Genomic DNA, 1153433 nt, shown 5'->3' on the forward strand with positions numbered 1-1153433 from the left:
TCTCTTTTAATCATTGGAGCTTGTATTGAGTGCGATAGTATGGCACGTGCCTGATTTCGCAAATTCGAGTTAAATGAGTAGCTCTAGGGTGCACCAACGCCGTGGAACGAAGGAATCTTTGACTGTCATGGTGAGTAAAATAGAAAACATGCAACAAGCCTGTTTGCAGCCTGATAGCCAAAGCTACTTGTATTGTATTCGGCAAAGAGATATCTTGTGGTAGACTGACGAACCAAATTATATATCTAAAGAAGGTAGCTATTTTTAGGAACAATTATTTCATCAATATTTGCTCTCGTGGTGCTAAGCAACACGTAACTGCAGTAGCTTATGTGCGGGGCAAGTAATGCGTCGTGTAAAGGAAGTTTACGGCAGGCGCTGTTCGTTACGCAGCAAGGGTGACGACTGCGCCAGCTGATACTGGTTCATCTTAAAATCATCCGAATGACGCAATACAGAAAAAAGAAGGAAGCAGCACAGACGAGGGAGTGAACCTCAGCAAGACTGACGAATAGCCGACTTCGTTCTGACACATCTTCAGCCTCTGTCTCGTTTTCATCTATTATCATTTATTCCCTCCTTCGTGTATTGCTGGCGTCAGTAATATCTGTACGAGGAGAGCGGCAGCGCATGCTCTAATTTCTAGAATAGCTCAGTTCACGAAGCTAATTACCAGCGTCCGGATTCTGGTGTACTGGATAGAAATCGGGCCTCTCTTTTTCCTGTTTTGATTCTGTAGAACTGAGGGTGCAAATTCAGACGTTATTTATAAAGATTAAGATGGATGGCATATCCAAGTTCTCTCATAGATGGTCCCATTATTAAGGGTGTAGACAAAACTAAATAACCATGCGACTCTTTAAATAATTGATAAAATGTGCGGTGTTCCTCACAATCCATTTGTACACACCAAGAAACGGTCTGAGATCTAATTTGTTATTCTTAACAAGTTTTCGTCTCGTGGATTTCCATCCTTCGGCGACGAAATACTGTGCGTAAAGGAGAATACACAAGAGCACAAAACAGCCGTGCAGCAGAGCTTTGGGTTTCTTTTTGTTGAGGATTGGCGATGGGCAGACACCCGGAGTCTGAACTCTTGGACGGTTAGAAGGGGCTTAAATGAGCGCACCCTAAACCAAGATGGAGTCAAGCACGCCCCAGCGCGTGTCCCCCGGCGCACATTTCCAGCGGTCTTCCTCTTCCTCGCTGGCTGGGCAGCGAAGACGATTCAAAATGATTCAACACTGCTGGCGGCGAAGTCCTCGACGGTTAGGATTGCTTTATGAAGAGCCTCTTCCTTCACCACGGGACAGTTCCGAGTAGACCGAAAGGTAATGAAGTCTTAATATGGTATAGCTGATGTCCTGTTGAGTATGGTGGGCTAATCGGGGCATAGCATAATAAAAAGTACAGGGAAGAAGACAGCTCTTTGCCCATGTCGATTGCTTCGCTATGGCCACCACCCAAACACGATTCTACAATAATGGTGCTAACGGTACGGGGGCAGTTCGGCTCTAAGCCTATGCTTTTCTTAGTAAAACCGACTCTGCAACGCCACCTTCCCGACATCACAAAAAAAAGACAAAAGCCAGCTATGCTCCGTGTGGAATCACTCTACGTCGGAAGCTTGTCTACTGGGGCAGTCGTCTAAAACGAGTAGCAGATGTTGCTCAAGCAAACGGCACACTTAGATTCATGATGTAAGTAGCGCAAACTTTCTTGGTATGGCGTTGCGCCCAAGACGAGACAAACACAGGAAAAAGTAGGACTACAGAAAGAGCGCAAACTATCAACTGACTTTATTGCTATCACAGCAACATATTTATGCAGAAAAAACACGTGCAAAAAAAAGAGGAGAGGGGACAAAGATGAAGGTTGTGACAAATCAAGTCTGCATGTGTCAACAAAAGCAGCAGAGAAAATTTTTCTCTTTATTGTATAAGGCGACCAAAGTATCACTTACACAACTGTCACCTTTTTCTCTGATGTAAAATGGCTCCAAAAGTTCGTGGGATATTTTGCTTTCGCTTTTGCCCAGAATCTTGATATCTTTTAGAATCGGCTCACAACCAAGGCACGAAATGCAATGAGCGGGCAAGTTCGCCCCTTCTATTTTCGGTATAGAAAGCGCATGCTCCCCTTCTCGTTCGTTGACGCAGCGTCCAGTTTGGCCGATGTACACACCTCCACATTTGAGCGGGATTTGGTAGACCACGCCAGTGGCACATTTGGCAAACTGTACAGCATGTTTGATTGTGCATGCGTTCCGTGGGGTTCCATCCTTGGTGATCCTGGAGCATAACCCAGCGAGCTTTTTTGGGGCCGAAAATACCGCCGGAACGCCATGCCTGTTGGCTACTTTTTTATATTGTGGGAGACATTGTTCATATATGGCACCGCCGTCGGCTTTGTACTACGCATGTGCTCAGGGACACAGCTGCGCTTGCCTTTCTTTGCCTTCTGCAAGAGGTTCTCGGCTACCGCAGAGAGGAGCGAGCAGGGGAACCCGGCTGAAAGCAGCCTGGTGATTTGATTGTAAAAGCTGGAACGCATTTCATGTTGGCATGATTTGTTTGAGGCCGATTCTAAGCTTGAGATTGCAATTGCTCTTTTCACAATCTTTGAGTGAGCAGAATCAAATGGAAGAAGTGCTTTCTGTGCTCTAGGAGCATATTTCCAACAGACATGATTCAAGCGAAACTGAAGGTAATGTCTAAAGACTGCAAAGAACCGTTAGGTGGGAGTTCGTGAGTGAACGCCAAAGCTTGGCCATATTGTCTAAAAAGAGTTAAAACACTGCTATCTGAGTCAGTGCCGGTCACCGTTTTTTGTTTAGAAAAAAACAATTCAAAATCGTCAACATAAATAAAACATTTAAGAACACCAAGGTTAGTAAGCTCTAGAGTCAGGGTACGGTCAATAGCAGCTAAAGATATTTCGCAGAGGACCAGGGCGACACAGGAGCCAATGCAGATGCCTTGTCTTTGAATCTGAAACTGTCTTTAAAAGAGATAAAGGTGGCTTGCAAATAAAATTACAGCAAGAACATAAAACTGTCTGTTGTAACGCCAGACTAGCTTTGAAAGGCTATTTCACCGGAGCTCTATATGCATTCTTTTACGGCCGCGAACAATTCATTATGAGGCACAGAATAAAACAGATCTTCCACATCAATAGAGAAGGCATAGCCAATATGAGGAGTAGAAGCCAAGAACCTAACTAAATCACCGGAGTTTTTTGTCGCAAAAGGGTCTACAACCTGTAAAGCACCAAGATGTTTTTGCATAAACTGGCTAATTAACATATGCCAAGAACCCTTCTCGCTTACAATAGTTCTAAAGGGTACAACGTCCTTGTGTGTTTTTGCCGTGAAGAAAACTTACAGCGCTTTCTTTTTACAGGTGATAATCGAGCTTGCAAGTTTACACAATTCAAGTTACCTGCAAAACGCTGAAGCCTTGCTTTTAATCCTTGTGGCACTTGGTTTGACGCGGACGAAGTTATTAGCGATAGCTTGTGCCGCTTTTTCGCTGAAGGAATCTTCTTTTAGGACAACGAATCCTCCATTCTTGTCGGCCTCAAGTAACCACGGGTTTCCAAAAATTATATAAAGCGCACTTGGGACAACCGACAAGGGAGACCAAACAACTCAAGCGCTTATTTTTTTGCATTCCAGGAGGCCAAGCGCACCTTGTACGCACAAACAGCTATTAAAGCTGCCAGGTTGGCAGGATTATTCAGAAGAGGATTAACACTTACAGAGGAGCTCAAGGTACTAGAAATGAACTGAAGCAGAATTGACATCTTAGCTAGTTGGTTTTTCATTTTCAAAAATAAGTGCTTTCAGTGCTCTAGGAGCATATTTCCAGCAGACATGATTCATGCCAAACTGCAAGTTAATGTAATATAATGTAATATAAAGCGCACTTAGGACAACAGACAAGGGAGACCAAACAACACAAGCGTCTCCCTTGTCTGTTGTCCTAAGTGCGCTTTAGATAATTTTTGAAAATGAAAAACCAACTAGCTCAGATGTCAATTCTTCCTAACCGCGGGTTGTTGTGCCTGAAGAAAGTAACGACGCTTCTTGCTGGGTCTTTGGTGTTCCTGGTGAAAGCCGTAGAAACTGTTTTTGTTAGAGCCTCACTCCCTCCAAGAGGCACCTCTCACGATCCTCTCCGTCAGCCTTGCTAGAAATGCACCGATTAAACGCTAACAGGTCGTGAGCTGGAACCGATGGCTCATAACTGTACTTCGGGCCCTTGCCAAGAATGCCAGCCACCTCTTCAGGCAGCACCACTTCGTCCAGAACTAGAAGGCTACTTGTAACTTTCGCTTTGCCTGCTGGTCTGGTGCGAGCGATAGCTTGCTGAAGGCACTTAGCTCCCCAAAACTCAGTCCTCTGAGCTGCAAATCTTCTGGCGGTACGCAACTTGATTTCCGCTAGCCAACCCGGGTCTAAAGCGCAACAAAGCGATCGCAAAACGTCTTGAACCTGCGTACATGACGCCAAAGGTCTGATCATATATACCTGCATATGCGCTTCAAAAGCTCCACTCTTGGTTTCAGGGGACCGAACAAAGCACTTACATCTCCAGGAATGAGACCCTTCCGCAAACAGAACACGATGTACCTGGCACGGCGCGTTGAGCTGACGATGAGGTCCACGCAGGCGTTGACTTGGACAGGTGAAGGAGAAACATTAAGAAAAGGGCCCTCAGTGCTAGTCAAATATTGTAGATGAAATTCTTGCTGGGCGAGTTGGTGCATAGCTTTCTTGGTGACCTGCGCTGGCCCAGTTAGCAGTGTTCTGACTCTTTTTAGACAAAATGGAAAAGGTTTGGTGTTAACTGACGAACTCCCACCTAACGGTTCTTTGCAGTTTTTAGACATTATCTTGCAGTTTGGCTTGAATCATGTCTGCTGGAAATATGCTCCTAGAGCACAGAAAGCACTTCATCCATTTCATTCTGCTCACTCAAAGATTGTGAAAAGAGCAATTGCAATGTCAAGCTTAGAATCAGCCTTAAACATTTACAATCAGATCACCAGGCTGCTTTCAGCCGAGTTCCCCTGCTCGCTCCACTCTGCGGTAGCCGAGAACCTTTTGCAGAAGGTAAAGAAAGGCAAGCGCAGCTGTGTCCCTGAGCGCATGCGTAGTACAAAGCCGACGGTGGTGCCATATATGCACAAAGTCTCCCACAATATAGAAAAGTGGCCAACAGGCATGGCGTTCCGGTGGTATTTTCGGCCCCAAAAAAGCTCGCTGGGTTATGCTCCAGGATCACCAAGGATGGAACCCCACGGAACGCATGCACAGTCAAACATGCTGTACAGTTTGCCAAATATGCCACTGGCGTGGTCTACCAAATCCCGCTCAAATGTGGACGTGTGTATATCGGCCAAACTGGACGCTGCGTCAATGAATGAGCAGGGGAGCATGCGCTTTCTATACAGAAAAAAGAAGGGGCGAAGTTGCCCGCTCATTGCATTTCATGCCTTGGTTGTGAGCCGATTCTAAAGGATATCAAGATTCTGGGCAAAATATCCCGCGAACTTTTGGAGCCATTTTACATCAGAGAAAAAGGTGATAGTTGTGTAAGTGATACCTCGGTCGCCTTATATAATAAAGAGAAAAATTTGCTCTGCTGCTTTTGTTGACACGTTTTGACTTGACTTGTCACAAACTTCATCTTTGTCCCCTCTCCTCTTTTTTTTGCACGTGTTGTTTCTGCATATATATGTTGCTGTGATAGCAATAAAGTCAGTTGATAGTTTGCGCTCTTTCTGTAGTCCTACTCTTGCCTGTGTTTGTCTCGTCGTGTGCGCAACGCCATACTAAGAAAGTTTGCGCTACTTACATCATGAATCTAAGCGTGCCGTTTGCTTGAGCAACATCTGCTACTCGTTTTAGACGACTGCCCCAGTACAGAAGCTTCCGACGTAGAATGATTCCACACGGAGCATAGTTGACTTTTGTCTTTTTTTTTTGTTATGTCGGGAAGGTGGTGTTGCAGAGTCGCATTTACTAAGAAAAGGATAGGCTTAGAGCCGAACGGCCCCCGTACCGTTAGCACCATTCTTTTAGAATCGTGTTTGTGTGGTGGCCATAACGAAACAATCGACATGGCAAAGAGCTGTGTTCTCCCCTGTACTTTTTAATATGCTATGCCCCCGTTAGCCCACCATACTCAACAGGACATCAGCTATACCATATTAAGACATCAGTACCTTACGGTCTACTCAGAACTGTCCCGTGGTGAAGAAAGATGCTCTTCATAAAGCCATGCTAACCGTCGAGGACTTCGTCGCCAGCTGTGTTGAATCATTTTGAATCGTCTTCGCTACCCAGCCAGCGAGGAAGAGGAAGACCGCTGGAAATGTGCGCCGGGGGACACGCGCTGGGGCGTGCTCGACTCCATCTTGGTTTAGGGTGCGCTCATTTAAGCCCCTTCTAACAGTCCAAGAGTTCAGACTCCGGGTGTCTGCCCATCGCCAATCCTCAACAAAAAGAAACCCAAAGTTCTGCTGCACGGCTGTTTTGTGCTCTTGTGTATTCTCCTGTACGCACAGTATTTCGTCGCCGAAAGAGGGAAATTTATGAGACGAAAACAGTTAAGAATAACAAATTAGATCTTAAACCCTTTCTTGGTGTGTACAAATGGATTGTGAAGAACACTGCACATTTTACCAATTATTTAAAGAGTCGCATGGGTATCTAATTTTGTTTGCGAAAGTTTTGTGTACACCCTCAATAATGGGACCATCTATGAAAAAACTTGGATATGCACCACAGCGTCACGTGAATGCGCGAATGCGAATTGGCGAATGCGCCACAACCTCACGTGACTCATGTGGCCTACCTGCCTCCTAGGTTGCCTCTCTGGCGATGTTTGTCGATGCTTCGCTTATGGTCAACGACGCCGATGACGACACCAGTTTTTCTGTGGCACGATCTCCTTAACTCACTCGCCTTAAAATTCTCCCCGCGGCTCGATTCAAAGTCGCGATGTTTATACTGAAGGGCACTCTGTGATCCGAGGTTCTAAGTGAATGGTGGTGTCGGTGGTTTAGCTTATACCTGTTGCAACTTCGTGTGTTTTCAAAGTGCGCGTGCGTGCACTTTTTATCGCCTTATCTGGCGATCCTTCAGAGCTTCGGACTATCACGACTAACACGTGCTCATTCCTATCTTCCTGCCACTAGGCTACTTATAAATACGCCCTACACCTATTTATAAACGTTCATTTTTGGTTCTACTGACTACGCTGCTGCTTCCCTGGTCTGGCGTTACTGCGAGCACGCCATGGCTATGCTACAGTGGCGACGAGGATGGACATCGCCCATGCAGTGAAAGTCGACACTGAACAGGAAAGCACGCAGAACCAAGAAATCAAGGCCGTCATGGCTCACCACCTTTCGGACTTCGAAGAAGACAAAGATAAGTGGCAGCCGTACCTTATCAAGGTAGAAGCATACTTCGAAGCTAATGCAATTGAAGACTCGACTAAGAAAAGAGCATTGCTGGTTGCCGCGCTAAATACGCATACGATTGAAGTGCTGGCAGGAAAGGTGGCTCCACGCAAACCAAATGCGTTGACGTATGAAGAAGTCGTCAAAGATTTGAGTGAGCTTTACAGTTCGAAGAGACACGAAATCACCGAAATCTTCAAGTTCTTTAGGCGGAGGGTGAGCCGATTAATGAATTCCTGGTAGATATTCGGCGTAAAGCTGACAATTGCAATTTTGCCAGTGCTTTAGATCGCATGATAAGAGACCGCATTGTGTGTGGTATACGGTCAGAGGCCCTGCAGAAGCAGTTACTGGCACAGCAGGAATTTACGCTACAAGACGCTGAGACAATGGCCCTTGCAGCTGAGGCTGCGGATAGTGGCGTAAAACGCATGATTAGACCGGCAACGACACCCGTAGTAAAAGTGCAAGCGCATCAGAAGGAAACTCTGCTGGACGAGAGGAGGGCTGCAGCACATCAAGAATGCTCAAGGTGCGGTAGTACGAAACATAATGACGCATGTTGCTCCTGGTCTAACGCTAGTTGTTATCGCTGTGGACGACGGGGTTCCTTCGCAAGGAAATGTAGGAGCCGCGGAGCTCGAGAACAAGGCACGGCGAGGACGGCGCAAACTAACGCCCTCTTGGGGACGGAAACCTCAGCAGACCAGGAACACGAAGCCGCCCACATATGGACTTTGGTTTCACTCCCTCCTTTATCCCTTCCCTTACGGCGCGGTTCAGGTGTCCAAAGATATATGAGACAGATACTGCGCCATTTCCTTCCCCCCCCCCCAAAAAAAACAAATATTATTATCAGAACGAAAAAGATGTCTGGAACCGCCGATCCGCCGAACATTTGCATGGGACGGCGTGCAGCTGAGCATGGAAGTCGATACCGAGTCGCCCGTTTGTGTCATTCCGCGTCAATTGTACGATAAGTTGAACAGCGCAGGTGTTCAGGTGGTTCGTTTTGTCAAGGACTCAGCGTCAAGAAAAGAAGCAAGCGAATCCAGCGAGAGCAGCATATTCCATTCCATGACTACCACGTCGTGTTCTGCGAGGAACTGGGACTAATCAAAGGACCTCCAACTAGCCCGCACATGAAGGAAGGCGCCGTACCCAAGTTCTTTAAAGCCAGATCCATTCCATACGCGCTACGCGAGCGGGTGCCACTTGAGCTGGACCGCTTTGTATCTCTGGGCGTACTGTCGCCGGTGGCACACTCTGAATGGGCAACGCCCATAGTCACAGTGCTTAAGAAAGACGGCGCAGTAAGGATCTGCGGCGATTTCAAGGCTACAGTGAATCCTGCGTGTGCAACTGAGCAATACCCATTGCCAATCATTGAGGATATGTTCGCCGAACTACACGATGGGGACAAGTTCAGCACTCTAGATATACGGGATGCATACAGTCAAGTGGCGCTAGATGATGACGCTAAGAAAGTTTGTGTCAATACGCCAAAAGGGCTATTTTGCTACAACAGGCTTCCTTTCGGGATAGCCTCTGCGCCCGCGATATTCCAAAGAAAAATGGATGAGGTTTTGGCTGGCCTTCCAGGAGCACAGGCTTTACTGGACGATGTGCTCATTTCCGAAAAAGCAAGTGACAGCGGTGAGAGGCTGAAAAACGTCTTGGAGCGCTTCCGAGAGCGTGGAGTAAAGCTAAGGTTCGATAAGTGCAAGTTGCGCAGCCCAGCAGTAACTTACCTAGGAAATCGCATCGGTCGCGATGGGCTTCATCCGACAGAGAAAAACCTTGACGCTATCATGCAGGCACCCAGCCCAAGTAATGTCGGCGAGCTACGTTCTGTTTTGGGCATGGTTACTTTTTACGCGAGGTTTCTGCCGAACATGTCAACCACACTTGCTCCATTGCATCAACTGCTTGAAAAGAATGCACGCTGGCAATTGAAACAGCGTCAAGAGCTCGCATTTATTCGTGCCAAGCAAAACCTTAAAACAGCCATGGTTCTCTTTCATTTAGACCCTTCGAAGGAACTTAAACTTGAATGTGAGGCGTCTCCGAACTGTGTGGGAGCTGTTTTGTTTCACACGACTGGTAACGATCACAGGCCCATCGGGTTCCGCTCGCGAACATTAACGCAGGCGGAGCGCAAATATTCACAGCTCGAGCGAGAGGCACCGGCACTGGTATTCTGCGTCACGAAATTCCTTGACTACCTTCTAGGTCGGGAATTTACCCTGGTGACTGACCATCAGCCATTGCTGGGCCTGCTGAGATCAGACAAGCAGACGCCCACAATGGCCGCCGCACGGATACAACGTGGGCGCTCCGCCTGCCGATACCGGCTACAGTACGCACCAGGACGACAGATGCTGACGGTCTGGGCCGACTGCCGCAGCGATCTCTGGAAGCTGACGACGACGGTGAGCCGCCCGAATACGTGCTGTCACTGAATGAGCTGAATTATGGCGCTGTGACAACGCGTGAGCTGAAGGCATTAACGTCTTCTGACTCTGTCCTGGTCGAGGTCAAACGGTACATACTGCATGGGTGGCCCAGAAACGCAAACGGGATGACCCGGGCCGTACTGTCGTTTTTTGACCGTAAGCTCGAATTATCCATTGCACATGAACTGGTGTCCTGTGGTAATAGGGTCATAATACCGACCGAAGTTAGGGAGGGAGTGCTGAATCTTCTACAGGAATCGTACTAGGGTTCACCGGCAATGAAATCTGTCGCACGTAATTTCTTGTGGTGGCCAGGCCTTGGCAGAAGTGCCAGAACTGTGTGATAAATCTGCCGATGCCAGCCGCGGCCGCCTCCGTTAACTGGCCTGTAACAAGCGAAAGGTGGTCCTGTATTCATTGACTACGCGGGTCCGATCTGCGGAAAAATGATACTCGTAGTAGTCGACGCACATACCAAATGGCTCGAAGCAATACCTTTGTCGCACGCTTCAACGCAGACTACCGTTAACTGTCTGGGGGACATTTTCATCAGGTTCGGAATACCACGTACGATCGTTTCTGACAAAAGAAGCCAGTTTACCAGTCAAGACTTCACGTCGCTCTTGGCAAACAACATTGTGCACCTTCGATGTGCTCCATACCATCCCCATCCTAATGATGCGGCGGAAAGAGCAGTGCGAACTATAAAAGATGGCCTTCCAAAAATGAGGGAAGCAAACCTGGAAGAGAACCGGGTACGGTTGCTTTTTAACTACCGGAGGACTCCGCGAAAATCGGGTAAATCCCCAGCAGAGCTGCTTTTGGGCTATCAAACACGCTCACGCTTGGACACATGCTTTCCTCCAGCACTTCCAGGACCAAAAGAGAACAACGATGACTGGCTGCCACTAATTGGAACTGAGGTCTATGCCCGCAATTACGGTGCGGGGAGCAAGTGGACGCCCGACCATGTGAAGACGACGTCTGGAGCGAGAATGGTGACCGTGGAAACATCAGAGGGAGTCGTCCAGCGGCATGTAGACCAGGTCCGCCCGCGACCAGGAGCACCAGGGGATATTCCTGCAGTAACTACAACCAACACACATTGCTCTGAGCCAGACCAAGCAACACAACTACAACGTCCAGAAACGGAGAAACCGGATGAAGGCATGACGCTCGGCGCACCCCAAATGGCACCGGTTCCCCAGATCTTCCATAACCAGATATTCCGGTGGCCCCGTTGAATACAGGTGTCGCACAACAAACTCTGAGACGCTCAATGAGAGAACGCAAGCCAGTGCAACGCTTTCATTTCTGAGGGGGAAGGAATGTTGCAACTTCATGTGTTTTCGAAGTGCGCGTGCGCGCACCTTATATCGCCCTATCTGGCGATTCTTCAGAGCTTCGGACTAACACGTGCTCCTTCCTATCTTCCTGCCACTAGGCTACTATAAATACGCCCTACACCTATGAATAAACGCTCATTTGTGGTTCTACTGACTAAGCTGCTGCTTCCCTGGTCTGGCGTTACTGCGTGAACGCCATGGCTATGCTACAATACCCTTGAATCCGGGCATAAAAACTTTATCTGCTGACGCCAGATCAGTTGGAAAATTCGCAGGTAGTGGACACACCTATATTGTTTTCTTGTAGGTTACAGCGGGTCTCTGAGTGGGGGAACGCTTTTCTTCACTATAAGAACACCGTTTTTATTGAAAAAACAATATTTGTCTTTTGAAATTTGTTACCTAGCAATACAGGCCACCTTCAGCTTCTTCGAAGTGTCCCTTCAAGGGTGTGGTAGATTGGACTGGCACTGTTGATACAATCAATGATAAAATGCTATTACGTGTGAGCGTTATAACAGAGCAAGACGACATAAACGTCACTTGGTTTGCGGCGAGAATGACAGCATATAAAGCAAAAGATACCGCACCGCTAGACTTCTCCTTTTAACCGTTTCAGGCTCACTGATTCCAGAGGTAAAAATAAAACTCGATGTTATTCTCTAGAATCACAAGGCTTATTCATGTGAATTACAGCCTCTAGGAGCAAAACTTGACTTGCATATATCGGAGGCGAGTCAGGGACTTGCTTCGCTTGAAAGCAAACTGGAAGTACTATCGCAAACAGCTGAATGGGTGGAAGCCTGTGAAAACTTGTTGGCAGGACTGAACAGAGAATAAGTTTCAGTAAGAGCAAAAGCCGACTATCTTGAAAACTATCCTCGTCGAAACAACCTACTAATTTATGGCATTGATGAGTCAGAAACTGAAACAGCAGATGACCTTAACCCGCCGCGGTGGCTCAGCGGTTAGGGCGCTCGGCTACTGATCCGGATTTCCCGGGTTCGAACCCGACAGCGGCGGCTGCATCTTTATGGAGGAAAAACGCTAAGGCGCCGGTGTGCTGTGCGATGTCAGTGCACGTTAAAGATCCCCAGGTGGTCGAAATTATTCCGGAGCCCTCCAATATGGCACCTCTTTCTTCCTTCTTTCACCCCTTCCTTTATCTTTTCCCTTACGGCGCGGTTCAGTTGTCCAACGATATATGAGACAGATACTGCGCCATTTCTTTTCCCCAAAAACCAATTATTAATTATTAGATGACCTTAAGGAACATGTTCTTGCGGAAATTTTTCAACGTAAACTTTGAAAAAAAGTAGAGAGTGTGGAGGAGGCAGACCCCTCGGGGAAAAAAAGTGAAGAAAGCGTCCCGTCATTGTGTGTTTTTTTATTTCACCGAAAAGGAACAGGTTCCTCGGAATGCTTCAAAGCTGAAGGGTCCAAAACGTCCATTTGAGAGGACTTCTCGCCTAGGCTACAAAAAATCGAGAAAGCTACTCAGGGTTACTGTTAAGAATGTTAAGAATACTGAGAACAAAGTTTGCCTCAAGTCTGACAAATTAGTTGTAATTCAAGGGGTGTACGCGTGGGACGAAAAGAACCAAAGGTAAAAAGTAAGTGGTGCCTTTTCACGTGATGTCGGTCATAAATCTCCAAGTAATGTAGTAACAACCTCTGAATCACTGAAAAATGTATGGCGTCTTCGAAGGAAATGTGATCACGCTTCGTCTACTGGACAAGCCGTCGGTTGGGTTATGTCTTTTTTCAACGTCCTAAGAACTTATCACCAAATTAAACAGGTACCGTCGTCGGCAGTGAATATCGTTACAGATTCTTTTGACAGTCAAGACGAAACCACTACCTGTAATTCGGCAACTACGTGTCGTATCTCTGAACGCCAGAAGCATTGTGAATAAAATAGATAGACTTCAGGTACTGCTCTTATGATCCCCATCTACTGGTGCTAACCGAGACATGGTTACACAGTGGTATTTTTGACGAAGAAATTGTGCCGCCGGGTTACGTCATATACAGACGTGATCGCGGTTCACGTGGTGGAAGAGCACACGAACCCCAAAGCTTGGCGTCAAAGTTGCGTGTACACACTGCCGCGCAACTGAAAAACGATAGCACAAACTGCTGAAGTGCGCCTGCCTGTCCAATGCACCTACGCACTGGGAAGCACATCAACGATGCTGTGCACAACGCTGCATCATGTAATGTCACAGAAGCGGCTGGCGCCGTCATAGAGCTCTGTGCCCAAACCGCTATCATCTGATGCTGGCATGCTGGACAGGTTAAGTTTCAGTACACAACCGAAAATTCCTTTAAGCAGTGACGTGTTACATGTCACAGCCTAAAGTTTTTGCGCCTTAATAAAGCAAGGACATCTTAATAAAGCAAGAGACGCTCAGGCGCCCACGGGCGACTGTCTGTTCTTGTCTCATACTGGAGCGAGGCTAAAACTGCCAAGAACAAACAAAATAAGCGTCCCTAAAATATTTCGCAAGCTCATTTACCGCTCAGGTACACAAAGGCAACTAATGTTCAAGTACAGACTCACCTTGCCGCAAGGTCGCGCCATATTCTCAAAATAACTTGTGAAAGCAGCAGTTGTTGAATCGAGCTCGCTTCTCTGGTGAAAGTGCGCATGGTTTCCTTTCTGCACAAAACTTGTCCGTAACCAGCAAAACTCTGCAATCGTCGATTCAAGCCAAAAGAGCTTGATAATACCGCCTGCAAAAAGACTACTATTTTTGAAATTGTGATATTAGACCACTAAAAGAACTTAAAGTATCGCCAACTGTCATGAATAAAACCAAAGCGCCATGTTTACGTGCCGTGGTAAATCTAGCCTGGCGGTGCATGTAGGCTCCGCCGTCTGCCTATGCGAAGATTTTCAGTGACGGCTGGCTTTACGTCTGGGCTGAAGGCTGGCCACACCTTTGGTGCCAGCCTGGAGCCAGCAGCCTGGCATGTGCTCACGGCCCGATCAGTTGCCGAGCTTGTTTTGCCGATATAGTCGGCTGCCGACTAGGAGCTACTGAACAGCCGACGGTCGGCGGTCGGCCTGCGCCACTTGGAATCAATAAGATTGTCTCTGCAAACAGCAATGTGGGTTTCTCGTTTTGGCTTTAGCTGAAGATGGACTGGAGCTAGGAAAGGATAGTTTCATAATTGCTCCGAGTCTCACGTCGAAACTATGTTCCATATTCTGTGCATTTCCACTCAGTGTGACATGAGGGCACATGAGGGTGCTCATAGCAATGCATTGTAATGCATTTGACTTTCATCAGTTACCCGAGAAGACTCTCTTTGGTTTTCAGAAATAAATGACACAACCTTAGGACATAGCAAGGGCACAGCTGCGCTATTTTCGTGATATCGGTCAGATCAACCTCTACGAGAGAATTATTGCCTTGAGAGCTGATAATATGTATGATAGGCTGTGTGCGTTTGGCGTTGAGCATCCTGAGTAATGAATTTTCATGCAACAGAGACCTGCAAACCTGTCTCTGAAGGTATACCTACCTTATAAGCCGGCTATGTGCATGAATGTGTTTGCGAGGGAAGATGACCTTAAAGTTACTGATGATGAACAGTAACCTTATGATCATGATCGTGCAGTGTGCGATACAAGTGGTTGTCCCTTAGCATAATGCACCAACTAGTCCCAATAATGCACTTCACAGAAACCTAGGACATCGACGCGTTGGTAGAATAGAACTTTAAAATATAGCACTTGGTTACACTGGGTATGGTCTACGGCATCCTGTATTGCTCTTATCACCAGTTTCAACAGGAGAACAAAATCAGCGGTTCAGTGTTTGGCTGTATCAAACAAGTCAGAGACATCAAAACTGTCGATCGTGTAATTTCATCTAGTGATTATCTTCTTTAACAAAGAAAGCTTTAACAATGGTCAACTTTTATTCACGGAGGAATACTGCTCGGTGGTGCTGAGTGTAGGCAGAGCTGCGCTGTGAGACTTGAGTTCTTTCCAACTAAACAAAACTTCCGTTATTCGTTTTAAAAACATGACACTAATCACAAATATAACAAAACTTTCTATAGTCCTTCCAGCCATATAGATTTGGCATGGGGTTTCAAACAAAGGCAGTCATTGACATGGCTGCACACAATGTGGCTTTCACTGTGAGTATGCTGCACTTTTTTAACAGGTAACTGGAAAACCCTCCGCACATGCGGTAAGCGTCCTATTCTACACATTTTTCCGAATGCTATCTACAAATATGGCACACAAGCGACTTTGCCCAGTGCTCAAGAAGGCTTTAATGGTTTATGGAAACTTGCCAAAGTAATGTTAACTGGGCTCCGGAGCTTGAACCTGTTTTTTCTGCAATGCAATGATAATTGTAATTCGTAAAGAAAAAGCATCACAAACACCGTTTAAAGGTGCAGTAAAGACTGCCCCTAATGTGTTTTGTTTCGCATAAGCAAAATATCAAATATGCTGTAATTTTCTTCGTCTTTCCGTAAAATGAAAATATTGCTGCACGCTGCCAGGTGCTAAGTTGCTGCTGTACTTATTCTTTGCAAATATTCGTAAGCACAACTTCCTGCACGTCACATCATTAGGTAAAGATGTGGCATAACCTTATGAAACATGTGACTGTTCTTTGCCTACCTCAATCCATGAAGAAGCCACACAGGCAAGACCACCTCCCGCATGTGAAGCGTGCCAGCCATGGATCATCCTTTCTCACCTCTGTGATCTCAGGACATGTTGCAGCACGGATAATGCAAACGTGCCCGATTGTATCCGTCTGTATGAATGTCTGAATGCACATAATCGATGGAACCCGACTGTCATGCTGACTAGCACCATCTTCTATTACAAAGAAGTTTCGCAGGTTCTGTAAGGCACTCAGAAGCCTCAACTGATCACCTGGAACAGATGCGATGGGAAACTCTGTGACCTCTCTGGAGACACCATTGGTTAGCAGCTTGCTGCCAAGAGTGTTCTTGGCACCTTGAACCTCCACCAACAATGGTATGTGAAGAATGGTATTTTTAGAAATATTTACAAGCAAGAACACATGCACACTGCCAAGAGCTCCAGGACAGCATTCATTGTCTTTGTCTACCATGTTACTGAGGCGCTATATTTTCATAGCTGACAAGGTAAGGACTATACTTTGTGTTACTTTTCTTTTTTGTCAGCAGCCACATTAACAACATGACACACTGTGTCATGAGCAGCGATACTCATAGCATGTCATGCTGGATTATTGCTGTTCAGATTCTTCACTGAAGACCACTTTTTGTACCACTTTTTACTTGCAAGTGATATACTTTCTCTGACACACTTCCTTCAGACAATAGTATTCTGTCGACAAAGCTATATTTCTTATGACAAAAAGTCATTTAGGGTTAGCACATGCATTGTTCACTTCGTTCCGACCTGATGCACGATACGTCATGTCTAATAGAGATAATTGCTGTGTATTATAGTCTTTCGTCCCTTGAAATGCCATGCCAGGTTTTATAAATCGCTTGTGCCCAGTAGTAGGCAGTACATCAAGAAGGGAGGTATGAAAATGACGCCATCACTCTCGTTAACTCTATCACTGAATTAAGCGGGTGTTGCTATACCTGGTCATCACATTTCAGGTACTTCTTTTATGCCCCCTGTTTTAGCCTCACTCCTGCACTGACTAACACTTTCTTCAGAACTTTCTGTTCATTGTCTTACCCTCGAAGACACTGCCTTATGTTGCTGCTTATAATGTACTTTTACTTTCACGTGCTGCGTCAATTCGTAAAACATGCAAAGAGTAACTGACATCAGTAATATTAACTACATTGCAACAAGTGCTGCACTGTGCCAACCTATCCCTATGTTCTGACATTTAGCCCACGTAGCTGACGACATGAATGTTTACTTTCCGTCACGTCCCGACAAGAATTTGCTGGCAAATGTCTTCAGCACGGCTCATCTGAGCAGCAGTGCTATACACGTGTTATATATACGGCAAAATTATTTCGGACTGCAAAACATGCTCTGTTTTCTACAGCGCTTGATGGCAACACTTGCTCCTGTAGAATTTCTGTTCCCTTTTCTGCCCTTTTTTATTCGTTGTAAGAAACGGATCTGCCGGTATTTACTCTCACTTTTAATATCGCAGCCGCACAGTGCTCCGTGCGGTCTTCAATCTGGTTTGCATGCTCACAAATAAATTTCATAAATAGAGTACTTGTTCTTATTTCCATTTATGTGGTCTTTTGTGGCGTATAACTAAAGAGGCATGGAAACAGTTGCCAGGGCGTTACTGATAGTGGCATTTTATTGCTCTCGTAGTTGGACATACATGTGGAATGCTGCCAACTTCTACGGGCGACGAAACTTGTCAAGCGGTAGAAGAAAGCAGCCATGCTAAGTTTTTACAACGTGACTTGCCTTGTCATCGTACGCCCGTCTAACTGATAATATATATAATTGCTTGTATGGCAACTACAGAAAAAGGAAATGACATCGACAACATTTCTGCCGCGAGTTGGCAGCGCGTCCCCGACTTTCCGAAGGGGAACGCTATCGCGTGCAGGTTCGAACAAGAGAAGAGAACTAATAGATCAAATTATGCGAAGCCGCACGTATTTATAATTTAAAGTAAAATAGCCAATAAGAAAGGAAAAGACCAAGAAAAACACACTCAACACGAGTACAACACTAAAGAATAAAGGAAATTGTTCGCCAGGTAGTGAGCGTCCCAGGTGAAGCGGGGATGTCTTGCAGACAGGGTGAACGCGGGTGGCTGTAGTGCGACGCGTCGCTAGCGTTACGTCGAAGAAAGCGGCGGAAGGGAGCCAGGTGTTGCTAGGAGCGGAGAGGAACGCAGGGAGACGCCGACGGACTCCCGTCAGCAGCCCGATGAACTTGGCAGCAGCACAAAGCACCAGCGTAGACAAGACCCGTCGGCGGCGGCCCGAAACGCCAGAGGCTTAAAGCGGGCTATCTAAGGGTGCCCTTAGGCAGCACAGACCCTACATACATCGGCTGCCACCTCCACGCTTGCAAGGAACGCAGGAAACTTGCGTCGATGATCCAAGGGAGGTCCACGGCAGCACGGACCCAACGTCCGACGGCCCCCACCTCCAGGCTTGAATGGCACGATCTCGGCGGTGCTGTCTCCCTTCACACCTCGGTTTTCTGACATGTCAGCTCTCCGCTCCTCATGCTCGCCACGCTCCTCGTCGCCGTCGCCTCGCACACAGCATTCGCACGAGCACACGCGCAACGCTGGGCTGGCACACGCAGCGCTCAACTGTTGGCGCACCACTGTCTGCGCACGTGCCGTGCTCAAAAATCCACAGAATTTGTTGTGCACCTCACCTATGCCCCCTTCGGAAAGTTTTTCCCCGAAAAAACTGCCGTCGGTTAACACAACACCAGTGTTCACGTGGGAAGCAGACAAACGCCGTTGATGCACAAACACTAATGTTCACATGATAAACGGACAAGTCAGACGCCGCCGAAGTATCCGACGGAATTTTACACAGCGACACATGGGGGGACATGGAGAGGAGCACAGAGGAAACATGGGGTCAAACATTATACATCTAGAAAAAGGGAACTAGTAACCTTACAAAACATCAGACACAAACTTTAACACGTCTGTACTAAAAAGGTGAACATGGACACACTGAACAACACATAACCGGTGCACGAAAGACGAAGAAAAACAAGCACTACCTGATGCGTTTGCACAGGTCACCATTGAAAACACACCGGAGAGTATCACTGTACCTTGGGCATAACCCTCCGGTAATTTACAAACGACTGATGCAATCGGCGCCAACGTTTTCGGAGCCCTTGACGTACTCTACACGAAAGGTATACTCTTGTAATGTTAAGCTCCAACGCAGTACCCTGCTGTTCAAGTGCTTAGCCTTTGTTGAAAATTGCAAGTGTTGGTGGTCAGTTTGAATGATGAAGAACGTCCCGTATAAGAATATGTGGAATTTCTCAACAGCCTAGACTATCGCCAAGCACTCGCGTTCAATCGCTGAGTAGCGAGGTTCGCCAGGTAACAACTGTCGACTCGCATATGATACTGGGTGGAGGATTCCGTCATGCTGCTGCAGGAGAACGGCGCCTATGCTGACCTCGGAAGCATCTGTGCGAAGCACGAACTACTTATTGAGAAATGCAGCTCTTAATACAGGCCTGGAAGTTAACGCGTTCGTGAGCTCGTCAAAAGCGGCTTGCCGCTGTGGTGTCCAAGAGACAAGGTTGGGCCCATTTTTGCGTGTGAACTCCACGAGCGGTTGGACTTAGTCGCTACAGCACGGGATGAAATCAGGGTAGTATCCGGCAAGCCCTAATAAGGAACGCACTTGCGTCTTCGTCTTTGGAGGCGGTACGTTGAGAAGCTTTTCCACTACTGTTTCCAACGGTCGGATTGTCCCTTCTTCAATCTGGTGTCCAAGAAAAGAGATGTTAGTGGCTCCTATTTCATTGTGAGGTCGGCCTCGTGCACCCTGCTAAATAGCCTGTTTAAAGTCGAAAGATCTTCCCAGGTAGATAGAGGTCGATACGAGAACATCGTCGATGTAATGAACGACATTGTCCATGTCTTGTAACAGAATGCGCATCAGGCGTGTAAATATAACCGATGCTGTCTTAATGCCGAAGGGCATATAGACAAACTTATATTGACCGGATTGGGTAGAGAACGTTGTTTTTGGCCTCGATGGTTCCTCTAAATTTCGAAAACTACACCTTGGTTCCAATCTCGGTAAATATTACGTCTGTTCTTGAAGTCGGCTCTGCATCAGACGCAAGAACATCACCGATGCGTCAAAAGTCGATGCAATTTCTATAGGTGTTACCTTTCTTTTTAATCAGAACGAGCGGGGAGTTGTATGGAGATTTCAAGCGCTCAATGACCCCTAATTATATCGTCTCGTCTATCTCCTTTTGGACCACGTCCTTCATTGCAAAAGGCAGCGGAAATTGCGGGGTATTCAGGACTTCAGAAGTCGACAGCTTCACTTGACACTCCACTTGATTAGTCTTCCTTGAATCTCGGAAAAGATGTCTGCATACGTGTCAAGTAATCTCCGAATCTCCTGCTGTTTTTCGTCATAGAGCTTGGTGGAGATCTGCACGGCTTCAGTTCCTTTACCGTGGTCCGCGCTAAGGGTAGGCAGCTGTTCTTCTGAGTCACCTTCTTCGATTATGACGAAAGATGACGCCAGCATGATCTTTTGGACGCATGCTATTCGTACTGTTTTAGCATATTGATGTGGAAAAGCTTCTTAGTGTGGTCCAGGTCGACCCAATAACCCACGTCGTGCTTTTTCCCAGAAAGTACGAATGAACCTTTTCACTTCATCAGGAGTTTATTGTGGCTACTCGGCAAAAGAATGAGGGCACGATCTCCAACCTTTAACTACCGCTCTTTGCTGCTCCGGTCATGGTATCTCTTCTGAGACTGTTGGGCACGCAACAAATTTTGATGTGCCGCTCTCGCAGTTTGCTCGAGACGTTCCCTTAGATTGAGAACGTAACCATACTTCGTCTTCGTGTCTTCTCCCAGCTATTCCCTGGTCCAGAGCTCTTTGAGGACTGCGAGCGGTCCTCGCACATGTCGTCCAAATATCAACTCAAACAGAGAAAAATCCAGACTCGCCTACGGCATATCTCTGTATGCGAACAGAAGCGGAGCGATATAATTCTCCCATGTTTTGGGCTGCTCCTGACTGATCTTCCGCAGCATAGATCTGCTTGAGTGCGCCGTTGAATTTCTCGACCATCCCGGTTGCACTTTGGATGGTTAAGGGTCGTTCTGAGATGTTTCACCGCCAAGAGATCAGTGTGCTCTCTCATCATTTCGGAAGCGAAACAGGAGCCCTGGCCACAAAGGATCTCTCTCGGAAAAGCTATTCGTGAAAACATCTCCAACAAACCTTCTGCCACTGTTGCTGAATTTTTCTTTGGCAGAGCCACTGCGTCGGGATACCGCGTGGCAAAATCGACGAGAGTGAGAATATTGATCATTTATTTATGCAAAATACTCTTACAGGCCTTTAATTTGAGGGTATTACATAGGTGCGGGGGTACGTGCAAGTAATAAAAGAAATTAGCCAAAAATTCAAAGAATTACTAACAAAAAACAGATAAAAGCATATGGATCCTTGGAATAAAAATACAAAACAAACATAATTAAACATTGAGCATAAATGGCAAGAAACAGAAACATTAACAGAGCTGCAGCCAGTAAAGTTAATTCAAGTTATAGAATGTCTATCCACAACAGCATGAAAATAAAACAAAGAGAATCGTCAATAACAGAAATAGCCAAAAACCTAATGCACTGGTAAGTTCACAATGTACAAAGAGATGTTACGCAGAAGTAGTGGCAGATATTAGTTTATAAAATTTCTCCGGATCAGCGTTGGTAGCTACCTCTGAAGGGAGAGTGTTCCAGTTGGTTATGGTGCGTGGAATGAATGAATGTGGATATTTAAATGCACGGCATGACAAGCGCTTAACTTTAAAGGGGATGGTTGAGGCGGTCAGAAATGGAAGAAGGCAAAGAAAAAAGCCATTTTGAAGCGTTGAGTGATAATAAGCATGCAACTTTGCGACGGAGATATATATCTTGCCGATCAGCGGTTTTCCTCAAGGCTGTGATGGTGGTATGACGTGAATAATCAGAGTAGATAAAACGAGCTGCGCGATTCTGCAATGATTCGATGTTATTTATTAAATATGCTTGATGAGGGCCCCAAATGGCCAAAGAAAATTCAATTTTAGGTCGAATAACAGTGGTGTAAGCACGTAATCGGAGGTGACATGGAGCATGCTTTAAGTTATGTCTTAAGAGGCCTAATGACCGATTAGCAGATGCAAGAATAAGGTTAATATGGTGGTTCCATGTTAGGTTTGAATGAACGTGAAGATCGAGGTATTTATACATTGTTACCAACACGACTAGAGTGTTATTTAAAGAATACGTTGTTTGAAATCGAGACATTCGGTTAATAAAAGACAAATTTTGTTTTGGAAAGTTTAAGTTGCATAAGCCAAGTAGAACACCCAGCTGTGACTGTCTCGAGGTCGGGATTGTAAGGCTAGGCGATCTTCGTTAGTATACATTTTGCGATAAATTACACTATCATCAGCAAAAAGTGTGATTTGGGAAGAAATGGAGTAGGTTTATCGTTAATAAATAACAAAAAAGGAAGGGGCCAAGCTCGGTTCCTTGTGGGGTGCCAAAATGTACTTGGCTGAGAGACGAATTATGGTTATTGACACTGGTAAATTGAAACCTGGAACAGAGAAAATCTTTTACCCACGCAATAACAAGAGGGAATTTATTAAGAGGTGTTAATTTGGTTAATAACCGGTTATGAGGTACCCTGTCGAACATTTTGGAAAATTAAGAAATATGGAGACGACTTAAATTCCAGCATCAACAAATCAATGAAGTTCGTGGATGAAACCAGCACGTTAAGTTTCGCGCGAGTACCTTTTAAGGAAGCCATGTTGGTATTTAAAGATGATGACTCTCTTTCACCGATGTGGGCGACTGCGGACCGACATTATCGACAGCGACCCTATCAATTGGAGGGTCGATAAGATGCATGCGTCCCAACGGAGCTTTCCCTACCTAGCCTTTCGGGCACGTTCTTTTGCAGGTGTCGCACGACCTGACATACCTCTTAATCTCCTCCTGCATTCCCGGCCAGTATAATTCTTCGAGAACTCGATCTGTATTCTTCTTAATGTCCTGATGCCCCGCCAACATGCTATCGTGGGCAAGCCTTAACACCTGTGATCGACAAGACAGGGGAAGCACAGCGCGTCGAACCCTTCTGCCAGAGGCTAGATGATAGAGGTGATACAGCGACCCCTTTTCGACAGAATACGAGTGCCAAGTGCCGTGCTTGCCATGGAGCACCTTTCCTGCTTTCAACCAACACGCCTCAATGACTCATCGTCTCTTTGCTTTGTTTCTATTATTTTCTTGGTGAACCTCATGGGACCAACGCTTACAGCAGTACTTTCCCTCCTTCGTCCGGGAACCTCTTTGCCAGCCAAGACCGCTTTTGGGCCCTCGCCCTCACCATTTTCACTGGCAACCTCGTCATTGACTATGTCAGGACGTAATTTAGCAACGCCCTTCGATTCCTTCCAATTAATATCTGGACTTGACGGCTCACGGGCCTCTGGTATATTTCCAACCATGACATTCTACAAATGGTTGTCCATGCACTTTACCAGAGCCGTGCCAGTGAAATCAGGGGAAGCGATATAGACTTCTGCCTCGGGAACTTCCAGACTGCTGCCATCAACAAGGAACACTGTAGATCCCGAACCGGTGAGCGCTGAGTCAGGAACTAGGGCCCTCCGTACAACCACCGTATTGCTCTGCTCCCCATGTCCCGCAAAACACGTACTGGTCGACCTCGGAGCTCTCCCTCTAGGACAGGCATGTGTTGTGCGTCTGCAGGATTTTTTCGGACAAGTCCGACCACCACCTTATCATCAGCTGATTCAAGCCTACCTGGTGCGGTGGACACCGTTTCAGGCGTAATACACTCAAGCTGAACACAACAGGACGATTGCTTCTGGTTCGCATGCTTTCTTGAGCAGGAACTTACATCATGCCCTGTTTTTCGATAATAAACACAATAAAGCTGTTTTCTCTTAGAGCGGCAGTCAGCGGCCTTATGTCCAAGTCGGTTACAAATGGAGCACCTTCCTGACTGTCTATTTTATGGAACAACCTTTTCTCTCGGGATGCCCACCTCGAACGATTCTTTGAACGAAGACAAGTTTCTTTACCGCGGGGCCTCTAGAAAGTTGTCTGCCGCCACTGCCATTTTTTCCAGCGTCTTGCACTCTCTTTCTCAAAACAAATTGCCAGACGGCTATGGAACTGTTCGGCCACCACTAAGTTACGTAGATGATTCCACGTTGTGGCCGTTCACGACATATCTACCCATCGATCGAAAAGACTGAGCAATCGAGCTGCGTATTGCTTGCCTGTTTCTTTAGCAAGCGGCTTACTTTCACGAAACCTTTCGAGATAACCTTCTGCTGTAAACAGAAAACGTGGCAGCAGGGCTATTTTTGCCTTATCATAATCCATTGAATCTGCAGAGGACAGTCGACCGAATGCACGAAGAGCTTCCCCAGTCATAGAAATACTTAGTGCTGTAGCCCATTTTTCTTTGGGCCAGCTGTGCCCTTCTACGATACGCTCCAAACGTTTGAGGCATGCATCCAAGTCATCCCTGCGATCGTCGAAAGGCGGGATTAACTTCTGTGGGCTAACCGCTACTGAGGGCCCCGGTGCGGGTTCACGATTACGCCCAACAGCTTCTGCGAGCCTTAATCGGAGCTGCAATCTATGCTCTTCAGCTTCTGCTAGCGATTTTGCATGCTCGCGTTCGGCTTGTGCTTTGCGATCCTCAGCCTCTGCCTGCGCCTTGGAATGCTCGCGTTCGGCTTCTGCTTGCGCCTTGGCATGCTCGCGTTTGGCTTCAGCTAGCGTCTTTTCATGCTCGCGTTTAGCATGGCGTTCTGCTGCACGTGCTGTGCGTTCCTTCGCTGGCTCGGCAGCCACCCACGTGCGCAGCTCGGCATCTTTCAACCCCATGGTTTGCCTAACTCAATTAAATCCTTTATTGTGCTCATCGTTTCCTTATTCTTAAAAAAATCCCTCAATATAAACTGGAAGCTATGGATCAACCGAGGAAGTGATGCAGAGATTAATCAAACCGTACAGGCAGCTGCCAATATAATTTCAACGTATGCAGAAGAACGGGGCTTAGAATGCTCGCCCGAAAAATCTGAAATATTCATATATAACGATAAGGCTCTGAGGAACAAACCACCCTCAGAAATTCAGATTTCTGTAGGAGGAAAGGGGGTATCCAAAGTGGACACAATCAGAATCCTAGGCCTTCATATGCAGTTGAATGGGAGAAACACGATAACTATCAAAAAGCTTGAGAGCCACGTGATGCAGACCCTCAATCTCATGAAACGTGTCTCGAGCAAAAGAGGCGGTCTTAAAGAAAAAACCTACTTAGGCTCATACACGCTTTCATAATAAGTAGAATCAGCTACGCCACGCCGTACCTAAATCTCAAAGCAGCAGAGAGGAACAAAATCGACGCTCTCATAAGGAAGTGCGTCAAGAAAGCTCTAGGCCTGCCCATGTGCACATCCCCAGAAAAACTCCTAGCACTGGGCATACACAACACGCTTAAAGAGCTCGCAGAAGCAGTCCAGACATCACAGCTAGAGAGACTCAGCACAACACATGCGGAAAGAGCCACACTAGCCAAAGTCGGACTCCAAACAGACAGGGGAGCTAGACAGAGAGAGGATATCGACATGGAGATTAGGAGCAATCTCAGGATTCCCCCCTTACCCAAAAACATGCACCCAGAAATAAACAAGGAAAGAAGACAAAAGCGGGCAGATGTGATAGAACGCATCTACGGTGAGAAGCCTCAGGGGGAGGTCGCCTACGTAGACGCAGCGGGCGATAGACGTAGTCAGTACACGACCGTCGCTGTAGTGAACGGAGCGGGTAGCCCCATCACGGTCGCAACTATCCTAGGGACAAACACCGAGGCGGTCTAGGAGGTCGCAATAGCACTAGCTTGCGTCGGTTCCGAAGCTAAATACGTCATAAGCAACAGCAAAGCTGCAGTACAAAATTTTAGCAGAGGGAGAGTCTCTCCCCTCGCCGCCAAAATTTTAAGACAAACGACATTGAATAGAACAATCAATATAATCTGGACCCCCGCGCACGAATCTGTCCGTGGCAACGAGGCGGCCCACGAGGTAGCTCGAGATCTCTACCACCGAGCTGCACAAGACGGGCCACCGTTCGCAGTTCACGGGAGAGAAGGGAGACTAATCTCCTGTCAGGAAGTTACAGAATATTATAGACAACATCGCAGGTACTTTCCCCCAGCTAGCAAAGCACTCAACAATCAACAGGCGGTGGCGTGGAGCGTCTACAAACAGATGTCTACCCACACCCAATTCTAAGCAAACATATCATTCGAGAAATAGAGGACGATAAATGCAAGAAGTGCAGGGCAAGAGGGATCCTCGACCACATATTATGGGAGTGTAGCCAATCCCCAGGCAGGGCAAAGAACATTAATAGTTGAGACGCCTGGGAGACCTTGCTCCGGAGCACGGACCCTGAGCTCCAGTTCACCGCTGTCCGACTGGCTGAAGAGGCCGCCGGGATACAAGAGATCCTATCCAGCATCTGACGCGACTACCCCATGCGGCCGGATCTCTCCTGATCATCCTCCCTCAACTGAGGGTATGGGACAGGGGAGGTCTGGATGAGGTGGTCTCATTCTGTTGGACAATAAAGGTTTTTTCACTCACTAACTCAATATAAATTGAACAGCTTCGTCCTGTCGCGGACGCCAATGGTCACGAATTGGTAACGCGTTCCCGACTTTCCGGAGGGGAACGCTATCGCGTGCATATTCGAACAAGAAAAGAGAACAAAGAGATCAAATAAAACAAAACGAAGCCGTATTTATAATTTAAAGGAAAAGAGCCAATAAGAAAGGAAAACACTAACAAAACACACACTCAACTCGCGTACAACAATAAAGAAAAAGAAAAGTGTTCCCCCGGTAGTCAGCGTACCAGGTGAAAAGAGCCAATAAGAAAGGAAAACACCAACAAAACACACACTCAACACGCGTACAACACTACAGAATAAAGGAAAGTGTTCACCAGGTAGTCAGCGTACCAAGTGAAGCGCGGATGTCTTGCAGACAGGGCGGACGCGGGTGGTTGCATTGCGACGCGTCGCTGGCGTTACGTCGAAGAAAGCGGCGGAAGGAGGCCAGGTGGTGCTAGGAGCGGAGAGGAACACGGAGACGCCGGTGGACTGCCGTCAGCAGCCCGAAGAACTTGGAAGCAGCACAAAGCACAAGCGTAGCCGAGACTCGTCGAAGGCTGAACGAAACTCCAGAGGCTTAAAGCGGGCTATCCAAGGGTGCCTTTAGACAGCACGGACCCTCAATCCATGGATCGGCTGCCACCTCCACGCTTGAGAGGAACGCAGGAGGCTTGCGTCGGTGGTCCGAGGGAGGTCCACTGTAGCACGGACCCAACGTTTGACGGCTGCCACCTCCACGCTTGAATGACACGATCTCGGCGGTGCTGTCTCCCTTCACACCTCGGTTTTCTGACACGTCAGCTCAGCGCTCCTCGTGCTCGCCACGCTCTTCGTCGCCGTAGCCTCGCAAACACCATTCGCGCGCGCACACGCGCAACGCTAGGCTGGCACACGCAGCACTCGACAATCGGCGCACGTACAGCACTAAAAATCTACTGAGAATTGGTTGTGCACCTCACAATTTCACCTTTCCCATGACCATGTCTGCATTTGCTCTTTGTGGATATTAGGCATTACCTACAAAGAGTGCATTCGCTTTTAGGATTTCAGAGGAATTTTTTATATCTATATTCGTATTTAGAGTAAGTTAGATATTTTTATGACACTAAAGAATGTAAATGCCAATCGAGATGAATTAAGGGGCTCAGTCTTTGATAAAGTTCAGTAACTATCATCCGTTACCTGAACGCCAATTATCAAAACGACAGCAGCACGCTAGGGAGATGCTGGCTCTTTGTTGATATACAGGGAAAACGTACACAGCCCGGAGAACAAATATACGGGCATTGGATTAGCGAAAATGCAGATATTAAATTACCTCTCATGCATCAAATCTTAGGAAAGCAGTACACTTGCTGTCATACAGGAAGTCTTGCGGAAACGTAAGGCCCACCTTTTCGTGTCCTGTAGTCAGTAACACGGGGAACTAGCACGTCTTTGTAAAGAGAGAGGGCGTAAACGGGGCACGAGGTAGCCGCCCACATGGCACTCTGTGGATGTCGCCATTTTTATTTCGTGTGCTGGGCCATCGTCATAGGCAACATGACCCATGGTGACCATTTCTTTGAAAACTTTGGTATTTTAGCTGATATGTTAAATTACTAAACATACTTCCCGCTTGGCTGTTATACTAGTACGGCGCTTGATTAAAAAAATTTGAACATGGCAAGCGACCAGAATATTTAAGCCTGGGTTGAGGCTATGCTTGCGTCGACTAGGACGGGCAAATACGCAGAGAACTTTGCAGTGTTATGGGTGCGAACTGTGTGCAGTATTTTATGCTGTTTGCGTTGCTTTGTGATCATTACGAGACAACAATTGCCATTTGTTCTTCATATTTAAGGTTTTGCCAGCGTGCATGTATCATTGTCTGCGAAAACCTTCTGTTTTAATGACAGTTCCCAGAGACTAATTTTCTGCTCAGGTGCCGGAAAATAATTTTGATAAAAATGTCGACATTCAAGACCACCCAACTCTTGACTTGGCTGTGCTGTGTGTTTTCAGGTCGCTGCATCCGCCGATTATTCCAAGTGATGAGGTTTGGTCCGGCACTCCGTGATTTTAGTTGCAGTTTCCGTCAAAAGCTACTAATTTTTTTCGCAGTTATCAAAGTCGCTTACTTTAAGTGAGAGTCAGCACTGAGAACTGTATGCAGCAGGTTGCCGTAGAATTAATTATACCTGAATGCAAGCACTATAACACAAATGCATCAGTAATTGAGAATTCTGTGATCTTACAGAAGAAATGCAATTTAACAGAGTATACTGAGGGGCCAGTTGGTCAGACATATTATAAAAAAAACGTAGCATATGGACGGGACGAAGAAGGGCGAAGACACTCTCGAAGTCAACGACCCGTACAGAGCTCAGGAAAACGAAACAATCATTGAAATTCCAAGAAAATGCCGCCCGGTGACCTGTCTTTCGTTGGACGTTCAGGAAATGTGCTACCACATCCCAAAACCTGTTGCCTTGACCGCAGTAGAGGAGGACATCGAGAGTGTCGCAGCGACCACAGTTCATAATCACCAGTGTAGAGATTTTCTGAATTTGCTCCAATTATATTTATAATCTCTGTCTGTTGAATTCGAAGGCAGCCTCTCGCGCAGCACTCTGGGAATTCCATTGGGTCTTGTTTGACTACAGTACAGTCAGGTCCGTACATGGCCAAAGAAAATATGGCTCAGAAAAACCAGTAAGAAAACTTTCGGAGCTATGGCTTGTTTTCACTTTATTGATATTTTTTCTGGTTTGTTTTCCTGGTCATGTTCCCAATACTGTCTGCCGCAGGTTGGTTGTCAATGCATTTATGACCACGATCAGGTGACTAAACTTCATTTCTGAAACGCCAGAGGAAATGGGCATCACATATTTTGGCATCGAAATTATTGAGAGCAAGAACGACACATGCTGGCTTTACATGACTAAAGTTGAGAAATTTTGAGATACGATTCTAGACACTCCAAGATAACAAAACGATCCATCGCACATGCCTGCATGACCGAAAGCGTCAATAAATGATGGGTGCACAAAGTGCAGCGGGGCTTAATCAGTAAACTGCGAGCTTAAAGGAGAGCGGCAATTCTGATAATCTATATGCCTCGATATTGTCATCATCATCATCACCATCATCAACCTGACTACGCCCACTTCAGGGCAAATGCCTCTTTCATGTCCCTCCAATTAACCCTGTCCTTTGCCAGCTGCGCCCGCCATATACCCGCAAACTTCTTGATGTCATTCGCCCACCTAACTTTCTGCCTCCCCCTGTTACACTTGCCTTCTCTTGGAATCCACTCCGTTACCTTTAAGGACCAGCGGTTGTCTTGCCTTGGCATCACATCCCCTGCCCAAGCTCATTTCTTCCTCTTGATTTCGGCTAGGATGTCATTACCCCCTTTGTTTCCTCATCCACTCTGCCCGCTTCCGTCTCTTAACGTTACACCTATAATTTTTCTTTCCATGGCTTGCTGCGTTGTCCTTACCCTAAGCTTAACCCTTTTCATTGGCCTCCACGTTTCTGCTTCATAGGTGAGCACCGGTGAGATACAAGTGTTGTATACTTTTCTCTTGAGGGTATCGGTAAATTGCCATTCATGAGTTGAGAGAATCTGCCATATGCGCTCCACCCCATTTTTATCCTTCTAGTTATTTCCCTCTCATGATCTGGATCAGCCATCACTACCTGCCCTAAGCAGACGTATTCCTTTACCACTTCAAGCACCTCGATGACAATTGTGAACTGCTGTTTCCTTGCTACACTGTTTAACATTACTTTGGTTTTCTGTACGTTAATTTTTAGACCCAACGTTCTACTCTCTATGTCTAACTCATTGATCATGGTTTGCATTTCATCTCCTGAGTGAGTCAGCAAGGCAATGTTATTAGTGAATTGCAGGTTATTTGGCTAATCTCCATTAACTCTTATCCCCAACTGTTCCCAATTCAGGCCTCGAAATTCTGCCTGTAAACAGGCGGTGACTAGCATTGGCGAGATCGTGTCCCTTTGCCTGACACCCTTCGTTATTGAAATTTTATTGCTGACTTTATGGACGGCTGTGGTAGCAGTGCAGTTGCTATATATAAATATTTTCCAGTATTTTGTCATACGGCTCTTCGACACCCTGATTGGGCAATGCCTGCATGACTGCTGGGATTGCCAGTGAGTCAAATGGTTTCTCGTATAAATACAGGCTATATATATACGGTTTGGTTATATTCTGCACATTTCTCTGTCACCTGATTGATAGTGTTAATATGATCTATTGTGAAATATCCTTTACAAAAAAAAACAGCCGTGGCTTAGCTTGCTTAAGCCTGGTGATTGCGAAGCACCCATCTTGCGTCTTACAATGTCGTTCTTGTAGCGCGGTACGCGCTCGTACGCGTCGCCTATAGAGACCTCGTCCAGGTAGCAAAACTCGTTTTTATTGTTTTTGTTGAACATGGTTCGAGTAGACCGCTTTATGGGGTTGGGCGGCGTCTTTGACGGACCGCCGAGACGACTGTACACGCATAGCCGAACGGGTTGTTAGTAAAGCGTCTGCTGAATTCACGCGTTGCCGTCTCAAACTCATTTACTCTTCTCGCATGTTCTTCACGTCGTTCTACTGCAATGTGTCCTTCGGGTTGAGTCGGGCCAGCCTTGGTGAGAGATTTCTCCTGTCTTTTCTTCGAACGCTCTTGTCTCTGCTGGGGTGTTTCTTCTGCACGCTGTTTTCTTCGCTTTTCGTTTTCCTTCTCTCGAAACGCACGTTCCTTCTCGAGCCGCTGCTGCGCTGCCGCTGTTCCGGGGTTTCCTGGACACACCTCTGCCGTTTAGTCGCGTTCTGAACTAGTAGAAGGAGACTCACTGTCGGGCAAACTCATAATTTCTTCCTTTGCTTCTGCTGTTTCCACAGAGCAGGTTGCACGTTGTCGCCGAGCTGCATACTGGGCACACCGGTTAGAAAGTCGTTCTTCTCGTTCTTCTTCTTCCGTCTCCGTAGCTCGCTGATGCTTCCTCTTTGCATTCTGCTGAGCTGCCTTGTTCGTAGGCACCATCGTAACATATGGCTGTATGACTGCCTTGGCGAGAGGAGCGGAGCTGTTTTATACAGCTGGTGTGACGTCACTCTGACCGTAGCGCCCCTGGTGAGAGGAGCGGGAGTTAGGCCGCCGTTGGTGGCTACCGCCTCGCCTCGCGACGGCGTGAGATGGAGCCCCGATTTTACACAGCTGGTGTGACGTCACACCGACCGTAGCGCCCCTGATGAGAGGAGCGGGAGTTAGGCCGCCGTTGGTGGCTACCGCCTCGCCTCGCGACGGCGTGAGATGGGGCCCCGTTTTTACACAGCTGGTGTGACGTCACTCTAGGTCACGTGGTGTGACGTCACGCAGCGAGTTCACGCTAAAGGTCAATGGTGCCTACCACTGCCTCGCCACGGAACGGGCTGAAGTGCGACCTAAAGTAGTATTGCTTCGCAATAAAACCTGCCCGATAAAAAGGCGTTAAGAACATTAAGTGGCATAAAATGAAGAGATTCTGGCAAAACCAAGAAAAGGACGTCAGCCCGTCGCTATACCGTGCACACATACATTGTCGCATGGCGTTAAGAAGATTGCAGGCACGGACAACGTTTGATTGGCTTCCACGGTCTCAAAAAATATATACGCTTTATGCGCAGCAGTGAATGATTACAGTGGACTCTCCAGAGCATATTCGTGTACGGTCAAGCACAACACGAAACATGTTGAATGCGTCACAGGTGTTGTGTACTGCATACCACTGTCCTTTGAAATGAAGGAAGTTGTATAAACCGGCGGCTGCATAAACACAAGGTTTGGAGAGCATTCTAACAACTAACAACGGTCGTTCTGTCGGTCACCCAGGAAGTTGGCCTCGCATTGCCATGGTTTGACAGAACGAACAAAAACAGAAAGGAAAATGTGGAATCCTTTAAAATAACATCTGCTAGGGCAGACAAGTGCATCAGCAACCTATTGTTGTCCCTGTCATCAAAAAAAGTGTAATTGCTTAGGTTATCAATATGAGCTTGTTCAGTCGTGTAGACCTGCTTGTGACAATTGTCGGTTCGGGTTTTTTCTCTCTTTTTTTTTGTCTCACAGGTGGCACTTGTGTACTCTCCCTATAAAAGGATACCTGCTCCGCTGATCAACAATCAGTTCACAATTACCACTCCGTCTCGTGCTTTTGCTCTGTTTGTGTCCGAAAAACGTTTAGCTCGCTTCACCACCATGCCCTTAAGCTTTTGCGATCACAGTGAATGAAGGGGAAGAAAAAATATCCTCAGCAGCAGCTTGACTCGCTCGCCACTCTTTTTGCAAGGGAGCTGGTTGAATGAGTGCAACCACGAAAAAAAAAACGTAAAGGGAGTTGCGCCGTCACATGTGCGGTCAGAATAACGGCAGACAAGAGCGCGGTACGACTAATGTACATAGTCAAAACGTTATGACAAGCGGCATCATCTGCGCTTCAGCTTTTTTAATGCGTTAACATTAGAAGGGTCTGCTCAAGCGGATACGGTGACCGCCGTTATCAGTACTCAGTGGCAAGTGGCAACCTGCCCACCGGGCTACAAACAATGTTAGTATAAAACGTTGCATATAATAAATCTTAGAATGACATCCCTTCTTGCGTTTACCTCGTGTGTAAAGCTCCTTAGTATTCCATTTCGAAAATAACGAACGTTAAACTCAGATATAGCGAACTTTTATGTGTTAGCCTTGGATGTAAGGAGCTTATTATGCTGACCTCGGATACAACCAAACTTTCGATGCTAACGCATTCAAACGATCCACCAACGACCGCCTAAGTTTTTTTTTATTTCGTGTTTGTGTGCATCTGCTGACTGGCTCTCATTTTAAGCATCAGCCAACATCTCGTGCGCGTCTTCAGACCCTCACTTTGAATTCCCACTCAAGGCATAATGTGCCTCTTTTTTTCTCAACCAGTAACCACTCTTCATCGTTTCCTACCTTCGCATTCATCTGCGACGGGCATGTGGGTACGCGATACAAAACTCGGAATGAGAAGGACGAGCTCAGCACGTGCGCGCACACAAATCCGCGAGAATCACTTGCCACCGAGACAAGGAACTGAACTCTCTTCACTCTTTGTCTACTGTATGGAGAAGAAGAAATAAAAGCAAGCAGACAGGTGAAGGTAAAAATAACACCGACGCACTTGATGCGCGTATCCTAACTGAAGTGAGATATGATCCCATGCATCACGAACAGCAGCAACATAAACGGCATAGATATCCACCTCCAGGTCAACACGAAGTTGAACCCCGTCCGAAGGTTGAAAAAAGACAGCTTTTTAGCGAAATGCCATGCATGGCAACGTACACGCGGCGAATGTACAGCCTTTTTGATAAGTTTAGAAGCCGAACAGATATCCTTGTAAGCCGTGTAGTGGGGTTATTGTCGCACCGTTAGAAGTACAAATATTCGTAGTGCAGGGAGGCGCAGAGTGTATTTTAGCTTCAGCAGATCTGGAACACGGAGTTTGCATAACGAACCACACTGCTTCGCCCAATAGCACACCCTCCTGAGCCTAAACTTTTGGCGAAGGCTTTACACTAGACCTCCTACAGTGGCGCCAATGTGTCGATGACCTTTGTTTATGCATTCCTTATGAGGCGCAACGGCGCTTTCAGGCACTTTTTTTTCTGCCGTCAAGGTTTATTGCGCATATGCATTCTTCGGCGACACCTCACACTTGCAGTATACGAGTCCCGATCCTGAGCGCCACCCATTCGTCCGTGCCTGTGCCTCGATACCACTATCACCTTTAAATACGGGCCAGAAGTGGTGCCTGGAGACTGAACAATGCGAAAGCGGCCCTTTACGCACAGATATTTTGGTGGTGCTCAGCTCCTGAGTCAGATTGGTGTGCCCACCGCGGTGACTAAGCAGTCAGGGCGCGCTAGTTTGGCGAAATGGCTGGGGGATGGTCGAGCACAGAAAGGAATTTGGCAGCATGCATCGTCGTCTGAGGCCTGGATTGGGAACAATTGGGGATAAGAGCTAATGAAGAATACCTAAGCAATATGCGATCCTCTGATGACACCGCCTTGCTAAGTTCATCAGGACGAACTGCAAAACTTGATCAAAGAGCTAGACAAGAAGAGCAAAACGGTTGCTTTAAATATTAGAACGCAGAAAACCAAAGTAGTGTTCAACAGTCTCGCAAGGGAGCAGTAGTGTACAAGTGGTGCCGAGGTGCTGGAAGTTATAACGGAATACGTCCTAACAGAATACGTGCAGGTAGTGACCGCAGGCCCGGATCACGAGAGTGAAATGAATAGAAGAATAAGAATTAGGTAGAACAGATTTGGCGGGGTCTCTCAATTCATGAAAGGCAGTTTACCGAAATCCTTCAAGAGAAAACTGCACAACTGTATCTTACCGGTACTCACCTATGATGCAGAAACGCGGAGGCTAACGATTAATGTTCAGCTTATGTTAAGAACAACGCAGCGAGCTATCGAGAGAAAAATAATAGGTGTAACGTTAACAGGCCGAAAGCGGGTAGCATTGCTTAGGCAACAAACTCGGAATAATGACATCCTAGTCATAATCAAGAGGAATAAATGGGATTGGGCAGGGCATGTAATGCGAAGGCAAGGCAACCACTTGTCCTTAAGGGTAACGGAGTAGATGCCAAGAGAAGGGAAGCGTAGCAGTGTGCTGCAGAAAATTAGGTGGGCGGATGAGGTTAAGTAGTTTGCGGGGATACTGTGGCCGCTGCTTGCACAGGACAGGGTAATTGACGAGACATGGGAGAGGCCTTTGCCCAGCTGTGGGCGTAGCCGTGCTGTTGATGATCGTCGTCGTTTTAGCGCGTGAGGGTACGACACGTGTATCTCATCTGTTGATTCGTTCAACTTCCTATCACCACGAGGCAGTCATGGTGGATCTATCAGTGTCACACTACAAGATCAAGCACTTTCCTTTCATTTCTAGTATTTCTTTCGTCGCACTCACACACGTGCTCTCTCTCTCTCTCTCGCTCACTCGGTTTCTGAGGCGGACGACAAAGGTGCTACCTCGACCGCGGTAGAAGACAAAACGCAGCAAAACTACTGCTTTATTTCGAAGCCCACCCCAGTACTCAACATCTATCTTTCTTGTTACATCCGAAAGCGTCTGAGGCTATGAAGGATACAGTAGTGAAGCGGTCCGGATTAATTTAGAACTACTGTCCTCAGATCCCATTGAGGTTCCGTCCGGGAACCAGCTCCTTTCGCTCCTCTCATTGGCCGTCCGTCGTCACGTCCGGCGTGACGAACAACTTCCGGAGGCGGCTCCGCGTTTTTCGTCTACGTCACGGGGCGTGGCCACGGCGCCGAAAGGAACCGTTTCGCCGGCCAGCACAAGAACCGAGGCGAGTAGATCCGTTTCGCCGGTACCGCTGTTGCACGCTTGTAAACAAACATGGCGGCGCCCTTGACCCCGTAACTTTTCGCGGCTTTTTGCGGCCGCACTGGGCAGAAAAGACGTAGACACAGGGAAGATGCCTTCGATCTGCCGGAGCGGAGTAAGATTTTCGCCGCCATTTCAGGACGAGTAAGGCGCTGGTGCGTAGGCTGTGTGCTGATCTTCAGGGCGAAATCGGGGCAAAGGGGCCGACCGGAGTGCCGACAGAAGCGAAAGTTCTTTGTGCGCCTCGGTTTTCCAACCGGGAGCTTTCAGACTACTGTCGCCAGTGAGGTGACCATCCAACTCTCGCAATCCCCAATGAGCCGCTGCACCAGCGCAGTAGCGGCAAGCGAAAAGGGTGGGTAACCTTTCCGTCCACGCCAGCGGAAAAGCAGCAGGCAGTGGCAGAATATTTGCACCGCGGCCGAATTCCTGGTGTTGTTGGCTCCGTCGATGGAACCCTCGTTGCCCTCAGTCAGCCCAAAGGCCTCAGCCCTGGTGAAACGGAGGCATTCATGACCAGAAAGGGCTACTACGCCCTAAATTAACACGATGTTAGTAAGTACTACAAGTCTGTCCACTCGTTAAAACAAAATCATAATTCACGAATTTCAACCGCCTGCGTGAATTTCGGGCATTTGTATACTTGAATTTCAATGCACTCAAACTCGGAGTGAGGAAACGTCATTTACATTGTCTGGTAACATATTAACGATACTTATGAGAAACAAATTCTGCCGAGGTTTCCGCATTATTTTCTTAATACGTTATGCACTCAAGAAGGTCACCAAGGAACTGCTTAAGCTGTTTGCCAAAAAGGCCTCCATGGACATTGCTGAAGGGGGAAAGGTGAGGGATTATCATTTTGAAGCATTATACATCCTCCTTTCTTGTGCATAGACTGTCGTTAGGATGAACTCGGTGAAACGAATTCTCGGATTACATAAACAATGAGAAGCCATTTCATTGGTTTCCCGTAAGGCTTAGTGTAAGAAAAAATCTGCTTAGGACGAACTATTAGGAACAATGCAAGGGGGAAAAGCGGCTGGTGAGGATCAGGTAACAGCAGATCTCTTGAAGGATGGAGTTTAGATGATGGAGTGTTTGTAGCGCGAAGACACAAGGACACAGCAGAGAAGTTGACTTCTGTGCTGTGTCCTTGTGTCTTCGCGCTACCAACACTTCATCATGACCTACCAACAGGCCCAAATTGTTACTCTTATGGACGGAGGGGAGATTGTGCTAGAAAAACTAGCCACCCTGTATACACAATGCCTTATGACCTCGACCGTACCTGAAGCTTGGAAGAGCACAGACATTATCTTAATTCATAAGCTATGAGACTCCAAGGACTTGAAAAATTACTGATTGATCACCTTACTGTCTGTGTTGCCTGCAAGGTATTTACTAAGGTAATCACTAATAGAGTCAGGGCAACTTTAGACTTTAATCAACCAAATGATCAGGCAGGCTTTTGTAAAGAATATTCCACAATAAATCATATTAACGCTATCAATCAGGTGATAGATAAATGCGCAGAATATAACCAACAACTATATATAGTCTTCATTGATTACGAGAAAGCATTCGACTCAGTAGAAACCTCAGAAGTCATACAGGCATTGCGTAAATAAGGGTGTAGAAGAACCTTATGTCAAAATACTGGAAGATATGTACTATAGCAACTGCATAGCTACCATAGTCCTCCATAAAGTCAGCAATAAAATTCCGATAAGGAAGGGCGTCGGGCAAGGAGACACGATCTCGCCAATGCTATTCACTGCCTGTTTACAGGAGGTATTCTGAGGCCTGAATTGGGAGCAGTTGGGGATAAGAGTTAATGGAGAATACCTAAATAATCTGCGATTCGCTGATGACATTGCTTTGCTGAGCCGCGCGGTAGATGAACCGCAAATCATGATCAGTGAGTTAGACAGACAGAGCAGAACGGTGGGTCAAAAAAATAACATGCAGAAAACCAAAGTAATGTTCAACTGCGTAGCAAGGGAACAGCAGTTCACAATTGGAAACGAGGTGCTGGAAGTGATAAAGGAATACGTCTACTCTGACACTATGAGGTTGACTACTGTTTGTTTTTTCCCGTTCCTTGAAGAGTGCACAGTTATGGGAATGCTTACTATTTTTGTGATGGCCTCACAGGGATTTTACCTTTGAATGAAAACCTGTTAATAACTGGTGCGTGCTCTTTGTGTTGTGGTAAGTCCAGGGCATTGCATGTCATTTGCCTGTGTGCTTTCTCTGCCATTCAGGTCAAGTGGCACGCTCGAGAGGGCTTCAACTTTGAGGCAGTCACAGCCAGGTTCCAGTCCCTGTCCTACTTTGACCAGCATGTGGTTGCTCAGACGTGTGTTGCGTCGGTGCTCGAAATGCTGGGGGGCTTTGCTGCAGGCTCCTCCAACCACCTGCCCATGGTTGACTACATTGCCGTCCTCTTTGATCTTATGGAGCTGTCCTTCAACATTCATGGCTTGATAGAGTTCGGCCTCCAGGTTAGTGCACTCGCTGGCATCTGGAATGTTTTGCTGTTTCATTCAGACTGGTTTGATTACCTTGCATTTCTTGTTGAATTTCATTCATTACATTACTTGTTTGTTCTCACTGATTTTGCACTTTATGATTTATACCAATTGCTCCAGCATTTTGAAATGCTTTGGCGGATAAGGGCATGTGATTACCTAGGGGAAATTTCTGGTAACATTGCATATTGCAAATCAAAAGAAGGCTTACGTTTAATTTCATTTGCTTCACTTTTTCTTGTATCATTAAGCACATATCATGTAAGGTAACCTGACGGTACTCTTGAAGGTAAATGTGGAGGAAAACATGACACCTGGGACAGATTTTCATGGCCAAAGGCTAAGGGCTTAATGCATGCTGTGAAAACATGCTGAAGCGGCTTCAGTAGCTTCTTGCATGATGCGATAGTTCTGGTTTACTGTGCAAGGAGTGAGTGATTGTCGCAATCTGTTTCTGGTTTCAGTTGCTAAAAGAACTCGTTGAAGTTGAGAACCAGCTTGCTCAGAAGGGATCTGCCCTGAGTGGAACATATGCAACATCTCTAGGGTTGTACATCGTAGGCCTGTTTTATAGATACCATTGCTGCCTTTTGGTGTGCCAAGATTACACAGTAGAAGCCTGTGAGAGGTGAGTTCTGTGTTTCGAAGGCCAGTGAGCATGGGTCTCACTTAATTTACGTTTGTTCACTGCTGATTGCTGAATACCTCCAGCTGATTGCACTGTTTGCTGCAATGCTGGAAATGCTAAATGATGTTTGTAAAGCACCGTAATGTATGGTGGCCTGCATGCTCGAGAATCTTTTCACAACCTCGATATTCTGTGTGGGATAAGCAAGGCTCTCTCTCGCATGGTCAGAATTATGCAGTTTCTTTTTGGCTGCCACACATTGTGTGGTCATTGAGTCAAAGTTTCATCCGAAGTATGACGTGGTGGTTTTTCAAAAGTATGCCGACTTTTTTACATTGCATGCGGAGAAGGAGAGAAAATTTGTGATAGCTAGATTACATAAGTGGTCGTGAAGTAGTGAATTTTGTCTGGAATGGTGGCATCCGCTGACTAGAAAAAGATTGTGACCTTCTGAATCTAGTTTTAAAATTTGAAACTCTAGAAGCTCAGAAACCTACAAAAGAACAAAGAACAGCTTGCATTCTAAAACATGTTTGTTCATTAGTTTGTAATGTGTTAAATAAGTCACTGCAGTTGATGATTCACTGATTGACCGCATAAAAGATGGCTTGAATTGATAATTGATAATTGATAATGACAATCTGCAGCGATGGCGTAGAGGTAGAACATCCGCCTCGCGTGCAAGAGGACCGGGGTTCAAATCCTCGTGCCGAGCAATTCTCCACCAGGTTTAAAAAAAAATCCGCGTGTCGATGGAATTGCATAACCAGGCCTGGAGTGCGGCCTGATCTTGGTGACCAGAACCGACAACGCACTATATCACCAGAGCAGGATTTGGCCAATCTGGTGTAGTACTTGGCCACAACCTTCTATGATCAAACAAATTAACCATCGGCCCTCAGTCCCCAGCGGCTGCAGAGCAACTGACCACGGCGGCCGTCAGACCTGTGAGGCAGCGGAGGGTGGTAAGGACCTCTGGCTCCGGACAGGCTGCCATTGGAATCTGAATCTGGCTACGTTTAACGCTAGAACTTTAGCTAGTGAGGCTAGCCTAGCAGTGCTGTTTGAGGAAATAGCGGGAATTAAATGGGATGTGATAGGGCTTAGCGAAGTTAGGAGGACAGGTGTGGCGTATACAGCACTAAAGGACGGACACATACTGTGCAATCGCAGTTTACAGGATGGACGAGAACTAGGTGTGGGATTCTTTATTAATAGCTGGAAACGTAGAGGAGTTCTACAGTATTAACGGGAGAATAGCAGCTATAGTAATTAGGCTGAATAGGAGGTACAAGCTCAAAGTGGTGCAGGCCTACGCACCCACATCCAGCCATGATGACCAGACTGTTGAAAGTTTCTATGAGGATGCAGAATCAGCAATGAATAAAGTAAAATCGCAGTACACTGTACTGATGGGCGACTTCAATGCGAAGGTGGGCAAGAAGCAGTCTGATGACCACGCGGTAGGTGACTATGGGATAGTCTCTATAGTCTATAGCCTATGGGATAGGCTCTAGAAATAGCAGGGGAGAGTTATTAGTTTAATTCGCGGATAGAAATAATTTACGGATCATGAATACCTTCTTCCGCAAACGAGAAAACAGGAAGTGGACCTGGAAGAGCCCCAATGGTGATATTAAAAATAAAATTGACTTCAGACTATGCGCTAAATCTGGCATCATTCAGGATGTGGCCGTCCTCGGAAAGGTGCGTTGTAGCGACCACAGAATGGTAAGGTCTAGAATTAGCTTAGATTTGAAGAGGGAAGGGAAGAAGCTAGTGAAGAAGAAGACCTTTAATGAGTTAGCCGTAGGAGGGAAAGCACAGGAGTTTAGGATAGCGCTGCAAAACAGATATTCGGCTTTAACTGAGGAAGATGATCTTGATGTTCATTCAATGCACGATAATCTAACATCAATAATTACGGAGTGCGCAGTAGAAGTAGGCGGTAGGACATTTCGAAAGTATACCGGCAAGCTATCTCAGGTGACGAAAGATCTGATTAAGAAGCGCCAAAACATGAGGGCATCTAACCTTACCGATAGAATAGAACTAACGGAGCTATCAAAGTTAATAAATAAGCGCAAGGTAGCCGACATAAGGAAGTTTAATATGGAGAGAATCGAGCATGCTATAAAGAACGGAGGTAGCCTAAAAACAGTGAAGAGGAAACTAGGCATAGGTAAAAACCAGATGTATGCATTAAGAGACAAGCAGGGCAATGTCGTTAGCAATATGGATAAAATAGTTAACGTAGCCGAAGAGTTCTACACAGACCTGTACAGTAGCCAATGTAATCAGAGCGTTAATGAGAAAGACAGCAGTGCACAGCAATGCGTCATCCCGCCAGTAACGAAAGATGAAGTAAAGAAAGCCTTAGAAGCAATGAAAAGGGGAAAAGCAGCTGGGGAGGATCAGGTAACAGCAGATCTGTTGAAGGATGGAGGGGACATCGTGCTAGAAAAACTAGCCACCCTGTATACGCAATGCGTTATGACCTCGACTGTACCAGAAGCTTGGAAGAATGCAAACATTACCTTAATTCATAAGAAGGGAGACGCCAAGGACTTGAAAAATTACAGGCCGATCAGCTTATTATCAGTTGCCCACAAAATATTTACTAAGGTAATCGCTAATAGAGTCAGGGCAACGTTAGACTTTAATCAACCAAATGATCAGGCAGGCTTTCGTAAAGGATATTCCACAATAGATCATATTCACACTATCAATCAGGTGATAGAGAAATGCGCAGAATATAACCAACCTCTATATAAAGCTTTCATTGATTACGAGAAAGCCTTCGACTCAGTGGAAACCTCAGCAGTCATACAGGCATTGCGTAATCAGGGGGTAGAAGAGCCTTATGTCAAAATACTGAAAGATATATATAGCAACTGCACAGCTATTATAGTCCTCCATAAAGTCAGCAATAAAATTCCAATAAGGAAGGGCGTCAGGCAAGGAGACACGATCTCGCCAATGCTGTTCACGGCATGTATACAGGAGGAATTTCAAGGCCTGAATTGGGAGCAGTTGGGAATAAGAATAAATGGAGAATAGCTAAATAATCTGCGATTTGCTGATGACATTGCCTTGCTGAGTCACTCAGGAGGTGATCTGCAAATCATGATCAATGAGTTAGACAGGCAGAGAAGATCGATGGGTCTAAAAATTAACATGCAGAAAACCAAGGTAATGTTCAACAGCCTAGCAAGGAAACAACAGTTCACAATTGGCAGCGAGAGCCTGGAAATTGTGACGGAATACGTCTAATTGGGGCAGGTAGTGACAGCTGATCCGGATCATGAGAGGGAGATAACTAGAAGGATAAGAATGGGGCGGAGCGCATGTGGCAAATTCTCGCAGATCATGAGTGGCAGTTTACCAATTTCCCTCAAGAGGAAAGTGTACAACAGCATAATGTTACCGGTACTCACCTACGGGGCAGAAGCGTGGAGGCTAACGAAAAGAGTTCAGCTTAAGTTAAGGACAACACAGCGAGCCATGGAAAGAAAAATGATAGGTGTAACGTTAAGAGATCGGAAGCGGGCAGAGTGGGTGAGGGAACAAACACGAGTTGATGACATCCTAGTCGAAATCAAGAGAAAGAAATGGGCTTGGGCAGGGCATGTAATGCGAAGGCAAGATAACCGCTGGTCCTTAAGGGTAACGGAGTGGATTCCAAGAAAAAGTAAGCGTAGCAGGGGCGGCAGAAGGTTAGGTGCGCGGATGAGATTAAAATGTTTGCAGGCAAAGGGTGGATGCAGCTGGCAAAGGATAGGGTTAATTGGAGAAACATGGGAAAGGCCTTTGCCCTACAGTGGGTGTAGTAAGGTTGATGATGATGATGATGTTGATGATTCTGCGTCGTAATACGGTTATTGTGGCCCTAGATAAAACAGTTAGAATTGATATATATATATATATATATATATATATATATATATATATATATATATATATATATATATATATATATATATATATATATATATATATAATATATAACAGCAATACTGGGCATGCCAACATATAAATGAGATCATTTATTGTTAGAATAATTTCTGGCGTCAAGGCATATGACCGTTTCACGAGGCACAGGTGTTCCTCCATGAACTCTACAAGCAGAGTACGCTGTCGCGGCGAAACATGGGGCCCAAGAGGCCGGCGAGTCGCTGCTTCTGCCATTGCGAGTCTTCTTGTCAGAAACGAAACCAAAGGCAGACGAAACTTCAGCGCGCGCCAAAAAGCACATGTTTTCCCAGACGGAACCGCTGGATGGATGGATGGTTGGATGGATACGGCTGAACCCTTTAAATCGGGCGGTTGCTCAAGCCACCTAGCCATGACATGAAATTTTACTCTTCTCTTGATTTTAGCCACCAATCAGATAACCTTCGCTTGGTTATTACTACCTGCTTAAAATCTACTTTCCCTTCACTGTCCTTAAACCCCAATGCCTTGGATATATCAGCCCCGCTGCTTTCCACTGTAGGGTGAAGCCCTTTACAGAAAAGTATGAAGTGTTCAGCCGTTTCCTCCTCCTCTCCGCACGCAACGCACAACGTGTCTATCTCGTGGTACCTGACTCTACATGTCTTAGTACGCAAAACTCCCGTCCTGGCCTCAAACAACAAAGAGCTTCCCCTACAATTATCATAGATATTTTCTTTGGCAATTTCCTGCTTAAAAATCCTGTATGCTCCCAGTGCTGATTTCTTCAGCATCCCTGTTTTCCACAGCGCTCTCTCTATTTCTTTAACCTTTTTTTAAACCGATAATTGCTGATTTGACCCCCTACTGCTGTCCAGATATTTGCTTGTCAATTTTGTAGTTCGCTTTCTCCATTTCGTATCAACATCCCTTATATACAAGTATCTGAAAACTTTCCTAGCCCAGTGATTTTCCCCCATTTTTCTCAATCGCTCCTCAAATGCTATCTTACTGCTAGCTTCTCTGCTCTCGAACGACGCCCATCCCATATCACCCTGTACCCCTTGATTTGGTGTATTGCCATGTGCTCCCATAGCTAGCCTCCCTACGCCACGTTGTTTAATTTCTAAGCTTGCTTGAACATCTGGTCTCATGCACAGGAGCGGATTACCGAAAGTCAGGCTAGGAACCAGCAGCCCTTTCCAGATCCATCTTACCACTTCATACCTACTGTAATTCCACAGTGCCCTATTTTTCATGACAGCTGCATTCCTACTAGCTTTATTCATTACATATTTTTCATGCTCTGTCAGATACTCAGCACCGTTATTTATCCACACTCCAAGATACTTGTACTCATCCACTACTTCTAGCGTAAACTCCTGTATTCTATGCTCGCTGACCTCATCTTTAAATATCATGATTGCAGATTTTTCCTTACTAAACTTGAAACCTAATCTCCCTCTGTACCACATATGTCTATCAACTTCTGTATATCTTCCTTGTTGTCAGCCATTAGCACTATATCATCGGCGTATAGTAGTCCCTGTAATGAGTGTTTAATCCACTCGCCTTGCTTGAAAAAAGAAAAGTTGAAGCCTAGTCCGCTCCTCTGTAGCTTGTCCTCCAACCCTAGCAGATACAACATGAACAACAAAGGAGACAGAGGATATCCTTGCCTAAGCCCCCGCTGTATCTCTACAGGCTCTGATACATTTTTCTCTCATTTTATAAGCACTCTGGTACCTTTATATATACCTCTTAAAATATTAATTACTCCCCCTTCCACATCCAATGTGCCCAGTATGTCCCACAGATTCTCTTGATTAACGTTGTCGTAGGCTCCCTTAATATCCAGAAATGCTAGCCATAGGGGCCTGTGTTCCTTTTCAGCAATCTCTATACACTGCGTCAATGAAAACAGATTGTCCTCCAACTTCCTTTGTTTCCGGAACCCATTTTGTAGCTCCCCTAGCACCCCCTCGTTCTCCACCCAAGCCTGCAATCTGTCCTTTATAATCTGCTCGCGCGCGTATGCGACACCATCTACCGACAGAAAAGAGAAACATGTACGAAAAAAACGTCAAAATAGTTTTTTTTTTACTGCACTCTGTCGCACGTACTTGGACTTCTTATTAAACAATATGTACTAACATTTATTTGTTATATTTGAATTCTTTTTAAAACAACAACTTTTAGTGTACGGCCCCTGAAAAAGCCAGGCAGTCATGGGCCGGGCTCCCGCGAGGTCGGGCGCTCGCCGATTGGCCGTTGGCTTCCCCTTCTTTCTCCTCCCGTACTTTGCTGTCGTCATTTCGACGTCACTCCGAAAAGGAACGGTTCCGAGACGGAACCGAAGTGGAATCTGGCTCCTGGAGATCCTTTACCTGAGCTGATATTGCACAGCACAGGGAATGCTTTTGCGTTTCGCCTTCATTGAAGTAGCTTGTCGGTGTTAAAGTGTGGCACGCAGACTTTCAGACCTTTTAGCACAGCGTATAACGCGAGGCAGTCAGACTACGGTCACTTTGTCTCAGCATGGTTCACGGTAAGCTTTCTTTCTCGAAAATTAGGGTTAGTTAGTTATATTGATTTTAATGGCGCAAAAGCAACTTAGGCTATGATGCGCCAAACACACGCCGAAAATTAGGATACAGGCTTTAGTGAAGGAAAACACAATGATAATTTATGATGGCTTGTCTTTATATTTTTTCTACGCAAATGAAAACAAAAAGCTCAGCACAGAAAGAGAAGATAAGACGCCTGATGATGTCCACAGTTACACCGCTACAATCTCTTCCAGAGTTCCCTTCGTCCCGTCGAGCCGAACCATGGATCCTGCAGGTGAGACAGATTGTGAACTTGCAACTTTGTTATAAATATGGGTATCTCTTTCTGCAAAAGAAATGCCACATTTTTAAATATTGCAAAAAAGAGAGAGCTGAAACAATTTTCTAGTGCCCACTGATTCCGCCACTGTATTTTAAACTTAATTTCTCAAATACTATTTCTGCTAAATATATGAAGTACAGGGAAGGCAATACTTGAGCACTTAATGTACTGGCAGAAAGCAAATATGGAAGATCCAGATACGCAGCGGAAATATCATAGCTGAAAAGAGGTCCGTAAAAAAAAAAACCAAACCAGGAGTATCTAGGGCATAAAAATGGGAATGATAATTTATGCTAATTTCCAAAATGCGAGTTTTGAATGGTGAATTTCGCCAATTAAGAAACGCCATAGGGTGGCCATCTGGATAATTCAATTCGTGGCTGAATAAGTTAAGAATATAATGGCTTGACAGATCTGTACGCGTAAATCACCGGTTGGATGTTGCACTCCCGGCGCTGTACAGCAGAGTACACCCCTTCGAGCGAAGGGTTATTCCGACGCCGCTACTATGTAATCTCCTGCTGAGGGAGGCCGCGGAGAGCAGGCAGTTTTGGTCAGCGGTTCGCAAATGCCGACGGACGACCGGCGGTGCAGCCTCACCTGGCCTGATGACGTACGTAGCTCCAGAAGCCCCAACGACACAAGGGATGCCGTACTCGCGAGCCACCACGGCTCCTGCAAGTCCAAAACATGAAAGCAGCTTCGTTGGTGCACGTTACGTTTCTTTCAGTGCGCTAGCGCCTATAGTGGCCATTCCCCGCATTTTAGCATTGTGCGCTTGTTTGTCTCAAGCCGGTTTTGTGGCAGGCTGGTCACCTGCCCACCGGGCGGTGAAAAACCTGCCAAACGTGTCCAGTGGCAGCGCATTTAATCGTCAGAGGCTGCTCGCGAGGAGCAACCTGGGTCGCAACCCAACCCAAGTCCACCTGATGGCAAAAGCTGTCATGGCACTTGCCTTCGGCTAGAGCGCCACTTCCGAATGTGCAGCCGGTGGTAACCAGGCGAGAACCTGTGTCGTTCCGCCACTGCTCACCTGGGCGCTGGTTCGCTTACTTGAAAAGGTGTAGCCGGTGGTAACCAGGGGAGAACCTGGGATGCTAATTAGGCGGAACTGCCCCTATGCGCACCGAGCAAAGCGGAATGAGCAGCGGTGGTTATGAGGAGAACGTGACACCAATGTTGCTTGCACTGTCGCTAAACAGAAGAAATGGGGATGGTAATTAGGGGTTAGCCTGGTGCCACCTAGTAGGTGTCAGCTCCAACCGACAACTGACATGATTTGGTGATTTGGATGATTCGGTCCTACCACACCAACAACCACCTTAATCTAGCAGTGCACCGCAGCACCGAAGCACGTCATGCTAGCGCACGTACCCGTATTTAGCCTAATTACCCAAATAGAGTGACATTTTTTGTTACACCAAGCACGTGCTCCTTGAAAAAATCACTCACGGTTGCCATGCTACCGCATTGGCGGCCTTTTTAAAGCCGTAAGCCTTACTTGCCCCATTGAGCAGAAACCCGTTCCTCTGTGTGTGTGTGGGAGGGAGGGGGGGCGGTGACACTCCATGGTACCCATAAAGATGGCATTCTCACGGAGCCTGGCAGGCTGCTGTTAATGTAATGTGGTCGCGTCAGGTGGTTTGGCACAACCTGGATCGCATAGTTCCCACTGGAGGATGCAGCTGCCATCTCAGGACAGTGGCACACCGCTTAGCCGCTGGGAATTACAGTTCGGCTGCAGCCACTTCAGCATGGCCTTGGACAGACACCAGTGCCGCGAAGCGCTGTTGTCAGTCCAAAACATGCACTCGACAATTCGTATTATGTTTGCTGGTGGTGGCACGCGCCTTGCATTTTGTCGGCCTTGTTGCTCCTTAAGTAAAAAAAAAATTCTGACAAATTGCCTGCAGAACCGTGGACGTGTCTCTCGTGCCCCGACTCTGACTATGACCTATTGCAGCGTTCTTTCTCCGCAAGGTGTATTTCTAACGATTCATTAATTTTTCATTTCAGTAATCATGTGCCATTTCTCGCTACTCCCGCTGACGGAGGTCATGGAAGAACACGTCAGTCTGGCCATAGCAGGAACACGCTGATGATGAAACTGGCGGACCAGCGGCGACGCCAACGAATGACAGATCAGGACAGCGTCTGTGACACGCCTGACGAGCTTTATTGAGGATAATTGCACTTCTGCGAAGAAACTCAGTATAGAACGAACGGGCTGAGCATGGCGCTGCGGCTCGCCTGACCCGGTGCACCAATGGTAGAAGGGCTGACGGTGGTTCCGCAAGCATACCTCCCGTTCTGTTACTGGCCGTTTCCTACTGACCTCCTATTCCTTTCCTCGCGACTTACGGTACGGCAACACGCGAGGAAATACAAGTATTCCTCTAAAAACACACGGCCTGCGGTTAACCATAGAGCGTCTCTGCTGACTGCAGGATTACAAACACCGTTATTCTTGGAGGCCCGTCAACGTGTCGACTGACATACTAAAGTGACAATCAACGTATGAATTGCCCTTTGGTAACGTTTAAAAGACTTTTTCTGCGTGAAAAGGCCACCACTTCGCTCTGACAATTGCAATATATCCCTGATTTCTCCCCTCTGTGAACGCGGACATCGTTACCTTACTCTTGCGACGTGTGTGGCACCAGCACCGGAGGAAAAACGACCCGTCGTTCTGTGAATTAGAGGCCACCATCCAATAGAAAAGCATTTTTATCACTGATAGATTTTATAAAAAAATCGCTACATCACAATTTTTTTGCGATGAAGCCCGAATGATCAACCTTTAACGTTATTACAGGGATCGTCGTTTACGAACGTTGAGACAGTATGCCTTGCCTGCGCTTATAAAAATTACTTCGCACGGCGGCTTCAGGCGGGCTCACCTTGTGGAATGCGAAGACGGTGAATCTACGCGTTCTCGTATCTCGACAGCATTCCAGGCTGAAATTCCGAGGATTGTTCTTGTCACCGTCAAAACAGTCTCTCTAGTGAAAGCGATGGGCCGGTAATGGCTTGCCACTAATGTGTTTGCCCAGCTCGCAAATTAGGTGCACTAAAAGAATGGAAGCTTGGGCGAATTGGTGACGGTTTACTTGCCACATAGCACTAAGCAGACCGCGACACAGGGAGACAAGCAGGACGGGCGCTAACATCAACAAACAAAGCAAGATCTCTCTTAAATAGGAGACAGTGCGGCTAATAGGAATGTTACTTATGTACAGCTCATACTGCTCCAAAGCGTCCATGCCCTCGGAAATGCATCTGTCATTTTTCCGAATCACCAGCAAAACGGGAGGCATAGTGAACCATTGAGACCAGTTCTGGGGCTGTTTTCTTGGGCGGAACGGCGAACTTTGGCCCTAGTCTAAGCACACGGGACACTTCACGAGGAAGGGAAATTCCGTCTTTGCAGTAGACGTTGCCCACAGGGAGGAGACACCTCACAGCTGACAGGCCTTGTACCCAGATGAATTCCGTGGACCTGATGATGACGAGGTGTTCTCGGAAAGCCTGCTCACTTCGAGAAGGGCCACACACTGCTTGTAGTCGGAGGTGCAGAGCGTTCTTGGGAAGGCGGGTTATATCCTGCCATTTTGACCTCATGATGTTGCATATCCTGACACCGCGTCCATTGGATGGCAGATAACCGCCAAACCACCAAAGCAGTTCAGGTGGTAGAATCTTTTGTCGAATGCAGAATTCGAGCACCATCGATTAACATGTAGCCATGACAATGACGGAGACTAGAGTGCACGGATGCAAAGACACAAATGGAAAAAGGCCCTTTCTAAAAGAAATAAAATTAAACAAAAGAAATAAAAATGAAAACTGTTTGAATAATCGCCAATATATGATAATATTACTACCACCAAGTACGCCTTCCAAGCAGATAACTTTGTCCGCGTTGATCTTTTGTATAATTTTAAATTATTGCAAAAAATTTATTTTTCCACGGCGTCAGTTTTGAATTTTTACTCTGCCCTAGAATATTTTTGGACACGCGTCGTGCTAACATACATACAAGAAGTACTAACTCATGGAATATACGCTGTTTTCGCGCCGATTAAAAATTACAAATGTTGTCTTATCTGCCCCATGTTTTAAACACATATCAACATACAACGGGATATACAAAAGCTGAGGTGAGGAAATATTTTGTTCAAATGCCATTCTATGTCTCCACTTGTTGATTGTTGAACGTTTGCTTGAGTGCTAATGTATATTTCTTTCAACATATGTATGACCTTTTCAGCGTTCTCATTTTTAAACATTATTCGAGTCAGTGTATATATATGTCGGGTGTTTTCTTTATTTAATCTACTACTGTATAAGTGACTGGCATTGCAGAATGTCCTGTACCGCTCATGTGCTACTGCTTGTCGGGGTTTCCTGAAACCAGTCAAGCTGCCCAGGCAACGTTTAGCCAGGAAACGCTCCAGTTGAACCTGAAAATAAACTTGTTTACTTAGTGACTTATAGTTTGCAATTTATGAGAGCTAAAAAACGCAGTACAACTATCAGAGAGGGACTAAGAAAAGACGGACACCACAGCGCATAACTTTTACCAGCTGGCGCAGCTTTTCCTTCTGCGGATGTGAGAGAGTAGGACTGTCTTCTGTTCACCTCTGTCAGTTGAATTGGTTGGTATATCATTGCTGGTGGTGGTACAGAAGAAAGATGACGAGTACGCCACACGGCCGTTTTCGTCCCCGCCTTGGCTATGCGTCATTAAGCCTGATGACATCATCATTATCATCGTCATCGTCATCATTTTTTTTTTGTACGCGCTCGCCTGCTTACCCTTCATTTCGTCGTTCGTTTGTTTTGTGCTGTGCCACACGTAGTCAAGTATACAGTCCCAATATACGCGCATAGGCACTACACACCCAAGCGGCACGCATTCTGTGTTTTCTTAAACAGCATCCAGAACTCAGAGGACTGCAGTGCTGACATTTTGAAAATTACATATGGAGGGAGTGCACCTTGACAGCGTGATTAGATTTGTAAATGGTTGCTTTGTTAATACTTTGAAACCTCTTCGTTTCCAAATGCGACCAATTTCTTGGCGCTCAACATTGCGCCAATACCCAAGCAATCCGGCGGTCAAATACACTGTCACGTCCGCAGTATGAAAAACTGCGCAAAATGCTAAATGTTATGCGTTTTAAAGAGCGCTAAAACAGGAATTCGCAGCAAGGGTCACACAAAAGCGCTTGTGCGCATAAGGCTCTGGCAACCGCCGAGGAAATTTTGTACTGGAGAACGTCCAAATAAAAAGAATCTTGTGGATATACGGGCAATTCAACCAAGATCTTTCAGACTGCGACCTGAGTGCGCGCAGAACACGCTACGAAGGCTCTTTATTTATTGCGCGAATATAGTGCTGAAAAGAAAAATCTAGGCACGCTTACGCCACCATAGATTGTCATTCGAACTGAATAGAAGTGGACCTAGTGAATGCCTTGTGGTCTATGACTTCGAAAAGTGTCCGTGTACAAATGTGTACATGAGTAATACCCTAAGAAGTGCGGCACGACGTTGTCGCGTTCCGCTCTTAAACGCGAAACTTAAGCGTCCGCCAGCTTTTCCCTTCATTTCGGGGCAAAATTCGTGAGCAAATGAGTTGCATCGCAAACTGCGTGCCTCATTTGGGACAACATACGCAAATTATTCAGGTAGAGTTGGAAGAACTCGGTAATATGTATGTTTATATTTGTGAAGGGGCAAGCAAAATGAGCACTCGAATTGGATTAACAGGCGTCTCCACAATTATCACACTAACATGCTTTGCCGACACAAACAATTCTATCCTACACATTACACGTAACAACAAGGAAGATTCTTCATTAGAGTGACCCATAAAGGTGCTCATAATATAGTATTCTCCTCTGGATATAGGAGGACAAAGAAATGAAGCCTCTAGGAATACATGTTCTTTTCGGGTCAAAGCCAAACAGAAGCAAAGAGCTTTATTTTACTTGTTTTAGACCCAGTATTGGCGATACTTTTGCGCATAGAAGCGTTTTGCATGGCAAAATTATTGATTTTTACAACACTTTTTTGTAACATCTAGGCCATTGCATGCAAAATCAACTGAAGTATCAGAAGTTAAAATATTTAAAATGTTTAAATGTTAAAATGAGACATTTGAGCAAATTCTCGCCTATCACCACCTCCCAATCTTTGGGGGATAATAGGTGGGGTCCCTCGAGCATCTTGCTCCCAGGGCTTAAAAATTACGAATAGATTTTGTTAGCATACACCACGCTGGATGGCGTCTGCACCAGTTCATCTGACAGCGATTAAAGCTAGTAATAGCATAAGGACAAAGGCAGTGCACGGATTTACTATTTAGCGAGAATTCAAGCACAATATAACGTATTAGGCAAACCGACCTTGTTATGCTGTCTGTGGCGTCCTCATCCCGTTGCTACGGCGGAGGCACTAGTAGTGGTGTTCAGATTAATTTTGAGCCCCAAAGAATCCTTGGTGTGCGCTAACCTCTCGCAGCACACAGACGTGTTTGCATTTTGCCTCCATCGAAATACGGCTGCCGGAGGAGGGATTCGATCCAGATACCTCCAGATCCCTCCACAGGCTAACGCTGCAGGCCACTTTACAGGCGATATAGCCTATCATCATGAGGAGCAAAAACGCAAAACAGGACGGGACCGAGGTGGGCGACAGCACAGGGCGGTACTGACAACTGAACGTTTATTGAAGAACATTAGAATTTATTTGTATCAGTCACGCGTATAACTTGGCAAACAATGATAAAAAGAAGAGGCATGCGAAAACAATTCAAAGACCCTCTAAGTTCAAGAGCAAGGCAATTGCTCTTTCAGAGGAACTGAACCTGCAGACGCTAATAAAGCAGGTGTCGGGAAGCAAGACTGATGTACTGAACACCTTCTTTACGGCAAAGACCCGTAGAGACCAGAATGGAAGCTTGGCCGAGTTGGTGACAGTTCACTTGCCACTAAGCGCTAAACTGACACGGACGCAGGGAGACACAAAGGACGAGCGCTGACTTACAAGTGAACTTTTATTGCATGAAAACAGGCCTTATAAGCACTTTTTAATAGTGAAAAAGATATATAGGAAGCACTCAAGCAACGTTATCGTCGAAGAAGATTTACAAATTAGCAGCCCTGAAATGCATTCCTTTGTCAGATAAAAGCAATGAGGCAGCACTGACGCACGTATACATATGGAAATACATAGCGCAGACAGGCAGATGCCTCAAGGACAGGTTGCTAAGGTTGCAGTCTGGGAATGTTGGTGATTCATGATGGAATTGTACAGGTTCCGAGAACATAACAACGATGTCAGGAATGGTGTCAACTGGCATCTTGCTGGCCACATCGACGCAAAAGAAAAAAATTGAAAAGCAAAGAAGAGTCCTGATTTTTATCCGGATTTTAAAAGGTCTCTTGTCATTGGTTGCCGCAGAGATCAGCTTGCAAGGGAAATCATAGAGGCATTCAATATACTACCGCAAAAAGAAGATACCTGCGTCAGTGCTGCCTCAGTGTTTTTATCTCACAAAGAAATGCATTTCATGTCTGCTAATCCGTAAATGTTGTTCGACGATAACTTTGTTTGAGTGCGTCCTATAGCTCTCCATCACTGTTAAGAAAGTGCTTATATTACCTGGTTTCATGCAATAAATGTTCCCTTGTAAGTTAACGATCATCCTGTTTGTCTCCCTGCGTCTGTGTCTTTTTAGCGTTATGCGGCAAGTGAACCGTCACCAACTCGCCCAAGCTTCCATTCTGGCAAATTTTTTTCTTTTACAAAGGGCCTTTTTCTATGTGTGTCTTTGCATCCGTGGACTATAATATTCATCATTGTCATGGCTGCGTGCAAATTGATGGTGCTCAGATTCTACTTTCGACACAAGATCCTACCGTCTGAACTGCGCTGGTGGTTCGGTGGCTATCTGCCATCCCATGGACACGGTGTCAGGACATGCAGGATCAAGAGATCAAAATGGCAGGATATAGCCCGCCTTCACAAGAACGCTCTACACCTCTGACTGCAAGCAGTGTGTGGCCCTTCTCGAAGTGAGCAGGCCTTCCGGGAACACCTCGTCATCGCTGAAAGGTCTACGGAATTCTTCTGGCAAAAAGTACTGCCAGCTCTAAGGCCTCTGCTTCCTAAGAAGGGATGCACAGCGGTGAGCAGCGTCTACTGCACAGAATAAATTTCTCTTCCTCGTGAAGTGTCCCGTGTGCTTGGACTAGGGTAAAAGTTCACCGTTCCGCCCAAGAAAACAGCCCCAGAACTGGTCGCAAAGGTTCACCATGCCTCCCGTTTTGCTGCTGACTCGGAAAAAGAAAAATGCATTTCTGAGGGCGTGGACGCTGTGTAGCAGTACGAACAGGCCAAATGTAACATTCGTATTCGCCGCACTGTCTCCTTTTTAAGAGAGAACTCGCTTTGTTTGTTGATGCTAGCGCCCGTGCTGTTTGTCTCCCTGGGTCCCTGTCTGTTCAGCGATAAGGAAACTTCGCATGGGTACCTTGTTGACATTTTACGCTACGCTGTCCTAAACATGAAAGCCGAGTGCACTGTCAGTAAGGAAAAAATTGCAAAAAAATGAGCGGAATGTCTCGGAAAGTAGAAGAGTTGTGAAAATTGATTGGGTGACGTGGCAGACCATTTAAAAACCTTAAATAACCTTTTATTGTTTACGACGAAAAGGTTTATATTATTAAGGTAGCGTAATTCAAGGCATGCCAACAGGAGGTTTTAGCCTGTCTAGAATTCTGAAAACAAATAACACGGCAGCCTGCAGGGGGACAGAAAGCAGCTTGGCGGAAACAACGAGACTGCGGTGATCGGAAGCGTCCCCGATGTCGCAAAGACGTTTCACAGCCCGACTCGCGCGGTCAGCACGAGGTCGCTCGACCAGCTAGCTCGAAAACAGAAACATGAACAAATTAAAATGGTGTCACCGCAGGGAATCAGATCTTGCGACGTACGCTGCGTCCATGATTATTATTTTCCGTTTTATTGCTGTTTTTTTCGTCTTTGTATGAGAGACAAATTCTTTAGGAGTATTCAGCAACTTCAATTATTTTTTATGTCCTTTTGTTCATGACAACTTTGTGCTTTTGCAATCAGTGCCGGCAAGGCTATGTACTCGGCCAGGATAGTGTTCCGTGAATGTACTCCAAACGGAGTGAACGTTAAGAGGGATTCAAATTGGGCTAGTTGTATTCGTTCCATGTTATGATTATGCTTTTGAGAACACTTAAACACTTGAGAGAAACAACGCATCCCTAATATTTTTTCTTTCCATTGTGCGTTCAAGTGTTCTCAAAAGCGCAATATAAAAGGGGGTGCCCAAACGGAGCGCACTCTTATGCGAGTGTACTCCGATTGCGCCTTTTGGTTTGCCAGAGAACACTTACTGAGGAGGACACTCCCGTAAGTGAACTTCACTTGCAGGTTTCACAGGGGTATCATTAACGTCACCTAGCGGGGTTGGCGGAATTCTCTATGGACGTCAATAGTAGTTTGCACTTACATCATTTGCGGACTAATCAAGAGTTCGTTCGCGTGAAGAATGTCTGATTTGAAATTTTTGCGCATTTATCTCTGAATCAAGGTACAGTTAGATGCGCCATTTACTTAGAGTAGAGGGCGCTTTCACTGAAGAAAGACGGACGTAGCGCCATCGAAAGCACCAGGGTCCCCTGAGTGACCAGCATAGAAACGATGCCAGTAGCCGAAGTTGAAGAGAGCAACAGCCGCGCACAAGCTCCCTTTATATTTCCGCCTGTCGACCACGCAGTAAGTTCCGTGCATTGCTATAAGTGCAATGACCCAGCTAAACGGGCAAATTGAGCCGCATAAATTAAGGAGTGGCCACCAACAGCGGGGGAACCAAGCTCACCGTGCGAGATGAGTCCTCCGAGCTCGGTGATAACACCAGACAGCAGGGGAAAAAAGGGGCTCCAGGCGATGTCCGTGCAGTAGGCCACGAGCACGTCGCCCCTCTGCGCAGCAAGCGGTTTTTTTGCGGCTCCAACAAGAAATGAGGCACTCTTCACACTCCCTCACTATTCCCGCTGTTCTTAATACATAGCCCCCTAATTAATCGTAGAGAAAACTTTGTGTTCTCTGCTCATGCCCAGAATTCGTATTTATGATTGGGCATATATACCTCCCGTTGGTAACTAAGCCGGGTTCAAAACAGACGTAGGTGGAAGCAGATTGTTACGAATATGAGAGAGGTCTGCCTGCCTATTAACCTGGTATGCTACACACCATGAGGGTGATAGAAGAGGGTGAAAAAGAGGAGAAAAAAGATAGAAAGAAAAAGTGAAAGGTGAAATCAAGCATGCACAATACTCACGCGCTCATAAAAACACAGGGCCTTCAAAGGGTTTCTACCAGACCCGTGTCCCTAAGAAAAACTAGTAATGCATTTGTCCCGCTCTCCAGTCACAGGAGGACATCCTGAAGAAGTCCTAACCACTTAACAATGCTCTGCGTTGACTATTAAAAAATTAGGCTGCGAATCAGCTCATATTATCGTGGATATACAAAGCGAAAGGTGTCTTCGCTCATTGTGTTCATTGCCGTTGGCAACATTCTAGACTCCGATGATTTTGAGGAAGGGAAGGGCGCATAACTGGCTCTCTGGGTTAGTAGACGCCTCAATAGCCCTTTGAGGTACGTGGAGGTGGTGAGAGAGAGTGATGTGGGCTGCATGGAATTGAAAATTGGTTATTAAGAAAAGGAAATGGCGCAGTAACTGTCTCACGTATATCGGTGGACACCTGAACTGCGCTGTAAACAGCGGATGCGGCCGCTACGACTCCCGGCGTAACGGTGGCATTGCACATGGTTGTGACGTCACGTATCTCGGATCTAAGTTTGCTCAATCCTGCTAGGCCTGTAAAGCTTTAGCTTGAAAATTTGGGAATGGCAGGCCAAGTGTTTAAGATTTTTGACGCAGATGCATTTGACGTGCTTGCAGCCAGTTTATTTCAACATTATGGGTGACAAGAAGGCATAGATTTTACTTTTAATGGCAGTGTTATGCGTGTGGCAGCCACTGGGCCTCACCTGTATTTGAGCCGCTTCTTCGATGGTGTGCACAACTCTAGCAGGGCCCTCTGCGATGCCACCACTCACCGGCGTCCCTGCGAGGAAGCCAAAGTGACCTGCAAAACTCGGTTTCTCAGCCCTTCGGAGCGGAGAGATGTTACTGACGAAAGCGAGTGTTCAACGGCGAGTGGCGATATGCTCGCTGCTTCATACCAGCCGCGTGTTACAGCCGCCTCTCGGAAGAGCTTATCCCCAGCTTCTTAAAGGCTGCAAAAGTTGCAACGATATTCGCCGCCTACCATTGATGCCTTTGGAGCGCAGTTTTTTGTTTCAGCTTCCCGTATCCTGCTGTGTGTTGACTAACCCCAATGTCGCCCTGTAGTTTCAGCGGCGTCTTAAGAGCGAGCGCTTAGGTACGTCAGAAGAGTACTTACCTTTGATCAGTGTCTTGGTTTCCAAGCCATTCCTACGTTCGACATCCTCGACCTGAGCAAAAACCATTGCATGAGCCCATGCACGATGGAAACAGCCTTCCATCAAGCTAGCGTTTCTGCTGTAGTATATGCCACCTCTTTGCAGTATTGTGTATAACTGGACGCGGCAGTTTGTGACAGCTCCTTCGTTGAGTCATCAAAGAACTGCATGCGCCTTAATGGGACCATTCAAACCTCGCATGTGCCAGCATTAGAGCAATAAACAAATATTTCGCCTTCCTTACACAACTCCAGCGCCGCCTGTCACGCAATATTGCTGGAACACCACTTTCAGCGTGCGGGCCGAGTTACACTGAGCGTAAGAACTGAGGCGTTACTTGCTGATCGACTTTGAAACTGCTCAGGATGTTGCGCGAAAGCGACAAGCATAGCAGTGTTGTGGACTCTTCTATCTTGAGCACCGTGGCCTCCCATAGGTGCCGCAGTCACTGGCTTTCTGGCTATGACAATTAAAACGGTCCACCTCGAAGCTAGTGCACTTTGCATTCTTTGCTTAGTGGGTTTACGTTTGTAAACTAAGCGTTTAGGTTTTGCTCTCGCAATCAACCGCCTTTGTAGTTTAGGCCTCGTACAAGGAATATTTCAGTCCGGCTTCAGTTCTCTCTGTGATCCTGTAAGAATAAACTGAGCAAATCATGCGATTTAACTACACTATTCCTGTGCGGGCCGCTCGGAAATCAATGTTAGGCCGACTGAAGCAGTCATACACAAAACATGTCCCTAGCATTGTTTAAGCACACGACTAGCGCGACGAGAATACAAAGAACAAATGCGATGAAACTGGGATTATATAATAAATGCCATCAACGCAAATGTCGCATCCCATCGTCGCAGTGCTACTTTCACAAGTGTCTACGGGACCACTGTGTCTCGTTACCGTTCTGAAGTGAGGATGGGCCTCTGAGCGAGCTTTCGTGGAAACTCTCAGAAAACGACGTAGAGCATTAGGACTGCACACGGAAGACGAACAAAAACCATGGGCCAAGCGCATGTCCGTCGTTTTAAGGGCGTTAGCTCTCACTCATCACGTTTCCATATTTAGTGGGGTCTGCTACCCCCTCAGATCCCAGCGCCATCAGTGGCAGCAACTACACATCAAGTTTCGAGATTTCGTGGGGTCTGCTACCACCCTGTGATCACAGCGCGTTCTGTGGCAGGAACTTGAAAACAGCACATCTCGCATTGAGCCTTGTAGCCCCATCTACAATAGCATTGTAGAAACAACCACCTACCGCATGCCAATCATGACGTCACGGTTAAATATTGTGGGTAAAAGTAGAACTATGTGGTTATGACGTCAGGGGACGAAATAGCTTCGGTTTCTTGAATCCAAGATGGCGGCCATCAAAATTGGTTGTGGCGGCTTTTTTTTTTCTCATCGGCGCGAACTAACAAACCATGTTTGTTAGTTAAAGAACCATTACAGCATGTAAATAAGGTGGAAGCTTCGGATTGTTGGAGTGTCATTATCGTTACAGCTCGTCCTCATCTTCTGCTCTGTAACTATAATATGACATGTAAAGTATATAGGTGAAGATTCCAAAGCAAAACTACTGTGCCAGCACCCTCTATAGATCATTGCAACATTAATGAAGAACAGAAAATCTGCCAGTGGCTAACTACCAGAAGCAAGACATAACCAATACCTTGCAGAAACACAGTCACACTTGATAATGACAATGGTACTGAAACCATAGCAAGACTTTGCGCATGTCCTTCGAAACGTGTAAAGATGATGAAGTTTTGAATGAAAATGACGCTGCGCGCCAAAATTAAATGGCTGCAAAATATGACGTTAGTTTTCTGCATTAGTACTGCGCTGCATCTTCAAGCAATGCGCCAACTTGTCTTTAAGCTTGTCAGTCGAGAAAATTTGCCTGTTGTGTGGTGCATGCGGAGTCTGCACCTTCGCTGAGGGGACGCCATGTGTACTAGCCTCCTTCCGCGGACCTCACCCATCTCCATATCCAAGGTTTGTGTTACAAACCCGTCCCGTTGGCACACCCGTGTGGGGAGCTTTTCCTCGAACGAACTCAGCTAGCCCTCAAGCTTGAAGAACCTATGCTCACACGAAGAGCCGTCGAGGGTCTCGGAACGTTCAATGACTGCCTGAAGCCGCCTTCGCTGCTGCAAGGAGTCTCTTAGTGGATCTGGCAGAGTTTGTGAGGGTTTGGAACGGAATTCGGCCATTCTGGTGTAGCCTTCACCATCACCTTTTATATGAATACATCGTTTATACCCTGGCCCTCAGTCCCTAGTGGCTGCGAACCTCGTACTTACCAAGGCGGTGGTCAGACATCTTATGCAGGGGAGAGTGCTAAGAAACTATTAATGATGACAGGCCGCCACTAGAAACAAAATTTTGCCGTGAAACGCTAGAACCTTATTCATCGAGGCTAGCGTAACATTTTTTTAAGGAACTGGCGGGTATTAATTGGGATATCATGGTGCTTAGTGAGGTGGGGACGGATGATGCTTGTACACCGTTTAAGGGCCGGCACGTACTACGCTATCGTGGTTTAGCAAACAGGCGAGAGCTAGTTGTGGATTCCTGATAAATAAAGATATAGCTACCAAAGTAGTCGAATTGTAAAGAATTAATCACAGGGCGGAGGTTGCAGAGGCCCACGCACCTAGAGACAGTCATGGCAGTGAGATAGTCGAAATGTTCTATGAAGACGTAGAATCAGCAATGAGTAAATAAAAACGCACTTCACTGAACTGAGGGGCGACACCAATGCCAAGGTATAGGAAAAAACCAGGCAGAAGACCATGCTGTCGGGTACTATAGCATAGCTTCCCGGAATAACTGTGAGGAACTAGTTGCTGAGTTCTCAGAACGAACTAATGTACAAACCATGAGTATCTTATTTTGCGAAAGGGAGGACATGAAGTGGTCTTGGAAGAGCCCGCACGGTGAGATTAAAAACTAACTGCACTTCATAATATCCGCGCATCCTGCCGTAGTGTTGGATGCGCAGGTGCTCGGGAAGAGGAAATGTCATTAGCATACATAGGCTAAGTCTCGAATTAGCCCAGATCTGTAGAGGGAATGCAAGAAACTAGTCAGGAAGGACCACAACAACGACTTAACGCTAAGAGGAAAATAAGAAATTCAGAGCGATGACGTTTCATGAAATGTAGTGGCTGCAAGGTTATCGGCGCTGCAGCCTCATATGCAGTGTAGGAGGCGGGGCCTCGATAAATTAATAAATCAATCAAGTAAGCAAATTGAATCAAGTGCGCTTCAGTCGCCACGGGCCTCTTACTATCTGGACGGAAATGGAAACCACCCGCATTTGAAATGACTGCCAAGTGCAGTTGCACTACTTGTGCCAACTGGCTTCAGGGGATATAATTTAGAATATGGGAGTTTCTCCCTTCGAATGAAACGAAGGAAGCCACGCACACTTCACACCGCATACCGTGGCGGAAGAAATGCCAGTGTTGCCCTGTTGCCTAGCGCTTCGTTTTCTTTGCTCACACGCTACAAAACACTAAACTCTCTTCCGGCACCGGCGTAAGTCATTTTCAGAAGCGTTGCGATCAACACGGTCACCTAAAGGGGCAAAGACGAGCGGCTCTTCAAGCTGAATGACTGCTTCCCTGCGTCCGTGTTGATTGCAGCGCTTCCAAAAATGGCGCATATGCACCAGCTATCCCAGCCCGTCGTCCCCGCATGGTACATGAGTCGCAAGAACTGGCGCTGCAAGCCCTTACCACGCTTGGAATTCCTTTCACAAGTTCCGGAAAGACTCTTTTCTTCATTAGCGGGTGCAGTCTTTCTCTTCGAAGCGCCCTGCAAGCCAGAGATACAGAAGGAGCACAAGGTACGAGAAGCGGCAAGAACAACTTTCTGTTCACTCAGACATTTTTCTTCTGGTTGTGGACGCAATGGTTTATCACTGTTCAATTTATTGCATCCAGTAGTGGTAATAATATTGAATCTTATTATTGCTATTTTTTGTAAAACACTCGAACTCCTTGTACAGGAGGCCCCGACAAATCCGTGGCCATCCGTTATTTAAAAACAGCTCAGGTATATTTCTTCACTAACAAAATACCCGCGTCTCCTCGAGGGCATTATGGCAGTAGAGACAACTTTGAATGAGTTTGTGATTAATCAATACACAGCATATCTTTCAAGAAAAACAGCATCAATACAATCGGTACACATATGGAGACAGTGTTGACGTAGAGTTGAAACAAAATCAAAACAGTAAGCGCAAACTGTCGCAGGAATAGTCGAGAATATTCATCGTCACAATTTTATATTGAAACAGGGTCTTTAGGCAATAATTTCTATGCTAGACAGTTCTGGAAAAGGGAGCACACAAAACTATTCAATTGTAAGTGTATTCCCGCATCTTCCTGAAGTGATCGCGCCTGTCGTAGACGTCAACTGGCTCCAAAAAGCACTTATGCTTATCAGTGCCTGCTTGATTATGAAAGGTGCGATGAAAAGACTAAGCCTTGTACGTTTTCTTTTTGTGTAGTTAGCATTTCTCAACCCGTGGAGAACGGCCTTTAACTTGGTGGCACTTTTGAATGTGTTAAATTTATGTGGTAGAAAAGCCCTCAGCCAGATTTTTCTGCTTTACTAATGTCTGAAATGTATATCTCGGTTTGGTTTGCATATAATATATGCGTAATCGAAGCTCAGCGTCACGTGTAAGAAAAAATTGTTTTTTTTAACATCCTGTTTGAGAGTTCAGCGCTCGTGGTGCCTTCCTTCTTGTCCTTTGCGTTGAGCCCAAGTGTGTGCTGTTTTTTCCGCATGAATTCATTTTAGCCCTTCGTAGCACAGAGTTACACTACGCATCACTTCCTGGCCATGTTTTTCTTGCACGTAAATAAACAACGGTGCACCTAACAACCACTTTCTAGGGTTCTGCCCTCTATCGGGTTAATAAATGAACATACCGGCTCGATTTTCGCCAAGAGGTGTGGGCGCTATACTACGTAAGCTAATATGTAGGTTTCGAATCCGCGCATTCTATTCAAAATGAAGTCGTCTAACAAGATCAGTTCCTTACGCCTGTGAAGCGTCTAAATTCACAGTTTTTTAAAGATCATATCAAATCAACTGAAACCAAATTTTATTTTCCTTTGCACAAAGTACAAGGATGGAGCAGGCGCAAAAAGCTTCTCCTACCAGCAGGTTGACGAGGCGACGGGCCCAATTTATGACAGCAGCAGAAGCATAATATGAAAAAATATCATTCTCAAATTACAAAATGAATGTTACAAATATTCTGTCATACGAAGCATGAAATACAGTGTGGCAAAAAGGAAACATGGGATTGACTGGATGAAGAAGAAAATCACGCTGAGCTCACATTTCGCATTGTTGCATTATATACACCCCAAGGACACCTTGTTTAAAACATCTTTTAGACAGCGTAGTAATATCGACGGACTGATGAGCATAACTGTTGAGGAGAACTGGCCCACTAAAGGTTACGTAGGCATTGCTGTAATGGAGGCTTGTTTTTTTTTTTAAGCGAGATTTTTTGCCTCAGGGCATCTATGATGGGCGAAGGTGCGATGAAAGATGTAGTAGTGAATAAATTAATGAAAAAAGGCTAGCTGATTTGATGAAGTCCAGTAGGGAACGATGGTACGGTCTCTGCGTCCAGGAAATACATGAAGCAGGGTTGCTTGGCGGCTAGTTGATTTGATAAGTATAGCGCGCCAACCTGAAGATAAAGGTTAATGACTGAAGGGCAAAGTTGTTTGGCGGTGTTGGTATATCGAACACATCTGGGTGACGTTTTTATATTTCTGAACAGATTGCTTCAGTGTGGCGATCTTGTAGAAACGGTTATTCTTTTTTAAAGATGTAGTGTACAATGGGGTAAGACGGTAGCTATAATATTCACAAACCTTAATAAGTACAAATCGTTTAAAAAGTTGTTCTGTGTGGTAATAATATTTAACGTTAGGTGAAATTTTGATTACTTTCTTTTCTAACAACAATAATTTGTTTTAGTTCGTTTTAGTTGTAGTTCCCATACCAAATGAGCATACGCCAGTTAGGGAAGAATTAGCAAATTTTACAGTAGTAGCTAATTATTCTGAGGTAATCAATGCCTACATTTGTTTATTATGCCAATAGCTCTGCAAACTTCCTTGTAGGTACCATCAACATGTTGATCCGAAGTTAGGTTACTGCAAAAATGAACAAACAGGACCTTCATACTATTTACAATTTCAAGCCGACTGCTGCCAAGCGCTATTTTAGGGGTGAAAACACATTTCTTGCCATACTTAGTGATGAGAAAACGGTTTAGAAGTGGGCGCAAGTAAATTAAAGCGCGACAAACAGTACGCCTTGTCGTAGCGCTGGTACTACGACGCGTATGGGTTCATAAATTGGAAAAAAGCATCAGAACAGATATACACGTAAGCTGCCCTTTAGAGGTGCTGTCCATGAAAATGGCGGAGCATCATCGCAAAACTTTGAAATAAATTACAGGCTTAGAAAACTCTGCCCAATTGTAAAGGCTTAGAAGCAACGCAGAGGGATCAAGCAGCTGGTGAGGATCAGGTAAAATCAGATCTGTTGAAGGACGGTGCCGAGAATGTGCAAAAAAAGTAGCCATACTGCAACTGCAATGCCTTATGACCTCGTACCGTCAGCTTGGAAAAACGCTTACATCAGCTTGGAAGAACGCTAACATCAGCTTAATCAATAAGAAATGGAACGTGAAATACTTCCAAAATTACAGGTCGATCAGCTTATTCTCTGTTGCTTTCAAAGTATTTACTAAGGTCATCACTATCAGAGTAAGGACAACCTTGCACTTCAATCAACTAAATGATCAGGCAGCCTTTCGTAAAGGATATTGCAGAGTACCCAGTCAAAACGCACTACAGGATTCTAAGACAGAAAATTTCTGTAGTCTTGTCGTATTTTGGGCATGTCTTGTGCAGTCTGTTTTGTCTTCTGTAGTCTGTCTTGTCTTTTGTAGTCCTGTCTTCTGTAGTCTGTCTTGTCTTTTATAGTCTGTCTTCTGTAGTTTGTCCTCTCTTTTGTAGTCTGTCTTGACTTCTGTAGTCTGTCTTGTCTTCTGTATTCTGTCTTGTCTTCTGTAGTTTGCCTTGTCTTCTGTAGTGTGTCTTGTGTAGTGCTCGTACACTGTGTAACAGTCGTTACTGTCACCTGTCACCTGTCAATCAGCTTGGAAGAACGCTAACATCAACTTAATCAATAAGAAATGGAACGTGAAATACTTCCAAAATTACAGGTCGATCAGCTTATTCTCTGTTGCTTTCAAAGTATTTACTAAGGTCATCGCTATCAGAGTAAGGACAACCTTGCACTTCAATCAACTAATGATCAGGCAGCCTTTCGTAAAGGATATTGCAGAGTATATAGATCCTATTCGCACTATTATTCAGGTGATAGAGAAACGCACAGAATATAAAGAACCCCTTAACCTAGCCTTCATAGATCACGAAAACGCATTTGACTCAGTAGGAAGCTTACTGAATTACTTACTCACGGTTAAGGTGAGCCTTATGTAAAAATACTCGAAGATATCTATAACAATTTGACAACAATAGTCCGTCATAAAGACGGTAGTAAAATACTAATAAGAAAGGGTATCGGTCATGGAGAAACGGTTTACACGATGCTATTCACCACCTGTTCAGTTTTATACAGAGGCTTGAGTAGGGAACAGTCGGGGAAAGAAGTTTATGGAGAAAACCTGACTAAACAGCAATTCTTGGGTGGCATCGCGTTGCTAACTCACTCAGGGGATGGATTATTAGCAGTTTTTATTTAAAATGATGATAAAAAAGGAAGGAAAAGACCTGCTAGCGGCGGCATCTGCCAACGCTACTGGAAGCAGATAAACTGTGGCAGCGGAAATAAAGGAATAGCAGGCAGACTTGAGAATTGAAATGAAAGACGTGAGAGGACAGGCAGAAAGCGTAGCGATGAGATGAATTGCAGCATGATCAATGACTGAGACAGGCAGAACTGAACGGTGGATCTAAGAATTAAAATCCAGAAAACCAAAGTAATGTTCAACAGTCTCGCAAGGTAATGGCAGATTACAATTGGTAGCGAGGCGCTCGAAGTGTTACGTGAATACGTCTACTTAGGGCAGGTAGCGACCGCAGATCCGGGTCACAAGAGCGAAATAACTAAAAGAGTAAGAAGCGGGCAAAACGAATTTCTCCAGTTGTCGCAGATTATGGATTGCAGTGTAACAATATCCATCAAAAGGAAAGTATATAACAGCTAAATCTTACCAGTGTTCACCTATGGGGCAAAATGTGGAGGCAAACGAAAACTTTTGAACTTAAATTAAGGAAACGCAGCGAGCGATGGAAAGAAAAATGATAAGTGCTAGGTTAGGAGACACCAAGAGAGCAGACTGGGTCGGAGAACAAACGTGCGTTGATGACATCATAGTCGAGATCAAGAAGAAATGGGCCTGGCCAGGGCATGTAATGCGAAGGCAAGATAACCGCTGGCCCTTAAGGGTAACCGAGTGGATTCCGACAGAAGCCAAGCGTGCCAGGGGGCCACAGAGAAGTTAGGCGCGCGGATGAGATTAGGAAGTTTGAAGGCATAGGGTTGGGCGCAGCTGGCACAGGACAGGGTTAATTAGAGGGGTATGGGAGAGGCCTTTGTCCTCCAAAGGACGCAGTCAGGCTGGCGGCGATTATGATGATGACATGAATTGAAGTATCGTTTCTAAAGACACTGTACTCTCTCCAATTACTCCCTGAATGACGGTATCAAGAATCTGCATACTCAGCGATCCGCGGAAAAGCAGTTCTGCATAAAGTTATTGAGCGGAATAAATGTCATTTTTATTGCGCGCGTAAAGCTATGAGTCATTTCTCCAGCGAACTGGTCATAAAAGCTTTTGAAGTGTTTTTCAGCTCTCCTAAACTTTTTGTATACGTGGAAACGACCGTGTTGCAAATGCGTACCACTTTTTAATTTCTCGTCACGAAGACAGTGGAAATCTTATGCTCAACTTTTTAATTGTAAACCAGTGGTTAAATTATTTGAAATGATTGTCATTCAGCTGCTAGAGTGCAATGGTGTCATTTCCGTGCATGTAAAACTTCATTAAATGTCATTGTGCACAAAGGGTTGGGAAGAAACAATTTTATAGTAGTGGCGGTGGAGAGTACGAGTAGTTGAGCTATAGCGACAAGCAAACTAGCGCAATAATAATGGTTCGAAAGCACTCATGCGCTCACTAACACGGACCAAAAAACTTGTCATCTTCTAATCTTGTGCCGTTCGATTTTTTGATCTTGCGCCGTTGCCTAGTACGACTGGCAAGACTCCACGTCGGGGCACGATATTCACGACTGGCAGTCGAACCCGCGGCGGCGCGAACAGATCACATTCGCAGGCCGCTGCGCGAGAGTACTAGACTATCGCGGCATTTTGTTTTCTAGATTGAATAGGATACGCTGCAGCCAAAGACGCCTAATGTTGTTGTTGTTGTTCCCCTGATGTTATATTGCAGCCCACACTTGCGCTTCTTCTTTCTCCTAAAACATGGCGCATACCCACACGAGGGGATTGGCCAAGGTGTAGTGACATAAACAAGCAAATCTCCATAGGCGATTACGACAGAGCATTGCACTCCCTATAGCCGTCTTCATCAACTTTCATTTGCAGCGCGAACAGATCAGAATAGCGTAACCTCAATCAGAACTTAACTTGAGTCTAATATCGACGTCTGACATGCCAACGAGAAAGCAAAGCCATGAGCCAGTCAGCCGTCGCGGTGGCTGAGTGGTTATAGCGCTCGGCTGCCGGCCCGAAAGACGGGGGCTCTATCCCGGCCGCGGCGGTCGAATTTCGATGGAGACGACATTCTAGAGGCCCGCGTATACTGTGCGATGTCAGTGCACGTTAAAGAACCCCAGGTGGTAGAAATTTCCGGAGCCCTTCACTACGGCATCTCTCATATCCTGAGTTGCTTTGGGACGTTAAACCCCTATAAACCAAACCAACCATGAGCCAGTCATGCTAAACACAAGCTTTCGCACGTCTACACGGTTGAACTCCGTTAGAACCTGCAAGTTTTTATAACTAAAGCTTTACCGGCCTAGCAGGAGTGAGCAAACTCGGCTTCGGAAAACGTGACTTCAATACGACGTGACACCACGTGACATGGCGCCGATGTCATAGCAACGTATCACGTAATTTCGCCGCGCCGCCAGTGCGCCAGGGCTCCCCAGCCGCAGCGGTAGTGGTGGTGGAAAACATTTATTCAAAGCTATTTACAAGATATTTACAGGAGAGAGGGGAGACTGGCCAGCCCCTCACAAATTATAAGAAAGGTCCCTAGTCCGGAACCCCTGTGGCTTCCGCGTTAGCTCGGGTCCTAGCAAAGAGGGCAATGTCGCTCTAACGTGGACAGACGTGCAGGGCAGCCTCCAAGCTCTGTCGGGTAGGTGAGGGGAAAGGGAGGTAGCTGCTGCTGCCTTACCACGTGATCTAGCCGAGGCTCAGCTGGATAAAAACATTAGCTGCGGTTTAACGTCCGTTTAACCTGGTTAGATGGTGAAGGCTCTGGTCGGGCAAGTAGACGCGGCTTGGCATCTGCAACGCTCAATTGCGTTCTTCAAACTGCATAGGCAGCGCACGTCACCCTGCTACCGTGGCAGGTGGCAGTTGAATTAATGGTTGATCGCGAGAGATTCGTCACCCAAATGAAAGCTGATGCCTATTGCTGGAGTGCCGAGTGTCTGCCACAATGCTGTCAGCGCTAATGCATGCAGCCCACATCTCTCTCTCACTACCGCCACGTATCTCCAAGCGCGATCGAGGCGTCCACTGACCCAGGGAGCCAGTTATGCGCCCTTTCATTCCTCAAAATCATCGGAGTCTAAAAGTTGTCAACGCCAACGCCAATAAGACAATGCACGCCGACAGCTTTCACTTTGTATATCCTAGATTAGCTGAGCAGATCCAAAGCTAAATTGTATACAAGCCAAGTGTTTTTAAGTAGGCGATAACTATAAAGGTGCACTGGTAACGATTGATATGCGGGGAGTGTATTTCCTCTCGAGTGCTCACTTGGCCACCAGCCGTGGCGAACGGGTGCGCAGCAGCTGGTCGATCTCGGCCAGGTCGAGGAAGAACAGTGTCGAAGGTTCCGGCAGCCGGCCCTCACGGTGCATCTGATCGGCCAGGAGCCAGCAGGCGCAACGAATCGCATCCACCACCTTCACCACCAGGTTCTGCGCAGCAGAGACAATTTATTTGCACTTATCGTCACCGATATTTCAGGGGAGTGAGATCCCGGAAGAAAGGAGGCGCGCAGCCGACTTCCCGTTCATACGGCATGCTTCACAGCCATCGTCTGTGAGGCAGGGAATACATGGCTCCGAATCTGTTCCACAAATTAATAACGATTGAGAATCTCGAATATGCGAACAGAAAAAACAGTGAAAGAGGGCAGGCATATTTTTGGTACGCAGATGCCGTATGTTGTCTTTGGTCCCGATTGCAAGGCACGGCGTACGCAGATCTGGGTCAAGGCAGAACTTGTAAACGCCAATTGAAGGGCGCCATCTGTCGAATCCAAATCACTTCCTTCACGCCTTATCGTTCCTCCGCTCGCCCTCTCACCTCCTCCTTCTCACGCAAGCTTCAACCACACTCTCCACTCAACCCACAGGAAGGAACATACAGATGTACTGCGAAAGCACTGGCGGCTAAGAAATTCAAGCACTTCACGTTCAGTAGGGTTAATGCAGTTCACGCGCCTCGGTCTCGCTGTAGTCGTGCCGCCTTGCTTCAGCAGTTCTCGCAATTTTGCTTTCGGCACTGTTCAATTGATAGGTCGGAAGACATGTCAACGAATAAGGACACTGAGTTAGGCGTCCTTTTATGGATTCATATTAACACGTGTCATCGATGTAAAGCTCTAGCCTGGCACATATTCGACGCGTTGATGATGCGGTATGTCTCTAGTGTGTAAAACATGCGCTGATCACGGTGTTGCAAGGTCAGATGAGATGGTGTCCTACATCGACGGCATGTGTTGTTTTTGTTAGTATGTTTTTGCAGGCTAGTTGGTGCCTAAGCATTCTGGGTTTTTTGCGCAAAAGACACGACACAAAAAAAACGAAGTAGACAGGACAAGCGCCTCGTTTCTTTTGTGTCGTGTCTTTTGCGCAAAAAACCCAGAGGTTGTTTTTGTTTTTCTAACCTTCTGTGCGCATACATGCCTCTTCTGTTTCATTAAAGCGTTCTGCTATTAGTCAGTGCTTGCCCTTTGCTGTTTCCTCCGTGCTTCAGTCTAGCTCGCGAAGTTTTTTGTTTGTTATGGACCTACCATCCATAAGCAATAGCTGCCCTATATCAACGTGCAAAACCAACGTTGAGCAGAGCCCTTTTCTGTCTTTAGCCGATGCAGTCACGCCGTAGGCGCAATATGGAACAGTGCATAAACGCTACCACATTAAGGTGCGGTATTTAGTAGTTCCGCATTCAACGAGCTATTGCTCTAACCGAAGGTGCTGTCCCTCGCACAAACCGTGGCCTACCTTTCCTGAGTTTCATTGTACAATTTCCCCTTTCCCCTTACCCTCTTACGGTTGCAGCATCACCCGCCACTCAACACAGTCAAGCAAGGAACGGGCATGGCTTTAAACAAAAAGCTTTACTGGTCGTGTACTTGGGATTTCGCCGTGGCGGTACTTCAAGGAGGCACATGACGTCACAACGTGCGCCTCGCCGTTCTTTTCCTCAAAATACAACCTTCAATTTTGAGTTTTCTCTATTTTCTTTCCCTCTCTCCTTTATCCCTTCCTTTACAGCGTGGTTCGGGTGTTCAACGAGATATGTGAGACGATCACTGTGCCATTTGCTTTCCTCAAAACCAAACAAAACAGTTGAGCCGACGGCGTTCATAAAGTTCATTGGCGTAGACAACTTTGGAAAGGCCGTTGATTTTCACGGAAGGAAATGCGCACAACCGGCTCCGTGGGTCAGTGGAAACCTCAATCCCGCTTCATTTACGTGGCGTCGGCGTCCAACTGCACAAGCGTGCTTTGATTGCGTTCTGCACACTGGATAGGCAGCGCGCCCTACCTTCCACCCTGAGATGTGGCATGTAGCTAATGATTTATGGCGAGAGATTGATCACCAAATGAACGCGGCGGACTACCTATTCCCGCAGTGCCGCATGTCAGGCACAACGCTGTCAGCGCTAATGCATTCAGGCCACATCTCTTTCTCTCACCACCGCCACTTGTATCAAAGCATGAATGATGCGTCCGCATATCCAGGGAGCCAATATGCGCCGTTCGTTTTGCAAAGCCACCGCCATCTAGAACATTGTCAACGCCAACGCCAATGAACACAGTGAGCGCCGACATCTTTCGCTTTGTATATCCCGGATTAGCTGAGCTAACCAACATTTTTTTTGCATTTCAAGACGTTCGTCGGCGTCTCGTTGCAACCTCGCACCACACTTGGTGACAACAAGTTAGCGCAATGCACAGCTGTTCTGCACAGTTCTCTTTAGTCGCGTTTGAAGGCATGTAGAGAACGCGCGCGCCTTATCTGATGGCAATGAAGTTACCTCGAGGCGAGAGGTATGGCCTATGTTCACGATTCCTTTCTGTTGCTGTTCAAGGCATTTGGTAGCGTCTTATTGCGACTCCGCGCGCCACGAGATATAAAAAATGTGCTGTCCCCCCCCCCCCCTCCTCAGCACTCAGAGGCGCAGTTGAGCCTAACAGCCGCCATGTTTTGGATGTATGGACGTTTATGGAAGCTTCTCTACCAGTTTATGACTGCCTAGATTTTTTAAAAGCGAAAGCTTCACTGGCCGTGAACTTGCGATTTCGCCGTGGCGGTACTTCGAAGAGGCACATGACATCGCAACGCGCGCCTCGGTGCGGATATTAACGCGACAACGTTAAGGAGCTCGTGTCGCAGAAAAGCCGGTGTCATTGGCGTCTTTGCCGTGAGCGAAAAATGGTGCATCTCAGTGGACACCTGAACCGCGCCGCAAGGGAAGGGATTTTAACGCGACAGCCTTAAGAATTGATTCATTGATTGACTGATCGATCGATCGATCGATCGAGTTTTCCTTCCCTTACAGCGCGATCAGGGCGCCCAGCGAGAAATGTGAGGCGGACGTCATTTCCTTTCCTTAAAAGCAATTGTTCATTTCATTTTACTTCCCTTACGGCCCGGTTCGGGTGCCCACCGAAAAATGTGAGACAGGCGTCCTTTCTTTAAATTCTCCAACAGGCCACGCGTCGCGCCGAACGGGCAATGGCGTTTCGTGTACTCCTCGGCAACGCTGCGACACGCTGTCGCGTCTCACTCTTAAAGACGAAGCTAAAGAGTCCTGCAATTTTTTTTCTCTCTCTCTCGCTTTCTAGTCACTACTGCAAATGCGCCACTAGTAGCACCGAGACAGAGGTGTTCCGCCGCTGCCATAGAGTTTCTCACTATTAACTAGAGGGAAAGCTGGCGCCCCGCCTAAGGGAGTTTGCACGGAGATTCCAAGAGACCACCTGTACCACCATGGGCGCTCTAAGCGTCATGGGGCGGAGAGCTACTGACTGCAGAACTGCAACTTTTAGGCAAAAAATAATGAAAAAACGTTATTCGAGAATTTAGAGTGTCCTATCATTCAATATCCTGTCTATAAATGGCGCCAAACAAGCAAAAATCGTGTAAATGCGAACTTTGCTTAAAATAAGCGCTGGCTGGCTCTCCTATCGGCCAAGTATTAAAGACAACAAAAGCCAATATTTCGTGCCTAACAGGTGCACTTTTAAAACGAAATATGTTGTCCAAAAAAATGTTGTCGCTTCAAGATTGCAAAAGATTTTTCCACAGCATTTAAAAAAAAACAAATACCTTTTATTGGCGTCTTGTGCTCTTGCGTTTCCGCTGCTATGGATTGTGCACACTACTTTTACGCCAAAGTCGTCGGCGCGCGGTGCGCGCCGTGGTTACAGAATGGGACATCTCAGTAACGCCAATCTTTGTTCCTGAACAAAACCTACTGTCCCGCACCAAGTAGATCACCGCCCCATGATTCTTTGCGGGCCCATAGATGTTCTGGTGCAGCGCCGCCAGCTTTCCCTCTAGTTAATAGTAAGAAACTCTATGGCCGCTCCGCAGCTCCGCGCCTTTCCTCAAAATCCAACTTTAAATTTTCAGTTTTATTTTTTTCCTCCCTCCTTTATCCCTTCCTTTACGGCGCGGTTCGGGTGTCCATCTAAATATGTGAGACGGTTACTGTGCCATTTCCTTTCCTCAAAAACAAAACAAGTGAGCCGACGGCATTCATACTGTTGCGGGAAAGAATATATTTACAGCTATGTACACCAGCGAATCTGCAGCTAAGAGCGGCACTCGGAACGCAGTCAGAACTTCGTTGTCGTCTTCGTCTTCGCCCACCCGTTCACTCGCTCAGTCTCGTCGTCGTCTTCCCGCTTCAGGACCCCCGGCTGATGAGACGCCGTCTCGGCGTTAGAGTGGCGACGTATGTACGTCGTGATAAGGTTTTAGGCGGCATATATGGACGACGTCGGTGGAGGGGCCGGAGGACGATGGCGAACACGCAAGGGTTGCAATTTCATAGTTCACGTCGATGACACGGCGCACCACACGGTAAGGGCCCCGGCATTGAGAAAGGAGCTTCTCGGAGAGACCGACGCTGCGTGACGGCGTCCAGAGAAGGACTAGTGATCCGGGTTCATTCATATTCGACCGCCCTGTGATGGCGGTCGTAGGCATACTTCTGGGAAGCCTGTGAGGCGCGGAGCCGGCTACGGGCTATTTGGCGCGCCAGCGAGGCCTGGGCGATGGTGTCCTGAGCATAAACAGTGGTGGCGACTGAAGAAGACGGCATGAGTGTGTCCAAAGGCAAGATGGGGTGCCGACCAAACAAAAGGTAGAAAGGGAATAGCCGGTTGTGTCATCCCGTGAAGAGTTATAATAATAATAATAATTGGTTTTCTGGGGGAAAGGGAATGGCGCAGTATCTTTCTCATATATCGTTGGACACCTGAACCGCGCCGTAAGGGAAGGGATAAAGGAGGGAGTGAAAGAAGGGAAGAAGAGGTGCCGTAGTGGAGGGCTCCGGAATAATTTCGACCACCTGGGGATCTTTAACGTGCACTGACATCGCACAGCACACGGGTGCCTTAGCGTTTTTCCTCCATAAAAACGCAGCCGCCGCGGTCGGGTTCGAACCCGGGAACTCCGGATCAGTAGTCGATCGCCCTAACCACTGAGCCACCGCGGCGGGCGAAGAGTTATTCGCAAAAGTCACATTCTGGCGAGACGTACATTGCTAACATGCCGGTGAGCGTGCGGGTCAACCGTTCCGTAAGCCCAATGGTTTGTGGATGGTAAGCTGTCGCGAGCTGGTGCTGCGTGGCACACGAACGAAGAATGTCATTAATCACTCGGGACAGGAAGTAACGACCATGGTCGGTGAGCAGTTGACGAGGGGCGCCATGGTGAAGAATGACGTTTTGGAGAAGAAAATCGGCGACATCGGTAGCGCAGCTGGTAGGCAAAGCACGGGTGATGGCGTACCGAGTCGTATAATCAGTCGCGACAGCGATCCACTTGTTGCCGGAGAGGGACGTGGGAAAAGGGCCACGAAGGTCGAGGCCGACATGGTGAAAAGGTTCCGGAGGTACGTCGATGGGTTGTAGGAGACCGGCAGGCAAAATGGAGGGCCTTTTCCGACGTTGACACAGTTCGCAAGCGGCAACGTAACGCTTGACGGAAAGATACAGGCCAGGCCAAAAGAAGCGGTGCAGCACTCGAGCGTACGTGCGGGACATGCCAAGATGGCCGGCTGTCGGCAAATCGTGGAATTCTTCAAGGACAGAAGAGAGTAGATGTTGGGGTATGACGAGCAGCAATGAAAGACCATCGGAGCGTAGATTGCGGCAATATAAAATGCAATTTTCTACCTGAAAGACACCGCCCGAGTCTGGTACGAGACTCACGAAGATGACTTGACCAGCTGGGACGTCTGCAAACAGAAACTGCGCGACCTGTTTGGACGGCCGCTCGACCGAACACTCACCGCTAAAAGAGACCTCGCATCCCGAGCTCAAACTTCTACGGAATCCTATGTTTCGTACATTCAGGACGTGTTGGCTCTCTGCAACAAATTGGACAATAACATGCCCGAATCTGACAAAGTGGGTCACATGATGAAAGGGATTGCCGATGATGCCTTCGACCTGCTCGTCTACAAAAATTGCACTAAAGTCGACGACATTATTAAGGAATGTCGCCGCTTCGAGGAAGCTAAAAGCAGGCGTATTAGAAAGCCGTACACACGCCTCCCGAATACGGCTGCCACTTGCTCATGTGAAGACCTGCTGCAGCGGCAAACTCCTGCGCCTCCAGAAAATGTGACCTGCATCATTCGACGCGAACTCGAAGCCATGTCCCCTGCCTCCCTGCACCTACATGGTGGCGACAACCACTTGCCCACCATCTCTATGGTACAAGCCGTCGTCCGTCGAGAGCTTGCAAATCTTGGGCTCCAACCCGTCAGCCCCGTACGTCCTTCATCCTTACCCGACATCACTGCGATTGCTCCTGACCGACCTTCCTACTTCGCTCCACGTCGACGTAACCGTAACCACTGGCGGACACCCGACGACAGGCCCATTTGTTTCCTCTCCCACCGTATTGGCCACATCTCCCGTCACTAGCGCAATTATTGGTCCCGTCGTAGCGCATACAATCCTCTCAGCTCTCACCGCAACGACGAACAGCCCAGCCACTTCACGCCCCCTTAAGCCCGGCAGAGTGCTACAGTCAACGGCCAATTTTCCCGCTCCAGCCGCTCCCCGTCCACCCTGCGTCGGCAGTCTCGTTCGCCCCTACACCGTCGCTCCTCTCCTGGCCCTTACGTACGCTCTCAAGCGAAAAATTAGACACTGCAGTACCGCCCCAGTCCCAAAATCCTCGCTTAGCCCTCCGCGCATACCAAAATTTGCTCGCTATTCATATCAATGGAGTCCCTGTGAGAGCCCTGATCGATACGGGCGCGCACGTGTCCGTCATGAGTTCAACCCTCCGACACCGCCTCAGAAAAGTACTGAGCCCTGCACCCACAGCCGTTCTCCGCGTTGCCGACGGCGGAACGCTTCCTGTGGTTGGACTATGCACAGCCCGTGTGACTATTTCCGGCCGCCATACATCCGTTATGTTCTCTGTTCTGGACCAGTGCCCTCATGACGTCATTCTTGGCCTCGACTTCCTGTCTGAGCATTCAGCCCTCATCAACTGCGCCACCAGTGTTGTTCAGCTTGACCTTCCCCTTTCTGCTGAGTGAGCGTCCCCAGTTCTACCTCAACCACAGCTTAGGACAAACACCGCAACGAGATCCGACGAATCTCATGGCCGAAAACCACGAAATCATGGACGAAGACTACCAAGACGCGGGCGGGGAGACCCGTGACCACGGACCAGCGGCAGCCACTCAAGGCCTGAAAAGCAGCACCCCAGCGACCACAACGTCACAAGTAAGTCAAAATCTCGACGCGAACGCGGAATGGAAGATAGCCATTTCCAAGCGGCAGAAGAAACGCCAACGCGGCAGCCAAGCAGAATTTTTGGCGGGGACAGGGCTAGGGAATGGAAATTCACTAGGCTCGGCGAAGAGCACAGGTGGCACGCCAGCTCCACCGAACCAAGGAGAGGGGGAAGGAGCGCCGAGGAGGAGACTGCCACCGCTACCCAAGGACGACTTAAAAATAGTCCTGAGGCCAAAGGGACTAGCATTGAAGAACCTGCAGACTCACCAAGTGGCGCGGGCGGTGGTTGCAGCCGCCGGACATGGATGGAAGGCAGAAGACCTTATTATCCGACTGCGCACAGGTTCCAACATCATTATTATAAGCACCGACAACGAAAGCGCTGCTCAACAAATTAGACGGATTACGCAGCTGAAGTTCGGAGAGCACAGCTACGGCATCAACGCACACGCGGCGACACCGGAGGGAACGCTGTGCGGGGTAATCCACGGGGTGGACCCAGGCACCCCTGCCAAAACACTCGAGGCAAACATACGAACCCGAACGCAGGGTGTGAAGATTTCGGCGGCAAGAATGCTAGGCCGGTCGAGCTCTGCCGTCATCACCTTCGATGGCCCCATCCTCCCTAAGCAAGTTCTGAACTATGGGGGAGAAATGTGCTATCCCTAGAGACCAACGAGACAGATCTGCTACATCTGCTGTCAGCAGGGACACCGGTCCGACGTCTGCCCGATTCCCGGGATCAAGACCTGCAGGCAGTGTGGCCAAAAGGATCCAGAGGAACACCATCAATGCCCAGCCAAGTGCTTGTTGTGTGGCAGCCGGCACAAAGGACTGCAAGCAACGTTTAAAGACAACGAGCGAACTACGATGGGGACCCCAGGGTCAGCAACGACGCGGCCGCAGCCGAAGCAGAGGCGGAGCGCGGAGCCCACGCTGGTTCCGGAACGAAGACTAGGAGAAGCGAGGCGACTGCCGGAGCGAGACGAGGAGCCGCAGCCGGGGCCGCAGTGGCAGCCGCGGCCAGGGCCGGAGCCGGGAGCGGGACGAGTCCAACCCACCCCTGGGCGGTCAGCAGGCCTGGGCGAAGCCGAAGCAACTACAGCAGAAGAGCGGCGGAGTTAAGGTGAGCTGGGGAGCCGGCCCACCCAAGACGCTTTTTGCTCCGCACAACAGCGACAACACAAACACACAAACAGAAAACGAGAAAAGGCTTACTGCCGAAATTAATAATCTTAAGAGGGAACAGGAGCAGACCCGTGCAGAAAACAGGCAGCTCGAAAAACAAATAAGTGAACTAATAGCAGAAATACAAGAGACGCGAAAGGCAGATTTTTTGCCTGTCAGGGCACCCTCACCCCCGCAGCAGAGCGTAGGAAGCTTAAAGACTATCGAAGGAGGAACCTCCCCAATAGACGATTTGAAAACAATGATACAGTAAATTGAACAGCAAATGCAGCAGCTAAATCAAAAGATAGCGATGCAGGATCAGAGGTTTCGAAATTATGTAACGAATCAAAACACACAGGGAACTGTAAATGACGCCAGAGACCGGCTCTACAATGAACGCAGGTTTGGATCAGAATCCCAGGGAACAAACGCAAACTCTAATACATCGACATGGCAGGACAAAACCAACTAGAGATATGGCAATGGAACGGCAGGAGCTACAAGCGCAAACAAGGGCTCCTACAGCAGTTCATTTGCACTAGAGGAACCCCACCAGATCTAATACTTTTACAAGAGACAAACTACATTCCAGCCCTGAGAGGATATACTTGCCAGGAGAACGGACGAACAGCTACTCTATTAGTAACAAAATCACCACCATTGCACACAAAGAATTCGAGGATACACAGCTCGAACACATAGTAACCGAGATAATCCCCAAGAGGAAGCGGAAAGCTAAAAGTACCTTCATAGTTAATCTATACAGCCCACCTAAAAATAGGGGAGACTTCATTAAACTCTTTACAGAAGCAAAAAAGATAGCGGGACAAAACACCCTGATAATAGCCGGGGATTTTAACGCAAAAAGCTTGCAATGGGGCAGCAGAATTGAAGACAAAAAGGGACGCAGCATCTGTACAGCAGCGGAAAACATAGGCTGCGAACTACTAACAGATGAGGGCCAACCTACTAGACAGGGGAATAGCGTCAGTGTGGACACATGTCCCGACCTAACTTTTGTCAGGGGCGCCAAGCAAGTGGAATGAGAAAACTTGCAAGAAAATCTGGGAAGCGATCACTACACCATTAGGATCAGCACGGAAGCATAAAGCATCAAGAGGAAAATTGGTAAGGCAACCCTAACAGAGTGGGACGCCTTCCGAATCCACTGCAAACAGCTAAAAGGGGATATAGCTTCAGTAGAAGAATGGAGCCAACAACTCAAGCAAATCAGGGACCTCTACACCAAAGAGGTAGATCGAACAGAACAAGCGCCGGAAGTGGACAAGCGACTCCTCAAACTATGGGAGGTACGACGGGGCCTAACCAAGCGCTGGAAGCGCCAAAAACTAAATCGGACACTAAAGAAGAAAATTGCTGAAATAACGCAGAAAGCTGAGGAATATGCAACGCAGCTAGCGAGACAGGGGTGGCAACAGTTTAGTACCTCACTGAATGGCACCCTCATCACAGCTAGAACGTGGCAGATCCTCAGAACACTAATGGACCCAAGCAAAAGCAAAACAGAAAGCAGCAAATTTATTCAGAGACCAATTCACCAATATGAAGGGACCGAAGACCAGCTACTCCAAACAGTACGAGAAACATGCTGTGGGAAAGACTCGGTGGAAGGCTATCAAGGCGACTTCCAAGGAGAGGAGAACCCCACAAGAGACCGGCCGATCACAAGGGAAGAAGTTGTCGAAGCCATACGAGCAACCACGAAGAACACGGCGGCAGGGGAGAACAAGATTCGCAACTCGCTAATACAAAACCTAAGTGAAGAAGCAGTAGACCAACTCACCCTCTACCTCAACAAATTATGGGAAGAAGGAACAGTCCCAGCGGAGTGTAAACACGCCGAGGTGGTCATGATTCCCAAGCCCGGCAAGAAACTCCAAATTGAAAACCTCAGACCAATTTCGCTCACATCGTGCCTCGGCAAGCTGTTTGAGAGAATTGTGACCCGACGAATCCAAACGCACCTAGAAGGCGGAGGATGGTAGCCCAACACTAAGTTCGGCTTCCGGGCAAACCTCTCCACCCAAGACATCCTGCTACAACTAAAAGAAGAGGTAATCGAAACAATGCCGAAAAACGGGGAGAACGTCGTCATGGCCATTGATATCAAAGGGGCCTTTGATAACGTATCCCACGCCGCCATTATGGAAGGACTCAACACTACCAACTGTGGGAAGAAAGCACACGACTACATCAGAAGCTTCCTCACAGATAGAACAGCGACAGTAGGCCTCGGAGACCTGCGGAGTGACACCTTTCAAACGCCATGCAAGGGCACTCCGCAGGGCTCGGTAATTTCGCCGATACTTTTTAACATCGCCATGGTCAACCTTGCGAAGAAGCTCAACGAAGTCCACGGAATCAGTCATGCCATGTATGCAGATGACATAACCATCTGGACCACCTAAGGATCACTAGGGGACAAGCAAGAAGCGCTACAGAAAGCCGCCACTTGCATCGAGGAATATACGCAGCAAAGAGGCCTCAGATGCTCCACGGAGAAGTCTGAGCTCCTCAGAGTGGGAAGGCACCCAACAGATGTCCCACTCGAAGTAAAACTCGAAGGCCAAAAACATTCCGGGACAGAAAATGATCAGGATCCTCGGCATGTGGCTGCAGGGCAGACGGAGGTGCAGCCACACCCTCTGCCTGCTGAGTAGAGCAGCGGGACAAGTGGGCCGCATGATCAGCAGAGTTGCGCACAAGCGATACGGTATGAAAGGGGAAGATACCCTCAGGCTGTCAACAGCCTGGTGGTCAGCCGGGTCACATACTCCCTGCCGTACCATGTAACCATCAAAGCCGAAAGAGAACAAGCCGAAGCAATCCTTCGGAAGGCATGCAAAACAGCCCTTCATCTCCCAAGAAACACATCCAATGACAAGCTGATGCAACTGGGAATCAGCAACACGTTTGAAGAAATAAAAGAATGCCAGCTCAAGGCACAAGCGCGAAGGCTCATTAACACAACAAAAGGAAGGACGCTCCTGACAAAGCTGGGTTGGGAAATAGAAAAACCGCAAAGTAGTAGGGCAATAACACCCGACCTAATAAGGAAGAAACTACGCATACAACCTGTCCCCCGCAATATGGAGCCCAATCTCCATACCAGCAGGAGACAGGCTAGGGCAGAATTCTACGAAAAAACGATGGGGCAGAGAGTCAACACAGTCTACACAGATACTTCCTTCTATCCAAAAGACCACAGGAAACACGCAGTAGCGGTAGTTGCTAATAATCAAAGCAGACTAATCACGAGTCTCACGGCGGCGGTATCAGACATAACCGCAGCAGAGGAAATAGCTGTCGCACTGGCAGCAGAGGAAGGATACAGGATAGGAAACCGCTCTACATCCTAACAGACTCACAAGAGGCGTGCCGAAACTATATCAGGGGTAGAATAAGCAGCACGGCACTCAAGATCCTCAGTAGAGCACCGCTCCATGAAGGACAACCTACACACAACATAATCAGGATACCAAGCCGCGCAGGGATTCAGGGCAATGAAGGGGCGGACAGCTTAGCTCGAGGCTTAACCATCCGAGCGGGCACCTCAGTCCCCCCGGGAGAGCCTCAGATTACTTGCGGGGACAGTTATTCAGAGCTGCTAAACCTATATAGAGGGCTAAGATTATAATACCCCCCACCACACAAAGCGTTGACGAAGGAGGAAGCCGCAGGATGGCGTAGACTGCAGACGGGTTCCTTTCCAAATCTTTACATACTGAGCAGGATGTTCCCCACACAATATTGCGCCGTATGCCCGTGGTGCGGAGCAAGGCCAACACTATATCACGTCACATGGGAATGCGAGAGAAACATGACATTCCACAAACATACAACACCAAGTGCGGAGCAATGGGAGAGCCGGCTCACCAGCTGCGAGATAGGGGTCCAAAGGGCCCTCATAGCACACGCAAGCGAGGTGGCCCGACTCAGTAGTGCCCTGGACTAGGAGCCCACCCAAGGCTGAAGAGGACCCAAATTTATCAAGAATGAAGACTTCGTCCTCAACTCGCTAATATCTTAAGAACCAATAAAGTTTTCCATTCCATTCCATACCTCGCCTTTGTGCTGTCGACTTTGTCCGTCTAACGCCTAAAGCCGCCACTTACATTTCTTTCTCATCTGTTCCTCCTGTCCCTGATGGTCCCTACGTAGTCACTCCGGACCTTGACGTCGCCCTCTCGCGAAGTATTGCGCTTGCGCACACTGTCTGTACAATGTCGGCCAACCGAGCGTACCTTCCGGTTCTGAACTTTGGCTCGTCTATCCAACCGCTCCCGCAAGGCATCTCACTCGCCACGCTCTGCCGGGCTGCCGAATGTGTCCTATCAGCCGTGGACACCTGCTTCCCTCCTACTTATCAAAGCCTGTTGCCTGCGGCCACATCAACCGAGAAACCAACGGACGACTGCGCCGACATGATCACTTCTGACCTACCGCCAATGCAAGCTCACGATCTTAGGCGCCTTTTATCATCTTATCGCGACATATTCGACTTTGATGTCCGTGTTTTGGCTCGTACCTCTGTAGTGACGCATCGCATAAACACTGGTGATGCCGCTCCTATCCACAGACGCCCGTAGCGCGAGTCCAGCGCTGAACGCCCCGTCATCAATCAAGAGGTGGACAAGGTGCTCCCAAAAGACATCATCGAGCCCTCGTCAAGCCCTTGGGATTCACCAGTTGTCCTGGTAAAAAAGAACGGCAGCTGGCGCTTGTGCGTTGATTACCGGCACCTAAACCGCATCATAAAAAAGGACGTATATCCTCTCCCGAGGATCGATGATGCATTAGATTGCCTCCATGGCGCCAAATATTTCTCTTCAATTGATCTTCGATCGGGGTACTGGTAAATTGCCGTTGATGAAAAGGACCGCGAAAAGAGCGCCTTCGTGACGCCTGATGGCTTATACCAATTTAAATTCATGCCATTCTGACTCTGTAACGCGCCGGCTACCTTTGAACGAATGATGGACTCCCTTCTTCGCGGCCTTAAGTGGTCGACCTGCCTCTTCTACCTTGACGATGCTGTGGTTTTCTCGCCCACTTTAGCCCCGCACCTCCACCAAATATGTTGCGGGAATAATTACAGCTCTGTACACCAGCGAAGGAGCAGCTAAAGCGGCACTCAGAACACAGTCAGAACTTCGTTGTCGTTTTCGTCTTCGTCCACCCGTTCACTCGCTCAGCCCCTATCCCAAACCCCACCCGAGAGGACTGGGAGGCGACCCTGTCCTGCTGCTGCACCCTCCAGGCCCAAAGGGCCTTAACGCAGCGTGCCCGGGCTGCGGCAACCGCCAATGGGGTGCCTGACTAGGCATCCCCACCTAGTGGTTGTAAGGGCGTGACCCTTCAGGTCACGGACCCCAACACCTCTCTCTATAATTAATAAATGTTTTTACCACCACCACCACCACCACTCGCTCAGTCTCGTCGTCGTCTTTCCGCTTCAATACAGTTCATTGGCGTTGGCAACTTTGAAAGGCTGTTCATTTTCACGAAAGAAAAGGCGCTCAGCCTGCTCCGTTGGTCATTGGAATATATATATATATATATATATATATATATATTGTAACGTGCTTCCACAGAACCTCGACGGAAGAAGCAGAAGATGAAGGACTGACCCGCGGAGAAAGGGGAAGAAAAAGAGAGAGCTGAAGGACGCTGCTAGGCTTCCTGCTTCCATCCTGCTTCGACCGGTCCCCTCTTTGAATAAACCCCCGTGCGTGCAAAGCACGTAACAGGTTGGTGGAGGTGCGGGGTATCGACCACGGAGCATTCCATCTACCGAAGGAGCCGTAGACTCGCAGGCTTCCCACCACTGCCATCGGACATGCCTGGAGACGACAATGCTGAGCAACCCGGGCTATCCACAGCGAACAACTGCCCACATTATCGAGAGCCCCGCACATTTTTTGGAAAACCTGAAGAGGACGTTGACGAGTGGCTGAAACACTACGAGCGGGTGAGCAAATACAATCGATGGAACGCTGCTACTAAACTGGCTAACGTTGTGTTTTTCCTTGCCGCCACTGCCCTTGACTGGTTCGACAATCATGAGGATACACTGAGTTCATGGGCTACCTTTACGACCGAGATAAAGAAAAATTTTGGGGATGAATCGGCAATGAAGAAGCGTGCGGAACAGACATTGCTTCACCGCGCGCAAGTACCCGGAGAAACTTGCACGGCATACATCGAAGCCATCTTAAAGTTATGCAAGCTAGTTAACTCCAGAATGCTTGAAGAAGACAAAGTCGGCCACCTTCTAAAAGGAATTGCGGAAGATGTTTACAATTTCCTGATTAGCAAAGAGAGCCTGAGCACCACCGCTGACGTTATAGAACATTGCAGAACATTTGAAGCTCTTAAGCTGCGTCGAATCACCCCTAAATTCGGAAGATTGGCCAATGTCACCTCTATAGCCAGTGTTGAAGCCAGTCCTCCAAATTCTATGGCTGATATGATTCGAGAGATTGTGCGCGAGGAATTGTCCATATCCCGGGATACCTTCTGCCACACACAATATCTGCGGCACAGTTCTGCACCGGAGGAAGATGTTGCCGCCCTGTCGACTCCGTGGGCTCCACCCAACGGCACTTTGCCCATGGACGATCGGAACATTGCCCAACGTTATCGCCACCAGCCGACAGAAAGGAGGCCCACCTACCCAGAAGACGTGGTTCGTCAGCAGCGAGATCCTGGCTTCAGCCAACGTCGCGACTTTGTTCGCCAGGACTCTTATGGCGGTCGCTGGCGCTCTCAACCTTTGTGCTACCGGTGTGGCATTGCAGGGCATATCGCTAGATATTGCCGCCGTCGTTTCCCAACTTCTCAAGACTGCCAACCCCCGGCGAATACTTACGGGCAACTGCACACCGCGCAGCAGAGACCCCCAACGTCCGCTTGGGACCCGTACCGTCCGAGCAATTTGCGGAGTTCATCACCCGCATCTGACCGCAGTGTGACGCCGCCACCTCAGCGCCAACGGCGGTCACCTTCTCCTCGACGTCGTGCATCCCCTCCGCCTCCGGGAAACTAGGAGGCGCGGCCGATGGAGGTGAGGCCGCCGGCGAGTCGATGACGTCCAATCTACCTCTGCCCGTGTTTATGTTGAAGAACAAACTGGAAGTGTTTATTGATGGTGTGAGAACAATGGCTCTTGTGGACACTGGTGCTACCGTATCCGTTATGAGTTTGAGGTTTAAGAATCGTTTAGGTAGGAAAGTGATGTTTAGTGGTGACCGTGCAGCGTTATTCCGTGGTGTCGGTGGTGAACCTTTGGTTCCACTTGGTGTGTGTGCTTCGGATGTTGTTATTGGTGGTCTAACGTTTAGAACAGAATTCGCAGTGCTACCACGGTCAACGCATGATGTGATTCTTGGGATTGATTTTCTGCAAGAGTGTGGTGCAACTTTAGACTGTCGTACGGGAGAAGTTGCTTTGAATTCTTCGTTACTTTCAGCTCTTGTGGATAACTCGACACCGGATTTTGGAGCATTTGCGGTGGAAGAAGATACTATTGTACCAGCTTTCTCTGCAGCATTCGTGCGGGTTTCCTCTATTCACAATCAGTGCGAATCTTTTGAAGCTGTGGTAGAGCCTACGACACTCGCCTGCTCTAAGAAGAGTATCGTCGTGCCTCGTTGCGTCGTTCCCGTGGTGAGAGGCCGTACCGAGCTGTGGACAGTGAACCACTCTGAAGAGCCAGCTGTGTTGCCCCGGGGCCTCAAACTCGCCCGTTTCGAGGAAGGTGTGTCAGGTTTCGTCGCGGCGTTAACCAACTCTGTCAGTGAGCAGCACGTGAAAAGAGATATGGAGACCCAAGTTAAGGCTATGATTAATCAGGCTCTTTCCCCAACCGAGCGTCGCACTCTAGTGGAACTCTTTCTGAAACACGTGTTCGTGTTCGACTTTGCCAAAGACGATTCAACACCACCGCCTACCAGTCGTATTCATCACACGATCAACACCGGCTCCGCACCTCCTATACGCCAGAAGCCCTATCGAGTCTCAGCCACTGAACGTAAGTTAATAGATGACCAAGTTCAAGAGATGCTAAAGCGAGGCATAATTCGAGAATCCTCCAGTCCTTGGGCGGCTCCAGTTATCCTTGTTAAGAAAAAAGATGGCACATGGAGGTTCTGTGTTGACTACCGTCGCTTAAATACGGCCACGAAGAAGGACGTCTACCCGCTTCCACGTATAGATGACGCAATTGATTGTCTGCACTCCGCTTCATACTTTTCTTCTATTGATTTGAGATCCGGCTACTGGCAAATCCCCGTGCACGCTGCAGATAGGGAAAAAACGGCATTCATTACACCAGACGGACTTTACGAGTTCAACGTTATGCCTTTCGGATTATGTAATGCACCTGCAACATTCGAGCGGTTCATGGATACAATCCTGCGTGGCCTCAAGTGGCAAATTTGTTTATGTTATCTGGACGACGTTGTAATTTTTGGCAAAACGTTTAGTGAGCACAACCGCCGTCTGGATATTGTGCTTGATTGCATGGAACGAGCTGGCCTCATCCTCAATTCCAAGAAATGTCATTTTGGGAACCGTGAAACAATTGTTCTTGGTCATTTAGTTGATAAAGAAGGTGTTCGACCAGATCCAAAGAAAATTGAAGCTGTCAAAAGTTTTACGTTGCCTCAATCAGTGAAAGAGCTGCAGAGTTTTTTAGGGCTCTGCTCGTACTTTCGACGCTTTATAGCTAGGTTTGCGGACATCGCTTACCCACTCACGTGTTTGCTGCATAAAGATGCACCGTTCAATTGGACCAGCGAATGTGACGCAGCTTTCCGGCATCTGAAATTTCTTTTGACCTCGGGCCCCATCCTACGCCACTTCTGCCCATCTGCACCAATTGAAGTGCACACTGATGCAAGTGGTATCGGTATCGGCGCTGTACTTATACAACGCCATGGTCACGATCAGCACGTGGTAGCATATGCCAGCCGTTCGTTGAGTAAGAGCGAAAGAAATTACACGGTTACTGAGCAAGAATGTCTCGCCGTTGTTTTCGCTGTACAGCGCTTCCGCTCCTATCTGTACGGGAATGCTTTCACCGTCGTGACCGACCACCACTCGCTTTGCTGGTTAGTGAGTCTTCGTGACCCCTGTGGCCGGCTTGCTCGATGGGCTTTGCGCCTACAAGAATTTAATTTCACTGTTGTGCATAAAAGCGGCCGTAAACACTCAGATGCCGATTGTCTTTCCCGTTTGCCGCTTCTAACGACTGAGGACGACGCAGACAACTTTGATGAATACTTGTCGTCACTTTCACAAGCCTTCCCCGATCTTCAAGTTTTTCGAACTGAGCAACGCAAGGACCAAACATTAACCTCTTTGTTTGATGCCGCTCAAGATTCTGTAAAGAATACTTTTTGCATTCGCGACGGTTTGCTTTATAAGAAGAATTTCGCTTCTGGAGGAGCACGCATGCTTCTTGTCGTACCCGAAAGCCTACGCATCACAGTTCTTGAAATGATGCACGACGATGCCACGTCTGGGCACTTGGGAGTGACACGCACACTCCACCGCACACAACAACGATTTTACTGGCCTAACATGCGTTCAACCATCCAGCACTATGTAGCCAGCTGTGTGCAATGCCAGCGCTTTAAGCTGCCGACTTCAAGTCCACCGGGCAAATTGCGGCCAATCACACCTCCAACAGCCCCGTTTGAGCAAGTTGGCATTGACCTCCTTGGACCTTTCCCACGATCCTCTAAAGGAAATCGATGGATTCTTGTGTGCGTAGACCACTTAACCCGTTATTGTGAGACAGCCGCGATACCAGTTGCTACTGCGTCTGAAGTATCTAACTTCTTACTTCGATTCGTCATTCTTCGGCACGGCCCTCCTGCAGTTCTCATTAGCGACCGTGGACGTCAATTTACAGCGGACGTTGTTGAAGAACTTCTCCGCCTCAGCAGCTGCAGTTTTCGCCACTCCACGCCATATCATCCCCAAACGAACGGTGTGGTAGAACGCACTAATCGTACGCTCACCACCATGCTTGCCATGTACGTCGCTGCAGATCATAAGGACTGGGATGGCGTACTCCCGTTCATCACTCATGCGTACAACACCGCGCAACATGAGACAACTGGCTACAGCCCCTTTTACCTGCTCTATGCTCGCTCGCCTCGCTGCGGCCTTGACACCATGCTACCATTTTTCATCCACGATGAACCTTCTCTTGCGACCACACTCTGCAGAGCTGAAGAAGCTCGCCAGCTTGCCCGCGTTCGAATTTTATCTTCGCAAGAGCGTTCCACGAACCGCTACGACGTCCAACACCAAGAAGTTTCTTATGTTCCTGGTGACATTGTGTGGTTGTGGACCCCTCTACGCAAGCGTGGTCTGTGTCAGAAACTGCTATGCCACTACACTGGACCATTTGTTGTGTTGGAGTGCATAAGTGACGTTAATTACGTTATAGCACGACTAACTGCTAGTGGTCGACGGTCACGCCAATCTCAGGTGGTGCATGTAGCCCGCCTCAAGCGATTCCATCCCAGACGGTCTGTTTAACTCGCCCGACGGGCATCGTCTGCGAGGAGGGAAATGTAACGTGCTTCCACAGAACCTCGACGGAAGAAGCAGAAGATGAAGGACTGACCCGCGGAGAAAGGGGAAGAAAAAGAGAGAGCTGAAGGACGCTGCTAGGCTTCCTGCTTCCATCCTGCTTCGACCGGTCCCCTCTTTGAATAAACCCCCGTGCGTGCAAAGCACGTAACAATATATATATATATATATATATATATATATATATATATATATATATATATGGTTTTGGGGGGAAAGGAAATGGCGCAGTATCTGTCTCATATATCGTTGGACACCTGAACCGCGCCGTAAGGGAAGGTTAAAGGAGGGAGTGAAAAAAGAAAGGAAGAGAGACGTGCCGTGGTGGAGGGCTCCAGAATAATTTCGACCACCTGGGGATCTTTAACGTGCACTGACATCGCACAGCACATGGGCGCCTTAGCGTTTTTCCTCCATAAAAACGCAGCATACATCAGGTGTGACGCAGCAAAAGCTAGCTGTATTTTTTGCGCAACGTGCATCCTGGACACAAAATAGTGCGTTGATTGTGTTTAGCGAAAAATAACAAATGCTTTGCCGGCAGGCTTCGTGGATAATACATTTTCATCGGCGTGACAGAAAACGCTCTTACTGCGAATGAATCGATCGACATCTGTGATTCTGTATTTTGCGTTTGTCATCTTTTTTCTGTTCACCTTTTCGCTATCCCCGGAACCCTGGCCGCCGTGTTTGCTCCTTCCGGTTCCCTTTCACTTTTGAGAAAATGGCCTCCAGCTTAGCGGCTCTGGCCACCTCTCCTGTGCGCATTTTCTCGAAGGTTTTTAGATCCAAGGGAGATCGGGAAATTCCGAGGACAGTGCAGGTAGGCTTCGTTCCTTCCTTACTTTCTTACGGAGCCCGTTTAGACTGGCTTCATATAGAGCTTGATGTTAACGTTGCAACCTCGTAGTCTTAAAAGTGTGTGTTGCTTCAGGATAACACATTTAAAAGAAATCATCTTAACCACGTTGCTGTTTCCGACCTTTTGCGTAGATGCGACGTTTCACGGACAGTTTTGTGCTGCGTTTCGGTGGGGCACGGGTCTGCATTGGTCAGATTTAACCAGTAAATCCCCGTTGGTGCGGCAAGCAAAAACAACAAAACTGCCAAAACTGTCGCAGCACTGCAATGGGTAATGTCATCTCGTCGTCACCGTAGGGACGAATAAACACCCACTGTACACTGCCCGTTGCTCCGGTGGTTCGAGTCACTGGCGCTGCTGCTGCGAACGTTGGCAATTTTTGTTCGCGGTCGCCGCAAGTGAAGAGGTTTCAAATGTTGCGTATTATTCAAGTACCCTATGCAAACATACATGAAGGACTTGAACCCACGCATCCCAGTTGCCTGTCTACTCTACGGAGCGACGCGTTAGAGCACACGGCCAAAGAGCAGCGTGGAGTGATACACCTCTGATTTTTTAGCTGGGCTAGTCAACATTAATTTTTTAGCATGACGGAAAAAAACAGTCACTGAAACCAACGAGCATAGGGGATGTCTTTTTTTATTGTTTGCCAGAACTTATTTGGTCATTCCCGGCATTTAGCCTTTGTTTTTCTATCTGTCTAGCCTTTACAAGAATAATATTATCTGGGTTTTGGGGAAAGTAAATGGCGCAGTATCTGTCTCATATATCGTTGGACACCTGAACTGCGCCGTAAGGCAAGGGTTAAAGGAGAGAAAGAAGAAAGGAAGAAACGTGTCATAGTGGAGGGCTCCGGATTAATTTCGGCCACCTGGGGATCTTTATTGTGCGACCCGCCGCGGTGGCTCAGTGGTTAGGGCGCTCGACAACTGATCCAGAGTTCCCGGGCTCGAACCCGACCGCGGCTGCTGCGTTTTTATGGAGGAAAACGCAAAGGCGTCCGTGTGCTGTGCGATGTCAGTGCACGTTAAAGATCCCCAGGTGGTCGAAATTATTCCGGAGCCCTCCACTACGGCACCTCTTTCTCCCTTTCTTCTTTCACTCCCTCCTTTATCTCTTCCCTTATGGTGCGGTTCAGGTGTCCAATGATATATGAAACAGATACTGCGCCATTTCCTTTCCCCCAAAACCAATTATTATTATTATTATTATTATTATTATTATTATTATTATTATTATTATTATTATTATTATTATTATTTATCTTTATTGTGCACTGACATCGCACAGCACACGGGCGTCAGCGTTTTTGCCTCCATAAAAACGCAACCGCCGCGGTCGGGTTCGAACCCGGGAAATCCGGACCAGTAGCCGAGCGCCCTAGCCACTGAGCCACCGTGGCGGGTCTCTGTGGCGGGTCTCTGTCCTTTTGTCTGAAGCCGGTTTTGTAGCAGGCTGCTCACCTGCCCATCGTGTCCTGGGTAACATGCTGCTAATTTTATCGTAAGAGGCTCGTAAGGAAAAAAAACCTGGGCTGCACCCAAACCCAAGCAACCCAAGTCCGACCGACGGCAGCACATGGAGTAGAACAGCAGTGGCGCATCTGAACTTGACCGCAGAACCACTGCGCCAGGAATGGTAGGAAGACTCCCATGGATCTATGAGTGGAGTGAATGATCAATTCTGCTTATATGTACACTAACCCATTATCGGTATCAGGACACCTGCCATCTGGGATCAATGGATCTGAACACCAGAGCCGGAGGGAAACGAAACTGCTGGCGCACCTAATTCGCATTTGGTCCAACTGCGCAAATCTACCATCATTTTTCTGATTTGTGGTTTTCATCTGTGGGAAAATAATAAAAGCAGAACAAAAAAAGAATGATTCGTGAATGTGAAATAAAATGAGCATTAGCTAAATTGTTTCCACCTATGCATTCGACAGATTCGAATACCAAGGTGTACATCGCGAAAGTACGATTTCCTTTGATACCACCCGCATCCCTCTGCGACCAATGGTCGCCCGCCGAGGCCCTCCGAACGTCGCCCGATTAGGACTTCGAGGACCAAACACTGTCGGTACGAATCCTCACACATAGCAGGCTTCAAGTCGATTAAAAACTTTGTGCGGCGAATTATACCGATTCGTTTGCCATCACTCCGAACGCTCGGCGCCAAACTGCTGGGCTACAAGTTTGTCACCAATGGCGACACTAATTGGCAGCACTCTCGGCACCTGCTCAGACGGTACATATATATAGTGGAAGGTCCAACATGTGGGTTAAACCGGTTGCCGTTCCAGTCCGATGAATGCGCGCTATACTCCGCCTCAAACATCATGTGCAACGCTGGCAAAGCTAGCGCTCTTTTCTGCGCTGCCTGCATCTGCGACACAAAATAGTGCGTTGCTTGTGGTGAGCGAAAAAATACAAAAGCTTTTCCAGCCAGCATCTTAGATAATACATTTGTAATCAGCGTGATAAAAAACCCTCTTATTGTGAGCGAATGGATCGAGATGTGTGATTTTGTATTTTGCGTTTGTCGTCTTTTTCGATTTCATGTTTTCGCTGTCCACGCAGCCCTGGCCGTCGTTATGGTGGCTAGAAGGATAGGTGTCAGCATCCTTGCGGTCGCGCCGTGTTTGGAGGCGCGCTGGTATTTCATGCCGCCGCGGGGCGGCGCGCACGTCGCTACCGAGATCCGTCGAGAGCACCCTCCAGCCGCCGTCGCCGCACGTTTCGTCGCCTACAGGCAGGTACAGGCACGTGCTCCCGTAGCGTCTGCGGTGTGCTGGTTTTAAATTGTTCGGGATTGCTACGCACCGACGTGGCCATGCCACAGTGATGTCCAAACAACAAAGATACTGTTTCGCACCTGGATGCAAAGTGGGGTATGTTTCGGCCCGCAAACAAGGGAAGAAGGCGTCTCTCTTCGCTGTTACCATCGACGATGAACTACGCAGGGCCTGGGAGCGCGCAATACCTCGTGCTGACAAGCCATTGGAGAAGAACTGCGTTGTGTGCGAGGCTCATTTCGACGAGAGATTCATCGTCCGTAGCTTCAAGCATGTCGTCAACGGCGAGTCTGTGGAAATCCCTCGTGATCGCCCTACACTGACAGACGATGCGATTCCCACGATATTTCCAAATGTGCCTGCTTACCTCACAAAAAAGCTGCCTCCAAAAAGAAAGACGGTGTCGTCCAATGGAGGTGCAACTTCAAAGCGAAGAAAGGTTTACTCCATTCACGACGAACCGCTGAGTGCTGAAACCGACGTTCCGTCAAGTTCGATCTGTAGCGGCGGCTACAATATCTTGGAGGGTATGACGCAAGACGACCTTCCAAGTAAGTACTGGGCGAAACACGTAACCCCAAACGATACGGACGTTGTGGCGTTCTCAGTGTGTGCTTCAAGTGGTGGAACTCTGTGCTTTGAAATGTTACTTTTGTGTTCAACTAAGGCCTCAACCTTTCATTGCACGGTATATGTACAGGGTGTTCTTGTAAAAACAGTGGATGTTGACAGCATTAGTGATGTTAAGGACCTCCTGTTCGAAATGGATGCCATGATTCCTTGCGAGGGGTTTGAAATGGAAACAGGAATGCAAAGTGGGCAAATAAAAACAAAGCACAGACTCCATGGAGGGAAACTGCACAGCCTCACGTGTTGTGGGACAGTGCAAAATAGAAGCCGATGCTTGCAGTGCAAATACCTTCGTAAGCTGTTGATAAATCAGGCATACTATAAGCGTACAAGAGCGAGAAAGGCAAGAGGTAACCTCACACAGAAGCTAACGCGAAAAAATGCGCAGCTGCGACGGCAAAAGTGCAGCATTGCAAAGTTGAGTGAGACCATGGAAAAGATGAAGCAGGACAACGAAGCTATAAGCAGCTCTAGTTTTGTAGAGAAGTTGCAAAGCCTGCCAAAAAAGTAGCAAGTGCCGGTACGTGAATGCTTTGAAGCATCTAAAAGGAGAAAAACCAATGGAATAGTATTTCAGCAAGAGTGGATCCTTGAATGCATTGTGATGAATATGAAAAGCCCGCGTCTTTACGAGCACATTCGTAAGCTCAAGATCATGGTTGTGCCAAGCCCTTCGTGCCTGCGTACTTATGTCCGTAAATATAGAAGTGGTTTTAGCTTTAATGAAGAAGTGCTCACGGTTGTTGCAGAGAAAGCACGCACTATTGATCCGTATCACCGACACGGCGGCATACTCGTGGATGAAATGAAACTGTCTGAAAACTTGACTGTGGACAGCAAAGGGCAAGTCCAAGGGTTCGTTGACCTCGGCAAGTACACCTCACCAGGGCAAGAAGGTGCTCAATGTGACCATGGCCTTGTAATTTTCTTTCGGCCATTCACAGGCACATGGAAACAAATTCTTGGTGCGTTTGGTGCACGAAGCAATGTAAAGGCAGATGTTCTGGCCAAAATCATTGTTGACGCTGTGCTTTGTGCCGAGAAATCGGGGCTCTTCGTGGATTTTTTGACATGCGACGGGGCTGTGTGGAACCGCAGCATGTGGAAAATTTTCGGCGTAAGTGGGAAGCTCAAAAAGGCAGTGTGCAAAGTAGAGCACCCAGTGGATCCAAGCCGGTATTTGCATTTTTTGTCAGATTTCCCCCACCTGGTGAAATGTGTGCGTAACGATGTAACCTCCAAAGGGCTGTTAACACCAGATGGTCGAGTTGGCAACGAATATGTAAAGGAGGCCTGCAAATGCGACACTTCAAGTTCAGTGACACTCAGGGCAATGCCACACATCACCACGGCTGTTTGTCAGCCTAATGGCTTCGAAAAAATGCGGGTCAACTTGGCGTTCACCTTCTTCAGTGATGAAGTTTAAGGGGCCTGTATGTCTACAACAGCCAAGTGGAACACTGCTGTGGCACTGGCTGTACCAAGGCTACTTCTGCATTTGTGTCTATGATGAGAGACCTCATCGATGCCATGACATCGAGATACTCAAAGCGAGGTTTAAGACCAGACAGTAAAGAAGTAGCAAGCATCAAACGCTTTCTGGAGTTTTTAGCGACCTGGGAAAAAAACTTTGCCTAAGCAGGGTGGGTTCTTGAGCGAATCTACAGCCGAAGGACTCCGTGTTACTCTTACCAGCACACTTTCTATCCTGCTCTATGTCACAAAAACCCTGGGGTTTAAGTACTTGTTGACTTCTCGTTTGAGCCAAGACGCGCTTGAAAACCTCTTCGGGATACTGAGGCAAATGTCTGGCTCTAACGATCACCCTACACCGACACAATTTTTGATATCTCTGAATTGCCTCAGTTTTTACAGCTTAGCGCAGTCACCCTCCAGTGGCAGCATTCCTTCAGCAGTCCTGAGCAGCCTTCTAAGTCCGGGCGCTCACACTAATCCCATGAAACTACAGAATAAGCTGGATGAGCTCCTAGATGTGGGACGTCTCAACGAAGTTCATGAAATGATTATGGCATGTGAAGCACTCCCTGAGCACGCTGAAATCGTTGGACGCAAAAGTGACTCCCGGATCACTTATTACGTCAGTGGCTATGTGGCCCGGAAGATGTTGAAAAAAGACGAAGTGCAGCGAATGTAGCAGGCTGTTGCTTCACACGGAAGACTCGAGCTTGCTTCCGGCAGTGTCGTGCCTCGCACGTTACATTAATAGGGGTGGCCTCCTGTACCCGTCTGAGTCCCTAGCAGACCTGGTCAAAGCTATGGAGGATGCTTTTACTTACTGCTTCAGTTTCAACAAGTTGAAAACTGATAGCATCATCGACCTCATCTCTTGCCTGTCTGTGAAGAGGTTAAATATGGTCGGCTGTGAGCAGCACAAAGTGTAAGTGACGAATCAAATCATTCGCTTCTTCACATTGACAAAGATACATTTTCTTGTTGCTGGAGAAAATGCGTGCAACCAAAAAAAGAGAGAAAAGATGAAGTTCTTGAAGTTGAGACGTACTACATAACTTTCATAATGTTAACACAGCCAACAAGGTTTTCTTATTTCATGGTATTGTATATTACCCACATTGTGTCGTTTGTTGTGACTTTTAGTAATGTCTTATTCGCATTGTTACAAAGGTCCCATTAGTAAATTTGATGTCACAATTTGCCTGTGTTTGACACAGGTAGAAATCAATTTTTGTAAGCTGGTTTACGACTGCATCTGTGTTTGCCAATCAAATCTCAATGCCATGTGTGTATGCCTATTTTAGCATTGCATATTGACTTCTTTTTACTTGCCTTGTTTACTTTTTAGCTCAGTTTTTGTATAACTTGCAGTTCTCACCTACATTGATGCGTATTTTCTGTTCATTTTCTTTTGATGGTGTTTTTGACGTTTAATTGTGTGTGTCAAAATAAATGTCTTGCTAGACCTTGCTTTTCGATGAAGTCATCAAAATAAAGCGTTCAAGTATGGTTTCTAATGCTTCTACTTGAATTGAGACGCCATGGATAACACTGCAGCATCAAATCGAAACTGCACGGACGTTGTTTTGGTGACAAACTCATGGCAAGTCATTCGATTCGCCATTTTCCAGCGCTTCGGGGTGCCAGCGGCGCACGCAGCGAATATACAGGGAAGCAAGTTCAAACATGGTTTTCAGTGCCTATACACGCTTTGCTTCGAGCCTTCAGAAAAGTGTGCCAACTAGCCTTTGTTTTAATCCGCGCGGTATCCTGAAAAAGCTGCGACAGAAAGCGGCTGCTACGGGCGCGCGCGCGCGCGCGGGGAGCGTCTCGGAGCCGACAGCAGCGCCGCCGCGTCTGGATGAAGTCTCGCTCCTTCTCCGGCGCGCCGGTGCTGACACCTCTCCCTTCTAGCCACCATACCGTCGTGTTTACTTTTCCGGCTCCCTTTCACTTTTTAGAAAATGGCGACGAGCACAGCGGCCCCGACTACCTCTCCTGTACGCATTTTCTCTAAGGTTCGTACATCCAAGATGTGGAGGCACGCCAAGCAAGTAATTGCAAATGTGTACTCTCGCACCAGGACCCGTTTTCAGGAGAACGTTGTTCGGGAAGCACTGAGTGCTGCGAGCGAGGATACCGGTGTATCTCCCCGTATCGTTGCCAAAATCAAGGCGGAGCGACTGTGGGGGCCTTTGACGTCTCCGAAGAAAAGACCTCGCGACGTGAAGATTTCAAGCTCGCGAACAGTCAAGAATGACAGCTTCACAGCCCATGCCATCCGTCTGAAAGTGAACAGTATGTACGCTACAAGGGAAGTCCCAACACTGGATAGTGTGCTAAAGGCTGTTCATGAGGACGACAACCTGCTGAACTTCAAGACAACGACGTTGTGGAGGTTGATGAAGGACGTCAGATTCACACTTGAAAAAAGAAAACTGAACCTTGCACTGATCGAGCGAAGTGATATCATTGCCTGGCGTCGCAGGTACTTGCGGGTGCTTAAAGAACTCCGAGGACAGGTCATGTACGAGTCACTATTTGCTTATTTTCTTGCGCAGCTCGTTTACACCGGCTTCATGCGGAGCTTGATATTAGCACTGCAACCTCATAGCCGTAACCGTCAGTGTTGCCTCAGAATCGTACCTTTTGCAATGAGGTGACGAGTTTTTGCGTAGAGATGACGTTTCACGGCCAGTTTAGCGCTACGTTTGGGTGAGGCACGTGTCTGTATGGGTCAGATTTAATCGCTAAATCCAAATTAGTGCGGCAAGCAAAAACAACAAAACTGCCAAAAATGTCGTAGCACTGCAATGGGTGGTGCCATCGCGTCGTTACCGTAGGAATGAATGAACACCCACCGTGCGCTGCCCGTTGCTCCGGTGGTTCGAGTTGTCACTACTGCTGCCAATGCTTGCAATTTTTGTTCGCAGTCGCCGCAACTGAAGAGATTTCAAATGTTGCCAAATTATTCAAGTAGCCCTTGCAAGCATTTAGTGAATATAAACTGGCTAACAAATGCCGCCTGGGCGCGAAATATAAGCCCGAAACAAGGGAGTAATAAAGCCGAGATAATTTTTTCTCGATTGTCTTAGAGAGCCTGTTTGTGTCAGCAGTGTGTTTCAGTGCGTTGCCTATTTACATGCTGCAGTGTGTTTCTTTAATTAGGAGCATTAACTCGCGCGCTCGGTTGCTTCGCATTTACAGGTGCATTATCCACCTAGATGAAACCTGAGTCAATGCAGGGAACACAAAAGAATACGTCTGGCAGGGCAAGAGTGTGAATTCATCCCAGGATTCCTTCTTGAAAGGTTTTACAACGGGATTGGCTACGCCTTCGAGAAAAGGGGCCAGTTTGACCCTTGTACATGCTGGGAGCAGTGCAACATGATTCGCGCAAGATGCTGCTCACTTCTTCCGAGCAAAAAATGGAAACCACGCTGATTACCACTCTGAGATAGATGGCAACTACTTTGAGAAGTGATTAACCGACATGCTTTTGCCAAACATTCCGCATTGTCGTCATGTACAATCCTCCATATCATAGCGTGGCTCTTGAAAAAGCACCTACCAAGTCTACGCGCAAAGCTGATATTCAGCTTTGGCTCACAAAGAAAGGTGTTCCGTGCGTGGTCACAGGACATGTAAGGGGCAGAACTGCTGGAAGTTTCTCAAAAGGTAAACACGTTGTAAATGCGTTGTGTACCGCATCGACACCTGGCAGCTACCCATGGGCTTGAAGTGCTTCGTTTACCACCGTAGCACTGCGAGTTTAATCCTATTGAACTTGTTTGGTGTCAGGTGAAGGGACACATCGCAAGTCGCAACAAATGTTTCACTTTGGCTGAAGTGTAAAAGCTCCTACCGGAAGCACTGGCGCCCGTGAGCCAGGAAAACTGGCAAAACTGTTCAGTTCATGTGAAGTAAGTTGAGGCTGAAGCATGGCAATGCGATATGATTGTTGACGCTTAAATTGAACCGGTTGTCATCAGCATTTGTGACTCATGAAACTCCTCTTCTAATGAGTCGAGCACTCCTTTAATTGATGAAAATTTAAGTGGAATTGAGGAACTTGTTTGACTTCGAATGGATGTGTAATACACATGCTACTGAGAAGAGAGAGATGACGCATCGGCAGGCTGTAATCACCTTTGTGCGTGTGTGGATGGAAACGTGAAAATGTGTGTGTGTGTGTGTGTGTGTGTGTGTGTGTGTGTGTGTGTGTGTGTGTGTGTGTGTGTGTGTGTGTGTGTGTGTGTGTGTGTGTGTGTGTGTGTGTGTGTGTGTGTGTGTGTGTGTGTGTGTGTGTGTGTGTGTGTGTGTGTGTGTGTGTGTGTGTGTGTGTGTGTGTGTGTGTGTGTGTGTGTGTGTGTGTGTGTGTGTGTGTGTGTGTGTGTGTGTGTGTGTGTGTGTGTGTGTGTGTGTGTGTGTGTGTGTGTGTGTGTGTGTGTGTGTGTGTGTGTGTGTGTGTGTGTGTGTGTGTGTGTGTGTGTGTGTGTGTGTGTGTGTGTGTGTGTGTGTGTGTGTGTGTGTGTGTGTGTGTGTGTGTGTGTGTGTGTGTGTGTGTGTGTGTGTGTGTGTGTGTGTGTGTGTGTGTGTGTGTGTGTGTGTGTGTGTGTGTGTGTGTGTGTGTGTGTGTGTGTGTGTGTGTGTGTGTGTGTGTGTGTGTGTGTGTGTGTGTGTGTGTGTGTGTGTGTGTGTGTGTGTGTGTGTGTGTGTGTGTGTGTGTGTGTGTGTGTGTGTGTGTGTGTGTGTGTGTGTGTGTGTGTGTGTGTGTGTGTGTGTGTGTGTGTGTGTGTGTGTGTGTGTGTGTGTGTGTGTGTGTGTGTGTGTGTGTGTGTGTGTGTGTGTGTGTGTGTGTGTGTGTGTGTGTGTGTGTGTGTGTGTGTGTGTGTGTGTGTGTGTGTGTGTGTGTGTGTGTGTGTGTGTGTGTGTGTGTGTGTGTGTCGAGGAAAGACAGGACTCATCGGCATACTGTGAACACTATTTTGTGTCCATGTGTGTAGAAGCACATGCTCATTAACATCAAATTCTATCAAATTCTATCAGGCAGTAACTTAGTGTATATTTTGAGGTAGATGTGCAGGACGTGGTGGTGGCGGAGGAGGAGGTGGTGGTGGTGGTGGTGGTGCGTGATAGTGTTAAGTGTCTGTATAAAAGTAGAATTTTAAGGGAGGGCAAATAGTACTTTTTCCAATTAAAATATGAATAGTGTTACACATCGTCAATGTGTGCAGTTTTTGGAAGATTCAGTGCAGAAAAATACAGTGGAGCTTATTCCACTGCGACAGTGTAACTGATATCCAACAGGACATGAAAGAATCAAATATCGATATGAAAAAACTACTACAAAAAACCAGGTTGAACGTTTGGAGCAAGTCGGATTCCCGAGACCGGTAATAGGTTCTGTCGCGGAGTCGATGCTCAAACAATTTAGTAGGCTTGAGAGGGCCGTTGATGTTCCTCACTCCACGCTGGCAAGAGAAAAAAGACCTCTTAAAGTCATTCCTTATGTGCACAAGCTATCGCGCAATGTCAAGGGGGTGGCTAATAAGTTCGGAGTTGATGTTGTTTGTACAGCCCCCTTGAAATTGTCCCGCCTGTGCGTTATGACCAGCAGGTGCCAAAGCAAAAGGGCAAAGAACAAATGTGTAATCAAGCACCAAACTAACTTTGTGCCTTGTACTGTTGGTGGGGTGTATAAGATTCCGCTCAGCTTTGGGTCTGTGTACATAGGTTAAACAGGGCGCTGTCTCTATTACAGGCTCAGAGAGCATGCCAGTTCTCTGGGCGCAAGTGGCGGTTCGAACCTGTCTTTGCATTGCCTCAAATGCGAACACTATACTGACAGGAATAAGGAGAAGAAACAGCAGTGCCATCCTTTTCTCCGTTCCACTGTTGTTATTGGCAAACTTCCGATAGGATGGCCCGGGAAATTGTAGAGGCCCTTAAAATTAGCACCACGGAAGGCTGCGTGAGTAAGGCTTCGGTGGCCCTTCTCGAAAAAGAACGCCTTTCTCCGCAATGGATAGCCTGCTTTTGTAGTTCAAATACGATTATTTATGATAAGATTCTGCATGTGCCTATTCTTGATGCAATTTTTACTGTATCTATGAGCGTGCACTTTTCCCACACGTGATGTTCTGAATTTTATACGCTTGCGCCCTCTCTGCTTCTTAAGGCGGTGTATCTTTTCTGAAAATACAGTTGCAAGTTTGCGCTCGTGTGTGTGTGTGCGTGTCTCTCCCTCCCGTCCTGTGTTATTCTGCGCAAAGTTTTTAATTATGACTCGTCGTAGTAGGCGTGTGACGTGAAGGGCGTCGGTGCGAATGCCAATGCGGGCCGTGGGTAGCATGGCAAAGGCGGCCACAGAGCAAAGTGCCTCTTGAACCGCCGGCATCTCCGCACACAAGAAGGAAGTAGGTTGTGAGAGGCGAAACCTTGATGTTTTGTTCAGGGCAGGCTTGCAAGGACATTAAACTACCGTTGTTGTTTCGCAGGCCTGGATGCTTGCGTTAACGTACATAACGATGGAGCCATGCGGCAGATATGCGTCTTGTTCTCTAATTCGGTCGCGAAACGACGATGCCGCGCGGGTAGATGATGGCCGACGTAGATCAGTCGGCTTGTTGTCGCATAGCTGCACAAAACGCCAGGGACGAAGAACTGGCGGGGGCGGCTATAGAATGGAGTGCGATGAAGCATATGCCCTGAGTGCACACCTTGTGTGTGTAAGGTTTGACTTTAGGCGGCGAGCATCGCGTCGTTGCAGCACCAGCTCATCTAGTGTATTCAGCTGCGCATGTTCTTGGAGCGCCACGATCTGGGTAATGCTGGTAAGGCAAGCGATGACCCTCATTGCCTCTCGATTAACAGCTTCTAGACGATCGCACTGAGCCCTCGTCAAATGCTGGAATTGGGCTTGGTAAACGAGGCGCGGTTGCACAACCGCCCGCACCAACAGTCGTACAACATGAGAGCGGGCTCCGCCTGTTTTAGGAGCAATGCGTCTAATCAGTCCCAACGCCTGAATTGCTTGCTTTTTAGCCAGAGAAAGCCACGCAGTACGTGTTCCTGATTCGTGCATTGTCAATCCCAATATTTTTACGGTCGAACTTTCTTGAATTGGAGTTCCTGAGAGATGGAGACGAATTCTTGTTGCAGCCAGATTACGGCGCCCCCAGCGGTTGGTGACTGACACGAACGTGGTTTTGCTCACTGAAAGGTGCAGACCAATTGAAGAAGCAAAAGTCGACGTAATATCTATGGCTGATTGCAGGCCTGCTGCTTGAGTCATCAGGTCGTTGTGAGTGCTCCACACCGTTATGCCATCAGCGCACAATAAGAACTTAATCTCGGAGACATCATGCAAGCGCCAAGCAAGAGGAATAAAAGAAATATTAAATAATGTTGGCGATAACATCGATCCCTGAGGAACGCCGCGAAGAGGCACAAATGATCCGACGGCCTCACTACTGAGGAGTATGGTAAAGTTTCGGCCTTCAAGGAAGGATTTAACAAAAATGCGCACTCTAACAGGGAAATGCTGCATGTCAAGCGATTTCAGCTTGGCAGCATGACTGATATTATCGTACGCCTTTTCAACGTCCATGGCCAGTACAGTACGTACACTGTGGCTGCAAGTTGAGGCCAGAACTGCTGACGCCAAGACAGCCAGTCCATCTTCAGTACCTATGGGCGTACGAAAACCAATTTGGGCGGGATGGTAGAAAACGTGGTGCTCAAGCCACCACGACAGTCGTATGGCAAACATTTTTCGGTAAGTTTTCATAACGTTGGCGTAAGCGATATAGGCCGGAAATTTCCGAGGTCTGTCGGCGGCTCCCCGGCTTTGGTATGGGAATCTCAATAGCCGATTTCCAAGTTTCTGGTACGAGGCCTTCTATCCATACCTTGTTAATGGTGGCGAGGAATTGAGGCAGTATAGCGGAACTTAAGTTCTTGTAAACCTCGTACGGAACGGAGTCAGGACCGGTTGCAGTCTACCGACGGGCCTCGTCTATTGCTGCAAGCAACACGGGCATTAAAAATGGACTTGCAATTCCCTCGGCGTCGCCTGTAGATGGGAGCTTATCGACACATGCTGGAATGGCAGCCAAGGGGGCTCTTACGACCCTTGGAGGTAACACATCATACTTGGGAGAAAACTTCCGCGCTGCCTCTCTGGCGAAATCAACCGGAGCTAAGTTAGCTGCGAAGAATGCTGTGGCCGCTGCGACAGGACGACGGGAATCATGTTACATTGCACGAAACGTTCGCCAGAGAGCAGCATTCGACGACATTGTCGAGAACTGCTCACACCACGCATGCCACTGCCGTCGCGAGAGATCGCGTTCATATCTGCGAGCCTTGGCAGTAAGGTAATTCAGTCTTGTCCGTGCTTGCGCAGAAGTCGGGTCTCGGGAAGCTGCCATCTCCGCTTGTCGGCGAGCAGCCCACAGGTTAAGCAGACGAACATCCGGCGCCGGGCGATTCACGTCCGTGCAGTTGACAGCAGTAGCCTTATTCAGCGCAATTTGTAAGCAGTTCACAAGTAGTGTAGATGATTGCAGATAAAGATCTTCGACGGTGTTGCGAAACTTGTCCCAATTGAGCACAGAACACCTACGCCGTAATGGGTGGGCCCTTGATGGATGGAGACCGATGATGATAGGATGGTGGTCACTATTCCAGCAGTCTCGCTACAGGTGCCACGATGGAGTCCAGGGTCCTGACCACCACGTATGGTCCGGAGCATATGTTGGACTGCGAGCATGGCGCACAGTCCACATTGCTGAATCTGGATGGTTGAGTAAAACAAACAGTGCATCCGCGAATGCGTCCCGCACACGCCTACCAAGGGGGCTTGAAGTGGGGTACCCCCAGTCCGGATGAGGGGCGTTAAAGTCACCACCGACTAAAACAGGCCACACTGGGTGCTGTCGTCGTAGAGTTAATAACCACCCCAGTTTAATGCGGGAAGGAGCTCCCCCGGCGGAACTTACATATTATGGCACGATCTACCACAACAGTGGCCTTGGGAAGCTTCACAGCCACTGCGACTACCTCTTGATATGAGGTGCACCAGTTTTCTAGAGAGAGGCGAACTTGAGTAACACGCGCATCAACGTACACCGCCGCCTTTCCCGGAGGGGCAACAGTGTGCACTCGACGGTCGTTCATCGGAGGAGACATGTATCCATCAAAGTCCGGAATGGATGGATGGATGGATGGATGGATGGATGGATGGATGGATGGATGGATGGATGGATGGATGGATGGATGGATGGATGGATGGATGGATGGATGGATGGATGGATGGATGGATGGATGGATGGATGGATGGATGGATGGATGGATGGATGGATGGATGGATGGATGGATGGATGGATGGATGGATGGATGGATGGATGGATGGATGGAAAACTTTATTAAGCAAGCGAGTTTGGAGCGTGCAAGGTCTCAGGGCCACCGCACAGCCCTCACATTACGCGCATGTGTCCAGGCCACGTAGGGCCATGGCACTGGCACCCCGGTTCACACAGCGAAGTTGCGTGTCCGGGTCCTGCGACGCCAGGAGGGCCTCCCATTCCTCCCATGTACCGATGGCGGGCTGTCCCTGCGGGGGAGGATCGGCAGGGCAGCCGAAGAGGATGTGGTCCAGGGTGGCGTGCGGAGCTCCGCAGAGAGTGCACTATGGGGAAACATGGCGGAAGTAGGAGAGACGCTGAGGGGTAGGAAGAGTTCGGGTCTGGAGTCGCCTCCAGAGGATTTGTTGGGAGTGGGATAGGCGGGGGTGGGGAGGGGGATAGAGTCGACGGGCAAGGCGTGCTTGTTGAGTTAATTCTGAAAACGTGTGTGCCCGCTCCCTCGAGAAATCCCGGCTGGGGTCGCCATTTGCCCGCCAAATAAGTCCTCGGGCTATGTTATCGGCGGCCTCATTTCCGGGACTGCCAGAGTGAGCCGGCACCCACACGAGCTCAATACGCCTATCGGGATTTAGGGTGCACATTCTCAATATCTGCCACGCGGGGGGATGGACGCGTCCGCGGGCGAAGTTAAGAACGACTGTTTTGGAATCGCTAAGTATATAAGCCGCATTGGTTTGGGCAATGGCTATTGCTATAGCTGCTTCCTCTGCTTCTTCCGGGGTACAAGGGGGGTCTATGAAATGGGTAAATGGGGGGGGCTGCTGGATGGTAAACCACAGCTACTGAACGGTCTGGACCACATGCGGCGTCCACCCAGCGCACATCTTCTGAAGTGCCATATTCTTTATGAAGAGCTTTGGCTCGCGCGACGCGGCGGGATTGATTTTATTCAGGGTGGACATTCTTAGGAAGGGGTTTCAGGATAAGCGCGGTGTGTATGGCGCGAGGGAGAGAGATGAAGTCTGTCGTGTGGGCCGGTATGCGAATTCCCAGAGAATCCAGTATATATCGTCCGGTTTCCGTGCCAGCCAGACGAAGGTACTGTGTGTAGCGATGTGCATCTATAAGTTCTTGTATAGTGTTGTGCATTCCTAATTTGAAGAGCCTGTTAGTGCTAGTGCTCTTTGGTAGGTTTAGCGCTGATTTGGTAGCCATGCGGATTAGAGCATTGATCTTGTTTTTATCCGCACAGGAGAGGTTCAGGTAAGGAGTGGCGTAAAGAATGCGGCTAAGCACAAAGGCATGCAGCACCTTGAGATTGTCTGCTTAGTCTAGACCGGCTCGTGAATGTGAAACCCTTCTAAGAAGATGGATGACGGAGTAAGTGGACTGTTTTAGTGCTTTCAGGGTAAGGTTGTTTTCCCCCGTGTCCTGTAAATGCACGCCAAGAATGCGGAGGGTAGGTGTTTGCGGTATGGGAGTGTCATGCAGGTAGATCGTGATGGGAGAGGTAGGGACGCGCCGCGGGCGGATTATGAGGAGTGCCGACTTTGTGGGGGAGCGTTCAAGCCCAATGTTTGCCGCGTGAGTAGCTATAGTTGTGGCGGCTTCCTGAAGGGTCGATTCTATGTCGCCATCCGAGCCGTATGTGGTCCTAACCGTTATATCATCCGCGTAAAGTGTGTGTCCTAAGTGCGGAATGCTGCTGAGAGCCTTGGCCAGGGGGATGAGGGTGAGGTTGAAGTGGAAGGGAGATAACACCGCTCCTTGCGGGGTACCAACATTACCAAGTGTGAAGGGGGGGTCTTGATATCATCTATATGCAGTGAGGCTGTGCGACCGTTTAAGAAGGCCCGAATATAGTTGTAGGTCTTAGGCCCCAACTGCAGCTCTTGGATGCCCTGCAGGATGGCGCTGTGCGTAACTTTGTCGAATGCTTTGGTGAGATCGACTGCCAGGATTGCTCTGGTGTGATGTAACATGTCATTGAGGATAGCGTGTGAAATCTGCAGTAGGGCATCCTGTGCCGAGAGGTGGGCTCGAAATCCTACCATAGTATGGGGATATAGTCCATGGGATTCCATGTGTTGTGTGAGACGGGTGAGGATGACATGCTCAAACAGTGTTCCCAAGCACGAAGTCAGCGAAATGGGACGGAGGTTTTGGGCGTTTATGGGCTTATTTGGTTTAGGAATGAAAATTATTTTCCCGTGCTTCCATTCACCGGGTAGCGCCCCCATTTCCCAGCACTCATTGAAGTAGTCGGTGAGAAGGGAAATTGAACGGTCATCTAGATTTCTGAGCATGACATTTGTGATTTGGTCCTCCCCAGGGGTTGAGTTTCGGAGCTTGATAAGGGCTGCTCTGACTTCAACCTCCATAATGGGGGCGTCGAGGGAGGGTTGATCGGGGCCTACATAGTCGGGATATGATACAGCTTGGCCCATAGTGGTATAAGTTGATTGTAGTTGGCGTAACAGTGCTTGATAATTTTGACGATTTTTATGGGTAAGTCTTTTGAGTGTAAGCCGTGTTTGCTTTTTAGATTCGGTGGGGTCTATCATATGCCGTAGAAGATGCCAGGCCCTGGTGGAGAAGCGATTACCGCGTAATCCGTCACATAATTGGTGCCAGTTAGATTTACAGAGTGCGGCACTGTGCTCTTCTATTTTTTTCTGTAGTTGCGCTAATTTTTTCTTAAGTTTGCGATTTTGCTTCTGGGTTTTCCAGCCTGTGAGGATACTGTTCTGAGCTTGGAGTAGGTGCGCTAAGCGACTGTCTGCAACGAGAGTCTCGGGGGTGGCGTCTAATGTTTGCGTGAATGCCTGGACATCGTGTTTCAGCTCTGTCATCCATGTGTGGAGGTTAAATGGGGATTCTACTGTTTTGGCCTCTCTGTGCTTCCGAAGATTATCCCAGCTTGTAATTCGGACACGGTAGTTTTTAGCTTTTTTGACTAAATCAAGCTGTATAGTTATGATATAATGATCACTGCCCAGGGCCTCATTTGTGTTTGTCCACACCGGTGTGGGAAGGTTGCGAGCAAAAGTAAGATCTGGGCTTGTGTCGACAGTGACACTATTGCCAATTCTTGTAGGTGTGCTCAGATCATTATATATGGACAGGCCGTGCATCTGAAGGGTGTTGCGCAATTCCGCTCCTCTCTTGTTAGTGCGGGTGTACACCCAGTCTACATGTGCGCAGTTGAAATCCCCTCATATAATGAGGGGGTTCCTTTTTGCAGCGTTGGAGGCGGCTTTAATTTGAGAGATTAAATCTGAGACCGGTTGCCTCGGAAGGAGGTAACAGTTGAGGATGAAGAGGGGATGAGATCTGTGAGTGGAGGGGATTAATTCTAGGAATGTGTGAGCTACCGGCGAGGTTAGTACATGACAAGTGTATGGTACAAAATGTTGGAGATACGTGGTAACCCTGGGGTTTGGAGTGGTGTCAGAGGGTACCAGAGCGTATCCTGGCAGCGATAAATTTGTGCCAGCATCCTGAAGTGCTACTATATCAGGGGGCGTGGAGGAAGCAGAGAGGAGCTGCTGCACGGGGTCTCGTTTGCGACGAAACCCCCTGCAGTTCCATTGTAGGATGCTTAATTGGAGATTATTGCCCGTCAACTGGGCCATGCTGGAGGGTGGGGGAGGGGGGGCGGAGGATGGTAGCAGCTATGGGTTTGCTAGCTGGGAGATGTGAAGACATTCCAGCAATTATTTGTGGAATTTGTTGGAGAATGGCAGTGGTTGACTGATAATAGTTCCTGTAAGCTTAGTGATGGCGGCTTCAATGTAATTTTGAGTCTGAGCCAGAATACTGGCTTCGAGCTGTTGGGCAAAGGTTTGTAATTTAGAATCCATGTCTGGAATGTCTTCTGGTCTGCGTTTCTTTTGTGGAGGGGGTGTGGAGGGTTGGGGTGTAGGTGAATAGGTTTGGGCTGTTGGTGAAGGAGTGGGGGGAGAAACGGTAGGATGGATAGAATTAATGGCTGCCCTAAGATGCCTTACCTCTTCCCGCAGGAGAGCTATCTCTTCCTCCCGCTGTGAGGTTTGGGGTGTACTGGTGGGTTTGGTTCAGGCTCGCTGGCGATCTTGGTGAGGCACTAGCGGTGGAAAGTCTTTTCGCGTGGGCACTGGTTGCTTGGGTTTCAGCGCGGTCTGTCTACGAGGTGGAGGGGTCCTGGCTTTGCACGAGCCGGTACCGGTAAGGTGGGAACCACCACAAAGAATGCAGCGCATTGGTCTCCTGCAGTAGCAGGGCCCACACCTGGAGCTTGTTCATGCGAAGTCGAGATTTGACCTCTCCCAGCTTTGTGGAGAGGCCTCTGCAGTTCCATTGGAGCACACCACAACAACGTTTACTCGCGATTTTCAATTAGGCTTCCAAGCGTTGTAATAGAACTGATTTCAGGTTGGATAACTGGTTTACCATAAATCGGAGGAGGTATGCTGTTGAGTTCTCCTGCAGTGCTGCAGAAGACCTAGTAGAGTGCGAAAAACGCATGAGGGCTGGACGTAGTCAAAGGCGCTGCAGCATTGATTGGCGTGGAGTGGGATTCCGCCGGTTGTCGAGCGCGAGCAAGCAGTTCACGGCGTTGCCGTAGCTTAGAGACCTCGACTAAAAGGCGTGAAATTTTGTCGTAAACTGCTGCCATGTCCTCACGCAGATGTTCATGTATGCTGTGCTTTTGTGTAGCTTGAAGGCGACGGCGATCCTTGCGCACTTTACCGCTTTACGATGGTTGGGCAGGGGCTGCAGGTGGATTGCGTTCAGAAAGCACCGTCCAGTCGTCTTCATCCCACTGAAGAGCCGCAAACCTGTTGGATGTCTGTATCGGGGCTCTGTTTTCATTATGAGGCACTTGCTTACGGATCCCACGCTGAACCTTCTCAGTTGCTTTTTGTTTTGTTGGGCAAGTTGGAGAGGTGATCTCGTGGTCGTCAGTCTTGCGAAGTCTGCACCTCTAAGACGGGGTGCCTTGTGGCCGAGCCTCATCTTGCGTTGCAAATACGCATGATCGGCGCATGTGGCCAGGTCTGAAACAGCTGTAGCAATAGACAGCACTTGGTTTGTAAAGGCGAGGCCGCAGAATACTGCCATAGTAGTAAGCTCGTTCTGGGAGAGTTGGAGAGCACTGTAGTGTGACCATGCACGAGCGCCCCTTTCCCATATACCGTGCTTTGATGGCACGGTGGGTTGGACAGTACAGCTCACGCTGGAGGGTCGTCTGGTCTTCTGCAACGTCGACGTTGTAAACAACACAGCGTTGTAGGTCCGAACCTTATTATAGGTATACCTGGACCGGCACCGAGACCTCGCTTGTAATCGATATGCACTTGAGCGTTTGCAGACGCTCGACCGCAGCCAAAGTCGGGAGCCACACAGCGACGGTATTAGATTTAGTTCTAGACGTGAAGCCACGAAAACCTTTGGTCCCAAGGCACTCGTCCAGGTTCGCCTGATGAATCCTGTTCGGAATGTCTGTCAGGCTTTTGGCTGCCAGAGCTTTAATGGCCACTTTATACGATACCGATACCGATGTCGGCACAGCCACCTGGTTGGCATACTCTGGGCAGGAACGCTTGCCTTGTGAGCTGAAGTTGGAAGAAGACGAATCCTGCGCAGTATCCCCTGATGGGCGCTTTTGAGAACTGCGGGAAGCCGGTGGCACGGATGGAGGTACTGAAGACAGGTTCATTGGAGAGCTCTCCTCCTCACGCTGCACGGTTGAAGCCCATCCAGCAGTGGAGGCTGGGCAGCCATTGCCGAGTTCCGCCCAGAGGACAGATCGCTCACGGGCTGAGGTGCATTTGAAGAAGGCGGATGGACCGCTGATGGACCGGGAGCAGGGACCGACGCCGGCGAAGCCACCTCTGCCAGCGCGTCACCAGTGGCTTTAGGCCTAGCCTCGGAGCCCAGTCCAGCTGCCGGGATGACTGAAGGACATTTGCTTACTGCCACCCAGTCAGACGGCGCATGAGCCTCGGGAGCTTCTTCAGATGGTGCGAAGTCAGTTCTTTTGATATAAGGAACGTATTTATGCGGATGGCGAGATTTTTCACTGGAGCGATGTGAAGCCACCTTAGCAGGGACACTTCGTCTTCTTCCCCTCATTTTGTTTCTGAGGCTTGGGAATGGTATGTATCGGTGTCTGTTTTTCATGTCCTGAAAAGGGAGTCTTGTTTTTTTGTTGTCTTGAGTTATTGTATCTGTGGTCGTTTGACATGTTATGCCATGCTGCAGCGCCAGTGTTGAGGTAGCCAGTGCTGCGTCACCCTTGTGTAGAGCGCTCGGGCGGTGCACTACCGTGCAAACAAATCCAGATCTTGTCGCAGCTGCTAGGTTCCAGAGGAAGCACTTTAGCTGAAGTAGTGCCAGATATAACCGCAAAGTAAACATGACAACTTTGCCGAGAAATCAGAGGCAGCTCTGTAATTTCATTTTTTGTTACGAGGTGCGCACAGTGCGAGTGCTCTACACAAGGGTGACGCGGACTGTACATGCCCCAGGATTTGATATTGTTGACTGAAACTGCACCGCTTTTTGAACCCTGTTCAGACATTGGTCAGGTTCTCGTTGTATGAAGCAATATTCTTCGATTGCCTGCACATTTTTTTTCTCCAATTTTGGAGCGCTTGACTGATTGTGTGTTGGTGTACCTCCAATGCACCTGTCATTTAATTTGTATGCAATGTGATCCATGCCACTGGCTGTTTCCAGAATAAACCATTTCTCGCAAACACTGCGTGGTCGGCATTATTTATTGTCCTGTCTCATTTATTTTTTGCTCTTTAGAAATAATCCCGCATAGAGTTGTACAACTTTTAATGCATTCCTAATTGGCGCTCCCACAGCTCAGAACTCTTTTTGTCTGGCTGCATAAAAATACTACCTGAGCAGCCTCTGCTCTTCTAGGAGAGCAGAGAAATCGAGACAAGCTGACTTGCCTCTGTATTGCCTTCATATGCATTTGTACACAACAACAAATCTAAGTCTTCATGCAATACTATTTTTTGTCACTGTATGAATCAAGACTATGTTCTAAATTTAACACTTAATACGGGAAAACAGGCCATATTGGGGTTGCGTGTGCATAAATTTGACCTATCTGTTTGTCCTGCTTTTTTGCCACATATCATAGCCCAGTTATAGATCTCTCTTTTCAGTGAAAAAAAAAACGCGCTTTGCTTTGGAACGAAAAATATTTTATAAAAACAAAAGAATTGCAGATATGCACAAGAATGTTGCATATATACAGTCAGAAAATAGGCGATTCAGAAGTTTAGAATATGTTTTCCGCGTTCTTGTATGATACATCAGCTTTCTAAATTAGCAGACGTCTTCCGTCCGAACTTTACGATCAGTAAAAAATATTTGCTGTCGCCAAATCGCTTGGGCTAGTCTACAGCACAGTGCCAAAAGTCGGTCCCAGACTCTTTTGGCGAAGACTGGATCCGCCGCTAGCCGGTTGCACAGAACAATTCGTAGCATGCCACGTATCTTAAGAGAGGCCACAAAAGAATGGGGTTTCCTTGGCGACGGCGAAATCGAAAGTTGCAGACGTCCACTTGTTAATGGGGCCACGGTGGAGCACTCACCACTGTGCTAATTAATTAAGCCCGACGAATGAACGCCATCTTTTCACACAAATCTCTCGCTTAGATCTAAAAAGCATGGTCACAATGCTACAGAACCTGGAAAAAGACCGCCACTGCTGACCCAAAACCGGTGCGAGCTCACTGAAAACGGATTTCGGACAGCTCACATTGACTCGGTATGCATCAAATGAACAGATGCGTGCAGTTAATTTCAGAACGTGGCATAAAATTCAAGCGATTCTGAACAAAACGAGATTTCTCATTCCAAGTCACGAGAAATGCAACTTGCAATTAAAAAAAATGTGCGAAAAAAAGTTTCACCATGCGGGATTTGAACCCACGCACCCCACTTGCAAACCGATTGTCCGGAGCGACAGGTTAGAACACTCGGCCACAGAACAGGACAGAGTGATCCGCCTCGCTTTATTATCTTTTTTCCTGACTACATCCGTAGCCTTCACATCGTTGCACTTGATGTTTTGAAACGGGGTAGAGGTGACGTGAGGGAAGGTCATCTTGCTGACCTGAAATTTCCGGCTGCCATCTTGAAAAATCGGTTTATTAATAATAATAATATAATAATAATAATAATAATAATTATTATTATTATTATTATTATTATTATTATTATTATTATTATTATTATTATTATTATTATTATTATTATTATTATTATTATTATTATTATTATTATTATTATTATTATTATTATTATTATTATTATTATTATTATTATTGCTGCAGTCGGCGGCGATGCGCTGGGCACACCACTGATACCTTGAACTTTCACAGGTAGTACGGCAGTACAGGAAAAGCGGGCCCGACATGGATTCAACCTGTGACATGACCCTCAAATGACACCGCAAGACGCCCAAAGGAACGAGCAACCAGCTGCTGCTGTTTCAAGAATTTCGACCAGACCATCATCTGGCTACACTGAGAGCCAGCCAGCGTTTCAAGATAAAAGGAACCGCCTTCCCGGACCCTTCTGCAGTCGGCGGCGATGCGCTGGGCACACCACTGATACCTTGAACTTTCACAGGTAGTACGTCTCTTCATATTACTGTAATTTTTCAATCACATTTGGCCGCCGACTGCTCACCTTGCTGTTCTGTTATATGCTCTTATGATGGATAGCTGCATTGCTTGTCAAGTTGTATTACCAAGTGATGGGCGGATTATGAAGTGCTCAGATTGCCATCACTCATATCACTTAGGGCAGGGCTGCTCGGGAATAGCACCCAACACATTTAACACAATGGGCCCAGCCAAACGCGAAGCATGGGTCTGTAAAACATGCAGAACTTCCAGAAAGCGCTGTGGTTCTTCATCGCAGCTAGACGATGTCAACGTGAAAGATAGCACTCAAGCAATTTCAGCCTTGATAGAAGAAATAAGAGAAATAAAAAGAAATGTTGAATCGCTGCCAGCGCTAGCGGTGAAGGTAGATTCTTTGCTACTTCTGAAAACAGAAATCCTGAACCTGACTAAAACAGTGGGAGAGCTTGAAGAATCAGCTAATTTTTTGTCAAAAGAATGCGACTCATTTCGAGTACAGTTAAAGGCAAGCCAGGAATCCGCATGTGCTCGGGACAAAGAAATGCAGGCATTGCGTGAGACTGTGAACAAGCAGAACGCGCAGCTACAGAGTTTGCTCAAAGAACAAAACGATGCAGAGCAATACAGCCGTAATGCTAACCTTGAGATATATGGTTTGCCAGTCACTCCAAATGAAAACCTGCTTGATAGGCTACAGAACGTGGCGGAAAAACTGCAGCTGGAAGACTTTTCCCGTGACGACATTGTCGTTGTACATCGCCTTCCGGCCAAGAAAGACAGCGTTCCGATCATCCTGGTGCGCTTCACTAACGTAGCAACCAGAGAAAGATGGTTTAACGCTCGAAGCAAACTCAAGGTCTTGAATGAATCAAAGGTGCTGGAAAAGATCTTTTTTAATGACAACCTAACAAAAATGAACCGTGAACTGTTCTGGAAGGCCAGGAAGGTAGGAAAAGAAAAGGAGTACAAATATGTGTGGGCAAGAGGAGGCAAAATCTTTGCTAGGAAAGAGGAGAAGGCGCCTCTTATCCGAGTAGTCTGTGAAGCAGACCTAGATCTAATACAATGAACGGCGCTCCATCAGCTACGCCAAGTTTTCCTGACTTTGAATCATTTAAGCAGGACTTCGGTCCAAACTCTGGTACAGAATTTACTCTGATAAATGTTAATATACGTAGCTTGCGCAAATACTGGGACGAGTTTAGAACTATTGCAGAAGGTGCCATTTATTTTATAGATATTTTTGTGCTAACAGAAATTAATGTTCCAGATTCCTGCCTAGATTTGTTTACCCTGAAGGGCTACCAACCAATGTTTGCGACTCGTTTTTCACGTAGAGGGGGTGGAATCGCTGTTTTCGCCCGGGACACGTTTAATATATCTAGAATGGATATATCATTTTCACATTCCGAATGCCTAGCTTTGGAACTATGCTCCAAGTTAACGTCTCTTATGTTGCTGGCAATTTACCGGCCGCCATCAAACAGCATCAGCCGTTTTCTTCTAGAACTGGAAATAATCTTGCAGGCTAATAACACAATAGATCAACTCTGCATAGCAGGTGATTTAAACATAGATACGCTATGTCACACTAAAACGGTTGTGGCAGATTATCTAGCTGTTCTTTCAACGTTTGGCATAGAAAATGTTATTAACGCACCGTCTCGCGAAGAACCGCTGGGTGGAAGATTGGTCCAGTCGTGTCTTGATCACATAGACGTACGTGCTCCTAACTGCGATATGTCGTCACCTGTCATCAATCAACGTTTAGCCGATCATTACTTTACTGTTTGTCGTTTCTTTGACCATACTACTAATAAGAATCCAGAGCGCTCAACTTATGACACTGCAAAAAATGACGTGCACGTTGCTATAGTGGATCAGCGCAAATTAGATAATCTAATTGGAAACTTTGACTGGCAGGCATTATATAGGTCTAATCCCCCGGACTTAGTTTATTCTCGGTTCTGCCAGCAATTAAACAAGTTAGAACAGGCATGTAAGCGCTGTGTCCCCTCTGTGTCGTCGTTTTTTCATAATGAACGTGTACCAACTAGCTCAACTTTCTGCCCTGTTGCAATGTAAGCGGATCATCCGCAAAAAACAAAGACGTAATCATGTCTGGTTTAATGATACTATTACGCAGGCAATTTCACATAGGGATTGGTTATAGAAACGTCGTAAACGCTCCCCTAAAAATATTGAACTACAAATCGAATATAGGACCGCAAGAAATAAGGTTGTTGCGCTTATTCGTTCTGCTAAACGTCAGTATTACCGTGAACAGTTTAAGCGAGCAGCCAGAAACCCCGCCAAAACATGGTCACTGATTAATCATATCAGAGGCGTTAACAGAAATGAGTCTTCTTTTCAAGAAATATTTGCATGCAATCTTCAGAAAACCGCAGAATTGTTCAACGAACACTTCGCACGTGTGTCTCGCTCAAAATCATCCTTGCCACAAAACAGCTGTTTCTTGACGCGTACCATATCGGCGTCCGCCTATTTACCGAAGATGTCGTCAGTAGACCTTGCGCGCATAATCTTCAATTTCAAACGGAATAAACCACCGGGCCTTGATGGTATTACTGTGGCCCTGCTTCAGAGAAATTTTGAAGTTCTGGAGAATATTCTTCTAAGTTATCCTTAACGGATTCTTAGAGACTGGTATGATACCAAGTACGCTAAAAACAGCGATTGTGAGGCCGGTATACAAGGGTGGCAAGAGAGAGAACCTTGAAAATTACCGACCAATTTCGATTTTGCCAATACTTTCACAAATTTTAGAAAAATTTATGCTAGAGTGCATGTCATCATTTTCGAAAAAATTTTCTGTTCTATCTGACCGGCAGTTCGGATTCATAGAAGGCCGTGGAACGATTTCACTGCTCGAAGAATTCTCGGACGAGTTATACGAGGCTTTTGAACACAATCTGTTTGCTTGCTGCCTGTTTCTAGATATTGCCAAGGCTTTCGACACAGTAAATCACGAAATATTGTTGCGAAAATTGTACCTGTACGGATTTAGAGGACCAGTTCATGAATTGTTGAAAAGTTACTTACAAGATCGCTCACAAGTCGTAGCCCTCGATAACAACACAGTCATTAGCAGCCGTCAGATACTGAAAGCGGGCGTTCCCCAGGGATCTATTTTATCGCCATTACTTTTCAATCTATTTATAAATGACTTCGCATCAACAGTGTCTAATGCCTTGGTCTTTCAATACGCTGATGACACTGTTTTACTTTCAATGCACATTTCCTACAAATATGCTGTTGCTTTACTACAAGAAAACATCTGTAATGCAATGAACGGGTTTTCTCTGAATGGCCTTTTGATAAACCAGCAAAAAACGAAATTAGTCTGCTTTAGAAACCCCTTGAAGACAACTGTACTGAATGAATACATCTTTTTACACTGCCACAATGGTAAAGACTGTCATTGTTCTCCAGTTGAAAGTGTCCATTGCATAAAATATCTGGGTGTTTACTTTGATGCTGACCTCACGTGGAACAGTCACTTGGCACACATTTGTAGCAAATGGCGTAGCACTGCCTGGTTACTGTTTACTGTTAAATCTTTCATACCATTATCGGTAAAAAAGACAATCATGCACGCTCTAGCATACAGTGTTCTGAGATACGGCATCACACTGTTCGCGCACTGCTCTCAAAAGTGGCATGACCGTGTAGACACGCTCTTAAAAAGTATGTTGAAAAGTACCGCATATGCACATTCCTTTCCACCTTCAGATAACTTATTTAATATCCTTGGTCTTCCTTCCTTTGAGCGCTTATATAAACAAACCGTTGTTCTCCGACACTTCTGGAATCCTACGTTCAAGACAAAATCAGTTGTGGCCAGAACGCTACCTAAAGGACAACGCTTTAAGGTCCATAGATACGCGACCAGATACGGCAAAGCAAGACGGTGTGTATACGTCCCTACATTATTCAATAGCCTTCCTGATGATGTGTTATCCGCTACTTCTAAGGCAACTATTAAACGCTTGATTAAAACTCTGTGAAAAGCGTTGGTGCCAGAAAACAAATGACACTTGAGATTTGTAGCTTTTTTTTTTTCTTTTTTCTTCATAATATGTATTCAGTGTGTGTAGTTTATTATGTGACTTGTACGCCATCACTTTTCGCTCGCCGATGTTGCCGGGCCTAGTCCTGCAAGCCTCCTTTTGGCTTTGACAGGCCCGATTCTGTATGTATTTCAATATGCTGTGGCAATAAATTAATATTATTATTATTATTATTGTTGTTGTTGTTGTTGTTGTTGTTGTTGTTGTTGTTGTTGTTGTTGTTGTTGTTGTTGTTGTTGTTGTTGTTGTTGTTGTTGGTTTTTCTGGAAAGAAAATGGCGCAGTATCTGTCTTATAAATCGTTGGACACCTGAACCACGCCGTAAGGGAAGGGATAAAGGAGTGAGTGACAGAAGATAGGAAGGAAGAGGCGCCGTAGTGGAGGGCTCAGGAATAATTTCGACCACCTGGGGATCTTTAGCGTGCACTGACATAGCACAGCACACGGGCGCCTTAGAGTTCTGCCTCCATAAAAACGCAGGCGCCGCGGTCGGGTTCGAACCCGGGAGCTCCGGATCAGTAGCAAAGCGCCCTAACCACTGTGTTCGAATGCGAGTAGCAAGAGCTCACGCTCTGCAAACAACTACAAGCCGCCGGTGGGATCCGAAGCCTCGACCTCCTAATATCACTTGCGGTGCTCTAACAACTGAGCTACCCCGACGGCTGTCCGATCATCCGCCTTCGGGGGTATTTACGTGTAGTGTAGCCGAATCTTTAGAGTGTTAACCAGCGCCGCCCTCTTCCGTAGCAGCGGATAGTACTTCCTGTGTTTCCGCGAGTGCAACGTAGGAAAGTGATCGATCGGTGAGGGTGGAAGCTGCGCCAGGACTCTCTTATGCTACCTGTGGCATCAAGACAGCCATAATCAAGGCCCTCATTAGCTGTTTAGCAGGGAAGGGAAGGGAAAATAGGCGCTCGTTATGACATACATGACGGAAGCGAACAGTCACCGCAACCAAGGAGCACAGGGGATCTTTTTTTAATGTGTGGTTTTCATGAATGGTAGATCAATAAAAGCACTACAAAAATTGTCAGCCGATTTGAGTAATTAGGTCAAATGCAGACATACGCGCTAGCTTTATCTGTTTCGTTGTAGCGCTGCTTCGATAGGTTAAGGTGGTTGTGCGTATGTCTTTTTCATGCAGATACAAAAGGAGGACATGGCAACACTTGCCATAGCACCGAGTTACTTGCGATGGTCTAGCCGGTGGTAATCAGGCGAGAAGCTGGGTCGCTGCGCCACTGCTCAGCTGCCCACGTGGCTTATTTGCCCAGGTGTTGCCGGTGGGCGGTTCAGCAGTAGCGCAGTAGCACAAGGCAGGTGCTTTGGCAGGTGTTTTCAACGGTGGGACTTCGCTGCGTTTTTTGGGTCGGGTTGAGACGAAGGTTGCTCTTCCCGAGCAGCCTCTCCCGAATAAATGGGCTGCCGCCAGATACGGTGGGCGGGTGACCAGCCTACCGCAAAACCGCCTTCAGAAAAACAAACACACAACGTCCAAATGCGGGGAATGGCCGCTATGAGCGCTAGCGCACTATAAATAACCAGATGCCATCGGTGGGATCCAAAACCACGACGTCCGAGTTTCGTTAGGGCTCGATTCTCGCAGTTTTGATGCCATAGGTAGCCCAAAAGGGTTCTCGCACAGGTTCCGCCCTCGCCGTTAGATGATGTTCCTAAGTGGCACTCGCGGTAATATAAGAGGAACTACGTCCACCGCTATAGAAGAGGGTGGCGCCGGTAAACACCCTCAAGGTTCGGTTACACTACACATAAACACCCTCGAAAGCAGAAGATTGGAAGCAGTCGCCAAAGCTCAGTTGGTAGAGCACCGGATGCGAAATTCGGAGTGCGTGTGTTCGGATCTCACCAGTGGCATGTGGTTGTTTTTGTTCCGTTTTATTAATCTCCCATTGATGAAAATCACAAATGACAAAAAACACATCAACTGTGCTCGTTGGTTTCGGTCACTTTTGCCTTCCCTCATGTATGTCATAACGAGCACCTGTTTTCCCTTCTCTTGACTGGTCAATATATCTTTGTGCCAACTTTTCATCGCCGCTAGCACGTGGCCGAATGACTTCATCGCGGAAAACGACCATATCATTGTCGATCTTTCGTGCGCACGCGCGACAGCTTCCGCAATGATCTTAATAATAATAATTGGTTTTGGGGGAAAGGACATGGCGCAGTATCTGTCTAATATATCTTTTGACACCTGAACCGCGAAGTAAGGGAAGGAATAAAGGAGGGAGTGAAAGAAGAAAGGAAGAAAGAGGTGCTGTAGTGGAGGGCTCCGGAATAATTTCGACCACCTGGTCATCTTTAACCTGCACTGACATCGCACAGCACACGGACGCCTTAGCGTGTTGCCTCCATCAAAATGCAGCCGCCGCGGTAGGGTTCGAATCCGGGAACTAAGGATCAGTAGCCGAGTGCCCTAACCACAATGGTAATGATTAGGAGGTGTCGAAACAAGGGACCGAAATATCCACAATGATTTTGATTCGATGTTTCGGTCCTTTGTTTCGACACCTCCGAGGTTTTAAACAGAGAGCAGCCGTTGCGCGATGTCCACTCCGATGCCGACGAATGCCGACTGAACTAATTCTATTTACTCGGTTTGTTTTTACCGCGTAAGCAGTATGAGGTCCATTAGGCGAAGATGCCGACGGTTATCGCACACTGACAGCGTAGTGCAACATACAACACCGGCAGCGAGCCGAGCTCGAGGAGCGCCCACGACGAGAGGCGAGAGAAGGCGAAAAGCAGATGGAACAGGCCGTGCCGAACAGAGGCGGCTCTGGGTTTCGGTATGGGAAGGACGCAGATCGATCAGCCGCCGTTGAGCCGCATTTAGGGTGACCGAAGTACAGCGCGTGCTTCTTTGGCGCCATATTTCATCAGGTCACCGCCGCGGAACCCTTCTTCACGCTACCACCCTACCCCTCTCCATTCCTCCCCGTGCACACTTCGCTATCACCGGGTTTCAGTCTCCGCAGCTCTCCGCGCTCGCTTGCGCCAACGACGGTGAGGGGCGACACTCAACGTTGGAACGGACGCCTAAAAAGTGTCGTCTAAAACATGCACTAACGTAAGCAGCGTTGTGGAAGCAGCGACGCCCCCAAGTTAGTGGACAGAGCGGTGAGAGGAGGGATACAGACAGACAAAACGATTACTGTACATTGATCATAGCGTTCAGTCTTATAGTCCGGGATTCCAGAGAAGCCTGCGGAAGCTTGGCCCCGTTCGACCAGTGAAAGCTGATCACCAGATTCTCAGCTGCACAGCGCCACCTCCCACTGCTCCGGCGTGGCATTTTGTATAACTGGTACTCCATGGTTGTCTTGGCATCTCCACGTGGTGTAGCATAGTGTTAAGTGTGGGGCTGCAACCCCTAAGCAGGCCACCAGTGTTGGGGGATTACGCTTCGATCCCACCGCTGCCACCAGTTGATAGATGTGGGGCTCCAACCCCATAGCAGGCCACCAGTGTTGGGGGATTACGCTTCGATCCCACCGCTGCCACCAGTTGTTAGATGCGGGCCCCTGGTTCGCCTGTGCCGTCTCTCGCCAAGGTCGGTATCCCCGGGTTCCGGATCGGGAGACTGCTGTTGTGGGGGTGACGAAGAGATGAGAGTGTCTTCGAGGTGAAGAAGAGACTGAAAGGGTTTATTTACATTTTTACATAGTTCGAAAGAGTGAATCGGGAGCTGGCTATCACACGCCAGATCGCTGCTTAAATAGGGTCCCATGTCCCCAGGTCCTTAGTTCGGGAATTTAGTTCATTAAAAATGCGTCCAATCACTGTGACGTTGATCACGTGTCCAGTCTTTAGGGTCCGCCTTCCAGGACGGCCCAACAACACACTCTTGCCACATCTGGCAAGTTATGGTCCGCGCTCTCCAGGCAGCCGTGATGAATAGCCCGAAGGGGGTCCCATGGCAGCGTCGAAGGTCAATCACCTGCACGTCACAGCGGTAGCGTGGGAACTAAAGGTTGCCACCGCAATTTGCAGAAGGTTCCACGAGGAGCGTGGGAACTAAAGGTTGCAACTGCAGTTTGCAGAAGGTTCCATGTATAAGGAAAACACAGTCTAAGACGAAGTTGTTTTCGAAGCACGAGGATTCCGGCGTCGTTGGCTTAGTCAAACCCGGCCGCATTTGCCACGGCTCATTTGCAGTCCCGCTGCTCGCCGGCTCCCCCGCCGTCCCCTCCGGGAGAAAGATGTCCCGGGTGGGTCCGGCGTTAATAACAAAAGACAGGTTCACCAAAGCCGTTCTCAAACAGCGGAGGGCCGTTTCACCCCGTAAAGAGCAGGGGGGGGGGGGGGGGGGTGAGGTCCCTTGTAGACGCCACAACCTGTACTCGTGGCGCTGCAACCACGCCGACGGCCCTTTGAAGCCTCTGTCGAATGATGCTTCTCAGTGGCTTGAATATTCTTGGCATGTTGGCGTCTTCAAACGTAACAGCTGCTCCGCGGCCAGGAGAATCTCGATCGGCCAGTGGTCACAATCACTGGTCGAGGAGAGATGGGAGTTGTAGCGTGGGAGGCCCGTCTTGATCTTCGCTGTGAGCACAGAGCAGAGTCGTAAACCTCGTAAAACAGAGGCATTAGTGAGACCAACCACTCAACATAGCGCCACTCCCCAGGCAGTGCCCAAAATTCACCCGAGAGCCGCCAGGCTGTTATGCAAAACGACTGCATTGTCGACATTAACGTAAGCACAAAATTTTATAGCTGACAGCAATAGTCTCGGCTACTAAGATCAGCTTCCATGTCTGCCAAATTTGCTGCCAAGGCCCGATTCGCCGTACACGACTTGAAGAGGGGTGGAAAATTTGGAAGCAAAACTAGAATAAAACAAACAAGCACCTCAATTTTGCTCGAAATTAGGGTCAAGAGAGCGTCCGCGCCTCATCTGATGTCGCCTAAGATAGACTTCGAAGTTGTACAATACTCGGTGGCTCGGTGGTGCGTCAAAGCGTACAAATTTGATTAGAAACTCTATTCCTTATCAATCAAAGCTTTGATTCCCTTATACAACCAGTATACCGATAGATTGCTTAAAATTTGGCCCACGCTCAAATAATCCACTGGCTTTTTCAAATAAGCTTAACGCGCGAGTCTAATAATCAACCTTTCTAGTTGAACTGGCAAAGGTGCGACTGCGCATCGCAATCCTTACTCCTGCCCGTATTGGCGAGAGTCTTCTCTTACACTCAATGAGGACTGACATGCGCCTCGTCACCATCACCTGTACAGAAAGCTGCTACAGCTGTTCTCCGCAGAAGTCAGTAGCCTCACTTCGTTCGCTTAATCTTTGAATACCAAAATTGGCTAGCTAACCTAGCGCCGCTAAACACAGGTACTCAAATTGGCACAAATATCCGTGCTTTCTTTGCCTTCGCCTGACATTAGCAACACTGCTGTTAATGTAGCGAATGTAGCGACAAGCTCTTGGTATCTCGACCAAGTTCTACATTTCTGAATCTACTGAAGATAAAAAGCAAAGCTGTGCCAAATTTTCAAACACAAAATTTTCTTGCTCTAAACGGTTCTACATAAGCAAACAGCTCATCATCAACTCGGGAAATGTCTTCGCTCAACTCCTGTGAGTGCCTTTATCACTTGGTAGCATCTCAAATTGGCACACGTCCTTTTTAACTCAATGGCACAATCACCTTTTAAGTATTAGGAAAGCAGTAACACTTGATCAAATCCAAATTTTTAACCTAAAACAAAGTAGCATTTCCTTCCCCTATTTTACACGCATACAACCGAAAGAGGAATAAAAAAAAACAGCTACTTCGAATTGCTACCCGGGGTGAAACATGGCTCACCACCCCCGCGTCGAAAGGATTAGTTCTTCAGCCGAGCCCGCCGGGGTCGCGCTCTGACTGATTGTACTGCTGTCAACTCGTGACAAAGGGCAACTGAAAAAAGACATTCCTGAAGGGTAGCGGATCGGGCTAGTTGGTGCAGATTTGACATTTTCAGAAGCGCTAAAACACCGAGGACGCAGAGGGAACAGACAGGGACGAGCGCTACTTCCAACTGTTTATTTCGTAAACCGCAAGTGCTTTAAACAGTTCTCGAACGCTTTTATGACACGGCAGTAAACTACACGTGCGAGAATACACAGTATAGCTACCGAGACTAAAAGAACCAAGGAGATAAGTGCACGATTACGTTGATACCCTGAGGAAGGCAAGTTCTTTTTTTGACAATGAAATGGACGGTGAGCTTACAAAAGTGCTACCCAGTGATGCTATGTTCTGTGCTTCTATAATCTCTCGGGTTAGTTGATCACGACTACGTCCGATGATGTGGCACTGATTTAACAATGGAGCACAATTGCGGCACTTACTGCAGTGAATGGCTAGGTTGCTTCCGAAGGAATTTTTAACATTGTTGTTGTGCTGGCGTAGCCGGTCATTGAGACAACAGCCCGTTTGCCCATCATACTTTTTGCCACAAGATAGAGGGATGCAGTACACAACACAGTCTACACAGTCCACGTACGCTGTTTGGTGTTTGATACCACATAATTGTTTGACAGAAGAGTAGGGTTTCGTCAGCTTGCAAAGCTTGTTTAGCTTGTTAGGGGCCGTGAAACAACTCTAACATCTGCTTTCTGCGCTACTTTTTTAGGTTGTGTGAAACAGTGTGCACGTAAGGGAGCACAGCAACCTTTTTTCTCTCTGTTTAAACCACTTGCGGTTTACGAAATAAACAGTTGGAAGTAGCGCTCGTCCCTGTCTGTTCCCTCTGCGTCCTCGGTGTTTTAGCGCTTCTGAAAATGTCAAGACATTCCTGATCGCTACTGTCATCTCCATGGCCTCTCGACGCGCTCAAAAGGCCCTGGTAGCCCATGCAGTGCCGATAACTGATTCCGGGCAACGGACAGCGACCGGAGCGAGAAGCTGCTCTCTGTTCTCGCCCCAAGCAAGCCCGCCTACCCTTTCGCCCTGCGCGCTTCCTCGAATACAGTGCGGAAAGTGCAGGACCCATCCTTCTCAATTGTCGGCGCCGAACACACCGGCATGCGTGGTCTCTGTTGCTCGAGCCCTGAGCTCGCATGCATCGGGCGTCCCGCAAACTAGCGCCTTCTGATCTTTCGGGCAGATTTCCTTTCTTCCTGACCGCCTTTCTGTCAGGTCGCGGTGGTCTGTGTCGTCCCGTAAGTCAATGCCCCCTAGAAAAACTCGCTCCTGTCCTGCTTGCAAGTTGCGCTTTTCTCTTTCTGTTACTGCGCTCACCTTTAGAAGCACCTGCGCGTGCCGCCTGACCAGTAACTTTAGCTGCAAGATTACAAGGTTCAATGCGGGAAGGTTTTTCTTTCCCTTCTGCCGCATTTCCATGTGTGCTAACATTGGCACCTGTCTGCGCAGCTAATTTTAAAGCTCGACATTTCAACCGCTTTTTCTTGGTATTTGCCCTATTCCTGTTTTTACGCCTAAACACTTCTGTTTGTGTCTCCTGATCGCCACTAGCTTGATCTAGTTTTTCAAAGGCACCTCGGAGACATTCATCCAATTGCAAACTGGCCGCTTTGACTTCGCAGGCCAGTGTCAGCTCCACACTGCTGACACACGGACCTTCCGCTGCCCCCGAGTTGGGCAGTTCGTTTTCCTGAAGGCAGTCCTCCACCGCCCGCTTATCGGCCTGAGCGCTAACCCCTGAAACGCCCTGCTCGTCTGCAATTGAGCTTTCGTCCTCTGTCTCAGCGTGTCTTTCGATACAGCGTTTCGACACACTTACAGCTCCGCAATCTTCATGCAGGTTGTGCGCTGTTTCACAGTACTGTTTTACGTCGTCACGTCTGTCCAACTGGAACGATCCGGCCTGACTCGCTCTCTCTGGAGGCTTGCCTCTCAAGATCTCATCATCCAGTTTCTTTAGCTCATACGTATGCGCTGTTTCACAATACTGTTTTACGTCGTCACATCTGTCCAACTGGAACGATCCGGCCTGACTCTCTGGAGCCTTGGCTCTCGAGATCTCATCTTCCAGTTTCTTTATCTCATGCACAAGCTGTAACCTTCTGAGCTCCCGTTCCTTTTTCTCTGCCGCTAGCCTTTGTTCCTCTGTGTTTCTCCGCTCATCTTCCTTTTTCTTTTTTTTTTGCTCTGCATTGAGGGGTTCCCACGTATCGATTATTATTCCTTCCTCAGCGGTTTCCAAGAGCAATTTGCAAATGTCCATCTTTTTGATCTTAACCCCTACATCTACACCCAACACTTTGCACAATGACAGCAAATCTGACCTTAGCAACTTAATTAGGTCCATGTTTGCTGCTCTGAGCCTTGACTTTGCTGAACAACTGTTGACGTGAGCTACAAGCACTCAGACTCACTGATCAACTTCCCTCGATTCCCAGCAGTTCAATGTATTAACCCAAACAATTGAAGCCTGGCGAATCTCAAGCAAAGTTCAAGCACTCACCCACGGAAGCAACACCACGCCGCATAGTCGATCCAAGCGCTGCCAACCAGTTGTTAGGTGTGGGGCTCCAACCCCTCAGCAGGCCACCAGTGTTGCGGGATTACGCTTCCATCTCACCGCTGCCACCAGATGTTAGATGAGGGGCTCCAACCCCATAGCAGGCCACCGGTGTTGGGGGATTACGCTTCGATCCCACCGCTGCCACCAGTTGTTAGATGTGGGGCTCCAACCCCATAGCAGGCCACCGGTGTTGGGGGATTACGCTTCGATCCCCCCGCTGCCACCAGTTGTTAGATGTGGGGCTCCAACCCCATAGCAGTCCACCGGTGTTGGGGGATTACGCTTCGATCCAACCGCTGCCACCAGTTGTTAGATGTGGGGCTCCAACCCCATAGCAGGCCACCGGTGTTGGGGGATTACGCTTCGATCCCACCGCTGCCACCATTTGTTAGATGTGGGGCTCCAACCCCTCAGCAGGCCACCAGTGTTGGGGGATTACGCTTCGATCCCACCGCTGCCACCAGTTGTTAGATGTGGGGCTCCAACCCCATAGCAGGCCACCGGTGTTGGGGGATTACGCTTCGATCCCACCGCTGCCACCAGTTGTTAGATGTGGGGCTCCAACCCCATAGCAGGCCACCGGTGTTGGGGGATTACGCTTCGATCCCACCGCTGCCACCAGTTGTTAGATGCGCGCCCCTGGTTCGCCTGTGCCGTCTCTCGCCAAGGTCGGTGTCCCCGGGTTCCGGATCGGGAGACTGCTGTTGTGGGGGTGACGAAGAGATGAGAGGGTCTTCGAGGTGAAGAAGAGACTGAAAGGGTTTATTTACATTTTTACATAGTTCGAAAGAGTGAATCGGGAGCTGGCTATCACATGCCAGATCGCCGCTTAAATAGGGTCCCCTGTCCCCAGGTCCTTAGTTGGGGAATTTGGTTCATTAAAAATGCGTCCCACCATTGTGACGTCGATCACGTGTCCAGTCTTTAGGGTCCGCCTTCCAGGACGGCCCCAACAACACTCTCTTGCCACTTCTGGCAAGTTATGGTCCGCGCTCTCCAGGCAGCCATGATGAATAGCCCGAAGGGGGTCACATGGCAGCGTCGAATGTCAGTCACCTGCACTTCACAGTGGTAGCGTGGGAACTAAAGGTTGCAACTGCAATTTGCACAAGGTTCCACGTATAAGGAAAAGCACAGTCTAAGATGAAGTTGTTTTCGAAGCACGAGGATTCCGGCGTCGTTGGCTTAGTCAAACCCGGCCGCATTTGCCACGGCTCATTTGCAGTCCCGCGGCTCGCCGGCTCCCCCGCCGTCCCCTCCGGGAGAAAAATGTCTCGGGTGGGTCCGGCGTTGAGAACAAAAGACAGGTTCACCAAAGCCGTTCTCAGACAGCGGAGGGCCGTTTCACCCCGTAAACAGCAGGGGGGAGGTCCCTTGTAGACGCCACCACCTGTACTCGTGGCTCTGCAACCACGCCGACGGCCCTTTGAAGCCTCTGTCGAATGATGCTTCTCAGTGGCTTGAATATTCTTGGCATGTTGGCGTCTCCAAACGTAACAATAGTGTGGCTGTCTCTGCACCATGGGCATGCGGGCCTGTATGTAGTGTAGTTAACCTTGTTTAGAATCAATAAGCATGTATGTATTCGATTGCAGCTGTCTGCAACTTACAGTCTGCTCTACTCATTTGGATTTGGGGTGGGCAATAGATCCACCTTAGTCCTCTAAGGTTCTCTAGTATGCCGCCGTAGGTCTGGGAAACTGGCTGGAGTCCCAGTGCGTCAGCCGTCGCTCGGTTAGTATGTCCTCGAGTGATGGCGTTCGCTGCATCTTTCCCGGCCAGGCCGGCGTGTCCCAGTACCCACATGATAGAATGTTTTTAATCGAAAGCTTTACTGGCCGCGAACATGCGATTTCGCCTCGGCGGTGCTCCGAGGAGGCCCATGAGTTCACAACGCGCGCTTCGCCGCGGAGCCGAACCAGTCTGGCTGGGCTGGCGGCGGCTGGCGCACTCAGCGCGAAATAGAGACGTGTTCCAAGTCTCCGCCTGTGCAATCAGAGTGCGCCGAAGCCGCCGAGCGTGTCGGCGGTCAAGCGCAATTGGAGTAGAGAGGGTCTCGCTTTGGCCGACGTGACGTCGCCGTGCAGGGCGCGCGCGTTACGACGCGCCTTAACAGAGTCTGCGCTTAGCGCTAACCAACGTATTCGGTGGCGGCATCTATGGGAGCCGCTGAGTGGTTATGGCGCTCGACTGCTGGCCCGAAAGACGCGGGTTGGATTCCGGCTTCGGCAGTCGAATTTCCGTGGAGGCGAGTTTCTAGAAGCCCGTGTACTGTGCGATGTCAGCACACGTGAAACGTCCCCAAGTGGTCAAAATTTCCGAAGCCCTTCCCTACGGCGTCCCTCATAGCATTAGTCGCTTTCGGAAGTTAAACACCCATAAACTACAAAAAAAATATCAACCTGACCGTGTCCTGCTCCTTTAAACAAAGTCTTCTTTTGGCTACTCGGGTGATCATCTGAGTAACTTGGGCTGTAGCGTAGAAGTCTGAGCGTGTGGGGTACTCTGTGGTTGCATCGTACCCACATGCCTAGGATCCAGTGTTGCTACTTAGGAATCCCCTGCCCGTCAGGAAGAATGTTGAGTTGGAGGTTCTCTTTGTCTTATCTATGTGAGTGGATGCGTACAGCTTCGGACTTTTCAGGTGAGCAGGAGAGACCGCATTCGCTAGAGTACTGGCTAATTCAAGTCACGGCTTGCGATTGCGTTTCAGCGGATCACATCAGTGAGCGCGTCCTCGGCTCATCCGATGTGCCCAGCCAAGTTACGCGAAATGTGAGTAATGCGACAAATGTAAAGGCGTGAAAAGCTGTTTTGCGAGCCATAAAGCCAGCCAAATAAAGGGAAGTGTAACTACAGCAACAGTAAAACATGTCATAACCGGGCCATAAAAGCCGTCTAAATCATCTACCTCACCGTTCATGTCTCCCAAAAATTCTAATTCTCCGACAGGCATCCTTTCCTAGTGGTTGCAGCAGGAAGGTGGTGCGAAGCTCTGGCATGGCTGGCGAGGAGGAACCGAGTAAGTGGCGTTCTAGGCACTATAGTGGGATTCAAATTCTGCCGAGAAAAGCAACGACCATAAGGGGAGCAATATTCTGCGGGCCACGTGCTCTTGTTCACAACTACTGTTCTGAATTTTAATTGCATTCTGCTTTCGCTCTTTTGTCTGAGTGCAGTGTGTGCTCGATCCTGCGAAATGCTGACAGCCGCCAACTCGCGGCCTTACCTTGGAAAGCTCCCGCAGGGCGACGCCTCGTCGACACTTCCGCATCAGCCACGTGAGGAGTTTCCTGCAAAGAGCCGTGAGAAATGTACCCGACCTTCACGGTGCGGATGCTAGTCGCTCGTTTCGCTGAGCGCTCAACAAGAAACTTTTTCTTAGACCCGTATTCAATATCGCAACACAGCGCTACGTCACGTGAGCACGAGCGTGACCGTGCAAAACGTTTCATCAAAGGTTCAGTTCCTTTCGGGAACGAAACGTTGACGCAACACGGCACAAGAGCTGGTGGAAGCCCAAAGGACCGGCCAGCTCATGCATCTTCGAGGCATGAGAATAGGCTGGACCTTTATTCTACGCCGACTAGGCTACCCGGACACGGTCACTCTGTTGCAGCAGAGCTGCCACGCTATCCGGCCCAAATTCACAGCTAAGATCACAGTCGCGCCGGTCCCCAAGAACATGTACTCTGAGCTCTACGTCGGCCTCAGAACAACCAGAGTCAACGCACTTCTGCGCCAATTCCGCTGTGATCAAAATTGGAGGATGGTTAACCTTCGCCTCTAGGAGTGGATCGCGACAGCATATTGCGGCACTGCCAGGGAGTCAGCGGAACGCCATCGCCCGTTCAGCGCGACGCCTTGCCCGTTAGACAAATCGCTCTGCTACGTACGGCGAAACGGAAATTCAAAAATTATTTTTTTAAGGAAACGAAGTGGCGCGGTATCTGTGTCACATATCGGCGGACACATGCACCGCACCGTAAGGGAAGGGATAAAGGAAGGAGTGAAAGAAGAAAGGAAGAGAGAGGTGCTATAGTGGAGGGCTCCGGAAAAATTTCGACCACCTGGGGATCTTTAAACCCGCCGCGGTGGCTCAGTGGTTAGGGCGCTCGACTACTGATCCGGAGGTCCCGGGTTCGAACCCGACCGCGGCGGCTGCGTTTTTATGGAGGAAAAACGCTAAGGCGCCCGTGTGCTGTGCGATGTCACTGCATGTTAAAGATCCCAGGTGGTCGAAATTATTCCCGAGCCCTCCACTACGGCACCTCTTCTTTCTTTCTTCTTTCACTCCCTCCTTTATCCCTTCCCTTACGGCGCGGTTCAGGTGTCTGATATATGAGACAGATACTGCGCCATTTCCTTTCCCCAAAAAAACAATTATTATTATTATCTTTAACGTGCACTGACATCGCACAGCACACGGGCGCCTTAGCGTTTCGTCTCCATCGAAACGCAGCCGCCGCGGTAGGGTTCGAACCTGGGAACTCCAGATCAGTAGCCGAGCGTCCTAACCACTGAGCCATCGCTGCTGCTGAAACGGACGCGCGGAGCGGCCAACCACGTAGAAGTGCAGCCAGACGCCTTGCCGAAAATGCGCGGGACGCAAGTTGCAGTCGTAGTTCGTCGGCACATCGTTGTTTACAAACCCGATGCCACGAATGCCGACATCACTTCTGCGCCGAACGAGCGGGCAGCAAGCCGCAAGCTTCGTGGTGAACGCGCTTTGGATGTGCGCTGCGTTGTTCGCCGCTCACTGCCTGATTGCTGCGTGCGCGCACGGCCCCACTGCTCCCTAACGAGACAAGCGGAAGGCGCTGCCGTCGCGCGCTATCTGTTGGGGCAGTTGGGTACATTGCGAGGAGGAGGAAGTGGCTTTAGTGGGCGCCGCCTGATGGCGCAACGTGCGCGCTTCTAGGATTTTTCGCTCACGGCCGATGCCGCCAATGCCGACGCCGACGACACCGGCTTTTCTGCGACACGGGGCCCTTAACGCTGCCGCGTTAAAAACAAAGCAGCCCTTCGGGCAGCGACAGCGCGCATATCCTCGCCAGAGCAGGAACCTTCCGGGCGCTGGAGGCGGCAGCGGAGGAGGAATCGGACACAGGGGGCACCTTCGCGGCTCTGCACACTTACACTCACCTCGCAGAGTATCATCATCATCATCAGCCTGACCTCGGTTTGGGCCAATTGATTCACTAGAAGAATCATATCCATGCGCTGGATTTTAGCACAAAGCTGCGTAAAGTTTTGAAAAGTGCACTTCAACAAGCTGTTCCCCTCTCTTCTCACCTGCGGGAACTTTTCCGCTACCTTGCATCGCACGGAAACGCTTTTGATGCAACAGCGTAAAGAGGACGTTTGGAGGAAAAGCCGTGGGCATTGTCAGAATAAGGATTGGTCCGAAAGGTTGTGACGGCACTCGCTGAGCTTTGAATTTAAAATTATGAAAACTCCAGTTAAACCTTGATCATGAGGTCGGAGCTTGACTTAAATGTCATTATGGCATATAAGAATGTAAATTATTACCCTGAAAAAGTTATTGTGGTAATTAAATGGGAATCAAGCCAATTACCCTTCCGTTCCGAGACGCCACACTACACCTAGGTAACTGAGGCATGTTCGTTCGACTTGGTTGAAGGGACACCTTGAGTGTCTTGCATTTTGCCACATCCGTGAATGTATTGTGATCAAAGACGCAAGCCGCAAACAGAAACCTTGCCAAAGAGAGAGTTGCCATGAAGGCGGCAAAACTCTTGAAGCCATATTTCAAAAGGATGCCAACGGTCAACGTAATATGGGCGCCTGCTCACGAGACTGCTAGAGGTAACAATGGCGCCCACGCCGCCGCCCGAGCACTTGCTTACCGGGCGTTATCCGAGGTCGGTGAGGAAAAGAAGGAAAAACTAACCACATACGGGGAGCTATTACAGCATTACAGACTGGAAAAGAAAACATACCCACAGTCTCGCACAGAATTCACTAAGGAGTAAGAAGTAATGTTACGCAAACTACAAATTAATCCATACCCAATACTCGGCCTTCTGCATAGTACACATCCCACGTAATATTCAGTTAAATGTTCATTTTGTAAGGGATACTCGAATATGTTTCATATGGTGTGGGCATGCCAAACAGACCAGCAGCCAGCGATCATCAAAAACGCCGCAATTGAGCACTGGGAGGGGATGCTGACCAGTTCACGCCTGGAGCACCAGAAAGCACTGGCGCAGCGGTCGAAACACGCGGTCATCTCCATGGGAGGGACCCTGGACTAAAAACTCCACTCACTATTTTTTCGCTCACAAAGTCTTTTTCATTCAACAATTGTGCATCTTGTGGTGCATCACGTGGTCTAGTACGCCTACTGATGTACGCTAATGGGTGTGTGAAATAAGAAACGGGTGGTAATTAAGAAAGAAGGTATCATCTAATCATTATCACTGCCGCGTCGTGCTCTCTAGGCAGAGCTAATTGTGCCACTATATTTTTAAAGCAGCGTACAAACCAAGAGCGGGCATTCATTTATACTTTCATTTATTTAAGCATCTTACTCATCTTTCACTTCATAGTTTGTATGCCCTGAGGCAATAAACATAGCTTCAAAAAAAAAAAAAAGAGCGGGCACCCGCGCTCTGCCGGCGTTGTCAAAGGAAGACTTTTTCAGAAGACTTATTTATTTAATAATGGTGTTAACCTACTTCAGGCACATACAGGAGAGGGTCAAATAACATGTACGAATAAAGCAGCCTGAACAAAAGGAACATAAGTAAAAAATGCAACTAGCAGTAAGTAAAACCACATGTGTGGGGGAAAAAAAGCTCAGCCATTTCGACAGAGGCATCAGTTCTTGAAGGGAATGGTATAGCACACGAGTGGATGGATCCTCAGAAATAAAGGTAGCAAATGCACAAAAGCGTACAGCGTTGCCTTAAGACAGATTGGCATTGCGGGAGCTATGTCTTTTCCTGTCGATCATGCGTTTTTTGGAACGCCCTGGCTGTTAATTGGCACTTTGACCGTCTGCTATTATCTTTTGTAAGTTCTTTATAATCGCTTTAAGGTATGTTCACATGCTGCGACTATAATGAAAACTTTCGGCGCAGTCGGTTATGTTGCAGCGCGATTTTCAGTCATTGCTTTCACATGCGCAGCATACCAGGGAATTACGTCGGAACGGCGCGCATGGTTGCTTGGTGTTAGCACAGCCAACCCACGATTAAACAGGTCAGTACTTCAACACGGACTATGTTGGTGTTCTTATAAGCAGTGTGAGTTTACATGCAAGGCAATATTTCGTATGTTTTAATTAGAATAAACCATTCTGCTTCAGCCGCGTCTACACCTTCCGCGTGACCCTATGTCGCACGTTGTTTCGGCGCTCCCTAGTGGTCAGTTGCAAAGCGAGGGCACCGACGCTGCGATTGAATTCCCACGGGACGGACGCCCGTGTCAAACCGCCTGCGGCTGGACCGACAGCTCTTCGTCGTAGATCCTGACGGAAACTATTGCGTCGACCGGCGAGAACTGCTGCATGTGAAACGGCCTTTACCCGTTTGAGGTTTGCGGAAACTTGGCGAGCAGTGCATACTGTTAATATAAATAAGTTGTCCAGACAGCTAATGTGTTTCGCAATCGAGGAAGCTGAGAAGGACCAACGCACTATTGCGCCACATCTCAACGCTAGTAGTATGTCAAAATTTGCATGGGCGCAAGGGAAGTAAAAAGGAGTGGCTGGCAGTCATTTAGCCCTATACCTGCTACATGCAGGCTAGAAAAGCTACAGCCGTGGCTGGCTGCTTCGCTCTACAGAGCAACACGCTCAACACTGCTGCACCTTAGTGAAAAACAGCGCACAAGCAGACACAGACAGAAAGAAGGGGACAAGCGCTGAACTAGCAACTGAGGTTTTATTGAGAAGCATGGCGAAATATATACAGCACAGCATACAGCATTCAAAAAACATATAAACAGCACATAAAAGGCGGATAAGAAGCCAGCATCCAAATTCATCGCTTAACGTCGCATATCCAAGAATTCCATCTCTTTTGTTGAAAGAAGGATAGACGGGGTGCTGACACATGAGTCCTCCGCTTTTGCTATCGCCCTAGCCTCGATAATTTCCCTTGTTATTGTGCACTTGTTTCGTGCCAGGATTTTGCAGCCGTGAAGGTCGGGTATGCAGGCAGGTTTATGATTGCAACGATGACAGTGCTTAGCCAGAAAACCTGATGAAGCAATGGATCTTACATTGTTTTTATGCTCCAGTAATCTTTCGTTAAGACACCGACCGGTCTGGCCGATGTATCTGCTTCCACACGGTAACTTAATTTCATAAACAACACCCTGATCACATGCAACAAAAGGAATCTGGTGGTTGATTTAGCATCCAGGACGAGGCTTTTTCATTGGATTTGTCGCTTTACACAGTTTTATTAGTTTTATTAGAAAACACAACCTTAACATCGGCCTTCTTGGCTATTTTCTTAAGGTTGTGCGAGATCTTATGCATATAAGGGATGACCACAACTTTTTGTTTATCATCTCTTTGTCCCTTTTGTTGATTGCATCCCGTCTGCCCTTCCGCTTTTTTCTCTTTTAGAACACCTTCCGCCACTGACACTAGCAATTCACTGGGGTAGCCAGCCGCACCTAGACGGGCAGTTTGTTTCATTAGGCTTTCCTCAACTGTGTGAAAACACGACTTGTTTAATGCATTACGAAAGCAAAGCTCAGCTATACCCCTTTTCACCAATTTCGAGTGTGCCGAATCGTACGGAAGTATCGGCTTTTTCCCCTAGGATCATAAATTCAACAGGCATGGTTGTTCGTAAACCGGAGGCTTAAGTCCAAGAAACGGATGCTTTCATCCAGAGGCAGTTCATTGGTCAAAGTTAGGGGGTTTAAACACTCCTCGAATATTCTTAGAATGCTCCCGAATGTTTCGTCAAGAGGTCGGTCTCTCCTTTCTATTATAATCAGAAAGTCGTCAACATATCGTGCCACGTTTAAAACTTGGCAGCCGTCCAGACGTGTTAACAACACATTGTCACACTCAGCCAGAAATAAATCGCTCAACAAGGGCGCTATGCATGAGCCTATACACACACCTTGCTTTTGTAGATACGTGTTTTTTCCCCAGTCTACATATGTAGATGTCAGATAAAGATGCAATAGTTCCAAAAAGCCCCCTACATCTATACCCGACTCACTCTGGAATGCAACAGCTCCTGCCTTATCAATGCACGTTTCTACACACGACATTAATCTATCATGCGGGAGTGAATAAAACAAATCCTTGATGTCAATAGAAAAGGCCGTCACTGATTTTCCTTCTACAGAATTGAGATAGTTAGCAACTTCATTGGAATTTCTGATTAGGAACGGGTCATCAAAGGTAAGCTTTTTCAGCTGGTCCTGCAAGAAAATTCCAATGCTCTTTTGCCACGTCCCACGCTCCGACACTATGACCCTGAAAGGGCACTCTGGCTTGTGCGTTTTGGCGGCAAACAACATTTGTAATGACAAATTCTCACTCTTGTCTATGTGGGTTACAAGTCCTGTTAGATTGAGCTTGTTGCACAGTTTCTTTGCCTTTGATTTCGCTCTTTTTAGTGAAACATTTTTGCGTGAAACATAAAACTGTGTAAAGCGACAAATCCAATGAAAAAGCCTCGTCCTGGATGCAAAATCAACCACCAGAACCCTCTTGTTGCATGTGATCAGGGTGTTGTTTATGAAATTAAGTTACCGTGTGGAAGCAGATACATCGGCCAGACCGGTCGGTGTTTTAACGAAAGATTACTGGAGCATAACAACAATGTAAGATCCATTGCTTCATCAGGTTTTCTGGCTAAGCACTGTCACCGTTGCAATCATAAACCTGCCTGCATACCCGACCTTCACGGCTGCAAAATCCTGGCACGAAACAAGTGCACAATAACAAGGGAAATTATCGAGGCTAGGGCAATAGCAAAAGCGGAGGACTCATGTGTCAGCACCCCGTCTATCCTTCTTTCAACAAATGAGATGGAATTCTTGGATATGCGACGTTAAGCGATGAATTTGGATGCTGGCTTCTTATCCGCCTTTTATGTGCTGCTTATATGTTTTTTGAATGCTGTATGCTGTGCTGTATATATTTCGCCATGCTTCTCAATAAAACCTCAGTTGCTAGTTCAGCGCTTGTCCCCTTCTTTCTGTCTGTGTCTGCTTGTGCGCTGTTTTTCACTAAGATGCAAAACCAACTAGCCCATTCAGCTGCTTTACTGCTGCACCATCAGATAGCGAACGGAACGGACAGGGCCCCTTGTATGCGCACAGCCAAACAACTCTGATCCTTGTCTCCGCTTTAGTTCGTCGTGCTCTCATGCGCCTATACCTACACAAGCCAGAAAATCCTTCATTCGGCCAACGCCCCTGCGTTAACTCTTTCTTCTCTACGCGTGTCGTAGTAGAGATGTGTCGAGCAGTACCGTAATTTTAGGGCCTCTGCAGAGCTTGATCCGACGCTTGTAAACGGGTCTATGGCTCTAGTAATCATGAAATGAGCTCGAAACACCAGTGGGCAGCGGGAATATTTAATCAAAACAAATTCTGTACCAGCAATTCTGGTGCTTTTCATGTCACGCTCAACCCGGAACCTGGACTACCACAATATCGGTAACGTCAGCGTCGCCGGCAAGCACTGGTTGTTCCTGTGAACTACCAGCCCGTTGGGTGAAGCCACAGTAATTAGGATAAGTGCACCTTCACATCACTCGATGCGGGTAGCAATGCCGAGCGGTTCCTCGGACAATACTAAAAATCATAATAAATTACGTTTCACACAACGACTGCGAAGGAAACTTGGTGCAAGGCCTCTTCTTACGCCCAATAAACAAATCGTATTGTTTTTTTTTCTTTCAAAATTTAATGCCTCTACACCTTTACAGCTATTTCAAGCCCCTAAGCGCTAGAGAGGAGTTAGTCTGAATAGATTACACACGACTCAACTTTGGTCCTCCCACGCATAGTGGGGCGCTCACCTGCTGACGACGCCCAGCTTAATGTCGAGGCTCTCCACAGCTCTCTCGATAGGCAGAGGTTCTCTGGTGTAGGTGTCCACGGTGCCTGCCATGGCCTGCACTTACAAAAAAAAACAGTTGGACGTGGACGGCGTCGTGCTGTTCTTTGCAAGGGCCTTTAAAGTACTCACCACCCCACCCAGCGTCATCTAATGGAAAATTTCTGCTCAAACAAGTATGGTGCGTTCTCTCGTCGTGCGCACAGGTGCATTATACCCTGGAAATCCTCCTCTGCGCACCACTGCAACAACAAAGCTGACCTGTTCCAACTTCTTCCGCTGCTACGTTTGACCACAGCCGCGCTTAACGGCGTTAAATTAACAGCAATTGCGCTACATCACCCTTCCTTACTATAGCGGCAACAGTTTGAGTGATCCTTTGTGTGCCTCTTCATTCTGACCTGCTCAGTCAAAGGCAGTTACACATGACAAAGATGCTGATCTAAATTTTGCCGAGAAGAGCCGCAGGATTTCTGGCTGTTTGTTAGCGCAACAGCCAGGCATCCGACTCCACACATAACATCGCTCGTGTTTGTCTCTCTTCCTTATTGTCCCATATGTCGCGCTGTTATTTATGTGTCATAAGCCAACTGGCCCGGCTAGTTCCACTTTTGGACATAACATCGATTTTGAACGCTGGCTATGCTATTGACCCCTCAGATATTTGTGAGCTGTTTCCGTCGTACATCCCATCTGTGTTCACAAGGAATGGCACTAGCGCCCCTACTCTTGAAAGCGACGGCAACTACTCGGTAGTTCAGCCCAGAGTTTTTCTAGAAGGGGCTACTGATGCTTTCCTTCATCTATCGCCTTACACATCCTGTGGTGCTGATGGAATCCCTCTTTTCATTGTTAAGCTGTGTTAAGACCTCTTGGCACCACTTCTACCGGAAATACTTAGGTCTTTTCTTAAATTAACTCCTCGTAGTACTAGCTTTTAAGGCCAGAGCGCCCACAGCTGCTTACAGCTACCGGTCTATCTCCCCATGGGACGTGCGGTTTGCTTATCTAGTCCCTGAGACGATTACAGAGCTGCCTTGCACGTTCAAGGGCTAACCGACTTCGCGACCAGATGAGAGCCACGAGAACTGATCTTTTTCTTGAATTATTTATATGGAAACATTGACTGCATACACCTAATGTCTTTGATCGAGCTTCGGGTGTCTGGAGGGTCCTACTGACCCAGCCGCGTGTTTCACCTGCCACCGATGAAACTAAGAGCCATTGTGCCAATTATGCATATACATATAACGCCATGGTACCCCGTTGACATCCTGATGAGGAACTGACATCCTGATGAGGTACATCAGGATGTCAGTTCTTTCTGGCGAAACCTCTTGTGTTCACTGTGATTATAACATTCATTTACTGTTAACTGTTTCTATCATTCATTGTCAGTGTCATCGACTCCATCGTTTTCCTTTTTTGAGATTCTGTTCATTTTCCTTCTCTCTTTTATTGCTTAGAGTGTGCCACCGTGAAAGTCCTGTGGTTGTTAGAAGTCTCAAAATAACTGAAAACAAATTATTATAAAAATAAAAATTTCCTCCGTAAGTCGCCAGAGGCATTATCACTGATGAATGGGAGATGGGGAAGGTATTTCCTGCGTTCACATCCCACCAGAAAGATTCTCCACTCAACTACCACCACACTCCGTTGATCAGCATCACATCTAAACAGATGAAACACGTGATCTACTCTGAGGTCTTGCATTCTAGTTTGGATAAATTTTTAATGCGGCAGCATTAAAGGTCCCGTTCACCACAAAATCCGGAGTCGGCGTTGTCGGCGTCAGCGCTGTGAGCGAATATTCACGGGCATATGTGGCTCTGGTGGGTGGTCCCCAGAGAGTAACCTAGGAGGCAGGTGGGCCACCTAAATCACGTGACCTTGCGGTGTCATCACAGCCTGTCCCCCGTATAGTGAGGAAGCTGGCCACCGTTGCTGCTAAATTAGTGATTGGTATCTCGGGAAGAGCAACCTGGTCCATAGAAGGGCGACCGTTGGGAGCCTTCGCAGGGCAGTGGCGCATTGCTTCACTGCTACATCACTGCGCCAGGAGGGGTACGAGGAATGTAGAGAAGATAACTTTCTGCATATATAGGAATGGAACCATTACACTATCGCGCCATACCATTAAGGCGGTGTTTAAGTATCCCCTTCATACTAACATCGATCTCGAAATAGCCTGTTCGGGACGTTACTTAATTGCTATTTTTCTTTACCGTTTTCATTCTAATCTTCAAACTCAGTTACATATTCATGCCTTATTTTCAGTCTTTGGCAGATCACTTGATAACGTACTTTTAAAGTTATGCTCATAAACCTGTGCTGAATAAATTTGCATCCGGACATCGTTTCAAGGATAAATGGATTAATAAAACATCTCTTAGAGTCCGTTATTGTTAACCACTTCTCCAACTTTCTGTCACAAACATCAGGTAGTACACAAGGAATTGTAGTGCCTGCCCTCCTATTTCTGATGTATATGAATTATTTTCCGCTAAATATATCATGCAATACTCGTATGTTGCCCGACATTTGCTCATTTATACACGTTTTATTGACAATGCTTGTCAACAAGCCCTCCAGGAGAAGGTGGCCGAAAGTGGCAGTGGTTAAACTCTAATAAACATAGTAGGGCATTACCTCTATGGTTATTGTTGGAACTTCTTCATCGACAGATGAAGATGTCATCATTTGCATGTACGCGTGAAGCTGCACCTCTCGTGCAGCTGCGCTTCATCTTCATAATATAAAAAACCGCTTGCGTTCGTTTCGGTCACGGTCGTCTCGGCGACGCTCCTTTGAAGCGTTCACGCAACAGCAGGTGGACCCTGAGGCCCATCACCTGGTGCCGGAGCGCGGCACTCTCAAACGACGCCACCCACAGCGACGCAAGGCTGGTACTAGTAGAAAAGACGGACCACAGCGGTGTCCTAGTCGTGTGAGCATCCACCTTGCATGCGGGAGGTGCGGTGTTCGCCCCTGAGTGCCGCCGTGAACCCATCGGTGATACAATGGGTACAAGCTTTCCCTTGCCTGGCGCTCGTATTCGTTAGAGTGAAATGCTTGGAAAATGGGTCCTGGTCTCCACCTTGAGTAGAAGAAAAAACCTTGTGTCAGGGCGCTATTTGGACGAAGATGCCTTTGGGCCATAAATTCTCTTTGACAGCACTGAAGTGTTGTACCAGGAGATTAAGAACCTGGACAAGAAGACCTTCGAGGAGACTCCGAATTAATTGATCGCAGGCGAGTCTTCAAATGCTGCTGTTTACGGCGACAAGGTAATGAAAACATTAGCGAGACTGCGACTCCGGCTCTGGACCCGAAGATCTACCCAAGATCAAATCGACGAGCCGCGGACATCACAATTGAATTGCCTGGTGCCCCAAATGGACCTTTTAAGTTTGATGGGAAGCGGAAGAGCAGGTCAATATTTTGAACTCAGTTCAGATCTACTGCACATGATAGCGCGGAACTAGCTCTGGAGACAATTTTAACTACCTGACTACTTTCTCTAGAGTAGCATGCCAGGCGGACAACAAGGCCGACCTCTCCTGTTCCTTTAAAGCCCTTCTCATCCTGAATACTCTCTTGACTGGGACAGCAGCGTCAGAAGTCGCAGACCTTCAGCCGACTGCCGACTGTTAAAAATATGCAATCGAGTTGCTTCAGAGGCGTTTCGACGATGAGCGGGCTGTGGTCCAAGATCAACTGCAATGTGTGCTGGACCTGACACCGATATTTTCATCAGCCGACGTCATACGCTGCGCAATTTACATCACGATGTGCAGGGGCATAAGCGCAGTTTAAAGGCCCTAGTAATAAGTTCAGCAACGTAATGCTCTATGCTGCGCGAAGTTTTATTGAGAACGTTTCCTTCTGACATAGTACTGCAGTTTCATGATCTGCAAAGCCCAAGTCATCAACACCCCGGCAGTCATCTTCGCCTCAAGACGCTTCTGCACAGGGTTTGACAAAGGCATAGAAGGATCTTCGAGTGCTGGTGGATATTTTTGGACTTCAACTAGAATGCATGGAGGCAGTGGCTGAACACAGAGCGCAGCGCCTTCGGAACGGGGTGAAATCACCAGAGGCTCGGAAACCAGCATTCCAGTGCAAGATACGGACAGCATCAACCCTCCAAACAACCACTGAGATTGAGCTGAACGGCTATTTTTTCTTTTAGTCGCCCAAATATTTATCAGGCAACTGCGACTCCGTGTAGATGATTGTAGCACAAAAAATAGAGTTTCTGAAGCATAGCAGCCGGTGCTTCCGCTGTTTAAAACAAGGTCACTTTGCTGTAAGTGCAAAGGTCGAATAAGATATCCTAACTGTGCGCTAAGGCACGTATCAACCATGTCCACCGCTGAGAAACCTATAGATTCTAAGAACGTTACTTCACCGCCGGTCAACCTTTTAACAAAGAGTCCAGATGTGCAGTGCTTTTAGAGACTTTGAAGGCTACAACTTATGGAGTTACTGCATTTGGTCGCTACCTACTTCTTGTAGATGGCGGGAGCTAAAGGAGTTTTATTACTGCAGCCATGATGGCGGGAGATAAAGGAGTTTTATTACTGCAGCCGTATCGCGCCAATTGGGTTTTAAGTTTATTGAAGAGGAATCCTTTACAGTGGGTGTGTTTGGCGGAAAAAGAGAGGAAGAAGGACGAAAAGAGTTCATGTGCTCATTAGGAACAAGCGTGTCCAAGAGCCAGTAGTAGGGGAGGCGCTCGAAGTGGGCACAATATGCTACGAGCATATTCCATCTCCACTCGAAGACACACATAGAGAGATGGAAAGGCTGAGCATAGATCCCCGTTTATTTCACCGTCAGGCTTTCAAGAACAGGCTGTCTCTATCTGTCATGTATCTGATTATTAACGCGACACCGTTAAGGAGCTCGTTTCGCAGAAAAGCCGATGTCGTCGGCGTCTTTGGCCGTGAGCGAAAAAGGCGCTTCTCGGTGGACACCTGAACCGTGCCGTAAGAGAACGGATTTTAACGCGATAACGTGAAGGATTGATTGATGGATTGATTGATGGATTGATTGATGGATTCATGGATAGATAGATTGATTTATGAGTTATTAGATCGATTGATAGATTGATTGATCGACGAATTGATTGATCGATCGAATGATTTGTTTATTTATTTCTTTATTGATGATTGCTTGATCGATTTTTCCTTTCCTTACAGTGCAATCCGGGTGTCCAGGGAGATATGTCGATAGGCGTCATTTCCTTTTCCTAAAAGCAATTGTTAATTTCATTTTCCTTTCCTTACGGCCCGGTTCGTGTGTCCGCCGAGATATGTGAGACAGTCATCCTTTCCTTAAATTCTCCAACGGGCCACGCGTCGCGCCAAAAGGGCGATGGCGTACCGTGTACTCCTCGGCAACGCTGCGACACGCGGTCGCGTCTCACACTTAAAAACGAAGCTTAAGCGTGCTACAATTTTTTATTGGAAGATTGTGACCGGCAGACAGAGGCCTATCATAGGAAATACGATGGTCACAAAAACAAAACTAGGAGAGACCGCTCAAAGCCCGTTGCCTTGCTCAACCCATGTGACCCATTGTGGCAATGTGATAGTGATTCGCACTTCCGCCGAATCTGAAGAATTATCTAGTACACTCACTCATTTTTAGAGCTGGAGAGCATTGGCGTCAATGCAAACGGCCCACAAACCAAAGACCAGGTTCAGGATTTAGTCCTTGCTTATTTTGAGTGGAATATTATTAAGAAGAAATGGCGTCACAAGGAAGCACTGCTATGAAATCTCATGTAAATTTAGCCAACAACCGTGCTGTAGCAACCAAGCCTTTTAATGTTTTGTTGCGGAAGCTAAACGGTGACTACAGATTGTCGGAGAGATAAGATAATGCCCTTCGAGCTTTTAATAAAGATGGCCATGCCGAGAAAGTACCACTGGCTGAAGAGGATTCTCCTAACAGACAGAATTATCTTCCTCATCATGCGGTCATTCGTGAGGATCGATCTGCAACCAAGGTGCGCATTGTGTTCGGCGCATCTTCGCATGAGAAGAGTGCGAAATCGTTGAACGAGAATCTGGAGGCAGGTCCTAACTTAAATCCTGACGTCGTAACGCTGCTGCTTCGATTTCGACGATACAAAGTACCCTTAATAGGGTAGAACGTTGGGCCAGTTGGTGAAGCGACATAATTAAAAACTCTGCGCAGAATAACACAGGACGGGAGGGAGAAACACGCACACACACAAACGAGAGCAAATTTGCAACCGTATTTTCAGAAAAGATACACCGCCTTAAGAAGCAGAGAGGGCGCAAGCGTACAAAATTCAGAACATCACGTGTGGGAAGGAAAGAGCACGCTCATAGATACAGTAAAAATTGCATCAAGAAAAGGCACATGCACAGTCTTATCAGAACAAGTCGGCTTTGAACAACAAAAGCAGGCTATCCATTGCGGAGAAAGGCGAGTTATTTTTGAGAAGGGCCACTGAAGCCTTACTCACGCAGCCTTCCGTGGTGCTAATTTTAAGGGCCTCTACAATTTCCCGGGCCATCCTATCGGAAGCTCTCCCGATAACAACAGTGGAACGGAGGAAAGGACGGCACTGCTGTTTCATCTTCTTATTCCTGTCAGTATAGTGTTCGCATTTGAGGCAATGCAAAGACAGGTTCGAGCTGCCACTTGCGCCCAGAGAATTGGCATGCTCTCTGAGCCTGTCATTGAGACAGCGCCCTGTCTGACCTATGTACACATACCCACAGCTGAGCGGAATCTTATACACCACACCAACTGTACAAGGCACAAACTGAGTTTGGTGTTTGATTACACATTTGTTCTTTGCCCTTTTGCTTTGGCACCTGCTGGTCATGGCGCACAGGCGGGACAATTTCAAGGGGGCTGTAAAAACGACATCAACTCCGAACTTAATAGCCACCCTCTTGACATTGTGCGATAGCTTGTACACATAAGAAATGACTTGAAAAGGTCTTTTTTTCTTTTGCCAGCGTAGGGTGATTAAAATCGACGGCCCTCTCAAGACTACTAAAATGTTTGAGCATCGACTCCGCCACAGAGCCTATTACCGGTCTCGGGAATCCGGCTTGCTCCAAACGTTCAACCTGGTGGTCAAAACTGGATTCGACCCTATGCGTGCATCACATTGAAAGGGCTGATCTATGACAAGGAGACACAATGCCACGTTTTACGAGCTTAGAATGAGATGAGTCATATGGAAAGAATGCTTTCTTCGAACGCGGCATTTAAGCCCAAAAAAGATGCTTGTCAGTATTGAAAAATAATTTTAGATCTAAAAATTGCAGACAGTTAGCCTGTGGTAGTTCAAGGGTAAAATTCAGAGTCTTGGAGAAAGCAAAAACTTCCCCAAGACTGAGTCAGCAACCGTAGAAACGTCATTGTTCAAATCTAGTTGTAGAAGTACTAGAAATTCGTCAAAATACCTAAAAATACCAACAATGCTTTGGTTGTCAAGATCATCCTTCAAGTCTCGGTCAAATTTAGCTAAAAATATCTCGCATAAAACTGGCGCGACACAAGAGCCAATACATATCCCGCGTTTTGGAACATAGTACCCATTCTCAAACCTGACTACCATCGAATTCAAGTACACGCTCAATAACTCTAAAAAGCCAGCCATTGAAACAACACATAAGTTTTGAAAAGCCACTGGGCCAGTTTCTTATGTGCACTCTCGGACGGCCAAGAAACGTTCCTCGTGCGGCACCGAATAAAACAATTCCTCAATGTCCACCGAAAACCCAGAGTTATGTCCTCCAGCGTCCTCTCGAAGTTGATTTACCAGGGTATCGGAACTGTCAAGCTTAAAAGGATCATCAATCACAAGCGTGCTCAGGTGACTCTGCAGATATTTGCTAACCAGTGCCTGCCAGCAGTCTCTCTCCGTGATAATGGCCCTGAAAGGGTTCTGGGGTTTGTGCGTTTTCCCTGTGAAAAACACATTAAACGTATCTGACTTGCATTCCTTCACGGCTTTCATCAGCTTCGCCATGTTCAGATCACGCAGCAACGCCACAGCCCCGGCCTTAAACTTCTGCGGTTTCTGCTTACACACTCTGAAGTTCTTCAGCACCGCCGTCATGGCCTTTTCACCGAACAGCTGACAAGGCATAACGGCGAAGCCTCCCTCTTTATCAGCCTGCAACAAGGCCAAGTCTGACCCACTGAAGAAATCAGCAACGTTACGCAGAATTGCCTTCCCGGTTTGCTTTGCGGAATAGCTGCTGCACACAGCATGAACACCTTCAGCTAGGTAACACGCCCGTTCTTCATCTGGAGCCTTTTCGGCTATTCTGCGCACCGAAGCAAGGACGTCGTGTTTTTCAGGTCGAGTCTCAACCGCAAACTTCTGCCCGCGTTCCAAGACCTTGGCTATTTTGGGTGGAACAGAGGCACCTCCGAGAAGCACGAGAGGAACGACAATCTCGATCGGCCAGTGGTCACAATCACTGGTCGAGGAGAGATGATTTGAGTTGTAGCGTGGGAGGCCCTTCTTCATCTTGTCTGCAAGCACAGAGTAGAGTCCTAAACCTCGGAAAACGGAGGCAGTAGTCGAAATCAGCCACTCAACATGGCGCCACTCCCAAGGCAGTGCACGAAATTCACCCGAGAGCCGCCAGGCTGTTATGCAATACTACTGCATTGTCAATGTAAACGTAAGCACAAAATTTTGTAGCTGACAGCAATAATCTCGGCTACTAAGAACAGCTTCCATGTCTGCCAAATTCGCTGCCCAAGCCCGATTCGCCGAACACGGCTTGAAGAGAGGTGGCAAATTTGGAAGCAAAAGAAAAAGGATAATAGGACACCACGCCAAAACAAAGCTAACTAGTATCTAAAAAAATACGAAAAGGCACCAAATTGCCACCGAAAGGACACCTCAATTATGGGAATAACCTGCTCAATCCGTCGGCATTTCCATGACATTTGCCCCTTTTGTATCGCACAGAAAAGTTATATTGCTGGAGGGCTAGACTCCATCGTAGCAAGCGGCCATTCTTGGGCGACATTTGACGCAGCCATGTAAGCGGACAGTGATCTTTCTCGAAAGTAAATTTCGCCCCGTAAACATAACAGGCTAGCTTCTGTGCGGCCCAAACCAGACAAGCGCATTCCTTTTCCGAAGCGCTGTAGGCTTCTTTCCTTACGGTTAACTTCCTGCTGGCATAAAGGATAGGGTGCTCCTCATTGTCGTCTCCGACTTGGCTTAATACGACCCCCATACCCCGGTCGCTGGCGTCACATTGGACCACGAATTCCTTGCTGTAGTCCGGCGCGCGTAACACTGGCCGCGAAACCAGCACGCTCTTCAAGCTCTGAAACGAAATTTCTTTTGCTGCGTCCCAGATAACGCTATTCGGCTTTTCTTTGCGAAGCGCATCGGTGAAAGGACTTGCTAGCTGTGAATAGTTGGGTATGTACCTTTGGTAGTATCCCACAAGACCGAGAAATGAACGTACATCCGTCTTAGTTCGGGGCTGCGGAAATTCAGCGATAGGGGCCATCTTGAGGTCTGACGGCCTCCTCGTCCCCATCACTTGTACAGAAAGCTGCTACAGCTGTTCTCCGCAGAAGTCTGTAGCCTCACTTCGTTCGCTTAATCTTTGAATAGCAAAATCGGATGGCTAACCCAGCGCCGCTAAACACAGGTACTCAAATGGGCACAAATTCACGTACTTTCATTGCCTCTGCAATGCGTTAGCTACACTATCGCGAATGAGACAAACGTTTGGTATCTAACTATGGCCCCCCAACAAAACTTGTCTTCCGGTATCTGCTAAAGATACAAAGCGAAACGTGTGCGCAAAATTCAAACACAAAGAAATTTGTTTGCTCGGAAGGGTTCTACATAAGCAAACATCTCATCATCAACTCGGGAAATGTCTTCGCTGAACTCCTGTGAGTGCCTTTATCACTTGCTAGCATCTCAAATTGACACACGTCCTTTCTAACTCAATGACACAATCTTCTTTATTTAAGTTTTGCGAAAACAGTAACACTTGATCAAATCCAAATTTTTAGCCTAAAACAAAGTAGCATTTCCTTCCCCGTTTTTACACGCACACACAAAAAGAGGAATAAAAAAAACAGCTACTTCGAGTGGCTACGCGGGGTGAAACATGGCTCACCACCCCCGCGTCGAAAGGATTAGTCCTTCAGCCGCGCCCGCCGGGGTCGCGCTCCGACTGATTGTACGACTGTCAACTCGTGACAAAGGGCAACTGAAAGAAGACATTCCTGATCGCTACTGTCATCTCCACAGCCCCTCGACGCGCTAAGAAGGCCCCGGTAGGCCATGCAGTGCCGATAACCGATTCCGGGCGACGGACAGCGACCGGAGCGAGAAGCTGCTCTCTGTTCTCGTCCCAAGCAAGCCCACCTACCCTTTCGCCCTGCGCGCTTCCTCGAATATAGTGCGGAAAGTGCAGGACCCATCCTTGTCAATTGTGGGCGCCGAACACGCCTGCATGCGTGGTCTCTATTGCTCGACCCCCGAGCTCGCATGCGCCGGGTGTACCGCAACCTAGCGCCCTCTGATCTTTCCTGCCACTTTGCCTTTTTCTTTACCGCCTTTCTGTCAGGTCGGGGTTGTCTGGGTCTTAATGCTGGCCGATGCCCTTTCAAGAACCTCGCTCCTGTTCTGCTTGGTAGACGCGTTTTTCTCTTTCTGTTACTGCGGTCATCTTCAGATGCATCTGCGCGTGCCGCCTGACCAGTAACTTTAGCTGCAAAATTACAAGGTCCCATGCGGGAAGTCTTTTCTTCCGCTTCTGACGCACTTTTATCTGTGCTAACATTAGCACCTGTCTGCGCCCCTGCATTTAGGGCTTGATATTTCAACCGTTTTTTCTTGGTCGGTGTTCTCTTCCTGTTTTTACGCTTAGACACTTCCCTTTGTGTCTCCTGATCACAACTAGCTTGATCTAGTTTTACAGAGGCACCTCGGAGACATTCATCCAATTGCAAACTGGCCGCTTTGCCTTCGCAGGTCAGTGTCAGCTCCACACCGCTGACAGACGGACCTTCTGCTGCCCCCGAGTTGGGCAGATCGCTTTCCTGAAGGCAGTCTTCCACCGCCCGCTTATCGGCCTGAGCGCTTACCCCTGAAACGCCCTTCTCGTCTGCAATTGAGCTTTCGTCCTCTGTCTCCGCGTGGCTTTCGATACTGCGTTTCAACATTACAGCTCCGCAGTCTTCCTGACGGTTGTGCGCTGTTTCACAGTACTGTTTTACGTCGTCACGTCTGTCCAACTGGAACGATCCGGCCTGACTCGCTCTCTCTGGAGTCTTGCCTCTCAAGATCTCATCTTCCAGTTTCTTTATCTCATGCACAAGCTGTAACCTTCTGAGCTCCCGTTCCTCTCGCTCGGCCGCTAGCCGTTGGCGCTCATTTTCCTCTTTCGCTCAGTTTCCTCTTTCTTTCGCTCATCTTCCCTTCTCTTTCGCTCATGTTTTTTTTCTTTCGCTCTGCATTGAGGAGTTCCCACATATCGATAATTATTCTTTCCTCGGCGATTTCCAAGAGCAATTTGCAAATGTCCGCATTTTTGATCTTAACCCCTACGTCTACACCCAACTCTTCGCACATTGACAGCAAATCTGTCCTTGACAACTTCATTAGATCCATGTTTGCTGCTCTGAGCCTTGACTTTGCTGAACAACTGTTGACGTGAGCTACACGCACTCAGACTCACTGATCAACTTCCCTCGATTCCCTGCAGTTCAATGTATTAACTCAAACAATTGAAGCCTGGCGAATCTCAAGCAAAGTTCAAGCACTCACCCGCTGAAGGAACACCACGCCGCATGGTCGATCCAACCGCTGCCAACCAGTTGTTAGATGCGGGCCCCTGGTTCGCCTGTGCCGTCTCTCGCCAAGGTCGGTGTCCCCGAGTTCCGGATCGGGAGAATGCTGTTGTGGGGGTGACGAAGAGATGAGAGGGGCTCCGAGGTGAAGAAGAGACTGAAAGGGTTTATTTACATTTTTACAAAGTTCGAAAGAGTGAATCGGGAGCTGGCTGATCACACGCCAGATCGGTGCTTATATAGGGTCCGCTGTCCCCAGGTCCCTAGTTGGGGAATCTAGTTCATTAAAAATGCGTCGAATCACTGTGATGTAGATCACGTGTCCAGTCTTCCGGGTCCACCTTCCAGGACGCCCCCAGCCACACACTCTTGCCACTTCTGGCAGATTATGGTCCGCGCTGTCCAGGCTTCAGTGATGAATAGCCCGAAGGGGGTCCCGTGGCAGCGTCGAAGGTCAGTCACCTGCACTTCACAGCGGTAGCGTGGGAACGAAAGGTTGCCACCGCAGTTTGCAGAAGCTTTCACGTGGAGCGTGGGACCTAAAGGTTGCCACTGTAGTTTGCAGAAGGTTCCACGTATAAGGAAAAGCACAGTCTAAGACGAAGTTGTTTTCGAAGCACGAGGATTCCGGCGACGTTGGCTTAGGCAAACCCGGCCGCATAGCCCACGGCTCATTTGCAGTCCCGCCGCTCGCCGGCTCCCCCGTCGTCCCCTCCGGGAGAAACATGTCCCGTGTGGGTCCGGCGTTGAGAACAAAAGACAGGTTCACCAAAGCCGTTCTCAGACAGCGGAGGGCCGTTTCACCCCGTAAACAGCAAGGGGGGGGGGGGGGGGAGGACCCTTGTAGACGCCACCACCTGCACTCGTGGCGCTGCAACCACATCGACGGCCCTTTGTAGCCTCTGTAGATTGATGATTCCCAGTGGCTTGAATATTCTTGGCATGTTGGCGTCTCCAAATGTAACAAGGCGCTGTATCTTTTCTCAAAATACAGTTGCAAGTTTGCGCTCGTGTGTGCTTGTGTGTGTTTCTCCCTCCCGCCCTGTGTTATTCTGCGCCAAGTTTTTAATAACAAAGTACCCTTGCCAGATGAAGTCGGGAAGGCCTTTCTTCAGATAGCGTTACGGGACGAAGACGAGGCTGCACTATGTTCTCTCTGGTTTACAACGCCACCAAAAATTGGTGATCCTCTACCAGAACAAGATATTTGGGTTTGACTCGAGTAACATTCGGAACCACTTGAAGTTCTTTTTTACTCACAGCTACTTTGAAGCACCGTTTCAGGTCGGTTGAGACTCGCTACCCCTAAACAGCTCGCCTCCTTCAAGTGTCCATGTATACTAGGACGATCTTCTTGTCGGAGCTGCAAATGCTGAAGACGTGCTTCGAATGCAGGCAGAAATCATCAGACATTTTTCACGACACATCTGTGAACATCCGGAACTGGAAATCTACCGGCCCAGACGTGACATCTGCCTTAAATGAGAAAATGAGGTCAGGGAAAAAAGGGCTGTGTTCCCCACCGGGAAATTCTAAGGTATTGGAACTTGTTTGGTACATGGTGACAGACACAATTTCTCTGAATCCCGTGACTATCCTCGATTTCATTCACCACCAATTAATCACCAAGCGGTTCGCACTTAATTCTGCCGCCAAATATACGACCCCTAGGAGATTCTTTCGCAGTTTTTAATACGAGCGAAGATTTTCTTTTTGAGACCTCTGGAAGGCCAATGTTATTTGGGATGATATGCTGCCGCCACCTTTCGAAAATATCTTGTGTGAATGGAGTGGAAAAGTGCCCACTCTTCACAACTTCAGCGTTCATAGGTTTCTGTGTGCAGGAATAGAAGGTAGCATTGAGGTACAAATTTTTGCCGACGCAAGTCCGAGAGCATACGGTGCTATAGCGTACGTGTGCATACACGAAGCTGCCATACCTGCTGCTTGCGAAGTCGAGAGTCGCGCCGCTAAAACCAATCACTCTGGCAAGACTTCAGTTAATGTCGGCGTTAATAGCGCCAAGAATGTATAGCTACATCATGAAGAACTGTAATTACGGCTTTTGTGACGAAATATTTTGGGCAGGCTCTAAGATGACTCTTTGCTGGATCAGGAAAGACCCGAACAACTGGAAGACCTTTGTACAGGACCGAGTGCAGGAGATTCGGATCCCTCAGAGTACTCTCGTTGGCGTTTTCCTCCGGGTAAAGAGAATCCGGCTGACTTGCTTACCAGAGCGATCACTGCTAACCAGCTACTTCAGTCAGACATATGGTGGTAAGGACCGAGATGAGTCACAGATCACACTTGCCGCCCCTCGATTCGTTAGAGAACATTGCGCTTCACATCCCTCAGCAGAAGCTGCCGATCAGTTCACATGTCGTGAATACGACCTTTCGGCCGAAGTCACCTTTCGATATTCAGAGATTCAGCTCTGGTAATAGGCTTTTAAGGACAATTTCGTAGATTTTCTGTTGCGTTAACTAGAACAGCAAGAAGAAAACGATAGGACCATTTTCTGCAGCAGAAATTCTGTAAGCGGAACGTTACATCGTTCACAATGAGCAGCAGAGCCATTTTGAAGCCAAGCCGGAGTGCGTGAAAAAGAAAGATCCATTTGCCCCAGGAATTTCAGTGGGTCGTGTTACGTCTCGCCTACGACGCGCGGTATAGCCGGCGCGGATGCAACGGACGCCGCGGCTTCGTTCAAAGTGGCGGTCATTTTGGGCCCGTTCAGTGCTGCCGTAACGCCTCTCGCCAAGCGCGTCCAGGCAGGTTTCAATGCCACGTGTCGTCGTGTGTGCGTGTGTGTGTGTGCATGTTGGTGCCCACGCTTGTCAAAGCGCGGCAGCCGGGGAGAGGAGCTCCCCAACTGGGAGGCGAGGAGGTCTGACCGGCGCCGGCCCGGCGGACGCGCACGTCACGTCTGAACATGTCTGAGCGTCGCCGTATCGGGCGCCTCATCCCAAGCCGTTCCTTCTTGCCCTCGACTCCGAGGGTATAAAAAAGCCGCTGCCCCGGACGCCAGAGAGACTTCGATTTCGTCCTTCGAGTAACGTGGTCGCCCTGACCGGCTGCTCTTTTGAGATGCCAGAATAAACAAGTTGTTCTGTTGCCAGTCGACTCATCCTTTGCCGGGACCTTCGGATGTTTCCAGCATTGCCCCAGGCCGCCAGGCCAACGCTACCCTTGGGGCTTGCAACCCATTTGCAACAGTCGGCTTTGGTTGCGTGTTAACAACGATGGGCTGCTGCGAGTCCTGGGTCGAGTGCAAATAAACACAGGTCACACGTATGGAGCACAGCATCTCATACTTTTGGCGAAGAACTCCTATTTTATCCGGTTTATCGTCCAGCAGGCACACGAGCAGGTTTATCACGCTAGGGTTCGAGATACTTTAACACAAGTGCATGAAAAGTACTGGATTCCCCGTCCGCGGCAGCTTGTTAGGAAGGGGCTCCGAGGGTGTTTCATCTGTCAACGACTGCAAGACAAGTCGTTTCTAGAGGTGACGCCTCCACAACCCCGTCAAACGCATCAACCAGTCTTCCCCTTTCCTTGTGACAGGAGTCGACTGTGTTGATCCTGTGTTCATCAAGCATGATGGTCATGAGAGCGTTTTACATGTTTTACGCTATTTACATGTGCCTTATCAAGAGCTGTACATTTGGAACTTATTTTGACATATAAAAGATAACTTCCTGTACGCGTGCGAAGATTCGTTTCTCAACGTGGGGTCTGTCAGACAATGTACAGCGATAACGCACGAACGTTCGTGAGATCGGCTTAAGCGTTTAAAAAATGTGGGGGATAATTCAACATCCTGATGTTCAGGCGTACTTCGCCGCTCATAACGCTCAATAGAAGTTTAACTACCCCAATGCTGTCTGGTGGGGCGGATTCTATGGGAGACATGCGTTCATTGAAAACATCTCCAGAAAAATGTCGGCCCGCGTCTACTCAGTCATACTGAACTGAGCACGCTTCTCACTGAAATTGAGGCGATAATCAATTCTCGGATTTTGACATGCGTCTTTAATGATGTTGGTGAACCATATCCGCTGTCGCCGACCTGTTTTATGGTAGGTCGGCGGCTGACGGCGCTTCCACCCTTTCCCACGTCATATCGACCTAATATTGACAAGCTGATAAGGCTTTGGCAAGAGCGGGAAGACCAATTGCAAGTTTTTTGCTCACGCTGGGGAAAGGAGTTCCTGAGTTAACTCAGAAACTGCAACAAACCAGGTAAAGCAACCCGACCTGCTGAAGCCTGGAACAACAGTGTTTCTTGGTGAGCGACAAAGTCCGACACATCTCCGAGACCTTCATCGTTGGTGCGAAGGAAAAGTTCGCTCTTGCTCCCTACGGTTGCCATCTCCTGTGCCTCTTGGACGTTACCTATTATCATTTTGGGCCCGGCAGGATAGTGGAACTTTTTTATCGACCGATGAAGATGTCATCATTATTTGCAAGTTCGCTTGAAGCTGCGCTTCATCTTCATAATAAAAAAAAAACGCTTCCGTTCCTTTCGGCCACGGTAGTCTCGGCAACGCTCCTTTGAAGCGTCCACGCATATAGCAGGTGGACCCTGAGGTCCATCAGAGTTATGATTCGTTTCTGTTGCATCTACAATTAGCTAATTAACGGTAATTTATTCTGGTCGCTAGCTAGCACAGCGCATTCGCACTCAACCTAAGGTTTCCAACGGTATATGGCTCGATGCTATAGCGAAAAGTTTGATTTTAGCTGTAATTAACTAACGTTCTTAATTCGCTATTAATTATTAAGTAGATCGCCGATATGGGTTGGAAAGAGAACGGAATGGTTAGAAATAGAACAGCAGTTAAAGGGCTATGAAATAGGTGCTTACGTGCAGTGCGAGACACATCTCAAGGATCTAGAATACTATTGATGGCTACATCTGGGAAGGGTGCTTTTGAGGGTTGCGACAGAACAACGGAGAAGAAGGGAGGAGGTGCAGGTACGCTGATACATTTAGGAACAAATTGGTAAAGAACAAACAACTTGCAAAGAACATATCTGAATATCAGGAACACTTCCTGATAAAAGGATATGGCTAAGGGTAGTTTAATAATGGATAGGGAAAATATACAAGAAAGAAAAAAAATGATCTCTTTAAATGTCTCAAGGACGATATAACATAGTTGGGAGACGTTGCAGATATTATTCTTCCAGGTGACATGAATGACCACTTCGAGATGCCGGATGGATGAACATATTGTGACAGGAAGTTAATCCTAGACTTCTCTGAGCGACACAACCTACTTACTGTAAATAGAGAAACAAAGTGGGAGGTACAAATCACGTGGAAACCCCGTAACAGGCAAACGACCATTGCAACTACTGCGTAATATCGCAAGGAATTTATAGCAAGCTCGCAATAATTTAAAGAGACGAAGAGGGGTATTACAGTCTAGGAAGTGACCATAAGGGTATAAGTCTTTAGTTTAGCCCTATCAAAAGAAGTATGTAGAGAAGACAAGAAGGGAACGCGGAATTAAACCCCAAACAAAAGCTCAAATGGCCACAGGCATAAGGACGCTCAAATGGCCACAGGCATAAGGACGCAATAGAGAAGCACCTTATGAAAAAGTGGATTTATAATCAGAACTACTCATCAGAACAAAACTTAGAGAAGTAAACGTAGCAAATCGCTGGAAAGGAAACAGGAAGCAAAAAAGATGGTGAAATAAGGAAATTCAGGAACCCACCGAACAACGACTGTCGCATCAAGAGAACTCAGACAGAGAAGCAAAGAAATCACAGTTACTTCTCGAGGAAATTGGCCAAAAGTTTGAATATTGTCAAACAAAGCAAATGGAAGTGCAGGTCCTCGCCCAGTGTAAAGCAGTCCACTGATCGCTGGAATGTTCGCGATCGAACTAAAGAGGGGTGAAGGAAATTAGGGAACCATATATCGTGGCTGAATAGAACGAATAAATTAGAGCAGCAACAGATATGAGATGCCTAGGTAAAATGTTTAAGAGGGAGACGACTCTATGAACTACATTACATCACTTATATCTAAGTCATTTACGAGCGAAGATAGGGTAGTTGCAGACACTATGAACCACATTACATCGGTTGTAACTCAGTCATTTAGGAGCGCAGATAATCTGGCGAAATGAGGGAGCAACACAGGCTACCATAATATAAACGAGCTTAGAACGGACCAGTCTTAACTGGAAAAAGGCAGAAGCAAATATTCCTAAATGCACACTCGCAGGAACCGAAGAAATTATAATCAAGCTGATTATTGAACTTGGCCCAAGAAGAAAGGAGACGTTGTTAGGATCATTGGACAGCCATAACAAATCAGCAATTTTGGCACAGATGGAGACAGAGAAAAATGAATTTATTTATAAATGAAAAAGAGATAGGATGCACATAAATTCCTTCAGACCGATTACAATAACAGATGTTATATACAGGCTTGCAAAGCAGGCGGTGAAGTTAAAATTGCAGTCATAGGCAGTAGGTAATAAGGCATTCGGAGTACTTCAAAATTTGTTCAGAAGGGGTAGGTGCTTAGATGATAATCTGTTCGTGGTTACCCAATGCGTGTAAATAGCGGAGGCGGAAAACAGACCTCTGTATTTATCCTTCCTGGACATAAGCGCTGCATACGACAGCTTGATCAGGCAACTCCTGTGGAACATATTAAAAGATGAAGGTATCGGTCACGAGGTAATTGATTTTCTACAGGAAGTATATCGAGAAAATAAAGTTGAAAATGCATTGGAACGAATATAGAGCACAACTGTCGAGGTATGCAAAGAATTAAGGCAAGGTTGTCCTATCTCACCGCTGCGGTTCATGTTTTATATGAGAAATGTGGAAAGAAGGCTACAAGAAAGTAATCTTGGTTATAATCTTTCGTACAGATTATGTGAAAATGTCGCTGAGCAACGGCAGCCAGGTTTAATGCATGCGGACGATATTGTACTGTCGGCAGATAGCCAGCAAGATCTGCAAACCCTGGTTAATTGCTATGGATTGTTTGATTAGGTTTGGTTTGGTTTGGTTTGGGGGCGTTTAACGTCTCAAAGCGCCTTAGGCTGTGAGGGACGCCGTAGTGGAGGGCTCAGGAAATTTCGACCACCTAGGAGAATTTATCGCGCAATAATATCGCACAGTACACGGGCCTCTAGAATTTTGCCTCCGTCTAAATTCTGCTGCAGCGGCCGGGATCAAACCCGCGTCTTCCAGTCAGCATCCGAGCGTCATAGCCACTGAGCCACCGCGGTGGCTTAATTCTGTGGAGACGAAGGAGACGCTCTTGTGTTTCGGTTTTAGCGCAGCTAAGTCAGGTTTCATAATCTTCAGAGATACAACTGATCAGATGTATACAGTACAAGTCCATACAATACAAGGTAGTGACAGCCGATCCGGATCTTGAGAGGGAAATACCTAGAGGGTTAAGAATGGAGTTTAGCGCATATGGCATTTTCTGTCAGGTCATGAAAGGCAGCTTACCAGTATCCCTCAAGAGAAAAGTATATAACAGCTGTATCTTACCGGTACTAAAGAAAAGGGTTCAGCTTCAGGCTAAAGAAAAGGACAACGCAGCGAGCCATGGAAAGAGAAATGATAGGTGCAACATTAAGAGACAGGAAAGCGGCAGAGTAGGTGAGAAAACAAACTCTTGTTAATGACATCCTAGTCGAAATCAAGAGGAAGAAATAGGCTTGGGCAGGGCATGTAATGCGAAGGCAAAATAACCGCTTGTTCATACGGGTAACGGAGGGGATTCCAAGAGAAGGCAAGCGTATCAAGGGGCGGCAGAAGGCTAGGTGGGCGGATGAGATTAAGAAGTTTGCAGGCATCGGGTGGGCACAGCTGTCAAAGGACATGGTTAATTGTAGAGACATGGGAGAGGCCTTCGTTCTGCAGTGGATGTAATCAGGTGATGGTGATAATGGAGGGTAAACGAAGGACAGATATACGCGGGATTGATATACACGAAAAGCCTGTTAGGGCAAAAGGGCGAAGCATAGGGCATTATGGGGATAAAACAAATATTAATTACTGAGAGGTATCTGGGAAGTCATTATGGTGCCGGGGCTTACTTTCGGGAAGTGAGTTCTGTACTTTAGGACCAAAGTTCAGTCGGGATTAGAAGTAAATCTGAGAGCTGTTGGATGATTAGCACAAAATGTCAGTAAAGTGGGAAGGAAGGAAGGAAAAGAACTTTAATGGAATAGGAGATGTCTGTCTGGTTCTCGGCCTGGCATGCTACTCCAGATGAGTGTGAAAGAAGAGAAGGGTAGAGAAGAGGATGGTGAAAAGAAATGGAAAAGAGGAAGAAAAAGGGTGAATGGTCAAATCAAGCTCTCGCACACTCACAAACACACGCACACACAAAATTGTCAAAGAATGTCCACTAAACCCGTGTCTCTTAAAAACACTAAAAATGCTTTTGTCCCGCGCACACCCGAAACCGCGTTCCTCCAGGGTCCAAGGATATGCTCGATGAGCATGGGGCCATCCTGTGGGAGTCCTAAAAAACTTAAAAGTGTCTTGCGATGATTGTTGAAGCGTTTGCAGCGGGAGATCAAATGTGGCAGATTCTCGGGCACACCACATATGGGGCACAGAGGGCTTCTTATTGCCCCAATTTTATGTAAATAGAAATTAGTGAAGGCAACCTCCAGGCGAATTCGGTGGAGGCAATTTTGATTACGTCTAGTTATATTGCGTGCCATGCGGAAGTCATAAGTGGGGTCAATACGAAGAAGGGGTCTGTATTTATGTTCCGGATCGCACCACAAAGGGCGTTGCGTGTGCCAGGATTTTGTAGATAGAAGTCTCGCGCTATCACTGCCAGAAAACGGTATAGGTAGGAGCAAGGTGGTGTCGCCATGCGCCGACCTCGCTGCACCGTCAGCGTGACCGTTGCCTGCAAGGCCACAGTGAGCGAGTAGCCACTGCAACACAACACGATTTCCAAGCTCACAGGCCTCGGAGTGGAATCTGTTTAAGTCATCGATGATCAGCTCTTGAGGGCTTCCTGATGACTTTATGGATTGTAATGCAGCCCGAGAGTCACTGAAAATAACTCACTCTGTTGGGGATTGTTGAAGAATGTTAGTGAATGCTGCTCGCATAGCAGCCAGCTCGGCAGCAATAGTCGAGGTGCGATGACTGAGTAACGCCAAAATTTTGGTGCGCGTTGACGGAACCCAGACAAATATCGCAGATCTGGCAGTACAAGGCAGTACACTGGGATATGGGCTGCGCATAATTCGAATCCCGACAAGCTCTGATTAAAATATTGCAATGGCTAATCTCTGGGAAGACAACGTAGAGGAAGTGGCTGGGTGAACCGCGAGCCTTGTCTGGTGCTCCCTGTTATCTGTGCTCTATGCCCTGGTCACCCTTGCGTCTCACTATCATTAGGCCAACGTATCATCTTTGGTGGAGAGTGCCCCGTGACGCTATCCACTCCACAGAGCTCCAAAGCGGTCGTCAGGCCAGGGCTACTACCACTATCACCATGGCTCAACCTGGGAAATCGCTGACTGCTCCTGGCGCTCCTTTCGTGGTCATGGCTCCACCCCCCCCCCCCCCCCCTTGTGACCCCGTACCTTTTTATGGCACCGACGAGTGGTTGCGTATTTATGAGCGAGTAAGCACCTATAACAGCTGGGATTCTAAATTAATGCTCGAGAATCTCTTTTTCTTTCTGAATAGCATGGCGAGGTTGTGTTATGATACCAACGAAGGACTGATAAATTGGGGCGTGTCAAAAAGATATTGCGAACGCTATTTGGAAGCCCTGACAATCGGCAGCTCACTGCCAAAAACAGCGTGCGTCTCGTTCTCAGTTGTCTACTGGAAGTTTTGTGACCTATATACAGGCCATATTGGCTCTTTTCCACAAAATCGACGCCACTATGAGCACGTCCGACAAGGTGGGCCGCGTCCTGAAAGGCATCGCTGTTGATGTTTGTCATTTTCTTGTCTGTAAACATTGCATTACTGTTGACACCATCATCAAGGAGTGCCGTTGATTTGAGCACCTCACATACCGTCACATTCCTCAACAGTATTCCGGACTTTTGAACAGAGCCGCCACATCTTCTTGGGACGAGCAGCGACTTCCATCCCATATGCACTCTGACTCTCCTCCTGTCACCGACACCATCACACATATTGTTCGACGTGAACTCGAGGCCTTAGCACCTGTGGTACCGTCATCGATCACCCCAGATAACACCTTGCCAGGCGTGTCGCTTATTCAAGCCGTCTTGCGGAAAGAGCTCGCCCATCTGAACCTCCCTCCGGCGATGTGCACCATCGGAAGCTGGGTTACACAGCAGCCGCTCCCGTCCCTTTCCGTTCCACATGTTACTCATCCTGCCGTTACAGCAATCCAAATGACTGGCGCACGGCAGACGACCGCCCGATCTGCTTCCAATGCTCTCGCATCGGCCACATTGCTCGCCACTGCCGCAACCAATGGTCTTCACACTCCCGCGACGCCTTCCCCTCCTACTACCGTCCAAACTCTTCTCGCTCCTTCTCGCTTCAAGAGCCGTCCGAGATGTCTGCGGCCGCTGCTCAGCCTCCACGATGATCCTCCTGCTCGCCTTCGCCGCAAAACAGCCGCTCTCGCTCCCTACAGTCGCCTCGTGGTTCGACCGCTGCCTCCTTCCGCCCCTCGAATTGGGAAAACTAAATAATGCAGCTCCCGGAAGTTACGTTGCATCAATGACTCGGACCACAATCCCTCTACGAACCACCCGAACAAACCTGCTGGACGACACAGCCGAACGTGTTCCTGTCCGCCCCTCATTGACACCGGTGCCATATATCCGCCAATAGTGTTGACCTCCGCCGACGCCTTCCCAAAGTCCTCACGCCAGCAATGTCCCGTCTTCTCATCTTCGTGACCTTCTACAATCCTTTTCCGACATTTTTGACCTGAACAACACCGCACTGGGCCAAACTCTCGCCGTGACGCACCGCACTGACACCGGTGATTCCTCTTCCATCCGTCGTAGCCCCTACCGTGTCACCCACGCCGAGCGCAAGGTCATCAACGCCGAAGTTACAAAAGTGCTCTTTAAGAACATAATCTAACCCTCCCATTGTCCCTTGTCCTCTCCAGTGGTCCTTGCGAAGAAAAAGGACGGATCATGGCACTTTTGCATTTACTATCGTCACCCTAATAAGATCACTATAAGGACGTGTACCCCATGCCACGTATTGACGATGCCCTTGACTGTCTGCACGGTGCCAAATTCTTCTCATCAACAGATCTGAGATCCAGCTACTGTTAAATTGCCGTAGATGGGCAGGACCATGAGAAGACCGCCTTTGAGGCCCCTGATGGGCTTTGCCAGTTCAAAGTGGTACCTTTTGGTTTACGAAACGCGCCAGCTATGTTCGAACGCATGATGGACGTCCATTTGCAAGGTTTTAAGTGGATCACGTGCCTGCATTATCTAGATGACGTCTTTTTATCTTCACCCACATTTTCGACCTACCTCGCTGACAATTCCCTGATGCTTTCACTCTATTGTCAAGCCGGCCTGCAACTTAACTGTCCGAAGTGCCGTTTTGCGCGTCGTCAGATCACCATTCTGGGCCATTTCGTTGACTTCACGGGGGTTTACCCTGATCGTGATAGGATCTCGGCAGTGGAAGACTTTCCCCTTTTCCAATCTTGCAACGACATCCGGAGAGTCTTGAGGCTCTGCTCCTTCTTCCGTCTATTCATTCAAGACTTCGCCGAACTCGCCCGCCCCCTCACTGACCTTTTGAAGACGCCCCCTTCTCACGGGGGCCTCACTAATTACGCGCCTTTTTCCCTCTGTTCTTCAAGCTGACCACCACGGCGGCGTTGGCGCACTTAGATGTGGCAGCCTCCATCCAATTCCCTACTGACGCCACTGGCTACGGCATCAGCGCTTTGCTCTCTCAGCGGCAATCCGGTCATGACCATGTCATCGGCTACGCCAGCCGCCTCCTCTCTGCACAAGAGCACAATTACTTCATTACGGAAAGTGAGTGCTAACCCTTGTCGGAGTGGTTGGGAAATTCCGTCCCTATTTATACGGCCACCCTTTTACGATTAGGACCAACCATCATGCGCTGTGCTGGCTCTATTCTCTGAAAGACACTACAGGCCAGCTTGGTCGTTGGGCATTGCGCATGCAAGAGTACGGCTACACTGTGATCTACAAGTCTGGAAGGCTGCACAAAGATGCTGACTGCCTCTCCCGTTACATTCTTAGCCAGTGTGATATTCTTGGCACTGCCAGTGGAGCCAAGCTGTTCTCTATCTTTGTCTTCGCCAATATGGGCTAAGAACAGCGCCGCAATTATGAGTTGCGCTCAATTATCGGCCGCTTCAACACCACTCCATCTGATCCTCCAATGCGACCCGTTGTGCTCTGTGATGGAACTTTATATCGCCGCAGCCTTAATCCAGCTAGCCCCGCCCTCCTACTCGTTCCGCCCAAGCACCTTCCATCCCTCCATCCGTCCGTCAGTCAGTTAGCCACTCCGTCACTCCGTCAGTCAGTCAGTCAGTCAGTCAGTCAGTCTGTCAGTCAGTTAGTCACTCCGTCACTCCATCCGTCCGTCCGGCCGGCCGTCCGTCCGTCCGTCCGTCCGTCCGTCCGTCCGTCCATCCATCCATCCATCCATCCATCCATCCATCCATCCATCCATCCATCCATCAATCCATCCATCCATCCATCCATCCATCAATCCATCCATCCATCCATCCATCCATCCATCCATCCATCCATCCATCCATCCATCCATCCATCCATCCATCCATCCATCCATCCATCCATCCATCCATCCATCCATCCATCCATCCATCCATCCATCCATCCATCCATCCATCCATTCAGGAAAAGCCGGCTGCGGAACTCCGGCTGTCGGTTGTCTCATTTCGGAGAAGTTGCGACAAGGAATCTCAATGGGAAATTTCCATCGAACTGTTCCATCCAAGGTTTTCACCGTGTTGTAGTGGCCAGTCCGCGGGAGTCAGCAATCGGTTTGCTATTTATTCTATACAGCATATAGAAAGAACACGGTTGCAGCGGCGCCTGCTTGTACATCATGAAGTTAAACGAGCACATTTGTCTAAGCCTCGGGTTTGTGAAGGATTGCGGGAACGCGATCTAACCGACGACCACAACCCGAAAAAGGCCAAGTATGTAAGTGAGCGTAGAGACAAAATGAACCTGTGAAGCGCACAAGCAGGCAGTCGCCTGTGAAACGTCAAGCGGGCCTGCCACTCCAAAACCCTCGGCAGATAATTCCAGTCAGCTTTCGCTGAATAATGCACGAAGCCGGTAAACTTAGCTCTAATAATCTTTTGTTGCATCGTGTGTACCCAGCTGGGCGCTGTGTTTGTGTTGACCACGGCGGAGGCTTTATTATTTGACTGGTTCTCATTGAGGCTATATTCTATTTGAGGCTGCTCTTTAAGATGAGCGATTTGCGCAGCGGTAAATTCCAGGTCCGTTCGCGGTCCCGGTATCGGCTTCGAGCTTTGATGTCTGGTTTCTTGAAATATTTGCTACACTTTGCAAGCAGGTACTGAAAGCAGGAAAAAGGGGGCTGCAAGCGCTGTCTCGTTGGCATCGGCACCAATTCACACCACAAGCCGAATGTTCTGCACATTCTTCCGCTGGAAATCTTTTGGGGAGCCCCTGTCGCCATAATATGACGGACTTGTTTACGAACAGCAGAAAAAACGATCGGTAACTCGAACGAAGCTAGACCGCCTCGCAGAACCTGACTGCTCGTGTGGCTTTGCTGCGTGCCAGCACTCTTGCTGTCTACAGTAAAGTCGCAATGAACTTCAGACCAGATTCTCCGCGCTTGATGCCACCCTCCTGCAGCGATTGTACCACTCCAAGCTTCGAGGTTGTCAGAATTTCTCGGAACGTATCCCTGATCTTGCTGAGAATATTGAGAGGCTCGCCAGGAAAGATTTCCAGGTGCCCCAGAGCTGACCGTGCCTCGGGGATTTCTGTAGACTCTTTTAGCGGTGCAATCGAACACCAGGACGTGAAGTACGCACTTCAGCTGTCTTGTCCCGGCACTCTTCAAGCTGCCTGAAACGTCCCTCTCGAGATGGAAGCCGTCAATTGCCTTACCAACTACGTAGTTTTTCCATGCGCCACCACTGAAACAAGGTATGACCGTCAAGAATTCTTCGTGCGGCGCTCTTACACCTTTGAACTGCAAGACGATATACTCACGCAGCTGCCAGAAACACCACCCGTCGTTGGGCAACGGCGGGACCAGCAAACAGGAGGTAGGGTCGCTGATGAGATGAGAAGTCCCTTCATAACTGCTGTCCACCGCATCCGCAGCTGGCCTAAATAATTTGGTTTAAATCGTGGTACACGGTCACGCGACTCTAGCCGACACAGGCTCACCCAAAACCCTCATAGCCTATTCATATCTTCCAGCGGACGTACCGGTCCAGTCGGTGCCACTCAATCAAACCTTGGTGGCTCTCGACGGGCACCCCTGCTTTGTGCCGGCGTCTGCCCTCTGGAGCTGAAGGCTCCGGGCGGGCGGGTATCTGTCTGCTTTAACGCTGTACACGCACCCGCACGAAACGTCATTCTATGACGCGACTAGTGCACGGTCGCGCAGCTACAGCTGTGATTTCGGACACGTGGGTTGAAGCAGTGATCACGCCAAAGTGCAGCAGCCGGTATCCAACTGCCGACGCTTCGACTTACACGGATGACCCGGGAAACCACAGATCGTATCTGTACAGTCAGCCCGGCGCTTCACGTGCCTTAGGCGGCGTCGTGCGTTTTCGAAAGGAGACCATCGAAAGTGACCTCACCTGATTCGGGAATCTCTTTTGTAGAATAATTTAATGGGTCGCTGCGAACAGCTTCGTTCAGTTATTGTTCTCAGTTAAAAACTATTCTATGGTTCTTCCTTGTGTGTTGGCGTTTGACCGAGAGAAAAAGTTGTATTTATTGCCGAAGAATTTAAAGTTAAACACCTTCCCGCCTGTCGACTCAAATTCGTGACATGCATACCAAACAGGACGGTGTGCCATCGTTTCGAAGCGAATGGCGGTGCAGCGTGGCTTCTGGGATTCGCACGCAAAAAAGCCTGTGCCGAAGCTGCATTTTTCTTGAAAAATCTGCTGGTAACGGCGATTCGAATATTCAGTGTTTTTCGCCTTATTCTGGCGCATAAAAGCTTCGCCTTGGACTCTGCTCAGAATGCGGTACCTTATCCATACAGGCCAAAATCTATTTGTGCTCAGCGCCCTCAAATTGAAACCTGTTCTCGCCTTTCGTTGGCATGCAGGACTCTCATTCGGGTTTGGTTGGACACGTTCCTAACGTTTTCCTGTGCCTATTCAGCGAGCAACTATCCCTCTTTTCGTGCCTCTAACAATGCCGCAAACGATGTCCGATTGTTTGTTTGAACCGTTCTCAACATCTGCCCACTGACGAGACTTCGTTGTGGCCGCGCAGCCTCCGTTCGTGTGATGAACAATAAGCACATGTACTAGCTCTTAGCCACGCCAGTACAGCACGGTATCAGAACACTGGGCCGCGTGTCGGTACTGCGTCCCGGCTCTCATAGGACACCGCTGTGGCTTCCACTGGCCTGACTAGGAAAGACGGTCGCGAACATCCCCTGAAGAGCCCCAGAGCCTAGACTGGTCCCACTTCACAATTGTCCCAGCATTCAGTCAGGACCAAATATCTTTTCAAAATTCCTTACTGCATCGGTGTTGTTGTTAGGTTGCATTCACACTCGCGGAGATTGGAGCAACGCTTTTGGTGTATCACCAAATTACACCGGTGACCATAAACGCATCTACGACCTCCCTCAACGTGTGTCTCCTGGTCGAAAGGCCAGAAATATAGGCTCTCAGTGAATTACACGCTTGAGGAAGCCATTATTTTACCTTTGGCAAGTCCCTAGTCTTCTACTGTTGTTAGAACCATGAAAGACGGCGCGAACTGTTTTTGTGTCGAGTGCAGGAGGCTGAACAGCGTCTTGAAGCGCGATATTTACCTTCTACCATGAATAGACAATGCCCTGGACAGGCTACAGTGATCGAAATTTTTCATTAAATTGGAATGAAGATCAGGATACCAGCAACTTTTTCTAGGTGATGGTGTTGCAGAAAAAACCTGTGTTCGCCACATCAGGCGGCCACTTCCAGTTCACCCAATTCACTTTCAGTTCACAACGCACCAGCCACACTCCAGCGTCTCATGGACCGAGCACTGTGGCATTTAAAGTAGTCTATGGCTTTCGTTTACCGAAACAACATTTTCATTTACAACCATGACTTTCGCGATCACATTCGCCGCCTTGCAAGTATTCTGCGTGCTTTAACGAACGCTGACCTAAAGCTGAAACCTAATCGAATGTTATTTCCCCTTCAACAAGGTTGTGTTTCTAAGACACGTTGCCGACAACGAGAACCAGTAACTCGATCTATAAAAAAGAGACACGCCCTCGATGCCTACACAATCCTCACTTCTGCCAAAGAACTTCAAAACTTTTTTGCTCCGCGTGATACATTCGTGAGACTGGCTCCTAACTTCGCTCCACGGGCTACTCCCGTGTATGCTCTCTGAAGTAAGATCATCCGGAGGACTGGAGCGAAGCCGCCGTTCAGAAATTTCAGGATCTCGTGTGTCCTCCGCCTCAGCCCGTCCTTAAGCTCATGTTACCAAGAGAGCCGAGATATTGCTCCACACAGACGCTAGCAGCTTTGGGTAGGGGGCTGTGTTGGTTCAAAACTTTCAAACGGCACGATGCGCGCTGGGGCTTATGCGAAAAGCAGACATAACGAGACGGAAACTTGGTGCCATTCCTCTGAGGTCTAGTGTTTAGCCATCGTTTGTGCAGTGCAGAAATTGCGCTGTTACCTTCACGGTGTCCACTTTGCTGTAGTCTCTGATAGCACCAGTGTAGTGGCTCCTCGCGAATTAGAACGTCACTTCAAAGCGCGCACTCTGGCTGATCCAACTTGAGCAGTGACGTAAATGTCCTCCGTCGGCGCGGCTCTGCACCTAGTGCACCACCGTAGGTTCCGTGGTCAATACCGCTTGTGCTCAAGCGGCTGAAGCTGCCCTGCCCGACATTCGCTCACATCTACAGGGCGCAATCCAGGCCGTGTGAAGCTTGCGACTTTTCCGGCCTTATGCTATCTGCGATGGGCGCCTGCGCCATAATTAATAGGCGGATAATTACTGGGTTACTGTTTTCCCGTGTTACGTGCTGTTGCTCTTCTTGAAGCTGGGTCTCGATGCTTATACATCTGGCCACCAGTGGGAGTGAAAAACTATCACGAGTCTTCGAGCGGTTCTGGCAGAAATACGACGCAACAGCGTCAAGAAGCATGTTTCTTCATGTTCTGCCTGCCAGTATAGCAATGAGGATGGCTCGTTCGGCCTCCCCTCTGTTTGCCCATCATGCTACCAGTGAGCGCACTCCAACTTGCGGACATAATTCAACTCATTCCCTTCCCGAATTCGGCCAGCGAGAAGCACCACAGACCTCAAGAAAAGCTCGGTGTGCAAACTTTCCAGAACGACAGAAGAGCAAGCCATCGCTTATTTTGGGCGAACTTTACATTTACTTTCTTATGCTCGTTTGTTAAACTCACCACCTTCTAGAATATTTGTGAGAGAACACCTCTCTCAGTTATGAAGTTCCGCAGACGATGCCCACCGATAGATGTAGGCCTTATCTCTCTTCAGTGTTTGGAGCCACCTAAAATGATCGCGGTGCGGCCATGCGACTACATCGCCTACCACCCCCCGCCCCCCCCCCCCCCCCAAAAAAAAAAAAAAACGGGCTAGTGTAACACACTAACGACACGTTCTTGTACAACGTGGCCACATATGGTGAAGTTCATAGTTTAAAGTTTATTAATGCATTCAAACAAAGTTACAAACGTATACAGCGAGAGGTCCCATGGTACAAGACCGCGGGCGGGACCTTCCATGACAAAAAATTTCAATAAGCAACAAAATAAGAAATGCACAACACATTAATGAGCGGCGCAGAGAATGAATACATAGTGAAATATGAGTTAGCGAAATATCTGAATACAAACAATAAAATGCAGGAGAATGTACAGCGTTTGTTAGAAGTTTAGAGCGCAGGTGGTTTCATTCTAAGCCATGTAGTGGGGCTTCTGTAGCACTCTTGAGATTCCTACCGATCGGAGGGGGCAGGACAAGAAATCTTCGCATATTAAGGCGATTTCGAGCGCTGGGGATCGATTACCAGCCACAGGGTGTGGCTCGGAAGCAAACTTCCTGGGCTATCCCACAAATGTTGGGAAAGCTGAGTTTTGTAGATGGCTTTGGCATTGTACAGGACCTCCCTAAACAAAGCACAAGAGACACTAAGTGATGTACTGACTGATGTGCTGGTGTACTGATGATAACGATGTAATGACGCGCAGCGGCCCTTTCTCGGCAGTCCGCACAGACCAATCCCTGGCGCACACGAAGAAGTAGCTACCAGAACGACTTTGCAGTGAGATTGCGACGCGCAACATGTCCAGGAAGGACTATAGCTATAAGGAGGGAGCAGGAGCGGTAGGCCCGGAACTCCTCTGAGTGGCTGTCCTGAAAAGCGTTTCGCAGTCGGCGACCTTGCTCTCTTAAGCCGAACGCGGTGTCAAGTTGGTAAAACTGAAAAGTTGTTGTCGAAGTACCAGAGCCCATTTCGAATTACCACGCGGCCACGCCCCGTAACACACTGCCTGGCGAGAATTCCTGAGCTGTAACACAGCAGTCGAGGACCAGCCACATGATTCCGGGCCCACGTCTGCCAGCCAAAGTCGAACACGGGAGTGAGCTGTGTTAGGACAAGTTAGGACACTGAACCAGTTTTAACGTGAGAGCGCTAATACCCCCATGTTGGGAACAATTGCACGCGGTCAGCGACCGTTGGAAGTCTGGCAGCCGAAGCGGCCGGATCAACCGGCCACTCCGGCAACTTAGGCGTGACACCTAGGCCATGTGACCTTATGACATCATCAGAATCAGCCCACCATATGTGAGCAAGCTGACTGCCGTGGCAGGTGGCTGTTAAATTATATATTCGTCACGAGACGTTTATCGGGTAGAGCAACAGGGTCTCATATGCCCCACCGGTGGCACTGGTTGCCATTGCAGGGCAGTAGTCCATCGCCGAACCACTGCACCACTAGACCAGGAGTGGTATGAGGACTCGCAGCGCTCTTAGCGTAAAAGTTCCCTGCATTTATTGTCGTTTCAATATCAATTTTCCTGCTCTTCTGGCGTTTTCCAAATACTTAATTTGACTTCTTTAGTACAGAATACACAAATCGTGGCGTTTTGGTGTGGCAGTTTACAACCGTGATGACACTTTTTACGAAAGGTTGTACATTCCTGTAACATAACTACCGCTCCTAGTTTTCGTTGCAAACCAGACTCATTTTTATTCCCGAGGCCTGCACAAACTACTCATAGAGAACAATGATGTTTGCGGATAGGAATAGTGAGCGGAACTCTAAAGGGTTGATACTCTGTCACAGCGGACGCCTCTGGCGGCGTCACAGCAGCACCACCTCTTGACCCTACTACCACTAAATTACTAGTTAAAGCATACATGCCTGCAGGTTCTTCACCAGCGGTGTTGGGTCCATAGCCCAGGTTTTGGAATACACATCAAACTGAAAAGAAAAGGAGGGGGCGGAAAACAGTCAATACAAGAACAGCGGATAAATTATGAAAAAAAATACATTGGCATTCGTTTATGGCCTCATGCTGCTGAAAGAATGCAAGCTTTTGACACTCAGCACTACAGCACAGCATGTCTAGGTAGATCTAGAGGTGGGGTACGCCACACATTTCTGGCGAAAAACCGATAGCAGAGCTCCAATGCGGCTTTGGTTTCCCCGAATGTGTGCTTGTCAATGTGAGTGGGCACGGCGACATACGACATTACCCTATCTTTCAGAGACCTATCTCGAATGCCTCAAAGCCTTAAAAAAATCAAAATACTCAGCAACAAGCCTTATATTTTGAAATATCTATAAAACATAGGTAGTTCACACGCTAGTATGAGGGGTGACTCTCAGAAGCTGGTCAATAATATTCTAGCGTGCATCCAACAAGATTCTAACAGCATTTCAAGTAGATTAAATTTAGCGCAGATAATAGAGGGTACGGAAATAATAAAATCACCTCTGACATCTGCGTGTTGTCAGCAGCAATGACATGGCCGGAAACTAAATTGGGTGCAATAATACTCTACAAGAAGAACACACTTTGGCAAAGAGCCATGAAATTAGCACCAGCACAAAACAGGCTGCACAAGAGGAGGTCATATGCAATTAATACGGTGGTGAATATGCCGAAAGTAATTAAAAACAGATTTTATTCAGTGGTTCCTATAAGGTATCGTCAATATTTTTCCCCTAAGTACAGCACTTAAAGTTAAGCACTTAAAGTATGAACTTAAAGTCGAGTAATCTAATAAAATAGTGGTCAAATACCGTTACCACGGTGTATACAAGCACCAAAAGAAGAAATGCAGAAAAACTACAGAGAACGTCTACTATGTTCGAATCAACTCCAAAGCACAGATTTGTTTTACGCAGACGACGACGACCAGCGGATCAGCGGGTAGTGCCGCTGGATAGGGCGCTCGCGCTATGCTAGCTGCGAATAGAATACGCACAAGTTTGCTCGGGGTTGGTATCTAACGCATTAGTTCTTACCCATAAAAAATGAAAATGATTGCACAAAATACTTATCCATGAAAGTCTACTGCAACTGTGAGGCCATAAATCTCCAGGCAATTTCGATATCGTCACCATTGTCATCATCTCACTAACTACGTCCACTGCAGGATTAAGACCTCTCCCATATCTCTACAATTAAACATCTAATCTGAAGACTCCTGCGTCCTACGGTATCTTGAAATAAACGCCTATCCCAACCTACACCACTTACATCGCATACACCGAGCATTTCACGAAGACAAATTTCCATGCTGCGGCGACACCCCAACCCTAAGACATATCACAGAGACATATCGCCCAGAGCACCATCATCGAAAGCCACGTAATGCGGCCCTTGAGCTGTGCGAGGTGAACCTAGTCAGCGCAGGTATAGCGCTCGTTCTCATCTCCAGAAGGTAGGCAGAAGGCTCCGGAGCCCTAGACTGAGGGCTCACCAATATGCCCTCCAGCCACCATCCTCGTCAATAAACGCTTACTCACTCACTTAATCACCTTGTCCTGCGCCAACTGCGGCCAACTTATCTCCGCAATCTTGCTAATCTCATGCACCAACCTGACTTCCTGAGGCCCATTGCTGCGCTCGCCTTCTCTTGAAATCCGTTCCATTACCAAAGGGCCCATCGGTTCATCGCCATACATGGCCTGTGCAGGGCCATTTTTTCTTGATATCGACTAAGAAATCGCCCATTTACGTTAGTCCTTTGACCTGTTTTGTTCTCTTCCTGTCCCTTAACGTTACATCTATAATTCTGCTTTCAATACATCCCTGCGTTCTTCTTGAATATATATCAAGCCTTTCCTTTATCATCCAAGTTTCCCTCCCTTAGATGATTACTGGAAAATTAGAAATGTTGTGTACTTTCTTTGACCAGAATGTACCTTCCAGTCCACTAAACCCTAGTCTTATTGTATTAGCTAGTTCATTCCCGTGGTCTGCGTCTGACTATTAATACCTGCTAAAACAATATTGGCAACTTCTGATGCTTCGGCGACTATCGTAGGCACTTTAACGACACATAATTTTATACCGACGTTGTAATAGGTCGACTAGAAATGCTACTTAAACTCCGCATCTAGTTACGGGTAATTTTTTCCTGACAATCTTCGAAACGGAAGTCGGAAGACTGTCGGTTGACAAAAGTAATTTATTTACCCGTCGCGATGGCTCAGTGGTTAGGCGCTCGGCTACTGATCCAGAATTTCCGGGTTCTAACCCGACAGTAGCAGCTGGGTTTCGATGAAGGCGATACGCTAAGGCGCCCGTGTGCTGTGCGATGTCAGTGCACGTTAAAGATCCCGAAGTGGTCGAAATTATTCCGGAGCCCTCCACTACGTCACATCTTTCTTCCTTTCTCCTTTTACTTCCTCCTTTATCACTTCCCTTACGGCGCGTTTCAGGTGTCCGCCGATATGTGAGACAGATACTGCGCCATTTCCTTTCCCCAAAAATCAATTATTAGAATAAGGCCACGGAGCTATAAGTTGGGTGTAGAGATTGCCTACTGACATATTAGAAAGAAATCTTTGAGAGCTCCATAAATTTTCAAAAGTCGGCGATTTGACTAGAGCTTTCGTTTCTACTCTCGTCCACCGTGCAGCGCCGTTCCGTGCGATACCGCTAGCTTAGGCGCTGTTTTGCTGAAATGAGCACTCAACTTAACATCACGTATACGCAACGCCTGAACGTGCATAGAAGCCGCCGATGTTCGTTAATTCCTTTCGTTTAGTCTGCAGCAGTTGGTGTCACCGGCGAGGACGAGAAAAAATAAAAACTCTAAACTTCACTGAATCAACAAACTTCTCCGCGAACACCGCCTCAGTGTTCCACTTAAAAGCGTTAGCTACGGGAGCTTCAAGTGTTTTAAAGTGTTTTCAGCAAAAGTGCAGAAGACCATATCTAAATATCCAAGGATGCTTCCTTTACTAAAAAACATGCAGCGCCATCTATTCGTGTATTTGACGCTACATTGTGATTTACAGCCACCATCGCTATATGCAGCATATTTCCTCTTTATACGAGTCAATAAATTTTATAAACGTGCGCATCACAACACGACGAATCGTTCGAACCCATCCGGCACCCCCTGCGACAAACTGTTCGGCCGTAATGGACGTCTGAAGGTCCTCTGAATGCACGTACTGAGCAGAAGAGTCATCGGTGCGAATCCCACACAGATGACTTATGATTAATCTCAATTAGTAATTTTATCCTCAAAATATGCTAAGTAATTTGACACCACTTCGCATATTCTGTGTCAAACAGGTGGCCTCCAAATATTATGCAACTGGTAGCCCCGGGGTGTTCCCATTTCAATGGCCCCTGTAATTGCACATAAGCAGGGCGTCCCAGATAAATTTAACCAAGGTTTTAAAAGTATGCCGCCGCACTCTAGGACGACGCGACCAAAATCACGAGTTCACTATTCTATGGAGCAACAAACACTAACTTTGCCTTTCGCTTAATTGCATAATTAGTGAAGATTAATTAACCAACTTCGCAGGCAACGAAGATAGGCGAAAAAGTGCAATGAGAAATTTGTAGAATGGTCCACGAGACGTCCCACTGAACAGTTTCTACCTTTTCACCTATTACATATAGGCTTTTTTTTTGCTCTGCAAATGCCCGCGAAATACAAAAATACCACCTGACATGTACGCTCGCGCGCCACGATTGGAGTGCTCTCAAACATTCCGCCCAACACACCAGCAGCTCATTTAGCCTGGTGTGCTGCTGCTTAAAAGGAGGCAGGGCTGCGACGCATGCTCTGGCTGTGCGATTATGCGAGCGCAAGCGATAAGGAGTGTGTCTGCTGGTCGCTATCATCAAGTGCCACAAGGGAATCATACCGCTGGCGTAAATCGCACAACAAGGGGCTGCGTCGCTTCGCTGCCCGTCACCTTTTAAGCAGCAGCACACCGGGCTAAAGAACTGTTCGTTCATACATGGTACGTTTGAGAGCACTGCAACCCCGGCCTACAAGCGGGCATGTCACGTGGTATTTTTAGTATTTCACGGGCATCTCCAATGCGCAAAAAAAACAAAAGCTGATACGTAGTAGATGGAAATTTAAATCCTGTTCAGTCAGACGTTTTGCGGACCGTTCTACAATTTTCTCATTGGCCTTTTTCGCCAATCTTCGTTGCTTGTGAAGTTGGTTAATTAATCTCGAATAAATATGCAATTAGTCACAGTAAAAAAATAGGGACTATCTCCATATAATAGCCACCAAAATGCGTTTGGTCGCGTCGTCTTGGAGTGCATCGGCGTATCTTGAAACCCTGGCTGAAGTCAGCTGGGACACCCTATATAACGAATCGAAAGCGCATAGGCATTGAGGCAGGAGGCCCCCACTGTTGCTATGTGATATAGTGTGGTCACGTGCTAACTGATTTGGTTAATTCGACCTGCATTGCAGAGAGACGCGTCTTTGACAAACTTAACTAGTGAGAGCTAACGGTCTTAAAATTTAGCGCGCGATTGCAAGGTGTCGAATTAGCGTTGACTTGAAGTGGGAACGGAAGAAAGCGATGAGGTGGAAGCTTATCAAGGAGTTAGCGGTAAGAGGGAAAGAAGAAGAATTCAAGATATCGCTTCAGAGCAGATATTAGGCTTTAGCTGAGAAAACTATTTTAAAGTTCGAGCTATTAATAATTATCTCACAGCTGTCATTAAGAAGTGCCCTGAAGATGTAGGCAGCAGGATGGTGAGGCAGGATACCGGGAAGCTCTCTAAGGAGACGAAAGCTCTGATTAAAAAAAAGCCAAGATATGAAAGCCTCTAACCTCACAGACAGAATGGAACTGGTAGAGCTATGAAAGCTAATCAATAAGCTCAAGGTAACCGATAATAAGAGAGTTTGATATGCAGAGGATCGAACATGCTTTAAACAATAGATGTAGCCTAAATGTCGTGAAGAGGAAAGTAAGCATAGGCAAATTTCAGATGTATGCGTTAAGAGACAAAGAGGGCAATGTCAATAGCAATATGGATAAGATAGGTGACGCAGCCAAAGAGTTCTATTCAATTCTATAAAGTAGCCAATGCACTGAGGAGGTTAATGAGAAAGCCAGTAGGGCACAAAAGTGGGACGTCCCGCCAGTAACAAAAGAGGAAGTAAAGAAAGCCTTAGCAGCAATGCAAAGGGGAAAAGCAGCTGGTGAGCAAGAGGAAACAGTAGATCTGTTTATGGACGGTGGGGAGATTGTGCTAGAAAAACTAGTCACGCTATATACGAAATGCCATATGACCTCGAACGTTCGGGAAGCTTGGAAGAACGATAAAATGATCGTAATAAGAAAGGAGGCGTCAAAGACTTCAAAAATTGCAGACCGATCAGCTAGCTGTTCATTGCGTATAAGTTGAGAACCAAGGTAATAACAAGGTAAGGAAGAGCCAAGGTAAGAACTAATGAACTCAGAACAACCTTAGACCGCAATCAAATAAATTATTAGGCGGGCTGTCGTAAAGGATACTCGACAATTGAGCACAGTCACACTATCAATCAGGTGATAGACTAATGCGCAGAATATAGCCAGCCCCTATATATAGCCTTCAAGGAACAAAAGAAAGGATTTGACTCAAACCTCAGCGGTCATGCAGGCATTACAGAATCATGGTCTAGATGAGCCTTATGCAAAATGCTGAAGATATCTAAAACGGCTCAGCAGCCATCGTAGTCGTTCATAAAGTCAGCAATAAAATTCCACTAAAGAAGTTTGTCAGGCAAGAGACACGATCTCGCCAATACTGTTCATCGCCTGTTTATAAGAGGTATTCAGAGGCTTGGATTGGGTGCAGTTGAGGATAAGAGTTAAAGAGAATACGTTAGTAAACTGCGATTCACTGATGAAATTGCCTTGCTCAAGAGATTATGGATTATGTGCGAAGCATAGATAGGCAGAGATAGGCAGAGCAGGACTTTATGTCTAAAAATTATTATGCAGAAAACCGAAGTAAGGCTCAACAGTCTTGCAAGAGGAGAGAAGTTAACGATTTGTAGAGAGGCACTGGAAGTGGTGAGGGAATACGTCTACTTTGGGCAAGTAGCGACCGCAGATCCAGATGACGAGAGGGAAAGAAATAGAAGAATAAGAATGAGGTGGAGCGTATTTGGCTCGCTCTCTCAGATCATGACTGGCAACTTACCTATATCCCTCAAAGCAAACTATATAACAGCTGTATCTTATCGGTACTCACCTATACGGCAGAAACGTCGAATCTAACTAAAATAGTTCAACTTATTCCTTCATTATATTCCTGCAGCAACACATAAAAACTGTTCTGGCACTCTGTCAGTGTGTATTCTCTGGTTATTTCAAAAATTAGTGCTGGCTTATTCCGCTATGCCTAGTATACGCAGCGAAAGTGGCTAGGAGCCTCTTCCTTTCCGCATCCTGTCAGCGCCGCTTGGCGAGTCGCGCTTGCGCTCCTCTGGAGTCTCCGCCGCTCTCCTGGCTCGCTGGACCTCCTTCTCATGCTCCCGGCTATAGCCTTATACCAAGCAAAGACTTCGGGGTCCGTCGAGTTCATCTCCCGAAGACTACGTTGCTGCAGCAATGAGCAAGGCTTCCCTTCTTCTATGGCTTGCAACTGACGGCCGAGCGCGTCGCATCCTGTATTACTTCGACCCCACGCGCTTGCGCAGGAAGGCGCATAGCTAATCGTGGCTTCAACGCACATCGGGAGAGGGGACGAGGCGGCGGAGTCGGCGGTGGCACAGCTGTGACGTTACGCGTCGCGCACCTGTGGCAAAACTCGCGCTTGCGCAGTAGGAGCAGATGGGGAAGACTGGCGAAATCGCTTCGGCTAGCTTATTGTAGCTTTCGCTACAAAATCGCTGAATGAGACACTGCTGTCGGCAGACTGGATGTTAGCGCATGTCGTACCAATACCCAAAAGTGGTTCGAGAAATTTTCGTGCCAACTATAGACCCGTTTCATTAGCTAGCATTACATGTGAAGTTGTCGAGCGCGTTCTTTACAGTTCTATAATGGCACATTTAAACAAGCACACCGTTCCTAATAACTCTCAGCAAGGTTTACGTGGCGGCTTTTCTTTCGCAATACAGTTGGTTGAGCTCATCAAAGATGCGGCGGTGACTGTGTATTCTTGGATTTTAATAAGGCTTTGATACAGTTTGTCCCACCTTTGTTCCTAAATTGCCGAGTTCGTCAAATGTTTAGGGGAAGCCCCCAGGTGGTGTAAATATGTAATTCGAGAGTGATTACTCATTTTCATCCGCCCAAGCGCAGCCATACGGCTACAAAGGAGAGCTATACAGCTTTTTAGAAACTTCGCAGTTAAAGAAAATTTGGTATTAAAAATGTAAACGTATTAAAAATGTGCTTTCGTAAAGATGAAATCACTTCGTTTGAAGTCTGCTTAAATTATACAATCCAGCAGTCCTTTTAAACATAATTGAAGCACACTTTCAGCTGCCGTAGAACAATGTAGGGCTCGAAATTGAGTTTCGGGAAATGGCATTTGCATGTTGGCAATGTATTTGAAGTGTACTTTCGTAAATACGAAATTTATTCGTCCAAAGTATACTTCAATTGTAACGAATGAGCTGTCCGCGTTAACTTAATTTCAGCGCACTTAGAGCTGCCGTTGAACAGTCTAGTGCTGGAAACTGCGTTTAGAAAAGTGGCATTTGCATGTTGGCATTGTATTTAAAGTGCCCTTTCGTAAACACGAAATATGATTCGTTTCCGGGAACAGTGAAATCACGTTTCTCGGAACAGTGAAAAATCTCCTTTTTATGTCATCCTTATGTGTATGGTGACTTCTAGCAGGAAGCACATCACCATTTATTTAAAATACGTGTGGACAGTATCATAGCATTATACTTGCAAGGGCGCCATGCGCACCTCCGGGCCCGAACATGCCAGCGAAAAGGACCCCGACTAGCAAGGCCGACCGGTCCCATAGACGCCCATGTACTTGTTGGTTGACAGTTCGACTACTGACCGATGCCTGACGCAAGTTACGACTAGCAGTACGATTCCATATAGCCCTCAGATTCAAACGCGTCTACCTCGAAACTTGAGCGACGATTTGGGGCCCATAATGTTCGCACAAAAATTACCGCACCGAGCAAGATAATGTGTCGTCTATCGGGTGGCTAATAGAGCGTGTTCAAAGTTATTACTGCAGACAAGATTCGCAGCATAAATAAAACCCACAGAGAAGACAAGGAACACACAAGACAGGACTGTGCTGCACTTCTGATTTTATTTGAAAAAGGTCGACGTTTAAACACATTCAGCTACCGCGAGGTGAAACCTAAACACAATCATCCAAAAAAGCCATTTCATTCTGCAGCAATGACAGTGAAACCGTGCTGATGCAATTATCACCAGCTTTCCTATAATAATAAAGGCTTCGAGAATCTCGCGCTGAAGCTTATTCTTGACGTGACCCAGAAACTGTGCCTTCTTAAACCTAGGTTTGCATTTGCAAGTCCGGCGGCGTACAGCAAGATGGCCGCTGATACCATCTTTTACAAGATTGAAGTGTTCTAGCGCTCTTTCATTAAAACAACGCCTTGTTGGCCAATGTACAGTATTCAGCGTTTTTATCGTTGACACTTTCAAAAATTTCCCCGCCTCAACCGCTGGCTCGTTTGCGGTGAAACTGCACACAGAGCTTGCGTATTATGGTAACTTTTGTATCGTAGCAAGTTTGACAATGGTACTTACTTAGTTCAGGCGCACATGATGCGAAAACGTAAGCGTCTACGACAGATCGGCGAGCCAAAATAATAATAATAATAATAATAATAATAATAATAATAATAATAATAATAATTGGTTTTTGGGGAAAGGAAATGGCGCAGTATCTGTCTCATATATCTTTGGACACCTGAACCGCGCCGTAAGGGAAGGGATAAAGGAGGGAGTGAAAGAAAGGAAGAATAGGTGCCGTAGTGGTGGGCTCCGGAATAATTTCGACCACCTGGGGATCTTTAACGTGCACTGACATCGCACAGCACACGGGCGCCTTACGTTTTTCCTCCATAATAACGCAGCCGCCGCGGTCGGGTTCGAACCCGGGAACTCCGGATCAGTAATCGAGCGCCCTAACCACTGAACCACTACAACCCGCAGACGACGCTTTTTCGCTAAAAACCGGCAGTGGCGCCATCTGTTTTGGGCAATGGAAACCGTTACGACAAGGCCGCCGAGGCGAGCATTGCAAACAATATTCTTTAAAAGGTAAAGCCTCGTTAAATCATATGTTCTGATATTTTTCCGCTTAATTAGTCGAAAATGTTGTAAGCGCTTCAGTAGAAGCAGACGAAACGACAGGAACGGCATATTCAAACGGCCCGCGCTCCTTGCAACGCTCTCCTCGACGGCCTTGATGTGACGCTTTGCGCTACCGCTAACAGATGGCGCCACTGCCGCCCTTCAGCGAAAAAGCGTCGTCTGCGGGTTTTGGCTCGCCGATCTCTCGTAACATCCGCATCATGTGCGCCTGAACTAAGTAAGTACCATTGTCAAACTTTCTACGATACAAAAGTTACCATAACACGCAAGCTCTGTGTGCAGTTTCACCGCAAACGAGGCAGCGGTTGAGGCGGGGAAATTTTTGAAAGTGGCAGCGATAAAAACGCACAAAACTGTACACTTTTTTACACATAAGGGGAATGCTATAAACTACCTTTGTTGCACAATTTGTGAACTTTATGACGTGCTTAATATTACACGGCACCTTTCTTGTGATCACCGGGCAAATTTGAGACAACTTGCACGGTAATGAAAATACAACGTTAACGTTGATACTGTAGAAGCTTGGGCAAGTTGGTGTGACATGGTTTTTCAGTAGCGCAGGGGACAAAGGACGTGACAAGTGCACAGACACGGCGCTGAACTTACAACTGGTTTATTGAGGTGATTTTCACTACTTAAATACAGTGGCAACCAATCTCAAATGAAAAGACAGATACACAAAACAGATTGACGAAAATGACAATTCCTGAGCACAGGTCTATAGTGGCACAAGGCCAGCTGCTCACGTTTTTCTATTCTCATCAAGGAAACGTAGTTCTTTATCGGACAGAGCTATTGAGGCAACGCTTATTCATTCATCTTTATTTAAGTAGTAGTATTTAAGTAGTGAAAATCACCTCAATAAACCACTTGTAAGTTCAGCGCCGTGTCTGTGCACTTGTCACGTCCTTTGTCCCCTGCGCTGCTGAAAAACCAACGTTAACGTTGTATCGGCCGGCGACTTTCTTCACATTGTGGAATATGTTATGCAGGTCCGGTATTACCTGAGTGTTTTCCTGTTTCTCTTCTTTATCATCCGCTCCTTTACTTCTCTTTCTTTTCTGCATTAGGCTCTCACAAACAGCTGAAACACCGTCATCAGGGAAGCCGGACATGCGTAGCCGCTCGACTTGCTGATTGACACTATCGGTCATTTGATGGGGGCAAGTTTCTTTCCAGGGCAGCGTTGATGCAGTTCATTGCAATCCCGCGTTTTATGATCTTAGAATGAGCACTGTTAAAAGGGATAAGGGTCTTTTGTGACCTGGGGTTATACTTCCAATAGATGTAGATCGTTCCGAAAGAAATTCCGAGATCTAAAAACTGTGTGTTGCATGCGCATGGAAGTTCGCAAGTGAATTTTAAACCTCTTGCTGCAGGTTTAAAAGCCGTGATAATCTCTGCAACTGCGTAGTCAAGGGACGAAATACGCGAATTGTCAAGGATCACCATGTAATCATCGCCATATCTAAAAATAATTTTAACATGAAGGCCCTTTAGTGAAATGTTAACGCTCTTATCGACAAAACAAAGATAGTTGCCAGAAAGTATGCGAGCTACTGAAGAACCTATGAAAACACCGGGCTTTTGGATATAAAAACGATCATTAAAATGGATGTTCGTGGTTCGAAGATAAAATTCTAAAAGCGTTAAAATTTTATCACTGTTGACACCTCATACATTGCGAAAAAACAGTCCTCCCGTCTCTTCAATCAACTGCCTTACGGATTTAAACAAATCGTCAAGCGGTACGGAGTAATTAAGTTATTCAACATTTACGGAGAACGCAATGGTATCGGAAGCAATCAGGTTTTGCTCTCGGCCGCGTTCTTGGACGATATCGTGTGACCCTCTAACCAGGAAAGGATCTTATAACTTCAATCTTCTTAACTGCCTTTGCAGGTATTGTGCTCCAGCAGATTGCCAGCAGTTCTTTTCTGAAACAACGACTCGAAACGGGAATTGCGGCTTGTGTGTTTTACAAGAGAAGAAAGGTTCGATTCTAGGCTTTCGTTTTCAGATGCCTTGACTACACTTGCGACGGAATCGAGACGCATTTCATGTAGTAGTTCGTCTTGGCATGAAATTGGCGAAATTGGCATGAGCGTACGGCGCTTCGCGTTTTAAAAAAATCAGTAATGCCTAATTTTGAACCCGCTATATAAGGCAAGCTAAGTAATATGCTTGTCTTAGCAGTTCCTGTTTGCTGGGGTCGCTTGCTGTCGGCATTTGGTGTGGGGCGATAGCTTTCCCGTCCAAGTCCCGTCACGATCCTTGACAACGTGTTTCCTCTGGAACTGGCTCCTTGTGCTTAAAGCCGGTTCAGTCATTAATTCTGCTGTTGACAACACTGATCAGTCGCATCCAGTAAATCCGACTGGTACATCTGGTTTCAGCTGAATTAAATGTAGTTTTAATGTAACAATTATATACTTTAACGTAATGTATTGTATTTAATGTATATTTTAGTATATTTCAAATGTATGCTAAATATAGTAAGTGGAAACAAGTTGAATTATTTATGTATTTGTCAGAGTGTTAAACACATTATTCCTACCATACGTAGAAAGCATTAAAAATTGGTTTGTGGGGAAAGCAAACGGCGCAGTATCTGCCTCGGGTCTCGGCGGACACCGGAACCGGGCCATAAGGGAAGGGATAAAGGAGGGACTGGGAGATGAAAGGAAGAAAGAGGTGCCGTAATGGAGTGCTACGGAATAATTACGACCACCTGGGGATGTTTAACGTGAACTGTCATCGCATAGCACACGCGCGGGTTTGCTTGTCGCCTCCATCATCGCATAGCAATTTAGGCATAGGGACAGAAAATAGAAAATTAATATGAAATGCAATGTGCGCGAAATGCATTTTAGCACATCCTTTCTTCGCTAAGGGCCTTCTGCGCTTTTTATTTATTCATGCTTCCCTCAAGGCCCACCAGAGGAGGGTATCACATAAATGGGGGGGGGGGGGGGCAATGCAATTATTTTAATAAGCGCGGTACTTTTTGGCAACAAGTGTAACAAAAAAGGTTAATTAAAACATAACCATAACACAAAAAGAAAAAATGAACACAAACACAAACAGCAAATTTTTACAAACTTCCGTCACAGCAAAGAAGTTCTTGGAAGTTTTTAATGTCAGTTTCTGTGGCTGATGGCAGACTACCGTATTTACTCGCGTAATGAACCCACTCGCGTAATGAACCCACCCCCCACTTTCTTAGACGAGAAATGAATTTTTTTTTTCCGTCGCCGAAATGTCGCTTCCATGAAATCGAAAACGAAACCTCTGCTTATAGCGCCATGCCTGCGCTGCGGCGGCAGTGCGAAGTAAAGACAAACGCACTTCAACGGCGCTGGTCGCCATTTCGCTAGCACTTCGCTTTGTTGCTGTTGGAGTTGAGTGCGCGCTACGGCCTTGGCGTTATTTCGTGCGTCCTCTGCATTTGCTGTGCGTTGTGTACGGCCTTGGCGTTATTTCGTGCGTGCTGTGCGTTGTGTGATGGGGCGTTACGCTAGTTACACGGCAGCTTTCAAACTCAAGGTTGTGGAGCATGCCTTAGAGCATGGAAACCGTGCGGCTGGACGGCATTTCAGTGTGGACCCCGTGCGTGCGCGCTACTGGAGGAACCAGCAGGACGAACTGAGAGCGACGAAGAAAGATCGCCGCGCCTTTCGAGGGCCGAAGCAGGGCAAGTTTCCTCGCGTGGAAGAAGAAGTCTTGAATTATGTCAAGAGGCTCCGCAATGAAGGATGTGCCGTGTCCCATGAGCTCATACAGAATCACGCGCGGGCCACTGCAAGAGGCCATGGCATTCCCGCAAATGAATTTAAGGCCAGTTTTGGCTGGACGACGCGTTTCATGCGACGGAACGGGCTGTGCCTCAGAAGGCGCACAACGTTATGCCAACGGCTGCCGGCGGATTGCGACGACAAAGTGCGTGATTTCCACCGCTTTGTTATTCGTGTCCGTGAGGAGAAAAAGTTTCTGCTATCGCAGATCGGGAACGCGGATCAGACGCCTATCTGCTTCGACATGCCAAGAAACAGCACGGTCGATACCAAAGGTTCTAAAAGTGTGCTGGTGAAGACGACGGGCGCTGAGAAGCAGCGGTGTACCGTGATGTTGGCGATAACAGCGGACGGCAGGAAGCTGCCTCCGTTCGTTATCTTCAAGAGAAAAACTCTGCAAAAGGGAGCTCTTCCGGCTGGTATCCACGTTCGCGCACATGAGAAGGGGTGGATGTCGGCTGATCTGATGTCCGACTGGCTGAAAACAGTCTGGGGACGGGGGCCCGGAGAACTGCTTCTGCCATCGCTGCTTGTTCTCGACAGCTTCCGCGGTCATCTCGAAAAAAATGTCCGCCGCCGAATGACCGAGTTGCGCACGGACCTCGCTGTCATCCCAGGTGGCCTTACATCACTGCTGCAGCCCCTTGATGTGTCAGTGAATAAGCCCTTCAAGGACAACGTGCGGCGGCTCTATGCTGAGTGGATGGCCGCGGGGAACCACGACCTGACTCCCGCAGGCAAGATCAGGAGGCCCACCATCGACATGCTGTGCCGATGGGTCCTAGAAGCGTGGAGCATGATATCCACTGAGGTCATCATCCACAGCTTCAAAAAGACCGGCATCTCAAACAGCCTTGACGGCACCGAAGACGACGCACTGTGGGCCGACGCCGATGCTGACGATGTGGCAAGCGACATTAGTCGAAGTGACTCAGATAGCGAGACCGAGTGAGGTCTTAAGTAGCCAGAGGCTTGTGAATAAAAATGTATTTTTATTCACATTCATCGCGTACGTGTTTGTACTATAAAGGTAAGGTTGTGACCGCGATTTTCCTCAATGTGACATGAAATTTCGACCTTCTCAAAAATTTCGAAAAATTTTTTCCCGCGTAATGAACCCACCCCCTAAATTTATGTCAATCTATGTGGAAAAAAGGTGGGTTCATTACGCGAGTAAATACGGTATTCCTTCAGTGATAATGCGGGGAATGAATGAATGGGCTAAAGACGACGAATGACACTTGCGCGTATAGCTTTGAAAGAATGATCACGGCGTGGAAAGATGGCCTGAGGTGGCAAACAAATCACTGCGAAAGGATGGGTTGTGATAAAGCTTACGGAAAAGTGTCAAACGAGCAAGTTTTCGGCGATGTGACAAATCTTCCAGTTCAGAACGTTTTTTTAATGCTGTGACACTTGTGAAGGGAGAGCAGTCTGAAAATATGAAGTGAATAGCACGATTCTGTTAGGATTCGATGTTAGTGTTAACGTATAGGCTTGAGCAGGGTCCCAAAAGGCCGCAACATATTCGGTTTAAGACGTATTAGAGTCATATAAGCAAGTTTTTTTCACTTCTATAGGAGTGTGTTCTGACGTTGCATTTAAGAAGACCAAGTGAGCGGTTAGCGGACGCTAGGTTGAGGTTGATATGGTGATGCCATGTTACCCCAAGGTACTGGTATGTTGTTGTTAGTTCTACAGCATTGTGATAACGAGTATAAATGTAATATATCTGTTTTGTTTTATAAACGTTTAATGTCATTAACCAGGATGAGATCCATAAGCTTACTGCGTTCAGGTCAGATTGTAGGGATTGGCTGTCACTAGTAATGTTACGGTTAATTACGCAGTGATAAGCGAAAAGTCGAATTTTAGATTGTACACAGGCAGGTAAATCATTAATATAGATTAGAAAAAGCAAAGGCCCGAGCACGCTTCCTTGTGGTTCTTCAGATGTCATATCATCATAGGAAGAGTTAGAATTATTTACTGAGGTGAACTGTGCTCTAGACGATAGAAAGGCCTTAATCAAAGCGAGCACATTAGAATGGATGTTGAGCTATGCTAGTTTCAGTAGAAGTCTGCTGAGGAACCCGATCGACAGCCTATGAAAAATCCAGAAACACTGCGTCTACCTGAAAGCCTGCGTGAAGCGATAATTGAAAGCTATTAACAAAGCCAAATAGTTGATGTCACATGAAAATCTCTCTGGGAGATTGTGCTGATATTTGAAAATAATTTTATGATCTTTGAGGTACTTAATGACTTGGCTGTGGATGATATGCTCAAAAAGTTTGAAAACGATGCGGGTTAACGAGATGGGTCGATAGTTCTATGGAGAGGAGCACTCACCACCTTGAAATAAAGGTATCACTTTTGACTGCAGTTTCAGTCAACTGCATAGTAACGTCAAGCAACAGTTATATGTTACACACGTCCGCTCAGTCCTCGAATATGGTTCCGTATGCTAAGACCGTTATTATTCAAAACACATAAGCAATCTTCAGAAACTGCAAAACAGGGCAGTGCATTTCGTAATCCGGAACTACGTCAAAACGTAGAGCATGACCAGCAGCAAACGCACTATTCGATTGAGTGAATTGAAAGACCGCAGGGAAAACCTTCGTGGTAAACTTTTTCATACTAGTTATTACTCACACACAGGTACGGATCGTGAAAAATACACGAGGCCTCCTTCTTATGTTTCACAATGCAACCACAATAAAAAAAAAACGCGAATATCGTTTCCACAATAGCCCGTTTCGTTATCTTTATTTTGTTCAGACGGCCCGTAGCTGGAAAATTTTATCGACCGAAGTTGTTTCCATGTAGCAGTGATACCTTTTTACACATTTTTAATGCCTTACAAGTTTTGTGTGACTTAGTGCTTTTTTTTGTGTGCTCTGTTTTGATTTCCTCTTTCCCATATGTGCCCCCCTCCCCTCCCTGCTCTAATGCTCCAAGACGATGAAGGTATCCAATAAATTAAACACACTGAGGGCAACGAAGCCAGCCATGGGAAGAAAATGATAGGTGTGACGTTAAGAGACCAAAAGCGGTTAGAGTGGGTGAGGGAACAAACGCGGGTTAATGACATCCTGGTCGCAATCGAGAGGAAGAAATGGGCTTGGGCCGGGCGTGTAACGCGAAGGCAAGATAACCGCTGGTCCTTAAGGGTAACTGAATGGATTCCAGTAGAAGCCAAGCGTTGCAGGGGGCGGCAGAAAGTTACGTGGCCGGCTGAAATTTAGAAGTTTGCAGACATAGGGTGGGTGCAGGTGGCACAGGATAGGATAAAATAGAGAGACATGGGAGATGGCTTTGTTGTGCAGTGGACGGTGTCAGGCTGATGATGAAAAGAAAAATAGTCAGCCACTACCGGGAGGGCTTCTCAGTCCAGGAGCCCTCGTTCGCTCCCTCTAGCATGGCTGGCGTCTGCATGCGAGAGGGGAAGAAAGCCTCTCGGACTCACCTCGTTGATGCAGCGGTGACCGTGGCGGTCCAGGAACTGTCTGAACGCCGGCCCGGCGTCACTGTTCAGTAGCCAGAGCAGGGCGTCCTGCGTGCGAAACGAGCTGATTCAAGGTCTAGCCAACTTTAAGCGAAAGCGCTTCTAAAAAAATGGATGCAACTGCTGCGACTACAGTGGGTTAATTCTAGCGCGGTTATTTATTTATTTTACATGCTCTTCTGGCCCGAATAAATTATACAAAATAGCGGGGAAATAAAAGCGGGAAATTGAGTAGAACAGTAGTACAAGGCTAGAAAATAGCGAAAAATGCACGTTTTTAAGTCCCTACTTCAAGTGTGTGATCAGAACGAGATGATACGTTCGAGGGGAGAGCAAAAAAATTATGGTTTGAGACAGTTGTATGATAATATATTCGGTGAAATTAAGTCCAAAGGTATCACGGCGCAAGTATTTTTAAATTAATTATTGCCTAGCGACAAGAGATGAAGTGGGCTGCGCAGTTTCAAATAGTTCTGAGTGCAGCACTGAAAGAAGCTGGTAAATATGGTAGTGCCGCTAGCACCACATTGAGCTGTCACATCTCTACCGAAATACGTTTTATCCATACACCATCATTCGGACGGCGATACAGACATAGTTGTTTATTCATGTGCTGCCTGGATTATTCAAGTTCTCGAGCTTAATTTTGTTTTATCGCTGTAAATAAGAAAAGAACAGAGGTGCGACACAACATGTGAGGCGTGCGGATGATTGTAAGCAAAAGATTTCACGGCATTGTACTGTCGCTATCAGGGCAGCGTAGCTCGTAGCACTGAGATGCTGTGCGCACTAAATTAAACAGTGTTGCTGTTAATATGATCAGCAAATCCTCTTCGGCATATCATTAATGTGCGTGTTTTGCCTAAAAATATATTTAAAAGCAGTACACTTGTTTCAAGGTTTAACTAGATAGTCTGTACTGAAAACCCATGACAAATGAAAACTGCAAAAGTATGACATCTTATAATGCCTGAGGCGCCTGCTGCTTGCTGCTCCCCTAGTTAGAGCTCTCGCGATCCTTAGGCAGCGGGATATAGTCGGATACAATTCAAGAACGAAGCGGCAGATTCCATCAAAAGAGACCCTCCAACCAACGGCGTCGACCACTGCGGTTAACCATGCTTCACCAACTAGCCCCACAACGTGTTTCGTTAATCTGATCAAGCTGTGGCTAAACCAGTTTCATCTGCCACCTACTGCAATGTCAGGCTGGGAGGTCCAACTAGATTAACCACGAAGTCATGAAAATCGGTTGACGCCGTTGGCCGGAAAGACACCTTTGAGGGTCATTTGCCGCTTAATTTCTGAGTTGTATCCAACTACAGTGCGTTACATCGGCTCTGGTCTGCTTGCTTCTAACCAACTGTACATGTAGCAACCCTCGCTTGCTGCGCGGCTTGACTGACAGCGGGAAACGGTAATCGAGGACATCTCGTTCGCCGTCCACCAGGGCCATTCCCACGAGCATTGGCACCCGGAGGCCGTGGGTCGCAGTCTGCCATCTCTGAAAACGGCGTGCTAGCGGAAGAACGTGTCACTGCATAAGCACCCTTACCAGAGCAGGACACAGTGAAATTATCCAAGCTACGTTTACTGCAAGACATAATTATTTTCTACTAATGTCCATTTCAACCTCACCTGCGACAACTGCGGCTGCAAACTTCCTGCTCTCGTCAGACTACACATCTTGCGTCATGTGCTGCTACGGGTCCCATTATGTTTACACGATGTAATTACCAAAACGTTCAATAGACCAGCGCTCTTGTACGCCATGCTATGCAGTGCACACAGGCCAATGTAGTGAAAGACGGACAAAGCATACCTCTGGGTCCATGGCCTTGAAGCTCTTGCTCTCCGGGTGGGTGCTAATTTGCGATGCCATCTCCTGGTAGCAGAAAAAAGAAGCTTTTTTGGAGCGTTGACAAATACTGAACTCTTCTTCGTTCGTAACATCAACTGTTGGGTATTCGAGAAAGGACTTCAAGTGCTCTTATTCCTGCCGGAGCTCACATAAGCGTCAAAAGAAGTAACTGTGCTCTTCATCGTCCGAGAGGCCCGGGGAGAGGTTCCCGGTGTGCGCTCTGCATGTCCTTTTGGCACCTAGCTAATTCTCAAAGAAAACGTTCTCGAGCCATCGCTGAAGGATGATGCAGGTTCCATACTACACTCGCTAATCTGTGATACCACGAATATTACTTTTCTTTCGCATCAACTGCCAGGAAGAACAAACACCAATATCAATATAGCTGCAATTTCTCATTGAAACCTGTGCTTGTATAAAATAATTGTGAGTGTGTGTATTATGGCGATCAATACGCGGTCGTAAACAGCATTTCGAAAGGAAGTCGCAGTCGGACTCGGCATCTTACGCCATCGCACATTTCCTCTTCACGCACACGCTTTCTCCCTGCCCATGTTTTCAGCGCCTTCCGTCGAGTCATATTTAATATGACCAGAAATGTTCCAATGCCGGTTAGATGAATTATCTGATCACATAGTAACAACACATTCTTTTAATAAGAGCACCTGCAAGCAGCCGACAAAACACGACACGAAACAACTTTCCGTCACCAATGTCCAGCCAACTCTTAATGTGCTTGTGTCATACAGAACACCCCCATAAACGAACCAGCATTAACAGCTCGGAAGACATTCAGAACCGCGCCACATTCTTTGTATTTGTATGCTATAAATGCCGACCTTAAGGTGCACAATAGGGGAATCTGAACTCATATTTTTCCCGCGGGAACTCTATCCATACGTTCCAGGCATTCTTAGAAGCTTCGAAATATTTTCCTGTGCGGCCGATTGCCCTAATTAAATCAGAACAAACGTCCCGGCTCTCGCATTTTTTTTTTTAATTCAACTCGGTAGGTAGGAGCAGTCAACCAACGCGTCAGCCAGTCCCGTGGCGGCTTGCCGCTCTGCCAGCGGCGGAGTGATACGTAAATCAAAGAGTCCCTGTGTATTTTTATTTGTGTGGGCCTGATTTTCGGCTATATTGTCTGTGACTGAAACTGTTCATTCAGAGAAACCTAAGATACAAAATAATAGCGAAAGCGAAGCCGCCGCTAGACTGGCTGAAAGGAACTCCACGCGTTGGTTGACTCCGCCTACCTACCGCGTTGAGTTAAAAAAAATGTGAGAGCCAGGACGTTCAATCCAATTTAATTAGGGTAATCGGCCACATAGGACAATAATTCGAAGTCTCTAACAACGCCGGGAACGAGTAGATATAGTTCCCGCGGTAAAATGACGAGGTCAGATTCCTGTTTAGTGCACCTTTAACTGATACGACTTATATCCATACCGCGCACAAGTTCGCGTCACGTGTTTGAATAAGATACTTCTTGTTCGAACGAGCAGCCTTACATAGCTATAGGTATTTACAGGCAGCGACTTACCTTATCCGAGTGGCCGCGGCATCTTCAGAATATTAAAGGTTTTTTCCTCGAGCTTCTGTTTACGTTTTAACTTTTTCCACGCATTATCAGCCGATGTAATCTGGTGTGCCTGAAGTCTTACGAGCAGCGGCTTATAACTGTTTTTTTGGGGGAAAGGAAATGGCGCAGTATCTGCCTCATATATCGTTGGACACCTGAACCGCGCCGTAAGGGAAGGGTAAAGGAGGGAGTGAAAGAAGAAAGGAAGAGAGAAGTGCCGTAGTGGAGTGCTCCGGAATAATTTCGACCACCTGGGGATCTTTAACGTGCACTGACATCGCACAGCACACGGGTGCCTTAGCGTTTTTCCTCCATAAAAACGCAGCCGCCGCGGTCGGGATCGAACCCGGGAACTCCGGATCAGTAGTCGAGCGCCCTAACCACTGAGCCACCGCAGCGGGGTAAGCAAGGTTTATATTTTTGACCAGCGTTTATAACTGAGTGTACTTTGCTTATTTTCCGGTAGTGAACTTTGTTTTGTTTCTTAGCTACTGCTTTTGCATTCTTAGAGTTTAGTAGCTGCATGGCGCTTTCTGCTTTGTGCCAGTATTTTGTATTCTGGCATCGTTGGTGTATTTTTCTGCTAGTGTGCTCCTCTACTGTAATGACTGTAATGATAATATAGAGATAGTACCAAATAAATAAAATACGTTTCGCATCTTACCATCATTATCAGGCTAACTACTTAACCTCCTTGCCATTAACCGTCTTCTCTGCAAACGGTGGCCACCTTCGCGAACTTCGGGCTACGCATGCCTTCTCGTGGAGTACTTTCCGAGGCAGTTAAATGGACCAGGAAATGGGATCGAAGGTTGCTGGTAACGGGTGCATTGTGTCGAACTAATTCTTTTGAGCATTCGCTCTAAGTATGAGCCGTTGTAGCGTAACCGGCCATTCATTATTCATTTTTAAAATCTCTATTTTTAAAAATTCGGGGATAATTAGTGCGCGCGTAGTGACGGTTTTTGGAACTATTGTTCTAAGATGCGCCACTGTCATGGTGAGCGACAGGCCGCCGGACACTGCCATTCGCTTCAGCCACGACGTCACGGGTATACTTCCGGTAGCCGCGAGAGTCGTCTGCTCGTCTTGCTGGGCGAACCTCTCGGGCGTGCGCGAGCAAGGTCAGTGCCTATGCGCACGTGGTTCCGATTTGCTACTGCGCATCTTTCAGCTGGACGCTACCGAGTATTCGGCCGTGTATTTTGCGTGCCGCTCCGGGCGCATTATTGCCGAAAGTCATAGACGAGAAAGAGGACATCAGTAATGACTTGAGTATGTGCAAGAAGACCAGCAACAAGGGGAAGGGGGGAGAGGCGCGATAACCTTAAATCGGCAAATGAGCAGTCAACCGGTGACGTTTTCAGCGGCGCGGCGGGGGGTCAAATGTCTCGGCGTGAACGACTTGAGGGGTCAGTGCAGGAGCGTCAGTTTTAATCCCAGGTATCTTCCGTTTGAATGAAGCTAGCTCAGGCATTCTTGCGGCGTGGTGACGTGTGCTGGAACACCTTTCGCTCACATTCTTTACTCAACCTCGGCAATTATCCTTTCTGGTTCCTTTGAGCAACATCGGTAATTAGGTCTTCGCAATACATGCCGTTCCTATGCTCAATTCTTCTAGTTTATCTTAAATAGGGTATCATTTACTTGCTTTTGTCCGTTGACTCGCTCTGCTCTCTTCCTAACTGTTAATTATACATCAATAATTGTTTAGTGCTCCCTGAGTTGTTCTCTACTTAATGTCGGGCCGTTATTGTAAATTTCGTTAGCCTCCAAATTTATGTCCCCCACTCGTAGCACACAACAGTTGTATACGCTCTTTTTGACGGAAGCAGTTATAGGGTACATGCAGAAAGTGTTCCACTCTATTCTTATTCTTTTGATTATTTCCCTCTTACTGCCTGAGGAGATACATTCTGTGACAACTTCCAATGATTTTGTGCCTATCGTAAACTGCGGTGCCTTTCCGAGGCTAGCCAACATTACATTACGTTTTTGATCGTAATTTTTAACATCAGTATTATTTTTTGCTTGTCTCGGCTCTCGATCACTCTTTTGAATTCGTGCACTATGTTACATAGCAAAACAATTTTATCAGCAAATAAGTGAATTCTCTATTCACTTTTATCACCAAGTCTTCTCAGTGCAATTCTTGAACATCTCCGGTAGGCATTTTTACTTGGTGTTCTTTTTATCCTTACAGCTTTTAATTTTACAAACTGATAGATACGTCTGCGCGATTTGATGAGCTGGAAGTACACCAAGGCACACATCATATACCTATTATACTAATAAACCTTTTAAAACTAATGAATATATTTATTTTTGATGTGTGTGGGGGGGGGGGGGGGGGGCACGGCTAGATTTCTAAATTTATCGCCGCCAACAACAAAGGTGAGCACTGTTTTTAAATTTTCTTAATGGCCAATGTGGTTCGAAATATCGAACGTCAAAATACGCATTTGAAAGGTAGTTGAGTTGGCTTTCCTGCATTAAGGAATTTTAAAATGCCGTCGGTATGCCTAGTATCATCGCTGAAATGAAGTTAACGTCTAGATCATCAAACACATTATTTTCTCCTCATTTGCAACTTAATCTGAACTTAACACTGTGTATTATGGCATCAGAGGTTCAGATTTCACCCCTCTTAGGAGTTATTTAACGTCCCGCGCGCAATATACTCTGATCACTGGTGTACGCTCCGAGACAAAGTGTCATACGGAGTACCACAAGGGTCCATCCTAAGGCCAGTCTTATTCCTGATGTACATCAACGACATTGTTAATATACCAGGCGCTTCAAATCTGATGCTATATGCTGACGACACCGAATGTGTCCTTCACTGGAACTGGTTTAGAGGCATTATGTATGAAGGCGAATTATTGGATATTGAGCTTAACCTCATGGCTGGGATGTAGCCGCCTTGCACTGAACATGAACAAGACAAGGTATGCACTATTCCGCTCTGAAGTCTATACAATACACTGCACTGACGTCTTTAAAGTTTAAAGGTATGCGGACCTAAATCAGTCTTCGACTGCCTAATTCCTAGGTGCTGCATTCCAGGAAAACCTCTTGTGGAATGCGCATATTGACGCACTTAGAATTGATCTCCCTCGCGCTTTAGGCATCTTAAATAGAATAAGGTGTTATGTTCCAGTTAGTACCAAACGATAGATATATTATTCTTTCATCTACTCACGCCTTTGCTATTGCTCGCTCGTGTGGAAAACAACAATTTAATGCAAATTTAGATTCTCTTACTATCAATTCAAAAACGAGCAATACGAGCTATCGGTAACTTAGAGCTACCCGATAGTTGCGCGGTTCACTTCAAATCGTATGGGTTTTTTGAAATACACAGGCTCTACAAATACGAATTAACTCGAAGTTTGTCATCAATACCGGCGTGATGAAAAGATTTTCGAATCAAAATATCAGGAAAAAAGGAGTTAATACGACTTAAGGAGGAGCATTAATTATAATCAAGCCCTGACCGCGAACCAACTACGGGTACCAATAGATTAAGCTATAAGATACCAGTTATAATGACCCACTATTCAATGATTCAAGATTTATTAACAAATGCTCGCTCTCTAAACCAAATTAAGAAAATACTGAAGAACGTGTTCTTGAAGCAAGGGTTGCGCTCAATATTTCTTAAGAATTTTTTTCAAGTGAGCAGTTTCAGTCATGTTTATGTATTTTGGATGTCCATGTTTATGTGTTGTGTATTTTTTATTTTTTGGCAACCGTGCGTTGCTAGTATAACTGTATCATTAACCTTGTCTGTATTTTACGCCTGCAGAGACCTTTTAAATGTGAAAAAAGCGGGTTCCTATTTTCTTTTAATATTTACTTTGTTTTCTTTTTTATTTTCAGTCAGGAGGGCTCTTTAAAAGATGTGACTGTGTTTCTCATCCGTTTGTAAACAGTGTCACTATTTCTTTTTATCTGCACAAGACTGCCAACCGCTGTTGCCGCACGGTGGCGTGACCTCGTCAGGCAGTTTCCTGCCATCAGTCACGTCTCCCAAGATAGTGATGTAATATTGTCTTGAATAAATAAATAAATAACATTTCCTTCTGGTGTGCCAATTGGGGTAGAGAATAAATGTCAGTAAAACATCATCTGTTACCATACCGAGGAAATAGCCTCCTATATATTTGCTTAATTGCTTTCAGGGTCTGCTGTGATGCGTAATTATCAAGTAAAATTATTGGGCGTGACACTGAATAAAAATTTCAATTGAGAATCACGCACAGTGTGACATTCCTTGTGTGTGCTACGAGGTTCCGCGTTCGACGGCGCGGCGTAGACGGAGACCCAGATGACAGCGGCATCATCAATTACCCAGCCATGCTCTATGAGTGACGACCAGAACGAAGGGGTTTAAGCCCAACCGGACCCAACCGGACCCGCCGCCGCCGCCGCGGGGAAACGGGCTTTATCCTCCCCAATTGGCGTGGCGGTTCCAGGGGCGGCCCTCCCGAGCACATTCCAGGACAAGGGAACTGTCAGCGGGCCAGAGCGCACCTTACCTTGAGGAGCGAGTGTCAGTTGATGGATGGAGAATGCAGGCCGGTGACCCGCGGGAACTGTCAGCGGGCCAGAGCGCGCCTTACCACAGCCGACGCTATGCGCTACCTCGAAGACAACCTTCTTTCCCTCGGACTCAACACGTGAAGGGGGCGAGACCATAAGTGCGGTGGTATGTTTGTGCGCCCAAGTGAAAGCCCTAGCCCCCCCCCCCCCCTCCTTCCCCTCCGGCGTGGGCGTCCTCACCCTAGGGAGTGTGGAGAAGAGGATATAAAAATCGACAAGCAGTACGGAAGAAGCACGCTCAGGACGACATCGTTCGCCAAGAGGGCATTCAGCGCCGAAGCCCGACGGCGTGCAGCTTCTGCCAGCAACCGCTCGAGCCCATCTCCGGAGCCACTCCATCGCCCCCATGAAGTCGTCGGCACGTAAGCTCGGACGCCCCAGCCTCTGAATCTTAATCATGTATAATTATTGAATATATCTGTTTGTTTAAACTGAGCCATACGGTGTCTCTTTGCCTCTCCGTCCCGTGTGGACCTGCGCATTATGGGGGTCATCACACTGGTGTCAGAAGTGGGGTCTCAAAAGCAAATGTCCTCTGAATGCTGCGACATTCATGACTTCAAAATTGTAATCAAAAGGGAATCACGGGACTGATTGTGGGAATTTTGCCCCCATTTGAGAGGCTTGAGGCACCGGAGTGCTTGAAAAAAAAATGTCTTTATCTGAGGGAGCTCCCACTCCACAGCCGTCGCTCGGAGCAAGCATGCTGCCATTAGGAAGCGTCATTCCGACGTTTACAGGAGATAAGACAGGGGTTCCAATCTGCGATTTCTTTTCCATGCTAGAAGAGATTGGGAAAATGGGGGGATGGTCCGATGCTCAAATGCTGGGAATGGCGAGGTGTAAGATGGCAGGAGCTGCTCATGATTTTGCATGGCGAGACGAAAAAGTAAAATCCACAAAATCATTTGCGGAATTTAAGAAGCTCGCGTTTGAGCATTTCGACACTGAACCACGTCACGTGCGGGTACAGAGGTTCCGTGACGCCGGACAGATGGTAGGGGAGGACGTGCGAACGTTTGCGTCGCGGCTTCAGCGCTTAGCGCGCGATACGTTAAGCAGGGAGGAGGAAGGAGACCAGCTAAAGAAGAAATACGCGGAGGATATACTTAAAGAGGAAATGACCGCTTTGTTCGTGGCTGGTCTGCAAGACCCCGTGCGCCGGTTCGTGCTCTCGCGCAAGCCGAGCAATTTCGACCAAGCCGTGGAGGCCGCATTGGATGAGGAACGAAATGAGGCGTTAACGACAGCCGCAGCGAGAGTACGCGTCATAGAGAGAGCGGTGCTCAACCCTGAGGTTGCTCTCTTGACAGAGCGATTAGATCGCTTAGAACAGCTGCTATCTCAGCAGGTAGAACGCCAGGTTGAAGCGCGCGCTCAACAGCGCTCATTCGCTGGAAACCGGAGACCGCCACAAAGCTACAGGCGCGGTATGCGAGATATTGAAGAAATCGTATGCTTCGCTTGCCAGGGTCGCGGACACATCGCCAGGTTCTGCCAAAACGTGCGCCGTGGGGAGCCACAAAGAGAAGCAGGCGAGACACGCCCTAAGCAAGCCTACAGCGGGGCTCCAGATACCGAGACAAAAAACTAGTTAGTCCTCCCCAGCCTGAGGAGCGTGGGGAGGGAGCAGTGGATGATGTGGTGGTGGTAGTTTGTGTGGCCGACGAGGCATGCCCTGTTGTGCGTTGCAAGTTAAATGGTTGTTGCATGGAATTGTTGATAGATACGGGGTCAAAGGTGACATTGCTTAAGGAGAGCAGTTTTAACACGCTTCGAAGGAAGGGGGACCGCGAGGTGTTGGAAGCGTCTGGTGGTATGGCAACCAAATTTGTAGGCATAACGGGGGATCCTCTTGGCATAAGTGGACTCTACCGGTTACACTTCTCTCTCGGCGGAATTGCATTGGAGCACCCCTGCTACGTATGCCCGGACACGGTGTCTCTGCCAAACGGAGTGTCAGGTATATTAGGGCAGGATTTTTTGAGAAAAGGGAAGGTAGTAGTCTCATTCTCTGAGGAAGAGGTTAATGCGGGCGGCTCAAAAGTTCCGTTTTTGAACAGGAGAGGGGCTGAGATTCGCATTACCGATATTGACACCCGTCAAACAGTGGGATCATTGGAGAAGGTATATTCGCGGGTTGCCGTCAGGCTGGTCGAGGAGGTGGTCGTCCTTCCTTGGTCGGAGCACATTTTGTACGCGTTTGTGCCTTCAGATGTAGAGAGCGGCGCCGTGGGAGTGCTTGAGCCGGTCGACTCTCTCAGCAATGGCCTGAAGGCAGCCGCGTGCCTCGTGACAGTTAATGACGCCCACAGAGTGCCCCTACTGGTGGTTAACTGTAGCCAGCAGCCACTGAGCCTTCCCAAGAACAAAACATTGGCTTTCTTCACCTCTGCGATAGAGAAACGTGAGCCCACCGATACGGTACTCGCAACTGTAGAGCATGCTAGTCCTTCGGCTGCTCCAAAGGTGTCGTTCGATCTTTCTCACGTAAAATCCAGGGAGAGGGAGGCTCTGGCTGGTTTGCTGAACGACCACTCGGAGGTATTCGCTGCGTCCAACCTGGATTTGGGCTGCTGTGGCGTTATAAAGCACAGGATAGAAACCGGCACTTCATCGCCCGTTAACCAGCGTGCGTACAGGATTCCTTACTCCCAACGTGAGGAGATGGAGCGGCAGGTGCAGGACCTGATTGATCGTGGCATTGTCGAACACTCAAAGTCACCCTGGGAAGCACCAGCACTATTGGTGGAATAGCCAGATGGCTCGTATCGATTGGTAGTGGACTACCGCAAACTAAATGCCGTAACTCGCATCGATCCATATCCCATCCCCAATATACAGGAGAGGCTTTCTCAGCTGGGCTCTGCCAGGTACTTCACGGTAGTGGACATGGCGGCGGGATTCTGGCAGATAGCAATGGATCCGGCAGATGCCGAGAAAACGGCATTCAACACGCCCTCAGGGCACTATGAATGGAAAAGAATGCCGATGGGTCTGGCCAACAGCCCTGCTGTCTGGCAGAGAACCGCTGATATTATCCTGGCAGGTCTTCTGGGGAGGCTGTGCTTCGTGTATATGGATGACATTATCATATCCAGTGACAGTTTTGAGAACCATTTGCGCGATATTGAGCAGGTTTTGGTGCGACTAAGAGGAGCGGGTCTCAAGCTGAAGCCCTCTAAGTGCCAACTTCTTAAAAAACGAGGTGAAATACCTCGGGCACGTTGTTTCAGCTGACGGCGTGCGACCGGACCCTGAGAAACTAAGGTGTGTCTCGGATTTTCCATCCCCGACTAGCGTCCGCCAGGTCCGGCAGTTTCTCGGCCTGATCGGTTACTACCGAAGGCACATAGAGGAGTTCGCCAAGCTCGCTAAGCCGCTCACCGCCTTAACAGCCAAAAATGTCGCCTTTCGCTGGGACGAAAACGCGGAGGATGCTTTTGGGGCCCTGAAAAGGAAGCTAATGAGTGCACCGCTGTTGCGCCACCCGAATTTTAATTTGCCCTTCGTTATGGCCACAGATGCGTCAAAGTTCGCAGTTGGTGCCGTGCTATCTCAGGTTATCGAGGGCAAAGAACATCCCATTGCTTTTGCTAGCCGACAGCTGAGCCCCACAGAGCAAAAGTACGGAGCTACGGAAAGGGAGTGCCTCGCCGTTGTCTGGGCAGTAAAGCACTTCAGATGCTACCTTTACGGCCGCAAATTCAAGCTAGTCACAGACTGCCATCCTCTGAAATGGGTGATGAGTGTCAGGGACCCTAGCTCGCGACTCGCTAGATGGAATCTACACCTGCAGGAATACTGCTTTGAAGTTGAGCGCAAGTCGGGAAAGACACATCTGAATGCTGATGCACTCAGCCGCACAGCTGCCGTGGCAGATATAGATGAGTTTGTCCCCGTAGTCGACCCCGCCGAATTACGCACAGAGCAGTGCAAAGATCCTGACCTGAAGCGAATAATCGAAAGCTTAGAGGGCGCACCGTCTCACCCCGAACAGCTAGGTTATTTCATTGGCAAAGACGGCACCCTGTGTCGGCGCACGAGGCCAACCAGGAAAGGGAGACCAGAGAAAACCGCTTGGGAGAGAGTCGTCATACCTCGGTCGTGGACAGAAAGGGTTCTTCGCGCGTTTCACGATGCGCCATGCGCCGGTCATTTTGGCGTAGCGAAGACACGCAGGCGTGTGGAGCGTTTGTACATTTGGAGTGGCATGCGACAGGATGTTAGAGACTACTGTGCGAAGTGTCATTCCTGTCTCGAAAGAAAAACACCCAAGGGACGAAGACCAGCTCCAATTCAGCCGTTCCCTGAGGTTTCGGCTCCCTTCGAGCGGACAGGTATGGACATAATGGGCCCATTGCCCACGACCACTTCCGGAAACAAGTACATTTTAGTATTTGTCGATCACCTTTCAAAATACGCGGAAGCGGTAGCACTCCCAGATCAGAAGGCAGACACGGTTGCAAGAGCATTTCTCGAACAGATCGTGCTCCGACATGGACCCCCGAGGCAACTCTTGACAGATCGGGGAACGAACTTCGTGCCGCAGCTAATGAGGAGAGTTTGCGAGCTGCTTAAGATCGCTAAGAAGCAGACAACACCGTACCATCCGGCTTGCAACGGCGCGGTGGAGCGACTGAACCAAACCGTGGCCGGGTTCCTGTCGCATTTTGTTTCGCGCGACCAGCGGGACTGGGACTTGTGGCTCCCGTATGCAATGTTTGCCTACAATTCCGCAGCACACGAGAGCACGGGCGAATCGCCATTCTTTCTTCTCTACGGCCGAGACCCGGACCAGCCTAGTGAAGTGCCAGAGGGCCCCCGTCGTGTCCCATACGCTTCACTGGACGACTATAAGGTTGAGCTAGAATCGCGCTTGCAAGTGGCGAGGGACATCGCAAAGGAGGCCTTAAAGAAAGCGGCGAAGCGCAGGAAGGAGGTGCACGATCGCAGTGCTAGAGACGTGCCGTTTGATGTGGGGGACAGCGTGTACCTTGAAAACTGCCAAAGGCAGATTGGGCTAGCTCGTAAGTTCCAGACGAAGTGGAGAGGACCATGCGAGGTTGTCGAGAAGCTTTCTCCGGTAAACTTCAGAGTCCGAGACGTGAACCGGCGCTTGATAAGGATACACGCAAATCGCCTCAAGTCGGCACCGGTTCAGTATTCACGAAATGAGGAAAGGGAAAGCGCGGATTTTGATGGGGACAGAAGTGAAGCGGAGCGCGCAGATAGTTCGCAAGAAACGCCCTCTCCTGCATTTGTTCGGCAGGCGCCCGAGGTGACGGCCGGAATGCCACCGGATTTACTTCATGCATTGCTAGAAGAAGAAGCGCGCGAGGTTGCCGCGCAGATAACGCCAGGAGAGGCTCCTGCCACGAGCCCTCGCGAGTCCCAAAGCAGACAAAGGGGCACAGACTTACTTAGTATGACTCATGAAGGCCGATATCCGCTGCGAAATCGGAAAGCTAAGTCGGACTAATGGCGTAAACAGAGCGGAGTTGTGAACTGGTTAGAATTGTGTAATGCTGCAGCTCATAACAATGCTATGTGCTTATGTGTTAAGTTATCGGAGTTGGTAGGTAAACCTTTCTGTCATTAAGTAACACCTTCACAGGAGAGCATGCGGAGCGCATGCAGAACCTGCCCTACTTCCTTTCGTTATCTATATTTTTGTCTGTGCCGTGATCGTGCTAGAAGTGGGAGCTCCTTTGTATCTGTGGTAAATTTATTTCGTCCAGTTTGGACTAGAAAGGAGAGGCTTGGGTGCTGAGTTTCATGTTTATCTGTAAAAGAAGATCAGTGCTGCCCCTGGAGACGCCAGTATTGACAGCGGAGGCATATGGTGTTGTGCAGTGGTGTTGAGTGCAGCGAAAAGTGTTTTGTCGGACGCACTGTGCGAGGCGATTCAGAAAGACAAGGGGAGCTGCGTGGACTCAAATGTTCGGAGAACATTGTTCTGGAGGGTGAGCGAGTGTGACATTCCTTGTGTGTGCTACGAGGTTCCGCGTTCGACGGCGCGGCGTAGACGGAGACCCAGATGACAGCGGCATCATCAATTACCCAGCCATGCTCTTTGAGTGACGACCAGAACGAAGGGGTTTAAGCCCAACCGGACCCAACCGGACCCGCCGCCGCCGCCGCGGGGAAACGGGCTTTATCCTCCCCAATTGGCGTGGCGCTTCCAGGGGCGGCCCTCCCGAGCACATTCCAGGACAAGGGAACTGTCAGCGGACCAGAGCGCGCCTTACCTTGAGGAGCGAGTGTCAGTTGATGGATGGAGAATGGAGGCCGGTGACCCGCGGGAACTGTCAGCGGGCCAGAGCGCGCCTTACCACAGCCGACGCTATGCGCTACCTCAAAGACAACCTTCTTTCCCTCGGACTCAACACGTGAAGGGGGCGAGGCCATAAGTGCGGTGGTATGTTTGTGCGCCCAAGTGAAAGCCCTAGCCCCCCCTCCTTCCCCTCCGGCGTGGGCGTCCTCACCCTAGGGAGTGTGGAGAAGAGGATATAAAAATCGACAAGCAGTACGGAAGAAGCACGCTCAGGACGACATCGTTCGCCAAGAGGGCCTTCAGCGCCGAAGCCCGACGGCGTGCAGCTTCTGCCAGCAACCGCTCGAGCCCATCTCCGGAGCCACTCCATCGCCGCCATGAAGTCGTCGGCACGTAAGCTCGGACGCCCCAGCCTCTTAATCTTAATCATGTATAATTATTGAATATATCTGTTTGTTTAAACTGAGCCATACGGTGTCTCTTTGTCTCTCCGTCCCGTGTGGACCTGCGCATTATGGGGGTCATCACAACAGATAACATCTGTGCAAAAGCACACCGACAACTTGGATTCACCGGACGAAAATTGTCAGCTGCACCCTCGCATGTAAAGCTTAACCCCTACAAGTGGGCTTCAGTACAGCACCATGGTTTAGAACCCTCATAAGTCTTACCTGAAAAATAAATTCGAAAGAATTCAAAACTTAGCAGTCCGTTTTGTTTACGCACGTTATTCACATTACGATAGCCTGACTCTTCAGCGCAAAAGGGCGATAGTCTCGACGTTAGAGCGCCGACGACAGGCTGCGAGCATGAAATTCCTTTTTCTGCTTTATTCCGATTGTGTTAGCATAGATAAAGACACCTACCTAAAGCCACCTCACCACCGCTCTAAAGGAATCAATCTCGACATGTTTCTAAGACGGCTAGCTGCAAGGTTGACGTATTTAAGTTTTTATTTATTTTAGTGTATAGAATTATAGCATAGCCTGCCCCACCAGTTTATTGAATCACCGGTCACTTCATGCTTTTGTTAGAAATGTTGATCCTTTCTTTGAAGAAAAGTCACTTTTGTGAGAAACTATTCCTAGCCACTACTTCGTTTTTGAATTTGTTGTTCGTGATTACCGTTGAAAGCGTTCACAGCCGTGCACTCTACTGACGCGATGATTCACGTGTGCTTTGCTTTGACTAATGTTTGAGAACGCCTTAACTTTTTTTGTATGTATTGTTATATTATTGCACTCCACTCAGAGCATCTGAAGGGTTCACAATATTGTGAAATAAATTTGACGCATAACAAGTGGGAGAGACGCAATTTTATAATTTCGGAATGGAATAAAGCCTACTAAAGGAGCTCTCAAATGGGTACGTATTTTGGACGTTCGATATTTTGAAACGTATTGCAATAAATTTTTTTTAACACAAGCACCTCACTAGCGATGTTGACGGCCATCAATCTGGCAATATAATCTCGCTCCCTGACATCAAAAGAACAAGTTTATTAGTTGATGTTTGCTAATTGTCTCATTATTTATCCATATCAGGTACATAAAGTCCGCCTTGAAAATCCAGCTCAACACACCGCAGTGACGGACGTCTCAAAGTTTTTAAAATAAACCCATGTAAAGGTTAAAAACAAAGTCACCCTGTGTAACCGAACCTTGCCTTTTCAATTTTAATTAATATTTACACCCAGAACTAAAAATGATGAATTTAAAACTAATTTCGCGGCAACTTCCTTGTGGGCATGGAAGATAACAGCGCAGTGGGAAAAATGCACTTGAAGGGAAGAAAAGAGGGCACAAGTGCCGCCCCGTGTTATCTTCCCTTCAAATGCGTTTTGCCCACAACATTTTTGTCTGCCATCAACCTGTGCCAATTTCTCCGGCTTTCTTGGAAATTATTTGTGTAAGTAATTAGGAAGCAGCATTAAGGAACTATGCAATACTTCGACATTTCATTGATTAAATGTGTTTTGGTCCTTTCCGTGTCAATGTTTATTGGGCGTTATATTCTTACTAAGAACAGTATGGCTAATTTTCAGTCTGACTCTGGGACCTCCCCTTTAATGTATTGTCTTCGTTTTTGCGCATTTGTCTGTGTGCTAAGAATAAAACCTTATCGCCTCTAATATTGTTCGCCAGACAAGCTCTAGTAATCGGGACCAAAGTGTACACTGATTTACTTAACGATACACGGAATAACCGAAGCCCATCCCGACCAGGGAATCAAACTCCATTTGCCACAAGCGCAAAGCGCCGATGCAGGTGGCTTAGGATGCGCACTGAGACGGGCATCCATGCTGTCGCAAACATGAACAGTGACGGCGTGTTTGTTACAGGAGCTCAGCGCTTTACCGGAAGCCATTATTCCCCTGTCTAGTATTCTGGCAATAGGTGCCGCGAAACTGAAGCATAAAGCACTCTACATGGGGGCCAAACCTTGCGATGCTTTTCTTTTTCGGACTCAAGAAAGAACGCCGGCCTTAATTTAAAACCGCTGACGCACACTAGAAGCCATTTGCTTCTGCATTCAAATTCATTCATTTTGGACCCTTTCCTGGAGCGACCGTGTAAACAAAGTTTGGTAAAAGTTACAAGCCGAAAGCTTCCTGTATTGCTGAAACCAAGTAAACTGATACATCGAATGTCACATAAAAAATTGTGGAGGATAAGTCAATCGCTGATTTGTTAAAATTAGGAAGTACTGCAAGAAGCTCTAATTAATCTCGTGAGCGACAAACGTAGATATCCACTGATCACTGTTCGTCTCCAGTGCTCTAATGGAAAGGCCGGATTTCTAAAGAAACCCGGCAGACGGTCCAATTAGACTTAGGGGCTACATACGGCTTGATTTCAGATGTTATCCGCACTGTACACACCTGCAAGGCGCTGGGCACCTCGGCGCTCCACACGTCCCCGGCAGAGGTCATGAGCGACCCGAAGTCGGAGATCACCTCGTCGGACCACTCTGCGGGAAAGAGAGGCGCAGCTGGCTACGTTTTATGTTCACACGATATATAGACATGCCAACCCCGCTTCGAGGCCCGTTTGCGACCTACAGTAGGATTCAAGTCAAAAACGCAGCGGCGAGCGTCCCTCGAAAGGGACGTTCCAGCCAATGGTGTCTACCGTTCGATCCCTCTGCTGGATCTCGCAGCCAGCTGCCAGGCGCGTCAGTTAAATGGCATTAACCTCAACGTCATGACAATCGGTCGACTTTATTGGCCAGAGCAGAGTGTTTACCACTGCGTTCTTGAGTTGTACCCGATTTTAGCACATTTTCCTGCCGTTTGCGCACGAACAGCGCGAGCTACGTACGCGCTGCCGCAGTCAGTGACGTCTAGTTGTAAATGCAGCGCTCGGGTCTATCACAGTCGTCCACATAATTGTTTAGAGGGCTCGAATGGCGCGCTGTCTTGTGCATTTATAACAATCGCCGCTTCTTGGCAGATCCGCTACACCCTTCCCATACATCGTGAGTTAAAACACGTTCCACGGCAAGGCCCCTAGGAAATGACTCAAGTGTGCTCCCCGGTGCGCCGTTCGAACGCTGTAGACAGGCTTGTGGGAGACTGTACGTGAGACATTGTGCTGGAAAAACATCACGGGAGCAGCAATGCACACGAAACAGAAAGAGGACAGAAGTCCTTGTCTCTCTCTTGTGCATCGTTCCTGTCGGGTTGTTTTTCCTTGGCTGCGCGTACTTTCCATTGCGCTTCTGTGATCCTGTGCCACGCTGCCGCACCACTCCTACCTCCACGCTGCTTGGCGAGTAGGGTGAAGGCCAGGCTGTTGAACACGATGGAGCACACGTTGGCCACAGCGTGGACTTGAACCGTCTGCGAGTAGGAAAGTGCGGCTGACCGGCGTTGACTTCGACCCTGGAACACTCACCCTGGCCATCGCTATCAGGGACCTGCAGATCTCTTCGAATATCTTTCGTGAGTCGTCACCCTTCTCAACCGGAAGTTTGATGTGGTAGTACTTCTGGTAGCCGTCTCGCACCACCTGCTCGCAGTTCCACAGGTCCTGGGCAGATGAAAGCCTCACTGTAGGGGCAGCCTCCGCGCCATCAGAGCCACGGGAAAACCCGCTTTTGCATGCTTTTATTTTCATCAAATTTATCACCCTTTAACATAGATCTCCCGGATTTCATTAAAAATCTACGCGCACAAAAATTTGAGATAGAACCGCTATGAACCAAAGAAATAAAATCAGAAAATCTCTACCAGCCTTGCACACGAGCCTGCGAAGCGCACGAAGAGTCGGCCATTCATTGCTCCTCTTTGGTTTCAGAGAGGCATTTCTAGAGTCGAGAGCGGGCAGAGTTCAGCGCCTCTCTTCCGTACCACCCTCGAGTACATATGCCGCTGAGTTTGTAGCCTTCCTTTCTGCTTTTGCGTACGCTATTAGTAATCCTTCCTTTACGCCCATTCATTTCTGCACTGAGTTTATATCTTCACTTTCTGCCCTATCATGCATTACTTCGTTAAACTCAACAATTACTGCCACCAAAAAAGATCTCTTTCGTTTCTCCTCATTGCCCCATTTCTTTTATATAATATACGAGGTCTCTCTGGAATTCATCGTAACGAGTGAGCCGACCAGGCAGCTTGTAGCACCGGCAGGTATGGCTGTGTACACACTTTACCCTTTCGCGACGTTGCACACGTTCACGCTCGCATTGTTCTTCGCTTATATTAGGGAGCACTTGTTGGTGTGAAATTAATGGCGACACCAATTTAATCAATTGGATTTTTGACTAACAAGTATCCCTAACATTTGTCCGCATAGAAAACCCCTTGCAAATCGGATCGCAAGGCAAGGTAGCTTTCTTTGATATTACAAAAAAAAATTGCCTACCCTCGTCTTCTGTTCTTTAGTCAGGAATGCTGCCCGAAGAAGCCTGTCTCCACTTCCAGGGTGGTTCTCTGACACCTACTTTCGTTTCGCAGGTAAAGTCCTTTTGCTCGTCAGGTATTACACCACTAGCGTGTCAACTATAGCCATTTGCGCTACGGCATGAGCCGACGCTTTGCTACCGAACACAAGGAAGCTAGTCTCTTGGTGCTGGCTACGCCAGACGCTACGCTGCAAGATCCGTCCTTTGGGATCAATCTCTCCCCGCACCCCGGATAAACGAATCCCTGTTACTGGTGGAGGTGTAGAGCGGTCCCCAGCTACTCTGGAACTCTGGAGCCGTTGCTGTCTCCTGCAACCAACATGCCAAAAGTGTGGAAGACTGGGCGAGTTGGTAGGTAGTCATTCTAGAAAAAACAGCGCACACAGGACAGGGACCAAGGGAAGAACCGACGACACGAGCGCTGACTTACAACTGATTTTATTAAGCGGAAAGTGAACAATATATATAGGAAGGAAGTGGCATATACAATCAGAGGCAGTCAACGTCACAGAGGTGTAAATGGCCCATAAAATCGATAAAACCGTAAGGGGTGCAGATTAAACAAGATAAAACTCAACAGATGACAAGCCATGGTGTAAAGAACCATAAAAACGCTAAGACACGTGAATAACACATACAATGCCATGAAAAACAAAAAACCGAATACAATCAACAGGTGGAAGGCATGTGAAGGTGACAAGGATTTACGCTGTGTGAACAAATTTAACAACTGACATGCGCTTGAAACGGATAACCAGGCACATAACTCACACATTCATCCGTTTTCTTATTTCTTTTCTTGAGAGGTACGCCACTTCTTTTCCTGATAAAACTACAGATGGCGCACTGACGCATGTGTATTTATTAGATTTTATGTTGAAGGCTTCCATCACTTCCCTAGTTACTTGATCCGAGTGGCTTCTTATGATTTTGCAGTTTTCAAATTCAGGTTGACAAGCACTGCAAATTCCTATATGGGCTGCTATATGTCCTTTTACCCCCTTTTCCACATCTTTATTATGTTCCCGCAATCGGTCATTAATACAACGGCCCGTCTGACCCATATATTTGTCTCTGCAAGTTAAAGGTATTGAATAAATTACTTCCTTCTGACAAGGTACGAATTGTTTACGATTTTTTTTCTGCATGTTCTTGCTGTCTAGGAAGGAGGGTTAACGCGGTTCCAGATATTTGCAAGCTTTTCCGGAGCTGAAAACACCACCTTCACCTTTGCTTTATTCATGACTTTTTCAGATTATGGGACAGAGCGTGGAGATAAGGGATCACTGCGACTTTTTGTTTCTTTTTTTCTTTGTCACTACCTCCTTCATTTATCCTTTCTTTTCCTTTCATCCTCTTTTGAAGCTTCTGGGCGACGGAGATTAACAGGTGATTGGGATAGCCTGCCCCTAATAACCTATTGCATTGTGCGTCAGTGCGCCATCTGTAGTTTTATCAGGAAAAGAAGTGGCGTAACTCTCAAGAAAAGAAATAAGAAAACGGATGAATGTGTGAGTTATGTGCCTGGTTATCCGTTTCGAGCGCATGTCAGTTGTTAAATTTGTTCACACAGCATAAATCCTTGTCACCTTCACATGCCTTCCACCTGTTGATTGTATTCGGTTTTTTGTTTTTAGTAGCATTGTATGCGTTATTCACGTGTCTTAGCGTTTTTATGGTTCTTTACACCATGGCTTGTCATCTGTTGAGTTTTATCTTGTTTTATTTTCACCCCTTACGGTTTTATCGATTTTATCGGCCATTAACACCTCTGTGACGTTGACTGCCTCTGATTGTATCTGCCACTTCCTTCCTATATATATTGTTCACTTTCCGCTTAATAAAATCAGTTGTAAGTCAGCGCTCGTGTCGTCGGTTCTTCTCTTGGTCCCTGTCCTGTGTGCGCTGTTTTTTCTAGAATGCCAAAAGAGAATACCTCTACGTAGGCAGCACGACTTTGCCTCTTCAGTGGCACAGCCGACCAAGATGCCGTCAGGCTGTCGTCATGCATAACACGTTTTGGCGGGCTAGTTGGTTAAGCATCTTGAATAAACAGCGCGAACAAAGACGAGCGCCGTGTCGTTCGCTTTCTTGTCTTTTGTGCTCGTCTTTGTTCGCGCTGTTTATTCAAGATGTCGTCATGCAAACGACTGAGCAGCTACAACAATTGGGAGGGCACTTTCAAATTGAGTAACGTCATCTTTTATCTCGCGGACGTGGCGAACCTCTGGATTCGCGAACATGAGGCTGACCGGCCCACTGGGCCCGTATTTAAGTGTTTAGCCCCCCCCCCCCCCCCCCCCCCCCCGCCGCAGTGCACACGCTCCGTTCCGAACAACGCTCACTTGATCACACTCAGCACGCCGCGGAGGTTTTAACCAGTTACATTGAGGACATCGTTGACCTCAGTAAACGAGTTAACCTGGCTATGCCCGGCGAGCACAACATTCATCACATGGTCAAAAGGCTTTGCTGACGATGCATTTCAAATTCTCCTCGCGAAGAAATCTACCACCGTCAGTGGGGTTATCAAGATTTGCAAGAGCTACGACGAGCTCCGAAAGCAGTGCGCATCTACGCAGCGCTCGGTGTGTGCGACGAGGCCCTCTCAGCATTGCCTTTGTGCGGGCCTACTTTCAAGGGCTCCAATTTGCTTCAACAAATCAAAGCCTCCTTTGGAGAAGATGTCGCCTGCGAGCTGTCCCTCATCCTCATTTCCAAGACCCCACCCGCCTTGCTCCTGACTTGGCTCTGTCTTTGGCTCCCACCATACGCCGTGTCATTCAGGACAGCATCGCTGATGTGATGCGCTTCCACCTGTGACTGCACATCTGGCGTACGAACAAACGGTGTCCAGGCCGCGTCACCCGCCCGCTCCTTCCTCCGTCTACCGCCGCCTTCTGAATTTCCAACATGCTTTTTTCTCAAGGGTCCGCCCAAATCGCACGAATACTTGGCATACTGCGTACAACCGAACGCTTCGATACTACTGTGGTCTGCTGCGCCACGTCGCAGGGCTTTCGCGCCTGCGCTTTCAGCTTTCTTTGCCCATCTGCAATCTTAATAGTACCATGCCGAGCCATCCTAGGCGCGAATACCGCCTGGTTCCCACTTGGTGTCCCAAGATCGCCAAAGCCATGCATTCAGCGATCGCCTAACCTTCGTCATTGTTCGCTTCTCCGCTGCAGCGGCGTTCCAACCTCGCCCATCAGCGAATCTATAACAGTCGTAGTTCAGGGGGCAAGAACCACGCTTGTTTCCAACTCCTTCCTCCGTGTAGTCCCGCTAATTAAGTCATCAAAACGTTCGTCGAAGTTTTCGGTCTCGTCGAAACGGATGCGGCAGTACTCGTCATCAGTACAGCTCTCCGGCGTTGATTCCCCAAGGTGACCACCCCGCTTTCTGGCTTTTCCTCCCACATCGCCTTGTAACAGCGCATTCATTCCTCGACCTCGTGCACGGCCCGTGTCCGCATTCAAAACGTTTTGTACACCATCGAGTTTATTGTGCTGTCTGACTGCTCGCACGAAGTCAACCTAGGATGCGAGTTCCTTTCGACTCATCGTGCCGTTACTGACTGTGCCCGCGTGGAAATAGCTTTTTCCCCCTTGCTGCCATGCCACCTTGTGCGACGACCCTCCCCACTCTGCCAAACTTCTTGTCGCGTTTGATGCCGATATTCGTTCTCTGCTGCCATCGTACCACTCTCCTGTGCCAGCGTCACTAATTCAGCTATTTTCTTCGCACCTTCCGACGCCGCTTCCCGCAATCCCTGCTTCTTGTTTCCCTCTGCTGTTCTGAAAATTCAGGATGGCCAGATTACGATTTACATCTCGAACTCAACTTGCCTGCCAGCTGCGCTTCGCGGCGAATGCATCAGGTGTATTGAAAACTTGGTTGCTTTCTTACATATCCTGTTCTTGATCCCGCCGCTTCCTTTGTGGTTGATGTGCTAAGCTTTTGCGGTGCTGCTTCTGATCCGATATCCTAAGACATTTTACGGCAACAGTTTCAAGTTTATTGAGTGACGCAAACAGTAACAGTGATTACAATAAACCAGTACAGAGCGTTAAGCTTCTCGTGGAGCAGAAAAACCGGCGTTGTCGTCGTCATAGTTCGCCGTGAGCCAAGAATACACGAAAAATCTATAAAGAAGCAACATAAGTGGCAGGTGGGCCACCTAGGTCACGTGGCCATGTGACACCATCACAACTTGCCCATTGAACTGTGAGCAAACTGCCCACCGCGTCAGGTGGTGCTAAGTTAATGATGGGAGCACATGCCATCCCAGGGCAGCGATGCACCGCCTAACCGCTGCACCACAGCGCCAATAGTAGTACAACGACTCGCAGATAGCTCTAAATGTAAAGTAGAGAATTATCATTTCCGCGTATGTCCATTCAACGCTACCGTGACATACATTTAGAGCGGAGCTTAAGCGTCTCCTCCATGCCACTGACGCCAATCATCCGCCCGCACTACGTGATCAGCTCGTCGCCCTCCTCCCGAGCTTCAGTTATTCTTTCGACTGTGTTGGGCCGTACGTCTCTCGACGTGGGCACGCCTGACAGCGGCACACATAACCACTTTGTACCAAAGCCCTTATCGGACTGTGAGCGCCAAGTCATTCGTGCTCACGTGTACGACATGCTACGTCAGGGTGTCATACAGCCCTTACACAGTTTGTGGGCGCCTCCAGTTGTGTTTGTGAAAAAGAAATATTGTTGCCTCCGGTTCCGTGTTGAATGCCACTGGCTCAAGATAACACGCAAGAACCTCTATTTGCTCTGATCACACGCAAGAACAAGATCACATGCAAGAACCTCTAAGACGCTCTGGATTGTTTGCAGGGAGCCGTGTTTTTCTCGATCCTCGTGGGATTTGTGGCCGGGCTACTCGCAGGTGCCCATGGCTGATGACGCTGATCGCTCAAAAACTGCTTTCATAACACCTGACGACTTGTATGAGGTCAAAGTTATGTGGTTTTGCTTTTGCAATGCTCCTTCGACTTTCGAACTAATTATGAACTCTATCCACAGTGGCCTCAAGTGGTAGACCTGCCTTTGCTACCTTAATGTCTTCGTCTTTTTAACAGACTCTCCTTTCATCTCCTCCGAATGAAGCACGTCGTCACTTGTGGAGCTGACGCTGGGCTTCAGCTGATTTTAGAAAAGTTTGCTTTGCCACCCTGAAACACCATTTTAGCCACGTCGTCTCTAAGGATGGCTTTCTTCCCGACCCACCACACTTCGTGCAAATGTCGAACTCCCTAGGCCGACCGAACTGAAGCAGTTGGGCACCTTTGTCTGCCTCTGCTCCTACTTTCGCCGCTTCATCTTGAATCTCGCCTCTGTCATCAGCCCCCTGTGAAACAGATACTTGCCGGCAGCTCCGACGTCTTCGCTTGGACGCCTGCTTGAGATGACGCCTTCCAAGCATTGTACCCCATTTTGGTTTGGCGACACGACAGCACAAACTGACATTAACATTGAAGCCAGTGCTGTTGAACTCGGTGCCGTTCTCACCCAACGAAAACCTGGCTTCCGAGAGTATGCCGTTGCGTACTCCAGTCAGGTCCTAGAACGAGAAATTCTAGCCAACAATTGGCCATCGGAAAATTTCGCCCCTACGTCTACGGCCGACCTTTCTATGTAATCACCGATAACCGCGCTCTGAGCTGGCTGTCGTCTCTGAAAGACCCGTCGGGCCACCTCGCTCGCTGGGCTCTGCATCTACAGGAGTGCGATATTCCTCTATGACTCCGGACTGAAGCAGACGCTCTCTCATGCTCGCCATTGCATCGTGCTCCACAGTCTGAATTGGTCCGTGCTTACGTTTTTACTCGGTTGCCACTGCCAATATGTTTACCGAGAAGCCGAAATGCTTTTCCAATGGGCTACATAAATATATGCGCATGTTTCTTTTTCCTATTACCATTTCTTCCCATGTAAACGGTAGATGTTTACCGAGAAGCAGAAAGGCTTTTCCAACGGGTTACATAAATATATGCGCATGTTTCTTTTTCCTGTTACCATTTCTTCCCCTATAAACGGTAGATTCTTTTTCTGTATTTCATGCGTTGCTTTTCACTTATGCTTAAAGGTAGCTTTCTTAAACTTTCCACCCCCTGACTGCTTCATCTCATGTACTCTTTTAGCCCACATTGATGTACGTCTTATCGGTCTGTCCACGTTTTCACTAGATTTTTTTCCTCTGCCACTATTGTTGCTTTTATTTTGATACTATTTGTTTCTCTTCACCCTACGTATCCATCGTTTTCTTAATAGTTTTGCTTTTTTAACCTCTAATCGTTTTCGCATCCCGCTTCAACTCTTCTGTCATCGCTTTTTAGTCCACTTCCCACAGTGCTGTAGTCTGCTTGGCATGCTCGCTTTTTCACTAACCATTATTTCTTTGTTCTGCACCATTCTTTCTGTATAAGAACACTGTCTTTAACTACGATAGTCTTTTTCTCCCTTTCTTTCTTTACTTCTTCCTTTGAATAAATATTTGGTTTATTTGTATTTCTGCCTTCGTATTGACCATTCTCTCTTTCTTTTTCTTTTCATGTCACATACTTTAGCATCTCCTATCTTGTCGAGTTCTAATGTGTCTTTCGTTCACTGTTTATCTATTCTCGTTTTCTCATGTTTCCTTTTTTCACCTCTGTGTCCCTCTCCATTCTAGTCGTCATTGTTTCGCTGCACAAACGTCCTTTATCACTATTCCTTTCTTCTACTGCTTTGTTACGTTACAGCTGTTCATTGCTTATTGTGTTTCTCCTCTTTTCTCCTCTCTTACAGCTTCCGCTGCTCCCTCCCAAACGCCTTTTTTCCTTTATGTTCTTCTTTATCTATTGATCTTTTGTTTATTTCCATGGCCCAACCGTCTCTCTTCCGTCCGTGCCTACGTTTTCCTTCATGTTTAATACAATCCGTTGATAGAAGGGGCCACCGCTTATCTGTTCCTCGCTTAATGTGCCAATGTGACGTCTTTTAACTTCCATTCACGTCTCCTAAAATATAAACCGGGCTTATCAAGGCGCGTCTTTTCCAGGCTGCTCCTTCTCTATCTCTTTAAGCTAGAGGTGTTCTCTGGGGGCTAGCTGGTGGGTTAGGTTCATCTTCAAGACTGCGCGAAAAAACGCGTTGTTAGTGTTTCGCTTTTATTTCTCACACTATCGCCCTTACGCAGAGGTATAAACGACAACTAGCCCCTGTTTTTCAGGCAATTTGGCTATCTTCAAGTTCTTCGGCCTAACTATAGATGTGGTGTTTGTTTTCCTCATAGCAACAACACCTCGCAAGCTCTTCTCGAGCATTTCAGTCAGCTATTACATTTTCTTTTATGTGCTTCATTCTGTCTTCTTGTAACAAAAAGGCTCGCTATGCACCCATCCTCGTCAAAAAAAAGTATGGAGAAAAGTGTCTTCAACCGATGATTTATGCGCTTTTACTTCTTGTCAGTATATGGACCCATTGTGTACACATGCACGTACATCATGGCAAATTAAAAGTTTGGTATGGAACAGCACAAAACGACGGGACGGGACAGGAGCCATGCGTGGACGGTCCTGTCCTGTCGTTCTGCACTATTTCACCACAAATGAATAACAAACATGCCCAAGATGCTGCCCATCATGAGAAACTAAAAATCTCGTGTTTCCGCCATTTATAGCGTAAGCCACGCAGTCATTGATCCATACGCCGAACAAAAAGTGGCTATTAACGATTCTGGGGGCAATATGGAATAGCACAACTGAAACGGGCATTTCGATGGAGGAAGAGCGCGAATGCGCCCGTGTGCCGTGCGGTGTCAGTGCATTTTAAATAAACGCAGCCCGCGTAAATTAATCCGGTGCCCTCCACTACTGCGCGCCTCACACCGCACAAGGGCGCTTTGGAACGTTGAATCCCACATGCCATATCCTGAACGAAAGGGAGGTAGCGCTGTTATTTGAAGTGGCCAATACAGGAATACGACGAAGGCACCATTTCAGAGGTTCGTTCATCTACCGGCGTTCGTCATATACGCAAAGAAGGCTATGGGAGAAACGAAGAACCCGGACGAGATAGCGTCATGAGACGCGAGTTCAAGCGGCTACGAGAACACGCGTGCCTAAAACTGCCACATTGCTAATCTGCGGGTGCTTAGTAGGGAACGATAATGTGCTTATACTAAGAAGATAAAAAAGGTGTCCAGAATATGTGTTTCCTTTCTGTTGTTGTGTGTCTTCGGTGGCCACGTAGATGAACTGTCGTGAACATTAGTCTTGAACTATGGTGACGCAACTTGTTTGGGGCTTTGAGGAGGGTGACTGGAAGCCTATACTTGTTCAAACATTCTCTCCGAGAACGAATTCAGGTACGTTGGATAGCTTTGTCAATTTTCATGTTCACGTTGAACACCATAAAATCAATCTTTCTGATTAAGCGACAGGAGCAAGCGCCACTGTCTCTTTGCGTGACAATGTTTCTTGTCCTTACACTCTTTGGCGCAACGATCATTTTGCTGATTTGCACAAAAATTACTGATATGGTCAGTTTCTGAAGACGAGTAGTTTGAATGGATTCAAGCTACGCACCGTAGAAAGCACAAGTGGCAGTACGCCTCATGACATCACGAGAGGTAGCTAGCACAAGAAAAGAACAGCCTGTCTGGATAGTTCGAATGTGTTAGCATTGTCTATTGCCACTGATTCTACCCATACATGCGGACGTAAGGACCATTCTCTACTCTGCATAAATAGATTGTAGGGAGTCCTTATACCACACATGGCGCTATGGTGCAGCTGTTAAGGAATGCGCCATTACCTCGGTAGGGGCTCTTTCATACACAGCCACCGGAGAGGGAGTGGAGGCGACGGAGGGGGGGGGGGGGGGGGGGGGGCTTGCGAGGCCCATGTTACTCTTTCCGAGGAACCTTCTCGCGTCCAAACCTCTATATTTATCTGCCAGCTGCCACGGTGGGCAGTTTGCTGACTGTCCAGTGGGCAGGTCATGACGCCGCAAGCTCACTTGACCTAGGTTGCTCGTCTATCTCATAGGCTGTCTTTGGGGGCCACCCGCCAGAGGCATGCCCGCGATTTTTTGCTCACAACGCCAACGCCGACACCTGCAACACCGTCTTTTCTGGATAACTGGCCATTAACGCTATTGCGTTAAAATATGGAGTGCTAATAATTAACAGTCTCTATTAGTGCTTACAACTGCACCATCTTCAAAGGAATAAATAAAGATTAGAATAACATCGGAGTTGAATGCACTGGGATGTCCTTAGAGGACTCCAAACACGACCGGGTCGTTGCCGTTCAGACACTAAGCATCACTTCCTATATACAGTGTGTTCAAACTAAGGCTTTATGCAATTTAAAATAGGCTTTTTGAGTTACAAGAGTGCTTTTTTTTTTGGCATAGCATTGTGAGTGGTGTAGTAGATCATAATGCAGCTAAGAGGGGCTAACTACAAGCCTGGGAAATAATATTGAGAATTTAACTTTTAAATATTACTTTTAGGCTCCTAAATTATTCAGAGGCGTGTAGCCCACCGTAATTAATATCCATATCAGTTTTAAGAATTTCGAAAACGCGGTTACCCTCGGCGCTGTGAACAAACACTTTTTGGCTATTTCGACGAGTTACGTGCACTGGAGAGGTTGCTTTGCCTGCAAGTTCCTCGAGAGCGCATGTATTTTGGTGCGATGTAAGCAAAATTTGTAGGACTGGAGCTCCGAAGGTTACTGCGTTTTTGGAAATTCTAGAAACTGATATGGATATCAATTACGGTTGGCTACACGCCTCTCAGTAATTAAGGAACCTAACAGTGATATTTAAAAAGTTAAATTTTCGATAATATTTATCTAGCCTTGTAGTTAGCACGTCAAAGCTCTATTTTGATTTGCTACACCGCTGACAATGCTATGCCGAAAACTTCTTTTGGGCTAGTTGGTGCATTTTGAACCTAAGTAAAGGAGTAGCGGCAAAGCATGCAACCACAGACGAAGAAAAGACAAGACACAAGCGCTGAAAGGAAGGGCCCACTGAAAAAGAATATACTCAGAGCTTTTGTGTTGTCCTTTCTTCGTCTGTGATTGCATTGCTTTGGCGCTACTCTTTTTCTTAGGTTCACTGCTCTGCCGAAAGAAGCGCTCTTCTAACGCAAAATGGTTATCTTTAAAAATTGTGTAAATTCTAAGGTGAAACACCCTGTATATGTATCGCTAGAGTGATGCACCAGCCTTTCCAGCGTTGGGGTTTCAGGTGATAGGCTAGCTCTCCAAATTTTCGCACAAGTACGGGGTCGGTTGCTTTCGAATGTGCGTGGTGTGTAGCACAGATTTGCTTGTCGTTTGGTAAATCAGCTGTAAGACAGGAGTCCAACCCTCTATCAACAAATGCAAGGGTGTCTGTCAGCGGTCGGCCCCGTATCGCAATCCCGATGGTGAATCTAAAGCGGTGCTGTCACATTGTCGAAAGTTTTGAGCGATTAAGTGTCCCCTAAAGTTTTTTTTTTAACTAATCTTACTTCAAGGGTAGAAACTAAGGCGAGTCGGTAAAAAATATCCATGGTATGTTAGGGTAGCGCAAACCGGACAAGGAACAACGAAAGACACACACTACTTCAAGTTACATAACTTCAAGTTATCGAACTTTTGCCCTTGAAGAGTCAAAGAAGTAAGTCATTCCCCATTGGCTTGTACTGTACTACCTTTTGGGCCTTTCTATCAAGCAGACAACAAGCAAATGCGCAATGAACAACCCGAAATGTCGCTATGAAAAAAGTGCCGCATACTAAGATAGTTTGCGGCAGTTTTCGAAAGGAACTTATAGAGTCATGCGACCAACGAAAACTGGCTCTTATTTCGCGATAACTTGTACGAAATCAAAATTGCCTGCATTTAAAAAATTAACATAGAATTATAAACTTATGCCCCCCGGCTGACAGAAGATGCAAAGAGATGTCTTTTATAAAAATAAGAACCGCAAGCAACGAATTTCAGAACGCCTGGCAAAAACTCAAAATCACAATATCGCTAGCAATTTGTTAGAATTTGTCTGACACCACTGTCCACCACCTATTGTGGACATGCCCAGGAGCTTCGCTGGTGCGCGCTCGGGTTCTTCAAGAGGCAGGCCTGTGTTCAAACAATGACTACAATTTCTAATTCTAACGAAAAACATTTACGTCTGAAGATTAGGTGACGTTTTATACATAACCGAACTTCATGCCTTTTTGTAACGTATTATAACGCTCGTTAATGACATCATATTTTATGCAGTGCGGCACACTTAACGTCACAAATAAATGAATAAATAATAATAAATTTTTAATACCACAATTCTGGCAGTGATTTGATCATATGAACAGCCATGCGATTTCAATATTTAAAGAGATGAGTGGGCGTGTGGTATTTCCTGGATGAACGCTTCAACTTTTAACCAGCATTTTACAAAAACTTCAAAAATATCAGTTCCTAATAATTTTTCTGAGCTTTCAAAGCAGTTCGTTCTTCATCAATTAGAACGCTAACAATATACCTGCAGCACCCTGGTTCAGTTGGTTTCAACACAAAACATAAAAATTACTGCAGACGTGTCGGCTGCCATTGCAGCAGTCTCTATATGCGAGTTACATAAACCATAACTGAAAAATGGCAAAGGTGAGTCCAGTTGTCAAAACCGGTGGTAGCAAGTCACTAAAAACTGTCACTCAATATTACTTCCATCGATTTGTTGCAACCTGCTGGAGCATTTCTTGCTTCGATATAGTGACTCACCAAAATGGCAGTAACCAGCTTATTGACAACTAGCATTAGTGTACAAAAGTGATGTCCTGCCAAACACAGTTATATGAGCTCGCAACACGTTTTTACAAATCGGCGCATGCATTAATTTGTACTGACGCTATATTTAAAGTTTTTTCGAAAGCTTTTGACTGTGTTCGGCATAAAAGAGTAATGAAGAAAGTTAAGAGTTTTCAATTGCACTGCGACATCATCGGTTGGATCAACTCATTTTATGTATCGCTGCTAACGCGTCAAAATTGTATAGAGTATTCATGTAACAGTTCACGCGTCATATTGGGTCTCCTTGAGGACTTTAGTATTTTATTTTATAATAATGATAAAGTATTTAACGTAGCATTTAAAGTACGACTTTACGCTGATGATTTCGCAGTTTATCCAAAGATAGTTGTTCCCATAGATGTAGTTATCCTACAGGCTTAGTTAATGCGTGCCAACGAGTGGTGCTAGCTATGCCAAATGGAATTAAAAAAAAACACAGCTTATCCCCTTTTTAACACATACTAACGCGCTTCCTAATGCGTAAACACGGAATAGTTTTAATGACAGAGTAGTTCAAAAAAGGAATTGCTTCAATTACGTCTGTGTTTATTTAATTGCTGGTTTAAGCTGAATGCCCACAGATAAAACGTCACAAGTAAATCATTTCGGAGTCTGGGACTCCTCGAACACCGCTTATATTGTGGTAACTCCCAGACAAAGTTTACCGCGTACACTTCTCTCATCAGGTTAGCTTTAGAATGTGGACCGATAGCGTGGAATGCAGCAGCATACATTGATAGGTGTCGTGAGTCTGACCAAAATAAACATGTCATGTTAATCTCTTCGTTATACTCATCGTATCAAATTTGGTCATTACTAGAGCAAGCTCTCTATATTCAAGACCTTATCACCCGATGCAAGTTCCCTCGTTTATATTTCTTTCATGGCTTCCTGTTTGCTGCTGCTCCCATCGCTCCTGACCATCATATCACATCCCGGACTGATGAACTCATCTTCGCAGCGACGCAATGATACCAAATCTCACCCTTGATATTATCTGTTAGTGACGGTGACTGGCCGAATGACGCCAAAATTGATAATTTTGTAATGAAGTTTTCAACACACGTTGGCTGCCGAACTCACCGTAAAATTGTGTCCACAATGCTGTCCTTTTTGAGAAGGAAGGGCTATGTGCTCAGCCTTTGTGTCATTTTGCGAAAGCAGTTTACCGTGCTCACAACCTTTATGTATAATTCTGCATTGCATTTGTAAAACAAAAGTGTGAAAATATTATGCAATTTGCTGCTTTCATGGCCGCCTCCCCATTACCTATATGTAATGCCGCTTGGACTATCAGGGCATAAAAATTATTGTTTATTCAAATAAAAATGTAAGCATGAACACGCTATATAATTGTATGGCGTTTTTTATCAACGGGGTTACAAACATTTTTTATATCTTAACACTAAGGTAGGTGCACTGGTGCATTTGGTTTGAAAAGCCAGGTATTTGATATCAGGTATGTTATCGTTCATAATACGTCCTCTTTTCGGCAATCCTATTGCCGCTTTACGAATTTTGCGCGGGAGTTTGCATAATTTCTGGGAATTATGAGACCTCTATTAAAAGAAAAATTTTGGAATTATAGCTCTTTAGCTTTTTTAGAGGCTGTTTTGGGATTATTAGTATTATGCAACATATTTCTTGTGGCCGTGATGCTCAAATAGTCTTAAAGATACTGTCCACTGGCTTTTATCGATTTTTTTCATCAATTCGATGCTCTTAGCCAAAAATACTCGGCTCTGCTGATGATAACCACGGCACAACAGCTTAAAAGTTTTTTATTACGTATGATAGTCATGAGTTCTCGTGGAGTACGGCGTCTGCAAATTTTGACATTGGGAACACGATAGACATTATAGAAACTACATGAAACACTATGGACACTACTACCGCGCCGCCTAGGCAGTGTGCAGTGGCAGCAATGAGGGCGACATTAGCCAATATGAATAGGTTTTGTTGCAGTTGTATTTCAGAGCATTAAGGTGGTTTTAATAAATATTACAAATAAAATAAAATTGGTGATATTTTTACAGGTTAAATTAACTGCTTTTGGCGGCAGCGCCATTGGCAGCTTAGTGGAAGTGTTGCTTGCTAACGAGTTATAAAGGATGATGGGAAGCATGGGAAAGCAAGAAGTGGTGATTAGCTGCAAGAGAAAGTAAGGCATCTTAAGGTATTACGCTGTTACTTGGCCGAAACTGATGAAAACAAACTCTCGCGTGAACTGTGAATCCATACTACGCAGTAACAGAATTTCCATTAGCTTTATTATTAATGACATCACTGTTTTATATTCACTGACAATCGCGGCTGTTTCATCACCTATTTTCAGTCTATGTTAACAGTGCATAACTGCACAGTTCCTCTTTTAAGTTGCCGGTCATATCCTCCCGTTGAAGATGTCGTCGTCTCTTGTGCAGGTGTTCTGAATACGATCCCCCAATCAGATACTGAAAAGAGCCGCGGTCTAGATGACATACCCCACTCCTTCCTTGTTCGCTACTCACTTTGGACAGGCAGGTACCTCCTCACAATCTTTCGTAAATCATTATCCACCAGCACTGTTCCCCAACCCTTGAGGCTTGCAAAGGTAATTCCGTTCCACACATCCGGTAGCACTCAACTACTGCAGAAGTACAGACCCATTTCCCTAACTGCCGATTCATGTAAGTTACTAGAACATACAATTTTTAAACACATCATGCAATTCCTTCGACAAATCAATATCCTGAACAATTATCAGCATGGTTTCGTTCGAGGATTGAGCAGTACTACGCAACTAATCGAAATTACGCGTGACATTTGTCAGTCATCCGACCTAGGTGCACAGGTTGACGACATTTTTGTCGACTTGTCCATAGCTTTCGACACCGTTTGCGCTCAAACCTACTCCACAAACTTGACTCTATTCTAAATAACCCTGGTTGGTTGGATATCTAGCTTCCTAACCCAGCGTTATCTGTCGGTACACTTCAATTCATCTATTTCTCCCCTGTTAGTGTTTCATCCGGCGTTCCACAAGGCTCTGTCTCAGGCCCGTTTACTTTCTTGTTATGTATTGTTGCGAATACGAAGAAGAGGGCAGTGGCGCGGGACGGAGAGCTTGTTCATCTTAGTGGCAGGCCTTTTCTCTTCTTCTACCCTTTCTGACCATGCTCATTGTCACCTCACCATTAGGAATTCAAGCACTTGATCGGGACGATGGCTCGGAGGACACAGGTAATGTTACGGAGACGAAGAAGAGGGCAGTGGCGCGGGACGGAGAGCTTGTTCATCTTAGTGGAAAGCCTTTTCTCTTCTTCTAACCTTTCTGACCATGCTCATTGTCACTTCACCTTTAGGAATTAAAGCACTTGATCGGGACGATGGCTCGGAGGACACGGGTAATGTTACCGAGACGAAGAAGAGGGCAGTGGCGCGGGACGGAGAGCTTGTTCATATTAGTGGCAAGCCTTTTCTCTTCTTCTACCCTTTCTGACCATGCTAATTGTCACCTTACCATTAGGAATTCAAGCACTTGATCGGGACGATGGCTCGGAGGACACAGGTAATGTTACGGAGACGAAGAAGAGGGCAGTGGCGCAGGACGGAGAGCTTGTTCATCTTAGTGGCAAGCCTTTTCTCTTCTTCTACCCTTTCTGACCATGCTCATTGTCACCTCACTATTAGGAATTCAAGCATTTGATCGGGACGATGGCTCGGAGGACACGGGTAATGTTACGGAGACGAAGAAGAGGGCAGTGGCGCGGGACGGAGAGCTTGTTCATCTTAGTGGCAAGCTTTTTCTCTTCTTCTACCCTTCCTGACCATGCTCATTGTCACCTCACCATTAGGAAATCAAGCACTTGATCGGGACGATGGCTCGGAGGACACGGGTAAAGTTACGGAGACGAAGAAGAGGGCAGTGGCGCGGGACGGAGAGCTTGTTCATCTTAGTGGCAAGCCTTTTCTCTTCTTCTACCCTTTCTGGCCATGCTCATTGTCACCTCACCATTAGGAATTCAAGCACTTGATCGGGACGATGGCTCGGAGGACACGGGTAATGTTACGGAGACGACGAAGAGGGCAGTGGCGCGGGACGGAGAGCTTGTTCATTTTAGTGGCAGGCCTTTTCTCTTCTTCTACCCTTTCTGACCATGCTCATTGTCACCTCACCATTAGGAATTCAAGCACTTGATCGGGACGATGGCTCGGAGGATACAGGTATGTTACGGAGACGAAGAAGAGGGCAGTGGGGCAGGACGGAGAGCTTGTTCATCTTAGTGGCAAGCCTTTTCTCTTCTTCTACCCTTTCTGACCATGCTCATTGTCACCTCACCATTAGGAATTCAAACACTTGATCGGGACTATAGCTCGGAGGACACAGGTTATGTTACGGAGACGAAGAAGAGGGCAGTGGCGCGGGACGGAGAGCTTGTTCATCTTAGTGGCAGGCCTTTTCTCTTTTTCTACCCTTTCTGACCATGCTCATTGTCACCTCACCATTAGGAATTCAAGCACTTGATCGGGACGATGGCTCGGAGGACAGGGGTAAAGTTACGGAGACGAAGAAGAGGGCAGTGGCGCGGGACGGAGAGCTTGTTCATCTTAGTGGCAAGCCTTTTCTCTTCTACCCTTTCTGACCATGCTCATTGTCACCTCACCATTAGGAATTCAAGCACTTGATCGGGACGATGGCTCGGAGGGCACAGGTAATGTTACGGAGACGAAGAAGAGGGCAGTGGCGCAGGACGGAGAGCTTGTTCATCTTAGTGGCAGGCCTTTTCTCTTCTTCTACCCTTTCTGACCATGCTCATTGTCACCTCACCATTAGAAATTCAAGCACTTGATCGGGACAATGGCTCGGAGGACACGGGTAATGTTACGGAGACGAAGAAGAGGGCAGTGGTGCGGGACGGAGAGCTTGTTCATCTTTGTGGCAAGCCTTTTCTCTTCTTCTACCCTTTCTGGCCATGCTCATTGTCACCTCACCATTAGGAATTCAAGCACTTTATCGGGACGATGGCTCGGAGGACACGGGTAATGTTACGGAGACGAAGAAGAGGGCAGTGGCGCGGGACGGAGAGCTTATTCATCTTAGTGGAAAGCCTTTTCTCTTCTTCTACCCTTTCTGACCATGCTGATTGTCACCTCACCATTAGGAATTCAAGCACTTTATCGGGACGATGGCTCGGAGGACACGGGTAATGTTACGGAGACGAAGAAGAGGGCAGTGGCGCGGGACGGAGAGCTTGTTCATCTTAGTGAAAGCCTTTTCTCTTCTACCCTTTCTGACCATGCTCATTGTCACCTCACCATTAGGAATTCAAGCACTTTATCGGGACGATGGCTCGGAGGACACGGGTAATGTTACGGAGACGAAGAAGAGGGCAGTGGCGCGGGACGGAGAGCTTGTTCATCTTTGTGGAAAGCCTTTTCTCTTCTTCTACCCTTTCTGACCATGCTCATTGTCACCTCACCATTAGGAATTCAAGCACTTGATCGGGACGATGGCTTGGAGGACACGGGTAATGTTACGGAGACGAAGAAGAGGGCAGTGGCGCGGGACGGAGAGCTTGTTCATCTTAGTGGCAAGCCTTTTCTCTTCTTCTACCCTTTCTGACCATGCTCATTGTCACCTCACCATTAGGAATTCAAGCACTTGATCGGGACGATGGCTCGGAGGACACGGGTAATGTTACGGAGACGAAGAAGAGGGCAGTGGCGCGGGACGGAGAGCTTGTTCATCTTAGTGGCAAGCCTTTTCTCTTCTTCTACCCTTCCTGACCATGCTCATTGTCACCTCACCATTAGGAATTCAAGCACTTGATCGGGACGATGGCTCGGAGGACACGGGTAAAGTTACGGAGACGAAGAAGAGGGCAGTGGCGCGGAACGGAGAGCTTGTTCATCTTAGTGGCAAGCCTTTTCTCTTCTTCTACCCTTTCTGACCATGCTCATTGTCACCTCACCATTAGGAATTCAAGCACTTGATCGGGACGATGGCTCGGAGGACACGGGTAATGTTACGGAGACGAAGAAGAGGGCAGTGGCGCGGGACGGAGAGCTTGTTCATCTTAGTGGCAGGCCTTTTCTCTTCTTCTACCCTTTCTGACCATGCTCATTGTCACCTCACCATTAGGAATTCAAGCACTTGATCGGGATGATGGCTCGGAGGACACGGGTAATGTTACGGAGACGAAGAAGAGGGCAGTGGCGCGGGACGGAGAGCTTGTTCATCTTAGTGGCAAGCCTTTTCTCTTCTTCTACCCTTTCTAACCATGCTCATTGTCACCTCACCATTAGGAATTCAAGCACTTGATCGGGACGATGGCTCGGAGGACACGGGTAATGTTACGGAGACGAAGAAGAGGGCAGTGGCGCGGGACGGAGAGCTTATTCATCTTAGTGGCAAGCCTTTTCTCTTCTTCTACCCTTTCTGACCATGCTCATTGTCACCTCACCATTAGGAATTCAAGCACTTTATCGGGACGATGGCTCGGAGGACACGGGTAATGTTACGGAGACGAAGAAGTGGGCAGTGGCGCGGGACGGAGAGCTTGTTCATCTTAGTGGCAAGCCTTTTCTCTTCTTCTACCCTTTCTGACCATGCTCATTGTCACCTCACCATTAGAAATTCAAGCACTTGATCGGGACGATGGCTCGGAGGACACGGGTAATGTTACGGAGACGAGAAGAGGGCAGTGGCGACGGACGGAGAGCTTGTTCATCTTAGTGGCAGGCCTTTTTTCTTCTTCTACCCTTTCTGACCATGCTCATTGTCACCTCACCATTAGGAATTCAAGCACTTGATCGGGACGATGGCTCGGAGGACACAGGTAATGTTACGGAGACGAAGAAGAGGGCAGTGGCGCAGGACGGAGAGCTTGTTCATCTTAGTGAAAGCCTTTTCTCTTCTACCTTTTCTGACCATGCTCATTGTCACCTCACCATTAGGAATTCAAGCACTTTATCGGGACGATGGCTCGGAGGACACGGGTAATGTTACGGAGACGAAGAAGAGGGCAGTGGCGCGGGACGGAGAGCTTGTTCATCTTTGTGGAAAGCCTTTTCTCTTCTTCTACCCTTTCTGACCATGCTCATTGTCACCTCACCATTAGGAATTCAAGCACTTGATCGGGACGATGGCTTGGAGGACACGGGTAATGTTACGGAGACGAAGAAGAGGGCAGTGGCGCGGGACGGAGAGCTTGTTCATCTTAGTGGCAAGCCTTTTCTCTTCTTCTACCCTTTCTGACCATGCTCATTGTCACCTCACCATTAGGAATTCAAGCACTTGATCGGGACGATGGCTCGGAGGACACGGGTAATGTTACGGAGACGAAGAAGAGGGCAGTGGCGCGGGACGGAGAGCTTGTTCATCTTAGTGGCAAGCCTTTTCTCTTCTTCTACCCTTCCTGACCATGCTCATTGTCACCTCACCATTAGGAATTCAAGCACTTGATCGGGACGATGGCTCGGAGGACACGGGTAAAGTTACGGAGACGAAGAAGAGGGCAGTGGCGCGGAACGGAGAGCTTGTTCATCTTAGTGGCAAGCCTTTTCTCTTCTTCTACCCTTTCTGACCATGCTCATTGTCACCTCACCATTAGGAATTCAAGCACTTGATCGGGACGATGGCTCGGAGGACACGGGTAATGTTACGGAGACGAAGAAGAGGGCAGTGGCGCGGGACGGAGAGCTTGTTCATCTTAGTGGCAGGCCTTTTCTCTTCTTCTACCCTTTCTGACCATGCTCATTGTCACCTCACCATTAGGAATTCAAGCACTTGATCGGGATGATGGCTCGGAGGACACGGGTAATGTTACGGAGACGAAGAAGAGGGCAGTGGCGCGGGACGGAGAGCTTGTTCATCTTAGTGGCAAGCCTTTTCTCTTCTTCTACCCTTTCTAACCATGCTCATTGTCACCTCACCATTAGGAATTCAAGCACTTGATCGGGACGATGGCTCGGAGGACACGGGTAATGTTACGGAGACGAAGAAGAGGGCAGTGGCGCGGGACGGAGAGCTTATTCATCTTAGTGGCAAGCCTTTTCTCTTCTTCTACCCTTTCTGACCATGCTCATTGTCACCTCACCATTAGGAATTCAAGCACTTTATCGGGACGATGGCTCGGAGGACACGGGTAATGTTACGGAGACGAAGAAGTGGGCAGTGGCGCGGGACGGAGAGCTTGTTCATCTTAGTGGCAAGCCTTTTCTCTTCTTCTACCCTTTCTGACCATGCTCATTGTCACCTCACCATAAGGAATTCAAGCACTTGATCGGGACGATGGCTCGGAGGACACGGGTAATGTTACGGAGACGAGAAGAGGGCAGTGGCGACGGTCGGAGAGCTTGTTCATCTTAGTGGCAGGCCTTTTCTCTTCTTCTACCCTTTCTGACCATGCTCATTGTCACCTCACCATTAGGAATTCAAGCACTTGATCGGGACGATGGCTCGGAGGACACAGGTAATGTTACGGAGACGAAGAAGAGGGCAGTGGCGCAGGACGGAGAGCTTGTTCATCTTAGTGGCAAGCCTTTTCTCTTCTTCTACCCTTTCTGACCATGCTCATTGTCACCTCACCATTAGGAATTCAAGCACTTGATCGGGACGATGGCTCGGAGGACACGGGTACAGTTACGGAGACGAAGAAGAGGGCAGTGGCGCGGGACGGAGAGCTTGTTCACCTTAGTGGCAAGCCTTTTCTCTTCTTCTACCCTTTCTGACCATGCTCATTATCACCTCACCATTAGGAATTCAAGCACTTGATCGGGACGATGGCTCGGAGGACACGGGTAATGTTACGGAGACGAAGAAGAGGGCAGTGGCGCGGGACGGAGAGCTTGTTCATCTTAGTGGCAAGCCTTTTCTCTTCTTCTACCCTTTCTGACCATGCTCATTGTCACCTCTCCATTAGGGATTCAAGCACTTGATCGGGACGATGGCTCGGAGGACACGAGTAATGTTACGGAGACGAAGAAGAGGGCAGTGGCGCGGGACGGAGATCTTGTTCATCTTAGTGGCAGGCCTTTTCTCTTCTTCTACCCTTTCTGACCATGCTCATTGTCACCTCACCATTGGGAATTCAAGCACTTGATCGGGACGATGGCTCCGAGGACATGGGTAATGTTACGGAGACGAAGAATAGGGCAGTGGCGCGGGACGGAGAGCTTGTTCATCTTAGTGGCAAGCCTTTTCTCTTCTTCTACCCTTTCTGACCATGCTCATTGTCACCTAATCATTAGGAATTCAAGCACTTGATCGGGACGATGGCTTGGAGGACACGGGTAATGTTACGGAGACGAAGAAGAGGGCAGTGGCGCGGGACGGAGAGCTTGTTCATCTTAGTGGCAAGCCTTTTCTCTTCTTCTACCCTTTCTGACCATGCTCATTGTCACCTCACCATTAGGAATTCAAGCACTTGATCGGGACGATGGCTCGGAGGACACGGGGAATGTTACGGAGACAAAGAAGAGGGCAGTGGCGCGGGACGGAGAGCTTGTTCATCTTAGTGGCAAGTTTTTTCTCTTCTTCTACCCTTTCTGACCATGCTCATTGTCACCTCACCATTAGGAATTCAAGCACTTGATCGGGACGATGGCTCGGAGGACACGGGTAATGTTACGGAGACGAAGAAGAGGGCAGTGGCGCGGGACGGAGCGCTCGCGCTAGGGCCGCAGCCATTAAATTATATTTTCATCTGTCAACATGTCGCCCCGATTTTTGGCTTGCCACCTAGGAAGAATAGTAATGATCTGACCACGTTGCGTGTCCGTTAAAATTCCTCTTTACAGTGATGACTGTGTCCTGTAGCATAGCATTAACACACGACTTGACCATGAATTGCATTGCGACTCATTTCCTAATTTTTGTAGGTGGTGTAATGAATAGAAAATGAGCATTGGTGTCTCTAAAAGAGTTTCCATGTCTTTTTGTAGACGCTCATCTCCTTCACATTTAACGTACAATTTTCACGGTTCGGATTTAGCAAGAGTAACGGCATTTAAGTACCTCTTTTTTCATTTTTCTCAAGACATGGCACTGTAGAAACATATTGATATCATATGTAACAAAGCTTTTGAACGACTCGCGTATCTCCATCATACATTGCGCAAGGCGCCCAAAAAAACCAAACTGCTGACATATAAAGCACTTATCCGCCCCATTCTTGATTGCTGCTTTATCATATGGGATCCTCATAAGAAACTCGATATTAAAAATTAGAATCAGTTCAAACGAAATCAGTATGCCTCATTTTTCACAACTACGGCTGACATTTTTCCCCTCCTTCCCATGGATTATGGAGCCTCAGGTTTCACAACCCTATCAGCTTGCCGTCGCCTATAAGTTTTCACACACACTGGTTCACTCTCAAGGTCTTCCTTCACTAAACATTGATTTCAATGTGAGCAAACCTTCCATCACTAGAAGTTCCCATATCCTGAAGCTTGCCTCTTTCTTTTGTCTTACTGAGGCGTTCAAACACAGCATCTCTCCCTGGCCATCGAGCTCCGGAATTCGCTGACTGGCAACGTCCGCTCGCTACCCATTGAAGAGTTTTTGGTGGCGATAAATTGTTAATGGCGTTTTTATTTTATTTTATTTTTTTACTCATTTGCATTTTCTACACGAGTTTTTCCTCTCCCTGCCCACTCTTGCAATATCCTTATTAAGGCTGCAGTATAAATAAATAAATAAATAAAATAAATAATAAATAAAAAGTAACAAAAATAACGCCCCATTTCCACTGAGGCCTGTTAGACAAACTTGAGCGACGTCCGCCGATTGGATTCCCAGCCAAGTTTAAATGCGCCATGGCGCAACCGTCGGCTCTGGGCCGACATTGTTTGTCTAGTAAAAGCATAAATTCGCCTTAATTAAAGCCATGAGTTGTGCCCTCATTGCTTTTATTATGGAGAACTAGCTACCAAGATTGCCGTATTTACGCTCGAATCCGGCAGAAAACTCCCCCTTTAACACTATTCTGTACGAAGACTGCTTAGTTTGCAACATTGGCTTGTCGTTGCACCCGAAACGAAAGTACAGTATGAGAGGTTAGAATTAAAATGAGAGTAATAAAAGGTGCTTTGCAACCACTGGTGAAACAAATGAAGAAACTCTAAAAAGGCCGCCAACTCTTTTGCGGAGGACAGCAACGAGGCTGTTAGCATAAGTAATGTCGGATAAAGTTTCGTCGAACCACACACCTAAGAACATTTGCGTTTTGACAAGGGCTGTTTTTTTTGCCTTTGAAGGCGCGATTTGATGTATGATTAGGAGGATATTTGCATGGTTTCATTGTGTTTATAGGCTGGGGAGGCTTGGCTTAGTGTTGTTCTTGATGTTAGCTCATATCGAAATTCGATGTCACGGCTACCGATTGTGATTACTTGCATTAAAAATTATTATCGAGCAGTTTTTCATTGCTGCAAGTTGAGAAGGAGAGAGCGTTAGTGCCTTGTCTGTTTTTCTTCATGACGCCACCACGGATTCCCTATTTGAGAAGTTCAGGCAGACGTGGGCCGTCATAGCTTCAACCGACGGCACATTTCATATTTTTGCGCTCGCCTTGTTTATCTCGCATTAAAAGTGCGAATGATTCAGTAAGGAGCTGTGCGTGTGCTTTTCCACAATGTTATGATTGCGTAGCTATCGTTTCAGATATGACGACCGGCATGGTAGAAGTGGCGGACATTTCTTTCGAAGTCTATGGGTAAGGTCCTGTTCATCAGTTGAGAACATCTGCAAATGCGCTCAATCCCAATCTGAATATGTTGCCAATTTCAATTTCATGGCCACAATTTGTACTCATTACTTGTTCTTAAATCGTCATCGCCATCGTTATCTGCCAAACTATGCCAACGGTAGGACTAAACCTGCACTCTGCCAGCTGCGGCCGCACCATCCCAGCCAAAATTTCAATTTACATCCCCACGGCTGACCCCCTGACCCCTGCTACGATAGCTTGCCCTTGGAATTCACGCTGCTACCATAAGTGACCACTATTTACCAACTGTCCGCATCGTACACCCCAACTTAGTCTCCTTCCTTCTCTTGAAATTATCGCTAAAGAAAGTTCGCTCTTTCTTCCGGGCTTCTTTTGTTTTCTCTCCAAACGTTGCTTGAATCATTTTCCTTTCCATACCTCTTCTCAATATAATTTTCTACCTTCCACTGGTACACTGGTACACAACACTGGTACACAACCATTATTATTCACCTTTCCTCCGGCAGGGACGGCGATATGGTGATTTTTATATCCTCCAGAGTACCTGCCAAATGGACTCCGCAAAAGGTTCCCCTTTTCACTTGCCCTCAGATTCTGGAGAGTCCTAGTTACGGTTTTCTTCGAACATTCACTTCATAGCTCAAAACAATTCAGAATGCGGACACTTCTCGGAGCCTTTCCAACGGTGCCAGAGAGAAACCCCGAGAGCAGTCCTTGCATGCGCTCGGCGTTAAAAACAGAGATCCTAGGGGGCTCGATTCGAGGAAATTTGCAAGGAGAGGTTGGCTCAAATGAGTCAGTAGGCGGCGACCTGGCCCGTGCAGAGAAACGACTAGGCACCAAATGCTTGGTGACGCCTCTCACCGAGACCATCTTTCGCAGGCTGAAGAACCTGGGCACGGCGAAGCGCAACGTCGCTCGTTCGTGCGTCAGCCGCTCGACATCGTCGTCCTCCATGCACCCGCCTCGCATGGCGAACGCCACAGCCTTGCGGAGAGCGCCCTTGCCGCTCATCTGGAAGATGTCCTGCGTCCGAGGAGAGGGAGGCCACGCCTTACAAAGGTCTCTTTAGACGCTCTCTCTATACAGTTTTGTCAATTATGTGTAGAGGCTTTATACAAATATTTTAGCGCCAAGATTACAAAGAGGATAGAATACAACATGGGCGTTTAAAAAAGCGGCTAACTTGTTTAATGTACCGGTTGTGTCCTCTGTCTACAGAAAGCTTGCTCAGACAAGCCATCGCATTGCGAAGACCAAAAGGTTGCCTGTCATAGGAGGCATGTGAAAGCGCCCATGTTGTCTTCTTTTTTCCGCATAGTCTTGGTGCTGAAACCCTGCTATAATATCTGACTACCAACTATCCCAGTAACCTCACTTAAAACCACAACCACGCTGTTGCGGCTACGCTCATTCAGCAAGGCCGAAAAATCTGTTAAAAGCTCAAGATCCTGGCTCGGATCACATGCAAGTACGCCGTGGATATGCAGTTGTGACTACTTCAACAATTTTCTGAATTCCGTGGAGCGCCACTCGTTGTACCAGGCTAAACCGGATGGCGACCGCTGCCGATCACGTGCCGCCATGCATTATCTACCTGGAGTAAGTGAAGGACTGCGACGTGTCCTGCGTTCGTATAGGACGTGCACGTTGCCCACGTTCCCGTCCGCAATTTACGGCACGAGCTGGTGGACGTGAAAGAAAAACTAAGAGAAAATTTCCAGGAGTCATGTACATGTTTACGTAGGTACATGTTTACGTAGGCGACAGCGGGAATTCTGAAAGGTGTGTAAAAGAGCACAAGAAGGACACGGAAAACAAGAAAGTTGTTTCCAGCGCACTCGCGGAGAACGCCGTATTGGCTGAACATAACATCTACTGGGAAGAGCATTCCGTCATCACCAAGGAAAGAAACGGCCTTGCACGAAAATACTGTCACTGGTGATTTAGTGCACAAAGAAAACCCGTAATCACAATGAAGGTAATCTCCAGCCAACGTATGCAAGATTCCTTAAACGATTATTAAAACATACTTAAATTACGCTCCTTCAGCTTATTTCGCAGTGAAAAAGGCTTCCGTATAGAAGTCGGAACGTCGTCATTTCTTAATCCAAGTCTTTGGTTGGAGTTATCCTTTGAGGGCGGAAAATGAGCGCATTTCTCGACAAGAAGAGAGTTTGGTTTTCGTTTTATTGAGTTTACAGTCTCAAAGCGACGCAGTCTATGCGGGACGCCGTAGTGAAGGGTTCCGGATATTTCGACCACCTGGGGTTCTTTAACGTGCACTGACACCGCACAGTGCACGGGCCTCTAGAATTTTGCCTCCATCAAAATTCAACCACCACGGCCAGGATCGAACCCGCGTCTTTCGGGTCAGCAGCTGAGCGCCATAGCCACTGTGCCACCGCGGCGAGGCCAGACGAGATTTCGTCATACCTTAATTTTCAAAGTTAATAGTCTTTCTGTGAACAAAAATTATAGACTTGTCTACAGACAATACCAATCCAAAAGACAGTGTGTAGAAGTATGTAATCGACATTTCTCTACAGGCAGCCTATACATTATGAACAGATAAAACGAGAAGTCTATAGGAAGGCAAAATAGTCTAAAAGAAGTGAATAAAAGCTTACAGACCATTTCTTTAAAAGGGGTTCCTTCAATTCGCGGCTTCGAAAAGGGACGCTAGCGAAGCAGCTGGTCAACAAGGAGGCTAGCAAGGGCGAATCGGCCATTGCTTGCCCATAGTAAACGCGGCGAGCAAAATGGTTTGGTTTATAGGGGTTTAACGTCCTAAAGCGACTCAGGCTACGAGGGACGCCGTAGTGAAGGGCTCCGGAAACTTCGACCACCTGGGGTTCTTAACGTGCACTGACATCGCACAGTACACGGGCCTCTAGAATTTCGCCTCCATCGAAATTCGACCGCCGCGGCGGGGATCGAACTGGCGTCTTTCGGGCCGGCAGCCGAGTGCATAACCACTCAGCCACCGCGGCAGCTACGCAGCGAGCAAAATGACAGAGAATTAGTGGGGACAGACATGCGGGGCCATGCTGGAGGGAAGCCTTTGCGTCAAATGGTAGTACGGATGGCAACCAATATCCCGGAAGGATTTAAAAGAAAAAAAAAGATGCTCCTAAATGCGTACACGGAGTTCTTTGGGTAAACGGCGAAAACTTACGTTCGACGCTGGAAAGAAGACATTTCCGAGGACTGTGACGAAAAAGCGGTCGTGGTACGGATTGTGAAACCTCTTCGCCCTCTCGTTGTTGTCTTCCTGCAAGGAGGGCAGCAACGAAGGAATCATGCGACACATCGGCTGTGAGAACAATTTGGTCTTTGAAATTAGCCACGAGCTAAGTGCGCACACTTGTTTTGAATGGTTGCATGCATACGCTAAAGCTAAAGTTGTGTGTAATCCTTAGATGACACCAGGGCTTTCCCCAGGAAGTCAAATTAGAAGGGTTGGCTAAATTTCAATGAGGGGTGGAGTGGGGATGTTGAAGGAAAAGAAGAAGCGGTAGTAATTTGTTATTTTTTCAACATTCCCACCCAACAAGCTAGCTATGGACGATGTTGACGTTCCCTTCGCGCACATGTCGTTCTAGGAATGCTATAAAATAAAATTCTCCGCCGTTGGTAAATAATCGTAGGAATTAAGTGGGTCCCTTCAGAAACACCAGGGGATGCGTAATCACCCCCCACCCCCCTCTAGGCAGTTCGTAGGGAAAGCACTAGACAGCATCATTTCACTTTTGCTTGTAGCCCTATCTGAACCTTGGCTGTATAGTAACTAACAATGAGCGTCAAGAAGCTAGATTTAAGCAATAAAATGGGAACCATTTTTAATTCCTGGCCAAGAAAAACAGGACAAACGCATCAAGCGCTTGAAAATGGCTTCCTTTGTCATAAATGAACAAAACCAATTCTTTTCTTTTCAATTACTACTAACAAAGATTTCGTGGACGCATTGCTAAAGCAAATTAGAATCTCTTAGAATTAGAATCCACTTGTACCGACAAGAACCATGAGGTTCGTTAAGTTTGTGTTTCTTTCCGGACTGGCAACCAACAATTTTTTTCTGTGGCTGAAAGGCTGAGCTCATGTGGGCTGTAATGATAATTACACCCTAATTTATACTTATCGTAATATTAATTTTCAGAATAACCGTTTAGCTTTGCCTGTTTGTGTCCTCTTTCATGGAGTATAAGCTAGGAGTATAAACAACCCTTTCCCGTCGGTAGTACTACAGCCAACAGGTTGCTCAACTACGCTGGACATAAACAGATAAGACACGACACAATGAAATAGACACACTATTCAACTTTGCACAAATACTTGGCTTCCTTAAAATCTAGGTTATTGTATGTGTGAAATATTGCAGAGTGCGCCTTCAATAGAAAACAAACTCCAAAACGTAAAATTAACAAGCGATGTGTCACTGCGCGAGTGCACACAAGGATAAAAGAACCGCCTCATAGCTGGCCAGGTGGTGCAATACGTTAGGAATTTTTCAGACGTAACGACGAAGTGAACAGGGTTTGAGAAATGATAGGAAAGGAAAGCCACAAAACCGTATTGCAACCAAGGTGTTTTTACAAGCATTCAAAGTATCAGCCAATTCAATCCCTGAAAGAATGAGATGCTTACTAGTTCACAATACACCATAGCAACATTTTCGCTGTCAACCAAGCTAACGCACGGCGGGTCGAAACGTCGCCTTTCCGTTATTGTAGCCGGCGCCAGTTTTTTATTTTTAGGCATAAAACGGATGTTCTTTCATTTCACTCAACTCATTGTGGGCAAAACTAAAGCTATTTTCATTGGACAGTCACCTACCTTGTTGAACAACATCAATCCGTTGGTGAAGATCGCGCTTCCCAGAGGGCTCTGAGCGCCGTTCACCACCTCCCTGTGGGGGATATATGTAAAGAATGCTTATGCTCTGTACGCAACATCAATTCGAAGCGTTTTCATTTTTGCTAAAAGTTAAACAAAAATCTTCTGGGCATGCCTAATTCCTTCCTACATCATTATGCCAAGCCTTTTGTACACATTTTAACAGCTATCTGTTTTTTATATATTAGCACGGAAACTTTTCCTGATGATAGGCGTATGGCCTGTGTCAGAGCAATCCACAAAAAGGTGACCGCCAGCTTGTGCAAAACTACCGCCCAATATCGCTGACATCTACGAGCTGCTAAACACTAGAACAGATCATCGCTCACTACATGACGAATTTTTGGAAGCTAAAAACTTGCTTTCTTCATTTCAACTTGGATTTTAGAGAGGTTTGTTGAAACGTACCCAACTTTTAACAACTGTTCACGAAATCGCTCGAACACTTGTTTCTTCTGGGTAGGATGATCTTATCTTAATTGAATTCAACAAAGCGCTTGATCGCTTTCCTCACGGCAAACCTCTTGAAAACTTACTAATCTTGGTCTTCCTGCATTCATCATTAACTGGATAAGAGCGTACCTTTCGAACCCCACACAATTCGTGGACGTTAATGGCCAAGCCTCCAATGTATTAAGCGTTTCATCCGGAGTGCCTCAAGGAAGTGTACCGGGACCAATTCTTTTCTTAATCTATATTAATGATATAACTAATGCCATTCATCTTCATGCTAACACCAGACTGTTCGCGGATGAACTGACGATTTTTTAAACAGGTCACAGGCCGTGGTGATCAACTTTAATTAAACGATTCTTTAGCCAAACTTAATGAATGGTGCACGGCTTGGTGTATGATCGTAAATACTTAAAAAACGGTCTTCGCGTCACGAACAAAAAACAGCCAATTTCATTTTCATATTGCCTCAGTAATACTCAATCCTCATATTGCCTCAGTAATACTCAATGCTAACACCAGACTCTCCGCGGACGATTGACGATTTTTTACACAGGTTACAGGCCGTGGTGATCAACTTTAATTAAACGATTCTTTAGCCAAACTTAATGAATGGCGCACGGCTTGGTGTATGATCGTAAATACTTAAAAAACGGTCTTACTTCGCGTCACGAACAAAAAACAGCCAATTTCATTTTCTTATTGCCTCAGTAATACTCAATACTCATATTGCCTCAGTAATACTCAATGCTAACACCGGAGTGTTCGCGGGCGATTGACGATTTTTTAAACAGGTTACAGGCCGTGGTGATCAACTTTAAATAAACGATTCTTTAGCCAAACTAAATGAATGGTGCACGGCTTGGTGTATGATCGTAAATACTTAGAAAACGGTCTTACTTCGCGTCACGGACAAAAAACAGCCAATTTCATTTTCATATTGCCTCAGTAATACTCAATCCTCATATTGCCTCAGTAATACTCAATGCTAACACCAGACTGTTCGCGGACGATTGACGATTTTTTAAACAGGTTACAGGCCGTGGTGATCAACTTTAATTAAACGATTCTTTAGCCAAACCTAATGAATGGTGCACGGCTTGGTGTACGATCGTAAATACTTAAAAAACGTTCTTACTTCGCGTCACGAACAAAAAACAGCCAATTTCATTTTTATATTGCCTCAGTAATACTCAATCCTCATATTGCCTCAGTAATACTCAATGCTAACACCAGACTGTTCGCGGACGATTGACGATTTTTTAAACAGGTTACAGGCCGTGGTGATCAACTTTAATTGAACGATTCTTTAGCCAAACTTAATGAATGGTGCACGGCTTGGTGTATGATCGTAAATACTTAAAAAACGGTCTTACTTCGCGTCACGAACAAAAAAACAGCCAATTTCATTTTCATATTGCGTCAGTAATACTCAATCCTCATATTGCCTCAGTAATACTCAATGATAACACCAGACTGTTCGCGGACGATTGACGATTTTTTAAACAAGTTACAGGCCGTGGTGATCAACTTTAATTAAATGATTCTTTAGCCAAACCTAATGAATGGTGCACGGCTTGGTGTATGATTGTAAATACTTAAAATATGGTCTTCGCGTCACGAAGAAAAAACAGCCAATTTCATTTCCATATTGCCTCAGTAATACTCAAATAAACGAAGTCACAGGATACAAATACCTAGGTGCAACGTTTACAAACACTCTTTCATGCTCAAAGTACTTTGACAACGTTTGCGCATCCGCCTCTCGAAAACATGGCTTACTGCATCATAAGCTGAAAACAGCACCTCCTGATTTAATGCTCCTAGTCCACAGAACTTACATATTGCCGAAATTAGAGTACGCCGCAATAGTATGGGATCATTGTAATCTAAAGGATAAACATAAACTTGAAATGGTTCAGAGGCGAGCAGTGAGGTTCATTTCCAACAACTTCAGGTCCACTGATTCTCCGTCACAACACATGGCAGATAACCATATTCCTACCTTATAATCGCGAAGAACTATACGACGACTTAAATTTCTTTTCACCATGTGTGACAAGTCGCCAGATTTTAACGGACAGCCAATTCGACAATTCGACCCACCAAGATGCGGCGGCGCGTATTCGTCGCCGCAAACATCGTTCCCGGCGGCGTCGTCCGGTTCCACACAATTCTAGTCCACCTGGTGCAGGTGCAGTGACGTGGAAACACATGGGAATGACCACATTCCTACGTATGTTTGCGTCAAGTGGTACGCACCTACTACTCCGTCTCGCGTGCGATATACAGACTGGCCTGCCTTTAGGCCGTCCGCGGAGATTTCCTGTGTGGACCTCTCAACACCATCTAAAATAGAAGGCCTGATTACGTCCTCTCTCAGTGAGACCACGCGGTATATATGTGCGCCTACGCCAGGGTCTACTATTGACGTGGAATTCGAAAGACTACGCGCAGTCCGTCGGCGCGCCGAAAGGAAATACAGAAGAACCAAATCCACGTATGATCTTGCCCTTTGTCGCCGAGCTCAACGACAAATAAAGCGCCACCTAGCGAGACTAGGGAGACAACGTTGGAGGCAGTTCTGTTCATTGCTGGACCCTCGCAAACCACTGTCGCGTATTTGGCATGTAGCAAGGAGCTTGCGTTCACCCCCGCAGGAACGCTATCCTTTCCATACCCTGTCTACTTACCAACGCCGTAATAATGTAGAGGTAGCAGAAGAATTCTGCAAAATGATTGTGGGCACAACTATGGTACCATCAACCAGTTTGGAGGCTTTTGTACCACCTTCACCAGATGACTACGACATGCTATTCACGATGCCTGAACTAGAAGCTGCTCTTTCCTCGTGTAGGCGTCCATCTGCACCTGGTCCTGACGGGATTTCGTACGCGTCCCTCTCTCACCTTGGCCTGGAAGGCCAAACTGTGCTGCTCAGTTACTACAATGATACATGGGCTTCCGGAATCGTTCCAGAACACTGGAAGATCAGCCGCCTGGTTGCACTTTTGAAGCCTGGCAAACCTCCTTATGAGCTTACCTCATACCGGCCAGTTGCACTAGCAAGCTGCGTCGGCAAAGTTATGGAGCGAATGGTGCTGGCACGGCTCGAATGGTTTTTAGAGCAGAATGCTCTCTATCCGGATATGATGACCGGGTTCCGGAGGGGACGTTCTTCGATTCACAGCGTAATCGACCTCATATCGACAGTGGAACATGAAAAACGTAGTCGCCGACTCGTCGCTGCTGTCTTCTTGGACAGCAAAGGGGCCTACGATAATGTACTTCACGACGCCATCCTTGATGCCCTTGACGACATTGGCGTTGGCGGCCGGCTGGCTGTATTCGTGAATTGGGAGCTACCTCAACGGCCGGTCTGTTTACATGTCTACGCCTGATGGGGAGACTACCCGTCATCAGGTTTGCCGTGGAGTTCCTCAGGGAGGAGTTCTTAGCCCAGCCCTATTTAACGTGGCATTGATTGGCCTGGTGAATGAACTTCCCACTAACATTCACATCAGTGCCTATGCTGATGATATCTGCATCTGGGCGTCGGGTTCGACACGTCCGCAAATGCGTGCGAGATTACAACGTGCCGCGTCATCTACTTCAAGGTACCTACGGCGTCAGGGTTTGCGCTTGACAGCTGAAAAATGTGCTGTTGTCGCATTCACGCGCAAGTCTGTCTGCCACTACCCGGTAACTCTTCAAGGGGTTGCAATACCATACGTCTCCCACCACAGATTTTTGGGCATTATCATTGACCGCGATCTGTCACGGTCGAGGCATATAAACATGCTAAAGAAAAGACTCACTCTTTTTTGCCATGTGCTTCGCTTTGTGGCAGGCATTAAATGGGGCCCAACGGAGCGCTCCTTGCTTCGACTTTACTATACCCTCTTTATTGGCTATATTCGTTACAGCCTTCCTGTACTCTCTAACATGAGTATTTCCTGCTTGCGGACATAAGAGAGTGTTCAAGCACAGGCGCTCAAGATATGCCTCGGATTACCACGTTGTGCCTCGAACAAAGGCACGATTGAGGAATCTCGTGCGTGCCCAATGTCGGTCTACCTGTCACACGATCCACTTCGTGTATATTTACGTGCGCTTACACGGCACCGCTGTCACCCGCTGACGAAGATTTTTGATGAGCGACCGGACAGCAGTTTTGCACGCGCACTGCGCTTCCATCGCTCCGAATCGCCATCAGACTATGCCCTGCCGCATCATTCCTTGCAGCCCCCATGCGTAATGGCTCAGCCTTCAGTCTGCCTGCATGTCCCTGGCATAAGAAGAAGTCTGCGATGCCGGTTAGCGGACTGAAGCAACTCGCACTTGCCTACATCTGGTCAGAATAATACAAATGTGTGCACGTCTACACGGATGGATCTGCGTCTTCAAATGCATCAACAGCAGCTTTCGCAATCCCTGCACAACAGACGACCCGCTGATCATTTTGGGGCACAAGTCTACTTCAACCGCTGCAGAGCTTGTGGGCCTTCGGGAATCGATTCGCCACATCTGCGTAGAACCGCGTCAGGAGTGGTGCATTTTCACCGACTGTAAACCTGCGCTACACATTTTAGGATGCTTCCTACGCCACACAGCCTACCAAGCTCTGGCTCTTGATATCATTAGTCTCGTATCATTTGCTCAGGGAAACGGCCACCGTATAGTGTTTCAGTGGATCCCCGGACACTGCGGACTCGCTGGAAATGAGACCGCCTGCGCTGAAGCAAGGAGCGCCTTCAGCAGTGGCCTGCGTACAGCTGTACCGTTCTCTATAGTGGACACAACTTGTCTCCTTTCGGAACTGATGAGGAGGGCGACGGCTAGGTACTGGGCCCTGCCAGACACCCGCCACATCCGCCTTAAACGGCTAGATCTGACGATGACCTTTTCAGTTCCTCGCGGAATACCTCGCCCTATTGCATGCGTTATCCGTAGACTACGTTTAAACGTGGCATTGACGCGCAAATACTTGCACTTAATAGGACAAGCGGACTCCCCGGAATGTAGCACATGTGGCGTGCTAGAGACTATAGAACATGTTTTAGTGGCGTGTCCAGCGTATGCACGTGAAAGACTCATACTCGCATCTGCTCTGAAGCCTATGGACACATCGCTCCTCTCTGAGGATTTGATCCTCGGCGCTTGGCCAGATAGTTTTAGAACTGTAAAGGCAACGCGAGCGCTCTCACGCTTTTTGAGCGACACGGGCCTTGTCTCGCGTTTGTGATGTCAGAAAGTGTGCCTTTTTTTAAGTAGTTTTTCATCTGCCTCCTCCCATCATCATCGTCCCCCATCGTGACCTTTAATCTCCTCTTCCCGTCCCCCAGAGCAGAGCAGCAGGCCAGGTATTTATTTTTCAGGCCAACCTCTCTGCCTTTCCTATCAATAAACCGTCTCTCTCTCTGCCTAGTTTAAGTGACCATGTAGTATTAGCATTTGAAATTGGAGTCGCGAAAGTAAAATCAAGTAATACCACTAAAACCATTTGCGATTACAGCAAAGCTAATTTTGAACAAATTAACAATGACTTGGCCATTTTCCTAGATTTATTCAAGACGCATTTTTCTGATCGAAGCGTGAATACTAACTGGACTATTTTTAAATCCACAGTCAACGAACTGATTTCGAAACACATACCGAAACGTGTAATCACTTAGTATGCTAACACACCCTGGTATAACTCCTACTTGCGCCGATTATCTAACCGAAAGAAGCGCTTTTATCGAGCGGCTAAACTGGCTTCTTGCGATGATCGTTGGGCAGTGTATAAAGAAGCTAACGAAACTTACGTTTTGGCATTGAAACAAGCAAAAACTTACTTCATGCAGACGACACTACCACGCATGCTCAGCGATAACCCTAACAGATTCTGGCGCGTTGTTAATCCTTCTTCAAAGACCTCAATAACACTGACTGATTCTAGCGGAGCTTCTTTCGCTGAGTCTGAATGTCCAACAATTTTGTATAATATATTTTGCAAGAATTTTGTCTCTTGTGATGGGTCATTTTTACCGAATCCGCCCTCCTACAATTATTTGCCTACGAATTCAGTTGTTATTAATAGCTGTGGTATTGAGGCCATAATTGGGTCTTTGAAGGTGTCTGCAAGTCCAGGTGTCGACCTTATTAATGCCAAGCTTCTGAAGTGTACAAAGGTTTACTATTCACTGTGTTTGTCACTAATTTTTCAACAGTGCATTGATACAGGTGAATGTCCTGACGACTGGCGAGTTGGGAAGGTGGTTCCACTTCATAAATCCGGTAGTACCGCTTCGCCATTTAACTACTGCCTAATATCACTTACCAGTATCCCATGCAAAATATTCGAGCACATTGTTTACTCCGAAATTTTCCACTTTCTGGATTCAAATTCGTTTTTTTTCACACGCACATTACGGCTTCCGAAAAACATTGTCTTGTGAAACGCAACTAATTACCTTTACGCATAAGCTCCACCTAATCCTTGACCGACGCTTCCTTGCCGATTGCATTTTCTTAGATTTTGCCAAGGCATTCGACAAAGTTTGCCACAAACTTCTACTCTTAATGTTAGCGCAACTTAACCTTGACCCCAAAATTATTACATGGCTAGAACACTTCCTTTGTCATCGTTCTCAGTTTGTATCTTGTAACGTTCATACTTCACCTTCTAGCGCGGTCAACTCTGGAGTGTCTCAAGGTTCGGTTTTAGGTCCCCTTCTTTTCTTAATCTACATTAATGACTTACCCCAGCACGTTACTTCTAACATGTATCTATTTGCCGACGACTGTGTTGTGCTCAGAAAAATTACTAGTGACCAGGATGTCAACACGTTACAAAATGATCTCAACGCTATTTTGGATCGGTGCAATTACTGGCTCATGTCACTTAATATCAATAAATGTAAAGTCTTGCGCGTATCCCGTAGAGATTCAAGTCCAGCTGCTTATCTTCTTAACACTATCCTTGAGTCAGTAACATCTTACTGCTACCTTGGCGTACATATTACGTCAGATATAACATGGTCCCTTCACGTTAACCTTATAATATCTAAAGCCAATCGAATGCTCGGATATCTGCGACGTAATTTTTCTTCTGCCCCAGTATCACTAAAATTGCTTCTTTACAAAACATTAGTCCGCCCTAAACTTGAGTATGCCTCCTCTGTATGGGACACGAGCTGTGCTAAGCTAACTCACTCGAACTTGTTCAGAATAATTCTACTTGATTCATTCTTCATAACTACAATCGGACTGCCAGTATCTCTACTATGAAACAAACCTTAAGTCTACCGTCACATCAGAAAATATACTTCCATAACACCCACCTGCGCAATGAACTAATATCTAATCCGTTCTAGCATTCTGCCCGCGTTGGCCACTCTCACAAAGTTGGTATTATTTCTTGCCGTACTAATGCTTGTTCCGGCAGTTTTATTCCCCGCACATCACAGGATTCGAACCGCCTTCCCGGACTTATTGCCGGCATTGAAGGCCATCATGACTTTAAAAATGCAGTAGCTAACACTGTATAATTAAGAGCCTAATAAACTTGTATTTTTTATTTTTTGTTGCACTGCTTGCTTTTGCTTAATGTGTTATCATTTTAATCACTCACCTCTGTAATGCCAAACGACCCGGAGGGTATTACTAAATGAAATAAATGAAATGAACGGACGAAGTGTTCCCAGCACGCGCTAGGGAGAACGCTGGTGACCTTGGCCAGGGCCGGACGCTGCCGCCGCCGCTCTGTTGCTATCCATTCTCTGGCGGGCCTCAATAAATGTGGCCGCAGTCGCCTTCTTGGGCGACCTCCACAACTTCATCACAGAAGCCTTGGTTCATGAGGATGTCACGCAGCTACGCAGCTTAGACACATTGTCAACCAAATAACTTCACACAGGCTACATGGTCAACGGGATCACAATTTCTGACTGTCTTTCGAGACAGCCAGATCGCACTCAAGCCAAGCCAAGAGAAAACAGCTCACCATATGGGGCCAGCTCCTTGTTAACAGCGAGAAACCGAATTCCTCTGCGTGTGAGCAGGACGCCTTTTTTAAGCGTACGTTGCAGGACGTCCCAAAAAATACGTCCCGCTGTTGACCAGTACCTGTCAGCACTCTCTGGTTTTCTGCATAAGCAATTAGTCCCCCATGTCAGAAAAACGGCTCCCTCTTGTAGCCAAGCTTTGACAGGCAACGTATTGGTATGCAGTTTGAAGAGGAAGTCTCTAACTCCCGCTGGGACCATCATTTGATTAAGGCTAGACGATGGTCTTGGAATCGACATTTTTATTAAGTTATCGGAAATTATGTGTGTACGTGAGTTTCTTCTGTCTGTTTGAAAATATATTTAGCTTCAGTACATCTAAATTAGTTCGTATGTTATAGGAAAATTGCTGCAGCCTAATTAGTTAAATTCTTACGGGTAGCTGACGTTTCCTTACGATTATTTGGTTTTGATTGAAATTGGGCTGTAGCCAAACACCTGCCATCTGAAAGAATGCAATTTATTTGTTGAAGTAACCCATCATATAAAAATGTTAAATTTTTTCCAAGTGCCGTAAATATGGAGTATATTTAGGTAACATTATGGTTCACAAAATATGAAATATATGACTAAGCCAAGCAGAAACAGCACAGCTTACCATAATAGCTCTTCCTGAATAATATTAATTGAAATTGCATCCTAGAAACATAACCTTCCGTAAGGCTACTCACGCCGTCAAAAAATTGGAGGACGCTTATGCTTCGCCTTGAAGAGTGGGACGCGACAGCGTGTTGCAGCACTGCCAGGGAGTCCACGGAACGCCATCGCCCGTTCGACGCGATGTCTTGCCCGTTAGACAAATCGCCGTGCTACGTACGGTGAAACGGATGCGCTCAGCGGCAAACCACGTAGGAGCGCTGCCAGGCGCCTTGCTGAAACGAGCGGGACTCAAGTTGTAGTCGTAGTTCGTCGGCACATCGTTCTCGACAAACTCGATTCCACTAACGCCAGCATAGCTTCCGCGCCGAACGAACGAGAAGCAAGCCGCAAGCTTCGTGGTGAACGCGCCTTGGATGTGCGCTGCGTTGTTCGCCGCTCGCCGGGCGATTCCTGCGTGCCCGCACGGGCCCACTGCGCCCGAACGAGAGGAGCGCAAAGCGCTGCCATCGCGCGCTATCTGTTGGGCAGTGGGGTACATTGCGAGGAGGAGAAGAAGGAGGGAGTGGTTTTAGTGGACACCGCTTGATGGCGCAATGTGCGCGCTTCTGGGATTTTTCGCTCACTGTGAACGCCGCCGATGCGGACGACACCGGTTTTTCTGCGACAAGGCGCCGTTATTGATATCGCGTTAAAATCACGAAACTGAGAAAATAGCATTTAAAGTGCATGCGCCAGCCATTCGGAAATCGTTGTAGAGGCATCAAAAAACAGCGGAATGCGGACGCTCAAAAATATTACACAATTGTGAATAATGCCAGGTAGTGGGTAAGGGGCCCAGTTTTCGAACAAAACCAACTCGGCGGTCATCGGGGACGTAGTCGTGGAAAACGACGGGCCGCGAAGTTCTGCCGTATTTCACACCGAAATCTCTATTTCCGGGCTTCGTAAACGCAAAATATATAGATATTTGAGTAGTCGCAGTTTGAATATACAACTTGAAGTTTTTATGCAGGAACTTTAGCGTGCATTGGTCCTGAATATGCCATATCTGGAAAATCAAAATTTTAGCATTTCTTTTTGTCTTCTCAAGAGCCGCGTCTTTCCACAAGACGTTTTAGAACTTCGTAATATATACCTTGCAATCTCCTCCCTTCCTTTCCTCCACCTCCTCCTCTTCCTCGTCCTGCTGCACAGGGACATATATACATTGGTTCTGAACACATCATGACGACTGAATCAGAATAAAACTCCTTGCGTTTCACTGTGGTGAGGTAAAAAAAATCGCTGTCGGAAATCTATCGCCGCAGCCGAATACGCTTCATGTAAACTGCACCACACTCTCGCGCTATGCATGACAGAGCGTCGTCTTCATCAACATCCATCTGCTGCGTCCCGCGGCACTGCCCGCTCGTCATCGTCTTCTACAAGCACAAAACCGTGCTTTCGCGCTCATTGGAATGACGTAAACATTCTCCGTGGATTTTTTTGTAGCGTGAGCTACACTGGCCGAGGTTGAGCAGTTTCGCGTGGCTCCTGGAGAGCCGTGCTGTGCATGCGCGAGTAGCAGTGGCGTCACACGGTGCACAGCTGACGCGCCGAAGCCGCCGCCGCCGCGCGCGCCTCGCTGGTCTGCGCATTCCAAAGGTGCGACAGTCATAGCCGCGACAGACGCGCCGGCGCGGGCCCAGCAGTGCGCCTCCGTTGCGCAGTAGCCACGTCTGACTCTGCGCCGGAGCCGATTAATAGCGCCTCTCATTTTGTGCGCATGCGCAGAGTGTCAGTGGGGATATACATATAGCGGAGCGTTTGCCAGTGTGGTATAGCCATGGGGAAGGAGAGCGAAATTGCTGCTCACGCTACGTATATCCTGGCATAGCCGAGCTAAGCCACTGCTAATTTTTTCAGCTAAGCCGTAGCCTATTTAAGCGTGGTATTTTATTTTAGAGCTCTTAAGTGCTGGATGCAACAAAGCTCTTGTTAACGTCATTGCAAAGAACACTCATTCGACAAAACAGGCGCTAACAATTATTTACCTCTGACCACACGATGGAACCGAAACCGAAATCCAGAACCGTATTCGACGCCGCCCAGGTCAAACTATCTGACAGAGCGGCGCAGTCACTGACGCTCCACCCTCGTAGCTGTGCCTTCATCGCCAAGAGACGTTTTCGCAGAGTATAGTTGACAGGAATACAAAGTGGGCGGCATCTTACATATATTCAGAAAGCGAGCCGCCTTTCTTCTTTTTGCTGTTCGGAAAGCAGCACGTGGATGTGTCGCGGTGCTTCAAATCGGTTTGCAAAAAGCCTTTAACCATGTGCCTCTGAATGTTTTACGTTCTCTGCAAGAAAATGTTAATGCTGCAGCTGCTCCTGGATACATTCCCGACCGTATTGAGAGCATGAAACAGTTCTTCTTGTTGGAATGCATGTTTATGACAGAATAGATATTAGGACTTCTGTTTGGGCTAGTTGGGGCATTCCTGACTGCCGGCAAAAACTGAGCGAAAGAGCGCGGAAAACACAGGAACACAAGAAATCTTGTGTTCCGTCTTGTCGTTCCCAGTTTTGGCCTCTCGAGATTAAAAGGAGCGACGGTGGCGAGGTTTCTGCAACGATGGCACTGCATGCACTGTAACTCCGGGGCGTTGATACTTGCACAGGTGGCATACAGAAAAACACACTGCTCACTATAATGCCTGCAATGAAATGAGAACAGTGCCACTAATAGTTGTCACCATTATCCTCTTCAGGACAAAGGCGTGTCCCATATCACTTCAATCAACCCTGTAATGTACTATCGGCGGTCGCATTATCTCCGCAAACTTCCAGTACTGTACATTAGAAGCAACGGTTGCTTTATGAAAAAAGGAATAGAAATGGCCGCGCGTGCAGTTCTGCGGCCATTTCTTCCCGTCTTTCTAGCTTTGTGACGTTAATCCAGAGCCTCAAGCAATCATCCAGCTGCAGTGTTGACAACATTGTTTCAAAGTTTTTTAAGAACACTTATGTTTATTCCAGCATATATTGTCACGGTGTTGGTGACAAGACAGGGACCCGGCAAGAGAGGGCTCGGCAGCTGAGGCAGAAAGACGTTGACGCTGGTGGCGCGCGGATTGATGGACGTTGAAGTCTCTCCCACCGAAGGACGTGCTGCCGAGCTCTCTCTTGCCGGGACCCTGCCTTGTCACCAACGCAGTGACAATATTTAGCGCACATTTTCACCCAGTCTGTCGAGCATAACACAATGCCAGCTGACCGCAAGGTAACGGAGTTGTTCCATTTTTCAAGCATGGTAATCCGTATTCTCCCCTTATCTGCAGGCCTATTTCATTGACAAGCCTTCCTTGCAAACTTCTAGAGCACATTAAATATTCTATCCTCGCTTCTTTTTTGGAAAGTAACTCTTTTTTAAGCTCTTGTCAGCACGGGTTCCGAAAAAATTTTTCTCGCGGGATTCAAATCTTATCTTTCACTAATATTTTAGCGTCGTGTTTAAACAGTGGTTTACTAACTGTCTGCATCTTTCTTGACTTCGCTAAAGCTTTCGATAAGGTATCGCATCACTTACTCCTTCTTAAAATTAGTTCTCTTAATACTGCCCATACCTTCTTAAATCTATTGGACGTTTCTTGACTAACCGCACCCAGTTTGTGTCAGCTAACTACACTTTATCATCCCCTAGTGGAGTTCCCAAGGCTCAGTTGCGGGTCTTTTACTCTTTTTGATATACATTAGGGACCTTCCGATTTGCAATAACTCTTCCCTTAAGCTTTTTGCTGGTTATGTGTTCTTTTTCGTGCAATACATAACATTAACGATAGTTCCCTCCTTTATTCCTATCTTGATAACTTCTTAAGTTGGTGTAAGCGATGGTGTATGGTTCTCAATCCATCAAGATGCAAAAATATGTCCATCTCACGGCAATCTAACCCGTCTAAAATTTTCCGTTACATCATGCACATATTATATATATATATATATATATATATATATATATATATATATATATATATATATATATATATATATATATATATATATATATATATATATATATATATATATATATATATTTATATATATATATATATATATATATATATATATATATATATATATATATATATATATATATATATATATATATATGTGTGTGTGTGTGTGTGTGTGTGTGTGTATTGTATGGCATATAATATGTCATTAACATTGCAAACCGTTTACTTGAGTACCTACGCAGAAACGTCTCTCAGGCTCCATCCCATTTGAAGTTACTTTTATATAAAACACTAATACGGCCAGAGTTCGAATACGCATCATCAATATGAGGCCCCGCACAACTCACTTTAATCGATGCTATAGAATCTGTTCAGAATCAGTCAGCACGCTTCATCCTTTCTAATTATTCTCGTACGGCTAGCGTATCATTAATGAAATTTAAACTTAGTCTGACTAATCTCGCAGTTTTTAGAATTATTTCACGCTTGTCTTTTCCACAGCATTTTCTTTCATAATGAGACACTAAACAGGCATTTTGTTTCTATACCGTCATGCGAATCATCACGTGTTGATCATCCGCATAAAGTTGCCATCATTACTTGTAAAACGAATGTTCTTTTTAATTCTTTCTTACTGAAGACTAGCACTCAGTGGAGCTACCTTCCACCCATTATCGCCTGTATATAAGACGCGTCATCCTTCAAGCCACTAACCACCAAGTATGTCATCGAGCAAGCGTCTGAATCGCGATTTTTGTTATTTGCCTGTATTTTTTACTGTTTATTATATTTTTCCATTTTCACTCACCTCCCTCTATAAAGCCCTAGGACCCTGACGATTTTGTAATAAATAAATAAATAAGTAGCATCCACATCAGAAACACATTCTTTTGTCTGCTAGTGGACACGGTGGTTGCCACAGCCACCACGAGGTACACCACGGTCCATATGATAGGCCCAAATCCACTGAAGAAGAAAAGCCAATCACTTCTTAGCGGAAGCTTTACAGACGAGTCATTGATAAAGCTCTGTGCCCAACTGTCGGCGCCTCTAATGGCAATCGAGAGCGCGGGTGCAACATATGGCTTCACTGCGCTCTGAACAAGTCTGCATCCAGTGCATCCCAGAGGTTTTTGTAATACCGAAAAGGTCTGAAATATCTGCCACGTTCTCGCACATATCCCTAGCAGTGCCATGTCGACAAAAAAGTGAAACTGTAAATTGTGAACATTGCGAATTTGATTTATTTGCGCTGTCTTGCGCAAGCACAAATAAACAGTTGAAAATCGAGTATGACAACGATGAATTCCATGAAACTGAATAGCTGGCAGCCCCCTTTCTTTTCATTGCTCAACGTCAACCGTTTTGAACGTCCCGCGATTTCTGACGTATATTTAGGCTTATATTCTCACAGTGACTAAAATTCGTAATCAGCCCATAGGGTTCAGGCATGCGCACTGAACACCCGCCACTTCCCTATCCATAGAAACCTTATGTTCACCTTCTAAAACTCTGTATTGGATATGCTCTTCGTCGATTCTCTTGGAATTCCTACAATAGAGCAGCGGCGCCCGCGTGGAATGTTTTCGACGTCAGACCGCAGTCTGCGGCTTTTAGCTTGCCACACGCCTGTTTCCGTTATTACATCTATAATTCTGAGAAGCCTTCATCACGCTTTGCGCCCATGTATCTTTGTACAACACTGGCGCAGAGGTAGCGCAATCACCTGGCGTGCAAATGGTCCATGGTTCGAATCCCGGTGCCCCGCAGCAAAAACTTACATTTATAACCAATTATAGTATATGTTGCGAACGCCATAGCATCAGAACCTGTTGATGTCTTTGAATCCAGTGTTGTGTAATTCTTTCATAATTGTGTTTGCGGACCTCTACACGTCTGCCTGCACAAAACCGTTATTTCTTCGGGACATCCAGCTGGTTGTTTCCTATTTCGCCGAAGACATCCGGAGGTGGTGACACGGAAGCAATGAAGATGCATCGCAACGTGTAGCTGTCATGCGGGTCTGGTGACGTCACTTCTTTCCAGCCAACGGGAATCCTTGGGTGTTGTAGGGTCCCAGCCCCCCCCCAGCCAATGGCTGAATTTTATGAACGACGTGTTGTTTTTCCATGACGCTTATCATGCTGTCGCATTAAATAAAAAGTACGCGTGTCTATGGAAACAGGGAAAAAATTGTTGGTGGTTTAGCTCTGGTTAACCGTGGGCAAAAAGAAAAAATCTGCATCTCCTTGGCTACGTTTGTGGTCGAGCGACTGGCGGTTTCCATAGATAGCCATGCTGACACACACTCACACACATTAGTAGGCACTCTTTTTTTACTTGTTAAACATCTTACTTTTCTCGAAGCAACGTTAAAGACGCTAACACAACACAGTACATATTTAACATAGCTTCAATGACATTTACAACTGTATTATGGCTCGTTGTATGCGACAATATAGAGCCAAATTCGGTTCCAAACGACGCGCAAACTCTGCAGACAATTTCAGAAAGGCAAACTGAAAATAAAAACAGTTTTATGGGAAAGGAAATGGCGCAATGTGAGACAGACATCAGTTCCTTTCCTTAAAACCAACTTTCATTTTCCTTCATTTTATGCGCGGTACGGGTGTCCATCGAGATATGTGAGACAGGCGAAATTTCTTTTTCTTCAAACCAACTTTCACTTCACTTTCCTTCCTTTACGGCGCGGTTCTTGAGTCCACCGAGATATGTGACACAGGCGTCATTTCTTTTCCTTAAACCCAACTCTGGTTCTCTTTCCTTCCCTTGTGGCGCGATTCGGGCATCCACCGGGATATGGGAGACAGGAGTAATTTCCTTTCTCCCATATCCCGGTGGATGCCCGAATCGCGCCACAAGGGAAGGAAAGAGAACCAGAGCTGGGTTTAAGGAAAAGAAATGACGCCTGTGTCACATATCTCGGTGGACTCAAGAACATCCACCGGGATATGGGAGACAAGAGTAATTTCCTTTCTCTTCTTTCACTCCCTCCTTTATCCCTTCCCTTACGGCGCGGTTCAGGTGTCCAACGATATATGAGACAGATACTGCGCCATTTCCTTTCCACCAAAAACCAATTATTATTATCATTATAATCATTATTATTTCCTTTCCGGGTTCGAACCCGACCGCGGCGGCTGCGTTTTTATGGAGGAAAAACGCTAAGGCGCCCGTGTGCTGTGCGATGTCAGTGCACGTTAAAGATCCCCAGGTGGTCGAAATTATTCCGGAGCCCTCCACTACGGCACCTCTTCTTCCTTTCTTCTTTCACTCCCTCCTTTATCCTTTCCCTTCCGGCGCGGTTCAGGTGTCCAACGATATATGAGACAGATACTGCGCCGTTTCCTTTCCCCCAAAACCAATTATTATTATATTAATTTCCCTTCCTTTCCTTAAAGCCAATTTTCATTTCATTTTCCTTCCCTTACGGGCGAGGTTCGGTTGTCAACCGAGGTATGTGAAGCAGGCATCATTTCCTTGTTTGACTTCTAGCTACTTTCAAGGTCACACTTGCGGCCCCGCTGAGAGCTGGAAAAGCTGGCGTAGTGAAGCTTTTCGCTTCAATAACCAGACCTGGTGTGCTGCCTGCACGATACCGATGACCAGAGTTGAGACTAACTACAGCAGGATTAGGCAACAGTAGAATTTCAAAGGTCGTCCGTTTCTTCGAGGAAGGTTCACGAACCCTTCCGCTAGTGTCGTTTGGCTTAAAAGATGGCCAGGAGGCGAGCTTGTAGATGATGACAGCAGATCATATATTTACAGCATACATATACAGAAAGTTAAACTGAAAAAAGCAGAACTGAATTTACAAAAGAACAAACTTTGCGCTACTTTACTCATTGACCGGGCAGGTTAGAGCCTAAGTAGCATCACGTTACATTCTAAGCATGGAGCCCCAGCTCAGACTGGACTGGACTGCATCCGTTTACATGCGCTTTTAAGCACTTCATTAACAAAGGACTAAGGGCGGTCATTTTGAGTGGCCCGCCCTAAGCATCAATTCTCCAATCAAAAATAACATGAGAGATGGGGACAACCCCTTGGGTTGGGCTTAGCCTCGAACCCAGGGTCTTGTTAACAACACAAACTAAAGAAAAAACAAATACGCCTCCACTCTCTCACAAGTGAGAGTATCCACACGCTCTCCCTTCGGAGCTAATCCTTGCCTCAGGCATACCGCCACCCATCATCGGTCAGCGTCGCCCGTCAGAAACAGAGGAGGGGGCGAAAGGGTCCACGATGCTGCCGCGCTACCGACGGCGGGACACAGCTAATAAGCATAAAGGGGTTTGTCTGTCGCTCCGGGAAACCAGATTAAGGATCGCCCCTGCCTTCCCACATTCTTGGAGAACACTGCCTGTCCGCCATGGCAGGTGTCCGTCACGGCCCTCCTGGGAACACGCTTTTGTTCACGAGGCACGGCGGGACGCTGCGGGTGCCTTCCCGGCGATAGCCCACGTCGTTAGGGGGGGGGGGGGGGGGGCGGTGGGTCCGTGCGTCAAGCGACCATCTTCGTTCCCCATATGTACTCGGGGGCTCTCGCTTATACTGGGGAGTGGTTTCCGCGTGTGCCGGCGTACTGCTTCCTGCAAAGGTATGCAGCTGGAAAAGAGGGGCGGCCTTACAGCAACCCTTGTGCACCCCGTAGCCACCAGATCCCTAATGAATAACCTAATTAACATTCAGCCCTCAGACCACAGCAGCTGCGGAGCAACTTACCAGGTGGTGGTCATACCTGTGAGGCAGTGGGGGGGCACTACTCGTAAAAATCTCTGGCTCCGGAAAGGCTGCCATCGGAAACTGAAGCTGGCAACGTTTAACGCTAGGACCTTATCCAGTGCAGCTAGTCTAGGAGTGCTGCTTGAGTACATAGCGGGTATTAAGTGGGATGTCATAGGACTCAATAAGGTTAGGCGGACAGAGGAAACACATACAGTGCAAAAGGGCAGGCACGTGCTGTGCCATCTTGGTTTAGTGAACAGACGACCATTAAGAGTTGCACACTTCATCAATAAGGATATTAGCTGGAAACAGAGGAAATACACAGCATTAATAAGAGGGTGGCAGTTATCGTAATTATGCTTCATAAGAGGTACTAAGTGAGGGTAATACAGACCTACGTGCCTATGCCTAGCCATGATGACCTGATAGTCGAAAACTTCTATGAGCAATCGGCAATGAGTAAAGTGTCCTGCGCTGATGGCGGCTTCCATGCGGAGCTCTAAATGCAGTTGGCATAGGTTGTAAGAATAGCAGGGGAAGTTATTACTATGGTTCGCAGAGGAAAATAATTTACTGACCATGAATACCATCTTCCATAAACGTGAGAACAGGAAGTGGACATGGAAGAGCGCCAGTGGTGCGGAGGAAAGCAATACATATACTTAAGGCAGATATTGACCGCATATACGAACTGCGAAAGTGAAATAACTAAAAGAATAGAAATTGGGTAGAGCGCGTGTGGCAACTACTCTCAGATCATGGGTGGCAGTTTACCAATATCCCTGAAGATATATACCAGGTGTTTCAGAGAAGGCAATCACTAATTTTAAAAATAGGGTTTTTGAGGTGAAGAGAAGTTTTTTGCATTAATGGTAATAGTATTGGCGGACGTCAAAAAATAGGCGAATAAAACTCGAAGCACAGCAGAAGGAAGAAGTCTGCAGAGCTGCGTACAAAGCGAGTGCGTGTTCTGGCCGTAGTCGGGTGGGAAAACGAAACGGAAAGAAAACTGGAGTTCTGGAGGTCGCGGCCGGGTGAAAATAAAGGGGCCGGCAGGCGGGACAACAAGCTGCTGACCAGTGAAGTGGACACTGCACTGAACTTGGATGGAAGTAACAAACGCTGTATTTGATAAGGCGCTGGAGGGGCAGTTTGACTGCGACGTTTATCAGAGAAGAAACGCGCACCAACCGATGAGGAAACAGGCACCCTAAAGGAAGAGCGGCGCGTTTGCGTGACAAAGAACCCGATATGGTGCTGCAATCGCGGCTGGGCGTAGCCGCAACCCGTCCAAGGGGCGCAATGTGTAGTCGACACAAGGTATAGACATGATGGGCGCGGGGATGAGGCTGTCTGGAAGCTTTGATTCTGCATTGTTCGCACTATAGTGAGGCAGCACAGCCGTGGAAACGTGCAACGGAGCGCTTGGAACATCGCTGGTGCAGCAGGCGGCGAGTATGCCCGAAAGGTAGACTGTCCAGAAGTCATCGTCTGCAGGGCACAGGTGGTTTGCGGCGCTGTCATCAAAGTGGTGAAGTGGGGAGAACATCTTGGCGGGCTAGTTGGTTGATTTCAACAGAAAAAACTGGCGCCAGATCGCACAACACACAGCAAGAAAGACTGGACAGGCGCATGTCCAGTATCTCTTTATGACGGTTGCCTGACTTGGCGCCAGTTATTTCTGTTGGAATGGTGAAGTGGCACGTTAAAAGCATGAAAAAGGCGTTTTTAAGGCTGTCGTAGAGGTTCTAAACCGGCGATGGAAGGGCAAGTTGCGAACATTGATCTGCGGTGCCACCTGATCTGTGACGTGACTCCGTTCACATACAGCGGTGCTTGTAGTACCAGCAAAAACCAAGCGATGGGGCTGTGCGGTCGAAATGGTCCCAGTTTGAAATGCGAAGGGTCGTGAAGCTGGGATGGCTGGCAGTGGTCTTGAGGCGCGTCCATGGCGAAGACGCAGGGACTCTCTCTCGTGGGCTGTGGTGCGCCGGCTGCGGGTACTGTGGGTCTTGTCAGACCAGTCAGACACCTTGATGATGACCAAGAAAATGACCGCTGTTAAGGTTCTGTCGCGCAATATATACAGCCAGAACGGTCACGTGAATTGTAAGAGAACTGGGTGAGGGAAAAGAAGGCATAGCGAATATTTCAGTGCGTATCAGTGGGACGGCCGTGTGTACTGCATAGTGCTTATTACGATGACTGCCACATCTTGCCGTTTTACAAGCTCTGTGTGTTCCCAAAAAGAAACAAAAAATACAATTCAGCACTCAGTCAATGATACCGAGTCTTTTCGGCATTCGTACGCTGCGCTCATATCACGTTGTTGTTTGCACTGGTGTTGAAGTTGCATGTTCAGGTACGTTCACTTGGGTGTTGGTGACTGGTCCGGCACGATGGTCTTGCCAAACGAATCAGAAGCAGTTCGTGTCATCACGTTGTTGGGGCTTGTTTCTGTTAGCTGGCTGCTTTGTTGACGCTGATCGACCTGTGCGGGGCGCGTTTCCTCGTCAGGAAGCAGTACCAGATGACATTCGTTTTGGCAAATGGCTCCCCTTCAGTCTGGACCCAGTAGGACTATGGTGTCTAAGATGGGCGAATGACTCTGCCTCAGGCGCGCCTGTCTCGCAACCACGCCTGGTTACCAGCAGACAAATTGGGAAAAGTTCTAGCAGCATGACGTCTGTCAAAATTCAGCTTTTGTTTCTGTCGGCACTTTTCGTCTTGCTTGCTTTTTCCAAGAAGCGCCGACTACTCGAGGCTTTAGATAGAGCGGAAGGCATGCATGGCACTCTTGAGCACAAACGACGGCTCAATAGCAGTCGCGCTGCACTATAGCCGGTTGGCCCCGGGGAATTTCTATAGTTTTGCAAGACAAAGTTTTGATCTTGCGCTTTCTTCAGCAGCCTTTTGAGTCCCTACCATGCGCTCAGATTCCCCGTTAGTCTGCGGGTAACGAGGGCTCGTCATAGCATGCTTGCAGCTGTAGTATCTTGCAAACTCAATAAAAGCAAATGAGGTGAACTGTGGAACATTCTCCTATATCTCCATTTTCGGGATCCCGTGCCTGGCAAAGATACTTTTCAGATGCTGGATGACCACCTCTGACGATGTTCCTCAATTTAGCAGGGCCAGCCCACGATACCTGGAGGGGTAATGCACAACCGCAAGATAGACAGCTCCTTTCATCTAATATAAATCCACTCCGATTTTTACCCATGGAAGCTCCGTAGTTTCAGGGGGGATCATCGGTTCAAAAAATTGGGCGCGCTCTTCCACACAGGTTCGGCAGCTGCCTATGGTTTTTGCGATTTCCTGGCCTATGCCTGGACACAAGACCGATCCTGTAGCTTTTGTGTGACAGTGAACGACACCCTGATGTCCCTCGTGAACTCGTTGCAACATTTATTTCCACAGCGCTCGTGGAATTACTAGTCTGGTGTCCTTCGGAAGTAGCTTCTTGTACACCGTGGTGTGGCCGCGATATGCCCAAAACTGCTTGTGGCACCCGGCCCTTTTCAGACCAACAGCGCGCGCACGCTTCGAGCAAAGAGGCACACTCTGGATCCTTTCCCTGCTCTGAGCGTATGCGGTCTAGTATGTTATCTGAGAGTGCATATCGAACAACTCCGTCCACATATGCAGAGCCGTCAGCTTCAGACTGTTTTCCGATGGCTAGTCCCGTGTTCATCCCTCCAGCTCGAGAAAGAGTGGCCGCCAAAGCGATGCTTTTTTCCGAGACGTGCGTAGGTGTGAACGAGTATTTCAACAGACGCATCTTGGACATTTGAATTCTAGGTGGAAGAGAGTCAAGGGGATCACGACCTAGCAACGGAAGGAGGGGCTTGTGATCTGTCTCAAACATAAACGTGAGGCCTCTCAGGAATTCGTCGAAGCGCTCCGGTGCACAAGTCAAAGCCAATGCTTTCTTCTCGATATGAGAATGCCTCTGCTCAGTTTTCGTAAGCGATCTATTGGCATATGCTACAGGATGTATTTCGCCTGAGGGCTGATCTTGGAGTAAAACTGCACCGAGTCCCTTGCGAAGACGCGGTCGCAGACATGATTGTCGGGTACCCGGGGTTGTACCTTGCAAGGCACCTGTTCGAGGTGACAGTACTCTTGATCTTCTCAAAGGCGTCTTCTCATTGGGTTTCTCATGACCAATCGCTGTCTTTGCTGAGGAGGCTGCGTAGAGGTGCCGATAGGGATAGGGTTAATTGGAGAGACATGGGAGAGGCCTTTGCCCTGCAGTGGGTGTAGTAAGGCTGATGATGATGATGATGATGATGAAACACGAATGACACGAGAGGGGACGTTAATCGGTGTTCGTCCGCTTTAAAACTACACACCGCCAGACGAGAACACCGGTAAAACGGAGCACATGATATCATAAATACCAAAGCAACACCAGCTAGAACTGACGGCGTGCTAACGAGCTCCGCAATCGTTCATCAGCCCTCTCTAACGGAGTGGTTGTCGCCATTCCGAACCTTCCGAACGGTGTAGAAAAAAAGAACACCGTATGACAACTGAGATGGAGCGAGGCCGAATTGCTGCTGCTGTTCAAGAGAACGCGCCAGCGGAACTGCGTATGTACCTTTATCTGTTTCGCTTAATTCTCGAACGAAGCAGCAAGTTTTGGTTTCGGTCGAGATGCAATCGACAGCAGGCGGCGCAAAGGATCAGAAGACGGCGAGAGAGTCGTGAGTGCGGACGCTGCGACCGTATAAGCGGCGTAGGCGCTAGGCATAGCAGCGCCAGCGTGGCCGTCACGGATTGCGTCGCAGAATTGAGCACCGCGAGTTGTCTGCAGCCTCTCTTGGAACGGATATCGTGAGCGGCCACTTCGCGCTTGACACTGCTGCTTTTCGATGCGTGACGGAGAAAGGAAAGATGGATGCTTAACCGAGTTCAGTGAAGTGGATATCGTAAACGACGGCTGAGCTTGCTCCTCGCTCTGGTTTGCGAATGGCGCTATGGCGCCGTTGTGAGCGAATTGAGACAAGCGATGGCTTTGCCGCCCCCTTGGCCAGCGGGAGAAAAATTTCTACCTCGACACTGCTGCCCGGAAGGATATTCTTGAATCCCTGCCGTCTCACATCTGCCTCGCCTTCATGGTAAGTGATTTTGCGTCATAAATATCGTTGTACGATAAAGACGTCAGCAGGCTTGTGTGGAGCGCTGGAGCACTGTGCTGCGGAATGGAGCAAAAAATGAGCGCAGTTTTCTTAACGACGCGCTGCTAGTGTATGGAAGCACAAGCTGATGGGCGAGTTGGTTATTCATAGTTTGATTTGAAGCAGCGCAAGGCCGAAAGCCAAAGAAGAGAGCCGAGAAAGAAACGGACGACACAGCGCTGAACTAACAACTGACATTTATTTGGCACGCTGCACGTATAAATACATTCAGGCACCAAAAAGGAAAACAAAGCAAAGAGCTCATTCATGCACTGGGATTCTGCAAGCCAACACAAGCTAAAATGTGCGATTCAGGAAGCGAAGTTCTTTTTGAGATAAAGACACTGATGGAGCGCTTACAAAAAGAACTTCGCTTCCTGAATCGCACATTTTAGCTTGTGTTGGCTTGCAGAATCCCAGTGCATGAATGAGCTCTTTGCTTTGTTTTCCTTTTTGGTGCCTGAATGTATTTATACGTGCAGCGTGCCAAATAAATGTCAGTTGTTAGTTCAGCGCTGTGTCGTCCGTTTCTTTCTCGGCTCTCTTCTTTGGCTTTCGGCCTTGCGCTGCTTCAAATCAAACTAGTGTATGGGTTGTTTTATATGACTATGCGCCAGCGCTTGAGCGCCTGCATTGTCAGTCAATCCCGCTGCCTGCGTTATAAGTTCGCCTTCATTCCGCAAATCACCGCACGAGAGCTCTGTACAAGTCTGCTTGCGTCTGCACTGAAGTACACCATGCAAGCGGCTGTAGGTTTGTCGGAATTTTTATTTTAGTGCTCTCCGAAGCATTTTTTGTCATTTTAGTTTGGAAATGTGCAGCATTTTTGGCCACTCTTATTTCCATGCATGGTCGCAGAACGATGTATGCGGCATCACTATTAACATAAAAAATATCAGGTTGATTTTTCCTAAATTCCAAGGTTCCCCACAGAAACATATTTTTGCTTATCGTGCGCGTCGCAGCAAATGAATGTGCTCAAAGCTTCTGAAGTGTATACTTGTATTCTGCCGTCATAGATTCGGCCGCCACATTTAGAATTCCAATCTGATTATTTGTTACTTTCAGCACAATGGCGCGATCTCTTTGTCACTGGAACACGAGTGAAAGTGAGAAAGCAACGGCTGTCAGTTCTTGCTTTAAGTTCTGCGGTTCGTTGCGGCATAACTTCGATGGGCGCAGTATAAACGTGCTGCCAATATTTGCGAAAATATAACAGCTGCTTTAATTTCAAAGCATCACATACTTCATTGCCTTGTTCGCCTATCAGTATTGGAGTCACTAATACATACATTTTATTCATAATGATTTGTTTGGTATCAAACCTGACTGGACATTGTGCAGCTGTACCTTCCGAATACGCACTTTGTATTTCGCTCCCTTATGAGCAGTGGCTCACCATTTTTTCTTTAGCCTGCAGGTCGATTACAGTTAGGTTGTTGCTCAACTGGTTGCAATTAAATGAGATTGAGCAGCTCAGTTGTCTTATAGCTAGAATATGGTTTTCAAATGTTTGGTAGGGAGGCCATTGCAGCATTTTGTTTAACTTTTGCATAGTTGTGGTGACCCACTAAATGTGATCATGTCTCTAATGGACAAATCATATGTACAGTCGCGCCTCTGTAATATGGACACTTTGGTTTTCGAGAAAAATTCTGGCAAAGTGGTTTCTCCATACTAGCGAATTATGAATGAAAAAGTTTTGATACAAAACTTGTCACCAAGGTCTCCTGAACATTGTGGTGGGCAACGAAGTAGAAGCTAGACAGTGTTGATAGCTCTAAGTACATTAGCCTGGTTACCGTTATCTTTAAAAATCGGTCAGTGACATTTTTGAACCTTGCATTTCTTTGACTTTATTCTTGAAAAAAATTGAGTTAACCACGGTTTTTCTATGTAAAACTTCTCACTTTGAGGAGAGGAGACCACCCCCTCATGAATTCATCCCTAGGATAGTGTAGTCATAATGTGCAATACACTGAAATGCGACAGTATTTCTTTACACTTCTACAAGTGTTAGAAATGTAATGATATTTCCTTTTTAATTTTGCAGGACCAAGCACACAGCTAGCATGCCTCCTCACCTATCAAGGCGCAGTTTTCCAGTTCATTGGCCATCACCTTGTAGTGAAAACCTCATCGCTTCTGTGGGGATTCTGCTGTTTGCAGCCTTCTGGGTGTTCCGTTTGGAATATCTAAAGAAAGCAATCTGTCTGCTGATTTTTCTTGAGAGTGCTTTTAGAGACTTGGCTTAAAATAAACCACGGTTCTATGATATTGAGCTCATCAGTTTTTAAAAACCACTTCGTCTTTCCTTCACAGTTGCATCTTTTATCCGCCTGTACACGTTTTACATGTCTAGTTTTTTAGTGTTGTTTGGAAAACTGGTAGTGGAACACAAACTGTGCAGCTATAGCTTATCAATGTTAACATGATACAGTTGGCCATAGTGAAGAAAAATGGAAATAATATCAGCATGAATATGGGAGAAAACTTATGTATAGCCTTTGTCAAAAAGTACAGAGCCAAAGAGTTTGGCTTCTAAGCCATGTAACAAGGCCACTGAGCATCCATCGATGTCCAGCATTCACGGTTGTCAGGGCAACATTTTCTGTACCTTCAAGAGATCTGGAATACTAGCGATGCACAAAAGGCTCAGATGTGAATTCCTTGGGCTCTAAACTTTCACAAATGCTGTACTTGCGTTATGTGGCAGCATGAGAAACATAAACAGCAATATTTCATTGACCCTAAGAATCATCACCCCACTGGTTTCTTTTCCATGCATGGGCTAATCATGGTTTTTATCTTTTTGCATCCAGCTCAGACAGCTTCCTGGGAGCACTGTCAGCATTTTGTATTTTTTATAGACTTACCGTTCTGCAACATGACACATTTGCTAACATATATACATATCCTTTAATTAGAAAAAAATAATAGTGATAATGGATTTGGTGAACAATTAATTTTTCAAGCAAATATGTGCTTAGACACAGGTCTTCAGAAATTCAATTACTTATTTAATCTCAAAGTTACTAGTCCTTAATCTGATCAGTTGCCATGGAAACTTTTCTGGAATTTTTCTTCACTTCGTGCTAAAGTGAAGGTGATGAATGCCTTTCTCCTGATCAAAAAGAATGCCTGTGTCCTTATCGCTTTGATCTTAGCCCATGTGTTTTTGCTTTGCTTGTAGTGCGCACAGTCTGGTAATACATGTTAGACTAATTCCTTGTGTTTCAGCATTAGTCATTACTTGTTAGCTAGATTGATAGCATGTGTGCATGTGTTTTTGTACTCTAATTTTTCCATATAAGTTATGAGTGCTGGATTTTATTGGCGACAGGCTCCTTCAAATGGGTGGCTAACATATTTTTCGGGCACATAAACTTTCTCTAGAGCCTATATAGGCCTTCATATATTGAGTGTAAAGTTTTGTTTTGTGTTGTTTTTATGTGATTGTGTGTTAAATTGAATGTATTTTATACATTTTCTAAGGTTATGTTCGTCCTATGTGTATCTCAAGTACAAACACAAATGTTAGAGGTTGGATACCTGTGATATTTTACGGTAGATTTAGTGGGATGCTTTAGGCTGTATGTTTAGTATTTCTTTTACTGTAGTTTTTAATGTGCATCTTGAATTTAGCCACTTGGAATTAGCCACTGGGAATTGTCTGGTGCATAAAATTTTTTAGCTGATCTCATCTGACAGCACCAGTTAGCCTGAAGTGTAGCGAAGAAGTTTTCAAGTCAACTCTGCATTGTTTTCAAGATTTTCTATTGTATCATTTTGATTAATTTAGGTGCTGATTTCAAGTTAGTCCCGATCTCTAATACCTCTCCAAGAATTGTGGTTTCAAATGTTGTTTATTTTCCTCCATTTAAAAAAATGAATTTGTAATCACAGGTCTTCGTGACCTTTTGTTTACTTTACGCAGGCTCTTCAATTTCTTTTCAATTGAATAAGCTTGACATGTTAAGCAGCCTTTTAATGCTGCTGGTGTTAATATTTCAGAAATGTGTGTAGGTTAACTGACATTTGTGATAATCCAGTGCTCTTTGTAACGGTGGTCTGTGTAATTCAGTGTTTTCTAACATTCAATGGTATGAATGTAAGTCGCATGCACAAGGTAAATTGCGAACAGTGTTTTGAGGACGTGCTAGTAACAATGTTTTGTAAAGTACCTGAAACTGCAGTCTCCGAAACAAGATGTCGAACAAACTTACACAGCTACCTTGCACTTTGAAGGTAAAATCCAAGAACTATATTTTTGTTCGAAAATAAAACCACGGAGCACAAGCTATATGCCATGTTTTTGTGTAATCCTTACTGTGAATCCTTTTACTTTTATCGATTTTGAGGACTTATAGACTGGATGAATATAGTGCTCGAAAAATATTTTCAATGCGCGAGTGGAGCACGGAATTCAAAATTTTCTTTAAAAAGGTCCATTATGGACTGCAAAAACAAGGGACAGTAAAAAACGAATTTTAAGGATACAATATAAAAATGCATTCTTTTAAAACCTTCTAAAGGCAGAGAGATAGCAAACATTATTTGCCCAATGTGGAGCTGCCCGCAAGTGGCTTGTGCATCATTCAGGTTCTTTAACTTTAGCGATTCGGTTTTTGGACCACAGCGAAGAAGAGATGGTATACTTTTACGAGAAGAAAAAATGCGTTGCAGGAATTTGGCACGTAGATCCGTTAACACGGTCTTGTTTTCAGTTTCATTGCCTGCCTACTCCCCAACTCTGCTTTTCGTGCCCATTGCGAACCACTCCGTCAAGATACTTTTGGCTAGCGCCAGAGCCATGGTTTGTGTATTTTTCACAGACGTGTATTTTACACAGCGAAGTCAGATTAAAGACGATTCCTTGCCGCCGCCGCCGCTGGTCTCGTTTTGTTTCCGCGATGTACGGCAATACGCTGCGACGTGACTGCGACGTTGTGTGTATGCATGGCGCCACAATCGTGCAAAGCAGGCATCCAGGAGGAGGTGAAGACAGCGGTCCGATGCACTTTGTATCCAGCGTTTTTGCCCTGTTCCTTACAGTACTACTTTGTAACGGCATGGACAGAACGGGGCTAGTTGTTATATCTCAACATTGAAGTTCGATTGGGCTTTGTTCATGATTAAAAAGTACTTTCTAACCTGATTATTATGATTAACGAACTAGCACCGTTCCGCCTATATAGTTAGCAGTTCTAGCAGCCCTGTGAGAAAGAGCAAAAATGCAATATAGAAAAACGGACCGCTGTCATCATATCCTCCTCCTGGATGCCGGCGTTGCGAAATCATGGCGCCTGCATACACACGACACCGCAGCCACCGCTCAGCGTATCGCCGCGGCTGAAACCTCCCATTGCTAACCAGAAGTGCTTCGTATTTTTTGGTGTAAAAATCTGCACCAAATCTGCTCCCTTCGCCAACCGTAAGTCCTCCGTATTTTGGGGGGTTGAAATCTACCCCAAGTCTAACAGTGTACGTCGAACCCTGATTTAGGAGGATGCTAGAGGAAAAGCCAAAAACACCCATCTGGGTTGATTTGTGTTTAGTGTGTAGTCAACTCTTGACACCCTTTGGAAAGCCGTATTTGGTAGAATCCGGAATTCGCGTCCAGTTTAGAGAATACCTTAGCTTCCGGAAACCTCCCCATGACTTGCTCCACCGTTGGTAGCTGATAGTGCTCCCGTCGTACACAAACTGGTTCAGCTGCGTTCAGTCAACACAGATTCTTACTGCTCCAGACAGCTTCATTTCGGGGACAATAGGCGCGCACCATTCTGTCACCTCTTAAACCTTTTTTATCATTCCTTCTCGTTCTAGCTTTTCCAAGTCTTCCTTGACCCTTTCTTTCATGGGTATAGGTATCCGCCGGGGTGTAGACGCAACGTACGGGACTGCATTCGGCACGAGGCGTATTGTATGTTCTCCTGATATGGACCCTGTCTCTTGTAATACCTTAGGATACATGCTTACGATGTCGTCAGCAGTCAGCCATTCATCTAGAAAGTGTACGATTCCTAGGGTTTTTGTAGCTGGCAATCCCATCAAGGGCGTGCGCAAGTTTTGCACGACGGAAATAGTTTGCTGCGAACGGTTTTCTTTCCAAACTACTTCAGCATCAAATTTTCTGATTGTATGGATGCTTGCATTGATCGGCCCGATCAGATCGCGTGCTTGGTCCAGGGAACGTGGTAGGAAACTTTTCATCTACGACAGTCACTTCTGCTCCAGTATATACTTTCATGACATCCTCGTGGTCGTTTATCAGTACTTTGGCCAAGTGCGCAGACGCTCTGTCCTGTGATTGCTCGGCCATGCCAAGGAATTTCTTATCAGGTTCGGCAATGCGTTGAGATTCCTGTCTGCCTGCTTTTTTCGGCACGCTTTTTCGAAGAGGCCCAACTTTCGGCAGAACCTGCACCTTTCGTGTAGAGCTGGGCGACTGCTTCTCGGATGAGACGGACCGGCGCAGAAGCTGCACCTCTTTTGACGATAAGCATTCTTCTGTAGCGTGAAAATGCTCTCTTTCCCCCGGCTTTCCTCGTTAACAGCGCCGACACAAGCTTCCGGGACCGTACAGTCGCCTTTTAGATCGGCTTGCAGTTTCTTCACCCTTTCGCTCGTAAGCGCTTTTGCAAAAGCCGTGTTTAGTGTGAGCTTCGGACCCATTTGTAGTTCTTCCGATATAGCCTCATCCCGTAGACCGACTACAAACCTGTCTCTTATTAAGTGGTCATTCAAGTCTTTGAACTCGCATCTGTCTGCTAGCCTGTTTAGCTCGGTTGTGAGCTGGTCTACTATTTCGCCCAGCTGCTCATGGCGTTGATTAAAGCGAGCACTGTCGTAGACTGTATTCTTGGTGTGGACAAAGTGGCTCTGAAACTTTGACTTTAAGAAGCTGAGGTCTCCAATTACTTCATCTTTGATATTTAGTGATCGAAGAACCTCCCGCGTCTTTCTGCCCATTCTATAGAGAAGAGTTTTTACTTGAACTTCGGCTGGCATCTCGTGTTGTCCGGAGGCGAATCTGTAGTCGTCAAATTCTTCCATCCATGCGGGCTAGTCCGCGACGTTCTTGAAGTCAAAGGGCCTCGGAGGCTTATTCTCGCCATTTCGAAGTGTTGCTTGTCGCCTGCCACCGGGACGACTTGCTCTTGTTGCAGCAGCTTATGGTCATCCCCTTGTTGACAGTGCTGTTGTGGTGCCTCATCGAAGCCGGCATTGATCCCCCTTCTGACACCGTGTCAGACCACTCAGACAGGCGCTCGTGGTGGTGACGAAGAAAAGAACCCCTTCTAATTTTCCGTCACGCAGCATATGCAGCCAGAAGGGTCGCATGACTTGTGTGAGGACTGGGTGAGGGAAAGGAAGGCACAGCGCATATCTCAGTGCGTGTCAGTGGGACGGCCGCGCGCACAGTGCTTGTCAGGTTGACTGACACAGTTCTGTCCGAGGTCACCAGTTATGAAGTGCTGGATAGTTCGGGGAGTGGAGCCACCACACGCTATGCACGGTGATAATGTACGCCAGACCGGCGCAGTGATCTCGAAACCAGGTGTGAATCGTAAGTTGGGCGCGCATGCAGTGTGGCACGGTTCGAAATTCGGAGGGGACATCAGTTATATTTGTCCCCATCGGAGACACAAAAGAACAGCTCACGTCAAAACAGCATGCGTCAAAACAGCGCACAAAAGGAACACAGCGACAAAACAGCAAAGAAGAAAAACGCCACAGCGACAAAACAGCACAAGTAAAAAACACCATGGCGACATAACAGCACGCGTGAAAACTGCGTGCCGGACAAAATGGCACAGCGACAAAACAGCGCAGCGAAATAGCAGCATGACGACAGAAGAGCGCAGGAAAATAACAGCACGACGACAAAATAGCACATAGGAGTGCGGTGCACTGCTGCTAGAGGGGTGAACTATCATGGCCATAACCACAAACGGTAAATACCAACACGTGCGGCAACGATCTTTGGAGTTAGCGATAGCTCGTTTTGTTGACTTTAAAAAACAGGGCAGGCTCATTTATTGAGGAACAGCGTTGCTTGGACGGTACATATGGCAGGACTAGTGGTTATGTAATTCTTGTTATCTTGCCTTCAACGACCTAGTCTCTTTCTGTGTTATGTAAGAAAATCTTAGCAACTGAGAGAGAAAATGGCCCGGACATCTGCTCTGTGGTAATCCTAAACTATGCTTCAGTAGACTCCCACCTGTGTGCTTTAGGATAGGATAGGTTCGGCTCGTGCAATCCTGCGATCGTTAAAAATAAGCATCGCATACTGGATATTTTCAGTGTATGAAGGCCCCGTAGCTCGATCCAAACAAAATTGCTGAAGATTGAATTGCCGACAGCGAGAGTTCTGAAGAAACATATCTTTTATTACACCCAGAACCCTACGTCGGACGTATTTGCCAAAATTCAGCACCATGGTGGTCAATACGCAGAACTGCATGGTCCTTTCAGAACAGCTTCCTCAGCATTAACCATTCCATTACCCACCATAAAAAAGTCTATTATTCGATTTCGAATATTACCCTGCGCAATTCCTTACTGAGTCTGTAAAACGAGCACTCGTTAACTCCACACGCTGCTGCCGCATGTGTTGTGATTTATCGCTATGATAGTTCGCCCCTCCAGCAGCGCTGCACCGTACTCCGTTGTGCGTTTTTATCGTCGTGCTGTTTTTTCCCTGTGCTCTTATGCCATCTTGCTGTTTTGTCGCTGTGCCGTTTTGTCGGGCGTCCTGTTCTGATGCGTGCTATATTTTCCCTGTGCTGTTTTGTCGCGTTGCTGTTTTTTCCCTGTGCCGTTTTGTCGCTGTGCCCTTTTTCCTTGTGGTGATTTGTCGCTGTGCTGTTTTTTGTGCGCTGTTCTGGCGCATGCTGTTTTATCGCGTGCTGTTCTTTCATGGCACCTTGTGCCCCGTAGAACACTATTTCTGCAACTGTAATGTCACAGTGGTGAAAACCGATCGTGTTACAAACAGCTGACCGTCGAGCTGTTGGATGAAAGCCGTTTTCCTGTTATTCCTATGAGGTTTTAAATTCCGGGCCGCAAACGGCAAAGCAAAACCCGCGGAGCACCGTTGGTTAGAACCGACGGCGTATCGTCTCTGATAGCTGAAATGGGCCAAGCTTGCCGCAGGGTACACATGCGTTGGCCAAAGGGACCGAACACAGTTGGAGCTGGTCGTGTACTGCGGGTTTGCTATGAGCTTCTGTAGAAGGTTCTTTAAGCATGCAATGCTCCCGTTGTCGGCGCGCTATTTGTGACCTTGGCGCCAGAACGGAAGAGAACATGGAGGCGAACCTAATTGAACTTTGGCAACGCTTTCAGTCCGGCCTATGTGCAGTGATGCCGCCGGAGCAGCACATGCGTGAGCGAAAGCGTCTAGTTCCCATGGTGGGCGAAGCTATCGCGCTGTTCGAAGGAACCTGTTTTGTCCTGCATCCCAAGAGGTACATGCGCAGTCCTGGGGACACTTGATAACAAAAGTCACTGGAACGGGAAAGGTACCGCAACCATCGCCCGAGACGCCGACCCGCCGCCATATTTAGTCCAGCGCTGCTGAAGCGACGGCCGCGCGCTGTGCATTTTATACAGACTAAATTAAGTTTTCCGAATTGTGCGTGAGTTTACAGCAATCAATGAAGCATGCCGTTGTTCACTTCCTAATTAGGCGAAAAAAGACTGTAATAATTAAAGCCGAAGCCTCATGGAACGAAAATCTGTCCGCGGCTGTGTGACCGGATGTGTCACTCGTACATTAGAAGGTAAGTAAGGAGAGGAATTTGACCTTGTCCGATGTGGGCCAAATCCGATGTCCAATCAAATTTCACTACCGCGGACACAACGGTGACCTCAAAATTTGGTTCGAGCCACTCCCAAATTTGGCTAACCCGGCACAGAAATTCGACTTCCACTGATTTGCACCATAATCGATGTCCAACCTAGGTCGACTACGGCGAACACGAAGACCTGCAAGTTTGGCCCGGACCGCTCCCAAATTTGGCCCACCCTCCTCTGAAAGTTGCCCTCGACTAATTTGGACCAAAATCGATGTCCAACACAATTTCACTACGGCGAACATGATGACGACCTCGAAATTTGGCCCGGACCGCTTGCAAATTTGGGCCACCTATCCCTAAAATTTGACCTAGGCAAATTTGGACCAAAATCGATGTCAACCTAATTTTACTACCGCAAACATGATAACGACCTCCAAATTTGGCTCGATCCACTCACAGATTTGGCCCATCCTCACAAAAATTTGACTTCCACCGATTTTCACCAAAATCGATGTTCAACCTAATTTGTCGCGAAAAACATGACGGGGACCTCAAAATTTGGCCTGGGCGCTTAAAATAATCACAAACAGTCCGTAAGAAGGCGCAAAAGCTTTCGCATTATTGCACGTAAGCAGACTGACGTGCTCCTCTGAATTTTTACTTGCGTATGCATCACGCGTACTGTCGCGAAAAAAATGTGAGAAGCGCAGTGCGTGTGCGCTCCGACCTTTGCATTTATTAAGCCGAAAGCCTTCTTTGCCACCTAAGGGGAGTGGGCAGAAGTTGGAGAAAGACCATGTGTCCAAGAGTGCACATGAAATGTCAATCATGTATGTATGTATGGTGGTGTGGGTATATATGGTGAGTATACCCTTAACGAAAAAAGCTGTGCTAAAATGCATTTCGAACGCATTTATTAAGTTTGTATTTATTTCGCATTTTTTGTCCCTATGCTTAAGCTGCAGTATGAATGCTTTCTAATTATGCTAATAGTACTATTCTAAACATTCTTACAAATGCATCAAAAATGCATTTTCTGTCCGCTTAGTATATTTATTACACATTAAATATATACTAAAATACAAAATAAATACATTAAAGGTATACTAAAAATACACAATTATTACATTACCAATACATTCATTCGGCTCGGCTTACAGAAGGTTGGCTAGTCGGATTCACCGGATAATATTGATCAATGTTGTCAGCAGCAGAAGTAATGACTGAACTGGTTAAAAGCATCACGAGGCAGACAATCCGAGAGAAAACGCGTTGTCATCAAGAAGTCTATGCCAATGCATGGTCACGTGACGGGACCTGAATGTGAAAGATGTCGCCACGCAGGAAATGACGACGGAAATTGACGTCAGCAAACACGAACTCCTCCGACAAGCCTAATACTTGGCTTGGCTTATATATGTCCCTCGTGAGTGGACACATTATCTTGCCCGGTGAGGCGCTTTCCGCGCATAGACTGCGGGCTCCCAAATTGTCGCACAAGCGTCGGAGTGGCCGCGTTCGAATCTGCGGTCTATCTAGAACCGAATTGTGAGTCCTCACTTACGTCAGGCATCGGTCAGGAGTCGAACTGTCAACCAACAAATACATGAGCGTCTATGGGAGCCGGTCGGCCCTGCCAGTCGGTGTCCTTTCCGCTGGCATGCTCGGGCCCGGAGGTTCGCATGGCGCCCTTGCCGGTACAGTGCTAGCCCGCTGTCTACACTTAATTTAAATAAGTGGTGATTGCGTTTCTGCTAGAAGTTAACATAAACGAATGGACGAAAAGGGAGAGTTTTCAGTGTTCCCGGAAACGTGATTTCGAGCACTACGTTGTTCCACGGCAGCTTGAAGTGTGCTGACGCGGACCACTCATTTCTTAAAGTTGCAGTATACTACGCACGAAGTAATTTCGTATTTACGAAAGTACACTTTAAATGCGTTGCCAACATGTCATTTCCCGAAACGTGATTTCGAGCGCTAACTATTCAACGGCAGCTTGAAGTGTGCTGCAAATACGTTTACGCCGACAGCTCATTCGTTAGAATTGAAGTGTACTTTGGAGGCATTAATGGCGTATTTGCGAAAGTACCCTTTCAATATATTGCCAACATGCAAAGGCCATTTCTCGCAACACAATTAGGAGCACTAGATTGTTCTACGGAAGCTAAAATTGTGCTTCAAATATGTTTAAAAAGACTGCCAGTTTGTTAAAATTGAAGCATACATGAGGCGAATTAATTTCATATTTACGGAAGAAATCTAAGGTTCGACGAAATCTCGTCTGGTCGGGTGAATACATTGGCGAAAATAATGAAGCGCCGACCAAAAGGTGTTGTCAAGATGGAAGGACGTTTCGACTTCCACACGGAAGTCTTGTTCACACGTCCTCCCATCTTGACAACACCTTTTGGTCGGCGCTTCATTATTTTCGCCAATATTTACGGAAGTACACTTTTAATACATTCTGCAGATGCTTAAACCACATACATATTTTTTCACGTGTTTGAAACATGCTGGAAACACCCTTTAAGTGGCGTATACTTCGAATGCATTAATTTCATATTTACGAAAGTACGCTTTTAAAATATTGACAAGATGATAAAACCGCCTTCATATTTTTTCACATATATGAAATGAGCTCGAAGCATGCATTAAGTTACGTCTTTTTGCAAAATTTTAAGAATATATTTCGAATACTAAGCATAAAATTTCAGGAACCAATTTGCGGCACATTTTTAGCGCATTCTTGAATACGAAATATGTTTAAATACATTATAAATATCGCGAAGTATATTCCAAACGTATTAGTTTTTGCTAAGGGTATTCGAAGAAACAAATTTCTCCCGCCGGATTCTGTGGAGCCATATAGGTCGTTGCTTGGAGCATTTTTTCTGCTGGGAATGCCAAACAGCGTTTTGCCCGATTCCCGATTTCCGCACCCAAAAGCAGAGCACCCAAGCTTTCTTCGATGTCTTTATGCAGGCATCAAATGCACAAGCGCTAACACGAGACTCGAAATGCTGTGCGCGCTTATCTCAGCCCCTAAGAGCAAGTGGTAGGTAATGCTCCGAGCAATCTGTGTGTCGAAGGCCGCGAGAAAGAAGCGAGTGGACCATTTATGGCGCAGAATGACCTAGTGACCGCGGATAACGAATCGGGAGCGCGCGCGGCGGCTAGAGAAAACGAATGCGGTACTTTTCCCGTTCCGCTGCCTTTATTAATAACTAGGCGACAGCGCCGCAAGACTTGCCGTCCTTGCATTCGTCCTTGGAGTGAAAGCCCTATTGAAACCCCGCCAACGATAAACGCTTTGCCTAGACGAATACAAGTCCTCTTCCCGAAACGTTGGCAAGCAACCTGAGGCTTTCCCCTGCTTTGTTCACTTTGTGAGTGCAAGAACAATCTGCCCACCCCTGGTTACCATTGCGGTTATTAGGTAATTTACGCGAACCCTAGAACTCAGCTCGCTTGGCGCCATCTATCAGCGCGGCCGGTAACCAGCTCGATTTTTTTTTTGTTCTTCGACGTGGTGGCCTGCGGAGGCGGTGATGGCGGCGTCCAGCCGCGGTGAATGTCCTAGCACGGCCGGTTGATAAGCAACGCACTCGCTTTGGATCAAGCGGCCGCGGTCCAAGCGTTCCGTGCAGCACGTGTTGGCATCATCTCCTCTTCGACTCGTGGCGAGCGCTGGTCGCGCGGGTTACCATGCATAAAAAGCGGCAAAGAAAGCCAGGCGCGCTGTCGCCCGTGAAGAAAAGCTGAAGTAAAGAGTGGCATATGAGGGACTCTCCACAAGACTCGTATGCGGCTATCAGTACCTGCGAGCCCATCCAAGGTTACGCTACGCCTTTCCTTCCTGCAGTGCATTTCATGCTTACGTCTAATATCGACGACGATACAGTCTGTGAATGTTTTCCTTTTTTTTGCAAAGCACTTATCGTATTGATGACAGTTACCATCAGGGACCCTGCACCACCGCCGTCAACGAAATTACCAATCATGAAACTAAATCAAAGGCTTAAATAAAACAAAAACAATGACTGCAGTGCTTCCACTAGTTATCAAATGCGGCATACAAGATGCCGCAGCTGCGATTGTCCGTGTCTTCAGTGTTTTCCTTTCATTTGTGTTAGCCTTTTTTCGCACTACAGTTATGTCGAAGCTAAACAACCAACTGGCTGAAAAGCTCGTCATACTAGAGTGTTTTCCTTTCATTGTGCTCATCTTTTTTGACGATGCATTTATGTCGAAACAATTAAGAAGTTGATTACTGATCGCTTCAATTTGTGCTGTAACAACAGTCGACACACCTCAAGTGAAGCACTGCTTCCATGAGTTTGCAGCTGTGCATGCGCATCTCGCGTGCCCGATGGAGTACATTAAATTACAAAGCGCTCGCTAGCGTGTATCATATTAACCTTCCTCGCAATAAACTTTGTATATGTCTAAGTGCTAGCACCCTAAATTAGGTGATTACGTGAATGTCCCACATCAGATATATAATGATACGGCCCTCAAACTAATAGCAAATAAAAGCAGGCGAATGCGGTGTCTGTATTGAAATCAGCGCCAGTGTGAGGAGTGCACATTGACGCTCCTGCAAAATGGCGCAACTGCCGTACCCCGGTACCGGTGCTCCATATTGCGAGCGCGCCGTGCATATATTAAGACTAATGGACTGCGACGCAAACCGTGGTCGTTTCTTGCACTGTGATGCAGAACCTGCCTCTGGATCACAGCATTATTCATGCCTAGTCGCATGAGTCTATTGAACTGCTGCCAAAAATCATTTATGAACTTGGTTTGGTTGGTTTGTTTCATGTAACGTCCCAAAGCGACTCATGCTACGAGGGAAGCCCCAGTGTAGGGCTCCGGAAATTTCGACCACCTGGGGTTCTTTAACGTGCAACGAGATCGCACAGTACACGGGCCTCTAGAATTTTTCCTCTATTGACATTCAACCGCCACGGCCGGGGTTAAACCCGCGTCTCTGGGGTCAGCAGCCGAGCTCCATAACCACTGAGCCACCGCGGCGGCCATTTGCTAACTGATTGACATGTATTTTTCCCTACAGATCGTACCATGGTAGGCACTCAGTTGCCGCAAGGAAATAATTATAACACCAGCAGTACATTAGCCGAGAGCACAGTGTAGTGTACTCTACATCTGTAAGGATAGCAGGAATGCCGTTGAGCTGCCGCGAATGGAAATCAGCAGTCAGTCTCACCCGATGTTGGCCTTGGTCAGGCACTCGTGCGTGGTGCGGAAGCCATCATCCAGCTCGTGCATCAGCTCCACGTCCGTCGGCTGCAAAAGCGAAGTCACTGGCCGCGCCTGCGGGCCCATTCCCTAAGCTTATAAGGAGGCATTTGAAAAAGGCGAGAAGAAAACGTCGCATGCCTTTGATGGGCCGGCTGAAGAAAGCGACAGGTTGTGACTGCACCTCATCTCATTCTTTCGCGGCATAAATAACCGGTACATAGCGCCGAAGCAGTTTACACGACTGCAAGTTCAGTTTCATTTAATAATACCATAACAAAATATAAAGCGGCAAAAAGCTTTTAAACCGTTTGAGAGCATACCAATGGACCGAAATTGTTTTCAATACATATATTGTGTTGTATACGCGCGAGAAGGTAACAGTGTTATCAAATAAACAGTACCTATTTTGAAAGAAAGTAGAATTTTGGTAAACGAAAGGAAACGACACGGACGCAGAAAGATTTAAATACACCAGCTCGAAGAGCAGCTGCTTAAGCGCTTAGTGACTCGGTCAGCACACGTGCTGTCTGTCTCTCTAGTGTTTGCCCCTCTCATATACTGCAACAGATTCAAGTGCAATGACTGAGAAGAGAGATTTCACCTGTGTAAGTGCAGTGCAAATACGGGACTGCATTCAATACGGATAGGCACTGCAGTTTTTAAGGGACACCCTACACCGGTTGTCGCTTGCTTGAAGTGTTCCGCCATGAATACAAACCCACTCGTCCAACAGCGCACCTTAGTTTCCTTTCCATGGATTTACTAAACTCAATCATCAATCAAGGTACACATAATTGAAGAGAAAAAGACAAGACACCCCCAGCAGGGACTGAAGACATGATCCCATGTGGTGTGCACTGCTCTACCATGGATGAGTCAGTCATTGATAATTTGTCATCCCTACCTAATCGCCCGTCTCGTCACTGAAGCGAACACTCAACATGCCATCACCGGCAGTGCGACGAAAATTCGCTTGATTGTTCTTTTTTTCACGCACTGTATCTCAGTAACTCATAATTTGCGTGCTCGCATATTCATCAAACCCCCCCCCCCCCTCCCTAATATACTTCGCATCGCATCGATCATGCCGGCAAACTTAACCTTACTTTTTAAGAATTCGCCATTAACGTTTAGAGTAACATGTTTCAATCAGTTGCCCGCCGGGATCGCTATAATAAGACAGCCTTCGTTATTCACTTCAGCATTACTAACTTCTTTGGAATCCTCGCGCTTTCAGTAATAAAATTTGCTTTTTCAGATGACTCATTCGCTAACTCTTTTCTGCTTTTTCGTGCGCCTTTAAAATAATGCTTCCCTTCTGTTACAATGTGCCTGGACTTATAGCTGAGTGAAACCTAATCATTACAATTGCTTTCTGTTTGTGAAATAAGGATGTTCGCGTTTATGTCTAACCTATGTAATGCCTTCAATGGGCCTTTTGGGCATTTGAAATTTGAATATATATGTAATATATAGAACGAAAGGCAGCGCCTGGCTGTTCGTCTATTTTCCTATTTGCCGAGGCGTTGGCTCCAGCAAGGTCTTCGGACTACAGGTACCCCGGGAAAGCATAGTGAACACGCAGCCAAGGCGGCGACGTGAAATTGAAGCTGGTGCTTTGTTCAGGCTCCATTGCTGCTAGTGAGGCTGGATGTCGACTGAGTGGATAAATTTGCACTTTCCCTTCTACACACGTCGCAACCTCAACCCCATTTCCAACGAGCCGGTTGGAAACTCATTACGTTCATGAGGCCGGCCGCGAAATTCATTGGGTCGTCTTTGAAGTCGTAGCAGTAGGATAGCATTTCGCTAAGAACGATACCAAACGCTGCGCATTCATCGTGTCCTACAAGCCAGGCGTCCGCAAAGTGGCCGGCCCCGCTGCACTGTGCCTGGAACACGGGCAGCTTCGTGTCGTCTTCGAGGCGTGGCCGACCAAAGAGAATGCTGGTGGCCAGTAAAATTGTGCCAACTAACTATCTGTTCCTCTTTCGCCACAAAGGAGTCCCTCCTTCTGCAAAAGTAACTTCAGGAGAGCGCACGCAGTAGTGTTTTATGTGTTGAGAGATTCGTGTTCAGCTGCCGCCCCAAAAAAATGGGCCGCGCCGTCGAGGACATAGAGGTCATAAGCACTTCTTGGTGCCCAGCGGGGGCGCACAGTGCGGCAGCTTTTTCCTGAGCCACCCCGACGTGAGTGTACGTACCTGGAGCACGAAGAGTGTGCCGTTACCGAACGCCCATTCGATGTCCCGTGCACTGCCAAATGCGCTCTCCATCTGCAAATCACGCGACAATCACACAAGGCCCACATCGCGTACTGCGCTCGCGAACATTCCGTGCCGCTTCCTTCACAGTGACCTCCAAAATATACAGCACTGAGGTTCGGCTCCTGCCTCACTCCCTTTAAGTCATGTATCGCGTGACGATGGTCTGTAGTTATGCGTCCAGAGTCCTGTGGGCACTCGAACAAAGAAGCGGCACTCTCCGCGAGCGCCGCCCTCTGACGCAGTTGAGCTCCGCGGCTTTACTAAGGGCGCAGCGGGCTGCCTGGCATACGGTGGAGCGCGTCTATATCTGGTCCTTCTGAGAGGAGCGCCCGGGCTCACGCTAGAACTTGTTTTTGAAGCGCAAAGCTTCACTACGCTAAGTAAAGCAGTCGTCGCGTAGGCCGGATAATCGCCCTAAACGACCTTCAGCCCAACCACGTGAGCCGTAGCTTTGGTATCGAACCTTTGACCCCTGACCTTGATTCATAATATTTAGTTGAGCTTTGACATTGGGTGACCTTTGAGTTGACCTTTGACCTTAAGAACAACCGATGGGGATGTTTGAAAGCCACTTGATGAGATGGAAAGTGTACAACAAGAGGAAAGTGTACAACAGCATAATCTTACCGGTACTCACCTACGGGGCAGAAACGTGGAGGCTAACGAAAAGAGTTCAGCTTAAGTTAAGGACAACGCAGCAAGCCATGGAAAGAAAAATGATAGGAGCGACGTTAAGAGATCGGAAGCGGGCAGAATGGGTGAGGGAACAAACACGGGTTAATGACATCTTAGTCGAAATCAAGAGAAAGAAATGGGCTTGGGCAGGGCATGTAATGCGAAGGCAAGTTAACCCCTGGTCCTTAAGGGTAACGGAGTGGATTCTAAGAGAAAGTAAGCGGAGCAGGGGGCGGCAGAAGGTTAGGTGGGCGGATGAGATTAAGAAGTTTGCAGGCAAAGGGTGGATGCAGCTGGCAAAGGATAGGGTTAATTGGCGAGACATGGGAGAGGCCTTTGCCGTGCAGTGGGTGTAGTAAGGCTGATGATGATGATGATGATGAGATGCATGGTGGTGACATAAGACCATGCGATACTACGTCATACCCACGTGGCAGTGTGGGTATATATAGAACGCATGTCGCGAACGTGTAGCGGAGCTGCCCTGGACGAGCCTCAGACGCTTAGCAAGTGTGCTTGCTTTTCACCGAATTCCAGGGTTAGCCAAGTTAAGCCATTGTCAATTTTTTTTTCTAGCGGCTAGCAAGAGAGACAGTAGAAACAGCAGACATCACAACGAAACATTAGGTGTCACCCCTCTAAAATAGCCGACGCGTAGGCCTCACTCTTGAGTGCAAATTTACTCTAAATCATTTCGATGGGACAGAAAAATAATTATCGCGTAGTGTTCTCTGTATATTTTTAATCAGCTTCAACTTCACATATTGCCGCCGAAATGAGCCCTTATTCTCTTTTCAAAAGCATTCCTGCGTTCTAGGATGGCGTCTAAGTCTAAAACAAACCATGCCGTGCTAACGAAACACTTCGTGCATATTTTCTCGGTGCGTGTTCCCGAATTACCCTGTCTTCTTGCGCCCTTCGCGTTTCTATAGAAGAATTTGGCCTCAGTCAAACTAGAAAGCCGTGAGATGCGCCCCAGCGGAGTGAGCGGCCCTTTTCAGCAGGCTAGGATAGAATAAAGCGCTTATGCCGCTCCGGCGGTGGTTTTAGCATCTTCCCCTATATGCGGCGTCCATGTTTCGGTGCTCCTGTCGTGTCTCGCGTTTTTCTTTACGAGGCTCTTTCCACAGCACATCTCTTGGAACAAAACTCGAAGCAAGCTATGCATTCCAGACGGCTTTGCTGCACTCGTTCCGCTCTCTGTGGCTGCGCTGCGTGCTATGAGCGCTCAAGGGGAAGCGTTTGCGAGGGCTTCTTTCTAATCGTCTGCTGCTGCTCTTTGGCGTTTAATGCCAGAGTCTCCACTGCAAGTGGCAGTGGAGCACTGCTCACCTGCACGGCGAGCCTTCCCAGACGCCGGATCTGGTCCTGCGACAGACAGCAGCCGACAGTGGGCTCGTCCCGCCGTAGCTCCGTGCCTCCGCCGACTGCGCAGGGAAAAGGTACCCCTCATTCGCGCTGCCAGAAAGAACTCCCTTCACTCGACCGGTCATGCACAATCAAGGTCCGCGTTACAAAAATGAGCATTGAGTTTTCGTTTATATTCTGCTGAGGTTTTTTTGACTCAACGATTTTTCAATGCTAATTCAACAGTCATCGAGTTTATTCAACAAGCCTCAACCAAATTTTATTTGAGTATTTCGCTATGAGGTATTTGCTCAATACATGTTGCTGAGATTCTGTTGTGAACACAATGGTGTAGCCAAGCCTAGCTTACATAAAGTAGGCCTAATCTTGATGCGCCTGATGCACCCCAGTCTTAGCATGTTCTTAATGCTCAGTAAGACCGCAGCGCTTGTAGAGACTTCAGTAAACCGCTCAAACTCTCCCCTCCACAGGAAAAAAAAGTGCCGATGCTACAATGCACCCTCAGACCTGTGTTTTGTGGAGGGCCGTATGTTCGTTCATGCAAAAGCGGCTCTTACTATTGGCTTAGTTTTGGTGTCCTTGAAGGAATCAAGGTATTCAGGTACAAGAACATTGCATGTGAGCCTGATTAATAGTAATGGAAATGAAACAAACAAATAGTCCCGCAATAATTTAGATAACTTTAATGATTGGTAGTTCATCACCTGCGTCGATCGAGACACCCTTGTAGAGGAGCATGTAGGGATGAGGCTGAGGTAAAGCAGCAAGAGTGAATTTTGAGTCATTCAGAATTTTAAAGTCCCGTTGCAAACAGTCCCTTCCCGTGTAATGCGATGGCTGTGTGCGTGCGTGGGTGTGTGTGCGCGCGAATATTATCACCGTCTGTGTATCTGCAGCAGCACATCAACACGAGCCTGCAGTATAAAAGTGGGAGCACTGGTTGCCTCCATTTCTTGTTTAAGGATATACGCGCCGCGGATCGCAAGTGCATGGGTTTCCTGCGTAATAGGAAGGAATGCATAAAATTTTTCTTCTCAGCTCTTCGCAGGGACAGTTCTCAAAACTCTCCAGCAAAATATCAACGAAACAAAATTTTAACACAACTTCAAAACTAAAAACCACATTTCAACACAATAGTACTCAATATAATTTGGATTGTATTTCAGTGGCCAATATTCAAGAAATGTCAACAAGCCTGAATGTTTTCCCAATAAAAAACAATGCTATTTCAACGCAAATTCTCAGTACTGATTAATCATATTGCAATTACTTTTCAACAAATATTTTCTACGGAGAATTACTTTCAAACATGGACGTATCGGAAGCAAACGCAAAAGATACGCGACACCGGTTCGACATGAGCCTCAACGACGTGTGATGAATGGCGAGTTGGGCTAGGCGTTTGTATTGTGGTGGCTGCAGCGCGAAAAGACGACGGGAGAGGTAAGGGACCGATGAGCGCTGCGCTGTCCCCTACTTCTGTCGTCGTCTTTTATCGCTGTTGCTGCCGTCGACATATGCCAAGCTCGCGCGGACTGTCACACATATCACGGCGGTCAGGCCTGCAGTAACGACGCGTAGTGTGTATTTGTGTCGATTTGCTGTCATCTCCAGTGGTTGTCCCCAAATCCCTCTGTTAAATTTGGAAAATAGATAAGTATTATTTGATTAGCAGCTGAGCAATGAAAACTACAATGTCGACAATACCATAATTCAAAATCCTCAGCAAAAAATGGTTTCATGGCTCTTCATGGCTGTGTTGACTGTTGTCTGGTAGCAAGAGACGCATTTATAGCTGAAAAAGTTCGATTTCAAAATCTTCCCGCCATGCAACTGAAAGTCGTGACGCGCTGACTGAAAAACTGCACAGAATGCTCACTACATACGAATCAGTGTGAAAGCAGTGTTTTTTGCTACATTGAAGACAACGATGAGCTGGCAGTGCCGCGGGGTGGAGCGCTCGCGCTAGGCCAGCTGCGGACAGACAAGGGAACGGACAACGGACGATTTTTCTCGGGGTTGTTACCCATCGGAGTAGCGCGCACGCATTAATAGAACGAGTTGCTAGACTTTTGAACTGAGTGGTGGTGTAGAGTAGACTGAGATGCGCGAAAATTAATGGGTGTCGACGCACGCATTTTACTTCAGAAATTGACCGGTGATAATACACCTCTTAAATATTAGCAACAGTTTGTATGAATCAAATCATGCTGTTCTCATTTAATGTTTTGTTGTATTGTGTTGGGTTTAACGGCACATTGGAAGCTAAGGCCGTCATGCGCCAAGCACAAGGCATATAAAAATTTTCTGCAGAATTTTATAAAAATTCTGGAAGTTATCGGTGGTGTAGATGGCCTAAAACGTAAGTTTTACTACCTAGTGATGCCAATGAAATTATATTATGAAAATGGACATTATTAAGAGCTTTAGAGAATATCGAGTAACCTCTGCAACCATCCTTGCCTGTGCAAGGATGCTGAAGCTCCCAACATATCTAATAAAGAACTCAGCCTTCTTCTCAGGAATGATAAATTGGCTGAAGTGTGGTTAAAAAAGTCTCTTGTTTTAAATTGCGCAATATTATCATATCTTCAATTTGTTTAAGACATATGCTCTCTTTAAAAACTTTAAAACCTGTGAAATGTGGACAAGTGCATCTCCTCCTCAAAGTAATGTGGAGTGAATAGTGAGCGTTTATTGTAAAAAAAGCTGCAGAATGCTTTTGCCTCAGTGTTTCTAGTTTTTTACATGAAAAGTAAACATGGCCTACTATTAGCCCATCTTTACATAATTCACATTGGGGCTTCTCTTGTTTTGTTTGTAAGGAATTATGTGTGAGGTGTGCCTCTCCTATACGAAGACGGCAGATTATCACCTCCTTCAAACGTTCTTGTTGGGTGCAGGAATTCCATTCTCCTAAAACCGGCTCTAACAAGTGTAGTTTGTTACTTGCTTCATTGTCCCTGTCATTTTTTTTCCTATTTTACAATGTACCGAGTTCATGCAATTCTTACACGGAATATGTACTCTGCTTTATTTGCTTGCCACAAGCCTGCGCCGCGCGGAGGTCTGCTCTCTCGCTACCTTTAGTTCCGACATGACTCAGCACCCAGCAAAGTTTTATATTTTTTCCTTGATGTATGACTTTTATTATGTTGTGTATGATGTCGCAGAACATCAGAATGATTGCATTTAAAGAGTGGGGAGATGTAAGTAACCTGAGAGAATCTGTGTAAAAAATACGGTTCTTGAGGTTCTTTTAATATTTTTCCCACGGCTGCACCGTAACACTCTGCTGGGAAAATTGGTGCACACTCTGGAAGTCTGATTATTTCCTTCTCATGCCCTCGCACTACTGCGCTTCCTCCGTGGGCACCCGTCTTTGAACCATCAGCATAAAAGTCTGTGAAACCAAGACGGTTTTCCTCGAGTGCTATAAATTCTTGTAGTATATAGTGCTTTCGAGTTTCCTTCTTGCGAAACTGTAAGAGTGAACTCGCACATTGCAGGAAAATCGTACCATGGAGGCAGTGGATCTCGTCTGAGCGCAATGCTAGGTAATGTACTCAGTACGCCGAGATTGTGGCAAATATCTTCAAAACGCTGGAGGAGTGGCCTGGTAGATTGTAGTTTTTTATTAAAGAGTCTTTTATATGGGCACTTTGTAACTACTTCGTAAAAGATATGTTTCGGTAGGGCTCGAATTTTATGAATGTATGAGCACGTGAGCATGCTTCTTCTTCTCTATGTGAGTGATGGTTTGTTAGTTTAAACATAAAAGACCGTTTACGGGTGACGCCCTAAGCAGTAGTTGAAAGACGTAAATCTAAATTGTGCACTGGTTCGAGTCAGTTCAAGTACGATGGCCTTCCTGAAACGTACACTATACGACCATAGCCAAAAAGGGAACGTTCTCCAGAGCGATAAATTTGCAGAAGCCATACCCGATCAGAACCCCAGTGTTTGCGTGAAAGGACTTTCAGTTTTTTCAAACACTGTGACACTTTCTTTTTCAGCGCGTTTACGTGAGGCACGAAAGCAAGGAGGAGGAGGAGAAAGAAGAAGAGGACTGGCAGGGAGGTTAACCGGAAGAATAATCGGTTTGCTATCCTACATGGGGTAAGGGGTGAGGCGATAAAAAAATGAGAGAAAGAAGAGTATCAGAAAAATTGGTCCCTTTGAAAAGTCAGCGTACGTTAAAGTCACAACCTATCGTGCTGGCAAGAAGTTCCCAAGAAGCGGAGCAGTGCCTTGGAGGCCCTCACCGCCGACGCCGCAGCCAGTGGCCGAGAATCATTTCCGTCAGTGGACGTGGATATAGGCGCTCCAGCGCACGGCAGAGAGTCTGCGCTTCGGGGCTGTCGGCAGGGCAGTCACAAAGAATGTGGTACATGGTATCGTCATATCTGCAGATGGCACATGCAGGTCTATGAGCCATACCGATTAAGAACGAGTAATGGTTGGTGAAAGCTACACCAAGCAATAGGCGACACAGCAAAGTTTCTTCATGTCGTATTACGCCGGATGGAAGCCGGAGCTTCAGATCTGGGTACAATAATTTTAAAAGTGAATTGGGAAATTAGCTGGAGTTTCACGCGGCAAGCGTGATGTCCCGCACAAGTGCGCAAAGCCTTTCCGCTGCGTCTGATCTCGAAATGGGGATCGACACAAAATCGCCGTCGTGGTGAGCAGTTCGCGCGACCTCATCCGTGCGGTGACTGCCTACTATGCCGCTGTGTCCCGGTAGCCATTGGTAGATAATGTCGAGGCCTATATTTATGGTATAGTGATGCAGTTGCCGGCGAAGAGCAGCTTGGAAGCCTTGGGGGGCAGGTTTGAAATCGGGTAAAATGAACCACTGCTGAGGGCGCTGCTGATTGATGTGTTCAATGACGACACGAAGAGCGGTGGGTTCTGCACCCGTCGAAGAAGTCTGGTGAGCTATCTTATCTCTAATTTATGTAGTCCTTGCGGGTATGACCACAGAGCCCGAAGAACTGATAGGGTTCACAGAGCCGTCGGTATAGACGTGCACCCGGTGCTCATTGAAATATTCAAGAGTGACTTGTTTTAGTTCTATTCGCGATAAATCGATCGTCTTGCTGGTGCCAGTTTTTGAAAGAAGCATACGGAGATTGGGCAGGCGCCAAAGTGGGGAGGACAGTTTATAGGCAGGTGTAAACTGAGACGGAAGAATGGCGCGATGTGCATCAATGGTGTTTGTAAACGATGTGCGTGGCCTGGTAATAGGAATACTAGCAAGATGATGAGAGGGAACCCAGGATATGTGTTGAAAATGTGCCCTCAGTGCGGCAACTGTTAGGTAGGTAGAGATTGGATGCTCCTGGGCAAAGAGTATAGATGCGGCCGTAGAGTCCCATTTCGGAAATCCTATGCAATTCCGAAGAGCTTGAGCCTGAACGCTTTGCAGACTTCGCATGTTTGTTTTTTGAATGTTTCTAAGTGCAGGGAAGGTGTAGCGAAGAAATCCATGAATATAAGGCGTTGTAGAGCTGCATTATGTACAGCACTGACGCTCCCCACGACTTTCCCCCAAGAATGGCGACACCATGAGAAACGGCTGTCAGTCTCTTTTTCATGTATGAAATATGGGGGGTCCATGACAGATTTCAGTCGATGAATACTTCCAGAAACCGATCGCTCTTTGCTTAGGGTACTGCAGTGCCGCTTATGCATATGGTATAATGAGCCATGTTCTTGCGTGTAAGGGCAACAAGCGAGCACTTTTCGGTTGAAATCTGTAAGCCTTGTAAGTGCCTGTAGGCCGCAAGAATACTTGACGCCTTTTGAAGCCTCGCTCGAAATTGTGGGTGCGTAACCCCGGCTGCCCAGATACAGATGCCGTCCGCGTACATTGAGAGTTGCGCCCACTGTGCTAGTATTTCGACAAGCCCGACAAATGTAGGGTTGAACAGCGTTGGAGTAAGCATTCCACCCTGCGGGACTCCACGGGAAGTTAAATGAGAGAATGTTGGGCCATCCTTAGTTTGCACAGAGAGACCTGCTGGTTAAATCACTGCATATCCAGCAGAATACGCGACCACCAAGCTCGGCAGCTTCCAGAGCGTCCAAAATATTCTGGTGAGTTACATTGTCGTATACGCCTTTTATATCCAGAAACAAAGCCGCGGTCAAACGCTTCAAATGTTTTTGGCACCGGACGGATGACACCAGGTCGACCACGTTGTCAATACAAGAGCATCCATGCCGAAACACGGATAATATAGCCGGATATATACGGTAGCGCTCCAGGTATCACTCCATGCGTATAAGTACCATCCTTTCCAGTACTTTGCCAACGCAGCTAGCCAGTGCAGTTGGACGGTATGATGTCAGCTCAATTGGCGATTTCCCCGGTTTCAGGAGCGGAGCTAGACGTCTGGACTTCCACTCGTCTGTAACTGTACCCTCATTCCATGATTTGTTGTGACACACTAAAAGGGCATGCCTAGCTTCTTGTTCAAGGTTTGCAAGTACAAATAATGGCACACCGTCCAGTCCCGGCGATGATGACCGTCTTAAACAAGCCTGCGCTGCATCAAGTACCTCCACGGAGAAGGGAAGGTCTATCTGAAAATCCCGAGAAGCGGGAACATCGCTGCAGTGCAGCGTATGAGGTATGGGGTGGATGGCCCTGCTAGTGCGAGGGACTTGAAAGGGTGCAGAGTGGTTATGTTCGAATGGCATGAAAGACATTGCAGATGCGCGACAAAGGTTTCCGTGGATCAAGAGTTTCACAGAATGACCTCCAACGCTGTGACTGGAGGGCTTTAATTCCGCGCTGAATTTTCTTCTGCATGCGCCTCGCATCACTGAGGTCAAGGCTCGACTCTGCGCGTCGGTATTTTCGCTCTACCTTCGGTCGCAGTGACCGCAGGTGCTGCTACTCTATATCGAATTCCGTGTACTTCTTAATTGGGTGAATAACCGTGTCGCGTTTTCAAGGGCCTCCCTAATTTCCTCTTCCAAATCAGCGGAGGAACCTTCTCTGCAAGCCTCTTCCATAAGTGCTTGAAACACTGACCAATCGATGCGTCGCATGCGTGTGGCAGAGGTGCATGTGGAAAGGCCAGTAATGATCAGATATGTAGCGATATGGTCACTTCCGCGGGTTTCAATATCCGAAAACCAGCGGACGTTGCTGATAAGGCATCGAGAAACGAAAGCCAAGTCGAGACAGCTGTTGCAAGTTTTCCCTGAATATAGGTTGGGGAAGCGTCATTTAGACACTGAAGGTCATGGTCAAAGGCGAAGGACACAAGCTTTCGTACCGTAGTGTTCATTCTAATGCCTCCTCACATAGTCTGATGAGAGTTAAAATCACCCATGATGATCCAAGGGACGGGTGTAACCGCCATAAAGTAACTCAATCGTGCGGGGTCAAATCGTCTTATGGCCACAGACACGCACCCACAAGCGTAAACGTGAGATTACACCTCTTCACTGTTAGGCAAACGTACTGATTGTAGTTATTGGGGGAAACAGGATGAAGCACATACGCAAGTTCACGCCGAATGTAGACGATGACATTACTGTTCTTTCTTTGCGAGGGAGATGCAGACACCTCGTAGGCGGACAATCGCAATATCTTTGGTACATTCCGCTCACAAATGACACGGATGGTGAAATTATTTACGTAAACACATTGCCAAATATCTGAAATTTGGGACTGCATTCCGCGGACATTCCATTGAAATATAGAGGCTTGCTTCAGCTAGTTATCAAATGATAATGCTGGGGGAGCCATTGTTCCTGCTACTGTTGAGCCGCTAGAACTGGAGATAACGCGTCCAGTACTTGAAGCGCATTCTGCGCTGCTGGCGTGCGCAGGCCTGCCAGCACAGCGTGGATGGCACTAAGGACGCACTTGAGCATCGCTATAACCTGCAGGTCTTGGCCATGGCCGAGGTCTTAGTCTTTCTCCGAATCAGCAGTGGGCGCAGAAATTGCAGATGGCATTGACGTTCTTGGCCCATTAGACGTGCAAGGTTGCGGTAGTGATGGCTAGTTAACGTCGGAAGCAGCAAGTCCGCCTTCACAAACCGTCGGGCTCCCTCAATGCCAGGGAAGTTTTTGTAGGGTTTGAATCTCACGTCTTTAATCCCCCCAAGGATGAGGACTTCAAGGAACAAAGACGTGGCTTGCCTGTTCAGGTGGTTTATGTTTCCGGTTGGCTTATCAGGCACAAGCAAGAGAGTATGTGTCGGCGGACTTTGCGTCTTGATGATCGTAGACGTGCTTGATGAAGACGAGTGTTCACGTCGGCGCAGTCTTCGCTTGGCCTTCTTGGTGAGGACCAGTACGAACCCATCGTCCGTCGAAGAGTTATCACTGGCCACCGAGTACACATCGGTGGCCTGGCTGCTCGCGTCACTAAGATGGTACAGGCGTTTCCTCTGGGCGGCCGCTGCCGACTCACCGTGTTCCAAGGGAGGCCCATGAGCCTCCACTTGCATCACCGTGTGTGAAAGGGAGCGGTGCCTCCCTGGTTATAGCACAGATTACAAAAGAACTGCAGAGACGTGAAGGCAACGTTCTAGTAAGAACAAATTCTTCGTCTTCCCCCTCAGGAAAGCGTTTTTGTCGAAAGTTATGCCTAGGAACTTGTGTTCATTTTTGAAAGGTAGTTCAGTTTAGTTTATGTCTAATGTGCGGTCTCTTTGTAAGCCCCGTTTCAGTAAAAAAATATAAGGACACTGATTTTTTTTGGAGAGAAACGGAAACCACCTCTCTCTGCCCAGGTTGCCAATTTATTTATTGTTAACTGTATTTGTCTTTCGCATGTAGATATGTTGCGAGATGCGCGTGAAACCTGAAGATTGTCAACATAAATAGATTACATACACAGATTACAGATTACATTGGAATTTCGTTCCTAATAGAATTCATTTTCACGACGAAGAGTGTTGTACTTAAGATACACCTTTGAGGTACTCCATTCTCAAGAATAAAATTCTTTGGAAGGGGAAAGCCTAGGCGTACATCAAACAAGCGTTAGACAAGACGTTTTTTACGCCGTTCAACATCCTGCCGCAGATGTCAAGATCGGCAAGGTCTTGAAGAATCCCGAACCGCAAGGTTGTGTCATATGCCTTTTCTAAATGGCGTTGAGTTAAGTTGTATGTTAAAGGTGGGATTAGCCTTGCTAATTCTGCCGGCAATTGCTCCACCGTAGCGTCACTTATATGTTAATAATGAACTAAAACCTGTCGGATCTGCCCCGCTATGCGCACAGTCACTAATAATAGTTCTGAAGGAAGGCAGGCCGAGATGGCAGGACGTTTGTGGACGAAGGCTAGACCGTGCCTTGCGTTTATTCTAATGGTGGACCCGAGGCGCGTGCCCCAGGCGGAGTCGTGGGATGATGATGGAATGTAGAAGTGAAAGAAGATCCGTGGAAGGCACACACAATCTGCCCCGGTGGTCGGAAGCGGCCGTCCTGACCGCTCCTATGCAACCGAAGCTCCGCGGCACACAAACGGTTTCAAACGGGAAACGTGGACAATTTCAGTACCACGGTGGCGTCGATCGACAGGGGGAACAACATGTGTGACACTGTAGTTCACTGGGGAAGTGCGACTGATGACCCTGCAGGGACCAAGGTAACGGTGGAGAAAATTGTCACTAAGGCCAGGTGTGTGCAGTGGCGTGAAAAAAACTACTTCGTTATTGGTCGGGAAGAGATCACACGATGAGGGAACCGTAGCGACTCTTGCGGTCTTCCTGGCAGGCTTCAGTGTTGAGGCGAGCAAGGTGACGGCATCTGGCCGCACGGGATACGAACTGGGCAGGTACTGATGTGGAGGTGTACTCAGGCGTTGAGAATAAAGAACTGTTCAGAATTGTGGTGGGAGGACGGCCGTAAACGAGGAAGAACGGAGAGTAACGGGTAGTCCGCTGTATTGCTGTATTATAGGCGAAAGTGACTAACGGTAGAATAGTGTCCCAATTTCAATGATCCGGTGTCACGTACATGGAGGTCATATCCGATAGGGTGCGATGAAAACGCTCAATTAGACCGCTGGTCTGGGGATGGTAGCTTGAGGTTGTCTTATGAAGGGTGGATGATGCGTGAAGAACTTCGGCAACGACTGTCGATAAGAAGGTCTTCCCGCGGTCACTTAGGAGCACCCGGAGAGCACCATGCCGCAGTACAATAGATCGCAAAAAGAAATTAGCAACCTCTTGAGCCGAGCCAGTGGGCACGGGTGCTCTCTCGGCGTGCCGCGTAAAATGGTCGACACCTGTGATTACTCAATGATTACCTGGATCGGAGAGAGGCAGAGGACCATATAAGTCGATGCCAATAACTTCTAACGGCGTGGCGGGACAGTGAAGGGGTTGTAAGAGGCCAGCGGGTAGAGAAGTCGGCCGTTTGCGACGTTGACACAAGAGGCAGGAAGCGACGTATTTAGCAACGGTAGAGGATAGCTCAGGCCAAAAGAAACGTCACTTCGCGCAGTCGTAGGTTTTGTGGAAACCTAGGTGGCCGGCAGTAGCGTCAGCGTGCAAAGCCACTAAGATATGGGAGCGAAGCACCCGCGGCACGACTGGGATCCAGCGTGTTCCATCGGGGCAATAAATTTAGCGGCGTAGGATGCCATCCTCGAGGTTGAACTTGCGTAGCTGTCGGCGAAGGCGGGCATTGGGTGGGTTCGAAGCGCCGGTAAGGCAGTCGATGATGGGACGGCAGTAGGCGTCGGCAAGTTGCTGCGAGCGAAAACCGTGTTTGTTGTCGGAGTCGTCAAAAGAATATGTTGTGATGTGCGTCGGAGAGGGTCGACTCTGGTCAGAGGAGGAAAGGCTTTGCGTACAAAAACAGCAGGCTGATTCCAAAAGTAGGCAGCGAGAAAGCGTGTCAGCGTCCTGGTGTTGGCGACCCGATTTATAAAGGATGTCGAAATGGTACTGTTGTAAGCGGAGAATCCAGCTGCAAAGTCGTCGTGTCAAACTTTTTAGCGAAGACACCCAGCAAAGAGCATGGTGATCGTTCACAACTTTGAAGGGCGACCGTTTAGGTAAGGGCGGAATTTTTGGACTGCCAAACATTCCTGCTAGGTAATGGTGAAATTTTTCTCTGCTGGAGTTAGGGTCTGGCTGACGAACACAATCACTTTCTCACGCGAAGTAGCGTTGCGATGCAGAAGTACAGCGCCGAGACCGTGACCACTGGCATCAGTATGCAGGGTGGTTGGAGCGGTGTCATTGAAGTGGCTAAGGACAGGGTTCGATTTGAGGGCGTGCTTGAGGTTGGTAAAAGCAGTATCGCACTGGTGAGTCCAAACTAATGTGCTGTGCACTTTAAGTAGTTCATGAACTGGAGCAGCAATATTTGCGAAATTTCTAATAAAACGTCGGAAATAGGATGCAAGGCCGAGAAAGCTGCGCAAATTTGCTGTCCGTTGAGGATGAGGAAAGTTCAGGACCGCGATGATTTTTTCAGGGTCTGAACGAACGCCGTCGTGGCTAACGAGATTTCCCAAAATTTTAATTTCCTTCTGCGCAAAGTGGCACTTCTTGGTGTTCAGCTGAAGGACCGCTGAAGCGAGGCACGTGAAAACCTCAATCAGGCGCGTGAGATGGTCGTGAAAAGTTGAAGAAAAGATAACAATGTCATCCAAGTAATACAAGCAGATTCTCCACTTCAGGCCACGAAGTACAGTATCGATCATTCTTTTAAATATGCAAAATCAGTGAAGTTTCGGCCAGTTGGTATTGATCTATCTTGAAAAAACGTAGCAGCAGGAACAAATGGGGACGAAATATACACACATACGACAGGATGAATGGTGCACTTCCAACTAGTTTTTATTGAGAAGACCAAAGCTTAAGTAGAGCGCTACAATCGCCTCGTGGCAATCAACCGCAATGATTCAATAACACCATTTCATTATCAAGAAGAGACAAGGAAGCGGTGCTGACACACTGACCACCTGCATTTCTTATGTGATATGCCTCAATAATCTCTCTTTCTATCGAATTTTTTCCACGCCCAAGAAATTTAGTTTTCCGAAATATAGGTTTACACTTACAATCCCAGCAGTGGATAGCAAGATCACCACTCTTCCCTTCTTTCACCAGATTGTAATGCTCCCTAGCTCTTTCATTAAAACAGCGTCGCGTTTTGACAATGTACACTCTATTGCAAGTGAGCTGAATGCTGTACACTACCATCGTAGTGCAACGGTTGAAACCGAGTCGGTGGTTTATAGTGTAAATCGGCTTTTTCTTACTAACCATGATTGTAAAAACTTTTGACAGCTTGCTTGGGGCGGAGGAGAGCACTTTACCATCGTATCTTCTTGCAACTTTCTTAAGATTATAAGAAACTCTGTGAAGGTATGGAATTACTGGAGTTGACAGCCTCTGATCTTGCTTATCAGTCTTTTTGATGCGCTTTTTCTTTTGTAGTAGCGTCTCTGCAACAGCTGAAAATAAATCTGGAGGAAAGCCTGACATTCGCAATCGCTCAGTTTGCATTTGAACACTTTCAAACAATTTATGCGGACATGATTTTCCGAAAGCCAATTGCCTCAATTCCGCTTTGGAAAAATTTTCGGTTTCGGTTTTAGTTGCATCGACCGACCGATGGCTTTGACGTGCAGTTAGGTTTTAGGTCACGTGAAGGATCAGAAAAAATTGCAGGCTTTCAAAGTAGTCAAAGCGAGTAGACGTCCGAAAGCTTGTGTTTGATCAGGTTGGCTCGTGGTCTTGCTTTGCTGGGTCGTCGGTACTTCTGGCAGCGATAGTAGACTCAGATTAAGCTCTGGTCGAGGTTAAGCTGATCTGATTTGTTCGCGCCATCGACGGAAGTTGATATGCAATGTTCAGCGCGAGAGTGTGTTGCAGGTTAACACCATGCGTGATCGGCAGTGGCTATAGCGTCGTGCCCTCGTGCAGTTGACAGCGAAGCTGATCTTTTCGCGCCACCGTGGGTATTACCCGCAGTCACAGGAATCATTATTTTATTTATTCAAGGTAAATAACAATGCCAAAGCTTCAGCGATGCATCAGCTTTTACTGCTTTGGTCATTAAGTAGAGCTCTCACTCTTACACGGCAATATAACTGCTGATACGTTCACTTCTTGCCCCTCCAGTTGTTGAGGCAGTTGGTTTATGTGTTGTGATGCATTAAAACTACCTATTAATGTTTATATTGCAGATGTTTTTGTGCTTAAAGTGGCCTAAAGGCCTACATGTCACAGCCATCGCTCTGTTGATGATACCGAAATAGTACGAGAAAAGAAATTCAAATTAAAAATTATTCAGTGGCAGTAACCGAATACCACGCGGTGATCCATGTATGCTAACATCAAACACATCATGCTAAAGAAGAAAACACGCAACTAAAATGTGTGAATAGTCTCACAGTCCTGTCACTAAAACTTTGCGTCCGTCTTGTTCCTTCCGTTTTCATATCATTTTGTTCCTTATCCTTCTTAATATACCTCTTCACCCTTCGTAATCCGCATTGCACTCAAGAGCTCTACTTCACGACCAAAGCTGCAAAATCTGGACCATCGCTGAAGACTTGACCTTTAATAGCGTAAATATTGCCGAGACCGTGGCTAGAATACGCAGCGACGTGAACAGATCACTTTCGCTGGCCACTGCACGAGAGCACCATCACCGTAGCCGATCACGCCTGGTGTGTTAAACTGCTACACACACTCGCGCTGTGCATTGCACATCGTCGTCTTCATGAACGTCCATCTGCGGCGCGAACAGATCATATAAGCTGAACCTCGATCAGAGCTTGACCCGAGTCTCATATCGTTGCCAGACGTGCTGACGACCCAGTAAAGCAAAACCATGAGCCAATCAGGCCAAACACATGCTTCCCCATGCTTGCTCGCTTTGAATACGTTAAAACCCCAACATTGTTTTTTTTTAATTTGCTGGCAGGTCCTTTTCGGTTGATATTTCGTGGCCACGTGGCACGTGTGACATCATCGCCGTTTCGACCGACCAAGGAATTTCGTCACACCGGATGTCAGCGGGGCTTTGGTGCGACGATAACGTTTATGCTATGGCGTTAATAGAGCATCCAAAAATTCAAGGATGGTAAAGTTGCAGACCAGTTGGTAAGACAAAGTTACTAAACCCGCAGCCTGTTGTTGCCTGCCTCTGTCCTGTGTCTGCTATATTTTTAGTAGTTACATTGTTATCCAGAAATTACTCTTTGATAACGTAGTCAGCAGAGCACGTAAACGCCACAAGTAGCACACACAATACTTTTTCTGTTCTGATATGCGTACAAAATGCGCGGGAAAAATAGGGGATGATCTAGAATTATAATGCAGTCAGCATTATCCGGTTGCGTGTTTCGCCTCTTCTATGGAAACCTGTGGTCCTCCAAACACTTTGATAATCCTAACAGTGCTTTAATCTCTTCAGAAAATCTCTCCGGAAATTAGGTTATATTGTCGCCGACAAACGTAGGGCGGCACGAAAAAGGGGCTTTTTTAATCCGAAGGCCAGAAACCCAGCCGCGCGCGTTCGAACGGGAACGTCCTCTTCTTCGCTCCCACGCGAGCCCAGTAATGCCGCTCGGCCGCATGGCGGCGCTCGCAGAATGTGAGCAGTGTGGCATTGCCCCCCTCCTTTCAAGAGGCATCGCCTCGATGCCTCCGGCAAGGGGGATAAAGAGTGTGGAGACAACGAAAGTGCGATGGCGTGTGGTGGCAGCACTGAATGTGAATTCCGGGAGGGGCTAACGGGCGTAATACGGTTTCATGCGGGACACGTGGACGACTTCAGACTTGGGCGGGCGAGAAGACCGGACAACTCCTTGCGGGTACACTTCATAGTTCACATCGCTGAGTGGACGTAGCACCTCGTAGGGGCTGAAGTAGCGCCGCAGAAGCTTTTCAGAGCGACCGCGCACACGTATAGGGCTCCATACCCAGACGTGCTCGCCGGGTTGGTAAATCACCTCCCTGTGTTGGAGGTTGTAACGCCGGGCGTCAGTTGTCTTCTGGTGGCGAATGCGTTGTCGAGCAAGGTGGCGAGCGGCTTCTGCATCGCAAACGAATTGGTCAGCGCCTGGGACAGACGAGCGGGTACAATCCGGGAGCAGCATGGCGTCAAGCATGGTCAGGGCATCTCGGCCATACACCAAACGGAAGGGGGTGAAGCGCGTCGTTTCTTGGAGGGCGGTGTTGTACGCAAACGTGATGTAGGGAAGTATTTCGTCCCAGTTGCGATGGTCAGCGTCGACATACATAGACATCATATCTGTGATGGTCTTGTTCAGCCTCTCAGTAAGTCCATTGGTTTGAGGATGGTAAGCAGTCGTTTTTCTATGACTGGTGCCACTAAGACGGAGGACCTCGTGTGTAAGAGCCGACGTAAACGCAGTTCCCCGGTCAGTTAATACAACCACGGGGGCGCCGTGGCGAAGCACGATGTGGTGAACAAAGAACTGTGCAATTTCAGCCGCGGTGCCACGGGGAAGAGCCTTGGTTTCACAAGAGCGACTTAGGTAGTCCGTGGCAACAACAATATACCGGTTTCCCATGGAGGACACCGGGAATGGGCCCAGCAAGTCCATGCCGACTTGTTGGAATGGGATTTGCGGTGGATCAGTTGGCTTCAGAAGGCCGGCCGGTTTTGTCGGTGGTACTTTCCGTCGTTGACACTCACGGCAGGTTCGAACGTAGCGTTGGACGACCGCAGCAAGCCGTGGCCAGTAGTGGCAGTGATTATTCTTGGCAAGTTTGTTTTTCTTTGAAATTGTCTTCCACAATGAAAAACCTGCCCACACTTTCAGTTTTTCATCTTAATGCCAGGAGTTTACGCAACAAGTATGATGAAGTAATTTCTTTTTTGTCGGAACCTAATCATTCCTATGACATCATTTGTTTTACAGAGACTTGGTTCTCATGTGATGACGAGTGTTTTTCACTTTCCGGATATGATGTTGTATCTGCATGTCGCTGTAGGAGGCGTGGTGGTGGTATCGCTGTATACATCCGATCAAAGCTTAATTATAAGGTACTTCCGGAGTTCAAGATAATTGGCGATAATTATGAATGCATAGTTATACAGTGTCGTGGTATGATTTTCTCTGTCATGTACCGTCCTCCATCAGGCGTTCTCCGTGACTTTATGCAGTTTACTGAAAAGATACTTGAACTCAGTGTCCAGCTGAAGTCTGAAAGCGTTCTTGTGGGTGATTTCAACCTGAATGCTTCCCTTGACAATCAAGCCTACTTACAATTCAAAGAGTTATACGAGTCTTATGGTTGCTCCAACGTAATCACCACACCGACAAGAATTACACCAAGTTCCCAAAGTATTCTTGATCTGTGCGTTACAAGTTTCCCTCGTGAGAATGTAAAATCAGGCACCCTGGTCTGCAGTTTAAGCGATCATTTGCCAATATATTGTGTGTTACCCTGCAAACACACAGTCGCCCCCGAACACAAAGTATTAATTAGAGATTACTCCGAGTACAATGTTAACAAGTTTAGGGACATGCTGACAAATGTTGACTGGAACATAATTTTGGAGCTCTCGAACCCCGATGCCGCTTACGACGCTTTCCTTTCATGCTTTGTATCTGCTTATAACACATGTTTTCCCCTCAAGCCCCGAAAAAAGAACAAAAAGTACGAAAGCCCTGGATTTCTCGTGAATTGTTTCAAAGAATCAAACAGAAAAACCGACTTTTCCAAACATTCTTGCAAACAAAAGATGAAAGTGACTTTCATGCATTCAAGAAAGTACGAAATCTGCTAAATTCAGACTTAAAAAAAGCAAAGCTCAAATACTACACACATAAATTTACACAGGTGAACGGTAATACACGACTGGTATGGCAAACCATGAGAGAGTTAATCTATAAGAATGCAGAAACAAAAAAAGTGAAATTTCGGAATGCCGATCTGTCTGAAGCAGAGGTTTCAAACCTGTTTAATGAGCATTTTCTCGCTGCTGGTGCTCCTTTAGCCGACGCAACAAATGTCCCTTCTTCTACACCTTGGGAAAATTATGTCACTGCAAGTAATCCGAATACAATATTTTTGTCCCCCACTGATTTCAGCGAGGTGCAAGATATAATTATGTCTCTAAAAGACGGTTGTGCATCTGGCACTGATGAGATCAGACCAAAACCACTGAAGGCTGTGAGTCAAATAGTTAGTACTCCTATTGCACACATCTGCAATCTTATAATGGAAAAGGGAGTTTTCCCAGCCAAAATGAAACTTGCTCGTGTGACGGCTATACACAAGGGAGGCTCTTTCGATGACGTGAACAATTACAGGCCGATCTCTGTGCTTTCTGTATTTTCGAAAATAGCTGAGCATATTATAAACAAAAGGCTTGTTGGATTTCTAACCTCGCAAAATATTATCGTAAGGCAACAGTTCGGCTTCCAGAAAAACAAATCTTCAGAAACAGCACTACTTGAAATAAAAGATGAAATTCTGCACAATATCGAAAACAAGGCATTAACTCTGGGTATATTCCTCGATTTTAGAAAAGCGTTCGACAGTGTCCAACATGATATACTTATAAAAAAGCTTCAGCATTACGGTGTCAGGGGTATAGCTGGTACTCTCCTCATGAGTTATTTAACTTCACGTGAGCAGTATACTGTCATCAATGGTGAATGTTCAGAGACAAACACTCTGTTGTATGGTGTACCACAAGGGTCCATCCTAGGGCCAGTCTTATTTCTCATCTATATTAATGATATTGTAAATATACCGGGTGCCTCGAATTTGGTTTTATATGCGGACGACACCAATGTGTTCTTTTCGGGTAGGGATTTAGATGCGCTGTTCAGAAAGGCGAACAATTGGATGTTGGGCTTAACCTCATGGCTGGGAAGTAACCGGCTCGCATTAAACATAAACAAAACAAAGTATGTACTCTTTCGCTCCAAAGGTACAGAAATGTATACAATTCCGTGTTTAAAATTTAATGGCCTGGACATACAACAGTCTTCTACTACCAGATTTCTAGGTGTGACATTCCACGAAAATCTCTTATGGAATGCTCACATCCACACACTTAGAACTGATCTCTCTCGTGCCTTAGGCATCTTAAACAGACTGAGGTGTTACCTGCCAGCTTCTATCAAACGACTAGTGTACTACTCCCTTATACATTCACGTTTTAGCTATTGTTCTCTTGTGTGGCAAACCACAACGAAAACGAATTTAGATTCCTTACTATCAATACAAAAAAGAGCAATACGCGCTATCAGTAACTTAGAGCTGTCCTCTAGTTGTGCGCCCTACTATAGATCGCATAGAATACTCCAAATGCCTCAGTTCTACAAATACAGACTAAGCCTGGAAGTTTACCGCCAATACCGGTTGGATAAATCTACCTTTGAAACAAAATACCAAGAAAAAAGAAGTGTGTACGATTTAAGAAAAAGCATCATAGTCAAGCCCCGAGCTCGAACAAACTATGGACATCAAAGATTAAGCTGTCAGATAGCAGATTTACTAAACAACTATCCCGTCATTCACGACCTATTAACTGAAAATCTTTCATTAAGCAGGTTTAAGAAAACACTCAAGGGATTATTCTTAACGGAAGACTAGTGTGTTATGTTTTCATGTTTTTCTTCTTGTTTTCAATTTTATGTTCCATGTGCTTCAAGTTCGATAGTTTACATGTATTTTATGTTTGGAAGTGTTTTGTTAACATGTATTGCTAGCAGAAGTTGCTGCACTTATTCTTGTACTCTGTTTCCTGTACATATTCTTGCACTGTAAAAAAAAATATATATATATAATAAGGGGGTTGGGGGATACAGTTTCATCTAAGACATTTCTCTGCATGTAAACTCTGTTGAAACTCTGCATGAGTGTCAAACCGCTGCTTGCCACAGGGTGGCGTGACCTCGTCAGGCACTTTTCCGCCTTTTGTCACGTCCCCCAAGACAATAGTCTTGTATTATTGTCTTGAATAAAAAATGATTGATTGATTGATTGATTGATTTAACCCTCTGGTTGGCCGTGCGGCATGCTGTCGGCCTTGGCTGTGCCGTCACGCGCGTATGTAGTCTTTGCATTGCGCGCGCGGCTCCGCGGGCCCGCTTTCGGGTGCTGCGGCTGGGCCATGGGTTTTTACTGAGGTCTGGGGATTAGTGAAGTGTTGTGTAATGCAGCTTCCTGTGTAATAAACACTTGTGCTCTACTTGTGGCGGAGGCGTCCCAATGTTCTGGAAAAACCGAGGTGGCCAGAAAAAAGGTCGTCGTGGCATGCAGCGAGAACTTCCTTACGAAGCACGGTTGGGACAACGAGGAGATACGCAGTGTCGGTCGGACCGTAGTTTTTCTTGTAGAGGACTCCATCTATTAAGCAAAACGACGAAAGTCCGCGCGAGAAGAGTCTGGGCGGAGACGGAGCGGTTCCTTCCAGGTACTCGATTAGAGGCAGCAGTTCGCAGTCGGCCCTCTGGTGATGGGCAAGGTCGGATGTGGTGACAGCGCCGACGAAAGCAGAATCGTCGTCGGGCTCATCTGGTGGGCACGGAAGAGGAGCTCGGGAGAGACAGTCTGCATCGCTATGTTGCCGACCCGACTTATACACGATGGTGACGTCGAACTCTTGAAACCGAAGGCTCCACCGTGCAAGTCGCCCCGATGGATCTTTGAGGTTCGCAAGCCAGCACAAGGAGTGATGATCGCTGACGACTCGAAACGGGCGGCCGTACAGGTATGGACGAAATTTTGTGATTTCCCACACAACAGCGAGACACTCCTTTTCCGTTGTGGAATAATTCACTTCGGAACGGGACAAAGTGCGACTTGCGTATGCGATCACGTGTTCCACACCGTCTTGCCGCTGCACAATCACCGCACCGAGGCCCACATTGCTGGCATCTGTGTGCAGTTCCGTGTCGGCCGGCTCGTCGAAGTGGGCAAGGATAGGCGTAGATTGGAGGCGGGCCTTAAGCTCTATGAAAGCTTTTTCCTGATCTTGGCCCCAGAAAAAGGGTTCGGAGTCTTTTGTCAGGCGAGTCAGCGGCTCTGCGAGCTTGGAGAAGTTTTGAACGAACCTCCGATAATAGGCGCAAAGCCCCAGGAAACGCCGCAAGCTTCGTTTATCTGTTGGCTGGGGAAATGCAGCAACGGCGGCGGTCTTTTCTGGGTCGGGGCTAACGCCCTGAGCGCTCGCAATGTGGCCAAGAAACTTGAGCTCCCGAAATGCGAAGTGACACTTTTCAGGCTTGAGAGACAGACACGCAGAACGAATTCCTTCGAAGACGGCACGCAAGCGTTTCAGGTGCTCCTCGAACGTGTCGGAGAAAATCACGACGTCTTCGAGATAGACAAGGCAGGACTGCCACTTCAGGCCAGTTAGTACGGTGTCCATCATACGTTGGAACGTCGCAGGGGCTGAACACAAGCCGAAAGGAAGCACCTTAAATTCGTACAGTCCGTCAGGAGTAACGAAGGCGGTCTTTTCTCGGTCACGTTCGTCGACCTCGATTTGCCAATAACCGCTACGAAGGTCGAGTGACGAAAAGTAGGTAGCATGGCGGAGGCGGTCTAATGAGTCATCAATGCGCGGCAGTGGATAGACATCTTTTTTGGTAACGTTATTGAGACGTCTATAATCTACACAGAACCGTAGGCTGCCGTCCTTCTTTGCGACGAGAACAACAGGTGACGCCCAGGGGCTCGTCGATGGTTGTATGACGTCGTCGTGGAGCATTTCGGCAACTTGGCGGCGGATAGCATCGCGCTCCTTCGACGAAACACGCTAAGGACGCTGACATAGCGGTCTCTGGTCACTGTCGACGATAGTACGGTGCTTAGTTATTGGCGTCTGGCGAACCTTGGATGTTGATGCAAAACAGTCGCGGAAAGAGTCAATAAGGCTTTCCACGCGGCGTTTCTGATTGGTCAGAAGGTCAGGGTTCACGTTGGTCCTAATGGCTGTCGCAGTGTCCTGTTCAGCTATTTCGGGGGCCGTTGTTGATAAGGCACATTGGCCGGCATGTTCGTCAAGTTCTTCAAAATGGGCAATCACCGTGTTTTTCGTCAAATGTTGGGGTTCACAACTAAAGTTGGTCACTAAGAGCGTGGTACGCGCGTGAACAAGGTCGACAAGGGCGCGAGCAACGCAAACTTGCCGAGACAGTAGCAGCGACATATTCGCTTCGGCAATGCACCGAGTACCGGAGCTGGTATCACACTGGACTGTGACAAACTTGCTTGCTCTCGGCGGTATCGTTGTGTGGTCATCAGAGATGCGTAATGGTGCTCTGTGCGGCTCGGGGTCGGTATCAACGGCTCGCTGTGTCGAAAACGATACCAATTGCTCGTGCAGGTAGATGACCGCCCCATACTCTTCAATGAAGTCCATGCCGAGAATCAGTTCTTTAGAGCACTCTCGTAGCACGGCGAAGGAGCCAGTGAAAGTTGCACCGCGGATCTTCATACGGCTGGTGCAGACGCCAACCGGCGTTACCACATGGCAACCAGCTGTGCGTATCTGCGGCCCATGCCAAGGTGTTAGAACCTTTCTGAGGGTTGCGGCTAGGTTACTACTCATGACAGAAAAGTCGGCTCCGGTATCGACGAGTGCAGATACGTCATAGCCATTGGCGGCAGCAAGAATGTGGGCGGCGGAAACAATTGTTTGACAATTTGTCGGCGAGGTTTTTGGTGCCGTCGTCGATGGGGTCGTCGCTGAGGTCGTCGGTGAGGTCGGCGGTGGGATCGTCTTTAAGGTCGGCGGGAGGGGTCGTCGCATAAAATCGTCGGATGGAGGCTGTTCACTGTCTGCGGCAGCGGAGGTCCTACCCCCAGAGGACGCCGTCTTCAGTTTTCCCGGCGGGGAGACGTGCGTCTGAATTGACCAGATGATGGTGCATGACTGGGTGGAGGAACTCGTCTTGGAGACGGCGACCTAGACTGGCGTCGTGGAGGCGTTGAGGGCAGCACATTATCGGCCAGGTACTGCTCAATGTCTCGCGGTCTCTCACCATAGCGCGGTCGAGGTGCGCTCGGTGGAAATCCTCTTAATCCCATCCGCCGGTAGGGGCAGTTGCGGAGGATATGAGCGGGCTCCCCGCAGTGGTAGCATAGTGGCCGGTTGTTGGGTGTGCGCCACACGTCAGCTTTTCGAACAGGGCGCGGGTCACGCAGCTCGGCGGAGGGAAAGTACCCCTGCGTTTGTTCGGCAGCAGGGCGGAACGCATGTGGAACTGGCGCATGTCTCCGCAGAGCTTCACTGTAGCTCATGATGTACGGCTCCGGCTGCGGTGTCCGTAGGGCTTCGTTGTAGCTGCTGGCGTACGGCTCCGGCTGTGGTGCCGGTGGTGGCTGGACTGCTCGCCGAATTTCCTCGCGGACGGCATCGGCTACAGCTGCAACACTTGCAGGTGGAACATCTAAGCGGAGGTTGCGCAGTTCTTCGCGAACTACACTCCGCACAAGCTCCCGAAGAGCCTCGTCCCCGGCGACTGGCAGGGACGCACAATAGTTGCTGGCCGCAACACTTCCCGGACGACCGTACTGCGCACTGCGTTCCTGTAAGGAACGTTCCATGCCTGTGGCTTTTTTAGCGAAGTCAGCGACGGTTCTTGGTGGGTCGCGTATGAGGCCAGCGAAGAGCTGCTCCTTCACACCACGCATGAGGTGGCGCACCTTGGTAGCCTCTGGCATGGCAGGGTCGGCCCGATTGAAAAGACGTGCCATGTCTTCAATAAACATAGCGACGCTTTCGTTCGCCTGCTGTGACCTGGTGCGAAGGGCGAGTTCGGTATTTTCCTTGCGGACGTTTGTGCTGAAGGTAGCCAGCAACTGACGGCGGAACGCTTCCCAGTTCCTAAAAGGTGCCTCATGGTTCTCGAACCATGTCTTCGCAGAGTCTTGGAACGAGAAATAGACGTTTCGTAGTTTTCGGTCGTCGTCCCACTGGTTAAAAGTGGCCACACGGTCAAAGCTGGACAACCAGTCCTCGACGTCCTCAAACCGATCGCCGTGGAAGGATGGTGGTGGGCGAGGGGTGAGAACTACAACGGGTGGGACAGTGCCGGAAGGCTGGCCTGTCTGACTGCCTGTAGTAGACGTCATGGTACGCACCGGCCTCGTCAGTGGCTGACACTCAGGTTGCAGGCCTCGCAAGCGGCGGCTCGCTTTGTGGATGGGTGTTGTGTCCAAGCGTCGCTGATCAGCGTCAGAGTTGCCCTCGGGGTGAGCGTTCATGGAACGATACCCAGCGGCTCCACCAAAGTCGCCGACAAACGTAGGGTGGCACGAAAAAGTGGCTTTTTTAATCCGAAGGCCAGAAACCCAGCCGCGCGCGTTCTAACGGGAACGTCCTCTTCTTCGCTCCCACACGAGCCCAGTAATGCCGCTCGGCCGCATGGCGGCGCTCGCAGAATGTGAGCAGTGTGGCAATATTATCAAAACACGAGAGGGCTCCGAACTAGAAGAGAGCGCTCTTCGCGAATGCATGCCATTGGGGGTAAGATATTATATGCGTTACAGAAACATGGCTAAACTCATCATGTGGTAGTAACTCTTATTTATCAGATGGGTATGCTGTCATCAGAGCCGACAGAAATTGCTCTGACCGGGTTAAATACGGTGGCGGACTTCTGATAGCGTGCAGGACAGTATTAGGTTCATTTAAAAGACAAGACCTGGAGACCTACGAAGAATGTGTGTGGTTGGAAATTCGACCACGTGATATATCTCGCTGTTTCATTGGCTGTCATTACTTTCCACCGAATTAGATCTTAACGTTTTCATGAATCATTTTTTGGATATCGGGGAAAAATTGATTTTTTAAAGTGCAAGGCTCATATTTACGGTGATTTATTCTTCCTAAAGTCGAATGGGCAATCGATTTGGTCAGCAGTGACTACGTAGCCGCATTGAAAAAACTCGATGTCTATTTGATTTTATTAACTTACATGGGTTACGTCAATATAATGTGATGAAGAACTGCAGTGGTAATATTTTAGATCTAGTTATATCGAAGGTGCCTGTTTTTGGTGTATAAGCGGAGCGCGATACTCTTGTTTTAGTTGATAAGTTTACTGTCCATTTACAGTCATTTGTTTTTGTTTTTTCGTCCAGCGCGTCAAATGAAACCACAAAAATTCAGGTACGCTTACGGCGATTATCTAAGGCTGTACAAGGAGCTTTAGAGCTACGACTGGTCTCGTTTCTTTGATATCGGGAACTTTGACTCATGCGCTGAGCTATTGACCTCAGTTCTACAGGAAAAAATGAAAAAAATTTTTCCCTGGTGTCCTCAGAGAGGGTCTAGATTCCCATGCTGGTTCTCTTGTGAGTTGAAACCCTATTTAAAGAAAAACAGCGTTATCACAAACGATACGTTAAATCAGAAAGTGCTTATTGGTACCAAACATGTTCACTATGCAGACAAATTACAAAAAAGCTTATTGCACGCGATGAAGCACAATACCACAAGCATCTTGAAGAGACCCCTAAGAACCCAACTGTTTTTGGGCTTTTTTGTGGAAGCAGATTAATGAGAAAGTTAGTGGTGCTGTGCTTAAGATACGTGAGAACAACTGTTTCAAGCCACAAGATCTATGCCAAGCTACCACTGAGCACTTTAGCTCTTGCTTTGTGCGCCCTGACAACACAACCAGTGTTATCACTTTTGATGACAGCCCTGACTGCTTTGCGCTTGAAGGTGTCGCTCAGTATGAAGCTTTATCGGCGATTCAGAAGCTGAAGCCAAAACGTTCCCCAGGAGTCGATCAAATTCCCAGCTTCATAATCAAAGGATGCAGTGACATTGTTGGTCCTGCTCTAACGTGTTTCTTCAACTTATCTATGCACACTAGTGTTTTTTTCTTGTTTTTTGGAAACTGTCTGTAGTTGTTCCTGTATATCAGTCGGGCGATGCTTGTGTTGTGGATAATTTTCGGCCAATGTCCCTTATTTGTTGTTCTCCAAAAGTTTTAGAAATGGTAATGTACGAACCCATGAGTTCATATTTTAAACAAAAGATAACACCTCTGCAGCACGCTTTCTTAAGAGGACGATCCGTTGAATCGAATATATGCATTTTTCTCGGGTATAGTAGACCTCACGCATTTAATCGCAGTAAAGTGGACACAATCTACTTTGACATGACTAAAGCTTTTGTCACTGTTTCCTATTAGATACTTCTGACGGAGATGGAAAATTACGGACTGTATACCATGTACTGCAAATGGCTCAAAAGCTACCTTGGGAGCCGCCGTAATGTGGTCAGAGTTTCTAGCTGTGTGCCTGACGAGTTCGTTTCAACGTTTGGAGGGCCTCAGGGTTCTAACTTGGGACCGCTGTTGCTTTTAGTATTTATTAATGATTTGCCGCTGCACGTCAACTCAAAGGTTTTAATATTTGCTGATGATTTAAATTATTCTGTAAGAATGAGACCCTGGAAGACTGTCGCCGTTCGCAAACTGACATTAGGAACATCGAGAAATGGTGCTTGGTGAATAGGCTTATGCTGATCATTAAGAAAACTGTCGCTTGGTCTCTTACTCGAAAATACAACACGTATACCTTTAATTATACTCTTCTTGGCGGACAAATATCTCGTGCTGCCCATGTACGAGACATCGGTGTTATTGTTGACTCAAGGCTCGATTTTCGCTACATGTCTCGTCGACGGTCTCTCGCGCATTGAGACATATGGGTGTTATTTCGCGTTTAACAAGAAAATTTCGTACATACGAATGTCTGCGCACTCTTAACTGTGCTCTTATGAGGCCAAGTCCTAAGTTCGCATCAGTAGCTTGCAATAGTGACTCCGTTACTTCTGGCATAGAAATCTAAAATGTTCAGAGGAAGTTTGTACGCATCCTTTATGATAGACACATTGGGCGCCATCGTTTCTATGACTACTATTCTCTTCTAGCAGACCTTGGTATGTCTGCACTTCATGACGGGCGACTCGCGCGCTACAAGCATTTTCTACACAAAGTTGTGCTTTGCTATGTTGACTGTTATCAGTTATTGATGTCACTGCAATTTCATGTGCCTCATAGAAAGCCAACCAAGTGCTCTTATACATTTTATCCTGACATGCATGCCATTCCGCTAATGACTCGTTTGCAAATAAGATATAATTCAACTGTTTATGACACAGATATATTTGCTTAATTTGCTGTTTTCATTGTTCATTTTATTATGATTGTTTTTTATTATTTTTATTTGTAATATTATTGTCGTATTTGTGATCATGTTTTTCTTTTCGTGTCATGTTTGTTCACGTCTTGGAGTTTGCATTGATTTAGTGTGCGCTTGTTTAGGTCAATTGGCTGTTGAGGCACACTAAAAACTAAATCTCTATCTATAATTTCATTTAGATAATGTAAGGCTTAGAGAAACTTGGCATACAGACCTGCATAAAGTACGCACATCACTTTCAGAATTTAAGAAAGTTGTCTGTGACAGGAAAAGATTACAGGCGTGGTGCACTCGTGTGTGCATTATGTGGCATGACTGAGAATTTAAAAATCCTGACTCTGCCTTACGACCATTGCATTGTTGCGGTATATCGGTCGCCATCGGCTTATGTAAGCAATTTTGCAGCCGCCTGGAACAGCTCTTAGGATATCTCTACGTTACAAACTTGAAACCTGCCATGAAGGGCCGCATGTATATTACCCACTCATTAAAGAACACTTAGGCGAAAGGCTCGCGTAATATTATAATCAAGCAGGGCTTTAACTTCTAAATATATATAAAAAGCCGCATAACATGTATTTGTCCTTCTCTAACGCATGACTGTCATCTGAACTTGTAGTGTAAGCTCCGCGATAAGTGACCATTGCCTTCACGTTTTACGTTCTTCCATGGTATAGCAAACGGCTAGCAATAATAAGAGAAACAAAACTAGCACTTGTATCGAACGGGTCAGTTGGCGACATATCATGCTTGACTTGCCGGCGAAAGTTAATCGCCCAAGTTTATTGATCACTGTTTTATAGTTTGTGCGCCGGGGAGGGCAACATCCTTTCCCGTGGGGTGCATCCTGCCACGAGCATAACGCGCCCCACGTGATGCACAGTTTGTGATTGTGGATACTTTTTACCGCGCTCGTTTTCATTGCCTGGAAACCAATACAAGCTGGATCGTTCTATTAGCAGGGAACGATTCAAACAGGCTGCTTCTGATAGTTGTGACTGTTGTGCAAAACATCCACAATTAGACATTTCCTGAACGTAAATTCGAAAGAAATAAAACGCACTAGCGAGCCATGAAAAAGATATATCTAGCCATCATCACAATCATCAGCCCAAACCCACTGCAGGACAAAGCCCTCCCTCATATCTATTTAACCCCGGCGGCCGCATCACTGCCGCAAACTTTCTAATCTCACCCGCCAGTGCTTTGAATCTGCTACGTCATCGTTTTATCTTGTCTTCGCAGTGCACGGACTTCCCGTGCTGATTTCTGCTCCTTAATTTCGACTACGGTGTCATTAACCAGCGTTTTTTTCACCCTCCCTGCTGTCATCGCGCATCTTAACGTTACACCTATCATTTTGGCTTTCTATAGCTTGCTGCGTTCTCCTCTACTGAAGTAAAACGCTTTGGTTACCCTCCACTTTTAAGACACAGCTATCAAAAAGTATCTTCGTGAAGGATTCTCTTTAAATGCTGTTTCTAACATGAGAGTACTAGCCAAATGCACTCCACCCCCTTTTTATTCCCTTCGTTATTTCACTCTCGTGAACCAGTGAATAAAGAAGCAAATGCCCTTTTTTCAGCATTCCACAAAACTAAAAGTGATTGATGCATTTCTTTTAAATCATGATTAGGGCGCGCACACAATACACACATACAGGCCTACCAAAAATATTTCACAAAAGATAGGAGCTCTCTGTAGACATGAAAAACATTCAACAGTGTCGAAACCAACATAGAATATCATTGCTCAGCTCTCACACGGAATCGCTGACGTGGTGTAAGAACAAGCTGCTTAAGCAAACAATAAGATTTAGTAACACCGGTCGTATCAGAATGCACACCTGTGGAGTGGCACACGGCTGGCATGCCTGTTCGCTCTAAATCCTTGCCCAGATAGTAGTTAACCATCAGTGAACATCCCATTTGGAGGGTTCTTTGTCCACGGTTTTCAGTATCAAACACGTCGTTTTACACCTGAGTATAAAACCACGCATATACAAAGTGCTGGAGGATGTCATAAGTGTCTTCTCTTCTGTCCCTCGTCAAGTCGTCGAAACCATCACCGAAGCTTCGAAAAGTACGAGTGACATATTGTGGGATGACGTGCGTTTCCGGCTATAACACCTGCCGAGCTTCAACAACTTTGCACGGCAGTCGCGAAACGAGTGTGGCCCTGCTTCTGCTCCGCTTCTCCAACCCGCGCCTCGGGCACTTTGCGCGCCTTGCGCTCGAACGCAGCATTCTGTTTCTATCGCGCACTCATAGGGTGGCGTTGTACCGACGGTCCTTCCCCCCGCCGTTTCACTTGTAGACGTTTCTGTGTCCTTACATGTGAGATTTTTATGACTAACCAGCCTATGTTTTTTACTATCCCCACCGTGTATTTTCGGGACAACTGCCAACACGTTCATGTAGCGTGGTCTCATGACGTCATACACCCTTCGAGCAATAAGCGCTCGCCCATGTTACGTGACCTCATCACTGTCCCAACCAGGCATGGAGTTTTGTGGCAGAGGGCGCCGGGTTGGCCATTATTTTCTGTGTCTATGGCTGTTTTTGCTAGTCTGCGGCACTGGGAACACTTTACGATGCTTTCAGAAATGTCAGCTAAGGACAGACCTTGATGCAACCCGAGTCGCTTTCTGCTGGGCGGTGTGCCTTTAGAGCGCTATCTGTTTGAGACAAGATTCCCGGCCACCGCGTGTATTATACTAGCCTTGGCGTCATTTATCCAGCGTTCGAATCACGTGACCGGCACGTCTAGTGCTAGCTTGGTCGTCATCATGTGCGGAGCGCGGTCGCAACAAGGTGGCGCCAAATGTCTTGCAGGACAACTTAAGAAAACATCCCAAATTTACTACCTGCGCAGCAACTTTCAGTGCCTACGCTGGAGAAGCCGCAGCAGTTGTGTTGAAATCGCCTGCGGCAGCATGGCACATCAGTGGTGTCGCGGGCGGGCAATGAGTGCTGCCGAGGCAGAGCATCATGGTCTGAAAGCTGCACGTACGCGGGAGACCACGACATGAATGTGCGGTAGGCCGAACAGAGGACCGACGACGTCCGGACACTGCCCGCACACGCAGTGCGCGACAAGTTGCTCAAGTTCACTCCAAGACATCGTTCGTAGCACGAGGCACTCGCAATCATCCGTAAACACCAGCACAATCATGACACTCTCTTGCATGGCAGCGGCATTCAAGGCAAATGCAACAATCAGAAGAGCATGAAGCGGACCAGCCAGCGCTGATTATTGTCTTTACGACGGCTGTATTCGCCATTCTTTTCTTTGTCCACGGCTGTTCCTGATAGTCTGCGGCACTGGGAACACTTTGCGAAGCTTTCAGGAATGTCCGCTAAGGACAGACCTTGATGCAAGCTGGGGCCTCAGCGTCCACCCTGAGTACATCACTAGATCTCGCTACGTGTCAGCTTAATTGGCGGCGTTTCCGGCAACACTTGAGGGATCATTTCTGCTGACGACTCACCTAGTATGACGGTTCGGTGTTGCTTGCTGCCGACGTGCACCTCGGCGACCTTTGGTTCGGCTGCCAAGGTGGAGCGCTCGAGCACCACCGTGTCCGGGTCGGCTTTGCCGGAGACGACGGACTGCACAGAGGGGACTGAAGCTCAGGCAAAGCAAACACGCCGTGGAGACGTGAGGGGCGCGAAAGGCTCTCTGTGGTAGTGAAACGGTACATTGACTTAGCGCAGAGTGGCCTTCTAGCTACACCGCCATGGTCAAATTTGGACGGAGTTGGAATGCTTCATTGTAGAGATAGGGAAGCTTCAGTGTACGCAAGTCAACCACGGATGGCGGAAATTTATTCCAAGCTCACCACTACGGTGGCTTCATACACCACTACATTCTTTACACCGCTGCATACACCGCAAATTCCAAATTCGATATAATGAATAAACCGAGCTAAAGACGTGGACGAAGAGCAAACAGGACGAGCGCTGTGCGAGCATGCTTTCGTAGCAAGCGGTTTATCTTCCAAGAATGAGCAACAAGGCTAGCGAACGCAGGGTTTCCCAGTCACGTCATAATAAGAACGTGTGACAAGTTGCTGAATGAAGTAAAACAGTCGTGCACAATTTCGTGGGAGCAGGAGGGGGTCGGACAGAGAGAAGCTAAAAGACCTGTGGTTCTGCCAAATGTACATAGACTGTCACATAATTTTTAAAATGTGGCCAGAAGGTATGATGTTGGTGTGGTCTTCTAAGCACCAAATAAGTTGTAGAAAATATGCAGCATGGTTAAGATTAAAGCAGAGAAAAAGGTTAGGGAAAGAACCAGTTGTCGGGTGAAGAATTAGTATGATTATGTTCCTTGCAAAGCGGGCGTAATGTACGGAATTCCGTTATCTTGTGACCAAGTGTATGTGGGTCAAGTTTGCAGATGTAATAATGTTCGCTTCATGGGACACTACAGATCCTTGGAGATAGGTAGGGGGTCAAATCTGGTTACGCATTACAAGGGGTCTAAAGGCTGCAATCCTTTTCTTTCACTTACAGTTGTTTTGTACGCCCATTTGGCGAAGATCAACCGGGTAATCATTGAGGAGAGACATTGCATGCGATAAGGGGAAGAATGTGCCAGTGACCTTTTTAATGCTTGAAGAGATAATGAGATTAGATTTCTTGAACAGCGCACGTCTAGCGGGTTGTCATGACATGATATTTTGGTTTTTGTTTGAGCGTTTGGTGTTGGTGCTGCTTGGCTTGTATATATTCTGTCTTTTCCTCAATAGGTGTTAATATCGAGCCAGCGTACGTCTTGTTCGCTCTTTGTCCCCGTCTTTAGCGCTGTTTATTCATTATGTCACCGTAACAACTAGCCCAGATGTCTCATCTCTTGGCATATTTGATCGCAATCGGCTGCCTAGTCAAAACAAAACACACAACTTCACTGCAACAATATAAATAACAGCCACAATAGATCAAGCGGAAAATCTCAGCTCAAATTCGGTGCAACGAAATACGTAGTCACAAAAACTCAATGATATGAAGTGTACCGAACTAAGTTCTCTTTGTAACTGTTGACTGGTAGCTTCCAGCAAGTGGAAGGTGCTTGGCAACATGAGACATTCTACTTGTCCATTCTGCGCTGCCATGCCGTCTTGAACCGAAATATCGGTTCTGACCTCTGCGCTGCGCCAGTAACCGCACGGACCAGAGGCTGACCTTCCCAGAGGGGCCCTGGTGAATGTAAATCCGGGGCGTGTAAACCAGTCATTTTGTGCGCATCATTCTGACGACTATCGAGAACAGCGCGTAAAAAGACATCATATTCAAGGGAGGACGAATGACACTAGAAGACAGATTGAGAGAGAGAAGGTATTTAATGAAAGGCAGAGAATTTAGCCGGTATTGTAACAGCGCTGACATGTACGTGTGTGGTTTTTAATAGGAGGATGATTACGTTGGTCCCCGTTTAACTGCGGGAGAGAGAGAGATAAAACATTTAATATTTCATTGAAGTGTTCTACGAGTCAGGTAGGCGGACTCCTCACTTCAGGACTCCGGTGGCTTGGGCAGATGCCTGGATCAGTCTGATGATGCGACACTGGTCCTCCAGACCATTGCTGGTCAGGGCTGCCTCCCACTGCTCGTATGATGTGCCTCCCTCAAAGGCACCCTCAGCACCTCTCAAACTTGGACCATACTAAGAAGCTTAATTGATCCGAGCAAAACCAAAATCACAGTCAATCGCACGTTGCAAGAGATTGCTTACAAATTTCGAGGAACATATGAGGAATTGAAACAAGCCCTACAAGACCAGTACATTGGCACTCAAAGAATCCCGCCATGCAATCTTCAATACACAGGAGCTCTGAACACTGATCTAGACGAGCCCATCACGGTGGCTGAAGTATATGCGGCAGCAAGAGCCGCCAAACGCAATACAGCCACAGAAGCAGACAAAGTGACCAACGCAATGATAAGAAACCTTTGCTCAAAACATATTGAGCAAATGACCGACTACCTTAATGGCCTGTGGGAGGAAGGACGAGTCTCAAACGAGTGGCGACATGCAGAGATTATCACAATTCCTAAGGCCGGAAAACGGCCCACCCTTGAAATATTAAGACCGATCTCCCTTACATCCTGTCTCGGGAAGCTCTATGAGCGAGTTATCCAAAACCGCCTCGTGAATTTCATTGAGGACAGGGATCTTTTTCCACAGTTCATGATTGGCTTCAGGCGCGGTCTCTCAACCCAGGACGCCTTTCTCTTGCTTAAGGAGGAAGTTCTTACAGGCATCCCACGAGGAAGCGAGCATCTGATCCTGGCACTTGACCTTAAGGGAGCTTTTGACAATGTCACACACGAAGCTATCCTCCGCGAACTGAACTCCCTGGGAGGTGGACAGAAGATATTTAACTACATTAGAGCTTTCCTCACGGACCACACTGCAACAATTGGAATTGGAAATACCAGATCAGATACCATACCAATGCCGAACAAGGGCACTCCACAGGGATCAATCATCTCTCCCCTCTAATTCAATATTGCCATGACAGGATTGGCTTGTCGGCTGCAGGAATCACCCGATATAGGATTTACACTGTATGCAGACGATATAACTATCTGGATGACTAAGGGATCTCTTGGACAGAAGGAACAAGCCCTACAGGAAGCGGCATCGATTGTCGAAACATTTGCCGCTATTAGTGGCCTTCGCTCTGCACCGGAGAAGTCAGAAGTAATCAGGGTGCACGGTCGAAATTACAAAAACTCTGGACCAATAGATCTCTATGTTGAAGGCCAACCGATTCGAGAGGTCTCGGTCATTAGAATTCTCGGGCTTTGGATTCAAAGTAACCTACGCGCTGGACATACCATAAAAACTCTCAAAACAACCACCCACCAAATTACACGTATGATTCATCGTACAACACGCCACAAGAAAGGCATGCGCGAGGAAGACACTCTTTGTCTTGTACAGTCCTTGGTTATCTGCAGAATAGCATACGGCCTTCTGTATCATCAACTCACAAAAGGAGAACTTAAGCAGGACGACACTGTCATTCGCAGCGCGTACAAAACAGCTCTCGGCCTTCTTCCAAGCACCTCGACCGAACGTGTAATCAAGCTTGGAGTCCACAACACCTTTGAGGAGATCAGAGATGCGGTCTTAGCATCGCAGAGAGCCCGACTCCAACAGACCACCCCCGAAAGAGCCATTCTTCAGCGCATTGGTGCACCATGAGATCTACAAGAGCTCTGGCGACACACTTCCCTACTTGCCAACATAAGAAGACAGATCTCGGTGTCTCCGCTCCGAAAACATATGCATCCAGAAATCTACAAAGGAAGACGGGAGGCTAGGGTCACTCATCTACGCCGGCGTCTAGTGTCAGATCACAAAGCAGTCTATGTAGACGTGGCGGCGTACACTGAACCGAGCATCTTTGTTGCAGTCGCCCTTGACCACAATTTTCAACTACTGACGAGTGTTTCGCTCCGGGCTGAGGATCTTGCCGCGGCGGAAGCCTCCGCCATCGCCCTTGCCATAAGGCATTGTGATCTGGCGGACAAATTGGCTCACATAATAACTGACTCGAAGCGAGCCTGTCAATATTACATTACAGGGAGAGTCCCAAAAATGACAGCGGCTCTGCTCATACCGTCGGGCCTCTCACCTACACTTCAACGCCCCCATAACATTACTTCGACCCCGGGCCATTAAGGTCTTGAAGGCAACGAGGCGGCAAACGATCTAGCTCGTCAGCTAACAAACCGAGCGGATCCTTGCCCGTACCTCACCCCTCTACCATCAAACTATGGGCAACGGCTGCAGATGCTTAGATTAGATCGTAGAATATATCCCCCTTCACATATTAAACTCACCACAGAATACGCCACATTTTGGAGGCGAATACAAACGAATACCTTCCCTAACCTGTACTTGTACAGCTTCATTCACCCTTCCATATACCGCCCCTTCTGTCCATGGTGCGGCGATAAGTCTACGCTGTTTCACATTTCCTGGAATTGTAACCGCGGCTAACACAGTTAAATATAGCCAGACCTTTCACCGTGGTTTCGCGCTGTACTGAGCGCACGTCGACCACGGCGGGCTTTGCTCTAAGAGGGGAACAAAAGAACGAGACTCGGGCTGACATTGCTTTATTGCTTTGTAGGGAATTTGTGGGGTCGCAGCAGAGCGCCAGAGCAAGAGGACCAGCGCAGCAGGCTTTTAGCGCCGAACAGCCCGTGCCGAGGGTGCGCACCGAGCCCCACGCGCCTTTCATCTTTATTTTCCTCTTTCGCCGGCTGGGAATGCCGGTCTAAGCGCCTCCACTTTTTTTTTTTTTTATTCGAGAAGTGTGCCATGAGGCATAAGTTGAAAAAGGAAAGGGGGGAAGGAAAGCACGGGATTGAAAGTTAAAAGAAGGAGTGAAGAACCGTTGCGCTGAGGTAGTCGCAGAGGTTGTTAATGAAACGGTTGTCCATTGTCCACTTCACGAAGTCACTTTCGCGGTTCCACCGCAGGCCCACCTCCCTGAGGAGCCGTTTTCTGATAGCAGCCGTCGCTGGGCACGTCCACTACAAGTGCCGCACATCACATATGTCCGGTGCAGCGCCACAGTGAGGGCACCTGTCAGGTAGTGGCAGATCTTTGGCACGCCACCGATGACGGACAGATGGTGTCAGAGCCGCCCCTGCCCGAATCCGGCGCACGGATACCTCCTCCTGCCGAGTAAGACTACGGGGGAGAGGGTGCGAACACGGAGGAATTAGAGCGCGTGTTCGCTGGCGCAGAACTTCGGAATCGGAAACGTGGGACAGGAACGGATCTGGGGGAAGAGGGGAAGGTGGCGGATCGTCTAATGTATGAAGATGAGTCATAGCATCCGCTTGAATGTTATGTGGATCCTGGGCATGGCCGCGAATCCAGTGTATGCGCACAGGACATGGATACTTTGCGCAGAGCACATGAATAGATTGTGAAATCTGGAACGTTCGTCGAACAGCCTTCAGCTGTTTAAGGGCGGCGCGGGAGTCGGTGTAAATGTGAACTGTATTGAATGTTGGAACGAGCGGAAGGGAAGCAATGGCGTTGTAAATGGCTTGAAGTTCCAATGCCAGGGGAGTGCACGTATCCGCAGTATACGTCGCGCGAGAGTTGAGATGCGGATGAGATGGACTATACACAGCAGTAACTCCCCTCTCTGCAGAATGAGATGCATCCGTGTATAATATGCACCCTTCAGGCAGATACGCTGCTGATACCGACGGGGAAACAGTGGGGCGATTGTCAGTGAGCTGGCAATAGGACCACGGTGGAAGTGTCTTTAAACGATGAAGTTTGAGAGACTGTTTTCGAGCTCTATTTTTGCAGCGTCAGTGTGCGCTACGGGGCACCCCGCCCAGACAGAACGGCGAAATGTGCTCGCCGACTGGGCAGAGATGGGGCTGCCTTGGCGGCAGGCAGGTCGACCGATCAGCCCGCAACATCCGTGGGGAGCTCCTTGGGAGGTGTCTCTAGGTTGCGGGTTTGAGGCAATCCAGAGAAACTACCTCTTCACGACCATTCAGCAGGATAGTCGCCTACTTAGTCGTCATCTTGAGGACGTGGTATCGGCCGTCGTATGAGAGGGCAAGAGGCGTCTTTGCAGCGTCTCGCCTTAGAAAAACGTGTCGAGGACGCAAGATCAGGGTGCACAAAGACATGATGGTGAGATGATCGAGGCGGGACTGGGCCCAGCTGTTGAATACAGGATGGCTTGTTTGTACGAAGAAGGTCGGTCAGGGTCTGGAGAAGCTCGGCGAAGTGCGGGATAAAGTGCCGTGAAAAATTCATTAGGCCCAGGAACTCACGGAGCTTGCGTAGGGTAGTGCCTTCTGGGAAGTCTTAAACAGCCTGGGCGTGAAAAGGCAATAGATGAATTCCCAGCGCCGAGATGTGGTGGCCCAGGAACTCCAGCTCAGAAGAGCCGAAGACACAATTCTGGGCGTGGAAGACCAATCCAAATTCTTGGAGGCGTTGGAAGCTTTCTCGGAGGTGGCGCTCGTGATCTTGTGGAGTACGACTCGCGCCAACGATGTCGTCAATGTAGGCAAATACAGCTGGGAGATCGCGCGTCACTTCAGTAATGAGTCTGAAAAGTTTCTGCTGTTTTGCTTAGCCCAAAGGGCATGCACCCGTACTTAAACAGAGCCAAGCGTGTAGTGACGGCCGTCCTCAGGATATCGGCAGGCCGAACGGGGCTTTCATGTCACGCCGTGACAATGTCGACTTAACTAAAGATCTTGCATCCATCCACATGTCCAGTGAAGTCTTGGATGTGTGGAAGGGGATAGCTGTCGTGGACCGTGTGGGCTTTAAGAGCCCGGTAGTCGCCGCACGGACGCCAGTCACCTGGTTCTTTCTTGGGCACCAGATGGAGTGGTGAGGCTCAAGTTCTGGACTAAAGGCGAAGAATACCCTGCTGGAGCATGTGGTCGAACCCTTTTAGCAATCGCCAGACGCTCACCGAAGAGGCGGCATGGCGAGCTGTGACACGTGGACCACGCGTGAAACTGTGGTGGGTTATACTGTACATGGGTGTGTGATGGAGATTACAAGGCCTCATGACCTCTGGAAAGTCTCTGATAACTTGGACGCACCGCCAGAACGGAATCAGCGTGCGGATGCCAGTGGAAGCGACAGCCGGTATAACGTCAGATATGGAAAGGCATGTCTTCCTGTTGACGAGACGATGGCGAGGCATGCTGACGTCTAGATAAAAAATGCGTCAAGAAGTCGGATCCGAGGATGGGTTCATGGACGTCGGCGACGATGAAGACCCATCGAAACGTGCGCTGCAGGCCAAGGTCCAGAGTGAGGGACCGGAGAACATACGGAGAACATACGAACGGTCCGCGTTGAGGAGCGGCCGTGTTGGTCATGAGAGGATGTCCGAAGGGATCGAGGGAAGAAGCGAGCTGGTCGATCCAGCCTCTAACCATGAAATGACGGAGGACTCCGGTGGAGAAGAGAGGGCGCTGACGGAAGAAGTCGCGTCGTGGACGCGATCAGCTAGCTGGGCGAGGCGGTCAAGCATCAAGTACCCCGCAGCAGACAAGAGGGGGCGGGTGGGCTGCGGCAAGCGCAGCAGGAACAGCTCCCTCAACAGTGCGCCGTTGGAGTCTTCGTTGCTTTCGCCCAGGAGCTGCCGCATGGCAGTGAGCAGCTGGGAGAGCCGGTGGTCTCCAAGCTCTTTGCAGGTGAGCAGCTGGTGGAGGTGTGTGCTCTCGGACGCCGTGGTGCGGTCCAGAATGAACTGTTTAAGCTGCTCGTACGGGGAATCACCCAAGGGCCCAACGATGACGTCCGCCACCTTTTAAGCCACCTCAGGAGGCAGGTTGGAAAGTAAGTGACGAGACCAAGATGCATCAGACGTGACGTGATGCAGATGGAAGGTGGCAAACCAGATCTGCGGATGCTTGGGTCTGAATGTCGGCAGGCGGAGCTGGATAGCTGCGACATCCCGTGGGCGCAATGTACCGTGAAGCGGAAGGTCACCTGAGCCTTCAAATAAATGAGTTGTGAGTGGCGCTCCGTCCTCTCTTACTATCTTGTGTCGTGTCTGTTTCCGTGCCTGTAAACAAAAATATACAGTTACCAACTTGCCCAGCAAGACGTCCTTTAAGTCACCTGAGGATGGGAGGTTACTGGGGTCGGTGATCTCTTAGGCCGGAGCCGCCACTGTAGGGAATTTGCGGAGGCGCCGCGCAGCGCCAGAGCAAGAGGACCAGCTTAGCAAGCTTTTAGCACCGAACAGCCCGTGCGGTGCGTGCGCATCAAGCACGCGCAGTTCATCTTTATTTTCCTGTTTCGCCGGCTGGGAACGCCGTCTTAGCGGAACGTCCTTTGCGCTATAACTTCAACAACAATAACGCCAGCTAGCAACAAAACACGCAAAGGAATCGAGGACGTCCGACTCCCCATCACGGTTAAGAGCGAACGTTGGCCCACGCTAGGGCAGGGGAGAAACTGTGGCCGGAATGGAAGAGCTGGCTGGAAAATGTTCTCACAACAAGGCCTCGCCTAGTTGGCGGAGACCAAAGCGCCGCGCTTGATCGTCAGCGCGCGTCGGATTCTCGAGCCGAAGAGAAAGTTCTAACCTCGCACGCGCACAGCAGTCACGCTGTCCGTGTCGCAGCGATGCATGTGCCCTCCTTTTTAAAGTAACTAACCAGAAAGGGTGCATCGCGGGAATGCAAACGAAAGGGGAAAAATGCCCATGCATGCGACTCTGCTATCGAACCAAATTTGGGAGAGAAACGATGAAAGAGAAGAACGGAGGAAACATAAATATCAGAAGAAATTATAAGACAGAATGAAAATGTGCGATCACTAAATTGTAAGTCAAAACAGAAGCTAATGAGGTCGAGTTGTAAAGGTAGTGAACAAATGCACTGTTTTGCAGGTGGGCGGAGAAAAAATGAATGTGGATTAGCTCAGATAATCAGGATATACAAAACGAAAGCTGTCGGCGTTCATTGTGCTCGTTGGCGTTAATAACGTTCTTGACGCCGATGCTTTTAAGGAAATGAAGTGCGCTTGCGCCATGAATTAGAAGAAGACGCGGCTGGTGGAACGTTAAGACGCTTGGCGAGACATTATTCACGTACTTCGGGCATCTCCGACATGCGCTTAGCTCTCCGCGCTTCATTCTTACGTAGACGGGCAGGCTTACGCCAGGCTATGACTTCGAGGCAGCTTCCCCGAGGCTCTGAAGATGCCGCTTGCTGTACACGCGTCCACAAGCTGCGTCTTCTTCTATGGTGCCTTCTCCCAAGGTTAGTGGGCGCTCCACGGTTTATATCCTCCGCCGCGGCCCAGCCGCTAAGAGCATAGCTTTTGTGCAATTAGGCGCATAGCTAAGTGTGACGTCACGCGCAGCGCTGCGCGGAGACCGAAAAGGCGACGGCGCGCAGCGAACCCCTGCGACTCGGCGCAGCTTTTAGACATGGTGACGGCGCTTGCGCAGAAGTGACTACATTGGGCCGCCTGAAATGGCTGCTGACTAGCTCAGTGTAGCTTCCGCTACAAAAGTTAATTGCGTGGCGAATACACATGAAGGGATGCTCAAAGACGTTTCAAAACTTATGCGGGACTGCATTTATCCCCTGTATGTCTGATGTTTTACGCGTCGTTTTCTCTATAAGTCATGTGCCAAACGGTCCGTATATTTTCATTATGCAAATAAAAGTTACGCATTAAACATATTTACACTACGAGGGTTCCGTAACTTTATAATCCACCATGTTATCTCAATATTGATTTCCAGTATTCGGCAAGGAGAGCCTAATGTCAACGAAACTACTAGTCTTGGACAGATCTGATAAGCGCGGTTGGCATTCAGTCAACAAGCCATACCACTTGTAACAAACGGCAGCCGCGAAACAGGAAGGTCCGACGTCACTGGACTTGGAAAGTGTGATGAAAAACATTCCAAGTGCAGCACTTTTAAGAGGATAAACTGGTTCTCTACCCCTACGCATCACGTGGTTCCCTCGGTGCGGCTGTGCTGCAAAGGAGCCTCAAGAACTCAAAGTACGGCCGCACTTCGTGAACAGAAGCTTTACTGTGATATACTTGAAAACTCATAGAGCAAGCGCGCCGGCCAGCGGTGGCTGGCGCAGTTTGCATAGACACAGGCAGGTTAGTCCACAATCATGGGAGCTGGGCGGCGGAGGGGATTATGGGGTGCGCGGCTCACGGAACGTCGGGACGCCGCTGTTACAAAAGTGAAAAACGTACCCAAGCCCGCTCCGATTTGGGAGATGCTGCAAAGGGTTGAGGCATTCGACACACACATGTCACTACCTTTTCCTTAGAGGAGATGCTGTTTTGTACATGTACCCACCCTGCCATGGTCTTCAGGACGGCAGCAGTATGTATAACTAAATAAATAAATAAATAAAGCAAACGGAGTAAAAAGAACTTCCTTTTGCCCGCAAATGGCCTCTCTAGGCTGCAGAGCACGTTGGCCATCAGCGCACACAACACATGTATTTTAGCGAGAGCTACACCACGCTACCCAGTCGAGCATTTCGCCGTGAGCCTGGAAGGAGGCCGATGGTGCGCATGCGCAAAACCAGAGAGGAGCCGCATTGGTGCGGCGCATGACGTCAGAGTTCTCCGCCGCCGCGCGAGGAGCCGCGCCGGCGCGACTACGACCGCCGGCACCGTGCGTGAATGTGCATGCGCGGCAACTGCAACGCAGCAGAAGGGCAGCAGGTGCGCCGCGCATTACGTCATAGCTCGGCCGCCACCCCAGCCGCGTGTTGGGTCGTGTGGATAAACTGCGTATGTGCGGCTGTGTGTATAAAAGCTGAGGTGATACGACTCGGTGTATCACAATCGCTTCCTACGGGTGACGAAAAGGCGACTCCAGCCGCCGCTGTGTGGCAGTATCATCAGGAGAAGATCAATTCTTCGGGCCCAGAAGTCGTCGCCTTTCACTTGGCTGCTCTACAGAGAAAGAATGAACACCAGAAGGCTAAACGAGCGGAGGAGAGACGTCTTGCCAAGCGGAGACGCCAAGAGGCGGAGCGTAATAAGCGGCGCATAGCAGCTCGCATGGCTCCTTTGAAAGAAAATCAAGATGAAGCAATAGCAACATCATCATCAACAACAACTGAAGAGGAGTATGTAAAGCCTCGTCGTATGAGTAACCATGCAATTGGACCAGGGGGGAACTGCAGCTGTCGCAACGCGTATCCATCCTGGCATAGCTGAGCTAAGCCACTGCCAATTTTTTCGAAGTTTAAGTAAGTCGTCATTAGGAGTGCTGCGTCAACGGCAGGGCACCCCCATTTATCTCAAAAAATCCCGAACCCGCACCAGCTGCTTCTACCCCGTCCGGCGTAATGTTCTATATTCATCTCCTCACCTACCCTTTCTCGCAAATTGCGGCGCTTGCCTTGTCTTGGGATCCAATCCGTTGCGGTAATGGACCATCGCATATTTTTCTTTCGCATTACATACCCTTGGCCAATTTTTCTTTATTTGGACTTGCATTATCGTGCTTCAGTTCCGTAGCGCGCTGTCCTCTCTCCCTGTCTCTTGAAGGCACTCCTTTAGTTTTACCAGCAAGTTCGTTGCGCCATCCTTAACTTCAAGCCTTTTCGTTAACGTGTGCTTAATGCGCTCCGCCCTATTGTTGTTGTCTTACCTGTTCAACCCTTGTGGCCGACACTCAGGTAATTACGCCCCCTAAGTACATGTATGCCCTTGTTCCAATATCCCATTTCTTATCGAAAACTGTTTTCCCGCCACCAGGCTCTCCAATTTTCGTTTTCCCATTTGTCTCACAAATGTGCTTTCCGTGTTAGGGGCATTGCAGCGCATGTACATCGAGCCCACTTATAACGGCCGCAGTTATAAAGAACGTTCACTTTTAACGAACGGAGCTGGTGTAGCGTCAAATTATGCTTAGGGCAATGGGACTGCGTCCCATATATACATAACGAACAACTGTGACCATGTAACTCGTTTACAACGAACGAGGTGGCGCAGTAAGCGAGACCTTACATTTGAAAACTTCAACATCCGATAAGCGCGAAAATGGAAGAGCGGCTCCGGGTGCCGTGACACCCTCCTGCGAAAAGCACGTGGAGAGGGTGTCGCGGCTTCCTACAAAAAGCACGTAGGGACCATAAAATGCAAGAAAAAAGTAGGCGAGGCACTGTCGACAGAACGGAACAGTTTTTCCAAATGCTTCCGTAGAAAGCACATGCCTTGAAAGGCGAAACCTTCACTGGTGAAAGCCACAGCAAACTTTTAATACGTTAACATTCAAGTGTGCACGAGGAAGAACGGCAGCGACCAACAACGGCCCGTTATCATCGATAAGTCTCGCGCACTGCGATGGTTTAGGAGCTACGTTTTCGTACGCCCCAGAGCGAACATAAAAGCCTGAATGACGCGTGACTTTTGTTTTCACGCGACAAGCGTGCAACCAAGCATGAGGTTCAATGGCTCGTTGAGTAGTGCGCACAATTGGCTCGCTGGGTGGCTTGTTGAGCTTGAACATAACATTGTGAAAAGAATACGAGCTCCACCTCGTGCGTGATAACGCTGCAATGCATCAGGTGTTGCTTTCTCTAGCTGTCGTGGTAAGAACTTTCTCGTCACCAAATGCCAAGTGCAAGATCCAGCCACCGTACATGAGTTTCCTTCTCACGCTCCTGATGTCCTATCGTCACTGCATCATCCAGCTCATGCCGATAGCAGTTCATAGATCAGATGGCGATATACCGGTTCGGATATCCGTTCGCTCTTGTGAAAATGAAGGCCATCTGGATGGGACTGACTCCGGAGTGTATCAGGAATGGAATTTGTAAAGCATACTTTATGGGCCAATTTACGGCTGAGGATACTATCGAACATGATTAGAATCATGTGGATTTGTAGCAACGCGCTCCAAAGATGGCCGGACATGATTTAGCTTGAGATGGCTTCGTTCGAGGGGATCATGACGCGGGAATCGCACAGCCGTACACTGACGAACCCGTTCGCGCAGCACGAGTGCTTTCCTACTGCAGAGAATGTGATGACGATGACCAGGAGGCCGATCTGCCACTAGCTGCCGTAAACGTTCCAGCAATGATAAATTATATCTTGTCCTTCGCTTAGAGCAGCTTAACGGTTGGCACATACGGCCTCGGTGAGGAACATAAAGTATAACCCATAGCCTCTTGCATTTTCCATGCCTGCTCATCGGCACCAAGATCAAAGGATGCCGACCGTCGCACTAATCAAGGCTGCAAGCGCCGCTTCTCGGCTGACGGCATAAGTACGCGTGCAGCGATGAATGAGGCGCTCGCCAAGAAGAGGCCCTCACATCGAAAAATACCTAAAACCTCGTTCATTGCCTGGTTCATTGCGGCGCGCCTATTTTTGCCGCTGGCCGTGATGAGGCATTCGCATCGCAGACAGCCCGCTCGCAACAAACTGATTTAACTGCGCGCGAACCAGAAACACGCGCCCATTGGCGCGTAGTGTAACCTTCTCCGGACCTCCTCACACTTCGGCTGCAAGGAGCGCTGGTAGCCTTGATTTTGCTTGAAAGGCGGCTTTTGAGCTGGGCCCGGGCACGGAACACATGGGAGGCTGTGTATGACCGCTCTGGAAAGCTTGAAAAGCGTCGTGTTCCGACGCGTATGACGATCTGATGTAAGAATGTCTAGAGGAAGCAGCGCGAAAAGACGAGGACGAACGCAAAAGCTAATGGGATAGGAAGGAAGGAAGGCCTCAGACGTTGCTGGCACATAGCCACTACGGGGGAGTGGCCAAGACACAGGCGGCTAATTGCTGGATACAGGAAAGTTTTGACGGGAAAAGGAGTGGTAATAGGATGTAGCCTGACAGATTGGAAGACGGAAGGACAGGGGTCCTTTTAACTTGGAGATCGAAGACGGGACAATGGCTTAATGTGCATAATAGTATACAATGCCTGTAATGTTCCAATGTCGAACTGACTGAGAGCGGGAAGAAAAAATTAGAATGGGAGGCGCTGCGTTTCTTGAAGAAAATTTTGCACAGCAGAGCGCACACTCCTGTCGCTTCGTCCGAGCAAAGAAGCGCCAATTGAAAGTACAACCGCGGAAGACACACGCAAGCCCAGTTGATGAAATGGAATTTGCAAAAGACGCTTCCTCAAATGAGAGAAGCGGCGGCCGAACAGCAGGAAATGATCTATTGTCTCAGGTTCGGCACAAAAAGGGCACAGTGGGAAAGCCGCCAGGCCAGATCTGTGAAGGTAGAAATTTAGAAGTGGAACCCGGCAATGCAAGCGCGTGAAAGAGACCTCTAGTCTGCGTGAGCGCCAGTCTTTGCTACTCCGAGGATGCAGAAGATGCTGATATTTGGGAGATGATGTAAGAGTCGAGGCAGCAAATTCCTCAAATATTGTGTAGCTGCGAAACCGCACCGCAGCTGTATATGCACACGTTGGTAGGACAGCAACAATTGGGCCGCAGAGAGAGGCTCTTGCTAAGGAATCTGCAACCTCATTTAAGTGAAAACCCATGTGACCTGGTACCCAAAGCAACCTTACCGAATTTAGATGGAGCGGAATAAGGAACCTAAAGAGGCGTAATGCTCGAGACTTAGTGGGTGAGGATAAGGAAGAGCAAATGGACAGAGAGTCAGTCATAACCACAACCTGGGAAACGGTAGTTTCTAATTTTCGTAAGGCTAAGATTACTGCTAATAATTCAGCCAGAAAAATGGGAGTGAAGTCAGGAAGACGGAGAGAAAAAGACCAATCCAGTAAAGGCGAAACAATTCCCACACCTACCTTCTCGCGATCCTGCGAGGCATCGGTAGCAATAAGAACATGAGAGGGAAAAGACCTTAGGTGGTCTTATTTATTTATTTATTTATTTATTTATTTGAACATACTGCTGGCCTCACATTTGAGGCCGTCGCAGGAGTGGGACATCACATACACAAAATAACACAGGTCAAGTAAGTGCCAACACAAAGGCGATCGTAGTCCAACAAGGCAATATGCATTATACAAAAGGTAAAACAAAATAGCAAAACAGGAGCAAGTAGCATATTTGAGGACTTCGGCACGGTAAAAAAAAAAAACACAGTAACAAAAATGCAGACAAGTTTTTAAGGAGCAAGAAATGAAACAATAGCTGCTGAAGAATGATACTGTCATGAGAAACGAGCAACATGGTTAAAAAATATAATAAGCGAGAGTCAGATAAGAAAGTCGGGATGTCATCGTCAGCAAGGAAAAAAGAGTGCAAGAGTTAGCGCACCAGCATCGTAGTTGTTATTGCAAAATAAAGCGTGATATGTTGGCGATGAAATCTTTGAGTGATGCGCAGTTGACAGCATCGCAAGGCAGACTATTCCACTCACGGATTGCTTGTGGGAAGAAAGAGTACCTGAATATATCGTTGTGAAATCTGTACTCGGTTAAGTGCTGTTGGTGTTTTGTTCTGGTAGTGCGCGTGTTTGACTTTATTAAGTACTTACTCGTATCGATTTTCATACCGCCATTAAGCAGAAGGAAAAGAAACTTGAGGCGCAGTAGTCTGGCTCGGTTATGTATAGTGGGAAGGTCGGCTTGTCTTAAGAGCTGTGTAGGGGAGTCATGACGGCGATATTTGTTAAAAATAAATCTGACCGCTTTTCGTTGTACGCCCTCTAATCTTTCTATGTATTGTTTGCGGAAGGGGAGCCAACATATTATTCCATAGTCCATTATGGAGCGAACAAGTGAAGTGTATGCTAAGAGCTTAGTGTCGACTGATGCGGATTTAAGCGATCGTTTAATCGAGTAGAGAGCTGCCAGTGCTTTATTAGTAATATAGGCTACCTGCTTGTTCCATTTAAGATCCGAGGAAATTATTACTCCTAAATATTTATATTCTTCTACTTTCCTTAACATCTGTCCTTGTAGATAATAAGGGAGATTTATTGCCGCTCTCTTATTTGTTACTGTCATGCAAACCGTTTTTTCTACATTAATCGTCATCTGCCATGTTTCACACCATTGTGCTATGCTTTCAAGGGCACTATTTAGAATTGCTTGGTCTGCATGGCAGGTTATTTCTTTGTAAATGATGCAGTCGTCTGCAAACATTCTTACTGTTATGTTAGTACTATTATGCAGGTCGTTGATAAAAAGAAGAAAGAGGACAGGGGCCAGAACGGAGCCTTGTGGCACGCCAGACATCACATCGCCGCAATCTGAAGAATGCCCTTTAAAGTGTACATATTGGCGCCGGCCTGTAAGGTAGCCTTTCAGCCATTTGGTAATATTATTGTCACCGAGATAATGGAAAAGTTTTTGGAGGAGCTTAGGGTGGGAGACCCGATCGAACGCTTTCGAAAAGTCTAAGAATATCATGTCTGTTTGGCCACATTTGTCTATTGTAAACGCTAGGTCGTGAATTGTCTCTATTAATTGAGTAGTCGTAGACAAACCTTTTCTAAAGCCATGCTGGTTAGGCACAATTATGTTATTTTTTTCTAGAAATGATAGGATATGTTTCAGAATTAAATGTTCGAGGATTTTGCATGTTGTACAAGTAAGCGAGATTGGTCGATAATTGGATGCGTTGGTAATGTTGCCCGATTTATGTATAGGAATGACCTTGGCAATTTTCCATTTCTCCGGGATTTCGCCTGTTTGCAGTGATTTTTCAAAAATAATCAGCAAGAACTTTGACATCCATTCCGCGTAACGCTTAAGAAATGCATTTGGTATGTTGTCGGGACCACCGGATTTTTTAGGGTCTATTTCAAGTAAGAGGGAAAGAATGCCCGATTCATTTATGATCAAATCATCTATTTTTGCTGTGTTACTCGGAGGATATTCTAGGTCAGGTTTTTTTCCATTGTCGTGCGTAAATACTGATATAAAGTAATCATTGAAGTCTGTAGCCTTCGCGATAGCCTCGGCGGGTGGTGGATTACTGTCCTGACGTGAATTCGAATTGAGGTACCGCCAAAACTTGGAAGGAGATACTTTGATAAAATTACTTAGGGTGACGTTCATGTACTCATCTTTAGCCTTTTTTATAGCTGCCTTTAGTGCATGAGACTTTTCGCGTAATTTATCAGTGTAGACGGGTAGCGGCAGTTTATTCCTCAGTTTCCTATGTCTTGCAGTCTGGCGCTTTAATTGTATAATTTTTCTTGTTATCCAAGGGTTTTTCTTATGCACCGGCTTGACCTTTGTGGGAATATATGCTGATAAGCAGTGCTGAATAATTCTTTCAAACGCTGACCATAATGTGTCTACTGAAGCTGAACTATTGCAACAGACCCTGAAGAAGCGGGAAGGGCTGCAGCTTTGCATTCGATGGGAAAATGTCATCGAATTCAATCTGGACAGATGATGAGTTGTGATACAATTGGCGGACATCTGTGAAATGAATATTTATGGGATCAAGGAGGGACTGCACGTAACATACCTGCGGGGTATGAAAACGAGACCAGGCAGCACTAAAAAAGGCGGAAGGTTGACTAAGAAATATTATACTGGAAGCGTGAAGAGGTGAGTCGCACAATTTTAAAAATGTTTGAACTGTTAAAAGGAGAAACCTAGCTGGTAACGATGGCATTCGCGCCTCAAGGTGCAGAACAGCATTGGTGACATATTTTGGAAGCCCAAGACAAAGGCGCAACGCCTCACGCTCCAACAGCACAAGAGGACGAAGTTTATAGGCAGGATCTCCCGAGAATAAAACACACCCGAACTCCATAACTTGGGCGGACGTACATTTTATAAATCAGCAGAAGTGTATGCCTTCTCATACCTGAGCTAGCACTACAAAGCCTACGCAGGATTCCAATAGCCCGAACTCCTTTTGCAGAAAGTTGCTCAATGTGTGGCCGCCAGGAAAGAGTATAGTCGTATATTACTCCGAGTTACTTCACCGTCTGAACTTGAGGTATTATGTTATTTCTATAGACCAGGTAGATATTTACAGGAACAGAAACTGGAAATACTAACAATGCGCATTTCTTCACATTAAGGGACAGATGAATTCTTCCTAACTAGCTGTCAAGAACATTGAGGTAATTTTGCAGTGTTCGATAAAGAGTGTGAATGTCACCTGCTGTTGCAAAAAATGCAATATCGTCGGCGTACACATAAGTGTTCACATTTTGAATGCATGGAATTGAGCTTAGAAAAATGTTAAAAACAACAGGTGAGAGAAGTGATCCTTGCGGTACACCTCTTGTCTGTGGAAATCTCCTTGAGGAAACACCATTTTGGCAGCAGTAAAATTCTCTATTTTCCAAAAAAGCAGAAATCTAGGCTACAAAATAGCATGGGAAGTTCAGTTCCTGTAATCTTAGCAATAGAGTCGAGTGCTCAACGCTGTCGTATGCTTTACTGACATCCAAGGTGACAAGAGCCGCAAACTGTTTTCTATTGCGAGCTAATTTAATACGACTCTCTAGGTCAGTATGAGCACACCAATTTGAACAACAGGGCCTGAAACCAATTTGACATGGGTTCAATATAGCATTTTCTGAAATGAATGACATGACACGGCTGAGAAGGACCCTTTCCACCAATTTCACCAGGTTCGATGTTAAGAAAATAGGGCCTATATTGTCTAAAGTTAAGCCCTCCCCTTGCTTTTTAAGCAGTGGAACTATTTCAGCAAGACGCCACTCATGCGGTATCCAAAGACCTTTACTAGAATGGTTAACTAGAGCCAACAGGTCTGCAGGAGATTCATTGAAGAAAATTTTGATCATAGATGAAGTGACTTTATCGGGGCCAGGAGCCGCTGGGGATAAGCGCAGAAAAATTTGCGACAGCTCAGGCATAGAGACATCAGTCAAATCACTTGAGGTGCATGTAAATACAGTAGAAGGTAAGGCAGATGTAAAGCGAAGCTCTAAGCCACACGCAATATCCTCTAAGGCCTTTGCGATGTCAGCAGGGGACTGAACGAGAGATTCAAAGTTGGCAGCTGGTGGAATCACCTTGTTGCGCCTCATGAAATTAAACAAAGCTCGTTTATTTCCTGGTTGTGAAAGAAAATTGTAATGATTTGTATTATACTCCTCCTTTGCACGGGCGACGGTGCGCGTAAATGTTGCTGCAACATACTTATAATCCAACCAATTTTTTGAGCATTGATTGATGAGAAGTTTCTTCCAAGCTGCTTTCCGTCGTCTATATGCACGCGTGCACTCAGCCTTCCACCAATTGTTCGCGATTGCACCCTTGGTTCTCTTAACCAAAAATTCAGACTTTTGCCTTTTATGGTCGAGTACTGAACATAGATGTGCAGCCCTGCTTTCGGTACTCGTCGGTACGCAAGTGTCTGAAGTGATTTGGAGGGCTGATTTCAGCGTGTCTTTAAAGCAACTGTAATTTATTAACGTGCGCTGATGTCGCTCAGGAAGAGTTAATTTACACGCAAACTTGAAACTAATCGGTACATGATCACTGCTTGTTGCATTGTGAACAGGCGCCCAAGACATAACAGAGACTCCTAGGGAGGAAAAAGTTAAATCCAAGGCAGAGCGGCATTGGCTCCGAACAAACGTAGGCAATCCGGAATTGTTGCAAAGCAAGTTGCTTTCAGAAGCCCAATCAAATAGTCTAGAACCAAAGCTGTCTGTTTTAAACCCCCACGCCATGTGGTGCGAATTGAAGTCTCCAATTAATAGAACCTGAGATCGGCTACTACACATGAATGAGTCAAGGGGCCGAGTGTCACGCACACCAGACGGGAAATATGCATTAGCTACCGTAAAGGGCTGGTGACCTGGGACGCTGAGGTCAACAGCAAGGATTTCACATTCATTGTCCGCATATTGGAAAGAAATGCATGCCCTGTGGCAAAAATTTGTAGAGATGAGCACTAACAACCCTCCCCCCGTGATGACCGGTTAAGCCGGAAAGGATGGTAATTCTTGAGATTATAATTGAAATTTGAAGTCAGCCATGTTTCTTGTAAAGCAACTAAATCTGGTAGAAGCTGATTGCATAGGCAATTTAAATCTGTTCAAGCTGAGAATAAAGATCGACAATTCCACTGTAATACACTTAAGAACCCTATCTTGGCGGGAGTGCCGCAGCCGCGACTGCCTTTTCTAAAATCCTGGTCTTAGCATTTTGAATTGCGTTACTTTTCTTTGTCTTTGATTGGGGGCAAGATGGGCCTGCAATATTCAGAGCAGACCCACTTCGTTTCTGGACGCGGAGATCAGACTCCATATCCATACAGTCTATAGAGGAGGAGACCATAACGCTGGTCGAAGGAGAGGCATGAGAGGTCTTTTGTTGCTCACATTGTTTTTGTCCCTGTGGAGCGGAATCGATTACTACAGAAGGAGGGGTAGCTTCCGAAGCCAAAGAAGACAAGAGCGGAGCGGTGGACGCCTGTAGAAGATTGGTCATCTGTGCAGCTATGTCCTGCGAAATGCACGCGGACACAGTTTCCATAATGCGATCCATTGCATTTGCCACAGCTTTCTCAACTGCCGCATAATAGCCTGGGACCAACTAGAATCCATTATGGGTGGGCATTTGGCGGCCACACTAGAGTAGCCTGAGGCTCTCTCCTTGACTGCGGCAAAAGCCTCTCTCCGCGTGCATCTGCGCTTGTCTCTAACCTCGAGAACCTGAACTTCTTTTGCTCGTGCAGGACAGTCAGGTGAATCAGCAGGGTGAGCACCGCTACACAAACAACATTTCTCTTGCTGTTCAGGAAATTCCTCTCTGCAATGACGTTCCCCACGGGCACAGCAGCGTAAGGCTGATTTGCAGGCTTTGCCGCTGTGGCCAAAACGCCAGCAGTTTGGACACTGAAGGGGCCGAGAGTTAACGGCATCTACTCGAAAAACCACTGGCCACACCTTAATCTCTGACGGGCAAAATATTCCTGCAAATATGGCAATGACGGACTCCGTAGGAATTTTTACTCCGTCAACCATCCTGCTGCATCGATGGACAGCAATCACTCCTGCAGGCGAGAGGTTCTCAAGCGTTTCCGCAGGGCTCAATCGAGAGTCCGCCCCTCGGACCAAGCCCTTGGAACATGCTAGATGAGGCGGAATGAATGCGCTCACCGGGTGGTCGACGAAGGTCGTACACTTTAGAAGGTCTTCAATACAGTCTATCCGGCGACCTGCACAAAATACCACCCCTGCCGAACTGCCGGACATTGGCAATGTGCATAAAGTGCTTCGATGTGGACTGAAGGGCCGCCAGCACTGCCTCCGGGTTGTTCAGTCGGATGGCGCCTGCATCGAAAGGCACTAAAGGAACCGGAATTCTCGAAACACCATTCCGCAAAAAGAGATCAATTGGGAGCTGGTCATGAGGAAGAGATGCCGACCAAGGGGAAAACCCCTGGCCGGGAGAAGTAGACATTAAGCTCTCGTCCATCGCCCGATCACCCCAGAACAGGAGCAAGCAGGCACAGACAAAAAGAAGGAGAAATTAGGAAGCTAGCGCAACACCGCCAGATACTTAGCCACAACCCCGAAGCCTGGGTTGCTGGGCCACGTCACCAAGACAGAGAACGGAACCGCGGCGGTTGCGCGGCACCTTCGTCCTCGTCTTTTAGCGCCCCTCGCCCTAGCTGTCCAACGAGACCAACCAGCCCGAACGACGAGCATAGTTGTAAGAAATCAAGGCCCTTTCATTGGACTTCGTATATCTGGCTGTAAAATGACAAGTCCATCTACTACGAACCACAACTACAACGAACATAATCCGCGCAACCGACAAGTTCATCAGACGTTAGGTGCATTCTACACAGAAAAACGCCCATCCCAGCGCTGACGTTGTGCCGCAGTATCTGCTTGGTGCCCTCTGCCCCACCGGGCGATTACTTTAACTTTCTTCTTTGCTATTGCCAATTTTTCCTCCGGGATAGTGCCCTATCTCGGCGGTATGGAGTTATGAATGAGCATGCAAAGTACTTTTATATTGCGTGTTCTCATAAGCGAGTAATGGCGGTGGCATGACTGTACTGCCAGCAGGCCCAACGCGACGGCGAAAGCCAGCAGATAGACCTCGTGGACAGCAGTGCCGACCGAGAGGAGGCGTTGTACGCACGTCTCCGAGCCCGTGGTTGGCCGTGATGAGGATGCGCCGGGAGTCGCCCGTGCGGCTGTCGCAGGTGAAGAGGACGCCCGCCACGGCCGCCGGCGCCATAGCCTGCACCACCACGGCCATCGGGGAGCGCAGCCGCTGGCCGTAGCGCCTGCGCCAAAGAACCCATGGCAGAAACCATGATGCGACGGCTGTCTCGCACACGCACAACTAATGCACGGCACAGATTATTTATTCCTCAAACACATTGAAAGGGTTTAACAAATCCCCCAAGCGAAGCGGTGCCACTTACGCAGGCCCCTAGAGAAAGAAGCGGTCTGTCCAGGTTCACTAAAGCGTTGGGCTCGCACATTTCACGCTCGTCAAGCTTCCCTGCAGAACTCGGAGAAAAATGGACACCATTTGGTGCAGTTATTCTTTATGCTACTTTTCCAACTTACTTTGCCGCCAGCAGAGCTGGTACCAAGTGCAAATACGCTGGTTGATTTTATATATATATATTTATGAAGGGAGCTAACAGTCACCGAAACCAAGGTGCATAGGGGAACGTTATTTTTTTAATGTGTTATGCTTATCAGTGGGATAATAATACTTATTTATTAAATCGCTTAAAGAAAATTACTTATAAAGCAGCAGAAAAAACAACCATGCCGCCGGTGGGATCCGAAACCACGACCTCCGAATATCGCGTCCGGTGCTCTTACCAACTGAGGTACGGTGACGGCTGTCCAATCTGCTGCTCTCGTGGGTATTTATGTTTACTTGGTGTAAGCGAACCTTGAGAGTGTTCACCAGCGCCACCCTCGACCATAGCGGTGGACGTAGCACGTCCTGTAATACCGCGAGTGTGACGTAGAACGTCATCTAACGGCGAGGGCGGAAACTGTGCGAGAGCCCTCTTATGCTACCTATGGCAACAAGACTGCCAGAACCGAGACCCCCGTTAAGCTATTAGCAGACAAGGTAAAGGAAATGTGGGGCAGAGGGTGAAGATCGGATGGATCCGGTACAACATAGACGCAAGAGAGTGGGCGCATGGTGGAAAAAGTAACAATCTTTATTCTAACGTTTCGACCAGGAAAGAACAGACCCTGTCGAAAAGTTAGAATAAAGATTGTTACTTTTTCCTCCGTGCGCCCACTCTCTTGCGTCGGATCCATCCGACCTTCACCCTCTGCTTATATATATATATATATATATATATATATATATATATATATATATATATATATATATATATATATATATATATATATATATATATATATATATATATATATATATATATATATATATACAATAAGTGCATCTACCCCTTCTTAATAAGTCCACACGGTGTTTCGACAATAAAAAGTAAAAATTCATACAAATCGTAGTTGCCCAAGTATTTTTTGTCGCGTTAATACAGATATCGATAAGAGCAGAACCTAGATTTCCAGGTGTAACCGGATATTTCGCTTACTGCACATGCAGTGGAAGATACCGGGTTAATGCGAAGGAAAACGGCATATTAACTGTCTCTTTTTATGGGTTTGCGCTTTTCATTGCCAGACTACCCTGTCAAGGCGCCTTTTAATTTGTCGCACTGCGTAAACGTTTCTAAGGAACAATTTTCGATACCTTGTGCTACTTTAACAAACACATTAAGCACCTTTCACAGGCCAAGTCACGGGCATCCACCAGCGCCAGCGGTGCGTGACATGCGTACAGTTACAGTAGGAAAGAGACGGTCACTCCGGTCACAGCCTTCAAGGTGCTGCAAACTCTACTGCACCTTTCTACAGAAACTGTTTATTCTCCATCTTATGGAAAAAAAATAGCGATCAGCATAATGCGCTTTATGTTGTCATCATTTTTTTCTCAAACTTTTCTCCACTATTGAGCGCTATGTTAATAAACAAACCGTAAAGGCACAGTTTCTTTCTGATATCGGACGCACGTTAAATAAGGGGTTCATTGAAATTGGGGAATAGATGGAATGTGTTTTCGGCAACATTTTATCGGTCGGTGCTATTTAGTGCCGAGAAGGGCACTAAATAGAACTAAATGCCACCTGACTTCGGTTGTTTACTGCTTCCAACGCGCTAACACGCGTGCCAAAAAACCTTGGATCCTTACGTTAGGCTTTATACTTTTAACCTTCGAACCGACCGGGACCAAGCACACAATTTCATAGAGTGAAACTGGAAAACTTTTTTCTACTAAGTTTTCTTTCGCCCCTTTTCCTTCAGACACATGCACTAATAGATCACGGACGCTACTAGTATTGGTTCAGCTCTATTGGTTCTTATTTCTATTTCTGTTTGAAAGAGCGTTTGTTTGTCTAAAGATTGGCATTTCGTTATATAAAACGTAATTGAAGTCATCGCTGGCCCCTTTACACCTTTCTTGCATCACTGTTCGTTCCCCTCGCTTTCTATATAATTACTATAACATGCAACAAGACACCGCTGCCTAAAATTGTATTGTTTAACTCAACGCCAACAAAGAGTTTCCTTTGATCAAGTAGAACACACCGATGCCTGCTGGAGAAAACATGGCTGTTTGGTTAATCTACTCGCTGCGAACGAGTTTTTTGCATGTTCTAAATGTAGTGGTGATAACGCGTACTGTTCGCTTGAAGTTACGCATTGTCATTTTCCCGACGCATATTTGGCGTAGAATAATGAAGCCAATATTGGAAGTAGGAAAGCCGCAGGAAGAATAATAAGCAAAAGGAAGGTTCAGCTCATTTTCCTTTTCCGTAAATTCGAATTTTACCATAAAAAACGGTCGCTTTATTCATATTTTTACCTTTTACGCAATAAATGTATGGGCGACCTTCTGGGGAGTAATAATTTCGGTGTTGAGGCAAACTACGCGAGATTCTCAACGAAAATTCTGCTCATACAAATGCGAGGCGGTAAAAGCATGTGGGGCCCATCCATGGCCATGTTTTGTCTCGCCCGGGGGTTTTTTGAAGACACCCCGCCAGTGGCCTTGCTTCACTGAGAGCCGCTGCGCTTCACAGCCGCCTCCGTAATGCGTTTAAGTTGTCGGCGATTAGCGAAAGCCACTTCTCGATGGTTCACGCTGGTCAAACTTTAATAAAATTTTTTGCGCTGGCACCTAAAAGTATTTTATGCTGATCAAGGCTGATTAATCTGATGTCGTAAATACCTACCTTGCCCATCACGTTGCAGGTAGCACTTTCCAATGTACTATCAGGGTCAAAATAACTAACCCTGCGCCGGTCTCGACACCAGGAGTGCAGCGTAAGGTGGCACCCACATGCCAAGTGGCACGGTTGAGAACTTGGGGGGGGGGGGTCTGTTACTTTTTTCATCTGTAGTATATTCTTTGAAAGTGGCACCAGTAATGTTCGATAAACGTAGCATGACATTGTCTTCTGCACCTCGTTACCTCCCACTGGGTGTGGAATGGCTTTTCATCATCCAATTAAGTGTCAAAATTATATGACACCAGCGTCTGATTGAAGACCACTCTGCGAGCGTTTTGGGGCCTTTAAAGAGATTATAGAAGAGTGTACGAGCCCATTTCCGGCACTGGTGCAGCCATGCATCCGCAGCCTCGTGCTCACCTTTTGTAGCCGCACGCAATGTGGGTGAACTGCGACGACCAGCACTTCGCCACGGTCTTGATGACCTGCGGAATATGTTCAAAACATCCAGTTGGAACCAATGGCGGCCGCTATTACAACACAGTGTGCTCCGCTGCAGCACTGTAATGGTCGTGCACACTGTTATTTACCTAAAGTTATGCCTGCCGTGCTAGAATTGCTATAAGATGAGGAAGATAATGTTGAATGTTTATGGCGTAAGGGCATCTGTGGCCAAAGAGCGCCATGGCACAAAGCACAAGAATAGTCAGGGTTGAAAGTCCTAGAAAAACGGTCGTTCAATGTAGCTCGCCACTGTGACCACGGGCTAAGAATTAGGTTCAACTAGCAGAGCAAAATACACCTGTTATCTGCACTAGAGACATAGCAGGAATGGCTGTGATATTGTGGCATGATCTATCCAATTCTTATGTACATCATACGAGGTGAGTCAAGAAGACAATTCAATTCAGACGTAACAAAATGCGAACTCTGGCCAGTTAAGCAAAATGGGTCCGAAACACAGTGTCAGGTGCTATGTTTAAACAGCAGTGTAATTGACAACAAGAACCGAAGTACTATGAAAGGTAAATCTGATTGGAGTGCAGAAAAATGAAAAAAAATAGAACATATCTTTCGTGCATTTTGAAAGAAAACAGATAGCTCTCTGTCGATGCAAACATCCGACCACCGATGCCCACTGTTTCCAGCGCATCAAGGATGGCTTCTTGGGCCACGTTGTCGTTGGCACCTTTCACATCAAGAAAGAGTGCCACGGACAAACGTTACATTCGCCTCTGCTGCTGAGCCGCGGATACGGGATCAACAGCGTTGTCAATGGAGGAGCAACCCTGCCGAAAACCGGCTTTTGCATTGGAATATTTTTTATAGTGCCCAAGATACCATTCAACACGCGTCAAAATCATTCTCTCCGTGACTTTTCCCGTGAAAGTGGCCAAAGCTATTGGCCTGTACAATGTGAGCTCGAGTGGAGATTTCCCTGGTTTTAGTAGGGGCATCCGCTGACTGGATTTACATTCTTCATGAACAACGCCGCCGAGCCCAGAGTGTTTATAATGTTTGAGCAGCTCTACACGCGCGTCGTTGGCAATGTGGGAGAGCACACCATATGTGATTCCATCTGGCCCTGGTGATGTCGAACGCCTAGATCCCGCAAGAGCAGCGTCGAGTTCCTCACGAGAAAAAAGGACATTAATAGATGTTCCCATAACGCAGAAGGAACACGCCAGAAATTCGAGGTAGTCGTTACACACGCAATGTTCTTGCTGAAGTCTGTTGCGACCTCAATCTCCTGTCGATCTTGATAGACAGCCAACCCATTGAATGGCTGTCTTTGCTGTGGAAGCATACAAAGGCCCCGCACAGTCCGCCAGATGAAGAACATGGGCTTTGAGGGATCCAAGTGCTGACAGTAGGGCGTCCAGCGCTGGTACGCCAGCCTCTGCAATCTACGCTTGATTTTTTTCTGCACACGTCTAGCATCTCTTAGATCATTCCAGCACTTGGTTCGTTGTATCACTTTTCTATTCGCCGCCGAAGAGCACGTAGGCGTTCTTTTTCGACATTAAATTCGGTGCGTATTCTTCATGACGTGATGTGACTTGTTGTAACATTCATAGCATTAAATATGATCTCCTCCAGCTTGCGAGTACGGGTCCCTTGGACGCCTCCTCCATATGCTTCCGAAATACAGTCAAGTCAATGTGCGCGAGCTTAGCCGGGGCGAACGCACCAAGTCCATTTATTTTGAGATAATTAGGAATGTCATCACTCCCATGAGTCTCAAAATAACAAAACCAGCGAACAGTCCGGTGCAAAGACATCGAAGCTGATGTCAGATCCAGGCAACTGCTGTAGGAACAGCCGCGCATGTAAGTCGGACTCCTGTCATTCATTGCACGGAGATCAACGGCGGAAGGAAATGACGCCAGATTCCTTCATTTGTCGTTAAATCTGGTACTTCCCCACAGAAAATGGTAGAATGGCCACTAGTGATAGATGGAGCACGGGTTGCCTCCATGATGGCCTTCAGTCTTTCGCAGTCCAATCTAGAGGAGGGTGGCACATTTACTGCAATCAGTGTGAATTATATTGTTTTTGCCTTGATTATGAAACAAGCATGTTGATTGTCATTGTCAAAGAGTCAAAGATTCGAAGAATTTATTCAGGCGACGTGTGGTACAGTTACCTAGGGCGCAGACCAAAAGGCAAATGGATGTCTGACAAAGAGTCTGCGCCCTTCTTGCTCCCAGTCGAGAGCACAAGACATTCAGCGTATAAAATAAACACTAAACGAGGAAATACAGAGTGGATTGGTTAACATTGAAACTAAAGTTATTTAATATTGAGCATATATGTACAACAGTTCGACAAATACTGCGAGAAACAACAGAATAAAAGCAAAAAAGTGGTCATGCCTGCAGTGACAACAGATACACAGTGGTGCTATTTTTGAAAGCTTGCAATGATTTACTTTCTTGAATAATCCTTACAGCAGGATGGTGATCATTTATAAGAATGGAAATTCTGTAGCTAAGTTTATGAGTGCCGTAGTTTGTGCGTATTTTTTTCCTTATTATAACATATTTGCCGGGTGTTGTAGGTGTCTGTTTTCGTTAGATACTGATGACAAAAAGCAGTAGGATCGGAATGCATTTGCACGTAAGTGCCTAACGCTATCTTGTCAATTGTCACATTCCACAGTGTAAGAAATTGGTGTTTTCTAAACAATGAGGCCGTGTGGCTAAGGTATGGTGCATTATGTATTAGTCGCAAAAATTTCTTTTGTAATAAGTATATGTTTTCGATGCTTGTTTAAGGTGCTGTGACCCAGACAAGAAGACAATAGTGGAAACGCAAATGTACCAGCGAGTAGTATAGTTCTTTCTTTAGCCAGATAGGCAAAAGGTCTTCTGTTTTATACATGATACCAATGGACCTAGAGATACCAATGCGAACTTTCTCAATGTGAGGTGACCAGTCTGGATGTTCGTGAAATATGACACCAAGAAGTTTATGTGGTATTACACGTTCGATAGATTCATCGCGAAATTGGATAAGTATTTCTTGTTTTATACACTTGTTACGAGCGCGGAATAAAATGTGCTTTGTTTTTTTAGTGTTTAACTCTAGTTCATTACCGTGGAGCCACGTAGACAAATTTCCAGCCATACATTGGTTTCTACTTCGAGGACTTCGAGATCTTGTCCGCAGACGAATACATTGGTATCATCAACGTACAGTATTATTTCTGGTGTAGACGGCACGTTAATTATATCATTTATATAAAACAGAAATAACAGTGGTCCAAGGATTGATCCTTGCGGAACTCCCACTGTATCTGACCTAAGCTGGACTTTGCATTTGTAATATTCGTGTACTGGTGACGATTTAAGAGGTAATTCTTTAGTAATGTGAAAGCCATTCATCTAATGCCATATTTATACAAGTTGTATAGTGAAATATTGTGCCTAACGGAGTCGAATGCATTTTTAAAGTCTAGAAAAACACCTATTATATATATTTTTGCTCAAAATTGTGTATTGTGTATTATCTTGTCTAACTTTTATTAGCGCCATGTCACTAGATTTCTCTTTCTGGATATTTTTGCTCAAAATTGTGTATTTTGTATTATCTTGTCTTTAACTTTTATTAGCGCCATGTCACTAGATTTCTCTTTCTGGAATCCATATTGCTGCTCGGCGATGATATCGTTTCACTTGCAGAAGTTTAGTAGCCTGATGTTTGCAACTTTTTCGACTACTTTCGAGAGTATTGGTAGGACCGAACTTAGCCTATAATTTTTTATATCATTTCCATCCCCTCCCTTGTGTATGACGGAGACTTTAGCAATTTTTAATTTATCTGAAAATATTCCGGTACTCAAAATCAGGTTGCATAAATGCGTAAGTGGCTGACTAATCATGTTACTGATCGATTTTAAAGGTTGAACGATATTTCATCAGCATCACATGCACTGCTATATTTTAGGTTTTTGATTTCTGTGCAGATTTCTAATTCTGTAGTTGGAAAGATTAACATTGAGCTTTGGATGTTGGACGTGATATACGCTGTAAAATCACAGTTACTTGCCTGAGATTTATTAATTATTATTTTATTATTTTTAACACCTCAAAAGCCCCATTGAAGGGGTATTACATGAGGGTGTGGAACTTCAGCAGTAAATTTCTTCAATTGACGATCTGAATGACGATGAGTCGATCTGATCAACGATGGCGTTTGGCAGGTCATTCCAGTCCCTTGCTGTATGAGCGAAAAATGATGACATGCGCAGAAGTGCGGGCAGGGGGAGGGTAGACTGCCTTCCCGTGGTTTGTACGATTGGAGATGCGATGTGCGGGGCTGATAATGGAGTTGAGATATGAATGATGATAGAATTTATGAAACAGACACAGTCTGGAAATTTTTCGGCGGTTCGCTAAAGTTGTGAGTAGAGCATTGCGTTTTAGTTGAGTTACACTTACATGATAAGAATAGGTTGAGAAAATGAAACGAGCTGAGCAATTCTGTACAGATTCGAGAGTAGTGGAAAGGTTATTTTGATGAGGGTCCCAGATCGCGCATACATATTCTAATTTTGGGACGGATAAGTGTTAAGTAAGCAAGGGATTTCACTGATGGGGGTGGTAGTTGCAGGGTTCGTCGAAAGTAACCAAGGACGCGATTTGCCTCGTTAGTAATCTGAAATACATGAAAAGATCTATTTAGATCAGGTGTCAAATGGATGCCTAAATACTTGTAAGTTAATACTGAAGCGATTTCAGCATTCCCGATCAGATATCTTGAAGATGGTTGTGAATTACGTCGGTGGAATGATAGCAGAGATGTTTCTTTCACATTTAAAGACATTAGCCATGTATTACACCAGGTTAGTACGTGGTGAATGTCAGACTGAAGAAGCAAAATGTCATCGCTGTTAGTAATAGGCCGGTAGATAACGCAATCATCAGCGAATATGCGAATAGTAGAACATATGTTAGCAAGCAAATCGTTAATATAAATGAGAAAAAGGCGGGGGCCCAAGACGGTCCCTGAGGTACCCCAGTTATAACAGAGGCTTCAGGATATACTTGAAGCCCCTGATGTGAGAAAGTGCTCATTAAGTGTTTCGGCAAGCAACGCCCCTGTGTAAGGGAAACCATTTATAAAGAGTTCAGAGATGCCGTCTCTTTTGTTGTTGGACATTAGCTTGTTTACTGTATTCCATACTAGTTTAGGGTTGTTGCAGATATCAGTAAACCTATGTTCATGATAACTAGTCCTGGCTTTTTTAATATCAGAGCTTAACATATTGCGAATTCGTTTATATTCAGTCAAACAGTCCATATTTTTCGTTCTGATAAAAGCGGCAAATAGTCTGTGACGCTCTCTAATTCTTTTCAGAAGGCCGACATTTTTCCATGACTTTCTGGCTTTTATACACTTTTTGAATTCTACTGTAGGGAAGGCTTGATTGTAGATCTCGGAAACTGTTTTAATAAAGACGTCATATGCTGCAACGGGGTCAGACCGTTGAACATCTGCCCAACTTGTTCCTGCTATTAAGGTTCTAAATATTATGGCGTAGCTTCATTATTGATTCTCTATGCAATGGGTGCAGATGTTTTGGAATGACTCTGTGGTGCACAGTAGGGTTTAAAGAACATAAAAATAGGTAAATGGTCACTAATATCAGCTATTAGTGCACCTGCTTGCACATAATTCTTTTTGTAGCTTGTAAAACACACATCTAGTTAAGTATTTCAAATGGCTGTCACACTAGTTGGCATATCTATTACATTTTCACAACGAAAGAAAAATGTGAAGTATTATTTGCTAATTAAATCAAGCAATAAAATATCGATATTGAATTCCTCACAAAGAACTACAGGCAACTTAAACTGCATGCACTGCTCTAACATATCTTCAATAAGTGCTAAAAAATAGCCTGTGATCCAGAAGGCGGCCTGTATACAGCGGCAAAGCAAACGGAGGTCCTGTCAGTGCCGACGTGTACCAGACTTGCTGCGCTCCCCGCATGTAAGGGCGAAGAAATAAATATTCGTACCCAAGATCCTGATTGCTTGAGATAAGTTAGGCTCGCAGAATACCAATATCGGGGAAATAATTATTGAAGGCATATTGACACAAACTAAATATTCACGACCTCAGGCCCCTGGTGTTCCACTGGAAGATAGCGGCGGCTCTGGCTTCCTCATAAAAGGCGGGAAGTTGGCCACCCATTTTAGTTTAAAGTTCCTGAAGCGCTCGACCCAAGGAGTCCTGCACTAGTAAGACGCTTCGAGCAGTTGAGAATTGCGCAACATGTAGAAGAGGTCGAATGGCGTTTACCACCGTCCTTAAGGTCACGAAGGTTCGGCTGTCCTGCTCCGGGAGTCAGTCCGCAGCGGCTGGTGTCCTCAATGATGTGAGCTTACGCTGAGGAGCCTCAAGAGGACCTAATTGCGGAAGCACTGGCCAAGAATCCGACCCTGATGACATCTGGCCGCCATTTTCCATAGAGCACGAACGGTTCACACTAGAACTAGGTGGAACAGGAGAAGAAGGAGGTTGAGGAGGAAGTGGCAACAGCACGCCGGCGTAGCTGTCTTTGGCAGCAGCCTTTCTGGATTCCCTCTTGCGACGGGCACGTCTCGTGCGAACAAACGCTTTCCTGAAATCAAGAAATACTGCATCTGCATGTTATATTTTTGTCAATGGAGTCACGTATAAAGCGTTGAAATTCAACTAATTGTATGGTGCATGAGTGACCGTTGCAAAAACTGTGCTATGATGAAGTAAGAGTTAATGGATTAGAGGTATTTAAATGATTGACAGTATAATGTATGCTCAAAAATCTTGCAGGAAGCTGAAGTAATTTTCACCAGTTTATTGTCTCCTGATATAAAGATTGGATTAACAGCTGCAACGTTACAGTCCTATGGAGCCAACCTAGCCTCAAACGAGGCTTCAGGTATGTTAAGAGGCATAGCAGTGTCGTCAATAGAAAATGCTACAATGGTGTGCTGGAAATTAAATTCAGTTGGAAGGAACTACAGGATTTGGGCTTGGCTAATTCAAATTGGGATCCATTTCGCTACTATCAAGAAGAGCTACTGGACCCATTTTTATCTACCTGATGTTTGTACCGATCTCGCCCCGAAATAGCGCACGCTCGCCGAGCGGGCGGGCAGAGCCACAGCCATATTGGCGCACTCGTCTTGCCAGACGAGATGGCGCCTCGCAAGACCGCCCACAGATGAGCTCTTTTAAAGGGAACGTTGACGTGCTGCCGTCGATACGATGTAACACAGGGCGAGAGCGCCTACAACATATGCACAAGTAGATCATCTCTTGTAAGCAGTGGAAGCAAAAGTCCCTACAAGAGACACGGGTAGCTGACCGAAAATGGCTGCGCCTGCAATACCACCGAAGAATATGAGGCGAGGTTTGAAAGGAGGCTTGAAGTTAAGCGTAATCTAGTGCCATGCCAAATACCCACTACTAGGGTCGATGACAACATTGTGAAGCAATCCACGCAACACGAGTTCGTAGTGAGTATCATGACGGATTCCCTAGTACTTCGTAGACTTGCGCAGCGCAGCGGTAAATATTTTTAACCATCGAGTTGACTCTACTTTACGCCCAACACCGTCATGAGTTAAGAGCTCATGTTGATACGCGGTGCCCGAATTGGCAGGGCTCACAACACAAAAAGGTTGGCACTAATATCTGACCAGGATGACCCGCATTCGATGTGCGTGAGCACAATCATCGTGGCTCACAACAGCTGTCTGTTTCTTTCCCGTGTTTTTATCTCTTCTAGTTGCGCACGGCAGCCGAAGTTGGGTGACGGTGTTCGCCCCCTCCCGGCGCTGCCCGTACTCTGTGGAGCGGGATTATGCAGTGGGATCAGTACAAACAAGTATCAAGTGCGTCTCACTGGGATTCGCATTCTCCGTGCGTCGCACAGAAGACAAAGAAGGAAGGACAGCACAGGGCGCTTCTTGTTCTGTCTCTGCAGCTTCTTGTCGTCTGTGTGCTGCTCGAAGAATTCGAATGCTTGCCGACTTGCACCGCGTTCTGTCTCCAATTTATTTCTCAACAAGGCGAGGTTTTTCGAAAACCAGAATTAGCGTAAACGTCCTGTGGACTGATGGCAGTATTTATACACACATCTCGTCTCGCGAGCAGTTTCTTGAACCCAGAGTGCGCGAAGATTTCCTTTTTCTGGGAGCTTCTCGCACTCGGGCATGGAACACACCGCAGCGCAAACAGCTCAACAAAAATAAAAAATAGCCGTAGTTTCCCCTTCTTTGTCTGCCCAACAGAGATGTGTGGTTTAGAGAGGTCAAGCTTGGCAAATTGCCATAAATACAGGATTATTGGCAGCAGCAGCAGACATGAAAAGTTCAGGCCGCCGAGACCGGCCTTGCGCATCCGTCGAGCTCTCCTCGAAAGTGGTTTGTAAAGGCATAACTCACCTCGTCCACTCCGTTGACCGCTAGGAAGGTGTCCATCTGGCCAGCGCACGACATGTCTTCTGAGTCTTCCCCTGGAGAGCAAACAGAAGCCACTTAGTCTCAAGAAGAAGTGTGAATAGCTCGCTCTCACTGCCCTAGTGGCCCAGACATTTTCTACCGTTCAAGGAAGGAAATAAAGGCAGTCGCGTAATTCACTAATTTTCAATGATCAGATGCATAAGTCAGCAACTGAGAGACCGTCGTTGTCGGGGGAAAGAAGCCATGGCTCGCGCAGAAATTTAACGAGGACCGTTCAACCGCCACATTGCTCAGCATATAAATGAAAATCTGTCAAAAATGCGAGCAAAAGAGTTGGAACTGTGCGTGACCGATCACTGGTTAAATTATTCAGCCGTGCAGGTTCTCGATGCGTTTTCTTGCCGTAGCGTAAGTTCCTACAGGGCATTTTTAGGCGCTTTGAAAACATCACTCACGTTGTCTAAGTTGTGATATAGGCCAAGACAATATCGGTAATCAGACCACTGGCCTAGCGCATTTCGGGCAGAAGTTTTCTAGGAAATTCCCACCGACTTGAACCTTTTCATTTCTGAGCCGCTTTTTTACCTGCAAATAGTGTGGTGAGCGCAGGGAAACCCTATTAAAATATTGTCACGTAGTGCTGACGGCAGTCGAAGCAGCGATGATGACGGACGAAAGGGGCTTCTAAAAGAACTGTTTATTGGGCTGACTTGCACCCAAAATGGACTGAATCACTCGGCGGCGGCGAAGCGACAAGCGTGCTCGGCGGTCGTCGAACAGAATGCCGGCCGCTGTCGGCCGTGCTCAATTTAAAGCTGATAGCGAACTTTCGAGATAAAGAGCGCAAAGTTACTAGAACAGTCCGGAACAACGTAGAATCAGCTCTGCCTGGCTGCGATCAATCGAGATAAATCTAGTCGCGTCTTGCGTAGCAAACAAAGCGATAAAGTGATGTGGCGGCAGATTTGAAAAACGAACACACTGCAAATATTGGCGGCATTACTCCAATCTCAAAGAAGCAACGACCCGATGCATTAAAACAAATAATGGAACTAGTAAGGAAAAAAAACAGATCTTGCGAAAATAGGGCATGGAAAGGCAGCGGCCTTTAGCGCGCATATTACGGCTTCAGACGAACTACATGGACAACTTCTGGTCGTACGCGGCGACGCTGGGATGCAGTCATTGCGTCAGGGATGACTTCATAATCCAGTTCACCCAGCCGACGAAGAACCTTGTACGGGCCGAAATAGCGGCGCAAAAGCTTTTCACTCAATCCACGGCGGCGAATGGGCGTCCACACCCAGACTTGGTCTCCTGGCTTGCATTCCGCATTGCGTCTTTGTAGGTTGTAGCGTCTGGCGTCGGACCGCTGCTGATCTTTGATCCGTAATCGGGTAATCCCTCGACCTTCTTCTGCGTGTTGAAGGTAGGCGGCAACGTCGACTTTCTCTTCTTCTGTAACGTTGGGCAGCATGGCGTCTAGCGTGGTCGTGGCCTCCCTGCCATGGACGAGCCTAAAAGGCGTCCTCTGGGTGGTCTCCTGCACTGCGGTGTTGTAGGAGAAGACGACGTAAGGCAGGATGACATCCCAGGTTTTGTGTTCGGCATCGACATACATAGCGAACATATCGGCGATGGTTTTGTTCAGGCGCTCGGTCAGTCCGTTGGTCTGCGGATCGTATGCAGTTGTCCTCCGGTGGCTGGTTTGGCTGTAGCGCAGGATGGCTTGCGTTAGTTCCGCCGTGAATGCTGTTCCTCTGTCCGTAATGAGCACTTCGGGGGCGCCGTGTCGAAGAAGAATGCATTCCACGAAAAGTTTGGCGACTTCTGCTGCTGTTCCGTTCGGTAGGGCTTTCGCCTCGGCGTAGCGGGTCAGGTAGTCGGTCGCTATGATGATCCACTTATTTCCAGATATTGACGTTGGAAAAGGGCCAAGCAAGTCCATGCCAATCTGCTGAAAGGGCCTTGAGGGAGGTTCAATGGGGCTCAGAAATCCTGCTGGTCGTGTGGGAGGAGTCTTTCGTCGCTGACAATCTCGGCAAGTTTTCACATAGTGTGCGACATCGGCAGACAGTCGGGGCCAGTAATACTTCTCTTGAATGCGGCGGAGGGTGCGAGTAAACCCGAGATGTCCAGCTGTCGGCTCGTCGTGTGAAGCCTGTAGAACTCCTTCGCGGAGACAAGTAGGTACAACAAGGAGGTAGGCTGTTTTGTTCGCTGTAAAGTTCTTTTTTCACAAGGACCTCATTCTGCACACAGAAGGAAGACAGTCCTCGCTTGAATGAAGCGGGGGGTGAAGAAATCTTGCCTTCCAGGCACTCGATGAGGCCTTTTAGGACGGGGTCCGAGCGTTGCTGCTGAGCAAAAGAGCTGAGGCTGATGGGTCCCAGGAAGGCGTCCTCATCGTCGTCCGGCGGCGGTGCATCTACAGGGGCTCGTGAGAGGCAATCGGCGTCAGAGTGCTTGCGGCCGGACTTGTAAACGACGGTGACGTCAAACTCCTGGAGACGCAGACTCCATCGAGCGAGTCGGCCAGATGGGTCCTTCAAATTGGCAAGCCAGCAGAGCGCGTGGTGGTCGCTGACCACCTTGAACGGCCGTCCGTAGAGGTAGGGGCGTAATTTTGACGTAGCCCAGATGATGGCCAGCCACTCCTTCTCAGTTGTCGAATAGTTAGCCTAGGCCTTGGAAAGGGAACGGCTAGCGTATGTGATGACTTTCTCCAGCCTGTCGCTTTTTTGAACGAGGACGGCGCCTAGTCCCACGCTGCTTGCGTCGGTATGAACTTCAGTATCGGCGTTTTCATCAAAATGCGCAAGGATGGGTGGGGACTGTAATCGACGCTGAAGTTCCTTGAAGGCTTCTGCTTGCGGCGCTTCCCATTTAAATGGCACGTCTGCCTTCGTCAGTTGGGTCAGGGGCTCGTCGATGCGCTAACAGGTTTTCACAAATCGTCGGTAGTATGCGCACAGTCCGAGAAATCTGCGCACTGCTTTCTTATCGGCCGGCGGCGGAAACTGTTCAATAGCAACTGTTTTCTGCTGGTCTGGGCGTACTCCTTCCTTGCTAACGATGTGGCCTAGAAACAGCAGCTCTTCGTAAACAAAGTGGCATTTCTCTGCTTTCAAGTTTAGGCCAGACGACTTGATTGCGTCTAGTACTGTTCGAAGTCTTTTGAGGTGCTCTTCAAAGCTCGAGGCGAAGACAACGACCGCATCTAAATATACTAGACAAATTTGCCACTTCAGGCCTGCCAGCACTGTATCCATTACTTGCTGAAACGTCGCTGGTGCGGAACAGAGACCAAATGGCATCACCTTGAACTCAAACAGCCCATCCGGAGTGATGAATGCTGTCTTCTCGCGATCTCTTTCATCGACCTCAATTTGCCACTAGCCGCTCTTGAGGTCCATCGATGAGAAATATTTGGCGTTGCAGAGGCGGTCCAGTGTGTCGTCGATGCGGGGGAAGGGGTAGACGTCCTTCTTTGTTGTGTTGTTCAAGCGGCGGTAATCCACGCAGAGTCGAAGTGAGCCGTCTTTCTTTCTCACTAGAACAACCGGTGCCGGCCATGGGCTGTTTGAAGGCTGGATGACGTCGTCGCGAAGCATTTCTTCGACTTGGTCCCGGATGGCTTGTCGTTCTCGCGGTGACACACGGTAGGGGCTTTGACGGAGAGGTCGGACGTGTTGATCCGTTATAATGCGATGCTTGGCAGTTGGCGTCTGTCGCACCTTCGGCGATGTCGAAAAACACTCACTGTAGCTTTGAAGCAGATTGCGGATCTGGTCTTGTCTGTTCCTGTGCAGGGCTGGGTTGATGTCGAAAGTGGGCGAGTTCTCTTGGTCAGGCGAATCCTCTGCGGAGGGGTCGGAGAGGGCGAAGGAGACTCGTACGTCAGACATTTCGTCGAAGAAAGCAATCGTCGTTCCTCTGTTAATGTGCCGGTATTCTTCGCTGAAGTTAGTCAGCAGTACGTCGGCCTGGCCATTGCGCAAATGTGCGATGTTTCTTGCGATGCTGATTCTTCGGTCTAGGAGCAACTGCATGTTGCCCTCTATGATGGCTTCAGCGGTAATGGCTTTCGTGGCGCCTACGGTCAGGATAACGCTTGATCGGGGTGGGACGCTCACTTCTTCCTCTAGGACACTCAGGGCAACGTGAGGTTCCTGAGTTTTCATCGAAGCGATGGCTTCGTCCGTCGAAAGCGTGATCAGCTTGGAGGGCAGGTCAATGATCGCCTGATGCTCATTAAGGAAATCCGTACCCAAGATCACTTCGCGGGAGCACTGCGGTAGCACAACAAAGGTCGCACGATAGGTATGTCCTTTGACAGTCACTCGCGCTGTGCATCGTCCTGATGGCGTAATGAGGTGGCCCCCTGCGGTGCGAATTTGTGGGCCATCCCAAGCCGTTGTGACTTTTCTCAGCTGCGCAGCGAATGTTCCATTCATCACCGAGTAATCGGCTCTTGTGTCGACTAGAGCTGTAACTTTCCGGTCGTCGATAGTCACTTCTAAATCAGAGGTCCTGGCTCTTGCATTGCACGTCGCTGTTGGCATCGGCTCACGGCTTCGTCGCGTATGCGAGTCGCGGGTGGGGCGTGTGGTCGAAGCTCTTCTGGGTGGCGGCGTCGTTTTCAAGGCAGCCTGCGTCGTGGTCGGGGTTCTCATTGTGTGCGGCTTCGGTGCAGCGAGTGCCGGTTCTTCATGCGGCGTCGCGTGTGCAGCGTCTTCATGGGGCGTGGTCGGTGGAGGATCTTCGGCGTTTCGCTCTTGGGCAACCTCACCTCCAGAGGTTGCTGCATTCAGTTTTCCCTACGGGGGCTGGGAGACCTTCCTCGTACCGCGGCTGCGTAGCTGCGGCGTGGCGACGCAAAGCGCGAGGTTGACGGCGATGGTGAGCGTCAAAAGCGGTTCGGCGTGTACTCTTCTCGACGCAGGTACTCGTCGATTTCCTGCGGACGTTGCCCGAAGCGTGGTCGTGGGGCGTTAATGGCAAATCCTCGAAGACCAAAAGTCAGTACGGGCAGTGACAAAGATTATGGCCGGCCTCACCGCAATGGAAGCACAACGGCCGGTTGTCGGAAGTCCTCCAGGCGTCGCATTTCCTGGTGCTTGAGCGTCGGTCATAGGCTGGGCGGGAGGGGGCTGGGAGGCGGCGTTGTGGAACAAGTGGCTCATCTCGGGGAGGACGTGGGGGTTGTCGTTGGGGCTGGGCAGTCCTTACTGCAGCGGCGTAGGTCATGGCCTGGGGTTCCGTGGCCGTCGGGGTGCCAAGTGCCTGTTGCACTTCTTCCCGTACCACGTCCATGAGAGTCGCTGCTTGTGGCTGTGGGGAGGATGGCAGGAGTCGGCGTAGCTCCTCTCGGACGATTTCGCGGATAACTTCCCGCAAGCTGTCGCTGGTGGTGGCCGGCGTGTCCGAACGGATTGCACAGGCAGAGGAAGGACGATTGTACTGCCGAGCTCGGACGTCGAGGGTCTTCTCAATCGTGCAGGCTTCTTGCATGAATTCCTCGACTGTTTTTGTGGCTGGCGGACGAGGCCGCCAAAGAGTTGTTCTTTTACGCCGCGCATTAAAATGTGAACTTTCTTTTCCTCGGTCATCCCGGGGTCGGCGCGGCGAAATAGGCGCTTCATCTCCTGGACGTAACCGCAGGCGGGCTCATTCGGAAGCTGGATCCTGGACTCGAGGAGTCGTTCGGCTCTTTCTTTCCTCACGACACTGGTGAATACCTTCAATAGTTCTCTCTTGAATAGCTCCCATGTCGTAAGGGACGACTCGTAGTTTTCGTACCGCGTTCGTGCGGAGCCATCCAATGAAAAGAGCACGTGTCCAATTTTTGCCGCATCATCCCACTTGTTGAATGACGCCAAGCGCTCAAATTGATCCAACCATTCTTCAGGGTCTTCGCCTAGGGATCCATTGAAAGTTGGCGGCACCCGTGGCTGCTGCAGTATGATCGGTGTCGACATCTTCGGCGAGGTTGTGGTGCTCGTAGCCGCGTCATTTCGCTGTCTTGTGCGGTCCGGCAGTTTCCCGAACTCAGGCTCCTCTCCCTGGACACGTCGGCTGGCTCGCTGAGCTGTTGGCTCGTCCTCGGGTGCAAAGCGCTCAGGGCTGGCTTCACGACTTGAAGGGGGCGTCCGGAACATAGAAGGCAACCCCGCACCTCCACCAGATGTCACGTAGTGGTGACGGCAGTCGAGGCAGCGATGAAGACGGACGAAAGGGTCTTCTAAAAGAACAGTTTATTGGGCTGACTTGCACCCAAAATGGACTGCATCACTCGGCGGCGGCGAAGCGACAAGCGTGCTCGGCGGTCGTCGAACAGAATGCCGGCCGCTGTCGGCTGTGCTCAACTTAAAGCTGATAGCGAACTTTCAAGATAAAGAGCGCAAAGTTACTAGAACAGTCCGAAACAACGTAGAATCAGCTCTGCCTGGCTGCGATCAATCGAGATAAATCTAGTCGCGTCTTGCGTAGCAACAAATGGATAAAGTGATATGGCGGCAGATTTGAAAAACGAACACACTGAAAATATTCGCGGCAATATAGTCGAATTAGATGCAACTACATTACAACAACGAACAAAACATGTAAAAACTCAGAAATAAAGCCGCGACTGACACCAGTCAAGTACATATTCCACAAAACAAGAAATTGATTATAATTACAATTACTTCATCCGAAACGTACCTGATTTAACTAGCTCACCTACAGCGCAAATATACACGGACGAGTATGAGCTAGCGCGGTTTGCTTGATACCTACTTGGTTTCAGTATCTGCTTTGGTAATGTAACCCCAGGTTGTTTTGTATGTATTTTCGGCATTTTCAACGTTTCTAGCGTTGGGCAAAGCGGTGAGCTTCACAGTCCTTTGCGCTCTGAAGGCGACAAAGTTAAAGCTCACTAAACATAACTTTCCGGTGTGCAGTCGAGGGGAAACGGCAAATGTGAAGAACGGGATCATCGGGTATTGAAATGCAGGAAATTATACGCCTCTTTATGGACCTCATTTTTGAAAAAGTAATATCAATATCATCATCAGCCTGACAACGTCAACTGCAGCACAGTGGCCTTTCCCGTACCTCTCCAATTCGCGCTGTCCTCTGCCAGCCGCGGTCATCTTATCCTGGCAAACTTCTTAATCTCATCCGCCCACCTAACCTTCTGCCGCCCCATGCTACGCTTACTTTCTCCTGGAATCCACGCCGCTACCCTTAAGGACCAGCGATTATCATGGTGTCGCATTACATTCCCTGCTCAAGCCCATTTCTTCCTCTTGATTTCGGCTTGGATATCATTAACTTGTGTTTGTTCTCTGATCCAGAATGCCCTCTTGCTGTCTCTTAATGTTAAACTTCTAATTTTCCTTTCATATCTCGCAGCGATGTCCTTAACTTGAAATTAACCTTTTCGTTATCCTCCACGTTTCTGCCCAATTGGTGAGTACCGGAAAGATACGGCTGTTGTGTACTTTTCTCTTGACGAATTTTGGTAAAACTGCAATTCATGATCTGAGAGAACCTACCAAATGCGCTCCACCCCATTCTTATTGCTCTAAATATTTCGCTCTCCTGGTCCGGATCTGCGGCCACTGCCTGCCCTAAATAGATGTCTTCTCGAACAACTTCCAGAGCCTCGTTACCAGTTTTGCACTGCGGTTCCCTTGCGAAACTCTTGACCACTACTTTGGGCTTCTGCATATTAACTCTTGGGCCCACCGTTCTGCTCTCCCTATCTCAGTTATTGATCATCATCTTTCTCAATTCATCCCCTGAGGGACTTCGCAAGGCTATGACATCAGCGAATCGCCGATTACTTAAGCGTTCTTCATTAACTTCTATCATTCTATCATAAACTCTTCCTAATTCAAGCCTCGGAAATACTATTGCAAATAGCCGGTAAATTGCATTGGCTAGATCTTGTCTTTCTGCCTGACGCCCTTCCTTATTAGAATTTTATTGCGACTTTATGCAGTACTATGGTGGGCGTGCAGCAGCTATAGATATGTACCAGTATTTTTACACAGGACCTTGATTCCGCAATGTCTGCATGACCGCTAAGGTTTAGAATGAGTCAAATCTGTTCTTGTAATAAATGAAAGCTGTACATACGCTCTCGGCCGTGCTCAATCTAAGGCTGATAGCGAACTTTCGAGGCGCGGCGTGCAAACTTGTTACAACGTTCTGGAAAAACGTATAATCGGCTCCGCCTGGCCCCGATCTACCAAGAGAAATCTGGTCGCATCTTGCATCAAAAAGCAAGAAAGTGGCGTGCCGGAAGCTTTCAAGAATGAAAGAACAAACACTACAGATACTCGCGACATTACTCCCCTCTCAAAGAAGCATCGACTCGATGCTTTAAAGCAAATAAGGCGGCTAGAAACAAATAACCTAGATTGTGCAAAAAAAAAAAACACCGATAGTGGAAACAAAGTGCGGAAGCATTGGGCTTGAAACGAACGACATGGAAAGCTTCTCGTCGTACGCGGCATGTCTGGGATGCAATCATCTCTTCAGTGACGACTTCATAGTCCAGTTCATCCAGCGGACGAAGAACCTTGCATGGGCCGACATAGCAGCGCAAAAGCTTTTCGCTGAATCCATGGCGGCGAATGGCCGTCCAACTCTAGACTGGGTCTTCTGACTTGTATCCAGGATTGCGTTTTCGCACGTTGTAGCGTCTGGCGTAAGCTCGCTGCTGGTCTTCAATGCGTAATCGCGCAAGATCTCGGGCTTTTCCTGCGCGCTGAAGGCAGGCGGCGACGTCAACGATATCTTCTTTGGTAACGTTGGGCAGCATGGCGTCTAACTTGGTTGTGGCCTCCCTGCCATGCACGAGCCTAAAAGGCGTCTTCTGGGTGGTCTCCTGCTCTGCGGTGTTGCAGGTGAAAACGATGTAAGGCAGGATGACGTCCCAGGTCCTGTGTTTGGTATCGACGTACATGGCGAACGTGTCAGCGATGGTTGTGTTCAGGCGTTCTGTCAGTCCGTTGGTCTGCGCATGGTACGCAGTTGTCCTCCGGTGACTTGTTTGGCTGTTACACTGAATGGCTTGCGTCCGTTTTGCCGTGAACGTTGTTCAGCTGTCCGTGATGAGGACATCGAGGACGCCGTCTTACAGAATAATGCACACCTCGAAAAACTTCGCGACTTCAGCCGCTCTTCTGTTTTGCCTCGGCTTAGCAGGTGAGGTAGTCGGTCCCTATGATGATCCACTTATTTCCAGACGTTCGCTTCAGGAAAGGGTCAAGCAGTTTCATGCCGATGTGCTGGAAGGGTCCTGAGGGGGGTTGATTAAAGTGCAGAAATCCTGCTGGTCGGGCGGGAAGGGTCTTTCGTCGCTTACAATCACGGCAGGTTTTCACATCATGTGTGACGTGGGCAGATAGTAGAGGCAGTAATACTTGTTCTGATTTCGGCAGAGGGTGCGAGAAAATTGGAGATGTCCCGCTGTCGGCTAGTCGTTTGAAGCCTGAAGAACGTTTTCGCGTTGACTTGCAGGTACAACAATGAGGTAGGTTGTTTTGTTCGCTGCAAAGTTCTTCAAGACGGCATCATTCTGCAGAAAAAAGGACGACAGTCCTCGCTTGAACGAGGCGGGGGTGAAGAAACCTCGCCCTCCGAGTACTCGATGGGGAGTTTTATGTCGGGGTCGGCGCGTTGGTGCTGTGCAAAGGAGCTGTAGCTGATGTTTTCCAGGAAGGCGTTCTTATCGTCGTCTTGCGGCGGTGCATCTACAGGGGCTCGTGAAAGGCAATCGGTGTCAGAGTGCTTGCGTCCGGACTTGTAAATGACGTTGACGTCAAACTCCTGGAGGCGCAGGCTCCATCGAGCGGGGCAGCAGAAGGGATCCTTCAAACTGGCAAGCCAGCACAATGCGTGGTGATCGCTGACCGTCTTGAACTGTCGTCCACACAGGTACGGGCGGAATTCCGACATAGCCCAGATGATGGAAAGGCACTCCTTCTCAGTGGTTAAATAGTTAGCCTCTGTCTCGAAAAGAGAACAGCAATCGTATGCGATGACTTTCTCCAGCCCATCGTTTATCTGAACAATGACGGCGCCTAGGCCTACGCTGCTTGCGCTGGTATGAACTTCATTATTGAATTTTTCATTAAAATGCGCGAGGATCGTAGGGGAATGTAAACGATGCTTATGTTCCTTGAAGGCTTCTGCTTGTGGCGCCTCTCATTTAAATTTCATGTCTTCCTTGGTCAGTTGGGTAAAAAGCTCGGTGATGCGCGAGAAGGTTTTTACAAATCACCTGTAATACACACACAGTCCGAGAAATCTGCTCACAGCTTTCTTATCGGCCGGAGTTTGAAACAGTGCGAGAGCAGCTGCTTTCTACGTGTTTGGGCGCACTCCCTCCTTGCTAACGATGTGGCCTGGAAACAGCAGATCTTCATAGGCAAAGGGGCAGTGCTCTCCTTGCAAGGTTAGGCCTGACGACTTGATTGCCTCTAGTACTGTTGGAAGCCTTTTTAGATGGCCTTCAGAGTTCGAGGCGAAGACAACGATGTCAACTATACGTACTAGACAAATTGGCCACTTGAGGCCCACCCATCACATCCACCAGATGTCAAGAAGTGGTGACTGCAATTCGGAGAGGATGAGGACAGTGAAAATGGCATCTAAACAAAACTCTTTATTTGGGCTGACCTGCGCCCACAATGGATTGAATAACTCAGCGGCGGCGTAGCAACAAGCGTGCTCGGCGGTTGTCAAACTGATGTTAGTGCTGCTCCAAGCTTCTGGTACGCATGAGGTCATAAGGAATTGCGTACAAAGGGTGGCTAGCTTTTCTAGCACAATCTACCTTCCGTCCTTCAGCAGATCTTCTGTTACCTGATCCTCATCAGCTGCGTTCCCATTTTGCTTTGCTCCTAAGGCTTTCTTTAGTTCCTCTTTCGTTACTGGCGGGATGTCCCATTGCTGCGCGCTTCTGGTTCGCTCATTAACGCCTTGATTGCATTAGCTGGTGTATAGGTTTGTGTAGAACTCGTTGGCTATTTGAACTATGATATCCATATTGCTAATGACATTGCGCTGTTTGTCTTCTAATGCATACATTTGATTTTTTTCTTATCTTCTTCTTCACGCCTTCTAAGGTACCTACATTTATTAGAGCATGCTTGTTTTCTCTTACTAAACTTGGTTATGTCGGTTACCTGAAGCTTAATGAATAGCTTTCATAGCTCTGTCAGTTCTTATTCTGTCTTTGGGGTTGGAGGATTTCATCTTTCGGTGTTTCTTAATTAGATATTTTGTTTCCTGTTTGCCGGTATCTTGTCTATCCATCCTACCTTATACTCCTGGTGCGCACTCCATACTGATATCTGCGAGATTGTCGTTCATTGCTTGAATATTTATATTGTCTTCCTGAATTAAAGCCGATTGCCTGTTCTGCAGCAATATCTTGATTTTGTCTACTTTCTCCCTCACCTCTAACACCTCATTGGGCTTCCGCTTCACCAGTTTTTTTCGTTTCCTCGCGGCTAATTCGAGAACTCACCACGTTGTATTCGCGACAGCGCACCTTTCCGAGGACCTCGACATCCTGCACGATGCGAATGTGAGCACACAATATGAAATTTTATTTCATTTTTAGTCTCACCATTTGGGCTCTTCTACGACCACTTCCTGTTTTCCCGTTTGTGAAAGAAAGTATTCATGATCCTCAAGTTATTCCTCTCTGCGAACTCTGGGAATTACCGCTCCCTGCTATTTCTAGAGCTTATGCCATAGTTGCTTACTGGCTGGCCCCAGCCTGTTTCTTGCCTACACTGGCATGGAGCTGCTGATGAGTACGGTGGACTGTGTTTTTCTTTCCTCATTGCCGACTCCACGCCCTCAAAGAAGCTAAGATCTGCTCGTCACAGCTAGATGTGGGCGCGTAATGCTGGGCCACCTTAAGTTTGTACCTCTTATTAAGCCTGTGTTACGATAGCTTCCACCCTCTCGTTACTCGTCTAGAATGGAATGTTTCTATTTTTTACATTAATTTGTGGCGCTGACCAAGGGTATATTATATAATAGTGCCACTATTTTATTGCCGAAAGATAATTGATTTCAAAGAAGAAAAGAAATGCCGCGGGTGTGATCCGAACCCCCAACCTCCGAATTTCGCGACCAGTGCTAAATTTGAAGTTCCTGCTTTCTGATCCCACTGGCGGTATGTGACTGCCTGACGAGCCCTTCATTTTTTGTTTCCCTGCATGCTCAATTTCTCTGTGCGCACGCTACAAATAGGATTTCCATTTGTTTCCCTTTACTCTGCAAGCAGCGCTCGCATGTAGGGGAGGATATTGCACAAAGCGAGCAATGTGAGAGCGGTAAACTGTGAGGCGAGGAGAAGACGACGCTGGTAGCAAGCGGCGAGGAAGATAAAAAGGCAAAGCGCCGCTTTACGGTGCCGCTTTCAGTAGATGCGGAAGGCGCAACTTAGCATTGACCTTGCATTATGCAGCGAGGAAGTGATCAATGCAGTTAATTGTATCAGATGACGTGTACATATTCAGTCATAAGGTGGTGACGGTGAGTCAAAATCTTCTGCCGGAAATATCAATTCAGTGACTGGTACGCGTAAACATATAAATAAACTTACAGCGGTGGAGGCGGGCCACCACTTTCCCGCAGAAACGACCGCGGCAGTCATTCGGGTAAGTCAGCCATCATAATACTGTGGCAGGTTCACGTGAGCCAGTCAAAGGCAAGACGTACTGAATAAATGCCAAGTTCTAGCACTTGGAGGCGACTTAACTGGAGAAGCCCAAACGCAAAAGTATCAGATGGAAAAACCTAATTCGCAACAAATGATCAAGACTAAATCTTCATTGATTTCTCTGCCTCGTCGCATTAGGCTGTCAGATCGTTTTGCTAATGGTATTTTTTAGCTATCTCTCCTTAAGTCAGCCCGCCGTAATAATTTAACTCAAATACCACTTTAAAGTAACAAACGAGAAACAGGAAGAAACATTAGAAACAGCAATAATTATGGTCCGCATAAGTCAACGCATTTTAAAGAACCCTCTGCTGCTGATGCACCCCACCACCCAACAACACAAAAAAAAAGAATTCTAAAGAGAGATTTTAACATATAATAGCTGCAGTATGTTTTCTTCCGCAGTATACTTCTGCACACTACAGAAATCTTGTACAGACACAAGAATAACCAGTGAAAAAACGCGGCGTTAGTAGGTGTCGGATACACTTCTGCGGAGCCTATCGGCTCAGGAAGCGCGTGCTATTGATTAGGTCACAAGTGTCTTTTCTGTATATGTCAGGGTGTAAAGTGAACGATGAGTGCACAAGTAGAGAGGCATGGCTGCATTGTTGAGAGTTTCTCGCCGAGTGGAAGCTTCTGTCTCGTGTGCTACTTCGCATGCGCAGACTTGTTGCTGTTACGGGCGAGATGCGCTGTAAGTTCAACTGAGTCCTCCCGCTCGAAGGTGTCATTGCACAGTCTAATGGCCGCGGTGGATAGGAATTCTTTGCATCCGCAGCAAAAGGAAGCACCCACACTCTTTAAAATCGGCTGACTGATGCGGACCATAATTATTTCTCTGCGTAATTTTCTTCCTGTTTGTCGGAGTAATTATCTTCCTGTTTGTCGTTGATGACGTTAAAGTAGAATTTAGTTAAAATAATGCACGCCGCGGTGGCGCAGTGGTTAGGGCGCTCGGATACTGATCTGGAGCTCCCGGGTTCGAACCCGACCACGGCGGCGGCGTTTTTATGGAGGCAAAATGCTAAGGCGCCCATGTGCAGTGCGTTAAAGATCCCCAGGTGGTCGAAATTATTCCGGAGCCCTCCTCTACGGCACGTCTCTCTTCCTTTCTTCTTTCACTCCCTCCTTTATCCCTTCTCTACAGCGCGGTTCAGGTGTCCCACGATATATGAGACAGATACTGCGCCATTTACTTTCCCCAAAAACCAATTATTGTTACTATTAAATTTTTTCGGCTGGCTGACATAAGCATATACAGCGGAAAAGAAATATTAGCAGAACGATCGACAGTCTGATGCGACGTGCCTGCGAAAGCAGTGGAGATTTATTCTTGATCTTTCTAGGATTCAAGGTATTCCAGATGATATTTTTGCGATATAAATGGCGCGCAGCCAGACTACGAGCTAAGAGCGGCTTAGATGGGGTGCGACAGAAGAATATTGTCAAAGACTAGAATACGACAAAGTGGGCAGTGGCGCGGCACATCGCGCTCGCGCTAGGCCCACCGACATTAAATCAGTCGATCGCCATCTGTCATGTAGTCCTGTCTCCACCGGATTGCCGTCACCTAACAGTATCAAGCGATTACCATCTTACGACTCAGCCACGCAAGTTCTCGCAGGCACTTTCGAGGACGATTGCTTTGTCAGAGAGTTCTTTTGATGTGAACTTCGGTTTCATATGAATCTGCGGAATGTGCCTTACAGTGCGTGATGCGCCTTCGTCCCAAAGACGAACCTTTGAATTTTTTACTACCCTCAGCTATCTGACAGTCTCTGCCAGAATTTCAACGGTCTGCCATTTCTGCTAATAACTGTTTCCGGTAGCCCGACTATACAAGAGACCATGGCTAAAGAATGCAGCGCGAAAAGACGAGGACAAACGAAGAAGTGGTCAGGACAGCACCAGTCCTGCTCACTTCTTCCGCACAAGTGCGAACCTCTTCTGGGCAGAACGACGGTTCTTCTTAAATCGAAGGCCAAGACCACAAGAGATTTGTGGGAAGCATTTTGCATGGCTTCAGTAAAGTACGGTGGCGGGTACCTTAGCGACCCGTCTGTGGTTTTAACAAAAAAATAAAATTGTTTTCAGCCGGTTAGTCGTAAAATTCATGACTTGCGAGGGTAGTTCTTATCTCGCTTGGTTTATGATTGCTTAGCTATCTCAGCTGGTTTTAACGCTTTTATGTTTGTGTGTCCCATGATTAGATGTGTATAAAATGCGCCATCTTGAAAATAAACTCATTTGAAAGTTGCGCTCGTGTCTCATGGTCTTCTTAAGTGGTGTTGTCCCCTTGTCTAGTATCTAGGGCTCGCTAGTCTCTGTAAGCCCGAATAGCCACTTTAGTTTATACAAGCGACTTTTCCTTGCTGGACTCCATTACAGAACGGTAGGTATGCTCCAGACTTTCCTTCTTGAAGACAAGACAATGCAACATTGCCAGAGCAATCTCGGTATCCTGGTATAAATTGCCGCATACATCGTCTCTCAATTACATCAATACAGGGTCTTTCTATAAGTTAGCGAGGTTGCGAATTCGAAGCAGCGTGGCCAAAATATGCGTGTCAGTGTGAGAATGCTGCAACTCTGTAAAGGAGAATTCATGTTCATTGCTAATGCGTAATCATTGAGGGGGGGTGGGGGGGGGGAGGCTGCCGCCGCTTGTCAGGGTTGCAACCAGTGGCAGGTTTGCAACCTGCCCACTGGGATACAAACTTTGAATACTGCCTCCGATGTAAGAAAGTTTAGCATGAGACCTCTGAAACAATGAAATTTCGTGTGCTAACCTCTAATATAACGAACCGAAATATGCTATCGCGGGTGTAATGAACTTTGGTCTCTGGACCTCGCATGTAATTAACATAGTGTCTTGACCTCGGATATAACGAACCTGAGAGTACCACTGCGGATCTTACGAACTTAAGTGTGTCAACCTCAGAAATAACGAACATGCGGCTGCTAATGCATTCAAACGATCCAGCGAGGATCGCCTGAGGGCCTTTTTTTCAAGATAGCTTGAAAGTGAAAGATTGTCACGCTCATCATTTTTTGTCTAGGGCGTATCGCTTCCAGTTCTGAATTGTCCGCTAGTGTCCTTCGAAACTCGCACTTTACAGTGCCTCAATGCTGCATGTCATGTGATTCACATGGAGCATGGATGTAATTTGATGTTTTGCTCTAGTTTCTGGCGAGTGAGAGACTCGATATTTATTGGCGTGGCAAGGGTGGAATAAATGCTTAATAGTAAGCTAGAGCTTCTGGCGTGGTCTTTTTTTTTTGTTTGCCTTTGTCCTTCATGTTAGCTCTAAGCAGTTTTTTCAGAAGTAGCTGCGCGTCGCGCCGTTCGAATTGAAAATTAAAAAAACAGCTGGCATCGATAATTAAAGAAAAAATTACAGGCATCACAATCATAAGCGATTAAAAAACAGCGATAGGAAACTTTCAACAAGGCAGAATCTTTTCGAAGGCAAAAAAGCTTTCGGTATAATAATAAAGACGACCGAATAATTCAACTAATACGGGCGCCAGCCCACTCCAACTTCCACGGTAACAAGGGAGCTCACGAGCTTGCCCGCGGTCTCACTTTCCGGGCGGGCTCGAGCCCTCAGTATACCCTCGGTGGAGGAAGATTAATGAGCTATTGGGAAATGGCGCAGCACTATTGGCTCGGCAGGGTAGAATGCTTGCCGGCGGATAAGAAATTAAATAAGGGTCAAAAACACGCCTGGAGGCGCTTACCAACGAGGAAACATCCGAACCCGGCTAGCCTTAGCCAGTGGTGGGACACAAAAGAACAGTACACGATAAAACAGCATTCGTCAAAACAGCGCACACAAAACAGCACAGGGAAAAGCCGGCACAGCTACAGAACGGTCAAAGAAAATAACAACATGACAACAAAACAGCGCAGGGAAAAACAGCATGCGACGAAACAGTCTGCCAGACAAAACGGCACAGCCACAAAACAACAAACAAAAAAAAAAGCATGACAACAGAAGAGCGCGGAGAAAAACAGTACGACGACCAAACAGTACCTCGAAGAACGGTGCAGCTTCTGGAGGCGTGAACTATCATAGCCATTACCGCGAACGGTAAATCAAAACACATGCGGCCGCGACCTTCGCAGTTAGCGAGCGCTTGTTTCCCTGGTTCATTAAAAAACAGGGCAGGCTCATTGAGTGAGTAACAGCGTTGCTTTATTTATTTATTTGTGACGCTAAAGTTGCCACACGGGACAACTTCGGGCACTGATGGGTAACAGTGTTCCGTGGTGTCATTTAGCAGAAGTAGTGGTTAAGTAGTCCTTGCTTGCTTGGCTTCAGTGATCTAGTTTTTTATTTATCATATTGCAACGAATAAACTTCGTAAAGACGACGTGAAGGAAGTGTCCGGTGTATGGGCGCGATCCGCTCGGTGTTCGCTGTGATATGTGTCCTGTGCTCCGGTCGTCCTTGTTCATGCGTAGACTTCGCCTCACGTTACATCTTCGGTGGAGGTGCCGGCTAGACGATCTTCACACCACGCAGCTTCTAAGCGGTCGTCAGGCCAGGCCTGCTGCCATTATGGCCCCACCCGGCGAATTACGAACCTCTCCTACTGCTCCCTTTGTGGTCATGGCTGCTCCCCGTGACCCCGGTACCTTTTCTGGGAATGACGGCACCGATGTCGACGACTGGCTCAGCCTCTATGATCGAGTGATCACCTATAACCGGTGGGATCCCACCGTGATGCTAGCGAATGCTATCTTCTATCTTATTGGCATGGCGCAGGTCTGGTACGAAACTCAAGAAGACTAACTGACAAGCTGGGACACTCTTAAAGAAAAGCTCCCTACTTTGTTTTCCAGACCCGATGACCGTGAGCTCTCTGCGAGAAACCAGCTCGCGTCGCGCACCCAGTCGTCAACAGAAAGTTATGTCGCATACATTCAAGATGTGTTGGCGTTTTGCCACAAAGTTGATGCCGCCATGACCGAGTCTGACAAGGTGGGTTATGTTCTGAAAGGAATTGGAGATGGTGCTTTTAATTTGTTTGCAAAGACTGTACTGCCATGGACACCATCATAAAAGAATGCCGTCGCTTCCAGTATGTTAAAAGCCGCCGAATTCTACAGCAGTTCTCTCGGCTCCCTAATACGGCCGCCACATCTTCCTGTGAGGAACAGCGATTACTGTCCCGCGCGTCCTCCGATCATGTCACCGTCGCCGAAACTGTCACCCGGATTGTTCGCTGTGAAGTGGAAGCCTTTGCCTCTTTCGTTCCACTGACACCATCTCGCCCCGTTTCCGATGGCGACTATCTCGTTACGCCCAATCTTGACCTCCTGCTGACACGTAACGTTGCTCTACCTCATACCATCGCCACCGTCCAAGCCAACACCCTCTCTCTGCCTTTCCTCAAGTTCGGCGTTTCTTCTCAGGTGCTCCCGTCCGGCTTCTTCGTGGCTACGCTGTCTCCTCTCGCTCCTTGCCACGTCTCTAGGTTGGACGCCACCCCTGTTCAAGACACCGCCGCCCCGCGCCGGCTGTCTCCACTGTCGACAGGCGCCTTAACGGCCATGATGACCACCGACCTCCTTTTCGACTCAACTGCCCAGCTACGTACCCTTCTCGAATCTTTTTTGGATATTTCTGATGTGAACAACACCGCGTTATGTCAAACTCTCGCAGTCAGGCAACGCATTGAAACCGGCGATGCCGCTCCCATCCGCCGCCGCCCCTACCGGGTTTCTCACGCCGAGCGTCAGTTTATCAATGCCGAAGATCCTAAAATAATCGGGAAAAATTTTATCGAACCCTCCCACAGTCCCTGGGCCTCACCCGTCGTACTTGTTACGAAAAAAGATGGCTCCTGGAGTTTTTGCATTGATTGTCGCCACTTGAATAAAATCACAAAAAAAGACGTGTACTCCCTGCTACGCATCGATGACGCCCTTGACTGCCTCCATGGTGCCAATTTCTTCTCATCTATCGACCTTCGCTCCGGCTACTAGCAAATTGCTGTAGATGGCCAGGACCGTGAAAAGACCGCATTTGTGACCCCTGATGGCCTTTAACAATTTAAAGTTATGCCTTTCGGATTATGCAACGCGGCAGCCACATTCCGACGCATGATTAATGCCCTTTTGTAAGGCTTTAAGTGGTCCACCTGCCCGTGCAGTCTTGACGACGTCGTTGCCTTTTCGCCTACATTTTCCTGTCACCTCACTGACCTTTCCCAGATCTTTTCCCTCTCTCGTCATGCCGGCCTGCAGCTCAACTCATTAAGTGCCGTTTCGCGCGCCGTCAGCTCACCATCTTGCGTCATGTCATCGACAACATGGGGGTGCACCCTGACCCTGATAAGATCCGAGCTGTCATAGACTTTCCCCAGCCACGTTCTTGTAACGACGTCCGAAGCTTCTTAGGGCAGTGCTCCTACTTTTGTCGATTCGTTGAAGGCTTCGCCAACATCGCACGCCCCCTCACCGACCTCCTGAAAGAATACGCCACCTTCATCTGCGGACGCGACCTAGCACAAGCGTTTTCCAGCCCGATAATGAATCTTACTACCACGCCAGTCCTGGCACACATCGATGTGACTGCTCCCACTGGAGTCCGCACTGACGCCCGTGGCTACGGCATCGGCGCTGTCCTCTGTCAGAGGCAGTCCGGACAGCACCGTGTCATCGCCTACGCCAGCCGCCTCCTCTCTGCCCCGGAGCGGAATTACTCAATTACCGAACGTGAGTGCTAAGCCTTTGTCTGGGCTGTTGGGAAATTCGGCCCATATTTATAAGGCTGCCTCTTTACAGTTGTCACTGCCCACCATGCGTTTTCCTGGCTATCTTCCTTGAAAGACCCTTAAGACGGCTTGGTTGTTGGGCATTGAGCCTGCAGCAGTACGATTACTCTGTGCTCTACAAGTCTGGTCGCTTGCACGCCGATGCCGACTGCCTTTCTCGTTACCCTGTTGACCCGTGTGGCAATCCTGGCACTGACAGTGAGGATGCTCTGTGCTCGCTTTCTGCCCTCGCCAACATGACCGAAGAGCAGCGCCAAGATGCCCAGTCGCGCTCAAATATCGACCGCCTCCCCACCGCCCCATTCGACCCTTCGATGCACCGCTTTGTGCTCCGTGATAGAGTTTTATACCGCAGGAGAATTAACCAAGCTGACCCAGACCTCCTCCTCGTTGTGCCCACACACCTTCGCACTGCTGTCCTCCAAGAGCTGCATGATCTCCCCACTGCTGGCCACTTGGGTGTCTCCCGTATTTACGACCTCGTGCGCCGTCAATTCTTTTGGCCCCGCCTCTACCGCTGTGTACGCCGATATGTTGCTGCCTGCGACGAGTGCCAGCGCCGGAAACGCCCCACCAATATGTCAGCCGGTCTGCTTCAGCCCATTGCCTTCCCCCTCAAACCATTACATCGCGCCGGCTTAGACCTTTTCGGAACGTTTCCGGAATCCACTTCCGGAAACAAATAGGCGGCTGTTGCCACAGCCTATGCTACTCGTTATGCGATCACGCGGGCGCTCCCCACAAGTGCTGCTACTGATTTTGCTGATTTTCTTTTGACCGACCTCATCTTACATCATGGTGCTCCCCGTCAACTTCTTACCGACCGAGGCCGATGCTTTCTCTCCAGAGTAGTCGCTGACATTCTTTGGTCATGCTCTACAAAACATAAGCTCACCACCGCCTACCACCCGCAGACAAGCGGCCTCACAGAACGCCTCAACCGCACTTTCACCGATATCCTGGCTATGTACGTTTCTCCGACCATCGCGACGGGGATATCGCTCTCCCCTACGGGACTTTCACCTACACCTCCTCCCGCCATGATAATGCCGGTTACTCCCCTTTTTATATTTTGTACGGCCGCGAGCCTCTCCTACCTCTGGACACGCTGCCTCTCACTTCTACTGCCCCGCCATCTGCATACGCCCACGGCGCCATTGCTCGCGCTGACCACGCCCGCCAACTCACACGCTCCCGGCTACTCGTTTCCCAGACCTCTCAGCAGGAATTCTACAACCGCTGTCACCGTGTGGCCTCCTTCTGCCCTGGCTCCCTCGTCCTGCTGTGGTCGCCATCTCACCACGTGGGGCTCTCTGAAAAACTTCTGTCCTGATATATCCACCTGTGCAGTGTACTGCGCCAAATCACCGCAGTAACCTACGAGATCACTCCGGCCTTCCCTGGTGCCACGTTCTCTCAACAGCAGACTTATATTGTGCACGTTTCCAGACTCAAACCTTACGCCTCGCAATCCCCTTCGCCGCCCTGATGTACACCGGGACGGTGCCTTCTCGACCGGGGGCCGTGCAACAGAAAATCTTCGTAAAGACGACGTGAAGGAAGTGTCCGGTTTGTGCGCGCGGTCCGTTCGGTGTTCGCTGTTATCTGTGCCCTGTGCTCCGGTCGCCCTTGTGCCTCCCTAGACCTCGGGCCACGTAGCAATATGTAAGAAGAATCTGGGAAACAGATAAAATTGCTGGGGCATCCGCTCTGCGGTAAAATGCCCCGGGTAGTTAATCTTTAATTTGAAGAAAAACATTTTGAAGGAAAACAAATTTGAAGAAAAACTTAAGATAATAACGAACTCTCAGTATGGCTTTCGGCGAGGTCTAAGTATAGAATTTGCTCTTCTGACACTAAAGGACCATATTTTAACACATTTCGAGCAAGGTAATTTTATACTTCGAATATTTCTAGACTTTTCCAAGGCACTCGACCTCATAAATCATAAAATATAATTATTAAACGTCAGCGGTATGGCTTCCGTGGCAAAGCCATACATTTAATAAATCTTACTTGGAACACCGAAAACAAATAGTTAAAATAGCTGACTCGGTCTCTGAACAACTACAGGTGCGTAGTGGTGTACCGCAGGGCAGTATTTTGGGTCCATTCTTGTTCAACATGTACATAAATGATATTACAGACATTTCCCCCACTGCCAAATTTATTTTATATGCCGACGACATGAGCATTTTTTTCGCAGGAAACGATATTGAATTATTTGACTCCGCACAATCCACACTGCTTGCTTTAGAGGAATGGACTCATAAAAACTGCCTGACGGTCAATGTGTCCAAAACTAAATGCATTTGTTTCAGGTGTAAGCGAGAAATATAACAGAAAACAGAAATATAGGCTTAAACTGTTTTCCTATTGAAATTGTTTCTACTTTTAAAACTTTAGGAGTTATTTTTCATGAAACTTTATCCTGGGATTATCATATCAATCATCAAGTAGCAAAACTCTTTCTAGTTATAGGCCTCATATATCGCAACCGCTGTATTCTCCCCCGAAAGCTTATGCTGGCCATTTATAACACCCTGTTCTCCTAAAGGTTAAACTGCTGTCAGTTAGTCTGGGCGCCTACAACAAAGGAAAATGTACAAAAGCTTCATATACTGCAGAAAAGGTTCCTTCTTGCAGTAGAAACTGTACATAGTCGTTTTCACACCCGTGAGCTATTTTTAAAACACAATGTGATGCCTATTATGACAATGTATGACTACCGACTGAGTAAGATTCATAAACAGGAAGTAAAGAATGGTGGAACATTCTTAAAACAGTTAGCGAACTTACAAAACAACACCCCGAGTCACGTCACCCGTTATAGTGAATACTAGAATGTCAAAACATACCGCACAACATACGGTCATCAAACACTGCAAATTCAGTTGCCGAGATTATTAAATAAATTGAACAGAGAAAATGTACAGTTAGAAATATATGCATTTAAAGAAATCAGAAAATACTTCATGTCCAAATGATCATGCCTGATTCACACTGTCAATCCGCAATTACACTTATTTTTCCTGTTTCTTAACACTTGAGTCTGTTTCTACACCTATATCTTTTTGATTTGAATCATTTCTCCTTACCCCAAGTGACCATGTTTACCTACCGGTTTTTTACTGTATTGTATCCATACTATTTCCCTCTGGCGAGTGAACTATAAATATGACTGTCTTTTCTTGCCTTACTAAACTATAACCGCATATGCATTTTTGTTCTTATTAGTTCATACAATTGGATTTGTCATTATTTCATGCCTTAAATCAAGATAATTTTATTTTCCATCCATCAGGTTGTATGTTCTATTTTATGTTCTATCTATTCATTTGTGACGTATATACAAAACTTTATGCTGTATTTGAGTCTAGGAAAATGGAATTTATTTATTAGGGTGTACTGTGAGCTGTACTGTGTATTACATCTTCTTTTCTTGCGTAGAAGTATTGCCGCTGTACCGCTGCCAAGTGCGTGGGGGCCGGCGGTTCTGTAAAGCTGTCGTTTGTGACAGCTTTTACTGCCGGCCTCCAGTGTCGATCATGTACCCTACGACACGAATAAAGACATTTTTATTATTATTATTATTAATATTATTATTATTATTATTATTATTATTATTATTATTATTATTATTATTATTATTATTATTATTATTATTATTATTATTATTAATGCACTTGCTGGTGCCGCGGGTTTCATGGCCCTGGCTGTATATTGTCACCGAGGAGCGGTTGACGTAAGCAGGGCTGGTTTACTTATGCGCACAAAATGCTGTTCGAACGCGCAAGGAAGCAGGAAGCTCGAGAGATGTTGACCAGGAAATATCTAGCACCGAGATGGATCAAGGCTTGCCAGCTGCCAGGTAATACAGTTTAGCCGCGATACGGCGCCACTGTAGGAGTTTGTAGTGCGACATTACTCCCCCTCTCTGAAAGACACCGACTCGGTGCGGCACCAATGGGAGGCAGGACAACAAGGGTAGTCGCATGTGTCTGGCGTACGTTGTAGACACGCGCGAGGGGCAAGCGGGCGTGGTACGGCTCCATCCGGGCGACGTGGAAAACTTCGGAGGTCGGCCGTCCAGAAGAGCGAACGGTTCCCTGGGGAAGAAGTACGTAGGTAACTTCACTGAGCTGGCAGAGCACCTCGTTGGGTCCAAAGTATCGGCGTAGAAGCTTCTCAAAGGGCCCTCGCATGCGGATTGGGCTCCACACCCAGACTTGTTCGCCGGGCTGGTAACGCACATTTTGGTGGCGGAGGTTATAGCGCCGAGCGTCGAGAACTTGTTGGTGCCGGATGCGCTCTCGAGCGAGTTGGCGGGCGGCCTCAGCGAAACGAACGAATTGGGCAGCACCCATAACAGAAGGGGCAGCGCCAGCTGGAAACAGCACTGCATCCAGCATGGTTGTGGCTTCGCGACCATACACTAAAGTAAATTCAGTGAAGGGTGTCGTTTCCTCGACTGCAGTATTATAGGTAAACTTGAAGTAATGGAGTATGACGTCCAAGTTCCGGTGGGCTGCGTCGACATACATGGAAGTCATGTCGGCGGTCGTCTTGATGAGCCGTTCGGTGAGGCGGTTCGTTTGAGGGTGGTAAGCGGTTGTCTTGCGGTGACTGGTGCCGCTCAGGCGCATAACCTCTTGCGTAAGGGCCGAGGTGAGCGCTGTTCCCCTGTCAGTTAAAACGATGGTGGGCGCACCGTGACGAAAAAAAACACAATGTTTTGGATTAAAAGTTAGCAATTTCGTCAGCAGCACATAGGAGAGCAGAAAGTTGGGTTAGTTGGTTGATATGCATACTGAAGAAGTTGGCGCGGAACAACTAGGACGAGCGAGACAAACAAAGACGAGCGCTTTTTTTTAATTTACCATTCTTCCACAAGCTTCCACGATTATATGCTGAGGGTACCCGCTTTCTTTCAGCCTCTTCACGTGGGACTCGACGCTTCCCTTAATAGCACGTGAGCAAGACTTGGTGATGGCCGCTTTCAGACAGGAAGTGACTATCCCGTTCTTTATGACTTTGGATGACCGGATGAATAATCAAGCAACGCTTTTTTGGCCCTAGGGTGGTATGCCCAACAAGCATGCTTGGGGCGAAAATGCAAATACAGATTTTGGAACTGGAGCCTTCCATCTCTTGCTACTTCTACTGTGAAATTGAGACCAGGGCCGCACTCCTTGAAAAGCTTTAGCACATTGACGACGGTGCGTTGCTGGTTGGGTTCAGAAGACAACACCAAGTAGTCATCAACGTACCTACATGCCTTCAAAATTATCCCTCCTGATTTGTTTTCTATGCCTCTATCGACCTTAGCCAGAAAAATGTTGCTCAGGATGGGGGCTACGCGAGACCCGATACAAACCCCAGTTCGCTGTACGAAAAATTTCCCGTTCCACCCTATGACCGTAGATTTGAGATAAAACGTGAGTATTTCCAAAAAAGACCCAACAGATACACCACATCGGAACACGAATGCGGCCTCGTTGTTGTGCTCCGTAACGCATTCCTGGGCACTTTTTATCATCTCGTTATTTGGCATTGAATTGTACAAGTCCTCAATATCTACGCTGAAAGCAGTACACTGTCCTGGGTTACAGTTGCCGAGAAGCGCTCGTCTTTGTTTGTCTCGCTTGTCCTCGTTGCTCCGCGCCAACTTCTTCAGTCGTCAGCAGTACCCCGAGAGAGAGGTTTAGTCTCACAGTATTGGCTGTGGTAGGCGGTGGCAACCACAATATAGCAGTTACCCAGCGAGGACCACGGAAATGGGCCGAGTAAGTCCATGCCGACTTGATGGAAGGGGACCTTAGGCGGATCAATAGGCTGCAGTAGGCCGCCTGCCACTGGCGGCAAGTTCTTACGTAATGCTTCACAACTACAGCAACCCTGGGCCAGTAGTACTTTTGCCGTATTCGCGCCAAAGTTCAACAAAAACCCAGGTGACCAGAACATGGGTCATCATGGCACGCCTGCAGGACTTCGTCACGAAGAGCCGTAGGCACGACGAGTAGATAAACAGCTTCCGTCAGGCTGTAGCTTTTCCTATACAGGATGCCATCGCGTAAACAGAACGACGACAGTTCCCGTGAAAAGATTTGTGGGGGAGACTGAGCGCTTCGTTCCAGATACTCAATGAGGGGCCGTAGTTCACTGTCGTCTCTTTGGTGTTGAATCACAACGGACGTGGAGATGGCGCCAAGAAAAACTGAATCGTCGTCGGGGTCAGCTCGGGGGTCCTCGATAGGAGCATGAGACAAACAGTCGGCATCACTGTGCTTCCTACCAGACTTATAGACGATGGTGACATTGAATTCTTGAAGTTGAAGGCTCCAGCGTGCAAGCCGTCCCGAGGGATCTTTGAGGTTCGCCAGCCAACAGAGCGAGTGGTGGTCGCTGACGACCCTGAAAGGGCGGCCATATAAGTACGGGCGGAATTTGGCCAGTGCCCACACAACGGCCAGGCATTCTTTTTCGGTGGTTGAATAGTTTGCCTCAGATCGTGACAAGGTGCGGCTCGCGTATGCGATTACGCGTTCGAGACCATCCTGCCACTGCACAAGGACCGCACCGAGGCCGATGTTGCTAGCGTCTGTGTGCAGTTCAGCGGCGTCCGACTCGTCGCAGTGGCCATGGATGGGAGTACTTTGGAGGCGAGTTCGGAGGTCTTCAAAGGCCTTCTGTTGCTCCAGGCCCAGAAGAAGGGTTCGGAATCTTTCGTGAGGTGAGTGAAGGGCTCAGCGATCTGGGAGAAGTTCTGCACAAAACGTCGATAATAGGCGCAGAGACCTAGAAAGCGGCGCACGCTTTGCTTATCGCTGGGCACAGGAAAAGCAGCCACGGCGGCTGCCTTATCGGGGTCGTAGCTAACCCCTTTAGCACTCACGATGTGGCCCATAAACTTGAACTCTTCGAAAGCGAAGTGACACTCTACGGGCTTCAGGAAAAGACTGGCCTACCGAACTGCTTCGAACACAGCGCGCAGGAGACTCAGGTGCTATCCGAACGTATCAGAGAAGATGACAACGTCATCCAAGTACACGAGACAGGACTGCCATTTCCGATCAGCAAGAACGGTGTCCATCATCCGCTGGAAAGTTGCAGGAGACGAGCACAGGCAGAAAGGAAGCAGCCGGAATTCGCAAAGACCGTCCGGGTGCAATACAGGCGGTCTTTTCCCGGTCGCGTTCGTCCACCTCGATTTGCCAATAGCCGCTGCGTAAATCTAGCGATGATGAGTGCTTGGCCCCATAATATTAAAGCAGCGCTAAGCAACAAGGACGAAGAAAGAAGGGAACACACACACAGGCGCTGATCTTACAACTAAATTTTATTTGAAGTAAGCAGGTCAATTTATACACACACAAGAACTACGCACATGCGCATGGTCAAACACAGATGTACTCATTTAAAAATGCAAATGAAAACACACAGCATCAAAGGCTCGCGCATTTATCGCCGATATGCTATCCCCTGTGCAACAGGCTCCTTTCCTTGGAGGTTAGGGATACTGAAGGTGTGCTGAAGCAACAGCTTGTCTTTCTTATGATATGGAAGACCTCTCCTATCTCTCTTGTAAGGCGATCATTGTGCACAAACAACACTTCCGTGTGGACAAAATACGGTGTGCGTTTACACGTGAAGCAATGCTTGGCTAGGTTAGTCTCTTCTTTTCCCAAGGAATTGGCGTGTTCCATGAGGCGTACAGTAATACATCGGTAGGACTGACCTATGTACGTAGAACCACATGACAATGAGATCTGGTAGACAATGCCAGTCCTGCACTGAGACATATGGATTGACATGATTGATGTTACACACTTTCCTCTTTCCATGTCCTTCGATTTTTATTTGTACTGCGGCCCCTACTTTACTTAGTTTATTAGGGGCTGAAAAAAGAACATAAACTCCTTACTTAGCCCCACTTTTTTCAGCCCCTAATAAACTAAGTAAAGTAGGGGCCGCAGTACAAAAGAAAAATCGAAGGACATAGAAAGAGGAAAGTGTGTAACATCAATCATGTCAATCAATATGTCCAGTGCAGGACTGGCATTGTCTACCAGATCCCATTGCCATGTGGTTCTGCGTTAATAGGTCAGTCCGGCCGATGTATTAATGCACGCCTCATGGAACACGCCAATTCCTTGGGAAAAAAAGAGACTAACCTAGCCAAGCATTGCTTCACGTGTAAATGCACACTGTATTTTGTCCACACGGAAGTATTGTTTGTGCACAATGATCGGCGCACAAGAGAGATAGCAGGGGCCTTCCATATCATAAGAAAGACAAGCTGTTGCGTCAGCACACCTTCAGTATCCCTAACCTCCAAGGAAATGAGCCTGTTGCACAGGAGATAGCATATCGGCGATAAATGCACGAGCCTTTGATGCAGTGTGTTTTTATTTGCATTTTTAAAAAAGTACATCTGTGTTCGACCATGCGCATACGCGTAGTTCTTGTGTACGTATAAGTTGACCTGCTCTCTTCAAATAAAATTTAGTTGTAAGATCAGCGCCTGTGTGTGTGCTCCCTTCTTTCTTCGTCCTTGTTGCTTAGCGCTGCTTTAATATTATGGACCTTTTTCAACTTGCCCAATCTGCCGTTCTTCTAAAGTGCTTGGCTTGGCGCAGCCGATTCAGAGAGTCATCAATACGCGGCAGAAGATAAACGTCCTTTTTTGTGACTTTGTTTAAACGTCGGTAATCAACGTCGAAACGTAGGGTTCCATCTTTCTTTCCTATTAGAACAACAGGCGACGCCCACGGGTTCGTTGACGGCTGTATCACGTCGTTCTGGAGCATTTCCTGAACTTGGCGGCGAATTGTATCACGCTCCTTCGAAGAGATCCGGTAAGGCAGCTGACATAACTGCCGCTTTTTGGCGTCGACTATAATTCGGTGCTTTGTGAGCGGTGCCTCCCTAACCTTAGAGTTCGAGGCGAAGCAGTCACAGAAAGACTGAAGAACGCTTTCGAGGCAGCGATTCTGATCAGACGGGATGTTGGGTTTACGTCAGTTTTTATGGCAGTGGTCGGTGCCTCCACTGATGCCGAAGCTTCGGACAAAGCGTGCTGTCCCGCGAATTCGCTGTGTTCTTCGAAATACGCAATAACTGCTCTGCCTGACAAACACTGCGGTTCACAGCCAAAATTTGTCACCTTGAGTTCAGTTCAGCCATTGTTCAGATCAACAATTCCGGGAGAAACACAGACTTGCCGACAAAGTAGCAGCGACATGTTGGTTTCAGCGATGCCACGAGTTCCAGTGATGTCGCAATCTACGGTAACAAACTTGCTAGCTCTTGACGGGGTCAATACGTGGTTGACAAAGACGCGTAACTTAGTCACGCGTGGCTCGGGATAGCCGTGAACAGGGGGTTGAGTGGAAAATGACACGACCAGGTCCTGAAGGTGGATGACAGCACCGTACTCCCGAAGAAAATCCAAACCGAGTGTCAGGTCATTGGAGCACTCGGGCAGCACAGCAAAACAACCAGCGAAAGTAGCACCGAGGATCTGTATTCGTGACGTGCAGACGCCATTTGGCGTAACCACATAGCCGCCGGCGGTGCGGTTCTGTGGTCCAGACCAAGGGGTCAGAACCTCTCTGAGGGCCGTGGCTAACGGAGTGCTCAGTGCAGAAAAATCCGCGCGGGTATCCACAAGTGCGGTCACATCGCGATTATCAGCGATTACTGGGATTCGGCAGACACCAGTGGGTCACAGCACGTTAATGTCGTTGGGGTCGTCGGGTGAGGTCATCATCGGTCGGATCGTAGGTGCGGATCGTCGGGTGGAGATCTTGACTCTATCCGATAGCGGCGGCCCGACCCCTGGGGGACGCCGTCTTCAGTTTTCACGATGTGGGGACTCGCCTCTGAACTGGCTAGAAGAAGACGGGCGGCTCGGCGAAGAAAACCGCGTTGGGGATGGCGACCGGGACTGGCGTCGCTGCGAGGTCGTTAGCTGCACGTTATCGGACAGATACTGCTCGATGTCCCGCGGCCGTTCTCCGTAGCGTGGTCGAGGTGCGTGAGGTGAAATCCCGTTTAAGCCCATTCTGCGGAAGGGACAGTGGTGGAGGATGTGGCCGGGCTCCCAGCAATAGTAGGAGAGCAGCCTATTGTTTGGCGCACGCCAAACGCGCGCTTTGCTCATGGTGGACAGGGGCTCCTGCAGTACGACGGGTACAGCTGCAGTTGGGTACCGCGGTGAAGGCACAGGAGTGACGGGGGAAAAGGCTTGTCTCACTGGCCCGGGACGACTTTGTAGTGCTTGACTGTGTGTCATCACAAAGGGTGCCGGCTGCGGAGCTGGTGGCGACTGAACCGCTCGCCGGACTTCATCTCGGACTACGTCCGGTATGGCAGCGACGCTGGCCTGTGGAGCTTCGAAGCGAAGTTTCTCGGGTTCTCCGCGCACCAGGCTCCTTACAAGCTCTCGAAGCTCCTCAGTGGGTGGCGACGGGGGCGTACAGTGCTGAGCGGCTGCTACACTAGCCTGACGGCCGTAGTGCGCGCCCCGTTCTTGCAGAGAACGCTCCATGCTTGTTGCCTCCTTGGCAAAGTCGGCCACCGTTCTTGGCGGGCCACTTACCAGTCCGGCAAACAATTGCTCTTTTACGGCGCGCATTATGTGGCGTACCTTTTTGTCCTCGGGCATAGCAGGGTCGGCGCGACTGAAGAGTCACGTCATGTCCTCGATTAACATGGCAACGCTCTCGTTTGGCTGCTGCGACCTCGACTGCAAGATGATTTCAGCCTTCTCCTTTCGTTCGCTGGTGTTGAACGTGGCCAAAAGCTCTCGGTGAAAGTGGTTCTCATACCACGTCTTCCCCGAGTGCAGTTGTGCGAAGTACACGTTCCTAATTTGTGCTCGCCGTCCCATTTGTTGAAGCCCGCCACACGGTCAAAGCTGGCCAACCATTCTTCGACGTCCTCACACCTCTTACAGTGGAATGATGGGGGCGACCGAGGCGTGTGAAGGAAGAACGGCGGGGAATTCCCGGAAAGCTGACTTCACTGGCTAGCCATAGCGGACGTCATGGCCCTTAGTGATCTTGTGAGCTGGCCGAACTCTGGTTTTAGGCCTCGCAGGCGGCTCGCCTTGTGGACTGGTGTTGTAGCCACGCGTTGAGAACTGACTTCAATAGTGTCCTGATGTCAGCGTACATGGACCATTACCCAGCGGATCCACCAAATATGTCACCGAGGAGCAGTTGAAGTACGCAGGGCTGGTTTACTTATACGCACAAGACACTGTTGGGATGCGCAAGGCAGCAGGCATCTCGAGAGATGAAGACGAGGAAACATCTAGCCCCGAGACGTCTCAAGGCTTGCCAACTGCCAGGTAATGCAGTTTAGCCGCGATACGGCGACACTATAGGAGTTAGTGTGTGGCAATATTGCTTGCTGATAATCTGTTTAGAGATGTTGTTACACATTCGTTGAAAGAATATTCGACGTCGTGGCTATCATATCAACACATAACGGCATTATAGCAAGAAGTGGTTGCTTTTCTACAGTAGTTTATACCATGATGTCGGTAACGCCTCAGGTCAGTATTTAATTTGGTCGGCTTATTTTATTGGCAGTTTTTAAATACCACGAAAAGAAGCCCTGCTGTTGGTGCGCCTTTTTACGAGTAGTTACCAGAAGTATGCCCAGCCTGTAACTCTTATAAATGTTTTGTACTATTACTACTACTACTACTACTGCTACTACAACTACTACTACTACCTCTACTACTACTACTACTACTACTACTACTACTACTACTACTACTACTACTACTACTACTACTACTACTACTACAACTACTACTGCTACTACTATCACTGCTATCAGAGCTGGAGCAATCCCATTGGTATAATTCTGACTAGCCTTCCTTGCTCTCTAGAATGAAGCAAACCATAGCATATTAACAATTAGTATTTCTTGTTACTTTTTCTGCTGGACGCTCCCAATCTTCAAGCCCGATTTGGCAATAAACATTCTGCGAAACGAAATTATCTGCGCTCATTCTACAACTCTGCTTCAGTAGATTCCCACCTGTGTTTGTTAGGTTAGGTGCGTGTTCGTCATTTCATGTTGTTCGTGAGCAATAGAACACAGTTTCGCGAAATTTGATGTCTTAAGATTGGCTTCCAAGTGAAAAAAGTAGCTTTGAACAAATGTGGCGAAAATTGATGTTTCTAGATAATTCTCTTCGAAGTGAAAAAAGGGCCTAAATATAAAATTACGCTCAATAAATGCGCGCCGATGCATTAATTTTCTGGTCAGCAGTGTAGCCCAATTTGCAAAGCAAAGTAACCGCCGGTAAGCCTCATACAAACAGTGGGAAGCGTCCTGGTTAAACACGAAACAACCTGAAAATGTCGGCTCGGGCAATCCTGCTTCCTTTAACAGTAAGCATCGCATACTGAATATTTTGAGTGTATGCAGCCCCTGTAACTCGCTCCAAACAAAATTGCTGAAGATTCAATTGACGACAGCGAAAGGTTTTAAGAATGAGAACTTCTGGTACACCCAGAACCCTGCGTCGGGCGTATTTTCCAGAATTTAGCACCAAGATGGTCAACCCGCAGAATCGATGCTTCCAGAACTTCTTCGGCGTTATTGATTCCATCACACACCATAAAAAAGGCAAAATTTGAGACCGCGATTATTACCCTACTGTGTTCGTTATCGATTCTGTGAAACGAGCACTCGCTAACTCCGAAGGCCGCTGTTGCATGTCTTGTAATTTACCGTTTTCGGTTACGGCTATGGTAGTTCGCCTCTCCAGCAGCTCTGCACCGTACTCCTTCGGGTTGTTTTGTCCTCGTGCTGTTTTTGCACACGCCCTGCTGTCATCGTGCTGTTTTTTCGCTATGCTGTTTTGTAGCTGTGCCGTTTTGTCCGGTGTGCTATCTTGACGCGGTCTGTGTTTTTCGTGTGCTGTTCTGTCGCCATGCTGATATTTTCCTGTGTCGTTCTGTCGCTGTGCGCCGTTTTTTCTCTGTGTTGTTTTTCGCTGTGCTGTTTTGTGTGCGCTGTTTTGACGCATGCTGTTTTAGAGCGTGCTGTTCTTTCATGTCGCCCTTGCAGCGTATAACTATTTTCCGACGCATATAAAATGGGCTTGAGCCCAACAGCCTAGCCAACGGCCTGGAATTCGTGGACCTGGGTGGCGTGTTCGGCAAGCCGGATGGTTCTAAGCTTAGTGTCAGAGAAAGAGCTCCACACTGAAGTCTCCCAAAGCTTATCTGTCTTAGTTTCTGTGTGCGTGTCGTATGTTTCAGGACAGGTCCACATAATGTGTTGGAAATCTGCCCTACCCTGAAACAGCCGGCATCTATCTGCGAACAGTCCCGGGTGCCACTGGCGTGCCACCCTGCTCACAGACCACAGGGCTATCTGTAGAGGCTCCCAAGAAGCGTATAGACTTTCTACAAAAGCGTCGTCACTCCATCTTCAGCCCACATACTATCTACGTTACCGGCACAACGGCTACAAATAACCACTACATAAAGCCCTGCAGGCATGACGGCAACTCTGGAAATGAGCGCGTTCATGCCTTTGCCCGGGAACTTAAGGTACGCGCGGTGGTGATGCCCATCCCGACCGACAGCCAAACGCTCATACCCAAAACGAACCCCTTGACTATCACGCTGTCATACACCACTGCAGTCAAACATGCATCATATACCATCATGCCCACTCCACACCAGACCACTTACAAAGCATACACTGGCGGCAACTTCAAACAAACTCATTCGAATCTCCTCAGCTTGCACACTTGTTCCACTCTCCCCACTTCCCTTCATACTGTTACGTCTCGCCTACAACGCGCGGTATAGCCGGCGCGGATGCAACGGACGCCGCGGCTTCGTTCATCGCGGCCGCAACGCCTCCCGCCAAGCGCGTCCAGGCAGGTTTCAGTGCCACGTGTCGTCGTGCGTGCGTGTGTGTGTGTGTGCATGTTTTGCCCACGCTTGTCAAAGCGCGGCAGCCGGGGAGAGGAGCTCCCCAACTGGGAGGCGAGGAGGTCTGACCGGCGCCGGCCTGGCGGACGCGCCCGTCACGTCTGCACATGTCGAAGCGACGCCGTATCGGATGACTCTTCCCAAGCCGTTCCCTCTTGCCCTCGACTCCGATGGTATAAAACGCCGCTGCCCCGGACGCCGAGAGAGACTTCGATTTCTTCCTGCGAGTAACGTGGTCGCCCTGACCGGCTGCTCTTTTGCGATGCCAGAATAAACAAGTTGTTCTGTTGCCAGTCGACTCATCCTTTGCCGGGACCTTCGGATGTTTCCAGCTTTGCCCCAGGCCGCCAGGCCAACGCTACCCTTGGGGCTTGCAACCCAAATGCAACAACTGGTTGCCAGCGGTGGGATCCCGACAACGGAGGCCAGCAGCGAAGATATGCGTTCAACTGTATGCTGAGCAGCACAACGACCATCCGGGAGCAGTGCAACGAGCCCTGTGTGATGACTGGTTGCCTGCAGCGGAACGACTGCGCTGAATTCTTGGCTGCGAGGTTTGGTGAGTGCGGGACTTTCTTCTTCTGAGTTTTGCCAGGCTTTTGTTAGTGTCAGAAACAGAGCTGGTAATTGTGTTGTCGTTGCTGCCGGGTTAGTTTGCGGCAAGACAATAGTAGGCAGTAGAGAAAGCAGCATTCGGAGCAGCCATGGATTTGAAGTCGTTGCGCAAACCGAAATTGCTGGAGCTTGCAAGAGAGTTGGGTCTTGATGTCTCAGACAAACTCAGAAAACCAGAACTGCTAAGGGCGATTCTTGAGTTGGAGGCTGAGGATGACGAGCTGTCGGAATGCCTTGAGACCATTGAGGAGAGGGAACAAAAAGAAAAAGAGAAAAACGAGCGCGAACGTAAAGAGCAAAAAGAGAAAGACGAGCGCGAACGTAAAGAGCAAAAAGAGAAAGAGAAAGAAGAGCGCGACCGTCAACACGCTTTGGAAATGAAGCGTCTCGAGGTAGAGATGGAACGCGCTCGTAATGGAAGTCAGGCACACGGTGCAGGAGAACGGGTATCGTTCAAAATGACTGACCTGATGCGGCCGTTTAAGCTTGGAGAGGACATTGGTTTGTTCCTGGTTAACTTTGAGCGAACGTGCGAGAAGCAGGGGTTCTCTCGGGAAACGTGGCCACAGCGCTTGCTCACTTTGTTACCCGCCGAGGCGGCCGACGTAGTCGCTCGCTTGATGAGAGAGGAGGCAGAGGATTTCGACCAAGTGAAATCAAGTCTGCTAAAAAAGTACAGGCTGTCAGCGGAGGCGTTCCGTCGGAAATTTCGGGAAAATGAAAAAGGCAGAAATGAGTCATATACAGAGTTTGCCTACAGGCTTATGTCAAACATGCAGGAGTGGCTCAAAGAAGAGAAAGCGTTTGGTGACCACGAGAAAATTCTGCAGTGTTTCGGGCTGGAACAGTTTTATAGTCGGTTACCTGAGAACGTGCGGTACTGGGTCTTGGATAGGCCAGACGTTAGTACAGTGGCTAAAGCCGCCGAGCTAGCCGAGGAGTTTGTGACGCGTCGGGCTCGCGGAGCTAAGGACGGTCAAAAGGGTGAATTTGGCTCCAAGTCTGAGAGGCCGAAGTTCACACCCATGAGAGCAAGGGGGGACACACGTAGTGCGGATGCGAGTGAAAGCAGTCCGACCGAACGTAAGGAGACGGCGGCAGCCGAAGCCGAACGCAGAAAGCGGTTCGAGAGGAGGCAAGCGCGCGTGTGTTATACGTGCCAGAAGCCGGGTCACTTTTCGGCGCAGTGTCCAGAAACAAAAAGAGAAGTCGTGTGTTTGTCATTATGTAGCACTGACGAGAACATGAAGCTTCTCGAGCCTTACATGCGAGACTTCCTCGTGAACGGGAAAGAGTGCCGAGTGCTTCGTGATTCCGCAGCTACAATGGATGTAGTTCACCCCTCTTACGTAGAACCCGATATGTTCACGGGCGAGTGCGCATGGATCAAGCAAGCAGTGGAAGCTCATAGCGTGTGTCTGCCCGTAGCAAAAGTGCTTATTGAAGGACCTTTCGGAGCACTTGAGACGGAGGCCGTAGTGTCATCTAGGCTGCCCCCCCAGTACCCGTACCTTTTTTCGAACAGGTCCGATCACCTCCTGCGCGAGAAGGGGCTTTTGTTTGGTGAGGCTAGCGTTCAGGCCTTAACCAGACCGAGAGTTCGGGAGCTCGCTGCAAAGGCGGTGGTTGCGGGGCCGACGTTGTCGAACAATGAAAAAGGGTCGGAGGCGCAGCAAGCTGATATTCCGAGCACGTCAGAACTGGATAAAATTGAGCCTGTAGCATTGAAGGCACCAGGTACTGGAGAGGAAATGCCCGACACGGGAAAGTTAGAAGAGCTTCCGGTCGAGCTTCCGGGACTAAGCTCAGTGACGAACAGGGAAGACACTGATCAGGTCATTAGTGACTTAATCATTAAAGCACCGCTGTCGCCTGAGCAGAAATCCGAACTACACCAACTCTTACAAGAGTTTCAAGGTCATTTCTCTGAGAGGCCTGGTAGGACTTCTGTCCTTACTCATGATATAGATCTCACCTCCCCAGAGCCAGTACGATCCAAGGCGTACCGGGTGTCACCCCGCCAGCGCGATATTATGGAGGCTGAGGTAAAGAAAATGCTACAGCTCGGTGTTATTGAGGCGGGTGAGAGTGATTATACCTCCCCTTTGATTTTAGTTGAGGTACCGGGCAAGGAACCTCGTCCTTGCGTCGACTACCGCAGGCTTAATTCCATTACTAAGGATCAAATTTATCCGATCCCTAACATCGAGGAGCGCCTTGAGAAAGTTAGTAGCGCTCAGTTTATTTCCACCCTAGATCTTGTCAGGGGTTATTGGCAGGTTCCACTTACAGAAGAGGCTAGTAGGTATGCGGCGTTCATTTCACCAATGGGAACATTCCGTCCTAAAGTTTTGAGTTTTGGTTTGAAGAACGCGCCATACTGCTTTTCAAGCCTCATGGACAAAGTGTTGCGGGGACAGGAAGAATTTGCTTTACCGTATTTAGACGACGTAGCGATATTCTCCGCATCCTGGTCTGAGCATATGGCACACTTGCGGGCAGTGCTAACCCGCCTGCGCGAAGCGGGCTTGACAGTCAAGGCTCCCAAGTGCCAATTAGCACAGGCCGAGGTTGTCTACCTCGGTCACGTGATTGGACAGGGTCGTCGCCGCCCCTCTGAAATAAAGGTGGCCGCTGTGCGAGACTTCCCGCAACCGCGCACGAAGACCGATATTCGGTCGTTCTTAGGTGTCGCCGGCTACTATCAGAGGTACATCCCCAGGTACTCCGATATCGCGGCTCCCCTGACGGATGCTCTAAGAAAAACAGAGCCCCAAACAGTCGTCTGGAGCGAGACCAAGGAAAGAGCTTTCAGCGCCCTAAAGAGCGCCCTAACAAGCCAGCCTGTGCTACGATCGCCAGACTACACAAAAGGGTTCGTTGTTCAGTGCGATGCTAGTGAGCGAGGCATGGGCGTTGTACTGTGCCAAAGGGACAATGGAGAAGTGGAACACCCCGTCCTGTATGCTAGTCGTAAGCTGACCTGTCGTGAGCAGGCATACAGCGCCACCGAGAAAGAGTGTGCGTGTCTCGTGTGGGCCGTTCAGAAATTGTCATGCTACCTAGCCGGCTCGAGGTTTATCATTGAGACGGATCACTGCCCTCTCCAATGGCTGCAAACCATCTCTCCCAAAAATGGCCGCCTCCTGCGCTGGAGCCTCGCTTTGCAACAATATTCCTTTGAGGTGCGTTACAAAAAGGGGAGTCTCAACGGTAACGCCGATGGCTTAAGTCGAAGCCCCTAACGTGGGAATCCGCCTCAAAGTTGTTGGTTACTGATGTTTTCTTCCTGAGGCAGGATTTTTAACATATTGCTTTTGTTTAGTGTTTCAAAGTGATTATGTGCTTTCTAGTGCAATTTTCCAATTTGTGGACGCGTTCTGAGTGCTGCTTGACTACTGTAAGGAACTAGGCAGTAGTATAAAAGGGGAAAGAGCCTGGCAGAGCTTAGTGAGGGTTGTCTCGTGCTTGCTGACTGAGCGGTTGCGTTTCGGCGTAGTTCTAACGCTTGCTGGGAACGAGCACAAAAATGGCAACTCTCCCGAAGTGACTTTGCAGTGTCCTATGTGATCCTGAACCCGAGAACGAGGCCTTCTCTGTGCGCTGCGCTCAAGCAACGTCGAGGGACGATCGGTTTCGATTACGAGCATCATCGAGCGACATCCCTCTGGACAGCGGATGCAGTCCCCTGACCATCGGGATCTCCTTCTCCCGGCGGGGCGGTCTGTTACGTCTCGCCTACAACGCGCGGTATAGCCGGCGCGGATGCAACGGACGCCGCGGCTTCGTTCATCGCGGCCGCAACGCCTCCCGCCAAGCGCGTCCAGGCAGGTTTCAGTGCCACGTGTCGTCGTGCGTGTGTGTGTGTGTGTGTGCATGTTTTGCCCACGCTTGTCAAAGCGCGGAAGCCGGGGAGAGGAGCTCCCCAACTGGGAGGCGAGGAGGTCTGACCGGCGCCGGCCTGGCGGACGCGCCCGTCACGTCTGCACATGTCGAAGCGACGCCGTATCGGATGACTCTTCCCAAGCCGTTCCCTCTTGCCCTCGACTCCGATGGTATAAAACGCCGCTGCCCCGGACGCCGAGAGAGACTTCGATTTCTTCCTGCGAGTAACGTGGTCGCCCTGACCGGCTGCTCTTTTGCGATGCCAGAATAAACAAGTTGTTCTGTTGCCAGTCGACTCATCCTTTGCCGGGACCTTCGGATGTTTCCAGCTTTGCCCCAGGCCGCCAGGCCAACGCTACCCTTGGGGCTTGCAACCCAAATGCAACAATACACTACCACCTGCGGAGGAGCCCCTCAGCACTCCATTACTACATTTGGAAAGGTCCACATCCTGGCTCTGTAACGCCCATTCACACACACACACACACACACACACACACACACACACACACACACACACACACACACACACACACACACACACACACACACACACACACACACACACACACACACACACACACACACACACACACACACGCACGCACGCGCACGCGCACGCGCACGCGCACACGCACACGCACACGCACACGCGCACGCACACACACACACACACACACACACACACACACACACACACACACCTCAATTACCTAGGAGACCGCCCTTCTGGTGACACGAGCTGGTGAGTAGCGCAAGCTGACTGACGGGGTTGGGCTGGGAGGGAAGGCCAGAGGGGTCATGCAGCGAGGAGCCCTCCCGAGAAGTTAGGTGGGCGGATGAGATAAGAAGTTTGCGGGGATACGGTGGCCGCAGGTGACAAAGGACAGGGATAATTGGGGGGACATGGGAGATGCCTTTGCCCTGCACTGGGCGTAGTCAGACTGATGATGGTGATGAATGTTTACCATCATCCTCGCCCTTGGCTGCTGTACTGTGCCGCAGCCACGTTAAGGGCACATTTTGCATTTCACGTCCACTGAATTACAGCGTGGCCTCACATGCCGAGCGCCTAAGCGATTAAGCCATTGTGGTGGGTGGCTACAACCATGGGTAAGACACATAAGGCGTATATTCTACGGCTTCACAGCGATCCCAGCGTTTGAAAAAGACACTTGCCTACGGCCGATGACCTAACGGCGACACGCAGTCCGGACTCCATGTGCCCAAAAATGGTGCCGTAGGAGTCCCTAATGGCGGAAGCGACGTCCTCTGGGAGAGGAGCGGACTCCACCGCTCGCACGGCCCTGTTGGATGAGGTATAAAATGAAAATGGAGGGCACAGTCTCCGCCGTGCGGGCACCCACCTGCAGCAGGCCTCGATGGACTCCGGCTCGGTGAAGCTGCGTACAAAGAAAACGGCTCCGCTAGGCCATGCGAATAAATCCTACAGGCGCCCAGATCTTCCAAGGTAGTTCTAGCAAGTGCACTTTACTGGCGAATCGTGTACCAAATGCTGCTCACAAAAGTTGGAGGAGACACTTAAGCTCAGCCTTATGAGCATGAGGTGAAAGCGTAATGGGCTAATTACCATGTATACAGAAGGTTGTTGACTACTTTACATTCGTCTGCAGAGTGCCCATAGCCCTCCTGGCGCAGTGGTGCAGCGGATAAGCGATGCGACACTTACCTGCGATGGTAGGTTCTACCAGCGGTGGGTCTTTTACGGCCAAGGCTGCTCATTCCTAGCGACCAATGACTAACTTAACTGCCACCGGCTGCCACAGTACGCAGTTTGCTCATTATCCGGTGGACAAGTTCTGATGACGCCGCAAGTTCACGTTACCTATAGGTGTTCAGTATGCCTCCTAAATTGCTCTCTGGGCACCACCTGCCAGAGCCACGCCGGTGATCTATTCGCTCACAACGCCAGCGCCGACCACAAATGTTCTGGTGAACGGGGCCTTTAACCCCGTCGCGTTAAAACCTGACTAAAGCCACAATACATCAGGACTTTCTTTTCTATTTGCTAATTAAGAATATAGAGCAAGCTACAGTGGAAAATAAAGTTTTTTTTGTTTTTACCCGTCTCGCATGTCGAAACCATCGTGCACATTATTCGGCGACACACGAGCTTCTCTGCCTTTGAGTACAGCCAGAACAGCCCGATTTTTGAAACTGGTCCGTGGGCACGCTCGAAACCTTTGGAGCTTGCGCGCACTAGCACTTCAGGGAGAAAAGCATGGCGTTGAAACAAACCTTTCTAATTATTTAAATTCAGCTTAATGTTTAAGAGCAGTCAGAAAGAGCAAAATAATAGGGTCGATTAATTGGATTGATTGAGAGGAAATGCGATAGTCGTCTTCTTTCGATTGCTAATCTATTCCAACTTTTTTACCGCTGACATATTGCGGGAAGTCCTCACGCCAATACCGGCGCAGGGTGGAAGTGGTTAAGCGTTGCGGCCCTGCACTGGTTGGTAGCTGTTTCAAACACTACCAGCCAGTTTGCGCTTCCCGACCAATGAGAGAACGAATACCTCTCGCAAGAATTATTTTTGCACAGGGAGTTCTTCGGGAGGCTTTATATCACACACCAAATGTTAACGTCAGTCAGTTCTTAATGTCAAGAATCCTATTTGTTTTTCCAGCAACTAGATCCATAAATGGTGCTAGAAAAGTGTCCCCACGGGCGAACCGAGAATGCCAACGATTCCTGTAACCGCGATGTTTTCCTTAGAATGCATATTTACGAAAGGCCACCTCAGATGCAACTCTCACCTTCAACGATGGCAGCTTAGCACAAGTTGACATCCTGTCCGCGTCAGCGTTCCTACAGTGTTTCGTTTTTTGGTACCTCCAAAGTTTAGAACAAACTTGTTGCCCTTGATTAGTCGTTACTTTCAGAAAAATCATGAGATAACTGTGTTAATGAGTCTCATATAATTAGGTACAGTGCAGAAAATTAAGCAACTTCACACCTGCCGTGGTAGCTCACTGGTTAAGGCAGTTGTGTACTGAGCTGAAATGCCCGGGTTCTAACCCGACTGCGGCAGTCGCGTTCCGATGGAAGCGAAACGAAAACGGCGCCCACGTGCTGCGCGATGTCAGTTCACGTTACAAATCCCCAGGTGGTCGAAAGTTTTCCGGAGACATCCACTACGGCACCGCTTTCTCTCTTGCTTCTTTCACTCTCACCTTTCCTCCTTCCCTTACGGCGCGGCTCGAGTGTCCTCTAAGATATCTGGGACAATTCCTTGAGCCATTTTCTTTCCTTAAAGACCAATTTTCAATTTTTTTTTCAGCGTCACCTACTGGTTTATAGACCACGATGGGTGCAGGACGGAGGAGCCCGCATCTAAGTAACAGTTGATCTGTTCCTTCTCTTTCCCTTGCTCTTTTATTGCTTTTAATGTCATATCATTAGACTTCTTGTCGGTGAAAACCCAACGACGTGCGGTGTCACGGAATTCGCTGATTAAACGAGAGGGGTCACATGACTGTGATATCGCCAACTTCTGTCCACCGGGTTGTGAGTAACCTTGTTTCCAGGCAGCAACCTAGGTAGAGAATCGCAATTTCGACACCGTCACAGCTTGGCGGATACGTGCCACTGCAGGTAGCAGTCCAAAGTTGACGGTTTATGGAGCGACAATTGCAACACACACAGATTTTGCAACAGAAGCCGCGACCAGCATGGAACCTAATACCATCGCTTTCTGCTGCAAAGGTGACTTAATCACACCATATATTTTGCTTGTTTTTTCAGCGGCGTACGGACACATTAGGTCTTAGAAATAAAGCAATCTCTTAAGAACTTCGCGGGACGTGCACTTCTTGTTGTTGGCGCGGCGCACTCACACAGGACGATCAAGCAAAGAGCCCAAGGTAAAAGCGTCTGTTCTCTGGGTCCCTTGTTCTGTCCTTTGCCTCTGCGTCGTTTAAAACATGAATCCCAAACCACCTGCTCTAATCGCAGCCTTAATTAACGTAATCCAGATCCAGATCCAGATCAACAGCGACATCATTTGCTGCCTATATGAACAGCTGGCGGGCCCCCGGCGCCCTTAGTGGGCGTGAGAACAGCACCAGGATGCGGCCACCTAATCCGCTCTGCTTCTTCGTGCAGGTTAGTTCTGTTACTTCCCTGTACGCTAAGAAATCTAATGACGTGTGCCTGTTGCTGTTCCCACGCCCGGGAGTTTTGCTTTGTGTGTTCAGTGAATGCTTTGATATTGTAAACCAACTGCTGGCGTTGTCCGGGGACGTCGAGCTCAACCCTGGGCCTAACACGAGGCATCAGGTACAGGACTCTCTTCCTGACGTCCAGTCTAAGCAGTTGGAAGATATGTTTGCACTTGAGACTTTGAACACGCGAACTGCGAAAATGCAACTGGACCAAAAGGCTTTCATAAAGTCTATTGATGATCTTAAGAAGTCCCAGCTGAAGTTAGAAGAAGATTTGAGCGAAATGAACAAAAGATTAACTAACGTTGAGCGCAAAACTGTTACCATTGACGAAACCGAGAAGGAAGTACATCCTTTTCAGCAGTTAGTTGACCAACTTTCTAGTGAAAACTCTCAGCTGCGCGCGCGCCTGTCTGAACTTGAAGACAAGCAGCGACGCGATAACCTTCTGTTCTATGGCATACCTGACGCGCAATCAGAGTCCTGGGCTCAGTCAGAAGAAAAGCTAGTCAAGGTTCTTTCATCCTGCTTGGAAATTCCGTCCTCTGAAATTTTGATCGATAGAGCACACAGGCTCGGTGGGTTCGCGTCGGAAAAATGACCAATTATTGCCAAATTTTCATCCTTCAAGGTAAAGCAGAGAATACTGATTAACTGTTCTAAGCTCATGGATGAAAAAATTACGCTTAGCGAGGATTTTTCTTTCGCCACCCGTCACGCTAGAAAAAAACTGGTCGAATTTGGCAAATCCCAGCCGCTCACTTTCAAGCTTCGCTTCACTAAGCTTTACATAAAAAATAAATGCTACTCCTACAATCACTCTGATGACTCCGTTCATGAAATCCCAAGCGTCTTCCCGTTGCCAACCGACCGTTCTGAGGACCGTACGAATGATACCCACAGCGCCTCCGCGCCACCGACCGAACACCAATTAGCACTGCCCGAGGGACAGTGGAACTAAGTCCCCGGCCATTACTCCACTTTCTTTTTTGATCACAAATATTCGCAGCATAATACCTAAACGAGATGATCTTTCTCCTGTAATTGATGCTTGCGATGCTGACATTGTATGTCTTACTTAAACCTGGCTATCGGCGAAGATAGATAGCTGTGAACTTCTTACCTGTAAAGAGAGATATATCATTTATCGGTGCGACAGGGGTTCTAGATGTGGCGGAGGCGTACTTGTAGCTGTTGCTGATACTGTTATGTCTTTTCCGATCCATTTTGTAAGCGCGTTGGAACTTGTACTGGTTGAAATTCGCACATGCTCTAGGAAATTGATAGTGGGCGTTTGCTATCGTCCGCCGTCTACCTCCCCCACCTTTGTAAACGATCTTCATGATGTCATTCATATGATTACAGTCCGTTATCCGAGCAGTCCCTTTATCTTACTGGGTGATTTTAATTTCCCCAACATAGTGTGGTCTAATGTGAGCTCTTATTGTGAACCTTTTTCAAGTGAATGCGACATGTTCTTGAATTTGTGTAGTGGTTTTAACTTATCCCAGCTTGTAACGCAGGCAACTCGAATTTCACCTACTGCGTCTAATATCCTCGATCTGGTACTCACCACATCGCCTGATTTTTTCCAGCCCATATCATACTTGCCAGGGTTAAGTGATCGCCTACTCCTTCATTTTGCTTTGACCTGCGCAGTTCCCCATCAACGTAACCACAGTAAATATATCCATGATTACAAAAATGCTGATTTTGATGCTATTAACCTTGAACTGTCTGTTTTTCTAGATCATCACTTGCTAAGCTTTCATGATCGCTGCGTGAATGCTAACTGGAGCCTGTTTAAAAAAAACGTTGCTGCGTTCACTGAAACATATGTTCCACGCTTAGTCATCACCTCTAACCGTGAATCACCATGGTTCACAAAATCGTTAAAACGGCTCTGTAATAAGAAAAAAACGCATGTTCCGCTCTGCAAAACTAACCGGTTCCCAAGAACGTTGGACTGCTTATCAGGCCGCGGCCCTTGAATATAAAAGTGCACTGAAGGATGCCAAAGATTTGTTTTTCAATGACACATTACCTTCCCTTTTGATAAATAACCCTAGGCAATTTTGGAGCGTAGTTAACAAAAAAGACAATTCATCCATCAGCCTAAAAGACTCCAGTGACCAACTAATTCATCGTAATGAATGTGCAAATGTTCTAAACAGTGTATTCGTTTCAACTTTTTCCAAAAATCAGTGTTTGGTAACCCCTGCATATAACAGTGCTGACTTTTTACCGATGGATTCTATTGTCTTTGATCCTGCTGGAGTGGAAAAAATAGTCGAAAAACAAAAGGTTTTTTCATCATGTGGTGTTGATAACATTAGTTCTAAGTTCTTGATTAAAACCAAAGTATACAGCGCAATAATACTCTCTAACCTATTTCAGCAATCTCTTGAAACAGCATGTATACCTGATGACTGGAAGGTTGGGAAGGTGATTCCCTTGCAAAAATCTGGTGATCAACATTCCCCGCATAATTATCGACCCATCTCACTTACCAGCATTCCGTGTAAAATCATGCAGCATGTTATTTACTCTCACCTTGCATCGTTCCTTGAATCTAATGCCTTTTTTTACGGACAGTCAACATGGATTTCGGAAGTGGTTTTCTTGCGAAACACAGCTTTTAACCTTCAGACATGATCTAAACTCAATCCTCGACAGGGGTTCCGTTGTCGACTGCATATTCCTCGATTTCTCAAAGGCGTTTGACAAAGTCTCTCATCAACTGCTTTTTTTAAACTTAGTAAACTTAACCTCGACCCTAACGTTCTTAGGTGGCTGCATTCGTTTCTCACTAATCGTTCACAATTTGTCACCGCTAATAATGCTTCTTCCTTCACTTCTCCAGTTGGATCTGGAGTACCACAAGGCTCTGTTCTACGGCCTCTGCTTTTTCTTATTTATATCAATGACTTACCTGACAATCTAAGTTCAACAATAAATCTTTTTGCTGATGACTGCGTCATATACCGCGAAATTAACAGTGACTCTGATATAGCTCTTCTTCAATCGGATATTGATCATGCTCTTGAATGGACTAACAAATGGAACATGGAACTTAACACAAAAAAGTGCAAGTACATGCGGGTTTGTCGTCGTAACATCACATTGCCTTCATATCGTCTTAATAATTGCAGCCTTGAGTCTGTGCCTTTTTACAAATATTTAGGTGTCTTCATTTCCCATAATCTTTCTTAGAAAGTACACATAGACTATGTAAGCAATAACGCTAACCGCATGCTGGGCTACATACGCCGTAACTTTAATCTTTCTTCTAGCTCCGTAAAACTGCTTCTCTACAAGTCGTTGGTTCGTAGTAAACTAGAATATGCTGCATCTATCTGGGACCCCTATCAAGGGACACTAATATACCAACTCGAATCTATACAGAACCGTGCGGCCCGTTTCATTCTCTCGAATTATCACCGTAACTCTATTATCAGTGCCATGAAATCAAGCTTATAACTCCCACTACTGTCGCAACGTAGAAATATATCCCGCTTTTGTCTATTCTATAAGATTTACTACGATAACCCCATCCTTAAGAGAAAATTTATAACGCCACCTTGCTACGTTTCAGCTCGGATCGATCATCGTCATAAAGATGGTATTCTTTCATGCCAAACAAACCACTTTTACAACTCATTCATCCCCAGCACATCGGCACAATGGGATCACCTTCCCCGATCGGTCGTCGAAATAAGTGACCATTCTGTGTTTAAATCGGTTTTAACTAACTTGATGGTAACATAGTACATGTAATTCTTGCGCCCTGCCCTTTATTCTTTTCAGCTTATGTGGTAGTTCAAACAGACCTGGTCTGCGTGGTATGCTTGTTTGCGTGGTATGCTTACTTTTATGTTTACTTTTATTCTTTGCTCATAATTTCGTGTTAAATGACTGTTAATTTGTTTGATCGTATTTGCTGTAACCTACTGATTTGCGCGAGCCATATTTTTGTTCACATTTTTGTGTTACTTGTGACTGCTGTTCCTTTGTTATTTTGTCTATTGTACCCCACTCCCCTCTGTACTGCCCTAGGGCCCTGAGGTTACTGAAATAAATAAATAAAATAAATAAATTTCATGTTCTCATACTTCGAAGGACAGTCCAAACTTCTTGGCACTTTGCCTAGAATTGAACAACTCGCACCTTGCGATACATGAGAGGCTGTGGATCGCCGACTGAACATCCGGATTCCGCGAGAATTTCTCGAATGCAGCTGTAGTAACGACGAAGCCTTCAGGAACCACAATCTGCAATATTTAAAAATTTGGTTAATGAGTGCCAGGGTGCGAAGCACGAAAGTATGGTTAAGCGCCCAGACTTAACAACGCTGCAAGCGCCACCAACTGATCAGTTCGCGTGGTTCTTGACGCCTGAGTCTCTCCTCGCAGAGATCATCGGCAGCAAATTCACACCTGCATTTTCGCCGCGTGCCTGGCTCAGATGCGCAATTCTGGGCTCACGGCTACCATGTTAAAAAATAATAAGAAATAAAACTACGCACACAAACCAGTTATTTAGGGAGGACCCTTAGGGGCGACATTTTACAATCTCAAAGCATTAAAATATTGCGTCAGCACTTTTTAAAAACTAATTTGGAATACCTTCGTAGGGCTAGGGAGTTGGATGTACAGAGCTGACGACGGTAGTCAGTATTTTAAGTATATTCGAACCAAAAAGAACATATCGACATGTGCCGATAAAGCAATTCTTAGCTCTTACACTTTTATTCAGACGCTGTGGGTGAGCTAAAATATATTAGATATACTGAATTGGTGATCATAACCAACGAAAGGAATGCAAGACGATTTATGGGGAAGTGTTTGCCTTGTTGGAGCCTGGTTGCTCAATCGGGCACCGCTTGTACGGATCCCAGATAAAGGATCTGTAAAACCTTTCATCATAAATTAACGCGTTTACTTGAAGATAGGCTCAATTCGTGTTCTGCGTATTTCGGCGCAGGCTGTATAAGAACACTTGAATACCAACGGCGTAGGCGTAATCTGAGTCATTCCGCTCGCACTTTCTCTGTCTGCTGTCCGAGGGCTAAAATTTACCTGAACCACAAGAAAATGTGGCAATGTAGCGCTCGGTCACGCTAAAACCAAGCATTGCTTCAAAAATCCCGCTTGCAGCTACAGAAATGTTGAATACGCGCTTGCAAATGCTATGAATTGGTGCGCCAGGAAAGACACTACGGCGTCTGGATAAATGAGCATTTCATGCCGCCAAACTCGAATACAAGCAGAGTGGCTTCCGGCGTCTTTTACGCTGCAGAACAGTTGCAGTGCGTGCTGCTGCTGTGGGCGCAGAAGAGTCGCATCTGCTCACCCTTCGGGTTCGACCACAGCGGCTTTGCGCGGGTTGTCCCGAGTAAATAGCCGCGCACTATACCGACGGCCTCTCGGAGGAGTGACCTACCTGCGGTGCGTCCGTGGCGATCATCCGGAGCGCGGCCAGGGATGCGCCCTTCCCGCCAGCCACCGATGATAGCCGGCTACGTGGCTCGTCCAATGACAGCGTGTTCGGGCACCATGCTACACAAGAAGGAGAAATTATAGCTTTGGCAGAGGTACAGTGAATAGACAATGCAGCAGACGACGCTGTCTGCGTGGCCTGACTGGTGTCGCCGATAATGACCTATATTCAAGACATTCAATAGTGACCCAGACGCTTGATATCTGCGGTGTGCTGCACTGCCTTTTTCAGTACATTCATTGTATAGCGGAGGCCTCATTTCTCACATCTCGGTCACCGGTTTTCCCTTCGTTTCAAGGGTGCTCTAACCATGTGCATTGCTTATAGTCGCAGACCTTGCGGAGGCGGGCATTTTGCCTACCTCTAGGGAAGAATGGATCGCTTTCACGGGCGAGAAGGTAAGCTCTTGTAAGCTCTTGGTGCCCAGTGCAGGGAAGCTGTGCTCTTATCCCTTAGGGCTCGCGCGGCAGACATGTTGTGGACCAGCGGTGGACTCTGCGAACGCTGCGCTGGGATTGGAAACCAGTTGTCATGACAATGATCAGTTCAACTTGCAAAAAGTCGTTTGTTTTAGAAACCGTACCTGGATAGCGCACGTCTCCTCGGCAAGGTTATGCTGCGCTCTGCGTATTTGCATTCTGAAAACCTAACTAAAATCCGACAGCAAAGGTGCAGTGCGCTATAGGTCATAACATGACTGCTATGCTTTGTATTTCTACATAAACACGTAAACACCTCCGTTTTTTTTTCATTCAGAGAGCTTAGCGAATTTGCGTAAGAAGCAGCAAAAAAATACCGCGCTTCTTTTCAACCCTTTCAGTCCCATGCCATTGCACGGAACAAGTCTCTTTACGAAGGTTCTAAAACATTTACGAGATTTCTGTATAGAATGCCCCTTCTTCAACTAGGTACAGTTTAATAGTTATGTAATCACATGACTCCTCATAACGTAATTTGCCGCAGCGACCCATAATTTATCTTACTTCATTTGGTCCGAGTAAGCCGTAGGGGCGGTGGCATGGTTTTCGCCATGAAAAAAAAGATGTTAGCGATGTTTGCATTGAAATGACGTCATATCTGGCGTCAGTAAGGCTGCGTTTCAAAGAGGGATATACTTACTCATTTTTGTTTTCTACCACCCCCCGAGCACGAGCATCCTTATCTCAAACAAGTTGTCACAAATTAAGCGCTCTTGCCATTGAATTTCCGAATTTATTCTTAGTAATATCGGTGAATTCAACTTTCCGTAATTAATTGAGCCGCGTAACTTTTCTGGCCAGCAAATATGAAGTTGAAACTTTCATCCCAGCTTGCCTCGATTTTAAGACCGTTAGCGCTTACTCTTCACGTTTAGAGATTTCGTGTGGTCGGCTACCACCCTTAAACACAGCGCCATCTGTGACAGCAACTACTCATCACGTTTTGGGATTTCGTGGGGTCTCCTACCACCCTGAGATCACAGCGGCATCTGTGGCACAACTAGAAAACAGCGCATCTCGCATTGAGACTTGTAGCGTCGTCTACAAAAGTATTGTAGAAGCAACCACCTGCCGCCTGCCAATGATGGCGTCACAGTCCAATATTGTGGATAGAGGTGGAACTTAGTGAGTATGACGTCTGGGGACGAAATGGCGCCATAGTTTTGGTTTCTCTAATCCAAGATAGCAGCCATTAAAATTGGTTGTGCCCTCTCATCCATTTCCCCCTCCTCACCCAAAAAATATCCTAAAACAGGTAGGAAAACTGTCCCGTTACGCGACCGCTATACATGTATGCATTCGTTCCGCTATATATACTCTGACAACAACGGGCACCCATCCGGGGACAGTTGTATACCGAAAATGGCAGGGAAATAAAACTTTATGGGTTGTGGTATAGAAATGAAACCACAATTAAATAATAGGTAACCATTGTATACGTGCAATTACTAATTTAAGGGTTACCATAACGTACCGCAAGCCGAATTCTATAGGCCCACCTGACCCCCCAAACGAAGCAAATTCCGTTTGGGGCGCATCTTGAGGGCGTGCAATTCGACCATGGGTAGACGTGCATCGTAATTTCTGATATACGGCGCAAGGTGGCGATCGTTCCGCTAGGCGGCGTTCGTGCACGCGCAGCCGAGCATGGTGGCAATCCACCCCGTTTCATAGGGTATTACATTCCTTTTCTCGAGGCGAGAAGCGCGTTCTCCGCTTTCTTCGTCTAGTAAAACAAGCAGCTAACGCTCGTTACTTCAGCGTCCTCCATACGGTGGTGGCCTTTTTAATTACAACAACCAATGTCCAAAACCAGTTGTCCTCCCCCCCTTTTCTGCTAATGTTCTAGATCATATCCCAAATATTAATCCTCACCTTTATTCTAATGCTACGCACCGAGATGGCTTATGCCGTCATCCCATAATTATTAGATACTGAGCCTAGCGCCTCACAGAAAAATAAATCTATAAAACAATCATCATCATCATCATCAGCTGACTACACCCAGCAGGTCCAAGGTCTTGCGCATGTCTCTCCAATTAACCCTGTCCTTTGCCAGCTGCACCCACCTTATGCCTGCGAACTTCTTACTCTCGTCTGCCCACTGTTGCAAATGGGTTGCAAGCCCCAAGGGTAGCGTTGGCCTGGCGGCCTGGGGCAAAGCTGGAAACATCCGAAGGTCCCGGCAAAGGATGAGTCGACTGGCAACAGAACAACTTGTTTATTCTGGCATCTCAAAAGAGCAGCCGGTCAGGGCGACCACGTTACTCGAAGGAAGGAATCGAAGTCTCTCCTTGGCGTCCGGGGCAGCTCGCTTTATACCCACGGAGTCGAGGGCAAGAGGGAACGGCTTGGGAAGAGTCATCCGATACGGCGACGCTTGAACATGTTCAGGCGTGACGGGCGCGTCCGCCAGGCCGGCGCCGGTCAGACCTCCTCGCCTCCCAGTTGAGGAGCTCCTCTCCCCGGCTGCCGCGCTTTGACAAGCGTGGGCAAAACATGCACACACACACACACACACGCACGCACGACGACACGTGGCACTGAAACATGCCTGGACGCGCTTGGCGGGAGGCGTTGCGGCCGCGATGAACGAAGCCGCGGCGTCCGTTGCATCCGCGCCGGCTATACCGCGCGTCGTAGGTAGGCGAGACGTAACAGACCGCCCCGCCGGGAGAAGGAGATCCCGATGGTCAGGGGACTGCATCCGCTGTCCAGAGGGATGTCGCTCGATGATGCTCGTAATCGAAACCGATCGTCCCTCGACGTTGCTTGAGCGCAGCGCACAGAGAAGGCCTCGTTCTCGGGTTCAGGATCACATAGGACACTGTAAAGTCACTTCGGGAGAGTTGCCATTTTTGTGCTCGTTCCCAGCAAGCGTTAGAACTACGCCGAAACGCAACCGCTCAGTCAGCAAGCACGAGACAACCCTCACTAAGCTCTGCCAGGCTCTTTCCCCTTTTATACTACTGCCTAGTTCCTTACAGTAGTCAAGCAGCACTCAGAACGCGTCCACAAATTGGAAAATTGCACTAGAAAGCACATAATCACTTTGAAACACTAAACAAAAGCAATATGTTAAAAATCCTGCCTCAGGAAGAAAACATCAGTAACCAACAACTTTGAGGCGGATTCCTACGTTAGGGGCTTCGACTTAAGCCATCGGCGTTACCGTTGAGACTCCCCTTTTTGTAACGCACCTCAAAGGAATATTGTTGCAAAGCGAGGCTCCAGCGCAGGAGGCGGCCATTTTTGGGAGATATGGTCTGCAGCCATTGGAGAGGGCAGTGATCCGTCTCAATGATAAACCTCGAGCCGGCTAGGTAGCATGACAATTTCTGAACGGCCCACACGAGACACGCACACTCTTTCTCGGTGGCGCTGTACGCCTGCTCACGACAGGTCAGCTTACGACTAGCATACAGGACGGGGTGTTCCACTTCTCCATTGTCCCTTTGGCACAGTACAACGCCCATGCCTCGCTCACTAGCATCGCACTGAACAACGAACCCTTTGGTATAGTCTGGCGATCGTAGCACAGGCTGGCTTGTTAGGGCGCTCTTTAGGGCGCTAAAAGCTCTCTCCTTTGTCTCGCTCCAGACGACTGTTTGGGGCTCTGTTTTTCTTAGAGCATCCGTCAGGGGAGCCGCGATATCGGAGTACCTGGGGATGTACCTCTGATAGTAGCCGGCGACACCCAAGAACGACCGAATATCGGTCTTCGTGCGCGGTTGCGGGAAGTCTCGCACAGCGGCCACCTTTATTTCAGAGGGGCGGCGACGACCCTGTCCAATCACGTGACCGAGGTAGACAACCTCGGCCTGTGCTAATTGGCACTTGGGAGCCTTGACTGTCAAGCCCGCTTCGCGCAGGCGGGTTAGCACTGCCCGCAAGTGTGCCATATGCTCAGACCAGGATGCGGAGAATATCGCTACGTCGTCTAAATACGGTAAAGCAAATTCTTCCTGTCCCCGCAACACTTTGTCCATGAGGCTTGAAAAGCAGTATGGCGCGTTCTTCAAACCAAAACTCAAAACTTTAGGACGGAATGTTCCCATTGGTGAAATGAACGCCGCATACCTACTAGCCTCCTCTGTAAGTGGAACCTGCCAATAACCCCTGACAAGATCTAGGGTGGAAATAAACTGAGCGCTACTAACTTTCTCAAGGCGCTCCTCGATGTTAGGGATCGGATAAATTTGATCCTTAGTGATAGAATTAAGCCTGCGGTAGTCGACGCAAGGACGAGGTTCCTTGCCCGGTACCTCAACTAAAATCAAAGGGGAGGTATAATCACTCTCACCCGCCTCAATAACACCGAGCTGTAGCATTTTCTTTACCTCAGCCTCCATAATATCGCGCTGGCGGGGTGACACCCGGTACGCCTTGGATCGTACTGGCTCTGGCGAGGTAAGTTCTATATCATGAGTAAGGACAGAAGTCCTACCAGGCCTCTCAGAGAACTGACCTTGAAACTCTTGTAAGAGTTGGTGTAGTTCGGTTCTCTGCTCAGCTGACAGCGGTGCTTTAATGATTAAGTCACTAATGACCTGATCAGTGTCTTCCCTGTTCGTCACTGAGCCTAGTCCCGGAAGCTCGACCGGAAGCTCTTCGGGAACGTTTACCATCATACACACCACTGCTTCCCGTTGTCTATAGGGTTTGAGCAGATTACAGTGGTAAACTTGCTGTGCTTTCCGTTTTCCTGGCAGACTCACCACGTAGTTAACATCCGACAGTTTTTGAACAATCCGTGCTGGGCCCTCCCACTGCACGTCGAGTTTGTTTTTTAGCGATGTGCGCAATATCATCACCTCATCGCCCACCTCAAAACGACGGGCCCTGGCTGTCCGATCATAATAAACCTTGGCCCTCTGCTGGGCCTTTGCCATTGCTTCACCTGACAACTCCTGTGCCCTTCTTAAGCGTTCGAGGAGACTAAGCACGTACTCGACCACGACTGGGTCGTCGCCCCTGCCTTCCCACGAGTCTCGAAGCATGCGAAGCGGAGACCGCAGCGAGCGACCGTACACCAGCTCAGCTGGCGAAAACCCCGTAGCCGCATGCGGCGCGGTCCTTAATGCAAACATCACCCCAGGCAGACACAGCTCCCAATCACTTTGTTGCTCAAAACACAATGCTCTCAACACGCGCTTCATGACGGAGTGGAGCTTCTCAACGGAATTCGACTGTGGGTGGTACACTGAGCTGTGTAACAGCTTTACCCCACACCTTTCGAGAAAGGCTGTCGTCAAAGCGCTGGTAAACACTGTGCCCTGATCTGACTGGATTTCCGCAGGAAAACCAACTCGCGCAAATATGGACAGTAGTGCATTGACTATCTCAACTGAGCTGAGATCTTTAAGCGGCACTGCTTCAGGGAACTTTGTCGCTGGGCAGATCACAGTCAAAATGTGTCTGTACCCCGTGGCTGTTACCGGCAGAGGTCCCACTGTATCAATAACGAGCCGTCTAAAAGGCTCCGTAATGATAGGTACCAACTTCAACGGCGCCCTCGATTTGTCCCCTGGTTTGCCAACCCGCTGACAGGTGTCACATGTCCTCACAAAGGTTTCTACGTCACGAAAACACCCTGGCCAATAGTACTCTTGCAAGAGACGGTCCTTAGTCTTCTTAACTCCTAGGTGTCCGGACCACGAACCGCCATGCGACAAGCGCAACAGATCCTGACGGTAGCACTGAGGCACGATCAGCTGATCGAACTCGACTCCTCTGCGGTCTAGATACTTCCGGTACAGGACCCCACCTCTTTCCACAAAACGAACATTTTTCTTGGCGATACCTTCTTTGACATTGCAGCGCATGTTTTCTAGGCTGCCATCCTTTTTTTGCTCTGCTATCAAAGCCGACCGGCTGACTTTTAGCAACCTATTAAGTCCATCGGACGTAGGCGCGATGGGCAAATCTGTAGATAGCTCTTCTAATTTTCCCGTGTCGGGCATTTCCTCTCCAGTACCTGGTGCCTTCAGCGCTACAGGCTCAATTTTATTCAGTTCGGACGTGCTCTGAATATCAGCTTGCTGCGCCTCCGACCCTTTCTCATTGCTCGACAACGTCGGCCCCGCAACTACCGCCTTTGCAGCGAGCTCCCGAACTCTCGATCTGGTTAAGGCCTGAACGCTAGCCTCACCAAACAAAAGACCCTTCTCGCGCAGGAGGTGATCGGACCGGTTCGAAAATAGGTACGGGTACTGGGGGGGCAGCATAGATGACACTGCTGCCTCCGTCTCAATTGCTCCGAAAGGTCCTTCAATGAGCACTTTTGCTAAGGGCAGACACACGCTGTGAGCTTCCACGGCTTGCTTGATCCATGCGCACTCGCCCGTGAACATATCGGGTTCTACGTAAGAGGGGTGAACTACATCCATTGTAGCTGCGGAATCACGAAGCACTCGGCACTCTTTCCCGTTCACGAGGAAGTCTCGCATGTAAGGCTCGAGAAGCTTCATGTTCTCGTCAGTGCTGCATAATGACAAAAACACGACTTTTGTTTTTGTTTCTGGACACTGCGCCGAAAAGTGACCCGGCTTCTGGCACGTATAACACACGCGCGCTTGCCTCGCCTCGAACCGCTTTCTGCGTTCGGCTTCGGCTGCCGCCGTCTCCTTACGTTCGGTCGGACTGCTTTCACTCGCATCCGCACTACGCGTGTCCCCCCTTGCTCTCATGGGTGTGAACTTCGGCCTCTCAGACTTGGAGCCAAATTCACCCTTTTGACCGTCCTTAGCTCCGCGAGCCCGACGCGTCACAAACTCCTCGGCTAGCTCGGCGGCTTTAGCCACTGTACTAACGTCTGGCCTATCCAAGACCCAGTACCGCACGTTCTCAGGTAACCGACTATAAAACTGTTCCAGCCCGAAACACTGCAGAATTTTCTCGTGGTCACCAAACGCTTTCTCTTCTTTGAGCCACTCCTGCATGTTTGACATAAGCCTGTAGGCAAACTCTGTATATGACTCATTTCTGCCTTTTTCATTTTCCCGAAACTTCCGACGGAACGCCTCCGCTGACAGCCTGTACTTTTTTAGCAGACTTGATTTCACTTGGTCGAAATCCTCTGCCTCCTCTCTCTTCAAGCGAGCGACTACGTCGGCCGCCTCACCGGGTAACAAAGTGAGCAAGCGCTGTGGCCACGTTTCCCGAGAGAACCCCTGCTTCTCGCACGTTCGCTCAAAGTTAACCAGGAACAAACCAATGTCCTCTCCAAGCTTAAACGGCCGCATCAGGTCAGTCATTTTGAACGATACCCGTTCTCCTGCACCGTGTGCCTGACTTCCATTACGAGCGCGTTCCATCTCTACCTCGAGACGCTTCATTTCCAAAGCGTGCTCTTCTTTCTCTTTTTGCTCTTTACGTTCGCGCTCCTCTTTCTCTTTTTGTTCTTTACGTTCGCGCTCGTCTTTTTCTTTTTGTTCCCTCTCCTCAATGGTCTCAAGGCATTCCGACAGCTCGTCATCCTCAGCCTCCAACTCAAGAATCGCCCTTAGCAGTTCTGGTTTTCTGAGTTTGTCCGAGACATCAAGACCCAACTCTCTTGCAAGCTCCAGCAATTTCGGTTTGCGCAACGACTTCAAATCCATGGCTGCTCCGAATGCTGCTTTCTCTACTGCCTACTATTGTCTTGCCGCAAACTAACCCGGCAGCAACGACAACCACAATTACCAGCTCTGTTTCTGACACTAACAAAAGCCTGGCAAAACTCAGAAGAAGAAAGTCCCGCACTCACCAAACCTCGCAGCCAAGAATTCAGCGCAGTCGTTCCGCTGCAGGCAACCAGTCATCACACAGGGCTCGTTGCACTGCTCCCGGATGGTCGTTGTGCTGCTCAGCATACAGTTGACCGCATATCTTCGCTGCTGGCCTCCGTTGTCGCGATCTCACCGCTGGCAACCAGTTGTTGCATTTGGGTTGCAAGCCCCAAGGGTAGCGTTGGCCTGGCGGCCTGGGGCAAAGCTGGAAACATCCGAAGGTCCCGGCAAAGGATGAGTCGACTGGCAACAGAACAACTTGTTTATTCTGGCATCTCAAAAGAGCAGCCGGTCAGGGCGACCACGTTACTCGAAGGAAGGAATCGAAGTCTCTCCTTGGCGTCCGGGGCAGCTCGCTTTATACCCACGGAGTCGAGGGCAAGAGGGAACGGCTTGGGAAGAGCCATCCGATACGGCGACGCTTGGACATGTTCAGGCGTGACGGGCGCGTCCGCCAGGCCGGCGCCGGTCAGACCTCCTCGCCTCCCAGTTGAGGAGCTCCTCTCCCCGGCTGCCGCGCTTTGACAAGCGTGGGCAAAACATGCACACACACACACACACGCACGCACGACGACACGTGGCACTGAAACATGCCTGGACGCGCTTGGCGGGAGGCGTTGCGGCCGCGATGAACGAAGCCGCGGCGTCCGTTGCATCCGCGCCGGCTATACCGCGCGTCGTAGGTAGGCGAGACGTAACACCACCTAACCTTCTGCCGCCCCCTGCTACGATTTCCTTCTCTTGGAATCTACTCCGTTATCATTACGAACCAGCGGTTATCTTTCCTTCGCTTCACATGCCCTGCCCAAGCCCATTTCTTCCTCTTGATTTCGGCCTGGATTTATTTATCCCGCGTTTGTTCCCTCACCTACTCTGCCCGCTTTCAGTCTCTTAACGTTACACTTATCATTTTTGTTTCCATGGCTCGTTGTGTTGTCCTTAACTTAAGCTGGACACCTTTCGTAAGCCTCCAGGTTTCTGCCCCGTAGGTGAGTACCGGTAAGATACAGCTGTTGTAAATTTCTCTTGAGGGATATTGTTAAATTGCTATTGATCATCTGATAGAAAATTCCATACGGGCTCCACCCCATTCTTATCCTTCTAGTTATTTCCCTCTCATCATCCGGATCAGCTGTCACTACCTGCCCTCCCTAAGTAGGCGTATTCCTTTTCCAGTTCCAGCACCACGCTGCAAATTGTGAACTGCTGTTCCTTTGCTAGGCTGTTGAACAGTACTTTGGTGTTCGGCATGTTAATTTTAGACCTACCGTTCTGCTCTGCCTGTCTATATTATTGATTGAGCTTTGCGGTTCATCTCCTGAGTGACTCAGCAAGGCAATGTCATCAGCGAAATGCAGATTATTTAGGTACTCTCTATTAACTCTTAACCTCAACTGTTCCAAATTCTGGCCTCGAAAAACCTCCTGTAAACAGGCGGCGAATAGCAATGGCGAGATCGTATCTCTTTGCCTGACGCCCTTCCTTATTAGAGTTTTATTGCTGACTTTATGGAGGACTATGGTAGCTGTGCAATTGGATACTGTGCAGCAATTGAGCATGCTGCAATTAAGTGAAAGCTGGGTAAGGTAGATTTAACTGCGCCTTTTCATCGCGAATTGTCATAGCGCTCAGCGGAAGTGAGCTAACTCTTGCTCATAAAAAAATCTTCCTGCTGTTATTGACGCATTTAGAGTCATTATCATCATATGTACTAACGCTGCACTCAACTGAAAACTGCACAGTCAGCCTGGTGTTGTCCGTGCTTAGGCAGCACTATCATCCCACAAGTTCTACCCTCCATGCAAGCACAGCTCATTTCAAAAGAGCCTTCTAATCCCTCTTTTAATAACAACATGTTTTAAGCCCACCCCGCATATAAAGCCGTTACACAAAGGGCCATTGAGTTACCTTAAATAACTAAATAAGCTCGTAAACTTCCGGCAGAGAACGGCAATCAATTGCTATCTTAAAGCCTAGTCTCTCAAATCTGTAGTCGACACGTATTTAAACACATTGTACATAACCATGTGTATTCTATTACCATTTAATTACTACTAAGCATTTTTTCTTGGCCTAAATGTCTTTTCCACTAATAATAGAAATGAGCCCTCTTCTACTCTTGCCTTGTCTTCTTTTCCACTCCATTACCCTTAAGGACCAGCGGTTATCTTGCGTTCGCATTACTTGCCCTGCTCAAGCCCATTTCTTCCTCTTTATTTCGAATAGAATGTCATTAGCCCGCGTTTGTTCCCTCAGCCACTCTGCTCGCTCCCGGTCTCTTGACCTTATACCTATCATTTTTCTTTCCACGGCTCGCCGCGTTGTGCTTAACTTAAGCTTAAACCTTTTCGTAGGCTCCACATTTCTGTCCCGTTGTTGAGTACCGAAATGATGCAGCTGTTGTACACTTTTCTCTTGAGAAAATACCATAATATATCAGAATATTTGTCAGCATGTAGAGCCTCATCCTTCATCTAAAACCCATTATGCTGGACTCCAAAGGGCGACTGAACTGATAGCTCGATGCTCACAGATGTCAAAGAAAATCGTAACTTCCCTCGGAGTCGAAACTGTGTGGACCGAGAACTAGCTTGTGAAAAATTGAATATCCTCGCAAAAAAATTTAAAACTGGCCTCGCACCTTGTAATTTTGGGCTGCCAAAAGGCGACTTTTACGGCCAAACCTCTCACGATGACGTCACTCTTGGCACGGAGAAGAAAGGTGGTGGCTCGGCCATCACGGCAGTGAACTGATTTTCATCGTTCGCTGTAGTCTTCGTACGCAGTTTGTGTTCGGTAAGGGGTAGTGATCACTGGAGTTTTGTTGCGGGACGCACTATTCCCTCGAATAAGGTGAAGGAAGTGGGTTACTAACATTTTCAAGAGACAAGGCGCGGCGAGAAAAATTCATTTATGCTGCCTGGCAGTCCAATAGATCACCGACACCGACAGCGCGTTTGCTCGAAAGATTCTACATGACAGTAGCACAAAGCAGGCATATATTTGAAGGAGGGGTAGGTTCCGAGAAAATTAATTGCAAGAAATTGAAGTCGGCCGCGGTTCCAACGTGGCTCTAATCCAGTTACCAATTAAGATCCCTATTTCTAGAGGGGCAGCTGTGAAAAGGAATCGAGCGAGAGAGTTTTACAAAATCGTTCGTGTCGGTTCTAGTTTGTTCACCTGAAATCTGAATAACTGCTGCAAGTAATGAACACAAAAGTATTTGAGGCTGTGTTAGAGAACGACCACTAGCCTGAAACCGTTGCGTATCGGCGTGCCACACGCGTGCCTGGGAACCCCTCACCTGACTTTATTGCAAATAATATATAAATATTGTCACCGACAAACATCGCAGGACGCGGGAAGCACAACCGTTTACTGGGGCGACGCTTGCCGAAAAGCCGCGCTCATTCAAGAAAAACAAGACGTTCGGCCACGCGGTGGGAGACAGGTTCGGCCACCAGGTGGCGCCGGCAGAATGTCAGCAATGTGGCATTGCCGCCCTCCCTTCCAATACGCATCGACTCGATGCCGAACGCGAAGGGGGAAAAAACGTACGTAAGGCTTCTAGGAAGCGGCGCGAGTGTCTTCTTGAAAAGGGGCTAACGGGAGTAATGGGCTTCATTCGCGCCTCGTGGACTACTTTGGATGTCGGTTGTCGAGACGACCGGACAGTTCCTTGAGGGAGAACCTCGTAGGTCACCGCGCTGATGCGGCATAACACCTAGTATGGACCAAAGTAACGGCGAAGAAGCTTCTCAGACCGCCCTCGCAAACGGATCGGACACTATACCCAGACTTTGTCACCGGGTGTGTAAATCACCTCCCTGCGGCGGAGGTTGTAGCGCTGGGCGTCGCGTTGTCGTTGGCATCAGATTCGCTTTCGAGCAACTTGGTGAGCGGCTTCGGTGTCACGAACAAATTGTTCAGAGTCCACGACAGCAGAGGGAGTAGGATCCGTAAGAAGCATGGCGTCCAGCATGGTCAAGGATTCGCGACCGTGCACCAAATGGAACGGAGTGAAACGCGTCGTTTCGTGGAGCGCAGTGTTGTATGCGAACGTGATGTAAGGCAGTATCCGGTCCCAGTTTGCATGGTCATCGTCGACATACATAAAAAGCATATCGGCAATTGTCCTGTTAAGCCGCTCATTCAGTACGTTTGTTTGCGGATGGTAACCTGTAGTCTTGCGATGGCTGGTGCCACTGAGTCGAAATACCTCGCTCGTAAGAGCCGACGTAAACGCGGTGCCCTTGTCAGTTAATACGACTGTTGGCGCTCCGAGACGAAGCACAATGTTGTGAATGAAAAATTGTGCAACTTCGGCGGTGGTGCCACGGGGAAGAGCCTTGGTCTCACAGTAGCGGCTAAGATAGTCAGTGGTAACAGCAATATACGGGTTACCCATGGAAGACGCCGGAAAGGGGCCGTGTAAGTCCATTGCGCCCTGTTGAAATGGGAGGCGCGAGGGATCGATAGGTTGCAGAAGCCCGGCCAGTTTGGTCGGTGGCGTCTTCCGGCGCTGACACTCACGACAGGTTCGCACGTAGCGGTGGACAGCCGCAGCAAACCTGGGCCAGTAGTACTTGTGGCGTATGCGCGCATACGTGCGGGAAAACCCGAGGTGACCAGAGAAAAGGTCGTCGTGGCACGCATGGAGAACTTCCTCACGAAGCGTTGTGCGCACTACAAGCAGATAGACAGTGTCCGTTGGCCGTAGTTCTTTTAGTAGAGGACAGCATCGCGCAAGCAAAACAATGACAGTCCGCGCTTGAAGAGTCGAAGTGGTGATGGAGCGGTTTCTTCGAGATACCCGATGAGGGGCAGCAGTTCGGAGTCGTCCCTCTGTTGGCTCACAAGGGTGTGTGCGGTGACAGCCCCGAAAAAAGAGGCATCGTCGTCGGATTAGTCCCTGGGACAGGGAATAGGAGCGCGGGAGAGACATCATCACTGTGTTTCTGGCCGGACATGGGCACGACGGTGACAACAAATTGTGATAACCGAAGGCTCCATCGAGCAAGCCGCCCCGAGGGATCTTTCAGGTTTGCCAGCCAACACAGTGAATGATGGTCGCTCACGACCCGAAACGGGCGGCCATACAAGTAAGGTCGAAATTTGGTGACTGCCCACACACAGCCAAACATTCCTTTTCCGTGGTGGAATAATTGACTTCGGAACGGGATAAAGTGTGACTGGAGTAAGCAATCACACGTTCTAGACTATGCTGCCGCTGAACAAAGACCGCACCGAGACCAACGTTACTGCCATCAGTGTGCAGTTCCGTGTCGGCCTCTTCGTCGAAGTGGCCAAGCACAGGCGCACATTGGAGACGGGATTTGAGTTCCGTGAAGGCTCTTTCCTCGTCCTCGCCCCCGAAGAAGGTTTCAGCGTCTTTCGTCAGGCGGCTCAGTGGCTAGGCTAGCTTGGAGAAATTGCGAACAAACTGGCGATAGTACGCGCAGAGGCCCAAGAAACGACACAGGCTCCGTTTGTCTGTTGGCTTAGGGAAGGCAGTTACGGCGGCCGTCTTTTCGGGGTCTGGACTAACACCTCGAGCGCTAACAATGTGACCAAGAAACTTCAACTCATGAAACGCAAAGTGACAATTTTCTGGCTTGAGAGAGAGAGACCAGCGGAACGTATGGCCTCGAAAACAGCACGCAAACGTTTCAGGTCGTCATCTAACGTATCAGAGAAGATCACGATATCATCGAGATATACGAGGCACGACTTCCACTTGAGGCCAGAAAGTACGGTGTCCATCATTCATTTAAATGTGGCAGGGGCCGAGCACAAACCAACAAGGAGCACCTTAAACTCGTACAAACCGTCAGGAGTAATAAATGTGGTCTTCTCTCAGTCGCGTACCTTGACCTCTATTTGTCAATGCCCACTACAGAGGTCATGGGACGAAAAGTAGGTGGCATGGCGCAGGCGGTCTAGGGAGTCATCAATGCGTGACAGAGGGTACACATCCTTTTTCGTGACGTTATTGGAACGTCTGTAATCTACGCAGAACCTGAGGGTGCCATCTTTCTTCGTGACGAAGACAAAAGTTGATGCCCAGGATGCCCAGGGTCTCGTGGACGGCTGTATGACGTCGTCCTAGAGCATTTGTGTAACTAGAAGTTGAATGGTTGTGTTGAGAAAACACAACCGAACGGTTGTGTTGAGAACTTTTTTCACTATATGGAGCATGTTTTTCAATTTGCCACCGAATATAATTACACTGTATATATAGGTGGTGATTTCAATGTCGATATGCATGAAAATACACCCAGAAAGTCACGACTATCATTACTAATGGAATCATATTGTCTTGTAAACGTTGTGGCATTACGTACACGCATAACACCCACTACGGCAACACTTCTTGATTTGCTGATTACAAATAACGCAACAAATGTGCTCTCAACCGGGGTTATTAATTATGCTGTTAGTGACCACCTGCCTGTTTACATCGTATGTAATAGTGTGCCTGTATTAAAATCAACCTGTAAACAAACAAATGTAAAAATACAGCAGATCACCCCAACCACGTTAGAAACATTTCGACGCAAAATAATGAACGTCAACTGGGAACCAGTTTTTGCTGCATTGACTGCTGACATAGCGTTTAGTTGTTTTCTGAAGATATTCGCTTGTATATATCGTAACAGTTTTCCGTACAAAGATATAAAGAAACCAAAACGAGCTCGTAAACCCTGGATTACCTCGCATATTCTTCGAATGATTGCCAGGAAAAATTCCCTCTATCAGAAATTCTTACAAAGTCGCTGTCCAGAATCGTGGGAAACGTTCAAGAGGTACCGAAACAAACTGAACTTAACTTTAAGAAAAGCGAGGAATGCATATCACCTTAACATGTTCGCTGGTCTGACCGATCAAAAGAAAGTTTGGAATAGGTTGAATCGAGTCTTGAACCCTAACTCTACAAATACAATTGACAGTATTACAATGGAAGGCATTAGTTATAGTGGACTCACACTCGCAAATAAGTTTAATAGCTATTTCAGTGGACTTGTTGATAGTGAACACAACAATATGGCATTGGATTACATTACGAATCATACAAGTAACAGTATTTTTATAACATGTTGTGACGAAAATGAGGTGCTTAATATATATAAAGGCATGAACAATACAAACAGTGAAGATGCTTTTGGACTGAAAATGAAACCAGTTATGTACGTCTTGGACATTATCTGCCCAATTTTAACTTAGATTTATAACTTGTCTTTGACTACCGGCATTTTCCCTTTGGACATGAAAATAGCAAAAGTAGTTGTTCTTTATAAAGGTGGTTCGAAAAACGAGCTTGGTAATTATAGACCAGTGTCTATATTGCCTATTTTTTCTAAGGGCTTGGAAAAAACAATACATTTACGACTTTCCAATTTTCTTGAAAAATACAACGTGATAACTCCAAGACAGTTTGGATTTAGACCTAAGTCCTCTACTGAAATGGCTCTCTTGAAGCAAAAAGAAATAATCTTAAATAATATTGAATGTAAACAAATAACCCTTGGAATATACAAAGATTTCTCCAAAGCCTTCGATAGGATTCATCACGAAACTCTTCTTCTTAAACTTTCTGCATACGGTGTCCGGAACAAAGCACTATCTCTTATCACCAGCTATTTAACTGACCGATATCAGTACGTTTCTATAGATAATCATCGCTCTACTTACAATAAAATAAAGCATGGTGTACCTCAAGGTAGTATCCTTGGTCCCTTATTATTTAATGTATATATTAATGATTTAGTACAGATTGACTCCAAAACAGAATACGTAATTTACGCTGACGACACTACTTTATTTCTGACCGGCACCAACGCGAATGATATAGTAGAAAAGGCTAATAGCGTGTTGGGAAAACTTAACTCATGGTCTGAAAAAAATTCCCTACTAATAAACACACGGAAAACGAAGGCGATATTTTTTAGAGCTAAAAATGTCAAATGGGCTGTACATACAGATTTAGTATTGGGTGGTAATATAATAGAAATAACTAATGTTGTAAAAACACTTGGCGTTCACTTCAATGAATTTATGTTATGGGACTACCACATCGAGCAAATAGAGAGTAAGCTAGCTCGCGTTGTCGGCATACTCAGAAGGTTAAAGTGCATGATACCTACTAGGACAAAACTTGTTATTTACCATGCCCTCTTTGACTCTCATGTTAAATATTGTCATTTGGTTTGGGGTACAAAGACGCAAACTAATATTCAAAAGGTTTTGACATTACAAAAAATGCAGTCAGAGCAATTGCGGGTGCCACATACTTAGCACATACGAGTGCTCTATTTGCAAAATACCGCATTATGGATGCAAGGGTTATTCATCAGTACCGTGTAATTCAGCAGTACAAATCTCAGGTACATAGTGACAGCACATTTTTTTCTGACCTTGCGAATCTACGGGAAAATACCGCTGTTCACAACACAAGACACTACGAATATTGGTATGTACCTTGTCCACGCACAAATTACGGTTTTCAAACACTCAGGTATGTGTTGCCATCTTTCCTTAATAGAAATGCTTTCACTAATAAATCCATTCTTTCCGTTTCATATAACGCTGTCAGAAATATGTTCTTACAAAACAATGAATCATATCCAACGGTAAAATAAACTAAGTATCCATGTGCTGTGAATAAACTATCATTTGCGTGTGTGTAACAGTACCGAGACTATTCTGGTGATCTGTTATGAAGATATTCTACATATTTTTTATTTCATGCATTCTCTTGTTATTGTTTTACTGCTGCCTGTCATCGCCGTGCCAAGCCGCTACGGGAGATGGGAGCTTTGTCAAGCCGCGTGCGCGGCTTTTTTTCCTTTCTCCTCAGCCATTGTACATGACTGAAATAAATGCAAAATGAATGAATGAAAAAATTCTTTTGAAGACACGCAATAAGGGCGCTGGCATAGTGGTCTTTGGTCGTCAGCAGCGATAATTCGGTGCTTGGTAAGGGGCGTCTGTCACACCTTGGAAGTCGATGCAAAAACAGTCACGGAAGGAAGAGATGAGGTTTTCCACGCAGCGTTTCTGACTGGCCAAGAGGTGCGGGTTTACGTCGGTCGGAATGGCTGTAGCCGTTGCATCGTCGATGTCTGACGTGGTGGACAAAGAGCACAGCCCGGAACACTCCTCAAACTCGTCAAAATAAGCGATGACCGCCGTCTTCGTTAAATGCTGTGGTTCACAAGTAAAGTGGGTTAAAAGATGTCGGTGCGACGGTTGGCAAGCTCTACTATTCCTCGCGTGACACAAACTTGCCGAGCGAGTAGCAGCGACATGTTTGCTTCAGCGATACGAATAGTGCCGGTGCTGTTTATTACACTCGACTGTGACTAACTTGCTGGCTCGCGGAGGGATTGTGATGTGGTCGTCACATACGCGCAGCATTACTCTGTTGGGCTCGGTGTGTGTGTCAAAGGCTCGCTTGGTGAAAAAAGATACCATGAGCTCCCGAAGGTAAATGACCGCACCATACACTTGAAGGAAGTCCATGCCCAGAATGAGATCTTTCGAACAGTCATGTAATACGGCAAAGGAGCCAGTGAAAGTAAGACCGCGGATCTGGATGCAACAGGTGCAGACGCCGATCGGCATTACATGGCCACCGGCGGCGCGGATCACGGGTCCACACCAAGGCGTCAGAACCTTAGGAGGGTTGTGGCGAGCTGCCTGCTCATCACAGAAAAATCAGCGCCGGTATCGACGAGTGCAGTCACTTCATCACTGTCGGCGGTTACTAAAATTTCAGCATCAACTAATCGTTCGCAGCACGTCCGATCGGGTCGTCGCCGCTCGGCTCGTCACGTCAAATCGTCGGGTGGAGGCTGTTGACTCTGTGCAGTGACGGCGGCTCTACCCCAGGAGGACGCCGTCTTCAGATTTCCCGGCGAGGGGACGTGCCTCTGAACTGACCATAGGATGAGGGCCGACTGGGCGAAGCAAAGCGCCTCGGGGACGGCGATCGCGATTGACGCCGCTGCGAGGTCGGGGGCAGCACCTGATTGGCCAGGTACTCCTCTATGTCATACGGTCTTTCACCATAGCACGGTCGTGATGCGTCCGGTGGGAATCCTCCCAAACCCATCCGCCGGTACGGGCAATTCTGCAGAATATGGCCGGACTCCCCGCAGTGGTAGCAGAGCGGGCGATTGTTGGATGTTCGCCATACGTGCGATTTGCTGAAAGGAGGGCACAGGTCCTGCTGCTGCTCGACGGTACGCAGGGGACGATGGGGTGGTCGTGGTTCGGCAAAGGGGCGAAACGCTTGCGGCACGGGGGCAGGCCGGCTCAGTGCATCGCTGTAGGACATCACGTGCGGCTCTGATAGTGGTGCTGGTGGTGGCTGCACCGCTCGCGGAATTTCGTCACGGAGGGCATCGCCTGTAGAACGTGTGCTTTACCACGGAGCATCCAAGTGGAGGTGTCGCAGTTCTTCGCGGACAATCCGCCGCACAAGCTCTCGCAGCGCCTCATCCCCGGGTCTGGCAAGGACGTGCTGTAGTGAGCGGCTGCTACATTTGCCTGACGGCCGTATTGGCCACTCCGTTCCTGCAATTAACGTTCCATGTTCGCAGCTTCTTTGGCGAAGGCGGCGACGGTTCTCGGAGGGTCGCGCATGAAGCCAGCAAACAGCTGCTCCTTTACCCCACGCATAAGGTGCCGCAGCTTTGTAGCTTCGGGCATGGCCGGGTCGGCCCGATTAAAGAGGCGGGTCACGTCCTCAATAAGCATGGCCACGCTCTCATTGGACTGCTGTGACATGGAGCGAAGGGCAATTTCAGCATTTTCCCTTCGCTCGTTCGAGCTGAATGTGGCGAGCGACTCACGGCGAAAAGCTGCCCAGTTGGAGAAGGACGCCTCGTGGTTAACGAACCGCGTTTTCGCCGAGTCTTGCAGTGCGAAATACACATTCATCAGTCTGCGCTCGTCGTCCCATTGGTTGAATGCAGCAACCCCGTCAAAACTGGCCAACCAATCTTCAACATCCTCGAACCGGTCTCCGTGCAAGGATGGTGGCCACCAAGGTCCGAGAAGGACGAACGGCGGGGCATTGCCGGAGTACTGGCCTGTCTGGCTGCCAGTGGTGGAAGTCATACCTCGCACAGGCCTTGTCAGTGGCTCATACTCGTGTTGCAGGCCTCGCAGGCGACGGCTGTCTTTGCGGACAGGTGTGGCGTCAACGCGTCGGGGAGAAGCGTGACCGACAAATGTCGCAGAACGCGGGAAGCACAACCGTTTACTGGGGCTAGGCTTGCCGAACAGCCGCGCACATTCAAGAGAAAGAAGACGTTCGGCCACGCGCTGGGAGACAGGTTCGGCAACCAGGTGGCGCCGGTAGAATGTCAGCAATGTGGCAATATTATTGCCTCACATTTAGAAATAAATCGAGTATGGACTCAATACCATTCACCCGCTGTTGTACCCGCTGTGCATTGGTTACTGAACTATGTTGCCTGCGGAACGTTTCAACATGTAGAAAGAGTCAACATTTGCAGTGAAGGCTTTGAGGAGCTCGTAACAGTAATCATTTGCCTTCACTTCCTGAATAGCTCCCAATCTAGGCTGAGATCTTTTCCTTTCCCGCGCCCATCTTGCACACAAAACTCACTTCCTCTTTCATTTCTGATCGTGAAGCCTTAACCATTATCATCAGAAGTAGCAGCCGGACTTCCTCCACTGCAGGGCAAACACCTCTCCCATGTCTCTCCAATTAACCCGGTCCTTTGCCAGTTTTTCCCACCTTTTACCTACAAAGTTCTTAATCTCATCCGCCCACCTATCTTTCTGCCGCCCCGTGCTCAGATTGTTTTCACAAATTTTCTGCTATCAAAAATCTCAGTCACAATCCGTTCTGTAGGAAAGGGTCACTACCTGCTGGTTGATGCTGCTTTTCACTATGACTACACTCTCCCAAGAAATCCAAAAAATTTAACAGCAAATGTTTTAGATGGGCTTATAGAGGAGTGTCTGGGTAAATTTCCAACATCATACTGCTTTTTTTTTCACAGATTCCTTCAGCAAAAGACAAAGGCAGATTTTGGCATATTCCAGGTCTCTTTTGGATTTCTTCCATTAGGGCCCCTAATTATACGCCAATATTCGTTACTGAATTTGTAGCGGTCTATTTGGCCTCACAAAAGGTCCCTTAAAACGTTAATCAGGTCATTATACTTGCTGACAACTTTTCTGTCCTCACTGCAATCGAAGGCTCCAGGGACGCTGTTCTGGGCCGTTCCTTAAGATTTTTCATTCCGCCTCATGTTAAACAAGTGCACTTTCACCGGATACCAGGACATTGCGGCATTGATGCTGATATGAAGGCTGCTCTTTTATCAAAATTGGTGCTTTACGGATCTGTGGCACCATTTATTCCAAACACTGTGCATTTGACAACAGCCCGCTTTCCACGTTTCCTGCAGCGGCATTCTTTGGGTCATGAGCCTTTCCTCGCGTCATGAGCCTTTCCTGGCTACACCGGATTTTCAACATTTCGCATTCCAATGGCGTGGGCGCTTATGTAGTTCATGGCAATACGAGGGATCCATGGCCCTCTCTTGTAATCCAGAATACCGCGACGAAATATTTATTTTTGCCGATCAGCGTTCTCTGTGTGGAACCTTTGTGAAGCATGTGGTGAAATTGAATCACTTGATCACTTTCCCCTCTCCTTTCGGTGGTTTGTTTTTCTGACGAAATTTAATCTGCAGATTCCCCCCTCCCTAGATTAGGGCTTCCACTTTCTATTCCTGTTCTGTCCTTTGGGAGAAGCACCAGGGGATATGTCCTAAAACCAGTGTGCGATTGTCCGCATAATTTCATCATCACGAGACTCCTTTTTTAGTTACGATCTTCAAAACTACTTTCTACATCACAAAACTGAACCTCATCTACCTTAAATGAGTCAATATTTAAGAACTGTTTAAATGTACAAGCCACCCCGTCCAATATCCCACTGTGGGCATGCGCCACTCCAACACAGGAAAACAACAACCTTGGCAGTAATATCGAAGTGCTACGGGCGGTGCGAGACCAAAATTTTCCTTATCAGTTTTTTGTGGTGGACATAGCTGCGAGTCATTAATACAGTTGCAATGTCAACACACCATTACTCCCACTGTTGGAGGACACTAACAAGGAACAACGGATTTGAGCTCTGACTCTAGCGGGGTGTTCTTTTCCCGATTCGCTTTTGGAGCAGCGCGGCAGCGCTCATATGCGGCTCGGTTGCCAAGAGCGGCGTTGCCACTAACTTCACGCTAAGCATACCCTAACTGGCGCGCGCGGGAGTTTCGAACTCCGTTGCAAGATTGTTTGCTTATTTAAAAACTATTGTTTTTGTGATTTAAAGAGGTTGCGTAAACTGGAACCATTAACCCAGTATCACAAAAAATCACCGGATTTGCATCAATGTAAGGAGACGAAACAAAATGAATCTTTGCAGAATGTCGTCTCAATATGGCGAGCTAAATCAACTTTAACTGCCTACAGTAGACTGCCCCTACAGGAGAATATTACAAAGACAAGTATTAGCGCTCGCCAAAGTGATCCCGCTCTGCACGTACTCACAATCCCCGTAATGCGCCTCAACAGATGGACCCGTTCTCACCAGCAGGGAGCATGCCATCACTGTCCATATTGGGGTCAGAGCCCTCTAAAGCTTTCTTGTTTCCAAGCCATGTGAATCTTTTGCTGGAGTAATTGAGCCACATCGCTCATTTCTGACGTCCCAGTTGGCGTTCACCTCAGCGATTATTTTACAGTGTGTAACCTGCCTTAACCTCGAGTGCTTCGTGCTATACCCACCATTAAAGAAAAAACGGTTTTAATCAGCACTAAACATCTGCTTAATAGCCAACGAAATGGACTGCTCGTCTACACAGATGGCTCATCAGTGAACTCCTTCAGTTCATTAGACTATGTGGTCACCCCTTTAATGCCGACCTTATTCACGATAAAAACTGGTTACAGCAAGCCTTCGACTGGCCGCCGTTCAGAGTTTGACTTCCAATCATCATCATCACTATCAACCTGAGTACGTCCACTGCAGGGCAAATGCATCTCTCATGTCTCTCCAATTAACCCTATTCTTTGCTAGTTTCGGCCACCGTATCTCCACAGAATTATATTTCTCATCTGACCACCTAACTTTCTGCTGCCCTCTGTTTCGTTTGCCTTCGCCTGGAATCCACTCGGTTACCTTTATATACCAGCGGTTATCTTGCCTTCGCATCACATGTCCCACCCGAGCCAGTTTCTTCATCTTCAAATGGAAGGAAATTTTATATTCCTTTGCTCAATGTACAAGGATGGAGCAGGCGCAAAAAGCTACTGCTACCAGAAGCTTGACGAGGTGACGGCCCCAATTCAGGACAGCAATATTGTGGCAACCTTTCATTCTCAAAATACCAAAGAAGTGTCACAAATATACTGTTATACGAAGCAAGAAATACAGTGTCGAAAAAGGAAACATGGGATTGACAGGATGAGGAAGAAAATCGCGCTGAGTTCACATTTCACATTGTTGCATTATATGCACCCAGGACCACCTGTTTCAAACATCTTCTAGACAGCCTAGACGGTCTGATGAGACATCGTCGGTCTGATGAGCATAATTGCTGAGCAGAACAGGCAGACTAGAGGTTAATTACTTAAGGACACTGTTGTTTGGTGGGGTTGGTATATAGAACACATCTGGGTGACGTGTGTTATATTACTGAACAGTTAACTGCAGTGTGGCGATGTTGTGGATACGGTTATCCTTTTTTACAGCTGTAGAGTACGATACGGTAAGACGGTAGTTATAATTGTCACAAACCTTAATAACTGCAAATCTTTTAACACGTTCTTGTGTGTGAGAATCATACTTTACGTTAGCTATAATTCTTATTACTTTCTTTTGCAACAACAATAATTTGTTAAAGTCCGTTTTGGTTGTAGTTTCCAATACCAAATGAGCATACGGCAGTTGGGGAAGAATTAGCGAATTTTGCAGTAGCAGCTTAACTTTTTGAGGTAACTCATGCCTACATTTGTATATTATACCAATAGCTCTCGAAACGTTTTTGTAGGTTTCATTAACATGTTGATCCCATGTTAGGTTACTGGAAAAATGAACACTCAGAACCTTCATACTTTCTACAATTTCAATCAGACTGGTACCAAGCGCTAATTTATTTGTGGAAATGAATTTTGTTCTCGGCCGGTGTAGGACCGCCTTAGGTTTTTCTGTATTTTTATATAGCATTGAATTTTTTATCGTCCATGTTGCGAACAGCCGTAGTGACTCATTACTAACTGTTTCTATGTCTTGGGTTGTTTTTCCTTTGAGTAATAAGCTTGTGTGATCGGCATGACAGATCAAAGAAACCTGTGGGTTACGAAACAGTCAATGCAAATCATTGACACACAAGCGGAATAAAAGTGGCCCTAAAATACTTCCCTGAGGAACTCCTGTTTTCATGTCTTTAATGTCTTAAACAAAATTTCCAATTGACACAAACTGCTTACGTTGAGTTAAGCAAGACGCTAGTAACCGAAGAGAAACACCATGGACACCGTATGATATTAGTTTAAGAAGGAGGTTTTCAAGCCGCAAGAAATCGAAAGCCTTAGAGAGTTCTATGTATATTCCAAGTGTTAAATTATTTTCCAAAAAGCTTTTTAATATTATTTCCATTTGCAGCAAGTGCCGTTTCGGTAGAGCGATACTTACGAAACCCGTGCTGGAAATCATGAAGCACTGAATGTTCAGTGAAGTAGGTGGATAAAAGTTTTCCAAAAAAGCTTTTTAATATTATTTCCTTTTGCATCAATAGCGCTGTATCGATAGAGTGAGAATTGTGAAACCCGGGCTGCAAATAATGAGGCACTGAATGTTAAGTGAGGTAGCTGGATAATCTCGAGCTGGATAATCGAGATAGGCCTGTAGATTTTATTATGTTTCTATCCGCACCTTTGAAGATTAGCGCAACTTTACCAGTTTGCATTGACTTAGAAAAAAACGCCGGTTGACAAGACTATGTTTAAAATATGCGTTAATGTTGCTTTTATAATTCCAACCACGTACTTAAAAGGCTTTATTTCTAAATTGTTAGCGTTGCACACGTTGCTGTTAATTAAATTCATTATTGCGGAAGCGACCTCGCCTTCATCCGTTGGACACAAACATGGTACTTTCGTTTGGTGCAATATCTGGCAGTGTAAGATCTGTTTCTTCCAAAGAAGCACTTGAAGTGGAGCATTAGCTTGAGGAAGCCATCAAAAAGGTTTGCTAGACTGTATTCTGAAACATTTATACCCTCATGAGAGATCGCTTCGATTTCAATAGTACCACGGGTACGACACAACCCAGCATCTAATTTCTTCCAGGTTAAACCAGAGCGCTGAATATTATGTAAATATAATATACAGTAGTAGGCTGATTTAGCTTCTCGGATTATGTTGACAAGCGCATTTCTAAAAGATTTAAATTCAATAAGAATATTTTGATCTTTTGTTTCAAGAAACTGTTCAAAAAGATGATTTTGTCATCAGTTCTTTCTCGAATATTCCTCGTTATCCAAGGCTTTCGTATTCGATTTTCCTGCTTGACAGTTTTAAGAGGAAATCTTTCAGTATGAGCAGTCTTTATCGTAGTCAGAAGAGTTTCATAGGCCTGCTCGGCATCTGTTACTGTGTATGAGTGTTCCCATGTAATGTTCTGCAAACATTTTTTAAAGAGGTCTAAATCATCTCCGAAATATCTCGCAGTGTTCGTTTTCTTTCTGCTTTTTCGACAGAGTTGCTGCTTTCTCAATCATATAAACAGGCAAGTGACCGCTTGTTTTCGACTAGAATGTCGTCAACCCGCTTTTGTTCCCTCACTGACTCTTCCCGCTTGGCGGTCATTAAAAAGTGGCAGTGGCTTAACTTGGCTAACCAAGGAATTCAGCGAAAAGCAAGGACGCTTGCTGAGTATCTGAGGATCGTCCATGGCAGCTCCGCTACGCGCTCGTAACAGCCGTTCTACTGTATATATACAATAGAAATAGGTTCAGAGACCTCCTTGGTGTGTCAGTCTGGTTTTCCAAAAAAATAGCTTGTTCGTGACCTGCTCTGATTGTGACAACAGCTACCACATCGGTAACTGTTCAGGGTTACCGACAAAGGCGCACAGGGCCAAAACAGGTGATGGTAGCATAAGTAATTGGAAATGCCAGACATGCTCAGTTGGAAATAAACGCAGTGGCCACCTAGCCACTCGTCTGACTACAGCGCGTGAACAGGACTTAACCACTGAAGTAAAGGCCATGCATGAAAAATTGCGTACCATAATGCCTTTGGCAGGAAACATTGACTCACTACTCGAAATAAAAGAAATAGTGCTCGGTCTCCAAGCTTCCGAGCAGCATATGTCAGACAGATATGATGAGGTCCTTGACAGACTGACAAAGCAAGACCATGCTATTTCCAACATATTGGTTCGCACTGAGCGCGTGAAAAAATTAACCCAAGAAAAAGAAGTTTCACGCCTCAAAGAACAACTCAATAACCTAGAACAATACGGTCGAAGAAATAACCTAGAGATTCATGGTGTTGAATTTCAAGAAAATGAGAACCTGATAGCCAAAATGAACGAGTTCGCAACAACCATCGGTGTTCGTCTGTTGAAAGAAGAACTAGATAGCCTGCATCGACTTCCATCAAAGAGTGAGCGTGGGCGGCGCGTTTTAATTCGTTTTGTCTCGCGGAAAACTAAGAAAAACTGGAAATAAAAAGCAAAGCAGAAGCGGCGAACCGGCTCAGGTGTAACCTTGTATGATAATGTAACCAAGAAAAGGTCTGAAGTGAGCTTGTATGATAACCTGACACCGCAGAACAAGCGCCTGCTTTGGTTGGCACGCACACGCGCTCAAGCGATGGGTTATCAGTTCACATGGCAAAACGACGGCAGAATATTTGTTCGAAGGGCTCCCGGTGAACTGGAATTGCGGATCGCCAGTGAAGCTGACCTATCTAAGATACGTCCACTATCTGCAGCCACAGACACCGCCCAGAACGATGGAGTTGCGTAGGACGCTTGTTTAAAGTAAATCCGCAGTCCCTGTACTCATGAAAATGCTCCACGATAGCCTGCCCTTCAATGACATATATTATAACGTGGGTGATTTGAAAGCTCTCTTAAAACTAGTTGCTTCAAAAAATAAAATCTTTTCTATGTTTCGCTTGAATTCTCCGAGCTTAAGGAACAAAGTGGTTGATTTCACTACCTACATAAATCTTCTCGAACACAAATTTGATGTTTTAGCGTTTACTGAAGCTTGGTTCACGGACAGCTTAGGCATTGCTAATATAGATGGTTACTCAGAAGTTTCCATTTACAGAAAGAATAAGAAAGGTGGCGGCGTGTCATTGTATTTTTGTTGTGGAATGCCTCATGCTTTGTTGGAAAAGTATTCAGTTGTCCACGACGATTATGAAATCCTGGTTGTGTACTCGTGTGGCATTACAGTCATTTTGGTGTATCGGCCGCCATCAGGTAATGTAAGAAACTTCTTGACATATATTGAAACTACACTAGAATACCTGGTGTTACTGAGCAAGTTCATTGTTTTCCTAGGAGATTATAACATTGATGCAGAAAGGGACAGCACTACGACTAGGAACTTGGCTGATCTGATGCTTAGTTACGGTTGTAAAAATGTTATTAACGTGCCCAAGCGAGTAACGCAAAGCACTCAGACAGCTATTGACTTGTGTTTTACAGATTTTCCGTGTTATGAAATACGTTCTGGCGTCTTTGCTTGTGATATAAGTGATTATGTTCCGTTGTTTATCCTGTTACCCCACCCTAAATAAACTACTGGGGCAAATCATACAAGTATAGAAAATTCAATACTGAAACGATTAATACATTTCACAGTCCTGTACTTGAGGCCGACTGGTCAGAAGTATATAGCGAAAACGACGTGAATGAATCCTACAATATTTTTATCGCGAAAGTGAAGAACTTGTACAACACGGCATTTCCTCTTGTCAACCACGTTAAATATAAGAAGGCAAAAATACCTTGGATAAACAAAGAACTGTACAAAACGAATATTGCACAAAAATAAGCTCTTTGCCCGCTTTTTAGAAAATAATGGCATAATCGTTCTACACACGTTTAAAAAAATACGAAACTAACTTAGCTCTGACCTTAAGAAAGCAAAACAAGAATACTACGTAAGAGCTTTTTACAACAAAGACAACTCAGAACATATCTGGAGGACATTCAACAATTCACTGAGTAGGAAAACTGCAACCGAGCCCCATGAGATTGTATTCGACGGCCAAAGCTACAAAGGTTCACTTTCGAACAAATTCAACCAGCACTTTCTGGCAGCAGGCGAGAGCGCGAATTCACAATGCACCACTCCCGACCCGTTAACATTCCTCACCAGATATCAAGAGCGTACAATTTTCTTGAACCCCCCAACAGTATCGGAAATCGCACATTACATAATGCATTTGAAAGATAATTCTGCTGCTGGAGTAGACAACATTAAAGCGCAAACTGTAAAGGCAGTTTGTACAATCATAGCTCAAGTTTTTTCACACATTCGTGTGATTTAATGCTCAAGGAAAGTAATTTTCCACAACAGCTGAAAGTTGCAAGGATATCAGTTATACATAAAGGAGGTTATCAGAATGATCTTAACAACTATCGACTAATATCTGTCCTGTCTGTGTCTTCGAAAATTGCTGAAGAAGTAATAAACACCCGCTTGGTAAATTTTTAGAGAAATTCTCAGTCAAAGTAAGTGCACAACACGGCTTTCAAAAAAGAAAATCAACAGAGACTGCTTTATTACATATAAAAGGCACACTACTCAATAATACTGAATACAATATAGTAACACTCGGCCGGTGCCTAGACTTTATGAAAGGGTTTGATTCCGTTGATCACAAAATACTCCTTAGCAAACTTCAGTTTTATGGAGTACATGGTACTGCACTCCAACTAGTTTCTAGCTATCTAGAATTGAGAAACCAGTGGACTATCCTTAACGGTATTCCTTCGCAATACGGCTTAATACGTACTGGCGTGCCACAGGGCTCCATTCTCGGGCTACTTCTCTTCCTCATACTTATAAGTGATATTGTCAATATATCAAACACTCCTGAAATAATACTATATGCGGACGGCATAAATGTGTTTTTAGTGGAGAACATATTGAAACTATAGTTAAGAAATGCAGTCTTTGGCTGGACGAGCTCTCTTTTGGTTAAGCGCTAATAGGTTAGAATTAAATGTCAATAAACAAAGTTTGTATCCTTTAAACCTATAAACAAAGTTGTAGACATAGAACAAAGTATTATTTGTAGAAATAATGTTATCCAACGTGCTGAGTCTGTGCGGTTTCTCGGATTCATATTTAATGAAAAGTTGTTGTGGAATGACCACATAAACTCTGTACGATTGAAAGTAGCACGCTCCATTAGCATCATCAATAAATTTAGGTGTATTCTTCCAATGTGGTTAACGAAACAGCTTTACTATGTGCTTGTGCAATCTCATTTCAACTACTGCCTTCTAGTTTGGGGTAGCACATCGGGCACAAATTTCAAATTACTCTTTTTGCTACAAAAAAGAGCGATCAGAGTCATTCCAGGTATTTCTTATCTAGAGACCACAGTTTCATATTGGGGCAGCTTAAAGATATTAAATATTTATAAACTAAATACACTGCGGCTTGCCAGTCATGCCCACCACTTGTTTTACAGAGGTACACTTTCACACGTCATGCACACTGAAGAACACCAGAAATACCAGCTAAGAGATTATTGTACCAGGCCGCCCAGAATAAGAACAAATTACGGCTCTCAAACTACGATATACCAGATAAAAGTTCTCCTAAATTCTAACAAACCCATAAAAGATCTCATCCATAAATACAGAAATGAGCGCTTATTTAGGAAAAAATTTACAGAAATGCTTTTAGTAGAACGCTCATAAACTTACATTCGTGGAAATGTTTCTAATCAATGATGTAAATGACTACTTATTTTGTTTAATTTTTTTGCGTGCCTGTGGTAATCTTGCCATTGTAATTCGTTTGTGTTAATTTACATGTTACATGTTACGATTATATGTTACATGTTACGCTGTGTTGCTGTGCCAGGTGCACCAGGGGGGACGGGCCTCGTCAGGCTTAATATGTCTTCTGCCCTCCCCCTCAAGTATGTACACATGCTTGGAATAAAGAACTTACTATATACGCACACGACCACGTGCCTATGATGTATCACATGGTTTTACAAACTCCATCGGATGTCATCACGTGGCTTCACATCACCCCATTAGATGTTCTTAAGGTCAAAGGTCATTCCAAAGGTTACCCAATGTCAAAGGTAAAAGGTGAGAGGTCAATGATTGCCCTGTCTACGCGACGACTGCTTTACCTAGCGTAGTGAAGCTTTTCAGTTCAAAAGAAAACCCCCAAAATTTATTTTTTCTCACTGAAAAGCGGCCCTCTATGAACGTGTTCTCGTCGAAATACTAGAGCAGCACCATTGTGCCATCCCTACCTCGATAATGCAGTGAGATTGTGTGCTTTACGAGGATTGAATTCCGATTGTCCAAGGTTTAAGCTTGCACTTCATTGCAGATTGTCATGGAAGACTGAAACTGATAGGTTCTCTTCCGAGTTCATGCCGTGGCTTAGACTTCCCTATCTCAGTATGCTCGCAGAATGGCCACATAGACTTGGGCAGTCGCATTCAGCCTTAGAAGCACAAAATTGCGTTTGCAAGTGGTCCAAGCGGTGGGACCACGAACAACCCACTGCTGCCCTTCCACGGTGCATGCATAAGTAACATATCAGTCAAAAATATGCTCACCGCATCCAACCTGGGGGCACGACGGGTCGTCTAATGTCTGCGAGAGAATCATTTTCTCAGGGCGCTCTACTCCGGCTTCGGTAAAGACGGCAGAGGCGGAGGCTGTAGGGCTCTCGCTCCGAGGCGTGCCGTGTCCGCAGGCAGGCTCCCTGCGGAAAGCGAGTCGTTTCTACCTTGTCGCAACGAGTCAATGGAGTCCAGCCGATGTGGTTCAGTGGCTTGCACGGCACCCGGTAGTAAAGAGACACGGGGCGATCTATCCTGGTACTTTCTACGCTGAGCGAGGCATTTGGGTGGCAGATCGACGGCCAGCATCGCTGGGTGGCTAATTCAGAGTTGCAGGGTCAAGCTTATACTGTCGTATGCTCGATACGTCACAACAGCCGCTACTCAAAAAAGGGGCTCTGCTACGACATGTAAAAATTATATCACCTGATATAATCAACGCATATCACGTCAGGCCTGGACACAAAGTAATCTTTTAACATGGCGCAGCACCGAAAGCAAAAAAAATGACGGTCCATTTGAGCAGTTAGTCCAAATGCGAATTAGGTGCGCTAGCAGTTCGGTTTTCACTTCGGTTCCGGGGTTCTAATCCAGTGTTCACGGATGGCAGTTGTTCAGATAGCGATAATGGGTTAGCGTCCATATAAGCGGAGTTGATCGTTCTCTGCATTCATAGATCCCTGGGAGACTTCCTACCACTACTGGCACAGTAGAGCAGTGGTCAAATGATGCACCACTGCGATTTTGTGGCAGATGCTGCCATCGGAGAAACTTGAGTTGCTTGGGTTGGGTTGCGATGAAGGATGCTCTTCGCGAGCGGCCTCTCACGATAAATTGAGCTGCCGCCTCACCCGGTGGGCAGGATGGCAGCCTGCCAGAAAACCCGCCTCAGATAAACAGAAAAATAAGGAAACCTAAATGCGGGCAGCGGCCACAATAAGTGCTAGCGCACTAAAACTGGAGTTACAATTGATAGCCGAAAACATAGTGTTTAGAAGAGCAGCTACTTGAGCTGGTTGATACATATTAATGCGAAAGTACTCATACGCTCACCAACACCGCGCAAAAATCTTGTCACCGTACGTACGTTTAACATACACACGTATATCCGATCATGGGCTGTTCCCTAGCAACCAAAGATAGAACCCGAGCTTACCCTAGTTACTCGTGCCGACGTGGTGACTCAGTGGTTATGGCGCTCGGCCGGTCACCCGAAAGACGCGGGTTCGATCCCGGCCACAACGGCCCAATTTCTATCGAGGCGAAATTCTAGAGGCCCGCGTGCAGTGCGATGTCAGTGCACGTTAAAGAACCCTAGGTGGTGGAAATTTCCGGACCCGTTCACAACGGCGTCCCTCATAGCCCGAGTCGCTTTGGGACGCTAAACCCCCATAAACCATAAACCATAAACCAAGTTACTCGAGTGAGCGTGGGTAATAACTCAGACGCTTAGTATTTATGTATGTACATTTTTACATATATACATTCTGTATAGCATTTCTCTGTATATTCAGGCTGTCGCTGCTCTATAAACGTCTCCGCGACTCAGCCATGACCCAGTCGGACCTTCTAGCCCGGAGAACATTCCAATGTATAACTGGAGAATAAATTGGATTGAATTCAACTGAATTGAATAAGCTCGGATAAGTTCGGAGGAGTGCCGTGCCAGCTGCGCCATCGTGTAACTTGGCAGCAGCGGCTGTGCCGGCCGGTTCACTGCATCAGCGCATCATATACACAGGACAGCACCGGCTTCCCTGTTGGCTTTGGGTCTGCATCTTTGGCGGATCACCGTTGCTCGTGCTGCATCCCTTCGACTATCGCACGTTTCGCCGCTCATCCATAAACTGCCGTGGCCTCAAGTGTGACGTCAGCGAGCCGGGAACCAGGATTGGCTGCCTTAAAGGGGCGCCGACTACAAAAGGAACTGCGCCTCACAGCTGATCGTCACTTGGCAGCAGCGGCCGTGCCGACCGGTTCACTAAATCTGCGCATCATATACACAGGTTTAGGCACTAATTTGTAGCAAATTTTTAATTTTTTTCCCTGCGGCTGCTGTCAAGCTCTTGTACAAGTGCTTGCCGAACTGTTAACTTGTAATGCTTTCTGAATGACAAAAGTGTTGACATATTTTAAAGAGGAAATGCGAGATATGCACAGTGCACGAGAAAGAGCTTCGAAAGGAATATAAAGACCGGAAAAAATCCGTTGATTTCTTTAGTGAACAGTTTCATGTTATGGCTGAGCGCTGTGCAAAATTAGAAAATGAAAACTCCGCGCTAAAGAAACAAAATGCCGCACTATCACAGGAGTGCAAAGGACTGAAACAACAACTATCTGATCTTGAAGCCCGCGTGACAAACCAAGAACAGTACTCAAGAAACCGGAACACTGAGAATAAAGGCGTTCCGGTCAGCGATGACGAGAAACTGCCTTCAATCTTGAGCAAACTGGGAGACGTCATAAGTGAACCCATTTCTGATTGCGATGTAGACATGTGCCAACGTGTGGCAGGGAAAGACAAAGAATGCCCTAATATTTTTGTGCAGTTCCGCTCTCGTGCGAAACAGGAGGCGGTGATTGAAAAGGCCAGGATATATCGAATTTCAACCTCTGATTTCTGTTACCAGAGTGCTGATGGTTCCAGTTCTCCCCGGTATTTATTAATGAGCACCTTTGTCCCGCCTTGAAGAAACTTTTTGGACAAGTTTTTGAGTGAAATAAGGAAAAAGAATAAAAGTACGCGTGGACAAAGGGCGCAAAAATGTTTTGCGTGCAAAACAGACACGTCGAATGTACTGCGCATATCTTGCGGTGCGGATATCGATTACATGAAATGAGGATCTATGAATTCGAGCATTTTGCCAACCGCCATTCACATCAATGGCTGGTAAATTATTGCACCCTGCGGATGTGACTAAAATTTATCATAAGGAGCCGTGCACATCTTTCTTCCTGTTAAACACTCAGTCAGCGCGCAATAAGTCTGTTGAGCTGTGTGCCTTTTTTCATGTTCTGGCTTTCCATTTGATGTTAATATGCTTTGTGAAACATGGTACCGAAACGAACACGAAGTAATACAGCTCTCGGGTTACACAGTACACTACTTAAATCGCTCAGTCAAGAACGGTGGATAAATACCTTTCATGGCCAGAGAAAAATTTCAGTGTGCTAAAATCGACGACTTTACGGTGGTTACAGCTGACTTTAAAACTTTGTCAATCACAAAAAAAGCATATTTTATGTTTATATCGCCGTCCAGACGGGAACGTGGAAAACTTTTTTACATATATGGAAAACTTCTTATCCTGGATAATTGAAAACGGGTAAGAACTTGTCTTTGGCGGCGATATAAATATTAACATGTTCGAAGAAACAGAGCGACGTACTGACTTAATTCGACTATTAGAAGCTAACGCATGCTTTAACACAATTAGTGCTCCAAATCGCATTAGCAACGACTCTGAAAGTTTGCTTGATGTTTTCATTACACACATTTATTCTACAACTATTAGCTCCGGAGTAATGAGCGCTCATATTAGCGATCATCTGCCAATATTTCTTCTCATGGAATTGTATATTTCGGGTAAAGAGCGGAAGCAGTGTCCCCCATTGACTACTGAAGATATATCCAGCCACACTTGAGGAGTTCTGCACAAATATCAAAAATGAATTGGCTCGACGTGTGCAATCAGTCAGACGCAGAAGCTGCGTACGAGTCATTTCTGTGTCTTTTCAAAAAGTCTTACTCGGAATATTTTCATCCTAAAATACTGAAGCCTAAAAAATCTAGAAAACCTTGGATAATCAATCCACTTCAAAAACTAATCAAAGAAAAATATGCTCTATTCAAATGATCTTTGGACACACGAGAGACGTGCCATCTATCCGAATTTAAGAAATTTCGAAATAAGTTAACTGCAACTCTCAGAAGCGCCAAGAAAGACTACCTTCACAGGTTGTTTAATACTGAAGCCATAAAGCGGACGGACATCACGGGGAGAAACCTTAGCACAGTGCTTAACATTGGACGTCAGCATTCAGAGGGCGTATGAGAATTGATGCTTAAGGGGGAACTTTTGTCAGGCGCGCATTAAGCAAACGCTTTTAATAACTATATTATGTCCCTTGTGAATAGATTGCACGATCCACGCTCCGCAGAGTACCTGAATTCCGGAAATTATGAGAGTGCTTTCATACATACTACTAGCTCCCGAGTAATTTATCTAACGTTCTCCGCTCTGCGAAACAGTAAAAGCTACGATAATGATGACCTGCAAATACGCTCCGTAAAACACGTTTTAGATCTGATATGCCCAGTTCTTGAGCATGTGTATAACTTCTGCTTTGTAATCAGTATATTTCCGAAGCGCATGCAGCTCGCCAGGGTTACAGTGTTCTTCAAAGCCGGTGATAAAAACAACCTGCCTAACTACAGACCAATATTCATTTTGTCTGTATTTTGAAAATGCCTAGAAAATTTAATAACACTGATAATGACCGCTTTCTGCGAAAAACACAATATTAATACTGGCTGTCAGTTCGGTTTCCGTAAGGGTCGCTCGACAGAGTTAGCTCTATTAACAAAAAAGGAACTAGTACTACAAGCATTTGGTCAAAATTTAATGACACTAGGCGTTTTCACCGCTTTTGCAAAGGCATTTGGGAGAATTAATCACACAACTTTGCTAAAAAAAGTTGAAATTTACAGTTTCAAGGCCCATTCTTTAGCTCAATCAAAAGTTATCTGCAGTTCAGGTGTCAGAGGATTTCAATAAGTAACTGTCTTTCAGATAACTTTTACCCATTCATTCTCGCGTACCTCAAGGAAGCATTCTTCAACCTTTGTTATTTAATGTTTACATTAACGACATAATCAATATTGACACCACTGCCCAATTCACCACATGTGCTGATCACAGTAGTCTGTTTTTTTTTACATCTGCTTGTGCAAAGGACCTGTTGGCTCTTGCAAACGCTGCTTTAATTGAACTTAATCGATGGAGTTCATTGAATTCACTGTCTATAAAAAATACAAGACAAAGGCTGTACATTTTCTAGCTAAAAACAAAAATGTCCACATTGACGGCCATTTGTAAATGGGTTCCTCGATTTTCAACTTTTTGCCATCCATAAAATGCCTCCGGATCGTATTTCAAGGTAACGTAATTTGGAATCTTTATACAGACCCAGTTGCTAACAAAATGGTTCGTGTTGTGGGAATACTAACGAAACTTCGATTTTTTTCTCTCCTTGAGCGTGAAAAAAGAGCTTTATAACTCTCTTTTCCTGGCCTATATTTATTCCTGCCATTTACTCGAGAAAGGAAAACAGTAGCGCCGAAAAAGCACTCACACAGCAGAAGAACGACGTAGGCCAAGCACTTGTCCTACGTCGTTCTTCGGTTGTGTGTTTTTTTCGGCTCTACTGTTTTCCTTCCTCGACTACAGTGAACGATCTAGTCCAAATAAAAGTTCTTCTAAACTATACTGCCATTTAGTCCGGAGAAACAGCACAATGTCTGGCATCATAAAACATTTTTCATTGCTGGAGAAAGAAAGTGTGCGCTATCGCTAATTCTTCGTATCACGCTCATACGCAGCCTGTTTTCAGCGCCCTTAACTTACAACCGGTCACCTCCATATATTGTAGTACTTTACTCAAGCGTTTCACTACTACGAAAAAATAGAAAACGAAATTTTTCAAGCATTTATCTCCATTGGCAATGAATTATAACATTTACAACACACTTCACAGAGAAACATGGTACGTTCCTAAAGCACGCACTGACTACGGTCAACAAATGTTACGCCACAGACTGCCATCTTTGTTAAACTCATTAGAAATTCAATGGACAGCTATCTCTACTTTTAATGAGGTCATTGTGGATTCCTTTTTTTTTTTGGCTTTGCTGTAGTGTACACTGACGCTAAGAATGCTTAACCAATTTTATTTGCTTGTAAATACGTTATTTTTGTACAAGTTAATTTCAAGGCTGTTTTATTTGTACCACTTTTACTATACTCTTGCAGTAATTTAATTCCTTGAAGCAATCTATCGTTTATTTTTTCTCGTATGTATCTCTGCTGTAGAATGTTCATGATTTTTCTTTTTTTGTTTTTCCATTATTGTATCTGCATTCTCTTTATTGTGTAAAATGCCATATGTGTAGGGGGAGCAGACCCTGTCAAGCCGAATTCATTTAGCTTTTTGTCTGCACTCCCGTCATCTGTACATGCCTAGATGGAAATAATCTTGAATTGAATTGAATTGATGCTCGGAAAAAGCAACATGGGTCGCACAATCCCTGCCAGTGGCTGTGGCAGAAACAGGCACCTGCCTGCTGGTAGCGGTATGATGACTTCCCGCTATCAAAACGCTTGTTAAGTGGAGAAATAGCAATTTTGCATATATGGGCATTAACCCACTAAATGTATCACGTCATACACTCAGGTTGGAGCTCAGGTGCACCCTTCAATTGAAAAATGAACACCTCCTTTCGCCCGTCTACTCGGTGTAACTAGTTTAAGCCCCTACCATTTTTTTTTCAGGGGACGTGCGTGACAAAAGATGGAAGTTGGAACGAACACAATGCGCGGACTAAGAACCGAATGAATATTTGCGTCGATGCAGGCATCTTATGAAGGATGTGGCGTAACGTCACGAAAAATGTACCTCAAGAAAAGCAAAGGAAGAAAAAACAAGAAGGAAATCAATTTTCCTGCGAGGAGCTTTTTCCAGGCTAGTTGGTGCATTACGGGAATTGGTTTTTTTAAGAGCAGAAAGACAGCAGAGGAGAAAACGAACTTGACAGGACGCAGCGCTAGCTAACAAGTCAGGTTTTTATTTACAAACCGCATGCTTTTATGCAGGCCTGTCAAGTTATTTTTTTTTCCTGTGCTGTCTTTCTGGGCTTCAAATACCGATTCCACCAATTATCCCCCTAAAACGCACATACCTCTTTTCACTGCTGGGAGGCAGACGGGGTGCCAACGCATTCTTCTCCTTTGTGAAGAATGTGTGTCCCATCGCCTATCTCTCATGCCTGCTGTTCGGGGTATCTTGTTAAAGTCTTTCACTGCTTGAATGAACGATTTCACGTATGCTCGATAACAGTGGAGGGCTAGGTTACTGGCCGAGCCAAGCTCCGAGTTTTCCTTGTGCTGTCGCAATCGCCCACTGATGCACCTGCCTGTCTCACCTATGTAGAACAGCCCGCTGCAAGAGAAAACTCGACACCATGGTGTGTCTGCATTGGGCCAAATTTCACATAACATAAAGAATATTCTCGAGCGGACGACATTGCCTTCTCTACACCCGACTTGCGCAGTACGCTGTGCAGAATCGTGGTCCATGAAGACAAGAGAGAGCTTTGCCTCATAAAAAATGAGGGCAACTTCGCCAAAGGCGCTCGCAGGGTGGTTTTCAGCATTTCCTCATCATGTGGACTATGCTACATAGGCCAGGCAGGCACGTACACCAATTAGTGATTGCGGAAGCACAAGAAAAGCTTATAACCTGGCACGGGTTTCAATCTAGCCTTTCACTGCTACTCTTAGTGTGCTTGCACCTGGTTATTCATGCCGTGCAAGATTTTAAAAGCTGGCGTGCACAGTTAAGTTTAAACAGAGAAACGGTAACCGAAAGTCACAGGAGGCAAATTTTAATTTGAACATTACCGACCTAAACAAGATATGAAATTGTTTGATAAGCAGCACCGTTTGTTTTCTTAATTGCAGCTATCCTTCATATAAAGGCGTGCTATGTCCTCCTATGAAGGAGTCCTATCGCTTGTGCTAAATGTCAATGAAAAAACGCCTGGAATTGGTTTAAACGCAGAAGGACAGAACAGGAAGCAACGAAGTTGACAGTACAGGGCCCAAACTAGCCTGCAAAAACGTCCTCAGAAAAAAGTCTGTGGGACCATCGCACGTATGCGGAATGGGTCAACTATTATCTGATCATTATATTTAGAACCCCGCTCAAGCCGAAACAAGTTCCTAATGACTGTCTTATAAATATAGGGTAGTCCCAGAACACAGAACTAGGGACAGGCATAATGTGAAAGGCAATCTATGCGAATGAAGAATTGGCAAAAGGTTCATTCCAAACCAGAATGGTTTTCAGAAAAAACTTCCAACTGTAATGAAACTTGTACAGACAGTTAAGGACTTCCGAAATTACCTGGTTGATGAGAAGCAAATCAGTGCAATGTGCCTTCGCCTTTCCAATGCTTTCGACAGAGTTCACCCCAGTGATTTAATGAGCACAAATAATACTGAAGGTAATTGACCATAAACCTGTGCTCCGGTTAACCCCATATCTAAACTCTGGAGCCCTGGTGCTCGAAATAGATGGTAGTGAATCAGAATCATCAAAGAGACACTGAGGAGAAATTGATGTTGGCTTGTATCGATGGGATACCAGCTCCTATACACAAAAACACCACTCTTTCTGAAAACAAAGCTCTTGTAAGGTAGAAGAAAACAAGAACTAAAATGCAGGTATCGCAGCCATAGGCCAGTCTCGCAAGTAGAAGCGTGATAATGAAATTGGAGAAAAGATACCACAAGTTCTGAGGCTGAAAAAGGTGCATGATTGATATCGAAGTATAAAAATTTTGTTTTGTAACAGCCAGTGCACTTTTTTTACACGAGGAAGACAGAAAGAAGAAAAACTGAATGTTGGAAGTCAAAGAAAATCTCCAATTGGCGTTGCAACAGGCGGTCAGCCGAGTTTCGGTATGTTTTGAGGTGCTTCGCGGCTATGAGTTCTGCGTGCCCGCATGGTTTCGTCATGCGCCTCGGCTTACAAGGGGGAGCACCAAAGGACCTCCAAGTTCCTCTCTAAGTCCTCCTCGGACGTAGTTCATGCAACGGCACGCAAATGCGACAAGGAAAAAGATATATCTTTATAGGCAATGTTCAACGACCCTCCACGTTATAAAACGCACCGATCGGCGTGTTCACATCTTCGCCGCAACAAGCCTCTGGGCTGCATAACCAGCACTGCGAGGACTATTATTAGCGATTTTAAATATGTCCGCACGTACCAGTCGCTACACATCAGTTGGGACGGCGGCTCGGCGGTTTTAGCGCCGCTGCCGACTCCTGGGCGCTAGAACTTCCTTTCCAGACCAGCCACCTCAGCGATCAAAAGCATCGCACGCTCTGTGGGGTTGAAGCCGCTGAATGCAGGCCGCAGTTCATTGCGAGATATTTGTTGTCAAAATCGGGGACTAGATCCGTCGTAAAGTTGGTGCAAACGCAAACGAAGCGACGACAGCTGATATAGTCCTTCAATGTCCGGCAGATAGTAGTTTTCATTCCGGCTGTTGCTAAGCGGGAGTGTAGTGCTAATTCCAGCAATCACGGAGTCTTTGTTTTCGTTTCCGCCGCTTTACGTCACTGTTGTCATATTTCGTCATCAGAGTGTCCCAAGTTCGAATCCTAGCGGAGGGAAGAAGTTTATCAACTACGAATCCAAATCTCTTAGCAATCGATGCACCTTTCGCTGCCGGACAAGCTCAACAAGCCAAAAAGGGCCGAAATATCAGATTTTAATGACAAATAAATTTGAATTCATTGGGCTCAATGTCCCTTTAAGCGTAACCTCTGGACCATCTCAGAACTCCGTCTTGGGACCGGTTTTTCCTGCGCTCATAAGTACACATAACAGTACGCATGGGCCAAACAAGTTCATAAGTGCAGAGCTCGAATCTACTGCACTTACCAGGACAGGCACACATAAAAACCTGGGAGTCCTCACTTCTCAGGATTCAGCTGTGAAAATCACATACTGAGCACTTCTTCAGCTGCTGAAAAGAGACTCTTGTTTTTGCGTCAAATATTACAAGTGGTCATAGTCTGCCAAATTAACTGCGTATTTAACTTATATTTGAAAGTTTGTTTGAAAGTTTATTCGGCCATATTACAATATGCCCCCGGGGAGAGGCAAAAGGAGGCAGACAGAGCGTGCCTCCTGACGAGGCCTACACCCCGGCTTACACATCGGGACACTGTGACTAGACGGCAAAGCATGTTTACAAAAAAACAATCATTTTCAAGAAAAGAACAGCACACTCAAGGGTATCAAACCTGATCACGAGACAAGAGAGAAAGACATTACTATAATGTTAAAAAACAAAAAACATGACATCGTTACGCCCGAACTGTCTAATCATAAATGCAACACAGATAATAACTAAAAAAACAAAAATAATTAGAAAATTTGATAACAGGCACTGGAGTATAAATATACAGACAACAAAAAAAGAATCAGTACCAACTAGACTCAAGTAATCGCAAAATTACAAAACAGGAAAGAGCAACTTCAATTTTTTCTTAAATGCAATAGAGCTCGTAGCTTCTTGAGCCATAGTCAGTAAAGATGGGTGCGCATTACATAAGGCTGCAATTTGGTTAGTTACACTTTGTGTTCCATAATTCGTTCCGGATCTTGTAGCAGATAGGGAAACCACGCGCAATTCATATTTAATGTTTCTAGAAAAGTACATATTCTGGAAAGAACTGAAATCCTCCTTAATTTTATAAAACATGTGAATCGCTAAGCTAAAGTTGTAACAGTCAAGGAAACTGCGTGCATGAAAAGTTTTGAAGAGGTTTGTTTCATCAGTTGGATTTATACATAAGGCACGTAAGGCTCTTTTCTGGAGGGCAAATAATTTATGTGAATCAGTTTTATTGCAGGTACCCCATACTAGATTGCAATATACTAGATGAGAGTGCACCAAAGCAAAATATAATTGTTTTCTAACCTGTATTGGTAAAAGGTGTCTTAATCGGTAAATCACACATAACGATCTCGCCATTTTCAATCCAATGTTGTTCACGTGATCACTCCACCGTAGATCACTGCGGAAATACACACCAAGAAACCGAATGCTATGCACTTCCTCAATTCTTAGGTTATTAAAGTGAAGTGAGATGTGGTGATCTACTGGCTTATTTTTTGGGTGGAAAAGCATGAATTTCGTTTTGTTAACATTCAATTCAAGTTGATTAACAGAGAGCCAGATCATTAACTCTTTCAGCCAGACATTTGATTGCTGCTCAAGTGTTTGTAGGTTAGTGCCTGAAAAGAACACGTTTGTGTCATCGGCATACAACACAATATTAGTAGTTAAAGGAATATTAACAATGTCATTGATGTACACAATGAACAAAAGGGGCCCTAGAATAGAACCTTGGGGCACGCCAAAGTTTACTAAACCAAATTCAGATTTTATATCGTGTATTTTTGTGTATTGCCTCCGTGAATTTAAATAACTCTCAAATAGTTTATTGGCAATTCCACTAATTCCGTATATCTCTAACTTTTTAAGTAATATTGAATGCTTAACCGAATCAAAAGCCTTACAAAAATCAAGAAATATTCCAACAGTGTAAAGTCTATTTTCAAAATTCTGATTTAAACAGTTTTTCATGTCTAATAGTGCTGTTTGGGTTGATTTACCTTGCTGAAAGCCATACTGCTCTGCGCAAATTAAATTTTTAGCTTGGAGGAAGCTATAAACTCGCTTGAAAAGTATACGCTCAGCTACTTTTGAAAACAGTAGCAGCACTGAAATGGGGCGATAATTATTCGGGTCATTTGTCTTTCCCTCTTTGAAGACCACTGTAACACGCGCAACTTTGAGTTTTTCGGTAAAGACTCCGGTGAGCAGCATTATATTACAGATATGTGCGAGAGGGCCAGCGATATTTCTAACAACACATTTAATCGGAAAAACGGCTATTTCGTCATCACCAGGTGAACAAGTGTTCCTAAGAGAATTTATGATGGATTCTAATTCATCTATTGAAGTGGGCGACAGAAATATGGAAGCATTACTTCTGGAATGCATGTATGACTGTACTGTTCTAGTTGCATAAGAATGAGCAGCCCCGTGATGAGCTCCAGCTACTATGAAATGATCGTTAAGTTTATTGGCAAGTGAAACTCCCGTGTAATTGACTCCATTAATTCGTAGTTCGCAGGGAAGATCCTTTTTCTTATTCCCTATGATTGCATTGATACCTTGCCAGATCAATTTAGGGTTGTGCGAGACTGCCGAAAGCTTGTTTTTATAAAATAAAGTCTTCGCCTTCTTTAAATCCATATTTAGTCTGTTTCGGAACTTCTTAAACTCAATTAAATCCTCCGCGTTTCTTGTTCTTAGAAAACGAGAAAACATTTCATTCTTTTCATCAATCCGTTTATTATATGGACAAATATGCTACCATTATATGGAACCTCGTAGAAAGTGGATGAACAAAAAACTTGAAAGCATGCAAAGACCGGCTCCATTTATGATGCCCAGATATTGTCACGTAGTGGCGACAGCTGTCGAAACAATGAAGACAGCGAAAGGTCTCCTTCAGTTCTTCTTCAGCAAAAGACCTGTTTATTGGGATGACCTGCGATCACAATGGACTTAATGACTCCGCGGCGGCGTAGATACAAGCGTGCTCAGTGGTCGTCGGACAGAAAGCACGCCGCTCTCGGGCATGCTGCTAATAGCGAACTTTCGAGATAATGCGTGCAAAGTTACTAGAAAATTCTGGAAAAACGTAGAATCAGCTCCGCCTGGATGCGATCAATGAAGATAAATCTGGTCGCGTCTTGCTTCGTGAACAAAGCGATAAAGCGGTGTGCCGGCAGCTTTGAAAAATGAACTCGTGGCATTTCTCCCCTCTCAAAGACGCACCGACCCAATGCATTAAAACTCAAGATGACTAGAAACAAAACGATTGGTGAAAAATGAACGCTGAGCATGGAAACATAGCATCCTTAACTTTTCGCGTCCAAAATATGGCTTTAGGCGGACGACATAGGCAACTTCTGGTCGCACGTTGCGACCAGAAGAAAATACACGTACTGACTATGTTACTGAAATGCTGCTTGTACTTAATGTGGCACCTGTAGCTGGCGCTTGACAACATTAAATTTTTTCTGTTGTAGCTTTCAAGAAATTCTAGTTGTTTTTTCCCCAAAGGAGTTAACAAAAGCAAAAAAAAAACAGCGCTAATTTCCACCCCTTCTGTCCGTCTGCTCGCATACAAAAGTGTAATTCTGCCGATACTAGACTATGCATGTGTAATTTGGGACCCTTTCACCAAGACTAACATCACCAAAATGAAAATGGTGCAAAGAAAAGCAGTTCGCTTCATATATAATAGCTTTGGACGTACATCAGTAACCGAACTACTAATGAAAGCAAACCTGCCACCATTAACGCAAAGAGACCGTGTATCACGACTAAAATTCCTCTTTCAACTTATTAACGGTCATTATAAAACCGACCTCACGGGAATAATTAGTTTTTCATCTGGGTATTCTACAAGGCAGAGACACAGTCGCACAATAACCGCCTTTAGCACCCATAATAACTGTTTTAAGTATTCTTTCTTTCCCCGAACAGTAACTGAATGGAATCTACTAACCAATGATCAAATTTCAAAATCATCACTATCGGCATTTATTTCAGGTATTGTTTAGAAATGTGTTGTCTTTAACTGTTTATACGCTCCATGGATCTAATTTGTATTATATGCTTTGTCTGTGTTATTGTTTTCATTATGTATTTATTGTATCCCACCCTGCTAAAATCCCCAGAGGGGATTGCAGTATTGATAAATAAATAAAATAAATAAATAAATAAACAAACCACACAGAAAGACCAGACAGGACAGCGCCTGTCCTGTCCGGTCTTTCTGTGTGGTTTGTGCAAGAATTAGCGCTGTTTTTACTTTTGTTACACAATGTTACACCAACTAGCCGAGCAAGAGGTACTGTTAAAGGAGTTAACCACCTCAAATTTCATTTTTTTTATGATTCTATATATAATGCATTCTTTATGAAGTAGTGGATTTCGTATTGGGAATATGTCAAGAATTTGGAAGAATAAATTAAGAACCGCTTTTTAGGCTTCCTCTCGTGAAGTCTACCTCCAGTGAAGATGAAACTAGGTATAGGTAAAAACCAGATGTATGTGTTAAGGAACAAGCAAGATATTGTCATTAGCAATATGGATAAGATAGTTAACGCAAACGAGAGTTCAACGCAAATCTGTACAGTAGTCAATGTAATCAGAGCGTTAATGAGAAAGACAGTAGTGCACAGCAATGCATCATCCCACCAGTAACGAAAGAGGAAATAAAGAAAGCCTTAGAAGCTACGGAAAAGGGAAAAGCAGTTTGGGAGGGTAAGGTAACAGCATATCTGTTGAAGCATGGAAGGAACATTGTGCTAGAAAAGCTAGCCACTTTGTATACGCAATGCGTTATGACCTCGACCGTACCAGAAGCTTGGAAGAATGCAAACATTATCGTAATTCATAACAAGCGAGATGCCAAGGACTTGAAAAATTAGACAGATCAGTTTACAGTTTACTATCCGTTGCCTACAAAGTACTTAGTAAGGTAATCGCTAAGTGAGACAGAGCAACCATAGACTTCAATCAACCAAATGATCAGGCAGGCTTTCGTAAAGGATATTCCACGATAGATCATATTCACACTACGAAGCAGGTGATAGAGAAATACGCAGAATATAACCAACCTCTATATAGAGCCTTCATTGATTACGACAAAGCATTCGACTCTGTGGAAACCTCAGCAGTCATACAGGCATTGCGTAGTCAGGGGGTAGAACAGCCTTATGTCAAAATACTGGAAGATATATATGGCAACTGCACAGCTACTATATTCATCCATAGAGTCAGCAGTAAAATTCCAATAAGGAAAGGCGTCAGGCAAGGAGACACGGTCTCGCCAATGCTATTCACTGCCGGTTTACACGAGTTATTCCGAGGCATGAAGCGGAAACAGTTGGGAATAAGAGTAATTGGAGAATACCTAACTAATCTGCAATTCGCTGATGACAATGCCATGCAGAGTCACTCAGGAGGGGAACTGCAAATCTTGATCAATGAGTCAGACAGGCAGAGCATAACGCTGAGTCTAAAATTAACATGCAGAAAATTGAGGTAATGTTCAACAGTCTGGCAAGGGAGCAGCAGTTCACAATTGGCAGCGAGAGCCTGGAAGTTATAAAGGAATACGCCTCCTTAGGGCAGGTAGTGACAGCTGATTCGGATCATGAGAGGAAATAACTAGAAGGATAAGAATGGAGTGGAGCGCATATGGCAAGTTCTCGGAGATCGTGAGTGGCAGTTTACCAATTTCCCGCAAGAGAAAAGTGTAAAAGAGCTGTATCTTACCGGTACTCACCTACGGGGCAGAAACGTTGAGGCTTACGAAAAGAGTTCAGCTAAGTTAAGAAGAGAGCGGCGAGGCATGGAAAGAAAAATGATAGGTGTAACGTTAAGAGACCGGAAGCGACCAGAGTGGGTGAGGAAACAACCGCGTGTTAATGATATGCTAGTCGAAATCAAGAGGAATAAATGGGCTTGGGCAGAGCATTTAATTGGAAGGCAAGATAACCCTTGGTCCTTAAAGGTAACGGAGTGGATTCTATGAGAAAGTAAGCGCAGCAGGAGTCGGTGGCAGATTTGGTGGGCGGATGATATTAACAAGTTTGCAGGCAAAGGGTGGAAGCAGGTGGCAAAGTATAGGGTTAATTAAGGACAGAGGCCTTTGCCCTTCATATGGTGTAGTAAGGCTGGTAATGATGATGATGAAAATTAAGAACGACGTTGGGGCAGAGGAAGTGTGTTCGCCCATACTGCTATTTCACAATTTGGCAGCCTTTGTTTGCCAGCAACTTAGGACATTGCATCAGCTACACAGGCAGAATACCAAAAGAAACAGAAGGCTCCCTTTAATACAGTTCCGCAGCAGGCCATTCTGTCCTGGTAGCAGCCTCCGTCTACACTGCTACTCGCGGAATGGCTCTATGTGTGGTTTCGCCGACACCGGGAAGCTGCAGTTCCCAGGCGTGTCAGCCAGCCTCTGCTCGTATGGGCAGAGGAAAAGGTAGCTTCTGGTTGCTGTTAGGTCTTCCCCACAGCCCCAGGCACACTTCGCAGAGTTTCATTGCAAAGGATCTGTCCGACATTACGCTAGGGGCTCACCAGGGAGCAGACAAGTAGAGCAAGCAGCCGGGGTGATCGTTTACAACGCAGGGCCACCAGCTGAGGGTAACGTGGGCTCCAGGGCACTCCGCGGCCAGGGGCTGCTCGTCCAAAGGCTTGTAGTCGGTGCGCACCTCGAAGTGAAAGTGATTGCGGCCCGGACCTGGTGGAAAGCGCGCAAAACATATATGTCATCATTGCGTTGCCGGTCTCAAAAGAAAATCCTCGGTGTACATTTTTCTCAGAACTTAAGCTGGGATGCACACACTCACTATCTTAGGAAAAAACTATCCTCAGTTGCAGGCATGATATCGCGTTGTCGGAGACTGCTTCCAGTAAAAGCTAAACTTCAAGTCTATAATGCTCTATTCAATTCCTATTTAAATTACTGTTCGTTGGTATGGGCCACAACAACAAAGACTAACTTAGACAAACTCCATTTGTTACAAAAGGTTATCCGCTACATTGGAAATATCGATCCAACAGCCAGTACAAAAGATGCGTTTGTTTCCTTTAACATCATAAGGGTTGATAACTTATACAAATATCGATTACTCCAAACATTCTTTTTTTCCTCTACTGAAGTCAAGAACTTACTCTCATCTCTGGCATTTTTAACACTACGTAGCACAGATATACACACAAGAAGTAAAGATGTCTGGGAAATCCCCCACTTCCGCACTTATTATAAACATCAATCATTAGCACATAACCTGCCATCAATGCTTAATATGAAGTCTAGGGTTCGACGGAATCCCGTCTGGCGGGGAAAATTCATACTGATGAAGAAAACATACACTCGCCAAGGTTCAAAGAAAATAAGAATGAATTGACGTTTCGGCGCCCGTACGGGTGCCTTGATCACAAAGAAGCGAAGGACGGGCAGGTGAGCTATATATGGGCAGTTTTTTGAAGGGTGCGCAGGTATATCTCTGGGAGATTGCCACGGGTCCGGTTAATCGTGTTTGGCGTGGATTGAATGCACAATGATTCTATGAGAAGGCGTTTTGGTAATGATTTTTCCTTTGCAATTACACGTGCTGCGTCCCAGTCGATGGTATGGCCAGTTTCTTGATGATGTTGCGCCAAAGCGTTTGGGATAGATTTTCCTTTGGCGACGTCATTTTGGTGCTGTTTGAGCCTTGTCTTGAATTTGCCTGTTTCTCCGATATAGGAAGCGTCGCAATCATGACAGGGGATCTTGTAGATCACGGCGAGTGTATGTTTTCTTCATCAGCAATGCTTAATATGTACCAAAACACAACTCGTCTGAATCCCAAGAAATTGCGCACGTACTTCATAACATTGTGAACCACATTTGATGTTATACTTAGTTTTTTTCTACTGTGCTTCCTTTGTTTACAATTTCGTACTGTTATTTATGTCAACTTGTACTATTTTTAACTATTTTTAGCTCATTTTGGCGAATATGATGCATTACATACTGTATTATGTTGCCGCAACAAGTTTTTTTTTTGCGTATGGTGTACATTGCTTTATATTCACATTATTTTTTTTCTCAACTTCACTGTTTCTGCCATGTAACGGTCTCCTGGGCCTCGTCAAGCTGCTCACCCAGCTTTTAGCCCAGGAGACCATTCAAGTTCTTTCTGGGAAAAATAAAGAATGATTGATTGATTGATTAGCTATAGCTCATTCACTTAACATATGCCTATTGGCAGCGCTGCGCTCAAGGCATCCTGAGAAATACTGCCAGCAGGATTGTGCTTATGGGGTTCATGGCAAAACCTCAAGCAAAGGCACTAAAAATGTGGATGTGACCCAGTGGTATTTTTAGAATGTTGTGCTACGGTATGGTATCGTACAGTATGGTATGGCACTTTATGGTATGATATGGTATGGTATGGTACGGTACAGTATTGTGTGGTTTGGAACAGTACGGTACGGTAGGGTACAGTATGGTAGGGTATGGTAAGGTATGGCACAGTATAGCATGGTATGATATGTTCTGTTGTAGGGCACGGTATGATACGGTACGCCACGGCATGATATGGTGCTGTATAGTAGGGTCCGGTATGGTATAGTACGGTTCAGTAATAGACAGTTTTAGCTGTGCGTACGCAAGTGCTTGCGTAGGCAAAGCGCTACCGCGCTGCGTGCGTTACACTGTCCGCTCCGAAGAATAGTTTTATTTAGCCGTGCCGCAGCGAACCTTAGGCGCGAGCGTAAACAGTAGCGCCATCTAGTGACAAGAGGTCAAAGCACATCGACGCTCGCTTGAAGAAAATTTCATCCGTGATTACTGATAACTAGGGTGAGTGCATTGCGAGCCTTTTTTGTTCCAAGAAAACTTTGCAAACCGAAGGAAATTTTAGAACTGATTAAAAGCTGGAAAATGCTTCACCAGGTGTCGTCGCTACAAGGAAAATATGCTGCATTTAATTAGGCCTAGGAGCTTTAAAATCGCCAAATTATCTGAACAGCGCCTAGTTGTCACTTATGCCGCTACGTGTGGGCAAGAGTAGGCGAAATAAAAACGAACCGCTACCATTTGAGCGAGCTATTGCGCCGTAGAATCCAGCGGCGACATTTGTTTATTCCGAAGCGGGCGAACAGGGCGCAGGCATCTATTAAACGTTAACCACGCAAGTCACGCAAGCGCCGCAACGCAGTCAGCTGGCTAGCGTATGTACGAAGGACGAAGGGCTTGCGGTTGCGTTCTGCGCATGCGCACTACCGTCCCCGCAAACTCCGTGCGTACGGTAAGCCGTGGCGTATGGTATGGCATGGCATTGTATGGCATGGTAGAATAAATGGAGAATACCTAAATAATCTACGATTCGCTGATGACATTGCCTTGCTGAGTCACTCAGGAGGTGAACTGCAAATCACGATCAATGAGTTAGACAGGCAGAGCAGAACGATGGGTCTAAAAATGAACATTCAGAAAACCAAGGTAATGTTCAACAGCCTAGCAAGGGAACAACAGTTCACAATTGGCAGCTAGAGCCTGGAAGATGTGACGGAATACGTCTACTTAGGGCAGGCAGTGACAGCTGATCCGGATCATGAGAGGGAGATAACTAAAAGGATAAGAATGGGGTGGAGCGCATATGGCAAGTTCTCGGAGATCATGAGTGGCAGTTTACCAATTTCTCTCAAGAGAAAAGTGTACAACAGCTTTATCTTACCAGTACTCACCTACGGGGCAGAAACGTGGAGGCTATCGAGAAGAGTTCAGGTTTAGTTAAGCACAACGCAGCGAGCCATGGAAAGAAAAATGACAGGTGTAACGTTAAGAGACCGTAAGCGGGCAGAATGGGTGAGGGAACAAACACGGGTTAATGACATCCTAGTCGAAATCAAAAGAACGAAATGGGCTTGGGTAGGGCATGTAATGCGAAGGCAAGATAACCGCTGGTCCTTAAGGGTAACGGATTAGATTCCAAGAGAAAGCAAGCGTAGCAGGGGACGGCAGAAGGTTAGGTGGCCGGATGAGATTAAGAAGTTTGCAGGCAAAGGGTGGATTCAGCTGGCAAAGGACAGGGTTGATTGGAGAGACATGGGAGAGGCCTTTGCCTTGCAGTGAGTTTAGTAAGGCTGATGATGATGGCATGGTACAGTAGGGTATGTTATGGCACGGTTCGGTACGGTATGATACGGTACGGCATGGCACGGTACGGTGTGGTATGATGGCAAGTATAGTAGTACGCTAGCGTACGGTGAGGTAATGTACGGTATGGTACGGCATGGTATAATAGTATGGCATGGTACGGTGCAGTAAGGTATAATATGGTACAGCACGTTGGGGTCTGGACGGCACGCCACGGTACGGTTCTGTACTGCACGGTAGGCGCATTACGGCAGACACATTTAATTGAGCATATGCAGTAAGCATGCATAATCAGCGCCTCTGCGGATAACGATTGCGCATGCGCAGAACGCTTCGTATATCAGGGCATCTTGCATACATACGCTATAAACCATAGCGTGCGTGCGGTATGGGCACGTTACGGGATGCGTCGACATGATGGCGGGGCCCTCTTCGCCCACTTCGTAATAAAAACATGTCGCCGCTTAATTTTCGACGCGATCACTGCCTCAAATGGTAGCGGTTCGCTTTTATTCCGCATAAAATCAGATGAGTTAGCGATTTTCAATTTGTTACGCCTAACGAAATCAAGCGTGTTTTCCTCGTACCAACGGCGCCTTGGGAAGTAGTTCTGTAGCTTTTAGTCAGTTGCTACATTTTCTCCTCTTTACATAGTTTTTGTTCTCGGAACAAAGAAAAAGGCTCACAATGCATCCATCCTGCTTATCAGTAATTATTGATGAAAATTTCCTCAACCAAGCGTTTATGTGCTTTGCCGTTTTCTCACCAGATGGCGCTACTGTTTACACGTGCCCCTGATGGATGGTACGGCGCGACCAACTAGAAATGTCGTGTTTACGCTACTTACAGCGTACGCAACGCAATAAGTGATGCGTACGCCCAACTAAAAATCCGTGATATGGTATGGCACGGTAAGGCACAGCACGGTACGAACCGACACGGTACGGTACGGTATGCTACACTGTAGGGAACCTGCACTGGAGTTTCCCCGCCTAAAACTCACGCCGCCTAGCGGCAGCCGCATCACTGTTTGGTGAGACGAGGGCTGCTGCCTCGACTAAAAATGCGGAACGGTGACCGATGAAAGGTCAAAATCGTCAAAATACGGCGGCATTTCCAAATGCCTTATTGAAGAGTGCTAAGAGAAGAGTGTTTCCTACTCGTTTTCATTGTGGACACGAGAATAAAAGCGGCTACCGAAATAGATTGACGCGATTAAACGAGCAGGGCAAATTCGCATTCGGCTCAATCGTTCATTGGTTTGTCGCGTAAGTTTAATTTGCTTAACGCAATGCGGCTATGCCGCCCGTGGCGCATGTAATGTGTGCAGACCAGAGGGCAAAACGCGCAAGCCGTGGCCGGTGACCGAAGGAAAATGTATTTTGCAAGGAATGCCTACCGACGTAATGCATCACCTTACATCTGTTGACGCACCAGGTGGCAAACCACGTGGTCAACCCACCGCACACTCACTGAATAAAAAAAAAATCACCCTGTGTCGGGTGGCTGGGAATCGAGCCCGGGCCTTTGGGGTTCGAGGCGGAGGCGCTACCACTCCGCCACGACGGCGGAAGGTGTAGCTATGAATAAAGGCGCATGTAGTGAATGCGCGCCTTTTATATATTAGCTCTTCATCTCGCCGCGATTACACTACATATACCCTGGCCTAGCAGAGCTAGGCTTCAACAATTGTTCAGTTGCTTCAGTGTCAGTATTTGCTTGTCTAGGCAGTATTTGTTTCAACATACATGACAATCTCACATAGCTGTATTCGTTTTAGATCGAACGGGAACAAAGTTTCTGTACATAAATGTGCTGCTGGAGGCTGCGCTTCACGATGAGAGTTCTCTTTTTTAAGGTAGGTATGCCGTTATCGGCTGCACTGACGCTTTTTGTTTTTTCCGGCATGCTCTGTGCTCTTATTTCCGTCCGTAGCAGGGGCACTAAAGGGGCAGAGGAAAGCATGTTAATTTCATACCAGCCTCAAATTTCGCATAGTGATGCAGATGATAGTCAGAAACTTTTTTTTTCTAGTTTTCTCTTTACAACTAATTCATTGCGCGGCACTAAATAGAACATCTTCCGATGTAGCACGTTCTCATCACGTTCTGGGGATTTGTAGTATGCTGCAGATGATCACTGTGCCCTTCCCTTGCCTGTGCCTTTTCGGTGTGGCTTACCACCGTCCTGTATTACGACAGTGGCGTCCTGCAGCAGTGTCATGCTTGCACTGACCTCAGACCAAGTCTTGCAGGTCCGTGATATGTGTAATGCACCTGCGGAAGCCATGCGTGGTGTTAATTTAGAAAGTGTGAAGCTTGGTAACCTAAATAAAACCCATGAAATGGTAGTCATACACGATCATAAGCTAGTACGCATGCGTTGAGGCGCAAGAACAGGCATTTGTTTGGCGCCTAAGCATGTTTCCATTGGCTTCCTGTCAGACTCACTACATGCGTTTTCAATTATGACGCGTGAAAGGATCCAAAACGGACAGATTTTGGCCTGGAAATAGCGGCGTTTTATAATGCACAAAAACAAATTCTGAGCAAGCTGATTGTTCAGTGCAGTTCACGGAAGTCCACTTAAATATTCGCGTCGTGCATTGGCACGAATCTTGGTTGATTCAGGGCGTTTTCTTAACGGGGTGCATATAATCTGCTGCGCAATTGCTTCCGCCGTTGTCAGAGAAACCGAAAAAAACGCACTTAAAAGGAGCTTGATCTTGAATCCCGTACTGCAGCATCAACGGTGCCATGTTTCACACAGTGCTGCGAAAGCATAGCCGGTGTCGACGTTTCCAGGAAACTGCGGCGTTAAAGACGTATTGCTAAACTAATCTCAAAAAGCTTGGGCTTCGGAACAGTAAACAAGAGAAGGTCTACAAACGCAACAGAAAGCTGACGAGCCAGCGATCACGCCAACCACGGGTCCACTGCACCGTCTGCTCCTTCCAACTATGTGATTCCTGATTTTAAAACCAGATGGCGGTGGGCGTAATAATATGTTTTTTGGGGGAAAGGAAATGGCGCAGTATCTGTCTCATATATCGTTGGACACCTGAACCGCGCCGTAAGGGAAGGGTAAAGGAGGGAGTGAAAGGAGAAAGGAAGAGAGAGGTGCCGTAGTGGAGGGCTCCGGAATAATTTCGACCACCTGGGGATCTTTAACGTGCACTGACATCGCACAGCACACGGGCGCCTTAGCGTTTTTCCTCCATAAAAACGCAGCCGCCGCGGTCGGGTTCGAACCCGGGAACTCCGGATCAGTAGTCGAGCGCCCTAACCACTGAGCCACCGCGGCGGGACATAAGATTTAGGATTTAGGATAGGTTTGTTGTTCATGCTGTACCTGCAAGGGTTGGAGACCAAGCAAGAGAGGAGCCGACTTGGCTTCAACCTTTCTTTTTTCAAGCAAGAGGAATGAATTAAACAGTAATTACGAGGACTAATACACGCGGATGATATAGTGCTAATGGCTGACAACAAGGAAGATTTGCAGAAGTTGATAGACATATGGGGTACAGAGGGAGATAGATTTGGTTTCAAGCTTAGCACGGAAAAATCTGCAGTCATAATATACAATGATGAGGGCAGCGAGCATAGAATACAGGAGTTCACGATAGAATTAGTGGCTGAGTACAGGTATCTTGGGGTGTGAATAAATAACGGTGCTGAGTATCTGACAGAGCAAGAAAATTATGTAATGAATAAAGCTAGTAGGAATGCAGCTGTGTTGAAAAATAGGGCTCTATGGAATTACAACAGGTATGAAGTGGGAAGTGGGATCTGGAAACAGGTGATGATTCCTAGCCTGACTTTCGGTAATGCACTCCTGTGCATGAGTCTAGATGTTTGAGCAAGGTTAGAAATCAAAGAACATGGTGTGGGGAGGCTAGCTTTGGGAGCACATGGCAGTACACCAAATCAGGGGGTACAGGATGATATGGGATGGGCGTCGTTCGAGAGCAGAGAAGCTAGCAGTAAGATAGCATTTGAGGAGCAATTCAGAAATATGGGGGAAAAGGAGTGGGCTAGGAAAGTTTTCTGATACCTGCACATAAGGAATGTTGACACGAAATAGAGAAAGCGAACTAGAAAATTGACAAGCAAATATCTGGACCGCAGTAGGGGGGCAAATCAGCAAATATCGGTTGAGGAAAAGGTTACAGAAGCAGAGAGAGCTCTGTGGAAAAACGGGGTACTGACGAAACTGGCACTGGGAACATACAGGATATTTAAGCAGGAAATTGCCAAAAAATCTATGATTAATGTAGCGACAGCTCTTTGTTGTTTGAGACCAGGACGGGAGTTTTGCGGAATAAGACATATAAAGTCAGGTACCAGGAGATAGACACGTTGCGTGTTGCGTGCGGAGAGGAGGAGGAAACGGCTGAACACATGATACTTATCAGTAAAGAGCTTCAGCCTACAGCGGAAAGCACAGGGGCTGATTTATCTAAGGCATTGGGGTTTAAGGACAGTGAAGGGAAGTACATTTTAAGCGGGTAGAAGTAACCAAGCAAAGGCTATCTGATTGGTGGCTAAAATCAAGACAGGAGTAATATTTCATAAGTCATGGCTAGTTGGCTTCAGCCATCCATCTATCCACCCATCCACCCACCCACCCATTTACCCATTCCATCCATCCATCCATCCATCCATCCATCCATCCATCCATCCATCCATCCATCCATCCATCCATCCATCCATCCATCCATCCATCCATCCATCCATCCATCCATCCATCCATCCATCCATCCATCCATCCATCCATCCATCCATCCATCCAGGAGCGCCCACTGAGCAGCACTGGTTCCCTCTGCTATGATAGGTACGGTACGGCGCAGTCCGGCCTGGTACGGCACGGTATGGTATGGTATGGTACGGTACAGTACGGTATGGTACTGACTGTACGAGTTCATTTCGCACACAGCGCAACCAAGACGGAATGAAAGACGAAGGTAAAAACGAACAAGCCTTTTTCTTGCGCGCCTTCTTTGTGGCGCTGTGTGCAAAATGACCTCGTAGCAATTCGCCAAAATTTCTGTTTTACTGAATGGTACTGTACAGTAAGCTATTGTATGGTACGGGGGTTTGCTGACAATAACTAGAAGATTGGCTGTGAGGGACGCCGCAGTGCAAGGATAAGGATTAACTGAGGCGGTCTTTGTTTCTTAAAGTCTCATGAACTTGCTCAAGATATCAGCGTTCTTGTATTTTGCCTTCATTGTAGTACGGGTGAGGGCCGTTAAATCTTTACGCAGTAACCGTTATTACCCCACAAAGATATAAATATTGAAGCTCGTAAAAGACCTTAGACGCTGAATGCCAAGAAGCAGCGCTGGCCGGCAGACTAGGTAGACTCGCCAACAAATCTAAATCAGCCATTTATTCAAACTTGTGTTCTCCAGGGATATGTTTAGCAATCGTCGGGACCTAATTACACTCTTCAGGCCAAGGTCTCTTTAAGCTTCACTCCGAACGACATTTCATATCACGTAGTTGTTAAACTCTCCGAACTCTGTGTTATTCCCTAACAGGTATCTCCCAGGCAGGTGTTCCCGCATAACGAAGAAGGCGATTCAGTTCTCATTCTGGTTCAAACGATCCCCACTGCCTACTGCTGCTCCGCTCGTTCGGGGTCAAATGCTTCGAGAAATGATTTTGCTTCCAACCTCTTAGCGCCATCAAAGGAATACGAGCAACAATTTATTGGCTGCCTGTTTTCTTCCTCTGAGTGGCGCGTTAGACAATGGTGTGCATGAATCAGCACCGTGGAATTTGCTTACTCACGTTATAAAACTTATTACTGCATCATCAGCTGTTCTTTCAGCTGCAACGAGTGAAAGGTGGCATTACGTGTTATTGGACTTCAGCTTATGTGGTGCATGAACCTTCTACATTTCATGCATGTAGTTAATTGTGAAACCTTTAGGTAAGCTTTGTTTTCGAGCAGCGATTTACCTTCTGAATGGTATGACGCGATAGCGCAGTGGTTTAAATAAGACCTATGCAGAAAGCCATTTCCAGCTTTTCATTCATACATCCATGGGAATACTCATTACCCCCCTGGTACAGTGGTTCAGCGTGCAGGCGATGCGCCACTGCCGTCCGATGGTAAGTGCTCCAAGCGGTGGGCCTTGTACCGCCCGATTTGCTGTTCTCTAGCAACCGATCATTTATTTAACTGCCACCTGCCACGGTGAGCAATTTCCTCACTATCAATTGGGCGGATTGTGATGACGCCGCAACGTCACTTTACCTAGGTAGCCCACATACCTGTCAGGTTGCTTTCTGGGCACCACGTGCAAGAGTCACACTCGTGATTTTTGGCTCACAACGCTGAGGCCCACATTGCCGACACCAGATTTTATAGAAAACGGGATTATTAACGCTATACGGTTAAAACAACAACACGGTCAATAGAAACTTTGTTTGCCCGCTCATTAGACAACCATTCACCTGTATTTTTTATCTTTGTCAGCCTTGCTATACAATGCCGCTGAAGCCATATTTAGAACTCAATGAGCCTGTTCTATTTCGAAACGCTGTTTTGCATGCGGTCGTTTGTGTACGTGTGTTTCTATTATCATTCACTGCTTGAACGGAGTGCGCAATAGAAGCAGGCGACCGAATGGTTAGGTAAGATACGGGCAAGTTCCATCAGGAGACGGACGACCAGATTAAGAAGCTCCAAAGCTTGAAAGCCTTTGACCTTAAAGGTATAACTAGCACAGTTATCAAAGCAAATGCATAAGCGCAAGTTAAATGGCATAAGCAGGTTTAATATATAACGAACCCAGCATGCTCTAGAGACCACAGGTAGCCTAAAAGCGATGAAGAGGAAATTAGTCGTAGGCAAAGTCAGATAAATGCGTTATGAAGCAAAGAGGGCAATGTGATTATTTATATGTATAAGATAGGTAGCGTAACCGAGAAGTTTTACACAAATCCCTGCAGTAGCCATTGCGATCAGGAAGTTCACGAGTGGTTCATTGCTGCACAGCAACTGGACATCCCAACAGTAGCGAAAGTGGAAGTAACGGAAGCCTTAGGAGCAATGAAAAGGGGTAAAGTAGATGGTGAGGATCAGGTAACAGGAGATCTGTTGAAGGACGGTGGAGAGATATTGCTAGAAAATCTATTCACCAATGCCTCTTCACCTCGAGCATACCAAAGTCTTGGAAGAACGCTAAAATCATCTTTATCCATAAGAAAGACAACTTAGATTACTTGAAAAACTACAGATCGATCAGCTTACTTTCCGTTGCTTGCAAGTAATCCTTAATAGCACCCGGACAACCTGAGACTTCAGTAAACAAAATGCCCAGGGAGGCTTTCGTAAAAGCAACTCGACACTAAACCATATTCACAATATCAAACGGGTGATAGAAAAATTCCAATGCCTAAGCGACCCCTATATTCAGACTTCATCGACAACGAGAAAGCATTTTACTCAGTCGAAACATCAATAGTCATGAAGGCATTACAAAATCAAGGTGTAGACGAGCCTTATGTAAAAGTACTAGAAGGTGTCTATAACTGCTGCAAAACCACCAAGGTCTTCTATAAAGACAGCGAAAGAATTCCAACATAGAGGGCTATTAGACAGGCAGACGAGATCTCTTCAGTGCTATTCACCGATTATTTACAGGAGGTAAGTGTTCCCGATTGGGAGCAGTTGGAGATAGGGGCTAATGGAGATAACAGAGCTATATAACATTGAGACCAGTTGGTTGATCATGTTCCAAAGAGCGTGCTTTACTTAGAAATCACAAGACGACTCACTGATATACAAAAGAAACGCTTTTGTCTTATGCAAATGTGTCCTCCTGTGATTTCTAAGTAGCATGTTTGGGAACCGAATGGAGTAGTTTGCGATTCACTTATTGCAATGCCTTGCTAATCCATGCATGTCATTAATTACAAAATATGACCTATGGCTTGGACATGTGAAGAACAATGGTGGGCCTAAAACTAACTTGTAGACAAGGGAACTAACGTTGAACTCTCTCGGAAGGGAACAACAGGTGCGATCGTTAGCGAGGCGCTGGACGTGATATAGGAATACATCTGTGCAGGACCGATAGTGGCCGCTGATACGGGCAAACAGAGTGAAATAACTGGAAGAATAATATTGGGGTAAAGACCATTTGGCAGGTACTTTGAGTTCATAAATGGCAGTTTACCAATATTTATCGAGAGAAAAGTATATAAAAGTTGTATCTTACCGGTGCTCACCTCAGAGGCACAAACGTGGATCTAACGATCGTAGTAGAGCTCAAAATGAGGAAAATATAATGAGCTATGGAAACTAAAGTGATGTGCGTAATGCGTGGAGAGAGGAAGAGAGCTGAGTGTGTGAGAGAACAAACTCGGCTTAATTACATCCTAGACAAAATCAAGGAGAAGAAACGGGCTTGCACAGGGCATTTAATGCGAAGGCACGGTAACCGATTGTCTTTAAGGGATACAGACGTGATTCCCAGGGAAGGAAAGCGTAGCAGCGGCGGCAGAAATTTACGCGGGCAGATGACATTAACAAGTTGGCGGGAATAAAGCTGCCGCAGCTGGCGCAGGACAGGGTTAATTAGAAAGACATATGAGAGGGATTTGTACTGCTGTGGGCGAACTCAGGCGGATAACAATCATGTGTTGCAATTTGGCATGGGTCCGGCAGGCGTAACTTAAATGGCGGCCAGACTACGGTACCTATGTACCTGTACAACAGACTTAGTACAGCCAGCCTTGACGCCCAGAGTGTTGCTCTTAGCGGCCGTGCGGTATTATACTTCATTTCCACCCGCCTCCTCATGCTCGCCCTCTCTCCGTCCGCTTTCAGATACCGTGTTTCACGCTATGTAATGCGCGCGCTATAGGGTGTTTGCCGCTACGTAAGGCGTGCTTTCAGATAGCGTGCCTAAATCTAGCACGCTTCCCGGTTGCTATAGCCGGCTGTAGAATTATGCAACGCCTGCCGGATACGTATGCATGCCGGGTATAGAGACCGCGAAGAGCGAAAGCTTCAGTCGTGTCAGAGTAGTGCAGCTGAAGTTGGGTGCTCCCGAGACCGTCGGACGCGTGCTAGAATAATGCAACGCCTGCCGGATACGTATGCATGCCGGGTATAGAGACCGCGAAGAGCGAAAGCTTCAGTCATGTCAGAGCAGTGCAGCTGAAGTTGGGCGCTCCCGAGACCGTCGGAAGCGTGCTAGAATTATGCAACGCCTGGCGGATACGTATGCATGCCGGGCATAGAGACCGCGAAGAGCGAAATCCTCAGTCGTGTCAGAGCAGTGCAGCTGAAGGCGGGCGCTCCCGAGACCGTCGGAACCGAGCTAGAATTATGCAACGCCTGCCGAATACGCATGCATGCCGGGTATAGAGACCGCGAAGAGCGAAAGCTTCAGTCGTGTCATAGTAGTGCAGCTGAAGTTGGGCGCTCCCGAGACCGTCGGAAGCGTGCTAGAATTATGCAACGCCTGCCGGATACGTATGCATGCCGGGTATAGAGACCGACCGCGAAGAGCGAAAGGTCGAGTCATGTCAGAGCAGTGCAGCTGAAGTTGGGCGCACCCGACACCTTCGGAAGCGTGCTAGAATTATGCAACGCCTGCCGGATACGTATGAATGCCGGGTATAAAGACCGCGAAGACCGAAAGCTTCAGTCGTGTCAGAGCAGTGCAGCAGAAGTTGGGCGCTCCCGAGATCGTCGGAAGCGTGCTAGAATTATGCAACGCCTGCCGGGTACATAAGCATGCCGAGTATAGAGACCGCGAAGAGCGAAAGCTTCAGCCGTGTGAGAGCAGTGCAGCTGAAGTTGGGCGCTCCCAAGGAAGTCGCAAGCGTGGTAGAAATACATAACGCCTGCCGGATACGTATGCCTGCCGGGTATAGAGACCGCGAAGAGCGAAAGTTTCAGTCGTGTCAGAGCAGTGGAGCTGAATTTGGGCGCTCTTGAGACCGTCGGAAGCGTGCTAGAATAATGCAACGCCTGCCGGATACGTATGCATGCCGGGTATAGAGACCGCGAAGAGTTCTCGAAACCTTCAGTCATATCAGAGCAGTGCAGCTGAAGTTGGGCGCTCCCGAGACCGTCGGAAGCGTGCTAGAATTATGCAACGCCTGGCGGATACGTATGCATGCCGGGCATAGAGACCGCGAAGAGCGAAATCTTCAGTCGTGTCAGAGCAGTGCAGCTGAAGGCGGGCGCTCCCGAGACCGTCGGAAGCGTGCTAGAATTATGCAACGCGTCCGGATACGCATGCATGCCGGGTATAGAGACCGCGAAGAGCGAAAGCTTCAGTCGTGTCAGAGCAGTGCAGCTGAAGTTGGGCGCTCCCGAGACCGTCGGGAGCGTGCTAGAATTATGCAACTCCTGTCGGATACGTACGCATGCCGGGTATAGAGACCGCGAAGAGCGAAAGCTTCAGTCATGTCAGAGCACTGCAGCTGAAGTTGGGTGCTCCCGAGACCGTCGGAAGCGTGCTAGAATTATGCAACGCCTGCCGGATACGTATGTATGCCGGGTATAGAGACCGCGAAGAGCGATAGTTTCAGTCCTGTCAGAGCAGTGCAGCTGAAGTTGGGCGCTCCCGAGACGGTCGGAAGCGTGCTAGAATTATGCAACGCCTGCCAGATAAGTATGCATGCCGGGTATAGAGACCGCGAAGAGCGAAAGCTTGAGTCGTGTGAGAGCAGTGCAGCTGAAGTTGGGCGCTCCCGAGACCGTCGGGAGCGTGCTAGAATTATGCGACGCCTGCCGGATACGCATGCATCCCGGGTATAGAGACCGCGAAGAGCGAAAGATTCAGTCAGGTCCCTGCAGTGCAGCTGAAGCTGGGCGCTCCCGAGACCGTCGGAAGCGTGCTAGAATTATGCAACGCCTCCCGGATACGTATGTATGCCGGGTATAGAGACCGCGAAGAGCGAAAGCTTCAGTCGTGTCATAGCATTGCAGCTGAAGTTGGCCGCTCCCGAGACCGTCGGAAGCGTGCTAGAATTATGCAACGCCTGCCGGATACGTATGCATGCCGGGTATAGAGACCGACTGCGAAGAGCGAAAGGTCGAGTCATGTCAGAGCAGTGCAGCTGAAGTTGGGCGCACCCGAGACCTTCGGAAGCGTGCTAGAAAGATGCAACGCCTGCCGGACACGTGTGCATGCCGGGTATACAGACCGCGAAGAGCGAACGCTTCAGTCGTGTCAGAGCAGTGCAGCTGATGTTGGGTGCTCCCGAGACTGCCAGAAGCGTGCTAGAATTATGCAACGCCTTCCGGATACGTATGCATGCCGGGTATAGAGACCGCGAAGAGCGAAATCTTCAGTCGTGACAGAGCAGTGCAGCTGATGTTGGGCGCTTCCGAGACCGCCGGAAGCGTGCTAGAATTATGCAACGCCTGCCAGGATACATATGCATGCCGGGTATAGAGACCGCGAAGAGCGAAAGCTTCCGCCGTGTCAGAGCAGTGCAGCTGAACTTGGGTGCTCCCGAGACCGTCGGAAGCGTGCTAGAATTATGCAACGCCTGCCGGATACGTATGCATGCCGAGTATAGAGACCGCGAAGAGTGAAAGCTTCAGCCGTGTGAGAGCAGTGCAGCTGAAGTTGGGCGCTCCCAAGGAAGTCGGAAGCGTGGTAGAATTACATAACGCCTGCCGGATACGTATGCCTGCCGGGTATAGAGACCGCGAAGAGCGAAAGTTTCAGTCGTGTCAGAGCAGTGGAGCTGAATTTGGGCGCTCTTGAGACCGTCGGAAGCGTGCTAGAGTTATGCAACGCCTGGCGGATACGTATGCATGCCAGGCATAGAGACCGCGAAGAGCGAAACCTTCAGTCATATCAGAGCAGTGCAGCTGAAGTTGGGCGCTCCCGAGACCGTCGGAAGCGTGCTAGAGTTATGCAACGCCTGGCGGATACGTATGCATGCCGGGCATAGAGACCGCGAAGAGCGAAATCTTCAGTCGTGTCAGAGCAGTGCAGCTGAAGGCGGGCGCTCCCGAGACCGTCGGAAGCGTGCTAGAATTATGCAACGCGTCCGGATACGCATGCATGCCGGGTATCGAGACCGCGAAGAGCGAAAGCTTCAGTCGTGTCAGAGCAGTGCAGCTGAAGTTGGGCGCTCCCGAGACCGTCGGGAGCGTGCTAGAATTATGCAACTCCTGTCGGATACGTACGCATGCCGGGTATAGAGACCGCGAAGAGCGAAAGCTTCAGTCATGTCAGAGCACTGCAGCTGAAGTTGGGTGCTCCCGAGACCGTCGGAAGCGTGCTAGAATTATGCAACGCCTGCCGGATACGTATGTATGCCGGGTATAGAGACAGCGAAGAGCGATAGTTTCAGTCCTGTCAGAGCAGTGCAGCTGAAGTTGGGCGCTCCCGAGACGGTCGGAAGCGTGCTAGAATTATGCAACGCCTGCCAGATAAGTATGCATGCCGGGTATAGAGACCGCGAAGAGCGAAAGCTTCAGTCATGTCAGAGCACTGCAGGTGAAGTTGGGTGCTCCCGAGACCGTCGGAAGCGTGCTAGAATTATGCAACGCCTGCCTTATACGCATCCATGCCGGGTATAGAGACCGCGAAGAGCGAAAGCTTCAGTCAGGTCCGAGCAGTGCAGCTGAAGCTGGGCGCTCCCGAGACCGTCGGAAGCGTGCTAGAATTATGCAACGCCTGCCGGATACGTATGTATGCCGGGTATAGAGACCGCGAAGAGCGAAAGCTTCAGTCTTGTCATAGCATTGCAGCTGAAGTTGGGCGCTCCCGAAACCGTCGGAAGCGTGCTAGAATTATGCAACGCCTGCCGGATACGTATGCATGCCGGGTATAGAGACCGACTGCGAAGAGCGAAAGGTCGAGTCATGTCAGAGCAGTGCAGCTGAAGTTGGGCGCACCCGAGACCTTCGGAAGCGTGCTAGAATTATGCAACGCCTGCCGGACACGTATGCATGCCGGGTATAAAGACCGCGAAGAGCGAAAGCTTCAGTCGTGTCAGAGCAGTGCAGCAGAAGTTGGGCGCTCCCGAGATCGTCGGAAGCGTGCTAGAATTATGCAACGCCTGCCGGGTACATATGCATGCCGGGTATAGAGACCGCGAAGAGCGAAAGCTTCAGTCGTGTCAGAGTAGTGCAGCTGAAGTTGGGCGCTCCCGAGACCGTCGGAAGCTTGCGAGAATTATGCAATGCCTGCCGGTTACGTGTGCATGCCGGGTATACAGACCGCGAAGAGCGAACGCTTCAGTCGTGTCAGAGCAGTGCTGTTGATGTTGGGTGCTCCCGAGACTGCCGGAAGCGTGCTAGAATTATGCAACGCCTTCCGGATACGTATGCATGCCGGGTATAGAGACCGCGAAGAGCGAAATCTTCAGTCGTGACAGAGCAGTGCAGCTGACGTTGGGCGCTTCCGAGACCGTCGGAAGCGTGCTAGAATTATGCAACGCCTGCCAGGATACATATGCATGCCGGGTATAGAGACCGCGAAGAGCGAAATCTTCAGTCGTGTCAGAGCAGTGCAGCTGATGTTGGGCGCTCCCGAGACCGTCGGAAGCGTGCTAGAACTATGCAACGCCTGCCGGATACGTATGCATGCCGAGTATAGAGACCGCGAAGAGCGAAAGCTTCAGCCGTGTCAGAGCAGTGCAGCTGAAGTTGGGCGCTCCCGAGACAGTCGGAAGCGTGCTAGAATTATATAACGCCTGCCGGATACGTATGCATGCCGAGTATAGAGACCGCGAAGAGAGAAAGCTTCAGCCGTGTCAGAGCAGTGCAGCTGAAGTTGGGCGCTCCTGAGACCGTCGAAAGCGTGCTAGAACTAAGCAACGCCTGCCGGATACGTATGCAAGCCGGGCATAGAGACCGCGAAGAGCGAAAGCTTCCGTCGTGTCAGAGCAGTGCAGCTGAACTTGGGTGCTCCCGAGACCGTCGGAAGCGTGCTAGAATTATGCAACGCCTTGCGGATACGTATGCATGCCGGGGCATAGAGACCGCGAAGAGCGAAATCTTCAGTCGTGTCAGAGCAGTGCAGCTGAAGGCGGGCGCTCCCGAGACCGTCGGAAGCGTGCTAGAATTATGCAACGCGTCCGGATACGTATGCATGCCGGGTATAGAGACCGCGAAGAGCGAAAGCTTCAGTCGTGTCAGAGCAGTGCAGCTGAAGTTGGGCGCTCCCGAGACCGTCGGGAGCGTGCTAGAATTATGCAACTCCTGTCGGATACGTACGCATGCCGGGTATAGAGACCGCGAAGAGCGAAAGCTTCAGTCGTGTGAGAGCAGTGCAGCTGAAGTTGGGCGCTCCCGAGACCGTCGGGAGCATGCTAGAATTATGCAACTCCTGCCGGATACGTATGCATGCCGGGTATAGAGACCACAAAGAGCGAAATCTTCAGTCGTGTCAGAGCAGTGCAGCTGAAGTTGGGCGCTCCCGAGACTGTCGGAAGCGTGCTAGAATTATTCAACGCCTGCCGGATACCTATTCATGCCGGGTATAGAGACCTCGAAGACCGAAAGCTTCAGTGGTGTCAGAGCAGTGCAGCTGAAGTTTGGTGCTCCCGAGACCGTCGGAAGCGTGCTAGAATTCTGCAGCGCCTGCCGGATACGTATGCATGCCGAGTATAGAGACCGCGAAGAGCGAAAGCTTCAGCCGTGTCAGAGCAGTGCAGCTGAAGGTGGGCGCTCCCGAGACCGTCGGAAGCGTGCTAGAACTATGCCACGCCTGCCGGATACCTATGCATGCCGGGTATAGAGACCGACTGCGAAGAGCGAAAGGTCGAGTCATGTCAGAGCAGTGCAGCTGAAGTTGGGCGCACCCGAGACCTTCGGAAGCGTGCTAGAATTATGCAACGCCTGCCGGACACGTATGCATGGCGGGTATAAAGACCGCGAAGAGCGAAAGCTTCAGTCGTGTCAGAGCAGTGCAGCAGAAGTTGGGCGCTCCCGAGATCGTCGGAAGCGTGCTAGAATTATGCAACGCCTGCCGGGTACATATGCATGCCGGGTATAGAGACCGCGAAGAGCGAAAGATTCAGTCGTGTCAGAGTAGTGCAGCTGAAGTTGGGCGCTCCCGAGACCGTCGGAAGCTTGCGAGAATTATGCAACGCCTGCCGGATACGTGTGCATGCCGGGTATACAGACCGCGAAGAGCGAACGCTTCAGTCGTGTCAGAGCAGTGCAGCTGATGTTGGGTGCTTCCGAGACCGTCGGAAGCGTGCTAGAATTATGCAACGCCTGCCGGATACGTATGCATGCCGGGTATAGGGACCGACTGCGAAGAGCGAAAGGTCGAGTCATGTCAGAGCAGTGCAGCTGAAGTTGGGCGCACCCGAGACCTTCGGAAGCGTGCTAGAATTATGCAACGCCTGCCGGACACGTATGCATGGCGGGTATAAAGACCGCGAAGAGCGAAAGCTTCAGTCGTGTCAGAGCAGTGCAGCAGAAGTTGGGCGCTCCCGAGATCGTCGGAAGCGTGCTAGAATTATGCAACGCCTGCCGGGTACATATGCATGCCGGGTATAGAGACCGCGAAGAGCGAAAGATTCAGTCGTGTCAGCGAAATCTTCAGTCGTGTCAGAGCAGTGCAGCTGATGTTGGGCGCTCCCGAGACCGTCGGGAGCATGCTAGAATTATGCAACTCCTGCCGGATACGTATGCATGCCGGGTATGGAGACCACAAAGAGCGAAATCTTCAGTCGTGTATGAGCAATGCAGCTGAAGTTGGGCGCTCCCGAGACTGTCGGAAGCGTGCTAGAATTATTCAACGCCTGCCGGATACCTATGCATGCCGGGTATAGAGACCGCGAAGAGCGAAAGCTTCAGTGGTGTCAGAGCAGTGCAGCTGAAGTTTGGTGCTCCCGAGACCGTCGGAAGCGTGCTAGAATTCTGAAACGCCTGCCGGATACGTATGCATGCCGAGTATAGAGACCGCGAAGAGCGAAAGCTTCAGCCGTGTCAGAGCAGTGAAGCTTAAGGTGGGCGCTCCCGAGACGGTCGGAAGCGTGCTAGAATTATGCAACGCCTGCCGGATACGTATGCATGCCGGGTATAGAGACCGCGAAGAGCGAAAGCTTCAGTCGTGTGAGAGCATTGCAGCTGAAGTTGGGCGCTCCCGAGACCGTCGGGAGCGTGCTAGAATTATGCAAAGCCTGCCGGATACGCATGCATGCCGGGTATAGAGACCGCGAGGAGCGAAAGCTTCAGTCGTGTCATAGTAGTGCAGCTGAAGTTGGGCGCTCCCGAGACCGTCGGAAGCTTGCTAGAATTATGAAACGCCTGCCGGATGCGTGTGCATGCCGGGTATACAGACCTCGAAGAGCGAAAGCTTCAGTCGTATCAGAGCAGGGCAGCTGATGTTGGGTGCTCCCGAGACCGCCGGAAGCGTGCTAGAATTATGCAACGCCTTCCGGATACGTATGCGTGCCGGGTATAGAGACCGCGAAGAGCGAAATCTTCAGTCGTGTCAGAGCAGTGCAGCTAAAGTTGGGCGCTTCCGAGACCGTCGGAAGCGTGCTAGAATTATGCAACGCCTGCCAGGATACATATGCATGCCGGATATAGAGACCGCGAAGAGCGAAAGCTTCAGTCGTGTCAGAGCAGTGCAGCTGATATTGGGCGCTCCCGAGAGCGTCGGAAGCGTGCTAGAACTTTGCAACGCCTGCCGGATACGTATGCATGCCGGGTATAGAGACCGCGAAGAGCGAAAGCTTCAGTCATGTCAGAGCAGTGCAGCTGAACTTGGGCGCTCCCGAGACCGTCGGAAGTGTGCTAGAATTATGCATCGCCTGCCGGATACGTATGCTTGCCGGGTACAGAGACCGCGAAGAGCGAAATCTTCAGTCGTGTCAGAGCAGTGCAGCTGAAGTTGGGCGCTTCCGAGACCGTCGGAAGCGTGCTAGAATTATGCAACGCCTGCCGGATACGTATGCTTGCCGGGTATAGAGACCGCGAAAAGCGAAAGTTTCAGTCGTGTGAGAGCATTGCAGCTGAAGTTGGGCGCTCCCGAGACCGTCGGAAGCGTGCTAGAATTATGCAACGCCTGCCGGATACGTATGCTTGCCGGGCATAGAGACCGCGAAGAGCGAAAGCTTCAGTCGTGTGAGAGCATTGCAGCTGAAGTTGGGCGCTCCCGAGACCGTCGGAAGAGTGCTAGAATTATGCAACCCCTGCCGGATACGTATGCTTGCCGGGTACAGAGACCGCGAAGAGCGAAATCTTCAGTCGTGTCAGAGCAGTGCAGCTGAAGTTGGGCGCTTCCGAGACCGTCGGAAGCGTGCTAGAATTATGAAACGCCTGCCGGATACGTATGCTTGCCGGGTATAGAGACCGCGAAGAGCGAAAGTTTCAGTCGTGTGAGAGCATTGCAGCTGAAGTTGGGCGCTCCCGAGACCGTCGGGAGCGTGCTAGAATTATGCAACGCCTGCCGGATACGCATGCATGCCGGGTATAGAGACCGCGAAGAGCGAAAGCTTCAGTCGTGTCAGAGCAGTGCAGCTGATGTTGGGCGCTCCCGAGACCGTCGGAAGCGTGCTAGAACTATGCAACGCCTGCCGGATACGTATGCATGCCGGGTATAGAGACCGCGAAGAGCGAAAACTTCAGTCGTGTCAGAGCAGTGCAGCTGAACTTGGGCGTTCCCGAGACCGTCGGAAGCGTGCTAGAATTATGCAACGCCTGCCGGATACGTATGCATGCCGAGTATAGAGACGGCGAAGAGCGAAAGCTTCAGCCGTGTCAGAGCAGTGCAGCTGAAGTTGGGCGCTCCTGAGACCGTCGGAAGCGTGCTAGAACTAAGCAACGCCTGCCGGATACGTATGCAAGCCGGGCATAGAGACCGCGATGAGCGAAAGCTTCCGTCGTGTCAGAGCAGTGCAGCTGAACTTGGGTGCTCCCGAGACCGTCGGAAGCGTGCTAGAATTATGCAACGCCTTGCGGATACGTATGCATGCCGGGCATAGAGACCGCGAAGAGCGAAATCTTCAGTCGTGTCAGAGCAGTGCAGCTGAAGGCGGGCGCTCCCGAGACCGTCGGAAGCGTGCTAGAATTATGCAACGCGTCCGGATACGTATGCATGCCGGGTATAGAGACCGCGAAGAGCGAAAGCTTCAGTCGTGTCAGAGCAGTGCAGCTGAAGTTGGGCGCTCCCGAGACCGTCGGGAGCGTGCTAGAATTATGCAACTCCTGTCGGATACGTACGCATGCCGGGTATAGAGACCGCGAAGAGCGAAAGCTTCAGTCGTGTGAGAGCAGTGCAGCTGAAGTTGGGCGCTCCCGAGACCGTCGGGAGCATGCTAGAATTATGCAACTCCTGCCGGATACGTATGCATGCCGGGTATAGAGACCACAAAGAGCGAAATCTTCAGTCGTGTCAGAGCAGTGCAGCTGAAGTTGGGCGCTCCCGAGACTGTCGGAAGCGTGCTAGAATTATTCAACGCCTGCCGGATACCTATGCATGCCGGGTATAGAGACCTCGAAGACCGAAAGCTTCAGTGGTGTCAGAGCAGTGCAGCTGAAGTTTGGTGCTCCCGAGACCGTCGGAAGCGTGCTAGAATTCTGCAGCGCCTGCCGGATACGTATGCATGCCGAGTATAGAGACCGCGAAGAGCGAAAGATTCAGTCTTGTCAGAGTAGTGCAGCTGAAGTTGGGCGCTCCCGAGACCGTCGGAAGCTTGCGAGAATTATGCAACGCCTGCCGGATACGTATGCATGCCGGGTATAGAGACCACAAAGAGCGAAATCTTCAGTCGTGTCAGAGCAGTGCAGCTGAAGTTGGGCGCTTCCGAGACCGTCGGAAGCGTGCTAGAATTATGCAACGCCTGCCAGGATACATATGCATGCCGGGTATAGAGACCGCGAAGAGCGAAATCTTCAGTCGTGTCAGAGCAGTGCAGCTGATGTTGGGCGCTCCCGAGACCGTCGGAAGCGTGCTAGAACTATGCAACGCCTGCCGGATACGTATGCATGCCGGGTATAGAGACCGCGAAGAGCGAAAGCTCCAGTCGTGTCAGAGCAGTGCAGCTGAACTTGGGCGTTCCCGAGACCGTCGGAAGCGTGCTAGAATTATGCAACACCTGCCGGATACGTATGCATGCCGAGTATAGAGACCGCGAAGAGCGAAAGCTTCAGCCGTGTCAGAGCAGTGCAGCTGAAGTTGGGCGCTCCCGAGACAGTCGGAAGCGTGCTAGAATTCTATAACGCCTGCCGGATACGTATGCATGTTGAGTATAGAGACCGCGAAGAGCGAAAGCTTCAGCCGTGTCAGAGCAGTGCAGCTGAAGTTGGGCGGATCCTGAGACCGTCGGAAGCGTGCTAGAACTAAGCAACGCCTGCCGGATACGTATGCAAGCCGGGCATAGAGACCGCGAAAAGCGAAAGCTTTAGTCGTGTCAGAGCAGTGCAGCTGAACTTGGGTGCTCCCGAGACCGTCGGAAGCGTGCTAGAATTATGCAACGCCTGGCGGATACGTATGCATGCCGGGCATAGAGACCGCGAAGAGCGAAATCTTCAGTCGTGTCAGAGCAGTGCAGCTGAAGGCGGGCGCTCCCGAGACCGTCGGAAGCGTGCTAGAATTATGCAACGCGTCCGGATACGTATGCATGCCGGGTATAGAGACCGCGAAGAGCGAAAGCTTCAGTCGTGTTAGAGCAGTGCAGCTGAAGTTGGGCGCTCCCGAGACCGTCGGGAGCATGCTAGAATTATGCAACTCCTGCCGGATACGTATGCATGCCGGGTATGGAGACCACAAAGAGCGAAATCTTCAGTCGTGTAAGAGCAATGCAGCTGAAGTTGCGCGCTCCCGAGACTGTCGGAAGCGTGCTAGAATTATTCAACGCCTGCCGGATACCTATGCATGCCGGGTATAGAGACCGCGAAGAGCGAAAGCTTCAGTGGTGTCAGAGCAGTGCAGCTGAAGTTTGGTGCTCCCGAGACCGTCGGAAGCGTGCTAGATTTCTGAAACGCCTGCCGGATACGTATGCATGCCGAGTATAGAGACCGTGAAGAGCGAAAGCTTCAGCCGTGTCAGAGAAGTGAAGCTGAAGGTGGGCGCTCCCGAGACCGTCGGAAGCGTGCTACAACTATGCAACGCCTGCCGGATACCTATGCATGCCGGGTATAGAGACCGCGAAGAGCGAAAGCTTCAGTCGTGTCAGAGCAGTGCAGCTGAAGTTGGGCGCTCCCGAGACGGTCGGAAGCGTGCTAGAATTATGCAACGCCTGCCGGATACGTATGCATGCCGGGTATAGAGACCGCGAAGAGCGAAAGCTTCAGTCGTGTGAGAGCATTGCAGCTGAAGTTGGGCGCTCCCGAGACCGTCGGGAGCGTGCTAGAATTATGCAACGCCTGCCCGATACGCATGCATGCCGGGTATAGAGACCGCGAGGAGCGAAAGCTTCAGTCGTGTCATAGTAGTGCAGCTGAAGTTGGGCGCTCCCGAGACCGTCGGAAGCTTGCTAGAATTATGAAACGCCTGCCGGATGCGTGTGCATGCCGGGTATACAGACCTCGAAGAGCGAAAGCTTCAGTCGTGTCAGAGCAGTGCAGCTGATGTTGGGTGCTCCCGAGACCGCCGGAAGCGTGCTAGAATTATGCAACGCCTTCCGGATACGTATGCGTGCCGGGTATAGAGACCGCGAAGAGCGAAATCTTCAGTCGTGTCAGAGCAGTGCAGCTGATGTTGGGCGCTCCCGAGACCGTCGGAAGCGTGCTAGAACTATGCAACGCCTGCCGGATACGTATGCATGCCGAGTATAGAGACCGCGAAGAGCGAAAGCTTCAGCCGTGTCAGAGCAGTGCAGCTGAAGTTGGGCGCTCCCGAGACAGTCGGAAGCGTGCTAGAATTATATAACGCCTGCCGGATACGTATGCATGCCGAGTATAGAGACCGCGAAGAGAGAAAGCTTCAGCCGTGTCAGAGCAGTGCAGCTGAAGTTGGGCGCTCCTGAGACCGTCGAAAGCGTGCTAGAACTAAGCAACGCCTGCCGGATACGTATGCAAGCCGGGCATAGAGACCGCGAAGAGCGAAAGCTTCCGTCGTGTCAGAGCAGTGCAGCTGAACTTGGGTGCTCCCGAGACCGTCGGAAGCGTGCTAGAATTATGCAACGCCTTGCGGATACGTATGCATGCCGGGGCATAGAGACCGCGAAGAGCGAAATCTTCAGTCGTGTCAGAGCAGTGCAGCTGAAGGCGGGCGCTCCCGAGACCGTCGGAAGCGTGCTAGAATTATGCAACGCGTCCGGATACGTATGCATGCCGGGTATAGAGACCGCGAAGAGCGAAAGCTTCAGTCGTGTCAGAGCAGTGCAGCTGAAGTTGGGCGCTCCCGAGACCGTCGGGAGCGTGCTAGAATTATGCAACTCCTGTCGGATACGTACGCATGCCGGGTATAGAGACCGCGAAGAGCGAAAGCTTCAGTCGTGTGAGAGCAGTGCAGCTGAAGTTGGGCGCTCCCGAGACCGTCGGGAGCATGCTAGAATTATGCAACTCCTGCCGGATACGTATGCATGCCGGGTATAGAGACCACAAAGAGCGAAATCTTCAGTCGTGTCAGAGCAGTGCAGCTGAAGTTGGGCGCTCCCGAGACTGTCGGAAGCGTGCTAGAATTATTCAACGCCTGCCGGATACCTATTCATGCCGGGTATAGAGACCTCGAAGACCGAAAGCTTCAGTGGTGTCAGAGCAGTGCAGCTGAAGTTTGGTGCTCCCGAGACCGTCGGAAGCGTGCTAGAATTCTGCAGCGCCTGCCGGATACGTATGCATGCCGAGTATAGAGACCGCGAAGAGCGAAAGCTTCAGCCGTGTCAGAGCAGTGCAGCTGAAGGTGGGCGCTCCCGAGACCGTCGGAAGCGTGCTAGAACTATGCAACGCCTGCCGGATACCTATGCATGCCGGGTATAGAGACCGACTGCGAAGAGCGAAAGGTCGAGTCATGTCAGAGCAGTGCAGCTGAAGTTGGGCGCACCCGAGACCTTCGGAAGCGTGCTAGAATTATGCAACGCCTGCCGGACACGTATGCATGGCGGGTATAAAGACCGCGAAGAGCGAAAGCTTCAGTCGTGTCAGAGCAGTGCAGCAGAAGTTGGGCGCTCCCGAGATCGTCGGAAGCGTGCTAGAATTATGCAACGCCTGCCGGGTACATATGCATGCCGGGTATAGAGACCGCGAAGAGCGAAAGATTCAGTCGTGTCAGAGTAGTGCAGCTGAAGTTGGGCGCTCCCGAGACCGTCGGAAGCTTGCGAGAATTATGCAACGCCTGCCGGATACGTGTGCATGCCGGGTATACAGACCGCGAAGAGCGAACGCTTCAGTCGTGTCAGAGCAGTGCAGCTGATGTTGGGTGCTTCCGAGACTGCCGGAAGCGTGCTTGAATTATGCAACGCCTCCCGGATACGCATGCATGCCGGGTATAGAGACCGCGAAGAGCGAAAGCTTCAGTCGTGTCATAGCAGTGCAGCTGAAGTTGGGCGCTCCCGAGACCGTCGGAAGCGTGCTAGAATTATGCAACGCCTGCCGGATACGTATGCATGCCGGGTATAGGGACCGACTGCGAAGAGCGAAAGGTCGAGTCATGTCAGACCAGTGCAGCTGAAGTTGGGCGCACCCGAGACCTTCGGAAGCGTGCTAGAATTATGCAACGCCTGCCGGACACGTATGCATGGCGGGTATAAAGACCGCGAAGAGCGAAAGCTTCAGTCGTGTCAGAGCAGTGCAGCAGAAGTTGGGCGCTCCCGAGATCGTCGGAAGCGTGCTAGAATTATGCAACGCCTGCCGGGTACATATGCATGCCGGGTATAGAGACCGCGAAGAGCGAAAGATTCAGTCGTGTCAGAGTAGTGCAGCTGAAGTTGGGCGCTCCCGAGACCGTCGGAAGCTTGCGAGAATTATGCAACGCCTGCCGGATACGTGCGCATGCCGGGTATACAGACCGCGAAGAGCGAACGCTTCAGTCGTGTCAGAGCAGTGCAGCTGATGTTGGGTGCTTCCGAGACTGCCGGAAGCGTGCTAGAATTATGCAACGCCTTCCGGATACGTATGCATGCCGGGTATAGAGACCGCGAAGAGCGAAATCTTCAGTCGTGACAGAGCAGTGCAGCTGAAGTTGGGCGCTTCCGAGACCGTCGGAAGCGTGCTAGAATTATGCAACGCCTGCCAGGATACATATGCATGCCGGGTATAGAGACCGCGAAGAGCGAAATCTTCAGTCGTGTCAGAGCAGTGCAGCTGATGTTGGGCGCTCCCGAGACCGTCGGAAGCGTGCTAGAATTATGCAACGCCTGCCAGGATACATATGCATGCCGGGTATAGAGACCGCGAAGAGCGAAATCTTCAGTCGTGTCAGAGCAGTGCAGCTGATGTTGGGCGCTCCCGAGACCGTCGGAAGCGTGCTACAACTATGCAACGCCTGCCGGATACGTATGCATGCCGGGTATAGAGACCGCGAAGAGCGAAAGCTTCAGTCGTGTCAGAGCAGTGCAGCTGAACTTGGGCGTTCCCGAGACCGTCGGAAGCGTGCTAGAATTATGCAACACCTGCCGGATACGTATGCATGCCGAGTATAGAGACCGCGAAGAGCGAAAGCTTCAGCCGTGTCAGAGTAGTGCAGCTGAAGTTGGGCGCTCCCGAGACAGTCGGAAGCGTGCTAGAATTCTATAACGCCTGCCGGATACGTATGCATGTTGAGTATAGAGACCGCGAAGAGCGAAAGCTTCAGCCGTGTCAGAGCAGTGCAGCTGAAGTTGGGCGCATCCTGAGACCGTCGGAAGCGTGCTAGAACTAAGCAACGCCTGCCGGATACGTATGCAAGCCGGGCATAGAGACCGCGAAAAGCGAAAGCTTCAGTCGTGTCAGAGCAGTGCAGCTGAACTTGGGTGCTCCCGAGACCGTCGGAAGCGTGCTAGAATTATGCAACGCCTGGCGGATACGTATGCATGCCGGGCATAGAGACCGCGAAGAGCGAAATCTTCAGTCGTGTCAGAGCAGTGCAGCTGAAGGCGGGCGCTCCCGAGACCGTCGGAAGCGTGCTAGAATTATGCAACACGTCCGGATACGTATGCATGCCGGGTATAGAGACCGCGAAGAGCGAAAGCTTCAGTCGTGTCAGAGCAGTGCAGCTGAAGTTGGGCGCTCCCGAGACCGTCGGGAGCGTGCTAGAATTATGCAACTCCTGTCGGATACGTACGCATGCCGGGTATAGAGACCGCGAAGAGCGAAAGCTTCAGCCGTGTCAGAGCAGTGAAGCTGAAGGTGGGCGCTCCCGAGACGGTCGGAAGCGTGCTAGAATTATGCAACGCCTGCCGGATACGTATGCATGCCGGGTATAGAGACCGCGAAGAGTGAAAGCTTCAGTCGTGTGAGAGCATTGCAGCTGAAGTTGGGCGCTCCCGAGACCGTCGGGAGCGTGCTAGAATTATGCAAAGCCTGCCGGATACGCATGCATGCCGGGTATAGAGACCGCGAGGAGCGAAAGCTTCAGTCGTGTAATAGTAGTGCAGCTGAAGTTGGGCGCTCCCGAGACCGTCGGAAGCTTGCTAGAATTATGAAACGCCTGCCGGATGCGTGTGCATGCCGGGTATACAGACCTCGAAGAGCGAAAGCTTCAGTCGTGTCAGAGCAGGGCAGCTGATGTTGGGTGCTCCCGAGAGCGTCGGAAGCGTGCTAGAACTTTGCAACGCCTGCCGGATACGTATGCATGCCGGGTATAGAGACCGCGAAGAGCGAAAGCTTCAGTCATGTCAGAGCAGTGCAGCTGAACTTGGGCGCTCCCGAGACCGTCGGAAGTGTGCTAGAATTATGCATCGCCTGCCGGATACGTATGCTTGCCGGGTACAGAGACCGCGAAGAGCGAAATCTTCAGTCGTGTCAGAGCAGTGCAGCTGAAGTTGGGCGCTTCCGAGACCGTCGGAAGCGTGCTAGAATTATGCAACGCCTGCCGGATACGTATGCTTGCCGGGTATAGAGACCGCGAAAAGCGAAAGTTTCAGTCGTGTGAGAGCATTGCAGCTGAAGTTGGGCGCTCCCGAGACCGTCGGAAGCGTGCTAGAATTATGCAACGCCTGCCGGATACGTATGCTTGCCGGGCATAGAGACCGCGAAGAGCGAAAGCTTCAGTCGTGTGAGAGCATTGCAGCTGAAGTTGGGCGCTCCCGAGACCGTCGGAAGAGTGCTAGAATTATGCAACCCCTGCCGGATACGTATGCTTGCCGGGTACAGAGACCGCGAAGAGCGAAATCTTCAGTCGTGTCAGAGCAGTGCAGCTGAAGTTGGGCGCTTCCGAGACCGTCGGAAGCTTGCTAGAATTATGAAACGCCTGCCGGATACGTATGCTTGCCGGGTATAGAGACCGCGAAGAGCGAAAGTTTCAGTCGTGTGAGAGCATTGCAGCTGAAGTTGGGCGCTCCCGAGACCGTCGGGAGCGTGCTAGAATTATGCAACGCCTGCCGGATACGCATGCATGCCGGGTATAGAGACCGCGAAGAGCGAAAGCTTCAGTCGTGTCAGAGCAGTGCAGCTGATGTTGGGCGCTCCCGAGACCGTCGGAAGCGTGCTAGAACTATGCAACGCCTGCCGGATACGTATGCATGCCGGGTATAGAGACCGCGAAGAGCGAAAACTTCAGTCGTGTCAGAGCAGTGCAGCTGAACTTGGGCGTTCCCGAGACCGTCGGAAGCGTGCTAGAATTATGCAACGCCTGCCGGATACGTATGCATGCCGAGTATAGAGACGGCGAAGAGCGAAAGCTTCAGCCGTGTCAGAGCAGTGCAGCTGAAGTTGGGCGCTCCTGAGACCGTCGGAAGCGTGCTAGAACTAAGCAACGCCTGCCGGATACGTATGCAAGCCGGGCATAGAGACCGCGGTGAGCGAAAGCTTCCGTCGTGTCAGAGCAGTGCAGCTGAACTTGGGTGCTCCCGAGACCGTCGGAAGCGTGCTAGAATTATGCAACGCCTTGCGGATACGTATGCATGCCGGGCATAGAGACCGCGAAGAGCGAAATCTTCAGTCGTGTCAGAGCAGTGCAGCTGAAGGCGGGCGCTCCCGAGACCGTCGGAAGCGTGCTAGAATTATGCAACTCCTGTCGGATACGTACGCATGCCGGGTATAGAGACCGCGAAGAGCGAAAGCTTCAGTCGTGTGAGAGCAGTGCAGCTGAAGTTGGGCGCTCCCGAGACCGTCGGGAGCATGCTAGAATTATGCAGCTCCTGCCGGATACGTATGCATGCCGGGTATAGAGACCACAAAGAGCGAAATCTTCAGTCGTGTCAGAGCAGTGCAGCTGAAGTTGGGCGCTCCCGAGACTGTCGGAAGCGTGCTAGAATTATTCAACGCCTGCCGGATACCTATGCATGCCGGGTATAGAGACCTCGAAGACCGAAAGCTTCAGTGGTGTCAGAGCAGTGCAGCTGAAGTTTGGTGCTCCCGAGACCGTCGGAAGCGTGCTAGAATTCTGCAGCGCCTGCCGGATACGTATGCATGCCGAGTATAGAGACCGCGAAGAGCGAAAGATTCAGTCTTGTCAGAGTAGTGCAGCTGAAGTTGGGCGCTCCCGAGACCGTCGGAAGCTTGCGAGAATTATGCAACGCCTGCCGGATACGTATGCATGCCGGGTATAGAGACCACAAAGAGCGAAATCTTCAGTCGTGTCAGAGCAGTGCAGCTGAAGTTGGGCGCTTCCGAGACCGTCGGAAGCGTGCTAGAATTATGCAACGCCTGCCAGGATACATATGCATGCCGGGTATAGAGACCGCGAAGAGCGAAATCTTCAGTCGTGTCAGAGCAGTGCAGCTGATGTTGGGCGCTCCCGTACCGTCGGAAGCGTGCTAGAACTATGCAACGCCTGCCGGATACGTATGCATGCCGGGTATAGAGACCGCGAAGAGCGAAAGCTTCAGTCGTGTCAGAGCAGTGCAGCTGAACTTGGGCGTTCCCGAGACCGTCGGAAGCGTGCTAGAATTATGCAACACCTGCCGGATACGTATGCATGCCGAGTATAGAGACCGCGAAGAGCGAAAGCTTCAGCCGTGTCAGAGCAGTGCAGCTGAAGTTGGGCGCTCCCGAGACAGTCGGAAGCGTGCTAGAATTCTATAACGCCTGCCGGATACGTATGCATGTTGAGTATAGAGACCGCGAAGAGCGAAAGCTTCAGCCGTGTCAGAGCAGTGCAGCTGAAGTTGGGCGGATCCTGAGACCGTCGGAAGCGTGCTAGAACTAAGCAACGCCTGCCGGATACGTATGCAAGCCGGGCATAGAGACCGCGAAAAGCGAAAGCTTCAGTCGTGTCAGAGCAGTGCAGCTGAACTTGGGTGCTCCCGAGACCGTCGGAAGCGTGCTAGAATTATGCAACGCCTGGCGGATACGTATGCATGCCGGGCATAGAGACCGCGAAGAGCGAAATCTTCAGTCGTGTCAGAGCAGTGCAGCTGAAGGCGGGCGCTCCCGAGACCGTCGGAAGCGTGCTAGAATTATGCAACGCGTCCGGATACGTATGCATGCCGGGTATAGAGACCGCGAAGAGCGAAAGCTTCAGTCGTGTTAGAGCAGTGCAGCTGAAGTTGGGCGCTCCCGAGACCGTCGGGAGCATGCTAGAATTATGCAACTCCTGCCGGATACGTATGCATGCCGGGTATGGAGACCACAAAGAGCGAAATCTTCAGTCGTGTAAGAGCAATGCAGCTGAAGTTGCGCGCTCCCGAGACTGTCGGAAGCGTGCTAGAATTATTCAACGCCTGCCGGATACCTATGCATGCCGGGTATAGAGACCGCGAAGAGCGAAAGCTTCAGTGGTGTCAGAGCAGTGCAGCTGAAGTTTGGTGCTCCCGAGACCGTCGGAAGCGTGCTAGAATTCTGAAACGCCTGCCGGATACGTATGCATGCCGAGTATAGAGACCGTGAAGAGCGAAAGCTTCAGCCGTGTCAGAGAAGTGAAGCTGAAGGTGGGCGCTCCCGAGACCGTCGGAAGCGTGCTACAACTATGCAACGCCTGCCGGATACCTATGCATGCCGGGTATAGAGACCGCGAAGAGCGAAAGCTTCAGTCGTGTCAGAGCAGTGCAGCTGAAGTTGGGCGCTCCCGAGACGGTCGGAAGCGTGCTAGAATTATGCAACGCCTGCCGGATACGTATGCATGCCGGGTATAGAGACCGCGAAGAGCGAAAGCTTCAGTCGTGTGAGAGCATTGCAGCTGAAGTTGGGCGCTCCCGAGACCGTCGGGAGCGTGCTAGAATTATGCAACGCCTGCCGGATACGCATGCATGCCGGGTATAGAGACCGCGAGGAGCGAAAGCTTCAGTCGTGTCATAGTAGTGCAGCTGAAGTTGGGCGCTCCCGAGACCGTCGGAAGCTTGCTAGAATTATGAAACGCCTGCCGGATGCGTGTGCATGCCGGGTATACAGACCTCGAAGAGCGAAAGCTTCAGTCGTGTCAGAGCAGTGCAGCTGATGTTGGGTGCTCCCGAGACCGCCGGAAGCGTGCTAGAATTATGCAACGCCTTCCGGATACGTATGCGTGCCGGGTATAGAGACCGCGAAGAGCGAAATCTTCAGTCGTGTCAGAGCAGTGCAGCTAAAGTTGGGCGCTTCCGAGACCGTCGGAAGCGTCCTAGAATTATGCAACGCCTGCCAGGATACATATGCATGCCGGATATAGAGGCCGCGAAGAGCGAAATCTTCAGTCGTGTCAGAGCAGTGCAGCTGATATTGGGCGCTCCCGAGAGCGTCGGAAGCGTGCTAGAACTTTGCAACGCCTGCCGGATACGTATGCATGCCGGGTATAGAGACCGCGAAGAGCGAAAGCTTCAGTCATGTCAGAGCAGTGCAGCTGAACTTGGGCGCTCCCGAGACCGTCGGAAGTGTGCTAGAATTATGCATCGCCTGCCGGATACGTATGCATGCCGAGTAAAGAGACCGCGAAGAGCGAAAGCTTCAGTCGTGTGAGAGCATTGCAGCTGAAGTTGGGCGCTCCCGAGACCGTCGGAAGCGTGCTAGAATTATGCAACGCCTGCCGGATACGTATGCTTGCCGGGTATAGAGACCGCGAAGAGCGAAATCTTCAGTCGTGTCAGAGCAGTGCAGCTGAAGTTGGGCGCTTCCGAGACCGTCGGAAGCGTGCTAGAATTATGCAACGCCTGCCGGATACGTATGCTTGCCGGGTATAGAGACCGCGAAGAGCGAAAGTTTCAGTCGTGTGAGAGCATTGCAGCTGAAGTTGGGCGCTCCCGAGACCGTCGGGAGCGTGCTAGAATTATGCAACGCCTGCCGGATACGCATGCATGCCGGGTATAGAGACCGCGAAGAGCGAAAGCTTCAGTCGTGTCAGAGCAGTGCAGCTGATGTTGGGCGCTCCCGAGACCGTCGGAAGCGTGCTAGAACTATGCAACGCCTGCCGGATACGTATGCATGCCGGGTATAGAGACCGCGAAGAGCGAAAGCTTCAGTCGTGTCAGAGCAGTGCAGCTGAACTTGGGCGTTCCCGAGACCATCGGAAGCGTGCTAGAATTATGCAACGCCTGCCGGATACGTATGCATGCCGAGTATAGAGACGGCGAAGAGCGAAAGCTTCAGCCGTGTCAGAGCAGTGCAGCTGATGTTGGGTGCTCCCGAGACCGTCCGAAGCGTGCTAGAACTATGCAACGCCTGCCGGATACCTATGCATGCCGGGTATAGAGACCGCGAAGAGCGAAAGCTTCAGTCGTGTCAGAGCAGTGCAGCTGAAGTTGGGCGCTCCTGAGAGGGTCGGAAGCGTGCTAGAATTATGCAACGCCTGCCGGATACGTATGCATGCCGGGTATAGAGACCGCGAAGAGCGAAAGCTTCAGTCGTGTGAGAGCATTGCAGCTGAAGTTGGGCGCTCGTGAGACCGTCGGCAGCGTGCTAGAATTATGCAACGCCTGCCGGATACGCATGCATGCCGGGTATAGAGACCGCGAAGAGCGAAAGCTTCAGTCGTGTCAGAGCAGTGCAGCTGATGTTGGGCGCTTCCGAGACCGTGGGAAGCGTGCTAGAATTATGCAACGCCTCCCAGGATACATATGCATGCCGGGTATAGCGACCGCGAAGAGCGAAAGCTTCAGCCGTGTCAGAGCAGTGCAGCTGAAGTTGGGCGCTCCCGAGACAGTCGGAAGCGTGCTAGAATTATATAACGCCTGCTGGATACGTATGCATGCCGGGTATAGAGACCAGAAAGAGCGAAATCTTCAGTCGTGTCAGAGCAGTGCAGCTGAAGTTGGGCGCTCCCGAGACTGTCGGAAGCGTGCTAGAATTATTCAACGCCTGCCGGATACCTATGCATGCCGGGTATAGAGACCGCGAAGAGCGAAAGCTTCAGCGGTGTCAGAGCAGTGCAGCTGAAGTTTGGTGCTCCCGAGACCGTCGGAAGCGTGCTAGAATTCTGCAACGCCTGCCGGATACGTATGCATGCCGAGTATAGAGACCGTGAAGAGCGAAAGCTTCAGCCGTGTCAGAGCAGTGCAGCTGAAGGTGGGCGCTCCCGAGACAGTCGGAAGCGTGCTAGAACTATGCAACGCCTGCCGGATACCTATGCATGCCGGGTATAGAGACCGCGAAGAGCGAAAGCTTCAGTCGTGTCAGAGCAGTGCAGCTGAAGTTGGGCGCTCCCGGGACGGTCGGAAGCGTGCTAGAATTATGCAACGCCTGCCGGGTATAGAGACCGCGAAGAGCGAAAGCTTCAGTCGTGTGAGAGCATTGCAGCTGAAGTTGGGCACTCCCGAGACCGTCGGGAGCGTGCTATGATTAGGCAACGCCTGCCGGATACGCATGCATACCGGGTAGAGAGACCGCGAAGAGCGAAAGCTTCAGTTGTGTCAGAGTAGTGCAGCTGAAGTTGGGTGCTCCCGAGACCGCCGGAAGCGTGCTAGAATTATGCAACGCCTTCCGGATACGTATGCGTGCCGGGTATAGAGACCGCGAAGAGCAAAATCTTCAGTCGTGTCAGAGCAGTGCAGCTGATATTGGCCGCTCCCGAGAGCGTCGGAAGCGTGCTAGAACTTTGCAACGCCTGCCGGATACTTATGCATGCCGGGTATAGAGACCGCGAAGAGTGAAAGCTTCAGTCATGTCAGAGCAGTGCAGCTGAACTTGGGCGCTCCCGAGACCGTCGGAAGTGTGCTAGAATTATGCAACGCCTGCCGGATACGTATGCATGTCGAGTATAGAGACCGCGAAGAGCGAAAGCTTCAGTCGGGTGAGAGCATTGCAGCTGAAGTTGGGCGCTCCCGAGACCGTCGGAAGCGTGCTAGAATTATTCAACGCCTGCCGGATACCTATGCATGCCGGGTATAGAGACCGCGAAGAGCGAAAGCTTCAGCGGTGTCAGAGTAGTGCAGCTGAAGTTTGGTGCTCCCGAGACCGTAGGAAGCGTGCTAGAATTCTGCAACGCCTGCCGGATACGTATGCATGCCGAGTATAGAGACCGCGAAGAGCGAAAGCTTCAGCCGTGTCAGAGCAGTGCAGCTGATGTTGGGTGCTCCCGAGACCGTCCGAAGCGTGCTAGAACTATGCAACGCCTGCCGGATACCTATGCATGCCGGGTATAGAGACCGCGAAGAGCGAAAGCTTCAGTCGTGTCAGAGCAGTGCAGCTGAAGTTGGGCGCTCCTGAGAGGGTCGGAAGCGTGCTAGAATTATGCAACGCCTGCCGGATACGTATGCATGCCGGGAATAGAGACCGCGAAGAGCGAAAGCTTCAGTCGTGTGAGAGCATTGCAGCTGAAGTTGGGCGCTCCCGAGACCGTCGGCAGCGTGCTAGAATTATGCAACGCCTGCCGGATACGCATGCATGCCGGGTATAGAGACCGCTTAGAGCGAAAGCTTCAGTCGTGTCAGAGCAGTGCAGCTGATGTTGGGCGCTTCCGAGACCGTGGGAAGCGTGCTAGAATTATGCAACGCCTGCCAGGATACATATGCATGCCGGGTATAGAGACCGCGAAGAGCGAAAGCTTCAGCCGTGTCAGAGCAGTGCAGCTGAAGTTGGGCGCTCCCGAGACAGTCGGAAGCGTGCTAGAATTATATAACGCCTGCCGGATACGTATGCATGCCGAGTATAGAGACCGCAAAGAGCGAAAGCTTCAGCCGTGTCAGAGCAGTGCAGCTGACGTTGGGCGCTCCTGAGACCGTCGGGAGCATGCTAGAATTATGCAACGCCTGCCAGGATACATATGCATGCCGGGTATAGAGACCGCGAAGAGCGAAAGCTTCAGTCGTGTCAGAGCAGTGCAGCTGATGTTGGGCGCTTCCGAGACCGTCGGAAGCGTGCTAGAATTATGCAACGCCTGCCAGGATACATATGCATGCCGGGTATAGAGACCGCGAAGAGCGAAAGCTTCAGCCGTGTCAGAGCAGTGCAGCTGAAGTTGGGCGCTCCCGAGACAGTCGGAAGCGTGCTAGAATTATATAACGCCTGCCGGATACGTATGCATGCCGAGTATAGAGACCGCAAAGAGCGAAAGCTTCAGCCGTGTCAGAGCAGTGCAGCTGAAGTTGGGCGCTCCTGAGACCGTCGGAAGCGTGCTAGAACTAAGCAACGCCTGCCGGATACGTATGCAAGCCGGGCATAGAGACCGCGAAGAGCGAAAGCTTCAGTCGTGTCAGAGCAGTGCAGCTGAACTTGGGTGCTCCCGAGACCGTCGGAAGCGTGCTAGAATTATGCAACGCCTGGCGGATACGTATGCATGCTGGGCATAGAGACCGCGAAGAGCGAAATCTTCAGTCGTGTCAGAGCAGTGCAGCTGAAGGCGGGCGCTCCCGACACCGTCGGAAGCGTGCTAGAATTATGCAACGTGCCCGGATACGTATGGATGCCGGGTATAGAGACCGCGAAGAGCGAAAGCTTCAGTCGTGTCAGAGCAGTACAGCTGAAGTTGGGCGCTCCCGAGACCTTCGGGAGCGTGCTAGAATTATGCAACTCCTGTCGGATACGTACGAATGCCGGGTATAGAGACCGCGAAGAGCGAAAGCTTCAGTCGTGTGAGAGCAGTGCAGCTGAAGTTGGGCGCTCCCGAGACCGTCGGGAGCATGCTAAAATTATGCAACTCCTGCCGGATACGTATGCATGCCGGGTATAGAGACCACAAAGAGCGAAATCTTCAGTCGTGTCAGAGCAGTGCAGCTGAAGTTGGGCGCTCCCGAGACTGTCGGAAGCGTGCTAGAATTATTCAACGCCTGCCGGATAGCTATGCATGCCGGGTATAGAGACCGCGAAGAGCGAAAGCTTCAGCGGTGTCAGAGCAGTGCAGCTGAAGTTTGGTGCTCCCGAGACCGTCGGAAGCGTGCTAGAATTCTGCAACGCCTGCCGGATACGTATGCATGCCGAGTATAGAGACCGCGAAGAGCGAAAGCTTCAGCCGTGTCAGAGCAGTGCAGCTGAAGGTGGGCGCTCCCGAGACAGTCGGAAGCGTGCTAGAACTATGCAACGCCTGCCGGATACCTATGCATGCCGGGTATAGAGACCGCGAAGAGCGAAAGCTTCAGCGGTGTCAGAGCAGTGCAGCTGAAGTTTGGTGCTCCCGAGACCGTTGGAAGCGTGCAAGAATTCTGCAACGCCTGCCGGATACGTATGCATGCCGAGTATAGAGACCGCGAAGAGCGAAAGCTTCAGCCGTGTCAGAGCAGTGCAGCTGAAGGTGGGCGCTCCCGAGACCGTCGGAAGCGTCCTAGAACTATGCAACGCCTGCCGGATACCTATGCATGCCGGGTATAGAGACCGCGAAGAGCGAAAGCTTCAGTCGTGTCAGAGCAGTGCAGCTGAAGTTGGGCGCTCCCGAGACGGTCGGAAGCGTGCTAGAATTATGCAACGGCTGCCGGATACGTATGCATGCCGGGTATAGAGAAAGCGAAGAGCGAAAGCTTCAGTCCTGTGAGAGCATTGCAGCTGAAGTTGGGCGCTCCCGAGACCGTCGGGAGCGTGCTAGAATTATGCAACGCCTGCCGGATACGCATGCATGCCGGGTATAGAGACCGCGAAGAGCAAAAGCTTCAGTCGTGTCAGTGTAGTGCAGCTGATGTTGGGCGCTCCCGAGACCGTCGGAAGCTTGCTAGAATTATGAAACGCCTGCCGGATAAGTGTGCATGCCGGGTATACAGACCGCGAAGAGCGAAAGCTTCAGCCGTGTCAGAGCAGTGCAGCTGAAGTTGGGTGCTCCCGAGACCGTCGGAAGCGTGCTAGAATTATGCAACGTCTGGCGGATACGTATGCATGCCGGGCATAGAGACCGCGAAAGCGAAATCTTCAGTCGTGTCAGAGCAGTGCAACTGAAGGCGGGCGCTCCCGAGACCGTCGGAAGCGTGCTAGAATTATGCAACGCGTCCGGATACGTATGCATGCCGGGTATAGAGACCGCGAAGAGCGAAATCTTCAGTCGTGTCAGAGCAGTACAGCTGAAGTTGGGCGCTCCCGAGACCGTCGGGAGCGTGCTAGAATTATGCAACTCCTGTCGGATACGTACGCATGCCGGGTATAGAGACCGCGAAGAGCGAAAGCTTCAGTCGTGTGAGAGCAGTGCAGCTGAAGTTGGGCGCTCCCGAGACCGTCGGGAGCATGCTAGAATTATGCAACTCCTGCTGGATACGTATGCATGCCGGGTATAGAGACCAGAAAGAGCGAAATCTTCAGTCGTGTCAGAGCAGTGCAGCTGAAGTTGGGCGCTCCCGAGACTGTCGGAAGCGTGCTAGAATTATTCAACGCCTGCCGGATACCTATGCATGCCGGGTATAGAGACCGCGAAGAGCGAAAGCTTCAGCGGTGTCAGAGCAGTGCAGCTGAAGTTTGGTGCTCCCGAGACCGTCGGAAGCGTGCTAGAATTCTGCAACGCCTGCCGGATACGTATGCATGCCGAGTATAGAGACCGTGAAGAGCGAAAGCTTCAGCCGTGTCAGAGCAGTGCAGCTGAAGGTGGGCGCTCCCGAGACAGTCGGAAGCGTGCTAGAACTATGCAACGCCTGCCGGATACCTATGCATGCCGGGTATAGAGACCGCGAAGAGCGAAAGCTTCAGTCGTGTCAGAGCAGTGCAGCTGAAGTTGGGCGCTCCCGGGACGGTCGGAAGCGTGCTAGAATTATGCAACGCCTGCCGGGTATAGAGACCGCGAAGAGCGAAAGCTTCAGTCGTGTGAGAGCATTGCAGCTGAAGTTGGGCACTCCCGAGACCGTCGGGAGCGTGCTATGATTATGCAACGCCTGCCGGATACGCATGCATACCGGGTAGAGAGACCGCGAAGAGCGAAAGCTTCAGTCGTGTCAGAGCAGTGCAGCTGAAGTTGGGCGCGCCCGGGACGGTCGGAAGCGTGCTAGAATTATGCAACGCCTGCCGGGTATAGAGACCGCGAAGAGCGAAAGCTTCAGTCGTGTGAGAGCATTGCAGCTGAAGTTGGGCACTCCCGAGACCGTCGGGAGCGTGCTATGATTATGCAACGCCTTCCGGATACGTATGCGTGCCGGGTATAGAGACCGCGAAGAGCAAAATCTTCAGTCGTGTCAGAGCAGTGCAGCTGAAGTTGGGCGCTTCCGAGACCGTCGGAAGCGTGCTAGAATTATGCAACGCCTACCAGGATACATATGCATGCCGGATATAGAGACCGCGAAGAGCGAAATCTTCAGTCGTGTCAGAGCAGTGCAGCTGATATTGGCCGCTCCCGAGAGCGTCGGAAGCGTGCTAGAACTTTGCAACGCCTGCCGGATACTTATGCATGCCGGGTATAGAGACCGCGAAGAGTGAAAGCTTCAGTCATGTCAGAGCAGTGCAGCTGAACTTGGGTGCTCCCGAGACCGTCGGAAGCGTGCTAGAATTATGCAACGCCTGGCGGATACGTATGCATGCTGGGCATAGAGACCGGGAAGAGCGAAATCTTCAGTCGTGTCAGAGCAGTGCAGCTGAAGGCGGGCGCTCCCGACACCTTCGGAAGCGTGCTAGAATTATGCAACGTGCCCGGATACGTATGGATGCCGGGTATAGAGACCGCGAAGAGCGAAAGCTTCAGTCGTGTCAGAGCAGTACAGCTGAAGTTGGGCGCTCCCGAGACAGTCGGAAGCGTGCTAGAACTATGCAACGCCTGCCGGATACGTACGAATGCCGGGTATAGAGACCGCGAAGAGCGAAAGCTTCAGCGGTGTCAGAGCAGTGCAGCTGAAGTTTGGTGCTCCCGAGACCGTCGGAAGCGTGCTAGAATTCTGCAACGCCTGCCGGATACGTATGAATGCCGAGTATAGAGACCGCGAAGAGCGAAAGCTTCAGCCGTGTCAGAGCAGTGCAGCTGAAGGTGGGCGCTCCCGAGACAGTCGGAAGCGTGCTAGAACTATGCAACGCCTGCCGGATACCTATGCATGCCGGGTATAGAGACCGCGAAGAGCGAAAGCTTCAGCGGTGTCAGAGCAGTGCAGCTGAAGTTTGGTGCTCCCGAGACCGTCGGAAGCCTGCAAGAATTCTGCAACGCCTGCCGGATACGTATGCATGCCGAGTATAGAGACCGCGAAGAGCGAAAGCTTCAGCCGTGTCAGAGCAGTGCAGCTGAAGGTGGGCGCTCCCGAGACCGTCGGAAGCGTGCTAGAACTATGCAACGCCTGCCGGATACCTATGCATGCCGGGTATAGAGACCGCGAAGGGCGAAAGCTTCAGTCGTGTCAGAGCAGTGCAGCTGAAGTTGGGCGCTCCCGAGACGGTCGGAAGCGTGCTAGAATTATGCAACGGCTGCCGGATACGTATGCATGCCGGGTATAGAGAAAGCGAAGAGCGAAAGCTTCAGTCCTGTGAGAGCATTGCAGCTGAAGTTGGGCGCTCCCGAGACCGTCGGGAGCGTGCTAGAATTATGCAACGCCTGCCGGATACGCATGCATGCCGGGTATAGAGACCGCGAAGAGCAAAAGCTTCAGTCGTGTCAGTGTAGTGCAGCTGATGTTGGGCGCTCCCGAGACCGTCGGAAGCTTGCTAGAATTATGAAACGCCTGCCGGATAAGTGTGCATGCCGGGTATACAGACCGCGAAGAGCGAAAGCTTCAGTCGTGTCAGAGCAGTGCAGCTGATGTTGGGTGCTCCCGAGACCGCCGGAAGCGTGCTAGAATTATGCAACCCCTTCCGGATACGTATGCATGCCGGGTATAGAGACCGCGAAGAGCGAAATCTTCAGTCGTGTCAGAGCAGTGCAGCTGATATTGGGCGCTCCCGAGACCGTCGGAAGCGTGCTAGAACTTTGCAACGCCTGCCGGATACGTATGCATGCCGGGTATAGAGACCGCGAAGAGCGAAAGCTTCAGTCATGTAAGAGCAGTGCAGCTGAACTTGGGCGCTCCCGAGACCGTCGGAAGTGTGCTAGAATTATGCAACGCCTGCCGGATACGTATGCATGCCGAGTATAGAGACCGCGAAGAGCGAAAGCTTCAGCCGTGTCAGAGCAGTGCAGCTGATGTTGGGTGCTCCCGAGACCGCCGGAAGCGTGCTAGAATTATGCAACGCCTTCCGGATACGTATGCATGCCGGGTATAGAGACCGCGAAGAGCGAAAGCTTCACTCATGTCAGAGCAGTGCAGCTGAACTTGGGCGCTCCCGAGACCGTCGGAAGTGTGCTAGAATTATGCAACGCCTGCCGGATACGTATGCATGCCGAGTATTGAGACCTCGAAGAGCGAAAGCTTCAGTCGTGTCAGAGCAGTGCAGCTGATGTTGGGTGCTCCCGAGACCGCCGGAAGCGTGCTAGAATTATGCAACGCCTTCCGGATACGTATGCATGCCGGGTATAGAGACCGCGAAGAGCGAAATCTTCAGTCGTGTCAGAGCAGTGCAGCTGATATTGGGCGCTCCCGAGAGCGTCGGAAGCGTGCTAGAACTTTGCAACGCCTGCCGGATACGTATGCATGCCGGGTATAGGCACCCTGCACCCGCCAGGCACCGCCACCGTCGACGCTGCGTTCAGCGCCCCTCGCGGCCAGTTCCTCGTCCCTGTCAGGAAGGCTCACCTCACGACTTCGAAGGGATCGCGTCTGCCAGCGGCGTGCCGCTTATTGTAGAGGCGGGATTTCGCGCTATTCACGATGCGGAAAAATTCTTTACAGGAGCTAACATCAAGAAAGGCAAGAAGCTTTTTGAAGCAGGACACGTACACAACGTGAAAGAGGTGGTGTCGTGCGACGGGAGCGAAGTAGCAGCCCGGTGCATTGCGCAGACGAGCATCACTGCGCCACCGAAAACCATCAAATTAACGGTAAGAAATATTTCTATCTAATGTCTGTTAGCGCTGCCATCTTACTTTATTTTTTTTTATGTAGCTATCTTCCAGTAGACAGCTTGTTGCCGCGAGCTGCAGTTGCAAGGCAGGCGTCGCAGGCAAATGCAAACACGCTGCTGCCGTTGCCGTGTATTTGGAGCAGTGTGAAACGCTCTCTAAAACGAGCCAACCGCAAGCCTGGGGTGTTCCTACATTTAAGAAGATTTACCCGAAACTTTCGAAGACGACCAAGCGGCATAACATTGAAAGTAACTAGAAAACTGCAGTTTTTGAGCGAGCGGCGCAAACCTGACTTGATAACATTCTCGTTTGCAGCACCTTCGGTTTTCGATATGAAATTCCCTGTTGCAACTATCCCTTGAAATGATGTACCCGCTGTGTAATCTGCCGCTCATATTTTTTTTCATTTTTTCAGCAGCTGCTAGGTCGTTATCGCTGCAACACGTGCGTCAATATTTTGGGGATATCAAATGTCCAATAAACGAGCTTTTACAAGCAGAAGAGGATGAAAGCTGTGGTGAAGCGCCTGTGCGCACTGAAACTCCTGCCGGCAACGTAAAATTTTTTGACTGGGATTGTTCAGAAAAGGAGTACCCCAGCTACTTCATGCAGGATTCTTGCGGAAAGCTTGTGCTAAAAAAGCGGAATTTCACTGCAAGGTTTGTTTAATTTCTACACAGTTAGGACAAGTGCCCTGATTCTTCGACATTAGGATATGTGATTACTGTACTAAATTATCACGCAGTCTTTCAGATGTGGAGGCAAAGATTTATGAGGAACATGTTGCTGTTGCCCCTGAAAACGTGCCTTCACTGTCCAAAAAGACGCTGGACGACAAGGCGCAGTCGAAGCGAGCTAGGATTCCGCGCATAACTTTAACAAAGGTAAGCGATTCTTTGCTGCGCAAAATTTGGGCTTCCTCAGGTGTGAGCTCGGACGAGTTGCGAAGTCAATGACCGGAAATCGCAGGTGCAAGAAGAAGGAAGGGTTCCCAGAGATCCATTAGCATTCCTCGGCGTCTGTTGAATGTGCCATGAGTTAAAAACCTGTCTAGGAGGTAATGCAAGAGTCAAGCAAACGCCTTCCGCACGGGTTTGACCATTGTTAGACCAGAAACCGCGCGCGCGTGTTGGCCGTCGCGAAGGGTGGGCCCCGCAGTGGCACAGTCCTTGGAATGGCAGCTGCGGAGCCGAACGAGCTCCGCCGAGGGCCTTAAATTCCAAGTAAAACCCGCCGGCCACCAATGGTGGAAAAAAAAAACCACCAAAAAAAAGGGGATTCGGAGGACTCACTACGAAATAAAAGAACTTTCGCATACCAGAGTAAAAGGTTGGAAATAGCAGTTCGCTGTGAGCAAACAAAATTGTGATAATGTGAGTAAACTTGCCCTTGGCGCAGAAATATCGTTTTGGCTGCAAAATATTTATTCTAAGCTCTAATTTTATTTTGCTGTTTCAAGCCAGACAATTGGAACGAATTTTTCCTCTTTACCGAGCGTATCATACAACTCCGTGTAAATACGTCTACATTTAATGAACCCTGCAAAATTTATGAAGTGCGCTATTTGCTTTCTTTTCAGGCCTACAGAGTACTTTGCTGTCGGCCAGAAAATATTGACAGAAGAGCGAGGTCCCTCATTTTCGAGCAAGACTTCGGAGGGCCAACCGTGCGATAGGGCATCGCGATGGAGCCCAAAGCCCGCCGAGCATTTGAGAATGAACACGGCGTTGAAGTTTTATTGTTCGGCCTGGTTATTTCACGCAAGGAGTCGTGGATAGCGTGCTCTCCAGACGGAATCTTTCTGTAAGTATATAATAATTTTTGTACAAGATATCACCTTTTTGCTATTTTGCCAGAACATCAATAACTTCCATTGCTGCATTTGATTATTCTGTTCTGAAATGCAGGACGCACGAGAACGAGGCTGTGCTTTTGGAGATAAAGTGCCCCTTCAGTCGCAGAGGTCAGACGCTGACAACAGATCCACTTTTGCCATATTTGCAAAAGAACGATGCTCTGGAGCTGCGAAAAAAGCACACTTACTACGCTCAAATACAGATCTCCCTGTACGCCCTGGAGCTTCAACAGTGCTGGTTTTACGTCTACACGGAAGCTGATTCCCTGACGATGAAAATTTCCCGGGATGAAGAATACCTCGCCGAAGCGATTCCGGCGCTCTGGGAGATTTACTTCGCAAAGTACCTGACATGCTTGAAAGAATACTACAACACGTAATGGTGCAGTAATCCTTTCATGAAATATACTCAGTTTTTTCATGATTTGTTTATTTACCAAAGAGTCAAAAACAGAGCTGTGCAATATGTACATACCGAGAAGTGTAATAAACAGAGTGTCTTATGAGATATTGCATTCGTTCCTTGCAAAAATTCCTGGCTTTAGGTTTGTTATCACAGCGACCACATGAACAATATCATCGACATACCCAGTCAGTTCATGAGGAATTCTTTGGGAAAGTATATTGAACGTTTTCAGCCTTTGGATAACTCTTTCCACATGAATGCGGACAGACGCTGTCTCATACGTCGCATCGACTTCTGACTCCGTAAACTGGGCACTCGTCGCAAATGGTGGCATCACAAGTGTCGCCTGTTGCACCCCAACGTCAGTGCGAATTCCCGGAAAGCCTTTGTCCGCTAGAATGACATCGCCAGGCTCTAGAAGGGATAACAGCTTGCCGTCCACTGTGATGGTCGCCTCCGAAGTCCTTCCGCCGTACCCTTCTGATACGAAAGTTATTGCACCATTCGGTGCGATGCAGATTAAATACTTCAGGGTGTACCTGCCCTTGTAGTGGGAAAACCACAGGTTGCGTGTCTCCACATCTGGCGGCATTTCGGTTTCTATTTCAGTACAATCTATAATAGCCCTGCACGTATCGTAGTGCCTTTTGAAGCTCGGCGGCATTGTGCGCTGCACTGCTAGTCGTGACGGCCAATAGATCCAGTCTTTCGTTGCTACTTTTATGTTCACAAGAACAGACTTGAATACCCTGGACGCCGTTGTGCTGTGCACGCAAAACAGTGAAGCGAGAAACTAAAACGGCAAGCCATGTTTCAGCTTCATCAAAAACAAAAGAAGCTTGTCCTCAACGGAAAGCTCCCTTAACCTTTGCGTTCCTGGCGGAAGAACACTTAGGAGCAACGAAAAAAGCTGAAATGACACCGCAGTGAAGGATTGCAGCGCAGCCTCATTACCATGGAGTGCCCTAAAACCTCCAAAGTACGGCTGTTTCCGCACAGGGCCCACGTTTTTGTCGCACAATTGAGCTGAATCACATGAGGTTCCGCGTTCAGCGGGGGTGGAAGTCCTGTGGTGCACACAGCAACTTGCGTTGCAATTTGATGTTGTCGAGATGAACGTAAATTCCCCGGAAAGGCATTCGGGCTCCATGTCGGTCATCGTGCATGCCTGCAATGCACGAAATACAAAAAAAGTAGCAGGTCAGCGGCTGCTGTTAACATTTTCCGGATTGCTTGCATACTGATCCTTTTCAAGATTCCGTGAGTCAACTTCCCTGCGTAGCAAAAACTCTACCATGAAGACGCTGCCTATCCTAGGAAGAGAAGTTGGGTGCAGCGCTAAGACATCTGTCCAAGCCGTACGCTGTGTATGCATTGACATGAATTGCCTTGGCGCACCCTTCCTTCGCGATTGCAGCGCGGGGAGAGTGAGTTGTACCTGCTAAGGAATGGCTTGGTAGAGCTGCACTTAACTACCTTTATCGCGAAAGCAACAAATAGCAGAAATGTGCAGGAATTATGTGTGTCTACAGCACTGCACCCTATTTTCTGTCCCCGGAACCGGCTTGGCTGCCATGGTGAAGTGGTTTTCGCTGCGCAAATAAGCTACCTCTCACAGTTTTGCAAACGCTCAATGCTGGTTTGAAGGAAAACCTACGTACATCGGCAAACTTCTTTTGTGACGCAGTTTCGTCACCGCCACTCGGTGGAGAGTTGGCGTCAGGTGAAACTGCATTCAGTGGGCGAGGATCATCGTCGATCTGCTGATCATGCTTTCTGCTCTCTCTTTCCTTTCGCCTGCAAATATTATGCAACAAAACTAAGCGGAAGTGCAAAAAGAAAAGAAATCAAGGTCAGTCGTCAAACGAACAGACGTTTCGCTCACCGCCGCCAGCACAATGTATTAAAACAACTAAGCTCTCGACCAGGCGGAGCAAAAAAAAAAGTATTGTGACACGCCGCTCTGAACGGGGAATAAATACAGCAGCGTAGTACATTTAAAATGGTCTAAGAGATGTGCAGCAAGACGACAGGAATGGAGACGTTCGAGATTGTGGCGAACACATATGATAGTTTTACAAGCGCACCTGCATGCACCCATGTGCCTGCTGTCGTTTTTCAGGCCAATTACGCGTTCTTGGAGAAAATATCTAGCCCCGAAAACACAACAACAAGTACACATTAATGAACCCGAAGTTGATACATTTGTCAGCATACCTGTCATGACGCCCGGACGAACCACTTGTGCTTGCTTTTTTGTACGCTGATGGAAAGATGCTTGGGTCGTAGGATGGGTGCCCTTCTTCATTCGATTTAGCATTGCTTACAAAATGCCTGCTGCATATTTTTGATTTCCTCGAAGGCATCCAATCCGTACCATCTTCGCTGCATAGTTCAAAATAACAACAAATATACATGATACTCCGCTACACGTTTGCAAGGAACGATGCTGCGGCGCTTTTATCTATCGTCATATAAGTTCACGAAAGTGCATCAAGACAGTGCCAAAAAACTTGATTTTTCCTGCACTGTAAAACTGCAACGAGTCCCTATGTCTACAGCATGGTATGAGAACAAGAAAAGGAGCTCAAACTTACTTTTGGCGACGAATAAGACGAATCCAGCGCTCACGCCGTTCCGTCTCCCAGTGTCGCGTCGGGAATCCATAAAACCTTGTCCCAGGCGAATTCAGATACGTATTACTGCATCCTACTACACAGCAATGTGTCCTGCTGTTGTTATTAGCCATTTTGTGCTCGGAAAGGAGGCGCACAACTGCTTCGCGACGGCGCGCGCAACACAGCGCGAGCTGTCAGATTGCCCCCGCCTTCCTGACAGGGACGCGCGCGCCGCCGCCAGTGGCGCGCGCGTCGCGCGGGAGTTAGATGCGCAGGGTGCCTATAGAGACCGCGAAGAGCGAAAGCTTCAGTCATGTCAGAGCAGTGCAGCTGAACTTGGGCGCTCCCGAGACCGTCGGAAGTGTGCTAGAATTATGCAACGCCTGCCGGATACGTATGCATGCCGGGTATAGAGACCGCGAAGAGCGAAAGCTTCAGTCGTGTGAGAGCATTGCAGCTGAAGTTGGGCGCTCCCGAGACCGTCGGAAGCGTGCTAGAATTATTCAACGCCTGCCGGATACCTATGCATGCCGGGTATAGAGACCGCGAAGAGCGAAAGCTTCAGCGGTGTCAGAGCAGTGCAGCTGAAGTTTGGTGCTCCCGAGACCGTCGGAAGCGTGCTAGCATTCTGCAACGCCTGCCGGATACGTATGCATGCCGAGTATAGAGACCGCGAAGAGCGAAAGCTTCAGCCGTGTCAGAGCAGTGCAGCTGAAGTTGGGCGCTCCCGAGACAGTCGGAAGCGTGCTAGCATTATATAACGCCTGCCGGATACGTATGCATGCCGAGTATAGAGACCGCGAAGAGCGAAAGCTTCAGCCGTGTCAGAGCAGTGCAGCTGAAGTTGGGTGCTCCTGAGACCGTCGGAAGCGTGCTAGAACTAAGCAACGCCTGCCGGATACGTATGCAAGCCGGGCATAGAGACCGCGAAGAGCGAAAGCTTCAGTCATGTCAGAGCAGTGCAGCTGAACTTGGGCGCTCCCGAGACCGTCGGACGTGTGCTAGAATTATGCAACGCCTGCCGGATACGTATGCATGCCGGGTATAGAGACCGCGAAGAGCGAAAGCTTCAGTCGTGTGAGAGCATTGCAGCTGAAGTTGGGCGCTCCCGAGACCGTCGGAAGCGTGCTAGAATTATTCAACGCCTGCCGGATACCTATGCATGCCGGGTATAGAGACCGCGAAGAGCGAAAGCTTCAGCGGTGTCAGAGCAGTGCAGCTGAAGTTTGGTGCTCCCGTGACCGTCGGAAGCGTGCTAGAATTCTGCAACGCCTGCCGGATACGTATGCATGCCGAGTATAGAGACCGCGAAGAGCGAAAGCTTCAGCCGTGTCAGAGCAGTGCAGCTGAAGTTGGGCGCTCCCGAGACAGTCGGAAGCGTGCTAGAACTATGCAACGCCTGCCGGATACCTATGCATGCCGGGTATAGAGACCGCGAAGGGCGAAAGCTTCAGTCGTGTCAGAGCAGTGCAGCTGAAGTTGGGCGCTCCCGAGACGGTCGGAAGCGTGCTAGAATTATGCAACGGCTGCCGGATACGTATGCATGCCGGGTATACAGAAAGCGAAGAGCGAAAGCTTCAGTCCTGTGAGAGCATTGCAGCTGAAGTTGGGCGCTCCCGAGACCGTCGGGAGCGTGCTAGAATTATGCAACGCCTGCCGGATACGCATGCATGCCGGGTATAGAGACCGCGAAGAGCAAAAGCTTCAGTCGTGTCAGGGTAGTGCAGCTGATGTTGGGCGCTCCCGAGACCGTCGGAAGCATGCTAGAATTATGAAACGCCTGCCGGATAAGTGTGCATGCCGGGTATACAGACCGCGAAGAGCGAAAGCTTCAGTCGTGTCAGAGCAGTGCAGCTGATGTTGGGTGCTCCCGAGACCGCCGGAAGCGTGCTAGAATTATGCAACCCCTTCCGGATACGTATGCATGCCGGGTATAGAGACCGCGAAGAGCGAAATCTTCAGTCGTGTCAGAGCAGTGCAGCTGATATTGGGCGCTCCCGAGACCGTCGGAAGCGTGCTAGAACTTTGCAACGCCTGCCGGATACGTATGCATGCCGGGTATAGAGACCGCGAAGAGCGAAAGCTTCAGTCATGTAAGAGCAGTGCAGCTGAACTTGGGCGCTCCCGAGACCGTCGGAAGTGTGCTAGAATTATGCAACGCCTGCCGGATACGTATGCATGCCGAGTATAGAGACCGCGAAGAGCGAAAGCTTCAGCCGTGTCAGAGCAGTGCAGCTGATGTTGGGTGCTCCCGAGACCGCCGGAAGCGTGCTAGAATTATGCAACGCCTTCCGGATACGTATGCATGCCGGGTATAGAGACCGCGAAGAGCGAAAGCTTCACTCATGTCAGAGCAGTGCAGCTGAACTTGGGCGCTCCCGAGACCGTCGGAAGTGTGCTAGAATTATGCAACGCCTGCCGGATACGTATGCATGCCGAGTATTGAGACCTCGAAGAGCGAAAGCTTCAGTCGTGTCAGAGCAGTGCAGCTGATGTTGGGTGCTCCCGAGACCGCCGGAAGCGTGCTAGAATTATGCAACGCCTTCCGGATACGTATGCATGCCGGGTATAGAGACCGCGAAGAGCGAAATCTTCAGTCGTGTCAGAGCAGTGCAGCTGATATTGGGCGCTCCCGAGACCGTCGGAAGCGTGCTAGAACTATGAAACGCCTGCCGGATACGTATGCATGCCGGGTATAGAGACCGCGAAGAGGGAAAGCTTCAGCGGTGTCAGAGCAGTGCAGCTGAAGTTTGGTGCTCCCGAGACCGTCGGAAGCGTGCTAGAATTCTGCAACGCCTGCCGGATACGTATGCATGCCGAGTATAGAGACCGCGAAGAGCGAAATCTTCAGTCGTGTCAGAGCAGTGCAGCTGATATTGGGCGCTCCCGAGAGCGTCGGAAGCGTGCTAGAACTTTGCAACGCCTGCCGGATACGTATGCATGCCGGGTATAGGCACCCTGCACCCGCCAGGCACCGCCACCGTCGACGCTGCGTTCAGCGCCCCTCGCGGCCAGTTCCTCGTCCCTGTCAGGAAGGCTCACCTCACGACTTCGAAGGGATCGCGTCTGCCAGCGGCGTGCCGCTTATTGTAGAGGCGGGATTTCGCGCTATTCACGATGCGGAAAAATTCTTTACAGGAGCTAACATCAAGAAAGGCAAGAAGCTTTTTGAAGCAGGACACGTACACAACGTGAAAGAGGTGGTGTCGTGCGACGGGAGCGAAGTAGCAGCCCGGTGCATTGCGCAGACGAGCATCACTGCGCCACCGAAAACCATCAAATTAACGGTAAGAAATATTTCTATCTAATGTCTGTTAGCGCTGCCATCTTACTTTATTTTTTTTTATGTAGCTATCTTCCAGTAGACAGCTTGTTGCCGCGAGCTGCAGTTGCAAGGCAGGCGTCGCAGGCAAATGCAAACACGCTGCTGCCGTTGCCGTGTATTTGGAGCAGTGTGAAACGCTCTCTAAAACGAGCCAACCGCAAGCCTGGGGTGTTCCTACATTTAAGAAGATTTACCCGAAACTTTCGAAGACGGCCAAGCGGCATAACATTGAAAGTAACTAGAAAACTGCAGTTTTTGAGCGAGCGGCGCAAACCTGACTTGATAACATTCTCGTTTGCAGCACCTTCGGTTTTCGATATGAAATTCCCTGTTGCAACTATCCCTTGAAATGATGTACCCGCTGTGTAATCTGCCGCTCATATTTTTTTTTCATTTTTTCAGCAGCTGCTAGGTCGTTATCGCTGCAACACGTGCGTCAATATTTTGGGGATATCAAATGTCCAATAAACGAGCTTTTACAAGCAGAAGAGGATGAAAGCTGTGGTGAAGCGCCTGTGCGCACTGAAACTCCTGCCGGCAACGTAAAATTTTTTGACTGGGATTGTTCAGAAAAGGAGTACCCCAGCTACTTCATGCAGGATTCTTGCGGAAAGCTTGTGCTAAAAAAGCGGAATTTCACTGCAAGGTTTGTTTAATTTCTACACAGTTAGGACAAGTGCCCTGATTCTTCGACATTAGGATATGTGATTACTGTACTAAATTATCACGCAGTCTTTCAGATGTGGAGGCAAAGATTTATGAGGAACATGTTGCTGTTGCCCCTGAAAACGTGCCTTCACTGTCCAAAAAGACGCTGGACGACAAGGCGCAGTCGAAGCGAGCTAGGATTCCGCGCATAACTTTAACAAAGGTAAGCGATTCTTTGCTGCGCAAAATTTGGGCTTCCTCAGGTGTGAGCTCGGACGAGTTGCGAAGTCAATGACCGGAAATCGCAGGTGCAAGAAGAAGGAAGGGTTCCCAGAGATCCATTAGCATTCCTCGGCGTCTGTTGAATGTGCCATGAGTTAAAAACCTGTCTAGGAGGTAATGCAAGAGTCAAGCAAACGCCTTCCGCACGGGTTTGACCATTGTTAGACCAGAAACCGCGCGCGCGTGTTGGCCGTCGCGAAGGGTGGGCCCCGCAGTGGCACAGTCCTTGGAATGGCAGCTGCGGAGCCGAACGAGCTCCGCCGAGGGCCTTAAATTCCAAGTAAAACCCGCCGGCCACCAATGGTGGAAAAAAAAAACCACCAAAAAAAAGGGGATTCGGAGGACTCACTACGAAATAAAAGAACTTTCGCATACCAGAGTAAAAGGTTGGAAATAGCAGTTCGCTGTGAGCAAACAAAATTGTGATAATGTGAGTAAACTTGCCCTTGGCGCAGAAATATCGTTTTGGCTGCAAAATATTTATTCTAAGCTCTAATTTTATTTTGCTGTTTCAAGCCAGACAATTGGAACGAATTTTTCCTCTTTACCGAGCGTATCATACAACTCCGTGTAAATACGTCTACATTTAATGAACCCTGCAAAATTTATGAAGTGCGCTATTTGCTTTCTTTTCAGGCCTACAGAGTACTTTGCTGTCGGCCAGAAAATATTGACAGAAGAGCGAGGTCCCTCATTTTCGAGCAAGACTTCGGAGGGCCAACCGTGCGATAGGGCATCGCGATGGAGCCCAAAGCCCGCCGAGCATTTGAGAATGAACACGGCGTTGAAGTTTTATTGTTCGGCCTGGTTATTTCACGCAAGGAGTCGTGGATAGCGTGCTCTCCAGACGGAATCTTTCTGTAAGTATATAATAATTTTTGTACAAGATATCACCTTTTTGCTATTTTGCCAGAACATCAATAACTTCCATTGCTGCATTTGATTATTCTGTTCTGAAATGCAGGACGCACGAGAACGAGGCTGTGCTTTTGGAGATAAAGTGCCCCTTCAGTCGCAGAGGTCAGACGCTGACAACAGATCCACTTTTGCCATATTTGCAAAAGAACGATGCTCTGGAGCTGCGAAAAAAGCACACTTACTACGCTCAAATACAGATCTCCCTGTACGCCCTGGAGCTTCAACAGTGCTGGTTTTACGTCTACACGGAAGCTGATTCCCTGACGATGAAAATTTCCCGGGATGAAGAATACCTCGCCGAAGCGATTCCGGCGCTCTGGGAGATTTACTTCGCAAAGTACCTGACATGCTTGAAAGAATACTACAACACGTAATGGTGCAGTAATCCTTTCATGAAATATACTCAGTTTTTTCATGATTTGTTTATTTACCAAAGAGTCAAAAACAGAGCTGTGCAATATGTACATACCGAGAAGTGTAATAAACAGAGTGTCTTATGAGATATTGCATTCGTTCCTTGCAAAAATTCCTGGCTTTAGGTTTGTTATCACAGCGACCACATGAACAATATCATCGACATACCCAGTCAGTTCATGAGGAATTCTTTGGGAAAGTATATTGAACGTTTTCAGCCTTTGGATAACTCTTTCCACATGAATGCGGACAGACGCTGTCTCATACGTCGCATCGACTTCTGACTCCGTAAACTGGGCACTCGTCGCAAATGGTGGCATCACAAGTGTCGCCTGTTGCACCCCAACGTCAGTGCGAATTCCCGGAAAGCCTTTGTCCGCTAGAATGACATCGCCAGGCTCTAGAAGGGATAACAGCTTGCCGTCCACTGTGATGGTCGCCTCCGAAGTCCTTCCGCCGTACCCTTCTGATACGAAAGTTATTGCACCATTCGGTGCGATGCAGATTAAATACTTCAGGGTGTACCTGCCCTTGTAGTGGGAAAACCACAGGTTGCGTGTCTCCACATCTGGCGGCATTTCGGTTTCTATTTCAGTACAATCTATAATAGCCCTGCACGTATCGTAGTGCCTTTTGAAGCTCGGCGGCATTGTGCGCTGCACTGCTAGTCGTGACGGCCAATAGATCCAGTCTTTCGTTGCTACTTTTATGTTCACAAGAACAGACTTGAATACCCTGGACGCCGTTGTGCTGTGCACGCAAAACAGTGAAGCGAGAAACTAAAACGGCAAGCCATGTTTCAGCTTCATCAAAAACAAAAGAAGCTTGTCCTCAACGGAAAGCTCCCTTAACCTTTGCGTTCCTGGCGGAAGAACACTTAGGAGCAACGAAAAAAAGCTGAAATGACACCGCAGTGAAGGATTGCAGCGCAGCCTCATTACCATGGAGTGCCCTAAAACCTCCAAAGTACGGCTGTTTCCGCACAGGGCCCACGTTTTTGTCGCACAATTGAGCTGAATCACATGAGGTTCCGCGTTCAGCGGGGGTGGAAGTCCTGTGGTGCACACAGCAACTTGCGTTGCAATTTGATGTTGTCGAGATGAACGTAAATTCCCCGGAAAGGCATTCGGGCTCCATGTCGGTCATCGTGCATGCCTGCAATGCACGAAATACAAAAAAAGTAGCAGGTCAGCGGCTGCTGTTAACATTTTCCGGATTGCTTGCATACTGATCCTTTTCAAGATTCCGTGAGTCAACTTCCCTGCGTAGCAAAAACTCTACCATGAAGACGCTGCCTATCCTAGGAAGAGAAGTTGGGTGCAGCGCTAAGACATCTGTCCAAGCCGTACGCTGTGTATGCATTGACATGAATTGCCTTGGCGCACCCTTCCTTCGCGATTGCAGCGCGGGGAGAGTGAGTTGTACCTGCTAAGGAATGGCTTGGTAGAGCTGCACTTAACTACCTTTATCGCGAAAGCAACAAATAGCAGAAATGTGCAGGAATTATGTGTGTCTACAGCACTGCACCCTATTTTCTGTCCCCGGAACCGGCTTGGCTGCCATGGTGAAGTGGTTTTCGCTGCGCAAATAAGCTACCTCTCACAGTTTTGCAAACGCTCAATGCTGGTTTGAAGGAAAACCTACGTACATCGGCAAACTTCTTTTGTGACGCAGTTTCGTCACCGCCACTCGGTGGAGAGTTGGCGTCAGGTGAAACTGCATTCAGTGGGCGAGGATCATCGTCGATCTGCTGATCATGCTTTCTGCTCTCTCTTTCCTTTCGCCTGCAAATATTATGCAACAAAACTAAGCGGAAGTGCAAAAAGAAAAGAAATCAAGGTCAGTCGTCAAACGAACAGACGTTTCGCTCACCGCCGCCAGCACAATGTATTAAAACAACTAAGCTCTCGACCAGGCGGAGCAAAAAAAAAAGTATTGTGACACGCCGCTCTGAACGGGGAATAAATACAGCAGCGTAGTACATTTAAAATGGTCTAAGAGATGTGCAGCAAGACGACAGGAATGGAGACGTTCGAGATTGTGGCGAACACATATGATAGTTTTACAAGCGCACCTGCATGCACCCATGTGCCTGCTGTCGTTTTTCAGGCCAATTACGCGTTCTTGGAGAAAATATCTAGCCCCGAAAACACAACAACAAGTACACATTAATGAACCCGAAGTTGATACATTTGTCAGCATACCTGTCATGACGCCCGGACGAACCACTTGTGCTTGCTTTTTTGTACGCTGATGGAAAGATGCTTGGGTCGTAGGATGGGTGCCCTTCTTCATTCGATTTAGCATTGCTTACAAAATGCCTGCTGCATATTTTTGATTTCCTCGAAGGCATCCAATCCGTACCATCTTCGCTGCATAGTTCAAAATAACAACAAATATACATGATACTCCGCTACACGTTTGCAAGGAACGATGCTGCGGCGCTTTTATCTATCGTCATATAAGTTCACGAAAGTGCATCAAGACAGTGCCAAAAAACTTGATTTTTCCTGCACTGTAAAACTGCAACGAGTCCCTATGTCTACAGCATGGTATGAGAACAAGAAAAGGAGCTCAAACTTACTTTTGGCGACGAATAAGACGAATCCAGCGCTCACGCCGTTCCGTCTCCCAGTGTCGCGTCGGGAATCCATAAAACCTTGTCCCAGGCGAATTCAGATACGTATTACTGCATCCTACTACACAGCAATGTGTCCTGCTGTTGTTATTAGCCATTTTGTGCTCGGAAAGGAGGCGCACAACTGCTTCGCGACGGCGCGCGCAACACAGCGCGAGCTGTCAGATTGCCCCCGCCTTCCTCACAGGGACGCGCGCGCCGCCGCCAGTGGCGCGCGCGTCGCGCGGGAGTTAGATGCGCAGGGTGGATATAGAGACCGCGAAGAGCGAAAGCTTCAGTCATGTCAGAGCAGTGCAGCTGAAGTTGGGCGCTTCCGAGACCGTCGGAAGCGTGCTAGAATTATGCAACGCCTGCCAGGATACATATGCATGCCGGGTATAGAGACCGCGAAGAGCGAAAGCTTCAGTCGTGTGAGAGCATTGCAGCTGAAGTTGGGCGCTCCCGAGACCGTCGGAAGCGTGCTAGAATTATTCAACGCCTGCCGGATACCTATGCATGCCGGGTATAGAGACCGCGAAGAGCGAAAGCTTCAGCGGTGTCAGAGCAGTGCAGCTGAAGTTTGGTGCTCCCGAGACCGTCGGAAGCGTGCTAGCATTCTGCAACGCCTGCCGGATACGTATGCATGCCGAGTATAGAGACCGCGAAGAGCGAAAGCTTCAGCCGTGTCAGAGCAGTGCAGCTGAAGTTGGGCGCTCCCGAGACAGTCGGAAGCGTGCTAGCATTATATAACGCCTGCCGGATACGTATGCATGCCGAGTATAGAGACCGCGAAGAGCGAAAGCTTCAGCCGTGTCAGAGCAGTGCAGCTGAAGTTGGGTGCTCCTGAGACCGTCGGAAGCGTGCTAGAACTAAGCAACGCCTGCCGGATACGTATGCAAGCCGGGCATAGAGACCGCGAAGAGCGAAAGCTTCAGTCATGTCAGAGCAGTGCAGCTGAACTTGGGCGCTCCCGAGACCGTCGGACGTGTGCTAGAATTATGCAACGCCTGCCGGATACGTATGCATGCCGGGTATAGAGACCGCGAAGAGCGAAAGCTTCAGTCGTGTGAGAGCATTGCAGCTGAAGTTGGGCGCTCCCGAGACCGTCGGAAGCGTGCTAGAATTATTCAACGCCTGCCGGATACCTATGCATGCCGGGTATAGAGACCGCGAAGAGCGAAAGCTTCAGCGGTGTCAGAGCAGTGCAGCTGAAGTTTGGTGCTCCCGTGACCGTCGGAAGCGTGCTAGAATTCTGCAACGCCTGCCGGATACGTATGCATGCCGAGTATAGAGACCGCGAAGAGCGAAAGCTTCAGCCGTGTCAGAGCAGTGCAGCTGAAGTTGGGCGCTCCCGAGACAGTCGGAAGCGTGCTAGAATTATATAACGCCTGCCGGATACGTATGCATGCCGAGTATAGAGACCGCGAAGAGCGAACGCTTCAGCCGTGTCAGAGCAGTGCAGCTGAAGTTGGGCGCTCCCGAGACCGTCGGAAGCGTGCTAAAATTATGCAACGCGTCCGGATACGTATGCATGCCGGGTATAGAGACCGCGAAGAGCGAAAGCTTCAGTCGTGTCAGAGCAGTGCAGCTGAAGTTGGGGGCTCCCGAGACCGTCGGAAGCGTGCTAGAACTAAGCAATGCCTGCCGGATACGTATGCAAGCCGGGCATAGAGACCGCGAAGAGCGAAAGCTTCAGTCGTGTCAAGCAGTGCAGCTGAACTTGGGTGCTCCCGAGACCGTCGGAAGCGTGCTAGAATTATGCAACGCCTGGCGGATACGTATGCATGCCGGGCATAGAGACCGCGAAGAGCGAAATCTTCAGTCGTGTCAGAGCAGTCCAGCTGAAGGCGGGCGCTCCCGAGACCGTCGGAAGCGTGCTAAAATTATGCAACGCGTCCGGATACGTATGCATGCCGGGTATAGAGACCGCGAAGAGCGAAAGCTTCAGTCGTGTCAGAGCAGTGCAGCTGAAGTTGGGCGCTCCCGAGACCGTCGGGAGCGTGCTAGAATTATGCAACTCCTGTCGGATACGTACGCATGCTGGTATAGAGACCGCGAAGAGCGAAAGCTTCAGTCGTGTGAGAGCAGTGCAGCTGAAGTTGGGCGCTCCCGAGACCGTCGGGAGCATGCTAGAATTATGCAACTCCTGCCGGATACGTATGCATGCCGGGTATAGAGACCACAAAGAGCGAAATCTTCAGTCGTGTCAGAGCAGTGCAGCTGAAGTTGGGCGCTCCCGAGACTGTCGGAAGCGTGCTAGAATTATTCAACGCCTGTCGGATACCTATGCATGCCGGGTATAGAGACCGCGAAGAGCGAAAGCTTCAGCGGTGTCAGAGCAGTGCAGCTGAAGTTTGGTGCTCCCGAGACCGTCGGAAGCGTGCTAGAATTCTGCAACGCCTGCCAGATACGTATGCATGCCGAGTATAGAGACCGCGAAGAGCGAAAGCTTCAGCCGTGTCAGAGCAGTGCAGCTGAAGGTGGGCGCTCCCGAGACAGTCGGAAGCGTGCTAAAACTATGCAACGCCTGCCGGATACCTATGCATGCCGGGTATAGAGACCGCGAAGAGCGAAAGCTTCAGTCGTGTCAGAGCAGTGCAGCTGAAGTTGGGCGCTCCCGAGACGGTCGGAAGCGTGCTAGAATTATGCAACGCCTGCCGGATACCGATGCATGCCGGGTATAGAGACCGCGAAGAGCGAAAGCTTCAGCGGTGTCAGAGCAGTGCAGCTGAAGTTTGCTGCTCCCGAGACCGTCGGAAGCGTGCTAGAATTCTGCAACGCCTGCCGGATACGTATGCATGCCGAGTATAGAGACCGCGAAGAGCGAAAGCTTCAGCCGTGTCAGAGCAGTGCAGCTGAAGGTGGGCGCTCCCGAGACAGTCGGAGGCGTGCTAGAACTATGCAACGCCTGCCGGATACCTATGCATGCCGGGTATAGAGACCGCGAAGAGCGAAAGCTTCAGTCGTGTCAGAGCAGTGCAGCTGAAATTGGGCGCTCCCGAGACCGTCGGGAGCATGCTAGAATTATGCAACTCCTGCCGGATACGTATGCATGCCGGGTATAGAGACCGCGAAGAGCGAAAGCTTCAGTCGTGTGAGAGCATTGCAGCTGAAGTTGGGCGCTCCCGAGACCGTCGGGAGCGTGCTAGAATTATGCAACGCTTGCCGGATACGCATGCATGCCGGGTATAGAGACCGCGAAGAGCGAAAGCTTCAGTCGTGTCAGTGTAGTGCAGCTGATGTTGGGCGCTTCCGAGACCGTCGGAAGCTTGCTAGAATTATGAAACGCCTGCCGGATACGTATGCATGCCGAGTATAGAGACCGCGAAGAGAGAAAGCTTCAGCCGTGTCAGAGCAGTGCAGCTGTAGTTGGGCGCTCCTGAGACCGTCGGAAGCGTGCTAGAACTAAGCAACGCCTGCCGGATACGTATGCAAGCCGGGCATAGAGACCGCGAAGAGCGAAAGCTTCCGTCGTGTCAGAGCAGTGCAGCTGAACTTGGGTGCTCCCGAGACCGTCGGAAGCGTGCTAGAATTATGCAACGCGTCCGGATACGTATGCATGCCGGGTATAGAGACCGCAAAGAGCGAAAGCTTCAGTCGCGTCAGAGCAGTGCAGCTGAAGGCGGGCGCTCCCGAGACCGTCGGAAGCGTGCTAGAATTATGCAACGCGTCCGGATACGTATGCATGCCGGGTATAGAGACCGCGAAGAGCGAAAGCTTCAGTCGTGTCAGAGCAGTGCAGCTGAAGTTGGGCGCTCCCGAGACCGTCGGGAGCGTGCTAGAATTATGCAACTCCTGTCGGATACGTACGCATGCCGGGTATAGAGACCGCGAAGAGCGAAAGCTTCAGTCGTGTCAGAGCAGTGCAGCTGAAGTTGGGCGCTCCCGAGACCGTCGGGAGCATGCTAGAATTATGCAACTCCTGCCGGATACGTATGCATGCCGGGCATAGAGACCACAAAGAGCGAAATCTTCAGTCGTGTCAGAGCAGTGCAGCTGAAGTTGGGCGCTCCCGAGACTGTCGGAAGCGTGCTAGAATTATTCAACGCCTGCCGGATACCTATGCATGCCGGGTATAGAGACCGCGAAGACCGAAAGCTTCAGTGGTGTCAGAGCAGTGCAGCTGAAGTTTGGTGCTCCCGAGACCGTCGGAAGCGTGCTAGAATTCTGCAACGCCTGCCGGATACCTATGCATGCCGGGTATAGAGACCGCGAAGAGCGAAAGCTTCAGTCGTGTCAGAGCAGTGCAGCTGAAATTGGGCGCTCCCGAGACCGTCGGGAGCATGCTAGAATTATGCAACTCCTGCCGGATACGTATGCATGCCGGGTATAGAGACCGCGAAGAGCGAAAGCTTCAGTCGTGTGAGAGCATTGCAGCTGAAGTTGGGCGCTCCCGAGACCGTCGGGAGCGTGCTAGAATTATGCAACGCTTGCCGGATACGCATGCATGCCGGGTATAGAGACCGCGAAGAGCGAAAGCTTCAGTCGTGTCAGTGTAGTGCAGCTGATGTTGGGCGCTTCCGAGACCGTCGGAAGCTTGCTAGAATTATGAAACGCCTGCCGGATACGTATGCATGCCGAGTATAGAGACCGCGAAGAGAGAAAGCTTCAGCCGTGTCAGAGCAGTGCAGCTGTAGTTGGGCGCTCCTGATACCGTCGGAAGCGTGCTAGAACTAAGCAACGCCTGCCGGATACGTATGCAAGCCGGGCATAGAGACCACGAAGAGCGAAAGCTTCCGTCGTGTCAGAGCAGTGCAGCTGAACTTGGGTGCTCCCGAGACCGTCGGAAGCGTGCTAGAATTATGCAACGCGTCCGGATACGTATGCATGCCGGGTATAGAGACCGCGAAGAGCGAAAGCTTCAGTCGCGTCAGAGCAGTGCAGCTGAAGGCGGGCGCTCCCGAGACCGTCGGAAGCGTGCTAGAATTATGCAACGCGTCCGGATACGTATGCATGCCGGGTATAGAGACCGCGAAGAGCGAAAGCTTCAGTCGTGTCAGAGCAGTGCAGCTGAAGTTGGGCGCTCCCGAGACCGTCGGGAGCGTGCTAGAATTATGCAACTCCTGTCGGATACGTACGCATGCCGGGTATAGAGACCGCGAAGAGCGAAAGCTTCAGTCGTGTCAGAGCAGTGCAGCTGAAGTTGGGCGCTCCCGAGACCGTCGGGAGCATGCTAGAATTATGCAACTCCTGCCGGATACGTATGCATGCCGGGCATAGAGACCACAAAGAGCGAAATCTTCAGTCGTGTCAGAGCAGTGCAGCTGAAGTTGGGCGCTCCCGAGACTGTCGGAAGCGTGCTAGAATTATTCAACGCCTGCCGGATACCTATGCATGCCGGGTATAGAGACCGCGAAGACCGAAAGCTTCAGTGGTGTCAGAGCAGTGCAGCTGAAGTTTGGTGCTCCCGAGACCGTCGGAAGCGTGCTAGAATTCTGCAACGCCTGCCAGATACGTATGCATGCCGAGTATAGAGACCGCGAAGAGCGAAAGCTTCAGCCGTGTCAGAGCAGTGCAGCTGAAGGTGGGCGCTCCCGAGACAGTCGGAAGCGTGCTAAAACTATGCAACGCCTGCCGGATACCTATGCATGCCGGGTATAGAGACCGCGAAGAGCGAAAGCTTCAGTCGTGTCAGAGCAGTGCAGCTGAAGTTGGGCGCTCCCGAGACGGTCGGAAGCGTGCTAGAATTATGCAACGCCTGCCGGATACCGATGCATGCCGGGTATAGAGACCGCGAAGAGCGAAAGCTTCAGCGGTGTCAGAGCAGTGCAGCTGAAGTTTGCTGCTCCCGAGACCGTCGGAAGCGTGCTAGAATTCTGCAACGCCTGCCGGATACGTATGCATGCCGAGTATAGAGACCTCGAAGAGCGAAAGCTTCAGCCGTGTCAGAGCAGTGCAGCTGAAGGTGGGCGCTCCCGAGACAGTCGGAGGCGTGCTAGAACTATGCAACGCCTGCCGGATACCTATGCATGCCGGGTATAGAGACCGCGAAGAGCGAAAGCTTCAGTCGTGTCAGAGCAGTGCAGCTGAAATTGGGCGCTCCCGAGACCGTCGGGAGCATGCTAGAATTATGCAACTCCTGCCGGATACGTATGCATGCCGGGTATAGAGACCGCGAAGAGCGAAAGCTTCAGTCGTGTGAGAGCATTGCAGCTGAAGTTGGGCGCTCCCGAGACCGTCGGGAGCGTGCTAGAATTATGCAACGCTTGCCGGATACGCATGCATGCCGGGTATAGAGACCGCGAAGAGCGAAAGCTTCAGTCGTGTCAGTGTAGTGCAGCTGATGTTGGGCGCTTCCGAGACCGTCGGAAGCTTGCTAGAATTATGAAACGCCTGCCGGATACGTATGCATGCCGAGTATAGAGACCGCGAAGAGAGAAAGCTTCAGCCGTGTCAGAGCAGTGCAGCTGTAGTTGGGCGCTCCTGAGACCGTCGGAAGCGTGCTAGAACTAAGCAACGCCTGCCGGATACGTATGCAAGCCGGGCATAGAGACCGCGAAGAGCGAAAGCTTCCGTCGTGTCAGAGCAGTGCAGCTGAACTTGGGTGCTCCCGAGACCGTCGGAAGCGTGCTAGAATTATGCAACGCGTCCGGATACGTATGCATGCCGGGTATAGAGACCGCGAAGAGCGAAAGCTTCAGTCGCGTCAGAGCAGTGCAGCTGAAGGCGGGCGCTCCCGAGACCGTCGGAAGCGTGCTAGAATTATGCAACGCGTCCGGATACGTATGCATGCCGGGTATAGAGACCGCGAAGAGCGAAAGCTTCAGTCGTGTCAGAGCAGTGCAGCTGAAGTTGGGCGCTCCCGAGACCGTCGGGAGCGTGCTAGAATTATGCAACTCCTGTCGGATACGTACGCATGCCGGGTATAGAGACCGCGAAGAGCGAAAGCTTCAGTCGTGTCAGAGCAGTGCAGCTGAAGTTGGGCGCTCCCGAGACCGTCGGGAGCATGCTAGAATTATGCAACTCCTGCCGGATACGTATGCATGCCGGGCATAGAGACCACAAAGAGCGAAATCTTCAGTCGTGTCAGAGCAGTGCAGCTGAAGTTGGGCGCTCCCAAGACTGTCGGAAGCGTGCTAGAATTATTCAACGCCTGCCGGATACCTATGCATGCCGGGTATAGAGACCGCGAATACCCAAAGCTTCAGTGGTGTCAGAGCAGTGCAGCTGAAGTTTGGTGCTCCCGAGACCGTCGGAAGCGTGCTAGAATTCTGCAGTGCCTGCCGGATACGTATGCATGCCGAGTATAGAGACCGCGAAGAGCGAAAGCTTCAGCCGTGTCAGAGCAGTGCAGCTGAAGGTGGGCGCTCCCGAGACCGTCGGAAGCGTGCTAGAACTATGCAACGCCTGCCGGATACCTATGCATGCCGGGTATAGAGACCGCGAAGAGCGAAAGCTTCAGTCGTGTGAGAGCATTGCAGCTGAAGTTGGGCGCTCCCGAGACCGTCGGGAGCGTGCTAGAATTATGCAACGCCTGCCGGATACGCATGCATGCCGGGTATAGAGACCGCGAAGAGCGAAAGCTTCAGTCGTGTCATAGCAGTGCAGCTGAAGTTGGGCGCTCCCGAGACTGTCGGAAGCGTGCTAGAATTATGCAACGCCTGCCGGATACGTATGCATGCCGGGTATAGAGACCGACTGCGAAGAGCGAAAGGTCGAGTCATGTCAGAGCAGTGCAGCTGAATTTGGGCGCACCCGAGACCTTCGGAAGCGTGCTAGAATTATGCAACGCCTGCCGGACACGTATGCATGGCGGGTATAAAGACCGCGAAGAGCAAAAGCTTCAGTCCTGTCAGAGCAGTGCAGCAGAAGTTGGGCGCTCCCGAGATCGTCGGAAGCGTGCTAGAATTATGCAACGCCTGCCGGGTACAAATGCATGCCGGATATAGAGACCGCGAAGAGCGAAAGCTTCAGTCGTGTCAGAGTAGTGCAGCTGAAGTTGGGCGCTCCCGAGACCGTCGGAAGCTTGCGAGAATTATGCAACGCCTGCCGGATACGTGTGCATGCCGGGTACACAGACCGCGAAGAGCGAACGCTTCAGTCGTGTCAGAGCAGAGCAGCTGATGTTCGGTGCTCCCGAGACTGCCGGAAGCGTGCTAGAATTATGCAACGCCTTCCGGATACGTATGCATGCCGGGTATAGAGACCGCAAAGAGCGAAATCTTCAGTCGTGAGAGAGCAGTGCAGCTGAAGTTGGGCGCTTCCGAGACCGTCGGAAGCGTGCTAGAATTATGCAACGCCTGCCAGGATACATATGCATGCCGGGTATAAAGACCGCGAAGAGCGAAATCTTCAGCCGTGTCAGAGCAGTGCAGCTGAAGGTGGGCGCTCCCGAGACAGTCGGAGGCGTGCTAGAACTATGCAACGCCTGCCGGATACCTATGCATGCCGGGTATAGAGACCGCGAAGAGCGAAAGCTTCAGTCGTGTCAGACCAGTGCAGCCGAAGTAGGGCGCTCCCGAGACCGTCGGGAGCATGCTAGAATTATGCAACTCCTGCCGGATACGTATGCATGCCGGGTATAGAGACCACAAAGAGCGAAATCTTCAGTCGTGTCAGAGCAGTGCAGCTGAAGTTGGGCGCTCCCGAGACTGTCGGAAGCGTGCTAGAATTATTCAACGCCTGCCGGATACCTATGCATGCCGGGTATAGAGACCGCGAAGAGCGAAAGCTTCAGCGGTGTCAGAGCAGTGCAGCTGAAGTTTGGTGCTCCCGAGACCGTCGGAAGCGTGCTAGAATTCTGCAACGCCTGCCGGATACGTATGCATGCCGAGTATAGAGACCGCGAAGAGCGAAAGCTTCAGCCGTGTCAGAGCAGTGCAGCTGGAGGTGGGCGCTCCCGAGACAGTCGGAAGCGGCTAGAACTATGCAACGCCTGCCGGATACCTATGCATGCCGGGTATAGAGACCGCGAAGAGCGAAAGCTTCAGTCGTGTCAGAGCAGTGCAGCTGAAGTTGGGCGCTCCCTAGACGGTCGGAAGCGTGCTAGAATTATGCAACGCCTGCCGGATACGTATGCATGCCGGGTATAGAGACCGCGAAGAGCGAAAGCTTCAGTCGTGTGAGAGCATTGCAGCTGAAGTTGGGCGCTCCCGAGACCGTCGGGAGCGTGCTAGAATTATGCAACGCTTGCCAGATACGCATGCATGCCGGGTATAGAGACCGCGAAGAGCGAAAGCTTCAGTCGTGTCAGTGTAGTGCAGCTGATGTTGGGCGCTCCCGAGACCGTCGGAAGCTTGCTAGAATTATGAAACGCCTGCCGGATACGTATGCATGCCGAGTATAGAGACCGCGAAGAGAGAAAGCTTCAGCCGTGTCAGAGCAGTGCAGCTGTAGTTGGGCGCTCCTGAGACCGTCGGAAGCGTGCTAGAACTAAGCAACGCCTGCCGGGTACGTATGCAAGCCGGGCATAGAGACCGCGAAGAGCGAAAGCTTCCGTCGTGTCAGAGCAGTGCAGCTGAACTTGGGTGCTCCCGAGACCGTCGGAAGCGTGCTAGAATTATGCAACGCGTCCGGATACGTATGCATGCCGGGTATAGAGACCGCGAAGAGCGAAAGCTTCAGTCGCGTCAGAGCAGTGCAGCTGAAGGCGGGCGCTCCCGAGACCGTCGGAAGCGTGCTAGAATTATGCAACGCGTCCGGATACGTATGCATGCCGGGTATAGAGACCGCGAAGAGCGAAAGCTTCAGTCGTGTCAGAGCAGTGCAGCTGAAGTTGGGCGCTCCCGAGACCGTCGGGAGCGTGCTAGAATTATGCAACTCCTGTCGGATACGTACGCATGCCGGGTATAGAGACCGCGAAGAGCGAAAGCTTCAGTCGTGTGAGAGCAGTGCAGCTGAAGTTGGGCGCTCCCGAGACCGTCGGGAGCATGCTAGAATTATGCAACTCCTGCCGGATACGTATGCATGCCGGGTATAGAGACCGCGAAGAGCGAAAGCTTCAGTCGTGTCAGAGCAGTGCAGCTGATGTTGGGCGCTCCCGAGACCGTCGGAAGCGTGCTAGAACTATGCAACGCCTGCCGGATATGTATGCATGCCGGGTATAGAGACCACGAAGAGCGAAATCTTCAGTCGTGTCAGAGCAGTGCAGCTGATGTTGGGCGCTCCCGAGATCGTCGGAAGCGTGCTAGAATTATGCAACGCCTGCCAGGATACATATGCATGCCGGGTATAGAGACCGCGAAGAGCGAAATCTTCAGTCGTGTCAGAGCAGTGCAGCTGATGTTGGGCGCTCCCGAGACCGTCGGAAGCGTGCTAGAATTATGCAACGCCTGCCGGATACGCATGCATGCCGGGTATAGAGACCGCGAAGAGCGAAAGCTTCAGTCGTGTCAGAGCAGTGCAGCTGATGTTGGGCGCTCCCGAGACCGTCGGAAGCGTGCTAGAACTATGCAACGCCTGCCGGATATGTATGCATGCCGGGTATAGAGACCACGAAGAGCGAAATCTTCAGTCGTGTCAGAGCAGTGCAGCTGATGTTGGGCGCTCCCGAGATCGTCGGAAGCGTGCTAGAATTATGCAACGCCTGCCGGGTACATATGCATGCCGGGTATAGAGACCGCGAAGAGCGAAAGCTTCAGTCGTGTCAGAGTAGTGCAGCTGAAGTTGGGCGCTCCCGAGACCGTTGGAAGCTTGCGAGAATTATGCAACGCCTGCCGGATACGTGTGCATGCCGGTTATACAGACCGCGAAGAGCGAACGCTTCAGTCGTGTCAGAGCAGTGCAGCTGATGTTGGGTGCTCCCGAGACTGCCGGAAGCGTGCTAGAATTATGCAACGCCTTCCGGATACGTATGCATGCCGGGTATAGAGACCGCGAAGAGCGAAATCTTCAGTCGTGAGAGAGCAGTGCAGCTGAAGTTGGGCGCTTCCGAGACCGTCGGAAGCGTGCTAGAATTATGCAACGCCTGCCAGGATACATATGCATGCCGGGTATAGAGACCGCGAAGAGCGAAATCTTCAGTCGTGTCAGAGCAGTGCAGCTGATGTTGGGCGCTCCCGAGACCGTCGGAAGCGTGCTAGAACTATGCAACGCCTGCCGGATACGTATGCATGCCGGGTATAGAGACCGCGAAGAGCGAAAGCTTCAGTCGTGTCAGAGCAGTGCAGCTGAACTTGGGCGTTCCCGAGACCGTCGGAAGCGTGCTAGAATTATGCAACACCTGCCGGATACGTATGCATGCCGAGTATAGAGACCGCGAAGAGCGAAAGCTTCAGCCGTGTCAGAGCAGTGCAGCTGAAGTTGGGCGCTCCCGAGACAGTCGGAAGCGTGCTAGAATTATATAACGCCTGCCGGATACGTATGCATGCCGAGTATAGAGACCGCGAAGAGCGAAAGCTTCAGCCGTGTCAGAGCAGTGCAGCTGAAGTTGGGCGCTCCTGAGACCGTCGGAAGCGTGCTAGAACTAAGCAACGCCTGGCGGATACGTATGCATGCCGGGCATAGAGACCGCGAAGAGCGAAAGCTTCAGTCGTGTCAGAGCAGTGCAGCTGAACTTGGGCGTTCCCGAGACCGTCGGAAGCGTGCTAGAATTATGCAACACCTGCCGGATACGTATGCATGCCGAGTATAGAGACCGCGAAGAGCGAAAGCTTCAGCCGTGTCAGAGCAGTGCAGCTGAAGTTGGGCGCTCCCGAGACAGTCGGAAGCGTGCTAGAATTATATAACGCCTGCCGGATATGTATGCAAGCCGGGCATAGAGACCGCGAAGAGCGAAAGCTTCAGTCGTGTCAGAGCAGTGCAGCTGAACTTGGGTGCTCCCGAGACCGTCCGAAGCGTGCTAGAATTATGCAACGCCTGGCGGATACGTATGCATGCCGGGCATAGAGACCGCGAGGAGCGAAATCTTCAGTCGTGTCAGAGGAGTGCAGCTGAAGGCGGGCGCTCCCGAGACCGTCGGAAGCGTGCTAGAATTATGCAACGCGTCCGGATACGTATGCATGCCGGGTATAGAGACCGCGAAGAGCGAAAGCTTCAGTCGTGTCAGAGCAGTGCAGCTGAAGTTGGGCGCTCCCGAGACCGTCGGGAGCGTGCTAGAATTATGCAACTCCTGTCGGATACGTACGCATGCCGGGTATAGAGACCGCGAAGAGCGAAAGCTTCATTCGTGTGAGAGCAGTGCAGCTGAAGTTGGGCGCTCCCGAGACCGTCGGAAGCGTGCTAGAATTATTAAACGCCTGCCGGATACCTATGCATGCCGGGTATAGAGACCGCGAAGAGCGAAAGCTTCAGCGGCGTCAGAGCAGTGCAGCTGAAGTTTGGTGCTCCCGAGACCGTCGGAAGCGTGCTAGAATTCTGCAACGCCTGCCGGATACGTATGCATGCCGAGTATAGAGACCGCGAAGAGCGAAAGCTTCAGCCGTGTCAGAGCAGTGCAGCTGAAGGTGGGCGCTCCCGAGACCGTCGGAAGCGTGCTAGAACTATGCAACGCCTGCCGGATACCTATGCATGCCGGGTATAGAGACCGCGAAGAGCGAAAGCTTCAGTCGTGTCAGAGCAGTGCAGCTGAAGTTGGGCGCTCCCGAGACGGTCGGAAGCGTGCTAGAATTATGCAACGCCTGCCGGATACGTATGCTTGCCGGGTATAGAGACCGCGAAGAGCGAAAGTTTCAGTCGTGTGAGAGCATTGCAGCTGAAGTTGGGCGCTCCCGAGACCGTCGGGAGCGTGCTAGAATTATGCAACGCCTGCCGGATACGCATGCATGCCGGGTATAGAGACCGCGAAGAGCGAAAGCTTCAGTCGTGTCAGAGCAGTGCAGCTGAACTTGGGCGTTCCCGAGACCGTCGGAAGCGTGCTAGAATTATGCAACGCCTGCCGGATACGTATGCATGCCGAGTATAGAGACGGCGAAGAGCGAAAGCTTCAGCCGTGTCAGAGCAGTGCAGCTGAAGTTGGGCGCTCCCGAGACAGTCGGAAGCGTGCTAGAATTATATAACGCCTGCCGGATACGTATGCATGCCGAGTATAGAGACCGCGAAGAGCGAAAGCTTCAGCCGTGTCAGAGCAGTGCAGCTGAAGTTGGACGCTCCTGAGACCGTCGGAAGCGTGCTAGAACTAAGCAACGCCTGCCGGATACGTATGCAAGCCGGGCATAGAGACCGCGAAGAGCGAAAGCTTCAGTCGTGTCAGAGCAGTGCAGCTGAACTTGGGTGCTCCCGAGACCGTCGGAAGCGTGCTAGAATTATGCAACGTCTGGCGAATACGTATGCATGCCGGGCATAGAGAGCGCGAAAGCGAAATCTTCAGTCGTGTCAGAGCAGTGCAGCTGAAGGCGGGCGCTCCCGAGACCGTCCGAAGCGTGCTAGAATTATGCAACGCGTCCGGATACGTATGCATGCCGGGTATAGAGACCGCGAAGAGCGAAAGCTTCAGTCGTGTCAGAGCAGTGCAGCTGAAGTTGGGCGCTCCCGAGACCGTCGGGAGCGTGCTAGAATTATGCAACGCCTGCCGGATACCTATGCATGCCGGGTATAGAGACCGCGAAGAGCGAAAGCTTCAGCGGTGTCAGAGCAGTGCAGCTGAAGTTTGGTGCTCCCGAGACCGTCGGAAGCGTGCTAGAATTCTGCAACGCCTGCCGGATACGCATGCATGCCGGGTAGAGAGACCGCGAAGAGCGAAAGCTTCAGTCGTGTCAGAGCAGTGCAGCTGATGTTGGGTGCTCCCGAGACCGCCGGAAGCGTGCTAGAATTATGCAACGCCTTCCGGATACGTATGCGTGCCGGGTATAGAGACCGCGAAGAGCGAAATCTTCAGTCGTGAAAGAGCAGTGCAGCTGAAGTTGGGCGCTTCCGAGACCGTCGGAAGCGTGCTAGAATTATGCAACGCCTACCAGGATACATATGCATGCCGGGTATAGAGACCGCGAAGAGCGAAATCTTCAGTCGTGTCAGAGCAGTGCAGCTGATATTGGCCGCTCCCGAGAGCGTCGGAAGGGTGCTAGAACTTTGCAACGCCTGCCGGATACTTATGCATGCCTGCTATAGAGACCGAGAAGAGCGAAAGCTTCAGTCATGTCAGAGCAGTGCAGCTGAAGTTGGGCGCTCCCGAGACCGTCGGAAGCGTGCTAGAATTATTCAACGCCTGCCGGATACCTATGCATGCCGGGTATAGAGACCGCGAAGAGCGAAAGCTTCAGCGGTGTCAGAGTAGTGCAGCTGAAGTTTGGTGCTCCCGAGAGCGTCGGAGGCGTGCTAGAATTCTGCAACGCCTGCCGGATACGTATGCATGCCGAGTATAGAGACCGCGAAGAGCGAAAGCTTCAGCCGTGTCAGAGCAGTGCAGCTGATGTTGGGTGCTCCCGAGACCGTCGGAAGCGTGCTAGAACTATGCAACGCCTGCCGGATACCTATGCATGCCGGGTATAGAGACCACGAAGAGCGAAAGCTTCAGTCGTGTCAGAGCAGTGCAGCTGAAGTTGGGCGCTCCTGAGACGGTCGGAAGCGTGCTAGAATTATGCAACGCCTGCCGGATACGTATGCATGCCGGGTATAGAGACCGCGAAGTGCGAAAGCTTCAGTCGTGTGAGAGCATTGCAGCTGAAGTTGGGCGCTCCGGAGACCGTCGGGAGCGTGCTAGAATTATGCGACGCCTGCCGGATACGCATGCATGCCGGGTATAGAGACCGCGAAGAGCGAAAGCTTCAGTCGTGTCAGAGTAGTGCAGCTGAAGTTGGGCGCTCCCGAGACCGTCGGAAGCTTGCTAGAATTATGAAACGCCTGCCGGATGCGTGTGCATGCCGGGTATACAGACCTCGAAGAGCGAAAGCTTCAGTCGTGTCAGAGCAGTGCAGCTGATCTTGGGTGCTCCCGAGACCGCCGGAAGCGTGCTAGAATTATGCAACGCCTTCCGGATACGTATGCGTGCCGGGTATAGAGACCGCGAAGAGCGAAATCTTCAGTCGTGTCAGAGCAGTGCAGCTAAAGTGGGGCGCTTCCGAGACCGTCGGAAGCGTGCTAGAATTATGCAACGCCTGCCAGGATACATATGCATGCCGGGTATAGAGACCGCGAAGAGCGAAATCTTCAGTCGTGTCAGAGCAGTGCAGCTGATATTGGGCGCTCCCGAGAGCGTCGGAAGCGTGCTAGAACTTTGCAACGCCTGCCGGATACGTATGCATGCCGGGTATAGAGACCGCGAAGAGCGAAAGCTTCAGTCATGTCAGAGCAGTGCAGCTGAACTTGGGCGCTCCCGAGACCGTCGGAAGTGTGCTAGAATTATGCATCGCCTGCCGGATACGTATGCATGCCGAGTAAAGAGACCGCGAAGAGCGAAAGCTTCAGTCGTGTGAGAGCATTGCAGCTGAAGTTGGGCGCTCCCGAGACCGTCGGAAGCGTGCTAGAATTATTAAACGCCTGCCGGATACCTATGCATGCCGGGTATAGAGACCGCGAAGAGCGAAAGCTTCAGTCGTGTCAGAGCAGTGCAGCTGAAGTTGGGCGCTCCCGAGACGGTCGGAAGCGTGCTAGAATTATGCAACGCCTGCCGGATACGTATTCTTGCCGGGTATAGAGACCGCGAAGAGCGAAAGTTTCAGTCGTGTGAGAGCATTGCAGCTGAAGTTGGGCGCTCCCGAGACCGTCGGGAGCGTGCTAGAATTATGCAACGCCTGCCGGATACGCATGCATGCCGGGTATAGAGACCGCGAAGAGTGAAAGCTTCAGTCGTGTCAGAGCAGTGCAGCTGATGTTGGGCGCTCCCGAGACCGTCGGAAGCGTGCTAGAACTATGCAAAGCCTGCCGGATACGTATGCATGCCGGGTATAGAGACCGCGAAGAGCGAAAGCTTCAGTCGTGTCAGAGCAGTGCAGCTGAACTTGGGCGTTCCCGAGACCGTCGGAAGCGTGCTAGAATTATGCAACGCCTGCCGGATACGTATACATGCCGAGTATAGAGACGGCGAAGAGCGAAAGCTTCAGCCGTGTCAGAGCAGTGCAGCTGAAGTTGGGCGCTCCCGAGACAGTCGGAAGCGTGCTAGAATTATATAACGCCTGCCGGATACGTATGCATGCCGAGTATAGAGACCGCGAAGAGCGAAAGCTTCAGTCGTGTCAGAGCAGTGCAGCTGAACTTGGGTGCTCCCGAGACCGTCGGAAGCGTGCTAGAATTATGCAACGTCTGGCGGATACGTATGCATGCCGGCATAGAGACCGCGAAAGCGAAATCTTCAGTCGTGTCAGAGCAGTGCAGCTGAAGGCGGGCGCTCCCGAGACCGTCGGAAGCGCGCTAGAATTATGCAACGCGTCCGGATACGTATGCATGCCGGGTATAGAGACCGCGAAGAGCTAAAGCTTCAGTCGTGTCAGAGCAGTGCAGCTGAAGTTGGGCGCTCCCGAGACCGTCGGGAGCGTGCTAGAATTATGCAACGCCTGCCGGATACCTATGCATGCCGGGTATAGAGACCGCGAAGAGCGAACGCTTCAGCGGTGTCAGAGCAGTGCAGCTGAAGTTTGGTGCTCCCGAGACCGTCGGAAGCGTGCTAGAATTCTGCAACGCCTGCCGGATACGCATGCATGCCGGGTAGAGAGACCGCGAATAGCGAAAGCTTCAGTCGTGTCAGAGCAGTGCAGCTGATGTTGGGTGCTCCCGAGACCGCCGGAAGCGTGCTAGAATTATGCAACGCCTTCCGGATACGTATGCGTGCCGGGTATAGAGACCGCGAAGAGCGAAATCTTCAGTCGTGTCAGAGCAGTGCAGCTGAAGTTGGGCGCTTCCGAGACCGTCGGAAGCGTGCTAGAATTATGCAACGCCTACCAGGATACATATGCATGCCGGGTATAGAGACCGCGAAGAGCGAAATCTTCAGTCGTGTCAGAGCAGTGCAGCTGATATTGGCCGCTCCCGAGAGCGTCGGAAGCGTGCTAGAACTTTGCAACGCCTGCCGGATACTTATGCATGCCGGGTATAGAGACCGCGAAGAGCGAAAGCTTCAGTCATGTCAGAGCAGTGCAGCTGAACTTGGGCGCTCCCGAGACCGTCGGAAGTGTGCTAGAATTATGCAACGCCTGCCGGATACGTATGCATGCCGAGTATAGAGACCGCGAAGAGCGAAAGCTTCAGTCGTGTGAGAGCATTGCAGCTGAAGTTGGGCGCTCCCGAGACCGTCGGAAGCGTGCTAGAATTATTCAACGCCTGCCGGATACCTATGCATGCCGGGTATAGAGACCGCGAAGAGCGAAAGCTTCAGCGGTGTCAGAGTAGTGCAGCTGAAGTTTGGTGCTCCCGAGACCGTCGGAAGCGTGCTAGAATTCTGCAACGCCTGCCGGATACGTATGCATGCCGAGTATAGTGACCGCGAAGAGCGAAAGCTTCAGCCGTGTCAGAGCAGTGCAGCTGATGTTGGGTGCTCCCGAGACCGTCCGAAGCGTGCTAGAACTATGCAACGCCTGCCGGATACCTATGCATGCCGGGTATAGAGACCACGAAGAGCGAAAGCTTCAGTCGTGTCAGAGCAGTGCAGCTGAAGTTGGGCGCTCCTGAGACGGTCGGAAGCGTGCTAGAATTATGCAACGCCTGCCGGATACGTATGCATGCCGGGTATAGAGACGGCGAAGAGCGAAAGCTTCAGTCGTGTGAGAGCATTGCAGCTGAAGTTGGGCGCTCCCGAGACCGTCGGGAGCGTGCTAGAATTATGCAACGCCTGCCGGATACGCATGCATGCCGGGTATAGAGACCTCGAAGAGCGAAAGCTTCAGTCGTGTGAGAGCATTGCAGCTGAAGTTGGGCGCTCCCGATACCGTCGGAAGCGTGCTAGAATTATTCAACGCCTGCCGGATACCTATGCATGCCGGGTATAGAGACCGCGAAGAGCGAAAGCTTCAGCGGTGTCAGAGTAGTGCAGCTGAAGTTTGGTGCTCCCGAGACCGTCGGAAGCGTGCTAGAATTCTGCAACGCCTGCCGGATACGTATGCATGCCGAGTATAGAGACCGCGAAGAGCGAAAGCTTCAGCCGTGTCAGAGCAGTGCAGCTGATGTTGGGTGCTCCCGAGACCGTCGGAAGCGTGCTAGAACTATGCAACGCCTGCCGGATACCTATGCATGCCGGGTATAGAGACCACGAAGAGCGAAAGCTTCAGTCGTGTCAGAGCAGTGCAGCTGAAGTTGGGCGCTCCTGAGACGGTCGGAAGCGTGCTAGAACTAAGCAACGCCTGCCGGATACGTATGCAAGCCGGGCATAGAGACGGCGAAGAGCGAAAGCTTCAGTCGTGTGAGAGCATTGCAGCTGAAGTTGGGCGCTCCCGAGACCGTCGGGAGCGTGCTAGAATTATGCAACGCCTGCCGGATACGCATGCATGCCGGGTATAGAGACCTCTAAGAGCGAAAGCTTCAGTCGTGTCAGAGCAGTGCAGCTGATGTTGGGCGCTCCCGAGACCTCGGAAGCGTGCTAGAACTATGCAACGCCTGCCGGATATGTATGATGCCGGGTATAGAGACCACGAAGAGCGAAATCTTCAGTCGTGTCAGAGCAGTGTAGCTGAAGTTGGGCGCTTCCGAGACCGTCGGAAGCGTGCTAGAATTATGCAACGCCTGCCAGGATACATATGCATGCCGGGTATAGAGACCGCGAAGAGCGAAAGCTTCAGTCGTGTCAGAGCAGTGCAGCTGAAGTTGGGCGCTCCTGAGACCGTCGGAAGCGTGCTAGAACTAAGCAACGCCTGCCGGATACGTATGCAAGCCGGGCATAGAGACCGCGAAGAGCGAAAGCTTCAGTCGTGTCAGAGCAGTGCAGCTGAACTTGGGTGCTCCCGAGACCGTCGGAAGCGTGCTAGAATTATGCAACGCCTGGCGGATACGTATGCATGCCGGGTATAGAGACCGCGAAGAGCGAAATCTTCAGTCGTGTCAGAGCAGTGCAGCTGAAGGCGGGCGCTCCCGACACCGTCGGAAGCGTGCTAGAATTATGCAACGTGCCCGGATATGTATGGATGCCGGGTATAGAGACCGCGAAGAGCGAAAGCTTCAGTCGTGTCAGAGCAGTACAGCTGAAGTTGGGCGCTCCCGAGACCTTCGGGAGCGTGCTAGAATTATGCAACTCCTGTCGGATACGTACGAATGCCGAGTATAGAGACCGCGAAGAGCGAAAGCTTCAGCCGTGTCAGAGCAGTGCAGCTGATGTTGGGTGCTCCCGAGACCGTCGGAAGCGTGCTAGAACTATGCAACGCCTGCCGGATACCTATGCATGCCGGGTATAGAGACCACGAAGAGCGAAAGCTTCAGTCGTGTCAGAGCAGTGCAGCTGAAGTTGGGCGCTCCTGAGACGGTCGGAAGCGTGCTAGAATTATGCAACGCCTGCCGGATACGTATGCATGCCGGGTATAGAGACCGCGAAGAGCGAAAGCATCAGTCGTGTGAGAGCATTGCAGCTGAAGTTGGGCGCTCCCGAGACCGTCGGGAGCGTGCTAGATTTATGCAACGCCTGCCGGATACGCATGCATGCCGGGTATAGAGACCGCGAAGAGCGAAAGCTTCAGTCGTGTCAGAGCAGTGCAGCTGATGTTGGGCGCTCCCGAGACCTCGGAAGCGTGCTAGAACTATGCAACGCCTGCCGGATATGTATGCATGCCGGGTATAGAGACCACGAAGAGCGAAATCTTCAGTCGTGTCAGAGCAGTGTAGCTGAAGTTGGGCGCTTCCGAGACCGTCGGAAGCGTGCTAGAATTATGCAACGCCTGCCAGGATACATATGCATGCCGGGTATAGAGACCGCGAAGAGCGAAAGCTTCAGTCGTGTCAGAGCAGTGCAGCTGAAGTTGGGCGCTCCTGAGACCGTCGGAAGCGTGCTAGAACTAAGCAACGCCTGCCGGATACGTATGCAAGCCGGGCATAGACACCGCGAAGAGCGAAAGCTTCAGTCGTGTCAGAGCAGTGCAGCTGAACTTGGGTGCTCCCGAGACCGTCGGAAGCGTGCTAGAATTATGCAACGCCTGGCGGATACGTATGCATGCCGGGTATAGAGACCGCGAAGAGCGAAATCTTCAGTCGTGTCAGAGCAGTGCAGCTGAAGGCGGGCGCTCCCGACACCGTCGGAAGCGTGCTAGAATTATGCAACGTGCCCGGATACGTATGGATGCCGGGTATAGAGACCGCGAAGAGCGAAAGCTTCAGTCGTGTCAGAGCAGTACAGCTGAAGTTGGGCGCTCCCGAGACCTTCGGGAGCGTGCTAGAATTATGCAACTCCTGTCGGATACGTACGAATGCCGGGTATAGAGACCGCGAAGAGCGAAAGCTTCAGTCGTGTCAGAGCAGTGCAGCTGAACTTGGGCGTTCCCGAGACCGTCGGAAGCGTGCTAGAATTATGCAACGCCTGCCGGATACGTATACATGCCGAGTATAGAGACGGCGAAGAGCGAAAGCTTCAGCCGTGTCAGAGCAGTGCAGCTGAAGTTGGGCGCTCCCGAGACAGTCGGAAGCGTGCTAGAATTATGCAACGCGTCCGGATACGTATGCATGCCGGGTATAGAGACCGCGAAGAGCTAAAGCTTCAGTCGTGTCAGAGCAGTGCAGCTGAAGTTGGGCGCTCCCGAGACCGTCGGGAGCGTGCTAGAATTATGCAACGCCTGCCGGATACCTATGCATGCCGGGTATAGAGACCGCGAAGAGCGAACGCTTCAGCGGTGTCAGAGCAGTGCAGCTGAAGTTTGGTGCTCCCGAGACCGTCGGAAGCGTGCTAGAATTCTGCAACGCCTGCCGGATACGCATGCATGCCGGGTAGAGAGACCGCGAAGAGCGAAAGCTTCAGTCGTGTCAGAGCAGTGCAGCTGATGTTGGGTGCTCCCGAGACCGCCGGAAGCGTGCTAGAATTATGCAACGCCTTCCGGATACGTATGCGTGCCGGGTATAGAGACCGCGAAGAGCGAAATCTTCAGTCGTGTCAGAGCAGTGCAGCTGAAGTTGGGCGCTTCCGAGACCGTCGGAAGCGTGCTAGAATTATGCAACGCCTACCAGGATACATATGCATGCCGGGTATAGAGACCGCGAAGAGCGAAATCTTCAGTCGTGTCAGAGCAGTGCAGCTGATATTGGCCGCTCCCGAGAGCGTCGGAAGCGTGCTAGAACTTTGCAACGCCTGCCGGATACTTATGCATGCCGGGTATAGAGACCGCGAAGAGCGAAAGCTTCAGTCATGTCAGAGCAGTGCAGCTGAACTTGGGCGCTCCCGAGACCGTCGGAAGTGTGCTAGAATTATGCAACGCCTGCCGGATACGTATGCATGCCGAGTATAGAGACCGCGAAGAGCGAAAGCTTCAGTCGTGTGAGAGCATTGCAGCTGAAGTTGGGCGCTCCCGAGACCGTCGGAAGCGTGCTAGAATTATTCAACGCCTGCCGGATACCTATGCATGCCGGGTAAAGAGACCGCGAAGAGCGAAAGCTTCAGCGGTGTCAGAGTAGTGCAGCTGAAGTTTGGTGCTCCCGAGACCGTCGGAAGCGTGCTAGAATTATTCAACGCCTGCCGGATACCTATGCATGCCGGGTATAGAGACCGCGAAGAGCGAAAGCTTCAGCGGTGTCAGAGTAGTGCAGCTGAAGTTTGGTGCTCCCGAGACCGTCGGAAGCGTGCTAGAATTCTGCAACGCCTGCCGGATACGTATGCATGCCGAGTATAGAGACCGCGAAGAGCGAAAGCTTCAGCCGTGTCAGAGCAGTGCAGCTGATGTTGGGTGCTCCCGAGACCGTCGGAAGCGTGCTAGAACTATGCAACGCCTGCCGGATACCTATGCATGCCGGGTATAGAGACCACGAAGAGCGAAAGCTTCAGTCGTGTCAGAGCAGTGCAGCTGAAGTTGGGCGCTCCTGAGACGGTCGGAAGCGTGCTAGAACTAAGCAACGCCTGCCGGATACGTATGCAAGCCGGGCATAGAGACGGCGAAGAGCGAAAGCTTCAGTCGTGTGAGAGCATTGCAGCTGAAGTTGGGCGCTCCCGAGACCGTCGGGAGCGTGCTAGAATTATGCAACGCCTGCCGGATACGCATGCATGCCGGGTATAGAGACCTCGAAGAGCGAAAGCTTCAGTCGTGTCAGAGCAGTGCAGCTGATGTTGGGCGCTCCCGAGACCTCGGAAGCGTGCTAGAACTATGCAACGCCTGCCGGATATGTATGATGCCGGGTATAGAGACCACGAAGAGCGAAATCTTCAGTCGTGTCAGAGCAGTGTAGCTGAAGTTGAGCGCTTCCGAGACCGTCGGAAGCGTGCTAGAATTATGCAACGCCTGCCAGGATACATATGCATGCCGGGTATAGAGACCGCGAAGAGCGAAAGCTTCAGTCGTGTCAGAGCAGTGCAGCTGAAGTTGGGCGCTCCTGAGACCGTCGGAAGCGTGCTAGAACTAAGCAACGCCTGCCGGATACGTATGCAAGCCGTGCATAGAGACCGCGAAGAGCGAAAGCTTCAGTCGTGTCAGAGCAGTGCAGCTGAACTTGGGTGCTCCCGAGACCGTCGGAAGCGTGCTAGAATTATGCAACGCCTGGCGGATACGTATGCATGCCGGGTATAGAGACCGCGAAGAGCGAAATCTTCAGTCGTGTCAGAGCAGTGCAGCTGAAGGCGGGCGCTCCCGACACCGTCGGAAGCGTGCTAGAATTATGCAACGTGCCCGGATACGTATGGATGCCGGGTATAGAGACCGCGAAGAGCGAAAGCTTCAGTCGTGTCAGAGCAGTACAGCTGAAGTTGGGCGCTCCCGAGACCTTCGGGAGCGTGCTAGAATTATGCAGCTCCTGTCGGATACGTACGAATGCCGAGTATAGAGACCGCGAAGAGCGAAAGCTTCAGCCGTGTCAGAGCAGTGCAGCTGATGTTGGGTGCTCCCGAGACCGTCGGAAGCGTGCTAGAACTATGCAACGCCTGCCGGATACCTATGCATGCCGGGTATAGAGACCACGAAGAGCGAAAGCTTCAGTCGTGTCAGAGCAGTGCAGCTGAAGTTGGGCGCTCCTGAGACGGTCGGAAGCGTGCTAGAATTATGCAACGCCTGCCGGATACGTATGCATGCCGGGTATAGAGACCGCGAAGAGCGAAAGCTTCAGTCGTGTGAGAGCATTGCAGCTGAAGTTGGGCGCTCCCGAGACCGTCGGGAGCGTGCTAGAATTATGCAACGCCTGCCGGATACGCATGCATGCCGGGTATAGAGACCGCGAAGAGCGAAAGCTTCAGCCGTGTCAGAGCAGTGCAGCTGATGTTGGGCGCTCCCGAGACCTCGGAAGCGTGCTAGAACTATGCAACGCCTGCCGGATATGTATGCATGCCGGGTATAGAGACCACGAAGAGCGAAATCTTCAGTCGTGTCAGAGCAGTGTAGCTGAAGTTGGGCGCTTCCGAGACCGTCGGAAGCGTGCTAGAATTATGCAACGCCTGCCAGGATACATATGCATGCCGGGTATAGAGACCGCGAAGAGCGAAAGCTTCAGTCGTGTCAGAGCAGTGCAGCTGAAGTTGGGCGCTCCTGAGACCGTCGGAAGCGTGCTAGAACTAAGCAACGCCTGCCGGATACGTATGCAAGCCGGGCATAGACACCGCGAAGAGCGAAAGCTTCAGTCGTGTCAGAGCAGTGGAGCTGAACTTGGGTGCTCCCGAGACCGTCGGAAGCGTGCTAGAATTATGCAACGCCTGGCGGATACGTATGCATGCCGGGTATAGAGACCGCGAAGAGCGAAATCTTCAGTCGTGTCAGAGCAGTGCAGCTGAAGGCGGGCGCTCCCGACACCGTCGGAAGCGTGCTAGAATTATGCAACGTGCCCGGATACGTATGGATGCCGGGTATAGAGACCGCGAAGAGCGAAAGCTTCAGTCGTGTCAGAGCAGTACAGCTGAAGTTGGGCGCTCCCGAGACCTTCGGGAGCGTGCTAGAATTATGCAACTCCTGTCGGATACGTACGAATGCCGGGTATAGAGACCGCGAAGAGCGAAAGCTTCAGTCATGTGAGAGCAGTGCAGCTGATGTTGGGTGCTCCCGAGACCGCCGGAAGCGTGCTAGAATTATGCAACGCCTTCCGGATACGTATGCGTGCCGGGTATAGAGACCGCGAAGAGCGAAATCTTCAGTCGTGTCAGAGCAGTGCAGCTGAAGTTGGGCGCTTCCGAGACCGTCGGAAGCGTGCTAGAATTATGCAACGCCTACCAGGATACATATGCATGCCGGGTATAGAGACCGCGAAGAGCGAAATCTTCAGTCGTGTCAGTGCAGGGCAGCTGATATTGGCCGCTCCCGAGAGCGTCGGAAGCGTGCTAGAACTTTGCAACGCCTGCCGGATACTTATGCATGCCGGGTATAGAGACCGCGAGTAGCGAAAGCTTCAGTCATGTCAGAGCAGTGCGGCTGAACTTGGGCGCTCCCGAGACCGTCGGAAGTGTGCTAGAATTATGCAACGCCTGCCGGATACGTATGCATGCCGGGTATAGAGACTGCGAAGAGCGAAAGCTTCAGTCGTGTGAGAGCATTGCAGCTGTAGTTGGGCGCTCCCGAGACCGTCGGGAGCGTGCTAGAATTATGCAACGCCTGCCGGATACGCATGCATGCCGGGTATAGAGACCGCGAAGAGCGAAAGCTTCAGTCGTGTCAGAGCAGTGCAGCTGATGTTGGGCGCTCCCGAGACCGTCGGAAGCGTGCTAGAATTATGCAACGCCTGCCGGATATGTATGCATGCCGGGTATAGAGACCACGAAGAGCGAAATCTTCAGTCGTGTCAGAGCAGTGTAGCTGAAGTTGGGCGCTTCCGAGACCGTCGGAAGCGTGCTAGAACTATGCAACGCCTGCCAGGATACATACGCATGCCGGGTATAGAGACCGCGAAGAGCGAAAGCTTCAATCGTGTCAGAGCAGTGCAGCTGAACTTGGGCGTTCCCGAGACCGTTGGAAGCGTGCTAGAATTATGCAACGCCTGCCGGATACGTATGCATGCCGAGTATAGAGACCGCGAAGAGCGAAAGCTTCAGCCGTGTCGGAGCAGTGCAGCTGAAGTTGGGCGCTCCCGAGACAGTCGGAAGCGTGCTAGAATTATATAACGCCTGCCGGATACGTATGCATGCCGAGTATAGAGACCGCGAAGAGCGAAAGCTTCAGCCGTGTCAGAGCAGTGCAGCTGAAGTTGGGCGCTCCTGAGACCGTCGGAAGCGTGCTAGAACTAAGCAACGCCTGCCGGATACGTATGCAAGCCGGGCATAGAGACCGCGAAGAGCGAAAGCTTCAGTCGTGTCAGAGCAGTGCAGCTGAACTTGGGTGCTCCCGAGACCGTCGGAAGCGTGCTAGAATTATGCAACGCCTGGCGGATACGTATGCATGCCGGGCATAGAGACCGCGAAGAGCGAAATCTTCAGTCGTGTCAGAGCAGTGCAGCTGAAGGCGGGCGCTCCCGACACCGTCGGAAGCGTGCTAGAATTATGCAACGTGCCCGGATACGTATGGATGCCGGGTATAGAGACCGCGAAGAGCGAAAGCTTCAGTCGTGTCAGAGCAGTGCAGCTGAAGTTGGGCGCTCCTGAGACGGTCGGAAGCGTGCTAGAATTATGCAACGCCTGCCGGATACGTATGCATGCCGGGTATAGAGACTGCGAAGAGCGAAAGCTTCAGTCGTGTGAGAGCATTGCAGCTGAAGTTGGGCGCTCCCGAGACCGTCTGGAGCGTGCTAGAATTATGCAACGCCTGCCGGATACGCATGCATGCCGGGTATAGAGACCGCGAAGAGCGAAAGCTTCAGTCGTGTCAGAGCAGTGCAGCTGATGTTGGGCGCTCCCGAGACCGTCGGAAGCGTGCTAGAACTATGCAACGCCTGCCGGATATGTATGCATGCCGGGTATAGAGACCACGAAGAGCGAAATCTTCAGTCGTGTCAGAGCAGTGTAGCTGAAGTTGGGCGCTTCCGAGACCGTCGGAAGCGTGCTAGAATTATGCAACGCCTGCAAGGATACATATGCATGCCGGGTATAGAGAGCGCGAAGAGCGAAAGCTTCAGTCGTGTCAGAGCAGTGCAGCTGAACTTCGGCGTTCCCGAGACCGTTGGAAGCGTGCTAGAATTATGCAACGCCTGCCGGATACGTATGCATGCCGAGTATAGAGACCGCGAAGAGCGAAAGCTTCAGCCGTGTCAGAGCAGTGCAGCTGAAGTTGGGCGCTCCCGAGACAGTCGGAAGCGTGCTAGAATTATATAACGCCTGCCGGATACGTATGCATGCCGAGTATAGAGACCGCGAAGAGCGAAAGCTTCAGCCGTGTCAGAGCAGTGCAGCTGAAGTTGGGCGCTCCTGAGACCGTCGGAAGCGTGCTAGAACTAAGCAACGCTTGCCGGATACGTATGCAAGCCGGGCATAGAGACCGCGAAGAGCGAAAGCTTCAGTCGTGTCAGAGCAGTGCAGCTGAACTTGGGTGCTCCCGAGACCGTCGGAAGCGTGCTAGAATTATGCAACGCCTGGCGGATACGTATGCATGCCGGGTATAGAGACCGCGAAGAGCGAAATCTTCAGTCGTGTCAGAGCAGTGCAGCTGAAGGCGGGCGCTCCCGACACCGTCGGAAGCGTGCTAGAATTATGCAACGTGCCCGGATACGTATGGATGCCGGGTATAGAGACCGCGAAGAGCGAAAGCTTCAGTCGTGTCAGAGCAGTACAGCTGAAGTTGTGCGCTCCCGAGACCTTCGGGAGCGTGCTAGAATTATGCAACTCCTGTCGGATACGTACGAATGCCGGGTATAGAGACCGCGAAGAGCGAAAGCTTCAGTCATGTGAGAGCAGTGCAGCTGATGTTGGGTGCTCCAGAGACCGCCGGAAGCGTGCTAGAATTATGCAACGCCTTCCGGATACGTATGCGTGCCGGGTATAGAGACCGCGAAGAGCGAAATCTTCAGTCGTGTCAGAGCAGTGCAGCTGAAGTTGGGCGCTTCCGAGACCGTCGGAAGCGTGCTAGAACTTTGCAACGCCTGCCGGATACTTATGCATGCCGGGTATAGAGACCGCGAAGAGCGAAAGCTTCAGTCATGTCAGAGCAGTGCGGCTGAACTTGGGCGCTCCCGAGACCGTCGGAAGTGTGCTAGAATTATGCAACGCCTGCCGGATACGTATGCATGCCGAGTATAGAGACCGCGAAGAGCGAAAGCTTCAGTCGTGTGAGAGCATTGCAGCTGAAGTTGGGCGCTCCCGAGACCGTCGGAAGCGTGCTAGAATTATTCAACGCCTGCCGGATACCTATGCATGCCGGGTATAGAGACCGCGAAGAGCGAAAGCTTCAGCGGTGTCAGAGTAGTGCAGCTGATGTTGGGTGCTCCCGAGACCGTCGGAAGCGTGCTAGAACTATGCAACGCCTGCCGGATACCTATGAATACCGGGTATAGAGACCACGAAGAGCGAAAGCTTCAGTCGTGTCAGAGCAATGCAGCTGAAGTTGGGCGCTCCTGAGACGGTCGGAAGCGTGCTAGAATTATGCAACGCCTGCCGGATACGTATGCATGCCGGGTATAGAGACTGCGAAGAGCGAAAGCTTCAGTCGTGTGAGAGCATTGCAGCTGAAGTTGGGCGCTCCCGAGACCGTCGGGAGCGTGCTAGAATTATGCAACGCCTGCCGGATACGCATGCATGCCGGGTATAGAGACCGCGAAGAGCGAAATCTTCAGTCGTGTCAGAGCAGTGCAACTGATGTTGGGCGCTCCCGAGACCGTCGGAAGCGTGCTAGAACTATGCAACGCCTGCTGGATATGTATGCATGCCGGGTATAGAGACCACGAAGAGCGAAATCTTCAGTCGTGTCAGAGCAGTGTAGCTGAAGTTGGGCGCTTCCGAGACCGTCGGAAGCGTGCTAGAACTATGCAACGCCTGCCGGATACGTATGCATGCCGAGTATAGAGACCGCGAAGAGCGAAAGCTTCAGCATTGTCAGAGCAGTGCAGCTGAAGTTGGGCGCTCCCGAGATAGTCGGAAGCGTGCTAGAATTATATAACGCCTGCCGGATACGTATGCATGCCGAGTATAGAGACCGCGAAGAGCGAAAGCTTCAGCCGTGTCAGAGCAGTGCAGCTGAAGTTGGGCGCTCTTGAGACCGTCGGAAGCGTGCTAGAACTAAGCAACGCCTGCCGGATACGTATGCAAGCCGGGCATAGAGACCGCGAAGAGCGAAAGCTTCAGTCGTGTCAGAGCAGTGCAGCTGAACTTGGGTGCTCCCGAGACCGTCAGAAGCGTGCTAGAATTATGCAACGCCTGGCGGATACGTATGCATGCCGGGCATAGAGACCGCGAAGAGCGAAATCTTCAGTCGTGTCAGAGCAGTGCAGCTGAAGGCGGGCGCTCCCGACACCGTCGGAAGCGTGCTAGAATTATGCAACGTGCCCGGATATGTATGGATGCCGGGTATAGAGACCGCGAAGAGCGAAAGCTTCAGTCGTGTCAGAGCAGTACAGCTGAAGTTGGGCGCTCCCGAGACCTTCGGGAGCGTGCTAGAATTATGCAACTCCTGTCGGATACGTACGAATGCCAGGTATAGAGACCGCGAAGAGCGAATGCTTCAGCGGTGTCAGAGCAGTGCAGCTCAAGTTTGGTGCTCCCGAGACCGTCGGAAGCGTGCTAGAATTCTGCAACGCCTGCCGGATACGTATGCATGCCGAGTATAGAGACCGCGAAGAGCGAAAGCTTCAGCAGTGTCAGAGCAGTGCAGCTAAAGGTGGGCGCTCCCGAGACAGTCGGAAGCGTGCTAGAACTATGCAACGTCTGCCGGATACCTATGCATGCCGGGTATAGAGACCGCGAAGAGCGAAAGCTTCAGCGGTGTCAGAGCAGTGCAGCTGAAGTTGGGCGCTCCCGAGACCGTCGGGAGCGTGCTAGAATTATGCAACGCCTGCCGGATACGCAAGCATGCCGGGTATAGAGACCGCGAAGAGCGAAAGCTTCAGTCGTGTCAGTGTAGTACAGCTGATGTTGGGCGCTCCCGAGACCGTCGGAAGCTTGCTAGAATTATGAAACGCCTGCCGGATACGTATGCATGCCGAGTATAGAGACCGCGAAGAGAGAAAGCTTCAGCCGTGTCAGAGCAGTGCAGCTGTAGTTGGGCGCTCCTGAGACCGTCGGAAGCGTGCTAGAACTAAGGAACGCCTGCCGGATACGTATGCAAGCCGGGCATAGAGACCGCGAAGAGCGAAAGCTTCCGTCGTGTCAGAGCAGTGCAGCTGAACTTGGGTGCTCCCGAGACCGTCGGAAGCGTGCTAGAATTATGCAACGCCTTGCGGATACGTATGCATGCCGGGCATAGAGACCGCGAAGAGCGAAATCTTCAGTCGTGTCAGAGCAGTGCAGCTGAAGGCGGGCGCTCCCGAGACCGTCGGAAGCGTGCTAGAATTATGCAACGCGTCCGGATACGTATGCATGCCGAGTATAGAGACCGCGAAGAGCGAAAGCTTCAGCCGTGTCAGAGCAGTGCAGCTGAAGTTGGGCGCTCCTGAGACCGTCGGAAGCGTGCTAGAACTAAGCAACGCCTGCCGGATACGTATGCAAGCCGGGCATAGAGACCGCGAAGAGCGAAAGCTTCAGTCGTGTCAGAGCAGTGCAGCTGAAGGCGGGCGCTCCCGACACCGTCGGAAGCGTGCTAGAATTATGCAACGTGCCCGGATATGTATGGATGCCGGGTATAGAGACCGCGAAGAGCGAAAGCTTCAGTCGTGTCAGAGCAGTACAGCTGAAGTTGGGCGCTCCCGAGACCTTCGGGAGCGTGCTAGAATTATGCAACTCCTGTCGGATACGTACGAATGCCAGGTATAGAGACCGCGAAGAGCGAAAGCTTCAGTCATGTGAGAGCAGTGCAGCTGAAGTTGGGCGCTCCCGAGACCGTCGGGAGCATGCTAGAATTATGCAACTCCTGCCGGATACGTATGCATGCCGGGTATAGAGACCACAAAGAGCGAAATCTTCAGTCGTGTCAGAGCAGTGCAGCTGAAGTTGGGCGCTCCCGAGACTGTCGGAAGCGTGCTAGAATTATTCAACGCCTGACGGATACCTATGCATGCCGGGTATAGAGACCGCGAAGAGCGAATGCTTCAGCGGTGTTAGAGCAGTGCAGCTCAAGTTTGGTGCTCCCGAGACCGTCGGAAGCGTGCTAGAATTCTGCAACGCCTGCCGGATACGTATGCATGCCGAGTATAGAGACCGCGAAGAGCGAAAGCTTCAGCCGTGTCAGAGCAGTGCAGCTAAAGGTGGGCGCTCCCGAGACAGTCGAAAGCGTGCTAGAACTATGCAACGTCTGCCGGATACCTATGCATGCCGGGTATAGAGACCGCGAAGAGCGAAAGCTTCAGCGGTGTCAGAGCAGTGCAGCTGAAGTTTGGTGCTCCCGAGACCGTCGGAAGCGTGCTAGAATTCTGCAACGCCTGCCGGATACGTATGCATGCCGAGTATAGAGACCGCGAAGAGCGAAAGCTTCAGCCGTGTCAGAGCAGTGCAGCTGAAGGTGGGCGCTCCCGAGACCATCGGAAGCGTGCTAGAACTATGCAACGCCTGCCGGATACCTATGCATGCCGGGTATAGAGACCGCGAAGAGCGAAAGCTTCAGTCGTGTCAGAGCAGTGCAGCTGAAGTTGGGCGCTCCCGAGACGGTCGGAAGCGTGCTAGAATTATGCAACGCCTGCCGGATACGTATGCATGCCGGGTATAGAGAAAGCGAAGAGCGAAAGCTTCAGTCGTGTGAGAGCATTGCAGCTGAAGTTGGGCGCTCCCGAGACCGTCGGGAGCGTGCTAGAATTATGCAACGCCTGCCGGATACGCAAGCATGCCGGGTATAGAGACCGCGAAGAGCGAAAGCTTCAGTCGTGTCAGTGTAGTACAGCTGATGTTGGGCGCTCCCGAGACCGTCGGAAGCTTGCTAGAATTATGAAACGCCTGCCGGATACGTATGCATGCCGAGTATAGAGACCGCGAAGAGAGAAAGCTTCAGCCGTGTCAGAGCAGTGCAGCTGTAGTTGGGCGCTCCTGAGACCGTCGGAAGCGTGCTAGAACTAAGGAACGCCTGCCGGATACGTATGCAAGCCGGGCATAGAGACCGCGAAGAGCGAAAGCTTCCGTCGTGTCAGAGCAGTGCAGCTGAACTTGGGTGCTCCCGAGACCGTCGGAAGCGTGCTAGAATTATGCAACGCCTTGCGGATACGTATGCATGCCGGGCATAGAGACCGCGAAGAGCGAAATCTTCAGTCGTGTCAGAGCAGTGCAGCTGAAGGCGGGCGCTCCCGAGACCGTCGGAAGCGTGCTAGAATTATGAAACGCGTCCGGATACGTATGCATGCCGAGTATAGAGACCGCGAAGAGCGAAAGCTTCAGCCGTGTCAGAGCAGTGCAGCTGAATTTGGGCGCTCCTGAGACCGTCGGAAGCGTGCTAGAACTAAGCAACGCCTGCCGGATACGTATGCAAGCCGGGCATAGAGACCGCGAAGAGCGAAAGCTTCAGTCGTGTCAGAGCAGTGCAGCTGAACTTGGGTGCTCCCGAGACCGTCGGAAGCGTGCTAGAATTATGCAACGCCTGGCGGATACGTATGCATGCCGGGCATAGAGACCGCGAAGAGCGAAATCTTCAGTCGTGTCAGAGCAGTGCAGCTGAAGGCGGGCGCTCCCGACACCGTCGGAAGCGTGCTAGAATTATGCAACGTGCCCGGATACGTATGGATGCCGGGTATAGAGACCGCGAAGAGCGAAAGCTTCAGTCGTGTCAGAGCAGTGCAGCTGAAGTTGGGCGCTCCTGAGACGGTCGGAAGCGTGCTTGAATTATGCAACGCCTGCCGGATACGCATGCATGCCGGGTATAGAGACCGCGAAGAGCGAAAGCTTCAGTCGTGTGAGAGCATTGCAGCTGAAGTTGGGCGCTCCCGAGACCGTCTGGAGCGTGCTAGAATTATGCAACGTTTGCCGGATACGCATGCATGCCGGGTATAGAGACCGCGAAGAGCGAAAGCTTCAGTCGTGTGAGAGCATTGCAGCTGAAGTTGGGCGCTCCCGAGACCGTCTGGAGCGTGCTAGAACTATGCAACGCCTGCCGGATATGTATGCATGCCGGGTATAGAGACCACGAAGAGCGAAATCTTCAGTCGTGTCAGAGCAGTGTAGCTGAGGTTGGGCGCTTCCGAGACCGTCGGAAGCGTGCTAGAATTATGCAACGCCTGCAAGGATACATATGCATGCCGGGTATAGAGACCGCGAAGAGCGAAAGCTTCAGTCGTGTCAGAGCAGTGCAGCTGAAGTTGGGCGCTCCTGAGACGGTCGGAAGCGTGCTAGAATTATGCAACGCCTGCCGGATACGTATGCATGCCGGGTATAGAGACCGCGAAGAGCGAAAGCTTCAGTCGTGTGAGAGCATTGCAGCTGAAGTTGGGCGCTCCCGAGACCGTCTGGAGCGTGCTAGAATTATGCAACGCCTGCCGGATACGCATGCATGCCGGGTATAGAGACCGCGAAGAGCGAAAGCTTCAGTCGTGTCAGAGCAGTGCAGCTGATGTTGGGCGCTCACGAGACCGTCGGAAGCGTGCTAGAACTATGCAACGCCTGCCGGATATGTATGCATGCCGGGTATAGAGACCACGAAGAGCGAAATCTTCAGTCGTGTCAGAGCAGTGTAGCTGAAGTTGGGCGCTTCCGAGACCGTCGGAAGCGTGCTAGAATTATGCAACGCCTGCAAGGATACATATGCATGCCGGGTATAGACACCGCGAAGAGCGAAAGCTTCAGTCGTGTCAGAGCAGTGCAGCTGAACTTCGGCGTTCCCGAGACCGTTGGAAGCGTGCTAGAATTATGCAACGCCTGCCGGATACGTATGCATGCCGAGTATAGAGACCGCGAAGAGCGAAAGCTTCAGCCGTGTCAGAGCAGTGCAGCTGAAGTTGGGCGCTCCCGAGACAGTCGGAAGCGTGCTAGAATTATATAACGCCTGCCGGATACGTATGCATGCCGAGTATAGAGACCGCGAAGAGCGAAAGCTTCAGCCGTGTCAGAGCAGTGCAGCTGAAGTTGGGCGCTCCTGAGACCGTCGGAAGCGTGCTAGAACTAAGCAACGCCTGCCGGATACGTATGCAAGCCGGGCATAGAGACCGCGAAGAGCGAAAGCTTCAGTCGTGTCAGAGCAGTGCAGCTGAACTTGGGTGCTCCCGAGACCGTCGGAAGCGTGCTAGAATTATGCAACGCCTGGCGGATACGTATGCATGCCGGGTATAGAGACCGCGAAGAGCGAAATCTTCAGTCGTGTCAGAGGAGTGCAGCTGAAGGCGGGCGCTCCCGACACCGTCGGAAGCGTGCTAGAATTATGCAACGTGCCCGGATACGTATGGATGCCGGGTATAGAGACCGCGAAGAGCGAAAGCTTCAGTCGTGTCAGAGCAGTACAGCTGAAGTTGGGCGCTCCCGAGACCTTCGGGAGCGTGCTAGAATTATGCAACTCCTGTCGGATACGTACGAATGCCGGGTATAGAGACCGCGAAGAGCGAAAGCTTCAGTCATGTGAGAGCAGTGCAGCTGATGTTGGGTGCTCCAGAGACCGCCGGAAGCGTGCTAGAATTATGCAACGCCTTCCGGATACGTATGCGTGCCGGGTATAGAGACCGCGAAGAGCGAAATCTTCAGTCGTGTCAGAGCAGTGCAGCTGAAGTTGGGCGCTTCCGAGACCGTCGGAAGCGTGCTAGAACTTTGCAACGCCTGCCGGATACTTATGCATGCCGGGTATAGAGACCGCGAAGAGCGAAAGCTTCAGTCATGTCAGAGCAGTGCGGCTGAACTTGGGCGCTCCCGAGACCGTCGGAAGTGTGCTAGAATTATGCAACGCCTGCCGGATACGTATGCATGCCGAGTATAGAGACCGCGAAGAGCGAAAGCTTCAGTCGTGTGAGAGCATTGCAGCTGAAGTTGGGCGCTCCCGAGACCGTCTGGAGCGTGCTAGAATTATGCAACGCCTGCCGGATACGCATGCATGCCGGGTATAGAGACCGCGAAGAGCGAAAGCTTCAGTCGTGTCAGAGCAGTGCAGCTGATGTTGGGCGCTCCCGAGACCGTCGGAAGCGTGCTAGAACTATGCAACGCCTGCCGGATATGTATGCATGCCGGGTATAGAGACCACGAAGAGCGAAATCTTCAGTCGTGTCAGAGCAGTGTAGCTGAAGTTGGGCGCTTCCGAGACCGTCGGAAGCGTGCTAGAACTATGCAACGCCTGCCGGATACATATGCATGCCGGGCATAGACACCGCGAAGAGCGAAAGCTTCAGTCGTGTCAGAGCAGTGCAGCTGAACTTCGGCGTTCCCGAGACCGTTGGAAGCGTGCTAGAATTATGCAACGCCTGCCGGATACGTATGCATGCCGAGTATAGAGACCGCGAAGAGCGAAAGCTTCAGCCGTGTCAGAGCAGTGCAGCTGAAGTTGGGCGCTCCTGAGACCGTCGGAAGCGTGCTAGAACTAAGCAACGCCTGCCGGATACGTATGCAAGCCGGGCATAGAGACCGCGAAGAGCGAAAGCTTCAGTCGTGTCAGAGCAGTGCAGCTGAACTTGGGTGCTCCCGAGACCGTCGGAAGCGTGCTAGAATTATGCAACGCCTGGCGGATACGTATGCATGCCGGGTATAGAGACAGCGAAGAGCGAAATCTTCAGTCGTGTCAGAGCAGTGCAGCTGAAGGCGGGCGCTCCCGACACCGTCGGAAGCGTGCTAGAATTATGCAACGTGCCCGGATACGTATGGATGCCGGGTATAGAGACCGCGAAGAGCGAAAGCTTCAGTCGTGTCAGAGCAGTACAGCTGAAGTTGGGCGCTCCCGAGACCTTCGGGAGCGTGCTAGAATTATGCAACTCCTGTCGGATACGTACGAATGCCGGGTATAGAGACCGCGAAGAGCGAAAGCTTCAGTCATGTGAGAGCAGTGCAGCTGATGTTGGGTGCTCCAGAGACCGCCGGAAGCGTGCTAGAATTATGCAACGCCTTCCGGATACGTATGCGTGCCGGGTATAGAGACCGCGAAGAGCGAAATCTTCAGTCGTGTCAGAGCAGTGCAGCTGAAGTTGGGCGCTTCCGAGACCGTCGGAAGCGTGCTAGAACTTTGCAACGCCTGCCGGATACTTATGCATGCCGGGTATAGAGACCGCGAAGAGCGAAAGCTTCAGTCATGTCAGAGCAGTGCGGCTGAACTTGGGCGCTCCCGAGACCGTCGGAAGTGTGCTAGAATTATGCAACGCCTGCCGGATACGTATGCATGCCGAGTATAGAGACCGCGAAGAGCGAAAGCTTCAGTCGTGTCAGAGCAGTGCAGCTGATGTTGGGCGCTCCCGAGACCGTCGGAAGCGTGCTAGAACTATGCAACGCCTGCCGGATATGTATGCATGCCGGGTATAGAGACCACGAAGAGCGAAATCTTCAGTCGTGTCAGAGCAGTGTAGCTGAAGTTGGGCGCTTCCGAGACCGTCGGAAGCGTGCTAGAACTATGCAACGCCTGCCGGATACGTATGCATGCCGGGTATAGAGACTGCGAAGAGCGAAAGCTTCAGTCGTGTGAGAGCATTGCAGCTGAAGTTGGGCGCTCCCGAGACCGTCGGGAGCGTGCTAGAATTATGCAACGCCTGCCGGATACGCATGCATGCCGGGTATAGAGACCGCGAAGAGCGAAATCTTCAGTCGTGTCAGAGCAGTGCAGCTGATGTTGGGCGCTCCCGAGACCGTCGGAAGCGTGCTAGAACTATGCAACGCCTGCCGGATATGTATGCATGCCGGGTATAGAGACCACGAAGAGCGAAATCTTCAGTCGTGTCAGAGCAGTGTAGCTGAAGTTGGGCGCTTCCGAGACCGTCGGAAGCGTGCTAGAACTATGCAACGCCTGCCGGATACGTATGCATGCCGAGTATAGAGACCGCGAAGAGCGAAAGCTTCAGCCGTGTCAGAGCAGTGCAGCTGAAGTTGGGCGCTCCCGAGATAGTCGGAAGCGTGCTAGAATTATATAACGCCTGCCGGATACGTATGCATGCCGAGTATAGAGACCGCGAAGAGCGAAAGCTTCAGCCGTGTCAGAGCAGTGCAGCTGAAGTTGGGCGCTCTTGAGACCGTCGGAAGCGTGCTAGAACTAAGCAACGCCTGCCGGATACGTATGCAAGCCGGGCATAGAGACCGCGAAGAGCGAAAGCTTCAGTCGTGTCAGAGCAGTGCAGCTGAACTTGGGTGCTCCCGAGACCGTCGGAAGCGTGCTAGAAATATGCAACGCCTGGCGGATACGTACGAATGCCAGGTATAGAGACCGCGAAGAGCGAAAGCTTCAGTCATGTGAGAGCAGTGCAGCTGAAGTTGGGCGCTCCCGAGACCGTCGGGAGCATGCTAGAATTATGCAACTCCTGCCGGATACGTATGCATGCCGGGTATAGAGTCCACAAAGAGCGAAATCTTCAGTCGTGTCAGAGCAGTGCAGCTGAAGTTGGGCGCTCCCGAGACTGTCGGAAGCGTGCTAGAATTATTCAACGCCTGCCGGATACCTATGCATGCCGGGTATAGAGACCGCGAAGAGCGAAAGCTTCAGCGGTTTCAGAGCAGTGCAGCTCAAGTTTGGTGCTCCCGAGACCGTCGGAAGCGTGCTAGAATTCTGCAACGCCTGCCGGATACGTATGCATGCCGAGTATAGAGACCGCGAAGAGCGAAAGCTTCAGCCGTGTCAGAGCAGTGCAGCTAAAGGTGGGCGCTCCCGAGACAGTCGGAAGCGTGCTAGAACTATGCAACGTCTGCCGGATACCTATGCATGCCGGGTATAGAGACCGCGAAGAGCGAAAGCTTCAGCGGTGTCAGAGCAGTGCAGCTGAAGTTTGGTGCTCCCGAGACCGTCGGAAGCGTGCTAGAATTCTGCAACGCCTGCCGGATACGTATGCATGCCGAGTATAGAGACCGCGAAGAGCGAAAGCTTCAGCCGTGTCAGAGCAGTGCAGCTGAAGGTGGGCGCTCCCGAGACCATCGGAAGCGTGCTAGAACTATGCAACGCCTGCCGGATACCTATGCATGCCGGGTATAGAGACCGCGAAGAGCGAAAGCTTCAGTCGTGTCAGAGCAGTGCAGCTGAAGTTGGGCGCTCCCGAGACGGTCGGAAGCGTGCTAGAATTATGCAACGCCTGCCGGATACGTATGCATGCCGGGTATAGAGAAAGCGAAGAGCGAAAGCTTCAGTCGTGTGAGAGCATTGCAGCTGAAGTTGGGCGCTCCCGAGACCGTCGGGAGCGTGCTAGAATTATGCAACGCCTGCCGGATACGCAAGCATGCCGGGTATAGAGCCCACGAAGAGCGAAAGCTTCAGTCGTGTCAGTGTAGTACAGCTGATGTTGGGCGCTCCCGAGACCGTCGGAAGCTTGCTAGAATTATGAAACGCCTGCCGGATACGTATGCATGCCGAGTATAGAGACCGCGAAGAGAGAAAGCTTCAGCCGTGTCAGAGCAGTGCAGCTGTAGTTGGGCGCTCCTGAGACCGTCGGAAGCGTGCTAGAACTAAGCAACGCCTGCTGGATACGTATGCAAGCCGGGCATAGAGACCGCGAAGAGCGAAAGCTTCCGTCGTGTCAGAGCAGTGCAGCTGAACTTGGGTGCTCCCGAGACCGTCGGAAGCGTGCTAGAATTATGCAACGCCTTGCGGATACGTATGCATGCCGGGCATAGAGACCGCGAAGAGCGAAATCTTCAGTCGTGTCAGAGCAGTGCAGCTGAAGGCGGGCGCTCCCGAGACCGTCGGAAGCGTGCTAGAATTATGCAACGCGTCCGGATACGTATGCATGCCGGGTATAGAGACCGCGAAGAGCGAAAGCTTCAGTCGTGTCAGAGCAGTGCAGCTGAAGTTGGGCGCTCCCGAGACCGTCGGGAGCGTGCTAAAATTATGCAACTCCTGTCGGATACGTACGCATGCCGGGTATAGAGACCGCGAAGAGCGAAAGCTTCAGTCGTGTGAGAGCAGTGCAGCTGAAGTTGGGCGCTCCCGAGACCGTCGGGAGCATGCTAGAATTATGCAACTCCTGCCGGATACGTATGCATGCCGGGTATAGAGACAACAAAGAGCGAAATCTTCAGTCGTGTCAGAGCAGTGCAGCTGAAGTTGGGCGCTCCCGAGACTGTCGGAAGCGTGCTAGAATTATTCAACGCCTGCCGGATACCTATGCATGCCGGGTATAGAGACCGCGAAGACCGAAAGCTTCAGTGGTGTCAGAGCAGTGCAGCTGAAGTTTGGTGCTCCCGAGACCGTCGGAAGCGTGCTAGAATTCTGCAGCGCCTGCCGGATACGTATGCATGCCGAGTATAGAGACCGCGAAGAGCGAAAGCTGCAGCCGTGTCAGAGCAGTGCAGCTGAAGGTGGGCGCTCCCGAGACCGTCGGAAGCGTGCCAGAACTATGCAACACCTGCCGGATACCTATGCATGCCGGGTATAGAGACCGCGAAGAGCGAAATCTTCAGTCGTGTGAGAGCATTGCAGCTGAAGTTGGGCGCTCCCGAGACCGTCGGGAGCGTGCTAGAATTATGCAACGCCTGCCGGATACGCATGCATGCCGGGTATAGAGACCGCGAAGAGCGAAAGCTTCAGTCGTGTCATAGCAGTGCAGCTGAAGTTAGGCGCTCCCGAGACCGTCGGAAGCGTGCTAGAATTATGCAACGCCTGCCGGATACGTATGCATGCCGGGTATAGAGACCGACTGCGAAGAGCGAAAGGTCGAGTCATGTCAGAGCAGTGCAGCTGAAGTTGGGCGCACCCGAGACCTTCGGAAGCGTGCTAGAATTATGCAACGCCTGCCGAACACGTATGCATGGCGAGTATAAAGACCGCGAAGAGCGAAAGCTTCAGTCGTGTCAGAGCAGTGCAGCAGAAGTTGGGCGCTCCCGAGATCGTCGGAAGCGTGCTAGAATTATGCAACGCCTGCCGGATACGTATGCATGCCGAGTATAGAGACCGCGAAGAGCGAAAGCTTCAGCCGTGTCAGAGCAGTGCAGCTAAAGGTGGGCGCTCCCGAGACAGACGGAAGCGTGCTAGAACTATGCAACGTCTGCCGGATACCTATACATGCCGGGTATAGAGACCGCGAAGAGCGAAAGCTTCAGCGGTGTCAGAGCAGTGCAGCTGAAGTTTAGTGCTCCCGAGACCGTCGGAAGCGTGCTAGAATTCTGCAACGCCTGCCGGATACGTATGCATGCCGAGTATAGAGACCGCGAAGAGCGAAAGCTTCAGCCGTGTCAGAGCAGTGCAGCTGAAGGTGGGCGCTCCCGAGACCATCGGAAGCGTGCTAGAACTATGCAACGCCTGCCGGATACCTATGCATGCCGGGTATAGAGACCGCGAAGAGCGAAAGCTTCAGTCGTGTCAGAGCAGTGCAGCTGAAGTTGGGCGCTCCCGAGACGGTCGGAAGCGTGCTAGAATTATGCAACGCCTGCCGGATACGTATGCATGCCGGGTATAGAGAAAGCGAAGAGCGAAAGCTTCAGTCGTGTGAGAGCATTGCAGCTGAAGTTGGGCGCTCCCGAGACCGTCGGGAGCGTGCTAGAATTATGCAACGCCTGCCGGATACGCAAGCATGCCGGGTATAGAGACCGCGAAGAGCGAAAGCTTCAGTCGTGTCAGTGTAGTGCAGCTGATGTTGGGCGCTCCCGAGACCGTCGGAAGCTTGCTAGAATTATGAAACGCCTGCCGGATACGTATGCATGCCGAGTATAGAGACCGCGAAAAGAGAAAGCTTCAGCCGTGTCAGAGCAGTGCAGTTGTAGTTGGGCGCTCCTGAGACCGTCGGAAGCGTGCTAGAACTAAACAACGCCTGCCGGATACGTATGCAAGCCGGGCATAGAGACCGCGAAGAGCGAAAGCTTCCGTCGTGTCAGAGCAGTGCAGCTGAACTTGGGTGCTCCCGAGACCGTCGGAAGCGTGCTAGAATTATGCAACGCCTTGCGGATACGTATGCATGCCGGGCATAGAGACCGCGAAGAGCGAAATCTTCAGTCGTGTCAGAGCAGTGCAGCTGAAGGCGGGCGCTCCCGAGACCGTCGGAAGCGTGCTAGAATTATGCAACGCGTCCGGATACGTATGCATGCCGGGTATAGAGACCGCGAAGAGCGAAAGCTTCAGTCGTGTCAGAGCAGTGCAGCTGAAGTTGGGCGCTCCCGAGACCGTCGGGAGCGTGCTAGAATTATGCAACTCCTGTCGGATACGTACGCATGCCGGGTATAGAGACCGCGAAGAGCGAAAGCTTCAGTCATGTGAGAGCAGTGCAGCTGAAGTTGGGCGCTCCCGAGTCCGTCGGGAGCATGCTAGAATTATGCAACTCCTGCCGGATACGTATGCATGCCGGGTATAGAGACAACAAAGAGCGAAATCTTCAGTCGTGTCAGAGCAGTGCAGCTGAAGTTGGGCGCTCCCGAGACTGTCGGAAGCGTGCTAGAATTATTCAACGCCTGCCAGATACCTATGCATGCCGGGTATAGAGACCGCGAAGACCGAAAGCTTCAGTGGTGTCAGAGCAGTGCAGCTGAAGTTTGGTGCTCCCGAGACCGTCGGAAGCGTGCTAGAATTCTGCAGCGCCTGCCGGATACGTATGCATGCCGAGTATAGAGACCGCGAAGAGCGAAAGCTTCATCCGTGTCAGAGCAGTGCAGCTGAAGGTGGGCGCTCCCGAGACCGTCGGAAGCGTGCCAGAACTATGCAACGCCTGCCGGATACCTATGCATGCCGGGTATAGAGACCGCGAAGAGCGAAATCTTCAGTCGTGTGAGAGCATTGCAGCTGAAGTTGGGCGCTCCCGAGACCGTCGGGAGCGTGCTAGAATTATGCAACGCCTGCCGGATACGCATGCATGCCGGGTATAGAGACCGCGAAGAGCGAAAGCTTCAGTCGTGTCATAGCAGTGCAGCTGAAGTTGGGCGCTCCCGAGACCATCGGAAGCGTGCTAGAATTATGCAACGCCTGCCGGATACGTATGCATGCCGGGTATAGAGACCGACTGCGAAGAGCGAAAGGTCGAGTCATGTCAGAGCAGTGCAGCTGAAGTTGGGCGCACCCGAGACCTTCGGAAGCGTGCTAGAATTATGCAACGCCTGCCGAACACGTATGCATGGCGGGTATAAAGACCGCGAAGAGCGAAAGCTTCAGTCGTGTCAGAGCAGTGCAGCAGAAGTTGGGCGCTTCGGAGACCGTCGGAAGCGTGCTAGAATTATGCAACGCCTGCCAGGATACATATGCATGCCGGGTATAGAGACCGCGAAGAGCGAAATCTTCAGTCGTGTCAGAGCAGTGCAGCTGATATTGGGCGCTCCCGAGAGCGTCGGAAGCGTGCTAGAACTATGAAACGCCTGCCGGATACGTATGCATGCAGGGTATAGAGACCGCGAAGAGCGAAAGCTTCAGTCAATACAGAGCAGTGCAGCTGAACTTGGGCGCTCCCGAGGCCGTCGGAAGTGTGCTAGAATTATGCAACGCCTGCCGGATACGTATGCATGCCGAGTATAGAGACCGCGAAGAGCGAAAGCTTCAGTCGTGTGAGAGCATTGCAGCTGAAGTTGGGCGCTCCCGAGACCGTCGGAAGCGTGCTAGAATTATTCAACGCCTGCCGGATACCTATGCATGCCGGGTATAGAGACCGCGAAGAGCGAAAGCTTCAGCGGTGTCAGAGCAGTGCAGCTGAAGTTTGGTGCTCCCGAGACCGTCGGAAGCGTGCTAGAATTCTGCAACGCCTGCCGGATACGTATGCATGCCGAGTATAGAGACCGCGAAGAGCGAAAGCTTCAGCCGTGTCAGAGCAGTGCAGCTGAAGGTGGGCGCTCCCGAGAAAGTCGGAAGCGTGCTCGAACTATGCAACGCCTGCCGGATACCTATTCATGCCGGGTAAAGAGACCGCGAAGAGCGAAAGCTTCAGTCGTGTGAGAGCATTGCAGCTGAAGTTGGGCGCTCCCGAGACCGTCGGGAGCGTGCTAGAATTATGCAACGCCTGCCGGATACGCATGCATGCCGGGTATAGAGACCGCGAAGAGCGAAAGCTTCAGTCGTGTCAGAGCAGTGCAGCTGATGTTGGGCGCTCCCGAGAGCGTCGGAAGCGTGCTAGAACTATGCAACGCCTGCCGGATACGTATGCATGCCGCGTATAGAGACCGCGAAGAGCGAAAGCTTCAGTCGTGTCAGAGCAGTGCAGCTGAACTTGGGCGTTCCCGAGACCGCCGTAAGCGTGCTAGAATTATGCAACGCCTGCCGGATACGTATGCATGTCGAGTATAGAGACCGCGAAGAGCGAAAGCTTCAGCCGTGTCAGAGCAGTGCAGCTGAAGTTGGGCGCTCCCGAGACAGTCGGAAGCGTGCTAGAATTATATAACGCCTGCCGGATACGTATGCATGCCGAGTATAGAGACCGCGAAGAGCGAAAGCTTCAGCCGTGTCAGAGCAGTGCAGCTGAAGGTGGGCGCTCCCGAGAAAGTCGGAAGCGTGCTCGAACTATGCAACGCCTGCCGGATACCTATTCATGCCGGGTAAAGAGACCGCGAAGAGCGAAAGCTTCAGTCGTGTGAGAGCATTGCAGCTGAAGTTGGGCGCTCCCGAGACCGTCGGGAGCGTGCTAGAATTATGCAACGCCTGCCGGATACGCATGCATGCCGGGTATAGAGACCGCGAAGAGCGAAAGCTTCAGTCGTGTCAGAGCAGTGCAGCTGATGTTGGGCGCTCCCGAGAGCGTCGGAAGCGTGCTAGAACTATGCAACGCCTGCCGGATACGTATGCATGCCGCGTATAGAGACCGCGAAGAGCGAAAGCTTCAGTCGTGTCAGAGCAGTGCAGCTGAACTTGGGCGTTCCCGAGACCGCCGTAAGCGTGCTAGAATTATGCAACGCCTGCCGGATACGTATGCATGTCGAGTATAGAGACCGCGAAGAGCGAAAGCTTCAGCCGTGTCAGAGCAGTGCAGCTGAAGTTGGGCGCTCCTGAGACCGTCGGAAGCGTGCTAGAACTAAGCAACGCCTGCCGGATACGCATGCAAGCCGGGCATAGAGACCGCGAAGAGCGATAGCTTCAGTCGTGTCAGAGCAGTGCAGCTGAACTTGGGTGCTCCCGAGACCGTCGGAAGCGTGCTAGAATTATGCAACGCCTGGCGGATACGTATGCATGCCGGGCATAGAGACCGCGAAGAGCGAAATCTTCAGTCGTGTCAGAGCAGTCCAGCTGAAGGCGGGCGCTCCCGAGACCGTCGGAAGCGTGCTAAAATATTGCAACGCGTCCGGATACGTATGCATGCCGGGTATAGAGACCGCGAAGAGCGAAAGCTTCAGTCGTGTCAGAGCAGTGCAGCTGAAGTTGGGCGCTCCCGAGAGCGTCGGGAGCGTGCTAGAATTATGCAACTCCTGTCGGATACGTACGCATGCCGGGTATAGAGGCCGCGAAGAGCGAAAGCTTCAGTCGTGTGAGAGCAGTGCAGCTGAAGTTGGGCGCTCCCGAGACCGTCGGGAGCATGCTAGAATTATGCAACTCCTGCCGGATACGTATGCATGCCGGGTATAGAGACCACAAAGAGCGAAATCTTCAGTCGTGTCAGAGCAGTGCAGCTGAAGTTGGGCGCTCCCGAAACTGTCGGAAGCGTGCTAGAATTATTCAACGCCTGCCGGATACCTATGCATGCCGGGTATAGAGACCGCGAAGAGCGAAAGCTTCAGCGGTGTCAGAGCAGTGCAGCTGAAGTTGGGCGCTCCCGAGACAGTCGGAAGCGTGCTAGAACTATGCAACGCCTGCCGGATACCTATGCATGCCGGGTATAGAGACCGCGAAGAGCGAAAGCTTCAGTCGTGTCAGACCAGTGCAGCCGAAGTTGGGCGCTCCCGAGACCGTCGGGAGCATGCTAGAATTATACAACTCCTGCCGGATACGTATGCATGCCGGGTATAGAGACCACAAAGAGCGAAATCTTCAGTCGTGTCAGAGCAGTGCAGCTGAAGTTGGGCGCTCCCGAGACTGTCGGAAGCGTGCTAGAAATATTCAACGCCTGCCGGATACCTATGCATGCCGGGTATAGAGACCGCGAAGAGCGAAAGCTTCAGCGGTGTCAGAGCAGTGCAGCTGAAGTTTGGTGCTCCCGAGACCGTCGGAAGCGTGCTAAAATTCTGCAACGCCTGCCGGATACGTATGCATGCCGAGTATAGAGACCGCGAAGAGCGAAAGCTTCAGCCGTGTCAGAGCAGTGCAGCTAGAGGTGGGCGCTCCCGAGACAGTCGGAAGCGTGCTAGAACTATGCAACGCCTGCTGGATACCTATGCATGCCGGGTATAGAGACCGCGAAGAGCGAAAGCTTCAGTCGTGTCAGAGCAGTTCAGCTGATGTTGGGCGCTCCCGAGACCGTCGGAAGCTTGCTAGAATTATGAAACACCTGCCGGATACGTGTGCATGCCGGGTATACAGACCGCGAAGAGCGAAAGCTTCAGTCGTGTCAGAGCAGTGCAGCTGATATTGGGTGCTCCCGAGATCGCCGGAAGCGTGCTAGAATTATGCAACGCCTTCCGGATACGTATGCATGCCGGGTAAAGAGACCGCGAGGAGCGAAATCTTCAGTCGTGTCAGAGCAGTGCAGCTGATATTGGGCGCTCCCGAGACCGTCGGAAGTGTGCTAGAATTATGCAACGCCTGCCGGATACGTATGCATGCCGGGTATAGAGACCGCGAAGAGCGAAAGCTTCAGTCATGTCAGAGCAGTGCAGCTGAACTTGGGCGCTCCCGAGACCGTCGGAGTGTGCTAGAATTATGCAACGCCTGCCGGATACGTATGCATGCCGAGTATAGAGACCGCGAAGAGCGAAAGCTTCAGTCGTGTCAGAGCAGTGCAGCTGATGTTGGGTGCTCCCGAGACCGCCGGAAGCGTGCTAGAATTATGCAACGCCTTCCGGATACGTATGCATGCCGGGTATAGAGACCGCGAAGAGCGAAAGCTTCAGCCGTGTCAGAGCAGTGCAGCTGAAGTTGGGCGCTCCTGAGACCGTCGGAAGCGTGCTAGAACTAAGCAACGCCTGCCGGATACGTATGCAAGCCAGGCATAGAGACCGCGAAGAGCGAAAGCTTCAGCCGTGTCAGAGCAGTGCAGCTGAAGGTGGGCGCTCCCGAGACAGTCGGAAGCGTGCTAGAACTATGCAACGCCTGCCGGATACGTATGCATGTCGAGTATAGAGACCGCGAAGAGCGAAAGCTTCAGCCGTGCCAGAGCAGTGCAGCTGAAGTTGGGCGCTCCCGAGACGGTCGGAAGCGTGCTAGAATTATGCAACGCCTGCCGGATACGTATGCATGTCGAGTATAGAGACCGCGAAGAGCGAAAGCTTCAGCCGTGTCAGAGCAGTGCAGCTGAAGTTTGGTGCTCCCGAGACCGTCGGAAGCGTGCTAGAATTCTGCAACGCCTGCCGGATACGTATGCATGCCGGTATAGAGACCGCGAAGAGCGAAAGCTTCAGCCGTGTCAGAGCAGTGCAGCTGAAGGTGGGCGCTCCCGAGACAGTCGGAAGCGTGCTAGAACTATGCAACGCCTGCCGGATACGTATGCAAGCCGGGCATAGAGACCGCGAAGAGCGAAAGCTTCAGTCGTGTCAGAGCAGTGCAGCTGAACTTGGGTGCTCCCGAGACCGTCGGAAGCGTGCTAGAATTATGCAACGCCTGGCGGATACGTATGAATGCCGGTCATAGAGACCGCGAAGAGCGAAATCTTCAGTCGTGTCAGAGCAGTCCAGCTGAAGGCGGGCGCTCCCGAGACCGTCGGAGGCGTGCTAAAATTATGCAACGCGTCCGGATACGTATGCATGCCGGGTATAGAGACCGCGAAGAGCGAAAGCTTCAGTCGTGTCAGAGCAGTGCAGCTGAAGTTGGGCGCTCCCGAGACCGTCGGGAGCATGCTAGAATTATGCAACTCCTGCCGGATACGTATGCATGCCGGGTATAGAGACCACAAAGAGCGAAATCTTCAGTCGTGTCAGAGCAGTGCAGCTGAACTTGGGCGCTCCCGAGACCGTCGGAAGTGTGCTAGAATTATGCAACGCCTGCCGGATACGTATGCATGCCGAGTATAGAGACCGCGAAGAGCGAAAGCTTCAGTCGAGTGAGAGCATTGCAGCTGAAGTTGGGCGCTCCCGAGACCGTCGGAAGCGTGCTAGAATTATTCAACGCCTGCCGGATACCTATGCATGCCGGGTATAGAGACCGCGAAGAGCGAAAGCTTCAGCGGTGTCATAGCAGTGCAGCTGAAGTTTGGTGCTCCCGAGACCGTCGGAAGCGTGCTAGAATTCTGCAACGCCTGCCGGATACGTATGCATGCCGAGTATAGAGACCGCGAAGAGCGAAAGCTTTAGCCGTGTAAGAGCAGTGCAGCTGAAGGTGGGCGCTCCCGAGACCGTCGGAAGCGTGCTAGAACTATGCAACGCCTGCCGGATACCTATGCATGTCGGGTATAGAGACCGCGAAGAGCGAAAGCTTCAGTCGTGTGAGAGCATTGCAGCTGAAGTTGGACGCTCCCGAGACCGTCGGGAGCGTGCTAGAATTATGCAACGCCTGCCGGATACGCATGCATGCCGGGTATAGAGACCGCGAAGAGCGAAAGCTTCAGTCGTGTCAGAGCAGTGCAGCGGATGTTGGGCGCTCCCGAGACCGTCGGAAGCGTGCTAGAACTATGCAACGCCTGCCGGATACGTATGCATGCCGAGTATAGAGACCGCGAAGAGCGAAATCTTCAGTCGTGTCAGAGCAGTGCAGCTGATATTGGGCGCTCCCGAGAGCGTCGGAAGCGTGCTAGAACTTTGCAACGCCTGCCGGATACGTATGCATGCCGGGTATAGAGACCGCGAAGAGCGAAAGCTTCAGTCATGTCAGAGCAGTGCAGCTGAACTTGGGCGCTCCCGAGACCGTCGGAAGCGTGCTAGAATTATTCAACGCCTGCCGGATACCTATGCATGCCGGGTATTGAGACCGCGAAGACCGAAAGCTTCAGCGGTGTCAGAGCAGTGCAGCTGAAGTTTGGTGCTCCCGAGACCGTCGGAAGCGTCCTAGAATTCTGCAACGCCTGCCGGATACGAATGCATGCCGAGTATAGAGACCGCGAAGAGCGAAAGCTTCAGCCGTGTCCGAGCAGTGCAGCTGAAGGTGGGCGCTCCCAAGACCGTCGGAAGCGTGCTAGAACTATGCAACGCCTGCCGGTTACCTATGAATGCCGGGTATAGAGACCGCGAAGAGCGAAAGCTTCAGTCGTGTCAGAGCAGTGCAGCTGAACTTGGGCGTTCCCGAGACCGTCGGAAGCGTGCTAGAATTATGCAACGCCTGCCAATTACGTATGCATGCCGGGTATAGAGACCGCGAAGAGCGAAAGCTTCAGTCGTGTCAGAGCAGTGCAGCTGAAGTTGGGCGCTCCCGAGAGCGTCGGGAGCGTGCTAGAATTATGCAACTCCTGTCGGATACGTACGCATGCCGGGTATAGAGGCCGCGAAGAGCGAAAGCTTCAGTCGTGTCAGAGCAGTGCAGCTGATGTTGGGCGCTCCCGAGACCGTCGGAAGCTTGCTAGAATTATGAAACACCTGCCAGATACGTGTGCATGCCGGGTATACAGACCGCGAAGAGCGAAAGCTTCAGTCGTGTCAGAGCAGTGCAGCTGATATTGGGTGCTCCCGAGATCGCCGGAAGCGTGCTAGAATTATGCAACGCCTTCCGGATACGTATGCATGCCGGGTAAAGAGACCGCGAGGAGCGAAATCTTCAGTCGTGTCAGAGCAGTGCAGCTGATATTGGGCGCTCCCGAGACCGTCGGAAGTGTGCTAGAATTATGCAACGCCTGCCGGATACGTATGCATGCCGGGTATAGAGACCGCGAAGAGCGAAAGCTTCAGTCATGTCAGAGCAGTGCAGCTGAACTTGGGCGCTCCCGAGACCGTCGGAGTGTGCTAGAATTATGCAACGCCTGCCGGATACGTATGCATGCCGAGTATAGAGACCGCGAAGAGCGAAAGCTTCAGTCGTGTAAGAGCAGTGCAGCTGATGTTGGGTGCTCCCGAGACCGCCGGAAGCGTGCTAGAATTATGCAACGCCTTCCGGATACGTATGCATGCCGGGTATAGAGACCGCGAAGAGCGAAAGCTTCAGCCGTGTCAGAGCAGTGCAGCTGAAGTTGGGCGCTCCTGAGACCGTCGGAAGCGTGCTAGAACTAAGCAACGCCTGCCGGATACGTATGCAAGCCAGGCATAGAGACCGCGAAGAGCGAAAGCTTCAGCCGTGTCAGAGCAGTGCAGCTGAAGGTGGGCGCTCCCGAGACAGTCGGAAGCGTGCTAGAACTATGCAACGCCTGCCGGATACGTATGCATGTCGAGTATAGAGACCGCGAAGAGCGAAAGCTTCAGCCGTGCCAGAGCAGTGCAGCTGAAGTTGGGCGCTCCCGAGACGGTCGGAAACGTGCTAGAATTATGCAACGCCTGCCGGATACGTATGCATGTCGAGTATAGAGACCGCGAAGAGCGAAAGCTTCAGCCGTGTCAGAGCAGTGCAGCTGAAGTTTGGTGCTCCCGAGACCGTCGGAAGCGTGCTAGAATTCTGCAACGCCTGCCGGATACGTATGCATGCCGGTATAGAGACCGCGAAGAGCGAAAGCTTCAGCCGTGTCAGAGCAGTGCAGCTGAAGGTGGGCGCTCCCGAGACAGTCGGAAGCGTGCTAGAACTATGCAACGCCTGCCGGATACGTATGCAAGCCGGGCATAGAGACCGCGAAGAGCGAAAGCTTCAGTCGTGTCAGAGCAGTGCAGCTGAACTTGGGTGCTCCCGAGACCGTCGGAAGCGTGCTAGAATTATGCAACGCCTGGCGGATACGTATGAATGCCGGTCATAGAGACCGCGAAGAGCGAAATCTTCAGTCGTGTCAGAGCAGTCCAGCTGAAGGCGGGCGCTCCCGAGACCGTCGGAGGCGTGCTAAAATTATGCAACGCGTCCGGATACGTATGCATGCCGGGTATAGAGACCGCGAAGAGCGAAAGCTTCAGTCGTGTCAGAGCAGTGCAGCTGAAGTTGGGCGCTCCCGAGACCGTCGGGAGCATGCTAGAATTATGCAACTCCTGCCGGATACGTATGCATGCCGGGTATAGAGACCACAAAGAGCGAAATCTTCAGTCGTGTCAGAGCAGTGCAGCTGAACTTGGGCGCTCCCGAGACCGTCGGAAGTGTGCTAGAATTATGCAACGCCTGCCGGATACGTATGCATGCCGAGTATAGAGACCGCGAAGAGCGAAAGCTTCAGTCGAGTGAGAGCATTGCAGCTGAAGTTGGGCGCTCCCGAGACCGTCGGAAGCGTGCTAGAATTATTCAACGCCTGCCGGATACCTATGCATGCCGGGTATAGAGACCGCGAAGAGCGAAAGCTTCAGCGGTGTCAGAGCAGTGCAGCTGAAGTTTGGTGCTCCCGAGACCGTCGGAAGCGTCCTAGAATTCTGCAACGCCTGCCGGATACGAATGCATGCCGAGTATAGAGACCGCGAAGAGCGAAAGCTTCAGCCGTGTCCGAGCAGTGCAGCTGAAGGTGGGCGCTCCCAAGACCGTCGGAAGCGTGCTAGAACTATGCAACGCCTGCCGGTTACCTATGCATGCCGGGTATAGAGACCGCGAAGAGCGAAAGCTTCAGTCGTGTCAGAGCAGTGCAGCTGAACTTGGGCGTTCCCGAGACCGTCGGAAGCGTGCTAGAATTATGCAACGCCTGCCAATTACGTATGCATGCCGGGTATAGAGACCGCGAAGAGCGAAAGCTTCAGTCGTGTCAGAGCAGTGCAGCTGAAGTTGGGCGCTCCCGAGAGCGTCGGGAGCGTGCTAGAATTATGCAACTCCTGTCGGATACGTACGCATGCCGGGTATAGAGGCCGCGAAGAGCGAAAGCTTCAGTCGTGTGAGAGCAGTGCAGCTGAAGTTGGGCGCTCCCGAGACCGTCGGGAGCATGCTAGAATTATGCAACTCCTGCCGGATACGTATGCATGCCGGGTATAGAGACCACAAAGAGCGAAATCTTCAGTCGTGTCAGAGCAGTGCAGCTGAAGTTGGGCGCTCCTGAAACTGTCGGAAGCGTGCTAGAATTATTCAACGCCTGCCGGATACCTATGCATGCCGGGTATAGAGACCGCGAAGAGCGAAAGCTTCAGCGGTGTCAGAGCAGTGCAGCTGAAGTTGGGCGCTCCCGAGACAGTCGGAAGCGTGCTAGAACTATGCAACGCCTGCCGGATACCTATGCATGCCGGGTATAGAGACCGCGAAGAGCGAAAGCTTCAGTCGTGTCAGACCAGTGCAGCCGAAGTTGGGCGCTCCCGAGACCGTCGGGAGCATGCTAGAATTATACAACTCCTGCCGGATACGTATGCATGCCGGGTATAGAGACCACAAAGAGCGAAATCTTCAGTCGTGTCAGAGCAGTGCAGCTGAAGTTGGGCGCTCCCGAGACTGTCGGAAGCGTGCTAGAATTATTCAACGCCTGCCGGATACCTATGCATGCCGGGTATAGAGACCGCGAAGAGCGAAAGCTTCAGCGGTGTCAGAGCAGTGCAGCTGAAGTTTGGTGCTCCCGAGACCGTCGGAAGCGTGCTAAAATTCTGCAACGCCTGCCGGATACGTATGCATGCCGAGTATAGAGACCGCGAAGAGCGAAAGCTTCAGCCGTGTCAGAGCAGTGCAGCTAGAGGTGGGCGCTCCCGAGACAGTCGGAAGCGTGCTAGAACTATGCAACGCCTGCCGGATACCTATGCATGCCGGGTATAGAGACCGCGAAGAGCGAAAGCTTCAGTCGTGTCAGAGCAGTGCAGCTGATGTTGGGCGCTCCCGAGACCGTCGGAAGCTTGCTAGAATTATGAAACACCTGCCGGATACGTGTGCATGCCGGGTATACAGACCGCGAAGAGCGAAAGCTTCAGTCGTGTCAGAGCAGTGCAGCTGATATTGGGTGCTCCCGAGATCGCCGGAAGCGTGCTAGAATTATGCAACGCCTTCCGGATACGTATGCATGCCGGTTAAAGAGACCGCGAGGAGCGAAATCTTCAGTCGTGTGAGAGCAGTGCAGCTGATATTGGGCGCTCCCGAGACCGTCGGAAGTGTGCTAGAATTATGCAACGCCTGCCGGATACGTATGCATGCCGGGTATAGAGACCGCGAAGAGCGAAAGCTTCAGTCATGTCAGAGCAGTGCAGCTGAAGTTGGACGCTCCCGAGACCGTCGGGAGCGTGCTAGAATTATGCAACGCCTGCCGGATACGCATGCATGCCGGGTATAGAGACCGCGAAGAGCGAAAGCTTCAGTCGTGTCAGAGCAGTGCAGCGGATGTTGGGCGCTCCCGAGACCGTCGGAAGCGTGCTAGAACTATGCAACGCCTGCCGGATACGTATGCATGCCGAGTATAGAGACCGCGAAGAGCGAAATCTTCAGTCGTGTCAGAGCAGTGCAGCTGATATTGGGCGCTCCCGAGAGCGTCGGAAGCGTGCTAGAACTTTGCAACGCCTGCCGGATACGTATGCATGCCGGGTATAGAGACCGCGAAGAGCGAAAGCTTCAGTCATGTCAGAGCAGTGCAGCTGAACTTGGGCGCTCCCGAGACCGTCGGAAGCGTGCTAGAATTATTCAACGCCTGCCGGATACCTATGCATGCCGGGTATTGAGACCGCGAAGACCGAAAGCTTCAGCGGTGTCAGAGCAGTGCAGCTGAAGTTTGGTGCTCCCGAGACCGTCGGAAGCGTCCTAGAATTCTGCAACGCCTGCCGGATACGAATGCATGCCGAGTATAGAGACCGCGAAGAGCGAAAGCTTCAGCCGTGTCCGAGCAGTGCAGCTGAAGGTGGGCGCTCCCAAGACCGTCGGAAGCGTGCTAGAACTATGCAACGCCTGCCGGTTACCTATGCATGCCGGGTATAGAGACCGCGAAGAGCGAAAGCTTCAGTCGTGTCAGAGCAGTGCAGCTGAACTTGGGCGTTCCCGAGACCGTCGGAAGCGTGCTAGAATTATGCAACGCCTGCCAATTACGTATGCATGCCGGGTATAGAGACCGCGAAGAGCGAAAGCTTCAGTCGTGTCAGAGCAGTGCAGCTGAACTTGGGTGCTCCCGAGACCGTCGGAAGCGTGCTAGAATTTTCAACGCCTGGCGGATACGTATGCATGCCGGTCATAGAGACCGCGAAGAGCGAAATCTTCAGTCGTGTCAGAGCAGTCCAGCTGAAGGCGGGCGCTCCCGAGACCGTCGGAGGCGTGCTAAAATTATGCAACGCGTCCGGATACGTATGCATGCCGGGTATAGATACCGCGAAGAGCGAAAGCTTCAGTCGTGTCAGAGCAGTGCAGCTGAAGTTGGGCGCTCCCGAGACCGTCGGGAGCATGCTAGAATTATGCAACTCCTGCCGGATACGTATGCATGCCGGGTACAGAGACCACAAAGAGCGAAATCTTCAGTCGTGTCAGAGCAGTGCAGCTGAACTTGGGCGCTCCCGAGACCGTCGGAAGTGTGCTAGAATTATGCAACGCCTGCCGGATACGTATGCATGCCGAGTATAGAGACCGCGAAGAGCGAAAGCTTCAGTCGAGTGATAGCATTGCAGCTGAAGTTGGGCGCTCCCGAGACCGTCGGAAGCGTGCTAGAATTATTCAACGCCTGCCGGATACCTATGCATGCCGGGTATAGAGACCGCGAAGAGCGAAAGCTTCAGCGGTGTCATAGCAGTGCAGCTGAAGTTTGGTGCTCCCGAGACCGTCGGAAGCGTGCTAGAATTCTGCAACGCCTGCCGGATACGTATGCATGCCGAGTATAGAGACCGCGAAGAGCGAAAGCTTTAGCCGTGTAAGAGCAGTGCAGCTGAAGGTGGGCGCTCCCGAGACCGTCGGAAGCGTGCTAGAACTATGCAACGCCTGCCGGATACCTATGCATGCCGGGTATAGAGACCGCGAAGAGCGAAAGCTTCAGTCGTGTGAGAGCATTGCAGCTGAAGTTGGACGCTCCCGAGACCGTCGGGAGCGTGCTAGAATTATGCAACGCCTGCCGGATACGCATGCATGCCGGGTATAGAGACCGCGAAGAGCGAAAGCTTCAGTCGTGTCAGAGCAGTGCAGCGGATGTTGGGCGCTCCCGAGACCGTCGGAAGCGTGCTAGAACTATGCAACGCCTGCCGGATACGTATGCATGCCGAGTATAGAGACCGCGAAGAGCGAAATCTTCAGTCGTGTCAGAGCAGTGCAGCTGATATTGGGCGCTCCCGAGAGCGTCGGAAGCGTGCTAGAACTTTGCAACGCCTGCCGGATACGTATGCATGCCGGGTATAGAGACCGCGAAGAGCGAAAGCTTCAGTCATGTCAGAGCAGTGCAGCTGAACTTGGGCGCTCCCGAGACCGTCGGAAGTGCGCTAGAATTATGCAACGCCTGCCGTATACGTATGCATGCCGAGTATAGAGACCGCGAAGAGCGAAAGCTTCAGTCGTGTGAGAGCATTGCAGCTGAAGTTGGGCGCTCCCGAGACCGTCGGAAGCGTGCTAGAATTATTCAACGCCTGCCGGATACCTATGCATGCCGGGTATTGAGACCGCGAAGAGCGAAAGCTTCAGCGGTGTCAGAGCAGTGCAGCTGAAGTTTGGTGCTCCCGAGACCGTCGGAAGTGTCCTAGAATTCTGCAACGCCTGCCGGATACGAATGCATGCCGAGTATAGAGACCGCGAAGAGCGAAAGCTTCAGCCGTGTCCGAGCAGTGCAGCTGAAGGTGGGCGCTCCCAAGACCGTCGGAAGCGTGCTAGAACTATGCAACGCCTGCCGGATACCTATGCATGCCGGGTATAGAGACCGCGAAGAGCGAAAGCTTCAGTCGTGTCAGAGCAGTGCAGCTGAACTTGGGCGTTCCCGAGACCGTCGGAAGCGTGCTAGAATTATGCAACGCCTGCCAATTACGTATGCATGCCGGGTGTAGAGACGCGAAGAGCGAAAGCTTCAGTCGTGTGAGAGCATTGCAGCTGAAGTTGGACGCTCCCGAGACCGTCGGGAGCGTGCTAGAATTATGCAACGCCTGCCGGATACGCATGCATGCCGGGTATAGAGACCGCGAAGAGCGAAAGCTTCAGTCGTGTCAGAGCAGTGCAGCTGATGTTGGGCGCTCCCGAGACCGTCGGAAGCGTGCTAGAACTATGCAACGCTTGCCGGATACGTATGCATGCCGAGTATAGAGACCGCCAAGAGCGAAATCTTCAGTCAGAGCAGTGCAGCTGATATTGGGCGCTCCCGAGAGCGTCGGAAGCGTGCTAGAACTTTGCAACGCCTGCCGGATACGTATGCATGCCAGGTATAGAGACCGCGAAGAGCGAAAGCTTCAGTCATGTCAGAGCAGTGCAGCTGAACTTGGGCGCTCCCGAGACCGTCGGAAGTGCGCTAGAATTATGCAACGCCTGCCGGATACGTATGCATGCCGAGTATAGAGACCGCGATGAGCGAAAGCTTCAGTCGTGTGAGAGCATTGCAGCTGAAGTTGGGCGCTCCCGAGACCGTCGGAAGCGTGCTAGAATTATTCAACGCCTGCCGGATACCTATGCATGCCGGGTATAGAGACCGCGAAGAGCGAAAGGTTCAGCGGTGTCAGAGCAGTGCAGCTGAAGTTTGGTGCTCCCGAGACCGTCGGAAGCGTGCTAGAATTCTGCAACGCCTGCCGGATACGTATGCATGCCGAGTATAGAGACCGCGAAGAGCGAAAGCTTCAGCCTTGTCAGAGCAGTGCAGCTGAAGGTGGGCGCTCCCGAGACCGCCGGAAGCGTGCTAGAACTATGCAACGCCTGCCGGATACCTATGCATGCCGGGTATAGAGACCGCGAAGAGCGAAAGCTTCAGTCGTGTCAGAGCAGTGCAGCTGAACTTGGGCGTTCCCGAGACAGTCGGAAGCGTGCTAGAATTATATAACGCCTGCCGGATACGTATGCATGCCGAGTATAGAGACCGCGAAGAGCGAAAGCTTTAGCCGTGTCAGAGCAGTGCAGCTGAAGTTGGGCGCTCCTGAGACCGTCGGAAGCGTGCTAGAACTAAGCAACGCCTGCCGGATACGTATGCAAGCCGGGCATACAGACCGCGAAGCGCGAAAGCTTCAGTCGTGTCAGAGCAGTGCAGCTGAACTTGGGTGCTCCCGAGACCGTCGGAAGTGTGCTAGAATTATGCAACGCCTGGCGGATACGTATGCATGCCGGGCATAGAGACCGCGAAGGGCGAAATCTTCAGTCGTGTCAGAGCAGTGCAGCTGAAGGCGTGCGCTCCCGAGACCGTCGGAAGCGTGCTAGAATTATGCAACGCGTCCGGATACGTATGCATGCCGGGTATAGAGACCGCGAAGAGCGAAAGCTTCAGTCGTGTCAGAGCAGTGCAGCTGAAGTTGGGCGCTCCCGAGACCGTCGGGAGCGTGCTAGAATTATGCAACTCCTGTCGGATACGTACGCATGCCGCGTATAGAGACCGCGAAGAGCGAAAGCTTCAGTCGTGTGAGAGCAGTGCAGCTGAAGTTGGGCGCTCCCGAGACCGTCGGGAGCATGCTAGAACTATGCAACGCCTGCCGGATACGTATGCATGCCGAGTATAGAGACCGCGAAGAGCGAAATCTTCAGTCGTGTCAGAGCAGTGCAGCTGATATTGGGCGCTCCCGAGAGCGTCGGAAGCGTGCTAGAACTTTGCAACGCCTGCCGGATACGTATGCATGCCGGGTATAGAGACCGCGAAGAGCGAAAGCTTCAGTCATGTCAGAGCAGTGCAGCTGAACTTGGGCGCTCCCGAGACCGTCGGAAGTGCGCTAGAATTATGCAACGCCTGCCGTATACGTATGCATGCCGAGTATAGAGACCGCGAAGAGCGAAAGCTTCAGTCGTGTGAGAGCATTGCAGCTGAAGTTGGGCGCTCCCGAGACCGTCGGAAGCGTGCTAGAATTATTCAACGCCTGCCGGATACCTATGCATGCCGGGTATTGAGACCGCGAAGAGCGAAAGCTTCAGCGGTGTCAGAGCAGTGCAGCTGAAGTTTGGTGCTCCCGAGACCGTCGGAAGCGTCCTAGAATTCTGCAACGCCTGCCGGATACGAATGCATGCCGAGAATAGAGACCGCGAAGAGCGAAAGCTTCAGCCGTGTCCGAGCAGTGCAGCTGAAGGTGGGCGCTCCCAAGACCGTCGGAAGCGTGCTAGAACTATGCAACGCCTGCCGGATACCTATGCATGCCGGGTATAGAGACCGCGAAGAGCGAAAGCTTCAGTCGTGTCAGAGCAGTGCAGCTGAACTTGGGCGTTCCCGAGACCGTCGGAAGCGTGCTAGAATTATGCAACGCCTGCCAATTACGTATGCATGCCGGGTGTAGAGACGCGAAGAGCGAAAGCTTCAGTCGTGTGAGAGCATTGCAGCTGAAGTTGGACGCTCCCGAGACCGTCGGGAGCGTGCTAGAATTATGCAACGCCTGCCGGATACGCATGCATGCCGGGTATAGAGACCGCGAAGAGCGAAAGCTTCAGTCGTGTCAGAGCAGTGCAGCTGATGTTGGGCGCTCCCGAGACCGTCGGAAGCGTGCTAGAACTATGCAACGCTTGCCGGATACGTATGCATGCCGAGTATAGAGACCGCCAAGAGCGAAATCTTCAGTCAGAGCAGTGCAGCTGATATTGGGCGCTCCCGAGAGCGTCGGAAGCGTGCTAGAACTTTGCAACGCCTGCCGGATACGTATGCATGCCAGGTATAGAGACCGCGAAGAGCGAAAGCTTCAGTCATGTCAGAGCAGTGCAGCTGAACTTGGGCGCTCCCGAGACCGTCGGAAGTGCGCTAGAATTATGCAACGCCTGCCGGATACGTATGCATGCCGAGTATAGAGACCGCGAAGAGCGAAAGCTTCAGTCGTGTGAGAGCATTGCAGCTGAAGTTGGGCGCTCCCGAGACCGTCGGAAGCGTGCTAGAATTATTCAACGCCTGCCGGATACCTATGCATGCCGGGTATAGAGACCGCGAAGAGCGAAACGTTCAGCGGTGTCAGAGCAGTGCAGCTGAAGTTTGGTGCTCCCGAGACCGTCGGAAGCGTGCTAGAATTCTGCAACGCCTGCCGGATACGTATGCATGCCGAGTATAGAGACCGCGAAGAGCGAAAGCTTCAGCCGTGTCAGAGCAGTGCAGCTGAAGGTGGGCGCTCCCGAGACAGTCGGAAGCGTGCTAGAACTATGCAACGCCTGCCGGATACCTATGCATGCCGGGTATAGAGACCGCGAAGAGCGAAAGCTTCAGTCGTGTCAGAGCAGTGCAGCTGAAGTTGGGCGCTCCCGAGACGGTCGGAAGCGTGCTAGAATTATGCAACGCCTGCCGGGTATAGAGACGGTATAGAGACCGCGAAGAGCGAAAGCTTCAGTCGTGTGAGAGCATTGCAGCTGAAGTTGGGCGCTCCCGAGACCGTCGGGAGCGTGCTAGATATAAGCAACGCCAGCCGGATACGCATGCATGCCGGGTAGAGAGACCGCGAAGAGCGAAAGCTTCAGTCGTGTCAGAGTAGTGCAGCTGAAGTTGGGCGCTCCCGAGACCGTCGGAAGCTTGCTAGAATTCTGCAACGCCTGCCGGATACGAATGCATGCCGAGTATAGAGACCGCGAAGAGCGAAAGCTTCAGCCGTGTCCGAGCAGTGCAGCTGAAGGTGGGCGCTCCCAAGACCGTCGGAAGCGTGCTAGAACTATGCAACGCCTGCCGGATACCTATGCATGCCGGGTATAGAGACCGCGAAGAGCGAAAGCTTCAGTCGTGTCAGAGCAGTGCAGCTGAACTTGGGCGTTCCCGAGACCGTCGGAAGCGTGCTAGAATTATGCAACGCCTGCCAATTACGTATGCATGCCGGGTGTAGAGACGCGAAGAGCGAAAGCTTCAGTCGTGTGAGAGCATTGCAGCTGAAGTTGGACGCTCCCGAGACCGTCGGGAGCGTGCTAGAATTATGCAACGCCTGCCGGATACGCATGCATGCCGGGTATAGAGACCGCGAAGAGCGAAAGCTTCAGTCGTGTGAGAGCATTGCAGCTGAAGTTGGGCGCTCCCGAGACCGTCGCAAGCGTGCTAGAATTATTCAACGCCTGCCGGATACCTATGCATGCCGGGTATAGAGACCGCGAAGCGCGAAAGGTTCAGCGGTGTCAGAGCAATGCAGCTGAAGTTTGGTGCTCCCGAGACCGTCGGAAGCGTGCTAGAATTCTGCAACGCCTGCCGGATACGTATGCATGCCGAGTATAGAGACCGCGAAGAGCGAAAGCTTCAGCCGTGTCAGAGCAGTGCAGCTGAAGGTGGGTGCTCCCGAGACCGTCGCAAGCGTGCTAGAATTATTCAACGCCTGCCGGATACCTATGCATGCCGGGTATAGAGACCGCGAAGAGCGAAAGCTTCAGCGGTGTCAGAGCAGTGCAGCTGAAGTTTGGTGCTCCCGAGACCGTCGGAAGCGTCCTAGAATTCTGCAACGCCTGCCGGATACGAATGCATGCCGAGTATAGAGACCGCGAAGAGCGAAAGCTTCAGCCGTGTCCGAGCAGTGCAGCTGAAGGTGGGCGCTCCCAAGACCGTCGGAAGCGTGCTAGAACTATGCAACGCCTGCCGGATACCTATGCATGCCGGGTATAGAGACCGCGAAGAGCGAAAGCTTCAGTCGTGTCAGAGCAGTGCAGCTGAACTTGGGCGTTCCCGAGACCGTCGGAAGCGTGCTAGAATTATGCAACGCCTGCCAATTACGTATGCATGCCGGGTGTAGAGACGCGAAGAGCGAAAGCTTCAGTCGTGTGAGAGCATTGCAGCTGAAGTTGGACGCTCCCGAGACCGTCGGGAGCGTGCTAGAATTATGCAACGCCTGCCGGATACGCATGCATGCCGGGTATAGAGACCGCGAAGAGCGAAAGCTTCAGTCGTGTCAGAGCAGTGCAGTTGATGTTGGGCGCTCCCGAGACCGTCGGAAGCGTGCTAGAACTATGCAACGCTTGCCGGATACGTATGCATGCCGAGTATAGAGACCGCCAAGAGCGAAATCTTCAGTCAGAGCAGTGCAGCTGATATTGGGCGCTCCCGAGAGCGTCGGAAGCGTGCTAGAACTTTGCAACGCCTGCCGGATACGTATGCATGCCAGGTATAGAGACCGCGAAGAGCGAAAGCTTCAGTCATGTCAGAGCAGTGCAGCTGAACTTGGGCGCTCCCGAGACCGTCGGAAGTGCGCTAGAATTATGCAACGCCTGCCGGATACGTATGCATGCCGAGTATAGAGACCGCGAAGAGCGAAAGCTTCGGTCGTGTGAGAGCATTGCAGCTGAAGTTGGGCGCTCCCGAGACCGTCGAAAGCGTGCTAGAATTATTCAACGCCTGCCGGATACCTATGCATGCCGGGTATAGAGACCGCGAAGAGCGAAAGGTTCAGCGGTGTCAGAGCAGTGCAGCTGAAGTTTGGTGCTCCCGAGACCGTCGGAAGCGTGCTAGAATTCTGCAACGCCTGCCGGATACGTATGCATGCCGAGTATAGAGACCGCGAAGAGCGAAAGCTTCAGCCTTGTCAGAGCAGTGCAGCTGAAGGTGGGCGCTCCCGAGACCGCCGGAAGCGTGCTAGAACTATGCAACGCCTGCCGGATACCTATGCATGCCGGGTATAGAGACCGCGAAGAGCGAAAGCTTCAGTCGTGTCAGAGCAGTGCAGCTGAACTTGGGCGTTCCCGAGACAGTCGGAAGCGTGCTAGAATTATATAACGCCTGCCGGATACGTATGCATGCCGAGTATAGAGACCGCGAAGAGCGAAAGCTTCAGCCGTGTCAGAGCAGTGCAGCTGAAGTTGGGCGCTCCTGAGACCGTCGGAAGCGTGCTAGAACTAAGCAACGCCTGCCGGATACGTATGCAAGCCGGGCATACAGACCGCGAAGCGCGAAAGCTTCAGTCGTGTCAGAGCAGTGCAGCTGAACTTGGGTGCTCCCGAGACCGTCGGAAGTGTGCTAGTATTATGCAACGCCTGGCGAATACGTATGCATGCCGGGCATAGAGACCGCGAAGGGCGAAATCTTCAGTCGTGTCAGAGCAGTGCAGCTGAAGGCGTGCGCTCCCGAGACCGTCGGAAGCGTGCTAGAATTATGCAACGCGTCCGGATACGTATGCATGCCGGGTATAGAGACCGCGAAGAGCGAAAGCTTCAGTCGTGTCAGAGCAGTGCAGCTGAAGTTGGGCGCTCCCGAGACCGTCGGGAGCGTGCTAGAATTATGCAACTCCTGTCGGATACGTACGCATGCCGCGTATAGAGACCGCGAAGAGCGAAAGCTTCAGTCGTGTGAGAGCAGTGCAGCTGAAGTTGGGCGCTCCCGAGACCGTCGGGAGCAAGCTAGAACTATGCAACGCCTGCCGGATACGTATGCATGCCGAGTATAGAGACCGCGAAGAGCGAAATCTTCAGTCGTGTCAGAGCAGTGCAGCTGATATTGGGCGCTCCCGAGAGCGTCGGAAGCGTGCTAGAACTTTGCAACGCCTGCCGGATACGTATGCATGCCGGGTATAGAGACCGCGAAGAGCGAAAGCTTCAGTCATGTCAGAGCAGTGCAGCTGAACTTGGGCGCTCCCGAGACCGTCGGAAGTGCGCTAGAATTATGCAACGCCTGCCGTATACGTATGCATGCCGAGTATAGAGACCGCGAAGAGCGAAAGCTTCAGTCGTGTGAGAGCATTGCAGCTGAAGTTGGGCGCTCCCGAGACCGTCGGAAGCGTGCTAGAATTATTCAACGCCTGCCGGATACCTATGCATGCCGGGTATTGAGACCGCGAAGAGCGAAAGCTTCAGCGGTGTCAGAGCAGTGCAGCTGAAGTTTGGTGCTCCCGAGACCGTCGGAAGCGTCCTAGAATTCTGCAACGCCTGCCGGATACGAATGCATGCCGAGTATAGAGACCGCGAAGAGCGAAAGCTTCAGCCGTGTCCGAGCAGTGCAGCTGAAGGTGGGCGCTCCCAAGACCGTCGGAAGCGTTCTAGAACTATGCAACGCCTGCCGGATACCTATGCATGCCGGGTATAGAGACCGCGAAGAGCGAAAGCTTCAGTCGTGTCAGAGCAGTGCAGCTGAACTTGGGCGTTCCCGAGACCGTCGGAAGCGTGCTAGAATTATGCAACGCCTGCCAATTACGTATGCATGCCGGGTGTAGAGACGCGAAGAGCGAAAGCTTCAGTCGTGTGAGAGCATTGCAGCTGAAGTTGGACGCTCCCGAGACCGTCGGGAGCGTGCTAGAATTATGCAACGCCTGCCGGATACGCATGCATGCCGGGTATAGAGACCGCGAAGAGCGAAAGCTTCAGTCGTGTCAGAGCAGTGCAGCTGATGTTGGGCGCTCCCGAGACCGTCGGAAGCGTGCTAGAACTATGCAACGCTTGCCGGATACGTATGCATGCCGAGTATAGAGACCGCCAAGAGCGAAATCTTCAGTCAGAGCAGTGCAGCTGATATTGGGCGCTCCCGAGAGCGTCGGAAGCGTGCTAGAACTTTGCAACGCCTGCCGGATACGTATGCATGCCAGGTATAGAGACCGCGAAGAGCGAAAGCTTCAGTCATGTCAGAGCAGTGCAGCTGAACTTGGGCGCTCCCGAGACCGTCGGAAGTGCGCTAGAATTATGCAACGCCTGCCGGATACGTATGCATGCCGAGTATAGAGACCGCGAAGAGCGAAAGCTTCAGTCGTGTGAGAGCATTGCAGCTGAAGTTGGGCGCTCCCGAGACCGTCGGAAGCGTGCTAGAATTATTCAACGCCTGCCGGATACCTATGCATGCCGGGTATAGAGACCGCGAAGAGCGAAACGTTCAGCGGTGTCAGAGCAGTGCAGCTGAAGTTTGGTGCTCCCGAGACCGTCGGAAGCGTGCTAGAATTCTGCAACGCCTGCCGGATACGTATGCATGCCGAGTATAGAGACCGCGAAGAGCGAAAGCTTCAGCCTTGTCAGAGCAGTGCAGCTGAAGGTGGGCGCTCCCGAGACCGCCGGAAGCGTGCTAGAACTATGCAACGCCTGCCGGATACCTATGCATGCCGGGTATAGAGACCGCGAAGAGCGAAAGCTTCAGTCGTGTCAGAGCAGTGCAGCTGAACTTGGGCGTTCCCGAGACAGTCGGAAGCGTGCTAGAATTATATAACGACTGCCGGATACGTATGCATGCCGAGTATAGAGACCGCGAAGAGCGAAAGCTTCAGCCGTGTCAGAGCAGTGCAGCTGAAGTTGGGCGCTCCTGAGACCGTCGGAAGCGTGCTAGAACTAAGCAACGCCTGCCGGATACGTATGCAAGCCGGGCATACAGACCGCGAAGCGCGAAAGCTTCAGTCGTGTCAGAGCAGTGCAGCTGAACTTGGGTGCTCCCGAGACCGTCGGTAGTGTGCTAGAAATATGCAACGCCTGGCGGATACGTATGCATGCCGGGCATAGAGACCGCGAAGGGCGAAATCTTCAGTCGTGTCAGAGCAGTGCAGCTGAAGGCGTGCGCTCCCGAGACCGTCGGAAGCGTGCTAGAATTATGCAACGCGTCCGGATACGTATGCATGCCGGGTATAGAGACCACAAAGAGCGAAATCTTCAGTCCTGTCAGAGCAGTGCAGCTGAAGTTGGGCGCTCCCGAGACTGTCGGAAGCGTGCTAGAATTATTCAACGCCTGCCGGATACCTATGCACGCCGGGTATAGAGACCGCGAAGAGCGAAAGCTTCAGCGGTGTCAGAGCAGTGCAGCTGAAGTTTGGTGCTCCCGAGACCGTCGGAAGCGTGCTAGAATTCTGCAACGCCTGCCGGATACGTATGCATGCCGAGTATAGAGACCGCGAAGAGCGAAAGCTTCAGCCGTGTCAGAGCAGTGCAGCTGAAGGTGGGCGCTCCCGAGACAGTCGGAAGCGTGCTAGAACTATGCAACGCCTGCCGGATACCTATGCATGCCGGGTATAGAGACCGCGAAGAGCGAAAGCTTCAGCGGTGTCAGAGCAGTGCAGCTGAAGTTTGGTGCTCCCGAGACCGTCGGAAGCGTGCAAGAATTCTGCAACGCCTGCCGGATACGTATGCATGCCGAGTATAGAGACCGCGAAGAGCGAAAGCTTCAGCCGTGTCAGAGCAGTGCAGCTGAAGGTGGGCGCTCCCGAGACAGTCGGAAGCGTGCTAGAACTATGCAACGCCTGCCGGATACCTATGCATGCCGGGTATAGAGACCGCGAAGAGCGAAAGCTTCAGTCGTGTCAGAGCAGTGCAGCTGAAGTTGGGCGCTCCCGAGACGGTCGGAAGCGTGCTAGAATTATGCAACGCCTGCCGGGTATAGAGACGGTATAGAGACCGCGAAGAGCGAAAGCTTCAGTCGTGTGAGAGCATTGCAGCTGAAGTTGGGCGCTCCCGAGACCGTCGGGAGCGTGCTAGATATAAGCAACGCCAGCCGGATACGCATGCATGCCGGGTAGAGAGACCGCGAAGAGCGAAAGCTTCAGTCGTGTCAGAGTAGTTCAGCTGAAGTTGGGCGCTCCCGAGACCGTCGGAAGCTTGCTAGAATTCTGCAACGCCTGCCGGATACGAATGCATGCCGAGTATAGAGACCGCGAAGAGCGAAAGCTTCAGCCGTGTCCGAGCAGTGCAGCTGAAGGTGGGCGCTCCCGAGACCGTCGGAAGCGTGCTAGAACTATGCAACGCCTGCCGGATACCTATGCATGCCGGGTATAGAGACCGCGAAGAGCGAAAGCTTCAGTCGTGTCAGAGCAGTGCAGCTGAACTTGGGCGTTCCCGAGACCGTCGGAAGCGTGCTAGAATTATGCAACGCCTGCCAATTACGTATGCATGCCGGGTATAGAGACCGCGAAGAGCGAAAGCTTCAGTCGTGTGAGAGCATTGCAGCTGAAGTTGGACGCTCCCGAGACCGTCGGGAGCGTGCTAGAATTATGCAACGCCTGCCGGATACGCATGCATGCCGGGTATAGAGACCGCGAAGAGCGAAAGCTTCAGTCGTGTCAGAGCAGTGCAGCTGATGTTGGGCGCTCCCGAGACCGTCGGAAGCGTGCTAGAACTGTGCATCGCTTGCCGGATACGTATGCATGCCGAGTATAGAGACCGCGAAGAGCGAAATCTTCAGTCAGAGCAGTGCAGCTGATATTGGGCGCTCCCGAGAGCGTCGGAAGCGTGCTAGAACTTTGCAACGCCTGCCGGATACGTATGCATGCCAGGTATAGAGACCGCGAAGAGCGAAAGCTTCAGTCATGTCAGAGCAGTGCAGCTGAACTTGGGCGCTCCCGAGACCGTAGGAAGTGCGCTAGAATTATGCAACGCCTGCCGGATACGTATGCATGCCGAGTATAGAGACCGCGAAGAGCGAAAGCTTCAGTCGTGTGAGAGCATTGCAGCTGAAGTTGGGCGCTCCCGAGACCGTCGCAAGCGTGCTAGAATTATTCAACGCCTGCCGGATACCTATGCATGCCGGGTATAGAGACCGCGAAGCGCGAAAGGTTCAGCGGTGTCAGAGCAATGCAGCTGAAGTTTGGTGCTCCCGAGACCGTCGGAAGCGTGCTAGAATTCTGCAACGCCTGCCGGATACGTATGCATGCCGAGTATAGAGACCGCGAAGAGCGAAAGCTTCAGCCGTGTCAGAGCAGTGCAGCTGAAGGTGGGCGCTCCCGAGACCGTCGGAAGCGTGCTAGAACTATGCAACGCCTGCCGGATACCTATGCATGCCGGGTATAGAGACCGCGAAGAGCGAAAGCTTCAGTCGTGTAAGAGCAGTGCAGCTGAACTTGGGCGTTCCCGAGACAGTCGGAAGCGTGCTAGAATTATTCAACGCCTGGCGGATACGTATGCATGCCGGGCATAGAGACCGCGAAGGGCGAAATCTTCAGTCGTGTCAGAGCAGTGCAGCTGAAGGCGGGCGCTCCCGAGACCGTCGGAAGCGTGCTAGAATTATGCAACGCGTCCGGATACGTATGCATGCCGGGTATAGAGACCGCGAAGAGCGAAAGCTTCAGTCGTGTCAGAGCAGTGCAGCTGAAGTTGGGCGCTCCCGAGACCGTCGGGAGCGTGCTAGAATTATGCAACTCCTGTCGGATACGTACGCATGCCGGGTATAGAGACCGCGAAGAGCGAAAGCTTCAGTCGTGTGAGAGCAGTGCAGCTGAAGTTGGGCGCTCCCGAGACCGTCGGGAGCATGCTAGAATTATGCAACTCCTGCCGGATACGTATGCATGCCGGGTATAGAGACCACAAAGAGCGAAATCTTCAGTCGTGTCAGAGCAGTGCAGCTGAAGTTGGGCGCTCCCGAGACTGTCGGAAGCGTGCTAGAATTATTCAACGCCTGCCGGATACCTATGCATGCCGGGTATAGAGACCGCGAAGAGCGAAAGCTTCAGCGGTGTCAGAGCAGTGCAGCTGAAGTTTGGTGCTCCCGAGACCGTCGGAAGCGTGCTAGAATTCTGCAACGCCTGCCGGATACGTATGCATGCCGAGTATAGAGACCGCGAAGAGCGAAAGCTTCAGCCGTGTCAGAGCAGTGCAGCTGAAGGTGGGCGCTCCCGAGACAGTCGGAAGCGTGCTAGAACTATGCAACGCCTGCCGGATACCTATGCATGCCGGGTATAGAGACCGCGAAGAGCGAAAGCTTCAGTCGTGTCAGAGCAGTGCAGCTGAAGTTGGGCGCTCCCGAGACGGTCGGAAGCGTGCTAGAATTATGCAACGCCTGCCGGGTATAGAGACGGTATAGAGACCACGAAGAGCGAAAGCTTCAGTCGTGTGAGAGCATTGCAGCTGAAGTCGGGCGCTCCCGAGACCGTCGGGAGCGTGCTAGATATATGCAACGCCTGCCGGATACGCATGCATGCCGGGTAGAGAGACCGCGAAGAGCGAAAGCTTCAGTCGTGTCAGAGTAGTGCAGCTGAAGTTGGGCGCTCCCGAGACCGTCGGAAGCTTGCTAGAATTCTGCAACGCCTGCCGGATACGAATGCATGCCGAGTATAGAGACCGCGAAGAGCGAAAGCTTCAGCCGTGTCCGAGCAGTGCAGCTGAAGGTGGGCGCTCCCGAGACCGTCGGAAGCGTGCTAGAACTATGCAACGCCTGCCAATTACGTATGCATGCCGGGTATAGAGACCGCGAAGAGCGAAAGCTTCAGTCGTGTGAGAGCATTGCAGCTGAAGTTGGACGCTCCCGAGACCGTCGGGAGCGTGCTAGAATTATGCAACGCCTGCCGGATACGCATGCATGCCGGGTATAGAGACCGCGAAGAGCGAAAGCTTCAGTCGTGTCAGAGCAGTGCAGCTGATGTTGGGCGCTCCCGAGACCGTCGGAAGCGTGCTAGAACTATGCAACGCTTGCCGGATACGTATGCATGCCGAGTATAGAGACCGCGAAGAGCGAAATCTTCAGTCAGAGCAGTGCAGCTGATATTGGGCGCTCCCGAGAGCGTCGGAAGCGTGCTAGAACTTTGCAACGCCTGCCGGATACGTATGCATGCCAGGTACAGAGACCGCGAAGAGCGAAAGCTTCAGTCATGTCAGAGCAGTGCAGCTGAACTTGGGCGCTCCCGAGACCGTCGGAAGTGCGCTAGAATTATGCAACGCCTGCCGGATACGTATGCATGCCGAGTATAGAGACCGCGAAGAGCGAAAGCTTCAGTCGTGTGAGAGCATTGCAGCTGAAGTTGGGCGCTCCCGAGACCGTCGGAAGCGTGCTAGAATTATTCAACGCCTGCCGGATACCTATGCATGCCGGGTATAGAGACCTGCGAAGAGCGAAAGGTTCAGCGGTGTCAGAGCAGTGCAGCTGAAATTTGGTGCTCCCGAGACCGTCGGAAGCGTGCTAGAATTCTGCAACGCCTGCCGGATACGTATGCATGCCGAGTATAGAGACCGCGAAGAGCGAAAGCTTCAGCCGTGTCAGAGCAGTGCAGCTGAAGGTGGGCGCTCCCGAGACCGTCGGAAGCGTGCTAGAACTATGCAACGCCTGCCGGATACCTATGCATGCCGGGTATAGAGACCGCGAAGAGCGAAAGCTTCAGTCGTGTCAGAGCAGTGCAGCTGAACTTGGGCGTTCCCGAGACAGTCGGAAGCGTGCTAGAATTATATAACGCCTGCCGGATACGTATGCATGCCGAGTATAGAGACCGCGAAGAGCGAAAGCTTCAGCCGTGTCAGAGCAGTGCAGCTGAAGTTGGGCGCTCCTGAGACCGTCGGAAGCGTGCTAGAACTAAGCAACGCCTGCCGGATACGTATGCAAGCCGGGCATAGAGACCGCGAAGCGCGAAAGCTTCAGTCGTGTCAGAGCAGTGCAGCTGAACTTGGGTGCTCCCGAGACCGTCGGAAGTGTGCTAGAATTATGCAACGCCTGGCGGATACGTATGCATGCCGGGCATAGAGACCGCGAAGGGCGAAATCTTCAGTCGCGTCAGAGCAGTGCAGCTGAAGGCGGGCGCTCCCGAGACCGTCGGAAGCGTGCTAGAAATATGCAACGCGTCCGGATACGTATGCATGCCGGGTATAGAGACCGCGAAGAGCGAAAGCTTCAGTCGTGTCAGAGCAGTGCAGCTGATGTTGGGCGCTCCCGAGACCGTCGGAAGCGTGCTAGAACTATGCAACGCTTGCCGGATACGTATGCATGCCGAGTATAGAGACCGCGAAGAGCGAAATCTTCAGTCAGAGCAGTGCAGCTGATATTGGGCGCTCCCGAGAGCGTCGGAAGCGTGCTAGAACTTTGCAACGCCTGCCGGATACGTATGCATGCCAGGTATAGAGACCGCGAAGAGCGAAAGCTTCATTCATGTCAGAGCAGTGCAGCTGAACTTGGGCGCTCCCGAGACCGTCGGAAGTGCGCTAGAATTATGCAACGCCTGCCGGATACGTATGCATGCCGAGTATAGAGACCGCGAAGAGCGAAAGCTTCAGTCGTGTGAGAGCATTGCAGCTGAAGTTGGGCGCTCCCGAGACCGTCGGAAGCGTGCTAGAATTATTCAACGCCTGCCGGATACCTATGCATGCCGGGTATAGAGACCTGCGAAGAGCGAAAGGTTCAGCGGTGTCAGAGCAGTGCAGCTGAAGTTTGGTGCTCCCGAGACCGTCGGAAGCGTGCTAGAATTCTGCAACGCCTGCCGGATACGTATGCATGCCGAGTATAGAGACCGCGAAGAGCGAAAGCTTCAGCCGTGTCAGAGCAGTGCAGCTGAAGGTGGGCGCTCCCGAGACCGTCGGAAGCGTGCTAGAACTATGCAACGCCTGCCGGATACCTATGCATGCCGGGTATAGAGACCGCGAAGAGCGAAAGCTTCAGTCGTGTCAGAGCAGTGCAGCTGAACTTGGGCGTTCCCGAGACAGTCGGAAGCGTGCTAGAATTATATAACGCCTGCCGGATACGTATGCATGCCGAGTATAGAGACCGCGAAGAGCGAAAGCTTCAGCCGTGTCAGAGCAGTGCAGCTGAAGTTGGGCGCTCCTGAGACCGTCGGAAGCGTGCTAGAACTAAGCAACGCCTGCCGGATACGTATGCAAGCCGGGCATAGAGACCGCGAAGCGCGAAAGCTTCAGTCGTGTCAGAGCAGTGCAGCTGAACTTGGGTGCTCCCGAGACCGTCGGAAGTGTGCTAGAATTATGCAACGCCTGGCGGATACGTATGCATGCCGGGCATAGAGACCGCGAAGGGCGAAATCTTCAGTCGTGTCAGAGCAGTGCAGCTGAAGGCGGGCGCTCCCGAGACCGTCGGAAGCGTGCTAGAAATATGCAACGCGTCCGGATACGTATGCATGCCGGGTATAGAGACCGCGAAGAGCGAAAGCTTCAGTCGTGTCAGAGCAGTGCAGCTGAAGTTGGGCGCTCCCGAGACCGTCGGGAGCGTGCTAGAATTATGCAACTCCTGTCGGATACGTACGCATGCCGGGTATAGAGACCGCGAAGAGCGAAAGCTTCAGTCGTGTGAGAGCAGTGCAGCTGAAGTTGGGCGCTCCCGAGACAGTCGGGAGCATGCTAGAATTATGCAACTCCTGCCGGATACGTATGCATGCCGGGTATAGAGACCACAAAGAGCGAAATCTTCAGTCGTGTCAGAGCAGTGCAGCTGAAGTTGGGCGCTCCCGAGACTGTCGGAAGCGTGCTAGAATTATGCAACGCCTGCCGGGTATAGAGACGGTATAGAGACCGCGAAGAGCGAAAGCTTCAGTCGTGTGAGAGCATTGCAGCTGAAGTTGGGCGCTCCCGAGACCGTCGGGAGCGTGCTAGATATATGCAACGCCTGCCGGATACGCATGCATGCCGGGTAGAGAGACCGCGAAGAGCGAAAGCTTCAGTCGTGTCAGAGTAGTGCAGCTGAAGTTGGATGCTCCCGAGACCGTCGGGAGCGTGCTAGAATTATGCAACGCCTGCCGGATACGCATGCATGCCGGGTATAGAGACCGCGAAGAGCGAAAGCTTCAGCGGTGTCAGAGCAGTGCAGCTGAAGTTTGGTGCTCCCGAGACCGTCGGAAGCGTGCTAGAATTCTGCAACGCCTGCCGGATACGTATGCATGCCGAGTATAGAGACCGCGAAGAGCGAAAGCTTCAGCCGTGTCAGAGCAGTGCAGCTGAAGGTGGGCGCTCCCGAGACAGTCGGAAGCGTGCTAGAACTATGCAACGCCTGCCGGATACCTATGCATGCCGGGCATAGAGACCGCGAAGAGCGAAAGCTTCAGTCGTGTCAGAGCAGTGCAGCTGAAGTTGGGCGCTCCCGAGACGGTCGGAAGCGTGCTAGAATTATGCAACGCCTGCCGGGTATAGAGACGGTTTAGAGACCGCGAAGAGCGAAAGCTTCAGTCGTGTGAGAGCATTGCAGCTGAAGTTGGGCGCTGCCGAGACCGTCGGGAGCGTGCTAGATATATGCAACGCCTGCCGGATACGCATGCATGCCGGGTAGAGAGACCGCGAAGAGCGAAAGCTTCAGTCGTGTCAGAGTAGTGCAGCTGAAGTTGGGCGCTCCCGAGACCGTCGGAAGCTTGCTAGAATTCTGCAACGCCTGCCGGATACGAATGCATGCCGAGTATAGAGACCGCGAAGAGCGAAAGCTTCAGCCGTGTCCGAGCAGTGCAGCTGAAGGTGGGCGCTCCCGAGACCGTCGGAAGCGTGCTAGAACTATGCAACGCCTGCCGGATACCTATGCATGCCGGGTATAGAGACCGCGAAGAGCGAAAGCTTCAGTCGTGTCAGAGCAGTGCAGCTGAACTTGGGCGTTCCCGAGACCGTCGGAAGCGTGCTAGTATTATGCAACGCCTGCCAATTACGTATGCATGCCGGGTATAGAGACCGCGAAGAGCGAAAGCTTCAGTCGTGTGAGAGCATTGCAGCTGATGTTGGACGCTCCCGAGACCGTCGGGAGCGTGCTAGAATTATGCAACGCCTGCCGGATACGCATGCATGCCGGGTATAGAGACCGCGAAGAGCGAAAGCTTCAGTCGTGTCAGAGCAGTGCAGCTGATGTTGGGCGCTCCCGAGACCGTCGGAAGCGTGCTAGAACTATGCAACGCTTGCCGGATACGTATGCATGCCGAGTATAGAGACCGCGAAGAGCGAAATCTTCAGTCAGAGCAGTGCAGCTGATATTGGGCGCTCCCGAGAGCGTCGGAAGCGTGCTAGAACTTTGCAACGCCTGCCGGATACGTATGCATGCCAGGTATAGAGACCGCGAAGAGCGAAAGCTTCAGTCGTGTGAGAGCATTGCAGCTGAAGTTGGGCGCTCCCGAGACCGTCGGAAGCGTGCTAGAATTATTCAACGCCTGCCGGATACCTGTGCATGCCGGGTGTAGAGACCGCGAAGAGCGAAAGGTTCAGCGGTGTCAGAGCAGTGCAGCTGAAGTTTGGTGCTCCCGAGACCGTCGGAAGCGTGCTAGAATTCTGCAACGCCTGCCGGATACGTATGCATGCCGAGTATAGAGACCGCGAAGAGCGAAAGCTTCAGCCGTGTCAGAGCAGTGCAGCTGAAGGTGGGCGCTCCCGAGACCGTCGGAAGCGTGCTAGAACTATGCAACGCCTGCCGGATACCTATGCATGCCGGGTATAGAGACCGCGAAGAGCGAAAGCTTCAGTCGTGTCAGAGCAGTGCAGCTGAACTTGGGCGTTCCCGAGACAGTCGGAAGCGTGCTAGAATTATATAACGCCTGCCGGATACGTATGCATGCCGAGTATAGAGACCGCGAAGAGCGAAAGCTTCAGCCGTGTCAGAGCAGTGCAGCTGAAGTTGGGCGCTCCTGAGACCGTCGGAAGCGTGCTAGAACTAAGCAACGCCTGCCGGATACGTATGCAAGCCGGGCATAGAGACCGCGAAGCGCGAAAGCTTCAGTCGTGTCAGAGCAGTGCAGCTGAACTTGGGTGCTCCCGAGACCGTCGGAAGTGTGCTAGAATTATGCAACGCCTGGCGGATACGTATGCATGCCGGGCATAGAGACCGCGAAGGGCGAAATCTTCAGTCGTGTCAGAGCAGTGCAGCTGAAGGCGGGCGCTCCCGAGACCGTCGGAAGCGTGCTAGAATTATGCAACGCGTCCGGATACGTATGCATGCCGGGTATAGAGACCGCGAAGAGCGAAAGCTTCAGTCGTGTCAGAGCAGTGCAGCTGAAGTTGGGCGCTCCCGAGACCGTCGGGAGCGTGCTAGAATTATGCAACTCCTGTCGGATACGTACGCATGCCGGGTATAGAGACCGCGAAGAACGAAAGCTTCAGTCGTGTGAGAGCAGTGCAGCTGAAGTTGGGCGCTCCCGAGACCGTCGGGAGCATGCTAGAATTATGCAACTCCTGCCGGATACGTATGCATGCCGGGTATAGAGACCACAAAGAGCGAAATCTTCAGTCGTGTCAGAGCAGTGCAGCTGAAGTTGGGCGCTCCCGAGACTGTCGGAAGCGTGCTAGAATTATTCAACGCCTGCCGGATACCTATGCATGCCGGGTATAGAGACCGCGAAGAGCGAAAGCTTCAGCGGTGTCAGAGCAGTGCAGCTGAAGTTTGGTGCTCCCGAGACCGTCGGAAGCGTGCTAGAATTCTGCAACGCCTGCCGGATACGTATGCATGCCGAGTATAGAGACCGCGAAGAGCGAAAGCTTCAGCCGTGTCAGAGCACTGCAGCTGAAGGTGGGCGCTCCCGAGACCGTCGGAAGCGTGCTAGAATTCTGCAACGCCTGCCGGATACGTATGCATGCCGAGTATAGAGACCGCGAAGAGCGAAAGCTTCAGCCGTGTCAGAGCAGTGCAGCTGAAGGTGGGCGCTCCCGAGACAGTCGGAAGCGTGCTAGAACTATGCAACGCCTGCCGGATACCTATGCATGCCGGGTATAGAGACCGCGAAGAGCGAAATCTTCAGTCGTGCCAGAGCAGTGCAGCTGAAGTTGGGCGCTCCCGAGACGGTCGGAAGCGTGCTAGAATTATGCAACGCCTGCCGGGTATAGAGACGGTATAGAGACCGCGAAGAGCGAAAGCTTCAGTCGTGTGAGAGCATTGCAGCTGAAGTGTGGCGCTCCCGAGACCGTCGGGAGCGTGCTAGATATATGCAACGCCTGCCGGATACGCATGCATGCCGGGTAGAGAGACCGCGAAGAGCGAAAGCTTCAGTCGTGTCAGAGTAGTGCAGCTGAAGTTGGGCGCTCCCGAGACCGTCGGAAGCTTGCTAGAATTATGAAACGCCTGCCGGATACGTGTGCATGCCGGGTATACAGACCTCGAAGAGCGAAAGCTTCATTCGTGTCAGAGCAGTGCAGCTGATGTTGGGTGCTCCCGAGACTGTCGGAAGCGTGCTAGAATTATGCAACGCCTTCCGGATACGTATGCGTGCCGGGAATAGAGACCGCGAAGAGCGAAATCTTCAGTCGTGTCAGAGCAGTGCAGCTGAAGTTGGGCGCTTCCGAGACCGTCGGAAGCGTGCTAGAATTATGCAACGCCTGCCAGGATACATATGCATGCCGGGTATAGAGACCGCGAAGAGCGAAATCTTCAGTCGTGTCAGAGCAGTGCAGCTGATATTGGCCGCTCCCGAGAGCGTCGGAAGCGTGCTAAAACTTTGCAACGCCGGCCGGATACGTATGCATGCCGGGTATAGAGACCGCGAAGAGCGAAAGCTTCAGTCATGTCAGAGCAATGCAGCTGAACTTGGGCGCTCCCGTGACCGTCGGAAGTGTGCTAGAATTATGCAACGCCTGCCGGATACGTATGCATGCCGAGTATAGAGGCCGCGAAGAGCGAAAGCTTCAGTCGTGTGAGAGCATTGCAGCTGAAGTTGGGCGCTCCCGAGACCGTCGGAAGCGTGCTAGAATTCTGCAACGCCTGCCGGATACGTATGCATGCCGAGTATAGAGACCGCGAAGAGCGAAAGCTTCAGCCGTGTCAGAGCAGTGCAGCTGAAGGTGGGCGCTCCCGAGACCGTCGGAAGCGTGCTAGAACTATGCAACGCCTGCCGGATACCTATGCATGCCGGGTATAGAGACCGCGAAGCGCGAAAGCTTCAGTCGTGTCAGAGCAGTGCAGCTGAACTTGGGCGTTCCCGAGACAGTCGGAAGCGTGCTAGAATTATGCAACGCCTGGCGGATACGTATGCATGCCGGGCATAGAGACCGCGAAGGGCGAAATCTTCAGTCGTGTCAGAGCAGTGCAGCTGAAGGCGGGCGCTCCCGAGACCGTCGGAAGCGTGCTAGAATTATGCAACGCGTCCGGATACGTATGCATGCCGGGTATAGAGACCGCGAAGAGCGAAAGCTTCAGTCGTGTCAGAGCAGTGCAGCTGAAGTTGGGCGCTCCCGAGACCGTCGGGAGCGTGCTAGAATTATGCAACTCCTGTCGGATACGTACGCATGCCGGGTATAGAGACCGCGAAGAGCGAAAGCTTCAGTCGTGTGAGAGCAGTGCAGCTGAAGTTGGGCGCTCCCGAGACCGTCGGGAGCATGCTAGAATTATGCAACTCCTGCCGGATACGTATGCATGCCGGGTATAGAGACCACAAAGAGCGAAATCTTCAGTCGTGTCAGAGCAGTGCAGCTGAAGTTGGGCGCTCCCGAGACTGTCGGAAGCGTGCTAGAATTATTCAACGCCTGCCGGATACCTATGCATGCCGGGTATAGAGACCGCGAAGAGCGAAAGCTTCAGCGGTGTCAGAGCAGTGCAGCTGAAGTTTGGTGCTCCCGAGACCGTCGGAAGCGTGCTAGAATTCTGCAACGCCTGCCGGATACGTATGCATGCCGAGTATAGAGACCGCGAAGAGCGAAAGCTTCAGCCGTGTCAGAGCAGTGCAGCTGAAGGTGGGCGCTCCCGAGACAGTCGGAAGCGTGCTAGAACTATGCAACGCCTGCCGGATACCTATGCATGCCGGGTATAGAGACCGCGAAGAGCGAAAGCTTCAGTCGTGTCAGAGCAGCGCAGCTGAAGTTGGGCGCTCCCGAGACGGTCGGAAGCGTGCTAGAATTATGCAACGCCTGCCGGGTATAGAGACGGTATAGAGACCACGAAGAGCGAAAGCTTCAGTCGTGTGAGAGCATTGCAGCTGAAGTCGGGCGCTCCCGAGACCGTCGGGAGCGTGCTAGATATATGCAACGCCTGCCGGATACGCATGCATGCCGGGTAGAGAGACCGCGAAGAGCGAAAGCTTCAGTCGTGTCAGAGTAGTGCAGCTGAAGTTGGGCGCTCCCGAGACCGTCGGAAGCTTGCTAGAATTCTGCAACGCCTGCCGGATACGAATGCATGCCGAGTATAGAGACCGCGAAGAGCGAAAGCTTCAGCCGTGTCCGAGCAGTGCAGCTGAAGGTGGGCGCTCCCGAGACCGTCGGAAGCGTGCTAGAACTATGCAACGCCTGCCGGATACCTATGCATGACGGGTATAGAGACCGCGAAGAGCGAAAGCTTCAGTCGTGTCAGAGCAGTGCAGCTGAACTTGGGCGTTCCCGAGACCGTCGGAAGCGTGCTAGTATTATGCAACGCCTGCCAATTACGTATGCATGCCGGGTATAGAGACCACAAAGAGCGAAATCTTCAGTCGTGTCAGAGCAGTGCAGCTGAAGTTGGGCGCTCCCGAGACTGTCGGAAGCGTGCTAGAATTATTCAACGCCTGCCGGATACCTATGCATGCCGGGTATAGAGACCGCGAAGAGCGAAAGCTTCAGCGGTGTCAGAGCAGTGCAGCTGAAGTTTGGTGCTCCCGAGACCGTCGGAAGCGTGCTAGAATTCTGCAACGCCTGCCGGATACGTATGCATGCCGAGTATAGAGACCGCGAAGAGCGAAAGCTTCAGCCGTGTCAGAGCAGTGCAGCTGAAGGTGGGCGCTCCCGAGACAGTCGGAAGCGTGCTAGAACTATGCAACGCCTGCCGGATACCTATGCATGCCGGGTATAGAGACCGCGAAGAGCGAAAGCTTCAGTCGTGTCAGAGCAGCGCAGCTGAAGTTGGGCGCTCCCGAGACGGTCGGAAGCGTGCTAGAATTATGCAACGCCTGCCGGGTATAGAGACGGTATAGAGACCACGAAGAGCGAAAGCTTCAGTCGTGTGAGAGCATTGCAGCTGAAGTCGGGCGCTCCCGAGACCGTCGGGAGCGTGCTAGATATATGCAACGCCTGCCGGATACGCATGCATGCCGGGTAGAGAGACCGCGAAGAGCGAAAGCTTCAGTCGTGTCAGAGTAGTGCAGCTGAAGTTGGGCGCTCCCGAGACCGTCGGAAGCTTGCTAGAATTCTGCAACGCCTGCCGGATACGAATGCATGCCGAGTATAGAGACCGCGAAGAGCGAAAGCTTCAGCCGTGTCCGAGCAGTGCAGCTGAAGGTGGGCGCTCCCGAGACCGTCGGAAGCGTGCTAGAACTATGCAACGCCTGCCGGATACCTATGCATGACGGGTATAGAGACCGCGAAGAGCGAAAGCTTCAGTCGTGTCAGAGCAGTGCAGCTGAACTTGGGCGTTCCCGAGACCGTCGGAAGCGTGCTAGAATTATGCAACGCCTGCCAATTACGTATGCATGCCGGGTATAGAGACCGCGAAGAGCGAAACCTTCAGTCGTGTGAGAGCATTGCAGCTGAAGTTGGACGCTCCCGGGACCGTCGGGAGCGTGCTAGAATTATGCAACGCCTGCCGGATACGCATGCATGCCGGGTATAGAGACCGCGAAGAGCGAAAGCTTCAGTCGTGTCATAGCAGTGCAGCTGATGTTGGGCGCTCCCGAGACCGTCGGAAGCGTGCTAGAACTATGCAACGCTTGCCGGATACGTATGCATGCCGAGTATAGAGACCGCGAAGAGCGAAATCTTCAGTCAAAGCAGTGCAGCTGATATTGGGCGCTCCCGAGAGCGTCGGAAGCGTGCTAGAACTTTGCAACGCCTGCCGGATACGTATGCATGCCAGGTATAGAGACCGCGAAGAGCGAAAGCTTCAGTCATGTCAGAGCAGTGCAGCTGAACTTGGGCGCTCCCGAGACCGTCGGAAGTGCGCTAGAATTATGCAACGCCTGCCGGATACGTATGCATGCCGAGTATAGAGACCGCGAAGAGCGAAAGCTTCAGTCGTGTGAGAGCATTGCAGCTGAAGTTGGGCGCTCCCGAGACCGTCGGAAGCGTGCTAGAATTATTCAACGCCTGCCGGATACCTATGCATGCCGGGTGTAGAGACCTGCGAAGAGCGAAAGGTTCAGCGGTGTCAGAGCAGTGCAGCTGAAGGTGGGCGCTCCCGAGACCGTCGGAAGCGTGCTAGAACTATGCAACGCCTGCCGGATACCTAAGCATGCCGGGTATAGAGACCGCGAAGAGCGAAAGCTTCAGTCGTGTCAGAGCAGTGCAGCTGAACTTGGGCGTTCCCGAGACAGTCGGAAGCGTGCTAGAATTATATAACGCCTGCCGGATACGTATGCATGCCGAGTATAGAGACCGCGAAGAGCGAAAGCTTCAGCCGTGTCAGAGCAGTGCAGCTGAAGTTGGGCGCTCCTGAGACCGTCGGAAGCGTGCTAGAACTAAGCAACGCCTGCCGGATACGTATGCAAGCCGGGCATAGAGACCGCGAAGCGCGAAAGCTTCAGTCGTGTCAGAGCAGTGCAGCTGAACTTGGGTGCTCCCGAGACCGTCGGAAGTGTGCTAGAATTATGCAACGCCTGGCGGATACGTATGCATGCCGGGCATAGAGACCGCGAAGGGCGAAATCTTCAGTCGTGTCAGAGCAGTGCAGCTGAAGGCGGGCGCTCCCGAGACCGTCGGAAGCGTGCTAGAAATATGCAACGCGTCCGGATACGTATGCATGCCGGGTATAGAGACCGCGAAGAGCGAAAGCTTCAGTCGTGTCAGAGCAGTGCAGCTGAAGTTGGGCGCTCCCGAGACCGTCGGGAGCGTGCTAGAATTATGCAACTCCTGTCGGATACGTACGCATGCCGGGTATAGAGACCGCGAAGAGCGAAAGCTTCAGTCGTGTGAGAGCAGTGCAGCTGAAGTTGGGCGCTCCCGAGACCGTCGGGAGCATGCTAGAATTATGCAACTCCTGCCGGATACGTATGCATGCCGGGTATAGAGACCACAAAGAGCGAAATCTTCAGTCGTGTCAGAGCAGTGCAGCTGAAGTTGGGCGCTCCCGAGACTGTCGGAAGCGTGCTAGAATTATTCAACGCCTGCCGGATACCTATGCATGCCGGGTATAGAGACCGCGAAGAGCGAAAGCTTCAGCGGTGTCAGAGCAGTGCAGCTGAAGTTTGGTGCTCCCGAGACCGTCGGAAGCGTGCTAGAATTCTGCAACGCCTGCCGGATACGTATGCATGCCGAGTATAGAGACCGCGAAGAGCGAAAGCTTCAGCCGTGTCAGAGCAGTGCAGCTGAAGGTGGGCGCTCCCGAGACAGTCGGAAGCGTGCTAGAACTATGCAACGCCTGCCGGATACCTATGCATGCCGGGTATAGAGACCGCGAAGAGCGAAAGCTTCAGTCGTGTCAGAGCAGTGCAGCTGAAGTTGGGCGCTCCCGAGATGGTCGGAAGCGTGCTAGAATTATGCAACGCCTGCCGGGTATAGAGACGGTATAGAGACCGCGAAGAGCGAAAGCTTCAGTCGTGTGAGAGCATTGCAGCTGAAGTTGGGCGCTCCCGAGACCGTCGGGAGCGTGCTAGATATATGCAACGCCTGCCGGATACGCATGCATGCCGGGTAGAGAGACCGCGAAGAGCGAAAGCTTCAGTCGTGTCAGAGTAGTGCAGCTGAAGTTGGGCGCTCCCGAGACCGTCGCAAGCTTGCTAGAATTCTGCAACGCCTGCCGGATACGAATGCATGCCGAGTATAGAGACCGCGAAGAGCGAAAGCTTCAGCCGTGTCCGAGCAGTGCAGCTGAAGGTGGGCGCTCCCGAGACCGTCGGAAGCGTGCTAGAATTATGCAACGCCTGCTAATTACGTATGCATGCCGGGTATAGAGACCGCGAAGAGCGAAAGCTTCAGTCGTGTGAGAGCATTGCAGCTGAAGTTGGACGCTCCCGAGACCGTCGGGAGCGTGCTAGAACTATGCAACGCTTGCCGGATACGTATGCATGCCGAGTATAGAGACCGCGAAGAGCGAAATCTTCAGTCAGAGCAGTGCAGCTGATATTGGGCGCTCCCGAGAGCGTCGGAAGCGTGCTAGAACTTTGCAACGCCTGCCGGATACGTATGCATGCCAGGTATAGAGACCGCGAAGAGCGAAAGCTTCAGTCATGTCAGAGCAGTGCAGCTGAACTTGGGCGCTCCCGAGACCGTCGGAAGTGCGCTAGAATTATGCAACGCCTGCCGGATACGTATGCATGCCGAGTATAGAGACCGCGAAGAGCGAAAGCTTCAGTCGTGTGAGAGCATTGCAGCTGAAGTTGGGCGCTCCCGAGACCGTCGGAAGCGTGCTAGAATTATTCAACGCCTGCCGGATACCTATGCATGCCGGGTGTAGAGACCTGCGAAGAGCGAAAGGTTCAGCGGTGTCAGAGCAGTGCAGCTGAAGGTGGGCGCTCCCGAGACCGTCGGAAGCGTGCTAGAACTATGCAACGCCTGCCGGATACCTAAGCATGCCGGGTATAGAGACCGCGAAGAGCGAAAGCTTCAGTCGTGTCAGAGCAGTGCAGCTGAACTTGGGCGTTCCCGAGACAGTCGGAAGCGTGCTAGAATTATATAACGCCTGCCGGATACGTATGCATGCCGAGTATAGAGACCGCGAAGAGCGAAAGCTTCAGCCGTGTCAGAGCAGTGCAGCTGAAGTTGGGCGCTCCTGAGACCGTCGGAAGCGTGCTAGAACTAAGCAACGCCTGCCGGATACGTATGCAAGCCGGGCATAGAGACCGCGAAGCGCGAAAGCTTCAGTCGTGTCAGAGCAGTGCAGCTGAACTTGGGTGCTCCCGAGACCGTCGGAAGTGTGCTAGAATTATGCAACGCCTGGCGGATACGTATGCATGCCGGGCATAGAGACCGCGAAGGGCGAAATCTTCAGTCGTGTCAGAGCAGTGCAGCTGAAGGCGGGCGCTCCCGAGACCGTCGGAAGCGTGCTAGAAATATGCAACGCGTCCGGATACGTATGCATGCCGGGTATAGAGACCGCGAAGAGCGAAAGCTTCAGTCGTGTCAGAGCAGTGCAGCTGAAGTTGGGCGCTCCCGAGACCGTCGGGAGCGTGCTAGAATTATGCAACTCCTGCCGGATACGTATGCATGCCGGGTATAGAGACCACAAAGAGCGAAATCTTCAGTCGTGTCAGAGCAGTGCAGCTGAAGTTGGGCGCTCCCGAGACTGTCGGAAGCGTGCTAGAATTATTCAACGCCTGCCGGATACCTATGCATGCCGGGTATAGAGACCGCGAAGAGCGAAAGCTTCAGCGGTGTCAGAGCAGTGCAGCTGAAGTTTGGTGCTCCCGAGACCGTCGGAAGCGTGCTAGAATTCTGCAACGCCTGCCGGATACGTATGCATGCCGAGTATAGAGACCGCGAAGAGCGAAAGCTTCAGCCGTGTCAGAGCAGTGCAGCTGAAGGTGGGCGCTCCCGAGACAGTCGGAAGCGTGCTAGAACTATGCAACGCCTGCCGGATACCTATGCATGCCGGGTATAGAGACCGCGAAGAGCGAAAGCTTCAGTCGTGTCAGAGCAGTGCAGCTGAAGTTGGGCGCTCCCGAGATGGTCGGAAGCGTGCTAGAATTATGCAACGCCTGCCGGGTATAGAGACGGTATAGAGACCGCGAAGAGCGAAAGCTTCAGTCGTGTGAGAGCATTGCAGCTGAAGTTGGGCGCTCCCGAGACCGTCGGGAGCGTGCTAGATATATGCAACGCCTGCCGGATACGCATGCATGCCGGGTAGAGAGACCGCGAAGAGCGAAAGCTTCAGTCGTGTCAGAGTAGTGCAGCTGAAGTTGGGCGCTCCCGAGACCGTCGGAAGCTTGCTAGAATTCTGCAACGCCTGCCGGATACGAATGCATGCCGAGTATAGAGACCGCGAAGAGCGAAAGCTTCAGCCGTGTCCGAGCAGTGCAGCTGAAGGTGGGCGCTCCCGAGACCGTCGGAAGCGTGCTAGAATTATGCAACGCCTGCCAATTACGTATGCATGCCGGGTATAGAGACCGCGAAGAGCGAAAGCTTCAGTCGTGTGAGAGCATTGCAGCTGAAGTTGGACGCTCCCGAGACCGTCGGGAGCGTGCTAGAATTATGCAACGCCTGCCGGATACGCATGCATGCCGGGTATAGAGACCGCGAAGAGCGAAAGCTTCAGCGGTGTCAGAGCAGTGCAGCTGAAGTTTGGTGCTCCCGAGACCGTCGGAAGCGTGCTAGAACTATGCAACGCCTGCCGGATACCTATGCATGCCGGGTATAGAGACCGCGAAGAGCGAAAGCTTCAGCCGTGTCAGAGCAGTGCAGCTGAAGGTGGGCGCTCCCGAGACAGTCGGAAGCGTGCTAGAACTATGCAACGCCTGCCGGATACCTATGCATGCCGGGTATAGAGACCGCGAAGAGCGAAAGCTTCAGTCGTGTCAGAGCAGTGCAGCTGAAGTTGGGCGCTCCCGAGACGGTCGGAAGCGTGCTAGAATTATGCAACGCCTGCCGGGTATAGAGACGGTATAGAGACCGCGAAGAGCGAAAGCTTCAGTCGTGTGAGAGCATTGCAGCTGAAGTTGGGCGCTCCCGAGACCGTCGGGAGCGTGCTAGATATATGCAACGCCTGCCGGATACGCATGCATGCCGGGTAGAGAGACCGCGAAGAGCGAAAGCTTCAGTCGTGTCAGAGTAGTGCAGCTGAAGTTGGGCGCTCCCGAGACCGTCGGAAGCTTGCTAGAATTCTGCAACGCCTGCCGGATACGAATGCATGCCGAGTATAGAGACCGCGAAGAGCGAAAGCTTCAGCCGTGTCCGAGCAGTGCAGCTGAAGGTGGGCGCTCCCGAGACCGTCGGAAGCGTGCTAGAACTATGCAACGCCTGCCGGATACCTATGCATGCTGGGTATAGAGACCGCGAAGAGCGAAAGCTTCAGTCGTGTCAGAGCAGTGCAGCTGAACTTGGGCGTTCCCGAGACCGTCGGAAGCGTGCTAGAATTATGCAACGCCTGCCAATTACGTATGCATGCCGGGTATAGAGACCGCGAAGAGCGAAAGCTTCAGTCGTGTGAGAGCATTGCAGCTGATGTTGGACGCTCCCGAGACCGTCGGGAGCGTGCTAGAATTATGCAACGCCTGCCGGATACGCATGCATGCCGGGTATAGAGACCGCGAAGAGCGAAAGCTTCAGTCGTGTCACAGCAGTGCAGCTGATGTTGGGCGCTCCCGAGACCGTCGGAAGCGTGCTAGAACTATGCAACGCTTGCCGGATACGTATGCATGCCGAGTATAGAGACCGCGAAGAGCGAAATCTTCAGTCAGAGCAGTGCAGCTGATATTGGGCGCTCCCGAGAGCGTCGGAAGCGTGCTAGAACTTTGCAACGCCTGCCGGATACGTATGCATGCCAGGTATAGAGACCGCGAAGAGCGAAAGCTTCAGTCGTGTGAGAGCATTGCAGCTGAAGTTGGGCGCTCCCGAGACCGTCGGAAGCGTGCTAGAATTATTCAACGCCTGCCGGATACCTATGCATGCCGGGTATAGAGACCGCGAAGAGCGAAAGGTTCAGCGGTGTCAGAGCAGTGCAGCTGAAGTTTGGTGCTCCCGAGACCGTCGGAAGCGTGCTAGAATTCTGCAACGCCTGCCGGATACGTATGCATGCCGAGTATAGAGACCGCGAAGAGCGAAAGCTTCAGCCGTGTCAGAGCAGTGCAGCTGAAGGTGGGCGCTCCCGAGACCGTCGGAAGCGTGCTAGAACTATGCAACGCCTGCCGGATACCTATGCATGCCGGGTATAGAGACCGCGAAGAGCGAAAGCTTCAGTCGTGTCAGAGCAGTGCAGCTGAACTTGGGCGTTCCCGAGACCGTCGGAAGCGTGCTAGAATTATGCAACGCCTGCCAATTACGTATGCATGCCGGGTATAGAGACCGCGAAGAGCGAAAGCTTCAGTCGTGTGAGAGCATTGCAGCTGATGTTGGACGCTCCCGAGACCGTCGGGAGCGTGCTAGAATTATGCAACGCCTGCCGGATACGCATGCATGCCGGGTATAGAGACCGCGAAGAGCGAAAGCTTCAGTCGTGTCACAGCAGTGCAGCTGATGTTGGGCGCTCCCGAGACCGTCGGAAGCGTGCTAGAACTATGCAACGCTTGCCGGATACGTATGCATGCCGAGTATAGAGACCGCGAAGAGCGAAATCTTCAGTCAGAGCAGTGCAGCTGATATTGGGCGCTCCCGAGAGCGTCGGAAGCGTGCTAGAACTTTGCAACGCCTGCCGGATACGTATGCATGCCAGGTATAGAGACCGCGAAGAGCGAAAGCTTCAGTCGTGTGAGAGCATTGCAGCTGAAGTTGGGCGCTCCCGAGACCGTCGGAAGCGTGCTAGAATTATTCAACGCCTGCCGGATACCTATGCATGCCGGGTATAGAGACCGCGAAGAGCGAAAGGTTCAGCGGTGTCAGAGCAGTGCAGCTGAAGTTTGGTGCTCCCGAGACCGTCGGAAGCGTGCTAGAATTCTGCAACGCCTGCCGGATACGTATGCATGCCGAGTATAGAGACCGCGAAGAGCGAAAGCTTCAGCCGTGTCAGAGCAGTGCAGCTGAAGGTGGGCGCTCCCGAGACCGTGGGAAGCGTGCTAGAACTATGCAACGCCTGCCGGATACCTATGCATGCCGGGTATAGAGACCGCGAAGAGCGAAAGCTTCAGTCGTGTCAGAGCAGTGCAGCTGAACTTGGGCGTTCCCGAGACAGTCGGAAGCGTGCTAGAATTATATAACGCCTGCCGGATACGTATGCATGCCGAGTATAGAGACCGCGAAGAGCGAAAGCTTCAGCCGTGTCAGAGCAGTGCAGCTGAAGTTGGGCGCTCCTGAGACCGTCGGAAGCGTGCTAGAACTAAGCAACGCCTGCCGGATACGTATGCAAGCCGGGCATAGAGACCGCGAAGCGCGAAAGCTTCAGTCGTGTCAGAGCAGTGCAGCTGAACTTGGGTGCTCCCGAGACCGTCGGAAGTGTGCTAGAATTATGCAACGCCTGGCGGATACGTATGCATGCCGGGCATAGAGACCGCGAAGGGCGAAATCTTCAGTCGTGTCAGAGCAGTGCAGCTGAAGGCGGGCGCTCCCGAGACCGTCGGAAGCGTGCTAGAATTATGCAACGCGTCCGGATACGTATGCATGCCGGGTATAGAGACCGCGAAGAGCGAAAGCTTCAGTCGTGTCAGAGCAGTGCAGCTGAAGTTGGGCGCTCCCGAGACCGTCGGGAGCGTGCTAGAATTATGCAACTCCTGTCGGATACGTACGCATGCCGGGTATAGAGACCCGCGAAGAGCGAAAGCTTCAGTCGTGTGAGAGCAGTGCAGCTGAAGTTGGGCGCTCCCGAGACCGTCGGGAGCATGCTAGAATTATGCAACTCCTGCCGGATACGTATGTATGCCGGGTATAGAGACCACAAAGAGCGAAATCTTCAGTCGTGTCAGAGCAGTGCAGCTGAAGTTGGGCGCTCCCGAGACTGTCGGAAGCGTGCTAGAATTATTCAACGCCTGCCGGATACCTATGCATGCCGGGTATAGAGACCGCGAAGAGCGAAAGCTTCAGCGGTGTCAGAGCAGTGCAGCTGAAGTTTGGTGCTCCCGAGACCGTCGGAAGCGTGCTAGAATTCTGCAACGCCTGCCGGATACGTATGCATGCCGAGTATAGAGACCGCGAAGAGCGAAAGCTTCAGCCGTGTCAGAGCAGTGCAGCTGAAGGTGGGCGCTCCCGAGACAGTCGGAAGCGTGCTAGAACTATGCAACGCCTGCCGGATACCTATGCATGCCGGGTATAGAGACCGCGAAGAGCGAAATCTTCAGTCGTGCCAGAGCAGTGCAGCTGAAGTTGGGCGCTCCCGAGACGGTCGGAAGCGTGCTAGAATTATTCAACGCCTGCCGGGTATAGAGACGGTATAGAGACCGCGAAGAGCGAAAGCTTCAGTCGTGTGAGAGCATTGCAGCTGAAGTGTGGCGCTCCCGAGACCGTCGGGAGCGTGCTAGATATATGCAACGCCTGCCGGATACGCATGCATGCCGGGTAGAGAGACCGCGAAGAGCGAAAGCTTCAGTCGTGTCAGAGTAGTGCAGCTGAAGTTGGGCGCTCCCGAGACCGTCGGAAGCTTGCTAGAATTATGAAACGCCTGCCGGATACGTGTGCATGCCGGGTATACAGACCTCGAAGAGCGAAAGCTTCATTCGTGTCAGAGCAGTGCAGCTGATGTTGGGTGCTCCCGAGACTGTCGGAAGCGTGCTAGAATTATGCAACGCCTTCCGGATACGTATGCGTGCCGGGAATAGAGACCGCGAAGAGCGAAATCTTCAGTCGTGTCAGAGCAGTGCAGCTGAAGTTGGGCGCTTCCGAGACCGTCGGAAGCGTGCTAGAATTATGCAACGCCTGCCAGGATACATATTATGCATGCCGGGTATAGAGACCGCGAAGAGCGAAATCTTCAGTCGTGTCAGAGCAGTGCAGCTGATATTGGCCGCTCCCGAGAGCGTCGGAAGCGTGCTAGAACTTTGCAACGCCGGCCGGATACGTATGCATGCCGGGTATAGAGACCGCGAAGAGCGAAAGCTTCAGTCATGTCAGAGCAATGCAGCTGAACTTGGGCACTCCCGTGACCGTCGGAAGTGTGCTAGAATTATGCAACGCCTGCCGGATACGTATGCATGCCGAGTATAGAGGCCGCGAAGAGCGAAAGCTTCAGTCGTGTGAGAGCATTGCAGCTGAAGTTGGGCGCTCCCGAGACCGTCGGAAGCGTGCTAGAATTATTCAACGCCTGCCGGATACCTATGCATGCCGGGTATAGAGACCGCGAAGAGCGAAAACTTCAGCGGTGTCAGAGCAGTGCAGCTGAAGTTTGGTGCTCCCGAGACCGTCGGAAGCGTGCTAGAATTCTGCAACGCCTGCCGGATACGTATGCATGCCGAGTATAGAGACCGCGAAGAGCGAAAGCTTCAGCCGTGTCAGAGCAGTGCAGCTGAAGGTGGGCGCTCCCGAGACCGTCGGAAGCGTGCTAGAACTATGCAACGCCTGCCGGATACCTATGCATGCCGGGTATAGAGACCGCGAAGAGCGAAAGCTTCAGTCGTGTCAGAGCAGTGCAGCTGAACTTGGGCGTTCCCGAGACCGTCGGAAGCGTGCTAGAATTATGCAACGCCTGCCAATTACGTATGCATGCCGGGTATAGAGACCGCGAAGAGCGAAAGCTTCAGTCGTGTGAGAGCATTGCAGCTGATGTTGGACGCTCCCGAGACCGTCGGGAGCGTGCTAGAATTATGCAACGCCTGCCGGATACGCATGCATGCCGGGTATAGAGACCGCGAAGAGCGAAAGCTTCAGTCGTGTCACAGCAGTGCAGCTGATGTTGGGCGCTCCCGAGACCGTCGGAAGCGTGCTAGAACTATGCAACGCTTGCCGGATACGTATGCATGCCGAGTATAGAGACCGCGAAGAGCGAAATCTTCAGTCAGAGCAGTGCAGCTGATATTGGGCGCTCCCGAGAGCGTCGGAAGCGTGCTAGAACTTTGCAACGCCTGCCGGATACGTATGCATGCCAGGTATAGAGACCGCGAAGAGCGAAAGCTTCAGTCGTGTGAGAGCATTGCAGCTGAAGTTGGGCGCTCCCGAGACCGTCGGAAGCGTGCTAGAATTATTCAACGCCTGCCGGATACCTATGCATGCCGGGTATAGAGACCGCGAAGAGCGAAAGGTTCAGCGGTGTCAGAGCAGTGCAGCTGAAGTTTGGTGCTCCCGAGACCGTCGGAAGCGTGCTAGAATTCTGCAACGCCTGCCGGATACGTATGCATGCCGAGTATAGAGACCGCGAAGAGCGAAAGCTTCAGCCGTGTCAGAGCAGTGCAGCTGAAGGTGGGCGCTCCCGAGACCGTGGGAAGCGTGCTAGAACTATGCAACGCCTGCCGGATACCTATGCATGCCGGGTATAGAGACCGCGAAGAGCGAAAGCTTCAGTCGTGTCAGAGCAGTGCAGCTGAACTTGGGCGTTCCCGAGACAGTCGGAAGCGTGCTAGAACTAAGCAACGCCTGCCGGATACGTATGCAAGCCGGGCATAGAGACCGCGAAGCGCGAAAGCTTCAGTCGTGTCAGAGCAGTGCAGCTGAACTTGGGTGCTCCCGAGACCGTCGGAAGTGTGCTAGAATTATGCAACGCCTGGCGGATACGTATGCATGCCGGGCATAGAGACCGCGAAGGGCGAAATCTTCAGTCGTGTCAGAGCAGTGCAGCTGAAGGCGGGCGCTCCCGAGACCGTCGGAAGCGTGCTAGAATTATGCAACGCGTCCGGATACGTATGCATGCCGGGTATAGAGACCGCGAAGAGCGAAAGCTTCAGTCGTGTCAGAGCAGTGCAGCTGAAGTTGGGCGCTCCCGAGACCGTCGGGAGCGTGCTAGAATTATGCAACTCCTGTCGGATACGTACGCATGCCGGGTATAGAGACCGCGAAGAGCGAAAGCTTCAGTCGTGTGAGAGCAGTGCAGCTGAAGTTGGGCGCTCCCGAGACCGTCGGGAGCATGCTAGAATTATGCAACTCCTGCCGGATACGTATGTATGCCGGGTATAGAGACCACAAAGAGCGAAATCTTCAGTCGTGTCAGAGCAGTGCAGCTGAAGTTGGGCGCTCCCGAGACTGTCGGAAGCGTGCTAGAATTATTCAACGCCTGCCGGATACCTATGCATGCCGGGTATAGAGACCGCGAAGAGCGAAAGCTTCAGCGGTGTCAGAGCAGTGCAGCTGAAGTTTGGTGCTCCCGAGACCGTCGGAAGCGTGCTAGAATTCTGCAACGCCTGCCGGATACGTATGCATGCCGAGTATAGAGACCGCGAAGAGCGAAAGCTTCAGCCGTGTCAGAGCAGTGCAGCTGAAGGTGGGCGCTCCCGAGACAGTCGGAAGCGTGCTAGAACTATGCAACGCCTGCCGGATACCTATGCATGCCGGGTATAGAGACCGCGAAGAGCGAAATCTTCAGTCGTGCCAGAGCAGTGCAGCTGAAGTTGGGCGCTCCCGAGACGGTCGGAAGCGTGCTAGAATTATTCAACGCCTGCCGGGTATAGAGACGGTATAGAGACCGCGAAGAGCGAAAGCTTCAGTCGTGTGAGAGCATTGCAGCTGAAGTGTGGCGCTCCCGAGACCGTCGGGAGCGTGCTAGATATATGCAACGCCTGCCGGATACGCATGCATGCCGGGTAGAGAGACCGCGAAGAGCGAAAGCTTCAGTCGTGTCAGAGTAGTGCAGCTGAAGTTGGGCGCTCCCGAGACCGTCGGAAGCTTGCTAGAATTATGAAACGCCTGCCGGATACGTGTGCATGCCGGGTATACAGACCTCGAAGAGCGAAAGCTTCATTCGTGTCAGAGCAGTGCAGCTGATGTTGGGTGCTCCCGAGACTGTCGGAAGCGTGCTAGAATTATGCAACGCCTTCCGGATACGTATGCGTGCCGGGAATAGAGACCGCGAAGAGCGAAATCTTCAGTCGTGTCAGAGCAGTGCAGCTGAAGTTGGGCGCTTCCGAGACCGTCGGAAGCGTGCTAGAATTATGCAACGCCTGCCAGGATACATATGCATGCCGGGTATAGAGACCGCGAAGAGCGAAATCTTCAGTCGTGTCAGAGCAGTGCAGCTGATATTGGCCGCTCCCGAGAGCGTCGGAAGCGTGCTAGAACTTTGCAACGCCGGCCGGATACGTATGCATGCCGGGTATAGAGACCGCGAAGAGCGAAAGCTTCAGTCATGTCAGAGCAATGCAGCTGAACTTGGGCACTCCCGTGACCGTCGGAAGTGTGCTAGAATTATGCAACGCCTGCCGGATACGTATGCATGCCGAGTATAGAGGCCGCGAAGAGCGAAAGCTTCAGTCGTGTGAGAGCATTGCAGCTGAAGTTGGGCGCTCCCGAGACCGTCGGAAGCGTGCTAGAATTATTCAACGCCTGCCGGATACCTATGCATGCCGGGTATAGAGACCGCGAAGAGCGAAAACTTCAGCGGTGTCAGAGTAGTGCAGCTGAAGTTTGGTGCTCCCGAGACCGTCGGAAGCGTGCTAGAATTCTGCAACGCCTGCCGGATACGTATCCATGCCGAGTATAGAGACCGCGAAGAGCGAAAGCTTCAGCCGTGTCAGAGCAGTGCAGCTGATGTTGGGTGCTCCCGAGACCGTCGGAAGCGTGCTAGAACTATGCAACGCCTGCCGGATACCTATGCATGCCGGGTATAGAGACCGCGAAGAGCGAAAGCTTCAGTCGTGTCAGAGCAGTGCAGCTGAAGTTGGGCGCTCCCGAGACGGTCGGAAGCGTGCTAGAATTATGCAACGCCTGCCGGATACCTATGCATGCCGGGAATAGAGACCGCGAAGAGCGAAAGCTTCAGTCATGGCAGAGCATTGCAGCTGAAGTTGGGCGCTCCCGAGACCGTTGGGAGCGTGCTAGAATTATGCAACGCCTGCCGGATACGCATGCATGCCGGGTATAGAGACCGCGAAGAGCGAAAGCTTCAGTCGTGTCTGAGCAGTGCAGCTGATGTTGGGCGCTCCCGAGACTTTCGGAAGCGTGCTAGAACTATGCAACGCCTTCCGGATACGTATGCATGCCGGGTATAGAGACCGCGAAGAGCGAAAGCTTCAGTCGTGTCAGAGTAGTGCAGCTGAAGTTGGGCGCTCCCGAGACCGTCGGAAGCTTGCTAGAATTATGAAACGCCTGCCGGATACGTGTGCATGCCGGGTATACAGACCTCGAAGAGCGAAAGCTTCATTCGTGTCAGAGCAGTGCAGCTGATGTTGGGTGCTCCCGAGACTGTCGGAAGCGTGCTAGAATTATGCAACGCCTTCCGGATACGTATGCGTGCCGGGAATAGAGACCGCGAAGAGCGAAATCTTCAGTCGTGTCAGAGCAGTGCAGCTGAAGTTGGGCGCTTCCGAGACCGTCGGAAGCGTGCTAGAATTATGCAACGCCTGCCAGGATACATATGCATGCCGGGTATAGAGACCGCGAAGAGCGAAATCTTCAGTCGTGTCAGAGCAGTGCAGCTGATATTGGCCGCTCCCGAGAGCGTCGGAAGCGTGCTAGAACTTTGCAACGCCGGCCGGATACGTATGCATGCCGGGTATAGAGACCGCGAAGAGCGAAAGCTTCAGTCATGTCAGAGCAATGCAGCTGAACTTGGGCGCTCCCGTGACCGTCGGAAGTGTGCTAGAATTATGCAACGCCTGCCGGATACGTATGCATGCCGAGTATAGAGGCCGCGAAGAGCGAAAGCTTCAGTCGTGTGAGAGCATTGCAGCTGAAGTTGGGCGCTCCCGAGACCGTCGGAAGCGTGCTAGAATTATTCAACGCCTGCCGGATACCTATGCATGCCGGGTATAGAGACCGCGAAGAGCGAAAACTTCAGCGGTGTCAGAGTAGTGCAGCTGAAGTTTGGTGCTCCCGAGACCGTCGGAAGCGTGCTAGAATTCTGCAACGCCTGCCGGATACGTATCCATGCCGAGTATAGAGACCGCGAAGAGCGAAAGCTTCAGCCGTGTCAGAGCAGTGCAGCTGATGTTGGGTGCTCCCGAGACCGTCGGAAGCGTGCTAGAACTATGCAACGCCTGCCGGATACCTATGCATGCCGGGTATAGAGACCGCGAAGAGCGAAAGCTTCAGTCGTGTCAGAGCAGTGCAGCTGAAGTTGGGCGCTCCCGAGACGGTCGGAAGCGTGCTAGAATTATGCAACGCCTGCCGGATACCTATGCATGCCGGGTATAGAGACCGCGAAGAGCGAAAGCTTCAGTCATGGCAGAGCATTGCAGCTGAAGTTGGGCGCTCCCGAGACCGTCGGGAGCGTGCTAGAATTATGCAACGCCTGCCGGATACGCATGCATGCCGGGTATAGAGACCGCGAAGAGCGAAAGCTTCAGTCGTGTCTGAGCAGTGCAGCTGATGTTGGGCGCTCCCGAGACTTTCGGAAGCGTGCTAGAACTATGCAACGCCTTCCGGATACGTATGCATGCCGGGTATAGAGACCGCGAAGAGCGAAACCTTCAGTCGTGTCAGAGCAGTGCAGCTGAAGTTGAGCGCTTCGGAGACCGTCGGAAGCTTGCTAGAATTATGCAACGCCTGCCAGGATACATATGCATGCCGCGTATAGAGACCGCGAAGAGCGAAATCTTCAGTCGTGTCAGAGCAGTGTAGCTGATATTGGGCCCTCCCAAGACCGTCGGAAGCGTGCTAGAACTATGAAACGCCTGCCGGATACGTATGCATGCCGGGTATAGAGACCGCGAAGAGCGAAAGCTTCAGCGGTGTCAGAGCAGTGCAGCTGAAGTTTGGTGCTCCCGAGACCGTCGGAAGCGTGCTAGAATTCTGCAACGCCTGCCGGATACGTATGCATGCAGAGCATAGAGACCGCGAAGAGCGAAATCTTCAGTCGTGTCAGAGCAGTGCAGCTGATATTGGGCGCTCCCGAGAGCGTCGGAAGCGTGCTAGAACTTTGCAACGCCTGCCGGATACGTATGCATGCCGGGTATAGAGACCGCGAAGAGCGAAAGCTTCAGTCATGTCAGAGCAGTGCAGCTGAACTTGGGCGCTCCCGAGACCGTCGGAAGTGTGCTAGAATTATGCAACGCCTGCCGGATAGGTATGCATGCCGAGTGTAGAGACCACGAAGAGCGAAAGCTTCAGTCGTGTGAGAGCATTGCAGCTGAAGTTGGGCGCTCCCGAGACCGTCGGAAGCGCGTTAGAATTATTCAACGCCTGCCGGATACCTATGCATCCCGGGTATAGAGACCACGAAGAGCGAAAGCTTCAGCGGTGTCAGAGCAGTGCAGCTGAAGTTTGGTGCTCCCGAGACCGTCGGAAGCGTGCTAGAATTCTGCAACGCCTGCCGGATACGTATGCATGCAGAGTATAGAGACCGCGAAGAGCGAAATCTTCAGTCGTGTCAGAGCAGTGCAGCTGATATTGGGCGCTCCCGAGAGCGTCGGAAGCGTGCTAGAACTATGCAACGCCTTCCGGATACGTATGCATGCCGGGTATAGAGACCGCGAAGAGCGAAACCTTCAGTCGTGTCAGAGCAGTGCAGCTGAATTTGGGCGCTTCGGAGACCGTCGGAAGCGTGCTAGAACTATGCAACGCCTGCCGGATACCTATGCATGCCGGGTATAGAGACCGCGAAGAGCGAAAGCTTCAGTCGTGTCAGAGCAGTGCAGCTGAAGTTGGGCGCTCCCGAGACGGTCGGAAGCGTGCTAGAATTATGCAACGCCTGCCGGATACGTATGCATGCCGGGTATAGAGACCGCGAAGAGCGAAAGCTTCAGTCGTGTGAGAGCATTGCAGCTGAAGTTGGACGCTCCCGAGACCGTCGGGAGCGTGCTAGAATTATGCAACGCCTGCCGGATACGCATGCATGCCGAGTATAGAGACCGCGAAGAGCGAAATCTTCAGTCGTGTCAGAGCAGTGCAGCTGATATTGGGCGCTAACGAGAGCGTCGGAAGCGTGCTAGAACTTTGCAACGCCTGCCGGATACGTATGCATGCCGGGTATAGAGACCGCGAAGAGCGAAAGCTTCAGTCATGTCAGAGTAGTGCAGCTGAACTTGGGCGCTCCCGAGACCGTCGGAAGTGCGCTATAATTATGCAACGCCTGCCGGATACGTATGCATGCCGAGTATAGTGACCGCGAAGAGCGAAAGCTTCAGTCGTGTGAGAGCATTGCAGCTGAAGTTGGGCGCTCCCGAGACCGTCGGAAGCTTGCTAGAATTATGAAACGCCTGCCGGATACATATGCATGCCGGGTATAGAGACCGCGAAGAGCGAAATCTTCAGTCGTGTCACAGCAGTGCAGCTGATGTTGGGCGCTCCCGAGACCGTCGGAAGCGTGCTAGAACTATGCAACGCTTGCCGGATACGTATGCATGCCGAGTATAGAGACCGCGAAGAGCGAAATCTTCAGTCAGAGCAGTGCAGCTGATATTGGGCGCTCCCGAGAGCGTCGGAAGCGTGCTAGAACTTTGCAACGCCTGCCGGATACGTATGCATGCCAGGTATAGAGACCGCGAAGAGCGAAAGCTTCAGTCGTGTGAGAGCATTGCAGCTGAAGTTGGGCGCTCCCGAGACCGTCGGAAGCGTGCTAGAATTATTCAACGCCTGCCGGATACCTATGCATGCCGGGTATAGAGACCGCGAAGAGCGAAAGGTTCAGCGGTGTCAGAGCAGTGCAGCTGAAGTTTGGTGCTCCCGAGACCGTCGGAAGCGTGCTAGAATTCTGCAACGCCTGCCGGATACGTATGCATGCCGAGTATAGAGACCGCGAAGAGCGAAAGCTTCAGCCGTGTCAGAGCAGTGCAGCTGAAGGTGGGCGCTCCCGAGACCGTCGGAAGCGTGCTAGAACTATGCAACGCCTGCCGGATACCTATGCATGCCGGGTATAGAGACCGCGAAGAGCGAAAGCTTCAGTCGTGTCAGAGCAGTGCAGCTGAACTTGGGCGTTCCCGAGACCGTCGGAAGCGTGCTAGAATTATGCAACGCCTGCCAATTACGTATGCATGCCGGGTATAGAGACCGCGAAGAGCGAAAGCTTCAGTCGTGTGAGAGCATTGCAGCTGATGTTGGACGCTCCCGAGACCGTCGGGAGCGTGCTAGAATTATGCAACGCCTGCCGGATACGCATGCATGCCGGGTATAGAGACCGCGAAGAGCGAAAGCTTCAGTCGTGTCACAGCAGTGCAGCTGATGTTGGGCGCTCCCGAGACCGTCGGAAGCGTGCTAGAACTATGCAACGCTTGCCGGATACGTATGCATGCCGAGTATAGAGACCGCGAAGAGCGAAATCTTCAGTCAGAGCAGTGCAGCTGATATTGGGCGCTCCCGAGAGCGTCGGAAGCGTGCTAGAACTTTGCAACGCCTGCCGGATACGTATGCATGCCAGGTATAGAGACCGCGAAGAGCGAAAGCTTCAGTCGTGTGAGAGCATTGCAGCTGAAGTTGGGCGCTCCCGAGACCGTCGGAAGCGTGCTAGAATTATTCAACGCCTGCCGGATACCTATGCATGCCGGGTATAGAGACCGCGAAGAGCGAAAGGTTCAGCGGTGTCAGAGCAGTGCAGCTGAAGTTTGGTGCTCCCGAGACCGTCGGAAGCGTGCTAGAATTCTGCAACGCCTGCCGGATACGTATGCATGCCGAGTATAGAGACCGCGAAGAGCGAAAGCTTCAGCCGTGTCAGAGCAGTGCAGCTGAAGGTGGGCGCTCCCGAGACCGTGGGAAGCGTGCTAGAACTATGCAACGCCTGCCGGATACCTATGCATGCCGGGTATAGAGACCGCGAAGAGCGAAAGCTTCAGTCGTGTCAGAGCAGTGCAGCTGAACTTGGGCGTTCCCGAGACAGTCGGAAGCGTGCTAGAATTATATAACGCCTGCCGGATACGTATGCATGCCGAGTATAGAGACCGCGAAGAGCGAAAGCTTCAGCCGTGTCAGAGCAGTGCAGCTGAAGTTGGGCGCTCCTGAGACCGTCGGAAGCGTGCTAGAACTAAGCAACGCCTGCCGGATACGTATGCAAGCCGGGCATAGAGACCGCGAAGCGCGAAAGCTTCAGTCGTGTCAGAGCAGTGCAGCTGAACTTGGGTGCTCCCGAGACCGTCGGAAGTGTGCTAGAATTATGCAACGCCTGGCGGATACGTATGCATGCCGGGCATAGAGACCGCGAAGGGCGAAATCTTCAGTCGTGTCAGAGCAGTGCAGCTGAAGGCGGGCGCTCCCGAGACCGTCGGAAGCGTGCTAGAATTATGCAACGCGTCCGGATACGTATGCATGCCGGGTATAGAGACCGCGAAGAGCGAAAGCTTCAGTCGTGTCAGAGCAGTGCAGCTGAAGTTGGGCGCTCCCGAGACCGTCGGGAGCGTGCTAGAATTATGCAACTCCTGTCGGATACGTACGCATGCCGGGTATAGAGACCGCGAAGAGCGAAAGCTTCAGTCGTGTGAGAGCAGTGCAGCTGAAGTTGGGCGCTCCCGAGACCGTCGGGAGCATGCTAGAATTATGCAACTCCTGCCGGATACGTATGTATGCCGGGTATAGAGACCACAAAGAGCGAAATCTTCAGTCGTGTCAGAGCAGTGCAGCTGAAGTTGGGCGCTCCCGAGACTGTCGGAAGCGTGCTAGAATTATTCAACGCCTGCCGGATACCTATGCATGCCGGGTATAGAGACCGCGAAGAGCGAAAGCTTCAGCGGTGTCAGAGCAGTGCAGCTGAAGTTTGGTGCTCCCGAGACCGTCGGAAGCGTGCTAGAATTCTGCAACGCCTGCCGGATACGTATGCATGCCGAGTATAGAGACCGCGAAGAGCGAAAGCTTCAGCCGTGTCAGAGCAGTGCAGCTGAAGGTGGGCGCTCCCGAGACAGTCGGAAGCGTGCTAGAACTATGCAACGCCTGCCGGATACCTATGCATGCCGGGTATAGAGACCGCGAAGAGCGAAATCTTCAGTCGTGCCAGAGCAGTGCAGCTGAAGTTGGGCGCTCCCGAGACGGTCGGAAGCGTGCTAGAATTATTCAACGCCTGCCGGGTATAGAGACGGTATAGAGACCGCGAAGAGCGAAAGCTTCAGTCGTGTGAGAGCATTGCAGCTGAAGTGTGGCGCTCCCGAGACCGTCGGGAGCGTGCTAGATATATGCAACGCCTGCCGGATACGCATGCATGCCGGGTAGAGAGACCGCGAAGAGCGAAAGCTTCAGTCGTGTCAGAGTAGTGCAGCTGAAGTTGGGCGCTCCCGAGACCGTCGGAAGCTTGCTAGAATTATGAAACGCCTGCCGGATACGTGTGCATGCCGGGTATACAGACCTCGAAGAGCGAAAGCTTCATTCGTGTCAGAGCAGTGCAGCTGATGTTGGGTGCTCCCGAGACTGTCGGAAGCGTGCTAGAATTATGCAACGCCTTCCGGATACGTATGCGTGCCGGGAATAGAGACCGCGAAGAGCGAAATCTTCAGTCGTGTCAGAGCAGTGCAGCTGAAGTTGGGCGCTTCCGAGACCGTCGGAAGCGTGCTAGAATTATGCAACGCCTGCCAGGATACATATGCATGCCGGGTATAGAGACCGCGAAGAGCGAAATCTTCAGTCGTGTCAGAGCAGTGCAGCTGATATTGGCCGCTCCCGAGAGCGTCGGAAGCGTGCTAGAACTTTGCAACGCCGGCCGGATACGTATGCATGCCGGGTATAGAGACCGCGAAGAGCGAAAGCTTCAGTCATGTCAGAGCAATGCAGCTGAACTTGGGCACTCCCGTGACCGTCGGAAGTGTGCTAGAATTATGCAACGCCTGCCGGATACGTATGCATGCCGAGTATAGAGGCCGCGAAGAGCGAAAGCTTCAGTCGTGTGAGAGCATTGCAGCTGAAGTTGGGCGCTCCCGAGACCGTCGGAAGCGTGCTAGAATTATTCAACGCCTGCCGGATACCTATGCATGCCGGGTATAGAGACCGCGAAGAGCGAAAACTTCAGCGGTGTCAGAGTAGTGCAGCTGAAGTTTGGTGCTCCCGAGACCGTCGGAAGCGTGCTAGAATTCTGCAACGCCTGCCGGATACGTATCCATGCCGAGTATAGAGACCGCGAAGAGCGAAAGCTTCAGCCGTGTCAGAGCAGTGCAGCTGATGTTGGGTGCTCCCGAGACCGTCGGAAGCGTGCTAGAACTATGCAACGCCTGCCGGATACCTATGCATGCCGGGTATAGAGACCGCGAAGAGCGAAAGCTTCAGTCGTGTCAGAGCAGTGCAGCTGAAGTTGGGCGCTCCCGAGACGGTCGGAAGCGTGCTAGAATTATGCAACGCCTGCCGGATACCTATGCATGCCGGGAATAGAGACCGCGAAGAGCGAAAGCTTCAGTCATGGCAGAGCATTGCAGCTGAAGTTGGGCGCTCCCGAGACCGTTGGGAGCGTGCTAGAATTATGCAACGCCTGCCGGATACGCATGCATGCCGGGTATAGAGACCGCGAAGAGCGAAAGCTTCAGTCGTGTCTGAGCAGTGCAGCTGATGTTGGGCGCTCCCGAGACTTTCGGAAGCGTGCTAGAACTATGCAACGCCTTCCGGATACGTATGCATGCCGGGTATAGAGACCGCGAAGAGCGAAAGCTTCAGTCGTGTCAGAGTAGTGCAGCTGAAGTTGGGCGCTCCCGAGACCGTCGGAAGCTTGCTAGAATTATGAAACGCCTGCCGGATACGTGTGCATGCCGGGTATACAGACCTCGAAGAGCGAAAGCTTCATTCGTGTCAGAGCAGTGCAGCTGATGTTGGGTGCTCCCGAGACTGTCGGAAGCGTGCTAGAATTATGCAACGCCTTCCGGATACGTATGCGTGCCGGGAATAGAGACCGCGAAGAGCGAAATCTTCAGTCGTGTCAGAGCAGTGCAGCTGAAGTTGGGCGCTTCCGAGACCGTCGGAAGCGTGCTAGAATTATGCAACGCCTGCCAGGATACATATGCATGCCGGGTATAGAGACCGCGAAGAGCGAAATCTTCAGTCGTGTCAGAGCAGTGCAGCTGATATTGGCCGCTCCCGAGAGCGTCGGAAGCGTGCTAGAACTTTGCAACGCCGGCCGGATACGTATGCATGCCGGGTATAGAGACCGCGAAGAGCGAAAGCTTCAGTCATGTCAGAGCAATGCAGCTGAACTTGGGCGCTCCCGTGACCGTCGGAAGTGTGCTAGAATTATGCAACGCCTGCCGGATACGTATGCATGCCGAGTATAGAGGCCGCGAAGAGCGAAAGCTTCAGTCGTGTGAGAGCATTGCAGCTGAAGTTGGGCGCTCCCGAGACCGTCGGAAGCGTGCTAGAATTATTCAACGCCTGCCGGATACCTATGCATGCCGGGTATAGAGACCGCGAAGAGCGAAAACTTCAGCGGTGTCAGAGTAGTGCAGCTGAAGTTTGGTGCTCCCGAGACCGTCGGAAGCGTGCTAGAATTCTGCAACGCCTGCCGGATACGTATCCATGCCGAGTATAGAGACCGCGAAGAGCGAAAGCTTCAGCCGTGTCAGAGCAGTGCAGCTGATGTTGGGTGCTCCCGAGACCGTCGGAAGCGTGCTAGAACTATGCAACGCCTGCCGGATACCTATGCATGCCGGGTATAGAGACCGCGAAGAGCGAAAGCTTCAGTCGTGTCAGAGCAGTGCAGCTGAAGTTGGGCGCTCCCGAGACGGTCGGAAGCGTGCTAGAATTATGCAACGCCTGCCGGATACCTATGCATGCCGGGTATAGAGACCGCGAAGAGCGAAAGCTTCAGTCATGGCAGAGCATTGCAGCTGAAGTTGGGCGCTCCCGAGACCGTCGGGAGCGTGCTAGAATTATGCAACGCCTGCCGGATACGCATGCATGCCGGGTATAGAGACCGCGAAGAGCGAAAGCTTCAGTCGTGTCTGAGCAGTGCAGCTGATGTTGGGCGCTCCCGAGACTTTCGGAAGCGTGCTAGAACTATGCAACGCCTTCCGGATACGTATGCATGCCGGGTATAGAGACCGCGAAGAGCGAAACCTTCAGTCGTGTCAGAGCAGTGCAGCTGAAGTTGGGCGCTTCGGAGACCGTCGGAAGCTTGCTAGAATTATGCAACGCCTGCCAGGATACATATGCATGCCGCGTATAGAGACCGCGAAGAGCGAAATCTTCAGTCGTGTCAGAGCAGTGTAGCTGATATTGGGCCCTCCCAAGACCGTCGGAAGCGTGCTAGAACTATGAAACGCCTGCCGGATACGTATGCATGCCGGGTATAGAGACCGCGAAGAGCGAAAGCTTCAGCGGTGTCAGAGCAGTGCAGCTGAAGTTTGGTGCTCCCGAGACCGTCGGAAGCGTGCTAGAATTCTGCAACGCCTGCCGGATACGTATGCATGCAGAGCATAGAGACCGCGAAGAGCGAAATCTTCAGTCGTGTCAGAGCAGTGCAGCTGATATTGGGCGCTCCCGAGAGCGTCGGAAGCGTGCTAGAACTTTGCAACGCCTGCCGGATACGTATGCATGCCGGGTATAGAGACCGCGAAGAGCGAAAGCTTCAGTCATGTCAGAGCAGTGCAGCTGAACTTGGGCGCTCCCGAGACCGTCGGAAGTGTGCTAGAATTATGCAACGCCTGCCGGATAGGTATGCATGCCGAGTGTAGAGACCACGAAGAGCGAAAGCTTCAGTCGTGTGAGAGCATTGCAGCTGAAGTTGGGCGCTCCCGAGACCGTCGGAAGCGCGTTAGAATTATTCAACGCCTGCCGGATACCTATGCATCCCGGGTATAGAGACCACGAAGAGCGAAAGCTTCAGCGGTGTCAGAGCAGTGCAGCTGAAGTTTGGTGCTCCCGAGACCGTCGGAAGCGTGCTAGAATTCTGCAACGCCTGCCGGATACGTATGCATGCAGAGTATAGAGACCGCGAAGAGCGAAATCTTCAGTCGTGTCAGAGCAGTGCAGCTGATATTGGGCGCTCCCGAGAGCGTCGGAAGCGTGCTAGAACTATGCAACGCCTTCCGGATACGTATGCATGCCGGGTATAGAGACCGCGAAGAGCGAAACCTTCAGTCGTGTCAGAGCAGTGCAGCTGAATTTGGGCGCTTCGGAGACCGTCGGAAGCGTGCTAGAACTATGCAACGCCTGCCGGATACCTATGCATGCCGGGTATAGAGACCGCGAAGAGCGAAAGCTTCAGTCGTGTCAGAGCAGTGCAGCTGAAGTTGGGCGCTCCCGAGACGGTCGGAAGCGTGCTAGAATTATGCAACGCCTGCCGGATACGTATGCATGCCGGGTATAGAGACCGCGAAGAGCGAAAGCTTCAGTCGTGTGAGAGCATTGCAGCTGAAGTTGGACGCTCCCGAGACCGTCGGGAGCGTGCTAGAATTATGCAACGCCTGCCGGATACGCATGCATGCCGAGTATAGAGACCGCGAAGAGCGAAATCTTCAGTCGTGTCAGAGCAGTGCAGCTGATATTGGGCGCTAACGAGAGCGTCGGAAGCGTGCTAGAACTTTGCAACGCCTGCCGGATACGTATGCATGCCGGGTATAGAGACCGCGAAGAGCGAAAGCTTCAGTCATGTCAGAGTAGTGCAGCTGAACTTGGGCGCTCCCGAGACCGTCGGAAGTGCGCTATAATTATGCAACGCCTGCCGGATACGTATGCATGCCGAGTATAGTGACCGCGAAGAGCGAAAGCTTCAGTCGTGTGAGAGCATTGCAGCTGAAGTTGGGCGCTCCCGAGACCGTCGGAAGCTTGCTAGAATTATGAAACGCCTGCCGGATACGTATGCATGCCGGGTATACAGACCTCGAAGAGCGAAAGCTTCAGTCGTGTCAGAGTAGTGCAGCTGATGTTGGGTGCTCCCGAGACCGCCGGAAGCGTGCTAGAATTATGCAACGCCTTCCGGATTCGTATGCGTGCCGGGTATAGAGACTGCGAAGAGCGAAATCTTCAGTCGTGTCAGAGCAGTGCAGCTGATATTGGCCGCTCCCGAGAGTGTCGGAAGCGTGCTAGAACTTTGCAACGCCTGCCGGATACGTATGCATGCCGGGTATAGAGACCGCGAAGAGCGAAAGCTTCAGTCATGTCAGAGTAGTGCAGCTGAACTTGGGCGCTCCCGAGACCGTCGGAAGTGCGCTATAATTATGCAACGCCTGCCGGATACGTATGCATGCCGAGTATAGTGACCGCGAAGAGCGAAAGCTTCAGTCGTGTGAGAGCATTGCAGCTGAAGTTGGGCGCTCCCGAGACCGTCGGAAGCTTGCTAGAATTATGAAACGCCTGCCGGATACGTATGCATGCCGGGTATACAGACCTCGAAGAGCGAAAGCTTCAGTCGTGTCAGAGTAGTGCAGCTGATGTTGGGTGCTCCCGAGACCGCCGGAAGCGTGCTAGAATTATGCAACGCCTTCCGGATTCGTATGCATGCCGGGTATAGAGACCGCGAAGAGCGAAAGCTTCAATCATGTCAGAGCAGTGCAGCTGAACTTGGGCGCTCCCGAGACCGTCGGAAGTGTGCTAGAATTATGCAACGCCTGCCGGATACGTATGCATGCCGAGTATAGAGACCGCGAAGAGCGAAAGCTTCAGTCGTGTGAGAGCATTGCAGCTGAAGTTGGGCGCTCCCGAGACCGTCGGAAGCGTGCTAGAATTATTCAACGCCTGCCGGATACCTATGCATGCCGGGTATAGAGACCGCGAAGAGCGAAAGCTTCAGCGGTGTCAGTGTAGTGCAGCTGAAGTTTTGTGCTCCCGAGACCGTCGGAAGCGTGCTAGAATTCTGCAACGCCTGCCGGATACGTATGCATGCCGAGTATAGAGACCGCGAAGAGCGAAAGCTTCAGCCGTGTCAGAGCAGTGCAGCTGATGTTGGGTGCTCCCGAGACCGTCGGAAGCGTGCTAGAACTATGCAACGCCTGCCGGATACCTATGCATGCCGGGTATGGAGACCGCGAAGAGCGAAAGCTTCAGTCGTGTCAGAGCAGTGCAGCTGAAGTTGGGCGCTCCCGAGATGGTCGGAAGCGTGCTAGAATTATGCAACGCCTGCCAATTACGTATGCATGCCGGGTATAGAGACCGCGAAGAGCGAAAGCTTCAGTCGTGTGAGAGCATTGCAGCTGAAGTTGGACGCTCCCGAGACCGTCGGGAGCGTGCTAGAATTATGCAACGCCTGCCGGATACGCATGCATGCCGGGTATAGAGACCGCGAAGAGCGAAAGCTTCAGCGGTGTCAGAGCAGTGCAGCTGAAGTTTGGTGCTCCCGAGACCGTCGGAAGCGTGCTAGAATTCTGCAACGCCTGCCGGATACGTATGCATGCCGAGTATAGAGACCGCGAAGAGCGAAAGCTTCAGCCGTGTGAGAGCAGTGCAGCTGAAGGTGGGCGCTCCCGAGACAGTCGGAAGCGTGCTAGAACTATGCAACGCCTGCCGGATACCTATGCATGCCGGGTACAGAGACCACGAAGAGCGAAAGCTTCAGTCGTGTCAGAGCAGTGCAGCTGAAGTTGGGCGCTCCCGAGACGGTCGGAAGCGTGCTAGAATTATGCAACGCCTGCCGGGTATAGAGACGGTATAGAGACCGCGAAGAGCGAAAGCTTCAGTCGTGTGAGAGCATTGCAGCTGAAGTTGGGCGCTCCCGAGACCGTCGGGAGCGTGCTAGATATATGCAACGCCTGCCGGATACGCATGCATGCCGGGTAGAGAGACCGCGAAGAGCGAAAGCTTCAGTCGTGTCAGAGTAGTGCAGCTGAAGTTGGGCGCTCCCGAGACCGTCGGAAGCTTGCTAGAACTATGCAACGCCTGCCAATTACGTATGCATGCCGGGTATAGAGACCGCGAAGAGCGAAAGCTTCAGTCGTGTGAGAGCATTGCAGCTGATGTTGGACGCTCCCGAGACCGTCGGGAGCGTGCTAGAATTATGCAACGCCTGCCGGATACGCATGCATGCCGGGTATAGAGACCGCGAAGAGCGAAAGCTTCAGTCGTGTCAGAGCAGTGCAGCTGATGTTGGGCGCTCCCGAGACCGTCGGAAGCCTGCTAGAACTATGCAACGCTTGCCGGATACGTATGCATGCCGAGTATAGAGACCGCGAAGAGCGAAATCTTCAGTCAGAGCAGTGCAGCTGATATTGGGCGCTCCCGAGAGCGTCGGAAGCGTGCTAGAACTTTGCAACGCCTGCTGGATACGTATGCATGCCAGGTATAGAGACCGCGAAGAGCGAAAGCTTCAGTCATGTCAGAGCAGTGCAGCTGAACTTGGGCGCTCCCGAGACCGTCGGAAGTGCGCTAGAATTATGCAACGCCTGCCGGATACGTATGCATGCCGAGTATAGAGACCGCGAAGAGCGAAAGCTTCAGTCGTGTGAGAGCATTGCAGCTGAAGTTGGGCGCTCCCGAGACCGTCGGAAGCGTGCTAGAATTATTCAACGCCTGCCGGATACCTATGCATGCCGGGTATAGAGACCGCGAAGAGCGAAAGGTTCAGCGGTGTCAGAGCAGTGCAGCTGAAGTTTGGTGCTCCCGAGACCGTAGGAAGCGTGCTAGAATTCTGCAACGCCTGCCGGATACGTATGCATGCCGAGTATAGAGACCGCGAAGAGCGAAAGCTTCAGCCGTGTCAGAGCAGTGCAGCTGAAGGTGGGCGCTCCCGAGACCGTCGGAAGCGTGCTAGAACTATGCAACGCCTGCCGGATACCTATGCATGCCGGGTATAGAGACCGCGAAGAGCGAAAGCTTCAGTCGTGTCAGAGCAGTGCAGCTGAACTTGGGCGTTCCCGAGACAGTCGGAAGCGTGCTAGAATTATATAACGCCTGCCGGATACGTATGCATGCCGAGTATAGAGACCGCGAAGAGCGAAAGCTTCAGCCGCGTCAGAGCAGTGCAGCTGAAGTTGGGCGCTCCTGAGACCGTCGGAAGCGTGCTAGAACTAAGCAACGCCTGCCGGATACGTATGCAAGCCGGGCATAGAGACCGCGAAGCGCGAAAGCTTCAGTCGTGTCAGAGCAGTGCAGCTGAACTTGGGTGCTCCTGAGACCGTCGGAAGTGTGCTAGAATTATGCAACGCCTGGCGGATACGTATGCATGCCGGGCATAGAGACCGCGAAGGGCGAAATCTTCAGTCGTGTCAGAGCAGTGCAGCTGAAGGCGGGCGCTCCCGAGACCGTCGGAAGCGTGCTAGAATTATGCAACGCGTCCGGATACGTATGCATGCCGGGTATAGAGACCGCGAAGAGCGAAAGCTTCAGTCGTGTGAGAGCAGTGCAGCTGAAGTTGGGCGCTCCCGAGACCGTCGGGAGCGTGCTAGAATTATGCAACTCCTGTCGGATACGTACGCATGCCGGGTATAGAGACCGCGAAGAGCGAAAGCTTCAGTCGTGTGAGAGCAGTGCAGCTTAAGTTGGGCGCTCCCGAGACCGTCGGGAGCACGCTAGAATTATGCAACTCCTGCCGGATACGTATGCATGCCGGGTATAGAGACCACAAAGAGCGAAATCTTCAGTCGTGTCAGAGCAGTGCAGCTGAAGTTGGGCGCTCCCGAGACTGTCGGAAGCGTGCTAGAATTATTCAACGCCTGCCGGATACCTATGCATGCCGGGTATAGAGACCGCGAAGAGCGAAAGCTTCAGCGGTGTCAGAGCAGTGCAGCTGAAGTTTGGTGCTCCCGAGACCGTCGAAAGCGTGCTAGAATTCTGCAACGCCTGCCGGATACGTATGCATGCCGAGTATAGAGACCGCGAAGAGCGAAAGCTTCAGCCGTGTCAGAGCAGTGCAGCTGAAGGTGGGCGCTCCCGAGACAGTCGGAAGCGTGCTAGAACTATGCAACGCCTGCCGGATACCTATGCATGCCGGGTATAGAGACCGCGAAGAGCGAAATCTTCAGTCGTGCCAGAGCAGTGCAGCTGAAGTTGGGCGCTCCCGAGACGGTCGGAAGCGTGCTAGAATTATGCAACGCCTGCCGGGTATAGAGACGGTATAGAGACCGCGAAGAGCGAAAGCTTCAGTCGTGTGAGAGCATTGCAGCTGAAGTGTGGCGCTCCCGAGACCGTCGGGAGCGTGCTAGATATATGCAACGCCTGCCGGATACGCATGCATGCCGGGTAGAGAGACCGCGAAGAGCGAAAGCTTCAGTCGTGTCAGAGTAGTGCAGCTGAAGTTGGGCGCTCCCGAGACCGTCGGAAGCTTGCTAGAATTATGAAACGCCTGCCGGATACGTGTGCATGCCGGGTATACAGACCTCGAAGAGCGAAAGCTTCATTCGGTTCAGAGCAGTGCAGCTGATGTTGGGTGCTCCCGAGACTGTCGGAAGCGTGCTAGAATTATGCAACGCCTTCCGGATACGTATGCGTGCCGGGAATAGAGACCGCGAAGAGCGAAATCTTCAGTCGTGTTAGAGCAGTGCAGCTGAAGTTGGGCGCTTCCGAGACCGTCGGAAGCGTGCTAGAATTATGCAACGCCTGCCAGGATACATATGCATGCCGGGTATAGAGACCGCGAAGAGCGAAAGCTTCAGTCATGTCAGAGCAATGCAGCTGAACTTGGGCGCTCCCGTGACCGTCGGAAGTGTGCTAGAATTATGCAACGCCTGCCGGATACGTATGCATGCCGAGTATAGAGGCCGCGAAGAGCGAAAGCTTCAGTCGTGTGAGAGCATTGCAGCTGAAGTTGGGCGCTCCCGAGACCGTCGGAAGCGTGCTAGAATTATTCAACGCCTGCCGGATACCTATGCATGCCGGGTATAGAGACCGCGAAGAGCGAAAACTTCAGCGGTGTCAGAGTAGTGCAGCTGAAGTTTGGTGCTCCCGAGACCGTCGGAAGCGTGCTAGAATTCTGCAACGCCTGCCGGATACGTATCCATGCCGAGTATAGAGACCGCGAAGAGCGAAAGCTTCAGCCGTGTCAGAGCAGTGCAGCTGATGTTGGGTGCTCCCGAGACCGTCGGAAGCGTGCTAGAACTATGCAACGCCTGCCGGATACCTATGCATGCCGGGTATAGAGACCGCGAAGAGCGAAAGCTTCAGTCGTGTCAGAGCAGTGCAGCTGAAGTTGGGCGCTCCCGAGACGGTCGGAAGCGTGCTAGAATTATGCAACGCCTGCCAGATACGTATGCATGCCGGGTATAGAGACCGCGAAGAGCGAAACCTTCAGTCGTGTCAGAGCAGTGCAGCTGAAGTTGGGCGCTTCGGAGACCGTCGGAAGCTTGCTAGAATTATGCAACGCCTGCCAGGATACATATGCATACCGCGTATAGAGACCGCGAAGAGCGAAATCTTCAGTCGTGTCAGAGCAGTGTAGCTGATATTGGGCCCTCCCAAGACCGTCGGAAGCGTGCTAGAACTATGAAACGCCTGCCGGATACGTATGCATGCCGGGTATAGAGACCGCGAAGAGCGAAAGCTTCAGCGGTGTCAGAGCAGTGCAGCTGAAGTTTGGTGCTCCCGAGACCGTCGGAAGCGTGCTAGAATTCTGCGACGCCTGCCGGATACGTATGCATGCAGAGTATAGAGACCGCGAAGAGCGAAATCTTCAGTCGTGTCAGAGCAGTGCAGCTGATATTGGGCGCTCCCGAGAGCGTCGGAAGCGTGCTAGAACTTTGCAACGCCTGCCGGATACGTATGCATGCCGGGTATAGAGACCGCGAAGAGCGAAAGCTTCAGTCATGTCAGAGCAGTGCAGCTGAACTTGGGCGCTCCCGAGACCGTCGGAAGTGTGCTAGAATTATGCAACGCCTGCCGGATACGTATGCATGCCGAGTATAGAGACCACGAAGAGCGAAAGCTTCAGTCGTGTGAGAGCATTGCAGCTGAAGTTGGGCGCTCCCGAGACCGTCGGAAGCGCGTTAGAATTATTCAACGCCTGCCGGATACCTATGCATCCCGGGTATAGAGACCACGAAGAGCGAAAGCTTCAGCGGTGTCAGAGCAGTGCAGCTGAAGTTTGGTGCTCCCGAGACCGTCGGAAGCGTGCTAGAATTCTGCAACGCCTGCCGGATACGTATGCATGCAGAGTATAGAGACCGCGAAGAGCGAAATCTTCAGTCGTGTCAGAGCAGTGCAGCTGATATTGGGCGCTCCCGAGAGCGTCGGAAGCGTGCTAGAACTTTGCAACGCCTGCCGGATACGTATGCATGCCGGGTATAGAGACCGCGAAGACCGAAAGCTTCAGTCATGTCAGAGTAGTGCAGCTGAACTTGGGCGCTCCCGAGACCGTCGGAAGTGCGCTAGAATTATGCAACGCCTGCCGGATACGTATGCATGCCGAGTATAGAGACCGCGAAGAGCGAAAGCTTCAGTCGTGTGAGAGCATTGCAGCTGAAGTTCGGCGCTCCCGAGTCGGAAGCTTGCTAGAATTATGAAACGCCTGCCGGATACGTATGCATGCCGGGTATACAGACCTCGAAGAGCGAAAGCTTCAGTCGTGTCAGAGTAGTGCAGCTGATGTTGGGTGCTCCCGAGACCGCCGGAAGCGTGCTAGAATTATGCAACGCCTTCCGGATTCGTATGCGTGCCGGGTATAGAGACCGCGAAGAGCGAAATCTTCAGTCGTGTCAGAGCAGTGCTGCTGAAGTTGGGCGCTTCCGAGAGAGTCGGAAGCGTGCTAGAATTATGCAACGCCTGCCAGGATACATATGCATGCCGGGTATAGAGACCGCGAAGAGCGAAATCTTCAGTCGTGTCAGAGCAGTGCAGCTGATATTGGCCGCTCCCGAGAGCGTCGGAAGCGTGCTAGAACTTTGCAACGCCTGCCGGTTACGTATGCATGCCGGGTATAGAGACCGCGAAGAGCGAAAGCTTCAATCATGTCAGAGCAGTGCAGCTGAACTTGGGCGCTCCCGAGACCGTCGGAAGTGTGCTAGAATTATGCAACGCCTGCCGGATACGTATGCATGCCGAGTATAGAGACCGCGAAGAGCGAATGCTTCAGTCGTGTGAGAGCATTGCAGCTGAAGTTGGGCGCTCCCGAGACCGTCGGAAGCGTGCTAGAATTATTCAACGCCTGCCGGATACCTATGCATGCCGGGTATAGAGACCGCGAAGAGCGAAAGCTTCAGCGGTGTCAGTCTAGTGCAGCTGAAGTTTTGTGCTCCCGAGACCGTCGGAAGCGTGCTAGAATTCTGCAACGCCTGCCGGATACGTATGCATGCCGAGTATAGAGACCGCGAAGAGCGAAAGCTTCAGCCGTGTCAGAGCAGTGCAGCTGATGTTGGGTGCTCCCGAGACCGTCGGAAGCGTGCTAGAACTATGCAACGCCTGCCGGATACCTATGCATGCCGGGTATAGAGACCGCGAAGAGCGAAAGCTTCAGTCGTGTCAGAGCAGTGCAGCTGAAGTTGGGCGCTCCCGAGACGGTCGGAAGCGTGCTAGAATTATGCAACGCCTGCCGGATACCTATGCATGCCGGGTATAGAGACCGCGAAGAGCGAAAGCTTCAGTCATGTCAGAGCATTGCAGCTGAAGTTGGGCGCTCCCGAGACCGTCACGAGCGTGCTAGAATTATGCAACGCCAGCCGGATACGCATGCATGCCGGGTATAGAGACCGCGAAGAGCGAAAGCTTCAGTCGTGTCTGAGCAGTGCAGCTGATGTTGGGCGCTCCCGAGACCTTCGGAAGCGTGCTAGAACTATGCAACGCCTTCCGGATACGTATGCATGCCGGGTATAGAGACCGCGAAGAGCGAAATCTTCAGTCGAGTCAGAGCAGTGCAGCTGAAGTTTTGTGCTCCCGAGACCGTCGGAAGCGTGCTAGAATTCTGCAACGCCTGCCGGATACGTATGCATGCCGAGTATAGAGACCGCGAAGAGCGAAAGCTTCAGCCGTGTCAGAGCAGTGCAGCTGATGTTGGGTGCTCCCGAGACCGTCGGAAGCGTGCTAGAACTATGCAACGCCTGCCAGGATACATATGCATGCCGGGTATAGAGACCGCGAAGAGCGAAATCTTCAGTCGTGTCAGAGCAGTGTAGCTGATATTGGGCGCTCCCGAGACCGTCGGAAGCGTGCTAGAACTATGAAACGCCTGCCGGATACGTATGCATGCCGGGTATAGAGACCGCGAAGAGCGAAAGCTTCAGCGGTGTCAGAGCAGTGCAGCTGAAGTTTGGTGCTCCCGAGACCGTCGGAAGCGTGCTAGAATTCTGCAACGCCTGCCGGATACGTATGCATGCCGAGTATAGAGACCGCGAAGAGCGAAATCTTCAGTCGTGTCAGAGCAGTGCAGCTGATATTGGGCGCTCCCGAGAGCGTCGGAAGCGTGCTAGAACTTTGCAACGCCTGCCGGATACGTATGCATGCCGGGTATAGAGACCGCGAAGAGCGAAAGCTTCAGTCATGTCAGAGCAGTGCAGCTGAATTTGGGCGCTCCCGAGACCGTCGGAAGCGTGCTAGAATTATGCAACGCCTGCCGGATACGTATGCGTGCCGAGTATAGAGACCGCGAAGAGCGAAAGCTTCAGTCGTGTGAGAGCATTGCAGCTGAAGTTGGGCGCTCCCGAGACCGTCGGAAGCGTGCTAGAATTATTCAACGCCTGCCGGATACCTATGCATGCCGGGTATAGAGACCGCGAAGAGCGAAAGCTTCAGCGGTGTCAGAGCAGTGCAGCTGAAGTTTGGTGCTCCCGAGACCGTCGGAAGCGTGCTAGTATTCTGCAACGCCTGCCGGATACGTATGCATGCCGAGTATAGAGACCGCGAAGAGCGAAAGCTTTATCCGTGTAAGAGCAGTGCAGCTGAAGGTGGGCGCTCTCGAGACCGTCGGAAGCGTGCTAGAACTATGCAACGCCTGCCGGATACCTATGCATGCCGGGTATAGAGACCGCGAAGAGCGAAAGCTTCAGTCGTGTCAGAGCAGTGCAGCTGAAGTTGGGCGCTCCCGAGACGGTCGGAAGCGTGCTAGAATTATGCAACGCCTGCCGGATACGTATGCATGCCGGGTATAGAGACCGCGAAGAGCGAAAGCTTCAGTCGTGCCAGAGCAGTGCAGCTGATGTTGGGCGCTTCCGAGACCGTCGGAAGCGTGCTAGAATTATGCAACGCCTGCAAGGATACATATGCATGCCGGGTATAGAGACCGCGAAGAGCGAAATCTTCAGTCGTGTCAGAGCAGTGCAGCTGATATTGGCCGCTCCCGAGAGCGTCGGAAGCGTGCTAGAACTATGCAACGCCTGCCGGATACCTATGCATGCCGGGTATAGAGACCGCGAAGAGCGAAAGCTTCAGTCGTGTCAGAGCAGTGCAGCTGAAGTTGGGCGCTCCCGAGACCGTCGGGAGCGTGCTAGAATTATGCAACGCCTGCCGGATACGCATGCATGCCGGGTATAGAGACCGCGAAGAGCGAAAGCTTCAGTCGTGTCTGAGCAGTGCAGCTGATGTTGGGCGCTCCCGAGACTTTCGGAAGCGTGCTAGAACTATGCAACGCCTTCCGGATACGTATGCATGCCGGGTATAGAGACCGCGAAGAGCGAAACCTTCAGTCGTGTCAGAGCAGTGCAGCTGAAGTTGGGCGCTTCGGAGACCGTCGGAAGCTTGCTAGAATTATGCAACGCCTGCCAGGATACATATGCATGCCGCGTATAGAGACCGCGAAGAGCGAAATCTTCAGTCGTGTCAGAGCAGTGTAGCTGATATTGGGCCCTCCCAAAACCGTCGGAAGCGTGCTAGAACTATGAAACGCCTGCCGGATACGTATGCATGCCGGGTATAGAGACCGCGAAGAGCGAAAGCTTCAGCGGTGTCAGAGCAGTGCAGCTGAAGTTTGGTGCTCCCGAGACCGTCGGAAGCGTGCTAGAATTCTGCAACGCCTGCCGGATACGTATGCATGCCGAGTATAGAGACCGCGAAGAGCGAAATCTTCAGTCGTGTCAGAGCAGTGCAGCTGATATTGGGCGCTCCCGAGAGCGTCGGAAGCGTGCTAGAACTTTGCAACGCCTGCTGGATACGTATGCATGCCGGGTATAGAGACCGCGAAGAGCGAAAGCTTCAGTCATGTCAGAGCAGTGCAGCTGAACTTGGGCGCTCCCGAGACCGTCGGAAGCGTGCTAGAATTATGCAACGCCTGCCGGATACGTATGCGTGCCGAGTATAGAGACCGCGAAGAGCGAAAGCTTCAGTCGTGTGAGAGCATTGCAGGTGAAGTTGGGCGCTCCCGAGACCGTCGGAAGCGTGCTAGAATTATTCAACGCCTGCAGGATACCTATGCATGCCGGGTATAGAGACCGCGAAGAGCGAAAGCTTCAGCGGTGTCAGAGCAGTGCAGCTGAAGTTTGGTGCTCCCGAGACCGTCGGAAGCGTGCTAGTATTCTGCAACGCCTGCCGGATACGTATGCATGCCGAGTATAGAGACCGCGAAGAGCGAAAGCTTTATCCGTGTAAGAGCAGTGCAGCTGAAGGTGGGCGCTCTCGAGACCGTCGGAAGCGTGCTAGAGCTATGCAACGCCTGCCGGATACCTATGCATGCCGGGTATAGAGACCGCGAAGAGCGAAAGCTTCAGTCGTGTCAGAGCAGTGCAGCTGAAGTTGGGCGCTCCCGAGACGGTCGGAAGCGTGCTAGAATTATGCAACGCCTGCCGGATACGTATGCATGCCGGTATAGAGACCGCGAAGAGCGAAAGCTTCAGTCGTGCCAGAGCAGTGCAGCTGATGTTGGGTGCTCCCGAGACCGCCGGAAGCGTGCTAGAATTATGCAACGCCTTCCGGATACGTATGCGTGCCGGGTATAGAGACCGCGAAGAGCGAAATCTTCAGTCGTGTCAGAGCAGTGCAGCTGAAGTTGGGCGCTTCCGAGACCGTCGGAAGCGTGCTAGAATTATGCAACGCCTGCCAGGATACATATGCATGCCGGGTATAGAGACCGCGAAGAGCGAAATCTTCAGTCGTGTCAGAGCAGTGCAGCTGATATTGGCCGCTCTCGAGAGCGTCGGAAGCGTGCTAGAACTATGCAACGCCTGCCGGATACCTATGCATGCCGGGTATAGAGACCGCGAAGAGCGAAAGCTTCAGTCGTGTCACAGCAGTGCAGCTGAAGTTGGGTGCTCCCGAGACGGTCGGAAGCGTGCTAGAATTATGCAACGCCTGCCGGATACCTATGCATGCCGGGTATAGAGACCGCGAAGAGCGAAAGCTTCAGTCATGGCAGAGCATTGCAGCTGAAGTTGGGCGCTCCCGAGACCGTCGGGAGCGTGCTAGAATTATGCAACGCCTGCCGGATACGCATGCATGCCGGGTATAGAGACCGCGAAGAGCGAAAGCTTCAGTCGTGTCTGAGCAGTGCAGCTGATGTTGGGCGCTCCCGAGACTTTCGGAAGCGTGCTAGAACTATGCAACGCCTTCCGGATACGTATGCATGCCGGGTATAGAGACCGCGAAGAGCGAAACCTTCAGTCGTGTCAGAGCAGTGCAGCTGAAGTTGGGCGCTTCGGAGACCGTCGGAAGCTTGCTAGAATTATGCAACGCCTGCCAGGATACATATGCATGCCGCGTATAGAGACCGCGAAGAGCGAAATCTTCAGTCGTGTCAGAGCAGTGTAGCTGATATTGGGCCCTCCCAAAACCGTCGGAAGCGTGCTAGAACTATGAAACGCCTGCCGGATACGTATGCATGCCGGGTATAGAGACCGCGAAGAGCGAAAGCTTCAGCGGTGTCAGAGCAGTGCAGCTGAAGTTTGGTGCTCCCGAGACCGTCGGAAGCGTGCTAGAATTCTGCAACGCCTGCCGGATACGTATGCATGCCGAGTATAGAGACCGCGAAGAGCGAAATCTTCAGTCGTGTCAGAGCAGTGCAGCTGATATTGGGCGCTCCCGAGAGCGTCGGAAGCGTGCTAGAACTTTGCAACGCGTGCCGGATACGTATGCATGCCGGGTATAGAGACCGCGAAGAGCGAAAGCTTCAGTCATGTCAGAGCAGTGCAGCTGAACTTGGGCGCTCCCGAGACCGTCGGAAGTGTGCTAGAATTATGCAACGCCTGCCGGATACGTATGCATGCCGAGTATAGAGACCGCGAAGAGCGAAAGCTTCAGTCGTGTGAGAGCATTGCAGCTGAATTTGGGCGCTCCCGAGACCGTCGGAAGCGCGTTAGAATTATTCAACGCCTGCCGGATACCTATGCATGCCGGGTATAGAGACCGCGAAGAGCGAAAGCTTCAGCGGTGTCAGAGCAGTGCAGCTGAAGTTTGGTGCTCCCGAGACCGTCGGAAGCGTGCTAGTATTCTGAAACGCCTGCCGGATACGTATGCATGCCGAGTATAGAGACCACGAAGAGCGAAAGCTTTAGCCGTGTAAGAGCAGTGTAGCTGAAGGTGGGCGCTCCAGAGACCGTCGGAAGCGTGCTAGAACTATGCAACGCCTGCCGGATACCTATGCATGCCGGGTATAGAGACCGCGAAGAGCGAAAGCTTCAGTCGTGTCAGAGCAGTGCAGCTGAAGTTGGGCGCTCCCGAGACGGTCGGAAGCGTGCTAGAATTATGCAACGCCTGCCGGATACGTATGCATGCCGGGTATAGAGACCGCGAAGAGCGAAAGCTTCAGTCGTGTGAGAGCATTGCAGCTGAAGTTGGACGCTCCCGAGACCGTCGGGAGCGTGCTAGAATTATGCAACGCCTGCCGGATACGCATGCATGCCGAGTATAGAGACCGCGAAGAGCGAAATCTTCTGTCGTGTCAGAGCAGTGCAGCTGATATTGGGCGCTCCCGAGAGCGTCGGAAGCGTGCTAGAACTTTGCAACGCCTGCCGGATACGTATGCATGCCGGGTTTAGAGACCGCGAAGAGCGAAAGCTTCAGTCATGTCAGAGCAGTGCAGCTGAACTTGGGCGCTCCCGAGACCGTCGGAAGCGTGCTAGAATTATTCAACGCCTGCCGGATACCTATGCATGCCGGGTATAGATACCGCGAAGAGCGAAAGCTTCAGCGGTGTCAGAGCAGTGCAGCTGAAGTTTGGTGCTCCCGAGACCGTCGGGAGCGTGCTAGATATATGCAACGCCTGCCGGATACGCATGCATGCCGGGTAGAGAGACCGCGAAGAGCGAAAGCTTCAGTCGTGTCAGAGTAGTGCAGCTGAAGTTGGGCGCTCCCGAGACCGTCGGAAGCTTGCTAGAATTATGAAACGCCTGCCGGATACGTATGCATGCCGGGTATACAGACCTCGAAGAGCGAAAGCTTCAGTCGTGTCAGAGTAGTGCAGCTGATGTTGGGTGCTCCTGAGACCGCCGGAAGCGTGCTAGAATTATGCAACGCCTTCCGGATTCGTATGCGTGCCGGGTATAGAGACCGCGAAGAGCGAAATCCAGTCGTGTCAGAGCAGTGCTGCTGAAGTTGGGCGCTTCCGAGACCGTCGGAAGCGTGCTAGAATTATGCAACGCCTGCCAGGATACATATGCATGCCGGGTATAGAGACCGCGAAGAGCGAAATCTTCAGTCGTGTCAGAGCAGTGCAGCTGATATTGGCCGCTCCCGAGAGCGTCGGAAGCGTGCTAGAACTTTGCAACGCCTGCCGGATACGTATGCATGCCGGGTATAGAGACCGCGAAGAGCGAAAGCTTTAATCATGTCAGAGCAGTGCAGCTGAACTTGGCCGCTGCCGAGACCGTCGGAAGTGTGCTAGAATTATGCAACGCCTGCCGGATACGTATGCATGCCGAGTATAGAGACCGCGAAGAGCGAAAGCTTCAGTCGTGTGAGAGCATTGCAGCTGAAGTTGGGCGCTCCCGAGACCGTCGGAAGCGTGCTAGAATTATTCAACGCCTGCCGGATACCTATGCATGCCGGGTATAGAGACCGCGAAGAGCGAAAGCTTCAGCGGTGTCAATGTAGTGCAGCTGAAGTTTGGTGCTCCCGAGACCGTCGGAAGCGTGCTAGAATTCTGCAACGCCTGCCGAATACGTATGCATGCCGAGTATAGAGACCGCGAAGAGCGAAAGCTTCAGCCGTGTCAGAGCAGTGCAGCTGATGTTGGGTGCTCCCGACACCGTCGGAAGCATGCTAGAACTATGCAACGCCTGCCGGATACCTATGCATGCCGGGTATAGAGACCGCGAAGAGCGAAAGCTTCAGTCGTGTCAGAGCAGTGCAGCTGAAGTTGGGCGCTCCCGAGACGGTCGGAAGCGTGCTAGAATTATGCAACGCCTGCCGGATACCTATGCATGCCGGGTATAGAGACCGCGAAGAGCGAAAGCTTCAGTCATGTCAGAGCATTGCAGCTGAAGTTGGGCGCTCCCGAGACCGTCACGAGCGTGCTAGAATTATGCAACGCCTGCCGGATACGCATGCATGCCGGGTATAGAGACCGCGAAGAGCGAAAGCTTCAGTCGTGTCTGAGCAGTGCAGCTGATGTTGGGCGCTCCCGAGACCTTCGGAAGCGTGCTAGAACTATGCAACGCCTTCCGGATACGTATGCATGCCGGGTATAGAGACCGCGAAGAGCGAAATCTTCAGTCGTGTCAGAGCAGTGCAGCTGAAGTTGCGCGCTTCGGAGACCGTCGGAAGCGTGCTAGAATTATGCAACGCCTGCCAGGATACATATGCATGCCGGGTATAGAGACCGCGAAGAGCGAAATCTTCAGTCGTGTCAGAGCAGTGTAGCTGATATTGGGCGCTCCCGAGACCGTCGGAAGCGTGCTAGAACTATGAAACGCCTGCCGGTTACGTATGCATGCCGGGTACAGAGACCGCGAAGAGCGAAAGCTTCAGCGGTGTCAGAGCAGTGCAGCTGAAGTTTGGTGCTCCCGAGACCGTCGGAAGCGTGCTAGAATTCTGCAACGCCTGCCGGATACGTATGCATGCCGAGTATAGAGACCGCGAAGAGCGAAATCTTCAGTCGTGTTAGAGCAGTGCAGCTGATATTGGGCGCTCCCGAGAGCGTCGGAAGCGTGCTAGAACTTTGCAACGCCTGCCGGATACGTATGCATGCCGGGTATAGAGACCGCGAAGAGCGAAAGCTTCAGTCATGTCAGAGCAGTGCAGCTGAACTTGGGCGCTCCCGAGACCGTCGGAAGCGTGCTAGAATTATGCAACGCCTGCCGGATACGTATGCGTGCCGAGTATAGAGACCGCGAAGAGCGAAAGCTTCAGTCGTGTGAGAGCATTGCAGCTGAAGTTGAGCGCTCCCGAGACCGTCGGAAGCGTGCTAGAATTATTCAACGCCTGCCGGATACCTATGCATGCCGGGTATAGAGACCGCGAAGAGCGAAAGCTTCAGCGGTGTCAGAGCAGTGCAGCTGAAGTTTGGTGCTCCCGAGACCGTCGGAAGCGTGCTAGTATTCTGCAACGCCTGCCGGATACGTATGCATGCCGAGTATAGAGACCGCGAAGAGCGAAAGCTTTATCCGTGTAAGAGCAGTGCAGCTGAAGGTGGGCGCTCTCGAGACCGTCGGAAGCGTGCTAGAACTATGCAACGCCTGCCGGATACCTATGCATGCCGGGTATAGAGACCGCGAAGAGCGAAAGCTTCAGTCGTGTCAGAGCAGTGCAGCTGAAGTTGGGCGCTCCCGAGACGGTCGGAAGCGTGCTAGAATTATGCAACGCCTGCCGGATACGCATGCATGCCGGGTAGAGAGACCGCGAAGAGCGAAAGCTTCAGTCGTGTCAGAGTAGTGCAGCTGAAGTTGGGCGCTCCCGAGACCGTCGGAAGCTTGCTAGAATTATGAAACGCCTGCCGGATACGTATGCATGCCGGGTATACAGACCTCGAAGAGCGAAAGCTTCAGTCGTGTCAGAGTAGTGCAGCTGATGTTGGGTGCTCCTGAGACCGCCGGAAGCGTGCTAGAATTATGCAACGCCTTCCGGATTCGTATGCGTGCCGGGTATAGAGACCGCGAAGAGCGAAATCCAGTCGTGTCAGAGCAGTGCTGCTGAAGTTGGGCGCTTCCGAGACCGTCGGAAGCGTGCTAGAATTATGCAACGCCTGCCAGGATACATATGCATGCCGGGTATAGAGACCGTGAAGAGCGAAATCTTCAGTCGTGTCAGAGCAGTGCAGCTGATATTGGCCGCTCCCGAGAGCGTCGGAAGCGTGCTAGAACTTTGCAACGCCTGCCGGATACGTATGCATGCCGGGTATAGAGACCGCGAAGAGCGAAAGCTTTAATCATGTCAGAGCAGTGCAGCTGAACTTGGGCGCTCCCGAGACCGTCGGAAGTGTGCTAGAATTATGCAACGCCGGCCGGATACGTATGCATGCCGAGTATAGAGACCGCGAAGAGCGAAAGCTTCAGTCATGTGAGAGCATTGCAGCTGATGTTGGGCGCTCCCGAGACCGTCGGAAGCGTGCTAGAATTATTCAACGCCTGCCGGATACTATGCATGCCGGGTATAGAGACCGCGAAGAGCGAAAGCTTCAGCGGTGTCAATGTAGTGCAGCTGAAGTTTGGTGCTCCCGAGACCGTCGGAAGCGTGCTAGAATTCTGCAACGCCTGCCGGATACGTATGCATGCCGAGTATAGAGACCGCGAAGAGCGAAAGCTTCAGCCGTGTCAGAGCAGTGCAGCTGATGTTGGGTGCTCCCGAGACCGTCGGAAGCATGCTAGAACTATGCAACGCCTGCCGGATACCTATGCATGCCGGGTATAGAGACCGCGAAGAGCGAAAGCTTCAGTCGTGTCAGAGCAGTGCAGCTGAAGTTGGGCGCTCCCGAGACGGTCGGAAGCGTGCTAGAATTATGCAACGCCTGCCGGATACCTATGCATGCCGGGTATAGAGACCGCGAAGAGCGAAAGCTTCAGTCATGTCAGAGCATTGCAGCTGAAGTTGGGCGCTCCCGAGACCGTCACGAGCGTTCTAGAATTATGCAACGCCTGCCGGATACGCATGCATGCCGGGTATAGAGACCGCGAAGAGCGAAAGCTTCAGTCGTGTCTGAGCAGTGCAGCTGATGTTGGGCGCTTCGGAGACCGTCGGAAGCGTGCTAGAATTATGCAACGCCTGCCAGGATACATATGCATGCCGGGTATAGAGACCGCGAAGAGCGAAATCTTCAGTCGTGTCAGAGCAGTGTAGCTGATATTGGGCGCTCCCGAGACCGTCGGAAGCGTGCTAGAACTAGGAAACGCCTGCCGGTTACGTATGCATGCCGGGTACAGAGAACGCGAAGAGCGAAAGCTTCAGCGGTGTCAGAGCAGTGCAGCTGAAGTTTGGTGCTCCCGAGACCGTCGGAAGCGTGCTAGAATTCTGCATCGCCTGCCGGATACGTATGCATGCCGAGTATAGAGACCGCGAAGAGCGAAATCTTCAGTCGTGTCAGAGCAGTGCAGCTGATATTGGGCGCTCCCGAGAGCGTCGGAAGCGTGCTAGAACTTTGCAACGCCTGCCGGATACGTATGCATGCCGGGTATAGAGACCGCGAAGAGCGAAAGCTTCAGTCGTGTCAGAGCAGTGCAGCTGAAGTTGGGCGCTCCCGAGACGGTCGGAAGCGTGCTAGAATTATGCAACGCCTGCCGGATACGTATGCATGCCGGGTATAGAGACCGCGAAGAGCGAAAGCTTCAGTCGTGTGAGAGCATTGCAGCTGAAGTTGGACGCTCCCGAGACCGTCGGGAGCGTGCTAGAATTATGCAACGCCTGCCGGATACGCATGCATGCCGAGTATAGAGACCGCGAAGAGCGAAATCTTCAGTCGTGTCAGAGCAGTGCAGCTGATATTGGGCGCTCCCGAGAGCGTCGGAAGCGTGCTAGAACTTTGCAACGCCTGCCGGATACGTATGCATGCCGGGTTTAGAGACCGCGAAGAGCGAAAGCTTCAGTCATGTCAGAGCAGTGCAGCTGAACTTGGGCGCTCCCGAGACCGTCGGAAGTGCGCTAGAATTATGCAACGCCTGCCGGATACGTATGCATGCCGAGTATAGAGACCGCGAAGAGCGAAAGCTTCAGTCGTGTGAGAGCATTGCAGCTGAAGTTGGGCGCTCCCGAGACCTTCGGAAGCGTGCTAGAATTATTCAACGCCTGCCGGATACCTATGCATGCCGGGTATAGATACCGCGAAGAGCGAAAGCTTCAGCGGTGTCAGAGCAGTGCAGCTGAAGTTTGGTGCTCCCGAGACCGTCGGGAGCGTGCTAGATATATGCAACGCCTGCCGGATACGCATGCATGCCGGGTAGAGAGACCGCGAAGAGCGAAAGCTTCAGTCGTGTCAGAGTAGTGCAGCTGAAGTTGGGCGCTCCCGAGACCGTCGGAAGCTTGCTAGAATTATGAAACGCCTGCCGGATACGTATGCATGCCGGGTATACAGACCTCGAAGAGCGAAAGCTTCAGTCGTGTCAGAGTAGTGCAGCTGATGTTGGGTGCTCCTGAGACCGCCGGAAGCGTGCTAGAATTATGCAACGCCTTCCGGATTCGTATGCGTGCCGGGTATAGAGACCGCGAAGAGCGAAATCCAGTCGTGTCAGAGCAGTGCTGCTGAAGTTGGGCGCTTCCGAGACCGTCGGAAGCGTGCTAGAATTATGCAACGCCTGCCAGGATACATATGCATGCCGGGTATAGAGACCGCGAAGAGCGAAATCTTCAGTCGTGTCAGAGCAGTGCAGCTGATATTGGCCGCTCCCGAGAGCGTCGGAAGCGTGCTAGAACTTTGCAACGCCTGCCGGATACGTATGCATGCCGGGTATAGAGACCGCGAAGAGCGAAAGCTTTAATCATGTCAGAGCAGTGCAGCTGAACTTGGCCGCTGCCGAGACCGTCGGAAGTGTGCTAGAATTATGCAACGCCTGCCGGATACGTATGCATGCCGAGTATAGAGACCGCGAAGAGCGAAAGCTTCAGTCGTGTGAGAGCATTGCAGCTGAAGTTGGGCGCTCCCGAGACCGTCGGAAGCGTGCTAGAATTATTCAACGCCTGCCGGATACCTATGCATGCCGGGTATAGAGACCGCGAAGAGCGAAAGCTTCAGCGGTGTCAATGTAGTGCAGCTGAAGTTTGGTGCTCCCGAGACCGTCGGAAGCGTGCTAGAATTCTGCAACGCCTGCCGGATACGTATGCATGCCGAGTATAGAGACCGCGAAGAGCGAAAGCTTCAGCCGTGTCAGAGCAGTGCAGCTGATGTTGGGTGCTCCCGACACCGTCGGAAGCATGCTAGAACTATGCAACGCCTGCCGGATACCTATGCATGCCGGGTATAGAGACCGCGAAGTGCGAAAGCTTCAGTCGTGTCAGAGCAGTGCAGCTGAAGTTGGGCGCTCCCGAGACGGTCGGAAGCGTGCTAGAATTATGCAACGCCTGCCGGATACCTATGCATGCCGGGTATAGAGACCGCGAAGAGCGAAAGCTTCAGTCATGTCAGAGCATTGCAGCTGAAGTTGGGCGCTCCCGAGACCGTCACGAGCGTGCTAGAATTATGCAACGCCTGCCGGATACGCATGCATGCCGGGTATAGAGACCGCGAAGAGCGAAAGCTTCAGTCGTGTCTGAGCAGTGCAGCTGATGTTGGGCGCTCCCGAGACCTTCGGAAGCGTGCTAGAACTATGCAACGCCTTCCGGATACGTATGCATGCCGGGTATAGAGACCGCGAAGAGCGAAATCTTCAGTCGTGTCAGAGCAGTGCAGCTGAAGTTGCGCGCTTCGGAGACCGTCGGAAGCGTGCTAGAATTATGCAACGCCTGCCAGGATACATATGCATGCCGGGTATAGAGACCGCGAAGAGCGAAATCTTCAGTCGTGTCAGAGCAGTGTAGCTGATATTGGGCGCTCCCGAGACCGTCGGAAGCGTGCTAGAACTATGAAACGCCTGCCGGTTACGTATGCATGCCGGGTACAGAGACCGCGAAGAGCGAAAGCTTCAGCGGTGTCAGAGCAGTGCAGCTGAAGTTTGGTGCTCCCGAGACCGTCGGAAGCGTGCTAGAATTCTGCAACGCCTGCCGGATACGTATGCATGCCGAGTATAGAGACCGCGAAGAGCGAAATCTTCAGTCGTGTTAGAGCAGTGCAGCTGATATTGGGCGCTCCCGAGAGCGTCGGAAGCGTGCTAGAACTTTGCAACGCCTGCCGGATACGTATGCATGCCGGGTATAGAGACCGCGAAGAGCGAAAGCTTCAGTCATGTCAGAGCAGTGCAGCTGAACTTGGGCGCTCCCGAGACCGTCGGAAGCGTGCTAGAATTATGCAACGCCTGCCGGATACGTATGCGTGCCGAGTATAGAGACCGCGAAGAGCGAAAGCTTCAGTCGTGTGAGAGCATTGCAGCTGAAGTTGAGCGCTCCCGAGACCGTCGGAAGCGTGCTAGAATTATTCAACGCCTGCCGGATACCTATGCATGCCGGGTATAGAGACCGCGAAGAGCGAAAGCTTCAGCGGTGTCAGAGCAGTGCAGCTGAAGTTTGGTGCTCCCGAGACCGTCGGAAGCGTGCTAGTATTCTGCAACGCCTGCCGGATACGTATGCATGCCGAGTATAGAGACCGCGAAGAGCGAAAGCTTTATCCGTGTAAGAGCAGTGCAGCTGAAGGTGGGCGCTCTCGAGACCGTCGGAAGCGTGCTAGAACTATGCAACGCCTGCCGGATACCTATGCATGCCGGGTATAGAGACCGCGAAGAGCGAAAGCTTCAGTCGTGTCAGAGCAGTGCAGCTGAAGTTGGGCGCTCCCGAGACGGTCGGAAGCGTGCTAGAATTATGCAACGCCTGCCGGATACGCATGCATGCCGGGTAGAGAGACCGCGAAGAGCGAAAGCTTCAGTCGTGTCAGAGTAGTGCAGCTGAAGTTGGGCGCTCCCGAGACCGTCGGAAGCTTGCTAGAATTATGAAACGCCTGCCGGATACGTATGCATGCCGGGTATACAGACCTCGAAGAGCGAAAGCTTCAGTCGTGTCAGAGTAGTGCAGCTGATGTTGGGTGCTCCTGAGACCGCCGGAAGCGTGCTAGAATTATGCAACGCCTTCCGGATTCGTATGCGTGCCGGGTATAGAGACCGCGAAGAGCGAAATCCAGTCGTGTCAGAGCAGTGCTGCTGAAGTTGGGCGCTTCCGAGACCGTCGGAAGCGTGCTAGAATTATGCAACGCCTGCCAGGATACATATGCATGCCGGGTATAGAGACCGTGAAGAGCGAAATCTTCAGTCGTGTCAGAGCAGTGCAGCTGATATTGGCCGCTCCCGAGAGCGTCGGAAGCGTGCTAGAACTTTGCAACGCCTGCCGGATACGTATGCATGCCGGGTATAGAGACCGCGAAGAGCGAAAGCTTTAATCATGTCAGAGCAGTGCAGCTGAACTTGGGCGCTCCCGAGACCGTCGGAAGTGTGCTAGAATTATGCAACGCCTGCCGGATACGTATGCATGCCGAGTATAGAGACCGCGAAGAGCGAAAGCTTCAGTCATGTGAGAGCATTGCAGCTGAAGTTGGGCGCTCCCGAGACCGTCGGAAGCGTGCTAGAATTATTCAACGCCTGCCGGATACTATGCATGCCGGGTATAGAGACCGCGAAGAGCGAAAGCTTCAGCGGTGTCAATGTAGTGCAGCTGAAGTTTGGTGCTCCCGAGACCGTCGGAAGCGTGCTAGAATTCTGCAACGCCTGCCGGATACGTATGCATGCCGAGTATAGAGACCGCGAAGAGCGAAAGCTTCAGCCGTGTCAGAGCAGTGCAGCTGATGTTGGGTGCTCCCGAGACCGTCGGAAGCATGCTAGAACTAGGCAACGCCTGCCGGATACCTATGCATGCCGGGTATAGAGACCGCGAAGAGCGAAAGCTTCAGTCGTGTCAGAGCAGTGCAGCTGAAGTTGGGCGCTCCCGAGACGGTCGGAAGCGTGCTAGAATTATGCAACGCCTGCCGGATACCTATGCATGCCGGGTATAGAGACCGCGAAGAGCGAAAGCTTCAGTCATGTCAGAGCATTGCAGCTGAAGTTGGGCGCTCCCGAGACCGTCACGAGCGTTCTAGAATTATGCAACGCCTGCCGGATACGCATGCATGCCGGGTATAGAGACCGCGAAGAGCGAAAGCTTCAGTCGTGTCTGAGCAGTGCAGCTGATGTTGGGCGCTTCGGAGACCGTCGGAAGCGTGCTAGAATTATGCAACGCCTGCCAGGATACATATGCATGCCGGGTATAGAGACCGCGAAGAGCGAAATCTTCAGTCGTGTCAGAGCAGTGTAGCTGATATTGGGCGCTCCCGAGACCGTCGGAAGCGTGCTAGAACTAGGAAACGCCTGCCGGTTACGTATGCATGCCGGGTACAGAGAACGCGAAGAGCGAAAGCTTCAGCGGTGTCAGAGCAGTGCAGCTGAAGTTTGGTGCTCCCGAGACCGTCGGAAGCGTGCTAGAATTCTGCATCGCCTGCCGGATACGTATGCATGCCGAGTATAGAGACCGCGAAGAGCGAAATCTTCAGTCGTGTCAGAGCAGTGCAGCTGATATTGGGCGCTCCCGAGAGCGTCGGAAGCGTGCTAGAACTTTGCAACGCCTGCCGGATACGTATGCATGCCGGGTATAGAGACCGCGAAGAGCGAAAGCTTCAGTCATGTCAGAGCAGTGCAGCTGAACTTGGGCGCTCCCGAGACCGTCGGAAGCGTGCTAGAATTATGCAACGCCTGCCGGATACGTATGCGTGCCGAGTATAGAGACCGCGAAGAGCGAAAGCTTCAGTCGTGTGAGAGCATTGCAGCTGAAGTTGAGCGCTCCCGAGACCGTCGGAAGCGTGCTAGAATTATTCAACGCCTGCCGGATACCTATGCATGCCGGGTATAGAGACCGCGAAGAGCGAAAGCTTCAGCGGTGTCAGAGCAGTGCAGCTGAAGTTTGGTGCTCCCGAGACCGTCGGAAGCGTGCTAGTATTCTGCAACGCCTGCCGGATACGTATGCATGCCGAGTATAGAGACCGCGAAGAGCGAAAGCTTTATCCGTGTAAGAGCAGTGCAGCTGAAGGTGGGCGCTCTCGAGACCGTCGGAAGCGTGCTAGAACTATGCAACGCCTGCCGGATACCTATGCATGCCGGGTATAGAGACCGCGAAGAGCGAAAGCTTCAGTCGTGTCAGAGCAGTGCAGCTGAAGTTGGGCGCTCCCGAGACGGTCGGAAGCGTGCTAGGATTATGCAACGCCTGCCGGATACGTATGCATGCCGGGTATAGAGACTGCGAAGAGCGAAAGCTTCAGTCGTGTCAGAGCAGTGCAGCTGATGTTGGGCGCTCCCGAGACCGTCGGAAGCGTGCTAGAACTATGCAACGCCTGCCGGATACCTATGCATGCCGGGTATAGAGACCGCGAAGAGCGTAAGCTTCAGTCGTGTCAGAGCAGTGCAGCTGAACTTGGGCGTTCCCGAGACCGTCGGAAGCGTGCTAGAATTATGCAACGCCTGCCGGATACGTATGCATGCCGGGTATAGAGACTGCGAAGAGCGAAAGCTTCAGTCGTGTGAGAGCATTGCAGCTGAAGTTGGGCGCTCCCGAGACCGTCGGAAGCGTGCTAGAATTATTCAACGCCTGCCGGATACCTATGCATGCCGGGTATAGAGACCGCGAAGAGCGAAAGCTTCAGCGGTGTCAGAGCAGTGCAGCTGAAGTTTGGTGCTCCCGAGACCGTCGGGAGAGTGCTAGATATATGCAACGCCTGCCGGATACGCATGCATGCCGGGTAGAGAGACCGCGAAGAGCGAAAGCTTCAGTCGTGTCAGAGTAGTGCAGCTGAAGTTGGGCGCTCCCGAGACCGTCGGAAGCTTGCTAGAATTATGAAACGCCTGCCGGATACGTATGCATGCCGGGTATACAGACCTCGAAGAGCGAAAGCTTCAGTCGTGTCAGAGTAGTGCAGCTGATGTTGGGTGCTCCCGAGACCGCCGGAAGCGTGCTAGAATTATGCAACGCCTTCCGGATACGTATGCGTGCCGGGTATAGAGACCGCGAAAAGCGAAATCTTCAGTCGTGTGAGAGCAGTGCTGCTGAAGTTGGGCGCTTCCGAGACCGTCGGAAGCGTGCTAGAATTATGCAACGCCTGCCAGGATACATATGCATGCCGGGTATAGAGACCGCGAAGAGCGAAATCTTCAGTCGTGTCAGAGCAGTGCAGCTTATATTGGCCGCTCCCGAGAGCGTCGGAAGCGTGCTAGAACTTTGCAACGCCTGCCGGATACGTATGCATGCCGGGTATAGAGACCGCGAAGAGCGAAAGCTTCAGTCATGTCAGAGCAGTGCAGCTGAACTTGGGCGCTCCCGAGACCGTCGGAAGCGTGCTAGAATTATGCAACGCCTGCCGGATACGTATGCATGCCGGGTATAGAGACCGCGAAGAGCGAAAGCTTCAGCGGTGTCAGAGCAGTGCAGCTGAAGTTTGGTGCTCCCGAGACCGTCGGAAGCGTGCTAGTATTCTGCAACGCCTGCCGGATACGTATGCATGCCGAGTATAGAGACCGCGAAGAGCGAAAGCTTTATCCGTGTAAGAGCAGTGCAGCTGAAGGTGGGCGCTCTCGAGACCGTCGGAAGCGTGCTAGAACTATGCAACGCCTGTCGGATACCTATGCATGCCGGGTATAGAGACCGCGAAGAGCGAAAGCTTCAGTCGTGTCAGAGCAGTGCAGCTGAAGTTGGGCGCTCCCGAGACGGTCGGAAGCGTGCTAGAATTATGCAACGCCTGCCGGATACCTATGCATGCCGGGTATAGGGACCGCGAAGAGCGAATGCTTCAGTCATGTCAGAGCATTGCAGCTGAAGTTGGGCGCTCCCGAGACCGTCACGAGCGTGCTAGAATTATGCAACGCCTGCCGGATACGCATGCATGCCGGGTATAGAGACCGCGAAGAGCGAAAGCTTCAGCGGTGTCAGTGTAGTGCAGCTGAAGTTTGGTGCTCCCGAGACCGTCGGAAGCGTGCTAGAATTCTGCAACGCCTGCCGGATACGTATGCATGCCGAGTATAGAGACCGCGAAGAGCGAAAGCTTCAGCCGTGTCAGAGCAGTGCAGCTGATGTTGGGTGCTCCCGAGACCGTCGGAAGCGTGCTAGAACTATGCAACGCCTGCCGGATACCTATGCATGCCGGGTATAGAGACCGCGAAGAGCGAAAGCTTCAGTCGTGTCAGAGCAGTGCAGCTGAAGTTGGGCGCTCCCGAGACGGTCGGAAGCGTGCTAGAATTATGCAACGCCTGCCGGATACCTATGCATGCCGGGTATAGAGACCGCGAAGAGCGAAAGCTTCAGTCATGTCAGAGCATTGCAGCTGAAGTTGGGCGCTCCCGAGACCGTCACGAGCGTGCTAGAATTATGCAACGCCTGCCGGATACGCATGCATGCCGGGTATAGAGACCGCGAAGAGCGAAAGCTTCAGTCGTGTCTGAGCAGTGCAGCTGATGTTGGGCGCTCCCGAGACCTTCGGAAGCGTGCTAGAACTATGCAACGCCTTCCGGATACGTATGCATGCCGGGTATAGAGACCGCGAAGAGCGAAATCTTCAGTCGTGTCAGAGCAGTGCAGCTGAAGTTGCGCGCTTCGGAGACCGTCGGAAGCGTGCTAGAATTATGCAACGCCTGCCAGGATACATATGCATGCCGGGTATAGAGACCGCGAAGAGCGAAATCTTCAGTCGTGTCAGAGCAGTGTAGCTGATATTGGGCGCTCCCGACACCGTCGGAAGCGTGCTAGAACTATGAAACGCCTGCCGGTTACGTATGCATGCCGGGTACAGAGACCGCGAAGAGCGAAAGCTTCAGCGGTGTCAGAGCAGTGCAGCTGAAGTTTGGTGCTCCCGAGACCGTCGGAAGCGTGCTAGAATTCTGCAACGCCTGCCGGATACGTATGCATGCCGAGTATAGAGACCGCGAAGAGCGAAATCTTCAGTCGTGTCAGAGCAGTGCAGCTGATATTGGGCGCTCCCGAGAGCGTCGGAAGCGTGCTAGAACTTTGCAACGCCTGCCGGATACGTATGCATGCCGGGTATAGAGACCGCGAAGAGTGAAAGCTTCAGTCATGTCAGAGCAGTGCAGCTGAACTTGGGCGCTCCCGAGACCGTCGGAAGCGTGCTAGAATTATGCAACGCCTGCCGGATACGTATGCGTGCCGAGTATAGAGACCGCGAAGAGCGAAAGCTTCAGTCGTGTGAGAGCATTGCAGCTGAAGTTGAGCGCTCCCGAGACCGTCGGAAGCGTGCTAGAATTATTCAACGCCTGCCGGATACCTATGCATGCCGGGTATGGAGACCGCGAAGAGCGAAAGCTTCAGCGGTGTCAGAGCAGTGCAGCTGAAGTTTGGTGCTCCCGAGACCGTCGGAAGCGTGCTAGTATTCTGCAACGCCTGCCGGATACGTATGCATGCCGAGTATAGAGACCGCGAAGAGCGAAAGCTTTATCCGTGTAAGAGCAGTGCAGCTGAAGGTGGGCGCTCTCGAGACCGTCGGAAGCGTGCTAGAACTATGCAACGCCTGCCGGATACCTATGCATGCCGGGTATAGAGACCGCGAAGAGCGAAAGCTTCAGTCGTGTCAGAGCAGTGCAGCTGAAGTTGGGCGCTCCCGAGACGGTCGGAAGCGTGCTAGAATTATGCAACGCCTGCCGGATACGTATGCATGCCGGGTATAGAGACTGCGAAGAGCGAAAGCTTCAGTCGTGTCAGAGCAGTGCAGCTGATGTTGGGCGCTCCCGAGACCGTCGGAAGCGTGCTAGAACTATGCAACGCCTGCCGGATACCTATGCATGCCGGGTATAGAGACCGCGAAGAGCGTAAGCTTCAGTCGTGTCAGAGCAGTGCAGCTGAACTTGGGCGTTCCCGAGACCGTCGGAAGCGTGCTAGAATTATGCAACGCCTGCCGGATACGTATGCATGCCGGGTATAGAGACTGCGAAGAGCGAAAGCTTCAGTCGTGTGAGAGCATTGCAGCTGAAGTTGGGCGCTCGCGAGACCGTCGGAAGCGTGCTAGAATTATTCAACGCCTGCCGGATACCTATGCATGCCGGGTATAGAGACCGCGAAGAGCGAAAGCTTCAGCGGTGTCAGAGCAGTGCAGCTGAAGTTTGGTGCTCCCGAGACCGTCGGGAGAGTGCTAGATATATGCAACGCCTGCCGGATACGCATGCATGCCGGGTAGAGAGACCGCGAAGAGCGAAAGCTTCAGTCGTGTCAGAGTAGTGCAGCTGAAGTTGGGCGCTCCCGAGACCGTCGGAAGCTTGCTAGAAATATGAAACGCCTGCCGGATACGTATGCATGCCGGGTATACAGACCTCGAAGAGCGAAAGCTTCAGTCGTGTCAGAGTAGTGCAGCTGATGTTGGGTGCTCCCGAGACCGCCGGAAGCGTGCTAGAATTATGCAACGCCTTCCGGATACGTATGCGTGCCGGGTATAGAGACCGCGAAGAGCGAAATCTTCAGTCGTGTGAGAGCAGTGCTGCTGAAGTTGGGCGCTTCCGAGACCGTCGGAAGCGTGCTAGAATTATGCAACGCCTGCCAGGATACATATGCATGCCGGGTATAGAGACCGCGAAGAGCGAAATCTTCAGTCGTGTCAGAGCAGTGCAGCTTATATTGGCCGCTCCCGAGACCGTCGGAAGCGTGCTAGAACTTTGCAACGCCTGCCGGATACGTATGCATGCCGGGTATAGAGACCGCGAAGAGCGAAAGCTTCAATCATGTCAGAGCAGTGCAGCTGAACTTGGGCGCTCCCGAGACCGTCGGAAGTGTGCTAGAATTATGCAAAGCCTGCCGGATACGTATGCATGCCGAGTATAGAGACCGCGAAGAGCGAAAGCTTCAGTCGTGTGAGAGCATTGCAGCTGAAGTTGGGCGCTCCCGAGACCGTCGGAAGCGTGCTAGATTTATTCAACGCCTGCCGGATACGTATGCATGCCGGGTATAGAGACCGCGAAGAGCGAAAGCTTCAGCGGTGTCAGTGTAGTGCAGCTGAAGTTTGGTGCTCCCGAGACCGTCGGAAGCGTGCTAGAATTCTGCAACGCCTGCCGGATACGTATGCATGCCGAGTATAGAGACCGCGAAGAGCGAAAGCTTCAGCCGTGTCAGAGCAGTGCAGCTGATGTTGGGTGCTCCCGAGACCGTCGGAAGCGTGCTAGAACTATGCAACGCCTGCCGGATACCTATGCATGCCGGGTATAGAGACCGCGAAGAGCGAAAGCTTCAGTCGTGTCAGAGCAGTGCAGCTGAAGTTGGGCGCTCCCGAGACGGTCGGAAGCGTGCTAGAATTATGCAACGCCTGCCGGATACCTATGCATGCCGGGTATAGAGACCGCGAAGAGCGAATGCTTCAGTCATGTCAGAGCATTGCAGCTGAAGTTGGGCGCTCCCGAGACCGTCACGAGCGTGCTAGAATTATGCAACGCCTGCCGGATACGCATGCATGCCGGGTATAGAGACCGCGAAGAGCGAAAGCTTCAGTCGTGTCTGAGCAGTGTAGCTGATATTGGGCGCTCCCGAGACCGTCGGAAGCGTGCTAGAACTATGAAACGCCTGCCGGATACGTATGCATGCCGGGTATAGAGACCGCAAAGAGCGAAAGCTTCAGCGGTGTCAGAGCAGTGCAACTGAAGTTTGGTGCTCCCGAGACCGTCGGAAGCGTGCTAGAATTCTGCAACGCCTGCCGGATACGTATGCATGCCGAGTATAGAGACCGCGAAGAGCGAAATCTTCAGTCGTGTCAGAGCAGTGCAGCTGATATTGGGCGCTCCCGAGAGCGTCGGAAGCGTGCTAGAACTTTGCAATGCCTGCCGGATACGTATGCATGCCGGGTATAGAGACCGCGAAGAGCGAAAGCTTCAGTCATGTCAGAGCAGTGCAGCTGAACTTGCGCGCTCCCGAGACCGTCGGAAGCGTGCTAGAACTATGCAACGCCTGCCGGATACGTATGCATGCCGAGTATAGAGACCGCGAAGAGCGAAAGCTTCAGTCGTGTGAGAGCATTTCAGCTGAAGTTGGGCGCTCCCGAGACCGTCGGAAGCGTGCTAGAATTATTCAACGCCTGCCGGATACCTATGCATGCCGGGTATAGAGACCGCGAAGAGCGAAAGCTTCAGCGGTGTCAGAGCAGTGCAGCTGAAGTTTGGTGCTCCCGAGACCGTCGGAAGCGTGCTAGAATTCTGCAACGCCTGCCGGATACGTATGCATGCCAAGTATAGAGACCGCGAAGAGCGAAAGCTTTATCCGTGTAAGAGCAGTGCAGCTGAAGGTGGGCGCTCTCGAGACCGTCGGAAGCGTGCTAGAACTATGCAACGCCTGCCGGATACCTATGCATGCCGGGTATAGAGACCGCGAAGAGCGAAAGCTTCAGTCGTGTCAGAGCAGTGCAGCTGAAGTTGGGCGCTCCCGAGACGGTCGGAAGCGTGCTAGAATTATGCAACGCCTGCCGGATACGTATGCATGCCGGGTATAGAGACCGCGAAGAGCGAAAGCTTCAGTCGTGTGAGAGCATTGCAGCTGAATTTGGACGCTCCCGAGACCGTCGGGAGCGTGCTAGAATTATGCAACGCCTGCCGGATACGCATGCATGCCGGGTATAGAGACCGCGAAGAGCGAAAGCTTCAGTCGTGTCAGAGCAGTGCAGCTGATGTTGGGCGCTCCCGAGACCGTCGGAAGCGTGCTAGAACTATACAACGCCTGCCGGATACCTATGCATGCCGGGTATAGAGACCGCGAAGAGCGAAAGCTTCAGTCGTGTCAGAGCAGTGCAGCTGAACTTGGGCGTTCCCGAGACCGTCGGAAGCGTGCTAGAATTATGCAACGCCTGTCGGATACGTATGCATGCCGGGTATAAAGACCGCGAAGAGCGAAAGCTTCAGCGGTGTCAGAGCAGTGCAGCTGAAGTTTGGTGCTCCCGAGACCGTCGGAAGCGTGCTAGAATTCTGCAACGCCTGCCGGATACGTATGCATGCTGAGTATAGAGACCGCGAAGAGCGAAATCTTCAGTCGTGTCAGAGCATTGCAGCTGAAGTTGGGCGCTCCCGAGACCGTCGGAAGCGTGCTAGAATTATTCAACGCCTGCCGGATACCTATGCATGCCGGGTATAGAGACCGCGAAGAGCGAAAGCTTCAGCGGTGTCAGAGCAGTGCAGCTGAAGTTTGGTGCTCCCGAGACCGTCGGAAGCGTGCTAGAATTCTGCAACGCCTGCCGGATACGTATGCATGCCGAGTATAGAGACCGCGAAGAGCGAAAGCTTTAGCCGTGTAAGAGCAGTGCAGCTGAAGGTGGGCGCTCCCGAGACCGTCGGAAGCGTGCTAGAACTATGCAACGCCTGCCGGATACCTATGCATGCCGGGTATAGAGACCGCGAAGAGCGAAAGCTTCAGTCGTGTCAGAGCAGTGCAGCTGAAGTTGGGCGCTCCCGAGACGGTCGGAAGCGTGCTAGAATTATGCAACGCCTGCCGGATACGTATGCATGCTGGGTATAGAGACCGCGAAGAGCGAAAGCTTCAGTCGTGTGAGAGCATTGCAGCTGAAGTTGGACGCTCCCGAGACCGTCGGGAGCGTGCTGGAATTATGCAATGCCTGCCGGATACGCATGCATGCCGGGTATTAAGACCGCGAAGAGCGAAAGCTTCAGTCGTGTCAGAGCAGTGAAGCTGATGTTGGGCGCTCCCGAGCCCGTCGGAAGCGTGCTAGAACTATGCAACGCCTGCCGGATACCTATGCATGCCGGGTATAGAAACCGCGAAGAGCGAAAGCTTCAGTCGTGTCAGAGCAGTGCAGCTGAACTTGGGCGTTCCCGAGACCGTCGGAAGCGTGCTAGAATTATGCAACGCCTGCCGGATACGTATGCATGCCGAGTATAGAGACCGCGAAGAGCGAAAGCTTCAGCCGTGTCAGAGCAGTGCAGCTGAAGTTGGGCGCTCCCGAGACAGTCGGAAGCGTGCTAGAATTATATAACGCCTGCCGGACACGTATGCATGCCGAGTATAGAGACCGCGAAGAGCGAAAGCTTCAGCCGTGTCAGAGCAGTGCAGCTGAAGTTGGGCGCTCCTGAGACCGTCGGAAGCGTGCTAGAACTAAGCAACGCCTGCCGGATACATTTGCAAGCCGGGCATAGAGACCGCGAAGAGCGAAAGCTTCAGTCGTGTCAGAGCAGTGCAGCTGAACTTGGGTGCTCCCGAGACCGTCGGAAGTGTGCTAGAATTATGCAACGCCTGGCGGATACGTATGCATGCCGGGCATAGACCGCGAAGCGCGAAATCTTCAGTCGTGTCAGAGCAGAGCAGCTGAAGGCGGGCGCTCCCGAGACCGTCGGAAGCGTGCTAGAAATATGCAACGCGTCCGGATACGTATGCATGCCGGGTATAGAGACTGCGAAGAGCGAAAGCTTCAGTCGTGTCAGAGCAGTGCAGCTGAAGTTGGGCGCTCCCGAGACCGTCGGGAGCGTGCTAGAATTATGCAACTCCTGTCGGATACGTACGCATGCCGGGTATAGAGACCGCGAAGAGCGAAAGCTTCAGTCGTGTGAGAGCAGTGCAGCTGAAGTTGGGCGCTCCCGAGATCGTCGGGAGCATGCTAGAATTATGCAACTCCTGCCGGATACGTATGCATGCCGGGTATAGAGACCACAAAGAGCGAAATCTTCAGTCGTGTCAGAGCAGTGCAGTTGAAGTTGGGCGCTCCCGAGACTGTCGGAAGCGTGCTAGAATTATTCAACGCCTGCCGGATACCTATGCATGCCGGGTATAGAGACCGCGAAGAGCGAAAGCTTCAGCGGTGTCAGAGCAGTGCAGCTGAAGTTTGGTGCTCCCGAGACCGTCGGAAGCGTGCTAGAATTCTGCAACGCCTGCCGGATACGTATGCATGCCGAGTATAGAGACCGCGAAGAGCGAAAGCTTCAGCCGTGTCAGAGCAGTGCAGCTGAAGTTGGGCGCTCCCGAGACAGTCGCAAGCGTGCTAGAATTATATAACGCCTGCCGGATACGTATGCATGCCGAGTATAGAGACCGCGAAGAGCGAAAGCTTCAGCCGTGTAAGAGCAGTGCAGCTGAAGTTGGGCGCTCCTGAGACCGTCGGAAGCGTGCTAGAACTATGCAACGCCTGCGGGATACCTATGAATGCCGGGTATAGAGACCGCGAAGAGCGAAAGCTTCAGTCGTGTCAGAGCAGTGCAGCTGAAGTTGGGCGCTCCCGAGACGGTCAGAAGCGTGCTAGAATTATGCAACGACTGCCGGGTATAGAGACCGCGAAGAGCGAAAGCTTCAGTCGTGTGAGAGCATTGCAGCTGAAGTTGGGCGCTCCCGAGACCGTCGGGAGCGTGCTAGATATATGAAACGCCTGCCGGATACGCATGCATGCCGGGTATAGAGACCGCGAAGAGCGAAAGCTTCAGTCGTGTGAGAGCATTGCAGCTGAAGTTGGGCGCTCCCGAGACCGTCGGGAGCGTGCTAGAATTATGCAACGCCTGCCGGATACGCATGCATGCCGGGTATAGAGACAGCGAAGAGCGAAAGCTTCAGTCGTGTCAGAGCAGTGCAGCTGATGTTGGGCGCTCCCGAGACCTTCGGAAGCGTGCTAGAACTATGCAACGCCTGCCGGATATGTATGCATGCCGTGTATAGAGACCGCGAAGAGCGAAAGCTTCAGTCGTGTCAGAGCAGTGCAGCTGAACTTGGGTGCTCCCGAGACCGTCGGAAGCGTGCTAGAATTATGCAACGCCAGGCAGATACGTATGCATGCCGGGCATAGAGACCGCGAAGAGCGAAATCTTCAGTCGTGTCAGAGCAGTGCAGCTGAAGGCGGGCGCTCCCGACACCGTCGGAAGCGTGCTAGAATTATGCAACGCGCCCGGATACGTATGCATGCCGGGTATAGAGACCGCGAAGAGCGAAAGCTTCAGTCGTGTCAGAGCAGTGCAGCTGAAGTTGGGCGCTCCCGGTGCTAGAATTATGCAACTCCTGTCGGATACGTACGCATGCCGGGTATAGAGACAGCGAAGAGCGAAAGCTTCAGTCGTGTGAGAGCAGTGCAGCTGAAGTTGGGCGCTCCCGAGACCGTCGGGAGCATGCTAGAATTATGCAACTCCTGCCGGATACGTATGCATGCCGGGTATAGAGACCACAAAGAGCGAAATCTTCAGTCGTGTCAGAGCAGTGCAGCTGAAGTTGGGCGCTCCTGAGACCGTCGGAAGCGTGCTAGAACTAAGCAACGCCTGCCGGATACGTTTGCAAGCCGGGCATAGAGACCGCGAAGAGCGAAAGCTTCAGTCGTGTCAGAGCAGTGCAGCTGAACTTGGGTGCTCCCGAGACCGTCGGAAGTGTGCTAGAATTATGCAACGCCTGGCGGATACGTATGCATGCCGGGCATAGACCGCGAAGCGCGAAATCTTCAGTCGTGTCAGAGCAGAGCAGCTGAAGGCGGGCGCTCCCGAGACCGTCGGAAGCGTGCTAGAAATATGCAACGCGTCCGGATACGTATGCATGCCGGGTATAGAGACTGCGAAGAGCGAAAGCTTCAGTCGTGTCAGAGCAGTGCAGCTGAAGTTGGGCGCTCCCGAGACCGTCGGGAGCGTGCTAGAATTATGCAACTCCTGTCGGATACGTACGCATGCCGGGTATAGAGACCGCGAAGAGCGAAAGCTTCAGTCGTGTGAGAGCAGTGCAGCTGAAGTTGGGCGCTCCCGAGACCGTCGGGAGCATGCTAGAATTATGCAACTCCTGCCGGATACGTATGCATGCCGGGTATAGAGACCACAAAGAGCGAAATCTTCAGTCGTGTCAGAGCAGTGCAGTTGAAGTTGGGCGCTCCCGAGACTGTCGGAAGCGTGCTAGAATTATTCAACGCCTGCCGCATACCTATGCATGCCGGGTATAGAGACCGCGAAGAGCGAAAGCTTCAGCGGTGTCAGAGCAGTGCAGCTGAAGTTTGGTGCTCCCGAGACCGTCGGAAGCGTGCTAGAATTCTGCAACGCCTGCCGGATACGTATGCATGCCGAGTATAGAGACCGCGAAGAGCGAAAGCTTCAGCCGTGTCAGAGCAGTGCAGCTGAAGTTGGGCGCTCCCGAGACAGTCGCAAGCGTGCTAGAATTATATAACGCCTGCCGGATACGTATGCATGCCGAGTATAGAGACCGCGAAGAGCGAAAGCTTCAGCCGTGTAAGAGCAGTGCAGCTGAAGTTGGGCGCTCCTGAGACCGTCGGAAGCGTGCTAGAACTATGCAACGCCTGCGGGATACCTATGCATGCCGGGTATAGAGACCGCGAAGAGCGAAAGCTTCAGTCGTGTCAGAGCAGTGCAGCTGAAGTTGGGCGCTCCCGAGACGGTCAGAAGCGTGCTAGAATTATGCAACGCCTGCCGGGTATAGAGACCGCGAAGAGCGAAAGCTTCAGTCGTGTGAGAGCATTGCAGCTGAAGTTGGGCGCTCCCGAGACCGTCGGGAGCGTGCTAGATATATGAAACGCCTGCCGGATACGCATGCATGCCGGGTATAGAGACCGCGAAGAGCGAAAGCTTCAGTCGTGTGAGAGCATTGCAGCTGAAGTTGGGCGCTCCCGAGACCGTCGGGAGCGTGCCAGAATTATGCAACTCCTGTCGGATACGTACGCATGCCGGGTATAGAGACAGCGAAGAGCGAAAGCTTCAGTCGTGTGAGAGCAGTGCAGCTGAAGTTGGGCGCTCCCGAGACCGTCGGGAGCATGCTAGAATTATGCAACTCCTGCCGGATACGTATGCATGCCGGGTATAGAGACCGCGAAGAGCGAAATCTTCAGTCGTGTCAGAGCAGTGCAGCTGAAGTTGGGCGCTCCCGAGACTGTCGGAAGCGTGCTAGAATTATTCAACGCCTGCCGGATACCTATGCATGCCCGGTATAGAGACCGCGAAGAGCGAAAGCTTCAGCGGTGTCAGAGCAGTGCAGCTGAAGTTGGGCGCTCCCGAGACCGTCGGGAGCGTGCTAGAATTATGCAACGCCTGCCGGATACGTGTGCATGCCGGGTATACAGACCTCGAAGAGCGAAATCTTCAGTCGTGTCAGAGCAGTGCTGCTGAAGGCGGGCGCTCCCGAGACCGTCGGAAGCGTGCTAGAATTATGCAACGCGTCCGGATATGTATGCATGCCGGGTATAGAGACCGCGAAGAGCGAAAGCTTCAGTCGTGTCAGAGCAGTGCAGCTGAAGTTGGGCGCTCCCGAGACGGTCGGAAGCGTGCTAGAATTATGCAACGCCTGCCGGGTATAGAGACCGCGAAGAGCGAAAGCTTCAGTCGTGTGAGAGCATTGCAGCTGAAGTTGGGCGCTCCCGAGACCGTCGGGAGCGTGCTAGATATATGCAACGCCTGCCGGATACGCATGCATGCCGGGTAGAGAGACCGCGAAGAGCGAAAGCTTCAGTCGTGCCAGAGTAGTGCAGCTGAAGTTGGGCGCTCCCGAGACCGTCGGAAGCTTGCTAGAATTATGAAACGCCTGCCGGATACGTGTGCATGCCGGGTATACAGACCTCGAAGAGCGAAAGCTTCAGTCGTGTCAGAGCAGTGCAGCTGATGTTGGGTGCTCCCGAGACCGCCGGAAGCGTGCTAGAATTATGCAACGCCTTCCGGGTACGTATGCGTGCCGGGTATAGAGACCGCGAAGAGCGAAATCTTCAGTCGTGTCAAAGCAGTGCAGCTGAAGTTGGGCGCTTCCGAGAGCGTCGGAAGCGTGCTAGAATTATGCAACGCCTGCCGGATACGTATGCATGGCGGGTATAGAGACCGCGAAGAGCGAAATCTTCAGTCGTGTCAGAGCAGTGCAGCTGATATTGGCCGCTCCCGAGAGCGTCGGAAGCGTGCTAGAACTTTGCAACGCCTGCCGGATACGTATGCATGCCGGGTATAGAGACCGCGAAGAGCGAATGCTTCAGTCATGTCAGAGCAGTGCAGCTGAACTAGGGCGCTCCCGAGACCGTCGGAAGTGTGCTAGAATTATGCAACGCCTGCCGGATACGTATGCATGCCTAGTATAGAGACCGCGAAGAGCGAAAGCTACAGTCGTGTGAGAGCATTGCAGCTGAAGTTGGGCGCTCCCGAGACCGTCGGAAGCGTGCTAAAATTATTCAACGCCTGCCGGATACCTATGCATGCCGAGTATAGAGACCGCGAAGAGCGAAAGCTTCAGCCGTGTCAGAGCAGTGCAGCTAATGTTGGGTGCTCCCGAGACCGTCGGAAGCGTGCTAGAATTCTGCAACGCCTGCCGGATACGTATGCATGCCGAGTATAGAGACCGCGAAGAGCGAAAGCTTCAGCCGTGTCAGAGCAGTGCAGCTGATGTTGGGTGCTCCCGAGACCGTCGGAAGCGTGCTAGAACTATGCAACGCCTGCCGGATACCCATGCATGCCGGGTATAGAGACCGCAAAGAGCGAAAGCTTCAGTCGTGTCAGAGCAGTGCAGCTGAAGTTGGGCGCTCCCGAGACGGTCGGAAGCGTCCTAGAATTATGCAACGCCTGCCGGATACGTATGCATGCCGGGTATAGAGACCGCGAAGAGCGAAAGCTTCAGTCGTGTGAGAGCATTGCAGCTGAAGTTGGGCGCTCCCGAAACCGTCGGGAGCGTGCTAGAATTATGCAACGCCTGCCGGATACGCATGCATGCCGGGTATAGAGACCGCGAAGAGCGAAAGCTTCAGCCGTGTCAGAGCAGTGCAGCTGATGTTGGGCGCTCCCGAGACCTTCGGAAGCGTGCTAGAACTATGCAACGCCTGCCGGATATGTATGCATGCCGGGTATAGAGACCGCGAAGAGCGAAATCTTCAGTCGTGTCAGAGCAGTGCAGCTGAAGTTGGGCGCTTCCGAGACCGTCAGAAGCGTGCTAGAATTATGCAACGCCTGCCAGGATACATATGCATGCCGGGTATAGAGACCGCGAAGAGCGAAAGCTTCAGTCGTGTCAGAGCAGTGCAGCTGAACTTGGGCGTTCCCGAGACCGTCGGAAGCGTGCTAGAATTATGCAACGCCTGCCGGATACGTATGCATGCCGAGTATAGAGACCGCGAAGAGCGAAAGCTTCAGCCGTGTCAGAGCAGTGCAGCTGAAGTTGGGCGCTCCTGAGACCGTCGGAAGCGTGCTAGAACTAAGCAACGCCTGCCGGATACGTATTCAAGCCGGGCATAGAGACCGCGAAGAGCGAAAGCTTCAGTCGTGTCAGAGCAGTGCAGCTGAAGTTGGGCGCTCCCGAGACCGTCGGGAGCGTGCTAGAATTATGCAACGCCTGCCGGATACGTGTGCATGCCGGGTATACAGACCTCGAAGAGCGAAAGCTTCAGTCGTGTCAGAGCAGTGCAGCTGAAGGCGGGCGCTCCCGAGACCGTCGGAAGCGTGCTAGAATTATGCAACGCGTCCGGATATGTATGCATGCCGGGTATAGAGACCGCGAAGAGCGAATGCTTCAGTCGTGTCACAGCAGTGCAGCTGAAGTTGGGCGCTCCCGAGACGGTCGGAAGCGTGCTAGAATTATGCAACGCCTGCCGGGTATAGAGACCGCGAAGAGCGAAAGCTTCAGTCGTGTCAGAGTAGTGCAGCTGATGTTGGGTGCTCCCGAGACCGCCGGAAGCGTGCTAGAATTATGCAACGCCTTCCGGGTACGTATGCGTGCCGGGTATAGAGACCGCGAAGAGCGAAATCTTCAGTCGTGTCAGAGCAGTGCAGCTGAAGTTGGGTGCTCCCGAGACCGTCGGAAGCGTGCTAGAACTATGCAACGCCTGCCGGATACCCATGCATGCCGGGTATAGAGACCGCAAAGAGCGAAAGCTTCAGTCGTGTCAGAGCAGTGCAGCTGAAGTTGGGCGCTCCCGAGACGGTCGGAAGCGTCCTAGAATTATGCAACGCCTGCCGGATACGTATGCATGCCGGGTATAGAGACCGCGAAGTGCGAAAGCTTCAGTCGTGTCAGAGCAGTGCAGCTGATGTTGGGCGCTCCCGAGACCTTCGGAAGCGTGCTAGAACTAAGCAACGCCTGCCGGATACGTATTCAAGCCGGGCATAGAGACCGCGAAGAGCGAAAGCTTCAGTCGTGTCAGAGCAGTGCAGCTGAAGTTGGGCGCTCCCGAGACCGTCGGGAGCGTGCTAGAATTATGCAACTCCTGTCGGATACGTACGCATGCCGGGTATAGAGACCGCGAAGAGCGAAAGCTTCAGTCGTGTCAGAGCAGTGCAGCTGAAGGTGGGCGCTCCCGAGACCGTCGGGAGCGTGCTAGAATTATGCAACTCCTGTCGGATACGTACGCATGCCGGGTATAGAGACAGCGAAGAGCGAAAGCTTCAGTCGTGTGAGAGCATTGCAGCTGAAGTTGGGCGCTCCCGAAACCGTCGGGAGCGTGCTAGAATTATGCAACGCCTGCCGGATACGCATGCATGCCGGGTATAGAGACCGCGAAGAGCGAAAGCTTCAGCCGTGTCAGAGCAGTGCAGCTGATGTTGGGCGCTCCCGAGACCTTCGGAAGCGTGCTAGAACTATGCAACGCCTGCCGGATATGTATGCATGCCGGGTATAGAGACCGCGAAGAGCGAAATCTTCAGCCGTGTCAGAGCAGTGCAGCTGATGTTGGGTGCTCCCGAGACCGCCGGAAGCGTGCTAGAATTATGCAACGCCTTCCGAATACGTATGGATGCCGGGTATAGAGACCGCGAAGAGCGAAATCTTCAGTCGTGTCAGAGCAGTGCAGCTGATATTGGGCGCTCCCGAGACCGTCGGAAGCGTGCTAGAACTTTGCAACGCCTGCCGGATACGTATGCATGCCGGGTATAGAGACCGCGAAGAGCGAAAGCTTCAGTCATGTCAGAGCAGTGCAGCTGAACTTGGGCGCTCCCGAGACCGTCGGAAGTGTGCTAGAATTATGCAACGCCTGCCAGATACGTATGCATGCCGAGTATAGAGACCGCGAAGAGCGAAAGCTTCAGCCGTGTCAGAGCAGTGCAGCTGATGTTGGGTGCTCCCGAGACCGCAGGAAGCGTGCTAGAATTATGTAACGCCTTCCGGATACCTATGCATGCCGGGTATAGAGACCGCGAAGAGCGAAAGCTTCAGTCGTGTCAGAGCAGTGCAGCTGAAGTTGGGCGCTCCCAAACGGTCGGAAGCGTGCTAGAATTATGCAATGCCTGCCGGATACGTATGCATGCCGGGTATAGAGACCGCGAAGAGCGAATGCTTCAGTCGTGTTTGAGCATTGCAGCTGAAGTTGAGCGCTCCCGAGACCGTCGGGAGCGTGCTAGAATTATGCAACGCCTGCCGGATACGCATGCATGCCGGATATAGAGACCGCGAAGAGCGAAAGCTTCAGTCGTGTCAGTGTTGTGCAGCTGATGTTGGGCGCTCCCGAGACCGTCGGAAGCTTGCTAGAATTATGAAACGCCTGCCGGATACGTGTGCATGCCGGGTATACAGACCGCGAAGAGCGAAAGCTTCAGTCGTGTCAGAGCAGTGCAGCTGATGTTGGGTGCTCCCGAGACCGCCGGAAGCGTGCTAGAATTGTGCAACGCCTTCCGGATACGTATGGATGCCGGGTATAGAGACCGCGAAGAGCGAAATTTTCAGTCGTGTCAGAGCAGTGCAGCTGATATTGGGCGCTCCCGAGACCGTCGGAAGCGTGCTAGAACTTTGCAACGCCTGCCGGATACGTATGCATGCCGGGTATAGAGACCGCGAAGAGCGAAAGCTTCAGTCCTGTCAGAGCAGTGCAGCTGAACTTGGGCGCTCCCGAGACCGTCGGAAGTGTGCTAGAAATATGCAACGCCTGCCAGATACGTATGCATGCCGAGTATAGAGACCGCGAAGAGCGAAAGCTTCAGCCGTGTCAGAGCAGTGCAGCTGATGTTGGGTGCTCCCGAGACCGCCGGAAGCGTGCTAGAATTATGTAACGCCTTCCGGATACGTATGCATGCCGGGTATAGAGACCGCGAAGAGCGAAAGCTTCAGTCATGTCAGAGCAGTGCTGCTGAACTTGGGCGCTCCCGAGACCGTCGGAAGTGTGCTAGAATTATGCAACGCCTGCCGGATACGTATGCATGCCGAGTATAGAGACCGCGAAGAGCGAAATCATCAGTCGTGTCAGAGCAGTGCACCTGATATTGGGCGCTCCCGAGACCGTCGGAAGCGTGCTAGAACTATGAAACGCCTGCCGGATACGTATGCATGCCGGGTATAGACCGCGAAGAGCGAAAGCTTCAGCGGTGTCAGAGCAGTGCAGCTGAAGTTTGGTGCTCCCGAGACCGTCGGAAGCGTGCAAGAATTCTGCAACGCCTGCCGGATACGTATGCATGCCGAGTATAGAGACCGCGAAGAGCGAAATCTTCAGTCGTGTCACAGCAGTGCAGCTGATATTGGGCGCTCCCGAGAGCGTCGGAAGCGTTCTAGAACTTTGCAACGCCTGCCGGATACGTATGCATGCCGGGTATATAGACCGGGAAGAGCGAAAGCTTCAGTCGTGTCAGAGCAGTGCAGCTGAATTTGGGCGCTCCCGAGACAGTCGGAAGTGTGCTAGAATTATGCAACGCCTGCCGGATACGTATGCATGCCGAGTATAGAGACCGCGAAGAGCGAAAGCTTCAGTCGTGTGAGAGCATTGCAGCTGAAGTTGGGCGCTCCCGAGACCGTCGGGAGCGTGCTAGAATTATGCAACGCCTGCCGGATACGCATGCATGCCGGGTATAGAGACCGCGAAGAGCGAAAGCTTCAGTCGTGTCAGAGCAGTGCAGCTGATGTTGGGCGCTCCCGAGACCGTCGGAAGCGTGCTAGAACTATGCAACGCCTGCCGGATACGTATGCATGCCGAGTATAGAGACCACGAAGAGCGAAAGCTTCAGCCGTGTCAGAGCAGTGCAGCTGAAGTTGGGCGCTCCCGAGACAGTCGGAAGCGTGCTAGAATTATATAACGCCCGCCGGATACGTATGCATGCCGAGTATAGAGACCGCGAAGAGCGAAAGCTTCAGCCGTGTCAGAGCAGTGCAGCTGATGTTGGGTGCTCCCGAGACCGCCGGAAGCGTGCTAGAATTATGCAACGCCTTTCGGATACGTATGCGTGCCGGGTATAGAGACCGCGAAGAGCGAAATCTTCAGTCGTGTCATAGCAGTGCAGCTGAAGTTGGGCGCTTCCGAGACCGTCGGAAGCGCGCTAGAATTATGCAACGCCTGCCAGGATACATATGCATGCCGGGTATAGAGACCGCGAAGAGCGAAAGCTTCAGTCATGTCAGAGCAGTGCAGCTGAACTTGGGCGCTCCCGAGACCGTCGGAAGTGTGCTAGAATTATGCAACGCCTGCCGGATACGTATGCATGCCGAGTATAGAGACCGCGAAGAGCGAAAGCTTCAGTCGTGTGAGAGCATTGCAGCTGAAGTTGGGCGCTCCCGAGACCGTCGGAAGCGTGCTAGAATTATTCAACGCCTGCCGGATACCTATGCATGCCGGGTATAGAGACCGCGAAGAGCGAAAGCTTCAGCGGTGTCAGAGTAGTGCAGCTGAAGTTTGGCGCTCCCGAGACCGTCGGAAGCGTGCTAGAATTCTGCAACGCCTGCCGGATACGTATGCATGCCGAGTATAGAGACCGCGAAGAGCGAAAGCTTCAGCTGTGTCAGAGCAGTGCAGCTGATGTTGGGTGCTCCCGAGACCGTCGGAAGCGTGCTAGAACTATGCAACGCCTGCCGGATACCTATGCATGCCGGGTATAGAGACCGCGAAGAGCGAAAGCTTCAATCGTGTCAGAGCAGTGCAGCTGAAGTTGGGCGCTCCCGAGGCGGTCGGAAGCGTGCTAGAATTATGCAACGCCTGCCGGATACGTTTGCATGCCGGGTATAGAGACCGCGAAGAGCGAAAGCTTCAGTCGTGTGAGAGCATTGCAGCTGAAGTTGGCCGCTCCCGAGACCGTCGGGAGCGTGGTAGAATTATGCAACGCCTGCCGGATACGTATGCATGCCGGGTATAGAGACCGCGAAGAGCGAAAGCTTAAGTCGTGTCAGAGAAGTGCAGCTGATGTTGGGCGCTCCCGAGACCGTCGGAAGCGTGCTAGAACTATGCAACGCCTGCCGGATATGTATGCATGCCGGGTATAGAGACCGCGAAGAGCGAAATCTTCAGTCGTGTCAGAGCAGTGCAGCTGAAATTGGGCGCTTCCGAGACCGTCGGAAGCGTGCTAGAATTATGCAACGCCTGCCAGGATACATATGCATGCCGGGTATAGAGACCGCGAAGAGCGAAAGCTTCAGTCGTGTCAGAGCAGTGCAGCTGAAGGCGGGCGCTCCCGAGACCGTCGGAAGCGTGCTAGAATTATGCTACGCGTCCGGATACGTATGTATGCCGGGTATAGACCGCGAAGAGCGAAAGCTTCAGTCGTGTCAGAGCAGTGCAGCTGAAGTTGGGCGCTCCCGAGACCGTCGGGAGCGTGCTAGAATTATGCAACTCCTGTCGGATACGTACGCATGCCGGGTATAGAGACCGCGAAGAGCGAAAGCTTCAGTCGTGTGAGAGCATTGCAGCTGAAGTTGGCCGCTCCCGAGACCGTCGGGAGCGTGGTAGAATTATGCAACGCCTGCCGGATACGCATGCATGCCGGGTATAGAGACCGCGAAAAGCGAAAGCTTCAGTCGTGTCAGAGCAGTGCAGCTGATGTTGGGCGCTCCCGAGACCGTCGGAAGCGTGCTAGAACTATGCAACGCCTGCCAGATATGTATGCATGCCGGGTATAGAGACCGCGAAGAGCGAAATCTTCAGTCGTGTCAGAGCAGTGCAGCTGAAGTTGGGCGCTCCTGAGACCGTCGGAAGCGTGCTAGAACTAAGCAACGCCTGCCGGATACGTATGCAAGCCGGGCATAGAGACCGCGAAGAGCGGAAGCTTCAGTCGTGTCAGAGCAGTGCAGCTGAACTTGGGTGCTCCCGAGACCGCCGGAAGCGTGCTAGAATTATGCAACGCCTTCCGGATACGCATGCATGCCGGGTATAGAGACCGCGAAAAGCGAAAGCTTCAGTCGTGTCAGAGCAGTGCTGCTGATGTTGGGTGCTCCCGAGACCGCCGGAAGCGTGCTAGAATTATGCAACGCCTTCCGGATACGTATGCGTGCCGGGTATAGAGACCGCGAAAAGCGAAATCTTCAGTCGTGTCAGAGCAGTGCAGCTGAAGTTGGGCGCTTCCGAGACCGTCGGAAGCGCGCTAGAATTATGCAACGCCTGCCAGGATACATATGCATGCCGGGTATAGAGACCGCGAAGAGCGAAATCTTCAGTCGTGTCAGAGCAGTGCAGCTGATATTGGGCGCTCCCGAGAGCGTCGGAAGCGTGCTAGAACTTTGCAACGCCTGCCGGATACATATGCATGCCGAGTATAGAGACCGCGAAGAGCGAAAGCTTCAGTCATGTCAGAGCAGTGCATCTGAACTTGGGCGCTCCCGAGACCGTCGGAAGTGTGCTAGAATTATGCAACGCCTGCAGGATACGTATGCATGCCGATTATAGACACCGCGAAGAGCGAAAGCTTCAGTCGTGTGAGAGCATTGCAGCTGAAGTTGGGCGCTCCCGAGACCGTCGGAAGCGTGCTAGAATTATTCAACGCCTGCCGGATACCTATGCATGCCGGGTATAGAGACCGCGAAGAGCGAAAGCTTCAGCGGTGTCAGAGCAGTGCAGCTGAAGTTTGGTGCTCCCGAGACCGTCGGAAGCGTGCTAGAATTCTGCAACGCCTGCCGGATACGTATGCATGCCGATTATAGAGACCGCGAAGAGCGAAAGCTTCAGCCGTGTCAGAGCAGTGCAGCTGAAGGTGGGCGCTCCCGAGACCGTCGGAAGCGTGCTAGAACTATGCAACGCCTGCCGGATACCTATGCATGCCGGGTATAGAGACCGCGAAGAGCGAAAGCTTCAGTCGTGTCAGAGCAGTGCAGCTGAAGTTGGGCGCTCCCAAACGGTCGGAAGCGTGCTAGAATTATGCAATGCCTGCCGGATACGTATGCATGCCGGGTATAGAGACCGCGAAGAGCGAATGCTTCAGTCGTGTGAGAGCATTGCAGCTGAAGTTGGGCGCTCCCGAGACCGTCGGGAGCGTGCTAGAATTATGCAACGCCTGCCGGATACGTATGCATGCCGGGTATAGAGACCGCGAAGAGCGAATGCTTCAGTCGTGTGAGAGCATTGCAGCTGACGTTGTGCGCTCCCGAGACCGTCGGAAGCTTGCTAGAATTATGAAACGCCTGCCGGATACGTGTGCATGCCGGGTACACAGACCGCGAAGAGCGAAATCTTCAGTCGTGTCAGAGCAGTGCAGCTGATGTTGGGTGCTCCCGAGACCGCCGGAAGCGTGCTAGAATTATGCAACGCCTTCCGAATACGTATGGATGCCGGGTATAGAGACCGCGAAGAGCGAAATCTTCAGTCGTGTCAGAGCAGTGCAGCTGATATTGGGCGCTCCCGAGGCCGTCGGAAGCGTGCTAGAACTTTGCAACGCCTGCCGGATACGTATGCATGCCGGGTATAGAGACCGCGAAGAGCGAAAGCTTCATTCATGTCAGAGCAGTGCAGCTGAACTTGGGCGCTCCCGAGACCGTCGGAAGTGTGCTAGAATTATGCAACGCCTGCCAGATACGTATGCATGCCGAGTATAGAGACCGCGAAGAGCGAAAGCTTCAGCCGTGTCAGAGCAGTGCAGCTGATGTTGGGTGCTCCCGAGACCGCCGGAAGCGTGCTAGAATTATGCAACGCCTTCCGGATACCTATGCATGCCGGGTATAGAGACCGCGAAGAGCGAAAGCTTCAGTCGTGTCAGAGCAGTGCAGCTGAAGTTGGGCGCTCCCAAACGGTCGGAAGCGTGCTAGAATTATGCAATGCCTGCCGGATACGTATGCATGCCGGGTATAGAGACCGCGAAGAGCGAATGCTTCAGTCGTGTTTGAGCATTGCAGCTGAAGTTGGGCGCTCTCGAGACCGTCGGGAGCGTGCTAGAATTATGCAACGCCTGCCGGATACGCATGCATGCCGGATATAGAGACCGCGAAGAGCGAAAGCTTCAGTCGTGTCAGTGTAGTGCAGCTGATGTTGGGCGCTCCCGAGACCGTCGGAAGCTTGCTAGAATTATGAAACGCCTGCCGGATACGTGTGCATGCCGGGTATACAGACCGCGAAGAGCGAAAGCTTCAGTCGTGTCAGAGCAGTGCAGCTGATGTTGGGTGCTCCCGAGACCGCCGGAAGCGTGCTAGAATTGTGCAACGCCTTCCGGATACGTATGGATGCCGGGTATAGAGACCGCGAAGAGCGAAATTTTCAGTCGTGTCAGAGCAGTGCAGCTGATATTGGGCGCTCCCGAGACCGGCGGAAGCGTGCTAGAACTTTGCAACGCCTGCCGGATACGTATGCCTGCCGGGTATAGAGACCGCGAAGAGCGAAAGCTTCAGTCATGTCAGAGCAGTGCAGCTGAACTTGGGCGCTCCCGAGACCGTCGGAAGTGTGCTAGAAATATGCAACGCCTGCCAGATACGTATGCATGCCGAGTATAGAGACCGCGAAGAGCGAAAGCTTCAGCCGTGTCAGAGCAGTGCAGCTGATGTTGGGTGCTCCCGAGACCGCCGGAAGCGTGCTAGAATTATGTAACGCCTTCCGGATACGTATGCATGCCGGGTATAGAGACCGCGAAGAGCGAAAGCTTCAGTCATGTCAGAGCAGTGCTGCTGAACTTGGGCGCTCCCGAGACCGTCGGAAGTGTGCTAGAATTATGCAACGCCTGCCGGATACGTATGCATGCCGAGTATAGAGACCGCGAAGAGCGAAAGCTTCACTCGTGTAAGAGCAATGCAGCTGAAGTTGGGCGCTTCGGAGACCGTCGGAAGCGTGCTAGAATTATGCAACGCCTGCCAGGATACATATTCATGCCGGGGTATAGAGACCGCGAAGAGCGAAATCATCAGTCGTGTCAGAGCAGTGCACCTGATATTGGGCGCTCCCGAGACCGTCGGAAGCGTGCTAGAAATATGAAACGCCTGCCGGATACGTATGCATGCCGGGTATAGACCGCGAAGAGCGAAAGCTTCAGCGGTGTCAGAGCAGTGCAGCTGAAGTTTGGTGCTCCCGAGACCGTCGGAAGCGTGCTAGAATTATGCTACGCGTCCGGATACGTATGTATGCCGGGTATAGACCGAGAAGAGCGAAAGCTTCAGTCGTGTCAGAGCAGTGCAGCTGAAGTTGGGCGCTCCCGAGACCGTCGGGAGCGTGCTAGAATTATGCAACTCCTGTCGGATACGTACGCATGCCGGGTATAGAGACCGCGAAGAGCGAAAGCTTCAGTCGTGTGAGAGCAGTGCAGCTGAAGTTGGGCGCTCCCGAGACCGTCGGGAGCTTGCTAGAATTATGCAACTCCTGCCGGATGCGTATGCATGCCGGGTATAGAGACCACAAAGAGCGAAATCTTCAGTCGTGTGAGAGCAGTGCAGCTGAAGTTGGGCGCTCCCGAGACTGTCGGAAGCGTGCTAGAATTATTCAACGCCTGCCGGATACCTATGCATGCCGTGTATAGAGACCGCGAAGAGCGAAAGCTTCAGCGGTGTCAGAGCAGTGCAGCTGAAGTTTGGTGCTCCCGAGACAGTCCGAAGCGTGCTAGAACTATGCAACGCCTGCCGGATACCTATGCATGCCGGGTATAGATACCGCGAAGAGAGAAAGCTTCAGTCGTGTCAGAGCAGAGCAGCTGAAGTTGGGCGCTCCCGAGACGGTCGGAGGCGTGCTAGAATTATGCAACGCCTGCCGGGTATAGAGACCGCGAAGAGCGAAAGCTTCAGTCGTGTGAGAGCATTGCAGCTGAAATTGGGCGCTCCCGAGACCGTCGGGAGCGTGCTAGAATTATGCAACGCCTGCCGGATACGCATACATGCCGGGTAGAGAGACCGCGAAGAGCGAAAGCTTCTGTCGTGTCAGAGTAGTGCAGCTGAAGTTGGGCGCTCCCGAGACCGTCGGAAGCTTGCTAGAATTATGAAACGCCTGCCGGATACGTGTGCATGCCGGGTATACAGACCTCGAAGAGCGAAAGCTTCGGTCGTGTCAGAGCAGTGCAGCTGATGTTGGGTGCTCCCGAGACCGCCGGAAGCGTGCTAGAATTATGCAACGCCTTTCGGATACGTATGCGTGCCGGGTATAGAGACCGCGAAGAGCGAAAGCTTCAGTCGTGTGAGAGCATTGCAGCTGAAGTTGGCCGCTCCCGAGACCGTCGGGAGCGTGGTAGAATTATGCAACGCCTGCCGGATACGCATGCATGCCGGGTATAGAGACCGCGAAAAGCGAAAGCTTCAGTCGTGTCAGAGCAGTGCAGCAGATGTTGGGCGCTCCCGAGACCGTCGGAAGCGTGCTAGAACTATGCAACGCCTGCCAGATATGTATGCATGCCGGGTATAGAGACCGCGAAGAGCGAAATCTTCAGTCGTGTCAGAGCAGTGCAGCTGAAGTTGGGCGCTTCTGAGACCGTCGGAAGCGTGCTAGAATTATGCAACTCCTGCCAGGATACATATGCATGCCGGGTATAGAGACCGCGAAGAGCGAAAGCTTCAGTCGTGTCAGAGCAGTGCAGCTGAACTTGGGCGTTCCCGAGGCCGTCGGAAGCGTGCTAGAATTATGCAACGCCTGCCGGATTCGTATGCATGCCGAGTATAGAGACCGCGAAGAGCGAAAGCTTCAGCCGTGTCAGAGCAGTGCAGCTGAAGTTGGGCGCTCCTGAGACCGTCGGAAGCGTGCTAGAACTAAGCAACGCCTGCCGGATACGTATGCAAGCCGGGCATAGAGACCGCGAAGAGCGGAAGCTTCAGTCGTGTCAGAGCAGTGCAGCTGAACTTGGGTGCTCCCGAGACCGTCGGAAGCGTGCTAGAATTATGCAACGCCTGCCGGATACGCATGCATGCCGGGTATAGACACCGCGAAAAGCGAAAGCTTCAGTCGTGTCAGAGCAGTGCAGGTGATGTTGGGCGCTCCCGAGACCGTCGGAAGCGTGCTAGAACTATGCAACGCCTGCCGGATATGTATGCATGCCGGGTATAGAGACCGCGAAGAGCGAAAGCTTCAGTCGTGTCAGAGCAGTGCAGCTGAAGTTGGGCGCTCCCGAGACCGTCGGGAGCGTGCTAGAATTATGCAACTCCTGTCGGATACGTACGCATGCCGAGTATAGAGACCGCGAAGAGCGAAAGCTTCAGTCGTGTGAGAGCAGTGCAGCTGAAGTTTGGTGCTCCGAGACAGTCCGAAGCGTGCTAGAACTATGCAACGCCTGCCGGATACCTATGCATGCCGGGTATAGATACCGCGAAGAGCGAAAGCTTCAGTCGTGTCAGAGCAGAGCAGCTGAAGTTGGGCGCTCCCGAGAAGGTCGGAGGCGTGCTAGAATTATGCAACGCCTGCCGGGTATAGAGACCGCGAAGATCGAAAGCTTCAGTCGTGTGAGAGCATTGCAGCTGAAGTTGGGCGCTCCCGAGAACGTCGGGAGCGTGCTAGAATTATGCAACGCCTGCCGGATACGCATGCATGCCGGGTAGAGAGACCGCGAAGAGCGAAAGCTTCAGTCGTGTCAGAGTAGTGCAGCTGAAGTTGGGCGCTCCCGAGACCGTCGGAAGCTTGCTAGAATTATGAAACGCCTGCCGGATACGTGTGCATGCCGGGTATACAGACCTCGAAGAGCGAAAGCTTCGGTCGTGTCAGAGCAGTGCAGCTGATGTTGGGTGCTCCCGAGACCGCCGGAAGCGTGCTAGAATTATGCAACGCCTTTCAGATACGTATGCGTGCCGGGTATAGAGACCGCGAAGAGCGAAATCTTCAGTCGTGTCATAGCAGTGCAGCTGAAGTTGGGCGCTTCCGAGACCGTCGGAAGCGTGCTAGAATTATGCAACGCCTGCCAGGATACATATGCATGCCGGGTATAGAGACCGCGAAGAGCGAAATCTTCAGTCGTGTCTGAGCAGTGCAGCTGATATTGGCTGCTCCCGAGAGCGTCGAAAGCGTGCTAGAACTTTGCAACGCCTGCCGGATACGTATGCATGCCGGGTATAGAGACCGCGAAGAGCGAAAGCTTCAGTCATGTCAGAGCAGTGCAGCTGAACTTGGGCGCTCCCGAGACCGTCGGAAGTGTGCTAGAATTATGCAACGCCTGCCGGATACGTATGCATGCCGAGTATAGAGACCGCGAAGAGCGAAAGCTTCAGTCGTGTGAGAGCATTGCAGCTGAAGTTGGGCGCTCCCGAGACCGTCGGAAGCGTGCTAGAATTATTCAACGCCTGCCGCATACGTATGCATGCCGGGTATAGAGACCGCGAAGAGCGAAATCTTCAGCGGTGTCAGAGTAGTGCAGCTGAAGTTTGGTGCTCCCGAGACCGTCGGAAGCGTTCTAGAATTCTGCAACGCCTGCCGCATACGTATGCATGCCGAGTATAGAGACCGCGAAGAGCGAAAGCTTCAGCTGTGTCAGAGCAGTGCAGCTGATGTTGGGTGCTCCCGAGACCGTCGGAAGCGTGCTAGAACTATGCAACGCCTGCCGGATACCTATGCATGCCGGGTATAGAGACCGCGAAGAGCGAAAGCTTTAGTCGTGTCAGAGCAGTGCAGCTGAAGTTGGGCGCTCCCGAGACGGTCGGAAGCGTGCTAGAATTATGCAACGCCTGCCGGATACGTATGCATGCCGGGTATAGAGACCGCGAAGAGCGAAAGCTTCAGTCGTGTGAGAGCATTGCAGCTGAAGTTGGGCGCTCCCGAGACCGTTGGGAGCGTGCTAGAATTATGCAACGCCTGCCGGATACGCAAGCATGCCGGGTATAGAGACCGCGAAGAGCGAAAGCTTCAGTCGTGTCAGAGCAGTGCAGCTGATGTTGGGCGCTCCCGAGACCGTCGGAAGCGTGCTAGAACTATGCAACGCCTGCCGGATATGTATGCATGCCGGGTATAGAGACCGCGAAGAGCGAAATCTTCAGTCGTGTAAGAGCAGTGCAGCTGAAGTTGGGCGCTCCTGAGACCGTCGGAAGCGTGCTAGAACTAAGCAACGCCTGCCGGATACGTATGCAAGCCGGGCATAGAGACCGCGAAGAGCGAAAGCTTCAGTCGTGTCAGAGCAGTGCAGCTGAACTTGGGTGCTCCCGAGACCGTCGGAAGCGTGCTAGAATTATGCAACGCCTGGCGGATACGTATGCATGCCGGGCATAGAGACCGCGAAGAGCGAAATCATCAGTCGTGTCAGAGCAGTGCAGCTGAAGGCGGGCGCTCCCGACACCGTCGGAAGCGTGCTAGAATTATGCAACGCGCCCGGATACGTATGCATGCCGGGTATAGAGACCGCGAAGAGCGAAAGCTTCAGTCGTGTCAGAGCAGTGCAGCTGAAGTTGGGCGCTCCCGAGACCGTCGGGAGCGTGCTAGAATTATGCAACTCCTGTCGGATACGTACGCATGCCGGGTATAGAGGCCGCGAAGAGCGAAAGCTTCAGTCGTGTGAGAGCAGTGCAGCTGAACTTAGGTGCTCCCGAGACCGTCGGAAGCGTGCTAGAATTATGCAACGCCTGGCGGATACGTATGCATGCCGGGCATAGAGACCTCGAAGAGCGAAAGCTTCAGTCGTGTCAGAGCAGTGCAGCTGATGTTGGGTGCTCCCGAGACCGCCGGAAGCGTGCTAGAATTATGCAACGCCTTCCGAATACGTATGCGTGCCGGGTATAGAGACCGCGAAGAGCGAAATCTTCAGCCGTGTCAGAGCAGTGCAGCTGAAGTTGGGCGCTCCTGAGACCGTCGGAAGTGTGCTAGAACTAAGCAACGCCTGACGGATACGTATGCAAGCCGGGCATAGAGACCGCGAAGAGCGAAAGCTTCAGTCGTGTCAGAGCAGTGCAGCTGAACTAGGGTGCTCCCGAGACCGTCGGAAGCGTGCTAAAATTATGCAACGCCTGCCAGGATACATATGCATGCCGGGTATAAAAACCACGAAGAGCGAAATCTTCAGTCGTGTCAGAGCAGTGCAGCTGATATTGGGCGCTCCCGAGAGCGTCGGAAGCGTGCTAGAACTTTGCAACGCCTGCCGGATACGTATGCATGCCGGGTATAGAGACCGCGAGGAGCGAAAGCTTCAGTCATGTCAGAGCAGCTGAACTTGGGCGCTCCCGAGACCGTCGGAAGTGTGCTAGTATTATGCAACGCCTGCCGGATACGTATGCATGCCGAGTATAGAGACCGCGAAGAGCGAAAGCTTCAGTCGTGTGAGAGCATTGCAGCTCAAGTTGGGCGCTCCCGAGACCGTCGGAAGCGTGCTAGAATTATTCAACGCCTGCCGGATACCTATGCATGCCGGGTATAGAGACCGCGAAGAGCGAAAGCTTCAGCGGTGTCACAGCAGTGCAGCTGAAGTTTGGTGCTCCCGAGACCGTCGGAAGCGTGCTAGAATTCTGCAACGCCTGCCGGATACGTATGCATGCCGAGTATAGAGACCGCGAAGAGCGAAAGCTTCAGCCGTGTCAGAGCAGTGCAGCTGAAGGTGGGCGCTCCCGAGACCGTCGGAAGCGTGCTAGAACTATGCAACGCCTGCCGGATACCTATGCATGCCGGGTATAGAGACCGCGAAGAGCGAAATCTTCAGTCGTGTCAGAGCAGTGCAGCTGAAGGCGGGCGCTCCCGAGACCGTCGGAAGCGTGCTAGAATTATGCAACGCGTCCGGATACGTATGCATGCCGGGTATACAGACCGCGAAGAGCGAAAGCTTTAGTCGTGTCAGAGCAGTGCAGATGAAATTGGGCGCTCCCGAGACCGTCGGGAGCGTGCTAGAATTATGCAACTCCTGTCGGACACGTACGCATGCCGGGTATAGAGACCGCGAAGAGCGAAAGCTTCAGTCGTGTGAGAGCAGTGCAGCTAAAGTTGGGCGCTCCCGAGACGGTCGGAAGCGTGCTAGAATTATGCAACGCCTGCCGTATACGTATGCATGCCGGGTATAGAGACCGCGAAGAGCGAAAGCTTCAGTCGTGTGAGAGCATTGCAGCTGAACTTGGGCGCTCCCGAGACCGTCGGAAGTGTGCTAGAGTTATGCAACGCCTGCCGGATACGTATGCATGCCGAGTATAGAGACCGCGAAGAGCGAAAGCTTCAGTCGTGTCAGAGCAGTGCAGCTGATGTTGGGTGCTCCCGAGACCGCCGGAAGCGTGCTAGAATTATGCAACGCCTTCCGGATACGTATGCACGCCGGGTATAGAGACCGCGAAGAGCGAAATCTTCAGTCGTTTCAGAGCAGTGCAGCTGAAGTTGGGCGCTTCGGAGACCGTCGGAAGCGTGCTAGAATTATGCAACGCCTGCCAGGATACATATGCATGCCGGATATAGAGACCGCGAAGAGCGAAATCTTCAGTCGTGTCAGAGCAGTGCAGCTGATATTGGGTGCTCCCGAGACCGTCGGAAGCGTGCTAGAACTATGAAACGCCTGCCGGATACGTATGAATGCCGGGTATAGAAACCGCGAAGAGCGAAAGCTTCAGTCATGTCAGAGCAGTGCAGCTGAAGTTGGGCGCTCCCGAGACCGTCGGAAGAGTGCTAGAATTATACAACGCCTGCCGGATACGCATGCATGCCGGGTATAGAGACCGCGAAGAGCGAAAGCTTCAGTCATGTCAGAGTAGTGCAGCTGAAGTTGGGCGCTCCCGAGACCGCCGGAAGCGTGCTAGAATTATTATGCAACGCCTGCCGGATACGCATGCATGCCGGGTATAGAGACCGCGAAGAGCGAAAGCTTCAGTCATGTCCGAGCAGTGCAGCTGAAGCTGGGCGCTCCCGAGACCGTCGGGAGCGTGCTAGAATTATGCAACGCCTGCCCGATACGCATGCATGCCGGGTATAGAGACCGCGAAGAGCGAAAGCTTCAGTCATGTCCGAGCAGTGCAGCCGAAGCTGGGCGCTTCGGAGACCGTCGGAAGCGTGCTAGAATTATGCAACGCCTGCCGGATACGTATGCATGCCGGGTATAGAGACCGCGAAGAGCGAAAGCTTCAGTCGTGTCAGAGTAGTGCAGCTGAAGTTGGGCGCTCCCGAGACCGCCGGAAGCGTGCTAGAATTATGCAACGCCTGCCGGATACACATGCATGCCGGGTATAGAGACCGCGAAGAGCGAAAGCTTCAGTCATGTCCGAGCAGTGCAGCTGAAGCTGGGCGCTCCCGAGACCGTCGGGAGCGTGCTAGAATTATGCAACGCCTGCCCGATACGCATGCATGCCGGGTATAGAGACCGCGAAGAGCGAAAGCTTCAGTCATGTCCGTGCAGTGCAGCTGAAGCTGGGCGCTCCCGAGACCGTCGGAAGCGTGCTAGAATTTTGCAACGCCTGCCGGATACGTATGTATTCCGGGTATAGAGACCGCGAAGAGCGAAAGCTTCAGTCGTGTCATAGCAGTGCAGCTGAAGTTAGGCGCTCCCGAGACCGTCAGAAGCGTGCTAGAATTAGGCAACGCCTGCCGGATACGTATGCATGCCGGGTATAGAGACCGACCGCGAAGAGCGAAAGGTCGAGTGATGTCACAGCAGTGCAGCTGAAGTTGGGCGCACCCGAGACCTTCGGAAGCGTGCTAGAATTATGCAACGCCTTCCGGGTACATATGCATGCCGGGTATAGAGACCGCGAAGAGCGAAAGCTTCAGTCGTGTGAGAGCTTTGCAGCTGAAGTTGGGCGCTCCCGAGACCGTCGGAAGCGTGCTAGAATTATTCAACGCCTGCCGGATACCTATGCATGCCGGGTATAGAGACCGCGAAGAGCGAAAGCTTCAGCGGTGTCACAGCAGTGCAGCTGAAGTTTGGTGCTCCCGAGACCGTCGGAAGCGTGCTAGAATTCTGCAACGCCTGCCGGATACGTATGCATGCCGAGTATAGAGACCGCGAAGAGCGAAAGCTTCAGCCGTGTCAGAGCAGTGCAGCTGAAGGTGGGCGCTCCCGAGACCGTCGGAAGCGTGCTAGAACTATGCAACGCCTGCCGGACACCTATGCATGCCGGGTATAGAGACCGCGAAGAGCGAAAACTTCAGTCGTGTCAGAGCAGTGCAGCTAATGTTGGGCGCTCCCGAGACCGTCGGAAGCGTGCTAAAATTATGCAACGCCTGCCAGGGTACATATGCATGCCGGGTATAGAGACCACGAAGAGCGAAATCTTCAGTCGTGTCAGAGCAGTGCAGCTGATATTGGGCGCTCCCGAGAGCGTCGGAAGCGTGCTAGAACTTTGCAACGCCTACCAGATACGTATGCATGCCGGGTATAGAGACCGCGAGGAGCGAAAGCTTCAGTCATGTCAGAGCAGCTGAACTTGGGCGCTCCCGAGACCGTCGGAAGTGTGCTAGTATTATGCAACGCCTGCCGGATACGTATGCATGCCGAGTATAGAGACCGCGAAGAGCGAAATCTTCAGTCGTGTCTGAGCAGTGCAGCTGATATTGGCTGCTCCCGAGAGCGTCGAAAGCGTGCTAGAACTTTGCAACGCCTGCCGGATACGTATGCATGCCGGGTATAGAGACCGCGAAGAGCGAAAGCTTCAGTCATGTCAGAGCAGTGCAGCTGAACTTGGGCGCTCCCGAGACCGTCGGAAGTGTGCTAGAATTATGCAACGCCTGCCGGATACGTATGCATGCCGAGTATAGAGACCGCGAAGAGCGAAAGCTTCAGTCGTGTGAGAGCATTGCAGCTGAAGTTGGGCGCTCCCGAGACCGTCGGAAGCGTGCTAGAATTATTCAACGCCTGCCGCATACGTATGCATGCCGGGTATAGAGACCGCGAAGAGCGAAATCTTCAGCGGTGTCAGAGTAGTGCAGCTGAAGTTTGGTGCTCCCGAGACCGTCGGAAGCGTTCTAGAATTCTGCAACGCCTGCCGCATACGTATGCATGCCGAGTATAGAGACCGCGAAGAGCGAAAGCTTCAGCTGTGTCAGAGCAGTGCAGCTGATGTTGGGTGCTCCCGAGACCGTCGGAAGCGTGCTAGAACTATGCAACGCCTGCCGGATACCTATGCATGCCGGGTATAGAGACCGCGAAGAGCGAAAGCTTTAGTCGTGTCAGAGCAGTGCAGCTGAAGTTGGGCGCTCCCGAGACGGTCGGAAGCGTGCTAGAATTATGCAACGCCTGCCGGATACGTATGCATGCCGGGTATAGAGACCGCGAAGAGCGAAAGCTTCAGTCGTGTGAGAGCATTGCAGCTGAAGTTGGGCGCTCCCGAGACCGTTGGGAGCGTGCTAGAATTATGCAACGCCTGCCGGATACGCAAGCATGCCGGGTATAGAGACCGCGAAGAGCGAAAGCTTCAGTCGTGTCAGAGCAGTGCAGCTGATGTTGGGCGCTCCCGAGACCGTCGGAAGCGTGCTAGAACTATGCAACGCCTGCCGGATATGTATGCATGCCGGGTATAGAGACCGCGAAGAGCGAAATCTTCAGTCGTGTAAGAGCAGTGCAGCTGAAGTTGGGCGCTCCTGAGACCGTCGGAAGCGTGCTAGAACTAAGCAACGCCTGCCGGATACGTATGCAAGCCGGGCATAGAGACCGCGAAGAGCGAAAGCTTCAGTCGTGTCAGAGCAGTGCAGCTGAACTTGGGTGCTCCCGAGACCGTCGGAAGCGTGCTAGAATTATGCAACGCCTGGCGGATACGTATGCATGCCGGGCATAGAGACCGCGAAGAGCGAAATCATCAGTCGTGTCAGAGCAGTGCAGCTGAAGGCGGGCGCTCCCGACACCGTCGGAAGCGTGCTAGAATTATGCAACGCGCCCGGATACGTATGCATGCCGGGTATAGAGACCGCGAAGAGCGAAAGCTTCAGTCGTGTCAGAGCAGTGCAGCTGAAGTTGGGCGCTCCCGAGACCGTCGGGAGCGTGCTAGAATTATGCAACTCCTGTCGGATACGTACGCATGCCGGGTATAGAGGCCGCGAAGAGCGAAAGCTTCAGTCGTGTGAGAGCAGTGCAGCTGAACTTGGGTGCTCCCGAGACCGTCGGAAGCGTGCTAGAATTATGCAACGCCTGGCGGATACGTATGCATGCCGGGCATAGAGACCTCGAAGAGCGAAAGCTTCAGTCGTGTCAGAGCAGTGCAGCTGATGTTGGGTGCTCCCGAGACCGCCGGAAGCGTGCTAGAATTATGCAACGCCTTCCGAATACGTATGCGTGCCGGGTATAGAGACCGCGAAGAGCGAAATCTTCACCCGTGTCAGAGCAGTGCAGCTGAAGTTGGGCGCTCCTGAGACCGTCGGAAGTGTGCTAGAACTAAGCAACGCCTGACGGATACGTATGCAAGCCGGGCATAGAGACCGCGAAGAGCGAAAGCTTCAGTCGTGTCAGAGCAGTGCAGCTGAACTAGGGTGCTCCCGAGACCGTCGGAAGCGTGCTAAAATTATGCAACGCCTGCCAGGATACATATGCATGCCGGGTATAAAAACCACGAAGAGCGAAATCTTCAGTCGTGTCAGAGCAGTGCAGCTGATATTGGGCGCTCCCGAGAGCGTCGGAAGCGTGCTAGAACTTTGCAACGCCTGCCGGATACGTATGCATGCCGGGTATAGAGACCGCGAGGAGCGAAAGCTTCAGTCATGTCAGAGCAGCTGAACTTGGGCGCTCCCGAGACCGTCGGAAGTGTGCTAGTATTATGCAACGCCTGCCGGATACGTATGCATGCCGAGTATAGAGACCGCGAAGAGCGAAAGCTTCAGTCGTGTGAGAGCATTGCAGCTCAAGTTGGGCGCTCCCGAGACCGTCGGAAGCGTGCTAGAATTATTCAACGCCTGCCGGATACCTATGCATGCCGGGTATAGAGACCGCGAAGAGCGAAAGCTTCAGCGGTGTCACAGCAGTGCAGCTGAAGTTTGGTGCTCCCGAGACCGTCGGAAGCGTGCTAGAATTCTGCAACGCCTGCCGGATACGTATGCATGCCGAGTATAGAGACCGCGAAGAGCGAAAGCTTCAGCCGTGTCAGAGCAGTGCAGCTGAAGGTGGGCGCTCCCGAGACCGTCGGAAGCGTGCTAGAACTATGCAACGCCTGCCGGATACCTATGCATGCCGGGTATAGAGACCGCGAAGAGCGAAATCTTCAGTCGTGTCAGAGCAGTGCAGCTGAAGGCGGGCGCTCCCGAGACCGTCGGAAGCGTGCTAGAATTATGCAACGCGTCCGGATACGTATGCATGCCGGGTATACAGACCGCGAAGAGCGAAAGCTTTAGTCGTGTCAGAGCAGTGCAGATGAAATTGGGCGCTCCCGAGACCGTCGGGAGCGTGCTAGAATTATGCAACTCCTGTCGGACACGTACGCATGCCGGGTATAGAGACCGCGAAGAGCGAAAGCTTCAGTCGTGTGAGAGCAGTGCAGCTAAAGTTGGGCGCTCCCGAGACGGTCGGAAGCGTGCTAGAATTATGCAACGCCTGCCGTATACGTATGCATGCCGGGTATAGAGACCGCGAAGAGCGAAAGCTTCAGTCGTGTGAGAGCATTGCAGCTGAACTTGGGCGCTCCCGAGACCGTCGGAAGTGTGCTAGAGTTATGCAACGCCTGCCGGATACGTATGCATGCCGAGTATAGAGACCGCGAAGAGCGAAAGCTTCAGTCGTGTCAGAGCAGTGCAGCTGATGTTGGGTGCTCCCGAGACCGCCGGAAGCGTGCTAGAATTATGCAACGCCTTCCGGATACGTATGCACGCCGGGTATAGAGACCGCGAAGAGCGAAATCTTCAGTCGTTTCAGAGCAGTGCAGCTGAAGTTGGGCGCTTCGGAGACCGTCGGAAGCGTGCTAGAATTATGCAACGCCTGCCAGGATACATATGCATGCCGGATATAGAGACCGCGAAGAGCGAAATCTTCAGTCGTGTCAGAGCAGTGCAGCTGATATTGGGTGCTCCCGAGACCGTCGGAAGCGTGCTAGAACTATGAAACGCCTGCCGGATACGTATGAATGCCGGGTATAGAAACCGCGAAGAGCGAAAGCTTCAGTCATGTCAGAGCAGTGCAGCTGAAGTTGGGCGCTCCCGAGACCGTCGGAAGAGTGCTAGAATTATACAACGCCTGCCGGATACGCATGCATGCCGGGTATAGAGACCGCGAAGAGCGAAAGCTTCAGTCATGTCAGAGTAGTGCAGCTGAAGTTGGGCGCTCCCGAGACCGCCGGAAGCGTGCTAGAATTATTATGCAACGCCTGCCGGATACGCATGCATGCCGGGTATAGAGACCGCGAAGAGCGAAAGCTTCAGTCATGTCCGAGCAGTGCAGCTGAAGCTGGGCGCTCCCGAGACCGTCGGGAGCGTGCTAGAATTATGCAACGCCTGCCCGATACGCATGCATGCCGGGTATAGAGACCGCGAAGAGCGAAAGCTTCAGTCATGTCCGTGCAGTGCAGCTGAAGCTGGGCGCTCCCGAGACCGTCGGAAGCGTGCTAGAATTTTGCAACGCCTGCCGGATACGTATGTATTCCGGGTATAGAGACCGCGAAGAGCGAAAGCTTCAGTCGTGTCATAGCAGTGCAGCTGAAGTTAGGCGCTCCCGAGACCGTCAGAAGCGTGCTAGAATTAGGCAACGCCTGCCGGATACGTATGCATGCCGGGTATAGAGACCGACCGCGAAGAGCGAAAGGTCGAGTGATGTCACAGCAGTGCAGCTGAAGTTGGGCGCACCCGAGACCTTCGGAAGCGTGCTAGAATTATGCAACGCCTGCCGTATACGTATGCATGCCGGGTATAGAGACCGCGAAGAGCGAAAGCTTCAGTCGTGTGAGAGCATTGCAGCTGAACTTGGGCGCTCCCGAGACCGTCGGAAGTGTGCTAGAGTTATGCAACGCCTGCCGGATACGTATGCATGCCGAGTATAGAGACCGCGAAGAGCGAAAGCTTCAGTCGTGTCAGAGCAGTGCAGCTGATGTTGGGTGCTCCCGAGACCGCCGGAAGCGTGCTAGAATTATGCAACGCCTTCCGGATACGTATGCACGCCGGGTATAGAGACCGCGAAGAGCGAAATCTTCAGTCGTTTCAGAGCAGTGCAGCTGAAGTTGGGCGCTTCGGAGACCGTCGGAAGCGTGCTAGAATTATGCAACGCCTGCCAGGATACATATGCATGCCGGATATAGAGACCGCGAAGAGCGAAAGCTTCAGTCATGTCCGAGCAGTGCAGCTGAAGCTGGGCGCTCCCGAGACCGTCGGGAGCGTGCTAGAATTATGCAACGCCTGCCCGATACGCATGCATGCCGGGTATAGAGACCGCGAAGAGCGAAAGCTTCAGTCATGTCCGAGCAGTGCAGCCGAAGCTGGGCGCTTCGGAGACCGTCGGAAGCGTGCTAGAATTATGCAACGCCTGCCGGATACGTATGCATGCCGGGTATAGAGACCGCGAAGAGCGAAAGCTTCAGTCGTGTCAGAGTAGTGCAGCTGAAGTTGGGCGCTCCCGAGACCGCCGGAAGCGTGCTAGAATTATGCAACGCCTGCCGGATACACATGCATGCCGGGTATAGAGACCGCGAAGAGCGAAAGCTTCAGTCATGTCCGAGCAGTGCAGCTGAAGCTGGGCGCTCCCGAGACCGTCGGGAGCGTGCTAGAATTATGCAACGCCTGCCCGATACGCATGCATGCCGGGTATAGAGACCGCGAAGAGCGAAAGCTTCAGTCATGTCCGTGCAGTGCAGCTGAAGCTGGGCGCTCCCGAGACCGTCGGAAGCGTGCTAGAATTTTGCAACGCCTGCCGGATACGTATGTATTCCGGGTATAGAGACCGCGAAGAGCGAAAGCTTCAGTCGTGTCATAGCAGTGCAGCTGAAGTTAGGCGCTCCCGAGACCGTCAGAAGCGTGCTAGAATTAGGCAACGCCTGCCGGATACGTATGCATGCCGGGTATAGAGACCGACCGCGAAGAGCGAAAGGTCGAGTGATGTCACAGCAGTGCAGCTGAAGTTGGGCGCACCCGAGACCTTCGGAAGCGTGCTAGAATTATGCAACGCCTTCCGGGTACATATGCATGCCGGGTATAGAGACCGCGAAGAGCGAAAGCTTCAGTCGTGTGAGAGCTTTGCAGCTGAAGTTGGGCGCTCCCGAGACCGTCGGAAGCGTGCTAGAATTATTCAACGCCTGCCGGATACCTATGCATGCCGGGTATAGAGACCGCGAAGAGCGAAAGCTTCAGCGGTGTCACAGCAGTGCAGCTGAAGTTTGGTGCTCCCGAGACCGTCGGAAGCGTGCTAGAATTCTGCAACGCCTGCCGGATACGTATGCATGCCGAGTATAGAGACCGCGAAGAGCGAAAGCTTCAGCCGTGTCAGAGCAGTGCAGCTGAAGGTGGGCGCTCCCGAGACCGTCGGAAGCGTGCTAGAACTATGCAAAGCCTGCCGGACACCTATGCATGCCGGGTATAGAGACCGCGAAGAGCGAAAACTTCAGTCGTGTCAGAGCAGTGCAGCTAATGTTGGGCGCTCCCGAGACGGTCGGAAGCGTGCTAGAATTATGCAACGCCTGCCGGATACGTATGCATGCCGGGTATAGAGGCCGCGAAGAGCGAAAGCTTCAGTCGTGTGAGAGCATTGCAGCTGAAGTTGGGCTCTCCCGAGACCGTCGGGAGCGTGCTAGAATTATGCAACACCTGCCGGATACGCATGCATGCCGGGTATAGAGACCGCGAAGAGCGAAATCTGCAGTCCTGTCAGAGCAGTGCAGCTGAACTTGGGCGCTCCCGAGACCGTCGGAAGTGTGCTAGAATTATGCAACGCCTGCCGGATACGTATGCATGCCGAGTATAGAGACCGCGAAGAGCGAAAGCTTCAGTCGTGTCAGAGCAGTGCAGCTGATGTTGGGTGCTCCCGAGACCGCCGGAAGCGTGCTAGAATTATGCAACGCCTTCCGGATACGTATGCATGCCGGGTATAGAGACCGCGAAGAGCGAAATCTTCAGTCGTTTCAGAGCAGTGCAGCTGAAGTTGGGCGCTTCGGAGACCGTCGGAAGCGTGCTAGAATTATGCAACGCCTGCCAGGATACATATGCATGCCGGGTATAGAGACCACGAAGAGCGAAAGCTTCAGTCATGTCCGAGCAGTGCAGCTGAAGCTGGGCGCTTCGGAGACCGTCGGAAGCGTGCTAGAATAATGCAACGCCTGCCGTATACGTATGCATGCCGGGTATAGAGACCGCGAAGAGCGAAAGCTTCAGTCATATCAGAGCAGTGCAGCTGAAGTTGGGCGCTCCCGAGACCGTCGGAAGCGTGCTAGAATTATGCAACGCCTGGCGGATACGTATGCATGCCGGGCATAGAGACCGCGAAGAGCGAAATCTTCAGTCGTGTCAGAGCAGTGCAGCTGAAGCTGGGCGCTCCCGAGACCGTCGGGAGCGTGCTAGAATTATGCAACGCCTGCCCGATACGCATGCATGCCGGGTATAGAGACCGCGAAGAGCGAAAGCTTCAGTCATGTCCGTGCAGTGCAGCTGAAGCTGGGCGCTCCCGAGACCGTCGGAAGCGTGCTAGAATTATGCAACGCCTGCCGGATACGTATGTATTCCGGGTATAGAGACCGCGAAGAGCGAAAGCTTCAGTCGTGTCATAGCAGTGCAGCTGAAGTTGGGCGCTCCCGAGACCGTCAGAAGCGTGCTAGAATTAGGCAACGCCTGCCGGATACGTATGCATGCCGGGTATAGAGACCGACCGCGAAGAGCGAAAGGTCGAGTGATGTCACAGCAGTGCAGCTGAAGTTGGGCGCACCCGAGACCTTCGGAAGCGTGCTAGAATTATGCAACGCCTGCCGGGTACATATGCATGCCGGGTATAGAGACCGCGAAGAGCGAAAGCTTCAGTCGTGTGAGAGCTTTGCAGCTGAAGTTGGGCGCTCCCGAGACCGTCGGAAGCGTGCTAGAATTATTCAACGCCTGCCGGATACCTATGCATGCCGGGTATAGAGACCGCGAAGAGCGAAAGCTTCAGCGGTGTCACAGCAGTGCAGCTGAAGTTTGGTGCTCCCGAGACCGTCGGAAGCGTGCTAGAATTCTGCAACGCCTGCCGGATACGTATGCATGCCGGGTATAGAGACCGCGAAGAGCGAAAGCTTCAGTCGTGTGAGAGCATTGCAGCTGAAGTTGGGCGCTCCCGAGACCGTCGGGAGCGTGCTAGAATTATGCAACGCCTGCCGGATACGTATGCATGCCGAGTATAGAGACCGCGAAGAGCGAAAACTTCAGTCGTGTCAGAGCAGTGCAGCTGATGTTGGGTGCTCCCGAGACCGCCGGAAGCGTGCTAGAATTATGCAACGCCTTCCGGATACGTATGCATGCCGTGTATAGAGACCGCGAAGAGCGAAATCTTCAGTCGTTTCAGAGCAGTGCAGCTGAAGTTGGGCGCTTCGGAGACCGACGGAAGCGTGCTAGAATTATGCAACGCCTGCCAGGATACATATGCATGCCGGGTATAGAGACCACGAAGAGCGAAATCTTCAGTCGTGTCAGAGCAGTGCAGCTGATATTGGGTGCTCCCGAGACCGTCGAAAGCGTGCTAGAACTTTGCAACGCCTGCCGGATACGTATGCATGCCGGGTATAGAGACCGCGAAGAGCGAAAGCTTCAGTCATGTCAGAGCAGTGCAGCTGAACTTGGGCGCTCCCGAGACCGTCGGAAGTGTGCTAGAATTATGCAACGCCTGCCGGATACGTATGCATGCCGAGTATAGAGACCGCGAAGAGCGAAAGCTTCAGTCGTGTGAGAGCATTGCAGCTGAAGTTGGGCGCTCCCGAGACCGTCGGGAGCGTGCTAGAATTATGCAACGCCTGCCGGATACGTATGCATGCCGAGTATAGAGACCGCGAAGAGCGAAAGCTTCAGTCGTGTGAGAGCATTGCAGCTGAAGTTGGGCGCTCCCGAGACCGTCGGAAGCGTGCTAGAATTATTCAACGCCTGCCGCATACGTATGCATGCCGGGTATAGAGACCGCGAAGAGCGAAAGCTTCAGCGGTGTCAGAGTAGTGCAGCTGAAGTTTGGTGCTCCCGAGACCGTCGGAAGCGTGCTAGAATTCTGCAACGCCTGCCGCATACGTATGCATGCCGAGTATAGAGACCGCGAAGAGCGAAAGCTTCAGCTGTGTCAGAGCAGTGCAGCTGATGTTGGGTGCTCCCGAGACCGTCAGAAGCGTGCTAGAACTATGCAACGCCTGCCGGATACCTATGCATGCCGGGTATAGAGACCGCGAAGAGCGAAAGCTTCAGTCGTGTCAGAGCAGTGCAGCTGAAGTTGGGCGCTCCCGAGACGGTCGGAAGCGTGCTAGAATTATGCAACACCTGCCGGATACGTATGCATGCCGGGTATAGAGACCGCGAAGAGCGAAAGCTTCAGTCGTGTGAGAGCATTGCAGCTGAAGTTGGGCGCTCCCGAGACCGTTGGGAGCGTGCTAGAATTATGCAACGCCTGCCGGATACGCAAGCATGCCGGGTATAGAGACCGCGAAGAGCGAAAGCTTCAGTCGTGTCAGAGCAGTGCAGCTGATGTTGGGCGCTCCCGAGACCGTCGGAAGCGTGCTAGAACTATGCAACGCCTGCCGGATATGTATGCATGCCGGGTACAGAGACCGCGAAGAGCGACATCTTCAGTCGTGTCACAGCAGTGCAGCTGAAGTTGGGCGCTCCTGAGACCGTCGGAAGCGTGCTAGAACTAAGCAACGCCTGCCGGATACGTATGCAAGCCGGGCATAGAGACCGCGAAGAGCGAAAGCTTCAGTCGTGTCAGAGCAGTGCAGCTGAACTTGGGTGCTCCCGAGACCGTCGGAAGCGTGCTAGAATTATGCAACGCCTGGCGGATACGTATGCATGCCGGGTATAGAGGCCGCGAAGAGCGAAAGCTTCAGTCGTGTGAGAGCAGTGCAGCTGAACTTGGGTGCTCCCGAGACCGTCGGAAGCGTGCTAGAATTATGCAACGCCTGGCGGATACGTATGCATGCCGGGCATAGAGACCGCGAAGAGCGAAATCTTCAGTCGTGTCAGAGCAGTGCAGCTGAAGGCGGGCGCTCCCGACACCGTCGGAAGCGTGCTAGAATTATGCAACGCGCCCGGATACGTATGCATGCCGTGTATAGAGACCGCGAAGAGCGAAAGCTTCAGCCGTGTCAGAGCAGTGCAGCTGAAGGTGGGCGCTCCCGAGACAGTCGGAAGCGTGCTAGAACTATGCAACGCCTGCCGGATACCTATGCATGCCGGGTATAGAGACCGCGAAGAGCGAAAGCTTCAGTCGTGTCAGAGCAGTGCAGCTGAAGTTGGGCGCTCCCGAGACGGTCGGAAGCGTGCTAGAATTGTGCAACGCCTGCCGGATACGTATGCATGCCGGGTATAGAGACCGCGAAGAGCGAAAGCTTCAGTCGTGTGAGAGCATTGCAGCTGAAGTTGGGCGCTCCCGAGACCGTCGGGAGCGTGCTAGAATTATGCAACGCCTGCCGGATACGCATGCATGCCGGGTATAGAGGCCGCGAAGAGCGAAAGCTTCAGCCGTGTCAGAGCTGTGCAGCTGAAGTTGGGCGCTCCCGAGACGGTCGGAAGCGTGCTAGAATTATGCAACGCCTTCCGAATACGTATGCGTGCCGGGTAGAGAGACCGCGAAGAGCGAAAGCTTCAGTCGTGTCAGAGTAGTGCAGCTGAAGTTGGGCGCTCCCGAGACCGTCGGAAGCGTGCTAGAACTAAGCAACGCCGGCCGGATACGTATGCAAGCCGGGCATAGAGACCGCGAAGAGCTAAAGCTTCAGTCGTGTCAGAGCAGTGCAGCTGAACTTGGGTGCTCCCGAGACCGTCGGAAGCGTGCTAAAATTATGCAACGCCTGCCAGGGTACATATGCATGCCGGGTATAGAGACCACGAAGAGCGAAATCTTCAGTCGTGTCAGAGCAGTGCAGCTGATATTGGGCGCTCCCGAGAGCGTCGGAAGCGTGCTAGAACTTTGCAACGCCTGCCGGATACGTATGCATGCCGGGTATAGAGACCGCGAGGAGCGAAAGCTTCAGTCATGTCAGAGCAGCTGAACTTGGGCGCTCCCGAGACCGTCGGAAGTGTGCTAGTATTATGCAACGCCTGCCGGATACGTATGCATGCCGAGTATAGAGACCGCGAAGAGCGAAAGCTTCAGTCGTGTGAGAGCATTGCAGCTGAAGTTGGGCGCTCCCGAGACCGTCGGAAGCGTGCTAGAATTATTCAACGCCTGCCGGATACGTATGCATGCCGAGTATAGAGACCGCGAAGAGCGAAAGCTTCAGCCGTGTCAGAGCAGTGCAGCTGAAGGTGGGGGCTCCCGAGACCGTCGGAAGCGTGCTAGAACTATGCAACGCCTGCCGGATACGTATGCATGCCGGGTATAGAGACCGCGAAGAGCGAAAGCTTCAGCGGTGTCACAGCAGTGCAGCTGAAGTTTGGTGCTCCCGAGACCGTCGGAAGCGTGCTAGAATTCTGCAACGCCTGCCGGATACGTATGCATGCCGGGTATAGAGACCGCGAAGAGCGAAAGCTTCAGTCGTGTGAGAGCATTGCAGCTGAAGTTGGGCGCTCCCGAGACCGTCGGGAGCGTGCTAGAATTATGCAACGCCTGCCGGATACGCATGCATGCCGGGTATAGAGACCGCGAAGAGCGAAAGCTTCAGTCGTGTCAGAGTAGTGCAGCTGAAGTTGGGCGCTCCCGAGACCGTCGGAAGCTTGCTAGAATTATGAAACGCCTGCCGGATACGTGTGCATGCCGGGTATACAGACCTCGAAGAGCGAAAGCTTCAGTCGTGTCAGAGCAGTGCAGCTGATGTTGGGTGCTCCCGAGACCGCCGGAAGCGTGCTAGAATTATGCAACGCCTTCCGAATACGTATGCGTGCCGGGTATAGAGACCGCGAAGAGCGAAATCTTCAGCCGTGTCAGAGCAGTGCAGCTGAAGTTGGGCGCTCCTGAGACCGTCGGAAGCGTGCTAGAACTAAGCAACGCCTGCCGGATACCTATGCAAGCCGGGCAGAGAGACCGCGAAGAGCTAAAGCTTCAGTCGTGTCAGAGCAGTGCAGCTGAACTTGGGTGCTCCCGAGACCGTCGGAAGCGTGCTAAAATTATGCAACGCCTGCCAGGGTACATATGCATGCCGGGTATAGAGACCACGAAGAGCGAAATCTTCAGTCGTGTCAGAGCAGTGCAGCTGATATTGGGCGCTCCCGAGAGCGTCGGAAGCGTGCTAGAACTTTGCAACGCCTACCAGATACGTATGCATGCCGGGTATAGAGACCGCGAGGAGCGAAAGCTTCAGTCATGTCAGAGCAGCTGAACTTGGGCGCTCCCGAGACCGTCGGAAGTGTGCTAGTATTATGCAACGCCTGCCGGATACGTATGCATGCCGAGTATAGAGACCGCGAAGAGCGAAAGCTTCAGCCGTGTGAGAGCATTGCAGCTGAAGTTGGGCGCTCCCGAGACCGTCGGAAGCGTGCTAGAATTATTCAACGCCTGCCGGATACGTATGCATGCCGAGTATAGAGACCGCGAAGAGCGAAAGCTTCAGCCGTGTCAGAGCAGTGCAGCTGAAGGTGGGCGCTCCCGAGACCGTCGGAAGCGTGCTAGAACTATGCAACGCCTGCCGGATACGTATGCATGCCGGGTATAGAGACCGCGAAGAGCGAAAGCTTCAGCGGTGTCACAGCAGTGCAGCTGAAGTTTGGTGCTCCCGAGACCGTCGGAAGCGTGCTAGAATTCTGCAACGCCTGCCGGATACGTATGCATGCCGGGTATAGAGACCGCGAAGAGCGAAAGCTTCAGTCGTGTGAGAGCATTGCAGCTGAAGTTGGGCGCTCCCGAGACCGTCGGGAGCGTGCTAGAATTATGCAACGCCTGCCGGATACGCATGCATGCCGGGTATAGAGACCGCGAAGAGCGAAAGCTTCAGTCGTGTCAGAGTAGTGCAGCTGAAGTTGGGCGCTCCCGAGACCGTCGGAAGCTTGCTAGAATTATGAAACGCCTGCCGGATACGTGTGCATGCCGGGTATACAGACCTCGAAGAGCGAAAGCTTCAGTCGTGTCAGAGCAGTGCAGCTGATGTTGGGTGCTCCCGAGACCGCCGGAAGCGTGCTAGAAATATGCAACGCCTTCCGAATACGTATGCATGCCGGGTATAGAGACCACGAAGAGCGAAATCTGCAGTCGTGTCATAGCAGTGCAGCTGATATTGGGCGCTCCCGAGAGCGTCGGAAGCATGCTAGAACTTTGCAACGCCTGCCGGATACGTATGCATGCCGGGTATAGAGACCGCTAGGAGCGAAAGCTTCAGTCATGTCAGAGCAGCTGAACTTGGGCGCTCCCGAGACCGTCGGAAGTGTGCTAGTATTATGCAACGCCTGCCGGATACGTACGCATGCCGAGTATAGAGACCGCGAAGAGCGAAAGCTTCAGTCGTGTGAGAGCATTGCAGCTGAAGTTGGGTGCTCCCGAGACCGTCGGAAGCGTGCTAGAATTATGCAACGCCTGGCGGATACGTATGCATGCCGGGCATAGAGACCGCGAAGAGCGAAATCTTCAGTCGTGTCAGAGCAGTGCAGCTGAAGGCGGGCGCTCCCGACACCGTCGGAAGCGTGCTAGAATTATGCAACGCGCCCGGATACGTATGCATGCCGAGTATAGAGACCGCGAAGAGCGAAAGCATCAGCCGTGTCAGAGCAGTGCAGCTGAAGGTGGGCGCTCCCGAGACAGTCGGAAGCGTGCTAGAGCTATGCAACGCCTGCCGGATACCTATGCATGCCGGGTATAGAGACCGCGAAGAGCGAAAGCTTCAGTCGTGTCAGAGCAGTGCAGCTGAAGTTGGGCGCTCCCGAGACGGTCGGAAGCGTGCTAGAATTGTGCAACGCCTGCCGGATACGTATGCATGCAGGGTATAGAGACCGCGAAGAGCGAAAGCTTCAGTCGTGTGAGAGCATTGCAGCTGAAGTTGGGCGCTCCCGAGACCGTCGGGAGCGTGCTAGAATTATGCAACGCCTGCCGGATACGCATGCATGCCGGGTATAGAGACCGCGAAGAGCGAAAGCTTCAGTCGTGTCAGAGTAGTGCAGCTGAAGTTGGGCGCTCCCGAGACCGTCGGAAGCTTGCTAGAATTATGAAACGCCTGCCGGATACGTGTGCATGCCGGGTATACAGACCTCGAACAGCGAAAGCTTCAGTCGTGTCAGAGCAGTGCAGCTGATGTTGGGTGCTCCCGAGACCGCCGGAAGCGTGCTAGAATTATGCAACGCCTTCCGAATACGTATGCGTGCCGGGTATAGAGACCGCGAAGAGCGAAATCTTCAGCCGTGTCAGAGCAGTGCAGCTGAAGTTGGGCGCTCCTGAGACCGTCGGAAGCGTGCTAGAACTAAGCAACGCCTGCCGGATACGTATGCAAGCCGGGCATAGAGACCGCGAAGAGCTAAAGCTTCAGTCGTGTCAGAGCAGTGCAGCTGAACTTGGGTGCTCCCGAGACCGTCGGAAGCGGGCTAAAATTATGCAACGCCTGCCAGGGTACATATGCATGCCGGGTATAGAGACCACGAAGAGCGAAATCTTCAGTCGTGTCAGAGCAGTGCAGCTGATATTGGGCGCTCCCGAGAGCGTCGGAAGCGTGCTAGAACTTTGCAACGCCTGCCGGATACGTATGCATGCCGGGTATAGAGACCGCGAGGAGCGAAAGCTTCAGTCATGTCAGAGCAGCTGAACTTGGGCGCTCCCGAGACCGTCGGAAGTGTGCTAGTATTATGCAACGCCTGCCGGATACGTATGCATGCCGAGTATAGAGACCGCGAAGAGCGAAAGCTTCAGTCGTGTGAGAGCATTGCAGCTGAAGTTGGGCGCTCCCGAGACCGTCGGAAGCGTGCTAGAATTATTCAACGCCTGCCGGATACGTATGCATGCCGAGTATAGAGACCGCGAAGAGCGAAAGCTTCAGCCGTGTCAGAGCAGTGCAGCTGAAGGTGGGCGCTCCCGAGACCGTCGGAAGCGTGCTAGAACTATGCAACGCCTGCCGGATACGTATGCATGCCGGGTATAGAGACCGCGAAGAGCGAAAGCTTCAGCGGTGTCACAGCAGTGCAGCTGAAGTTTGGTGCTCCCGAGACCGTCGGAAGCGTGCTAGAATTCTGCAACGCCTGCCGGATACGTATGCATGCCGAGTATAGAGACCGCGAAGAGCGAAAGCTTCAGCCGTGTCAGAGCAGTGCAGCTGAAGGTGGGCGCTCCCGAGACCGTCGGAAGCGTGCTAGAACTATGCAACGCCTGCCGGATACCTATGCATGCCGGGTATAGAGACAGCGAAGAGCGAAAGCTTCAGTCGTGTCAGAGCAGTGCAGCTAAAGTTGGGCGCTCCCGAGACGGTCGGAAGCGTGCTAGAATTATGCAACGCCTGCCGGATACGCATGCATGCCGGGTAGAGAGACCGCGAAGAGCGAAAGCTTCAGTCGTGTCAGAGTAGTGCAGCTGAAGTTGGGCGCTCCCGAGACCGTCGGAAGCTTGCTAGAATTATGAAACGCCTGCCGGATACCTATGCAAGCCGGGCAGAGAGACCGCGAAGAGCTAAAGCTTCAGTCGTGTCAGAGCAGTGCAGCTGAACTTGGGTGCTCCCGAGACCGTCGGAAGCGTGCTAAAATTATGCAACGCCTGCCAGGGTACATATGCATGCCGGGTATAGAGACCACGAAGAGCGAAATCTTCAGTCGTGTCAGAGCAGTGCAGCTGATATTGGGCGCTCCCGAGAGCGTCGGAAGCGTGCTAGAACTTTGCAACGCCTACCAGATACGTATGCATGCCGGGTATAGAGACCGCGAGGAGCGAAAGCTTCAGTCATGTCAGAGCAGCTGAACTTGGGCGCTCCCGAGACCGTCGGAAGTGTGCTAGTATTATGCAACGCCTGCCGGATACGTATGCATGCCGAGTATAGAGACCGCGAAGAGCGAAAGCTTCAGCCGTGTGAGAGCATTGCAGCTGAAGTTGGGCGCTCCCGAGACCGTCGGAAGCGTGCTAGAATTATTCAACGCCTGCCGGATACGTATGCATGCCGAGTATAGAGACCGCGAAGAGCGAAAGCTTCAGCCGTGTCAGAGCAGTGCAGCTGAAGGTGGGCGCTCCCGAGACCGTCGGAAGCGTGCTAGAACTATGCAACGCCTGCCGGATACGTATGCATGCCGGGTATAGAGACCGCGAAGAGCGAAAGCTTCAGCGGTGTCACAGCAGTGCAGCTGAAGTTTGGTGCTCCCGAGACCGTCGGAAGCGTGCTAGAATTCTGCAACGCCTGCCGGATACGTATGCATGCCGGGTATAGAGACCGCGAAGAGCGAAAGCTTCAGTCGTGTGAGAGCATTGCAGCTGAAGTTGGGCGCTCCCGAGACCGTCGGGAGCGTGCTAGAATTATGCAACGCCTGCCGGATACGCATGCATGCCGGGTATAGAGACCGCGAAGAGCGAAAGCTTCAGTCGTGTCAGAGTAGTGCAGCTGAAGTTGGGCGCTCCCGAGACCGTCGGAAGCTTGCTAGAATTATGAAACGCCTGCCGGATACGTGTGCATGCCGGGTATACAGACCTCGAAGAGCGAAAGCTTCAGTCGTGTCAGAGCAGTGCAGCTGATGTTGGGTGCTCCCGAGACCGCCGGAAGCGTGCTAGAAATATGCAACGCCTTCCGAATACGTATGCATGCCGGGTATAGAGACCACGAAGAGCGAAATCTGCAGTCGTGTCATAGCAGTGCAGCTGATATTGGGCGCTCCCGAGAGCGTCGGAAGCATGCTAGAACTTTGCAACGCCTGCCGGATACGTATGCATGCCGGGTATAGAGACCGCTAGGAGCGAAAGCTTCAGTCATGTCAGAGCAGCTGAACTTGGGCGCTCCCGAGACCGTCGGAAGTGTGCTAGTATTATGCAACGCCTGCCGGATACGTACGCATGCCGAGTATAGAGACCGCGAAGAGCGAAAGCTTCAGTCGTGTGAGAGCATTGCAGCTGAAGTTGGGTGCTCCCGAGACCGTCGGACGCGTGCTAGAATTATGCAACGCCTGGCGGATACGTATGCATGCCGGGCATAGAGACCGCGAAGAGCGAAATCTTCAGTCGTGTCAGAGCAGTGCAGCTGAAGGCGGGCGCTCCCGACACCGTCGGAAGCGTGCTAGAATTATGCAACGCGCCCGGATACGTATGCATGCCGAGTATAGAGACCGCGAAGAGCGAAAGCATCAGCCGTGTCAGAGCAGTGCAGCTGAAGGTGGGCGCTCCCGAGACAGTCGGAAGCGTGCTAGAGCTATGCAACGCCTGCCGGATACCTATGCATGCCGGGTATAGAGACCGCGAAGAGCGAAAGCTTCAGTCGTGTCAGAGCAGTGCAGCTGAAGTTGGGCGCTCCCGAGACGGTCGGAAGCGTGCTAGAATTGTGCAACGCCTGCCGGATACTTATGCATGCAGGGTATAGAGACCGCGAAGAGCGAAAGCTTCAGTCGTGTGAGAGCATTGCAGCTGAAGTTGGGCGCTCCCGAGACCGTCGGGAGCGTGCTAGAATTATGCAACGCCTGCCGGATACGCATGCATGCCGGGTATAGAGACCGCGAAGAGCGAAAGCTTCAGTCGTGTCAGAGTAGTGCAGCTGAAGTTGGGCGCTCCCGAGACCGTCGGAAGCTTGCTAGAATTATGAAACGCCTGCCGGATACGTGTGCATGCCGGGTATACAGACCTCGAAGAGCGAAAGCTTCAGTCGTGTCAGAGCAGTGCAGCTGATGTTGGGTGCTCCCGAGACCGCCGGAAGCGTGCTAGAATTATGCAACGCCTTCCGAATACGTATGCGTGCCGGGTATAGAGACCGCGAAGAGCGAAATCTTCAGCCGTGTCAGAGCAGTGCAGCTGAAGTTGGGCGCTCCTGAGACCGTCGGAAGCGTGCTAGAACTAAGCAACGCCTGCCGGATACGTATGCAAGCCGGGCATAGAGACCGCGAAGAGCTAAAGCTTCAGTCGTGTCAGAGCAGTGCAGCTGAACTTGGGTGCTCCCGAGACCGTCGGAAGCGGGCTAAAATTATGCAACGCCTGCCAGGGTACATATGCATGCCGGGTATAGAGACCACGAAGAGCGAAATCTTCAGTCGTGTCAGAGCAGTGCAGCTGATATTGGGCGCTCCCGAGAGCGTCGGAAGCGTGCTAGAACTTTGCAACGCCTGCCGGATACGTATGCATGCCGGGTATAGAGACCGCGAGGAGCGAAAGCTTCAGTCATGTCAGAGCAGCTGAACTTGGGCGCTCCCGAGACCGTCGGAAGTGTGCTAGTATTATGCAACGCCTGCCGGATACGTATGCATGCCGAGTATAGAGACCGCGAAGAGCGAAAGCTTCAGTCGTGTGAGAGCATTGCAGCTGAAGTTGGGCGCTCCCGAGACCGTCGGAAGCGTGCTAGAATTATTCAACGCCTGCCGGATACGTATGCATGCCGAGTATAGAGACCGCGAAGAGCGAAAGCTTCAGCCGTGTCAGAGCAGTGCAGCTGAAGGTGGGCGCTCCCGAGACCGTCGGAAGCGTGCTAGAACTATGCAACGCCTGCCGGATACGTATGCATGCCGGGTATAGAGACCGCGAAGAGCGAAAGCTTCAGCGGTGTCACAGCAGTGCAGCTGAAGTTTGGTGCTCCCGAGACCGTCGGAAGCGTGCTAGAATTCTGCAACGCCTGCCGGATACGTATGCATGCCGAGTATAGAGACCGCGAAGAGCGAAAGCTTCAGCCGTGTCAGAGCAGTGCAGCTTAAGGTGGGCGCTCCCGAGACCGTCGGAAGCGTGCTAGAACTATGCAACGCCTGCCGGATACCTATGCATGCCGGGTATAGAGACAGCGAAGAGCGAAAGCTTCAGTCGTGTCAGAGCAGTGCAGCTAAAGTTGGGCGCTCCCGAGACGGTCGGAAGCGTGCTAGAATTATGCAACGCCTGCCGGATACGCATGCATGCCGGGTAGAGAGACCGCGAAGAGCGAAAGCTTCAGTCGTGTCAGAGTAGTGCAGCTGAAGTTGGGCGCTCCCGAGACCGTCGGAAGCTTGCTAGAATTATGAAACGCCTGCCGGATACGTGTGCATGCCGGGTATACAGACCTCGAAGAGCGAAAGCTTCGGTCGTGTCAGAGCAGTGCAGCTGATGTTGGGTGCTCCCGAGACCGCCGGAAGCGTGCTAGAATTATGCAACGCCTTTCGGATACGTATGCGTGCCGGGTATAGAGACCGCGAAGAGCGAAATCTTCAGTCGTGTCATAGCAGTGCAGCTGAAGTTGGGCGCTTCCGAGACCGTCGGAAGCGTGCTAGAATTATGCAACGCCTGCCAGGATACATATGCATGCCGGGTATAGAGACCGCGAAGAGCGAAAGCTTCAGTCATGTCAGAGCAGTGCAGCTGAACTTGGGCGCTCCCGAGACCGTCGGAAGTGTGCTAGAATTATGCAACGCCTGCCGGATACGTATGCATGCCGAGTATAGAGACCGCGAAGAGCGAAAGCTTCAGTCGTGTGAGAGCATTGCAGCTGAAGTTGGGCGCTCCCGAGACCGTCGGAAGCGTGCTAGAATTATTCAACGCCTGCTGGATACGTATGCATGCCGAGTATAGAGACCGCGAAGAGCGAAAGCTTCAGCCGTGTCAGAGCAGTGCAGCTGAAGGTGGGCGCTCCCGAGACAGTCGGAAGCGTGCTAGAACTATGCAACGCCTGCCGGATACCTATGCATGCCAGGTATAGAGACCGCGAAGAGCGAAAGCTTCAGTCGTGTCAGAGCAGTGCAGCTGAAGTTGGGCGCTCCCGAGACGGTCGGAAGCGTGCTAGAATTGTGCAACGCCTGCCGGATACGTATGCATGCCGGGAATAGAGACCGCGAAGAGCGAAAGCTTCAGTCGTGTGAGAGCATTGCAGCTGAAGTTGGGCGCTCCCGAGACCGTCGGGAGCGTGCTAGAATTATGCAACGCCTGCCGGATACGCATGCATGCCGGGTATAGAGACCGCGAAGAGCGAAAGCTTCAGTCGTGTCAGAGTACTGCAGCTGAAGTTGGGCGCTCCCGAGACCGTCGGAAGCTTGCTAGAATTATGAAACGCCTGCCGGATACGTGTGCATGCCGGGTATACAGACCTCGAACAGCGAAAGCTTCAGTCGTGTCAGAGCAGTGCAGCTGATGTTGGGTGCTCCCGAGACCGCCGGAAGCGTGCTAGAATTATGCAACGCCTTCCGAATACGTATGCGTGCCGGGTTTAGAGACCGCGAAGAGCGAAATCTTCAGCCGTGTCAGAGCAGTGCAGCTGAAGTTGGGCGCTCCTGAGACCGTCGGAAGCGTGCTAGAACTAAGCAACGCCTGCCGGATACGTATGCAAGCCGGGCATAGAGACCGCGAAGAGCTAAAGCTTCAGTCGTGTCAGAGCAGTGCAGCTGAACTTGGGTGCTCCCGAGACCGTCGGAAGCGTGCTAAAATTATGCAACGCCTGCCAGGGTTCATATGCATGCCGGGTATAGAGACCACGAAGAGCGAAATCTTCAGTCGTGTCAGAGCAGTGCAGCTGATATTGGGCGCTCCCGAGAGCGTCGGAAGCGTGCTAGAACTTTGCAACGCCTGCCGGATACGTATGCATGCCGGGTATAGAGACCGCGAGGAGCGAAAGCTTCAGTCATGTCAGAGCAGCTGAACTTGGGCGCTCCCGAGACCGTCGGAAGTGTGCTAGTATTATGCAACGCCTGCCGGATACGTATGCATGCCGAGTATAGAGACCGCGAAGAGCGAAAGCTTCAGTCGTGTGAGAGAATTGCAGCTGAAGTTGGGCGCTCCCGAGACCGTCGGAAGCGTGCTAGAATTATTCAACGCCTGCCGGATACGTATGCATGCCGAGTATAGAGACCGCGAAGAGCGAAAGCTTCAGCCGTGTCAGAGCAGTGCAGCTGAAGGTGGGCGCTCCCGAGACCGTCGGAAGCGTGCTAGAACTATGCAACGCCTGCCGGATACGTATGCATGCCGGGTATAGAGACCGCGAAGAGCGAAAGCTTCAGCGGTGTCACAGCAGTGCAGCAGAAGTTTGGTGCTCCCGAGACCGTCGGAAGCGTGCTAGAATTCTGCAACGCCTGCCGGATACGTATGCATGCCGAGTATAGAGACCGCGAAGAGCGAAAGCTTCAGCCGTGTCAGAGCAGTGCAGCTGAAGGTGGGCGCTCCCGAGACCGTCGGAAGCGTGCTAGAACTATGCAACGCCTGCCGGATACCTATGCATGCCGGGTATAGAGACAGCGAAGAGCGAAAGCTTCAGTCGTGTCAGAGCAGTGCAGCTAAAGTTGGGCGCTCCCGAGACGGTCGGAAGCGTGCTAGAATTATGCAACGCCTGCCGGATACGCATGCATGCCGGGTAGAGAGACCGCGAAGAGCGAAAGCTTCAGTCGTGTCAGAGTAGAGCAGCTGAAGTTGGGCGCTCCCGAGACCGTCGGAAGCTTGCTAGAATTATGAAACGCCTGCCGGATACGTGTGCATGCCGGGTATACAGACCTCGAAGAGCGAAAGCTTCGGTCGTGTCAGAGCAGTGCAGCTGATGTTGGGTGCTGCCGAGACCGCCGGAAGCGTGCTAGAATTATGCAACGCCTTTCGGATACGTATGCGTGCCGGGTATAGAGACCGCGAAGAGCGAAATCTTCAGTCGTGCCATAGCAGTGCAGCTGAAGTTGGGCGCTTCCGAGACCGTCGGAAGCGTGCTAGAATTATGCAACGCCTGCCAGGATACATATGCATGCCGGGTATAGAGACCGCGAAGAGCGAAAGCTTCAGTCATGTCAGAGCAGTGCAGCTGAACTTGGGCGCTCCCGAGACCGTCGGAAGTGTGCTAGAATTATGCAACGCCTGCCGGATACGTATGCATGCCGAGTATAGAGACCGCGAAGAGCGAAAGCTTCAGTCGTGTGAGAGCATTGCAGCTGAAGTTGGGCGCTCCCGAGACCGTCGGAAGCGTGCTAGAATTATTCAACGCCTGCCGGATACGTATGCATGCCGAGTATAGAGACCGCGAAGAGCGAAAGCTTCAGCCGTGTCAGAGCAGTGCAGCTGAAGGTGGGCGCTCCCGAGACCGTCGGAAGCGTGCTAGAACTATGCAACGCCTGCCGGATACGTATGCATGCCGGGTATAGATACCGCGAAGAGCGAAAGCTTCAGCGGTGTCACAGCAGTGCAGCTGAAGTTTGGTGCTCCCGAGACCGTCGGAAGCGTGCTAGAATTCTGCAACGCCTGCCGGATACGCATGCATGCCGAGTATAGAGACCGCGAAGAGCGAAAGCTTCAGCCGTCTCAGAGCAGTGCAGCTGAAGGTGGGCGCTCGCGAGACCGTCAGAAGCGTGCTAGAACTATGCAACGCCTGCCGGATACCTATGCATGCCGGGTATAGAGACAGCGAAGAGCGAAAGCTTCAGTCGTGTCAGAGCAGTGCAGCTAAAGTTGGGCGCTCCCGAGACGGTCGGAAGCGTGCTAGAATTATGCAACGCCTGCCGGATACGCATGCATGCCGGGTAGAGAGACCGCGAAGAGCGAAATCTTCAGTCGTGTCAGAGTAGTGCAGCTGAAGTTGGGCGCTCCCGAGACCGTCGGAAGCTTGCTAGAATTATGAAACGCCTGTCGGATACGTGTGCATGCCGGGTATACAGACCTCGAAGAGCGAAAGCTTCGGTCGTGTCAGAGCAGTGCAGCTGATGTTGGGTGCTCCCGAGACCGCCGGAAGCGTGCTAGAATTATGCAACGCCTTTCGGATACGTATGCGTGCCGGGTATAGAGACCGCGAAGAGCGAAATCTTCAGTCGTGTCATAGCAGTGCAGCTGAAGGTGGGCGCTCCCTAGACCGTCGGAAGCGTGCTAGAACTATGCAACGCCTGCCGGATACCTATGCATGCCGGGTATAGAGACAGCGAAGAGCGAAAGCTTCAGTCGTGTCAGAGCAGTGCAGCTAAAGTTAGGCGCTCCCGAGACGGTCGGAAGCGTGCTAGAATTATGCAACGCCTGCCGGATACGCATGCATGCCGGGTAGAGAGACCGCGAAGAGCGAAAGCTTCAGTCGTGTCAGAGTAGTGCAGCTGAAGTTGGGCGCTCCCGAGACCGTCGGAAGCGTGCTAGAACTAAGCAACGCCTGCCGGATACGTATGCAAGCCGGGCATAGAGACCGCGAAGAGCTAAAGCTTCAGTCGTGTCAGAGCAGTGCAGCTGAACTTGGGTGCTCCCGAGACCGTCGGAAGCGTGCTAAAATTATGCAACGCCTGCCAGGGTACATATGCATGCCGGGTGTAGAGACCACGAAGAGCGAAATCTTCAGTCGTGTCAGAGCAGTGCAGCTGAACTTGGGTGCTCCCGAGACCGTCGGAAGCGTGCTAAAATTATGCAACGCCTGCCAGGGTACATATGCATGCCGGGTAAAGAGACCACGAAGAGCGAAATCTTCAGTCGTGTCAGAGCAGTGCAGCTGATATTGGGCGCTCCCGAGAGCGTCGGAAGCATGCTAGAACTTTGCAACGCCTGCCGGATACGTATGCATGCCGGGTATAGAGACCGCGAGGATCGAAAGCTTCAGTCATGTCAGAGCAGCTGAACTTGGGCGCTCCCGAGACCGTCGGAAGTGTGCTAGTATTATGCAACGCCTGCCGGATACGTATGCATGCCGAGTATAGAGACCGCGAAGAGCGAAAGCTTCAGTCGTGTGAGAGCATTGCAGCTGAAGTTGGGCGCTCCCGAGACCGTCGGAAGCGTGCTAGAATTATTCAACGCCTGCCGGATACGTATGCATGCCGAGTATAGAGACCGCGAAGAGCGAAAGCTTCAGCCGTGTCAGAGCAGTGCAGCTGAAGGTGGGCGCTCCCGAGACCGTCGGAAGCGTGCTAGAACTATGCAACGCCTGCCGGATACGTATGCATGCCGGGTATAGAGACCGCGAAGAGCGAAAGCTTCAGCGATGTCACAGCAGTGCAGCTGAAGTTTGGTGCTCCCGAGACCGTCGGAAGCGTGCTAGAATTCTGCAACGCCTGCCGGATACGTATGCATGCCGAGTATAGAGACCGCGAAGAGCGAAAGCTTCAGCCGTGTCAGAGCAGTGCAGCTGAAGGTGGGCGCTCCCGAGACCGTCGGAAGCGTGCTAGAACTATGCAACGCCTGCCGGATACCTATGCATGCCGGGTATAGAGACAGCGAAGAGCGAAAGCTTCAGTCGTGTCAGAGCAGTGCAGCTAAAGTTGGGCGCTCCCGAGACGGTCGGAAGCGTGCTAGAATTATGCAACGCCTGCCGGATACGCATGCATGCCGGGTAGAGAGACCGAGAAGAGCGAAAGCTTCAGTCGTGTCAGAGTAGTGCAGCTGAAGTTGGGCGCTCCCGAGACCGTCGGAAGCTTGCTAGAATTATGAAACGCCTGCCGGATACGTGTGCATGCCGGGTATATAGACCTCGAAGAGCGAAAGCTTCGGTCGTGTCAGAGCAGTGCAGCTGATGTTGGGTGCTCCCGAGACCGCCGGAAGCGTGCTAGAATTATGCAACGCCTGCCGGATACGCATGCATGCCGGGTATAGAGACCGCGAAGAGCGAAATCTTCAGCCGTGTCAGAGCAGTGCAGCTGAAGTTGGGCGCTCCTGAGACCGTCGGAAGCGTGCTAGAACTAAGCAACGCCTGCCGGACACGTATGCAAGCCGGGCATAGAGACCGCGAAGAGCTAAACCTTCAGTCGTGTCAGAGCAGTGCAGCTGAACTTGGGTGCTCCCGAGACCGTCGGAAGCGTGCTAAAATTATGCAACGCCTGCCAGGGTACATATGCATGCCGGGTATAGAGACCACAAAGAGCGAAATCTTCAGTCGTGTCAGAGCAGTGCAGCTGATATTGGGCGCTCCCGAGAGCGTCGGAAGCGTGCTAGAACTTTGCAACGCCTGCCGGATACGTATGCATGCCGGGTATAGAGACCGCGAGGAGCGAAAGCTTCAGTCAAGTCAGAGCAGCTGAACTTGGGCGCTCCCGAGGCCGTCGGAAGTGTGCTAGTATTATGCAACGCCTGCCGGATACGTATGCATGCCGAGTATAGAGACCGCGAAGAGCGAAAGCTTCAGTCGTGTGAGAGCAGTGCAGCTGAAGGTGGGCGCTCCCGAGACCGTCGGAAGCGTGCTAGAACTATGCAACGCCTGCCGGATACCTATGCATGTCGGGTATAGAGACAGCGGAGAGCGAAAGCTTCAGTCGTGTCAGAGCAGTGCAGCTAAAGTTGGGCGCTCCCGAGACGGTCGGAAGCGTGCTAGAATTATGCAACGCCTGCCGGATACGCATGCATGCCGGGTAGAGAGACCGCGAAGAGCGAAAGCTTCAGTCGTGTCAGAGTAGTGCAGCTGAAGTTGGGCTCTCCCGAGACCGTCGGAAGCTTGCTGGAATTATGAAACGCCTGCCGGATACGTGTGCATGCCGGATATACAGACCTCGAAGAGCGAAAGCTTCGGTCGTGTCAGAGCAGTGCAGCTGATGTTGGGTGCTCCCGAGACGGTCGGAAGCGTGCTAGAATTATGCAACGCCTGCCGGATACGTTTGCATGCCGGGTATAGAGACCGCGAAGAGCGAAAGCTTCAGTCGTGTGAGAGCATTGCAGCTGAAGTTGGCCGCTCCCGAGACCGTCGGGAGCGTGGTAGAATTATGCAACGCCTGCCGGATACGCATGCATCCCGGGTATAGAGACCGCGAAGAGCGAAAGCTTCAGTCGTGTCAGAGAAGTGCAGCTGATGTTGGGCGCTCCCGAGACCGTTGGAAGCGTGCTAGATATATGCAACGCCTGCCGGATATGTATGCATGCCGGGTATAGAGACCGCGAAGAGCGAAATCTTCAGTCGTGTCAGAGCAGTGCAGCTGAAGTTGGGCGCTTCCGAGACCGTCGGAAGCGTGCTAGAATTATGCAACGCCTGCCAGGATACGTATGCATGCCGGGTATAGAGACCGCGAGGAGCGAAAGCTTCAGTCATGTCAGAGCAGCTGAACTTGGGCGCTCCCGAGACCGTCGGAAGTGTGCTAGTATTATGCAACGCCTGCCGGATACGTATGCATGCCGAGTATAGAGACCGCGAAGAGCGAAAGCTTCAGTCGTGTGAGAGCATTGCAGCTGAAGTTGGGCGCTCCCGAGACCGTCGGAAGCATGCCAGAATTATGAAACGCCTGCCGGATACGTGTGCATGCCGGGTATATAGACCTCGAAGAGCGAAAGCTTCGGTCGTGTCAGAGCAGTGCAGCTGATGTTGGGTGCTCCCGAGACCGCCGGAAGCGTGCTAGAATTATGCAACGCCTGCCGGATACGCATGCATGCCGGGTATAGAGACCGCGAAGAGCGAAAGCTTCAGTCGTGTCAGAGCAGTGCAGCTGAAGTTGGGCGCTCCCGAGACCGTCGGAAGCTTGCTAGAATTATGAAACGCCTGCCGGATACGTGTGCATGCCGGGTATACAGACCTCGAAGAGCGAAAGCTTCAGTCGTGTCAGAGCAGTGCAGCTGATGTTGGGTGCTCCCGAGACCGCCGGAAGCGTGCTAGAATTATGCAACGCCTTCCGAATACGTATGCGTGCCGGGTATAGAGACCGCGAAGAGCGAAATCTTCAGCCGTGTCAGAGCAGTGCAGCTGAAGTTGGGCGCTCCTGAGACCGTCGGAAGCGTGCTAGAACTAAGCAACGCCTGCCGGACACGTATGCAAGCCGGGCATAGAGACCGCGAAGAGCTAAACCTTCAGTCGTGTCAGAGCAGTGCAGCTGAACTTGGGTGCTCCCGAGACCGTCGGAAGCGTGCTAAAATTATGCAACGCCTGCCAGGGTACATATGCATGCCGGGTATAGAGACCACAAAGAGCGAAATCTTCAGTCGTGTCAGAGCAGTGCAGCTGATATTGGGCGCTCCCGAGAGCGTCGGAAGCGTGCTAGAACTTTGCAACGCCTGCCGGATACGTATGCATGCCGGGTATAGAGACCGCGAGGAGCGAAAGCTTCAGTCAAGTCAGAGCAGCTGAACTTGGGCGCTCCCGAGGCCGTCGGAAGTGTGCTAGTATTATGCAACGCCTGCCGGATACGTATGCATGCCGAGTATAGAGACCGCGAAGAGCGAAAGCTTCAGTCGTGTGAGAGCATTGCAGCTGAAGTTGGGCGCTCCCGAGACAGTCGGAAGCGTGCTAGAATTATTCAACGCCTGCCGGATACGTATGCATGCCGAGTATAGAGACCGCGAAGAGCGAAAGCTTCAGCCGTGTCAGAGCAGTGCAGCTGAAGGTGGGCGCTCCCGAGACCGTCGGAAGCGTGCTAGAACTATGCAACGCCTGCCGGATACGTATGCATGCCGGGTATAGAGACCGCGAAGAGCGAAAGCTTCAGCGGTGTCACAGCAGTGCAGCTGAAGTTTGGTGCTCCCGAGACCGTCGGAAGCGTGCTAGAATTCTGCAACGCCTGCCGGATACGTATGCATGCCGAGTATAGAGACCGCGAAGAGCGAAAGCTTCAGCCGTGTCAGAGCAGTGCAGCTGAAGGTGGGCGCTCCCGAGACCGTCGGAAGCGTGCTAGAACTATGCAACGCCTGCCGGATACCTATGCATGTCGGGTATAGAGACAGCGAAGAGCGAAAGCTTCAGTCGTGTCAGAGCAGTGCAGCTAAAGTTGGGCGCTCCCGAGACGGTCGGAAGCGTGCTAGAATTATGCAACGCCTGCCGGATACGCATGCATGCCGGGTAGAGAGACCGCGAAGAGCGAAAGCTTCAGTCGTGTCAGAGTAGTGCAGCTGAAGTTGGGCTTTCCCGAGACCGTCGGAAGCTTGCTGGAATTATGAAACGCCTGCCGGATACGTGTGCATGCCGGGTATACAGACCTCGAAGAGCGAAAGCTTCGGTCGTGTCAGAGCAGTGCAGCTGATGTTGGGTGCTCCCGAGACGGTCGGAAGCGTGCTAGAATTATGCAACGCCTGCCGGATACGTTTGCATGCCGGGTATAGAGACCGCGAAGAGCGAAAGCTTCAGTCGTGTGAGAGCATTGCAGCTGAAGTTGGCCGCTCCCGAGACCGTCGGGAGCGTGGTAGAATTATGCAACGCCTGCCGGATACGCATGCATCCCGGGTATAGAGACCGCGAAGAGCGAAAGCTTCAGTCGTGTCAGAGAAGTGCAGCTGATGTTGGGCGCTCCCGAGACCGTCGGAAGCGTGCTAGAACTATGCAACGCCTGCCGGATATGTATGCATGCCGGGTATAGAGACCGCGAAGAGCGAAATCTTCAGTCGTGTCAGAGCAGTGCAGCTGAAGTTGGGCGCTTCCGAGACCGTCGGAAGCGTGCTAGAATTATGCAACGCCTGCCAGGATACGTATGCATGCCGGGTATAGAGACCGCGAGGAGCGAAAGCTTCAGTCATGTCAGAGCAGCTGAACTTGGGCGCTCCCGAGACCGTCGGAAGTGTGCTAGTATTATGCAACGCCTGCCGGATACGTATGCATGCCGAGTATAGAGACCGCGAAGAGCGAAAGCTTCAGTCGTGTCAGAGCATTGCAGCTGAAGTTGGGCGCTCCCGAGACCGTCGGAAGCGTGCTAGAATTATTCAACGCCTGCCGGATACGTATGCATGCCGAGTATAGAGACCGCGAAGAGCGAAAGCTTCAGTCGTGTGAGAGCATTGCAGCTGAAGTTGGGTGCTCCCGAGACCGTCGGAAGCGTGCTAGAATTATGCAACGCCTGGCGGATACGTATGCATGCCGGGCATAGAGACCGCGAAGAGCGAAATCTTCAGTCGTGTCAGAGCAGTGCAGCTGAAGGCGGGCGGTCCCGACACCGTCGGGAGCGTGCTAGAATTATGCAACGCCTTCCGGAAACGTATGCATGCCGGGTATAGAGACCGCGAAGAGCGAAATCTTCAGTCGTGCCAGAGCAGTGCAGCTGGAGTTGGGCGCTCCCGAGACCGTCGGAAGCGTGCTGGAATTATGCTACGCCTGCCGGATACGTATGCATGCCGGGTATAGAGACCTTGAAGAGCGAAAATTTCAGTCGTGTCATAGCAGTACAGCTGAAGTTGGGTGCTCCCGAGACCGTCGGAAGCGTGCTAGAATTATGCTACGCCTGCCGGATACGTATGCATGCCGGGTATAGAGACCGCGAAGAGGGAAAGCTTCAGTCATGTCAGAGCAGTGCAGCTGAAGTTGGGCGCTCCCGAGAATTTCGGAAACGTGCTAGAATTATGCAACGCCTGGCGGATACGTATGCATGCCGGGTATAGAGACCGCGAAGAGCGAAAGCTTCAGCCGTGTCAGAGCAGTGCAGCTGAAGTTGGGTGCTCCCGAGACCGTCGGAAGCGTTCTAGAATTATGCAACGCCTGGCGGATACGCATGCAAGCCGGGTATAGAGACCGCGAAGAGCGAAAGCTTCAGTCATGTCAGAGCAGTGCAGCTGAAGTTGGGTGCTCCAGAGACCTTCGGAAACGTGCTAGAATTATGCAACGCCTGGCGGATACGTATGCATGCCGGGTATAGAGACCGCGAAGAGCGAAAGCTTCAGTCGTGTCAGAGCAGTGCAGCTGAAGTTGGGTGCTCCCGAGACCGTCGGAAGCGTGCTAGAATTATGCAACGCCTGGCGGATACGCATGCATGCCGGGTATAGAGACCGCGAAGAGCGAAAGCTTCAGTCGTGTCAGAGCAATGCAGCAGAAGTTGGGCGCTCCCGAGGCCGTCGGGGGCGTGCTAGAATTATGCAACGCCTGCCGCATACGTATGCATACCGGGTATAGAGACCGCGAAGAGCGAAAGCTTCAGTCGTGTCAGAGCAGTGCAGCTGATGTTGGGTGCTCCCGAGACCGTCGAAAGCGTGCTAGAATTATGCAACGCCTGGCGGATACGTATGCATGCCGGGTATAGAGACCGCGAAGAGCGAAAGCTTCAGTCGTGTCAGAGCAGTGCAGCTGAAGTTGGGTGCTCCCGAGACCGTCGGAAGCGTGCTAGAATTATGCAACGCCTGGCGGATACGCAAGCATGCCGGGTATAGAGACCGCGAAGAGCGAAAGTTTCCGTGGTGTCAGAGCAGTGCAGCTGAAGTTGGGCGCTCCCAACACCGTCGGAAGCGTGCTAGAATTATGCAATGCCTGCCGGATACGTATGCATGCCGGGTATAGAGACCGCGAAGAGCGAAAGCTTCAGTCGTGTCAGAGCAATGCAGCAGAAGTTGGGCGCTCCCGAGGCCGTCGGGGGCGTTCTAGAATTATGCAACGCCTGCCGGATACGTATGCATACCGGGTATAGAGACCGCGAAGAGCGAAAGTTTCAGTCGTGTCAGAGCAGTGCAGCTCAAGTTGGGCGCTCCCGAAACCGTCGGAGCGTGCTAGAATTATGCAACGCCTGCCGGATGCGTATGCATGCCGGGTATAGAGACCGCGAAGAGCGAAAGCTTCAGTCGTGTCAGAGCAGTGCAGCTGAAATTGGGCGCTCCCGAGACCGTCGGGGGCGTGCTAGAATTATGCAACGCCTGCCGGATACGTATGCGTGCCGGGTATAGAGACCGCGAATCAGTCGGGTCAGAGCAGTGGAGCTGAAAAAGGGCTATCCCGAGACCGTCGGAAGCGTGCTAGAATTATGCAACGCCTGCCGCATACGTATGCATGCCTGGTATAGAGACCGCGAAGAGCGAAAGAGTGAGTCGTGTCAGAGCAGTGGAGCTGAAGTTGGGCGCTCCCGAGACCGTCGGAAGCGTGCTAGAATTATGCAACCCCTGCCGGATACGTATGCGTGCCGGGTATAGAGACCGCGAAGAGCGAAAGCTTCAGTCGTGTCAGAGCAGTGCAGCTGAAGTTGGGCGCTCCCGAGACCATCGGGAGCGTGCTAGAATTATGCAACGCCTGCCGGATACGTATGCATGCTGGGTATAGAGACCGTGGAAGCGTGCTAGAATTATGCAACGCCTGCCGGATACGTATTCATGCCGGGTATAGAGTCCGCGAACAGCGAAAGTTTCAGTCGTGTCAGAGCAGTGCAGCTGAAGTTCGGCGGTCCCGAGACCGTCGGGAGCGTGCTAGAATTATGCAACGCCTTCCGGAAACGTATGCATGCCGGGTATAGAGACCGCGAAGAGCGAAATCTTCAGTCGTGCCAGAGCAGTGCAGCTGGAGTTGGGCGCTCCCGAGACCGTCCGAAGCGTGCTAGAATTATGCTACGGCTGCCGGATACGCATGCATGCCGGGTATAGAGACCGCGAAGAGCGAAAGCTTCAGTCGTGTCAGAGCAATGCAGCAGAAGTTGGGCGCTCCCGAGGCCGTCGGGGGCGTCCTAGAATTATGCAACGCCTGGCGGATACGCATGCATGCCGGGTATAGAGACCGCGAAGAGCGAAAGTTTCCGTGGTGTCAGAGCAGTGCAGCTGATGTTGGGCGCTCCCGAGACCATCGGAAGCGTGCTAGAATTATGCAACGCCTGCCGGATACGTACGCATGCCGGGTATAGAGACCGCGAAGAGCGAAAGCTTCAGTCGTGTCAGAGCAATGCAGCAGAAGTTGGGCGCTCCCGAGGCCGTCGGGGGCGTCCTAGAATTATGCAACGCCTGCCGGATACGTATGCATACCGGGTATAGAGACAGCGAAGAGCGAAAGCTTCAGTCGTGTCAGAGCAGTGCAGCTGAAGATGGGTGCTCCCGAGACCGTCGGAAGCGTGCTAGAATTATGCTACGCCTGCCGGATACGTATGCATGCCGGGTATAGAGACCGCGAAGAGGGAAAGCTTCAGTCATGTCAGAGCAGTGCAGCTGAAGTTGGGTGCTCCCGAGAATTTCGGAAACGTGCTAGAATTATGCAACGCCTGGCGGATACGTATGCATGCCGGGTATAGACACCGCGAAGAGCGAAAGCTTCAGTCGTGTCAGAGCAGTGCAGCTGAAGTTGGGTGCTCCCGAGACCGTCGGAAGCGTGCTAGAATTATGCAACGCCTGGCGGATACGCATGCATGCCGGGTATAGAGACCGCGAAGAGCGAAAGTTTCCGTGGTGTCAGAGCAGTGCAGCTGATGTTGGGCGCTCCCGAGACCGTCGGAAGCGTGCTAGAATTATGCAACGCCGTCCGGATACGTATGCATGCCGGGTATAGAGACCGCGAAGAGCGAAAGCTTCAGTCGTGTCAGAGCAATGCAGCAGAAGTTGGGCGCTCCCGAGGCCGTCGGGGGCGTGCTAGAATTATGCAACGCCTGCCGGATACGTATGCATACCGGGTATAGAGACCGCGAAGAGCGAAAGCTTCAGTCGTGTCAGAGCAGTGCAGCTGAAGTTGGGTGCTCCCGAGACCGTCGGAAGCGTGCTAGAATTATGCTACGCCTGCCGGATACGTATGCATGCTGGGTATAGAGACCGCGGAAGCGTGCTAGAATTATGCAACGGCTGCCGGATAGGTATTCATGCCCGGTATAGAGACCGCGAAGAGCGAAATCTTCAGTCGTGCCAGAGCAGTGCAGCTGGAGTTGGGCGCTCCCGAGACCGTCGGAAGCGTGCTAGAATTATGCTACGCCTGCCGGATACGTATGCATGCCGGGTATAGAGACCTTGAAGAGCGAAAATTTCAGTCGTGTCAGAGCAGTACAGCTGAAGTTGGGTGCTCCCGAGACCGTCGGAAGCGTGCTAGAATTATGATACGCCTGGCGGATACGTATGCATGCCGGGTATAGAGACCGCGAAGAGCGAAAGCCTCAGTCATGTCAGAGCAGTGCAGCTGAAGTTGGGCGCTCCCGAGGCCTTCGGAAACGTGCTAGAATTATGCAACGCCTGGCGGATACGTATGCATGCCGGGTGTAGAGACCGCGAAGAGCGAAAGTTTCCGTGGTGTCAGAGCAGTGCAGCTGATATTGGGCGCTCCCGAGACCGTCGGAAGCGTGCTAGAATTATGCAACGCCTGCCGGATACGTACGCATGCCGGGTATAGAGACCGCGAAGAGCGAAAGCTTCAGTCGTGTCAGAGCAATGCAGCAGAAGTTGGGCGCTCCCGAGGCCGTCGGGGGCATGCTAGAATTAAGCAGCGCCTGCCGGATACGTATTCATGCCGGGTATAGAGTCCGCGAACAGCGAAAGCTTCAGTCGTGTCAGAGCAGTGCAGCTGAAGTTCGGCGGTCCCGAGACCGTCGGGAGCGTGCTAGAATTATGCAACGCCTTCCGGAAACGTATGCATGCCGGGTATAGAGACCGCGAAGAGCGAAATCTTCAGTCGTGCCAGAGCAGTTCAGCTGGAGTTGGGCGCTCCCGAGACCGTCGAAAGCGTGCTAGAATTATGCTACGCCTGCCGGATACGTATGCACTCCGGGTATAGAGACCTTGAAGAGCGAAAATTTCAGTCGTGTCAGAGCAGTACAGCTGAAGTTGGGTGCTCCCGAGACCGTCGGAAGCGTGCTAGAATTATGCAACGCCTGCCGGATACGTACGCATGCCGGGTATAGAGACCGCGAAGAGCGAAAGCTTCAGTCGTGTCAGAGCAATGCAGCAGAAGTTGGGCGCTCCCGAGGCCGTCGGGGGCGTGCTAGAATTAAGCAACGCCTGCCGGATACGTATTCATGCCGGGTATAGAGTCCGCGAACAGCGAAAGCTTCAGTCGTGTCAGAGCAGTGCAGCTGAAGTTCGGCGGTCCCGAGACCGTCGGGAGCGTGCTAGAATTATGCAACGCCTTCCGGAAACGTATGCATGCCGGGTATAGAGACCGCGAAGAGCGAAATCTTCAGTCGTGCCAGAGCAGTTCAGCTGGAGTTGGGCGCTCCCGAGACCGTCGAAAGCGAGCTAGAATTATGCTACGCCTGCCGGATACGTATGCACTCCGGGTATAAAGACCGCGAAGAGGGAAAGCTTCAGTCATGTCAGAGCAGTGCAGCTGAAGTTGGGTGCTCCCGAGACCGTCGGAAGCGTGCTAGAATTATGCAACGCCTGCCGGATACGTACGCATGCCGGGTATAGAGACCGCGAAGAGCGAAAGCTTCAGTCGTGTCAGAGCAATGCAGCAGAAGTTGGGCGCTCCCGAGGCCGTCGGGGGCGTGCTAGAATTAAGCAACGCCTGCCGGATACGTATTCATGCCGGGTATAGAGTCCGCGAACAGCGAAAGCTTCAGTCGTGTCAGAGCAGTGCAGCTGAAGTTCGGCGGTCCCGAGACCGTCGGGAGCGTGCTAGAATTATGCAACGCCTTCCGGAAACGTATGCATGCCGGGTATAGAGACCGCGAAGAGCGAAATCTTCAGTCGTGCCAGAGCAGTTCAGCTGGAGTTGGGCGCTCCCGAGACCGTCGAAAGCGAGCTAGAATTATGCTACGCCTGCCGGATACGTATGCACTCCGGGTATAAAGACCGCGAAGAGGGAAAGCTTCAGTCATGTCAGAGCAGTGCAGCTGAAGTTGGGTGCTCCCGAGACCGTCGGAAGCGTGCTAGAATTATGTAATGCCTTGCGTATACGTATGCATGCCGGGTATAGAGACCGCGAAGAGCGAAAGCTTCAGTCATGTCAGAGCAGTGCAGCTGAAGTTGGGCGCTCCCGAGACCTTCGGAAACGTGCTAGAATTATGCAACGCCTGGCGGATACGTATGCATGCCGGGTATAGAGACCGCGAAGAGCGAAAGCTTCAGTCGTGTCAGAGCAGTGCAGCTGAAGTTGGGTGCTCCCGAGACCGTCGGAAGCGTGCTAGAATTATGCAACGCCTGGCGGATACGTATGCATGCCGGGTATAGAGACCGCGAAGAGCGAAAGCCTCAGTCATGTCAGAGCAGTGCAGCTGAAGTTGGGCGCTCCCGAGGCCTTCGGAAACGTGCTAGAATTATGCAACGCCTGGCGGATACGTATGCATGCCGGGTATAGAGACCGCGAAGAGCGAAAGCTTCAGTCGTGTCAGAGCAGTGCAGCTGAAGTTGGGTGCTCCCGAGACCGTCGGAAACGTGCTAGAATTATGCAACGCCTGGCGGATACGAATAGCCGGGTATAGAGACCGCGAAGACGGAAAGCTTCAGTCATGTCAGAGCAGTGCAGCTGAAGATGGGCGCTCCCGAGACCTTCGGAAACGTGCTAGAATTATGCAACGCCTGGCGGATACGTATGCATGCCAGGTATAGAGACCGCGAAGAGCGAAAGCTTCAGTCATGTCAGAGCAGTGCAGCTGAAGTTGGGCGCTCCCGAGACCTCCGGAAACGTGCTAGAATTATGCAACGCCTGGTGGATACGTATGCATGCCGGGTATAGAGACCGCGAAGAGCGAAAGCTTCAGTCGTGTCAGAGCAGTGCAGCTGAAGTTGGGTGCTCCCGAGACCGTCGGAAGCGTGCTAGAATTATGCAACGCCTGGCGGATACGTATGCATGCCGGGTATAGAGACCGCGAAGAGCGAAAGCTTCAGTCATGTCAGAGCAGTGCAACTGAAGTTGGGCGCTCCCGAGACCTTCGGAAATGTGCTAGAATTTTGCAATGCCTGGAGGATACGTATGCATGCCGGGTATAGAGACCGCGAAGAGCGAAAGCTTCAGTCGTGTCAGAGCAGTGCAGCTGAAGTTGGGTGCTCCCGAGACCGTCGGAAGCGTGCTAGAATTATGCAACGCCTGGCGGATATGTATGCATGCCGGGTATAGAGACCGCGAAGAGCGAAAGCTTCAGTCATGTCAGAGCAGTGCAGCTGAAGTTGGGCGCTCCCGAGACCTTCGGAAACGTGCTAGAATTATGCAACGCCTGGCGGATACGTATGCATGCCGGGTATAGAGACCGCGAAGAGCGAAAGCTTCAGTCGTGTCAGAGCAGTGCAGCTGAAGTTGGGTGCTCCCGAGACCGTCGGAAGCGTGCTAGAATTATGCAACGCCTGGCGGATACGTATGCATGCCGGGTATAGAGACCGCGAAGAGCGAAAGCCTCAGTCATGTCAGAGCAGTGCAGCTGAAGTTGGGCGCTCCCGAGGCCTTCGGAAACGTGCTAGAATTATGCAACGCCTGGCGGATACGTATGCATGCCGGGTATAGAGACCGCGAAGAGCGAAAGCTTCAGTCGTGTCAGAGCAGTGCAGCTGAAGTTGGGTGCTCCCGAGACCGTCGGAAACGTGCTAGAATTATGCAACGCCTGGCGGATACGAATAGCCGGGTATAGAGACCGCGAAGAGCGAAAGCTTCAGTCATGTCAGAGCAGTGCAGCTGAAGTTGGGTGCTCCCGAGACCGTCGGAAGCGTGCTAGAATTATGCAACGCCTGGCGGATACGCATGCAAGCCGGGTATAGAGACCGCGAAGAGCGAAAGCTTCAGTCGTGTCAGAGCAGTGCAGCTGAAATTGGGCGCTCCCGAGACCGTCGGGGGCGTGCTAGAATTATGCAACGCCTGCCGGATACGTATGCGTGCCGGGTATAAAGACCGCGAATCAGTCGGGTCAGAGAAGTGGAGCTGAAAAAGGGCTATCCCGAGACCGTCGGAAGCGTGCTAGAATTATGCAACGCCTGCCGCATACGTATGCATGCCGGGTATAGAGACCGCGAAGAGCGAAATAGTGAGTCGTGTCAGAGCAGTGGAGCTGAAGTTGGGCGCTCCCAAGACCGTCGGAAGCGTGCTAGAATTATGCAACGCCTGCCGCATACGTATGCATGCCGGGTATAGAGACCGCGAAGAGCGAAAGAGTGAGTCGTGTCAGAGCAATGGAGCTGACTTTGGGCGCTCCCGAGACCGTCGGAAGCGTGCTAGAATTATGCAACCCCTGCCGGATACGTATGCGTGCCGGGTATCATCATCATCATCATCAGCCTTACTACACCCACTGCAGGGCAAAGGCCTCTCCTATGTCTCTCCAATTAACCCTATCCTTTGCCAGCTGCATCCACCCTTTGCCTGCAAACTTCTTAATCTCATCCGCCCATCTAACCTTCTGCCGCCCCCTGCTACGCTTACTTTCTCTTGGAACCCACTCCGTTACCCTTAAAGACCAGCGGTTATCTTGCCTTCGCATCACATGCCCTGCCCAAGCCCATTTCTTTCTCTTGATTTCGACTAGGATGTCATTAACGCGTGTTTGTTCCCTCACCCACTCTGCCCGCTTCCGATCTCTTAACGTTACACCTATCATTTTTCTTTCCATGGCTCGCTGCGTTGTCCTTAACTTAAGCTGAACTCTTTTCGTTAGCCTCCACGTTTCTGCCCCGTAGGTGAGTACCGGTAAGATTATGCTGTTGTACACTTTCCTCTTGAGGGAAATTGGTAAACTGCCACTCATGATCTGCGAGAATTTGCCATATGCGCTCCACCCCATTCTTATCCTTCTAGTTATCTCCCTCTCATGATCCGGATCAGCTGTCACTACCTGCCCTAAGTAGACGTATTCCGGCACAATTTCTAGGCTCTCGCTGCCAATTGTGAACTGTTGTTCCCTTGCTAGACTGTTGAACATTACCTTGGTTTTCTGCATGTTAATTTTTAGACCCATCGATCTGCTCTGCCTGTCTAACTCGTTGATCATGATTTGCAGTTCACCTCCTGAGTGACTCAGCAAGGCAATGTCATCAGCAAATCTCAGATTATTTAGGTATTCTCCATTTATTCTTATTCCCAACTGTTCCCAATTCAGGCCTCGAAATACCTCCTGCAAACATGCGGTGAACAGCATTGGCGATATCGTGTCTCCTTGCCTGACGCCCTTCCTTATTGGAATTTCATTGCTGACTTTATGGAGGACTATAGTAGCTGTGCAGTTGCTATATATATCTTCCAGTATTTTGACATAAGGCTCTTCTACCCCCTGATTACGCAATGCCTGTATGACTGCTGAGGTTTCCACTGAGTCGAATGCTTTCTCGTAATCAATGAAAGCTATATATAGAGGTTGGTTATATTCTGCGCATTTCTCTATCACCTGATTGATAGTGTGAATATGATCTATTGTGGAATATCCTTTACGAAAGCCTGCCTGATCATTTGGTTGATTAAAGTCTAACGTTGCCCTGACTCTATTAGCGATTACCTTAGTAAATACTTTGTAGGCAACGGATAGTAAGCTGATCGGCATGTAATTTTTCAAGTCCTTGGCGTCTCCCTTCTTATGAATTAAGATAATGTTTGCATTCTTCCAAGCTTCTGGTACAGTCGAGGTCATAAGGCATTGCGTATACAGGGTGGCTAGTTTTTCTAGCACGACGTCCCCTCCATCCTTCAACAGATCTGCTGTTACCTGATCCTCCCCAGCTGCTTTTCCCCTTTTCATTGCTTCTAAGGCTTTCTTTACTTCATCTTTCGTTACTGGCGGGATGACGCATTGCTGTGCACTGCTGTCTTTCTCATTGGCGCTCTGATTACATTGGCTACTGTACAGCTCTGTGTAGAACTCTTCGGCTACGTTAACTATCTTATCCATATAGCTAATGACATTGCCCTGCTTGTCTCTTAATGCATACATCTGGTTTTTACCTATGCCTAGTTTCCTCTTCACCGTTTTTAGGCTACCTCCGTTCCGGACAGGCCGCCATTGGAATCTGAACCTGGCAACGTTTAACGCTAGAACTTTAGCTAGTGAGGCTAGCCTAGCAGTGCTGTTCGAGGAACTAACGGGAGTTAAATGGGATGTGATAGGGCTTAGCGAAGTTAGGAGGACAGGTGAGGCGTATACAGTACTAAAGGACGGACACATACTGTGCTATCGCGGGCTAAAGGATAGACGAGAACTAGGTGTGGGTTTCCTCATTAATAAGGATATAGCTGGCAACGCAGAGGAGTTCTACAGTATTAACGAGAGGGTAGCAGCAATAGTAATTAGGCTGAATAGGAGGTACAAGCTGAAAGTGGTGCAGGCCTACGCACCCACATCCAGCCATGATGACCAGACCGTTGAAAGCTTCTATGAGGACGTAGAATCAGCAATGAATAGAGTAAAATCGCAGTACACTGTACTGATGGGCGACTTCAATGCGAAGGTGGGCAAGAAGCAGGCTGACGACCACGCGGTAGGTGACTATGGGATAGGCTCTAGAAATAGCAGGGGAGAGTTATTAGTCGAATTCGCGGATAGAAATAATTTACGGATCATGAATACCTTCTTCCGCAAACGAGAAAACAGGAAGTGGACCTGGAAGAGCCCCAATGGTGAGATTAAAAATGAAATCGACTTCATACTATGCGCTAAACCTGGCATCATTCAGGATGTGGCCGTCCTCGGAAGGGTGCGTTGCAGCGACCATAGAATGGTAAGGTCTAGAATTAGCTTAGACTTGAAGAGGGAACGGAAGAAGCTAGCGAAGAAGACCATTAACGAGTTAGCCGTAAGAGGGAAAGCACAGGAGTTTAGGATAGCGCTGCAAAACAGATACTCGGCTTTAACTGAGGAAGATGATCTTGATGTTCATTCAATGCACGATAACCTGACATCAATAATTACGGAGTGCGCAGTACAAGTAGGCGGTAGGACAGTTCGAAAAGATACCGGGAAGCTATCTCAGGTGACGAAAGATCTGATTAAGAAACGCCAAAACATGAAGGCATCTAACACTACCGATAGAATAGAACTAACGGAGCTATCAAAGTTAATAAATAAGCGCAAGGTAGCCGACATAAGGAAGTTTAATATGGAGAGAATCGAGCATGCTATAAAGAACGGAGGTAGCCTAAAAACGGCGTGCCGGGTATAGAGACCGCGAAAAGCAAAAGCTTCAGTCGTGTCAGAGCAGTGCAGCTGAAGTTGGGCGCTCCCGAGACCATCGGACGCGTGCTAGAATTATGCAACGCCTGCCGGATACGTATGCATGCTGGGTATAGAGACCGCGGAAGCGTGCTAGAATTATGCAACGCCTGCCGGATACGTATTCATGCCGGGTATAGAGTCCACGAACAGCGAAAGCTTCAGTCGTGTCAGAGCAGTGCAGCTGAAGTTCGGCGGTCCCGAGACCGTCGGGAGCGTGCTAGAATTATGCAACGCCTTCCGGAAACGTATGCATGCCGGGTATAGAGACCGCGAAGAGCGAAATCTTCAGTCGTGCCAGAGCAGTGCAGCTGGAGTTGGGCGCTCCCGAGACCGTCGGAAGCGTGCTAGAATTATCCTACGCCTGCCGGGTATAGAGACCTTGAAGAGCGAAAATTTCAGTCGTGTCAGAGCAGTACAGCTGAAGTTGGGTGCTCCCGAGACCGTCGGAAGCGTGCTAGAATTATGCTACGCCTGCCGGATACGTATGCATGCGGGGTATAGAGACCGCGAAGAAGGAAACCTTCAGTCATGTCAGAGCAGTGCAGCTGAAGTTGGGCGCTCCCGAGAATTTCGGAAACGTGCTAGAATTATGCAACGCCTGGCGGATACATATGCATGCCGGTTATAGAGACCGCGAAGAGCGAAAGCTTCAGTCGTGTCAGAGCAGTGCAGCTGAAGTTGGGTGCTCCCGAGACCGTCGGAAGCGTGCTAGAATTATGCAACGCCTGGCGGATACGCATGCAAGCCGGGTATAGAGACCGCGAAGAGCGAAAGCTTCAGTCATGTCAGAGCAGTGCAGCTGAAGTTGGGTGCTCCCGAGACCTTCGGAAACGTGCTAGAATTATGCAACGCCTGGCGGATACGTATGCATGCCGGGTATAGAGACCGCGAAGAGCGAAAGCTTCAGTCGTGTCAGAGCAGTGGAGCTGAAGTTGGGTGCTCCCGAGACCGTCGGAAGCGTGCTAGAATTATGCAACGCCTGGCGGATACGCATGCATGCCGGGTATAGAGACCGCGAAGAGCGAAAGTTTCCGTGGTGTCAGAGCAGTGCAGGTGATGTTGGGCGCTGCCGAGACCGTCGGAAGCGTGCTAGAATTATGCAACGCCTGCCAGATACGTACGCATGCCGGGTATAGAGACCGCGAAGAGCGAAAGCTTCAGTCGTGTCAGAGCAATGCAGCAGAAGTTGGGCGCTCCCGAGGCCGTCGGGGGCGTGCTAGAATTATGCAACGCATGCCGGATACGTATGCATACCGGCTATAGAGACCGCGAAGAGCGAAAGCTTCAGTCGTGTCAGAGCAGTGCAGCTGAAGTTGGGTGCTCCCGAGACCGTCGGAAGCGTGCTAGAATTATGCTACGCCTGCCGGATACGTATGCATGCTGGGTATAGAGACCGCGGAAGCGTGCTAGAATTATGCAACGCCTGCCGGATACGTATTCATGCCGGGCATAGAGTCCGCGAACAGCGAAAGCTTCAGTCGTGTCAGAGCAGTGCAGCTGAAGTTCGGCGGTCCCGAGACCGTTGGGAGCGTGCTAGAATTATGCAACGCCTTCCGGAAACGTCTGCATGCCGGGTATAGAGACCGCGAAGAGCGAAATCTTCAGCAGTGCAGCTGGAGTTGGGCGCTCCCGAGACCGCCGGAAGCGTGCTAGAATTATGCTACGCCTGCCGGATACGTATGCATGCCGGGTATAGAGACCTTGAAGAGCGAAAATTTCAGTCGTGTCAGAGCAATACAGCTGAAGTTGGGTGCTCCCGAGACCGTCGGAAGCGTGCTAGAATTATGCTACGCCTGCCGGATACGTATGCATGCCGGGTATAGAGACCGCGAAGAGGGAAAGCTTCAGTCATGTCAGAGCAGTGCAGCTGAAGTTGGGTGCTCCCGAGACCGTCGGAAGCGTGCTAGAATTATGTAACGCCTGGCGTATACGTATGCATGCCGGGTATAGAGACCGCGAAGAGCGAAAGCTTCAGTCATGTCAGAGCAGTGCAGCTGAAGTTCGGCGCTCCCGAGACCTTCGGAAACGTGCTAGAATTATGCAACGCCTGGCGGATACGTATACATGCCGGGTATAGAGACCGCGAAGAGCGAAAGCTTCAGTCGTGTCAGAGCAGTGCAGCTGAATTTGGGTGCTCCCGAGACCGTCGGAAGCGTGCTAGAATTATGCAACGCCTGGCGGATACGTATGCATGCCGGGTATAGAGACCGCGAAGAGCGAAAGCCTCAGTCATGTCAGAGCAGTGCATCTGAAGTTGGGCGCTCCCGAGGCCTTCGGAAACGTGCTAGAATTATGCAACGCCTGGCGGATACGTATGCATGCCGGGTATAGAGACCGCGAAGAGCGAAAGCTTCAGTCGTGTCAGAGCAGTGCAGCTGAAGTTGGGTGCTCCCGAGACCGTCGGAAACGTGCTAGAATTATGCAACGCCTGGCGGATAAGAATAGCCGGGTATAAAGACCGCGAAAAGCGAAAGCTTCAGTCATGTCAGAGCAGTGCAGCTGAAGTTGGGTGCTCCCGAGACCGTCGGAAGCGTGCTAGAATTATGCAACGCCTGGCGAATACGCATGCAAGCCGGGTATAGAGACCGCGAAGAGCGAAAGCTTCAGTCATGTCAGAGCAGTGCAGCTGAAGTTGGGTGCTCCCGAGACCTTCGGAAACGTGCTAGAATTATGCAACGCCTGGCGGATACGTATGCATGCCGGGTATAGAGACCGCGAAGAGCGAAAGCTTCAGTCGTGTCAGAGCAGTGCAGCTGAAGTTGGGTGCTCCCGAGACCGTCGGAAGCGTGCTAGAATTATGCAACGCCTGGCGGATACGCATGCATGCCGGGTATAGAGACCGCGAAGAGCGAAAGTTTCCGTGGTGTCAGAGCAGTGCAGCTGATGTTGGGCGCTCCCGAGACCGTCGGAAGCGTGCTAGAATTATGCAACGCCTGCCAGATACGTACGCATGCCGGGTATAGAGACCGCGAAGAGCGAAAGCTTCAGTCGTGTCAGAGCAATGCAGCAGAAGTTGGGCGCTCCCGAGGCCGTCGGGGGCGTGCTAGAATTATGCAACGCCTGCCGGATACGTACGCATACCGGGTATAGAGACCGCGAAGAGCGAAAGCTTCAGTCGTGTCAGAGCAGTGCAGCTGAAGTTGGGTGCTCCCGAGACCGTCGGAAGCGTGCTAGAATTATGCTACGCCTGCCGGATACGTATGCATGCTGGGTATAGAGACCGCGGAAGCGTGCTAGAATTATGCAACGCCTGCCGGATACGTATTCATGCCGGGTATAGAGTCCGCGAACAGCGAAAGCTTCAGTCGTGTCAGAGCAGTGCAGCTGAAGTTCGGCGGTCCCGAGACCGTCGGGAGCGTGCTAGAATTATGCAACGCCTTCCGGAAACGTATGCATGCCGGGTATAGAGACCGCGAAGAGCGAAATCTTCAGCAGTGCAGCTGGAGTTGGGCGCTCCCGAGACCGTCGGAAGCGTGCTAGAATTATGCTACGCCTGCCGGATACGTATGCATGCCGGGTATAGAGACCTTGAAGAGCGAAAATTTCAGTCGTGTCAGAGCAGTACAGCTGAAGTTGGGTGCTCCCGAGACCGTCGGAAGCGTGCTAGAATTATGCTACGCCTGCCGGATACGTATGCATGCCGGGTATAGAGACCGCGAAGAGGGAAAGCTTCAGTCATGTCAGAGCAGTGCAGCTGATGTTGGGCGCTCCCGAGAATTTCGGAAACGTGCTAGAATTATGCAACGCCTGGCGGATACGTATGCATGCCGGGTAAAGATACCGCGAAGAGCGAAAGCTTCAGTCGTGTCAGAGCAGTGCAGCTGAAGTTGGGTGCTCCCGAGACCGTCGGAAGCGTGCTAGAATTATGTAACGCCTGGCGTATACGTATGCATGCCGGGTATAGAGACCGCGAAGAGCGAAAGCTTCAGTCATTTCAGAGCAGTGCAGCTGAAGTTGGGCGCTCCCGAGACCTTCGGAAACGTGCTAGAATTATGCAACGCCTGGCGGATACGTATGCACGCCGGGTATAGAGACCGCGAAGAGCGAAAGCTTCAGTCGTGTCAGAGCAGTGCAGCTGAAGTTGGGTGCTCCCGAGACCGTCGGAAGCGTGCTAGAATTATGCAACGCCTGGCGGATACGTATGCATGCCGGGTATAGAGACCGCGAAGAGCGAAAGCCTCAGTCATGTCAGAGCAGTGCAGCTGAAGTTGGGCGCTCCCGAGGCCTTCGGAAACGTGCTAGAATTATGCAACGCCTGGCGGATACGTATGCATGCCGGGTATAGAGACCGCGAAGAGCGAAAGCTTCAGTCGTGTCAGAGCAGTGCAGCTGAAGATGGGTGCTCCCGAGACCGTCGGAAACGTGCTAGAATTATGCAACGCCTGGCGGATACGAATAGCCGGGTATAGAGACCGCGAAGAGCGAAAGCTTCAGTCATGTCAGAGCAGTGCAGCTGAAGTTGGGCGCTCCCGAGACCTTCGGAAACGTGCTAGAATTATGCAACGCCTGGCGGATACGTATGCATGCCGGGTATAGAGACCGCGAAGAGCGAAAGCTTCAGTCATGTCAGAGCAGTGCAGCTGAAGTTGGGCGCTCCCGAGACCTCCGGAAACGTGCTAGAATTATGCAACGCCTGGCGGATATGTATGCATGCCGGGTATAGAGACCGCGAAGAGCGAAAGCTTCAGTCATGTCAGAGCAGTGCAGCTGAAGTTGGGCGCTCCCGAGACCTTCGGAAACGTGCTAGAATTATGCAACGCCTGGCGGATACGTATGCATGCCGGGTATAGAGACCGCGAAGAGCGAAAGCTTCAGTCGTGTCAGAGCAGTGCAGCAAAAGTTGGGTGCTCCCGAGACCGTCGGAAGCGTGCTAGAATTATGCAACACCTGGCGGATACGTATGCATGCCGGGTATAGAGACCGCGAAGAGCGAAAGCCTCAGTCATGTCAGAGCAGTGCAGCTGAAGTTGGGCGCTCCCGAGGCCTTCGGAAACGTGCTAGAATTATGCAACGCCTGGCGGATACGTATGCATGCCGGGTATAGAGACCGCGAAGAGCGAAAGCTTCAGTCGTGTCAGAGCAGTGCAGCTGAAGTTGGGTGCTCCCGAGACCGTCGGAAACGTGCTAGAATTATGCAACGCCTGGCGGATACGAATAGCCGGGTATAGAGACGGCGAAGAGCGAAAGCTTCAGTCATGTCAGAGCAGTGCAGCTGAAGTTGGGCGCTCCCGAGACCTTCGGAAACGTGCTAGAATTATGCAACGCCTGGTGGATACGTATGCATGCCAGGTATAGAGACCGCGAAGAGCGAAAGCTTCAGTCGTGCCAGAGCAGTGCAGCAAAAGTTGGGTGCTCCCGAGACCGTCGGAAGCGTGCTAGAATTATGCAACGCCTGGCGGATACGTATGCATGCCGGGTATAGAGACCGCGAAGAGCGAAAGCCTCAGTCATGTCAGAGCAGTGCAGCTGAAGTTGGGCGCTCCCGAGGCCTTCGGAAACGTGCTAGAATTATGCAACGCCTGGCGGATACGTATGCATGCCGGGTATAGAGACCGCGAAGAGCGAAAGCTTCAGTCGTGTCAGAGCAGTGCAGCAAAAGTTGGGTGCTCCCGAGACCGTCGGAAACGTGCTAGAATTATGCAACGCCTGGCGGATACGAATAGCCGGGTATAGAGACCGCGAAGAGCGAAAGCTTCAGTCATGTCAGAGCAGTGCAGCTGAAGTTGGGCGCTCCCGAGACCTTCGGAAACGTGCTAGAATTATGCAACGCCTGGCGGATACGTATGCATGCCGGGTATAGAGACCGCGAAGAGCGAAAGCTTCAGTCGTGTCAGAGCAGTGCAGCAAAAGTTGGGTGCTCCCGAGACCGTCGGAAGCGTGCTAGAATTATGCAACGCCTGGCGGATACGTATGCATGCCGGGTATAGATACCGCGAAGAGCGAAAGCCTCAGTCATGTCAGAGCAGTGCAGCTGAAGTTGGGCGCTCCCGAGGCCTTCGGAAACGTGCTAGAATTATGCAACGCCTGGCGGATACGTATGCATGCCGGGTATAGAGACCGCGAAGAGCGAAAGCTTCAGTCGTGTCAGAGCAGTGCAGCTGAAGTTGGGTGCTCCCGAGACCGTCGGAAACGTGCTAGAATTATGCAACGCCTGGCGGATACGAATAGCCGGGTATAGAGACCGCGAAGAGCGAAAGCTTCAGTCATGTCAGAGCAGTGCAGCTGAAGTTGGGCGCTCCCGAGACCTTCGGAAACGTGCTAGAATTATGCAACGCCTGGCGGATACGTATGCATGCCGGGTATAGAGACCGCGAAGAGCGAAAGCTTCAGTCATGTCAGAGCAGTGCAGCTGAAGTTGGGCGCTCCCGAGACCTCCGGAAACGTGCTAGAATTATGCAACGCCTGGTGGATACGTATGCATGCCGGGTATAGAGACCGCGAAGAGCGAAAGCTTCAGTCGTGTCAGAGCAGTGCAGCTGAAGTTGGGTGCTCCCGAGACCGTCGGAAGCGTGCTAGAATTATGCAACGCCTGGCGGATACGTATGCATGCCGGGTATAGAGACCGCGAAGAGCAAAAGCTTCAGTCACATAAGAGCAGTGCAGCTGAAGTTGGGTGCTCCCGAGACCTTCGGAAACGTGCTAGAATTATGCAACGCCTGGCGGATACGTATGCATGCCGGGTATAGAGACCGCGAAGAGGGAAAGCTTCTGTCGTGTCAGAGCAGTGCAGCTGAAGTTGGGTGCTCCCGAGACCGTCGGAAGCGTGCTAGAATTATGGAATGCCTGGCGGATACGTATGCATGCCGGGTATAGAGACCGTGAAGAGCGAAAGCTTCAGTCGTGTCAGAGCAGTGCAGGTGAATTCGGGCGCTCCCGAGACTGTCGGGAGCGTTCTAGAATTACGCAACTCCTGCCGGATACGTATGCATGCCGGGTATAGAGACCGCGAAGAGCGAAAGCTTAAGTAGTGTCAGAGCAGTGCAGCTGAAGTTGGGCGCTCCCGAGACCGTCGGGGGCGTGCTAGAATTATGCAACGCTTGCCGGATACGTATGCGTGCCCGGTATAGAGACCGCGAAGAGCGAAAGTTTCAGTCGTGTCAGAGCAGTGCAGCTGATGTTGGGCGCTCCCGAGACCGTCGGAAGCGTGCTAGGATTATGCAACGCCTGCCGGATACGTATGCATGCTGGGTATAGAGACCGCGGAAGCGTGCTAGAATTATGCAACGCCTACCGGATACGTATTCATGCCGGGTATAGAGACCGCGAAGAACGAAAGCTTCAGTCGTGTCAGAGCAGTGCAGCTGAAGTTGGGCGCTCCCGAGACCGTCGGGAGCGTGCTAGAATTCTGCAGCGCCTGCCGGATACGTATGCATGCTGGGTATAGAGACCGCGGAAGCGTGCTAGAATTATGCAATGCCTGCCGATACGTATGCGTGCCGGGTATAGAGACCGCGAAGAGCGAAAGCTTCAGTCGTGTCAGAGCAGTGCAGCTGAAGTTCGGCGCTCCCGAGACCGTCGGAAGCGTGCTAGAATTATGCAACGCCTGCCGGATACGTATGCATGCCGAGTATAGAGACCACGAAGAGCGAAAGCTTCTGTCGTGTGAGAGCAGTGCAGCTGAAGTTCGGCGCTCCCGAGACCGTTCGAAGCGTGCTAGAATTATGCAATGCCTGCCGATACGTATGCATGCCGGGTATAGAGACCGCGAAGAGCGAAAGCTTCAGTCGTGTCAGAGCAGTGGAGCTGAAGCTGGGCGCTCCCGAGACCGTCGGAAGCGTGCTAGAAATATGCAACGCCTGCCGGATACGTATGCATGCCGGGTATAGAGACCGCGAAGAGCGAAAGTTTCAGTCGTGTCAGAGCAGTGGAGCTGAAGCTGGGCGCTCCCGAGACCGTCGGAAGCGTGCTAGAATTATGCAACGCCTGCCGGATACGTATGCATGCAGGGTATAGAGACCGCGAAGAGCGAAAGCTTCAGTCGTGTCAGAGCAGTGGACCTGAAGCTGGGCGCTCCCGAGACCGTCGGAAGCGTGCTAGAAATATGCAACGCCTGCCGGATACGTATGCATGCCGGGTATAGAGACCGCGAAGAGCGAAAGTTTCAGTCGTGTCAGAGCAGTGGAGCTGAAGCTGGGCGCTCCCGAGACCGTCGGAAGCGTGCTAGAAATATGCAACGCCTGCCGGATACGCATGCAAGCCGGGTATAGAGACCGCGAAGAGCGAAAGCTTCAGTCATGTCAGAGCAGTGCAGCTGAAGTTGGGTGCTCCCGAGACCTTCGGAAACGTGCTAGAATTATGCAACGCCTGGCGGATACGTATGCATGCCGGGTATAGAGACCGCGAAGAGCGAAAGCTTCAGTCGTGTCAGAGCAGTGCAGCTGAAGTTGGGTGCTCCCGAGACCGTCGGAAGCGTGCTAGAATTATGCAACGCCTGGCGGATACGCATGCATGCCGGGTATAGAGACCGCGAAGAGCGAAAGTTTCCGTGGTGTCAGAGCAGTGCAGCTGATGTTGGGCGCTCCCGAGACCGTCGGAAGCGTGCTAGAATTATGCAACGCCTGCCAGATACGTACGCATGCCGGGTATAGAGACCGCGAAGAGCGAAAGCTTCAGTCGTGTCAGAGCAATGCAGCAGAAGTTGGGCGCTCCCGAGGCCGTCGGGGGCGTGCTAGAATTATGCAACGCCTGCCGGATACGTATGCATACCGGGTATAGAGACCGCGAAGAGCGAAAGCTTCAGTCGTGTCAGAGCAGTGCAGCTGAAGTTGGGTGCTCCCGAGACCGTCGGAAGCGTGCTAGAATTATGCTACGCCTGCCGGATACGTATGCATGCTGGGTATAGAGACCGCGGAAGCGTGCTAGAATTATGCAACGCCTGCCGGATACGTATTCATGCCGGGTATAGAGTCCGCGAACAGCGAAAGCTTCAGTCGTGTCAGAGCAGTGCAGCTGAAGTTCGGCGGTCCCGAGACCGTCGGGAGCGTGCTAGAATTATGCAACGCCTTCCGGAAACGTATGCATGCCGGGTATAGAGACCGCGAAGAGCGAAATCTTCAGCAGTGCAGCTGGAGTTGGGCGCTCCCGAGACCGTCGGAAGCGTGCTAGAATTATGCTACGCCTGCCGGATACGTATGCATGCCGGGTATAGAGACCTTGAAGAGCGAAAATTTCAGTCGTGTCAGAGCAGTACAGCTGAAGTTGGGTGCTCCCGAGACCATCGGAAGCGTGCTAGAATTATGCTACGCCTGCCGGATACGTATGCATGCCGGGTATAGAGACCGCGAAGAGGGAAAGCTTCAGTCATGTCAGAGCAGTGCAGCTGATGTTGGGCGCTCCCGAGAATTTCGGAAACGTGCTAGAATTATGCAACGCCTGGCGGATACGTATGCATGCCGGGTATAGAGACCGCGAAGAGCGAAAGCTTCAGTCGTGTCAGAGCAGTGCAGCTGAAGTTGGGTGCTCCCGAGACCGTCGGAAGCGTGCTAGAATTATGTAACGCCTGGCGTATACGTATGCATGCCGGGTATAGAGACCGCGAAGAGCGAAAGCTTCAGTCATGTCAGAGCAGTGCAGCTGAAGTTGGGCGCTCCCGAGACCTTCGGAAACGTGCTAGAATTATGCAACGCCTGGCGGATACGTATGCATGCCGGGTATAGAGACCGCGAAGAGCGAAAGCTTCAGTCGTGTCAGAGCAGTGCAGCTGAAGTTGGGTGCTCCCGAGACCGTCGGAAGCGTGCTAGAATTATGCAACGCCTGGCGGATACGTATGCATGCCGGGTATAGAGACCGCGAAGAGCGAAAGCCTCAGTCATGTCAGAGCAGTGCAGCTGAAGTTGGGCGCTCCCGAGGCCTTCGGAAACGTGCTAGAATTATGCAACGCCTGGCGGATACGTATGCATGCCGGGTATAGAGACCGCGAAGAGCGAAAGCTTCTGTCGTGTCAGAGCAGTGCAGCTGAAGTTGGGTGCTCCCGAGACCGTCGGAAACGTGCTAGAATTATGCAACGCCTGGCGGATACGAATAGCCGGGTATAGAGACCGCGAAGAGCGAAAGCTTCAGTCATGTCAGAGCAGTGCAGCTGACGTTGGGCGCTCCCGAGACCTTCGGAAACGTGCTAGAATTATGCAACGCCTGGCGGATACGTATGCATGCCGGGTATAGAGACCGCGAAGAGCGAAAGCTTCAGTCATGTCAGAGCAGTGCAGCTGAAGTTGGGCGCTCCCGAGACCTCCGGAAACGTGCTAGAATTATGCAACGCCTGGTGGATACGTATGCATGCCGGGTATAGAGACCGCGAAGAGCGAAAGCTTCAGTCGTGTCAGAGCAGTGCAGCTGAAGTTGGGTGCTCCCGAGACCGTCGGAAGCGTGCGAGAATTATGCAACGCCTGGCGGATACGTATGCATGCCGGGTATAGAGACCGCGAAGAGCGAAAGCTTCAGTCATGTCAGAGCAGTGCAACTGAAGTTGGGCGCTCCCGAGGCCTTCGGAAATGTGCTAGAATTATGCAATGCCTGGCGGATACGTATGCATGCCGGGTATAGAGACCGCGAAGAGCGAAAGCTTCAGTCGTGTCAGAGCAGTGCAGCTGAAGTTGGGTGCTCCCGAGACCGTCGGAAGCGTGCTAGAATTATGCAACGCCTGGCGGATACGTATGCATGCCGGGTATAGAGACCGCGAAGAGCGAAAGCTTCAGTCATATAAGAGCAGTGCAGCTGAAGTTGGGTGCTCCCGAGACCTTCGGAAACGTGCTAGAATTATGCAACGCCTGGCGGATACGTATGCATGCCGGGTATAGAGACCGCGAAGAGGGAAAGCTTCTGTCGTGTCAGAGCAGTGCAGCTGAAGTTGGGTGCTCCCGAGACCGTCGGAAGCGTGCTAGAATTATGCAATGCCTGGCGGATACGTATGCATGCCGGGTATAGAGACCGTGAAGAGCGAAAGCTTCAGTCGTGTCAGAGCAGTGCAGGTGAATTCGGGCGCTCCCGAGACTGTCGGGAGCGTTCTAGAATTACGCAACTCCTGCCGGATAGGTATGCATGCCGGGTATAGAGACCGCGAAGAGCGAAAGCTTAAGTAGTGTCAGAGCAGTGCAGCTGAAGTTGGGCGCTCCCGAGACCGTCGGGGTAGTGCTAGAATTATGCAACGCTTGCCGGATACGTATGCGTGCCCGGTATAGAGACCGCGAAGAGCGAAAGTTTCAGTCGTGTCAGAGCAGTGCAGCTGATGTTGGGCGCTCCCGAGACCGTCGGAAGCGTGCTAGGATTATGCAACGCCTGCCGGATACGTATGCATGCTGGGTATAGAGACCGCGAAGAGCGAAAGCTTCAGTCACATAAGAGCAGTGCAGCTGAAGTTGGGTGCTCCCGAGACCGTCGGAAGCGTGCTAGAATTATGGAATGCCTGGCGGATACGTATGCATGCCGGGTATAGAGACCGTGAAGAGCGAAAGCTTCAGTCGTGTCAGAGCAGTGCAGGTGAATTCGGGCGCTCCCGAGACTGTCGGGAGCGTTCTAGAATTACGCAACTCCTGCCGGATACGTATGCATGCCGGGTATAGAGACCGCGAAGAGCGAAAGCTTAAGTAGTGTCAGAGCAGTGCAGCTGAAGTTGGGCGCTCCCGAGACCGTCGGGGGCGTGCTAGAATTATGCAACGCTTGCCGGATACGTATGCGTGCCCGGTATAGAGACCGCGAAGAGCGAAAGTTTCAGTCGTGTCAGAGCAGTGCAGCTGATGTTGGGCGCTCCCGAGACCGTCGGAAGCGTGCTAGGATTATGCAACGCCTGCCGGATACGTATGCATGCTGGGTATAGAGACCGCGGAAGCGTGCTAGAATTATGCAACGCCTACCGGATACGTATTCATGCCGGGTATAGAGACCGCGAAGAACGAAAGCTTCAGTCGTGTCAGAGCAGTGCAGCTGAAGTTGGGCGCTCCCGAGACCGTCGGGAGCGTGCTAGAATTCTGCAGCGCCTGCCGGATACGTATGCATGCTGGGTATAGAGACCGCGGAAGCGTGCTAGAATTATGCAATGCCTGCCGATACGTATGCGTGCCGGGTATAGAGACCGCGAAGAGCGAAAGCTTCAGTCGTGTCAGAGCAGTGCAGCTGAAGTTCGGCGCTCCCGAGACCGTCGGAAGCGTGCTAGAATTATGCAACGCCTGCCGGATACGTATGCATGCCGAGTATAGAGACCACGAAGAGCGAAAGCTTCTGTCGTGTGAGAGCAGTGCAGCTGAAGTTCGGCGCTCCCGAGACCGTTCGAAGCGTGCTAGAATTATGCAATGCCTGCCGATACGTATGCATGCCGGGTATAGAGACCGCGAAGAGCGAAAGCTTCAGTCGTGTCAGAGCAGTGGAGCTGAAGCTGGGCGCTCCCGAGACCGTCGGAAGCGTGCTAGAAATATGCAACGCCTGCCGGATACGTATGCATGCCGGGTATAGAGACCGCGAAGAGCGAAAGTTTCAGTCGTGTCAGAGCAGTGGAGCTGAAGCTGGGCGCTCCCGAGACCGTCGGAAGCGTGCTAGAATTATGCAACGCCTGCCGGATACGTATGCATGCAGGGTATAGAGACCGCGAAGAGCGAAAGCTTCAGTCGTGTCAGAGCAGTGGACCTGAAGCTGGGCGCTCCCGAGACCGTCGGAAGCGTGCTAGAAATATGCAACGCCTGCCGGATACGTATGCATGCCGGGTATAGAGACCGCGAAGAGCGAAAGTTTCAGTCGTGTCAGAGCAGTGGAGCTGAAGCTGGGCGCTCCCGAGACCGTCGGAAGCGTGCTAGAAATATGCAACGCCTGCCGGATACGCATGCAAGCCGGGTATAGAGACCGCGAAGAGCGAAAGCTTCAGTCATGTCAGAGCAGTGCAGCTGAAGTTGGGTGCTCCCGAGACCTTCGGAAACGTGCTAGAATTATGCAACGCCTGGCGGATACGTATGCATGCCGGGTATAGAGACCGCGAAGAGCGAAAGCTTCAGTCGTGTCAGAGCAGTGCAGCTGAAGTTGGGTGCTCCCGAGACCGTCGGAAGCGTGCTAGAATTATGCAACGCCTGGCGGATACGCATGCATGCCGGGTATAGAGACCGCGAAGAGCGAAAGTTTCCGTGGTGTCAGAGCAGTGCAGCTGATGTTGGGCGCTCCCGAGACCGTCGGAAGCGTGCTAGAATTATGCAACGCCTGCCAGATACGTACGCATGCCGGGTATAGAGACCGCGAAGAGCGAAAGCTTCAGTCGTGTCAGAGCAATGCAGCAGAAGTTGGGCGCTCCCGAGGCCGTCGGGGGCGTGCTAGAATTATGCAACGCCTGCCGGATACGTATGCATACCGGGTATAGAGACCGCGAAGAGCGAAAGCTTCAGTCGTGTCAGAGCAGTGCAGCTGAAGTTGGGTGCTCCCGAGACCGTCGGAAGCGTGCTAGAATTATGCTACGCCTGCCGGATACGTATGCATGCTGGGTATAGAGACCGCGGAAGCGTGCTAGAATTATGCAACGCCTGCCGGATACGTATTCATGCCGGGTATAGAGTCCGCGAACAGCGAATGCTTCAGTCGTGTCAGAGCAGTGCAGCTGAAGTTCGGCGGTCCCGAGACCGTCGGGAGCGTGCTAGAATTATGCAACGCCTTCCGGAAACGTATGCATGCCGGGTATAGAGACCGCGAAGAGCGAAATCTTCAGCAGTGCAGCTGGAGTTGGGAGCTCCCGAGACCGTCGGAAGCGTGCTAGAATTATGCTACGCCTGCCGGATACGTATGCATGCCGGGTATAGAGACCTTGAAGAGCGAAAATTTCAGTCGTGTCAGAGCAGTACAGCTGAAGTTGGGTGCTTCCGAGACCGTCGGAAGCGTGCTAGAATTATGCTACGCCTGCCGGATACGTATGCATGCCGGGTATAGAGACCGCGAAGAGGGAAAGCTTCAGTCATGTCAGAGCAGTGCAGCTGATGTTGGGCGCTCCCGAGAATTTCGGAAACGTGCTAGAATTATGCAACGCCTGGCGGATACGTATGCATGCCGGGTATAGAGACCGCGAAGAGCGAAAGCTTCAGTCGTGTCAGAGCAGTGCAGCTGAAGTTGGGTGCTCCCGAGACCGTCGGAAGCGTGCTAGAATTATGTAACGCCTGGCGTATACGTATGCATGCCGGGTTTAGAGACCGCGAAGAGCGAAAGCTTCAGTCATGTCAGAGCAGTGCAGCTGAAGTTGGGCGCTCCCGAGACCTTCGGAAACGTGCTAGAATTATGCAACGCCTGGCGGATACGTATGCATGCCGGGTATAGAGACCGCGAAGAGCGAAAGCTTCAGTCGTGTCAGAGCAGTGCAGCTGAAGTTGGGTGCTCCCGAGACCGTCGGAAGCGTGCTAGAATTATGCAACGCCTGGCGGATACGTATGCATGCCGGGTATAGAGACCGCGAAGAGCGAAAGCCTCAGTCATGTCAGAGCAGTGCAGCTGAAGTTGGGCGCTCCCGAGGCCTTCGGAAACGTGCTAGAATTATGCAACGCCTGGCGGATACGTATGCATGCCGGGTATAGAGACCGCGAAGAGCGAAAGCTTCAGTCGTGTCAGAGCAGTGCAGCTGAAGTTGGGTGCTCCCGAGACCGTCGGAAATGTGCTAGAATTATGCAACGCCTGGCGGATACGAATAGCCGGGTATAGAGACCGCGAAGAGCGAAAGCTTCAGTCATGTCAGAGCAGTGCAGCTGACGTTGGGCTCTCCCGAGACCTTCGGAAACGTGCTAGAATTATGCAACGCCTGGCGGAGACGTATGCATGCCGGGTATAGAGACCGCGAAGAGCGAAAGCTTCAGTCATGTCAGAGCAGTGCAGCTGAAGTTGGGCGCTCCCGAGACCTCCGGAAACGTGCTAGAATTATGCAACGCCTGGTGGATACGTATGCATGCCGGGTATAGAGACCGCGAAGAGCGAAAGCTTCAGTCGTGTCAGAGCAGTGCAGCTGAAGTTGGGTGCTCCCGAGACCGTCGGAAGCGTGCTAGAATTATGCAACGCCTGGCGGATACGTATGCATGCCGGGTATAGAGACCGCGAAGAGCGAAAGCTTCAGTCATGTCAGAGCAGTGCAACTGAAGTTGGGCGCTCCCGAGACCTTCGGAAATGTGCTAGAATTATGCAATGCCTGGCGGATACGTATGCATGCCGGGTATAGAGACCGCGAAGAGCGAAAGCTTCAGTCGTGTCAGAGCAGTGCAGCTGAAGTTGGGTGCTCCCGAGACCGTCGGAAGCGTGCTAGAATTATGCAACGCCTGGCGGATATGTATGCATGCCGGGTATAGAGACCGCGAAGAGCGAAAGCTTCAGTCATGTCAGAGCAGTGCAGCTGAAGTTGGGCGCTCCCGAGACCTTCGGAAACGTGCTAGAATTATGCAACGCCTGGCGGATACGTATGCATGCCGGGTATAGAGACCGCGAAGAGCGAAAGCTTCAGTCGTGTCAGAGCAGTGCAGCAAAAGTTGGGTGCTCCCGAGACCGTCGGAAGCGTGCTAGAATTATGCAACGCCTGGCGGATACGTATGCATGCCGGGTATAGAGACCGCGAAGAGCGAAAGCCTCAGTCATGTCAGAGCAGTGTAGCTGAAGTTGGGCGCTCCCGAAGCGTTCGGAAACGTGCTAGAATTATGCAACGCCTGGCGGATACGTATGCATGCCGGGTATAGAGACCGCGAAGAGCGAAAGCTTCAGTCGTGTCAGAGCAGTGCAGCTGAAGTTGGGTGCTCCCGAGACCGTCGGAAACGTGCTAGAATTATGCAACGCCTGGCGGATACGAATAGCCGGGTATAGAGACCGCGAAGAGCGAAAGCTTCAGTCATGTCAGAGCAGTGCAGCTGAAGTTGGGCGCTCCCGAGACCTTCGGAAACGTGCTAGAATTATGCAACGCCTGGCGGATACGTATGCATGCCGGGTATAGAGACCGCGAAGAGCGAAAGCTTCAGTCATGTCAGAGCAGTGCAGCTGAAGTTGGGCGCTCCCGAGACCTCCGGAAACGTGCTAGAATTATGCAACGCCTGGTGGACACGTATGCATGCCGGGTATAGAGACCGCGAAGAGCGAAAGCTTCAGTCGTGTCAGAGCAGTGCAGCTGAAGTTGGGTGCTCCCGAGACCGTCGGAAGCGTGCTAGAATTATGCAACGCCTGGCGGATACGTATGCATGCCGGGTATAGAGACCGCGAAGAGCGAAAGCTTCAGTCATGTCAGAGCAGTGCAACTGAAGTTGGGCGCTCCCGAGACCTTCGGAAATGTGCTAGAATTATGCAATGCCTGGCGGATACGTATGCATGCCGGGTATAGAGACCGCGAAGAGCGAAAGCTTCAGTCGTGTCAGAGCAGTGCAGCTGAAGTTGGGTGCTCCCGAGACCGTCGGAAGCGTGCTAGAATTATGCAACGCCTGGCGGATACGTATGCATGCCGGGTATAGAGACCGCGAAGAGCGAAAGCTTCAGTCATATAAGAGCAGTGCAGCTGAAGTTGGGTGCTCCCGAGACCTTCGGAAACGTGCTAGAATTATGCAACGCCTGGCGGATACGTATGCATGCCGGGTATAGAGACCGCGAAGAGGGAAAGCTTCTGTCGTGTCAGAGCAGTGCAGCTGAAGTTGGGTGCTCCCGAGACCGTCGGAAGCGTGCTAGAATTATGCAATGCCTGGCGGATACGTATGCATGCCGGGTATAGAGACCGTGAAGAGCGAAAGCTTCAGTCGTGTCAGAGCAGTGCAGGTGAATTCGGGCGCTCCCGAGTCTGTCGGGAGCGTTCTAGAATTACGCAACTCCTGCCGGATACGTATGCATGCCGGGTATAGAGACCGCGAAGAGCGAAAGCTTAAGTAGTGTCAGAGCAGTGCAGCTGAAGTTGGGCGCTCCCGAGACCGTCGGGGTAGTGCTAGAATTATGCAACGCTTGCCGGATACGTATGCGTGCCCGGTATAGAGACCGCGAAGAGCGAAAGTTTCAGTCGTGTCAGAGCAGTGCAGCTGATGTTGGGCGCTCCCAAGACCGTCGGAAGCGTGCTAGGATTATGCAACGCCTGCCGGATACGTATGCATGCTGGGTATAGAGACCGCGGAAGCGTGCTAGAATTATGCAACGCCTGCCGGATACGTATTCATGCCGGGTATAGAGACCGCGAAGAACGAAAGCTTCAGTCGTGTCAGAGCAGTGCAGCTGAAGTTTGGCGCTCCCGAGACCGTCGGGAGCGTGCTAGAATTCTGCAGCGCCTGCCGGATACGTATGCATGCTGGGTATAGAGACCGCGGAAGCGTGCTAGAATTATGCAATGCCTGCCGATACGTATGCGTGCCGGGTATAGAGACCGCGAAGAGCGAAAGCTTCAGTCGTGTCAGAGCAGTGCAGCTGAAGTTCGGCGCTCCCGAGACCGTCGGAAGCGTGCTAGAATTATGCAACGCCTGCCGGATACGTATGCATGCCGAGTATAGAGACCACGAAGAGCGAAAGCTTCTGTCGTGTGAGAGCAGTGCAGCTGAAGTTCGGCGCTCCCGAGACCGTTCGAAGCGTGCTAGAATTATGCAATGCCTGCCGATACGTATGCATGCCGGGTATAGAGACCGCGAAGAGCGAAAGCTTCAGTCGTGTCAGAGCAGTGGAGCTGAAGCTGGGCGCTCCCGAGACCGTCGGAAGCGTGCTAGAAATATGCAACGCCTGCCGGATACGTATGCATGCCGGGTATAGAGACCGCGAAGAGCGAAAGTTTCAGTCGTGTCAGAGCAGTGCAGCTGAAGTTGGGTGCTCCCGAGACCGTCGGAAGCGTGCTAGAATTATGCAACGCCTGGCGGATACGTATGCATGCCGGGTATAGAGACCGCGAAGAGCGAAAGCTTCAGTCATATAAGAGCAGTGCAGCTGAAGTTGGGTGCTCCCGAGACCTTCGGAAACGTGCTAGAATTATGCAACGCCTGGCGGATACGTATGCATGCCGGGTATAGAGACCGCGAAGAGGGAAAGCTTCTGTCGTGTCAGAGCAGTGCAGCTGAAGTTGGGTGCTCCCGCGACCGTCGGAAGCGTGCTAGAATTATGCAATGCCTGGCGGATACGTATGCATGCCGGGTATAGAGACCGTGAAGAGCGAAAGCTTCAGTCGTGTCAGAGCAGTGCAGGTGAATTCGGGCGCTCCCGAGACTGTCGGGAGCGTTCTAGAATTACGCAACTCCTGCCGGATACGTATGCATGCCGGGTATAGAGACCGCGAAGAGCGAAAGCTTAAGTAGTGTCAGAGCAGTGCAGCTGAAGTTGGGCGCTCCCGAGACCGTCGGGGTAGTGCTAGAATTATGCAACGCTTGCCGGATACGTATGCGTGCCCGGTATAGAGACCGCGAAGAGCGAAAGTTTCAGTCGTGTCAGAGCAGTGCAGCTGATGTTGGGCGCTCCCAAGACCGTCGGAAGCGTGCTAGGATTATGCAACGCCTGCCGGATACGTATGCATGCTGGGTATAGAGACCGCGGAAGCGTGCTAGAATTATGCAACGCCTGCCGGATACGTATTCATGCCGGGTATAGAGACCGCGAAGAACGAAAGCTTCAGTCGTGTCAGAGCAGTGCAGCTGAAGTTTGGCGCTCCCGAGACCGTCGGGAGCGTGCTAGAATTCTGCAGCGCCTGCCGGATACGTATGCATGCTGGGTATAGAGACCGCGGAAGCGTGCTAGAATTATGCAATGCCTGCCGATACGTATGCGTGCCGGGTATAGAGACCGCGAAGAGCGAAAGCTTCAGTCGTGTCAGAGCAGTGCAGCTGAAGTTCGGCGCTCCCGAGACCGTCGGAAGCGTGCTAGAATTATGCAACGCCTGCCGGATACGTATGCATGCCGAGTATAGAGACCACGAAGAGCGAAAGCTTCTGTCGTGTGAGAGCAGTGCAGCTGAAGTTCGGCGCTCCCGAGACCGTTCGAAGCGTGCTAGAATTATGCAATGCCTGCCGATACGTATGCATGCCGGGTATAGAGACCGCGAAGAGCGAAAGCTTCAGTCGTGTCAGAGCAGTGGAGCTGAAGCTGGGCGCTCCCGAGACCGTCGGAAGCGTGCTAGAAATATGCAACGCCTGCCGGATACGTATGCATGCCGGGTATAGAGACCGCGAAGAGCGAAAGTTTCAGTCGTGTCAGAGCAGTGGAGCTGAAGCAGGGCGCTCCCGAGACCGTCGGAAGCGTGCTAGAATTATGCAACGCCTGCCGGATACGTATGCATGCAGGGTATAGAGACCGCGAAGAGCGAAAGCTTCAGTCGTGTCAGAGCAGTGGACCTGAAGCTGGGCGCTCCCGAGACCGTCGGAAGCGTGCTAGAAATATGCAACGCCTGCCGGATACGTATGCATGCCGGGTATAGAGACCGCGAAGAGCGAAAGTTTCAGTCGTGTCAGAGCAGTGGAGGTGAAGCTGGGCGCTCCCGAGACCGTCGGAAGCGTGCTAGAAATATGCAACGCCTGCCGGATACGTATGCATGCCGGGTATAGAGACCGCGAAGAGCGAAAGTTTCAGTCGTGTCAGAGCAGTGGAGCTGAAGCTGGGCGCTCCCGAGACCGTCGGAAGCGTGCTAGAATTATGCAACGCCTGCCGGATACGTATGCATGCAGGGTATAGAGACCGCGAAGAGCGAAAGCTTCAGTCGTGTCAGAGCAGTGGACCTGAAGCTGGGCGCTCCCGAGACCGTCGGAAGCGTGCTAGAAATATGCAACGCCTGCCGGATACGTATGCATGCCGGGTATAGAGACCGCGAAGAGCGAAAGCTTCAGTCGTGTCAGAGCAGTGGAGCTGAAGCTGGGCGCTCCCGAGACCGTCGGAAGCGTGCTAGAAATATGCAACGCCTGCCGGATACGTATGCATGCCGGGTATAGAGACCGCGAAGAGCGAAAGTTTCAGTCGTGTCAGAGCAGTGGAGCTGAAGCTGGGCGCTCCCGAGACCGTCGGAAGCGTGCTAGAATTATGCAACGCCTGCCGGATACGTATGCATGCAGGGTATAGAGACCGCGAAGAGCGAAAGCTTCAGTCGTGTCAGAGCAGTGGAGCTGAAGCTGGGCGCTCCCGAGACCGTCGGAAGCGTGCTAGAAATATGCAACGCCTGCCGGATACGTATGCATGCCGGGTATAGAGACCGCGAAGAGCGAAAGTTTCAGTCGTGTCAGAGCAGTGGAGCTGAAGCTGGGCGCTCCCGAGACCGTCGGAAGCGTGCTAGAATTATGCAACGCCTGCCGGATACGTATGCATGCAGGGTATAGAGACCGCGAAGAGCGAAAGCTTCAGTCGTGTCAGAGCAGTGGACCTGAAGCTGGGCGCTCCCGAGACCGTCGGAAGCGTGCTAGTAAATCACGTCCGTTTGCGTGTAGCTCGATCTATTGGTGTGATAAATTGCATCAGGTACTTGTTGCCCATTCAGGCTAAAAAGCAGTTGTATTTTGCCCTCATCCATTCACAACTGGTGTATTGCAATTTAATTTGGGGCACTTGCAACAAAACTGACACAGCCAGATTATTATCATTACAAAAAAAGAGCTCTGTGCGCATGTTCTCCTAATCCTTCCTCAGGTGACTGCTTATTACAGTCCTTCAATGTTCTTCCATTACCACTGTGCTATAAGCTTTCAGTTGCTGTTCATATTTATCATAAAATAAAGCAGGACATCACATCTTTCAGAAACAAGTACGTGAACAGAAACATACGCTATAGTCTGCGAGACACTTCCTTTATTTCCAGTCGTGCCCGGACAAACTACGGCACCGAACACATTGATAACCAAATTTCTGCAGTTTGCAATGTGTATCCTTCCATAATTGACGAAGCTGTAACTTGTAAAACCACTTGTCATTTCAAAAAGAAAATGAAGATGCTTTTTATGCGTACGACTGACCCATCAAATACTTGTGCTATGTAGTGTTTACAGTGATAGCCTCACTCCTGTCATATTTTCTATTGTGTTGCGAACTGTAGCGTTACTGGTATTTTTCCTTTCTCTTTGTTATCCTATGTGCCTTCATTAACTTTCAACTACTGTGAAAATTGAACTAAAGAGCTTGTTGAGTTTTAATGAATGTAACCACCCTTCTGCCTTTGATGTGTGACCCGGGGTGAGGCCTCGTCAGGAAGAATGCCAGCAGCTTCTTCCTTTTGTCTCATCTCGTGGGCATGTACTGTGCATACAAGTTCATGTCTGAATAAAATGATTGATTGATTGTTTGAAATTATGCAACGCCTACCGGATACGTATGCATGCCGGGTATAGAGACCGCGAAGAGCGAAAATTTCAGTCGTGTCAGAGCAGTGGAGCTGAAGATGGGCTCTCCCAAGACTGTCGGAAGCGTTCTTGAATTATGCAACGCCTGCCGGATACGTATGCGTGCCGGGTATAGAGACCGCGAAGAGCGAAAGTTTCAGTCGTGTCAGAGCAGTGGAGCTTAAGTTGGGTGCTCCCGAGACCGTTGGAAGCGTGCTAGAATTATGCAACGCCTGTCGGATACGTTTGCATGCCGGGTATAGAGACCGCGAAGATCGAAAGCTTCAGTCGTGTCAGAGCAGTGCAGCAGAAGTTGGGCGCTCCCGAGGCCGTCGGGGGTGTGCTAGAATTATGCAACGCCTGCCGGATACGTATGCACGCCGGGTATAGAGACCGCGAAGAGCGAAAGTTTCAGTCGTGTCAGAGCAGTGGAGCTGAAGGTGGGCGCTCCCGAGACCGTCGGAAGCGTGCTATAATTATGCAACGCCTGCGGAAGCGTATGTATGCCGGGTATAGATACCGCAATGAGCTAAAGCTTCGGTCGTGTCAGAGCAGTGCAGCTGAAGTTGGGCGCTCCCGAGACCGTCGGAAGCGTGCTAGAATTATGCAATGCCGGCCGGATACGTATTTATGCTGGGTATAGAGACCGCGGAAGCGTGCTAGAATTATGCAACGCCTCCCTGATACGTATGTATGCCGGGTATAGAGACCGCGAAGAGCGAAAGCTTCAGCCGTGTCAGTGCAGTGCAGCTGAAGTTGGGCGGTCCCGAGACCGTCGGTAGCGTGCTATAATTATGCAACGCTTGCCGGATACGTATGCATGCCGGGTATAGAGACCGCGACGAGCGAAAGCTTCTGTTGTGTTAGAGCAGTGCAGCTGAAATTGGGCGCTCCAGAGATCGTCGGAAGCGTGCAAGAAATATACAACGCCTGCCAAGGAGGAAAAAAGTATTAAAGCGGAGTGTTAAGCAAGTTTGTGGATTTTGGTAGAAGAAAATTCAGTCGATTTGGGTAATTTCATAAAATGCAGATATGCGCGCTAGCATGTCGTCAATTGTCGGTATGAGCTACGACCTACTAGGCGGTTCCAGTCTAGGACCCAATTGCCGCCCCAAATTCTTTCGTTTAACTACTGCTCAAGCATCTTTATAAACAACTTCTCCTCGAATCCGCTCCTGCTCATTGCGCTTAGCTCGGTGCGCTTAGGGGCGGTGCCGCATAATTGGCGTCCCAGGTTCTCTCCTGGTTAGCACCGGCTGCACGTTGGTAAGGGACCCTGTGGGAGGTGTGCAGTGGCGCAGCTGATGCCATCAGTGGACTTGGTTTGCTTCGTTTGGGTTGCGACAGAGGTTGCTCTTTGCAAGCAGCCTCTCACGATTAATTAATTAGCCGCCTGACCTAGTGGGCCAGGCGCTGCCCTATGTTTAGCTTTGTCTTGAAATCGATATAATCGGTAAATGTGCTTTGTGTTCTGCTCAACATTTGTGCTGCACGAAGCTGTGCTGCAGTATACTTCAGCGAGATGTCGAGGAGCCGTGGCTACGACCGATGGTTTCGTCTGCTTAATAACAGAACGGAAGGTTCTCTTACCGAAGTCGAAGCTGAAGTTGTTTTTGAAGCCGCGGCCGTCTGTCAGGACCCCTTCGCTGCAGTCAGTCACCGGTCCAAGCTCCGTGGATGGCAGTACCACGAGCCCTGTTTGGTATCTATCGTAAAAGAGAAGGCCTATGATTGAAATGTTCTGTCCATTTCTCAAACCCCTAATTTGTTCCAAAACGAAAGCTTCATCAAGACGCAAGCATCTCCACAAGAGGGGTAACTAAGGAGCAAACAATTAATTTTCGGTGACACTTGTTTATTGAGATGCCAACATACGGGCTCTTACGATTGATTACTTGCCAGAATGCAACGCTCTACCGGCGCAGATAATCTTCTCCACCAAGCAAACACCGCCCATCAAATTCAATTCAGTTTTTATTTATTTTGGAGGCAGAACCCCTTGAAAGCAAAGATTTGGCCGACGGTTTGCTATCGTGGAATTTAGAATTTCAGCGACCGCCGCGGTTGTGCAGAAGGCCGTTACCAGGCGTAGTGTCTGTTTTATTTACACCGCTTTACTTCCCACGCCCTAAGCGCACTTCTCACCTTAGGCGACACCACGATTTCAGCGAGCGAAAGCTCTGCCACAGTTCCTGTGAACGTTTTCGAAACAGCTTGTCATAGGTTACGCATAATTTCAGGTTGTCAGCAGTAGAGGGTCATCTACTGCGACGGCGGAAGTATGTCGAAGTACACGACAACGCAGATATGCAGCAAATCTAGAGTGTGTGTTAATAGCGGAAAAGAAGTATGCCCAAAAAGATAACTTTGGCGAACAGATCTCGACCTGTCCAACAGATTCGCGTCGACAGGATTGTTGGTAGCGCTTTTGGCAAATTCACGCAGACAGGCCTCGTTGAAGCGCACCGCCTTAAACCTTTAAGTTACAGAAAAGTGCGCAGCTTAACAGGAATTCAGTTAACGCTTATTAACGAGTTCCGCGATAGAAAAAGTTTTTGTCATGACAATCATTTTCGAGAGCCCGCTGCTCAGCGCGTTTAAGCAGACCGGGCCGAGAGTTCCGCGATATGCTGTAGCCGCTTGATGAATATTTCTTCGTGCAAGCTGCGGGCAATGCGACCAGAGCGTAACATGCTTTTGTAAGCAGATCTTCTAGAGGCAGAGCGCCGATATTGAGTTTTCAAAATTACTGCCCATTACCTCAAATGCAGCGTTTCAATGCTCTCGGCACATGTGTTCCTTAGAAATGACGGCACCTTGTGAGCACCCCCTGAAGTTTTCTGCACTATAGAGTCTGATGTGTCCGGCCGCAGTTTGTCAAGATGAGGTACGGGTTATATGGTATTTGCCGAACACCAACGCAAATCACTTAGTGGGTCCAACCTCGTAACATCCCAGCACCAAACTAAGTAGTTGGTCACTACTCGTGACAGGTGCGGTGTATAATGAGGCGACGCTCTGCTGCGTAGTTTTCGGAAATGACGAAAACGAGACATAGGTTCTGCAAAGAGTCCCTCATCATTACCTGGAACGATAGGTTACGCGCCGTGTTCTGGTGTCGCGCTTCAAAGAAAGTGAAGGCGTTTCCAAACCAGTCGCATCGCGTGCCTTCGTCGTTCAAGGAGGAACAGTGTTGATCAGTGCTGCGAGAGTTGTGATCTAAATGCCCACCTTTCTATGAGGCCGTCGATGCCAACCTGCCGCATGTAGAAAGTGACTCCGCTCTGCAACAGAAAGTGTTATTAGCTTGAGATGAAATACACCTTTATTTGGCTGCAAGCAGCCGGGAGCTTTTCATATCCGCACTTTATAAAACGAACAGAGAAGGGGAGACAAACGATTGCACAGACAAATCAGTACGAGCGGATGCGACGACCAAATTCCCCGATTAACCGAATCATTACCCCTGTATAGTGTATAAACTCAAGCAGACATGCTCCTGAAATTATTTTAGAGCATACCAAATACAGCGAGCAGACAGCGCACATTGCTTACGGAAGAATTACGCCTGTTTCAGGCTGGCAATAAACTTACTTCTCTCACTATCGGGTTGCGTTGCTTCGACTGCAATCCTTACATTATCAGAAAAAAACTTGAACTCGCAGCTCAATACAAGCACGCAGCTCCTTCTATGCGCGAGAAATGCCGGTTGTACCAATCGGCCATAACTAGATGAGTGAAATGCGGGTAAGCAGAATGGTAAAAAAGGATTAATGCGGGGAATTACGCTGATTTCTGTACTTCTGGGGAATGTGCTGGCCTCTCGGAAAACATGACGAAAGGATGAATTAAAGCTAACAGCATGGCGATGTCGGACATGCAATGATGGAGGACAACGTTCCGCTGGAGACGATTGAGTCCGTTCTTTGCTTCATACTCATGTCAATAAAACATTAACTTGCGTACATCAACTAGAAGTTATAAATTTTGCCTACTTCGATAGAATGCGTGGTTAAAACTTAAAATGGAATCCAATTCATTTCAGGGAAATTTGATAAATCTATGCTAAAGTCATCTAATAACATGCTCACATTGCAGCGCCAATCTTGAAGTGATGGCATTTGCATAAAAATGAGAAAAAAAATAAAAAAACGTAACTTCAGGCTGTTCCTCAAACTCTCATTGCCTCATAGCATTGCCTCAGCTTCTACGAAGCCCTACCTTCACACCTACACGCTACCATTCTTCAGGAAAGACTCGCCATAGTGTCTTCGAAAAATTAAGGCGGGCACTTAGGATTACTTACGTGCTGTGAACGCTGAGGCTGACCAAGTTTTATTTCGCATAATCGTAGGAAATTAAGGCAAGTCAGTGAGCGTGCCGCAGTCGTGGAGTCGTTTGGCGACACAGGCCCATTGGACGCCCTTCGAGTGAATGTCGGGGTCATCGCTGGACCTTATCTATGCTCCTTTGGAGGGATTAGGAAAGAATTCTGGGGTTGGCATACGGACTTGAGCGCCCAGATCATATGGTCGAAGTTATCTTAATCAACAGAAAAGCGTCAGGAGGGATTGATATCCTTATTTATGAATTTAGATATGTAGTTTGGGTTGGGTAGGGCCCCCGTCTGTAGTTGTCTCTACATGACCTCTTGTTGTCTGGTCAGTGTTTTATGGGGTGGTTTGAGAGTTTTTTCCTAATGCTTTGTAATTTGCAGTGCGTTCGTGGAATGATATGACTGGCTCACCGAAAGGTTCCGTTTCCTGACTTTGCGCCACCTTTCGGCCGGCTAATTCTCGAGCGTGCTGGTGGGCAACGTAGTTCCCCGCATTCCCCGCCTCAGCTGCGGTCCATATGAGTTCAGTTTTTCTCAAGAGACGAGAGTATCTTATTTCTGTGAGCATTTGCGCGACGGGACCGGCGACCCTAGCTCTAGCGAAGTTGCGGATCGCCAACTTCTAGTCCCTTACTATGGTGGCAACGTCTGTAAAGGCGATGACCGCAGCGATGGCGGCCTCCTCCGCGACTAGCGGTCTAGAGGTGGAAACCGTCTCCACCATAGCCAGTCTTGCTGGTTGATCGCCGGGGTGGGTTACTCCGCATAGAGAGTACTTCTGGTTCTCTGCGTCTTCTGCGGCGTCTACGTAGAGCACATGCTGCAGCCGGCTCAGGGTCTTGTGCAGGCTCTTCGCTTTTGCTTCTCTTTGGTACTGGTACGCGTGAGGGTTCATAGTTCGGGGCAGACGTTTTACGGTGATCCTCTTTCGAATGTTACTTTGGATAACTTGAGAGAGATCTTGTCAGGGTTCACGTTCAATCCCCAGCCTGTAGAGTATTCTCCTGCTGGTGGGAGGGCTAAACGGGCGCCTTATATGGACAGTTTGTTTGCTTCCTTGAGTTCGTCGCAGGTTTTGTAGACCCTACGTTTGGGTAATTTCTCGTTGGGAGTCGAGCGAGCCAGGCCTATCGCTGTTCTATAAGCCAGTCTAATGATGGCATCGACTCTTTCCACCTCTTCTCTTCTGAGTCTTAGGTACGGGAGCGAGTATGTAATCTTGCTTATGAGAAAGGCATCTATTAGCTTCAAGAGGTCATGTTCTTTCATGCCTCTTTTTCTGTTAGTAATTCTGTATATTAGTCTGGCAGTCTGGCGGACTGCACATTTAATCTTATTGATCGTGGACGTGTTGCTCGAATCCGTTTGCAGCCTGATCTCTAGGATCGTAATCTCCTGGACTTCTGTGATTTCCACGCCTTGTATAATGACTGTCGTCAAGGGCGCGTTTATGAGAACCAGGCGTTATGGCCGGTTAAGCCGCCGCTTCTCGAGTAAGGAAATGTATTGTTGCGAACATGGTCGACTGAGAGGCTGCTGCTTCTGGCGAAAATCTTCGTGACTGTCTGAAGTGCAGCAAATAGAGCCAAGCTGCCATTAAGCGTTCTTAGAGGAGCTGGTTCGAGCCTGGTAGGATGCGACTGAGTTTTACCATAAGGAATAGAGATCTGTGGCATCTACGAGATGTATTCAACATCGACGAAGGAAATTCTCTTGAAGTACGCGACCATATTCAAGGACACACTGAACGGTCATGTCTGGACAGAGGATCATGTTCTTCGCAAGCCGGACGCACGATCCAAGTTTCTGAAATGTTGACAAGTCCCGTTCGCACTGCGTAAAGGTGTTCTCACGGAGCTGCAAATCTTGAAATCAACGCATCCTTGAACCAGTGGAGGCTTCCTCTAGGGCAACGGCGGTGGTGGTCGTTCGTAAAAAAAAACGGCGCTCTGCGCACACGGAGAAATTACCGTTACACCGCGAATGTGAACGCGCAATCTTCCTCTTATCCTCTCTCTACAGCAAATTAATTGCTGGCGACGTTGCGTGGGGGCAAGGTTTTTACGAAGACAGACCTTACACAAGCGTATCAACAGCTGTGTGTCGATGACGCCACCGGAGAGATGCTATCATAACGATAAAGGGACTTTTCAAGGCGAAACGTCTGGCCTTCGGTGTTTCGGTATCACCCGCAATATTCCAGCAGTTCATGGATATTCTTCTAGCTGGTTTGCATGGTGTCGTCGCTTACTCGGACGATATTCTCATCACTGGTTCATCAGAAATTGCCCAAGCAGCACAGGTGACTGGCCCAGTAATGAAAATGGATGGCCTGACATTGCTCCTATATAGGACCAGCCTTTGCCATTACATTTCTAATACTGGGCCGATTACCCGTGCCGCTTGGGTGAGCATTTCCGACGACTTGCTGCGGCACTGGAACATCTACAACAGGCCGGTGTGAAAGCCAACAAAGCAGGAGGAGAAGAGGGGCAGGGGGGGCGTGGTTGGTGGTGCGAAGTGAATCGGTTGCTGCAGTCGCGCCTGAGCGTTGAGAAATCGCTGCGCAGCTACGCGATCTGCTAGCTATATCCCTTACAAAAATGGTCTATAGACAGTCTATATACTTCTTATCGACTAGGCACCTAGGCTGGAGTATCTCGGGTTCTGGATATCGGTCAAAGCTGTGCAGCCTACCAAACATAAGGTGCGAGCTATTTCCAAATAACAAGACTCTTTTCCAATTAACAAGAATGAGCGGCAAGCGTTCTTGGAACTACTCGCATTGTGCTGTCGGTTTATCAAGATCCGTGCTACGATTGCCAAGAGTCTACATCGTTTACTCGATAAGGGAGTTAATTGGAAGTCGACTTCCGAACATGATTTGGCTTTAGACAAACCGAAGGAGGTGCTTAGAGCCGCTCCGAATCTGCAGTACTGCGACGAGAAAAAGCCCATTTTCCTCTCCTGTGACGCGTCACCTTATGGTCTTGGCGCACCCTGACGTTCATGGGAAAGTGGTTCCAGTGGCCTATGCATCCAGAACTTTGGGCAAGTCAGAAAGTAACTACTCGCATCTTAACAAGTTGTTTCCACCCAAGACGCCGTCATGGCTCCACCTGAAGTGACCGGTAGCTGTGACTCTGCCGTCATGGCCCCACCGGAAGTGACAGACAGCTTTGACTCCCCCACCTCTGTTACTGGCAGCGCGCCATCCATACCGACCTTTTCTCTCAGAATTCGGACGGAAGGCAGCTTAAAGAGCCTGACTTGTACACTTGTTAAGACACTGCTCAAGGGGAGGAATGTTATATTCCGCCAGGTGTTCCTCTGGCCGCCTGGCGACGACAACCAAGTGTGCGCGTGTGGGGTCGTTCTGGCGCGCTAGCTCGCCTCGGTCATCCTACGGGCAGCAGCTCTGTGTTTCTAAACAAAGCCTGTACAGGCCCCAACTCAGCCGATACGGCATATTGCCAGTGACGGCTTAAGGTCACGTGGGTTTTTTCGGACCATCTGGCTTGGACAGCTATGAATGACAACGACAGATTTTCTGCCTCGTGAGGCTTATAATATCACTTTCCAGATGGTCTCCCCTCCAGGCTTCTCCACCTAAACGCATGGGCTGTGTGAAGACGAAACCCAGGCCTCTCCGAAGGTGTGAGAGAAGGCCACCGCCCACTCGCCATACACCAACCTCCCCATTCCAGAAACACTACCACCAGCGTCCCCTACCCGAGAACAGTAAAAGCCGCACTGACTGCTTAAATGATTCTTCACTTATGACGTGACATTTCTGTAAAATAAGCAAGCAACAGGGTTTCACTTTGGGCAACCCTTAAGCTATAAATTTGTACAAGGTGCCCCCACCATTTGGAGGTTTTGGTTTTTAGGAGAGCTGTAACGGATATGCTATAGGCCTGAGCAGAAAATTCAGTTTTCTCTTTACTTTAGGAGAGGATGGTACCAATCGGAATACTACCTTTTCACTGTACAAGATAAGATGTTTTATTATGATGTGTGCCCACCTAGTTTTGCCTCTGACACGTGTTCATCTTTTTTTTGGTATAGTCTAGTCTGTGCACGTAGTGAGACGCATCTTTTTTAAACAGCATGACTCCATGCTGTAAATTAGTTACGAGTGCCGCGTTCGTACGTGTGTGCATGCCGCTTCCTAATGCGAACGCAGTTATTCCTTTGCAGTTACATCAGAAGAATTAAACCAACTCTTCCAAAAACTCCTTTTAGTGGAATAAATTCTAATCTGATGCCCCAGCCTGTCTGCCGCCCGTTGCTACGCTTGCCGTCCTCTGCAATAGATGTTTATAGCCTTGGGAGCCATCAGTATTCTTTCTTTCGCATTACGTGCCCTTCCCATGCCCTTTTTTTCTTCTTGATTTCAACTAGGATATCATTAAGTCACTTTTGTTCCCCTGACTCAATAAGCTCTCTTCCGCTGTCTTACATTTATGCATATAAGTTTCCTTTTCGCAGCTCAATCCGCTGTCTTCCATTTGCTTTCAAGCCTTTTCGTTAGCCTGCCTTTTCGTTAGCCTGCCTTTTCGTTAGGAGAGTATCAATGTGGTGACTTTTGTATACTTGTCTGTTGAGGGGTACCCGTAAACTGCTGCTGATGTCCTAAAAGGACATCCCGAACACAATTTGCCTCATACTTATTCCAGTAGCCCGTTCACTCTCTTGGCCCCATCAGAGAAACTACCTGCCATGCATGCGTTTGCATGTATTTCCTGAAGGTTTGCAATCGTTCGCCGCCTGTCGTGAACTGTTGTTCCCCTCCGCGACAGTTGAGCATCCCCTGAAGTTGGCTCATATTAACGTTTAGAGTCACGGTTAGCTTTGCGTGCGTAGTTTTTCAATGACGTTCTTCAATTTGCCCCCTTAGGACACTCGGCCACCACGTCGCAGTATTCGGGCTCGAACCTGGTGGAGGCAGCGGAGTTTATATGGAGGCGAAACGTCAAAGGTTCCTATGCGCATGCGGTGTAAGTGCAGGTTAAAGATACCCATGTGGTCAAGATGGATGGATAAAGAGGAGGAGGGAAAGGCAAGGATGTTAACCAGAAAGGGGTTCCGGTTGGCTACCCTGCACTGGGGAATAGGAATTAGGGGACTAAAAGGAGGAAGAGAGAAGAGGAAAACGCATAACACAAACACACGCACAACGCTATCAAAATTTGTCACTCAATCCAGTCGCTATCAAGTAGGCAAAGAGTGCCTTGTATGCTTAGAGGGCAGTTGACTGCTGTGGCTACGGACCGAGGATCTTTTGCTCTGTGAAAGGGCGAGGATCGAGGTGGTCCAGGGCACAACACAGTGTATGTCATGCACTCGCAAATGGAGGGCACTGACGGAGAAAATGAGCGATGGTCTCCTCACAACCACAGCTTTCACAGGCAGGGCTGTCGGCCATCCCCATCCGGAAATCATAGTGGTTGTAAAACCAACACCGATCCATAAACGGCATAACAATGTTGCTTTGCGGCGTGCTAAGTTACGTGGAAGACGAAGGCGCAGTTCAGGGTCCAGTGCCTTGAGGCGGAGGTTGCAAAACTGTCCCGAGCTCAACGCTGAAAGTGCGAGCTCCAGCGCCAAAGGGCGAAGCCCGCACGCAGCGTCAGGTTTGATATTCGGATCCTCACTGGAAGTCCGTCGTTGTGAGCAGAACGCGCCGCCACATCGGCCTGGTGATTACCGTTAATACCACAGTGTCCTGGCAGGCATTGAAAAATGATTTCATGACCTTTGGATATGGTGCCGTGGTACAGTAGACGGATCTCAGCAACAAGTTGTTCCTCCGACCCGCGGCGTAGCGCAGCTTGCAGGGCTTGAAGGGCTGCTTTAGAGTCGGTGAAAACCGTCCAGTCATATGGGCGTTCTTGACTTATGAACTCTACCGGAGCCCGTAAGGCTGCGAGTTCCGCACCGGTTGAAGATGTTGGATAGATCGTCTTCACTTTCAAGGCGATGGATCTGGCCGGTATCACCACCGACCCCGCAGAACTGGTCGAGTGAAATGATCCATCTGTGTAAACATCTATGCGGTGACTGTGGTAAGAATGCAGGTGATTCAATGTGAGTTTTTTTAGAGCAGGCAGTGATACACCAGCTTTCATCGTGATGCCAGGAATATAGAGGTGAACCCGAGGTTCATGAATACTCCATAAGGGTGGGCACGGTCTTGACGCAGGGGTGAACTTCGATGGAAGATATGTGCGATGGACTTCAATGACTGTGGCGAATGCAGTACGCGGCCTAATTATTGGGAGTGTTCCGAGGTGATTGCAGGGAACCCGTGTGAGGTGACGAATATGTGTTCTCATGGTGTCAACAGCAATCTATGTAGTAACAGGATGTTCCCGGGCAACAAGAACAGTTGCTGCTGTTGATGCAGATTTTGGCAGTCCAAGGCGGATACGGAGAGCTTGCGCTTGCACACTTTGAAGAATCTTGGTATTTGTCTTTCTAATGGTACTAAATATCGGAAGACTGTAGCGCATGTAGCCCAGAAATAGAGAACGGTACAGTTGTAGCATTGAGGGCACTTATGCGCCCTAGGGCTTTCTCCCGAGGAAGGAGAGAACGTGGACAATCGCAATTAGTCTCCTTCTCTTGCTCTAAATATGTGGACTCCACGAGAGGTTCCAGTCGATGACAATACCAAGGAAGCTGTGGCTTCTATCATAGCAAATGGCTTCGCCATTGATTCGAATGGTGTAAAGTGACATTATTGTGCGTGCGAACGCCACAAGTGAACACTTTTAGGTCTAAATGTTCAGGCCCTGCCAGCGAAGGTAAGAAGTCAATATCAATGCCGCCTTTTGAAGTCTTGCACGAACTTGAGGACGGGTCACCCCTGAAGCCCAAATACAGATATCGTCTGCATATAAAGAGATCTGAGCAGATTGTGGCAATACGTCGACCAGGCCGATGAGAGCAATGTTGAAGAGAACTGGGCTCAGCACTAAACCCTGAGGGACTCCGCGCGAATTTTGGTGTAAGGACGTTGGTCCTTCCGCAGTCAGGGCAAAAAACGACCTCTCTGATAAATAGCTGCCTATCCAGCTGAACGTGCGGCCTGCGATCTCAGCAGCTTCCATTGCGTCCAAAATTGCCTGATGCGTTACGTTGTCGTACGCGCCCTTGATATCCAAAATCAATGCCGCGGTCAATCTTTTCAAACTTTTGCTGTTTTGCACCGACGTTACAAAGCCAACCACGTTGTCGATAGAAGAGCGGCCCCGTCGGAACACAGACATGATGGTTGGATAAATCTTATATCGCTCCAGGAACCATTCCACGCGTGTTAGTAGCATTCTTTCCACGACTTTGCCGACGTAGCTGGCGAGTGCAATTGGACGGTATGATGAAAGGTCGAGCGGTGATTTTCCCGGTTAAGCAGTGGGACCAGACGACTGGTCTTCCAATCATGAGGATCTATGCCAGCAGTTCATGACTTGCCCGGAGCCCTACAAGTTCATTCTCTTGAGCGATGGCAAGCCGTGTTGGCCAGGTCATACCTAGCTGATGACCACCTAGCACGGACCATCACCATCTGCTTTCTGACGAAATAATTGTTTTGCAAGGCAATGCACTACGGCACCTCTTTTTATATTTTTTCCACTCCCACCTTCCTCTCTTTTCTAAGGGTGCAGTTGAAATGTCCACCGATAGGTGGGTTAGTTACTCTTCCTTTCATTCCTCAGAACCAATTTTCATTTTACAATTCGTCCCCTGAGCTGCTTAGGATGCTCTCGCAAGATTTATATATTTTATTCTAGACTTCTTGGCAGCAGCTCTGGCCGCGCTGAATCTTTGGTTGGCGTTTGAATATCAAGTTTTTTTCTTAGTTATGGATTTACATTTTCTTGCTCTTCGTTTTCCCGGCCCTTGTATCAGTTTTCCGGCTTCACTTATTCCGGCTTGTGACATGCGTGCAATGCGATTTCTAGTACTGTAAAACCTGGTTCACTCACGCAGTACATAGGTGTACAGCGTGAAGGCTCGCTCTGAAATAAAGCTGAAAGTTAGAGCCCATCCTGTTCCCTTTTGCGTCTGCTTCTAAGCATCAGTGTGCATTAAATATAGCACGGACCGAGGCTTTGCTGTAGCATAAAGCCTGTTTTCGCTATCTTAGGAGCCAGTGTTTGGGAGCGATGGCAGCGGTAACGCTGTTAGACAGTAGCCATCGCAAGCAGCTTTCGGTTTTCATAACAAATAAAGGAGCCCTTGATTAGCATAGCATGCATGTTGCATGACCCTAGGCGTACAATAAGATGTCAGAATGCTAGCAATATATTAAGCCATAAGTGAGGAATGACGAAAAAATTAAAAATATGTAGCATTTGCTATCTGTTAATTGTTTACAGGGTATTAAATAGTGAAAGCCGCTAATAAAACATTACAATCATAGAGGTCATTCAGCCAAAAGATCAAGCTTACTTTCAGAAAAGGCACCCGACAACAGACCCTACCCGAATTATAAATGATGTCATAAAAAACGTGAAGAATATTGCCAGCCGCTATTGTACGAGGCACGTGCTGGTTTCCTGTGGGCAAAACCCACGAAAAACACGAAAACACGAAACAAAAACACCAAAAAATGTGGTTGAATATAGCCCCGTTGTACCTTTGCCCTGCAGTAGACGAGCTGAATATCTTTGTGATGAAAACTGCTTCCTCCGCTTAAATATACTCGTTGGACCATGGTGATTTCCGATCTGAAGAACTTAGTTTTTGTAACACCTTTGTGTTCACCTTTCTTCCTCCACCCTCTTTCTACATGTTTACAAGTCTCAGTGACTTGCTCTGCCAACGAACATGCTCCCAAGGAACGCCATGACGTGGGGTACCGTGCATTCCAGGGGCGGAGACTGGAGGTACACAGTAGGAGCGCCGTCCTCTTCACTTGCGATACTCGCCGAGCGACCCAGAGGCACTTGCCCAAAGTGCACAGGCAGCCAACTCCATAAAATACTCGCAAGGCGCAGTAGGACCGTCTGCGGTCTACTCGATGATAGAAGCCTCCGACAACCAGATCCTCAGCGCAACAACAGTACCTTTAAAAACAAATAAGACAATGTGCACTTTGCATTCGCATAACCTTGTGAAAGTTACCTATCTAGGCTAAAATCGCCGAGAAACACCATTATCGAGTGGGCAAGCGAAAGCTGAACACTTCCGCTTCTGTGATGTGCCCACGAAATTGACGGGGGATTTTTTAACGCGATGCGTCGACAGTGGTCCGCCGACAGCGGAGCCCAGCGCGTGGCAGCCCCCCGTTGCGCGTGTGCGCGTGAAAATGGAGTGTGCGAGGCGAGCACGAGGAGCTGTTATCTGACCCGTCATAAAACCGAGGTGTGAAGCAAGACAACGCAGCGGAGCTCATGTCATTCAAGTGTGGAGGTGGCTGGCGTCGGGTGTTTGGTCCGTGCTGCCGAAAGGCGCTACTGCATAGCCTCCGCCTTTTCGTGACGCCGTCGGCGAGACCTGGCCACCTTTTTCCTGCCGCTGCCAAGTTCTTCGGGCTGTTGACTGGAGACCACCGGCGTCTTCCTGTGGTAACCTCCGCTCCTAATACCACGTGACTCTCTTTCGCCGCTTCTGTCGACGCAAAGCCAGTGATACGACGCAGTTCATCAACCAGCGTTCCGTTCTGTCTACAAGGCATCCCCGCTTCACCTGGGACGCTGAGTACCGGGTGAACTCTTTTTTTTATTCTGTAGTGTTGAACACGTGTTGAATGTGCTTTTTTTCTTTTAGTTTACGTTTCTTATTGGCTCTTTTCTTTTACATAATACGAACGGCTTCGTTTAGTTTTGTTTGATCTCTTTGTTCTCTTGTTTGAACTTTCACGAGATAGCGTTCCCCTTCGGAGAGTCAGGGACGAGCTACCAATTCGCGGCAATTGGCGTTCGCGCGACAGGACGAAGCCGTTTAACTTCTTATGAGGGATTTTTTTCAAAAATAAGGAAACGATGAGCACGCTAAAAGAGTTAATTGACTTAGGGAAAGAGTTGGTGTTGAAAGACGCCGAGCTGCGCACGTGGGTGTCTGCCGAACAAGAGAAGGAACGCGCAGCATGTGCAGCCGAAAGTGAGGCTAAACGTGAGCTCGAAAAGGCGCTAGCAGAGGCTGAAGAGCGCAAAGCACAAGCCGAACGCGTGCATGCCAAAGCCCAAGCAGAAGCCGGACGCGAGCATGCCAAGGTCCATGCAGACGCCGAACGCGAGCATTCAGAGGGGCAAGCAGCGGCTAAAGAGCGTAAAGCACAAGCCGAACGCGAGCATGCGAAATTGCTAACGGAGGCTCAAGAGCGTAGACTGCAGCTCCAATTAAAGCTCGCAGAAGCAGGTCGGGGTAATCGAGAACCCGCACCGTGGCCTTAGGCAGCACTTAGCCCACACAAATTTATTGAGCTTTTCGACGATCGCATTGATGACTTGGATGCATACCTCAAATGTTTTGAGCGTCTCGCAGAAGGTCACAGGTGGCCCAAGGAAAAATGGGCTACAGCTCTCTGTATTTCTTTGACTGCGGAGGCTCTCCGAGTGCTGGGTCGATTGTCTCTAGCAGATTCAGTGGACTATGATACGGCAAAACTAGCCCTGATCCAAGATTTTCGGTTTACAGCAGAATGTTATCGCGAAAGGTTTCGTGAAAGTAAGTCGCTAGATAAAGAAACAGGCAATACACATCACGCTTGCTCAGTCTTTTTCATCGAAGGGTCGAGATGTCGCGAACGGCCGCAACGTAAAATGATTTACGTCACTTTGTGCTGGCCGAACAGTTCATGAGGAGGAACCGTAGTCGTCTTGCGATTTAACTTCAAGAAAGAGAGTGCAAGGGGCTGGACAAAACGGCTGAGGCAGCAGAGAACTTTCTAGAGGCCCAGCGGCAAAGAAACTTGTCTTCGTACAAAGAATCGTTTAAAGATGGGCATTCTCAAACAGAAAGATGTGCCATCAAATAGACAGTCAGGAAGGTGCACCATTTGTAACCTACCTGGACATACTGCTGCTGACTGTCGCTCTAAGCCAAAACAACTTTATTGCGTTTATTATCGAAAAACTGGAGATGATGTAAGCTCCAGCTCAAACAAGCACGAAAAACACGCAGTCGTCCTGTTGTGGTCTGCCAGAGTGTTGTGCCTGAACCTGCCTTCATCTGCTCTAGCGCCTCATTCCCTGCCACCGTAATCTGTGCTTGTTACCGTCCCCCCGATAGCGACGCTTCCTTCATCCCACTATTTCACAACGCCCTTCACACGGTAACCACGAAGCTTTCATATGCTACTATTTTCGTACTGGGTGACTTTAACTTCCCCGCAATAAATTGGTCTAACCCGTCTGAGACGTCATCAAATTCCTATGAGTGCGATTTCGTCAACACGTGTCAAACCTTCGCTTTAACCCAACTGATATCCTCTCCAACAAGGGACACTGTTCAATCATCTAGCATACTTGATCTAATTCTAACGCCGCACCAAGAAACCCTATCTTCACTTTATTATTTGCCAGGACTTAGTGATCATTCAATAATTCATGCCACATTTTTCAGTCACCTGCCCAAACCAAAGAAAGTAACAAAAATAATCACACTTTACGATAAAGGCGATTATACTAGCATTAACCAAGAACTCGAAGCTTTCTGTAGTTGGTTTCTAATCCACGTTGATCAAGGCACTCCTGAAACTAACTGGGCACTCTTTAAAAACAAAATGCACAGCCTCAATTAAAGATACACTCCTACAATTACCGTAACTGAGCGCCTTACATAACCTTAGTTTAATAATTCACTAAAGTGCCTTAACAACAAGAAAAAAAGGCTGTTTCGATCCGCTGCACATTCTAAGAACCCGAACACATGGAATAAACATTATGAAGCTAAAAAGTCTTATACCTCAGAAGTTCTCAAAGACAAGCATTCATTTTTTTCATCTACACTGCCCAGTATGCTACGCACAAACCCCCGTCAATTCTGGAAGTACATCAATCCTAAATCGAGCGATACGATAACACTTTGCGACGATGATAATAATCCAATTGCGGAGCAAGACGTTGCAGAAATCTTAAATTTAACCTTTAGCTCTGTTTTCACTCGCGAACCAGGTGGTGACCTTCCTGATTTCCCTTCCTTTGATTTCCCACCCATGCCTGATATTGCTTTTGACCCTAATGGTATTGTAAAACTTATAGACTCTTTGAAACTAACGTCACCTGCGGGTACCGACAGCATTAACGCAAAAATACTCATAAACACAAAGCATACTACTACTAGCGCCATAGTGTCCCATATTTTTCGCCAGTCTCTTTCATCAGGTGTCATACCACATGACTGGAAAGTGGGCAAAGTCATTCCAGTTCCAAAAAAGGGCCCCTTGTCTTCTCGCCATAATTACCAACCGATATCCATCACTAGCATTCCTTCAAAGTTAATGGACCATGTAATACACTCGCATAATATGAAATTCCTCGTTTCAGTTAATTTTTTTCAGCCTGCTCAACATGGTTTTCCAAAAGGTCTATCTTGCGACTCAACCAGCATTGTTTGTTAACGACTTAAGCTCCAACCTCGACCTTAACATTCCTGATGACGCTCTGTTCCTTGATTTTGAAAAGGCCTTCGACAAAGTTCCTCATAAGCGGCTCTTTCTAAAACTTTCACGCCTTAACTTAATTGCTTTATTTTGGAATGGATTCGGAACTTCCTTACTAACCGACAGCCGTTTGTTTTAGCTAATAAGCGTACATCTTTTTATGCTTCTGTTCTGTCTGGGGTGCCACAAGGCACTGTCCTGGGGCCCCTTCTCTTCCTTATTTATATTAATGACTTGCCAGCTAACTTGTGTTCTAACGTGCGCATGCTTGCAGACGACTGCGTTATTTACCGCCCAATTATCAACAGTAGTGACATCCAACTCCTACAATCTGATATTGACTGTGTAATAACCTGGTGTTGCAAATGGCTAATGTCTTTAAACGCGAAGAAAACATCTCTGCTATCCTTTCATCGACGTCGCTCCCAACCTACTTCAAGCTACTCAATCTCCAATTCCGAAATCACTGCTTTAACGGAGTACAAATACTTGGGTGTTCATTTAAAACGCGATCTCAATTGGTGACATCACGTAACGCAGATTATTAACGATGTCAATCGTGTTCTCGGTTATTTTCGCCGAACCCTTCGCCTAGCTCCTTCATCAGTAAAGTTGTTAGCTTATTTAACATTCATTCGTCTCAAACTTGAATATGCATGCGTGGTTTGTGACCCCTATCAAAGTAACCTTTCTAACTTACTGGAAGCAACACAAAACCGCGCAGCAAGATTCATCCACTCGGCCTATTCCTATTATGTAAGTATCACTGAACTAAAACGTAATGCTCATCTAACAAACTTGGCAGACCGCCGTACTATTGCAAGACTATGTCGTTTTCATAAATTTTACTATCACCCCATGACCAAGTCTGTTATCAGCCCTGCCCACCGCATCTCTAGCCGCACGAACCACCAGAAGGCTGTTACTTCCACCAGAAGCTAGTACTTCCAAAGTATTGTAGATCACAGGAGTTAAGCCTTGCTCACGATAGCCCGTTGGCGGGGCATCAGGTCATTAGGAAGGCTATTGATCGAGTTATGGATGAATTCTCCTGGCCGTGAGTGCAGGAGGAGATTAAGAGGTATGTCAGGTAGTGCGACATCTGCCACGGGACGCGCCCGAAAGGCAAAGTAGGGAAAGCTCCGTTGGGACGCATTCCCCTTATCGACACTGCATTTGATGAAGTAGTTGTCGATAATTTCGGTTCGGAGTCGACCACACCGTTGCAAAGGAATAGATATATTCTCACTCTCGTCGATTTTGCCACGCAGTATCCTGACGCCGTAGCTCTGCCAAGGATAGATTCAGCAACTATGGCAGAAGGTTTAGTGGAGATGTTTTCACGAATAGGTTTTCCGAGGGAGATCTTTTGTGACCAGGGCTCCTGTTTCACTTCAGAAATGATGAGAGATCTCAATGATCTCTTGGCAGTGAAACATCTTAGCATGACCCCTTACCATCCAATGTGTAACGGGATGGTAGAGAATTTTAACGGCACACTCAGTCAGATGCTGCGGAACCTCCGGAGGAGCCCAAAACATATGATCCCTTTATCGCTCCGCCTCGGTTCGCATACAAAGAGGTACAGCAGGCGAGTGTGGGGTTTTCTCCGTTTGAGTTGTTATTTTACGACATGTGCGAGGAACGCTCACGGTCCTCAGAGAGCTCTGGACAAGGGAACAGCTGGGAGAAGACACGAAGACGACATATGATTACGTTCTCTATCTAAGAGAACGTCTAGAGCAAACTATGAGAGCGGTAAATCAAAAACTGTTGCGTGCCCAGCAGTCTCAGAAGAAATACTATGTCAGGAACAGCAAGAAGCGGCAGTTAAGGGTTGGAGATCGTGTCCTTATTCTTTTACCGTGTAGCCATAATAAACTCTTGATGCACTGGAAAGGTCCATTAGTGGCTTCTGGCAAAAAGAACGACGTAGATTATTGGATCGACTTGGGCCACACTAAGAAGCTATTCCGCGTGAATATGCTCAAACAGTACGAAGAGCATGCGTCCCAAGAGATCATGCTGGCGTCATTGTTCGTCGTCATCGAAGAAGGTGACTCAGAACGACTGCCCACCTTTAGCACGGACCACGGTAAGGGAATTGAAGCCGCGCAGATCTCCACTCAGCTCGATTACGACAAAGAGCAGGAGATTCAGAGCTTACTTGGCGCGTATGCAGACATCTTTTCCGAGATTCCCGGGAAGACTAATCTAGTGGAGTGTCAACTCAGGCTCTCGACTTCTGAAGTCGTGAATACCCGCAATACCCATTGCCTTTTTCCATGAAGGACGTGGTAGAAAAGGAGATAAACGGGATGATTAAATTAGGGGTCATTGAGTGTTCCAAATCTCTATACAACTCCCCTCTCGTTCTGATTAAAAAAGACACCTATCGGACTTGCATCGACTTTCGACGCATCAATTATGTGCTTGTGTCTGATGCGGAGCCCATTCCAAGAACAGACGTAATATTTACCGAGGTTGGAACCAAGGTGTACTATTCAAACTTTGACCTTGCTAAAGAAAAGTGGCAAGTGCCCTTGGAGGAAGCTTTGTCACGGATCTCTCCGGAGAACACTCGGACCGGAAGAATGGACTAGGCGACGGTTGTACCCACACAAACGCACATTTAATACACCCTACGTGGCACACACACTAGAACACAAAACTAACAAAACTAACGAAAAACACAAAGACTATAAATACACACGACCCGGGCACACTGCTACAAGCGTCTACTACTAGTGTTCTACTATCAGCGGCCGGCGTTCGTGCTCACGGTTGGTTCGGTGTGGCTGCGGCGTTGCATGGATCTAGTAGGCGGCGTCGAGGCGGCGTTCGGCGTGCTTGGGCTGGCGTTGCTGGCGGCGTTCGACGTGCTTTGGCTGGCGTCGCTGGCTGCGTCGTACAAGCTCCAGGTGCAAGCGCCTGTGGAGTTGATGCCGGTGTTGTTGGCGTGGGTGGCAACAGCGCTGGAGACAGCCCTGGCCATAGGAGGTGGTAGCGTCCTCTGCTGACTCCTCGGAATGGGCTCAGGCATGGCAGGAAGTCCACGATGCGGAGTCGTAGAACGCGAGCTCACCGCAGCAGCAGCCGGCGTCGCTCTCTTCCAGCCAGTGTCCCTGACCCGCCGGAGCCTCCGCTTCTCTGCTTCCCCCCCCTCTGCCTCGCTCTCACTCGCCCTTTTATAGCCTCGGTGTTAGTCCACGTATGCCTTGTCGTCGTCTTCTTCTCTTCTCCACCAATCATCTCTCTCCACCTCACCGAATGCTTCTTCACCAATCATCTCCCTCCAGCTCACCGAATGCTTCTTCTTCCTCTTCTTTATTCTTCGGTTAATTCGCGTCGTCTTCTTCACACCTTTTTCCTTTAAAATTTAATTTAGGATCCTTAATATATGTGACAAAGGCCCTCTCTCAAGAGTTTTTCTATGAAAAACTGCTCACGTCATCCTCATCTCTAAGCCATCCAGCCAACTGACTATCTTCTGTAACGATTCTGGACCCAGCACATAACACACCGCAGATGTCCAGCACACACCATAAGCTCACCACTAACATAGCACACCAAACTGCGTTTTCAGAACACTAACACACCACTGCGGCTGTGCGTACAGTCCTTAATAAACATGTTCGTGTCCACAACACACTCCCTTGTATAATCACATAATACCAACAATAGTAACAACAACAAATTAAATCCCAGAGATACAGTAACACAGCAACAACAAGATATATCCCAGAGACACCCCGAGCTGACCAGTTAGCTCTATCTCTATACAAGTCTAATTTGTAACATATGACCTCAGTTTTGCTTGGCCCATCCCAAAACGTCTCCCCTTGATTTGGAGTAGAGCTGTAATCATCTGTCTGCATTCAGATTGGGCTTCTTCAGTGCCTCATCCGCTCCTGCGTTTTTCTTCTCACTGAACGTGGGCACCTCGGCAGCATCACCTGTCTCCTCGGCCACTACCGAACAAGTTGCCCTGGTGGCGTACCGCCGTACGGGTACTCTTTCTTCAAATTTCTTCAACATATTTACATGTGAAACCCTCTTAATGCCATCTATCAACACCTCATAATCGATATCCTTTTTCTTCCGTGTCACAAGGTATGGGCCCATCCACTGCATCATTAACTTATCATGATCCATGGGTGGCAACACAAGAACCCTGCCGCCCGGATTCAGACTTCTGTGAATGGCTTTATTTTCATAACAGCCCTTGTGGCGTTCACGCGCCTTTTCCAGGCTTTCATGTGCAAGCCTGCATGTTTCCTTCAATCTATCCCACAACTCAAACCCGTACGTGTAAGTTGTCTTGAGATCTGATGCCATCTCTTTAATAGCCCAAAGCTCCTTGAGTATTGCAAGTGGACTTCTAACGGTTCTCTCATACAACATCTCGAAGGGCGAGAAACCAAGACTCGTTTGCGGTACTTCGCGGTAAGCGAACAAAAGAGCTGGGAGATATCTATCCCAATCAGTAGGGCTCTCGTGGCACATTTTCTTGATCATGTTTTTGAGGGTGCCGATGAGACGCTCTACAAGCCCATTACACATGGGATGGTAAGGCGTCGTCAGTAACTGTCTTACTGACAAAAGGCGGTTAACCTCCTTCATAAGCTCCGATGTGAAGTTCGAGCCCCGATCACTCAAAATTTCCCTCGGGAACCCATAACGCGAAACCAATTCCAAAAGACCCTCTGCAACTTGGATACTGACAATAGTTCTCAGTGGAATAGCGTCAGGATAACGAGTGGCCACGTCAACCAGAGTAAGCACATATCTATTGCCTTTGGCGGATACTGGAGAGATTGGCCCCACAATGTCAATAGCCACTCGCTGAAACGGTAGGTCGATGGCTGGCATCTTTCCCAGAGGTACGGGACCAACTCTTCCCTCGGAACTGTGCGCTGGCATACGTCACATGAGCGAACAAAGCGCTCAACGTCACTCTGAACACCCGGCCAAAAGAACTCCTCGGTGATCCTAGACAGCGTTTTTTGAACACCCTGGTGTCCGGCCATAATGGCGTCAGGTCCTAATCGTAGTACGGTCTCTCGCATATCTCTTGGTAACACCAGCTGTTGGACCCGCCTTGAACTAAATATGCATTCCCTGTGCAGAAGACCATTTACCAATTGATACTCGAATGACGTCCCACTCTTCTTTCTTTTCACTTTTTCCCCGACTCTTTCGAAGCAAGCCTTCAAGCTCGGATATTCCTTTTGCCTAATTGCAATTTTGCCCGGTGTAACGCTCAGGCACATCGCAACAGGAGCAGAGAGCGGACGCTGTGTTGCTCGGGCTGTCGCTTGAGCTCTTGTCTCCACTGCCGACGAAAAACTGGCTGCAGCCGTCTGAGCTGTCGCAGGCCTTTCCTCCTTTGGATGTTCTTCACCGTTGAGCATCCTCCAATCGGGATCGGGGTCTTCAACGCTTCTTGCACCCGTAATGTTTCCCAAGATGAGATCGTAGATGGGTTGGTCTACACATTTCGCCACTACCTGCCCAGTATAATATGGCGTGGACACTAGAATCCTGGCTTCAGGAAGGTACCTTACTGTGCTATCTACAAGAGTGACGGCCGACGCTTCCCCTGTAAGATCCTCGTCCTTCACCAGGCTTCTACGAACGAAGACTGTGTTAGCTCCGCTGTCTCTAAGAACCAATATAGGACGGTCCGCTATTTGCCCAACCACCACTGGCCTTGCTGCTTTCGACTTGGGTGTTCCACTCACTGCCTGATTTTCCAGCGGCGTTTGCTCTCCTTTCAGCTGTGTAACTTCTGATGGCGTGACAAGTTCTACCCTAGAGTCGACAACGCATGCAGCTCGGTCCTGCGTTCTGTATCGGCACTCATCCAGAGTATGCCCCTCCTCTTACAACCTTGACACACAATCTGTATTTTTTGGGCAGCACTACTAGTTCGACAGTCAGCTGCACGGTGTCCCACCTTGCCGCAGAGAAAACACCTTACTGGCGCCTTAGATGCACTGCCATATGCTCTTGGTTTTGCCGCATCTGTCTCTAAGGTCTTTTGGGTTTCCTCCTTTGCCTTACTCAAGCTTTTAACCCTTGAGCCTCGAGGAATCGGTCAGCAGTGTCGGCTAACTCTTCCAACGAACACAACTTTCTTTCCTTTAAGCTGCAACGCGCTAAAAATTGCTCTGTGACCAGCTTGTCACGCACACCTTCAAAACTCTTTTCTGTGTTTGACATATCAAGCCACCTATCAAAATAGTTGATCAGCCTGCAGGAAAACTGCTTAGCGGTTTCCGAATCCTCAGGTTTCGCGGTGCGAAATCTCTCACGGAAACCCTCAGCCGTAAGCCTGAATCTTTGGAGGAGTGCCTTTCTGACTTTCTCGTAGTCCATGGAATCAGCAGCAGGCATCCTTCCAAAAACATTCAGCGCCTCTCCGACTAAACACATGCTCAATGCTGTGGCCCATTCACAGCGCTCCCAGCCTTGCCCCAAAGCTATCCGCTCGAATCGTTGCAGATATGCATCCAAATCATCTCACTTGTTATCAAAAGGAGCCATCAGCTTCCTTGGGCAAACTCTGGCTGGTCTAGGAGATTCTGTACCCGCTAAGGAACGCTGATCATTGTCTGTGATCTCCTCATATCCTCCCGCGACGTGCGCCTGTTTCCACAAAATAAACTCCTCCTCCCGTTCTATCCTTCTTTACTCATGTTCTTCTGCCTCTCGAGCTCTTCTCTCTGCCTCGCGAGATCTTTTCTCTTCTCGCTCTTCCGCCTCGCGAGCTCTTTTCTATTCTCGCTCTTCTGCATCATGAGCGTCTGCGTGTGCTTGCGCCCTTTCCTCTCTCTGCCTATCTGCCTCCTCTTTCTGCCTCTTTCCCTCCTCGTCATATAGACGCATCGCCTCTTCTTTGCTTAACCCAAGCTTGAGCGCCAGTTCTAACGTTTTTTGCCAAATCCATACTTTCTGCCGTCGAGAGATCGTAAAAATCCGAGACAAAGCAAAAAAGAAAAAGAAAATGTAACCTGGCACAGGCTCGCCACTTATCTTTGTCACGGATCTCTCCGGAGAAGACTCGGACCGGAAGAATGGACTAGGCGACGGGTGTACCCACACAAACGCACATTTAATGCACCCTACGTGGCACACACACTAGAACACAAAACTAACAAAACTAACACAAAACACAAAGACTATAAATACACACGACCCGGGCACACTGCTACTAGCGTCTACTACTAGTGTTCTACTATTAACGGTCTGCGTTCGTGCTCACGGTTGGTTCGGTGTGGCTGCGGCGTTGTATGGATTCAGCAGGCGGCGTCGAGGCGGCGTTCGGCGTGCTTGGGCTGACGTTGCTGGCGGCGTTCGACGTGCTTGGGCTGGCGTCGCTGGCTCCGTCGTACAAGCTCCAGGTGCAAGCGCCCGTGGAGGTGATGCCGGTATTGTTGGCGTGGGTGGCAACAGCGCTGGCGACACCCCTGGCCGTAGCAGGTGGTAGCGTCCTCTGTCGACTCCCCAGAACGGGTTCAGGCACGGCAGGAAGTCCACGATGCGGAGTCGTAGAACGCGAGCTCACCGGAGCAGCAGCCGGCGTCGCTCTCTTCCAGCCAAAGTGTCCCTGACCCGCCGGAGACTCCGCTTCTCTGATGTTCCCCCCTTCTGCCTCGCTCTCACTCGCCCTTTTATAGCCTCGGTGTTAGTCCACTTATGCCTTGTCGTCGTCTTCTTCTCTTGTCCACCAATCATCTCTCTCCACCTCACCGAATGCTTCTCCACCAAATCATCTCCCTCCAGCTCACCGAATGCTTCTTCTTCCTCTTCTTTATTCTTCGGTTAATTCGCGCCGTCTTCTTCACACCTTTTTCCTTTAAAATTTAATTTAGGTTCCTTAATATATGTGACAAGCTTCAAGACCGAAAAAGCGTTCTCTACCCAATCCGGTCACTATCAGTTCGTCTATATGCCTTTCCGCATTAAGACAGCATCGGCTATCTTTACGCGCCTGATGCGCATTCTGTTACAAGGCATAGACAATGTCATTTATTACATCAAAGATGTGCTCGTAGTGACCTCTAACAGGGTAGAGCATATTTGGACATTAAAAAGGCTATTTAGCATGGTGCGCGAGGCCAGCCTCACGATCAAGCCGCAGAAGATTGAAATCGGAGCCACTAACATCTCTTTTCTTGGGCACCAGCTTGAAGAAGACACAATCCGACCATTGAAAGCGGTGGTGGAAAAGCTTGCCAACATGCCGCCTCCAAAGATGAAGATGCAAGTGCGTTCCTTTTTAGGGCTTTCCGGATACAACCGTGATTTCATCCCGGGCTATGCCGACAAAGTCCAACCGCTCGTGGATGACACGAAAAAATGAACGCAACCTTGTCTCTTGGACGCCACAGCGACGAACCGCTTTTATAGAGCTCGAGAACGCGTTAACTTCCAGGCTCGAATCCGCCTTTTTTCACGACGCGACTGCGCATGCGCCCATCCCCTGGCGGCGGTGTCGCGAAAGATATTGGAAGAGTCACTCGCTCCACTCGAGACCGGTCGTGGAAGTGTAAACAAACCGGCTTCCTACGCGAGGTGCGTTGCTGCAGCCGGCGGGCGTTCAGCGCGATGCATTTGGCGATACCTACGTAATGTGTTGCATACGGAAGCAATGCCCAATATGTAAAGGGAAGTAAACTCGGATTTTTTCGCTTTACGAGCGCTTCCCGGGACAGCCTTCGACGCGAAGCGTGGATAAAAGCAGTTCGCCGGCTCGACGATCGTGCCTCTCTTGGGCACCGTCAAGACTGTGTGGGAATCACTTTGTGACAGGTACGAACGAGGTACTGTGTTTAAATGCGTGTGCAGTCTATCACGAAGTGTTTTATTCATGGGCAGGAAGGCCTCGAATGTCACTGCGGCACCTAGACTTCGTTCCGACGCTTTTTGCTTTCTCAAGCGATAAGGCCAAATGGGCAAGTGCTGTGAGCCTCTTTCAACGCGCGATGGAGTGGGCAACGAGAAAGAAGCTACTAGAGCATTCACGCATGGTGCTAAAATTTTGTCATAATCTCCTATGGAAATTTCCTTCTTTATGCCACTACACCCTGGCCAATCCCTCCGTGTCGGTATGTGCCATGTATTAAGAGGCAGAAGAAGAAGAAGGTGCGTTATGCGTGTGTTCGAATCATATCCATGATGAGCTCTGCGTGGTATCGCCGGAATGGATTAATGTGCGCCTCTCGCGCTCGTCTTTATGGACTCGCATGCTTGTTTAACCTATGCAGCGTTGTGTTGTGGGAAAATACAGTGAAATGCTAGCAGAGCTGCTTTGTTGCGAAAACGCTTGTGCTTTTATAGCTCGTGTAGCTATTCTGCAGCGCTTGAGCACAACGATTGCTTCTGAAAACTTGTCCCCAGTCGTTTTCTGTACTACGGCGTGCACGATGTAGTATCCACCTTTCATGAATGGCAGGTATATAGAGCGGAAAACGCCAACCTCACTGATCGGGGATATTTCATTGAACATTATGTTCCGAATGTAGCCTTCATCTCTGAAGCGGCGGCTCTTGCTAGCTGGTGTTCGCATCGCATGCCGGATGATCGGAGATACTGAAGAATTTGCTTCTCGGTGGGCACTACAGCCTGCCTCGGTCTTCGCACCAAGCCATCAGTCAAGCTTAGAAATTCTCCAGGTACCAGGTGCTGTCCAGGACACGCCATCGTTGACAGATTCCAACAAAACGTGCTCCGCAGCGGCACTCAGTCCGGCCGGGTTGGGCGCGCAGTACCCTACCAGTGAGCTTCCAGCGTTGTACTCGAGGTGGCAGCACAGGAAAATGAAAAAGGCGGATTCTCACTAAGCAGTTCGTGTTTCACACGGATGCTTCCGATGCCAGCATAGGCGCCGTCCTCCTGCAGGAGCATGATGGAATCCTTCACCCGGTATTATATGCGAGTGGACGGTTGCTACCTCACGTGTCTCGCTACTCAGCGATTGAACGCGATTGCTTGGCAAATTTCGGTGCTGTTTAAAATTCCACATATTCTTCTACGGGACGTTCTTCATCATTCAGACTGACCACCAACCATTGCAATGCTTAACAAAGGCAAAACAATTGAACAGCAGGGTACTGCGTTGGAGCCTAAGATTGCAAGAGTATACCTTTCGTGTTGAGTACATCAAGCGCTGGAAAAACATAGGCGCCGATTGCATGAGTCGTTTGTAAATTATCGGAGGGTTATGCCCAAGGTACTGTGCTACTATCTGCTGTGTTTGTAACGGGTACCTGTACCAACGCACGGGGTAGTGTTTGTGGGTTGTTCTTCTTCTTCTTCTTTCATTCTCCGGTTATGTGTCGTTCACAGTGTACACGTTCACCTTTATGGTACAGACGTGTTTAAGGTTTGTGTTCGATGTTTTGTATGATTTTTATCTTCCCTTCTGCCAGATATATAATCTTCGAACCCATGTTCTCTCTGTGCGCGTTTCCATGTGCCTCCATGTGTCATTGAGTAAAGTTCCTTTTGTTACTTCGGAAGCCTCTAACCTGTCTGTTTACCATATGAACATTAGTGTTGTGTGCACCAACGGCAGTTTCTTTCTATGTGAAAAAATTTTCCAAAAGGGGGCATATGTGATGTGCACACGAAATCTTCGCGGGATTTTTGAACGCGATGCGTCGACAGTGATGCGCCGGACAGCGGAGCACTGCGCGTGCCATTCCAGCCTTGCGCGTGTGCGCGTGCGAATGGTGTGTGCGAGGCGACGGCGACAGGGAGCGTGGCGCGCAGCAGGAGTGGAGAGCTAACGTGTCAGAAAACCGAGGTGTCAAGGGAGACAGCGCAGCGGAGGTCGTGTCATTCAAGCGTGGAGGTGGCAGCCGTCGAACGTTGGGTCCGTGCTGCCGTGGACCTCCCTTGGATCCCCGAAACAAGCCTCCGGCGTCCCTTTCAAGTTTGGGGGTGGCAGCCGATGAACTGAGGGTCCGTGCTGCCAGAAGGTACTTTTCTATAGCCTACTTTAAGCCTCGGGCATTTCGTGACGCCGTCGACGGGACCTGGCTGCGTTTTCCTGCCACTGCCATGTTCTTCGTGCTGTTGACTGCATTCCACCGGCGTCTTCCTGCAGTTTTCTCCGCTCCTAATACACCTGGCTCTCTTTCGCCGTTTCCGTCCACGCAAATTCAGCGACACGTCGGAGTTCATCAACGAGCGTTCCGTCCTGTCTACAAGGCATCTCCTGTTCACCTGGGTTGCTCAGTACCGGGTGAACTCTTTCCTTGATTCTGTAGTGTTGTACTTAAGTGCGCGTTTTTCTTGTTTTCGTCCCTGTTTCTTATTGGCCCTGTTCCTTTAAGTTATAAATACGGCTTTGTTTGGTTCTGTTTGATCTCTGTGTGCTCATGTTCGAACCAGCACGCGATAGCGTTCCCCTTGGGAAAGTCGGGGATGCGCTACCAATTGGCGATAGCTCTGCAGCCGTTCGTTAAACACAAATGCATTAAGGATTATTAACCGAGCGCTAGACGAGTGCAACAGCCTGGGCCGTTCGGCCACTCCCAAATCACTTAATGCCCTCGTTGGTCCCAGCACCTACCCCACTTGCCCGCAGTCTAACTCGGGTGGATGATGGTTCACTGAGACAGCTCCAGTCCGGAGTGCCCCCTCCCCTGTACCTGCGGTAAGGCACCAGCGGCATAGCCGCACTTTACCAACTTCCGACAAGTGTCTCCACTGTGCTGCACCAGTACCGGACATGGCATGCTGTGAGAGGGAAGGTAGTCATGGTTGCGATGTTGAACAGCAAAAGCGAGAGCACAGCGCTCTGAGGAGTGCCCCTGGTCCCCATCCGGTAAGGTCCGTACTCCTGATCATCGATCCAGAGCAGGGCCTGTCTGTGGGAGAGGAAGTCCCGAAAGTAGCTGAACGACTTACCACCGCAACTGGCGCGGCTGAGGTTGGACAATATGCTGCCGTGGTCGACGTTATCAAGAGCGCCATTAAGGTCTAATGCCAGAATAGCGCAGTCTCTGCGTGCGGTCATCCGAGGAGTGACGGTGTCCTTGCGGAGTTGTAAGGGTACGTAATGAGCCGACATGTGCGAGCGGAATTTATACATGGTGTCTGCAAACAGACCGTTGGATTAGAGATAGGAAACAACCTGTCTCTAACCATCGTCTCCATGAGTTTCCCAACACAAGAGGTTAGCTATATGGGTCTCAAGTTGTCAAAGTGTACTGTTTTTTGACTGAAAGTTACGAGGGAGGTTTTCCATTCGCAAGGTAGCGGTAGCCTGTCCCAAATCGAATTGATGTAGTCTAGGAGTTGGCTATATACCTTTTTTGGCAGGTTCGGATGCAACCTAACTGTTATGCGATTGCGACAGGGAGCCGTGCACGTTTTCATCTTGGATATGGCCGCTTTCAAGTCATAGAGCGCGAAAGCGGCGTCCAGGTCCGTGTTAGGTTGTCCTCCATACTGGAATTCAGGACCTTGTGGGTCCTTTGTGCAGCATAGGTGGCAATCACACAGATCCTGCACTGAGCTGCACGACAAATGAGCGCTAGGGTCATAACTAAGAAATTTTTGTAAGCGAGTAGAGATGTTCAGAACTTTATAACAATCATATACAAGAGTAGGTTATGAGCGCCTATAATACAAGTTAGCGCAAAGAAAGAAGGTATGCATGATAGCATGCAGGCGCGTCGATGTTTCCAGCCCCGAAACAACCAATGTCGGACCGACTGCGCCGTTCATTTGGCTTGACGCGTTTTCTCATATATAGAGCTCGTATTTACGCTGCGTAAGAGTTCAAGTTCCCAGAAACACAGATGTAAGCAAGTTTCAGGCGCGTGGTTTTTCCGGGCTTGCGCCACGGAACATGTGAGACCTACAGCGCTTTTGTGTGGGCAGCCCCTGCTGAGCTTGACGAGGTTCTTCCCGCTTACAGACCGCGTTTATTTGGCAACGGCTTTCAATTAACCGACAAAGGACCCATATGGGCAACATGCGGGTACGCCTGTCTGGCTTCGCCGTCACGGCTGATTTAAGACCTACAGTAATTTCGGGTGGGCAGCCCAATTTCAGTTGGAGGAAGCTTTTTCCACAAAGAGCTAAAATTTATGCTGCGTCTGGTCTCAAGTACACTGCAAGGGAGCGTTGTGAAGTAGATGCAGAAAATTGGTCTGAATTAGCCCTAGCAGGCTCGATATGAGACCTATGTCACATGAACAGGGGCAAGCCCAATTCCGTTATTGTTCATCCCCGCTTCTTGCCAATCTGCAGTCGATTTAGTTATAAGACGGGCTGCTCCAACCCCCTTGCCCAAGTAGGACCTACAAGAGCCCCACACAGCGGGGTACGTCACTGTCTTAACTACCTTTACGTGTGGCAAACTGTACGACAAAACACAAGCGCGTGACGAGTGGAACCCAGCAATTTCTTGAACGAGTACCCCAATCTCACAAGAGGAAGGCTAAATAGTATAGCCTTGTCGCTCACTTGAAACGGGAAAAAAATTAGCTGATAGTGTCATCAGGACGAATTTAGCGGTCATTTTTAAAGAAATATATACAGCGCGAACACAAAAGACCGACGAAGGAAGGACAATGAAGATGAAGACGTTGTTCGACCTACTGTCACCTCGGCTGTGGTTATTTACCTAATTTTGCGTAATTTACGTAGTAATATTTGAACATTCGAGGACGGCTGCATTTTCAAAGTGGTACTGTCCCTATGGGAAGAGTACAGCTGCTCCGACGCCGGCATGTCTAAAGAGACCACGGCAATTTAAGGAGGCTGGCTCGGAAGAAGCGGCCATAGCTTACTAAGCCGTGGAGCGACCAGAACATGGAGACGGCCAAACGTCCAGCGAGACCTCATCACTCAGTGGGGATGAGTTAAGGATCGTGGACGGTGACGAGTCAGTGGCTGATACGGCTGACGTGGACAACGAGGGCTTCAGTTGGTGAGTAATTGCAAGCAACGAACGGTCGTGATCCCGATAGTGGTTGAGCCCACAAAGATAGGGATTTTTTTAAGAGAGAGGAATCCCATCTTGCTTTTCGAGGCCATTCAATTACTTTTGGAATCAGCTCCGATTTGTAGTCGAATCACCATGCAAGGGGCTCTTCGTCTGGATGTCTCAACGGAAGAGCAGTTTGACAAGCTCCTGCAGTGCTCTAAGATTGCTGACATCAAGTTAAAGTGCGGTTGCCCCATTCCTACATAAAGAACACCTGTGTTATCAAGGGTTTACCAAAGTAGTATTCAGAAGGAGATCTACCTGATTACTTGAAACCACAAGGCGTCCTGCACGTGAAACTGATCGTGGGTCGTGTGGAGTCTCCAGAAAAAAATGGGCTGCGAAACCTGCCAACTCTATCGTGCTGGCATGCGCTCCCAACTCAGAGCTCCCCGAAAAAATCGATCTGGGATTCACAAAAAACGCAGTTGTCGATTTCACTGAAGCTCCTCACGGTGATTTAGATGCAACGGTTTGGGCATGTGGCCCAAGTTTTCATAAAGGATCGACATTGTAAGCGGTGCGGTGGCGACCACGACTTTAAAGCCCGCAAGGCCGATTTTGCTTGCGCCAATAGTAGTGGGGATCAACCAGCGAGTTTCGGAGGCTGCGCCTTCCATGTGAGCGCTCTGCACCGTCGAATATCCTTCAGATTTGGTCCCAAAACCCAACCGAATAAGAAGCCTGTGCCAGGATTTGACGAGTTCCCACTGTTGGAGTCTGATGTTGAGTTACCCAACAATGTCCTTAAGAGACCCGAGTCCAGCACGACGCCAAGGTTCTTTGCATGCGAATCGGTTATTCGACCTCCAGCAGAAAGTGTCTATGTTCCTGAGCGACCGGATCTGAGCCAGACTAGATGGCAAAGTGGACTCTCATATGCACAAGTGACAAGAAAACCAGCTACTGCGGCCAAAAGTGTGTCCCCGTCGGCATCTTTTGTTGATGTTGTGAGTGCGTTGCGCAAAATAAGGAGTTCAAAGATGAAGGTGTGTCTGGCCTTCTTCATGTTTTGTTTGGGGCCTTGCGTTTACATGTTTCAGCGATGCCACCTGGTAACCTGAAGAACTTCCTACAGGTGGCGCTTTTTTTGAGTCCTTGATTATCACCTTCGCAGCAAACATCCATTCGATCTAATATGGATGGTGTTCAACATCATGGATATAATATCCACCAAAAAGTGCCGTTAGTATGGCTATGGAACTGCGCTGGGAGTTTAAGCTGGTGAGGTAAAGTAAAGCTATTCTTGAATGAGACGTGTCTCAGTATTGGCCCTGTCGGAAGCTGGCCTGCCAAGTGGGAGACGTTTGACTGAATATGTCGGCCATAAAAACTGCAACATAAAGTTATTTCCTGCAGGAAGTGCCGCGCTTTACATAAGGAGAGAAATTCCACATGTTTCTTTAAGCGTTACCGATCTTTGCACGGATGATATTGAGGTAGCGGCTGCGAGAATAAAGCCCGGCTATCGCAGCCTTTCTATTGCATGCGTGTACGTGTTCCCGCGGAAGAAGGTAGCATTGGATGTTTTTTCTCCTGCAGCTCTGCGGCAGCTGCCCAGCTCCTGGAATAATCTGCAGTGATTTCAGCGCCCATCATGCCGTCTAGGGAGACAGGAACACGACTACCCGTGGCCGCAAACTCGTAGACGCTTTTGACAGTTTGGACGTGTGTGTTGCCAATGAAGGAAGCGCCACTTTCTTTCGGCCTCCAGCCTCAGCGACAACTATAGACCTGACTCTGCATTCACCTGACGTCCGCGTGAGGTTGTCAACAACGTCTAACCGCAAGGGAAGTGATCATTATCCAATGTTTTGCTTGCTGCCGACTTTCGTATACGTGGCCCTAAAATCAGCAAAGTGGTCAACTGGGAGAATTAGAGAGAGCACCTCGAACATGTATCTAGTGATGTTACTGACAAAATGATTTCTAGTAAGATGGCAGCAACAACGGTGGTTAAGTTAACTGATCATTTTCCTGCCCGTTTTTAAAACTCAAGAACCTTTGCGCAGCGAGAAGGGCGGAGCGACAACTCATGCGGAAGAAGGACAACAGGGACTGGAAGACAACCTTCAATTGGATGAACTCTGCCATTCGACGGCACACGAACAAGCTCTACAGGTCCCAATGAGCCTCATTCTGCGCTAGTGTGACTGTGTTCTTACCGATTACGAGAATATGGCGAGTTATTGGCAGCCTTACTGGTGAATCCTTCCTTTGGAAGACATTTGGAGCTCTTGAAATACGCAAGGAAAAACCTATTGCATGCTTGGCAGAGGAATGTGCAGACGCGCTTGCACGCGGTAATTCAGGAATGGATATATATACACCCCTTGCCTCCTCCAGGTCTATCATGAGCGTAGCGTTCAGTTCACGCTTATGGAGCTTTCGACTGCGCTCAGTGGCCTGTGCCACCGGTGTGCACCAGGTCCCGACGGTATCACTAACCAAATGCTGCATAACCTCAATCAATCGAGTTTTCGAGACTGTCGATGTTCCTCCGTCATGGAAGGTGGCATATGTTGCTCTAGTACTGGAGACTGGCAAAGACATGACGGACCTTACAACGTATCGCCCTGTGTCGTTGACCTCCTGGGTAGATAAGTTGGTAGAGAAGCTGGAAAATGATTGCTTATCGTGGTTGCTTTTGGACAGCAACGCACTGCCAGCATGTATGACAGGATTCCGCCGAGGTCTTAGTGCCGAGGATAGCGTCTTAGGCTTTATGAGTCACATTGAACACCAGGGAGCTTTCGGCCTTTCCACCTTAGCCATTTTTCTTGACGTTGCAAAAGCTTATGGCAACGTGCTTCAGAGCCCAATTCTGAACAGTTTGCAAGGAATGGGCCTACGGGGCCATATGTTAAGATTCATTTACACGTTTACCAGTGATCGTGCGGTTCGTGTACGGTTAGGGAGTACCTTAAGCTACGAAACGGTTTTATCACGAGGTGGGACTCAAGGAAGTGATCTTTCCCCCACGCTCTTTAACGTCCTAATGGCTGGTCTTCCATATTAGCTGCAAAAAAATTGCAGGCAAGTGCGTATATCAATATATGCTACAGACATTTGTATTTGGATTACCGGCTACCAACACAAGCCATTAGCCCTGATAGCTGGACAGGCTCTACTTTCGGCACAAGCTTACCTTCAACGTGTGGGAATGTCTCTATCAGTGAAAAAATCCTTATTTATTCTGTTTCTAGGTTTAGGAAGACGTCAAGCGTGGTTGAAGATAGACCTTGGTAAATTTTGCATCCGCCTATTCAATCACACGTGTTTTGTGGGCGTCATGATTGACACCTGTCTACAGTGGCGAAAAGCGGTCAACGCAATTGTCTTATCGTCTTCGCGTCTGAATGTGATCCGTAGAATTGCAAGCGGGCAAGGGGGAAATCATCCTTCTTCAATGGTCAAACTTCATGAAATGCTGGTGATCAGTCTCATAATGTATCAATTACCTTTAATTTCTCGCTCGGCTTCACAGCATGAAGAACTCCAAGTTTTGCATAGAAAGGACAAAAAAAGAGCGATTGGAGTTCCTCAAGCGCCTGCGAACAAGGCAGTCCTTCATGAGTCTCTATCGAAACCCTTTAGCCTTGTCGCTTCTCAGAGACTACTAATGCATCTTGGCCGCCTAGGAGAGTTGGTAGCTGGGCAATCTCTTTTCTAGCGGCTCGGCAAGGTATGAGTCGAATGCCTACTTGGCACTTTGTACTCTTTGTTCTTAAGGCCTCAATTTTCGAAGGCAAAGGAAACGGTCGAAACCTCCTTTGTCTTTTCCGACACTGAACTGTAAGGTCACAATTCCCCATGTAAGCGCCAACTGCAGCTCTCCTTTGGCAGCAACGCGTTCGCGCGTACTTAAACATTTGGAAAAAGAGTATGTCCACCATCTTCAAATTTTCGTGGAAGGTTCTGTGGACAATGTCAAACCAGCTAGCGCAGCGGATTTTTGCATTCAACCTTTGGCCTGTGGGTGGTCTGTACGCTTTACTGCTATCGTATCCTCCACAACGGCCGAAAGTGCTGCTATTGAGGTGGCTTTACGGAAGTTAGGGTCTTGTCCGGCTCATCCTGTTGTCATTCCAAATCTGTCCTTCAGAGGTTTGAGCGCGGCTTTCCAACTGATGCTTTGTCTATAAGCTCTCTACGCTTGGTCCTGAATCTGCACAGCAGAGACTTTACTCTATATTTCCAATGGGTGCCCTCTCACATAGGCAGAGACAATGAGGTGGCAGGTAGTCTTTTCCCATAAAGCTCTAGTAAAAATGCATCAAAAAAGTACCCCAAGATGAAAAAAGCACTCTTCAGAGAAATGGTGCTTGATCATTTCAGCATCCTGTGGAGTGCGCCCCACAAGCCACGTTTGACCAAGGGACTGAGAAGATGACAGGCGACCCTACTACATCTAATTGGTACGGGCTCTGCTCTTACTCCTGCCAGGATGCAAAAGACGCGCATGGCATCGTCTCCGCTGTGTTCGTTATGAGGTCTGTGCGGGGATATAGAACATTATATTATTTACTGCCCAGAGTACACCGCGGAAAGGTATGTGATGTTCGCTTCCTTCAAGAAGACCGGAGCCCTTCACCGTACAGTTCAGGACATTGTCTACCCGAGTGGAAACCAGACATGCAGAAGGGGGGCTGCACGCCTTCTTTTAACATTCCTGCCGGCAATGATCCTCTCTTTAAATCGTGACAGCAGCAACGGACTATGGTCTACTGTGATTGAATGTGTGCATAGATGGTGTCTTCTGGAGTGCACTATACTATACCCTGAGTGAACGTGTGCATGGATGGTGGCACTGCATGGGCGATATTCTACTGTGACTGAATATGTGGATAGATGGTGACTTCTTGATGGGACTATGTTCTACTCTGATTGAATGTGTGCATAGATGGTAACTGCGGGAGTGGAATATGTACTACTATAAGTGACTGTTCACATAGTGGGGCAGATTTGACAGGTTCTAGGTCATTATTAACATATGACTGATGCTACGGTGCAGCAATTTCAGGAAGAATAAAGAAGGCTGATCCCAGCTGTAGCATACGAAATCTCAACTCAGCTCAGGACCGAGAAAGAAGAGGCGAACAATGCAAGCGCTGTCTTGCAACTAAAATTTCATTCAAGAGGTAAAACATAAAAAAGCACCTGAAAAACGGCACATGATCAGCAATCACATTAGAAAATGAGCACAAGCGACAAAAATTCCATGCGGAAAAATTATGATCTATGGCGCATCAGTTGTTGTTCATGAACCGCATCTCCGAATCGCACCTTGCACACTGCACTAGTGAGGGCATTTTAAATTCCACATCGCATCTTTAGTGCTGATGGTCAGGCACAAAAGATTTAAGGTGTATTTGATTTGTAAAGATGATGTTTAGTGACTCCTGAAGTGACGAAGCCACTGGTCCCAGCCATTGCCCACACGGCGTCCGGGAATAACTTGGGCGCACTCACCTTCGTCCTCCCCATGATGTGTCCGAAGCTGCGCAGTGGCTGGCTCAGGTTCTCTGGAGTGAAATACGAGGAGAATAAACAAAATGCAACCAGGCCCGTCTGTTTCTCTTCATTTGGACGCATCTTAAGCGCTCAAATTTAAAGCCTGTCGATGAACGCAGAAGTAGGCGCGACCACAGGGTCACCCTTTGTTCGCGCACCCCGGCTGCGCTCATGAAAGGCTACTCTGCTTCCGGCCTGCTCAGCACGTGTCGAGGCTGCGCTTTCCTGTATATGCCATGTGATTTCGCAACACAGATGGCGCCATTGACGACTACAAAGGGCAAATTTGACGCTATCCAATGCCAGCACTGGTGCTTGTCGGCTGGCCTCGACGCTTCCTTTCATTTGGAGAATTCCACAGTTCCGGGATAGTGGAGATATGAAATTTGGGAGTCCAGTTTTGACGTCCGAACGCAGGCAGTGCAGACGGGAGGGCCCCAAGTACGGCATGCTTTAAGCTTCTGTATTGGAGAAGGCCAAAGGAGAGGCGAAGGCATCATCAAAAGTCGTCAGCAGAAAGCACGGCTTATAATCACCACTGTTGTTTCGAGACAGTGATTCTGGACGGACGTTAAGGAGTACCTTAATGTCTTGCTTTTAGCCTCTGACATTTTACTGTATAGCCGTTTTTTAGTGGCTTCTGACTCGGCCTTCGCGTCGCTTCGTTACTGTCGCCCATGCCATCACCTCTACCATCATCTTCATGCGCATTAGCCCATTTGTGGTACCAATGCCGAATATATTTCCCTCTATTTTGGCCTGTCTTCGTAAAGTTTTGAAACGCCAATGAGTTTACCCCTGCTCTTAGTGCCGACCCTGTGCAACATTTCAAGTCCGCTTCCCTCAAAGATATATGCCGTTTATTCTCGTGTCCGCTTTATGGTTAAAAAAATTAAGCACATGGTATTGATTCTGTATAATATACTTGAACCATTATTGACTGGCCCAACCTAATTAGAGTGCTATGAAGTAAATTATCCCAATCAAATTATTATGGCTACGGGGAAAACAGGGCAAGCATGACAAACAACATATCTAGCAGAGAGTGCACATAGGTCTATAAGAACTGTTTATATTACCCTTGAGCTGGGACTTATGTTTATATTGAACTATGATTTTGATGGTTAATGAATGGGAGAATTATTATCGCAGCCAAAACAGAAGAAACTGAAAAGCCAAACGCGAAGAACACCACTCAGCGTTTTGAATTATGCAGGACACACTGCTAAGTCTTCGGAGAATCAATTGATGATTCAATGCGCACTGGTTCAGTTATTTCTTAGTTTCATTTCTACTAAGAAATGAAGCGCCAACAGAGACAATACGTAGAAGTGTCACGGACAATTCTTGTCCGTGTCACTTCTACGTATTGTCTCTGTTGGCGCTTCATTTCTTAGTAACATGCACCAACTAGCCCAGCAATAAGTTCTACTTGAATACCTTTCATTTCTACCCCTACCTGTTACTTTCGTGATCCGGCCTGGTGCCTTAGTGGCTATGTCTTTAGGCTTTCAGCAGCTGAGCCCAAGGACGCCAGTGCGAATCCCGCCCAGTGCAGTCGTATGACGATAATGGTCAAATGCCAACAGTCCCATGTTTTCCATAATGTCATTGCACGTCAAAAAACTCAGGTGGTTAAAAATAACCCGGAGCATGCCTTAATCAGAGGCTGCGTGACAACAAACACTGGTGCGGACAGCATGCTGGCAAGCGTGCTAAACGTTCAGGGGTAGCCAACTTCGAAGAAAATCTCTACGTGTAGGAAAAATAGCAACGATTAAGGCCTGCGAGATGACAGAAGCCCGTGACAAGTCAGTGGACCGCAAATAGCTTTGGAAACAAGACAGTTTACTCTGTGTTCTCAGATTCTCCTGAACGTTACCTTTTTAGGCCGAAAACGACGTTAAGTGCCGTTTTCTATCAGTGTAAAAGAAATTTGAACACTTCCGTATCGCGACTGTCAATTAAACATACAAGCATTTGTGGCTGGTAAAGCAGTGGTGGATGAAAGGTCTAGTAGATTTGGTTATCAAATGCTCTCTGACGTTAGTAGAGCATAAAAACTACAGGCATGGACAGGAGAGACCGTACAAAAGTGCTAATTCTAAGCTAATCTTTACTCAGCGGCCAGGTATGGCAAGCTCCGTGGAAACCAAAAATAAAACCAAATACTCTCGATCCAGGCACACAAATATTTCCGTTCGGCGTACCGCCAACGATAGGGATTTACTTCTGTCCTCAAGGCAATCGTTACTCGTTGAGGCAGTCAACTTTCGCCCATACGCCCCCGTGAGCTTGAAAAATCCCGCAAGTAAGCTGATTTGCAATATTGTAAGAACAACAGCGAGCAATTCACGCCTGAGACTCGTCTCTTTAAAACACAAATTTAATGAAAGATTTAAAAGCTTAAACCTATCGAGCAAACGGGTAGCTTGTGGCGGTGTGGGGCCAGAAACGAAGATTCTTTACAAAGTATAGACACAGAGGGCACAATAATGCAACTGTTACCTCTTTCTGAAGGTCTTAGTTGTGCCCAAAATTCCGCACGTGTGGCCTGCATATTATGGTTTCGGAATCTTTGTCAACCAAAAGCGCGGTGGCACTGCAAGCACGCGGTACGATAATCTGCTCGTCTACTTTTTGCAGATAGCTGTCACCTTGCTGCTGGTGCCAGCAACCTACGGACCGCAAGACTATGCAACACAGACATCGTTAACCCGACTCTCCGATGAATGTGAACACCACGTGCTGACGGCTTTACCAAAGCTGGACTGCCGCGGCATCAACCATGACTACCCAATTCCTGGAACACAGAGCGCAGACTCAGAATTCGGCGCACCCCTGGCGGCAAACCGGACGCGTATAAAAGTACGCCACAGGCATCACGGCACCATTGGGCGCGGCGGCACTGCAAGCATGCGGTACGATAATCCGCTCGTCTACTTTTTGCAGATAGCTGTCACCTTGCTGCTGGTGCCAGCAACCTACGGACCGCAAGACTATGCAACACAGTCATCGTTAACCCGACTCTCCGATGAATGTGAATACCACGTGCTGACGGCTTTACCAAAGCTGGACTGCCGCGGCATCAACCATGACTACCCATTTACTGGAACACAGAGCGCAGACTCAGAATTCGGCGCACCCCTGGCGGCAAACCGGACGCGTATAAAAGTACGCCACAGGCATCACGGCACCTTTGGGCGCGGCGGCACTGCAAGCATGCGGTACGATAATCCGCTCGTCTACTTTTTGCAGGTGAGCAAAAAATTTGGCAAATGTATTCGGTCAGATGATCCATTCTTGGTAGTGCTGCCGTGCCCAAGGCTGCTGTGTCCTTTGCTGTATGATTTGGCACCTTATGTACGAAAACAACTTCTGTTGGCTGGAGACATCGAGTCAAACCCTGGCCCCGACATGGCCCAAGTGATGAAACAACTTCAAGAAATAGCGACGGACCTCAAAGAAATCAAGGAGAAACGTTTAACTTCCATAGACGAAAACTTAGAAAATTTTGCTATCCTCGATAACAAGATCTCGCGCTGTTTGAACGAGGTGGCCAGCCTGCAGGGGGTGGTTTCAGACCTTGAACTGAAACTTGACGATTTAGAAAATCGCTCTAGAAGGAACAATTTAATAGTTTACGGTGACCCGGATGATTCTGAAGAGAGCGACGACTCTCTTGACAAATTAGTGAACCAAAGCATCTTTAACAAGCTCCTCAAAATTAAACCTGTAACAATCGAAAGGATACATAGGCTAGGAAAGCCGGGAAAGAAAAAGAGCAGACCAATAATAATGAAATTCCTGAACTTCCGGGATAAAGCCCGAGTGCTGAAAAATTGCCACAAACTAAAAGAGAGTGACTTCTCAATTGGCGAAGACCACTCGGTACGGGTACGCGATATCAGGAGGAAACTATGGCAGTGTGCAAAACCAAGTAAGGATAGTGGAGACAAAGTACATTTGGTATACGATAAAATACGCATAAACGGAAACCTTTACCGTTGGGATGACACAAGAAACGATAAGGTACTCATTGAAACAGATTCACACGTTCCACAGGAGCCTGATTCACCCCCAAGCGAAACAAAAACGAACAGGCAGATGCACCGGCGTCGCGCACCCGTCACAAAGCGAACCGTCCCAAATAAGCTTCCTAAACATAAATTCCCGCAGTATTATAAACAAGAGAGACTCACTGGAATACTTGCTTCTGTGCCTGGAACCTGATTTTGTGGCCGTAACCGAAATATGGCTATCATGCGATGTCCGGAACGCTGAGAGTACGCCACCTACGTATTCTGTCATACGAAAAGATAGAACAACACGTGACGGCGGAGTGGCTATCTTCATCAAAAATAAAATACCATACACAGTCTTGCCGGACGTCGAAAACGTCGAGGCGTTATTTTGCAAACTAATCTTTGGCTCACGTAGCATTACCGTTGGATGTGTTTACCGCAGCCCTACAGCCGATCGTGACTGTATGTGGTGTCTATATAATTACATGCGCCGCTATGCTTTTGGGTCCAGATTAATACTACTCGGCGATTTCAATCTTCCTGACATCAACTGGCAGACGTTAGAGTTTAATTCTCCTTCCTCAGAAATTATCATTGATTTCATGCTCAACTTCAACCTATCACAAGTAGTAAATCAACCCACACGATCACAGGGACTCGCATCGAACATCCTTGACTTAATATTTCTCAGCAATCATTTTCCTACTGACAAAGCTCAAACTGAAACCCTAGATGGAATATCTGATCACAAATTGGTTTTATGCAATGTTCCCGTCCATGATGCCGTAATCTCGTCTCAAACGCAAATTTTGTACCCTGATTTTTGTAACGCAGACGACACCAGTATTCTAGATCACCTGAATTTTGAATTCTCACATTTCGAGGTTTTTTCTTCCAACGCTTCAACAAACATTGAAATGTTATAGCTTAGGTTCAAAACCATTGTATTGCACTGCATTCAATGTTTTGTTCCAACTAAAACAAAGAAAACAAAGTAACAAAATGCCTGGATTACGCGGGACATCATTCACGCCAAGAGGAAGGTGAAAAGACTGCGAAAGCAATTGAAGTCAAATCCACAAGCAAAAAATCAACTTACAATAGCCATCCAAAAAATGAAATTAAAAATCAAAGCAGCCAGAACTAACTACTTCGCAGAAACGCTTCCTAAGCTTTTGGAACGCGCCCCGGAAATTTTGGGATTTTATAAACCCTAAAAAGAGTGAACCTGAAGGCTCAAGAGAAGTACACCATATTACTGCCACATCCCTAAACAACTACTTTCAATCGATTTTTACTAAAGATGACGGTTTTGATCCACACTTAAACTACAGCAACGAAAAGCAGCTAGAACCACTCACTGTGACCGAGTCAGGAATACTAAATTTATTACTTGCTTTAGACATAAAGAAAGGACTAGGCCCAGACAACCTGCCGAACTCATTTCTTAAGAGATATGCCGAATGGACGGCCAAATATCTATGCATAATCTTTAACAAATCATTATCATCCTGTGCTCTTCCGAATGAGTGGAAAATTGCAAAAATCATACCAATACACAAATCCGGAAACAAGGATGATGTCGCAAACTACAGGCCCATCTCACTCACTTCCACGACTTGTAAACTCCTGGAACACATCATCCTAAAACATATAACGACATACCTGGAACGGGAACACATCTTATCACCATTACAGCACGGACTTCGAAGGGGGTTGTCCACAACTACGCAGCTAATTGAATTAGTGCATGATTTATCCTCCGGTATCGATAATCAAAGACAAATAGACCTATTACTATTAGATTTTTCGAAAGCATTTGACCGCGTATCCCATCGTAAACTAATAATGAATCTGATATCTGCATTAGGAATTAGCCTCATAGTTACTTGGATCAAAGACTATTTAACAAACAGATCACAATACGTCTCGCTTAGCCAGGAAAACTCGAACTTAGTGCCTGTAACATCCGGAGTACCACAAGGTTGCATATTAGCCCCTGTCTTGTTCCTCATCTATATTAATGACTTACCATCAAATATTTGTTCTAACATCAGGCTTTTTGCCGACGATTGCATAATATACCGCGAGATCAGTTCAGCCGCAGACAATGTAGCTCTGAAGGACGACCTTGAAACAGTAAATAAATAGTGTAATGATTGGAAAATGAACCTAAACGTAAAAAAATCCGCCGCGTTACCAATAACCAGGGAAATACAAAAATCAGCATCTCAGTATGTCATTAATAATATCCCGCTCCCCCAAGTCGTAGAACACAAATACCTCGGTGTAATCATATCCCATGACCTTAGATGGAACTCTCATATAACTCACATTACATCCAAGACTCTAAAAAGACTTCTTCTTGAGAAGGCGCCTCAAACTAGCCCCGTCAGAGACAAAACAATTAGCCTATAATACCCTTGTAAGGCCAATTCTTGAATACTCTTCCAGAAAAAGTTGACAATATTGACAAGTCGATCAATATGATGTCAGAGAAATATGATGAAGTGTTAAAAACAATGGCTAGACAAGAGGCAGAGATTAAGGAACTTCGAAAGCGAGTTGTTGTCCTTGAAAGTTGTAGTAACAATGAGGAAGTGAATCATCTGAAGGTCACTGTGAATGATTTGGAGTGGAGGAGTAGACGGCAAAATTTGGTATTCCATGGCATTTCGGAGTCAGATGGTGAGAATTTGCTTGGAAAAGTGAATGATGTGGCCCACTCAATTGAGCTTCCTGAGCTGTGCGAAGGCGATGTGGATGCCGTACACAGGCTTCCCGCGAAACAAGGCAAAGTTCCAGGTGTGCTAGTTCGTTTCACTTCCCAGAACCTCAGAGATCAATGGTTTTTGAAAGGCAAATCACTCAGAACGTCTGACTCTGAGGTCTCAATCGTAGAAAACCTGACTCGGTTGAACAGAACGCTTCTCGATTCTGCAAAGAAATGGGCTGATGCGAATGCCTACAAGTATGCCTGGCACCGGAACAACAAAGTGCTTGTACGAAAGGCGAACGGGGAACTGGCACACGTGATTCGATGCGATGACGATTTGAGGGGGCTGTTGCAGTGAGTCACTGCTCTTGATTGTAATTAGTTCCTTCTAGATGGGTGATACTTACCTCTCTCCGAATGATATTAATAATGAGGTTCAGGGTCAGTCTAACCATTTTTCAGTGCTATGTTTGAATATTCAGTCTGTTCGCGATAAACATGACATTTTACGTGCCTTCCTTGAACAGTTTAAATTCATGTTCTCTGTGGTAATGCTTACTGAGACATGGGTCAAAGACAAAGTTGATTGTCCTGAGCTGCTCAACTATCAGTCTTACTTCCTAAACAGAACAAGCAGAAGAGGCGGAGGCGTTTCTTTGTTTGTGTTTGATAGTGTTCAGTGTGAAAAGGTTGATGAGATTACTTCGGTTACACCTGATTATGAGGTGCTCTCAGTTTGTAGCAATAAGAACCTCTTCACTGTTGTGTATCGCCTCCCGAATGGTTGTGTTGAGAACTTTTTTCACTACATGCAGCATGTTTTTCAATTTGCCACTGAATATAATTACACTGTATATATAGGTGGTGATTTCAATGTCGATATGCATGAAAATACACCCAGAAAGTCACGACTATCATTACTAATGGAATCATATTGTCTTGTAAACGTTGTGGCATTACCTACACGCATAACACCCACTACGGCAACACTTCTTGATTTGCTGATTACAAATAACGCAACAAATGTGCTCTCAACCGGGGTTATTAATTATGCTATTAGTGACCACCTGCCTGTTTACAGCGTATGTAATAGTGTGCCTGTATTAAAATCAACCTGTAAACAAACAAATGTAAAAATACAGCAGATCACCCCAACCACGTTAGAAACATTTCGACGCAAAATAATGAACGTCAACTGGGAACCAGTTTTTGCTGCATTGACTGCTGACATAGCGTTTAGTTGTTTTCTGAAGATATTCGCTTTTATATATCGTAACAGTTTTCCGTACAAAGATGTAAAGAAACCAAAACGAGCTCGTAAACCCTGGATTACCTCGCATATTCTTCGAATGATTGCCAGGAAAAATTCCCTCTATCAGAAATTCTTTCAAAGTCGCAGTCCAGAAACGTGGGCAACGTTCAAGAGGTACCGAAACAAACTGAACTTAACTTTAAGAAAAGCGAGGAATGCATATCACCTTAACAAGTTCGCTGGTCTGACCGATCAAAAGAAAGTTTGGAATAGGTTGAATCGAGTCTTGAACCCTAACTCTACAAATACAATTGACAGTATTACAATGGAAGGCATTATTTATAGTGGACTCGCACTCGCAAATAAGTTTAATAGCTATTTCAGTGGACTTGTTGATAGTGAACACAAAATATGGCATTGGATTACATTACGAATCATACAAGTAACAGTATTTTTATAACATGTTGTGACGAAAATGAGGTGCTTAATATATATAAAGGCATGAACAATACAAACAGTGAAGATGCTTTTGGACTGAAAATGAAACCTGTTATGTACGTCTTGGACATTATCTGCCCAATTTTAACTTATATTTATAACTTGTCTTTGACTACCGGCATTTTCCCTTCGGACATGAAAATAGCAAAAGTAGTTGTTCTTTATAAAGGTGGTTCGAAAAACGATCTTGGTAATTATAGACCAGTGTCTATATTGCCTATTTTTTCTAAGGGCTTGGAAAAAACAATACATTTACGACTTTCCAATTTTCCTGAAAAATACAACGTGATAACTCCAAGACAGTTTGGATTTAGACCTAAGTCCTCTACTGAAATGGCTCTCATGAAGCAAAAAGAAATAATCTTAAATAATATTGAATGTAAACAAATAACCCTTGGAATATACATAGATTTCTCCAAAGCCTTCGATAGGATTCATCACGAAACTCTTCTTCTTAAACTTTCTGCATACGGTGTCCGGAACAAAGCACTATCTCTTATCACCAGCTATTTAACTGACCGATATCAGTACGTTTCTATAGATAATCATCGCTCAACTTACAATAAAATAAAGCACGGTGTACCTCAAGGTAGTATCCTTGGTCCCTTATTATTTAATGTATATATTAATGATTTAGTACAGATTGACTCCGAAACAGAATACGTAATTTACGCTGACGACACTACTTTATTTCTGACCGGCACCAACGCGAATGATATAGTAGAAAAGGCTAATAGCGTGTTGGGAAAACTTAACTCATGGTCTGAAAAAAATTCCCTACTAATAAACACACGGAAAACGAAGGCGATATTTTTTAGAGCTAAAAATGTCAAATGGGTTGTACATACAGATTTAGTATTGGGTGGTAATATAATAGAAATAACTAATGTTGTAAAAACACTTGGCGTTCACTTCAATGAATTTATGTTATGGGACTACCACATCGAGCAAATGGAGAGTAAGCTAGCTCGCGTTGTCGGCATACTCAGAAGGTTAAAGTGCATGATACCTACTAGGACTAAACTTGTTATTTACCATGCCCTCTTTGACTCTCATGTTAAATATTGTCATTTGGTTTGGGGTACAACGACGCAAACTATTATTCAAAAGGTTTTGACATTACAAAAAAATGCAGCCAGAGCAATTGCGGGTGCCACATACTTAGCACATACGAGTGCTCTATTTGCAAAATACCGCATTATGGATGCAAGGGTTATTCATCAGTACCGTGTAATTCAGCAGTACAAATCTCAGGTACATAGTGACACCACATTTTTTTCTGACCCTGCGAATCTACGGGAAAATACCGCTGTTCACAACACAAGACACTACGAATATTGGTATGTACCTTGTCCACGCACAAATTACGGTTTTCAAACACTCAGGTATGTGTTGCCATCTTTCCTTAATAGAAATGCTTTCACTAATCAATCCATTCTTTCCGTTTCATATAACGCTGTCAGAAATATGTTCTTACAAAAGAATGAATCATATCCAACTGTAAAATAAACTAAGTATCCATGTGCTGTGATTAAACTATCATTTGCGTGTGTGTAACAGTACCGAGACTATTCTGGTGATCTGTTATGAAGATATTGTACATATTTGTTATTTCATGCATTCTCTTGTTATTGTTTTACTGCGTCCTGTCATCGCCGTGCCAAGCCGCTACGGGCGATGGGAGCTTTGTCAAGCCGCGTGCGCGGCTTTTTTTCCTTTCTCCTCAGCCATTGTACATGACTGAAATAAATGCAAATAAAATAAATAAAAATTGTCTGGTTTCCCTCTACTAAACAACATGTAAGTAAACTAGAACAAGTACAAAGGAAGGCAATCAGATTCATTTTTATTAAATATAGCCAAACTGACTCACCAACTGACCTACTAGAGAAAGCTGGTATGCTTACCTTGCAGAAGAGAGCCAAACTAGCACGTCTTAGATACATGCACCAGTTGCTCAATAATCAGCTGCATATTGACACTCCTACATATTTATCCTTTACAGATACCAGGCCCACACGCCATAAGCACTCTCATACTTTAAACGAGTACACTTTCCGGACCGACTGCTTTAAACACTCATTCTTCCCGCTAACCATACGCGAATGGAATATCCTTGACCCAACCATCACAAGCTGCTCATCATTAAATAACTTTGTAGCCCTCGTCGAACACCAACTGGGTACTGAATAAATACTTTACGCACCTTTGCATATGTACCCACCTTCCAGTCAGGCACAGATCGTGTTCATTGTGTGCGTATTTCTAGATGTTCTTCCGTTGCATTACCTTACATTTTTGCCTTTCATTTTTAAAATATTGATTCATTGGCCTCCAGTGCCTGTTTTCTGTTCCTTGATTACTGTTGTCTGTTCCGTCCATTTGAAAGTTTATACACATTTACTTCTATTCTTGAGTTCTTGTTAAACATCATACCCTCACAACGCTGAGTGTTTACCTTTGTGTTATGCTTGCTTGCCTTATTGTGCTTATTTATTAGACTATTCAACTTATGCCCTTCCTGTTATAATCCCATATGGGATTGACAGCATGAAAAAAAAAAGCGCGAATCCTTGTGTTTTGTCAAGTTTAGGTTTCAGGACGGATAAGCCACTGATGCCTTCATGTGCCCAAAGAAATCGGAGCTGGATGCGCATGGCTCCCTGTTGCCTCCCTTGTCATTCTTTAGTCAGTCACACTGCTGTGCACTGGTCTCGCGAAAATCATCGCTGAAGAAATAGAAACATTTTTAAACACTAAATGACGCGACGATTTCTCGGCGACACAAAAAACATCTTTTTTTTCAATCAGGTCTATTGACTCATTTTATAACCGAAGAAAACTTCCTGCAGCCTTCCGAATCATGTTGCTCGACTCGCATATCAGCCTTCGGCTATAGTATGTGCACTTCTTCCTGCTCGATTAGGTGCCTACGCCCGTTCTCCTCAGCGCGCTAGTACCTTTTCAAGCGGACTATCTCTCTCGCCGTGCTAAGGAGTGCCGTGACGCGTTCATGCATTCAACCGGTAGAGCAGAGCACATATCTCGTGGCTTTCCTGCCTTTCCTCTTCATCCTCCTCCTCGCGACTTTCAGGAGGCGAACAAAGTTCAGCAAGGAACGAAGATAGGGAGAATTTTCCGCTGTGGCGTCCTCCCATGCAGGGAGAGGATCTCTAGAAAACGGAACAAAAAGCTGGCGTCCATGCGCCTGACTCGTCAAATTCGAAGCAAGTGCCTCCGGAAAAAGTCAGTGTTCGAAATCACCCCAGTCACAAATGCGGCGAAAACACTTTTCTTGGACTTTGCTGTCGCCCGAAAAGCATTTTCAATATAAGCTAACTGGTCAGATCTGGCGTGGGCAGCACTTCGATCCATAAGGAGCGCAGGCACAAAACTTCCTACCTTTATGCGATTCTAAAGGAACGGCCAGAAGCGCGGTTAGCCGTTCTTTGTCCATATGTTGTAAAGGTGTAGGATTTCGCAGCCGCCATCGACGCGTGTTCTTCATTCCGTTAAGCGCTTTCTATTCTTCGCCTTGCTGGTATGTTCATATAGGGACAGTCATTGAGCTCCCATGACCAAATTTTGCTTCCACTGAAAATGCTAGGCGTGTTGGTCGAATGTTACCAAATCAAGGAATGTATCTTAGTTAATTGGAAAAAACGATGCCATTTTCTAGAAAACAAATCTCATATCACAAGAGATGCACGACGTCCTTCGTCCAAGTCGGAAACTGCAGAATTGTAAGCTGAGGCATGTAGAAGAAAAACATAAATTTTTGCCCTTCGTAAATATTTCTTCTTTAATCATAGAAAACCTGTCCTCTTTGAATCAAAAGAACTACCTTTTGTGCATTTTGAGCTTAGTAGCAGAGGAGATGCAAACTTGGTTAAAAAAGTGCATTTCAGAAGAAGAGACACGTTTCAGGACGTTCTTTGATTAAGATGGAGTGGGAACGTGACTCTGAAGTATACTTTTGTTTTACCGTTCATCGGTTCTTTAGACTACATTCATGGAAGATTCGTGCTTCCAGACGAATCAGATTTTGAACGTCCATAAAATCTTCTACACTTCATGCATTGCAAAATACGCCAAACTTGGAATCACGCCAAGAAATACATAGTCAACGTCAATTTCCTTTAACGTCGCTTTGTAAAACCAGCAGTCCCAGTAGAACAAAATGTTCTCGGTTAATAGTTTTAAATTATCAAATAATGGGACAATGCAGACTATAAACCGCTTTATCATTGCACAGTGTATTGTTCGTTGAAAATATTAACATCTATTCATTCGAATTTCCACAGACAGAATTCTGTTGGGGTTTCCTTACACCATGGACGTACCTCAGAAAATACTATGGAAGCTTGTTTTGCTGGTTGGCGTTGTTAATGAGTCACGATATGATAGTTCGCTCCTTCGCGTAGCGTCTGCTAACTTTGATAATGCGAGGCGGAATTTAATGCGATAGCATTTTAGTTCACGTCAGTAATTCCGCCGCCCTATTTCCCTAAATTCGCTGGTTGGCTGAGAGAAGTCGTGTTATCCTGTGACAGTCATTACAACTTACACACCATGGCAGATCGCAACCTGGCCTCCGAATAGGGAGCCACCCGCCCACTCACCCTGCTACGTGACAGTAAAGAATGATTTCCAGAAATGGGTGATAACACCGAAAAAGACAGCACACAGCAAGTGAGGCGAGACAGGCGCTACTCTCAACTGTTTATTCACCGCAAATGCGAATGAATATAAGGACAACAATCAAGATCGGTACCAATAACCACACATGCGTGCGAGGGTTTTACAAAAAGTAGTGCATAAAGACAGTTGAGGCACACAAGTATTTCACCCCCGTGTGTCTAAAAAAGCGGTTTCAGTCTTATAAATGGTAATAAATGGGTCAATAGCACAATTACTACAGTTGCTTTTAATATAGAAGGCCTCCAATAGTTCACGGACTGTCTGTACCTTACTTCAGTTTAAAACTTTCATTTCTTTCAGCCTTGCTGCACACTTAATCTTTCTTTCGTCTCCGCAGGCTTTACAATTATGCGGTAAATGTGAACCAGTACCATTTTGTAAATCCTGATTATGTTCTGCTTATCGGATTATGTTCTGCTAATCGCTACAACCCATTGCTGGAAACATGCGCCAACTAGCCCCTCAACAAGTATTACAAAGGAGTGATTGTTTGAGATATGTCATGTGACCTTTTGATGTCACCACAACCTGCCCACCGGTTTGTGCGCAACCTAGTTCCTGTGTTGACAGCTACAGAGCATTAGAGTTCTTGTCAAGAGCAAATCGGGGTCGTTCGCAGTTTGCATCCAATCCGCCACAAGGTCGCGTGACCTATGTGGCCCACCTACATCCTAGGTTGCTTTTTCTGGGGATTTTTCGTGGTTTCTTCGCTCACGATGAACCAGCTTTTCTGCAATGCGACCTCCTTCAAGCCATCACATTAAACGTGCCGAGAAAGTAAACGATGTATGGATGTGTGTGAAGAATGCTTGTCATGCGGCCAGCACCACCGTTTGAAGTGGCAGCGGTTCGTTACTCACACCCCTGTGCAGCACCATCTAATGTGGGACTATGGTAATAATGGTTCCCTGAAGTACTGACGGAGTTTATGAAATAGGAGCCATGGGCCAGGACAGGCTCTTTATTCGACGGTGCCTAGTTTCCAACAGGAAGTTTCTCCAACATGGAGATTCTCCAACATAGAGTTTCTCCAACAGGGAGTTTCTCCAACCCGCGTGTTCTTCTAAAATATTGAAACTTAAATTATTGCCTGGGTGCAAAAGATATTTACTCGACAGACTTTTTGATGTGCCATGGAAACCTAAAACACTGTATAAATGAGATATGAAAAAGTGGGCTAGTGGCAGAACTGGGAAAAATTGCCTGCATATACAAGTTTCGGAAGCAATTTCGTCTGCTAGATCTGAGTGCGCTCCGGCTTCTTTCGCAGTCTATGCAATAAATAACCAGTTGAAGGTACCTTTCTTAATCTTACCATTCATGTTCTTAACCAAAATGTCGCCGTTCTCTAACTCACAAATAATAGTCCCAGTGAGGAGTGATTATTGGTAAAGACTTTACATAAAGCAGTAAATAAATAGAAATAGAATAGAAATGAACAGAAAAACCACAAATGCACAGTAATATATAAAGTGACCGAAGTAAATGTTGGGTCACTTCCAGCATTCTTTAAACACCAGAAATTCTCTGGACGCAACTGAAGAAGATTAGTTTTGTACGAGTAAGAATTTTTTCTAAAAGTTTATAAGGATCAAAGTTTAATCCTCTATACAGAAACGTCCTGAAAACAGTCCTTTCTGGAATGTGTTGCTTTTTAATGCAGGAATGCATTTAGCGGCTACATTTTCAACTTCCATTATTCGTTACGGTTCCGTCCACTAAGGGTGCAGGACATCCATAGGTGCCCTAGTGAGGCTCAGAGGAGTTTAAAAAGTTTACATGTAATCTCGGTGTATTACCTCCAATATTATCATGTGAAGACGCACTAACTGCGAACGTTTCTTTTTTAATTAATATCTACATTAACAACATTGCGAACGCACAAGAATGTCAGTCTGGAAGAGTTTTTAACGTGTGCGTCCCGGCTCCAAGGATTGCAACCGCAGCGCAGTAAACAGCAGTTCAAACAAGAATCGTTGTGGCGGAGCAAGACGGCGCCATTTTTCCCCGTGAGGTGGCGGAAAATTCGGTATTTCGGCACCGAAGAGGGAATGTGTACTGGATGCTCAAACATTTGTACTCAGCTAACGCGGCGCTTGTGCTTACATGACATATTTTCGTTTTGGACGTCTCACTCCTCAACTGCCAACTGTGTTGCTGAGTCGTATGTGTCGTACTTCAGTTACAACATGCCTTTACTCGCTGTCCTGCCCAACGGCACAAAGCAGACTCACTAACCGGGCCCCCGACGTAGACCCTACCGATCTGGACCAGGACTCCTATCCTCTGTTAACTTTCAAAGATATCTCCGCTTATTACCGGGACTCGCACCGTCAGTGCCCGGCTCCTCTCAAGGGACTAGGGAAAGCGGACGACAGAATACTGCTTAGACTTTTTACTAACACTCTACTGGGCCCGGCAGTGCTTAAACATTTCGACACTTCTTTCTCTGGCCTCGGCTCTTTCTGTGGGGAGGTGGCTGACACGTTCCACATGATCTGGGCATGTTAACACAATCCTTCTCTTCCGCCCCTAACCCCTTCCCCTACCCGAGAGTACTGGGAGGCGGCCCTGCTCAGCTGCCTGGACCTACCGGCCCAACAAGCCCTAGTTCTGCGAGCTCGAGTGGCTGCCCATACTAATGGGGTCCCTGAATAAGGGACTCCACCTAGTACTGTAAGGGGAGCGGCCGACTAGGGATTGCTCCCCACGCAACCTGTCTGCAATATTCAAATAAATGCTTTCACCACCACCACAAAGCAGACGCATGATTAAAGGTAAGTTTCCTCAGAAACTGTACTTTGCTTATAGCTTCAGAACATGGGGCCGCTCACCAGCATTCCTACAATGCAATAATCTAGGCGTAGCTCGGAGCAGGCCACTTATTATTTAGAAATGCTAGCATTTACGCGAGAAAGTTTCCTCGGGGGATGAAACAAAACTTTGCAGATAATTACTGCAAACAGGTACAGACTTCATGACTACATGACTGCAAAAGTCACGTTTCGCATCTATTGCGATATACAACGCTTTCCAAGATAATTTTGGTGTTTCTCGAAACCTAAGGCTCACTTATCTGCTTTTACCCATTTTCCCGTCCTCGAAAAGAATTGCATGACAAACAATAAGGGTGACGATACATCGACGGCTAAGCCTGTGTTTTCCAAACCAAACACATACATCAGGGCTTGTAGATAACTATGTGGATGTCCAGGCCTCGTCAAGCCCTGTTCGTTTCTTCGCACGGTCGCTGTTCGAAAAAAAACAGATCAGGCGCGCAAAAACGGGGCACGTCGGCGCAGCGATTCCACTCACCGATGCTTCTGACGCGGAGGCCCCACAAGAAGAGCTCCCTCGACGCTTCTCCGTTGACGCTGATGGAGCCGGTACAGAAGACACTCTGCACGTAGCTGTCCACCGCGTCCAGAAGCCTGGTGGATGATATCCGTGCATCACACAATGCGTCATTCATAGCCGAATTCGTGCTTTCAAAACTGAAACAATAATTGAAGCCCTGCCTACCGTGTTGAATGGTTTAGCTGGGCGACTCGTCCTCACTTAGATCCGAGCGAGAAAATGCCAGTGAAAAAAATACAACAATGCTAAGTCGGCAGGAATCGCACATTGAGGCTAAAAACTGAACACAGAATTGCTCTTAAGCCGAAAATTTTGATTGACTAGTTTTGTGTTCTAACACGAGGGAACGCAGCGGTGAAGTAGTTGGGGGGGGGGGGGGGGGGGCTGGCGGGGGAGCTTCCTCTTTCTACGTGACCAGACAGACTGCGTGCGAGATTTTAATGATATGCGGTTCTGTAGGTTAGCTTTTTCTACTCATGTGATAGCTGAAGTGATGCAGCGTCTACGACGGTGGCAGAGGAGAGCCGCAAAGTTGTTGCTTATGTTGTAACTGCCTCATCTCGGTGGACACAACTGTGCCTTAAGGGAAGAGACAAACTTCTGGGAAGGCATTACAACTCAAGATTCGAATGACCTCAATTCGAATCTCTGTCATAAGCTAGCCGGGGCCACATGACTAGCACACATCAGCTATATGCAACAAAAAATCGTGTGCCACAACCCGAAACTCTGTACGAGAAACGCTTGCTCACAATTCTGGTACGAATGAAACCTGGAATGAAATGAAGACTGGCGCCACATTTAACGCAGCCAATATGGTATATATATATATATATATATATATATATATATATATATATATATATATATATATATATATATATAAGGAAAATAACCGTCACCGGAAACCCAGGTGCATAGGAGAATTATTTCTATTTTTGTAATTTCAAGTGCCAATCAATTGCCTTTAAAGAAAATTACTTATAAAGTAGCAGAAAAAACAACCATGCCACCGGTGGGATCCGAACCCACGACCTCCGAATATCGCGTCCGGTGCTCTTACCAACTGAGCTACGGCGACGGCCGTCCAATCTGCTGCTTTCGTGGGTATTTATGTTTACTGGGTGTAAGCGAACTTTGAGAGTGTTCACCAGCGCCACCCTCGACCATAGCGGTGGACGTAGCACGTCCTGTAATACCGCCAGTGTGACGTAGAACGTCATCTAACGGCAAGGGCGGAACTGTGCGAGAGCCCTCTTATGCTACCTATGGCAACAAGACTGCCAGAACCGAGACCCCCGTTAAGCTATTAGCAGACAAGGTAAAGGAAATGAGGGGCTCGTTTGACAAACATATTAAGGAAGCCAACAGTCACCGAAACCAAGGTGCATAGGGGAATGTTTGTAATTTTTTTTAAATTTGTAGTGGCAATCATTCGGTTTATTTTATTTATTTTCTTTTAAAGAAAATTACTTATAAAGCAGCAGAAAAACAACCATGCCGCGGGTGGGATCCGAACCCACGACCTCCGAATATCGCGTCCGGTGCTCTTACCAACTGAGCTACGGCTACGGCTGTCCAATCTGCTGATTTCGTGGGTATTTATGTTTACTGGGTGTAAGCGAACCTTGAGAGTGTTCACCAGCGCCACCCTCGACCATAGCGGTGGACGTAGCACGTCCTGTCATACCGCGAGTGTGACGTAGAAGGTCATCTAACGGCGAGGGCGGAAACTATGCGAGAGCCCTCTTATGCTACCTATGGCAACAAGACTGCCAGAACCGAGACCCCCGTTAAGCTATTAGCAGACAAGGTAAAGGAAATGAGGGGCTCGTTTGACAAAAATATTAAGGAAGCGAACAGTCACCGAAACCAAGGTGCGTAGGGGAATGTTTTTAATTTTTTTAATTTGTAGTGCCAATCAATCGGTTTTTTTTAAAGAAAATTACTTATAAGGCAGCAGAAAAAACAACCATGCCGCCGGTGGGATCCGAACCCACGACCTCAGAATATCGCGTCCGGTGCACTTACAAACTGAGCTACGGCGACGGCTGTCCAATCTGCTGCTTTAGTGGGTATTTATGTTTACTTGGTGTAAGCGAACCTTGAGAGTGTTCACCAGCGCCACCCTCGACCATAGCTGTGGACGTAGCACGTCCAGTAATACCGCGAGTGTGACGTAGAACGTCATCTAACGGCGAGGGCGGAAACTGTGCGAGAGCCCTCTTATGCTACCTATGGCAACAAGACTGCCAGAACCGAGACCCCCGTTAAGCTATTAGCAGACAAGATAAAGGAAATGAGGGGCTCGTTTGACAAACATATTAACGAAGCCAACAGTCACCGAAACCAAGGTGCATAGGGGAATGTTTTTTAATTTTTTTTTTAATTTGTAGTGCCAATCAATCGGTTTTTTTAAAGAAAACTACTTCTAAAGCAGCAGAAAAAACAACCATGCCGCCGGTGGGATCTGAACCCACGAATTCCGAATATCGCGTCCGGTGCTCTTACCAACTGAGATACGGCGACGGCTGTCGAATCTGCTGCTTTCGTGGGTATTTATGTTTACTGGGTGTAAGCGAACCTTGAGAGTGTGCACCAGCGCCACCCTCGACCATAGCGGTGGACGTAGCACGTCCTGTAATACCGTGAGTATGACGTAGAACCTCATCTAACGGCGAGGACGGAAACTGTGCGAGAGCCCTCTTATGCTACCTATGGCAACAAGACTGCCGGAACCGAGACCCCCGTTAAGCTATTAGCAGACAAGGTAAAGGAAATTAGGGGCTCGTTTTACAAACATATTAAGGAAGCCAACAGTCACCGAAAGCAAGGTGCATAGGGGAAAGTTTATTATTCTCATCATTATTATTTTTCAATTTGTGGTACTGAACGATGGGAGAATAATAGAAGTATTATTCTCCTTCAGAGGCACGTACCCACATCGGCAAAACTGAATACGGCGTCCCACGTGGGTAGGGCCGCCGCTATTGGATAAAGTCAAGAGCCTCCACCAGACGATTCGCGTCTACGATCCGACCGACGACGGCCTCACCCGATGACCTCAACGACAACGACGTTCTGCGACCGACTGGTATCTGCCGAAATCTCAGTAATCACTGATAATCGCGATGTGACCGCACTTGTGGATACCTGCGCTGATTTTTCTGTAATAAGCAGTCGGTTAGCCACGGCCCTCAGAAAGGTTCTGACCCCTTGGTGTGGACCACAGATCCGCACCGCCGGCGGTCATGTGGTTACGCCAATTGGCGTCTGCACGTCACGAATCCAGATCCGCGGTGCTACACTCCCTGGTTGCTTTGCTGTGCTGCCCGAGTGCTCCAAAGACCGGATACTTGGTTTGGATTTCCTTCGGGAGTACGGTGCTGTCATCAACCTTCAGGAGCTTGTCGTGTCATTTTCCACTCAACCCCCTGTTAACGGCGATCCTGAGCCACGCGGGACTACGTTACGCTTCTTTGACGACCACGTATTCATCCCGTCGAGAGCTAGCATGTTTGTTACCGTAGATTGCGATAACATCACTGGAACTCGTGGCATCGCTGAAACCAACATGTCGCTGGTCCTTGGTCGGCAAGTCTGTGTTGCTCGCGGATTGTTGAGCTGAACAATGGCCGAATCAAGCTCTTGGTAACCAATTTTTGCAGTGAACCTCAGTGTTTGCCCGGCAGAACAGTTATTGCGTATTTCGAAGAAGTCGGTGACTTCGCGGGACAGCACGCTTTGTCCGAAGCCTAGGCATCAGTGGAGGCACCGAACACTCCCATAAAAACTGACGTGAACCCTAACCTCCCGTCTAATCAGAAACGCTGCCTCGAAAGCGTTATCCAGTCTTTATGTGACTGCTTTGCCCCGTCCTCTAGAGTTAGGCAGACACCGCTCACAAAGCACCGAATTATAGTCGACGCCAACCAGCGGCCGTTATGTCAGCCACCTTACCGGATCTCTTCAAAGGAGCGTGATGCTATTCGCCGTCAAGTTCAAGAAATGCTCCAGGACGACGTGATACAGCCGTCGACGAGCCCGTGGGCGTCGCCTGTTGTTCTAGTAGCAAAGGAAGATGGAACCCTACGGTTCTGCGTTGATTACCGACGTTTAAACAAAGTCACAAAAAATGATGTTTATTCTCTGCCGCGCATTGATGACTGCCTGGAACGGCTGCGCCACGCCAAGTACTTCTCATCGCTAGATTTACGCAGTGGCTATTGGCAAATCGAGGTGGACGAACGCGACCGGGAAAAGAGCCTTTATTACACCGGGCGGTCTGTACGAATGCCGGGTGCTCCCTTTCGGCCTGTGCTCGGCTCGTGCAACCTTCCAGCGCATGATGGACACCGCTCTTGCCGATTTGAAATGGCAGTCCTGTCTCGTGTACTGGGATGACGTTGTCATCTTCTCTGATACATTCGAAGAGCACCTGAGACGCCTGCGCGCTGTGTTCGAAGCAATTCAATCGGGCAGTCGTTCCCTAAAGCCCGAAAAGTGTCACTTCGCTTTCGAAGAGTTGAAGTTTCTGGGCCACATCGTGAGTGCTAAAGGGGTTAGCCCCGACCCCGATAAGACAGCCGCCGTGGCTGCTTTTCCTATGCCCACCGAAAAGCGAAGCGTGCGCCGCTTTCTGGGTCTCTGCGCCTATTATCGGCGTTTTGTGCAGAACTCCCAGATAGCTGAACCCCTTACCCGCCTCACGAAAGATTCCGAACCGTTTTTCTGGGGCCTGGAGCAACAGAAGGCCTTTGAAGACCTCCGAACTCGTCTCTAAAGTACGCCCATCCTGAGACACTTCGACGAGTCGGCCGCCGCTGAACTGCACACAGACGCCAGCAACATCGGCCTCGGTGCGGCCCTTGTGCAGTGGCAGGATGGTCTCGAACGCGGAATCGCATACGCGAGCCGCACCTTGTCACGATCTGAGGCAAACTATTCAACCACCGAAAAAGAATGCCTGGCCGTTGTGTGGGCAGTGACCAAATTCCGCCCGTACTTATATGGCCCCCCTATCAGGGTCGTCAGCGACCACCACTCGCTCTGTTGGCTGGCGAACCTCAAAGATCCCTCGAGACGGCTTGCACGCTGGAGCCTTCGACTTCAGGAATTCGATGTCACCATCGTCTATAAGTCTGGTAGGAAGCACAGTGATGCCGACTGTTTGTCTCGCGCTCCTATCGAGGACCCCCGAGCTGTCTCCGATGACGATTCATTTTTTCCTGGCGCCATCTCCACGTCCGTTCTGATTCAACACCAAAGAGACGACCGTGAGCTACGGCCCTTCATTGAGTATCTCGAAGGAAGCGCTCAGTCTCCCCGACGAATCTTCTCACGCGGACTGTCGTCGTTCTGTTTACGCGATGGCATCCTGTATAAGAAAAATTACAGCCAGACAGAAGCTGTGTATCTTCTCGTCGTGCCTACGGCTCTTCGCTACGAAGTCCTGCAGGCGTGCCACGATGACCCATCTTCTGGTCACCTAGGTTTTTGCCGAACTTTGGCACGAATACGGCAAAAGTACTGCTGTGCCAGGGTTGCCGCAGTTGTGTAGCATGACGTAAGAACTTGCCGCCAGTGCCAGCGTCGCAAGACGCCGCCGACTAAGCCAGCCGGCCTGCTGCTGCCTATTGATCCGCCTCAGGTCCCCTTCCATCAAGTCGGCATGGACTTACTCGGCCCATTTCCGGTGTCCTCACTGGGTAACCGCTACATTGTGGTCGCCACCGACTGCCTCAGCCGATACTGTGAAACTAAATCTCTTCCCCGTGGTACCGCTGACGAAATTGCGAACTTTTTTTTCCAAAACGTTGTTTTTCGTCACGGTGCACCCACCATCGTTTTAACTGACAGGGGAACAGCGTGCACCTCGGCCCTACGCAGGAGGTTATGCGCCTGAGAGGCACCAGTCACCGCAAGACAACCGCTTACCACCCTCAAACCAACGGCCTCACCGAACGGTTCAACAAGACGATCGCCTACATGATTTCCATGTATGTCGATGCGGACCACCGCAACTGGGACGCCATACTCCTTTACGTCACATTTGCCTATAATTCTGCAGTCCAGGAAACGACATGCTTCACTCCTTTTCGTTTAGTACATGGTCGCGAAGCCACAACTATTCTGGGTGCAGTGCTGCTTCCAGCTAGCACTACCTGCTCTGTTATGGGTGCTGCCCAATTCGTTAGTTACGCTGAGGCCCCCCGCCAACTACTATAGAGCGCATCCGGCACCAGCAAGTTCTCGACGCTCGGGGCTATAACCTCCGCCACCGAAATGTGCGTTACCAGCCCGGCGAACAAGTTTGTGTGTGGAGCCCAATCCGCATGCGTGGGCGCTCCGAAAAGCTTCTACGGCGATATTTTGGCCCCTACGAGGTGTTCCGCCAAGTCAGTGAGGTGAACTATGAAGTTCTACCCCAGGGAACAGTTCGCTCCTATAGACGGCCGACCCCCGAAGTCGTCCATGTCGCACGGATGAAGCCGTACCACGCCCGCTAGCTCTTCAGGCGTGTCTACAGCAGCCGCCGGAACATTCGCCGTCCTTTGCCTTCCTGCTTCTCATTGTTGCGGCAACGAGTCGTTGCCCTTCAGAGAGGGGGAGTAATGCCACAGCACCAATGAATCCAGTGGCGCCATACTGCGGCCGAACTGTTTAAGATAGGACTTGCCGCGCCTTGCGCACTCTAGGGGCTAGGGGTTTTTATCTTCTTCCGCGCTCGAGCTCCCCGTTGCTTTGCACGCCCAGCGCGTTTAATTAAACCTGGTTTGAGTGCTTCGACCGTTTATCAGTGACAATATGAAGAAAAAGCACGAACAGAATAGCACTTAACATCGGTGGATATCAGTGTGTTTGATCTGGTATGGTGCTCAATTTCCCCGTGATTTCGTTCAAACCAGAAGATACTGATTAAACTTATAGATCTGGAAAGACTAATTTCTCGGTCATGATTAGATTTAAATGCAGATTCCAAAGTAGTAGCTGTGATGTGATCAAATGAATGACCTGGGAGCTGAACATGTCTTGATAAGGGCAGGTTTGGGAGGGATTTAACATGGGCTCTGTGGTTTTTGGAGCGTAATCAAAAGGGGGTTTCTGTCTGGCCTACCTACTGAAGGTTACATATGGCACACTGGATTATGTAAATGACGTTCGCACTATCGCAGGTAAAGTCACCCTGAATTTTTAAATGAAAGTTAGAACCCGTACTGCTAACGCTAAGAGACGTAGTCATATGCGGACAAACTTTAGAGCGGCTCTTCTTGCAAGGGTGGCAGCCAGTGGGTTGCGGAGCTCTAGTTTTTGAAGAAGTTAGTATGTCCCGTAGATTTCTCGATCTTCTATAAACAGCCCTTGGTGGCTCTACGAATATTTCCTTCAGGCGAACAATTTGCATGAGAATATTAGAGTGTTTGTTAAGATTGCCGGAACTTTTGGTGCGGATGCAGAATGAGTGAGGACAAGGTTGGTATTCGAGTAGGAAGTATCTGGTTTTCTTTAGCGAGTAGAATCCTTCGGGATTGTGTATCTGCGCGCTCTATGGCACCATCGATCAGCTGAGGGAGGTAATTTTGTTTAATGAGCGCGATGCGAAGTGTGGCGCAGTTGCTTTTAAAGTCAGATTGTTTCGAGCAGGTACGTTTGGACTGAATGTTTGACTGTAGGGGATGCTGGTTTTGACATGTTTGACATCGCTACTATCACAGTGCAAATATTGCTGGCGGTCAGTAGGTTTTCGGTACACCGTTGTAGTCATTCTGCCTTCGTGAAGCGAAACGGTGACGTCCAGAAAATTCACTTTACATCTGGAGTACATATGGGAAAATCATATAGAATGATGCAGGTTGTTGAAATCGGCTATAAATGAAAGGAGCTTGTCTTCGCCATGGGGCCCAATAAGAAATATGTCCTCAATGTAACGCCTATAGTAAAATGGTACTAATGACCGGCTTTTTAAAAATTCGGTTTCCAACGAACCCATAAATATGTTTGCATAATTAGTGCCAATGCGCGTGCACATAGAAGTGCCTTATAATTTGAACATAATGGTTTGCCTATAACTCAAAGTTAAGTTCTAATATCAGTTTAAGTAAGGTGGCCAGTGTATCACCGTCCACTATCTTTTCAATGCGAGCTTCACTGTAGACGGCCACGACTGCCCGGATACCATCTCCATGCGGATTGTTTGTATAGAGTTAAGTGACGTCGAGGTCACTGTGGAAGAATAGACTAGGTGTCCGAACGAGGCTGCCGCGCCGGCGATTTTTTTGGTCGTAGTTTACGTCTCTCTTGGCAGATGGCGCGAATTATTGGGGGCTCAACCACAGCCTCTGGCCTCGGCGCGCGGGGCTCCTCAAACATTCGCGTGCGTTAAAAAATCGCTTGTAAATTATTTCATATATGCCTGTGTGCCAGTCTGAGGTTCTGGCGAGCCTTTGGGAAGCAAAGTTAGGTATATCCTTTTAAATATCTAAGCTTAGTAGCCCTATCCAGACCTAAATGTGCTTCGCAACTAGTGATCCACCGTAGAGACTGCGTGTTTACTATTGCTCAGCTTTGTTACGAATGCAGAACAATCCGGTTATTGCGAATGCAAAATGCCTGGGAAGCGGTTTCTAACTGCAAGCGATTTGGATGTCAAGGCTGTCGCTAGCCGCGCATGTCAGATTAACGGGCTCCTGCTAAATAAGGGAAGGCGATCGTTGTTTCGTACACATTTTTTCCTCTCGCATTATTCGTCAGAAGCCTGAAGGTATTTTGGTTTGCAGCTTCATATTAACGCAAAAATTACGACTCTGTGCGAGCTCCGTGCCGCTTTTATTTATAATACCTGCGTCGCCGATGCTGCGTGTTCACTGCGAGCGCACACACACGCCACGTAACATTTGCAGGCCGTGCCTTTGAAGTTTCCCGCAACACTGCCGGGAATACAGAAAAGGAACGTTTATTACTTCACACGTCATAAGCATGGTCGCACATGAGGAAACAGTTCTACAAGCTCTCAAAGATGTTCATCCTAGACAAGCTTAGAAAGCTTCCTGCGATGCTGCATTTTTGTCTTGTAGTCTATCTTTCTTCGTTTGCAGACCTGCGTCATCCTCATAGCTATATAATAGTGCAACATATTTGCCATAATGTATTCTTTGTGGTCCCTGCATGGGAACGAGAAGGTATGCTTTTCCAGCATAGCCTCTACTGTAAGCTCATATGCATTCCTGAGTGTGGCATGTTGCTGAAACTCTTTTTCAGCTACCTGCAGCAAAGAAAAAATGCGAATCTTTGGATGTAGGAGGCCACCTCTCGTTTTAAAATTCAAGAGTATGCTTTCAGGCTGAGCATGAATCTCATTCTCTTCTATGGGGCTCTGTCGGCACACTGAGCAAGTTTAATACTTAAGAATTTTTCTGCACATAAAACCAGCCAAGAAATAGACAATGCAGTCAACTGCCTCTGGCTCTGAGTAGATCTCGTGAAAAGCCTCATCACACTCAACCTCAGCGGCAACCAAACCATCCATTTTGCATTTCAACTGCTGAAGACGAGTCTCTTGATTTTCGTCTGCCTGAAATGCAAACTTGAGATCAGCCAATGTGAGCACATGTGCTTCTCGAGCTTGCTCTACCTGGCAGTTTCCGAACTTTGGCGGTTTAATCAAAGTGTACACTGAAAGCATATTGTACAACTGAAGAAAAGTGGGCAAGGAGGGATGGTCAATCTGACCTCCTGCTTGACGGATGGTCCCAAAAAAATGCTCCAGTACATCTTGGTTAAATTTGCCAGTCAAGACATACTTAAAGCCACAGTGTTTCAGCAAATACCTTGTTGGCTCTAAAGCTGAAAGAATTAACTGGGACACGCAGGCCTGCCGCAGTCTGATCGGTTAAAAAATATGCACGGGATATCCTCCCAGCCCCCACTTCTCCCTCCCACTTGTTCAACCAGTAAAAGAAAGAGGCAAGAACTCTCAAGTCCTTTCTTCCTGCAGTGATTCCTTCTTTAGGATAATTCCGGTTAAGAGCATCGAACAGATCATTAATTTTCAAAGTGAATTCCACAGTTGCTTTAACATTCTCCAGTCCAATTGTCTTTCTGTGCGAGTAAAACTCCAACTCACTAGCCACACTTCAACTGAACAGCTGGGTAGCAAGCTTTACTCGCATTTTCTCAGTGTTTCATGGATGGAGATGAGCATATGTAAGCTTGTGGCAAACACGCAAGTGCCCAGGCTGCTTTTTGTCCTCAACAAACAGCTTATCATAGTGCGCCCACTGGACACGACCACCATGAAAGTTCAAAACCTTTTGAGCATGCAAACGGTTCCGCACACACTTCATAAGGTGCGGAGCATCTGAAAAAACAAAAATGCTGCGCTTGTCATCAACAGGGTGTGTGAAGGAGCTTTTGGTGCAGTTTAGGCTGCCACTTACTCCAAACTCTTTCCATATATATCGGTTGGTGGCTGCTCCGTCACACACCACTGCATCAACTAAAGCGCCAGCCTCCTCCAGCATAAAAACAGCTTTCAAAACAAGCTGTGCAAGCATTGTTCTTTTTGTCGGTCCTTTGCTGGCAAACACCGCAATGGGCTGAGAATACTGGTCTCCGAATGCACGGAATGCAAACACGAGTCCGTGGTCAGCGAGGTCATCACTGGTCCCTGCACCATCACCAAAGTCACTGAACCCTACATAGGTCATTGATTTCGAATGCACACGCATTTCCTCTCTCACACATATTTCATCAAATACCAAGATACAGTGACGCTGATATTCGTCTTTTGTAGCCATCTTTCTTTTAAATGCAGCAAAAAATCTGCTATTAAAGCAGCAATTCACCCTGGTCATGCTAAGATATTTCCGCACTGTTACACATGAAATAGGGAGCACATTGTTTTCACGTAAGAATGTGTACGCTGATTTGCTTCGTATATGTAACAAGAGGAACATCAGGAGCCAATCTTCAGTGTAGAGACGATTTTTCTTGTTGGCGAGCCTTGCTGCAGCTAAGCATTCCTTGATTGTAGTTAGCTGCACACTTGGAAGCTCAAGCTTGCAAAGCTTGGTCTCCAGCTCTTCCTCAGAAATGTTTGCAAACATTCACGGGCTCCCTTAAGCTGCAACGAAAGATCCTTAAAGCGGTGAAGAAGGCGGTTTTTCGATCTCGTCAGGGCATAATTTGCCCGCCGCAGTGCAGCAAGTCTTTCACTGCTTTGCTGGGAACGCAAAAAGTGAATACCACCTGGATTTGAGCTGCTCTTTTTCTTCAGTGCCCGTGTTTGGTGGATCCGCAAAGTGTCTGACAGACTGAGACATTTTTGGCAAACTGACACCTCGCCACTCAGGAAGAATTCACACTCCTTGTGGCGCCACTTGCTGCTAATGTCGATGAAGGCACTCTTTGGTTCTGCTTGGGGGTATTCAGCAGTGCTTGGTCCACCAGCGCAAAGTTTGATATTTTGCACGCACTGTAGAAAGGATTTCACGTCCCCAACTGTTGCCAAACTGTTTGAATGTTGGAGCTTTTCAATGGAAAGAGACTTCCCCATTAGCACTGTGCGGACCTCCATGGTCTCGTAAATTTCAACAAGCTGTGGAGCGGCGAACAAACCACCGGCGCCAATACTCTCTAGAGGACATGCTTCCGATCTGCTTCGCACAGAAACCGCAAGTGCTGACTTGGAAGAGCGGTTTTGAGGGGTCCTAGTTCGCGTCAACTCTAGGAAGACGATGCTCTTTGCCTCACCCATTTCAATACGATGATATCCATACGATTTGGAGGGCAGGCATACGAGTGACGGGTCGTCGAACAACATATCAAAAGATAAAGGTGCCACTGCCGCACAAGGCCCGGCTTCCTCTTGAACTTCGGTTGCGTTCGTGCAGCCATCACCGCGCACTGGTACTCATGGCATGCAAAGATCCTGCACCTCGTCGGAATTGTCGCAACTGGAGCTGACACACGATGGGCTGTTTTTCTTTTTCGATGGGGCGAGAAGCTGTCTCTCGGCTGGCCGCTTCCTGCTTTTCAGCGTTTTAGACAGATAAGCAGGGCAATCGGGAAACCTCGTGGGCACGGCGTCCTTTGCTAATAAAGCTCGACGAGGCGGGCTTACCAGGACGTGTCCATTGTGCTCTACCGTCCAAGTCTTTGAAACAAGGTGAGGCTCGAAATGCCGCTCACACACGTAGTCTGTCGCCTGCAGTAGAAGATCCTTTCTTGGGATGGCGCGTCGCCACACGTGTAGTCGCTCTTCATCCTTTGGCGCTGAGAAGAGAGAGAACTTGTCGCGGCAGGACTTGTATCCCGTAGAGCAGCGGGGAACAAGACAGCTTTTGCCCATCACCACAGTGCACACGAGTGCATGACAGAAAGTGTAATGGGGGAAAAAAACACGTGGCGCAAAAGTGCAGCGATCACTGCTTCTCCCCCAACTGCGGCTGCCCGCGCGCTTGTGCTGCCTGCTGACCCTCTAACCTGCCAGCGCCATCTCAAGGCACTCCCTGAAAACACGACCCGGTGGTCGTCAACATCGCTCGCTGGAGAGGCGCCGCCGTTCAGGCACCTAGTCTATTCTTCCACCGTGGTCGAGGTTGACAAGCAAAGAACCCTGAGGAATGACAAGATCAACGATATCAGACAAGGAGTTAGTAGTGTCCTTTATGTAGGACTGAAATGTGGGCTGAATTATATTAATTAGCGCATCGACGTAATGGCATAAATTTTCCGTAACAGTGCCGACACCAGAAACGATGGGTCGACCCGGAATGTTTATTTTAAGGATTTTTGGTAACAAGTAGAATCTACCAGCAACCGGGCTAAGCGGAGTGATTGAGCGAAAAACGTTTTCTCTAATTTGGTTATCATTTTAAAGGTCTAGCAATGTATTCTTGAGAACTTCTTTGTACTGATTTGTGGGGTCATCGTCTAGAAGTATTACCCGCCGCGGTGGCTCAGTGGTTACGGCGCTCGACTACCGATCCGGAGTTCCCGGGTTCGAACCCGACCGCGGCGGCTGCGTTTTTATGGAGGAAAAACGTTAAGGCGCCCTTGTTCTGTGCGATGTCAGTGCACGTTAAAGATCCCCAGGTGGTCGAAATTATTCCGGAGCCCTCCACTGCGGCACCTCTTCCTTTCTTCTTTCACTCCCTCCTTTATCCCTTCCCTTACGGCGCGGTTCAGGTGTCTAACGATATATGAGACAGATACTGCACCATTTCCTTTCCCCCAAATCCAATTATTATCGTCTAGAAGTCGATAAAAAGAACTGTCTACTAGCTGCCTGTGTGCCTCTGCGACATAATCCCTCTTGTTCATTACAACCACAACTCCACTCTTCTCAGCAGGCTTAATGATGATTTCATTACGAGATGCTAACTGTTCCATTGCTCTAGTTTCGCGAACTGAAAGATTACGGTGGAAAGGTACCTTACTCTTGTACAGTTGTAGAATATCTTTTTGCACATATTCTACATCTGTATAAGAGTAAGGTACCTTTCCGCCGTAATCTTTCAGTTCGCGAAACCAGAGCAATGGAACAGTTAGCATCTCGCAAAGCAATGATCATTAATCCTGCTGACAAGGGTGGAGCTGTGGTTGTAATGAACAAGAGGGATTATGTCGCGGAGATAGACGGGCAGCTAGCAAACAGTTTTTTTTATCAACTTCAAGACTATGACCCCACAAATAAGTTCAAAGAAATTCTCAAGATTACATAGGTTCCACGGCCGAAACGTCAAATTACATTGTTTAAAAAGTTGGTCTCTGTTTATTCACTACTACTGACCGTGCCAAGAAGTTTTTTTTCCTGTATTATTGGCTGTGGAGAAGAAGAACGGCATCATTCTATGTTGACTGAGGAAAGGAAGAAGAATAACATGTAATCCATTCATCTTTACGCTGCTCAGAAGGCATGTCGCAGGTGGTGAGCAAAGGCGCGGAGGATTCGAGGGCGGAGAGGCTGGCAAGCTCGGCCGGTATCGGGGATCGGGACAGGGCATCAGCGTCCTGATGCTTGCGGGCCGACCGATATAAGACACATATGTTATACTCTTGGAGGCGGAGAGCCCATCGAGCCAGGGGACCGGAGGGATCTTTGAGCGAAGAAAGCCAACATAGGGCATGGTGGTCGGTGACCACGTCAAACGGACGGCCATAGAGATAAGGTCGAAACTTTCCAACGGCACAGACAATTGCCAAGCACTCTTTTTCCGTCACGGAGTAGTTGGATTCAGATTTCGTGAGGGTGCGGCTGGCGTAAGCAACCACATATTCCTCAAATCCAGACTTGCGTTGGGCGGTAGTTAGGCGGCCGCGGCCGTGCGACGGCGGCAGGGTAGGTCAAGGCTGCAGTGGTAGCTGCGGGCGGCTGTGCTGGTGCGGGGGGAGGGACCGCTGGAAGGGCCTCAGCCACTTGTTCGCTGATGGCAGTGCGAAGGCCGGGCGCCAGGAATGGAGATTGCACGGAGGGGGATGGCAGAAGCGACAGCTGACGTGCAACTTCCTCACGCACAAAATGTTTTATGTGTGCAAACAGTTGCGAGTGGTCGGGTGCAGCCGACAGGCCGGCAAGCGATTCGAAAGGCGCTGCTGCGTGCTGGCGAGTGATGAGCCTCTGCTTGCGCAGCTCGTCGTAGCTCTGGCAGAGACTAACAACTTCCGCAACGGTGCGAAGATCTCGCGACAGCAGCATCTGAAAGGCGTCATCCTCGATGCCTTTCAGAATATGCTTGATCTTGTCCGCCTCGGACATATGGGCGTTGACGCGCCAGCACAGGTTGAACAAGTCTTCAATGTAGCTGGCGAACATCTCACCCGACTGCTGAGAGCGCTCGCGCAAGAGGTGTTCTGCGCGTAGCTTGCGCACAGCAGGACGTCCGAACACTTCGGTGAGGTTTGTCTTAAAAGCAGTCCACGTGGAGAAGTCTTCTTCGTGGTTTCGAAGCCACAGGTTGGCAACGCCAGTCAAATAAAAGATGACATTGTTCAACTTGGCGGTATCGTCCCACTTGTTATACGTGCTCACCCGCTCGTATGATGTGAGCCAGTCTTCAGCGTCATGATCGTCAGTACCGCTGAAGAGTGCCTGGTCCCGCTGCCGGAGGGAGCCGGAACAGAGGACTGGAGAGCCAACCTGAACGGCTTGGTGGTGGGTGGCTTCAGGCATAGCGGGCATAGCGGGGGTCGGTAGCGTGCGGTTGCGCAGGTCCAAGGTCGTACGAGGATGCTAAAGCAAACCTCCACCACATGCGTTCTGAGCAGCATAAAGATGAATGGATTACCTCTTCTTCTTCTTCTTCCTTTCCTCAGTCAACATAGGATGATGCCCTTCTTCTTCTTCACATGGCAAACAATGGACCACGGGAAGACCATGTTGAGAAATTCAGGGTGACATTTCCTGCGATAGTGCGAACGTCATTTACCTAGTTGAGTTGAGTTGAGGTGTTGAATGCTACAGGTGCGGTTAGTCTTGCTTTATGTGCCGGCAATTGCTCCACCGCAGCGTCCCTTCTATATTAACAATGTCCCATCTACCACCGCTATGCTCACAGCCTCTTAGAATAGCACACATTCTCTCCCGCAGTCACCATCTATGCACACAATCAATCCACACAATCCACATCACAGACCACTCGAGAAGTCACCGTTTATGCACGTATTCAGTCCCAGTAGAACATAGGCCGTTGTAGTGCCACAATCCATACACACATTCACTCACAGTAAAACGTAGTCCACTCCGGAAGACACCATCTACGCACACATTCAATCACAGTAGGCCATAGTCCGTTCCTGCTGTCACCATTTCGAAACAAGATCCGTGTCGTGCGAAATGTTAAAAGAAGGCGTGCAGCCTCCATTCTGCAAGTCTGGTTTCCACTCGGGTAGACGATGTCCTGAACTGTGTTGTCACGGGTTCCTGTCTTCTTGAAGGAAGCGAACATCACATGCTTTTCCGCGTTGTACTCTGGGCAGTACATAATATAATGTTCGATGTCCCCACACACACCACATAAAGAGCAGAGCGGACACGATGCTATGCCGGTCTTATGCATCCATGCAGAGTGTGAGCAGAGACCGTGCGAAGTCGATGTAGAAGGGTCGCCTGAGATATTCTCAGTCCCTTGGTCACACATGGCTTGTGGGACGCACTCCACAGGGTACTGAAGTGATCGAGCACCGTTTTCCTGCAGAGACTTTTTCTATCTTGAGGTACTTTTGTTGATGGAATCCTTGAGAGAGCTTTATGGGCGAGACTGTCTGCCACCTCATTACCATTGACTCCTATGCGAGAGGGCACCCATTTGAAATGTAGAGTAAAGCCTCTGCTGTGCAGATTCTGCACCAAGCGCAGAGAGCTTATAGACAAGGCGTCATTAGGGAATCCGCGCTCTAACCTCTGAAGGGCAGATTTTGAATCAGTTAGGATGACAGCAGATTGAGCCGGACAAGACCCTAACTTCCGTAAAGCCACCTCAATAGCAACACTTTCAGCCGTTGTGGAGGATACGACAGCAGTACAGCGTACGGATCACTTACAGTCCAAAGAAGGAATGTAAAAGGCCGCTGCGCTAGTTTCTTTGGCCTTGTCCACAGAACCATCCGTGAAAATTTGAAGATGGCAGGCATACTCTTTTTCCAAGTGTTCCAGTGCAAGCGAACGCGTTGCTGCCAAAGGAGAGATGCGCTTTGCACCCACATGGGGAAGTGTGACCTTACAGTCGAGGGTCGGAAAAGACCAGGGGGTTTCAATCGTTTCCTTTGCCTTCGGACATTAATGCCTAAAGAACTAAGAGTATTGAGTGCCAAGTAAGCCTTCGACTCATATCTCTTGAAGAGCCGCTGGAGAAGGGATCGCCCAGCTACCATCTCTCCTAGGCAATCAAGAGGCGGGAATTCCAATGGCTCTTCGTAGGACCTTTCTGAGGACAACTTCGAGACGTTCAAGTTGTGATGCCGAGGGGGAAAGGTGATTGATACATTATGCGACTGACCACCAGCGCTTCATGAAGTTTGACCATTGAAGAAGGATGGTTTCCCCATTGCTCACGTGCTATTCTACGGATCACATTGAGACGAGAAGATATAGATGAAACAATCGCGTCTACAGCTTTTCGCCACTGTAGACGGGAGTCACTAATGACACCCAGGAAACGCGTGTGGTTGAATTGACGGATGCAAGAGTGACAGAGGTCTATCTTCAACCGCGCTTGGCGTCTTCCTACACCTGGAAACAGAACAAAGCCGGATTTTTCCACTGACAGAGACAACCCCACACCTTGAAGGTAAGCTTGTGCCGAAAGTAGAGCCTGTCGAGCTATCGGGGCTAATCGCTTGTGTTGGTAGCCAGTAATCAAAATACAGATGTCGTCAGCATAAAGTGACATACGCACTTGCCTGCAACTTTCTTTCAATGAATCGGGAAGGCCAGCCATTACGGCGTTAAATAGTGCGTGGTAAAGAACACTTCCTTGAGGCACACCTCGTGATAGAACACTTTCGGTGCTTAACGTACTCCCTGACCGTACACGAACCGCGCGATCACTTATAAACTTGTAAATGAATCTTAACATATGGTTCTGTATACGCATGTCTTGCAAACTGTTTAGAATTGAGCTCTGAAGCACGCTGTCGTAAGCTTTCGCAACGTCAAGAAAAATGGCTATGGTGGAAAGCCCGAAAGCTCTCTGGTGTTCAATGTGACTGACCAAGTCTGAGACGCTATCTTGGGCACTAAGTCCTCGGCGGAATCCTGTCATACATGTCCGTAATGCCTTCCTGTCCTCAAGCCACCATGATAAGCGTTCATTTACCAGCTTCTCCATCAACTTAGCTACACAGCAGGTCAATGACACAGGGCGAAAGGAGGCAAAGTCTGTCATGTCTTTGCCAGGCTTCAGTACTGGAACTACATGTGCCACCTTCTATGACGGAGGAAAATCGCCAATCTCCCAAACTCGATTGATGAAGTTGAGGATCTCCTTTCCGAGTTGCAAGGTCAGATTTTTCAGCATTTTATTGGTGATGCTCTCGAGACCTGGTGCACACCGGGGCCGCAGGCCACTGAGCGCAGTCTGAAGCTCACGAAGCGTGAACGGGACGTCCATGATTGACCTGGAGGAAGCAGGTGGTGTATATATGTCTATTCCATAATCAGCGAGTACGAGAGCGTCTGTAACTTCCTCTGCCAAGCACGCAATAGGTTTTTTCTTGCGTATTCTAAGAGCTTCAAAAGGCTTCGAAGGGCGAGATTCTCCAGCAAGCCTGCCAATAACTCGCCATATTCTCGTCCTCGGTGAGAACGCAGTCAACCTAGCACAGAATGAGGCCCATTGTGACCTTTACAGATTGTTCGTGTGCCGTCTAAGAGCAGAATTCAGCCTATTGAAGGTCGTTTTCAGTTGCCTGTCGTCCTTCTTCCGCACGAGTTTTCGCTCCGCCATTCTTCTCGCTGCGCAAAGGTTCCTGAGTTTTAAATCCGGGGCCGGAAAATGATCAGGTAACTTGACCGCCGTAGTTACTGCTAGCTTACTAGAAAACACTTTGTCAACAACATCACCGGAAACACGTTCTAATTTTAGCACCATGCATACGAAAGTCGGCAGCAAACACAAAAATTGGATAGTTATCGCTTCCCATGCGGTCAGGCGCTGTTGACCAACTCACGCGGACGTCAGGTGAATGCAGTGTCAGGTCTATAGCTGTCGCTGAGGCTGGAAGCCGAAAGTGGGGCTTCCGTTATTGGCAACACACAGGTCCAAACTGTCAATAACCTCTACGAGTTTGCTTCCACGGGAATCCGTGTTCCTGTCACCCCAAACGGCAAGATGGGCGTTGAAATCATCGCAGGTGATTCTAGGAGCTGGGCAGCGGTCGCAGAGCTGCTGTAGAAACAAAATCCAATGCTACCTTCTTCCGCGGAGACACGTACACGGATGCAATAGAAAGGGTTCGAGAGCCGAGCTGTATTCTCACAGCCGCTACCTCAATGTCATCCGTGCAAAGATCGGCAACGCTTAGAGAAACGTGTGGAATTTCCCTTCTTATGTAAAGCGCAGCACTTCCTGCAGGAAATGACTTTATGCTGCAGTTTTTATGGGCGACATATCCAGTCAAACAACTCCCGCTTGGCAGGCCAGCTTCTGACAGGGCCAATATTGGAACACAAGTCTCTTTCAAGAATAGTTTTAGTTCAGCTAACCGACTTAATATCCCAGCGCAGTTCCACTGCAATATAAACGGCATTTTTCGGTGCATATGAGATCCACGAGGTTTAACCCCATCCATTTTAGTTCGCAAGGAAGTTTGCTGCGAAGGTGGTAATTAGGGACTCAAAAGAAAGCACCAGCTGTAGGAAGTTCTTCAGGTTACCAGGCGCCATCGCTGGAACATGTGAAGGCAGGGCCCCAAACGAAACACGAAGTAGGTCAGGCATACCTTGATTTTTGAGCTCCTTATTTTGCGTAACGCACTCACTTACAACATCGACAAAAGATGGTGACGGGGACACACTCTTGGCCGCAGTATCTGATGTTTTTGTCACTTGTGCATATGAGGGTCCCCCTTTTCGTGGAGTCTGGCTGTGATCCGGCCGCTCAGGAACATGGACAGTTTTTGCTGGAGGTCTAACAGCCGACTCGCGCGCACTGGGCCTTGGCGTCTTGAGGGACTCAGGTCTCTTAGGGACATTGTTGGGGAACGCAACATCATACTCCAACACTGGGAACTCGTCTAATCCTGGGACAGGCGTCTCAGTCGGTGGGGTTTTTGGACCAGCAATAAAGGATATCCGACGGTGCAGAGCGCTCACACGGAAGGGGCAGCCTCCGAAACTCGCCGGATGATCGCCACCGCAATTGGCGCAAGCCAAATCTGCAACTGCGTCTTTTGTGAATCCCAGATCAATTTTTTCGGGGCGCTCGGAGTTGGAGCAAACGTCGACAGTATAGAGTTGGTAGGTTTCGCAGCCCATTATTTTCCTGGAGACTCCACACGACGCGCAAGTCGTTTCACGTGCAGCACACCTTGTGGTTTCAGATAATCAAGTAGGTCGCGTTCTGAATACATAGTTTGGTACACCCTTAATAACACAGGTGTTCTTCATGTAGGAATGGGGCAACCGCGCGTTAACATTGATGCCAAAAATCTGAGAGCTCTGCAGGAGCTTGTCAACCTGCTCTTCCGTCGAGACATCCAGCTGAAGAGCCCCTTGCATGGTGAACCGACTTCAAATCGGAGCTGATCCCAGCAGTGTTTGAATGGCCACGAAAAGTAAGATAGGATTCTTCTCTCTTAAATCTAGCCCTTTTCTGTGGGCTCAACCACTACCGGGATCCCTACCGTTGGTTGCTTGCGATGACTCACCAACTTGAAGCCCTCGTTGTCCCCGTCAGCCATATCGGCCACTGACTCGTCGCCGTCCACGATCGTTGACTCTGCCCCACTAAGCGATGAGGTCTCGCTGGACGGGTGGTCGTGTCCATGTTCTGGTCGCTCCACAGCCTGGGAAGCCATGGCCGCCTCTTCCGAGCCAGCCTCCTTTGAATGACGTTGACCCTTTAGGTTTAGGTTAGCCTCAGCTTTATTTATTTACCTAATTTTTTCTAATTTACCTAGTTTTATTTGAATATTCGAGGACGGCAGGATCTTCAAGGCGGTACTGTCCCTACGGGAAGAGTACGGCTGCTCCGGCGCCGGCAAACCTAAAGAGGTCATTTACCTACTCCACGGTACCATATGGAACCTTCAGTATGTAGGCCAGACAGAAACCCCCTTTAGATTACGCTTCAATAACCACAGAGCCCATGTTAAATCCCTCCCAAACCTGCCCCTATCAAGACATGTTCAGCTGCCAGGTCATTCATTTGATCACATTACAGCTACTATTCTGGAATCTGCATTTATATCTAACCAAGGCCGAGAAATTAGATAGTCTTTCCTGATCTATAAGTTTAATGCAGTATCTTCTGGGTTGAACGTAACAACGGAAAAATTGGCAACCCTACCAGTTCAAACACCTTTATATCCACCGATGTTAAGTGCTATGCCATTCGTGCTTTTTCTTCATGTATATCACACCCCGCTTTTGCGTTTAATCGCACCTGTATGTTTAAGTTGCTGCTCCATCATAGAGCTAAAATTTCGCTACGTTCATCTTTTTACATCACCGAACGGGTATGCTTCGTATTTATTCTTTTGTTGTGCTCGGAGAGAACAGGCAGATAGCGTCATTAGTTATTTTGTCAGGATGTAATAAAAGCTAATATTGTTACCGTTTATGCTGCTTTATCGTGACCTGTGTTTTTTAGTGATCGTATTTTTTAGTGTTTTTAGAGTGTGCAACTTCTGGCTTAAGTTTTTGCTGTCTAGTAAATTTGGTTTATCATCTTTGCACTATAACCATGACACGTTAATCATCTGTCATCGGATTCTATAGCTAAGATTGTTAACGCACTAAATTTCGCAACGTAGCCCTCCTGTTCAGCCATTGTGACCCGCATTCGCGTTCTAGTCACGTGTGTGATATGTTTTGAATCTTCTGTGCATTATATGTTTGTACGTTGCTTTTTTGGTGCACCCTCCGTGACATTCTGTCTCCTCCGTTCCTATTCTGTTTTTCTGAGGAAGGCCATAACACGGCCGAAACGTCAAATTACATTGTTTCAAACGTTGGCCTCTGTTTATGCACTATATATATATATATATATATATATATATATATATATATATATATATATATATATATATATATATATATATATATCATTAGTGGTTTCTTGACAGGTGATTGATCAAGATAATATAACGTCACCAGAACTCAAAAAGCAACAGGATATAATTTCCGACGTTTCGCCTTCAGGACCAGCCTTTTTCCAGTGTGTGTGTATATTGCTGCGAATATTTGCAGTGTGTTCGTTTTTCAAATCTGCCACCACATCACTTCATCGCTTCGTTTGCTACGCACGACGCGACTAGATTTATTTTGATTCATCGCAGCCAGGCAGAGCTGATTCTACGTTGTTCCGCAATGTTCTAGTAGCTTTGCGCTCTTTATCTCGAAAGTTCGCTATCAGCTTTAAATTGAGCACGGCCGACAGCGGCTGGCATTCTGTTCGACGACCGCCGAGCACGCTTGTCGCTTCGCCGCCGCCGAGTGATACAGTCAATTTTGGGTGCAAGTCAGCCCAATAAACAGTTCTTTTAGAAGACCCCTTTCGTCCGTCTTCATCGCTGCTTCGACTGCCGTCACCACTACGTGACATCTGGTGGAGGTGCGGGGAAGCCTTCCATGTTCCGGACGCCCCCTTCAAGTCGTGAAGCCAGCCCTGAGCGCTTCGCACCCGAGGACGAGCCAACAGCTCAGCGAGCCAGCCGACGTGTCCAGGGAGATGAGCCTGAGTTCGGGAAACTGCCGGACCGCACAAGACAGCGAAATGACGCGGCTACGAGCACCGCAACCTCGCCGAAGATGTCGACACCGATCATACTGCAGCAGCCGCGGGCGTCGCCAACTTTCAATGGATCCCTAGGCGAAGACCCTGAAGAATGGTTGGATCAATTTGAGCGCGTGGCGTCATTCAACAAGTGGGATGATGCGGCAAAAATTGGACACGTGTTCTTCTCATTGGATGGCTCCGCACGCACGTGGTACGAAAACTACGAGTCATCTCTTACGACATGGGAGCTATTCAAGAGAGAACTATTGAAGATATTCACCAGTGTCGTGAGGAAGGAAAGAGCCGAACGACTCCTCGAGTCCAGGATCCAGCTTCCGAATGAGCCCGTCCGCGGTTACGTCGAGGAGATGAAGCGCCTATTTGCCGCGCCGACCCCGGGATGACCGAGGAAAAGAAAGTTCAGTTTTTAATGCGCGGTGTAAAAGAACATCTCTTTGCAAGCCTCGTCCGCCAGCCGCCAAAATCAGTCGAGGAATTCATGCAAGAAGCCTGCACGATTGAGAAGACCCTCGACGTCCGAGCTCGGCAGTACAATCGTCCTTCCTCTGCCTGTGAAATACGTTCGGACACGCCGGCCACCACCAGCGACAGCTTGCGGGAAGTTATCCGCGAAATGGTCCGAGAGGAGCTACGCCGATTACTGCCATCCTCCCCACAGCCACAAGCAGCGACTCTGATGGACGTGATACGGGAAGAAGTGCAACAGGCACTTGGCACCCCGACGGCCACAGAACCCCAGGCCATGACCTACGCCGCTGCAGTAAGGACTGCCCAGCCCCAACGACAACCCCCACGTCCTCGCCGAGATGAGCCACTTGTTCCACAACGCCGCCTCCCAGCCCCCGCCCGCCCAGCCTATGACCGACGCTCAAGCCCCAGGAAATGGGACGCCTGGAGGACTTCCGACAACCGGCCGTTGTGCTTCCATTGCTGTGAGGCCGGCCATATTCTTCGTCACTGCCCGTACCGACGTATCGGTCTTCGAGGATTTGCCATTAACGCCCCACGACCAGGCTTCGGGCAACGTCCGCAGGAAATCGACGAGTACCTGCGTCGAGAAGAGTACACCCCGAACCGCTTTTCGCGCTAACCATCGCCGTCAACATCGCGCTTTGCGTCGCCACGCCGCAGCTACGCAGCCGCGGTACAAGGAAGGTCTCCCAGCCCCCGTAGGGGAAACTGAAGGCAGCAACCTCTGGAGGTGAGGTTGCTCAAGACCGAAACGCCGAAGATCCTCCACCGACCACGCCCCATGAAGACGCTGCACCCGCGACGCCGCATGAAGAACAGGCACTCGCTGCACCGACGCCGCACACAATGAGAACACCGACCACGACGCAGGCTTCCTTGAAAACGACGCCGCCACCCCGAAGAGCTTCGACCACACGCCCCATCCACGACTCGCATACGCGACGAAGCCGTGACCCGACGCCGAGAGCGACATGCAATGCAAGAGCCAGGACGTCCGACTTAGAAATGACTATCGACGGCCAGAAAGTTACCGCTCTAGTCGACACAGGAGCCGATTACTCGGTGATGAATGGAACATTCTCTGCGCAGCCAAGAAAAGTCACAACGGCTTGGGAAGGCCCACAAATTCGCACCGCAGGGGGCCACCTCATTACGCCATCAGGACCATGCACAGCGCTAGTGACTGTCGAAGGACATACCTATCATGCGGCCTTTGTTGTGCTACCCCAGTGCTCCTGCGAAGTGATCTTGGGTATGGATTTCCTTAATGAGCATCAGGCGATCATCGACCTGCGATACAAGCTGATCACGCTTTCGCCGGACGAAGCCATCGCTTCGATGAAAACTCGGGAAAATCACGTTGCCCTGAGTGTCCTGGAGGAAGAAGTGAGCGTCCCACCCCGATCAAGCGTTGTCCTGACCGTAGGCGCCACTAAAGCCATTAACGCTGAAGCCGTCATCGAGGGCAACATGCAGTTGCTCGTAGACTGAGGAATCAGCATCGCAAGAGGCATCGCACATTTGCGCAATGGCCAGGCCGAAGTACGGCTGAATAACTTCAGCGAAGAATACCGGCACATTAACAAAGGAACTACGATTGCTTTCTTCGACGAAATATCTGACGTACGAGACTCCTTCATCCTCTCCGACCTCTCCGCAGAAGATTCGCCTGACCAAGAGAACTCGCCCACTTTCGACATCAACCCAGCCCTCCACCGGAACAGACAAGACCAGATCCGCAATCTGCTTCAAAGCTACAGTGAGTGCTTTTCGACATCGCCGAAGGTGCGACAGACGCCAATTGCCAAGCATCGCATTATAACGGATCAACACGTCCGGCCTCTCCGTCAAAGCCCTTACCGTGTGTCACCGACAATATATATATATATATATATATATATATATATATATATATATGTGTGTGTGTGTGTGTGTGTGTGTGTGTGTGTGTGTGTGTGTGTGTGTGTGTGTGTGTGTGTGTGTGTGTGTGTGTGTGTGTGTGTGTGTGTGTGTGTGTGTGTGTGTGTGTGTGTGTGTGTGTGTGTGTGTGTGTGTGTGTGTGTGTGTGTGTGTGTGTGTGTGTGTGTGTGTGTGTGTGTGTGTGTGTGTGTGTGTGTGTGTGTGAAGGAAGCGAACAGTCACCGAAATCAAGGTACATATGGGAATGTTTTGTTTTTTAATTTGTAGTGCCATTAAATGGGACCATAATACTTCGATTAATAAGTCGGTTAAACAGCATTACTTATAAAACAGCAGAAAAACTAACCATGCCGCCGCTGGCATCCGAACCCACCATATGTTTGTCAAAAATGAGTCCCTCATTTCATTTGCTTTTTCCCGTATATATATATATATATATATATATATATATATATATATATATATATATATATATGTGTGTGTGTGTGTACGGGAAAAAGCAAATGAAATGAGGGACTAATTTTTGACAAACATATGGTGGGTTCAGTAAGGAATGTTGCTGGGCAAGTTGGTTAAGCATATTTGAAACTTGGAAAGAATCCACCTTGGCGCAAGTAAAACCACACACACAAAGGAAATACAAGGAGACAACGGACAGGCGCCAACTTCCAACTGTTTATTCCTCAAGAAAACCACACAGATAAACAGTCTCAGGATACGCCCACTTTTTTTCACTCCATGTGCCTATCACAGCCATAATCTATCACCCTGCATTATCAGTTTTTGCTCAGAAAATTGTACTCCGCCGCATACAAATTCAATGACGTGTCACTCACACACAAAGCCGCCTTTTTCTTTATGGGAAACGCTTCCAATAAAAGCCTCGCCTGTTTAATCTTGCTCCTGCCAAGAATCCTCGCCTTTTCCAGTCGAGGTTCGCACTTGCACATATTAACATGGTTGACCAAGTTGGCATATTTATCTTTATTGTTTTCAACCTTTTTGCAATGTTCCCCAAGGCGTTTGTTGATGCACCTCCCCGTTTGCCCTATATAGGACTTCCCACAGGTCAGGGGTATCTCGTACACCACTCCTTCCATACAACGGGTGAAGACACGCTGATGCTTTATATTGCATCCAGGGCGCTCAGTGCCATATATCCGGGGTATAAGTTTGTTCAGCTTGTTTGGTGCTGAAAATACTAGCGGTACTTCTTGTCTGTTAGCCACCTTCTTCAGATTATGTGACACTTTGTGCCCATAAGGCATAACTTCTGGTTTTACCGCAGGGCTCCTTTCTTCCGGATTCTTTGGCCTGGTACAGCATTTTGTTTTTTGGAGGAGGGTTTCAGCGACGGCAGTCAACACCACCGAGGGGAAGCCAGCAGCCAACAGGCGGCCAATCTGATTTTTTAAGCTATCGTGCATTTGGTGCGGACATGACTTTGAAAGCGAGGACTCAATGCAGAGAGAGGCGATGGCGCGCTTCACAATTTTAGAATGCGCCGTATTGAAGGGCAGGAGTTCCTTGCTAGTACGGGGATAGTAACCCCAGCATAAATGGTCTTCCCGGAAGGCTAAGCTTAGATCTAAAAATTGCAGTTTTTTCTCACTTGGGACTTCATGCGTAAAAACTAGACCGCGACCTTTGAGGTTAAAAACACTTAAAATCCTGGACACAATAGCTTCAAAAGAATTGTCAAAACCGGTAGATAAAAGGATAAAAAAAGCGTCAACATATCTAAAAGTTTGTAAAACAGGTCCTCCTAAAGACAACTGTGCAAGATCCTGGTCCAAAGCAGCTAAAAACATTTCACATAAAATAGGGGCTACACAGGAACCAATACATATACCTTTTCTCTGCAAGTAGGGCTGCTGATTAAAAACAATAAAAGTGACCTTAAGATATTGCTCCAATAAATTCTAAAAATTTTCCAGAGACATACCTGCAGCATCCCGGAAGGTCAATTGACCTGTCCGTTCAACACACGACATAACAGACGCCAGCAGCTCAGCGTGTGGGACGGAATAAAACAAATCCTCTATGTCTACTGAAAAAGCGGACCTAATTTCTAGATGTGTTTTAAAATAATTAACAACCTCCAGCGAGTTCTTAACCCGAAAAGGGTCGTCCAGTTTTAGAAGGTTAAGCTTTTTTTGCAAGAAACGGCTAACATTATGCTGCCAGGAACCATTCTCGCTCACTATAGTACGGAACGGTATGTCAGATTTGTGGGTTTTTGCAGTTAAGAAAACTGAAAAACAGTTCCTTCTACTTTTCACTATGTCAGTGGCCAGCTTCGGCAGTTGTAGGTCCCTACAATAGTTAATGAATTTAGTTTTAACTCTCACAGCCCCATTTTTAATGGCAATAAAATTCTTGTCAACCGCTTGCAATGCTTTTTCATTGAAAAGGCCCTTTTCCATGACCACAAACCTGCTATCTTTGTCCGACTGAAGGAGACACAACTCATTCTTTTTAAAAAAGGACGTAACATGACTAACATCACGTTCCAGTCTACTGGTCACAGCAGTCGTAACACACTTTTTTAGGCAGTCCACTCCTTCCAACAAACACCGTTCTTGGTTTTCACCCTTTACTTTCGCAGCAATGTTCCTGTTTGTGGCGAGCAGCTCATGGGCAGGCACAACTGGTTGAATGCCGTACTTAGGTCCTCTCTCAAGCACTTCTAACAACCTATCAGGGACCTTTGCGTTCTCTAACACCACCACACGGCTCGTCCTGTTATCCTTTTTCTTGTTAGCATCGCCGAGTCTACTCTGCGATGTATATATATATATATATAGTATATATATATATGTGTGTGTGTGTGTGTGTGTGTGTGTGTGTGTGTGTGTGTGTGTGTGTGTGTGTGTGTGTGTGTGTGTGTGTGTGTGTGTGTGTGTGTGTGTGTGTGTGTGTGTGTGTGTGTGTGTGTGCGTGCGTGCGTGCGTGCGTGTGTGTGTGTGCGTGCGCGCGCGCGCGTGCGTGTGTGTGTGTGTGTGTGTGTGTGTGTGTGTGTGTGTGTGTGTGTGTGTGTGTGTGTGTGTGTGTGTGTGTGTGTGTGTGTGTGTGTGTGTGTGTGTGTGTGTGTGTGTTGTGAGCACAGTGCGTGACCCTCGTCTTCATCTGTGAATAATCATCATCATCTCGCATCTTCGTCTTTTGAGGAGTGGCCGCCATATTTGCCAGCGGGAATAAAGAACTCGCTTGGTCCACAGTCGCACAAGTGGTGGAGGCTGCTCTAGATCCCGCGTCCTCTCCGTCGCCACACTGCAGCTCCGTTCCAATCGTCACCTGGTCGGACCAGCTCCGAAGATGGAAACCGTCGACCAACAACGCCGTGACGCTTCCGCAGGCCTTGCCGGTGCCTCAGCAGGTATGCTACCCCTACCTGCTGATCCCTCCGCGCGCAACCCTGACTCCAACGCCCCCGCTGCTACTATGTCACCTGGACACCCGACATGGACCGTCACGACCCTTCAGCGCGAGCCTCCTACATTTGCGGGTCTCCGTGGTGATGACGTCGAGGACTGGCTCGATCAGTACAATCAGGTCAGTGCCTACAATCGCTGGGACTCTGCGATGAAGCTTCTCCACGTGCCATTCTATTTAACCGCCGTGGCTAAGACTTGGTTCGTCAACCATAAAGATACCGTCCCGGACTGGACCCACTTTACATCGCAGTTTCGGCAAATTTTTCAAAATAATGTCGCCGACATGCTCAAGCGCCGCATCATACGACCTTCTTCAAGTCCTTGGTCCTCACCAGTCGTGCTGGTACAAAATAAGGATAGTTCCGTACGCTTTTGTGTCGACTATCGCGCCCTCAATAAGTTCACTCGAAAGATGTTTATCCACTTCCTCGGATTGACGACGCCCTCGACTGTCTCCAAGGTGCTCAATTTTTCTCTAGCCTTGATCTCCGATCCGGCTACTGGCAAATCCCCATGCATGAAGAGGACAAAGAGCAGACAGCTTTCGCCACGCCAGATGGCTTATATGAATTTAACGTTATGCCGTTCGGCTTGTGCAATGCTCCGGCCACGTTCGAAAGCATGATTGACACCGTACTCCGCGGGCTCAAATGGAAAACTTGGCTCTGCTACCTGGACATCGTAAATTTCTCCTCGACTTTTTCTGAGCTCCTCGCCCGCCTCGATGAAGTTCTAAGTGCTCTTTCCGCGGCCGGACTTCAGTTAAACACAAAGAAGTGTTGCTTTGCTTCCACTTCTATCAAAGTTCTCGGATACGTCGTTAGTCGCAGAGGCATAAAACCAGATCCTGATAAAGTTGCTGCAGTACTGCATTTTCCCCGCCCCACATGGATTAAAGACCTGCGCAGTTTTCTAGGACTCGCCTCATACTTTCGTCGTTTCATCCGAGGTTTCGCATCCATCGCCGCACCTTTGCATCAGCTTCTTGGAGTCAGCACGCCCTTCGTTTGGTCTGAGGCTTGCGAGTCCGCCTTTACTTCTCTAAAGCAGGCTCTCACATCTGATCCGATACTGGCTCATTTTGATGACAGCGCTTCAACGATTTTGCACACTGACGCCAGTGGACACGGCATTGGTGCCGTTCTTCTGCAGCGCCAGCAATCTTCGACTGAGCGCGTGATTGCTTACGCAAGTCGTACTCTGACTGCAGCGGAGCAGAACTACACGATCACTGAACAAGAGTGTCTTGCAGTTGTCTGGGCCGTTCAGAAATTTCGCCTCTATTTGTACGGTCGCCAGTTCACGATTGTAACTGACCGTCATGCGCTGTGCTGGTTGTCGTCACAGAAGAACTTGTCTGGGCGCCTCGGCCGCTGGATTCTCCGCCTCCAGGAGTATGATTTCACAGTCACCTTCAAATCGGGAAAAAAACAGAAAGACGCCGATGCGCTCTCTCGTTGCCCCCTCGCCTCCGCTGAACCTCTGTGCTCTCGTCCTGTTGCTTCATCTCTCCCAACTACTAATTCCATCGCTGCCCACGCATCGACGGCTGCAGCCATTAATCTGGTGCCCGCTCCCGCTCTCGGCGATCTCGCTTCAGCACAGCGGGCCGACCCTTACTGCCGGACTCTCATTGAACGCCTGAGTGGTGCTATGCGGCCTCCAAATGCCCGCCTCCGACGCCAACTCAACTGTTTCAAGCTGGTTGACGGCACCCTTCTTTGGCACAATCATAGCCCCCTGGGTCACGCCTGGGTGCCTGTCATTCCCCATTCTCTTCGCCGTGAGGTTTTGCAGGCGCTTCATGACGACCCCGTGACCGGCCACATAGGATTCCAGAAAACATGACCGTATAAAGCGCCGTTTCTTTTGGCCTGGTCTCTCCACCTCTGTCGCCAAATATATTGCATCTTGCATCCCTTGCCAACGCCGCAAACGCTCCATGTCTCCTCCTGCTGGCCTTCTACAACCTCTTCCCTGTCCTTTCTCACCCTTCGAAGTCGTTGGTATCGACCTGTACGGTCCCTTGCCACTAACCTCATCGGGCAACCGTTGGATCGTTACAGCCGTCGACCACTTAACCTTTACGCTGAAACAGCCCCCGTTCCGTCTGGCTCTGCCTCCGAAATCGCCCATTTCTTCCTCAACGCCAAATCTTCTGCGCCATGGAGCCCCACGTGTCCTTATCAGTGACCGCGGCAAGTCATTCCTCTCCAGCATCCTTGCCGGAGTTCTTCATGCTTCCCGAGCCGCCCATAAAACAACTTCAGCATATCACCCCCAGACCAATGGTCTCACCGAACGGTTTCACCGCACCCTGTAAGATATGCTGTCTATGTACATTCACCCCGCCCACATTAACTGGGACGCCATGCTCCCCTTCGTAACCTTTGCCTACAATACAGCCGTGCAACGAACAACCACTTTCTCCCCATTTTTTCTTGAGTTCGGTCGCCCCCTACCTTCACTCTCGAAGCATCTTTCTTCTCTGCCCCCACAACCTCTTCCGGCCTTTCCTATGACGAATTTACTTCGCGTCTTGCCTACTGTCGCACCATTGCCCGCCTGAACACTGACGCCTGCCAAGCCTCCCGGAAAACAACCTATGACTTCAAACACCGTGGAGTGCGTTTCTTCCCTGGTGATGAAGTGTTGCTGTGGACTCCTGTGCGTACCCCCGGATTGTGCGAAAAATTTCTCAGCCGCTTTATTGGTCCGTACACTGTACTCGAACAAACGTCCCACGTGAACTATCGCGTTGCTCCTGTCCATCCTGCCCATGACCGGCGTTGCCGCGGTGAAGAGATTGTTCATGTGTCGCGCTTAAAGCCCTTCACCCGTCGCCCTACTTCCCTCTAACGTCCGCCTGGGACGGTCGCTTTCGCCCATAGGGGGGAAAGTGTGAGTACAGTGCGTGACCCTAGTCTTCATCTGTGAATATTCATCATCATCTAGCATCTTCGTCTTTTGAGGAGTGGCGCCCATATTTGCCAGCGGGAATAAAGAGCTCGCTTGGTCCACAGTCTCACAATATATATATATATATATATATATATATATATATATATATATATATATATATATATATATATATATATATAAGACTGCGGTTACAGCGATCTGCCTCCTCTTAAGGAGTTGCCATTGGCGGACATGTACGAACCATGAACGAAACAACAAGCAAACGGGTGCTGGAAAAAAGATGGGCGCAAAAGGAAAAATAGCAGATAATAGAAAAAGAGGGGAAAAACATGGTAAAAGAAAAACGCACTCTCCCCCACTGCCCACCGAGGAGCCGCGCGGAGCCCGCACGGGAAAAAAAAAAGAAAAACGAGGAGCGGGAGGGGATAATAGACACCCGTCAAGACGACCACGGAGCGGAGGTGAGTATGTTGCACAGAAGCAGACGGTGGCGGAATCATCCAGAAGATAAGAATTGGAGATGTGTGCACTCGCGTGCCCAGGCCATAAAGAGTAAACAAATAAACAGAATAAAATGCTGACAGGTAAGGATATTTCCGTCATCTGGAACCTCTTTGGCACCCAGAGTCAAGGTCGAATCAGCGGGGCCCTTAGCTTAACTAGGCACACGTGCACTGTGCATGAAAACACCCAGACACACGCAAAAGAAAAAGAAAAAAGGCGGCAAAACACCCTAGTTTGGGAAAGTGTCGTGTGTGGGGTAAATGTGAATGGCAGGAGCATTTAAGCGGGGGTTCTTCAATTGCATCCCGCTCGGCAAGGTGGTTTAACGGAGAAGATATGGGTGGGATGGGGTGGGGGATAAAGAAATTTTTGTAAGCAGATGGGCGAAGCTTGAAAAAGATGCCACTGGCGAGAAACGACCGAGGTATGTCTAGCTGGCTCTGGTAAGGTCAGCACGATCTCTGCAAGGGGCGGATGGAGGACAATACAATTGGACTTTCATTAATGCCGTGAGGAATTGTTCCAAATTGGTAAATAATGTAGGACTCGCGTTGCTCTCTTTCCCGGGTGTTGGGGAACCGACCCTGTAGGACTGTTAACTTAATTGCATCGAATGGGTGGGTTTCCTCATTAACGTGTTTTGACAAGGGGCCGTTTTGTAGGGATAAATTATGCGCGCGGTGGTTATTGCAGCGAATTCGTAGAGGGTTTACGGTCTGTCCAATGTACTGCATACTGCACACACTGCATTCTAGGAGGTATATTACGTTGCAGGAATAACAATCGAGTTGGCATAAATTTTCCATTTGAAGCCTGAAGCTGTGCTTACTGCACAGATTGATGTTTGTATGTGTGTGCAGACCTGGCATCTACATTTTCCACAAAGCCGGCTGGTTATTTGTTTTTGAGAGTATTAGGATGTGTGGAATGTTGTTCGCTCATCTGTAGACTGCGTGAGGGGGAGAAGTGAAAATTTTGGCGAGGCGCTCGCTTTGTTCGAGAATGTTGAAATGTATTCTGAGGATTTTGTTTACGTTAGGCGGATTACTGGTGAAGGTAAGTACGTGATTTGCCCAGTGATCTGTTTGCTGGTTGCATCGACGTCCCTCCAGTATTTGGTCTCGGTTGTGTTTAGAGGCATTTTGCATGGCATCGTCGACAATGGCGGGGGGGTATCGTTGCTTAATGAGGACTTCTCGCATGTGTTTAAATTTTTTTACGAAGTCCTCTTCTTGGGAACATATTTTTTTTTGGTCGATGTGCATGAGAGTATGGGATGCTTGTTTTATAGTGACGAGGATGGCAGCTTTGGAAGTGTAGGTATTGTTGACGGTCCATCGGTTTTTTATATACAATGGTGGTAAGTGAGCCTTCGTTAACCGAAATCTCTACATCTAGTAAGCTAATTATGGTGTTGGAGTACGTGTAAGTGAAATATATGTTGGGGTGGATGACGTTGAAGTTTTCAATAAAACGTATGACTTCTTTCTCTGTGTCAGTCCATATTAAAAAGATTTCATCCAAGTAGCGTTTGTACAGGGTGGGGTGAATGGAGCAATCTTTCGAAAATTAGAATACTATTCGTGAAGATGTTGCCGTAGGTGGGGGTTATCCTTGTGCCCATGGCTGTGCCGTTAATTTGCAAATAGTGTTGATTGTTGAATTCGAAGTTGTTATATTCGAGTACAGTTTTGCCACTTTTTCTAAAACACGTGGAGCAGGGGTTTCCTCGTTTCTGCTTTCTTCACACGCTTCGATCAGAGATTTGATGCTTTTTCCGGGAGTTTGAGACCTGCTATTGTGCAAAGGAAATGGTTTGTGTCACGTATGTAGGATGAGTGTGTTGTTGGAATGTGTCTAATTTGTGTGTCAGTGTAACTGGTAATTGGTGCCGTAATAGTGCCGATGCCAGATACTATAGGGCGGCCAAGATTACTCTTTTTGTGGATTTTCGGTAACATGTAGAATCGGCCTGGCAATGGGTGCGGTGCGGTGAGGGCTTTAGATAACCGTACGGGTATGTCCCCATTCTTCGCAAGTTGATCCCGAGTCTCTGCTACCAAATGTTTTTATTGCGGAGTTGGGTAGGCTTCAAGACGTTGATAGAAAGAAATGTTAGAGTTGTCTCAAGGCTTCTGCAATGCATTTTTCGTGGTCCATGACAACTATACCACCTCCTTTATACTCTGGCTTCATGATTATATCTGTGCTTCTGCTGAGAGCCTGCAATGCATCCCGTTCGTTTTTAGACAAGTTCTGCCTCCCCGGAGTATGATTCTTGTAGGCTTAAAGTATGTCTTTCTGGAAGGCTTTAATGTACAGTACTCACGGATTGAAATAGGACATTCGGAGCGCGTGGCCGTCGCTTCATGGAGCGCCGCCCGTAGACGCTCATGGAACCAAGGTGGTGCATTGTGGTATGGCGTGAGAGGGAGAACATCTACAAAGCAGAATTGTTCCTTCCAGTAGCCAATCAGCCGGCCTGTGGTTTACCACATGCCTGCGTGGCACTGCAAGGCTAGCGCTCCGAATGTCCTATTTCAATCCGTGAGTACTGTACATGTCGAAATGTTTGTCCCTTCCTATGTTAGGAGTTTGCAGGAGGTATTTCGAGGCCTGAATTGTGAACAGTTGGGAATAAGAATAAATGGAGAATACCTAAATAATCTGAGATTTGCTGATGACATTGCCTTGCTGAGTCACTCAGGAGGTGAACTGCAAATCATGATCAACGAGTTAGACAGGCAGAGCAGATCGATGGGTCTAAAAATAAACATGCAGAAAACCAAGGTAATGTTCAACAGTCTAGCAAGGGAACAACAGTTCACAATTGGCAGCAAGAGCCTAGAAATTGTGCCGGAATACGTCTACTTAGGGCAGGTAGTGACAGCTGATCCGGATCATGAGAGGGAGATAACTAGAAGGATAAGAATGGGGTGGAGCGCATATGGCAAATTCTCGCAGATCATGAGTGGCAGTTTACCAATTTCCCTCAAGAGGAAAGTGTACAACAGCATAATCTTACCGGTACTCACCTACGGGGTAGAAACGTGGAGGCTAACGAAAAGAGTTCAGCTTAACTTAAGGACAACGCAGCGAGCCATGGAAAGAAAAATGATAGGTGTAACGTTAAGAGATCGGAAGCGGGCAGAGTGGGTGAGGGAACAAACACGGGTTAATGACATCCTAGTCGAAATCAAGAGAAAGAAATGGGCTTGGGCAGGGCATGTAATGCGAAGGCAAGATAACCGCTGGTCTTTAAGGGTAACGGAGTGGGTTCCAAGAGAAAGTAAGCGTAGCAGGGGGCGGCCGAAGGTTAGATGGGCGGATGAGATTAAGAAGTTTGCAGGCAAAGGGTGGATGCAGCTGGCAAAGGATAGGGTTAATTGGAGAGACATGGGAGAGGCCTTTGCCCTGCAGTGGGTGTAGTAAGGCTAATGATGATGATGATGATGATGATGTTAGGAGTCCAGTGGTGGTTTGTAACGAAGAATTCTCTGCTATCCGCGGTAACCTATTCCCGATCAGAAAATTATTCCCGGAGTTGCAACATTCGTGCAAAGTTGTCCAAATCTTTTATCACCGAGAATTCGTTGTATTTACCGCTGGTAGGGCAAAATGTATGGCCTCGAGAGAGAACGGATCTTTCCTCCGTTGTTAGGACCCTGGCTGATAGATTAATAATGTTATGCTGGAAACCAAAGTGGGTTCGTGTAACCGCAGGATTATTATCAATAGCTGCTTCCGTTCCAAATCGCTGTACGCATGTGTTTTGAACTGTTGATATTTATGCCGTTCTACGGGATATGTTGTTTTAGCTTACTGTAATAGTTGAGTTATTGAGCTGCCTCCGTTATAGAATCTTTTTCGCTTGTTATTGAATTTTACCACGTGAGGTGTGGAACCCCGTCTCAAATGAATTTTTTTTCGTTTAGTCTCGCGTATCTCAGTCACTCTCTTTTCCTCAAAGAGCATAAGCTCGGTGCCCCTGGCGCGGTAAGCGGAATTTGTTGACGAGCATGACTCTCTTCCATTTTCAGAGCCACTAACGCCTTCTCAAAGTGGGCAATGGTAACTACAAAAAAATTTAAAGAGGCAGATTGCAGTACACGATTCCAATTATCATTCTCCTCTTCACATAGGTCACCCATTGATGGTGTTAACGACACTTGTAAACCTTTTGGTACGATATTTGATTGAGGGTAGGCCTTCAGGCTATGAATATGTAGTTCATGCCTAATTCGTTTATCCACAATTTTTCTTTCAAAAGTTTGGAGTTAGTTGAAGAAGGCTGTCGGTGGGATGAGCGAAAGAGAGTCTGCGTACTCACGCGGCCTGAATGTCATTGTTGAAGAACCCGTTGTGCCGAACTGGAGCGCTTGCGGAGATCGTAGCGTGACAGAGGGGTGCTGGGAAGTTCTTCTTTCCGGTTGGATATGCTATCAGATGGCCCTCCACCATAAGAGGCAGCTGACGCTGCGCTGCACTAGAAGGGTCTGATGCTCCGTCGGCGCTTGCTGGAGTGCTGGCGCCGCTCGCTCCGGATTTCGGTGTTGCGCTGGGAGTGGTGAGGGTATACACATGGTTTGTCTTAGATGGAAGTTGCTCCCGGTTGGTTCCAGTGGATAAGCCTGTTGCTGAAGTGGGTCTCTCGTCGGTGCTGTCTCGTGCGGCGCCTCTCGGCGACTTCGGGGTTGCGAGAACAACTTTACGGTCCTATTTGCGAAGAGGTGGTGGCCGCGTTGGTTTCCGCAGTAGAGCTCTGCGTTGGGTCACATTTGATCTTGCACTGGAAATCTCGGATATGAGCCCTGAATTTTCTTGCGGTTCTTTAGTGACGGCACCCTTGTAGGACCAGTGTTTTACCCTCCTCTACCTGTCGTTTCGTCTGCGCGATGTTCGGGAACTGTGAGTCTCCGGCTTGTATGCACTTTTCTTGGTGGCTCTTGAGAACCTCTGAGTAGGTGGGAGCTACTCGGGTGTGACACTACACGGGGAACTGGCTGTAATCCTCTCTTGTCGGCAGGTGGTGTTGCTTTTATGTCGCTGGTTGTCAAGGAGGATGTTATAAATGTACCATGACAAGGCTGAAACTCCACCAAAATATGGATGAAATCCATCTGCACGAGGACTCTGTATGGTGGATAGATCTCTAGCGAATGGTTGAGGAAAAAAAACACATTGGTTTCTCGTCGACAAAGTTCGAAAAGCTGGCAGTTGAACCTCTCAGCCCGGCGATTGAATTTATCAACGAATCGCCAGTTACTAGACCATCGCCGACGGTTTGGGGCACGGGGTATAGTACCAGCATTGCATAAGTTACTTGAATTTTGGGTCGCTCTGTGCGGATGATGTTGAAAGCTTCTGCGTACCTTTCGATCGTGGTCAGGATGTCGTCGCTGCTGTAGTTTTAGTCTCTCTCTACACAAACATGCCTCATATTCTGATGGCATCAAATCTCTGATCTAAGCGTATGAATAAAACAGAAAGGAGGAATCCCCTGCTCCATGTGATTTAGAAATACTGGCGAAAGTCGTAATCGAATATAAGAACTTCGAATTCAACAATCAACACTATTTGTAAACTAATGGCACAGCCATGGGTGCAAGGATGGCCCCCACCTTCGCCAACATCTTCATGCATAGTATAAATCAAAATTTTTCAAAGATTGCGCAATTAAGCCCACCCTATACAAACGCTACTTTTTAATGTGGACTGACACAGAGCAAGAAATCATACGTTTTATCGAAAACTTCAACCTCGTCCACGCCAACATATCTTTCACTTACACGTACTCCAACCACATAATTAACTTTCTAGATGTTGAGATTTCGGTTAACGAAGGCTCACTTACCACCGGTGTATATAGAAAACCGACTGACCGTCAACAATACCTACACTTCCAAAGCTGCCATCCTCGTCACTCTAAAAAAAGCATCCCATTCTCTCGGGCACATCGATTTAAAAGAATATGTTCCCAAAATGAAGACTTCGTAAAAAATTCCAAACGCATGCGAGAAGTCCTCATTAAGCAACGATACCACCCCCGCCATTGCCGACGATGCCATTCAAAATGCATCTAAACTCAACCGAGACCAAATACTGCACGGACGTCGATACAACCAGCAAACAGATCACTCGGCAAATCTCGTACTTACCTTCACCAGTAATCCGCCTAACGTAAACAAAATCCTCAGAAGACATTTCAACATTCTCGATGAAAGCGGGCGCCTCGCCAAAATTTTCACTTCTCCCCCTTACGCAGTCTACAGACGACCGAGCAACATTACACACATTCTAATAGCAACGATACCACCCCCGCCATTGTCGACGATGCCATTCAAAATGCATCTAAACTCAACCGAGACCAAATACTGGAGGGACGTCGATACAACCAGCAAACAGATCACTGGACAAATCGCGTACTTACCTTCACCAGTAATCCGCCTAACGTAAACAAAATCCTCAGAAGACATTTCAACATTCTCGATGAAAGCGGGCGCCTCGCCAAAATTTTCACTTCTCCCCCTTACGCAGTCTACAGACGACCGAGCAACATTACACACATTCTAATAGCAACGATACCACCCCCGCCATTGTCGACGATGCCATTCAAAATGCATCTAAACTCAACCGAGACCAAATACTGGAGGGACGTCGATACAACCAGCAAACAGATCACTGGACAAATCGCGTACTTACCTTCACCAGTAATCCGCCTAACGTAAACAAAATCCTCAGAAGACATTTCAACATTCTCGAAGAAAGCGGGCGCCTCGCCAAAATTTTCACTTCTCCCCCTTACGCAGTCTACAGACGACCGAACAACATTACACACATTTTTATACACTCAAACACACATAATCAGCTGATCTTGGGTACAGGCCCTGTGGAAAAAGTGAATGCCAGGTCGGCGAACACATACAAACATCAAGCTGTGCAGTAAGCAAAGCTTCAGGCTTCAAATTGAAAATAATTGCAACTTTGGTTGTGATCGCTGCAAAATAATATACCTCCTAAAACTCAGTGTGTGCAGTGCGCCGTACTTTGGGCAGACCGCCAACCCTCTACGAATTCGCTTTAATTACCACCGCGCGCATATCTTATCCCTACCCTACCTTCCCTTGTCGAAACACATTAATGAGAGAATCCACCCATTTGTTGCAATAAAGTTAACAGTCTTACAGGGTGAGTTCCACAACACCCGGGAAAGAGAGCAATGCGAGTCGTACTTTATTTACAAATTTGGAACAGTTTTTCACGGCATTAAAGAAAGTCGAGGCGTATTGTCCTCCATCCGCCCTTTCACAGAGCCAGTGCTGACCTTACGAGTGCCAGTTTGACATACCTCGTTCGTTTCTCGCCAGTGGCATCTTTTTCAAGCTTCGCCCATCCGCTTACAAAAATTTCCTTATCCCCTACCCCATCCCACCCCTATCTTCCCAGTTCAACCACCTTGCCGATCGGGGTGCAATTGAAGAACCCTCGCTTAAATGCTCCCGCTATTCAATTTACCCCCCACACGACACTTTCCCAAACTAGGATGGTTTGCCGCCTTTTTTCTTTTTGTATTGTGTGTGTCAAAGTGTTTGTATGCACTGTGCACGTGTGCCTAGTTAAGCTAAGGGCCCCGCTGATTCAGCCTTGACTCTGGGTGCCGAAGAGGTTCAAGGTGACGGAAGTCTGCTGCCCTGTCTGCATTTTATTCTGTTTATTTGTTTACTCTTTAGGGCCGGGGCACGCGAGTGCACGCATCTCTAATTTTTATCTGTTTGATGATTCCGCCACCGTCTGTTTCTGTGCAACTTGCTCGCCCCCGCTTCGTTGTCGTCTTGACGGGTGTCTATTATCCCTTCCCGCTCCTCGTTTTTCTTTTTTTTTTCCCGTGCGGGCTCCGCGCGGCTCCTCGGTGGGCTGTTGCGGGAGCGCGTTTTTCTTTTTCTCTGTTTTTTTCCCTCTTTCTCTCTTTTGTAGTATTTTTATTTTGTGCCCGTCTTCTTTCCAGCAGCCGTTTGCTTGTTTTGTTTATGTGTCGTACATCTGTGCCACTGCCAACTCCCTAAGAAGAGGAGGAATTTCGCAGTAACTTCAGTCTTGAGAAAGGACAGGCTCTGTCCGAAACGTCCACTCAAAATAAATCTATGGCTAAATGATGCGTTTCTCAACTTTGCATTTTACCTCTAGCAAACAAATACGTTTATTTTTCTACACTATATATATATATATATATATATATATATATATATATATATTTATATATATATATATTAACATAATTATCTGAAATGGTTGTCGTCTGCATGCTTTGTGCTTCCTACGGCGGCTTGATGACGTCATCCTATTTTTTGCATCGCTGGGATTTCTGCACCGCCAGCATTTCTCGTAAGGAGGATTTAGAAAGGCTGTCGCCTTAAATTTTTAATTGCTGCGACTAAATGTAATAAAAAATAATTCAGGCAACTTATTCTATAGAACGCATATCGCGCCAAGAGACAGCAGTTGCTTCGTATCGAGTATGTTTCCCACAGAATATTATTTCATCGTGGCCGAGACTGCTATACGGCGCGGATTTATCATGTTCATAAACAAATAAAACGAATAGATTCAGCTTGCAGCAGTCTCTTGCAGTCTTCCCAAGCACAACCAGAAAATGGGAACAACGGCAACGTCACAGCAGCGCCTCGGATGACACCTCAAAGCAGGTGCTTCTCCTAATTCTCCTCAACTACCCTATATCTCCTATACACTGACGGTATCAGCTCTGAATTATTCCCTGATGTGTTGCGTTATGGTAAATGCCTTATCAAATAATTATTGCATTCGGGCCTAAAACACAAAATAAATAAATGAATTTTCCATATTACTATACGACATTTTTTGAGGCATTACCCTTTCGATATTTGGTTCATAACATAAAAGCGGCGCTGGCGTTGCAATGGGCAGTCTACTCTGTTTGAAAAGCGGAAACGGCATGCTCAGGGTGCGCTCATGTGGGGATACGTGTCTTCATCTCAACAGTTCACAGTCTGCTGCTTTTGCGCGTCGCGTGCTTTTTTCATTCACGGACTGCCTTCGCACGAGCTCCAGTGAAATGCGGCTGAGTGTAGAACTCGGGCAGCCTGCATCTATAGCAGCCCTGAAAACCCGCCCAAGGCGCACTTTGGTTCGAAGCCTGGAGCGATTAACCCTTTTCGCCTCGTCACGTCTAGTCAGGCGAGCAGCAGCGGCAGCATTGGGGATGTTGACTAAGAAAGGAATGGGAGTGTGCAGGGCTTAGAATAAGGAAAACCTGGGCAAGTTGGTTTCCCTCGCAGAAAATAGCGCTTGCCTCTAAAGAAAGAATTCTACGGGCGATAGGGAGACGGTGGGCAATCAAGCCAAATTAGCACAGGGCGGACGATCAATTCACTATGGGATTTTTCTAATGGGATGTGTTTGACGCTTTCTATGCCTGGTTTTTTTATTCTACTTCGTACACCCAACTAAATATGGCAGTGCAAATATACACCGATGGAATACGTACCTGGTGACGTTAGGCACTTTCCTCCAACTAGTGTTCGTCAGCTGACGGGCGACAAAGTTTGACGAGAAGTGGGCTTGGTGCTCGAAGACGTTAGACGACGACTTACACCTGCGCAAAAGTGAACGAAATGGATGTCGCATTCACCAGGATAAATTATTTAAGAACACGCTGCGACTTGCAGTGCTTGACAACCATTGGTTCTAAGGGATTCAAACGTGTCGAAAGTTGGTAGCCAGGGTCATATGCTGCAAGCACTGGGGAGTTCATGTCATGAGATCGCAAGCGGTGGCCATAACTTCGGTTAACCTCAAGCAGGCGAATCACAGGGGCGATGTTGCGCTGGCGAACAACCGTCGTCATCATGCGGATAACTATAGCGTGTAAAAATCACCACGCTGTCCCTTGCAAGCAGCCGCCACCTCATCTCGGGAGTCCTCTAGAAGTTGCGTTCGCCTGCAGCTATTTTATGCGGGCCTGAAATCCCATAGGATAAGGTAGCAGCTGGGCTTCTCTCCTTTACACTCATGTCTCTTGATTGCATTCTCTTCTTTTCCCCTATCTAAAGGTCACACATCCCTTTCGACTAGTTAGATGCACCACAAGCATACCTTCCAATTATTCTCCTCACCAGTCCTCACCCCTATCCCTTTATATTGCCGCCAGGTGTCCCCGGGCGGCGCCTTGAGGACAAAGAAATGAGACGCGCGTGCTCTTTGCAGCTCGGACACTGCTTGGATCCTTGCGGCCTGTGCCTAGCTTTTTTGATTCTGCTACCCATTTGTGAAATTTTGTGGTGGAGGTGCTGGGTGTATCGCTCTGGAATATGTCGCACACCCCTCCGAACACCGAGGACCCCAGACCTCTCCCTGTCGACACGCATGTGGACCGGGTCAGCAGCCGAAATCTTCGACGGCCCCATGAGCATGGTTTATTGGAGACAACCTCGCCGCCTGGCCGACTGCCTCCTGTGCTCAGGCCATTCGACTTTCCCTCGGCGCCTACCCCTCATCCGGTCATGCAAGGTGCCACGTACTACACCCTCCTGAACCCATGGCTACCAAAATCCTTTCACGGGACTCATCTGGAAAACGTGGAAGATTGGCTCCTCCAGTTTGAACGTGTCGTCGTATTTAACCTATGGGATGACGCCTGCAAGCCGAGGAACATTTTCTTCAGCTTGGAGGACGGTGCTCGTACGTGGTACGGAAACCGTGAGGACACTCTCATCATGGCCTGAGTTCCGACGTCAACTGCTCGCCGCGTATGTCAGTGCAGATCATCGGGAGCGAGCTGAACGAGCCTTGCAGTCACGTATGCAAATGCCCAACGAAACGGTTACCATGTACTTCGAAGACATGACGCGGCTCTTCCGACGGGCTGACCCAGCCATGTCGAAAGCAAAAAAGCTGTGCCAACTAATGCGCGGTGTTAAAGAACAGCTTTTCGCCAGCCTCGTGCGCAGCACCCCCAGCACTGTTGCCGAGTTTCTAGCAGAGGCAGTCACGATGGAGCAGGTCCTACGGCACCGTTCCACCGTGTACGTCCGGCCAGTCCTTGCTGCTTCTGTTATGGAGTCCATCCCGGTTTTCGACAGCAATACCGACTTTCTCCGCGGCATGATCCGCACTGTTGTCCGTGAGGAGCTAGAGAAGATTTCTGGTACGTCGCAGCCAGCGACCAGCTCCCTTATGAGCGTTATCCGCGAAGAGGTGCAGTAAGCTATCAGGTCTCCATTACTACACGCCGAACCACAGCTTACCCAGACAGACTACTGCCGCCCGACATACGCAAAAACTCTGCGACGCCTTGCCCCAAATCCACCGGCATTTTCACCACCGAACCAGACAGACTACTGCCGCCCGGCCTACTCTGACGCGCTGCGACGCCCTGCCCCAAATCCAGCGGCAGTTTTTCCCAACCATCACGACGTCCTGCTACCCTCCGTGCAGCCAGGACTGCACCGCATCCCGAGTGATCGAGAATTCCTGCGCAGAGCGGACGTCTGGCGTGGCCCTGACCGCCGGCGTTTGTGCTTCCACAGTGGGAAGCCCGGTCACCTGTTCCGCCGGTGCCCATATCGACAGCTTGGCAAGCAGGGTTTTTCCTCCGATGCGCCAAGGCCCCGGTTTGTCCAACGGCATCGTGAGATTGAAGTGTACCTGACCCAGCAACCTCAGTGGTCCATGCGCGCCGTCAGTCCCGATCACCGTCACCTCGCCGTCCATCGTTTTCACCGAATGCGCAGAACTCCTCGCGAGCGACGGCTTACCGCTCGCCCAGCCCTCGCAGAAAAAACTGAGGACAGCGACCTCCGGGGGCGTGGTCGCTGGATATCGACGCTGTAAAGACCACCTGACGATGCAGAAGACGCAGACATCCGATGATAGAGCTATGACGACGTCGACGACAGCGGCTGAACTAAAGGACCACTTCTCTCTCGACATACCCGTGCTTCTCGATGGCAACAGCATTAGCGCGTTGGTGGGCACAGAAGCCGGATTTTCAATTATCAGTGGCAAATTGGCAGCACTTCTAAAGAAAGCTACAACTCTTTGCTCTGGCTTGCAGATCCAGACGGCGGGGGGCTATATCAATACTCCGCTTGGACAGTGCATGCCTAGGGTCCAGATCAGCGACTCGACGTTCATAGTTAGCTGCCTGGTGCTCCGCGACTGTTCTCGTGACCTGATTTTGGGCATAGATTTTCTCCGTGAGAATGGTGCTGTTATAGACCTGCGGCACAGAACCGTTAAGTTTTCGACAGCGAAATCCGACGACACCTCCGATGTTCGGCAACGCAGCTCCGCCCTTAGTATTTCTACCTAAAATGTCTTGATTCCGCCACGCTCCAGTGCTTTTGCAAGCGTCGAATGCGATGATGGGCTACGTGACGGACCTGCAGTCGCCGACACATGGCATTTGCGCGGCCCGAAGTGTTGTCTACCTCCGTAACAGTCAGTCGGAACTCCTGATTACTAATTTTACGAGCGAACCTTGTCACCTTTTCCGAGCTACTGCCGTCGCGCGGGCCAGACACTACAACCAGTGACATTGCCACGTCGAGTACCACCCCGATGACAAAGTGTGGGTCTGGACCCCGGTAGGTCACCCAGGCCTGTCGGAGAAACTCCTAAGCCACTACTTTGGACCCTACACAGTGCTGCGACGCATCACGGATGTGACATATGAAGTCCTCCCCGATGGCACTCTGCCCAGTTCGCGCCGTCGACCGCAGCCTGAGGTCGTGCATGTACTGCGTATGAAGCCGTACTTTACGCAGTAACGGGCACCTCGTTCGCTTCAAGGGCGCCCACGTTTCTGCTTCCCTTTTTTTTGATGGGGAGGGGGAGAATTCCGCCAGGCGTCCCCGGGCGGCGCCTTGAGGACAAAGAAGTGAGACGCGCGTGCTCTTTGCAGCTGAGACACTGCTTGATTCCTTGCGGCCTGCGCCTAGCCTTTTGATTCTGCAACCCATTTGTGACAATATATTATCAGCAGCACGATGGCGCTAAGGTCTGATATCTTAAGGAGAGATGCGTGGCTAAAATCGCAATGTTCTCTAAAAAAATGTTTTTTTATTTTGTGTTGTAGGTTTTTGAATATTTAAACATCTCACCAAGTTTGATTGTTATCCGCGCTCTAGAAAAGGAGAAAATGAAGTTTTTTCACCAGACTGTGGGGCGCATTCACTGTCGAAAGCTCCAATGAACGCGTTCGTTTTTCAAGACGCATTCACAGAGCGGCCAAGGCACCGAACGAGGAGTGAATGCCCACGTTGGAAAGGTTGCTTTTTCGCTTTCTAGTGACGGGAGAGCTTCTATCGAGAGTAAGTCAGACCACAAGAAAAAAACTTCAATAACGGTATATTTTCGACTGTGGCAAATGCGGATTGGCTCGCAAATCGAAACAAAAGCTTTGATTGGCGGAAACAAAGAAAGCGACCTTCAAACGTTGTCCTCGCGCCATTCGGAGTCTCGCTAAGCCAGGTATCGTTTGCGGTGTTTGAGCGCGCCCAGCAAGCAACCAAATAGATAGCCATTTTCCGAAAGCGCTAAAACAAAAAGGAACAGAAGAAACAGACATAGACGAGCGCTCGTGCATGTCTGTTTCTTTTTTTCTTTGTTGTTTTAGCACTTTCGGAAAAAGACCAACGTGCACCAGACAGCCCTAACCGCCACTCTTCAAGTAGATAGCATTTCACAGACGCAGACAAGGGCGCTGGACAGGTCTAAAGCTGCGAAAAGAATATAGACAACTTGGATCAATTTCCACTAAACAGCGTCGTGATGAAGAGGAGTACCCAGCCTATAAAGCAGGGTACTTTTTTGACTCTTTGGCATAAAATTAATTACCGTTATTGCTTTTGAAACATGTGTACCTCCAATGCCATACCTTGTCATCAGTGAGCAAGGAATACTGCAAATACTTCTGGAGATGAATGTAAATGTCCCCCGGGCCTGACGACATACCCGACACATTCCTACACACGTATGCGGATAAGGTAGCTATGTAGATATCGATAATATTTTCCAGGTTTTTAAATAATGGGCAGGTTCTGAATGACTGCAAGACGGCCAGATGTGAACCCATTCATAAAAATGAAAAAGAAACTGCATTTGTAACTCTCGCCGACTTTTACTGACATTCACCACTTGCAAAATAATGGAACACATAATAAATACACACATTTATGACTTCCCCGAGAAGCATCAGTTTTTACCACACTTCAGCAGGGATTCGCTGTCAACAATATGTTTCGTTTGGTAGCCATTCCTCTGAAATCGTTTCGGTCGACTCTGGTGTTTTTCAGGGTTCGGTGCTTCTGCCACTCTTGTTCATTATATATATTAACGACATAGTAAAGAACCTTCAACCACGTGCGGAAAGACTGTGTGCTATATTCAGAAATTAAGAATAAGGCAGACCAGCTGATACTAAACGATGCTTTTCAAAACATCCGCATGACGCCTTGCAAAGTCAATCAACTTTTAATACCCGTTTCCATGAGGATAACACGCACATAAAATCAGCTCACATTCAATTATTCTTCTTCCATTAGCATTCTCTTCGAGGTTTAACACTATAAATATCTGGATCTATGGATCACTAAAACTCCTGACTGGACCAGGCACATTAATCTGGCTTCAAGCAATGCAAGCCATAAATATTTTTCTTTCTGCGGCGTGCACTGAAGCTCTCCACCCCCGAAGTTACGCTCCTAGCCTACAAATCAATTGTCCTACCAATACTAGAATATGCGGTCGTTATTTGGGATCCATTCACAAAAACAAATATAGATAAAATTGAAAAAAATACAAAAAGCAGTACTTTTTTTTACAGTGGTTAGTGACGTACATCAGTGAATAACCTGTTGCGCAAGGCTTGTTTGATACCATTAACCGAAAGCAATCGCGTCTCTCCGCTCAAGCTTTTGTACCAACTAATGAACGGTGATTTCAAGACTAACCTTGGTGAAATATTATCTTCCTCCCCAGGTTTCAAGACCAGGCAGCGACACAGTCTCACAATTACACCTTTTAGCCTTCGCAACGATTGCTTCAAATATTATTTTTCACAAGAACAGTAACGAATGGGAATCGGCCTACCAACGAAGTTTTACAGCAATTTGTGGCGTCATTAACTCAAAGTCTAAGTTTTACCCAATATCTGCTGTGTTGTGACGCATTTCGTTGTAATTGCTCCTTTGTTTTAGATATTTTTGTTACGGACAGCTTGCAATAGTTGCACTATGTATTAGTTGCACTCTGCTTGCTGCCGATCAGCGGTTGTTTATTATTGTTACTTTTATGTCTTTTGACACTTGTACTTGTACTATTATTTTTTTTTTACATTCATATATCCACTCTGCTAAAACCCCTTGTGGAAATTCAGTAATTTTAAATCAAATATAAAGAAAATAATTAAACAAAATTTTGAACATGTTTTTCTTGGTTCACACTTTTTGGGAAAACAAAACCGTGAGGAAGATTATACTTTCCCAACTGCTCTGCCAAAAGCAGCTTTCAATCTGGTTTCTAGACCGACATTTTGTAAGAAACAAGATAAGGTGGTTTTTGGTCTCTATAATTTTTTTCGAACACAAATTGTAGAGACTTGTGACATAATGAAAACAAAACATAGACTTCTTTCTTATAATTTGGAAATTTTTAGAGAAATCAGATAAAAAACTCACGATGTACCTTGCCCTAGACTGTAGAAACGACCTAGAAGGTATTTAATAAAAATAATGAGCATATTTTATTATCTTTGAAATGAGAGTTTAGCGTTCAACACAACTTAGCGTTCAATTTGACAGCTATAACTTGTTTTTTGTTCGTCCTATGGAGATGAAATTTTAAACATCGTCCAACGAAAAAAGACACGCCATCCCTGAAAATTCGATCAACATTAGTACAGCGGCTCAAAAGTTGGCTGTTAGGGTAGCATCCTCCCTTAAAATTTAAATCCAGTCTTCGCCACCGAACGATCCAGATAACTTTCTGCGCATACGGTGAATAATAGCGATGAGATTGCCTACTCGTGCCTGACACTCTCAGATGGATGAATTCCCATCACTTCTGGGAGGAACTAAGGCTCAATGCACTCTCTGTAACTCTATTTGAGCAGAATCACATATATACCTGTCTTCGACAACGTGGTTTGTTTATGGAGTTTAACGTCCCAAAACGACTCAGGCTATGAGGGACGCCGTAGTTAAATATTCCGAACAATTTCGACTATCTGGAGCTCTTTAACATGAACTAATATTGCGCTGACCCAAATCTCTAAAGCATGAAAACATCAAAACTCAGAGGTAATAGAACTGACAGAGCTATCGAATCTAATCAATAAGCGCAAAGTAACAGACATAAGGCAGTTTAATATGGGAAGAAACCAGCATGAAGAATGGAGATATCCTAAAAGCGGTGAAGAGGAAAATAGGTATAGGCAAAAAATCAAATGTGTCCTTTAAGAGATATCTATCAGTCTTATTCAGCAATGTAGATAAGACTGTTATAGTATCAAAAGAGTTCTGCGCGAATCTTTATAGTAGCCAATTTTATCGGTACGTTAATGAGAGAGGCAGTGTCGCACAACAATTGGACACTCTGCCAGTAATGAAAAAGCAAGTAACAAAAGCCTCAGGACCATTGCAAACGGTAAAAGCAGCTGGTGAGGATCAGGCAAAAGGAGATCTGTTGAAAGGTGGAGGGGAGATTGTGCTCGAAAAACTACCCACCCTGTATACGTGATGCCTTATGACCTCGAGCCTACCAGAAGCTTAGAAGAACATTAACATCATTTTAGTCCATAGGAAAGAAAATGTCAAGGGCTGGAAAAAATACAGACCGATCAGCTCACTCGCCGTTGCCTACAAGGTATTTATTAAGGTAATCACAAATAGAATCAGGACCACCTTAGACATCGAGCAACTAAATGGCTAGGAAGGCTTATTGGAAAGGCTACTTGACAACGGATTATATCCTCAATACTAGTCAAGTGATAGAGGAATGCGCAGAATATAACCAACCGCTATATAAAGCCTTCACAGATTACCGGAATTTATTTCGCTCAGTAGGCACATCGCTGGTCATGCAGACATTCTCAAAATCGGGGTTTAGAGCCTTGTGTAAAAGCAGTCGAAGATATCTCTAACGCCTGCACAGCTACCGTAGTTCTGTATAAAGAGAGCCATAAGATTCCAATAAGGAAAGGTGTCAGGGATGAAGACACAATGTATCCGATGCTCTTCACTGCCTGTTTACAGGAGTTATCCGGAAGTCTGGACTGGGAACCGATGGGGTACGTACAAGTAAGAGTTAAGGAGTAGTGTTTTAGTAACATGCGATTCGCTAATGACATCGCCCTGTTAAGTTTCTCAGTGTACAAACTTGAAACTGGAAAACATGATCAATGGCTTAGACAGACAAAGCAAACCGGTTGGTCTAAGAACCATTACATGGAAAACTAAGTATTGCAAGTCTCGGAACAGAACCACAGTTCATGATTGGTGTAAAGGACCAAGAAGCGGGAAGTGAATACGTCTATTTAAGGCAGGTATTTAGGCGGAAACTTGGGCTAGTTGGAAAGCGTTTTAAATCATTTTGCCAGCGCTTAGTGAACACACGAGGCAAAGAACACAAATACAAAGGACAGACGTTAGTCTTCAACTGCCGTTAATTCGAAAAAAATTCAATATAAGACATCTCAAAATTCTGACACTTACACACACGCGGTAGCAACGCCACGTTTCAGGAACAAGATTTCTTTTCTTGATAGATTGACAGGCGGGGTGCTGACGCATTTCGAACCTTCTTTTTCAATGCACATAGCTTAGAAAATTTCGCGTCCCGATTGCGTTTTTATTGTACCTAGAGTGCTTGTATCTTGAAAGATTGGTGTGCAAGGTACAGGGTCAGGGTAGCCAGAGTACCGTTTGATAAGACAGCGTTTGCAGTGCGCAGCGAGATCCCCCCCACCCTTCACCCCCCCACCCCTTGCCGATATGGATTCCGTTGCCAAGCGGTGCTTTCTCAGCCGTTCATTTATACATCTTCCTGATTGCCCAATATAAGCCTTGCCACAAGTGAGCGGAATTTTATAGACAACGCCGATTTTGCATGGAACAAACTTGTTTCGGTGGTTCGTAGTGCACATTGGCTTCCTTGCCTCGCCGTTTACGAGCGCGCACAAGCGCACAAGTTTCTTCGGGGCAGTCAATACCAGATGGACGCCACACTTTTTCGCCATGTTTTTTAGACGGTGCGACATGTTTTGCACATACGGCATAGCCACAAGTTGAGTCCGTCTTTGGGGACCCTCACGGTTTTGTTGCCTCCCAGTTCCCACTTATTTCAACAGCTTTCCCGCAACACATGTCACAGTTTACTCGGGAAACCCGGCGTTCTCGAAGCGAAGCTTTTGCATTGTCACACTTTCGGTGGTGCAATGCTCGCACGACTTACTGAGAGCAGCGTGGAAGGCATTCATGGCAATACCCATTCTGACAAGTTTAAAGTGCGCCGATTGATTGAGCAAAATGATTTCAAAGGGCAGGTAGTTCGCGCAGATCCGGATCACGAGAATGAAGCAACTCGATGAATAAGAATGAGATGAAGGGCATTTGGCGAGTTCTCTCACATCAAGAATGACAGTTTACCATGCTCCTCGAGAGAAAATACATAACAGCTTTCTCTTAAGGGTACTCATGCGTGGGGCAGAAACGTGGAGACTGACGAAAATGTTCAACTTAAAATGAGAACAATGCGAAGAGCTATGAAATGAAAAATGACACGTAACGTGGAGAGCCGAGGGGGTCAGGATACAAACGCGAATTAACGGCATTCTAGTCGAAATCAAGAGAAAAAATAGGCTTGGGCAGGGCATGTAACGCGAAGGAGAGATAAATTATGTCTGTTAATGGTTAAGGATTGTATTTCATGAGAAGGCATGCGTAGCAGGGGGCGGCTGAAATATAGTCGGAAGGATGAAATTAAGGACAGCGAGGAGATAAGGTGCCCGCGGCTGGCACAAACAGGGTTATTTGGCGAGACACGGGAGAGGCTTTTGTCCTCCAGTTAGCGTAGTCAGGCTGACGATGATGATGAGTAGGCTAACCGAGGCACCTGTGTTAGTCCTTACATATGGAATATGCTTCTTAACTGTGATAACGTGCTGATGTGGTCTTTGTGTCCTATCGCGGTTCTACCGCATGGTTTTGTGTGCCGCACTGCTGGCGCTCCGTAACCGTTTCGTGCAGAATGCCTTATGTCTGGCCTGGGCATAGTGTTTCGTGTAGCCTCCGAATCCTGCCGCGTTCACGCGGAACACCAAAACTAAGCTGATCAGTATAACTACACAAAGTAGAAATATCATAAAAAAGCATACAGCGGCAATCATTGCACTGCTTGCTAGAGGGGAATATGACGTCTTTTCAAAGGGAACCAATTCGAGGATTTCCTGGACATTCACACGTTGTGCTAGATTCCGATATTCAAAGGTCCGCCTGGCTGCGTCGTACACGCAGCTCTGCCCTTTTAATAATTCTTGATATTATTGTTTACAAGTCTCGACGGAAACACTCAGACAGGTACTGCCTCTTTCGAGCTCTTCTTGATCTACCACCTAGCGCGTAGACGATGAGAACGGCTTTCTGAGAAAAACTCGCAGCAGGAGTGTTTTACTTAACAACGCAATTACTGTCGTCTGCGTAGCCTGGTTCGAGGGCAAGACAGTTTGTCCATTCGGACCGTTAAAGTGTCCTACGTATTTCTGCTGCTTAATGAAACCGCCGTCGCGAGCCAAAGCGACACAACGAAACAGACTCCTTTCAGGCTCTTTCAGGAAATTCCCCAGTCTTTGGAGGATTACAGCAAAGCTAATGTTTACTGGGGCTCTCTGCCGAATGCAATAAAAACAATATTTCTAGCCATGACAGCCCCTTAACTTCGCACCTTACGTAAATGCTTGCTGAGACCTCCAACAATGGAAAGCGCGGTCAAGAAAACTAGAAGAATTTCTGAGCTTAATTCGGACGCCAACGATGCCTTTTGTCTTTATCGGTACGGCCTCCTCGTCCTTTTCCCCGCAGACTCCGGTAAATGCTGCCGATGAGCTACCTGGCTGTTAAACCGAAGAAGAAGTAATGTCGAGTTTCACCGCAGAACAAGGCGCAGTGCTTTAGCCGTGAAATGCTTTTAGCTCTTTTAGCTCGCATTTTTGGCGAACTAAGGCTTTCATTGTTAGGAAACGGCTAACATGAAGCTGCACATATAGCCAGACCTGACCGAAGCATGCGGAATAATGTTAAGCAACAGTGCAAAGGAAAAAAAGATAGCAAAATAAAAGTTAGTAAATGCCGCAGTCACTAGTCTGGCTACGTTTCACCACGTTTTCACAAACTTTTTCCTACCCTAGTCAAGGTACTTGGAAAAATTAAGCCCTTCCTGCCTTTTACTACCTATGGTCGCTAGTTAGTACCTGATTCGTAACTGTTCCTTCAAGTCTAAAATAATTTCTGATCGCTGACTGTTGTGTGAATAAAATCATTTCGTAACTAAACATCTCTACAAAGGCGTGCGGTGTGTAGACTAACCTGTTCCTACAATCGCAAATTCAAATTAAGGCTGGCATGTTACCTCAATCGGGAAGAACCACTAGCCCGCAACTGAGAGTCCGATTTGCGGAGTATATAAGACGGAGAAAGCTAGATGCTCAGATGCAGTGAGCGTGCCACGCTTGTGTTACCCTTTCTGATTTGTGCTGTTTTTGCATTCTGAAACTTTGTCTGTGCCCGGTGAGGTTGTTCGATTCCAACACCTCCATAGGTCGGCGAACTCACTCATACGTGGACTCATCCGGGCTCACTCATGCTCACTTAACAACATGACCTGAGTCGTGAGTGAGTCCGGACTCACGTTCAGGTCATGGTCTGAGTCGTGAGTGAGTTCGGACGCACATTCACATCATGATCTGAGTCGTGAGTACGCGGACTCATATTCAGACAGTGATCTGAGTCATGAGTCCGGGTTCATATTGAGATCATGATCTGAATCATGAGTCCGGACTCACGTTCAGATGATGATCTTAATTCTGGTGAGTCCGGACTCACATTCAGATCATGATGAGTCATGGTCAGTCCAGTCGAGTTTTCTGTTCACTCGTAATTCTTATTATCCTTCTGATCGAGATGATGATGCAAAGCAATTTCATTGTTTCCTGATGTGTATTTTCTATGGCTGTTGCACTCCAGATTATTAAAACAGGAGAAAAGTTTACTGGCCGCCGCGCCTGATCTCGTTGGATATTACTTGTGGTTGGCTGTAACGCGGTTGCTGTAGTTCTTCCTTTGCTGTTTCTTAATTAGTTGCTGAACACATGCAGCTGCCTCAGCTAGATCTTTGCGTCCCGCTACCAGCAGCTACAGGTGTCTGTGCGAAAACCCCGCCATAGCTAGGAAGCCGTGGCAGGCACGCGTGGCAGAAATGTATGGCAGAGCAGAGACGCTGCACGCGGGTGGCGTCATCACCATCAATGCGATTTTCCTCTTTCGATAACCGCAAGACTCCTCTCTTAAATATCGCTCCCCTTCTTTTCCGTTCCTTGTCCTCTCCTTGTCATTTTATATCACCTGACCGCAGCTCAGGTGCTTCAGGTTGCTAGCTTCGGCACCGCTAGCAACATCTATTCCTTCCATTGTTATTATATTAAAAAAAGCCAATAACAACAACAACATGTACCCTCTCCTGCTTTCACCGATTCGGTGTGCAGTATTCTGTAAATACAATATGCAATACCCCCTCACTCAGATAACGAATCAGACCAGGCTTGAGATGCGAGTGGCTGACACCCCCCTCCCCCCCCCCCCCCCTCCACCGCATGCACGAGGCGAGATGCCACTGTCCCGCCTGACTTGATGTACATGTAAACGGTGGCGTGTCGGCTCCGCGAGATACCGTAGGAAATACGACGCGCCACTGTCATATTCATATAAACATAGCTAGAGATTATAGAAAAGGGAAAGTACTCGCCGCCGTGGTGAGTACTTCCGCCGCGGCCTTCATTTGAATCGCTCACATCTGCATCAGGCTTGACAGCAAAGGGAAACGTGCGAGGTGAGCTACTGCAGCGAAAAAACATCGACCTCCCAAGTCCCAGACAACAATTCAGCGACAAGCAGTGTTCTTGCATTTAGGCATCATAAAATTGCTTAGGTGCCCGAATAATTTTTGTGAACTATTGGGCCTATCTGCGGAGGTGAGCCTCTCTCCTACCTGTTGATGTGTGCGAGCCGCACCACTGCACAAGCGTCCTTGTGTCCGGGGTGGATCGGTGAAGCTTTTACCCAAGGTGTTTGACGGGCTGATCACACGCTAGCAGGCACAATTTTCACTCATGTCCATGTAGTGCGGATAATAAAGAAAACGGAAGAAGATACAACCCTGAAAATGAGGCTAAACATTGTACTCCAGATGGGATCCGTTAAGGGATAATAAGAGAGAATGGGTCGCAGAGAAGGAAAGCTGTATACTACAAAATTAGTTTATTACAAACTTTTATAGCAGTAGCATAAATAGGAGTGACGTAGCAACAGTGTTGCAGCATTGGCGAGTTGGTTTTTCCCAGTTGTTGGCTAAAAAGTTCCCAATTTTTCCCGAAAATATTTTTTTTTAAATATAGTAATTTTGGAGTGAATACAGCCAAGGTAAAAAGAATAAGAATGGATGAAATGTAATAAATGCAAGGCCCATAATGAACATCGGGGCTGGATTGTTCTTGATCACATCATTGTCAATCACCACTTTGTTTTTGAGTTTAGTGAGCCCATAAGCTCACCCTTTGTCGTGTCTCCCTCTCGTGCTCGCCTCTTTTACGCTACATCTTTTTTCAAGTATGTGTCACCAACGCGCCCAGCAACAAGTTTCATTGAACCATAAGCTGACCACCGTAGTGAGTGAGCCTGATTGAGCACTCGTGATTTACCCGATGTATAACCACCTCTCCAGCGGCATAGCCAGGGAGGGGGCGGGGGGGGGGGGGGGGGGCTTATGGGGCTTCAGCCGCCCCGAAATTTTTTTGAACTGTCACGCACCGCTGACCAAAACAACCACTGGCGCCGGAAGTCATTCTAGATTTTGTCACCTACAGTGTCCTTTTCAGACCATAAAAGACATTTTGGCGCAAACATTGCTAACTTGGGTTGGATTTCGTGGCAACGCCCATGCACTTGGAGTCATGTAATGCCAGGGGCCCCATCCTAGCACAAACTTTCAAGGACCTACCAATGACTCGCAGTTGCGACTATAATTTCCGTGCAATTACTCGCAATACATGACAGGTGAGAGCTCCTGCTGCGCAGTACACTGGAACGAAGGACAGCGTCATTGAGATTTTTTCCTGGCCGTTGCATATGTACAGAAACGTAAAGCTTCTTGAACGACAAACATTCATTCAAATATTTGTCCTCTAGTTGCTAATTTCATGGCCTTTACGTTTTTCATATCAGCGACATGCACTGCTTTCCTGATTCCGGACCGATATAGTTCTAGACTTCGTGTGATATTTCCTTTATTTAATAGACACGCAAAAACATGGAAGCATTGGTATCAGTTATGTCTGCCACGGGTGAACAATAAGGGGATAGTTGGTATGACATGATTACAAAACATAAAACTCGGCAGGGGGAAAAAAACAGGAAGAGCTCATCCTGTTTGCTCCTCTCCTGTGTCTTGTCCCCTGCCCAGTTTTATGTTTTGTAATCATGTCTGCCACGATTTTTAAGACATACGAATAAAATCTCTTATTTTAAAAAATACATATTACACTTGTCTAGACAGTGCTTAGCGTTATCTAACAAACAATAGCGTTGTCAATGGCAATGGAAATGCAGTATTATTGTTGCGTTTGGTCCTTCCACAAATTCTATGAAGAGGCCGCGCTGCAACATGAGCCACCCCCCCCCCTCCCGAACAGAATTTCTTGCTACGCCACTGCACCTCGCATACCTTGTACATTATTGCGCTATATTTCTATGCCTAAATATGTGGTTTACGGCCTGCACCCACTGATAGCTCTGAGTGATGTCGGTAATTAGTCAAATGGCACGAATAGCTTTTTTTTGTTTCCAGTGTGCGCAAATTTGACAAGGCACGCCAGCACACTGTTACAATACCCTGGTAACATATGCGAAAAACGTTTCTACCGACTACCTTAGGATTTACTACTAGCTCTTTGTTTGTGACTGTAGTACTCCGCACAGCTTCTTGAGGTAGTAACATTCACTAGTTCTAATTATACTACCTCCACTTACTAAGAGGGTATTGATCTCTGTGACAAGTCTCTGGTTAGCAGTTAGTGAATTCTCCGTCCTTTTTCCTAAGAGTTTGCGCGAGGGATGCACAAGCAGAGCACTGGTCCGTTCCCTCTGCCGCTGTGTTGTTCACCTCTCCCTTACGCCTAGGGCTTTCGCGCTGTTGCTTAACAACGTATCGCCAACTCGCCGGTATGGCTATTGTGTTCAACTCAAAACTTTACCGTCCAAACGGTGTTCTGCACTGATGTCATTACCGCACTGTATTCCGAGCAGAATCATTAGGAACGCCGCAGCATCAAAAGAGCTTGGTTTCCTCATCCCTGGACCACTAAGCCATCGTCGCAGCCTCTCGTGCTCCGTGTTGTAAATCGTCACCTCCGTTTTATTTCACCTCTTCATTCTGCATACCCTTCAGAATGTTAGGTGCAGTGCTGTTGGCGCCGTGGCTGGGCAACTCAGCCTGTTGCATCAAGAGATAGAAAGGTTCGCCTACGTCGCCAAAGTCAGGTTTATCTTGCCCCACATGAGGGTGAAAATGCAGCTAAAGCGGCTGCACGCGTTGCTAAACACGCTGAATAGTGAACGAGCGCCATGACCCGTGAAACAGCGAGAGCATGCGAGGGACTCTGAGAACACTGCTAAGATCGGGAAAGGCAGCGGCTGAATGCATAGGCACCTGCAACAGTAAGGGCTGAACCACAAAGCAGCGCTTCTCTGGCGTCACGTCGACGTCTCGGCTACCGACGTCGCTGAAGGAGAGGCTCCGTCACATGGAGCGGCGCGACGCACGGAGACGCAGAGATCTGGCGTTTCCATATATCACCGCCGGCGCCGGACGGCAGTCAAAATCCACGCATCGGTAGCGCCTTCCAGATTGAAGATAGCCGATGATCCCGCCACAGGCACGGTCCGCTTCTGTGAAGCCAAGGGCAAAATGCGCCTGCTCGTGCCAGAGGTCGCCATTGCCCGCGCAGGAGGTTCGCGTAGCCGGCTGATTAGGGCGATTAGGAGACCATCCATCAAGCATCCAGATCTCTGCAAACCTTGGTCCGGAGGCCCTTGTCAGTATGCATTCATGTTTTCGGTCGCCTTCTCCCACCGCCGTCGAGTGATGCCGCCGGGAAAAGAGACGGACGTGTTGACGCGACGCCGGCCAAGTGCTGTTTTGTGGTTTTGGCCTAAATGTGATGAAGAAGGCAGAGCGCCCTGTCCTGCTGTAAAAAAAAGACTTTTGACGAAGGTTCCTCAGCCTTGACATCAGCAATGGAGGCCGTGTGCATAGCCTATAGCTCGATGAACAGGTTCAGACGAAGCCGGGCGCACATTCAGCAGCCAAACGACCTGACCAATTTACTGCGCCTTCCACCTTCATTCAATAAGCCGTCCTAGAATGCCGTACACTATTTATGCAATATATTTAAGGCTTACACCCACTGGGAACAAGATAATGTGCAATTTTATTTGACAAGCACTTCCTCCTTCAACATGCCGGCAATGAACTTCTCAACGTAGACAGGAGAAAAGGCCTCACATTCAATTTTACTCAAGCCACCCAGAACTAAAGTGGGACACGCCGTTTGAAGAAGAATGGATTAACGGAATGATGAGCAAACAAATCACTTCCAAGAGGCTTTATATCGAACGCGAGGCTTTTGGCGCTAGTTTACGTTCACGTTAGTTTACGTGGCCATCGCCTAATAACAGTGCGGTGCAAGCAGACACGCAAACCACACCGTTAAAACTCATGCATGGCAGAGAGGGTAAGCACACGCTGGTCGTATGCTCCTAAATGAAACGGCGAAGTCACATGAGACGTCGCTACCTGTCTTAGAAAATGGGAGGAGGGTGGCGCGCAACATAATGACATAAATAACTGCTTCAGCCACTGAAGGACGCGTGTGCCCCACCAGCTTTTTAAAGATACTTTGTATTGGAAGGTTGTAAGCAGTTGACCCCAATAAATTCTCTGCTATCCTCCAGGCCAGCTCTTACCGTAGGAGCTGTATAGCATTGCGTACCGTTTTGTAGTGGAAACAGCCGAAACAAGCGAGCTGCAGGGCTAGTCTCGCCGGATTTATTTTTACTTGCGCTCGACGTAAGCACTTTGCACTGACGCGTATGGTAAAATAGGTTTCGTCGAATTGTTCTTGTCGTGGCAAGTGCTGTAACCGTCTTAGTCAATTGCTGTGACAGTCTAAATGAGACCCATTTAGCCTTCATCCCGTGTACCTTTTTCTGCTTGCGCCTTTGTTGCGCTATGAACACTCATCTTCAAAAAATGAGCTCTCAGAGCGACTTCAGCGGTACTGTGGTCTTCGATGGTTCATACACGGTCGAGTTATCCTCCGAATGAGAATACTTTACCCGGCTAGGATACGTCGAGCAAGGACATTAGCAGCAAGTATGCTCTTTGAAGCAGGCATAGGTGAAAGGCTTACACGAGGCCGATTTGGACGTGAACCAGAGCGTCTCCACGCGTTGTGCACCTGCGAGAATAAAAGAAAACGTCGTGCTAGTCATGACCTGCGAGGTGCGGGGCATACTCTCGCTGAATAGGCATCTCTTAAAAACAAGGGCACGAGGTTATGCTATTAAGATAGAGTCATTGGCACAAAGCAAGAAGAAATAAACAAAGGTCATCAGTGTCGTAATTTAACGCTAGTTACTTCCTGCACACTGCCCTCCTACAAAACAGAGCAAGAGGGTAATAATACGAATCAAAAGACATTGCAAACAAAGCAACAAGCAAATGATTCGTGTTAGCAGAGTCCTTAAAAACTTTGAAAGACTCTGATTATAACCAAACAACAGTTCTAACACATTAAAAACTGCATAAATAAGCCTAAGGAAAGCAGATCCCTACATGCTCATCTAAAGCTAGTAAGTCACCTGCCCAAAAGACAAGTGCTGAAACTTATTTCACTGAGAGGCACTACGGGCCTATGAATATGTCAGTGCGACCTAACTATGGCGTGAGGTTTTGCTGGTTATTGCATGAAGTGTTTTGAGTTAGGTGGGGACCAATGCACAATTTTGAAATCCTGTTGAACTGGTGAGTTGATTGTGAAAAGGAGAACTTCAACCTGACAATTGTGCTTCGTTTTAGTGTCAAAATATTGTTATCAGCAATGATATAGAACAGTGAATTAAGTCTACATAGGAAGTCGCCAAGAAACGTTGGGATTTTATCTGAAGCATTTCTAGAGTATTAACAAATTTTTTCTATAAATGACCCCAAGCTTTGCAAACATGTTTGAGCATAGATATAAATATAAAATCTGAATGAACTAAATTAGCGTTTTTATAGTGTCCTTTTAATATATATCGGTAACTTCTCAAAGTATATACATAAATTTTGTTCTTATGGTTTCTCCAGTCAAGATGATCACAAATTGCGACCTCAAGTACATAAAGGCACGAGCCTTGTAGTAAGGAAACCAATTTATAATGTATGAGGAACGAAACGGGGCTTTAATACTTGTGTTAAGCTGAATGATTTTTTTATTGTGTGCTTCTATTGACGATTATTTATGCTATTCAAAAACAGCATTAATATTGCTATTCTAGGACACTTAGTCGGCATGGTGGACGATGTTGAATAGCACACAGCCATCTACGAATGATTTTTGCTTACGGGTGCTTATGTCGCTCTGAGAAGCTCCCTCAACTGTTCTTAATTTTCAACGTGTACTGTACCGTAGATAAAGAATACAGCAGTGAGAACACTTAGCTGAAGAATCCCGGAACCCAAGGGCACCAGCGGAAAAGGTGAACTATAAAAACGCTGAAGAGCTCTTTCCTGTTACAAAGATAGGCCTCAGTGAAATTTGAATCATTAATGGCGAAAAGGTGTTTCGAACTTCGTCAGATTATATCTTTTGCAAGCACGATTAAAGCTTCGCGCAGGTTAAGGAATATAATGTGTATATAATTACCATATCAAGAGGAAACACCCCTTTATGAATATGACGGACAATGTGAGTGATTATACAGAACTTTCCGGAATCCGTGCTGGATGAGAAGAAACTCGATTTTTCATTTAGGAATTTCACACTGTAGTTAGAAATGACACGTTCTATAAGTTTTCGCGCTGTAGATTCTAATGAAATTGGAATATGATTGCTAAAATTAGGACGACCTGTCTTCTTCGAAGGCGGCGTTACCCATGCTATGCGCCTATCGCCAAGAATAATGCAGTGCGTTAACCATAACTAAGCCAGATAGGTTAAAATCTTGGGCAAAGGTACCTGACGGTGGCGCAGTTGTCAATACATACAATTTTCCACAAAAGTATGAGGGGTGGGTGCGCTTAGGAGAAAGCTTCATGCAGCTCTCCTCAGCGACCCAGACACATGAAAAATACAGAATGCACATCCCCTTACTTTCTCGAGCATTTCAGTCGATTGGCTTACATGGCTGTGCTGATGTAAACCTTCTTCGCACACCAACATTGCGCAAACCTTATCTACCGACTATAATCTTTCACTCCCGACAGAGGTCTCCACTTCAGGCTTATGTGACAAAACACAAACACTCTCGTAGCTAATAAACTCGGCCGCTATATCAGGGCTTGAAACAATGCATTGCATTCCGCCCTGTGCTGAAGTGAAGACAGAATAAACGCAGCGTCATATTGGTTTTCTTTCCAACCGCATTGTAGGAAACAGAGATGTCAGTTTCCCAAGCAGCACAGGTAATTGGCTCTGTTTTGGAGTCTTATTGGCAAAGTTCAGCCTTACAAAGGGCCAGGATGGAACCATCCTGTTGCAATATTGGGCCGATAACCTGTGCTGCTCGGGAAATACCTGATTCTTTCGTTCTGAGCTGCACTCAAGTACGTCTAAAACTTCCCGGGGCTACTCTTTAATGTGCGATGAGAATTTGTAAGCAGTAAAAATAAAATATACTGCAACATTGGCGCAACCAAAGCCCTCTTATTGAATATGCGCAAATAATATAAGGAAGCAGCATTTACAATGTAAAAAAAATCCTCACAGAGAATTGTATAGTCATTAATTTCTGGTATTTAGAATTAAATGATTCCTTACACATGGCTAAGATTAGTAGGGCGTAAGGAAACCTGTGACCTGGGAGCAGAATTATAACCCGACAAGAAAAATTGCTGTTCCTAGTTCTTTTTCTTCCTTTTACTCAGTGTTAATTCGCATTAATCGAAGATAAAGAAATTCAACAAATTGTTGTTTTCATTGATGGCTTGTAATAGTGGTTGCAGATCTCTAACATAACACTGCCTGTAATCAGTACTCACTTCTGCGCTGACCGAACTCATTTACGAGAAAAAACCGGGTAAAGGGCAAAAAATAACAGTACATTAATAATCGTAAACAAGGTAACATTGATTTCATCATTACTCCAGCATATTTTAGTACTCCTACTTTTAAAGTCTCATACAACATTTACTACCAAGGGATAGGATGAGTGAAGTATTTAGCCTTCGTTTAAGGCAGCATTAAGGGCGCAACCAGTGCACTGAACGACTGCACGGCTTACGAAGTTTCAGCGCGTTATAAGTATTAGTGCTTTCTTTACTCCTTCGTAAGCAATTCTGATCTGTTATTACACTCTTCCTCGGTAGATAATTTTCAAGAGAGAGCTGATCTGTTTCAATAATGGAAGCATCACATTTTGTTCAGCCGTAAAGAGAAAATTCGTGCGAATTGATTCCGAAAGACAATCCGCCCTTCCTGCACCTGAGCAGTCCGTTGAAGGCGATCCTCCAGCGTCGCATGGGCACCAGGCGTTCCATACGGAGGCCCCCAGCCGAGTAGTGGCCGCCGCCAAGCGACTCGTCCGCGTAGAGGCGCTGCTCTGGCGGCAGCACGTAGCAATGGCCGTCGGCTGTGCGGACGTAGAGCCAGGCCTGGGCGCTGCCCGACGGCTGCCGCCGCACACGGGCCACCACGCACTCGCCGCTCTCCGTGCTGGACCACAGCAGCTGCTCATCGTGCGACCACCGCGAATCCTGCAGCCCAGAGCGACTGAGTTGCTGGTGTGCGAGGGTAAAGCGTTACTCGAGTAGTTGTGGACAAGCTACCCACTTGGAGCCCTCTGCTCCCAAGGGTGACGATCACCCTGTCCTTCTGGCAGCCGCTGTTTCCCTTGGGCGGGCGCGAGCTGTTTTCAGTGTTTTTAGTCAGCCCGCCCCTAATCGGCCGTCGTGGGGCGAGCCTAGAGAAATTGTGCATCTCTAAGGGCGCATGACGTGCCTCACCTGCAATCGCACCAGCCGAAATTTTCCGAGCTTTGCAGTATTGCCAGCGCCTCATAAGCGAGAAATTTGGAGTCACCTAAACTCAGAAACCTAATGACCGATGACGAAGTGATAAACGACTGTGCGTCAAACGAATATGTGGACGCCACTAGTGCCAGACCACTGGCTCAAAGTTGTCATCCAACGATTAGTCAAAGCGCGAAATTCAGCAGTTCAATTTGCAATTCGCCAATAATTAAGGCAGCACTGTGCACAACGTGCTAAAAAAAGCCTTGGCAACAGTTCATCAGAAAGGCAAAAATTCACGTCGGTTGAAGTTCTTTCATATGAATTTTCATTCACGAAATTGTATTCGGCTATACGAGTAATGAGGGAGTAATTACTCACTTACATAAACCCAAGCGCAGCCATACGGCTACAACGGAAAGCTAAACAGCTTCCTCGGAAAGTTCGCCGTTAAAAAAATGCTTCCTGGTCCGGGATTCGAACTCGGGACCATCGCTTCACCGGAGCAAATGCCCTACCAACCGAGCTAGCCGGGACGGCAAGGTTATGGTAATTTGAGAGCGAATTGATCAATAACTCGAAGTGGGAACACTGTTGATCAACTGTTTAGGGGAATCCCCCAAGGTGGAGTAGATTTGTAATACGGGAGTAATTACTTGTGGCGACACACTCTGCGCACATTTGCGCGCAGCCTCCACCTTGTTACCATCCGGCCCAGCGTAACACGGCCACACGCTGGACCGCGTTGGATGGATGGATGGATGGATGGATGGATGGATGGATGGATGGATGGATGGATGGATGGATGGATGGATGGATGGATGGATGGATGGATGGATGGATGGATGGATGGATGGATGGATGGATGGATGGATGGATGGATGGATGGATGGATGGATGGATGGATGGATGGATGGATGGATGGATGGATGGATGGATGGATGGATGGATGGATGGATGGATGGATGGATGGATGGATGGATGGATGGATGGATGGATGGATGGATGGATGGATGGATGGATGGATGGATGGATGGATGGATACGGCTGAACCCTTTACATCGGGCGGTGGCTCAAGCCACCTAGCCATGTCTTGTGAAATTTTACTCCTGTCTTGCTTTTAGCCACCAATCAGATAACTTTCGCTTGGTTACTTCTAACCTCTTAAAATCCACTTTCCCTTCACTATCCCTAAACCCCAATGCCTTGGGTATGTCAGCTCCGCTGCCTTCCACTGTAGGGTGAAGCCCTTTACAGAAAAGTATCAAGTGTTCAGCCGTTTCCTCCTCCTCTCCGCACGCAATGCACAAAGTGTCTATCTCCTGGTACCTGACTCTATACTTCTTAGTCCGCAAAACTCCAGTCCTGGCCTCAAACAACAAAGAACTTCCCCTACAATTATCATAGATATTTTTTTTGACAATTTCCTGTTTAAAGGTCCGGTATGTTTCTAGTGCCGATTTCGTCAGCATCCCTGTTTTCCACAAAGCTCTCTCTGTTCCTTTAACCTTTTTCTTAACCGATAATTGCTGATTTGCCCCCTTACTGCTGTCCAGATATTTGCTTGTCAATTTTCTAGTTCGCTTTCTCCATTTCGTGTCAACATTCTTTATATACAGGTATCTGAAAACTTTCCTAGCCCACCGCTTTTCCTCCATCCTTCTCAATCGTTCCTCAAATGCTATCTTACTGCTAGCCTCTCTGCTCTCGAAAGACGCCCATCCCATATCACCCTGTACCCCCTGATTTGGTGTATTGCCATGTGCTCCCAAAGCACAGCGCCACCGCTGCGTCCCCCGAGGCATGCGTCACCAACGGCGGCAAGAAAAACACGCTGTCCGGCTTGGAAGAGCGGCTGTTTTCCTTCCGCTACCCGGACGAGCGTAGCGCGGGTATGCTCGTCCGCGGCCGTCGCGAGTAAACAGTTGTTACGTTTTTATGTTGGGATTCGTCCTTCGACAGAATGACATCCCACATCTGGTGACCCAGACGCCGGCATCCTTCCACATCTGGTGACCCGTCGAGCCGCACCTTCTCCGTGAGCTGCGTTCCTGAATGGCTTACTGGCAGGACCCAGCCCACGACCCGCCGCTTCCGGCGTTTCGGCCTCAAGGCATCGGTGGTGGTTCGCTCAGTTCGAGGCTGCGATGTACTTGAACGCTATCACCATCCAGCCGTTCAAACATGCAGTCCTCTGTGATATCCTCCCGCCCGACCTGCTGCGCCGAATCGCCTGCCCTGCCTTGGGCAGCAGGCCGTACGACTAGCTGCGGGCTGCCATGTTGGCGGACTTCGGCGTTTCCTACTGCCCGCTCGCTGTCGCTCTGCGACGCTCCAGACCCGCTGTCGCTGCTACCAGCAGCTGTCTCAGCCTCGCCCTCGCCCACACACCCTTCGTCGGAACCCTGCCCACCTCGGCAACCCCTGGCCGCCTCTTCGCCACTCCTGCCTAGCATTTCTGGCCCGACCGTCCCTCTCCACGACACACGAAAGGCACATTCGGCCCAGTCCGCACCTCCTCGCCCACCGTTGCCGCCCTCGCGACAGCCTGCTGCCGACAAGGAACGCTCTGTGACCGTCTGCGTGTCGCGTCCTTCGGCACCTCCGTCTGGCTCGCCGCACCAGGTATCTGCAGCGCTGTCGCAGCCGTGGCCGGCTGATTCTCACGAGCTCTCGGCCAATTCCCAGCCTGCTATTCACAGCCCTATCTTCTCCAGCGGTCCCCAACGCACCAAATATCCCACGAAGCAGGATGACAAGGCCAAAGCGGTGACAGCTGCACCAAGCATGGTGATAGTCACTCGGCTTATTCCGCCTAACAACGACGCTAAACCATTGCCTGGCCTCCCGCCGCCCCTTGGCATATCGACGGCCGCGGCTCCTCCGGCGTTCCCAGCGCTGCCGGCGTCTCCTGCACTCCCGGCAGCCTCGGCCTTCCCGGCATCTTCGGCACACCCAGCGCCCCCAGCCGTCCTCGCGGTATCGGCCCTTCTGGCGGCCTAGGCTCTCACGGTGCCCACGACTCTTTCGGCGGCCTACGCCCTCTCGGCTACCCCGGCCCTGCCGACAGTCCCGGCCCTCCGGGCGCCCATACAAAATTTATTTAGACAGTCTATACACTATCCATAGACTTCGGTCTATAAAGTCTATAGACTCTCTATAGACAAACCCTAAATAATAGTCTGTAGGCAATACAAATCCTATAGACAATCTATACACGATCTATAGAATACTAGCCATACACTTTTTTTGTCTATAGACAGTCTATATACTATGAATAGACAAAAAGATGTATCAATAGGAAGGTAATAGAGTCAATCAGAAGTCTGTAGACTGTCTATAGACCATTTTTATAAGGGCAGCCCCAGCCCACCCAGCGGCCCCGGGCCGACCCGGCAGCTCCGCCACTCCAGGCACCTCCGATTGCCGCTACCTCGCCGGCGTCCTCCTACGTGCACCTCTCTACACCAGTGGCAAGGGCGCCACTCGTGCGGCCGCCCGTCACGTTTAACCCAATTGCTTCAAGGCTGGCTTTGAGCGTGTCCCAGCAGCCCCATGCCGTCCACCACAGCGAAAACCCTGCCTGGTACCTCGCAGCGCCTGTGCCTCCCCCCCTCTAGGTACCGGGCAGCTCGGCCCGGCATCATCTGCGCTAATCTCGCGACCCCCAACACACCTAGCTCCCTCTGCTGCCCACCCCTCAGGCGCTGGCCATAAGCTGCTGCACCTGAACCACCGACTCTGGATCCACTTCGCAGGCTGACCCATCTTCTTCACCTGCCACTCCACGTCCCTCGCTGCACCCCGAAACCTCGGCTGCAGCGCTACAGCCAGAGTCGGTCGCCTGAGCCCCGTCTTGGGACCCCGGACGGCCTGCACGACTCTTGACAGATCCGATTTTTACAAGCCCTGGGGGCTCTCCACTCCGCGGGGGGGTGATGTGGCGACGCACTCTGCGCACATTTCCGCGTACCCTCCACCTTGTTATCTGCCGGCCCAGCGTAACACGGCTACACGCTGGACCGCATTAACGTAAAGCACAGTGCCACCACTGCGTCCCCCGAGGCATGCGTCACCAACGGCGGGAAGAAAAACACGCTGTCCGGCTTGGAAGAGCGGCTGTTTTCCTTCCGCTACCCGGACTAGCGTAGCGCGGGTATGCTCGTCCGCGGCCGTCGCGAGTAAACAGTTGTTACGTTTTTATGTTGGGATTCGTCCTTCGACAGAATGACATCCCACATACTGATATCCACCCAAGCGCTGCCATACTGCTGCAAAGAAAAGATATGCAGCTTTCTCGAAAACTTCGCAGTTAAAGAAAAATTCGTCCTGGTCCGGGGTACGTACCTGGAACCACCGCTTCACCGGAGCAGTCGCTCTACCAACTGAGCTTACCGGGACGGCAAGCTTATGGTAGGGCGTGAGCGAATTGATCAATAACTCGAAGTGGGAACAGTGTTGGTCAAATGGTTAGGGGAATCCACCAAAGTGGAGTAGATTTGTAATAAGGGAGTAATTACTCAATGACATCCACCCAAGCGCAGCCATACGGCTACGAAGGCCACCATACGGCGACCGCGCCCTAGCACACGCGTCAGATATCTGGAAGGGACAGATGCGGAGTTGAGCTCGCGCTACTTGCGTCTCGTGCTCCGCGCATGCGCAAACCGGCTCCGGCATACGGACTCACGTCCCGGGGGGCGGCGCATGTGTCCATCGAGTCATTACTCCACCCGCGATGACACGTTTTCGGAACTTTTCCTGTTCGGAAAGCCACTTCTGGCTTGATGGCGTCCCTTTCACTCAGGTTTCCTCCTCTACACTCTCGGCGCGGCCTCACTCAACGGTCAAGTTTGCCGTCATGAGAGCTGTAATGATATTGCTAACATAGTATCTCTATAGGCAAACCTGCACATACAGGTAATGCACTCTACAAGAAACAAGAACCGGCCCAGGGGGAAACAAAGAGAACTTTAATCCTCGAAACCTCCGTTAGTCCTTGAATTTGCACACGTCACTCTTCTTACCACAAATGCGTGCCGTCCGCATGCTCAACGGACAAACTGCTGAGAAAGAAATTAAAGGGGGGGGGGGGAATCATAGCATAGCCTCAAGCGAAATCACGTGAGTAGCCTTCGCTTGCAATAGTAGTCGATTTTTTAAGCACAAGATATCGTCTGAAACCAGTGAGAGCACTGCCGCTGCCCGTGACGAAGCAGATAGGCACTTTTGCGTGAGAAAAAGGCTTCGGGCAACCGAAACGGCTGACGGCTGTGCAACTGCATAAACAAGTACTACGAGCTTCAATGCGCGTCGAATGTGAGTTGTAAAGGTTAGGGCTAAGCAAGTACACGTAGTTTCATAACGTTGCCATTTCTTTACGAGCTTATGTGATGCAGGGTAAGTATCGGCGACACTTAGCGAAAGGGTGAGTGGCAAGTAGGCGATTCCCTGCTGTTACCGCGGTCTGCCAGGAACAAAAAAAAAACGAAGTGAACCACGGCCTTCTATATTTGTTTTCAACAGGCATTAATGTGCAGCGGCCAATTGCCAAAAATAAGACCACCTTATCCTTTAAAAAAACGAATAGAAAACAACTGTTTCGGTTGTGAAGTGCCAGAGCTTCTTTTTTGGCCAAAAACGCGACTTAGACCGCAACGTGTGCATATTAAGGTTTGCCGCAGTTTGTTGCAAAAGCATATGACATCAAAAACACCGTACTTTGCTCTAAACAGCAATACGCGTGACAAAAATCCAAGCGGGAAACACAGGTAATGTATGTGCTTCGCATATAAGGCTTTGATTTTCTCTCTCACACTTGGTGCTGTGGTGGCCTTGTACTCGACATCTTTTTTATTTAATTGATTCATATAGGTTCCATCAGTACATTCATGACGCGTCTCGCGACGATGGCTGTGGGAATATTCTCGATTTATTGCTGTGTAATAACCCAAAGGTTATAACAGATGTTAAATTACTGCCGGAAATAAGTGATCACAATATAGTGATAGCTGACATTCCTATTGTCAATGTGTCAGTCGCAAAAGTACTCGAGCGAAAAGTCTATGTATTTTGTAAGAGAAATTATGATAGCATTAACATGGAATCATATTTTTAGGTTCTCGATACTTTGGCTGATGAGATTGGTTCTGAGCAGTTATGTACCTTCTAAAAGAAAAACTTCTGCAGCTGCAAGACATGTTCTTCCACGCGCAAACTATATCTCCTAGAAGAGCTAAAAACTAACCATGGTTCAACAGCCAGTTATAGGCTCTAACGAAAAGAATAAAATGAATCTGCCTGAAAAATAGAAATCGGTGTTGTCCTGGGAATCTGGATGAACTAAAAAGGTTGAAGTTTGAGTTAGATCGCTAGCAGGAACAGCGAAACTTTTTTCATTTTTCTTCACTTGGAAACCGGTTGGTACAGCATTCGATACAATTCTGGAAACATGTTCGCAGTCACGGCAAAGATGACTGCTCGGTACTAACGATGAAAAGTGGTGATACGCTCATTGAAGATGACGTATGTAAGGCTGAGGCTTTTAGCAAATATTTCTTGTCGGTATTTATTTCATCACACTCACGAGTTCTGGAGACTATAACAAGTGCTGATCTCATGCCACAAGTTATCTTTAGTGTAGCGGGTATTCGCAAGTTATTGCGTAATGTGAACCCTTCAGTCGCAAGCGGCCCAGATGATTTGCCAGTAGCAGTTATCAAAAATTGTGCTGCTACATTCTCATTGTACTTTACTCAATTATTTGAAATCAGTTTGCAAAAAGGGACTCTGCCAAAAGACTGGAAATTGGGTCGAGTTGTGCCCATCGATAAAAGTGGACCGAGAAATTTGTAGAAATCTATCGGCTAGTGTCTCTGATATTATAGCTTGCAAGACAATGAAGCATGTAATTTACAGTTCTATCATGTCTATCCTCGTTAACATAATTTCGTTAACGCTGCTCAGCACGGATTTTGCCAAGGTTTGTCATGCTCTACACAGTTGGTTGAGTTTACATATAATATTGCAGTTGCTATTGATATACAGAAAGTTGTTGATTGTATTTTTTGATCTTCAGAAGGCGTTTGATGTTCTTGCACATGATCTCCTTGCTTATAATTTACGCAGCTACAATTTTAATGAAACATTGATTGTATAGATTTCTGAATACCTATTCCTACGACTGCAGTGTGTAGTTGGTGTTCGCTCCTCGAAATATAATCCTGTCACTTCGGGCGTCCCCCAGGGCCACATCTTTTTTTGTTATATATAAATGATAAAAATGCTGACATTACATCTTCGTTTAGGATGTGCGCAGACGACTGCGCGACATATAAAATTATAGATAGTTCACTTAATGTGCAAAGCCTGCATAATGACTTAGATAACATAGGCGTATGGTGTAATAATTGGGACATGACACTGAATACTAAAAAGTATGTAGACGTCATTTTTTCAAGGAAGCGCTCCTACCCTTATCATATATACACCATAAACCATGCGGCCTTGAAAAAAAGAGCAGAATTTTAAATACTTAGGCGTTTATCTTACTGCTGACCTGAGTTGGTATAGCATGTAATTACGTCGTAAAGAAAGCTGCTGGTTTATTAGGTTTGTCAGAAAGAAATTTCAGCCATCTTCCACAGCATCTCAAAGAACAGCTATATTTTACTCGCCTGCGCACGGTACTGGAATATGCATCAGTGTGCTGGGACCCGCACACACGAGAGCCTATTGATAAATTGTAAAAAAATTCAAAATAGGGCAGTCCGCTTTGTCCTTGGAAATTATGACAGGACTCTCAGTATCACAGAAGTCAAAATTAAACTCGAAGAAGTAATGTGAGATTAAAAGTTTTAGACCTCATTTTCATTTCCAGGACTGGTATAGACAGAACAGAACATTTGAAGCCGCCTTTCTATGTCTCGAAGCGAAGGGACCACAATATAAAGCTTTGTGAATTTCCTTTTAATGGTGACGTACTCCGATATTCTTTTTTTCTGCGAACAATTTGCGAATGGAATGCTTTCCGCCACATATTGTTCACGTTCTACCAAATGAAGCCTTTTTTCACGCGTTAAGTGCATGATTTCTTGTTTTGCGAATGTGAAAGTGCCCCCCTGCTGTAACGCCGAAAGGCGATGCAGGTTCCAAATAAATATATATCCGCGATCGGTTCCCAATCCAAAGGTTGTCGGTTCGGATCCTGATGTTTCTAAGTGTGTTCGTTTCTGTTTCCTTTATCGTCATTATGTGTGCCAAGTGCTGTCGAAAAATATCCCGCTCTTAAACAACGCTGGAAATCATGCTTCGTTTGCATTTTTTCATCAAACGTCCCTCCCGGGGACTAACTGTTGCACCCTTTCCAAGGACAGCAACAGTTAGGCCCTTTGCAGTTAGTCCCGTAAAGGACGAACGCGGGTGCTGGTCAGTTAGTCCCCAAAAAGACTAACCTCTCGCCCCCTGTTAGTCCCTTGTTTCAAAGAGTGTGCAATCCAGCGGCCAGCGAATGAGCTCGGCCGTCTTGAAACTGTTATGTCACGTGACTGTGCGTTCGCGTCTTGAAAAGACAAAATACTCCCTCACTGTGCGGCTTGTAAACAACTCAGCATCAAATCTGCCCAGTGTACCGCTGTTTGGTGCACCTACACTCTTAAACAAAAGGGTAGCAAAAACGTAGTAAGTGCAGCAGTTTAGTTACTTTTACTGCCATTTACTACTTTTTTTACTAAATATTTACTACCCGCTTCAAAGTAATTATTAAGAGTGATCCTTCCTACCTTCTTGCTGCCTACGGTCGCTACTTATTGCCTTGTTAGTAACCGCTCCTTCAACCTGAAAATAAAGTAGCAAAACATAATTGACACAGACTGTCATGTGAATATATTATTTTTGTAATTCAAAATTTATGCTATAGCGGTACAGAGCCTGTGTCGCAGAAAATCCGGTGTTACCATCAGCGTCGTTGACAGAGAGCAAAACATCCACGAAAAATCCCCAGAGAAGCAACTTAGGAGGCAGGTGAGCCACCTAACTCACATAAACTTGTAGGTTCTTGACAACTAGCCGTCCGTATTGTGAACAAACTGCGCACTGTGGCAGGCAGCACTTAAATTATTTATTGGTATCTAGAGGTTGCTCGGGAAGGGAAAGCTAGGTCGCTGAAGTACTTCCGGTGGCAGCACTTGCCATGGCAGGTCGGTAGCGCATCACTTAACAGCTGCAACACAACGCCATGTGTGGTATGAGGACTCCCAAGGATCTATGAATGTTAAGTAGGGAACGACTGCTTGTGCGTATATTGCCCATTAACTCATTAAGGTATGGCATCTTGCCATTTGCCCTGGCGATTTTTGTTCTGCAATTTCATGTGGTTAGGTAGATTATCTTTTTTTCTACGATCGCTACTTCGTAATTACAACTGATCTCTTAGCTCAACGGGCAACAGCCACAAGCCCGTAACTGAGAGACAGATTTACGGAGTATAACACAATAGCAAGAAGGCGAGTTGGTGACACATATTCAAAAATAACAGCGAGAAAAACAGAAACGAAAGGCTAGAAAAACACGGGACAAGCGCTGACACTCAACTGAAGCTTCTTCACAGGAAACAAAAATATAACGGAACTGGCAACAACCGAACAACAAAACCACAAGGCATGTGTTACTAGGTTGTGTCACGATAGGCAACGGTGCTATCACGCAGGAGCAGGGATTGTTTGATGACGCACAATCTTGCTTTTTTTTTTCATTTGGTAGGCATGGACGATTTCTCTGGTCAATTGGTCGGGGTGTTTCTACAGTGTCACTATAGAATAAGGAAGGAGAACAAGGTTGACGCTCTCGATCTACTAAATTAGTGTATCACTGCCTACCAGCCTATCGCCCATCATAGCGGATGCATCAAAGAAGTGGACACTTTCATGAAACACAAGGATCTTAATGCGCCAATGCAGGCTCCGGGGGAAGCTTTATGACGCAGGGATGAAGCACCTTGTCCGCAGGCGCACAGACGTCGTCAAGCGAGGCCTCCTCCTCTGGGCTCAGCAGGCCGCAACGCCGGGGGTCGTAGGGCACTCCGAAGGAGTAGAGGTCGAAGCGGCCTCGTCGGCGGCACAGCGGCACCAACAGGCGTAGGAGCAGCCACTTGCACCACACCACAGGGCCTGCAGAGAGGCGAGCGGTGTTCACACCCACCTAGCGCGCTACAGATAATACATGCACGGGGTCGCATAATACAGCAAGGAGAGTACTTTCAGCTATCGCCAATACCGAAAATGGGGGACCTGCCGGCGATTGCTATTGCGTCACTGAAAGTAGAAGTCAAATACATAGTTGCAGCCGCCCTTCTGAGCCTCCGCCTCATGCTTTAAAGGTGAACAAGAAGGGTCTAGGGTCTGCGTAATTTAACGTCCCGAAGCGACTCACTGGAGGCTATGAGGGGCGTCGTAGTGAAGGGCTGCGAAAATTTCGACCACCTGCGGTTCATTAACGTGCACTGACATCGCACAGTACACGGGCATCTAGCATTTCGCCTCCATAAAAATGCGACCGCCGCAGACGGGATCGAACTAGCCTACCTCGGATCAACCGCCGAGCGCCATAACCAATGAGCCACCGCGGCAGCTCTTAACAAGAATGGCAGGGAGTATCCGTACTAAGTGAGAAATATTAATTTTTCTTTATTTATTTATTTACAACATACTGCAGTGATTGAAGACAAAGCACAGAGGGCAATACAATCTTTATTTAAAATGAAAAAACCTGTTTTCTTAACGGCTAAACAACACTAAACAACAAAATCTAAAAAACAATAATTTTAAACAACAAAAATAAAAGGCACCAGAAAACAAAAAGAATTATAGAAGAAGCACACTACCACACAAAATGCGTGTTTTTTTGTCTGTCTTCATTTCTTGGATTTCCTAGAGGATGAATATTTGCGCCTTTGATTTCTTTACATACGAGAGACCTGCTATTTGCGTAGGTCGACTCGCAATCGAACACCTTCATTTCTCTTGACACAGTCTTATATGTGTATGTCATAAACGTAGCAGTTATGTAGTAGCTTCTCAGCGCGCTAGATAAATGCATTCAGGAGATGCGACGTTGATCCGACGGTTGGACGTAGAAGCTCGAGAAGACAAGATGGGGTGTTCCTAAGGAGGAGAGAGTTAGAGAAGGCGCTGCGCTTTCATATCGTTGTAAACACGGGTCTATAAAGATTTCGGTCAAATAAGTTGATATAAAAATGCATAGTTTTAATGCCTAGATTTCCATAATACAAAATACAAATATCAGTCGTTTCCAACGTGGAAACATATTCAGCAAGTGACTGACGTTACCAGTGTGTATGTGCTTCGCACTGATGCGGTTTCGATTCACCCTCTGTTCCATGGTGAGTAAATACGCATCGTTAGGAAGGCTGTCGCTAAGCTCCGATTATGCCCTACACTTACAGTGCACGGAGCAGCACCCTGACCTAGGCCAAAGTGAGCGTACCCATCAACGGCTTCGGCCACTCGCCACAGAAACGCGTAAGCGCACAGAATCACGCGATAACTCACCCAGCTCTCATTGTCTCGCTACCCTCCGCGCTGCCGGGAGCGGCATGGCATCGGCTTTTTTTTATTTATTTATTTATTTTTTATTTATTTATTTATTTATTTATTTATTTATTGTGCTGATCTTACCGGTTTTTTAGCAGAATAGGAACGCAAGCGGTAACACTTCACCCTACCGCCACCGGCATTGATGAATCGCCCGGAGAAACGCTTCATGCGGGGTATGCTTTACTTGGAGCTACTTTCGCTGTTGTCAAATTCTGGCGTTTTACAGAGCTTTGCTTGTGAAACATGTTTATTGACACAAAGAGGACGCGGGCCGGCGATGGTGAATGCCGTCCTCAGTTGGTCAGCAGCCCTAGTCCGAGCCACCGCAAGTGCCAGCCGCCTCGCGAGAACGGTGTACAAAGCCCGCTTGGGCCCTGACCGTCGAGCATCGGAGGAGGAAGGCCTCCCAAGACTCTTGAGGGGGGGTGGGATGAAAAGCAAATTGGGAATGAATCTGCTGCCCACACCATGTGCTCTCCCGTCGAATGAAAAGCGTGCAAGCGCGGTAGCGACTTCCGCCTCCATAAAAATTCAGTCGCGTTGTCAGGTTCGAACCCGGGTACTCAGGCACAGTATCCCAGCACCCGATCCACAGAGCCACCCCGAGGCTGAAGCCCACGGGCACCTCTCGCCTAGCCTCTATCCAAACGCGGCCGCCGCAGTGAGGGAGCAAAACAAGGAAGGCAGAAAGGTGTGCCGTAGTATAGGGCTCCGCCGGAGCTTCGACAGCCACCGCACCTTTTGCTCTCTTTCACTCCCACCTTCCTGCCCCCCCCCCCCCCCCCCCCTCGCAGCAGTTCTGTGTCTTTCATTTCCTCTCTGCCCTCCTCGCACGTCAGCTGTGGCTGCGGTTAAGGTGTACCGTGACAAGAGACAACTTTTTTTTTTAATTTCGCACACTTGCAATAAAGTCATAATTTGGGTTCGTTTTAAACTATCCGACAACATGTAATGTATTCTCGTGCAAGAACCGGAGAAGGCTTCCGCTCTTGCTTTTCACGGCGACCACTTGGAGAAATCATCCTGCCTGGTAGCCGTTACTCCTACTTCCTGTAAAATCCGTACTCTTGACGTCCTTGTCCCTGCACAAGCCCACAGCATCTGGAGAACATCCACCTCTGCGCCCGTTGTGGAACATCTAGGGTAGGTGGTGGGTCCGGCGTTTTCTTGAGAGCCCCATGAGCACGTCACCCATGGGGTAAGGGCTTGCTCAGCCCTTATCTTTCAAAGGTATACCTTCTCTAGTCTCATTAGGTTATCAGGGAGCGGCAAAGTGCACAGGGGAATGCGGGCGTGTTTACTTTTTCTTAAACAGGATCCTTAGATGGGGAGGGTGGAGCGCACATAAAAAGGGAGCCTGGTGGGGGATGCATTAATCTTTGTACCTTTATGTGCAAGGTTGCCTACACTTCTGTGCTCGGTGTTGACAGCATCGTCTATGCCCAGTGTACCATACTGCGTATCTCTGTTTTCTTATTTAGTGCATCATTCTCCCCAGTTTTAGTGTCTTTCTATTTTCAGTTGTTTATGGCTGCTAAGGAGTCTGTATAGATATGAGATTCCCTTATATGCTCTATTTTATTTATGGCCTCCATAGTATCGCGAACTGCATAAAGGTCCTTTACAAGTGGGTATGCGTGGTCTGATATATATTCATTATGTACAGTCTTGGTCAAAAGTCTTAAGGCCACATCATTCGGCTGCAGCGAAATGAATGCTTCTTGAATGCTTCATTCAAAGCATAAGTTAAGCAAGAAGCTTCTCTGCCTCAGGAAGATAGCTTCTACTAGTATTTGAAGGTCATTCTGTTTTTAATAGTGCCGTGATGGCTCTGTTACGCGACTGAAGCGAAAAGCCTTTGGCCTTTAGACTTTTGACCCAGACTGTACGTTTAGCTCTGAATGTCCGGTTAGTGGCTGCTGTTCTACCGCCCTTTTTGTATAATTGACGTGCCCGTATAGGCAACACATGTTTCTCGGCATACATCAACCAGAGGACGAGTTCTCAGCTTCCCTTTACGACGAAGTTTAGTCGTCTTGTTCATCGTAGCAGTCGTGTGTTCTCATAGAGGTGGTGGGGGGGGGGGGGGGGGGAGGGGGGGTTGGTGCCGCCATTGTAGGTGTTTGAACTGTCACCGCTTTGTACAAGGATGCTATGGGCATAAAGTACTTTCGCTGCAGATTTCTTGTTGCCTCTCCGGTTCAATTAGTTCTGTCCGTGTATTCGGCTGTGCAAGTTCCTGGAGAATCGGAATGGGGTTAAGACTTTGTGAGCCCGTGATGATACGCATTTTGTTCCTATATATTGTTTTCAACTCCGCCCACTGTCGCGTTGTGAGCAGTTAGTACTGGGCCTCCTATAGTATTCTGGGCTGAAGCACCTATTATACAAGACCCGTTGTCATCTCCATTAAGGCTCCTCTTCCCCTAAACTAAATGCGTTTGATCAAGTTCAAGGAAGTTCCTGCTGCGTTTTTTATCCTGCGCAGCCACTTTGATCCTTTTCAAGATTTACGAATGTGTAGGCAAAGGACTCTACACTCGTCTAGATCTTGTAATGACAGATTTCCAATCTTTTACGTGAGTCGTTTAGTTACCAGTTGCTTTCTTCTACTCTTATTTCCAACGTGAACGTAGCTGAACTTTTGTGGTGACAGTTCCAGGCCTGCATCATGGACGTACTGATGTGTATTTAAGGCCTCTTGCAGGAAAAAACTCTGTGTCTCAAGCTTTTTATGAGGAAATCAAATCGCGACATCGTCTGCGTCAATAATGAGCTGCACATCTTGTATTGCCCCTAATTTCCACGCCAGTGGTACGACTGCGATATTAATAGCAGAGGTGCTAAAACATAACCCCTTATGGCACTATTCTGTTTGATCTGTATTTACCGATTTGCAGTCCGTTTGTACGGACAAGAAATGTCCTGTCCTTAATCGGGTTTTTACCGGTTTTATGACCTGGAGGGGAATGTCTATATGTTGCATGTTGTCAAGGTTCTTAGCATGTAAAACATCGTCGTATGCATCCGCCACGTCGGTAGGTATTACATGAGTCGACACATGTACGACCACTTTATCCAGTACATCCAATCTAGTTTTTGTGCCAGGTTTGTACGGAAACAAATTTTTAGAGCATGGTATTTTCGCTCTTCTTTCAACAACCTTGCGCGTGGCACTCATCTTTTCACAAATCTTGTGAATTGTGGCTTTAGCGAGATAGGCCGCATAGATCTTAGACTTGTGGGAGGTTTGCCAGTCATCGGTACTAGGACACTACCAAGTGTTTCCAGTCGAGGGGATTTATCCTTCTTCCCATAGCTCATTCATTACGTCTAGCAGGCTGCCATATATCTCTTCTAAGTTCTAGCCTGCCTCATAAGGAACAGGCGCAGTTTGCCCTGCGCTTGTTCTGCTATAGGTGGCAATACTTCTCATTTGGTACACCGCGGCGGTGGCCAAGTAGGTAAGCATCCGCCTCGCATGCGGGAGGTGCGGTGTTCGATCCCCAGTGCAGCCGGTCACCCACCGGTGATGCAATGGGTACAAGGTTTCCCCTGGTCTGGTGCTGGGCTTCTTTACAGGGAAATGCTTGGGAATAGTGTCTTTGAACCCAGCTTCAGAAATGAAAAATACCTTGTGCTGTGGCGCTCTTTGGCTGTAGATGCCCCTGCGCCATAAAAGTCCATAATGGTCAATTCTCATTTGGTGAATGGTGATGTTATCCCCACTTTATAGATCAGGCCTTTTATCGCGAATGAGCCGGTTACTGTGCATGATTCAGGAATAAAGGACTGAAGCCCGATCTACAAATTCCTCTGGCGCTATATTTAAGGCGAGTCTAATACTCTCTGCATGATCTTTGAACTGCCACCCCTTTTCTATGTCGCCGAAGGTCCTGCAGAGGGTCCTGTTGGTAGCGCTTAAACCCAAATGACTGCACCAATCGTTCCACCTGTTATGAGCGAGCTCCTTTTAATAATGGTGCGCCTGTACTGTCACTCGGTTTACCTCACTTTGTATTTTCACTTGAGACAGAAATGGTAATAGCGCTGCCCTTGCTGTATTTTCACGTTTTCAGAATGTCGATCAGCATGTATCTCCACCTGTTTTCGGCGTGTCCAAAGTTGTAGAAGGCGAAGGTCGGAAGTTGGCTGATTATAGTTCAGTATCGTAGAAATGGTGTGATCCTTGAGAACCGATTGAAGGGTGGGCACAAGATTCAATAGTATTCGGGTTACTTGCATGAGTTCTTGGATCTTGCCATACGCCATCCCAAAGTGTTACAGAAACTTTTCTTCGAATTTTCTCCATTTGTCCCAAATTGAAACCTGTGCTAACGGCGGCATGGTCTCTACCCTACGCATCTAATTATGCCGGCCATTGTATTGCACCGGAGCCCTTCCACCACGTCAGATCTGATGGGCGTGTTCATGTTGCAGGCAGTGTTGGTACCCCTTGGTGATTTCGCAGTTTAGTAGACTCCATATCTGTGAAGGCAGCGCGAACTTGATAACCTTTTTTTTAAATCACAATCATACCTCCAAATAATGTGCGGAGCATTAATATCTTCATCTAGAGTGTGGTATGAATGACGAATTTGTTTAACTCATACAAGATTAATTACTGTTTTGGGACGAGCGTACACGGACACAAGTATCAGAGGTGTTTTGTTTCGACGTGCGAGTACCGCAACAACTTTCTGCTAAGTGTTGCACCACTTGCTCAAATCAAGTGGCGTTTTTGGAATGTTGACCCTAATGTAGACGGCAGCTTTTCCTGGCGTCTCGTCCTCTGATCTTGCTCGTTAATCTGGAACGGAAGGGCACTGGTACCCTGTATATCGTGTAATTGGGTACAACAGATTATGCTCCGAATCAGTTGTGTCAGTTGCGTAAGTGTCCAGTACCGCCTTCCATATTGGTGTGATAGCGGCATGTTTACATTTGCAAGCCTCGCTTTCTGTTTTTGATAAATTCTCTTGCACTGTTCGGCTATACGTGTTTTCTTCTGGTGCAGCTGTGCAATTTGTGCTGCGAACATTGCAATTTCATTGTATATTGCATTGTGCTGGAGAGTACAAACCTCGTGTTCTAGAAAATCATCAGCCGTAAATGCCGGCGCTCTGCCTTTAGTGCGTCGCCCAGTCCTCAGCGCTGAAGCAAAGGATGTCCTGTTCTGCGTATCCTCCGTGACAGGCTCTTCTTCAGACGCATTTTCAAGGAGCTCTTGTGTGACATAGCAGCAAATTTGTTACCAACCGCAAGCGGGGCACATTGCTTCCGTACCCTGCCCTTGCTAACACAAGCTGTCTCTTCTTCGTCGAACACTGAGGGGAAGGGTGTTATGATCATTATATTTGCATAACCCGCATTCGAATTTCGCCTCGCCCGATTCTGTCATGCAGTCAGGAATTCAGTCGGTTTGGACCGAATTTTTTTTTCAAATGCCCTTCTCTGTAGCACCTGTAGCAGCGCACCGGTCTCGGTTTGTACGTTTTGGGGCGCACTACGCAGCATTTGTAGTAGAATTTATCCGGAAAAGTATCTGGTCCCTGTAATATGACCAGAAAAGGGCCCCTACTCCCCATGCGACATGCGGCCAACAGGGTATGTGTTCCTAATATGAGGTCTTTTGCCAACGTCTCTGGAAAATCATGTAGGTATAATTCATAGACGGAAAATCGCTGAGTGTTTGGACCTGATGCAAAGTCTGTACCGGAGGAGACTCATCAGACGTGACTGGAATCTGTGTCATTGTGCACAATTTCCATCCATCCTTAAGTGTGACTAAATGCACTGTGACACTGTTAGACGTCCGATGGCTTACAAATCCAAAGGAGACGTCAAGGATTTGAAAATTACAGACCAATCAGCTTACTTTCGGTTCCCAAGAATGTATTTACTAAGGTAATCACTAAAAAAATCAGGAAAATTTCAAACTTCAACCACCTAGTTGATGAGGCAGGCTTTCGTAAAGGATGCTCGACAATAGATCATATTCACGCTTTCAATCTGGCCTGAGACTTCGTGGCAAATCGTGGCATCGTAACAAGTCTGAATTCCTCCCACGCAACTTCAGCGCCACCACTGACGGCATATTATAGCACCCCTGCGAGAAGAGCTTCAGAGGGCACGGCAGAGCTATGACGAGAGCACCGTGAACCTTTAACGGTTCTTCACACACTTTCGTATAGATTCCGTCCTTTGTGTCCGTAGCGACGACAGGTTCGCTATTGTCCGGCCGTGTTCGGCTGTTTCCTTTCCGCTGCTTGGTGGAGACTGCTTTATTTCTCTGATTTTTCTGTCCTGGGATGTTGAGCAAATCCTGAACGCGATAAAACTGAGCTCATCTTGAAGCACATTCAGACTTTGCTGGCCTCCATGGATGCTGTTAATGCGTCTCAGTCATCTCTGGAGACAACTGCCACTACCAGACTTGCAGAGCTAAATGATACGCCTAAGAATATTTCGCAACACACGGAAGAGATAGCACAGCAGCAGTCCGATTTCTTCCCTCAGGAAGGTAATTACCGATCAGCCGAAAAAGACCAATTATCTGGAAGACAGAAGCCGACGTAGAAACCTCGCCGCGTTGGACGCCCCAGGCGCATGAAGCGTTCATCCGACCCTGATAGTGCTATAAAATTTCTCAGGGCAAAGGAAGAACTGCGAGTTTTTACGAAATTGGCAAAAGATCGGTTTTTCAATGTCCGGTCTTCTAAAAACTAATCCGTCGCAAATTTTGGCGCTGTCTTGCCAACAGAGTCTACACCGGCGTCTATAATGGTCAGTGATGAAAGAACTAATGATCTTTTAATGATAGCTTACGCTGTTAATGCCTACTTTAAATCTGTGTTTTTATCAGACACCAATGAAGCTCTATCCTTTGACCTTCATAATGTGGCAACCTCGATTACTGATATCATGATTAATGAGCATGGTGCACTGAACCTAATACTACAGTTAGACACAGAAAAATCGTCTGGTCCCGATGGTATACCAGTCTCTTTTCTCGTTCGTTATTCATTGTGGTCTGCTCGATATCTAACCATCATCCTTCGAAAGTCCCTCAATACCGGCATTATTCCATCCTCATGGAAGCAGGCCAAAGTACATCCATTATTCAAATCTGAAAATAAACAGCTCGTATCTGATTGTAGACCTATTTAATTAACGTCATATTCAGATAAGTTGCTGGATCACATAATTCGCAAACATATAATAAATTTCTGGAATCTAATAACATGCTTTCTAACTATCAGCACGGTTACAGGAAAAGTTTCAGCACCTTAACAAAACTAGTTGAATTTCCAGACGACATTCTCTACGCCCTTGATATCGGCACGCAAGTTGACGCTGTATTTATAGATTTTTTTAAGGCTTTCAAAATCAGAATCAGAATCATGTTTATTTAATCAAGAAGGAAAATACAGTATGGGTAAATGTATACAGAAGGAGGTCCCGTATTCAGCGACTGTACTGGGACCTCCTATATTGTTAATCAAAATGCTAAGATAAATGGAAACATATCAGTAGTAATAACAAGTAGTAATAACAAGACACAATCGTGCCGTTACATATTTCCGGGGCGACACACATATTATATAAAGGGGTGAGTAGACATATACATCAACCAAGCAGAATAATGAAAATAGAAGTTATACAGTCCTTATACTGTTCGATACTGTTCTGCATACTAATCTTTTAATAAAACTTAACATGATCTTGAGAAACTCTCACTTGGTTAGCTGGATTATCGGTTTGCTTTCTGAACGGTCACAATTCGTATGCTATAATTCAACTAACTCCACTTCTGTTGACGTGCCTTCTGGGGAACACCAAGGGTCGGTTCTTGGTCCTTTACTATTTCTACTATATATTAATGACTTACCTCGAAACGTCACTTCACACATACGCCTTTATGCGCACGGCTGTGTTTCGTATCGCGTGATTATACACCGGAAGATCACCTTGAACTGAATTCCTCATTTGTCAGCTTCTGTACCTGGTGCACCACTTAGCAAATGAAAATAAATTCTACTAAGACTGTGATAATGCCATTTTCTAATAGTGCCTCTCCTTCATTGCTCAATTACACTTTCAACGACTTACCCTTGCACAGGGTATCATAATACAAGCATCTTGGCGTCATATTTACCAGTAACATGCCTTGGTCAAAACAATAATTTCATTTCCACTAAAGCAATCAGTAAGCTCGGGTATTTGAATCCCAATTTCAACAATTCTCCAAAATAAAACTAAGATACTAATGTATAAATCTTGAATTCGCCCACTCCTAGATTGCGATTCTCCTCTCTGTAACCCTCAAAAGCAGTGGGTCATTAACTTCATTGAGAGCATACAGCGAAAATCTATTAGGTTCATATATCATCGCTGTGATCACAATTTTTCAACCTTTCGTGCCTTATCTTCTCTGAACCCGACCGCTCTATCCGTACGCCGTCAAACTGAGTCATTGAAGTTTCTGCATGCCATCGTCCATTTTTCTTATCGTGTCTCACATTCCATGTATATTCCCTCAGATATTTCTCGGTCAAGTTGTAGTCACCATAGCGTTAATATTAAGCCTTACTCTTCTCGATGTAATAAATTGAAATACAGCTTTTTCCCACGTACTATTGTACTCTGGGAGTTAAGTCTCTGAACAATTTCCTGTTGAAAGTTAACTAAACCTTATTTTATGTACTTTCTTGTTTTACAGTGTATTCTCGTTTCTGTACTGTATCTCAGTGTTGCTGTTATATTGAGTTTTATTTGTGTCATCTGCATTATTTCGCGTGAATTTTTAAATGTTATATTTTACTTGATTTTTGTATGATTCTTTTTGTCTGACCCACTCGTGCAATAGCCCCATAAAAGGGCTGCCGTATGTGTAAATAAAATAAAATAAATAAACGCAGCGAACGAGCGGCTGATCACGTGCGCCTGTTATCAAAGCGTAGAATATAAACGAAACAAGTAGAAAAAGAAACAAAAATATTTCTTCCACTCTCACTGACCGCACGTGCCTGCTGGGCAAAGGATCTTTAAAAAAATACCGCGTTTTTCAAACCAACAGACGGCACACTAAATGTTCTTCCTCCACCACTAGGGGCCCTAGAATTAAGTAGCACAATTACTTCTTCAACCCTCGGATGTTAGAATGACTATTATAAGTAAAAAGGATGCGCAGTGCAATTCTGATGAAAAAGAGTATACAAGTCAAAGCACTCTGAACAGCGGAGATCATGAACGGCGCCGTAACGAACGCTAGCGCAGCTGATTCTCTGTGATCCAATATGGCGGCGCCGTTGAAGTTGTCTCCACTCTGACCGGCGGCACTGGCACGATGCACCCTATTTAAAGTAGAACACAATGTACACCCTTCCAATTTTTGAACTTGAATGCGCGAGCATCAACTGGTCGGTGCAGCGGTGCCGAAGCGAACCAGATCAGAAGTCGGGAGAAGGAACGAGCATGCGCGCCAGTCATGCCGCTCTATATAGCGTCGTCTACTTGGCTGTTCTGTTTCGTGCGAGGCAATCCCGGCGCCTCAGCGCTTCTGTCCCTGTCGCCCTCCTTTCTTCTCCATTGTCGTTTCAGAGCGAAAGCTTTACTGGCCGCGAAATTGCGATTTCGCTGTGGCGGCACTCCGAGGAGGCACAGAGACAGACATGACCTTGAGCCATTGCCTACCAACAGACGCAGCTGGGCGGACACCGCGCGCTCGCCGCGCCATCTGGCATGACGTCACGCCGTGCGCTTCGCCGCCCTTACCCTTACCCGCCCTTACGCGCTTAACTGCTAACCAACGTATTTGGTGGCGGCATCTATGGGAGCCACTGAAAACCTCGCACACTCACTGAATAAAAAAAAAGAACCTGTGTCCAACCTGGCAATCGAACAAGGGCCTTCGACGTTTGAGGCAGAGACGCTACCGCTCCGCCACGACAGCTCAGTGTATAATGTTGAATAAAGGCGCATCTAATGAATGCGCGGGTTTCATATATAAACTTCCGATCCAGAAGTCGCCGCGCTTTCGCTAAGTGTATCCTGACCTAACAGAGCAAGGCCATCAGCAATTTTTTTTCTTTTTGCGCTGGTTCTCCTGAGAGCCCGAGCGAAGCAAGTTTCACGGACGAGATCTAAGAGCGTTTGCTCCGTGTTCTATCTGCTGTTTGTTTGCGGCTCTGGACTGGTGCAAACGCGTAGCGTTCCAAGCACGAATTTAGGCACCGGTTGCACTTGCAGGTAGCGCCACGAGAGCCTGTACTTTAAATAAATTAACGGTTCAACATCGAAGCTGCTCTTCAATTAGTTTTTTGGTAAGTAACGATTGGAACCGAGTTCATGGGCATGCTGAGCTGTTCCCTAATGTATGATCTTTTCAGAATCACCCGCGCCGATAGCAGCAGACAAAACAATTGCTCGCAGCTTGGTGGGCTTCCAACCGCCGATGGTGGGCAGGCGTTGCCTCGCACCACGGAGGAAGACTATAAGGAGTGGAAACTCCGCCGTCTGCGGCGACCAGAAAAGGTCACAAGCCCGCGGCGCCACTATCCCGCTGGCGGCGCCTGGCGGCATGGAATGAAACTACTGAAGTACAACGTCACGGCGTGCCCGCTGAAGCAAACACTCGTTTCGTCTGCTTCTTCTTCTTGTGGCTACGTGGGGGGAATGTGCTCGATTTCTGCCACCCATATCGCGGGGGCACAGCTTGGAGCGGGGATGGGGAAAGGGGATGTGGGGAGGGGGAATCGTCTGCTTGTCGTCTGCTTTGAGCGCGCGCCGCCTGCCCGGGCGCTACATTTTTTTTTCCTGCTGCTTCTACGAGGCGCCGCATGGCGCCGCCAATGCATGCGCCCCCGTCGGCGCATACAATTGTGACTTTATCTGGTCGCCTGCGCTCGCTCGCGCAGACGGATGTTTCACCTCCTGTGTAGTCTTGCTCCGTGCCTCGCACTAATCAGAGCAGCCTAACAGACGAAGCTTATACTCCAGCAGCACGATTTGTGGGCATGCCCTTGCCTCTTCTCCGCTCCCTCTTACGGCGCAGCAGCGCCGGGCAGACCACGCTCTAGCGTTCATGTTAAAAGATTGGAAGGGTTCAGCTGGAAGGAATCCCGGGTCATAAAAGCTAATGGTGCACAACAGTGTTTCTAAATCTTTCAGTTTAGCTCGGCGTGGTATACAGCCCCCCTAAATGTGCTGCGTCATTTATGGAATCAGTGGCAGCATACTTAGAGCGCATGCTCTAACCTAATCATAAGCTATTGCTTAAAGGAGACATCAACCTACCTCGCACAGACTGGAAAAGACTTGCGGTCTCGGGTTCCGAAGATGCTGATAGCGTCCGCCTTGTTCTGGACGCCTTACTTTTTCATGACCTCAAGCAGACTGTGACTGCCCCAACATGCGTTACACAATCAACGCAGTCGGTTCTTCACCTTGTATTGCTCAAAAATATATCCGATCATTATGCAGTTAATATCGCAGATGAAATTTCGGACCAGAAGGCCGTGCGCGTCAATGTGGAATTAGTAAAAAAAAGGCATTCGCTCAGACGTTTAGTCATTTCTTTAGCTGCCGACGATGAGCCCATTCTTCATAACTTGCACTTTTTCTTTCCTGAATATAAAGGGAGCGTATTTCTCGCATCTCTAGAATAAGTTCATAGCTTTTTTTTTGTCTTGCATTAATAGTAATAGTTCTCTTCCATTGCGTTACAAGGCGGCTGAGCTTAGCAATCCATACATTAAGCCTGATATAATTCATTTAAAACGCCGTATTGCAAGCAGACGGAAAATGAAAGGATAGGCTACCGCTCAACTGGCTGCCCTTAAAGAGCCACATAAGTGGTTTTAACTTCTATGAGTTTAAAAGGGCCGAATATGTGAAACACGCAGATAAAGCCTGCGAAATTTTTCCCTAGCGTTTGAAATGGCGACGCAATTGGCGAATAAAGCGGGGACGGCCTTGAGGCTTCAGTGCACAGCGAGGAGCAGAGGAACCATTAATGACGTCACATACGACAGCATTACGTTCCCAGCGGCTAAACACTTCTTTCATGGAAGAAACCCAACGCCATTGAAGGTGAATCTCCCGAAGCATTGCTTGGCGGCATCGAACGACGCACAGTAGCGTGCAGGTGAAGGCAGCGGACATCTGAACGTTCGGCACTAATGACGTCACAAGGAGTTTTCTCCCACTTCCCTAACGCAGTGAGGAGAAGCCTGAACATCGTCGCGGTTTTAATAGACCATTACGTCACTATTTGAAATGCTAGGGCAAAAAATATTTTGCATGCTTCACCCAGAACCTCAGTAGATTCGAATTCTTCAATAACCTCGAATTTTCAGACAACCGTTTAAGCTTCCCTTTTATGACGAACTGCTTACTAAATTTCGGAACGCACGCAGCCAGTTTTATGGTCAAACCTTACCAAAAGTTATAAAAAAATCTTCAAATCTTTTTGCGCTGTCTCTCTGAAACTAAAATAATTTGGAAACAGCTGAAAATAATGGTAGCATAACTGATAACCTCGCCTCTATTGGTAATGAATTCAGCAGTAGCTTCCAGCTTGCCTTGCTTGATTACCAATTTCACATGTGCACGCCTCGAGCGCTGTCCAGTTCCCGTCCGCGGCTGCAATGACCGACCTAGAGCCTGGTCATGAGGGGAAATTTTCGCTCTTGCTAAATAATAAAGTAAAGTCATCACACAGCACCGACAGCATATCGAGCGCATTTATTAAACGATATTTCGAGATTCTGTCTCGTTATCTTTTTGTTACATTCAATGCATCACTTCAGCATAGGTCTTTACCAGCCGAATGATTACCAGGTATAGAGTAATTTTAATATCACATCAGGAGATAAATGAAGCGCTACTAATTACTTGCCAATATCTTTGTTATGCACTCGCTGTAAGATATTATAACACGAAATATCCCGTTACATATATAATAACCTCAACTCAAAAAGTTTTTACAGCGACAGCTATTAGGCACCCGTGCCTGGCTTGCGCATCGTTGTCGTCCACCCACCGGGTACATGCCGGTAACGCAGCCACTGGTAATTAACGCACTCAGCTTATATAACGGTCAAACTGGGTCGCATAACCCTACGGGTGGCTCTGTTTGGAAGAGCCGCCTGCCAGTGCAGGGGAGCGTCACTTGACCACTACACCAGCTATCGCCCAATCTCGCGTTACATGGTCGTTTTTGTACGCCGCCTATCAAGATGGCTTTCCAAAAAAGGTGTCCACTTTCACGCATCTGCTATCGGTCATTCATGACTTTGCTTCGGCTGTTGATGGTGGCGACCAGGTCGACGCCATTTTTCTTGACATAACAAAGGCTTTCGACCGGGTGTTTCGCACTTTGCTTGTTGAGTTGCTTAGACAAGCGGGGATTCCAGGTATATTGACTGATTACAGGCAAACATAAGCAATATGACCCAATTTGTAGAATATTCGGGATTTAGATGTGCTGATATTGATTTGTTGACCGGAGTGCCTCAGGGGTCTGTGCTAGGTCCGTTGTTATTTTCCAATTTTTATTAGTAGCAATGCCGGAAACGAGGGCGACATTGTCAGAGTGAAATAGTTTGTCGACGACTGAGTCTTGCAAAGTGTTATAGACTGTGCTTCGCCAGATTTGTGTTGAATGAAAACCTTTGTAAACCTGCGGACTGGTGTGAGAAGAGCGGTATGAACATTAATTTTGTCAATAACAAGAGAGAAGCCCCTTGGTTAAAATTATCGCATGTGGGACTAGTTTATTAATTCTGCTTCGGCTGTTAAATATCAAGGAATATCTATTCCAGGCAACCCCAAATGGGGCACCTACATTGACAACAATAGCACGAAGGTATTTAATAAGCTTTGTTTTCTTCGCCGAAAATTAAAAGGCGTGATTCGTAGCGCCAAGATTGAAGCATACCGCTCTCTAGTCAGAGCAGTTACCTAGTATGCCTCCATATTGGTTTGGTTTGGTTTTATGGTGTTTAACGTCCCAAAGCGACTCAGGCTATGAAGGACGCCGTAGTGAAGGGCTCCGGAAATTTGGATTACCTGGGATTTTTTAACCTGCACTGACATCGCACAGTACGCGGGCCTCTATAATTTAGCCTCCATCGAAATTCGTCCGCCGCGGCCGGGAGCCAGCCCGCGTCTTTCGGGCCAGCAGCCGAGCGCCATAACCACTCAGCCATCGCGGCGGCTGGTATGCCTCGATATTATGGGCCCTGTACTATAATGAGGACATTGTTAAACCGGAGCTCATCCAGCGTCTATCTTCCGGATTTATTATTTCTGATTACCGCGCAACATCTTAGGTCACTAATATGCTGAGGCAACTCAACTTGCTACCACTTAAAGTACGCCGTCAGGTCTCCAGGCTGAAATTATTTCATACGATGTATAACAAAAGGTCTGGTTTGTCATGGGATGTCTATATTTTAGCGGCCCCTCAGAGATCCAGTAAACTGAACCACTCCAAAGTAGTGCAGCCATATTTCGGCAGGACAGAACCTGACCACAACTCACGCTTTCCCCCCACAACACAAGAGTGGAACTGTGTGTCTCCAACTATTGCTGAACATTCTATTGAAAATATGTTTGCTGAATTGTTACAACAATACATGTAACCCTCTCCTGCTTGGCCAGCGCTGCTATCTGCAGCAATTGTACATACATAAATAAAGAAAAGCTCAGAACATAACCAGCCCCTATTTACAGCCTTCATAGATTACGAGAAAACATTTATCGAACATAGAATAGCGTAGCACAGACTTAACTTTGCCAAAGTGTCACCAAAAGCATGTGGGCTTCAGCAGAAAAGTCGCTTTAAGCTCAAAATGTGACTTAACATGTGGTATGACGTGAGGCGTAAGTTAAAAGCCCGCGACTGCCTTCCCGACGGCTTTCGCTTTTTGTCACTGAAGAGTGCGTGTCAGGGCGAAATCTCGTATTCCGTTTGAATTGCTTACTTAAACGAAAAAAAAAGGAAAGGAACTCTAACAAAAAAGCAGGAAAATATGCTCTTGAATAGAGCGGTTGCTGCACCTATTCCGGAGCATTACAAACGTCAGTAGACTGCTAACAGCACCAGGGATGTCGAATATATATATACTTGGGGGAGGCTTTATTTATAGGAGAACAAAGCTGTACTAGTTGGTTCGTTGTGATTTAACGAAACATGGTACCGGAGACAAGAGAGAAAGAGCGAAGGAAGATTAGACGCAACAAACATTGGACTTTAACTAAATTTTCCTCCGACAACGAAAGCCTACAGAGGACTATCGGTGATGTCAGACACACTGAGCGAAGAAAACCAAGTCGCAGACAATATCAAGTGAATCATCCACAATAAACTAAAAAAGCGGCTGCAGCGTCAACCTTTAGGTTTCGCCTCCTATGTGTCTTACTTAATTCCCTAGCTTATGGCTTGGGCGTAGCTCGTGCAGATTTTTAGATAATGTAGTTATTTCATGCTAAACGAAGCGCCGCAAACAAACCGCTGAGAAAAAAAATTTCTGTCGGGGGGGGGGGGGGGGGAATCGCGCAATATCTGTCTCATATCTCGGCGGACACCTGAACAGAACAGAGCTGTAAGAGAAGCAATAAAGAAGGGAGTGAAAGAAAAAAAGGAAGAAAAAGTGCCGGTAGTGGAGGAATGCGCAATAATTTCTACCCCCTGGGGACCTTTAACGTGCGCTGTCATCGCACAGCACACGGGCACTTTTTGCCCATCCCCTCCTGCGAAACTTTTTGGCCGCCGCGGCCAGGTTTGTACCTGAGTACGCCGGCTTAGTAGCCGAGCACTCTAACCACTGAGACACCGCGGCAGGTGACCACTGATGCAGATAACTTTTTCGGTGAAAATGCGAAATTCTTCGAATATTTCCACTCTCATCCGGATTTCCCTTGAGTATCCAGCCTTCTGCAGTCCCCATAGCTCTAAATCGACGCTATTCTGAACTTGTTGCAGCCACGATTTAGCGAGCAAACAGCTGATGCAATTCATTGCTGTGCACCAGTTGGGCACGCAGATAAGGCGCGAAATGTTTGAATCATTAAGCGTTATTACCAAAAACGATACCTGCCTCAGTTGTCCTTTTGCTGGGATCTGAGTAAAGAGGAATATATAAAAGGATCCATGCGCTCTACGCATGTGAAATAGCTGAGAATGAGGGAGAGCATAAAAGAAAAACATCTCATGCTGCACCAATATTTTGATTTCTGTTATTTCTGTTGTGGCGACTGCCATGATATTCACGCAGTTTCGCATTATAACGCGAGGAAAGCATGCGCTGCGTTATTTCATCCACCACGGAGAGCTGCGGTGATGTCACGAAGACGAGCTTTCTAATTGTTCAGCATTAAACGTGGATTCAGACGTCAGAATACGGCTCCTATTGAGGCAAACGTCGAAAAAATGCTGTGAAAATTTTCATTCGAGCTTAAAACCGAACATTCACGCGCGTTAAATATATTGAAGAGGTGAAAAAAAAGAGCACTAAAATAATTTATTCTGCGCACAGAGTGCGGCATCGCGTCGTAGCTACTGATTACAAGACAGAACCGTCGTTTTAGTGCGAAGATTAATGAGATGCTCCTCCTACCAGGCCTTCCTTCGGTGGAATAAGCACTCTTTAAGAAACCATCGTAAACAGTTAGGCTGGCTTTGCTTTTTTGCACTATTGAGAAACTTTTCGATGATATTGCCTTGGAGTTGCTTTCATGCTGGTTGCTGAGTCTCCTGCCACCTAATGTTTATTACCGTTTACGTGGTTGAACAGAAGTGAAGCGTCTATTTTTCCTGTGGTTTTTATCTCTTGGCGCTGCTCATGCCACACTGAAATCACAAGAATCTTGTGCGCACAACCTCTCCGCCGCCGTCGCACTCACCTCCTGGCCCCGGCGTCCAGAAGCGGCGCAATTGCAGCAGTGGTGAAGAAAGCAGCGGCCACCGAAGCCACAGCAGACCTCCCATAAACACAACAGCCAACGTCGCCAGACACATCGTGAACCACGTCTGTCCGGGAGCCGGCTTTACGCACCTGACCGCTCGCGACGAAGCAGGAACAATGGCAGTCGACCGGAGGCCGCTTTGCGGGCTTCCCTTATCCGCTAGTGGGCACACTCCTAAGCAATGTTTACCGCGCCGACGGCAGCGACCACGAGTGGCTTTTCTGTGAACAGGACGGCCAATTGAAGGCGTGATGATAGGGGAGACCTTGAGGCGGTGAGTGCCGGCCGCAGTGAGCGCTGCATGTTGCGTCTCCGCCTCCGGATCAAAATGGCCACGAAGTGGGCTGTGGTGTACGAATTGTAATTAAATTCGCCTCTACGTCAGCTCCCGAATGATCGCCTTCAGCATTTCCCTATGTGTCGGCTCTTAAATTAATTTTATAGAAAATTTTGCTGCCCTGTGTTCTCTACGTTTTCATCATCATAAAGATAGAAACCGCAATCTTTACATATATAAAATTTTTGTTATGAGGGCACCTATTTCAGGCGTAGAATAAAATTCGGCTGAAGTCTAACGTTTGTGGTATCTACTCTTAATGTGTAGTTTCTCTCTTCGAGCTGATACCAGGTTTTGTTTTGCAAAAACTAATCAACTAACGGGTTTGTGTAATCGAAGCTCTCGAAATTCGTCGTGGAAATTATGTATATGTAGGCGCACCATCTCTCTATTCTCCAAAGAAAGAGCTGGAGTGTCAGTGCGCGGCTAGGCGTTTTATTTATTTATACATACTTCAGGCGCTATATAGAGTTACTGCAGGAGTAGGGTAAACAATTCATCAATGAACGTAGCTCACAGACAATAGATAATAGCGGAATTGGCAAGAAATACGGAAAAGAAAAGAAAGTAATACAAAATCACACAGAATATATAAAGTTTGCAATAAGATGACAGAAATGGAAGCAATACACAGTAAACACAACAAAATGCATCAACCATATGGCAACTAATTCTATTAGGAATGAGTTTGATGGGAGCGATTTATCGTGCAGCAGATTAAGTTCCATTTTTCAAATCTGCCTGTAAAAAAATTTTTGAAATTGTTTAGAACTTTTTGTTGGGCTAGATGGTGCTTATTGTAACAAAAGAACTGTAGCGCAACCAAGATGAACACAAGAAAAGGGAACACATGACTAACGGTAATTGTTAGTACGGGCGAATTATTATATGATGTAAAGATTATGGTCACTCCTTTTAGATCGGAAAATATCTATTAAATTATAGTGTATGTGACACAATATAATAAGAAATTACAATGCAATGCACTCACTTAAAGTGAATCGATGTGACGGCGCACAGATAGGAATGCAGGTTCAGAGACAGGGCGAAAAATAACGATTATAGCGATTAGATATGAACTTCATTGACATATGTTAATGATCTCAATGAGAATGGTGTCACAACATACATGAGGGCTCCAGGCAGGAGTTTCATAATCTAGTACGGCAGAAAATAATGATTTATACAAAAATAGCTAGCATTAGTGAAGCATTAGTGAAGTTGCTCCTGAAGTACCCTAGATATTTAAGCGTTTTGGTGCAAATGAAATTGATATGCTCCGGCCAGGACATGTTGGTGGTAACAAAACTTAATAAGGTGGGACGCCGATTAAAAGTTTAAAAAAAACGACGTTCCGGCTCCCGTAAGGAAGCGGAAACGTCGTTTATTATAATTTCTCCGACCAGACGAGATTTCGTCCAACTCTCTACTTCATGTTAGTGGTATGACGCCAAGATACTTATATTCTACAACCCTGTGCAATGATGAGTGATTGAAATTGTAACTGAAAAGTAAGCAAACTGGGCTGTTAGTGGCAGACATAACCACAGTTTTAGGGAAATTTATTTCAAATTGCCAGTTATTGCATCAGGTGCAAAAACTAGGAAATTAGACATTTAGTTTCTCGTCGTGTCAGCCACAGACAGGCAGATAACGGAGCGAGACACCACCCGATGGATCCGGGAGCGGGCAAAGACGCCGCAGGCTTTATTGTAAGCGCTTGTATTTCCGGCAGCGATCGGTTCGTGCTCAACGCAGTGCGCATCACGTGCCCTGGTCGGCATGACCCGGCATGATACACAGGCCATGAGATTAAGAAGTTTGGCGGCTTACGGTGAGGGCAGGTGGCAAAATGACAAGGTGGGCGTCGACAGGCGGCGGTGGCTTCTACTCCTCTTCCTCCTCCTCTAGTGTGATGACGATGATGATGATCTGATGAGTGATGATGATCTGATCATCCGCATAAACTAGTATGTGTAAGGCGAGAATGTGAGGTAAGGAAGTGATGTATATTAAAAATAACAAAGGACCGAGAGCTCACCCTTGCGGGACCCCGGATGGCACGTCAACAGAACAAGAGTTATTCGAATTATGAATGAATGAATGAATGAATGAATGAACTTTATTTCTCTTTGTAGCGCCTGGAGACTGGGACTAAGGCACCAATCACCTGACGACCTGCCCCATCCCCCTAACATACGAAGATACAAACCGTGGCTGGACCGAAAAACATATGGCAACCGAACTAATCAAGGAGGATTTTGAAGCGAAATCTTTAGTACTCTACCTCGTAACGATTTCGCGGTGTTTGCGGTGAGCCAGAGGTCAAACCCCTTACGGCGCGGTTCGGGTGTTCACCCATATATGTGAGACAATTACTACGCCACTTCCCTCAAAACCGGTCCGGGTGTCTGGCAATATATGTGAGACAGTTACCGCGCCTTCAATTTTCTTCGAAAGCAAAGGAAAGGCGCATAACTGGCTGCCTGGAGAAGTGGACGCCTCAAACGCGCGTTGAGGTATGTGGCGGTGGTGAGAGGCAGATGTGGGCTGTAGGCATTAGCGCTGACAACGTTGTGCCAGCACGCACCACTGCAGCAAAAATTCAGGGGAGCACTTTGTTGACCTAAAGTGCCGTGAGGCGAAAGTCTTTAGAGCGGTTTTGCTGCTTGTGTCACTGATGTGTGTTTAACATGTTCATTAAGTACACAATTCTTTGTGAATATTAAATGCTGGAGACACGGGAGGGCATCTGGGAGGCATCCGTCTGATTCGACGCCTTTCAGCAAACACTCACCAGCGTCCTAGAGAAGGAGAACTGCGCATGCGTTGGCAGGAAGTCGCGTAGCCGTTAGCACGCTCGGCTCCGGAGCGAAAAGATGCTGGTTCGAATCCTATCGGTCGCATATACTTTTTTTTTGGTCTGACCAGAAACCATTGAGTTATGATGTCACTTCCGGTTATGCGACTTGAAGTTATGAATGTAACGGGCAGACAGGATCTCGACCGGGAGTGAGAGCCATTAAAGGCTTTCGCCTTAATAAGCCGCAGCGTTCATTGGGTGACCAACCTCTCGCGATCAATCATTAAATTAACCACCACCTGGCATGGTGCGCGCGTTGCCTGTCCAGTGCGCGGAACGCACTCTACGTTAGAGACGCCAAGCGGCGTTTCCTTACCCGATACACCACAGCTTACGCTCTCTAACTAGGTTCAGCAGTAGTTTAACCGCAGCTTTTTTTTTTTGAAATGGCGCTTAAGGGAAGAATAAGTGATTTTTTGATAATTCGAGCCCATTAACAGATTGTGTGAATGAAGCTTCTACGTGAAGCATGCCAAGCAGTTTTCTGCTCTAGCTCAGTGGTTATGGTGCTCGGCTGTTCACTCGAAAGATGCGGGCTGATCCCGGCCGCGGCGGTTTAATTTTGATGGAGACAAAATTATAGAGGTCCGTGTACTGTGCTATGTCTATGCAAGTTAAAAAATCCCAGGTGGTCGAAATTTCAGGAGCCCTTCAATGCAGCTTTCCTCATAGCATGAGTAGCTTTGATACATTAAACCTCCATAAAACAAGCTAGAGCAGCAGCAAAAAAAGACATCATTTCCACTAATGGCGACAACATCTTGGGGTAACTGGTTCCAATCCGAAATTGTCCGGGACAAAATATCATGTTGAATTATATTCTTATTTACATGGTCTCGTGTTAAAGGAACACAATCAGGAGGTAGATAGCACTTATGCCGCCTTTTACCTGTTTGAGAATGAAAACTAATATGGAGCAGCCTTAGCCTCACACGATGTTTCTGTAATAAAATCCAGCCAAAGCTATCCTTAGCACGTGTAATATTGAACTGTCTTGTGGAATTTCCGAAAACTTATCGAACCCCTTAATTTTGCACTCGTTCTATTCGCTGAATGTCAATTTTGGGGCAGGGATTTTTGGGAAGCGGAATGAAGTATGTATTTAATATATGCTTTTTCTAATAGCTGTTTACGGTTGGAAGGAATTTATTTAGTATTCCGATGCAGGAAACCTTATGTCCTGCACGTTTTGCTGTAATTGTTTCAATATGGTGATGCCATAATAAATCGGGGCCAAAGATCGTGCTAAGATATTTCTACACCCGCACAGGAATTAGCTCAGTAGTGTTTATGGAATACCGGTATACGTAGGCGGATTACTTTTTGACATGACATGTACACAGCTTTTTTCGAAATTCAGATTCTTACGCCCGGCGCTGCACCACTCAACTACATTCTTCAACTCATGTTGTACAACGGCACAGTTCTGTTGATTAGAAATAATCCTATAAATCGCACAGTCGTCTGCGGAGAGGCGCAGATGAAAAGAGAGGCCATCATCTATCTCCCTCATGTAGATTAAAAATATTAATGGACCCAGAACAGGCCCATGCGGCTCTCCTGATGTCACATCCCTGTCACGATATTTTTGTTAATAAGTTTGCCCTTAGGTCTACAACATCAGTGTTCTTCATTCCAGGGAATTACTACGTCATTAATATGATACCACGAACTTTTTGCAAGCAAAAAGTGATGAGATACAGGGTCAAAAGCTTTTTGAATATCCAAGAAGATGAATCAAACGGCCTGTCCGAAATTCCAATATATGTTTGTGGATTATGTGTTCCAACATCTTACATGAATATAATGCTGATGAAATAGCTCTGTAGTTCGATAACAGCTGCTTCTAACCGGGCTTTCGTAATCGAAAACGCCTTTGGCAACTTCCATGAGTACGCATGGTACCGTTCCAGAGTTGAGCAGCTTGTGAAACATCACTGTTAAATATAGAGCAGTCCAGGGTGAATACCGAACGAGAAATGAATTGGGTGTTCTACCAGAGCCGGTCAATTTCTTTCCCGATTGTTTTCTTTTTTTCATCCCACGTCAGCAGTAGGTTCATCACACCACATTCAATAATCGTAATGTCAATAACCAAGGTTCCCACATTAGAAGGTCATAGGCTGAAGCTTCACCGGAGTCAGATGAACGTACAGATTTAGAGTAGACATTAAAAGCGTTAGTAGCTTTCAAGGATCATTAATTAGTCTTTTCATTACTGACAATGACAGATGGAGATGCAGACTGTGTGGGTAAGGCTGAGCGCATCTATTTCAGGGGATCGGTTTTAAGAAGATTTTCAAGCTGCAAATTTAAAAAAAGTGATTTAAGCCGAATATTTTATGTACCTCCTTTGCTCTGTTGAACGTGACTGGATAGGATTCACGTCTTGTGCTTCTCAAGCATCGAACGCGGAGTGAACCATGCAAAAAAGTCGCAGGTCATCCAGGTGCACTGAGATTTTTCCACAGTCTTTAGCGCAACAAAGTGCGGCATGCTGTTACTAAAAGTACTTTCAAATCAGGTGATAAATTCGTTGACATTACAAGTGTGGCTAAGTATAACAAATGGTTCAAACGCGCCAGCGAGACTGTTAGTGACAGAGGCGTCATTAGCACTATTAAAATCACAACTCGTAGAGAAGCTCGAAGCCGGCGCCAAGACAGGAGAAAATACAAAGAAGCAATCAACACCCCAAGGTCTGAAATTCCGTCCGCAATGTCTCATTCAAAATCCAAATTATAAGTATGCGATCCCTCAAAAACCAAGTAGAGCAGTGAGCCACCTCCTGTAGCTCTGTCGGCTATTCAATAAAGACAGATAACAAAGAATTGTTTGCCAGTTGAAGACATATCCATGATTCTCGAACATCCTTGCTACATGATTCTTGTGTTTTAAATATTATTCTATTGGATCCCTTCACTTCTTACAAAAACTTGAGTCCGCATATAACTAATAATCTTAGCTGGAAGCAGCATATTCAATACATTATTAATAACAGTTACCGCAACCTTAGTTGCCCGCGCCCCAAATTTTCTAAGCGACCTGTTTGTTCTAAGCTCACTATGTACAAGACTTTAGTAAGGTCTAAATTTGAATATGCTTGTGCAGTATGAAACCCTCGTTTTTCAACTTAAAATCCTGTCTCCAGATGGTTAAGAATAATTCAGCGCGTTTCTTTTTTTACAGCTACCCCTGCACTAGCAGCCTTACTTCAATAAACTATATCACTGTCCATGCAAACTCTCGAGTTCCGTAGGAGGGTGTCGCACCTTAGCCTTTTTCAGTCAATTTATCATCATAGTCAGTTGAAGCATGCATTTACATCGGAGGCATCTTATGGCTCATCTCGCATCGACCGCCCTTGAAAAGTGAACGCCCTGAGTTGTAAAACTAATGCCTTTTAACATTTATTTCTTTCTCGTACATCGGTTGAGTCGAATCGCCTCCCGCCCACGTCGCATTAATAACAGACCACGACTGAATTCGCGCCACACTTTCAATATATCTTGATGCTTATACCCGACATTTTTGTCTTGCAGCACCGAGTTATATTGTTTATAGATCAAGGTGTTCTATGTGTATGCTTTCTGTACTTGTGGCTGTTCCATATACTGTCTGTTCATTTTCGCCGTTTATTTTTGTATTTTATTCGCTATGCTCTTACATGAATCTCTTTATTTTACGCTTGTACTTCGTGTTCTGTATTGACTTCTGTTTTTGTTTAGGTTTTATTGTGCTTTTTTATCCTCGCTATATATTATGTAACACTTCGTTCTATATTGCTTCTGCGCTTGAGGGTAATAAAATGAAATGAGGTTTGCGGCCAATGTATGCTTTAAGCATTAAAGTAACACACCTAAATTGGATTTAATAGACTGAATGCTTATATCTTAAAGTAATCATTACAAATGTGCTAAATTTCGATGGATGAACCAAGTCTAAAAAAATATACTAACTACATAAGAATGCTATTACGAAAACACTTACACAAGATAGATTCAGGCTCTGCTGGGACCTCTAAAACATTCAGCTTTAATTCAGATAGAAACAAAAGAGCGACACCAATACCTATGCCATGTTGTCTATCCGCTCGTACCGCCATGTTACGCGGAGGAGTGAATACAGAATCATAGATCTCATCATGAAGCCATGTTTTCGTGATGCCCGCAACATGAAGGGAATGCGAACGAGTAAGGCTCAAGAAGTCAGAAAATTTATTTTTAATACTTGTAGCATTATTGTTCAATGCGGATAACTTTTCATGCCAGCATTTGGGAAGTCAAACGGGAGGGGGGGGGGAGAATAATCGGCAGATGGCGGATTGATACGTTCAGGTGGTGTACGTAAGGTCCTTCTCAAGCACGAAATTATCAGCGTTGCAAAAATAGCGACCTTTTCAATGCGAATGTAATTGAAGAGCAGCATCACCTAGAAGCGTGGTCACGAAATATCTGATGCGATTCCAAAAGTTCTTTTACGGAGTAAGCGAACTTCCAAGAAGTCTTCCACTACATAGTAATCAGAATTTTAATATTTGTGTTTGTTGTTTAGTGAACAGATTCTCTCGGAGCGCTGAAAAATTTTCACGATAACACCTCGCGTAAGGTAAGAGCGTTGCCTTGTATTCTTCGTGAGCTTGACTACGCCCCCTGCTGTACAAAACATTTCTCCCATATCTCTGCAATTAACCATTTCCTGTGCCAGCTGCCGCCACCCTATCCCCGGAACCTTCATAATCTCGTCCGCCCACCTAACTTTCTGCTGCCCCCTGCTACGCTAACCTTCTCTTGGAATCCAGTCTATTAGAGTCCAGTCTATTTGGAGTCCAGTCTGTTTTTTGTGACTGCCCTCGGTTTCAGCGTGAGCGTGTCCTCCTGGCTGGAACACTCCGCCACTTGTTCCTCGGCCTTTTACTGAAGCCAAGGTACTGGGTCCTTGGAGTAAAACCTTCATCGCAGAGCACAGCTTTGAAGGTACTTTTCAAGTTCTTAAAGGACTCAGGACTGAGTGCAAGGTTGTGAACTATCAGTGTGTGCCCTAGGTACCCTGCAAGTACTGACCTACGGACACGTGGAAAAGTGATCTCCCTTTGCTCTCTCCCGTTTCTATTTCTCCCTCTGTTCCCCTTCAAACCTGTAGTGTAGCATACCTTCCGTCACCTAGTTAACCTCCTTGCCTTTCCGTTCGTCTTTCTCTGTCTCTCTCAGTCCATTACCCTTAAGGTCCAGCCGTTATCTTGGCTTCGCATTACATGCCCTGCTGGAGCCCATTTCTTCCCCTTGATTTCTCTTAAGATTTCATTAAGCCGCCTTTGTTCCCTCATCCACTCTGCGCCCTTCCGGTCTCTTAACGTTACACCTATCATTTTTCTTTCCATACGCCGCTGCGTTGTCCTTAGCATGAGCTGAACCCCTTTCGTTAGCTTCCACGTTTCTGCCCCAATAGGTGAGTACCAGTAAGATACAGCTGTTATGTAGTTTTCTCAATTGAAGGATATTGGTAAACTTCCATACATAATCTGAGAGAACCTGCCTTATGTTCATCACCGCAGTGTTACTCCACTAGTCATTTCCCTCTCGTGACCCGGATCAGCGGCCACTACCTGTCCTAAGTAGACGTATTCCCTTACCACTTGGAGCAGCTCGCTAACAAGTGAAAGCTGATGTTTCTTTCTTAGATTGCTGAACATTACTTTGGTTTTCTGCATGTTAATTTTTAGTCCCATCGTTCTGCTCTGCCTGCCTAATTCATGGATGATGCTTTGCACTTCATCTCGTCAGTGGGTTAACAAAGCAATGTCATCAATGAATCGCCAAATACTAGGGTCTTCACAAATAACTCGTTGCCTAAAAATCGTCAATTTTTCTGTAGCGGCATATCGCACCGTGGGCAATAAACCCCCGCCATCCTCGTTTCGGCCTTCTGGGATACATGCAGGATTTTTTTACGTCGCCGTGATCTGTTTTCAAGGCCATCATTTTTCTCAGCTTTGGTACGACAACATTTAAGGAATCAGTCTTTGTACGTAGCTTTTCGCACAGTTTTTGCGATGAAGACTGTAGCGCTGTGCTCGTCTGCAGATATCTGAAATAACTTTATTTCGGCAATTTCACGGTCTAACCGCTTCTACCATTTTATTAATTTAATTATAATTTCAGCAATACAAGTTCTATTAACAGCGTGAGCGGTCCCGGTGCCTGCTCAGGCGCCACAGACCTCGCCAGGCAACTCGAACCCATTTGGGTTTTGAAGAATGGGGAATGAGCAGGATTTTTCTTTGGGTTCCAGGGTTGACTTCCGCGTCGCCAGTCAAAAGATGGTGGCTCATGCCACATACGATATGCAAAGAAACTGAAACAAGATGATGTGATCCGAACAACAGCTGCAAAAACCGATAGTCTTACCGAATACACTGACCACGTTTCCGGTATCATACCGGCACGAAGAGGAACGTACGGCTAAGCATCCTCACGGCACTGCTGTCTTATAACTCCATGAAAAGAGTGCCAAGGATAACAGTGTTCTGTCCTAGGCAGGTGACGCCCCAGCGCAGAAGCTGTTTGCGATTTATTATTCAACGCAGCGCTGGCCACGATGCGATGAGATGCCTCGTTATTCTCAACGTTTAGTCAGCTCTTTTATAATATCCACCCGTATTCGACCCTGCATAAGAACACTTTTATCAGATGTGTTTCGTGGCCGCTGTTTTAATTAAATCGAAACGAAAGCGACACCCCTTCTAGCCACGTTTTCGTTAACTTTCTTATTTTACTGCTTTTAATGGATTTTCCCGTGACTGACCTATACACCTTACAAATCTAATTAATTTTAACGTCCAGTTTTATTTATTGACATGACTACACTGAAATTCGACGGCAGGGCAGATTTCCGTCGATGTAACGCCTTTCGTCGACCAAGTAATTGCCTGTGCTCCGATACGAAATTCATTCGGAAGGCATTGACCATTTTTGTCTCGTGCACTCTAAACAGGAGAAGTAAAAAGCGAGTAAGCTGTCTTCTAGCGCGCACCTCTTTTGTGGAAGGATGTGCGCTAGAGGGTAGTTTACTCTCTTTCAACTTCTATATAGGCGTATTCGCGTTTAGTGTGCATACCTTAAGCCCACTATTTGCCCCTGAGCCTTGCGATGAGTGTTCACAACCAGTTTAGGTCCGAATATTCCAGCAAATTGTTTTTGCAGCTAGTGAAAATGGATTGAAGCTTTCGTGTCGATTTGGTGCTAAATAGATTCGGATTGTCAAAAATACATCCTTGAAGCAAGAATTTTGTTTCCTACCTACTACTTCACTCACAATTTTTTTTCGCTCGCCGACTGCACCGCATTTTATTCCAGCCTAGCTAAGAACTGTGAAGCAAACGTGCGAGGAGAAACGTCTTATTTTATCTGCGATGGACATAAAATAAAAACGTGTTCGTTTATTTATTTCTTTACAATTCCTAAAGCGCCCGGTTTGGCATTATTGCAGTAGGGAGGGGCGTGCATAAAAATGAGAATCACCGAGAGTAACACGTACGTATCTACACAAACAATTCTTTTTCAAGCACCGAGGACACTGACAGGCCAACAGCACGAAATAACAACAGCTCAAGAAAAAAAGAAGGCGTACCATTACACATATTTAATGCGCAGACTCAGCAGGACACCAGAGAACATAAAGAAATAAAGCGACGGAAAAGACGAAGCTGCACCAATAGGTTGGGACCCAGATTTTATGTGAAACGCTGCAAGTGAATAGAAAAAGATGAGTTAAGCGCGGTGACAGTGTTCTGGTAAATTATTGTAGGCGTGAATTCTTTTTAGAAGAAAGCGCATTTAAATATAAGAACCCAGCAGCTGCATTCCAGGATTTTCATTGAGTGCTCCGCTTGAAGAGACATAAGTTGTTGGATTAATGTATCATCATCATCATCATCAGCCTTACTACACCCACTGCAGGGCAAAGGCCTCTCCCATGTCTCGCCAATTAACCCTATCCTTTGTCAGCTGCATCCACCCTTTGCCTGCAAACTTCTTAATCTCATCCGCCCACCTAACCTTCTGCCGCCCCCTGCTCCGCTTACTTTCTCTTGGAATCCACTCCGTTACCCTTAAGGACCAGCGGTTATCTTGCCTTCGCATTACATGCCCTGCCCAAGCCCATTTCTTTCTCTTGATTTCGACTAGGATGTCATTAACCCGTGTTTGTTCCCTCACCCACTCTGCCCGCTTCCGATCTCTTAACGTTACACCTATAATTTTTCTTTCCATGGCTCGCTGCGTTGTCCTTAACATAAGCTGAACTCTTTTCGTTAGCCTCCACGTTTCTGCCCTGTAGATGAGTACCGGTAAGATTATGCTGTTGTACACTTTCCTCTTGAGGGAAATTGGTAAACTGCCACTCATGATCTGCGAGAATTTTTCATATGCGCTCCACCCCATTCTTATCCTTATAGTTATCTCCCTCTCATGATCCGGATCAGCTGTCACTACCTGCCCTAAGTAGACGTATTCCGTCACAATTTCTAGGCTCTCGCTGCCGATTGTGAACTGTTGTTCCCTTGCTAGGCTGTTGAACATTACCTTGGTTTTCTGCATGTTAATTTTTAGACCCATCGATCTGCTCTGAATGTCTAACTCATTGATCATGATTTGCAGTTCACCTCCTTAGTGACTCAGCAAGGCAATGTCATCAGCAAATCGCAGATTATTTAGCTATTCTCCATTTATTCTTATTCCCAACTGTTCCCAATTCAGGCCTCGAAATACCTCCTGTAAACATGCGGTGAACCGCATTGGCGAGATCGTGTCTCCTTGCCTGACGCTCTTACTTATTGGAATTTTATTGCTGACTTTATGGAGGACTATAGTAGCTGCGCAGTTGCTATAAATATCTTCCAGTATTTTGACATAAGGCTCTTCAACCCCCTGATTACGCAATGCCTGTATGACTGCTGAGGGTTCCACTGAGTCGAATGCTTTCTCGTAATCAATGAAAGCTATATATAGAGGTTGATTATATTCTGCGCATTTCTCTATCACCTGATCTGATTGATAGTGTGAATATGATCTACTGTGGCATATTAATGTATACGCCTTTTTAATTGTCTCTTCTGCCCTGAAATAGGTTGTAGAAATGGCGCAATCTTAAATATTTCCTGTATTTTCTAGTATTGGCCAACTAATCTGATTTCTAATCTTTATAGAACCTTTTTGAAGTCACGGCTACCACGCTGAAACCGGTTACACATTTCTGGACACGCTCAAGCCGTTTATGTTTTTCTTCGCGCAGGAATGCTACGCCGAACAACCATATTAAACTATTGAACGGAGGTTAGTCAGGTATACTATTTCTTTTCAACCGCGGCTTGCCAGAAACTTCTTCGAATAAAATTCAACGCGCGGCCAGCTGTGGCGATGAGTGATGGAAGTAGGTGTTCCATGACAGGCCACTAGCAAACATACCTCCTAAGTATTTCTAATCTGATACTGCAGTCACTCTTTCCAAACCCATAAAATAGCTATACATTTCAGGGTGTATTTTTTGTGAATGTTAATGTGTTACATTTTCAAAAGCAAGGGTCATTTTCCACTCAAGACACCAGGAAAAAACGCAGTGCCGATTCTTTTGAAAGGGCAGTGCGCCCAGTTCAGAGAACTCTGCGAATTACGTTATTAGTTCAGGGGAGACTGAAATAGCTCTGTTTCTTAAGATGTGATTATAAATTCGTTATACACCAGGACCTCAGGCTAGTTTGATCTTCTGTAGGAGCAAAACAACAGCATGTTCAGTAATGGTCGCCATTTATTTGCGTTAAAGTGGGAACTTCCGGTGGCTCTATGACTATATCGGTCCGCTGTGCGAAGACTGATTATGACCAACATTAGAGATGTATCGCTTTCATTCAGAAATTCTGATATTTATTGTATCCTTCAGGATTATGTGCATCAGGTAGGGTAGGCGATAAACATCACACAAACCGAGAAGAAACGCTATTTGTGAATCTATAAAAGAAACTTCAAATAGTGTTAACTGGCGATTAATGGTGGACAAGTTGGTAGAGAGGTAAGGCACACATCTGCGCAGTGCAGAGCTCAGACTTGAAAAGAAAAGCGCTTGTCCACTTCCATTAATTCCCATAATGTGCGTGTTGTCCACCGCGCTCTTGCCTAAGATGAATGCAAAATACACCACAGTAAACAAGATTAGCAGCTCACAGTTATTAATGCCGACAAATTCTGCGGCAAGGTGGTTGCAGCAGACCGCGGTTTGCGCCAAAAAATGATTTGGAGCAGTAATTAGTGTCCCAAGACTCAGACCTGGCTTTGTGATCATGACCAATTCGAAGGAATGCGTAAAGGTTCTCTGTGCTCACGCGATCACGTAGTGCTCGATGATGGTGCATCTTGCGAATCAGGGCAATGCCATACTCTTTTCCTTGTGTTGACAGCGATGGAATGCATTGTGGTTGCAATATACCGATTTCGCCTGACGTTCCGCAGCGCCAGTGCCACCGCCATGCATGTGAAGTGTTTCCGTTCGCTCCGAGCGCTCACGACGAAACTCCCTTCCATCGCTGTCACCACTGCCTTCTGCACTTCCTTCCATCGCTGTCACCACAAGAAAAAGTGCTTGGCATTGCCCTGCTTCGCAAGAAGCACCGCCATCAAGCACTCCGTGATCGACTGATCGCAGAGAACTTTTACGCATTCCATCGAATTGGTCATGATCACAAAGTTGGCGCTTAGTCAATAGGTACTAAATTCTTTCCCAAATCATTTTTCGTATGCCGTGTTCCCGGCTATTTACGTTCCCCTTGTTGCCCTGGACGTATGAATATTGCTTCGTACCCGCTGTTGTGTTTTTGAGACCCAGGCAGGCGACATTTCCTGAATTTTCGACCAATTTCGTTTGGCCTCACCACAAGCGGCAGCAGCTAAGCCTAACATCTGCCGCACGTCCTCGGTGCGTTGGCACGCAGCTGCGGCTGCGACGCCGAGCCCAATTACGCCTCGACTATGCCGTACACTGTGGAGGGCACCGACCTTACATCCGCGATGTTATCCGACGTTATATCCGACGTTATCCGATGTTATAGACCTCCGTCCGCAGGGCACACTCAACCTCCACAGCATCGGCCACGCACGACTGGCTGTTGCCATCTACGAAGCCGCCCAAATCTACAAACGCCTGGAAGTCACTGCCGGCCAGGTTCGAGTCCACCCCACAAACGATACAGTCGCAGTCAGAAAGCCCGACCGTGCTCGTGCAATTTACGCCAAAGCCCAAACCATCACCATCGACACCATGTGCATCCCGGTGGCAGCCTATGCCCCAGCCCCGGACGATTGATTCCGTGCGGAGGACTCTGCACTGGGTTTACGGCTATGAAAGCGACGCTGAAATCGTCGCCGAGCTTCGGGCTCGCAACCCGGACCTCCCTATCTTTGCTGCACGCCGTATGGGCCTGACACGACACTTTGTCATCCCATTTGGTAACGCAGAGCTGCCCCGATATAGGCGGTACTTGGGCTTTACCTTCGTGGTTTTCCCTTTCTAGGGGCGCCCGGAGGCGTGTTCAACTGTCGCAAGCTGGGCCACAGAAAAGACGTGTGCCGTCAACCACGTCAACCTACTTGCGCAGCTGCGGGGTGGCCCATGGGTCCCAATAAGCCGGCCAGCCACCCACCTGTTAAGCCACGTGCACCTTGTGCAAAGGCCGACATCCCACCAGCAGCAGGACCTGCAAATACTGTTTCGTGGCCACCATCCGGCCCAAATTATGCCAATCATCCACGGATGCTGACACTGACACCAGAACCTAATCACGTGGCCGCCAGTCCCGCTCGCGAGGCCACGGCAACCAACAACGACCCCCAAAAAATGACTCCCGCCACTGCGAAGCAGCAGCTACAGCCACAACAGCCATACACGCTCCTCATCACGCTCTCGGGATTCCCGGGCTAACTCCCAGACCAGGCCGGATAGCAAGGCCGCCAAGCAGTTCGGATGGAAGACTCCACCAGCTACAAGCCAACTGGCCAGCCCGAAGGTAGGGGAACTGGCAGACAATGCTCAAACAACTACAGCTCCAGTTGGCACAGGCCAATGCCGAAATTCACAACCTGGAGTCCGCACAGGCAAACCGAAAACCGCAGCCGCAGGTGGCTCGCGTTCCCAACCCCGATCCCACCAATGACACCATCATGGACACCGACCAGCCGAACTTAACCAAGCGCTAGGCACCCTACCCCACACCTTCGGCATTGATGCCAAATTCGATGCCTTTGACGCTCGTATCTCTAAAGTTGAGGACGCCTTCCACCGACTGGCCACCACTGTAGACCGTCTCAATGCAGGCACTGTCATCATGGCAGACAATATCTGCCATCATGGCGCCATAGCGCTTCTGCAGCACCCCGAACCCTACACGAAACGCGATGGCTAGCGCGCCTAATACGGTGGGGCAGTGGAACTGCAGTGGCTTCAAGGCAAAGCGGAGACCCTTCGAGCATACCCTGCAGGCCCAATCATTACACCCCATATTATCGCCCTTCAAGAAACGTACACCGACACCAAACTATGCCGCCTACAACCAACCGGTGGCGCCGGATCTCCAACCGAGCACCGCCATTCTCGTACACCGCAACCTCACAGCCAATCAGCTCGATCTGGACTACGCCGTAGTCCCGCAAACTTTCGCACAGGTCCTTCAAAGAGCCGAATTCAATCTCCGCTCAACATCTTGAACGTATACTGCCCCTAGGTGACCAGAGCCCTAAGGCAGTCACCCTCCACCGCAAAGCCAGTTCGGCCGCACGGAACGAGATTCTATTTATAGCGGGCGAACTTATCACACCGCACGCCGAGTGGGGCTACCCACAAGGATCCTGGGGTCGCAAAGAAGCAATGGTTTGGGAGACAGCCCAGACACTGGGTCTCACGCTGCTCTTCGACCCCGAACGACCCACCCGTTTCAGCAACAGCATCACGCAAGACAGCTGTCCGGACCTCACTTTCGCCGCAATATCTCCGACACGCGCTGGGAAAATCTGGGTATGAACATAGGTAGCGATCACTATGTTCTGAGCAATACCTTTACTGCCCAACACAACAAGGCCTCCCGTCGCACAGTCGCACACACCAACTTGGACGCTTTCTGGCACGTGCAAGCTCAGCATCCGCAGAGCGCCATAAACGACCTCGACACATGGAGAGATACACTGCTCAGCGACGCCGCCAACGCAACCTTCATAGCCATTCAGGAGGAGGACTGCCGCTACCCCCGATGCTAAACTCATGCACATGTGGGAGGCCCAGCGCAGTCTCCATGCTCGCTCGCAACGACGCAAAAACAGCTTCCATCTCAAACGTCACCTCACTCGCCTCGAACAAGATATCGAAGCCTACTCTGGCAAAGTCATGCCAGGAGCAATGGCACTAGACTTGCGACCGCCTCAATGGGCAATTGGGATGCAGTAAAACGTGGTGTCTGCTCAAGCACTTCCTTGAACCGACACTCATCAAGTCTGCATGAAACAAGAACCACAACCGCGTCATACACGCGTTTCCGAGCACCAACGAGGAACTCCTCGCTACGTTGAAAGACAAGTACATCAACACCTCCACAGGCATTCCATCCCCTCGCAATACGCGGGACCTAAGAACCCAAACATAGGCAAAGACGTCATGGCATCGGAAGTCCGCGCCGCCCTCAACCACATACAAACTAACGCGGCCGCCGGCGACGACCGCATTCCCAACAAGTCATTCTGCAACCTCCACGATCCTTCGGTCGAAGTACTTCCGAACCTTTTGAACCACCACTGGCATGGAAGTCACCTTCCAGCCTCCTGGAAGAATTCCAACGCAATCTTCATACCCAAACAATACAAAGGACTCCAGCTGAGCAAACTCTTACCCAACTCTTCCCTGAGGAAGGTTATGGATCACGTAATTCTATGCAGGCTTCACACCCACGTAGACAAAGCGGACCTTCTGCACCCCTTGATTGGTTTCCAGTCTCTACTTTCCACATAGGACATAGTGTGCCAGATTCAGCAGGACATACTCGACACGGGTCCCATGCGGGCCACACGCACCATTCTTGGCCTCGACGTCAGTAAGGCGTTCTACAACGTGTCGCACGCATCTATACTGACCAACCTGTCTCAGATGAATGTAGGCTCCCGCGCCTACAACTATATTGCCAACTTTCTCCACAACCGCAATGAAAAACCCCACATTGGAGACCTCGGCAGCGGAAAAATCACCATCGGCACTCTGAGGACGTCACAGAGAGCAAGCAGTCTTGTCGCCGTTGCTCTGTAACAGCACTATGAGATGCCTGCCCTAACTTCTGGACATCATACCCCATAACAAGCACCGACTACACGCCGACAATATCACCCTCTAGACCAATTCTGGCTCGGACGGTGAGATACAAGCTTCACTCCAACAGGCAATCGACATCGTTTGCTCGCCCACCAAATACGAACCGTTAGGCGGAATAGGCGGGCTCGCCTACCCGTCCCCGACCCCCCAGAGCCGATCACACTCCACATCGACACCTACCTCATACCTCCAATGCAGACCATCCGCGCGTTAGGTATGCTGGTGCAGAACAACACGCAGAATTCGGAAGCCATCCAAAGGCTCCAAACCACCTCCCACCAAATCAACGGCCTCATCTGCCGCACCGCCACTCGACGGAGACGCATGCGGTAGACCGACCTCTGCCGCCTCACACAAGCCTTTCTTTGTAGGATTGTCTACTCATATTCCTATTACCACCTTCGCAGCAAAGATGAAAAAGAGGTCAATAGCATCATCCGCTCGGCATACAAGGCGGCAATGGTACTGCCCCTGTTCGCCAGCCCGCTGCGTCTGCTCCAGCTCGGGGTATACAACACCCTCCCAGACCATATCGAAGCACACAAGACTGCCCAGGTACACCGCCTTTCTCACAACAAACACGGTCGTTACATTTTCTACCGTCTTAACATCAACCCCACAGGCGACATCCACCCTATTTCTCCCCTTGCAACTGGAGTCTACAAAGGCTGATCGTCAAACCCATAGCAACGAATATGTTGCCCGGCCTCCACGATACGCGCCGCCAACTCAATGCCCAGGCTCTGGACGACACGTACTCTGACAAACACGCCATGTACGTGCCCGCGGCGAAATTACGTGGCCTGCGTAGCCTCGCCAACCACCTCCCTTATCAACGCCGCCACAGTGCGCACACACTCTGCCACTGCTGCCAAAGAGCTCGCGATCGCGCTGGCTATCGCAGATCTCTGCACGCCCACGATTCTGAGTGATTCTAAACGCGCCATTCAGTTTCTCGCCGAAGTCAGTTTGTCTGCAGAAGGGTTGAAACGTGGGCCAGTTGGTTCATAGTAAATTTTGAAAAAAAACCAGTCACAAAAACAAGGGACACGCCACAACGGCTGCACTGTCAACTGAGATTTATTAGACAAAAACATAGTCCAAGCAAGGCCAGCAGAGCATGCGCAAAAGCCGCATCACAAATCACAGCGTATAGGGCACACAAGATACACCTCTACCGTGGCCGGCCTAAAAAAGAAATTCCTTCTCGAGTAAGCGCACCGAAGTTGTGCTAATGCAATCTTGGCCTGACAAATTGATATGGTATGCCTCCATGATTTGTCGATAATGCTTACCCTTGCCTCTACCAAGAATCATTACGTTGCTGAACAGTGGATAGCACCCACATTCATTGCAATGGCGAGGCAAGTTGGCACCGTCATCAGACCTCAGGGAGGAGTGGTGCTCACGCAGCCGGTCATTGATACATCGACCGGTTCGGCCTATGTATACTCTTTCGCATGTGAGGCTGAACTCGTACCCGACCTGAGCGACACACGCCCTGGAGCGGTTCTCGTGCTGCGTTGTACAAACGGGGTTCCATTCCCTGCCTCGAGAAATGCTCGAGCGCAGACCCGAAAGCTTGCAAGGGGCAGAAAATGCCACACTCAGTCCCTGCTTGGCCGCAGCTTTTTTGATGCTGTGGCTCAATTTATGCACGTACGCCATGACCTCAAATTTCTTGCGTTCAGTTGCTCCACCATCAGCCGGCTTCGTCCGTTCTTTCTTGAGCTTCTGAACCAGCGATTCAGCCACTGCTTTCAAAAGATGCTTAGGGAACCCTGTGGCTTCCAAACATAGCGTGCTGACAGGTCTTCTCAGTGGATTGCGGAAACAAACCATCACAATGCCTCTCTTTACAATCTTAGCGTGCGCAGAACCGAACGGTAACAGAGCGTTCTTGCTTCTAGGTAAAAACATCCAGCATAAATGACCATCGTCAGAGAAGGTTATTTGCAGTTCTAGGAACCTGATGGAATGATTCTTAGGGAGTTCATGAGTGAAATTAAGGGCGCGTGAAGAAGCGTTAAAAGCAATAAAGACATCGTCTACTGCTACAGGTAGAGTGTCCTTAGGTAAAAGCTCCAAAAGTACTAAAAAATCGTCCACGTACTGAAAAACTTTGTCTCCCTTCCGTATACATCCTCCATGGATGCATTCTCGACCGCACAGTAAGCTTGGTGTCGGTGCCTGCGCACGATGGGAACTGGGGTAATGAAGGGGTCGACCGTTTTGCCCGAGGCCTAACCAGCCGGGCAGCCGACCCCTCAAACCCTGATGCTCTAGCCGAGCCCCCTCCCCTATCCTATGCGGAAATCACAAACTTCTGCTAGGATACAAGACGCGTGTTCCCGTCTCCCCGAAACTCCTCGACCTAGCGCAAGCTACCATGCTTCGCAGACTGCAGACCAATTCTATTTTCAGTCATTCTAGACTATACCTCATCAGCGACGGGGAATATGACCCCGTCTGTCCTAATTGCGACCAAGGAGTGTTTGCCACTCAGGCACAGATCCTCTGGGGATGCGAGGGTAACCCGCCCCACAAACATTACTGCCAGATCCTTCTTTGGAGGGTTGGATCCAAATTCTTGGGAGGTCGGACAAGACGAGACAACTCGTATCGTGGGCCCAAGACTTCGCCCCCACCTGGGGGCCACACTCGGCCCACCTGCCCTAACTCCCAACCCTTAAGTGGCTAATAAAGTTGTTCTCTATCTCCACCACGATGCAGCCTGGCAATTATAGTACTCCGGCCACCGCCGGCCGCGTCGGCGCGACGTTTAGCGCACGCACAAACTTTTCTGCTTGTGCAGGCCCATGGTGCCTCGCTGCCAGGTCTATAGCCGTAGATCAGTCTACGTTGGAAACTCCTAAATCTTCAACCGTTATCCTGACATGCATTCTACGCGCCATTACAATCTGCAGGAGGCACTTATTTTTTGTAAGTTAGTGGTCAGTTTCAACGAAGTGCTGCATCGTCAAACGCTTTTTGAGAGATTTCCGACTGATGTAAGGTTTTGGGTGAAATACTGCGCGAAGGTTTAGTGCCCTATTCAGTGGTCCAGAATGTGTGAGTGTTCGATGCGCGTATGCACCCCTCATAACACACACCGCCAAAGTAGCAATAGTAGTTTTGCTACTTATGAAATGAGAAAGCGTGCGGCAACAAGAGCGTGAAAACGCGCAGCTAGCTGCGGATGCTTTTTCGCGTATTGATCTTTGATCACTCGGAATATCGGCACTGTAGTAACGTGCCATGTATGCCGGAATATCATGTACGTCTTATGTATTTAACCTGAAAGAAATAGACAGTACCAGCATGTCAGTTTGTAATTGCCCCGTCGGTCAACATGTTCACCTAGCAACGACAATAAATCGCACGTCCAACATTCTTGAATAAAAATGATGAATACTGGAAAACTGTAATGCACTGCTAGATAAATACTGCAGATAATGAATCATTCTTCCTATATGTGGCAAAATCTTCCTTTATAGTGCTGCAGTCGCTCGCATCAAGCAGTTAAGGCTGCGTTAGAAAACCAGAGTAACGCTTTTGACAAGAACAAAAAAGTTAAAAGCTAAAACATTAAGCCTGCCGAGAGGAGATATACAGATTGTTATAGTGGAATCTTACAGGATACGAAAAAATTGCGCTCATCAAGTCTTTTCAGTTCAGAAATGCCTTCGCGCAGAATTGTTGGGTACGTGGATGATACGCTGTCTAGCTGCTCAAATAATATTATTATGAAATAAAATTTGTGTTGCAAGAATAAGCTGAAAATGCAGCTTAAATGTTACTTAAAGAAAGGCATTAAAAATAAGCGTCCCGCATTGTAAGTCTAATCGATTCCCTCCTCATTATACATTTGTACCGAAGGCGAGTTAACAGCCACCGCCGCCTCCTTAGGAAGCGTACTACCACAAACAATCACAAAAAATACTCTTTTGGCGAGCTTTCACAGTGCGTAACCCTCATTCAAAAACAGGCTTCACCAGATGGACGACAGGGCGATGGTTCAGCTTAGCATGTGAAGTCCTAACAAAGTCTCAGACACGCACTCAGGCTTCACCTTTGCTGTCAGTTGCCGTTAACTATAATATTTCTGACGTATCTTCTTCAATGGGATTCTCTGCAGACGATTACTTTATGCCACGCTGCTCCATTTTCTACCGACTGTGCATGAGTCCTAAATTGTAGCATAATGCAGCTGACTGACTGCTGGAGCACATGGCCAGATTTCGCATACTCCACAAAAGTGCTCACATGTGTCTAGAAGAAAACATTACCTCATAATGCAATGTGTTTTTTTCGCGCCAGCTGGAAATAAATACATTCTCGCTTATCTGGTCATTACTGCCGACAAAGAGACGAGGATTGTGTAACTGCTAAAGTTGGTCACTTTTCAGGCCTCGTACGCAAGGAATGGCTGCAAGGCTATCGTTGAGAAACTTTAGAACATATCTTTTTTTTTAACGAGAAGCGTATACAAAACTACGCTTGCAAAGTATGAAACAGTGAACCTATAATCAATATGGACGAATTAAATCTTCTAAAACTGGCCTGTACATTGAGGAACAATTACAGAAAATACAACGACAAGAAAACTAAGAAAGTGTACAGAGTCACTCATCTTGTTTTATTAATTTATCTCGAGGATGGCCGGCTTTTTAGAGAAGTTTAGCAGATTCATCCGGCGTGGATAAAAAGCGGATTAAAAAGTTGAGCGCCCTTGACACGAATAATTGAGGGTACCGTATCATAACTGAAAATAAACAGATTCTGAACAACACAAAGGGCAAGGGCAAGCGCTGTGGTCACCGCCTAAGCAGCTTAAGAAAATCGATGCGAGAAAGTAATCAAGGAGAAACGTAGCAGTGAATTTTAATATGACCTCAATAAGAAGAAACTCAATAAAAACTTCCCCGAAACTTGCTTCGAGGCCAACATGAGCCGTCGCATAGAAACTAAAAATCAAAAGAATGTTAGGAATCTTAAAGCTTGGAAACAAGTTAAGAGCCCGTCATAAGACAGCACTGAGCCCTGCAGTAATCTAACAAGCCATAAAAGAGAAAACCATAGGCAAATAAAATTTTCATTATGACTAACAAACATGTACAGCGGAGAGAAATGCCGTGCCAAAAGGCGTCCAAAAATACCAAAAAGCTGAAACAATAAAACTGAAAAAAGACAGAAACGACGGCCTGAAGAAAACGAACCAGAATACACGGAAAATTCCGCAGAGAAGCGGTGTGAAAATCAGGAATGGCATCAAACTATTCTGCGGCTGTACTGTATGATATGTATTATGCGTTTTAGTGAGGAGCTTCTCTCTTCTGATTACTTAATGTTAAAGATTGTTTCTTAGCCCTCCGCAAGCCATTGTAACAGAACGTAGGCCTGATCAAGCTTCTTTTGAGAAGCTTTTTCCCACATTCCCTCCCATAGCTTTTTGTAGTCTGGCTCGTGGAAATCAATCAAATCAAAATGACAAAATGTTGAAGAAAATGAAGAAACAACTACACTTATGGCGCAACTTACTGTGGATGTTATGACGCAATTTTTTTTATTTCTAGTAAACTACCATCATCTGTACTCTCGACATTGCAGAGGTTTTCTTCAAACTTGATCCTTGGTACTGACACTTTTGGGGAGACGGGTACACGCGTCTTGTATCCTTGTAGAAGTTTGTGATTTCCGCATAGGATAGGGGGGAGGGGGGGGGGGGCTCGGCTAGAGCATCAGGGTTCGAGGGGTCGGCTGCCCGGCTGGTTAGGCCTCGGGCAAAACGGTCGACCCCTTCATTCCCACATTTCCCATCGTGCGCAGGTACCGACACCAAGCTTACTGTGCGGTCGAGAATGCAGCCATGGAGGATGTATGCGGCAGGGAGACAAAGTTTTTCAGTACGTGGACGATTTTTTAGTACTTTTGGAGCTTTTACCTAATGAAACTCTGCCTGCAGCAGTAGACGATGTTTTTAATACTTTTAAAGCTTCTTCACGCGCCCTTAATTTCACTCATGAACTCCCTAACAATCATTCCATCAGGTTCCTAGAACTACAAATAACCTTCTCTGACGATGGTCATTTATGCTGGATGTTTTACCTTGAGGCAAGAACGCTCTGTTACCGTTCGGTTCTGCGCACGCTAAGATAATAAAGAGAGGCATTGTGATGGTTTGTTTCCGCAATCCACTGAAAAAACCTGTCAGCACGCTATCAAAAAGAGCCTTGATAATTAGTTCCAATGTTTGGAAGCCACAGGGTTTCCTAAGGATCTTTTGAAAGCAGTGGCTGAATCGCTGCTTCAAAAGCTCAAGAAAAAAGGGACGAAGCCGGTTGATGGTGGAGCAACTGAACGCAAGAAATTTGAGGTCATGCCGTACGTGCATAAAGTGAGCCACAGCATTAATAAAGTTGTGGGCAAGCAGGGAGTGAATGTGGTATTTTCTGCCCCTTGAGCGCTTTCAGGTCTGTGCTCGCGCATTTCTCGAGGCAGGGAAAGGAACCACGTTCGTACAACGCAGCACGAGAACCGCTTCACGGCGTGTGTCGCTCAGATCGTGTACAAGTTCCCTCTCACATGCGAAAGAGTATCACAGGCCTAACAGGTCGATGTATCAATGACCGGCTGCGTGAGCACCACTCCTCCTTGGGGTCTGATGACGGTGCCAACTTGCCTCGCCATTGCAATGAATGTGGGTGCTATCCACTGTTCAGCAACGTAATGATTCTTGGTAGAGGCAACGGTAAGCAAGAGCGAGAAATCTTGGAGGCATAACATATAAGTTTGTCAGGCCAAGATTGCATTAGCACAACTTCGGTGCGCTTACTCGAGAAGGAAGTTGCGTTTTTAGGCCGGTCACGGTAGAGGTGTATCTTGTGTGCCCTATGCGCTGTGAGTTGTGATGCGGCTGTTGCGCATGCTCTGCTGGCCTCGCTTGGACTATGATTTTGTCAAATAAATCTCAGTTGACAGTCTAGTCGTTGTGGCGTGTACACTCCTTCTCTTGTCCCTTGTTTTTGTGACTGTCTTTTTTAAATTACTCTGAACCAACTGGTCCACATTTCAACCCTTCTGCAGGCAAACTGAGTTCGGCGAGAAACTGAATGGCGCGTTAAGAATCACTCAGAATCGTGCGTGTGCAGGGATCTGCGATAGCCAGCGCGATCGCGAGCTCTTTGGCAGCAGTGGCGGACTGTGTGCGCACTGTGGCGGCGATGATAAGTGTGGTGGTTGGCGTGGCTACGTAGGCCACGTAATTTCGCCGCGGACACGTACGTACATGACGTGTGTGTCAGTGCAGTACGTGTCGTCCAGAGCCTGGGCATAGAGTTGGCGGCGCGTATCGTGGCGGAGGGGCAACATGCTCTATGCTATGTGTTTGACGATCAGCCACTGTAGACTCCAGTTGCAAGGGGAGAAGTAGGGTGGATGTCGCCTGTGGGGTTGATGTTAAGACGGTAGAAATAGTAACAACCGTGTTTGTTGTGTGAAAGGCGGTGTACTTGGGCAGTCTTGTGTGCTTCGATATGCTCTGGGAGGGTATTGTATACCCCGAGCGGGAGCAGACGCAGCGGGCTGGCGAACTGGGGCAGTACCATTGCCGCCTTGTGTGCCGAGCGGATGACGCTATTTACCACTTTTTCATCTTTGCAGCGCAGGTGGTAATAGGGGTATGAGTACACAATCCTACAAAGAAGAAAGGCTTGTGTGAGGCGGCAGAGGTCGGTCCACGCATGCGTCTGCGTCGAGTGGCGATGCGGCAGATGAAGCCGTTGATTTGGTGGGAGGTGGTTCGGAGCCGTTGGATGGCTGCCGAATTCTGCGTGTTGTTCTGCACCAGCATGCCTACCCGCGGATGGTCTGCACGGGACGTATGAGGTGGGTGTCAATGTGGAGTGTGATCGGCTCTTGGGGGTCGGGGACTGGTAGGCGAGCTCGCCTATTCCGGATCACAAACGGTCCGTATTTGGTTTTCGAGAAAACGATGTCGAATGCCTGTTGGAGTGAAGCTTGTATCTCCCCGTCCGAGCCAGAGTTGGTCTAGAGGGTGATATTGTCGGCGTGTAGTCAGTGTATGATATGGGGTATGATGTCCAGCAGTTAGGGGAGGCATCTCATAGTGCTGTTACAGTGCAACGGCGACAAGACTGCTTGCTCTCTGTGACGTCGTTAGGGTGCCGATGGTGATTTTTCCGCTGCCGAGGTCTCCAATGTGGGGTTTTGCATTGCGGTTGTGGAGAAAGTTGGCAATATAGTTGTAGGCGCGGGAGCCTACATTCATCTGAGAGAGGTTGGTTAGTATAGATGCGTGCGACACGTTGTAGAACGCCTTACTGACGTCGAGGCCAAGAATGGTGCGTGTGGCCCGCATGGGACCCGTGTCGAGTATGTCCTGCTGAATCTGGCACACTATGTCCTATGTGGAAAGTAGAGACTGGAAACCAATCAAGGGGTGCAGAAGGTCCGCTTTGTCTACGTGGGTGTGAAGCCTGCATAGAATTACGTGATCCATAACCTTCCTCAGGGAAGAGTTGGGTAAGAGTTTGCTCAGCTGGAGTCCTTTGTATTCTTTGGGTATGAAGATTGCGTTGGAATTCTTCCAGGAGGCTGGAAGGTGACTTCCATGCCAGTGGTGGTTCAAAAGGTTCGGAAGTACTTCGACCGAAGGATCGTGGAGGTTGCAGAATGACTTGTTGGGAATGCGGTCGTCGCCGGCGGCCGCGTTAGTTTGTATGTGGTTGAGGGCGGCGCGGACTTCCGATGCCATGACGTCTTTGCCTATGTTTGGGTTCTTAGGTCCCGCGTATTGCGAGGGGATGGAATGCCTGTGGAGGTGTTGATGTACTTGTCTTTCAACGTAGCGAGGAGTTCCTCGTTGGTGCTCGGAAACGCGTGTATGACGCGGTTGTGGTTCTTGTTTCATGCAGACTTGATGAGTGTCGGTTCAAGGAAGTGCTTGAGCAGACACCACGTGTTACTGCATCCCAATTGCCCATTGAGGCGGTCGCAAGCCTGCTGCCATTGCTTCTGGCATGGGTTTGGCGGAGTAGGCTTCGATGTCTTGTTCGAGGCGAGTGGGGTCACGTTTGAGAGGGAAGCTGTTTTTGCGTCGTTGCGAGCGAGCGTGGAGGCTGCGCTGTGCCTCCCACATGTACATGAGTTTAGCGTAGGGGGTAGCGGCAGTCCTCCTCCTGGGTGGCTATGAAGGTTGCGTTGGCGGCGTCGCTGAGCAGTGTATCTCCATGTGTCGAGGTCGTTTATGGGGCTCTGCTGATGCTGAGTTTGCACGTGCCGGAAAGCGTTCCAGTTGGTGTGTGCGACAGTGCGACGGGAGGCCTTGCTGTCTGGGGCAGTAAAGGTAGTGCTTAGAACATAGTGATCGCTACCCATGTTCATACCCAGATTTTCCCAGCGCGTGTCTAAGATATTGCGGGCGAAAAAGCGGTCCGAACAGCTGTTTTGCGTGATGCTGTTGCTGAAACGGGTGCGTCGTTCGGGGTCGAAGAGCAGCGTGAGACCCAGTGTCTGGGCTGTCTCCCAAACCATGGCTTCTTTGCGACCCCAGGCTCCTCGTGGGTAGTCCCACTCGGCTTGCGGTGCGATAAGTCGCCCACTATAAGTAGAATCTCGTTCCGCGCGGCCGCACTGGCCTTGCGGTGGAGGGTGACTGCCTTATTGCTCTTGTCACTTAGGGGCAGTATACGTTCAAGATGTCGAGCGTAGATTGGGTTCGGCTCTTAGGAAGGACCTAAGCAAAAGTTTGCGGGATTACGGCGTAGTCCAGATCGAGCTGATTGGCTGTGAGGTTGCGGTGTACGAGAATGGCGGTGCTCGGTTGGAGATCCGGTGCCACCGGTTGGTTGTAGGCGGCATAGTTTGGTGTCGGTGTACGTTTCTTGGAGCGCGATTTTATGAGGTGTAATAACTGGGCCGGCAGGGTATGCTCGAAGGGTCTCCGCTTTGCCTTGAAGCCACTGCAGTTCCACTGCCCCACCGTATTAGGCGCGCTAGCCATCGCGTTTCGTGTAGGGTTCGGGGTGCTGCAGAAGCGCTATGGCGGTTTTGAAAATACTGCCAGCACACGCGCGGTAGCACATGCCAGCACACGCGCGGGAAGAAGGGTGGCGGCGAGTTTGAGGTCGCCCATTTGCGGCGTGCCCGTAAGGTGGAGGAAACGGATGGTGAGGGTGTAGATATCGGCTACCATGATGGCAGTGCCTGCAATGAGACGGTCAACAGTGGGGGCTCTTCGGTGGAGGGCGTCCTCTACTTTAGAAATACGAGCGTCAAAGGCGTCGAATTTGGCATCAGTGCCGAAGGTGTAGGGTAGGGTGCCTCGCGCTTGGTTACGTTGGGCTGGTCCGTGCCCATGATGGTGCCATTGGTGGGATCGGGGTTGGGAACGCGAGCTATCTGCGGCTGCGGTTTTCGGTGTGCCTGTGCGGACTCCAGGCTGTGAATTTCGGCATTGGACTGTGCCAACTGGAGCTGTAGTTGTTTGAGCATGTCTGCCAGTTCCCCTACCTCCGGGCTGGCCAGTTGGCTTGTAGCTGGTGGAGTCTTCCATCCGACCTGCTTGGCGGCCTTGCTCTCCGGCCTGGTCTGGGAGTTAGCCCGGGAATCCCGAGAGCGTGATGAGGAGCGTGTATGGCTGTTGTGGCTGGAGCTGCTGCTTCGCAGTGGCGGGAGTAATTTTTTTTGGGGTCGTTGTTGGTTGCCTTGGCCTCGGAAGCGGGACTGGCGGCCATGTGATTAGGTTCTGGAGTCAGTGTCAGAATCCGTGGATGATTTGCATCATTTGGGCCCGTTGGTGGCCACGAAAAGGTGTTTGCAGCTCCTGCTGCAGGCGGAATGTCGGCCTTTGCACAAGATGCACGTGGCTTAACAGGTGGGTGGTTGGCCGGCGTATTGGGGCCCATGGGCCACCCCGCAGCTGCGGAAGTAGGTTGGCGTGGTTGACGGCACGCGTCCTTTCTGTGGCCCAGCTTGCGACAGTTGAAACACGCCTCAGGGCGCCCCTTGAAATGGAAAACCTCGAAGGTAAAGCCCAAGTACCGCCTATATCGGGGCAGCTCTACGTTAGCAAATGGGATGACAGTGTCGTGTCTGGCCCATACGGCGTGCAGCAAAGATAGGGAGGTCCGGGTTGCGAGCCCGAAGCTCGGCGAGGATTTCAACGTCGCTTTCATAGCCGTAGGCCCAGTGCAGAGTCCTCCGCACGGAATCGATCGTCCGGGGCTGGGGCATAGGCGGCGACCGGGATGGATATGGGCGGCTTCGTAGATGGCAACAGCCAGTCGTGCGTGGCCGACGCTGTGGAGGTTGAGTGTGCTCTGTGGACGAAGGACTATCTTGAGATCTTCCGAGGGCAGGGGGGGAAGCCGTGAGGCCCCGGATTAGGGAGAGCTGGTGTCGTGACTGGAGTCTGGGCTCCGACAGGTTGTTGGTGAGTCGGAGATGGTCTTCAGTACCAGGCGTTCCATCTCGAACGCCGTCTATTTGCCGTCGAATAATATCGCGGATGTAATGTCGGTGCTTTCTACAGTGTACGGCATAGTCGGGGCGTAATTCGGCTCGGCGTCGCCGCCGCAGCTGCGTGCCAACGCACCGAGGACGTGCGGCAGCTGTTAGGCTTAGCTGCTGCAGCTTGTGATGTGGCCAATCGAAATTGGTCGAAAATTGAGGCAATGTCGCCTGCCTGGGTCTTGAAAACACAACAGCCGGTCCGAAGCGGTATTCGTACGTCCAGGGCAAAAAGGGGAACGTAAATAGCCGGGAACACGGCATACGAAAAATGATTTTGAGAAGCATTTAATATATATTGACTAAGCGCCTACTTTGTGATCATGACCAATTCGATGGAATGCGTAAAGGTTCTCTGCGATCAGTCGATCACGGAGTGCTTGATGGTGGTTCTTGTTGCGAAGCAGGGCAATTCCAAGCACTTTTTCTTGTGGTGACAGCGATGGCAGGCAGTGCAGAAGGCAGTGGTGACAGCGATGGAAGGGAGTTTCGTCGTGAGCGCTCGGAGCGAACGGAAGCACTTCACATGCATGGCGGTGGCACTGGCGCTGCAGAACGTCAGGCGAAATCGGTATATTTCAACCACAATGCATTCAATCGCTGTCAACACAAGGAAAAGCGTATGGCATTGCCTTGATTAGCAAGATGCACCATGATCGAGCACTACGTAATCGCCTGATCACAGAGAACCTTTACTCATTCCTTCGAATTGGTCATGATCACAAAGCCAGGACTGAGTCTTGGGACACTAATTGCTGCTCCAATTCATTTTTTTGGCGCAAACCGCGGTCTACTGCAACCACGTTGCCGCAGCATTTGTCGGCATTAATAATTGTGAGCTGCTAATCTTGTTTACTGAGGTGTATTTTGCATTCATCGTAGGTAAGAGCCCTGTGGACAACACGCACTTGATGGGAAGAAATGGAAGTGGACAAGCGCTTTTCTTTTCAAGTCCGAATTCTCCACTGCGCAGTTGTGTACCTTACCTCTCTACCAACTTCTCCACCGTTCATCGCCCATGAACACCATTTGAAGTTTCTTTTACATATTCACAAATAGCGTTTCTTCTCGATTTGTGTGATGTTTATAACTTACCCTTCCTGATACGCATAATCCTGAAGGATACAATAAATATCAAAATTTCTGAAAGGAATCCATACATCTCTTTTCATGCTTCCAATCAGTCTTCGCACGGCGGACCGATATAGTCATAGAGCCACCGCAAGTTTCCAGTTTTACGCAAATGAATGGCAACCTTTACTGAACATGCTATTGTTTTGCTCCTACAGAAGATCAAACTAGCCTGAGGTCCTGGTGTATATCGAATTTAAAATCACATCTTAAGAAACAGAGCTATTTCAGTTTCCCCTTAACTAATAATGTAATTCGCAGAGTTGTTTGAACAGGGCGCTCTGCCCTTTCAATAGAATCTGCACTGCGTTTTTTCCTGGTGTCTTGAGTGGAAAATGACCCTTGCCTTTGAAATGTAAAACATTCACATTCACAAAATATACATCCTGAAATGTATAGTTATTTTCTGGGTAGGGCAAGAGTTACTGCAGCATCAGATTACAGATACTTAGGAGGTATGTTTGCTAGTGAGCTGTCATGGAACACCTACATCCATCACTCATCGCCAAAGCTGGCCGCGCGTTAAATGTTATTCGAAGAAGTTTCTGGCAAGCCGCGGTTGAAAAGGAATAGTATACCTGACTAACGTCCGTTCAATAGTTTAATATGGTTGTTCGGCGTAGGATTTATGCACGAAGAAAAACATAAACGGCTTGAGCGTGTCCAGAAAAATGTAACCGGTTTCAGTGTGGTAGCCGTAACTTCAAAAAGATTATATAATGATTAGAAATCAGATTAGTTGGCCACTACTATAAAATATAGGAAATATTTCAGATTGCGTCAATTCTACAACCTATTTCATGGCAAAAGAGACAATAAAAAAGGCATATACAATAATACAACAACCTATGTCTCTTCGAGCGGAGCACTCAATGAAAATCCTTGAATGCAGCTGCCGGGTTCTTATATTTAAATGAGCTTTCTTCCGAAAAGAATTCACGCCTACAATAATTTACCAGAACACTGTCACCGCGCTTAACTCATCTTTTTCTACTCACCTGCAGCGTTTCACGTAAAATCTGTGTCCCAATCTATTGGTGCAGCTTCGTCCTTTCCGTTGGTTTATTAATTTATGTTCTCTGGTGTCCTGCTGAGTCTGCGCAATAAATATGTGTAATGGTATGCCTTCTTTTTTCTTGAGCTGTTGTTATTTCGTGGTGTTGGCCTGTCAGTGTCCTCGGTGCCTGAAAACGAATTGTTTGTGTATGTACGTTTGGGTTACTCTCGGTGATTCTCATTTTTATGTACGCCCCTCCGTGCTGCAATAATGCCCATCCGGGCGCTTTAGGAATTGCAAAGAAATAAATAAACGAACATGTTTTTATGTTATGTCCCACAGATAAAAGAAGACGTTTCTCCTCGCACGTTTGCCCCACAGTTCTTGGCTAGGCTGGAATAAAATGCGGTGTAGTCGCCAAGCGAAAAGAAATTGTGAGTGAAGTAGAAGGTAGGAAATAAAATTCTTGTTTCAAGAATGTATTTTTGACAATCCGAATCGATTTAGCACCAGAGCGACTCGAAAGCTTCAATTTTATTGGTGACCTCTTTCACTTGCTGCAAAAACAATTTTCTGGAATATTCGGACCTAAACTTGTTGTGAACACTAAGCGCAAGGCTCAGGAGTAAATAGTGGGCTTAAGGTATGCCCACTAAACGTGAATACGCCTCTATAGAAGTTTAAAGCGAGTAAACTGTCCTCTAGCCCACATCCTTCCACAAAAAAGGGGCGCGCTAGAGGACAGCTTACTCGCTTTTTACTCCTTCCTGTTTAGAGTGTACGAGGCAAAAATGGTCAATGCCTTCCGAATGAATTTCGTATCGGAGCACAGGCAATTACATGGTCGACGAAAGGCGTTACATCGGCGGAAATCTGCCCTTCCGTCGAATTTCAGTGTAGTCATGTCAATGAATAAAACGGGACGTTAAAATTAATTAGATTTGTAAGGTGTATAGGTCAGTCACGGAAAAAACCATTAAAAGCAGTAAAATAAGAAAGTTAACGAAAACGTGGCTAGAAGGCGTGTCGCTTTTGTTTCGATTTAATTAAAACAGCGGCCACGAAACACATCTGATAAAAGTGTTCTTGTGCAGGGTCGCATGCGGGTGGATATTATAAAAGAGCTGACTAAACATTGAGAATCACGAGGCATCTCATCGCATCGTGGCCAGCGCTGCGTTGAATAATAAATCGCAAACAGCTTCTGCGCTGGGGCGTCACCTGCCTAGGACAGAACAGTGTTATCTTTGGCACTCTTTTCATGGAGTTATAAGACAGCAGTGCCGTGAGGATGCTTAGCCGTACGTTCCTCTTCGTGCAGGTATGATACCGGAAAGGTGTTCAGTGTATTCAGTAAGACAATCGGTTTTTGCAGCTGCTCGGATCACATCATCTTGTTTCAGTTTCATTGCATATCGTATGTGGCATGAGCCACCATCTTTTGACTGGCGACTCAGAATTCAACCCTGGAACCCGAAGAAAAAGCCTCTAATTCCCCATTCCTTAAAAAGCAAATGGGTTCGAGTTGCCTGGCGAGGTCTGTAGCGCCTGATCAGGTACCAGGATCGCTCATGCTGTTAATAGAACTTGTATTGCTGAAATTATAATTAAATTAATAAAAGGGTAGAAGCGGTTAGACCGTGAAATTGCCGAAATAAAGTTATTTCAGAAATCTGCAGACGAGCACAGCGCTGCAGTCTTCATCGCAAAAACTGTGCGAAAAGCTACGTACAAAGACTGATTCCTTAAATGTTGTCGTACCAAAGCTAAGAAAAATGATGGCCAAAAAGCAGATCACGGCGACGTAAAATAATCCTGCATGGTATCCCAGAAGGCCGAAACGAGGATGGCGGGGGTTTATTGCCCACGGTGCCATAAGCCGCTACAGAAAAATTGACGATTTTTGGGCAACGAGTTATTGGTAAAGACCCTAGTATTTGGCAATTCACTGATGACATTGCTTTGTTAACCCACTGACGAGATGAAGTGCAAAGCATGATCCATGAATTAGGCAGGCAGAGCAGAACGATGGGACTAAAAATTAACATGCAGAAAACCAAAGTAATGTTTAGCAGTATAAGAAAGAAACATCAGCTTTCACTTGTTAGCGAGCTGCTCCAAGTGGTAAGGGAATACGTCTACTTAGGACAGGTAGTGGCTGCTGATCCGGATCACGAGACGGAAATAACTAGTGGAGTAACACTGCGGTGCAGAATATAAGGGAGGTTCTCTCTGATCATGTATGGAAGTTTACCAATATTCTGCAACTGAGAAAACTACATAACAGCTGTATCTTACTGGTACTCACCTATTGGGGCAGAAACGTGGAGGCTAACGAAAGGGGTTAAGCTCATGCTAAGGACAGCGCAGCGACGTATGGGAAGAAAAATGATAGGTGTAACGTCAAGAGACCGGAAGGGTGCAGAGTGGATGAGGGAACAAAGGCGGCTTAATGACATCTTAAGAGAAATCAAGGGGAAGGAATGGGCTCCAGCAGGGCATGTAATGCGAAGCCAAGATAACGGCTGACCTTAAGGGTAATGAACTCAGAGAGACAGAGAAAGACGAATGGAAAGGCAGGGAGGTTAACTAGGTGACGGCCGGTATGCTACAATACAGGTTTGAAGGGGAACGGAGGGAGAAATAGAAACGGGAGAGAGCAAAGGGAGATCACTTTTCCACGTGTCCGTAGATCAGTACTTGCAGGGTACCAGGGCACACACTGATTGTTCCCAACCTTGCACTCAGTCCTGAGTCCTTTAAGAACTTGAAAAGTGCCTTCAAACCTGTGCTCTGCGATGAAGGCTTACTCCAAGGACCCAGAACATTGGCTTCAGTAAAAAGCCGAGGAACAAGAGGCGGAGTGTTCCAGCCAGGAGGACACGCTCACGCTGAAACCGAGGGCAGTTACAAATAACAGACTGGTCTCCAAATAGACTTCACTTTAATAGACTGCATACCAAGAGAAGGTTAGCGTAGCACGGGACAGCAGAAAGTTATGTGGGCGGATGAGATTATGAAAGTTCCGGGGATAGGGTGGCGGCGGCTGGCACAGGAAATGGTTAAATGCAGAGATATGGAAGAAGTTTTTGTACAGCAGGGGGCGTAGTCAAGCTCACGAAGAATACAAGGCAACGCTGTTACCGTACGCGAGGTGTTAGCGTGAAAATTTTTCAGCGCTCCGAGAGATTCTGTTCACTAAAAAACAAACACAAATGTTAAAATTCTGATTACTATGTAGTGGAAGACTTCTTGAAAGTAAACTTACTCCGTAAAAGAACTTTTGGAATCGCATCAGATATTTCGTGACCACGCTTCTAGGTGATGCTGCTCTTCAATTACGTTCGCATTGAAAAGTTCGCTAATTTAGCAACGCTGATAAATTCGTGCTTGAGAAGGACCTTACGTACACCCCCTGAACGTATAAATCCGCAATCTGCCGATTAATTCTTCCCCCCCCCCCCCCCCCGTTTGACTTCCCAAATGCCGGCATGAAAAGTTATCCGCATTGAACATTAATGCTACAAGTATTAAAATAAATATTCTGACTTCTTGAGCCTTACTCGTTCGCATTCCCTTCATGTTGCGGGCATCACGAAAACATGGCTCCATGATGAGATCTATGATTCTGTATTCACTCCTCCGCGTAACATGGCGGTACGAGCGGATAGACAACATGGCAAAGGTATTAGTGTCGCTCTTTTGTTTCTATCTGAATTAAAGCTGAATTTTTTAGAGGTCCCAGCAGTACCTAAATCTATCTTGTGTAAGTGTTTTCGTAATAGCATTCTAATGTAGTTAGTATATTTTTTTCAGACTAGGGTCATCCATCGAAATTTAGCACATTTGTAATGATTAATTCATGGTAGAAGCATTAAGTCTATCAAATGTATTCTAGGCGCGTTACTTCAATGCTTCAGACATATATTTGCCGCCACTCTCTTTTCATTTTATTACCCTCAAGCGCAGAAGCAATATAGAACAAAGTGTTACATATTATATAGCGAGGATAAAAAAGCACCATAAAACCAAAACAAAAACAGAAGTCAATACAGAACACGAAGTACAAGCGTAAAATAAAGATTCATGTAAGAGCATAACGAACAAAATACAAAAATAAACGGCGAAAATGAACAGACAGTATGTGGAACAGCCACAAGTACAGCAAGCATACACATAGAACACCATGATCTATAAACAATATAACTCGGTGCTGCAAAACAAACATGTCTGGGATCAGCATCAAGATATATTGAAAGTGTTGCACGAATTCTGTCGTGGTATGTTATTAATGCGACGTCGGCGGGAGGCGATTCGACTCAACCGATGTACGAGGAAGAAATAAATGATAAATAGCATTAGTTTTACAACTCAGGGCGTTCACTTTTCAAGGGCGGTCGATGCGAGATGAGCCATAAGATGCCTCCGATGTAAATGCATGCTTCAACTGACTATGATGATAAATTGACTGAAAAAGGCTAAGGTGCGACACCCTCCTACGGAACTCGAGAGTTTGCATGGACAGTGATATAGTTTATTGAAGTAAGGCTGCTAGTGCAGGGGTAGCTGTAAAAAAAGAAACGCGCTGAATTATTCTTAACCATCTGGAGACAGGATTTTAAGTTGAAAAACGAGGGTTTCATACTGCACAAGCATATTCAAATTTAGACCTTACTAAAGTCTTGTACATAGTGAGCTTAGAACAAACAGGTCGCTTAGAAAATTTGGGGCGCGGGCAACTAAGGTTGCGGTAACTGTTATTAATAATGTATTGAATATGCTGCTTCCAGCTAAGATTATTAGTTATATGCGGACCCAAGTATTTGTAAGAAGTGAAGGGATCCAGTAGAATAATATTTAAAACACAAGAATCATGTAGCAATCATGTTCGAGACTCATGGATATGTCTTCAACTGGTAAACAATTCTTTGTTATCTGTTTTTATTAAATAGTCGACAGAGCTACAGGAGGTGGCTCACTGCTCTACTTGGTTTTTGAGGGATCGCATATTTATAATTTGGATCTTTAAGCGGATGGAATTTCAGACCACGGGGTTTTGATTGGTTCTTGATTGGGTTTTGATTGGTTCTGGTATATATATATATATATATATATATATATATATATATATATATATATATATATATATATATATATATATATTGCCACCTGGTGTTGCCAGGTGGCGCAAGCTGTCCGCGAAGACGATGAGGTTGCGATCGTGCTATCGTGGATCGGCCGCCATTACCGTCTCCTCTTGCCGACTCCAGCTGTTGAAGCGTCTCTCCGTGAGAACTCCGTGACAATTTGGTGGAGGTGCTGGGTGCGAGTATCCCATGCAAGAAACCCCTCCAGGGAGCCGTGCCGCCAGCCCTGCGCCGATTGACACCCCAGTACACCGCTTCAGCCGGAGGCTGCAGGGACTTTCACCGGAGCTTGGACCACTCGCGACAGTCATGATGCCAGCCACCGGTATTCTCACGCAAGCTGCCGGTGCTACACCTGCCCACTATACCTTGCAGACCCCGCGGGTTCCCAAGGCCTTCCACGGGGACCTTTTCGAAGACGTGGAGGACTGGTTCCTTCACTTCGAGCGTGTGGCTGCTTATAACCAGTGGGACGACGCCGCGAAACTAAGAAACGTCTACTTTAGCCTAGAGGATGGCGCCCGCACGTGGTTTGAGAACCGTGAGGAAGTTCTTACTTCCTGGCGAGAGTTTCGCCGTCGCCTGCTGGAGGCCTACACCAGCGCGGATCGCCGCGAAAGAGCGGAGCGGGCAATCCAGTCCCGCGTCCAGCTACCGAACGAAAGCGTACAAATGTACGTCGAGGACATGACGCGGCTCTTCAGGAGAGCTGATCCTGCCATGCCTGAAGAGAAGAAACTTCGGCACTTAATGAGAGGCGTCAAAGAGGAGCTGTTCGCAGGCCTCGTGCGCAGCCCACCATCTACAGTTGCTGCATTTTTTTCGGAAGCCACAACGATGGAGAAGGTCCTGCAACAGCGTTGCGCCAGTTACGACCGGCCCGTGCATGCTGCTGCAGTCACATCATCGTTTGCCACCATCGGACAGCATCCTGATGATTTGCGGGAACTTATTCGCACAATCGTGCGTGAGGAGCTTCACAAATTTTGTAGCCCGTCGCAGCCTGCGCTCGGTTCCATCTCCGCTCTTGTACGAGAGGAGGTGCAACAGGCGTTCCGGGGCCCTGTTCCTGTGGTCGACGTACCACCTCTGCCTGGGGACTACCACCGTCCGACGTACGCCAAAGTTGCAAGGCGTCCGGCTCCCGCTTCGCCGCCACCAATTCACGCCACGCCTCAAGCCCCGCGGCCCTCTGTGCAACCGGTGCAGTACTTCGAGGATCGTCGAGCACCCCTCCGAAAGGCCGACGTTCGGCGTACACCTAACCGACGACCGCTCTGTTTTCACTGCGGAGAGCCAGGTCATCTTTATCGAAATTGTTATTACCGACGCATCGGCATCCAAGGCTTCCGCACCGACTCACCGAGACCCCGTCAAGGTGAACGACCCCCTAAAATTGAAGAATTCCTTGCGGACCAGCGCAATCCATCCCGAGCGCAGCGGCAGTCGCGCTCACCCTCACCGAGGCGCTCTTCCCCGACACCTCCCGGCTTCTCGCGAGCGGCACCGGGCCGATCGCCAAGTCCTAGTCGGGAAAACTGAAACCCGCGACCTTCGGGGGCGAGGTCGCTGGGGGGCGCTGTGCTGAAGACCTCCCGTCGTCGCCGCTACAATCCGACAAAAACCCGCCGACGCCATCACCAGAGTTAAAAAACCGCGTTTCTTTAGAAATACCCGTTCTTATCGATGGTCGCAGAGTAAGCGCATTAGTTGATACCGGGGCCGATTATTCGATCTTAAGTGGACAACTGGCGACCATTCTGAAAAAAGTGATTACCCCTTGGCCTGGCGCGCACCTTCGAACTGCCGGCGGTCATCTGGTTACGCCCAAGGGTATGTGCACTGCTCGCGTTCAGATCAGCAAGTCCACGTTCGTCGTCAGCTGCATCGTCCTGGGCGAGTGTTCTCGGGACCTAATCCTCGGCATCGACTTTCTGCGGGAGTATGGAGCAATTATCGATCTGCGCAACCGAATCGTCATGTTTTCCACAGAGCAAGCCGCCGAACTCGACAACTCCTGCCAATGCAGTGCCGCACTTCGCGTTTTCGCCGACAGCGTCACACTTCCGCCCCGTAGCAGTGTTTTGATTGAAGTCGCCTGTGCTGAGTTGCACGACGCTGAAGCAGTCGCCGAGGCTAATCATTCGCTCCTCCTGACTCAAGGCATCTGCGCCGCTCGAAGCTTACTAACAATTCGCGCTGGCCGGTCTGCGATCCTTGTTACAAATTTTTCTCCAGAGCACCGGCACCTTTTCTCTGGAACTGCGATCGCTACCGCTGAAGCGGTTGTGGATGTTCCGGTCTGCTTTGCGTTCGCGGCAGCGGCCCCTGACGACCAATCATCGCGCGCCACTGACGACCAATCTGTTCCGAATGTCGACATCAACTGCAACCTCCCCGAAGGAAAGCGCCTGGCCTTAGAGCACTTGCTATTGGAGTATAAACAGTGTTTCGCTTCTTCGTCGAAAGTTCGTCAAACGCCCCTAACGCAACACCGGATCATTACGTATGACGACGCTCGCCCTATCCGCCAGCAGCCTTATCGTGTTTCCGCCAAAGAACGGGAAGTAATCCAAAAGCAAGTTCAGGAGATGATTGACGACGGTGTAGTTCAACCTTCCCAAAGCCCGTGGTCTTCGCCTGTTGTCCTTGTTAAAAAGAAGGATGGAACACTTCGATTCTGCGTGGACTACCGTAAATTAAGCAATGCGACTAAAAAGGACGTCTACCCGTTGCCCCGCATTGATGACTCCCTGGACAGATTACGGCGTGCTAAGTACTTTTCATCCATTGACCTGAAGAGCGGTTATTGGCAAATTGAAGTGGACGAACGGGACCGCGAAAAAACTGCCTTCGTTACACCAGATGGCCTCTATGAATTCAAAGTGCTGCCTTTTGGCTTGTGCTCTGCGCCAGCGACGTTTCAACGGATGATGGACACTGTCCTCACCGGCCTCAAGTGGCAAAGTTGTCTTGTATACCTGGACGACGTTGTCGTTTTTTCAGAAACTTTTGAACAGCATCTCGTGCGCCTGCGAACTGTCCTCAGAGCCCTCCATTCCGCTGACCTTACGCTGAAGCCCCAGAAGTGCCACTTCGGTTACACAGAGCTCAGGTTCCTCGGTCACGTTGTGAGCGCCGACGGAGTTCGACCCGACCCCGACAAGACAGCCGCCGTCGCCAATTTTCCTACTCCGACTGACAAGAAAGCTGTCCAGCGTTTTCTGGGTCTCTGTGCATATTACCGACGGTTTATTGCGGACTTCGCAAAGATTGCAGAGCCGTTGACGCGCCTCACCAGGAGCAACACCTCCTTCGTTTGGACAATAGACCAAGAGACGGCTTTCTCTTCGCTCCGCCAACGCCTTCAGACATCTCCCGTTCTTGCACACTTCGACGAAGAGGCCGACACCGAGATCCACACCGACGCCAGCAATATCGGTCTTGGAGCTGTCCTTGTCCAACACCAAGAGGGCATTGAGAGAGTTATAGCCTATGCTAGCCGTACTCTCTCCCGCGCCGAACGCAATTACTCTACGTCAGAGAAGGAATGCCTTGCTGTCGTATGGGCCACCATGAAATTTCGCCCTTACCTTTACGGCCGCGCATTCAAAGTCGTAACCGACCACCACTGCCTATGCTGGCTGGCTAATTTGCGAGACCCGTCTGGACGATTGGCCCGCTGGAGTTTACGGCTCCAAGAATTCGACATTACCATCGTATATAAGTCGGGCCGTAAACACGAAGACGCCGACACGCTGTCGCGTGCACCACTCGACTCTTCCGGTCCCGAAATCGACGACGACAGCGGTTTCCTCGGTATACTTAATGCATCGGACATAATAGCCCGGCAGCGGGCTGACACGGACCTCCGACCGCTGATTGACAACCTTGAAGGTCACGCCATGCCTCTACCACGACACTTCGCTCGACGTCTCGGCTCTTTCTGTTTGCGCGAAGGTATCTCATACAAGAAGAACTCGAGAGGCCAAGAAAGAGCTTACCTTCTGGTACTTCCGGCCGATCTTCGCGCCGACATTTTATTGGCATGCCACGACGAGCCCACTTCAGGCCATCTGGGTTTTTCCCGGACGCTCGCCAGGATACGCAACATGTACTACTGGCCCGGACTCTCGGACGATGTCCAAAGGTACGTAAAAAGGTGCCGTGAATGCCAGCGCCGGAAGACGCCACCGCTTAAGCCGGCGGGTTTTCTCAAGCCCGTTACTACACCCCGCTCTCCGTTCGATCAAATAGGAATGGACCTTCTCGGTCCTTTTCCGTTGTCACTCTCAGGAAACAAGTGGATCATAGTCGCTACTGACTATTTGACTCGCTACGCCGAGACCAAGGCGATACCCTGTGCCACAGCTTCAGAGGTCGCCGACTTTTTCATGCAAAACATCGTCTTGCGGCACGGAGCCCCTTCGTGCGTTATTACCGACAGAGGCACAGCGTTTACAGCGCAGCTAATCGACCATATATTTACGTTGAGCTGCACTAGCCATCGCAAGACCACAGCTTATCATCCGCAGAGCAATGGGCTAACCGAACGCTTAAACAAGACCATTGCGGACATGCTGTCAATGTACGTAGACGTTCAGCACAAAACTTGGGATGAGGTGCTACCGTACGTCACATTTGCGTACAACACGGCCCTCCAGGAGACTACACGCTTTACTCCCTTTCGTCTTGTATATGGACGTGAAGTCCAGAGCATGCTTGACGCGATGCTACCATGCCTCGATGACGACCAACTCGCACCCGATGTTCATGAAATTGCCCAACGCGCTGAAGAAGCCCGTCAGCTTGCCCGCGTACACATCGGCCAGCAGCAGGGCACTGATGCGCGCCGTTACAACCTTCGACACCGACAGGTCGACTACAATCCCGGTGAACAAGTTTGGGTGTGGACACCTGTCCGCCGCCAGGGCTTGTCCGAGAAACTACTCTGACGGTACTTTGGCCCCTATAAAGTGCTACGGCGTATCAGTGATGTTACCTATGAAGTGGTTCCCGACGGTGCCGCGCAACCGAGACGTCGACAGCCCAACAGCTCTGACATTGTGCACGTTGTGCGGCTTAAGCCGTACTATGCCCGATAACGGCTTAGCGGCCCTCCGTTGTGACTCTGTGTGTGCTCCGTTTTCCTGCGATGCCCTTCTTTTTCGGAGGGGGGAATAATGCCACCTAGTGTTGCCAGGTGGCGCAAGCTGTCCGCGAAGACGATGAGGTTGCGATCGTGCTATCGTGGATCGGCCGCCATTACCGTCTCCTCTTGCCGACTCCAGCTGTTGAAGCGTCTCTCCGTGAGAACTCCGTGACAATATATATATATATATATATATATATATATATATATATATATATATATATATATATATATATATATATATGTATATATATATATATATATATATATATATATATATATATATATCCACGTAAATACCCACGAGAGCAGCAGATTGGACAGTCGTCGCCGTAGCTCAATTGGTGGAGTACCGGACGCGATATTCGGAGGTCGTGGGTTGGGATCCCACCGGCGGTATGGTTGTTTTTTCTACTGCTTTATAAGCAATTTTCTTTAATTGACAGATTGATCTAAGTATTACTATCCCACTGATAAGCACAGAACATTAAAAAAAATTAACCTTCCCCTATGCACCTTGGTTTCGGTGACTGTTGGCTCCCTTAATAAGTATATTTATATATATGTCGGATTCAAGCAATGAGATTCAAACTAGTTTGCTCGCGATCGAAAGATTTTCGCGCAAAAACGCTAATCCCATGCGGTACATTCTAAAAAAACATTACCCGCACTCTATAATTAACGATGCAATTAAAGGGGCGGAAGCAACTAATCATAATTGAGTCCCTGAGGAATCCCCGCCAACATCACAGCGCTGTCATCTCATACTAACCATCACATGCAACTTGCCGATCATTAACAAAATCCAAAAAAAAAACACTTCAGTATCATAGAACAGACTGACCGGGTTTCCAAAATTTTCTCAGCTGTCACCAAGGCCGTACAGAAGACCAAAAAATTTACAAAACCAAATTGTTCATTCAGCAGTCAATAAACTGAGGGCTGTGGGTGGCACACCATGAGGCAAAAACAGTTGCCAGGTTTGCAAATCCTTGCAAACCACAGCACTGGCTCTAAGCACTCATTCAAATTTCAAACAATCTAATCAGGAAGATTTAAATTGCGATTCCAGAAGCGTTGTTGACATGCTCTAGTAAGGCGACTGCCGAATGGAATACATAGGCCAAACAGACAATTCCTCCCGATTCAGGTTTAATAACCACCGCTCACATGCCCAATCGCTCCACTTTCCCGCTATTACGAAACACCTCCGCGAGAAAGAAACGAGTTGATGAACTTAAACTAACAATATTTCAGGTTGGTTTCAAAAACGCTCGTGAGCACGAACAACGAAAATAATCGTTTATTTTTAATTTAACACTGTGCAAAGGGCCATTAACGAAAGCCAGGGCACCCTCGGCTCTCTTTCTAGGTGACAGACCTGCGAAAATACACGCAAACTGCGTCGTCTGAGATCATACTCCTTTCTGCTTTCCACATTTGGGTGGTCACTTCCACCCTCAGTCTGGCTCATGTTCTGGTGTCCTAAGACCAGATAGCTTCTTTTTGTTCTGGATCTTTTTTGTCATTTCTCCTTTCTGGCTACTCTATATGCCGACATCTATTACTGTGGCAACATTCCTTTGATTACCTCCCCTCCCTCCCCGTTTTGTGCGTGTGTGCGTGCGCGTGCGCGTGCGTGCTTGCGTGTGTGCGTGTTTTCGTGCATAGCTCAGCCTCAGCGGCTAAACCTAAGGCAGATGCAATATTGCCGAATGCAAAGCTAAAAACACTACTTTCGGTTTTTTTCTATTTCTGCTGCTTCTTCAGTTGTTGGGGCAAATGTCTTTACCCCCCTTCCTACGCGGCCGGGAGCAGGGACCAGTTCTCGCATTTATCCACTAGGGTACCTGCACGGTCAAGCAGGCTGTCGCCCACCTCGACCTGCATGTCAATAAGCATGCATGTGGTGGCTGACAAAGTAGAGATCGCATCTGGATAATGTATCTCCCTACGCATTACACGTTCTGCGCACTCTACATTTTTTCGTGCGCGTCCCACCCCGTTTTTCCTATCCATGCTTATTTATTTACTTTTACTTGAATATATTTTATTTCAATGTACTTATTTTTGTACTTTATCTGTTTCTCGTTCACCGCTTCTGTGTCCAACCCCTATAAAAGGGGAATGTATATATATACATATATATATATATATATATATATATATATATATATATATATATATATATATATATATATATATATATATATATATATATATATATATATATATATATATATATATATATATGTGTGTGTGATGCAAAAAGACTTCTTGGCACGATCAGTAGCAATGACTAAACAGAGACCAACGTTTGAAACAATGGATTTGACGTTTCGGCCGTATATATATTGTTACGGGAATAAACGCTCAAGGCGCGGCGTAAGCCGACCAAGTGTCCTGGGCGGAAGAAGAGGTGGCGCGGGGAGCCGCGGAGACGTAGATAGAGGTTCGAGGGCCGCCGAGCTTTGTTCCTGGAGCTGTCTCCGACCAGAATTGGTTTTCTTCGGGCAGGACTGTCGTCCCGTTTCAATATATATATATATATATATATATATATATATATATATATATATATATATATATATATATATATATATATATATATATATATGATGCCACAGGTTGCTTAAGAGGGCTCTCGCACAGTTTCCGCCCTCGCCTTTAGATGACGTTTCACGTCACGCTCGCGGTAATACAGGACGTGCTACGTCCGCCGCTATGGTCGAGGGTGGCGCTGGTGAACACTCTCAAGGTTCGCGTACACCAAATAAACATAAATACCCACGAGAGCAGCAGATTGGACAGCCGTCGCCGTATCTCAGTTGGTAAGAGCACCGGACGCGATATTCGGAGGTCGTGGGTTCGGATCCCACCGGCGGCATGGTTGTTTTTTCTGCTGCTTTATATAAGTAATTTTCTTTAAACGATTTATTAATCTAAGTAACATTGTCCCACTGATAAGCAAAACACATTAACAAAATAACGTTCCCCTATGCACCTTGGTTTCGGTGACTGTTGGCTCCCTACATAACTATATATATATATATATATATATAATCTTGTGCTGGAAAGCTAGGCCGTGTCTGGCGTTTATTCTAATGGCGAACCCGAGGCGCGTGCACAGGCGGAGCCGCGGGATGATGATGGTATGTACCAGCGAAAGATGACCCCTCATCTGCCCAGGAGGTCGGAAGCTGCCATCCTGACCGCTCCTAAGGAAACGATGCACAAACAATTTCAAACGGGAAACATGGACAATTTCCGTGCCACGGTGAGGTCGATCGGCTGGACGAAAAACAGGTGCGGCACTGTAGTTCACTGGGGAAGTTCGATTTGTGACCCTGGAGGGGCAAAGGTAGCGGTGGGGAAATTTTTCACTAAGGCCGGGGGTGTGAAGTGGTGTGAGAAGGAGTACTTCGTCACTTGGTCGGAAATAGACCACACGATGAGAAGAATCATAGCTACTCTTGCGGTCTTCCTAGCAGGCTGGAGTGTTGAGACGAGCAAGGTGACAGCATCTGACCACAGGGGAGATGAGATGGGCAGGTAATGATGTGGAGGTATACTCAGCCGTAGAGAATAAAGAACTGTCCAGAATTGTGGCGGGCGGACTGGTGTAAACGAGGAAGAACGGAGAGTAACGGGTAGTCCGCTGTATTGCAGCATTACAGGCGCAAGTGACGAACGATAGAATAGTGACCCAATTTCAATGATCCGGTGTTAAGTACATGGAGGACATATCCGATAGGGTGCGATGAAAACGCTCAGTTAGACCGCTGGTCTGGGGATGGTAGCTTGGGGTGGTCTTATGCACGGTGGAGGATGCGTGAACAACCTCGGCAACGACTGCCGATAAGGTCTTCCCGCGGTCACTTAGGAGCACCCGGAGAGCAGCACGCCGTAATACAATAGATCGCAAAAAGAAAGTTCCAACTTCTTGGATAGGCCATGCCAAAATAAACGTCGCTTCACGCGGTCGTAGGTTTTGTGGAAACATAGGTGACCGGCAGTATAGCGTCATTATGGAGAGCCGCTGGGATATGGGGGCGAAGCACCCGCGGCACGACTGGGATCCAGGGGGTTCCATAAGGGCAATATATGTAGCGGCGTAGGATGCCATCTTCAAGCTTAAAGTTGCGTAGCTGTCGGCGAAGACGAATGGGTGCGAAGTGCCGGTAAAGCAGTCGATGATGGGACGGCATTAGGCGTCGGCTAGTTGCTGCGAGAGTAGAGCGTGTTTGTTGTCGGAGTCGCCAAAAGAAACTACTGTGATGTGCGTCGCAGAGGGTCGGCTCTGTTCAGAGGAGGAAAGGCATAGTGTTGAAAAACAGCAGGCTGATTCCGAAAGTGGGCACCGAGAAAGCGCTTCAGCGTCTTGCTATTGGTGACCTGATTTATAAATGAAGTCGAAGTGGTACTTTTGTAGGCGCAGAATCCAACGGTCAAGTCGTCCTGTCAATTTTTTCTAGCGAAGACAACCAGCAAAGACCATGATGATCAGTCACAACTGCGAATTGGCGACCGTATACATAGGGGCGGAATTTTTGGTCTGCCCATACGACTGCTAGACATTCCTGCTCGGTAATGGTGTAATTTTTCTCTGCTTTAGTCAGAGTCCGGCTGGCGAACGCAATCACTTTCTCGCGCGAAGTTGCGTCGCGCTGCAGAAGTACAGCGCGGAGACCGTGACCATTGGCATCAGTATGCAGGATAGTTGGAGCGGTGTCACTGAAGTGGCCAGGGACAGGGTTTGATGAGAGGGCGTGTTGAGGTTGTTAAAAGCAGTGCCGCATTGCTCAGTCCACGCGAAACTGCTGTGCACTTTATGTAGTCCATGAAGTGGAGCAGCAATAGTTGCGAAATTCTTAATGAAAAGCCGGAAATTGGACGCCAGGCAGAGAAAGCTGCGCAAATCAGCAGTCCGTTGAGGACGAGCGAAGTTCAGGACCGCGATTATTTTTTCAGTGTCTGGACGAATGCCGTCGTGGCTAAAGAGATGTTCCAAAATTTTAATTTCCTTCTGTACAAACTGGCACTTCTCTGTGTTCAGCTGAAGGCTCGCTGAAGCGAGGCACGTGAGAACCTCATTCAGGCGCTGAGGTGGTCTTGAAAAGTTGAAGTAAAGATAACGATGTCATACAAGTTACACAAACAGGTTCTCCGCTTCAGGCCACGAAGTACAGTATTGATCATCCTTTCAAATGTGGCTGGTGCGTTAAAGAGGCCGAATAGCATAACATTAAATTCCTAAAGTCCATGGGGAGTTGCGAAAGCAGTTTGTTCTTTGTCGGCCTCGTGCATAGGTATTTGCCAATAACCTGAGCGGAGGTCCAAGGTCGAGAAATATTCGGCGCCTTGGAGAGTCGAGGGCGTCATCATTACGCGGCATCGGGTAGACATCTTTGCGGGTAATTTTGTTGAACGCATGGTAGTCAACACAAAATCGTAGTGAGCCATTCTTTTTTTAACCAACACTACTGGTGAGGACCACGTGCTCGTTGAGGGACGAATAATATTGTGGTGTAGCATATCATGGACATTTTCTTCAATGACTTTTCGTTCGGAGAGAGAAACCCGATAAGGCCGTCGCCTTACGTTCGAATTCCTTTTGGTAACGATACGGTGGTACGCAACAGTAGTCCGTCCCAGTGGTATAGAAGTGGCTTCGAAAACGGCTTGGAGGTTGCGAACCATCGTGAGCAATTCTTGGCGTTCTTGCGGTGTTATACCCCTGTCACACGGACACTGTAAAGGTATTTTGAACTAATGCTCCATTACTCTAAGGACGAACGCGCGCAGCCACACGGACGCGCCAAAGGACACATAGCTCAAAGGAGCTTCGAAACAAGGCAGCTCGAGTTCGTTCTTTGAGGCTTCAAGGGAGTACTCTCTCTCCCAGCGAGTTAATAGCATAATTAAATTGAGAAAAGAAACGTTCAATTTTCATTTTATAAATTCACTTCATAAGATTAGTGGTGTTTCAAAATATAAGATCATTTGTTTTGTGGCAGTCTCACCACGCCATACTCTCGTTCCAGATATACGAGCGCCACAGTAGCCACGGTAAACATGCCGCCATGTCGGCCATGTTGTTTGTAGCGAGTAGCGACGGAGAGCAGCTCGTCACATCTGCGGTGCTGTTGCCACTAGACTCAGGTCGCCACTGCTCGCCCACGATTATCGCACGTCGAGACTCCACTGCTTTTTTATACAGTTTCGTGCTTGTTTTTGTGTGTGTGTGCGTCGACAAAATGGGTGGCGGTGAATATGCGGCGTCTGGCAGTGCCAAACCGATAAAACCGCGCACCACGTGGACCGAACGCGTCGTCGCGTGGATCGTCACTCATTTTGATGGAGACCGCCGAACACAAGGCACACCAGAAAAGCGTGACCACAAAAACAACGATCTCAGGGGTGAAAGAACCAAAGGGAACAACCGAAGGACGAAGCTGGGCCTCAGCCAGGCTGAGCGAGTTGGGCTCAATGTGGCCAGCACTGTGATGTTATGCTCTGTACTTGGAAAATCATGTCATTATTGCAGTTAAAATTGCGTTGCTTTAACATAATACGGTTATAAAACTAATTTACTAAAAAAATTGTGACATTTCTTTACTTACATGTGCAGTGCGGTTTGCAATTTTAATAACGCTTTTCGCCGATGAGGGCGCTAAAAACTTCTTGCGAAGGTCGTTCCGCGACCGTGTACCACGGACGAACTCCCTTGAAGTAGTGCTCCTTTGGGAGCATAAAGGAGCATTAGTTCAAAGTGCTTTTAGGGCGCCCGTGTGACAGGGGTATCAGGTCCGGATTAATTGTCTTTGATACAACAGTAAGTGAGACGTCTAATAAAACAGGTTGCTGATGCAGAGGGGCAGCGAGCACTATCAGGGACATAGGTTAAGCATCCACTACACAAGAGAGGTAAGTTTCTTTGGGCAGCGCGAGTGATTCGCGTGAAGTGTTCATGGCTGCTACGATCGCTGAGCCGCAGCAGAACCTGACAAGACTTGACGGGAAGGCGATTCCACGTGCAAGATGACGATCAGATGGTGCGATGAGTACGTCCCCATCAGTGATGCAGCCATAAACAACGGTAATCAGTTTTTTTGCACTGAGGCGGCGAAACTGTATAAGCGACGGCCGTGAGAAGATAATGTCGGTCGGAAGAATCATATAAAAAGTCATCGTCTGTCATATGGATGACACGGTCACCACAAGAAATTGACGCTGAAGCTGTTGACAAGAAATCCCATCCAAAAATCACGAGATGTGCACAAGGTGAAAGCAGAGCAAACTGCACATTGTGGCGGACACCGACGATAACAACGCGCACGGTGCACTTCGCGGAAGGGCGCCGTATGACATTTGCTCCACGAAGTTCCGGACCATAAAAGGTGTTGTCACTTTCCGCAAACGGCAGCAATAATCAGCGTGAATAACAGAAATTGCAGCCCCTGTGTCGATGAAAGCTCGACAGGTAATCCTTCCGCTAAAGCAGAAATCATATTGAACAGCCGATATGGAGGAATTTTAGTGAGTTCGCAAAATGCAGTTTCACCTCCGGAAACTGCATCGCCTAGTTTTCAGAGTGACGAACAGGGAGAGATGTTGCGGGTCGGAGTGGGGACACTGAGCGGCGGGTGGGTGATTGTTGCCAACTATTCTTGAATGATGTTACGGGGACGAGCGGCATTAGAAGGTGCGGGAGAACGATCTCACCCGTGGCGGCAGAAAGGGCTGAGGGCTTGTAGCTTTTCGCGGATGTTACCTCGAATCAGTATCCTCAGATCGAGGTCAGCAGGGGTCAACGCCGTAGCGAGGCCGGGCGCTGGAAGGCCGGGCTGCAAGCGGGAGGATTGCAGCTGGTCGAGGCATTGGCGGCGGTAATGATGGAATTGACGCTTCAAGGGTTTCGGGCAATTAGGGTGTTATAAGCCACAGAATTTATTCCTTTCAGTACGCGGTGAACGTGGCCAGTTTCCGGCATGGTGAGACTAAAACGCCGGCAAAGCGCAAGTACGTCCTCGATGTAAGACGCATATGATTCTCGGGACCATAAAAACGCGAAGCGAGCTTTTTCTTGGCGATCTCAGTCCAAACAGCCGGATTGGCAAAGTACCGACGGAAGTGCTGTTTGAAGGTGGGCCAGTTAGCGGTGTGGGGTTCGCGATCCAGGAAAAGTTTCTGGAGACATCAATGAGGTAGAAAGAAACGTTCAGGAATTTTAAAGCGTCGTCCCACCCGTTGTAATCACTGCAGCGTTCATAGGTGTCGAGCCAGTCATCCACGTCTTCGTCGCGACGACCAGCAAACATCGGGGGTCGCGCTGTCGGAAGGGCGCGTTCAGAGGGGGCGATGCAGGTGAGGCCGATGTAGGTTGTCCGGCAGTGTCGAGGGTGTCTTCGGTTGTCATGACGATGGTGGTAGGCGCGAAAGGACGACCGGAACACAGCTCCAGCGAGAGGAAGTTTACAATGGAGCAATGGCATCGAATTTCACCTACACCTCTTGTGAAGGAAGGCCAGGCCGAGAGGGCAGGATGTTTGTGGAAGGCTAGGCCGAGACTGCAAGACGGGCGTGTGTGGCGTTTATTCGAATGGCGAACCCGAGGCGCGTGCACAGGCGGAGCCGTGGGATGATGATGGTATGTACCAGTGAAAGTAGATGATCTGTGGCAGCCTCATAATATATATATATATATATATATATATATATATATATATATATATATATATATATATGTGTGCGTGCGTGTGTGTGTGTGTGTGTGCGTGCGTGTGTGTGTGTGTGTGTGTGTGTGTGTGTGTGTGTGTGTGTGTGTGTGTGTGTGTGTGTGTGTGTGTGTGTGTGTGTGTGTGTGTGTGTGTGTGTGTGTGTGTGTGTGTGTGTGTGTGTGTGTGTGTGTGTGTGTGTGTGTGTGTGTGTGTGTGTGTGTGTGTGTGTGTGAATCGTTTCTCAACTTTGTATATATATATATATAAAGTTGAGAAACGCTTCATTTAGCCATAGATTTATTTTCAGTCAACGTTTCGGACAGAGCCTGTCCTTTCTCAACTTCTCAGACTTAAGTTACAGCGATCTTCCTCCTGCTCTTAAGGAGCTGGCATCGGCACACCTGTACTACACATGAACAAAAAACAAGCAAACGGATGCTGAAAAGAAGATGGGCACAAAAGAAAAAAAATACTGGAAAAGAGAGCAAGAGAGAAAAAAAATCAGGGAGAAAGAAAAACGCGGTGTCCGCCGCCGCCTACCGAGCAGCCGCTGGGAGCAGGCATGGGAAAAAAAAAGAAAAGAAACACAAGGATCGGGAGGGGATAATAGCCACCCCTCAAGGCAACAATAGAGCGGCGGCGAGTAAGGTGCACAGAAACAGATGGTGGCGAAATCGCCCAACAGATAAATATTTGAGATGGTGCACTCGGGAGCCCCGTCTAGAAAGAGTATTCAAATAAACAACAAAATGCAGACTGGGCAGGGGACTTCCGTCATCTGGAACCTATTCGGCACCAAGAGTCAAGGGCGAATCAGCGCCGCAGTGAGCTTAACTACACGCATGTGCAGTGTGCATGAAAACACCCAGACACACAAAATAAACAGAAAAAAGCGGCAAAACATCTCAGTTTGGAAAAGTGTGCTGGGGGTAAATGTGACTGGCGGGAGCATTTAAGGGAGGGTTCTTCTACTGCACTCCGCTCGGCAAGGTGGTCAAACTGGCAAGATAGGGGATAGGGGTGGGATGGGGTGGGGGATGAATAAGTTTGTGTGAGCGGATGGGCGAAGATTGAAAAAGATGCTGCTTGCGAGAAACGACCGAGGTATGTCAAGCCGGCCCTCGTAAGGACAGCACTGGCTCTGCAATAGGCGGATGGGGGACAATGCACCTGGACGTTCATTAATGCCGTGAGGAATTGTTCCAAATTTGTAAATGAAGTACGAATCGCGTTTCCTTATTTCCCGGGTGTTGTGGGACCCACCCTGTAGGACTGTTAACTTAGTTGCATCAAATGGTTGGTTTTTCTCGTTAATGTGTTTTGACAAGGGGAGGTTGGGTAGGGATAAGATATGCGCGCGGTGGTTATTAAAGCGGAATCGTAGAGGGATGACGGTCTGCCCAATGTACTGTATACTGCACACACTGCACTCTAGGAGGTATATTACGTTGCAGGAATCAAAAAGTTGTGATTAATTCCCTTTCCCCAAAAAAACCAATTATTATTATTATTAATTTTTCATTTGAGTTCTGAAGCTGTGGTTAATGCAGAGCTTGATGTTTGTATGTATTTGCAGACCTGGCATCTACTTTTTCCACTAGGTCGGTACCCCAAAACCGGCTGGTTATTTCTTTTTGAGTGTATTAGAATGTTTCGAATGTTTTTCGGTTGTCTGCAGAGTGTGTGAGAGGGAGCAGTGAAAATTTTGGCCAGGACCTCGCTCTTTTCGAGAATGTTGAAATGTTTTCTGAGGATTTTGTTTACCATAGTTGGGTGACTGGCGAGGATAAGTACGACATTTGCCCGGTGATCTGTTTTCTCGCTGTATCGACGTCCTTACAGTATTTGCTATCGGTTGAGTTTAGATGCCCTTTCAATGGCATCGTCAACAATGGCGGGGGGTATCATTGCTTAATGAGGACTTCTCTAATGCGCTTGGAATTTTTTAAGAAGTCTTCATCGTGGAAACTGTAGTATTATCAAATATGCGTCATATGATATCAAGCGCGCAGGCTGATATATATAACAGGAGCAGACTGTTTCACGCGTCCCGCTTATCATGGCCAGTCATGTGACCTTTTCAGTCTCTATAAAGCCAGCAACACCCAGTAATAAAAGTTCTTTATTCTGCCACAACCCACCGTCTACGTTGTTAATTCAGTGGCGACGAGAATGGGATAGCTGCACGATGACAGCCAGGCCACCCGAATTCGACGATACGACCAGTAGCTGGAGCAGTTACCGTTTTCGTTTGGAGGCCTTTTTTTAGTGCCGCGGCATCACAGATCCGGGCAAGAAGCGTGCGCTTCTGATGTCGGCTTAGAGCGATAACGTGGTTTGCGTGCTTCAAGGCCATTTCCAGTCGGAATCGGTGAACATCTTGAGCTACGAAGTCGTCATACAGTTCCTGGACAACCACTTCGACCCACAAGCCAATAAGATTGCAGCAAGCTACGCTTTCTTTATGCGGAACGAAGCGAAAGGCGAAAAGGTACGGGACTATGTCACCGACCTGAACAAACAGAAAGCCGCAGAAAAAAATGTCCGGGCAATGCAACAGATGAGCTTCAACGACAACGGTGCTGCCAACTTTGTACACAGGAGGAATCCTCAGAAGTCCGTGCGCGGGCATGGATCCATGACAGAGTCCACTCACTGCGGAAAGTGTGGCTGGAGCCATGCTTCTGAAGTGTGCAGACACAAGAAAGCGACGTGTGACAAGTGAGGCCGGAAGGGTCACCTGGCTGTCACCTGGGAAGGATTTGTTCCAGCGGTCGAGCTGCCCCCTCAGGAGCTTACGTGGTGAAGGAGCTAGACGGCAGCGACGGAAGTGGCGAGGAAACGCTCTACGCTTTTTAGGCTCACAGCTACACTAGGAACGAGTCCGCACGGCCATTTGAGAGCAATTTCATCTGAGATGGCCGGAACTTGCGCATGTTGTAGATACAGGGTCCACAATCAGCGTCATTCCAAGAAGGGTATTCGAGAAAAACCGCGAATGGTGGCCGCCACTGCAGAAGGCTTCACTGTGTCTGACGTGCTTCCTGGGGCCGCTGCCGGTTCTTGGCCGAGTAGCCATGAATGTCGAATGCGGTAGCACACAAGTGGACAGCTCGCTGGTTGTAGTGGATTGCAACGGGCCTCTTTTGTGCGGCCAGAACACCATTCAAGCCTTCCAGGGGGCTGGCACGGCACTACTGGAAGAAAGCGCGTCGCAGAACATACATGTCATACACGGTGACGCCACGACAGCGAAACTTTTGATGCAATTTCCAGACGTTTTCCAGCAGAGCTTGGGTTGCTGTAACGGGCCACACGTGAAACTACATAAAAAAGATGCCGCTATACCACGCTTCCTCAAGGCTCGACCGGGGCCATACGCGCTTCGAGAAAAGGTGTCTGCAGAAATCGACCGCCGAATCAAGGAAGGAGTGCTTTCACCACTGAGAGTTTTCGAGTGGGCTACGCGCGTCCTGTCTATAGTGAAGCGAAACGGGGATATTAGGCTGTGCGGAGACTTCAAGTTAACCGCGAAATCGGCGACACGTCTACCAGAAATTGAGGACATATTCGCATCTCTGTAGGGGGGGGGGGGGGGGACGTGTTCACAACTTTGGATTTACGACACGTGTATAATCAACTTCCACTGAACGACGAACACGAAAAATGGCCGTGTTGAACACACACAGCGTTGTTTTCATACAACTGCCTCGCTGTCGGCATCGCATCGGCTCCATCTTTGTTCCAGTGCCCCCTCGAATCCGTTCTGCAAGGTCTTCCTCGCGTCAAGGTGTACATGGACGACATCATTATTGCCGAAAAGGAGAACAACGACTCAACTCTCCGGCAAGTCTTCGAGGGGTTGCGCGACAACGAACTGAATTTGAACCTTGACAAATGCAGATTCCGCGAGAAGCAAATTACGTTCTTAGGCAACAACATCGCCGCAACTGGCTTACACCCCCTCAGAAAATGGAAGCCATCACCGCTGCACCAAGACCAGAGACGGTGAGCCAGCTAAAATCCTTTTTGGGATTGATCACATATTAGGCCAAGTTTTTGCCGAACCTTGCAACCACGCTGGCACCCCTCTATAGGCTGTTGGCGAAAGGAGCACGATGGCAATGGAGAGCCGAGCACGAGAAAGCCTTTCAGGCAGCCAAGGTTTGAATGCGACGCTTCGCCAGCGGGGGTCGACGCGGTGCTGTCACACCGAATCTTGGACAGGGACCACCCTATATAATTCCGTTCGAGAGCTCTGAAACTGGCTGAGCGGAATTATTCTCAACCTAAAAAAGAAGCGTTGCCCTTGGTGTTCAGCGTTACCAAGTTTCGAGATCACTTGTTTCCGAACCATTTAACTCTCGTGACGGATCACGAGCTACTTACCGGGCTGTTTCACTCGGAGCGGCCAATTTCGCACATCCAACGGTGGACACTGCAACTGTTGGCTTACCATTATGACCTAGAGTACCGCCCAGGACACCTAAATGCTACCGCAGACGCTCTCAGTCGCCTACCTTTGCCGGGCTTATGTGAACCAAAAGGGAAAGAACCCATGGAATACGTGCTTCATACGCGGAACCTAAGTTCCATGGCCCTTCCCGCTCGGCAACTAGCGGAACTTAGCTGCTCGGACGATACGCTGATAATAGATGAAGACTTCGTAAAAAAATTCCAAACGCATGCGAGAACTCTTCATTAATTGGAACACTTTCCAAAGCGCTGCAACAGGGACACAAAGAGAAAGACACGAAGGACAAGCGCTACTATCAATTGAAGTTTATTAGAGAAAACACACAAGGTTAAAGAGCTCACACAAGGCAGCCAGCAGCGCATGCCCCTACCCCCAAAATGACAAAACGAATCACTGTGTTGAATTAAGATTCCGAATTTCACAATCATGGATTACAACATTTGATGTCCTGACGCACATGTCGGTGCTTTTGTGAATATGATATGCCTCAGATAATTCCCTTGTTAGGTGATTGGAATGCCTATACAGAATTTTTATACTATTGAACAGAGGTACACATGCATTTTTGTCCAACGGGTTAGAATTCTTAAACTCGCAGTCTCTGTAATGCAGTGCCAAATTAGGGATAAGAGCCCCCTTTAAAGACGAATTATGTTGGCGTAGCCGAGTGTTTATACATTTACCAGTTTGGCCTATATAACTCTTGCCACTTGTGAACGGTACATCACATACCACTCCCTCGGCACAAGGTGCAATCAGCAACTCATGTTTTATATTGCAAAGTTTTTACTTTTTTGGGTTTTGTTTTTCTAATCCGGCTCTCCTATCGACAATAGCACAAATTTTTCAAGTTCAGGGAAAGCTGAAAACAGCACCCTTACACCATATCTAGTGCCTACGTGTTTTATTCGGAGGGATAATCTGTGAATATATAAAATTACTGCACACTTTCTTTTCTCCTTACTTGGAGGCTCTGGCGAATGGGGTTTTCTGAATGACTTAAGCTTTTTCAGGAATTTAATGCAGGCTAGTGTAATCACGTCATTAGGGAAACCTGCTGACTTCAGCCTCTGGAACTGCTGCTTGAATCTGTTATCAGTAGCGTGAACACACGACTTAGCAATTAATGATATTAAGCACGACACAGCTCTTTCTTTCTTTCATAGTATTTTTCTTTTGTGCCCATCTTCTTTCCAGCATCCGTTTGCTTGCTGTTTTGTTCATGTGTCGTACATGTGTGCCAATGCCAAGTCCTTAAGAAGAGGAGGAAGGTCGCTGTAACTTCAGTCTTTAGAAAGGACAGGCTCTGTCCGAAACGCTGACTCAAAATAAATCTATGGATAAATGAACAATTTCTAAACTTTTCTTTGTACCTCTAGCAAACAAATATGTTTATCTTTCTATACCTCCTTCACCCGCGACGTCATGAAGATGCGGTGGCGCTGATGTCAGCAGCGACTTTCGCATGGTTGGCAAAACAGGTTCCGCCTGCCAATGCCCACCGCAGCTACCGGCGGCCGCATCATTTCTGTGCACTGCAGCAGCAGCATGTATTGACCAGCTGGGTCACTGTTGAATCCGCGTAGTAGCATAAAAGGAAATTTAAATTAGCCGCTATAGGTTTCTCGCAGATAAATACCGCATAATAGAACTGGCTAACAGGGAATCGGCTGCGGTAGTAAAGCGTGATGTCTGGGAGACGATTGCCACTGCCACTGCCATGGTGCGCTTATAACTGCGCAAGGAAAAAGACCACATATGTTGCTGCACACGTATTTATCACTTTGAGCCGGTGTGCACGGGGCGCCGGCAGGTTCACTCGCCCCCAAGGAATGCGTTTTTTTGGTAATAGCACATCGTGTTTTAATGGCGCGTTTTGTTACATTTATTATTTACATTAAAGAGTTTCTTAATATCACAAGCGTACATATTTGATTCGAGTAAAAAGGAGTCTGGAAAGTTCTTCCGAGGTCACGTTGGCGTGTTTAGAATAGCGTAGCTTAAATGCGCTAGAAGCCACATGCTTTTTCATTGCATCATGCATGTTTCATGATGCAGTCCATGATAGCGAAGTTTTTTTTTTTTGGAAAGAAGCAGTCGCAGGCGTGCTTCTAACAGACACGTGGCGAGATTGAGAGGGGACACGGCGATTAAGTGTTTTCGTTATTTATGCACGTGATATGTAACTAAATTCGGTGCAAATATGAAATTGCTGCGCTATTTTCAGTAATGTGTTTCATTTTTAGCTATATCTGGTTTTATGCCAGTATGTTCACAAAGCCCTGTTCGGTATATGACGATATTAGTTCTTTTTTAGATGATCAGTACTTATTCATGCATAGCTGCATGAAAACGTTTCTTTCAAAATAAGTAACATATAGCACTGCACGTGTAGGAAAAAAATCCAGAGATTTATTACACTCCTCAATTTCTATTTTCACGCATTAAAAAATTACGAAGGTATAAATGATGCCAATCGCAGAAAATGTGAAAGGTTAGAAAAGGAACTTTAACGTTTATTCTATCATGTTTGGCCTCTTCGCTTGCGCTTTGGTCAAAGAAATGTGGCAATGAATTCAAAGAAAGCTTTAAAGAGAAGAAAGTAATTACCTAGCAATTTTCGACGACCACACATATAAAAAAATGTAATTTATAAATTTCTACTGAATATATTGCTATAATGTTTCGTCTCGAAACGCAAGACTCCAGAGCTAAGAAATAATTACAGATATCAAAAATGCTCACCAAATCGACCAGTTTTTCAAGGGGAGAGAAAAGTCGGCCTGGCTGGTGCGTGATCCCGCGGCTAAAAACAGCGGTCAAGCGAGACGGAGGAGAATGGGGACACGACGCTGCCCCCACTTTTCGCACAGAGCGGCAGGTACGTATGTCAGCAGATGGTGAGCGCACGTTGGCTCCACCAGAGCAACGCCAGCTATTCCTCTCACTACTGTTCCGAAGTAAAATCATTCCGGCTAGAGCAGAGTGCCAAAAACTTCTTATTTTATTCAATGCCTAGCGTGGAAATCAACGGCAGAAACGCTTTCCGTTTACTACTAACCATACGCACATTACACAGTGGCGAACTGTTTCTCTGAATACGCCCCGCGTGGCCAACGTGAGCTCGTGTACTTCGAGAAATTATTAAGTTGAAAGCATCAACCACTGTTGTGATTCGCAAAAACTGAAAACGGGCCTACAAGCCACTCCCTTGCCTTTTGCCTACCGCGAGCACGCTAGCTACTGCTGCGCCACCCCGTTTGTTTACAAACATGCAGGAGGTGTGCTTATATATATATATATATATATATATATATATATATATATATATATATATATATATAGTATAGAAAGAGAAACGTATTTGGTTGCTAGAGGCAAAAATTCAAAGTTGAAAACGCTTCATTTAGCCATAGATTTATTTTGAGTCGACGTTTCGGACAGGCTCTGTCCGAAACGTCGACTCAAAATAAATCTATGGCTAAATGAAGCGTTTTCAACTTTGAATTATATATATATATATATATATATATATATATATATATATATATATATATATATATATATATATATATATATATATATATATATATATATATATATATATATATATATATATATATATATATATATATATATAATGCTCTTCAATTAAAAGATAAATGGTTCTGCTTTGCTCTCTTCCAAGGAAATTGGCAGTGCGTCGATTCCGGATTCTTCATCCCTCGTCTTTTGGGTCTTTTAGAATAATGTGTGTTAGCCTTTTCTTGCTTTCTCTTGGTCAATTATTTCGAAGTCAGGCGAACAACGGCATGATTTTGAAGTCCGACACACTAAACAGAAAATGCCTACTCACCACCAGGCCATGAGGCAAACAAGTTTAGGGGGTATCCATGGAATTCATGCGGAGGAAATGCGAAAGCAATAATGAAGTAAGTAATGATTTGCATCCACCAAAGCGCTACCATACGGCTACAAAATAAAGCTCTGCAGCTTTCTCAGAAATTTGACGAATTTTACATTAACTATGAGGTTACTGAGAAAGCTGTATAGGTTTCCTTTCTAGACGGATGGCTGCGCCTGGATGAATGCAAATGAGTATTTTCTCGCTTATTATAAATCTGGTCCATTTGCAGGGATTCCTCTAAAGATTTGACCAAATGCAATAGCATTTTTCTTTCACTAGCCAATCAATTCCACTTGCAGTTTGTTCGATTTCGTATTTCCCTTTCTATTCGTATCGCTTGTTTTATTGATTTTTGCTGAGTCACTCTTAGTCCGGAGTCTCCCTCCTCTTACCTACAAGGAGAAGACGCAAGCGGTAGAAAGGCACAGACGCCAGGCGGCGAAAAAGCAACAAATAAACCCCTAGTATGACGCCGCTTGAAAACAATTAAGGTACAATTTCACTAGGTTTCTTACGTGTGTGTCCTACAAATAAATCTGTTGGCAGATTTTGTAAGGGAAAAATGTCGTTATGAGACAGGCTTGTGCTGTTGCTGCAATTTCACAAAAAAAATCTGAAGTAATTTGCCTCATCAGGTTGTAATGACGGCCAAAATCCTATTTCTGGAGGTCCCAGGTGCACCTTTACTTAGGTTGTGTAGTTCTGTTGCCAACTGGTGCGTGCAAGCGACACTGCAGATAAATGTTTTGCTAACTGCTCTTCTCATCCGTGACACAGCAGTCCGTCCTAAAGCAGTTTTCTTCACTCCTCGTACGAAAACATGGAATGGAAATCTTACTTAGCTGTCTTGTCTCCGTTTGTTGCACACGTCGCTGCCACGAACTCCATGCCAACCAAGTGTGCTTTACTTCAACCCCTTTGCTGACCCTTGTTCGCAGCAAGCGGTAACTTTTATATGGAAGTTTCCTGAGACTAATTTTCAACCACACTGAAACATTTCCCGCGGTCATCTCGCTTGGCTGCGAACAAGGGTGCCGTCTGGGAGCGGGAGCTAGGCTGCTTTTCTTCTTTTGCGGTTGACATACGTCTACACGTTTTATGTTTCGCAAGACGCCAGTGTTACAGCGCCTTTCCCATTCAGCGGACAAGTACTTCACTGTCTCGCAGGGGCTGGCGCTCAGGCTGTGTTCAAGATCATCAGCCTGCGCTACATTTTGCGTTCTTCGTCTCTGGCAACGAAAGAAGCGCGCGATAAGTCCGGCATGCAACAAGGCCTCGATGTATCAATGACATGGAGTTCCTTCGTGTCATTCTTTCGTCTCTGTCCTGTCGGCGTAGTTTTATCTTCCTCGGTTTCAGCCCTCAAAAGGTACCAAGAAGCTGTTTTAGGACCTGTTCGGTTCTCCGTATCAGATTGCACATCGAGCAAGACAGTCGGCCCACCACCGCGATACTATTCTTCTCACTTCAGGCGCATACGCGATTACCGGCGCCAAGCTACGGAGGGCGTCGGCGGATGCTATCGGCCGAGGGAATAACGCAGCGTTTTCCAAACACGGGAGACACGCGCCCAGTCTTTATCGGGCACGCGTCCCCTCTTTCGCGGCTGGCACGGACAGGCTCCGCTCCGAAAATTGCGCTGTGGACTCGTCAGGTATCAGCAAAAGCAATGCTCTTTGGACACCGGATAGAAGCGATAGCGCGTACCTGAAGTGGAAAAATCTCATTCCATTGTTGTCGGTGCGCGTCACCGCACGGCACGTGACCGACGCTCACTGTTTGCCCATGCGACGGAGACTTTCGCCGTGGCTGCGTCCGGCACAAACTTCCGTGGGAAGATGCTCTTAGAACAGAGAAACAGCAACCTGGCTACAGCACTCAGAAGAGGCCGGTTGTGCACTGTGGAGATAGAACTTCACAATTTTCGACTAGCAACAACAAAAAAAAAAACGTTGGCAACCTTGCCACTTCAGCACCCAGGAATGAGAAGCATTGTCGTTAGCGGAGGCAGAAACTATTAGGCTACTTACACTAATATAGGCGACGCAGTAGTTCAGCGCATTTCTTGGGCTGCAACTTACGTTACTAACTCCGTGTAGCATCGCCGACATGATTGTCATAGTATTCTTTATTGACAGGGAACCAATTACCGCTCACAAGTCTGACGCAGTGGCTGACAGTAGGACTCTATGCGTTATTTTGCAGAACAATGCTCCCCAGAAGTTGCATGTAAGACCGATGATGCCGTTACCATGCTTTGCACAGCTGCCTGGGCTGATGGGGCTTTTAAAGCACGTTTGGATTTATTACTACGCTGCCTTTCTACTGCCACCACTTCCGCAGTACCCGATATAATATTGCTTGTGTAGTTCCCTCGCCGTTAGATGACGTTCTACGTCACACCTGCGGTATTAAAGGACGTGCGACGTCCACCGCTATGGACGAGGGTGGCGCTGGTGAACACTCTCAAGGTTCGCTTACAGGCAAAACATAAATACCCACGAAAGCAGCAGGTTGGACCGCCGTCGCCGTAGCTCAGTGGGTAAGAGCACCGGACGCGATATTCGGAGGCCTTGGGTTCGGATCCCACCGGCGGCATGGTTGTTTTTTCTGCTGCTTTATAAGTAATTTTCCTTAAAAAAACTAATTGATCGGCACTAGATATAAAAAAATAATAGAAACATTCCCCTATGCACCTTGGTTTCGGTGACTGCTGGCTTCCTTATATATATATATATATATATATATATATATATATATATATATATATATATATATATATATATATATATATATATATATATATATTGCCGCGAATATTTGCAGTGTTTGTTCGTTTTTCAAATCTGCCGCGGCACCACTTTATCGCTTTATTTGCGACGCAAGACGCGACTAGATTTCTCTCGATTGATCGCAGCCAGGCAGAGCTAATTCTACGTTGTTCCGGAATGTTCTAGTAACTTTGCGTACTTTATCTCGAAAGTTCGCTATCAGCTTTAAATTGAACACGGCCGACAGCGGCGGGCATTCTGTTCGACGACCGCCGAGCACGCTTGTCGCTTCGCCGCCGCCGAGTGATTCAGTCCATTTTGGGTGCAAGTCAGCCCCATAAACAGTTCTTTTACAAGACGCTTTCGTCCGTCTTCATCGCTGCTTCGACTGCCGTCACCACTACGTGACATCTGGTGGAGGTGCGGGGTAGCCTTCCATGTTCCGGACGCCCCCTTCATGTCGTGAAGCCAGCCCTGAGCGCTTCGCACCCGAGGACGAACCAGCAGCTCAGCGAGCCAGCCGACGTCTCCAGGGAGAGGAGCCTGAGGTTCTCTTCAAACTTGATCCTTGGTACTGACACGAACGGTCTGTACAATCTGAACTCAACTATGCATATTGAGGTCCTTCATACTTGATTATTGGTACTGAGACTAACGGTCTGTACAATCTGAACTCAGCTACGAATATTGAGGTCATTCCTACTTAATGGTTTTGTACTGAGACTAACGCGGTCTGTACAATCTTTATTCGTCAGAGTGATCACTCTGACGAAGGCCAGACCCTGGTCGAAACGTTACAATAAAGATCGTTACTTTTTCCACCGTGTGTCAACTCTATTCCGTTTATGTTGTACCGGATCCGTCCGACCTTCACCCCCTGCTTATGTACATATTTACATACAGGCATATAATATATATATATATATATATATATATATATATATATATATATATATATATATATACCAAAAGTGATTTCTGGCAGCTGATTTGGTCAATATAACATAAAATCACCAAAAATTGAAGAAACATAACAAGATTCAATTCACGACGTTTCGGCTGGAGGACCAGCCTTTTTGAGTGTAGTACAGCGTTTGAAACACGCAGTTTTTATAGAGAATGCGCGAGGTACAAAGTTTACAAGTTTACAGCAAAGCACGAGTTCAGAACACTAGGGGGGGAGGGAAGCGACCAGGAAGAACCTCTTTTTAACAAAGGAAGAGAGAGAATCGGTGCAGGTGTTCCGGAGAGGCCAATTTTTTTTTAACAACAAAATAACAATAAGATTAAAATAATAAAAATATAAAAAAGGGGAGATTCTTTCCCACCACCTCAGGGCTGCCTTGGACAGGACCTCGAGGTGTCGCTCCTCAGCATTTTGGTGACAAGCGTGAAGGGCTCCACCCCTGTACAAGGAGGAAGCTACATTCCAGAGAAACTGGTAGGGGGGAATGGGAAGGAGGGGGAGTAAAGAGGAATGCAAACGAGGCCTCTAATAAAGAAAAAAAGACGAAAAAACAGAAAAGAAACGTTGCGAATGTAGGTTGCGTTGGCTCCGCAGAATAAAGATTTAAGAGGAGTGGGCACTTCTTCAAAGACACTTTTATTTATCAACGTTTCGACCGCGGTGCGGTATTCACCGCGGTCGAAACGTTGATAAATAAAAGTGTCTTTGAAGAAGTGCCCACTTCTCTTAAATCTATATATATATATATATATATATATATATATATATATATATATATATATATATATATATATATATATATATATATATATATATATATATATATATATATATATATATATATATATATATATATATATATATATATATATATATATATATATATATATATAGGCTCCCTAGCCTAGCACACTGGAGGAGAGAGGTGTTAGATCCTGGGCGCCGCCGGATACCAACTGGTCATACCGTGAGGTATGTATAAGCTTTCCGCTCGCATGTCTTGGTTTGAATGCTTGGAAAGGGCGCCTACGACTCCGTCTTGAGTAGAAAAAATAGTTTGCGCCATGGTGCTCTTGGACAAAAGCAGCCCTTGTGCCAGTAAAACTCATACTGATCATGGGATCACCGGCGGGCGGCCATTTGGTGTGTAGCTGTCGATCACGACCCGAAGCGATTGCAACCCTCTGAAAATTTAAAGCAAACATCGGAGTGCAGCCGCCGAGCGTTAGCGATACGAAGCGAAGCAGGACGACGAGATACAGCAGCGCCCACATCAGATGGGGGAAGTCGACCGCCGCTGAAGGCCGTTGAAGGCTGAGAACCAGCGGCGGCGCTTACAACAAACTCAGGAAGAAGCCGCACGACACCGGCGCGCCCGCGAAACCTCCGGGGAATGAGGCTCGAAAAGATGCGTGAATTGAGGCGTCACCGCGTGCTAACAAAACCGCGGTGACGCGCGGTGGCCGATGCCACGAACACGACATGGCAGTGTCATCGACCACTAGGGGAGTAGATTGAAGGACCTCAATATACCTAGTTGAGTTCAGATTGTACAGCCCGTTAGTCTCAGTACCAAGAATCCAGTATGAAGAGAACCTCTGCAATGTCGAGAGCACGAATGACGGTAGTTTACTCGAAATAAAAAAATTGCTTCATATTATTCACAGTAAGTTGCGCCATATGACGAAAGCCTTTGTACTTCCCAGACAATCAGAGTAGTTGTTTCTTCATTTTCTTCAACATTTTTTTCATTTTGATTTGATTGATTTCCACGAGCCAGACTACAAAAAGCTATGGGAGGGAATGTGGGAAAAAGCTTCTCAAAAGAAGCTTGATCAGGCCCACGTTCTGTTACAATGGCTTGCGGAGTGCTAAGAAACAATCTTTAACATTAAGTAATCAGAAGAGAGAAGCTCCGCACTAAAACGCATAATACATATTATACAGTACAGCCGCAGAATAGTTTGATGCCATTCCTGATTTTCACACCGCTTCTCTGCGGAATTTTCCGTGTATTCTGTTTCGTTTTCTTCAGGCCGTCATTTCTGTCTTTTTTCAGTTTTATTGTTTTCAGCTTTTTGGTATTTTTGGACGCCTTTTGGCACGGCACTTCTCTCCGCTGTAAAAGTTTGTTAGTCATAATGAAAATTTTATTTGCCTATGGTTTTCTCTTTTATGTCTTGTTAGATTACTGCAGGGCTCAGTGCTTTCTTATGACCCGGTCTCATAACTTGTTTCCAAGCTTTAAGATTCCTAACATTCTTTTGATTTTTAGTTTCTATGCGACGGCTCATGTTGGCCTTGAAGCAAGTTTCGGAGAAGTTTTTATTGAGTTTCTTCCTACTGAGGTCATATTAAAATTCACTGCTACGTTTCTCCTTGATTAACTTTCTCGCATCGATTTTTTGTAAGCGGCTTAGGCGGTGACCACAGCGCTTTGCCCTTGTCCTTTGTGTTGTTTATAATCTGTTTATTTTCAGTTATGATACGGTACCCTCGATTATTCGTGTCAAGGGCGCTCAACTTTTTAATCCGCTCTTTATCCATGTCGGACGAATCTGCTAAAATCCTCTAAAAAAGCCGGCCATCCTCGAGATAAATTAATGCAGCAAGATGAGTGACTCTGTCCGCTTTTTTAGATTTATTGTCGTTGTATTTTCTGTAATTGTTCCTCAAAGTACAGGCCAGTTTTGGAAATTTTTAATTCGTCCATATTGATTATAGGTTCACTGTTTCATACTTTGCAAGCGTAGTTTTGTATACGCTTCTCGTTAAAATAAAAAGATATGTTCTAAAGTTTCTCAACGATAGCCTTGCAGCCATTCCTTGCGTACGAGGCCTGAAAAGTGACCAACTTTAGCAGTTACACAATCCTCGTCTCTTTGTCGGCAGTAATGACCAGATAAGCGAGAATGTATTTATTTCCAGCTAGCACAAAAAAAAAAGACGTTGCATAATGAGGTGATGTTTTCTGCTAGACACATGTGAGCACTTTTGTGGAGTATACGAAAACTGTCCATGTGCTCCAGCAGTCAGTCAGCTACATTATGCTACAATTAAGGACTCATGCACAGTCGGTAGAATATGGAGCAGCGTGACATAAAGTAATCGTCTGCAGAGAATCCCATTGAAGAAGATACGTCAGAAATATTATAGTTAACGGCAACTGACAGCAAAGGTGAAGCCTGAGTGCGTGTCTGAGACTTTGTTAGGACTTCACATGCTAAGCTGAACCATCGCCCTGTCGTCCATCTGGTGAAGCCTGTTTTTGAATGAGGGTTACGCACTGTGAAAGCTCGCCAAAAGAGTATTTTTTGTGATTGTTTGTGGTAGTACGCTTCCTAAGGAGGCGGCGGTGGCTGTTAACCCGCCTTCGGTGTAAATGTATAATAAGGAGGGAATCGATTAGACTTACAATGCGGGATGCTTCTTTTTTATATCTTTCTCTTAAGTATCATTTAAGCTAGATTTTCAGCTTATTCTTGCAACACAAATTTTATTTCACAATAATAATATTTGAACAGCTAGACAGCGTATCATTCACGTACCCAACAATTCTGCGCGAAGGCATTTCTGAACTGAAAACGCTTGATGAGGCAATTTTTTCGTATCCTGTAAGATTCCACGATTACAATCCGTATATCTCCTCTCGGCAGGCTTAATGTTTTAGCTTTTAATTTTTTTGTTCTTGTCAAAAGCGTTACTCTGGTTTTTTAACGCAGCCTTAGCTGCTTGATGCGAGCGACTGCAGCACTATAAAAGGAAGATTTTCTACATATAGGAAGAATGATTCATTATCTGCAGTATTTCTCTAGCAGTGCATTACAGTTTTCTAGTATTCATCATTTTTATTCAAGAATGTTGGACGTGCGATTTATTGTCTTTACTAGGTGAACATGTTGACCGACGGGGCAAATACAAACTGACATGCTGGTACTGTCTTTTTCTTTCAGGTTAAATACATAAGACGCACATGATATTCCAGCATACATGGCACGTTGCTACAGTGCCGATATTCCGAGTGATCAAAGATCAATGCTCGAAAAAGCATCCGAAGCTAGCTGCGGGTTTTCACGCTCTTGTGGCCGCACGTTTTCTCATTTCATAAGTAGCAAAACAACTATTGCTACTTTGGCGGTGTGTGTTATGAGGGGTGCATACGCGCATTGAACACTCACGCATTCTGGAGCACTGAATAGGGCACTAAACCTTCGCGCAGTATTTCACCCAAAATCTTACATCAGTCGGAAATCTCTCTAAAAAGTGTTTGACGATGCAGCACTAAGTTGAAACTAACCGCTAACTTACAAAAAAAATAAGTGCCTCCTGCAGATCGTAATGGCGCGTAGAATGCATTTCGGGATAACGATTGAAGATTTAGGAGTTTCCAACGTAGACTGATCTACGGCTAGCGACTTGGCAGCAGAAAAGCTCGCGCGTGCACTAAACGTCGCGCCGACGCGGCCGGCGCTGGCCGGAATACTATAATTACCAGGCTGCATCGTGGTGGAGATAGAGAACAACTTTATTAGCCACTTAAGGGTTGGGAGTTAGGGCAGGTGGGCCGAGTGTGGCCCCCAGGTGGGGGCGACGTCTTGGGCCCACGATACGAGTTGTCTCGTCTTGTCCGGCCTCCCAAGAAGTTGGATCCAACCCTCCAAAGAGGGATCTGGCAGTAATGTTTGTGGGGCGGGTTACCCTCGCATCCCCAGATGATCTGTGCCTGAGTGGCAAACACTCCTTGGTCGCAATTAGGACAGACAGGGTCATATTCCCCGTCAGTGATGAGGTTAGCCTAGAATGACTGAAAATAGAATTGGTCTGCAGTCTGCGAAACATGGTGGCTTGCTCTAGGTCGACTTGTTTTGGGGAGACGGGTACACGCGTCTTGTATCCATGTAGAGGTTTGTGATTTCTGCATAGGATAGGGCGGGGGGGTGGGGGGGGCGGGGGGGGCTCGGCTAGAGCATCAGGGTTCGAGGGGTCGGCTGCCCGGCAGGTTAGGCCTCGGGCAAAACGGTCGACCTCTTCATTGCCAGAGTTCCCCTCGTGTGCAATTACCGACACCAAGCTTACTATGCGGTCGAGAATGCAGCCATGGAGGATGTATGCGGCAGGGAGACAAAGTTTTTCGGTACGTGGACTATTTTTTGGTACTTTTGGAGCTTTTACCTAATGACACTCTGCCTGCAGCAGTAGACGATGTCTTTATTGCTTTTAACGCTTCTTCACGCGCCCTTAATTTCACTCATGAACTCCCTAAGAATCATTCCATCAGGTTCCTAGAACTGCAAATAACCTTCTCTGACGATGGTCATTTATGCTGGATGTTTTTATGTAGAAGCACGAACGCTCTGTAACCATTCGGTTCTTCGCACTCTAAGATTGTAAAGGGAGGCATTGTGATGAATTGATTCCGCAATGCACTGGAAAACCTGTCAGCAGGCTATCAAAAAGAGCCTTGATAATTAGTTCAAATGTTTGGAAGCCACAGGGTTCCCTAAGCATCTTTTGAAAGCAGTGGCTGAATCGCTGGTTCAGAAGCTCAAGAAAGAACGGACGAAGCCGGCTTATGGTGGAGCAACTGAACGCAAGAAATTTGAGGTCATGCCGTACGTGCATAAAGTGAGCCACAGCATCAAAAAAGTTGCGGCCAAGCAGGGAGTGAGTGTGGTATTTTCTGCCTCTTGGAAGCTTTCGGGTCAGTGCTCGCACATTTCTCGAGGCAGGGAAATGAACCACGTTTGTACAACGCAGCACGAGAACCGCTTCTCGGCGTGTGTCGCTCAGGTCGTGTACAAGTTCCCCCTCACATGCGAAAGAGTATACATAGGCCAAACAGGTATGGAGGTTGCGTTGGCGGCGTCGCTGAGCAGTGTATCTCTCCATGTGTCGAGGTCGTCTATGGGGCTCTGCGAATGCTGAGCCTGCACGTGCCGGAAAGCGTCCCAGTTGGTGTGTGCGACTCTGCGACGGAAGGCCTTGCTGTCTGGGGCAGTAAAGGTAGTGCTCAGAACATAGTGATCGCTACCTATATTCATACCCAGATTTTCCCAGCGCGTGTCTAAGATATTGCGGGCGAAAAAGCGGTCCGAACAGCTGTCTTGCGTGATGCTCTTGCTGAAACGGGTGCGTCGTTCGGGGTCGAAGAGCAGCGTGAGACCCAGTGTCTGGGCTGTCTCCCAAACCATGGCTTCTTTGCGACCCCAGGCTCCTCGTGGGTAGCCCCACTCGGCGTGCGGTGCGATAAGTCGCCCACTATAAGTAGAATCTCGTTCCTTGCGGCCGCACTGACCTTGCGGTGGAGGGTGACTGCCTTATTGCTCTTGTCACTTAAAGGCAGTATACGTTCTTGATGTTGAGCGGAGATTGGGTTCGGCTCTTGGGAAGAACCTGTACGAAAGTTTGCGGGACTACGGCGTAGTCCAGATCGAGCTGATTGGCTGTGAGGTTTCGGTGTATGAGAATGGCGGTGCTCGGTTGGAGATCCAGCGCCACCGGTTGGTTGTAGGCGGCATGGTTTGGTGTCGGTGTACGTTTCTTGGAACGCGATAATATGGGGTGTAATAACTGGGCCTGCAGGGTATGCTCGAAGGGTCTCCGCTTTGCCTTGAAGCCACTGCAGTTCCACTGCCCCACCATATTAGGTGCGCTAGCCATCGCGTTCCGTGTAGGGTTCGGGGTGCTGCAGAAGCGCTATGGCGGTTTTGAAAATACCCCCAGCACACGCGTGGGAGCACATGCCAGCACACGCGCGGGAAGGAAGGTGGCGGCGAGTTTGAGGTCGACCATTTGTGGCGTGCCCGTAAGGTGGTATAAACTCATTATGATACATCGTTCTGGCGCACGAAAAACACGGACGAAGGAAGAACAGACACACAATCGCCGGACATCAACTGAAGTTTATTCACAGAAACCAGTCCTATATGTACACATGTGACCACCAGGTAACTGATATCAAAAGCACAAAATCGGGAAAACCAAAAGGCAATCAACCAGAGCCACAGGTTCCAATTCGCACACGTGCCTTCAGGCAAATCGCCCACACTTTCTGTGCCTAGCTGACACGATCAACACCGTTAGCCTTCAGATAATCTAGTTCCTTTCTTCTAAGCACAATAGAGGGAATACTGACGCAGTGATCTTTATCATTGGCAATACAGAGGGCTTCAAAAATTTCCCGGCTTTTCTGAGTCCTGAACTTTCTTAACACACTTGTTTCTTCCAAAAACGCCTTGCATGCTGGCTTATACGAACAACGGCGAATGTGGTCAGCTAAATGACCTCCGCCACTAATCGAAGTTACTGTCCTGCGATGCTCTAGCAAGCGTTCGCTGATACAGCGCCCGGTTTGTCCAATGTAGCGTTTGCCACAGGCGAGAGGGATGTTATGCACCACGCCAACCTTGCAGTCGACGAGGGCTTTGGTGTGCCTAATTTTGCAGGCAGACCTCTTTTTGGGTTCGTTTACTAGGCGGCACAGGCGTCCCAGCTTCTCCGGAGCTGAAAACACCACACGGACGCCGCACTGGTTACCTGGTGGTCACATGTGTACATATAGGACTGGTTTCTGTGAACAAACTTCAGTTGATGTCCGGCGATTGTGTGTCTGTTCTTCCTTCGTCCGTGTTTTTCGTGCGCCAGAACGATGTATCATAATGCGACTGTGAACCAACTAGCCCAGCTCTCTACACTTAGTGGTATAAACGGATGGTGAGGGTGTAGATGTTGGCTGCCATGATGGCAGTGCCTGCAATGAGACGGTCCACAGTGGGGGCCAGTCGGTGGAGGGCGCCCTCTACTTTCGTGATACGAGCGTCAAAGGCGTCGAATTTGGCATTAATGTCGAAGGTGTAGGGTAGGGTGCCTAGTCCTTAGTTCAGTTCGGCTGGTCGGTGTCCATGATGGTGTCGTTGGTGGTATCGGGGTTGGGAACTCGAGCCATATGCGGCTGCGGTTTTTGGAGTGCCTGTGCGGACTCCAGGCTGTGAATTTTGGCATTGGCCTGTGCCAACTGGAGCTGTAGTTGTTTGAGCATGTCTTCCAGTTGCCCTACCTACGGACTGGCCAGTTGGCTTGTAGCTGGTGGAGTCTTCCATCCGACCTGCTTGGCGGCCTTGCTCTCCGGCCTGGTCTGTGAGTTAGCCCGGGAATCCCGAGAGCGTTATGAGGAGCGTGTATGGCTGTTATGGCTGCAGCTGCTGCTTGGCAGTGGCGGGAGTCATTTTTTGGGGGTCGTTGTTGGTTGCCGCGGCCTCGGGAGCGGGACTGTGGGCCATGTGATTAGGTTCTGGAGTCAGTGTCAGCATCCGTGGATGATTGGCATGATTTGGGCCGGTTGGTGGCCACGAAACGGTATTTGCAGCTCCTGCTGAAGTTGGGATATCGGCCTTTGCACACGACGCACGTGGCTTAGCAGGTGGCTGGTTGACCGGCTTATTGGGGCTCATGGGCTACCCCGCAGCTACGCAAGTAGGTAGGCGTGGTTGACGGCACACGTCCTTTCTGTGGCCCAGCTTACGACAGTTGAAGCACGCCTCCGGGCGTCCCTTGAAAGGGAAAACCTCGAAGGTAAAGCCCAAGTACCGCATATATCGGAGCAGCTCTACGTTAGCAAATGGGCTGAGAAAGTGTCGTGTCTGGCCCATACGGCGTGCAGAAACGATAGGGAGGTTCGGGTTGCAAGCCCGAAGCTCGGCGAGGATATCAGCGTCACTTTCATAGCCGTAGGCCCAGTGCAGAGTCCGCACGGAATCGATCGTCCGGGGCTGGGGCATAGGCTGCCACCGGGATGCACATGGTGTCGATGGTGATGGTTTGGGCTTTGGCGTAAATATCACGAGCACGGTCGGGCTTGCTGACTGCGACTGTATCGTTAGTGGGGTGGACTCGAACCTGGTCGGCAGGGACTTCCAGGTGTTTGTCGATTTGGGGGGCTTCGTAGATGGCAACAGCCAGTCGTGCGTGGCCGACGCTGTGGAGGTTGAGTGTGCTCTGCGGACGAAGGACTATCTTGAGATCTTCCGAGGGCAGGCGGAAAAGCCGCGAGGCCCCGGATTAGGGAGAGCTGGTGTCGTGGTTGGAGTCTGGGCTCCGACAGGTTGTTGGTGAGCCGGAGATGGTCTTCAGTACCGGCGTTCCATCTCGAACGCCGTCTATTTGCCGTCGAATAATATCGCGGATGTAATGTCGGTGCCTTCTACAGTGTACGACATAGTCGAGGCGTAATTGGGCTCGGCGTCGCCGCCGCAGCTGCGTGCCAAGGCACCGAGGACGTGCGGCAGCTGTTAGGTTTAGCTGCTGCAGCTTGTGGTGTGGCCAAATGAAATTGGTCGAAAATTCAGGAAATATCGCCTGCCTGGGTCTCAAAAACACAACAGCGGGTCCGAAGCGGTATTCGTACGTCCAGGGCAAAAAGGGGAACGTAAATAGACAGGAACACGGCATAAGAAAAATGATTTGGAGAAGCATTTAGTACCTATTGACTAAGCGCCTTCTTTGTGATCATGACCAATTCGATGGACCGCGTAAAAGTTCTCTGCGATTAGTCGATCACGGAGTGCTGGATAGTGGCGCTTCTTGCGAAGCAGTTCTATACCAAGCACGTTTTCTTGTTGTGACAGCGATGGAAGGCAGTGCAGAAGGGAGTGGTGACAGCGATGGAAGGGGGTTTCGTCGTGAGCGCTCAGAGCGAATGGAAGCACTTCACATGCATGGCGGTGGCACTGGCGCTGCGAAACGTCAGGCGAAATCGGTATATTACAGTCATAATGCATCCCATCGCTGTCAACACAAGAAAAAGCGTATGGCATTACCCTGATTCGCAAGATGCACCATCATCGAGGACTACGTGATCTCCTGATCACAGAGAACCTTTACACATTCCTTCGAATTGGTCATGATCACAAAGCCAGTACTGAGTCTTGGGACACTAATTGCTGCTCCAAATCGTTTTTTTTTTGGCGCTAACCGCGGTCTACTGCAACCAATTTGCCGCAGCATTTGTCGGCATTAATAACTGTGAGCTGCTAATCTTGTTTACTGTGGTGTATTTTGCATTCATCGTAGGCAAGAGCGCGGAGGACAACACGCACTTGATGGGAAGAAATGGAAGTGGACAAGCGCTTTGGTTTTCAAGTCCGAATTCTCCACTGCGCAGTTGTGTGCCTTACCTCTCTGCCAACTTCTCCACCGTTCATCGCCATGAACACTATTTGAAGTTTCTTTTAGAGATTCACAAATAGCGTTTCTTCTTGATTTGTGTGATGTTTATCACTTACCTTACCTGATACACATAATTCTGAAGGATACAATAAATATCAGAATTTCTGAAAGGAATCCATACATCTCTTTTCATGCTTCCAATCAGTCTTCGCACGGCGGACCGATATAGTCATAGAGCCACCGCAAGTTTCCAGTTTTACGCAAATGAATGGCAACCTTTACTGAACATGCTATTGTTTTGCTCCTACAGAAGATCAAACTAGCCTGAGGTCCTGGTGTATATCGAATTTAAAATCACATCTTAAGAAACAGAGCTATTTCAGTCTCCCCTGAACTAATAACGTAATTCGCAGAGTTCTTTGAACTTGGCGCTCTGCCCTTTCAAAATAATCTGTACTGCGTTTTTTCCTTGTGTCTTGAGTGGAAAAGGACCCTTGCCTTTGAAAATGTAACACATTCACATTCACAAAAAATACACCCTGAAATGTATAGTTATTTTCTGGGTTTGGCAATAGTTACTGCAGTATCAGATTATAAATACTTTGGAGCTATGTTTGCTAGTGACCTGTCATGGAACACCTACATCCATCACTCCTCGCCAAACCTTGCCGCGCGTTGAATTTTATTGAAGAAGTTTCTGTCATGCCGCGGTAGAAAATAAATAGTATACCTGACTAACGTCCGTTCAATAGTTAAATATGGTTGTTCGGCGTAGGATTTATGCACGAAGAAAAACATAAACGGCTTGAGCGTGTCCAGAAAAATGTAGCCGGTTTCAGTGTGGTAGCCGTGACTTCAAAAAGGTTCTAAAATGATTAGAAATCAGATTAGTTGGCCACTACTAGAAAATATAAGAAATATTTTGGATTTCGTCATTTCTACATCCTATTTCAGGGCAAAACAGACAATTAAAAAGTCATATACATTAATCCAACAACTTATGTCTCTTCGTGCGGAGGACTCAATAAAAATCCTGGAATGCAGCTGCCGGGTTCTTATATTTAAATGCGCTTTCTTCCAAAAAGAATTCACGCCTACAATAATTTACCAGAACACAGACACTGCGTTTAACTCATCTTTTTCTACTCACCTGCAGCGTTTCATGTAAAATCTGTGTCCCAATCTATTGGTGCAGCTCCGTCTTTTCCGTTGCTTTATTTCTTTATGTTCTCTGGTGTCCTGCTTAGTTTGCGCAATAAATATGTGTAATGGTATGCCTTCTTTTTTCTTGAGCTGTTGTTATTTCGTGGTGTTGGCCTGTCAGTGTCCTCGGTGCCTGAAAACGAATTGTTTGTGTATGTACGTACTTGTTACTCTCGGTGATTCTCATTTTTATGTACGCCCCTCCGTACTGCAATAATGCCCATCCGGGCGCTTTAGGAATTGTAAAGAAATAAATAAACGAACACGTTTTTATTTTATGTCCATCGCAGATAAAATAAGACGTTTCTCCTCGCACGTTTGCCCCACAGTTCTTAGCTAGGCTGGAATAAAATGCGGTGTAGTCGGCGAGCGAAAAAAATTGTGAGTGAAGTAGAAGGTAAGAAACAAAATTCTTGCTTCAAAGATGTATTTTTGACAATCCGAATCGATTTAGCACCTGAGCGTCTCGAAAGCTTCAATTTTATTGGTGACCTCTTTCACTAGCTGCAAAACAATTTTCTGGAATATTCGGACCCAAACTTGTTGTGAACACTAAACGCAAGGCTCAGGAGTAAATAGTGGGCTTAAGGTATGCACACTAAACGTGAATACGCCTCTATAGAAGTTTAAAGCCAGTAAACTGTCCTCTAGCCCACATCCTTCCACAGAAGAGGGGCGCGCTAGAGGACAGCTTACTCGCTTTTTACTCCTTTCTGTTTAGAGTGTACGAGGCAAAAATGGTCAATGCCTTCCGAATGAATTTCGTATCGGAGCACAGGCAATTACATGGTCGACGAAAGGCGTTACATCGACGGAAATCTGCCCTGCCGTCGAATTTCAGTGTAGTCATGTCAATGAATAAAACTGGACGTTAAAATTAATTAGATTTGTAAGGTGTATATGTCAGTCACGAGAAAAACCATTAAAAGCAGCAAAATAAGAAAGTTCACGAAAACGTGGCTAGAAGGGGTGTCGCTTTTGTTTCGATTTATTTTGTTTGTTTGTTTGTTTGTTTTTGCTTCCGTGTGCATGGGTTTATTGTATTTTCTGTGTAGACCGCATCATTTGCCTAATTTATTATGAACTAGATGTTTGTTCTTATTTATGATGTTTCCCCGCTATAATAATGCCCCAATGAGGGCGCTGTAGGTACTGTGTATAAATAAATAAATAAATAAATAAATAAATAAATAAATAAATAAATAAATAAATAAATAAATAAATAAATAAATAAATAAAACAGCGACCACGAAACACATCTTATAAAAGTGTTCTTATGCAGGGTCGAATGCGGGTGGATATTATAAAAGAGCTGACTAAACGTTGAGAATCACGAGGCATCTCATCGCATCGTGGCCAGCGCTGCGTTGAATAATAAATCGCAAACAGCTTCTGCGCTGGGGCGTCACCTGCCTAGGACAGAACAGTGTTATCTTTGGCACTCTTTTCATGGAGTTATAAGACAGCAGTGCCGTGAGGATGCTTAGCCGTACGTTCCTCTTCGTGCAGGTATGATACCGGAAAAGTGGTCAGTGTATTCGGTAAGACAATTGCTTTTTGCAGCTTTTGTTCCAATCACATCATCTTGTTTCAGTTTACTTGCATATCGTATGTGGCATGAGCCACCATCTTTTGACTGGCGACGCAGAAGTGAACCCTGGAACCCGGAGAAAATTCCTGCTCATTCCCCATTCCTCAAAAACCAAATGAGTTCGAGTTGCCTGGCGAGGTCTGATTCCTTAAATGTTGTCGTACCAAAGCTTAGAAAAATGATGGCCAAGAAAACAGATCACGGCGACGTAAAAAAATCCTGCATGGTCTCCCAGAAGACCGAAACGAGAATGGTGGGGGTTTCTTGCCCTCGGTATCATATCCTGGTACAGAAAAATTGACGATTTTTAGGCAACGAGTTATTGGAGAAGACACTAGTATTTGGCGATTCACTGATGACATTGCTTTGTTAACCCACTGACGAGATGAAGTGCAAAGCATGATCCATGAATTAGGCAGGCAGAGCAGAACGATGGGACTAAAAATTAACATGCAGAAAACCAAAGTAATGTTTAGCAGTATAAGAAAGAAACATCAGCTTTCACTTGTTAGCGAGCTGCTCCAAGTGGTAAGGGAATACGTCTACTTAGGACAGGTAGTGGCCGCTGATCCGGGTCACGAGAGGGAAATGACTAGTGGAGTAACACTGTGGTGATGAACATAAGGAAGGTTCTCTCAGATCATGTATGGAAGTTTACCAATATCCTTCAATTGAGAAAACAACATAACAGATGTATATTACTGGTACTCACCTATTGGGGCAGAAACGTGGAGGCTAACGAAAAGGGTTCAGCTGATGCTAAGGACAACGCAGCGACGTATGGAGAGAAAAATGATAAATGTAACGTTAAGAGACCGGAAGGGCGCAGAGTGGATGAGGGAACAAAGGCGGCTTAATGACATCTTAAGAGAAATCAAGGGGAAGAAATGGGCTCCAGCAGGGCATGTAATGCGAAGCCAAGATAACGGCTGACCTTAAGGGTAATGGACAGAGAGAGACAGAGAAAGACGAACGGAAAGGCAGGGAGGTTAACTAGGTGACGGCCGGTATGCTAGCCTACAGGTTTGAAGGGGAACAGAGGGAGAAAGAGAAACTAGAGAGAGCAAAGGGAGATCACTTTTCCACGTGTCCGTAGGTGAGTACTTCTTGGGTACACAGGGCACACACGGATAGTTCACAACCTTGCACTCACTCATGAGTCCTTTAAGAACTTGAAAAGTGCCTTCAAAGCTGAGCTCTGCGATGAAGGCTTACTCCAAGGACCCAGAACCTTGGCTTCAGTAAAAAGCCGAGGAACAAGAGGCGCAGTGTTCCAGCTAGGAGGACACGCTCACGCTGAAACCGAGGGCAGTCACAAATAACAGACTGGACTCCAAATAGACTGGACTCTATTAGACTGGATACCAAGAGAAGGTTAGCGTAGCAGGGGGCAGCAGAAAGTTCGGTGGGCGGAAGTGATTATGAAGGTTCCGGGGATAGGGTTGCGGCAGCTGGCACAGGAAATGGTTAATTGCAGAGATATGGGAGAAGTTTTTTGCACAGCAGGGGGCGTAGTCAAGCTCACGACGAATACAAGGCAACGCTGTTACCGTACGCGAGGTGTTAGCGTGAAAATTTTTCAACGCTCCGAGGCATTCTGTTCACTAAAAAACAAACCCAAATATTAAAATTCTGATTACTATGTAGTGGAAGACTGCATGAAAGTTCGCTTACTCCGTAAAAGAACTTTTGGAATCGCATCAGATATTTCGTGACCACGCTTCTAGGTGATGCTGCTCTTCAATTACGTTCGCATTGAAAAGGTCGCTAATTTAGCAACGCTGATAAATTCGTGCTTGAAAAGGACCTTACGTACACCCCCTGAACGTATCAATCCGCCATCTGCCGATTATTCTCCCCCCCCCCTCCTGTTTGACTTCCCAAATGCTGGCATGAAAAGTTATCCGCATTGAACATTAATGCTACAAGTATTAATATAAATATTCTGACTTCTTGAGCGTTACTCGTTCGCATTCCCTTCATGTTGTGGGCATCACGAAAACATGGCTCTATGATGAGATTTATGATTCTGTATTCACTCCTCCGCGTAACATGGCGGTACGAGCGGATAGACAACATGGCATAGGTATTGGTGTCGCTCTTTTGTTTCTATCTGAATTAAAGCTGAATGTTTTAGAGGTACCAGCAGAACCTGAATCTATCTTGTGTAAGTGTTTTCGTAATAGCATTCTTATGTAGTTAGTATATTTTTTTTAGACTTGGTTCATCCATCGAAATTTAGCACATTTGTAATGATTACTTCAAGGTAGAAGCATTAAGTCTATCAAATGTAATTTAGGCGTGTTACTTCAATGCTTCAGACATACATTTGCCGCCACTCTCTTTTCATTTTATTACCCTCAAGCGCAGAAGCAATATACAGCAAAGTGTTACATAATATATCGCGAGGATAAAAAAGCACAATAAAACCTAAACAAAAACAGAAGTCAATACAGAACACCAAGTACAAGCGCAAAATAAAGAGATTCATGTAAGAGCATAAAGAATAAAATACAAAAATAAACCGCGAAAATGAACAGACAGTATGTGGAACAGCCACAAGTACAGCAAGCATACACATAGAACACCATGATCTATAAACAATATAACTAGGTGCTGCAAGATAAAAATGTCGGGGATCAGCATCAAGATATATTGAAAGTATTGCGCGAATTTAGTCGTGGTCTTTTATTAATGCGACGTCGGCGGGAGGCGATTCGACTCAACCGATGTACGAGGAAGAAATAAATGATAAAAGGCATTAGTTTTACAACTCATGACGTTCACTTTACAAGGGCGGTCGATGCGAGATGAGCCATAAGATGCCTCCAATGTAAATGCATGCTTCAACTGACTATGATGATAAATTGACTGAAAAAGGCTATGGTGCGACACCCTCCTACGGAACTCGAGAGTTGGCATGGACAGTGCTATAGTTCATTTAAGTAAGGCTGCTAGTGCAGTGGTAGCTGTAAATAATGAAAAGCGCTGAATTATTCTTAACCATCTGGAGAGAAGATTTTAAGTTTAAAAACAAGGGTCCCATACTGCACAAGCATATTCAAATTTAGACCTTACTGAAGTCATTTACATTGTGAGCTTAAAAGAAACAGGTCGCTTAGAAAATTTGGGGCGCGGGCAACTAAGCTTGCGGTAAATGTTATTATTAATGTATTGAATATGTTGCTGCCAGCTAAGATCATTAGTTATATGCGGACTCAAGTATTTGTAAGAAGTGAAGGGATCCAACAGAATATTATTTAAAACACAGGGATCATGTAGCAATCATGTTCGAGACTCATGGATATGTCTTGAACTGGTAAACAATTCTTTGTTATCTGTCTTTATTGAATAGTCGACAGAGCTACAGGAGGTGTCTCACTGCTCTACTTGGTTTTTGAGGGATCGCATATTTATAATTTGGATTTTGAAGCGGATGGAATTTCAGACCACGGGGTGTTGATTCCTTCTTTGAATTTTCCTGCTTTGGCGCCGGATATATATATATATATATATATATATATATATATATATATATATATATATATATATATATATATATATATATATATATATATATATATATATAGCAGACAAGGTAAAGGAAATGATGTGTCGTGCTTATCACTGGGATAATAATACTTAGATCAATCTATCAATTGAAGAAAATTACTTATAAAGGAGGAGAAAAAAATACCCACCTACATACCCACGAGAGCAGCACCATGGACTGTCGTCGCCGTAGCTCAATTGGTAGAGCACCGGACGCGATATTCGGAGGTCGTGGGTTCGGATCCCACCGGCGGTATGGTTGTTTCTTCTACTGCTCTATAAGCAATTTTCTTTAATTGATAGATTGATCTAAGTATTACTATCCCACTGATAAGTTTGCTCACGATCGAAAGATTTTCGCGCAAAGACGCGCAAAAACGCTAATCCCATGCGGTACATTAAATAAAGAAACATTACCCGCCCTCTATAATTAACGATGCAATTAAAAAGGCGGAAGCAACTAATCATAATTGTGTCTCTGAAGAATCCCCGCCAACATCACAGCGCTGTCATCTCATACTAACCATCACATGCACCATGCCGAACATTAACAAAATCCGAAAAAAAAAACACATCAGTATCATAAACAGACTGACCGGGTTTCCAAAATTTTCTCAGCTGTAACCAAGGCCGTAAAGAAGACCAAAAAATTTACAAACCAAGTTGTTTATTCAACAGTCAATAAACCGAGGGCTGTGGGTCGCACACCATGAGGCAAAAACAGTTGCAGGTTTGCAAATCCATGCAAACCACAGCACTGGCTCTAAGCACTCATTCAAATTTCAAACAATCTAATCAGGAAGATTTAAATTGTGATTCCAGAAGCGTTGTTGACATGCTCTAGTAAGGCGACTGCCGAATGGAATACATAGGCCAAACAGGCAATTCCTCCCGATTCAGGTTTAATAACCACCGCTCACATGCACAATCGCTCCACAACCCCGCCATTACGAAACACCTCCGCGAGAAAGACACGAGTTGATGAACTTAAACTAACAATATTTCAGGTTGGTTTCAAAAACACTCGTGAGCACGAACAACGAGAATGATACTTTATTTTTAATTTAACACTGTGCAAAGGGCCATTAACGAAAGCCAGGGCACCCTCGGCTCTCTTTTGAGGTCACAGACCTATGAAAATACACGCAAACTGCGTCGTCTGAGATCATACTCCTTTCTGCTTGCCACATTTGGGTGGTCACTTCCACCCTCAGTTTGGCTCATGTTCTGGTGTCCTAAGACCAGATAGCTTCATTTTTCTGTATCTTTTTTGTCATTTCTCCTTTCAGGCTACTCTTTATACCGACGTCTTTTACAGTGGCAACATTCCTTTGATTACCTCCCCTCCCTCCCCGTTTTGTGCGTGTGTGCGTGCGCGTGCGCGTGCGTGCTTGCGTGTGTGCGTGTTTTCGTGCATAGTTCAGCCTCAGCAGCTAAACCTAAGGCGGATGCAATATTGCCGAATACAAAGCTAAAAACACTATTTTAGGTTTTTTTTCTTTTTTGCTGCTTCTTCACTTGTTGGGGCAAATTTCTTTACCCCCCTTCCTACGCGGCCGGGAGCAGGGACCAGTTCTCGCATTTTTCCACTAGGGTACCTGCACGGTCAAGCAGGCTGTCGCCCACCTCGACCTGCATGTCAATAAGCAAGCATGTGGTGGCTGACAAAGTAGAGATCGCATCTGGATAATGTATCTCCCTACGCATTACACGTTCTGCGCACTCTACATTTTTTCGGGCGGGTCCCACCCCGTTTTTCCTACCCATGCCTATTTCTTTATTTTTACTTAAATATATTTATTTCGATGTACTTATTTTTGTACTCTATCCGTTTCTCGTTCACCGCTTCTGTGTCCAACTCCTATAAAAGGGGAAAAATCAGCGAAGAAAAATCACTCGAGAAAGATAGGTCCGCCTATCGAAACGTCGAGTCAAATAAAAGTTGCGTTTTACGGAGCGCATACTTCGCTTCGTATATATATATATATATATATATATATATATATATATATATATATATATATATATATATATATATATATATATATATATATATATATATATATATATATATATATACTGTTACGGGAATAAACGCTCAAGGCACGGCGTAAGCCGACCAAGTGTCCTGGGCGGATGAAGAGGTGGCGCGGGGAGCCCGCAGAGACGTAGTTAGAGCTTCTGGGACCGCCGAGCTTTGTTCCTGGAGCTGTCTCTGACCAGGAGTGGTTTTCGTTGGGCAGGACTGTAGTTCCGTTTCAAAATATATATGTATATATATATATATATATATATATATATATATATATATATATATATATATATATATATATATATATATATATATATATATATTGTTACGAACGTAGGTTGCATTGGCTCCGCAGAATAAAGATTTAAGAGAAGTGGGCACTTCTACAAAGACACTTTTATTTATGAACGTTTCGACCGCGGTGCGGTCTTCTTCAGGACTGTAGTGGTCTCGCGTCAGATGGACGTTTTAAGTTTGTGAGCTCAAGAGGAGGGAGAAAGGAGTGTAACACGCAAATAGCAACAACGGTTCAAAAAACTGAAAAAAAGAAAATAAAGATGGGGGTGCGGGGAGCAGACCGGGACAATATTGGGGGAGGAAGCAAAAAAATAGAAATAAAAGAAAAAAAGGGGGGAAAACTAGTATAGTAAGGAAGGGTGGGGTACAAAAGGAGATGGCGAAACGAGAGAAAGGGAGAGGAAGACGGTGCGGGGGACATGGGCAGCACGGAAACAAAACACACAAACAAAATGCACAAACACAAAGGGCGCCGCTGCAGATGCGTGGCCAAAGAGGAGCCGCTGCGCAAATGACACTGGCAGTGACGAACAGGCCAAACCAGGCGCCTTTTGGGGGTCTCACTAATTTCCGGTGAGCCGAGGGCTAGAACGTTAAGGAAGGAGTGGGCTACGTTAACGAGCACATGTCTAAGAACTTACTCACGGGGTCTGGGTTTCACTGAACGGTGCACCCCTCTCCGTGGGTAGGTCGTTGAACCGACCTCGCCGGGAATACTTGTTTGTAGGGGAGGAGGGCTGGGCTAGCTGTGTGCAAAGATTTCAGATTGTCGGAAAATGTAAGGAAAGAACGTCAAAAACTTATCAATACTGCACGAGGCAGGATAGTGTAAGTAAGGAGGGGTATGATTGCCTGGGATATACACTAGGAGTTATAAAAGGTATATCTGAGTTAGCCAATTAACGAGAAGTGTAGTATTATTTTGTTTGGAGGTCGTGAATAAAAGAAAGGGTACCAGGCTTTTCGTTAAGACCTTCTTGAATAGTATTAAACTTGTGGATAAAATAGGATTCACGCTGTTCACGTTCTCGCCTGTTTTTGAAGCCCCCTTGAATAATTGTTACTTTTAGTTGGTCAAATGGGTGTCCTTCTGCGTTTACATGCTTGGATAGGGGAAGGTTTGGGAGAGACTTGGCGTGTGCGCGGTGATTGTTAAATCGAATGCGGAATGCAGTGTTTGTCTGTCCTATGTATTGCTGGTTACACAAAGTGCATTCAAGAAGGTAAATAATGTTTGATGAGTCGCAGTCAAAGTTACCGTTGATTGAATGCTGGAAAACTGACCTCGTACTAGTTGCGGAACACGTAGTCTGCATGTGCTTGCAAACTTTGCAGCGACCCTTACCACAGGGCTGGCATCCATATTTTGGGGTTTTGTGTTCCTTGGAGTGGACTAGGTGGTTCTGAATGTTTTTGGCACGCCTGTAAATCACGCGGGGTGCGCATGTAAATATTTTCGATAGTCGTTGACTTTGCTGGAGAATGTTAAAGTGCTTATTAAGAATTCTGTTTATGTTCGGTGCGTTACTGTTAAATGTGAGGATAAGGTTTGTAGTGTAGTCATTTCGGTTATCTATTTGGTGCCCCTGGAGTATTTTACTACGGTTAAGATTTGAAGCTCTGCTTATGGCGTCATTAATAAGGGAACGTGGATAGCGCTGTGTTAAGAGCACGTTGCGCATGTGTTCGGAGTTTTCATGAAAGTCTAGGTCGTTAGAGCAGATTCTTCGAAAACGATGGGCCTGCGAATAAGGGATGCTGGTTTTGCAGTGACGGGGATGGGCGCTTTGAAAATGTAGATATTTTTGTGAGTCGGTTGGTTTTCTATAAACGGTTGTACGAACTGACTTCTTGTCCACCAGAATGTCAACATCAAGAAAATTGATTTGACTGGCTGAGTAGGTGTGCGTAAACTTTATGTTTGGGTGCACGGAGTTGAAACTGTCAATGAAATGGATAAGTTGTTGTTCTGTGTTTGTCCATATTATAAAAATATCATCCAAATAGCGCTTGTAAAAGTACGGCTGAATTGTACAAGAAGAAAGAAATTTTGACTCTATATGATGCATGAAGACATTGGCATAATTTGGGGCCATTATTGTTCCCATAGCGGTGCCACTTACTTGCAGATAATATTGAAGATCAAATTCGAAGCTATTATATTCTAACACAATTTTGGCTAGTGTTCCTAACACGTTTGGGCTTGGAGATTCATGAGGTTTCTGCTGTTCATAAGATTCTAAAAGGGCTGCAATGCCGTCGGCATGGGGAATGTTTGTGTATAAAGATGTTACATCCATGGTCACAAGAAAGGCTCCTTCTGGTAATGTTATATTGTCTATCTGGCGGAGAAAGTGGTTTGTATCTTTGATGTAGGATGGATGTGTGGCTGGAATGTGGCTAATTAGAGTGTCAATGTACTTTGATATTGGTTCTGTGAGAGTGCCGATTCCTGAAATTATTGGCCGTCCAGGAATACCGGCTTTATGTAATTTAGGGAGCATGTAGAAACGCCCAGGAGAAGGATGGGTAGCCGTGAGTGCCTTGCATAGTTTCGGGGAGATTTCATTGTGTTTTATGAGGTCGAGGAGAATGTCAGATATAGCTTTTGAGTGCTCGTCGGTGGGGTGGCCATGCAGTTGTTTATAAAAATGGTTGTCAGAAAGCTGTCGGATGCCTTCTGCTATATAGTCATCCCTGTTCAAGATAACAATGCCTCCGCCCTTATCAGCTGGCTTTATGACGATGTCGGTACGGTTGCTGAGCGCCTCGAGAGCAGTACGTTCTCTTTTAGAAAGATTGTCTGGTCCTAACCTGCGGTTCTTAAAATTTTCAACAATGTCATTTTGAACTGCCTTAATATAGATATCCAAGTGTTTTTCCCGCCCGATGTTGGGAGTCCAATTTTGGTTTGCTGGGTGGAAGTCCGTGTTTTGGTGGGGGTTTCCGGGCTTATCAAAAAAGTATTCTCTCAGGCGAAGTTTTCTGGCGAAGTCGTCAAGATCTTTCAGGAGTTGGAATTCATTGAATTTGCCTGTGCGGGGGCAAAAAGTCAGCCCTCTAGATAGGACGGCTCGCTCATACTCTGTGAGCGGTATTCGAGATAGATTGGTGATGTTGTCTACACTGTGATGGCCCTGTTTTGAGAGTGTTTGCCCTTGGCTGACCTTTGACTGAGTGATATCGGGGTTGGGAGAATTCGATCCAACCGCACTTAGTACTTCTTTCATCCATTCGTCATGGGGAACTTTGTCCTGTGTAAATTTTCTAATTTTGATTATGCCAATTTCTGAAGTTTTTTTTTTTGTTTTGAAACGTTCTAGTTCCTGGGCCTCCAGCGCGGAAACAAGAAGATTATTCCGAGCCCGACGCTCCTCCGTTCCCAGTATCACCGAAGCTTTCTCAGAGTGCCGAATTGTGATTTTGAGTAACTCTAGGGAAGCTGATTTTAATATGTCGTTCCATTGCTTTTTGTCTCCTTCTGATAGATTATTCATTGCTGGTATCAGCTTCACTTGTAGACCTTTCGGTACGATATTAGCCCGAAGGTACGTTTTTAAGGTTTTAACATGAAGGTCATGTCTAAGCCGCTTATCAATTATTTTTCGTAATTTAAGAAAAGCTGAAGATTTGAAACAGGGCTGCCGGTGATATGAGAACAAGGGAGGCGGAGTACTCACGCGGCCTGTGTATCAGTCCCGGCGCACTCGCTGGGCGGAACCACAACGCTTCCGGAGGTCATATGATAAAACAGGGGTGCTGGGGATCAGTCCACAGTTATATGACGGGCTGCAGGTGATGGGTTGCTGTTCTGGTGTAGAATCCACGGCAGGTTTTTGCCTCGGTTGCATACCTCTCTTCGGGCTTGCCTCTCGACACGATGGCTTGTTTGATGTGCTCGCCTGGGCTGAGGTGCTTGCTGTAGGGGAATGTGCTGCTGCTGTGCCACTGGTGGTCTGGTGTGGCTGTTTTAGTGCGACGCTGCAGTGTCCCCTCGATGTCCGGGAGTTGAGTGGTAGCCTGGTGGTGATGTCTGGACGGCTGGCTGCTGCTTGTCTAGTAGACATAGCATTTTGGCCTACGATTTGTGCAAATGTTCGAGGCTCTGGAGTACTCATCGAATTTTGTTGCTGCCGAGGCTGTGGATGTTGTGGCGCGTAGTCTCTCCATTGCCCCAATGTGAGGCGGCGAATTTGGAGGAGTAAATTATAGATATTCCATGACAGCAGCGAGACTCCACCGAAGCTGGGGTGCACGCCATCTGCAGACAGAACTGTGCTAGGGTGGAACATTTCCATTTGGTGGTCTACGAAGAAGGTGTTCTGCTCTCGTCGGCAGATGTCTACAAGAAGGGCATTAAAGGTCTGGGCCTTCTGGTTGATCTTTACCACTTGAGGCCTGTTGGTTGAATTCCTTCGCAAATTTGGAGCCCGAGGAAGCACGAGCGTTGCAAAAATTTTAATGATATCCGGTCTTCTTATTCTGATTTGATGTATAAGTTGCACGTACCGGTCTGCGGCGGTGGCGGCATCCATGATTGCGACGTCGTTGCTTCCGACGTGAAGGACGATGTCCGACACACCTCGTGGTACCCAATCCCGGAGGTTGGGGATGTCTTCAATTTTGGCACCAGGTTGGCAGATAAATGCTGGGGTGTGCAGGATTGCAGGATCAAAGTGCTGATGTAAGTATTTAACTTGAGAGTCCCCGATGATGGCGGTAGTTGGGCTCTCGACGGGGAATTTCCAAAGGACGTGTCTTGATGAAGTGCGAGCAGGAGCCATTGTAGAGAATGTTACGAACGTAGGTTGCATTGGCTCCGCAGAATAAAGATTTAAGAGAAGTGGGCACTTCTACAAAGACACTTTTATTTATCAACGTTTCGACCGCGGTGCGGTCTTCTTCAGGACTGTAGTGGTCTCGCGTCAGATGGACGTTTTAAGTTTGTGAGCTCAAGAGGAGGGAGAAAGGAGTGTAACACGCAAATAGCAACAACGGTTCAAAAAACTGAAAAAAAGAAAATAAAGATGGGGGTGCGGGGAGCAGACCGGGACAATATTGGGGGAGGAAGCAAAAAAATAGAAATAAAAGAAAAAAGGGGGGGAAACTAGTATAGTAAGGAAGGGTGGGGTACAAAAGGAGATGGCAAAACGAGAGAAAGGGAGAGGAAGATGGTGCGGGGGACATGGGCAGCACGGAAACAAAACACACAAACAAAATGCACAAACACAAAGGGCGCCGCTGCAGATGCGTGGCCAAAGAGGAGCCGCTGCGCAAATGACACTGGCAGTGACGAACAGGCCAAACCAGGCGCCTTTTGGGGGTCTCACTAATTTCCGGTGAGCCGAGGGCTAGAACGTTAAGGAAGGAGTGGGCTACGTTAACGAGCACATGTCTAAGAACTTACTCACGGGGTCTGGGTTTCACTGAACGGTGCACCCCTCTCCGTGGGTAGGTCGTTGAACCGACCTCGCCGGGAATACCTGTTTGTAGGGGAGGAGGGCTGGGCTAGCTGTGTGCAAAGATTTCAGATTGTCGGAAAATGTAAGGAAAGAACGTCAAAAACTTATCAATACTGCACGAGGCAGGATAGTGTAAGTAAGGAGGGGTATGATTGCCTGGGATATACACTAGGAGTTATAAAAGGTATATCTGAGTTAGCCAATTAACGAGAAGTGTAGTATTATTTTGTTTGGAGGTCGTGAATAAAAGAAAGGGTACCAGGCTTTTCGTTAAGACCTTCTTGAATAGTATTAAACTTGTGGATAAAATAGGATTCACGCTGTTCACGTTCTCGCCTGTTTTTGAAGCCCCCTTGAATAATTGTTACTTTTAGTTGGTCAAATGGGTGTCCTTCTGCGTTTACATGCTTGGATAGGGGAAGGTTTGGGAGAGACTTGGCGTGTGCGCGGTGATTGTTAAATCGAATGCGGAATGCAGTGTTTGTCTGTCCTATGTATTGCTGGTTACACAAAGTGCATTCAAGAAGGTAAATAATGTTTGATGAGTCGCAGTCAAAGTTACCGTTGATTGAATGCTGGAAAACTGACCTCGTACTAGTTGCGGAACACGTAGTCTGCATGTGCTTGCAAACTTTGCAGCGACCCTTACCACAGGGCTGGCATCCATATTTTGGGGTTTTGTGTTCCTTGGAGTGGACTAGGTGGTTCTGAATGTTTTTGGCACGCCTGTAAATCACGCGGGGTGCGCATGTAAATATTTTCGATAGTCGTTGACTTTGCTGGAGAACGTTAAAGTGCTTATTAAGAATTCTGTTTATGTTCGGTGCGTTACTGTTAAATGTGAGGATAAGGTTTGTAGTGTAGTCATTTCGGTTATCTATTTGGTGCCCCTGGAGTATTTTACTACGGTTAAGATTTGAAGCTCTGCTTATGGCGTCATCAATAAGGGAACGTGGATAGCGCTGTGTTAAGAGCACGTTGCGCATGTGTTCGGAGTTTTCATGAAAGTCTAGGTCGTTAGAGCAGATTCTTCGAAAACGATGGGCCTGCGAATAAGGGATGCTGGTTTTGCAGTGACGGGGATGGGCGCTTTGAAAATGTAGATATTTTTGTGAGTCGGTTGGTTTTCTATAAACGGTTGTACGAACTGACCCCTTGTCCACCAGAATGTCAACATCAAGAAAATTGATTTGACTGGCTGAGTAGGTGTGCGTAAACTTTATGTTTGGGTGCACGGAGTTGAAACTGTCAATGAAATGGATAAGTTGTTGTTCTGTGTTTGTCCATATTATAAAAATATCATCCAAATAGCGCTTGTAAAAGTACGGCTGAATTGTACAAGAAGAAAGAAATTTTGACTCTATATGATGCATGAAGATATTGGCATAATTTGGGGCCATTATTGTTCCCATAGCGGTGCCACTTACTTGCAGATAATATTGAAGATCAAATTCGAAGCTATTATATTCTAACACAATTTTGGCTAGTGTTCCTAACACGTTTGGGCTTGGAGATTCATGAGGTTTCTGCTGTTCATAAGATTCTAAAAGGGCTGCAATGCCGTCGGCATGGGGAATGTTTGTGTATAAAGATGTTACATCCATGGTCACAAGAAAGGCTCCTTCTGGTAATGTTATATTGTCTATCTGGCGGAGAAAGTGGTTTGTATCTTTGATGTAGGATGGATGTGTGGCTGGAATGTGGCTAATTAGAGTGTCAATGTACTTTGATATTGGTTCTGTGAGAGTGCCGATTCCTGAAATTATTGGCCGTCCAGGAATACCGGCTTTATGTAATTTAGGGAGCATGTAGAAACGCCCAGGAGAAGGATGGGTAGCCGTGAGTGCCTTGCATAGTTTCGGGGAGATTTCATTGTGTTTTATGAGGTCGAGGAGAATGTCAGATATAGCTTTTGAGTGCTCGTCGGTGGGGTGGCCATGCAGTTGTTTATAAAAATGGTTGTCAGAAAGCTGTCGGATGCCTTCTGCTATATAGTCATCCCTGTTCAAGATAACAATGCCTCCGCCCTTATCAGCTGGCTTTATGACGATGTCGGTACGGTTGCTGAGCGCCTCGAGAGCAGTACGTTCTCTTTTAGAAAGATTGTCTGGTCCTAACCTGCGGTTCTTAAAATTTTCAACAATGTCATTTTGAACTGCCTTAATATAGATATCCAAGTGTTTTTCCCGCCCGATGTTGGGAGTCCAATTTTGGTTTTCTGGGTGGAAGTCCGTGTTTTGGTGGGGGTTTCCGGGCTTATCAAAAAAGTATTCTCTCAGGCGAAGTTTTCTGGCGAAGTCGTTTAAGATCTTTCAGGAGTTGGAATTCATTGAATTTGCCTGTGCGGGGGCAAAAAGTCAGCCCTCTAGATAGGACGGCTCGCTCATACTCTGTGAGCGGTATTAGAGATAGATTGGTGATGTTGTCTACACTGTGATGGCCCTGTTTTGAGAGTGTTTGCCCTTGGCTAACCTTTGACTGAGTGATATCGGGGTTGGGAGAATTCGATCCAACCGCACTTAGTACTTCTTTCATCCATTCGTCATGGGGAACTTTGTCCCGTGTAAATTTTCTAATTTTGATTATGCCAATTTCTGAAGTTTTTTTGTTTTGAAACGTTCTAGTTCCTCGGCCTCCAGCGCGGAAACAAGAAGATTATTCCGAGCCCGACGCTCCTCCGTTCCAGTATCACCGAAGCTTTCTCAGAGTGCCGAATTGTGATTTTGAGTAACTCTAGGGAAGCTGATTTTAATATGTCGTTCCATTGCTTTTTGTCTCCTTCTGATAGATTATTCATTGCTGGTATCAGCTTCACTTGTAGACCTTTCTGTACGATATTAGCCCGAAGGTACGTTTTTAAGGTTTTAACATGAAGGTCATGTCTAAGCCGCTTATCAATTATTTTTCGTAATTTAAGAAAAGCTGAAGATTTGAAACAGGGCTGCCGGTGATATGAGAACAAGGGAGGCGGAGTACTCACGCGGCCTGTGTATCAGTCCCGGCGCACTCGCTGGGCGGAACCACAACGCTTCCGGAGGTCATATGATAAAACAGGGGTGCTGGGGATCAGTCCACAGTTATATGACGGGCTGCAGGTGATGGGTTGCTGTTCTGGTGTAGAATCCACGGCAGATTTTTGCCTCGGTTGCATACCTCTCTTCGGGCTTGCCTCTCGACACGATGGCTTGTTTGATGTGCTCGCCTGGGCTGAGGTGCTTGCTGTAGGGGAATGTGCTGCTGCTGTGCCACTGGTGGTCTGGTGTGGCTGTTTTAGTGCGACGCTGCAGTGTCCCCTCGATGTCCGGGAGTTGAGTGGTAGCCTGGTGGTGATGTCTGGACGGCTGGCTGCTGCTTGTCTAGTAGACATAGCATTTTGGCCTACGATTTGTGCAAATGGTCGAGGCTCTGGAGTACTCATCGAATTTTGTTGCTGCCGAGGCTGTGGATGTTGTGGCGCGTAGTCTCTCCATTGCCCCAATGTGAGGCGGCGAATTTGGAGGAGTAAATTATAGATATTCCATGACAGCAGCGAGACTCCACCGAAGCTGGGGTGCACGCCATCTGCAGACAGAACTGTGCTAGGGTGGAACATTTCCATTTGGTGGTCTACGAAGAAGGTGTTCTGCTCTCGTCGGCAGATGTCTACAAGAAGGGCATTAAAGGTCTGGGCCTTCTGGTTGATCTTTACCACTTGAGGCCTGTTGGTTGAATTCCTTCGCAAATTTGGAGCCCGAGGAAGCACGAGCGTTGCAAAAATGTTAATGATATCCGGTCTTCTTATTCTGATTTGATGTATTAGTTGCACGTACCGGTCTGCGGCGGTGGCGGCATCCATGATTGCGACGTCGTTGCTTCCAACGTGAAGGACGATGTCCGACACACCTCGTGGTACCCAATCCAGGAGGTTGGGGATGTCTTCAATATTGGCACCAGGTTGGCAGATAAATGCTGGGGTGTGCAGGATTGCAGGATCAAAGTGCTGATGTAAGTATTTAACTTGAGAGTCCCCGATGATGGCGGTAGTTGGGCTCTCGACGGGGAATTTCCAAAGGACGTGTCTTGATGAAGTGCGAGCAGGAGCCATTGTAGAGAATGTTACGAACGTAGGTTGCATTGGCTCCGCAGAATAAAGATTTAAGAGAAGTGGGCACTTCTACAAAGACACTTTTATTTATCAACGTTTCGACCGCGGTGCGGTCTTCTTCAGGACTGTAGTGGTCTCGCGTCAGATGGACGTTTTAAGTTTGTGAGCTCAAGAGGAGGGAGAAAGGAGTGTAACACGCAAATAGCAACAACGGTTCAAAAAACTGAAAAAAAGAAAATAAAGATGGGGGTGCGGGGAGCAGACCGGGACAATATTGGGGGAGGAAGCAAAAAAATAGAAATAAAAGAAAAAAGGGGGGAAAACTAGTATAGTAAGGAAGGGTGGGGTACAAAAGGAGATGGCAAAACGAGAGAAAGGGAGAGGAAGATGGTGCGGGGGACATGGGCAGCACGGAAACAAAACACACAAACAAAATGCACAAACACAAAGGGCGCCGCTGCAGATGCGTGGCCAAAGAGGAGCCGCTGCGCAAATGACACTGGCAGTGACGAACAGGCCAAACCAGGCGCCTTTTGGTGGTCTCACTAATTTCCGGTGAGCCGAGGGCTAGAACGTTAAGGAAGGAGTGGGCTACGTTAACGAGCACATGTCTAAGAACTTACTCAGGGGGTCTGGGTTTCACTGAACGGTGCACCCCTCTCCGTGGGTAGGTCGTTGAACCGACCTCGCCGGGAATACTTGTTTGTAGGGGAGGAGGGCTGGGCTAGCTGTGTGCAAAGATTTCAGATTGTCGGAAAATGTAAGGAAAGAACGTCAAAAACTTATCAATACTGCACGAGGCAGGGTAGTGTAAGTAAGGAGGGGTATGATTGCCTGGGATATACACTAGGAGTTATAAAAGGTATATCTGAGTTAGCCAATTAACGAGAAGTGTAGTATTATTTTGTTTGGAGGTCGTGAATAAAAGAAAGGGTACCAGGCTTTTCGTTAAGACCTTCTTGAATATTATTAAACTTGTGGATAAAATAGGATTCACGCTGTTCACGTTCTCGCCTGTTTTTGAAGCCCCCTTGAATAATTGTTATTTTTAGTTGGTCAAATGGGTGTCCTTCTGCGTTTACATGCTTGGATAGGGGAAGGTTTGGGAGAGACTTGGCGTGTGCGCGGTGATTGTTAAATCGAATGCGGAATGCAGTGTTTGTCTGTCCTATGTATTGCTGGTTACACAAAGTGCATTCAAGAAGGTAAATAATGTTTGATGAGTCGCAGTCAAAGTTACCGTTGATTGAATGCTGGAAAACTGACCTCGTACTAGTTGCGGAACACGTAGTCTGCATGTGCTTGCAAACTTTGCAGCGACCCTTACCACAGGGCTGGCATCCATATTTTGGGGTTTTGTGTTCCTTGGAGTGGACTAGGTGGTTCTGAATGTTTTTGGCACGCCTGTAAATCACGCGGGGTGCGCATGTAAATATTTTCGATAGTCGTTGACTTTGCTGAAGAATGTTAAAGTGCTTATTAAGAATTCTGTTTATGTTCGGTGCGTTACTGTTAAATGTGAGGATAAGGTTTGTAGTGTAGTCATTTCGGTTATCTATTTGGTGCCCCTGGAGTATTTTACTACGGTTAAGATTTGAAGCTCTGCTTATGGCGTCATCAATAGGGGAACGTGGATAGCGCTGTGTTAAGAGCACGTTGCGCATGTGTTCGGAGTTTTCATGAAAGTCTAGGTCATTAGAGCAGATTCTTCGAAAACGATGGGCCTGCGAAAAAGGGATGCTGGTTTTGCAGTGACGGGGATGGGCGCTTTGAAATTGTAGATATTTTTGTGAGTCGGTTGGTTTTCTATAAACGGTTGTACGAACTGACCCCTTGTCCACCAGAATGTCAACATCAAGAAAATTGATTTGACTGGCTGAGTAGGTGTGCGTAAACTTTATGTTTGGGTGCACGGAGTTGAAACTGTCAATGAAATGGATAAGTTGTTGTTCTGTGTTTGTCCATATTATAAAAATATCATCCAAATAGCGCTTGTAAAAGTACGGCTGAATTGTACAAGAAGAAAGAAATTTTGACTCTATATGATGCATGAAGATATTGGCATAATTTGGGGCCATTCTTGTTCCCATAGCGGTGCCACTTACTTGCAGATAATATTGAAGATCAAATTCGAAGCTATTATATTCTAACACAATTTTGGCTAGTGTTCCTAACACGTTTGGGCTTGGAGATTCATGAGGTTTCTGCTGTTCATAAGATTCTAAAAGGGCTGCAATGCCGTCGGCATGGGGAATGTTTGTGTATAAAGATGTTACATCCATGGTCACAAGAAAGGCTCCTTCTGGTAATGTTATATTGTCTATCTGGCGGAGAAAGTGGTTTGTATCTTTGATGTAGGATGGATGTGTGGCTGGAATGTGGCTAATTAGAGTGTCAATGTACTTTGATATTGGTTCTCTGAGAGTGCCGATTCCTGATATTATTGGCCGTCCAGGAATACCGGCTTTATGTAATTTAGGGAGCATGTAGAAACGCCCAGGAGAAGGATGGGTAGCCGTGAGTGCCTTGCATAGTTTCGGGGAGATTTCATTGTGTTTTATGAGGTCGAGGAGAATGTCAGATATAGCTTTTGAGTGCTCGTCGGTGGGGTGGCCATGCAGTTGTTTATAAAAATGGTTGTCAGAAAGCTGTCGGATGCCTTCTGCTATATAGTCATCCCTGTTCAAGATAACAATGCCTCCGCCCTTATCAGCTGGCTTTATGACGATGTCGGTACGGTTGCTGAGCGCCTCGAGAGCAGTACGTTCTCTTTTAGAAAGATTGTCTGGTCCTAACCTGCGGTTCTTAAAATTTTCAACAATGTCATTTTGAACTGCCTTAATATAGATATCCAAGTGTTTTTCCCGCCCGATGTTGGGAGTTCAATTTTGGTTTGCTGGGTGGAAGTCCGTGTTTTGGTGGGGGTTTCCGGGCTTATCAAAAAAGTATTCTCTCAGGCGAAGTTTTCTGGCGAAGTCGTCAAGATCTTTCAGGAGTTGGAATTCATTGAATTTGCCTGTGCGGGGGCAAAACGTCAGCCCTCTAGATAGGACGGCTCGCTCATACTCTGTGAGCGGTGTTAGAGATAGATTGGTGATGTTGTCTACACTGTGATGGCCCTGTGTTGAGAGTGTTTGCCCTTGGCTGACCTTTGACTGAGTGATATCGGGGTTGGGAGAATTCGATCCAACCGCACTTAGTACTTCTTTCATCCATTCGTCATGGGGAACTTTGTCCCGTGTAAATTTTCTAATTTTGATTATGCCAATTTCTGAAGTTTTTTTGTTTTGAAACGTTCTAGTTCCTCGGCCTCCAGCGCGAAAACAAGAAGATTATTCCGAGCCCGACGCTCCTCCGTTCCAGTATCACCGAAGCTTTCTCAGAGTGCCGAATTGTGATTTTGAGTAACTCTAGGGAAGCTGATTTTAATATGTCGTTCCATTGCTTTTTGTCTCCTTCTGATAGATTATTCATTGCTGGTATCAGCTTCACTTGTAGACCTTTCTGTACGATATTAGCCCGAAGGTACGTTTTTAAGGTTTTAACATGAAGGTCATGTCTAAGCCGCTTATCAATTATTTTTCGTAATTTAAGAAAAGCTGAAGATTTGAAACAGGGCTGCCGGTGATATGAGAACAAGGGAGGCGGAGTACTCACGCGGCCTGTGTATCAGTCCCGGCGCACTCGCTGGGCGGAACCACAACGCTTCCGGAGGTCATATGATAAAACAGGGGTGCTGGGGATCAGTCCACAGTTATATGACGGGCTGCAGGTGATGGGTTGCTGTTCTGGTGTGCTCGCCTGGGCTGAGGTGCTTGCTGTAGGGGAATGTGCTGCTGCTGTGCCACTGGTGGTCTGGTGTGGCTGTTTTAGTGCGGCGCTGCAGTGTCCCCTCCATGTCCGGGAGTTGAGTGGTAGCCTGGTGGTGATGTCAGGACGGCTGGCTGCTGCTTGTCTAGTAGACATAGCATTTTGGCCTCAGCCCAGGCGAGCACATCAAACAAGCCATCGTGTCGAGAGGCAAGCCCGAAGAGAGGTATGCAACCGAGGCAAAAATCTGCCGTGGATTCTACACCAGAACAGCAACCCATCACCTGCAGCCCGTCATATAACTGTGGACTGATCCCCAGCACCCCTGTTTTATCATATGACCTCCGGAAGCGTTGTGGTTCCGCCCAGCGAGTGCGCCGGGACTGATACACAGGCCGCGTGAGTACTCCGCCTCCCTTGTTCTCATATCACCGGCAGCCCTGTTTCAAATCTTCAGCTTTTCTTAAATTACGAAAAATAATTGATAAGCGGCTTAGACATGACCTTCATGTTAAAACCTTAAAAACGTACCTTCGGGCTAATATCGTACCGAAAGGTCTACAAGTGAAGCTGATACCAGCAATGAATAATCTATCAGAAGGAGACAAAAAGCAATGGAACGACATATTAAAATCACCTTCCCTAGAGTTACTCAAAATCACAATTCGGCACTCTGAGAAAGCTTCGGTGATACTGGGAACGGAGGAGCGGCGGGCTCGGAATAATCTTCTTGTTTCCGCGCTGGAGGCCGAGGAACTAGAACGTTTCAAAACAAAAAAAACTTCAGAAATTGGCATAATCAAAATTAGAAAATTTACACGGGACAAAGTTCCCCATGACGAATGGATGAAAGAAGTACTAAGTGCGGTTGGATCGAATTCTCCCAACCCCGATATCACTCAGTCAAAGGTCAGCCAAGGGCAAACACTCTCAACACAGGGCCATCACAGTGTAGACAACATCACCAATCTATCTCTAACACCGCTCACAGAGTATGAGCGAGCCGTCCTATCTAGAGGGCTGACGTTTTGCCCCCGCACAGGCAAATTCAATGAATTCCAACTCCTGAAAGATCTTGACGACTTCGCCAGAAAACTTCGCCTGAGAGAATACTTTTTTGATAAGCCCGGAAACCCCCACCAAAACACGGACTTCCACCCAGCAAACCAAAATTGAACTCCCAACATCGGGCGGGAAAAACACTTGGATATCTATATTAAGGCAGTTCAAAATGACATTGTTGAAAATTTTAAGAACCGCAGGTTAGGACCAGACAATCTTTCTAAAAGAGAACGTACTGCTCTCGAGGCGCTCAGCAACCGTACCGACATCGTCATAAAGCCAGCTGATAAGGGCGGAGGCATTGTTATCTTGAACAGGGATGACTATATAGCAGAAGGCATCCGACAGCTTTCTGACAACCATTTTTATAAACAACTGCATGGCCACCCCACCGACGAGCACTCAAAAGATATATCTGACATTCTCCTCGACCTCATAAAACACAATGAAATCTCCCCGAAACTATGCAAGGCACTCACGGCTACCCATCCTTCTCCTGGGCGTTTCTACATGCTCCCTAAATTACATAAAGCCGGTATTCCTGGACGGCCAATAATTTCAGGAATCGGCACTCTCACAGAACCAATATCAAAGTACATTGACACTCTAATTAGCCACATTCCAGCCACACATCCATCCTACATCAAAGATACAAACCACTTTCTCCGCCAGATAGACAATATAACATTACCAGAAGGAGCCTTTCTTGTGACCATGGATGTAACATCTTTATACACAAACATTCCCCATGCCGACGGCATTGCAGCCCTTTTAGAATCTTATGAACAGCAGAAACCTCATGAATCTCCAAGCCCAAACGTGTTAGGAACACTAGCCAAAATTGTGTTAGAATATAATAGCTTCGAATTTGATCTTCAATATTATCTGCAAGTAAGTGGCACCGCTATGGGAACAAGAATGGCCCCAAATTATGCCAATATCTTCATGCATCATATAGAGTCAAAATTTCTTTCTTCTTGTACAATTCAGCCGTACTTTTACAAGCGCTATTTGGATGATATTTTTATAATATGGACAAACACAGAACAACAACGTATCCATTTCATTGACAGTTTCAACTCCGTGCACCCAAACATAAAGTTTACGCACACCTACTCAGCCAGTCAAATCAATTTTCTTGATGTTGACATTCTGGTGGACAAGGGGTCAGTTCGTACAACCGTTTATAGAAAACCAACCGACTCACAAAAATATCTACATTTTCAAAGCGCCCATCCCCGTCACTGCAAAACCAGCATCCCTTATTCGCAGGCCCATCGTTTTCGAAGAATCTGCTCTAATGACCTAGACTTTCATGAAAACTCCGAACACATGCGCAACGTGCTCTTAACACAGCGCTATCCACGTTCCCCTATTGATGACGCCATAAGCAGAGCTTCAAATCTTAACCGTAGTAAAATACTCCAGGGGCACCAAATAGATAACCGAAATGACTACACTACAAACCTTGTCCTCACATTTAACAGTAACGCACCGAACATAAACAGAATTCTTAATAAGCACTTTAACATTCTCCAGCAAAGTCAACGACTATCGAAAATATTTACATGCGCACCCCGCGTGATTTACAGGCGTGCCAAAAACATTCAGAACCACCTAGTCCACTCCAAGGAACACAAAACGCCAAAATATGGATGCCAGCCCTGTGGTAAGGGTCGCTGCAAAGTTTGCAAGCACATGCAGACTACGTGTTCCGCAACTAATACGAGGTCAGTTTTCCAGCATTCAATCAACGGTAACTTTGACTGCGACTCATCAAACATTATTTACCTTCTTGAATGCACTTTGTGTAACCAGCAATACATAGGACAGACAAACACTGCATTCCGCATTCGATTTAACAATCACCGCGCACACGCCAAGTCTCTCCCAAACCTTCCCCTATCCAAGCATGTAAACGCAGAAGGACACCCATTTGACCAACTAAAAGTAACAATTATTCAAGGGGACTTCAAAAACAGGCGAGAACGTGAACAGCGTGAATCCTATTTTATCCACAAGTTTAATACTATTCAAGAAGGTCTTAACGAAAAGCCTGGTACCCTTTCTTTTATTCACGACCTCCAAACAAAATAATACTACACTTCTCGTTAATTGGCTAACTCAGATATACCTTTTATAACTCCTAGTGTATATCCCAGGCAATCATACCCCTCCTTACTTACACTATCCTGCCTCGTGCAGTATTGATAAGTTTTTGACGTTCTTTCCTTACATTTTCCGACAATCTGAAATCTTTGCACACAGCTAGCCCAGCCCTCCTCCCCTACAAACAAGTATTCCCGGCGAGGTCGGTTCAACGACCTACCCACGGAGAGGGGTGCACCGTTCAGTGAAACCCAGACCCCGTGAGTAAGTTCTTAGACATGTGCTCGTTAACGTAGCCCACTCCTTCCTTAACGTTCTAGCCCTCGGCTCACCGGAAATTAGTGAGACCCCCAAAAGGCGCCTGGTTTGGCCTGTTCGTCACTGCCAGTGTCATTTGCGCAGCGGCTCCTCTTTGGCCACGCATCTGCAGCGGCGCCCTTTGTGTTTGTGCATTTTGTTTGTGTGTTTTGTTTCCGTGCTGCCCATGTCCCCCGCACCGTCTTCCTCTCCCTTTCTCTCGTTTCGCCATCTCCTTTTGTACCCCACCCTTCCTTACTATACTAGTTTTCCCCCCTTTTTTTCTTTTATTTCTATTTTTTTGCTTCCTCCCCCAATATTGTCCCGGTCTGCTCCCCGCACCCCCATCTTTATTTTCTTTTTTTCAGTTTTTTGAACCGTTGTTGCTATTTGCGTGTTACACTCCTTTCTCCCTCCTCTTGAGCTCACAAACTTAAAACGTCCATCTGACGCGAGACCACTACAGTCCTGAAGAAGACCGCACCGCGGTCGAAACGTTGATAAATAAAAGTGTCTTTGTAGAAGTGCCCACTTCTCTTGAATCTATATATATATATATATATATATATATATATATATATATATATATATATATATATATACAGACAAGGTAAATGAAATTAGGGGCCCGTTTGACAAACCTATGAAGAAGTTAACAGTCACCGAAACAAAGGTGCATACGGGAACGTTATTTTTTTTAATGTGTTGTGCTTATCAGTGGGATAATAATGCTAAGATTAATAAATCGCTTAAAGAAAATTACTTATAAAGCAGCAGAAAAAACAACCATGCCGCCGGTGGGATCCGAACCCACGACCTCCGAATATCGCGTCCGGTGCTCTTACCAACTGAGCTACGGCGACGGCTGTCCAATCTGCTGCTCTCGTGGGTATTTATGTTTATTGGGTGTAAGCGTACCTTGAGAGTGTTCACCAGCGCCGCCCTCGACCATAGCGGCGGACGTAGCACGTCCTGTAATACCGCAAGTGTGACGTGGACCGTCATCTAACGGCGAGGGCGGAAACTGTGCGAGAGCCCTCTAAATGCTACCTATGGCATCAAGACTGCCAGAACCGAGACCCTCGTTAAGCTATTAGCAGACAAGGTAAATGAAATTAGGGGCCCGTTTGACAAACCTATGAAGAAGTTAACAGTCACCGAAACAAAGGTGCATAGGGGAACGTTATTTTTTTAATGTGTTGTGCTTATCAGTGGGATAATAATGCTAAGATTAATAAATCGCTTAAAAAAAAACTTATAAAGCAGCAGAAAAAACAACCATGCCGCCGGTGGGATCCGAACCCACGACAGCAGACAAGGCAAATGAAGTGAGGGGCTCGTTTGACAAACATATTAAGGAAGCCAACAGTCACCGAACTCAAGGTGCACAGGGGAATGTTTCTTTTTTACTTATAAAGCAGCAGAAAAAACAACCATGCCGCCGGTGGGATCCGAACCCACGACCTCCGAATATCGCGTCCGGTGCTCTTACCAACTGAGCTACGGCGACGGCTGTCCAATCTGCTGCTTTCGTGGGTATATATGTTTTGCATGTAAGCGAACGCTGAGAGTGTTCACCAGCGCCACCCTCGTCCATAGCGGTGGACGTAGCACGTCCTGTAATACCACAAGTGTGACGTAGAACGTCATCTAACGGCGAGGGCGGAAACTGTGCGAGAGCCCTCTTATGCTACCTATGGCATCAAGACTGCCAGAGCCGAGACCCCCGTTAAGCTATTAGCAGACAATTCAAATGAAGTGAGGGGATCGTTTGACAAACATATTAAGGAAGCCAACAGTCACCGAAATCAAGGTGCACAGGGGAATGTTTCTTTTTTTTAATATCTAGTGCCAATGAATTAGTTTTTGTAAAGAGAATTACTTATAAAGCAGCAGAAAAAACAACCATGCCGCCGGTGGCATCCGAACCCACGACCTCTCAACGTTCGCTTACACGCAAAACATATATACCCACGAAAGCAGCAGATTGGACAGCCGTTGCCGTAGCTAAGTTGGCAAGAGCACCGGACGCGATATTCGGAGGTCGTGGGTTATATATATATATATATATATATATATATATATATATATATATATATATATATATATATATATATATATATAATCTTGTGAAGGAAAGCTAGGCCGTGTCTGGCGTTTATTGTAATGGTGAACCCGAGGCGCGTGCACAGGCGGAGCCGCGGGATGATGATGGTATGTACCGGCGAAAGATGATCCCTCCTCTGCCCAGGAGGTCGGAAGCTGTCATCCTGACCACTCCTAAGAAACTGATGCATAAACGGTTTCAAACGGGAAACATGGACAATTTCCGTGCCACGGTGGCGTCGATCGGCTGGAGGAACAACAGGTCCGGCACTGTAGTTCACTGGGGAAGTTCGATTGATGACCCTGTAGGGGCAAAGGTAGCGGTGGGGAAATTTTTCACTAAGGCCAGCGGTGTGAATGGGTGTGAGAAGGAGTACTTCGTCACTTGGTCGGAAATAGACCACACGATGAGAAGAATCATAGCTACTCTTGCGGTCTTCCTAGCAGGCTGCAGTGTTGAGACGAGCAAGGTGACAGCATCTGACCACAGGGGAGATGAACTGGGCAGGTAATGATGTGGAGGTATACTCAGCCGTTGAGAATAAAAACTGACCAGAATTGTGGTGGGCGGACTGGTAAAAAAGAGGAACAACGGAGAGTAACGGGTAGTCCGCTGTATTGCTGCATTATAGGCGCAAGTGACGAACGGTAGAATAGTGTCCTAATTTCAATGATCCGGTGTCAAGTACATGGAGGTCATATCCGATAGGGTGCGATGAAAACGCTAAGTTAGACCGCTGGTCTGGGGATGGTAGCTTGAGGCGGTCTTATGCAGGGCGGAGAATGCGTGAAGAACTTCGGCCACGACTGTCGATAAGAAGGTCTTCCCGCAGTCACTTAGGAGCACCCGGAGAGCACCATGCCGTAATACAATAGATCGCAAGAAGAAAGTTGCAACTTCTTGGATAGGCCACGCCAAAAGAAACGTCGCTTCACGAGGTCGTAGGTTTTGTGGAAACATAAGTGACCGGCAGTATAGCGTCTTCTTGGAGAACCGCTGGGATATGGGGGCGAAGCACCCGCTGCACGACTGGGATCCAGGGGGTTCATCAGGGCAATATACGTAGCGGCGTAGGATGCCATCTTCGAGCTTAAAGTTGCGTAGCTGTCGGCAAAGCCGAGTGGGTGCGAAGCGCCGTTAAGGCAGTCGATGATGGGACGGCATTAGGCGTCGGCTAGTTGCTGCGAGAGGAGAGCGTGTTTGTTGTCGCAGTCGCCAAAAGAAATTGCTGTGATGTGCGTCGGAGAGGGTCGGCTCTTTTCAGAGGACGCAAGGCATAGCGTTGAAAAACAGCAGGCTGATTCCGAAAGTGGGCAGCGAGAAAGCGCTTCAGCGTCTTGGTGTTGGTGACCCGATTGAAAAATGAAGTCGAAGAGGTACTTTTGTAGGCTCAGAATCCAACGGTCAAGTCGTCCTGTCAATTTTTTCTATCGAAGACGACCAGCGAAGACCATGATGATCGGTCACAACTACGAAGTGGCGACCGTATACATAGGGGCGGAATTTTTGGTCTGCCCAGACGACTGCTAGACATTCCTGCTCGGTAATGGTGTAATTTTTCTCTGCTTTAGTCAGGGTCCGGCTGGCGAACGCAATCACTTTCTCACACGAAGTTGCGTCGCGCTGCAGAAGTACAGCGCGGAGACCATGACCACTGGCATCAGTATGCAGGACAGTTGGAGCGGTGTCACTGAAGTGGCCAGAGACAGGGTCTGATGAGAGGGCGTGCTTGAGGTTGTTAAAAGCAGTGTCGCACTGCTCAGTCCACACGAAAGTGCTGTGCCCTTTAAATAATCCATGAAGTGGAGCAGCAATAGTTGCGAAATTCTTGATGAAACTCCGGAAATTGGACGCCAGGCAGAGAAAGCTGCGCAAATCAGCAGTCCGTTGAGGACGAACGAAGTTCAGGACCGCGATTATTTTTTCAGTGTCTGGACGAATGCCGTCGCGGCTATAGAGATGTCCCATAATTTTAATTTCCTTCTGTACAAAGTGGCACTTCTCTGTGTTCAGCTGTACCCGACGCGGTGGCTTAGTGGTTAGGGCGCTCGACTACTGATCCGGAGTTCCCGGGTTCCGGGCGCCTCGGGTTCGCCATTAGAATAAACGCCAGACACGGCCGTCTTGCAGTCTCGGCCTAGCCTTCTTCCACAAACGTCCTGCTGTCTCGGTCTGACCTTCCTTCACAAGAGGTGTAGGTGAAATTCGATCCCCTTGCTCCATTGTAAACTTCCTCTCGCTGGAGCTGTGTTCCGGTCGTCCTTTCGCGCCTACCACCATCGTCATGACAACCGAAGAAACCCTCGACCCTGCCGGACAACCTATATCGGCCTCACCTGCATCGCCCCTCAGAACGCGCCCTTCCGACAACGCGACCCCCGATGTTTGCTGGTCGTCGCGACGAAGACGTGGATGACTGGCTCGACACCTATGAACGCTGCAGTGATTACAACTGGTGGGACGACGCTTTAAAATTCCTGAACGTGTCTTTCTACCTCATTGATGTATCCAGAAACTTTTCCTGGATCGCGAGCCCCACACCGCTAACTGGCCCACCTTCAAACAGCACTTCCGTCGGTACTTTGCCAATCCGGCTGTTTGGACTGAGATCGCCAAGAAAAAGCTCGCTTCGCGTTTTTAAGGTCCCGATGAATCATATGCGTCTTACATCGAGGACGTACTTGCGCTTTGCCGGCGTTTTAGTCTCACCATGCCGGAAACTGGCCACGTTCACCGCGTACTGAAAGGAATAAATTCTGTGGCTTATAACACCCTAATTGCCCGAAACCCTTGAAGCGTCAATTCCATCATTACCGCCGCCAACGCCTCGACCAGCTGCAATCCTCCCGCTTGCAGCCCGGCCTTCCAGCGCCCGGCCTCGCTACGGCGTTGACCCCTGCTGACCTCGATCTGCGGATACTGATTCGAGGTAACATCCGCGAAAAGCTACAAGCCCTCAGCCCTTTCTGCCGCCACGGGTGAGATCGTTCTCCCGCACCTTCTAATGCCGCTCGTCCCCGTAACATCATTCAAGAATAGTTGGCAACAATCACCCACCCGCCGCTCAGTGTCCCCACTCCGACCCGCAACATCTCTCCCTGTTCGTCACTCTGAAAACTAGGTGATGCTGTTTCCGGAGGTGAAGCTGCATTTTGCGAACTCACTAAAATTCCTCCATATCGGCTGTTCAATATGATTTCTGCTTTAGCGGAAGGATTACCTGTCGAGCTTTCATCGACACAGGGGCTGCAATTTCTGTTATTCACGCTGATTATTGCTGCCGTTTGCGGAAAGTGACAACACCTTTTATGGGCCGGAACTTCGTGGAGCAAATGTCATACGGCGCCCTTCCGCGAAGTGCACCGTGCGCGTTGTTATCGTCGGTGTCCGCTACAATGTGCAGTTTGCTCTGCTTTCACCTTGTGCGCATCTCGTGATTTTTGGATGGGATTTCTTGTCAACAGCTTCAGCGTCAATTTCTTGTGGTGACCGTGTCATCCATATGACAGACGATGACTTTTTATATGATTCTTCCGACCGACATTATCTTCTCACGGCCGTCGCTTATACAGTTTCGCCGCCTCAGTGCAAAAAAATTGATTACCGTTGTTTCTGGCTGCATCACTGATGGGGACGTACTCATCGCACCATCTGATCATCATCTTGCACGTGGAAATGCCTTCCCGTCAAGTCTTGTCAGGTTCTGCTGCGGCTCAGCGGTCGTAGCAGCCATGAACACTTCACGCGAATCACTCGTGCTGCCCAAAGAAACTTCCCTCTCTTGTGTAGTGGATGCTGAAGCTATGTCCCTGATAGTGCTCGTTGCCCCTCTGCATCAGCAACTTGTTTCATTAGACGTCTCAATTACTGTTGTATCAAAGACAATTAATCCGAACCTCACACCGCATGAACGCCAAGAATTGCTCACGATGGTTCGCAACCTCCAAGCCGTTTTCGAAGCCACTTCTATACCACTGGGACGGACTACTGTTCCGTACCACCGTATCTTTACTAAAAGGAATTCGATCGTAAGGCGACGGCCTTATCGGGTTTCTCTCTCCGAACAAAAAGTCATTGAAGAAAATCTCCATGATATGCTACACCACAATATAATTCGTCCCTCAACGAGCACATGGTCCTCACCAATAGTGTTGGTTAAAAAAAGGACGGCTCGCTGCGATTTTGTGTTGACTACCGTGCGCTCAACAAAATTACCCGCAAAGATGTCTACCCGATGCCGCGTATTGATGACGCCCTTGACTCTCCAAGGCGCTGAATATTTCTCGACCTGGGACCTCCGCTCAGGTTATTGGCAAATACCTATGCACGAGGCCGACAATGAACAAACTGCTTTCGCAACTCCCCATGGACTTTAGGAATTTAATGGTATGCTATTCGGCCTCTTTAACGCACCAGCCACATTTGAAAGGATGATCAATACTGTACTTCGTGGCCTGAAGCAGAGAACCTGTTTGTGTAACTTGTATGACATCGTTATCTTTTCTTCAACATTTCAAGACCACCTCAGCGCCTGAATGAGGTTCTCACATGCCTCGCTTCAGCGGGCCTTCAGCTGAACACAATAATAATAATAATAATTGTTTTTTTTTGGGGGGGGGGAGGAAATGGCGCAGTATTTGTCTCATATATCTTTAGACACCTGAACCGCGCCGTAAGGGAAGGGATAAAGGAGGGAGTGAAAGGAGAAAGGAAGAGAGAGGTGCCGTAGTGGAGGGCTCCGGAATAATTTCGACCACCTGGGGATCTTTAACGTGCACTGACATCGCACAGCACACGGGCGCCTTAGCGTTTTTCCTCCATAAAAATGCAGCCGCCGCGGTCGGGTTCGAACCCGGGAACTCCGGATCAGTAGTCGAGCGCCCTAACCACTGATCCACCGCGGCGGGGCCAATAATAATAATAATTGGTTTTTGGGGAACGGAAATGGCGCAGTATGTCTCATATATCGTTGGACACCTGAACCGCGCCGTAAGGGAAGGGATAAGGGAGGGAGTGCAAGAAGAAAGGAAGAATGAGGTGCCGTAGTGGAGGGCTCCGGAATAATTTCGACCACCTGGGGATCTTTAACGTGCACTGACATCGCACAGCACATGGGCGCATTACCCTTTTTTTTCCATAAAAACGCAGCCGCCGCGGTCGGGTTCGAACCCGGGAACTCCGGATCAGTAGTCGAGCGCCCTAACTACTAAGCCACCGCGGCGGGTACAGATGAACACAGAGAAGTGCCACTTTGTACAGAAGAAAATTAAAATTATGGGACATCTCTATAGCCACGACGGCATTCGTCCAGACACTGAAAAAATAATCGCGGTCCTGAACTTCGTTCGTCCTCAACGGACTGCTGATTTGCGCAGCTTTCTCTGCCTGGCGTCCAATTTCCGGCGTTTCATCAAGAATTTCGCAACTATTGCTGCTCCACTTCATGGACTACTTAAAGGGCACAGCACTTTCGTGTGGACTGAGCAGTGCGACACTGCTTTTAACAACCTCAAGCACGCCCTCTCATCAGACCCTGTCTCTGGCCACTTGAGTGACACCGCTCCAACTATCCTGCATACTGATGCCAGTGGTCACCGACGGAACTGCTGTTTGAAGGTGGGTCAGTTAGCGGTGTGGGGTTCGAGATCCAGGAAAAGCTTCTGGAGACATCATTTAGGTAGTGTGATGACCCCCATAATGCGCAGGTCCACACAGGACGGAGAGGCAAAGAGACACCGTATGGCTCAGTTTAAACAAACAGGTATATTCAATAATTACACATGATGAAGATTATACATCAGAGGCTGGGGCGTCCGAGCTTACGTGCCGACGACTTCATGGGGGCGATGGAGTGGCTCCGGAGTTGGGCTCGAGCGGTTGCTGGCAGAAGCTGCACGCCGTCGGGCTTCGGCGCTGAAGGCCCTCTTGGCGAATGATGTCGTCCTGAGCGTGTATGCAGTAGAATTTCAATAGTCGTCCGTTTCTTCGAGGATGGTTCCCAAAACCTTCCTCTAGTGTCGTTCGGCTTGGAAGATGAACAGGAGGCGAGCTTGTAGATGATGACAGCAGAGCATAATTTTACAACATACATATACAGAGAGTTAAACTGGAAAAAGCAGAACTGAATTTACAAAAGAACAAACTTTGCACTACTTTACTCATCGACCGGGCAGGTTAGTGCCTAAGTAGCATCACATTACATGCTAAGCATGGAGCCCCAGCTCAGACTGGACTGCATCCGTTTACATGCGCTTTTAAGCACTTGATTAACAAAGGACTAAGGGCGGTCATTTTCAGTGGCCCGCCCAAAGCATCAATTCTCCAATCCAAAATAACATGCGAGATGGGGACCACCCCTTGGGTTGGGCTTAGCCTCGAACCCAGAGTCTGTTAACAATACAAACTAAATAAACAACAAAAACGCCACCACTCTCTCTCAAGTGAGAGTATACACAGGCTCTCTCTTCGGAGCTAATTCACTAGCGCCTGTCTTTCCACATTCTTGGCGAGTACTGCCTGTCCGCCATGACAGGTGTCCGTCACGGCCCTTCTGGGAATGCGCTTTTGTTCACGAGGCACGGCGGGAAGCTGTGGGTGCCTTCCCGGCGATAGCCCACGTCGAAAGGGGAAGGAGGGAAAGAATGTTGTCTTCGCGGTAGCGCATAGCGTCGGCTGTGGTACGGCGCGCTCTGGCCCGCTGACAGCTCCCTTGTCCTGGAATGTGCCCGGAAATTGGGGAGGATAAAGCCTGTTTCCCCGCGGCGGCGGCGGCGGGTCCGGTTGTTCTGGTCGTCACTCAAAGAGCATGGCTGGGTAATTGATGATGCCGCTGTCACGGGTCTCCGTCTACGCCGCGCCGTCGAACGTGGATCCTCGTAGCACACACGGAATGTCACACTCGCTCACCCTCCAGAAGAATGTTCTCCGAACATTTGAGTCCACGCAGCTCCCCTTGTCTTTCTGAATCGCCTCGCACAGTGCGTCCGACAAAACACTTTTCACTGCACTCAACACCACTGCACAACACCATATGCCTCCGCTGTCAATACTGGCGTCTCCAGGGGCAGCACTGATCTTCTTTTACAGATAAACATGAAACTCAGCACCCAAGCCTCTCCTTTCTAGTCCAAACTGGACGAAATAAATTTACCACAGATACAAAGGAGCTCCCACTTCTAGCACGATCACGGCACAGACAAAAATATAGATAACGAAAGGAAGTAGGGCAGGTTCTGCATGCGCTCCGCATGCTCTCCTGTGAAGGTGTTACTTAATGACAGAAAGGTTTAACTACCAACTCCGATAACTTAACACATAAGCACATAGCAATGTTATGAGCTGCGGCATTACACAATTCTAACCAGTTCACAACTCCGCTCTGTTTACGCCATTAGTCCGACTTAGCTTTCCGATTTCGCAGCGGATATCGGCCTTCATGAGTCATACTAAGTAAGTCTGTGCCCCTTTGTCTGCTTTGGGACTCGCGAGGGCTCGTGGCAGGAGCCTCTCCTGGCGTTATCTGCGCGGCAACCTCGCGCGCTTCTTCTTCTAGCAATGCATGAAGTAAATCCGGTGGCATTCCGGCCGTCACCTCGGGCGCCTGCCGAACAAATGCAGGAGAGGGCGTTTCTTGCGAACTATCTGCGCGCTCCGCTTCACTTCTGTCCCCATCAAAATCCGCGCTTTCCCTTTCCTCATTTCGTGAATACTGAACCGGTGCCGACTTGAGGCGATTTGCGTGTATCCTTATCAAACGCCGGTTCACGTCTCGGACTCTGAAGTTTACCGGAGAAAGCTTCTCGACAACCTCGCACGGTCCTCTCCACTTCGTCTGGAACTTACGAGCTAGCCCAATCTGCCTTTGGCAGTTTTCAATGTACACGCTGTCCCCCACATCAAACGGCGCGTCTCTAGCACTGCGATCGTGCACCTCCTTCCTGCGCTTCGCCGCATTCTTTAAGGACTCCTTTGCGATGTCCCTCGCCACTTGCAAGCGTGATTCTAGCTCAACCTTATAGTCGTCCAGTGAAGCGTATGGGACACGACGGGGGCCCTCTGGCACTTCACTAGGCTGGTCCGGGTCTCGGCCGTAGAGAAGAAAGAATGGCGATTCGCCCGTGCTCTCGTGTGCTGCGGAATTGTAGGCAAACATTGCATACGGGAGCCACAAGTCCCAGTCCCGCTGGTCGCGCGAAACAAAATGCGACAGGAACCCGGCCACGGTTTGGTTCAGTCGCTCCACCGCGCCGTTGCAAGCCGGATGGTACGGTGTTGTCTGCTTCTTAGTGATCTTAAGCAGCTCGCAAACTCTCCTCATTAGCTGCGACACGAAGTTCGTTCCCCGATCTGTCAAGAGTTGCCTCGGGGGTCCATGTCGGAGCACGATCTGTTCGACAAATGCTCTTGCAACCGTGTCTGCCTTCTGATCTGGGAGTGCTACCGCTTCCGCGTATTTTGAAAGGTGATCGACAAATACTAAAATGTACTTGTTTCCGGAAGTGGTCGTGGGCAAGGGGCCCATTATGTCCATACCTGTCCGCTCGAAGGGAGCCGAAACCTCAGGGAACGGCTGAATTGGAGCTGGTCTTCGTCCCTTGGGTGTTTTTCTTTCGAGACAGGAATGACACTTCGCACAGTAGTCTCTAACATCCTGTCGCATGCCACTCCAAAAGTACAAACGCTCCACACGCCTGCGTGTCTTCGCTACGCCAAAATGACCGGCGCATGGCGCATCGTGAAACGCGCGAAGAACCCTTTCTGTCCACGACCGAGGTATGACGACTCTCTCCCAAGCGGTTTTCTCTGGTCTCCCTTTCCTGGTTGGCCTCGTGCGCCGACACAGGGTGCCGTCTTTGCCAATGAAATAACCTAGCTGTTCGGGGTGAGACGGTGCGCCCTCTAAGCTTTCGATTATTCGCTTCAGGTCAGGATATTTGCACTGCTCTGTGCGTAATTCGGCGGGGTCGACTACGGGGACAAACTCATCTATAGCTGCCACGGCAGCTGTGCGGCTGAGTGCATCAGCATTCAGATGTGTCTTTCCTGACTTGTGCTCAACTTCAAAGCAGTATTCCTGCAGGTGTAGATTCCATCTAGCGAGTCGCGAGCTAGGGTCCCTGACACTCATCACCCATTTCAGAGGATGGCAGTCTGTGACTAGCTTGAATTTGCGGCCGTAAAGGTAGCATCTGAAGTGCTTTACTGCCCAGACAACGGCGAGGCACTCCCTTTCCGTAGCTCCGTACTTTTGCTCTGTGGGGCTCAGCTGTCGGCTAGCAAAAGCAACGGGATGTTCTTTGCCCTCGATAACCTGAGATAGCACGGCACCAACTGCGAACTTTGACGCATCTGTGGCCATAACGAAGGGCAAACTAAAATCCGGGTGGCGCAACAGCGGTGCACTCATTAGCTTCCTTTTCAGGGCCCCAAAAGCATTCTCCGCGTTTTCGTCCCAGCGAAAGGCGACATTTTTGGCTGTTAAGGCGGTGAGCGGCTTAGCGAGCTTGGCGAACTCCTCTATGTGCCTTCGGTAGTAACCGATCAGGCCGAGAAACTGCCGGACCTGGCGGACGCTAGTCGGGGATGGAAAATCCGAGACACACCTTAGTTTCTCAGGGTCCGGTCGCACGCCGTCAGCTGAAACAACGTGCCCGAGGTATTTCACCTCGTTTTTGAGGAATTGGCACTTAGAGGGCTTCAGCTTGAGACCCGCTGCTCTTAGTCGTACCAAAACCTGCTCAATATCGCGCAAATGGTTATCAAAACTGTCACTGTATATGATAATGTCATCCATATACACGAAGCACAGCCTCCCCAGAAGACCTGCCAGGATAACATCAGCGGTTCTCTGCCAGACAGCAGGGCTGTTGGCCAGACCCATCGGCATTCTTTTCCATTCATAGTGCCCTGAGGGCGTGTTGAATGCCGTTTTCCTCGGCATCTGCCGGATCCATTGCTATCTGCCAGAATCCCGCCGCCATGTCCACTACCGTGAAGTACCTGGCAGAGCCCAGCTGAGAAAGTGTCTCCTGTATATTGGGGATGGTGTATGGATCGATGCGAGTTACGGCATTTAGTTTGCGGTAGTCCACTACCAATCGATACGAGCCATCTGGCTTTTCCACCAATAGTGCTGGTGCTCCCCAGGGTGACTTTGAGTGTTCGACAATGCCGCGATCAATCAGGTCCTGCACCTGCCGCTCCATCTCCTCACGTTGGGAGTAAGGAATCCTGTACGCACGCTGGTAAACGGGCGATGAAGTGCCGGTTTCTATCCTGTGCTTTATAACGCCACAGCAGCCCAAATCCAGGTTGGACGCGGCGAATACCTCCGAGTAGTCGTTCAGCAAACCAGCCAGAGCCTCCCTCTCCGTGGATTTTACGTGAGAAAGATCGAACGACACCTTTGGAGCAGCCGAAGGACTAGCATGCTCTACAGTTGCGAGTACCGTATCGGTGGGCTCACGTTGCTCTATCGCAGAGGTGAAGAAAGCCAATGTTTTGTTCTTGGGAAGGCTCAGTGGCTGCTGGCTACAGTTAACCACCCGTAGGGGCACTCTGTGGGCGTCATTAACTGTCACGAGGCACGCGGCTGCCTTCAGGCCATTGCTGAGAGAGTCGACCGACTCAAGCACTCCCACGGTGCCGCTCTCTACATCTGAAGGCACAAACGCGTACAAAATGTGCTCCGACCAAGGAAGGACGACCGCCTCCTCGACCAGCCGGACGGCAACCCGCGAATATACCTTCTCCAATGATCCCACTGTTTGACGGGTGTCAATATCGGTAATGCGAATCTCAGCCCCTCTCCTGTTCAAAAACGGAACCTTTGAGCCGCCCGCATTAACCTCTTCCTCAGAGAATGAGACTACTACCTTCCCTTTTCTCAAAAAATCCTGCCCTAATATACCTGACACTCCGTTTGGCAGAGACACCGTGTCCGGGCATACGTAGCAGGGGTGCTCCAATGCAATTCCGCCGAGAGAGAAGTGTAACCGGTAGAGTCCACTTATGCCAAGAGGATCCCCCGTTATGCCTACAAATTTGGTTGCCATACCACCAGACGCTTCCAACACCTCGCGGTCCCCCTTCCTTCGAAGCGTGTTAAAACTGCTCTCCTTAAGCAATGTCACCTTTGACCCCGTATCTATCAACAATTCCATACAACAACCATTTAACTTGCAACGCACAATAGGGCATGCCTCGTCGGCCACACAAACTACCACCACCTCATCATCTACTGCTCCCTCCCCACGCTCCTCAGGCTGGGGAGGACTAACTAGTTTTTTGTCTCGGTATCTGGAGCCCCGCTGTCGGCTTGCTTAGGGCGTGTCTCGCCTGCTTCTCTTTGTGGCTCCCCACGGCGCACGTTTTGGCAGAACCTGGCGATGTGTCCGCGACCCTGGCAAGCGAAGCATACGATTTCTTCAAAATCTCGCATACCGCGCCTGTAGCTTTGTGGCGGTCTCCGGTTTCCAGAGAATGGGCGCTGTTGAGCGCGCGCTTCAACCTGGCGTTCTACCTGCTGAGTTAGCAGCTGTTCCAAGCGATCTAACCGCTCTGTCAAGAGAGCAACCTCAGGGTTGAGCACCGCTCTCTCTATGACGCGTACTCTCGCTGCGGCTGTCGTTAACGCCTCATTTCGTTCCTCATCCAATGCGGCCTCCACGGCTTGGTCGAAATTGCTCGGCTTGCGCGAGAGCACGAACCGGCGCACGGGGTCTTGCAGACCAGCCACGAACAAAGCGGTCATTTCCTCTTTAAGTATATCCTCCGCGTATTTCTTCCTTAGCTGGTCTCCTTCCTCCTCCCTGCTTAACGTATCGCGTGCTAGGCGCTGAAGCCGCGACGCAAATGTTCGCACGTCCTCCCCTACCATCTGTCCGGCGTCACGGAACCTCTGTACCCGCACGTGACGTGGTTCAGTGTCGAAATGCTCAAACGCGAGCTTCTTAAATTCCGCAAATGATTTTGTGGATTTTACTTTTTCGCCTCGCCAGGCAAAATCATGAGCAGCTCCTGCCATCTTACACCTCGCCATTCCCAGCATTTGAGCATCGGACCATCCCCCCATTTTCCCAATCTCTTCTAGCATGGAAAAGAAATCGCAGATTGGAACCCCTGTCTTATCTCCCGTAAACGTCGGAATGACGCTTCCTAATGCCAGCATGCTTGCTCCGAGCGACGGCTGTGGAGTGGGATCTCCCTCAGATACAGTCATTTTTTTTTTCAAGCCCTCCAGTGCCTCAAGCCTCTCAAATGGGGGTAAAAGTCCCCCAATCAGTCCCGTGATTCCCTTTTGATTACAATTTTGACGTCATGAATGTCACAGCATTCAGAGGACATTTGCTTTTGAGACCCCACTTCTGACACCAGTGTGATGACCCCCATAATGCGCAGGTCCACACGGGACGGAGAGGCAAAGAGACACCGTATGGCTCAGTTTAAACAAACAGGTATATTCGATAATTACACATGATGAAGATTATACATCAGAGGCTGGGGCGTCCGAGCTTACGTGCCGACGACTTCATGGGGGCGATCGAGTGGCTCCGGAGTTGGGCTCGAGCGGTTGCTGGCAGAAGCTGCACGCCGTCGGGCTTCGGCGCTGAAGGCCCTCTTGGCGAATGATGTCGTCCTGAGCGTGTATGCAGTAGAATTTCAATAGTCGTCCGTTTCTTCGAGGATGGTTCCCAAACCCTTCCTCTAGTGTCGTTCGGCTTGGAAGATGAACAGGAGGCGAGCTTGTAGATGATGACAGCAGAGCATAATTTTACAACATACATATACAGAGAGTTAAACTGGAAAAAGCAGAACTGAATTTACAAAAGAACAAACTTTGCACTACTTTACTCATCGACCGGGCAGGTTAGTGCCTAAGTAGCATCACATTACATGCTAAGCATGGAGCCCCAGCTCAGACTGGACTGCATCCGTTTACATGCGCTTTTAAGCACTTGATTAACAAAGGACTAAGGGCGGTCATTTTCAGTGGCCCGCCCAAAGCATCAATTCTCCAATCCAAAATAACATGCGAGATGGGGACCACCCCTTGGGTTGGGCTTAGCCTCGAACCCAGAGTCTGTTAACAATACAAACTAAATAAACAACAAAAACGCCACCACTCTCTCTCAAGTGAGAGTATACACAGGCTCTCTCTTCGGAGCTAATTCACTAGCGCCTGTCTTTCCACATTCTTGGCGAGTACTGCCTATCCGCCATGACAGGTGTCCGTCACGGCCCTTCTGGGAATGCGCTTTTGTTCACGAGGCACGGCGGGAAGCTGTGGGTGCCTTCCCGGCGATAGCCCACGTCGAAAGGGGAAGGAGGGAAAGAATGTTGTCTTCGCGGTAGCGCATAGCGTCGGCTGTGGTACGGCGCGCTCTGGCCCGCTGACAGCTCCCTTGTCCTGGAATGTGCCCGGAAATTGGGGAGGATAAAGCCTGTTTCCCCGCGGCGGCGGCGGCGGGTCCGGTTGTTCTGGTCGTCACTCAAAGAGCATGGCTGGGTAATTGATGATGCCGCTGTCACGGGTCTCCGTCTACGCAGCGCCGTCGAACGTGGATCCTCGTAGCACACACGGAATGTCACAGTAGAAAGAAACGTTGAGGAATTTTAAAGCGTCGTCCCACCAGTTGTAATCACTGCAGCGTTCATAGGTGTCGAGCCAGTCACCCACGTCTTCCTCGCGACGACCAACAAATATCGGGGGTCGCGTTGTCGGAAGGGCGCGGTCAGAGGGGGCGATGGAAGTGAGGCCCATGTAGTTGGTCCGGCATGGTCTAGGGTGTCTTCGGTTGTCATGACGATGGTGGTAGGCGCGAAAGGGCGACCGGAACACAGCTCCAGCGAGAGGCAGGGTACAATGGAGCAAGGGGATCGAATTTCACCTACATCACTTGTAAAGGAAGGTCAGGCCGAGACAGCAGGACGTATGTGGAAGAACGCTATGCCGAGACTGCAAGACGGCCGTGTCTGGCGTTTATTCTAATGGCGAACCCGAGGCGCGTGCGCAGCCGGAGCCGCAGGATGATGATGGTATGTACCAGCGAAAGATGATCTATTACAGCCTCATAATATATATATATATATATATATATATATATATATATATATATATATATATATGTGTGTGTGTGTGTGTGTGTGTGTGTGTGTGTGTGTGGGTGTGTGTGTGAATCGTTTCTCAACTTTGTATATATATATATATATATATATATATATATATATATATATATATATATATATATATATATATATATATATATAATTTAAGTTACAGCGATCTTCCTCCTGCTCTAAAGGAATTGGCATTGGCACTCATGTACGACACATGAACAAAACAGCAAGCAAACGGATGCTGAAAAGAAGATGGGCACAGCAGAAAAAAAATACTGGAAAGAGAGCTAGAGAGAAAAAAAATCAGGGAGAAAGAAAAACGCGGTGTCCCGCGCTGCCTACCGAGCAGCCGCGGGGAGCAGGCATGGGAAAAAAAAAGAAAATAAACACAAGAAGCGGGAGGGGATAATAGCCACCCCTCAAGGCAACAACAGAGCGGCGGCGAGTAAAGTGCACAGAAACAGACGGTGGCAAAATCGCCCAGCAGATAAATATTAGAGAGGGTGCACTCGGGAGCCCCGTCTAGAAAGAGTATTCAAATAAACAACAAAATGCAGACTGGGCAGGGGACTTCCGTCATCTGGAACCTATTCGGCACCAAGAGTCAAGGGCGAATCAGCGCCGCAGTGAGCTTAACTACACGCATGTGCAGTGTGCATGAAAACACCCAGACACACAAAAAATAACGATAAAAAAGCGGCAAACTTCTGAGTTTGGAAAAGTGTGCTGGGGGTAAATATGACTGGCGGGAGCATTCAAGGGAGGATTCTTCTATTGCACCCCGCTCGGCAAGGTGGTCGAACTGGCAAGATTGGGGACAGGGGTGGGATGGGGTGGGGGATGAGGAAGTGTGTGTAAGCGGATGGGCAAAGATTGAAAAAGGTGCTGCTTGCGAGAAACGACCGAGGTATGTGAAGCCGGCCCGCGTAAGGACAGCACTGGCTCTGCAAGGGGCGGATGGAGGACGATGCACCTGGACGTTCATTAATGCCGTGAGGAATTGTTCCAAATTTGTAAATGAAGTACGAATCGCTTTTCTTTATTTCCCGGGTGTTGTGGAACCCACCCTTTAGGACTGTTAACTTAATTGCATCAAATGGTTGGTTTTTCTCGTTAATGTGTTTTGACAAGAGGACGTTGGGTAGGGATAAGATATGCGCGCGGTGGTTATTAAAGCGAAATCATAGAGTGATGACGGTTTGCCCAATGTACGGCATACTGCACACACTGCACTCTAGGAGGTTTATTACGTTGCAGGAATCACAATCAAAGTTGCCATTAATTTTTCATTTGAAGCCTGAAGCTGTGCTTAATGCAGAGCTTGATGTTTGTATGTATTTGCAGACCTGGCATTTACTTTTTCCACAGGGCCGGCACCCCAAAACCGGCTGGTTATTTCTTTTTGAGTGTATTAGAATGTTTCGAATGTTTCTCGGTTGTCTGCAGACTGTGTGAGGGCGAGCAGTGCAAATTTTGGCGACGCGCTCGCTCTTTTGAGAATGTTGAAATGTTTTCTGAGGATTTTGTTTACCATAGGCGGGTAACTGGCGAAGGTAAGTACGAGATTTGCCTGGTGATCTGTTTCTCGCTGTATTGACGTCCCTACAGTATTTGCTCTCGGTTGAGTTTAGATGCCCTTTCAATGACATCGTCGACAATGGAGGTGGGTATCATTGCTTAATGAGGAATTCTCTCATGCGTTTGGAATTTTTTAAGGAGTCTTCATCTTGGAAATAAGAATAATAATAATAATTATTATTATTATCAAATACGCATGATATGATATCAAGCGCGCAGGCTGATATATATAACAGGAGCAGACTGTTTCACGCGTCCCGCTTATCATGGCCAGTCATGTGACCTTTTCAGTCTTTATAAAGCCAGCAACACCCAGTAATAAAAGTTCTTTATTCTGCCACAACCCACCGTCTACGTTGTTACTTCAGTGGCGACGAGAATGGGATAGCTGCACGATGACAGCCAGGCCACCCGAATTCGACGATACGACCAGTAGCTGGAGCAGTTACCGTGTTCGTTTGCAGGATTTTTTATGCGTTGCATATTGCAATCACTCAGTTCAGCCCTTGGGCGCGGCCGGGCAGCCACCAAACCACGCGACGTGACGTCACGACAGCCGGAGGAAAAGCTGGGCCCCAACTCGCGCGGTCGCGCGCGGCCGCAGCCACCACCTGACTCCCGCTCCCCCCGCTAGGGGCGCTGCGCCGGCGCGTGATGTCACGGAGGAAAAGCTGGGCCCCAACACGCGCGGTCGCGCGCGGCCGCAGCCACCACCTGACTCCCGCTCCTCCCGCTAGGGCCGCTGCGCTATGACTGACGTCACGGCATATGTATAAAAGAGCGGCGCTCCTTCGCCGGGAAAGTCTTATACCCCTGTCACACGGGCATTTCGAGGGCCCTCGAACCGATAGTCTATCGACTAAAAGGTGATCGAGCGCTGCTACACGAGGAGTTTCAATGGCGATCGAGTCAATAGCCTATCGAGTCAACGGAGGAGCACGGAACTCCATCGAGATATGCAACGCATTCTTGGCTTAACCAAGCTAAGCCTGGCCATTTTTTTGAGTGCCGCGGCATCACAGATTCGGGCAAGAAGCGTGCGCTTCTGGTGTCGGTCTGAGCGACAACGTGGTTTGCGTGCTTCAAGGCCAGTTCCAGTCGGAATCGGTGAACATCTTGAGCTACGAAGTCGTCATACAGCTCCTGGACAACCACTTCGACCCACAAAGCAATAAGATTGCTGCAAGCTACGCTTTCTTTATGCGGAACCAAGCGAAAGGCGAAAAGGTACGGTACTATGTCACCGACCTGAACAAACAGAAAGCCGCAGAAAAAAATCTCCGGGCAATGCAATAGATGAGCTTCAACGACAACGGTGTTGCCAACTTTGTACACAGGAGGAATCCTCAGAAGTCCGTACGCGGGCATGGATCCATGACAGAGTCCACTCACTGCGGAAAGTGTGGCTGGAGCCATGCTTCTGAAGTGTGCAGACACAAGAAAGCGACGTGTGACAAGTGAGGCCGGAAGGGTCACCTGGCTGTCACCTGGGAAGGATTTGTTCCAGCGGTCGAGCTGCCCCCTCAGGAGCTTACGTGGTGAAGGAGCTAGACGGCAGCGACGGAAGTGGCGAGGAAACGCTCTACGCTTTTTAGGCTCACAGCTACACTAGGAACGAGTCCGCACGGCCATTTGAGAGCAATTTCATCTGAGATGGCCGGAACTTGCGCATGTTGTAGATACAGGGTCCACAATCAGCGTCATTCCAAGAAGGGTATTCGAGAAAAACCGCGAATGGTGGCCGCCACTGCAGAAGGCTTCACTGTGTCTGACGTGCTTCCTGGGGCCGCTGCCGGTTCTTGGCCGAGTAGCCATGAATGTCGAATGCGGTAGCACACAAGTGGACAGCTCGCTGGTTGTAGTGGATTGCAACGGGCCTCTTTTGTGCGGCCAGAACACCATTCAAGCCTTCCAGGGGGCTGGCACGGCACTACGGGAAGAACGCGCGTCGCAGAACATACATGTCATACACGGTGACGCCACGACAGCGAAACTTTTGATGGAATTTCCAGAAGTTTTCCAGCAGAGCTTGGGTTGTAACGGGCCACACGTGAAACTACATAAAAAAGATGCCGCTCTACCACGCTTCCTCAAGGCTCGACCGGAGCCATACGCGCTTCGAGAAAAGGTGTCTGCAGAAATCGACCGCCGAATCAAGAAAGGAGTGCTTTCACTACTGAGAGTTTTCGAGTGGGCTACGCGCGTCCTGTCTATAGTGAAGCGAAACGGGGATATTAGGCTGTGCGGATACTTCAAGTTAACCGCGAAATCGGCGTCACGTCTGCCAAAAATTGAGGACATATTCGCATCTCTGTAGGGGGGGGGGGGGGGGGGGGGTGTTCACAATTTTGTATTTACGACACGCGTATAATCAACTTCCACTGAACGACGAACACGTAAAATGGCCGTGTTGAACTCACAAAGCGTTGTTTTCATACAACTGCCTCGCTGTCGGCATCTCATCGGCTCCATCTTTGTTCCAGCGCCGCCTCGAATCCGTTCTGCAAGGTCTTCCTGGCGTCAAGGTGTACTTGGACGACATCATTATTGCCGAAAAGGAGAACAACGACTCAACTCTCCGGCAAGTCTTCGAGTGGTTGCGCGACAACAAACTCAATTTCAACCTTGACAAATGCAGATTCCGCGAGAAGCAAATTACGTTCTTAGGCAACAACATCGCCGCAACTGGCTTACACCCCCTCAGAAAATGGAAGCCATCACCGCTGCACCAAGACCAGAGACGGTGAGCCAGCTAAAATCCTTTTTGGGATTGATCACATATTAGGCCAAGTTTTTGCCGAACCTTGCAACCACGCTGGCTACCCTCTATATTCTGTTGGCGAAAGGAGCACGATGGCAATGGAGAGCCGAGCACGAGAAAGCCTTTCAGGCAGCCAAGGTTTGAATGCGACGCTTCGCCAGCGGGGGTCGACGCGGTGCTGTCACACCGAATCTTGGACAGGGACCACCCTATATAATTTCGTTCGAGAGCTCTGAAACTGGCTGAGCGGAATTATTCTCAACCTAAAAAAGAAGCGTTGCCCTTGGTGTTCAGCGTTACCAAGTTTCGAGATCACTTGTTTCCGAACCATTTAACTCTCGTGACGGATCACGAGCTACTTACCGGGCTGTTTCACTCGGAGCGGCCAATTTCGCACATCCAACGGTAGACACTGCAACTGTCGGCTTACCATTATGACCTAGAGTACCACCCAGGACACCTAAATGCTACCGCAGACGCTCTCAGTCGCCTACCTTTGCCGGGCTTGGGTGAGCCAAAAGGGAAAGAACCCATGGAATACGTGCTTCATACGCGGGACCTAAGTTCCATGGCCCTTACCGCTCGGCAACTAGCGGAACTAAGCTGCTCGGACGATACGCTTTTAATAGATGAAGACTTCGTAAAAAAATTCCAAACGCATGCGAGAACTCTTCATTAATTGGAACACTTTCCAAAACGCTGCGACAGGGACACCAAGAGAAAGACACGAAGGACAAGCGCTACTATCAATTGAAGTTTATTGGAAAAAACACACAAGGTTAAAGAGCTCACATAAGGCAGCCAGCAGCGCATGCCCCTACCCCCAAAATGACAAAACGAATCACAGTGTTGAATTAAGATTCCGAATATCACGATCATGGATTACAACATATGGTGTGCTGACGCACATATCGTTGTTTTTGTGAATATGATATGCCTCAGATAATGTCCTTGTTAGCTGATTGGAATGTCTACACAGACCTTTTGCACTATTGAACAGAGGTACACGTGCATTTTTGTCCAATGGGTTAGAATTGTTAAGCTCGCAGTCTCTGTAATGCAGGGCCAAACTAGGGATAGGAGCCCCCTTCAAACACGAATTATGTTGGCGTAGCCGTGTGTTTATACATTTACCAGTTTGGCCTATATAACTCTTGCCGCATGTAACGGTACATCACATACCAGTCCCTCGGCACAAGGGGCAAACAGCAACTCATGTTTTAAATTGCACTGTTCTTTACTTTCTTTTGACTTTTGTTTTTCTTATCTCGCTCTCCTATCGACCATGGCGCAAATTTTTCAAGTTCAGGGAAAGCTGAAAACAGCACCCTTACACCATATCTAGTGCCTACGTGTTTTATTCGGTGGGATAATCTGTTAATATACAGAATTACTGCACACTTTCTTTTCTCCTTACTGGGAGGCTCTGGGGAATGGGGTTTTGTAAATGACTTAAGCTTTTTCAGGAATTTAATGCAGGCTAGTGTAATCACGTCATTAGGGAAACCTGCTTACTTCAGCCTCTGGGGCTGCTGCTTGAAACTGTTATCAGTAGCGTGAACACACGACTTAGCAATTGATGATATTAAGCGCGGCACAGCTCTTTCTTTCTGTCATAGTATTTTTCTTTTGTGCCCATCTTCTTTCCAGCATCCGTTTGCTTGCTGTTTTGTTTATGTGTCGTACAGGTGTGCCAATGCCAAGTCCTTAAGAAGAGGAGGAAGGTCGCTGTAACTTCAGTCTTGAGAAAGGACAGGCTCTGTCCGAAACGTTGACTCAAAATTAATCTATGGCTAAATGAAGCATTTCTAAATTTTTCTTTTCACCTCTAGCAAAAAAATATGTTTATCTTTCTATTGACCTCCTTCACCCCGTGATTTCATAAAGATGCGGCGGCGCTGATGACAGCAGCGACTTTCGCATGGTGGGCAAAACAGGTTTCGCCTGCCCGTGCCTACCGCAGCTACCGGCGGCCGCATCATTTCTGTGCACTGCAGAAGCAGCATGTATTGACCAGCTGGGTCACTGTTGAATCCGCGCAGTAGCATAAAAGGAAATTTAAATTAGCCGCGATAGGTTTCTCGCAGATAAATGCCGCATTATGGAACTGGCTAACAGGGAATCGGCTGCGGTAGTAAAGCGTGATGTGTGGGAGTCGATTGCCACTGCCACTGCCATGGTGCGCTTATAACTGCACAAGGAAAAAGATTACATATGTTGCTGCACACGTATTTATCACTTTCAGCCGGTGTGCACGGGGCGCCGGCAGCTTCACTCGCCCCCAAGGAATGCGTTTTTTTTGTAATAGCACATCGTGTTTTAATGGCGCGTTTTGTTATATTTATTATTTACTTTAAAGAGTTTCTTAATATGACAGGCGTAAATATTTGATTGGAGTAAAAAGGAGTCTGGTAAGTTCTTCCGAGGTCATGTTGGCGCGCTTAGAATAGCGTAGCTTAAGTGTGCTAAAAGCCACATGCTTTTTCATTGCATCATGCATGTTTCATGATGCAGTCCATGATAGCGAAGTTTTTTTTTTGGAAAGAAGCAGTCGCAGGCGTGCTTCTAACAGACACGTGGCGAGATTTGAGAGGGTGCAGGGCGAATAAAAGTGTTTTCGTTATTTATGCACGCGATATGTAACTAAATTGGGTGCAAATATGAAATTGCTGCGCTAGTTTCAGTAATGTTTCATTTTTAGCTATATCTGGTGCAGTTCTTGAGTAATTATAATTAACACTTTCATCAAAATACTACAAGGTCTTATATAACTGAGTATAACTGAGCTATATCTGGTTTTATGGCAGTATCTTGACAAAGCCCTGTTCTGTATGTGACGCTATTAGTTCTTTTTTAGATGTGCAGTACTTAATCATGCATAGCTGCATGAAAACGTTTCTTTCAAAATAAGTACAATATAGCACTGCACGTGTAGGAAAAATATCCAGAGATTTACTACACTCCTAAAATTTCTATTTTCACGCATTAAGAAATTACGAAGGTATAAATGATGCCAATCGCAGAAAATGTGGAAGGTTAGAAAACGAACATTAACGTTTATTCTATCGTTTTTGGCCTCTTCGCTAGCGCTTTGGCCAAAGAAATGTGGCAATGAACTCAAAGAAAACTTTAGAGAGAAGAAAGTAATTACCTAGCAATTTTCGACGACCACACATAAAAAAATGTAATTTATAAATTTCTACTGAATATATTGCTATAATGTTTCGTCTCGAAACGCAAGATTTCAGTGCTAAGAAATATATAGATATCAAAAATGCTCACCAAATCGACCAGTTTTTCAAGGGGAGAGAGAAGTCGGCCTGGCTGGTGCGTGATCCCGCGGCTAAAAACAGCACTCAAGCGAGACAGAGGAGAATGGGGATACGACGCTACCCCCACTTTTCGCGCAGAGCGGCAGGTACGTATGTCAGCAGATGGTGAGCGCACGTTGGCTCCACCAGAGCAACGCCAGCTATTCCTCTCACTACTGTTCCGTAGTAAAATCATTCCGGCTAGAGCAGAGTGGCAAAAACTTCTTATTTTATTCAATGCCTAGCGTGGAAATCAACGGCAGAAACGCTTTCCGTTTACTACTAACCATACGCACATTACGCAGTGGCGAACTGTTTCTCTGAATACGCCCACGTGGCCAACGCGAGCTCGTGTACATCGAGAAATTATTAAGTTGAAAGCATCAACCACTGTTGTGATTCGAAAAACTGAAAACGGGACTACAAGCCACTCCATTGCCTTTTGCCTACCGCGAGCCCGCTAGCTACTGCTGCGCCACCCCGTTTGTTTACAAACATGCAGGAGGTGTATATATATATATATATATATATATATATATATAGTTTAATGCTCTTCAATTAAAAGATAAATGGTTCTGCTTTGCTTTCTTCCAAGGAAATTGGCAGTGCGTCGATTCCAGATACTTCGTCCCTCCTCTTTTGGGTCTTTTAGAATATTGCGTGTTAGCCGCCTTTTCTTGCTTTCTCTTGGTCAATTATTTCGAAGTCAGGCGAACAACGGCATGATTTCGAAGTCCGACACACTAAACAGAAAATGCCTACATGTTATGTCGGAAACGCTGCTCAGTTACGCTGTAGCTGTGTTCTCTAAAACTTTCATTTAGAATTGACTATGTGACCAATGACCATTCTGCATCTATGCACAAGGTTGTGAGAAACTGCTTGTTCATTGCACAGAACCAATTTCTCTCTATGTTTCGCTGTTAACATATCAAAAGTCAAAAAATCTATTCCAATGCGGAGTTGATCGCTTGGAGGGTGGGTCTGAAATGCGAATATAAACCGATTTGTCAGGGGTTGTGTGACAGCAATATTCCAGGCGGCAGGTCGGTTACAACGATGTGTTGAGAAGTAAGCGTGGAAAGAACTTGATGTAGAAGTTGGTTTCATGGCATACCGTGCGGTCGAAAAAAATAGGACATGAATCTCACAAGTCCTGACCAAAGTCAGAAAGGGCACTTGAAATTTCCGGTGTCCTACAGTTCCCTTGTTCACACTGAAGCAATCAGCTCGACACGTGGGGGCTTCTTGGCATTTACTAGTGTTTTTACTGCAGGAATGCATATATTGCCTACGCTTTCGCAGCTCTTTGTCCGGAACATTTGTTCTTAACACGTAATGGTTGGCTATTTTGCTCGAGGGGATGCTTGTAGCACGACAAAAAAACACAAGGGACAGAGACGAACGGGACAAGCGCCACTCTCAACTGGTTTTATTCAAAAAAAACGATCGCAACATTTATACATTTCCCCTTCTTCTTCAAGAACATAATCACCCGATCCCACATGCGAATGACACGCAAATATCACGCTTGAATCAAATCAGTTTATTTAAAAACCTGTACTCGTTAGAAAACGTAGTGCTCACAGCGGGGATGTACAAAGAAAAAGCCATGTTTGCCGTCAAGAAGAACTTCATTGCCACGAAACGTAAGCCTGCTAAGGTAAAGACCGCAGCTGTTTCCCTGTGCACCAAATTTGAGCTGAATAAGCTTGCAAAAAGCATAGCAGATTGCAATGAGAATAGCCTAAAATTTTTTTTCACTGCTAAGACTCATAAACCGGGAATACCTTTCAGGAGTATCGTGAGTGAACGACACACTTGGCAGCAAATGCTGAGCCAGTACCTCCTCAGAAACTTGAACCCTCTCTGTGTCAAAGATCCTTTTGAGACCAGGAATTCGCATATCATAGCTAGTTTTCTACAAGACAACCGTTCAATTGGCAGCATGTTCTCCATAGACGTTGAAGACCTTTATTATTCTGTTCCCCACGAAGAGTTGTTTACCTCCGTTCAGAACTGCATTGAAGAGAATGGTGTGATAGCATTTCAAAATTCAGCTGGCATAAATGTTGGAAACTTCATGTCAGTTCTTGAATTTTATCTGGGTGCAACGGTGGTTAATTTCGAAGGCAGAGCATATGTGCAAAAGAGTGGCATATGTATTGGTTCATGTGTGGCGCCCGTGTTGTGCAAGATTTTTCTCTCTTCCATTGACCGCGATTTAGACCAAGTTTTAGACAAGAAAAAAGTAATTAAAGTTTTTAGGTACGTTGACGATTTTTTAGTGTTTTTAGAAAAACTAGAAACTGTGACCTACCACGAGACTGTGGTGGAAATTTTATCTGCTTTTAGAAAGTTTGGAAGGGGGCTTAACTTCACTCATGAGGTTGCCATAGACAACAAGTTGCAGTTTTTAGATCTACAGATTTCTGTGAATGATGTGCATGCTTGCTGGGGCTATAAGCCTCGTGCCCTCAAGGAAATAATGCCGTTTGACTCAGCCCAGTCCAAGACAGTAAAAAGAGCCGTTGCAACCATGTGCATTCAAGAAGCCATCAACAAGTCTTGTATTCATGCTGTCCAGGAAAGTTTTGATAACCAAGTTTCTAGGCTGCTATCGGCAGGCTTTCCTTTGTCCCTGTTGGTTATTGTCGCAGAAACATTGCTGCAAAAGAACAAGAAAGTTAGAAGAGAAAAAGTGAATAACGTAAGGCCACAGGTGATTCCGTATTTGCATCGCGTGGCCCACAACATGAAAAAAAGTGGCGAATAAGTACAAAATTCCTGTGGTTTTTTCAGCGCCCTGCAAGCTCAAAAGCCTTTGTCCTAAGGTGAATGAGGAAAAAGCAAAAAATGATTGCGAAACGAGGCATAAACACCGATATGTTGATTGCAAGGTGGGAATTGTCTATCAGATTCCACTTTCATGTGGCAAAGTGTATATTGGCCAGTCCGGACGATGCCTGAACAAGCGCCTGCGCGAGCATGAAAAATGCCTCGAAAATGGGAGCGGAACAAATATGGTAGTTCACTGCAAGTCATGCAAATGCTCACCATTTTTAAACAGAACAGAGGTCATTGGCAGAAGCAAAGATGCGCTGACGCGTGAACTAATTGAGGCGTTCCATATCAAAAAGAAAGGGTCGGAATGCGTCAGCAGCCCTTCGGTGACGATGTTTTCTAACGAGTACAGGTTTTTAGATAAACTGATTTGATTCAAGCGTGATATTTGCGTGTCATTCGCATGTGGGATCGGGTGATTATGTTCTTGAAGAAGAATGGGAAATGTATAAATGTTGCGATCGTTTTTTTGAATAAAACCAGTTGAGAGTGGCGCTTGTCCCGTTCGTCTCTGTCCCTTGTGTTTTTTGTCGCGCTACAAGCATCCCCTCGAGCAAAATGAACCAACTCGCCCAGCAAAATGTTTTATTGAATGGTTGGCTAGTTCGTTCTGTACAGTTAGGACTACAGCGCAAGAGCAACATCGACGAGGCAAGAAAACAACGAAAACACAGGCGCTGAAGAACAACTGCGTTTATTGTCTCAACCTTGCTTATATAGGCACCAGGTTCTTGACGACCCAAGGAGAGAAAACAACTCACGCATACATGGCACGATTATCTCACCCTTCTCCGCCATCCCTACAATCATTCAGGCTGTCGTTGGCGTTCAGAAACAGCCGGTTTTTTATTTGTTAAGGTGTACCGAAGCCTTTCTGACACATCTGGCAGAGAGTTTTCGAATGGCATTAGCTTCTATTGCTAAACTTGTGGCAATGTCCCAGCAATTGCCCAGAACAGTGGCGCAGATAATGCAGAAATTATATATATATATATATATATATATATATATATATATATATATATATATATATATATATATATATATATATATATATATATATATATATATATATATATATATATATATATATATATATATATATATATATATATATATATATATATATATATATATATATATATATATATATATATATATATATATATATATATATATATATAAACCAGCGCAACAAAGTCTCGCGCCGTTATCGATATTCTGTCCTAGAACGCCTCGTGCAGCCAAACGAAAAGATTCCCTAGAATGCGCAAGTGTCAAACAAAAACAGATCCCTCTTGATGGCCTGATCTGCCACGTTAATGTCTATATGCGTCTAAGTAAGCGGTAACGTACTAACGTTACGTTTCATTTTATTCTTGCGTAGGTATCATAGAGATACAAAGATGAAAGAGCTGTGTTTCACTAAAGGCCGGGCCCTGGAAACTTTCCAATGTCTTATCGGTCACACTGACACGCGGCCAGTTCGGAACGGAAAAAAAATGATGCTTGTGATGCAGTTTTCGATAAACAGAAGCCACGTCACAGTCAGGCTTTAGCAGCAAGCATGCACGAGGTATATAGCGAAAAATGGCGAAACAACAGATTCCTGCAGCAGTTTCGAAGACAATGAGAACAATGACGAGGATGTATCAATTCTGCTAAAACGCGTTACGCGACCAACGTCACTCATGCATGGCAGAACGTTAGCTCTTTATGAAAAACAAAAACACAATCGTTACAATTCGCTGCGCGAATCGCGAAACTCAGTGGAAGTTGTGCTGCAGCAGCCGCAGCCTTTTCGATCAGCCTTTTTGCTTCCGATGTTGACGTCTCTGTGCCGTGAGCGCACACATATCCGGCCACAACCTTAACAACGCTCGAACACGTCACTTGGACTGACTTTAGAGCCGCGGACCGGTGGCCGCTCGGTCTGAGACTATGCTGCTCTGTGTGTGTCTGGCGGGTGACCATAGCGGGCGCCCTGCAGACATCTTAGCATGGTCTCGGAGAGAGCGGTCACTAAAGTCAGTCTAAGCTGCGTGTTCGAGGATACGCGTTACGTTTACGGGCGATGGTACATCTGTTACCGTCGAAAGCAACGTTGGATCATTGCTGGACCTGGGGACCTTCCGCATTACTTCTCGAATCTGAGCACGCTTGCCACCGCGCTAACCGCACCACCAGGCCATGAGGCAAACAAGTTTAGGGGGTATCCATGGAATTCATGCGGAGGAAATGCGACAGCAATAATGAAGTAATGATTTGCATCCACCGAAGCACTACCATACGGCTACAAAATAAAGCTCTGCAGCTTTCTCAGAAATTTGGCGAATTTTACATTAACTATGAAGTTACTGAGAAAGCTGTATAGGTTTCCTTTCTATCCGGATAGCTGGGGCCTGGATGAATGCGAATGAGTAATTACCCGCTTATTATAAATCTAGTCCACCTTCAGGGATTCCCCTAAACATTTGACCAAATGCAATAGCATTTTTCTTTCACTATCCAATCAATTCCACTTGGATTTTGTTCGATTTCGTATTTCCCTTTTTATTCGTATCGCTTGTTTTATTAATTTTTGCTGATTCACTCTTAGTCCGGAGTCTCCCTCCTCTTACCTACAAGGAGAAGACGCAAGCGGTAGAAAGGCACAGACGCCAGGCGGCGAAAAAGCAACAAATAAACCCCTAGTGCGACGCCGCTTGAAAACAATTAACGTACAAGTTCACTAGGTTTCTTACGTGTGTGTCCTACAAATAAATCTGTTGGCAGATTTTGTAAGGGAAAAATGTCGTTATGAGACAGGCTTGTGCTGTTGCTGCAATTTCACAAAAAAAATCAGAAGTAATTTGCCTCATCAGGTTGTAATGACGGCCAAAATCCTATTTCTGGTGGTCCCAGGTGCACCTTTACTTAGGTTGCGTAGTTCTGTTGCCAACTGGTGTGTGCAAGCGACACTGCAGATAAATGTTTTGCTAACTGCTCTTCTCATCCGTGACACAGCAGTCCGTCCTAAAGCAGTTTTCTTCACTCCTCGTACGAAAACATGGAATGGAAATCTTACTTAGCTGTCTTGTCTCCGTTTGTTGCACACGTCGCTGCCACGAACTCCATGCCAACCAAGTGTGCTTTACTTCAACCCCTTTGCTGACCCTTGTTCGCAGCAAGCGGTAACTTTTATATGGAAGTTTCCTGAGACTAATTTTCAACCACACTGAAACATTTCCCGCGGTCATCTCGCTTGGCTGCGAACAAGGGTGCCGTCTGGGAGCGGGAGCTAGGCTGCTTTTCTTCTTTTGCGGTTGACATACGTCTACACGTTTTATGTTTCGCAAGACGCCAGTGTTACAGCGCCTTTCCCATTCAGCGGACAAGTACTTCACTGTCTCGCAGGGGCTGGCGCTCAGGCTGTGTTCAAGATCATCAGCCTGCGCTACATTTTGCGTTCTTCGTCTCTGGCAACGAAAGAAGCGCGCGATAAGTCCGGCATGCAACAAGGCCTCGATGTATCAATGACATGGAGTTCCTTCGTGTCATTCTTTCGTCTCTGTCCTGTCGGCGTAGTTTTATCTTCCTCGGTTTCAGCCCTCAAAAGGTACCAAGAAGCTGTTTTAGGACCTGTTCGGTTCTCCGTATCAGATTGCACATCGAGCAAGACAGTCGGCCCACCACCGCGATACTATTCTTCTCACTTCAGGCGCATACGCGATTACCGGCGCCAAGCTACGGAGGGCGTCGGCGGATGCTATCGGCCGAGGGAATAACGCAGCGTTTTCCAAACACGGGAGACACGCGCCCAGTCTTTATCGGGCACGCGTCCCCTCTTTCGCGGCTGGCACGGACAGGCTCCGCTCCGAAAATTGCGCTGTGGACTCGTCAGGTATCAGCAAAAGCAATGCTCTTTGGACACCGGATAGAAGCGATAGCGCGTACCTGAAGTGGAAAAATCTCATTCCATTGTTGTCGGTGCGCGTCACCGCACGGCACGCGACCGACGCTCACTGTTTGCCCATGCGACGGAGACTTTCGCCGTGGCTGCGTCCGGCACAAACTTCCGTGGGAAGATGCTCTTAGAACAGAGAAACAGCAACCTGGCTACAGCACTCAGAAGAGGCCGGTTGTGCACTGTGGAGATAGAACTTCACAATTTTCGACTACCAACAACAAAGAAAAAAACGTTGGCAACCTTGCCACTTCAGCACCCAGGAATGAGAAGCATTGTCGTTAGCGGAGGCAGAAACTATTAGGCTACTTACACTAATATAGGCGACGCAGTAGTTCAGCGCATTTCTTGGGCTGCAACTTACGTTACTAACTCCGTGTAGCATCGCCGACATGATTGTCATAGTATTCTTTATTGACAGGGAACCAATTACCGCTCACAAGTCTGACGCAGTGGCTGACAGTAGGACTCTATGCGTTATTTTGCAGAACAATGCTCCGCCGAAGTTGCATGTAAGACCGAAGATGCCGTCACCATGCTTTGCACAGCTGCCTGGGCTGATTGTGCTTTTAAAGCACGTCTGGCTTTATTACTACGCGGCCTTTCCATTGCCACCACCTCCGCAGTACCCGATATATTATTGCGTGTGTAGTTCCCCGGCCACATTGATCGGCGCGCGCGCCGCGAGGTTGCTTCGATCAACCCATTCGACGCGCGCCCCACTGAAAAACTGCAATTGGGGAGGTAGTGTTCCTATATATGGTATAGGGAACGTCCCCGGCCGCGTGCCGTGAAGAAGCGTTACTGCAACCCTTGTTAGAATGCCTCGATGGCCAGCGTCGCTTTCAGGGTGAGGACACCACTCTCCACGGCGGCAGTATATCCAACGCACCCTCTTGAATAACACTGTCGTAGGCTCCCTTGATATTGAAAATACTAGCGGTTGGGGCCTGTTCTCGATACACTCCGTCAATGAAAGCAGATTGTCCTATAACCTGCTTTGTTTCCGGAACCCATTTTGTAGCTCCCCGAGCACCTCATCGTTCTCCATAAAAACCTGAAGTCCGTCCTTTATAATCTGTATCACCATCCTGTAAACGTCACTGTTATGGGCGGGTAGTTGCTTATGTCCGCCTTTTCCCCCTTTCCCTTATACCGAGCTTTTTTTAACCTGTTTACCCATCGTTATTTGAAACCATACGAGAGTTCCGCCGGTGCTGTCTGTACAGATAGATTGTACAGCAAGGCAGACATTAGGTACATGATAGAGATCAGTGATTAAACTATTAATTAACTAAAACAACTAATCAACTTTTTTACTTTTGATCTTAAGGACCAAAATTATATCAAGAAATTGAAGGCTGTCAGCTTAAAAGCTGTGTCCAGTTTATAAATTTTCTTATGGGCCATGCATTTCGAAATATGTTACGTCAAAAATACGCATTTTTAGCTCGTAAACTTGGCTTCTTGCTGTGCACATTTTAAGATGGCGCCGCTGGGGGTTGTAAAGTCGCGGAAATCTCGTTAATCTTCTGTGGCATAAAATACTTAAACGGCTTCCGTATTTGCTGTGTTATAAACGCGAGCGACGTCATTTTAAAAAAGGTTGCCGCCACCGTCTTGATGACGTTCAAGTAACGACCGGTAGCTGTTTGGTTTACTAGAATTGATGTGACGTCACAATCACGGGGTTTCACTTCTGTCCGCCACATTGGATTTTGACATCATTGAATCCCGAATTTGGCCGCCATCTTGGGTTATGATGTCATAGTCACTTGGCGGCCTAAGTCAGCCGCCATCTCGGATTAATTAATGACATCATCAACTAATTATCCTTGTTGGTTGACATCTTAGATATACAGGTGACGTCACCAATCAATCACCAATTGGATATATCAGTGATGCCAGCATTCAATAAAAAATTCGATGAACTAATGACGTCAAAAATCAATCACCAATTGGGTTTCTATATCGATTTACTATCGGGGTCACCATCTTTAATTCCACGGACTTATAAAATTTCACGCCGAAGGGAGGTGGTAGTAGACCCGAAGAAATCGAGAAACGTGATTAGTAAGAGCTCACGTTCTTAACATGTGTATTGCGGTAAGCCCACTTTACATGCGTATTTTTGACGTTGAATATTTCGAACTGCATTGCCAATGGAGAAAATCGGCAAACTGCACTCAGCTTTTAAATTCACGGCCTTCAAATAAGAAAATATTGTTGCCCCGAAAGTCAAAAGTAAAAAGTTGATTAGTTAATTTTAGTTAATTTTTACTTTAATCACTGAGCTCTAACACATACATACTATCTGCCTTGCTGTAGAATACACTCGCACAGACCACAGCGACATATCTCTCGCAGGGTTTAAAATAACGATCTGTAGACAGTTAAAAACAAACACCCGGTATATCAAGCTCATCTTGTTTGGTCGCCATTCATCGGGGGTTTCCATTCATTATCATTTCGTTGACTACCTCTATTATTGTTTGCTTAGATTTTGTCCCAGTTGCTCTATCAACGTCATTGGATTACCATCTGGTCCTGTCCATATGTTACTAGAAATCTCCTCTTCCGTTTCCATCTCTCTTATAACTCTTCTGTTCTCCTTCTATAAATTATACTGAACAGTTCTTTGTGTTGTAAATTTTTGTCATTATTGGTTTTATATATTTCATTGCTTCATCCTCTTCTATCCGAATACCTTGATCTGTAGCTATACACCTCTACTCTAGCCTAATTATATTACTATTCGAGATTAGGTGTCTCCAAAAATTTTAGCTGCTTTTTTGTCCTTTTTATTTCTAGTTTTCTCATTGGTGAAATAAGATGCTTTCCTTCAGCGCTTTATGAACGCATCCCATTTCCTGTCTACTTCACCTTCGGGTTCTCCATTTCTTCGAATGCCTTTGTTCCCTGTAGGCTTCCTGGCGTTCCTTTATAGCCGTCTTGAACTCATCATCCTACCAACTTTTGGGTTTGCTTCTTTGCTCTTTCGGCCTTACTCGCACCTTAGCATGTTCTACCTCGAACAATGGAGTTAAGTTAGTATAATTTCGTTGAGCTGCATTATCTTCAGGAATTGCTTCACTTTGTTTGGCTTCGAAATTCATTCCCGAGTATAAGATCATATCTGGTTGTTCAACTTGCCTCGCTCCTACATAGGTTTTTCTTTCTGGAACTCAGCTTGTTTTGTTTGTGTTCACTTTCTAGACTTTTGGAGCCATGTTCATCTATGCTCATTACCCCTAACTAATTATTTATGCTGTGTGACATAAGTTCGTTATCTACTGCCGAGTGCTGACTCCCTCTCTTCCATGTTATGAGCCTTTCACACTTCTCAGCACTGTTGCATACCACTAATTCAACCCTTGCACACATATCCTGAATCGGGCTTCTTATCCAATCGGCGAGAGAAAGAGAGAGAGCTTCACATCGCCAAACACGAATTCACACCACGCGCGTTTTACACGAGTCCACAATGCTTGTTGTTGTTGTAAATGAAGGAAGGATGCAAAGGAAAGTGCATGGGCCTCTCTACTGGCTCGAGCTAAGCTACAATCGCTGCCTCAGGCAGACAGATGAGCATTAACACCTCTTTTTGGGCTAGTTGGTGCATACTTGATTTAGAGTTTCTAAATCAAGACAGATGAAAGTTGAGAGAGATGTGGGAGGGAAGATTGAAAGAAAAGACGCGCGTCGTAACAACCTCGTCCGCCGAAGCGACGACGCTGCAAGTACCCCAGTGGCAAGAAGTCCTCTCCGCAATTAGCGAGAGACCCTGTATCCCAGCCCCGAAGGACCAGGTCAGGCGATCTGCCCTCTCCTCACACTGCTTGCGTCTCTCGTCGATCTTTTCAAGCCGTGACGCTTCTTGGTGTCTCTCAGAGCCCCTAGGACAAGGCGAAGCTCGTGCAGGCGCTCGTGAACCGACAAATGGACTGCAAATCTTTAATAATCCGAACGCACTAGACCCATCACAAGCAGAGCCGGCGGTGTGTGTGTACCTGCAAAAGGTACACACTGACCGACCTCCATGTGGCCCAGTTCCCCAACATTCATACCAAATTTGTGAAGCAAACCTTTGTCGTACAGTGGTCTGGGCGGTGTCGTAGGATTTATCATTTCATTCAGCTTGCATATGCTTGTCAGAATGGAAACTAGCTTGCGGCAGGGATCCAAACTGTCGACATATTCACCTTTAATTGTATGCCTTTCCTCATTTTCTTATCAAAATTGCGATAACATATACGCGTGTGTCTCTGGGTGTCAGTGTGGGTGTGGGTGGGTGTCAATGCACCCAGCGATAGAAAAGCTTTCCATAAGTGCCCCTGCCAAATTTTGTTTAAACAAAGATGTTGAGACACGGAGGCCTTCAGGCCTCACACAACCCCACTTCATCATTTCATCATCAGATGATATGATGCCCACTGCAGAGCAAAGGCATCTCCTAAATCTATCCTTTCAACCGTGTCCTTGTGTGCCAGCTGCGGCTAACCTATCCCCTCTAACTCCTTAATTACATCCGCCCACCTAACTTTCTGCCGAACCCTGCTAGGCTTCGCTTCCCTTAGAATGCATTCCATTACCCTTAAGGACCATCCGCTATCTTGCCTTCGCATTAGATGCCCTGCCCAAGACCATTTCTTCCTCTTGATTTCGACTAGGATGTCATTAACCCTGCGTTTTTTCCCTCACCCACTCTGCCGGCTACCGGTCTCTTAAAGTTACACATGATTTTTCTTTCCATGGCTCGCTGCGTTGTCCTTAACTTAAGCTGAACCCTTTTCGTTAGCCTCCACGTTTCTGCCCCGTAGGTTAGTACCGGCAAGATACAGCTGTTATACACTTTTCTCTTGAGGGATATCGGTATACTGCTATTCATGATCTGAGAGAACCTGCCATATGCGCTCCACCCCAAGCTTAATATTCTGGTTATTTCCCTTTCATGATCCGGATCAACGGTCACTATCTGATGCCCTAAGTAGACGTATTCCCTTACGACTTCCAGCGTCGCGCTACCAACTGAGAACTGAAGCTCCCTTCCGTGCCTGTTGAGCATTACTTGCGCTTTGTAACTCACAGTATTGCTCCCCCTGTCTAACTCAGCGTTCATGTTTTGCAGTTCATCTCCTGAGTGACTACCAGACCAATGTCATCAGCGATTCGCAGTTTACTAGGTATACTTCGTTAACTCTTATCCCCAACTGTTCCCAATTCAGGCCTCGGAATAACTCCTGTGAATAGGCAGTGAATAACATTGGCGAGATTGTGTCTCCTTGCCTTACGCCCTTCCTTATTGGAATTTTATTGCTGACCTTATGGCTGACTGTAGTAGCTGTGCAGCTGCTATAAATATCTTCAAGCATTTTGACATAAGGCTGTTCAACACCCGAATTCCGCGATGCCTGTATGACTGCTGAGGTTTCCACTGAGTCGAATGCTTTCTCGTAATCAATGAAGGCTATATATAGGGTTGGTAATATTCTGCGCATTCCTCTATCACATGGAAAATAGTATGAATATGATCTATTCTAGAATATCCTTTACGAAAGCCTGCTTGATCACTGGGTTGATTAAAGTCTAAGGTTATCCTTATTGCTAACGACATCGCTGTCTTTATCGCTTAACGAATACATCTGATTTTTGCCTATTCCTAGATTCCTCTTCACCGCCTTTAGGCTGCCTGCGTTGTTCAGAGCATGCTCGATTATCTCCATATTAACTTACTTATGGGGGCCTAATTGCATCTTATTGGTCAGATTTGATGACTCTGCCTTTTTTATGTTTAGGATTAGGCGCCTTCATACTTTGGCGTTTATTAATCAGTTATTTTGTCTTTGTAATGTCTGTGATATAACCATTCATTGCTAGAACAACAAGGTCGTCGTCCTGACTTAAACCCGAATATGTGTTCTGCAAAGATATCCTGCATTTCTCTACTTTTCCTCTTACTGCTAACTCGTTAATGGGCTTCACTTCACTACTTTCTTCCGCTGCCTTTTCAATTCAAGGCTAATTCGAGAACTTATCATGAAGTGCTCGCTACAACGCGGATTTCTGAGGACACACATTTCCACATCCTGCACGATGCCAGGTTGAGCGCATAATATGAAGGCTTTTTCATTTTTCGTCTCACTGTTGCGGCTCTTCCACATCTATTTCCTGCTTTCCCATTTGCAAAAGAAGGCATTCATAATCCTTAACTTATTCTACTCTGCGAACTCTGCTATTAACTCCGCACTGCTATTTCTAGAGCCTAAGCCATTGCCGCTCACTACCAGCAGGTCTTCAGCCTCCGTTTTCCCTATACTTTGGCAATGAACTAGCCCATCAGTACTGTGCACTGTGTTTTTACTTTGCTCAATGCCGCTTCCACGTCCTCATAGAACCATTCCACGATCTGGTCATCGTAGGAAGATGTAGGCGCCAAGGTTTGTACCAGCTTCAGTTTGTACCTCTTATTAAGAATTGCCATAACCGCCACTCTCTCGTTAATAATATAGAATTACTCTATGTTACAAATATATCCTGCCTGATGAGGAATTGCACACCTAGTTCTCGTCTGCCCGCTAATGGAAGATAGCATAGTAAGCGCCCGCCCTGTAACACAGTATTCGCCTCATCTGTCCTAACCTCATTAAGCACTGTGACATCCCATTTAATACCCGCTAGTTCTTCAAACAACCGTGCTAAGCGAGCCTCACTGGATAAATTTCTAGCACTAAACGTTGCCAGGTGCAGTTTCCGTTGGCAGACTGTCCAGACCCAGAGATTCCTAGCAACCTCCGTTGCGTCACAGGTCTGACCACCGCCTTGGTCAGTTGCTGCGCAGCCGCTGGGGACTAAGGGCCAAGGGTTATTTGGTTTCTTCATAGAAGGTTGTAGCCAAGTACTACACCAGGGTGGCCATATCCTGTTCTGGTGAGGGAGTGCGTTGTCGCTTCTTGTCACCGAGATCCGGCCGCACCTCAGTCTTGGTTATGTAATTCCATTCACAAACGGAATTTTTTTTTCAAACCCAGTGAAGAATTGCGCGGCACCGAGATTCCAACATGGGTCTTGTTGCACCCGAGGCGAATGCTCTAACTCTGCGCCATCGCTGCCCCCGGACCCCACTGCACTCTAGTGTTTATGTTCTATTAATCCATAACACTTGAAGCACCGCTGGTCGCGATGGTCGACGTTGAAGGTTCTCGGAGTGGAGGAGGGTCTCCCAGCCATCTTATGACGTCAGCTGCTCAAAAAACATGCGAGGGGGTCCGCCGAGCAAAACAGAGGATGTGGATGTGAGAGGAGCGTTAATAGGACAAGGTAATAGGGAAGAGGAGTGCGTGTGTCTGAAGTCACCGGCCGAGTGTCGCATGTTTATTGCCTAGGGAGGGGTAACGTGGCAGGTGAACTAACGCGCGGCTTTCTAAGCCTGAGACAGTTCGCTGAAAAACTGCACGTTTTGTTCGCGAATCTTGGATCGGTGGCAACTTGTGTCCGGTTAATAGAAGCTGTGGCTAAAAGGTTAGCAGCCTTTTTTCTAGGACGTATTAGTGGTTTCTAGCAAAGAATGTATTTGCGCAAAGAACACAGGACACAGCAAAGTAACACATACGACAAGTACAGAGTCGTATGTGTTACTTTGTTGTGTCCTGTGTTCTTTGCGCAAATACATTCTCTGCTAGAAATGAACCAACTCACCCAGACAAGAGTGTTAATTCAACAGAGTGGTTTCTGAACAATGGAAATGGCACAGCAACTGTCTCGTTTGTAGGCGGGCACCTCAACCTCGCCTTGAGCGAAGGAATTTGGAAGTGAAAGAAAAGGGGCCGTAGTGAAGGGCTGCGGAATAATTTAGACCACATCGGAGCCTTAAACGTGCACTGACATCGTACAATACACGGGCGCCTTTGGAGTTTCGCCTTAACCTAAACGCGGCTGCCGCGGTCGGGGTCGAACCCGGCTACTCCTATTTATTAGCCGAGTGCATTAACCACTTTGCCAACACGCGTGTAGAAAGACGGCGAACTCGCTGGATCCCACCGCAGTTGCTCAGTGGTGGGGCCATGAAGGAAAAGAACTAATGAGAGAGCGTGACGTCACGCGGCCAGCATTCGCAAGCCAAGTGCTAATAAAGCCGTTCCTGCCCCCGGCTTTTCGCTCTCCAATTCAGCCCCTAATATTTTAGAGTCGGTATGTTTCAGCGCGTGCGTCTGCGTGGTTCTAGGGGCGGGCGTCTACAGTCAATTTGCTACGATGACCTGCGCATGCGCGCGCAACAGTGATCAATATCACCGCACGCTATCACGTGGTGTGATCACTGGGGACAGACTCTCCCCTTTTTACTTTTTATTACGGGGCTTGTAAGTTTTCACCGAACACTTCTCCTCCAGTTTTTTTTTCCTCCATGGTTAGGTCACTCGGCTACTGAGCCGGAGTATCCGTGTTCGGGTACTCCGGAGTGGGATGACTCTATCAATCCCAGTAACATCAGCTTTTATCCTACGGACGTCGCTAAACTCTGGTTTTTCAACCACCATGAGGTGGACGTACCAACTTGGCCCGTATTTAAGAAGAGTTTTCCGGAAGTGTTCGGCCGCCCTGCAGTCCGCAAGCTCCATGTGAAACAACGTTTAGTTGATCCTGCTCAACGCATCGAAGAGATATTCACTAGTTATATTGAAGACATCGTTCACCTCGGCAAACGTGTAAAATCTCCCATACCCGAAGCTGACAAGATTCATCACATCCTCAAAGGCATTGCTGACGACGCATTTGACATGCTCCTCACGAACAATTCTACCACCGTCAGTGAGGTCGTTAAGCTTTGCCACAGCTCCGACGAGCTCCTCAAGCAGCGCGCTTCTACGCGGTGCTCCGGTGTCTGTGACCAGGCCCTCTCCACACTGACCCTGGGGGGTCCTACTCCTGAGGATAGCCCCTCTGAGCCACCAAATCAAAGCCTTCGTTCCCGAAGAGGTTGCCCGCCAGCTGTCCCTCATTTCACATTTTCAAGACCCCCCCATGTTCCTTGCTCAGCCCCGTCTTCTTCCCTACCATACCCCGTGTTGTGCTGGACTACGTAGCTTATGTGCGGCCGTCCAGCTCCGTGCTCCCGTATAGCCCTGTGCTCCAGTCTAGCCCTGTGGCCCCGTCTGTGACAGCACCCCTGACGTATGGCCAAACGGTGGCCAGACCTCCACTTCAGCCGCCACCCGATTCCTACCAGGCGGCTCCTTCTTTGCGTCCTCCGCCACCGTCTGAGTTCCCGTCTCATGCTCCGTTCTCAAAAGCCCGCCCGCATCCTACGAACCCTTGGCGTACTGCGGACAACCGACCGATCTGCTACACCGGCGGTCTGCCCAGCCATGTCGCGCGGGTTTGCAGCAAGCGCCTTCGGCTCTCTCGACCTGATCTGCACTCCTACCCGTACGTTGTTGAACCATCCTCGCAGAGAAGGCCGGCCGGTCCCCCCTATGTGTCTCCAGATCGCCAAATTTACGCCACTCGCCGATCGCCTTCCCCTCACCGCTGTTCCCCTTCTCCGATGCTGCGACGTTCTAATTCTGCCCTTGAGGAGTGCTGGTAGAGGGCGCCGCATTTGTCTCCCTCGTCGATATGAGCGCTGCAGTATCCGTCACCAGTGAAGCTCTCTGCCGTCGACTCCGCAAAGTGAGCAACCCGCTTTGTGAGTTTTCACTCCGCACGCCTCCTAAGAGCGCATTGATTCCTCGGCCGGATGTACGGCCCACGTACCCATTCAAAATGTTTTGTACACAATCGAATTTATTGTTCTGTCTCACTGCTCACACGAACTCTCCCGGTATGCAATTTCCTTTAGACTCATTGTGCCGTTATTGACTACGCCCGAGCGAAAATGGTCTTTTCTCCGCTGTGTGACGCCCTCATGTGCAATTTACCTACCGAGTCTGCCAAACTACTTGTCGCGACTGATACCGACATTCCTCCGTTTTCTGTGACCATTGTAGCACTCACCTGTGCTGGGGTCGCTCATTCAGATAGTTTCCTCATGTCTTCTAAAGCCGCTTCCCGCCATCCCTGCATCGTGTTTCCCTTTGCTGCTCTCACGGTCCACTATAGACAAAGTGCAGTGTTCCTCTCCAAAGTATTTCCGTGCCAGTCAGTCGTGCTCCGAGGTTAATGCCTCGGGCGTATCGAAGAAACTGATTCCTGCCTTCCCTACATTATTCTTGATACCGCCGCGTCCTTTGACGTCGACGTGATCAGCTCTTGTTACGTTGTGACCGATCAGCCGCCCCACGGCGTTCTCCAATGTGCCATTGACGCTGACCTTCCACCCGTGCTACGTGATAAACTCGTCGCTTTCTACATAGCTTCAGTTCTTCCTTCGGTCTTCGTTAAGATCGTTAAGAGATCGGAAGCAGGCAGAGTGGGTGAGGGAACAAACAGGGGTTAATCATATCCCAGTGGAAATCAATAGGAAGAAATGGGCTTGGGCAGGGCATGTAATGCGCAGGCAAGATAACAGATGGTCCTTAAAGGGGTTGTGAAACACAATTTCAGTACAATGTTTGCCTTTTGGTAGGATAGAGTGGCTTAAAGTGATCATATCAGCACCGGTCGTACGGCGTGTATTCATGCTTTTAGTATTTTAGTCACCTCGAAAAAACAAATTCAGCGCGATGAAGGGTTATCACACAGTGGCGGTTTTTACCAGTGGATATGACCTCATTGGGTGAGAGCTTTATGATTGGACAAACAGTAAATGCAATGAAAATTGTGGTAATAAATAAAGGTACTTTTTCTCGTTTATGTGTTTTTTTATTAGATCAACAAAACCAACACGTTGGCGTTATTAAAAGCACTGCAAAGTAAGTAAAACAAAAAATATCACCAGGTACTCCGGCTATTGTTTTGCGTCGATGGGCTTTCCACCTATCTGTACGCATCAATGACCTAGCATGCAGCACTTATGGCTACCCTATATGTATCTGAGAACGGCTTGGCGGAATTAGTCTGATCTAGAAACTGCAGTCTATGAGCATTCGTTAGTATCCCAAGGAAGGACCAAAAATAAAAAGCCATTTGTTTCACATTTGCCAGTGCACGTCATCAGCTAGTGTAGGATCGCCCTACGGCGTCGCAAGATGGCACCACGTTCCCGTCAACAGTAAAAGGCCATGAAATGCCCAGAGTGGACGAATACAGTATTCAGGGGTATGGGTAAACGAAGGGAATATATACACGGAAAAGTACGAACAGTCTCTTAGAGAAAAAGGCCGAATCCATTTCTGCCATTCCTGGATAAATGATCTGTAGTTTCCAAAAGCAGAGATAAACTGACAAGAGAAATCATTGAAGCAACACACATAGCTACTTTGCGTGATATGAGTGTCAGCGAGCCTTCTATATTCTTATCGAAACGAGAATGGAGATTCTTAGGTTTGTAATAGTCTTTATCATCTAATGCTTTTTTTCCTTTGATTTCTGCGGCTTCCCAGCTTTGGCGCATGCGCTCAGTCGTTAGGCTCAGGTCCCGGTCGACACGGTCTTGTGTTTTTCTTTCAGTCGGAAGTTAGCGCTCGTGCTGTGTGTTCCGTCTTCGTCCGTCATATTGTTTTCGCGCTCCTTTTCTCATGCATCGATACCGACTCGCCCAACTTTCCACCCTTGTCAACTATGAGGGTGCAACAAATAGGAAGTACTGAGAGGTATTCGGAAAATAATAATGCTACCGGGGCTTATTTTCAGTAATGCGGTTAAGTGCTTAAGGGCAGAACTTCAGTCGAGATAAGAAGTAAGAGAACTGCTGGAAGATTAGCACTAGGTGCCCACGGGAAAACCACCAACGATGCAGTACAGGGGGATATGGGCTGGGCATGGTTCGAAGCACGGGAACCTCAGAGTAAAATACTATATGAAAAACGCCTTAAGAAATATAATGATAACATGTGGGCAACTAAGGTATTTATGTACTTATACAGAAAAAGCGTTGAGTTACAATAGTTCAAAAGGACTAGGAAACTAACCAGTATGTATGCCGGAGTCGAGGGCGAAGACAGAAAGAGCATTAAACGACCAGTAGAAAAAGCGCGGAAGCTAAAAATTCGATTAATCAATGAAAAAGAAACATTGCGTAGAACTATTTCAATACTGGAAAGTGCAGATCAGGAAGGAATCGTTCTATGATAATTCAGGACTCAAAGGCAGTGCCCTACTCTGAAGCTAGGTCAAGATGTCTTAGAACGTGCAGCTACAAAAAGAAATTTAACAAAGATGACACATGTGCGGCGTGTGGTAAGTATGTAGAAACAATTGAACACCTCACACTTAAATTCGATGGTATCCATCCGGATTGCGATGAAGGCACAGTCACAGTCCCTTATTCCCTATGGTTTAGATATAACAATGGTCATGTCAATGAATCTGTGGTGAAAGTTATCAAAAAGCGATTGGAAGATTGGTGGCCCAAAAGCAGTGAGGTGACATAAGTTTAGAAGTTCAGGAAAACGTATTTTTAAAAAATGGGGGCTTTTAGTAAGAATCTATAACCCAGTTAATCGAAAAATTGGCAGCCGCCGCGGTGTATGAGTGGTTATGGCGCTCGGCTGCTGGCCCGAAAGAGGCGAGTTCAATCACGGCCGCCGCGGTTGAATTTCGATGGAGGCGAAATTCTAGAGGCCCGTGTGCTGTGCGATATCAGTGCACGTTAAAGAATTCCACGTGATCGAAATCTCCGGAGCCCTTCACTACGGCGTCTCTCATAGCCTGATTCGCTTTGGGACGTTAAACCCTTATAAACTAAACTAAACAAAAAATCTGGTTATACCTGGAGTGCCGCGATAGCTACAGCTCGCCGAGTGGAACTTGGTCTCGTGACCAACCACATAACGAACGACGTGATCAGCTACTATAGTGCCGAGAATATTCTGGCTAGTGCGCTCGGCGCGAGCGGCGCGGTGGCACCAGAAGTGATGCCTGCCGGCGCCGGCCGCATAGCGGCGCTGTGGTGCGGGAGGGTGTTGTTCCTGCAGAAGTTGTTAGACATATGCAGTACAGAGGGAGATAGATTAGGCTTCAAGTATAGTAAGGAAAAATCTGCAGTCACGATATTTAATGAAGATGGCGGCGAGCATAGAATACAGGAGTTCGTGCTAAAATTAGTGAATGAGTACAAGTATCTTGGGGTGTGGATAAATAACAATCTTGAGTATCTGACAGAGCATGAAAAATATGTAATGAATAAAGCTTGTATTAATGCAGCTGTCATGAAAAATAGGGCACTGTGGAATTACAATAGGTATGAGGTGGTAAAAGGGACCTGGAAAAGGGTGATGGTCCCTGGCCTGACCTTCGGTAATGCGGTCCTGTGTATGAAGCCAGATGTTCAAGCAAGACTGGAAATTAGGCAACGGGGAGTAGGGAGGTTAGCTTTGGGAGCACATGGCAATACACCAAATCAGGGAGTACAGGGTGATATGGGATGGGCGTCTTTCGAGAGCAGAGAGGCTAGCAGTAAGATAGCATTTGAGGAACGATTGAGAAGGATGGAGGAAAAGCGGTGGGCTAGGAAAGTTTTCAGATACCTGTATATAAAGAATGTTGACACGAAATGGAGAAAGCGAACTAGAAAATTGACAAGCAAATATCTGGACAGTAGTAAGGGGGAAAATCAGCAATTATCGGTGAAGAAAAATGTTAAAGAAATAGAGAGAGCTTTGTGGAAAACAGGGATGCTGACGAAAACGGCACTGGAAACATACCGGACCTTTAAACAGGAAATTGTGAAAGAAAATATCTATGATAATTATAGGGGAAGCTCTTTGTTATTTGAGGCCAGGACTGGAGTTTTGCGGACTAAGACGTATAGAGTCAGGTACCAGGAGATAGACACTTTGTGCATTGCGTGCGGAGAGGAGGAGGAAACGGCTGAACACTTGATACTTTCCTGTAAAGGGCTTCACCCTACAGTGGAAAGCAGCGGGGCTGATTTACCCAAGGCATTGGGGTTTAGAAATAGTGAAGGGAAAGTAGATTTTAAGAGGTTAGAAGTAACCAAGCGAAGGTTATCTGATTGGTGGCTAAAAGCAAGACATGGCTAGGTGGCTTGAGCCACAGCCCGATGTAAAGGGTTCAGCCGTATTCATTCATCCATCCATCGTGTAGGGTGAGCGCGCACAGCGGGGAGAGACGGTCTCGCGCCGCGCTGCTCAGAGTTGGAAAGGGTGCTGCGCGTTGCTTCGGCTCCCCTTTAATACTTTGTTTTACATCTATTTCAGGTGCTTAGGAATAATGTAACGTTTTAGCCTGCTTCGTACAGATTTCCACAGCTTGAAAGCTCAGTACGGGAACCACACGCTAACCAAATAAACGCACATGCGAGCGGAAACGGTTGGTGGAATCCAAACTAAAAAAAAAGTTTAACAAACCATAGATTTGGTTTAATGAAGCGAATACAGCATTTTTAATCAAAGGGGCCAGTGAGAGTGGAGGGTCATGCTTTTTAGCGAACACAAGCTACGAAAAACGTGTATTCAATTGCAGTGGCGCAGCTTTGGAAGTTTTATTCGCTCTCGCTGTCCGTCTCGCTCCTTGTTAAGACCCTTGACAAATAACTCAAATCTCAATAGAACAAAGAACTTTAGTACCGTTGCTAGTGTTCGCTTCTGATGCTCGGTGCAACCAAGAGTTGGAAACGTTAGGGAATGTAAAAGGCTGGCAAGCTCCGGTAAGCTTTCCATGTGCAACTTGTTCTTGCTCACAAATGATGTTAAGCTATCTTCCATGAGCTTTACAACACTCGATAAGGCTTGTCTTAATTCAATTCAATTCATTTTCGATGTATACACGGTGAGGGTATAGGAAAAAAAGCCAGAAATTGTACGTGGCTTGACATGCCCCTCGGCCCCTACTATGCAGGGCAGCAGGCAACATACATACACATAAATCATTAGAAAAGACAATGAGGAAATGAAGCGTACACAAAAATGGTAAAAAAAGCAACAGAAAAATATATTTCAGAGAAAAACATGTCATTGCTTATTCAAATCAGGTCAACACTTTATGGAACGAAAGAGATAAGGAAGTAGTGAAAGCATGGTGAAATCTAAAAAGTAACACATACATCCTGCATATTTTTGCGGCATGCTCGTGATGCATCAACTTTTGCCGCATGAAACTTATTTAAAAGACGGGGCAGCGTATTTGATAGGCTATATGTACCATATATTGTGCGGCATGTTGGAATATACCACAGTTCGCTGTGTCTGCTAGGGTAAACTTGTACATTTAGCGAAAGGTGTGCCGTGTCACGCAAGTAATTCACATTTTGTCTTAGATCCTTCTTATATCTTTCAGCCAGCCTAACATTATACATTTCAGATACTTTTACGGCATTGAACTGGCGGAATAAGTCGCATGTTTTTATATCTGAACCGACGTTGAGTATTGCACGTAGAGCCTTCTTCTGTAAATGAGCCCGCCTTTGTCAAAGTGGGTAGTGAAATATGCATCCGCATTTGCGCTTGCTTCAGCATAGCTTATGCAAAGGTGTGCAGCACACCTGGGGCAAGCTGTTCTTGCAATCATTGTTCTCGCCACCCAGCCCGCTACATAGTAAAGTAGAGCACTGTTGCTTTTCTTTTCTGTGTATCCTGTACGGTCACTTTCTGCAACCAGGGTGTCAATTACGTCCTCGGCCTCATCGACCCTTCCTCGGTCCATTAAGCTGTCCATAGAATCTAAAACATTCTTAACAGATGTCTTACTGGTGTCGCTTGGATTCAGCAGTGCTTGGACGTCCTGGAAGCAGTTGTCTCCTCGTGGAGACTTGGCAAGGTTGTAAAATGCCATCAAATTGACAGTCACCAGGAACTGTGAGGCAGTTGGGTGATCGTTACATCCCGACGATTATGTTATGATCCCAAATAGGTTTTGTAATTTGTCTTGGCTTAAACGAGATGTTAATATATACTTGAAACCCACAATGGTGTAAGCCTAGAGTGCTCGTTATTGTCACTATTCATCCAGAAGCTGTACTTTCCGATAGAAAACTACCTCCAGCTGGTTTAGCATAATCTTCCCACTTGTCCCGATATCCTAAAAAGTCTTCCAAGAAACGCATCTAAGGGCTGCCTAGCTTAAGTGCACGGTTGGTTACTCTGGAGGTCATTACTCGTATCAAACGATTGATTAGCTTGACAAAGTCTTCTGTTGGTTGCACCCGAGTGTATATAGTCTCCATATGCCGTCGGTGCAGGAAAAGCCCCTTAATTACCTCATCTCCAAAAAGTTGAAATGCGAGGTCAACGTTCATCTTTTCAAAATTATCTGGTCTTATATGCGCATCAGTTATTTTCGGCATTGTAACCACTCCGACAAAGCGACACGAAACTCGTCTTTTCCTTGCACTGCCGATTTGCCTTTGACATCGTGCTGCGCCACTAGCATTTGTTTCGCGAACTTACGAAACTTCGCGCTTGATGGGCCGCAAAACAACCACTCAAACACGTGGAAATCTCATACACGCGGCAAAACCGACGGCGACCAGTCAGCGCAGCGAGCGGAGCTGCGACTGTGGCACCCTCCCGACGAGCAGCGCCTTCTATTGACAGTAGCGGGCAGGCATCACGGACGGAGCCACCCTCTCGCATAGTGCGGGGCACGCGCTGAGCACACTAGTCAGTATATTCTAGGCACTATACAGCTACGGCGCCGCGCCGCCGGCAGCTGCTCCGCACCACGTGACCAACCACGTGACAGCGTGGCGAAGCAGCCGTAGGGTGGCGCGCCGCCACGCTGAAGGCTCGAAATGCTACTATAATGTAGCTATCGCTACAAAAATTTAAAAAATCCGAGCATGGTGGCAAGTGTAACTATCCCATTTCAAAGGGGGCGCTCCTATTTTCCAACCATCCATACAGTAAGACGCCTCGATGCGCGCGGCCCCCTCTGGAGCGGAGGCGGTACAATGTACTAGAATAGCGGCAGTGTGTTCAGACGGCGGAGAGCGCCGCGCACTGCTTTGAATCATCGTGCTTTGAATCCGTGAGCGTAGACAAGTCCCTGATGTATGCGGCGGCGGCGCTGCCGCACGGGTTCTACGGACGCGTTCTGCGTGTGTTGGGGCCGGATGCAGCGTGCTTGCTGAGCTCCACCTTGCTTATGAAGAAGCACCGTATTTCATTCGCTGGTGCCGTGTGATGTTTTGCTGCAGTGTTCGAACATTATCATGCGCTACCTCGATGGAAAGAAAAGCGAACAACCCGGCGCCAACACGCCCCGCTGTTGGAATTTATTTTCATCGCGCTTTTTCCTCGGTGGCCGCAAAAAGACGTTAGAGTCGTCCTCGAATATATCATGGACGAGCCTTGGGTCTTTTTGCTATCACAGAATTCAAACCGTGGTGAAAAGAAATTGAAACAGCAGAGCGTGTTGGCGCCGGGTTGTGCGCGTTTCTTTCCATCAAGGTAGTACATAAAAAATTCGCTAATGAACTGTGCAGCCGCCGCGGTGGCTCAGTGGTTATGATGCTCGGCTGCTGAATCGAAAGACGGGGGCTCGATCCCGGCCATGGCAGTCGAATTTTGATGGAGGGGAAATTTTAGATCCTCGTGTACAGTGCTATGTCAGTGCACGCTAAAGGTCCCCAGGTAGTTGAAATTACACGGAGCCCTCTACTACGGTGTCCCTCATAGCCTTCTTCTGAACAGTAGCGCAGCACGACAATGTGCCGGTGGACGAGTAGACAAATACAACGCTGACTATGAGCTTTTGACTAATAATTCAGATGATAACTGTACAACAATAACTGATGGGCACGTTGGTCTGACATGATTTCCAGTGAAACAGCGCAACGGCACAAGGCCAGAGGACAAGAAAGGGCGATACACAGCGCTGACTAACAACAGAGTGTTTTATTCAGTGAGACATGCTTATAAAGGCGCTAGGGACACTGAAAAAACAGAAAAAACACACACAGAACCGTGACAGATATCCCTCCAACCAGGCACGTATATGATAACACAAGGCTAACACGTGTGCAAATATTCATGTTCTTTCTGCAAGATAGCGACAGAAGGGGTGCTTACGCACCTCTGACCCATCTTCAAGATCTCAGACGCTTCGATAAGTTCTCTAGTCAGCTGATCTTTGTGTCTATCAACAATCCTGCTTTTATCATACAGAGGCTGGCACGACCAATCACGACAGTGAACACCAATGTGGCGGGCAGCGTTTTTGACATCATTTTTGTGCTCCCTCAGCCTATCGTTCAAACAACGACCAGTTTGTCCAACATATGCGCCACCACAACTCAAAGGGATCGAATAAACCAGATTCTCTGCGCACTTCACAAATTTTACCTCATGCTTTTTTGTGCAGATGGGTTCACCTTCATTTGACTTTTTGGGGCCATTTACACGCGCGCACAGACTTCTCAATTTCACAGGAGCTGAAAAGACAACATCTACTCCGGCTTTCTTACCAATTCTTTTCAAATTATGCGATACAACATGAATGTAGGGTTATCACAGACACATTTTTTCTTCTGGTACTATGGTCGACAGCGGCAGAAAGTTTTACCTTTTTCAACATCCCCGCCGCTACAGCTGCTAAGACGTTGAGGGGGTATCCTGCAGTAACGAGCCTCTGAACCTGATAATAAAAACTATTCGCAGTCCTGTGGGTGCAAGATTTTTTCATGGCGTTACTGAAGCAAGACGCTATAATGCCCCTTTTTACGAGCTTCGAATGAGAGGAACTGTACGGAAGCAACGGCTTTTTGCTCCTAGGTTCAAAAGACCAGCACATATGTGCAACCGTGAAGTACAGGGTCAAGTCAAGAAACTTTATGCAGTCATCAACAGGTACTTCGTGTGTCACTTCAAGAGGCGCGAGGACTTCAGAAAAAACTGAAAGAATGGCATTAACTTCTTGATCAAAATTCACCGCATCGGATTTTATCAGAATCAGGTAGTCATCTACAAAACGAAAAACTTTTTCAGCATTTGAGCTAATGAGACGATTTTCAAGGGTCCTGTCTAGCATGGCTAAGTAAAAATCGCTGAGCAATGGAGCAATGCACGCTCCTATGCATATTCCTTTCTTTTGAATAAAAACACGCCCATCAAATTCAGCGTAAGTGGAATCAAGGTATGTTTGTAAGAGGGCCAAGAAGTTTTGTACGGAGATGCCGGAGGCATTCTGAAAAGCAACAGCTCCGTACCTGTCAATTACTTCATTCATGCACTCTAGCAGTTCTTTATGTGGGATAGAATAATACAAGTCTTTGACGTCAATTGAGAAGGCACGCAACCGTTTGTCCTGGTTATTCTTAAAAAAGTCAATTACATCGTCCGATTTTTTCACCTGATAAGGGTCGTCAATAGTTAAGAGAGCTAAGTTCTTTTGTAAAAACTTCCCCAAACACTTTTGCCACGCGCCATTCTCCGAAATAATTACACGTAAAGGCATACCTAATTTATGAGTTTTAGCTGTAAAAAACATGCTCAGGCTCATTTTTTGCACTTATCTATCTAGGAGCACAGGGCTTCTAAATTGAGCTTCTTGCACAATTTTTTTGCCTTCGTTTTGGCTTTTACAAGGCAGGCAGTACCGCGCTCATTAAAAACCGAGTGAACCGCATCCCCCGCTTTTTGATTAAAACAATCCTTGGGGAATACCGCAAAACCCCCTTCCTTATCCGCGGTTAACAAAACCAAAGAATGATTCCGAAGGTAACTGACAGTCTTGGTAATCGGGAGGTTGTTTGGTCGAGGCCTTGGCCGCAACACCACGTCCGCCCCGTCCGAAAGGCACCTACTGGCCTCCGGTTCCATTGCTTGTCGGGAAACCCGTCTTACCATTGCCAGTTGCTCGGAGGGCTTCATCTTTGCCTCAACCGCGAACTTTGGGCCAAGACGTAGGACGCGCTGAACGTCCTTCTGAAGAGGAACACCTTCTGGGTTATGGACTTCGTTCAGCGTCACTGTCGGTTTCTTGGGAAGGCACCCTAGCAGTAGCAAAAGCTGCTGTTGCCACAAGAACTCTGCTGTGCTGCTGATGAGGCGACTAACACCATGCCACTGGGCCTGCCAACTACCTGGCGGGTTGGAACATTGCAGAAGCAGCATCAGGTGGTCCTTGCAAAGCCTCACTTGTCGTTGCCATTCTGCTCTCAGGAACTTGCACGTTCTTATACCATGGCTAACAGAAGGCAGAAAGCCCCCAAACAGTGCCAGTACTTCAGCAGGGTAGAAGACGCTTTCGAATGCAAAAACCTAACATTCGTGATTTGCACGACGCGTTGGCGATGACAGGAATGAAACGTGACGGTTCATAGAGACAAGACGAGGAAATAGAGCCCCTTGTACGAGAAACGAAACTGTACAACAATAACTGATGGGCACGTTGGTCTGACATGATTTCCAGTGAAACAGCGCAACAGCACAAGGCCAGAGGACAAGAAAGGACGATACACAGCGCTCACTAACAACAGAATGTTTTATTCAGTGAGCCATGCTTATAAAGGCGCTAGGGACACTGAAAAAGCAGAAAAAAACACACACAGAACCGTGACAGATATCCCTCCAACCAGGCACGTATATGATAACACAAGGCTAACACGTGTGCAAATATTCATGTTCTTTCTGCAAGATAGCGACAGAAGGGGTGCTTACGCACCTCTGACCCATCTTCAAGATCTCAGACGCTTCGATAAGTTCTCTAGTCAGCTGATCTTTGTGTCTATCAACAATCCTGCTTTTATCATACAGAGGCTGGCACGAACAATCACGACAGTGAACACCAATGTGGCGGGCAGCGTTTTTGACATCATTTTTGTGCTCCCTCAGCCTATCGTTCAAACAACGACCAGTTTGTCCAACATATCCACCACCACAACTCAAAGGGATCGAATAAACCAGATTCTCTGCGCACCTCACAAATTTTACCTCATGCTTTTTTGTGCAGATGGGTTCACCTTCATTTGACTTTTTGGGGCCATTTACACGCGCGCACAGACTTCTCAATTTCACAGGAGCTGAAAAGACAACATCTACTCCGGCTTTCTTACCAATTCTTTTCAAATTATGCAATACAACATGAATGTAGGGTATCACAGACACATTTTTTCTTCTGGTACTATGGTCGACAGCGGCAGAAAGTTTTAACTTTTTCAACATCCCCTCCGCTACAGCTGCTAAGACGTTGAGGGGGTATCCTGCAGTAACGAGCCTCTGAACCTGATAATAAAAACTATTCGCAGTCCTGTGGGTGCAAGATTTTTTCATGGCGTTACTGAAGCAAGACGCTACAGGAATATGCATAGAATATGCATAGAATATGCATAGAGTATGCAAGACGCTAAAGGAATATGCATAGGAGCGTGCATTGCTCCATTGCTCAGCGATTTTTACTTAGCCATGCTAGACAGGACCCCTGAAAATCGTCTTATTAGCTCAAATGCTGAAAAAGTTTTCCGTTTTGTAGATGACTACCTGATTCTGATAAAATCCGATGCGGTGAATTTTGATCAAGAAGTTAATGCCATTCTTTCAGTTTTTTCTGAAGTCCTCGCGCCTCTTGAAGTGACACACGAAGTACCTGTTGATGACTGCATAAAGTTTCTTGGCTTGACCCTGTACTTCACTGTTGCACATATGTGCTGGTCTCTTGAACCTAGGAGCAAAAAGCCGTTGCTTCCGTACAGTTCCTCTCATTCGAAGCTCGTAAAAAGGGGCATTATAGCGTCTTGCTTCAGTAGCGCCATGAAAAAATCTTGCACCCACAGGACTGCGAACAGTTTTTATTATCAGGTTCAGAGCCTCGTTACTGCAGGATACCCCCTCAACGTCTTAGCATCTGTAGCGGCGGGGATGTTGAAAAAGTTAAAACTTTCTGCCGCTGTCGACCATAGTACCAGAAGAAAAAATGTGTCTGTGATACCCTACATTCATGTTGTATCGCATAATTTGAAAAGAATTGGTAAGAAAGCCGGAGTAGATGTTGTCTTTTCAACTCCTGTGAAATTGAGAAGTCTGTGCGCGCGTGTAAATGGCCCCAAAAAGTCAAATGAAGGTGAACCCATCTGCACAAAAAAGCATGAGGTAAAATTTGTGAAGTGCGCAGAGAATCTGGTTTATTCGATCCCTTTGAGTTGTGGTGGTGCATATGTTGGACAAACTGGTCGTTGTTTGAACGATAGGCTGAGGGAGCACAAAAATGATGTCAAAAACGCTGCCCGCCACATTGGTGTTCACTGTCGTCATTGTTAGTGCCAGCCTCTGTATGATAAAAGCAGGATTGTTGATAGACACAAAGATCAGCTGACTAGAGAACTTATCGAAGCGTCTGAGATCTTGAAGATGGGTCAGAGGTGCGTAAGCACCCCTTCTGTCGCTATCTTGCAGAAAGAACATGAATATTTGCACACGTGTTAGCCTTGCGTTATCATATACGTGCCTGGTTAGAGGGATATCTGTCACGGTTCTGTGTGTGTTTTTTCTGTTTTTTCAGTGTCCCTAGCGCCTTTATAAGCATGGCTCACTAAATAAAACATTCTGTTGTTAGTCAGCGCTGTGTATCGTCCTTTCTTGTCCTCTGGCCTTGTGCCGTTGCGCTGTTTCACTGGATATCAGATGATAAGATCGCAAAACGGCATTTTTAGCTGGCGGGAAGCACAGTCAGGCCGCGCTCCTCAACGAGGGCCCGGACCCGCTTGACCGATTGGCTTTATGGGGCCGACTTTGAGCGGGAAAGAACGTCGATACCTTCAGAAATGCACCGATCATGCTCACTGGGAGGTGCATGCCGCGATATGCTGTGAACTGACGAGAGGAGCTCCTTTGGGGAGCGCTTTGGCTGCATTGCGAACTTGGGCCCGAGGGCGAGCACACGAGGTCCCTTGTCTTGTTGCACTACTGTTGAGAAGTATGAAACAGCGAGCTAAAATTATAACGTTACTCGTAGTCTGAGTCCCTCTAGGGACATTAAATCCCATGAACCAGCCAGCGAATAAACTGTGCTAATGTTGACAGTGCAGGAGATTCGCGAAACCGAAAGAGAGAACGAGGGACAAATGAATGCTGATCGCGAATGAATGTAAACGCCAAGCATGGAAGGTCTTTGGCTTTGGGCTATTTACATTTCTGTCCTCTCTTCTACAACTGAATCCTAGGAAGTGCGCTCTTGGCGTTGGGTCCCGCATGCCGCGGCTGCGTATTCATGAATGCGAACTGCAAAAGAAAATATGTGCACTTGGAATCCGAGTTCCTTCGTATCAATTCGAAGCATTTTACTATGGTGCTATTTCTAGCTAGAATGTTGTTTGCGGATATTCAATCTATTAATCAGTCTATTTTCCTTTTCCGCCCAACCAATTTCAGGTTACATGGTAGCGTGGCTGAAAACATATTTAACGACTTTACGCCACTATTTTGGTGCCTGCAAAGCCTTTATTATTATTATTATTAAAGCCTTTGATGTCAGGTTTCTTAATAAATCTGTCGAATGGGCGTTGCGATGCGCTAGAAGTACTTACACATATCATTCATCTCTTATATGAACGCGGGTTTCAGGCATTAATCTTCCCACACTCCGAGCATTTGCACGCTTAGGCCACATTCTCACAGCCGGTATTTCGCTTCCTCCGTCACCTCCGTCGCCGCCGGAGCCGACAGATGGTGATGAATTTGGTCCGGTCCCCCCCCCCCCCCCCCCTTCAAATCGGGCGGCCGGTGCCGCTGGGCCCTGCTCTACGTTTCCGTCGTGCGGCGGCGACGGAGCCCCGCCCCACAAAAAACGTGCCAGTCACAGCGCGAACTCAACTCACGTGACCCACGGCTTGCTTGCTGCGAGCGAGAGATGGCGCTGGCGAGCGTCGCGGCTTCGGCGGCGGCAATGCGTGGGTGCGCGGGCTCCCAGGACCCGGCCAAGCAAGCCATCGCCAAAGGCCGGGCTGCCAGCGTCATGAGCCTCCGGGACAGGAACGTTTGAGTGCAGTGTGACCGTGCAGGTGCCCAAGGACCTGCGTGTCCTTAACTCCCCTGTGTCTAATAAAGTTCCCACCACCACCACCAGGTGCAAGAAAAGAAGTCCCCCCCCCCCCCCTTTCTTTATTTTCTCCGTCGTTAGATGCACGTGCCTTGCACCCCGAAAAGCGCCCGCTGCCAAGGAAGGAACAGAGAGCGGATGACGGTTTTATTTCATTTGGCAATATACGAGGCGTTCCAGGTAAACTAGTCTCCGAAGATTTTTGTGTTTGCTTTGGGCGCGGGATATACGATAAGCGAATTTGCATCTGTTGCACTCAAGTTGCACCACTGTTGTGTATTTGCATTTCTCGCACTACAGATCAACGCGCAGCCGTGCGTTGACAGGAAGGAGGGGGACGTTTTTCCCGGAAGCCCACAGAGGTCCCCACTTAGGTCTGAGGGGTCCTCACCGCCGGGCGAGACGGGTCTGGACGCTCGCGCGATGCTGAGAACAAACAACCGTAGCGTACGGTCAGGTGCAGGCGCGGCGAGCAAACGCCGCGGAGAGGTCCCCACTTAGGTCTGAGGGGTCCTCACCGCCGGGCGAGACGGGTCTGGACGTTCGCGCGATGCTGAGAACAAACAAGCGTAGCGTACGGTCAGGTGCAGGCGCGGCGAGCAAACGCCGCGGAGAGGTCCCCACTTAGGTCTGAGGGGTCCTCACCGCCGGGCGAGACGGGTCTGGACGCTCGCGCGATGCTGAGAACAAACAAGCGTAGCGTACGGTCAGGTGCAGGCGCGGCGAGCAAACGCCGCGGCTGAGCCGCGGCGGCGCCGAAGCCCGAGGACGGGGCATACCAACTGCTCTCGAGAAGCGGGCCGGGTTAACGAAACGTAGGTGCACTTACAAAAGGGATGCTGACGCACGTTCAGAGGCAGCAACGACAGGCTGGCGCCGCTTTTTAGATTTTGGGGGGACGCCTGTCAACAGTCGGCACGAAAACGAGTAGTTTGTTACTTGCGGCTGTAGCGGCTCGGTTGAGATCGATAATTGCCGTAATGCTGGGAGCCGCCAGGTCACGGGTTCTCAGGAAGCCGGCGACACGTGAGAGTGTCTTTGATGTATTTTCGTGTGTTTCTCTTTTCACTTGGTAAGGGAGAGAGTTTGAGTAATACTGTGGAAGTGTGGGGCGTGGCACGTAAACCTAGTGGGCCAATCATTTCGAGGGCCCGTTCCCGGAATGCCATTTTTTTAAAAGCAATTTTGATGTTCTTATCGTGCTGAGTATTTTAGGGAGAGGGGTTTGAACCTTGCGGAACCTGGAAGACATGCCCTGCGGTTTGTATACAAATCATGTGTTAGTTTGTTGTGATTGTGCGGTGCCAAATCTGGGACAGGCTCCCAGGTTTAAAAACCGGGCTGCGGAGCTTGGAAAATTGTTCTAAGCTAGAATTCTCTCCCTTGCATCTTCGGAGATGCCAAGGAGGGAAGATTTTCTCTCAGCCAGTTCCACGTAATCACTCGCTGTTTTTTCTGTTGTAAATATGTGAATTCCTCTATAAAGATTCAGTTTGCCTTCCTTCAGTCAAGTGTTGCCTGATATCATCTGTTATACCGTCTCGGACCATGGGGAACCTGTTCTGGAGCCCCAAGAACGAACCTTTACTTAGACAAAAGCTTAAAAAAAACATGGCCCGTGGATTATGGCGAACAGAGGGAGTTCGGGACGGTAAAGAAAGTGGGGGACGGAAAGCCTGTTACCAGAGAAGGGGATGGCTGATGAAAAGAACAACCATTAAGGTGAAGACAAAAAGGAGGATAGAGATGACGGGGCAGATAAGATAAAGAGCAGAAAAACAAACTCAAATAGAAACAATGCAAAGACAGTAAAGAGGATCAAGAAACGCGAGATGAAAACAACGGAGTAATAAAAAAGCGTATCATAGGAATAACATTGGAAGAAGTACGGAAAGCTGAGCAAGTTGGCTACTAATGTCCATGGTAAAACAGCGCTCAAAAACACGAGGACGGAACAAAGACGACGACACGAGCGCTGTGTCGAAGGCCGCCACCAACCCGCCGCGCTGACGGCTTTTAGCCGTTTTCTGCGATGAAAGCTGCGTTGAGACCCCGTTAACTTGTTGCTAGCTTTTAGGGCTTCATTGCTTCAATTAACCTATACTGGTAAAATATTCTCCAAACTGTTTTGCTAGCCTAATTCTCGAACTTTAGTGTAAAGGCCAATCTAGCAAGCCCTGACCAACCATTCCTGTATTGATAACAGAGTTCATTACCCCCTACATATGTTCGATTTCGTTCACATTGGCCAGAATAATGTGACTGCAGTGCGCGCAGCGTTTTAATAATAGCTTGCTATATTCGTATAAATATGTTTTGGTGCTGTACGTGCGGTTTTTCGGTGTAAAAATGTGGAATTGCGCAAGGTTATTCAACTGACTTCTAACTTTTGCCACCGCTTGCGAGATCGCATGTTTGTTCTCCGATAATAGTCAAGCAAAACAACGCGCAAGCAGACGAAAGATGATCTTCACTGCACATTCGGCATCTCCTTCGGACTCCGCCACCACCGTTTTTTTTTTTCCACGCGGGAGAAACGTGGGAGGAGCGAGCGCCCGCCCTAACTGGTTTGCCGGTATCCGGCGCCTATTTCGATGAGAACACCGAGCCGCTCCGTTGCTGACACGGTTTTCGGCTCCGTCGTCGCCGCACCGTAGAGGAGGCCGGCTGTGAGAATGTGGCCTTATTCTGACTGCGAAAGAGGATTATGACAACGCCTCTAACGCGCAGCGCTTGGGCTGTGCCGCCGGTTCCGTACAGCCCATGCTGCTACAGCGCTATCTCGTGCTTTCTGCATGAAGCGCCTCAGCGGCGAGCGCTCCCTGAACACACTGCTCTATTCTAGTACACTGTAGCGGAGGGGGCGCGCCGTAGAGTTTTTTACTGTACACTAGAGGGAAAGCTGGCGGCTTTTCACTTCATCAACCATGTACGCCTGAAGCCTGCCGGAGAAACAGCACACCAGAAAACCAGATTGACATCTAGTAGCTTGTTGACTATGCTGCAGATTGAATTTTTTAGGTTTTTCAGTTTCGGTTTTTTCACTGTAGTTTTTATTTATGCTTTGTGCGCTTTGTGGCTGTGTAGCGCAGCTACGCAACCAGTTCATTTTAGATCCAAAGCATCCGAAGGCGCTTGACTTGAAGTGTGCTGAGCCCAGTGTTTGGTGCTTTCTAGGCCTATAGTCCGTTCGCCCCCTCACAGAGAGCCATTTACCGCTGGGAAATTTCGCTCTGCGGGAAGCTGTACTACCTATGCATTGAAATCTGAAGGAAGGGAAAAAGGTTTCCTGTGAATTGAGAACTCAGCAGTCTGCTGCCGGGACCACTGTGCACGTTTCTCGTAGGAGTCTGGGAGACACATCAAAAGCGCAACTTATGTTAACCGTACTCGCTGAGGATCTCGTTTGGTTTATTTTGAAGATTGGCGGTGACCGCTCACTGCATGCCGGAAGGGATTCCACACTCTAAAAAAAAGGGTGTGATCTTAGTCTATTTGGCGGGTAAGTCACTAGTCGCTGAGCTGACACCTTCTTAGGTGTAAGGTTATGCTGTTTCTTGGAGACTAAGTATTTATGCTTTTGCACATAGGGTAATGTTACACATCTAATAACCTAAACTTGTACTCATATAAGATGAGTAACTTTAAGTCAGCTAGGTATAACATTACACCTTTCTAAGAGGGGTATGTTTTAGTCTCAAGACAGCATAAACATCTCATAGCATTCAAGGTGCATTTTTGCCATTTCAGCAGGTAAATTTATGCTACATCTACAAATCAAAAGTTTCTTTGTCAAAGACTACTCTTACGCTGATATAAACAGAGCGAAGTTTGCACCCCTGTTGTGCAAGCGTATGCCCTCACATGGTGGATAATGTTACCCTTCTGGGGGTATAAGGTAATGCCGAATTGAAAAGGGCATCTGAGCACTATTCAGTGGTATGTACATACTCTCCATACAAGAGCACTATCACCCTTCTGTAGCATAAACCTGCACACTGAATGCGGCAATAAATTTGACCCATATGGTGTAAGCCGTAGACTTTCTAGAACAGCAGGCAGTTTTGAAATGTTGAGACAAATCTTTCATCGAGATGGGATGTGCCATCTTGGGTTCAGGTGCAGGTACTACAGCACAATGCACACAGAGGATTTATCAAACAGTCAGAGAAAGAAATATGCCGTGGTATTTATTTTGCCACATGCTACACCATACTACAGCAATGCCCCCGCAGTCTTCTACATACAGGTGCGGGCAGTATGCACCATGCAATTTACCTGCACAGAGAAGACAACATGTAATAAATTTTTCAACCACGAAGCTTAGACGTGACCATGGGCTCAGTTCATGTATAAAAATGTAAACTGCACAAAATGCAGGAATAAAGGGAGATGCACTTAAATAATGCCCCAAGTGCAGGCTTCTAACTGCTTATTAATGAGAACCAAAATCTGAAAATATATGCAGAAAAACAAAACACGTCCAAAATAACAGCTACATAATCGCTCGCATATGCTCATAAAATCGCAAGCACAATGGTTTCTCAGGAAAAAATTCATCCTGTGGCTAACAAAAAAAGCACTAAGAAATCAGAAAGATCCAGAATATCCTTCCCAACTGCACGATCAAACTGTAGGCATCCCGGATACCGGACTGCTCGGAGGGTCTAGTCAAGAAAAAGCCGTGTATGAAATAGAAACTAGTAAACGGTGAGAAAATAAAATGCAATTGAACAATTCCTTCGCTCCATTGCCATGCGGTTAGTTTTCCATATTTTCACTCGCTTCCATTGTTAAATCAGTCTTATTCCCTCATCTGCACTTCTGTTCTTGTTTGCTGCCTTTCCATTCCATCATATACAAATTTCCATTTTTACTTTGATAATTTGCCTTCACAGTGGTCTGATTTTTTGAGTGGCTAAGGTCTGATGCAGCCCTTGGTAACAAAATGGCCCTGGTCTCTCATGTCACTACATGCTTTGTAGCCCATGGTGTGAATTAAAAGGGAAGTGTAGGTGATTAGCTTTGTCAGTGAGTGCTATCGCCAGCTATAATTATCAGTATGTTCTGCTTTCCCTGCATACATTACCTGTGAATTCATTTCCTATTACTATACAGCAGGAAGCTTGTGCCTGTGATGGCATTTCTGGGTGCATTCACTGTCGTTGCTTTCCTGGGGAAAGGCTAGGACATGAAAAAAATGCTATGCACTATAAACTTAAATAATGAAGGGGGCACACTCCTTTGTCAAACCAATCTAAGGCTTTTTGCGTGCACCTCCTAACATACCTAACGTTGAAATAACAGCATTTTGTTTTGTTTGTATTTTAGGGTTCCGCTCTTGGACAGCAAGGAAAAGCTTTCGGCTAGAAGTGAAATAATAGCAAGGCCAACTTACACATCAAAGGAGTCGTCTCCTCTCATGTGGTTATGAGGTGACGTCATACACACAAAATTATATGGAGTAATAAAATAAAGGTAGCATCAATTCAGGTTCATAGCTGCATTTATCCAACACCTCTATATTATGCCTGTGCAAAAGTTTTGTTTATTTGACTAGCCTTCACTGAAACACTACATTAACTACACAGGCAGCATAAAATAATCTCCTTGTAAAGCACTATTTTTGCTCGACCAAATTACAACCCTCGACTTTCTGTATGCCTAGTGCTGCTTCATTCAGTGCTTGCAGCATATGCAGCAGCCGTAATTCTCAATGAATTACATTTTGCCGGAACAGTAGAATGCAACCTCTATACAAGACTTTTTCAGATGCTTAGCGTAATGAAATTGTAAATATTGACTTACCGCATAAAAGAATGGCTATTAATAGTTACCTTTCATATCTGCTGTCACATGCAGGCCACCTGAGCCTAATTAAATTTTGAGTTCACTCCATTGTGAAAACGCAAAACTAATATGGGTTCATGTCAACTATTGGAAATTATTCACATCAGTGAACATCATCTCCCTGCTGAAAAAGAAAGTGTGCACAGTGCTAAGAAGACTAACAGTCTCACACAGCTGCATATTACATTTAGCTTTACATGCATAAACAGTGCTAGTAATACGTGCTTTTGGCAGCATGCCAGCTTGCCAAAGATTTTGTGCGTCATTTTTTTCTCACTTTTCCTGCACATAAATTGGAGGTAGTGCCCCTCAGACTGATTCAATCTGAAACCTTTGCTGAAGTACAGCCTACTTTTTCCAAAAATAAAAACTGCATTGATACATCGCGCAACAAAAAGAGATCACAATTATTCAAACCATTATTCAAAAATTTCTTCACTAATAAGTCCTTTAAAACATTGAATGGCTTCAAATACTGTGTAATAGAATGGCTGTAGCTGCACAAAAAAGTGCACTATGTTCCTTGATGGACATCAAGCAATGATGAACTTGCTACAATGTCCTAATTACATAATAAAATACATACCTTAGAAATCTAGTCTTGACTACTTGTGCGGTTTTGAAGAAGCAAGGTTTAACTTCAGTGCCAGGAACGACAGTGCTTATGCGCCTTTGCAGCCCTCCTACTGCCAGGTGCACTGCAAGAGAAGCGCCATAAGTAACATTAGTGTAACGGTTGGTCATAACTTGTATAATCATTAAACCCCGTAATGGCAGCACAAATGCTCAAGAAACAACAGCAATATTTTGACCGTGAGGAACTACAACATCTGAATCCAAATCTTATCCATTACAGCATTTGCTACGTATTTATAAGAGGCGTAATCAACGCAGTGCATTAGTTAATACCAGACAGCTGCTTACACAGTAAGCATAGGCAAACTTCTACACTACAATCGCAGCGCAACTATCAGGGATGGCACGATTGAGGAGGCCGAAGAGGCTGCCATTGCCCTAGCGGCGGCAGAGGGCTACCGTGCTCAAAGTTCCCTAATAATTCTAACAGACTCGCAAACAGCGTGCAGAAACTACATGAATGGCAAAATAGGGGGGACAGCGCTCCACATCCTAAAGACCGCCAAATTACTGCCGAAGGAAAAACAATTGCAACACATAATAATGTGGGTACCTGGACACACAGGCATCGCGGGGAATGCCGAGGAGGAGAGGAGAGCTCGAGAGCTTACAAACCGAGCCTCCAACCAAACCAGCCTCGAGCGGCCTGACGCGGAACCAGTGCCCTTAGGATACTCAGAAATTCTGAATTACTATAAGGGGGTCAGGATTAGATATCCCCCACCTCACAAAAATCTCCACCAGCAGGGAGCGGTCTATTGGAGACAGCAGCAAACGGGAACTTTTCCGAACCTAAACATACTAAGCAAGATCCACCCCGGGCTATATAGCAGCAAATGCCCGTGGTGCGAGGACAAAGTCAAAATAATTCATATAAGGTATTGTGAAAAGAGGACAAATGCGGCTGCAATAAACAGAATCCCGAGTGAGGAGCAGTGGGAGAGGATGCTTTCCAGCGAGGATCCGGCGGTCCAGGCAGGACTGGTCCGGAAAGCCTACCTGGCGGCAAGACTCAGTGGGGCCCTGGACTAGGGGCTCCAACCCTGCCACAAGAGCCACAGACCACATCAAAAGATCTGATGAGTGTCTCTACACCTAGACCCACCCATATATATCTATGATTAAAGTTATTGCTACTACTACTACTACTACAATCGCAAAGTGCCAGTGAATTGTCACTAAGCGCCTGACATAAATTATTGTCTAAACACAGAAAATGTAGAAGAAAGAACTATATTGTTAGTGCTTACGCGATTCAAAATATTCATAACAGAAGAAGCTTAAAAACTGCACTACAACGCCCGCGCTTTCCCACAAGGATTGAGTACTAAACTTAACTTAAGAGAATACAAGAGAACAAAAGCACAAAAAGAGGTGACATAGACTGTAAGCTTTTCTGATCAGATGTTTGGTCACCAACTAGACCAAACCTTTTCACTTGTCAAAAGAACTAAAGATGTCCACTTTTTACCAGTAGTTCTGAGCCTGAGTGAAGAGCAAGTTAAATATCAACTTAACACCATTCGCCCACGCACCTTCCATTCCAATACAGTAAAGCCGCTAGCATGATAACTCACTATCCGGGTGAGCAAAGAATATTGCAAGGTGTGTACAAAAATGAACGCACGCTAGGGAACGTCGAGCACAAATGAGCAGGTAATTTCTTGCTTATCAACGTTCCACGTTTGCTGTTTTAGCGTTTGCTTTATACACCATGATAAAAAAAATTTTGACGCCGTCCGTTCGCCCACAAGAGAGAAAAAAAAGCGACTTGGTAGGTGAAGTCGTCTTGTAGCACTAAAATTATAACATGTTTACTGTCCAATGGGAATCAGATACATTGCTGCGGTAGGTGCGAGCACTTCGCGCAGTACGTTCCACAGAATTGTGCACACTAATTTACTCGCCCATTTCTGAACGGAGACCGTGCTTTCGACATACTTGACTGAATGGTCGTGAACACGGACAAACACGTTGCGTTGAAGAGACGACAGGCAATATTCTTGCGCGGAGAAGACGAAGGATCAAAGCCTACAGCGAAAGAAAGCAGAGAAAAATGCTTGCACACGGTGCTGCTGCGGTCGTGCATTGTACACGAATCGGCTCTAGCAACAAGTAGCTGCTCACGCGCACAATCCATGATAAAACACGTTATTCAATACACCATAATTTTATGGTAACTGAAAACGACGTATGACCGAATGAAAAAGTCACTTTCAGGTACACGTACGTTCGAAATGTGGCGCAAAGAATCCGTACGATGAGCTCACCGCGATGATCTGGCGTGCACTGTTTCTTTCAGACGTTAGCCCATTCCGCGAAGATGTCGCTCACTGCAGCGTAACACATCGATGAAGCCTGCACGATGAAGTAATCGCTGAGCACAACCGATTCAAAACTCACGCGGGCCCGTACACACACACACACACACACACACACACACACACACACACACACACACACACACACACACACACACACACACACACACACACACACACACACACACACACACACACACACACACACACACACACACACACACACACACACACACACACACACACACACACACACACACACACACACACACACACACACACACACACACACACACACACACACACACACACACACACACACACACACACACACACACACACACACACACACACACACACACACACACACACGCACACACAGCACCCCACAACAACTACTACAAGCATGGTGAACAGCTAGGAAGCTAGGGTGAGGGTACAGTAGGGTAAAACAGCGGCTTCATCTTCGACTCTAGGAGAGCAAACAGCCAATCCAAATTGGCACGTGGCCTAGATAGATAGATAGATAAAGAGGAGGAGGGAAAGGCAGGGATGTTAACCAGAAAGGGGTTTCGGTTGGCTACCCTGCACTGGGGAAGATGGATTAGGGGACTAAAAGGAGGAAGAGAGAAGGAAAAAAGGCATAACACGCACACACACACAACGCTGTTACAATTTGTCACTCAATCCAGTGGCTTTCAAGTAGGCAAAGAGTGCCTTGTATGCCTTGAGGGCAGTCGACTGCTGTGGCCACGGACCGAGGATCTTTTGCTCTGACAATGGGCGAGGATCGAGGCGGTCCAGGGCACAACACAGTGCATGTCTTGCACTCGAAAATGCAGGGCACTCACTGAGAAGATGAGCGATGGTCTCCTCACAACCACAGCTCTCACAGGCAGGGCTGTCGGCCATCCCCATCCGGAAAGCACAGTAATTGGTAAATGCAACACCAATCCATAAACGGCATAACAGTGTTGCCTCGCGACGTTCTACGTTACGTGGGAGATGAAGGCGCAGTTCAGGGCCCAGTGCCTTGAGGCGGAGGTTGCAAAACTCTCCCGTGTTCCACGCTGAAAGTGTGAGCTCCAGCGCCAAAGGGCGAAGCCCACACGCAGCGTCAGGTCTCGTTACTGGGATCCTCACTGGAAGTCCGTCGTTGTGAGCAGAACGCGCAGCCGCATCGGGCTGGTCATTACCGTTAATACCACAGTGTCCTGGCAGCGATTGAAAAATGATGTCATGACCTTTGGAAACGGTGCCGTGGTACAGTAGACAGATCTCAGCAAAACGTTGCTCCTGCGACCCGCGGCGTAGCGTAGCTTGCAGGGTTTGAAGGGCTGTTTTAGAGTCTGTGAAAACAGTCCAGTCATGTGGAGGTTCTTGACTGATGAACTCTACTGCAGCCCGTAAGGCTGCGAGTTCCGCACCAGTTGAAGATGTTGGATAGGTCGTCTTCAATTTCATGAAGATGGATCTGGCCGGTATCACCACCGACCCCGCAGAAGTGGTCGACTGAACTGATCCATTTGTGTAAATATGTATGCGGTGACTGTGGTCAGAATGCATGTGATTCAATGTCAGTTGTTTGAGAGCGGGTAGTGATACACCAGCTTTCTTCATAATTCCAGGAATATAGAGGTGAACCCGAGGTTCATGAAGACTCCATAAGGGTGAGCTCGGTCTTGACACAGGGGTGAACTGCGATGGAAGATATGCGCGATGAGCTTCAATGACTTTGGCGAATGCAGCACGCGGCCTAATTATTGGGAGTGTTGCGAGGTGATGACAGGGAACCCGTGTGAGGTGCCGAATATGTGTTCTCATGGTGTCAACAGCAATGTAGGTAGTAACAGGATGTTCCCGGGCAACAAGAACAGTTGCTGCTGTTGATGCACATTTCGGCAGTCCAAGACAGATACGGAGAGCTTGCGCTTGCACACTTTAAAGAGTCTTGATATTTGTTTTTCTAATGGAACTGAATATCGGAAGACTGTACCGCAGGTAGCCCAGAAATAGGGAATGGTACAGTTGTAGCATCGAGCGCACTGATGCGCCCCAGGACTTTCCCCCGAGGAAGTAGAGGACGTGGACAATCGAAATTAGTCTCTTTCTCATGTCGTAGATATGTGGACTCCACGAGAGGTTCCTGTCGATGACAACACCAAGGAATCAGTGGCTACTCTCATAGAGAATGGCTTCGCCATTGATGCGAATGGTGTAACCTGACATTATTTTGCGTGTGAACGCCACAAGTGAACACTTTTCGGTCGAAATGTTCAGGCCCTGCAAGCGAAGATAAGATGTCAATATCGATGCCGCTTTTTGAAGTCTTGCACGAACTTGAGGACGGGTCACCCCTGATGCCCAAATACAGATGTCGTCTGTATATACCGAGATCTGAGCAGATTGTGGCAATACGTCGACCAGGCCGATAAGAGCAAGGTTGAAGAGAACTGGGCTCAGCACTCCACCCTGAGGGACTCCGCGCGAATTTCGGTGTAAGGACGTTGGTCCGTCCGCAGTCAGGACAAAAAATCGACCTCTCTGGTAAATAGCTGCGTATCCAGCTGAACGTGCGGCCTCCGATCTCAGCAACTTCCATTGCGTCCAAAATGGCCTGATGCGTTACGTTGTCGTACGCGCCCTTCATATCCAAAAACAATGCCACGGTCAATATTTTCAAACTTTTGCTGTGGTGCACCGACGTTACAAGGTCAACCACGTTGTCGATAGAAGAGCGGACCCGTTGACCAGTGACCTAAAGTACAGAGAACTAGAATAGAGGTAGTGTGCTCACTGAACGGGCTGGAGTGAAACCGCCGCTGCCTGAAAACGGTGGCGGTGCCATGGCGGCGCTGCGGTCGTGTTCACTATAGGAAAGCAGAGAAAGCTGTCCAGACGTATACGGGTTAGAATGCCGTGTTACTGCCAAAAGATCGGGCCTGCGTTGACTAAACTAGTTTGCACCATGCGTGTCGTTCAACATCAGCGGTTGAAGGTTCAATAATATCCTCATTCGCGCGAATGCAGGGCATAGTTAGGCGTGTGGAGCGCAGGTACACAGCGGCCACTACTCTGCGATTCCAAGAACTCATGAGCTGAAATTGCGGACTCGATGCTACGCATCATCCGACAAACGCGAGCATATGCTTTGAGCACACCGGTTTGGCTACTGCGTGTCGCTTTATTCCAAATTTTAAAGTTGACAAATATCTATTCAAATCAATGCTAATGGCGGCTGTGAAACTTCGCACATCCTCGCCGATTTTACAGTAGCGTTCCACTACCACGCAGTTCATTACGCGACTCGCTCGCTCTTTTCGAATTGCCTGTACCCACCCATCACTTTGAACTTGCATGCTGTAACTACTCTGCTACAGCATCAGCCTAAACGTGTTCAGCAGATTTGGAATTATGGATTATGGGGGTTTAACGTCCCATAGCAACTCAGGCTATGAGGGACGCCTTAGTGAAGGGCTCCAGAAATTTAGAGCACCTGGGCTTCTTTAAGGTGCATTGGCATCGCAAATACACGGGACTCTAAAATTTCGCCTCCACCGAAATTCGAACGCCGCGGCCTGAATCGAACTCGAGTTTTTTTTGAAAATTTGTAATTAAACTGCACTCGAAGCTTTTCATCTTTAAATGGGCGAAAGACAAATTTATTTATATTGTTTGAGATAAGCGCACAGAGAAATCAAGTGTCGCAGTGGTTCAGCTGCAGCTCAACTTCAAGTGCTTGGCCCGGTCACGTATGCCGGGCCTCTCAGTGTTCACTCCTTTCAAAAAGAAGTGAAGCCTGACTACGATGTATATTTTTAAAATTAACTTTGAAAGAGCTTAGGCGTGAAGATGGCAACCGACCTCTTTACACAGCCTTGCCCTGACCACATCCGGCACATCAAAGATGCTCTTTGAATGGAGTTGGCTTTGGCTGCATCAATCTGTAAAAAGGTTATCAAGCTTCAGCACAGAATCATATAGCTGTGCGAAAGGGTAGATGAATCCTATCTTGTCGCAGTATTTTGTGTACCTTGCAAGTTGAAAACTGCCACCAGTGCCTGATATAGTTAAGAGGCCAATGCCTATTTCACACTTTGCCTTTACGACACATTTTCGTGCTACATAGCCTGCGATGTGAAAGACTACTCGTGAGTCATTCTTCGCTACATGCTGACTATGATCACGTAACGCTCCAGCCTGATCAACAGGCAACTTCAATATCGTTCCTGCTGGCATGCGAAGTTAGGTTATTTCAGCAGCGTCTTTATCTTCTGCATCAAGCAAGAAGGCCAATATAGATAGAATCTTCACAGTTTCCCTGAGAAATGCATTTCACCAAGCCAAAAATTAAAGACAGTTTACTATGAATAAAAACTGCGATTATGATTATTAAAACTGTAATTAAAAACTCAGCAAGCTGAAGAGAGTGTTACGAACGGCGACAGCCCACTGTATTAGCTACGGTGACAGCAAGTCTCGCCTTTGGCAGCCAACACTTATGCTTCTTCGGGGTGGCTCCGAGCAACGCGATGGGGATCGCTCCCAGGCTTGCCGCCAAGGACCACGCAGACTGGACCCAGGTGTCAGCTGGTTACAATTAGCAAGCGTCTCCCGGTCCGAGTATGGGACCCGAGAGCGGAGGCCTGAAAGACGCTGCCGCAGCGAGCGAGCGGCAGCTATCGTCCCCAAATGCCGTGATCATGTAGGGGGAACAAAGGGGCCTCGTTTTCAGTGGAAGACGGCGTGACGAGTAAAGCGGCGGGCAAGCAGTCATCGTCCGCAATCTTAGCATCTCCAAGGACGAAACAACCCCTTTCGGCTTCTGGGCCTGACCTTCCGATCTAGCCTGGCGAGTCGGCTGTCATCGGATAAAGAACAGGTGTCAACAGCACGTGGGAATATTCGACTGGCCAGATAATATCACCTTCCGCAGTCGCTAAGAACCCGAGGGCACCCTCCTCTCTCACAGGCTCGAGAAGTGACGGGGGCGTATCGTTTGTGAGCTGGTGTGTGCTTGTGGGCATGAACGAAAGTTTAAGGCCACACCCACCCCGGCGAGGGGGTCCTCAACCTAGGTAATTTAGGGACGAAGAGAATATCATATAGCAAAAATCATCCTCCATTCGGAGAGATCCCCAATCTTTATTCACATGCTCGTAAAAATGTAAATAAACCCTACATTTTCCCTCCGTAACGGAGTCCGACAACGTCATTCGGAGACGGCGCCTGTGGGACTGAACGAGTCAGAATACTCAAAGGCCCCTCCGCCTCCAACTCTGGTGGCACCGGGGGCGTTGAAGCGCAATCTCTTACACTGGTGGCCTGCGATGGGGTTGGAGCCCCATCCTAACAAGGGCTTCCTTTAGGCCATCTTCCCCGTAAGCATAGTCGGTATCGAAACCGGGCGCGAAGCAATGGTTCTGCAGGCGACCCGGAATTTTTTTTCCTTTACGGAACACTCTCTCAATCTATCCAGGGTGCTACATCCTTGCATTGCAGGTTCGTGGGGGACGAAATAATGATCTAAGCACTGCCACTGAATTCTCCAAAGAAAGCCAAAAATGAGCACAACAAAAAATTACAACCAAAAATATTCCCAAGCCTGTTACCGCGCCTACTTGTGCCGCGGCGACTACTAAATGGATGCATAGATCGATAAGGCTGATCCCTTTAAATCGGGCGGTGGTTCAAGCCACCTAGCAATGACTTGTGAAATTTTACTCTTTCCTTGATTTTAGCCACAAATCAGACAACCTTCGCTTGGTTAATTCTACCCGCTTAAAATCTAATTTTCCTTCACTGTCGTTAAACCCCAATGCTTTCGATAAATCAGCCCCTCTGCTTTTCACTGCAGGTCGGAGCCCTTTACAGAAAAGTATCAAGTGTTCAGCCATTTCCTCCTTCTCTCCGCACGCAACGCACAACGTCTCTATCTCGTGGGACCTGGCTCTATATGGCTTAGTCCGCAAAACTCCCGCCCTGGCCTCAAACAACAAACAGCTTCCCATACAATTGTCGTAGATATTTTCATTGCCAATTTCCTGCTTAAAGATCCTGTATGTTCCCAGAGCCGATTTCGTCAGCATCCCTGTTTTCCACAGAGCTCTCTCTGTTTCTTTAACGTTTTTCTTAACCGATAATTGTTGATATGCCCCCCTAGTGCTGTCGAGATATTTCTTTGTCAATTTGTTAGTTCGCTTTCTCCATTTCGTGTCAACCTTCCCTATGTACAGGTGTCTGAAAACTTTCCTAGCCCACTGCTTTTCCCCCATTTTTCTCAATCGCTCCTCAAAAGCTATCTTACTGCTAGCTTCTCTGCTCTCAAACGACGTCCATCCCATATCACCCTGCACCCCGTGATTTGGTGTATTGCCTTGCGCTCCCAAAGCTAGCCTTCCTACGCCACGTTGTTTGATTCCTAACTTTGCTTGAGCGTCTGGTCTCACGCACAGGAGCGCATTGTCGAAAGTCAGGCTAGGAACCATCACCCATTTCCAGATCCCTCTTACCACTTCATACCTATTGTAATTCCAGAGTGCCTTATTTTTCATGGCAGCTGCATTTCTACTAGCTTTATTCATTACATATTTTTCACGCTCTGTCAGATACCCAGCACCGTTATTTATCCACACCCCAAGATACTTGTACTCATCCGCTGCTTTTAGCGTGAAATCCAGTAATCTATGCTCGCAGTCCTCATGATGAAATATCATGACTGCAGACTTTAAACTTCCTCAGGACCGAGGTGATACTCTGAATCGCTTCTGACGAAGGACCTTAGTGTTGAACTTGACGCTGGTTAGAGCGTACGAGCATTAAGTCCAACACTTAACTTGGGAGTGAAGCACGAACCACCTTTGCAGGCTGAGTGTTCGAAACTGGGCTTGCCCCCGAAAGGGCGCAGTGGGGTTTCCGGAGCCTTCTCCATGCACACACCCCTGAAGAAGCCGGGCGCCGGACCGGGGTGGCTTGTACCCATTCTTACTGATGGGTGGCCGGCGGTGGGTTTCGATATAAACTTGAACCCTAATCTATCTCCCTCCACAAATATCTGTCAACTTCTGTAAATATTCCTTGTTGTCAGCCATTTGCACTATATCATCCGCGTACATTAGTCCCGGTAATAGATGTTTAATCCCTTCTCCTTGCTTGAAAAAAGAAAGGTTTAACCCTTTTCCGCTACTGTGTAGTTTGATCTCTAATCTTTGCAAGTTCAACATGAACAACAAAAGAGACGGAGGACATCCTTGCCTAAGCCCCCGCTGTGTCTCTATAGGCCCTGATACATTTTTCCCACACATTTCCCCCCCCCCACACACACACACGCACGCACGCACGCACACACGCACGCACACACACACGCACACACACACACACACACACACACACACACACACACACACACACACACACACACACACACACACACACACACACACACACACACACACACACACACACACACACACACACACACACACACACACACACACACACACACACACACACACACACACACACACACACACACACACACACATATATATATAATGTGCCACGTATATCCCACAAATGTTCTTTAATAGCGTTGTCGTAGTCTCCCCTAATATCCAGAAATGCTTGCCATAGGGGCCTGTGTTCTTTTTCAGCAATCTCTATACACTGCATCAATGAAAAAATTTTGTCCTCCACCCCCTTTTGTTTCCCGAACTCATTCTGTAGCTCCTCTAGCACCCCCTCGTTCTCCACCCAAGCCTGCAGTCTGTCCTTTATCATCTGCATCACCACTCTGTAAACCACAGATGTCGCTGTTATGGAACGGTAGTTACTTATGTCAGCTTTGTTTCCCTTTCCCTTATATATCAAGTTCATTATACTTAATCGCCAATCATCTGGTGCTTTGTCATCCACTATCATTTTCTTCACTGCCTGTATTAATGTTTGCTCGTATTTTGGTCCTAGCTTATTTATTAACATAATCGGAATACCATATGGTCCTGTCGACTTGCCACTAGGAACCTTCTTTGTCATTTCCCACTGTCTTTGTTCAAGTGCAGCAATTGCAGTAACCGGCCTATCCTCCCTCAATAAATTATGTGCAACTTTTGTTTCTTTAAATTTTTTTGTCATCCTTGTTCCTATCTGTTTCATTGCTTCATCCCCTTCTGTTTGAATACCCTGCTCTGTACCAGTGTTTGGAACGGCGGCGGCACCTAGCGGACAAGCGGAGAACTAAAAAATTTTGATATCGGTGTTTTCACCTCTGACCATGGACACGCGGCGCAGTGAGCACACTACCCAAAATTTTAGTTCACTGTACAAAAAGCGAAGGTAAAACTACACAATGCAAGAAAAAAACAGTGCTCGCGCCTTTTGTTCGGCATGGAGCCACGCTTGCCCTCTTTCGCTTTTCTCCTCAGACTGAGGGAACGTCGATCTCTCAACATATTTCCCAGTAGTGTTCCAAGGTCAACCCGCCGCGGTGGCTCAGTGGTTAGAGCACTCGGCTACTGATCCGGAGTTCCCAAGTTCGAACCTGACCGCGGCAGCTTCGTTTTCATGGAGGCAAAACGCTAAGGCGCCGATGTTCTGTGCGATGTCAGTTCACGTTAGAGATCCGCAGGTGGTCGAAATTATTCCGCAGCCCTCCACTACGGCACCTCTTTCTTCCTTTCTTTCACTCCCTCCTTTATCCCTTTCCTTACGGCGCGGTTCAGGTGTCCGCCGAGATATGAGACAGATACTGGGCCATTTCCTTTCCCTAAAAACCAATTATTGTTATTATTTTCCAAGGTCACCCCGCCCGCATGCGGGGCGACAGGCGTCGGAGCTTGCAATGTGCCTGGTGGTTGCATTCTTTTTGCATGCGCCCCTCTTCCCATGTGGCGCGCATTTTTCCGCCATTTCGGGGCGTCCTCAGCTCTTTCGCTCTCAGGGACAACGAGCGCGGCGAGACCTTTCTTGCCACGACTGTTCCTCCTCCTCTTCGCGGTATGCGTTTCAAGCTTTTCTAGTAGTAGTAGTTTTTATTGAAATAAAAAAAGGAAAAAGAACTGAAGGAAAGTAATGTTGCCGGCCGCGGCAATTGCTATCTAATATCTTAAGCACCCGAGCGGCAGCCGGCGGAGGTGAAAGGGAAAGGGAGAGGATAGCGAGGAGAAATGTAAAGCCAGCTATTACGCAGTTTTGGTAAATTCGCAAATGCTACCGTAAATGTGGTCTCATTTACTGTCGCATACGGAAGGCACTGCGAAGTAAGTATCAATAAATTTCCCTTCCTGTACTTCGAAGTGACTCATAGACCTCGCTAAAAAAACGATGTAAATGCTATAGCATTAATGATTGCACGCCAGATACAGTAACAGTTTGTAGTATTGATATGAAATTTCAACTTTCTTCGTTTCTTAGGGGCCGCACGCTTCAGGAAATTCAGAAGAAAGCAAAAAAAAAGCGTTCTAAAGTATTCTTGCAAACATGTACCGAGTGTTCAGAAGTTTCAGGCAAACGAATAGGATTCAAGACATTTGAACTTTTTAGGCAGATGGCGCAGGAGAGGGTTTCAAACAACAGTCGACCACTGCTGATGCAGCAGTTCTCAACTCTCATCGCTCCAGTGTACGCGGAGTTCTCAAAATATTTTCAAGGATGGGTCTGCTGAGCAGAAATTGAGCACTGCCAGCGCTCTGCTATCCTAAGCAAGTGTTAAGACGTTTCAAGCGACAGGCGTTGCGGGCAGTTCTGTCTATTATACGCGCTTTCTCTTTATTCAAGATAGACAACTACCACCACTAAATTCATGATTTTGCTGATGTGGGCTTATCAGTGCGGCAAAAGATGTATCATTTAGTTCAGTTCTATTTGTGCGTACAAGATAAAAGTCTCAATCATCCGAAGCAACTTACGATGATGAAGGAAAGCCTGTCTGCTTATACGCGAAAACTTAATTTATTTTCGAGCTTGGGTCTTCAGGTTGCTCCTATCCAGTGTAATGTACTCTTTAGTACTTATCATTACCCTTTAAAAGAACAAGCTTTTTCCTGACCCATGAGCCATTCCATCAGAATTCAAAATGCACAGCCATAATATTAGCGCCTTGGTTAGTGCTTCCTGTGTAACCCGGTTTGTTTCTGAATTCAATGCATTCATAGCACCACTATGCGAAAGAATTGGAGACAGCGCCATTTCTGCCTATTTCTACTGCTGGGCTGCATTAACGCTGCGCTGAACAACCTAAACGCTAGGAATGACGTACACGTACACTGAGTTTAAGCTAATGTTTGCTCTTTTAAGCCGGCAGCACAATTTCAGCAAGAGAACTGAAAAAGCCAGGTGCATAATAGACTTAAATTGCGTCGGTCACCTCGCTCCCTGTTTATAAATTTAAAATAAGCTGAAATCGAACTGCTTCTGTGTCCGACTGTTGTAGATGCCAAAACATAATCAGGAAATGCAGCTCTGTTCAAAACTGATTACTGTGGGCTTTGCATATCTAGTGTCGAGAAAAATGATCCGTAAACTTGTTGCAAACGAAGCCTGTAAACGCATTTTACCCTGCGTTGAGGAGTTTCAGAGAGATCATCAAAACAGCAACTATGATGCCTTTAAAACCTTTTATTACTGCCTTGATTAAAGGTTATTAATAAGCCGAAATTATAAGTGAAATACTTTTCATGGCTCTGGTCTGTTTGCCTAGGTTTGGTGTGTTTGACTCTGGTATGAGTGAGGCGTTAAAATGATAATTTCGTTCAGAGCTGTAATTGGTCAACGGAGTGACACAGAGACCATCATGCCGTCGGTCTTATTCGACTCACTGCTTTTTTAAAACGATACCTAATCAGAAGTATAAAAGCACATGCGCCGAATACTAGCTATTACTTTGACCGCTAGCAGACAATAGCATGTTTGCATGCGTGATGTTTGTCGTGGCCGATCGCAGCCAATGTACCTTTTTCCCGTAACGTTCTGCGCATGCGCCAAGCCTCCTCGTCTGCCATTTTTCCAGACTATGTTAGGCGAAAATGTGGAGGAGATCGCTGCATGCGTTCTTCTACGAGAGACGCTTCAGGGCTTTAGTACTAGCACTTTCTGCGCCTTTGAAGAAGCGAGGAGGCGCGGTCAGTTTCGCCAGCGTCCTTTAGTCACTGATCAAAAGGATCAATGCAGTGTTGAGCGTGGGCCCACAGATGACTCACGCCTACCTGCTCTGGCTAGGCGAAGCCAGCATAGCTCTTAACTATTGTCCTCAAAATAACACAGCCACCCCGTTTTCGGGAGAGGCCATCTTAGAGAGGGAAGGGGGTGCGGGCTGCGTACTTAGTTGTACCTCGCCTTCGCGCAAGGGAAGCAGATCTGGTTTTAAGACAGTGAAAAAAAATTGTAAGTTTTCCGAAACCGACTAACGACGTCCACATGGGTGTTAAGCACCAACTCCAAGGGCCCTTCTTGGGCGTACGCGCTCAGCGTCGGCGCTCTTGGCGTACGTCAAGACAGGTCTGCGCATGCGCTCTGCAGGAGACGCCAGCGAGCCTCGGTGAGGCGCCCATATCTGTCCATGCTGGATATCGACGTCAGCGCCCGAGCGCTCGTGTACGCGTCTGAAGAGGGGTCCGGTTTATAAAAATGGGAGGGCCGCGGGGCTCTCGGTGACTCTTTTCTTCATGGCTTGAAGCTCTTTCTGGTTCCCCGAACTTTTCTTCGAGGTTTAAGTTGTCCTTTCATAGCCCCCCAACCCCTTCTCTTCACGACTTAAAATTCTGTCCCATGGGTCGAAAGAGGAAGCGAGCCAGCACCAGGAACATGGAGATGCATGTTCCTTTTTGACGCCCGTTCTGGTGTACGCCAAGGGCGCCGACGCTGGGCGCGTGCACCCAGGAAGGGCCCTTGGAGTTGCCGTTTTAGGAGTGCGCATCTTTGGTCCATGCGTCTTCAGATAGCATAAATTGTTACTATGCACCCTTTTTACACATTTTTTTTAAGTGCACTTCATGAATTAATTCACGCAAACACTCGAATGTTGCACTTGTCAGCATGACCACCGCCGTCACTTAGTTGCAGTAACAGTGGTTTGCGATTCCTAATTCACGTTTCTCTAGGAAAATTCTGTTAGTGCAGCGCCAGGGGATGCAAAGATCCGGCACTCAGTGAGCGCAAACTAGTTTCTCATAAAAAGGGTGGGGGGGGGGGGGGGGGGGGACGGATAAGTTTCACACGACACGAACATAGCCTAGGCATGGGGCGCGTCACGCAATAGCAAGCTGCACCAATGAAACGTTTCTGTTTCTCCCAATACAAAAACGGAAGCTTCTGAAGTAGTATTCTAAGAACTAACAATTTTTAATAGAATATTTGCTCTGAAAAGTGTGTCTCTTAAACGCAAAAAAAAACATTTGCCACGGTTCGCTGTATTTGGCAGTATGAAGAGAAAGCCCGCTCTCGCCACGGGCAAAATCGGTGGTCGTTTACGCCTATCTGCTTTTCTGCTAATCTACTGCGATGTATATTTACCAAATTTTATTACAGGACATGCTGATTACAAAACAACGCATAGTTGCAAAATAAAGTTTGCAAATATTTGTATTTCTGCAGTCGTAGTCATGTTATAGAGCCAAGCCAAGTAAGCCATGCTGTCTTCCCGGTATTCCAATGATGGATAAAGTGCCCTTTAAGAAACTCTCACAGACGGTGGCGCCAGCGTTTCCCTCGTCATTGATCAATGTTTCTTTCTGCGCTGTCGACATGGCAACGAAGCATCGCTGGGTATCCTCGTGGTGGTCGTAACCACGGAAACGACGCTGCCAACCTTGGCAAGAACGAGTACAAACGAAAAAGTAACCATGGTGTGCAAACTTCCGCGACGTGCTCAGATAGGTTGTTTTGATTGGCCCTACCCAGCGGCGTCGTTGGGTAAGTGAAGTGAGAATGGGATGGATGGATGGATGGATGGATGGATGGATGGATGGATGGATGGATGGATGGATGGATGGATGGATGGATGGATGGATGGACGGACGGACGGACGGACGGACGGACGGACGGACGGACGGACGGACGGATAGATGGATGGATGGATGGATGGATGGATGGATGGATGGATGGATGGATGGATGGATGGATGGATGGATGGATGGATGGATGGATGGATGGATGGATGGATGGATGGATGGATGGATGGACGGACGGACGGACGGACGGACGGACGGACGGACGGACGAATGTATGGATGGATGGATGGAAAACTTTATTTGGTCCTGCAAGTAGTGATAATTAACCACTTAGCGGGCCGCTTCCTCGTCGGGACTGGAAGGCCATGCCTCATGGCCACGCCGTGAGCCTGCTGGACAGCCCAGAATTGTTCATCCAGGTCCGGGCTGCGAAGCGCAGCCTCCCACCTGGACGCGTCCTTGATCGCCGAGTCTTCAATTCTTTCGCAAAAGCCATAACATATGTTCGAACATGGCTAAGGCACCTCAATCCTGGCAATAAGGCTCTGTATACGTCTCAGGATAAAACATGTTCCATCTCCGCAGGCAAGGATAAGTACAATTCTGTAGTAAGCGTAATCTAAGTGCCTGAGCCCTGTTTAGTTTAGGGTGCGGCAAACCGTAAAGCCTGCGATTAAGAGGGCTTACATTCACAGCGCAAAGACAAACACGGACTTGAGGGGAGACACCACAAAGCGCCGACTTCAACACCGTTTATTGCTGCGCGCAGCGACTACATATAGCATACAGCGAGCATGCGCAGCAACGAAAAGGAAAGTCATGTGAGACTGGTAGCAGCGCCAACCCGCAAAGGAAACACATCATCACAGGTACAAGGAAGACAACATAATGCTAAAACCTAAAAGTCAGGACGCAAACAAGAACAAAAATCATGATACCCTAGTTGGAAATTCCTAAGATCCGACGTTCTTTATCACCTAACAACACCGAAGGGGTGCTGACACAATAATCTCCATTTTGTGCAATCTCACCAGCCTCTGCTATCTCTCTGGCAGTTTTGCTGACATACTTATGAAGAACTGTTGTTTTTCCTAAAAATGGACCACGTTCCTTACACTATTGGCAATCACGACAGTGTATGCCTAGATGACGGGATGCCCCGATGACGCTATTGCTGTGTTCCATGAGCCTCTCGTTTAGACATCTGCCAGTTTCGCCAATGTAGGCTCGGCCGCAGGGCAAAGGTATAGAGTACACTACGTTTTTTGCGCACTCTACAAAAGGTTGCCTGTGCCTAAAAGTGCAGAAATCGCTGCCAGTAATGGTGGAATTAACCCTCTTGCACAGTTTCGACAGCTTCTCTGGTGCGGAAAACACCACATGCACACCTGCTATTTTCCCTATTTTTTTGAGCTGGTGGGCAATACTTCGTGATCTCATTGTATGTGGAAGGAGAGTCTCTGTTCTCGGGGAGTACCGCCACGCCGTGGTGCGGGGCAGAGCAGAAGGTAACGTCTTGCGCTGCCTCATGAGCGGACTCATTGAGATTCGGAGGGGCTCCTTCAATCATCCCAAGGTGAGCAGGGATCCAACATAAGTAGTGTTGAGAGATCTCACAGGTCTACATAATTTTTAAAGCAACCTTAGCCACCGACCTATTCTCAAAAGCCCTAACGACCGACTTTGAATCACTATATACAAAAGGCCTGCGCAAGTCAACCAAGGCGAGCGCAATAGCCGCTTGCTCCACAACCTCTGGCCTATCAGTCCGAACGGTAGCAGCGTTAACGACGGTGCCCTCATTGTCCACGACAACTACGGTAAACACCTTCCTCTCCTGGTTAAAAGAATCATCGACGAAGCCAATTTTCTGATCCTAATCACGAATTAGTCTCAGCAGGCAAGCCCCCCTGGTCTTTCTTCTACCCACATTCCGCTCAGGATGCAAGTTCCTGGGAATAGGCTTGACGTCATACCGCTTACGGACCTTGAAGAAAATACCGACATGAAGCGGCGAAATCTTCTCCCGAGGAACACCTAACTCTCTCATAATCTGCCGACCCGCGCTAGTCGTAGAGAGACGCACCATCTGTGTCCTCTCATTAGCCTCAGCTATCTCATCCAAGGTATTATGAATTCCCAGATGAAGAAGTGGGTCGTTGTTGGTGCACACTGACACTCCCAACACTTTCCTGGTGATCTTCTAAATCTGCGTGTCAAACTTCTCCTTCTCTGATGATTTCCACTTGTGCATCGCCGCCACGTAAGTAAAGTGACACAATAAAAATGCGTGCATAAGCCTAATCAGACTATCCTCCTTCAACCCCGTCTGCTTGTTGGCACTAGGCGTACCGAATTTTCTTTCTTGGCAATGATATTCCGGATTGTCGGCCTGCTCACGCCGTTCGACTCAATCAGCATCCCCAAACCCCTGATCTTATCTACACTAGCGATGAGATCGCCATTTCATGTGCGAAGCTGAATGCTCAGCTTGTCCAAGGGAATCTATTCCCTTGGCTTGGGTCCCCTTCTAGTGGCACTGTACAGCAACAGCTCCGATTTGGAGGGGGTGTACCTTAACCCTGTCGGGTCCAAATAAGTCTCGATTACATCTACTGCCCCCTGCAGAACACTCTCGATATAGCCCTCACTACCCCCGGGACACCATATGGTCACGTGCTCTGCATACATGGTGTGCTTAATCCCCCCAATCTCCAAGAGCTTCCTGGCCAATCCGACCATGGCCAGATTGAACAATGTGGGCGAGATGACGGCCCCCTGTGGAGTGCCCCTGTCTCCAAGATTTGACGTTTTTACTCCAGCTCCGCAACCCTCAAGGTAGCCTTCCTCCTGATAGGAAGGACCTGACGTAGTCATGAAAGCGCGCGCCGAGGCCGAGATGCGAAATGAGAAGCACCGCGGAAATCGGGTTAAGAGCGACATTTTGCTTGCTTTATTTTGAAATGTTTTTCACTGAAAAACTGCTGTTCCTATGGGCAGATTCCTGTCATTGTTTTTGAGTCAGCATCTGTTTTACATAAAGAATTCACCTGAAGTGTAACCGGCATCCCTTCAAGCAGTATTTCACAGCCCGTTTAAGGGTAAGGGACTGGATTGTAAGAGAAGGCAAGCGTAGCAGGGGGCGACAGAAAGTTAGGAGGGCGGATGAGGTAAAGAAGTTTGCGGAAATAAGGTGGCCGCAGCTGGCATAGGACAGAGTTAATTGAAGAGGTATTGGAGAGGCCTTTGTCGTGGAGTGGACGTACGTAGTCAGGATGATTACGATGACAATGATGGTGATCTGCTGCTGAAGACCTGAGAGCGCCTGCCGAACGAACTCTACCTGATTTTTATTCTTGCAATTATTTCTTAATATTGACTTTGCTGAGCTGTGGCCCTTACCTACCCTTAAGAAACACTATCTTACTACTGCCGATGATTCGCTGCCTATTGTAAACTCTAGAGCCATATCAGTCGAACCGGAAGTTCCGAGAACACTCTTATAGCGTAGAGAAACGCAACGGGCGCCGCATATGATGGTGCACGGCAAACGACTTCGACACTATACGTGTAGGTTCAATGGCGGAAGTCAAGGGTTAGTTTCTTTTTGTTTTGTTGTTTTGGAACTCGGCGCGCAACAGGAGAGGACTCAGAGAATAAAAGACTGAATGAATCCGAGAGCGACTCAGTTGTCGAAGAGCCTGTGCGCTCTTTTAACGAAGTGACTTAAAACGCGTAAAACTAAACACAAAATGAAGACATTAGAATTCCTACAATAAAAGCAAAATGATGATGCGCTGAAGGCTTTCGAAACGCAACGGAACGCAATGCAATGCTTGAAATGGTGATACTGCCAGAGAGTGGCGCAGGGAAAAATGTCTTGCGAATGCCTAAAAACCTCCGTTTTTTGTCACGTGTTAAAAATGATGCTCAAAAGAAAACATTTGGCAGATGTCTGTATGGCTGAAAAATTTAATTGAGCCGAAGATGACTGACGCCAACGAAGTTAATTTTTGGAAAACACGACGTTTCGTGACGGGCTCGGTCCCTTCTTCATGGTGTGACGACGGGGGAGGCGCCACTTGGCTTTTTGAGCCCTCGTGTTGAAGACTTCCGGGTCAGTGGCCACTGACCCGGAAGTGTTCAACACAGAACGCAGTGCTGCACCACAAGCCGCGAAAACGGGCGGCTGCCGCCTGCCGGACCGCTGCCGGCAGGATTTCAGTGTTGCTATACTCCGTTCCATACACAGCAGTCAACGCAGCCAAGGCTGTGGCGCCTGTTCGCGCTCCTCGTCCGCATCGCAATGTGGTGCGTCGAAAGTAAAAATAATAATGAACCTGAAATTAAGGTAAATGTTGGTCGGTATTGTAGTTTAATGCTAAAAGTGTTTTAATTTGCAAAAAGATTGCTTTTTATGTTCTCCAAAACAAAACGCCTAAGTTTTCTAGTATTTCCGGCTCCTCCTCTATCAGGTTTTCGCAGATAGGCCGGCCGGTCAGTTTTCAAAGGGGGATGTGTATCTACCTTGCAGATGTCTGCTTTGGGATTTTGGTTTTTGAGTCGGTGAAAATGGCGTCGCTATCTCCGACTCGCTTGTTTTCTTCGCCCACTGCGACTTCAAAAACATCTCCTGCTCGCCTATTTTCCAAGCTGAAGTCTCCGGAGATTTCGAATGACTGCAAGCGGGTGATTGTCATCGTGTACGCTAGCATAAGGGAGCGCTTCCTGTACAAGACTGTGCGTGAAATTCTCGCAACTGTGGGAGAGATGACCGGGGTAAGCCCTCGAACAGTTTCGAGGTTGAAGAAAGAAGGTGTCTCTGGCGGAATAAAATCACCTCAAAAACGACCTAGCCAGGTGAGAATATCCAGCTCTCGCAGTGTGACGTTCACAGCTTTACACTCAACGCCATCCGACTCAAGTTGCATTGTATGTATGCCGAACTCTAAATACCTACTTTGGACAATATATCCTGGATGAAGTGAACGGAGATGCCGATTTGCCGGACATGAGCAAGGCCACCTTGTGGAGATTACTGAAAGATACCGGCTTCAAGTTCGAAAAACGAAAGCGAGCTTTCACCCTCATCGAGTGATCCGACATCGTGGCCTGGTAGCGCCGGTATCTCAGAGCTATCAAAGCATTCGGGAGCCAAGGGAGGTAAGTGCTTCATTTTTAATGATCGTAAATACAGCGAATTTTACGCTATTTGCCGCACCTTAATTACATCTGTGTCCGTCATGCACTATATTTATAAATTCGCGGATACTGTTTTTAAAATAAAATCAAATGCGAATCGAGTAGTGATGACACCGAATAGCGGATGCTGATTTGATGCTGCAAAGAAGAATGAATTTCTCGCTTTCCTGTGTCCTTCTCCGGGTCCTTGCACTTTGGTGCCGATTATTCAAAACCATTAAAAATATAATTTTTGTTTTGAATAGGCACTTTCAATTCGAATGCCGAATTCAAGGATACACTATTAGTCATCTAAACTCTTCTAATATTTGAACACGCGATCTTCGTCTATCTTTCTATGACGAATATTTTGATAACAATGACAAGCGAGATTTTTATCTGCCGCATCCGTGCAGGCACATTATATACATCGATAAGACTTGGGTAATCGCTGGCTATACCAGGCAATATGTGTGGAAAGACAGCAGTGTCAAGTCATCGCAAGATGCCTTTCTTAGGGGCCTTACAACAGGCCTGCCAGCGCCATAGGGAAAGGAGGCCGCCTAACCCTCGTTCATGCAGGAAGCAGCCACACAGGCTTTGTGAGCGGTGCTGCCGACTTCTGTAGAGCCAAGAAGGGCGCTTCAGCTGATTACCACGACGAGATGGACGGCAACAATTTCGAGGAGTTGTTTTCGAGCAAGCTTCTGCCAAATATACTTAGCAGCAGCATTATTTTTATAGGTAATACCCCCTACGATAGCGCCGCCCTCGTAAAGCCAACCACGACATCGACTCGGAAGATGGAAATCCAGGCATGGATCACAAGGAAAGGCATATACTGGTTAGCAGACAGGGTGCGAGCTGAGCTACTCGATTTGTGCAAAAGTGTAACGAGCGGACACACTGTGTATGCAATCGACCCGCCTGCTGCAAAACATGGCCACGAAGTGTTGAGATTGACTCCTTACCATTGCGAATTGAACCCCATTGAGCAGGTGCGGAGCATGGTGAAACACTTTGTAGCAAAGGAAAACAAAGCTTTCGCCTTGGCTGAAGTTCAGGAGCTGCTCCCTCAGGCTCTTCAACATGTGTCAAAGGAAGTTGGCACTACGGATTGTTAAGTTAAAATGCCCCTGTCAAACAACCTAGGAGATATTATGTCAAATGATCGTTCTACCCTTCCTTTCTCTGCACTTTATGACATTCTCATTGCGCAAAATTTTTGATTTCTAGGTCATTTTTGTGTAATATTATTACTTCTGTCACGTGAGCTATATGATGTGTTAAGGCTGCTTTAATTTGCATGTGCAAGTTACCTTATCTATTGTGTGATTATTTGGACTGGGTATTACGGCGAAAGCACTACTTCAGCCGTATGAGCCGCGAGGAAGAAAAATGTGGGGCAAAAAGAGATAAAACAGGAAGTTAAGGAAAGGAAAGGCGCTCTTTTGCTCGTCCTACTTGATTTAATTACGTTAAACCCCTACCAGTTTCGGCCTATGGACTGCAAATAGTGGAACTTTGCCTTTTCCTCTCTATACTTTGGGCTATTATTGATGTGCTTATGTATACTACCACGTTATCGATATATTATATAAGAAGTGCAATGATGAATTGCCAGTGTGGGGACTTGCAGCCTCGTCAAGCTTTCCTTGTGGCAGCTTTTTCTGTTACACTCCAGTATATTGCCCCATGCTCTTGATGCAAATAAGGGTTTTTATTATCACTCAAACGGATATTGGTTGCCATCATTATTAGTGCTCTGTGCCGCAATTTTTCAACACGTTCTTGTTCATTGCACATATATTAATACACTGCAAAATATAATGCCAATGCATAAATATTGCTATATTTTCTGTTTTTCTGTGAAGTGCTGTTTCTAATCCACATTACCGAATGGCGCGATTATCACGTTTGATAATTTTCTCACTAACTTGCTCCAGTATTAGCGTGTGGCAATTTCTATTTGATTTTGGCGTTCAGATAGTTTGGTCGGATTAGGTTTAACGTTCTAAAGTAACTGAGGCTATGGACACACTGTAGTGGAAGGCTCCGGTTAATTTCGACCACCTGGAGTTCCTTGCACAGTTACTCGTGGGCCTCTAACAATATTCTTCTATCGAAATGCGACGGCCGTGGTCAGAATTGAACCTCAATTTTTCTAGTCAGTAGCCGAGCACCATAACCGCGGATCATCCGCAGTGGCTCATTGTGATAGTAAAGTGTCATATACATTGTATGTTGCATCAGCAATCACACCGTTCCTAGCCGTGTGTTGTAAGCCTCGACAATAAGTCTCGGCATTGGCAGCAGCAGTGCCGGAGCGAGCACATCGCTAAGCACCTTTCCCGTGTCTTACAGGAGTACCGTCCCAAGAAACTTAGCCCGCCATCCGACGCCTGATCGCCGCTTGTACCCGTTTCTTGCTGAAAGCCTGGCCACAGCAGCGGAGTGCACCTATACCTGGCTGAAATATCTTCAAAGTTAACGGCTATCCGTGACGTCAACAGCAAAAAAGGCTATATATTTCCTCAACGGAAGCAAGACATCGCATTGGCAGCAGCGGTGCCGGAGCGAGCACATCGCTAAGCGCCTTTTCCCGTGTCTTACAGGTTAGTTGCTGGATTTTTTCTGGCTGTCATATTACTTTGAACGTATCCGCAACATTGCTGCTGCCACGTGCAAATTTTTTCTTGATGTATTATATCGTTTGAATTTAAGTCATGTCTTATTTTGCTTGAATCTGGATCTCGCCACATAAACTGTAAACCATTGGAATACCCTCTGAGCACAATTCTCCGAAATGTCGAAAGAACTTGTGAAACAATTTGAAGATTTCAAGCATGAACTAAAGCAACAATTCAAAGAATTCAAAGAAGGATTCGAGCGAGAACTAAGAAAAGATATCAGAGAAGTTAAGGGCAGCTTGACATACATAAATCAAAGCTATAAAGAAATGAAAACCTCAGTTAAGACCGTTGAGGAAGAAAATGAAGAGCTAAGAAAATGTGTCACTAGTTTGCAGGTGGAGCGTGATGCCCTGCGCTCGCAGTTAAAAGATCATGAAATTCGTCTTGGTCAAAATGAACAACACTTCCAATGTATCAGCATTGAAATCTCGGCCGTGCCACAAACTAAGGGTGAAATCATTCTTGAAATAACCAGGAAACTTGGCGTAATTGATGGCGTTCCTCTTGAAAAAACTGACATTGAGGCATTCCACCGAGTCCGAACAGCCGGTAACACTACTGTGCCTGACATTGTCGTCCAGTTTACGCGCAGGTGAAAGCGCAACGCCTTTCTTTAAAAGGCAAAGAAACAAAACCTTACGTCACAGAACTCAAACCTCAAAACAACGGTCCCCATCTTTGTGAATGAGCACCTTTCCCCTGCAACAAATCGGCTGTTTCGCGCTGCCAACAAAAAGCGAAAAGCAGTTGGCGGGAGGTATGTATGGACGCGGCATGGGAAAATCTATGCCCGAAAAGCAGATGCCTCGCCAGTCGTCTGTGTCGAGCACATTGATGACCTGACAAAGTTGGTTTAGCCGTAGTGCCAGTCGTAGTTTAAACTTCCTTCTTTCAAATGGTTGTTCAACCATGTGATGTTAAATCTACAGGAAACGGAAAATACCCGGCATTATCGGTTTTCCACCAAAATGTGCGCTCTGTTGCAAATAAGGAAGACGAACTGACTCTTGTAGTTGAGATGTTCGGCATAGTGTTTTCTGTTATCATCCTCACAGAAACATGGTACACCCAGGAATCACACGTGTTCAATCTGCCTAGTTACCAGTCATTTTTTCGATGTAGTTCGGATTAGCGAAGGGGTGGCGTCTCCACCTTAACTAAAGAAAACATGATCTGCGAAGAAATATCTGAATTTTCTGCGGTTACTCCAGATTACGAGGGACTTACTGTGTGGAGTCCTGGGGACTTACGTATATCACGTACTTAAATCAAATAGTAATTTTACAAAAAAGAGCACTTCGAATAATAACACATAGTAAACACACAGATAGATCCGCTCCGCTCTTCCGTCACTTAGACATTACACCTTTCTTTGCTATGCGGGGTTTCAAACTAGCTTGTGTGGTTATACATATACTAAACCATAACATCTCACTATCATCATCTGTTTTTGTATATCCATCTCGTCCAACCAGAAATTTTTCAGTTGTCGTTTTAACCTTCCAGCTGTTAATAATGTGTACGGTAAAAGAACTACCGCCTATGACACTGCTAAAATTTGGAACCAACTTCCTGCTAACATAAAAGTAGGTCAATTATCAATCGCCAAAATAAAAACATTTTTCCGGAGCCAGCAATATTCGACTCCACTATAAGTCTGTGTTTTTCTTCGATGCATTCTTCCTTTTATTTTTTTTATTTTTTGTCCTCCGAACTATTGTATAATGTCTTGAGCATTTCGCCTTTCTTTGTGTATAACTATCGCATAACTGCTGTTACAGGAATTCTGTGTAAAATACTGAGTTGTCTCGCTATAATTATTTTTCGCATTTCCTGCATGTGCCCAAGTCTTGCCGAGAAGGCTGAGGGGCCAGTTGATACACACGTACTTCCTACTAGTCGTTTGAATAAAACTGATTTTGATTTGATCTGATTTGACTTACTTTGCACTCTGAAATGAATCTTTCTTGCTTCGTATATCGGCCGCCCTCCGGTGATATCTTCGTATTTTTAATTTTTTTAGGATATATTTGGTTACGTGACAGACACTAAGATCTTTTTTTTTATACGTCTTTATTTCTGCATAAAATAGGCCTAGCCTTGCGGCAGAAATGAGGGGCTTCATGGGGGTGGAGGTGGGGGAGGGGGAGGAGGGCCGGTCTCCACTTCTTCGAAGTGGGGTGGTCCTGTGGTCGGCTCTGCGAAGAAACGGCCAGGCCCTTCTTCTTCCTTGAAGTATAGGAGAAAAGCCCGCCAGAGCCGGAGTGCGTCCTATGGTCCGATGTGTAATGGTGGATCGACCCATTCCTGCAAGGTGCCAGGTCGGTGCCCGCCCAGGGACTGAAGTGCTCGCTCCCGCACCACGTCAAAAGCAGGGCAGCGCCACAAAAGGTGTTCGGCCGTGCCTCTGGCCGGGCATGCCGGGCATTGAGGGGTTGGGTATGTGTGCGGGTTGATGAGGTTGAGCTTTGCTGGCGACAGAAGCTGGCCAGTCTGGGCGCGGCGGAGGAGTACCGCCTCTGCCCTTCGGAAAGACCTAGGTGGGCGGCGGTATAATTGCTCAGGGTTCGCCACGTGCTGGAGGATGCGGCGGCGATAGCATTGTGCGCGTTGCCATGTCTCGGCCCTATCCATAGGAGGTGACGACGGATGTGCAACGTCATCACGGGCCCAAGAAGCGGAAACGAGTGTGCATCCAGGCAAAGGTGCGGAAAGACCTGCAGCGCGCGCTGCCTGGATTCCTGGATTAGATGGATTCCTGCACACGAAGGAATCACTAAGATCTTCATTTAGGGGCCGATATAAATTTGTATATGCTTTTACCGACGAACACGCAAAAGAAGCTCTCTGATATTATGGATGCAAGCGTCTTCTGGAACGCCATTTCAGAACCCACTCGTGTCACTCCAGGTAGTGCCAGATTACTAGATATATTTATCACAAATATTAATACAGATTTAGTGACTGCAAATACTGTGTGCACCGGCCTCAGTGACCCCTTTCGAGTAGTAATGTGAGCTCGAAAATCTTAGGTCGTCGCTGATACAACCAGACAAACAAAATTCTTATGAGAATTTACCCCTGCTACACTTGATTCGTTTCGTGTTTCTGTTAGTAAGCAGGACTGGAACCCTGTCTACGCAACTCAAGATAGTGACACAGCATACTGAAAATTCATTGACCTCTTCAAAGCCCTGTACGATACATATTTTCCATTATACGTCCAAGAAGGAAACCGAAGAATGCTCGGAAGCCTTCGCTGACGCGGGAATTACTAGATTCGATTAAACATATTAACGGCCTGTATGCAAAGTTCGTAAAAAACAAAGATACGCATCCATTTTGTGATTTTAGAGCATACCGAAATAAGCTTACGTCTAGACTACGTGCAGCAAAGAACGCCTATTTTGGAGATATATTTTCTGATTAGAGCACAAAACGTTCTGATCTACATTGGTGAAAACTGAACTCACTAATGCATTCTGTCACTCATGGAGTTATACCCGATACACTTAAACATATAGGGAAACAGCTAAATGGCAGCCAATTAGCTGACGCCTTAAATAGCTTTTTTTGTATAGCAGGCCGGTCACAGTGATTACTCCGGTTCAAACATTACATCTCATGCTGAACGCTTCCTCTGTCAGACTGCTACATGCCATTCACTGTTCTTTTCTCTGACGGACTGCACAGAAGTATGCCTTTGTACCAATTCCATCAAAAATAGTAAATCCGAGGATGTATGTGGTATGCAGGTACTTCCTGTGAAGCACGTTCTTGACGTAATTTGTCCAGTCATTATTTTAATATATAATTTGATTTTGTCCACGGGCGTATTTCCCCAAGCAACAAAGACTGCACGTGTTACACCTATATTTAAATATAGGGATCGTACTCTTTTCGTCAACTATCGCCCAATTTCGATACTACCAGTATTTTCTAAAGGTATGGAAAAAATACTTCACATTAAAATTCAATCGTTTTTATCGCGTCATAATCTTCTGCTCGATTATCGACATGGTTTCAGGAAGCATCGATCAACAGAAACAGCACTTTTAACGCAAAAATAATTTATCATTGAAGCATTCACCAAGAAACCTATGGTACTGGGCATCTATGTAGATTTTTCAAAGCATTTGATCTTGTCAATCACACTATCCTTCTTTTAAAATTGCACAGATACGGCGTTCGTGGAACACCACATGCGCTTCTTACATCATACCTTAGCAACAGGACACAATATGTCGAAATAAATAACATTAAATCTTCATTGCTATCCATTCATACCGGCGTGCCACAGATAAGCATTCTCGAACCGCTACTTTTCTTTTTATTAATGATATGGTACACTGCACTCAGGACGTCAAGTTTAATTCCTAGGTGGACGACACCACCATTTTCATTAACGGAAGTACGCAAGAAGATGTAGAGGAGCGGGCACATATGTGCCTTTTGGGCTTGGACGCTAGGGTCAAAGAAAACCACTTCAAAATAAACACAAGCAAAACGAAAGCAGTTCCCTACACTCCAAGAGAGAAGGAATTACCGGATGCCTTGAGCGTACGCATGGGAACAGAAAAAGTTGAAATTGTTAATTCTGTGAAAGTACTCGGAGTGCTCTTTTCAAGGCACCTTACATGGAACGACCACATAGATTATTTACATTCAAAAGTTGCATCAGCAGTTGGCGCCATCGCCCGAACAAGATACTTGCTGTCTTCTAAAATAAAACTATTGTTATATAACGCGCTTGTGCTATAGCTCTTACAGTACTGCAGGTTAGTCTGGTGCACCATAGGGGTAACCAACTTATCCAAATTACACTTGTTGCAGAAAGAGCATTACGGTATGTTGCAGGTGTGTCTTACTGCCATCCAACCAAGGCGCTTTTCTTGTAGTATAATTTGCTTTCCGTGTTCACCTTTTTTGATTACAAGATAATCGTAGCTTAAATATATTTCATAAAATCTAATGTAAGTATTATCGTACACCTTCCAGAATGAAAAGCAAATATCCTAGACCGACCTAACCGACACAAAGAAAAATATTTTGTTTCAGTGCCTCGCACGTATTCATACACTTAATCATTATGCTATACTGTACCTAAACTACTAAATAAGTTACATGCAACTGAATTCGATCCAGTTAATCACTCAAATCGCCAAATTGGTATTTTTTGCCAATGAACAACTTTTGTGAACCTAGTGCTGCTTTGTATTCATAACGTTATCTTGATGTATTTCTTATTTTAAGAATGAGTTTTTTAGGACGTGTCTATTTTCTGTTTTTGTGCTTTGCTGTGTGTCGTATTTTCATACGGACAAAAGTAATAATATGAAACTCTTCCATGTAAAAAATTGTGCACGTCCTTCTAAATTCATCTTCCTCCTAGCTGTTGCTCTGCCAATTATTGTAGGGGGCCTGGGCCTTGTCAAGGTGTCTTTCGCAGCTTTTAGTCCTGGTCCCTTTCTTTTCGGCGAAAAGAAATATAAACTTGGCTTGACTGGAATTATATTCATTTTTTTCAACCTTGTGCTTATCGTGTTTTGTGCGTTGTTTCATTGCTGTCTAAGCTCGCAATTTCTGCACATGCCATTCTGATTTATTAATCGTGTGTTAAATATTGTAAGGTTCCTAAGTGCCCTATTAGCCTTCCCTTTCTATATAACCAACAGGACACATCTGACTTCATCCTCAGGTACAAGCATCCTAGACAATTCTTCAGAGAAGTTCAATTTAGTGGTGGCCGTCTGGTTAGTTTTACTATTGCATAATTTGCTGTATAATTGCATTCCTATGTATACTATTTCTTCCAAGTTGTGGACGACATTGGTATGTTAGTCTTTCACTGGGTACGTCTAGTGTATGCCAAAGTTTGTTTTGCAGTTTTCGCCCTTGTTTACTGCTGCAGTAATGTAGTTGTCTCATGTTCCAGCTCTAAAATGTGGACCTACTACAAAACTGCCAGGACAAATGGTGCACGAGAGACTAAGAAGCTGCCCTTTAATAAAGAACTGAACGTTTGTTATTTGTACTCTTATGCTTGAGTGGTTCACTGAAGTTTGGCCTTTTTTTTTGTGCGAGCACTCACTAGTATTTAAAAACTCACGTTTTCAAGCATGCAACGCAAGTACGCATATAAGCATTTTTGAGCAAGAGAATTTTGCTGCCCTGTTCTCTTTTCTGTAAAAAACACCGACCATACAACAGTTGTAGGTCATTCACATGATATGCGTAGGAAATGTAAAATATGCAATTCTATAATCTACAGCGCCAGTTTTTAAACCCGTGCATATTGTGGCAGCAGCGAAAAACAACGATAGTAGATTACGACCGAGCACAATGGACAACTTTAGTTACAAAGATTATTTATTACATTCACAATATTTACAAAGATTAAAAACATGAGAGCGGATGTCAGCAACTAAATGCCAGCCACAACGTTCCCTCACGCTGCGCTTACACCTCACTGGTGTGTAAGAAAGCCGAATTTTTACTCGTTTGTATTGCTACCGCGAGAGCGCGACGACGAGCTACCGTGAGTAGAACGAACAGCGAGCTTCGTCAACCTCTTCGTTTGCCCTCTTCACGAACCATGGGACCACGTCGGGGGCTTCTCGCGGTAACAAATATCAACTACAGCGGCCAGTGAGCTAATATATGACACCACTTGTTGCGTTCGACGGCCTGCGCAGCGGAATCTCTGCTCAGGGCTTAAATGCACAGCTTTCAATAATCCCCATCTCGCCGCACTAGCCCACACCAATAACACACCGAATCCGGCATCTAATACAACACATTACTACGAAAGGAAGCAATTCAAAGAATTTTCTTTGCGACAACAGCTCAAAGAGGAGACCTCGCGAATCAGACGATCCTCCCTTAAAAGCCACTGAGTACACCGACCAATGCCGGTTTGCCGCTGGCCGAGGCTGCTCCGAATAATCGACGCCGCACTGAATTCTATCACCGCACAGTTAATTATTCATTGTGTACCGCATGCAAAAAAGTCACTCAACGCCCGAGAACAGCACTTCGCAATCACGTCCGTCGCCAATGCACTACACTGCCGTTTCCTTTCGAAACAAGTGAGCGGTGCTGTGTTTTTCAAAGAAGGCGTTACAGTCTTATAAAATGGCCAGTAATAGCTCGCATTTCGAATTTCTACCTAGTGATTAGTTCAAGAAAAATAAAATAAAAAGCAAGGCCGGGAGTCCCACTTTGGCCCCTCATAAAATGTACAGACAGGCGCGTGCTTCGTACCACTCAACCACGATGCTTCTTCATGGCACTCAACCACGATGCGAGCCGGACGGATGCATGTTGTTTCTTTTTGCAGCAGACTACTTTCGTGCCTGCGGCAACGTTGACTGCTGTGTATGATACGGAGTATAGAACTGGCGTGATTCGATATGCTAAGCAAAATGCTGAAAATAACAGCTGTGCATTTACAATTTAGCTGTTACTTATTCAATGACGGCAAAAGAAGAAAACGAATTATTCTTTCTGACCCTTCCTGAACCAAAATAGTTAATCTGTTTGAACCTCCCGCGCTTTCGGACGTAAACCGAGACGTAGTAGCTGTTGTATAGTTAGTTCTTGTTTCCTTTTCAATGTGAACACCGCCAGAGGGCTACAGTTGTGTGCATATATATGTGCGTGCGTCACTGAATAAACTGGGTTTCGTTCCATGCGTTTGCTGTCATGGTTCAAGGTCTTCAAGGGCGGTTCACGCCTACACTATATTGGCGACGAGGATGAACGGAAGAGCGGGCGTATCAACCTTTTCGCTTCCAGTCATGAGCTTTTCCGGACTCGCACCACCGCCCCCATTTCTGCCTTTTCCAGGTCGCCCGGCTGTCCTTGGTCACGATGGGTGCGACTATTCGAGAACTACATGCTGGCTTCGGGAGCGTCTGATTTTTCGGCAGAGCGTCGCAAAGCCCTTCTTATCCACAGTCTGGGCGTCGAAGGCCAGCGAATATTCTTCACGCTTCTTGGGTCAGCCAAAGACGCCAAAGAAGGTGAGAGCGCTACCGCTAAGGATCTGCCAGCAGATAGTGAGGGTGCAAGCACCGGACTGTTGCCAAAACAGACAGAGACGGCACCTTCGCCATATGACGATGCGGTTACAGCCTTGGGGAACCATTTTACCACCCGAACTAATATCTTCGTAGAACGTCACCGTTTTCGCAAACGCGTCCAGCAGCCAGGTGAATCTATCAACGAGTATGTTGTTGCATTACGTGAGCATGCAGCTGCTTGTTCGTTCGCCGTGCTTGAGGATGCGCTCCGTGATCAGTTCCGGAAAGGCATTTCTTCGCAACATGTCCGTGAGCGTCTGTTGCTCGATGGTTCGAGTCTTTCTTTTTCGCGTGCTGTGCTTGTGGCCACTCAGCTAGAACAGACAACTCAAGACGTCCAAGCTTTTGCGTCTACAAGTGTACAGCATGTTGCAACTAAGAAGAACGCCCCCTTCCACTGCTTTCGTTGCGTTTCTAATCAGCACTTGGCTGCGTCGTTCCACTGCCCGGCTAAAGGGAAACGCTGCCATTGCTGCGGTCGGGTCGGTCATTTCAAGTCAGTGTGCAATAAGGATCGACGCGTTGCTTCTGTTCGGGAACTAAGCAGCGAAGAACGCAGTGACGTTGCATACATTCTGGTAGTGGCCGCATCCACTCACCCTGGTATTCATATTGATGTCTTAGTAGGAAACACCAGCGTAGCATTCTTAGTTGATTCGGGATCAGCAGTTTCCATTATGTCGTACAGCCTCTTCAACCAGCATTTCTCCAGTAAAGCACACTGTACTGCCCCGCTAGTTAAATTATTAAACTATTCAAGACAGCCCATACCGGTGCATGGATGTTTTCTCTCTGAGGTTACGTACATGGCTCGTACAGCACCCATTTTGTTTTATGTCGTGTATCGGGGCACTTCGCTTCTCGGTATCGATGCGATTAGAGCTTTTAATCTACGAATTGAGGGCTCATCCCTTTGTTGCCTTGAGACAACTGCCACTGCAGCTGGTAGCCAAGAACGATGTTCTGTAAAAGAAACGCATCCGTGTTATGCTGGGCTCCCCAGCTACATAAGAAAAGAGTTCCATTGTCTGTTTGGAGAGGGCATTGGTCTGGCTAAGACTTTTGTTCACCAGGTCAAAACGTGTCCATCCGTCCAACCCACTGCGTCTAAGCTTCGCCGCCTACCACTGTCATTACAACCTTTGGTCTCAGAAGAACTTCGTCGGCTGGAAGAGACGGATGTGATTGAGCGCGTCAACGCATCAGAATGGGTCTCCCCTATCGTCGTGGTAAAAAAAAAAAGATGGAGGGATTCGCCTCTGTGTCGACCTTCGAGAAGCCAACAAGGGCCGTCGTGCCGGACAATTTTCCGCTTCCCCACACTGAAGAACTTCTGCACAGCCTTGTGGGTGCAACACACTTTTCCAAGTTAGATCTGGCATCTGCTTATCACCAAGTTTTGCTACATCCAGAGCGCCGTGATTTAACAGCCTTCGTAACACACGACGGACTTTATCGCTTCAAGCGTGTGGGCTTTGGATTAGCTTCCGCCCCCTCGGCCTTCCAACGCATGATGTCGCAAATTCTTCAATGATGTTCTGGTGTCTTGTTTTACATCGACGACATCATCGTTTTTGGAAAGAGTGAAAAAGACCACTGGGCAAACCTTGCGACCCTTCTCAGGCGTATTAAAGAAGCAGGTATCAAGCTAAATGACAAGTGTGTATTTTGCACAAATGAACTTTCATTCTTGGGCCACAAAGTCACGCCCGATGGCATCATTCCACAACCTGAGAAGGTAGAATCCATCAAAAACATCCCTGCTCCCACGGCTGCTGCTGGTCTTCGATCCTTCCTTGGCTTAGTGGAATATTACGCAGAGTTCGTTCCAAATTTAGCACATGTTGTCGAGCCTATGCGGGCCCTTCTTCGCAAGAATGTGCCTTTTATTTGGTCTGAGAATGTTGATGCCAGCTTTCAAAAGGTTAAGTCCATGCTCGATTCCGGGACAGTGCTCGGATGTTCGACGCATCCCTTCCAGTCGTTGTCGCCACAGATGCATCCGACTGCGGCCTCGGAGCAGTTCTTCAACAGATGCATGGGCACAAGTTATTCACAGTGGCGTTTGCGTCAAGGACTCTGACGCCTGCAGAAAGAAGGTACGCCGTGGGAGAACGCGAAGCGCTCGCATGTGTCTGGGCTATCGAGCATTGGCACACGTATCTTTGGGGGCGCCACTTCACACTGTACACAGATCACCAGGCTTTGGTATCTCTCTTGTCAAGTCAAGATACTAGTAGACGGCCGCTGCGCATAGCACGCTGGGCAGAGCGACTTCTTCGGTATAACTATACGGTGCAATACCGGAAGGGATTGGAAAACCAAGTTGCAGACGCTCTGTCCCGTCTTCCAGTTGCCTTACAGCAGGACCAAACGCCTATAGACGAAGTGGTAGCATTCATTTAAGCGCCATCGTGCATCACCAAAGAGCAAGTCCAGCAGAGTCTAGCTGAAGACAACACGTTACAACAAGTCATTTCTTACGTCCAGTCGTCGTGGCCTTCGCACAAATTGCTTCCGGTGGAACTTAAGCCATATGGCAAGGTACAGCAAGAATTGTCCGTTGTTGATAACTTGTTGCTCCGCGGAGAGCGTCTTATTGTTCCAGAAGTACTGACTCCGCAAGTGATCGCCACAGCACATGAGGCCCATCCCGGAATTGTCAGGACGAAGGCGCGTCTACGAGAGCGGTTTTGGTGGCCGGGCATGAATCGGCAAGTCGAGCTCGCGATCCAGACCTGCAGCACCTGCCAGGGAGCAGACAAGAGCGCCAAAGTATCTGCTACACCACTGCAGCCAGTGCCATTCCCAGACGGTCCATGGCAAAAGATAGCACTAGACATCGTGGGACCCCTGGAGCGAGCTCCGCATGACTGTCGGTTTGCGATTACTCTGGTGGTCTATTTTTCGAAGTGGCCCGTGGTACACTTCAGCTCCGACGTCTCCACCACTACAGTCACAATGTTTTTGCTTTGTGTATTTTCCCGTGAAGGTTACCCGGATGAAGTCGTTTGTGATAATGGGCCACAGTTCACGTCTAGAGAGTTTGAGCAATTTCTAAATGATCGTGGCATCCGCCTTCTGCACTCATCCTTGTATCATCCTCAAGCGAACGGGGAAGTTCAACGCTTCAACAGAGTTTTAAAGTCGGATGTTCAAGTGGCAGCGTTAGAGCAGCGTCCGTTTCGTCAAGCAGTAATCGAGTACCTTGGAATTTACCGCTGCACTCCGCACGCTACTACGGGGCTTACCCCTGCATTACTGCTCCATGGACGCGTACCACGAACAAGACTTGATATTGTCGGATACCCGTCGCCTGCCTTTTTCAGCTCCCCAGACTCTGAGCTGGAGCGCCTGCGCGAACGGGTGAAGAAGCAACAGCAGTACAGTAAGAAGTATACGGATAGCCGCAGGTCTGCGAAAGAGACTACTGTGAAAGTTGGGGACTATGTGCGGGTGAAGAAGCCAGCTACTTCGTTCAAGGGAGACTTCGCTTTCACGGGTCCCCGCAAGGTAACGAATAAATATGGGCGATCGTCTTTCCGTCTCGACGACGGCAAGATATGGAATGCGGCCATGCAATCAAGGATTCCAGCGGCGCTTCAATCGTGGAACCCCAGCGAGAGTGGTGAGTGTGTCCGCATCCAGCATGGGTCACCTTCTGACGCCCCAAGAGTGCTCGGACCAGTTCTTTACACTCCTGACCCACCTCAAGACACAACAGAGGCGTTGCTTCCAACGCCGGGCCCTCCGCGCCGTGTGCTGCCACCTCGCAAGAGACGACCGCCTGACCGATATGGCTACATGTAGGCTAGTGTGAACTCTAGGTGAAGAGTGCATGAATGGACTGTGTTGTGATCATTTTTGTCAAACTGTAATGGTTTACATGTACATGTGCATTTGTTATTAGTAAATCCTTTGAGATGTTGCAATACGTACTAATCCACTAATTCACTAACCTTAACACAAAGGGAGGGAATATGTTGTATAGTTAGTTCTTGTTTCCTTTTCAATGTGACCACCGCCAGAGGACTACAGTTGTGTGCATATATATGTGCGTGAGTCACTGAATAAACTGGGTTTAGTTCCATGCGTTTGCTGTCATGGTTCACGGTCTTCAAGGGCGGCTCACGCCTACACTACAGTAGCTAAGCATAGCAGCTTTGAAAATCCAGAAGCATATTGAAAATCTTGGCGTTTCGTCGCTAAAATTTTGTGGTGTGTGCATCCTCAGACAAAGTGAAAGCTTCGTGCGGCTTTTGTTTGCCGTGAACGCGAGGCGCAGTGTAGCGGCAACGACGAGTTCGTGCTGAAGCAAGAGGCCCTGCTACCCGCTTTTACAGGCGCGGCCATGTTGTAGACGCAGGCGGACGTCAGACGTGGCCGCGCCCTTATTGGCCCGCGCTGACTGCCGACGTCGGTCGCTTCCGGTAAGCTGCTGAGACAAGAGAACACTTTATGTAACGGGACTCTGCGCGACCGCTTAGGCAGAGAGATGATGATGTCCTAAGGCTTAATGGCACATACCTACGGAGGGGGATTGGCCTGTGGGCGTTGCTGATACAAACGCAATCATGGGCAAATAGTGAAGCAATTGGATAATTTTATGACAAAGATTCGAATTTCGATTAAAAATTGGGATAAAAATATGCGGAAATGAAAAAAAGCAGTGAATTCATATAACAGAAGAATCTACCTGCTGTAATGGGTGAGGTGCGTTTTCTGATTCAGCGCAGAGGATCACGGGAAAGTCGTCTGCTACCACTACTTCCGGTTCCAAATTTCTCCCCCTGCTCAGTGGCTTCGCAGCAGTCGCTGTATTAATATCGCTCCTTACACTACTTGATTTGCACTGCGACACCACCTATTGTACTGCATGATCGCAAGACCAACGTGACACCTACTTTGCTATGCTTCGTCGCGTGTTTTCGCAGGAAATGCAACCAAAATAATGTCAATGGAAGGAGGCTTTCTATGCTTATGCATTGCGATGAACTGTTGAGACACGCTGTGCGCACAGTGGCATGTATAGACAGCTTGCTAGCCCACTTGCAGCTCGTACATGCTGTGAGGAAAATACATCTATCGTCTGCTAAACTGCGCACGTTTCCGCCCTTCGTTGGCATCGAAGTGCGGCAAAAATACATATATAATGGGTAAATAACCAACACGTTAAACTAGTTCAACTGACGGCCGTGCATACGCAGAAAAGCCAGCCTGCACAGACATATTAAAACCACGACAAAACACACCTACCTTTCGTTGTTGACAATTTACGCTACGCTACTCTTACGTTAAGCTGCATGTGTAGATCTTACGGTGCTGCTGTCCGATAAGCGATGTCGCAGGACGAAAAAATGAGTGAATAAACGATGCATGCATAAACGGCAATTGCTATGCAAAAGGGAGTGTGTACGAGAACTTTGGAACCGGAAGTAGCTGGCAGACGATTTTCCTATATTTCTTTGCATCCACTTCGGCAACGCCCCTAATCTAATATATATCCGTGCATAAAAACGCACACAGGTTTCTAGGCATATCCCTTAAATCTCAGCCTGTGCTCGTGCTGCCACATCATGGCGCCTCAAAGACGAAAAAGGGCACAACAAAATGCGCATCACAGCACATCATGGTTTCCGTAATAAGGAACAATGCCAGCACTCCTCCAATCCTGAAAAAGAGACAGCATTCTGCTAACTTCTCAGGCATTAATATCAGTGCCTGCTTATCTCTGGGCCTCACAGCCCAGGTACTGTTTGCTCTTCTGCTGACTTTGCTGAGAAGCGAAGAAGAAGAGCAGGACACTTCTGAACATTCTCCACTGTACCTTGGCCAATTCCCCCGCGTGGGTATGTGCCACATTTACTCGGGTAAAGAAGAAGAAGAACAAGCAGATATGTTCGTTTTTGCACAGAATTCCGAGTCCACGGTAAGCACCTTCTCTCAGTTCTTCTCTCAGTTCTGACGGCAAGCGTCCTTCGGTGCACCAAAACTCGCAGCAGTATAATACAGTACGGTGGCCTATTTGTGCAAATGATGTAAGCATGCGTAGCTCATTCCTGCCGACCGAAGGAATGCGGAGGAAGAGCAGTCAGGAAAACCTTCAGTGTTGACAGACATACCTTTCTGTGCTTGATGCATTACATTTTCATGGAAGTAGATTGACAAATATGCGCTTTCTGTGCAGAATTATCCTAATTGCTTTACGCCGATACGAAAGCTGAGTTTCTCGCTGGGATATGAATATGGTCGCCGTGGAAGAGTGGTTAACCGTTATTCATCCAGAAATCATCTTATAGAGCACGACCGTGTGTCCGAAGGGATTGACGTAGGCGTGCAAGCGTTCATCCAGAGAGAACAACAGTCAATAGAAGGTAAAAATTAGGGGGACATTTAAGCTCGGCTTTTGAGGGTATGATGCGAAAGCGGTTATTCCTGCGCACGCTTACATGGTCGCTGTTTCCAGTTTCAGCGCCACAATCATTATTTGATTGACCACACGACCTTCATATACAGCCTCGCTTTAACCAAGCCATATGAAAAGCCTGCGTCTCATAGCGGTAACCTATCTGACTGGCAACCAGAGGGTCAGGGGTTCAATACTTGTGTAGGCTGCGTAAGTGCGGTTACTAGAAGTAAGTGATGAGTCTGCTCAGTAAGAGGTTGAGAGGCGACGCTTGTAACGAGAGTCGTCGCCTACTCCATGCTTGTATGAGGGGGAGGAGGAAGGCTACGACTGACGGCCCGTACTCTTGGCGTATTGCTCGCGATTGCTTCGAATGCTGGAGATCCCATGCACGTGCTGGTGTGGCTGGCGCCATCTATGGGAGCCTTGTAACAGTCACCGTTCCAACCAATTCGGATTTTTCCGTCACGCGTGCGACAACGCTTACACCGGCTTACCTGCCACACCTGGCACATACGCTGTCGCGTGAGACTTGAGAGAACACTTAAGCTCTGCCTTGACGGTATGACGTGATAGCGCTATGGGTCCGTTAAGCGTACGTAGCTTGGAATACGTACGTAGCTTGGAATAGTTTGAGTACATATAACGCAGTCAGGAATTATAGCACGTGTTACTATTATTCGTGCAATGTGCTGTTCTTTTTTTTCGCACGCTTACGCTGCCGGCTTTGATGAGCCTTAAAATATAGACGACGGACTTACAAAGGTGTTCTTGGCGAAAAAAAAAATGTGATTGACCCGCGTGCTTATTGACGTATCGTGCTTTGCAACGGGTGCTGTCGAGATCGTGGCACTCTTCTAAAACTCAGTCCCTCCCACTAGCCTGTGGGCGCAGTTTAATTTAATCGCTGTCACCTCTGGTCTATGGCCTCCTCTTCCCGCCGAGCATGATTATTCACTTCACTTCACTTTATTACCTTAAAGTCCCCCGTGATGGGGGAATCACACAAGGGGTGGGCTACATGTATAAAGCATATTGAATAAACAAAGAAAATACCAGACCTGCCAACCCGACGATGCTAAATCTACTATAGAGGATGCCAAGAAATACTAAAATTCGGTGAAAAATACTAAAATTATGTTTTAGTACATCAAATTTTTTATTTGGCTATGAAAACAAAGCAACTTCAACTGGTGTTTCAATACATCATGCAAACAACTTCAGAAAGATGTCTTCGAAGTGGAAGGTTGGGACAACACTGAGGATGTCGCTGCTTTTGCCTTCCTCAGAAAGTCCTTGTCGAACACCTGATTGTGACAGACTACATACTCCTTACATTTCACAACTAACAGCTGTTCTAGGCTCTTTTCTGACATGGATGAGCGAAACTGAGTGCAAGTCTTTTTCACTTTGCTGAACACTCTTTCACAGTCTGCGTTACTGTGTGGGAGAGTGAGAATCCCTAACATAACTTTTGAGATCTTATCATACTTAAAAGTACGGTCAATGTCCTGAATACTGGCAATAGCATGCCACCGCTCGTCTATCTGCACCTGTGTAGTTACTTGTACTGGAAGTTCTTCGAGCTGAAGGCGGCTTAACTGGGATTTGATGTCATCCAGGTCCGAGTCATCATCCTGCCGCTCAGAAACTGGCAAGAGAACTGGAAAGCGATTGATGAAGTACCTGGCATCAGCAAACTTTGCTGTCACAATGCTGGAAAGCCTTGCCACTTCTGCTTTCTTCAGAATCTCTGACTTCAAGGGGAATTTCAGGATGATGTAATCGCTTACCACCACAAAAAATCTTCTTACTCGTGTAAGAAACTGTTGCTTGTCAGCAATATTCAGCCTTTCTAAGATTTGTAGAGTTTGGCTGCCGATTACAAGGTCATCATCATCCCTCTGGTTGCCAGAAGACTTTTAATCAATATCTGTGAGCTCACAACTACTCTTAATAACAGATGGTTTCACGAATCGCAGTAAAATCTCCCTGAGCAGGCTGTTCAAAACTTCCAGAAGCACATGTACTTTGGGAGCTCCAGACTGCAAAAAGGTGTTTGTCTTTTCAAATTCTGGTATGACTGACAGCAAGAAGGCGCAGTATGCCTTGTTGACATCTGATGAAAGGATATGAACAGTCTTTCTTGCCTATTTAAGACCTTGGCCACTTGCTGCTTCAGAGCTTGCTGCGAAGAAGATCACAGCGGCAGACAGTGCAGAAAGCATATTTTTCACCCTTGCGAGATTTCTGAATGCACGGAAAATCCGTCGAATAACTTGGTATGAACACTTGAAAGTACTTCTTGCCGGACATCTTACAACGACACCCGCAGCAACAACGCTGCACGCCGCGGAAATAACAACGCCGCCGGCAACACAACAGGCCTAACAAGCCCGGCTATGACCACACCAAACGCACCATTTCAAACGGGCAAACACAACAGAAGAAAGAATGCGAGGAAGTTCTCTCCTTCCTGCATGAACGCGATGGTGGTGATGACGATGGCTATCCCGTTTGCGAGCCACCAAAAGCCTCAGTGTTGCCAACACAGAACCAGAATGTACGGTGTGCAGCCGCTGAACGACAAAAATAGCAAAAATCGTAAAAATAGTGACATTACGATACTCGTAAAAAAACGCTGGAAATCGGGCACTTTACGATAAAATCGTAAAACGTGGCAGGTATGAAATACGTAAGGTGCATAAATAATTCGCTATTAATTATAGTAGCTAAACATTCCATAAATGTTGATGCACCAGTGATTGCAGCGATGTCGTGTGGAAGGCCGTTTTAGTCCGTGGTTGAGCGTAGAAAGAATGACGATGCGAATATAGTAATGACCGTGCATGGCCGGGAACCTTGAAGGGGATGACCAATGTGGAGGTAAATGCATGCTGGCGGATTGATGTAGGGCGCATGACGAAATGAGCTGAAATAAAATTTGTGAAGCAAGCACATGCTAGCAATACGACGCCTACAAGCCAGGGATGTTAAGCCTGCCTCTGCATTTAATGATTATATACTGAATTTATATGAATAGCACGAATATATGAATCCTGTGGCTCGATTTTTTACTGGTTGTAGGATTATTTCGGTTAGGGCTCCAAAATAGCAGAGGCGTATTCGAATTTGAAACGGACAAGTTATTTGTAGGCAAGTAATGTTAGATTTTGTGGTGCATCACGTAGATACTCAATGATATCAGGTTTGAGTTGGGTGAAAACGGCATCTAATCCAATACCGCTGGCATCAGTGTGAATCTTAGTTGGCGCAGTCGGGTGAAAGTGGCGCAGGATAGGAAGCGAATCCAAAAAGCGGCGCAAAGTGTCAAAGGCGTCATTGCAAGTGGGCGTACAAGCGGAGAGATTGAAGCTGCCAGCGAGTAGCTGGGTCAGAGGGGCGATGATCGAGGCAAAATTCAAGACGAAGCGGCGAAAGCCCAAGTAGGAGCCAGCGAAGCTGCGGAGCTGCTTCAGTGATGTTCACTTCAGAAATTCGACAGCTGCACGAAGTTTGGCGGGATTAGGAAGAATACCTTCCTTAGAAAAGATGTGTCCTAAAGTGGTGAGTTGTCGGGCAGCAAAGCGGCACTTTTTCAAATACAGCTGAAGCCCAACGTCAGTGAGGCACGTGAGGACGTGCTTCAGGCGAAGGAAATTAGAAGTTTGAAGTTTATTTGAAGTTTATTTGACATCGATTTGTCAGAGGTGACGGGACAAAATGCAATTCATTTTTTGCCTGACGTGGCCCCGTCACCCGTTACATTGCTCAGGGGGGTGGCAAATTATGCAGCAATATACACAAAGCAAAACAAGAAAAGTAACAACATCGCATACGTACAACATGAATTATATGTAAGGATCAATGAGTTACACATAATTAACACAAATGCAATGAAAAATGAAGGAAACAACAACGCATAGCTAAAATGTCTCTAGGACAAAACAAAAAAATTGACATAGCAAACAATGAGATACACAGAATTAACATACAGTCAAGGGGAGAAATAGCACACAAACCAAAAACAATGAAAACCGCATCGCATGTCTCCTACGTCTTTAGGACCACAAAACCAAAAATAGCAAACCTGGAAATACACCCAGCGAGTAAAAAAAAAACTAGAAACTGGACACTTTATGGAGGAGACAGGGACAGAAGGTACATTTTAAGATTGTTCTTGAAGTTACGGGGGGAACGAGGCTGCTGCAGAAGTTCCATAATACGTGGGTGTTTATTAAGTAAATCAGGAATTAAGTAATCAATGTGCTGCATACCATAATTCGTTCTCATCAGAGGCATTTGAAAGTGACTATACCTGAAATCATAAGGTTTCTTGTTAGGGAAGTATAATGCATAAAAGGAAACTGGGTCACGGGTGACTTCATGATATATATGATATGCAAGCTTTAGTTCAAACAGTCTTTTTATCTTGAGAAAATTATGTTTTAAGAATAATGGGTATGTATGTTCTAGCGGACCTACATCTTCAATGCAACGCAGAGCTCGTTTTTGCAATATCTTAAGCCTGCGCAAGTTTGTCTTGGTAGTGGTGCCCCAGATTAACAGACAGTAATGGAAATGAGACTGTACTAAAGCAAAATACAACTGACGTTTAATAGAGCTGGGAACCAAATATCTCACTTTATACAAAATGCCTAGAGATCTAGAGATATTTGTGTGAACCTTATTTATATGAGAAGTCCAGCTTAAGTTTTCCTCAAATAGGACACCTAAGAACCTATAAATGGAAACGCGTTCAAGGGCTGAGTCTTGGTTCTTGACCTGGATATTAAAATTCTCAGTTTTATTTCACGGCTTAAACATTACGTACTTTGTTTTCCGAACGTTCAATTGCATTTGGTTTATCCGGAGCCAGCATGAAAGCTCATGTAGCCAGGTGTTCGCGAGGGTTTCTAGTGTAGATAACTGTTTTCCTGAAAAAAACACACTGGTGTCATCTGCATAAAGTATAATATCGGGTGTATTTGGTATGAGGACGATATCATTAATATAAATTATAAACAGCAGGGGTCCCAGGATTGAACCTTGTGGAACACCATATGCAATCGGTTCTAGAATAGAAGAATGTCCATTAAGGCTTGTAAATTGGTATCTGTCCGTCAGGTAGCTACGAATCAGTTTGAGGGCAACGCCACGGATTCCATAAAAAGGAAGTTTATAAAATAATATTTGATGTTTAATAGAATCAAACGCTTTTCTGAAATCAAGGAACAGACCTAGCGTGAATCGGTTATTTTCAAAATTATTGATAACCTTGTTTTTAATATTCAGAAGGGCTATTTCAATTGAGCTATTTGGACGGAAACCGTATTGCTGCCTCACAAGAAGCTCTCTTTCAATACAGAACTTACTTAGGCGTGATTTTATCACTTTCTCAAGCACTTTAGAAAATAATGGCAGTACTGAAATAGGTCTGTAATTGTTGATATCATCATGCGCACCACCTTTATGCAGAACCACCACCTTTGCAATTTTCATGCTGTTTGGAAAGATTCCTGTAGCTAACGAGCTATTGCATATATGCTGCAGAGGAAGAGATAGGAGGTCAACAACAGATGCTATAGGCAGAGCCTTGATATCATCGTTCCCTGGGGCAGCATTTTTGCTTAAAGAGCTAAGACAGCAAATAATTTCAAGCTCACTGCATGGAGTCAGGAACAATGAATCAACCACACTAGGAGATAAGTATTTGTCAAGTCCATCCATATCTACCACCTGTTGTGTCGTAGCCCCGGAGTTTACAAAATGAGTGTTAAATTTATTTGCCAAACAAGTGTCCTTGTACTCAACACCATCAATTTTAAGAACGTTAGGTATCTTGTTGCTAGTTTTTCCAATAATGTCTTTGAGGCAGTTCCATACCTTTTTAGTATTACTGGAGATGGCTTCAAACTTTTGCGTGTAGTATTGTAACCGGGCCTTCTTAAGATCTGAACTGAGCTTGTTCCTGGTTCGTTTATATTCAGCTAAGAAATCAAGGTTCTTTGACCGAACAAACTTGTCGTACAGTTTATCGCGTGCCTTTATTCTTTTATATAACTGTTTGGTTACCCAGGGTTTTCTGGATTTCTTGCAAACTTTGACCGGCTGCAAAGGAAATGCTTTGTTGTAACTTTCCTTTACCTTAAGTAGGAAAATATCATAGGATAAACTTGGGTTTTCCTCCGAGTAGACATCATCCCAGTTTGTCGCTTCTAACTCAGTACGGAACGTAGCTAGCGCCTCAGCACTATAATTACGATGAAAGATTGGAGCGAACTGGTGACGACCTCCCCTTCTTTTTGCCCATGGAAAAAAAACAGAATATGGGTAGATGATCGCTAAGTGGCAGTGTTAAAATTCCTGAAATAGTTTCCTCGTTACTATGGCTAGTTATGCACAGGTCAAGCAGTGTTTCTGTGTTAGGTGTTATCCTGGTTGGTGCATTTATAACGTTAAAACAGCCAAACGACTCGAAGGTATCCCGGAAACGTAGGCAAAGAGGGCTTTCAGATGACAGATCAATGTTGAAATCACCAACGCAAACAATAGGTACATTGAGTAGTAAGGCATGTTCGAAAATACTAGAAACAAAATTCAAGAAGTCATTGATATCACCAGAAGGTGGACGATAAACTGAAGCAATTAGGGTCCCATGAACTATTACGGCGACAGACTCATAATGGTCGCATACAAGAAAAAACTCAGGCAAGACTTCATACAAATGTTTATCTTTAATGTAGAGTGAAGTTCCACCCCCTTTTCGTGTTCTTCTGTACACGCCTACTTCTTTATAGCCTGGGACCCCGACAACCTCAGTTTCGTCTAAAAACCACGTTTCAGTGAAGGCCAAAATATCAAACTGGTGGTTCAAAGAACTCAAAGATAACTCAGTATCGTTCCATTTGTTTTTTAAACTTCTGATATTAGCATGAAACAATGACATCTTTCCACTTTCAGTCTGTGCAATGCGTGTAAAAGACGAGCAGTCATGATAAGTATTTACTCGGGGCTGTGACATCAGAAATTTGAATGAACAACACAGCAGGAAATAGAACAGATTCAGTGAATCTTATCTAGATCTGCATGACTTTTAATACGATTAGCTGTGTCGCCTTGTGCCTTGTGCACAAACAACTTTCCATTGCTTTGCCAAGCGTACTGATAAGCCATTTCCGCAGCCTTCCTCTTTATTGCCCATAGCAGCTTTTTGTTATATGCCGCCAGATTGTCGAGCATATGCACACCTGAATTCGTGTCACTGAGAACACGCCTCTTCGCCATCCACTGGTCCCGTGTTGTACGTGACACAAAGCGAACAAGTACCGCCGGCGATTTTCCTTTCTTCTCGGGCAGCCTGTGCAGGCCATCGAGCTCATGTTCGGACAGCAGAAGAAGTTTTAGTTCATTTGCCAGTGCATTTAGTTTACCAAGCAGGTCTTCATTACTATCGTGTTTCAACCCATGAATTTCCAAGTTCTGTCGCCTAGTGTATTGTTCTAAGCTGTTCAATTCTTGCCTTAGCTACTGAACTTCCTGTCCGGTGTTAGTAGCCTCAACCTTTTCCACCCTCTTTTGAAGAGCCGCGATTTGAGCTGACTGCTGTTTCATTTCTACAAGTACCTCGTCGTACTTCTCAGACATATGTTGAACAGAATGTTCCATTCTGTCTACAGTTTCTTTAATTTGCAGCAGTGTCCCGACCTTGGCTTTTATCTCCGTTATTTCTGCCAGCTTCTTATTTATCTGTAGTAAAACGTCCTGGAAGGCAGGTTCCTTTTCCGGCTTTTCTTTCCTAGGTGATGCAGTGCCGCGAGCCGATAAAGTGACGCATGTTTGACACGTCCATTCCTTCCTATCTGCGAGACTTTTAGATTTAAAGGCAGTTTTAGAAACTCCGGAGCAGGATCCTAAGTGATAACCATAACCACATTCACAGCACATCGGATACGTGCCGTTTTCCGGTAGCAGCTCATTGCAAACCAAGCAGGAGTCGTTTGCAGCCATGTGTAACAAAGCAAAAGATGCAAAACAAACAGAATGCACTTCAGCACCAGCGGCGGTGGTGGGGCAGGTAGTTTGCAAGGAAAACTACAGAAAAACCCAACTAACCTGCAAAGTATGAATACTGCTGTTAGCGAAGGCCGCTGCGTTCGGTGCCACCGCCGCTGAGCAAATGCGCCGAGCGTGGGTCAGCGTCGTCTTTTTCAAGATATTGTGGCTGACGTAGTCCCATCCAGGAGCAGCAGGCCAATCACTTGCTTCGGCGTCCATGCAGAGGAATGGGGGCAGCAAACTCGAAGAAAAGCGCTGGGCCTGGATAGCAGTCTGCAAAGTATGAATACTGCTGTTAGCGAAGGCCGCTGCGTTCGGTGCCACCGCCGAACTACTATATCACCAAAATATCAAAGACAAGTCTCTCACTTGAGCCCACTGAGATTAGTGTTCATCAGGCGTTCGAAAGTTGCCGGGGCATTGCAAAGGGCGAGCGGCATGGCGGTGAACTCATGTAAGCCGTCAGGTGTTTTGATGACAGCTTCTGAGCGATCAACTTCAGCCATCGGGACTTGCAAGTTGCCTGAGCTCTAATTTAGTGAGAAGTAATGTTCTGCTCCCTGCAAGCAACCCAGGGCGTCGTCGATGAGTGGGAAGGGATAGACCTCTTTGCGCGTGATGTTGTTGAGCCGGTGGTAATCAACACAGAACCTGACGGAACCTTGTTTCTTTTTCGCTACCACAACCGGAGACGCCCAGGCACTATGGGAAGGCTGTATGACGCCCCGACGAAGCATGTCGTCCAGGTGATGAGAAATGACGCGGCGCTCAGAAGCCCACACACGATAGGGGCGTGTGTACCGGTGTCGGTAGTGTGCGCCGCGACAGACGTGTGGCCGAAGCAGCCTGAGGAAGATTGAAGGAAGAACTGATGCTTTGCGGACTATTTGATCATGTAGCGCGGGCAGAAGGTCAGTGTCAATGACACGTTGGGAAACATCTTCGTGTGGCGGCTCGGTCGCAACATCACAAGAGCTAAGAACATCGACGTCAAAGGAAGCGGAGTTATCAAGAATAGAGTAGGGAGTGAGGAATCAAGTTTTTTGATATGCCCGAGGTATTCACCTCACAGCACGACTGACTGGCACGAAAATAGGTTGGAGACGAAAATTGCACACGGTTCATTGTGTACCGTGAGAATAGCAGAGGAAAACAGGAGGCAGGGATGGCGGGAATCAGCTTCGGAAGGCATGAAGAAAATATGTGTGTTAGTGACGCCCGCATAGGAGAGTGCTACAAGGGCTGCAGAAAACTGAGGAATGTCGGTATCAGTCGCGACAAGCAGTTTTGCTGACTGGGTAGGCACATCGCACAAGAAGGCGTCACACAGCGGAGAAAAGACCATTTCCGCTCGGGCGCAGTCAATAACGGCACGATGAATCTAAAGTAAATTGCATCCCAAGGTGAGTTCGTGTGAGCATTGAGACAGAACAATAAATTCAATTGTGCACAAAACATCATGAATGGGGACGTGGGCCGTACGTGCGGCCAAGGGATTAATGCGCTGTGAGTTCGTGGTGCGGAGCGAAAGCTCACAAAGCGGGGTGCTCACTTTGCGGAGTCGACGGCAGAGAGCTTCACTGCTGACGGATACTGCAGCGCTCATATCGACGAGGGAGGCAAATGCGGCGCCTTCCACGAGCACTGCGATTACATTAGCGGGACGACGCAAAGTACTTTAGGAGTTCAAAACAAGCGCAGTTCTTGACACCGTCACTAGGACTGTTACTTTCCCTCAGTGCGCAGTACAGGAGAAAGAGAACGGCAAGGAGCTGAAGGCGACCTGCGAGTGGCGTGCATTTGGAGCTCTGGGGACACAAAGTGGGTACACGGCGGCCTCCTCGGCGAGGTTGGTTCGGCATCGCACGGGTCGGAGCGCAGATCATAGTGAGAGAGTGGCAAAGCAGCGCGACATGGCCGGTCAGAGTACAAGTGTAGCAAATCGGTAGGTTGTCCGCACTACGCCAATGATTCGTAGGATGTGGGCGTGCTCTTGAGAACGAAGCGTGAGACGGGGACTCAGAGGGCGGCGGAGGAAGGAAAGAAGGGGCGGCCTAGTAGAAATCGGGTGCTGGCTGATGTCACGACCTGGCCACCGCTTGGGCGTACGTGAGGTGTGCTGTCACACACAGGCGAGATTACAGGGCTAGACGACAGCACATCAGCAACGTGGTTCTGCGCGACATGGCGTATGGTAGGGGCGTTGGTAGCAAATGGGAGTCCTTAGGAGTATGACCACTCAGAGTCAGTGTGGAAGGGCCTCGCAGCAGACATCGTAGCGCCACAAAGAAGCTCGCTGCTTGCGGAGCTCTTTGCAGCTCTGAAAAACTTAATATCCTCACTGGAGGTGGCACATCTAAAATGCGTCGTCAGCAATGTCTTTGAGGACACGAAGAACCTTGTCAGCTTAGAGCATGGCGGCGTTCACACGTTTACACATGTCAACGATGTCCTTACTGTAACTGCTGAAGGTTACTTCGGTGTGTTGAGCACGATCACGTAAACATTTTTCGCGACGGGGCTGGCGCACTGCAGGGCGGCCGAACAATCCCGCAAAACTCTTCTCAAGCACGGGCCAAGTGGGTTGGTCCGCATCATTGTTGCGAATCCAGGGGTTAGTGAGGTCCGCAAGGTAAATGATGCAGTTACTCAACTTGGTTGAGCTATCCCACTCGTTGTAGCTGCGGACTCGTTCGTACGAAGACTGTAGCTGATGTCATGACGGCGCGAAAGGGACAAGGACGAGAGAGGCACAAGAACACAACAGGACAGGCGTTGTGTTCTTGTGCCTCTCTCGTCCTTGTTCCTTTCGTGCCGTCCTGACATCATCTACAGCTATGAACCAATTAACCCACCCAGAGTACTTCTTGAGTACGAAGACTGCCAGTCGTCAGCATCTTGATCGGCTTTGCCACTGAAGAGTGAAGGGTCACGCTGCCGGATGACGCCAGAACAAAGGCACGTGGTTGAAATGGCCGCCGGTGTTTAGCCAGTCTCATCTGACACGTTTGACGCAGGGAGCAGCGTACGGCTCTGGAGCTTCAAGTTGGCAGGGGATGTACTGCGCAGATCCACCAATTGTCAGGGTGCGTTTATTATATATCCTCAGCGAGGCCGAGCTGCTGTAAAAGACCTTGTAGCGTATTCAGGCGTAGCCAGCATCAAGAAAGCGGGCAACTTCGTATTCAGGGACAGTGTCGGTGCATGTCGTCAGCGGAACTCGTGGCGGTTTATAGACTAAATAGGAAATAAAACGACGTGTATTTTGTGCACACAGCACGCAGCTCACCCTCATACACATTTCTAAAAGCTATCGTCCGCATATCTCTTCGTGCGCACATTACGGTGTTCATATCACCCGCTAAAAAGTATGCGTTGGAAGTCTTGTTTTCGGCTCCTAATAAACTAGAAAAATTTTGCGATATTTTAACAGAAGAGCCCGAGAACTGCAACAAAAAACAAGGAAACTTTAAAAAAATGTGCCAAGGAAAATGTGAGTTTCAGTTTGCACCATGTGCTGAGTGTGTGGTATATGACATCCACTTACTTGCGGCAAGGACTGCATAGCACAAACCAGGAAACGCTTAAGCACGCAACTACTCCTGCACAACACGTCTTTTAAAGGTGCTTCTTCTTCTAACCTGGTTTTATAATACATAGATTGTTTTAACACCTCTATTTCTTCTAGTATAAATGTGTGCTCTTGCCCTTAATAAAACCAACATTCTCCATAGCCATAAACATCAGTTAACAAGAGAAATCTAAGAGTCATATCATATTCGCAGAAAAAGCAACACGTGCGTGAGCACTCCTTCTGTCCTTATCCGTGACAGCAAAATTATTTATCCCGACTCTCCTCAGTAACGGATTCGTCTTGTTTTGGAGGTGCATGCTCTCCTGGTTGTAAGTTCAGTGTATATTATCTACGTCTTCCCGAATAAACTTTCGCTTGTTAGTAGAGCCTTTCCTACTCTTTTGTCCCTTGTCGAGCGCTGTGTATGTTGTAAAACAACAAGGGAAAACTTTGGGCCGGTTAGTCTGACAAGGTTAAAAGGTAAAAGAACCACGACTTCAGGACAGGACGTAAGACGAGGTGGACAGGACAAGCGCTAATTAGCAACTGACGTTCATTATGAAGAAACACATAGCAGCAAAGCATTGCGTCGGCGCGTGAAATGCCATGAAATACAAGAATAGCACGTGGTAAAATCACAGAAGTTGACAATGAAAAGACAACTGCAAAAGAGTGACAAAACTTTCATTTGTTAATCAAAAAACGGGTCTCTTTGTCTAGGAGAGCCAGAGAAGGCTCACTTACACAGGTGTCAAGGCCAAGTTTGCGCATATGTGCTGCTTCTAAAATCTCACGCTCAAGTCTAGACTATCCCCTTCCTACAATAATTGTTTGATCAAGCTTCCGGTAACGACCATTGCATTTCCTGAATTGTTTGGGGCGATTAGCGCCAATTTCACCCTTCAGAGAGCGGAAATGCTGCAGCAGTCTATCATTGATACATTGGACAGTTTGGCAAAAGTAAACTCTACCACATTGCAGCGGAAACTGGTGCACCACATCAGTGGAGCAACGCACGTACTGGTACTCGTGCTTAGTGGTGCAAGCGGCGCTGCATTGACCGTCCGCCACACGCCTGCAAAGTTGAGACAACTTGTAGGGGGCGGAGAACACAAGGCGGATTCTCTGCTTAGCAGCCACATTCTTCAAGTTTTAGGTTATGTGACATATCATGCACATAGGGCATAACCTCTAGCTGGCCTTTGTCAAGGGGGGGGGGGGGGCACTTGCTTCCGCCCACGCACCTTGTCCCGCAGCTTTCACATGAGCGATTCAGCCACTGCCCGGAGGAGAGATGGTTGAACACCGGCCTGCTTCAACTCATTAACCTGGGCCTGGAAGCTTTCCACAGTCGCAGTTTTGTGTTGGCAAGAGCCAAACAAATGGGAAGCGAAAATCATTACTACAAAAATATAGAGAAAACAATATACAACTCCAGGGTGTAAGTGAATAATCCTAGGTACTTTAGTACTATGATGAAGCAACAGCATAACTGAATAACAATAGAGCCAACTTCATGTCCGCTATAAATGGTATGCAGGTCACGTCAAATTTTATTTTCAGCATCGCGTTTACAGACAGCTTTGATGCTGAAGGGGGACAAGCAAAACGCGGACAGAGGCTTGGCAAGGCCTGCCCCTCGTAGAGCTAACAAGATTCGTATAGTTCAAAATATGGCAAAATTTTTATATATATATATATATATATTGTAACGCGAAGGAGAACCACCAGTGCAGAGACGAAAAACTGCGGCGGTCATTAAATGGGCTGCAAAACACCGCTTGAACGGACCCCGGTTACACTTCAGATTTATTCTTTAGGTCGCACAGATGCTGACTCAAAAAGAACTACGAGAATCGATGCATGGAGTTATTCAATGAAAAATTTCAAAATACAAGCAAACAAAATGATGCCCTCAACTCTATTTTCGCGCAGCTTCCCATTCCCATTTCACTCTCCCAATGACGACACACTGTGGGACCAATCAAAACAGCCTATCTTAGCACGTGGCGGAAGTTTACACTCCATGGTTGCCTGTTCTCTGTAACTCGTTCATGCCAAAGCTGGCGGCGCCGTTTGTATGGTTGCAACAACCACGTGAAGGCCCAGCTGACCCAGCGATGCTTCATCGTCACCACGACGGCGCAGAAGGGAACACTGATCAGTGACGTTCCCTTACTTATGGATCCCAACACGAGCGCGAGATACTGCGACGGTGTGACGGCCTGCGCAAGATATCACACATTTAGCATAGCGCGTTCCGCTACTGCTTACCGCCAACCATCGCCCCTAGCGCGCTGGTTGGTCACGGCGAGCAAGAAGTGCGCGCTGTTGACGGGAACGTGGCGCCACCTGGCGCCGCCGTCCGGTGATCCTCCACAAGCTGACGATGCCCACTGTCTGCTAAGTGTGAATTGAACGCATCATTCCTTGGGACCGAAACGAACGCTTATAGAGTGCAATGGCTAGATCGGATCAACTCCGCAAAGCCGCTCTCAGATACATAGAGAGTACCCATAAGTGTTAGGGCTAGGTCGTAGGATGTTTACAGAGAGGCGCAAAGTCCGTCGATGCAAAAAGTAGCCAGTGCCTCTAGTGGTGTATTTTTGTTTTACTTGCTTTACAGTGCTTCCATCTAGGGCGAACAAGTTGGTTTTGTTAATGTAACATAAAACACAAAAACTTTACAAAACGTATCTCTAGTTATTAACACAATTTGCAGTATATTTACTCTCTGTTCAATCAGAAAGCTCGCCCTCCGTGATGTCATATCCGATGCCAAAAACCGCTACTGTGTGGTGACACCGTCAGCGCCATGAATTTGTTGCGAGCTCATTAAAACATTATAAACACGAGTATACGCGGTACGACCTATGCTAATGGCATCGCTATAACTCATTATATGCAACCAGCGGGCAAAACAATGCACTGAAAATGTGTTTCGGGGCCTCTTTGGTAATAAACTGGTAATAAACATTCGCCTTTTAACTACAGGCCCATATCTATTACCAGCATCCCATGCAAAATCTTAGAGCACATACTCTTTTCACATGTTGTCACTTTCCTTGAATCAAACTCGTTTTTCCATCCTTCTCAGCACGGTTTTAGGAAATCCTATTCATGCGAAACACAGTTACTCTTATTCACGCACAAACTCCACGCAACTTTAGATTGCCGCTCGATCGCCGACTGCATCTTCGTAGATTTCGCGAAGGCATTTGATAAGGTTTCCCATCATCTTTTGTTACTAAAACTACGCATGGTGGGATTAGACACTAACATTCTAAAATGGCTCGAAGTATTTCTTATCCATCGTCAGCAATTTGTTGCCGTTAACAATGTTAATGTGCCCCAAGGCACCGTCTTGGGGCCCCTGCTTTTTCTTATATTTATCAACGACTTACCCAGTAACCTTTATTCTTCTGTACATCTTTTTGCCGATGACTGCGTCCTTTTCGGGAAATAACAAATGATAGTGACAAGCACATGATTCAGTCTGACCTTAACGCTATCTCAACATGGTGTAAAACTTGGAATATGACTTTAAATGCTGAAAAGTGCAAACTAATGCACATTTCTCGCGTTAATAGTGAATCGCCCGTATATACTCTTAATGATCTGTTGCTTGATCCAGTTACAAGATATAAGTACCTCGGAATTCATATTACGTCTGACCTTAGCTGGCATGCGCACATTGACCACATCACTAACAAAGCTAATCGCATGCTCGGATATCTGAGACGTAACTTTCACGCAGCCCCAACTAACATCAAACTTCTACTCTATACGACACTCGTACGTTCACAACTAGAACATGCTTCATCAATCTGGGACCCTGGTGTTAAGAGTTTGAGCGACCTACTGGAGATGGTGCAACACAAATCAGCGCGGTTTATTCTCTCTGACTTTCGGCGTACATCAAGCGTAACCGCTATGAAAACTACCCTAGGCCTATCCTCACTTGCATCACGACGCAAAATTGCACGCCTGTGCATTTTTCACAAAATATTTCATCATGAGTCGATTCGCTACGCGTTACTTCTTCCCCCTTCATATATTTCACGCCGCACAGATCACATACGTAAGGTAGGCATTTCGATATGCAAAACTAAAACATTCTCGGATTCTTTATTCCTCGCACGTCATATGACTGGAACCACCTTCCCTCCTCAGTTGCCACAATTCCTGACCCTGTATTGTTTAGGTCTACTGTTACCGCTTCTATTGAATGATATATTGTGTTCATCACTTGTTCTAACTTATCTATGTTGTGATAATTTATTGTTCTCTGCTGTTGTTTGTATTTTCAGTGTTATTTTGTATTACCCACTCCCCTCTGTAATGCTTTGCCCTGAGGGTAAAATAAATAAACAAATAAACAAATAAATAAATTAATAAGTGGTTCGATCGCGCGCGAGAGAGGCCACCAACTTCTGCCTCTACTAACGCATGCTCTCTCCTTCTGCTTCTACAATGGCATGATTTACTGCCCCCTTCTCAGCATCAACACGATGTGGCTAGGAGGGAAAAGTCAGCGAAACGGTAGGACACAGCTTCAGTGAACCGCCGTACAGACAGGTAGCCTGTCATGGTAAGGCTTCATGCGAACAATGTGCACGATTTCAGGACGGTGCGACCTGCACGATGAGCAAGCCGATGGGGCGGGAGCAATTGCGTACGTCACATCACTCATGCGGCGCACTACTTTGTAAGGGGCGAAGTATCCGCTCAGCAACTTTTCAGAAAAACGCGGCGAAGAACAGTATCCGAAACCACACAAGGTCGCCGGGCGCGGAACTGAGGAAGCGGCGTCCGAGGTTGTACCTAGTGGCGTAAGCCCCCTTTTGACGATTGGTTCGCAGGCGTGCCAGTTGCCGCGCTTCCTCAGCACGCTGAATGAAGGTGTCTATGTCTAGGTCAGCGTCAGAGTTGCAGTAGGGGTGAACGGGCAGCATAGCCTCCAACGGAGTGTTCACCTGCCGACCGGAGACAAGCTGAAAGGGGGTCAGTCGGGTTGTGTCCTGCAGGGCGGTGTTGTACGCAGACGTTACGTACGGCACACTGATGCCCCAAGTTCAATACTCGACGTCAGCATACAAAGAAAACATGTCGGCTAGTGTGCGGCTGAGTCGATCTATCAACCCGTTTGTCTGCGGGTGATACGCCATAGCACGTCGATGAATGGTGTGCGTCAGAGTCATCACGGATTGGGTTAAGCGAGCCGTGAAAGCAGTACCGCTGTCAGTAACAACAATGGCGGGGGCCCCATGACGCAAGGCAATGTGGACGGAGAAGTGCGCCACATCAGCAGCCGTGCCTTTCACAAGCAACGTGGTCTCAGCGTACCGTGTCAGGTACTCGGTCGCATCGACTATTCAAAGCATTCCAGACAAAGACTTAAAAAAAGGACAAAGGAGGTCCTTTTCAGCTTGGTGAAAAGGAGTCTTCGGTGTATCGACGGGGTGAAGAAATCTGGCTCGTTAAATGGAGGAGACTTCTGACGTTGGCAGTCACAGTACGTTTTTACGTAAGCCCGAACTGATGTGAGTAACCTGAGCCAATAATGTTTTTGTGTAATCCGCAAGAGTGTACGGCTCACTCCAAGATGGCCGCCGGATGCTGCTTGACGACAGGCACTCAAGATCTCAGGCCGCAACTGTGATGGTACGACAAGTATATAGGAACGCTTCTTTGTTGTTGGCATAGTTGCGCTCGTAGAGAACACCAAATCGTAAAGTGAATGTCTGGAGCCCGCAAAGAAAAACACGCGGAATGTTAGCGTCAACGCCTTCGAGGCAATCAATGAGCGGCGTGAACTGCGGGTCCGCCCTCTAAAGCTGCTCAGTTTGGATGGTACTAACAGCGCCCAGGAAAAAAAATCATTGGCGGCTTCTTCAGTATCTATTGGGATAGATGAGCGCGACAAACAGTCCGCTTCCTGATGCTTGCGGCACGACTTCTAGACAACTGTAAAGCCGTATTTTTTCAAGCGCAAGCTTCATATATCCAAGCGTCTTGACGGATCTTTGAGGCTCGCCAGCAAGCATAAGGAATTGCGGTCGCTTGCCACACGGAAGGGTCGCCCATAGAGATACGGTCCGAAGAAGTTGATGAACCACATCACTTCAAGACTGCAAGGCATTCTTTTTGCGAAGAGTAATTCGTCTCGGAGCGCGTAAGTGTTCAATTGGCATAACTGATGACCCGTTCTGCACCGTCTTTTTACTGGATCAGTACCACACCAAGACATTGCTAGCATCAGTGTGGATGTCCGTGGCAGCGTGTTCATCGAAATGGCCGAGTATCAGACAACTTTTTATACGGCTGCGAAGCTCGACATATGCAGCCTCTTAGTCGCTTCCCAAAAGAAAGGGTGCGTCGTCGCGAGTCAGTGAACTTTAAGGCTCAACGATTCTCGCGGAATCTTGAACAAAGCACCTATAATTGGAGCACACACCAAAAAAGCGGCGAACGGCCTTCTTGTCAATTGGGCGTGGAAAGCCGCAGGCGGCAGCGGTCTTGTCAGCGTCCGGGTGAACAACTTGTGCGCTGATAATGTGTCCAAGAAAGCGAACTTCCTCAAAGCCAAGCTTGCATTTCTTGGCTTTGAATGTGAGTTGTGCGGATTTGAGTGCTTGTAGCACGATGCGCAACCGCTCCAAGTGTTGGTAAAAGGTGGTCGAAAATATAACGAAATCGTCGTGGAGGAAGGCAATAGCCGTGTCTTTGACGAGGTGCTGATATTATATGGCAAAGTTGGCTAGGAAGACGTGGGTGCAGCCGTCACGTAGCTGGATGAGACCTCTTGCAACGGCAAGTCCCCGCTCACGCAGCAGTTGGGTATGGCCGTTCGCCAGGCCTGCGTAGTTGAAATAAGTCATTCCTCACGAGAACCAGGACACTGCACCGCGGAAGCACCGTGACGTTATTCTGGACAATGCGCAGAGCGTTGCTACGTGGATCTCGAGATTCAAAGCTGGCCACGGCCTGTTTGGTCGAGAACGTGATACGTTCGTCGTCCTGAAAGTCAATCACAGCGCCCTTCACGTGCAGGAAATCTATCCCCAGAATCAAGTCTCAGGAACTCTCGGGGAGCACGACAAACTCAACAACGTACGTGAAACCACGAATTCCAACTCTAGCCATGCACTTTCCCACAGGGAAAATTAGTTGGCCAGCAGCGGTGCGAATATGGGTCGCCGTCCAAGGTTTTAGAACCTTTTAGCTTCTGCAGCAAAGGCACGGCTCATAACAGAATAATCAGCACCGGCATAGAGGGCGCGGTAATCTCAGTGCCATCAATTGTCACACGAAAATTGGATGCAGTGTATCGGATACTTTCCCTGCCTCTCTCTGTCCATGAATCGTCGGCTTGGGGGTTTCGCGATGAAGGATCTTGACACGTCTCGACGTCAGCAGCCTTGCCTCCAGAGGTTGCAGGTGTTAGTTTTCCCGACGGGTACTCGCCGAGCGACGGCCTGCAGAGCTACTTTGGCGGCCCGGGCTCGAAGCGCGATAGCGGAGAGACGAAGGCGAACTGGACTCGCGCCGTGGCCAGTCGCGGTTGCGTAACATGCGCCGATGTTGCTCACGGCAGGCGTCGGGGTAATGGGACCGTAGCCAGCCGTGCGGCGTATAACGGAAGAATACTTGGGTCTGTCCTCGAACTGGGGCGGCGCTTTGGGGACAGGAGGTGCCTGCACAACCTAATGCATCTCGTCCCTGACGACTTCGGACAGCGCTGTCAGCCGCGCGGACGCAACCTGGGGCGGACGGATTCGTTAGAGTTCCCCCCGTACAATTGAGCGAATTAGTTCGCGCAAGGTGTCTGCACCACCGCCAAGTCACTACGAAAAGGCTTCGGGCACCATGATGTTGACGTCCTGACTGCATCGCGGGCCTATTGTTTAAGCGTCGTCTCCATCGTGGTCGCCTCAGTAAGAAATTCTTCTACAGTGCGGAAGCCAAGAGACTAGCGGGGCAAAACACTCTAAATATCGCGGGAAATTTCAACGCGAAAAGCCCACGCTGGGGCTATAAAAAGGAAGATAAGAAGGGTAGGGGCATCTTCACGGCGGCAGAGAATACCGGGTGCGAGCTACTAACCGACGAAAACCAACCGACCAGACAGGGAAACAGCGTCAGTCCAGACACGTGTCCGGACCTAACCTTTATCAGGGGCGCCAAGCAGGCAGAGTGGGAAAACCTGCTCGAGAACATAGGCAGCGACCACCGCTATATAAGGGTCAGCACGGTGGCAGACAACGTCAAGAGGAAGATTGGCACAGCTCGGCTAACGGATTGGGACGCCTTTAGAGCGAACTGCCGGCAAATGAAGGGCGACATCACTTCTATAGAAGAGTGGAGCCAACAACTCAGACAGATCCAGGAAATGTACACGCAAGAAGTGGACAGAACCGAACAAACACTGAAGGTGGACAAGAGACTCCTCAAGCTATGGGAGGCTAGACAAGGGCTCACCAAAAGATGGAAGAGACGAAAGCTAAACAAGAAACTCAAAAAGAAAATAGCGGACATCAATAAACAAACGAAGGAATACGCGACGCAGCTGGCCAGACAAGGGTGGCACCTGTTTATCAACTCGCTAAACGGTACCCTCCGTACGGCCAAAACGTGGCGCATCCTCAAGGCCCTAATGGACCCCAGCAAGAACAAATCGGAGAGCGGCAAATCGATACAAAGACTGGTCCACCAGTACGAGGGCGCTGACGAGCAGCTCCTGAAAGAAGTCCGAGAAAAGTACTAGGGGAAAGATCAAATCGAAGGCTACGAAGGGGAATACCTCGGCGAGGAAAATCCGAACATGAACACACCCATCACGAGAAAGGAAGTTACCGAGGCCGTGAGAGCGGCCACGAAGAACACGGCGGCGGGAGCGGACAAGATTCGAAACTCGCTCATAAGAAATTTAAGCGACGAGGCAATCGATAAGCTGACATCGTACCTCAACACGCTTTGGCAAGAGGGGAAGGTCCCGGTAGAATGGAAACACGCCATTGTGGTCATGATACCCAAACCGGGCAAGAAACTACAAATCGAGAACCCCAGACCAATTTCGCTCACGTCGTTCCTGGGAAAACTGTACGAGAGAGTAGTCACCAAAAGAATCCAGCAACACCTGAAGAGCGGAAGATGGTACCCCGACAGCGTGTACGGTTTCAGGGCGAACCTCTCGACGCAGGACATCCTCCTACAATTAAAAGAAGAGGTACTCGACACAATGCCTAAGGCGGGCGAAAATGTTGTGATGGCGCTCTACATCAAAGGCGCCTTCGACAACGTCAGCCACGCGGCCATAATGAAAGGCCTCAACCACACCAACTGTGGAAGGAAAGTACACGACTACGTCAAGGACTTCCTAACCAATAGAACGGCTACGGTAGGGCTGGGGGAGCTGAGAAGCGACACCTTCACCACCCCGCGCAAAGGCACACCCCAAGGCTCCGTAATATCTCCCGTGCTGTTTAACGTGCCGAAGATCGACCTGGCAAAAAGACTCGGTGAGATCCAGGGCATCCAACACGCGATGTACGCGGACGACGTCACGGTATGGGTCACGCGAGGATCGCTAGGAGAAAAGCAAGAGAGGCTCCAAGAGGCGGCGAGCTGCGTCGGAAAATGCACGAGAAAAAGGGGACTAATTTGTTCTACGGAGAAATCCGAACTCCTGAGAGTCGGGAGACACCCCACCCAAGCAACACTGGAGGTTAAACACGAAGGTCAAAACATTCCCGAAAAGAACATGATCAGAATCCTGGACAAGTGGCTACAAGGAAGCAGGAAGTGCCGCCACACCATCAGCCTGCTGAGCAAAGTGACGGAGCAAGTGGGCCGGATGATCAACAGGGTTTCCCAAAAAAGATACGGCATGAAAGAAGATAAACTCAAACTCGTCGGAAGCCTGGTCGTCAGCCGAGTCATCTACTCCCTACCATACCACCCGATGACCAAGGAAGAGAGGGAACAGGCGGATACGATACTCAGGAAAGCCTACAAGACGGTCCTTCACCTGCCAAAAAACACGTCGAACGAGAAGTTGCTCCAACTGGGCATCAGCAAAACCTTCAGCGAACTGGCGGAAGCATTGCTCGAAACGAAGATCAGACTCTGAAGCACTGCTGCAGGGAGAGCGCTCCTGACTAGGTTGGGAAGGAATACGAGCGGACACGCAGACAGATACGCAGACGTACCCGACAACCTAAGAAAAACAATAAACGTTAGGCCGCTGCCCTAGAACATGGACCCTAACCTCCACGAGCGCAGGAGACAGGCGCGGGCTGAACATGTGGAAAACACACTAGCGCGACTGAGCAATACGGTATACACGGATGCCGCCACATACCCGCGAGGAGAGGACCACGCGGCCACAGCGTTGGTGGTAGATTGCACAGGAAACCTAATCACATGCGCGACGGCGAAAATCGCCAGTACCGCCGAGGCCGGGGAAATTGCCGTGGCGCTGGCGGCAGAAGACGGTTACAGAACAGGCAGGTCTCTAAACATCCTAACAGACTCAAAAGAGGCGTGCAGGCATTACACAACGGTAGGATAAGCAGAACCGTCCTAAGAATCCTCGGCGGGGTCAAGCTCGCCAGGAGAGACATTACACACAAGTTAATCAGGATTCCGGCCCATGCAGGCATAGAGGGCAACGAAAGGGCACACGGCCTAGCTCGAGAAACCACGTTCCGAGCCGGGCAGTCGCATGCCCCGGAGTACCGCCCACACGCGTGTGAGGGAGGATATACAGACATCCTAAACCTACACAGGGGGACGAGAGCTAAATACCCCCCACCGCATAAAGCCCTGACGAAAGAGGAAGCAACGTTTTGGAGCAGACTGCAAACAAACTCCTTCCCAAATTTATACATCCTAAACAAAATGTACCCGACGCAGTACAGAGATACCTGCCACTGGTGCGGAGCCACACCCACACTCTACCACATCACATCGGAATGTAAACGCAAGCAAACATTCCACCAACACAATAACCCGAGTGCGGAGCAATGGGAGAGTCAGCTCACCAGCTGCGAGCTCACGGCCCAAAGGGCTTTAGTGCAGCACGCAAGTGAGGTAGCTAGGCTCATTGGAGCCCTGGAATAGAGGCCCAACCTTGCTTAAGAAGAGGCCTCAAGTCGCCAGCGCAGTGAAGACGACGGAGGCCTCGAGACGCCAAGCTCTTGAAAGCACCCAAATAAAGATTTTTTTTTGCTCTCTCTCTCTCTATACAGTGCGAAGTGGGCTGCACACGAGGCCCGCGAACAGCTCCTACTGAACTCCACGCATGAGGTGGCGAAGATTCTTGTCCGCCGTCTTGTTGGGGTCGGCAGTCTTGAAAAAACAGGCCATGTCTTCGAATGCTTGCACACTTTCGTTCGTGTGCTAGCTTCAGGAGTGGAGTACAACGTCAGCCTTCTCCCGGCGGTCGGCGTTGGGGAATGTGGCCAAGAGATTCCCGCAAAACGTCTTCCAGGTGAAAAAGATAGTCTTGTGGTTTCAAACCACATCCGGGAAGACTCTTCCAGAGCAAAATATACATTGTGGAGCTTCCGCTCGTCGCTTCAGCCGTTGTAGCGCGCGACCCGCTCGAAGGTCTCTAGCTAATGCTCATCGTCTTCGAACACGTCGCCGTGAAATGATGGGGTGTTCGCGGTGTGTTGCAAAAGATCGGTGCCTGGGGCCGAGAGTCAGTGGCCATGCCAGCTGGACTCGGCGGCCGAGGCTGCGTCATTATTGTGGGCGGGGGAAGCGGTCCAAATTCAGGCGACTCTCCGCAGCGAACATGTGTGAGGTCCGTAGTGGTGCTGCACGAAGAGCGCAGGTCGGGAAGCGCTCCCAGCACCTCCAACAAACTGTTACGTGCAATGCGAAGGAGAACCACCGGTGCAGAGACGGAAAACTGCGGTGGTCACTAAGTGGTCCGAGTGCACGAGCGAGGGGCAACCTACTTCTGCCTCTACTAATGCATGTGCCCTACTTCCACAATGGTTTGTATCAATATATGCACAACAAGATGGTAACTGCTAAAAAAAGCAATCAGGATATTGCCGCGAATATTTGTAGTGTTTGTTCGTTTTTTCGAATCTGCCGCCACACCAATTTATTGCTTTCTTCGCGACGCAAGGCACGACTAGATTTATCTTGATTGATCGCAGCCAGGCAGAGCTGATTCTACGTTGTTCCGGAATGTTCTAGTAACTTTGCGCTCTTTATCTCGAAAGTTCGCTATCAGCTTTAAATTGAGCACGGCCAACAGTGGCGGGCATTCTGTTCGACGACCGCCGAGCACGCTTGTCGCTACGCCGCCGCCGAGTGATTCAGTCCATTATGGGCGCAAGTCAGCCTAAATTAAGAGTTTTGTTTAGACATCATTATCGCAGCCTTTCTGCTCTCCGGAGTGCAGTCACCATTTCGTGACATCTGGTGGAGGTGCGGGGTTGCCTTCCATGTTCCGGGCGCCCCTTCAAGCGTGACGCCAGCCCTCTGCGCTTCGCACCCGAGAACGAGCCAGCAGCTCAGCGAGCCAGCCGACGTCTCCAAAGAGAGGAGCCTGAGTTCGGGATCCTGTGTCCCCTCTGTGTCCCCTCTGTGTCGAGCGCTGTGTCCCCTCTGTGTCGTCGTTTGATAGCGCCAGCTTTTTTCATAAGGAGCGCACCAGACAGCGAAAGGACTCCGCTACAAGCACCACTACTTCGCGAAAGATGTCGACCGCGATCATACTGCAGCAGCCGCGGGTGCCGCCAACTTTCAATGGATCCCTAGGCGAAGACCGCGAATAATGGTTGGACGAATATGAGCGCGTGCCATCATTAAACAATTGGGATGGTGCGGCGAAACTCCGGCACATGCTTTTCGCACTGGAGGGCTCAGCACGCTCGTGGTATGAAAACCACGAGTCTACCCTAACGGCGTGGGAGCTATACAAGAAGGAAATTTTGAAGGCATTCACCAGTGTCGTGAGGAAAGAAAGAGCCTAACGACTCCTCGAGTCCAGGATCCAGCTTCTGAATGAGTCCGTCCGCGGTTACGTGGAACAGATGAAGCGCCTCTTTTGCCGCGTCGATCCCCAGATGGCCGAGGAAAAGAAATTTCAATTTTTAATGCGCGGCTTAAAGGAACAACTCTTTGCCAGCCTCGTACGTCAGCCGTCAAAAAGAGCCGAGGAATTCATGCAAGAAGCCTGCACGATTGCGAAGACCCTCGACATCCGAGCTCGGCAGTACAATCGTCCTTCCTCTGCCTGTGCAATCCGTTCGGACACGCCGGCCACCACCAGCGACAGCTTGCGGGAAGTTATCCGAGAAATCATCCGAGAGGAGCTACGCCGATTACTGCCATCCTCCCCACAGCCACAAGCAGCGACTCTGATGGACGTGGTACGGGAAGAAGTGCAACAGGCACTTGGCACCCCGACGGCTACAGAACCCCAGGACATGATTAAGCCGCTGCAGTAAGGACTGCCCAGCCCCAACGCCAACCCTCACGTCCTCCCAGAGATGAGCCACTTGTTCCACAACGCCGCCTCCTAGCCCCCGCCCGCCCAGCCTATGACCAATGCTCAAGCCGCAGGAAATGCGACGCCTGGAGGACTTCCGACAACCGGCCGTTGTGCTTCCATTGCGGTGAGGCCGGCCATATTCTTTGTCACTGCCCGTACCCACGTATCGGGCTTCGAGGATTTGCTGTTAACGCCCCACGACCACGGTTCGGACAACGTCCGTAGAAAATTGACGAGTACCTGCGTCGAGAAGAGTACATGCCGAACCGCTTTTCGTGCTCAACATCGCCGTCAACCTCTAGCTTTGCGTCGCCACGCCGCAGCTACGTAGCCGCGGTACGAGGAAGGTCTCCCAGCCCACGTAGGGGAAACTAAAGACAGCAACCTCTGGAGGTGAGGTTGCTCCCGAGCGAAACGCCGAAGATCCTCCACCGACCATGCCCCATGAAGACGCTGCTCCCGCGACGCCGCATGAAGAACCTACTCTCGCTGCACCGACGCCGCACAAAATGATAACCCCGACCACGACGCAAACTGCCTTCAAAACGACGACGCCACCCAGGAAAGCTTCGACCACACGCCCCAACCGCGACTCGCATACGCGACGAAGCCGTGACCCGACGCCGAGAGCGACATGCAATGCAAGATCCAGGACCTCCGACTAAGAAGTAACTACCGACGGCCGGACCGTTACCGCTCTAGTCAACACAGGAGCCGATTACTCGGTGATGAATGGAACATTCGCCGCGCAGCTGAGAAAAGTCACAACGGCTTGGGACGGAACATAAAATCAGCACCGCAGGGGGCCACCTCATTACGCCATCAGGACGATGCACAGCGCGAGTGACTGTCAAAGGACATACCTTTCCTGCCACCTTTGTTGTGCTACCGCAATGCTCCTGCGAAGTGATCTTGGGTATGGACTTCTTTAATGAGCATCAGGCGATCATCGACCTCCAATCCAAGCAGATCACGCTTTCGACGGACAAAGCCATCGCTTCGATGAAAACGGGAAAATCGCGTTGCCCTGAGTGTCCTGGAGGAAGAAGTGAGCGTCCCACCTTGTTGAAGCGTTATCCTAACCGTAGGCGCCACGAAAGCCATTAAGGCTGAAGCTATAATCGAGGGCAACATGCAGTTGCTTCTAGACCGAGGAATCAGCATCGCAATTGGCACCGCACATTTCCGCAATGGCCAGGCCGATGTACTGTTGACTAACTTCAGCGAAGAATACCGGCACATTAATAGAGGAACGACGATTGCTCTTTTCGACGAAATATCCGACATGCGAGACTCCTTCGTCCTCTCCGACCCCTCCGCAGAAGATTCGCCTGACCAACAGAACTCGCCCACTTTCGACATCAACCCAGCCATGCACTGTAACAGGCAAGACCAGATCCGCAATCTGCTTCAAAGCTACAGTGAGTGCTCTTCGACATCGCTGAAGGTGCGACAAACGCCAATTGCCAAGCATCGCATTATAACGGACCAACACGTCCTCCCTCTCCGTCAAAGCCCCTACCGTGTGTCACCACGAGAACGAAAAGCCATCCGGGACCAAGTGGAAGAAATGCTTTGCGACGACGTCATTAAGCCTTCAAACGGCCCTTGGGCGGCACTGGTTGTAATAGTGAGAAAGAATGACGGCGCACTTCAATTCTGCGTTGATTACCGCGGCTTGAACAACATAAAAAATGAGGACGTCTACCCCTCCCCCGCATCGACGACACACTGGACCACCTCAGCAACGCCAAATATTTCTCATCGATGGACCTCAAGAGCGGCTACTGGCAAATTTAGGTAGACGAAAGAGATCGCGAGAAAACAGCATTCATAACTCCGGATGGGCTGTTTGAGTTCAAGGTGATACCATTTGGTCTCTGTTTCCGCACCAGCGATGCTTCAGCGAGTTATGGATACAGTGCTGGCAGGCCTGAAGTGGCAAATTCGTCTGGTATATTTAGGTGACGTCGTGTTCTTCGCCTCGAACTTTGAAGAGCAGCTCAAAAGGCTTCGAACAGTACTAGACGCAATCAAGTCGTCTGGCCTAACCCTGAAAGCAGAGAAATGCCACTTTTTCTTCGAAGAGCTGCTGTTTCTAGGCCACATCGTTAGCAAGGAAGGAGTACGCCCAGACCCGCAGAAAGCAGCTGCTATTGAACAGTTTCCACCGCCGGCCGATAAGAAAGCTGCGCGCAGGTTTCTCGGACTGTGCGCATATTACCGACGATTTGTGAAAAACTTTTCGCGCATCGCCGAGCCCCTGACCCAACTGACGAAGGCAGACGTGCCGTTTAAATGGGAAGCGCCGCAAGCGGAAGCCTACAAAGAACTTCAGCGTCGTTTGCAGTCCCCACCGATCCTCGCGCACTTTGATGAAAACACCGATGCTGAAGTTCATACCGACGCAAGCAGCGTGGGCCTAGGGGCTGTCCTCGTTCAAAAAAGCGACAGGCTGGAAAAAGTCATCGCATACGCTAGCCGTTACCTTTACAAGGCCGAGGCTAACTATTCGACAACTGAGGAGCGCCTTGCCATCATCTGGGCTACGTCAAAATTCCGCCCCTACCTGTACGGACTACCGTTAAAGGTGGTCAGCGACCACCACGCGCTTTGCTTGCTTGCCAATTTGAAGGACCCCTCTGGCCGACTCGCTCGATAGAGTCTGCGTCTCCAGGAGTTCGACGTCACCGTCGTTTACAACTCCGGACGCAAGCACTCTGACGCCGATTGCCTCTAACGAGCCCCTGTAGATACACCGCCACCGGACGACGATGAGGACGCCTTCATGGGACCCATCAGCCCCAGCTCTTTTCCTCAGCAGCAACGCTCGGAACTCGACCTAAAAGGCCTCATCGAGTACCTGGAAGGCAAGGTTTCTTCACCTGCTTCTTTATTCAATCGAGCACTGTCTTCCTTTTGTGTGCAGAATGAGGTCCTTGTGAAGACCTTTGCTGCGAGCAAAACAACCTACCTCCTTGTTGTACCTGCTTGTCTCCGCGAAGAATTTCTACAGGATTCCCACGACGAGCCGACAGCTGCACATCTCGGGTTTACTCGCACCCTCGGATGCATTCAAGACAAGTATTACTGGCCCCGACTGTCTGCCGATGTCGCACACTATGTGAAAACCTGCCGAGATTATCAGCGACGAAACACCCCTCCCACACGACCAGCAGGATTTCTGAAACCCATTGAACCTCCCTCAAAGCCCTTTCAGCAGATCGGCATGGACTTGCTTGGCCCATTTCCAACGTCAACATCTGGAAATAAGTTGATCATCATAAGCGAGCGATTACCTGACCCGCTACGCCGAGGCGAAAGCCCTACCGAACGGAACATCAGCAGAAGTCGCCAAATTTTTCGTGGAGTGCATTCTTCTCCGACACGGCGCCCCCGATGTGCTCATCATGGACAGTGGAACAGCATTCACGGCGGAACTAACGCAAGCCATCCTGCATTATAGCCACACCAGCTACCGGAGGACAACTGCATACCTTCCGCAGACCAACGGACTGACCGAGCGCCTGAACAAAGCCATCGCTAATATGCTCGCCATGTATGTCGATGCCGAAAAGAAAACCTGGGATGTCATCCTTCCTTACGTCGTCTTCGCCTACAACACCGCAGTGCAGGAGACCACCCAGGTGACGCCTTTTAGTCTCGTCCATGGCAGGGAGGCCACGATCACGCTAGACGCCATGCTGCCCAACGTTACAGAAGAAGAGAACGTCGATGTTGCCGGCTACCTTCAACGCGCAGAAGAAGCTCGAAGGCTTGCCCGATTACGGATCAAATATCAGCAGCGGTCCGACGCCAGACGCTACAACCTACGAAGACGCAATGCGGAATACTAGCCAGGAGACCAAATCTGGGTGTTGACGCCCATTCGCCGCCGTGGATTGAATGAAAAGCGTTTGCGCCGTTATTTCGGCCCGTGCAAGGTTCTTCGTCAGCTAGGTGAACTGGATTATGAAGTCATCCCTGACGCAATGACTGCATCCCAGCGACTCCGCGTACGACCAGAAGTCGTCCATGTAGTCCGTCTGAAGCCGTATTATGCGCGCTAAGGGCCGCTGCATTTCCATGCTCTATTTTCGCAAGATTCGTTTTTTTTCTCTTACTAGTCGCATTAATTGTTTTAATGCATGGCGTCGATGCTTCTTTGAGAGGGGAGTAATGCCGCGAATATTTGCAGTTTGGTCGTTTTTTCAAATCTGCCGCCACACCATTTTATCGCTTTGTTTGCGACGCAAGACGCGACTAGATTTATCTCGATTGATCGCAGCCAGGCAGAGGTTATTCTATGTTGTTCTGGAATGCTCTAGTAACTTTGCACGCTTTATCTGGAAAGTTCGCTATCAGTTTTAAATTGGGTGCAGCCGACAGCGGCGGGGATTCTGTTCGACGACCGCCGAGCACACTTGTCGCTACGCCGCCGCTATGTGATTCAGCCATTGCGGGCGCAAGTCAGCTTAAATTGAAAGTTTTGTTTAGACACCATTATCGCAGCCTTTTTGCGGTCCGGAGTGCAGTCACCTTTTCGTCACAATATTATTAGCCAGCACATTTTTGCTTCATGTGCAGGAAATAGAAGAGACGTCGGTCGAAGAAAAAAAATACAGAGCAGCATTTAAAAATTAGAATTAACTGATGACCAATAATTCTATAGGATGTCTAGCAATGTAGAAGCGTCTGTTTCGAAGAATACACACTCTATGAAAAAGAATAATGTACATTTAAAAATTACAGGCAATAATAAGGACTGGAGAGTGCAGTTTTTTAGAAATGATCAAGGTTCTCATAAATCAGTATCATCGGTATAGTGTTTCGCACGATTTGGGGACCGTAGCTCATTCGGTAAAGGTGTCTGCCATTGTTCTAGGTTTCTTGTGTTATAGGCATATCGGCCGGATTTCAGAGCGGCTGATTCTTTAAGACAAATGTTGTTCATTTTATCGAATCCTATTAGCATGACGCAAGAACTTAGATGTACAGTTTAGGTAACGGTACTAAGCTGAGTGCATGAAATATTGGCCTGGTGTGCGCATCATAAGCAACGTTAGAAATTATATCTGCTTGTGCGTATAAGCATAAAAGCTATAGGCTTCTCGTATTATCCAAGTGCTCAGGAAAGAGTACAAATGCGATATTTCAGTTCCGTTATGCGGCATGCCTCAAGTAACATATGCAATCGAAGCATTAATAATTTCTTTTATTTATTTATTTATTTTATTTATTTGGAACAGTGAAAGTCTCTGGTTGAGACTTTAGCAGGTGGGCATTACATGTATCATAGCAAAGCATAAGATTTCTAAAAGCGGCTGTGCAAAAGACAACTATAATGTGGACAATTCTTTGCAGAGAAAAACTGAGAAGAAGTTGACAGATTTGCACAACTAACTTAAAGGAAAACATGCTAGTTCAAAAACATAAACATCAGAATTCACATTAACATTGGCAAAACACATCGTATACTGCTTGAAATCGACAAAAATGAAGAAAAAGCTTTCTAACCAGAAATCTAGTTTTAAAACGCGGCTTCTAGTTCGGAACAAAAAATTTGAAAATGAAACACCGTTAGTTGTGGATGCGTCTAGACGGTTCCATTCTCTTGTTACTAGCGGGAAGAAAGAATCCTTGAAAGTGTTACTGTGATAATGATATTCGGTTAGCGTATAGACGTGCTGGTTTCTTAATGCACGTTTTTGTGACAGTGAAATGTACTTTGATGAATCGATCTTAAAAGTGTTGTTATTAAGAAGTTGATAAAATAATTGTAGTCGCGCGCGCTTTGCCCTGGTTGATAATATATCAAGCCCAGAGATTACAGCTATAGTTGTGTTGGTGAGTCGGTTATTTTGTGTCTGTTGAGAATAAACCTCACTGATTTACGTCGAATGCTTTCAAGTCGTGAAATATTGGTTACAGATGGAAGAAACCAAATGGTGTGAGCATATTCTAGTGCAGGTCTGACAAACGTTTTATAAGGAAAAAGTTTTGTTTTTGTTGGCGCAAGACGCAGACACCTTTCAAGAAAAAACGGCTTTCGTAATGCAGTTGAAGTAATGCTGTCGATGTGTTTGCCCCATATAAGATTGTTAGTTGGTGTAACTCCTAAATATTTGTGTTCGTTGACGAAGGCCAGTGGAGTACCATTGATTTAGTACAAGAATCGCAACGGTGAAGCAAAAATACAATGCACGTTAGGCTATCTCGGTTTATTGTGTCCCAAAACTGTACACGGGCTATGAAAGACTCCGAAGTAGAGGACTTTAATATCAATCACACGGAGCCCTATAGCGTGCACGGACATCGGACAGTACGCGGGGATGGGACTGCATCCCACCGCTCTCACCACTCTTGGGACTTGGGCAGCCCTCCACGCTGTCGCCACTGTCGTGAACGGCACATCTTCGATTGGCTATGTCTAAGTGAGGCAATGACGGCAGAGGAAACGAAGTGGGCTTCATGTACACTGTCTGCATGACAGTGGGGCACTAGAGCCGAGAGCATCTGAAGATGGCCTTGCTCCAATGACGGAGACCCGAACGCTGCGTCTCACTCTCTGCTCGTCTCTTCGTAGTAGTAAGTGGATAACTGAAGGGGCAGGAAAGTACACTGGCCTGTGACTGGTGAGTTGTCACCACGATCACTGCCAGCGCGCAGATAGAAGAGGGGGGGGGAGAGAAAGGAAGAACAGGAGAGAAAAGGTACGAAGAAAGACGCGCGGAGCAGCTGCTGTTGCCATTTGAAGTCTTGGACTACGAGGAGCCCAGGCCTGTGTGCTGCAGGACGACCAGGAGGGATGGGAGAGCCTTCGAAGCATCGTTGCCTGCAGGAAACAACCCTCTGCTCGGTGGTTAACCGTGGTTGCGTCAGCCGCTGCGCCAGGAGGGCGATTGCGGTCTGCGCTGGCACGGGCAAGCGTGAGCACGCCTGAACAAGCCGCCGCCGGGCGCTGGAGACCGAGGCGAACTTGCGTTGGGCCGATGAAGCTCGGCGCCTGTATTCCAAATGAAACCAGCGAAACGAATTGGCGCCAAAAAACTCTCGCACTGCTACGGGCTTTTTTGCATTTCGCCCCAAACAAAATGCGGCCCTCGGGGCGGATATTTGTTGCCGTGAACTGAAAACAACCGGGAAGCGAAAACACTCTCTAATTAAACGTTTTTCCGGTTTGCCCAGAGTACTATAGCTTAAGATTAACGGACTAATCTCAGGCGACGCGTTAAAAAAGTGGTCGTTTGATATCAGTTGAAATTATTTCATTTATGTGATTATCCAAAAAATCGGAGGTCTTAGGCGAGGTTTATACCACAAGTGACTAAATTGAGCTGTATCTTAGTAATAGTGCTCTGAATCTTTCGCTCATGCTTCCCCATTTGTCATTGACAAAAAGCACGTCTAGCGTTCAATGTTATCTGCCAGTCGGCGCTTTATTTTTCCCACAGACCGGTGTAGTTACAATCCTGAGCATTGTTAAGGGACTCATGACCATGTAATGGTTTGGTTTCCTGATAACTTATGTTGTCGCCTGTTAAGTGCTATATGTTTTCAATAAGCATAGCCACTAAATCATTGCAGAAAACGAAGAATAGCACCGAAGCCAAGATGCAACCTTAATGGATAAAGCAGATGCAACATGAGTCATATCGGAGCACCGGAGGACAGATGTTTAAATTGTTTGTTAAGTAGCTATTCAGAAATGTGAATCATGAAGTAAGCTTGATTGTAGTTTTTTGCTTAATATTTGTGCTTAACTAAATCAAATGCCACCTCGAAATCCAGCAGTGTCAGGCCTGCTTGCTTCCGGTTATCCATGCATAGGTGTAATTAATGTAATGGCTGAAATAATTCTGTTACGGCTTAGAGTCTTCGAGAGAAGCGATGTGAAATAACTATGTTATGGTCATATTCCTTATTGCCATATGCACTCAACTAGGGGCCGCACTTTTCTGATCGAGGTTTTGGTGTGGTGCTGCCCTTACATGAAAGCGGCATATTTCAGTTCTCTTTCGTAGCCATATTACGGAGAATCAACTTTATGCGTCATGCACACTCTGGCGCTGTATATGGCCAATAGTTGCCGATACATCTAACGTTCTCTATAGCTATCGCCTATAACGTTAAAACTGTAAACAACAATATCCAATGACACCGGACGCCACGACTTACAAATCCAAGAGCGGACGAGCTGAAACCGGGACCTTGCATGAAGCAAGCTTTCACTGCGAAATTTTCGCGGCCGAAAATCTTGCGCGGCGCCCTGCCATTAATTCGTCGCCCATTTTTCCAGGCAAGGAATAAACGAACGCCGCATGCGGCGCCTCGCCATCCGCCGAAGGGCAGTGTGTAGTAGACCACTGCACGGGCTCGGGCCGGCCGCTGTAAAATTCTATTACGGCCGTCCCGGGCCGGGCCCGGACTTGAAGTTGCCAGCCCGGACAGGGCTCGAACCCGTACATAAAAGGGCTGTGTACCGCTTCTCATTCATTACTGAAGGGTGATGTACACTTGGGGCGTACTAGCAGCGACACGGATGAAACAAGGCCATGGTGTGGACTAAGGAAAAAATTACTCCATTCACCATTATCATCAACAGCCTGACTACGGCCACTGCAGAATAAAAGCCTCTCCCATGTCTTTCCGATTAACCCTGTCCTGTGCCAGCTGCGGCCACCGTATCTCCAAAAACTTCTTAGTCTCATCCGCCCACCTAATGGCTAAGGCCTGTCCCCTATCTCTTCAATTAACTCTGTCCCGTGCGAGCTGCAGTCCCCTGTCTGCGCTAACTTCTTCATCTAATCCGCCCACCTAACTTTCTGTCGCCCCCTCCGTTATACCGTTATAGATACCGTTATATAGTCCGTTACCCTTAATGACCACCGGTTATTTTGCCTTCGCAATACATGCCCTACGCAAGCCTATTTCTTCCCCTTGATTTCAACTAGGATGTCATTATCGCATTTTCGTCCCTGGCCCACTTTGCCCTCTTTTTGTCTCTAGGCGTTGAACCTGTTATTTTTATTTCCATAGCTCGCTGCGGTGTCGCTAATTTCAGTTGAACCCTTTTCGTTAGCCTCCATGTTTGAGCCCCATAGGTGAGTATCGGTACGATACAGCTGTTGTATACTGTTCTCTTCAGGGATATTGGTCAACTGCCATTCATGACCTGAGAGAACCTGCCATATGCGTCCCCCGCCCATTCTTATCCTTCGATTTAATTCCCTCTCATGATCCGGATCAGCTCTCACTACCTACCCTAAGCAGACGTAGTATTCCACCACTTCCAACACCTCGCTCCCGGTTTTAAACTGTTCTCCCCTTCCGACATTATTGAACATCATTTTGGTTTTCTGCATGTTAATTTTTAGCCTTTTTAAAACTTTAGAAAGCGCTGCGACAGTGGACACCAAGAGAAAGAAAAAGGACAAGTGCTTGTTCTTCGTTTTCTTTCTCTTGGTGTCCCCTGTCGCAGCGCTTTCGAAAGTTTTAAAATGATGTACCAACTAGCTACATTGTCCATGTTACTCTACCTTCCAGCCCTACATTACCGTTCTGCCTGTCTAATTGATTCATAATGTTTTTCTGTTCATATCTTGAGCCATCAGCGAATTGCACATTACTTAGGTATGATCTATTAACTCTTATCCTCAACTGCTCCCAACCGAGGCGTCTGAATACCTCTTGTAAACAGAGAGTAAATAGGAATGGCATTATCCCGTCTCCCTGCCTGACACAATTTCTTATTGAAATTTCATTCCGGATTTATGGAGGACCGTGGTAGTGTTGAACTTGCTATAGATGTCTTCCAGTATTTTGACATAAGGCTCTTTTATAGCCTGATTCCGCAATGTCTGAATGACTGCTGAAGTTTTGACTGATCAAATGCTATCTCGTAATCAATGAACGCTAAATACAGGGGTAGGTTATATTCTGCGGATTTCTCTATCACCTGGTTTATAGTGCGGATATGGTCCAGTGTAAACTACTTTTTACGAAAGCCTGCCTGGAGATTAAGTGGATTCAAATATAAAATCAAATCAATCTTTTATTTCAGCTTGTAGTTACAAACTGGGGATGGCGAGAAAAAAGCAGCGAATGAGACGCCGCTTGACAGGCCTCACCACCCTTACAAGTCAGCTGTAGTCACAAGGCGGAAACAACCACCAAATAAAACAAAGAATACGAAAGAATATTGAGCAGGAATGACAGTAACCATCAAACGAACAAAAATCAAATCAAACAAAGAATACATAAGAATATAGAACAGGAATGACAGTAACAGGCGTATATCTCATTTATCAACATTATTAATACAAGAAATTTTAACATTACAAGATGGTATGAAAACATCTGAATTCACTGAAGGATAGACTCACGAGTTAAGCTCTTTCGGATTGTGAATTTAGACATAGTGTTTAGTTGGTCACAGGATGTGTTATTCAAGAACTTTGGTACGATATAGTTTAACATGGAATGCCCGTAATTAGTCCTGCACTTCGATAGTACAAATGTATACTGTGCTCTGGTGACGTATGATGAGTGGCGACATACAAGTTCAACACTGTTAGAAATAAAGGAATCAACTCTTCTTATTAGCGCTTTATAAAGGCATGCAAATCTGTAATCAAACATCTTGTTGACAGGTACAATATTATAATGAAAGTAAATATGCTTAATCGGTGAATCATACGATCCGTTCAAAATCGAGCGAAGCATTTATTTTGTAAGGTTTGCATTTTTAAGATGTTAAAGTGCGTTGTATTGTCCCAGATAAGGTGGCAGTAGCTGAGGTGGAAGTAAAAAAATGCATAATATAAGGTGAACTTAGTTTTGATAGGTAGAATATGCCTATTTCGCGAAATAATTCCGACGATTCTGGAAAGTGTTACCAGTAAGATTATTAACATGGTCATCCCACGTCATCGTGCTGCTGAATGTTACGCCGAGTGATTTGAAGGTATCTACATACTTTATGACAGTGCCACTGAGGTATAAGGAAGGGCGATGAAGTATTTGTTTTCTTTTAGACAAGAGTATCGCTTTAGTTCTTTATTTGTTTATCTTAAATGAGTTCAGAGATGACCATGTGACAAGTGATGAGAGCGCGCGGTTTGCTGTATCTGCTAGGCATTGTATATCATTAGAGGAGAAGAACAGGCTGATGTCGTCTGTATAGATAATGTATTTTGCATGTGTGCTGATTTTGGGGATATCATTTTGGGGATATCAAGATTATCCTGAGTCTATTAGCGATTACGTTAGTGAATACCTTGTAGGCAACGGATAGCAACCTGATCGGTCGGTAATTTTTCAAATGGTTGACGTTGCCTACCTTATGGATTAAGATTGTGTTAGCGTTCTTCCAAGATTCTGGTACGCACGAGGTCATAACGCATTGCGTATACAAGGTAGCTAGTTTTTCTCACATAATCTTCCCTCCGTCCTTCAACACAACTGCTGTTACCTGATCGTCCCCAGCGGCTTTTCCCCTTTCCATTGCTTCCAAGGCTGTCTTTACTTCCTGTTTTGTTACTGGCGGGATGTCCCACGGCTGTGCCAGCTGCTTCTCTCATTAACGTCCTGGCTATATTGGCTACTTTAAAGGTCTGTGTAGAACACTTCGGCTACGTTAACTCTCTTATCCATATTGCTAATGACATTGCCTGCTTTGTCTTAACGCGTACATCTGTTTTTTACTTATGCTTAGCTTGTTCTTAACTGCTTTTAGACTGCCACCGCTGCTTAGAGTATGCTCGATCCTCTCCGTATTAAACTTCCCTACGTCGGCTACCTTGCGCTCATTGATATACCTTCGGTAGCTCTGCCAGTTCTATTCCGTGTGTGTGTGATTAGACGGCTTCGTGCTTTGGTGTTTCTTAATCAGATCATTTGTCTGCTGAGATAGCTTGCCGGTATGCCGTCGAACCGTTCTACCGCCTACTTCTACTGCGCACTCTGTAATCATAGCGTCATATTGTCATCATAGCGTCATATTAACCATATTGTCATTCACTGTTGGAACATTAAGGTCGTCTTCCTCAGATAAAGCTGAATATCTGTTCTGCAAAGATATGCCTAATTCCTCTATTTTCCTTCTAACCGCTAAATCGCTAATGCGCTTCCGCTTCACAACTTTCTTCTGTTCCCTTTTCAATTCTAAAATAACTCGGGACCGTACCATCCTGCGGTCGCTACAACGCACCTTTCCGAGGGCCTTTCACATCCCCATCCTTGGAGTATTCTACTTGCATGTTTGCCAATCCTTCCTCTCTTGTAATTCCTACATGCAGTATGCGTGTTCCTAATATAATATGGGCGCTTCCTGTCAACCATCGCCACAGCAACCGCCGTCTGCGCCCGAGATTCCCTGAAATAGAATAGATGCCCCATCAAGTGATTTCCCTTCCGCATTTGAACATGCTATGGCTGTTATATCGAGGACCGATCCAGTCGCGTCCACGTAAATTTGGCCTTCCGTCCCGCACCAGGATCCCCTAAGGGCCTTCGCCCTAGCCTATCTCCTTTCATTATAAAATTCCGAGTGCATGTTGCTCTCGACCGGTCCTTTGGCAGTCGCTGTCTTCAACAATAATCCGCTTCCAAACGGAAAAGAACGCAGCCACTTGGACCCGAAAAGAAAGATGCACGGAAGCGCCGTCTCACGAGCATGGAAGAAGTCATATGGCACAGCGGGCAATTTGGACTATCGCCGCAGGACAATAAAATACTTGAAATATCATAGGTGTGAATGAATTCAGTTAAACGCAAAGCGCTCCCGAAATCTGAGGCCACATGCTAACGATCGCACGGGACGTTCTGTGCGTGTCTGCTGTATAGCTGTACTTTCCTTAGGCGACAAAGATTACAGACCGTACTGTTCGTTTTTACGCTTCCCCTGACCCTATTATAAATGATGGAATCCCGGTGGTAAAATCTCTCCAGTGGTTCATTATTCAGCCACTACAACTTTCCTAATGAGAGACAGCCTATATGTAGGCCGAGTTTAATCAGCGTCGCTCACAGTGCTATCTACGAGTAACTTCGGACGCACACGCCTGGCCGCGGTGAACAACGCAAGTTCGAAAGGGCAAAATCCAGCTGCGGGCTACACTTCAGCGCCGTTCCTTGGGGTGCTCTAACGCCTGGCACACGGCTCGTTCGCAGGACAGCGTTTGTATACTTGAGTATGCAGCATCGCTGGCTCGGATTCCTTAGCTGTCAGCGAGCCGTCACATCTGCCAGAGGGCGCTGCGCATCTCTTCGCTTTTGTGTTACCGCTCACGACTAGGCACTGGACTACTCGAGGTCGCATATGAACCGCTGGCTGAGGACCTTCGTTCGAATGCTCCATTTGAAGCCGTCTGCTCCCAGATAGTCTTAGATTGTCTGCCTTCACGTCCACAAAACACATCTCTACGCTACGAGGGACGCAATTGGAGGAGGGCGTATTGGTTTTAAACTTTTCGGATATTTTAGTGCGAACTACGCAATGGACAGGAGCTTTTTCTTTCCTTGTCCATGCAAACGCGGCCAGAGCGGCCATGAATTCAACCGGCTAAATCTTACTCATTAACAGTTTACGAATAAACAGCTAATGATGCCAGACTAACCATTCAGATTAGAAGAATCGAGAACCGAAGCATCCCAGAAACTTCACTGCCGTATCTGCCTGGATAAAACATTGCGCACTCCAAGATAACTATTTCTTTCAGTAGGTCAGAACCTGGGGAGACGAAATACGCCCTTTCTTCCTATGCAGTGAAATATTGTCCCTAATGGCATCCATTAGTTTTTTTAAAAAAAAAAAACATTGTATATTATTCATACTTGTTATCCAAGGCATATTTATATCATAACTGCCAACTTGTAGCGCTATAAACTCAAGAAAAGCGCTTGTCCTCTGTTCTCGTTTCTCTGTTTCGTTCTTGTTGCTTCGCGCTGCCGCTTTCCATGTTGATTCACAAACTACTCCGCATCCAGATATTAAGAAAAAGCTATTTTGTTTATTAGAGCAAAATCGCTAGTTTTGTCTTGTAACAAGAAGCTTGAATAGATGGCACTATCTGCACCAGCAACGGAGTGAAGGTACCGCGGAAAGAGAAGTGCGCCTGGCGGCCAAACGGCAAAGCGCACAGTCATGTGGCCGAACTATTTGACGGAAGGACAATTTTAGGACGCTCCACTTTTGTAGCTTATAGGGTCACTCTGCGTCCAGCCGGCCGGGAAGGCGAGCTTCCGTGCCAGCTACACTCAAGCGTTATTCAAGTACGCAACACGTTTCCCCAACCCGTGGCGCAGAGTCGCAGCCACGGCAGGTCCGGACGAAATAGGCAACGGCAGGGCACGCTAGGAAATAGTTGATTATCCTAACTCGAGGTAAAGCACACTGCGGAAGAATGTTCTATCCGTAAAATAGATGTTCAGCAGCTCACCAAGTCTTTGACGTCGACCGGCGTCGGGTTCGGGGGCCCCGGCTGGCAGCGAGAAGGTTCCTTGGGGCACTTAGGTCAGGTCCGGCGGCGAGAGTCCGTTTCCCGCGACGAGTTCCTCCTTTGATCCCTCGGGCATTGCCTCCCTAGAAGCAAATCGTTGCTAACATTCTCGGGTATGCAACCCTCACCGAAGTGGGCAGCGCGCTGTTGTAACGTCACGTCAGTGCTGGGGCGGAAATGAGCAGAGTCGCAGGGGTGCCTTCTCTCCACATTCCCGGTTGAAAGAACGCGCGTGGAAGTCAGGATCGCCGCTGGCGCGGGGGACGCTAAGGGACACCAGTGTATCCCACAAGCTTTCCCTTCATGCCAAGGAAAGCTGCCGCAGGGCATATTAGGATGTCACTTAAGGCCACAGCGAATATTAGCGACGAGTGATTGTGAGCTGGCACAGGTGAAATGGCGCAGCCGATCACATATATGATTCACCTGAATGCAGTCCACAGTCTCACACCATCATTTCGTGAAAGTCAAAAAGGCACATACATCGATGTATTATTATCTATCTGTAAATTCTCTATCTGGCATGCTTTTCAACGTTTGAGTTTAGGGACCTTGTTATAGCGGCCGCTCTCAGTTTCCATCAGTTTGCAGCTGCACAGTGTGTGCTTTCTAATGTTACTTATACTCTTACGTGCGGAGCCTGCCTATTCCCTTTCAGGCATTGAGGCAGTTGATGACTCCACTGTGACTCGGCTGATATCGTCTAATCCTTTCATTTTATGCCGTATGGTTTTCGGTTCGGTATTTGTGCAATCAGCAGGTGGCAGGAAGAAATCTTAGCTGAGCATTTCTCATATTTTTCTGAAAATTTACGCTATTCAGCGCTCAGCTTGCGACGAAGCTGTTAATAGGTGGTAGAGACTTCATTCGATTGCACTTCATTCATAAAAGCATAGAAAACATACTTTCGTAATGCATCTCACTGCACCGTTCAAATGCCAAGCTTCGATATTCTCCCGCGCCATCACTGTAGAAGACACTGGCTGAAATGTGAAGAAATTCACCGCTGTCCGCTTGTCACAATTGTGCCTTTGGTTTCTAAGCTACGTAACGCGTGAAGGTGCGCGCACCCGTCACAGAACAATGGTGAGCCTCTCTGCATACATCGAGGAGGCGGGCTGGACGTTCCACTTGCTCATCGCCAGGTATCGCGCTCTGCACGTGGCACGGTCCGCGTGAGCTACTTCAGACGCTATGCAGCCGGGAGCCCCTTGCGCAGGATGCCTGGCGCGTGATTAATTGGATGGGCGACAGGATGCTATGCAGCTTTGTTTTTATATTTTCTAAATACGGACAGTGGACGCTCACGCTCAGTTATATCCCGGACAGTGCCTGGGCACTCTCGCGCGAGCCCCGCAAACTTGATTATTTTCTTTTGCTTTCTAAATAGTGTAAAGCTGAGATTTGGGCCAGTTGGTAAGCATTCATGGTAGGTGAACAGCGCAACAAAGACGGGACAAAGGCTCGACAAGCAAATAGCGTACACAGCTCTCCCCGCTCCGCCCGCCGCGGTGGCTCAGTGGTTAGGGCGCTCGACTACTGATCCGGAGTTCCAGGGCTGGAACCAGACCGCGGCGGCTGCGTTTTTATGGAGGCAAAACGCTAAGGCGCCCGTGTGCTGTGCGATGTCACTGCACGTTAAAGATCCTCAGGTGGTCGAAATTATGCCGGAGCCCTCCACTACGGCACCTATTTCTTTTTCTTCTTTCACTCCCTCCTTCATCCCTTCCCTTACGGCGTGGTTCAGGTGTCCAACGATATATGAGACAGATACTGCGCCATTTCCTTTCCCCCCTAAAAAACCAATTATTATTATTCCCGCTCCTCTTTGTACTTCTCACTAACCTCTCCGTGTTATTTCCGCCTGGCTCCGCTCGGGTGCTTACGTTGTTAGATTGAAATTACCTCCACAGCCAACATGTTTTCTTTCTTTTTGTTTTGTTGTTTTTATTGCATCCCTTACTACCACTACTACTACTAGCAGGTAAAATTAAGATGAGGTATTGTCACTAAACGCTGCAGGCGTGGCCGCCTGCTCTATAATTAAATCAGGTACAAAGACTTTGATAATACGCTGCTGAAAAGAAGCCGTGTTGCACTAAAAAAAATTATAGGATTGCACTTAGGTCTGCTTAGGAGCGGAAATGCGGAAGCCTTTCCCTTTCCTATTTCTCCCTCCATTTTTATTTTTACTTTCTATTCTCTTTGCTTCACTTTTTACTTTTAGTTTTCTTTTCATTATTTAAATTGATCTTTATTTGTTATTTTATTTTTTTAATTTCCGTTATGTTTATTTTTATGTTTGCTTTTATTGTTTCATTACATATGTGTTGCCCATCAACATGTGCATTTTATTTTAATTCGGCCACAACTTATGATTGACAGTTCGTGCGGGCAACTTCCGTCCACGCTGAACGTAAAAGCGCAAAAAACAAGGACGAGAATAAGACACACAACACGAGCGCTCACTTCCAACTGATCTTTATTACATGCAAGAAACAGATTTTTATACTCTTGATAATGCTTGCAAGGCATTACTGCAGAGTAGTGAACGATAGATGAGTCATCGAGCGTCACACTTGAATGATAAAAGATAGGACATCTCTTTTTGAGAGAGCAGAATTGACGGAGCACTTACACAGTCATCCCCAACTCGCGCTATCTCCAACGCCTCAACAATTTCGCACGTAATTTGACATTTGTTCCCGTAAAGGATTTTGCACTTGTGAAAAAGAGGACGACAACCCTCTTTTCCTTTGCTTTTGCATTTTAGAGAACGAATGCTCATGTGCCCCCTTTTTTGTTGTTCACAACATAGTCATGCTCACCCAATCGCTCATTTATGCATCTTCCCGTTTGTCCTATATAATATTTACCACAGGATAATGGCACTTTGTAGACAACACCTTTCGTGCATCTCGCGAACGGCTTTTGATGCCTGATCGTGCAACCAGTTTTTCCTATGCTTTCTCATGTGCTAGGCTTGCATAGTGAACTCAGCTTATTTGGGGCAGAGAACAACACGCCAACGTTTACCTTGTTGCAAATTGTTTTAAGACTGTGCGAAAGCTTATGTTTATAAGGAATGACTGCAAATTTCTTATCGACTTTTGTCTTTTCCTGAGACTTGGCTTCCCATTTTTCCTTTTTGATAAGTCCTTCCTCCACAGAAACCAGCACGTGCAACGGATAACCCACTTCCTGCAACTTGTTGGACTGCAGGAAAAGGCTTTCTTCAATTGCATGTTCGCATGACTTTTTTAAGCAGTTGACAACCCCTAAACGAGCTATGTTTCTTTTTATGAGCTTTGAATGCGCGGAACTGAAAGGTAAGGGCATTTTTCCATCCCGGGGATGATAAATCCAGCAAGTGTGGTCTTTTAAAAAAGTTAACTTGATGTCGAGAAAGCGTATGCTACCGTTCTCAGGAAGTTCATGCGAGACGACAAGTGGAGATAAGCTATGCTTAAAATGATCTAAAACGCTTCCTACCGCTTCATCGAGGGCGATTGCTGTGGTGTCTAAAAAGATTAAAAAATCATCCACAAAACGAAAAACATTTAACACCCCTACGTCTTCAAGGCAAGCAAAAAGCCTTCTGTCCCGTTCAGCTAAAAATAGGTGACTTAACAAAGGAGCAACGCTGGACCCTATAAATATTCCTTGTTTCTGCAAAAACAGGTCATCGCCGCACATTACAAAAGTGGAATTAAGATCCGTACTTAAGAGCTCTAAAAATGCCCCAACACTTACTCCCACTGAATACTGGAAAGCAATAGGGCCAGCGTTCTCAATACATCTTTCAACGCACTGCAACAAGCCCTCGTGTTGTGTGTCTTATTCTCGTCCTTGTTTTTTGCGCTTTTACGTTCAGCATGGAAAACCAACTCGCCCAAACTCGGCCTTTATTGAATTATTCCGTCCACGCCATTCATGAGCCAACCTTGGAAACTGCAGCGCATCGTGCACAGCTGTGTCGTGTGCCGTGTGTCGCAGGAGGTGGACGGCGCGGCCGACAGCGTGGCAGAGCGTCGTGTGCTGAGCAAGCGGAAAACCGTTGTGGCCGTGCTGTCGACGGGCGTCGCTGTGGGCGCCATCCTCAGCAGCCTTCTGGGCGCCCTTCTAGTAGGAAAAAGACAAGGCCCCGTAGCCCTGGTGAGACTGGACTGCTTCTCTTCCTGCTCACTCGGTGGCCTTCTCTCCACAGCTCTCCAATCCTGTAGCGACATCAAGGCAGCGTGGACCGGGCGGTCGTTCGGCGTCCCTATCCAGCAAGCAGCACGCAGAAGGACGATGCGTCAGCTGTGCAGTGTGTTAATGAGCGAGCGCGTACTACGCCACCGGAGTGTGGCAGCAACGAGGGGTGTGTCTTGACCGTCGATACCACAGCAGGAAAATCTCACCACTTGTTAGACCAGAATCCAGAGCCGCTCTCGGGCGCGGCCATTTTCCGCCGACTGGCGCGCCGCGGTGCGTGCGTTTCTCGGGGGACAGCGGGGCGGCAGCCGCTCCACGGCCGCGCCTGCAGCGATTTACTGCCTTTCGGGAGCCAAAAAAAAGAAAAACCGTGTCCACCATACTTCCACAGCGTGGTTGTGTTGCTAGAAGTCTTTGCGTTATCAAAGAGATAATATTGATGCGTTAATCACGACGCTTAGTTTGGAATTCAAGTTAATTGTGCCGGCGCTTAGCACGCGCTCGCGCTTATATCACTACCGTCTTGGTGCTCCATCGCAGAGAAAGCTTTCCTGGTCTGTACCAAGCATTATGTGCACAGCTAGCACGCAATTTCAATTCCAATGAGCTCTTAATCCTTCCTGCTGGCCATAAAGCACCCATCACAAATAGGGCTTTCTTGTCGCTGAGCTTCGTGGTGCACCATTTATATCAGCAATTTATCGTTGTGAGCTCAACTGAGTCGCAAAGCTAACAAAAAACAAACAAATTTTGTCATTGTTTATGCTATCTGGCGCATAAAAACGTATTTTCGCTTAATTAATCAAAGCTTGAATAACTACCAGCAAAGAGGCCAGCTTTCACGAATTCTGCAACCCGAAGTCGCGTTTATTTTATTCGGAAGCTTTCGGCGCGTCTGACAGCGTCGCGTAGCTGTCATAGAATGTAATAAAATAATGTACAGATTGCTGTGATTCAGGCAGGTACCAACAGCTGAGAGGTACTACGGACAACCCTTTACCCCGCCGATCCCTCTGACATACATGCGGAAATAGCAACTTAAATTGGTAGAGCTCGTGCTTGCATCCCCGTACCACAGAATGTGTTTAACGGGAACAATAGCAAGCTCAGCGCACAGATCTCGAATACGTAGTGGTGATTGAAAACACGCGCTTCGCCTGCACATCACTGCACCATCGAGTCAAATTAATAAATGTACATTCTTATGCATAAAATTATCATAGATGGCAGCGTACGTAAAACACGGCAACAAGCGACACGCCTGCGCAGAACTCTGTAAGTATTGGTTTTCATCCGCACCCTAGTGAGTTGAGTTGAGTTGAGGTGTTGAATGCTACAGGTGGGGTTAGCCTTGCTTTATATGCCGGCAATTGCTCCACCGTAGCGTGCCTTCTATGTTAATAATGTCCTAAAGCCTGTCGCATCTACCCCGCTATGCGCACAGTCTCTTATAATAGCACATATTCTCTCCCGCAGTCACTATCTATGCACACAATCAATCCATACAGTCCACATCAAAGTCCACTCCAGAAGTCACCATCTATGCACATATTCAGTCACAGTAGAACATAGGCCATTGTAGAGCCACAATCCATACACACATTCACTCACAGTATAACGTAGTCCACTTCGCAAGTCACCATCTATGCACACATTCAATCACAGTAGGCCATAGTGCGTTAATTCTGTCGCTCCCTACCTGTCGACTACCCTTAGATGTCGCCTTAACGAGCAACAATGCGTTTCAGGTAACCGTAGAAAGGCCTGAGAAAATGTGAATAGTGATGCACAGACACACCCACATATGTTAGGTGATGAGCGCGTCAACAAAGGAAGCGAAGAACGCGTAAACACGCATTCTACGCGCGCAGCGCCGGCGCGACGCGCCCGCAGTCCGACGTGCAGCGCGCGCCGAAAGATGGCGACTGGTGTCGAGAGTAGAAGCGCGCCCGCAGCCTGCGTGCGAGGGTAAATGAATCTGGTCTATAGCGGTAACAAGGGGGCAAACGACCACTGAAATCATTGACTACAGGGACACTACAGGGGAATGTCAAGTAAGGCTACACTGATAGGTTTGCGTCACGCTATAGGGAATACGTCATGTTTACCGAAATCGAAGCTTGTATTAGCCACAAAATTGCTGAAAAAGAAGTACACGTGGCGCCGCCATGGGCAGATTTTTAGTAATGCGGCTGTTGACGTATTTTATTTTATTTCTTAATTTTTCAGGAAAACATCCCTGAAAAGTCTCATGGCTAAAAGGAGTTGAAACAACCTCACGAGGCAGAGGAGCCCTATCACTTAGCAGATAACGGTAAAAATCACTCTAGGTGCAACAGCAAAGCAGAAACAATAACGAGGCATTTGACAGAAATAATGAAACTGCAGAATACAAACAATTGTAGAGAAACAGAGCGACATAACGGGGCATATGCAAAAATAACAAAAGCGTATTTGTAAAATGTGCCAAAAATGTCAACTTAAAAGGCAAGAATTACATGGGGTAGACTGTCTAGGACACAATTAATAATAATCTTTATTTTCCATCCTACATTTGGATAGGAGAGCAGCGGGAAAAAAGCTGCTCGCAGGCAGCTTTGCCAGCCCACAGCCCTAGCTTTTAGTTTTTATTTTGGAAGAAACAGCACAAAAGTACTAAACAAATGCGCGCAAATGGGCACAGTAGCGGAAATTAACGTTCGCTATAGTAAGCTGGTCTTAATCAAAAAAGAAATACCAGTTAAAATCCAAAGCACGGAATAAGAAGAAACCACAGAACAATAATGCATCCAAAATAATGCACTATAGTGTCACGTAGGGATGACGGCAGTCGAAGCAGCGATAAAGACGAACGAAAAGGTCTTCTAAAAGAAAACTGTTTATTGGGCTGACTTGCGCCCAAAATCAACTGAATCACTCGGCGGCGGCGAAGCGACAAGCGTGCTCGCCGGTCGTCGAACAGAATGCCCGCCCCTGTCGGCCGTGCTCAATTCAAAGCTGATAGCGAACTTTCGAGATTAAGCGTGCAAAGTTACTAGAACATTCCGGAACAACGTAGAATCAGCTCTGCCTGGCTGCGATCACTCGAGATAAATTTAGTCGCGTCTTGGGTCGCAAAGAAAGCGATAAGGTGGTGTGGCGGCAGATTTGAAAAACGAACAAACTGCAAATATTCGCGGCTTTACTCCCCTCTCAAAGAAGCATCGCCGCCATGCAATAAAACAAATAATGCCACTAGTGAGAGAAAAAACGGATCTTGGAAAATAGAGCATGGAAATGCAGCGGCCTTTAGCGCGCATAATACGGCTTCAGACGTACTACATGGACGACTTCTGGTCGTACGCGGCGTCGCTGGGATGCAGTCATTGCGCCAGGGGTGACTTCATAATCCAGTTCACCCAGCCGACGAAGAACATTGTACGTGCCGAAATAGCGGCGCAAAAGCTTTTCACTCAATCCACGGCGGCGAATGGGCGTCCATACCAAGATTTGGTCTCCTGGCTTGTATTCCGCATTGCGTCTTCGTAGGTTGTAGCGTCTGGCGTCGGACCACTGCTGATATTTGATCCGTAATCGGGCACGCCTTCGAGCTTCTTCTGCGCGTTGAAGGCAGGCGGCAACGTCGACGTTCTCTTCTTCTGTAACGTTGGGCAGCATGGCGTCTAGCGTGGTCGTGGCCTCCCTGCCATGGTCGAGCCTAAAAGGCGTCATCTTGGTGGTCTCCTGCACTGCGGTGTTGTAGGCGAAGACGACGTAAGGCAGTATGACATCCCAGGTTTTGTGTTCGGCATCGACATACATAGCGAACATATCAGCGATGGTTTTGTTCAGGCGCTCGGTCAGTCCGTTGCTCTGCGGATGGTATGCAGTTGTCCTCCGGCGGCTGGTTTGTCTGTAGCGCAGGACGGCTTGCGTTAGTTCCGCCATGAATGCTGTTCCTCTGTCCGTGTTGAGCACATCGGGGGCGCCGTGTCGTAGAAAAATACACTCCACGAAAAATTTGGCAACTTCTGCTGCTGTTCCGTTCGGTAGGGCTTTCGCCTCAGCGAAGCGGGTCGGGTAGTCGGTCGCTGTGATGATCCACTTATTTCCAGATGTTGACGTTGGAAAAGGGCCACGCAAGTCCATGCCAATCTGGTGAAAGGGCCTTGAGGGAGGTTAAATGGGGCTCAAAAATCCTGCTGGTCGTGTGGGAGGAGTCTTTCGCCGCTGACAATCTCGGCAGGTATTCACATAGTGTGCGACTTCGGCAGACAGTCGGGGCCAGTAATACTTGTCTTGAATGCGGCGGAGGGTGCGACTAAACCCGAGATGTCCAGCTGTCGGCTCGTCGGGTGAAGCCTGTAGAACTTCTTCGCGGAGACAAGTAGGTAGAACAAGGAGGTAGGCTGTTTTGTTCGCTGTAAAGTTCTTCTTCACAAGGACCTAATTCTGCACACAGGAGGAAGGCATTCCTCGCTAGAATGAAGCGGGGGGTGAAGAAACCTTGCCTTCCAGGTACTCGATGAGGCCTTTTAGGTCGGGGGCCGAGCGTTGCTGCTGAACAAAAGAGCTGGGGCTGGTTAGTCCCAGCAAGGCGTCCTCATCGTCGTCCGGCGGCGGTGCATCTACAGGGGCTCGTGAGAGGCAATCGGCGTCAGAGTGCTTGCGTCCGGACTTGTAAACGACGGTGACGTCAAAGTCCTGGGGACGCAGACTCTATCGAGCGAGTCGGCCGGAGGAGTCCTTCAAATTAGCAAGCCAGCAGAGCGCGTGGTGGTCGCTGATCACGTTGAATGGCCGTCCGTAGAGGTAGGGGCGAATAATCGACGTAGCCCAGATGATGGCAAGGCACTCCTTCTCAGTTGTCGAATAGTTAGCCTCGGCCTTGGAAAGGGAACGGCTAGCGTATGCGATGACTTTCTCCAGCCTGTCACTTTTTTGAACGATGACGGCGCCTAGTGCCACGCTGCTTGCGTCGGTATGAACTTCAGTATCGGCGTTTTCATCAAAATGCGCAAGGATCGGTGGGGACTGTAAACGACGCTGAAGTTCCTTGAAGGATTCTGCTTGCGGCGCTTCCCGTTTAAATGGCACATCTAACTTCGTCAGTTGGGTCAGGGGCTCGGAGATGCGCGAAAAGTTTTTCACAAATCGTTGGTAATATGCGCACAGTCCGAGAAATCTGCGCACTGGTTTTATATTAATATTATTTCTTATCGGCTGGCGGTGGAAACTGTTCATTAGCAGCTGTTTTCTGCTGGTCTGAGCGTACTCCTTCCTTACTAAAGATGTGGCCTAGAAATAGCAGCTCTTCGTAGGCAAAGTGGCATTTCTCTGCTTTCAAGGTTAGGCCAGACGACTTGATTGCGTCTAGTACTGTTCGAAGTCTTTTGAGGTGGTCTTCAATGTTCGAGGCGAAGAAAACGACGTCATCTAAATATACCAGACGAATTTTTCACTTCAAGCCTGCCAGCACTGTATCCATTACTCGCTGAAACGTCGCTGGGGCGGAACAGAGACAAAATGGTCTCACCTTGAACTCAAACAGCCCATCCGGAGTTATGAATGCTGTCTTCTCGCGATCTCTTTCGTCGACCTCAATATGCGAGTAGCCGCTCTTGAGGTCCGTCGATGAGAAATATTTGGCGTTGCAGAGGCGGTCCAGTGTGTCGTCGATGCGGGGGAGGGGGTTGATGTCCTTCTTTGTTATGTTGTTCAAGCGGCGGTAATCCACGCCGAATCGAAGTGCGCCGTCTTTCTTTCTCACTAGAACAACCGGTGCCGCCCATGGGCTGTTTGAAGGCTGGATGACGTCGTCGCGAAGCATTTCTTCTACTTTGTCCCGGATGGTTTGTAGTTCTCGCGGTGACACACGGTAGGGGATTTGACGGAGAATTCGGACGTGTTGATCCCTTATAATGCGATGGTTGGCAATTGGCGTCTGTCGCACCTTCGGCGATGTCGAAAAACACTCACTTTAGCTTTGAAGCAGATTGCGGATCTGGTCTTGTCTGTTCCGGTGCAGGGCTGCGTTGATGTCGAAGTGGGCGAGTTCGGTTGGTCAGGCGAATCTTCTGCGGAGGGGTCGGAGAGGGCGAAAGAGTCTCGTACGTCAGATATTTCGTCGAAGAAAGCAATCGTCGTTCTTCTGTTAATGTGCCGGTATTCTTCGCTGAAGTTAGTCAGCAGTACTTCGGCCTTTCCATTGCGGAAATGTGCGATGCGTCTTGCGATGCTGATTCCTCGGTCTAGAAGCAACAGCAAGTTCCCCTCGATGATGGCTTCAGCGTTAATGGCTTTCGTGGCGCCTACGGTCACGATAACGCTTGATCAGGGTGGGACGCTCACTTCGTCCTCCAGGACACTCAGGGCAACGTGGTTTTCCCCAGTTTTCATCGAAGCGATGGCTTTGTCCGTCGAAAGCGTGATCTGCTTGGATCGGAGGTCGAAGATCGCCTGATGCTCAATAATGAAGTCCATACCCAAGATCACTTCGCGGGAACATTGCGGTAGCACAACAAAGGTGGCAGGATAGGTATGTTCTTAGTCACTCGCGCTGTGCATCGTCCTGGTGGCGTAATGAGGTAGCCCCCTGCTGTGCGAATTAGTGGGCCGTCCCAAGCCGTTCTTACTTTCTCAGCTTCGCAGCGAATGTTCCATTCATCACCGAGTAATCGGCTTTTGTGTCGACTAGAGCGGTAACTTTCCGGCCGTCGATAGTCATTTCCAAGTCGGACGTCCTGGCTCTCGCATTGCATGTCGCTCTCGGTGTCGGGTCACGGCTTCGTCGCGTATGCGAATCGCGGGTGGGGTGTGTGGTCGAAGCTCTTCTGGGTGGCGGCATTGTTTTCAAGGCAGCGTGCGTTGTGGTCGGGGTTCTCATTGTGTGCGGCGTCGGTGCAGCGAGTGCCGGTTCTTCATGCGGCGTCGCGGGTGCAGCGTCTTCATGGGGCGTGGTCGGTGGAGGATCTTCGGCGTTTCGCTCTTGAGCAACCTCACCTCCAGAGGTTGCTGCCTTTAGTTGCCCCTACGGTGGCTCGGAGAACTTCCTCGTACGGCGGCTGCGTAGCTGCGGCGTGGAGACGCAAAGCGCGAGGTTGACGGCGATGGTGAGCGCGAAAAGCGGTTCAGCGTGTACTCTTCTCGACGCAGGCACTCGTCGATTTCCTACGGACGTTGTCCGAAGCATGGTCGTGGCGCGTTAACGGCAAATCCTCGTAGAATCCACGAAGAATATGGCCGGCCTCACCGCAATGGAAGCACAACGGCCGGTTGTCGGAAGTCCTCCAGGCGTCGCATTTCCTGCGGCTTGAGCATTGGTCATAGGCTGGGCGGTCGGGGGCTAGGAGGCGGCGTTGTGGAACAAGTGGCTCATCTCGGGGAGGACGTGGGGGTGACCGTTGGGGCTGAGCAGTCCTTACTGCAGCGGCGTAGGTCATGACCTGGGTTCTGTGGCCGTCGGGGTGCCAAATGCCTGTTGCACTTCTTCCCGTACCACGTCCGTCAGAGTCACTGCTTGTGGCTGTGGGGAGGATGGCAGTAATCGGCGTAGCTCCTCTCGGACGATTTCACGGATAACTTCCCGCAAGCTGTCGCTGGTGGTGGCCGGCGTGTCCGAATGGATTGCACAGGCAGAGGAAGGGCGGTTGTACTGCCAAGCTCGGACGTCGAGGGTCTTCTCAATCGTGCAGGCTTCTTGCATGAATTGCTCGACTGTTTTTGGCGGCTGGCGGACGACGGTGCCAAAGAGTTGTTCTTTTACGCCGCGCATTAAAAACTGCACTTTCATTTCCTCGGTCATCCCGGGGTCGGCGCGGCGAAATAGGCGCTTCATCTCCTCGACGTAACCGCGGACGGGCTCATTCGGAAGCTGGATCCTGGACTCGAGGAGTCGTTCGGCTCTTTCTTTCCTCACGACACTGGTGAATACCTTCAGTAGTTCTCTCTTGAATAGCTCCCATGTCGTAAGGGACGACTCGTAGTTTTCGTACCACATGCGTGCGGAGCCATCCATTGAGAAGAACACGTGTCCAATTTTTTCCGCATCATCCCACTTGTTGAATGACGCCACGCGCTCAAATTGATCCAACCATTCTTCAGGGTCTTCGCCTAGGGATCCATTGAAAGTTGGCGACGCCCGCGGCTGCTGTAGTATGATCGGTGTCGACATCTTCGGCGAGGTTGCGGTGCTCGTAGCAGCGTCTTTTCGCTGTCTGGTGCGGTCCGGCAGTTTCCCGAACTCAGGTTTCTCTCCCTGGAGACGTCGGCTGGCTCGCTGAGCTGCTGGCTCGTCCTCGGGTGCGAGGCGCTGAGGGCTGGCTTCAGGAACATGGAAGGCCACCCCGCACCTCCACCAGATGTCATGTAGGGGTGACGGCAGTCGAAGCAGCGATGAAGATGGACGAAAGGGTCTTCTAAAAGGAAACTGTTTATTGGGCTCACTTGCGCCCAAAAGGAACAGAATCACTCGGCGGCGGCGAAGCGACAAGCGTGCTCGGCGGTCGTCGAACAGATTGCCCGCCGCTGTCGGCCGTGCTCAACTTAATGCTGATAGCGAACTTTCGAGATAAAGCGTGCAAAGTTACTAGAACATTCCGGAACAACGTAGAAGCAGCTCTGCCTGGCTGCGTTCAATCGAGATAAATCTAGTGGCGTCTTGCGTCGCAAAGAAAGCGATAAGGTGGTGTGGCGGCAGATTTGAAAACGAACAAACATTGCAAATCAAATATTCGCGCCAATACATAAGGCGGAGATTCTGGTGAGAAGGAGAAAATAAATCGAAGCCATTTAATTTGTAGGCATTCAAAAGACAGGGTAGAGTGTAGGATAGGCGCTGTTTCTCGCTGTTCAGGCGTGAAGTACGAACTATCCTGCTTTCTGCATATCTGGTGGGGTATGGTGGCAAATTGCTCTGCAAATTTGGAAATTTGTAAGCTATTCATGTTTTCACTTAATTCTGTTTAGACCTTCATCCTCAGTCGGTATGTATATGTATATATATATATATATATATATATATATATATATATATATATATATATATATATATATATATATATATATATATAGCAGACAAGGCAAATGAAGTGAGGGGCTCGTTTGACAAACATATTAAGGAAGCCAACAGTCACCGAAATCAAGGTGCATAGGGAAATGTTTCTTTTTTTTAATATCTAGTGCCAATCAATTAGTTTTTTTAAAAGAAAATTTCTTATAAAGCAGCAGAAAAAACAACCATGCCACCGGTGGGATCCGAACCCACGACCTGCGAATATCGCGTCCGGTGCTCTTACCAACTAAGCTACGGCGACGGCTGTCCAATCTGCTGCTTTCGTGGGTATTTATGTTTTGCGTGTAAGCGAACCTTGAGAGTGTTCACCAGCGCCACCCTCGTTCATAGCGGTGGACGTAGCACGTCCTGTAATACCGCAAGTGTGATGTAGAACGTCATCTAACGCCGAGGGCGGAAACTGTGTGAAAGCCCTCTTATGCTACCTATGGCATCAAGACTGCCAGAACCGAGACCCCCGTTAAGCGATTAGCAGACAAGGCAAATAAAGTGAGGGGCTCGTTTGACAAACATATTAAGGAAGCCAACAGTCACCGAAATCAAGGTGCATAGGGGAATATTTCTTTTTTTAATATCTAGTGCCAATCAATTAGTTTTTTTTTTTGCTTCCTTAATATGTTTGTCAAACGAGCCCCTCACTTCATTTGCCTTGTCTGCTAATCGCTTAACGGGGGTCTCGGTTCTGGCAGTCTTGATGCCATAGGTAGCATAAGAGGGCTTGCGCACAGTTTCCGCCCTCGCCGATAGATCATGTTCTACGTCACACTTGCGTTATTACAGGACGTGCTACGTCCACCGCTATGGACGAGGGTGGCGCTGGTGAACACTCTCAAGGTTCGCTTACACGCAAAACATAAATACCCACGAAAGCAGCAGATTGGACAGCCGTCGCCGTAGCTCAGTTGGTAAGAGCACCGGACGCGATATTCGGAGGTCATGGGCTCGGATCCCACCGGCGGCATGGTTGTTTTTTCTGCTGCTTTATAAGTAATTTTCTTAAAAAAAACTAATTCATTGGCACTAGATTTTAAAAAAAAGAAACATTCCCCTATGCACCTTGATTTCGGTGACGGTTGGCTTCCTTAATATATATATATATATATATATATATATATATATATATATATATATATATATATATATATATATATATATATATATATATATATATATATATATATATTTATTTATATATATATATATATATATATATATATATATATATATATATATATATATATATATATATACTAATTACCTTGGCATTAAGAAAAAGTGCTGCAGTGTGGGATCGGTATGATGCGTTATAAACATGACGAATGTATTTTTTCTGCAAAAGATGAATGCGCTGTAAGGCAGACGGCGCTGAGGTTCCCCACATTAGTGGACAGTAGTTAAGATGCGAGTAAAAAAGTCAGTTATATAAAAGCAATTTAATTTTCGTTGATAGCACATGTTTTAATCGCCCTACGAGGCCGGTGATTTGAGCATTGTTAAAATCACGTAGTTTATGTGATACAAGTGTTTGTTAGGGTAAACCCCTTTCATTTGTAGCCGTATGGCTGTGGTTTGGTGGATGTCAATGAGTAATTACTTCCTTATTAGTTTATGAAATCGTTCCAAGCCATATGACAGGGGAAAGTTACGCCAAGACATTTGAAACTCTCCACAATTTCTACGTTACGGGGTTTTAGTACTACGACATGATGTGCAAATCACTTGAGATATACGAAAAGTAGTCACGGAGACAAGATATAACTCTTATGGGGTCACTCTGCGACCAGCCGGAGGTGTTACCAGTACGCTACGCGTTTCCCCAACCCGTGGCGCCGAGTCGCTGCAGATCCGGACGAAATATTCAACGGCAGGGCACGCTAAGAAATAGTTTATTATCCTAACGCGAGGCAAAGCACATTGCAGAGGAATGTTCTTTCCGAAAAATGGATGTTCAGTAGCCCAGCAAGTTGTCGACCGGCGTTGGGTTCGGGGGTCGGCGGGCAGCGAAGGGGTCCCTCGGGGCAGTCAGGTGTGGGCCAGCAGCGAGAGCCATTCCTCGTCGCGATCTTCTCCTTTTTTACCCCTCGGGCATTTCACTAACGGGCTCAGGAAAGTGAACCAACTTCTGTCACGTCACGTCAAGGTTGGGGGGGGGGGGTAGAATGAGCAGAGACGCAAGAGTGGCATCTCTCCACATTCCCAGTGGTAGGGCCTTACCAGGGGCGTGCGCGCGTAGGAGTCACATTCGCCGCTGCCACTGGGCTCAAGAGATGTCACACTCTGTAAAAATTTTCTCAGCCTATTCCATACTTAGGAAAAGTGATCTAACATCATGCACTGTTGGTTTTTGTGCCATTTTGTATTTATTTAGGATTCAAAAAGAAAACGACGCGAAATACGGGGCCAGAAGAGAAACAAACAATCCCCGTATTTCGCGCAGTTTTCTTTGTGAATCATGAAGCAACTAGCCCAAACTAGAGTTCTCTTTGAAATATTTAGGATATATAAAAAATTACGAACATGCAGTTTCTCTTCAAATTCTTTTGAAGTCGTCAGAAGAAAAATAAAGTGACCGTAAGATTCGAAAATTATACAGGTGTGGAGCTTTATTAATGTATTTTGTCAATGCAGTTTGCGTTGAAGAGAAATAATCTGTTTTCCACCTGTCTTATAATTGTTCTCCGCATGCACTGTATACTTTGGTGATGTTTGGTTGCTTCTTCGTCGTCACCCATACTAGGCTGCAATCGTTTATGTGTAGCAGTGAGAGCGTGTTGTGTATTTGTAACTGAACTTTTGTGGATCCTAAGTCGCGACACCAAGTCAGTGCCCCGGTTACAGCTGATAATTTGTTGCAAATATAGCTGACATTTTGATCACAACAAAGTTGCCCAGAAAATGGCACCAAGATTTTGGGCTGATTTACGGACTCGATATCCTGATAAGCGTAGCGAAGCGGCTGTGTTAAGGTGATGGTTTTATCCTTGGCTCTAAAAAGTATTGCTCTTCTTTTTGTCGGATTAAATTTCAGCAAATTTTCTATGGACCAACTATGCACTTTATATGGTAACTTATTGCATTTTGAAATTAGGCCGTTAGCCTCCGAACCCGAGAGAATTATCGTGCTATCACCTGCGTATACTATCAAGGTGGCATTGTTATCAATATTCAAAATATCTATTACATGTATTTTAAACAGTAGAGTTTCTATTACGCTTCCTAGAGGGAGGCGTCTTGGCATTGTTAAGAGGAGTGTTCATTACCTAGATTGATCGATTGTTTCCTGTTGTGCAAATATGATTTCAGCAAGGCGAGAAGTGTACCACGGATACCGTAAGCGGACAGTTTGCAAGCTAACATTCTGTGATTAAAGTCGTCAAAGACCTTGCTGAAGTCAATAAAGAGGCCTAGAGGGAAAATATTGGTTTCAAAATTGAGAATTAGTTCTTTGAGGGTTAATAACGCTCTTTTCGTAGACCTTCCCTTCCTAAAGCCAAATTGGTGTTTAGTAATGGTATTTCATGTATCATAAAAATGTGACAACCTAGTGAATATTTTTTTCTTATCCTTCAGAAAAAAAGAGGTAGAATTGATAATGGTCTATAATTCGAAACTCCGTTTTTGTTACCGCGTCTTGGAATGTACAGGGACCCTACTTTTCTTCCTTTCATGTGGAAATACACCGTATTCCAAAGTTGAAAAAAAGATCTAAGAGCTGGGGCGATGAATTCTGAGTCACATTTGACAGGTTTAATTTCAATACTTTTATAACTGAGGCTTTGTCGTTCTTCATATTCATAAAAGTTGCGCAGACTTCGTGCTCGTCTGTTGGCTCAAGAAAAGAGCTGTTGAGGGAGTAGTCTAAAGATGATGCAGTGCCTGCGACAGCAGTGAAAAATCTCGCCATGTGGGTTAACGTTGTGAAATGGCTATTAAAATGATCGACAAGCTCTTTCCCAAGGAGCTCGCAGTTTTGGAAATTCATGTTCACGGGCGATAAACTTCCTTCTACAACACAAGACGCTATTCACCACTTTGCAGTCTGCGTCTCAGCATTTATTCACTTCGTCAGCGAACAGTGTCATGTAGTATGCTCTCTTAGCTTGCTTAAGTTCTCGGTTTAATTTGTTTTGTTTTTTCAACGCGATGAGTTCAGCAGTAAGGCGGACGTTACGAAAATTATGATAAAGCTTGTTTTTTTTTTTGCTGTATCCCATGACTAAGAGACGGAGTAACCCAAGGCTTCCTTATATTCCTAGATTATTAATGCTCCTAAATGGGAAGTGTTTTCGATATATGTACTCAAATGTCCTCATAAATTTCATATAAGCGATGTTGGCATCGGTTAAATGGAAGGAGCAATCGTATGCACAGATGTTACAGCTGAACGTTTATAGACGGTCATCAGTTATGCATTGTACTACATAAAGTTCATGTTTAACCTTTATTTTAATGGGAAAGCATTAGATAACTATGTCCGCAGTTTTGTGTCAGCAAAACTTTGTCCGCACAATTACTTCGTTCATTGCAGATAAATGCTCAAAAGATTGATTGTGTTAGTGCGTGATCAGATCTTGTTGTGGGAGGAATTTGGTTGATGAATTGCAATTAATGAACGAGCATTAATTAATGAAGCAGCAGCCTCCTCTCGCAAACGAGAAAAGAGGTGGACGCAGAAGAGCCTTATTACGAAGCCTCAAAAGAAACTAATGTCACAAATTTGGGCTCCGCCGTCATTGTGCTGGGTGTAGAGGTTTCAGGCAAGGAGGCACGTAAGGACCTTAGTTCTAGAACTGAGAAGTAACCAGGTTTTTTCCTGTTGTGTAGTCTCTCTTCCTCTGGACTGAGATGAATCACTGCCATGAATTGGTAATTGCACGTAATAAGAAATTTAAATACAAAATATCACGGAAGACACTTCGTCGAGACTAATGTGGGAAACGGCGGAAACCTCACACAGGCGACTTACTGCGTAGGAAACCGGCGCTTCCGAGCTTCATTTGCCTTGGTACCCGGGAATGCAGCGAGTCGCTTCAAACGCATTGCATCTTGAGATGGCCCGTCGCGTCCCTGGACTCTGTGGTGTCGGGCGCTCCTCGCCGCCCTGATGCATACGACGTATACGCTCAGCCTCTCTCGAGCGCCGCTTGTGTTCAGCGGCTGCCGCACGTCGCAGCCGCCACGCGCGCCTAGTGAGGAGTCATCCTGCGTGGCGCCGAACCATCCCGTCATTCGCACATGACGACATTGACGTCACGCACGCGAGCCAATCAGGATGCTCACGACAGTGACGTCACGACAGAGAGGAGACCAGTCAGGAGGACGGAAAGCTGTGACAGTTTCTGCTAACGGCAGATGACCTTGACAATGAGCCATTGAAGGCTTCTGCCTTAATATGTACACCCCAGTGTTTGCAACTCCTTCAAATAGCGGCCTGTAGCTGCGCACCTGTGTCCGTTCCCCTTTGTCTCCAATGAGGTGCGTCCCTCGTGGCCTCCTCGCCCAGCCGAAGACACTTGGAAGGCGGCCATGAAAAGTGGCTCCCACTGGCCACCCTTCTTCCTCGGCCACGATTCTTGATGGCGAGGACGAAATGTGAAAAGCGGAGAGCAGTTCTGCAGTGGGCGTTAATTGGGTGTCTCCCCTGTAGCCGTATGCCGACTCTAATGGTGTCTTCGACTGGTCGCTTTAGATCGCTCTAGAGCGCTCTGAGAGGCGGCCGCACATTCGGCTCGTCGAAACCGGCCGCTCTGACTACATTCGGCTGGTTCTTTCTGAACGCTCGCCTCCAGCTCAGAGCGCTCTGAGGCGCTCCGAGAAAAAAGTCGGAGCGGCTCCGAGATGAGTCCACGTGTCAGAGCCACTTCCGCCATTTCGCGAAAGCGGTGCGAGGCCTCGGCGTCCGCTGCGCGTAGGCAGAAACAAGAGTGTGGGTTTTTTTGACGCAGTAGTAACGTCCTTGCTGTGTTGTGTTTTGCGGGTTCCGCGCTCTGTGAGGCAAAATGCCCAAGAGACGCCGGATAACTACGCTTTGAACGCGGTCTGTGTTGCTGTCACATGACAACAGCGATTCCAGCAGCAGCTCAGACGAGGACGACAGTGCTATCCAGAAGGCGATGTTCGAAAATAAGCGTCCCGTGGGACGGAAACCCGGGGTAGCGACCGATACAGGCAAAGCGGCGACCGCGATGCAAACTGTGTGCGGCCACGTGCGGCTACAGCTGACATCAGTAGCGGTGCCGCGTAGTGGTTCCGGAAGTTACGTCCCCTTCTGCCTCCTGCGCTTCCGCTCTAAAAACTCGCTGACCATTCGGCTTGACTAGTATCTCTATGCGCTCAGAGCGAGAGCGGCTCCCACTCTGCCAGATCCTAACCGGATCGTGGGAGCGACCAGTCGAAGGCACCATAAGCAGTTGGAACAGAGCTTGAGGACACGTGGTGCCCGCCACTGCCTGCGCAGCATGAGACACATGCACACAGCGCGCTCTCTCCTTGCTCGGGGGGGGGGGGGGGGGGGGGGGGGGGGGGACCCCACACTACAGTGAGATTTAAATCCTGCGTTGATGTGGAGCAGAAGAATGGCATTAAGGACCAGAGCGCAGCATTGAGACATCTCGCACCACAATAGATATTCCGCTGAAAGCTACTAAGGCGAGCAGAATGTCAATGTTATCGCGTCCGCATTGCAAAAAAATTCCGTACCTATAACGTTGACTCTGTACGTTTTAAAAATGAATCCACTTCTGCTTTGAATGAAACGTAGGGAATGACCGTACTTCAGTCCAGTAATGAAGGAAACGCCCTCGTTCCTCCGTTGTCGTGGCAGGGGAAAAAGACTAAACATTCAATTTTAGGGATCAAAACTTAACACGACAGGACGGTTGACCCCATCGACCTTGTGTGCCACCAAACCCGCTAATAACTTGTTTAAAGGCAGCAAAAACAAGATGCTTATGATGTGACGCAACCTTTACGCGACGAACCGTTGGCCCGCGGACTATACGCGTCACATGACGTCTCATTTCTGATCTCTCTGGTTTACTCTTACCCAACAATGTCCGAGAACTAGTATGGCGAATGGCCGTGAGCATGTCTAATGAGATTAACACCATGTGCAAAGGTGAAAATCCGAGGAAGGGTGATAATCGGATTAGACCCAAGTAACGCATAATGTTGCTTCAAGGTTGAGTGATTGGTACAAATTGTGAGCAGCGGTAAATAACAAAAGCCTTACTTTGCGATAAGGTTAAAAGAACATCGACTTGATAAAAAAATGTTTCCGCTACATAGCTAGCCACATGACAGAGTAACGTTTAATAAAAATTTTACTGCAACATTTGCTTTCTGTTGGAAATGCTGCGTATTGAGGTCAACTGTTAGAAAACATTTAGACACATACAATGGTTGGACAACTTCACCAACGTGAAACTGAACACCAACTGAAAGTACATTGCAAACATGATGAAAGTGCACTTGAAAGCCGAATTTCAATCTGCCGTGTGGCAAGGGAAACGAACCACTGAGAAAACCAAAAGCATGGGCAAACAAATCTGTCAATGCAGTGCAATGTAGCAGTTACATCGTTGCTACACAACCATCAATCAACGACACTAACTCATTCTTGGATAACAAAAGCACAGGCGCAAGAAAATATTGCTAATTGCAAAGTTTAATTTAGTAGGAACCTATTGCCGCCCATTCATGCCTGCTCCTCCTGCAGATAAATAAAACGCCGCCAAAAAGCAGCGAGCAGCCATAAATGCTGCACTGGCAAGGAGGATGTGCACCATCGATGCTGTTCCCCCATCGTGAGTAGGAAATAATAGCAGTTTGTTTCTGGAAATACTCTGAAAACATGAATATTCTATCCATATTTTATTTAGTGGTTTGCGGTATAGGGGGGTTCAACATTCCAAAGCGAGTCAGGCTATGAGAGACGCCGTAGTGAAGGGCTCCGGAAATTTCGACCACCTGGGGTTCTTTAACGTGCACTAACATCGCACAGTACACGGGACTCTAGAACCTCACCTCCATTGAAATTCGACCGCCGTGGTCAGGATCGAATTCGCGTCTCTTGGGCCAGCAGCTGAGCGCCGTAACCACTCTGCCACCGCGGTGGCCTATCTTTTATTTAGCTTGCACTGGCACGATTCATTGTGTACTCGGCAGCTTTGATAAACAAGTGGGCCAGCCGATAGCCACAGAAGACTGTAGAACCTTGATAACTTGCAAAAGATCAATGCTCAAAAAGAAAAAGCTGACAAAAAATGAGGAATTCCTTATTTGCACTATATTTTATACGGCACTAAGAATATGGCTAAGATATGGCATGAACAGTCTCTTTTTCTGTACAGTTATAAACTTTCTAGCCTTTGATAGAATATTACTGCGATCTAAATAATGAAACATGCAAGACCTGTAAAGTAACCTTTAAGACTTACGAAGACTTAATTCTCCAGATGACCACATAACACTTAACAATGCACTGCAGTCGGTATCTGATTGGTGCGCTAAATGGCAAATGAGTATTAATATCGAAAAATCAGGCAACTTGCGAATTACCAGGAAACTTAACGTACCGGGCTGTTCATACACACTGAACAATATGCTGCTTCCCGCAGTTACAGACCAAAAATACCTTGGTTTATTGTTATCATCTGATCTGAAATGGAACTTGCACGTGAACTTCATTACGTCATCTGCACTGAAACCACTTTTCTTTCTCAAGAGGCGCCTCCGAGACGCGCCGTCAGACATTAAATTACTTTCCTACAATACTTTTGTGAGATATGTACTTGAATATGCGAATAGAGCCTGGTTTCCGTTTACAGATAAACTGATAAAGAAACTAGAGGGAGTTCAAAGGAAAGCTGCAAGATTTATTTACAACAAATACAGACAGACTGAATCACCCAAAGCACAGATAAACAACGCTGGATTACTTACGTTACAAAACCGCGCCAGGCTTGCACGGCAGAAATCACTTTATCAACTTATTCACAACATGGTGAACATAGATTGCACAAGGTATATGTCAAAATCAGAATCAAGAACAACGAGACATAAGCACTCACAAACACTGAAAGAGTATCGATTCAACACACGCTGTTTTAGACATTCGTTTTTTCCGGCAGCTATTCGAGAATGGAATAACCTACCATCAAGTGCAACCAGCTCATGTTTTGAAAAAGTTTTAGAGACATATAAAGCGCACCTACTAGCTCTACAATGTGCATTATAAACACAATTTCGTCAGCTCTAGTGCTCTATTTGAAGTAATGAAAATTGTTCTTTCTAGCGTGCAATGCATCATGTTCTTATTTCTTTTCCCTTGAATTGTTGCTCCCATGTTATTTCTCACCGGTTATTATTATTGCTATTAAACCTAACAGCCTCTGTTCACATAGAGTTGCAACGCTGAGTTTTATGTACTTGCTTTGATGTATTCTGTTTTTGCTCTTCCTGCGATGATCCCGATTAGGATTGGCAGTATTTATAAATAATAAATAAAAGAAATAAATACTCCCCCTACAAGGCTACCGTAAGCCTCTTACATGCGGTAAGGTTTATATCTGCCAAACTAGCTTGTCTGTAAGATGAGACACCAAGACTGAAATTTAGAGATGTGCACCTCCCATGTAACTAGAGCGATTGGAGATGCTTCTTTTTGATGGAATTTTATTTGCTGGGTGTGGAAGGACCAGATATAAAGGTGAACAACTAGACGCCAACTTTTTAAGCAACATCACAATAACCAATGTGCCTTAGCTTTCCTTTCGTCCAAAAAAGAATTTCATTTTCCATGTTCTTTGTTTACATAACTGCTTGCATGTGCTCATTTTGGCTTGCTGGGAGGTGCTTTCTTCTGCTAAACTACAGTTTTAACTCTGGCCTCAGTCCTCTGCGCATTCTTAATTTTTTGCTAGTGTTCACCTTAAGTCGTGTACAAACTCACGCATATCTCCACTTTTCGACGGTTCCAACTGTCACATCTGCTCTGCCTTCGTCGTGTTCATCACTGCATTCGATGCTTTCAAGTCTGCTGTGTATTAATTAAACTGCCTACACCTGTATTTATTTTAGTCACCCACTCCTCTCTTCGACGCTCATCGGCCCTGAGAGTAAATAAGTGAAATGTAGTCTGAAGCTAGGTCTCCGCAAGCACGCATTATGTTCAGTTTATTTTATCATGTTGACCAGTAGAGAGTGGAAGGAAAAAAAGCTGCTATGTGGAGCTTGACATTCCTCTCGCCCCTACTCTGAAAAGCAGCAGGCACTAAGGCATACGTAACCACTAGCGACAACAGAACATGCCAAGCGTAAAGTAACTCAGTAACGTTCCTCGCATTTGCCACAGTGCATACGCGCTACTCAGTAATTGATTACCTCATTAGACATTCTGCAAGGAGATTGACAATGATGTGTATTGTTTGAACATGGCATCATAGTGCAATGAAAATCATTAAAATTGTGCCAACACAACCGCAAATAAACTTCTGACCAATAAATGCATTGCTTACAGTTCAACCAAGTGGCGAGAATGGATACCATGGCACATATTTAGAAAATAAGCTCAAAATAACAGTGACATTAAATTTGAGCAGCCGCTCCTTCCCCCCACCCCCTCCCTTAAAAAAATGAAAAAGCGTGCTCTTCAGACGGTACGTTTGAACAATGCGGCTCTCATATTTGCGACAGTTCAACTACGTGTGAAATTAAGATATACAAAATTAACGCCCATGCATGTGGTTGGATGCGAGGCACCAGGGCGTGGGCAAACAGTAATCGTCTTCAGGTATCCACTGGTGCCACGTCATGAGGGCCGCGCTCGACGAATACCACTCATGGCCACGTTCACATCCAACAAGCTTGTAACAAAGATCACACAGGTGTTTATCATGATGCAGCAGCAGCTCATCAGTGCTGTCGGCCAGTGCTGAATTTTTTGCCGTGATAAACGGAATCATCCACTGAAACGCGCGTCGACTGTTTCTCGCCAGATTCTTGCAGTCCCTCGAGGGAGAGCAGCTTTTCTGTCGGATTCAAGGCTCCTCTTTCGTGCAGGGCCACTGGCATTGTAACGCACATTCTGCATGATCGTTTTACTACGCACCGATGCCGCACGGAACAGCAAGCGGTTGTACACTCCAAAGCAACATTCCGGCCGTACACATACTCACACACACTAACGACACACAACGCGCAGGACGCACTCAGCGAGCACGGCAGAACAAAAACTGTTCCATGGCACCTGTTCTCTAACACTCCGCACTGCGCTAACTGCGCGCATGGTTCCCACTGCGCGCTTGGCTAGCGCTTTGACTTCGCCATGGCTAGCCATGGCCAAGCTGCGCTGCAGCTTGTGATAATAACATTCATGCAACAAAAGTAAAAAGTTTAATACATCAAACCATTGAGGTTGTCAGCTAATAAATTACCGTAAAATTAAATGCATCTTACATGTTTTGCCGTTCTGCGCCTTTGTGACGACAGCGACGTGAGCATGAACGCGAATACGTGAATGGCGCTATGAGTTTCCCGTGCAGCTCTGTCATGGAGGAACATGAGCTCTGTAAATGGCAAATGGTGCGCTGCGCGTAAAACTTGTACACATGCTTGCAGAGGTGAATTGTGTAGTCGGTGCGAACAGTTGCAATCTTTAATCGACTGAAATCGCTCAAGGAATGTCAGCGGCGCTGCATTTTTATTGTTTCTGTGCACTGCGAGTTAATTTGACGGCAGCCACTCGGCAACGTCTCCGGTTTGGCGAACTTGTGAGAAGGTGAGCATTTTGTTCTCAAATTTTCAAAGCGGTTTTTTGTTTGTATTGTAACCCAGCGTCTCGGCGCATGTTATGTTCACGATGACATCAATACAGCATGCATGCGCTTTCTTTCTCTATTTGAAGTAACATTGGTCGATCAGCGTAAACTTTAGGATTCAATTAAGCACAAACTGTTCATGTTGGTATAGCGTGTCGAATGTGTTTTGAGAAGATTCTGCGCACGAGATGGCCTTCTGATAAATTGTTTATTACCAGATATAGTCTAGTGATTTGGAACCATTCGTCCCACTGAAATAACGTTGGAAAGCTGTTTTGTGTTCATGCATCTGCTGTCCTTAAACTTAACTTTTCAGTAATCATTCGCGTGATTCCTTTGGATCTGGACAATTGGCTGCTGTTGCTACGGGTGCCTGGTAGCAGAGCCCCTGGGAACGCCCAGTGGGTCAGCTGTTTGTCCAGGTGCCGAGTACCAAAGGTACCATTCCTGACTTTTTTTTCCAGTCCATCAACCACATATTTCTGCAAATATTACAGTATGTAATCAGGTAGTAAAAAATTGGTGACTTCTGCATATTTCAAACAGTTCCGAGAAATGCACGTGCAGCATCAGTATTCTCTCGGTAGATTTCCGAGACCTGGATTCATTTCTTCTAAGACAGTGGCAAGCAGTCGCTCATCTGTGCACAAATTCATTTTCCTCTGGTGCAAAGTAAAGAGCGCAAACATCATAAGGCAAAACTCTAGTCTGTTTTATTCTCACTGCTTTTGGCCAAAGCATAAGAAATGCTGTATTTCTTATATCCTACTTTCCATTACTTTGATCCGTAGACATTGACAACGGACAGCAAGGCAACTCCACTCGCTGACGATTTTGCCTTCGGAAGCAAAGCAGAGAACACCTTACCCTTCGTGCTATCTCGACAGACTCAAAACTGCGATGGATAGCTGCGTCTACAGCTGCTATCACCTCTCAAGTGCATGGACTCGGAAGACGCATAATAGTCATTCAGTCTATAAATTTCTGTTCTTTGTCCAATGAATCCTCTTACGTCATTTTCAAGCCACTGAGTCATGTCTACTTTCACTCGGCCGCCCCGGACCAATACCACAGTGTTTGGCATCATCACAGCAGCAGCAGCAGCAGCAGCCTGACTGCATTCACTGCAGGACGAAGGCATCTCCCATACCTCTCCAGTTAATCACGTCCTGTGCCAGCTGCGGCCACGTTATCCTCACAAATATCTTATCCACTTAGTTATCATGCTTTCTGTCAAGATGCAGATATTGACTGATATTTACTGTGTTTAGGAACCTCGATGTGCCAAGGGATGGATTGATGGCAAACACGTGCCACACCATGCTGGATGCTGTGAGTTACTTCTTAGTACTTTTACAGAGAAGTGCATCGAGGGCTGATCACTGTTTAGAGTGAAGCCACCAGTCTATCCTATGCCAGGGAGAAAGGAGCTAGAATAACTTCCCCTCTTTCAGTTACTCAAAGTATAGACAATAAACCTTTAAGCCACAGCTAATTTAAGCAGCATTGACTGTAGTTGCTTCTTCGTTTGATAGAAAAAATTGAAAAATAGTGATTTTTTTTTGTGGCCGCACATCATACTTTTCATGATGATGTTTTGAGCATTCATCTCAGCGCGAAAGGAATTTTGTAGAGCCGCCGCGGTGGCTCAATGGTTATGGCGCTTGACTGCTGACCCGAAAGACATCTGTTCAGTCCCGGCTGCGGCAGTCAAATTTAGTTAGAGGCGAAATTCTAGAGGCCCGTGTACTGTGAGATGTCAGTGCACGTTAAAGAACCCCAGGTGGTCGAAATTTCTGGAGCCCTTCCCTACGGCGTCCCTCATAGCCTGAGTCGCGTTAGGGTGTTGTGCACTCATAAACCATAAACGAATTCTGTAGCCTACTGAGAACAAAAGAATTGTTTTTAATTTTTTAGTTCTGTTCTCAATCAGCATTAACACCCATCTTTGTTTGTGACTGATGCTTTGATGTTTGTGGACAGGCAGTGGCCAGAAAAGTTCACTGCACAAAATAATATCAGGTAAATGGAATGATCAAGAAGCATGAACTGTCAGGAATTGGGAAAACCGCTCAACTGACCCAGTATCACAGCATGACAAATAAAATTTGAATGATAACCTGATGCCTCATCATTGGGTGCTGAAAGGACTATAGACCCCTAATTTTGTTGAGCATTTTCTTCTGTCAAATGATGTGTTAGACATTAGAATACATGGATTACTGGGTGGCATTTGCCTACATTTGTTAAACAATTTATAATTGAATTTCTTCTCTTATGATGATTCGGTTTCACTCTACTGAAGGACGACTGTGGCATCAAGTTGATGTTTTGGTCACGTGATGCAGTAAAATACTAATGTAATCGCTAATATGTAGTTTTAATGCACCACAACATTCTAACCAGCCTCTTTCACTAGCTGGAATGACAAAAACTGATGTGTCAATAATCATATAGCCCATATTTTATGCCGCATGTGACCTAAACACCAACTACGCGTCACAGTCATTGTTCGACTGATTAAACCGAAACAGCGCTAAGAAGAAATTCAATTTTAAATTATTTAGCGGTCGTACACGAATACCACAGGGTACTCCATGTTTACGAATGCCTAACACATCGTTTGAGAAAAGAAAACACGCAAGGAAATATTTGGTGCTGTAGAGCGGTTTATTGGCACGATGGAAGCGCCGGCTATGAAGACCTTGGCACAGGCAATCTACGAGGCAGAGAGCCGAGAGACCAGACACAAGCGGCAGTGTTCCATCCACACGAGAATCCAACCGGCGGCGCGAGCGCTTCGTCGTCGTTGGCTTCGGGGCTGGTTCATCCTCTTCATTCCAGTGTCTATAGTTCCTTAAGAAGTCAAACAATGTAACCATCAAACTTGTCCTATTTTACTTCACATGCAGCCGCTGCGGTGGCTGAGTTGTTATGGCGCTCGACTGCTGGCCCGAAAGACGCGGGTTCGATTCCGGCCGCGGCGGTCAAATTTCTATGGAGGCGAAATTCTAGAGGTCCGTGTGCTGTGCGATGTCAGTGCACGTTAAAAAACCCCAGGTGGTCGAAAGTTCCGGAGCCTTTCACTACGGCGTCTCTCATAGCCTGAGTCGCTTTGGGACGTTAAACCCCCCTAAACCAACCAAACTTCACATGCTTACTCTTGGTTGAAAGATTCAGGCTACTTTTCGCACTACCTTGGTGTTGGGTACAGTGCGGAACTTGCAAGGGGTAAAGCTATTCTGCTTCAGGTATGAGTGGTACAGTATTATTTTGTTGCTAAGGTAGTGGGAGCCATTCCACTCAGATTCCATACTAGATCTCAATGAAATGCGCTTATTTCTGATTTTCTGAAACTCTGGATTGCCATCTACAAAGCCTTGCTCATTGCCGTTGCCGACGAACACATCATTAGTGGTACTATTAAGCACTTTTTTCTTTAACAATGTGTATGAGCTTTTGTTCTCGCGCTTTCTAGAAATAATGCATGCAGTTTTGATCTGCGAAAAGGGAATTTTACGTTTAACTAGATTGTCATGTTAGGGCCATATGTTAAAGTCAAATTGTACATTGATGTCAATGCTGGTGGTTTCTTTTCATTATTTTAGGAGAATGTTATAATTTCACCTATACCGAATAATAGCCCTCACTTATTAGCTGTTTTGTATTATCCAGTATTTCTATATACTAAGCCACCAAAGCGTGATTCAGAACGTGGTCAGGACTAAAGGCACTGAGTTTTTCGTGTCAATTAAAAATGTGCTTTAGTGTGGTATGGCTGCTTGATAACCTATCCCTGGTATCTCACAAACTGAATAAGGGAGGGAGAAGCTTCAGGGTGCTTTCCGACATTTCGACACGAGAACTTGTCTTTGTATGGCAAAGCGTTCATCATTAATGGGGTTTAAATAAGGTTTTCACTTCTAGGCAGAAGGTCCTGGTGTGTGAGACGAGGGTGCGATATGGGAAGGGCGTTAGGATGGGGAGCGTGAACCTTGTCAAGGCATGATGGCTGCGAAAGAAGATTAACTGGTTGACCTGCAAAACTGTGAAAAGAAAAGGCCAGCTCCGTAGAAAGGAATCCCAGGGTGTGGAGCGTGGAGAGATAGTGGGTTTCGAAAGGCTTTGTGTCCAGCCGCAACAGGTCGCTTAGTATGGCTGGCTTCGTTTACCTGAAAAACAAGGATAAAGGAATTAAGCAGCATAGCAGAATAAATTACAAGAGGAGGGGTCAAAATTACTTAAATTAAAAACAGAAAATGAGGGTAGGTTCGGAGAAAAGGCAAAAAGGGGGGGAGAAGTATGGACGCCAAGGTTCCGAGAAGTGACATCAGGAGGTGCAGGACGTAAGGTTAAAGTGTAACTGTAAATTAAAGAAAGCAGGAAAGGAGGGAGAAATATGATTTGGGAAACCTCTTACCATAGACTCTTTAGAGGTCCGCTGCGTGTGACAGAGCCACTCATCGCTGCAAGCTGGTGCAGGAGGAGATGCACCTGGATGTGATGCTTGATGTCATGTGTCACTTCACTTCGATGTGCGGCCATGTCAGATGCAGTGGTTCTCCAAAGAGCACAGCCATGTGCTCGCGTGTTCTCACTAAGAGTGGAAAACCCTGTACTTGAGAGATTATAAGTTTTCTCTTGATATGTTGGCCCCAGACGAACAAAAGTTCTCTTGTCGAAAAGTTGGCAAGTACCGTGAGACTTTTCCTTCTCTTGTTCACTTTGTGAGTGTCAAGAAACCATCTGCCTACTCTCTCTCTACCATGCACTCCTTGTATGGCGAGGTACGTTTCAAGTAAGCCCTTACTATGCACAGATAACCACATCTTGTACGGTTGTCTTTGTATGTATACACCAGTCATAAATCATGAAGAAAATCAAGAGATTTGCATTGTTTAACATTTACTTTAAAGCTACATCATCAGGATATAGTTGTAAATTTGCTACAGGGGCTTGGTTGTGTGTCGTGACTGGTTTCTCTTCATCAGGGCTACTTCACAGCTGCCATGAAACGCAGGCTTTTGAAAAGTCGTTCCTCAAATTAGGCAGCGTTTCCACTGTTACAATGGAAATGTTATTTCCTGAAATTCAATAATTGCAGGTCAGGGATGGATATTTGTCAAATAACTAGCGTAAAGTTCTAAATCTGCTGAAGGAACTTTGTAACTTCTTTCCTGCCTTAAAAACAGCAGAAGTCTGTTTTATGCATATACTTTTCAGTACCTTGCGTGAAATTTGTGCAGTACAGACACACCATAAAACTAGGGTTATAGTATACAAATTGCTTGTATGCAACTACTTTGGCGTTAGAGCATACATAGCGTGGTCTTGAAGTCAGATTCTTTACATCTGCAACTAGTTCATCAAAGGCCTATTTTGGAAAGTGGCATTTAGCAAAATTGTCTTCCTCTGAATGCTCCTAAGGATAAATTTATTTCATTCAGGAAAATGTATATGGACAATATCTCTTAAAAGCACGATTTGCTCTTTTAGCTCTTATTAGCTCACGATATTTAGTTTTGTGACTCCAGCATCATTGACATGCATCATATGTTAAATAGAGTAGTAAAATGCTTGCTATTAGTCTAAACCACAACTCATCATGGGGCTGTGCACTTTTTGTTGTGTTGCATGAAATATACTTGTGTATGAAACAATTTCTTTCAGCTGCACTTCACATGATTCAAATTCCACCAGAACAAAGGCTGCAACACAACATTGCTCACTAACTCTTTCTTTCCCCGCACATAACACGCCATAAGTTCCCACAGCAGGTAAGATATTGCCGCGAATATTTGCAGTGTGTTCGTTTTTGTCAAATCTGCCGCTACATCACTTTATCGCTTTGTTTGCTACGCAAGACGCGACTAGATTTATCTCGATTTATCGAAGCCAGGCAGAGCTGATTCTACGTTGTTCCGGAATGTTCTAGTAACTTTGCGTACTTTATCTCGAAAGTTCGCTATCAGCTATAAATTGAGCACGGCCGACAGCGGCCGGCATTCTGTTCGACGACCGCCGAGCACGCTTGTCGCTTCGCCGCCGCCGAGTGATTCAGTCCATTTTGGGTGCAAGTCAGCCCCAATAAACAGTTCTTTTAGAGGACCCTTTCGTCCGTCTTCATCGCTGCTTCGACTGCCGTCATCACTACGTGCCATCTGGTGGAGGCGCGGGGTAGCCTTCCATGTTCCAGACGCCCCCTTCAAGTCGTGAAGCCAGCACTGAGCGCTTTGCACCCGAGGACGAGCCAGCAGCTCAGCGAGCCAGTCGACGTCTCCAGGGAGAGGAGCCTGAGTTCGGGAAACTGCCGGACCGCACAAGACAGCGAAAAGACGCGGCTACGAGCACCGCAACCTCGCCGAAGATGTCGACACCGATCATACTGCAGCAGCCGCGGTTGCCGCCAACTTTCAATGGATCCCTAGACGAAGACCCTGAAGAATGGTTGGATCAATTTGAGCGCGTGGCGTCATTCAACAAGTGGGATGATGCGGCAAAAATTCGACACGCGTTCTTCTCATTGGATGGCTCCGCACGCACGTGGTAGGAAAACTACGAGTCGTCCCTTACGACATGGGAGCTATTCAAGAGAAAACTATTGAAGGTATTCACCAGTGTCGTGAGGAAAGAAAGAGCCGAACGACTCCTCGAGTCCGGGATCCAGCTTCCGAATGAGCCCGTTCGCGGTTACGTCGAGGAGATGAAGCGCCTATTTCGCCGCGCCGACCCCGATTTGACAGAGGAAAAGAAAGTTCAGTTATTAATGCGCGGCTTAAAAGAACAAATCTTTGCCAGCCTCGTACGTCAGCCATCAAAAAGAGTCGAGGAATTCATGCAAGAAGCCTGCACGATTGAGAAGAACCTCGACGTCCGAGCTCGGCAGTACAATCGTCCTTCCTCTGCCTGTGCAATCCGTTCGGACACGCCGGCCACCACCAGCGACAGCTTGCGGGAAGTTATCCGAGAAATCATCCGAGAGGAGCTACGCCGATTACTGCCATCCTCCCCACAGCCACAAGCAGCGACTCTGATGGACGTGGTACGGGAAGAAGTGCAACAGGCACTTGGTACCCCGACGGCTACAGAACCCCAGGCCATGACCTACGCCGCTGCAGTAAGGACTGCCCAGCCCCAACGACAACCCCCACGTCCTTCCCGAGATGAGCCACTTGTTCCACAACGCCGCCTCCTAGCCCCCGCCCGCCCAGCCTATGACCGATGCTCAAGCCGCAGGAAATGCGACGCCTGGAGGACTTCCGACAACCTGCCGTAGTGCTTCCATTGCGGTGAGGCCGGCCATATTCTTCGTGGATTCTTCGAGGATTTGCCGTTAACGCGCCACGACCATGCTTCGGACAACATCCGTAGGAAATCGACGAGTGCCTGCGTCGAGAAGAGTACACGCTGAACCACTTTTCGCGCTCACCATCGCCGTCAACCTCTTGGTTTGCGTCGCCACGCCGCAGCTACGCAGCCGCCGTACGAGGAAGTTCTCCCAGCCCCCGTAGGGGCAACTAAAGGCAGCAACCTCTGGAGGTGAGGTTGCTCAAGAGCGAAACGCCGAAGATCCTCCACCGACCACGCCCCATGAAGACGCTGCACCCGCGACGCCGCATGAAGAACCGCCACTCGCTGCACCGACGCCGCACACAATGAGAACCCCGACCACGACGCAGGCTGCCTTGAAAACGACGCCGCCACCCAGAAGAGCTTCGACCACACGCCCCACCCGCGACTCGAATACGCGACGAAGCCGTGACCCGACGCCGAGAGCGACGTACAATACAAGAGCCAGGACCTCTAACTTAGAAGTGACTATCGACGGCCGGAATGTTACCGCACTAGTCGACACAGGAGCCGATTACTCGGTGATGAATGGAACATATGCTGCGCAGCTGAGAAAAGTGACAACGGCTTGGGACGGCGCACAAATTCGCACCGCAGGGGCCACCTCATTACGCCATCACGACGATGCACAGCGCGAGTGACTGTCAAAGGACATACCTATCCCGCGACCTTTGTTGTGCTACCGCAATGCTCCCGCGAAGTGATCTTGGGTATGGATTTCCTTAATTAGCATCAGGCGATCATCGACCCGTGATCCAAGCTGATCACGCTTTCGACGGACGAAGCCATCGCTTCGATGAAAACTAGGGAAAATCACGTTGCCCTGAGTGTCCTGGAGGAAGAAGTGAGCGTTCCACCCCGATCAAGCGTTTTCCTGATCGTAGGCGCCACGAAAGCCATTAACGCTGAATCCATCATCGAGGGAAACATGCAGTTGCTCCTAGACCAAGGAATCAGCATCGCAAGAGGCATCGCACATTTGCGCAACGGCCAGGCAGAGGTACTGCTGACTAACTTCAGCGAAGAATACCCGCACATTAACAGAAGAACGACGATTGCTTCCTTCGACGAAATATCTGGCGTACGAGACTCCTTCGCCCTCTCCGACCCCTCCGCAGAAGATTCGCCTGACCAAGAGAACTCGCCCACTTTCGACATTAACCCAGCCCTGCACCGGAACAGACAAGACCAGATCCGCAATCTGCTTCAAAGCTACAGTGAGTGTTTTTTGACATCGCCGAAGGTGCGACAGGCGCCAATTTCCAAGCATCGCATTATAACGGATCAACACGTCCGACCTCTCCGTCAAAGCCCCTACCATGTGTCACCGCGAGAACGACAAGCCATCCGGGACCAAGTCGAAGAAAGGCTTCGCGACAACGTCATCCAGCCTTCAAACAGCCCATGGGCGGCACCGGTTGTTCTAGTGAGAAAGAAAGACGGCTCCCTTCGATTCTGCGTGGATTACCGCCGCTTGAACAACATAACAAAGAAGGACGTCTATTCCCTCCCCCGCATCGACGACACACTGGACCGCCTCTGCAACGCCAAATATTTCTCATCAATGGACCTCAAGAGCGGTTACTGGCAAATTGAGGTCGACGAAAGAGATCGCGAGAAGACAGCATTCATCACTCCGGATGGGCTGTTTGATTTCAAGGTAATGCCATTTGGTCTCTGTTCCGCACCAGCGACGTTTCAGCGAGTAATGGATACAGTGCTGGCAGGCCTGAAGTGGCAAATTTGTCTGGTATATTTAGATGACGTCGTTGTCTTCACCTCGAACTTTGAAGAGCACCTCAAAAGACTTCGAACAGTACTAGACGCAATCAAGTCGTCTGGCCTAACCTTGAAAGCAGAGAAATGCCACTTTGCTTACGAAGAGCTGCTGTTTCTAGGCCACATCGTTAGCAAGGAAGGAGTACGCCCAGACTCGCAGAAACCAGCTGATATTTATTTATTTATTTATTTATTGGAAATACCTGCAGCGCCCGAAGGCATTATTGCAGGGGGTATGAGGATACATAACAGAAGAATAGGGCAGAAAAAAAGAGGAAGAAAAAAAAGCAATACAACAAGGCATGACACAGCAAGTACAAAATGAATGAAATATGAAACAACAAAAAGACATGACGAAAAAAAAGCCAACTGACCAAATGATGCTGGACCAACAAGAACGAAGACCGCGTGATTAAAAAAGCCAAAAGAAAGCCAACTGCGCACTCATACATCCGACAGTAACGCGCGGAACATAGACTCGGAACGGCACTCAACAATTTCATGGGGCAGGCGATTCCAGTCATGAATGCTAGATGGGAAAAATGCGTTTTGATAAGTGTTAGTTTTGCATATAATTTCTCTAATCTTCCACCCATGGTCAAGTCTGTTTGACCTGAAATGCGGTGGAAGCAAATAATTTTCTTTATCTATTTTTATTTTTCGGTGAAAGATTCTGTACAGCATTTCTAACCGGGAGTTGGTACGGCGTTTCCGTAACAGCTCCCATCCCAGCGTTAGTTTAATGTTAGTAACACTGCTGTTAAAATCATAATTACTTGAGACAAACCGAGCGGCAAAGTTCTGAATACGCTCAAGAATGTCTGTTAAATTTAAAGTAGGGGGGTGCCAAACAACATAAGCATACTCCAATATTGGCCGAATATAGGTGAAATATAGAAGCTCTTTAACTTTTAGTGGGGCCATTTTAAAATTTCTTCTTAGAAAATATAGCATGCCATAAGCTTTAGCAGAAACGTGCTCGACGTGCTCATTCCAGGTGAGATTAGACGAAAAGTAAACGCCGAGGTATTTATAGTGAGTAACTCTAGAAAGTCGGGTAGAATCTAGTTGAACAGTTTCCACCGCCGGCCGATAAGAAAGCAGTGCGCAGGTTTCTCGGACTGTGCGCATACTACCGACGATTTGTGAAAAACTTTTTCGCGCATCGCCGAGCCGCTGACCCAACTGACGAAGGCATACGTGCCGTTTAAATGGGAAGCGCCGCAAGCAGGAGCCTTCAAGGAACTTCAGCGTCGATTACAGTCCCCACCGATCCTTGCGCATTTTGATGAAAACGCCGATACGGAAGTTCATACCGACGCAAGCAGCGTGGGACTAGGCGCCGTCCTCGTTCAAAAAAGCGACCGGCTGGAGAAAGTCATCGCATACGCTAGCCGTTCCCTTTCCAAGGCTGAGGCTAACTATTCGACAACTGAGAAGGAGTGCCTTGCCATCATCTGGGCTACGTCAAAATTCCGCCCCTACCTCTACGGACGGCAGTTCAAGGTGGTCAGCGACCACCACACGCTCTGCTGGCTTGCCATTTTGAAGGACCCCTCTGGCCGACTCGCTCGATGGAGTCTGCGTCTGCAGGAGTTTGACGTCACCGTCGTTTACAAGTCCGGACGCAAGCACTCTGACGCCGATTGCATCTCACGGGCCCCTGTAGATGCACCGCCACCGGACGACGATGAGGACGCCTTCCTGGGACCCATAAGCCCCAGCTCTTTTGCTCAGCAGCAACGCTCGGAACTCGACCTAAAAGGCCTCATCGAGTACCTGGAAGGCAAGGTTTTGTGTGCAGAATGAGGTCCTTGTGAAGACGTTTGCTGCGAGCAAAACAACCTACCTCCTTGTTGTACCTACTTGTCTCCGCGAAGAAGTTGTACAGGCTTCACACGACCAGCCGGCAGCTGGACATCTCGGGTTTACTCGCACCCTCCGCCCCATTCAAGACAAGTATTACTGGCCCCGACTGTCTGCCGATGTCGCACACTATGTGAAAACCTGCCGAGATTGTCAGCGACGAAAGACTCCTCCCACACGACCAGCAGGATTTTTGAGCCCCATTTAACCTTCCTCAAGGCCCTTTCAGCAGATTGGCATGGACTTGCGTGGCCCTTTTCCAACGTCAACATCTGGAAATAAGTGGATCATCACAGCGACCGTCTACCTGACCCGCTTCGCTGAGGCGAAAACCCTACCGAACGGAACAGCAGCAGAAGTTGCCAAATTTTTCGTGGAGTGCATTTTTCTACGACACGGCGCCCCCGATGTGCTCATCATGGGCAGAGGAACAGCATTCATGGCGGAACTAACGCAAGCCGTCCTGCGCTACAGCCAAACCAGCCGCCGGAGGACAACTGCATACCATCCGCAGAGCAACGGACTGACCGAGCGCCTGAACAAAACCATCGCTGATATGTTCGCTATGTATGTCGATGCCGAACACAAAACCTGGGATGTCATCCTGCCTTACGTCGTCTTCGCCTACAACACCGCAGTGCAGGAGACCACCAAGATGACGCCTTTTAGGCTCGACCATGGCAGGGAGGCCACCACCACGCTAGACGCCATGCTGCCCAAAGTTACAGAAGAAGAGAACGTCGACGTTGCCGCCTGCCTTCAACGCGCAGAAGCTCGAAGGCTTGCCCGATTACGGATCAAATATCAGCAGCGGTCCGACGCCAGACGCTACAACCTACGAAGACGCAATGCGGAATACAAGCCAGGAGACCAAATCTTGGTATGGACGCCCATTCGCCGCCGTGGATTGAGTGTAAAGCTTTTGCGCCGCTATTTCGGCCCGTACAATGTTCTTCGTCGGCTGGGTGAACTGGATTATGAAGTCATCCCTGGCGCAATGACTGCATCCCAGTGACGCCGCGTACGACCAGAAGTTGTGCATGTAGTCCGTCTGAAGCCGTATTATGCGCGCTAAAGGCCGCTGCATTTCCATGCTCTATTTTCACAAGATCCGTTTTTTTCCTTATTAGTCGCATTATTTGTTTTAATGCATCGAGTTGATGCTTCTTTGAGAGGGGAGTAATGCCGCGAATATTTGCAGTGTTCGTTTTTCAAATCTGCCGCCACATCACTTTATCGCTTTGTTTGCTACGCAAGACGCGACTAGATTTCTCTCGATTGATCGCAGCCAGGCAGAGCTAATTCTACGTTGTTCCGGAATGTTCTAGTAACTTTGCGTACTTTATCTCGAAAGTTCGCTATCAGCTTTAAATTGAGCACGGCCGACAGTGGCCGGCATTCTGTTCGACGACCGCCGAGCACGCTTGTCGCTTCGCCGCCGCCGAGTGATTCAGTCCATTTTGGGTGCAAGTCAGCCCAATAAACAGTTCTTTTAGAACACCCTTTCGTCCGTCTTCATCGCTGCTTCGACTGCCGTCACCACTACGTGACAATATGAACAAAAACAGTGCATATATATGTTCCGCTCATGCATTTTGTGTACTACCAACACTATGATATGATTAAATGATGCCATCTAAGAGAGAGCACACAAATCATTTTTATATATAATGCAGCATGTTTATTTCAAGACTTAAACTGGCCATTTAAACGGCCCATTTCTCAAGCATTTCCCCCTAAATAAGTCGAGCACCAGATCAGGGGAAAGCTTGTACCCATTGTATCACCGGTGAGTGCCCGGTAGCACTGGGGATCGAACTCCGCACCTTCTGCTTGCGTGGAGGATGCTCTCACCACTAGGCCACTGCTGCGGTTCCCCACTGATGTTGCTTACACCGGGCGCTGTTGAAGCCACTGTATGTATGTTAAATTCATTTTAGAAAGCCATTCACTTCCCAAGAACCATTTAGTTTTTATAGCAAAACCACAGTTCACCTAGCTAGACAAAGCTGCTGCATACAAGTCAGCAGAAGGGTTGCATGCGCATGCTTCGTTTGGAAAACATAAAAATCAAGCAGAGCCTGCCTTTCAGGTGCATTATACTCTTATTTCGAGCAATGATCAAGATGGGCAGATGGTCATTTCATTGAACACTTGCATGTTACATTCGTAGAATCAAAAAGACAAGTATTACTGCAAAATCTTCAAGTTGTGTTGATTCTTAGATAAAACGTATCATGAAAAATATGTTTGATTAGTTATGGTCCACCTTGAATGGTGAAGGGGGCTCCCACTTTGTGAAAGGCTTAATTTTGTGATAATTGCAGCGTATAGGCTAGTTGGGTAACTATGTTTAGATCGTGGACGCGCTCAAAAAACATTGTAAATAAGCGCACTGTGTGGCCATCTATTTGTGTGTCCTTATCTTTCGAGCGCTTTCACGATGTGAACTTAATTTTACAAGATAGCAAGAAAAACAAGGATATTTAAATTCTGATAATTAAGGATAGAAAATAATGTTTTATTCTGTTGCTTAATGTGTATATTGTATCGCTATTCCTGTATTTCGGCACTTCCGTCGTGGCATTGCATTGCAGCCTGTTGACTTTCGTTTATAGAATAGGCAGTTCTTTTTTGCATTCGATTGCTGCACTTTAGGAGTTATCTCAGAGTTGCGTGGTAGCGAACTCTCAGATTAACGGTTTGCGTTATTACGCCAGCATAACTTGCTAAGTGTTTCATTGCAATCTTGTCACTAGAACCGCCTCTTGAAAGTATTCAGCCTTGTGGTCAGTGAGGGTTACTGTTCACATATCAAAATGCCGGATCAGCTCTATACTCTTTACAGCTACCATAACTAAGGTACATTTCATGACATGCTGGCTGACGAGTGCTGGAGCACCAGACTGGGGATTTGGATGAAATAATTTTCAAATGTGTGCTTGGTATCACCTTGTTTTGTTCCAGTTGTGGAGAGGTTTTCTTTTGATTTTTGTTCTGTCAAACATTCATGTTTTGGGCAAGTTGTGATTACCTTTTTCTTTTGTTCTGTTTGTAGTTGAGGTTTAGTTTTGTGGCCCAAGCAGTCCACTCTATTGCTTTTCAGTACAATTTAAATGTTGTAGGGCACACCATGAAGAATAATACTTCTGCTTGAATAATCTGCATGTGTTTAAGCTCTTCATTGTTGCAATAGAAACTAAGTTGAGTCAACTTGTAGTTTAGCTCTGGCTAGAATTTTTAGGAGAACCTCATTCACATAATCACATGACCAAAACAAACGGGGAATTATTGTTTTTGAAATGAAAAACACTTTTAAAATATTTGTTAACACCTGTCAGTGTAGGACTGGCCTAAAATGCTTTGGGCTCTATGTAGCTCTTCCCTGGGGCAGGATTAATTCATCTTTACCTGCAGCCTGATACCGCCAAGATAACAATTCTTGGGTGAACTTATATGATTTTTTGTCACACTGAGCAAACTTCCTCTTTTTGAAACATGAAACCTGAGCTGATTCTGAACAGCTCGAGCAGGAGTGCAGCCAATTTCATTATCCTCATCGTTTAGTTTGCCTTCACCTCTGGACAATGGCCTCTTCCAATTTAAGTACCTGTGTCTTCCATCAGTTGCATGCCACATTATCCGAAGGAATCGCTTAATCTTGTCTAGGGAGCTTATAATCTGCTATCTCCTACTATATTTCCTTCCGTTGAAATTCATTTTGTTGCGATACACTGTGTCCAAGCTATTTCCTGGCCTGGTGCTCGGCTTATCTGGAATGGGATGCTTGAGAAATGGGTCTCTGACCTCACCTTGAGTAGACGAAATTAACTTGTGCTAGGGTAGTCTTTGGCCACAGGTGCCCTTGTGCCATTAAAATCCATCATCAAAGTCATTCTGTTGCTCTAAGATAGCATTGGTGATCCATTCTCTGCATCGTATGCCCTGGCCAGGTGCATTTTCTTCTTGTAATTTCTGCGAGAATGTTGAAAACATCCCTGTTAATCCCTTTTTGGTTTCACTCGGCCAGTTATGCTATTAATAATTGCAATCACTTTATTGCACAAGTATGTTGAAAACATATTTTGGGCTAAATAAGGTCGTTTTCCACTCTGCACAATGATATATATGGTTTCTCATGTATGTCTTTACTTGTGTGGTAATGTTTTTTTTGTGCTCGCTTTCTGTGGATAACTTAGTGCTTTTGCCTCAAATAGTCTTGTGGAGCTGTGGATAACTTAGTGCTTTTGCCTCAAATAGTCTTGTGGAGCTTGGTTTTCGCACAGCTGTTTGTTCTTGTCCCTTTGCACCGTTTTCACTGTACGTTACCACTTGTTGAGATGAAGGACGAGTTGAAAGCTGAATTTACAAAGATGAAAGAGGAAATCAAACAGGAACTCAAGGTTTTCCGGGAGTCGATGGAAAGTGATCTGCGTAGTGAAATCCGGGGCCTAAAGAATGAAGAAAAGAATATAACCGAAAGCCTTGAATTCGCGCATGAAACACTAGAAGAGCTAAAAAAGAAACTGGATGACGATGTTGCTAAAACCGCCAGATAGAAGCTCAAAACGAGGCACTTCAAATGAGGCTCATGTCGAAGGTGACCAAATTTAAAGACCTAGAAAGCCGGCTAACCCGCTCCAAACGATACTCAACGAAGAACAACCTTGAGATACAGTGTGTGGTTAGAACTGAACGCGAATCAGTCCCTGATGTTCTGGCAAATATCGTTGATGTTATAAAAGAGTCAGTTACTGAGGCTGACATCGAAGTCTGCCATCGTGTGCCGACCCGAAATCCCGATAAAAGTAACATCATCGTCCAGTTCCGGGCACGCACTAAGCGCGATAACGTCCTCGCGAAAGCGAAAAAAGGCTCGTTTCACGAACAGCAACATCGGTCTTAACACTTCAGAGCCCGTCTACATAAACGAGCACCTATGCCCAACACTTAAACTTCTAGCCATGACTGTTAAGAAGTACGAAAACAGTTGGAAGTCCGTTTGGACAAGCAATGAAAAGATCTACGCAAGGCAGGCCGATGGCATGCCGGCAGTACAAATCCTCAGTGAAGCTGACATCGATAAAATCTTTTCAGACCAGGCTAGAGTTGTGTCTTCATCTTCTAACAGTAACTGAAGTATGCACAGGCTTAGCTGCTTGCACAAAAGTTAACAAAGGATATACACAAAATGACAGTACAGCTCAGTTGCCTCAAAAGCCTAAAACCTGATGGCACATTATCTTTTCTTCACCTAAATGCCCGTTCGCTGTAATATAAGAATGATGATTTCGAACTCCTGCTGAATTCCGTAGATATCAAGTTTGATGCTATTATGGTATCCGAAACCTGGTATACTGAATCTTTCTGTTTGTTTAATCATCCGGCTTATAATAGCTTTACACTTGCCGTCCGCATGAAAGGGCCGGTGGTTTGCTGCTCCTTTTTAAACATTATTTTAACGTGCATATCGTCGAGGAATATTCTGAGCCAAATAAAAATTACGAGGTATTGACTGTTCGTGATGCTTGCATATTTTTCACCGTGGTTTATCATCCACCACACGCAAACTTCGCAATTTTTTTGCGTTTTCTTGAACATAATCTTGACTTCATATCTTTAAATAAGTACTCATTATTTCTTGGTGGCAATGTATACCTTGACATGCTTGTCAATTCAACCCGTCGAACTGGTCTCCTGTCTGTTTTTGATGTATATGGCTTTGTTAACTTCATAAATGAGTCCTCACGTATAATATCATCCTCGCAAACTCTAATTTATGTATTTGGTACAAATGTTGATAAACCTGCAATCTATGGAACTCTTGTATTTGATATTAGCGATCAGTTTCCTACTTTCGTATTTATTCAGGATAAATACGCGCCCAAGACAGACAGCTCACCTCTCTTGCTTTTTAAAAACATCACCGATACTCTTTGAACAGTTTTCGCACTGGTATTCAAGCCCACGACTGGACTCATGTTCTTGAAAAAACTGATGTTGATTCCATGTATGACGCTCTCATGTCAGATATTACAGTCCTGTACAAAAAACATTTACAGTACATGTCACGCGTAAATAACAAAAACTCACTGAAGCGATGGATTACAACCTATCTTCTAGCTTAAATTAAAATAAAAAATAAGCTATACTGGAAGTTCGTAAAATCAAAGGATGTGTTAGAGCTTCAAACGTTCAAATCATTCAGGAATCGTTTAAATGCCAAACTTAAGCATGCCAAGCATCAGAAGTTGATGGCGCATTTCAATGATGCAATTAAAAATACTGATTTGCTGTGTAAACGTTTAAACAGTCTTCTACGATGCAAAAGAAAAACTGTACTTACAAGCATGAGGGTGGGTAGTAGAGACGTGACTGGCAAGGCGCTCTCTGACATGCTGAATTACCACTTTATTGCTGTGAGTGCCTCAAGCAGACTGCCGGCAATAAGTTCGGTCCCACTTGCCGGACGAATTTCAGTCAGTAATAAGCATGGTATTTTTCCCCACAACTGCGACAGAAATTACATCGGCATTTCAGGCAATGAAAAATTCTAAATCAATGGATGTCAATGACATGCCGATTTCTGCACTTAGGTATGTCCTTGATCTATTTGCGCCTGTCTTATGCCAACTATATAACCTGGTTCTAGAATGCAGCTGTTTTCCCAGGAACATGCAGATTGCAAAAGTGGTGGCCCTGTACAAAGGAGGTGATAAAAATAACATAGGTATCTTTCATCCCATCTTCGTACTGTCTATATCTTCAAACGGTTTGGAAAAGATAATGCACACGCATTTTACAGTTTTCTAAACAAATTTTCTCTGATCTCGCCGTATCAGTATGGCTTCGTGAAAGGAAAATCCACGGAATCAGCACTATTAGCTTAAGACGAACTCATCATTGACGCCTTTGAACGTAAAGAACTTGTACTAGGTCTGTACATTGATTTTTCAAAAGCGTTTGACTGTGTCCATCATGAAACCTTATTGTCTAAGCTGGATGACTATGGAGTGCGCGGCAGTGCAAATCCTCTTTCTTCATATCTTCATAACAGGTGCCAATATGTAAATCACAATAATCATAATTATAACATAAAAAGCATCCCTTTCGGCGTACCGCAAGGAAGTATCCTTGTGCATTTGTTATTTGTTGTTTATATTAATGATATTTTTTCTCTGCATGACGCCATATCATGGGTTGGGTTACGCCTATGATACTGCTAAGTTTTTCAGAGGGGCAAATATTAATGATTTATTTACTCTACAATCCATGCACTGTCATTTGTTAGCGACTTATCGCAAAGAAGTCAGTTACGGTTGAACGCTAAAAAGACACAGGCTATTCTTTTCTGCACTTAGAACACAAATGTTAACCCCGAAGGTAAGGTACTTTTAGACGGTGTCGAAGTAAGTATTGTTAACGAAATTAAGACCCTTGGCGTAACATTTTCTGAGACCCTTACGTGAAATAAGCATGTTGAAGTACTCTGCAATAAACATAACAAGGTTTGCGGGATACTAAACAGACACCGCCACTTCCTACCAACCGCAGTTAAACGCGTAATTTATAACGCACTATTTCTGTCTACACTAAACTACTGCCATCTAATATGGTCAACTACATCTAAGGAAAACATAGGGAAACTTAAAATCTGACAGAAACGTGCCTTGCATGCAATTGCTAATATTCCATGTCATGCGTATACTTCTGATTAATTTCATCACTTTAAATTTCTTCCCATAGAATCCATCTATCTTTTTCGTCTCACGTCTGCATATCGCTCGTCCGTTTTGGCGTGTAATCGCAGCTTCCTGGACTTATGAAATCTTCGACCCCACATTTCCTTCTACAATACTCGTCGAAATGACTCATGGGTTGTGCCTTTCTGTCGTACAGATTATGGTCGCCACTCCATTTCTTATCACGCAGCTGTTCTTTTAAATATCCTCGCGGCCATCGATGTCTGCCCGGAAAAGCTGTACAAACGAGCACTTTATGCACATTTTCTTGCAGATAACGCCTGATAAATTTTGTATGCTTGTGTTTGTACTTTTTGGTGTTCTTAATGTTTCTTATTTGTTGCATATTTTATTGTATTCTGTGTTTTTGACTGCCATGAAGTGCTCCGTAGCGCTGGAGATTCTTTTTCTGAATAGTGTTGAAAGGTTCTTTTATAGGCATTTTGTTTAAGCTGAAGTGTATTTAACGAAATCTGTTTCTAACTAACTTTTTGAAGCTAAATGTTTTTTTTTTTCAAACTGCTGTCGAATTGTACATGACGGGGCCGGGCTTCGTCAAGCCGCAATCATGCGGCTTTTACCCGCCACCCCCTATTTCTCCTTGATAGAGAAAATAAAGATTTGATTTGATTTATTTGCCTATCTTATCCCAAGTCCTTTTATACCTATCTTCTTTCCCCCTGGTTCTTTCTCTTTTCAGTCATTTTTTCCTCCCTTTACACTGGCCATTGGTCGCAAGCCTGCTGTGGAAACGACAGCAGCACTGGGCTCCCTTTTTTTTCATGGAACCTGCACTGCTACTGTTAACACTAGTAATACTGTATCAATGTTTTTGTGCTACTGCATATATTGTTTTTTGTAAAGTATTTGGCTAAGGCAATGGCAGCGGTGTTTGATAGCACAATATATCATGCATATATCTTGGGTGCAAAATATCAGTTTGATCAATATTGCATTACTGTCTATTTCGGTTAGTTCAGTTATTTGTCAATAGATATTTTGTGCTTATTTCCTTGTTTAGTCCACTCCAATTAAAACTTTGCTTTTCTTGTCGCAGGTATTATCTACAATGAATGCTGCTCTGTGTTTTGTAAGCAGGAGGCAGTGTTAAGTAGAGCCATGAACTTTTCTTTCAATCGAAAAGCCTTTGCCGTATCATGCGCTGAACCTCGAGTGTGAAGAAGAAAACAGTATGTCTTTGATTTCGGCAGAGGTGAGCCATCGCGGTGAACCTACCAGTGCGAAAGACAGGGACGAGAAAGGAGACAAGAAAGGCGCAGACTGACGACTAAAGTTTATTGACGTGAACAGACAATATATAAAAAGCCAAGCAGCACCTCCAACGACGCAGTTAGAGATAAGCATACAGGACAACATGAGTCAAAAATCGCCCTCAACATTTCCCTGATCGAGATAGTCCAACTCATTGCGTGTTAACACGATAGACAGCACACTCACACATTCGTCACGAAGTCCTAAGATGTGTCTGGCCTCAATAATCTCCCATTTAATCTCTCCGAATTTACTGCCAAAATGCGTATTGCCAAAAGGAAAGGGTAGCAGCCTTCACATTCCTTGCAATGTACAGCCAAGTTAGAACTCCTACCTTCTTGTGCTCCTGTAGTCTTACATTCATACGCCTTCCAGTTTCACCTACGTAAACTCGACCGCAAGATAATAGTATCTCATACCATTATCATTTCACAAGGTACATATGCATTTCAATCTACACGTGTACTTTTCTCAAGCCACATTCACAAAATTTTTCTTAAAATTTTACATATTTTTGGGCAACTTCTTAGAGACCAAAAAAGCCACTTTTACATCATACCTTCTGGCCACATTTTTCAAATCGTGCGACAATCTATGTACATACGGTAACACAACCGGTCTTTTGCATCTTGCTGGCTGGCCCCAGCCTGATTTTTCCGGTCACCACGATACTCTTTCAGCTTCTTTAAGAACTTTTCATATGCTCTTGCAGTAACGTGGTTGGGAAATCCTGCGTTCGTTAACCTTAAACTATGCTCTTGGAAGCTTGTCGTCATGCTATGAAACCATAAATTCTTCAATTCTGAGTCCAGGCTAGGAAGTGCAATGCTATCTTTCACTAGCTTGGAATGGTCGACCTGTAGCCAGGTAGCAGCTTAAAACTCCTAGGAGTATATCGCCAGCACACATGGCGTGTGCAGAACATCAACGTAAGGTCCAGAAACCACAGCTCTTTTTGTTGGGAAATTTGCTCTAGGGGTGAATCTAAGATGAAGGCTTTGCTCCTTAAGCAACTTGAGAATGTGTAGAGGTCCCAAACTATCACAACCTCTATAAAAGACCAGCAAGTCATCGACATAGCGAGATATTATTCTCCCAACTCATTCACGTTCTTGACAATTTTTCTATTCACCCTGCTTGAGATAATATCGCTTAGCACAAAGCACGGTGTAAGAATACATTTAGGTGTTGACACTGCGCTCGGCGGCGCGACCAGAACTTGTTCGCCGCTCCCTGCGCTTCTCTCGAACGCTGACAGATGGCGCTACGCACCCGGGGCCCCTAGTCGCCGAGCTTCGGCAGCCGTAATGCAGATGCCACGGGATCTTTCGGTGCCGCTGCGTGTACGCGTGCTTTGTGAAGTGCGGCAAGACAACGAAGGATTGAAACTGCTGTCGACACCTAATAATTTTGGGCTACTTCGTGTTTTTCTTGCTTAGACTGCATGAATGGGCGGAACAGCAGCGAGGACGCAGCACTGTGCTGCTTCCGAGCTCGTTATCGAAATGCGCTCATAGCAAATTTTTTTTTCGTTCATCCGCACGACTGCTGTGAGCATAGTTAACTACACTGCCTCTTAAATATAAAAGGTCGGACTCAACGCGCCCACATTTGGCCTGAAGAGCCTACGCGTACATTCAAACATTGCTTGAGCAGTGTATTGCGCCAATGCTGCGAGATGACCGCCGTGTTGAGAACATGGTTAACTTCGGCCACCTGGAGTTCTTTAATTTGCACAGAAACCTCAAGGACGTTTCTGCATTTCGCCTGCATCAGAAATACTTACTCCGCAGCCACAAAACACAGTGAATCACAGCCTACTGGGCTACTTTCGTGTAATCAAGAGCCAAGACCGTGACTGCAATTGTGATGATCACTGCATTCGTTTATTTGGACGATACACTGAGCGAATCATCCTCTATCATCTAGGATGAGCACAGCTTGGCCTGTTTCTTTTTTTCCTGACACTGCTTTGTCATGACTGCATTGGTGTGCTTACAATGCTGCCTCATACGCATGCTGACGTAATAGTGGAGGAGCTGTGCGAGTACTTCTTCCTTGTGATCAGCACATGGGAATGTAATCGTGTATGTATCTATCACTGCGTCTATGGTGTCCCAGTACACCGTGTGGCAGTCTGCATAGTCAACAAAAAACCGCTCCGTATGCTTTAGAAGGTCAAATATGTTGACGTTAGGGTGGGTAAGACCCCCTTTGGTCTTCACATTTGTTAGAGCTGCTTCAGCAAAAGAATTATTTTTTACGCTGAAGGCTGACAAGCAAGCAGCGCAGCTGGTAACTCTTCGCATCTTTCTGCGCAAAAAACCGGTGACATAATAAAGTATGCAGTCTGTAATTTGCCCTCCGTCTGATTTGTGTTTCCGAACGATATCTTCACATTCCCAGTCTTCTACTGAAACTAGATCGTCTAGCTTTTCTTTAATTTGATTGATGAATTCAGGGCATGATGCCACTTTGTCGTCTGTTCTAATGAGGGCCTTGAAATATGGCGCATCCAGCAATGGTTCCTCACCCTCGACGACTTTGCAATTGCCATACTTCGGAGGTTTAAGGATACTGTAGATCGACAGCGTCTGGTAAAGCTGCATAAAGGTGGGCATCGAAGGGTGATCATTCTGGCTTCCTGCCAACCGTATTTTGCCAAAGAACCGCTCTATAGGATCTTGGTTCATTTTGTTGGTTAGGACATATTTGAAGTTGTGGCAATCAAGCAGCACCTCACAAAGATCCAAAGTGGACTTCAATGTGACTCGAAGTCCCTCGCAAGTGCTCTTTGTCAAGAACATGTTTTTTATAATGTTGCCACTTTCCAGTTCTCTTTCCCAGCTGTCCAGCCAGTCAATTCCATGCTTGAGAATTGCGAGGTCTCGGCTGTTCCTTGTGATCCCTTCTGCTGGAAATCGCCTGTTCAGTGCATCAAACAAATTGTTTAAAAACAACGTGAATTCTTGAGTTTTCTCGCTGCCTATGAGTTTGCGGATACCTTGTTCCCGATAAAACTGAATACCCGCCGCCATGGAGCGGCTAAAGACTTGGGTGGCTAACTTCACACGCATCTTCTCACAGTTACTCGGGTATATGTGAGAGTGCGTTATTTTCGGGCAGACTTTTAGGCCCCCCGCGTTGGCAACGTCTTCCTTGTAGACTTCAGCATAGTACTCCCACTTGATCCACTGTCCTTCGTTTTTCAAGTATCGCTGCTGCTTAAGTCTATTTCTCACACACTTAAACAAGTGTGGAGTGTCAGAAAACGCAAAAACTTTTCTTTCAGGGTCAACTGGGTGCGTGAACGAGTTGCATTTCTCCTTGAGGCTTCCATTAACACCTAGAATGTTCCACATGCTCCTGTTTGTTGACGCGCCATCACAGACAAACCCATGAATCTTTGCACCGGCTTCTTCGAGCATCACAATAGCTTGGAGAAGCAACTGAGCGAGAATGGAGCCTTTGGTTGCATTTTTTGCTGCGAACACCCCTATAGGTTGAGCGTAGCTATCGCCAAAAGGACAGAACATGAAAACGAGGGCGTGATCAGCGAGCTCATCAGCGTTTCCAGCGTCTGTTGCCAGCCCTACATATGTCATCGTGCGAGAATTGACACGTTTACTTTTTCTAACCTGCATTTCATCGAACATGATAATCCCATGTCGCTTGAAGTCGTCCATTTTTTCTATTTTCCTTTTCAGAGCAGAAAACTTGCTGTCAAATCCCGACTTAAATCCCACCATAGAGACATACCGGCGTATTGTTCGGACTGACGGCAATGCGAGCACTTCGTTTTCCATCACGAACCTGTAGGCTGCTGGTGACCTGATATGAAGGAGCAAGCAAAGCAGGATCCAGCTGTCCGAGTATCGTCGTCCCTTCTTAGAACCAGTCTTGCCAGCAGCCACACATTCCTTTAACACAAGCTGCTGTGCCTCAGTAAGGTTCGCATCACGAGAAATGCGGTCAAGTGTTTCATCACTTAATTGTTTAAGCTTGGCTTTGCATTTGCTCAGTTCCGCCTCAAGCTTTTTTTTTCCTTTTAGAAGTCGCACTTTGGACCTGTAGCAGGAAATTCTTGCCTTCCGCAAAAGGTCAATGCGGGCTTTTTTGGAAGGGCTGCTTAAAAGACGAATGTGCTTCATTTCTCCTCTCTTCTTCATACGGGAGTAATGTATCCGGAGTGTGTCTTTCAATCTTTCGCAACGGTCGCAACTTGCTTGTTCAGAAAATAACATGCAGTTTCTGTGCCGCCACACGCCACATGCGTCGATATATGCACACTCGGGTTGGATGTTGTGGTACATCTCGCCAACGGGGCCACCAGCGCATACGTGCAGGTTGTGAAACTTGTGAATCACACTCTCCAAGTCGCTTAGGCCGCATGGAACAACATCGCCGCTTATGGCGTTGACAGTTATAGGGTGACCATAAATGAAGGCACGCAGTGACAGCATTCCGCTGGATGAAACTGTAGCATCTAATGACTTCCTCAGGAAAGGTGCCTGGTCGCGTTTCTTCGTCAAAGCCATTTCCGTGAAGACTACAGCCTCCACACCAAAGCTATCAACAACTTGTGTTGCCCACGAGGTTCCTGGAAGTTGAATGCTGGATACATAACTCGAGAGACATGAAAATGTGAGCGGTTCCTTTTCATCTTGGCCGCTGACAGACACTCCCTCGTGACTTTCCTCGACTAATCCGAGGCTGCTGCATGCTGCCAATGGTGCTTCAGTCTGGACGTGACACAATCCATCTGGACCACCCTGATGTGGACTCGTGCGGTTGTCCTGACGAAAAATGAGAGAAATTATATCAGTGGAAATGGATTTAAGGTATTGTTATAAAACATATGCTACTATCAAAAGCAGCCAAACCCAAAAAGCTACAGGCAAAAGTTTCGCGGACTGCTTCAAAAGCTAAGGGCTTAATCATGCTGTATGTTAACAACAGCTAAATTATTTAATGTCCTGGGCTGGGCAGTTACTATTAACCTGTATTGCAAGCAACTGCATCTCGTTATCCAGGGGCACCTATAGGTATCTATGGCATGCCGGGAGGACCGATACGGTTAGCAGAAAGTTATGTACAGGGAACACTAAGCACCTAGAATATTAAGTACCCGGAGCAGTGCAGAAGAGAACAAACCTTAACGTCATGAACGCCAAGGAAGACGGAGGTGGCACTTGAGGAGGTGCCTCCAAGTTCCATGGTGGGAGAAGGGCACGTTCCTTGATCACTCCACTCACATGTCTGCAGTTTCTTCTGAGGGCTCGATGATGGATCGGTGCCTTTTTGTTTTTCACAGACCGTCCCAACGGGCAGTGCGACAGCGGCGGGAGCGGGCCGCTTGCTTGACTGATCGCCACACGTGGCCGTAGACTGTCGTTTTCTAGGAGGCTTTCTTGACCTTGTCGGTTTTGTCAGATATTTCGGACACCCGGGAAAAATACTGGGCACAGCATTCGCCGACAGCACAGGGATCTTCTTCGGTACATTTAAAAGTACCTTGCCATTGAACTCGGCATAGTACGATTTTGATATCATATGCTCGGGAAAGTGCTTCGTGCAGACGTGGTCGCTCGGTTGCAATATCCTATCTGCTCTGGGAATTGCCCGGCGCCAAAGTTCTAAGCGAGCAGGCTCCGACGGAGCTTTAAAAAGTGAAACTTGATCCGGACAACTCCGGTAGCCCGAACTGCAGTTGGGTACGAAGCACTTCTTACCCATAATTGCGTCTAGCAGACTTCTGGACCCGGCTGAAGTTGACAGGTGTGTCACAGCAACAAACAACAGATCACAGACACAATGCACATAGGCCGCGTCGACCGTCCATGGCGTCGGCCCGCGCCACAACGTGCGTTTCCACAACTGTCAATCCGGCTTGTGCCAAACCGCGACACAAAAAGCTAGTTCTAGCAAAATTTGCTCGTCCACGATGGAAGCTGACGACGTGGAAGCTGAGATCGTGGTGTTCACAGCTTGTGATGCACTCTCTCAGCCCAAAACATCGACCAACGCAGCCTAAAAGGGCACCTAAAGCAGGGCACGCCGGAGAAGGGAATATACGGCTCTGGGCACGCCGCTTGCCGCACCGAAAGCGAAGGGCCTCTGCTCCGCAGCGCCCCCGCGCCGCTGCGGTCGGCGCATGTACTAGAGGGCGAACACAATCTGTGCGCGCTCTCCGCCGCGGCGGGCGGCCACTGTCAACACCTAAATATATTCTTACACCGTGGCACAAAGCCAACCTTAGAACCACTACATATACCAGATTTTAGAACACATACCGCCCTGTGATACTCTACAAACATGTTCTTCAAATAAGTGCTATTCAATAACATGCTCTTCGGATAAGTTTCAGGAAAGGGTTCATGCAAAATTGTCTCTGGTTATTTGCAAAAGCATCTGTCTACTTTGCGTCTTGAAGATCCATTTCTTGTACTCAATTCGCAGTGTAGTTGAGTATCTTAAGAATGACAATCCAGCGGATTGTCTTGCGATTAGTGTCGATACAGAACTATTTTATTCTATCCCGTATGATCTCGTGAAAAGCTTGTGAATGTGTATATCGGAGGACAACGATAAGCTTTTGTTTAGGAACGGGTGTGTAATATGTCTTTTTGGCACTTACCTCCTTTTATTTGAAGTGAAGAGCATGTTTGTGGAGTATGGCAGTGTGGCATATATTCAAAAGTCTGCTAAATGTGTCGATTCGAAGGTTGCCTCTGTGCTAAGCAATACTCTCTTAAGCAGGGTGGATGAAATGATTTCCGAGATATTGCGTGGGCTGGGGGAAACCTTTCGCTACGTCTATGATGTTCTGGTCTTTTACAAAGGTTGCGATAGTGTGGGAGCTGTACTTATTGTGAAGTTGTTTAAGGAGCAAGGCCTTTGTCATAGGTTTACCTTGGAGAAAATGTCCAAACAAAGGGAGCTGCGACTTCCGAACCTTACCTTGATATTCTGCACACGCCATGTGTGCTGGCGATATTCACTCAAGAGCGTTAGGCAGCTACAAAACTGCTGATCGAACCATTCTAAGCTTGTGAAAGATAGCACTGCGTTGTCAAGTGTAGGCACGGTAATGGGGAAGCCATGCTTTAGCAGCATGACAACTGGTTTCCAAAAGCAGATTTTAAGGCTAACGAAAGCATGATTTCCCAATCAAGCTACTACAGGAGCGTGTGATAAATTCTTAAAGCTGGTCTTATAAGATTTGGAGAGGTGGTCAGACAGGCTAAAGGTAAGAATGGCGCAGCATCAAGTAACAAGGACAACCGGAGAGCACACACATGCACAAGTGCCAACCTTGGAGCGGTTACCTTGGAGCGCGAGCTTGACATTCAGCGTTGGCGGCCAAGGATCGGGCTCGTTCAGTCTTGAGTGTTCAAATCCGTGTTTCCTGATTTCCTTCACTGTCAACGCTGAATGTCAAGCACGCGCTCTTGGATTCTGTATCTGCTCCAAGGTTGGCACTTGTGAGTGGGTATGCTCTCCTGCTGTCCTCGTTAATTGATGCTGCGCCATTCTTCCCTTTAGCATGCTAAAGCTGAAACCCCTTTGCAGGGACTGGCTTGATCAGGCCGGGGCCAGCCAGGGAGATGCCAAAAGACTGACTGCGTTACTGTACATACATAGATTGTCGCAAAATTTAAGAAAAGTGGCCAGAAGGTATGACGTAAAAATGGTTTTCTCGGCACCTAATAAGTTGTCTACAATCTATAAAATTGTTAATAATTGCTAATAAACTCGATAAATTGCTAATAAACCCGCTAAATTGTACATATTAAGTGCAAGGGTGTTGATGGTGAATGCAACTGAAAACATTTGTCCAGGTTATCTGGCTAGCGTCCTTCTTCCTTGCGCCAGATTTTCTGACAATATTTAGTCAGATTTATATCAACCAGAATTTCCAAGAACATATTAATTACCAGATTTGATGCTCATATATGAAAAAATTCAAAGCATGATGATCATTGTTATTGTTTAGTCTGGTGCAGTACAATGAGAAGTACAATTTTTTTAGAGGAAAATTTTGCTATCGAAGTGGTGGAGTGGCATGGTACGATGAAGACGTGGGCAGCGTGCTGTATTCATGATGGCAAGAGAACTTCCGCACAGTGCTTCAGGCAATTGGTGAGTACCTTGGTGCTGTTGTTCTGCTTATGTGGCCAAATTATGTTTTTAATCTAAGAGTGTATCTGAAAGTTTAAGCAAAAATTGAGTAGCTTTTAGATGTTCTTGCACGAGATACCACTGTGACAATTGCTAATAATGATGCGTCTCACATGTACACTTATCTGCGGAATATATTAAGCTTGGTTTTCGAGCTGAGTGCCTTCGATGTATGACAAAAATGGCCAGGTTACTGCACGACGCGTGCAGCAGCCCAGTGTAGCACATTCAGGCTTCATGGACTAGAGAATGAAGGCAGCAATTACTGTAAGAGTAGAAAACACAGCACGCACCACAGGACCAGGAAGCCGACAGAACACACTGACGCTGATGACACTCTATCCATGTAGTGTGTTATGGAGTTGCCGGTCATGTCATGCAAGACGGAGGTCGTACATGGCGGGTGTTAAACATGAGTTGATGCAGAAACCTCCCGTCATTACGTAGTACTCACTGTAGAACGCGAGCAAGAAGCAAAGGTAACAGCTGAACATGACCAGGCTCTTGTTCTTTCCTCCACAAGCAATCTGAAAGTGCACTTCTTAGCAATCTTTTATGTTTACGCTTGACATATACATTATTGCAGCATGTGGCGAGGAGTAGCACATACCCTTGATATCAAGTGACAATGCTCTCGCAGGGTCCGGTAACAGCTCACTGAGGTGTTTGATGTATCTACAGGGCACGTCATGAGAAATTCTTAGTCTTCAGAACACGGAGCCCTTGCAGGAATTGTCTCAAAGTTTGTTCTACATGAACCTCTTCGTAATCGATGACCCTAAAAGACGAGCCTTCCTTTAGTGTCACAAAAAAGGCCTAGCATATGGGTCTTTTTGCTTTTCCATTAGTGCCAAAATGTTTGCTAGCGAGATCTTTCGCAGATATGAAAATATTTCACAAAATGTCAAGGAGACTGAAGCTACGCCAAGCAGTACCAGTAAAATATGTATCACTGCTGTTGAAGAAGCAGAAAGACTCATGCCTTCATCCTTCTTTTGCATCAGACACATGAGGACACTTCGTCTTTCTGGGTCATCATTTCGAAAAGGTTCACATGGCGACGGCCTTCGGTTGAATTTCTTCAAAGTGCCCCTTCTGGAAACTTGAGCATCCGTTCCTTATGAGGCACACTGCAGAGTCATTGGAATGCCTTAGTGAGCTGCAATCGGTACCTGAGAATGAATTTTCACTGACGTCATATATTAGTAAATTTTCTTGCACATGCCCAGATAATAGAAACTGTGAGTGAAAACATAAGGTTTGGGGGAAGTGCGCTTCCTGGGGCCGTATTCCGAGTTTGTGTCATAATAAAAAGCGTCATAGACTGCCGCAGCGGCCAAACCTCATTGGCCAGAAAACCGGAAGCGGATGTCGGTTCGGTTGCGACTGTGAGAAGTGGCAGGATGTCGATGAGTTTCGGTTGCCGCAGCGAAACGTCCAGCGGCGCTTTTGCTCTTTGCCTAGAAAAAGAATGCGACAGAAGAAACATTCAGCCACAAGCTTGGTTGCACATAGGATTCCACTGTAAAGGAGTAATATCAAAGCTGCTTTATTTCCCCAATTTACTCCAGCAAATACAAACATTATAGTTCAGACACTCTTTTCAGCACCGTAAATGCCGGAAGTATACTTGAAGAAGAAAATATTGTACGCAACCACGCATGGCATTTCAGTGACAGAATGCGGCATCCACAGCCTTCGATTGCCGATGGTAAATGAAAGGCAGCTAGCTTGTGCGCACAACACGGCGTTTTACATTTATCTGGAGGAAAAGGAAACAGAGAGGAAGGTTTGTCGCATGCACTTACTCGCTGCACAATGCGCGCTTCGTGCTGGGCTGAACCAAGGCGCCGTGGCGATTTGACGTCTGCAACATCGCTGAATGTAAATTGGTGCTGTGATCCAACGGTTGTGCAGACGGTAATTAACGTTATTTCATTCATTTTATGCAGGCACTGCAAATAAATAAAAGGGATGAGCTAAAAAATCTTCTTACTGTGTTTCTCTTGATATATGCATTGGTAGACTTCGCAGACCAAGTTTTCATAGGTATCGTAATTTTCATGGTACGAAGCGCACACATGCCTGTTGACGCCTTAAAACTGACTTGCAAGCTAACTTGCGAGCTCAATGATGCAGAGCCACACCACCGCCGCTTTTGAGAACCGTAAGAGATACCAAAAAAACCACCTCTAGCATATCAAACGCTTCGGTGTAGCAGCGCATGTTCGCGACTGACCATCCGTGCATGTGAGTGGTTTCACTCTCTGACATTGCACATTATCATGATGCGGGATGCTTTAACAGTTAATAGAGAGCTTTGGAAAAAGGAAATACACGTTTACGCAATAAACGCAAGTATTTTACGGGTAATTCTGCGTTGTTACATCATTCAACATACGCAGACAAGATAACTAAGTGATAGTGGGGTCATCCAATTTGAATGAAGAGAAAAGTTTCTGCAACAAACCGGTGCTCGTTAGGCCTAGGAGCTACCGAAGCGTCCAATGAAATAAAAAAAACAGGCCGACTTTATCGTCCATCCTATTTGTTATAGGCAAGGCAAGACGAAGCGAAAGTCCGGTGCCAGTTCACGGGCTGAAAAAGCAGCAACGTCGACGAGTTCACTTCGAAGCGAGAGGCTCCACTTCAGAGCGCGCCGCCATGTTGGCTGTCGAGAATCTGCTGCATGCGCTATGAGTTTGACGTCACCGTCCGATTTTTTCAACCTTTTTCGTTGCATCCGAACCACCACAGCCGCTTTCAGTGTTTCGACCAATCAGGTGTGCCCGTTGTGGCAGATTATGACGCTTTTTATGACACAAACTCGGAATACGGACTCTGATTGCTTGTGGGCAAGTGCCGGGTGCCCACCGCTGATACAATGGGTACCAGCTTTCCCCTGGCCTGGCTCTCAGCTTCTTTAGGGTGAAATGCTCGGGAAATGGGTTTTTGGTTCCACCTTGAGATGAAGAAAATACCTTGTGCCATGGCGCTCTTTGGCCTCAGATACCCTTCCACCATAAAAAAAAATCACAGTCATCATCATGCTTGTGGGCAAGTGTCCGGCTTTTTTGAGAGGTTACCAGTGTTCCTTGCACACTAAGTTGTGCATTGTGTACTATGTACTGTAAGGCATCTGCATTGAATGGTATTTGGCACCCATCCTGAGCTACTTTCTATTTGCACAAAATGATAGACAACCGTACTTTCATGCACACAGTGCTGCCCGGGTAATCGCATTTTGTCTGCTTCTTTCTGGACCTGTGGTTTTTACTGTTTACTGTTATGAGAAATTAATTTTGTGCAATGAATCATAAAGGTTTGGTTCTTAGTGATTGGCTTTTACAGGCTTCTACGAAAGCCGATTCTTCACTAGCGGATGGTTCAAATGTATTTGTGAAATTTACAATTTGTGTTGTGTGACTACTAAATGAGGATTTTTCTTGATGCTTTTCAGGTGGATCCGACAGTATTGTGCATAGGTACAATGCGTGTAGTTTGTCATGAAAATAAAACGTATGTACTTGTACTCACCCAAACACTTACCACTCTTTCATTCTAAGCTGCATTCTTTGTACGCATGCAATACATATATGCGTAAAGAAAAGTCTTGTACATAATACTAATTTCTTCGGCACCTGGACTGCAATATCTGCAGTGAGCATTGTAGGCAGAAGCTATACAAGGAAGCTATACAAGCTATACACATGTTCATGTACTAAAGAAAGTACGTAATAACGAAACAGATTATTTCCGCTATAGATGAAATGAGTTCCGAGTGAACGGAGAAAGTATGCATACACATAGCGGAACCTTTAATAAGAACAAATCAGAAGCATTCGTTGTGGAAAAACGATTTCGTTCTCGTGCGTAGCATGGCGTAACTTTCCGTTACAAGAAAGTGACAGTCGTCGTACGGAGTCTGTTTCAGACATTTAGTCCGTACCTCATGTTGCGGAAAAACCCTCCGGCAACGCATTACCAGCGGGTTTCTCTGTACAGCGGAGCATTTTTTTACAGTGCAATATGACCTTGTAGCTGAACACTATAGCCTTGGAATCTGCGCTTGAAGTAAGATGCACCACAGCTAGTTTCTGCCTGTCAGACGCGTCAGCATCTGGTGAAAGATCGTTTACTCGCACGATTCCTTGTCAAAGTAGGTACACAATAGAAACGCTTCAGTGATCATGTCGGTTTCATATGTACACGAAAAAGGCAGCCTCGTATGTTCCGAGCTCGGTCTCATGCTGGACATTTCTGGTGACATATTTCCTACTTTGTTTTGGATTGCAAGAGCGACTGATCGAGCTACTTGGCAATTCATGGCCAGGTTTCATTGGAAAAACTTAGCGCAGGAAAACAGGGGCATAGAAGCCACTGACACCACCACGCTAACCTCAGCGCTGAGAACTCGCGCTGAGACAACTCCGCTCAAAAGTCAGAGTGGTGGCGTATTCTCTTCCTGTCTTGTTGCGTTGCGTTTTCCATAAAACATGGCTATGTTACGGATGGCGGTCATGAACGGTAGGTGAGCCCATATACCATTAAAGGACACCTATCACTCCCTAGAGGACCGCGAAGTGGCGTCGCGAGGGAGGTGCAGGGGGAGCGGTCCGCAGCAAGTGCAGCACTCTGGGGTGTGCACGTGGGCACTAAGAAGGGAGGGAGGGGGCTTGGGGGCGAAATAAAGTATTTTGTGAAAATGCGAAAAGGCGTGGCATGCGTGATGCCGCTGAGACGCGGAGTGGCAAGTCTGAGCTTTATATAGAACGAATTATTCTCATGCGAGGACTGATGTGCAATGCATGCCTTAGCCAGAGCATCTACTCCATTTAATAAAGTCGGCGTGGGCATGTGTTCGTGCGCGAACCCAGAAAGCGCCATCACTAACCCGATACTTATCGGATGTCCCAGCGCGGGGGCGGGCCGAGCCGCCGCATCGCCTCTTTTCTGTGCATGCGCAGTTCACTCCCTTTTCCCAAGCGAGGACCACTGGCAGTATCAGTCCACCAGTTTTTAGAGTCTTTCTAGTTCATTTATCGACTGTGCTTTTCTTGGACCTCGGCCGAGCCCCCCATCTGCCTAACATTGTGGACCGGCGCAAAACGGACAACGGACCTAGGAAAAAGGAAATGATACGGCGCTGTCTAGCAACTAAATTTTTTTGAAAAAACGTGAAATATAAGAGATTAAAAATGCGCGGAACCAAGCAAACAAGCTAAAATACAGAGACACATCGAATACTACACTGCGGATTGAATGCTCTTGTCAAGGAAGGTTACCTCATTTTTCTGTTAAGCCACAGATAGTTTCGCCATACAAGTGTCCGTGTTCTTAACGATGCAATAAGCTTCGAAGACTTCCCTGCCTACCTCATTGTTGTTGTAATATTGCATCTCAGTATTATGCAATCGAGGAAGGCAAGGGTCGTCTTTTTCTTATCTTTGCAACTGTGGCAACGCTGCACTTGGCTGGAAGAAGTGGATTTTTTCCTGTCGAGGGAATCCTCGTGCTCGTTGTTTCTGATGTTTATGCACCTGCCCTTCTGGCCATAATATACCTTTCCACAGGACAAAGAAACCCTATACAAGACGATTTTTTTTTTCAGTTTATGAACTTTTCTGCGTGTGACACTGAGCACTGCCGATTATCTTTTCTGGAACAGGCTGGCTCCAGCTTTTTGTGCACAGCAGCGCACACTTTCCCAACTCAATGTTCGGCGGAGAACACCACCTGCACATTCTGCCGCGCAGCGATCTTTTTCAGACGGTGTGAGACATCGTGTAGAAACGGGATGCACACGACCTTCCTTCGTGCCTCTTACAGCTGCCCCGAGGATAAGCTACCGCCTTTACCTTCAGCTTGCGCAATATTCTTTCCGCTATCCGTGCAAGGTTCCTTCCTTGGTAGCCTGCTTCACGTAGTCTGGCCACCTGCCCAAGGAAGCCCTCCTTGATCCGGTGGTGACATGACGTTTCAAAGACTGTCAACAGGCATGACAACCCCATCCCGTCCTTCGCCAGTCTGGAATATTGCGAGCTGAAGGAGAGGAGGGGCTTACCAGCCTTTTGTGAAGCACCTATCCGTTGGCAACTCAAAAGTTAAGCCCTTGTCCCCTTTTTCGAATATCTTTAGTACGTCGGCCGCCGTCCTAATGCTGCCCGGCTACCTGATTAACACAAGGAAGTCGTCAAAGTACCTGGAAACAGCTGCAGTGAAATCCTTCAAATTGGCCTTCAGAGACCTATCCACCTTGGAGAGATAGTAGTCACTAAGGATAGGTGCAATCCGAGAACCGATGCACACTCCGGACGAAGACGTTGTTATCTCAGGACACGACAATGGAAGAGAGATAAGACGAAAGAAGCTCAAGGGAAGCACTCTACTGAACTGCCGCAAGCATTCCTGAATGCGACTTCACCGTTGCGCTCTTAGACGCACCGTTGTGCTCTTATACGCACATCATAAGGTTCGCGTGCGAAACGGAATAGAAGAGATCCTCGACGTCTACGCTAAGCGCAGAGCACTTTCCGGGATTCTAATTCGTCAAATACTTCACAACTAACTCTGAGCTTGGGACTTAGAAAGGGGACTTCGAACTTCAAAGTTTTCAGGTGACTTTGCAGGTAGCCATACACTTCGTATTGCCTTGTGTTCCGCTCAGAGACCACCGCCCGGAACAGAATGTCTGGCTTGTGAGTTTTGGCTGCAAAAGCAGATCCAATTAGAGCCCCTTCGCATTCTTCACTCCTGTACACAACGTATCTAGTTTTTCGTCCTTTAGCCAAGCAGCCGCTTTCCGCTTCGAGGTCAGAGGCTGGACATTCAATTTTTTTAAATTTTTGAGCACGGCCACCGTAGCTTTTTCCTCAAAAAGACCTTCAGGAAGCATGACAAAGAAGCCTTGCTTGTCGGACACGAGAGGCCGCAACCTGTTATCAACCAGGTAGTCCATGACACGTCTCAACGTTCTCTGGGGCCTTGCCACTGCCTTGCCTTTACCGATGACAACCTCGGAGCGCTCCCTTACTATTCTGGCCTTTTCTTCCTGGCGCCTGGCGGGCGATCACTCGGGGCAGCGTCAGCAGCTAGACAGGCTTCATTTTTGTTTTAAGACAGAGCATTGGTCCGATCTCCAAAATTCGACGGTGCTTCTCGTCTATGATATGGGAGCCAGGTGTCAAAAGCTTATCTGGACATTTACAGTTCGGGTAAGATGTTTACACTTAGCGAGCGCCTCGTGGAAGACGTCGAGTAGTGGTTGCATCCTAGCAGAGCGCATTTAGATCTTTGTCTGCGCTTGCTATTCCCATTGCAACGCAAGAGCTGAACGCAGGACTCTTCAGCGAGAAGGGCCACCTCCATGAGTTGACGAAGTAAAAGAGAGTGGGACCTGGGATGTGGTGCACAATTTATTTCAAGAGACCAGGCGAAAAAGAATGTGAACAGAAAAATTGAGAGCCATAATTGCAATTATTAACGACTAGCTGTAGCTGGCAGCGATGTAACATTGAACATGCATGCGTTTCGCCGTTTCCTGTGTTTTACGCCATGATTCTCAAAGTACAGTAGAGGAAGGAAAACATTTTGAATTTATCATTTTGTAGGGGCACTCAGTCGTGCTGCTGCAGGGAGGAGTGCGCAAAGGAAAAAGTCGAAGTGGAGCTCAACAGCGGAATGCACGAGAGGTAAAAATGGAAGTAAATCTAACAAGCTAGAGCCATGCTTGATTATCTGAAAAAGGGAGCGAGTGATACACCGGACTCATCTAAAGACTCTACATGATTATCTCCAGCTGAAGATGATTCTTCTGATAGCAACGTGCAACCATAAGATCAGGAGCAACTGCAGGGAACAGAGGAAGCAGGGCAGACGGCCGAGAGTGAATCGAGTGATGACACTACGCACCGTATAAGTGACTTTCAGGAAGAAAGTTCTGAAAAGTGTCGTCATGTCCCTTTCTAGTAGACACCACTAACAGATAGTTGTAGAACTGAAATCGCGAAAATGGGGAGTGTTTCTCTTGAAAATAAAGACGGCCTTTTTGACTCAGTGTCGCGACAAGGAACTAAAGCCAAAGGAGGATTGCGCCAGCTTTTAAAGGATCGGTTTCACAAAGCAATCCAAAGAAAAGCAAGCAAAGGAAAGCAGAAAATCTTGCGGTCATAGACAGTGTAGTCACCTCTCAGCAAGAAGTTGTACTGTTTTTGCTGCCGCCTCTTCGCCAGTCATGCTACACAAACGACGACTAAACTTGTGAGTGGATTTCAGACGTGGTGGAAACGTAGCCCCAAAGTTGAAGATCATGAAAGTGCTGGGAAGCGCCCGCGTTGTCTGGAACAGTGCAAAAATTTACAGACAAGATTGAAGCAGCAGACAACCATTGACGTTGAAAGCATCCATTCAATAGAAACTGAGGAAAGGAAGTGGAGAGATACCTTGCGCCAAATGCTTGATATTACAGTATTTCTTTTAAAATAGGATCTAGCATTCCACGGGCACAAGAAAGATGAATCGGCGATGAACAACGGAAACTTCTTGGATATAGTTTAAATGTGCGGTTCACAAGGCTACGACAACGCTGCCAATATGGCTGGTACCCGAGTGGGCGTACAAGCCAATATTAAGGAGAAAAACAAAAAAGCTAACATTAGTGTTAGCGTAGACCATTTCCTGAACCTGTGCGGTCACCATTGCTTTGCTCACAATTCATCTTGCGTGAATTTCTAATACATATATTGAGGCACTTTTCTGTTTCTTTGCGGCATAAACCCACCGATGGGACTTTATCAGCCAGGCCGGAGGGGCTTCGAAAAGGCTGTCAGCAGCACGCAGGAGCGCCCATTACGCTACAGTAAATCCAGTGGAGGAACAATATGACAGACTGGTAGCAGCCATGAAAACACTATGTGAGCCACAGCAAAATGTGGTTAGGAGGGGTGCAGCGCAATGCTTTGCAGTAGCTGTGTGTGACTTCATTTTTCTATGTTACCTGTATTTCTTGTGCGCAGTACTTGACAAAGTCAATGCTTCGCAATTGTATGTGCAGACAAAAGCACTATTCCTTGACAAAGTGGTAGGAAAGCTGGATGCCATAAACATTTCTTCAAAGAGGAAAGCGCAAACCAAGTGCACGATGCTATTGAGCAGACGCTGATAAAATCAAATAACCTCGGAATTGCAGTTGACAGACACCCCAGGTTAAATAAGGATGGTAGATGAAAAAGCAAGAGATTCGGGACTTTCATTGCAGCAAGAAAATAACAGAGCATTACTGGATTGCATTGATAGATTTTATGCTCAGGTCTGCATAAGATCAGAAGCAATTCTAGAACTTGGAACTTCGTTTGAACCTCTTGAAGTGAGAAGCCTTTTTTATTCAACTGAGGAAGAACTCAAAGCTCCTATTGCAAAATTGACGGCATTCTGCGACGAGCTGTTTGACAGCGTACTTTCTACCAAAACTCTTAGGATGAGAAGGCAGCTCAAAGCCGCCAGCATTGGCCTCAAAGTTGTCCTTTTTCATTACTAACAAGTACAAGATGAAGTTTTAGGCCCTCTGCACCACTTATGGTTTCTCTCACAATTGTAAAGTTCAGCATAAAAAAATTTTCTACACCTTGCGATTGGCGCATGACAGTCTTGATGCTTATGCGCCATTAAACCCAACACAACACATCATGCATTGGTTTCGAAAAAGCCAACAGTTGGGCAGCACTGGACTTCCTAACAGCATCGAGTGATATATGCTAGACTGTTTCATATGCGCAGCACACTTACAATTGTTATTGTGACTTTGGCAAGTTTCCTGTTTTCTGGTATATCCATTAAAGTCTTGACGGACGAGTTGTTTGTTTCATGAGTTTAATGCTTTGCATTGTGTTCGAATTGTTCTTGGGCTGTAGATTTGTCTCTCTAGTTCTCACTACTCCTTCCTATGCTTATCCCTGTGCGCGTTGTAATGTGCATGGTCTGACAATGTTTTTCTTCGCCATTGGCTTACCCTTAGTCTATAACTGCAGTCGTTTTGTGCATGCTAAAACTTACATTATTTCTTAAGCTTGGTTGGTGGAACCAGCGAAACACAAACCCGATTGGAGTCAGGACACAGGAACCCGCTTCTGCCTGTTCTCTCGTTTTCTTTGCTATGCCAGAGGTATGCGAGTAGCCCGCACTGCCAATCCGTTATAGTCGTTGTGGCATTTGGAACTTCACCTCTTTTTAGCTACATTCGTGCGCATGTAGCGCGGTACCTTTATTCTTATGGTCTCATTATGGACATTCATCTGTTTAAAATCTTGCTTTATTTGTTGGCAACCTACAAGCGCTTTTATTGAAAATAAAGAGGCAGGCGCTTGGTTTTCTGCCTGTTAAAGAAATATGCGCTTTTTATGTGATATTTTGCTGAATTACCGGTCTTGACACACGTTTGCTACGTCTTGGTGTTAAAAAAGACATAAATTGCCTTCGCTTGCACCAAGTCGTTGGGTGCAGAATAAACTCAACTTGAAAGCAAGCCATGAGGATAGTGGAGGTGATTTGGTTCCTGAGAGGCGACGGTAGGGGAGGTGGTGTCACGCAGCGCCTCCGCACCAGGTGCGGCCGCTCTAGCGACGCCACCGGGACCGCCGTAGGGCACCAGTCCTATCTCGCGCATACACAATGCACAGCGCAACAGACTGCACGCAAAAGATGCAGTTAAAGAAAATGAAGAACCAGCTGGTCCAAAACCACTTTCTGCTAGACGCTAGTCCGTCGGGCTTTCCTTCCATGCCCACTCGCGGGCCTGCGTTCCGCGCGCTCTCTCACTGATGCCGCTGTGGCCATACCCTTCGAGCACTGGTCACTCACTTGTTGGTCGCCGGGGAGGAGCTGGTCCTTCCTGCAGCAATCCTCTCGTTATTCGACAACTTTTCGCGTGTTTTTCTCTCTTCGGCTACCTCTCTCCTCCGGCACATATAACTCAAAGCAGGCGAACTTAGAGTTTCAACAGTAACTATTTGCATTGCATGTAAGGCGTTATTTTCCTCCTCTTTTGAAGCGAAAGCTTCACTACGCCACCACGTAACTATTTCGCGGTGCTAGCGGTTTTGACCTTCAAGTGAGCCAGAGGTCAAACCAAGACTAAGCCATGGTATAACTATGGTGTTCTACCACAGTCTACACCCGGCAGCTCAAGGTCAAAGGGCAAGGGCAAATCACTAGAGCAATGGTGAATGGCAGAGGGCAAGGTGAAAGCACAAATACCAAGGGCACCTGTCAAGGTCAAATGTCAAATACAAAGTTTAGATATTAACGAGATTATGACGTCAATGATGACGTTAGTCTTCAATTTTCTTCTAAAGCGAAGGAAAGGCGCATAGCTGGCCACATGGGACAGTCGACACCTCAGTCGCGCTTTAACCTACGTTCCGTGGCGTGGCGGTAGAGACAGATGTGCGCTGCATGCGTTCGCATTGACAACGTTGTGGCAGAAACGCAGCGTCGGCGCTCATTGTGTTTATTGGTGTTGACAACGTTCTATACTGGGATGATTTTGAGGAAAGGAAGGGTGCAAAACAGGCTCATTGGGTCCGTGCACGCATCAATCGCGCTTTTAGGTACGTGGCGGTGGTGACAGAGAGATGTGGGCTACATGTGGGCTGCTGCGCTGACAACGTTGTGGCAGGCAGGCGCCACTGCAGCAATGAGCGCAGCATTCATTGGGAGACCGACCTCTCACGATCAACCATGAGCTGCCACCTGCCAGGGTGGCAGGGTGGCCGCGCTGCCTATCCAAAGAGCGGAAAGCACTGAACGTTACAGATGCCAAGCCGCGTCTAGTTGCCCGATACACCACAGCTTTCGCTCTTTATCCAGGTTGAGCAGTAGTTGACCGCAGCTAATTTTTATCACCGACGGAATGCGGAATCACTAACTCCATCATTATCATCCCGATTAGTTCGGTTATTGTAGAAATATCTGTAGATTTCTCCGCCTATTATAACAATTTTATCAGTCTTAGTCCTATTTATTTGTCTTTTATCGGGCGTACATGTCTGTTTCGCCGGCGAATAATCTCCCCGTGACTGCTTTCAGGCTGCCTTCTTTCTTTCCTTCTTTAGAGCATGTTCAATCCTTTGCGTATTATACTTCCTTATGCACTTGCCTTACCTGTGGCACTTCTGCCGACTCTATCCTATCTGCGGGTTTCGAGGCTATTGTGCTTCGACGTTTCTTAATGAGGCCTTATGTCCCCGAGAGCGATTGACAAAGAGTGCAGCCGCAATGCAGTGTAGCGGTGGAGCAAGTATGGTTTACGTTTGCTAATTTCGCTGAGTTCATTAAACATTTTTGCGTGTGCAACCGTACTGTCCTCGTTCGATCGAGTTGCCTATTCAAGAGAAAGAGCGGATTTTTATAAAGAAAGGCGCGACGTGCCCTCTGTTCTCTTACTCAATGTTTTTACACTTACTTTCAAACCGTGGACTAAATTTAACTTCTGCCTTGTTCATGTGAGCACTACGATAGACGTCACACCACTGGAAATACGCAATACTAGATGCAGTTCCTTTAACAGGCCTTCGGCCACTGCAGTGAAAAGCGACGCAGGGAATGTAGCATTCCTGAGGGATACAGCTTTGAGGCCAAATCCCGAATCCATTTTGCGGCGACAAGACTAAGAACGCTACTCCAAAAGGCATTGACGCAAGCCCTTGTTTGACTAACTTAGAATGCAAATAATCTGATCGCAAAAGGGCCTTTGTCAAGCGTGCAACGTAGAGCCAACAGGTGTCATGACTAGTGGAGCTGGAAAATGACTGTCTAAAACCTGCCATGAGCGATATTGTGGGAGCTCAAAGGCGAATGTTAGCGAGTTGGCAACTGCAGAAAAAGCCTCCAGGACCGTGTCAGTAATAGAAAAAAATACTATCTTCCGTTAGTCATTGCAAGGACCATTGAGTCGTCAACACACCTAAGAACTTCAATCAGACATTCACAAACGAGATTCTGACTTAGCGCACGGTCAAATTTCGTTAAATATATTTCGCACAAAACAGGTGCTATGCAAGAACCAATACAAATTCCAATTGTTTTCAGGCTTTAATTGATTAAGAATGATGATAGCAGAGTTCAAGTAGAGTGTTAGATTGGGGCTAAGTGTCCTTTAAAGGTCAATACCTACCAGCTCAAAGCTCCACTTTGCTAAGACACACATATTCTACATACGGCCCTATTGCGCATAAAATTCCACTGGCGAAGCATTCAGCGCAGTGCTTCAGCCTCATAGTTGATACAACTTGAACAGCAAGGCTTTTCGCCCTCTGCTAGCTCAAGAACATTGGCCCTCCTAAAAATGTTTCTCTAATTGGTTGTTGTGGACCCTCGGCTGGCCAGTGGAAAAGGGTACCCAAGATGATCATGTCGCTGTGCTGGAGGCAGGTTCGACTTAAAAATCACTCGCTCAGAGTTATCTCTCTCCCTTTAGGTGGTTTCGGCGCCCCTGGTAATGAGCTGTTGTTACTGAGCTGGATGCATGGCAGAGGACAGCAAGCTTTTGCAACTTCATCTCAGAAAACTACAATTCGAAGAACCTTTCAAGATCAGTAATGCAGACCAAGTTCAAGTTCTTCGTGAAGACTTTGAGTTCTTCCTGAAGATATTGTAGCCAAAGCTACATCGGCCGTGAACTCGTAGTTTTGCTGTACTCGCATTCCCACGGTGATCGCACCGTACCACGTGACCAATGGCGTGACGAACCACGTGAATAGCCATGGCGGCGCGCCGCTGGCAGCTGCTTTGCAGCACGTGACCGACGACGGGGTCGGTGGCGGGAGCCACTATAACCCCCGCACACTCACCCCCTCACACTCACTGAACACCCTGTGTAGAGGCTGCGAATCGAACCAGGGCCTTTGGCGTTTGAGGCGCAGACACTACCACTCCGTCACGACGGCGCATAGATTGAATGCGCGCCTTTCATGCATTAACTCTTCCGAACCAAATGTCGCCTTAATCTCGCTACGTATATCCTGGCCTAACAGAGCTAGGCTATCATAATTTTTTTTTCTGTGGACACAGAAGAATATTTTTCGTCAGTTTTAGTGAAAAATATCTAGGTTAAGAACGCGGAATTTGTTTTCTGGAAAAGCAGCGCTGAACAGACGAGGACAGAGACGAGGCGACAAGGACGGGCGCTGAACTGACGACAAATTTTATTGAAGGGATTCACACTTATAAACGTAGTGTAGCTACCGTTCGCGCATGCTCAGAAAAGTCAGCGCTTTTGGTGAAAGGGCGATAGAGGCTGTGCTGACGCAGCCCTCTCCCAGGCTATATATCTGATTTGATTCTGATATTTCTCTAGTCATACGTACACTGCTCTTCCTGATTATGGAGGTGTCATCGAGTGCACGAGTACAATCTAGGCAAGTGATACAGTGACTTGCGAGGAAGCCTTCAAAATCTTTTCCCTCGCGTGCATTTTTCACGTTCAAGGCATGCTCTCTTAACCTCTCGTTCACACATCTCCCAGTTTGGCCAACACACGTTTTTCCACAACTTAACGGAATTTTGTAAACTACACCTTCTGTGCAATCAACATAAGGCCGCCTATGTTTTTTGCCACAGCCCCGCTGCTGGGTCGCCTCCGGATTAGTGATCCTGCAAAGCTTGGACAGCTTGTGAGGGGCAGAGAAGACCACTTTCACGTCGTAACGCTGGGCTACCTTTTTCAGATTGTGCGAAAGTGAGTGTATGTAAGGTATCACAGCTACCTTCTACCTGCGCTGTGCGCGGCTATCGCACGTATGCACCTTGCTGCGCATGTGTTTTAGGCAGCTTTCAGCGACTGAAACCAGGAGGTGGTGCGGGTACCCAGCGCTAAGCAGTCTATCTGCTTGACGACTGAATGCTTGTGACATCAGATGCGGGCAGGATTTGCCGAGAGCGTTCTTGAGGCAAGACATGGCAATAGCTCGTTTATCGAGCTTGGAGTGGGCGGAGTTGAACGCCAGAAGTGGTTTGTTGGCGCGCGGTTCATAGCACCAGCAGACACCATCATCTTTAAAGTGGAACCGAATGTCTAGAAATCTAATTTGGCCATTTACTGGAACTTCCAGTGAATGGCCAAATTAGATGCACATGCGCAGCAAGGTGCATACGTGCGATAGCCGCGCACAGCGCAGGTAGAAGGTAGCTGTGATACCTTACATACACTCACTTTCGCACAATCTGAAAAAGGTAGCCCAGCGTTACGACGTGAAAGTGGTCTTCTCTGCCCCTCACAAACTGTCCAAGCTTTGCAGGATCACTAATCCGGAGGCGACCCAGCAGCGTGGCTGTGGCAAAAAACATAGGCGGCCTTATGTTGATTGCACAGAAGGTGTAGTTTACAAAATTCCGTTAAGTTGTGGAAAAACGTATGTTGGCCAAACTGGGAGATGTGTGAACGAGAGGTTAAGAGAGCATGCCTTGAACGTGAAAAATGCACGCGAGGGAAAATATTTTGAAGGCTTCTTCGCAAGTCACTGTATCACTTGCCTAGATTGTACTCCTGCACTCGATGACACCTCCATAATCAGGAAGAGCAGTGTACGTATGACTAGAGAAATATCAGAATCAAATCAGATATATAGCCTGGGAGAGGGCTGCGTCAGCACAGCCTCTATCGCCCTTTCACCAAAAGAGCTGACTTTTCTGAGCATGCGCGAACGGTAGCTACACTACGTTTATAAGTGTGAATCCCTTCAATAAAATTTGTTGTCAGTTCAGCGCCCGTCCTTGTCGCCTCGTCTCTGTCCTCGTCTGTTCAGCGCTGCTTTTCCAGAAAACCATGTACCAACACGCCCAACTTGCCGCATTAACCAAGCGGAATTTGTATTGGCTCTTGTGTGGCACCTGTTTTGTGTGCAATCTTTTTAGCCTCATTTGGCCGCGCTCCGAATCCAGATCTGATTCCTGAATGCGTGGGTGAAGTTAAGTAGGTTAACGACTTCCTTGTCCTTGTACTACTAACGTAAGGCAATATTCTTTTTATTTCTGAGGGGGTCCTGGAAGCATTTTCTGCTGTTTCGATGTACTTAAAATTAACCTTTGAGCTCCGACAACTTTACTCATGCTAGTTTTTATATTTAAGATTCGTTTTCAACCTGATTTGCCACATCTGTTGCGCCTGTATTCCATGTTTGACCAAGGCCCTAATGCCGTTTGATTCTTCGCATTCAAAACTTTTAGAACACGGAATTTCTTCCCTGTCTTTTGGAGTGGCGCTGTGGAAGTCTTGCTGCCACCGAGTAGATTCAAGTCTTGGCCTCCAAGCTGCCCGGCTGAAGAAAGTGGCAGAAAGCCTGTTAACGAAATTGCGTCCAGATTACACAACGCCAACATTGCCCTGAAAGAAAAGCAAGTGAAGCAATTTGAGATGTTTCCCTATTTGTACGCGACATCACACTCAATTTGGAAAGATTAGCAGGAAACTTTGGTGTGGATGTTGTCTTCACGGCTTGCCGCAAGCTATCAATGTGTTTGGGCATTTTCCAGTCAGGGAACGGCAAAAAAACGTGTCTTAGTACCAAGCATGCATGCAATAAAGTTCGTTGAGTGCTCAGCATCGTGGTGTGCGAAATCGCTCTAAGCTACAGGCGGAAAACAGGTCGCTGCCTTAACGAACGGTTAATAGACCATGCAGCTTTTGTCATGACTAGTAATGCTAAGAGCCTCCTTATGCATTGTATGGACTGTGAATGTCATCATCTCTATAGGAACACATATGAATTGTCAAGGGAGATTCCTGAGGCGTCGCTCATTTCGAAGTTTTCAAGGAACGCATGAGTCGGTGATACGTCGCTTGCTCTTCTGCAAAAAAATTAGGCTGCTTAAATCAAGGTAAAATCATGCGTCTTCTTTCATGTTCGGTGGAAGATCTTCAGGGTGTCTTTTCTTTTTTTAAGCCGACCGCGTTAAAGGGCTCGTTCATCGAAGAAGCCGGTGAGCATCGGCATTGCGTCGAGAAAACCTGGATGGCTCGAGAGGGTCTTGCTGTCATAACAATATCACATTCGACGAGAAATTGCAACACCTCACAACGATCACACAGTACGACGCTGATCACGTCACTGCACGATCATTCATTCCTCTACAGGATCGTGACGTGATTGCACCACCAATATGTAGTGCTTTTTGAAGAAAGAAAAGCGAATACGTTAAAAAGGAAACTGTTAGAGCTGCCGCTGTCACCTCTTCACGCACTTTTGCGGCTGAAGACTCGAAATTTCATAATATTTTCAAAGTGAAGAAAAAAGTTTCTCACCTGTTTATTTTTTACCAAAATACGAAATTTTCCAAATATACCGGAACCTATTTTAATGAACACATTTTCTTTTTAACTAGGAAATAAGTGTATACATTTATTTTTGCGTAAAAACAAAATGCTGCAAAGCCTTTTCAGGAAAGCATGCTTACATACGGCATGCAGTGCACTCGATGCATAAGCCTGACTCGTCACTGCTGGGCAAGGAAATGCTTGCTTGTGTGCCTTTTCCCACTGTGCAGAAAACTCCGTTGAGAATTTCTGGCGGTTTTCTTCTTACTTCTGGCCAATGAATAAATCCCGAAAAAAGTCTCTTGCCCCAATTATTGAAGTTTTTTTTTGTTTTTTTCCAAGCGCTCCCATCAGCATCTAGCATTCTTCCCCTTGGCTAGTGAACAGGGCGCGGTGCTCCTCGACTGCCGAGCAGCGGTCGTTCGACGGGTTTAAAGGGAGGCCTTGCCTCATTTGTGCCAAAGATAACGGCAAAAAAACTAAAAATAAGAGATAAAATGAATAAATACATCCTTGTCTGCGACGTGATGGCACAGAGGACCCCAGGCCGCTGAAGGGTCCCTTTAAAGCTATCGCGTCATACCCTTAATGCGGAGCTTAACTGCCCCTAATATTTTTTTATCTTTAAAGCCGCAGCAATAGTGAAGATCGCTTCTTCTTTCCCCGCTGTGTTCTTCATTCAGACTTGCGGCATTTCACGGAAACTTGAGAGAGATCAAGAAAAAATGATTTATGATCAGGAAATATGTACCGAGCATTAACAAGGACTTGCGGTGGACAACTCTCTGGCCGCCCCTCGGACCCTCTCCGCGGCTGCTGGAACGTAGGGTCTGCCGACCTATAGCTCCAGACAAGTGACGCCCGAAAAGCCGTGCGACGGCAAATAAATCGGAAAATATCTCTCACTCTCTGCGCTGAAGAAAGTAAAAAAAAATAAATTATAGCTGCCCCTGACGTGAGTTTGGTGCTTCCCAATTCGTCAAAAGTGGCGTCAGGCTTCATCGCTCTCACTACATTTACTCAAGGATTGCGCAAAATGGCGTAGCACACGCACAATGTGCACTACCGCTCCAGTGCAATGCCAGAAGGAACGCTGTGCGTCTGCGAAGAGCGAGAAATAACGCTTGGGTGTCTGTCGAAATCGCGAACGATCCCACAATAAGCCATAAGATGCAAAAAAAGAACAAAACGTTGAATCGAACCTTACAGCAATGCTTTAACGCGAATAGTTAACGTTCGGTTTAACATTACAATCTTCCCTACTGGAGAAAAGCGTATGAGAGGGGCGCAAGTACTTGCCATAAATTTCATTCTCGTCCTTCAGGAAGTTATATTCGAAGACGGCGCGTGTATAATTCAGGTTTAAATCTTCCCTCTTCCTCCAATTTTTCAGTCAGTGTTCTTTTTGGGTACATATACCCCCTTCCATTCCCCCTTGATACAGAAAAGCAACTCGGGACTCACGCGACAGAAATTTTTACGTACCTGCTTCAAAGTGAAATGTGAAGCTTTTTTTCACTCATGAAAGAAAACTTACCAATCCTGAACAAACTGTCAGATCAACTTGTAGTTATTTTACTAATGAGCCGGCCAAAAATCACAACCGCCATTTTTTTCTTTGTGAATGCCACTTTAAATGATTCAATTTTGCACGATATTTTGCTCATTCAGGTGTCTCCGTC

General features: G+C 49.1%; 4 protein-coding genes, 1 non-coding gene and 4 pseudogenes across 10 annotated transcripts in view; 5 read left to right on the forward strand and 4 right to left on the reverse strand.

Moving 5' to 3' along the window:
* Positions 1-9779: 9779 nt before the first annotated feature.
* Positions 9780-11247, forward strand: LOC144119442 (uncharacterized; annotated as a pseudogene).
* Positions 11248-36950: 25703 nt separating this feature from the next.
* On the forward strand, positions 36951-39294 carry LOC144120359 (mediator of RNA polymerase II transcription subunit 12-like). The gene is made up of 3 exons (XM_077652722.1): positions 36951-36974; positions 38396-38635; positions 39127-39294. The coding sequence occupies exons 1-3, from the start codon at positions 36951-36953 to the stop codon at positions 39292-39294; spliced, it is 432 nt and encodes a 143-aa protein (XP_077508848.1).
* A 6613-nt stretch (positions 39295-45907) lies between these two features.
* LOC144122121 (rifampicin phosphotransferase-like) lies at positions 45908-844879 on the reverse strand. 4 transcript variants are annotated; one of them, XM_077655659.1, is made up of 41 exons: positions 844609-844868; positions 826079-826251; positions 815559-815830; positions 812286-812333; positions 795036-795143; positions 753757-753872; positions 737208-737260; positions 704007-704059; positions 702366-702481; positions 431510-431672; positions 415468-415616; positions 385272-385387; positions 383997-384100; positions 377010-377045; positions 376822-376949; positions 337624-337694; positions 329102-329166; positions 325525-325672; positions 303442-303562; positions 273753-273847; positions 271683-271754; positions 269444-269523; positions 231318-231390; positions 229660-229755; positions 227346-227507; positions 201911-202045; positions 201771-201855; positions 200896-200984; positions 185512-185574; positions 183651-183737; positions 166977-167036; positions 147306-147434; positions 135450-135544; positions 127649-127712; positions 68760-68923; positions 61412-61490; positions 57632-57683; positions 57216-57292; positions 56038-56140; positions 46716-46790; positions 45908-46061 (listed from the first exon to the last, which is right to left on the reverse strand). In XM_077655659.1, exons 1-41 carry the CDS (start codon positions 844721-844723, stop codon positions 46003-46005), a joined length of 4149 nt encoding a protein of 1382 aa, XP_077511785.1. In that variant the 5' UTR covers positions 844724-844868; the 3' UTR covers positions 45908-46002. The 4 variants fall into 4 exon arrangements, with proteins under 4 accessions (XP_077511785.1, XP_077511784.1, XP_077511786.1 ...); XM_077655658.1 differs by having other exon boundaries at positions 269444-269550; XM_077655660.1 differs by lacking the exon at positions 147306-147434 and having other exon boundaries at positions 269444-269550; positions 844609-844879.
* Positions 128508-128579, forward strand: TRNAS-ACU (transfer RNA serine (anticodon ACU)). Its single transcript has one exon. It is a non-coding gene; the product is annotated as a tRNA-Ser (tRNA).
* On the forward strand, positions 379537-380918 carry LOC144122123 (uncharacterized; annotated as a pseudogene).
* On the reverse strand, positions 475490-478354 carry LOC144119443 (uncharacterized; annotated as a pseudogene).
* Positions 483681-486546, reverse strand: LOC144119444 (uncharacterized; annotated as a pseudogene). Its single transcript, XR_013312370.1, has 4 exons — positions 486334-486546; positions 485954-486121; positions 485398-485533; positions 483681-484904 (listed from the first exon to the last, which is right to left on the reverse strand). The product of XR_013312370.1 is annotated as an uncharacterized LOC144119444 (transcript).
* A 167069-nt stretch (positions 844880-1011948) lies between the features above and the next one.
* Positions 1011949-1012944, reverse strand: LOC144119445 (uncharacterized). The gene has a single exon (XM_077652050.1). The coding sequence runs from the start codon at positions 1012942-1012944 to the stop codon at positions 1011949-1011951; it is 996 nt and encodes a 331-aa protein (XP_077508176.1).
* Positions 1012945-1040986: 28042 nt separating this feature from the next.
* Positions 1040987-1153433, forward strand: part of LOC144119446 (neprilysin-1-like) — a 611912-nt gene continuing 499465 nt past the window's right edge. The window contains exons 1-3 of one of the 2 annotated variants that reach the window (XM_077652051.1): positions 1040987-1041059; positions 1085185-1085343; positions 1153423-1153433. The exon at positions 1153423-1153433 is cut by the window's right edge and continues 142 nt beyond it. In XM_077652051.1, the coding sequence (XP_077508177.1) occupies positions 1041027-1041059; positions 1085185-1085343; positions 1153423-1153433 (203 nt within the window). In that variant the 5' untranslated portion in view covers positions 1040987-1041026. The remainder of the gene's footprint in view (positions 1041060-1085184; positions 1085344-1153422) is intronic. The other variant, XM_077652052.1, reaches the window with a different exon arrangement.

This window comes from Amblyomma americanum, chromosome 2, assembly GCF_052857255.1.
Source record: "Amblyomma americanum isolate KBUSLIRL-KWMA chromosome 2, ASM5285725v1, whole genome shotgun sequence".
Classification (NCBI taxonomy): Eukaryota; Metazoa; Arthropoda; class Arachnida; order Ixodida; family Ixodidae; genus Amblyomma; species Amblyomma americanum.

Bases quoted from the DNA above. Each gene is read 5' to 3' on its own strand.
- LOC144120359 (XM_077652722.1), top strand. From the start codon at position 36,951: ATGGACATTGCTGAAGGGGGAAAG. The intron at 36,975-38,395 runs GTGAGGGATTAT...TCTGCCATTCAG, and splicing joins ACATTGCTGAAGGGGGAAAG to GTCAAGTGGCACGCTCGAGA. The intron at 38,636-39,126 runs GTTAGTGCACTC...TTCTGGTTTCAG, and splicing joins TGATAGAGTTCGGCCTCCAG to TTGCTAAAAGAACTCGTTGA.
- LOC144122121 (XM_077655658.1), bottom strand. From the start codon at position 844,723: ATGTGTCTGGCGACGTTGGCTGTTGTGTTTATGGGAGGTCTGCTGTGG. The intron at 812,334-815,558 runs GTGCAGGAAGGG...TTATTCTCGCAG, and splicing joins GCCTTCAACGGACTGCTCAG to GTGCACAACGCGTGGAGACG. The intron at 431,673-702,365 runs GTAAGAGAACCT...GCTTTCCACCAG, and splicing joins CAACTTCAGCTTCGACTTCG to GTCCGGGCCGCAATCACTTT.
- LOC144119445 (XM_077652050.1), bottom strand. From the start codon at position 1,012,944: ATGATATTTCATCATGAGGACTGCGAGCATAGATTACTGGATTTCACG.